General features: G+C 41.6%; 3 protein-coding genes and 1 long non-coding RNA gene across 9 annotated transcripts; 3 read left to right on the top strand and 1 right to left on the bottom strand.

The window, feature by feature from the left end:
• Window positions 1-99729: 99729 nt before the first annotated feature.
• RIMS1 (regulating synaptic membrane exocytosis 1) lies at window positions 99730-591769 on the bottom strand. 3 transcript variants are annotated; one of them, XM_077811609.1, is made up of 35 exons: window positions 591606-591769; window positions 443838-444051; window positions 440995-441006; window positions 389954-390007; window positions 385985-386328; window positions 370165-371036; window positions 300377-300444; window positions 298660-298770; window positions 295803-295902; window positions 292232-292355; window positions 285412-285458; window positions 284249-284361; window positions 282794-282924; window positions 281304-281475; window positions 281019-281175; window positions 279858-279929; window positions 275336-275492; window positions 273057-273182; window positions 266144-266206; window positions 259482-259559; window positions 258476-258565; window positions 248687-248770; window positions 244479-244556; window positions 239974-240045; window positions 229841-230023; window positions 228360-228472; window positions 209297-209409; window positions 193450-193616; window positions 190425-190568; window positions 155020-155255; window positions 117732-117873; window positions 107086-107198; window positions 102497-102598; window positions 100314-100453; window positions 99730-99948 (listed from the first exon to the last, which is right to left on the bottom strand). In XM_077811609.1, the coding sequence occupies exons 1-35, from the start codon at window positions 591767-591769 to the stop codon at window positions 99730-99732; spliced, it is 5175 nt and encodes a 1724-aa protein (XP_077667735.1). The 3 variants fall into 3 exon arrangements, with proteins under 3 accessions (XP_077667735.1, XP_077667736.1, XP_077667737.1); XM_077811610.1 differs by lacking the exons at window positions 190425-190568; window positions 229841-230023; window positions 244479-244556; ... (2 more) ...; window positions 389954-390007; window positions 440995-441006 and adding an exon at window positions 222224-222253 and having other exon boundaries at window positions 275336-275489; XM_077811611.1 differs by lacking the exons at window positions 155020-155255; window positions 190425-190568; window positions 193450-193616; ... (24 more) ...; window positions 443838-444051; window positions 591606-591769 and adding exons at window positions 128412-128421; window positions 208862-208875 and having other exon boundaries at window positions 117732-117871; window positions 228385-228408.
• A 113638-nt stretch (window positions 591770-705407) lies between these two features.
• On the top strand, window positions 705408-746533 carry ASRGL1 (asparaginase and isoaspartyl peptidase 1). The gene is made up of 7 exons (XM_077812686.1): window positions 705408-705515; window positions 708514-708711; window positions 715090-715232; window positions 730127-730281; window positions 732803-732921; window positions 738056-738166; window positions 741533-746533. Exons 2-7 carry the CDS (start codon window positions 708525-708527, stop codon window positions 741802-741804), a joined length of 987 nt encoding a protein of 328 aa, XP_077668812.1. The 5' UTR covers window positions 705408-705515; window positions 708514-708524; the 3' UTR covers window positions 741805-746533.
• A 28278-nt stretch (window positions 746534-774811) lies between these two features.
• On the top strand, window positions 774812-826666 carry LOC144262644 (uncharacterized). 4 transcript variants are annotated; one of them, XR_013345578.1, is made up of 5 exons: window positions 774812-775043; window positions 775758-775940; window positions 786255-786423; window positions 786916-787017; window positions 825786-826666. It is a non-coding gene; the product is annotated as an uncharacterized LOC144262644 (long non-coding RNA). The 4 variants fall into 4 exon arrangements; XR_013345579.1 differs by lacking the exon at window positions 774812-775043 and adding an exon at window positions 775053-775201; XR_013345577.1 differs by lacking the exon at window positions 774812-775043 and adding an exon at window positions 809436-809550 and having other exon boundaries at window positions 775364-775940.
• Window positions 826667-876647: 49981 nt separating this feature from the next.
• OGFRL1 (opioid growth factor receptor like 1) lies at window positions 876648-891510 on the top strand. Its single transcript, XM_077812127.1, has 7 exons — window positions 876648-876863; window positions 881562-881648; window positions 882066-882144; window positions 885886-885964; window positions 886062-886128; window positions 886272-886417; window positions 887723-891510. The coding sequence occupies exons 1-7, from the start codon at window positions 876648-876650 to the stop codon at window positions 888486-888488; spliced, it is 1440 nt and encodes a 479-aa protein (XP_077668253.1). The 3' UTR covers window positions 888489-891510.
• Window positions 891511-1063368: the final 171858 nt, after the last annotated feature.

Here is a 1063368-nt window from a genome sequence, read left to right as displayed (position 1 = left end):
CTAGTAATTATCCAAACCTCTCTTCTACCAAGTCAATTCCCTTAAATCCTTCAATTTGCCAGCTTTTTACATTTGCCCTGCCAGCTGTCAGGAACAAGGACTCGACTTGCAGCTGCACCTGCCAAGTGTCCATGTAGCTTATGAGCACAGCTGAGCCACAGCAGGGCCATCTGATCGAGCTCTCCACCCAATTGGCTGGAGAAGTTAGCAAATCTGCTCTTAAGCCCAACAGCTACATCTGATCTCTGGCTGCTCAGTAACATGCCTGCAGCTGCGATCTCTCCTGTGTGTGCCTTGCTCCTGTCTTGCCCAGTCTCCTTCAGCCCTGCTAAGTTCTTGACTACTAGTTCCAGACCTGTGGCTCTGTATCCACCTCTATTCCTGGCTTCTGACTCCAGCTCTGAGCATTAGACTGCTCTGCTTTTGCACTGACCACTAGGCAAGACTGCCCTAGTTCCAGTTTGTGACATGAACCATAAGACACAAACAGGACCAAGAAGTACAGAGACTGAATCTAAGAAACATTTTCTGAATGCTCTAATTAGGCCCCTGGACACGAAATTAGCATCAAACCACATACGCTATATTTCATAGATTTTCATCTTGTTAGTAGACAATATTACTGATAGAATCAATCAGAACATTAAATGTCTCAAACCATATATGGCTTTGAATGCTCATATGTATATATTTGCATAAATGAAATCATTTGAAACAATATGAACTGTGTTGAATAAGACCATTTCTCCTAATGAGCACTTTGTTTTGAGTTTGGATGATGTGCAAAATCAAATCACAATAGCTTACATTAAATCTTCCAGTAATGGTCTTCCAGTGCTGTAAGCCCAGAATGACAAATATAATGATTAGCATTTTAAAAGTTCAAATACACGCTTTTTAAATTTAAATTCAAGTAGGACTTGCAGATTTTAGTCAGCTGAGAAAGAATATATTTTTGAAATGGGTGCTAAGTATAGGAAAGAAAACAAAGATACTGACACAGGATATATGGTTGAATTAGATGCCTTGGTGAATTAGTCCATAGGGAAAAGATTGGTTAAAATAAAATTCTTCCCAGTACTTCCCTCAAAATCATGTTAACACACCATACCCACTTGCAGGCTAAGAAAAGACCTACTCAAAAAAAAAAAAATGGAAGCTTGGAGTGCTTGTAGCCTCTAATATTCTCACAAAAATCAATTCTTTTCTGCCTCACTAGTGCTGTTACCAAATAGATGTCAAGAAGACATATTGAAGCGTTTCCAGAGATAACGCCTGTTGGGAAACTGAATTCACATGTTGTGCTACTTCAAGCTCTCTTTGTGATTATGAGACGAATAATAAGAGGTAGTTTTGGTGACCAATAGGGTGTATTTTTAATGTCCCTTTATTATATATTTTAAGGAATTATATTTTTAACTATATTTTAAGGAAACCAGTAAAGAATAAATAGACTGTGATAAACTAAATTATATACTTGAGTGGAACTAGTATGAAAACTGTCAGATGATATTTCTAATAAGTGTTTAGGCTAAACGTATACATATCTGAAATAGCAGCATAGGTAAAACTAGCTTAAGGATAAGAGAAAAAGGATTACTTGTGGCACCTTAGAGACGAACAAATTTAGTTGAGCATAAGCTTTCGTGAGCTACAGCTCACTTCATCGGATGCATACTCTGAAACCTAGCTTAAGGATATATTTTAGTAAAGTGACATACTGCAGACTATCGGGCTGGATGAAGGCACAGGTACGATAGGCATGTACCTGGGGCACCTACTCCTGAAGTCAACCTCAGGTTTCATTAAAAATAAATAAAAAAATTTAGCCCTCACAATTGCAAAGAAAAGCTTGAAAATGTAACTAAAGCATAACCAGCAAAATGAAGTGTCGTCCGCCTGGATCTGCAGACAATCTGAAACAGCATCCTGGAGGGCTGAACAGCGTATCTATCGCAATGAGTTAACTCTGAAACCACATCTCTGGGGCAGGGCATTCCCGTCAACACTGCCCCAATTGAGGATTCTGTGCATGCATGGTGGAGGGATGGGGGCGGGAACCTCACTGGTGCCAACCCAGTGTCTCTCTGAAAAGTGGTATCACCAGGACTGTCTCCCACCTCACCACTTCTGAATCCTCTGCCCAGTTGAGTAGGGTCTGAGTTGTCCTGAGCCCTCCTGAAGGCAAGAAGTGGCGGTTTGTGGAAGGGATAGGCCTCCCCAAAGAGCAGTGGTTGTGGTAGTGGCCCCACAACAGTCCCTACCACAAACTCCCCATGCAAGGGCAGGGCAACATCTCAGATGCTCCCTGGGAGGTAGGTGGGTATTCTTAGGGCTCTTGAGTGCTTTAATCCAGTCTCTTAAACAAATACATATAGAGGGTAGACTATTACAATATTTAATGTGCTACCAACCAATGCATTTAATGTTTCCCACCATCTTGGTTTAATTTCTTCTGAGTTGTAAATGGAATGTACTGTAAGTTTGCTTTCATTATGTAATATTCTATAAAAAGTGGTTTTTGGAAACTGTGTAAGTCAAATTCCTCCTGGTGCAACTCCACAATCAACTGACTTCCATGGAAATAAACCATGGAGGTGGCTGGGCCTTTATGTTTAGTCTAGTCATTGATATTGTATTTTGAATTCTCATATTTTATACTTTTCATTCTGCTTTGCTGCTAGTATGAGAAAGTATTCTGTGGAATTCATGAGGATATCATGCTTAGCTGTGTGAAAAAGCAATGCATTACTGTCTGAAGAAGATTAGGGACTTAAAGGAATGATTTTTCTATAAATCTTTTCTCTGAAAAGCAGCTACTATATAAAAGGGAATTACTACAACAACACTTAATGATTTTGAGATATGTATGGTTTGTTTTTTCCCCAAAGTCAACAGGAGCTTTCAGATTTGGACTGTAGGGAAATTATTATGCCCAGTATATAATAGGATAAATAAACTAAACATTCATTTCAGTGGGATAATGTTCCCTGAAGAGGAGATAAGAATTAGATGCAGTATATTGCCTTTTTATAAGGCTTAATTTTCAAACAGATGTCTACCTTTAGGCACACACTCATATAGACAAGTGTCTATATTTATTCATTTAGCCAAATACTCATATTAGACACTTGTGTTGACTTAAGTTTCTAAATATGGATTTGGGTGTCTAATGTTGGGTACCTACATTTGAAACTTGGGAACTGATTAATGTTGGTCTTTATTACATTCTGGAATACAGAAAATTGCATCCTTTCCCTTCTAAGCATATCAAAAAGGCAAGATGCACTCAAGTCATGATAAGAGGTGCATTTTAAGTGTACGTATATAGGCCTGGCATGAACAATGAAAGAAAACAGATTAACAATGGACAAAGCATAAGCTCACAAGTGGCCCTGTCAATAAAATGTAGTTAGTAGGTAAAGAAATAGTAAGAAGAGTAGAGTAATGTGTGGTAAGCTTGCAGCTGCTGCTTTGCTTACTAGCATACTTTCCAGCTTGTGAACAGTTCACAATCTGTACAAGGAGTGGTTACAAAAATTACTAGACCAATCAAAGTGTGTGATATGAGTGACAAAGCTCTGTCCTTGTCTCGGTGGGTCCTGCATTTCCTGGCAGATTTTGCTAGCCTCAGAGTCTCACTGTGACCCTCCACATAACCATTCTCTCTCTCTCTAGAGAGAAGGGTCACAGTCTACTGAACCATTTTCATCATAAGCCAGCAAGGGAGGTGAGGGGAAGCTATCCTCCCTTGCACAGTCTCTGTTGTCTCCCAGTCTCAGTGATTAATTGGGGGGTGGGGGAGGCAAAGTGGGGAGCCCAGCCCGCCCTCTACTCCAGGCTCCAGATAGCATCAGCTACCATAGTTGACCTTTTAGAAACATGACACGTACAATTCCCTGGGCTACTTTCCCACAGCAGCCCCCACTTCCTCAGGCTCCACTTCACCCTTACCTCAGGGTCTCTTTCCTTGTGCCTGATAGGGTGTGTACTGCTCAGTCTCTCCAACAGCACAACTTCCTCCCACAGCTCCTGACATCCACACCCACCTGACCAAGTGGGAGGCTTTTAACTAGTTTCAGCTAGTCCCCGATTGGCTTCAGGTGTCCCAGTCAACCTAGCATTCTCCCTGCCTTCTGCAAAGTTCTTAATTGGCCCCAAGTGTCTTAATTGACCTGGAGCAGCTACCATTTGACTTATCCTAGTACCAGGGATTTGTTTAGCCTGGAGCGAATATATGTGTCTCCCACTACTTTTCTATAGCCATCTGGCCTTGCCCCGTCACAATATATAAGCAGATTCATGATTAAGTATATCGGCTGTGCAGTACATCCTGATCAACTCAAGTGTAATTTGACTCTATGTCAATAAAGAAACCCCAGTGAGGAGTCTGGAGTTGAAGTGATTTCTTGGATTGCAGAGAATTGGATGAAGTGTTCTCTCAGAACTGGAGGAGGTGTTCTGGATAAGGTCTCAGAGGAAATCCCAACAATGTACCATCATAGATCCGAGTGAACATCCCTTCCTGGCCATCCACTATGAGAGAAATCCAAGCCTCTGTGCTCGGGATTCCTAGGGGTGTTTCAAGCTCTTAGAGCCTGAATGAAGCCCAGCTACTGCTCAAATCTCAGGGTCCATAGGCACACTCTCGGGGTTCATATCTTTTATCTGGCAACCCCCTCCAAGTTTTGAAACCCACTAGACAACCACCTAGCCCTGCTGGGTGGAGCACTGACCCTTCAGACCCCTCAGTACTTAAAATAGACCCCTCTCCCAGAACTCCACCCAAAAGGTGTGAAGCTTCTGGTTTACAGTTTAACTCTGGGGCACACAGTAGTTGTGAAGCAGTCAACATACACATGTGTTCAGTCTATCAACTTTATGCTCTTTATATTTAATCAATCATGTAAAGCACAGGAGAGTATAGAATATACAAAATAATTAAAACATCCTAAATGCAATGTCCCTCACTAGATCACCCTTCTTTTGGGAGATCATCTGTGCTCTATCTATCAGGCAGGCAGGGTCCTCCACCTTCTTGCCTATCATGGGACTATGTAAACACTCATTAGGTACTTTTTAGTTTGCACCGGCACATGTTGGACTGCTCTATAATTCACCATGTAGACCAGCCCTTAATTGTGCAAAACTAAATGTGAAAATTTATGGCTATTGAATCTGGATTTTGAGATCTGCACATTTTGCATTTATATACAATATTTCTTATGTATTTATAGCCCTAGAAGGATACACATAAGAATGGCCATACTGGATCAGACCAAAGATCCATCCAGTCCAGTATCCTGTCTACTGACAGTGACCAATGCCAGATGCCCCAGAGGGAGTGAACCTAACAGGTAATGATCAAGTGATCTCTCTCCTGCCATCCTGACAAACAGAGGCTAGGGGCACCATTCCTTACCCATCCTGGCTAATAGCCATTAATGGACTTAACCTCTATGAATTTACCTAGTTCTCTTTTAAACCCTGTTATAGTCCTAGCCTTCACAACCTCCTCAGGCAAGGAGTGTACAGTCAACCTGTGGAACCGTGTGAAGAATTTCCTTTCATTTGTTTTAAAACTGCTGCCCATTAATTTCATTTGGTGGCCCCTAGTTCTTATGTTATGGGAAAAAATACTTTCCTTATTCCCTTTCTCCACACCACTCATGATTTTATATACATCTCTATCCTATCCCCCTTAGTCTCCTCTTTTCCAAGCTGAAAAGTCCTAGCCTCTTTAATCTCTCCTCATATGGGACCCATTCCAAACCCCTAATCATTTTAGTTGCCCTTTGCCGAACCTTTTCTAATGCCAGTATATCTTTTTTGATATGAGACCACATCTGTATGCAATATTCAAGTACACAGAATGGTTCTCTTTGGCAACTTGCCACATGCCACAAAAGGAACCTCAGCATTTGATTCATAAAAGAATCGATCCTTTATTTCTTAAATTTTTCCATGACTGTTCACTCTGTTTTTGGCAGATTTTACTGTTGTGGTCCACCCTCCATAGTTTTGACACGATCAGTACAGTAAGACTGACCTGTAGCTAGAATGATTTTTTTTTAAGTTGTTAGTATGGATGTTTGTGGCTGAGCAACAGCCATTGCTGTTCTCTCAGTACTGGGGATGATCATGTGACAAAGAAAGAAGTCTTTATAAGACCAGGAATATTCCAGTTCATTGGGTCCAATTAACTTGAGGATTTCTGACAAAATAAAAATTGAATTACTTACTGCTCTAAATGTGAATACATCAACATTTTCCCTTCATTAATTAGGAATAAAATGCAGTGGCTTAGGAAAACTTCAATAATGTTCACTAGCGGAGACTTTTTGGAATTTTTATCTTCAATACAAAAGGTTCCTCATGTCCCACTAGATAAATTATCCCATTAACCACAATTATCTAGTATAAACTACCACTACCTGAGTTGGCCTTCAAAGTCATCATTTCTAATGTTCTTCTCACCTACTCTATCTTGTATTTGGTTGGTTGGAGAGCCTATGCAACATCTATCCACTTTTACTCTGCGCATTAGGTTTAACTTCTACTGTTCTGAAGGTCAAGAAAATTATCTAATAAGATCTTTTTCAAACTTTGTTCTCTTGCTTTGATTTTCTGATATTTTCCTCAAAAATTCAGCTGTAGATGTTTTCTTGCATTGTCTCCTTCCATTTGTTTTTTAATTTCTGAAGTCCCCTGTGCAGTCCTGTTTTAGAAATAAATGAAGTAGCTCCTTTTGGAGCCATTATACTGCTTTGGTTTTGCCCTTCTGTTACTTGATGATATTAAATATACATTAACCATGCTACAGCATATTTGGATTTTACTTGCAGTGAAGCCTTCAAGAAAGGAATTGGTAGTGTTGTGTATAAGAAATACTAGTGAAAGCCAACATTTTCAAACCTGGGAGCCTAAAGCAAGGCTCCCAAATATACGTTTTAGCCTAATTTTTGAAGGTGCTGAACACGTGCAGCTCCCTTTGACTTCAGCAGAAGCTGGGCTTGCTCAACACCTCTGACTAATCAGACCACTTCTCTAGGTGCCTAAACATGGCTTCAGATGCCTAACTTTAGGCACCTACGTTTGAAAAATCTGCAGGGAAAAAGCTAACTGCATTAAGAAGCTGAATTAAATGGCACGAACAAGATTGAATAGGGTGACCAGATAGCAAGTGTAAAAAAAAAAAAAAATCGGGACTGGGGGGTTAAATAGGTGCCTATATAAGAAAAAGCCCTCAAAATCAGGACTGTCCCTATAAAAGTCAGGACATCTGGTCACCCTAAGGTTGAAAGATATGGAAAGTCACAAATCACTCTCACAATTCAGCCAGCAGGAGTGACCAAACAAAAACAGCCACCTATACTAATGTGGATATAATTGCAGGACCAAAGGAATCTGCATTCTCTTGTAATCATTGTAAGGCGATGGGAGCAAAAACAGTGGCCAAGTTTATCATCTTTGTTCTTAGATGGACACACTCTCAGTTTGATTCTTGTTGAGCACAGTTCTTAGAAGTACTCCTGTCATACTAGTAACCCGATTTTCAGATGTCCTGAGTAACTGAACTCACTATTCCCATTAACCCATGTCTTTCCCCCCTCCCCACCTTCCCCCCAGGTACTAAGATATTGATTTTAATTGCCTATTAGAACATTGGGTATCCACATTTGTCATTAATTGCTATAATGTAGAACCAGGACCACTCCCCACCTCTCCCCTCCACTCCCCACTTGTGCAACCACATTTACTGTCATGAAGCTATTGCTCTGCAGATGTACAGACATTTTTGTTTTAAAATTTTTAACTAGCCCATACAAGTTTACCTCATATGCCCTTCTATTCCTGTTAAATAACTCTTCCAGGCTACACTGCATGAAAAGGCCAGAGGGTTTGGGTAAGAAAATGTTGTTGGACTGAGATGTCCAGAATCCAATCAACTATACAGCAGAGTACATGGCCAAAACACAGTTATATTAGCTTAGGGACTTGAGACATGTGGCTCAGTTTCAGCAATACTTTAGAAGACATAAGGAGACCAATGAAACAGTGACAGTGTTTCTGATGAGTCATTGAAAGATTATCCAGTGCAATAGTGACCTTTAAAACTGATCAAAACCCAGAAGGCCTCAAAGTACTTTCCTCTGTTGGCAAGCAACAAAGAGAGAACAATGGCACCAAAAACCTCAAGAACCATGATCTTTTATCAGATTTAAAAGTACATATAAGTCAGTCTAAGATGTACAGGCTCATATTTAAAAGAGACAAGTACTTCAATTTATACAGGGCAGTAGAGATTCGAGTGCCACACACTCACAGCTTCTAGTCAGTCACACCTCTCAAAGATTCACATCTTTCAGGTACCTCATGAGTGCTAATCCATATCATATGACCTCAATTTTCCATGGAAGATGACCAACCAAACAAAAGGAAATCTAAATCCTCTGCCTTCTCTGGGTCTCTGCTGTTTCTCACCTCAATATCTGATGTTTAAAAATCAATAGTTTCTCGGGGCAGGCACTGTTCTTAATAAGAAAAGGAGGACTTGTGGCACCTTAGAGACTAACCAATTTATTTGAGCATGAGCTTTCGTGAGCTACAGCTCACTTCATCGGATGCATTCAGTGGAAACTGCAGAAGACATTATATATATATATACACACACACACACACACACGATATAGTGTCTTCTGCAGTTTCCACAGTATGCATCCGATGAAGTGAGCTGTAGCTCACGAAAGCTTACGCTCAAATAAATTGGTTAGTCTCTAAGGTGCCACAAGTACTCCTTTTCTTTTTGCGAATACAGACTAACACGGCTGTTACTCTGAAAACTGTTCTTAATGTGTGTCATACAGTACTGCACGCATTTTAGAGTTTTAAGAAGATCCTGATGCAAAGTCAATGGAAAGACACAATATCTGAGTGCTTTCAACTAGTGCTTTAAGTGACAGGACTAATAGCTGTCACATGTGACTGTTTCTCTTCCTTCCTCTCCCCGGGAAAAATTGCGTATGTATAATTATATAGAAAGTAAAAAGATAAGATTCCAGGAATAAGAAAAGGAGTACTAGTGGCACCTTAGAGACTCTCTAATGAAGAGAGTCTTTTCTTTTTGCGAATACAGACTAACACGGTTGCTACTCTGATTCCAGGAATGCCACACTGTGTGTCATTCTGAAGCCTATTATGACTGTAGTCAGTATGAAGTGATGGAAACAGCCATAAGTATGCTTGAGAGCTCTTTTTTGTTCAGAATATCACCAGGTTCAATCATCACTAGGTTTTGCAGTCTGTTATTGTCCAATTTTAAAATTTTCAGGCATGAATTGTATCCGGGTATGTACAGTAATAGTAAAGAATATACTGTATCTATGCCATGCCAAGAGTCCTAGATCATTGTGATATCAGAGGTAATGCAACCAATCACCACCCTTACTCCACAGCTAATAGTTTCATTAGATACTGCACAGACAGTGGATTACTTGGTCCAGATACCACAGTTCTTCAAAACCACCCATATAACACAAATCAGCAGACACAATAACCCAAACAAACTTTGCGCCTCAGGGCGGCAAACACAACCCTCATTCTCTACTGCACAAATCATAAATGTTACACCACAACCCCTACATAGGTACAAATCAACACAAGACAACCAGCACACACAGTAACCCCAAACATCACTTGGAAGGTTATACTATCTGTTTTGGTAGTGTGAAGTGATGGAGACTGCTACAAACATGGTTTAGAGCTCTTTTTGTTCAGAATATAACCAGGTTCAATCATTCATAGTCAGTTGCCATCTGTTTTGAAAGTTCTCAGCAATTTTTGCTTTTTCCCCTTCCACTTTTTAAAAACCACACATGCCTTTATGAATTACACCCATGTCACAGCTTAGGCTTTCAACTACTAGTATATATTTTATATTCATGCTGTGTGTTTTTATTCAAAAGGAAAGATCAGAGACAGTCACCTTGCACTTGGGACAGAACTTGGTGAAATCTGTGATTACTTGAGTTCCTACAAGGTGTTTGTTCCACAGTCTTGGACCACCCCTGTAGCGGGGCAGGACTCACCCCTGCGGCACCTCCTGCTGGTCACCCAGGGAATTAGCATTCCAGCCTCCAGAGTGCCCTCTGCAGGCTGGTGTCCCACTTGCTGCTGGGCTCCAAGTCCCTCCTGGGCCCAGGTGCCCCTTTCCTCAGGGTTCTGCCCCCTTGCAGGACCCCACACAGATCTGGGTCTCCCCTCCCCAGGGAACCCCCCAGCCCTCTACCCCACCTCACCTCAGTCTATGGCCACTGCCAGTCATCACCTAGCCCCTGTTCCCTGGGGCCAACTGCAGTGTAAGCACCACTCATCATAGGCAAGGGGGGGGTTTGGACCTGCTGCCTTTGGCTGCCCCCTGCTACTTCAGTACCTCTTTGGCCTTACTCTAGGCCTGAAGCCTGGGGGGTTTCCGGGCCAGAGATCCCCAGCTCCACTCCACCTCAGGCACTCACTCAGCTTCCAAGCCCTGCTCCCTCAGCAAGCTAGAGGGAGAGTCCTCTTAGTGCCTGGACTCACTGGCTTTTATAGGGCCAGCTGGGTCTGTTTGGGGCGTGGCCCCAACTGAGGCTGCTCAATCAGCCCAGCTTTTCCCCTGCCCCAGCCCTCTCCCAGGGCTGTTTTAAGCTCTTGCAGGCAGGAGCAGTGACCACCCTTCTACAACCCCCAAGAGTATGTCTTGGGTACTGACAAAATTATTCTGGTAAATACCATGAGAGAAGAAGTGTTATCATACAACAAGCTTAAGACAATGACAATAAGATTATAATAAATTGAGAAATATGGAGTAAGTATTACAAGACCCTAAAGTTGCAAACACCTACACTCATGAGTAGCTCCACTAAGATCATTGGTGCTATTCATGTGCAATAGTGTTTGCAGGATCAGTGCCAAATGTTATCTGTGAATTAGTATATCATCCTGTAAGCTAAATACTACTATAATTCTTACACACACGGGGGTCAGAGTTAAGGTTACCTGTCCAACTTTAACTTTCACATTTCCTGACTATTAAATGTTTATTGTTCAACCTTGAAACAGTTGGTTAAATCTACTAGCTAGATTTTGAGAGAGGTATGCAGTACACGTGCAGGAAGGTGCAGAAAGGCACACTTGTGCAGAAATGGGGAGCAATTTTAAAGAGTTTTTAGTGTGTATCAATATGCAATGCAAATAAAGCAAGAATGTAATAAATAAATAAAGCAATAATAATAATGGGGGATTTCAATTATCCCCACATTGATTGGGTACACGTCATCTCAGGATGGGATGCAGAGATAAAGTTTCTTGGCACTTTAAAAGACTGCTTCTTGGGGCAGCTGATCCTGGAACCCACCAGAGGAGAGGCAATTCTTGATTTCGTCCTAAGTGTAGCACAGGATCTGGTCCAAGAGGTGAATATAGCTGAACTGCTTGGTAATAGCGACCATAATATAATTAAATTTAATATCCCTGTGGCAGGAAAACCACCACAGCAGCCCAACACTGTAGCATTTAATCTCAGAAAGGGGAACTACACAAAAATGAGGAGGTTAGTTAAACAGAAATTAAAGGGTACAGTGCCAAAAGTGAAACCTCTGCAAGCTGCGTGGAGACTTTTTAAAGACACCATAATAGAGGCTCAACTTAAATGTATACCCCAAATTAAAAAACATAGTAAGAGAACCAAAAAAGAGCCACCGTGTCTAAACAGCAAAGTGAAAGAAGCAGTGAGAGGCAAAAAGACACCCTTTAAAAAGTGGAAGTTAAATCCTAGTGAGGAAAATAGAAAGGAGCATAAACACTGGCAAATGAAGTGTAAAAATACAGTTAGGAAGGCTAAAAAAGAATTTGAGGAACAGTTAGCCAAAGACTCAAAAAGTAATAGCAATTTTTTAAAAAAAGTACATTAGAAGCAGGAAGCCTGCTAAACAACCAGTGGGGCCACTGGATGGTCCAGGTGCTAAAGGAGCACTCAAGGACGATAAGGCCATTGTGGAGAAATTGATAAATTAAACAGCAAATAAGTCACCAGGACCAGATGGTATTCACCCAAGAGTTCTGAAGGAACTCAAATGTGAAATTGCAGAACTCCTAACTCTAGTCTGTAACCTATAATTTAAATCAGATTCTGTACCAGATGACTGGAGGATAGCTAATGTGATGCCAATTTTTAAAAAGGGCTCCAGAGGTGATCCTCGCAATTACAGGCCTGTAAGCCTGACTTCAGTACCGGGCAAATTGGTTGAAACTATAATAAAGAACAATATTGTCAGACATATAGATGAACATAATTTGTTGAGAAAGAGTCAACATGATTTTAATAAAGGGAAATCATGCCTCACCAATTTACTAGAATTCTTTGAGGGTGTCAACAAGCATGTGGCCCAAGGGGATCCAGTGAATATAGTGTACTTAGATTTTCAGAAAGCCTTTGACAAGGTCCCTCACCAAAGGCTCTTACGTAAATTAAGTTGTCATGGGATAAGAGGGAAGATCCTTTCATGGACTGAGAACTGGTTAAAAGACAAGGAACAAAGAGTAGGAATAAATGGTAAATTTTCAGAATGGAGAAGGGTAACTAGTGGTGTTCCCCAAGGGTCAGTCCTAGGACCAATCCTATTCAACCTATTCATAAATGATCTGGAGAAAGGGGTAAACAGCGAGGTGGCAAAGTTTGCAGATGATACCAAACTGCTCAAGATAGTTAAGACCAAAGCAGACTGTGAAGAACTTCAAAAAGATCTCACCAAACTAAGTGATTGGGCAACAAAATGGCAGATGAAATTTCATGCTGATCAATGCAAAGTAATGCACATTGGAAAGAATAATCCCAACTATACGTATAAAATGATGGGGTCTAAATTAGCTGTTGCCACTCAAGAAAGAGATTTTGGAGTCATTGTGGATAGTTCTCTGAAAACATCCACTCAATGTGCAGTGGCAGTCAAAAAAAATGAACAGAATGGTGGGAATAATTAAGAAAGGGATAGATAATAACACAAAAATATCATGTTGGCTCTATATCAATCCATGGTATGCCCACATCTTGAATACTGTGTGCAGATGTGGTTGCCCCATCTCAAAAAAAGATGTATTGGAATTGGAAAAGGTTCAGAAAAGGGCAACAAAAATGATTAGATGTATAGAATGGCTTCCATATGAGGAGATATTTATAAGACTGGGATTTTTCAGCTTGGAAAAGAGATGGCTAAGGGGGGATATTATAGAGGTCTATAAAATCAAGACTGGTGTAGAGAAAGTAGATAAGGAAGTGTTGTTTACTACTTCTCATAACACAAGAACTAGGGGTCACCAAATGAAATTAATAGGCAGCAGGTTTAAAACAAATAAAAGGAAGTATTTCTTCACATGATGCACAGTCAGCCTGTGGAACTCCTTGCCAGAGTATGTTGTGAAAGCCAAGACTATAACAGGGTTAAAAAAAGAACTAGAGAAATCCATGGAGGATAGGTCCATCAATGGCTATTAGCCAAGATGGGCAGGGATGGGGTCCCTAGCCTCTGGTGCCAGAAACTGGGAGTGGATGACAGGGGATGGATCACTTGATGATTACCTGTTCTGTTCATTCCCTCTGGGGCACCTGGCATTGACCACTGTCGGAAGACAGGATACTGGGCTAGATGGACCTTTGGTCTGACCAGTAGGGCCATTCTTATGTTCTTAATGTACACACAGTTTGGCATGTGGTCATAGACTGACTACCTGTGAAGGTTGTGAAAACCCTCCTATTTCTTAGCTTCCTCTGCTCCTCCTCCCATCCAGGAACTGATTTTGCATCTGGACATGGATGAATGAGTGGAGAAAATCTCTTCTAGCTCTCCAGTGCCTGAAGAGGGTGTGGGGGGGAAGAAGATCCTGTGGGAGACTGAACTTTCACAGAAGTTGAACCTACACCATGGCTTCCCCTACCCCTCCTCCACCTCACCTAGCATGATATGTTGGACCGAGTTGATATTTTTGTTTTTTCGGTTCAATTTATTTTTGGTAAAAATATTGTGGGAAATTTTCACAAACCAAAACTAATTTTTTTTTGGAAAAACAAATTAGATTCAGCTTCTGTAATAGTTCATTCTTCCAAACTCCTGAGTTGCTTCCTATTGTCAACAGCTTCATAGTTCCAGTGGAACATACTTGTTATGGGAGGTCATTGTCACAGAGGGAGAGGCAATCTTTCTGGTAGTTTTAGCTAATCCTATGGAGGGCTTTGAATATTAGGAGACACACTTTGAATTATGCTCAAATTACAATGTGGAACAAGGACAAAAGAGCGGAGCACCAGGGGGATGGGTTCATCAGGTTTTGTATTACTAACACAGTTGCTCGACTCTATACCTGTTACACATTCTGGCAGCTGAGGGGTAACCATCTGCATTTACTTCTGCTTCTCTTCTTCTGATGACCAGGGTCTCTTTTCTCTACTGTTTCTGCTACTCCTTGTCCAGATCATCTGGCAGGGTGGGATACAGGAGCATCCCTGGCCCAGTAGTGCTGCTCTTTGACTGTATGAAGCCCTTGGAACAGAGGCATGGAAAATCATACCCTCGGTCCCTTGAGCAGAAGGTCCACTGGAGCGTGGGGGAAAACTTACCTCAGCTGAGTCAGGCTTAGTGATTCCATTTGAACTCTGTTGCTCAGTTGATGCACCCCTGCGTTCCCCCGCTATTTAACTGTGGTGTTCTAGCCACCATGTAGCCCATACTCGGTCGTCCAGATGTTTTAAAAGGGATGTGTGACACTATAGATTGAGTTTCCTAAACACAGAAAATGTGTTTCCATGGCAACTGGATATATATACGAGTCCTTATTTCCTGAGAGTAAGTTTAGAACCTGATTGCAGTTGCCATAACAGCACAAGGCATCATAAACATTGTTATTGAAGTTCAGCACAGATATTGCAAAGCCATAAACCCACAATGTTTCCATTACATATGGCATCTGGGGAACACTGAAAGAGATAAAGTCCTGCCAGAAAGAGACTGTGACAAAATCTAGTTGCTCTAAAATTAAATAAAGCTTGATTTTTTAAAAAAAAGGTGTGCAAAACCAAGCAAGTGCTGCAGTATTTACTTAAAAGTATTAATAGAATGAAGAGATACTTAGGAACTTATAAGGTATGTTTAAAGCAGTAATAATTGCAGTACAAGTACAGCAGAGCTCCAGATGCTATCAGAACATGTGCAGTGGCTAAGGCATCTATCTGACTCGGGGACAGCAGATGAGTTCTGCTCCCATCTTTCCCACTGGCTTTTTGGGTGCATGTGATCCCTTCTGTGCCAAGTGCTTCAATATCATGAGCTTAAAATTGCTTAGAAGTGGAAAATACTATTGCTATCACCATATTTTTGGAAGAAGCCTGGCAGACAGCGAGCGATGGAATGGTGGGGACAAGAGCTGAAGGAGATAACATATGGAAAGTGCAGGAAAGGGCAAAGTATGTGCTGAGACAAGTGGCAGGGTAAAAGGGGAACTAGAGAAGACAGTAAGTAGCAGTGGTGAAGCTGTGTAGGGAAGGCTGCGAATGAAGTTGTACTACTCTGAAAGGATGACTTTATAGAGAAAAGGAGGTGGCCATCCTCAGACAAGTGTTTTTTTAAAATAAAACTTTTAGGGGAAAATAAGACTAAACAGTTCTCATAAAACGATCCATTAGTAAGTTTAGGAGTTAAAATACCTATCTTGCTCAGCGAAGGAGAACTAAATTGGGTTGGTGCTACAGTGCTGTTCTAAGCTTGCTGCTCTAGTAGGGTTCATGCGGAGAGACTGGATAGCCATGCTGTGTGCTCAAGTTATAGAAAGCAAGTGCAAATGAAGAAAACCACTGCTCTAATGTTAAAAGTGTCATGGGGAACTGCACCCGTGATACTAATACGAATGCTGCTGTTACAGGAACCCTATCACCCCAGTCATCATCTTACTATTAATACAAATATGGACAATATTGATATTTTAAACAATGAGCCCATTTCCTTGTGTTTTTCTTCTAGCTGGCTAGACAATAACTTGAGCAACAACAGTATTTTTCTTCAGTGAGATGTCTTATGAAGACGCTAATTCACACCAAGGCTGAGCTTCTTCCTGGATACTTCCTGTGTTTGTGCCTGCTGATTAGGCAACACGGTTATAGTACTGGGATATTTTATAGCCAAAAATTCACAAATGTAAAAGGGAAGATGATTTGTAATTCCTACTGACCTTTTGCTATTAGAATGTTAGCATTGTCTCTTGGAAAGAAAAAACAACTCCACATCCCTAATGCACCTAGGGCCAGCTGTGAGGGGTGGATCCCTGAAGGGGCTGTGACACTCAGCATCGTAACACCTAACTTTAAGGCTACTAGAGGAATCACAGGAACAAGACTACAATCCACAAAGCCAACTTAGGTGCCAACGCTCCTATACAGCAAATGGGGAGAGATAGGCCCTTAGAATGTGATCCACAAAGGTACCACAGTAGGTGGGGAGCTGCCTAAATTAGTCAATGGGCTAGACTGATGAGAGGGATGTGTCCTAAACCTCCCCTTTCTTGGAGTTTGGCACCTAAGTCGGGGCTGCACACTAAGTCTCTGCTTAGCAATCCATGAATGGGAACCAACCACCTAGAGTCAGGAAGTTTAGGCACTTAGTGTGTTTCTGATAGAAATGAGTTAGGCTCCTGCCTCGCTTCACACCACACACCAAGAGGAAGAAGCAGTGGGGATGGTGGTGCTGATCAGGGAAGGTTCATGATGCATGCATCTTTAGGAACACAGGCCTGTACAGAAAGTTACAAGCAGCTCTCGTTTTAGAGTGTCTGCAATGAATGGCAGGGGAAAGCTCTGCACACCATTCCAGGAAGGCGGCCTTGTGCATCCAAAAGTTCTGCAGCCACTGGTCATCATCCCATACCTGCATAATGATGTGATCCTACCACTCGGTGCTTGTTTCTCGAGCCCAGAAGTGACCGCCCACCATGTAAAGCTGCTTCATGAATGCCAACAGCGATCAGGGATTGTTTCATTCCATGCCACACAGCAAGGCAGACATCAAGGTATCGTCATCAGAGTTGCAGCTCATGAAATACTGCAGGATCAGGTGCATTGTGTTCACAATGCTCAACACAGTATTGGAGAGCAGTGCAGGATCCAGGCTTTCTGACAGATATGGCAGGCATGCAGGTTACAGGGGCTGTTAAAAGTGGAGCAAAACATACTAGGATGTGTGTTGAATGATGAGACGGAGAAAACTGCATCATGGGATGCTGAACCTGACCCCAGAACACCCTGTGGTAGACGGTGGTGAGTGCACAGTGGGCTAGCTACCCGTGGTGCACTGCTCTCCATGTTGATGCAAGAGCTGCTACCGTGGATGTGCTCTGCTGAGACAAGGAGCATAGTTTGCACATGCAACAATGGTTTAATTACAGCAGTGGCTGTACGTCAACATAACTTAAGTCAACTTAACTTTGTAGTGTAGACAAGGCCTTAGTCTGGGATTAAGTGCCTGAGTATCTTTGTGGATCTGGGCCAAAGTGCTTACTCAGCCAGATCTCACCTTCACTTCAGCGGGAGCATTACATTTTGAATAGGTTTTCTTCAGTCCAAAATCATAATGAGCTCTGCATCGGTACAGGTATCCATTTACCTTCACTGAGCTCATTGCAGAGCCAGGACCTTACTGAGAACCTATTCAAAATGGAGTGTTCCTAAGTGTTATACAAGTGGCAGTGGGTAAAATAAAACCAATTTTCCCTGGAACACTCAATGACACCTCTCTTCAATGGGGAATAGATTTCCATGGCACATTTCAGCTTTCTACTCTAAACCTTTTCTACTGTAGAACTGTTAAAGCAAACCCCACCTTTATTTATAATCGGAAAGCATTTGTCCCCTTACTCTCCAATTAAATTATCAGAGGGGGAGCCATGTTAGTCTGTATCCACAAAAACAACAAGGAGTCCGGTGGCACCTTAAAGACTAACAGATTTATTTGGGCATAAGCTTTCGTGGGTAAAAAACCCACTTCTTCAGATGAATGGAGTGAAAATGACAGATACAGGCATATATATCTATAATGGCACATGAAGAGAAGGGAGTTACCTTACAAGTGGAGAACCAGTGATGACAAACCAATTCAGTCAGAGTGGATGTGGTCCACTCCCAATAACTGATGAGGAGGCGTTAATACCAAGAGAGGGAAAATTGCTTTTTGTTGTTGTTGAAGGATGGCTACTTTTAAATCTGTTATTTAATGTCCAGGGAGATTGAAGTGTTCTCCTACTGGCTTTTGTATGTTACCATTCCTGATGTCTGATTACGTCCATTTATTCTCTTATGTAAAGACTGTCCGGTTTGGCCAATGTACATGGCAGAGGGGCATTGCTGGCACATGATGGCATATATCACATTGGTGGATGTGCAGGTGAATGAGCCCCTGAAGGTGTAGCTGATGTGATTGGGTCCTATGATGGTGTTGCTAGAGTAAATATGGGGACAGAGTAGGCAATGGGGTTTGTTACAGGGATTGGTTCAACAACAAAAAAAACCTTCCAAAACAGACTTCAAAGAGAAACTGCAGCACTACAATTCATTTTCAAACTTTACACCATCAATTTGGGCTTGAATCGGGACTGGGAGTGGCTAGCTCACTACAAAAGCAATTTTCCCTCTCTTGGTATTGAATAATTTGGGCTTGAATAGGGACTGGGAGTGGCTGGCTCACTACAAAAGCAATTTTCCCTCTCTTGGTATTGACACCTCCTCATCAATTATTGGGAATGGACCACATCCACCCTGCAGTGGCCCTCGAAGAACACTTACCATATTTATCAGCAAGCACCACGCTACTGTGGACAGGATCTTTGGAATAAGGGGACAAAGTGAGGGGTGACACAAAAGTAAAATTTCCAAGTGTGAAAGTTGGCTGTGGCTAGGGTTGCCATGTGTCCGGTTTTTGACCAGAACGCCCAGTCAAAAAGGGACCCTGGTGGCTCCACTCAGCACTACTGACCCAGCCTGTTAGAAGTCTGGTTGGTGGTGTGGCAGGGCTAAGGCAGACTCCCTGCCTGGTGTGGCTCCGTGCGGCTCCCAGAAGCAGCGGCATGTCCCCACTCCGGCTCCTATGTGTACGGAGCCCTCTGGCTGCCCCCACACTTCCCCCGCCCAGTTCCACAGCTTCCACTGGCTGGGAACTGTGGCCAATGGGAGCTGTGGGGGCGGTGCCTGCAGTTGGGGCATCGCCTGTGGATGGGACAGTGTGCAGAGCTGCCTGGCCATGCCTCCACGTAGGACCCAGAAGAGGGACATGCTGCTGCTTCCGGGAGCTGCCTGGAGACTGCAATCCTGACCCCCTCCTGCACCCCAACCGCCTGCCCCAGACCTGAGCCCTGTCCTGCCCTCTGAACCCCTTGATCCCAGCTCAGAGCACCCTCCTGCACCCCAAACTCCCTATCCCAAGCCCCACACCCGGGGCCATCACCCCCAGCTGGAGCCCTCACTCCCCCCATGCCTTAATCCCCTGCCCCCACTCTGATCCCCCTCCTGCCCTCTGAACCTCTCATACCCAGTCTGGAGCCCCCTCCTGTATCCAAAATCCCTCATCTCCAGTCCCACACTAGAGCCAGGACCCCCAGCAAGAGCCCTCACCCCCCCATACCCCAACCCCCTGCCCGGAGCCCCCTCCTGTGCCCTGAACCTCTCATTTCTGGACCCACACTGGAACCCACACCCCTAGCCCAGAGCCCGTACCCCCTCCCACACTGCAACCCCCTGCTTCAGCCCGGAGCCCCCTCCAATACTCTGAACCCCTCGGCTCCACCCCCAGCCCAGAGCCTAGGAGAAAGGGTGTGGCTGGCGCAGGGCCTCAGAGGAGGGGTGGGGCAGGGGGCAGGGCAAGGGTGTTCGCTTTTGTGTGAAGTAGAAAGTTGGCAACCCTAGAGGGGGCTCAGGGCTGGGGCAGGTGGTTGGGGCATGGGAGGGGGTCAGTGGTGCAGGGTCCCCATGGCGCCTAACTCAAGCAGCTCCCAGAAGCAGTGGCATGTCCCCCTTCTGGCTCATACTTGGCGATGCAGCCAGGCAGCTCTGTGCACTGCCTCGTCTGCAGGCGCCGCCCCTGCAGCTGCCATTGGCTGCAGTTCCTGGCCAACGGGAGCTGCAAAACCAACACTTGGGCAGGGGCAGTGTGTGGAGCCCCTTGGCTGCTCCTATGCATAGGAGCTGGAGGAAGGATATGCCGCTTCTTCTGAGAGCCGCACGGAGCCATGGCAGGAAGCAAGCCTGCCTTAGCCCCTCTGCGCTGCTGCCTGGACTTCTAACGGCGCGGTCAGCATGCTGACTGGAGCTGCCAGGCTTCCTTTTCGACCAGGTATTCCGGTCGAAAACCAGACACCTGGCAATCCTAATATAAGCAGACCTACATACAAGCAACTGTTAAAAGGGCACTTTTAAAGAACAACTGTCCAGGGCACTCATGCTATAATGTGTAATAGTATTTGACCAAGAAGGTGAATTGTGTGAGATTAGTGTCAATATGTGAATGAAATGAAAACCTATTGTAATGTAAAGCTGTGTGTATGAACTCTTTTCTTTCCATAACCAAGCCCTATCTGGGATGTACTCTTATGGATATATTTTGATGCACAAACAGTTTACACGGTCAAAGAGGCCATTCTTTATTTAGTGGGGCAATGATATGAAGTAATTTTTTAAGAGACATTTAAAATTTCCAATCCAAGAAAGCAAACACTGTGCAGAGTTTAGATATTAAAACACATCTCATCAATTGTTAGGCTTGCACTTCCTTCACTTAATACTTTGCTGACTCATTGGCTGGTTCATTTAATCAATTTCCTACTGTTCAATATTAATTTAGCTTAAGGAAAAGTGTGTCAACAAGCACTTGCCATCCCCGTTCTCCTTCTGTCTAGGATATATAACTAGTAATGAAAACTAGAGATGGGCCAAAATGAGGAAACCGAGTGTTCACTTTCAAAACACCATTCCTGCCAATGAATGTCACAAGCTGGTATGAACATGTGGCCATTCCCCAAAATGCCAGCTCTGGAACACAATATTCTGGTTATTGCTCTGTCCTAATTACCAATCAGTGTTGTCAAATAATTGGTGTCATACCATGAAGTATTGCTTATGAAGATGGTACTGTGATTCTTAGAATGACCACAGTGAAGACCTATAAAAAAACTTGAAAACAGCAAAAGGAAATATCTAGACTATTTATAAAAGTTAAAAACTGTTTCTCTGCTGCCTGGACCTTGTTTTCCATGGGGTTTTGTTTCGTTTTTTTTCTACAGCAAATGAATAAACCATGAAAATAGGGAGTTTTAACAGAGAAAGTGATTCAGCCTCTCAGTACTTACATACTCTGTATTAGTGATTTTGAAGAGCAAGTATTTACATCAGAAGGCAGCAGATATGACTGAGGTTCATAGTCAGTGAAAACATACAAGATATTTCAAGTAAAATCATACTGCCCCAACACATTCTTATGTAACCGTGTCAAATTGTCACCACTTTTTAAATGCTAATTCACCAATTTAACATGAAATAATCGTATAGGACCATAATTCTCTTTACAAACCTCCCTCACCCCAAACTTAGAGTAAAATTTCAAAAGATAAAGGAAGTATACTCACTTAAAAGAAGTAGAGCTGCCCAAGTATTTGAAAATAGATATCAGAAACATTTGTTCAGAATCCAAGAAGCAATGCAGTTTGATTATGTTGCCAATCAATCAAACAAACACTATGAAACAGTAAAAGTTTGCTAACACCTATAGGCTGACATATATATTGTAGCAACTCAGCCAATACTGCAAATAATGGACACACGGACTTCAGTGGAACTATTCAAGTACAGAAAGTTAAGAATGTGCATGAGCGTTTGCAGGGTGGGAACCAAGTTCACATCAGCCAAAAGAAAAATGCAGAGGACATGGATGTGGGTGACAAACCTTCAGAAGTGATATGGGAAAGGCTTACAAAATGGCCTTTGCATTGTTTTGTGCTACGTTTATTGCTTCCCAGAGCTGAAATTTTATCAGTGTAACAAATTGCTAAGGCTAAAATAGCTTCTGTCTTTTGAATGACTCTCCTCAGGCCCCTTCAGCCCCCTTTTGTTTACATCTATGACCTCATGGAACTTAGTTCACTTTAAGCCTTGGATGAAAGGGGCAGTCAAGAACCACTTGGTTTTGGAGATAGATAAAGCTAGTTTGAAGTTCAGGATATAATTTATGAGATTTTAAGTGATAGCAGAAGACTTGTGCCAGGGCACCTAAGTATCTTTATCACTGCAAACCCTCATCCAGAGATGTCCAAATTTGTGAAGCTAGATTACTTGGTCATTTCTTTTATTTGTAAAGAGTTTATACAGACACACCCCACTGCATTTTAAATTACAATAAAAAAAATCTGTGTTTAAAAACATTAAGGTGGAAAATTCAAGTACTTGAAAGTTAGGAAATGCCAGAATTAAGATGGTCTATGCAACCTTAATTCATCCCCCTTGTGTACATGCCTGATACAGTCTTGAATTACAGGATCACTTACTATTTTTTCCCACAGGACTCATCAAGGAAATTCCATCCAGCTAAATGCCACTCTGGAGAACTGGATCCTATCCCTGCCTCTGCCATAGAGTGCTGTGAAATACTGAGCAAGTCACTTAGGCCAGAGTTTTCACAGATGATCATTAACTATATCTTCTTCATTTTCTGGGTGCCTGCCTTGAGACACCTGGGACCAGATTTGTGGAGCAGATCATTCACAGCTGCAGCTGAAATCAGTGAGATCTGTGCCTGAATACAAAAAGTCTAATAAAAATGCTAAGTATTTGGACAAACCAGGCCCTACACAACACAGGTTGGGCACCCCAAAAAAATAAAAATCAGTGGACACTTTGGCCAATTTTCACCTTAATCTTTCAGTCTCAGTAATCCCATCTATAACATGCAAACATAGTAATGCCAGCCTACCGCACAGGAGTATTGTGAAGAGAAATTCATTACTGATTGTGAAGCGCTCAGATGCTATAGGGAGAAGATCACAGAAAAGCATTGGGAAATTAATAATTCTGTACCCAACACAGCATTTGGATGGTATGCCACAACAATGAAGGGTGAAAATACATAGAAATGTGATGATATACATATGACAACAGTTAATTAACTTCCCCACTCAGTTTCCACAAAAGTCCCACAGTACCACTACCTAAGCCCTTCCCAACACCCACGTCCTCACAGGGAAGGGAGAAAAGATGGGACACGCTCCACTGACCTCAGCCATTTGAGTTGATGGAGTAAGTGATGGCACGATTATCATGGAGTAACAGAAATAGTCAGTTGTCATTCTTTATGTGGATCAACTCTGGAGGGGGCTAAGACACACACACACATATACACACACCCCGCAGACCCAGGGGTTTCATAGGTATTTGCTGGTAGCAGTGGACTGGTGAGGCTCAGGAATCTTGGGCTCTATTGCAGGGTCTGGAGAAGAGTGAGCTCTGGTGGGCAGAGAACCTTCTGCATCCTCCCCCCAACTTGACCTCTTCTGCTTCATTCCCTCCCCTGTCCCTGTTCCAGTCCTGTCTTAGCCCTACTTCCGGCTCCTTGTCCCAGTTCTCCATCCCTACCCAGACTCCTCATCAAATCTACCTTGACTCCTCCCACCAGCTCTCAGTCCCCTGGCCCAACCAGTCCCAGTCTACCCCCACCAAAACTCCCACTCCTCCCCCTCTCCCGGGCTCCTTGTCCCAATCCACTTTCCCCACCCCCCAACCAAGTCCATCCCTTACTGCCTCTGCATTTGAATCAGGCACCTTCCTCCTTCACACTGCCCGGGTGTCAGCGGGGGTGGAGGAGGTCACTGAGAGCACAGAAGAGACAAGCTCCTTGCCCTCAGTTCCAGTGCCTGGACCCAGCCCTGGGCATCCAGGCAGCAGCACAGAGTTGCAATTGCAGGGAAAGTCCTGTTCAGCCCTGGACTGGTGCATGCCCAACAAGGGTAGAATCTTTGAGTAATTTAGTGCTAAAACTTCAGCAAGTCTCTACTGATCATGTAGAAACTAGAGCAAGCAGGTGGGTGAGGTAATATCTTTTATCGGACCAACTACTATTGGTGAAAGAGACAAGCTTTCAAAGGCCTCCTCTTCAGGGCTGGGAAAGGTACTCAGTCACAGCTAAATACAAGGTGTAACAGATTGTTTAGCATAAGCAGTTAGCACGTGTTGTAAGAGACCATTCAACGTGAAGTGGCCAAGTAACACCTCTGCCATCATAGGACAAAGCAGGGGGGGTTAGTGGGTTGCAGCTTGTTGCAGACATGCCAACTCTCCTGAATTAGTCATGAGAGATGCAATTTCTAAGTAAAATTAAGCCCGACTCACGATTTCAGGATAGAGCTCTCAAATGTCAGGGTTTTTTGTTTTTTTTTTTCATCCACAGCTGAAAATTATCCTGACATTTGAGAGTTGTATCCCCAGAACGAATTAAAGTCGGAATTAATTTTTACTTAGAAAGTGCTGTGGCAGCCAGAGCTCCCAGTGTCAGTCCAACCAGGCAGTGTGGCCAGGGGTCCGACAGTCAGTCAGCCCGGGGCTGACAGTGTGAGCCACAGCCAGTCCCTGGGGTCCCTGCTGTCAGCCCCAGGAATCTGGAATTCTCCTGCCAGCCTGGGAAGTGGAAGTGGGAGAGGCCTGGGGAGGGTGAAGAACCCTAAGAGGAGCAGGGGTGAAGCTGGGAGGGCTGAACTATGGCCTGGGGGCAAAGTGAGGAGGCTGGGGACTGATGGGATGGGGAGGGCTGTATTGTTCTGGGAAGATGCAGTGAGTAATGGAAGGGCGAACTGAAAGTATTGGGGGAGTTGATGGGGTAGAGGGATGACATGATGGGGTGGTGATAGAACTGATGGGGGACAGGCTTAATTACTGGGCAAGACAGGGCAGATGTGCGGGTGAGAGCTCCTTCAGCAGGGACCAAAATCACCTTATCCAATACATGTGGTGGTGTGGCAACACTAATTGGCTAGCAAAGTTATGAATTTATACTCTCAGGCTCATCTTCTGAAGGTGTTGTGCAGGTTTCCATTGAGGTCAGACATAGAGTGATCACTTTGTGAAAAGTGTTCGCCCCTGCATGATACGGTGTTTTTGTCTCTTAGTCTTGTTCAGTGTGAGTTCATCTGAGAGTGCAGTGATTGTCTGGTTTCACTCACAGTTATTATTGGGGCATTTATTGCAGTGGTTATTGGGGCATTTATTGAGGTACACCACATGTTGTGATAGGTATGTGTAGGACTCCTGGGTCCTGAAAGGTGTGTTGTGGGGAGTATTAATTATCAGAGCAGCAGAGGTACATCTGCAGGTTTTGCATGTGTTATGGCAAGGTCTGGGGCCGCCTTAAAGGAGTGATCCACTGGACAAGGTGGTGGTGGTGTTGAGTGGTCAGCTCTTGGATGAATTGCTGCTGCTGTTGCTTTTGAGCTGCTTGAGTTGGGTGGTCAGCTGTTGCAGTAATGACTCTGTTGCTGTTGGCTCTCCACTACCCACTTCAGCAGCTTCTCTAGATCCAGATTGCCCCATTTTTATTTTCTTCCTTGCTTCTCTGATGGCCTTATTTCCTTCAGCAGGACTGGGCTGTTATGCTTGTGTAAGCAGTGTCAGGATGAGCTCCACCCTGACATCTGGTGGTGAGGTGTGGCAAGTTGTGGAAAAGAACTTCAGGGGCCGATCTCATTTGCATAGGCACACCCACCCCACCTAGAATGAGGCCATAGCTGCTCCAAATGGTCACTTTGGCTGCTGTGGGATCCCCAGTGTCTCTGTTATTGGGGCAGGAAGAATAAATTGTTATTACCCTGATTATGGGAACTGTGCTTGGAACTGTACTTGGCCTTTTGTTATGATGGAGGGACTCACCATCAACTAAGTAGCACTCGCTAGGCAAGGGTCATGGGTTCCAAAACTCTGTGAATTGAGAGAGGCTGGGGACAAGTATTAATACTTGGTGGCATGGGCCCCTGGGTGAGGGCCTTACATGCTAATTGCACTTCCTCCTCTCTCCACTGTGGAATATCAGAGCTAATTTTGATTCTATTAGGAGTCTAGTTACAGGCTGCTGAGCTCACTTTGGGCTAATGGTGCACCAGCATTGAGGCTCCCCTACTACAAGCTGAATTCACCAAAGAGCTGAACTGACTAAGAGCTGAAATCACTGAGCATTGTGTTAAGTGGTGGGGGAGCCTGAAGCTATATTGTGGAGCAGTTTGTGGGACGGCTGGAGTGCCTTGTGGACAGGCTGGTGGAGCAGTTCATAGGACAGTGGGAGCTGCTCGTGGGACATGGAGCGGAGCAGTTTGTGGACCGGCTGGTGGAGCAGAGCCGAGCGAAGTAGTTCGTGGGTTGGCTGGCGGAGCGAAGGCCTATGGAGCTGTGGGGCGGTCAGCTTCAGATCATGTAAGGTGCCCCTTACCTTTCTCTCCCCCCTACCCGCCCATCTCCACCCAGGTTGGGAGGTAAAGCTCTGCAGATAAACTTTTGAACTCTGGGGCTGCCCTGACCAGGGACAGAGACTTTTGGGTCATTGGACTTTTGGGACTTTGGGGTTGCTGGACTCAAGAACGACAGGGAAAGGACACGCCCCAATTTGCTTGGGGTGGTTCCTTTTGCTCATGGGTTGTGTTACGAATCCTGTTGGTGGTGTTTCCCCAACATAATGCCACATTGTTTCTCTCTGTTATTAAAAGGCTTTTTGCTACACTCAGACTATGTGCTTGCGAGAGGGGAAGTATTGCCTCTTGGAGGCGCCCAGCGGGGTTGGTATATATTTGTCCCAGGTCACTGGGTGGGGGCTCCAGCCAGTTTCCATTGTGTTATTGGAATGAATCCCCTAGATATTGAACCCAGCCCTTATTGCTGCCAACTCTGACGGGCAGAAGGGTTACACTTGCTTTCTCCACCCATTGTGAGCTGAGTGAGGGCTCCTGCCGAGCAGTTACAGTCTGTGGCAGTAGCCCTGCCTCATGATATGGGGCCAGGGGATCCTGGGATCTCTTACTTCACTAGGTTCCATTAGGGTTGCCAACTATCTAATCACACAAACCCTTGCCCCACCCCTTCCCCAAGGCCCCGCCCCTGCTGACGCCCCACCCCAATTCACTCCATTCCCTCTCCCTCTGTTGCTCACTCTCCCCTACTTTTCACTGGACTGGGGTAGGGGGTTGGTGTGTGGGAGGGGGTTCAGGCTCTGGGATGGGGCCGAGGGATTTGGAGTGTGGGTTGGAGCTCCGGGCTGAGCCTGGGGCAGGCCGTGGGGTGCAGGAGAGGGTTCAGGGTGTGGGCTCTGGGAGGGAGTTTGGCTGCAGGAAGGGGCTCAGGGCTGGTGTAGAGGGTTGGGGTGCAGGAGGCGGGGGGAGGAGTGCAGGCTCTGCTGGACAATGTTTACCTCAGGCAGTTCTCGGAAGCAACTGGCATGTCTGGATCCTAAGCTCAGGGCGGCCAGGCGGCTCTGCACACCACCCCTGCCTGCAGGCACTGCCTCCACAGCTCCGACTGGCCGTAGTTCCTGGTCAATGGGAGGTGCAGGGGCGGTGCTTGGGATGGGGGCAGCATGCAGAAACCCCCTCAGGAAGGGGGCAGCTTTCAGAGACCCTGGCAGCCCCTGTGCCTAGGAGGCAGACATGCCAGTCACTTCCAGGAGCTGTGTGGAGACAGGGCAGGTAGCCCTGCTGTGCTGCTGACTGGACTTTTAGCGGCCTATTAAAATCTCCCAGATTGGTTTCAGTAGCCACTGGGAGATCAATTCCAATTCCAGGAGACTCCCAGCCAATCCGGGAGGGTTGGCAACTCTAGGTTCCAGCCCCTGGGAATGCCATTCTGTCATAGTCCCTCTGGAGCAGAGTGCCCAGATCTGCGTCTCTCTGCCAGCCACCCTGCTGTGTCCAAGATACTGCCTTTTAAGTCTCTCCTCCAACTAGAGCAGGCCCAGCAGGCCTGTTGGGCTGAGGCTTCCTGGCCCCAGAGTTGTTCCTGCACCCTTAGATCTCCCATGTGGGTTTTAGCCACTCCATCACAAGGGTTAATGAGAGGTTTTAAACCCATAAAATAGAAAACACAACTATCTCCTTATTTGCATACCTAGGATCATCATAGGCCATCTCTCATTCAATTCACACAGCCAGTCATCCTCTGAACCTAATCTTTGACCTAGATGTCAAAATCAAGGACATTACAAGCCAGCCACTTTCAGATCATCACCTTCCCCCCACTCCTCCCTGCTTTTTTTTTTCCTGAGGACAGCAGAGGTGTTAACTGGCCACTTCATCTTCAGTGGTCTCTTACAATATAGCTTAACTACACATCCTAAACCTTGTATTTACCTGTGACACTGAGTACTTTTCCCAGACCTGAAGAGCAGCTCTGTGAGAGCTTGTCTCTCTCACCAACATAGGTTGGTTCAATAAAAGATATCATCTCATCTGCTTTGTCTCTCTAATATCCTGGGACAAACATTGCTTCCAAAACACTACAACCATATAGAAACTGATTTTTCAAAGGCTTATAATCTGGTCATAGCAGAAGGCATATTTTTGACACTAGAACACCCTGCTGCCAAATTTCAAGTTGCTGCTTTAATGCAGGTTGGCGCTTCAACTTCTCAAAGAGAAGATTGACAGCATTTCTTAATATGGGCAAAACCATGCTCTCTCCAACCGCCCTCTCAGAAATGGTTACATTATTTTGGGTTAAATTTTCCAAAAAATTCAGCCTGAGACAGACATCCAGGATGGAAAAAATCACAGTCCAAATGGTTAAAAGTTTTGCGAAGTTATAAGCAGCTTAAAACTGTGTCTTTTATACTGGGAATTGTTAGGTGACTTAATAGGTGTTGCTGCTAGCTTTGCCTAGAATATACCCACATCATTAATAATGTTTTATCTTAAATATACTTTAGAATGTTTAGAATACTGTCATTGCCTTTCTAAGAATATCAAATCTTTATCTCAGCTAAGAAATCTATATAGACAGACTTATCTTCTGACATTTCAGCAGTGATCCATGCTTTAGCCACTTTGAGATTTAAGGATGGAAACAGTCTACTTTAAGGTCTTTCTTACATTGCTCTTTAGAGATTGTAACTTGTACAGAATGCAGTGGCCAGGGTTTTTAAATCTAACCACTTATTTTAATATATATAGCTGTATGATCCGTGTCCTGTCTCCTGATTAAATCTCCTGTAGCATATGGAAATGCTTTTGAAACATAAAAAGCACCTCAGCAACTAAATTCAGTTTTATCTCAGTGACGTGTTTGTGTCCTATATTCTGAGTTGTGCTTTCACGTCTAATGAAACAAGCCTAGTTGTGCCTCCTTAATACCATTGTGAGATCTGAGGGTTTATGAACACTTAGTTGTTGTTGCTCCTCTTGCTTTAGGAACTCCCTATTGATAGGAAAAATTCAATTTTAGGAGTTTATAGGTTATTTTGGTGGTTTAATTACAATTATAGTTAAATATTGAGCTGTGTGGGTAAATTGTAGGATAGTCAATAGGAAATGCCATTCCCACATGATGTTGCAGAAGTAGAAAGAACTAAACTCAAAATTTGGAAGTGGGCATTCTGGAGTGTTTTAAAGACATACTTCTCAAATTTCATTTTCAATTGCTAGTCTTTGTTTTAAGATTGCTAAATAATCAGATGTTTTAATATGAATCCTAAGACTCGTGGGAAATCAGTTAGCATAGCTTTGTAGTACACAAATTGCTATATAAAAGTGAAGGGCTGGACTATAGTTTCCAGCTCTGCAGCCCATGCCGGAGAGTCTATGTGTACAGGAGCCCAAAGTACAAATCCTAGCTAGTACAGCAAGAAGTAAGGGACTTAATCTGCAGCAACAAAGATTTAAGTTCGATATTAGGAATTTTTTTTTCTAACTGTAAGGGTATTTAAGCTCTGCAATAAGCTTTCAAGGGAGGTTGTAGAATCCCTGTCACTGGACATTTTGCAGGACAGGTTGGACAAACGCCTTCATGGATGGTCTAGGTTTCCTTGGTCCAGCCTCAGTGCAGGGGGCTGGACTTGAAGACTTCTCAAGTCCCTTCCAGGCCTACATTTCTGTGACTAACAAATTATCAGCAGTCAAAGCATGAAGTGTATGCTGCTTGGAGCACCCTTCCCCTCAGCTTTACCTTCCTTCCCTGCTACTCCATACCCTGAATAAGCTTGAAGAGGCCATGAGGAAGTGGGAAGGAGGTGGGGCTGTGAAGACTGCATGTACCAGCTCAATGCAGGAAGGGGCAGGAGACTGGAGATGCAGAGAGCTCACCCTACTTCAAATCTCATCCTAGTGGATGTGTAGAAGCATTTTCTTACAGGACTGCAGCAAAGGAGGCTCAGAGAGGCGCGAAGTGGCCAATTCATCTCAGTGTGATGCTTTCAGCTGAAGCAGAACACTGTGACATACCTGTGTACAATGTAAACTAGTGAGTAGCTGTGTCATCCCTGCCCTATAAGCTGGGGTGCCCTTCACACTGCTTTGCTGTTGTTGCCTCCACTCCTGGACTGCTCACAATCAGCCTCTAGCATGTAAGTCACTCACAGCTATGTCTGTGTGCACTTGCAACCTGCCAGTCATACCCAGGCTTTTACCAGCCTGAATTATACTGCAGGGTGACCCCAGCACACTCCCAGATTTTTTCCATAAATGTATTTCTTTTACTGCCCAGCCCTTTCCTGGACAATACTGGCTCATATAAGGTCCATTAGTTTATTAATAGATATGATATGCACAAATCCTGTTATTCCAAATGGAGTTTCCCAAACACTTCAAATCAAACACACTGGTTTAGATAAAATAAAACAAGTTTATTAACTACAAAGAGATCGATTTTAAGTGAGTAACAATTTTAAGTAACGAGGTATAAAAGTCAGAGATGGTTACAAGAAAAATAAAAATAACTCAACTAATGCCTAACAAACTATATTAAATTCAAAGCTGTTTTTCTCACCATATGTTTTCAACAGTTTTACTGGCCAAACTTCAGTTCAATGGCTGCTTCCTTTTTTTGTTCTGGGGCTGTGAATCGATGGACAGGGAGAGAGAGGAGGAGGGGGTCTCTTGGGGCATCTCCCCTTTCTTTTTATAGTACTCGCCCTCCTTTAAGAAGTATCTTCTGTTGAGATGCAGGAGACAAAAAGTCTATGTGGATGGAAACCCCATGCTGTTTCTTCACTTAAATATAGATTTTTCATGTGCCCTTTCCTGCCAAAGAATGGCCATTTATCCAGGTATTGGCCCACTGATCTTGTTTATACCTGGCTGAGGCATCAGCTTACCCTTATGTCTCTGAGGAACTGGTTTGGCCACTCTCTGGACTTGGAACATGTTTTAGTAACACCGTACAGTGGACTCTTATAACATTACATACAACATTACTACACATGTTTTACCAGGACAATAGTGACCAGCAAATTATGAGTTTTCAAATGATACCTCACAAGGCATACTTTGCACAAAGAGTACTACAATAGCGTGCAACGGGTGAATACGGGGTACAGTCGGTCAAAGCACCGCATGGAAATATGCACAGCTTTCAATAATTGCTTTGAGACATGTGAACTGCTCCCATCAGCAGAGTGCATTTTCTCTCCCCACCCCCCCAGGCATTTAGTATCCCACCAAACACATGGGGGATGGGAGGGAGAGGAGCTCACCCCCAGAGAGGCAGGGCCCCCCAGATCCTAGCATACACATGGGGAGCAGGGAGAAGGGCTCGGATTTCCCATAGTGGAAGGGTTTGCTGGAATCTGGCACACAACTGGAGCTGCACCAAGAAAATTATAAGAATCTGAAAATATATGAACAGCTCATGGCAGAGGGGTTTTGTATCAGGAACCCCTTGATCATATGACAAAGGCATTTGCTTTCCTTTGTTTCAGACCCATTGTGCATGGAAACATTAGCTTAAATACCTTTCATCTTCCCTCTATTTAATTAATGCTAATTTACTTGACAGTACTTCTAAAGTAAAATGAGAGACAGCATGTAGATTTTTGGAGCACTTTAAAATGTCACTCAAGTCAGAAATTTTAGTCTCAGGGCAAAAATTTCCCAAAGGAGTCCCTGAAGAAAGAGATCAAAGCACATGCCCAACACACATGGCCTGAAAGCTACCAAGTGTAGGACTCATACTTATCAGTAAAGGTCTGTAGCACAGGTTCAATCACCATCGTCTTCCTAAGCCACTCCATTTATCTGACAACAGCCTGACTGGAAACCCTCTAGCTTCCACACAGCCTATAGTTGTTAAACATACATTTCTTGTGTGCCCCCTTGCATAAAATCTGTGCATGCCTTTTGCTACTACATAATGCATCACACACAAAACTTCCAATGGAAGAAAAGATTTTTAAAATCCACTACTAGTTCATTTCCTGCTGCATGATTTGCTGTCCTTTCATCTCCCACACTATAAGAAGAAAAATTCCTTTACAGTGCCTCGGGTTGCTGGCATATAATGATACCTATTAGTTCCTATGTGGCAAACAAGACCTGATCCCTTAAAAATTGCAGTGTCCAATTTTTAGATTAAAGGAATAGCATTGTATACTACTCTACTGATCAACAGTGGCACAAAAGAGAGAGAAAACTGGCCACAACAGTGCCACAAAATGTAATAGCTAAAAATGGAAAAGAAAGTTTTGAGAGGGTACAAGCATAAACTGCTGTTGATAGCAGAGTTCTATCTCTGAGAGCAAGTGAAGACTACAGAGCCACATTTCATGCTGAGATTTTCTAGCAAAAGAATCCCCCCCCTTTTGCAAATGTTAACCCCTCTTCAAAAGATTTTCAGCAGAAAAGGAGCTTTTCACTCTCACCAACAGAAAGAGTGAAATTTCTTTAATGTTAGTTGAGATTCAAAGGCATTAAGAACGCAAGCTGTGAACCGCGAGAACTGAACTGGACATCAGTAGGCAAGCAAAGGTTAGATGTGTCCTGGAGGATGGGAAAGAAGCCAGTTGCTGAGCTGGCACACCATTGCTGCACCCATGGAGAAGCATTACTATTAACGCTGAAAGCAGCTTTTAAGCTGCCTTGCCTGGTAGAGGAAAGTTGTCAGGAGAAATATATTTTAAAACCTTGATACTGAATCTTTCACGATGTGCCACTTGTGGATGATATACGCTGCATTATAGAGTTTGTCTGCTTGGTGAAAATATTACCTATAGAGGCTGCTTATTTGATTGCATTTTCTTCTGTTGAACAAAGGCAGAGCTGTAAGAGACCAGCTGATTGCATGACTAGGGATGCCAACCCTCCTGGTTTTGCCAGGAGTCTCCTGGAATCAGGCTCTATCTCCCAGAGGCTACTGAAACCAAACCGGAGATTTTAAGCGCTAAAAGTCTGGTGGCACAGTGGGGCTAAGGCAGGTTCCCCGCTTGCCATGGCCCCATGCCGCTCCTGGAGGCAGCCGGCACGTCTCTGTGACCCCTGACAGGGCAGAGGGCTCTGTGCACACTGCCCCTGCCTGCAGGCACCACCCTCATAGCTCCCAGGCCGCAGTTCCTGGCCAACAGGAGCTGCAGAGTCAGCACTCGGGGCAGGGTTAGGGTGCAGAGACTCCTGTGTGCCCCCCGCCCAGGGGCCGCAGGGACATGCCAGACACTTCCCGGAGTGGTACAGAGCCAGAATCTGCCATAGCCCCACTGCACCATCGCCCAGGAGCTGCCCAAGGTAAGCGCCACCTGGCCGGAGTCCTTACCTCCTCCCGCACCCCAACCCCCTGCCCCAGCCCTGAGCCCCCTCCAGCACCCAAACTCCCTCCCATAGCCTGTACCCCAAACCCCCTCCTGCACCCCAACCCTCTGCCCTGGCTCATCCCAGAGCCCCCCCCACACTCCAAACCTCTTGGCCCCAGCCCAGAGCCTTGCACCCCTTCCTGCATCCCAACCACCTGCCCCAGCCCAGTGAAAGTGAGTGAGGGTGGGGGAGAGCGAGCGAGCGAGCGATGGAGGGAGGGGGGAGTGAGTGAGTGGGGTGGGGTCTCGGAAAAGGGGCAGGCCGGGGTGTTTGGGTTTCTGTGATTAGACAGTTGGCAACCCTATGCAAGACTGCAGCTGAGTACTGTGAACTGCCCAGGGTATCCATTTAATAGATGTGAAGATAAGCTTAATAGTCCATTTCTAGGGCTGGGAGTCTCATCTCAACTCTGACACTGGCTCCTCTTGTGTCCTTGGTAACACTATCAGAGATTTAATTTCCTCCTGTGTCAAATGGTGATAACCCCACTTTCTTCAAAGGGATGTTTGAATTTGCAAACAAACTAAATGCTATGAAGACAAATGCTAATAATTAGGCCGGATTCTGACCTAGCACCAGTTTTTAACAACAGTGTAACTTTGGACTTCACGTACTATTATCTCTCAGGATTTGGCCCTTTGTTTCTTTTGTTCACTGTTAACTACATGCTTTCTTCCATGCCATCCCTTATACTTAGTGTAGCCTATATAACAAACAGCTGCATCCTTCTCCATAGACTTTAAGGCCAGAAGGGAACATCATGATCATCTAGTCTGACCTTCTGCACATTGCAGGCCACAGAATCTCACTCACCCACTCCTGTAATAGACCCCTAGCCTCTGGCTGAGTTACTGAAATCCTTAAATTATGATTTAGAGACTTTGAGTTACAGAGAATCCACCATTTACATTCGTTTCAACCGGCAAGTGACCCATGCCACAGAGGAAGGCAAAAATCTCTGCCAATCTGACTCAGGAAAATTCCTTCCCAACCCCAAATATGGCAAGGAGTTAGACCCTGAGCACGTGGGCAAGACCCACCAGCCAGCCACCTGGGAAATAATTCTCTGTAGTAACTCAGAGCCCTCCCCTCTAGTGTCCCATCACTGGTCATTGGAGATATTTCCTTTGGAATACTCTTGAAGCCCATTTGTTGGGAGCAACATTTCAGCAGCAGTTACCACTAGACACTCTGTGCTCTGTACTGTATTGTACCCACTTCTATCTATAGACCATGGTAAGTTCTTTAGGACAGGAACTCTGTTCTGGGCAGAATTGGTGGTTTTTCCTTGCATTTGTGTGTGCGCGCGCGTGTGCATCGCACACTTATGGTACTATAAATAACCTTAACTCTTCTGTAGTGCTCTTCATTCTAAATTTTACCCCATGATCCAAGCATTAGGTATTTTGGGCCAGATTGTTAGCTGCGTGGTGGCACAATGGGGCCATAAAGGGACTGTAATTAATGTAGCCATAAATGTCCAACACAAAATGTACCTGACTTAGGAGAAGTCCTTGCTGGTGCATTTGCTCTTCAGCCAAGGCCTGCACCAGTCACTCCCACTCCTGGGAAGCGGGGCATGTCAAAGGTGAGAAAGCATAAATTCATTAAGGATCCTGAGTTAAGGGTGGACCTTCAAGCTGTCTGGCATGGTATCAATTAATTTAAATTGCACAGGGACTGGGGGTTGGGCCTGGGCCTGAAAATCAGCCAGTTTGAAGTGGATTCCTGACATCCAGCCCCCACTCCAGGTGAAGCTCAGCACAGGAAAGAATCCAGTCCTTTCACTCTGACAGTGTTATAGCCTTCTGTATGAACTGTACTATTGGCCATTCTTGGAAAGGTTCACTTAAATGCTATTTTCTCCTCTTGCTTTTCCCTGCAAGTATTTTTTCATTATCAAGTTGCTTCTCACCTTGTTAATACACAGAGGTTTTTATCAGTTTGTGACAGAAATAGTTTGGCTGAAAGGGGAGAAGTGAAGTCACGGTACACTATGTTAGTATCCCTGAAACAGCATGGACATACAGACAAAATACAACAGCATCTGAGTGTTCTCATTATTGTGCATTGGATATCTGCATGATTACTGGGCAAAATGTTAGTCCAAGTTCCCCCTCCCTCAAATAACTAGTGCAGTGTCCAGGTCATTAATATTTTAATATATTCTACAAAGTGCAGGGATGCTTAGCAATGAAATTTGATTATTTGATGCTTGACCCATGCTGGAAACCATGTTAGAAATAGGATATTTTAGTCTCTTTTCCAGAAGTTTTTACTTGCTTTGGTTAAGTTAGATACTTGCTTACATCCAAAAGGTCAGTTTTATATCTCTGATTTGGTAGAAACAAATATAGGACCATCTTGCCTATATGGAACTATATTCAGACAGACACCATACATCAGGCAAAAATCAAACCAGGGTCCTTCAAAGCATAATCCCTACCTATGAGATGAGAGCCTATGAGAGTAACTCTGAGCTGTTACGAGCAGCAGGCTCTCATCTTTGCTGGTGGGTCTCCCTATAGAAGAAGATTGATCAGGTGCAGTCAGCCAATCCTGTGTATTTAACACATGTATACAAGAGAGCAACAAAATGCCTTGGGATCCAAAGCAAAAGACTTGACTAAACTTTTAGAAAAGAATTGTGACCATGTGGGAACCCTTGCTCCTTCTGAAGGGAAGCATATTCAAGCCTCTAGCAGACAGAGAGCACCTTGAAACTATTTCTAGTGGCTCCCGTCACCTGAACAAGTAGCAGCCTTGACTCACTGGGGTGAGAAAAGCATTCTTGGGAACCTAAGGAGTAAATATAGAGAGATCCCAAATAGTTACCTTCTCAAATCTCTCCCATCAAACATGCATGATGGCATGAGAAAAAGCCAGATCAGACTAGTCCCAAAGTGTTCCTCAAAATGTGTTTTCCTCTTATAGGGATCCCGGGCTGAGGTTGGATTGCTTTTATTCTTCAGCTTACATCTGCGGACCAGTGACAGTGGGAGGGGTTACATTTTCACATGCAGCCACCAGGGCAAGAAGGTTAGGCAGCTGGGAGAGGAGATGGGAGGGGAGGGAAGGCAAGGGGAATAGTAACAAAAAGGCATATCTAATTCTTGAAAGAAAAGGGTAGTCATAACCGGATTAATGATGCATTGTATCAAGCAGAGCATGAAGTGCCCATATATGTACCTAAAAACACAAAAATATTTATTTCAGTTGACAGTCTACATGCAGTATGCAGTTGCTGGACAGGGTTCAGAAGCATTCATCAAATGTAAATGAAATAAACCTTGCTGAACATATTGTGACATGTCTACAAGTTTGTTTCTGTGTTAGTCCACGTGATTCCTTCCTTAAGAGGAAAATTGATATCAGAAATGTTGTTGCAAATTAGTCCATTTGAACCCTTCTATAACACTTGCATCGCATTTGTAATCCAGGTAATTCGAGGACATGAAATTTAGAAAGCAACCCTTTTTTCCCCCACCAGACTTAATTTAGAACCAGCCAGCAGGATTCATGCGTTCGTTACATGCAGCAATCTGTGGAGTGTTGCGTTGTCTGAGCCCTGAAGCACGGTCAATTCCATTATTCGTAGGGCCCTACCAAATTCATGAACCATGAAATCTAGCCTGCCCCATGACATCTGGCTGTGGTAGAGCGGTGGCATTATTGCCACCCATGCTTCCACGCTGCTTTCAGAGCTGGATGGCTGGAGAACAATGGTTGCTGGCCGGGCTCCCAGCCCCGAAGGCGGCACTGTCAGCGCAGAAGGAAGGGTGGCATGGTATGGCATCGCCACCCTTACTTCTCTGCTGCTGCTAGTGGCAACGCTGCCTTCAGAGATGGGCACCTGTCCAGGAGGTGCCACTCTTGCAACCCTCCCCCCCACAAAAAGACTTGTGACCCCCTTTTGGGTGAGGATCCCCAGTTTGAGCAATGCTGCTGTATGAACACATCTGTGAAATTTGCTATTTATGCCCATGACCAACCCACAAAAATGTGTGTAATTTCTCCATGATTTAAGTAGACCCCTAATTATCTGCCGTCTCTCTTCTTGCCAAGCTAATGATTTTCTCAACTCCGTTGAGGAGAAGAACGGAAGCTTTTGGCTAGTGTGCATTTAATCAGGCCTCCTATTTACTTCAGTTACTGTGAATCTGGGTAACTGATGATTAATTCTAGCACCACTGCAACAGTGGCAACTTACATTTCAAACTGACCTGAGCCCTTAGAGATCTGTCAGTCACTAGTCATCAGCCAGTTTATATTTATTCATTATATATAAAGTGTGGTTAGGGCATCCACCTGAGAGGTGGTAGTAGATCCCTGTTCAAATCCCTTCTCCTGATGAGAATGGGGGACTTGAACTGGTCTTCTGCATCCCAGGTGAGTACCCTAACTACTGGAGTAAAGGTTATAAGGGAGGGCTTCCTGCCACCTCAGGCAGACAGACAGACCCCCCGCCCCCCAAGTAAAATGGCGACGCACTGAGGAGCCTGAGAGGAGAGCATTAAGCCATCTGGGTATGGCCCCACATTCCACAGCTGAGCCATTAGCTCAGACCTGAGGAGAATACCTTGGTCTCCTCAGCCCTGTCCTGCAGGCACCATTCCCCCATCCTGCTCCAAGGCTGGTTAAGCTCCCTCTTATCCCTTGGTCCCCTGCTGAGTCTGTGCTCTAAGCCAGGGCAGTTCCTTCTACAGAGACAAAATCTGGAGGGAAATGCAGGCTAAGGAATGGGAGGTGACATAAATCAGGACAAATTAATGTCCTGGGAAGACTTACAGATTTCTTTGGACAGCTCAGAAAAGGAATGATCCTGGAAAACATGAACAGGTGGCAACCCTACATCTTCCTCCCACCTCACCCCCAGCTGAATAAATATTTTCTAATTGTCCAGCACCAAATACATGCTATATCAAGGGTGGCCAATCTGTGGATATAGCACAGAATATGCAGCTCCTTGTACAGGCACCGACTCCAGGACGGGAGCTACAGGCGCCAATTTTCCAAGGTGCCGGGGGGGGGGATGGTGCTCACTGCTCAACCTCTGGCTCTGCGACAGGCCCTGCCCCCACTCCACCCCTTCCCACCCATCTCTTGAGCCTGCCATTCCCTCGCTCCTCCTCCTGTCCCCCCGAGCCTCCTGCACACCACAAAACAGCTGATCGGGAGGTGCGGGAGGCGCTGATTGGCAGGGCTGCTGGTGGGTGGGAGGTGCTGGGAGCGGGGTGCTAACGTGGGGCTTCTAGATTCATAGATACTAAGGTCAGAAGGGATCATTATGATCATCTAGTCCGACCTCCTGCACAACGCAGGCCACAGAATCTCACCCACCCACTCCTGAGAAAAACGTCTCACCTATATCTGAGCTATTGAAGTCCTCAAACCGTGGTTTAAAGACTTCAAGGAGCAGAGAATCCTCCAGCAGGTGACCCGTGCCCCATGCTACAGAGGAAGGCGAAAAACCTCCAGGGCCTCTTCCTATCTGCCCTGGAGGGAAATTCCTTCCCGACCCCAAATATGGCAATCAGCTAAACCCTGAGCACATGGGCAAGATTCACCAGCCAGATACCCAGGAAAGAATTTTCTGTAGTAACTCAGATCCCACCCCATCCAACATCCCATCACAGGCCACTGGGCCTATTTACCATGAATATTTAAAGATCAATTACTGTGGCTCTTTGGCAATGTACATTGATAAATTCTGGCTCCTTCTCAGGCTCAGGTTGGCCACCCCTGCGCTATATGAATTAACACATTTTCTTAGCTCTTGTCTCCTGCAAACAAGATTTTTACACTTTAGATTCTAGTGTCTTCAAGTCTTTAAATAATGGCATTAATTAAATCCTAAGGTGCTTCCTTAACTAATGGCAACTAATCCATTGCCTCACTATTAATAGTTCAATTTCATTAAGACTTCCTAACAGAAATTCAATCTTTCCTTCTCTGCCTCCCTTTCCCCCTGCCCAGAGCTACAAATGCCTCAATCCTACGCCAAGGTTTTATACTCTCTCCTTCAGCTTCTTACACAATATTTCCCTTATATCATTGAACTCTTTGCTGCAGTGATTCAGCCAATCCCAATTCCTGGAATTATTATCTGAACTTTAACCATATCACCTATCCTGTGCAAAGGGCATACTTCTTTTTGGAGAATACTTAATTTGATCAAAAACGTAGCCATATACAAAACAGCAGAATGGCTAACAAATCTTTCCCACAGCTCCGCAATATTGTTTTTAAAAGAGACATCATTGAGTTTTCTGCTTAACTTTCCTAAATTTAATCATACATTAGAACTGTTCTCCCCAGGTAACCCTTTATTATAGGCAAAACCAGAGTAATTGGTGTCCCAAATATACTGCCACATAATCAAACCCCACAGTCTCTAATCATTGCTGTTTATGTTGAAAATGGAAGATGCAACGTGAGTTTTGAAGATGAGTCCACATAAAAAGAAAGTTATCAGCAGGAACAAACATATTAAGCCTGTTAGCGTCATGCTTTGAATCCAAAGTGAATGATTTAAAGAAACCCAAGTTAAGAGCATTTGTTATTCTATTCTTATTTGTAAAAAAAGATTTGAAAAGTGAAAAGCACAATTCAAATGATGAATTATAATTGAGCCATTTATTCTACTAGCTATAAGATAATGTGGCACATGCACTTTGCAAAAGCTGACATAACTGTATCCGGGCAGGTGATGTACTTGTAAAAAGACATCCATATTAAGTAAGGGGCCAAATTCATCCCATTGTAGCTCCACTGAAGATGGGGGAATTTGACCCCCGGGTCTATAAAAGGGGATCAGTTATACACCTTGCACTTAAAACTGTTAAAATGTACTCCCCCTTCAGAAGAAAGTGCCAAGCTGCTAGGCTGAGAAACTATAGTAACGATTCCATTGTGGACATCATGGCAACCATTGTTCTGCAGCAGCTGGAGAATGGATCGGACGGCAGCAGGGTTTATTTTCTTCGCCAGGCGGTGAAGGCTTAGGGCCTGGTCCAAAGTTCAGTGAAGTCTATGGAAATTTGACTTCAGTGGGCTTTGGATCAGGTCCTTGATGTGTGTTTCTACTATGGTGACCGGATGTTCTGATTTTATAGAGACAGTCCCGATTTTGGGTCTTTTTCTTATATAGGCTCTATTACCCCCCCCCCCACTCCCTGTCCCGATTTTTCACATTTGCTGTCTGGTCATCCTAGTTTCTATTCTGTGAAGCAGCTACAAAAATGATATTGAAGAATTCCATCTTGGTCTTAATTATTTCCAGATCAAGTGTGCTCAATTAGCTTGCAGACCTTTTTTTCCTGACTGTAATCCTGTAAATTCAGCCTAGGATTTGAAAGTCAGGCCAAGTTCTCGTCTTCATCATCAATCATCTCATCATCACCAGTAAAAGTTTTGCAGGCCATATTATGACTGCATTTTATATAGGCGTGACCGATTGAACCGAAGGCCTGAGTTTCTTAGTGGAATTCAGGAGTAACTCAATTGGATTAAAAAGAATTACACTAATCTCAGACATAGGAGAATGAGGTCCTATGCAGATTTAAAAAAAAAAAAAAAATTAAGATGCCCAGGGAGGAATAGACTCCACTTCACATGTTCTTAGCTGTATTGATTCTGCAGTGGTATCAGGAATAGCTTATAGTTGTCAGTAAAATAAGCAGATGTGACTGAATTGACACAGACAGCAGATCACGAAGTAAAGCAATCTTACTTTTCAGTCACGTTTCAGACAAAGTGTCATTTAGGGGAAATTATGTGAATGGTGTAATGGGTATCTGGGAAATTAGGGAGCTTTCAAAATAACGTTCAGTGAAGGAAAGCGTAAAGAAAATTGGGAGTGCTTTGTTTCCTTTATAGCGGGAGGAAAAAAGCACCACCATTAGTTTGGAAGTGGAGTAGAATAAAGGTACAATAAAAAGAGGGAGGAAGGAACAGTGTGGAATGTTATTATTTTAAGTTTCAGTTGAGGAGGGATAGACAAAGTACAACAGCCTGAGGAACAATGGAAGCATAGACGCATAGCCTCAATCAACAGGAAGAGCGAAGTGTCAGAAACAGAAGCCATAAGAGCAGAGATGCAACAGCCAGCTAACCCCCTCATCCTGTGCATCCTTTTAACTGAACCCCTTGCTAGGCTTCAATAATAAGGTATAGAGGACCAGATTTTTAAAAGGCATTTAGGCATCTAAATATGCAGATAGGCAGGGGTACTGGAACAATTTGTATAATAGGGGTACTGAGAGCCATTGAACCAAACTGTAAACCCTGTATACGATGGAAGCCACTTCAAACCAGCACCCCTAATTCCAGCACATATGCAAATAAACATCTAGTGGTCTTTTCAAAGGTGCCTGGGCACCCACCTCCCACTGAAATCAACTGATCAAAGAACAGGAACATTTTTCACAAAAAACTTTGCCCCTTTCTCCCCCCTCCTCCCGCATTGAAATATTTTACAGTTTGAAATTTTTCAACAAGGTCTACTAAAAATGTTGAGCAATCTTGGAATCAAACAGACTGAGTACTGGAGAGTATGGGAGCCTCACAATTTAGAATCAGATATTACTTTATAATATTTGAGTTGAATGATAAGTATTAGCCAACAGAAAACTTAAAGAAGGGGTTTATAACCCTATGAGGAGGATTGGTTTTGAAGTAAAGAATCTTACTTTAATTTAAGAAGTAATTTTGCATCCTTATAGACTACGAGCCACTATGATATGGGAGTCCACTGAGGAAGGACAGACAGCAGTCATCACACTCAGCAAGTATTCCACTAGCCAGGGTGGATAGATTTCATTGCCATCTAACACAAGCTATGTAGAACTAACAGCATCCCACCTTTTCAAGTGCCAATCAGGGGAAAAAATACTTCCCAGCCTATAGTTTCAAGCAAAGCATCACTTACCTCAGCCAAGTTCCCAGGAGAAAACAAGGACAGAAACACTCCTTCTAAACTTCAGGCCTGCTGGGCGTTCAAAGAAACATGTGGGTTCCTCACTGAATTACATTCACACATCCTTTCCCCTCCCCCAGTGAAAAAGCCTCCCCACAGCTGTCTCCACCCTGACCTGAATATCTCTACACTGAGGATGGACAGCTGAGGTCCTTCTTACATATGGAGAAACTGAAACAGAAGGCAAAGTTTGTGGCAGAAGCAGGAACAGAACCCAACGTTGTTGACATCCTGTTCTGTGCTTTGACCATAAGACTGTCCTTTCTGTGTGAGGTCATTTGAATTGACTTGTCAATAAACAAAGATGGTTGAAAAAAGGGAGACTACTTTCTGTACTAATGCTGTGTCAGAGTCTGCCGTCTGCCACACCCAGGGAATGTGTGGAACCTAATCTCACTTCATACAGCCCACGGATAATGACAGACTCTCTGCTTTGGACACAGCAAGAGCTGCTGTCTCTCAGCTTCCACAGGGGCATTAAGAGTCCCCAAAGGGGAAAGTTCAGCACTCCTCATGCACTGACCAGCATGGGGTGGGGAAATCATGCTGCATTCCATTCAAGACTGCAATATGGCTCCTAAATAGTACAACAGATCTTTGGTAGTTGGTGATTTGTTTGACAAACACAACCTACAAAATCTTTGGATCTTTTATTATTTAATGTAGTATCATGAGGGGTACTTGGAGATTGAGAATGCAAGAGGAAGGTAGTAAAGAAAGAGTACGAGAAAAGGGTGCAGTAGCTGATTGCTTGCCTCGGGCTTATTAGAGGGAGCAACCTGTCTCTGAAAAACTGTTAATATGATACCTGCACAAATATGTATTAGCTTCCAGACTGCAGCAGTAGCAGACGGTTAGTTTTCTTTTTTTGTGCAAGACTCCAGTGTCAGAGAATGAGTGTCATGAGGACTGTAACTAGAACACACTTAGTGGCAAGTCCTTCCTCTTATCTCCACATGGACATGTACCAGCAAAATACAGGATACCTGCTGTCCTAAGCCCTGCTTGCAGAGTGAGAAGCCTGAATAGAAATGTCTACACCCCTGGTGCACTGCAGTTCTATGCCCCTCATGGATCCTTCTGGAACATGTTTAGTTGTGACAACTCTTCCAAGAGCTAGCTCTGCATCCATAGCAGAAAAAAAACAGAACAAAAATGGGGAAGTAAATACATCCTGGACATTTGGTGTTTCTGGGCTGAGCTGCGTGGTAATTATTTTTCTTTATTTCTCAGAAATCTCAATAAAGAAACAGGAAAAAAGTACATAGATGTCTGTAGCTGAAGTACAAGGAAATCAAAAGAACAGAAACAAATCCCCTGTTCCACCTTTAAGTCAGGTTGCCAAAAATATCATTATGTAAATAAAGCCATTCTTGTTAAGTGATGTGTCAAGATATCTTTTGAAAGCGCTTTCCTTTCTGGTACAGTACTGCACCCAGACTGCCATTTACAAGCACTGCAATACTTCAGTGGACCATGGAGAATAAAGTCTCGCTCAGACTTGGATTGATAGTAAGGCCTGAGCCAGCAACTAGACCCATACACTGCTCTCAAAAATCAAAGATGATAAAGAGATTTGTTGTGATGTTACCATGAGCTGCACAGTCTTCAACTCAGTCTCAACTTCTTCCATTGCCTGCCACTCGCTAAAGAGCACGGCTCTGCTGTTGGTGTTATATTCCTATTACATACAATTACAGCCACATTCAGATACCAAGGTACCTTATCAGTACCTTAGCTAGATGGCTCAATACCATATTGGTGTGATAATCTCATTGATGTAGACTGTGGGTGCACCATAGCCCCGTGGTACTTCATGCAACTCCCAGTGACATTCTCACCAGCACTACAGCGGGTGCCATTGAAAAACAAAATCATATTTACCCTCCCCCACAGCAGTTACAGTGCTTACACTGCTTCTTATCAAAATTATAGGGAAAAATCACCACACAGTAAAATGCTGTGGCACAGTAAATATCGATTTTTTAATGGTACCCACTGTATGTTCATTATTCAAATTACAGTCTTACCAAGGCAGTGTAAATGGGTGTTATAACCTCGATGGTTTTCAAATGAGCCTGCCCAAACCCCCCTGCTTAGTGCCCCATCTGTTGTCCTTCTGCAACCTGCTTCCACGTGGCTCCAGAGAATCACTTGCCACTCATTTCCTATCAGGGCACTTAAATGCCATAAATGCTGACTTGATTAAGATGGGCAAATACTTCCATCAGTGGCATTTATAACCAAGTGTGACCAAGACAGTTCAAGTGTATTCCATCTTTACAATGCCAGAGCAGGCCAAGAACTGAATGTCTCTGGACATTACTTAATGCACGAATCCCACCCAGTCTACCTCGGAGTAACCCTATATTCATCTCTTAAATATATATCTTAATCATTTGGGGAAAACTGTTGCTCAGGTGAGTTCGTGTAAAGACCTTCTAAGCAAATTGGCCAGCACTTCATGGGAGCAAATGCTCAAACTCTCCAATCAAACAGTTTAGCTGTTTACTCTGCAGCAGAATACTGTGCTCCAGTCTGGCTCCATTTGGCTCACATCAAGTTGACTGACACACAACTACACTCAACCATGTGCATCATTAATGGGAACAATTTGACCCACACCAGTACTGTCAGGGCTATCCCTAGGGGGGCCCAGGAGAACCCCCGCTCCACCCCAGGCCCTGCCCCCGCCTCCCACTCCACCCTTTCCCCCAAGTCCTCTTCCCGCCCCTGCCCCGCCTCTTTCTCGCCTCTTTCCAGCTTCCAGCTCCTTCCCCAAGTGACGCCGGGAGCCGGCGGGGCAGGGCAGGGCGGGCTCATGTAGGAGAATGCGGGCCCAACCCCTGATGCCGGCGCCAGGCCTCCCTGGCTAACCCCTGGGCCAGCCTGTCCCCCTGCACTCTAACCCCACCCCCCCGGGCTGGCCTAGCGCCCCCCACATGACACGAGCACAGAGCTGTCCCTAGGGTACAGTGATTCGGGCGGTCACCACGGGGCCCCCAAAGCACGGGGCCTGGGGCGGCTGCCATGATTCAACATACCCTAGGGATGGCTCTGAGTACTGTGGCTCCCCATGTTAACCAACATCACTCCTCCACACATCTGTCATGAGAATGCTACAGCCAAAATGGTTGAGAAGATCAGGGCGAACCCAGGCCTACCACTATACGTGGACCTCTTTGACCATGCAAGAATATGCTTGTAGTTGAGGCACCCATTGTGGGCCCACTTGCTCTGCCCAGATTTCTCTGTAAAGTTGATGTGGTGTGAAGAATGGTCTGCAGCTGATGTCAGACAGCAGTCTCTCATGACTGATCCGACCATGTATGTACCCGGCTTTGATGTGCCATGCCACTCATGGGCCCTTCTGAACCAATTTTGAACAGGCCTTTGGTCAGAGGGCAATCATCAGTGATGTGTGACATTGTCGGTCTTTGACCACAGCCACATGTGGCATCCTCTTGATGGCCCCAGGTGTAAAGGCTGTTTTGTTTTTTGAAAAAATGGAATTAGCACTTTCAAAGGGTTTATTTCTATTTTAACTTTGCATTTTCCTTCCTTATGTAGTTTCCGTTCAACAGCAACACTTTGCTGGATATTATTTATAGATAAACTTGCCCTTGATAAGAAGGAAGCTTCCATAGTAGTGATATATGTCTGTGTTGGTCCTTTTATTACTTTTCTAGTGTGCATTGCTTGCAAAAACCATGGCTGGTCAGCAGTTATTCTCCACTACACTATCTTAAAGATTGTCATTTTTTTTTAAATGTACATGCACCCAAAAAAGGTGGATAAGCACATTTAAAAAAAACCCTAACCCAAATAAAACAAATAAATAACATGGAGCTCCAATGGGATTGCCAACTGTGCAGTTCCCTGGGGGTGGTCTCAGACATACCTGCATAATAAAACTAACTATGCATAGGATTAAGCCTTGTCTATAATTGGATCACAATGCTTGAGAGTTGCTGACCAGTAAAATTTTAGCCATATAACATTCTTTCAGCTTAACTTATGTTTTTAACACGAAGGAAGTGATTTATAAGCCATGTCTATACAAAGCACCTCCACATCAGTCTGTCTGCCTCCTTAGCTGTATAGGCAGATCTAATACACCCAACACCCTTGTATCTAGGTGCTGAATCTTTTTATAAAATGTCCTGAGTAGTCAGACAAGCTCTGTAGTCAAACTCTGACACTGCTTGTATAGAACCTGCTCTGTACTTGTTTTTATTTTCCCTCAGGGAGGTATACAACATACTACACAATTTTCTAGTAAGAGTTATTTCAGGGGAGTCTGCATACCTTATATAAATCTCCTGAGTACTATGTACAATATTGGTTTCTTGATTTTTTTATTCTAAATTCTAAGGATTATTAAATAATAAAGCTTTTAAAATAATTTACACTAGAGTACTGTATGTATTTAGTCGAAAGGAAAAGATAAGAATATATCACTCAGGAATATTCCTTAAAGAATAGTACTTCTAAAAGCCATTTTTGTGTTAAAATAAAACCTATTAAAAGATTAAAAACAGATTGTATGTCCCCATTTTTTTCCAATACTAAGACAACCAAATAAGTAATTCATCTTTCATAACTGTTGGGTATTTGTTATCAATATTCAGCTGCCATTATACATCCCCTTAACAGACTACAGTACATCTAAAATTAATTAGGAGGAGAGGTTGCTACTGGCACTGGAATCCAGGATCTTCAGTTATCAAAGCAAGAGCTCTGTCATTGATCTACAGGGAGTTCTCTATTAGCTTAGGCCAGCAGGCTCTCTATTATCCTTAACCCAGATTTTGTAAAAGTTCATTTCCTTTTGTACCATGTAATGACAAAATCCCAAGTGTCAAGAAGGGAGTCAGCTATACCTTTAAGTAGAGGAAGCAGCTAAAAATAAATTGCTTAGTAGAATGTAAGAGCCCATGGAGTATATTCTATCTCACTTAAATGCAAGGCAGAAAATGAGGAAGTTTCAAATATCTCAGTGGAACTACTGCATAGAATTCATCTCGCTTGTTAACAAAACAAAATGAGTGGTTCTCAGCTGTGGTCCATAGACCACTGGGGACCCACAAAGGTCTACAACAGGGGTTCTCAAACTGGGGGTTGAGACCACTCTGGGGGTCAAGAGGTTATTACATGGGGGGTTGCGAGCTGTCAGCCTCCACCCCAAACCCCGCTTTGCATCCAGCATTTATAATGGTGTTAAATATATAAAATTGTGTTTTTAATTTATAAAGGGGTCACACTCAGAGAGAGACTTGCTATGTGAAAGGGGTCACCAGTACAAAAGTTTGAGAACCACTGGTCTACAGGGAGCTGGCTGGGCACATGGTGGTAACTCTCTTCCTTGTTTCCACCTGCTAAATCTCATTAAAAAGAAGCTGAAAATACATTAAAATTACTTTTCCACATAAGCAATTGCTGCAGTTGCTATAGGGATGTTCTGTGATTGCAAATGGGAGAGAAGGTAGTCAGTATGAAAGGGGAAATGTTCCACGAGATCTACTGCTATTAAGCTGTGGCTCACTATATGAAAAAGTTGGAGAACCCTGCCTTAAGTGCAGGAAAAGCTTTTAACAGTTGATGACTTATAGTCAGGAATAGTTATATATTGTATGGACCATGAATTAAACACTAGTATATGATAAAATAGAAATCTAATATCATCGCTAATACTTAATGATTTGCCAGAATATGAAAAAAGTGAGTGGATTATGAGATCCACTTTTAAAGAATGGACCTTTGGACTAGAAGAAACTTTGAGAACCAGATCATTGCCTTTTTTGAGGAATGGGAATGAAAACTGGAGAAATACACCCCCACCTCCACCCCAGCTGATACTGTGAGAGAATGGGGATACTCCACTATTGTTCATATGCTGATCATTGGAGCACTGGGTGCTTGGGACCTCAGGACCGAGACTGTGTTCTGAGACTGTAAGGTGCCCAGATGTTATGCCAAGCTGATGTGGTGGTTGATGGTTTCTGATACCATCAATTGGTCGAGGGACATTGATATTGAACGTGTTACTGGACACCGCCAATATGAGGATAATATGTCCAGACTAATTTCCCTCGGGGGGGAATTGTCAGCTCATACCACTTTTCTCTCTTCATTTGCAATTCATGTTTATAACATCTTTTTTGATAAACAGGAGTGGATATGGCTGGAGCATTCATAATGTGTATTCAACAACTTGTGTTCTATCATTTAAAATATTTCCTAATAAATGTTTTAATCTATTTTTATTAGGGCTGTCAAGCAATTACAAAAATTAATCGCAATTAAGCACGCTGTAAAACAAGAATAGAATGCCATTTATTTAAATATTTTGAGGGTTTTCTATATTTTCAAATATATTCATTTCAATTACAACACAGAATACAAAGTGCACATTAAGTTTATATTTATTTTTTATTAAAAATATTTGTGCTATAAAAAACAAAAGAAATAGCATTTTTCAATTCACCTCATACAAGTATTGTAATGCAATCTTTATCATGAAAGTTGAACTTACAAATGTAGAATTATGTACAAAAAATAACTGCACTCAAAAATAAAACAATGTAAAACTTTAGAGCCTACAAGTCCACACAGTCCTACTTATTGTTCAGCCAATTGCTCAGACAAACAAGTTTGTTCAGATTTGCAGGAGATAATACTGCCCACTTCTTGTTTACAATGTCATCTGAAAGTGAGAACAGGCATTCACATGGCACTGTTGTAGCCAGCGTTGCAAGATATTTATGTGCCAGATTCACTAAAGATTCATAAGTTCCTTCATGCTTCAACCACCATACCAGAGAACATGTCGCCATGCTGATGACGGGTTCTGCTCAATAACAATCCAAAGTAGTGCAGACTGATACATGTTCATTTTCATCATCTGAGTCAGATGCCACCAGCAGAAGCTTGGTTTTCTTTTTTGATGATTTGGGTTCTGTAGTTTCTGCATCCGAGTGTTGCTCTTTTAAGACTTCTGAAAGCATGCTCCATACCTTGTCCTGCTCAGATTTTGGAAGGCACTTCAGATGCTTAAACCTTGGATTGAGTGCTGTTGCTGTCTTTAGAAATCTCAGATTGGTCCCTTCTTTGTGTTTTGTCAGATCTGCAGTGAAAGTGTTCTTAAAATGAACAACATGTGCTGAGTCATCATCCGAGACTGCTATGGCATGACATATATGGCAGAATGTAGGTAAAACAGAGCTGGAGATATATAATTCTTCCCCAAGGAGGTCACTCACAAACTTAATACATTATTTTTTTAAACGAGTGTCATTAGCATGGAAGCATGTCCTCTGGAATGGTGGCTGAAGCACGAAGGGACATACGAACGTTTAGAATATCTGGCACATAAATACCTTGTAATGCCAGCTACAAAAGTGCCAGGAGAATGCCTGTTCTCACTTTCAGATTACATTGTAAGCAAGAAATGGGCAGCATTATCTCCTTCAAATGTAAACAAACTTGTTTGTCTGAGCGACTGGCTGAACAATAAGTAGGACTGAGTGGACTTGTAGGCTCTGAAGTTTTACATTGTTTTGTTTTTGAGTGCAGTTATGTAACAAAAAAAAATCTACATTTGTAAATTGCACTTTTATGATAAAGAGATTGCACTACAGTACTTGTATGAAGTGAATTGAAAAAATACTATTTCTTTATCCTTTTTACAGTATTTGTATTTGTAATAAAATAATATAAAGTAAACATTGTACAATTTGTATTCTAGTGTTGTAATTGAAATCAATATATTTGAAATTGTAGAAAAACATCCAAAATATTTAAATTTCAATTGGTATTTTATTGTTTAATAATGTGATTAAAACTGTGATTAATCACGATTAATTTTTGAGTTAATTGCACGAGTTAACTGTGATTTATCGACAGCCCTAGTTCTTATAACTAAACTGATATTTGGTTTAATAGACGGTCTCACGCTATTGACTTTTTTTTTTTTTTAACAAAACAGGAAAGGTTGCACATGTGGAATATTTCAAACAGGGAAGAGACATATTTTATAATAGTCATCAATTGTGTCTGTTATAGCTATTCTCTATATTTATATAAAAGGCACATGGGGCTAAACATTCAGTTTTTAACATCAATCAAATGTTTCTAATTTGTCTTCTATAAAAGAAAAATATATACAATACAGCTAAAATTTGAATAAAGTGTAGTAATGATTTTTATAGAATCACAAACTCAGACATCTAGGGCTGGAAGGGACTGCAAGAGATCAGCAAGTTCAGCCACCTGCACTGTGGCAGGACCAAGTAAACCTAGACCATCCCTGACATGTGTTTGTCCAATCTGTTCTAAGAACCTTCATTGATGGGGGTTCCACAACCTCCCTTTGAAGCTTATTCCAGAATGTAGCTACCCTTATAGTTAGAGAGTTTTTCTAATATCTAACCTAATCTAAGATTAAGTTCATTATTTCTTGTCCTACTTTCAGTTAGCATGGAGAACAATTAATCCTCCTCCTCCTCCTTATAACATCCCTTAACATATTTGAAGACTCTTATCAGGTTTCCCCCTCAGTCTTCTTTTCTCAAGACTAAACATGTCTAGTTTTTTAAACCCTTCCTTATAGGTCAAGCTTTCTAAACATTTTATCATTTTTATTACTGTGCTCTGGACTCTCTCCAATTTCTTCACGTATTTCCTAAAGTGTGGCACCCAGAACTGGACACAGTACTCCAGCTGAGGCATCACCAGCGCTGCGTGGAATGGAACAATTACCTCTCATGTCTTATGTGCAACACTCCTGTTAATAAACCGCAGAACATTGTCCTTTTTTGCAACTGCATCACGTTGTTGACTCATTCGATGTGTGATCCACCATAACGCCCAGATCCTTTTGAGTAGTACTAGCACTTAACCAGTTATGCCCCATTTTGTATTTGTGCATCTGATTTTTCCTTCCTAAAAGAATTACTTTGCACTTTTTTGAATTTCACCATGTTGATTTCAGGCCACTTCTCCAAATTTGTTGAGGTCCTTTTGAATTCTAATCCTGTCCTCTAAATTACTTGCAACCCCTTCCAGTTTGGGTGTCTTCCACAAATTTTATAAGCATACTCTCCATTCCAGTATCCAAGTCATTAATGAAAATATTGACTAGTACTAGACTTAGGACAGACCCCAGTGGGATCCTACTAAATATGTGCCCCCCAATTTGACAGCAAACCACTGATAACTACAATTTGAATGCAATCTTTCAACCAGTTGTTCACCCACCTTTTGGTAATTTCATCTAGGCCACATTTCCATAATTTTGCTTTCAAGAATGTCATGTGGGACTGTGTCAAAAGCCTTACTAAAATCAAGATACATCACATCTACTGTCCCATCCACTAAGCCAGTAACCCTGTCAAAGAAGGAAGTTAAGCTGGGTTGGCATGATTTGTTCTTGACAAATCCATGCTGGCTATTCCTCATCACCCTATTATTCTCCAGGTGCTTACAAATCGAACATCTGTTCCTGTATCGCTCCACATACCAAAGTTAGGCTGACTCATCTATAATCCCCTGGGTCCTCTTTTTCTCCCTTTTTAAAGATAGGTACTATGTTTACCTTTCTCCAGGCCTCTGGGGCCTCCCTGTCATCCATAAATTCTTGAAGATAATTACTAATTGTTCCAAGATTACTTCAACTAGTTTTGAATCAGGATGAATTTAATCAGGCCCTGCTGACCTGACTACGTCTACGTTATGTTATTATTTAACTTGTTCTTCCCCTATTTTGTCTTGTGGTCCTTATCCCTTGTTGCTTACAATTAATTGAGTTTAGTATCTGGTCACCATTAACCTTTTAGTGAAGCAAAATAGGGATTAAACGTCCTTATACAATAGAAAAAGGCAAAATGCAGAATGACTATATTTTGTTTTACTTACTAATATTTACTTTACACTCCTATATTGCCTTCCAGTCATGGATCTTCAAGCACTTTACAAGTAACAGTAGATTTAGCGTCACAACAGCCCTGTAAAGTAGGTAAGGTTTGTTATCTCCACTTTGCAGAAACTGAGACTGAAACCAGATTATGTGGTTTGTCTTAAATCCCCCTAGGAAATCTGGAAATAGAATGCAGAAATGAGCCTCTGCCTAACTCATGAACTATGTTCCTGCAATATCTTTCTTCCCCCATTTCGTGATGGGACCTTTTCATTCTTTACATCCCTCTTTTGGTGAACTATTTTTTTTGTCCATTGTTGCTTTCCTGGTTGAGGAAAGCTTAGCCTGTCCACAAACAATCCAAGAAGCAAAGGAAATCAAACACTGAATTGCCAAATCAGAATTTATTAAAGAAGTCAAATTTTATCCAGTGTTTTTCTTATGTGGTAACTTCTCATGAAACTTTTCTGCATGACACAGCTGGCATGTATTGGAAATTGTTTAAAGTTAATGACAGAATCATTGTAAATCATGAGCGCAAGTAATAGCAATAGCTAATGTAAGATGTTACTGCAGATGTTTTTGATACAATGTAGTACTTTCTGATGGATGTTCTACTCTTGAAATTAAATAGAAGGGGTTAATCTTAATAATTAATTTTGAAGTGATAAGCAGAGTGATAGAATGATTTCAAATAAATGTATTTTCTGATGAAAAATGGAAACCGAGGAAAATATTAGAAGTTTCAAATTGCTCAATGTTGTCATAATTTTTCATTAAGGTAATTTTGAAGACATGTTGGAGTCTCAGATTAGTTGCAGACATTTTGCACCCACAGACTCTGAAGTTTCCCAAAAGTCTTTTGTGATGTTCTGAAGTGATGAAACAAAATAAATTGGCAAAAGAGGGTAAAGAAGAAAATTTGGTCAGATATAGAGAGGACAGATCTTGGTAAAATTTGAACTAATATCTTTGAGGGCCAAGGATTCCATAGTTCATTTTCAATCTCCAGAACTACCTGTTCTGATGATGTTTTAGAGTAATCTTATACACACACAGAAAGAGAAACTTTCCAATAGGGTTTATTTTCAGCCTTGTAGAGTGATGAACATGTTGTTCTTGCCTAACAAATAATAAAGGTTCTGAATAATGAAACTAAAAAGGTGTTGTAAGAGGTTCTCATGATGGGTTCCAAATTCTCCTACCTCAAGCCAGAAGACCTTTTTCTAATTGCTTTCATAAAATCATGGCTCATGATTACAGGAAATGGAGCCAGCACATGGAGAATATCTTGATACATGATATAAAGGTGAATTGGCTTTGCTTAAAGAGTAGCTTTCAGCCTAGGAAAAATATTTAAATATATCACAATTTAGCATAAATCCAATTAGCCTTACATAGTTTTCAGATTCCCTGTCATTTTATTACTTATCAGAGATACATTTACTCAGCTGAGCACCTTTTATTTTCTACTGCATTCCATCTTCTCCTACTTCTATTCTGCACTGAATCATAGAGTCAAATTCAGTGCCTTAAAGCAGATTTCAGTTTGGATCATTTTGCTTGAAATTGTAAGCTCACAATAATTTCTACCATAACAGAGTAGAACATCATTGAGTCAATGCTACAAATGCAGGATCAAACAGAAGCAGAAGCTAAATTGTAAGGGAGAAAACTCCAATAGAAATACAAATATCTTAAATATACTTGCCATACGTTTCCCTCCTGTGCAAAACAGCACAGAGGAAAATAAATTAATGCACAGGAGCTGTAATGTCTGGGCTCTGTCTTTTGGTCTGCAGGACTGGCAACTGTGATGTTGGTGGGGATGTGTATACTCAGTGAAAACACCAGAGGAAGAGTCCAGGAGCCTTACTCTTCTCCAGAACAATATTATCTCAAAAATGAAATTATAGACAAAAGCAGCTCCTGAAGGCCCTCCCAGACCTGAGAGCCCTCAAGCACCAGTGGGGTGAAATTCTTGCCTATGGGTCTGAGGCTGAAGATGTTACTCTATGGTCCCTCAGTGCAAGTGGCTATTAATCTTCAGTGTTTTGACTAGTTAGTATTTTAGTTGCTGCTTTTAGACTCCTTGCATGCTGCTGCTGTGACACCTAATGTCCAGAAGGAGGATGGCACAGGAGATGGCTGGTCTCAAAGCAGCCTCTGTATTTATGGTGCTGTGGTGACCAGCTAAGCAGAGCAAAACAGAACCCATGCATTACAGAAGACCGGGATTAATGTAATTTGCATTAAGACACTAACGGTTTTGTCATCTCTAGTTACTGAAGCTATATTTTAAACAAAACTAAAAGTACAGAACAGAGAAAAGTCCAAGATTTTTTAAAGATAGCTTTTTGTTCATTTTAAAGAAACCACCTAAAATATAAAAGGAGTACTTGTGGCACCTTAGAGACTAACAAATTTATTTGAGCATAAGCTTTCGTGAGCTGATGAAGTGAGCTATAGCTCACGAAAGCTTATGCTCAAATAAATTTGTTGGTCTCTAAGGTGCCATAAGTCCCCCTTTTCTTTTTGTGGATACAGACTATCACGACTGCTACTCTGACACCTAAAATATGTGTTTAAAAGGAATAGCATCACGGTGGGCCTTTATACATAGATATTGAAAACATATTTCCCATGTGCTAAAGGTACTTGTCCCAATATAAGTGAGGTGTTTCAGTTTAGTACATCTGCAACATATATATACACAAACATTTAATCCCTATGGGCTTATTTTGGAGTGATAATGTGTTTTTTGTTTTCCCGATTTAATGTTTTCTCCATTTGCATAGCAGGTTTTTGAGAACAGAAATAAGTCTAGCGATTTGTCCAATTTGCTACCATTACTGATAAACACAGTTTCCCTCAAAGAAATCCACTGTTTCCTAGAGGCTATCTTTCTGAATGCTGTAAAAGTGTGTCCTTTCACTCAGAATTCTAACTGGTTTCACCAGGTAGCTTGCTGGACTTCAGCAATGCCAAAGGACCTACCATTTGAATTTCAGAGAGCTAAAAAATCTTTTTGCATTGTGAAAGAATATGAAACAATCTCATTTGCAGTAGAAGCAAAATCGAGGAGTTTAGGTACAATCACTTTTTTATCCATATCATGATTGTCAAAAGTTTAATAAGCTTTTTAAAAAACAAAACACATAATTTAGTTGTGTAACTCATTCATGGAGCCTGAGAACTTAGACTTTAATAAAGTGTTAGACACTTGTGTAAATAATGAGAACATCCATGATTACATAGGGCATTTTTAATAAGGGATATAAACTCTCATGGTTCAGGGCGTAAGCCAACCACTTACTGATTGGAATTGGAAAGAACTTTCTCCTCTACACAAGTAAGAAGAACTTTCTCCTCTGTACGGTTTTCCATAAGTGACTATGAGGGGTTTTCTTGAACCTTCCTCTGAACCATCTGGTACTGGCCACTGTCAGAGACCGCATACTGGACTAGATGAACTATTGATCAATATGGCTTGGCAATTTCATATTCCCATGACTATGAACCACAGCTATAAGGCACAGTTTGATTATTTACTCACAAAAACGGGTGAAGACTCATTCACTCACTTGGATGTTGATTCTACAAATATCTCCTGTTGTATTAATTTAGATGGACTATATGGGCCAAAGGCCATAACCCAGTCACTGTCCAATATTAGACAGTGCTGAACAAAGTTTGGGGTTAGGTAATACAGTGGCCTCAGCCTGCTTAGTACCATGGAAAACACATCATTAAAAATCCCTTTAACCTTTCACAAAAGATAAAGAAAAGCAGTTGAAGAATTTGAAATGCAAAATATTAAATATGGCTTTCATTTTAACAACATCCTTTGTTTCCCTATCACTGGTGAGAGTTTTTAAGAAGAAAAAAACCCTTGTGTGACAGTCTCTTAGATGGTAGTGAAATTGGTAATACCTGCCCTTATGGGGAAAAGAGAAAAGTTAGTTGAGCTGGGCTGGAACTATTGTTGCTAACGTTCGATCCAGTTTCAGCCCCAGTGGTGATTGGGATCCTGCTGCAGCTGGTAGGGGTGGTGATGTCATCAGGGTCCCTCCCTCCAGTCTGGTCAGGACATTTCTCATGATGGGGATGGTGAAGGCCCAGGTCTTAGGGGATGGTGGGAGTGGCAGCCATGATGGTGAAGGTTGCTCCAGTTGCTAATTTTTCTACCCAAAGTCTCTTTCTTTAAGGACCCAAAGGGAGTGATGGGCAGACTAGCCCATCTCTTCATTATTTTTGTTCACAAATTAGGCCTAATTTCTGACACACCAATTTTGGTTCACTGGCTTTTGGTTCCACACTTTTATTTGCCAAGCATGATCTTAACACCGTGCTTGAGTTATATCAGGACAACTTTTTGTTTGGACTAATTCAGTCTGTTTCCCTTTCATACTTTTTCCCACCAACATTTATTATAGGTTATTGTGACATCCTATGAACTCATGCTCACCTCTTACAGTTGAGCACAGAGTATATCTGTAGGTCCAGTTATCACAACACTCCCCATTTCACATAACACGAAGAAGTTTAATAGCATACTCTCCTTCATCCTCACTTATTGACATGTGGAGCTAGCGCACACCTTGTTTTGTGTCAAGGTTTAAATTAATAGTTAGGGAAAATGTTGAAATCTGGTGCCAAACTTTTACTGATTAAAAAAAACTACTAGAGAGCAAGTTATGTTCTCATAAAAACTGGCCAGAAAATTTTGATTCAAACCAAGCATCAATTAAGAGTGAAAATGTTGATGTTTTTCTTTTCACTTGTCTGCCAGCTCCGTTTTCAGCTTGATGCCTCTCCTCTCACAGCAAGTGCTGGAAAGAGATGTAATGTCACAGTAGTAAAGCCACCCTCTCAAGAGGTGGTAGCTAGCGATGGAAGAATTGTTCCGTTGACCTAGCGGTGTCTATACCAGGGCTTAGGTTGACAATGTCTCTCATGGAATGTAAAAGCTAGCGATGTAGCTAGGTTGACCTAACTTTTAGGTGCACTTCTCCGAGTGTTTGTTACTGATAATGGTGTTGGAGTGATTTTTGGAGTTAGGAGTGGTCTCCATCCTAAGGCAAGGATGGGAGCATGGAATCTACTAGCAGCAGAGGGGCCTCTCCACCATACGACAGGATGCTGAAAAGAAAATGGAGGGGAGGCCTAGGCCTCTGGCTGTATTACAATCCTGGCATGGTCAGGAGGAAAGGAGAAGTAGAAGTGCATTACTTTTGCCGGTCCACTCTTGGCCTGTAATTCTCACTCCCTTGTTCCTCTCCTATGTTAATCACTGGAACCACAAAAAGCCCTTCACAGTGTCTGGGCAAAGGAGGGAACAATGCCAAAGAGGTGATTTAGCTCCATTTACATGTGGGAGGGAAAAGTCCAAATGCATAGGGTACCTGTGATGATGGCAGACCAGGTACCAGCTCATGCCAAAGTCCCCAGGACTCAGCTGACCACCGACAAATACATAGTTGGAGTCAGTTTGGCTCACCTTTGTGTTAGCATTGTAAAAATAGGTATTATGATTATAAGAATGTGTTTAGACTTTATTGAATATTTGTGAGTTGCTGCATGCATTACTCTCACTTAAAAAATCTGTAGCCCATATTGTAAGGATTTAGTTGAGCAGTTGTATTGTGAGCCTCTGTGGCTGTTTAAATAACCAGACAGGAGACATACATTAACTAGTGTGAGGTGCTGGTCTGCAACAGAAGGTATTACATCCTGCCCAGTAGGGAAGCTCCATCAACAGTAGACAGACTATTATGGAACATTAAAGAGGGCAACAGATGTTATTTTCCCCTGCCCTGTGAAGATGAGTCATGCAAGTGAAGTCCTCGTCAGCTGAGTTTGCAGCTCAGAGCACAAGGGTGAAGGGGGATAAAAACCCTTAACAAGAACGAACTCCTCTCAGGGCTGCTTGGACTCGGGGGAGGAGTGCAAGGTTTTCTAGGCATAAGCAAGAGGTCCCCAGCTGCTTAGCCTGGGCTAGCCCTATAGGACATATAAGAACATAAGAACAGCCATATTGGGTCAGACCAATGGTCCATCTAGCCCAGTATCCTGTCTTCTGACAGTGGCCAATGCCAAGTGCCCCAGAGGGAATGAACAGAACAGGTAATCATCAAGTGATCCATTCCTTATTGCCCAGTCCCAGCTTCTGGCAAACCGAGGCTAGAGACACAATCCCTGCCCATCCTGGCTAATAGCCATTGATGGACCTAGCCTCCATGAATTTATCTAGTTCTTTTTTGAACTCTGTTATAGTCTTGGCCTTCACAACATTCTCTGGCAAGGAGTTCCACAGGTTGACTATGCATTGTGTGAAAAATACTTCCTTTTGTTTGTTTTAATCCTGCTGCCTATTAATTTCATTTGGTGACCCTTAGGTCTTGAGTGATGAGAAGGAGTAAATAACACTCCCTTATTTACTTTCTCCACACCAGTCATGATTTTATAGACCTCTATCATATTCCCCCTTAGTCATCTTTTTTCCAAGCTGAAAAGTCCAGTCTTATTAATCTCTCCTCATACGGCAGCCGTTCCATATCCCTTATCATTTTTGTTGGCCTTTTCTGAACCTTTTCCAATTCCAATATATCTTTTTTGAGATGTGCACACAGGATTCAAGATGTGGGCATACCAAGGAAATAGAGCTTGCTTATTATAGAAGCTTCTATTACTTTTTGAAATTGTAGATTGTAACTCATTTCTGTGTATGTTTACCTGCTTTAACCTGTAAATAACTCTTATTTGGTTTTCCTAGTTAGTAAATCCTTACATAGTATATGAAAACATGGGCTACAAGCATTGTCTTTGGTGTGAGATGTAAGGACCAATTGACCTGGGGTAAGTTACTAGTCCTTTGGGACTGGAAGTAACCTGAATATTGCTGTGATTCTTGGTGTAAGGGACCATCTATCACAAAGGTAAGCTTGCCTAGGTGACGACATAGGTTGGAGGTCCCAAGCGGATGGTCTCTGACTCCATGGTTAGGCTGTTATAGTCCTGAGGAGTTTACACTTGATTTGGTTTGTGAAATCTAAGTATAGAACTCACAACCAATTTGGAGTTTGTGCCCTAGTTCCTAACAATCTGCCTTGAAGTTTATACTCACATTCTTGAGTCACTGCAGGCAGCTTGACACTGGTGTAGTCATGACAGAATTCACATACCACAGGACAATTTAGTTTATAGATCATAACCTCCGCACTGTTAAATTTAAACTTGATATTCAGAGTGAACCACAGTCATATGATGGTCTTGTGAGAAAAGACCTTGAACATTTATGTTTGCAGAGGCGAATAGCCTATAAAAAGAAAGTCCCAGTTCAGGAGCTGAGAGCTTTGCTCATAAGTAAGGCTAAGATTTAGTCATGGGTATTTTTAGTAAATGTCTTGGACCGGTCACGGACAATAAACAAAAATTCATGGCCTGTGACCTGTCCATGACTTTTACTATAGAAATACCCCTGACTAAAACTTAGCAGCTTCTGGAGCCCTGGGTGCTGCTGCTCTGGTGGGCCCCGGGACACTGCTGCTCTGGTAGGCCCAGGGGCCGATGGCTAGCCCCTGCACTGGCCGCTGGGGCTGACTGCCCCAGCCACTCCTGCTCCAAGGCCCCCGGGACTGCTGCTTGGGTGCTCCCTGGAGCCAGTTGCCTGAGCAGTGGCCGGTGCAGTTGGCCCTAGGGCAGCTCCAGGGACCGTTACTTGGGCACTCTCCAGGACTGCCCCGGGACCGCTGTTTGGGTGAGCCCCGGGCTACCCCTGGGACCACTGCTCAAGAAAATGTTTTGAAAATATTTAAGATTGAAGTGTCAGTTGAAGTGCAGAAACCTCAAAATGTTTGACAATCACTCATGCTTAATATTTACATAAAATGTGAAATTTTATGAGGAAAATGCATAATGGGGATGTTACTGGGGTCCTAGTGGGAAGCCAGCTGTGGTCACTCAATTAGGGTGAACTGCAAAGAATGGGACAGCCAACTCCCCCAAAGCTGGTGGATATTCCAATACTTAGATTCACCAAGGCAGCATAAAACAGCTTCTTTATTACCTTACTGGTTACTCAGAAGTCCAAACAACACAGTTCCCTTAAAGTGATCCAGCCTCAGGCCTCCATCCAGGTACCCAAGTCAAATATGATGAAAATTTCTATAAATCTTATTTTATCATATAAAAGAAAAGGTTCTACCAACTCCAAAGGATCGGACACATCACCTTCCAGGTTAATGAATGTTTCAGATCTTACCCAAATACACGCTGCAGCCAATTCTTATTAACTAAAATCTAAAGTTTTATTTATAAGAAAGAAAGAAAGAAAGGTGAGAGTTAAAATTGGTTAAAGGAATCAATTACATACAGTAATGGCAAAGTTCTTGGCTCAGGCTTGTTGCAGTGATGGAATAAACTGCTGGCTTTAGTCAAGTCTCTGGAGTACATCCACAGCTTGGATGGGTCATTCAGTCCATTGTTTAGAGCTTCAGTTTGTAGCAAAGTTCTTCCAGAGGTAAGAAGCAGGATTGAAGACAAAATGGAGAAGATGCAGCTGCCTTTTATAGTCTCTTGTCATGCAGCCTGTGCTTTCCTTTGTTTCAAACACAAACTGCCCAGCACATGGCTTGGAAGCCTTAGAGTTCTCTCCATAGGATATCCCTGCATGCCTTGCTGAGTCATAAGGTGTATCTGCCTTCTCTCATGGGTCAGCTGTATAGCTGATGGTCCTTAATGGGCCATCAAGCAGGCTAGGCAGTGCTGATGCCAATCTCTCTGGGGGTGTCACCCAGAAGCATAGCACAAGTTTGAAATACAGACATCCATACATATCTATAACTCATAATACAAAGGTGATACAAACATAGAAACAAGATGATCATATCTAGCAAATTATAACATTTTTGCAGATGTCTTACATGGCATATCTGGCTGATTACTTTGTGGGCGTTACTCCAGGAGCAAACATTGAAATCCAGGTATAAAGCCAAAACTTACAACTTTAAATACAAAAATGATACATGCATACAGATAGTATAATCATAACCAGCAAATCATAATCCTTTTCATAGACATCTTACTCAACAACCTTTGTACAATATTTTCTGCAAATATATAACAGTGGTTGCAACAATGCTCTATATGGTCATACTTTAATTGGATAACGTCACAGTGGGTTTGGGCTGGAGGGGTTTATGGAAAGGTGTTTGACCTGATGGCCCAGGAGCAATTATTATTGGTAGTTAGAGATTAGATGACAGCCACAGACAGTATGGTTCTACCTCGCCTCGATTGTCTGTGGAAAGCAGGCACGGCTGTGGGGATGGGGGGGGTGGGAGATTCCCTTAGTCCTTTGTCAGATGAGAGTAACAGTTTATCCCTGGAGGGATTAGCCATTGCTTTGACAACATCTGCTCTTAAGGGAAACTCAAAAGGAGTTTATTGAGCTCAACAGGCTGATCCTTGCCTGGACAAGGAGAGGAATGCAGCTCAGAATGGTAATCTGGCTGTGAAAGGAAAGGGTTGATTTTTCTAGAAGAAGGTTTGTTGTACAGGGAGGATCCCATAGGAAAAAGAATTGCCCTGGAGAGGTTTGCAAGCAGGTGCTTGTGCCAGATAAGTACAGCACAGAGTTGCTGCAGCTAGCTCATGATTGTCCCTTTGCTGGACACTTAAGAGTGGAGAGAACCCGTGATAGGCTCAGACAGAATTTCTGTTGGCCTCACATGTTTGAGACAGTAAAATAATACTGTAAGAGTCTTATATCAGAAGTGTATAGATTAAAAGGACCCTGCAAGATACTTTTGCAACCATTCCCCATCTCCATTAAGGAGGTGTTTGCCAGAGTATCTGTAGATATTGTAGGACCCAGACCTTCCAGAAAAGGAGAGAAATATATACTGGTTGTGATGGATTCTGCCATCAGGTACACAGAAGCCATAGCTCTGTCTAATATAGAAGCTGAAAGTGTGGCTACTGCCCTAATAACCATTTTTAGCAGAGCAGGTTTTCCCAGGAAAATGCTGTCAGATGGTAGTGTCAATTTCATGTCTGTAGTTTTCAAAAAATCATGGAATTGTGGGGAGAGGCATAAAAAGACCACGCCATATCATGCAGAAATTAATGATCTGGTAGAAAGATTCAATAGGACATTGAAGTCTATGCTGAGTATGTATGTTACCCAGCAAGAGAATGCCTGGGATGTCTTGCTTCCTTACTTGTTATTCACGTACAAGAGTCTGTGGGTTTTGCCCCCATTGATCTCCTTTATGGGAGATAGATGAAGGGACCCTTAGATTTAATCAGAGGCTCTCAGAAGGGTAGTACAGAAGAGTCAAGACAGCCTTTAGGGGAGTATGTCACTCATTTTAAAGAGAATTTAAAGTCTATGATGGACTTAGTAATCAGAAGCTTGAAAGGACTCAGGTTTCTCAGAAAACTTAGTGTGACAGGGATGCTGGAGAATGATCTTTTGATATAGGTGACTTGGTCCTGGTGTTGATTCCAGTGAGGAAGAACAAGATTCCAGATTGTTGGGGGACAGAATGAATGAGGTTACTTATGATGTAATGAAACCTCACGGCAGGGGAGTAGTGTAAACAGTACATGTCAATAGACTGAAAGAGTGATGATAATGGTTGAATATGATTTGCTGTGCTGATGAGGTAACATTTACTGCCCCTTTTAATTGATTTTGTAAGGTAGAGTAAGGAGATTTGGGAGGGTTTGAACCTAACCCAAAACCAGGAGATGCCGGCCCTATGGAAATACGCCAGGCAGGTGTATTCCAACCTGCCAGGTTTAAGGAACAAAATAGTGTATTCCATGAAAACTACAGGACCACGCCCTGCTCCTAGCAAAGCATACCCTGCTAAAGGAGTAATGGAAAGACAGAATCAGGGTGAGGTAGAGAGCATGCTAGACATGTGGGTGATTACTAAGTTGAAAAGCGCCTGGGCATCTCCTATTGTAATGGTATGTAAAAAGATTACAACCATAAGATTTTGTGTGGATTTTAAACAGGCAACACCATCACCCAACCTGATCTCTGCCCCACATCCTGGAGAGAGGACCTACTGGATCTGTTGGGGGTGTGCAAAATTCATAAGTAATCTAAATTTGACTCGAGGATACTGGCAAATTCCCTTAGATGCCGATGCCCAGGAAAAGTCAGCTTTCATAGCGGAATCTGGCCTACATGAGTTTAAGGTTATCGCTTTTGGATTAATTAATCCAGGGGCAACCTTTCAGAGGCTTGTCAATGAGGTGCTGCAGGGTTTACAGATCTTCACCAGGGCCTATGTAGCCCTTGAGAGGGTCTAGGGCAGAGGTGGGCAAACTACGGCCTGTGGGACCGTCCTGCCCGGCCCCTGAGCTCTGGCCAGGGAGGCTCACCCCCAGCCTCTCCACCACTGTCCCCTCTCCCCTGCAGCCTGAGCGTGCCATGCTGCCAGCGCTCTGGCCTGCCGCTCTTGCCGGGCAGCCCGGCTGCGTGACTGGCTCCGGCATGGTAAGGGAGCAGGGAGTTGGGGGTCCCACGGTGGCAGTCAGGGGACAGTGAGCAGTTGGATGGGTTGGGGGTTCTGGGGGGGCAGTCAGGGGACGGGGCAGTCAGGGGATGGGGAGAAGGGGGGGTTGGATAGGGCGTGGGAGTCCCAGGGGGCCTGTCAGGGGTTGGGGGTGTGGATAGGGGTCAGGGCAGTCAGGGGATGGGGGAAGGAGGGGTTGGATAGGGGGTGAGGTCCTGGGGAGCAGTTAGGGGTGGGGGTCCCAGGAGGGGCGGCCAGGGGACAAGAAGCGGGGTGGGGGGGAGGGAGGTTGGATGGGTCAGGGATTCTGAGGGGGGCAGAATTCCCTACTTGGCCCTCCATATCATTTTGCAACCCCAATGTGGCCCTCGGGCCAAAAAGTTTTCCCACCCCTGGGCTAGGGGAAGGAGGGAATGATGCTGCAGAGGCATCTGAGCTGCATTTGGAGGGGAAAGTCCAAACACAGAGGGCACTCATCCATATGGGTCAGTGGGACACAAGCAGGTCCTATGTTGCTAATACAGCCTTAAGGTTTTTAAGCTATTCCTCAAGAATTTGCCCTCTGAATCTGTGGGGCCTTGACCAGACAGAATTGTTCTAGAAAGACCCACAGGCTCTCAGGGAAGTTAATGGGGAGCATGTAACTTGAGGCTCTGCGCTCTCCTTTGATACAACAATCTCCAGCTGGGCTGGGTTTTGCTTCCCTCCCCTCTGAATAATGAGATGGGGGCATTGGTATAAAGGAACGGGACTAAAATAGTTCACTGAGCCAAGTGGATTTTGCTCAGTGTAGGAGTAGGATTTTATATTTGTATTAGAGGTTATAATGATTGACGGTTATAATAATGTAGTATGTATTAAATGTATTAATGTATGATTTGATTTCATCCTGCCAGCCACCCTTTTCGATTTCAAGGCAGGAATAGACCAGAATAGTCCTTGTGGCTGATTATGGTCACCTTTTGTTTTAGAATAAGATTTCATTACAGTCATTGCTATAAGGTCTTGCTTCTTGTATGCATTGCAAACTAAGTTGTGTAAGGTTCTTTTGTAATCCCTTTAGTAACCATATAATCCTTTCCAAAATGTTATCCTGTCTGAAAGTCTCTGTAAAATTGTTTGGTGTGAGTAAAGGATGGGTGCATGGTTAAGGATGAGGGTGAAAGCCATCACAAATGGTCCAGATGGTCAAGAAAAAGTGAGAGACTTGGAAAGCCCAGGAGACAATCAGAAAACATCCATTGTACCCGATGCTAAACACGTTAGCAGCATTGGTGACCTCAGAAGTGAGGCAGGCACCCCCGAATGCAAGACAATAAATAGGCGATAACCATGGGAAGCCCGACAATAACCATCAAATGATAACAGCGGAAAACCCCAAGATTAACACCATTTAAGGACTAATGATTACAGAATAACATTGCAAAATCCATAGACTAAAGTGGAAATTTACAAGTATAAAGCTGGGCTGTTTTGCCATAGAACTCTGGGTTCAGTCCTGCAAAGCCTTGGAGCCCAGACAGAGCCCAGCTCCTCACTTGTGCTCAGTCTAACCGGCCATTAGATTGACTCGAGCTACGACAGACTATAAAGACCATCTGCAGGACTTGTTTGTGTTGTGTAATTGAATGCATAGGCTAACTGTTGTATTTTCAATAAATGCGGCGTATTTCCTTTTTCCCTGTAAAAGATCCCATGTACTTCTTATAAGCATAACATCAGTTGCTTACCAAGTGTTCATTTCCTAGCTAAGAGGTATGAAGCAGCATCTCATGTACTGAAAATGTGCAGCTCTGAAAAAAATCATATCTAAAATTGCAGTCTTAGGGCTCCTCTATATGGCATGTTAGGGTGCAGCAAGCCAGAGTGTGACTCAACCGGGCACTACCTTGCCCTGTGAACCCTGCTACCACGCACTATAAATTCCATAGAACACTTTGATGAGCATGTCAACTATGTAACTTCGCATGGTAGCAGAGTCCACACGGCCCGGTAGCGTGTGGCAAGCTTGTGCACCGTAGAGTCACACTGATGCTTGCTGCACACTAACTTGCTGTGTAGACAAACCCATGGTGAACTTCTGCTGTGGGAAATGATTTTCTAACTCTTCTAACATTGTTAATTTCACACAAGTATTTTCAAACTTGGGACTTGTCTATATGAATACTCAGTTCAAGTAGTTTCAAAGCACGGTGGATCAAAGCACATCACAGAACTTCTAGTGAGTTACAGCAAGGTCCACTTGGATAATCAGTGGGGGGAGACTAGGGCAGGACTGAACAGATTAACACTCCTGTTTGCTGTGAACCCAGTCTTTATATAGATAAGACCCTATTCTTGGACAGACTCCTCCATAAGGACTAGTTACAAGTCAAACTTCAAGCTTCAAAGATCAGTGGTTCTTCCATTATTGTTGTGAAGGAAGAAAAGTATATAGTTTAATTCCTGCAACCTAGAAATGGCTGAAGGGTTTTCCTTAAAGTTTTAACCCCCCAAAATTCAATTTTGGCAGAATCTAAACATGGGAAACTTTAGCTCGAAGACAGAATATTTCTGATAGCCCTGAGCAACAGAAAACATAGGCTTATAAATAAAACTGTTTTTAATCTGAACTATAGTAATTTTCCACATAGGGTATACTTGGTAGCACCGGTGTTGCTGCCCCCATTCAATTAAGTTGTCCATTTAAGTTAATTGTTGAGGTGGAAATGATGCATGATGAAGTTAAAAGGAAAGTACAAACCAGCAGATTTCATCATACAATACTTCATCTTTTCCCATCCCATCTGATGAGTTGGCAGCTGGTGTGCTCTCTGACCATTGTTTATCATGCTTATTATAATCATCTCATTATTAACTTGTGCTCCTCCACATCTGTTTGTCATATGTATCTGTTGTCTCTTGTTTTCAACTTATTGTGTAAGCTCTTTTGGGCTGGAGAGGTCTTCTGGTCATATGTTTGTATAATGTTTAGAACAACTGCTTGTAGGCAGTATGGCAATGCAAAATAATAATCACACCATTCCAAGACAGATGATTGTTAGAGAGCTACTGCTAGACGACCTGCTTGCTTGATAATGTGTCCAGACTCTTTCTTGACTTACACAGTTTCCCCCAACCTGGGTCCCCACTACAAGAGGCGTTGTGCTATATTCCAAGGTATTTAAACTTTCCCCAGAGATTACTGTTAGAGACGGGCTCAAGTGACAAAGTTAAGAGTGATTGGATCTGGGGCTTTGGTTCAGGTCTATCTCTTGTTACAGACAGCTATTTTAATCTTTAATGAAGCAGTCTGTTCCTTAGTGTGATTTGGAAAGGAACCAGAGGCCCGTGGTTTTGGTTTTCACTTTATTTAAACACAAGTCAGCACAGAAGAATCATCCTTCCAGCTCGTTCAAGTCAGACTGCAGGTTGTTGTTAATCTAGGGCTGCATTCAGTGTGCATATATAAAGGGCAGAAACCACTCTGAAATGGAAGGTTATGAACAAAAGATGGATAAGAGTAAAACAGAAAAACAGACAAAAAAAGAAATAATCACTGATGTGCCCCTGTTGTTATGCCCTGTAATGCTAGAATGTGGCGTATAGAAACCTTCTCTAGACCAGAGTTTCTCAATGACCAATCCATGGAACAATGCTGGTCCCTGAGATTTCCCTGACACAGTATAGAAAGGCAGCAAGCTTGTCCCTGATATCAAAAAGGTTGAGGAACTCTGCTCTAGACAATTCTGTTAGCACCCAGCAAGTCAGTTTTTGGAGTCACTGCTTAGCACAACAGCCCTGACTTTTAGGAAGAGTATGGTTGACTAAGTTCAGAAATGTTAGCTTAAACAAAAATTACTTTTGTATTATAACCTCCATCTATTGTGTTAGAAATGTGATTGGTGATCTTCAGAACGATGTCGATGAAATGTCTATATCTGAAGCCTGGGTGTGCTGGAATCAGAAGATCTTTCCTCTTCAGAGGCTGAAATCTGTGAATATGCACATTTGCCAAGTCATTTTGTCAAAACAGATAGAACTGAAATAACTTCACATTGTTTCAAACCTGATTTACTGTCTCCTTTATGGATACAGCCTACCCTGGCACTCTACCAAATAGATGGAAGAGCTCCAGAAAAGCCCACAGTCAGTTATTTCCTCATCTAGTCAGGAAGGAGGAAGCCAGGTTAGGGAGCTTTAGATTGAATTACCTTCCCCAAAACTTTTCTTCAGACATGATCTCAAGCAATACTTTCCTAGCTTCAATATAACTAACTGGCCACAACAAAAAGAATAAGGAGGTCATATTAATGGATTGATTAGAGCTGTTACTGATACCAGCAACGGCAGTGTTCAGGACCATACTAAGAACTAAGAGCCCAATCCTGTGAGGTGCTGAGAACCTTCACTTCTCAGTGAAATCTATTTTCAAAAATAGCAGGGTAATCTCAAATCCATATTTAGGCACCTAAATGAATGGTCTGATTTTTAAAAGTGATGCGTGTCTTCCATTTATTTTGATGTCAATGGGAGCTGCTGGCTGCTCAGTGCTTTTGTAAGTCAGATCACTTGTAGAAGATGACAGGACAAGGAGTAATGGTCTCAAGTTGCGGTGGGGGAGGTTTAGGTTGGATATTAGGAAAAACTTTTTCACTAGGAAGGTGGTGAAACACTGGAATCTGTTACCTAGGGAGGTGGTAGAATCTCCTTCCTTAAAAGTTTTTAAGGTCAGGCTTGACAAAACTCTGGCTGGGATGATTTAATTGGGGATTGGTCCTTCTTGGAGCAGGGGGGTTGGACTAGATGACCTCCTGAGGTCCCTTCCAACCCTGATATTCTATGATTCTATGAAATGCCTAAATATGGATGTAGGAGTCAAACTTTAGGCTCTTGTTTTTAAAAATCTTGGCCTTGTTTTCTGCTCAGAAATTGCAATAGTATTGTGACTTACTGTTCAGATAAAGTCCAGAAAGGTTAGTTGCTGCAATATATTAATACTCTCGATCCAGGGCCTCATGTATTCTGCAAGTCTGCTGTAAACTGCACAGCTTGCCACAGAATTGTGCTCCAAAATCTGAGCCTTCATTAATGTTTTCTAGCTCTCAAGGTTGCTAAAACAGTCTTGAAAAAGTGAATCCACTGTAAACCAATAGGGGGTCTGACATAGTGGTTAAACAATGGTGGGAGGTGGTATGTCACAGCACTTCTGCTTCTGGTAGCATTGTGTAGCTGCACTGGTAATGATGCCATACCAGGAAAGTTTTAAAAAAATGCTAGTTTAGACACAATCTTAGGTTTAAAACTGACACCATAGAAAGTCACCAGTTATCTGTTCATTCATTACTGTTCTGTTCATTCCTTCGGAAGACCTGGCATTGGCCACTGTCAGAAGACAGGATACCGGGCTAAGTGTACCTTTGCTCTGACCAGTATGGCTGTTGTTATCACGTCACATAGTTGTTGACTGAGTCCATGGTGAATCCTGAACACCAGGAGGATAATTTTGAATTGGAATCCGAGATGAATACAGCCTTACTGAAGATGAGGTGGGCTGGAGGTGATATGTTCCTACTTTTTTTTAGTAATAAGAAAATAGAAAATAGAATGGAATCAGTATTCTGGATTCCCTAATGTTTCCCTGGTAAGGAACTAGGCTGAATAGCAAAAAGGGAACTGTAATAGTTAAAATAGAAAGAGATGAAGGCATGAGTAAGGAATTCAACAGAGGCAATATCACGATAACGATGAAAAGGTGGCAATGGCCATGATGGTGATAGGCAGACATTCAAAGAGATGTAAATAGAGAAAAGTTCAGGGTTCAGGATAACTTTGAATATTATTCACCTTTCTTCTATTATAACAGGTATCTTTATGAAAGTGCTATTTATCTGACATGATTTATAATACTGCAATGTGTTCATTGCAGTTTTAAAGCACAGTTTCACTAGATAGCAGACTACACTGCAATTGCATAAAATGTACTCTTTGTTTCTACTTTTCCATATTTTTTCCTTTTTATTAGCCAGTGTTACTGTTTCCTCAATTTCCTCTGAGAGTTATTGCTAACATTAATCTCGCCAATGATTCATATAGAAAAGCACAAATTTACCCACAGTAACAGATGTGGCAGAAATTTAGAGAAATATATAGATATGTCAGTGAAAAATTATAGAATTTCCACAGATGTATGTTTTCTTCAGTTAAATGTTAAATTGTTTCCTTTTTAGTTCAAGTTGCTCCAATACGCAAGTTTAGAAACAAAAATCAATGTTTTTTTCAACCCTCCAGAAAGGAATGGCCTGTAATTTATAGGTTTGTAAAAGTAAATTTAAACAGAACATAATAGTAGATTTTACAACAAACAATTTTTGCATGTCTCTTACAGAAGAAACATAATACATGCGAGTGCTGCCAGGAAGAAAGTTGAAAACTGCAGTGTACAAGTTGTCCTTAACACAAAAAGGGATTCATTTGTTTGAAGAATCACCTTATTTTGTCCTTCTTTCTAACCATTTGCTGTTGCTCTTGGTTCTCTGTCTTCCTGTTAAGTACCATAAATGGTATGTAAGGAAGAGTGGTTCTCACAACTGCCATGGGCATCACGAATACCATCCTTTATGTTTTAAATGACTGTCCAGAGTATCTGACATTTGGAATGTCTTTTGGGAGGTGAGTTAGCAGCCGAGGTGTATTTACAGTTCTAGGATGTGGGCAGGCAGGTGAACAGAGAACACAGTGGGTAGGTGGGGGAGTGACTGGAAGCAGTGGGTGAGGATATACATATAGGTGGGCATGGGTGGATAACCATTGGTGGCTGGGTTAACAGTAGAATAGGTAAACCATTGTATAAACATAACTGAGAGACTTAAGAGATTAGCCCTTAGTACTGTACAGGAAGGTTTTTGAGAACATTAGCTGATCAGGCCCCCAGGGCTGTATATGTCAATCAGGTTATGGAAACAAGATGGTCCTACCACTTCCCCATATATTTTAGGATATCATTTATGGGGATGCTGGGATATTTTTTTGTTGGCATATGAAAGAACTATAAGGATTCAATGTAAAAAAGAAGCAATAACTGAGAAAATAACAAATCTTTGTACTTCCTAAGAAATATTACAAAATATTTAGAGGCCTGGCACATTAGACATATTGGTATGATTTATAGTAAAAGTGTAATTATTTTACTGTTTGATGAACTGGTTGGAAAAAAACATCAAAACCAAAATCAATGAAAAAGGGAAACTAAATTTTTCAAAATTTTAATCAATTATTGATCTTGTTGCCTCAGCAGCTGTCAGTATTTGTATTATGGTAACATCTAGAGACCTCAACCAGGATCTACTGTGCTGGGCTGCATGCAAACTAAGAGTCAAATACAATTCCAGCCCCAGAAATTTTAACAATCAGATTAAGGCCTGTGGAACTTGTTGTTAGAGGATGTCGTGAAGGCCAAAAGTATAACTGGGTTCAGAAAAGAATTAGAAAAATTCATGGAGGATGGGTCCATCAATGGCTATTAGCAAGATGGTCAGGGATGCACCCCATGCTCTGGGTATCCCTAAACCTCTGACTGCCAGAAGCATCTGGCACTGGCCATTGTAAGAAGACAAGAGACTGAGCTAGAAAGACCATTGGTCTGACCCAGTGAGGTCATTCTTACGATGGACCCAGGCCTCACTCAGATTATTATAAAGCATGTTTGTGATGATTTTTGCCATGATTTCCATTGCTTGTAACTGGGAGCAAGTCTGGTGACTGCTTGTATGCAGGACATCTGTGTCCTCTTTGTAACGAGGAATGACAAATTCTCAAGGGATGCTGGGTGCCTTGGTATGTCTTGTGAGCTGGGATGGTAATTCCTGATGTATGAATCCAGAGAAACTGCTGAAGGTCTGGAAGCTTCAGCCAACGGAGCTGACCACATTTGGGAAAGATTACTTCAATATGAATAGAATGAATAGACTTGGAATAGCAATGGGTCTGAGCTGCAAAACACAGAGACATATTTTCAAGGCTCCCAGGTTTAGAAATGCTCAGATCTCGGGTTTCACTTCATAGAGAAGAGGCCTTAAATCAGAGTTGCTCAGATCTCGGGTTTCACTTCATAGAGAAGAGGCCTTAAATCAGAGTTGGAACATCTCTCCCGCCTTCTACAGGGTGTTCAAGCCTAAGGCTTGGCTGAGCCCAGGTCGAATTTTTCATAGCATTTTATGTTACCCTAAGTCGCTCATTAAAGTAGGTGCCAACTTTCTTCAAGCAGATCAAGGCCTCTGTCACAATGTGGTTTCAGACTCATACTGTAAAACAATGGAGAACTGAGGGCATTGCACATGGGGAACAGAGGGCATTGCTCACACAGGGCACAGCAATGGGACTGTTAACAAGAGCTGTACAAAATTCAGCAACTTCAGTGGCCTCACTCCCTACTTGAGTGGGAGGGACCACTACACTCCTGCACAGGTCTATTCTGAGCTCCACAGTACTGCCTAATACAGGGGGACCTTTAAGGGGTGTTATATTATCTCAGTTATTACAACAGGGGCCATCCTGCCTGCATTTTAAGGACTGTCCCTTATTTGAGGCCTAATGTTCATGACACATTTCCATGTCAGAAACCCTAAGGAGCATTTGGTCAGGTAAATGCTGCAATTCAAAGGATTCCCTATATATCATGAATCAAGTAGTGTGGGGGTAAAGCCTTTTAAAAAGAAGCTTTGCCCTCTATTTTTCATGTGGTTGGTTTTTATTGCTCAAGTGGGCTGCAGAGGTTGCCCTATGGCAACATTCCCGGGATTCTTCCAAAATTTACCAAGAGAAAGCTGCTCCTCTGATGATGTCAGTTGTTCAACAAATATTTCTCCATGTATTCTGCGATAGCATTCCACTCCTAGGAGCTCCGAGGCCTGCACAATCTAGTGAGGTTTGGTCAGAGCTGTCAGGCTTTGCAATAGCCTCATAGCAAAAACTTCCATGTGAAGCACAATCCCTTTCTGAGCTGTGGCAGACACCACCCTGTTACTCAGGGCTGTGCCTGAAGACACAAATCTAGTGCAAGGTGGTTCATACTAGCTCTATGCTTTATTTCCTCTTTGAAACCTTCCCCTCTCTTCCTCCCCCACCACAACACCTCGTTAACGGTACGATATGTAATATTATCTTCACCTAGGAGACAGGAAGGATTTGTGTAAAGTCTTTCTAGTTTCTCAGGCTTTGTAAAATAGATTATAAATAGAAAGATAGATCTGTTCAACTGCATCGCTGCCTAGACAGGTTTTTTAAGGTCATTCTTGGACAGATGACAGTACAATATTATTTATGGGCCCATAAGTAACAATCATAGAAATAACTGCCAAGGCAGCAAAAGGAGAAAATAATCAGGAAAAGGATTTGGGGATGGTCAGACAAATCACTAAATCTGTCTCTACAGTATTTGACAGTAGTGTTAAAAGAAAGCAAACAAGCTAGCATTAAGCTATCAACATTTTCCCATAAATTGACAGATATTTTGGCACTAGTAAGGCTACATTAGGATGAACCAGTGTACGTAATTTGACAAACCTAGTTATAAAAGGGACTTTGCTGAGCTAGAATGGGTACAGGAAAGAGCAGCACAATGCACTGACAGGTCTGAGGTGCACATTATGAAGAAATAGTTTTAAGATGTGGCCCATTGGAACCTAGAAATATAGGTCAGTGGGATACGCTGCTGAAAGGAAAGAAACAGTTGGACAGCAATGGGGTGTTTGAGAATGAAACTAATTTCAAAATAAGAATGTATAGACTCAGGCTGAGGAGCTGTTAAGGTGGGATAAGCAATTCAGGTGCAATTTCTTTACACAAATGTTGATTTGACTCTGGAGTGAATTCACAATGCTGGCAATAGATGTTTGTTCTGTAGAATAAACCTAGTGAAAAGGGTGATAGAGAATTTCTAATACAAGCAGACATGGAGCAGTGTAGTCAGTCACTAAATTTTGGAGTTCATATATTTAGAGAGATAGCTGTACTGCCGTATTATTCCCTAGGTAAATCTTAACTGACAGTGCAGTCATTCTCCAGTCTCTTGATGATTTTGCAGATCACGGTCAAATCTGACCCTTTCATTCTATGTAGAAAGCTGAATGTTTCTGAAGAAAAGCAAGCAAGGATGAATGCAGACAATGTTTCAGATGCCCTGTCCTAATTAGACTCAATCCTAGCACCCAGTGCTTTAGTAATAAAAATGTAGACATAAAATTCATGAGTTGCTCCCTCACATGGGATAGAGTTTTTGTACAATTTAGAATGGAGTGGGATAACAGATAATGGCTGAGCAATAAACACCCCAACTAACTCACTACAGAAGCCTCTCCTGTTGTTAGCCTGATGTGCTGGGTGATATTCAGCTTGAGTAATTATGTTCTGTTAGTTATGTATTTATTCTGTGTTAACTTTACATTTGGTATGTGTTACATTACAGCTGTCAAACATGTACATTCAAACAATCAATAATAAAGAAACTACAATTCTTCAAATTATGGAGTTATAGAAGAGTTCTGAAAACATCGTAGATAGACTATCTAACCAACAAAAATATTGGAGATGATTGGAATTTAGCAAATGCTACATAGAGATCTCATGAATAGAAAGATTCAATTTGCAGGGCACATTTTAAGAGGTTCAGAGGTTGATGCACGTTTATGGAGACTGGAAGTGAGGGCTGATGGTAGGAGAACATTAGGCAGAAAACAAAGATCTTGGCCAGATGATGTGGCAGCCAGGGTGGATCAAAAGGACTGTTCATCCACAAAGAGCTTAGCAGAGGATCCTAGGGAATGGGCTACTATGGTTGCAAATCTCCCATGATGGAGATGGACATCTCTAACCAAACTAATATGTAATATGTGTCTGATGCCTTAATAACATGTAGCTTTGTCCTGGTAAAGATCACATGTAAAATTATACTTACAGGAGAGGCTGGGCATGGAGACTATTTACATATCATTATTACAATAACGGATGGTAGCTTTCCATGGCCCATATCGCTTTGCCTTCTTGTAAAAGTCTGCGGAAGGGGACAAAGCAAAAGGAAGTCTCGACCAGGAGAGGAGTCCAGTGTAAAGGGTGGATACTGAGAAGACAGGAGACACTGGGAAATACAGAGGTGACGATGAATATTTATTTAAATTCTCCCCTATAATTATAATAAATTGACTTCTTATGGGTTATGAAAGTCATGATGGAGAAGCTGAAATACATTCTAGGCAACAATTTTAAGCTAATTCCTACATATCATTGTGTCTTTTGTTCATACAGTGCATTGTAATTTAGTCAAATGTGAATTCCTGGAGCTTTCAACCTTTAAAGGAATTAAATTTAAGGAAGAGAGGAATGTTAGTCCATAATTGGCTATAGATGCCTTCATATGATGCAAACTAATTTAAATTAAATTCACCACTAAGAATCTGAAAGGCAGTTTTTACTGGAGATAGAGAACACTAGTAACCTGAGGACCATTCTTCAGCTGGAAGCCATTATTAAGCAGCAAGAACTCAGAAAGCTAATGTAAAGTAGGAGAGCTAGCTGTGGGAGTAATTACTCTGTTCTGGCAGTACCGAGGGCTGCTGCTAGTCAATGTGTAGTTTGAGCATGTGTCCTTTACTATGGCTTTAGGCATGTTGTGCTTGTGAAAGAAGCTAATAAAACATATTAAAATATCTATGGATATCCAATTGCTTTAAGTGCCACTTGCCATACACAATGTAAGTCTTACAATTATGAGCACTCAGAGGTGTTTGCAAGATACCGAATATTCAGGAAAAAATAAAAAATAAAAAGCGCTGCTGATTAATAAAACCATAAAAACATTAATGAACAGCAACTTTATAGTCCTCATCACAAAGTAAAGCAAGTCTCTTCTCCTTGGCAAAACTGGGCTCTGTGTCCTTCGGAATGGGAGACTGATGGTTTATTAGAGGGACAGCAATAAAGTAAGCAGAACATCATAGCCTGTTCAAACGAAGAACAGAATAAAAAATGACTCGAGTGTTCGATAAGTGTTACATGGGGAACCATATTTAATCTGCTTTGAATGCAGGATGTGTTCATCTCCTCTCGTGTTTATATACAGAAGCTCAGTCTAAAGTTATATTAACTGCACGTGTTGGAGGGCTTTCCCTTCATCCTCTCCCCTAGTTCTTGTCATGTAGACAGAAAGCAGAAGCGCAGACAATGCAATGTTTATTGGGATTAGTTTCCAAGCAAGCATATTCCAAAGCCCTTCACACCAGTCGGGCTTATCTCTATATGCCAATAGAGTCTGTTCCCCAGTGTTCCCCCGTGTCCCCCTTTCCAGCTCTGACACCACAGAGCATTTACCCCGTGTCCCCCTTCCCAGCTCTGACGCTGCAGAACCTTGCCTATGTCCCCGTTCCCCGTTCCCTATTCTCATTCCCGCCTCTTAGCAAACATGATTCCAATTTCCCTTCCTCCCACTTCCTGTTTGACCCCAGTTTATATAGTAATATTATCAGCTATATCTTAACCAATCATTTTACTGAAATGTAGCTAACCAATCCTAACATATTATAACATAATTCTCTAACCAATTATATCGCACTACCCTAGTTAACTTATACCTAGCAAAATTAATTATACAGCAGACAGAAACAATTAGAGAACCAGTCAGATTAACAATAGAAAAGTGGGGTCCATAAAGATAAAAGACACAGAAATGAGGGTTTCACAACCACAACCATTAATAAGTGATTTCTTGCCAGACAGGATGCTATCAAGCTAAGTTTTCTTTAACTACCTTAAGATCTGTTTCTTTATCTGTGGTGATGAGCACTATTAGGACAGGATCGTCTTCCTAACAGCCCAATACCACCTTATTTCAATGTGACTGGTTTGGAATGTGAGGATCTGACCATATGCTTCCCAGTTTATGGCTGCCCCTGCTGCTTAGCCAAAGGCCTTAGCTTAAGAACAAGGCCACAGACTATCCTAGTGAGAAAAGGCCCATACACAGGCAGACTGTAATTTTGATTCTTTGTTTTTATACCCCTGTAACTAGCTAAGTGATAAAAATGCACCTAAGTTCTTAAAGTATAGGCCTTTACAGGCAGGCCTGAATATCTATATTCTAACAGCATGCACTACACCCAACCTTTGTGTTCAGTTGAACTTTTCAGTCTAATTGGGGATTTCTAGAACACGTCTGAATCCTTACAAAAACAAACGAATAAACCACAATGACTGCAAATTGCACTAATGGACAGTTGATTCAGCAGTGACTACTCACTGCTTTGACTAGATGCAGGGGGATGTATATTCTGTGGGATGAGAGCCATAAACGACCTATGAAGGAAAGACTTGATGCTCTAGCCCCAAGCCGCACATCGGTGTCTAATATTAACATTAACAGTGTCTAACATTGACTATATATACACACATTAACCTTTCTGCAAGGTGCCAATGGCAGCACAAAGCTGGGGTTCAATCTGTTTAGGGGTCCTTTTCTAAAATAAAAGAAACAATGGCTCAAGCCCCCACTCAGAGCCCCATTTCTACTTCCAGGGAGCTTAGAATAAAACCTTCCAAGTCACTTTTGCAGGTTCCTTCCCACTCGCAGAACTCAGCAATCCTTGGGTATATGGAACACAAATAATTTCTTTTCTTTTTTTTTGGGGGGGGGGGGGAGGAAAGAATAAAAACATGACAACCATATATCTATATTTACGTGCAATAAAAGTAACAAAACGCAATCAGTATGTCAGCAGGATGATCGGCACCGAAGTTCCAATGATTAATTATCTGGCTTGTTACACTCTGGAACTCTTAGTTCACCCATTTAAAGATCTCACTTATGGGGTCAGATAGATTCAGTGGTAGTCAAGTTCTTCTCTGCCTGGCTGCTCCACTCCAGTAAAGTCTGCACTGCCAAGTCCCACTGTGATGCACAGCTCCCTGGTCCAGTTCTGCAACATCAGCATTATGGCCGGCACATGAAATGCCTGTTGGGGGAGCCTAGCCCCCGGCCCCTCCCCTTCTGCCCAAAGTCCCGCCCTTCCCCTCCTCCCCAGCCATAGTCTACTGCCTGTATACTCCAGACCATATCTTACACCATTTCTATGTCCTTTCACGTGTACAGTTTCAGTCACAATCTGTTATCATTTATACAATCAGAACAGAGACAAATTCCAATTAAAACAACAAAACACAGGATGTGGAACTATGGGCATGCAACATAATAATTTATGTAAATGAGGATGGCCAGAGCTGGCTTTTCCCCTTGTCCCTATAGAGGGAGCAGAGCATTCCACCCCTCTAAGAGCTTGTCTACATTTGAAATGCTACAATGGCACAGCTGCGCAGCTGTATCTCTTCAGTGTAGATACTGCCTATGCAGACGAGAGGGGTTCTCCCATTGGCATAGGCAATGTACCTTCCTGAGAGGAGGTAGCTAGAGTTAATGGACGATTCTTCCATTGACCTAGCTGTATCTACATCAGGTCGGCTTAACTACATCGCTCAGGGTTGTGGATTTTTCAGAACCCTGAGTGATGTAGTTTGGTTTACCTGACTTTTTAGTGTACACCAGACCTAAGCTCTGGGATTTACATCCATATACAATGTGTCTGCATGTGTGCATCTCCCTGTGAGATTATTTGTGTGTGTGTGTGTGTATGTATATTTAAGGCCAGCCTTATTTACATAAATTATGTAAATATACACACACACCCCTCACACAAACCATATTCCTTGTGTGAATTCCAAAGATAATGGACATGTAAGAGAACTATGGGACACGTTTGTTGCTGAAACCCAATCTGTGTCTATGTGTAAATTTATGTTTGATATCTCAAGCTGGCTACTTTTATATTAACTCAAATCTTTCTCCATTCACACAAATGATTAATTAGACCATTTGTTGAATTTAAAGACTCGGGGCAGAGTGACTTACAGAATGGATATTTTTGTTTCTGGAAGCAACTTGAACATAACTGTGTGGTTGATTGACGTTTTATTACAATCCCTTGTTTCTGGGTCAATATGAATGTGTTCGTATGTATGCAATCAAATTAGAAGTAGGCTTGAATTCCATGAGAAAAGACTCACTCTACATTCTGGTTTTCTCATCCACTGACAAATTAGAGAGGTCCCTAGAGTCCAAATTACGTTGATCTCCTTCTCCAAAGTGCTTGACTCACATAATCCAGGTAAACATGATGGTACACAGTAGGAGGAATGTTTAGTAACCATATATTTTGCAAGGCTCGGGCTACAGCACAAGTCTCAGTACAAGTATCTAATCACAGCAGCAATGGTCCCCAAGCTCCTTTCTCAGAATTTGTACTACTGATAAATGAAGCTTTAAACACACACTGAAAATTGCGACTATTTGTTTATATATTTACCATCATCTACAGTTGTATAATATATTAGTGCTTACTGCGCTGGGGATTACAAAAGCAGGATGAGTGGTTTCTTGCAACATGTGTGAAGCATGTACATTGAAAATATTGAGGCAGTTCCTTACTAAACATATAGACTCCCAATCATTGCACATCCTGTACAGATTACAGATGGGCTCCAAGTGAAAAGTCTGGATCCAGATCTGAAAGTTTTCAAGGTGGTGATGGTGGTGGTTTCAGATCCAGGGAGCTCGTTCAGCTCAGTTTATGCAGAGAGGGGCCAGCTGTGAAGCTTGGAACTATTTCAAAGTTCAGCCATCTTCCAGAATTTTGGCTCAGGCCCTTCTCTGATTTAAATGCTGTTAAAAAGTGAAAACACGTATTGAATGTATCATGGCCATAAGTAGCTGTTTAGAAACAAACAATGGGAGAGATATTCAAAATATTTTTCTGATTCTTTAGACACCAATGTCACACCTATGCTGAGTGGTAGCAGATGTCTGGGGTCTTTCAGGATGGCCTCCCAGTGGAGGAGAAATCAGTGATGCACAGTCTGCATATACTGTAAGTATATTGACACACATATGCCAGTCCTGAAATGAGATAGTCCAACAGCAAGCAGGGCAATCCCTTCAACTAGGAATTAAAGCCTAACATCAATGCCCTATTCCCAGAGAACAAATTTAGCTCAAGATTTGACTCTAATCAGAGGCCAGGGCAAAGTGCAAACATTCCTGCTGCTCACACAGCTCCTTCTCTCCCCAAGCTGCCTCTATGCGAAAAAGTTTGTGTAATTCACATGCTTGCACTGCTGAAATTTATTATAATAATAAACAATAACAATAATTATTATTACATACATTATTATTATTTTGGGAGAGAAGCAGTGGGGAAGAGACTTGGATTTTTATTGAATCCCATGCGTTTCTACACACAGGCGGAGAGCAGCATAGGACACTTAGTTAGCATGGCCAAGAGGCATCTAGAGAAGTGGGGCGAGTGGTAGTTTTTGGACCTGCTCAGCAGCTGTCTCTGAACTATGCAGAGAGTTTCCATTAAGGGCAAACAGGGCAGCGGAACAGGTTCCACACATGCACCATCTGAGAGCTGAGCCAATTGGAGCTCCGTAGGGAGATGGTTATAAATAGGGAGTGTTAGAAACAAACCCATGGATTTAGCAGCTGAACAATGCAGGGCTAAGATGTATCTGCTGTGAGAACTGCGTCTCAGCTGCTTGTGCCACTGGATCCAGACTACAGACACCCTGTCTCCTGACAGCTGAGGAGATGGCCAAGTATTGATGATGGGACTGGAATTGCTGCTGGCTTTGAGGATCTTCAGACTGCTTTGCTGAGGAAATTTTGTGAAGTTTGGAGGGGAACTGTGGGGCTGTCATTCTTCTCTCACTCTGAGGAATCCAGGTGACACACATGCACTTCTGATGCCATCCTGCAGAGACTGAGAATTCCTCTCCATGAAAAGATCAGAAGGGAGTGTGACATGGTGGCCCATGGGTGCCAACTGGCAAGGGGTTCATGATTTAAAAGCAAGTCCTGCCTGAGACATGACGAACTCGCTACACCTAATACACTATTTTCAAGGTATTTATCCACAAAGGGTAGCACATGAGATCTCTACTGAAAGCTCATAACTAATTCAAAACTCATAATCACTGTGAGATGTATATATGGATAATATATAAGGAACAATGTAACTACATTGAAAACTGTGCCCTTATGGTCTTGGAGTGAAAGTGAGTCACTGGGGACTCAGAGGTCTTGGTGATGGCCCATTCAAATGAATGGGGGCTGTCACCCCTTCCTGGATTGTCGATTATGCAGCATATTGCTCAATTGTCCACCATTGCAACAACCCAGAAAAGTTAATGGAAAAACTATAAACATCAGAACTAGCTGGAAATGAAAAGGAACAGTATGACAGTGAGACGATCGCTCTGTCTATGGCTAGAGACAAAAGACTGATTCAATCTATCACAGGGAGGAGAAAGACACTCTAGGTCCACTCATTGAGGAGATACGTTGGTGAGCGGGGGTCCTTCATGAAAGACTGGGCCTAGCTCCTTGGGGCTAGCCAGCACTGCAAAAGACTGAACTGTGGTGAGAGCATCTAATTTAGTAGCTAGGAAAGCAGTGTTTAAACAGGTGTTTAAGCACCTGTAGGCTTGGCAGTTCATAACCCCTGCATCTCTGGACTTGCTTCATCAGTTATGAATGTAAAACAATTGCTTGAGCCCAGGCCCCTCTTTCATTAAAAATTAAGCACTGTAGGAAAGGTAACTGTTAAGTGTAGGCCGTAGTTTACATTTTATGATTTTGTTCTGTAGTGGAACCATTTTTTTCCATCGCACATTTGTTTCTATTTGACTCTCTTTTCTGTCTTAAATAAATGTCCTTTTGTTTAACTGGAATTGAACTCCAGTGTTGTGCGTGTGACACAGGGGGCGAAGGCGAAGCAGGTAGAGTGGGGTACACTGTTCCTTTGAGAATGGAGGGGCTGGGATTTCAGGGGGTATCCAGTGATCAGGAGTTGGATACCACCGGGGGGATGTTTTGTAAAGGACTTGGGGGCTGGGCTGTATCTATTGTCAACCAGCATGGCAAAGGCAAGAGTGGTATAGCCCAGAAGGGAGCGCTAGAGCGGTTGACAGGCTGGTAGTGTTAGGGAGCTGACACCCAGCTGGCAGAGGCAAGACGCCCTTGTGCTGGAGACGGGGGGCACCAAAGTGGGTCACAGCCCCGGGTGCCCCGAGAAGCATCACAAGGAGCATGGCTGTGTGTGCGTGTGTGCGCCTAGGCATACTTATGTAACAGCATCAAAGTGGGCAAGCCTAGGCGGGACAACACCAAGAGCGTTACCACATAAAAGTTGTTCAAGAAAAGTTTTCATGAGTGTTCCAAATGCTGGCTGCAGACGTTTATATGCATATATGTTATTTCTAAAGAAAGTGTATGTCATGCTAAGCGGTTTAACTCTGTGCAATTTTTTTTTTAAATTTAATTAAAGCCCTGAAAAGACTGAGCTCTGGCTTGAACTTCCACAGAGAAGTAAGCTGAGGTGCAGAATAATTAGTTATGCATAATATTACCTCCTGACCCATTACACTTACATAACCCAAGCCAGACAAGAGGGCATGTCTTTCCAAAAGTCAAAACTTGCTCACATACTTGGGAAAAAGAAATAAGACAGTGTGACAACCTCGCCTGGTAACACCTGCCATAACAAGATTGAGCTAATAAAAGTTTGCATTTGCTCATTTAAGTGTATTATGCAGCTGAAATTCCAGGAAGTTGTGGTTCAGTGCACTTTCAGACAGGATGCAAAACTAACTGCAGGCATCGCATATCTTCCAAGACATCGGGGTGTTGGGAGATCTGTGACTACAGGCACAGAAATGAAACCCACAAAAAATGTTTCTGTGCCACTTACATCCATGTCAGGCAACTCTAGACAAGTGAAACACTCATTCATTAGCTCCTTTCCAGCCACTCACCACTCAAACTATAGAATCTGTACCTCCATTTTCTCTCTGTAAAAAGGGGTATGATGTGATCTGTCAGGCCTTTTCTGCCCTTGCTGGAGGCATTGGTGCCCTGACACCTCCTTGCTCAGGCTGGGCTACCAACAAGATTTAGTCCTCCAAAAGCCTGGAAGGGCCAGGAGAAGATGCCGAACAATCTGGAGCTAGCAGGCCAGTTAAGAAGGTTTGCCTGCTTCTTCTCAGGGGAGGATGGGTTAGACTGAGGCTGAAGAGGTCTGCAGTGCTATCTCAGAACCCCAGACCAGGTCAGGGACTTGCCCTCAAGTGCTGCAACTAAGCCCTTGCCTTTGAGGTTTTGTTTATTTAAAGGTGAAGACAGCCAAATGCTGAGGTCTTTTTTTTTTAATTAACTATACAGACTTAAGAGTATCACCCTGAGCTTACAGCATGAACCACCCTATGCCAAGCAAAAGACCAACAATTTTAGATTAAGCCTGGAAGTGCCTTCAGAGGCATGTCAGGCTTAGCAGTGGGTGCTATAGAGCAGCTCCCCCCCTGTGATGGGGGCTAATGGTGCTTCCCTACCTCACAGGGGAGTTGTGAAGATAAATATATTAATAAGTTTGTGAGGCACTTAGCTACAATGGCGACAGGGGCCATATAAGCACCTTAGATCAGTGGATCTCGAACTATCCCTCACCAGGAGGCAGCCTAAGTTTGCGGCTCTCCTTTCCCCCCCGTCAGTCCCTCCTGGGGAGGCAGCCTGGCTCAGGCTCTCCTTTTCCCTGCAATCCCTCACCTGGAGGCAGTGAGGCTCTGGCAATGGGAGAGGTAGCAATGGGGTGCTAAGTCTGCTGTGAAAAATGATGACAAATATCACTTCTCAAATTGCCACCCTTACTTTATGTGACTGCTGGCACAGTGTTGCCTTCAAAGCCAGGCACCTAGCCAGCAGCTGCTGCTCTGGTGCCTTCAGAGCTTGCGGCAGTATATATGTTTGTGGAATGGGTGGGGCATAACTGACTACAGATACAAAGAACTAGGGCTCAATCGAATAAGTTTGAGAACCGCTGCCTTAGATAGATAGATATTTGAATGGATTGTTGATTGAAAGTATAGCTATGAAGCTAAAACCCCTGGTCAAACTCCCTCAGAATCATCCATTTGCTGTCTCACGTCTTTTAACATATTACAAGTGCCTACTAGAAAACTTGGACAATTCCCTGAAAAAATTCAATGAACAATAATGTTTCCTTACATAAATGACTCCACAAACTTTCATGGACAGGTCCTGAGATCATCAAATGCTTCATAACATTTTTTAAAATAATGTATTTTTTTCTAGACACCCAATGTTGCAGCTCAAGTCTACACAACAGGCAGCCATGTTTTTTAATGTCTCCACACTACATGTGAATACAATGGACATGTTGTTTAAAACATCAGTGCAGTTCTTTTCCTCTTGCACATCTAGGGCAGATGCATGCCCACTTTGTGCACACAATTTCACTTGCTGTTCATTTACCCGTTCACAGAAATGCATTTTTTGTCATTTCAGCTACCAGATTGCATAAATAATGCTAACATTTGCACATGCAAATTAGACAGATTTAAACCCTGACGAATCAGAAAATCTGGCCCACAATCCTCATATTTCAAGCATTTACTTGTTCAATACATTTTATTCCCTTTCCACCACTTGAAAATCTACTTTCAATTCACATTAGTTACTGACAACATATCTATCCAAAGTCCGCCCTACAGCAGTTTCCTAGGTAACCAGCACATTGGCAGGAAACAACAGAATGACTTCAAACACACTTGAACTACGGTATTATTTTCCATCTTTTCAAAGCATGCAAAGATACAAAAGCTATTAAGAATTAAAAATAAATGACAAATGCCAGTGGGAAATTACATTCATCCTCACTAGTATTATACGTCACCTAGAGAAGTGAGCTCACCTGAAATCAGGGCAGGGTTGATTTCTAGTGTGACCTGTGACTTCTAATGGGTTTGAACGTAGCACCTTTTTACTTTTGCCTTCCTTTCAGGTGCCCTAACCTCATCTCTCTTCAGGGTCTGGGTCTGGGTCTGGAACATAACCCAGATGGCTTCTGGGTATGGTGGGAGCTGATATTTTGATTTCCTCTCCCCCCAGTTTCTTCAGAGGACAGACAACAGCCAATCACCAACAGTTTACAGGGTTACCTGGGAAGGGCTGTTGTCCTGTCTATAGGTGGGTTTCTTGGGGAAGCAGCAGTATTTATTCACATAGACCAGCCCTTCACAAGATTTCTACAGCAGTATTTCTTATGCTCACCGACTGATTGTGGGTCATGTGATTTTGGAGCCTGCAGGAGCAGCTCTTGCGCTGATTTGAGAAGCTCCTCTGATCCAGTGATTTTCAGGGTAGGGTGTGCAGGTAGAGCTACCAACTATACACCAAGGAAGAGAGAATCTGTAATCCTTAGCTCATGATTGCTAAGGGACCCTGGGGAGAATGTGTATATGGGAGAGTGTGGGGAGGAGCAGAGAGGAAAGCATGGTGGTTGTGGTTTCCCTTGTTAGCTGGCTAGGAATTATGGGACCGTATCAGTAGCCAGGTCAGAAGCAGAGCTAGCAGTAGCAGAGTATTTCCCCTCTCTTGTTTTCCTATTCTGTGCAGGTGAGAAGGAGACAGCAAATTCCTGCCATCCCATAAGACCCCTTGAGTGGATTGTGCATGGGCTGGGGGAAGCATTAGGCCTGGTCTACACTGGAAAGGATTGGTCAATATGGCTACACTGGCAAATCCTTCTTGTGCTGACAGTTTATACCAGCAAAAAAGTGCTTTGTCCATAGACCTTGTACTAGGTCTAGGCTAAATAAGCTAAATAAGGAGATGGGGAAATTGGGCAGGGGGAAAGGGGCTGTGCAAAGTGCCCTATTGGAAGGGGGAGGTTTCATGAAGGTTCAGGAACGTCAATCAGAACAGATTGGTCTGATGTCAGTCTCTCTGAGCACAATCTCTTTCATCTAGCCCACATGAACTCAAACCTTTCAGGCCTCGCCCACCTCTGTTTATAGGGGAGAGATGGGGGCTGCATAATTAGAGGCTTTACAGGTGCAGACCCTTCCCTCATTATTGATAATTGTAGTATTTTGTTGAAGGGGTGTATACCTACATATGGCTGAAATATAGCTGTAAGTACTGCCTGCTCCTGGCCTTGTTCCAGTGCAAATTAGAGCATTGTCAGATCAGCTGTAATCTATGTTCATCTCCAGTGGTCCCAAGAGGCTATTTTGGCAGCCAAGAATCACCAGGAGGGAAGGACATGCCAGCTATGTCCTCCTTTCCCTAGCCATGACCTCCAATACAACCACTGGGAAGAGGGCATCATAAAAGGACCCAAGATCTTCTTTTGCAGGATGTGAGTAGCCGCTAAAGGTTGAATGGGCAGGGTTTAGGACAGCTTTATGCCAGGGACTAGCACCACACCTCCACACAGCAGGATCTGACCCATTGTGTCGGTTGATAATATAACATTGTTCAGTTGCAGAGCACTTTTCATCCTGAAGGATCCTAGTGCACTTTATAGCTATATAAAGCAAGTATTGCATTCACCACTCACTGTCAATAACAAGTCTCTCTCTCGATCTCTGCTGCCCAAATGGCACTTTCACTGAAGGGCTGTCAAGGCATGACAGCTGTTTTAGTAGTACACAGCAATAAAACACAGCACTTTGGGGTAAGAAATGAAGAATGTTCTCTCCTATTGACGTTGCAGGCTATATGTAGGAAGGCAGCATAAATTATCCCTGATATGCGGGTGAATATGCCTCACCAACAATATTTTGGAACCTTTAATTCCTTCAGTTTTATCTTGAGCTGAAAGCACTTTTGATACCACAGGACTTCTGCCTAACATGGCACTTGGAAATTAAAGGCCAGAACCTTATTAGCGAGGGTACACTGGCTTAGTTTCAATGAAGTCCATGGAACTATACTGATTTATACCAACGGGAGGTGGGTCTAGCCCATAATTTATACTGTCTCAGAGAAAAGTGTGTCTCGTACTGAATCATGAATACAGTTTCTTCTGGCATCCTGGGTTTTTCTTGGAGATCTTCTGTCAAAATACTGGATAGTGCTGTTATAGTGAAAGCAGTACGCGTTGTACCATGGTAACATGAGACTAAGATAGTCAATCATCAGTTTCACTACGCTCATAAATACACATGCAACACATGGGAAAACACTATAAGATGCAATGCTCCTAGCTTCATTTATTGACATTGAAACAAGTTTCCGTAGCATTTTTTTTCTTCACCCCAGACTGCCCTTCCCTTTAAATTGACATCCAGGACAGGAGGAGAGAATATTAATAATCCAATGACAGCAGCTTTTGTGACCCAGACAAAACCAAGCAGCCCAGGAAATCTAATGAGAAAACACTCTAGTCAATTTTCCAACTCAAGGATGTTAGGATGAGCTTCAGAGAGAAATTTTGGTTGCTTTTCTGAATTTAACCGAAACTTTACATGGGCACCCATGTCTAATCCCGATCACTGCAATACTCCAATCCAAGGGCACAGATTAAATTCAGAATCAGTCTTGGTGATTATCCTGACCCCTCTGAAGTCCGTGGGAGTTTTGTCATTGATTTTAATGAAGCAAAGTCTTCAAATTTCATAATGCAGTTTCAGCTATGCTCGTCTGAAACGTCAGTGACATCTTGTGGCCTACGGAGTTAACCACACTCTTCAAATTCTATACTAAAATACATGTCCTGTTACACACTCAAGGCTAGCATCTAACCCCTAGGACTGAGTGAAAAATTCAAAACTAATAATTTATTCGATTAATTTAGCATTTTTGCTGTTTGTAAATAGTCTGAGAGGAGTTTACCACCTTTTCAAATGTGTTCATTATTTAAAATTATTTACTAAATAATTTCTACATATAATTAGTGGTGTTCAGATTATTTATCTGTAGTTCGTTGGAGCTGTATTGGTTAGATCACTTAGTATTGTTTCTGTTCCACGGTCGGATAACTTGTTAATATTTATACGGCTGTAGCACCAATCAGAATCAGGGCTCCATTGTTCTTGGTACTGCCCAAGACACAGTCCCTGTTCCAAAGAATTTGCAAGCAAATAATCAGGTTTCTGGTTTGAACCTTCACATTTTTAGTTCAGAATTTCCTTTCTGTGAATACATACTTAAAATCATTGTTTCTATGAACATTCCTACCAGTAAGCTCCTGTGTTAGAGCATAGCCATGGAAACTGACCACAAAAGAGGCACAAATACAGGCAAAACCAATCCCATTTTTTATTGTCGTGAATATTTATGGGCACTTTTTTGATCTTCAGCTGAAACAACCTCAGCTGTGTTGTGCAGATTGCTGCCTAGCTCAAAACCAGCATATTTCACTTTCATGCATATGGAATTAGAACTTGAGTGTGACAGAGCTCAATTTATACACAGCAGTTTCTCCCAGTACTTTGAACAGAAAATAACAATTGTTCCTCCCATGCCAGCGTGTGGTAATGCTTCGCAAATGTTGGCTTTTAACTGATTCTCACAATACTATCAGTTTTAATTTTAGTATATTTATAAGGAGCAAAATCTTCAGGTTTTTACTAAGTCAAACTTTTTCTGAAGCTAATGGGAAGTTGCCAGAATAGAGACTGCAGGAAAACTGTGGGAAAATGTTTGGATTTGGCCATGTGTGAGGTTCTTTATATACTCTATGCCCATATCTGTTTGTAATATACTATGTATCTCAAATTTTCTGGAACAGAAAAAAAAAATCTATCCTTTCTTACTGCCCTTTAAATGGTCACATACAAAGTGAAGGTCAGTTCCAGAGAGAAAAAGTATTCAGAAGGTCTTAATGTTTTTCCATTTACTGTCAAACTCTGAAGGAACCTAAATGTTCTCACACCGAACTGGTTTTCGCTGGCAAAAGATACAATCCAGAAAACACTTTTCAGGCAACTGGCTGATGGAAGAACAAGGCTAAGTTTAGTACTGCAAAGCAGTGGATAAAGGTCTAGAAAACAAAGCAAGGTGAAGGCTAGGCCCTGAAAAGTTACTCCCTACCATGGAATGTTTGCCTCCCTCTCCTTCTCTGCTGAGATTTACACCGTGGGACATGCCTTATGGAAAATTTGAATTGGTATAACCAATCTAAAGAAGAAGCCTTAATGTACTGAGAGGATGGACGATTATACAGATACCACAGCAAAGAATTCTGACATGACTGCAGTTAAACTCTTATTCAAGATGACCTGCAAAGAAAACTAAAATGGGCCTCTGCCCTTTCTCTTTTTTATGATGGATAAGAACAACTGGCAAGGTCAGTGTAACAGGGGATAGCTCGGTGGTTTGAGCATTGGCCCGCTAAACCCAGGATTGTGAGTTCAATCCTCATGGGAGCCATTTAGGGATGTGGGGCAAAAATTGGCGATTGGTCCTGCTTTGAGCAGGGGGTTGGACTAGATGACCTCCTGAGGTCCCTTCCAACTCTGATATTCTATGATTCTATGAAACAGCAATCAAGTTAAAAAAAGAAGGAAAAAATGGGAAAGGTTAAAGGAAAACAAATCACCCCGCTCTGGCACGGGAACATCACAACCAGCATCTCTGGAATGTCAGGGAAGTTCAGTCTGTTCCTCACACATCTCAGGCCCTGGCTGTGCTGTAGGGATGCTGCGGGTCAGACACTTGCTCTAGAGATGGCTACACGCCCTCAGGCTCTAGGGGGCAGGACCCTTCTTCGCAGCATTGCCCCCGCCCCATCAAGGTTACAATTGCCCTCCAAGTCTGGCCTGCAGAGCCCTGCACTGGGCCTGCTGCCCAGAGTCCTGCTTGCTCTGCTCACTGCTCCAGCTCCAGCTCAACTCTGCCTCAGCACGGCTGCTGCTGCTCTGGCCCCTCTGACTCTGGTTGCTGCAGCTCTGCTCCCAGGACAGGTCTGCTCTGCAGGCTGCTTTTGTGACTCTGCTCCCAGCACTGACCTGCTTCCTGGGCTGCTTTTCTGGCCCCTCTGGATCTGGCCCAGCTCTGCTCCCCAGCCCAGCTTGGGCCCCTGCTCTCTCCTTAGCTCAGCCCCACTTTGTCTGACCCCGGCAATTCCAACTCACACAGAGGATGGGACCCCCTGGCCTTCTGACTCCCTGATTAGCTTGCCTGCCCTGTCAATCAGGCTGACCTGGGCATTGGATTCCCCCCATTGGTCCTGGGGACTGTCAGTCTCAGGGTCCTGATTTCCCATTGACCCTTCCCCTTACTTTTGGTACTGGGAGCTAGCCAACCAAAACAGCCCCACTGAGTTTTAGTAAGGGGACAACAGTCCCTTACATTCAGTTGAAAAACACTAGGGCTGGAATTCACAGAGCTACTTAGGTGCCTAAACCCAGATTTAGGCACCTAAGTCCTGTTTTTAGGTTCCTAAATCCCCCACTACAATTCAAAAGCTATTGCTGAACCTGTAGGCACCTGAATTCCCTAGGCACCTATGGTTATGCCTCTGGGCATGTGCCCTGCTGCCTCCCTCTAGGCATCTCCTGCCTAAGCCCCAGAGTGATTCACAAAGCAGGTTGTTTGGCTGCCTAACATGCTCTCTGAGCAAACCTACTGAATCTGGCCCCATTCAAAATCCAGCCAGAGGAGGAGGCGGTAGTGGTGCTGCTACCCGCCTTGTAGCCCGGTGGTTAGAGTATCACCCGGAATAGAATAATAGAATCATAGAATATCAGGGTTGGAAGGGACCCCTGAAGGTCATCTAGTCCTGCTCGAAGCAGGACCAATTCCCAGTTAAATCATCCCAGCCAGGGCTTTGTCAAGCCTGACCTTAAAAACCTCTAAGGAAGGAGACTCTACCACCTCCCTAGGTAACGCATTCCAGTGTTTCACCACCCTCTTAATGAAAAAGTTTTTCCTAATATCCAATCTAAACCTCCCCCACTGCAACTTGAGACCATTACTCCTCGTTCTGTCATCTGCTACCATTGAGAACAGTCTAGAGCCATCCTCTTTGGAACCCCCTTTCAGGTAGTTGAAAGCAGCTATCAAATCCCCCCTCATTCTTCTCTTCTGCAGGCTAAACAATCCCAGCTCCCTCAGCCTCTCCTCATAAGTCATGTGTTCCAGACCCCTAATCATTTTTGTTGCCCTTCGCTGGACTCTCTCCAATTTATCCACATCCTTCTTGTAGTGTGAGGCCCAAAACTGGACACAGTACTCCAGATGAGGCCTCACCAATGTTGAATAGAGGGGAACGATCACGTCCCTCGATCTGCTCGCTATGCCCCTACTTATACATCCCAAAATGCCATTGGCTTTCTTGGCAACAAGGGCACACTGCTGACTCATATCCAGCTTCTCGTCCACTGTCACCCCTAGGTCCTTTTCCGCCGAACTGCTGCCTAGCCATTCGGTCCCTAGTCTGTAGCGGTGCATTGGATTCTTCCATCCTAAGTGCAGGACCCTGCACTTATCCTTATTGAACCTCATCAGATTTCTTTTGGCCGAATCCTCCAATCTGTCTAGGTCCTTCTGTATCCTATCCCTCCCCTCCAGCGTATCTACCACTCCTACCAGTTTAGTATCATCCGCAAATTTGCTGAGAGTGCAATCCACACCATCCTCCAGATCATTTATGAAGATATTGAACAAAACTGTCCCCAGGACCGATCCTTGGGGCACTCCACTTGATACCGGGTGCCAACTAGACATGGAGCCATTGATCACTACCCGTTGAGCCTGACAATCTAGCCAGCTTTCTACCCACCTTATGGTGCATTCATCCAGCCCATACTTCCTTAACTTGCTGACAAGAATACTGTGGGAGACCGTGTCAAAAGCTTTGCTAAAGTCAAGAAACAATACATCCACTGCTTTCCCTTCATCCACAGAACCAGTAATCTCATCATAAAAGGCGATTAGATTAGTCAGGCATGACCTTCCCTTGGTGAATCCATGCTGGCTGTTCTTGATCACTTTCCTCTCATGCAAGTGCATCAGGATTGATTCTTTGAGGACCTGCTCCATGATTTTTCCAGGGACTGAGGTGAGGCTGACTGGCCTGTAGTTCCCAGGATCCTCCTTCTTCCCTTTTTTAAAGATTGGCACTACATTAGCCTTTTTCCAGTCATCCGGGACTTCCCCGGTTCGCCACGGGAGACCCAGGTTTAAATCCACCCTTCCTTAGCAGAGCGGTGAGGAAAAGTTTGAACAGCGATCTCCTACTTCTCAGGGGACTGTGATGACCATTGAGCTAGGGGGTATCCTGACCCGGGCCGGCTCCAGGCACCAGCTTTCCAAGCAGGTGCTTGGGGCGGCATTCAGAATGGGGTGGCAGTCTGTGTCCCTCTGCCGCTCTTGTGGCGGTAGCAATTTGGCGGCGACTGCTTGGGTTGGCAAAATTGGTAGAGCCGCCCCTGATCCTGACATAAGGTTCCCTGCATCTCTCCTGCTGGATGGATAAAGAGAGAGTGAAGGGAGCAGGGGAACTTGACCCAGGGTCTTCTGCCCCCTACGTGGGTGCCCTAACCACTGTACTACACACTCATTTTCTCTCTCTCTCTAGCCCTGTCCCTCTTTATGTATCCACAGTGGCACAGCTTCACCAGGAGAGACTGAGGGTGCACTACATAAGACTAGCCTGTGGCTCAGTGGGCAGAGCACCATCCCAAGGAAGAGGAGACCCCGGTTCAAAGCCTTTCTCACTGTCAGCAGGTACTTGAACCTGGTTCGCCCATGTTAGTGGTCTAACCACTGGGCTCAAAGTTATAATGGAGGCATCACAACATTTGGTCTGGAGTGCAGCCACTCCAGCTATAAGGAGTTAAGGATCACTAGAGAAGAGCTAGGCACCTAGCGCTAAGAAAGGGACGGGTCTTAGCACATTGGAATCTCCCATCAGCTTTTGTGGATTGCACTCTTAGGCACCTGTCTCTCACCATTCAGTGCATAGGGAGCCTATACACGTAACTTGGCTTTGTGGATTGCAATGTTGTTCCTGTGATCATCTAGGCACCTAAAAGTTAGGCACTGGGTTGCTTTCTTGTTCTGTATATTGGATTTCTAATATTAAGTTGATAATATTGGGCCAAATCTGGGAGCTTTTTGTTTTATTTACTCTCAGGAAAACACTGATTTCTTTCAGTGGGAGTTTGGCCTGAGCAAGGGCTGCAGGAGTTGGCCAAATAATAGCCACTATTCTTGTTTTCAGGTTTCTAAATCAAAGGATGGGAGCTAAATAAATTTATGATCTATCCCTTTTCTCCTGTTTTCCCCTAAAGTCAGCAAGTACATCATTGTCCCAGTAACCTCCCTGACTTCCTTCCTACCCACACTGAGTTTCAGCAGACCTTGCATCTTTCCAGAAGTCTACCTTCTTCCAGTCACACCACAGAGCCACTCTAGGATTCATGCCTGCTTCTCCAGGTACTGGGACCTCCTGTCTGGGGTCCAAGTCAACAGTGCAGCCTTAAGTCAGGGAAGTACCTAAGCAGGTATTTCAGTTTAAGCACAAACTTAAGTCCCACAGACTTAGCTAAGCACAATAAATAAATGGATTGCTCCATGAAGATGGACTTAAGCGTGTACTTAAATGCTTTGTTAAACTGGGGCCCAATGTACACTGCCTCCCCTCCTGGTGGTAGAGGGGCATTTGGGACTCACTCTAACTCCTGATCCACTCCCACTGGCCAGAGACCTTCTGGCACATTGGCAGCTACAGTATTGCCAAGCTCAAGCATTCAAACATTATGAGGCAGCCCTCCCAGCCCCGGTCGTACGATTGGTTTAAAAATCATGATTAAACAATTACAGCATTTGGGTTCCTTTTATTTGCCCTCTGGTTCCAAATCCCATAAAACTTTATTTTGTGAACACTGAACGTTTGGATTAAATTAGCTGACAGGAGTCCTTTAAACACTGAGGGCTTAGCTAGGACCCGAGTGTAACTATATGAAATGTGTGATATATGGATTGATTCCATGCTCTTCTGTGGTTGGGTGCTAGTCAACGCATTTTTCTGTAACATACCGTTGCATTTCAAAAGACCCCCTTGCCACCAACATAAGGGAACAGGCTGGTAAGTCAGAACAGACGGTACTGATCGGTGGTAAAGTGGTGCAAAAATTTTGGTACATGCAGCTGGAAATGGTGGTACTGTTAACGTCTGTAGTTGCTTTGACCTTCCTGGAGGGCACAATACGTGGCAATGCTATACCTTCAGTATTAAATACTACTTTGGTGGCACCAGGTATTGATGAGAAAGAGCCAACAAATCATGGGAGGTCAAGTTTATTTTTCTGGAGTGGGACTTCAGTGGCATTCCTCCACATTAAACACATCACTGCAAGATATTTCTTAGGCACTGGAGAAATACTGTGAACCCCAGGAATAAGCTCTGTTACTATCGACCTACTTACACGGTCATTACCATAGTATCCGAGGATCGCCCAGTCGTTACTGTATTGATCTTCAGAACACCCCACTGAGGTAGGAAGTGCTATTATCCCCATTTTACAGATGGAGAACGGAGGCACAAAGAGAGAGGTCCAGATTGAAAAGATGGGAGTTGGGCGCCTAAAGACTTTTAAAGGTCTGGCCCTAAGTGACTTGCCCACGGTCATATAGGAAGTCTGTTCTAGAGCAGGAAAAGGAACCCCAGTGTTCTCAGTTCTAGGCTAGTACCCTACCCACTGGACTATCTTTTCTCTCTGTCCCAGGTATGATGTTTTTATCACAGGAGCCACTGTGGACTTTGTTGCTGCACTTTATCAGGCATGTGAGAACTTAGACACACTTCCAAGAGAGGCACATAAAACAATTACCTGTGGGTTGTATAGGGAAGAATTAAGAAACAGCTTGTTGTAGACCATGCACAGAGCAGCTTTCTTGGTGTATGGCTATAGAACTTTGTCAGACTTTTGAGATAACTCATTTCAGGTGAACCACAATTCAGATATCAGCCAAAAAGTTACTGGGTGGCTGGTAATCCTATAGATCCTTTTCCAGATAGGACTGTTCCAATGGTGTGATCCTGGAGGTATCTGCCCATCAAACAAGGCCAAGAAACAAACTGGCGAAAATACTTCTAAGGGATACCCTTGAGATGGATCCTTATATTTTGAATTCTTGTGAGAGTCCCATTGAGATGTATTGTTCTGATCAACAATAAAGCCTAGAAAATATTTACTCTGGTGTGTGTTTTCCATATAGAACAGATAACATATTTCAGACTGTGAATACTCCAAAGTACTCATGGTCTGTCATGTAGTGACTGTTTAAGCAAATGCACTGACCGGGTGACTGTACAGATCAGTACTTTTTAAAAAAAATTGTGAGGGGATAATTGTCAAGAATGTTGGTATTATCTTCTTCTTAACAAGAGCTATTGTTTAGTTTCCTGCCAGATACCTCCAGAGATGGTCTGGATAAACCATAGGATGAGTTGAGGAAATGCATCTTTAACAATTCTGCTTTCCACTATATCCTAAGTATTATACTGGTATAACACTGGAGGACAGCTCAGATGCATTATGGGACTTAAACACATTGAATCAATAGTTCTAAGAGAGGCAAAGGTGGCCTACAGTCTTCTTGCCAGAGGTGGGTTAGCTACTACTTCTTAAAGGAGCTAATGAAAAACAGAAATGGCTGTGATGGAATGGAAGTCTCAATCAAATGTAATGTTTCAGGATATAAATAAACCCTTGGTATATACATAACATTTGTGAACAGGTGTTGAGGATTTTATCCATTTAAAATTCTTCTAGTTTAGTTTGGATATACAGCACTCAGTTTTCAGGCTTTCATTCAGGTGCTGTAACTGATTAGTCAGAGTGGGCAATGCAAATATAAGTTTCTTGTGCCTTACAAGGAGAAGAGGCTGTTAAATGTGCAGCCCATTTTACTGATCTGCCTTCAGCCGTTCTTAAGGTCCCAGCACTATGCCACATAGGCCAGCAGCTTTTCTTCTGTAATAAGGCAGTAAATTATAAAGGGATTTCAATATAAAGTTGAATAAACTCTTATCGTGAGGAAAGTGAATGTCAGGTTGTATGCTTAAACTTAGTGATTATGATTTTTAGTAGCTTTACTTTTATGATGTACATTATCTGTAAAGGTTTCAGATAAGCAGCCGTGTTAGTCTGTGTTCGCAAAAAGAAAGGGAGGACTTGTGGCATCTTAGAGACTAACCAATTTATTTGAGCATAAGCTTTCGTGAGCTACAGCTTATGCTCAAATAAATTGGTTAGTCTCTAAGGTGCCACTAGTACTCCTTTTCTTTTCATAATCTGTAAAGTGATACCGTGTCCTCCCCTCTGGGGAAAAGTAGTAGGGTGAGGAGACAAGCGAGGAGTGACTTACCTGTGATGCTAAAGTCCCACCACTCAACAGTGAGCAATTCAAAAGGCTACAGCAGCAGAAGAGCGGGAGCAACTCCTGTCTCATCTGGCTTCACACATTCTACCATCTAGTGGGGTTAAAAAGTCACTTCTCTCCCGAATGCTTCCTACATGTGTTACTTGTTCATTAGATACACTGTGCTTGAAAATAAGGTTTAAATGTTAAAATATTGCTGGTACCTTTTCTGTGTTATAGAGGGGATCAGGAATACTAAACAATTTTGTTTAATTTATTCCTGAGGATGGGTAAGAAAAAGATCCGAGTTTTTGGATGCAATATCCAAAGCCATGGAAGTCATGAAACATTCATTCACCTAACTTGAGAAGGTTTTACGGTATCATAATGCCCTCTGTATTTCACAGCTCATTCTCCCCCCACAGAAGTAGAAACATAAAATTCTTTTTTGTGAATAGTTATCATTTTAATAATTCATTTTGCTGAAGCTTAGTTATGTATTCATTTAAACAAGGCAATAAATGTATGTGTTCAAAGTGATGCAATAGTCTTTAGGCTATTTCTAAATTATGCTAAACGATATCTGGAGTATAAGGAGAACTAAAATCAAACGCAGTACACCATCTTTGCTTCTCTAATAACAACATTTAGTTCCAAATTCTGCTCTCAGCTACACTGGCATAAATAGTTATCCATAATACATTTATTGGTGTCAACAACAATGGTACTATTCTGGATTTAAATGACTGCAAGAGAGCCGAATTTGCCCTTTGTACCTAAATAACATTTTTTACACCAAATACAGACCTGGGACCAACTTCTGTGCAACTCCACTGGACCAAGATCCAACCTAGTATAAGCAGATGTAACCTCACTGAAATCAAATGAGTTGCATCTGCTTACACCAAGTCTCAGTTTGGTCCAATGTCTTCAATATGATTGCATGAATATAAATGAGAGCACAATTTGGCCCCCTCCTTTGTGGAAGGGAATGCAACATCATTGAAATCACATGACTTGCACCCACTTACCCCAGGTCTAGACTTGACGCTACCGTGAGCACGTGCTTCTACATCCGTTAAAAGGACTACTTGTTTGCTCACTTCTATGACACATCTCATTCAATTCGGTAGCGAGAGGAGTCGCATCTGAACCTTAGAACATACCGAACACAACGACTATTCTGGACATGAAAAGGAAATTTTATTAAACATGTTTACATAACATGAGTTGGGAGTTCATTTAAAAGCACAGGGGAGTGTTAAGACAAGTGGTCAAAATAGAAAGATACTACCGAATTATAATTAGTTGATTTTTGGTCACTAAGACAGAGCAGAATCTCGTAGTAGTGCACCAGTGCTTCAGTTCTTCCTGCTCAGCAGGTCGAGCAGTAATCAATCTGTGCCCTAGGGAACCCTAGGGCAGAATAGTTCCGGCATGTTAAATAATAATAAATAGTTCACCTGGTGCAGGCAGTATGTCTATGATTTCAAACCTAGTGTGCACAGAGTTTCTACATGTGTTACAGCCCCACAGGAGGAATCTACACCAAAATATTTATTAGAAGGAATTTGGTCCATACTACATCACGTTTTCCATAGGGTAAAAAATAAAGTCCATCTATAGACATTTAGCACCAGACTAACAGACCTTGCCTGGCTAAAACCTGCAAAATGTCTATAAGAAAAATGGATGGCTTAGATTTCTTGGTTACTTCAGTATAGTAATTACGAGCAAACTGTACAAGTACATGCAACATACAAGCTGGCCTATGTGGAACTAACATACATTATTAAATAACCTTTTTGCTTCTTTTTACAAAACGTGCATGCAGCTTTGAACAGTTCCAAGTCATGCTGCCCTATTGGTGTGATCACAAAATTGAATGGCCTGTAAAAGGAGGGAAACCATATCATTGAACCAGAAGAGTCTGCAGTTTTTAGCACATTTACAGTAAATCACATGGAATTTCAAGGCCAAGAATAACTCAAATGAATAAAATGCAGATTGAAATTTGATTTTTTTTTTTTACCAAAAAAGTAAGGTATCTTGCGTTAAAAAATCAAGCTTTGTGCTTGCATCAATCTCAAAGAAATGTAAACTAAAATTTGATAAAAACATTAGTAAGTGCAGAATATTTCAACTGGAATTTCCAGTGAAATACTGAACAACTCATACCATGCTCTATCCAGGGCAGACGTGTGTCTAAAGTGACACATATCAGAGAAGCCTGGGTACAGCTGAAAGTGTCATATGCTCAACCCCATTCCTGGTCAACATTTTGGGAAGTCAAATATACATTTATACACATGAACGTAAATATTTCCTCTCTGAGTCTAGGAAGAAAACTGCATTGCCAGTAATATTTTCAGTGTCAAAATGAAGACTAAAGCTGCTTTTATCAGTCCCCAGCATTAGCTGCAGATAGATTTCTTCAAAACTCTTCCATGCAAAACATCATAAAACATAGAAAACATTATATATAATGCAAACATATTTGCTTTTTACAAAGAAAAACTAGCACTGTGACTTAGTTGTTGTTGTTAATGAAATAATCTTGATTGGTCATTTGTTCTGGGTTGTCACCTGATAGACCTGGAAGAACCAGAACTAAGAAACAATGAGAACCTTAGTGGCATCATGTATGGTAATTCTGGCTGCTGAACACTTGAAGGGATACTTACAGAGATATACTTCAGCCCTTTTTTGTTTAGTTTAGAAAACGAAAGGAAGGGTCTCTGTTAGCATTGTGAGGACTTTTACAAAACTGGCAGAATCACACAGCAAAAAACTAGTGGAAGTAACAAGTACAGAAAAACTGCTGAAACACCAGGAAGTTAACACTGCTTGTGGGCTCTGTCAAAATGTGAAAAAATACAACACTTAACAGAGTGAGAGCTTCCAGTTTTGTTTTGTTTTTTCATTTTATTCTAATCTAAAGGTCGCGCTCTTTTTAAAAATTGTAATAAGCATCAGTGACTGTCGCTAGTAGACTGACTTACTGTATTTGATATACTATTTTGTTCTGTTTATTTAAGCCATCTTTTAACAAATAATTCAGACATATTTTTGGATAACTACTACAGGCAAAAACAGAAGTGATTGTCTCTCTCCAACAATGCTTTTGATCATATAAGAATCTGATTCTGATTGTTATCCTGGGTGGTAACATTTTTATTAGACAGCATCTGCTATAAGTTCACTATGATCTAATGCAGGGAGGCCCAGTTGAACTTTCCAGAGATGACTGGGAAGCCCTGCGGGTCAGGGGAGTCAAGGTTGGATCCACTAGTGATGAGGGTGGAAATAATTTATACCATCCTATTACTACACTGGACAGATCAAGTTCCTCCAGAAGGATCTGTGCAACACCCATGAAGCATTTGTGATCCATTCGGCCATAGTCTCCCCAAACTATCACCTGTAAGGACATAAAATACAGATTTAAAACTGTCCAAAGAATATACACTTATATGTTCATTCATGCAGCAACTCCCTACCTGCATGAGTACGGTGAGTATTTTTTCAAAGGAGAAGAGAAGGGGCCTGATGGTAGGATAGGGTTAGGGCCATAGAAAGCAACAGAGAAAAACTTCTAATAAATAATAAAGCTACATAGGTACATTTTGGGAGTCTCATGACGTTACAAACCACTCAGATATATTAACTGATATTTCTGAAATTAAGTGTTTATGTGGGTTGGGACTACTCACAATCTTACAGTTAAGTGAACAGTCAAGTGCTTTACCAAATCAGGGCCTAAACCAAGATTAAGTAATTACTGACCTGAAGGACTTTACCCTGTGGACTTTCATCAAAAACCAGTGTCTGTTGGTACAAAGGATCAAGTGTTTTCCGTGCAATTCTTGTCTTTTTCTTGGCTACACAGGCTCCATTTTCCAACAGGTACACTTTGACATAGGGAGCTGCAAAAATCCAACACCACCAATTTTATGTTTGGACTTAAGCATTTCACAGTATTGCACCATTGGGGTGGAGGACAAGAACAATGAATGGAAACTGACTAGAAAGAAAAGTGAACGTAACCACTTTCATTGGCCAAACTGAGTTGAATTTTCAACAGTAAGCAAACAAATTAGATGATGAAAAGTCAATTAAATATTTACTAGTTTTTAATTAAAAGTATTATCAGAGAGACAAAGTGAGAGAGGCAATATTTTGTATTCGGCCAATTTATGTTGGTGAGAGAGACAAGCTTGGTCCAATAAAAGATATTACTTCACACACCTTTTCTCTTTAATATCCTGGGACCAACATGGCTACAACAACACTGCATAAGTTATTATTAGTAACGCATGTCTTACATTTATCTGGTAAAGTATGATTTTTTTAACTGATGTGTTCCATGAACTGGATATTATTAATAAGAATATGTTGTCACTGATAGACAGTTTGATTGTTCCATGTGTTAGGAGTTCAAAGCCATTTCAAAATATGCCATTCCCAATGACATTTCAATGAACTGGGTGTTTAAAAATGGAACACAGTCATTCCTGAAAACATTCATATAAAAAGGCAGTTGTTCCTCGTTTACTTCGTGTCTCAAATAGTTTTAAAGTAACATCTCAGCAAAATGTTAATCTGAAACCTATATTCTAATTATTATGATAAACAGTGTTTGTCCTGGAAAACAAAAATGTTTTCCAGCAAAAATGCCTTAAAATAAGGAGATTTTTATTATAACAATAATTTCATTTATTCTCGGTAAGCTCACATGTTTGAGCTCACAGGCACTGGTACCGCTTGCTGACTTATTCAAAACACTGCCATATCACTGAAGATCACAGTACTCAGTTTCCACCACTTTGCTTGCTTGCTATTCCCTTTCAACTACTCTTTCTCTTTTGTAGATGAAAATAAACAAATGCATAAATAATAATGTAAGGGACTCCATATGCATCACCAGGTCCATGGTGAAATGTAACTAGATTTTGATTATTTTAATAATTTTGATGGATAATATCGGTTTATTTTTAAGCCCTTTTCCCAATTTATATCAATGTAAATGTTCACAGTTGTGAAAAATGATGTGTTGTAAGCATTTTTTCCCAATTGTTATCAATGTAAAGTTTCACAGTTGCAGAAAATTATGGGGGCAGGAATCAGATGATAATTACCTAATTACAATAGACATTGAGATTCAAAAAGTTAAAGCTTTAAACCATTACAATACAAATTGTCAGTATCACATGTAATAATATACAAAATAAATATCCTGAAAGTAAAGTCTAATAAGTTAGAAGCAACATTTTTCTTACTTTGCCTATCTGTAAATTGTGATTATTACTGATGGATTTTTTGTTGGTTTGTGTGTCTACCGTGAAATCGACATTTATCAACATTTACCAATAAAAATCTAATCTGAACACCCCTTGCAGACATTCCTTCTAGCAAGGATTTTTCAGCCTCAGAAATGTTGATTTTGCTCTTGTGAGGGGAGCACTCCTTGAAATTAAATGGTGTGCAGAGGGAGGAATTGAATGTGGGCACAGTAGGTATTTCTAAGCCCTGGTCTGCACTAGTGGGGGATCAATCTAAGTTACGCAACTTCAGCTATGTGAATAATGTAGCTGAAGTCGGCGTACTTAGATCGACTTACCATGGTGTCTTCACCGCGGTGAGTCGACTGCTGCCGCTCCCCCGTCGACTCCACCTGCGCCTCTCGTGGCAGTGGAGTACAGGAGTCGACAGGAGAGCGCTCGGGAGTCGATTTATCGCATCTAGATTAGACGCGATAAATCGATCCTCGCTGGATCGATCGCTGCTTGCCGATCCAGCGGGTAGTGTAGACATACCCTTAAACACATCTCTATTGAAAAAGAAAATGAATACATGTAAATGTAGTGACTGCTACAAAGAGCTGAGAAGGTCTCTTTCGAGATCTCTGGTCCATGCTTTACTGCATATTTTGTATTCTCCTGTCCTTCATCATTTGCAGTTTTCCTCACCTGGGGTAGATTTGGACCCAGGTTTTTGCGTGAGGCCTCGGGCTCTAATGACTTCTACTTCTAACTGGCCTTTTTTATCCACCATTCCAATCTGAATATCACCTGAAAGGAAAGGAGAAGAAAAAGCTTATTCCATTATCTGGGTCAGCTCAGTGCAGACCTCACCACAGTCAATTGTCTTCACTCAGGCAATTATTTTGATTATCATTATTATTATTGTACTGTGGTAGCATCTGGAGTCTCCAGTCAGGGATTTGTATCCCATTGATGGTCTCTTCCTCAAAGAGTCTTTGATCCAAGTATAAGAGGAGAGACACCAGGTGGATACACAAAGAGATGGAAGGAGCACAAGGTAAGTGTTCACCTCTTCTTGTCAACTGTTGAGAATAGCCCACTTCCACCTTAATTGAATTGGCCTCGTTAGCACTGACGCCCCACTTGGTAAGGCAACTCCCGTCTTTTCATGTGCTATGATATATATTCTGCTTACTGTATTTTTCACTCCATACATCTGAGGAAGTGGGTTTTAGCCCATGAAAGCTTATGCCCAGATAAATTTGTTAGTCTCTAAGGTGCTACAAGGACTCCTCGTTGTTTTTACTAGGTAAGTGTGTGGCTGCAAACCTTGCAGGTCTGTCCTTTAGAAAGAAGAAAGCCAGACAAGTAGACTGCAGACTGTCTAGCCAACAACTAACTTCTCTGAGGCTCACAATTTTTTTTTTACGAAAGTTTTTTAATGAGGGCAAGAGGGTGACAGTTCCCTTCCTGAACAGCACCTTGAACAAACTGCCAGAATATTAAGAGAACAAGATTTCCAAGTTGCTTCCTCAGTTCTGAATGTTCAGGCAAATGACAACTCGGGCTATAGCTGCAGACAAGAACATCTGCCGTTTTGGGGTCCAAGTTCTGCTCTGACTTGGAAAGAAAGACTGTAAATGAAAAAAAGACACTTAAGTGCAGATCCACAAAAGAACTTAGGTGCCTAACTTCCACGTTATGTGCCTAAGTCCAAATATTTAGGTGCCACTGAAATCATCTAACCCCCTGCTAAGCTGCTTCCTAGTCCTCGAGTTGCCTAAAATCCTTCAGTGTCTGCATTTTCACAAGTCCCCTTAGTGCCTAAATTTCTGCCATCAGACATGTGCACATCAGTCTAGGTGCCAAGTGCCTGATACCTAAGCTAAAAGTGGGATCCTCAAATGGGGCTCAGACGAGGTGCTGTGGGGCTTAATATGCTAGGCATTCTCAGAGCATGCCTAACTACGCATAAAATGGGCTGGAGGGAGGAGGAGTTGCGTGCCCTGTCCCCTGGAGAGTGAGACACACTGATGCTGGTCTCTCTCAGTCTCTCTGGTTGAGGCCATTATGAGGCCAGTATATAAATATGTAAATATGCATTGAGCCAGAGACGAAGTGAGGATGACACTCTTGAGCAATTGTTAGGGCGCTCCTCTGAGAGTGGGAAAGCTACGTTCAAATCCCTTCTCCTCAGGCAAAGGGTTAATTGATCCAAGGTCTGCCACATCCCAGGTGAGTGCCCTCACCACCACCAGAAGGGTGGCTCTTGCTGCAGTTAGGCAATGTACCACTGCTGTTCTTGCAAGAAGTGGCTGAGGCACCTGACTCCAGGAGAGGGTTTCCAGGTGTGGATCCCAAATAGAGTTAGGTGCCTAACTCCCTGAGAGGGGTGGAGCTTAGGACACATCCCTCTTCTTTGCATCTGCCATTGGCTAGCTTAGGTGACTCCCTGCCTAGCGTGATGGGTTTTGATGACCCCATTCTGAGTCACCTATTTGTAACCACTCAGTGCAGAGGGAGACAAGGCACCTAATCCAAGGTTTATGGATTCTATTGGGCAGCTAGGCACCTACAAGTTAGACTTTGTGACACTGAGTGTTGCAATACCTAAGTCCCTTTGTGTGTTTGGGCCTTAGTAATTATGGGTCTGATTTTCAAACCATGAGAAGTTCAGGGCTGCATAAAAAAAAGTCGCCAAGACTGATCATGCCAATGGGTAGATAGTCACCTAACTGGCTGTCTGGGTGCTCAAATACCTCATTGGACATGCCCAGTTGTGGTAACTGTGGAAGCAAATGGAATTCCCACCTGTGCAGGACCCTGACCTTATGATGTCTGACATGTAGGTCCATGTTTCTAAGCAAAGAATAGTGAATAAACCTGAGCTACAAAATTTGCTGTATTCTTAATGATAAAAGCATTGTTGTTCAAATGTAACTGAAAAGGAGACCTTAGCACACTTGTTCCACTATCAGAATATTATAGCACAGTGCTTTGGACTACTCTAGTATTCGTGATATGACAAGCCAAGCAGGGATGGTTTGTTATCTATCAAAAATTTGCTTCAACAAACACAGCTCTATACTGGGCTACAAATAGTTTAGAGAAAATTCCATAAACCGTGCTCTTGGGCTACCTTTCAATGCTGTAAGCCTGTATATTCAAATCCAGTCTATGCTACTGGCAGTCAGCAGGGGGTGCCACAACACAGACATTTTCAAACCAGCAGAGACAACTATCCAGTAGATATAAGCCCTTGAAGAGAAAGTGTTAGGCAGAAAGATTGAGTGAATTTTGTAGCCCAACGCCTTCCCTCAGCCTATAGAAATAAAGGCTCCAATAGATGGAAATAAATTGTTATCACTTAGGAGCCCTGTTGGAAGAGGTCTAGGGAGGAAAACAACTTTTAAGCAAAAAGTGAGGCGAATGTAAACTAGCACCTGGATTCACTACTGGAATCACCCTGATTTTAAAATGGACAACAGAAGAACCCAGATGCTTCTTATTTCCTGTAAGAAGGAAATCTGATATATTTTAACAGGCCTTATAACATTGTACAGGCTTCATGCTCAATAAGCTTATAGCCCGATAACTCCTATTGCAAAAAATAATTAATTTTGGATTTATACAGCAGCTCAAGACTTCTCCTTCTTTTGTACAGCTCATGAGCTGCAAAAAAGAGACGATCCCCTCCCATTTTTCCTCCTGGTTCCCTACTTCTCCTCAGTAGTAGTTGAGTAGCCTCCTGAACCTGAGTTCCTGCAGTGCTTAAGACTGCTCAGCCAAAGCACTTGCTATCTGTGATTTTTAACGTGCATAGCGTGATTAGGCTAGTGGAGATGTCAAGGGTTATTTCTTCTTCATCCTCAACGCACGGCCCCACAAAATATGTCACCGAATCACTCAAATGCAGACTGAAGGGATTTTGCCCCTGCTCCTGTCTTTACACACTACTGTGGTGGTGTACATGTACCGTAAACAGCCTGCAAGTGCCTGGGGAAGAATTTCTCCCCTGCAGGCAGAGCATAAAGCCATCATAAATGGCCCTGTGCAGGCTCCCCATAAGTGTCCATGCAGGGAGTGTGGAGTGGATGTGTCAGGGGCGAGCCTGTAGCGCTTGGTACTCCAGGGGATTCTCAGATGCTTCGGATTACTGAGAAAACCATAGCTAGCCTTTGAGAGGCTGCTGGAAATTAGACTTTAAATTTTAATCTGTTCCAACAGCAACAATCTAATGGCATCATTTGTAAACTGGTTGTCAGCCTTGTTGCAAATATGCAGTAGAGTTTCAAATTTTTGGATTATCTTTCAAATAGCTAAATCTGGGTCAGATTCCATTATTGGCTCCATAATCAGTGGCAATCATGTGCAAAAGCTAACTAGCAATTTGCCAGGAGCCAAGGACCATAATTATTCTGCATAGAAAGGAACAGATTGCAGCCACCATCTTTGATACGGAAGTGAGCTCTGTGGACATTACAGGTCCCAGCATGAAATGCTCTATCTTTGTCTGATTTTGGATGAAACAGAGTATCAGTTGTGTTTATGGACAGCAGAGCTGGTGCTAGGCATAAGCAGACTAAACAATTGCTTAGGGCCCCAAGCAGCTCAAGGGGGCCCCTATTTGCTGTTTATTATGTGTTATGTGGGAGGTCTAGGCCCGCTGACAGCAATTCCGGGCCCCAGAGCCACGGCTGTTCCCAGGGGGTGCAGGGCCTGGGGCAGAAGTGACGAATCCGTCACTTCCAGGACCGACTGGTCACTTCTGGGACTGACTGTGCTGGCCAATCGTGCCAGCCCGCGGGGCCCCCCAAAGCGCGGGGCCTGGAGTGGTCACCCTGATTCGCTGTACCCTAGGGATGGCTCTGCCCAGGGCAGAAGAGTTAGTGGGACCCTAGAAAGGTCCGCCTGAGATTTGGGTGAGCTGCTGCCAGCTGTGCTTCTGGGCGTGGTCTTCTGGCACAGCCAGGGCTTCCACATGCCCGCCCGGCTGCCTTTGCTGCTGCCGGTACCACCCCGTGCGCACCCAGGAGCCCTTTTAAATCACCCAGGCCCCTGGGCAATTGCCCCCTTTGCCCCCCACTCACCCTGTTGGCAGGCCTCCAAAATATTCCTGCTTAGGCCCGCCAATGGGCTAGCACTGCCTCTGACGCAGCACCTTTGTGTTAAAGAGGAGGAAGGCCATTTGGCAGAACTCTTTGGTAGCCCATGAGCTAAATTCTGGCCACCTGAACTCCACTTTGGTCAATGGGATAGCATTTGTCTTATACATGAGAACAAATTATTCTTACCCATAGCAGGGGTTGCTAGTGTCTGTCGACCTACTAACTGTGCAGGTCCAAGTCCATCAAGGAAATCACTAAACTGACTGTCAGCACCCAGCCGCACTCCAGGGAATATTAGGCTACAGAAATACAAAACATGAGTACGTGTAAATACAACATTAATTTATACTTGCTCATAATAATTAACATGGAAGTGCTCCTCATGCACAATACACAGCCTCAGGGAATGTAACTGCAAACTGTACTGCAAAACCAGAACCCCAGAATAGGTACACTGAAACCATCTCACAGGGAAGTAGCTTTGTTCACCCAAACAACTTGCCATCTTTGCGTTTTACTACAGCAATAAAGAGCCTGACCAACATTCCCGATGACCCTGACTGTGACAGCAGGACCTTGCTCCACAGGTGCAATTAAAAGGGTATAGGCAGCAATGTCTGTGGGCTTGTGGATGGCCATGTACAGTGGGGGATAGTTGTAGCAAGACCATCTCTTCACTGGGATGTAGCTGTGGCAAGACCAATAGCCTTTTCACCCCACTTCCATGGAAAAGTGGCTATTTCTCTACCCCACCCCTACTCAGCTAGAACTGAAGTGTGGCAAAGGTCATAATCCCCAGGGCACCGAATGTAGTTCACATTTGAACTGGGTGAATAATGGATTTTTGATTTGTTGGCAATTTCAAAAAGTAAAAAAATTGTTTCAGGTCAGCCCAAAATGAAAAATTTCAGTGAATTAAAAAGTTTTTTAAAAAAGTTCATTTCATGTTTCATTTTGACCTTTTTGAAACTATTAAAATTAAAATGAAAAGGAAATTTTTTAAATGAAAAGTTGTTTCATACTGAAATTGAAAAATTTTGTTTAGTAAATGATGAAACTAAATGTTTCAATTTTTTGGATTTTTTTTTAAACAAACAATTCAGCAACATCAACATGAATTTGTAAAAGGTTTCAGTATTGTGGAATCGGCATTTTTGCTGAAAGAAGTTTTGGATGAAAAATTTCACCCAGTTGTAGTTCATTTATGTGTTAAGTGCTGCATTTCAAGGGGATTAGTACAATGGAGACATTTTTAAATGGAGTGAAGTGTCAAATGATCATGAAATGTTCTGCATCTAACATCCTGTCACCTGTTGATGTTAACAATTTTCTACCGGATTCCAGTTATTTAAAAATTAAAGTATTACAATTAACAAACAAAAAAAGCAAACTAAAGAACGCTAAGGTTTGTAATAACATTCTTGTATCACTCCTGCTTTAAGCCACTAGTACCATAGTTCACCTTCTCTGAAAGTTTTCAAACAGGGAAAACAGACACTAAGATCTAATAAGAGATTAGGGCCCAAATCTGGGACCTAGGATTTGAATGAGCACACATCACCCGACTCCTCTAGGCCATGCAGGATGTGAGAGAGGTTTAAGATACATTCTGATCGCTGACCTATTAATGAGAAAATAGCTATCTTTGTCGTCGTGGTATGCTGTGGTTTTTAGTTTTGTTTTAAATGACTGTAGTACTTGTGAAAGATGCTGGATCTTTTCCCCTCCATATTCCATTAAGGTCAGGCTCAGACTGGGGAGAACAGTGCTCTTCTCAAATCCCAAAGGCAAACAGAAAATGCCTGTGATGCCCACAATCCCAGCATTCCCCTCTCACTGTATCCACTATGTAAAAAATCACAAATATTTCCAAGGGAAATATGTTTCCAATCACTGTCTGGAATTGCTAATCTTTGTTACTTGCAGTCAATTGGTCTTGCACCTGTCTGTCCAATGTACAAATATTTTGGGACGTTTTCTTTTTTAAGTTATGTTTGTGGGAAGCAGTGCCACAGAAATGTACCAAAGCCAGGTCATTTAACACAATTGCAGTTTTTGGTTTTGTTTGCTAGGCTTTATATTATCACTATCTGTGGGGCTAGGCCCTGGCTGGAAATTATGGTTGCCCAACATATCTAATTATAAGACCCTGCTTTCAGTTTCTTGTAACTGAGGCTACAATTTTGTCCTGGACATCATGGTGGTCACGGAAACCATGAATTTGAATAAAGTCTGTGAAATGCACCCAAACCAAGTACCATTGTGACCTAGCCCTCAGGATTGCAACACCACTCATGTTTCGTGCATCTGCACCTACATAGATGGAGACAAAGGAGTGGATGCAGCAAACCTGTGTGGCATTGTGACCTTGTGCACTCGATTGCAATGACAACCAAATTTGGCCCTCTGCCCCCCTCTGTCTCCATTTACAGAGGGGTGGACATGCCAAACCTGACTGGCATTGCAACCGCATGGGCTAGGTCACAACACCTGGAGCCTAGTCCTGTGGGACAGGAGCTGCTGCTGCAGGATGAATGCAGGGTGGACTCACTCTCCAAAACCCATTCCCTATGAATCCCTTGCCCCTCTTTCTGTGACATATTGTTCTTTTCCTGTACCTCTGCCATAAAATTTAATAAAAATTGGTGTGATTAAATTGTAGCCCTGCTTATAATTTTGTGGAACTTCAACCATTTGGGCTGAAATTTTCCATGCCAGGCATCTGCCCCACACTGATCTATGTCTATATCCAACCACCTTCAAAACAGTTAGACTATATCTGGAAAGCAACTAGATATGTTGCAGTTGCTTACCACACTAGCAAACTGGTCCATAATCATAGTGCTGTTGAGAGCTAGTTTTAATCCTATTGCCACTGGTTGGCCAGATCGTTGTTATTTTGACCAGATCCTGATCTGATCCAGTGCCTAGCTCCACATATAATGATAATATAAAGTCTAGCAAATAAACCAAAACCAGCTATTGCACTGAATGAACTATCTTTGGTACATTCCTGAGACACTACTTTCCACTACCATAACTTAAAAACACCTCTAACTGACAGAAGCTGGGACAGGACAACAGGGGATGGATCACTCGATAAATTGCCCTGTTCTGTTCATTCCCTCTGAAGTATCTGGCACTGGCCACTGTCAGAAGGCAGGATACTGGACTAGATGGACCATTGGTCTGACTCAATATGGCTGTTCTTATGTTCATATGATCTATATCAGCTGTCAATCTAAGTATTTATGACACAAACTGGGCTGGTATCCAGCAGTGTGGCACCTTTTGGAAGCTATTGTCTTATTCTCCAGGATCTCAACTTTCATTAAAAATAAAAAAGTCCTCTCTAACTGTTACGGTTGTGAAGCAAAATTCTGTTCCCATTGTCAAGGTTAACCGATTCAGCAATGTCAGCTTGAGTTTGCAGACTTTCTGTAACAATAGTCAGGAGGGGTGAGAACAGCCCTCGTCATCTTAAAGTAAGGTTACTAAACTGTACAGTAACAGGAGCTCTGCAAATGTGTGAACCCTGCCTGTATTCCACTTGGGGTACACTTAAGAGTGGAAGATTTTTTGCTAGCACTATCCATTGGTTTGCACCCCTCCTCGTGCTCTGAGCTGAGGGCATAAGGAGCAGAGCGGACAGACTGCCATTCCAGTTACCTTTTTGTTGTGAATAGTCCTAGGATAAGGCTCCACGGCAGAGGAAAAGGAAGGCGGGTAGTGGAGTACACATAGTGACCACACATCTCAAAGACCTCCAGTTATTGTACAGGTAAGTAACCTTTCTTTCTTCTTCAAGTGATGGTCCCTATGTATATTGCACTTGAGGTGAATCACAAGCAGTATTCATTGAGGAGGAGGAGGGTGCAAGGAATACTGGGGTACTTAGAGGATTGCTCTGCCAAAGGATGTCTGCAGTGGAAGCTTGTACCAGGGCATAATGTCTCATAAAGGTGTGTGTGCCAAAACTATTTAGTCAAAATTCATGTGTTATTAAAGGCTATGTCTTATGCTAAGGGGGTCTCTACTTCCCTCATGCTTTGTGCTGGAAATATATTAAAAATGGTGCATAAAGCTTTTATTCTTGGTATGTGTAGAATCATCAAGGACAAGACAGGGTTTTGCTGAGGTTTTCCTGAGTTTTGTTAAAGGAATGAATAATTATTATAATTGCTGCAAAACTGTTAAAACTAACTGGATACAGATATCCACTGTTTCAGGAGGGATAGTGCTTCCTGAGTGGTCCAGGACAGAGAGATGCTCCAGCACTTTGGAATTTTTCCCTCCCCGCCCCGGCCACTGGATCTTTCCGAGGCTTGTGCTTGCAGAGTCCATCCTGAGTGCGTTCAGTGTCCAGAGACCTTCCTCGGTGTGGTGGCAGCAAGTCCATCCCTCCCTGGTGCTGCCTCCAGCAAGAACGGAAGGGAGGAGAGAGGAAGGGGCTGTGGAGGACAGAGCCAGATACAACTACAGCCAGCTGCAGCCACTGGCCCTGCCACACAGCTCCCTACGTTCCCGCTCCTCCACCATAACCCTCCACCCACCCCACTGCCACAGACTCCCAAATAATCCCATCCCACAGATCTCCACCCAAATCCCTGACATAGAACCCCAAATAAACCTCCTCCTATAGCCCCCCGCTACACCCCCCAACTGCCAAATAACATTCCACCCAGCCCCTGCCCTGCTTAAACCCATCCAGCCCCCTTCTATTATAACCCCAACTAAACGCCCCCAAACCCTTCCCACTCCAAATAAACCCACAGTCCACATACCCCACAAAACTTCTTCCTGCCACAGCCCCCACTTATCCCTTCTCCCCACCATACCAACCCCTATCTCCACAAAAATATCACCCTGTCACAATTCTTCAAACCATCCCCAAACCACATCCCTCCCTGCAAACTCCCTCTGCTCTCCACAACCCCTTACTCCCTGAAGGGCCCTTCTGCTGCCTCCAACCTTCCACTCCATCTACCATACAGATCAACCCAAATGCCCCCAACTCCTGGCTGCCCCAGTCCCAGTCTCCCTTCTTCAATTGCTCCAGGTCCCTGTGGCTCACCAGGAACATCCCCACAGGGCCTTCTCACTCCTTTAGCCCTGGCATCAGCATCCTATCTCACTTTGGACTATGACCTTTCCCCCCTTCCCCTCCTTGTCTTCTTGGACACCTGAGAAGGGAAGAGGAGGGCCAGACTGGTGGGAGGGTGCAGTGTACTGTATGGAGCACATCTATGACCCTCCCCCACCAAACCCACACTTTAAATGGTGCTCCACAGTCCTTGTTGCCATTTACCCATAACAAAGCAGGATACAGCCCAAAATCCTCTGTTCCCCTCTGACATGTTCTGCAAAGGAGACAAACAGTTGAGGAGATTTTCTGAAGGGCTCTGTCCCATGCAGGTAGAATGCCAAGGCTCGACAGATATGCAGAGAATGCAGTTTCTTGTCCTCTCTGGTGGCATGTGGCTTCGGATCGAATATAGATAAGTGAATGTCCTGGTTATAAAATTCCGAGATTACTTCAGGAATGAATTTGGGGTATAACCTCAGAAAAACGTTGTCCTTATGAAAGCCTGTATAGAATGGAGCTGGGATACAAGCCCGCAAATACACCTACTCTTCTGGCTGAGGTGATAGCAATCAGAAGGTTTACCTTCATAGATAGATGAGTGAAGGAACACGAGGCTAAGAGTTCTAAGTGTGCCTTTGTTAATGGCAATAGGACTAAGTTGAGATCCCATATTGGGATGGGTTTCAGGATTCACTTCAGAAACCATCCAACCATTGCCTTCAGCATCCTTTTAAATCAAAAGCTGTAAACCAATTGCCTTGTTCAGTGAAGGGATTATGGAGGCCTGGGCAATCATTCTGAACCTCAGGTGGCAGATTAAGACATTCAGCTGTCTGAGATACTAGTTGGGCCTCCAGGCTCCTTTCCTCTGAGAGATGAGGAAATAGCTTGAAAAAAAACAACTCTTCCCTTGTGTTGAGGAGGCACTGGTTCTATAGCGCCCAAATGGAGCAGTAAGATCACTTCTTGTCTGAGCATCCTCCCATGAGAAGGGTTCCCAAAGAAGAACAGGGACTCTCTCTGGTGGTGACTATCTCCAGAACCCATCTATCTGACATTACAACATACCAAAGCCTGGGAAAAATGAACAAGGTGGCCATTGCAAGGGTCCCAGCCTCCACTGCCCAGCCCTGGTTCCACCCCACCTGGTGCATAAGAATAAATTGTATCTCACCCTGTGGTATTAAGAGAAGTGACACTGCTAAGTCACCAGCATCCATGCTGAAAGTTTATTATACATAATGGTCTTCAAACTTGCATCACCGGTTTAGTGTGGTGATCTAGCAGTTGGACAGCAGGGTTAGGTGCTCAAATACTATGGTGATGAATGCTTGCTAGCTGGTGGTGCGGGAGTCCCGAACAGGAAAATGTGGCAGGGGGACTGGTTTGCAGTTCTTGAAAGTCCCATCAGTAGGATTTCTTGGTGGGAGGCTATGGCTGAAAGGAGAGTTAAGGGGGGATATTATGCTTATTGTGGTGCATTTTCTGGCATTTCCTGGGCAGCTTGTAATCCCTTTGATAGTAGAATAGTTGAGGGGCTGGTCATTGTCAGTAGGGTGAAGACTTGAGATATTTCCTTCATAGACCTGGCTTATAGATACCTACCAAGCAAAGGGGTCGCTTTTGAGTCTTTGAGGGAATGTAATGACTCATCTGTCTTCTCACTGAATAGGTTATTTCCCTTAAAAGGCGGATCATCCTCCACTGACCATGGTGGATTAAACTTCTTTTGAAAATCCAGAGGTTTGAAGCCACAAAACCCATCTCATGACTATGGACGTTGCCATACACAGGGAGGCTTTTATCTAGTGCATCCATGGAGGCGTGAAGGGCCAATCCAGCAAGCAATACTTTATCTTCATCAATAATTGCCTGGAACCAGAGTCTGTCTTCCAGATGGAGTTTGTTGGTGTATTCCGAGAACATTTTACAATTAATAAAAATAATATTTTGACCCTAAGACTTGGTGGTTCTCTATGTGCTACTGTAAGCTCATCAAAGTGAAGTTCTTTCGCCCAAGGAGGCCTAAAAGTTTGGCTTCCTTATCATAGGGTGTAGCTCTGGGATGGTAATGCTCACTCCTTGTGGTGATAGCTTGCTCCACTAGAGAATTAGGAGCGGAGTGTGAGAATAAGTATTCTGCTTCCTTAGATGGCACAAAGTATTCCTTCTACATTCCCCACAGAGTGGGAGCACAGGTGGCTGGAGCATACCAGACCATTTTGCCTGGTTCCCAGATGGCCTCATTGGACCAGCACTCTGGAGGATGTCCTGTAGCAGTTTATGAGGGGTGGCCTGCATTTCCTCCGGGGGAGCTGAAGTGTATCTGCAATCCTCCTCCGGAGTTCTTAAACTGCCTGTAGCCATCAGGTGGTGATGGTGACGCTGGCATGACTGCGTCAACTGGGGACAGTGAAGATAACCCAGCGGGGGCAAGTGGTTCTGCCTGATCCGGTTGCTCCTCTTCCTCAGGTCATTCTTGAGGAGGCAGAGTTTCTTCCCGCATAGGGAAGCTTGTTTTGACTTCCAGTGAAACCTTATAGATTTGGGATGTCACAAATATGGATCCCAGTAAGCCAGCAAGAGGGATCATAGGAGAAATGGGGCCATCCCCACTAGTCCCAAGTTTTGTAGTCCCTCCTATGAAAAAGGGAAGGTGCCTGAGAACTCTTGGAACCTCTGTTGGGGCTGATCCTGCCTTTCGATGGGTGTGGTGAAGCTCTCCCAGTGATACCAGACTTGTTGGAGGAGAAGGAGGCAGCTTCTACTTTGATAGGTGGTGCCATTGGTACTACAGACCTTACTATGCCACAGCTGGTCAACAGTACTGGTGAGTGGCAAACTGATGGTGTGGGGGACCTCCTTGGTTAGGATGAGATCTGAAAGTATTGGTGACCTGCGTAGATCTCAACTCCCTCAGGGAAGTGAATCTAGCACCTGATATAAGAGAGCAGGCTTAGCTTCTTTTTCTTGATGGTGCCTGAGGTACTAGCTTATGGGTGATCTTTGGTACCAATGGCTCCTTCTCACTCTGCATCACTACTTATGATGCAGGAGACATTTGCTGCCTTCTTTCCCTCTCTGGCACCAAGAGTGGTCCCGTTTCTTTGGCTGGGTCCAGTTTTAGGGTGCTCTTGGCTTTTGGTGTTGGAAAACTGGGACCACACTCCTTGTGAGTTCCTGACTCTTCTGTACCAGGGTGAAGAATCTCACCCAACTAAGAGGGTGTCAGAGAGGAGGTGTTCTTTTTTGGATCAGGACTTGGATGGGAGTTTCTCACATTGCTTGTGAGAATGCTTGTTCTTAGCACCCTCATGTCTCTGTTTGGAAGATTCGTTAGCTCTGCTCATCCCTGGAACTGAAGAACTCTATGTTCTCAGGGGCTAGGTTTGCCAACCCTTCAGGATTGTCCTGGAGTTTCCAGGAATTAAAGATTAATCTTTAATTAAAGATTATGTCATGTGATGAAACCTCCAGGAATACATGCAGCCAAAATTGGCAACCCAGCAGGGGCACTTCTCAGTGCCTCTGCCCAATGTATGGGGGAGATCTGATGGGCTAGGCCACAGTCCAGTCCATCAAGAATATTCTAAACCTGTGCTCATAGGCTTGATGGGTTTGGCTAGGAAAGGTCTGGCAGGTGGTGTATTTAGAGTGGATATAAGCATCCCTGAAGCAACAGCGGCATGTGTAATGATTATTGAGGACAGGGAATGCCCAGGCAAGGCCACAAGGCTATTTAATGCTGGGATCGTGGGCATAGTACCAGGAGGTGTTGGTGTGGGGACCCCAAGCCCTCAAACCTACTAACCTACATGATATCTAAAAACAAGTTTAAAAACTATTTACAACGAACTACAAAGTTTTTAAGAACACTGGCTTATGCTGTGGATGCTGAAGAGGTTCCATCTCAGACCACAGGAAGTAGAAAGTAACTGTAGAGGTGGTCGGTCCTTATGGTTCGGAGCACAAGGAAGAGAGGGGAGTATGCATGGACCAATGGACATTGCTAGCAAAAATCTTCTGGTCTCAAGTTCCTGGAGTGCACATGCACCTCAAGTGGAAAACAGGTAGGGACCATAACTCGAAGAAGAATAGGTGTTAATTCAAATGCTAATAATATTTTAAATGTCAGCATTTTGTCGGTTTTCATCATACGATTCTTCCTCTACTTTCTTTCCTGCTTTGATGAACTCTAAAATGGGTAGCCTGCTCTGAATGAAGTTGTGAGCCTCCCATCAAGAAGGCTCACACCTGGGCATCTGAGCCTGACTGAGGGGAAGATAAGCCTGAAGAACTCAGCAGTGGGTGAAATTCCATTTAGGAGCCCAGCAAAGTCCACAAATAGGCAAGATCATATTTTGAACATCTGTGAAATTTACTGAGAGTGGCATCTCACTCTAGTGTCTCAAATGGGCAGAGATGGGAAGAGTACCACTATTTGCCAATTTGGACCCTGTAGGTACTTATGAAGTACTGAATGAAATGGGTCCTGTGCGGAAAATAAGTGTGTCATCATGTAATTAAAGACTATCATAATGCATATGCACCGGGGTCCAAATTAAAGTTGCATGGACAGCCTTAATTTGAGCATTTTCTAATTGTTCAGTGCTTGATTTTGCAAACTTCATATTCTTTTAATGTAGCTTTTTTTGTATGCAGGATGAAAGTATGCTATGCTGGGTCTGTCTCTGCTCACCCCTCAGTACTAGACCTCATTGTCGGAGGATCGGGTTGTCTCTAGGACAGTGCTGTTTCAGCAGTTAACAATAAAAGTAGTCCCACTAAGACCTCTGAGGAGATTGGAATATGAATGTATGCTCTGTGCTAGGTCTGCCTCTGTTCTCTCTTCCTACATACTTATTAGCAATGACAACTGTGAAAGAAGAGAACTGTCTGAATACTCAAGCTCCTATGTTTGATTTTATCTGCAGTAAGACTTTATAGTTTTCAATAAGAGCTGTACTTGGACCAGCTCCAAACTAAACTTTCTTTATATTCAGAGTTACTGAACACAGTTTCATATAACAGGGAGTTTAATATACAACATCTGAAGTTTAATTCAGGATTGATTCAAGCAGAGACCCACCGCCAGTGTAAAGTAAAGGTGGCAAAATGTCTTGTTTCAAATAATATTTGTTATGAATTTAGCTTCTTTTTTGATTAGTAAACCAATCCTGATTTCTGTAACCATATTTGGTTATTTATAAATATTTACTGAATAATCTGAATCACAGAATTTTCAGACTCTGGGTTTTTTTCAGACTGTTCCCTTTGATTATTCACACTGTCATTTGTGTTGTGTGATTGGTCACCTAGAATCATAGAATATTAGGGTTGGAAGAGACCTCAGGAGGTCATCTAGTCCAATCCCCTACTCAAAGCAGGACCAACACCAACTAAATCATCCCAGCTAAGGCTTTGTCAAGCTGGGCCTAAGGGACTTGTTATAATTTTTGCTGCCTAACTGAATGACTGGAAAAACTTTAAATAGAAGAATAGTCTTTAGAAAGCACTCTTCAAATGTGAATTTTCATGAATAATGCCTGAAAGTTCTGGGATATGCGAAGAATTACACAAGTGCAAGATTTTGTACAAATAGCAATTCCATTAATCATAGGGAACCAAATCAGGAACTTTCACAAATCAGGAGGTTTGTTTTTCACTAGTATTCAACCAACTTTCTTGTAAGGATAAGAAAATTCAATGTATTTCTGCACTGCTACATATTTGTAATTCCACTTACTTCCCCTCAGAGCTATAACTGTTTATGCTGCCATCAGTGGACTCCCGACTTGGCTGCCGAACCATACGATTCCTCATTTCTGCTGCCATCCCTGTTTCTGTGCTTCTCTGTATCGTGCTTTTTAGCTTCTTGTTTCCAGCCTCTGAAAGTAGAAAAATAAAAGGAAGCATTAGCATTGCATTCTAGCATCAGGTCTTTTCTTGCACATTTTTGTCTGATCACAATTTGCCCATTTCCATTCATAAACAAGACATCAGAAACAGATTATTCTATCAAATGTAAATAACCTCTCTTTTCTAGTACTTAGTTGGTGGTCTCTCTGAGATGGAATCCACTTGAAAGATAATGGAAACACTCTAGCCTTCTGGCTGCAACCCTGAGATCATCATATTACACAAAGATATTATGTACTTGTATATTTCCTTTATGAATTGCCCCACTCAAAGGAGCTTCCATCAGAGGTGTCAAGGTTCCTCCCCCACTCTGAACTCTAGGGTACAGATGTGGGGACCTGCATGAAAAACCTCCTAAGCTTATCTTTACCAGCTTAGGTCAAAACTTCCCCAAGGTACAAAATATTCCACCCGTTGTCCTTGGACTGGCCGCTACCACCACCAAACTAATACTGGTTACTGGGGAAGAGCTGTTTGGACGCGTCCTTCCCCCCAGAATACTTTCCAAAACCTTGCACCCCACTTCCTGGACGAGGTTTGGTAAAAAGCCTCACCAATTTGCCTAGGTGACTACAGACCCAGACCCTTGGATCTTAAGAACAATGAACAATCCTCCCAACACTTGCACCCCCCCTTTCCTGGGAAATGTTGGATAAAAAGCCTCACCAATTTGCATAGGTGACCACAGACCCAAACCCTTGGATCTGAGAACAATGAAAAAGCATTCAGTTTCTTACAAGAAGACTTTTAATAAAAATAGAAGTAAATAGAAATAAAGAAATCCCCCCTGTAAAATCAGGATGGTAGATATCTTACAGGGTAATTAGATTAAAAAACATAGAGCACCCCTCTAGGCAAAACCTTAAGTTACAAAAAAGATACACAGACAGAAATAGTTATTCTATTCAGCACAATCCTTTTCTCAGCCATTTAAAGAAATCATAATCTAACACATACCTAGCTAGATTACTTACTAAAAGTTCTAAGACTCCATTCCTGGTCTATCCCCGGCAGAAACCAGCATATAGACAGACACAGACCCTTTGTTTCTCTCCCTCCTCCCAGCTTTTGAAAGTATCTTGTCTCCTCATTGGTCATTTTGGTCAGGTGCCAGCGAGGTTACCTTTAGCTTCTTAACCCTTTACAGGTGAGAGGAGCTTTCCCCTGGCCAGGAGGGATTTCAAAGGGGTTTACCCTTCCCTTTATATTTATGACAACAGGTTACTTAAAATGAAGTTTGAATTTCGCAACAAAGAATGGCTCTTTAGATTTAAACAAGTGGAGCCGCAAAATATGATGGTTTGAGTCTACCACAGCATCAGGTTTTGAAGGTGACAGTACAGTCACTGATGTTAAATGTATTCTGCTATAGTTATGACAAGTGCTGGAAACGAGGCTGGGTCAGAACGATTCCATAAATAATTTCTTTTGACTTCACAAATCTTTCATCAGAAATGCCTCTAACTAATCTCTTGCTGCTCTAATAATTTTTTGTTGACTGCAGATTTGCAATGTTCTGTTAGTTCATGTGCCTTCTACTAGACCTCAAATTTCACTGGTAACATTATTCTCTTTCATGAAGTACTATGTTTGGCAAACGTTCATAAAACCGTATGAAGAATAATTTCTCTGTACTTCTCCCTCATATATGAATGCTCTTACTTTTGGTCAGCACTGTGGTTCAAAGCCAAAATGGGGGAACACACCTCATCACATCCATTTCTCAGTCTGTTTGTAATTTAGGGCGGTATATGGGGGGGGGGAACACTTCCAAATGCACCTGTTTTGGAAGTTGAACTGGAGTCAAAACAATTCATTTTCTCTGCTTCTTGTTTCTGGAACAGTTTATGTTTGAGGCAATGGCAAATGAGTATGGAGGGCCAAATCCTGGCCCTGTTTTATGTAACTGTAAGGAACATGGTCGTCCACACAGGCCTGACAACTCCTGAGGATGGTTAAATTTGCTACAGAGCATGGCTGGAGGACTCCAGCTACATAGTCAGGATCTGTAGCGCTGGTAGGAAGTATGGAGAAATCATGCCATGGGCATATCTCTGCAGATCCTGGGATCATCTCTCCCTCTCCATGCAGGGACCACAGGAGTGATTACAGTAACCCCTCTGGAGGTATCACTGGGAGGTAAAATATGGCCAAAAGGGGTCCCAAAACAAAACAGAAAGAATTGGTACATTGGTTTAGAGAAAGAAGGAGTCAATTAAAGGGCTGTGTCTTTCCCATTGATAATTACTAGAATGGGGAGTTTTTTGCTAGAATTTGGATTGGCCACTTGAGCCATTCGATACCTCGGGCTATCCATCAGCCGAGAAGAAATCAGCCATCCCCAATGATCACAACTACGGTGGGAGTTCTTTGCTCCATTTTGAAGCCAACAGCTGCAAGTTCCTGCCGTGGGCCTATGCAGGCCATTTAATATGCGTGGCTACGCATTAACTGAGAAAATGTCCCCTATTACCCATCAGTGTCTGTGTGAGGCACAGCTACACACTCCATTCCTGGGTTGTGCATAGGTGGCTGTGGAAGCAATATGCAGGACTGTGTGTGTTCTCTTAGTCTACTGCCATGGAATTTACCCCTTGCTGCAGAATTATGCTCCAGAATCTCAATTTTTATTTTAAAATAAATGATGTTTCTAGGCATTATAGTTGTAAAAATGACACCGTGTTCATGTTTTCCACATTAACTGTTGGAATGAGTCTGCAGAGAGTCTGAAATCATAGCTCTAGGAGATACAAACTGCCCTGTGGACTCTACAGAATTCCACCATATGCTGTAGCCAAGAGCTTGATACTTTGTTTTCTCTCTCCCTGCACTGCTGGGATTGATCTACAGTTGCCCTGCTCTCCAGCTGTATCCACATGGGGAAGTTACATTACACAACATAGTCCCACCACTTTTCTACAGGGCTGGCCAGGCTGGGAAGCCAGAGACCAATTTGCAGCTGACCAATTTGCCGCTAGAAAAGCAGGCTGGTGAACTGGGCTGCCCTGAGAACAGTGCAATAACTAAGGCCCTGGAAACTGGAAAGATGAGACACTGAAGTTTGGTACAAGCTCCTCCCACCCATGGCATAAACGGCAGAAAGAGATTATAATCTGGACTGCCAGGACTGAGGTTTAGGGAGTGGAGCCAAGGTGCCTGTAATGTACAGTGAAAAAAAAACATCCTTGACAATAATCATGGTTGAAAATATCCACTGATTATATTACAGTAATGAGGATTTTAGCTATGAGCCATTGCTCTGTTTGTTCAGGGATAGGCTTGGATGGGAACAAAGAGTATTTAATAGAATAGAATAAATTATCACCGCCATGGAATACTGGTGTTCTTGCCACTGAATGTAGTGATTTTTGCCACAGAATTTAAGGGTGTGCGCCATGGACTGTGATCCCATTGTGCTGTAGAATATGCCTAGCCCCAGCCATATATGACTCTGACAGGCTTGATTTCTTGCTGAGTTGTGAACATTGAACTGGCTAAAGAGTCACTTTTTCAGAACATTTTCTAGGTTACTATTCTTTGCATAACTGTTCTGGCTTCCTTCCTTTTCCCTCAGTCACCACACACCATTGTGTTTTACAATTAAATTCTAAAGATCCTGCAAAATTCGAAATATTCTGCAATATAATCAGAAATATACCATACAAGTAACCTAAAATAGTGTGGTAAGATACATAATGGCTTTTATGAGATACAGTGAACAGTCTTCACTCAAGATAAATAAGCTCAAGCACATACCTCACATATTTTCCAAGTCTTACACTAGCCAGTTATATGCATTATCCTTTATTTATTCCACTCATACTGCCAAAAAGGAGATATCAAGCTTTATTTTACTGGCACATTCTTTAAAAATTCCCCGCAAAGCCTAATTCTAACAAGATACTTTAAAGTGGGATTGCATTGCCTTTTGGTATTTTTGAAACTCCTTTGGAAATTTAAGTTGGTCTCTGGTATGAAGCATACTTGGGATCAAGCATCAGTTGCTTGATGAATAGCAGGATCTGGCCAATTAACGGGTGTGCTGTTGTTTTCTTTTTGATGGTTTGCTTAAAGCTTTTATTTTCACCGCTGAGAAGAGTGTTCGAGGTCTGGCACCTATGCACATACACTTTTGAGAATGTATCTACGTGAATGGTACAGGCTTATTAAAATAGCTTAGAATGATACCTATGCAGTGACATAACTGAGAAGGTTTTCTTCTTTTGCCTGGAAATTTATTTCAGAAGCTATGGTGCCAGCTTCTGATTTTTATTATTATTTGACATGGATAATTAATTTCAGTTTCATGTTATAGGTATTTTCCTGTGTTGTATGAATTAAATTACATCCATTGTGAAGAAGATAAACAAATTGGTTCACTCATAAATGACAGACATGTAAGGCCAAATTTTCAAAGGTGCTTCAAAATCGCTTCCAAGCTTATATATAAACTTTCATCTAAGGCTTTCCATCTGCAAAAACTCAAATTAGTGAGCACAAATTGCATCTACACACCTAGCATAACAACGATGAGTGAAGATCAAGTATAATAAATACTTTTTGCAGGTTTAATAACACATGCAGAAGGATCTCCGAGAGATCACAAAGCAGCCATCTACAGCTGCATAACACAGTTAGCTTGTGTAAACTATTAGCAATGCACCAGTTATTGTAATATAACTCCCTTACAATCCACCAACTAGTCCTACCAAGGAACTCAGATGGCTCTTGTATCCCATTTTACCTATAAGACAATGTCCTTCCCAGTGATGTCTCTGTTGACTGAAGCGGAAACAATGTCTTTGGTTTTCTTACAGACAGGAAGCTTCAGACCAAAATGAAAGTTCACCATGTAGTAATTTCGTCTTCCCTACTTTATTTTAAGCTTGCACAAAACATCAAGAGAATTGATGCTTCCCCACCTTCCCGGCCTGCAAACCATCTTGAAATTTAAGAGCCAGGATCAAAAGGGCTGTTTGCTACTGGAACTGAAGCTTAGACATAAAGGTGCACAGTCAACTAAGCTGTCCACACCATCAGGATGTTCAACTAGAGATTCCCTAAGACCTCTCTGTGGACAACTAAGTTAATGAAGTCTAACATAAAGAAGTCAAATGAACACTTTAATAAAACTTAAAAGATGCGACATTGCTAAGTCTATGAATGAAGGGCAATAAAGCAGAGGAGCACTGCATGGCTCAAGGACAATGATTCTTCATGCCAAAGATACTCATGGATGCAGAGAAGAAAACCTAAAAGGACCACAGCTCCAAGCCAGCTCTGACAGGATCTGCCGTGCCTGCAACCACATCAGTGGTTCACACACTGACTGCAAGACACTAGCTAGATTAAGCCAGGCGATACTTTTAAGCAGCATATCATGGGTCTTCATCAACCCAACAGCAACCACGCAGCACATTCAATGAAAACATGAGATTCCCCAAGTTTAAATCCCCCTAGTAAAGCTGCACAACCTTTTTGCTATTTCGCTTTATGAAGAAAAGTGTCTAAGCATAATATTTAGCATAAACCCCTCCACTGCTATCCTTAAAATATCCCTCTCCCAAAACCCAGGTGTCACCAGCAACTATGAACAAAGCAATAGTTGCAGTGGGTTCATTTTGACACACAACATGTATAAACTACACTGAATGTAGCATAACAAATTCACTGCCAATAAGATGGTAGCAAGAAACCATCTAGAAAGTGGGTCAAATCCATTTACTTGAGATTTCAATATAATTAGCATTGGATGATTTATTATTTCCAGGAATCTGAAAAAAAACACCCATCTTTCTGTTATACTGCATATTCAGATTCAGACATTCAGGTGGCAAGCCAATTTCATTTCCAGCATAAAATTGCAATTTACTCACCATATAGTCATCTACCGGTATTTATTACTGGGACAGAAACAAAGGGATAAAACCCACTGAAAACAACAGGAGAAGAGTTGAAAGCAAAATGCTGCTTTCCAATTATATTAACTATTTTAATTTGGGGCAATAGGGTCACCTGCAGAGTAAGGCGGCACTAACCTAAGGGTGGCAGAATCTGACCTTTTGTTTGCATTGTCAAAAATCACATTAACTATTTAATTAACTATTAATTATTACCCAGCAGCTCCCACTGACTTCTAGTTGATCGAAGTAGCACTTCAAGCTCTATGGATGAAAAGCCCTATACAAGAGTTACGTTTAAAAAAAAGTGAATGAGAGCTGCTGACTGGTCAGCACTAAATATGGACTTGGGAAGCCTAATTTTAGACTCACACTTTGGAAAATCTTGCCTCCCTATAAACAGATCATGTTAGTTGTGTTTTGTTGCAAAATTTCTAAACAATCATGACAGGTTTCAGAGTAACAGCTGTGTTAGTCTGTATTCGCAAAAAGAAAAGGAGTTCTTGTGGCACCTTAGAGACTAACCAATTTATTTGAGCATAAGCTTTTGTGAGCTACAGCGATGAAGTGAGCTGTAGCTCACGAAAGCTTATGCTCAAATAAATTGGTTAGTCTCTAAGGTGCCACAAGTATTCCTTTTCTTTAAACAATCATGCAATCTCTTGTACATTATTTTGAAAGACCTGATTTTTCAATGCCAAGAAAAACACTTGAAAAGGGGAGTATCGGAAGACAGACACATCTATAAAAGACAACTATCAATATCTGTCTGGATGAGGAATTAATGATGACTTTTAAGATAGCAAACTCTGTGGTTTAATTATTTTTAAACCTCTTAGGTTTAAGCAAAATTAATTTAAGCAATAATTTTTCCTTAGTGAGCAGTAAGAAGCCAAGGAAGCTTCAACCTTGTTTAAATATCTTGTGCTGTTTCTGGGTAGAATAATCTCTGAGCTTCCTCTGTAGCTTTTAGGGAAAAAAAAACCACTCGCCCTGTATTAAATGAAACTAGCAACATTTTGTCAGCCAAAGAGAGACATCCCTGTGGTGAGGATGCATGGTAGTGAGTTTTTACTGCTGGAATAAAAAGGCAGTTTAAAGTGATATGAAAATAACCGGGTATCGATTGCTTGGCCATTTTAAGTGCTCTGCAAAACTAAGATTAATAAGATGCAAACTGCTACGATATACAAATGCACATTTTTTCCAACTCCTAATGCCTATTTCAGTGATATTCAAATAGTACTAAATATTTACTTTCTTGGAGGAGTTAAAAATGTAATGAGACCACACTGTCTACAAATTATCTACTGTATACAATTTTAAAACCATTTTACAAACGCCTATTTTCTCTCACACTTTGGTGCCTCACAGGTTTTATGGGAAGGAGGTAATGAAATGGAGAGGGATGAGAAACTGATGGAAACTGTTCACTCTGCAGATGACATGTTTAGACTGAAGACTGGCTAGATATTGCTCTACAATCTTTTGCTAGACGATTCTCAGAGCAAAATTGGCATAGGGTCCAGACATGACATTTGCCCATTGGAAAGGTGTTGGACTGCAGCTGCCAGTCAATGTAGCAAGGCAAGCTCGGATTAGAATGGAGAAGAAAGCATACAATAATTTATATAAAGAAATGAAGTGAAGTACATCATTTATCCTGTTTGTTGAAGAATGCTAAGTGGTTTCTAACATCCATCTACTAGTTTTGTTATGTCCTGCGGTCTTAGTTTTAAATATTTTATTTATGGACCATTACATGAGCTCCTTTTCTCTTTCGGTATATTTTTGAGATTGTCTTTTTAATGAGTCGGAGGGGAGTTATGAAAATAAGCTCAAGGTTAGTTCTTACCAAAATTCTTTAACTTCCCTGACCCCCATTGGCAGATTCAAGATTGAAACTATAATTATTATCCAACCAGACAAATTTCGCAATGACAAAGTGTCATTCATAATTAGAAAATTCAAACACTGTCATGAGCACTAATAAGATACCTAATAATATTAATGTTTCTTACAATGTTTGCTGAGAAGTATATGACAGATAAATAATAAAAGTCCAAAATGTACTCTGTATAAAATATATGTAAATGTTGAAAGTCAATACTCTTAAAATGGTTCTGAAAGAAGTGTTCTGAGAAAAACGAAACATTTTAGATGCCTTTTTGTACAGCTGCAAGATCTCCAAATAATACCACAATATTAATTTATGAACATATTATTGATCAAATAAAAAATATTATAGCCTCAACAATAGTATTCTTACTTATGTTTTTCTTACTCAGAACAAGTTTTATTCAATAAGTTGATCCATCTGATTTTGAGCCCTTCTGGCTGTATGATATCCAATAGCTCCAGAGCAGTATTACATTTTTAAAAAAACTACAATGTTAACGAACCCACTTTAGAAATTATCTCTTGGTCTTCAGATCAACAGAGTAAATTAGTTTTCTGTTTTTTACCTATGGTAGCTATGAACAGTTATAGGTATATATTAAAACACTGCTAATCAAATTAACATGTATGCTAGTCACACCAAAATGCATCAAATACAGACTTACCTCTTAGGTTTAAGCAAAATTAAACATCAGCTGTAATATATTCCTTAGTGAGCAGTAAGAAGCCAAGGAAGCTTCAACCTTGTTTAAATATCTTGTGCTGTTTCTGGGTAGAATAATCTCTGAGCTTCCTCTGTAGCTTTAAAAAAAAACCCACTTGGCACTGTAAGGAATGATCAAATTGCTTCAGTCACAAGTTCTTTTTACAACTGATTACATTAGGGGGCCTTGGAGTGAAAAAGAACTGAACTACCTGTCAGCTAATATTTCATAAAATATTGCTGAAAGGTTGAAAATTTCAGTTGGCAGTGTAAGTTCTAGTGATGTGTAAATTGTGAAGAGCACAACATCTTCTTAGCAGGTGATTAGATTTTTTTTAAAGTTGTTCTCCACGAGACAAGGTAAGTCAGACAAACCTAGGTCAGGTCTACGCTCAAAATGCACCAGTGCAGCTGCGCCACTGTAGGCTTAAGTTAAGGTGCTCCTACACCGACAGTACAGCTTCTCCTGTTGGCATAGTTAATCCACCTCTGTGAGAGGCAGTAGCACTGTCTGCACTGGGCGGTTAGGTGGGTATAACTACATTGCTCAGGGGTGTGGATTTTTCACACCCCTGAGTGATGCTTCTGACCTGGGAAAACACGGTCAAAAGTAATTTAGGGTAAAATTTTCAGAAGTGCCTAAGTGACTTGAAAGTCTAAATCCCACTGACTCCTAAGCGCCTAGGGACTGAGCGACACAACATACTAGCGGTTTGATTCCCCTGCTCATGTACACATAGTTGCACTAGTTCTCATTGAGCTAGTGTGAATGTAAATAGGAGTGTAGCCATGGTAGCAGCAGCACGGCTGAGCCTGCCAAGTACAAACGTGCCTGAAACCAGTAGGTATGTGGCTCAGCCTTGCCTCTGGTGCTACTGCTACCTGTAGCTAGCACAGCTATAATGCTATTTATATTCATGATAGCTCAGAGAGGGCTAACACAAGTAGGTGCACACAAGCAGGGGAATTCCACCCTAGCTCCTAGTGTCGGTGTCGGTGTAGCCTAAGTCTCTAACATCACTTTTGAAAATTTTACCTTTAATCTTCCTTTTGAGAGATTTGACATTTTAGAATGTACTTGCAAGACTGTTTCTTTTAGCATCAAGAGTCACAGAAAAATATTTTGGGGCCAAAATATGAACTATCTGGATTATTAAAATGCTTCTGGATTTAAATATATAGAATTTTAATAAGTAATTAAGCCTACCACTCAGTTTTTGAGAAAGTAAAAAACAAACAGACATTATTTAAGTGGGTCTATAATTTAAGATGTTGTGCTTCACTTTTTTAGGGAAAGTAGGGGGAACACAAACTAAACTACAGTAACAAGCTACTCCCAGAACTTTGCCGTCGTCATTGATGATGTTGATTTAGAGCAGGGGTTCCCAAACTTAGTTTGCGGCTTGTCCAGGGTAAGCCCCTGGCAGGCCGCAAGATGCTTTGTTTACCTGAGTGCCAGCAGGTATGGCCGCTCGCAGCTCTCTGTGGCCGCGGTTCACTGTTCCTGGCCAATGGGAGCTGTGGAAAGTGGTGGCTCAGCCCACGCAGCTTCCTGCAGCTCCCATTGACCGGGAATGGCGAACTGCGGCCACTGGAAGCTATGAGCGGCCGTACCTGCGGACGCTCAGGTAAACTGAGTGTCTCGTGGCCCACCAGGGGCTTACCCTGAACAAGCCACAAACCAAGTTTGAGAACCCCTGGTTTAGAGTAAAGAAATAAATGAACAATATTAGATTGGTTTCTTCCATTAAAAAAAAAAGAAATTGGTTAGTATTTGTCTAGTGGAAAAAGACCAAATGGGCTGAAGAAAAGGTTATTTCAAAGTTTTAGAAGGTATTACAAGGAAAAGAAGTAAAAGAACAGCAAAAGCTTTAAACAGACTGCCTAGGGAGGTTGTGGAAGCTCCTTCCCTGGAGATTTTCAAAAGGAGGCTGGATAGCCATCTGTCTTGGATGGTTTAGACACAACAAATTCTGCATATTGGCAGGGGGTTAGACTAGATGACTTTGCGGTCCCTTCTAACCCTATGGTTCTATGATTTTATGAAAAAGGACAGGATATTGTCATTTTTGCTTACAGGAAGTTGTTTCAGTTATGCTCAAATGCTCATGCCTGTCTGCATAGATATCTTCTACAAGGAGAAAGAACACCTTAAAATTGTTTATGAGAAAAATATTCTGTACATTTCAATTAATAAATATTAGCAGGATTTCTGATCTTAAAGGCTGCAGTGGAGTTGAAGTTACAAGTGCAACCAACAGACTCAGATCTCATGTACAATGGAGGCATAGTGCATCTCAAGTCAGGCCTGTGTAGAGATTTCTAAAAAGTATTTTTTTTCTGCTGATGGACACCCTTTGCATAGGACATAATAGTTTCAGATGCACTGTAATACTCGGAGTCATTGTTAATAAAATACTTCAGGGGTAATCTTTTGCAGTTCCAGCTGCTAAAAATCAACAGATTTGGGTGTATCACTGCCTCATTTAAGAGTGAAAGAGTACTGTTGTAGTGATGTGCCTTGAAATTTTCTGTTGACTTAAAATTTTTAAGACAAAACCCAATTAAAGAAACCCCCAGAAAAAAAGCAGTCTTTAGAAGGAGAGTACAATACTTCTTCCAGGAAAGAAATGTTCACGCTTCCAGCCAAACAAAATATGCACACTCCTAGCGTGTTTATTGAAACCAATAAAAAACAAGGTCTGTTCATGCCTGGGGTATTTCTTTAAGCCTGTCTGTAGCAGCTCAAGACAAAAGGGCACATCCCCATGTTGAGTGTATAACAAATTTCCTCCTAACATGGACTCTCTTTAGGCTGGTCAACCAAAGGGGAAATTAACAAAGGTTTTGAAGAAAACAACAAACCCACAGAGGAATTGGATTTCATACCCTATGTTCCCTGAGAGACCATTAGCCCAGGTTGGCGCCCTCCAGTTCTCTCTCCCTATTCTGAGGGAAGGAAGTTCCTTATATACCTACCTCCATTCTCTGGAATCTTTGCCAGAATCCTGACTACACTCATGGCCGCACTGGGGATTTCAACTCCCAGTTTGCCCTGCTCTTCTGGATTAGTAAGAGAAAGGCTGGTTAGAAGCACACAGGCTCGGCTGGATCCTTCAACACTGAGTGGAAAGGAAGTTGCAACCCATTCTGTTCTTAGAACTCTAATTTCAGGCCCTAAATAGAGTTAGAAGTCTGGGTTTCTTGGCCAAACTACCAGGTTGTATCCTGAGACCACTTCCTCTGAACTTCTCTTTCCAATTTCACAAAACTCAGGGGATTGGATACTGGCTCTATTATCTGTAGTTTAGGAACCATGAACACTCTGCTTTGGAACTATCACTGAAGATTATACTGAAACTTCAGCTACTATAAAACATGACAGCATTCTTGCTTAGCGGCAATAGCCAAGTTAGCATGTTAGACTTGTGCTCTGAATGCTGTACTGGTTTGCTTTGGAATACAAATTGAAGTGTGGAAGTGTAATGTTCCATGTTCTGGCTACATTAGAAACTGCCTTTTATCTATTAACCTCCTGACATTAGAAATCAGCCAAGACAACTTACAGCCACAAAATGTAAACTTTGCAAAATGCCAGTGGAAGGACTTACACTCTGGAACTCCGTTTGTTGGCCAGCCCTCAACCAAGTCTGTTGAACTTCAGGCAGATGGTGCAAGGCCCATCTGCTTAAGAAGGCTTGTGTCTGGGTATTGGTTAGGATAGGAAATGAGTCATGGAGAAACTTCACGGAGATAGTGTTCGGTATTTCATTGTTAAGATCGCTGTTGTTGGCTGTGGGTAGTATTTTATACTTTTTTGTATTAATTATGATTTTAAATATATAAATATGCCTAGAGACGTGGGTAAAGAGCTCATGTTTTTATAAATACTGTAGTAGTATAAATAATATAATTGTTCCATTTTTACTTATATTATTCAAAGTGAACAACTATTCCCAAAGACCATGTTCAAAGACAACAAATTCTGCCAAAGTTCCCAAATGGATGCTTGAGAATAACTTGAGGATGTGCAATATTGCTGTTTTATTCCCATTCTCAAATATGCATTCAAGAAAACCCTTCAGACACAATCTCTTGCACTCCAACTGTGCTGGATATGCAAACCACCAATCAGAAATAGCTGCAGCAACAACATTGCTTTGATTAACATCATTGTCTTCCAGCATGGAAGGTGAAGACCTGAGGTTGCAGGAGCTCATGTAGCATCCTTTCCTTTTGCTAGTCAAATAAATGCAAGTTATTTTTGTAGCTCCACCTGGCTTATCATATTTCATTCAGCTCAGCCCTCCTGTTTGTGTTGCAAACCTTGCATAGTGAAGAAGCATCTCCTTTATCCAAGATAACATCAGAGAAAAGAGGGTAATAATATACACAGAAGAAACAGGTTCTGTACTTTCTCCGGGTAAATTATGCTATTTTTTCATTGCAAAACAAGATTTCTTTATTATGACTTTCGCTTGTCTGATAACATTTCTGTGTATAATACATCCATTAAACACTATGAAAGGTACACTAATGAAAATAAAAGAGAGGAAATTAGCCATATACTGTAAACAAATATTGACAGTTTCTGGATTACAGCCAACAAAGAAATAAATTAAAACAGACCAGTCAAGGCAGCAACTCTTTAAAGCCAGTCCAAATACGGGCATTCCTAGCTGGTATAAGATTTTCCTGTAATAAAATGAAATGGCGCTTATTTTGTATTGATTATTCTTCTTGAAGAAAGTCTAGCCCTCTAAAGTAAATACACTTCAAAGACTCCATATGAACTACTAAAGTAGGGCTTCTGTACTTTTGAAATGTAATGTAAAGGTATATTATTAAAAAAATATAATGACCATTCTCTTACTGATTCAATACAATACCCACCTACTTGTACATATGCTCTATTACTGAGAATACAGTAGAAAACTAACTGAGTTACTCCAATAGCTTAAAACTGTTTAACAGCAAATTCTCATGTTTTTGTGTTATGCAAAAGCAGAACTTGAGATTCAGGACTGATCTTAAGCTTTTTTGCAGTTTTAAGGTAGAAGGCACTAGCAAACCTTTCACTAAAACAACATAGTTTTGTAAATATACAGAGAACTGTAAATTTCATATCAATATCAGAATTGAAGAAAAGGAAAAGGGGAAGCAACCTATCAAACAACCCAGCATGAAAGGAGATTTACAAATGAACACCATGTGAGCCAAATAGAGCTACTGGAATCAATCACAGTGCAAAGCAAATGTTGTGAATTCTGGATTTGCTTGCATGTGGCATAAAGGGAGATGGGCACAGTGGCCTGGTCTAATGGAAAAGGGTGCAAAATGAACATATAATTAATAAACAAACCTTGTCTCCAGGGTTCCAGTCCTAATCCTTGTTGGGCAGGATTGCCTTTTGTAGTAATTCTTAGCTCAATCAGCTATGTTCTCTTGGCATGGAGTCACCCAAATTGAGTAGCATTACATCTTTCAAGGGAATTCATTAAGTGTACATGACAGAGATCAGAAAATACAATGGTAGAACAGACTTGCCCTTTTATATAAGGATTATATCATGATGCTCGAATCTTTTACCAGAGCTAACAGTTTGAAGGTCAGGTTCTATGTAACAGATGTGCTAATCTCTTATTATCTGTATATTATACCTATTATTCCAAATAGCATTTAATTTTTCATGGAAATGGGAGAAAAAGCTTTACTCATTACTCAGGATTACTATTATCATTAATTAGAGTGCTTCTTTTTGGGTATGTTCAAACTGTCAGATTTATACAGAAGGGATATCAGTAATATAAAAGTATCCATATCCATCTGAACAAGTGGAAGTAATTTATATCACAAAGGTAAATTCCACACAAGTAGCAGGATATCAGACTGATATAAGTGAAAATAGATGACTGGCCAAATGTAAATGTCTATATAATAATATGAGATGCTTAAAAGCAAAAATATATGAGCTAAAATGCCTGGCGTTGGAATAGACTCTTAACATTATAGTTGTTCCTGAAACATAGTGGAATGGCCAAAAATATCAATGGGATATTCTAATTCCTTGCTATGAACTCTACAAGAAGAGCAAATTAGGACTTAGAAGTAGGGGAGTAGCACTGTATCTAAAAGATTCCATAGAATCTAATGAGATGGAAGATTTAAGTAGAGTGCACCAGTAAAATGTGTATAGATACAAATCGCAAGTCATACATATAAAAATGTATTGCTTACACTCCCAGCCCCTGATCAGGTAAAGCATAACAAATACTCAATATTTAGGGTCAAGGATCAGGCATGCAACAATGGCTAATAAAACAGTAATAGTCGGTGACATCAACTACTTGCATGTAAACTCGTGAAGTATCAAAGCACAACAAGGTTTAGGGAAACAATCTCTCAACACCTTAAATGGAGCGGCTATTGCTAGAATAAGAAAACAATTAGACTTAATCTTAAATACCACACAGGAGTTGGTTCAAGAAGTAACTTCACCTGAGCCATTAAATAATAATTATCACATGTAATTAAGTTCAACATTCCTGGGGGAGGCACTGCCCCAGTAAGTAACATGATGACATTAAACCTTAGAAAGGTGATTTTTTAAAAATGAGGAAGCTAGTCATATAAATTAACCTGCCCTGAGGCAAACTTTCTTCCTAGCTCCAGCCAGATGTTGGATTGGCCTGAAACATGAACGTTTATATTCCTTCTATACTTTTTTTATTGTAGATGTTCTCTCATTTATGTCAATAGGAGTTTTGCCATGGACTTCAGTGTAGGATAAGACTCAATACCACTCCAAGGAGCTTGAAGCCCCAAAAAATGTTTTCCTCAGTTTAACATATTTTTATGTTATTTAAACAAAGCTGATCTCGTGGAGTTTTCAATCTCCCACACATCCAAACGATCTCTTCATTATACACTTTAATACAAATATACAATTTTTAAAAACCTCTTAAAGGAAAAGATGTTGCTCAGGCCATAAGACTAAAATAAGGGAAGCAGTTCTTACAAGGAATTCACAGTCTCTTTTTTAAATAAAAGGTTTTAAATAAAAAGTGCCAATTCTGATCCCAGTACTGGAAGTGTTATTGTTAGAAGAACTAGGAATCTCTCTCTCTCTCTCTGAGGACCCAACTCTGTGTTTGCCTAGCTTGGGAATGGGAGAAAGACGTAATAAAGAGAGTTAACATTTTAAAAGTATCAAAAACTTTTCACTATTTTTCCTATCTTTTTGAGAGGAACTTGAGGCATCATAGCTCAGTGCCTGCAGCAGAACTGAATGTGTGTGTGTGCATGTGTACCATAGAGCAAATCCTACAGCCCGACTGTGACTGCATTCTTCCACCTAGATCCTCTCCGTCTGTAAAGGGAGGAGATTTTTACTGAATTTCTTATATAATCATTCTCCGTTTCATGTCACCCAGAGCCAAATCCTGCTCACAATGACTTCAGTGGGACCACTCATTGAGAAGACAAATAGGATTTGGCCCCATGGCCATGCCATTCTTTAACAGACTGTATTTAAATAAAAATACTGACGTTTTCACTGTAATGCAGACATATTTTAACAGAGGGAGATGGAGATTATATTTAGCAGTATACATCAGTGACAGCACTTATACAATATTTCATATGACTTCCTATTTCTATGTGGTATACTGTGATGGGGTCTGCACCCCACACCTGCCCTGAAAGGGTTAATGAGGGCCTGAGAGGCCAACTAAGTTAGCTGGGGTCACCTGGGAAATGGAGGGCCAGGATTAATGAACAATGAAGCCCACCTGGGGAAGGACTGGAACAGCACTATAAAGCCAAGAGGCTGAAAGCGGAGGTGTGTATGAGGGACAGGGCGGGGGACGTTTGTAAGAGAAAGAAGGCAGTTCCCTTTGTGCTTTGAGCTTCCTGGCTTTATAGTGCTCTCCGAGTCCTTCCCCAGCTGGGCTTCACTGTTAATTAACCCTGGCCCTTCTTCTCACAGGTGACCCCAGGTAACTTAATTGGCCTCTCAGGCCCTCCTTGACCCTATCAAGGCAGTGAGGGGTGCAGTCGCATCACAGATACCCAAAAGATAAAATGTGTTTTGAATTAAACAGACTCATGTGTGCTGAATGTTTAAACTATTTAACAAACCAGACGAGTTGTTAATCCACTGAGTGCTTTGTCATATATTGCATTCTATTAATTCCTGCCTCACAACAATAAACTACACAGTCATCAGCAATGAGCCTGAAATGTTCATATGCCTTTCCAGAGTGCTTGCCTAAGCAAAGACAGACAGCAAGTGACCCCCATGCTGCTTTCCTGTTCATTACAGCAGAAAGGGTAATTTTGCATGTTCTGCTCAGGTAGCTTTCAGGAGCCGCTCAGGGCAACTGCAACCTAATATTTTGATGGAAATATTGGCAATCTGAACAAAAAGACCTTGTTAAAAGTGAGACCGTCGTTGTATAAGCAGATGAGCTCAAAAAATACAACAATTGCAACCACTTTTTGTTCTAAAGCACAAAACATCAACTGCAAAAATGACCGATAGAATGTGAGTATACACTTAAGGTGAGACTTTCACTGCTGCCAGGGTACTGGATGCCCAATTCCAATTAATTCTGAATGAAAACTGAGTGTTCAAACAAATACTTTTGGTGGCATTGAAACACCACCTTTAGGTTTTGCATAATGCATGTATCTGAGCATTTTTCTTAACCAGTACAACAAATGTCCAGATTGAAAGATTTTAAGGCTCTTTCTATGTGGAACCTTGATTCAGATTGTAATTAACAAACTGTGTCAATATCTCAAAATACTACATGTAATGAAGTGCAAGGAGCACTATTTGCTCATGAATTGCTCATAATTAAACTAACTCTTTACGATGCAGAGCATAATCTACTTCAGCACATTATAAATTTAAGTCCTTCTTAATAAACAAAACACTTCAGTTTAAATCTCTGAATGGCTGCTAAATATAAGCCCACACACAATTTTCACTAAACAAATATCAGAAAACAAAATAATGGTATTAAAAAACCCAACCCAAGATCAAAGGCACAGACTACACTAGACATCACCAGACCAGAGATGTGTTTTAGTGATGTAAGTTGTAGGTATTAAACACCTACATTCCCTTTGGCCACAAGTCCAAATTCCAGTAGGGGTTGACTCTGTCCTTGAACTCAAGTTGAGTTCTGTGCAGGTTTATTATGTGGATATTTCACGTGAGAACATACATCACAGTTCTACTGGATGGACATTTGAGAACCCATGGCACTTTTTGCTTAGAGAGTGCTCTCCTTAGCTAAGGATACTCTCTCCTGCATTGATGAACAATATGTCGGGCGCCAGCTGGTGGTTGCCATCCCTTTCAGAGCTGGCAGCATTTCAGTGGTTCTGCATATATTATTTATGACATGCTTTGGGGTCCTTTAAAATAAATTAATCCCAAAGCACTTTCATGAGGCAATTACATTACAAGAGGAAGGATGTTCCGATGGTTAATACATGGCATTGGGAGTCAGGAGGTCTGGTGTCTATTCTTGATTCTGTTGTAGACTGTGTGACCTTTGCAAGTCATTTTATGCACTTCAATTTCTCCATCAGTAAAATGTGGATAATAATATTTATCCTTCCTTTGTAAAGTGCTTTGAGACCTATGGATAAAAATTCTTATATAAAAACAAAGTACAATTATTTATTATATTATTATTATTATAAAAGAGCTATGAGAGCCTCAAATGGCAGGTATTACAGAAGTAAAAATGTTATTTTAGAAAATATCAAATAAATTTAACTACCAAGCAAAATTCAAAAGTACCTATTTGTATATACTGTACATAGTTGCTGGCAGTTAAGGATGCAAAATGGTTATCCAAATTGCTGTGAGTGTGAGGTCAAGAAGGAAAATAATGGCTAGCAGAAAAACAGTCTAATGAGATCACCCATTTCTTCAATCTAACAGCAATAACAAGTGCCAAAACCTTGACGACACTTAAATCAATGGCATTCAGCCCCCAAACCTTCAAGACAAAATCTTCAAGCTACCCCTTTCTTGACATCTATTTTTATATCTTTATATTTTATAATTACAGACACCAACCAATCAAAAACTAAACATTCTTTGACAACCAGAAGCTCTCTTACTCTGCATATAATTATTCTGTGTAATAACAGGATGATAAGAAGTCTGTTGTCTGGCCATGGTAAAACTGGATGAAAACAAGCAGAAAGGAAAGATGGTCCTGTGATTAAGGCAACAGACTAAGACTCAGGAGATCAGTGTTTAAATCCCTGCTCTGTCATGGACTTCAAAGCCATTCTCGTAAATCTGTGTCTTACCTCTACACTTGTGAAACCTAATCATATTATTTCCTCACCCCACTAGGGTGTTGTGAGGACAGAAACTATGGTGATGGGTGCCACACAAGTACAGATACAAAGGCCTGGACTATCCTACAAAGTTAGGTTTACATAGCTGCCTTGCATAGACTTAGTTTTGCATGTGTCCACACTTAAAATTTGTCTCCCACTGATGCAAAGTCTCCTTTATGCCAACATAGTAACACCACCTCCCTGAACGGCACTGAGCTACGGTCAGTGTATTGAGGTTGATGTAGGGTAAATGTAGACACAGTGTTACTTATGTCAACACTAACAGTCCTGCAGCAGCTGTCCCACAATGCCTGACACTGCCGCTCTGGCCACAACTGTGAACTCCACTGCCCAGGAGATTGGAGGGCCTCCCCCGCCCTTTAAAGCCCCGCAAATTTTTGAAATGCCTTATCCTGATTGTCCAGCTTGGCGAGCACACCTAGCAGATCTCTGCCTACCTAGCAGCTCTCTCTTGTTGTGTGCAACTGCCCAGCTGACCATGCCAGCTACACATTCCAGCCATGCTCTGGCCTGGGTTAGACAGGAGATACTGGATTTCCTGGGCCTGTAAGGAGAAGAGGCTATGCAAACACAGCTATGGGGAATGCAGGAGAAGGGATCAGCAGCAGTGGTGCATGAAAGCAAAGAAACTGCTGCAGGCATATCAAATATCAATCTGGTGCTGAGCTGCAGACCTGCAGATTTTACAAAAAGCTGCATGTCATACTTGGTGAAGTCCACACCTCCATTGGTACCTCCAAGGAATCCAAGTCACAGGCCCATGGCATGAACAGGAAGTCTGAGGAGGAAATGGAGAAGGAGGAGGAAGAGGCAGAGGATGGGGGACATGCAACTAGGGGCTCCAGCTATGCCACAAGCTAGGACCTGTTTGAAAGTCTACTGCAGTCCAGTCAGTCCCAGCAGTCGAGCACAGGTGAGCCAGATTCAGGGAAAGGAATCTCAGGTGTGTACATTTATTTCCCATTACAGTAATGCCCCCTGCCCTCCCAGCAGGACACAGTTATTGAGTTTTCATCAATTTACTCACACTTGTAGAAGTAATGGTACAGCAAATAAAGGTAGAGTTATCTGCTTTTCGTTACCCTGTAGAGTTAGGCAGGCACGGGGCCATGCGGAGCTATTTGTTTATGTACTCAAAGATGTCCCTTAAATCTTCCTGAGAGATCTTGATGACACTTTCATGGAGGTTCTCTGCACTCCCCTCCCAAAAGTTTCTAGGGATGGCAGCCCTATTTCTTCCTCCCCCGCAGGACACTCTCCCATGCCGGTCAGTGATAACTTCTGCAGGCACCATTGCAGTGAACAGGCTAGCAGCATACAGCCCCAGGTGGCATCAGGATGCCAGCAGCAGCTGTGTGCTCTGTGCCTTTGTTACCCCCAGGTGTGAGATATCAGCTAAAATCACCACTGCTGGTGGAAAATGGTGCCAGTATTCAGTGCCATTGCCCTATGCTCAGTTTCATGCAACCAAGCAAGTCCCTCCTCATTTTCCTCACCACTGGTGGACCATACTCACCACAGCTGGAGCTGTGAGTGGTGCCGTGCACAAACACCCTGAAGCAGAAGTGCCAATAAGCATGTCTTGTTTAAAACTTTAGGGGAGCAAGTGAAGGGAGTTCTGAATCTTAACTTTCGCCTTCTGTTGTGACCATAATGACAATGGTATCCCTGTGTATTTTATCTGCAGATGCTGCCATTACAGCCTTGAGGGGTTGCCTCTCTGCATCTGCAGAACACTTGAGCTAGATAAGGAGAAGAAAGAAGGGGCCTAGGAATGACATGTTCAGAGAGATCCTGCAAACCAATGCTGCAGGAATGCAGCAAGTGTCTGGAGAAGGAAAGAACAGACAGGAGAAAGGCCCAGGAATCAGAGAGGGAGATGCACCAGGATATAATGGTGCTTCTCTGGCAGCAAACACAGATGCTGCAGGCTCTTGTGGACCTGCAAGTTTAACAATTCTGGGCCCACCTTCCTTTGCTGTCCATGGAGAACTCCAGTGCAACCCCTTCCGACGCCCTCTCTCAACATGCCATGTGGCACCAGAAGCCACATCCCTACCCCTACCATTTCACAATTTAATGCCATCCACAGCTTCATGATCACTGACCTGTGAGAACCACAGTTGATGTATGTGTCGCTAAAATGGACAGGAATGTTCTTTCCCCTTCTTTAAGCTTTGTTCCATAAATTTTTTGAGATTTTAACGTATTTGCTTTTAATTCGCACAGAATTTTTTAAAAAGTGTTTTAGTTACTCAATAAAATTCTTCTGTTTGGAAAACAATTAATATTTATTAGTTTCCAGCATATCATAGAATCAATCATAGAATATCAGGGTTGGAAGAGACCTCAGGAGGTCATCTAGTCCAACCCCCTGCTTAAAGCAGGACCAATCCACAACTAAATCATCCCAGCCAGGGCTTTGTCAAGCCTGACTTTAAAAACCACAAAGGAAGGAGATTCCACCATCTCCCTAGGTAACGCATTCCAGTGCTTCACCACCCTCCTAGTGAAAAAGTTTTTTTAAAATCCAACCTAAACCTCCCCCATTGCAACTTGAGACCATTACTCCTTGTTCTGTCATCTGCTACCACTGAGAACAGTCTAGATCTATCCTCTTTGGAACCCCCTTTCAGTAGTTGAAAGCAGCTATCAAATCCCCCCTCATTCTTCTCTTCTTCAGACTAAACAATCCCAGTTCCCTCAACCTCTCCTCATAAGTCACGTGTTACAGTCCCCTAATCATTTACGATACAGAATGCCTGGTGGTAGTGAGGTATTCTTTTTTTGTACACTGTGACACAACCCATAGGATCAAAGACAACTACACTGTATATATTTATAGATGTCCACCACATACCATACAATTCCTAACCAGTATCCACACTGTAGGGCCAGGTAAAGCACAGTATACCACAATGCATTACTGTGGCTCGCAGTTAAAGTGTGTTTTCAAAGCCTCCCTGAGCCATATAGCTCTTGTTGAGCTCTTTGGATAGCTCTTGCTCAAAGTCAGCAGACAGCCACTCCACCTCTGCCCTCCACTCCAGCGGCAAGTTTTCCCCCTTTGCTTCTCAGATATTATTCAGGACACAACAGGCAGCTATAACCACTGGGATATTGTTTCTCACTGAACTTCAATCTTGTGAGTAAACAGCACCAGCACTCCTACAATCTACCAAAAGCACATTCAGCTGGCATTCTGCACCTGCCAAGCTGGAAGTTCCTTGGTGCTGTTGTGGTGGCAAGTGTCTGCCTCCATGAGCCAGGGCAGCAAGGAGTAGGCTGGGTTCCCCAGGATCACTATTGGCATTTCAACATTCCCAATGGTAATCCGCTGGTCAGGATAGAAAGTCCCTGATTGTAGCTTTCTGAACAGACCTGTGTTCTTAAAGATGTGAGAGTCATGCACCTGGCATTGGCCACCGTTGGAAGACAGGATACTGGGCTAGATGGACCTTTGGTCTGACCCAGTATGGCCGTTCCTATGTTCTTATTTTCCCTAACCAGCCAACACAGATGTTGGTGAAGCGTCCCTGGTGATCCACCAACACTTGCATAACCATAGAAAAATGTGTTGATGTACTCTGTGGCAAGGTGGCATGGTACTAAAATAGGGATGTGTGTTGTCTATTGCTCCACCACAGTTCAGGAATTCCACTGCTACAAATCCATCCATTATGTCCTGCACACTGCTGAGAGTCACAGTGCTGCGTAGCAGGAGACAATTAATGTCCCTGCAGACTTGCATGACAATGGCCCCCAGTTCCAAAATTATTTCCCACTGCAGCAATCTAGCACTGCAAGTTCCACAGAGCGATTGCCACTCACTTTTCCACTGTCAGAGAAGCTCTCATTCTGACTCCCCTGCACTGGAAGGTGGGGGTGACCTTGGCAAACAGGAATGTGGCCTTGCACATCTGAAAGTTCAGTGGCTGCTGCGCGTCATCCCAACCCTGCATTATGATGTGATTCCACCAGTCAGTGTTAATTTCTTGGGCCCAAAAGCGGCACTCCACTATTTGCATCTGCTCTGTGAATGCCAGCAGCATTCTTGAATTGGTTCTCGCTGTGTCCACATCAATCTGACCTCTAGGAAACTACCACGTTCCCCGTGTCCATTTCTGTGGCTCTGCAAATACTGGAGGATCATGTGTTCTGTGCTTGCAATGCTCATGACAATAGTGCAGAGCTATGCAGGCTCCATGTTTCTGTCAGAAATGGAAGACATTGACAAGTCCTGCACAGATTTGTGGAATTTTCAAAATAGCAGCAAAAAGTATGGGATAAACATTGCATTATGGGTAGAGAATGTTGCATGATGCAAACCTGACCTTGCAGTCCCAGTCACCCTTGCATGACTTGTTTCTGCCCCACCATGCATTGCCAAACCTTCCCAAATGCCAGTGTGCTGGACATGGGCAAGTTGCACACCAGGATACCTACCGATGGTGCACCACACTGCGCATCAAAACAAGAACTCCTGGTGAGTAAGCATAGAACTGACGCAAGGAGTCAAGTAAGCAGGCCTGCAAGCAATATACTAACTGCGGCGGGTTTATGCCAATATAACTTGCATCTGCAAAAGTTTGCAGTGTAGACATGCCGAAAGAAAGAGACAAGTGAGGTGAGCCATAAGGAAGATCAGCAGGTTTCAAATTGTTACTCTAAAATGGCATTATTTCCACTTCTTGTTGTGACCAGTCATTGACTTTGGCAGGAGATTCAAGTTTTCCTTCTTCACCCCTTGGGCCAACTGAAGTGCATTTTGTCTGAGTGGTTTTTCCTCTCTTTTTAAAAAAAAGAATATTGCAAATTACACACCAAAATGGACGTTAATGTAATATTATGGATGCACTGTTTCAAATAAAAAAAGTCAAGGAAGTTAAGGTTAAGGTTCCTACAGTGCCACTAAGCAGGCCATCTTTATTTTGTATAGCATACAACACCAAGCACGTTGCCAGCATTAAATGGATAATACCACCATATGTTTTCTAACTCTCTCAGATAATCACTAGAAAATTAGACTGAGATTGAGACATTTCCATCTTCTAGAATGTGACAACACTGTTGGCTAATTTTGCTCTGTAGAGAATAGTCCATTATTCTGGTTAACATGATCTGAAGAAGAGCTCTAGGTAAGCTAGTCTCTCTCACCAACAGATGTTGGTCCAATAAAAGACATTACCTCACCCACCTTGTGTCTCTAATGATCCGACAAAGGAAGCTGTCAGTAAATAAGGGTATTCTTATATTGCCTAAAATTAGCATCAGAAACCAAAAAACATAGGAACATCTTATTATAATGATCCAAGCTTGATTAATGAAACAATATATACAAAGCTCTTTAAAGATGGGTTAAAATTTCACCAGGATTAATAAGGCTAAATATTAGTTCAATTTGCATGCTCATTCAATCCTTAGCCTGACTGGTAAGATTTCTACCAAGCAAGTAGTGTCAGTTGTGATGTGGATATCTGTTCATTAGAGAGTGAAATGAAATTAAATCACCAATTAATTTAATAATATGACATAATACTTTACTTCTAAAAGTATTATCAGAAATTTAGAAAGGTCACAACAAACAAAAAAGTACCTGTTTAAATAGAGGCAGCTCCACTACAATGAAAAGGAGTAATGAAGACGTGCTGAGAGTCTGGTCACTACCCGCCAGAAACACTCTAAGGCTCGAATGTGTAATCTGAACTCTGCTACTGTTCAGGAAAAAGGGAAACAAACCCTGCTGCAGCTTCACAGCTTGTTTATTATGTGACAAGCTGCAGTTTCAAGGAAGCATCAATTTTGCTTAGCCCAGCATTGTGAAAGTTCACACAGTAAAAAGCACTTAGTACAGTGAACACCAAAAACATATCTAAAATACAACCAGGCTGTGCCTGTCGCCTGGGCAGCAGTTTGAGGGAGGGAGAAAAAGCAACAATTGTCCTCTTAGTTGTTTCAACTGAGTCACTTAATCTAGCCTGAGTTACTAGCTGTAAAATGGGGATAATACTTTCCTTCCTCACAGGGGTGTTGTGAAGAGAAAATCCATTAAATGATTGTGAGGCATTCAAACACTACGGTGATGAGGGATACATAAGTAGCTATATCTAGTGAGGATAGAAGAATCTGGCTCTAACATATGCTTATAGCCTACCTCCCAACATGTAAAGTGGCTAAGTGGGACTGGTTCTGCCCCCAGGGGGCGAGGGCATTGCACAGCAAGCTCACTGCACAGCAGTGGCTTCTGTGGCTCCTGTACTGCAGGGCAGGCTGGGCTTGGCTCTTCATTCCAGCTAATGAAACCTGGCCCCAGCACACAGGGTTGCAGCTCTGCTCACGTTTGGCTCAGCCCCCACAACAGGTTATGGGGGCAGCTGGGCCAAATTTGAGTGTTGCAACCTGGCACACAGAGTTGCAATGCCACTCACTCAAGTTTGGTCCAGCCATCACGCTGTCAGGGGGGCTGAGCCAAACCTGAGCAGAGTTGTGACCCCCTGGCACCAGGGCTGTTGCAACACCCTAAGCAAGGAGCCAAGCCCAGCCAGCCTCATGGGACAAGCACTACTTCAACTGGGACAGGGAGTTTTGTGGGTCAAAGTGGAACAGTCCCTTGAAACCTGGAACTGTTGGGGAGGTCTGTCAGAGGCAGATGGGGACTGGGATTTATTTATAAAAAAGATAAGCCCCTCAAGATGGTTTCTCTAATGTATTCCTTCTTTTATCTATAAAAACTGATCTTGTAAAAAAAGTGGTATTAGTATGTAACCAGAATAGGTCAATCCTATTGCATATTTACCTTGTCCGTTTATTTTCAGTACTAGGGCTTCAACATCATTGTTAATGTCACAGTGACTTTTCAGGTAGACTAACGAGAGATGAATGGGTTGCCAATGAAATCTCTCCCCACAACCCTGGCCCCAAGAGAGAGACAGGGCTGGCAAGGAGGAGATAAGACATCTGAGGAGCATTCTTAGGAAGAGTAATGATTGAAGTTTATCTACTTTCATATACAAATCCTAGATCACATCTTAATATAACTCATTATTTCAGTTTGCCTGCAGACTCAGAGAGAGAGAGAGAACAGTTTGTGGCATCAAATCTACATTCATCTAAAGAGCTATAAAGAGACCTCTGGTCAGTCAGTGGGGAGGTGAAAGCAAAACAAATCAAAACAGTGGCACCAGGGGTCCTCCCCTGGAAAAACTGAACAGGTACAATGAAAAAGATTTTCAGATATTATAAACAGGTCAGTAAAAATGATAGTCTATTTTGCATTTATCTGGAATTTTGTGCCAACTTGTGGCAAATTATGTCCTGTTCTAATACTAGTATACACACACCAAAACCACAGGGCCCCAAATGCATTTAATGTTCTCCAAAGACAAAAATCCCATATAAAAATGTTCAACATATTAATGTTAAGACACGACTTAAAACCAAAGCAGTGTATCCTCATCTCTGTAAACAGCTGTGCTCACCTCATATCCTTAGCCATTTCCCCCTTATCCTGCACAATTCACAAAAACAAGCAAACTAAGCCATAGTGACAGTTGCCTCCCCGAGCTCTAGCCCTTGCTTCCTCTCGGTGCTCCTTGTCAGACCATGTTCTGAGGCTGTGAGCCACCAAGGAGGGAACCGTAGAGGAGACAGCAGCACAGCACTGCACACCAGGCTGGAGGCTAGAGAAGCAGGTTTTACCTCATCCGTACTGACAACCTGAAGCTGTGTCTCACAATGCCTTCTGCCAGTGACTGACCTGTCTTTTTTCTTCTTTTTTGGGGAAAACCAAAAATTTGAATCCAGCAAAATTAGCAGGAGAGTCCTAAATTCTTGGATTTCTGGTATATGTGGATTTCTCATGTACCATTGTCACATTCACAGCTTCTATTGTCTCTGTGCCTCAGAAAAATCTTCATTCCTGAAGTTTGGTTTCTGACATATCAATACTTACACATATATTAAACAGTATAATCTGGTAATTTTTCTATGAATAAAATAAACTGCATATTTTATAAACTCATAGAAAAGTATCTATCGATGAGAATTAGATAGTATCAAAACATCCATCAAACAAGATAACCAGGCAGCAGAACATAACAAATATATATCTTTTAAAATTATAGCAAGAGAGGAGGCTGTGCCTAGGAGTGCGTAAGGTTTAAATCCGGCCCCGGGTTTAAATGCAAAACAAACACTGCACTGGCACAGAATGGGTCTTATGCAGGTGCAACTTAGATTGGTAACTTACTGGAGTAAGAGTAGCAGCCGTGTTAGTCTGTCTTCGCAAAAAGAAAAGGAGGACTTGTGGCGCCTTAGAGACTAACCAATTTATTTGAGCCGATGAAGTGAGCTGTAGCTCACGAAAGCTTATGCTCAAATAAATAACTTTGATATTATCTCAATACATCTTTTTATATTTACATGGTGTAGAATATGGGACCAAAGTATGAAAGGAGCTCACTGGTCAGATAATAAACCAAATTACAGTCCTGGTTAAATAAAACTGAATGAAAATACAGCAAACATTACTAATAAGATCACTTTTTACTATATTTCATAAATGAATGAGAACTATTTTCCAGTGATTTAATTTTCACTGTTTGATAACAAAATAGAAACAGAACAGAAACAAAGTCCTTCCTTCCTTAAACAAATACATTTGAAATATTTTTAATTATAGTGCTGTTTTACATGCACTCAAACTCACAGACAAAATGATGACTATACTGTTTCACAGTAGTTTAATTTTCCTGACATTAAACTTGCATGAATTTTAAAACATAAATCAATTATAATTTGGTAATAACGAAAAATACAATGACTGGGATTCACTTTCTGCAGGAATCTGTGTAAAAAAAACTGCAGGGGGGGAAAAAGTGTTAATAAATACCACAGCAAATCAGTACTTTACTGTGATTCAACCAAGTGCAAAGCATCATCAAACTTAAAATTTATAGTTCAGGAAAAAGGAAAAGAACCATATGTAACACTAATTCAACAGAGCAGGCTGGACTTTGTTTGAAAATACTAACCCTTATTAGGAAATCTTTTGGAAGATGAGTAACTCAGACTGAATTATGTTTCTATTAAGGGTAGTGAATTCCTCAGCTAGATGGCAACAGCAAATAAAAAAGAACATGCTTACATTCACTCACTCGTTTCAAAGAATTAAGAATCATCACTAGAACAAAGTGTTCATCTCACAGAAATAAGCTGGTGTTGTGTTGAATTTGTGTTACCTTCCCTTCTTTTCTTTTTCTTTCAATATCGTTCTTCATCTGATGGTGGTGGGTTTTTTTTCCTCCTGCAGATGCATTTATGTGAGTTAAAGCAACATCTGAATGAAGGTTTTGTTCCTCTCAACAAAATATTCTTCACTATTTAGTCGTCAGGTTTAGAGACCCATTATGGACAGCTCTCCAAAGGCATCATCAGCATCCACTGCTGGTATTCTAGAAACATTTTTTTTTTCAGTTTAGTTGAAAAGGAAAACCCACACTGATGTCACGTCCTTTCCCCATTCTCTATACTTTCTTTTGCGGAATACTGTAAATATCTTCAGAGATTTGCTTCAGTTATCTGAAATAGACTGAAAGGGCTAAGTCTGTGAAAATTAACAATAACCAGAGGAAGCAGGCTCCTGATATATTAAGGTGAGCTAAATGCTGGCTGAGAGCGGAAATGTTGAAGAAAGAGATACTACTCCTCTGGTTACCATGAATTATTCTACAAGTACACAGGATAATAAAGGTATATAGGGACGTTTTATGGCACAAATTTGCATCCTCAGACTAACAAAATGGAGTTACACTAGGGTAGAGGAGTATATACGCTAGTATTAAACAGGCTTTCCTGCAGTGATGAGCAGGCAACGCAAACAAGTACTTTGGAATTGCTCTTCTGTGCCATACGGGAAAATTAACTACAAATGAACTTTATAGACATGCTGGTCCAGGAGGGTTGTTTTATAGTTTGCAACTTCCAAGTAACTTTGTTTCTTGGAAGCCTTCCCAAATCTACTTTACTATCAAAACAGTCAAGATCTAACAATAACAAATCTGGCCAAATAAAAGATGACAGTGAAAGAGAACAAAAATATTAGAAATCTCATAAAAACACAGACTTGATGCCGTATCTTGTCAAACAGTAGAACAAAAGAAAATTAACTATCTCACTGCCTGGGCCACCAAATATTTCTGATACTGCTTGACAATTTGACATTTTTAATTAAAAGAAAACAATTTAAAAAACCCCTAATGATAACAAAATAACAAAATAACTAATGGACCCTAAAATAGAGGAAAGTTGTGGGTTTTATGTGTTCCTCTGCTAAGCAGGGTGAGCTTGTTCAGTACTTGGTTGGGAATTGGTCAAGGAAAAGCCATGATGCTGTGGTAATCGGTGTTTCTGATTAAGAAGGTAGCACTCTTCCTTTTGAGTCATTACTGAATTGACATCCTAGTAGAGAGGTAGGGAGTTTGGTGTGGGGGGAGTAGTGGAAAGGTTATGGGGTCACTTTGCTGTCAGAGTTTCTCGAGTCACTTGTGATCACTGAAGATGCAACAGCACTCTTAGCAAAGGAGGGAATATTAGTCCATTTTTTCTTGCAAAATTCCAGTTTGGATAATTACATCGGCCTGCCTAGATCTCTTCTGTAATTTAAATTGGTTAGGGAAATCTTTTTCACTTTCAGTTTTAAACTCTTATTTATGGACCAGGACCCTATTGTGCTAGGCACTGTACAATCACAGAACAAAAGACATTCCCTGCCACAAAGAGCTTACAACCTAATTACAAGATGAGAGAACACATGGATACAGACAGACTGACAAGGGAGTACAAAGCAACAGTGGGACAATATTTGTCGGTGTGATAGACAGTGGTATTGGCACAAGGCTATTTGTGTGTCTGACAGTTGAATGGAACTCTGGCACTGATGGAATGTCCGAAGAATTTTAGAGTTTTATTAGATAAAATTCTTAATTAAATAATATTTAATTATTTCCAAAATATTAAATGCCTAAAATTTGTCCCGAATAATATCCTATCTGGCAGTCTCTTGGTATGCCACAACACAGCTGCCAAGATGGTGAAACATTATCCATAGACCTTCTTTTCTGCCTGGAATGTTCTTTGTAGGTGTAATTTACACTCAGGCTGGCATGGTCACACATAAGGACTGTGAAAATGAAGTATTGGCATCATATTTTTCAGTGTCTGTTATGAAAGTATGTGGCTCTAGGTTTGGAGGACTGCTGTCCTCTGCTTATTTACCTTTCAAGTGTTCCAACCACTCTTATTTTTACCATTGAAGATTAATGCCCGCTTGCAGTCAGTGAGCGACTGGGTATGCTATTATCTTGTGCACCAATGGATGATTATAGCCCATGCACACGTATTTACTGAATAGGTTTGCCTTTTCTAAATTTTACCCAACTTCAGTCATTCAACAAAGTAACCAGAGAATGACATCTGTATCCATGGGTCTCAGCATTATTTTCAGAAAGCAGTCTTGCTTGCCGATCAGCCAGATAAGCAGGAATTTCACATCAGCTTCTGTGACCATATATAGAAAACAACCACTGACGTAGCTTGCTGAACTGGATAGTGCAATATTATTAGGAGTGGACTGTTGGATTGGCCTCTGAAATTGACATGTTGGAAAACAAAGTTGAATTCCAGAGTATGTATGGGAATTCTCTTTATCCCTTAATTAAGGGAAACACTTCAGGTGACTACTCATGCTATGTGGTGCGGAAGGTTCTACTCATGCTGTGTGTTGGGGAAGACTAAAAGCTTACGGGGTAGAACTAGATCATATGATTCTCTAAGGATATGTTCACAATGTAATTAGACACCCACGGCTGGCTGGTGCCAGCTAGCTTGCGGTTGCGGGGCTTAGGCTTGCGGGGCTGTTTAATTGCAGTGTACATAATTGGACTCAGGCTGCAGCCCGAGCTCTGGGACCCTCACATGTTGCAGAGTCCTAGAGCCCAGGCTCCACCTGAACCCGAATGTCTACACAATTAAACAGCCCCTTATGTCTAACAGTACTGTAGATGTACTCTAAGGGTACATCTACACTGCAACTGCGAGTGTGATTTGCAGCTTGTGTAGACATACCCATGCTAGTTGTACCCTATATAGCTTGCTAAAAACAGCAGCAAGGGTAAGACTGCCTGACTCCTCATTGAGTATGTACTAGCTTGTGTAGCCAGTGCTGAAGCCCGTGCTGTGACATCCACACTGCCATTTTTAGCTAGTTAGAGTACAGCTATAATACACCTACACAAGCTGCAAACCTGCAGCTCTAATGTAGACATTCCCTCAAGTTTACTCAAGTCTTTTTGCTCACATCTGATAGTGACTTTTGAGGAAAATAATTCTCAATTGCAGAACAGTCTTAGGTTTGACTGAGCACACATGTATGCCTCACCTATGTCTGTTTCATGCCAGTATCTTAAGGTTATCCTGTATATATTCAGGTCTACAGAGTCTTTCTGTAGCAGTGTCTTCATTTTTGTCCAGAAAACATGTATACAAAGATTTTCACAGCTTTTGGTCTTCAGAAAATTCAGGATTACAGCTCCAACCCGCAGTACATCCTCCACATCAGGAGGACGGAAGATTCCTTTTTAAATAAGATCTGATTTATTTCTAGAGTGCAACTTTGCAAGCAGGAATAAGGACAATGGATAACTTTGGTTTTTATGACAAAATAACTCATCATGATTCCCTGCGATGTAGTGCCATGATTCTTATATTTGGAGGTGCAGCTGCTCAGCACCTCAGACAAATCAGACTCCTAGGTGTCTCCACTTAGGCATTCTAATATAGAGGAATCCAGAAACTGGTCTTTTTTTAAAAAAAAATTGAATCTCATTGTTCTCCTCATGAACCTGTTTGGCAGGAGTGGAGGAGAATATGTGCTACGTTATATAAACCATTCAATTTAGTTTCTTCCATTTCTTGTTCTTGACCAGCAAGCATGCAGCTGTAACACATCGTCCCAATTCTTTAAATTCTTCCACAATAAACATTGCTTTGCCTCTCATGGATTATGGAATAGCACAAAGAATGGCATTTTCTGCATTACACAATTTTCACGACATATTCATGGGCGAAAATAGGAACAAAGAGCGTATAGGCCTAATATTGGCCCTTTACAGGGGGTGAAGATCACCCTATATGTTTAAATACACCTCTAAAAGATTTCTGAAATAGTTCTTTTGGTGAAATAAGTGCCATGGTTGGACTCATTAAAAGGTTTTATTGGATTTGGCACTTATGAGTAACATAGCCATTGCCAGTTCAAACCAGTAGAATCTTTATTCCATCACCATGACATCATGGTGTATTCTTTATAGGCCTGCTCCAACTCTCAATGAAGTCAATAGGAGTTATACTTACCTTAAAGGGGGTTGGATTAGGCATTAGGCACACACATGTCCATATAATCTATAAATTTTAAACAGGATGCTAGAAATTACTGCAGTATAAAGTGTTTGCATCAAGATCAGCACTTTGACACATTTCAAATATTGAAAATGAGGCTAATGAAATATAGATAAAGGGACTGATTTTAAAGAGCAGGATACAACTTTAACTATAGCTGGGAAGTGCTATTGGCTCTCCCCCAACCCATGCATTCATGGGTTTTATTAAGCCTAGTCTAGGGTAAATTATCTCACACTATATAAACAGTACCTGAGGGTTGGTCCTCTTCAGCCTAACTCCTAGGATTTAGCCTAACTCAAGATCCTTTCTTCCCTCCCTCTGTGATGGGGAATGAGGGTATCTCAGTCTGCAAAGACTTAAGGCCTCCCCTTCTCCCTACTAAAAGGTCCACCAGCTATATCCAATGTCTTTCAGTTATATTTCTCTCTGGGCACCAGCCCTTTCAGCCATTGTCCTCAGGGGACACTGTATACAAGTAATGATGAACCAACCCCTTCAACATTATTTCTTAACATTAAAAATTCCTATTCACACTCCTTTTAACCTAAAATTGGGCCTCCGTGATGCTGTGAGGAAGGCAAACACCCTGCCAATTTAGCCCAGAATAACTCTTCTTTGATACCAAACACAGGTGATCTAGTCCGACAGATGCACAGCACCATGGAAACACAGCTTGACAATACCTCAAGTTTAGGGAGACTGGGGCAGAGATAGTGGCAACATGGCTGTGTAATGATCATGAGGGCTTTAAAAGGTAGAGCTAGGGTTGGCAACCCTCCCAGATTGGCTGGGAGTCTACCGGAATCGGCATCAATCTCTCAGGGACTATTGTAAGCAATTCTGGAGATTTCAATAGGCTGCTAAAAGTCTGGTCGGTGGTGCAGAGGGGCTAAGGCAAGCTCCCTACCTGCCCTGGCTCCGTGCGGCTCCCGGAAGCCTCTGACATGTCCGGCTCCTAGGAACAGGGGCAGCCAGGGGTCTCCGCTGGCTGCCCCCGCCCTAAGCGCCAGCTCCGCAGCTCCCATTGGCTGGGATTAGAAACAAATTTATATGCAAGTCATGAGTAGTTTCTTAAGATTGCATATTCTCTGGTAAATAGCATAACCATTCTATTAAACTGACCTGAGTGGCACAGGAGAGGCTATTCAAATCTACTAATAAATCTTTACATATATTTATAATTATTTTTAATAAATGTGCATTTTTCAATTGGGTGATTACAGATCTACAGCATAAATGCATTTCTGACTTTTTTTTAGAAGGCTGCACAATATTAATGGTGATATAAATTTAGAACATTTTGTGAAAAAGTCTATCTATTGAAGCTGATTTTCAAATATTAGTAACAGATAAATATTTATATATTTATTTTAAAGGGTCTAGTTTACATTACTAAATCAGCAACCTATACATTTTAATTTTAAATAGAGAAGTGAATAATGAGTTATAAAAGTATAACACAGGGATCGGTAACCTTTGGCTTGCGGCCCATCAGACAAATCCACTGGCGGGCTGGGATGGTTTACCTGCAGCGTCCGCAGGTTCGGCCGATTGGAGCCCCCACTGGCCACGGTTCACCATTCCAGGCCAATTGGGGCTGCAGGAAGTGGCAGCCAGCACATCCCTCAGCCTGCACTGCTTCCTGCAGCCCCCATTGGCCGGGGACAGCGAACCGCAGCCAGTGGGAACTGCAGTTGGCCGAACCTGTGGACACTGCAGGTAAACAAACCATCCCGGCCCGCCAGCAGATTTCCCTGATGGGCCACGTGCCAAAGGTTGCTGATCCCTGGTGTAGCAGGTCCAAAAATAAATTAAGGATGCTTCATGGATTTCTTTGTTTGGCTTGAATTACCCTATTTTCTCTAGACACATAGTAATTTTTTTATATACTGTATGACCCTACATTTATTTAAACAATGTCACTCAAAATACATAAGTAAAGGATAGGTATATAGTCCTATAGGTAGTGATAAGCTCGATAAAGAGCTATATAGTTTTAATATATACATGCACTTAGGCATTAGAACAGCGTATCTTATACTTGAAGCTAGGGTTGATGGACTATCCAGGTAAGAAATAATTTAGGGACCAATACAGAACGGCTAACTCTCCTTGCAAATTCACTGAGATCTGCAGTGGTGCCACCCAGTTCACTCAAGCTCCTCAGGCTCTGTTTACTGAAATCCCTGCTTCCCCCATCCTCCGTGTGTGGCCTCAAATCCCTCTTCCTGGAGAGAAAATGTGACAACAATTCTGTGAGTTAGGAGTCAGAGTTTGAATACTTAGTCCCCTACTATGGGTTTTCCTTGGAAAGAGAGCATCAGGCCTTATACCTAGGTGCCTAAATTAATCCAATAAAATACAATTAATTCAACTCACTGGTTTCTGACATATATTTTACTGAAAGCACATAAAGTTATATTTCTGTACAGGCCTAAAAATTGTGTCCAAACAAGGGCCTTTGGGATTTTCACATTATTGCACTGTATACATTTAGACATTATTCTTCATTGTCCTTTCAGATTCAGGAAACCTGGAACTCCACTATTGAATTCTTTCAAAGGAATGTCAGCAATTCTGTCTACTAGGTCAATATTTGATTCCTGTCCTTTGGAATGAGGTACTTTTTATTCTAATACTGAGTTTCTGTAGTGTTGGGAATATTTGGAGGAATCACAGGTAATAAACAGAATTTTCTTAGATTTTACCTTGCAGTAGAACTGTCTGAGTTTACAATTAGGGAAACTAAGAATCACATTAAACACTTTTAGGGCTGAAAGTACTACACAATCATATTTTCGCAAGCAAAAGTCACTGCAATCGTCTTCACTGCAGTGGAAGACATTGAGTGCTCTAAAGAATTATAGTATAACATGAGTCTCCTCAGGCTGAATTTAATATTATCTTTTAAAAACTTTACAAATTAAAAGCCTGATGCTATATTCCTGGCACACCTAAAACTCCAATTGATTTGAAATTTGAACTTGATTTGAACAAGATTCAAAGAGTTATTGTATACTTTACGGATAACAAAAATATCCAGAGTTACAAGTAATTAATGCATTAAAAAATCCTAAACAAACAAAAATAAACCCTATGGGAAGTGATATAAAACTTCAGAGTTCAGAGTTCAAGCCAATCTCTATAAGTATTAGGGATCAGAGCAAGACATTCATGGCAGGCAAATTACTCCACCTCTGCCTTCTGGGGAGTTTCCTGCACCCTTCTCTGGAGCAACTTGTTCTGGCCACTGTCTAAAACACAGTACCAGACTATTAGGTGGATCACAGGTCTAATCCAGTATGTTAATTCCTCTGTTCCTGTTTCATTGGGGGTTGAAGTTCAGAAGGAATGCAGTTTCAAACCACATTATATAAGCTTTAAATAAAAAAAAATTATAAATAAAATTAAAATATGTAGCTCTTAATAAAGGGGGAATATATCAGCACAGACACTTTGAATACTGCCAGACCACTTTTAAATTTTAAATTACAGTATCTGATTTGGTAGATCTGAACTAATACAGTTTATTTTAAGTAACAATCTGTTTGCTACTTAGATTAATGAGACTGAGTGGTAATGACCCTATTGCATTTCTGAGCAGCACAACATAGTATTAACATAACTTCTAATTCTGGACTTCAGATGATCCCATTAAAGTTATCACTTGACTCAAATGCATAATTTAGCATGCATGTTCAGTTTCAAAACATAAGACTAGAAGTAGATGAATATTTACATTTTTAATTGAAATCTCAATAAAAACAAACTTGCTTCTACTGCTCACGAAAGAGAAAAAGAAAAACAAGGAAAAACAGAGACTTGATAATACAAATAAAAAAAATTGATACTTACCTTCACTTTGGGATTATCCTAACTGTGTGATAGAAACACTACAGTATGCCTGGATGCTGTGCTATTCTGAAGCTTTCCTTTCTATTAGCAACAAAGGACATTAAGGGGCTTGATCCTATTCCTACTGAAGTCAATAGCAAAACTCAGCGAGTTCAGCAGGAGCAGGAGCAGGAGCAGGACTGGCGACCTTAAAACATTTCTTCCTTTTGCTTCTTTCTGTATGAGCTGTTTCCCCTTCGGGCCACACAGATACAAGGCTTTTAAGATTTCTGAAGTAGCAATAAAGAATTGGAACCCCTAAAGCGCATAATGAAGCACCATGCTGCACTCTAATTTATTTGAATTCACTGACCCCATTTTGCTGGTGTTGTTTTTAAATAGAAAACACTAGGTTTTCTCTTAATTGAGAAATAAGATGTAATCTCTTAAAAATAATATTAAACATGTTGGTACTACACCTACACCTTAAAATTATGCGCGTTATATAACTGACCTTTATATGCTGCAGGTTACAAATCCTGCATTTGTACTGAATTGTTCTGTCAAAAAAGATTTTGTACATGCAGTATGTCATTCATGTCTAACCCATAAACTCTTGATACCCACATATGTCTCTTTGCATTTCCTTGCCTCATGTAAACAAGGCTTCTGAGAGATAAACACATTCATTCGTCAGGACAGAAAAGATTTATAATAGATATTTTTAAAACATTACTGTATGGATTCTTTGCCAAGTTTAGAAATCAGACAAAATTAAATGACTCAAAAACTCCTTCGGAGATGGAAAGAGCTTTTTCTCAGTGTACTACATTCTGACATACACATATGATTAGTCCATATCCCCTGGGTAAAGTATAAGCTTCAATATTTAAAGGGACTTGTTTTCAATTTGAGTATATTTCACTCACCTGTTTGGCTAAGTTGGGACGTGCTTCTGCTCCTTCGAGATACTATGGCAACCACTTTGGCACTGAGGCTGGATCGTCTTTTCTTCCCACCTGTTCCAACTGTCCCAACAGCAGTGTCTGATTGACTTCCATCATTATGTTCCAGTTTGTACATCTCTCCACTCACACTTGTGCTTTTTGTGATGGTTCTCCCTGAAGTCCCCATCCGTCTGCCTTGCATTTTAGGGGTAAACGTGCTATATTTACAAAGTAAAAACATTTAAATTAAGTCTATGTGTAATAGTGTCTCCAAAATGAAATGCATTTGATTAGCAAATTAATTCAACAGTCATTTTAAAGTAAAATCTTGTTATAACTCTGTTTATTTGGTATCCAAATATATAATTGATTTGACATCTCTCAAACGATATGCTCTCTAGATTGTAATCTATCCTTCACTTCTTCTATAAAAAAATAAACATGATGGTTCTTCAAAAAGGTAGAAACACAGAGATGTATCAATTACATGGAGTCTTGTCTATATATCCATTGAATATATACAGTGATACTCCAGTAATTTGACTTCCAGCATAAACAAATATATTAAACAAAACACAGGTAGGTTAATATACATATATTATAAGTTCGCAATGTACTGGGCTGTCACTAGATACAGAAGACTCTGCTACCTGCTACTCTTTACTAAAAGAGGAGAATAAATAACCAGACCCCCATTAAAATAACTCTATTCATTATTATAAGGCAATGTATTCCAAGGACCTCAAAGGTCAATTGAGTAGCTTGCCAAATGTGACTGGTTCCCTTGTAAGCAAGGATGTAATTTATCTGAGTATCTTCTATGTCTTCCTATTCGTTTTCTCAAGTAAATGCAACAATCCTTCTATGGAGGAAAAAAATGTAGTCTTAAGAATGTCACAAATGAGTCAGATAAGGTAGGAGAGGTAATATCTTTTACTGGACCAACTTCTGTTGGTGGAACATACAAGCTTTTAAGCTTCACAGAGCTCTTCTTAGGGTCTGAGGAAGGAAACCAGTGTGTCTGAGCTAAATACAAGTGGACACAGATTGTTAACCATAAGGGGTTAAGATATGTTAGGGGAAACCATTTAAAACAAAGTGGGCAATTAGGGGTCAGCAAGCAGTGGGGTGTGTTACAAACTGTTGTAATGATCCATAAACCCAGTGTCTCTGTTGCATCCAGGATTTTTAGTATCTAGCAGAGTTATGAATTAAGTTCCCAAGCTTGTCTTTTGAAGAGGTTGTGCAGGTTTCCTTTAAAGATGAGTACTGAGAGGTGAGATATGGAATGATCAATTTGTGAAAAGTGTTTGCCCACAGGTGATATGGTGTTTTTGTCTTTTATCATTTTTCTATGAGTTCATTGGAGAGCATAATGATTGTCTGGTTTCACCCACATAGTTGTTAAGGCATTTGATGCTGGATGAGTCAGTTTTATTTGTCCACCAACCAATGGGTCTTTCACTAAATTAACTCAAAAAGCAAATCACATAGCCAGGTTTGTTTGTTTGTTTCATTTCCACTTGATAAAACAGCAAATACCTGTTTCAATTTGAGTGCTCTCTATTTATAAACCTCCTGTTTGATGCTGCAGACAAAGACTGGACAGAGCATTGGGAACTACACTCTAGGGAACAATCCCACTTTAGCAAAGGGACAAACTAAATTACTTAATGACAGGTTTCAGAGTAGCAGCCATGTTAGTCTGTATTTGCAAAAAGAAAAGGAGTACTTGTGGCACCTTAGAGACTAACCAATTGGTTAACACAAGGAAGAAAGGAGAGCAGCAGAATACAGACCCTGGACTTCAGAAAAGCAGACTTTGACTCCCTCAGGGAACTGATGGGCAAGATCCCCTGGGAGAATAACATGAGGGGGAAAGGAGTCCAGGAGAACTGGCTGTATTTTAAAGAATCCTTATTGAGGTTACAGGGACAAACCATCCCAATGTGTAGAAAGAATAGTAAATATGGCAGGCGACCAGCTTGGCTTAACAGTGAAATCCTTGCTGCTCTTAAATACAAAAAAGAAGCTTACAAGAAGCGGAAGACTGGACAAATGACTAGGGATGAGTATAAAAATATTGCTCGGGCTTGCAGGAGTGAAATCAGGAAGGCCAAATCACACCTAGAGTTGCAGCTAGCAAGAGATGTTAAGAGTAACAAGAAAGGTTTCTTCAGGTATGTTAGCAACAAGAAGAAAGTCAAGGAAAGTGTGGGCCCCTTACTGAATGAGGGAGGCAACCTAGTGACAGAGGATGTGGAAAAAGCTAATGTCCTCAATGCTTTTTTTGCCTCTGTCTTCACGAACAAGGTCAGCTCCCAGACTACTGCACTGGGCAGCACAGCATGGGGAGAAGGTGACCAGCCCTCTGTGGAGAAAGAAGTGGTTCGGGACTATTTAGAAAAGCTGGACGAGCACAAGTCCATGGGGCCGGATGCGTTGCATCTGAGAGTGCTAAAGGAGTTGGTGGCTGTGATTGCAGAGCCATTGGCTATTATCTTTGAAAACTCATGGCGATCGGGGGAGGTTCCAGATGACTGGAAAAAGGCTAATGTAGTGCCCATCTTTAAAAAAGGGAAGAAGGAGGATCCTGGGAACTACAGGCCAGTTAGCCTCACCTCAGTCCCTGGAAAAATCATGGAGCAGGTCCTCAAGGAATCAATTCTGAAGCACTTAGAGGAGAGGAAAGTGATCAGGAACAGTCAGCATGGATTCACCAAGGCAAGTCATGCCTGGCTAATCTAATTGCCTTCTATGACGAGATAACTGGCTCTGTGGATGAAGGGAAAGCAGTGGATGTGTTGTTCCTTGACTTTAGCAAAGCTTTTGACACGGTCTCCCACACTATTCTTGTCAGCAAGTTGAAGTATGGGCTGGATGAATGGACTATACAGTAGATAGAAAGCTGGCTAGATTGTCGGGCTCAACGGGTAGTGATCAATGGCTCCATGTCTAGTTGGCAGCCGGTATCAAGTGGAGTGCCCCAAGGGTCAGTCCTCTGGCCGGTTTTGTTCAATATCTTCATAAATGATCTGGAGGATGGTGTGGATTGCACCCTCAGCAAGTTTGCAGATGACACTAAACTGGGAGGAGAGGTAGATATGCTGGAGGGTAGGGATAGGATACAGAGGGACCTAGACAAATTGGAGGATTGGGCCAAAAGAAATCTGATGAGGTTCAACAAGGACAAGTGCAGAGTCCTGCACTTAGGACGGAAGAATCCAATGCACTGCTACAGACTAGGGACCGAATGGCTCGGCAGCAGTTCTGCAGAAAAGGAACTAGGGGTTACAGTGGATGAGAAGTTGGATATGAGTCAGCAGTGTGTCCTTGTTGCCAAGAAGGCCAATGGCATTTTGGGCTGTATAAGTAGGGGCATTGCCAGCAGATCGAGGGACGTGATCGTTCCCCTCTATTCGACATTGGTGAGGCCTCATCTGGAGTACTGTGTCCAGTTTTGGGCCCCACACTACAAGAACGATGTGGAAAAATTGGAAAACGTCCAGCGGAGGGCAACAAAAATGATTAGGGGACTGGAACACATGACTTATGAGGAGAGGCTGAGGGAGCTGGGATTGTTTAGCCTGCAGAAGAGAAGAATGAGGGGGGATTTGATAGCTGCTTTCAACTACCTGAAAGGGGGTTCCAAAGAGGATGGATCTAGACTGTTCTCAGTTGTAGCAGATGACAGAACAAGGAGTAATGGTCTCAAGTTGCAGTGGGGGAGATTTAGGTTGGATATTAGGAAAAACTTTTTCACTAGGAGGGTGGTGAAACACTGGAATGCGTTACCTAGGGAGGTGGTGGAATCTCCTTCCCTAGAAGTTTTTAAGGTCAGGCTTGACAAAGTCCTGGCTGGGATGATTTAGCCGGGGATTGGTCCTGCTTTGAGCAGGGAGTTGGACTAGATGACCTCCTGAGGTCCCTTCCAACCCTGATATTCTATGATTCTATGATGATTCTACTCCTTTTCTTTTTATAAATTACTTAATAAAGTCTAACATCTCAGATTCCTAATACTAGGTGTTAACTTATCTCTAATGGTAGTGCTAAATTGGCAATCATCCCCATATAGACCTGGAAATTTAAACTGCAGCTTGACCCACTTTATGTTTTGGAGTTGTTAAATTAGACTAACAGTCTGGGTTCTTGATCTTAGTTGTATCACTACTGATTAACTTTACTGCAATGTACAAACAAAACACAGTGGGACAAGTCTGAAGGATGGTTAATTGAGTATTTTATAATCTCCATTTTGAAATGGAAAGTGGAATTTATTGATGAACTGGACTTGCCAAGGCCTCCTCAGAAGTGATGACATACCAGCACCCTAAAGAAGAGGCTGATTAGGCAGCCTCCTTCAGATGGAGAGGTGGGCTTCTCTGCTTCACTTGGCAAAAAGTACAAGCAGTAAGATATAAGATAGACAAGAAAGTTTATCAGGAGAGGAGTGAAGGGGGCTGGGCTGTGAAGAGTCTTCCTCCTAGGTAGGGAGGACCTGACTTTTGTGACTGCCTTGGTGTTTCCATGGATCTGGGCATCGTTAAGCCTTAATCCATTCTTCTCCAAAGAGTGATCATAGAAAAGTATAAAATAAATACAAATCTAGAGTGTTTTTATTGCCACATATCCAGGTTTGTTAATCTATCACAATATAAACAGCACACATAATAACCTCTGTCACTGTGAGATACAAGAAACAGGAAAAATAACATCTTGCAATATTTCTAAGAAAACTATTATTTTGTATAAAAGTGATTCTCTGTCTTCCGTATAAATATTTGTTTGATCACCTTTTATCACACAGCAGCTTGTTATTGTAAGCTTCAAAGAAGTTTTATGTGGAAACTAAAACATCTATACTCTTGTCTTAGACAATGTGCTATGCTGCATTGCAGTACTCAAGGAGACTTTTTAGTGGACTACCTGAGGCACAAAGAGCTTAATATAGGTCCCCTTCTCCCCCTATGTAGCAAACCACTTTTGTTTTATATGGGAAGAACACATACATTCTGATATTTCCAGTACAACATTGTTTTATCTTTCTTCGTATGCTGCATATAAAAACCTCAATCCTTAACAAATCTGAATCCTTAAGAACCTGCAGCAGTCATCAAGAAAACAATTAAACTGTTCCCTTTTTCCAAAAACATCATTGCACAAAAAGATGTTGTACAAAAAGCATCAGAGAAAAGGATCTATGTACAAGATGTTACTACATTTACATTGTCTTCATGAAAGCATGTAGCAAACTATAAAATTCAATGGATTGAGTATTACTGACAAGAATTACGTTATTTTTAAGTAACTACTTCAATGAATATGTACAATTAAGTTAAATTTGCAAATAAGTGCTTGAATCTGCAAACCCTTACTCATTTGAGTAGTCCTTACATATAGGAGAAGTTCTACCAGTTTCAGTGCAGGAGTTCAAACTTCTTGAATGAGTCAGAGTTTGGTGGATCTGGTATTCAGGAAGGACCTCTCAAATAAATTAATTTTAAAAGCCACATTTTCTAAAATAGACTCTGAATTTGTGCACCCAGTTTTATGTATAGTCAAATTGCAGCTGGTGCAAATAGCAAAATTAAGATAATTAATTACCTGATTTTTTAAATATAAATAATATTTGTCATTGAAAATCTAATAATTAGTTATCTGGATTCTATAATGCCTGCCTTCAAATGACTGCATGTGTACACTAGGAAAGACACAAGACTCCTGGATAGGAGACGAGACAAAAGACTCCTGGCTTTTCAATGCATTGTATACATCTAAATAAATAAAATTTAAAAATTACCTCAGGCATCTCCATGCTGTGGACTTCTCCATGGCCAAAACCAATCTCAACCTCATTAGGCCAATCTGATCAGGGTATGCACTTTTTGAGTTTACTGTTAGATCTATGCACTATAGTATGATGCATTACCACTGGATGTAAGGATGGGGCATTTAACACATGCATAGTGGTCCGCCATCACGGCACTTTTGAAATAGCTGGAAGGAGGATTCTAAGAGCATTGTGTCTCATAGTCAAAAAGAATGCATAAAACATTATCTCTTTGTATCCTATCAGCTCATGGGAATACAGATGTGGCTCAACCATGGATCCAACTCTCAACACAATTCTCAAGCTGTTTGGCAGATTGCATATTTCTCTGAGAACAAACAAATATTTTCTTTGAAAACGTTCCTTTGTATCAATCTAATCCTTTACTTTAATTTGCTAATAATGGAACTTAGTTTTGTCAATGAATTTGTGTTACCAGCACTTTTAAAAAAATAAAATCACTTTTCTTTTTACCACAAGATCAGACTTTATAAACAATTAAATTTCCTGCAATATGGGGAGGGCACTCTTTATTAAGTCAGCACAATATGCCAAACTAATATTAATTCACCTAATGTGTAACCAGTGGTCAGTGGGTGTCCTCTTCTGTACCAAATTCACAAATGATGCAAATCTGTTACAGCTCCAAACCTACAGAGCCTGGTTTTTATCTGAAACTGTAGAGAGTCATGCATTCAGTACTGAGGTTATGTCTACACGGCAACTGGGGGCAACCTTGTACTCACTCAGCTCAAGCTGGCATGCTAAAATTGCAGTGTGAATTTCATGGCACTGGCAGAGACTTGGGCTAGCCACCCTAGCTCAGACCCAGGGGATTGGGTGGGTGTGAGAGCCTGAGCTGCCACCCAAAATAGCAATTTTTAGGCCTCTAGTTTGGCTTGAGTTCATGAGAGTCTGTGTATTTGGGCTGGGAGGCATGCTCCCAGCTGCAGTGTAGCTACACCCTAAATGTCCCCAGTTCAAACCCTGGTGCTATCCTAGATGAAGGCCATCATACTTGTACACAGATTCATTCTTTTCCTTTTTACCCCAGGCATGATGGTAGGCTCACATAACCAAAATATTACCTTTGTGGGTGTGGCATGAGAAGAGATAAATTCTCCCTCTTGCTCTCAATACCCAAGTAAACTGTTTTACAAGTATGCTGATTGCTTCATAAACTAAATACTCTACCTCACTTGCTTTTACTATTTTATTGCGAGATCAACCTCTTTATAATGACATCTATTTCACTGCAGTAAAATCTAACTTTTCAAAATATCTTACCTAACAGTCATATTTTATTTCATATAACACACACATTTTGTTCCCCTTTTCCTTCCCACAAACACTTCAATGCCAACTGAATGTGAATCAGGACTACCCAACCCATAGGAATACAGCAGCTAATGCATTCTTTGTATTTACTCTACATATACCAACCAATTCGAAATACTCTAATGAAAGTTACAAAATCCACTTAGAAACTTCTTTTGTGAACAGGGAATACAAATTAGGATTATCTCTGAGACTTCAATTATAGAACATGAAGGTAAGTGTATATTTTCTAGCTCTGTAACTGAAGGTTGCTAGGACAATTAGCACACTTTAGGAAAATACTGCATAGCATTTGAAAGGTTATATTTGGAAATTTTGAAACTTCATATTTAAACTCCATATTTAAAAAATATTGACAGTGTTAGACTGTCAATACTGTGGAGGAACCGTAGCAGGTTTGCCCTTTGTCTCCCCTAGCTCTCTTTTAAACTATTTCTCTCACAATATTTTCTGGGTACCTTAGCCCACTTCCTGGAGGAGATTTTGAAAGGTGCACTGGGGGAAAGTGGTGAGAGGATTAGTTGATCCATTTCAGTACGCCCACATCACACTGCCTGTACATTGTTTCAGTGTAAGCCGTATTTTAAACCTTCTGAAAGACTAGTCTATTCCAACTTGTTCTTTGGATCATAGGCATCGTCTTTATGAGTTGCTGGGAGGTGCTTGACCCCTTGCTCCACCTCAGGCCCTGCCCCCACTCCACCCCTTCCGGCCCCTGCCTGGCCTCTTCCTGCCTCTGCTCCACCCCTCCCTGCCCCGTTCCATGCCCTCCCCCGAGCGTGCTCTGCCCTCTCTCCTCCCCCACAGCACCTCCTGCATTCTGCTAAACAGCGGATATGCAGCAGGCGAGAGGTGCAGGGGGGAGAGGCAGGAGCTGATCAGTGGGGCTGCTGGTGGATGGGAGGCACTGGGGGGAGGGAGGGAGAGGAGCTGATTGGGGGGCTGCTGGTAGGTGGTGAGCACCCACTATTTTTTTCCGTGTGTGCTCCGGAGCTGGAGCACCCACGGAGTCGGCGCCTATGCTTTGTATGATTGTCAACTGGCAAAGAACTTTTATGTGTGAACATTAAATGTTGTACGCATGTTCTAGGGCAGTGGTTCTCAAAGCTGGTCCGCCACTTGTTCAGGGAAAGCCCCTGGCGGGCTGGACAGGTTTGTTTACCTGCTGTGTCCGCAGGTTCGGCCTATCGTGGCTCCCACTGGCCGTGGTTTGCCACTCCAGGCCAATGGGGGCTGCAGGAAGGGCGGCCAGCATGTCCCTCGGCCCGCGCCGCTTCCCTCAGCCCCCATTGGTCTGGAGCAGCGAACCGTGGCCAGTGGGAGCCATGATCGGCCGAACTTGTGGACACGGCAGGTAAAGAAATCGGTCCGGCCCACCAGGGGCTTTCCCTGCACAAGTTGTGGACCGGCTTTGAGAACCACTGTTCTAGGGTTCTTGTTCTTGGTTGAGGTTCTTGGTCACCAAAAAGTCACCAGGAGCTTTAACAATGCTCCCAAGTGCCAGATGAGGCTAGATATGAGATAGGCCCTATTGGCCTGTGGCAGAGAGCCAGCTCCTAGGCTACCATGATTACCTCAGGATCTCTTCTTTTATTTTGTTTTCAAAAAGTAAATTTTTAGCCCTCATGGTTATAAAAGAAAGGACAGAGAATGTGAACCCAGTGTAAACAGTGCAATACTATCTGTCTGAGTCTGCAGACAGCCTGACTCTGACACAATAGTTCTGAGTAGTGTGATCTGCCCCACACATTCAAACAGGGTGTTAACTCCATGGCTCACTATACCAGGGTCTTGCCAACGCTACCCCAGCAGAAACTAGTTTATGGCAGTGCAGTAGACCTGGCTCATTTACCCACCCACACAGATATACCAAGGCTTCTAGGAGTCCATCTACTGCCCTTTATTGGGGAGAAGAGTGCCCAGTTGCCATATGTGGGGGCAAGAAGTGGCTCAATGTTCCTTGCTTTACTTTTCTGAGCGGGTGAACCTTTACCACTGCCATTTCATGTAGCCACAGTGCAGGGATGGGGCTATAGGGACAGAGCCATGGGGTAAACAAACATGAATCTTAAGATTTTTCAGGTTTTTTAGAGCAAGCCTACATATTTTTGTTACTACACTCCCACGATTTTTTGCTTTGATTTTTATGACTCATTATTATCTTTCCCTATAAAATCTATTAGCATATAATTTCCTCTAATTCATAAAGAAATGTGACTTTATAATTTAGCAAATTTAAAAAGAAATCCTGTACATTTCTCATATATATATTTCCTAAACAATTCAAAACTTATAACTACATTTCCTAGTGACCTGTAAAAGCCTTATTAAAAACTGGGGTAGTTCCTCTTTTTGCTTCTTTATGATATATAAAGAACATCAAAGGTTCTTCTTAAAGAGAAAAATTGGGTAAGTTTGGTGTTAGGGTTCTGCTTGTTTTATCTTAGAAATTTCAAGTCTTGTCTTCCTGGGCCGGCTGGAGGAATCTGTGGAGGTCTCAGGAGATGCATATTTATAAATTCTCACACCTTAACTACAGGGATTAGGTTACATCTCTTTAACAGAGATGGCATTTGTCCAAAATATTTGTTAGTTATTGAAGCTAAATAAATGTTAACAAAAAAAAAACAAAAAAAACAAACAAATTTTTAAACAGTTCACTTAAAAATATCATCCCCTATCAATTGCTCATCTCTCACTCTCACGACTTTTGTGGTGTCAACCTTTCATTAAAACTCCATCATAGAATCATAGAATCATAGAATCATAGAATATCAGGGTTGGAAGGGACCCCTGAAGGTCATCTAGTCCAACCCCCTGCTCGAAGCAGGACCAATTCCCAGTTAAATCATCCCAGCCAGGGCTTTGTCAAGCCTGACCTTAAAAACTTCCAAGGAAGGAGATTCCACCACCTCCCTAGGCAACGCATTCCAGTGTTTCACCACCCTCTTAGTGAAAAAGTTTTTCCTAATATCCAATCTAAACCTCCCCCACTGCAACTTGAGGCCATTACTCCTCGTTCTGTCATCTGCTACCATTGAGAACAGTCTAGAGCCATCCTCTTTGGAACCCCCTTTCAGGTAGTTGAAAGCAGCTATCAAATCCCCCCTCATTCTTCTCTTCTGCAGGCTAAACAATCCCAGCTCCCTCAGCCTCTCCTCATAAGTCATGTGTTCTAGACCCCTAATCATTTTTGTTGCCCTTCGCTGGACTCTCTCCAATTTATCCACATCCTTCTTGTAGTGTGGGGCCCAAAACTGGACACAGTACTCCAGATGAGGCCTCACCAATGTCGAATAGAGGGGGACGATCACGTCCCTCGATCTGCTCGCTATGCCCCTACTTATACAGCCCAAAATGCCATTGGCCTTCTTGGCAACAAGGGCACACTGCTGACTCATATCCAGCTTCTCGTCCACTGTCACCCCTAGGTCCTTTTCCGCAGAACTGCTGCCTAGCCATTCGGTCCCTAGTCTGTAGCGGTGCATTGGATTCTTCCGTCCTAAGTGCAGGACCCTGCACTTATCCTTATTGAACCTCATCAGATTTCTTTTGGCCCAATCCTCCAATTTGTCTAGGTCCTTCTGTATCCTATCCCTCCCCTCCAGCGTATCTACCACTCCTCCCAGTTTAGTATCGTCCGCAAATTTGCTGAGAGTGGAATCCACACCATCCTCCAGATCATTTATGAAGATATTGAACAAAACCGGCCCCAGGACAGACCCCTGGGGCACTCCACTTGACACCGGCTGCCAACTAGACATGGAGCCATTGATCACTACCCGTTGAGCCCGACAATCTAGCCAGCTTTCTACCCACCCTATAGTGCATTCATCCAGCCCATACTTCCTTAACTTGCTGACAAGAATACTGTGGGAGACCGTGTCAAAAGCTTTGCTAAAGTCAAGAAACAATACATCCACTGCTTTCCCTTCATCCACAGAACCAGTAATCTCATGATAAAAGGCGATTAGATTAGTCAGGCATGACCTTCCCTTGGTGAATCCATGCTGGCTGTTCCTGATCACTTTCCTCTCATGCAAGTACTTCAAGATTGATTCTTTGAGGACCTGCTCCATGATTTTTCCAGGGACTGAGGTGAGGCTGACTGGCCTGTAGTTCCCAGGATCCTCCTTCTTCCCTTTTTTAAAGATTGGCACTACATTAGCCTTTTTCCAGTCATCCGGGACTTCCCCGGTTCGCCACGAGTTTTCAAAGATAATGGCCAATGGCTCTGCAATCACAGCCGCCAATTCCTTCAGCACTCTCGGATGCAACTCGTCCGGCCCCATGGACTTGTGCACGTCCAGCTTTTCTAAATAGTCCCTAACCACCTCTATCTCCACAGAGGGCTGGCCATCTCTTCCCCATTTTGTGATCATAGGCCTTGTCTGCATTAACCTACTTTTCCTAAAAATTCTCACTAGTATAATTCCACTGATGCTGTCCCACGGCTGCTGGGCCCCAATGCAGAACAACTGTCAGAGTAGACTAGACAGAGACTAGTGGAGACAACGACATAAAGATACAGGACCCGAAGTTTTTCAGGCCAGATCCTCAGCTGCACCAGACCTCAACTCAGCACAGCTGAAAAGGGAGGGGAAAAGGTGGTTTGAAGCCTTTTTTGTGCTCTCCCAATACCTGGGCTAAATCAACCCCGACATTACTTACTATGACTGCAGAGCTGTTATAAATTCTTCCAGCTTGCAATGGTCCCTTGCGGATCACTGGAGTGTAGTACTCTCTTGCTACATTGCTTGCTGCCATTGGCAGCAGAAAGGTGGTATACAGCTAGCTAGGAAAAGGTCAGAGTGACACAAACGAGTCTGTAGCTGGGACGAGACACACATAAACCCTCCTCCCCCCACCAATTTTGTTTTTTGGAAATACATTTCCAGCCTTCTTTATACATCATAAGCAAAAAAAAAAAAAAAAAGCACAAGTGCAATTTTTTTCCTTTGTATGTCACCTTAATGCTTATATTAGATACGACTATACTGTGACCCTCCAAAGACTCAGCTGAACCATTTTCACACTAACATTTAAGCACGTACAGAATTCTTTTGCAGTACTGGAACATAAATTGGTAGATTCTGAAGTTAAGATGTCAATTCAGATTCAATTATCAAAGTGGAAATCTAACTGAAGTGAATAGAGTTTTCCAGATTAACACAAGGGTAATGGAGATCAGAGTCTGGACCAATATACTCAGTTGATTTTCAGTGATATAAGTCACCTAACCTTCTCTTGAAGATTCTCTGAGCATCTTTTTCTCTGTAACTACTATTCCAGATGAACATCTTTACAGCACCAAGCTGAAGTTGTTTCTAATTATCACCATAGCAACATTGTTATCATTACTACAGTGGCTACAGCCATTCAGTATAATTAACAATGATTAAATATTGATTCACAAACAGTATTAACAGTATTAACAAACTAAAAATCATGAATGTGTACACTAATTCCAGTTTCAGATAATTTAACCGTATTTCTGTATTATGGACAGAACTTCCGTGTTTTGAAAATCTTGGTATTTTACTATGTAATAACTTAATTTCATACCTTTTATTAAAAAGCCACGCATAGTAGATGTAAAAAATGATAGTTTTCCTAATTACATAAAATCCTGTTTTCAAGCCATCACATACACTAGGATTTCTTTGGATTTGCATATTACTTACTTTAAAAACACTGGACCTCAGACATCCTGAAACACTGATTTTTTAGTAATAGTTTTTGCACTTTACATGACGAAAGAATGAAGGTGAATGAATGAAATAAGTAGTATCTGTATCTTAATTTGTAACCATTTTTGGTTGAGTCTAGTTCTTTGATTTGTACTTTTATGTGCCTTTTTTAGATTGTTATTTATATGAATAATTAATAAGGCTTACATAGAAATGTAAATGAAAATATAGGTTTAATGACAGATAACTGACTTAAATATTTATTATATTTTACCCACCACATGTAGAAACAAACCATTTTTAACTAGACCAAAAAATAACTAATTTTGTTTTATTGTTTATTTTTTAAAAAACATTTTAACATTGAAAACTAAGGGTCTGATTCTTCTTCTACTGAAATGGAATAACGAAACTCCCATTGACTTCAATGAAAACAGGATAGGGCCCTAAATTCAAACCATATGAGTTGTCCTTCAGCTCTATGCACTCCTGACAGATTATTAAATTCTAATCATATTGTGTGCCAAAAAGGAGCAGAAAGTTTACTTTATGAATGAAAAACAGCTTTAATTATAATCTGCCAAAATAATAATTTATGTAACTAAAATGGATTGTAAGTAAAATGACAACCCTACCAAACTCCAGTAAATTAACTTTGTATTTCAATAGCCAGAAGCAAATATGAAAACAGTACTTTTGCAATCTGTTGTATTTATTTGAATACATATCTGTTGTATTTATTTGTACTTCACTGGTATTTCATTCATTCACCTGAATGAAGAATGAACCATGACGACTCAAATATCTATTCAAAGAGTAGTATGTTCTTAACCAACTGGCATAAAAAATAACCATTAAATAAATCCTGCAAAGAGAACACTGAACAGGCACAATGTAAACAATCTATATAACCCAGAGGCAGAGATCAATTACATATATTTAAAGTGTTTTAATACATATTGCATAGATAAGGAAATAGTTTTCATTTAGAAACACACATTAGAAACACAGTTAGCTATTTTTCTGTAGTTGTATCAAATGCATACCAGTCATACATACGTTTTTATCACATGAAAAAGAAAAGTAAATATTGAATAGCTAATTAGAACATGCTTCTCCAATAAATTAATCAATGTAATATCAGCTATGTAAATAAATTCTGTTAAAAATTTAAGCTAGTCATTAGTCATGATCATAACTAAAATCATGATTCTTTCATCCTCTCAGGCATATTGATGGTTCATAAAGAGATGTTTTAGATATATATGTGCACAATCACCAGTCTTTACTCCATTTGTTTTTCCAATACAAGGAGCCATCAGTAAGTAAATAATCTCTAGTATTCCTTGCAGCATGGAAGAAATTAAGATAAGGCTTGTCTTTACATAGCTGTAATGACTTGAATCCTTAGAATCACCAGCCTCCACCAGCACTAGCTAGTAAGCGTCTTGCCTTTTCTGCTGAATGCAGAATCATGTAGTAATTCTTAGCCCCCGTGGCAACCTTTTACAATGAAGTAGCTCATTAATACTAATAACTATCTAAGCATGCAATAGTTTTGGACCAAAGGGAAAGATGATAATGAATATCACATTTCAAAAAAATAAACTCTTTTTATTAGAAGTTTCTCAGATTTCAATATCTTCAAACTATAAAGTGTCTGTCTATATTGCTTTGTCAACCTTAGAAATATATTTACCTATGATAAATTATATTTGCTGTAACATTTATGCCTCTACAAAATATAGCATTTAATAGATTAATTCAAATATTCTTGTTTCTCAGAAAACACAGGGGATAACATACCCTTCTTTACTGATTTTTTTGCCAGCTGAGAATAAAATAAACTGAGTTCTTTTCACATCAGATGGATGTTAGCTGGGCCAAAGAAATACTCAGTAATTTTTGTACAGTCTGTACTAACTCCAACCTTTTTTTGTTTTTAAATTTCTGAAACTGTCAGTCTTCAGTAAAATGGGGAAAATAATTCAAAAAGTATTTAGGGGCATTACATAAGAATTGTATATTTGCAATCTCTTTTAATATGCTTTCCAAGAATACTTGTACAAGTTAGTTTTTGTTGCCAGAAATAAAATTGTGTTCACATAAATGGAGTCAAAAAGTCATGTGAATATATATTTGTGAGAGTTTGATGCTGGAAATGTTTAATGGCTATCTAGAAAGCTATTTGAGAGTTTGGGAGCCATCCAATTAGGAAGCAGAAACAATACTTACAATACAACGTGAGTTAGGTGACAAATCACACAGCCCAATTAACTAAATACAAGTATGAAACATATAAAGCAACAGCTTAATGAATTGTTTGTAAAAATCCAGAAATGTGTTCATATTAACAATATATTGAACAAATGATGAACAAACTCACTTTTAAAAATCACTCTGTGGACAATCACTCTGTGGACAAATAAAGCTCTCTTCATCCGATCCGAATAAATGAATAGTCTGGCCAGCATCCTTCAGTGAGAAGTGCAGTAACTCTTAAACACTACTACTTCTCAACACAACTGAGGAAACATGCTCAACAGTACCAATAGTGCACTAAAATCACAGTTTTTCCTTTGCTGTTTGAATAAGTCTCCCTAATAAAACCGATTTGTGACTCCATAATAAAACACTATGTTTGTTTCTGTCTGTCCCCAGTAGATGAACTGCACATAGTGTGTGTGAGCTCACTGCTCTTTATGGAATACAGATGCATTGTCAGTAGCAAGCACATTATTTTTGGTCTTTAAACAATAAACAACAGCAATAATAGTACTGATAACAGACACAAAATAGAAAAGGAGCAGGGAAAAGGAAGGGGAGAGGGAGGAGGGAAGAAAAGGGAGATGAGATGAAGAAAAGGAGAAGAATAGAAAGGAGTAGAGGTGAAGAAGAGAAGAGGGAATACTTCTGATGTCACATATCATGGACACTAGCTAATAGTAATATAAATTACAATTTAAAAAATGTTATAATGTAGCAGGTTTCAGAGTAACAGCCGTGTTAGTCTGTATTCGCAAAAAGAAAAGGAGTACTTGTGGCTAATTGGTTAGTCTCTAAGGTCCCACAAGTACTCCTTTTCTATAATGTAGCAGTTTATTAAGAAGAAGGAAGGTAATTAGATAATTTAAAATACACATGCAGTGCCTGATACTAGATTTTTCATGTGAAGATGTTCTAAAAGGATTAAAGACTTCATCTCTCTCTCTGACAGTCACATAAAACACTTTACACTGAAGGATTTGTAAAAATCATTATCTTTAGATAATGAATAATTTGAGCATTAATTACCCTGGCTTCACCAAGGAATAATTCAAGCATTAATTACCGTGGCTTATATGGAAATGACCATACTGCCAGGCTGTATTTCTTCCTGTATTTTTTTGTATTTGGCGGAGATAGAATGGCTGAGGTAAATTTGTTTTTTATTAAAGGTGCCAGCCACATTAATAATCTTGGAGACTTACATCTTCTATTTTTCCCTATGACAAGAATAGCTATGACAGTCACATCACCCCACCAATGTGCAAACCTTTCTGATGAGGTAGGGATAAATTAGTCAGTCTCCAAGCCCACTCATTTCTTAGTCTCTTCAATAAAACCGACAACAAAGATGCCAGTTCATGAAACATTGTCCCGTCCATGCCAGAAAAAAGACAAGATGCAATGGATCTTAATGTATGCAATGGATCTTTAACTAGATCACAACTAATAGATCTAGGACCTCACGGCAATACATTGTACAGTGCAGGTCGCCATTCTTTTCTTAATCATTTCTGCCTGTTAGGGAGGGTGGTCATCAGTTGGGACCTCACCTCCTTCCCCTTGTTTGAGGGATAAGGGGAGAGACGGAAAAAGAAGTGAGGGCATGCATCCTTCGGGGATGTCTCCTCCTAAATCCCCTTTCAACTCCTCTTTATCAGGGAACTACATCCTCACTGGATCTACATCCTGCACTGGACACCTACCACACAGGTTACCTACTAAGTTGCAGCATCTTGACCTGATCTCCTCGCCTAACTCACTGGGTTCATGACCTGCAGTGGAGAATGCAAAAAATCCACCCTATCTCAGTCATTCAGGCAGTGAGGGAAAAATTCCTGCCCAACCCCAAATTAAAAGGAAACTAGAAACAATGCCCACAGTGGATCATAAAACCAAGTCCTTCTCTGGTCCCGTGGGTGGGAAGGTGGATGTTGCTAGCCCATGATTGCTGAAAGAGAGGGACCTGCCTGGGGTAAAAATACCACCTAGACCATCCTGGGCACCTGGAGGGGCGCTGTTCCCACCTGGACCAGCCACTTCCTGTTCCTCCCTTAGCTCTATTCGGGTATGTTCTCTTCCCTGCCTCACAACCCAGTGCAGAGGGGAATCTTAAAGAAACAACGATTCCTTCTTCTTTTGGCTTGCCAGACAAAGACCCACTGCATTCAGTTGCAGTGAGCACAACTCTGATGTTGATTTTTGAACTACAGTAACTTGTGGACAACAGGAATCAACCTGAGACCACAAACTCATTTTACATAGTCTGGTTAGCCTTTTTCTGGTAGGAACTTTTAGTTACTACTGATCGATGGGAGATCCCAACTGGTGGACTCGAGAAGAAAGGTCTTATTATAGGTGAGGCTGTCAATGACTCCCATTATTAAGGCTGCCCATTATAAGGACCCTGTTTTCAGTTGCTTATAACTTTGAACTTTGACCATTTCGGCTGAAATTTTCCATGCTTGGTGTCTGCCTCAGGCTGATTTTTTTTTTGGAAAGTTCCGGCTGCAATTATTCAGTCGTTTCTGAGAAGGAAGTTAGGGAACATACATCATATTGCACTGTTAAAAAATTCAACCTAGTGCCCCCTAACTTTGGAGTAGGGAGTTGGTAGATGGGGTGGCCTTTGTGCCGGGGATGCACCTTCTGCTGTTCCTGTGAAAACCTGCCCAGTTTTGTCCAAGTTATGAATCTCTGAAAGCTTGAAGTTTACACATGCTCAGTGAAGACAGAGAAGTTTAATCATTAAAATCTGCAAAGATTCTGTCTTCACAGAGCATACTCCATGGCCTCACAGCTCCAAGTGCTGTCCAGGCTGCGCATGTGGTATCCACACAGAGGCGACTTAGGCTTGCTCCAGTTCAAGGCTACAGGGACAAAACTAGATTTTCCCTGTAATTGCTGATCCCAACTACTCTGGGCCAGAGGCGGGGGGCATGGTGTCAGGCACTGGAACTGAGAGCAGGGAGCCTGTAGCTGCTGTGCTCTCAGTGACCCTCCTATTGGTGCCCAGGCAGAGTGCAGGAGGACACAGTCTGATTCAAAGGCAGAGGGGAAGGAGAGGGAAAGGACTAGGGGGAAGGAGAGGGAAAGGAATAGATTGCGGCAAGGAGCCTGGTGAGACTGGGACTGGAGGAGGGAGAGAAACTGTGACAAACAGTTGGGGGCTGACTGGAAATAGGCGGGGAGACAAAAACTGGTATGGTTGGACAAGGAGGCTGAGGGTATGTCGTCACTTTGAGCTGGAGGTGTAAACTTCAGTTTGAGAAAGTGTAATTCTCGGCTCAAGGAGACATACTGACGCTAGCTCTGACTGAGGTAGTGGGCTAAAAACACAAGTGTACCTCAGCAGCATGAGCGGGAGAGGAGCTAGCTGCCCCATATGTACTCATCCAAGACATTACGTATGTCATTGGGGCAGCTAGCGCCTTGCATGGCCATGGCTGCACTCTATATTTAGTACACTAGCTCAACCACAGCTAACACAGGTCTCCTGGAGCTGAGAATTACACTGTCCAGCTCTAGCATAGACATACCTGGAGACTGGGTGGAGGGGGGAAGTGAGGTTGGAACTGGGAGCTGGGGGGCAGAAACTGATACTGGACTCCAATGAGGGAAACATAATTCTATATCCATAACTTTAATTCACCCCGCACACAACCCATCTCCGTGCATATGCATTCTGATACAGTCTGTAATTACATGATCATGTTCTATTTTTTCCATAGGACCCCGGCCTCATTCAGTGTGCAAGATGGATACTGCTCACTTAATGAGCAGCTACTCAATAATTTGTTTTGCTTCCATTGTTCACGATGTGGCCCCAGTGTACACTATACAAACCCCACACTGAAGACAGAATTATTAACTTCCTGATGGTCTTTTCGATGGTGTTCATCACTTTAACAGCGGAATACTTCACAAACAATTATTTTCATAACACCCCTAAGAGATAATTAGGTATTATTATCCAATTTTACAGATGGGGACCTAAGGCACAGAGTACTTCGCATTACATAGTAATGTATATGTTCACAGCACAGCTCCAATTGGCTTCAGTTGCAGCAGCGAGTGCCCAACATTTCTGCAAATCAGACCCCAGGGTCTCAAATCAGGCACCCAGAAAATGCGGAATACACAATTAATGACGAACTGCAAAAATGTGGTTTAAGAGACTTGCATAGTATCACACAGGAATTCTGTGGCCAAGGCAGAGATAAAATTCAGTTCCTCAGAGCAGCATTCAACTACCTTAACCATGAGACCACCCTTTCTCTTCCTGCAATATTTCCTCATTCACTACACACCTTTCAGCTTCTGCAACACGAGACCCTGATTCATCCTCAGAGCAAGTCCATCTTGTACTGAATAAGGCATGGATTTGTGGAAAAACATTATATGATCACATCATTAATGACTGTAATAATGCATATGCACCAGGGGGCCTGAATTAAGATTGCACAGACAGCCTTAATTCTGGCATTCCCTAACTTTTGAGTGCTTGACTTTGCAACCATAATGCTCTTTGAACATAATTTTTTGTGTACAATATTTCATTAATAATCACAGGAGCCATCCACTTCCTCCAAGTTATATAATTCTGAAGTAGGGATATGGTATTAATTTGAGGTTTTGTCATGTTTCAGTGATTTGTTTATACCACTACATGAACTCACGTATAGGCAATAAAACTAGTCAAATACTATTTTTTGATGAGTGTATTAAATGAACAATACTGTTGTTGAATAATTTATCTCATTTTTTTGCATGAGTATTCACATCAGTCTCAGACACCAATAGAATGTTTTTAGTTTCCTTTCTTTAGGCTAACGTCTGAAAAAGGTGAGATACAAAGCAATCCTGGTAAAATGTTATTAAGAATTTGACCTAAAATGAGAATTGCAATGGGATTAAGAGTAGGAAAAGCAGTAGTTAATACAGGGCTGAAGCTGTAGGTAGCTATGTTTCCTTACTCTTTTTCATCTGCGGAGTATTAGAGCCTGAGGATCCTTGGTGATTTAAATTCATTTTGATTTCTTTTCAGATCCCTTTGCATGACACTCTACTCTATTCCTGGACATTATCAGTCTCAGTCAGCATATTGCATTGCTAGACCACACATCTTGAGTATCATATTACACATATTTTTCTGACTTTCCACTTCTTAATAACTTTGTCCTTTTTCTAACACCCCTTAACATATTGGAAGACATACATTTCTCTTTTCTATTCTGTCTGATACCTTCATTCTTTTGCTTCAGTTATGAATTCCACCTCCAACTATAACCTTAAGTCAACTTTTTAGGAGACCTGGGGCCAAACTGTGAATAACTGAATAACTAACTTTTTAAAAATATCAATCTGTACTAAAATACTATTTCTTATTACAGGGAAAAAAACAACAACACCTGCCCAATGGAAGGTAGCTCTTATGAATGCTGCCCACAGAAATGCTGAGACCAGACACACAAAAGAAATTAGGAGCCTAAATCCGATTTTTGGCACCACTGTGATGCACAGTCCTGTAGGTGCCTAAACTCACTGGGCGTTTAAATTTCCACTGCATAAGTTTCCTAGACACCTATGTTTTTGCTGTCGAAGGTCCCTAGGCACCTATGTTTCTGCCACTGGGCATACACTCTGTAGCCTGAGGGAACCCTCACATCAGAACAGCCCATAGTCCAGTGATTAGGGAACTCACTGGAGAGGTGGCAGATCTCTGCTCAAATCTCTTCTCTCCATCACGAGGGCTTGAGCAGGATGTTTCCCACATCCCGGGTGAGTACCCTAAATACGGGGCTAAAAGATCTGAGGGAGGTCCTCCTCTTCTCCCCACCCCAACTCCAGGAGAGGATTGCAAGCAGAGACAGGTGTCTCCCTTTAACCGAGTCTTAGGCACCTATCTCCAGGAGAGCGGCAGGGCTTAGCACACACCTCTCATTAGCATCTCCCAGTGGCTAGCGTAGTAGGCTCCCTGTCTAGAATGCTGGCTTTTGTGGGTGGTATCATAAGGTACCTATCTCCTCCCATTAATTGTATAGGAACCTCGGCACCTAACGCAGGCTTTGCAAATTGCAGTGTGGTTCCTGTGAGTTTCTAGGTGCCACAAAACCAAGTACTGCTATGCCTAAGTCCTTTTGTGCACCTATACATAGGTGCTGGAACTAGGGGGGCTGGCTCCAAATGGTTTCCATTATATACAAGGTTTGTTGTCTGATTCAATGGCTCTCAGCATCCCCACTATAAAAATTGTTTCAGCACCTATTTTGAAGGAACTATATAAAAGAAGCTATGGCAATGAGGGCCAAATAAGTCTATATAGAAGAAACTATGGCATCTAAATAGAAGAAACTATGGCAATGAGGGCCAAATAAGTGCCTGGATGGGCGAACTGGTATAAATAGCAAGAAATACCATGTTTTCCCTTGGTTACATACAACTGTGGAGACCTCTCCTTATTTCAAATGTATATTCCTCACTCAGTAGCAGATGCTCAATTTTGATTTAGGCATAGAATCATAGAAATGAAGGACTGGAAGGGACCTCGAGAAGCCATCAAGTCCAGCTTCCTTCACTGTGGCAGGACCAAGTAAACCTAGACCATCCCTGATAGGTGTTTGTCCAACTTGTTTATAAAAGCTTCCAATGATTGGAAATCCATGACCTCCCTTGGAAGCCTATTCCAGAGTTTAACTACCCTAATAGTTAGGCAGTTTTTTCTAATATCTAAGATAAATCTCCCTTGCTGCAGGTTAAGCCCCTTACTTCTTGTCCTACCTTCAAAGGAGGTGTAGAGCAACTGATTCTAACACCCCTTAACAAGGGGTTACTGTTATCAAGTCTCCCCTGGTGTCTTCTTTTCTCAAGACTAAACATGCCCAGTTTTTTTAACCTTTCCTCATAGATCAGGTTTTCTAAACCTTTTATCATTTTTGTTGCTCTCCTCCGGACTCTTTCCAATTTGTCCACATCTTTCCTAAATTGTGGCACCCAGAATTTGACACAGTCCTCCAGCTGGGGCCACCCCAGTGCCGAGTAGAGTGGGACAATTACCTCCTGTGTCTTACACATGACACTTCTGTTAATACACCCTATAATCATATTAGTCTTTTTGCAGCTGCATCACACTGACAACTCATATTCAATTTGTGGTCCACTATAGCCCCCAGATCCTTTTCAGTATTACTACCACCTAGACAGTTATTCCCCATTTTGCAGCTGTGCATTTGATTTGTACTTCCTAAGTGTCATACTTTGCACTTGTCTTTATTGAATTTCATGAACCAAGCTGACCAAAACCTTTCACCTTCCAAGGGATAGACTCAGATTCCCCCTAACCCATTTGTCTACTCCTGTGTAGTGACAGGCTCTTGCTATTGCTGTCAAGAGCCAGGCTCCTGACTCTTGAGAGCAATAGCAGCCAGTCCCAACATGAGAGTGGCCTTCCCCCTAACTAATAGAATGTCATTCAGATAGGGAAGAGTTTTAAAGGGGCAACACAACATAAAGATATCCCTTCTGCTTAGCTAACAGCTTTGTACCTGAGAGATAGGGAGTAGAAGAAAAGATACTGTTGTCTCAAATATACCTCCCACATCCACTTCAAAACTGAGAGAGAAGAGCATGCACTGCCACTTTCCAGGTAATCAGGGTGCCAAAGAGATGACCTATTATCAAAGCAGACCATTTTTGGTTGGAAAGTTCCATAACAGACAGGGTTTGATCCCATCTGGCTTTATGTAGAAGGTAGCCAGCATCTGCTGCAGCCTTCTGCTGCCTATATGGTTTGGAAGGCCACTGGAGAGGGCTCTTCCTTTGCCAGAATTAAATCTTCCACCATCTCACAGACTTGGTCGCCGCATGCTCCTTTATTTCTCAGTCTGATATGGACAATTTAGATCACACCTTAGATTGAAGCTCAATTACAGCATCCCTCTTTCGCTGGGCCTTTAATAATGTTTATTTAGAGACTGTGGTTTATCTCCAGCATCTGAGACATTCCATGCTCATGATAGGCCTGCCTTAGACTTAACCCCTAAAGTTTCCAGTAAGTTAATAGTAGCGTTTTATATTGATTTTACAATTCTGTGTATCGGTTTTTAAATTGGACATTTTTTATTTAATTCATTAATCTTTTTTTCCCCCAGCTCCTTAGTCATGTACTATTAACAATTCCTCCATTTAATTTGAAATGCTTTGGTTGTAGGTAGGGCATTATTTCATTTTGCACCTTGTCAATGGAATGAACTGCTATAGTCAAATAAATTCAGGTCTCATCTCGGCAGCTTGGCTTTCAGCTAAACACTGCTCAGACTATTTTCTTTTATTCTTAGTTCTCTGTTTTAAACCACTGCAAGACAGTAGGAATGAGCACCATTACTGGATATGAATTCAGCTGTATTATAGTCAAACCTGATTAACTTTTCAATCATTTTGAACTTTTGCTGGTTAAATTTTAAAGGAGGGAAATATTTAAACTCCTTTTAAAAAAGCTCCTCGTTGTTGGAAGATGTTTGTAAGTTAACTTCTTTCCTCCGTGAAAGAAGCTGGATAAAAGTGCAAAAGCACCAGTTTGTTAATAATAGATATTTGTGTTATAACTGGTTTCAGAGTAACAGCCGTGTTAGTCTGTATTCGCAAAAAGAAAAGGAGTACTTGTGGCACCTTAGAGACTAACCAATTTATTTGAGCATGAGCTTTCGTGAGCTACAGCTCACTTCATCAGATGCATACCGTGGAAACTGCAGCAGACTTTATATATACACAGAGAATATGAAACAATACCTCCTCCCACCCCACTGTCCTGCTGGTAATAGCTTATCTAAAGTAATCTTCAGGTTAGGCCATTTCCAGCACAAATCCAGGTTTTCTCACCCTCCACCCACCCACACAAATTCACTCTCCTGCTGGTGATAGCCCATCCAAAGTGACAACTCTTTACACAATGTGCATGATAATGAAGTTAGGCCATTTCCTGCACAAATCCAGGTTCTCTCACTCCCTCACCCCCCTCCAAAAACCCACCCCCATACACACACAAACTCACTCTCCTGCTGGTAATAGCTCATCCAAAACTGACCACTCTCCAAGTTTAAATGCAAGTTAAACTAGAACATCTGGGGGGGGGGGGGTAGGAAAAAAAAGAGGAAATAGGCTACCTTGCATAATGACTTAGCCACTCCCAGTCTCTATTTAAGCCTAAATTAATAGTATCCAATTTGCAAATGAATTCCAATTCAGCAGTTTCTCGCTGGAGTCTGGATTTGAAGTTTTTTTGTTTTAAGATAGCGACCTTCATGTCTGTGATTGCGTGACCAGAGAGATTGAAGTGTTCTCCGACTGGTTTATGAATGTTATAATTCTTGACATCTGATTTGTGTCCATTTATTCTTTTACGTAGAGACTGTCCAGTTTGACCAATGTACATGGCAGAGGGGCATTGCTGGCACATGATGGCATAAATCACATTGGTGGATGTGCAGGTGAACAAGCCTCTGATAGTGTGGCTGATGTTATTAGGCCCTGTGATGGTGTCCCCTGAATAGATATGTGGGCACAATTGGCAACGGGCTTTGTTGCAAGGATAAGTTCCTGGGTTAGTGGTTCTGTTGTGTGGTATGTGGTTGTTGGTGAGTATTTGCTTCAGGTTGCGGGGCTGTCTGTAGGCAAGGACTGGCCTGTCTCCCAAGATTTGTGAGAGTGTTGGGTCATCCTTTAGGATAGGTTGTAGATCCTTAATAATGCGTTGGAGGGGTTTTAGTTGGGGGCTGAAGGTGATGGCTAGTGGCGTTCTGTTATTTTCTTTGTTAGGCCTGTCCTGTAGTAGGTAACTTCTGGGAACTCTTCTGGCTCTATCAATCTGTTTCTTCACTTCCGCAGGTGGGTATTGTAGTTGTAAGAAAGCTTGACAGAGATCTTGTAGGTGTTTGTCTCTGTCTGAGGGGTTGGAGCAAATGCGGTTGTATCGCAGAGCTTGGCTGTAGACGATGGATCGTGTGGTGTGGTCAGGGTGAAAGCTGGAGGCATGCAGGTAGGAATAGCGGTCAGTAGGTTTCCGGTATAGGGTGGTGTTTATGTGACCATTGTTTATTAGCACTGTAGTGTCCAGGAAGTGGATCTCTTGTGTGGACTGGACCAGGCTGAGGTTGGTGGTGGGATGGAAATTGTTGAAATCATGGTGGAATTCCTCAAGGGCTTCTTTTCCATGGGTCCAGATGATGAAGATGTCATCAATATAGCGCAAGTAGAGTAGGGGCTTTAGGGGACGAGAGCTGAGGAAGCGTTGTTCTAAATCAGCCATAAAAATGTTGGCATACTGTGGGGCCATGCGGGTACCCATAGCAGTGCCGCTGATCTGAAGGTATACATTGTCCCCAAATGTGAAATAGTTATGGGTAAGGACAAAGTCACAAAGTTCAGCCACCAGGTTAGCCCCGAGAGTGAGTTTGTGTGTGTATGGGGGTGGGTTTTTGGAGGGGGGTGAGGGAGTGAGAGAACCTGGATTTGTGCAGGAAATGGCCTAACTTCATTATCATGCACATTGTGTAAAGAGTTGTCACTTTGGATGGGCTATCACCAGCAGGAGAGTGAATTTGTGTGGGGGGGTGGAGGGTGAGAAAACCTGGATTTGTGCTGGAAATGGCCTAACCTGAAGATTACTTTAGATAAGCTATTACCAGCAGGACAGTGGGGTGGGAGGAGGTATTGTTTCATATTCTCTGTGTATATATAAAGTCTGCTGCAGTTTCCACGGTATGCATCTGATGAAGTGAGCTGTAGCTCACGAAAGCTCATGCTCAAATAAATTGGTTAGTCTCTAAGGTGCCACAAGTACTCCTTTTCTTTTTCTGTTATAACTGCAGCTTTTAAAGAAAAAGGTGACGTGAGATGTATTTTGTTTTGTTTTTTGACTCCTGGTGTACTTTCCTTTATCTTTAGAGCCAAAACCCATTTTAAATAGTTAAAATTTTCAGCCAAAACAGCTGAATTTGTGCAAGGTTGTAACATGAGCCGAAAAAATAAAATCCTGTGCTAGGCTTTTCTAGAGCTTTAAGTTATAAATAATTGTAGACAATAACTGTAAATAATGTAATAACGTTTCTAAAACTGTACCTAACAAAAACAGATCCCTATCTTTAGTACAAGGTGGTTCTAAAAAGTTTAGATTGCTATGTAACCTTGTCTACCCTGAAATTATTTTTCAGCTAACAACATTCCACAGTAGAATGGGATGGGTAAAAATGTACCGAACTACACTTTAAACTTAGATGTGAAGTTCCTTAGCTTTTATATTCAGTTCTTACCACTGGGTAAAGTATTCAAGATGGCTTTTGTTTGTTTTTCACAAGAATACTCAAATTTTGTTATGTACATCCTTTGTGTGCATAACACACAAATCATGGATTACAATGCACCCAAATCTATGCAAATGTGTATCCATGCAAATGCATGTGAACATCTGATGTAGTGCAAATGAGGGTCACGCAGTTTTGAAAACCCATGCCAAAATAAATAATTGTATAATATATAACTTTATGGCAATGCTTTATTAGATCTTGTTTGAATCTAAAACATTCTATAACCTTTAACTTCCTCTTATTTTATTATAGTAATATGAATTTGAAAGTGTGGGCTAAATTCTGCAAATTATCTCAAGGAATATTGGGTTTCTTTAGAATATGGACTTAGTGCTACTCCAGATGCAATTCCCCCAAACAATTAACACTGAGAGATCTTGTGTATAGAATAAATGAAAAAACGTACAGAGTAATAAGTTAACTTAAATATACTATTTTTACAAAAGTAATTTGTAATGGAAAATTCCAAGCTGGAAAGGAATCTTCTGAAAACATGGCAAAGGCACAGGCCTATGAGTCCAATGAGGGTTTTTTATTACTTTATTTTTAATGATAACAATAGCCATGGAACGTCTACAGTCTGTCAACACTACTGGTTGCAGCTGTGGACATAGTCAGCTGTGGAAGCAGTACATCCTTTGTAGAAATATCAGCTAATTAATCTCATTATGTCAATGATAGCTATAAACAATTGAACTGCCGGCATCAAAAGTATTGATTATTATCTTAAATCAAAAGTGAACCTCACACTGGATGAACCTAAATGCTCTATTATCTGTTTATAATACAAAACCTAGGCCACAAGGAACCAGCTAAATAAGAACCGCATTGGAGACAAACTGTCTGTAATATACTCCTATACAACTCAGAGTCATGCGCCTCATTCTGACCCACCCATCACTTCTAATACATCAGCAGATCACAGTATGCACTCCAATTCTTTTCTTATTGGTGTCCCATCCTCCATGTTGTGTTAAACTGTTGTACTTCTGTTTAATTACTGGACCACTGAAGTGGCCAAACTGAACTGTTTAAAATGAACAAATCAATGCAATCATCATCACATTCTAATTCTTAAAATGTAATGCAACTTTTTGCCACGTTTACATAATCATATTGTCTTTGTACTAAGGCCAACACTGTGGACTGAGAATTTTCCTATGGATCTGAACTGTCTGTGGGATCATTCAGATTTACTGAGTCCTGTGTGCATAGGGGAAACTGGGATGATGGCTAAGTAATAGTTGTCTGTTACCTGAGGAAGTAAACTTAAATTGTAGCAAGTAGATTGAGCAGTAACATAGGAAGTAGCCTCCAGTACGCAGTCGTGGTGTCAGAAACAGTAGAAAGCTGAGAAGCAGAAAACAATTTCAAAAACACGCAAAAAAACCAAAAGGTGGTAGAATGGTAGATTGGTGAAGAGAAGAATACGGACCTAGTGGAAGACTCAGAATTGAGTGAGATAGTCTGGTAATTTATAAAATACCAGGTTAGAGAAAATTACAGGGCCTACTACCTGGTATGGGAAATGGGGAAGAAATATTCAGGTCTTCAGTCAAAGTAAATTGGGAGAAGCACAACCTTAGAAATAGAAATAGAGAATTTGCACAACATCATGGATATAAATAATCAATCGGAAGGAAAAGAGTCTCCAAAATAGAAACGTATAATTTGACTATAACATTCTCAAATCCATGCCAATTTGCTTTGTGAGAATAAATGAGTATGGTTTCATTGAGGGTAGCTATAGGTGCTAAAACAGTTAGTAAAATCACCTTAATTTATGACTCTAGAAGACCCAAAATTTAGCTGATTGCCTACAGTCCTAGCAAATAAGTAAAATATGAAAGTTCTATTATGCATAGCACAAACCTACAGAAGCTTATAGAAAGACAGCAAGAATATGAAGATAAATAGCTAATGGGAGCACAGCCCAGAATCCTAAGAAATATAACAACCTATAATAAGAGACGTGACTTAAATGTGTCCAAGATGAAATCTCACCTGAAACAGATGTGAATATTCACCCACCAGGAAGTATTACTTTTATTACTGCTGCACATATACTATCCAATCTGTTGTACTGCCTGCCTGAGAACTCTGAAATGTAGTTCTTTTGATGCACATAATGAAATGCCGTGTACGGGTTCATTCAATCATGTAAATTAGCAATACAATGAAATGAATATGGATCAAGGGCCAAATCTTTAGTTGGTATTAATTTGCATAGCTCCACAGAAGTCAATGGAAATATGCCAATTTACAGTAGATGATCTGGTCCCTTGTGTATAATTGACATGTGTTACCATTTAGAGACAGATCTATCATGAGGCCAGTGGTCCATGCTCAAATTAGAGAACATAGATCTGAACGCTAAATGGCATGCATAACATGTACGCAAGTTCCAAGATATGCTTATTATTGATATGACAGCAGCATGATATCCATGTTACAGGTGATACATATATTACATTTGCAACTGGGCCATCCTTCAAACACCCAGAGTCCTCAAAAGAGGAATGAACAACACATTAATACTAATATCTCCTGTGGTCCTATGAACAGAATAGAAAAGAAGCTTATTTTTGCCACTTGGAAGTGAGCATACTGAGCAAGGTGTGGTAGAGAGACCTCAATATTGATGCAAAAATAATATTAATAAAATTATTATAACTAATTTCATAATGTTAGGCCATTAAAATTTGTTTGGTCCTTTACTAAATATTAAAATATATAAGTATGTTATAGCCAGGATGCTTGAAAATGTAACGATACCTGTCTATATTTTAGTTGGGGTTATAAAATGTTCAAGCTAAACAAAGAAATTACAAAAAGCTTCTCCTTTCTGTCATCCAAAAGCTAGCCAATGTCAGGAAGATGACACCTCCTTGGTCATAAAACTGTTTATGACCCTCAGGAGTGTTTACACATATTTTAAAAGGCGGTTTTTCTAACTTTAGTTTGTTTTATCTTTTATACTATTTATTTTGTGCTATGTTTAAAAGATGTAAAGATCACTAAAATCTGTGGTTTGTACAAAATATATAATAAAAGTTCAATTGCTATAACATACAGGTTGTAACCCTGGGTCAAACAAAGCAAATGAGTGTATTTTCTGACCAGGGATCGGCAATCTTTGGCATGCGGCCCATCAGGGAAATCCGCTGGTGGGCCAGCACGGTTTGTTTACCTGCAGCGTCCGCAGGTTCGACTGATTGCAGCACCCACTGGCTGTGGTTTGCTGTTCCAGGCCAATGGGAGCTGTGGGAAGCGGCGGCCAGCACATCACTTGGCCTGCGCTGCTTCCCGATTGTTTACTTTGCCCAATTATAAACTATTTAGGTTATCAATGATGTACCAAACAGGAGCCGCCTGCCCTTAAGCCATCTAACCATCTATAAACATTTTTTGTTATCAAATGATATACCAAAACTGGACTCACAGTAATTTTGGGAAATAAAACCTTGGTTTCAATTTACCAAGAGCAGGCCCACTCTCAAAGGAGTAATCTCTGTTAAAAGCTCTCCACAGAGGGTCATGGAGAAGAGATTGTAACGGAAGTAACTAACAATTTTGTGTTGTCTGGTTTGATATTTTCTTTTCCTTGCTTTAATAATAAAATATCCACAATTAACAATTGTGATTATTTTGCTTAGTTTAAGTTGTGGTGTCTCCAAAATAAAACATCCAAATAAACTAGGTAGGTACTTCCTATTGGCTTTAAAGGAGAAAGTTAGCTACTGTATGCTTGCACTGTCACTATCTATTAAAAATTTTTTAGGTTCATCTGTGCCACCAGCTTTGTGTCTCTTGTAACTTAATTTTACTTATTGTATATCCCCAGTAATGTGTATATATAATCATATGTTATACCATAACTGAAATGTGTTAAAATAAATAATTATCAATTTATATAATAGTATTAATAACTCAGATTAATGCAGAAGTCTCTAGTACGAGTACCAATCTAATCTTTAAATGTAGTGTGATTTTTTACATTTACGGTACATTTATCACCCTGAATTTTCTACTAAAACATAATATTTTTCAGAGGTATTTCAACAAAAGAATATGGTCTAATATGCCATTTGCATAGCTCCTATAAAGTATACATTTTGAGAAATTCTGGCATGTAGTTCACAAAACTGCAAATGGAGTTATTGAAGTCCTGATCCAGCAAAGCACCAGAGAACATACTTAATTACTTCACTGGGACTACTCATGTACTTAATGCAATGTTAAGCATGTCTTTTGCTGAATCAAGGCCTAATTGATCCAAAAATCATGAACCTTCAAGATGCTGAGCTTGTACTACAAGGTATTGAGAGTCCCCAGTTCAACTGACAGTAATCTGAGATGAGGGCATGTAGCATCACCAGAAAAGATAGTCTGTAAAAAAGTGAGTATTTGTACACATAAGTGTAGGAACTGGCCCAGCTTTTGCATTTTCAGTTTATGGTTCCTGCTGTGCTGAAGTACAGTAACTAAATGATGAATATTGTTGCTAATATAATGAGCCCAAACCTACTTTTTCTGGGCACCTAAAACTCCCAGTGAAATCCAGATGCACAGAGGATGCAGGATTGAGCCCAACTGTGATATTGATGAGTCCCCATTAGCCAATAACACTGCTCAGGATTTTAGTACTATTACCCCCACTTATATGTCAGTGTGGGTGTGAATGGCAAATACCTTAGACCAAGCGTTGAAAATGTAACTCCAATTTGAACACAACTGGATTTATTTCCCTTTCCCACCGGTGATTATTTGCTTTTGTTTGCTTTATAAATAACTTAACAGCTTTCACAAACTCTCATAATAGCTTCCTTTTGCTATCACTTCTACTATTGCTGTCTACAAGTCCTTGTAATACAAATTTAAAAGGTTTTAGATTTAATTATTCTATATTAATCATTGAGAAAAATATTAACTACAGCCACAGTATATAAGGATATTATAATACAAAGTCAATATACAGATTTGTAATTACCTTTGTAATTAATGTGAAACTACTCAGTACAAAGCCACATCAATTTAAAAATATTTAAATGCCTTTGGTTCATTATGATTTCCTGGGTTGGCATAGCTTGAGGCTACATTTAGATGCTGAGGCTTTGCGATGTAGTATTCCTGTTGTACTAATTGCAGTACAGCACTATCACCGAAAGGGTGGATGGGCCAAAAAGCAAAAGGGAAAAACTATTTCCAAATCAACAAGTCCAGTTGTGGTTACATCTTATCAGATGAGATTGTCTCTGGAAGCCTGATCCCATTCCCATTGAATTTGATTCATGTTCAAACATCTCATGTTCAAATTGGAGTGACTGCTACGGTGCACAATCAGGCTCACAGAACATTTCATATATGAGAACTGTGCAATAAACAGTATGAAACAAAACTGGGAACTGAAACAATGCATGCCTAAATGCAAAAATCTAGTCACTGCCTAGGTAGCAACATCCATTACATATTAGGGGCCTGGATATCAACTATGTATTAAAAGATACTGAAACTCTTAGTCACACAAGTACAGAAGGCCCTGTTTTGCTATTAATAATATTTTCATCTCTTCTACTGTTGACGACAATGAACGTTCACACCCATGATACACAGGAATAGACCCTTCTATCCTTGCACTCCCTGTGTTTTATTTTTTCAGAGTGAATTTTCACTCCTCTTTCCTGTCCAAAAGTGTCATGCCAGCCAGTCAGCACTCAGGTCATTTCTCCATGACCTGAAACCAGAGTATCACCCCCAAACCGTCTGCAGCCTCAGAGGTGGGGGGGCTTTGTCTTGGCTAGCAGGGGAAAGAAAACACCTGGCTCCTTTAAGAATTGTAACCCCCCTTTCCCCATCTTGGGGGGCAGTGCTGTGTGGGACAGAAAGTTGCAGCATAAGCCTATTGGCTCCTGTGCATCCAATAGGAACGCCAGTAACTAAGGCTTTAAGAAAGCTGTGATTGTTTGGTTCAAAAGTTGATTTTGGTGCAGAGGACCTGGCCCATGCTAACTGGAGGAGGCAGAAAAAAAGTTTAACTACCTGTAACTGTTGTTCTTTGAGATGTGATGCAGAGGCCCCATGTGCCAGAGAACTTTGCCTAGCCCCTGCCCCGGCCATATAAGGGCTGCACCACTCTGATCACTTCAGTTCCTTTGTCCCGAATGTCAGAAGAACAGACTCTGATGCAGAGAGGACAGAGGGAGGGTTGTGGAACCCATGTCTGCGTCATATATTGAAGAACAACAGTTACAAGTAGGTAATCGTTTTTTCTTCCTTAAGTAGCTGCAGCCTTGTATTCTATGCAGATGGCTTCCATGCAAGTACTCGCAGGAGGTGGGGCTCAGAGTCCATTTAAAGAAGGACTGAAGGATTGCCTTCCCAAATTTCCATCTGATCTGGATGCAGCCACAATGGCTTAATGGTTTGCAAAAGTATGCACAGGGGTCCGAATGGGCACCCTCCAAATCTCTGATATAGGAATGTCATTTAGAAACGCCGTTGACGTCATCTGAGCTTTTGTGGAATGAGCTCATACTGCTTGAGAAGGTGTAGCCTGGGCTTCTTCGTATGCTGTCATGATACAGGAAGTTATACACCTGGAAACTCTGTGAAGAGACTGCTTGCCCCTTCGTTCAGTCCACATATGAAACAACTAGACAAGATGAGGAATGGAAAGGTTTAGTTCTATCCAGATAAAAAGCAAGATCAATTTAGAAAACAGATGTAGTTAAAGCAGTATAACCCTGTAACGGGTGCTGGCCAGGGGGTCCTGATCCAGTCCCCTGTTAGTCGAGCTCCAATTAAGAATCATTAATTGGGGCTGGCTGAGTATGCCACGCCTAATTGATAGAAGAAAAGAACCTTATTAGCCAGGGGGCTATATAGGGCTGGCAGGAAGGAAGTGAAGGGGGGAAGAGAAAGGAAAGGGAAGAGCCAAGGGCTGTGCATCCCTGCCGGCTGGAAAAGCTAGCTCTCCCCCAGGTTGCTGGTTTGGAGCAGACTATAAATAGAAGGTGGTGGGAGCTGACACTGAAAATAAAAAGCACTGGTGATTGCACTCAGAAGGGGTCTCTGGCTGATTTGTTGCGAGAGCAAGCAAATGCCTCGTTACATACTCCCTAGTGTGGACACAGCTACACCATTATAAAGGTGCTTCCACTGGTATAGCTTCTTTTGGTAAATATAAATTGAATTGTCTAATCTGTTAGAGTTTAGCTACCCAGGAAATTACTGTGCAGAAAGCCACGGTGTGAATCTATAATGCACCAGCTCATGCCGTCCCATGCTAATATTGCTACAGTATAGTGAAAATTCCCAAGTGCAGCTTGGCATAATACTTGAAAGCTTTGTACACCAAGCTGCACTCTGGGACTTTACCTGTGCTGTAACAGTGTCAACACAGGATCATGCTGCACGGCAAGCTGGTGAGCTGTAGAAACACATCCGGGCTTGGCACATGGTAACTTGCCAGGTAGACAGGCCCTTATAGTTAAAGTGGTACAAAACCTGTGTATAAAACAGCGGTTTCAGCTGACAAGCATTCAGTAGGCTGCTCCCCTCCAACCTGTCTCACAGAAAAAGGACTTACAAGTTAAGATCCCGTGGGAAGCTTTAGAGAGGACACCGAACCCAATAAAAGCTCCGGAATCCATACAGAGTCAGAATTGCCATACCTTGGACAGTCTCTTGCTTTATCAAAGGGTTATACAAGGAAGAGTGGTGAGAATTCACTTCAAGACTGTTGAAAACTTTAGTTTGATTAAAATAAGTATCTTAAAAGTTAACTTTCAGGATTGTTTCTAATTCTTGTGAGACCTTAGGAAGCTGGAATTCAGATCTAAGAACAATTTCATCTAAAAGATTTTTCTTTACAAGGACAAGGAGATTGGCTTAAGAGAAACCCTAAAATGAGTATTTTAAAGCATTTTGATATTTTAAAATCAATCCTTTTAAACTAGGGACTAATTTCTATTCCCTTTGAACAAGCTACTGAATTTAAGAGCTCTCTGAATCTGAGGCGTTCATACTCAGAGTGTATGTATGCATAATCATTTGATCTTACCTTTGAATGCTCAAATATCATGCAGTACCTTTAGATGAAGGGTAACCTCTTTTCCTTGAGAATTAGATAATTAGAGGTACTGGAAAAAATCTGATATCTGATTGTTGTCTATTGTAAAGAATTATTGTTGTACTGTTGCTTAGCCTTAATCATAATCTACATAAATTGCTTCCAAGACTGTATTTAGTATTTCTTATATGACTAGAATATCTTGTGCATTCAGACTCGATTCACAGATTTCAACTGCTGATTCCATAAATTGTCTGCAGTGGCTGAATAAAATTGATTTAAAATAACGAAGTGTCTTGATTTGAGAGAATTGTCTAAGGTAAAAAGTATAATGTGAAAAGAACTCAGTATTAAAATTAGTAAGCTAATGCTCCCTGGCTCAGTCAAAAAGGGGTTATCAATATTAATTTCATACAGATATTAGTTATTAATATTAACTAAAGGTATTACTTAAATCTAATTTGCTACATTTTCTCTACAATCAGCTGGCATCCCCTTTATTTGTAAATTTGATTCCCCTCCTTCCTTCATGCTTAAAAGTCATTGATGTCATCCACATCATTTAGACATGTTATAACTTTTTACACTCATACACAATATTACAAAAACACACTTTAGATGGTTGCTGGGAAGAAGCTGATGCAAATGATGTTAACTGATGAAGGTGGGAGTGGGAACATGGTTTGGATGAGTTTCCTCTGCTCTTCCATTTGATAAGCAAGCTTTGCACAGAAAATGTTGCTTGTATAGCACACAGGCTACAGAACTATTAAAACTAGAAGGAGCTGGTAGCTAGGAGACACACATGAGGACAGGAAGCTAACCTTTACCTCAAATCAGCAACAGAATGCCTTCTCTTTTTCTTGTCTTCCATATCCAATTTCTTTTCACTGTGCCCCATTTGGTCATCTAATTCCCATGATATCCTTCTTTCTTTTTTGCCATCATTTTTGCAGATCTCTAAGGACTTTGACCTTTCCATAGTCATAACATGCAGGCATGCAAAATTAAATGTAGACAGCTCAAATTGAAAATAATGAACAACAGATGCTAACTCTAGATTCACCTGCTGAAACACTTTTCAACATTACATTAAAATGACTTTAAATTTCAGTAAGAAATACTTTTTGAATGAATACAGTTACCAACTGTAAGTTACATCTGAAAAGGAATTATGGGTTATTTAATTGTAAAGATTTCATACCGTAGGATCTGACTTATTATCAGTATGTGAGAAAGAGGAAAAAGTCTGAAAAAGTTAGAGTTTGTTCTAAAAATATTGATAATTAAGTAGTAAGGGTCTGATCCTGCAACATTTACCCGTGTGACTGGTCTCATTGACTTCATTGAGCTTATATGCACAAGGAACATTCACATGAATAAGGACCTGATTCTGCAAAGACTTGTGCATGTGAATAACTTTAATCATGGGAGCAGTCTCACTAAAATAAATAGGTTTGTTAACTTCAGGAAAGTTAGTCACGTGCACAAATTCTTATAGGATTGAGCTCAAAGAGTTGAAGAGGGTAAAAGGGTGGTAATTATTGATAATATCACAAAATTCAGTCTAATCATAATGTCTGATCCTGCAATTCTGGCATGAAATCCTGCCCTGCTCAAGTCAGTGGAGCCTGAATTTTCCTCTAAGACCTCCCACTAATTTTAATGAGAGTTTCAGGCGTGGAAGATACTGAGCATCTGATTCTCAGTTTGGAAGAACAGCAAGTCAGATTAAGAATATTTTTTCAAACACTTTTAAAAAAATTCCATATTTTTTACTGAATAACACTGTAATTATAGCTACCTTATAATGATTTTATGTTTTGTTCATTGTACTATAATATAAGAAGAGTCAGGGCTGGCTGCTTCTATTAGAAACCAGTTCTGAGTGAAGCCTGGACAAGAAAGGCTCGATCTCCCTGCCCTAACCAAAGTAACCTGACCTGGGCAGAGGTCAATATTTCCTGGATCTCTATGAAGGACTAGTGTTTATATTATGGACTTTAACACCAGGTGGCTATTTTGAGTTGAGCTTTTTTTTTTTTTCGGTTAGCCCCACAAGGGGACCGAGAGCTGACCTGGCCAGTGTGCTATGCCAGAGAAGGAGCAGACCATTGTAGAACCAAGACACAGGAGGGTTGCTAGAGAGGAAGAATCCCTGCAATGCCACTTCCTGACATGAAGGGGCGCTCTAAAGGTGAACGCACACCATAATGCTCCCAGTGGCTTCAGTACAGCTGGATCAAAGCCCATAGTGAGGAGCTCTATGGAAGTTGGAAATGCAGGGTTTGCAATATATTTTAGACATTATTAATTTTTTCAACTGAAAATAGATGTTAACTAATCAATAACACATGATATGTTGGCTATAATTTTTGAGATATAGGAATAATATTCTTATTCACATGCCCTATAGCTTCAGAGGCATAACCAGCCAGTTCTGTGCTCCTTGATTTGAAATAGGAAAGGAAAACATTAACATATAAAAAACAAAAACAATAATATTAACATAATAATTTATTCCTCAGACAATTTATGGTTATATACCAGTGTTTACATCAAAATGGTTTAGTTTAAAAATAAAATCCTCCCTGTCTGCAGGGGGCAGTGTGCATTTGTACGTGCCCACACACACATGTTCACTCACAACAAAGGCACACTTAGAGAAAAAGGTTGAGTTAACCATACAAATTGATTTATTGGTAGAATAAAGAGGTAAAGCTGGCAACACTTAATGATTTTTATTTTGCGTTTTGGTTGTTTTTTTTGTGCAAAATTAAATCCTTTTATGGAAAATGCAAAGGGCAGCAACAGTACTGTGGGCAGCAAACTGACATATTACCATTTATATGCATTCTGAAGGACAACTTTTGTCCTTTACACAAACTCAAGAAACAGCCTTTCACTTTTGCAGTTGTTTGATGGCCATGTAATTTCTCTTTAAACCAGTGGTTCCCAAACTTGTTCCACCGCTTATGCAGGGAAAGCCTGTGGCGGGCCGGGCCGGTTTGTTTACCGGCCGCGTCCGCAACTTCAGCCGATCGCGGCTCCCAGTGGCCGCGGTTTGCTGCTCCAGGCCAATGGGAGCTGCTGGAAGCAATGGCCCGTATGTCCCTCGGCCCACACCGCTCCCAGCAGCTCCCATTGGCCTGGAGCAGCGAACCGTGGCCACTGGGAGCTGCGATCGGCCGAACCTGTGGACGCGGCAGGTAAACAAACCGGCCCGGCCCACCACGGGCTTTCCCTGCACAAGCGGCGGAACAAGTTTGGAAACCACTGCTTTAAACTATAGCTAGTTGACTTTCCTCTCTAATAACCCTGATCCTGTTAGGTGGAGAGCCCTCTCAGCTGTCTTCCATCTTAATAGAAATAGGCCCTTTGGCAATGATACTGCACAGAGGGCGGTATGGGCATCAAGACCTCTGTGGCAACACAAACTAAGAAATTAGGCTCCAGTCCACCATAGCATTTAAGCACATGTGCAATTTTAAGCATGTAAGTAGTGCCACTTAAGTGCTTTGCTGGATCAGAGCTTTAAAGTACTAATTTCCAGCTTGCTCCAAGTTTGGGTTTCTCCTTGCACAAATATAAAAATTTGCTGTTGCCCTGTCTGAATTTTTTGTTTACCTGTTTAAATGGCTGGATGCCAAGGTGGAAAAATATGTTCATTTCACAAAAGACTTAGGATGATAACGTGTATGTTTATGTGTGTGTGTGTTTATATATAATATATGACATTTTAAATATATTCTATTATATATATCATAAATATTTATATTTCTTATTTTATTTTTATTCTTTTTATTTTTACACCAAACAAGATTTGATACATTTAAAATAGCATCATAAACTCACCTGATTCTGCCCCTAGGGCGCTCAGATTGCTCTGACATAAAGCTTGTGCTGCTGAGGCGTGAGGCACTGCTGGTACGGGAAATGGCTGACACATCACTGACATCACTATCTGATGATTTGGCAGAGACGTTATCACAACTTCTGTACTGATCTGTTTGTATGTTATACTAAAGATTAAAAAAAGAAAGTGTGAGGTTTCTTTTCAAAATGTGAAATATACTCAGACAACAAATGAGGAGGACAATTCTTTTAAACTCCTGAAATATCCAGCAGTCCCAATAACTTCAGAAAAGTTATATATATATATATATATATATATATATATATATAGCATATATTTCTAATAATGTCTTGAAAAAACTGAAAATACGATAGGTTACTTCAAGCAGATGGGCTCCGTAATGTATGGCTGAGATGACAGAACTAAACTGTGATCCATGGAACACTAGAATATTATTTTCTTTGTTATTTAGTGCACCAAATTATGATTTGTACAAATAAAATGTTTTATTTACCTCTAGACATTTCTGTGGTGTCTGTGCAACTGTCTAGGGCTCTTTTGAAGTTTACATCTATGCCTAAGATGGATACATTGGGATGCAACAAAAGAAGATCATAGATTGACAAAGCCATCCTCACTAATAATTAGTAAGTGGTAAATGACTTGAAATCTGAATGCTTAACCTTACTTTGATAAAAGTTACTTGAATAAATGAAAAAAGTTCATTAGTTGAGCACAGTAGCTAAAATAATGTAACACTTACATACCAACGTCATTTTGTGATCTACTTATTTATTATCATTTTGAGAAAACACAGGCAAGAAAAATAGTGTTTAAAATTATATTGAAGTCATTTGGTCAAAGAATGCTAATGAAAGATGAAGCCTCTTTTAGGCTCTGAATCATAATTTTCATGTTGCTCCATCTACTTTATGTTAAAAAAATCACCCTCTTCTGATTCTCAGACCTCATCTGACTTTATGGGAAAGCAATGAAGAAATTTCCACCCAATAAATCCCTTAACTGCTTTTCATTCTGTGGTTTTACCAAAGTAGGACTTCCTTTTTAAAAACTACAACATGACACATCCACAGGGTTTCAGTCAAGTTTGAAAATCCAATCTGTTGAGCTCAGGGCCCTTGAGGATGTTGACTTTTAGATAGAAATTCATGGTGTTGAGGGGTATGTGTGTGTTTTGGCCAGCTCAGTTTGTGGAATGACTTCATAGTTTCTGCTTTTAGATGTGAAAAGCATCATGGTGGGTGACAGACACTATCTGCGTGGGCTGTCATTAGCACGTGCACTAAATGCACCTTCTCCTGTACATTTGTGGGTGTAGGAAAAAGAGGACTCAGAATTGCAAGAGTAAACAAAAATCCAGAATGCAAGGCTGAAGGGAACTCCTCCCCCTCATTCTCTGCCAATCACATACAAATCTGCTGGTAAGAAAGGGAAGGAAGAATAGATAATAATTTGTTGCTTGTAACCTCTGTCATACAAGATAAGTTTCTTAAATATATTTGAATCATATTTCTCTGATATTTTATAACAATAGTGCACTATAATCAGATTGTCCAATGAATCCAATGGCAATCAGGATGAGTCATTTTCACCAATATTCAGTTGTACTGCACATATCCTGAGTGTTGCTAAGGACCAGCAACTCCAAAAGGTATCAGTCCTTAGTACTTTTCAATATTAGACCCTATATATTTTAAACCCATGTGCCTCACATTAAGCGCTTACTGGTGTTATATTGGTAACTGCTTGAGGATTTTAGTGATTGAATTGCCTTTGCCTTATGCTCATTTCTTCCATTTGAAAATCTGAAGTCTGTTATTAGGCTCTTGTTCTTCAATGATCTGTGATCTACACTATGCATGTGTGTATATATGTATAAACAAACGTGTACACATTCTCAAGTATGTGCACATACGCGCACACACTCTTATACAAACTACTTGACTATCTACAACTTTCCAAATATCATATCTGTGAAATAACTTTAGAGAGCCAACTCATAACAGCAAAGTTGTATTCAGGTAAGGGTGGGAGTTAGAACTACAGAAATTTAGCATTGAGGGATGATTTCAAAAATTGTGGATTTTTTTTTTTCAGAAACAGGAGAGAGCATATTTCCCACCTTAGCATGCCATATTTTACTTTTATACTTTTTGTTATGTTTGTGAGGTGAGAAGTGAAAATAAATACTTCTCTGATTTCTTTCAGTCATACAAGTATTTGCCTATCAGCAACATTAGTTAGAGTATAAAATTAGAATAATAGAATCATAGGGTTAGATGGGACCACAAGGGTCATCTAGTCTAAGCCCAAGATGCAGGATTTTTTGTGTCTAAACCACCCAAGACAGATGGCTATCCAGCCTCCTTTTGAAAACTTTCAGTGAAGAAGCTTCCACAACCTCCCTAGGCAATCTGTTTCATTGTCCTACTGTTCTTATAGTTAGGAAGTTTTTCCTGAGAGTTAATCTAAAACTCTATGCTGTAGTTTGAACCCATCGCCTCTTGTCTTGCCCTTTTTGGCAAAAGAGAACAACTTTTCACCATATTTTTTATGGCAGCCTTTCAAGTATCTGAAGACCACTATCATGTCCCCACTTAATCTCCTCTTTTCCAAACTAAACATACCCCGTTCCTTCAGCCTTTGCTAATATGGTTTGCATTCCATCCCTTTGATCATATCTGTCACTCACCTCTGGATCTGTTCCAGTTTTTCCACATCCTTTCTATACATTGGTGACCAAAATCAGACACAATACTTCAGCTGAGGCCTAACCAGCGCTGAGTAGAGCGGTACTGTAACCTCCCATGACTTGCATGCTACGCTGCTGTTAATGCAACCAAAAATTGCATTTGCTTTTTTTCTAAGAGCATCACATTGCTGACTCATGTTGAAGCTGTGATCTATCAAAATTTCCAGATCCTTTTCAGCAGTGCTGCTAAGCCAAGCCATTTCCCCCCATTCTGTATTTGTACATTTGGTTTTTCTTCCCTAAGTGAAGCACCTTACATTTGTGTTGGTTGAACTTCATTTTGTTGTCAATAGCCCAGTTCTCCAATTTATCGAGATCTCTCTAAATTTTAGCTCTATCCTCCAAAGTATTGGCAACCCCCACACCCAGCTTTGTGTCATCCAGAAATGTTATCTGTATGCTCTCTATTCCTACATCCAGGTTATTAATAAATGTTCAACAATGCCGGACCTTAGCTGCTCAGTGGCCACTGATACACAACACGGCTCATCAGAAGCCTCTCAATGTGTTTTGAACATAAGTCTCTTTTACTCCATGTTTCCATATATTTTTCCTCCTGAAAGAGCAGCAGGATCTCAGGAGTGGCTCAAGTGTGTTGGTTTCCTGGACTGCAACACCTTTATTGTACTTTGTGCACGTCACTGGAAAGTTGTGGTCACGTATTTTTTCTCAACCTTGGGATTTGTCCATCTTTCCTCTTTTGCTATCTATGCTTCTCTCTCAATATACACTGACTATATTCCTTTTTTTGCTTTGTTAACAGTAGTCTTAAGCTAGCTCAGTGTTGCATGATTATGTAGGTATACAGTGCCAGGGCTGGATGGTATGTTGGACCAGCTCAAGTGTGGTACTTGTTGCCTCCTACAAAAATGGTGTAAGTACTGCTACTGACATTAATAAAGAGTTTCTACTATTCCCAAGTGAGAGAGGCCTGCATTTTAAAGCAGACAGTTCTATTCCTTATGCTGCATGGACGTAGTTTAAATGACGTCCATTTTGCTATGGATTTATTACAACACACACAGCCAAAAATATCCCCCCAACACTCAAGCCTCACCAGAGGAAATCATAAGCCATTTTAGAAAACACTGTACCCGCGAATGATTAGTTTCTACGTGAGATACTCTCTGCACTATGGAAGCTCCCTTAAATGGAGCTTTCAGGTGTGGCTCCAGGCTAGGCAATTGTTGCCAAGCAGTGTGCTAGAACATTTTGTATAGTGGGGGTGCTGAGAGCCATTGAACCAAACTGTAAACCCTGATATCATGGAAACCACTTCAAGATAGGGGGAAAAGTGCCATGGACTGAAAGAGATCCACTTATTACTATTATTTAAAATTTGGTAGAGACCCCCACTAGGGCTCAAGGGGCTAGGATAAATCTGCTATTTAGAAAGAAAGAATAGGGATTAGCACTGGAGGTAAATACACAGTAATTTAGACACATTTTATAATGCCTAGTAATGCTCAGGAGCTTTCTCCAGCAGAAGTCTGAAGGAGTCTTTTATTCATCTAGAATCCCAATACACTTTCAGCTGTCTGAGTGGACTCCAAATCTTGTTTAAGAAAATTCATATAATCAATTTTTTTCTTCTCACATTTTTAAATGGCCACAAAAGCAAAAAAAGAATCAAAGAAATATATCTGTAAATCTTCAATAAACTAAAGCATGAGAATTTTTTGCAACCATTATTTTTCTCCCAACCATACATGGTACTTCAGGGTGTTTTTATTCCAAAAATTTGTTGCTCATCCCAAAAGCAGAATATGGTACTTGTTCTGATAACAACTACTACACAGTAGGTCTATTTTTAGTCATTAATAGTAACAAGGATGGGAAGTCCATTCCCTCTGCTGTGTAACAGCATTAGTTATAACTCCTGTTCTGAGTTACAGAAATATAGCCTTCTTTCAATATAACTATCTGAAGTGTAAACTTGTACTGCAGTTATTCTGTTCACTTGCCACCTATGGAATAGCTTGCTCCTGTACTGTGTCAGTGAAAGTAGAAAAAGGTGGTTGATGAACTGCAGACACACTAACTTCAGTAGAAATAATGGAGACACAAACTAAAAGAATGTTCTTGCTGGATGTTATTCCAGTTCTGTAATGACTCGGGATTTTAATATTTTCTTGGTTATAGGGCAAATTTCACAGATCATTTTTCATTAATCTTTTAGTGGGATCAAAGCTCATTTCTACTTCTTTCTCCCCCACTCTCCCTACTACTATGGGATATAAAGGGGCTTAGGATTTAGTTTCACAGTCAAGATCCTGTGGCTTTCCTGCAGCACACAATAAAAGCTCACTGTATACACCAGCCTTTATGGAGCCTCTCTCTGTCTCATGCAAAGCTCTGAACACAGTTGCTCAGTTCACAGCCCTTCCGTAAGGCTTCTCTCTATCATAGGAACATATATGGTCCTCATTACAATAGTATCTGAATGCCTCACAATCTTTATCCTCACAAAAACCCTTTGATGTAGGAAAGCATTTTATCCCCATTTTAGAGATCTGGGGCTGAGACACAGAAAGACTAAGTGACTTGCCCAGGGTCACACAGGTCTGCCAAATCCCAGACTAACAGCCAATCCTACTCTCCTGGAAGACTTAAATTGTAGATCAAAATCTATGTAGCCTGATCCTAAAATAAAGCCCCTCTTAAATGTCATATCTCCTTTTTTGAGCAGGATATGACAAGCACTGTAGCTTTCCTAAAGATTAAGTCTTAACCGATTCATTCATTCATTTTCATTCAGCTTCAATGAAAAATAAGTTTACGTTAAACAAAATGCTTTCAAAATACTCAAAGTACTAACTGAGCTAGCAATGTACTTCAATCTAGAGTGGTGTCCTTTTAAGTGTTTACTATAAAGCTCTCATCAGTAGGAATCTGGAATAAACACCTCTTTTAAAAATGTGTTGTGCATTGACTGGAACAAGAACAGCTTTGGAGTTTGTGCATATGTTCAGTATGTAAACAATGCATATTAAGATCCTGAATCAAATTCTTCTCTCACACCGGTGTAAATCCAGAATCATGTTACAGCAGGGCCTGTGAGTCTCCCACACATAACAAAAACGTAGCATTAACACAAACATATTACAGTAGTTCTGGGGACAAGAGCCTTACTGATATTTAGATAGGTTTCAGAGTAGCAGCCGTGTTAGTCTGTATTCTCAAAAAGAAACGGAGTACTTGTGGCACCTTAGAGACTAACAAATTTATTTGAGCATAAGCTTTCGTGACCTACAGCTCACTTCATTGATAGTAAAGGGAGAAATGAGTCAAAGAATTCTTAAAACTTTTAAATTTTTTTTTCCTTTCATTAGATTCACAGCAACATTTTCTTTGTTTTTTCATTTAATCCTTTCATATAAATTATGGAGTTTTTCCATTACAACTGAAGCCAGTAAGGAGCTGAAGCAGCATCTACATGGCTTCCAAAACAGCTTGAAATTCAGAGTACAAAAGACAATCACAAAGAGAAGGATTATAGTCGTCCTAATGCAGAGATTTGCTTGTTCACAGTATGTTTACTGAAAAATAGCTGGACTGTGATTATTCAAATACTAACACGCTGCCTGGTTAATGGCTGAATACTGCGAATATGCAAAATAACCATATAGTGAGAGTGAATGAGAATCCCAACACCAGAATGAAGAGAACTGCATGCTTGGAAAAATGTACCAGTTTTAGCTCAGAACATAATAAGGGCCATAGTAGGTCAGACCAATGGTCCATCTAGGCCAGTATCCTATATTCTGACAGGGGCTGGTGTCAGATGGACTGAACAGAACAATGCAATTAACAAGTGATCCATTCCCAGTTGTCCAGTCCCAGCTTCTGCCACTCAGAGGTCTAGGTACACCCACAGAATGGGGTTATGTCCCTGACCATCTTGGCTGATGGACCTATCTCCATGAACTTATCTAATTTGGAAGCTGTACAGCCTTGTCGCAGTCTGGCTGCTTGAAAGAAAAAAAATGTATGTGTAATACAAAGCATATTTTAAATAAATAGGGAAATACTTCTTCGCATATGGAATTCACTACTGGAGGTAATGATGCAGCAGAACACGAAGGATTTTAACAGCATTTAGATAATTCTGTGCACAACAGAACAATTACAGTTATACATGGTAAGAGGGGAATAATCAAAACTCATGCTTCGGGGTGTTAACTGATTACTGCAGGACCCAGAAAGGAATATTTTCCCTATGTACAGCACCTCATAATTGGCCACAAGCTCACTGGGGAGAGGGGCTCATCTTTCTCTGAAGCAAAACTCATATGCTTCATTGCCTATACTGGCAGCAGGATGGGGGAAATTGGTTTTGCTTTGGGATGGCAAACTATATGCTTGCTACTAATATGAACAATTTCTTTACATCTACTTCATCACTCACATTCTGAATTTTAAAATGTATATTAGATCACCTCAACAACTTGTCTTTACCCATAAAAATAAGTCCATCTTCTATAGCTTTCATTGTTTTTCGCTTTCTACCATGTTAATAATTTTTTTAAAGAACTTTAGTAAGACTGTTGAATATGGCCATCTCTTGCTAAAGACCACACTAGCTAGTCTTGAATTAAGAGCTATCATATCCCTTAATATGGTTTATCAGATATTTATCACAACTGGTATTAAATTGTCTAGTCTATGGTTTCTTGTTTGTCTCATAAAAACTGCTGTAGACAAGGAAAGATTATAGGACTAAGAGTCAACCTGCTTCCTTTACCAATATACATATCAGATTACAGTGGTTCAGGGTAATGAATTTCATAACTGAAGAATGCCTACAAAGTTAAAATGCTGAGAATGTGCCCTCCACAACCAGCATGCAAAGGGTTAGCCAAAAGAAAAACAGCATTGCCCCTTTAAAAGCTTCTTACCAGGGGTAAAGAGAAGGGGGAAAGTTTACAGGGATGGACAAGAAGGGCAGGAAGCAATTGGGGGCAGGTCAGGTCAGATCACTGCACTATCCTTCCTGCTGACCAGAAGATTGTGTGTGTGGGGGTATTTATACATCATACAGCCCCAGATAGGTCCTCTTTACCAGGATTTGGCTGCCAAGTGGTGGCTCCAGGGCATTTTGTCATGGGAATAGCAAAGCCCAACCATTTTAACCATAAGGGTTAATAAAGAGATGAAGGAGGATTTGAGGGTTTTGGAGCAGTTTCTGAATCATCAGAGTGTCTTTTTGGAGGGAGGAAAGGATGGCAGAGGCAGATTTAAAGGTTCATTCAGATGCATCGGAAGGAACAGGTTTGGAGTATTTTATCAAGACAGGTGGTATGCCCAGAAATGGCCCTCAGATTGGATACCAAGATTGGGATAGTGAAAGATATACTACTCTTGGAATTCTTTCCCATTTTGGTAGCAGTAACTATTTGAGGAACATATTTTGGAAACAAAAAAGTGCAGTTTTGTAATGACAACTTTGCCGTGGTACATGTTAACAATCACCAGTCCTCCAGATCTCCCAGGGCCATGAAGTTGGTAAGGGCATTATGATTCTAGTGGCTAAATCTTAACATATGTTTTTCTGCCATGCATATGCCCAGGATTGATAAAGACATAGCTAATGTGTTCTCTCAAAAGGTAATAACAAAATGTTTTTTAAGTACATCAGAAGCAGGAAGCCTGCTAAACAACCAGTGGGGCCCCTGGATGATCGAGATACAAAAGGAGCACTTAAAGACAATAAAGTCATTGCAGAGAAACTAAATGAATTCTTTTCTTCAGTCTTCACAGCTGAGGATGTTAGGGAGATTCCCAAACTTGAGCCGTCTTTTGTAGGTGACAAATCTGAGGAATTGTCACAGATTGAAGTATCACTAGAGAAGGTTTTGGAATTAATTGAGAAAAATAACAGTAACAAGTCACCGGGATCAGATGGCATTCACCCAAGAGTTCTGAAAGAACTCAAATGTGAAATTGTGGAACTATTAACTATGGTTTGTAACCTGTCCTTTAAATCATCTACTGTACCCAATGACTGGAAGGTAGCTAATGTAATTCCAATATTTAAGAAGGGCTCCAGAGGTGATCCTGGCAATTACAGACCAGTAAGTCTAACATCAGTATCAGGCAAATTGGTTGAAACAACAGTAAAGAATAATATTGTCAGACACATAGAAGAACATAAATTGTTGTGCAAAAGTCAACATGATTTCTGTAAAGGGAGATCATGTCTTACTAATCTATTAGAATTCTTTGAGGGGGTTAACAAACATGTGGACAAGGGGGATCCAGTGGATATAGTGTACTTAGATTTCCAGAAAGCCTTTGACAAGGCTCACCAAAGGCTCTTATGTAAATTAAGTTGTCATGGGATAAGAGGGAAGATCCTTTCATGGATTGAGAACTGGTTAAAAGATAGGGAACAAAGGGTAGGAATAAATGGTAAATTTTCAGAATGGAGAGGGGTAACTAGTGGTATTCCCCAAGGGTCAGTCCTAGGACAAATCCTATTCAATTTATTCATAAATGATCTGGAGAAAGCGGTAAACAGGGAGGTGGCAAAGTTTGCAGATGATACTAAACTGCTCAAGATCGTTAAGACCAAAGCAGACTGTGAAGAACTTCAAAAAGATCTCACAAAACTAAGTGATTGGCCAACAAAATGGCAAATGAAATTTAATGTGGATAAATGTAAAGTAATGCACATTGGAAAAAATAACCCCAGCTATATATACAATACGATGGGGGCTAATTTAGCTACAACTAATCAGGAGAAAGATCGTGGAGTCATCGTGGATAGTTCTCTGAAGACGTCCACGCCGTGTGCAGCGGCAGTCAAAAAAGCAAACAGGATGTTAGGAATCATTAAAAAAGGGATAGAGAATAAAATGGAGAATATCTTATTGCCCTTATATAAATCCATGGTACGCCCACATCTTGAATACTGCGTACAGATGTGGTCCCCTCATCTCAAAAAAGATATACTGGCATTAGAAAAGGTTCAGAAAAGGGCAACTAAAATGAACGGGTCCAATATGAGGAGAGATTAAAGAGGCTAGGACTTTTCAGCTTGGAAAAGAGGAGACTAAGGGGGAATATGATAGAAGTATATAAAATCATGAGTGGTGTGGAGAAAGTGAATAAGGAAAAGTTATTTACTTGTTCCCGTAATATAAGAACTAGGGGTCACCAAATGAAATTAATGGGTAGCAGGTTTAAAACAAATACAAGGAAGTTCTTCTTCACTCAGTGCACAGCCAACCTGTGGAACTCCTTTCCTGAGAAGGTTGTGAAGGCTAGGACTATAACAGGGTGTACTGGATAAATTCATGGAGGTTAAGTCCATTAATGGCTATTAGCCAGGATGGGTAAGGCCTAGGCTCTGTTTGTCAGAGGGTGGAGATGGATGGCAGGAGAGAGATCACTAGATCATTACCTGTTAAATTCACTCCCTCTGGGGCACCTGGCATTGGCCACTGTCGGAAGACAGGATACTGGGCTGGATGGACCTTTGGTCTGACCCAGTATGGCCATTCTTATGTTCTTATGAGTTCAGATGGACAAATATCAGAGAGTAGCATCAGGGAGCAATCAGGAACGAGAACAGATGCCGGTAGTACTCTAGAACCTTGACAGCTCTCAGGAATGTACAGAGATCAGTAGAACCATAATGTTTAGGGCCTGTGACAGGAATATTAATGATTTTGTGAAATTTCAGAGGAGGGAAGGCCTGTCAATAATATGGCCTACTCTAGTATACTGGAATACATGGTGTCATCTACCATTGAGCCTTATGTTGCCAGTATAATGAGGGGTTACCTGGATCCTTGTGGTAGTTTCTTAGTCCAGAGATTTTTAGTAGAGTAATCTCAGGACATGGGTCCTAGAAAAGATCCATGTTCTCCCATCACTGTTCAAACACTTAGGTCCGGTCCACACTACAAACCTATAACAGTATAACTGCGTCGCTCAGGGTTGTGAAAAATATACACCTCTGAGCAATGTAGTTATACTGATCTAACTCTGTGTACAGACAGCACTATGCTGGTGGGAGAACTTAACTCGCCAACATAGCTACCGCCTCTCGGTGAGGTGGATTAACTAAGCCTACTGGTGAGCTCTCTCCTATCGGTTTAGAGCATTTTCATTAAAGCGCTACAGCAGTGCAGCTTCATCAGTGCCGCTGCACTGATGCAGCATTTTAAGTGTAGACATGCCCTTAGAGATTTGGTCCAAGTTCTCAATCAAATACGCAGAAGCAGCCAGGAGGCTGCCTTGTTCAAAGCTGCATTCTTGGTAGCAATTTTTGGAACTTTTAAAGTTAGTGAACTAATGCCTGGGTTAGCAAGGGATACTTTGGGAAGGACTTTGGAGTGCAAGGATTTACAATGGGAAGTGCAATCAGTTTTCTAAACCATGAGGATTTCCAAAACTGATCAAGTGGGCAAAGTGAGTCCATATAGCTACATCTGTGGGGTGAGGCAAGGAATTGCCCAATAAGAACATTAAGGATTTATACAGCAATGAGACCCATACGGCCCCTCTTTATGCATGGTGATAGAAGGCTCCTCACAGCTTTGTTACAGTTTTCAAAAAGGGGCTTTCAAAGCTGGGGTTACTGGTGCAAGAATTTGGTTCCCACTTTTTCTGATTGGGGGTGCAATAGTTGTGGCCCACCTAGGGCTAGGGGCCACAGCAATTCAGGCAATGACATTCAAGTGTACACAAATCAGAGTTAACTTTCTTGTACTTCCACTTTCAGAATCATGCAAACAGGCCAGGTGAGCAGTGGTGTGGACCTGCAGACACAATATTTTATACTGGGCACACAGGAAGGGCTTCCAGGTTGGTGAGCAGTTCACATCTGGGCCTAGAGAGTAAGGCAATCCTGAGCTGGAATGGAAGCAGAGGCGTGCTATTGGACCAGCTGATGTGTGCTGTACACTCTTTGGGAGCAGACACCGGATGCAAATATGGTTCACTTTGGTTAAAAACAAAAACAGGAAGGAATCAGTGAATATCTGGTTAAAAACAAAAACAGGCAGAGGTGTGGGAGGCAGCTAAGCATTTTGCTGGTGCCTCCTTGTGGCAGATGTCCTGGCCGGTACTCAGTATAGAAGGGATGTGGTTATTGGATATAATGTGCCCGAAAAGAGTTTGAAGGAAAGCAACTCTTAAGGGAGCTGAATAAGTGGAGTTTGCAGCTTCTACATCTCATCAGCAGGGAGATGACCTCCCTCCTGTTTCTAGACTCCTTTAAGGAAGCTGAGGAAGGGATTTGGGGCTCCTACATCTGGAAAAGCAGGGAACTGATGGGCACTCCCACATGTTATAAGTGAATAAAGTTGCAGCCTCATTAAATGACATCCATTACCTCCTGTCTTTTTTCTGGTGTGGTCGAACAATGAACTTGGTTAAACCTTATACCTTAAACATTTATAACAGATTGCATTATAGTATCCGTGCAATAACGACCTTAACACATAAAATGACAAAGTTACTGGAGCAAAAACCACAATATAGTAGTGACAAGTTAAAAATAACTGAGATTAGAAAACAAAAACAAATAATGGGTCACAGTGTAAAACTTTATCCACCCATGTATCAGGATCAGGTGACACAAGATCATCAGCTCAGATGTTATATTTAATTTTAATCAACTGGAACATTAAACAGGTGCATGTTAAGGATATTTTGGATTTCAAGCTCAGCACAAATTACTCATTTTACTTTCCACTGTTTTATCTTGAAATGCTCAGCTTCTTTGTAGTGACATAAGGTGCCCAGAAAAGGTAACCCTGTCACTTCAATAGATGGACACCATGCTTCCTTTAAGATATGATCATTTATATTTAAACATTCCTTCTTAACGAACAGTGATGTAATACAATTATTTTAGTTTAGCACCTAAATGCTAAGGGTTTAATTTTGGCCTCAGTTCCCCATATTAGTACTGTGATGGGATGTACCAGCCCCACAGTGGTGCAGCAGGGGTTAACCCTTCTCTCTTGGCCAAGGAGGCGATGTCCCCTCAGCTCTGTTGGGCATGCTCCAGCTGGAGACGATATAAAAGGCAGCAGAGCAGCTCAATCTGGGCTGACTGCCAGTGAGGAAGGAGCTGGGCTGCTGACACCTGGGGGAGGAATTCTTGCACTCCAGGACGTGGAGGCCAGCCAGATGGAGACAGACCCCAAAACATAGGCTTGAGACACAGCAGAGAGGGGAGAGACCATGGAGACCCAGAGGTGGCAAACTGCAGAGAATTGGGTAGGAAGTGACCCAGGGAAACTTTGCGGGGAAGTGGTGGTAGAACTGGAGATAGCTCTGTGTGTTTTGGTAGGATCCCTCCCAAGCTGGTGGTGGGCACCGACAGGGCCCTGGGTTGGGATCTGGTGGAGAAGGCGGGCCCAGGTCCCCCTATCCTGGCCACCGCCCACGCTGGGGTGGTGGTCCAGCTCACCTACACTATTGACTCTGGCCACTAGGCCGCCCTGCCCTGAGCGCAGGGACCAGGCTATTGACTAAGGTCACAGGGCCACGCAGCCCCGAGTCCGGGGGCAGTCCTACCGACTCAACTGCGGGGCTGTAATGCACCTCTCTCTCCCACCCCCAAAGAGTCATGGGGTGTATCAGCTCCATGACAAATACTGGGGGGAAATCTAGGAATTTGAAGGGCTGACAGCAAACGCCAACCAAAGCACATAATCGTCTTTGAGACAGACATAATCTAATAAGATTATGTTTCACTGTCCTCCAGAAATACATGTCTATCTGTATTGAAAAATATCTGTGTTGAAAAATTATGAAAATTGGGTACGTTTAGAGCAGTGAGAAACGTCTGACTTCAACTGTATATGTAGTTAGAACAAACCAACTATGACTGAAGTTTGACCTGCAGCTGTCAATCAACAATGATTTGACAATGAAGTGCCCAAAAAAGCCCAAGGGAATTCTCTTCCTTTTATCTGGATACCCACAATTTTTAACAAGCTACTGCTTATGCGGTATTTTGAGTTTGTGACTGATTGGTTTGGTCACATGGGACATGTCACATAGTATTTCCCCCATGTATCTGGTTGATTGAATCTATCTCATGTGATCTATAATATAAACCCAACATAAAATGAGCTATTTTACTTTTACCCAAAAAGTAGGGCTGTTTTTCAGGTGATTTGACTGGAAATATTCAGCAAAAAGTGTTATAGCACCAGCATCTGTGTTATTTTGACAACCAGTGGCCTAATACATTATCTTCCTCTTCCTGGGAATTTTTGTATCTATCTCTTCTATTTTTGATGACAATTTATATCCCAGTTATACAAATATTCCCATATTTGAAATGCTCTCCAGTTTAATTATATGAAGACCAACGTTTTCAAACCTAAATAGCAATTTAGGAGCCTAAGTGTGCGGCCTGATTTTTGAATTATTAAGGACCCAGCAGCTCCCATTAATTTTAACTGGAAGTTGCTGTGTTCTCAGGATTGGGGAAAGTGGGGGGAATGTGTCTAGCAGTCGGATACCTGTGCTTGTGGAGTACATGCTTGAAGCATTCTAGTGTGGCCAACTTGATTTTACTGCAAGGATTGCAAGGTGTGTCATTTTTCTTGAAGCCCTAGTGCCTGGAGTGAGAGTGAAAATCCCAGCTTGCATTGTTTAAAAAAACCCAAACGTTTCTAGTCCATGTGAAGAAAAGCTTTAAAATGTGAACAGTAAAGGTTCAAAAGCCAGAAAGCAAATAAAAGGAACCCAAAATATATTCTCATGAGTCTAGGGGGCCAATTCATGATTTTTGACTAATTTATAGTTGTGATGGTGGTAATACTATGCACTTACAACTTCCTACAGTATGCTTTTATCTTCATACTGTCACCCTATGGCTGCTCATACTAAGCAAATTATTGTTATGCAATAGTCTCAATGCAATACTTTTGTTGTTAGAATGCTTCTAGTACAGCACCAGAGTGGTTGGTTCTGCCTTTAGGGTTACCATGCATCTGTATTTTCCTGGACATGTCTGGCTTTTTGGTTCTTAAATCATCATCCAGGAGGAATTTTTAAATATCTAAAAACATCCGGGATTTTTATTATTTTTCCCAAAGAAGAGTTGATCATTCAAGAAAGAGAGTGAATGTTGATCACTCGAGAGAGTGCCTGCTTTTTCCTCTAAGCTCCCAGCGTGGCTGGGAGGGAGGGGGAGAGGGGGAACGCGGCGCGCTCAGGGGAGGAGGCAGGGCTGGGGCGGGGACTTTGGGGAATGGGTAGAGTTGGGGCAGGGCCGGGGGGCGCAAGCAAATACCGCCCCCCCGCCCGTGGAGTGTCCTCTTTTTTGAATGTTCAAATATGGTAACCCTACCTTTGATGGTCTTTTATTTACACTAAATAGAAACAATACTGTCTCTCTAAAAAGGAATCATATGATCTACCTCTAAGTACCTCTCCCCCAGGACCTCCAGAAGCACCCTTCCTGCCTCAGTGCTCCTGCTCCAGGAGGCCAAATGCCTTCAGCAATTATGCACATATGGACAGCTCTGTCCTCTATGGCTTGGCTTGTAAAAGGCATAACAGAACTCTACAAGTCATTTTCTGCGTTCTAATTGAGACCTATTCAGCAGAAAGGTCAAATGGCTGTGGAAGCACATATATGTATTATAAACAAAATTTGCCACATGGTACCTTTGGACTAAACTTTTTAATGCAACAATTACACATTTATCATGTAAATTTGTGTCTCAAAAGAAAATTTTAAATTTCAATGAGAAAAGAAGATCAAAACTCAACTGATGATTGAGTTATACTGTGAAAACAAAATTCCTTCATGTATTTCCAAGCAGGAAGGATTATGTCTGTAGCAATATTAGGAAGCAAATATGTTACTCTACAAGCATCTGCAAAAGCATTTTAGATTACTTCAAAAACTAAAGTCTAATACACTTTTCTGACTATGAGTCTAATATAAAGTGATATAATAAAGCTGTGATTCAAAAAAGCTTTCTTCAAAATATGTAAACATTATATCCTTAAGTATTGGATAATATTTTAAGTAGCCATGTTACTACTTCACCTTTCCAAACAAAATATTGTTTTAATACTGCTAACTTTACCTTAGTATATTGCTCACGCTCATATTCTTGGCTAGAACCAGACCCTGTTGTCTGATTATAACGATGCACTTTCATTTTCATCAGTCGCGTTTCCTCCTCCACTACTAAGCTTGCTGTAAAAACACATAATGGAAGCCTATTAAAAGTGGTGAAAAACTTCTCAAGAAATAAATGGTTTAGCAGCAATTTTGATCTTATTTCCATTTCAACAAAACAAAGAAATATACAAACAGTACAATAACAAGCAGGGTGTAAACACTGAACAGAGGAAGACTAATATTAATAAATCAAGTATTTCAGCTGCCTCGAGTCTTCACCTGAAAATGAATAGATATCCAAATTTCCCATATACTATCAAGCTAGTGTAATAGATGTCAAAAGAACAAAGGAATTTAAATTGATAGGCTGAACTATAAACTTGTTAAGCCCTCTGGATGCAGAGAATATACATACATGTGTTTCTAACCACACATTTGTTGACTGTGAAAAATGTTATCATTGTGTTCTAAGTGTTAATACACTGTACAGATAATACTAAAAATATTTAAATAAGAAGCTGTTTCCTACCACTATCTTCCAACACAGTAATTGTTTACTATGACTAAAACATTTATAAGGAGGAACAATTTTCTCTATCTGACTATAAAACATACAAAAATAATTTGAATAATTTTTGCTTGCTGTGCCTCATGGACCTTAAAAATATAGTATTTGCTTTCCCATGTTTCCTTTTTTTGCAAAGAAATAATAATATAATAATAATAATGAAGAATATTTTCTTGCATTTTTACTTTTTCCCACTGTAATATTTACTGTTCTTTTTTAAAAAAACCCTAAGAACTGTAGTATTATAGAGAACATACTTTTCTTTCCTTGAAAGTAGTTAGCAGATAGTACTGAATATGTTTGCAAATGTACCTTTGAAAAAATAAAGTAGGGAAGATGTGAAAGATTCTGTGTGTGTTTGGGTGAATGTACACATTTATTCCATTATTTTTGCTCAGTATTTGGTGGCTGTTTCTATAGAAAGGTTCCTCCAGTCAAAAGAAGCAAAAGAAATTAACTGCTACATATATTTCTCTTAAAGGGCTAGATATTCTGCCATCCTTACTCACATTAAGTAGCACCTTACTCCACAAGCAGTCCTACTGGAAACAGTGAGATTACTCTCAGAATATAGTACTACATAATATGAGTACAAGTGGTAGTGTGAGGTTTTTTTTTTTTGTAGGAGTGGTGGTTGAAATTCCGTGGCCTGTGTTGTGCAGGAGGTCAGACTAGATGATCATAATGGTCCCTTCTGACCTAAATATCTATGAATCTATGAAACTAGGCCCCAATAATCTTATAGTGGTCACTATACTTAAAGTTACACTAGGACTTCCATTATGACTGTCAGTTTTTACATTTTCTGCAAAAATTCTCCTTTTCATCTGAAATATTCTTGATTTGTCTCACAGCAAAGATGATTTTTTAATTTGGAAAAATCTGAGCACAGTCCTTTCTCCTACTTTTGAGTTACACATGGCTTTATAAATTTATTTTCTGATGTCAAGATGTTAATTTCTTTTTTTACACATGCATCTCTCAAATACTGATGAATTTTAAAAATAAAAAAAAATTCAGGTGATTAATCCCTGAGTGTTAATACCCAGGACAGTGAGGTAAAGCAAAACAAATCAAAATAAAAAGCATTGAATTATAAATCACTGAAAAAAATCAGTTTTACAAGCATAAAATTCAGAATGTCAACTAAGTTTAAAATTAATACACTATGGTATTTACAAGTCTGCACTGTGAACTAACAGAAGAGCTCTGTGTAAGCCTGTCTCTCTCACCAACAGAAGCTGGTCCAGTAAAAGATATTACTTCACCCACTTTATCTCTCTAGATATTGAGGCTGTCGGGCTTTGTGTTGTTGTTTTATTGTGGAGTTCTATATATGCCTACATTTTTTTTCTTTGCAAGTATAGAAATATACAGAAATCAGTATGAAGATTAAGTCAGCTGTTCAAAACTGTGGCAACTGCCCAAACAATGATTGTGCACCTACCTATCTATTGTGCTTGAGCGTGTAAACCATGGAATGTCTCTATATGCTGGCTGGGTACAAGCAAATGCACAGGGGCACAATTTTGAACATCCCTTTCCCTCTATTTTTATTTTTTAAAAATGGGAAAATTAAATAAAACAAATTACATTAATGATCTGATATAGTTATAATTTTAAATTCTAAAGGCAAGAAATGCAAAAGTAAAGGTTGTTGTAGTAACCTTTAATATCCACACATTATGGAGGGCCCAGTCTGGCAAATCCTAGACATGCAGAATGCCACACTGGGCCCACAGAGTATTCTAGATTACTAATTATGCTGGGAAATGTGTACCTTAATAGTAGGGGTCCAGTTTTACGATCAGGTATGCAAATACAACTCCAATTGACTTCAATGGAAGTTGCATGGAGGTATCTGAGGGCAAAATTGAGTTCTCTACATTAAATTTTTAAAGATGGCCTTTTATTCTGCATTTGCAATAAATTGTGGGGAGAAATGAGAGGATTAAATTAGGTCACTACCCTATCTATTTTGCATGTGCCACCAAGGACTGACATCTTAATCCCAGTATTTATGCCTGGAATTGATAGTTATTTAAGTTTACATGAGAACTACCAGTGAGGATTGTGAATAGAATTAAAATTGTATGATAAATTTGGTTTTGTGCATAATTTAAGATAATGGTTTTAAGCCCACTGATTCATTATTCTTATATTCCTAAACAGGATATGTGTAAAATGCATATTTTATCTATAAAATACAACTATGGTACTTTGTAGCTTGTCTGCCATGCATAAACAAACACATATCTGTTATGCATCTAACTGAATGTTCTGAAAGGAGGTTCAATCAGATGTGAAGATTCACAAATGTTACTTGGTTATGTAATTGGAAAAGTGTTGTTAGGTAACCCAGAGTTCACATGAACATTTAATGTACAGCTGCTTCTAAGAGAAATATGGTATATGTCCTTTCAGAATTTGTGTAAGTACAGAGGGTTGGGGTTTGGGGTATTTTTTTTTTTTTTAGCAACCTTGAGCACTAAGAGTATACACTAATTTACATTTTAAAGCATTAGACTCACAGACCTCTAACCTCATCATCAGTAATAGTTACACAAAGTAAGAAGTGCTACTCCAACTTTATGGGTGAAATTCTGGCTACACTGAAGTCAATGACAAAACTCCCATTAACTTCAATGGGGCCAAGTTTCACCCTTGTGAAACCTGTGTTCAGTGGTGGAAGCCACACGTGATAGAAATCCCACACTAAGGGTAGTTCTACACTGCAAAAAAAGGGTGTGTTCTTCATTCGGGTTAGCTAACTAGGGTTAAAATAGCAATAAAGACAAAGCACCTTGGCTTTTAACTGAGAACCTGGGGTAGGGGAGCAGGTTAAACTCAAGCTGCTAACCCAAGTTAAATAGGAGTTGCTATGTCTTCACTGTTATTTTCACCTGAGTTTGCTAACGTGGGTTAGCTACACCAAGTTAAGAACACACCTTTTGTTTGCGATGTAGACATATCCCAAGTCTCATCAGCACCCACTGACTCAGGCAAGAAGTCAATATTATAACATATTAGGAGAGGGGAACTGCACTAGGAAACTTTCATTGGGACTGTATGGTTAGTTCTCATTCACTTTCCCCAAAAGGAAGCACAGTTTGACAGTTCTGGTTGTAGTATTTCACAGACAACTGTTCATACGTCTAAAAATGTCAATTACATTAATTGTTTATATCTCTTCTTAATATTATACTCATTTATCAGGATTTTAATGTACTTTGGAGAAACCTATCTTTATGTATGTATTTATTTATTATTTTCCCCTCCCCCACAAAAAAAAAGCATTACAATTATTTTTGGCCTTTACATTTATTTGATGAGAGTTCACATAGCACATTTCAGCAGCTGTAGAGGTCAAAATCCACAGATGTATAGCTCAGAGGTATTCTGTTAGCCAGATGGCTATGGGAAAATTCTAAAGCCCTTACTTGTGAAGTCAAGTGGACTACTCACAATGGGATTGCAGGTCTAGGCCCAGACCTTTTATTATAAGGGGTTTTCAGGCTCTTCCTGGGTAAACTATGTGAGAGCTGAAGAACAATGATTCACATTATTCAGGACATGAAGAAGCATTATGCCAGTCGTGTGAAAGGATTTAAAATGTCAGGCCTCAACTTTATCAATTTTAACATATAAGGACAGAATGACTCCCCACCTCCCCAAATGGCCAGACATCAACTGTGTCCAGTGTGGGGTTGAATGGCCTCTCACCATACCACTAAGGAATGAAGCCAAGCTCCCTTTGCTAAATACCCCTGCTCAGTTCATGATTCAGCCCACTGTCTGGTCCCACTAACCACCTACTGAAGGTGGAAATGACCGTACAGACACGAGAGAACCCAGTCTGCAAAGATTTAATACCTTCTCGTATCTCTCCTGGGTCCCATGGTTGTGTTCACCCCCAAGAGCTGGCCTTTTGAAACTCTACATGCTGGGCACTGGCTACAATTTGTGACAATATTTATTGACATACATTGCTTCATCCTCTTATTTTTTTACCCTTCTTACCCCCACGTATCATACCTCCAGGATGCTGTTAGGAGGATGAAAAACCCACCAGATACCTCTACCGGTCTTGTCCAGAAGAGATTAAAAAATGCTTTCTAACCTCAAAAGGCAATTGGATCAGATCCAGAGAAACCCTGGTAACCCTGCTCTAATAACAACACCAACTAAAGCACAGGGCAAGACAGCTTTAAGTAGCAAGAATGGGTGTTCTGAGCCCAAGAATGCTTAAATACACAAGGAGAGGGGTTTGCTGGGGCCAATTTGTGCTCCCTCCGTTACCTACCATATACACCTGAATTAGCTAATGTGTGACTATGCTCAACGCTCTCCAGCACCAGCCCCTGCCAACATATGATCTCTACATGTATTCTGAGCAGGGAGAGAGGAAAAGGAGGCACATCTGTTCACCAACTTGGACCCTGGGGTGTAGCGATTGCCCTGCCAGTCTTATCCCACTAAGTCAGGAAGTAGAATTCAATATAAGCCTTAAACTAACCAATACCAGTAAAATGTCACTGTATTAATAGATTACTGCTTATATATTCCTGTAGAAAGATTTGGGTTGGGATTTTCAAAAGTACCTAAGCAAGTTAAGTTCTTAACTCCCTCTGAAATTCAGTGGAAGTTTGGAACCTAACTCCCTTAAGTTCTTTCGGAAACATTAGCCTTAGGATATATGTTTAATGTGTTGCACAGGACATTATATATGTGTTGCCCATTAACATAAAGAAATTCTGCATTTGCATGTTTAAGTATTTGGCTCCTCCTAAAGTCAAATGAACCATCCAAGGGCAGTTTGAACCCTAAGAGTTAAGGTCACTGTGCTGCCAATGTATCCCAAGGATTTCCTGAAGAATTTTCTCTTTTCATTATTTTTGGTAACTTTTGTTACCTAACATTTTTAGGCCATATTTTACACAGTGTTGTGCTGCTCACTGAGTGGAAGGGAAGACATACAGTTATATTGTTGAGTTCATTCCCTGGCTTATGTACATTTTTACCTAGAAATGACTGGACATTGTTTTATTAAGATAAGTTAACAAATAAGGCTCTCATCATGCAGTCAAGACCAGGTGGGTGGACTTCTGCACTAACGGAGACCCAAATACAGCAGAGTAGTCTAAATGTGTCCGAGAAAATTCAGAATTGAATCCTGTCAGATGTTGGAAGTAAAACTACATACCTGGACTTCTAATTTGAGTATACAGAATAAGAAAAAGTGGTATGTATGCAGTGGAAGAGTAAGTCATCATAATAATTTGTAATGGTTTATAAATAGTAATTTGAAAGATGGAAATATTTCTTGTTATTGTTACAAAACAAGCTATAATTAAAATTAAATATACTTCTTGTTTGATTTTCATCACAAGAAAAACAAGTCTCAAGTATTAGTTTGTGGTATTTATAGTATCTGTATGTTTAAATTGCTTGTGTAAAACAAAAATTAAATCCAAATTCCCAGTGGGCCGGAATCTTTCTGGCACAAATATCTGCTCAGTGCAGGAGCGGAAGAGATGAAGACATATTAGGGAGTTGGTTACAGCTCTCTTATTCTCAAGCTGCAACTGCTCTAGTCCCAGCCCTGGAAAAAATTAGAGCAGGCCAAGAATTGCTATAACTTAAGACAGCCCTTAAAGGACCATGCCAGCTATGAATTTTTGGCAGAGTGCCCTCCAAATGCCCCAGTGCCTTTATAGAACAATAGAACCCTGAGCAATAAACTGTATGGTCATATATAAAATATACCATAGCAGATAAATTCAATAGATTTTGTTTTTAACCAAGTTACAAAATTAGAAGATGGGCAGAATGCAATAGATGCAATATACCTGAAGTTTAGTAAAGATGTGGACATAATAGTGCATGACATCTTATTTTAAAATTACTTCAAATTGAACTAATCTGAACAGTATAGGTTGAAAACCATATGAGGTCTGCAAACGAAGGCCAGTAATGATAATCGGCAGTGCCACGGAGATGGGTTTGTGTCTGGATTTATTTAACATCTCTAACAATTTGAGGGGATAAACTACATATAAATTTATATTTGCAGATTTTATTAAATTGAGGGATTGCAAACACCAATGCTGACATGAAAATAGTACAAAGGGGTAGAAATATGGGCAGGAAATAATAAACCGAGATTCTTCTTGCAAAAATATAAGCAAAGATATTTTTAAAAATATGCCTAAATGTGATAAAGCAAAACAATCTAAATTTGATCTTGCAATGCTATGTGAATACCAAGAAAACAAAGGGGGTTTTGAGCTGTAAATATCAGGTCACATATCACTGACCAAGGAGACAGCAGAGTTCCTCAGTATCAAATGCGAAAGAGACCATACCTAGTACTGCTTACGTTTCAGAGAACCTTAATGCAAGAAATGTGTTGACAAATTAAAAGGAATTCAAAGAAGAGATATAAACTGATTAGGAGCCTGGAAATACTGACTTGTATTTTATAGTTATATAATGGGTGTAAATATCAAGAAGTGAGAGTAATAGGCTGAAATGTAGCTGAAGAAAATTTGTGTAATGTATCAGGAATCATTTAACTGTAAGGCCCACTGGATTGCCGACCAATCTCCCATGAAAAATTGTGATCTTCCCAATGTGTGAGGCATTGAGACCTAGCCTTATCTAAATACTAAGGAATATATGGTAGGTAGCAATATCGCATTAGCAGGGTATGGAGAAGATGATGTGGTTCTTTTCTATCACTAGCTTATGATTCCCCACCTTACGCTTTTATTCCTGCACCTCTTTCACATACACCAATAACCAACATAGACAGACTACACTATGCAGACTTTGCAGATTTGGAATCCTGGCAATGAGCAACATTAAAAAAACACACACGTTTATGTGAAAGAGGAATTACAATTATTTTAGCAGTGAATTATTATAAAGACAACATCACTACACAGGATACTGCTATTTCAGGATGTGGTGAGTGGCCAGCTTCAAGTCCTTCACCAGATTCCAAGCTAAAGAACATTCCACAAACTATACACATACAGTAATACTGAAATTTCATCATCTCTTGGGTAGAGACTAACAGCCATCCAGGAAACAGAACAACACTAGCGGGCAAGGGAAATTTTGGCCAAGGACACCATGGAGGTGTTAGGAATCTTCAATATACATTGCAAAACAGAGCTTCAGTTTTAGGACATTCAAAATACATTGAAAACCACACACTACTCAATTTATCTAACTTCAAAAGGAACAGTTATTCCAGGGAGTGTATGTATTCCAGATTCAATGTTGTTGAAAAATTGGAAAGGGTTCAGAAAAAGCTAAAAGAATTATTCAAGATCTGGAAAAGCTGCCGTACAGTGACAGACTTGGGAAGTTCAATCTTGCGGAATGATCAAAGAGAATGACAAGATGTGACTTGGCCATGGTCTATAATTACCTACATATGAGGAGAAGATTTCTGATAACACAGGACTTGTTAATATATAAAGGTATCACAAGATCTGGAAATTGAAGGTAGATAAATTAAGGCCAGGGATTAGGTGCACATTTTTAACAGTTAGGTAATTAACCATTGGAACAACTTACCAAAAGATGTGGCAAATTCTCCATCACATGATGTCTTTAAATCAAATCAAAAGAAGATATCTTTCTAAAATATGCTTTAGCTCAGCCACAAGATATGGGGTTGATGCAAAGAATCACTGGGTGAAATGACTTGGCCTTTGTTATGCAGGAGCTCACACCAGATAACCATAATAGCTTCTCGAGTAAAAATCTATGAATCCATGAATAATTTTAGACAATTTCCTATTCAAATTGTTGAAGAAAAGTATATATAAAAGAAAGAACATAGACAATGAGAAGGCAATTTCTGAAGAGTAATTTAGCACATTGAAAAGTTGTTCTAGCACTTTAAGAATGTGGGATATCATTAATGAGAGTGCCCCAAATATGGTATTGGGAGAATAAATACCAATTTCACTGTTTATCAGACCCAAAATAAATATTCCTCAATTTACTATTTTAATTCTGCACGATATTTTTTTTCTCCTTTGACTTCTTCAATCGGCCAAGTAACATAATGAGAAGGTAATGAAGATATTCATGAAAAACAAAATCAGATTCAGTTTTATGTTCATGAGAGCTGGGTGAATAATTTACAAATATTTCAATTGAAAAGTGTTGTGGAATTTAGTGAATGAAGTATTTAGTTACTATTTTACAACCGTCATTGTTCACCCTCATTTTCTCTGGATGGTTTTCATTTTACATTTGAAAAAGGAGTTTATTTTGGACGAATTTAGGTCTATAGAGTCTTCAGTTTCTTGTACAAACTATATTGCCTTCCATACATTTTTAGAATGTATGGTAATAACACTGATAATTTTGGACTCAGATGATTCATATAGTTATCTTGCATTCAAATTTAACTATTATAGGGAGGATCCCCAATGAAATTACAGATTTTTGTATACAGCTACCCTTTCTGTCCTAATAGCAGCTACTCAAATAGGACTAAGAATAATAATTAATTAACCATCTGGAAGGGAGGGAGCTAAAGCAAGTATATCCAAACACTCATTGGAAAAAAATGAATGAAAAGTTATTCCGACTCCAAACTTAAATATTAAGATTATTTGTAGTCTGGTACCACCCAAAATGCTAGGGATCATCCACCTGCACACAAGAAGGCAATCTCTGTCCCAGTCTACATGTAAGCTTTCAATATCTTATGTATTAGCACTCAGTTTTATGCTCCTATAAATAAATGTTGTGAGCCATTTAAGCAATGCAGGAACTCTAACACTGGTGAGTGTACATAATGAACACAAAGCAAATTTACTACCCACACCAGTACTCAAAGACTTCAGAGTGCTGCATGGACTAATCTGAAACCATTTGAAGATTATTTTTAACTATTCTGCATTCACTTCAGGTTAACTCTCCCTTAGTGTGACGTAAATAGCAGTCCAAGTCACAGATAGTGGAATCAAAATGGCAGAATGGCTCTAAGAACTTTGGGCCCAATTCCACTCCAGCTTTGCTGCTGTGGTCAAAAGGACCTCGTAACTCCACAGATGGGGCTTCTGGCATCGCACCAGCATAGAGCTGGTATAACGGCTCCTGTGTTAGCCCATCTGCAGGCTGTGGTATAGGAGATAGGGAAGGAGTTGTGGCTGCGCTGCATGTTTTATCAATCCTTAGGTGAGTGTACAGTTCTTTTTGACCATAGGGTAGAACTGCCCGAGGCTGCTTCAACCTCAGCTAGGACTAGCAGAGGCTGGCCACACGATTCTGGGAGCTGTAGAACTTACCTAGTAGATATCAAACATTCCCCTTTGATTTTTTGCCCTTTAAACCTTAGGGTAAAATTTTCAAAAAGCACCTAAGTTACTTCAGAGGTTAACTCTGATTTTCAAAAGTAACATAGGCACTTAGGAGTCTAAGACTAATTGAAAGTCATTTTTATTATTTACCAACATGGTAAAACTTTTAATTGTTTGAAGAAGAATATTATATTGTTTGTGTCTTTAGAGACTATAGAACAATATAGCCTATTTTGGTCCCAGAAGGTATGTGGATCTAAATTTGTAATGTACTTTCTAGTAATAAGGTGGTGGTTTTTGTTTTTTAGATACATCAGGTTCAGTACCATACTCACTCCCTATGTTGGCCAGGACATTGTTAATATAAGAAAATGAGAGAATTTCTTTGCAACTGGTTGAAAAAATTCCCATTCTCCTTGGCCACTAGATGTCTCATTTCTTCCACACAAGTGCATACTGTTGCATTTATATGACAGAAAGAGAAACAGTGCTCTTCAAAAAGTCATTGTGGTTATGGAACTTTTTTGTGGTAATGCAAGACGGCTCTAGCATGTGGAAAACATCACTCTCACCAATGACTGTAATTTTTTTACAAGTCCTATGGTGTTATAACAGTAATAGTGTCTCCTCTTGATCTTGTAAGAAGCTCCTCATAGAAGCTCTGGATTTCTGACTGACCTATAAATAATGTTGCATTTCTGGCCACAGCAACCGGAGAATACAACTGGGAGCCTGTATCACAGGCACTAGGCTGCAGGCCTGGCTGCCACCAGCAAAGGCTACTGCTCAATCTACTGTGGAATCTCTTCTCCCTCCTTTGCAAAAAAAGGAGCAGAGGCAGCTCCCACCTGCCCCCTCATTCACTTAGTGTTGTGCTGATGAGGAGAAGAGCTATGGGAAGTCAGAAGAGGGAAAGAAGTGATTCCTGTAGTATGTCCACCCACCCTCTCCAGCCTGCAGGAGTCTATTATTTCCCCACTGCTGCTGAGCTCCTGTATGGAGGGGAGCTGGTCAAGAGCAGTCGCGTGTGTGAGGGGTGGGTTTGACTGGGCAGGGGCTGCTCCAATATCCAGAGAATGGGAAGGAGCAGAGTTGTGAAACTGAACCTACAGTGGGAGCTGGACAGGTGCAGTCAAAAGCAGAAGGAGAGAGAGTGAGGCAGGAGGCAATACCCACTAAAGGTATGGGGCTTTGAGCGGGAGCCGAAGGCAGTACCAGCGATCAGGGGAAGATAGTGAAGTGTCTCAGCTATCAGCCAGAAAAAAAGGAAGGAGGTCCTCCAACTGTTCATTTTAGGTTGAATTTCCTGACATACATACACAGAAATGGGGTGATACCTCCTCTGTCTTTACAAATCAGAAAACAGTCCAAAATATGAGCCTTAAAAAAAACTCATGATTTTTAAGCCAATCTTGCCACAGGATTGGCAATACTGAAATGCTGGCCTGCTAACAACATACAAACCTTGATGTAACTTCTGTCTGCGCATGGGGACCTTAGAAAGTAGACAGTGTCCCTTTAACACTGAATTATTTTCAGATCATGGTGAAAATATGCCTCTATGAGAATGGATGCTGGAGTTCTTACCAGGTAAAACTGTCATTGAAGACAATAGGAATTTTGTCTAGATAAGTACTGAATGATTGTGCCATATACAGTATGTTCTGTGAAAACCAAGTAAGTGAACACAGAACAAAGTGAATTGGTTGTTCTTTTTATGGCACTTTCTCAGGTGGTAAAAAATAAAAGTTGAATATATACCATGAAAAGACTAAAAACTTGCTGCACAGCATTGTGTCCTGAACTGTTAGTACAAAATGGCCTAGAACTTTGGAGATGGGATTCAGATTAAGACCCAAACTTCCTCAAAGCAGATAGTATTTGCTGTTCTGGTTCAAATCCAATATCCAGTCTGATCAGATCTCTGATGGTTGGGCGACAGCCTATGAAGTTTAGATTCAGATCAGAATTTTCCAGAGTCTGGGAGGACTTGAATCTGATGTTCTAATTTGGGTTTATCACTACGATTAATGTTTCTTTAGTGCAATGTTTTACTGTCAGAGTTAAATATTGTTCATTTGAATTCTTCTTTGTCTCCTCAAGCAGACTTTGTCTTGAACCATTCCTTCTTTCAGAAAAAGCCAGAATTACCCCCACATAGTCCTGACTCGGGGAGGTGCAAAGTATGATTCCCCTTCCCCTTCCTGGAATAAGCCACAGAAATCAACATTGATCATGGCGGGTCCATGGGAGGCCAAAACCATGTGGGGTGCCTCTGTGTTTCCCAGGTAGCTTCCTGGCAGCATAGCTCCATAGGAGCTGTGCTACTAAGGACTTCTCTGGCAGTGGTGATCCTCATGCCAAGAATATACAACACAGCCCCAAACTGTACTATCCTTCTTCAAAAAGAAAAGGAGTACTGGTGGCACCTTAGAGACTAACCAATTTATTTGAGCATGAGCTTCTTCAGAATCTCCCTGCATCTGAAGGAGGGATAATGTTTGTCATCCCTCTGTCCATTCCACTCTCCAACCACTCCCCCTGTCTGACCTCAGACTTATGAAGCATTGTCCAGGGGCTTTGAAGGAGAGGACAGGATGGTGCCATGGCTGTTCCTCTGTGCCTTCACATGCCATTACGTGATTAATGGAAACCATGCACAGAGCCAACTTGCGGACCTTGGGGAGAGGTACAACCTGGGCCTCTGGACTGACTTTCTACCCAAAGTAGCACGTACTTTACTGCACATAGTATCAAGGGACTCAGGTTAAATACACTATGCACCATTTTAATCAGAAATTTGAGATCACACATCAAATAATTTTCCAGTTGTAAAGAGGGATAAACCAGATAACAGCTAGATATTTGAGATGGAACTTTTTTAGTTGATTTTCATTGATGACTGAATGAAACGTATTAACATGGAAAATAATGGGGAGAAAGATAAAATTCACAGTTGTCATGTGTTTGTAAAATGTACGTGAATATTTACCTTTTGAGGAAGAGTTATAATTCTCTTGTTCTTCAATGAATTAAATGCATGGAATGATGGAAACAAAAGAAAGAAATCAGCAAATTTAAAGTTAGACAAAGAAATGTATTGCATTTGACAATGGCACATACAATAGGCTGTATCAGAGCATACATAAAAGTAATGTGGAAAATCAGGATGATAAACCATGACAAATTATAAATGCAGAATATTTATTTAAAACTATGAGTAACAATGAAGTTACTGATGGTCAGATTGTGAAGTCTTTGCTTCTTCTGCTGAGTATAGTAGTGCCAACCCCAAGTGCTCAAAAAACATGAGTCAGGCTCCCCAAAATGGAGACACGTTTTTAAATAATAAATTTTGGATTCTGTTTGTCTTCTGATTTCTGAGTCTCAAGGGTAAACTCACTTCATGTTTTCTCCACAATGATGGGTGAGAAACTTATTTTTTTAATTAAAAGCTGCAATTCTCAATAAATCACTGGACACTAGAAAACAGGGCTTTAAGGAAAACACCAAATACCATGAAACTTGCGATAAAATTGTGGGAGCTGGCAACACTGACTTTAGTCAAAGGGTCTACTCATGTGAGTGAGTGTCTCTCAGCGTGAGTAAAGGTTCCACAATCTGGCTCTGAATATGCAATGCCATCTAACAATTTTAAATGAAAATAGGGACATGAAGACAAAACAAAAACAATGCTAAAAGGTGGGAATTGAAAAATGAAATAGTATCCTCTTTTATTAGCCCCTTGTTAGAAAGCTCAGACTCTGCTCTTAGTTACTCTGAATTTATACCAGTGTACTTCAGAGCAGAATTTAACTGAGAGGGCCCAATCCTGCAGCCCTTAATCAAGCAAAATGCCCATTGGCTGCAATAGCATTGCAGAAACCAATATTCTGTATTCTCTAACTGAGAACTATAGTTGCAACTCAATTTTATTATTTAACAATATTGCAATTCTTTCATATGAAATTCTATCATTGTTTGTCCACAGGTAACAATGAAAATAACTTGTCAGTATATGTCCTTCCTTCATGCAATGAAGATCTTTATAGGTCTATTTTATCAATTTTTTTCAATCTAGTTTATATAAATTGTACCCATACCACATTAACACCAGTATTAAAGTCTTTTCAAATAAGAGGCCCCTTGGTTAGATGGAGTCATTATTTAAGAGTTAACTTGAAAATATATACAATACAATTAATTTCTGATTATTGCATACCATCATCTGTCAGAAAATTCATTCGTATGTCTTCAAGTACATTCCTCTGTTTTACTTCAGACATGGAAAATAGTCTTCTCTCAAGCAGTATAAAAAAGAACTATCTTGATTTTAAAGAAAGATATCGAGACAATTTTTGTAACCACTTTCTGGATAAAAAGCTGCTGTCCTACCTGAATCTAAATTTCAAGCCAAATGGTTTAGATGTCTGTTAGTACAGGGTCATTTCCTGCAATATTTATTCAGGCACTGTTCTGACTTTCTCCGGTGGGAGATTTTTCTAAGGGTCAGGCACAAAGTTATTTATGGAAGTGTAAACTGGTACAACTCAATAGGTCAGGAATGTTAAAACAACAAAGAAACAAAAAAACATTAAATCTAATATCACACTGCATCATTATAAGAACTATGCAATGTGAAACCACGTTGTTAACCAAATGAAAAATAAATCATTTTGTCAAGAGTCAAATGAGAGTGAGGACAGGGACAGTGATCTTGTTTGTCTGTATTTATTATGGAAACTACTTTTCAATAATCCTTTTAATCATCCGTGACAGGTTTCAGAGTAGCAGCCGTGTTAGTCTGTATCCGTAAAAAGAAAAGGAGTACTTGTGGCACCTTAGAGACTAACAAATTTATTAGTGCACAATCATCCATGTGTCTCATTGGTTCTGAAATTTCAATAAGCTCTAACACACCTTTTCTTAACCACATGCCTCTCAGTTATTCATTTGTCAGAATACAACCTACTTCAGCTAACGACGGCCTTAGGAAAAAACTGCTGTAGAACACCAGCTTGTATAAATTTCCTTGAACAATAAGGGTGAATAGTTACAAAATAACAATGTATGGGCTCAACCTGAAATCCTTACTCAGGTCAAACTCCCATTAATTCAGTTCTTGTTATCAATAGAGAAAGGAGTGAGTAAAGACGACAGACAGACTCACAAAATCTATGCAAATGTATAAAAAGTTATGATACAACAGTAGAGAAATTCATAGTTAATGCAGAAACTCCACTCTTTATTTGCCACTTAAACATTGTGTACTGTAGTAACAGAGTGATTCAAGCCTTTTACAATCGCTCAGCACAACGTGACAAGTTGAACGCACACACTCTTCTTTGCCAGGGCTTAGAATTTCATTAATTTAACCACTGAGTTGAAAAATCTTCATGTTATTTTTATATCCTTTTTTAATATTGCCAATTAAAACAAGGAAAGAAAAACGATATATTTCAAAATACTACAAGTCTGGGTAATGACCACTGCATGGTAGCTTGTTTGCAAATACTTACAGATATTTAGAAATGTGAATTATGTAAAGATACCTGTATAGACTAGTTTTCACTTGCAGACCTCTCAGGCCTTGATCCTGCAATAAGATCCATGTGATTACGGGAGTCTGGAAATCTTTGCCATGATACAGCTGGCATAGTTGCATATCAAGGTCCATATTTGCATTTCAATGCACAGATATACACACTTGACTCAAATATTATCATGACTTTCACTCAAATTTCTGTTGCTTGAGAGAAGTCCATAGCCCTGAGTCCAAGTGCTAAAATTTTTACATACTGCAATGGGTTGAAAAATACTATTGCATGTCTTATAGCTCTTCTAAATAAACAACTTGGTAGATAATTTTAAAAAAAATACATGAAGCCACTGATCCCCATTTAGAACTAAAGGCCCCCCAAAGTTTTTTTTTTTTTTTTAAATTATGCCATTTTGGAGTTTTCAGAATAAAAAGATATCTTACACTGGAATTTTCCCCTTACCTGTAAAATTGTGTTCTGTGAACTCCTCTGTACCTGACCACAGGTATCACCCTGCCTCTATGATGCAATGGGATTGTCACCATCCTTTACTCTGAGGTTTCTTCGATAGGATTTTCTATGTAGTATTTCTACTGTTATGGGCATTTCTAAACTGACAAACTTGCTCAAAAGTTGGCTTTCCATCAGCTTCAAACTGAAACTGCTTCCGGGAGTGTTAACTTATCAGTCATTGTCTGATAAGGACAATAAATCAGAACTACCCGGTACTTTTTTTTTCAGTCCTAACTTAATGATGACCAAAACTGAATTTCTGAGATACTGCGTAAATCCTGTAAAAGAGGTATTAGCATGGATGTCATAATTTACTACAGAAGAAACAGGTCCACAATAACATTATTTGTCAAGACAAAAAAGAAAACTGCCACCAACCTCTCATTCCAATAGCCATTCCCCTCTCTGACATCAAGAGCTTTACACAATACTAAAATTGGTTTACTGAAGGCTGGTATGTCTTCTGACTATGCAAAATCATAATGAATTATATCACTTACAGTAGATATATATTGCTATAACCTTTCTACAATGGTTATTATAGTCTGCAAAATGGATTTAGCTGTAAAACCATTTGTATTCACCCCTCTTAGTTCAGGAGAATTAACATGACCTGCCATAAACTCATATCATAGCATACAGTATTCTCTTTCAATGCAGGATGCCAGTGTTTCCCAACACTACACAGCTTTATTTACAACTGAAGGAAATGCAAAGAATATTGAACCCAGAAATGCAGCTCCCCCAACATTAACAGATTGCATTGGATCTTGCCACCATCCACATTCATGTAGCCCTGCTGACTGTGAATTGAAGTCATTATGGACCTATCCAATGCTAATTAAAGTTAATAGGAAATCATCCACTGACTTCAATAGGTTTTGGATTAAACCCTAAATTAGGTCCAAATTGTACTCTTAGTTACTCCATTTTATACTGAAATTGGCTTGATGTGGGTTGGGTTGGACAGCTGTACCAGGTGGCAGAATTTGATCCAATGAATTAAAGCAAGTATTTTGTTTTATGGCCTACATTTCATCGAGTTGAGTGTCAGAGAAATTTATATGTAATCATGTCTGTATTTAACCCAACAACATTTAAACAGTAACATTTTTCATGTGTGTTTGCAAAGAGGTACCTACTCGCTTTCAACCACAATCATAAGTTAAACAGAGGAAAAAAATGGGAAAAGACGTCTTTAATAAAATGGCAACCCAATCACACAACGAAAAGAAAATCAGTATGTAAAGGAAGAATTCTTCTCTTCAGCCTCCAGCCACAATGTCAGTTCACTGACATGAAGGATATAACATACAATCCTAGAGTAATAGCGAGAGTAACGGATGTGCTAACCCTTGCATACTTATGACGCAAGAGGATAAATCACCAGTGTAAATAAGTATTCACAGCTTGAAATATCAATACTCTACTTCATATGTGCTTGTAATATCAATAATCCTCTGAACACATGCTAATTTTAGCTTCAGTTTTGATTGTTTAACTTTTTCTTGTTAGCTATGTAACTGCAATCTCCCTCCTTTCAGTCTCACAGTTCATACAAGGTTCTGCATTCATTTAAAATTTCTGTCAACATAATTTAAATTAGAATGTTATTTCTTACACATTATGTAGTGATAATGATAATAAGTGAATATCCACTAGAGAAAAATACTTAGTCAAAATAAAAGTGATAGATCAGGTATATCCTTTCCATGTACTGTCTCAAATGCAGGAATCACATAAGAATTATGATGTACAGAATATATGAAATCACATCATACTTTCATTCTTATATAGCTCCGGACTTAGAGATACACTGGGCAACATAAACATTTAAGCTGCACATGTAGTTCACCACCAGTTTACAATGAAGAGAGTCCTTCATGGTTACAGAGATATAATTAGAAGAACTGAATATAAAATTCAGAGTTAGTCCACCAGTCAAACTCAGTAAAGCATATTGAATATTCACAATAAATAAATATAGTGAAGAGGAAAACATTTTCATGTGTCAGTGAGCGTGTACTATAACGATACTTTTAGCATGGCTCACATCCATAAAGCTCATGTAACCAGTCAACCTATTCATTATCATGCAAAGAAGTATAGGGTACACCTAGCTTGGTAAAGAAGTCAAAGCGAACAACACTGTCTGCTCTGGGAGGTGTCTGACAATATTTCAGGAAACGCAGGAAGTACAAACATTAGAAGTTCTTACATGAATTAGTTTCTGCTTAGCAGAAAGATCTGCAGTATCGGTAATTTGAGTTTTGAATTGTCAGATGTAGTCAATGCACTGACAGAGTTGCTTGAATAATAGAGAAAACTGAATTACACATATTTCCCAGGATGAAATTAAATCATATTTAAAATTCATTTTGTTTTAATATAGTAACCAACACTCAAGCCGCAGTATGTTGATGGGAAAGGAAACACTCATGTTAACACTTGTTTGATCTGTTTGGATACAGTACCTCTCACAGCAACCTAGCTCAACTTTGCACTGTTCAACAAGGAAAAGTTCTCTTTGCTTGACCACCTGTTCCCTTAAACATGCACCAGTTCATGACCCATGCTTTCACATTTTTAATGTTAGGTGGTTTCACTCTGTTCAGTAGGCCTTTGTCTGACTCAGGGAACAAAAAAGAGATTGACATTATCTGACTTTCATCAGTTTCTGTCAGCAAAGCACAACAGTTAATCTCACCCAACAAGTCCAACTTAACAGAACATGAGCAAGGTGGTATTAGAAGTAACATCACTGAGCTCTGTGACCTGAACACTAACTAAATCTGTGGTCATGGGTCGGTATGTACTAAGATAATGGAATGTTTGCAATAGAAATTTTAAGGTACACAGCAAAAACCAAACCAAGCCAAGCCAGGAGACTATAGAACAATCAACCAATCAAATTCTACAATACTTTCCAATCTACCGTTATTCTTTTATTCAAATATCTTCCTTTGTGGGTAGAAATAAATAAAGCACTGAACATTTTGTTACCAAAGACAAAGTAAAATAAGGTAAGGAAGGAAATCCAAGATTCTGAATTATGATAAACTCATTATTTGATACCTTGCTCTACACTGCTGCTTCTTACTGGAACTTGCGGAAGCTGTCTTCCCCTACGACTGCTGAATGATGTGTCTGCAGGAGGTGACTGAGTTGGACTTCCTTGTTGGTGTATTCTGCAGATGGAATGAAGATAAAATAAAATAATCCAAATAAAATCTGAATCAATACATTTTGAGTGGTAAAGATAATGCCTATATTAAAATGCGTATATGGAAGATGCAGAAATTTTATGTATGCTATACTGTCCTATTCATACAGTCCTCAATGCCTGGAGAGTTAACAGTGCTTCATCTTTAGTTTCTCTAACTGTCTTCAACTCAGGAAAAATATTTGCAAGCTCCAAATTATTCAATGTTTCTAGACAGGAACTGCAAATGGCAGACAGGAGTCTAAGGGCCTGGTTCACCATTGTCTCCCACCTTGTATAGTCATTTCCACCAATGCAAAGGGGTGTAAAATACTACCATTCTGATTGGTAACATTTTATACTCAGTTTTCATTAGTGTCAAACTTAACATGGTGCAGGGCAACAGGCAATTAAGTTGTAAGTATCTAATGTTAGAGGTAAAGTGGCTTTTCTGAGCATTTCTTTTGAAGTGTAGTTGTTTATTGGCACCGCTTCTGTTAATTTTTGTAGTGTGTGTATTTGGTAATAGGTGTAAATTCTTAGAGCAGTTCCACAGAACTTTAATACTCTTACCCAAGTAGATATTCTAAATTCATTTGTTTTGACTGTGTGGAAAGATGAATTTAACTAGCATAATTTCTAAATAGGTTGGCTTCTTTTAGACACACTGAGTTTAGCAGATTAACACACCAGATATCTGTGAAATTCAAGTAAATTTACATATAAAATTCCTAAGGCCATTGTTGGTAACCTGGAATACTATAGCTAAAATACATAGATGAGAAAAAGCTTGATTACTGACAAGGCCTAATTGTTAAACTTCATTGCCAGGTACAGTATTATATTTTCTAAACATGTTACATTTATCTAATACATTAAAGTTACACATAATTTCTCAAATTTTGCTATTATCTGAAAAAAATTAATACAAATTAAACAAATTACAGATGGTGACCTTTAGCATTTCATAGGCAAAATGACTTTCTCTTAACTTGCTGCTGTAAAGCAAGAGTTAATTGTGTGGAAATTGTTTGTGTGCTATTTACAGCACATTTTCAAAATGAAATATTTTGCATGTTTTCATATGAGTACATAAACAAAACAATGGAAGGACAAAACAGTCAAATTTTAACTCTCATGTTCCATAATTATATAATTCAACAGTCAAAAGCACCATCTAGACAGTGAAGATAGACGGAGTAGAGGATATGGGAGAAGTGTAAGTACCATGGAGAAAGGATTATAGTACCGTGCTAGAAAGAGTGAATGCACCGTATATACTCGGGAAAGTACAACACCACAGTGACATCTGGGAGGTAGGACATGAATGCTGTGCTGTACATTTAATAGGAACCTTGTCAGAAGTGGAGAAGGTGGCGCCGACCCTCCTGGAACTAGATGATGTACAGAGCATAATGGTCTGATACTAGAATGCTCACTCGACCTTGAGCGAGTGTGATGTTTTCCCCTAATGACTGGCTGCTCAGTTGTTCTTGGGGTTGGAAGTCCCCTTCTAGAAAGACATGGTAGCAGAACCCTAAAACATTAGGGCCAAAAAGAAATTGTTCAGTCATTAGCTCCACATAAGCTTCCCCATGCCTCCCTCCACCAGTGAAAGCAACCGAAAGCCTGTTTAATAAGACACATGCTCACATTTTCAGACTCTGAAAAAATTATTAATTCAACCTACAACTCTGTTTTCAAGATGATAAACAGAAAAACCCCCACTTCAGATACCTATGTCATGTAAACCTGTAGTTCATAAATTGCACTGAATTTAACAGCTGGTTGGCGAAAAATATTAGCTTCATCTTCAGTTACTTTAACCATAGCAAATGAAGACTAATGCACATCTGAAAATACTCTGAAGTACCAGCATTACAGAAAAAAAATCAAAGCCTACTTTTAACCACAGTACACATGTTTTCAAAATGCACATTTTTATTGGTGTTAAAATTTTACCTGAATTCTCATGAAGGCCCCAGTTCAGTAAGGTACCTAAGCACATGTATAATCTCACTAGCTAGCCTCTTGGGGACAACTCATGTGCTTAAAATTAGATATGTGCTGAAGTATCTTGCTGAACTGGGGTCTAAATTAGAGATACAATTCTGCAGGATTAATAACGAAAACTGTATTAAAGTAAAAATGCAGTACAGTTTATTAGTGGCCTCAGTACAACAATGTAAAGTTAAATATAATCACCTGAACTAATATGAGTAAGTAAGTGAATAAAATAAACTTTTAAATTAAATTAACAAATTGTGACTTTTTAATTCTTTTCTGCTTTTCACAACTGTGTGACAGTCCATAAAATGCATTGTTGTTTAGGACACTTTTGAATTGAGTCTTCTCACTACTTCTGTTTACAATATTTTTTTGGTTTGTTTATTTTTTTAGATTTCTAGACTACAGCTGCAGGCCCCCATTCATAAGTTAAAAATCCCAACGTAAGCAAAGGACTGCCCATGCACCCGCCCACTCCCAATACCCACTTACCTGTTTCCCTTTTATTTCTGGTGGAACCCTATATCCTAATAATCTTTTTAGGACTAGAATTTTTTGCTATTTTTTATGTAGTTCCAAAATGTACTATACTATGTTACTTATAGTTTGGTTTTAGGGCCACCTCTAGAGAAACAATATATTTCATGGCAGCCCAGTTACAACTCCAACCACAGTTAACTTGAGTTGCACTTAAAGAAAGTATTCTGCTTCTTCATTATGTATGAAAAATAAAGTATATCCTCCCCAAAATTACCACACCTGATCTGGGGTATAGAATGAATTTTCTGAGAATGTATGAGGTAAACTTAATTAAAAATCAGTCCTTTAAGTAGCTGAGTACCCACTGTAAAGATGGCCACGGCCTCCATTCACTTGTTCATCTTCACCTCTGTAAATCATAGAGGGCTACCACCTTTATGGAGGGCAGCTTGGCTTTATTTCCATTGGGAACAATAGGGGACAATGCCCATTTTGTTAACAGAGGGTAGCCAGTGGCCTCCATCCCATTAAGTAAAATGGAAGCTGGCAGCCGTCTTTAATTATGTCTTTTATTGTCAACTTGAGGGGGGAAAAAAACCCATAATGTGTCTTTAAAAATCAGTTCAATCTAATATGGGTCCAAACACACTAAAATGCTTGAGTCATAATCAAAGAGACATGATGGGTAAGATAGTATCTTTTACTGGACCACCTGCTGTTAGTGAAAGAGACCAAGGTGAAGTGGCCAATTATCACTACTGCCGTTATAGGACAAAAAAGGGGAGTAAGTGGGTTTCAGGTTGTTGAAATAAGCCATAAATCCAGTGTGTTTATTGAGTTCATGATTTATAGTTATGAATTTAAGTTCCTAGGCTCATGAAGGTTTTGCAGGTTTCCTTTTAGGCTAAGTACTGAGAGGTCAGATATGGAGTGATACCTTTGTGAATGGGTGCTATGGCGTTTTATCATTTTTCAGTGAGTTCATTCAAGAGTATAGTGATTGTCTCATTTCACCGACATAGCTGTTACTGGGGCATTTAGTGCACTAGATGAGGTATACCACGTGTTGTGATAGGCATGTGTAGATCTTGAAAGGTGTGTTGTCAGTAAGTATTGACTGTCATTGCTGTGGAGACATGTCTACAGGTTTTGCATCTGTTGTTCTGGCAGGGTCTGGTGCCACTTTGAGTTGGTGGGTTCTGGTCTGTGGGGAGCTTGGTTCTGATGATGAGCTTGGTATTAACTGGCCACTTCACCTTGAATGGTCTCTTACAATACGAATTAACTACGTTATGCTAAACAATCTGTTCCAACTTGTATTTAGCTGTGACACTCTGAGTACCTTGCCCATACCTGAAAAAGAGCTCTGTGTAAGCTTGAAAGCTTGTCTCTCACCAGCAGAAGCTGGTCTAACAAAATATATTACCTCATCCACCTTGTTTCTCTAATATCCTGGGATCAGCACAGCTACAATAACACATCAATCATAATCAGATGCTTATTGCATGATGGAACAACAGGCCAGAGCTAAGGCTATTTGGATGACTGATTTGTGCATTTCTAGCCAGAGACTCTATCTGGTAGAAGCAGAAGCAGCGAAAGCAGATTGCTGCACCGTAAGGCAGGGAGTAAAATGAGGCCCTGCCATGGCCACTCTTCCCCCCGCCAGTACCCTGCTGGACCCAAAACTGAGCTGGGGAGACCCTCACACTGTGAACCCATGCAGTACCTTTCCTCCCTCCCACCATGTGGGCTGCAGAGAGGAGCCAGATATAAGAACATAAGATCAGACCAATGGTCCATCTAGCCCATTATCCTATCTTCTGACAAGTGATCCATTCCCTGTCACCCATTCCCAGCTTCTGGCAAACAGAGACTAGGAACACCATCCCTGCCCATCCTGGCTAATAGCCACTGATGCACCTATTGTTCATTAATTTATCTAGTTCTTTTCTGAACCCTTAACAACATCCTCTGACAAAGAGTTCCACAGACTGACTGTGCATTGTGTAAAAAAAATACTTCCTTTTGTTTGTTTTAAACCTGCTGCCTATTAATTTCATTTGGTGACCCCTAGTTCTTGTGTTATGAGGAGTAAATGACACTTCCTTATTTACTTTCTCCATACCAATCATGGTTTTATAGACCTCAATCATATTCCCCCTTAGTCGTCTCTTTTCCAAGCTGAAAAGTCACAGTCTTATTAATTTTTCTTCATACAGAAGCCATTCCACACCCCTAATAATTTTTGTTGCCTTTTTCCGAACCTTTTCCAATTCCAATATATCTTTTTTTGAGATGGGGAATGCACGCAGTATTCAAGATGTGGGCGTACCATGGATTTATATAGAGGCAATATGATATGTTCTGTCTTATTATCTATCTCTTTCTTAATGATTCCCAACATTCTGTTCACTGTTTTGACTGCTGCTGCACATTGACTGGATGTTTTCAGAGAACTATCCACAATGACTCCAAGATTTCTTTGTTGAGTGGTAACAGCTAATTTAGACCCCATCATTTTATATGTATAGTTGGGATTATGTTTTCCAGTGTGCATTACTTTGCATTTATCAACATTGAATTTCATCTGCCATTTTGTTGCCCAGTCACCCAGTTTTATTAAATCCCTTTGTAACTCTTCACAGTCTGCTTTACTCTTAACTATCTTGAGTAGTTTTGTATCATCTGCAAATTTTGCCACTTCACTGTTTACCCTTTTTTCCAGATCATTTATGAATTAAATAGGACTACAGACCCCTGCAGACACCACTATTTACTTCTCTCCATTCTGAAATCTGACCATTTATTTCTGCCCTTTGTTTCCTATCTTTTAACCAGTTACTGATCCAGGAGAGGACCTTCCATCTTATCCCATAACAGCTTACTTTGCTTAAGAACCTTTAGTGAGGGATCTTGTCAAAGGCTTTCTGAAAACCTAAGTACACTATATCCACTGGATCACCCATGTCCACATGCTTGTTGACCCCTTCAAAGAATTCTAGTAAATTGGTGAGGCATGATTTCCCTTTACAAAAATCATGCTGAATCTTCCCCCAACAAATTGTGTTCTTTACTATAGTTTCAACCAATTTGCCTAGTACCGAAGTTAGGCTCACTGCCTGTAATTGCTGGGCTCACCTCTGGAGCCTTTTTAAAAAATTGGAGTCACATTAGCTATCCTCCAGTCACCTGGCACAGAAGCTGATTTAAATGGTTAGTTACATACCACGGTTAGTCGTTCTGCAATTTCACATTTCAGTTCCTTCAGAACTCTTGAATGAATAGAATCTGGTCCTGATGACTTATTACTGTTTAATTTATCAATTTGTTCCCAAACCTCCTCTAATAACACCTCAATCAGGAGACAGAAACTCCACCGGAGGGAGCAGGGACCTTTGGACCTCTGGACATTCCAGTCACCACTGTAGAATACACTATGATTTTCTCTGCCCTGTTCTGATTGGCTGTTTGCTCCAACCCTCCCTCTCTCCTCACTTCTCACCATCCCTTCCCTTCAGCTTCATTCTGCTTCTGTCCCTCCTCCTGTTCCCTTTTCTGCCCTCCTTACCAATTCCTTCCCCTTTCTTTACATTTAGCTGCTCCCCTCCTAAATAACCCTCTCCCCGCAAAAAAAATAATTGTGGAACTAGTATCCCATTTGCTGCCATCACATTGATCACTCTGCTTGTATGTTATACCCCTTCCCCCGCTCTGTGTCTATCTTGGACTATAATAGGTCATTATTTCCTCGTAATCCCGAATTTGTCGGTATCCCTCTGTTTTCTCTCATCTTATACTTAATTTGAAAGCACATGTTTGTACAGTGCAATGGGATCCTACTGGGGCTCCTAGGTGCTTCAATAATATAAATAATAAATTATTATTATTATTATTAAGGCTTCCAGATACTTTCCATTATATGACTTTGTTTTCAGTTGCTTATAACTTGGCCAAATTCTATCACTTCAGTTGAAATCTTCCATGCCAGGTTACTGCCTCAATATTTTTTTTGAAAATTTCAGACAAAATATGTTAGCCATTTCTGAGAATAAGGCTAGGGAAAAATAAATTGGTCTGACAATGTTAAAAGTACTGGAAACCTTTGAGATGCTCTAGTGCCTTTGCAACAGGGGTGCAGAAAAGAAGGACTTGGACAAGTTGGAAGGGATGAGGCAGGAGAGGTCACACTTGGGGAAGAGTCTGCACCCACCATAGCACTTTTCCCTCTAGAGCCTGGAATGGAACACAAAATTCCTGGGTTTCACTATTGCTCTGATATCAGCAAATATTTATAAAACCTACTGGTAATGTGTCCCATCCCCCCTCTCAGACAACCCACTATTGCTATCAATTACTCCATTAGCACAAGAGATGAAGGTTTGAGCAGAGGATCTAAAGGTTCCAGTCCTGCTGCTGACCCCTGTGGGTGTCAATATGGTGCTACATGATGGAATTTATCTTTTTTTCAGTGTGCTTTTTTTTAAAATATAAGAAATCACACACTTAAAAAACACATTAAAAGAATATTGTTAAGGTTACAAAGCCAAGCACTCAAAAGTTAGGAAAACTTTTGAGTGCTTCCTCTGTGCAACCTTAATTTAGCCTCCTTATGTTTATGAATTATAACAGTATTTTATTACGTGTACATATACCACTTTTTGCAAAGGATACCTTAGCCCGTAAACTCCAAAGACCTCATGGGCAAAGCATTTAGTTTGTTGTTTTTGTGGCATTTAGCATCTCTCTTAAAGCTTATTTTGTCTTTTGTACCAACAACTATATTACCAATCTCCTATTTCATTTATGGTTAGAGAGAGGTTTCAGACATTTGAAACAGAAGTGGATTCAATCCCAGTCAGGATCGTGAGGTGCACTCATGATGGTGCTGAGGATAATGGAACTTTTTGTCATTCCCAGCATGCTGCCTGGCTCTTAAACTATATTACTGCATCTGACCTTGGAGACTAACCTAGAAGTTATCTAATGGCATCAGTGCTTAATTTGTAATGAACAAGGTGCTGGGGCTCAAGCAATATTTTTTACTTTCATAACTGACGCAGCAAGCCCAGAGGTGCTGGGGCTCAGCCCCGGCAAGCCTTGGCACAAATGAAGCACTGAATAACATTAGTAAGAAAACCTTTAATCCCTGTCAACTACTGTAACACAGCTGACTGATGTTTCATCAGGTGCTGATCTGTTGAGATACCCTAATACACACAGGAATTAAGCCATGTATAAAATGTCAAAGGGTGGTTATACAGAATGCTGTAAGAGGTAGGATTCTGGACATCCTGTTACAATTGCTGATTAATGGGAATACTTGATAGAGTGCAATTTGGACAATAAGTGCCTCTTGCTTTCACTCAATCTTTACTTTGTCTTTTTTAAGCAACTTTTAGATCAGCAAGGTCTGAGCAATTGTAATTGACCTTCTGACAGAAAACGGTTGGCCCTGAGGAAACTATTTCTATCCCAGCTACAGATCTTGGCGTCAGTCATGATGGAAATTAGGAGACTGTGTTGGTACTGGCTGCCTGAACTGTGGTGGGGGCAGGCAGGCTGAGCTGATTTGAAGATAATCCTCTGGAATTCCCCAGCCTGGTTCTCTTGTGGTGGAGAAAAGAGGATGCCTCGAGGAGGACTGGTCTAGTGCAGTATTTGCTATTGGACGAGCATGAATTATCTAGCATATTAACCAAGCTACCTGATGGTACTGTTGTGGTATTAAGCATATGATGAAGTAATAAATCAGAGCACTCAGTCCTGTGTAGACGTCTTTGTACTGAATGTCTAAATTAGTTGATTATTTCGCTAAAAGCAGATAAATACACCATAGTGCAGGTGACAGATTCCCTATAATGACAAGATGCACCATTAAGAAGCAAAAGGGAGAGGCATATTTCACCATTCCCTGGGCTGCTGCTGTTTCTGCAGCCCAGGTTCCCTCTCCTGGGGCATTATGAGAAAGAGGAACTGTCTATCTTCAACTAGGAAGTAAAGGAATACTTAGTGACATGGATGCTTTTTAAAAGGTAAAGAAATATTTTAAGAGCTCCACAGTGGTTTTTATAATCTTCCTGACCTTCCCTAATAACAAATGCCACGTTACTAAAAAATAGCACTCAGACATTTTAAGTGGTGATTGTTGTCACTATAAGGAGACTGACTACTGGATAATTGGAAGGGATTCTAACACAAGAGAGGCCACACACATGACACTGCAGTACCAAGCTATAAATCCATTAAATCCTGTATATATAAATCAGTGCAAAGCTATTATATATGTCACAGATGTATCCAGTCTCAAATTTCTCACAAAAACATAAAAGAAGACTAACTAAATGTGTAAGCATTTTATGTTTCCTGTGTTTTGTGCAAGTGCTATCAAAACTTTAAAGGGGTCAGTAAAGTTTGGATCTCAGATGTAGGTTAACTCCTTATTGGGAGAAAAATAGCTTGTTGTAGACATAGAATACTCTATATCTTAATGTAATATAATTACAAGTGTGTTCATTCTTAGAATGCAAAAGCAGAGTGCATTTTATAAGCTTACATTTGTAGCTTTCAGACATCCAGCAAAATACACCAGATTCACATTCTCTGCAAAATAGTTTCTCTCCAGCTGAAACAGTTGCAAATCCCAAGTGATCAAAAATCACGAGTCAGACCCACCGCCCCCAATCATGAGATTAGCATACAAATCATTAGATGTTTTAAAATCAGTTGCAGGGTGGGGGGGCAGGAGAGGAGGTTGTTTTGTGTTATGATTTTTGATCCTTTAGAAGGAAGAGGCCCACGCTCAATCTGTGTATGATCATTTCAGGTTCAAAATCACCCTTAAATACACACACAGAAATACAGGCCTTCCCAATGGCTAGTGCAGAGAGGGAGTTCATTTGCCCTGTCCAATTCCCTGTAGTGATAGCAAAAGTCATACTATCTCCACCCCATTCCCTTAGCTACATCCTATCTCTCTTTACTCCCATTACACCTCCTTGACCACTCACATCTCCCTCTCCATGCTCCCTTAGATTGTCTTCTCCCCGACATGGCTCTTATGGTCATTTGATCACTCTGCATAGTATCCTTCCCTTTCCTTTTCTCTCCTTCCTCTCTGGCACCCTTTATTCCCCCCATAACCTAAGTCTCCATCATTTCTCCCACAGTGTCTTTCCTCCCAGTTTTCTGTCAGTTTCTTAACCATACATCATAAGAGATGGCCGTCTTCCCTGAGGGCAATCTGGCTTCAGTCCAATTGAGAGCCATGGGAAATGATAGCGATCACTACTAATTTCTGTACTTACTCTTGAAGGTTGTTGTTGTTTTTTTTTAAAAAAAAGCATGGGCAAAATTCTTTTTCTTTCTTACAATACATGACACACATTTTTCCCCACTGTAAAATATATAAATACCCTCTTTTAAAGCACAAACATATAAAGCACAAGGCTACAGCAAAAATGACTGAAATTCGAAATTTAGCAAGGCCATCCTATTCACTAAGGGTCATATGATTTGTCTATCTTCAGGGGAAAACCAAAACTCAACTTATAAGCATATAAGCAAGTTCTGAGTAGGCACAGTGGCATCCATTAAGTTTTTTAGCACAGCATAATAATGCACTGAACCTTTTTCAAAACATAGTGTTAAATCCTGGCCTCACTGAAATTAATGCGAAAACTCCCATTGACTTAATTAGGGCCACGATATCATTTACAATGCTGGCACAGGAGCTGCTACTGGGACAGGAAAATTAAAACAAAATACAAAATAAAATTAAACAATAAAAAAAGCAAAAAACCTCCTACCTTTAGACTAAGCATAGAAAATCATAGGTATCGGGGAGGGTGGGGGGGAATTAAAGATTCAGTGGAATCTGCAATCTGTCTGCAATTTTTACTACATTATACAAATTATAAGCTTTTTGTTTGAAAACAAAATTAAATTTCTATCTTCTTTTCAATGCAGCTATTCACCTCTCATAGTGTAAATAGGGGTACTGCTGTCTAGCTGACCCAGCCTTACAGAAATCTGTCTCCAGCAACAGCGATATCTTACCCCTCTTTCACTATCTCATCAAGATGTGCACTTAAACCTAACTGGAACCAGTAGAATACTATCATTATTAAGCACATAAATTTCTTTTCCTTTCCATTTTTTGCTAAAATGAAGAACCTGGGTGCAAAACTCCCATATTATTATAGCGTCAAAGGCGAAAGTTAAAATCACAATAAATTCACAGTAAAACTCAATAAAAGCAAAAGTTAAAGTTCCAGCAGCAATATTAAAACATTGCATAATTGCAAATTGTAGTATTTTCTATATACGTCTTTTAATATATTTCTAATTACAAGGTGAAATGGATACCTTAGAAAATAAAGGATGTACAGCATGTCCATAATAACATTGCTATTTGAGTGCAGCAATTCTTTAATTTTTGCTACTTCAATTGTGCAACTTTTATGTAATATTAAGATCATCTCTTTTGCAATTATTTATTGTTACCTTCACTTTTTGTACATAGATTTGTCTCATTGTCAAAATTATTTTTAAAATGTAAGAAACCAGGAAGAAATATCAGTGGTGAAGTACAATAACAAAGCAATCTTTCACTGCGTCAACATATTATACTTTTTGATCCAAATCCTGATCCTAGAGATCCAGTGCCAAAACTTCCAGGACTTAACGGGTGAAGGATTTGAATCATTAAATTTACACAAAAGCGACTTTTGATCTTGGCCTGTGGGTTTATCCATAAAGAAAGAAAGCCAGAAAACTTCTATACTATGACATAAAACATATGAGGCCGACATACCAGGCAATGACAATTTTGTAACACAGATGTGAACTTATCAGTACTTTAAACTAAGGCAGCATGAATTTGTGTTAGTAATTTTATAAATTTAGTGTTTTACAGGTGGCATTTAAAGTAGCAGCAGGTGCACTGGAATTAATTTGACTCAGAGAGAAGGTTGCTGCATATTGTAGCATCAATCCTACCTTTCTGTTTCAGATGCGGAGTCTTTCCTAGTCTGTTTTTGGCTGTTATATCTTTCCACTTTTCTGGACTGCCTGTGAAATGAGATGTCAAAAAAATGAAAAAAAAGAAAAGATACAGGAAATATGAAGAATAACGCTTTAATTATGTATTATAACGATAATGCGAAGTGGTTGACAGACAGAAAAGTGATAGCTATCTTTATGAATGGGCTGTTGAATTGGTAGTTTAAATCACAAGATCCTTTTCTATTATTGCATTAAATTAGCTCAGGTTTGCTGGTGTGATGGCAGTGGGCTGCCAAACAGGAGACCTCACTCAATGCTAGAGAAGAGAAAGATAATTAGTTCAGACTCTTGGGGTAGGTAGCTAGTTGCATCACTTTTTAACAAGATTGCTCACAGGGTTAGAAACGAGCCCTCCAGTAGCTCCTAGGTCCTCCCTTGACAAGAAAATAGTGCTGTAAGAAGGAGCAGTTGCAGAAGGTACTGGGGAGTAATAGAACACTCAAATGTCAATCTGAAAAATGTTTTTAAATCTTTTTTTCAAGTAACAAAGAAAACAAAATATTGTAATGAAGATCAAGTATAAATTACACTGCATAACAGTAAAACCTTGTCTTATATTTTACTGTACCAAGATTGCTAAAATGTTTGGAAAACTTCTATAACAATTCAATAATACTCTCTTTCAAACATACGTTAACTGGTTGGTATCAGAACATATGTCTGAACCCATTTTTTAAAAATATGTAATTGGGTCATGTAAATTTAGTTAGCTTCCTTAGACCTTTTCCATATCTATCTTTCACAAAGAGCCAGAAGAGAGCTGAGACTGAAATTTTGTTTGTTTCCCACTTTCCAACAGTCAGCTCTTCACCTGATTATGTAACATGCATTTGCTGGGCCGTATTTTAATTTGTCTATCTTAACCTAGCTGAAAGCTAGATCAGCTATTCCTTAAGCAGTAGAGGTAGTCTGATTTTCAGTGACCTTGCTATGGGCATTACACTAGTCACCTTTTGGGTGCTGGGAAAGAATTTTCCCATCACTGCTAGATTGGCCTGGGTGGTTTGTAGGACTTGGCTTCCTCTCAGCAGCTCAGGGAGCTGGTGGACAGGGTAAGTTGTAGGGTGCTCATGTTGTCACTATCTGACAAATGTCCACTGCAGGTACTTGTTCAATAGGGGGATCCTAATAAACCGGACTTGGAATTAGTATTAGTGAAGAGTGTCCCTTAAAGAAGATGAGGAAGAAGGCTTGGTGTCCCACTATCTGGTAAGGAGATTTTCTCCACACCTTCAACCTTTGTGATGAGGAGAGCACCTTAGGGTCCCAGCAACAGTACTGGGAGCAGGTTAAAAGTTTGGTGGTGGACACTGGTGAACTTTCACTGGATGAATTACTGCAGGATAGCTTCCCAGATGTGTTACTAAAGTTGCCATCATTAAAACATATTCCCAGTGTTTCACCTTTCTTCCTGTGATGCCCAGGTCAATGAACAGTCATTACAAGCCTGCAAAATTATGTAAATGACAACAGCTTTGCAGGAAAATTCTCCTGCATACTAGTACTATTCTTTGTATCTGACCTGGTTGTTATAATCTGTATAAAATAAAAATACTTCTGTGGGGAAGAATATGGAGATATCAGGGCAATTTCTGCACTGTTATAGCAATGTTATTGAGGACAGAATGTGGGTCATGAAGTTAAGAGTGACTTCTTGTTCTCATTCAAGACATTGCAGTGGGTGTCTGGGAAAATCGCCAAATTCAGCTTTCTTGTCATTGATAAGCAACTTATATGGAAAGTTCAGTCTTGAAGGTAGAGAAGGTCTGGTGCTACTCTCACAGAGACCAGTGTCAATCAGGAATAACGTGCCTGAAGTCAGTGAATTACAACAGCATAAAACTGTTTACGTAGAGATTCGGGCCTTCTATGTGCAGGTTATCTCATTGCAGACTGTGGCACCATGAAAAGGACTGCCCCAGGAAGGGGGAAATACAGCTGAGCCCAAGATAAAAAATATGGACTTGCAGTTGATAGCCAAATCGAGGACATAAAGAGATCAACAGCTGATTTGTGGTCCCCTTTCATTAGAGTCAAAGGCAGAAATGTGACTGTACAATTTGATTGAATTGGGTACCATGAAGATATACAGTAAGTGGTATACATGATTTTACACCCCCATCTGTCTGTATCTAATCGTTGTCTCTTGTCTTATACATAGATTGTAAGCTGTTTGTGGGCAGGGACCATCTTTTTGTTCTGTGTTTGTACAGCGTCTAGCACAATGGGGTGCTGGTCCATGACTAGGGTTCTAAGTGACACTGTAATACAGAGGAGGAGGAGGAGGCAAGCCCATTAACTGAAGAGTATTTTCAGTGCATGTTTTCACCGTCATGCTGCAGAGATTGCGAATATATTACCAGGACTCTCTACATGGGCTCTGCATTTGTGGAACATGCTTTTCACTATTATTTATAATTCTTTGTTTGTGTCCATATTTACAAGTCAGATCCTGTTAATTTCTGTTGCCATACTGCAAGGTGCTCTCAAACATTTGTGTGAGAGACATTTTATAGGTTTATATGTTGCTTTTGTGGTGTTGTATGCATTTTTTACTCTATTACAGAATGAGGCCAGGAAACAACTGATATCCAGCTCTCTCTACAGGTTGTGGCCATCAGTGTTCCCTTAAATACACAAAGGTTAGTTGTCACAGGTATGTCTACACAGCATCTTGCAGTGAGTGGGGAGTAAGCCTCTCAGCCCTGGCCAAGAGGGCCACAACTTCAAAGCACTGTCTATACAGCTATTTTTAGAACATTAGTGCCAGCCGCACTAACCCAAGTCTGCTGAGCCTGGAGCGCAACCTGCACCCGAGTCTGGAGCTGGATAATTTGCTCCAAAATCCTGTGTAAACATACCCTGAGAAATAACCAGTGTAGACCGCCATTCAAATGTGGTAAAAAAGGAGAGAGTGATTGTTTGCTCACTGTTGCACAAGGGATGCTGACAAACCCCAAATTCTATGTTTCACAGGAAATAGGACTGGAAGAGATGCACAAGGAATTGATGTTGATAAAATCAACTTCATGCACTAAGCTAGGCAGGTAAAATGCAGAAATAAAAGACAGATGAAAGAGCCATTTCAAGATTTGTATTTTAGACCTTGGTGAAAATGAGAAGAAACTCGGTGTCTGAACTGGAAATTGTGTACACAGACATTACAGCAAATTATAGCTAAAATAATTGATCACAGATGATTTTCATGTTCTCCTCAAGCTATTGTAATGTTTGATTAGTATTAAACCATTATATAGTATGTTTCACAGGTAGGAACAGAAAGGGGAAACACATCTTAAATAAAATAATTTTGCATGCATGAAAATCTTGTTAGCAGTTGTATTCTAGTGACTAAAAGCATGAAGGTTTTTACAAAAAATACTCTACAAAAATTAGTTAATTAACAGGTGTAATCCTGTTCCCCACCATGCTCTGTACTTTAAACTTCCATTGCATGTATTTTCCTTACATAATTCTTTTACTCCCCTATATGCAGCCAAATTTAAGGAGCATAAATCAGGAGATCTGTGTTAGTATTTAAGATTCTTTACAGATGCTGCAACTGTCTTTGAAGGCCCCAAAGCATGGAAGTATGCGTTTTTCGTTAAGTATGAGTAGCCCCATTGAGTTCAATTAGTTCAATGGGGCTACTCATTGGCTAGATTATCTCAGCCCTTAGAGGACTATGCAGCAGAGTAAGATCACCTTCCTCTTACTCCCAACTGGCCCTGCTCAGATTGTGACTATTACTGCCGGGGGAGTGGGAGTGCCCCCAGAATCAGTGCCTTATTCTCCTCACTACAAACAGGTGGGAAGAGAAGGACTGGGAATAGGAAGAGCTCTGGTTACACCTGTTTATGTGCTGGGCACACAGGCAGGAATGAGCTACTCCATGAAAAGGAGTGAAGAAACTTACTGCTTCCCAAGAGAGAGCAAGGGAAGAACTGAGACTGTCATAATTAGTTCTCTGGTCTGCTCCTGGGGGAGCACACCTTGAGTCACAATTCACTTTGTGCTTCCCCCTTGTTCTGGAGGGTAGTGATTTGTTGCTGCCCTTTTCCAACAGCAAATTATAATACCCCTCTCCTTATCTATGCAGACTCAACTGCTGTGCCCAGCTCATGAGATGAATAAGTGGGAGCTGGGCACCCAATCTATGCTTTAATGCCTGTGCCCAATGTCCAGAGAGTGCACATAGGGGGTGTATGGTGGGCACTTACTCCATGTTCAAATTTAGTCACTTAGTGCGCTATATATAAAGAGGTTAAATATGTTAGTATGAAAATACCAACAGCTATAATGTATATTTAGCTATAAAGAGAATGAAAAAGCATATTAAATAAAATATTTATAACAGAGCATGTTGTCAGGGAAGGAAATTGTTCACGGTTCATAAATTAGAATTTACTTGGAACTAAAATTTGATTTAATAAGGATACCTCTGTGTTGTTCCAGGTTTAGCACTTAGGTGGTTTATACTGTCTTGTTTTGGAATGCAAGACTCCAGCGTCCTTGTTCTTCACAAATTTTGGAAACATGGAAGTGAATTGGACAGAATGGACAGAAACAGAGAGATGGTCACATGCAGTGAAGATGGAGACATGCAGTCAAAATATATAAACCAATAGCATTCATGTACTAAGTACTGACCAAACTGCATTTCTGATGTTCCCTTTATTCATATGTTTAAAGGGGATATTTTACAAATCTGTAACACCATGGTAAGTACAAAAGTAAAACATCAGTGACTGAAAAATGTAAAATCTATATTGAACTACAGCATTGTAGCTCACCAATTGCCATTTTCCTTATTGAGAATAAATCTAAAAATTTGTCCATTAGAATAATAGATAAATGCTTCTTCCTCAATCCAAATGAAAATTCAAGTAGTATTTGAAAAAATAACATTTTAGTTTTAATTACTGACAAATTATCTTGATTAAAATCAAATAAATTCTGTTTGCATTTAAGAAAACTTTCCTAAATATCCATACTAAAATTACCAGATGTTTTGCTGGTGTGATAAATAACTGCTCAATAATCACACAAAGGCAGCAAACTGACCCAGCAAGAATATTTTAAAAAAATGTATTCTTATGATGGTCAAAATATGTCTCTTGTAATTTCCATACTATTTTCATTTTATGCTTAAACTCTTTTAACATATTTACAATTTATCCAGAACTTACAATTTGACTTAAATATAACTGTTCTGTCAGTTTTCATATGCAGGCCACTGTACAAAAGAGAACTTTTTTCCAGACTCGATACGTAGGTCTGGGCTTTTTTCCAGGTACCAAACTCAGTTATACAGAATAAATAAGATATCTAGTAATGCTTTATAGTATAACCTCAGCCTTTCAGCTATAATGTTAAATTAAGATGTTCATCTTTGACTCCTGAATGTGATTGCCAAACTGACTGAAAACTTATGTGGCTATTACTACTTATCCCTATATAATGAAAAGTGCAAGATTTGCTATAAGGCCATATCTCTAACTTTAGAAGACACAGTCGAATAATTTTCATACTTTAAAATGTTTATTTTTTATTCTTCATTATTTGCAGACCCCTTTAAGAAATGGGAAAAAAATGTCCCCTACTCAGTTTGGATCTGATTCTACAAGCTGCTTTCAACTACCTGAAAGGGGGTTCCAAAGAGGATGGCTCTAGACTGTTCTCAATGGTAGCAGATGACAGAACGAGGAGTAATGGCCTCAAGTTGCAGTGGGGGAGGTTTAGATTGGATATTAGGAAAAACTTTTTCACTAAGAGGGTGGTGAAACACTGGAATGCGTTGCCTAGGGAGGTGGTGGAATCTCCTTCCTTGGAAGTTTTTAAGGTCAGGCTTGACAAAGCCCTGGCTGGGATGATTTAACTGGGAATTGGTCCTGCTTCGAGCAGGGGGTTGGACTAGATGACCTTCAGGGGTCCCTTCCAACCCTGATATTCTATGATTCTATGATAAATTGGACTCCACATCTACTTGTTGGACATCCATACTCTACTGTTGTGTAAAGGAGCCTAAGTTGCTGTAACTTCTGTCTGTCGCGGAGACAGAAGAAAGTGCAAATAAGCAGCATCTGAGTAGCAAAAAGAGTACGGCATTAATGCACGCCTTTTTCTGCACCTCAGCCAGGAAATCACACCAACGAGACATAAATGAAAAGAAAGAAAAATGTTTCTTCTTAATGTTTCTTACGTCTGTAGAAAGACACTTATATCAAACTGAAAATTTTACAATATTTTTATGATTTAAAAGCCTTTACCATAATAGTTTTCCCTCTTATGCAGACACTTTAATGTAATAAACTTATTAAAACAAAGATAGAAAAACAGATGTCAGGAGTACACTCGATGGTTACAATCTTGAAGTTCTCAGGCAAAAGTCTCAATGACACCAAGAATAAAGATGATTAAGTAAGGATTGTAGTATTAGGGTGAAATACTGGATCCACTGAAGTCAGTGGCAAAACTACCATTGACGTCAATGGGATCAGGATTTCTCCAGGGGCCCTACATATGATGGGCCTGATCCATCAAAGTCAATGAGAGATTTTTCATGGACTTCAAAGAGCTATTATAGTGAGAGGAAAGAGTTGCTCAAAAATGCCCATCGTTTAGAAAGTGTAACCTTTTGTAACCTTTATCTTGAAATGCTCCCAATTAATATTAAGTTGCTAAAGATAAGGGTGTAATAAACCCCAACTTAGTTTTCAAGTTGGCTATAGAAAATTCTGTAATTACAGAAAATTTGTTTAGTAGAGGACCATTGGGCAACACTTTAAATAATACAAGGAGACTTTATTCAAAAGGAAAATGATTACGTAAGCAAACAGGTATGCAATTACTACTTACACAATACTACAATTATACATATGTTCAAAGATGAAATAGTGTATATCAGTGAGTAATCAGTCCACTGAGAACAGCGTGAAGTACAGCCTTATAATCCTGAAACCTAACAGTTAATTGGCACTCCCCTGCAATGTTGCAAGGCTATGCCTTTTTCCACCTATTATAATATTAATTAACATTAAACTACCCCTTACCATAATTATATTTCCATCATTTCCTTATTGGCTCTTTACCTTACACATTATTTAAATTTACTTCCCATTCTATCAATATAGGTAGCATTTTAATACAACATTAAAAAATTCTCAAAACACTTATTAAAAACCTTGCTCAAACCAGTTATAACCAAAACATTGCAGCAATATAACCCTAGATCACGTCCTTGCTAAATTCAAATTTCCTGTCTTGCTGTCTCCAACTTATCTCCAACTTTCTTACACTAGCAACTCCAATTTCCCATACTCCTCTACACTTAGGTTTTGGGCCTAAGTTAGCCTAACTTCTACTTAATTCTTAACCTAAACCATCCACTAGGTTACATAAATATGGACTATATGTACTAATTGTACTATCTTTACTGATAATGTCCTTTTGGAAGTATCAAAATACAAAAACAGAGATCACATTGGACTCAGTACTACAGTCAATTAAATGTTTAGGTATGCAGTGACTGCAAGATGTAGCCAGTTTTGGAATTAAAAAACATCATGTGATAATTTGAAAACATACTATTGCACATAGAAATGGAATCCAGGTATAGCTATAGTGTTCCCACTAAAGTTGGTGGCAATACTTCCAAGGCAAGGCAAAACAGACTATGGCATAAATGTAGGAGCTCTTAAGCAGAAAGAGAAGACCAGCACTACAGAAACTGTAATGTTACTTGTATACTGTACTTTTGAGAGTTAAACCTCATAAGAACTGCACAAACTTTTTTAAAAAATTAAGAATGAGCAGATTTACTATAACACATCAGGGTTTAGAGGGTAGAAATAAAATCTTGCTCTTGCGTTAGATTCAAAGTGCTGAATTAATATCTTATTTGATTTAAAAAGTGAATCTAGTAGAAGAAATGACAACATACGAGAAGAACGTTACTATTAAAAATACCAGGCACCAAAACTGAGTTGAATAAGAAAACCAGAGCATGAAACAAAACAATGGAAGGTGCTTACATTCATCACAACTGGCAAATCAGCATACAAAGTGGATCCAAAGCACTTGCATTATTGGTCAAAACCTACCTTGTAGGGAAAACCTGCCCCTGAAGATAACCTTAATTTATGAAAGAATTTCATAACCATGCCAATTATTATATATACCAATTAATATTTCTCTCTCTCTGTGTATCTGATTTTTTTCTCATAAGCATTTTGCGGAGAAAGAAACATTATTGAGGTTAAATTAAAAAAAAAGAAAGAAATAGGCTCTCTGACAGATAAATATATTATAAAGCACCACAGGGGAAAAAAACTACATTTACAGAAATGGGGGGCGGGGGGAAGAATGAACAGTCCATTAATATGGAAGTTTCTACATCAGATTAGACATCTTGTTTTCAGAAACTATCCCTTGGAATGTTCACACAATCAGAAGACTTGACCAGGGGCACATTCCTAGGTGCTTTATAATAATTCAACAAAATGCAGAGATGAACTTTGAGCTGACACTTTACTTTGATTTTGTCATAGTTAAAGTTTATTAAATATCTTTTTAAAACTTTATTATACTTCTCTCAGAGTGCAAGATGCAGTAAGCCACTTTTCAGTTAGGAGGAGTTGGCTAGTACCTGTCATCCTCCGGAGATGCATGCTGGATATGAATCCTGGGACTAGTAGGTCGTCTCCTCTCTAGGGAGGGGGACCATCTACCCCTGTTTGCCCATTCAATAAAACAGGAAAAAAATATTTAGTGAGTGAAAAAATTAAAATAGGTATGGGAATTGGGACTGGAAAAGTACCCCAAAAAGTAAGGAAATTGATTGTTTTTAATATAATAATTCTTACTAATTTTTTTAGAAATTTGGATACACTATTCTTATAGCTGTTTGTTGTGGTATATTTTCTATATAGCAGTACACTATACAAACAATTATAATGAGTGTACAAGCATGCACAATTTAGAGTGATTTAAATAATTTTCATGGCATATACAGTATTTCAAACATCCTCAAATGCTAGAAAATCTAAAAACCTGTTATTCAATAGAAGAAGTTGGAATTATAAACTAGAAGAACTTTTCAGGTGTTGATTGGCTGTTATTTTCCTCTTTCATTTTCCCAAGGGTTTATTCCCCCATTAACTGCACTAAACAAAATTTTTCCAGTAAAAATACATGGTTTTAAATTACAAAGAGACCTTTAAGAGGATTAAAGCATCATGTTACACTGTTAACAGCAGAATGTGGGGCACAAAGTGATCTGTTTTCCTAGAGCTCATCCTATGTCACTATCTGCTCTACTCATCAGCTTGTAGAGACCCCTATTCAATGTGCAATGGAAGGGCTCTGTGCAGTCCAAAATTTTCTTTGAGGCTGCCAACACACAGAAGCTCTGAAAGTTTTCTGGGTTTTGTAGCAATGGAGGATATTACATCTTCTAAAAGGGGTAATGCTTCCTTGGTGACAAGCATGTGTCTTTACTCTTTACATTACATGCTCATCAAAGACTATTTATTTTCTAGGAGGAGAGCCTGTGACACCATCCATCTGAGGTTCTTTTGTTGCTGAGCACTGTTACAGAGACAGACAACAAATTTTTAAAAGGCAGGATCAGCCACTATTGACTTCTGAGTTGAATTCCTTTATATAGCTGAGACAAGTAGAAGAGATGAGATTCATCAAATTTTGAGCATGGGGTTGGACTAGATGACCTCCTGAGGTCCCTTCCAAGGCTTATATTCTATGATTCTGTGAAGTTAACTTGTCCAAAAAGGTAAGGCTGACACTTGGGAGAAAGAAGCTCTCACAAATCTTGCTAAGTATAATTATCATTTTAAGAAGTTTAATATATTAACTATTATTGTTGAGTCTAGGTTAAATAAAGGATATCCTTATTTAATAGTCAAGGTAATAATGTTATATTTAGAGTAAATATTATAAATTTGCATGTTAGCAAAGAGAAATTAATTAGTATATATTTGTGTGCCTGGACTAGTGTAAACTTATAAAATTTCTTTTATATTCAAAAAAATGTGCAATCAAGTTTTATTAGTTCATGCCAGTCTCTTTTTATTGATTTTATAAATTAAAGAAAAAAATCTTTAAACAGCGTGGGTGGGAGGGGTGGGGGAACATTCATATTTGTAATAGTTTTTTCTTTCAAAAGCTCATTTGATTTAGAACAATAAAAAGTCTCAATCACAATGGAAAGATAATATAGTATAAACCTAATGCTGCTTAGTTTTGAAAATACAGGCAAGAAATCATTGTATATATCTCTATATATTTACATTAGCAGAGTAATACTTTACATGAACTATTCACTTTCTGAGGCAACCTTCCAGTCCATTTATTAAGAAACAGTGTTTCACTTACGGAACATGCAAATAACAAAAGTTTCAGGGAGATTTAGCATCACTTCACATTTAGGTAGCTCTTTTAAAAGATTCCAAAGGGAATAGGTTGTTAGCAGTTAGTTACTTTTTCTCTCCAAAGCAAGGGTTAAAGAAAATGTTAATGCATCAGTGCACTCAGTCAAAGCCCTTAATATGCTGATATCCTCTACAAATATTAAAGTGCATTTTTACAAAATGTTATTAATTTTGGTCATCATGCATTATGAACGTTGACAGCATACTCTCTTTCCGTAAATTTCAGTGGCGCTTAACCTTATATACCAGGGATGGCCAAACTGTGGCTTGCAAACCACATGCGGCTCTTTTACAGTTAGAGAGTGGCTGACAGAACTCCCCAGACCCCCCGACATTCTCCACCTACCAGACTGGTTGGGGGGGAGTTTGGGATCTCTGCCTTGCAGTGGGATGGTACAGTAGGGGCTTCTGCCTAGCGGGGAGGGGAGTCTTGGGGCTTTAGCCCTGTGCCCCATCAGGTGCCTCTCATGGGGCTGAAGCCCGAGGCCCGACCCCTGGCAGGTGCACCCAGGCTCTCGAACTTCTGAAGATTGTCATATGCAGCTTGGAGGGCCAGTATGTTTGGCCACCCCTGTTATGTACTGTACAAAGCATGTGCAACATTACAATGCAGACAAACATGCAACAATGTACTCTCTTCTACACTGGTTGAAAAAGAGGAAAAAAACCAACATAGTGTATACCTAATATAAACAGCTGTTATATTGTTATGTAATTAGTTCAAATACAAATAGTCACAGTCAAACATGAACTCTAAAAAACATGCAGTGTAAACACACTTACTTTCCTAATGTTAGAGGGTGTTTTGTTTTATTAATGGATTTATAAAAATATGAAAATATTGTGATCCTGGAGCAGAATAGGGCCAATGAGGTCAAGAACAAATGATAGCTCCAATTTTTTTAATAACTATTCATGGGAATTTCATCAAATATCTAAATCCTAGGATTTCATAAGGTCATGAAGACCAGATAAAGGCACCAGAGTTTACCATGTCAAAAATCCCTATCAAGTCATGATTACAGAGCAGCCAATATTATTACTTTTTCTATATGACCATAGAAAAGCCTGATTGTAAGATATACATACAGAGTGTTCTACTTAATTCAATCACTTTGATTTGTTCCTCAATTTTATTTGCTCAGACCTGCATTAAAGAATCACTTAAGGCCAAAACCTACAAACAAAACTAATGGAACTATGACTGGTATTAAGTCTTTGCAGGATTGGGCTCCTATAGTGTAAATAAAAACTGCCACCAGGTGTTACTGCATAACTATCATTGGCCATAACATTACCAATTAATAATCAATAAAATATTACTAATTGACCTATATGAAGATTGTGATTGTACTACACCGAGAAGACACTACTGTGTTGGGTGATGAGTCTCTGATTCAAGAAAGTACACTTGTGCTCTAAATATGTGCTTATGTGATTTCCTAAACTGAGGCCACAGATACCACTGTGTCTGGCAACAGAGAAATCTACAGATAGAAATAAGATGGCCTACTAAAAACCAAACCAAAACCAGAATTCAGAGTGACAGAGTGAAAAAAACCAGGGCCAGTAGGCAGATCAACAATGACAAAAGCAGACTAAAACAAAGGGCTTGTCTACACAGTGAGATAATGTGGCCTATGGGAGTGGGATTTCTAAAGCACCCTAATGTGCTTTACATTAATTGGTCCATGTAGACTTTGCTGGTACGCACTAAAGGTTCCCAAGCACAATGTTAAAGTGCACTAGGGAATCTTTAGTGCACACCAGCAGGGTCTATATGGACCAATTAATGCATACTTTAGAATCACAGAAGTGTAGAACTGAAAGAGACCTCAGTAGGTTATCTAATCCAGTCCCCTGCACTCAAGGCAGGACTAAGTAATAACTAGACCATTCCTGATATGTTAGGGCACTTTGGATATCACTCCCCTATAGATATCATTACACCACCGTGCAGACGAGCCCTAAGAGTTGGTGACATTGGATTATTTTTATCTATGTTTCAGGGTGTTACTGTCTGCTATATAAATTCCTGTATGTCTTGCAGGTCTCATAGAAACTTCAATCACTCAGGTATTTTAATCAAAATGAATACTAATAGACAGTCAAAATAAGTGAAATGCAGTCAGTATGTGTGCACATGTATTAACAAATAAGTGCTGAAGTCTTCAGGCATATTCTATAGCACACTGTGTCACAGAGAGCTGTGGAAAGCATTTTGGCTCTACAGCCAGGCTATTAACATGTGGCAAAAATTTTACCTAGGTCTAAACTACAAAAAGTTTGCCAGTATAGCTATATTAGCAAACCCTCTTAGTGTAGACACAGCTTATACGGGCCAAAAAGTGCTTTTGCCAGAAACGTTTGTATCGGTTTCCTGAGCAAAAGCTCCTTTATGTAATTATGGTATAACTGCAGCTACGGTAGGACTTTTATCGGTACAGAAATGTTTAAAAAAATCATCACACCTCTAAGTGACAGCACTATACCGGCAGAAGTTTCTAGTATAGACGAGGCCTAAGGCACAGAATCCATATTTTTCAGCTGGGCATAGGGTGACCAGATGTCCTGATTTTATAGGGACAGTCCTGATTTTTGGGTCTTTTTCTCATATAGGTTCCTTTTGTCCCGATATTTCACACTTGCTGTCTGGTCACCCTAGCTAGGCATGTTCTGCCTTCAGTTACCTACAGTGGAGGAGAAAATGCTGAAGAAACCCTCGGCATTATTATTACTATAATTATTTATTTATAGATATTTATCTATGATATATTATGTAGTCAAAGTACATTCACCAGCCCAGAGTTTTTAAAGAGGGAGCTAACTTAGCCTTCAGCCATGGCTAGGTAATCTGCTCTATTCACATCTGCAGTTAGGCTCAATGGTTTAGTTTCATCCACTGGTACCCAAACTCATTCCTTTCCCTTCCCTACTCCTACAATTCACTGGCACTGTGTTTTAAACAGTCTTCCTTATTGTTTCCCAGTAGGACCCTTCCCAAATAATTTAAAATTGTGTAGTCAACTATGAGAAAGTTTGCCCGTATACCACTCAAATTGTATAAATGAAGTTGCCTGTGGCACTCAGTGAACTGCAATGTATATTTCAACATTTTCTGCCACCACTAACACAGCACAGCAATTTATTTAAGCAGCCTTAGGAACAGGGAAGCTTTCTGGGCATGGCTTGTGAAGTCCTGATTGCCATTTGTACAGACCCATTGCCATATAAAGTAACAGAGGAAGGCATGCAGTGATGCCTTTAATAGGAACACTGGGCAGAAAGCCAGTGCCAGCATTCCACCTGACAGTGTTCAAATGGAGTTATGTTAAGATTAAATTATACAGATGCAGCATCCTGATGCTCATAGAGCAACCACGGTACAATATATGAAGAGCTTAACTCCAGCTATGTGAAACCTTGCAAATTTATGTTGAAAAAAGTTTTCAAAAACAGGAATAAAAACTCTCCTAATGATTGTACAGTAAGGCTAGGCCACTGTTATAGTCTATATTCTATTGTTAAGGAACTAAAAATGTTTGATGTAGCATTTCAGGTGACAAGTACAATACTGCACAGAGTTTAAAGATCAATACTATTTCCAATAAAACATTAATGTGCAAACAAAGTGCTTTGCTGTCAGTACACTAAACACAGCCCATATCGCCTTCTTCAAAATGCAAGCACAGGCACTTTAAACTTCACCTTTCACACTTCATGTACTTTATATTTGCTGAGACAAAAGGGAGCCCGAACACAATTTATAATTCCTGTGAAGGAAATTTGGAATGCCACCCTAGGAATTCTTTATTTACACTTCTCCATAAAAGGAGAATGTACTTCAGAAACAGTGACATGATGGTCACAAACCAACCATGGTTCAATATGTGGAGTAACTGGTATCTGCTGAATAAAATCTTACAAATAAATCCTAGAAAAAGTCCACCAAAGCAAATAAGAAAAGAATTCAACATATGGCTCTGGATGAAGTGTAATATAGCTAACAGATTGCTAACCCTCTTGGATGAAGAGAAGACAGCTACATTAAATAATGAGGTCTGAAATCCCTGGAAAATCTTTTCCCCCCAGAACCGAAAGCATTGCGTTATTCTAAATTCATCTTTTGCATCTTGCTCTCAAAATTGGACAGGCATTGGAAAAACAAATACCATCTGGGTCTGATTAAAAGAGCTGCATCTCATCAGTACGTCAATGGAGTCACAACCCAAGTCATCTTATTATTTACCACAAAAGCACCATATACTATTTGAACTTTGTGCTATCCCACACAAGAGATCCCATGGGACAGAAACAAATACCCACAACCATCCTATGGGACTTCTAATAAAGCTAGAAACAGAACGACTCCAGAGTGATATCATATACCCTAGCTAGGAACCACAGGCTATTTAACTAAACCTTATGTTCAATGGTATTACAGATTGCTGAGAGACCTCAAAGGATCAACATGGACACTGTTCACTTAGAGGAGATCATCAACCAGTGTTGTAATTTCTACTCCATATGAGGCTGAAGACCTGATGGGCAAAAATCACAGAAGATTAGGGTTGAAAGAGACCTCAAGCGGTCATCTATTCCAACTCCCTGCTCAAAGCAGGACCAGCCCCAAATAAATCATCCCAGCCAGGGCTTTGTCAAGCCGGGCCTCGAAAACTTCTAAGGATAGAGATTCCACCACCTCCCTAGGTAACGCATTCCAGTGCTTCACCACCCTCTGAGTGAAACAGTTTTTCCTAATATCCAACCTAGAACTCCAGTACTGCAACTTGAGACCATTGCTTCTTGTTCTGTCATCTGCCACCACTGAGAACAGCCTATCTTCATCCTCTTTGGAACCCCTCTTCAGGTTGTTGAAGGCTGCTATCAAATCCCCCCTCACTCTTCTCTTCTGCAGAATAAATAAGCCGAGTTCCCTCAGCCTCTCCTCATAAGCCATGTGCCCCAGCCCCCTAATCATTTTCATTGCCCTCCACTGGACTCTCTCCAATTTCCTACATCTTTTCTGTAGTGGGGGGCCCCAAACTGAAAGCAATACTCTAGATGTGGCCTCAACAGTACCGAATAGAGGGGAATAATCACTTCCCTCAATCCGCTGGCAATGCTCCTTCTAATGAAGCCCAATATGCTGTTAGCCTTCTTAGCATCAAAGGGCACACTGTTGACTCATATCCAGCTTCTCATCCACTGTAATCCCCAGGTCGTTTTCTGTGGAACTGCCACTTAGCCAGTCAGTCCCCAGCCTGTAGCAGTGCATGGGATTCTTCTGTCCTAAGTGTAGGACTCTGCACTTGTCTTTGTCGAACCATATCAGATTTCTTTTGGCCTACTCCTCCAATTTATCTATCACTCTGGACCCTATCCCTATCCTCCAGCATATCTACCTCTCCCCACAGCTTAGTGTCATCCAGGAACTTGCTGAGGGTGCAATCTATCCATATCATCCAGATCATTAATGAAGATGTTGAACAAAACCGGCCTCAGGCCGACCCCTGGGGCACTCCGCTTGATACCGGCCACCAACTAGACACTGAGCCATTGATCACTAACCACTGAGCTCGAAGATCTAGCCAGCTTTCTATCCACCTTATAGTCCATTCATCCGATCCATACTTTTTTAACTTGCTGGAAAGAATACTGTGGGAGATCATATCAAAAGCTTTGCTAAAGTCAAGATATATCACGTCCGCTGCTTTCCCCATATCCACAGAGCCAGTTATCTCATCATAGAAGGTAATCAGGTTGGTCAGGCATGACTTGCCCTTGATGAATCCATGTTGACTGTTCCTGATCACCTTCCTCTCCTCCAATTGCTTCAAAACGGACCTGCTTGAGGACCTGCCCCATGATTTTTCCAGGGACTGAGGTGAGGCTGATTGGCCTGTAGTTCCCCAGATTCTCCTTCTTCCTTTTTAAAAGATGGGCACTATATTTGCCTTTTTCCAATCATCCAGGACCTCCCCTGATCAGCAGGAGTTTTCAAAGATAATGGCCAATAGCTCTGCCATCACAACAACCAACTCCCTCAGCATCCTCAGATCCTTTAGATCTGGACCCATGGACTTGTGCATGTCCAGCTTTTCTAAATAGTCCTTAACCTGTTCTTTCACCGAGGGCTGCTCAACTCCTCCCCATACTGTGCTGCCCAGTGCAGCAGTCTGGGAGCTAACCTTGTCTGTGAAGACAGAAGTAAAAAAAAAGCATTGAGTACTTCAGCTTTTTCCGCATCATCTGTCATTAGGTTGTCTCCCCCATTCAGTAAGGGTCCCACACTTTCCCTGACCCTCTTCTTGTTGCTAACGTACCTATATAAACCCTTCTTGTTATCCTTCACATCCCTTGCTAGCTGCAACTTCAATTGTGCTTTGGCCTTCCTGATTGCACCCCTGCATCCTCAAGCAATATTTTTATACTCCTCCCTAGTCATCTATCCAAGTTTCCACTTCTTGTAAGCTTCCTTTTTGTGTTTAAGCTCACCCAAGATTTCTCTGTGAAGCCAAGCTGGTCACCTGCTATATTTGCTATTCTTTCTGCACATTGGGATGGTTTGTTCCTGTGCCCTCAATAAGACTTCTTTAAAATACAGCCAGCTCTCCTGGACTCCTTTCCCCCTCATATTTGCCTCCCAGGGGACTCTGCCCATCATGGAAACATGAGGCTTCTACATAGCTTCAAAGTTGGGTTTAGATTTCAGAGAAGACTTTTTCCCCATAACTAGATGTTTTAACGGTGACCAGCTATTGTTCCCAGAATTTTCAAAATGATGTACAGTGTTTTAGTGGCATGATTTTCCTTGAAATTAATACAGCAAACCACATGTCCTGCTTTGAAAATGTAACTATTTTTTGGAATATTTTTGTTGTTGCTAAAACCATACAAAAAGTTTACATTAATATCCTAGGCCTTAGTTATAGATTGCTTGTTACTCTGCTCATCACTTTACAACAACAAAAATGCTCAGTGGTTTGCTAATTTCAATAACCAATTTTTCTGGACTGATTGATGAGCAATTTCACATTATTACCCTACATATCAATTGAGTATTTACACCATGGGCTAAATCCTACTCCTACTGAAGCCAATGTGAGTTTTACTGTTGACGTCAGTGGGGTCAGGATTTCACGCTATAGAAAACAAGAATTCTTAGACAAAAATACTGCAAACATTCAAAAATTCTCTGTTAAGACATACTCACATCTAATTACAAAATCTGTCCATAGTATTTGGTTTCCCTGTGGCTTTGAACTACACTAGCTTTAAAGGTGAAAGTTCAGAAAGCAGTCATTAAATGTTTCTATTCAACATAACAAGTGCAACTATATTTCATTTAAATTGCTGAAAATGTATTCTTGAAGCTTATGTAAACTAAGTACAGTGTTATATAGTGCAAAGATCATTACATTGTTTTGATTTATACTTTAAACAAACAACAATAGATATGGCAGATTAGATTAAGAAAATAATGTAGTTGGTTGGTTGGTTTGTGGAAATTAATGTACACGCTGTTATACAAATTACAATTTTGGTTTGAAAAATAAGAGTTTGATTTCACGATTTGCATCCTAATTCATATAATTTGTAAATTTTATGACACCATCTCATTTGCAATTTGCAGAATGGGCAAGAAATAAAAGTAATACATCTTAGCAGATGATAATGAAGATTAACAATCAAGTGGTGCTCCTTCACCTCACTTAACACTGCAGTGTTATTATCAGCATACTGAGGACTTTTGTAAACAATGACATCAGCTTGAACTAAAAATAGGGAAAGAAGAAGCCAGAAGCAATTATAAACTGCAACACACAATTTGCATGGCATATATGAGTATAGGGGCAAAAATGTCTACAAATACCAAAGCAGATATGAATGTACAGACATGTAGAAGACTCATATGGAGAAACAAACAAAACTGACAAAGTTCACCAGCACAGATGACAAGAAATTCATAAGTCTTTACTTTATACCTTTCTCGTTCTGGTGAATGCAAACTAGTATCTGGTCTCAAGCAGTTGGTACTAGCACTCCTAGCCCTGTCAAGGGAGGGCTGTAGTTCACTAGTGCCAGTGCATTGCATCCAATGGTAGAAGAGAAAGAAAAAGAAAACAAAGAAAGGAACACAATGTTAGATATTAAATAATAAAATAATGTTCTCTTTACATAAAAATGTGGTATCACAATGATTTAATTAATAAAGATGTAAAAGAGCTGACTAGATGACAATGCAAATATTTGTTTAAAAATAAACCAAATGAAAGATTATGTTTGAACTTGTTTGCATAAAAAATCTTAAGTATCTAAGATCATAAAATGAGACTAAGCAATACATACTTATGAGAAAGTGGAACGGGAAATACTAAAACAATACATCTAAATATTTATTACTAGTAACAACTGCTATACCAACACAGAAGGACAGGATACAGTATATCTCAAGTAAAAATAGTTTAGAGTGAAGCTAATTTACTTTAGAAAACCATATTACATACTAAACAGGAAGGGGCACTTCTACTCAGTTCTTACCTAACCAAGAGTTCGTCTGTAAATCTTGGTATTTGTGCATTAAGACAATCACGAAGGAGTGAAATATCCTGTCTAATCACTGATTTGGTTTTAGCACATGCAGGCAGAGTTGAGCTTTATAAATTAAAATTATTTAAAATAAAAATAAAATTTAATTTCACATGTAATCAAAACCATACACATAAAGAAAGAAAAATGACACATAAGGAAAAGAAAACTGTAATACTATTTAACTCCAGTACTGACATTTCAGTAGAGTTTAATGATAGAAGAATTCTAGACAATACAGAGGTTGCAAGTGTTTGTCACTTATGTAAGAGTTAATTTTAGATAGTTGAATCTAGTTATGTTTATAAGTACGTTTTTATCTGTTAAGGTTTTCTAGAAAGTACCACTATATTATTATAATGTGTATGTTTGTTTAAATAATTTAAGTGAATACTTACTTACCTGTAAATATTCCAGTGAGTACCATTCTCTAGTAAAGGCATCTTGGGTGGTAATGTTTTATAGTGCCTAACAGAATTTCTTGAATGTGGAAGAACAGAAGAAAACAAAAACAAAAACAAAGCATGCCAGAAACGAAAGAATAGGTAACGGTAGAACAATGTTAACTAGAATGAAGACTATGTAATGTGCATAATACTATAGCAAGTTTGAACTGGTATATGCATAGATTTCTCAATGTGTCCTTTTCTTCGTTCAACCAACATGTAATTTCAGGACCAGATCTCCTATGCATGCAAACTCAGTGAAGCTACTCACATAAGTAAATTTAGAGTAACATCGTAGGTCTGAATTTTCCTCTGGAACTAAAATACCTTGGAATCTTTTCAATTTTTGATTAAAATGTATTAGCTGCTGTAAAACATGAAGTTGCTATTTTTATGCTAGCTATTTTTATATGTCAATACTACTTTATTTTAATCTACATTGTGTGATTTAATGATCCCTTCTAGTTATCTATACGATAAATTAATTGCCTACTAAAACATACTGCTATATACAATATCACAAACTAAACCACAGTTGTATTAGTATTTCAAAAATGTCATGTGTTAAAGTCCTTTAGAGGTGGTATACTAGGGGCCAGGTTCACAATGGGACTTTAGGCATTGCAATGCTGAGTACTATGGGGCTTAACTTTTAGACGAGAAAGTCACTTGTTTTCACAAAGCCTGAGTTAGGCACTTAGGTTCGCTATATGGGGAGAGATAGGCTGCTAAGCATAGGATTCACAGAAGGCAGCAAACTGGGCAAGGGTCATCTAAACTAATCAATTAGAATGCGATGAGAGGGTGTGTCCTGAGCCCTGCCTCTCGTCGGGTACCTAAGCTGTTTCTTGCAAGAAATGCCACCAGTGGTGGTGATGCCAGTGCTTACCTTTTAGCCCAGTGGTTAGAACACTCTGCTGGGATGTAGGAGACCCAGGTTCAATACCCCCATGTTTGATCAGGAGAAAGGATTTAAACAAGGGTCCTCCCATCACTCAGAAGGTTGCCCAAACCACTGGGCTTAGGGATATTCTGATGTGTGGCTCCTTCAATCTCCCCTTTTGACGCTGTCCCACTTGGATAAATAATTAGAGAGCTATTGAAGCAGCGGGGCTGGATCCTAAGTCTTCCACCTCCAAAGTGAAAGCCCTAAACTCCAGTCATAGAGTTGTTCTCACATGCACTCTCTTTCTCTGGCACAATGACTATTTAAGTACTTAATCAAAAGTGAAACAGCTTCAAGAGGAAAGAGGGAGGGAGCCACATATAAGAATATCCCATAGCTCAGTGGCTAAGTCAACATCACCTCATGTTCAAATTCTTTCTTCCAATCAAGCGGAAGGGGGAATTAAACCCAGGTCTCCCACTTCCCAGGTGATCATTCTAACTACTGGGCTAAAAGTTATGAAATAGATACCAGCCCCTCCCCCCCAGGAATTTGAAAGGGCCCTGATCTAGTTAGCAAGCTCAGAGTTTGCCTACCAGATCGAGCTTCACAGGTGAGACAGGCAGGAAAACATCTATCTTCCCGTTGGGGCTTAAGGCATCTGGATGTCTAGAATGATGCAACAGTGCACATTCTCAGAAGCAGAAACATAGGTTCCTAGGCACCTTTCACAACAAAAATGTAGATGCCAATGAGTTTAGGCACCTACAAGATTAGGTGGCAACTGAAGGGGGTTTAAGAATGCCAGTGGCACCTAAATGTCCTTTTGTGAATATGTACATAGATTACATTAAGTTAAACAGCATTAATAATGGTAAGCTAATTTTAAAAATATTGGAATTGGTTTATCCATCACCAAGGTACAGTACCTCTGTGGTGTTAGTGTATATCTACATAGAGCTAGCATGCTAAAAACAGAAGTGTAGCCACAGTGCCAGGAGGGGCTAGCCAACCCAAGTGCAGGTAGATCCTCCCACTGCTCACATCACTGAGGCTACACTTCTGTTCTGATTGAGCTAGCATACATACGTCTCCTCAAGCTACGAATTACACCTCCAGTTTGAAGCATAGACATACCTTTGGATGACAACTGTTTAACATAATAAACCAAGGCCACAGTACATAACATTTTAGAACTAGGAGTGTGGACTACCCTGGCCAAGTGAAACTCCAGGAGAAATGTAAAGGAAGAATGTGACTACCCAAATTGGAATCTGTTCCACATAGTACAGTTAACTGGAATTAAAACAAAATTTTATGGAGTGTCCACACATTCCACCAAGGGAGGGCTTTGTGGGACTGGCAGAAGGATACGCACCCTGGAGGTTCTTGCCATCTCCAGGTTGTTCCTCTTAATAGCATTCCTTGACTCCACATGGGATTTAGAGCTGGGTGCATCTGTATCCCTGTATCTGAACACCTCCATATGTGAGGGATTCTGAATCCTGATTTTAAAGCTTGGACCATCTCTAATTAATGTCACGTACACTCTACACTCTAAACTAAAATTATCAATAATAATAAATACAACGCAATACAATAAGATGTCTAGAAGATAAGAATTTATTACTACAGCATTATGCCCATAGCATGCCTAAGCTTTACAGTTACACCAATGTAAATGAGTGTGCAGAAACAATGCCAACAACATAGATGCCCAATAACTTGTTGAGTGGGCATATGAGACAACGGCATCCAAGCTATTAGTCTTTTTTGGACTCTGAATTTAATGGGAGTTGGATCAGGACCCATAAGCCTTGTAACTCATTTTAGCAACCAATCTATGGTAGCCATTATTATACTTCTATTGCTGTGTGGTGGGCTAGCTTCTATGCATAACCATGTGTCATCATTGTATTGATAACAGTACTTCAGAGTGACCACCTGGCACACTGTGGAGCATCTACTGTTGTTGCTCCCAAGTACATGCAGCAATATGCAGCAATAAACAAGCTGTTCAATGGATACTGTCATATTTCATAGCTCCATTATATTACTGCAGAATATAGAACTATTATATAAATATACATATCAAATACATTATTAAGAGTACTATACTGTTAGTACAATATCCAATTTTTTTTTAAAGGTGTATTTGGTACTGAACTTGAAATTGAGGAAATAACAGTAACTAGAGCAAGGCATAACATAGGCAAGTGCTGCGTGAACTTACATGAATACACCTCCATTCTGACCTGTATCCCACTTGTGGGCAATTTGTCAGAAGACTGTTGATCATGCTAAATTGTGTTGAGGCTTTGTGCTATAATTAAAACTCCACTAAGAGCCAGATAAAATTCACCATATTGTGTTTCATATAAGAATTAAGTGAGAATTTTTAATATTTGCAACTCAGCCATTTTAAAGTAATTGATGACCTGTAAGGGGAAAGGAACAAATACAGACTCAGAAAGAGACAAGGAGATGCAGAAGTGGGAGCTGAAAAAAGAAAGGCCAGAAGAGGGAAGTGAAGGAACAGGAGCTGCGTGGTCCCATGAAGCTGACATAAAGGGGAAGGGGGCCAGGAACAACAGAGAAGCAGGGACTGAAATGGTTTATTAAATGTTGAAACCCAGAAACACTGAAGCACGAACTTCCTCAGTCACAGAAAGTTAGCCTAAAAGAAAAGGAGTACTTGTGGCACCTTAGAGACTAACCAATTTATTTGAGCATAAGCTTTCGTGAGCTACAGCTCACTTCATCGGATGCCTGTAGTTCTTTTCTAATGATAATACTTTAAATTTGCAATGAACTTTAATGGAACCATTGCACTGAAGCTGAAGTTCTTAAAAACTATATAATACTTTCTAAGTATTGATGAGACCTGGAAAATTAAAATTATCCTGGACAAATTTGTGAAACCCATTGTTTAGGGAACAATCATGCAGACCAGTGGTGCATTGGACTGCATGGTTTTACAGGGTCTTTTCCAATCCTAATTTTTAAGGTTAAGTAAAATTTAGAGAGTACCGACCTAAACTTTTATTAATGATCAGTTTGTGAGTAGAAAACTACATACATGTTTTCCTTAGTTCTCATAACTGTAACACCTGCAAAAGAGCTGATTTATAAATGTCACCAGAAGAGGAGAAATAGAAATAGATATACAAAGATTGCAAGAAAGTGCTGCCAATTTATCCTAACAAAAATAAAATAAAATTGAAAATGCTTGTGTTCTTAAAATTAGATCAGAAAAAGATTTTTCTTTGCTTACTAATAACCAATTTGTTTAGTCAAATTTTAGATCTGAATTAAAGTGATCACTGTCTAATTGGATGTACCAAAAGCATGGGAATAAACTGTGACTACACTTTTTCTTCAATTTTTACACTTAAGTCAATGCTTTTTCCAGATTTGTATTTAACTTCTGTGTTATATGACCAGAGGTAGGCTGGTGAGATTGAGTTTTGTTTTTCTTTCACAAAAATTGATCAGGTAAGTTTTGCTTTTGCAAACCCAAGAATGGTTCATATCAGGATTCCATATTATCCAAAGCTCCAAAATTTAGGAAAGGGTGTCAGGGTGAAGATGGGTCCAAGCTGTATCTGAACCCAACCTTTAGCAATATGTGGGAACAAGGGTTGAAATGAAATGGGAAACTTTAGGTCTAGGGCTCCCATGGGGTGGTTTAATCCTGGTTCCTTCTTATACCAACCACCAAAGCTCACCGTGGGTTTGGGTGTCAGATAAAGTAAAAAGTTCAGTTTTGGCCCATCTCTGCTAGAGATTCTCCCCAGATTCTCAGTTGTTGTAAATCAGTGTCCTCCATTAAATCTGGTCCTTAGATCTTTCTGTCTATACAGTGCATAATGTACTATAGGATTCAAGCTGAATACATAGAAAGACCCAGTTTTTTAACATGTCAGCAGATATTTCTTATCCAAGGGAAATTGGAAATCAAGCACCCGATTCACCAGGGTGTTACTCACATTTTACGTCAATGTAATTCCATTGAGATTACAATAGTGAATTGGTGTAAATCTGGTGTAACACAATGGCTGCATCAATCAATGTGATGCGCCATTGTGTTGCACCAGAGTATGAGTAGACAACGAGTACATAAAACATAACCAACTCTCAGCAGGTACAATATGACATATTGCCAAAGTATCTAACCTTTCGATTTATGGACTTATTTGTTTAGATTTTTGAACTTATTTGTTTTCACTGTCTGCTAAATAACATGAAGTCATTCCTTATTACAAAGATTCAGAGTAAATGGCTTCCAGTTTAAAATGTGAGGTGAAGTTTCAGGGATTTCTAACTGCTAACAGGTAGCCTGTGTACTCTCATCACCAGTATGCTCTAGTTAGGCTCTAAAGAGTAGTGTTTCCTGATTTAAAAAATTGTAATTAAACAAAATCTTCCAAATGGGAATCCAGGGAGATACCAAAACTAAAGATGGGTCTTCTCTGAGGTATGAAATATTACCCCGTGTTGCAAAAGCATTAAAAATTAGTTCAGACCTTACAAGCCCTGATCCTACAAACATTTACTTATATGTTTAACTTAAACACATAAGCAGTCCCATTACTTCACTGAAGGTCCATCTCCCTACAGAATAACTTAAATTTGGGGCTCAGCTGCATCTGTGCTGGGTCCTTTCTTTTTGAGTTCTTGAGCGCTGTAGGACCTACTGGAGACTGGAGTCAATGTAGAATATTGCAGTCTCTGGGATTTGGAGTCCTCACGGGATATAGCGCACTTATCAATTCAAAGGGGGGAAATGCCCTGGCAGGGCCCAGCACAGACAAAACCAAAACTAAAATTCTAAATGGAAGGTGGGAAACAATGGATACATCTACTCTGCAAAAACCAACCAACCAACCAACCACACAAACCACATGAGCAAGTTTCGGAGCCTGGATCTACAGCCTTGGATCTACAGACTTGAGCTTGCAGGGCTCATGCTACATTACAAAAATAGCAGTATCGACATTCCCACTCGGGCTGGAGCTCAGGCCCTGAGACCCACCCCTTGCCAGGTTTCGGAGCCTAAGCCGAAACATCTACGGTGCTAGCTGTAGTGCCGAAGAGCGAGCCATGTGAGCCCGAGTCTGTAGACCTGGGCACTCGGGCGTGCTGCCACGGGTATTTTTTTTGCAGTGTAGACATGCCCAAGTGAGAGCTGTCAGGTGAAGCACAGTGACATGCAACCTTTGTTTATCTAGTCATGTGCTCTTCTGAGGAATTTTCTTCAAGTTTGTTGTCAAAACACAAAAAGTGTTTATTAATTTTACATAATAACAAAGGAAACAAATCAAAGAACCATAAAAAATTCAAAAAACGCAAAAGAAACTTTATAAAACCACAGTAAAACTGCCATGCATTTGAAAATCACACCTTTTCTGACTAGACAGGTAATCCTATCACAAAAGTATATGCTGCAGAAATATTTGCATTATTTAATTTCAAATGTGACTGTTGACACTTATTTTACCACTAGGCTTTCAAGTGCTCTAATCATAACTATCAAAGTAAACAAACATATGTAAAAATCTTGATCAGTTCTTTCTTAAAAAAAAATAACTAAATGGCAATTCAGTTACATGTTAAGAAAATGGTGTCCGTTACTTACTGTAATATTAATAAAGCTAAAGGAAATGATTGGGCTAGTGAAGTACACAGAAACTAACTATAAGAAATCATGGTTATCGAATTCCTGTATTTACCTGGTGGTATGTAGGCACTCTGCACTTCTTCCTCGTTTTGCTCTGGGCAGCATAAGAAGCTCACTGCACAGACAGGATGGGTGGTGAGTGAAACAGATATAAATATGAAGTATTAGATGACATGAGTTATGCAAATGATATGCAAATGAAAACATAAAAAAAGAAACCAGAAAGCTGGCACTGAGATAGCTGTCTTGATAGTGTTCAAACCAAAACAGATTACAATGCTGCTCTAAAATGTAAGCAATAAAGTACCTATGACAACTATATATTCAGAGAATACTTTTAAGTGGACATCTAATTTTGTCTTTTTCTTTTTTTAAATTTTGAAGTTACTTCAGAGTTTTTAATATTAAATATTGACAGGATTCTTTATCAAATTACACTGCTATGTAATCTTCTAGTTCTTAAAGTACGTATTTATTAAAACTTGGCAGCATGATAATAAAAATGGAACTGTAGAACCTCCATTTTTGAACCCAGACAAGAGTGTGTGCGCGCAGAAGGGTGGTGGGGAGTTATAAACTTAGTTTTATGCTCTAGCGAATACAGTGTAAGGAGCATCAACTCATCATTTTGGTGAAATGAAAAATATTTGTCCACCAAAATATTAAGTTTATTCAAAGGTAGATTCTGATCTAAAGCTTTTTAATTACGATATTTTGTTATATATTCCCTTACAGAAACAGAAAATGTGTTAATCAGTTATCAAAATCTCCTTTCTAATCATTTCTATTTTACAGTCCACTTACTCCATTATTTCAACCAGCAGTATATTACAAGAGCCAAGTGCTACAGCCAACAATATAGCTACTGTAAATTAATCATTTCCATCTTTAATAAACATGATTGTGATAACAGCATGTCCCTTTGGTGATTTCTGTGGGTATCTGCACTTCAGTGCAAATCACAGAGAGAAGTCCCAGAATCTCCTTATTGTTATTGACACCAAAGTGAGGCTAAAGTTCATGAAGATGCATCATTTAAAAAGAATCAAAGAATCATATGAAGTACTATGGTAACAGAGAGAGAAAAGATATAAAAATTATGCAAAGTGGAAAAATGCTCAATTACTTTTATACTTCATAAAACTATAAATTTCACTATGGAAACTGGTATAAGCAATATTTATGTAATATAATAAACCAGGGCAATCAAAATCATGACTTAAATCTCACATGTGGATTGCAAGTTTGCATCTGGAACTACAGGCCTGATTTTGATGCAACAAAATATGTTAAAGGTGAACTGAATTGTTTTTCTTAAAAGGAAAGAACAATAAAACTATTTAATATCTCATATCATTAGCAGAATTTATGTGTAGACTTCCAAATTACAAATAAATACAATATAATTTAAAACAAAGTAATTGAAAATAAAATTCCTCTTTTATTTCTTGTACACACAAAGGGTTCTGTGTTTCCCTTGAAAGATTTGAGGACATTACAAAAGCCAAAGCACTGTATGATTCAGGTCCATGCACGGCTTAGTTATCAGAGGGTATGTCTACACTGCGACTAGATGCCTGTGCCAGCTGACTCGGGTTCACAGGGCTCGGTCAAAGAGGGCTGTTTAATTGCAGTGTAGACATTCGGGCTCAGGATGCAGCCCAAACTCTGGAACCCTTCCATCTTGCAGGGTCCTAGAGCCTAGGCTCCAGCCCAAACCTGAAGGTCTACACTGTAGTTAAAAAGCCCCTTAGCATGAGCCCCACAAGCCAGAGTTAGGGGTGGCATGGGCCCTGCAGGTTTTTAACTGCAATGTAGACAGACCCAGAGACAACATAAACTGTTATAGGAGAAACAATGAGGTGTCCTTGTGGCACCTTAGAGACTAACAAATTTATTTGGGCATAAGCTTTTGTGGGCTATAACCCACTTCATCAGATGCATGGACTGAAAAATACAGTAGGCAGGGATAAATATACAGCACGTGAAAAGATGAGCGTTGCCTTACCAAGTGGGGGTCAGTGTTAACGAGGCCAATTCAATCAGGGTGGATGTGGCCCATTCCCAACAGTTGACAAGAAGGTGTGAATATCAACAGAGGGAAAATTGTAGAGGAAAATTACTTTTTGTAGTGACCCAGCCACTCCCAGTCTTTATTCAGGCCTAATTTGATGGTGTCAAGTTAGACTTAAAACAACGCTTCCTCAGTTCTTGTTCCCTAGTGCCCCTACTCTACTTGCACTACATTGATGACATCTTCATCATCTGGACCCATGGGAAGGAGGCCCTTCAGGAATTCCACCAGGATTTCAACAATTTCCACACTACCATCAACCTCAGTCTGGACCAGTCCACTCAAGAGATCTACTTCCTGGACAAAACAGAGCAAATAAGTGATGTCACATAAACACCACCCTATCCCAGAAACCTACTGATTGCTATACTTACCTACATGCCTCCAGCTTTCATCTAGACCACATCACATGATTCATTGTCTACAGCCAAGTCCTAAGATACAACCACATTTGCTCCACAAACACCTACAGGGTCTCTATCAAGCGTTCTTAAAACTACAATACCTACTTAGGGAAGTGAAGAAACAGATTGATAGAGCCAGGAGGGTACCCAGAAGTCACCTACTACAGGACAGGCCCAACAAAGAAAGTAACAGAATGCCACTAGCCATCACCAGCATCCCCCAACTAAAACCTCTCCAGCGCATCAAGGATCTACAACCTATCCTGGAGGATGATCCCTCACTCTAACAGACCTTGGGAGACAGGCCAGTCCTCACAGACAGCCCTCAACCTGAAGCAAATACTCGCCAGCAACTACACACCACACAGCAGAAACAGTAACCCTAGAACCAATCCCTACAACAAACCCCAATGCCAACTGTGTCCACATATCTATTCAAGGGACACCATCATAGGACGTAGCTACATCAGCCACACCATCAGGAGCTCATTCACCTGCACATCTACCAATGTGATATATGTCATCATGTACCAGCAATGCCCCTCCGCTATGTACATTGGCCAAACTCGACAGTCTCTATGCAAAAGAATAAATGGACACAAATCAGACATCAAGAATTGTAACATTCAAAAACCAGTAAGAGAGCACTTCAATCTCCCTGGACACTGCATAACAGACTTAAAAGTGGCTATTCTTCAACAAAAAAAACTTCAAAAACAGACTTCGACAAGAAACTGCAGAACTGGAATTAATTTGCAAACATGACACCATCAAATTAGTCCTGAATAAAGAGTGGGAGTGGCTGGGTCACTACAAAAAGTAACTACTTTTTATAAATATTATATTGCCTTATTAGGCAACTCCTATCTTTTCATGTGCTGTATATTTATACCTGCCTACTGTATTTTTCACTCCATGCATCTGATGAAGTGGGTTATGAAAGCTTATGCCCAAATAAATATATTACTCTCTAAGGTGCTACAAGGACTCCTTGTTGTTTTTGCTGATACAGGTTAAAACGGCTACCCCTCTGAACCCTGTTATAGGAGAAGCACTAATGAAATCCAGAGGCAGAAAGGGAAGTGAATTTGGTTCATAGGTCAAATCTTAAGGTTCTTGCTCATTATTTACTCTATCTTCATTCAATCAAAGTTTGCCTATCAAGGACCTCAAGATTTGGCCCATTGAAAATAGTGATATAAAACACCCATGCATGGGATATAAAATAGCAAATAAATAAGGAATACAATTCTAATTATTTCCTCAAATTGAAAAAAAAAATCATACTGGTAAGGTATTGATATTCTCATAATTAATTATGCTTTTGACACATTTACAGAAAAAATGTATTCCTCTAGAAAAGCATTTTTGAAGGAGATACTAGATTGTGTATATGACCATGGAGATTTCCACATTTTATTTATAAACAAATGGATGGAATAGAACACTGAGAGACCTATTTCACTGAGAATCAGATAATGATACCTGAATTCACAGCAGTCAGAATTATGATACCAGACTTGATAGCTTTCCCCAGTAATTTTTTTATTAAAAAAAAATAGCAGCAAAGGCAATCTCAGTTCTGTTGGAAATATATCACAACTTGTTGCTGAACAGTCCTCTAGCTGGAATTTTATATGAGGCCATGATTCACTTTCCTAAATCTAAGGATTCTCTGTTATTGCTCCTGCATAATAATTTAAAAATAATAGTTGAAATTCCTGAACAAAGATTCTGAAGGTTATTACCAGGAATTATTCAGAATATCACATATTGATTTGGGTGCTACCACAATACAAATAAATAACTAGTAACAACTTGTATGGGTATAATCAGATGCAGTTAATAATTGTAGATTATTTCAGGCATGGGGATAGCAGGAAGTTCTATGGATCTATCCATACCTTTCCAGTGGATGCTATATTAGACAGATAGCAGCAGGTATGGATTTTGATGAGAACTTCTGTAAATGAGTGAACTTATTGCAAGAGCATATCAAGTAAAGGGTCTTTAAATTCTTAATCTTCTTCCTTGGTAGTAACTGCAACAGGCTCCCCCTTAAGATGCCTGTATTACTCATTGATAAGTTTGTGGTTCTCATGGGACCCGCCACTAGAGATAAATAAACAAGAGTTGTATAGTGCTTTCCGAAATGACTGCAGTGCACCTTAAGCGGGGGTGGGGGCAGGCGTTGTCCAGCTTGCCAGGGAAAGCTTTATGGGTTGGGGTAGGGGTGGGAGAGGGGCTCAGAAACTGCTGCAAAAAGAGGAATGGGTCAGCGTGGTGATGCTGACTCATCCTCAGGTACCAGAAGGGCTGGGGAGTTGAAAAGGGGCAAGCCTGGCAGCAGCAGCCCCTTTCCCCCAGACCAAGCGAAGCAGCATCCACCTTCCCTCTCCTTGAGGTGGCAAAATACCAGGTGTGGTTAGGACCTGCTGTAGGCATCGCACTAGCCACTCCTTTCCAGGGGGGCTGGGAAGGAATTTTTCCCTCACCACCAGACTGGCCTAGGTGGAGTGGAGGGTTTTTTCACCTTCCCCACAGTGGGTTCAGGGAGGACTTTGTTACGGTGAGTAGGAAAGGGAGTTAGGCTATGATGTCGCAACGTATTATGTACATGTGGGGTTGATGCCCAGGGAGGTACTCCACAGGGAAGGGATACAGTGACCAGATAAATGGCTTTGTAAAGGACTTAAAAAGGAAGTGTTGGTTAAAAGAAAGGAATGGGGGCAGGGAGGGAGAGCCAACCCCGCCTTCCTTATAGCATACCTTATCCTCCATTGGAGCGGGGGAATGATAAGGTCCCAGCAAGGGTTGGCTGGAGCACCTGGATGGAAAACGAAGGGGGGCTGGTGGAAGCCCCTGGACAGCTATTGAATGAACATGGAGTTACCTACACTGTATAGGTTTATCTGCCAGGTAGTCTCAGACATCTAATAATGAAGTTGTGGCCTGATTAAAACCATATCAAGTGTCTCCCGTCCTCCTTTCAGGATAGCTGGACAACAGAAGTTTTTTACAGGTGGGAGTGAAACGAGACTGATGCAGCTGATGTCTCTGGGAGAAGAAACTCCTGGCAGAGGTACAGGGGCCCCTCAGGATAGCAACACCTACTTACTCCATTTATCCATCAAAAGCTGGCTTCTCAAAGCAAGAAGAAGAGAATGGAAAACTCTCTTATACCAGTCAGAGTCCCACCCTAGCAGCACCCTCACCCTTGTCTCTGCTCTGATGGCTTCCGCTTCAGAGAGAATCAGAGCAGAATCCTAAATCAGAGCAGAATCAGAGCAGAATCAGAGCAGAATCCTCCATCCAAGCAGGAAGGGAGGAGATGTAAATATGATCCAAGAACACAGTCAGGAATTTTGTTTTTGACTGTGGGATATTTTGCATACACTTATTGTCTAAATTTGCACCTAGGAATAGGAGTCACCCTTCAATGTCCCCTGCCCCCTTTCAACCTCTACTTACAAAGAATACTAAGGAAAATGGTCAATAAACATATTTTTGAAAAATATGTTTATTGAGTATATAACTACTTTTACTATAAAGAATAAAATGAAACGTACATATGAGGTGGAAAACACTGCAGTGTTAGTGTCTTAACTGTAAAACTGATTTTTTTATGATTAAAAAGCATTTCAATTCACCTCTAAGAAGAAAATCAGTGGTACAATCCAACTTATACAATTCTGTACATATTTCTTGCCTAATTTTATTGTATGCCATGGTAAAACAAGTCTCAAGAAATTAAAACTATCAACAACACTTATTAATGCCTAGATGTAAGTTATCTCATTTAAAATTTGAAAAGGCAAGATCATATACAAAACTGAATTAGGGATCGCTGCAGAGGCCATTGGCTATTAAATTACTATGTTGCTTCAAAACTGGACAAAAGTTCCAGAAACATTTTCAGTTTTATTCCCTTCTCCCATTTCTCCACCCTACTACGGATGGCATTGTTTATAGTAGGCTTGAGGAATCATTTTAAAGTAGTAACACCAGGACTGATTTTGTCACCCTTATTCACACTGATAGGACTATTGACAAAGTAAGGGTAGCAGAATATAGGCACTATGATTTAGCTGTATAACATTTTCCCACAAAATAATTAAGTGACCTACAAATATGAACAACCAGAGTCACCATTACGTTTTCAAGTACTGCACCAAAATTTGTTCCTATGATTTCTTTGCATAAACAAGGCAAAATTCCTGGTTTATTCTTCCTCCTCTTTTCATATTCTATGCTACAAAAATAATTTTCAGTATGAATATAGAACCTATTCCTTATCTGTTGCCTAATACTGATAAAAGCACCTTTTCTCTCCTAGTGCCGTAATCATGATTGTTCTTGTCAGTTATGGCCATTCCTTTCCCCTTTCCCGTTAACCCAAATGTGCATTCAAACAAGTACATTCAAACACTAGCCAAAAAGACAAAGACACTTCTATACATGTTCATAAGTTTAAGCTGAAAACATACCTTTCATGATCTGACAAATACTGACTATCCATGTCTCTGGACCTGCGATCAACTGGACTTCGGGAGGCATCATGGTGTCTAGTTGGAGAACGTGATCTTCTCATTTGATGAATTTCATCTAAACTCCTAGAAGTGTTTATATAATACATATATGTATGATGGTTTTCTTCTCCCCATAGTTAACACAGTTTAACAGGTTACATGGTTACAAGTTGCCTGCTGGAAAGTTTCTCCTTAATGTATGACTTTTCAAAAATATTAGCTCTTTGGGGGAAAAAAACCCTCATTTTGCATGGGTAACAGTAATTTTTACCCTTTTTAGAATTAAATTATTTGTGAACACAGAACTCAGCAACGTTAATGGGGAACATGTTCCTGTATTTGGAGAATAGTTTGAGAGAACAGCTAGCAAGAATTCATGTTGAAGTTTATGGTTTTATAGTTTCATACCTAGGTTTCCAAACGCAGAGTCCTGGCCTGTGGACCCTGGTCAGTGGAAAGTCCTTGCAGCAGAAAGAAGTATCTGTGGCTGCCCTTCAGCAAGGGTTAGGGTGGGACCACAGGTAGTCTGCACTATCCCTAAAGCGTGTGGCACTGCATAGGAAGGGGGTGTGACTGTGTACATCTTCCAGAAGTTTCTGACCTGCTACGGAGTCTGACCTAAAAGTTCTTTTCCTGTGGTGAAATTCCTGATGGAGAGCAGCAGTGGGAATACCACTGATCACTTGAAGGGCTGACCCCCCTCTGCCCCCGCAAATTAGGGGTAGTAACTACCCACTGAGTAAGTAGCCTTACCACTGAGTAAGTAGCCTCTTACAGGAGGGACCAAGCTGCAAACCTCTGTGCCAGTGGTGGTGAATCAAGCCATATGTTTTTACTGAGTTTCAGTGTTTGGCTGACAGACTGAAAGTTCCTGACTGTTTTTCCAAGAAGAGCTCAAAAATTTGTTTTCTAAAAGGGAAGTGAAGGGTTGTCTGGCCTTTCAGCTAAGTGTGAGGAGCAAAAAGAGGGGTTGGCCTCATAGCCTGAACAGATTTCTTAAATGCAACTCAGTTTTCTACTGTAAGACCAGGAAAGACTGGTGCCACTCTGGATTAAGTCATTCTGGGACCAGCATGTGATTAGCACTGAAAAAAGTCTCTTGTACTCATCTATGGTCCAAGCAACGTTATCTGCAACACAAGCTTTGTCTACACTAGAACACATAGTATCTTTGTTACAGTAGCTGCCAGCATCAATACTACTATTATGTTTATACAATCATATGAGCAGGGCTCTATCATTTTTTACCACAATGTCAAAATGCATGAGCCCAGTTTACACTAGTGGCTAGTACTAAGTATAACTGCAGTATTGCTAGCTGTTGCTCTACTGCAGGTACCAAGATTTCTAGTGAAGACACCTCCAGAGGACAGAGGAGGGAAAACTGAGAACGAGTGGATGAGGCTATGGGTTTCAAGAGAGGTTCAGAGAAGCTTCTTCTCCTCTCCCTTTCTCCATACAGAGGAATGAAGGAGGTTTGTCAAGTTTTGAGTCTACCAACCCTGGCAATGTCTACATCTGAAAATGTAAAGCACACAACACATTTTTATGAATGTAAAGCAGGAAAAAAACAAAAGAGATTCGCTTATTCATTACTTGTTGCCTACCAGAAGTTATACACACAGGAACTATATACTTAACTTTATAGCCAGTCTAAATGTTATCATTGTTCTCTGAAATACATATATATATATATATATATATATATCATTTGGTATTTTATTGTTTTCTCTCTAACTAAACAAATCCCATAAAAAGAATCTTAGAATGTAATTTATAGGAACTGGTAACTTCAGATTACTCTTACTTGCAAAATCATTTCATTCATGGTTATTAATGGTATATTGTTATTTATTATTTATAGCACCCATGGTGGACTCACAAAAGGCACAGTCTCTCCCTGAAAGAGCTTCCAATCTAAATTTTAGATACAACACAATGAACAAAATGATAAACAGTAGGGAGGATGTCAGGTAAGGAAAGATTAGCGTTACAGTATTGCAATTAACAAAGCAAGCAACTTGATGGGTGATTTAAATAAAGGATTAAGGATTTGGTAGGCTTCAAACAATTTCTATGCTTCAATATTAAACTAACACATGAAGAAAAAGTAATACACTGTGAAAAATAATGAAGAGTTCAATCAGATGAAAGTGACATAGAATCTCTGCTTGGTTACACAAATTTTGAATCACAAAGTGTTTCAATAACTAATGTTGCTAACTTGTGAACCCTACCTCTGTAATGGCACATTTGGTAAACGTGAACGGGTCCTGCCCTGATCATCACCACGGTGAGGAGATACAGATCGTGAACGATGATGTGTTGTTCTTTGCTGTTCTGGCACAGTTAACGTTGTAGATCTACTTTCTCTAGTATTAGATCTATAACCTACTGGTAAAAGTGCAACAAAATGATGTTAGACAGTAAGGATCTGGGTCTACGAACATGCAGGTAATGGTTGGTCTTTCCAGGAAAGCACATCTAAATGATTACAAGATTTTCAAGTAGTCATTTAGCTATTGTAAATCCTGAAATGTCATGCAGCCAGGATTAATTACTAGCATTACCTTTAAATGTAATGTGTGTATATGTATAGAGGCAGAGAAACTAAGAGGAGTTTGGGTGCATACTGGGGAAGGGAGGCTTGAACAAGTCACCTGAATTGGGGGATATTACCTAAAATCTAATGCGTTAGGTATTGCTGCTCACTGGAGGTCACTTCTTCAAGTGACACGGTAATTGTTCTACACTGTGAACCCCAACCTCATTCAGTGTTTGTTTTATGAAATCAAAGCAATTTAGGTTATTTTCATCTAAACTACCTGCCCACCATGAATGGAAGAAGCAGCCGGTATGGAACAAAAGAGCATCCCTGAGATAAGAGATGGCTCCTGAGCCAGTTTCAGCTGAGTTCTAAGTGAACCAGACCAGAGCTACCCTTACTGCAATGAACATAAAAGTATTGACATTACGTTAAACATAGTAATTGGATACCAGAGATATTGCATAAGTAATTTTCCTGTGAATACTACGAGTGAACGGCAAATGGTCTGCTAAGTAAAAAAAAATTTAAAAATTGTTTAGAATTAAAAATCACTATCAGGATGTTTGTCCAATTTTAAAATTGCTTTAATCAACATTTCCAAACAAAAATACTTGAGCAGCAGCTTCTTGTTCATTTAACTATCAAGAGTAGTATTCAGCATATAATTTTTGTTCTTCTTTAATATTTACATTATGGCCGTACCAAAATCCCCTCAAAGGACTGTGGATACACTGCTATGCAATATACAAACCAAAGATTCACAGAGTTTGCAATCTCATGCAACAATTGAACACATGGCATACATGAATGAATGCTTAGATTTTGGGGAAATCATTAGCTATTGCAAGGAACAATCTGAACTCCTGCTTTAGCAACAGAGTGGAAAGAGAAACTCATTTTGAACAACTGTGTTATAATTTTTAAAAGTCAACACAGGTTCTGTATTCACATGATTCTGAGATGTTTAATACCACAAAAACATGTAACGTACAAAGGTGGCAGCTCCCTTAAAACAACACTTTACCCTATTCTATTGTACTTTGGCATTGTTACTTCAACACCAAGAAACAATTAACAATGGTGAGAATAACTTTAGCATAGATCTTCATAATTGCCATAACAACAACATAGTTGGTAATGTAACCACTGAGGTAGCAAAGGGACAAAGAGAGGCCTTGGAAGGAAAAAAATAAATTCTATTTTCTTACATATTATAGGATAGATTATGCCATCCTTACTCATGCTGAGGAGCACCTTAATCCCAGACTAGTCCTATTGTAGTCAATAGCACTAAGAAGGAAGTAAGTGTGAGTAATGCTGGCAGTATCTGGTCTTAAAAGATTTGGCAGCGGGATTCCAGGAAGAGATGTTGTGAATCTGAATGAAGTGAAGTAGTTTGGGGTTTAGAGATAGTGTGAAATCCTGGGCCCATTAAAGAAATGAGAGTTTTCCCTCTGGATTCAGTGTAAGTTATCAACATAGAGGCAGGAGCTGATATGTGACTCGATGAGCTTGCCCAATGAAAGGGCAGAATCGTGAAAGACTTCAGACAGAAAAAAGGAGGAACTCCCAACAGATAGGAAGGGAACCACGAAAGCAAGAATTGCTTCAAGGAGGGAGTGATCCATTATGTTAATGGCAGTCATTTCATGTCAGTCATCTATCTAGAAACTTTTAATGAACCTTATGGCCATCTGATATTGTATCTCTACTAAATATATGTTTCATTCCACATACATGATATATTGTTTCAAAGTCTGGAATATCTCATTTGTAAATCTCCTTTTTAAAAAAGAGCAAGTTAGGATAAAGCAACAAAATATGGGATCTTAATTGATTTTCCTCACTTGTAGATTGTCTGATAGCAAGTTTCAAATGTTAAGTGTGGATGCCATTAGAATTGCACCAAATCAGAGAATCAAATATGAAATCATAGAATATCAGGGTTGGAAGGGACCTCAGGAGGTCATCTAGTCCAACCCCCTGCTCAAAGCAGGACCAATCCCCAACTAAATCATCCCAGCCAGGGCTTTGTCAAGCCTGACCTTAAAAACTTCTAAGGAAGGAGATTCCACCACCTCCCTAGGTAACACATTCCTGATGGAAAGATGGAAAGAGAAAAAAGAAAAAAACTGTAGCAAAAAGACCCACATCAGGACCATACCTTACACACACACACATCCTTTAGGTTTTGTTTAATTATCTTGTTATCGCTTCACAGATGTCTCCAACCCAATAGCCATCTGATACTGGATGTGTGAAAGTTATTTTCAAAAGTAATTTGGGGACGTAGCTTCTCAGGCAATCTGAGTTTGATGCATAACACTGACAATGTTTTCCAACTGCAGCAGAAGAGTTGAGTCTCACCTGCTGTTTAACTCTAATTTGTTTATCTTAATATAAGTTTAGCATTGCACCTTCCTTTATCAGACCATTTTTTTTTCATTTATAACATTTGCCCTTTCCTAAGAGTTCAGGCTGCATGCACAAATGTAGTAAAACATATAACTTCGCATATATATATACACACAGATTTCTTCCAGACAGAAACTAGAAGGAAACCAACTCTACAAACAGTCTCTCTCACCCATATCTGACAAATGTCAAAGGAATGAAACAGGTTATACATATTAAGTTCTGAAGGCCAGTTAACTTGGGCTCTGTCAGATGAGCTCGTAAAATGGGTTTGCATGAGCTGGTAGAACTAGTTTGGAAATAAGTTTCTTCCAGCCAGCCTACTCACATTAATTTAGCAACCGTTAGTATCAGCTCAACTGTCATGGATGGCAGAGACTTCAAAAGCAGAGAGGTGGTCTCTGAGACAGTAAAGGCCCTAGTTACATATGGCCCATGAATTCTTCAAAGGTACAATGTCACACTTAGGCACCGAACTCCTAATGACTTTCAGTGCGACTTAGGCATCTAAGCGCTATTTGAGCATTCGAAAATGTATTCCAATGAGTGCTGTTGTCATATACATTTTGAAAGACTGCTTTGTGGGATGGAAGATAGGTCATTGCAGATGGGGAATTGTTGCCCAGAATGAACTGGTAAGTGAAAAGCCCCATATAGTTTAAAAAAGGAATAGTGCAGCTTTCGAGATGAGTAAGGGATCACGCATGCCAATATCTGCACCCCCATTTGCGAAAGGAAAAAAAATGTGAAAAAATAATGGAAATCATTTTATTTAAAATATTTTTTTATTTAATTTGATGAAAGAATGAAGAAAATCACTCCATTAAATGTAATACTAGTGCTAAGGCTATTGGGACAAATTCTCTTCTTCGTTACGCGGGCACAACCCTATTGCTTTAAACTGATGTAAATGAGAGCAGAGTTTAGCTCATTCAGCAATGCAGTGATATTTCACACGAATGGCAAAAATGCCATGAATAACTGCTGTTTGTAGGTTACTTTAATCATAGATTAATAAGGAGAACTTTTCAAATAGTACCATATTTTTAATATGTTCAGTACTTTCACAAGTAACTTTTACATAGAAAACCTGATTTAGCTTGGGTGGGTAAACAGCAACTCTTTACTAAGTCTGCCATGAATAGGAGTTTTAATCTTGTGATTTGTGGCAACTGCCAATGAAATATACTTAAGGTATGGTATCTAAAATATGCCCCGATGTTTTATTATATTGAATATACAAAGGGTGCTAACCTAAAGTGGAATCAAGATATTCTCTCTCTATATTTATACATTTATGCACATTTATGGTAATGATAATTCATGAATGCTTATGAAAAGTATAAAAGATATAGCCATGCCCCATGCATTTGAATTTTCAACCATGCATTTAAAATATATTCCTTTGAGTACTGCATTATATCTGGGTTTCAAGCAAGAAGCAAAATAAAAAAAATGCAATGGAAATTGAAATTGTAATTAGTATTTTAACTGAATTATTAGAATAAAAATTGTAGTTTCACGTATGCTTAGAGCACTGTGAAGTAACAAACAAACAGCTTTGAACCATCTAAATGCAAAATCCAAACAGTCACATCTAAACAGAAATATTAATTAGTACATAACAGTACATTTTAATTTAATTTAGAAGGAAAGACACCACAGAGTAATTAGTCATACTGTTTTCTCCATAACACAATCTCCAAAACCAGCATCCTGCAGGAGTCTGGAAAATTAGAGGGGGAGGAGGGAAGGAACAGCAAAAAGAAGCAGGACCATGCTCTTCACCCACGCACCTGGAGGAACTACTCCAATACCATCATCAACATCATAATCTGAGATGTCACTATCACTGATTCGCTGAGATCCTGCACAACAGTAAGGCAAATAAATACCTGTATATCTGGTTGTATTGGAAAATGTAAAAATATGTTTAAATAAAAACTCTAGTTATTCCTGTGATTCAAACATAGGGTGATTTTATATTTAAACTATATGAAATGAGAATTAAACTGAATTTAGAATGAGGGCATAGTCTGATATCTATATGCTTATTTTTTTAATGCACCAGTTTCAACAGTATCTAGTTGCTACAGCTACTAAAAGTGCATCAGTTAATTATGAAGTTATGCACTGGCTGGAACTTATTAGTTTTCTTACTCTTATTCTTCTTAACAGGCAGGTAAAAGATCAGAAAAATACCTGAGAAAATACCTTTAGAATTTGTTCTTTATTTCTTTCATATTTTTAAAATGTAATCTAATTTCAGACAAAATAGTACAGTAGAGGCTACAGGTTGCAGCTATTTCCATATAGCAGCTATTTCAACCCATACTATACGCTATGCTATGGCTCTGAGAAATGCCACTTTTTAAAAACCATTGTTTTCACATTTAAATTCTCAAAAAATGAATACCTGATCAGAGAAGGACAGGTTTTGACTATTGTACTATTTTCTGATTTTCATCTTCCCAATCACACACATACAAACGCATTCTGTGTAGCAAAAGTAAGTTTTGTATCCGGACAATAAGTGTGTTGGAGGTTGAAATGGTCAATACACTGAAAGCTGCTCCCAGGCTTTAGATTCTTTTTTTTTTTTTTTAAGACCCAACATTTAGTAATCATAAAAACATCCCATTTTCCTTGTTAAAATCATGTATTATGCTCAGTTCAGTGTTTAACAAAGACAGTTATGCAAAAACTAACATTTCAAACTATAGGTAATTTCAACAAATGTTGCCAACCTGGAAGTTGCATACCACAGTGGGGTTGATCAGGAAATGTAATAGTTTTTCCATTTCCAATTGTATTTTCAGTTATGTTTTGGAAAGAATATCTTTATTTTTGAATATGGCTACCAAAACTTCATGTAAACATTATTACAGCATAACTGACTGTCACAAATCATTCCCAAATTAAAACTGAAAACGGACAGCGATAGCATTTGGACCTACTTTGTAATTTTTTGCTAGTGCTTTCTCCACCATGGACATGTCTCCTCGGCATGAAAGGTGATGGCTGAGGCAGAGGTAGTGAGGATTCATCATGTGTCTGCAGTTTATACCAATGTGGTTCATCATCTAAAAGTGCTGTCTCCAGCTCTATAAGGATCTAGGAGAAAATTTATTGAACTTAATCTTAGTTTAAAACTGCACAGCATTATTTTTTTAATACAGAAGTGTTAGACTTTCTTAAATGCTTAAAATATAATTATTTTGTAATGCCATTGTATATATCACCTCTCCAAGAAATTCACTCTCTTCTTCTTGTACTCTTGGCTGGTCCCATACGGTTATTTCTAACATTCGTTCTCTAAAATCTCTACGATGTACATGTGAATAGAGAAAAGTTTGGTTCCATTTTGGTTCTAGGCTTTTCTTTACTGTTTTGGTCCTCCTTTTACTTTTATCACTGAAACATAAACATTCTTGTAAATTATAATGCAAAAACAGGTCACATACTGCCATCTAGTAACCAAGACTATAATTACAGGTTTCAGAGTACAGATTTCAGAGTAGCAGCCGTGCCGTGTTAGTCTGTATTCGCAAAAAGAAAAGGAGGACTTGTAGCACCTTAGAGACTAACCAATTTATCTGAGCATAAGCTTTCGTGAGCTATAGCTCACTGCTGGGAATAGCTCATCTTAAGTGATCACTCTCTTTACAGTGTGTATGATAACACCCATTTTTTCATGTTCTGCGTGTATATAAATCTCCTCACTGTATTTTCCACTGAATGCATCCAGTGAAGTGAGCTGTAGCTCACAAAAGCTTATGCTCAAATAAATTGGTTAGTCTCTAAGGTGCCACAAGTACTCCTTTTCTTTTAGGTTTCAGAGTAGCAGCCGTGTTAGTCTGTATCCGCAAAAAGAATACAGATGCATCCGATGAAGTGAGCTGTAGCTCACGAAAGCTTATGCTCTGATAAATTTGTTAGTCTCTAAGGTGTCACAAGTACTCCTTTTCTTTTTTCAAGGCTATATTTGTTTTCATCCTTTCTGATTTAAACATCATGATTACTAGGCTTGGCAATATTCAATTTGTATTTTTTTATAATTATGATGGATATCATCAATGTTTATTTTAAAGCATTTTTCTGTATCTATTTAAATTTTCACAGTTGTACAAAATTATAAATTTTAAGCATTTTTCATTTTTTAGTTATTTAAATTTTTACAATTGTGGGAAATTATGGGAGGGATTAGACAATGGGGGGCATACAATAATTATTTAATGATATTAGGTGATGAGATTCAAAAAAGTTAAAGTTGTATAATAATTAAAACACAATTTGTCAACATCACATGTTAAAATATATGAAGTAAATATCCTTAGATCAAACGCTAATAAGACCTCAAGCAACATTTTTCTTACTTTGCCTATCTGTAAATTTCTATTATTATTGTTTGGAATATTTTTTTATCTGTTTGTATGTATATGGTGAAATCAATGTTTACTTACATTTTACTGATAAAAAGCCTAATGATCTTTTATGTCTAAAATGGATCAGTATCTGCTGTGCAGTATTCCAGGTTCAGCCATATTTCCATGGAGCAAATTACTTACAATTTGATATTATCTGATTATAAATGCATGCTAGTTTTATACCTTTTAAGGTTCATCTAAACTACAATAAATTATTAAAGGAAAATATGAGAGAAACATGCATTTAAACTATAACTAAAATATTTAAAATGTTCACTTGATACATTTTTCACTTGGAATATTACCTTCTATCTGGAAGAAAATACATTTTTACATAAGGATTCCTGGGACGCCCATCTCCTCTAGGTGGCAGATCTGTTGCTTGTAGAACATTTACTATTAACTGATGCCCCACTTTGTCATACCACAGTTTCACCTACAAGATCCAAGTTACCAGAAATTATTCATGAAAATGAAAGTATATACAATTATTTTTGCTGCGTATCATTAGCCAGAACATAAAACGTTTTTCAGAAGGGCTAACAATGTTTCATACAGTTTTCTACAAGATTTTTTTCTTTTGTTTTGTGTGAGATTTTAGTTTGGACGTTTTGGGTTTCTTATGGCAGAAATCACACCACATGAACTAAAAAAATGGCTCTCGGCCAATTTGGAAGAATCCATGACAGTTATTTCTCCAAGCCTTTTTTCGAATATGCGAAGGCTTTGCACATAAATATTGGATCATGAAATCTCTAGCAATATCACTCTTCAAAAAAATCTGACTATTAAATAAAAGTTCCACAGATCTTCATTACATTCTTCAAGTATAACTAACATTCTTAGGTTTCTAACTCACTGAAGCAAAACCTAGCCTTACAGTACTGAGGGGGCAGTGGGGACACCGGCCACTGTTACCTTTGCTATCTCAGCTCTGTTTTGTGGAGATAGAATTCTTACAGCAGGATGGATAAATATACAGAGAGGCTCACAATATTGCTTCTTTGGGGCCTGATCCTGCACTCAAACATATATGCCACTGATTTCAATTGATACATGATCAGGTCCTTAGAAAGCAGTAGCATATGTTTTTGATTACAGCCTGCTGCAGACGGAAGCTGTGGGCTAGCTGTACTGTCTAGCCCGTAGACTATGTTCTGTACGTAGTCATGCAGTACACTGGGTTACATAGGAGTGAGTTTACTTCAGTAGTGCTATCTTAAATGCTAGGTGGGAAGCCTGTACTGTGGTGATACTTGAAGTAGAGGTGGAATGCATTTAACCTGACTTGTTTAGCAGATACTTTTATGAAAACTATTAAATGTGATCAAGCTAGTTTGTAAAATAATTGTACCATAAGGGCATATTTGAGTCTGTTCTCTGCTTAGCATCTGGCAAAATTACTATCTAAGTGACTCCAATACCTTTAAAGAGACTGGAAGCATGTACAAATAGTCTATGAGAGTATTCATTACATCTTTTATATGCACAACTTCCATTATAATCACATAAAATTATATGAAGTAATGTTCATATAATCAAAAAGGCGTCGTTGAACAGAATAGACCTTCAAGAATATAACTCTTCACATGTCCTACACAGAGATGAAACCGAAAGAGCAGCAGAAAACTGATTATTTGCTTAATAATAGATTACCCATGTTATGTAACATAGCCAGATATTTCTCAATACTCACAGAAACAAACAAAATATACTGTAACAGATAAATGGTATTCCCTCTGGGTATAATATACACTTACAGAAAGCTGGCCTGGTAGGACTTGTGGTGCATCTTTTAGAGCTCCAGGACTAGTTGGAGAAATAACAGAAATAGAAGGCCTTTCCATCTTCTGAGATTCAAAAGAACTTGAACCTAAATGAATGAAAGAAACAAGAAACAAGAAACAATGAAAGACCTAGAACTGATTTCAAGCCAATTTTATTAGATCTGTGAATTACTTTGGTTTTCTAACTATTCAAGGCTGGTTTATACGCAGAGTTTTATCAGTTTATTTTAAAGTATGATTTTAAACTTATTTAGTTAAGCTGGTGCAAAAAGCTGCGTGGACACTCCTATTTCAGTTTAAATCAGTCAAATTTTTGTTTAGGTCAAGTAAATTAGGAACAGGTTTAAGCTAAACAGAAATAAGAGTATCCAAATGGGTCTGCACCAGTTTAACTAAGCAAGTGCAAGCTATTGTGTAGACAAGATCTCACTTCTACCTACATTTTGGAATCTCTTATGTGAAATAAACTATCAGGTGCCCCTCAATTCCAGTGGAAGCTGCTTTCTTTCAGGTGTGCCTTATTAAAGGCTTCTACTCTCCTGCTGTAAAAAAACCCACCCCCATGAGGGGAGTGGCTATCCCAGCACTGGTGCACTATCTACACTGCCATTCTACAGCGCTCACAGTTGCTTTGCTCAGGCGGGTGCTTTTTCACACCCCTGAGTGAGAAAGTTTCAGTGCTGTAAAGTGTCAGTGTAGACAAGGCCTAAGAAACTCACAGAGGGGCACATTCTGGATCAGATAGAGAGAGATGTGGTCTAGGAATCTGAACAGGGGAAGGGCAATCAGAGATGGGAAATTATGACTCCCTCTGCAGCCTCTGGCAACTTCCTTACTTAATTCCTCTGCCTCATCTTTCTCATAGGTAAAATGAGGGTAATAATAGTTACCTTTCTTACAGTGCTGATCTAGAAAGATTAGACAGTCTGGGACCACGAAAAATGCTGTATCCACATGGTATTAACACCACATGGACTTTCATTGTTACTGTGGAAGAAAGCATTAAAATACAGCCCAGATTTGAACTATATAATATTGATTCTAGTTTTACACAATGATACAGGAAACAGACAGGGTTTTTAATGTAAAAATATTTTTGCAATATGTGTGCAGATAAAAACAAAAAGTATACTTACTAGACTCTAATGGAGGATGGGAACTCTCAGGAATCCTTGGAATGTCACTAAAAAAGACATATTCAAAAAATAATAAGAAATAACTGAACTGCTGCTCCACAGTACTAAACAGACACAGCTAACTACAAAGTTTCTGGCACACCTTTTTCGGACATCTGTTAGTTTTTGTTTTAATATGTTTGTCAATATGTGGTAAGGAAGGAGAATTATTTCAGGACGGCTTGCCACTGTTTACTAATGTGCATGAAAGCTTTAATCCCAAAGAAGACTTTTTTCAAATGATGAATAAAAACAAACCATGGTCACTATAATGTTAATATTGTAGTTGGAGGTTACAAAACATTTTTACAACCAAAACAGCAAAAGTGTTTTGGAAATGAGAAGTCTTATGGCTACTGAAGCTCACTTCTTTTCTGGTCAAATCAAAACAACATAGATTGTAAAACTCACTAGTAATTTTTATACACATGTCTCAAGGAGTTCGATGAATGAAACCGATGAAAATGTCTTATGACAATAAAGAGAAAAAGCAGATAACATGGGCAATGTTAAATAAACAAAGAAAAGGATAACAACATATTACTTCAAAGACTATAAACATGCAACATATTGCAACTGAATATACACAGACATACAGACACATACACACACCCACACAGAAAAAGAGTGGATCAAATTCTGATCCAGTTACATGAGTGTAAATCCAGAGTAACCCCACTGACATCAGCTTTACAGTGGCTGTCAGAATCTGGCTGTTATTAATATTTGGCCCTGTAGTACTATTTCCAACAATCTCCAAAAATACATTCCAGGAGTAAGAAAGGAAATAAATTTCTTCAATGAGTCACTTAAAAAAAAGATTAAACACTCACAATACAATCCAAACCACAAACTACAATACAATTTACAGCTAAAATTTGCAAAAAGTGAAGTCTAAAGTTAAGGCACTATCCCCTTATTTAGAGTCTTCAGGTGAAGTGCTGAAGCTAATGAGAGTTGCCACATATGCAGCACTTTTGAAAATCAGGTAAATTCCTCTGGAATTTTCTTAGGAGCTTAAGGGAATTGATAAACAAGTCCCACTGAATTTCAATAGGTGTTGGCCATCTAACTCCCTTAGGTTCCTTTGAAAATTCTAGCTCCAGTACCTAATAATTGATTCAGGAGCCTAACTTTAGGCTCTTATTTTTTTTAAATCTTGGTCTATATGACAGACAAAAAACAAAACCAAACTCCAGAGCTATTAGTGAGTATCTCAGTTCAGCTTACATCTTATGTTATAGTGTATGGAAATGTTTTCCTGTGGCTTGCCTTTGCGGTTCAAGAATGATGTGGTCACCTCAAAACTCATGGAAATAAAGTCATGGAAACAGCATTTTCCATTCTTTAGTGTATTTCTGGTTTGCTAAACTACAGACACAAATGCATCATTGAGATGTTATTAGACATTCTATAGTCAAGGCTGAGTTGATGTCTTCCATTTAAAGCAGTATTTCAATCTTTTTATTTAACATGGAACTTAGCATATTTAACCACCAAACCTGCAGCATTTACTCAACAGATCCAAACTGATTTTTATACAGGTAATATATTAACTTAGTTAATGTTTTTTCCCATTCCAAACATTTAAAAATACTCCCAATTGAAATGGAGCTTTGTTTATATTACAATAACACCTAGACATTTAAATAAAGACCCCATTGTACTAGGCTGAAAACATGGTCCTGTATGAAAACATGGTCCTTGCCCTGTATGTAAAATGACAAGTTATATAGGAGAGGGTAGGGAGCGAGTTATATTATCGAATATACACATTTCCCTTTTTTTCCTTTACCGTCAAGTGATAACCGTCACAAATTGGCTGATCTCTGATAGGCTTCCGAGCAAAGGTGAGTCTGAAGGGAAGATTTAAAGGAGGGAAAAGTGCAATGTGGAAGAAGGCACAAATATGTTTGTGTCAGATATCACAAAAATGGGTGGTGAAGGCTGGAATTACCTGGAGCAGTAGAGGCAGGAGGACTTGGCAGGAGACACAAGCACTTAAAAGAATTTTAGATAGATAGATAGATAGACTTCACTGATTCTTACAGGCTGATTCTTATTTACATTAAAGCCACTTTGCACTGTCAGAGTAGTTAAATGTCAGAGCGGTTACACTATCTAAGTATAAAATGAGAATGAGAATCAGGCCCTTATGGTTTACAAGAAGAAAATTGAATAAGACAGTGAAGGTGAGGGGAAGACACAAGCCAAGGGTTAAAGAGCAGAGAGGAGGGCTTAAAGGGGGTTAAAGAAGATAACAGAGAACTGGTCTTTGGAGCCAGGCTATGGAAACTGGGGAGTGGGAGAAATAATCATACCTTCTTTGTTTAAAACTGTACATTCCAGGCAGAAAACGCTTTAATTTTAAGCCACCTTTGGGCCCACCCCCCAAATAAACCTGGTCTGCTCTGAGGGCTGAGACATCCCTTGCATAATTTAGAGAGTCTTCAGGGCTGCTGTGTCCCTGCCCCGACATGCTGTTCCTGCCCCCAGCCTCATTCTGGCACCCTGCTCATGTTCCTTGGCATGTTCCTTACATCAGAGCTTGTAAGCGAGTCACAGAAAAGAAGCTAATGGCTGTCTTCTGCAGTTCTTGTGCCAGGGGAATCCTTCTCCCACAGCTGGAACTAGCATTTTAGAGCCCCTTTACACTGCTCTGTCCCTTGTTCTTGGTGGAAGAGCGCAAGAGTGGGGGGTCAAGACATCACCCCAGGAATCTAGGCGATGCATTTAAAGAGTACAATCTCCGCAAGGTTTACCTGAGACTGAATGGGCAACAGTTCTCTGGCTAGTAAAACAAATGTGGCATCCTGTGTTTCTTTATAACTTAAAGGCCATTTCTGCAGAGAAGTATGATTGACTTTGTCACTGGACAATGTGGCCAGCGACAGACACCAGGTAATGGTGCTCTTACTGCAGGGATTTGAGGAACCAGTTCAGAAATCATCTTTACTTGGAATCCCTACAAAATTCTGTACTGACACATGACATGACATTTATTAATGACTAGCATGTATATAGTATAGTCTGTGAATCTGATTGTGTGACTCTTAGCCATGGAAGACATTACTTATTTATATAGGTACAAAGGACGTGAAGTCACTGCACATGAAAATGGATAATAATGGATTACTACTACTGGTCTTCAAGAAATAATAATATATGGTGTGCTATTAAGGATAAAATTACAATTTCAATGTCAACCCATATTTAATACAGTGTATCATTATTATTATTACTTGTCCAGAGGCACCAGTCAGGACTGGGAATTTTTTGGTGCTGGTTGCTTTACAAACATATAGAAAGACAGGATCCCTGTCCTGAAGATTTTACTATATAAGAAATTAGATTAAATTGTGTATTAAACAAAGGAAGATCTCTATTAATAGCTGAATACTAAGATTCACTTTCATGAGTTTGGAGTCACCACATAATTCAGCTGGCAAAGCAAAAAAGAAGCTACAGGAGACTAGCAATCTGTCATCTAAAAGCAAACAACAATAATAATGTTCTTCCTATACTACAGTTTATTTCAAAGGTAGCATTTCAGAATTAAAGAAAATAATTATTTTTATGGTGCATTGTTCTTTGTTAGCCTTTATCAAAATTTCTTCTGTTGTAAATTGTGTGTGATTGACCATTTAAAAAATGACAGACAGGTCAATCTCGCTCTGAGTGAAGTCAATGGAAATTTCTCTTTTGACTGCAATGGGTGCACGATCAAGTCTTTAATGAAGCCTTTCATTTCAAGTTATATGCTCTAGTCCATTTGTGACATTTATTTGTTCTTTCCAGTTGTTAGTGACAGTAGGAAATAGCTGTAAGTAGTGAAATGTCAGGAATGAATGATTACAGCAGAAGGACATTTCTAGGTAGTGTGTCAAATCCTACTCTGATTTAATAATATAGTAATACTGAAACCTCTCATATGAATACTCACATGATTAAAGTGAGCAGGATTTGGTCTATAATATTACTGCAAGAAACTATCCATTGATCAAACCATATGTTGAAGCAAATAATCACATTTGGGTTCTACTATTCACAAGTGCAATAAAAACTGTCAAGTTTAACACTATAAGATCTAAAGAGGTACATTCCTGACATTAGTAAAAAAAAATTTACAGTGGGCTTAGTATGATACATTCAGTATTGCATGTACTTTGAATCTAATTACTCAGCAATTGTATTTTATGTACAATTCTTCTTCAAGAAAACTTTACTGAACATTTTCAGTTGTACTTTAACGCTTTTGAAAGTTATTATAATTACCTCATTTACTCATCTTCTCTACTGGTCAGTTATCTTACAAATTATTAACCATACATAATGCAGTACTTAAAATATGTCAGTGTTACTATCGCTAAAGCTGCACTATCTGCAAGTGCCAATTTAACAATATTCTATTACTTACTCAGCATCTTCTTTCTGTATTTCTGCCTTAATTGCTCAAGTTGTTTAATTATTTTGCACATTCTCCTCCACCCAAAACCACACCGAGGTCCAATCTAGGCCCAATGAAATACATACTGGTTCTGCTACATAGTTAAGTATGGGAAAGCTTGGACCTAAGACTAAAAATTTCAAAAACATTTGTTTGGTTTTGGTATTCTTACGAGTTAGAGTCTGATTCTACAGTCTTCACCTGGGCAAATCTCCTTATTAAAGTACATGGATGAGTTTGCCTGAATAAGAAATACAGCATTAGGTTTTTATATGTGCTGCAGTTACCATCCTAATGCTGATTTCCGTCTCTGAGTAACAAATTCACAGTCAAGTTTTCACTTTCCATTTAAAAGGCCACTCTCAAGATGGCTGTCCAAAAATTTTTATCTTCTCTAACCTACTTTTTCTTGAAGTACCAATGTAGTACACCAATTCTGTGTAAGTACAGTGGTCTCCATTAAAAAAAAAACACCTTCAACATCTACCAAATGTAGCCATCTCACATTATCACAGGTACATTAACAGCTGGTAAATACTAAACAATCATTCTATGTTAACTAAACCAGAGGTTTATTGTCAAGCACAGGGAGCAGAACCTTCTAGTAAGAATAAAGTGTTTCAAGCTTCTGACTCTAAAGATCATTACTGGATATGAGACACATTTCAGATAAATTATGACATGGATGAAATCCAGAAATGTCAGATTGGGAAAAGAATGCACAATTTTGGAGAAAAAAACAGCTGGGCTTCTAACTAGAAGATTACTGCTAAAGCATTAGTGTTGAGTGCCATACAGAACACATATCACTGACATTTGGGCAAGTGAAATTCAGATAGGAAACTAAAGAAACATTTTCAAATTTTACTAAATTTTATCTGAAACTAAACTCTGACTGTTTGCCCACCTCTTGTTATTCCTGAGTAAAAAAAATTGAGGCAAACCTAAATCCCGCCTGAGTGTGTATGCGGGGAGTCGTCAAGATTGTATTTGGGTGGCTAGCCAGAGACACAGCTCAGGCTGCCACAGCCATTCTGTTTCGGTGCTTGTTTGAGCAGAGCTAGCGTGTGTATGTCTACCCGAGCTGCGAATTACACCTCCTAGCTGCAGCGTAGACGTACCCAGTTTGGTCACAGCTCTAGGACCAAACCCTACTAGTTTTACTTAAGCAAATAGTTTCACTGATTCCTTATGGGACTATTTGTACAATCTGCACAAGCAGAATTTGTCCCCCAAATTATCATTATTTTGCAACTTCCAACTTGGATTTATATTAAATTCAGAATAATTTACTGTAAACTGTTATTATGAGAATGATTTTATAAACTAATGAACACAGATATCACACAAACACCTTTTAATGACGGTATAATTTATAATTACGGTAAAAAAATCTTGGAAATAACTTAGACATTAGAATGTTTAACTATAAATGGCACTCCTTGAATTCCTCATGAACTGATTTATTTCAAGTCATATGATGTTTAATGTTTACTGATGCCTGCTTCCAAGTCAGCAGTGTTCAGATAATTGATGTTACTGTGAATGAATCAAGTCTGAGAGCCTAACAAAGCAGGTCTTACTCAGGCACAGCTCCAACCCATTGTAATGGGAGTCTCACCTGAGTACCTCCTGCAGAATCAGGATCCAAGTTTCTCTTGTCAACATCATGGAAAATCCCAAAGGGACAAGACCCCTTGCAGATCAAGAGCCACCCAGATTGATCTCTGGCAAGGTCCTTAAGGTGGTCTATTCAGTTTATGTTCATTACTGGCAATATTTCCCCTTTGCCATTTGACAAATATGCTCTTTACTACTTTGTCTCGAAAATTTCGCCTTAATAGTGATATTACTGCAGCTATAGAACAAATCTAAGTTTGTAACAGGCAGTGAAGAAAATGGAGTATACAGATTATAAGTAAAAAGAAAAGGAGTACTTGTGGCACCTTAGAAACTAACAAATTTATTTGAGCATAAGCTTTCGTGAGCTACAGCTACAGTAGAAAATGCAGAATGCATCCGATGAAGTGAGCTGTAACTCACAAAAGCTTATGCTCAAATAAATTTGTTGGTCTCTAAGATGCCACAAGTACTCCTTTTTGCGAATACAGACTAACACGGCTGCTACTCTGAAACCTGAGATTATAAGTAAACGTTTCAAAAGGTAAATTGTCCTCCAATATTATAAGGTAATAACTTTCAAACTGACTAGTATGTTAACATATCAGAGTATTTTACAGCACTACAAATATATATAGATATGTATCAGTTTTTAAAAATCCTGCTAATACATGTAATTTACTAAACTTAAGAAGCATGTTTTTTTAGCCTTACCCAATAGGCCTTGAAACAATAATTTCAACTTGAGGTTCTGATTTTGATTCTAAAATAATGTTGTAAACTTCTTCATTTGTAGCTCCAGGCAGGGGTTTACCATTCCATTCTAGAACTTCATCCCCTTGAATTTAAAAAGAAAGATATTTTTAATCTTATTGTCCATATTTTTTTTTCACAAAAACAGCAAAACATATATAAAGTCAATGTAACTCTAAGCTACATTCCCTAAAATCAAAAATACTATTGTGAAGATATTAGAAAGAGTTTTTAAGACACTCTCAATACTCGTTTCCAAAACACTGCTATTACCTGCAAACAGTACAGTGTTTTCAATATTTCCTAAATAATATGGCAACCAGTATTGTGCCATGAAATGAAAGAAGTGTGCTACCTTTTGAGAGTCACTTTATTAACGAGAGCTGTGTATAATAAAGATAGGTTGATCTCCAAAAGTAACATATCTGATTGCCTAAGAGTTAAAAACTTACAAATCATGAGATTTTTCAATGACAGTTATATAATATGTATTTAATATGACTTTGGTACCCAAAGGGTAGTTTTCATAGCTTGTACTAAATGAAACAAAAGATTAAAAGGTGATGGATGAGTCAGTGTCTCCTGGAAAGATAAAAGAAACAAGCTGATGTGAAATTGTTGGATGAGAGTTAATCACTCTTTTAAGGTGTTCAGAGCTAGAATTCAAACATATACTTACAATGTATCTCTATATTTGTCAGTGTTACATCAAGAGGGAAACCTTAAAAATGTTTTCTAAAATAAGGTCAATATATAAAATTAATTCTCAGGAAACCATTAAATAAGTTCGCAATTACTAACAGGGCCAACCATAGGCAGTAATCAAAAGCACTACAAGGCAGACTGCATTTTGTTTTATTACCATTTTATTTCGTGATGATGACTTAGTATTTCTCAGATTCAGTCCTGTACCAATGACTCAGGTATGGTGTCAGGCTCTAACTGTGTTGCCAGAGGCCTTTGGATAAGATCTAAAGTAAGGCCTGAAAAACTGAGTTTGTTAAAAATCTAAAGGAATTCTTCATAAGATTAAAAGTCCATCCTAGTCAAACTTGATTTCAGATAATTACATTCTGCCTTCCACAATTCTATATTCAACAATTACTATTCTTTCAACTCTGAGGAATCTGCAATTCAGGAGTAGACATAAAGATCACTGTGCAGAGTTTGTATATGTTTGTAAAGCACTTTGGGATCCTTTAGGATGTGAAATGTTATAGTACATTAATGAAGGAGTATTATCATTCAGCGTTGCTGAAGTTAGTTTTCCTCTATCAAGTGGCGGGAAATAAACTGGGTTATTTATCTAAAACTAACTAGCAGCCTATTTAGTACAGCCAACCTTAATTCTGGCATTTCCTAATTTTTGAATGTTTGACTTGGCAACCTTAATAATGTTTTAATATAGATTTTGTGTGCATAAGTTCCTAGATTTTTTTTTAAAAAAAGCAAACTGGAAAAAAATTATCTTGTGGCATTGTATTGACATTTGTATGTTCAGTAGCATGGTTGGACCCTTTAGATCAGTGGTTCTCAACTGATTACACATAGTGGGCCACATATGCAGCCCACAGTGTGTTACCTGGACCACAGGGGCTGGGTGGCAGGGCAGCAGCAGCCCCAACCTCGACCCTCGCTATGCGGGACGGCCGGCTGCCCACCCTGGACACCAGTGCCAGAAGGCTACCCCGGACACTGGTCCCCGACATCTAGCTGCCCAGACCCTGGACCCAGTGGGGCCAGGTGGCTTCCCCGGACCTCCGTCACATGGCTGCCCAGCAGCCCCGACACCCCCTCTGCATGGGCTGGGCCGGCTGCCTCAGACCTGGAGCTTGCAGGGGCCTGGCGGCATCCCTGACCCCCACCAGGCGGGGCGGGCTGGCAGCGCCGGAGCTTGTAGGGCTGGACAGCTGTGACGGATCCCCAGAGCTCACAGGGCCGGCTGGGAACCCTGGATCCCCAACCTCATTGGGCTCGCTGGCAGCCCTGACCCCTCCGCGCCGGGCGGTGCAGCAGCTGGGCATGGGGCGGGCTGGCTGCTCCAGACCCCAACCCTGCAGGGCTGGCCAGGACCCCCGGAGCCCTGACCCTGTGGGGCTGCCAGCAATCCCTTACCCCGTGGGCCCACTGGCAGCCTCCACCCTGAACTCCCGCCACACAGGGCATGCCCAGCCGGACTCCTCGGTGCTGGGCAGCAGGGCAGCTCGGACACCCCTGTGCTGGGAACCCGGGATCTTGGGCACGACCTTTCAGCTCTCTGCTAATTGGGCCAAATACGGCCCATGGGCTGAGAACCGCTACTTTAGATCCACTGCACAGACCTCTGTCCATTAAGCTAATGGAGTAACTGATAATAGTAATAGGTTGTCATCCTCAGTGTGGACCAGGACTAATGAGAGATGTGGTTGTCATTGGTTTTCACAGATATTTGCTGACAGAAAAGGAGTAGTGAGATTCAAGAATTTTTGGTTCCATTCCAGGTTTTGGAGGGCACAGACTTTCCTGCCAGTTACCACCAAGTTTGACTCCTTCTGCCCTGTCCCCTCCAACCTGTCCCTCTCCCAATCTCATTTTCCTCACGTAGCTAGTCCCTGTCTCATGCTTTTCATCCCAGTCCCTTTACCTAGCAAGTCCTAGTCTCACACTTCCTGACTCTCCACTTACAGTCGCAGTCTGCTTGACAGTTCCCAACTGCATGCAGCTACTTCTCACCAGTTTCCTTACCCAGCCAGTCCTCCGTTCACCCGTCCTGGCTCCTCATCCAAACTGTCTCTCCCCTGACTCGGCCTCTAATCCCCTCCCATCTGTCCCCACTATCTCCCAGGCTCTCTCCTCATCCAATTTCAGTGTCTGCCTATTCTCCTCCAGCTGCTTGTCCCAGTCTCTTTGCCTAGACACTCTCAGTTCTACCCCAGCATTCTGGTTCCTTGTCAGATCTGTCTCCTCTCTCCCTCATACCATCATCTCAGTCTCTTTACCCAGTCAGTCCAGCTCCCAATCTCAGTCTCTGCCTTTGCTCCCAGTCCCAGTTTCATTGCCAGCCAGCCCAGTCACCACTTTCCCCCTTAATTTCTAATCCCAGTTTCCCTCTTTCCCTTCTGCCAGCTGCCAATCTCAGAATTAAATCTAGGTGCAGTTCATTTTCAAGGCATTGCACTTTTTACTGTTTTTGTTCAGAGTATTACTTACAAATAATTTTCATGATAAAATGATTTTATTTGAGAAAATCTTTTCTGTTTTTTCCTAAAACCATTCACTCTTTATTTTATTAATATTACTGGTGAAACTCAATGTTGATCCTTCAGCAGCTAATAAGTACCATATAGAATTTACACATATATCCAAGCAAAATGTAATTATGTAGTGATACAGTAGTCATGTTATTAAAACTGCCCACATTAACATGAAAAACATTTTTCATTTACAATATTTATATATGAAAATTATCCACATAATACATAACATTAACAATTTCATTTTAGAAAGTCACAACAATAACATGAATTTGTCTAAGAATAGTTGATTTTATTACCTGCTCTTAGATGTCCCACCACATCAGCTAGACTACCCTTCTTTACTTTGGTAATGAAGGCACCAAGTCGTCCTAAATCCGTCATTTTTCCTCCAACAACCTGGATAATCATAAATTTATGTATTTTTAAACCACAAACTGGGCAACGTATTAAGGAATATAATCTAAATAGTTTAGCTTGCATGGTTTATTTAATCACATTAACGTTATTTTTAAAACTAGGGCCTCAGTCATTCACAATTAACTGTATTGTTATTATCAACGGTATTTGTATATGGACTTCATGCTAAGGAGAGTGTCATATAAAAAAAGGCATAATTGTGTCACATTGAGAGTGAAGAGAGCTTGACATTCCCTCTTACTTGCCTCTGAAAACATTAGTTTAATTAGACTAATTCAGAATGTATAGCACAGCATTTCAAATATCAGAAATGATCAGTTGTGGGTTTTTTGAGACAATAATCAACAAAACGTGTTTTGTTCAAATCTATGGTTAACTGTTTGGGATGTGCAGAAACAGCAGACTGTAAGCATGGAAATGCCTTACAGAGCAGTCAGTACAGAAGTGCTAAAAAACCAATAATGTAAAAGTTGAAACTCTCAACTAAAAATGTATTGTGTACAGTATTAGGGAATACATGAGAACAGTACATCTAAATACAACAAATGGAACTATATCATTAGCAGCTAACAACAGACACTGACACCTTCATCAGAAGGCAGTAAAGATTTAATGAAAGAGAAAGCAAGGCAGAGGCACCAGACTTCTCCCATCCTCTGTCCAACAGAGATGACAGTGTCCTCCAAATAAGGATGCACAGTACATTGATGGAGAAAGTGACATGAGTCTCTTCAAAGGGACTCAGGCAAGGAAGAGTTCTAAAACCTCTTTCCTCTCAGCATACAGAAATTGCTGATTGTCTTATTAATGACATGGCCAGTTAATAAATAACATCAATGCAAAAACCAAAGACATGTTGACATTTCTACAGTATGTGAATATGTGTAGCAATAAAACAGATTTTGCTTTTGTCCACAGTGGTCATTATCAATTCAGACATATTATCTAGGGCTGAGAGTCTCTATTTGGAATTTTAAAAATTCTGTCAAAATAAAAAAAAAATGCAATGACACAAGTTACACTACCTGCTCACAGTAAAAAAAAATCTACACAAAGTACAGGCCTAAAGTTTTTTTAAAGCAATACAAAACCAATATTTTGATCATGCTGGTTTTACAGGTCATTTCTGAATGACTGGGTTGTCCTAATGAATCTGTACAGCCAGTGGGTCTTCTCAGAAATATTCTGCGTAGAGTTTTATAATGAAATGCACTACAATGTTCATTACCCACCAGTGTAGCAGCCATTGATAACGTTTTATTTATTCACATTGCCACAGTGGTGGCTGATCTTAATTTTAGTACACTGATTTATACAATTGAATCTCAGGTAGTCTCCACTAGCTTTAAGGATGCAACAGGACATCCTGCTAAGCCTACCGGTGAGTCAATGATCTGTAGTACGGCACATAACAAATCAAGGTAAGAATCAAGAAAGCAACAGTAGAGGTTCCCTAAAAGAGGTTTCCTGTTTTGAGGCCTAAATCTTTAGCATTTTTCCTCCAGTTTAAAAAAAAACCCAACTCGTTTCCAGTCAGGAAAAGTCAGCTGTAGATTTTGATACCCTAAAATAACGTCTTAATTTTTGGGCCCAGGGTGAAACTGGGAAAAAGTCAGAACTCACCAGTTTTGCTACAGATGCAAAAATATTAAGAGAATTATATTAAAGAGCAGCACTGCTAGGTTTTGAAGGGCAGTTATTTATTTAAGGTGACTTATCCAAAACTATTCAGATGCACTGTTATATACTGTGTGCAATTTGTGTTTCTTCCCAGCAGTGCAGATTTTAAACACTGATTTTGTGAATATTAGTGTCTAGATGACACTCATGAATGTGGAAAGTGAGATGAAGATTACACGATTGAAATGCATGTAGTAAAATCAGTAAATCCATGAATGCATTAGGATGTACTGTGTATGCTTGGAGAACAGGCAGATGAATAGACTATGTTCTAGCTCATGGCCTTCCAATCAAAACAGTTCTGTCCTTTTGCCATGGGTAAATAGGCTAATGTAAAAAAGGGATTAAAGAAGGTTTCCGCTGATAATATTTCACTTTAATTTTTCAAGGCTTAACAAAGTCCGCCTGAGTTAGGGTGCATTTCCACTTCATCTTGCACAATTTTGGTTTAAAAAACAAAACAAAAAACACTTGAGGCTAAATCTTGAGCTTTGTTGAACACCTGCAAACTCAGGGTACTTGATGGTCCTTAGCATGCTTGAGGAGGCACTCAGTATCTGGCAGAGTCAGGATCTAAATTATAGAATTTCATGCCATGTTTTTTTAAATCTAATCTAATCTATCTATCTATCTAGTGTGTGTGTTTCTCCTGTATTTTATTTTTGTATGTTTTACAGAGAGACAGAGAAGGTGTTCTTATATCTGGGTAATATATACATACTGCAGTCATTATTCATGACAGATTAAATAGACACAATCAGATGCAGCTACTGTATGTTACATGTCAAAGGCTGCACTGTCAATGGGGTTCTAGTACACATAATGGAGTGGAGGGCAATATTTGATATATTTGCATCAATTCAGGATGCTGTCCAATGCACAGGGGGAAAAGCTATGTTCCACTCTTTTTTAACATAACTATGTAAAATTGGTCTCAAATGGCAGTATAATTGGAGATTTTTTGGATATCTATGTTATGCTATAGTGTACGAAACGGTTATCTATTAGGCTAATGGAAGTTTCATTCATTTACAGCATAATCTTTGTAATACTTACTTTTAGCCCCAGTAATGCACCTGACTCTTTTGGCATGGTAGTTCTCTTGTTAAGAATAACACGTCCAATTAAGCGATCTCCCTCTTTAGATGGTTGCCACGTTACGGGATGCTATTAGAAAATATCAGTGGAAGCAAAAAAGTGGAAGCAAAAAAGTGGAAATCTCTTCCTGTTTTACACACACAAATAGAATCAGCTAAATTAGTATGTCACAGTAGAGATAAATCCAACTAATCTTTGGCTGCATAATGTCTATGACAAAATTCTCTCTGTTATAATACTATAGTTAGGGCCTACCAAATTTTCGGCCATGAAAAATGCATCACGGACTGTGAAATCTGGTCTCCTGCCATGAAATCTGATCTTTGGCATGCTTTTACCCTATACTATACAGATTTCATGGGGGAGACCAGTGTTTCTCAAACTGGGGGTCCTGACCTAAAAGGGAATTGCAGGGAGGTCACAAGGTTATTTTAGGAGGGGTTTATGGTATTGCTACCCTTATTTCTGCACTCCCTTCAGAGCTGGGCAGCTGGAGAGTGGTGGCTGTTGGCCGGACACCCAGCTCTGAAGGCAGCGTCCCACCAGCAGCAGCACAGAAGTAAGGGTGGCAACACCATACCCTGCCTCCCTTACTTCTGCACTGCTGCCTTCAGAGCTGGGCAGCTGGATAGTGGCGGCTGCTGACTGAGGGCCAAGCTCTGCAGGCAGCACCGCAGAAGTAAGGGTGGCAATAGAATACCAGGCCATCCTTACATCTAGGCTTCTGCTGGCGGTGGCTCTGCCTTCAGAGCTGGGCTCCCAGCCTGCAGCCGCTGATCTCCAGCTGCCCAGCTCTGAAGGCAGAGCCACTGCCAGCAGCAGCACAGAAGTAAGGGTAGCTGTACCAACAGCCCCCCTCCAATGAGCTTGCAACCCTCCCCTCCTCCCCCCGACAACTCCTTTTTAGAGTTGTCAGGATCCCTACAATTACAACACTGTGAAATTTCAAATTTAAATAGCTGAAATCAAGAAATTTACTATTTTTAAAATCCTATGACCAAGAAATTGACCAAAATGGACAGTGAATTTGGTAGGGCCTTAACTATAGTTCTTGACTCCTGCTTCACTAACTATTTACAATTACCCTTCTTCATTGTAAAATTATCTCAACACTCAAAATGTGCAAGTGCAGTTATAAAACAGATTTGAAGCTTAATGCATTTAAGATGTATTTCAGCTTGTAAAAATAAATGCATTACTTTGTATTCCATTATCTTGAAAATTCCTTTTAAAAAATAACAGTCCTGTAGAATAATATTTATGTTATTCAGCTGTTTCATATATGTTCATTATATAGTAAAAGTTTTCCCATTAGAGTCAAGGGCAAAAATTCTACTGACATCACAGGTGTCTGACTGATAGCCTAGGCCCTAATGGATTGAAATACAATGCCTCATTTGAAAAAAATCTCTATTTCAGATTAAATACTCAATTTATTTTTCTAATATAGATTCAGATAGAAAATCTCTTCCTGATTTTGATTCTCACGATCTACAAACATTTTTTTCACATGTTTAGAACAAAGTTCTAATATCAGTGAGCATCTTAAAAGACTGAAATTCATAATTTCATAGATTCTAAGATTAGAAGGCACCACTGTGACGCAAATGAAATAATTAACAAACCTCTTAACAATTTATTTCATACCTATAAACCTACATTGCCTATTTCTTACCGAACTAATAGGGGATGTCTCTCTACTGTGCCACGTGGCAGGATCCAGCCAGTAATAATCCAAGTCACCTGGAAGAATACGAATGGAAAGAAATCTGTAATCTCATACAGAGAGAAATGTCTGTGAATGCATCACCTGTATGCATGAATTTTAATGTACAATAATTCTATGAAGCAAATGCATAAATTATACCATGATTTGAATGATCTTAAATGTTTTAATTTAGGGACAACATTATATACCAACACTTCAAAAATAAAAATGTGTCACAGTACAAAGACCTTCAGTTTCTCAGTAGCTCATTGAATATCTGCTGCATGACCCAGCTTGACTTTCTGTGCTGCTGAAACCCACCTTCCAGTGATAAACGCCCCCTTTCATACCTCTCATCCTTACTGTGATGAACACACAGTGCCAGCCCTTTAAAAAGCTAATTATGATTCTGGAGGAAGCTGCCACTAAAAAGAGACATTTGGTTGCAGCTGACCCAGAGGAGGGGCCAACAGCAAACCACAAGAAGAAACTATGAAGAGGTGCCTGTGCACAATGATGATGAGTACTCTAGAGACACTAGGAGTTTGAGGCGCAAGTGGTGTTCTCGTCCATCCTCCCTGTGAAAGGAAAAGGCCTGGGTAGGGACCGTCGAATCGTGGAAGTCAACAAATGGCTATGCAGGTGGTGTCGGAGAGAAGGCTTTGGATTCTTTGACCATGGCATGGTCTTCCATGAAGGAGGAGTGCTGGGCAGAGACGGGCTCCACCTTACTAAGAGAGGGAAGAGCATCTTTGAGAGCAGGCTGGCTAACCTAGTGAGGAGGGCTTTAAACTAGGTTCACGGGGGGAAGGAGACCAAAGCCCTGAGGTAAGTGGGAAAGCGGGATACTGGGAGGAAGCACAGGCAGGAATGTCTGTGAGGGGAGGGCTCCTGCCTCATACTGAGAATGAGGGGCGATCAGCAGGTTATCTCAAGTGCTTATATACAAATGCCCAAAGCCTTGGAAACAAGCAGGGAGAACTGGAGGTCCTGGTGATGTCAAGGAATTATGACGTGATTGGAATAACAGAGACTTGGTGGGATAACTCACATGACTGGAGTACTGTCATGGATACTGTCATGTCATAAACTGTTCAGGAAGGACAGGCAGGGCAGAAAAGGTGGGGGAGTAGCACTGTATGTAAGGGAGCAGTATGACTGCTCAGAGCTCTGGTACGAAACTGCAGAAAAACCTGAGTGTCTCTGGATTAAGTTTAGAAGTGTGAGCAATGAGAGTGACTGTGGGAGTCTGCTATAGACCACCGGACCAGGGGGATGAGGTGGATGAGGCTTTCTTCCGGCAGCTCGCAGAAGCTACTAGATCGCACGCCCTGGTTCTCATGGGTGACTTTAATTTTCCTGATATCTGCTGGGAAAGCAATACAGCGGTGCATAGACAATCCCGGAAGTTTTTGGAAAGTGTAGGGGACAATTTCCTGGTGCAAGTGCTGGAGGAGCCAACTAGGGGGAGAGCTTTTCTTGACCTGCTGCTCACAAACCAGGAAGAATTAGTGGGGGAAGCAAAAGTGGATGGGAATCTGGGAGGCAGAGACCATGAGTTGGTTGAGTTCAGGATCCTGACACAGGGAAGAAAGGTAAGCAGCAGGATACGGACCCTGGACTTCAGGAAAGCAGACTTCGACTCCCTCAGGGAACAGAAGGGTAGGATCCCCTGGGGGACTAACATGAAGGGGAAAGGAGTCCAGGAGAGCTGGCTGTATTTCAAGGAATCCCTGTTGAGGTTACAGGGACAAACCATCCCGATGTGTCGAAAGAATAGTAAATATGGTAGGCGACCAGCTTGGCTTAACGGTGAAATCCTAGCGGATCTTAAACATAAAAAAGAAGCTTACAAGAAGTGGAAGGTTGGACAAATGACCAGGGAGGAGTATAAAAATATTGCTTGGGCATGTAGGAATGAAATCAGGAGGGCCAAATCGCACCTGGAGCTGCAGCTAGCGAGAGATGTCAAGGGTAACAAGAAGGGTTTCTTCAGGTATGTTGGCAACAAGAAGAAAGCCAAGGAAAGTGTGGGCCCCTTACTGAATGAGGGAGGCAACCTAGTGACAGAGGATGTGGAAAAAGCTAATGTACTCAATGCTTTTTTTGCCTCTGTCTTCACTAACAAGGTCAGCTCCCAGACTGCTGCGCTGGGCATCACAAAATGGGGAAGAGATGGCCAGCCCTCTGTGGAGATAGAGGTGGTTAGGGACTATTTAGAAAAGCTGGACGTGCACAAGTCCATGGGGCCGGACGAGTTGCATCCAAGAGTGCTAAAGGAATTGGCGGCTGTGATTGCAGAGCCATTGGCCATTATCTTTGAAAACTTGCGGCGAACGGGGGAAGTCCCGGATGACTGGAAAAAGGCTAATGTAGTGCCAATCTTTAAAAAAGGGAAGAAGGAGGATCCTGGGAACTACAGGCCAGTCAGCCTCACCTCAGTCCCTGGAAAAATCATGGAGCAGGTCCTCAAAGAATCAATCCTGAAGCACTGACATGAGAGGAAAGTGATCAGGAACAGTCAGCATGGATTCACCAAGGGAAGGTCATGCCTGACTAATCTAATCACCTTCTATGATGAGATTACTGGTTCTGTGGATGAAGGGAAAGCAGCGGATGTATTGTTTCTTGAATTTAGCAAAGCTTTTGACACGGTCTCCCACAGTATTCTTGTTAAAGTTAAAGTTAAAGAAGTATGGGCTGGATGTTAAAGCAAGTTAAAGAAGTATGGGCTGGATGAATGCACTATAAGGTGGGTAGAAAGTTGGCTAGATTGTCGGGCTCAACGGGTAGTGATCAATGGCTCCATGTCTAGTTGGCAGCCAGTGTCAAGTGGAGTGCCCCAGGGGTCGGTCCTGGGGCCGGTTTTGTTCAATATCTTCATAAATGATCTGGAGGATGGTGTGGATTGCACTCTCAGCAAATTTGCGGATGATACTAAACTGGGAGGAGTGGTAGATACGCTGGAGGGCAGGGATAGCATACAGAGGGACCTAGACAAATTGGAGGATTGGGCCAAAAGAAATCTGATGAGGTTCAATAAGGATAAGTGCAGGGTCCTGCACTTAGGATGGAAGAATCCAATGCACCGCTACAGACTAGGGACCGAATGGCTAGGCAGCAGTTCTGCGGAAAAGGACCTAGGGGTGACAGTGGACGAGAAGCTGGATATGAGTCAGCAGTGTGCCCTTGTTGCCAAGAAGGCCAATGGCATTTTGGGATGTATAAGTAGGGGCATAGCGAGCAAATCGAGGGACGTGATCGTCCCCCTCTATTCGACATTGGTGAGGCCTCATCTGGAGTACTATGTCCAGTTTTGGGCCCCACACTACAAGAAGGATGTGGATAAATTGGAGAGAGTCCTGCGAAGGGCAACAATAATGATTAGGGTTCTGGAACACATGACTTATGAGGAGAGGCTGAGGGAACTGGGATTGTTTAGTCTGCAGAAGAGAAGAATGAGGGGGGATTTGATAGCTGCTTTCAACTACCTGAGAGGTGGTTCCAGAGAGGATGGTTCTAGACTATTCTCAGTGATAGAAGAGGACAGGACAAGGAGTAATGGTCTCAAGTTGCAGTGGGAGAGGTTTAGGTTGGATATTAGGAAAAACTTTTTCACAGGAGGGTGGTGAAACACTGGAATGTGTTACCTAGGGAGGTGGTAGAATCTCCTTCCTTAGAAGTTTTTAAGGTCAGGCTTGACAAAGCCCTGGCTGGGATGATTTAATTGGGGATTGGTCCTGCTTTGAGCAGGGGGGTTGGACTAGATGACCTCCTGTGGTCCCTTCCAACCCTGATATTCTATGATTCTATGATTCTATGACACAGTTAGGGAAACACACAAAGGGAGCCAGCCATAAAGGAATGCAACACAGGGTACCAAACAAAGTAGCAGTACAGGCAGAGGAAATAATGCAACACATTTAATTCAAAGTTGTGATTTTTATTTTTGTTCAGGACAGACAGAGGTGACATGCATTGTGTGTAGAGAGAAGAGACTACTGATGATGCACACTGGAGCAATCATGAATCAATTGGGTGTTGTAGGGGAAACTCAGTGGATATGTTCGGGAGGACTTGGGAGCAAGTGCAGATTGGAATCACAGAACCAGTGTTTTGAGGGACTTTGAGGGAGAGGGGAGAGCATGCTGCATGCACTGGGGATGAAGTGACGAAGGATGTATAAGCTCACAGGGGGCTGTGTAATGGGAGGGCTGGAGAACAAATGACTTGGCAGTGTATTTTGACCAGCCAAATATGGAATGTGACTTTACGATGAGAGAGATGGCTGCAAAGGGTGTTGGGAAGGACTTGGGAAAATGAGACAGATTGGAATGGAACAAATGGGAAGAGAGAGCCTGATGCAATGAGAACAGAGCCTGGGTATGTTGGTTTTGTTTGTTTTTTCAACAGATCATTTCTCTTTTTTAAAACACAATATTTATATGCCCCCTGTACTCTATTACCTTTCATACCTTTGCATTATTATTACCCTTTGTGACAATATAGAGTATTATCAAAAGCAATAGTTGACGCTGAAAAGGGCAACTTATTCTAAACCATTTTTGAGACGCTAGTAGTATTTATATACCTGATCTTGGCGCCAAAGTAGACAATTTTTTAAGTTTAAATAAAACTGGTGATGTAAAGGAACAAATTAAAACTAGCCAATTTTATCATTTAACATGCAAATAAATAGCTAAAAGAAAACTGAACTATGTAAGCTAAATTCAGCCCTTGAAGTAACTGGAGTTGTCCCACCAAACAATTCGTCTTTCACCAAGAGCTGAATTTGGACCTCTACTTTCATATGTGGCACATGGTCTCCCCTTAGTTTGGTGGTGACTCTTTGCTAGGTTTGGAAAAAAACAGCTCATTAAAGAAAGTTTAACATTACCTGCCTTCAAACATATATGCATATTATTTTCCTTGTGTTTTTAAATGATGACAATTCATGCCCCACAGTCTGTACTGGCAGAGGGTATACTGTGGAGAAAATCTGCACATACTTGTCCCGTGATATGCCTAGGCACGCTTTGGTGATTATTAAAAACCCTGTGGTGAAATCCTGGCCTCACTCAAGTCAATGGCAAAACTCACATTGACTTCAGTGGGGTCAGGATTTCACTTCTAATATGTATTTTAATTCAGAAAATCCCAATTTACTTTTTAGACACACTTTAGACAAAATGCCTGGGTGCTTTTATTAACTTTTAGAAAGTATAACTATATAAGCGAAGAACACTTTTAGATCATTACTGTTACTGATACATAGAAATAAACATCCAAACAAAATGGGATATCAGTGACTGAAACAAAACCAAAAACTAAATATAATGTGTTAACAACAGTAACTTTTCTTACCAACAACAACAACATCAACAACAAAAACTTTATATTTTTATCTTCACATCTCAATGTGGCTTGTGTCATGTTTTATATACTGCATAACCCCATCACTAGGACTTGGGATTTCTCAAAACAATGTGTTCATTCACATTGCTTTAACCGGAGCAATAAACCAGCCCAATACCAAGGCATTACAAATCCCTACCATGAAATTATTTCATAACTTGCTAATACAATCTCAAATTTGTGCCTCGGTGTCCTTCTTTTACTGTACATAACAAATGTTAAAAACTTTATATAATGTAGTACATTTCTAACAAGTGTTAGCCATAGTATCAGACTATTGAAAAACTGAAGCTGCTGGACCACAAATTCCAATTCCTTCCTCACTTCCCCATGTCAGTACAATGTGTTTTATATATAGTTGGATTTCCAGTAAATTCCACACCTCAGAGTCCTCAAATGTCTATATACTGCATTTTTCCTATTTTACTATGTCTATGGATTTCATTCTCTTACAGGTGTCTGGATGCCAATTACGTGGACTAAAGGAGGCAGGGGTCCTATGGAAAAAAATTGATGTGATCATGTAATATGCACAGGGGAGCTGAACGGAGGTTGTACCCCACCTTCCACTGCTATCCCACTTGGTTCCTGCCTGTGCCCACACTCCTATCTCTGTCCCTCTGCTCTTATCTTTCCTGCCCCGTCCCTCCCATCCCCAAGCTTCTGCTCATGTCTTCCTTCCTTTCCCCCATCTCTCCTTCCTCCTGCCCTCACCATGACCTGGCCTCATCTGCTCCTTCCCTCTCTCCTGTTCACCCTCCTTGTGCTCTTGACCCTCTCCTGTGACGTTTCTATCTCCCCACCCGAGTTTTCTTCCCGCCTTTGCTCCTGGCCTTGCTCCTCCCTCTTGGCCTGCTCTTAATTCCCCTCAAAATCAAATACCTATCGCTTCCTGCTTCCCTTTGTCCAGCCTTTGTCCCCACCCTTCTCCTGTTTCTCACCTTCTGCATTTCAGTCAGGCTGCCTCCTCCTCCTCTACCGTGCTTGGGCACCAGCAGGGGGATCCATTTCCCATGGTCAAAGTTCTTGTGCCCACTGCCACAGCAGCTTCTGGCAGTTGGGAAGAGGAGAAATTGCAGATAAAGTCCTGCTTAGTCCCTGCAGCTTGGGTCAGAGCATGCCCAGAATAGATGGAATCTTCGGAGAATTTAGCTACCGAGTTCAAACAAGTCTCAACTGAGCATGGGCAAATTCCAATTTTTTTAGAGGCTTATAACTTGGCCATATTCTAGCAAGTTTTCACAGAGTAGATAAAAGGCCTGACATCAGAATCACCACCTGCCAAATGTTAAGCCACTGGCCCCTAAAGCATGGAGGTGCTAAAGCTTCCCAACAAAACCATTGGAATATTTTTTTTTAATACATTTCTACCAAACCTCATTCCCGAAAATACCTGAACTATTTTAATTAAAAATCCCCCCCCCCCAAAAAAAATATTCAGCCTGAGTCAGACATCTGGAATGGAAAATTTCAGTGAACAGCTTATATTTGGGAAAGTTATAAGCAACTGAAAACATCTTATAAAGTATTCAGCAACCTAAACTACAACCTGGCACCTGTCCCATCTATAAGAATAGAACAGAATAGAATACAAGTAGCATTATGATTATAATTATATAATTATGCCAAATTATAAATAATACTAGCAACAGGACTTCCACCACATCCTATAAGAGAATGATAAATTTCTTACTTGATAATTTCCTTTCTCTTAGCAGCGTCTCCCACAATTTTGATATATATGGGCTATTACTCTCCTGTCTCTAATTTCCAGAGGCAGTTCAAAGGCTGTAGCTCAGCCTGTACTAACCGTGCCCTTTTCTCTGGCTTGCTGACAGATGATTTCATTCCATAGCTGTGTAAAAACTCATAGAATATGATTAGTAACAATAACTTAAATGCCAAACAATAAACTATGTAGTGTTGGCTACAGCCTACAAGCACAACTGTCAAAATTAAACACTGTCCCTTGGTTAGGAAGAGAACCAGAGTGGGTAGAATTGTGGGAGACACTGCAAGCAGAAAGGAAATTATTGGGTAAGGAATTTACCATTCTGCAGCTCTGTGTCTCCCATAAATCTGATACATATGGGAAGTAGCGAGCAGTGAACAGCAGTAGGTTGGGAGAATTAAAGACAGAATGAAATAGGGAAGACCTCCCTAAGTTAATTGCCCAAAATTGTAAAGCCACTACTGGTCCACTGCCTGAAGCTTCCTTCTAAAGGAGGACTCTGCAGAGGACAGAAAGTCCATGTTACAGTGCCTGATAAAGGTGTTAACTAATGACCACCTTGCTGCCCTGCATTTCTCTGCAGTGGAAGCACAAGCTCCTTCTGCCCACAAAGTCAACATAAATATTGCAGAGTGTGCTTTGATGCCATCTGGACAGGAGTAACTGATGCCTCCTATGTTTCTAAGATACACAGCTTGATCCATCTAGCTAGCATAGCCTGGATATCCTGAGCCATGGGTACTTCAGATAAAAGGAGACTAACAAGGACCCCGATCTTGTTGATTTGGTGTGCTTGCTACAGATCATTAGCACTCTTCAAAATCTAAAGTGTGCCACAGCTTTACTGCTAAATGTGGTGGGTTTGGACAGAATGAAGGGAGGCATGGAAAGATGAATTAACCCTAGGCAAGAAAAATTCTGGAATTCTTAGCATCATCTTGTCATTATGGAACACACAATGAGGTTCCTGCATGGGTACAGTTGCCAGTTCAGAAACTTATCTAGCAGACCTGATGGGAATCAGAAAACAGGTTTTGATGGATCGGTAGAATGAAAATGTTGATATCGTTGTTTCAAAAGGGAGTGGGAACATAAGAACACAAGAACGGCCATACTGGGTCAGACCCATGGTCCATCTAGCCCAGTATCCTGTTTTCCAACAGTGGCCAATGCCAAGTGCTTCAGAGGGAATGAACAGAACAGGTAATCATCGAGTGATCCATCCCCTGTCACCCATTTCCTGCTTCTAGCAAACAGAGGCTAGGGACACTTCACAGCATGGTTTTGTATCCCTGCCCATCCTGGCTAAATGTGGGGCTTTTAACACCAGTGGTAGGCCTTACTTGGGAAAGATTGGTCTAACTACAGGTTTAGCCAGTCTGACTGCTCAAAGAAATCTGGATGTCTGAGGGTTCTCTGTGAATAGGAGGTTACAGCAGACACGTGGCATGCTATAAAGTCCCTTATCTATACCTTCCTGAAGAAAGTTCAAGATAATTGGGATACCAGGATCCTTGGGATTATTGTTGTGTTCTTGACACCCTGAGCTAAACCTAGTCCAGGTGGAGGAATAAGCCTTTACGGTTAAAGCTCACCTGGAGAAGAAGAGAGTTCCAGTCACTTCGGAAGATAATCCTGGCATGGCTAATTCTTTGCTCTCAATGGCCAGGCTGTCAGCTGCAGACAGACTGGGTCTGGATGGAGCAATGGCCTTTGGTAAAATATGTCTGGTTTACTGATAGCTACAATGGTGGTTCCAATTTCAGTTCTATCAGATCGGAAAACGATAGTCTCCTTGGCCATGGTGGAGCTATCACTATCTCCATTGCTGCTTCTTGCCTTATCTTCTGGATCACCTTTCCCAAAAGTGGAAAGGGCAGGAATGCATATAAGAGTTCTTGTAACTATCTGAGGACAGAGCACCCATCCCCAGGAATTTGGGAGTCTGCTTCCTTGGTGAAGTACATCGGCCGATTGTGACTGGCAAACAAGTCGACTGCCAGAAGGCCAAACTTCTGCAAAATCAGAGAGAAGACTTCCTGATTCAGGCACCACTCTGCCTTTTGGTAAAGTTCTCCTTTTATATGTATTGCTCCAATGGAAGGGAGAGATCTCACTGCCCATTCCATTATCTCCATTGCTTCTGTGTGTAGAATTACACTCTTTGCTCCACTTTGTTTTTTGATATACATCATACATATACATCATACATCATAGTCTATTTCTGTTCTCATGTGAACTACCTTTGTGGAGGTAGTCAAGGAGCTCTTCTTGGTGTTTATCACAAATCTGCGTGCTTGAAACAGATCCAGTGTCCGCATTGTGGCACTACTTGCTGCTGCTTTGGTCAGAGTAATGATCAAGATGTCGTCTAGGAAGGGATCCAGGTGAGTGCTCTGAGACCTGAGTCTGGCTATTATTACCACCAGGATCTTAGTAAAAACCCTAGGGGCTGACAAAATGGGAGCATATGATACTGGTAGTGGGCTGTGCTGTACGCAAACCTCAGCAGTGTGTGGTGTGATGGTCATAAGAGATGTGCATCTGCTAGATCCACAGAACGAAAAAGACATAGATGTTACTGTTGAAGCTAGGGTATCCATACAGAATCTCATCTTCTTCACCCATTTGTTGAGCTGCTTGAAATCCAAGATGGCTCTGACGCTCCATATGCTTCTGGACAATGAAAAAAAATGGAGCACAGTCCTAAGAATCTTTCTTCTGAGGAAACCCTTTATATTGCTCCTATTTCCAGGAGATATGAGATTTCATTTAATATCAGCTCACATTTTATGGAGTCGCTTGGGATGGGGGATTGGATGAGGTGGGGAATTTAGTTCAAGGGAGTATCCGCAACTCACTTCTCTTTCACCCATTTGTCTGTGGTCATTTGAGAGCATTCGCCTGAGAAGTGGGAAATTCTGTCTCCTAGATTCAGGTCTGGGTGGAGTCACATTCATTTATTGTGATGGTGGGCTGTCAGAGGCAAGGGATCCCCCTTGGGATTTTCCAACTGATCCCCAGTTCCAGGATTTTTACCTGATATACCTGTGCCTTTCCTCTGTTATCCTTGTTAGGATGGATGAAAGGAGCTTTTTTGTCTGTTGCTAGGTTTGTTGTTCCTCCTTAGAGCACTGAGTTGGAAAGAGAGGGACTATCTCAGTTTGGCAGCGCTTTCTGTGACTATTTTGTCTAGTTTTTCCCCAAAGAGGAGAGAACCTGTGAATTTAAATTAGCACTGAATTTGTTTGGAGTGAGCTCAACCTTTCAAGCACAAAGCCAGGTGTGGTGTCTGGCTGCTGACATACATTCCATGGCCCCAGCTTAAAAATCTCTTAGCATGTTATGAGGTATCTGTCACAAAGACTGTTGGTAAGGAAATTTTCTTAAATGCAGACTGCAAGTCAGGATGGCTCTTGCAAAGCATGTAGCTGCCAGAGATGCTCTAAGAGTAGCCAGCAAAAGCTCAAAGTCACTTCTAAGGGTAGCTTCCACCTTTCTACCAGTAGGATCTTTTGGGAAAGAAATCCCCTTCAGACTGGATTACCATATCCTCTGCTAGAGATGCCACTGCAGCATTGACTTTTGGTGTATCTGTAATGGCATTTTTTGGCTCTTGCAACTTGTAACATCTAAGTGCATGGCTACTTATACATTTACCTACATCAGGGGTTTCCTGTTTCTCTCTGCTCACATCCTGGAAGGATGAGTGCAGTCGGATTGCTGTCTCAGGTGAGGATTTAGAAGGCAGGTATTTCCCTTTATGCGTGTCCTCTAGTGCCTGATCAGGTTAGATCTAGATTGTTGGTGCACCCTTTCTGCAGATGGTTTCAAACATTTCAGGGAAAAAATCCTGTGTTGCATTTTTCCATCTCCTGCTCAGAGCCTGAATCTGAGAGTTCCCCTTCCTCAGGGGAGTGGAGGTGTTGGAACCAGAGAACGAATACGTCTTAGGTTTTTTATACTTTTTATTTTTCTTTTAGGGGTTTTTTGGGGGGTTGTTTTTTGTTTTGTTTTTTAGTCTTTCTGGCAGTAGCAAGGGCATTTTTTGTGTGGCTTGCTTTATGCACTGCCTTGAATTCTCTGAATATGTCTCCCTCCATGTCCTCCCCCTTAGGGTCCCACTCACCCTTCCCATGGATGGAGTTTCATTGCTGGAATACCCTGATTTGAGTTGAGAAGAAGGGGAGTCAAGTAAGAGTCCTGCTTCTCTCCCCAGGTAACCTAGGACCCATTTTAGGACTTGGGGGTAGGATGGGATCTGAAGCCAATCTTTAAAAAAGGGAAGAAGGAGGATCCTGGGAACTACAGGCCAGTCAGCCTCACCTCAGTCCCTGGAAAAATCATGGAGCAGGTCCTCAAAGAATCAATCCTGAAGCACTTGCATGAGAGGAAAGTGATCAGGAACAGCCAGCATGGATTCACCAAGGGAAGGTCATGCCTGACTAATCTAATTGCCTTTTATGATGAGATTACTGGTTCTGTGGATGAAGGGAAAGCAGTGGATGTATTGTTTCTTGACTTTAGCAAAGCTTTTGACACGGTCTCCCACAGTATTCTTGTCAGCAAGTTAAGGAAGTATGGGCTGGATGAATGCACTATAAGGTGGGTAGAAAGCTGGCTAGATTGTCGGGCTCAACGGGTAGTGATCAATGGCTTCATGTCTAGTTGGCAGCCGGTGTCAAGTGGAGTGCCCCAGGGGTCGGTCCTGGGGCCGGTTTTGTTCAATATCTTCATAAATGATCTGGAGGATGGTGTGGATTGCACTCTCAGCAAATTTGCGGATGATAGTAAACTGGGAGGAGTGGTAGATACGCTGGAGGGGAGGGATAGGATACAGAAGGACCTAGGCAAATTGGAGGATTGGGCCAAAAGAAATCTGATGAGGTTCAATAGGGATAAGTGCAGGGTCCTGCACTTAGGATGGAAGAATCCAATGCACCGCTACAGACTAGGGACCGAATGGCTAGGCAGCAGTTCTGCGGAAAAGGACCAAGGGGGACAGTGGATGAGAAGCTGGATATGAGTCAGCAGTGTGCCCTTGTTGCCAAGAAGGCCAATGGCATTTTGGGATGTATAAGTAGGGGCATAGCGAGCAGATCGAGGGACGTGATCGTTCCCCTCTATTCGACATTGGTGAGGCCTCATCTGGAGTACTGTGTCCAGTTTTGGGCCCCACACTACAAGAAGGGTGTGGATAAATTGGAGAGAGTCCAGCGAAGGGCAACAAAAATGATTAGGGGTCTAGAACACATGACTTATGAGGAGAGGCTGAGGGAGCTGGGATTGTTTAGTTTGCAGAAGAGAAGAATGCGGAGGATTTGATAGCTGCTTTCAACTACCTGAAAGGGGGTTCCAAAGAGGATGGCTCTAGACTGTTCTCAATGGTAGCAGATGACAGAACAAGGAGTAATGGTCTCAAGTTGCAGGGAGGGAGGTTTAGATTGGATATTAGGAAAAACTTTTTCACTAAGAGGGTGGTGAAACACTGGAATGCGTTACCTAGGGAGGTGGTAGAATCTCCTTCCTTAGAGGTTTTTAAGGTCAGGCTTGACAAAGCCCTGGCTGGGATGATTTAACTGGGAATTGGTCCTGCTTCGAGCAGGGGGTTGGACTAGATGACCTTCTGGGGTCCCTTCCAACCCTGATATTCTATGATTCTATGATTCTATGAAGCCCCACAAAGGTTTTTTTTTCTTTCCAGTCCTGTTCTGCCCTAGGACTTACTCCTCTGGCTGAAGTCCTTGTCTTTAATATCTCTCTCTGCTCTGCTTCTCCAGATCAGGATTTTCTGTATTGGAGTCATGGCTTCTTGGGATGCGGGGGGGGCCAACATGCCCATCAGACTCAGAGCCCCATGTCCTAGCAATGCACGGGTTGGCTGGCTGAGAGCAGACAGGGCACGATTCATCCTCCAAATAATCTGTAAAGGCTGCCTCAAAAAAAGAACACCGCTTGGATTTACCTCAGTGTTTGCACAACAGCTCTGCCATGCCTGAGCAGGGCCAGAGGAGTTCAGCTGGGAGGGGCTGCAGTGCTGGCCCCAGGTGGCTAAGAGCACCCTCACTGCTCCACAGATGATCCAGGAGAGAAAGAAGAAAGAAATGGCTGCTCGCTACTGCTCGAAAAAAAAAATGATAAAATCATAAGCTGGCAAAAAAAAAAAAAAGGTCACACGCAAAGTGAACTACTGCTTGACAGCTGCTATAGAGCAGAAGATATGGAGCAGGCCGGAGCAAGGAGCATGGCTATCATGGGCTGTGATATAGCTTTGAACTGACTCCGGAAACTGCAGACAGGAGGGGAATAGCTCATACCTATCAGAATTGTGGGAGACACTGTGCTGCAGAATTTATTAAGTGATTTTTCTTAACATCCAGGCTAAATTATCTTACACTTAATTTCTTATTTTAACTCCTAATTATAGTGTCTTAGAATACTCCAAACAAATCCATCCTTTTGCTATAATTGCCATTCTTCAAATATTTGTGTTTTTTCCAGATCATTTCTTAATCTTTTTACCAAAGCTATACATATCTAGTTCTTTTAACCTTCCCTTGTAGGGCAGACAAAGGCCTGGCCTAATCACAAATTTTGTGCCAATATAACTCTTTTAGGGATGTGATTTTTTTTTACTGAAATAGTTATATCACTAAAAACCACACTGTGGATGTGACTATAGCAGTATAAAAGTGCTTATACCAGCAAAGTTTGTTCTTCCTGTATGGGAAAGGGAATAAGTTACACTAGTATAAGCTCTTTTATATAAGTATATATAGCTGTATGAAAATATAGATATATAAAATACACACACACACACACACAATGGTATAATTAAAGCAGTAGAACTTTTGTACGCAAACATGTTCAACTTTATTCCTCTACCCTGAATCCCCTTTTTATACCATTCTTGTATTATATAATCAGTGAAATGTAGGCCTGGAAGGGATCTCAAAAGGTCTTCTAGTCCAGTTCCCTGCACTCAGGGCAGGACCAAATATCTAGACCATCCCTGACAGGTGTTCGTCCAACCTGATCTTAAAAATCTCCAATGATGGAGATTCCGCAACCTCCCTAGGCAATTTATTTCAGTGCTTAACTACCCTGACAGTTAGGTTGTTTTTCCTAATGTCCAACCTAAACCATCCTTGCTGTAATTTAAGCCAATTGCTTCTTGTCCTATCCTCAGAGGTTAAAGAAAACAATTTTTCTCCTTTTAACAACCTTTTATATACTTGAAAACTATAATCATGCTATATACTTGAAAACTGTTATCGTGTTCCCCCTCAGTCTTCTCTTCTCCAACCTAAGCAAACCCAATCTCCTCTCATAAGTCATGTTTTCTAGATTTTTAATAATTTTTGTTGTTCCTCTCTGGACTTTCTCCAGTTTGTCCACATCTTTCCTAAAATGTGGTACTCAGAACTGGACACAATACTACAGCTGAGGCCTAATAAGTACAGAGTACAGCGGAAGAATTACCAGGGTACAAAATATATCGGAAGGATAGAACAGGTCATGCTGGTAGGGGAGTGGCACTATATGTGAAAGAAAGCATAGAATCAAATGAAGTAAAAATCATAAATGAATCAAACTGTAAAAATGGACAAATTTTACAATTATCCCCATATTGACTGGGTACATGTCACCTCAGGACAGGATGCAGAGCTAACGTTTTTTGACACCTTAAATGACTACTTCTTGGAGCAGCTGGTCCTGGAACCCTCCAGAGGAGATTTAATTCTTGATTTAATCCTAAATGGATCACAGGATCTGGTCCAAGAGGTGAATATAGCTGGACCACCTGTAATAGTGACCATAATATAATTAAATTTAATATCCCTGTGGCAGGAAAAACACCACAGCAGCCCCACACTGTAGCATTTAATTGCAGAAAGGGGAACTACACAAAAATGAGGAGGTTAGTTAAACAGAAATTAAGGGGCACAGTGCCAAAAGTGAAATCTCTGCAAGCTGCGTGGAAACTTTTTAAAGACACCATAATGGAGGCTCAACTTAAATGTATACCCCAAATTAAAAAAATATAGCAAGAGAACCAAAAAAGTGCCACCGTGGCTAAACAATAAAATAAAAGAAACTGTGAGAGCAAAATGGCATCTTTTAAAAAGTGGAAGTTAAATCCTAGTGAGGAAAATAGAACAGAGCATAAACCCTGGCAAATGAAGTGTAAAAATACAGTTAGGAAGGCCAAAAAAGAATCTGAGGAACAGGTAGCCAAAGACTCAAAAAGTAATAGCAACTTTTTTTTTTTAAGTCCATCAGAAGCAGGAAGCCTGCTAAGCAACCAGTGGGGCCACTGGATGATCGAGACGCTCAAGGTGCACTCAAGGACAATAAGGCCATTGCGGAGAAACTAAATGAATTCTTTGCGTCGGTCTTCACAGCTGAGGAGGTGAGGGAGACTCCCAAACCTGAGTCATTCTTTTTAGGCAACAGATCTGAGGAACTGTCCCAGATTGAGGTATCATTAGAGGAAGTTTTGGAACAAATTGATAAATTAAACAGCAATCAGTCACCTGGACCAGATGGTATTCACCCAAGAGTTCTGAAGGAACTCAAATGTGAAATTGCAGAACTGTGGTTTGTAACCTATCATTTAAATCAGCTTCTGTACCAGACGACTGGAGGATAGCTAATGTGACGCCAATTTTTAAAAAGGGCTCCAGAGGTGATCCCAGCAATTACATGCCTGTAATCCTGACTTCAGTACCAGGCAAACTGATTGAAACTATAATAAAGAACAATATTGTCAGACATATAGATGAACACAATTTGTTGAGGAAGAGTCAACATGGTTTTAGTAAAAGGAAATCATGCCTCACCAATCTACTAGAATTCTTTGAGGGGTTATATAAGCATGTTGACCAGGGGGATCCAGTGGATATAGTTAGTATACTTAGATTTTCAGAAAGCCTTTGACAAGGTCCCTCCACAAAGGCTCTTACGCAAGGTAAGCTGCCACAGAATAAGAGGGAAGGTGATCTCATGGATTGGTAACTGGTTAAAAGATAGGAAACAAGCCTAGGTATAAATGGTCAGTTTTAAGAATGGAGAGAGATAAATAGTGGTGTCCCCCAGGGGTCTGTTCTGGGACCAGTCCTAGTCAACATATTCATAAATGATCTGGAAAAAAGGATAACAGTGAGGTGGCAACATTTGCAGATGATACAAAACTATTCAAGATAGTTAAGACCCAGACAAACTGCGAAGAGGTACAAAAGGATATCTCAAAACTGGGTGACTGGGCAACAAAATGGCAGATGAAATTTAATGTTGATAAATGCAAAGTAAAGCACATTGTAATGTAATGCATAATCCCAACTATACATATAAAATGACGGGATCTAAATTAGCTGTTACCATTCAAGAAAGAGATCTTGGAGTCATTGTGGATAATTATCTGAAAACATCCACTCAATTTGCAGCAGCAGTCAAAACAGCGAACAGAATGCTGGGAATAATTAAGAAGGGGATAGAAAATAGGACAGAAAATATCATGTTGCTTCTATATAAATCCATGGTACGCCCACATCTTGAATACTGTGTGCAGATGTGGTCGTCCCATCTCAAAAAAGATATACTGGAATTGGAAAAGGTTCAGAAAAGGGCAACAAAAATTATTAGGGGTATGGAACGGCTTCTGTATGAGGAGAGATTAATAATACTGGGACTGTTGATCTTGGAAAAGAGACGGCTAAGGGGAGATATTATAGAGGTCTATAAGATCATGACTGGTGTAGGGAATGTAGATAAGGAAGTGTTGTTTACTACTTCTCATGACACAAGAACTAGGGGTCACCAAATTAAATTAATAGGCAGCAGGTTTAAAACAAACAAAAGGAAGTATTCTTTCACACAATGCACAGTCAACCCATAGAACTCCCTGCCAGAGAATGTTGTGAAGGCCAAGACTATAACAGGGTTAAAAAAAGAACTAGATACGTTCATGGAGGAAAGGTCCATCAATGGCTATTAGCCAGGATGGGCAGGTATGGTGTCCCTAGCTTCTGGTTGCCAGAAGATGGGAATGGGTGACAGGGGAAGAATCATTTGATCATTACCTGTTCTGTTCATTCTCTCTGGGGCACCTGGCATTGGCCACTGTTGCAAGACAGGATACTGGCATAGATGGACCTTTGGTCTGACCCATTATGGCTGTTCTTATGTTCTTATAAACTGCATTGGACTAAGTTCTGATCTGATTTAAAACCCATGTAATTCTTATGTTCTTATGTTCTTGTGTCTTGCTTACAACACTCCTGCTAAACCCAGAATTATGTTTGCTTATTTTTACAATAGTGTTACAATGTTGACTCATATTTAGCTTGTGACCCCCAGATCCCTGGGTCCCATGAACCAAAAAAAAACTTTTGGTTACATATACACAATGACATTTTTCTTCTTATTGTTGTGTGTGTGTGCGCGCACGCCTCTACTCTCTTATTGCGGTCTGCATTAGCAAAAATTGTAAAGCAACAAGAACAATTTCAGGAAGTATACAAAAGAGCATGTTTCTAATTACCAAATGAGTAACTTATAGGAAAGCTTTAACTACTACTTTAAAACAGATTTTTAAAACACCCATCCAAATGTAAAACCATGGAGCAATTCAAACAAATGATGTACTATGAAAATAAGCATATTAAAAAGTTGTGCAGGGGAGATTTTTCTACATTACAGAAAATGTCAAAGGAATTAATGATCAACGATCATGACTTACTCCTAGGTATATGATGAAAAAAATACATTACATTACAACTCATATTTTACCTATGATTAATGATGGAATGAAACAGATAAATGCATACTCATCAAAATCTACTTCCTGAAGAAAAAATTCAAAATGCTGTGTCCTGTCAATAATAAAATATATTCTCTGTTATTATCTTTTCTACTGTGTAATTAATATTACTGGACTATGGGAGACAGAGTTGATTTGTAATTTTATCAGTTTAACTGGAATAAATTGATAGAATATTTGATGAATAGTATATGCCCCAGTCTTCAATCAGAATGTGGAAATAAACAAAACTCACTATCCTCATCTATTTAATTATAACACCCAATCCTATTCCTCCCAACTCCCAGCACTATGATATATCCCACTTGATTTACAAGTATCTAAGACTGGTTGTTATGGAAAAGATCCCTTCAAAATAAGGATAACGGATATCTTCAGCAACAAAGTAGTGACTCCTTCAAATATGTCTCCCTAATAATATGTTATGACCATCCTAACAGCAAATTTTACCATTTGGGGTGAAGCCCTACCATTAAATCAGCAGGGCAGATCTGAGGTAAATAGCAGAAATGATGGGTTTATCTGAATTGCAAAGCTGAAATGCAAGAGCAATTCTGAAAATGTTCTACAGCTCTTTTGTGCAAAATGAAGGAAAACTGTATCCACATCCTTCAGACCGCTAGACAGAAAATTAGCACAAACTCACTATCAACACAAAAAAACTTAAACATCAGCTGGTTTGCCATCTTCCCTCACAAACAGAGTCTTCATGAGTAACAGGACTAGCTTTAGAGAGACAAGGTGTGTGAGGTAAAATCTTTTATTGGACCAACTTCTGTGGGTGAGAGAGAGATAAGCTTTCGAGTTTACAGAGACACTCAATGTTCACTCCCCACCTTCCAAATCTCATAAAACCAAGCAGAGCTAATTGAAATTTGTCAAGACACATTTTACAATAATAAACAATGTTTTGCAACTTTGGGGTAAAACAGAAGTGGCATTTACAAGATATTTGGATATTTTTTTAAAAATAAGAGTATACTTGGAAGGCTTAAAATGGCGGAGTGGGCGTCAACTGCAGTAAATGTTAAGACATTTTCAACTTTGTCTTTTAATAAATATTTTTGTGCAGGAAAACATTCATGTGCACCTTTTACATTTTAGTAATTCTTCATATTACTGTACATTATATTTTATATTGACAAATAGTTTAGCAATATTTAAAATTTAAAGAGTACATTTGTATTCCAATTACAAACATCCCAAATTTAAAGCAAATTTGTCTCAAACTGCAGACCAAAACTTAATGGTTTAGGTACATCTCTAATGCAGACAAAAATTTCAACAGAGATAAGTATACACAAAGGGATTTCATAAACAGATTTTAGAACTATTTCAAAGTTTTAAAGAGGAGAAAAGTTAAAACCATTTTGATACTATTTATGCCTAATCTCACAGAAACACACATCCCTGATCTTTCATAAGGCTCACTTGAGCTCCAGTAAGCAGCTTTTCAGAGATTCAATTCCCACTAAACAAAACAGTATGCTCTGTTTGAACAGTCAATCTCCCTTAGGGAGAAAACATCACATGCCTGTGAATCAATAGATAACAGTTGATCCCAATGTCAGTGTGCATCAAGTTTATTAATGTCTCTTTTCTAACAGGAGTGACATGAGCCAGACGATTGGGCAAGACTTCTTCCCAGCTCCGAGGACCATTAATGACAACCTCCTAACTGCAACACAAGATCTGCATGGTGAGCAACAAGAGATGTTGCTCCTATAGGTAGAGCCCTACCAAATTCACGGCCATGAAAAACGCGTCACGGACCAGGAAATCTGGTGTCCCCACCGTGTAATCTGGCCTTTCATATGCTTTTACCCTATACTATACGGATTTCATGGGGGAGACCAGTGTTTCTCAAATTGGGGGTCCTGACCCAAAAGGGAGCTGCAGAGTGGTCACAAGGTTAATTTGGGGTGGGGGGTCACAGTATTGCCACCCTTACTTCTGCGCTGCCTTCAGAGCTGGGTGGCCGGAGAGCGGCAGCTGCTGACTGATGGCCCAGCTCTGCAGGCAAGAGCACAGAAGTAAGGGTGGCAATACCATACCATGCCATGCTTACTTCTACGCTGCTGCTGGCAGCATCTCTGCCTTCAGAGCTGGGATCCCAGCCAGCAGCTGCCACTCTCCAGATGCTCAGCTCTGAAGGCAGCACTGCTGTCAGCAGCAGCTGAGAAGTAAGGGTAGCAGTACTGCAACCCCCCCCCTACAATAATCTTGTGACCCCACGACAACTCCTTTTTGGGTCAAGACACTTACAATTACAACACTGTGAAATCATGATTTTTTTAATCCTATGACCATGAAATTGACCGATATGGACTGTGAATTTGGTAGGGCCCTACCTATAGGTGGGTAGGCCATAAGAATCAGTCTGTATACCTGTCTTGCTCAATTGAGCTATCAGAAAGCAGTAGCTGTTGTCATCCTGCTGCAATTGGAAGCAGGAAAATCATGAGACTTGGATCTCCCCCGACTCTTGAACTAGCAGAAATGCTCTCACTACCACCAGACAGTGACAGGAGGAGGAAGTGTATGAGCTTATGAAGCCCCTTCCTTTCCCCGGGTCACAGCAGACTCCATCTACCATCAGTGAGGAGCAGCAACAGAAGCTGCTTTGTTGCTGAGGGCAGGAGAGGCTGAGACCTCACTCGTGAACCTGGACTTTAAACCCTGTAAACTATACTGGAACACCTGGTACCAGTTATGGATCTCATCTGACTGGCTCTTTCTTTCTCACTTATAATAGAATGAAGTAACTGCAGTGGGTGTGGGTTGGGGGTGAGAAAGGTATTAAGAAATGACAGGACTGACACCAGGAAAAAGAAGAGTTGGACTAGAGTAAAAGTGAATGAAAGGAAGATAAGATTAAAATTAACACTATGCTAAACAAAAGGAGCATGAAGAAGGTATAAGATTCCTTAGTTCACACTGTAATAGGAACAAACCGTGTTTTGTTGGTTTTTTTTATATATAACATAGAAATAACAAGTCATGGACCAACTATAACAATTTTAGCACTTTGCTTTTGTTTCACCTCGTTATTTGTAATGCTCTATTTACATAGTAAGTTCTTGGGAAATGCTCTTTATATGTATCTGTACAGTATAAAGCGTTTGGCACAATACAGCTAATAAATAATAATATCAAAGCAGGTTAGTAACAAAATTGTTGTGGCCCATTCATATGAACCAAAAATACTTAAGCATGACCAAATTCAGTCCCCAATTCCTTAAGGAAGAGCTAAGGACCATCCTTAGGATGAACACTTCCAGTATCAGTACCTCACATCATATGAACGTGTAAGTACTTTTTGCAGCCCCTTCTGCTCTCTATAAAGTGGCAGTGGCTGCTTACCACTCTTACCATCCCCCCACTCTTGCAAGCAAGTGTAAGCTCTTTGGAAAGCTACCTACTGAAGAGGAAAGCTGCAGGGCAAAGGGGATTAAAAATTAAATAATTTTCCAGCTTGAACCCTTATTACAACCAATAGAGAATAAGTATATCACCTCACTACCACTGCATGTGTACACCCATTATGATGGCAGCCTTTCAGAGGTTTGCAACTTCCTTCTTTGAACAATGTTGTATTCTGTGGCTACAGTACAGCCATCTATTTAAGGAACCCTTGTCAATGTACCCAGGTATGTGGGATGCCACAATGCAAGGTATTGTTGGCAACCTGTGCCCAGGTCTTTTGGGAAAGAAAACTTAGATAGACATTGCTTGAAGTATAGTGGTTGCCATTAGAAGTTAACTCTACTATTTTTAGCATTGGTAACAATTGCTGTATCTAAGCATTTATCTACCCAGGAGCACTCAGGAAAGTTAATCAAATTAGCTAAAGGTGTGAATGTAATGTGGATTTAAAGTGGAAACCCATTTTCAGAACATGAACCCCTTACATTAAACCCCCTCATTCAGAATCAAAATGACTTTAATTTGGCTTATTTTAAAGGTTTCAATTTAAAGTGGATTCGTTAATCCCTCGCATGGACAATTAAACTAAACTGAATTAAGGTCATTTTAATTCTGAATGAGAGTGTCCACATAGGGGTTTAATGCAGTCTAACTAATCCACTTTTAATTAATCTTTAGCTAATTTGGATTAAATTTTCAGAGTGTCCCTGAGTAGACAAGCCCTCAGATACACCCCTACTGTATGGCACTGTTAGAAAAGTCAACTTTTTTGCAGCAACCACTGTAAATCCCTTCCTTTGGGTGAGAGGGCTCTGTAAGAACCATGGAGACACATGCACAATATATATAAAGACTTCTGACAAGAATTTCATATGGACCTTCATGTATCGATAAGCTTTTAGCACAAGTTCTTTTCGACTGGATTTCATTAGACTCCTGAACTCCTTGTGTTAGAAAAGGGGTTCTTATACTTTTCCGTAGATCAGAATACACTTTCATACAAAGATTATCTCATGGACACTTCCCCTCCTTCATGATCAGCAGGAGTACCTCCCCTCCTGTCACAGTTACAGAGACTACCACCTCCCATTTGCGATGACCCCTCCGGCAAATAAGCAGTTGCTTATAGAGAAAATTAGTATTAGGAATACAGTTAAAATGATTTTATCTGCACCATCTGACTAGCCAGCTACCCATAGACCACACCTCAAAACCTCTCTGTTAAAAAATCCAGAGACTGGATATTTTCTCCACTATGAATGCCCTCTTTTCATAGAATCATAGAACTGGAAGGGACCTTGACAGGTCATCTAGTCCAGTCCCCTGCACTCAAAGCAGGACTAAGTATTATCTAGACCATCCCTGACAGGTGTTTGTCCAACCTGCTCTTAAAAATCCCCAATGATGGAGATTCCATAACCTCCCTAGGCAGTTTATTCCAGTGCTTAACCACTCTGACAGTTAGGAAGTTTTTCCTAATGTCCAACCTAAACCACCCCTGCTGCAATTTAAGCCCATTGTTTCTTGTCCTTATTGAATTTCATCCTATTTACTTCAGACCATTTCTCCAGTTTGTCCAGAGCATTTTGAATTTTAATCTATCCTCCAAAGCACTTGCAACCCCTCCCAGTTTGGTATCGTCCGCAAACTTTATAAGTGTACTCTCTATGCCATTATATAAATCATTGATGAAGATATTGAACAGAAACGGACCCAGAACCAATCCCTGCGGGACCCCACTCATTATGCCCTTCCAGCATGACTATGAACCACTGATAACTACTCTCCGGGAATGATTTTCCAACCAGTTATGCACTCACCTTAAAGTAGCTCCATCTAGGTTGTATTTCCCTAGTTTGCTTATGAGAAGGTCATGCGAGACAGTATCAAAAGCCTTACTAAAGGTCAAGGTATACCACACCTACCACCTTCCCCCTAACAGGGCTTGTTACCCTATCAAATAAAGGAATCGGGTTGGTGTGACATGATTTGTTCTTGACAAATCCATGCTGATGGTTATTTATCACCTTATTATCTTCCAGGTGTTTGCAAATTGATTGCTTAATTATTTTCTCCATTATCTTTCCGGGTACAGAAGTTAAGATGACTGGTCTATAATTACCCGGATTGTCCTTATTTCCCTTTTTATAGATGGGCACTATATTTGCCCTTTTCCAGTCTTCTGGAATGTCTCTCGTCTTCCATGACTTTTCAAAGATAATTGCTCATAGCTCCGATATCTCCTTAGTCAGCTCCTTGAGTATTCTAGGATTTGAAGACATCTGACTTGTCTAAGTAATTTTTGATTTGTTCTTTCCCTGTTTTAGACTCTGAACCTACCTCATTTTCACTGGCATTCACTATGTTAGACGGCCAATCGCCACCAACCTTCTTGGTAGAAACCGAAACAAAGAAGTACCTCTGCCATTTCCACATTTTCTGTTATTGTCTTTCCCCCATCATTGAGTAACGGGCCTACTCTGTCCTGGGTCTTCCTCTTGCTTCTAATGTATTTGTAGAATGTTTTCTTGTTTCCTTTTATGTCCCTAGCTAGTTTGATCTCGTTTTGTGCCTTGGCTTTTCTAATTTTGTCCCTACATACTTGTGTTATTTGTTTATATTCATCCTTTGTAATTTGACCTAGTTTCCACTTTTTGTAGGACTCTTTTTTGAGTTTTAGATCATTGAAGATCTCCTGGTTAAGACAGGGTGGGCTCTTGCCATATTTCCTATCTTTCCTACGCAGTGGGATAGTTTGCTCTTGTGCCCTTAAAAATGTGTCTTTGAAAAACTGCCAACTGTCTCCAGTTGTTTTTCCCCTTAGACTTACTTCCCAGGGGATTTTACCTACCAACTCCCTGAGTTTGCTAAAGTCTGCCTTCTTGAAATCCATTGTTTTTATTGTGCTGTTCTCCCTCCTAACACTCCTTAAAATCATGAACTCTACCATTTCATGATCACTTTCACCCAAGTTGCCTTCCACTTTCAAATTCTCAACCAGTTCCTCCCTATTTGTCAAAATCAAATCTAGAACAGCCTCCCCGCAGTACCTTTCTCCACCTTCTGAAATAACAAAAAATCTCCAATACACTCCAAGAACTTGCTGGATAATCTGTGCCCTGCTGTGTTATTTTCCCAACAGATGTCTGGGTAGTTGAAGTCAGTGATGAGCTGCCAAAATCTTAACAACCGGTTCCCTCCTCAGCCCAAGAGGGGGTTGTGGCCCACCCCCGCCCCCCGGGACTCCTGCCCCATCCAACCCCCCGCGTTCCTTGATGCCCCCCACCGGACCGCTGCCCCATCCACCCCCCTCCCTGTCCCCTGACTGGCCCCAGAACCAGGCAGGAGGGTCTCGTGGGCCACCGTAGTGCGTGCCCACCCCGCCCCTAAGAGCCAGAGGGACCTGCCGGGGGGCGAGGTGGGGAGGCCTGGTGTTGCTTACCTGGGGCAGCTCCCAGGAAGCATCCGGCAGGTCCTTCTGGCTCCTAGGGGCGGGGTAGCATAGCTAGTGGGGAGCGGGAGAGCGGCCGCTCCCCCACTGATTACATCAAAAGTGGCACCTTAGGCACCAACTCCGTGGGTGCTCCGGAGCTGGAGCACCCAAAGGGAAAATTTGGTGGGTGCAGATCCCCCTCCCCTGGCAGCTCCCCACCCTGCCCCGTGCCCAGCCCCAGCTCTCCTCACCTCCGCCTCTAAACGCGCCACCGCACTCTGCTTCTCTGCCACACACACACCCCCCCCCGGCTTCCCGTGAATCAGCTGTTTGCATGGGAACCCTGAGAGGGCTGAGAAGCAAGCAGTGGCTTCACATTCAGGCCCAGGGAGGCAGAGGTGAGCTGGGGCGGGGAGACGTTCCCCTGCACACTCCCGCTCCTCTGGGTTACCTGCTGTGGCACGGGTGGCCCTCCTCGCACCTCCCTGCCCCAGCTCTCCTCTGCCTTCTTGGGCCTGAGCACAAAGCCGCCGCTTGCTTCTCAGCCCTCCCAGGCTTCCCGCGCAAACAGCTGATTCGCAGGAAGCTGGGGGAGGAGAAGCAGAGCTGGGCGGAGCGTAACTCAGGGGCGAAGGTGGAGGCGGAGCGGATGTGAGATGGGGCCGGGTGCAGGGCAGGGAGATGCCCGTGGGGGCTCTGCACCCACCAAATTTTCCCCGTGGCTGCTCCAGCCCCGGAGCACCCATGGAGTCGGTGCCTAAGGCGCCACTTTTGGCCGGTTGTTAAATTTAGAAGCCCTTTTAGAACTGGTTGTCCCTTGGGGGGGACAACTGGTTCTAAAAGGGCTTCTAAATTTAACAACCAGTTCCAGCAAAACAGTGCGAACCAGCTCCAGCTCACCACTGGTTGAAGTCCCCCATCACCACCAAGTCCTGTGCTTTGGATGATTTTGTTAGTTGTTTTAAAAAAACCTCATCCATCTCTTCTTCTTGGCTTGGTGATCTGTAGTAGACCCCTACCATGACATCAACCTTGTTTTTTACCCCCTTTTATCCTTCCCAGAGACTTTCAACAAGTCTGCCTCTTATTTCTATTTCAACCTCGGTCCAAGTGTGTACATTTTTTATACATAACCCAACACCTCCTCCCTTTTTTTTCCCTGCCTGTCCTTCCTGAGCAAGCTGTATCCTTCTATACCAATATTCCGGTATAATACGGACCCTGGACTTCAGGAAAGCAGACTTCGACTCCCTCAGGGAACGGATGGGTAGGATCCCCTGGGGGACTAACTTGAAGGGGAAAGGAGTCCAGGAGAGCTGGCTGTATTTCAAGGAGTCCCTGTTGAGGTTACAGGGACAAACCATCCCGATGTGTCGAAAGAATAGTAAATATGGCAGGCGACCAGCTTGGCTTAATGGTGAAATCCTAGCGGATCTTAAACATAAAAAAGAAGCTTACAAGAAGTGGAAGGTTGGACATATGACCAGGGAAGAGTATAAAAATATTGCTCGGGCATGTAGGAATGATATCAGGAGGGCCAAATCGCACCTGGAGCTGCAGCTAGCAAGAGATGTCAAGAGTAACAAGAAGGGTTTCTTCAGGTATGTTGGCAACAAGAAGAAAGCCAAGGAAAGCGTGGGCCCCTTACTGAATGAGGGAGGCAACCTAGTGACAGAGGATGTGGAAAAAGCTAATGTACTCAATGCTTTTTTTGCCTCTGTCTTCACTAACAAGGTCAGCTCCCAGACTGCTGCGCTGGGCATCACAAAATGGGGAAGAGATGGCCAGCCCTCTGTGGAGATAGAGGTGGTTAGGGACTATTTAGAAAAGCTGGACGTGCACAAGTCCATGGGGCCGGACGAGTTGCATCCGAGAGTGCTGAAGGAATTGGCGGCTGTGATTGCAGAGCCATTGGCCATTATCTTTGAAAACTCGTGGCGAACCGGGGAAGTCCCGGATGACTGGAAAAAGGCTAATGTAGTGCCAATCTTTAAAAAAGGGAAGAAGGAGGATCCTGGGAACTACAGGCCAGTCAGCCTCACCTCAGTCCCTGGAAAAATCATGGAGCAGGTCCTCAAAGAATCAATCCTGATGCACTTGCATGAGAGGAAAGTGATCAGGAACAGCCAGCATGGATTCACCAAGGGAAGGTCATGCCTGACTAATCTAATTGCCTTTTATGATGAGATTACTGGTTTTGTGGATGAAGGGAAAGCAGTGGATGTATTTTTTCTTGACTTTAGCAAAGCTTTTGACACAGTCTCCCACAGTATTCTTGTCAGCAAGTTAAGGAAGTATGGGCTGGATGAATGCACTATAAGGTGGGTAGAAAGCTGGCTAGATTGTCGGGCTCAACGGGTAGTGATCAATGGCTCCATGTCTAGTTGGCAGCCGGTATCAAGTGGAGTGCCCCAAGGGTCGGTCCTGGGGCCGGTTTTGTTCAATATCTTCATAAATGATCTGGAGGATGGTGTGGATTGTACTCTCAGCAAATTTGCGGATGATACTAAACTGGGAGGAGTGGTAGATACGCTGGAGGGGAGGGATAGGATACAGAAGGACCTAGACAAATTGGAGGATTGGGCCAAAAGAAATCTGATGAGGTTCAATAAGGATAAGTGCAGGGTCCTGCACTTAGGACGGAAGAATCCAATGCACCGCTACAGACTAGGGACCGAATGGCTAGGCAGCAGTTCTGCGGAAAAGGACCTACGGGTGACAGTGGATGAGAAGCTGGATATGAGTCAGCAGTGTGCCCTTGTTGCCAAGAAGGCCAATGGCATTTTGGGATGTATAAGTAGGGGCATAGCGAGCAGATCGAGGGACGTGATCGTTCCCCTCTATTCGACATTGGTGAGGCCTCATCTGGAGTACTGTGTCCAGTTTTGGGCCCCACACTACAAGAAGGATGTGGATAAATTGGAGAGAGTCCAGCGAAGGGCAACAAAAATGATTAGGGGTCTAGAACACATGACTTATGAGGAGAGGCTGAGGGAGCTGGGATTGTTTAGCCTGCAGAAGAGAAGAATGAGGGGGGATTTGATAGCTGCTTTCAACTACCTGAAAGGGGGTTCCAAAGAGGATGGCTCTAGACTGTTCTCAATGGTAGCAGATGACAGAACGAGGAGTAATGGTCTCAAGTTGCAGTGGGGGAGGTTTAGATTGGATATTAGGAAAAACTTTTTCACTAAGAGGGTGGTGAAACACTGGAATGCGTTATCTAGGGAGGTGGTAGAATCTCCTTCCTTAGAGGTTTTTAAGGTCAGGCTTGACAAAGCCCTGGCTGGGATGATTTAACTGGGAATTGGTCCTGCTTCGAGCAGGGGGTTGGACTAGATGACCTTCTGGGGTCCCTTCCAACCCTGATATTCTATGATTCTATGATTCCAGTCGTGTATTAACCCAACAAGTCTCCGTGGTGCCAACTATGTCATAGTTGTGTTTATTTACTAGCATTTCAAATTCTTCCTGCTTATTCCCCATACTTCTTGCATAAGTATGCAGACATCTAAGATATTGATTTGATTTTTACCCCCCCGGTTTTGTCTTGTCTTTCCCTTATTTCTGCTATAACAGCCCATGCTTCTCCCAGATTCCGATCCTTCTCCCAGGTCTCCTTGTTTTTGACTTACCTGTGGGCTTTGGTCACCTGCCCTGTCGAACCTAGTTTAAAGCCCTCCTCACTAGTTTAGCCAGTCTGTAGCCAAATATCCTCTTCCCCTTCCTCCATAGGTGGACCCCATCTCTGTTTAGCAGTCGTTCTTCCTGGAACAGCACCCCGTGGTCAAGGAAGCTGAAGCCCTCCTGCGACACCATCCTTGCAGTCACACATTCACCTCCAGGATGCATCTGTCTCTCCTGAGGCCCCTACCCTTGATGGGAAAGACTGAAAAGAACACCACCTGTGCTCCCAACTCCCTCACCCTTACTCCCAGAGCCCTATCGTCACTTATGATCTGCTGAGGGTCATACCTCGCATATCATTAGTGCCCACACGGATGAGTAGCATGGGTTAGTAGTCAGAGGGCCGGATGATCCTCAACAATCCATCCGTAACATCTCAGATACAGGCCCCTGGCAGGCAGCGTATCTCCCAGGATGCCATGTCAGGGAGACAGATGGGTGCCTCCGTCCCCCTTAGAAGAGAGTCTCCAACCACCACTAACCTACATTTCCTCCTGGGAGTGGTAGCTGTGATACTCCCAGCCTTGGGGGTACATGACTTCTCCTCCTCCACCTTTGGGGGTGAATCCTCATCGATCATTGCCAGGGAAGCATATCGGTTTTCCATCACCATGGTGGATGCCAGAAGTAACCAGCAGCCAGTGTCCTCCCTGTACCAGAGGCTTATCCTCCTCCCCCGGTGGCATGACAGCAGTCCTCTCTAGCTGGATAGTGTCCTCAGCCTTGGAAGTCTCCATATGAATATTGTCAAGGAAATCCTCGTGTGCACGAATGCTCTTCAGCCTAGCCACCTCCTCCTGTAGCTCTCCCACCTGCTTCCTGAGAGATTCCACCAGCAGGCACATCTCACACTCTATGGTCCCCCAGCCTGTCTTTCTGTGAGTAGGAAATACAGGCCAGAGTCTCTGCAAATCCACACCAGGATCTGGGTCGAGGCATTTTCATTTAGCTTGGCCATCTTCCTTGACAAAAAAACTTTATATTGTGTCTCTTGCCCACAACCCTCATCACCTCTTCCCCTCTGTTTTCTTAAGCCCTCTCCCAGCTGCTTCCTCCATTTCCATCACTTCCCAGGATCTTGTTGATTTTTTCAAAGTTATAATGGATACCACCCAGCGTGAACTCCCTTCTAGGTTCTCTTCAAACCCCTTTTGTCCATGCCTCTCACTCTTCTCTGCTTTATCCTGGTATCTGACTCTGAAGTGTGCAAGCTTCTCTTAACCACCATCCCCTTCAATCTGCTTTCTTGATCCTATCCCATCCTACCTCCTGATCTTCTCTGTTCCTTTCCTAATGCTGACCCCACCCCCATGACCTCAATCACTTTCTCTCCTCTGGCAAAATACACTCTTGTCTCTGCTAACATCAATCACTATCTCTTAATCCATCTCCCTCTCTAAATGCAATCCCCATCTCCTTCTCTCTCTTCATTGCTAAACTCTCAAGCTTGCTGGGTATTCCTGTTCCCTTCTCTTACTATCTTTTTGATCTCCTACAATCCAGCTTCCATTCCTTTTACTTCACTTCACCTGCCCTTGTTCAAGATTTCATCCAATGACCATTTATTGAAGGGATGAGATTCTGCCCTATGCCTCTGTAACACCGATAGACGCCGGTCGTCGGTTGGTAGGATCTAACCTGAGACCTCTGGAAATAAATGCATAAGTCTTTACTGCATGAACTAAAAGCCACTAAAAGCTCTTAGCTAAGGCTATAGAGCACAGAATCATAGAAGATTAGGGTTGGAAGAGACCTCAGAAGGTTATCTAATCCAACCCCTTGCTCAAGGCAGGACCAACACCAACTAAATCATCCCAGCCAGGGCTTTGTCAAGCCGGGCCTTAAAAACCTCTAAGAATGGAGATTCCACCACCTCCCTAGGTAACCCATTACAGTGCTTCACCATCCTCCTAGTGAAATAGTGTTTCCTAATATCCAACCTAGACCTCCCGCACTGCAACTTCAGACCATTGCTCTTTGTTCTGTCATCTGCCACCACTGAGAACAGCCAAGCTCCATCCTCTTTGGAACCCCCCTTCAGGTAGTTGAAGGCTGCTATCAAATCCCCCCTCACTCTTCTCTTCTGCAGACTAAACAAGCCCAGTTTCCTCAGCCTCTCTTTTTAAGTCATGTGCCCCAGCTTCTAATAATTTTTGTTGCCCTCCACTGGACTCTCCAATTTGTCCACATCCTTTCTGTAGTGGGGGGCCCCAAACTGAACGCAATACTCCAGATGTGGCCTCACCAGTGCCGAATAGAGGGGAATAAACACTTCCCTTGATCTGCTGGCAATGCTCCTACTAATGTAGCCAAATATGCCGTTAGCCTTCTTGGCAATATACCTGTTGACTGATATCCAGCTTCTCATTCACTGTAATCCCCAGGTCCTTTTCTGCAGAACTGCTGCTTAGCCAGTCAGTCCCCAGCCTGTAGCGGTGTATGGGATTCTTCCGTCCTAGACTCATTAATCTCTCTGTACATGGTCTCTCTCTGACCTAAGTGGTCTCGGTACCACTAGATGGGACAGAGCACCACACCCGGGGAAGTGTGTGGGTTACACCTCTATGAGGCATAGCATAGAACTTGCAACTCAGAAGGTGGGGTAGGAGCTAAGTGGCTTTAAACCACTTTTGAACCCTCCCAATCCTGGGCAGCTCCAGGGTCAGGAGAGGCCCTCAGTGTAACTTGGTGCAGCCCCTCTCCCCCTCCCAGCCCCATCCCCACACTCTTCTTATGCCAAGCCTTGATATAGGCCCTTGGGAGGGAGCCTTATGGCTGTATTATGTACCGCCCGCACTGAAGGGATCTTACTCAGCTGGATATAGGGCTTTTAGGACTCTTTATGCTGCTCTTAGCAGTTTATCTGGAGTAAAAGGGGCAGAGAAGAGGTTAGGTTCTCATCCAAGGGCTGCTCTCCATTTCTAACCTTCACGTTAACCTTTATTATGGCTGTTTCTTCAAACTGTTTCTTCAGCATCTCTTTTGATTGCTGTTCAACCTCTTCCATTCAATTTTACCCTCTAAACTCTACCCTAGGCAATTTCATCCATTCACATGGCTTTAATTATCCTTATGTCTTCCTCTCCACACCTTTCCCCCCATTCAGACTGAGAACTCTGATTGTCTCTGACACATCTTTTTTGATGTCCGCCCTCCAGCCCAAATACATATTATGTCACCTCTTTCCTCCTTTACTGTTGACAATTTCACTATACTCCCTGTCCTACAGATACTAAATATTTGGGTCATTCTTAACTTGTCTCTCTCTGTATACTGACACATAGACACTGTCACTAAATCATGCCAATTTTATCTCCAAAATATGAACACTCCTCTCTATCACTACTACTTGTACAGGCTTTGATGAGCTCACACCTGGACTACTGCAATCTCTACCTCTTTGGCCTTCCTGCAATTTGCCTTATTTTCACCTCTAACTCATCTCCTGAAAAAAATATTTACTTTGTCCAGCACTGCAACTGTATTTCCCTCCGCTCCCGACCAACAACTTAGCAAAATTTTTTACTGGCTCCCAACTGCATCCTAAATTAAATTCAACACCCTCTCTCTCTCCCCTTCAAGGCCCTCCACAACTTGGCTCCTTTGACATAACTGTTTATCTCCTGTCCCACACTTGAAGCTGGTTATCTGAGTGTCCCTTTTGGGCTTTTCTATACTGGGGTGAAATTCTGGCTCCATTGATGTTAATGGCAAAATTTCCATTGATTTCAGTAAGACCGGGATTTCACAGCAGGATTTTTAATTGTTTTAACATGTTAACTAACATGATTAAAATCTTAGAAAAGACAAACTCTGTGTGATCTTCCATTTCCTCCTCCATGCTTTTTTGTGTGCAACCATTATACCTGAAATCCCCTTCCTGATCCCATCTACTAGTCCTCCATCTTCTCCTTTACATCACTTCTCTCAGACCCCAGGTCAACTGGCTAGGGGCTCACACTACAGAGCTAAAAATGGCCCTGTAGATGTTCCCACTCAGGTTGGACTCTGGGCTCTGAAACCCATTGGGGGGGAGGATCCCAGAGCCCGGGCGAAGGCCCAAGCCAAAGTATCTGCACTGCTATTTTTAGACCTGCAGTGCAAGTCCAACAAACCCAAGTCAATTAAACCAGTCTTTGAGACTCCCTACACTGGAGGTTGTTTTGCAGCATACACGTACCCTAAGTAACTGTACGATCATTTTGTCTTTACTTTTACATTTCCCTCTCTGAGCCTTACCTGTGTAGTTATCACCTCCTAATCTTGTCCTAATTTTGACAGTAAGTTCTTTAGGAGATGGACTCTGCCCTTCCCTGTTTAATAACGTACAATGCATATATATGGTGCTATATAAGTAATAACTTCTTATTAAATCATCATAATCATGAATTAAATTAATGTGCCTTTGTTCTACATATATGCTATGAAATATTTTCTAAAATTATACACAACATAAAAAAATAGAAGATCATTCCATTTTGAATAAATGAAGGCTATGAAATCTATTAAACACAGCATGATTCAGGGGACACATCAATTGTCTTCTGCCGAACAGATTAGCTAAAAATAATATACCTGAATAACTATTAGTTTCCTGAAGGTCAGTCTTCTGAATTCTTTATCCATGACTTCTCCAACATGCAATATATTTATGAGTCAATGAGATTATTATTATTTTTCAGAAATGCATTTAAATTTTGGTATGGATTTTCTAAATTCACATTCTTGTCTGAAAAATCATGCCACATAATGTCACTAATGTACCAAATTATATTTACTATACGTGCTTTTAAAAGAAGAATGTAACTGAAAAACAGACTTAAAAGCAAAATGGTTCCTTATTTTCTGTTTAAGATGAAAATTAATTATAATTAATATTTTACATGCTGAGGACATGACCTTTCCCCACTCAAACTGCATATATGAAATATTTTACATACTTCTATAATATTAGTGCTACAGTACCAATTGTTTACCTGTCCCTGACTGCAACGTGTGGAGTAGAAACTGGAGAAAAACAGCAAACATAGCAGCATCAGCAACAGAGTGGTTAAATAAGCACAACTGGCATCTAGCAGATTGCCGAAGTCCAGCTTGCAATGGTAGCAAACTCGTAATGCAATCAAAAATCCACTTTAGTGCAAAGGAAAGTCCCTATGGTCCTTGCATTCTGATTGTAAACCAGATTATTCTGCATGTCAAATATTCTACAATAGTGATACCAAGCAAACCCATAAGAGCTGTTGTCATCAAAACAAATCTCTGCAGTGTAGTGCTAGCATCGATTACTGCATTAGTCTATACATGCTCAGTACAATCTTAAAGAGACTTATAGGAGCCATTAATGATTTTAAGAATCCACAGTTAACTGTCTCATGAAACAAGATGCAAAAATGCTGCTTCCTCTCTGCAGACAGTTTGAAATAAATGTTGTGTCCCCTTAAAGCTGACACAGAGAAACAGGGTCAAACTCAGGCATCAAAATAATCAATTCCATTGCTGCAGCTATTATTTCTGTTTAGCACTATTACGCTGACTGAGTTTTAATGGACTATTTAAGTACAGCGGGATGTAAAATAAACCTATCAGAAATTTTGCAAAACTTCTCAACCCGTTCTAATAAACCTTAGAGTTATTTCTACTAAAATAAATATATAATACTACATATAGTCATGTATCAGCATTACAAAATATGGGTGTATTTCATGATTTTTAACATAAGTAAGAGAAATGGGAATATGTATATCTCTGGGATTTTTTTTAAAAGCACGTTTATTAATTAAAGGAACAATTTCAGGTCAATTTTGGCCAAAAATGTAATTTAAGCTTTTCCCAAACCTGAAACCAACAAAAATGTTTCCTTCATGGAAACAGTTTTGTTCTTTAGTATAATAATAAACATGTGTCTGCAGTAAATTAGATGTTGCAGAACTATAATAGCGTGAAACTGTCTAGAAACTAGAGTGGAATTAACTACTTATTTTCATCTCCAAAGTTAGAGAAACACAGTAAGTATAAAAAAATTAAGTGAATTAGATTGTTACAATTCTTTCATCTTTAATAATACAAAGTTATTGGTAACACAGAGTATATATATATTTAATTTAGTAATTAAATTACTGTAAAACCCCTATAATTCTTGGTCATATGACCAAAAATACACATGGAATATTGCCTTAAACATGCTTTCTCATCTCATAAATACTCCAGAAGCAATAGTTGACACCTCATGTCATTACTGACATAAAGTGTGGCCAATGGGATAATATTAGCAGCAAGAAGATTCGGATATTCTGACCCTGTACTTCTCCCTGACAGGCCACTGATAGGGAGATGAGCTGGTCCAGATGGCCCCTGGAAGAGAGAGATACCAGCTTTGAAGTATCCTGGCGGAGACAGGAAATAAACCAGACATCCACTGACCAGGAAGCAGAGTCCAGCTTTTCATCTGAAGACATTTCTTGCAGAAGGATCAAAAGAAAGACCTCTTCCAGAGGATATGATAGTTCAAAGAGTCCATCTCTCCCCCAAAGATACTACCTGATCCTCTTTCCTGAAGTCTGAACATTCCCCTGAAGACTTTCCCTAGTCCAAAAAGATGCTACTGCTGGTGCTGGGGGATGGGAAGAGAAAGAGATGCAAAGAGCCTGCCCTTGTTTTCAAAATAAGAGATTATGCTCGGAATTCAGAGAGTCTCAGAGTCTTTCCCCAGACCAATAAATGTGGGAAACCAAATGGGGGGAGGGAATCCTCACAAAGTTAATGACATTAATACAAAAACTTGGTCTAAGAGGTAACTGCAAAAAATGGGGTAAAATTATAACCTTCAGTTATATATTCTGCCCTCAACCTTTGGCTTTGAGCAGCATGGCATACATAAATTATGTATTTTAGCCTTGCCAAGTATTTTAGTTATTTTCCTCTGAGACGGGTGATAGTTGCAGGTATGTGCCTGTGCTCTTATTACTCCCAAGGGCATTCTGCACCAAAAAAATAAAAATTCTACGCACAATATTTTAAAATTCTGCAAAATTCTGCAAATTTTATTTGTCAAATAAATGTGGAGGCTCCAGAATGGCATTGGGGAGCACAGGCCATTGGCTGCACAGTGGTGGTAGATATGCAGGCCATTGGCTGCATAGTGGTGGTAGCTCCCCCTGGGACATGGACTCAGCAGTGAGGCTGTACCCAACCCTGACACAGCACAAGGACTGGGCCTGCCCAGAAACACCCCGGGGCCTGCCCCTCTGTGCCAGGTGCACCAGGTGTGGGCAGGCAGATTCAGCAAGGCAGTATCCAAGTGTGGAGGGGCTTAGTGTCAGGGGAGCCAGGTGCGGGTTGAGAGGTTCTGTATGGGGCAATCTGGGTGCAGGTGGCTCAGTGGGGGATCCGGATGCAGGGGGATCTGGATGCACAGAGGCTTCTTGGGGGGTTCTGGGTACAACAGTAATGGGACTCTTCAGGGGGTCCAGGTGAAAGTGGTTGGGGCTCAGCAGGGTGTGCTGGGTGTGGGAGAGATAGAGCTCGGCAGGGGAGCATGGGTGTGGGGGGCACAGTGGGGGTCCAGATGCAGCTGGTTGGTGTTTGGTGGGGTGGGGATCTAGGTGTGGGTGGCTTGTTGGGGTTGTCCAGGTGCAGGAGGAGTGGGGTTCATCAGAGGGGGTTCTGAGTGTGGGGGGTCAGGCTCGGCAGGAGGGTCTGTGTGTGAGGGTCTGGATGCACAGGGGTTGGGTGGATGGGGAGCAGCTCCCTGTACAGGGATCCCTCTCCCTACAGCTGAGGAGCAATGGGTACAGGAAGCAGGGGGAAGTAGGGGAAGTTTGCAGAGGTTCCTTCAGCCAGGGGAGAAATCTGAGGGTGTGTCTGACTGGGCCATGGATGCCGTGCAAGGGAAGAGGAAGTCCTGTCCTCCCCAGCCCAGCCGGGACTAGCAGCTGAGCCTGGCACAGGCTAGTAGCCACCAGCCGGGTCTTCCCCAGACCCACCTCCTGCCCCACAATGATTTACCTCTCTGCTGGCTACCCTATACCCCTGAAACATACTGCTGGGGCGGGGGAGGTTGCATGACTGCTCTAGTAGCTTCCCTTTGCTTCCCTGTCAGAAAGTAATTTTTCTGTGGGGAATCAAAGCAATCTGTGAGGGACATAAATTCTCTGCATGCGCTGTGGCGCAGAATCCCCCCAGGAGTATTATACAGCTACCTACTGTACAATATACACAGGCTGTAGCTGTGGCTCACATTCGTACCATCATATATTAGTTTTACTATAATTCTTCCTGGTAATATATTATTCTAAAACTTCATTTATGAATAGTACTTCATCTGTATTTATAAACTTTCTGACACGTTTCTGCAAAAGAAAAAAATGATTGGATAAAGTCACAGAGATCTCCTAGTCTGCTGTTACATTAACATTGTTGATTTTTAAGAAGTCAAATTCCTGGATTCAGTTTAAATTGTGGGGTCGGGTGAAAATGCAGTACTTCTCTGAAACAAGTTATTATTTACATTTACAGTGCAGCAACAACATGATAATGATTGTTAGGACAGAACCAAACACTTTCATCTAATATTAATCTCCAGAAAGATTCCTTAGAACTATGGGAACACACATGGTAGTCAGACATTCTTTCCCTCACATTCTGCATCAATTGTAATGAACCTATCTCCTCCACATTCTCTCCTGTCAAAAAGCAAGTGTTAGACCCTGTTCTACACACGTGTTGAGAAGCATTATGTTATGCGACAAGCACTATCATTTATCAGTTTCAGCCAATCAGCACAAAGGAATGCCATATGGTAACCTACCTAAACTACATAACAGTTTTCAGGACATGAACAATATCCAGATCCCTGTGCTCTGAACCCACTCAATTCACCACTGATCCACACACACAAAAGTTAAGTTTTTGATTTCACCTCACTTTTCACTCATGCTTTTCCAAACTGATCAACTTCTCTTTCAGTTAAATAAGAAACATTTTCACTCCACTTACATCTCAAATAATTATTAGATATGTCAATATTACTAAGAGCCATTGAGCGTATTTGCTGCTAAAATGGCAATAACTATATTGTGGGGAATGAACCCAGTAGTCATGGAGTTTATTAACCCAGGATACAGTTGCTACCTCATTCCTTATGTTATCAAACCTACAGTCTGTAAAATACATTAATTAATGCAGCTAATATTGAATGTTTTTGAACATTTGCTGGATCCAACAGATCTCGTTCAGGACCTCATATAAATTCCAGCTATGGAAGAACCAGGAGTAGACATTTTACAAAGTCAAGCTGAGTAGAGGTGCAAAAAGAAAAGGAGGACTTGTGGAACCTTAGAGACTAACAAATTTATTTGAGCATAAGCTTTTGTGAGCTACAGCTCACTACATCGGATGCTCAACAAAATGGGCTGTTTCATGGAGATTATCAGTTTTGACAAAGATTTGGTCAGGCAGGTTTTGGGGTCCATGATATGGAAAAAAAAAAGACTTGCTCTGATGCTCTATAACCAGGTAGTTGAGATACTTACCTGAGATGAGGGAGACCTATGCTCAAGTTCATATGTGGTCTGATTGAGAGTTCTTCATCCCAGCTCACTCTGAATCAGCCACAGCAGCGACTTGAACCATGGGTCTTCAGCATTCCAGCCCACTGCCCTCATCCCTGTCTTTCTCTCTCTCTTGGCAGAACCCTCTACACAATTCTGTTCTCACAAAAACAGCTGGAAGCTTTTGTGGAACAGAAACAGATTTCAAAACCTGAAACATTGCATCCTCTGGACACTTAGCACTAACTAATTTAGAGAATCAGATTCAGAATAGAGCTAATAGCAGATGTCTGTCTATATGGTAGATAAAGTGAGAAGGAGGAAATGAAACAGATGTATTATTCCAGACCTCAGCTGTTTGTTCCTTTGAATCAGCAGCTGACACTTCTTCCAACCTTTTGGCAGGGAAAGGCATATGCAATACAGAAACTGCAGATCAAAAGGAAGGTATTGCTATTCAGGTGAATAAAAAGCTCCAGTTTTTAAATAAAGTTTATGTCTTTCTTCCCTGTGTCCTGCCACTCCAAATCAATGTAAACTTATAAAAATATATATAAAATACTAGTTTCCCATCACTCTTGCTCGTTTCGGAATTCAAAAGTTTGCAGATCTGATAAATCAGGAGCAGGAGGGAACAAATTCTCAAAGAGGGCAATAGTAATGTAAAAGGGGAAGTCTCATTTGGATGAGTACTCAGAGCATTACTGAAAAAGCATAGCCATATAAAGGAAGACTTGGATCAAGTGCCAGTACATAATCACTTAGCCGATACAGAACAGCTGCTGCACTCCATCCCAGTCAGTAAGAAAGGAGCTGAGAACAGACCACTTGCTACATTAAGTTTTCCTGCTTCTCTTTCTCTACCTCAAGCAACTCTGGATTACCTGTTCTCTCAATTACACTGACAAAGAGACCTCAAAAGGGAGAATCTCCTCTTGGTAAAATGTTCATCAGCCCACAAGCTGGTTATTTTACATGTATTTTTATTCATTTCTTTTGTTCATTAAAACAAAAGAATTGCAAAATATTATTCAGCTTTCTGATAATAAAGTTTTTATCAGAGCTCTACTTATTTTCTCAAAGCTTCTATATTAGTTTTTGCACGGGGCTTAGTAGTACCAGCATCTACTCCCAGTGGCAGATTCTACACCTAGAAGGAAGAGAGAAGTAGTGGTGAATATGGGCCTGCAAGGTCCCCTGGAGGCAGAGGATTAAGCTGTTCTGAGATATATAGCCCCAACGGCTGTCCCCCTCCCCATCTGTGTGGAGCAATGCAGCACTAGAACTTTCTCTTGGAATAGGCCCTGCTCTTGACAGCAAGGTGCAGACAGAGATGGGGAACAGCAGCTATGGAGCAGCAGCAGGCTTTCAGGAGCTCAAAAGCTCTCTGACCTCAGCATTGCAATTTTCCTCAACTTTTCATTGTAACTGACTGATGAGAGAACTTTACCTGGCAGGAGGAAATGGGGAGTAACTGTGCATGAGGTGAGTTATATGGAGAGAAATAAAGAGGGAATTAGGGAGATGGGGTTATTTCACTTCCTTCAAGGTGAGCACTGATGGTCTCGTCTCCCCCTGCTCCCAGCTACGAACACTGCACCAAACCATGTGAAGAATGGATGGGCTACAGAAGCCCAAGCTACAGAACTGTCAATGCAGTTGAGGAAGAACAGGTATTCCTTGTGTTGTCACTGTGAATCACTTTCACAGCTCTCCATTCCTGATGTCAGAAATACTTCTCAAACAACATAAGATAACTTGTCAATAAAGACTAGAGCAAAGAACCACATTTGGAAAGGAAAAATCAAATGCACAAATGGGAAATAACTGGCTAGACAGTAATACGGCTGACAACTGCTGGAGGCTACAGTGCATCACAAACTGAGTATGAGTTAACATGAGTTAACAGTGTAACACAATCGTGAAAAAGACAAATATTCTAGAGTGTATAAAGAAATCTTGTCTGCAAGACATAGGATGTGATTGTCCCACTCTACTCAGTACTGGTGAGGCCTCAACTGGAATACTGTGTCCAGTTTTAGGCACCACACTTTAAGGAAGATGCAGACAAACTAGAGAGAGTCCAGAGGAGAGCTACAAAAATGATAACAGATTAAGAAAACCTGACCAATGGGGAAAGGAAAAATAGAGCATGTTTAGTCTTGAGAAAAGAAGACTGAGGGGGGACCTGATAACAGACTTCATGAGTGTTAAGGGTTGTTCTAAAGAGGATGGTGTTTTCCAAGTCCCTGGAAGGTAGGACAAGAATAGGCTTAATTTGCAGCAAGAAAGATTTAGGTTGGCTATTAGAACGAACACTTAACTATAAGCACTGGCAGCAGAACCAGGGAGGCTAACACTTCTGCAATGGAAACACTGCAGGGGGGAATCCGTGTTTAGTCCCCCAATATCTTACATAGGCAAGAGTGAGACTCAGCCATGTTTTACACACAAGTGAAGCTGGAAATGAGTGGGATCTGGAGAAGGGGCTGGAGAAACCACCATGATATTGGTCTCGTCACCAGGGAACAGGTAGGACTGGCCCAGCTCAGTCCCACCTTTAAGCCACTGCAGGTCCCCGCAGAGACACCCTGCAGGAGAGACAGGAGCTCATGCACCAGCCACGGCATCAAAACCTGGTAATGGGTGGGAGTGAGGGGGGGCACCCACCCCCAAGGAATGGGGTATGGTGAGAACCACAGGGAACTGGGTACAAGCCACCAAGGAAATGCCATAGAAATAGCAGTAGTAACTACCAGGACCTCCCTTCCCAGCCTGGAGCCTGCTTTTCCCCTCATTCGAATCTCAGCAGCTATCCGTCACTCCCCATCCTATCCCCTGCTCCCCCAGCTATCAGGATAATTAAGTACTGGAATAGGTTACCAAAGAAGATTTTAGAATTACCGTCTTTGGAAGTTTTTAAGAACATGTTGGACAAACACCTGTCAAGGATGGTCCTGACTCAATGCCTGGGGGCATGGACTAAATGACCTCTTAAGATCCTTTCCAGCCCTATAGTTTTAGGATTCTGTCTCCCATTTAATTGTTTAACAGTTTCCTCCTTTACTATCCTATATGTACTTCTCTTACCACCATCCTTTCTCTTCCTCTCATCTCCTCCCTTCCACTCCCTCCCCTGCAAAAAACCCCATCACCCCCCTATATCCTCTATCTTCCGTGCCACTCGCTAAAAAAAAATCACAGCTGGAGTACCACTAGGACAGAGTTCCCCAAATTGGGGCATGCCCCCGCAGGGGGATGCAGAGAACCATTCAGGGGAGCACAGCTGGGGCCGTGCCAACCCCCTCAGGAGGTGGGGAGGGTACACCCCCCAGCTCCACTTCTGGTTGCTGGCCCCAGCTGCTGGTCCCATGCCCGGGGCTGTGCTTCTGGCCCTGAGCCCAGGGCCTCAGCTGCTGCCCTCAGCCCCGCCCCCATTCCCAGCTGTGGCCCTAGCCTCAGGCCCCTTACCTCTGTCCATACCCCCTCCCCAAAGTTGCAACCCCATTCCTGACCCTGGTTCGGCAGGGGTGTGTGGACAGGGATAAGGGGGGCATGACCCTGAAAAGTTTGGGGACCACTGCACTAGGATAAGAATATCCTTATCTCCATTATCCTTACTGTGACGCTGTAGAAAAAGAAAGATGACCATGTTTACACTAATGTTATCACCACCAATGCACAATTGAGATAAATCTTATACAAAGTATGTCTTGTAAGGTATCAGTGAAAAAGTTATAATCTGCAAAGTATTATTATCCTGTTTAAATGTGTGTATCACCATTGTGAATGAAGTTATGAAATTTTGCTGTATGCTAGTTACTAAACATGTTGTGTTTCTGCGTAACACCCACAAGACAGATTTACATCAAGACTAGCCAGCCATGTCTTGATGGGCCATTAAAAAGAATCAATTCTTCCAGTGGGCCCCTCCCACGGATTCCTCAGAGAGCGTGTGGACAATGGAGGCCCAGTGACTCAGCAGGGCAATAGACATGTGATTGAGAAAATAACTTTCCATGCATATGGACTAGGGGCATAAATTGGAGACTGTGACATCATCTCCTTGCCACTTTCCTGCTCCACACCTCTGGACTGTAATTTCTAACAAAGGGAGCTTGAAACAATGGACTGAGGACTCCAATTGTTTGGATGTACCAATTGTTTGGACTTATTACAAACTGGAAGATTTAATATCACTGTTATTATCCTGATCTATAGATTCTGAAATCAACTGTAATGTATATGATTCATGTTAACCATTTAATAACTCCTCACCCATAACTATTTCACATTTGGGGACAATGTATACCTTCAAATCAGCGGCACTGCTATGGGTACCTGCATGGCCCCATAGTATGTCAACATTTTTATGGCTGACTTAGAACAACGCTTCCTCAGCTCTCGTCCCCAATGCTCCTACTCTACTTGCTCTACATTGATGACATCTTCATTCTGTGGACACATGGAAAAGAAGCCCTTGGGGAATTCCACCATGATTTCAACAATTTCCATCCCACCATCAACCTCAGCCTAGACCAGTCCACACAAGAGATCCACTTCCTGGACACTACGGTGCTAATCAGCGATGGTCACATAAACACCACCCTATACTGTAAACCTACTGACTGCTATTCCTACCTACATGCCTCCAGCTTTCATCCAGACCACTCCACATGATCCATTGTCTACAGCCAAGCTCTACAATACAACCGCATTTGCTCCAACCCCTCAGACAGAGACAAACACCTACAAGATCTCTATCAAGCATTCTTACAACTACAATACCCACCTGCTGAAGTGAAGAAACAGACTGACAGAGCCAGAAGAGTACCCAGAAGTCACCTACTACAGGATAGGCCCAACAAAGAAAATAACAGAACGCCACTAGCCATCACCTTCAGACCCCAACTAAAACCTCTCCAACGCATCATCAAGGATCTACAACCTATCCTGAAGGACGACCCATCACTCTTACAGATCTTTGGAGACAGGCCAGTCCTTGCTTACAGACAGCCCCCCAACCTGAAGCAAATACTCACCGGCAACCACACACCACACAACAGAACCACTAACCCAGGAACCTATCCTTGCAACAAAGCCTGTTGCCAACTGTGTCCACATATCTATTCAGGGGACACCATCATAGGGCCTAATCACATCAGCCACACGATCAGAGGCTCGTTCACCTGCACATCTACCAATGTGATATATGCCATCATGGGCCAGCAATGCCCTTCTGCCATGTACATTGGTCAAACTGGACAGTCTCTACGTAAAAGAATAAATGGACACAAATCAGACGTCAAGAATTATAACATTCAAAAACCATTTGGAGAACACTTCAATCTCTTTGGTCACTCGATTACAGTGCAATTCTAAAAGTTGCAATTCTTCAACAAAAAAACTTCAAAAACAGACTCCAACAAGAGACTGCTGAATTGGAATTAATTTGCAAACTCGATACAATTAACTTAGGCTTGAATAAAGGCTGGGAGTGGATGGGTCATTACACAAAGTAAAACTATTTCCCCATGTTTATTTCTCACCCCCCACTGTTCCTCAGACATTCTTGTCAACTGCTGGAAATGGCCCACCTTGATTATCACTACAAAAGTCCTCCCCCACCCCCGCCGCTCTCCTGCTGGTAATAGCTCACCTTAAGTGATCACTCTTGTTACAGTGTGAATGGAAACACCCATTGTTTCATGTTCTCTACGTATATAAATCTCCCCACTGTATTTTCCACTGAATGCATCTGATGAAGTGAGCTGTAGCTCACGAAAGCTCATGCTCAAATAAATTTGTTAGTCTCTAAGGTGCCACAAGTACTCCTTTTCTTTCTGCGAATACAGACTAACACAGCTGCTACTCTGAAACCTCTCTTCTTTTCTTTTATCAACTAATTTTTAGTTAGTTTGGCTGCAGCCTGGTATTTGGTGAGATCCTGAAGTACATATTGACCTGGGGTGAGTGTCTGGTTTTTTGGAACTGAATGAACCTAATATATGTGATTTCTGGTTTTAATAATCATTTATCACAGAAGTCTGGTTTGTCTCAGTGGTGTATGAGGCTAGATGGCCTGAAGGGGGCTGTCTGTGGTTTCATAATAACTAGTATAGTATTCTGGAAGCACACAGTTGTTACCGGTCTGGTGAACTTTTGATAGAGTATACCACCAGTCTGGGAATATGTCCTGTATTCTGGCAGTGAGAATTGACCTGAGATTGGTCTGACCTGAGATTGGTGCATTTAGCTGTGTCCCGTACCAGGCAGCGTGACACTTACATCTTCTTCCTACATAACCTTCCATTATCTTGTCATGTCTCTACATAGATCATAAGCTCTGTGGGGCAGGAACTGTCCTTTTTCTGCCCTTTTTGTATGCAAGCATCAGTTTAAAAAATTCCAAAAATGCCTTTCAATCAGTCCACAAGTTTGAAATTACCAAAATTATATCTTTCTTCTGTTAAAATTTATAAAATCTGTGCATGTTGTTATTTTTTCAAAAGACAGCCATGATCACCAGAACATCATTTAGACAAACTATATTAAGACTTGCAATTTTTTTACATTTATTTAAACCCCAAATCTTTGTGTACATTTTTAATATTTGTTCAGAACAAGGTGAACACATTTTCAAGATTAGGTTGAATACCAACTTCTGATACATATATTTATTACTTGAGGATTCAGAATGTTTTGTATATACCATATATTAAAAAATAAGAAACTTTACAGCATTTTTCTAAACATTTATTTATATAAACAGGGAGTCCTGGCTAACATGGTGTACAATGTATTTTTTACATTGGTTGTCTTTTTGTGAATGCTCATGAACTTTCAGAGATGCTTCTAAACAGCATCTTTTATTCCCTATAGATACTGAAAACACTATTCCTAGTTAAACATATACAATTTGGACTGTTGATTAATGTGTTGTAAATATTGTTTTAGTGCTGTGATTTAGTGCTATATTGTAGCATTTTTCAAATACCTACAGGAGATTATAAAATGTGTATGCTATTGCTAAAGGTTTAAAGGAAGAAAAGAATGCCCTTCCTGTTTATCAGTGTGCCTCTTTGGCATATTGCCATATCATTTCTTTGCAGTATTGCAAACTCCAAGCATTCGGGAAAAAAATCAAGAATAAAGTCTCAAAAACTCATGAGATTAGTTTTAAAAGCCCCAGGTGTTTTTTAAATAATACATATGGGGTTCTTTTAATTGATCTTCATGGACGATAGGTCCGTCAATGCTATTAGCCAGTATGGGCAGGTATGGTGTTCCTAGCCTCTGTTTGCCAGAAGCTGGGAATAGGTGACAGGGGATGAATCATTTGATCATTGTTCATTCCCTCTGGGGCGCCTGGCATTGGTCACTGTAGGAAGACAAGATACTGGGCTAGATGGACCTTTGGTCTGACCCATTATGGCCATTCTTATGTTCTTATAAACTGCATTGGACTAAATTCTGATTTGATTTGAAATCCATGTAATCCCACTGAATTCAATGGGATCGTAAAAATAAATATAAAAATAGATTGCAAATATTTTGATCAGGCAGAAAATTATTTGAACATTTAAATTCGATGTGGCTCTGAAGAAATTTTTAAAGAGGGATTTTTAGATACTAAAAGGATCATGCATGCTCATTTTTAAGAGCTGATAATACTGACAACATAATCTGGGTTGCATTATTACATTATTGTTCATTAATATATTTTGTTGCCATTCCTCAACCCTAAACATTTCAGATTCAATTTACAGATCCCAGTAGCAATATGTGTTGACCTGGTTTCAACAGGCTAACTTCTATTAAATAGCATTTCTTAATTTTTTTAAACTTCATTTACCTCGGAGTCAATGAATGATGCATTTTTATGTAGGGTTTAATACTAGTTTTTTGCTTGTTTGTTAGTAAATGTTTTCACAAAATACATGTCCTAATCCTTATGATAATTTTCTAGGTCAAACTACGATTATGCACACACGCAGACAACTAAAATTCTAACAATGTGCCATAGGTTAATATTTTTATTTATCCTTCTAAAGAAGATTTTAGGAAAGAAAGCTATAGAAAGATTAGAGTTTATCAAGAAAAAATTGAAGAGCAAATCAAACTATAAACTCTGCTTTACCTCATTAAGAAAAACACCACACTAAGGCAAGCCTTCCAAAAATAAAAAAGGCATTTTCCTCTCTGTAACTGTCCATTACCTTTAGTGGCAGAAATGAATGCCTCCATCAATGTCTGCTTTTATAGGAACTGCTACTGTGATTAAGAATAAACCAAGAAGATTTCTGGTGCTGTGGGATTTAAAACCATGTATTGTTGTTTTAGTTATATGACAAAAGCTACCCAACGCTTTGTATGATTGATTTATGAAAGAGATTTGTCTCTGTGGAAAGGACCAGTTGTTGCTGCAGCACAGTGGAATCTATGAAATTCTTAAGGTGGGCAAGTTGCCTGCTCTGCCCTTATACTGGAAATCTTAGTATGTTTAAACAAAGCAAACATTCCACCTGTGTCACATCTGTCCTAGTGGAGGTGGGAACCCTGAAAAACCCTTGAACATGGTTAGCTACACTAATAATAGTTGAGAGTGCACATCTAAGAGGAGGTAGAAATCTCAGATACTACCTCTAGTCCCAATAGCCTACTTCTATCCGCCTCTTCCCAGAAGAGGCGGATACAGCCTTTTGTGAGATTTTGACTGTTGCCAATATGTGTTGTTTAAACTTTTGCACCAAGAAATCACACTAAAAGTGCAGATTTCCACAGATCAGAATGTATGATCAATTATACTTCTTGGATTTTGAAGAATAGATTTTGAAGAATAGCTGTCATGACCTGATAATAATTCAACTAAATATAAACATACACAATATAATACTAAGCATTTGACTAAACCTGCAACAGCAATGAAATTCAAAACTATGATTGCATTTCCATTCTTAGCTTACTCTGTCAAGTCCATTTACGGCAAGAGCTGGTCAGCCACACAAAGGATGTGAATATTTCATAAATAATAGGTCTTCAGTTTGATTTTACCATATCTGAGTCCTTTAGTGTTTGTAAAAATTCACTACTGGTCTTCAAGATTTGATGAGCTTACTAATGACTTGAGTGATCTCCTTCAAAGCTTGGATACCAATACTGGATACTTTGTAGCAGATTCTCCATGCTGCCCAGAGGTTCAGGTGTCTAGAAGAGGCGTTGCAAACTGAGATGTGGCTCCCTGATCCTCATCCACTGAGCTCCATGCAAGTTCAGAGCTACACAAGATCAGCTCTAACTTTCCCCACTAGCAAAAGGTCCCTCCAGTGGAGATTTGGGTTAACAAAGCTCCACTCTCACATGCCTTTTCCCTTCCCCTGACTTACCCAACCTCACACATGGCATGCCTCTGACATCTTTTCCCCTCATGCTGGGGATGGGGGTATGACTCTGATATCCATTGAATATTTTTGAATGCTCAACATTTGACTGACTTCCAAATATTTCATAAAGCCAAAACCAAAAGTCAAAATTTGCAGAATTTTATATTCACTTGACTTGATCTGTTAATTATAGATCACAGTATACTCTGGGAGGAAGCCTCAGTCCTACAAATCATGAAATTTGAAATACCTAGGTACAATGTAAAGTATTCATGTATGCACACACATTTACCAAAATCCAATTTTATGAATGTCATAAAAACTGCACACATTAAAACTTTAGCATTTTTTTCAGGTAAAAAGGCATGATAACTAAGCCTGTCAATTAATCGCAGTTAACTGTCACGATTAACTCAAAAAAATTAATCACAATTAAAAAAATTAATCGTGATTAGTCGCATTTTTAACAATAGAATACCAACTGAAATGTATTAAATATTTTTGGATGTTTTTCTACATTTTCAATATTGATTTCAATTACAACACAGAATACAAAGTGCACAGTGCTCACTTTCTATTATTACTTTTTATTACAAATATATACACTGTAAAAATGATAAACAAAATAAATAGTATTTTTCAATTCACTTCATATAAGTACTGAAGTGCAATCTCTTCATCATGAAAGTGTAACTTACAAATGTAGATTTTTTTTGGTTACATAACTGCACTCAAAAACAAAACAGTGTAAAACTGTAGAGCTTACAAGTCCACTCAGTTGTACTTCTTATTCTGTCAATAGCTAAGACAAACAAGGTTGTTTTTGTGACTGTACTCCTTGGGGGAAGAATTGTATGTCTCTGGTTCTGTTTTACTCACATTCTGCCATATATTTCATGTTATAGCAGTCTTGGATGATGACCCAGCACATGTTCATTTTAAGAACACTTTCACAGCAGATTTGACAAAACACAAAGAAGGTACCGATGTGAGATTTCTAAAAGTAGCTACAGCACTCAAGCCAAGGTTTAAGAATCTGAAGGGCCATCCAAAATCTGGGAGCGACGAGGTGTGGAGCATGCTTTTAGAGGTCTAAAAAGAGCAACACCCTGATGTGGAAACTACAGAACCCAAACCACCAAAAAAGAAAATCAACCTTCTGCTGGTAGCATCTGACTCAGATGATGAAAATGAACATGCATCAGTCTGCACTGCTTTGGATCTTTATCAAGCAGAACCTATCATCAGAATGGAAGCATGTCCTCTGGAATGGTGGTTGAAACATGAAGGGATATATGAATCTTTAGCGCATCTGGCATGTAAATATTTTGCAACGCCAGCACAACAGTGCCATGAGAACACCTCTTCTCACTTTCAGGAGACATTGTAAACAAGAAGCAGGCAGCATTATCTCCGGCAAATTGTAACCCACCTTGTTTGTCTCAGTGATTGGCTGACCAAGAAGTAGGACTGAGTGGACTTGTAGGCTCTAAAGTTTTACTTTTTAAAGTTTTATTTTTGAATGCAGGTTTTTTGTACATAAGTCTACATTAATAAGTTCAACTTTCATGATAAAGAGATTGCACTACAGTCCTTCTATAAGTTGAACTGAAAAATATAATTTTTTGGTTTTTTACGGTGCAAATATTTGTAATCAAAAATAAATATCAAGTGAGCACCGTACACTTTGTATTCTGTGTTGTAATTGAAATTAATATATCTGAAAATGTAGTAAACATCCAAAACTATTTAAAATAAATGTTATTCTATTGTTTAACAGAGTGATTAATTGCGATTCATTTTTTTAATCTCATGATTAATCGTGATTAATTCTTTTAATCACTTGACAGCCCTAATGATAACACAAAACATTCATTTTCTTTATTGTATACTAGTTGTAGAAGCAGAAGATAGTAAATTAAGTATGTTTTTCATTAAATGTTTGTATATTATGAATTAAGTAACACACCATAAACTCAAAAATTGGATTGAAATAAATATTTTACGTAAATCGGGCTAGATTTTCAAAGGTGTTTAGGCACTAAAGATGCAGATAGGTGCCTAGTGGGCTTTTCAAAAGTGCCTAGGTAACTAACTCCTTTTGAAATCAATAGGAAGTTAGATACCTAGGCACTTTTAAAAATCCCATTAGGCACTTACCTGCATCTTTAAGCATCTAAATACCTTTGAAAATCTGGTCCATAGTCCTTAAACAAAACTAACTTTTTCTTGCCACTGACTATATGTTTCTGTTATACTGACGGTTTAATGATTTTCTCTTTAGCTGGACTCCCATGGAACAAACAAGTACTATTGTACAGTTAAGCAAACCCAGGCCTGTGAATGTAATTTCCATATATGGAAGTGAGCCAATAGAAGGAATGTAACACTGTGGTAGAGTGCACATGGAGGTATGTTCCAAGATAGGCCTTATGTTTAACAACTGAAGTAGGAAGACATGTCTACATTTGCAGAGATATTATCTTTGTAACAGAAACAGATACTTACTTGAATATTATTGCATGATTATTTAATGTGCTAGTTGAAAATTACATTCCATAGGCCATCTAGTGGCTAATTTAGCTTTTTTATGGTCAAGAATATATAGACTGATGGATTAAGGTAGCAAATTTCAGTACAGTTTTCTCTTTTTTTCATTGTGATATGAAGAAAAACATTCTCATCACCTCGTTCTTTAAAAAAAAGGAACACAAAGGGAAGTGGCATCTGCTGAAAGAATTACTACAAAATTAAAAATAAAAGGAAAAAAATACTTAATGTTAATGAAAACAGCACATTTGGAGAGATGAAAGATCCTCAATTTATAGATGTGTTATCAATAAAAGAACCAAGTTAATAAAAGGCTAGCAATTGAAATAACTGTATCTGGTTAAATATGGTTAAGAGCTATCTTTCAGAGCTCAGGTTTGGTCCTACAAGTTGCTCCATGTGGGAGGTCTCCTGTGCAGATGTAGAGAACCCCCCATGCAGAGTAGCTTGCAGGATTTGGATTTCTGTATCTTCTCAGTGAACAACACTGAGACAACAGATACTTAAGTATTATGAATAATGCCTTCGCCAACTCATTTTACATGAGATTTTTTCAAGAACAGTCCTGCGAATTTTAACTAATTTATGTTTCCTTTTGCTGATATTGAGGGGGGAAAACTTTATGGTATTTTGTGCCAGATTTCTACAGATTAAACCCTGAAAATCAGTCTAAAACGAAAATGATTAAATATATAAACTAGTTAAAATCAGTATGATAAGTATATGTTGCATGTTTTTCCCCCCACATTACGTAGCTGAAAGTTATTAATTTTTAGTTACTCATGCAAGCTGTAATGGAGAAGTAGTCAAGTTTAAGTTTATGCTTATTCCCCCACCCCACCCCACTCCAGGATTTATTCCTCCCCAAGAAGACAGCTCTCTGAACTAAAACCTTCAAAACATTAAATTAGGATCACAATTCGCAAACCATCTCTATTCAGTAGTAAGACTTAAGCATGTACTCAAGTGCTTTGCTGAATTGGGTCCTCTAAATAATTTACTCCCAGCCTGGCACTGTTCCTAAGTGAAGCATGCAGCACACATTATACTGAGATCAACACTTAACTTACTTCCACAGTTCCACACTTCAAGGGACGCAATCTGCTTTGCCTTGAAAGGCCAGCTTCTTATTTGGAAAGCACATCCTTGGACTCAAAAAATGGTCAAAATTAGACAATTCTCAGGGTTGACATCATCCTCCCAGAAAATAATTTGCATATATGGGGCGGAAAAGCAAGCCACAGGCATGAAAGTAAAGTGGACTGGTGTTTAAGTGTATAAGCATATAAAAGGTCATGTTTACATAGAGTTAGGCAATGTAAAAAGAAAATATTCTGAATAAAACTTATCATTTGAAGATGCTGCACAGCTGGAAAGAAACAACAATAAAATATTTAATATCCAGGATCCGGAAATTGTTATAGTTTGTAAGTGTGTTCAATGCAAGAGTCGGAATGGGGCAATCTGGTGGCATGCAATCGGACAGAATGGGATTGGGAAAGAGACTAACAATGGAACTCTGCTACTTAATGAGTGCATCAAGCAGCACTTAGCAATCATAAATACCTTTTTCTGCCTGCCAGACAAAAAGATGATGTCATGGACCCCAGATCCAAACAATTACAACTACATCATCATCCAGTGGCAAAATTTACAAGACATATAAATTACTGTGTGGGGCAGACTGCTGGACAGGCCATTGCATGATCTGTTCCAAACTGTTATTAGTAATTCAACCAGTGCAATGTAAGTTATCATCTAAATCAATCAGATAGCGCAACGTAAAGCAGTTACAAAATGAAGCTACATAAGCACAGTTTTGTCTGACCTTGCCAGCGTTACTAGTAATGCTATTGTAAACAGAGAGTGGGTGACTTGTTGTGACACTGTATATCAAACTGCTCTTGCCACCTATGTTACAGCAAAACAATGTCATCAAGATTGGTTTGATGAGACTGATTCAGAAATTCAACAGCCATTCACTAAAAAACATGAGATGAATCGTCAAATTCTTGTATCCCATATCCCTGTAGTACAGTTGAAAAATATATGAATCTGTGTCAGGGCATCCACTCTAAGCTTAGAGACATGCAGGATCAACGGTGGAACACCCAGGAAGATGAAATCCAGGGCTATGCCAACTGTCTGAGACCAAAAATTTCTGCTACTTTGAAAGATGTCAATGGTCCTACGTGCATTTGAAAAATGCGGAAGGCCTAACACTGATCACTGACAAAGGAGAAATCCTTCAGCAGTGACAACACATCGTCCAATATCACAGACAAGGCACTAATAAGAGTAGTGGATTAGCCAACTTGTAATGACAACATGGACACAGGCTTGTCCCTTGACGAAGTCAGCACTGCAATCAGTGCCAGAAAGAACTGCGGGGCTCCCAGATTGAATGGTATTTCTGCAGAAATATTCAAGTATGGAGAGGAGAGCATGCTGAGACAACTACATGAACTGTTTCTCAATATATGGAGTACTGAATACATACCAGAAGACTTCAAAGACACTACCATTGTCACTATAAACAAGAGGAAAGTTGAAAAGTCCGACTGTGGTAATTATTGCAGTATCTCATTATTCTCTATCACTGGAAAGATTCTGACCAGAGTACTCTGATCATCTGCTATGCAACATCCCATTGTCTTCAACAGGGCCAGAATTTCACCTCAAGTCTCTGATTTGACAGACCCAATTCATTCGCTCAAAAAGAATGTGCTAAATCTATTTTTTGTAACCACACCCTGACCACTAGACAGTACTGCCCTTCCAGAGCTAGGAATAGAACAGAGGAATTCTGACACCCAGTCTCCTGCCATAATCAGCACATCATGTTCCGATCCCATGTGTAGCAATATGGTATTGTCAACCTCAAGAGATCAAAAATCATGAGTTGAACCCCCTCAATAGACCAAAAATCATAAGTCAGATGCCCAAAAATCAGGAAATAGGTGCAAAAATCATTAGGGTTTTTTTAAAGATTATATTATAGTTTTTTTAGTCTGTTTTTAAATTTTGGAACTCCCCCTGCCCATCCCAGTGTGTGTGTGACATTTAATATTGCCCATTCTCCTAAATGTTTTGGATAAGGTGATTTTGGCCCCTGCTGAGGACCTAACCCCCATATCTGCCTGTCCCCTGCCCAGCAATTAACCCTGTCCACACCCAAGCCCCCATCAGTTCAGCCAACCCACATCCATCAGCCCCTAGCCCACTCAGTTCAGTCTCCTATCAGCCTCCACTTGTCCAGTTCAGCCCAACTTCACCCCTGCATCTTCTGGAGTTCTTCACACACACACACACACACACACACACACACACACTAGGCCTGGTGTGGGCTGCAGCAGGGTTTCCTTTCCCCCTTCCCAGCCTTTGCGTCAATCTCCCTTCTCTACCTCTGGTTCAGAATTGTTTCTATTTTGCTGCCACTTTGAGAGAGAAACTGAATGAAACAGCAACACCAGCAGGAGCAGGTGCACTGCCTGTATATTGTCTTCCAGCGATAAGAGGACATGGCTCTTTTGTTAAAAAACATATGCCTTCTGTCATATTCCCAAGGATTATTCGTCTATGTTAGCCTACCAAGGAATAGACCACAAGGTTGCATAATGATTCTTTAGTCTGCACAGGAAATGTTATCGCAGAGGTGTGTGTTTATACATAGATTATCATTCACAGAAGTGTACAGTACCATACATAGGTGCTCCCTGATGCACACTTACAAAGTGTTTGATCTCCCCTGTGCTTTCCCTTCTCTGAGGACCTGCCTGCCAGGGATGTCATAAATTCCTGGTGGGCTATAAAATCCCTGAGAGCCATCAATGCTGCAGCTATCAACAAGGGTGAGTATGGGACTACTGCCTCCTCCTCCCCTTTTTCTCAGTGTCTCCCACATGGCTGCTTCAAGGGGCTGGTGCCAGGGTGTTCTCTATGGAGTGCTCTCAGCTCTAGAAATGGCTCTGCAGCTGTTTAACAGATCTTTGGGGAAGAGTGTAAAGTCCATCTCTTACCTCAGTTGCCTCTCTGGAAGTCAGGTGGGATGGGCAGATGGACTGCACTTTATGAGAAATGTTCTTTTTTATCATAATTAATTATTTCTATTTCTGTAGCACTCGACGACTCCAACCAGAAACCATGCTCTATTGGGGGACATGCTACACAATCAGACAGGACAACATGGCCCCTATCTCAAAAAATATTACAGTCAAATTTTGGAACAAATTAGAATAAGAATCAATAGGTGGGAAGGGAGGATAAGAATACCAGTAATAATAACTATATGTATTTATATAGGTTACCTATGCGTATATTTTCATATTTCCATTTAGTCTTTTTAATAATTGTTCAAAGTTAATTGAAGTTATTCATATTAAATCATCAGTAAATCAAGGTTTGTGTGTGCACATTGGACTTTGCACAATTCACAAGCTGAGTACATACAAACTGTCCAAAAATTTTTGTGCACAAACATTTTAGATTATGATCCTTTCCGTCTAGCTTCTTTACAGGAAATAGAACAATTTGTTGAAAAAACCAAATAATAAGGAACATTTTCCCAATTCTTTACAGCAGAAGAACTTGTTGGGTCCCTCCACTTTGGAAGATTTTTTTTTTTTGCCATCATCACTGCTATTAACAGTATTTTTTTCTAAAATCAAATTTATTTGTATCCCAAAGATGTCCCCTAAAATGAATAAACATGTTATACAAATATGCTGTATAGCATGCATGTTATATTTAATACACCGGAATATTTTTCTAAAATATCCCAATGACCAGGCAAATCCAAAATATACATACTGAGTTTCCACAATCAGTATTGAATCTGCAGCTTTTTCTTAGCTTATGGTTTTTGCCTGGTATATGCATCTATTAAATTATGCAAACTTGTAACTTGAGCCATGCCAAGAAAACATTTTCTAAATACAAAACATTAATATAAACATAAAAAAATTAAAACAATAATTAAAATTGAGTCTAAAATAATTAATAAAATCAATACAATGGGCCTTCTTTGACAGCCTAGGGCTTGCAGAGGCATAGATTTGGACACTACCTGTCCTGTGTGTAAAAATCACAAATAACAGAGCAGAATAGTGCTGTACATAGGAAGCTAGAAACGTAAAACAATTGGCGACCCATTCTTATATGGGCTGTAAAACTGAAAACCAAAATCAAACAAAATCCATGCCCACACACATAACCAGTGAAATTAATTCAATAGTAGGATATCCCCTCTTTCCCTGCCTACACACACACACACACACACACACACACACACACACCTCCCCCACACTATTAACTGAGATGTCACATTATTCAGCAGTGGCCGCTGAGGTATTAAAGTGCACCAACCTCCATTTGCAACAAAGTATGTGAGAAAAACATGTCCCAAAGCACTCTACTAACTACCATGGAATATATACAGGAATCATTTCATGCCCCACAGAAACAAACACGCCCCCACAACTCTTGAAAATGGTCAAGAACTTGGTTTTACATCTCATCTGAAATTATGATACTTTGAACAGTATGTTGCCTGCTAACACTGTACTTTGACATTAGATAAGTACTGACAGAGTTAAAACCTGCCATCTACTTACTCATCAATCCCATTTCCTGATATACTCTGACTTTTTCCTGGAGTTATCCAACCTAAACACTGACTGACCTTATTTATGTAGCTTGGGAAATGAACTAGTCTGTCTCTCCATCAAGAGTTACGAAACAGCAAAATAATACATTATATTCAACAAATATATAATAAATTACTTTTATTCTTTAGTTCACTGTGGACCAGATTCTATTATTAGACTTAGCATACAGTAGTTAGGATGATTATTGTCAATACATTAAATTCCTGTAATTCACAGAAACAACACCTTCAGAAATTAATATAATAATATACAAAAGCCATCATCTGATTCTCTGTTATTTTGGAATGAACTCTTATTAGTTTTGAGGGTTGAGATGGCAGACAGATGCATATAGTACTCCTGTTCCCTATACATGCAACAACTTCCCCACATGGTATCCCCCACAGAGTCTTGGGACAGTGCCACACAGGTAGCTGATTCCCTCTTCTGCACAGCAGGGAAAGATCTTTGAATCGACCAGGAAACTGCCTAGCAAATGGCCATCAGGTAACTCAGAAAACAAACATACTGAAGTAGGCCAATAACTAATTTATTCTTCTCTTCTATAGGTTTTTAATTTTTCTCCTCAGGAGGAACAGAAAGCTACCTGACACTGAAGAGAAAGCACAGATTTGAATATCAGTGCCGAAACCATAACCTGTTTTCTCCAGTGAGTTCGTTTATATACGTTGTACAGACCTACAGCAGTTGTGCCGCATCAGTAAATACTGTGTATTTCTGTACTTATCTTTCACAGCTCATCTCTTCCTCTAAACTTGCAGATCAAAAGGATAATCATAAGTCATTAGTGGCAGTTCATGGCTCTTTTACATTGTATATACAAAATGTATGTGAACTTTAGTACAGCATGTACCAAGAGGAGGGATTGACTTGTGGTTACGGCATTGCACTGGAACTAAGTTATCTGGATGTTAATCCTGGCTCAAAAGTGCTGAACACCCACGGTTAGGTCCAGATTTTCAGAAAAACTCAGCTCCCATTTAGGCAAATAATGGAAATGGTCAGATGTTTAAAAGTGCTCAATACCCAAGAGCTCCCAGTGGTACCTTTTAATTCTAATTTAAGTTTAAGAGAAGCTGCTGGATGCTGAACAATTTTGAAAATCTAACCATTCTGTGTAGGACCCTAAACAAACGGTGAGATCTTTTGAAAATCTAGCCAGTTACACAGGTGGAAAAATGGGAGCTGTTGGGTGCTGATCTTTTTTTAAGAATGTGGCCCTTAATATCTCTATACCTCAGTTTCCCAAATGTATAATGGCCATCAGAATAGTTCCCTACCTCATAGGGGAATTTTGGTGATACAATCATTTTATTAAGTGCTCACACACTATAGTGATATAGAAATATCCATAAAAAAAAACAATAGAAAAGCTACAGAGGGGCGATCTTGATAATACAAAAACATCTTCAGATCTTGCCAACTTCCTCTGGAATGCAGGAAAGAACTCACAACTAAAAGAGTTCAAGACAACCTGTTCCCCTGTGTCTCTTTTTATGGATGAAAGTTTACATATTTTTCTCTTTTATGAGAACAGATTGCTTTTGCAAAAGTTTGCACTGGAAATGGAAGGTCACACATGATAGTTTAAAGTTACAATTGCAGCAGTACAGAATGACCATGCTGTGTTATATTTTTAATTACTGCATTAGAATTTACTCACCAAAATACTTCAACACCACTGTACTAGCCTCAGTGAGGTTCTCAATTACCTCCAGCCCAAGCTTATAGATGAGTGCAAGAAGTTTATTACAGCTGCATGCAGTGGGGAGGTAATTGGTGTCATAGCTTTATATGTTAGGTATAAGGTAACCCAAAAGCAGGGGTAAGTGGCTATTGCGGGTATCAGCTTGAGATGGAGGGACTGCACCAGCAGAGCCATAGTCTGGTAGGTGGAGCCAGTCCCAAGTGCCTGTCCCGGTGGCTGATGTGGACTCCAAATTACTTCCTTGTTTTAGGGAGACGGATGACTTGTTCCTTCATGCTTTGGAAATAAGGTGTGAATTGAACAAGGTGGGGAAGAGGACATGGTATGGTACCTCACTCCTCTAGTGGCTGGGACAAAAGCCTTTGTCATTTTTACCCTTGTAGGAAGGAGGAATATAAAGATTGTGATTGATGTAAACAAGCTTTGTTGCAAAAGTTTAAACTGACCCCCTGGAGCATGAGAGAATGTTTTTGAGGAATTCAGAATAAAAGAGGATATTATGCTGAGGTATCAATTCAAATTAGGTCTTATGTAAGGAAATGGAAATTGTTTGGAGGGCTACCAAGGTCAATGAGGCCTGCAAGTTAATGGGTACAGAACAACTCTATAAACTCTCAAGTATCAGAGGGGTAGCCATGTTAGTTTGGATCTGTAAAAGTGGCAAAGAGTCCTGTGGCACCTTATAGGCTAACAGACATATTGGAGCATAAGCTTTCGTGGGTGAATACCCACATCTTCAGATGCGTGTAGTGGAAATTTCCAGAGGCAGGTATAAATATGAAAGCAAGAATCAAGCTAGGGATAATGAGGTTAGTTCAATCAGGGAGGATGAGGCCCTCCTCTAGCAGTTGAGGTGTGAACACCAAGAAAGGAGAAACTGCTTTTGTAGTTGGCTAGCCATTCACAGTCTTTGTTTAATCCTGAGCTCATGGTGTCAAATTTGCAAATGAACTGAAGCTCAGCAGTTTCTCTTTGAAGTCTGGTCCTGAAGTTTTTTTGCTTTAGGGTGGCTACCTTTAAATCTGCTATTGTGTGTCCAGGGAGGTTGAAGTGTTCTCCTATAGGTTTTTGTATATTGCCATTCCTAATATCGGATTTGTGTCCATTTATCCTTTTACGTAGGGACTGTCCCATTTGGCCGATGTACATAGCAGAGGGGCATTGCTGGCACATGATGGCGTATATTACATTGGTGGACATGCAGGTGAATAAACCGGTGATGGTGTGGCTGATCTGGTTAGGTCCTGTGATGGTTTCACTGGTGTAGATACGTGGGTAGAGTTGGCATCGAGATTTGTTGCATGGATTGGTTCCTGAGTTAGAGTTACTATGGTGCGGTGTGTCGTTGCTGATGAGAATATGCTTCAGGTTGGCGGGTTGTCTGTGGGCGAGGACTGGCCTGCCTCCCAAGGCCTGTGAAAGTATGGAATCATTGTCCAGGATGAGTTGTAGATCACTGACGATGCGTTGGAGAGGTTTTGCCTGAGGACTGTATGTGATGGCCAGTGGCGTTCTGTTGGTTTCTTTCCTGGGCTTGTCTCACAGCAGGAGGCGTCTGGGTACACATTTGGCTCTGTTAATCTGTTTCCTTATTTCCTCATGCGGGTATCGTAGTTTTGAGAATGCTTGGTGAAGATCTTGTAGGTGCTGGTTTCTGTCTGAGGGGTTGGAGCAAATGCGGTTGCACCTCACCACTTGGCTGTAGACAGTGGATCATGTGGTGTGTCCGGGATGGAAGGTAACTATAGGCAGGAAAGGGGGAATATCCTTCCACAGTCTGATTGCCTGATGGTCTGTGAAAGTGTAATGGACTCTGAATTGGATCGGAGAAGGAATTCTGCTCAGCTTAACTCAGTGGGTGGGGAAAAAAGGCCACCCCAATGGGGAGGGGGATCAACATTACTGCTCCTCCCCCCAGACAAGCAGTGGTGAGGCCACCGGAATTCCCAGGTCCCAGCCTCAAGGGAGGTAGAGCAGAGACAGGAATTTGACTATTGGTGAGGTCTGAAGACTTTTCCTTGACCAATTCTTCTGCTGTTAAAAGCAGTGAATGGTTGAGAGCAATAGCAAAGGGAGGCAGCCCTGACATATTTCTCCCTTTGGTCCAGGGAATGGCTGCTTGTAATATTCCTAGGGGAATGAGGAATCTCAATCTATCACTGAGGCAGCTGACTTCTTGGGGAAGCAAGGGACACCACACTCCCTAGAAACCACATGGAAAGTTGAATAGGAGAATCATGTCTTAAGTTTACACCAAGTGGTTTGCGGGTTCAAGGATAAGAAGGGGTGTGTGAAAGCTCAGTCTCATAATTTCTCAAGTTAAAATTACACAGGATGGTTGTTAAATTACTGCAAATAGATTTTTAAAGGATGTAAATTGGCTTGCTAGCAGAATGTTTCTTTTCTGAAAAGGTGAAATGTGAAATTGTTAAAGGTAATGGCAAAACTGCCATCCAGGGAATAAACCTGTCCAGGCAATAGCCAATGGGCTCCCTTCAGGTGCCAGTCAGCAGCTTAGTTACGCTCAATTATGTGGGAGGGAAATGTGACAGACTGACAATTTACTACAGTATACTGAATGAACTTCACTGAATTAAGTTAAACCTTATTTAATTAGGTTTAATACCTCTGGGGTCCATTGTATTAAAAATGCAATTGTAACTTTTCCAGAAAAATGACTAATGCAATCTCAAGAAAGTAATAGAAACTTTAAAGAGTTTTTTGGAATAGTACGTGTGAAGTGGATTTCCTAGGAAGTACCCCTGGTAAGGGGAATGCAAATAACCACTTTGAATCCACCCTTTTGAAGCTATGCTCAGAAGAGAAAAACCCATTGTCCACTAATTGTCCACCCTTGTATCTCTCTGCCTTGTATCTCTCTGCCCGCTCCAGAGACAACCATAAATGCCACTTTGCTTCCTGTACCTTCTCCCTTCTGAGATCTCTCAGCCTTTATAGGAATCACCTGACCCCTTCCTAGCTGAGTCTGATAATCAAACTGGGCTGGTTGGACCTAGGCCCCAGGCCTTTAAAGAGTCAGACCCCACTGTTATCAAATGTGGTAGCTAGCTAACACATTTTTCAAAAAAATCTTCTATTCCAATTTAGACAAGTCCAGAATGGCTTCATCTCTTCACCTTTCATACACTGATGTTTTTCATTTGGACAATTTACACTGTGCAGTGTACCACATGGTTCTCTTTTGGCCCATTGGTTATTTATCTATTGCATATAGTGTCACAGTACTTGGAGAAATAATCTCCAGTAGGGGTTTAGAATCATAGAATCATAGAATATCAGGGTTGGAAGGGACCTCAGGAGGTCATCTAGTCCAACCCCCTGCTCAAAGCAGGACCAATCCCCAATTAAATCATCTCAGCTAGGGCTTTGTCAAGCCTGACCTTAAAAACTTCTAAGGAAGGAAATTCTACCACCTCCCTAGGTAACGCATTCCAGTGTTTCACCACCCTCCTAGTGAAAAAGTTTTTCCTAATATCCAACCTAAACCTCCCCCCCTGCAACTTGAGACCATTACTCCTTGTCCTGTCATCTTCTACCACTGAGAATAGTCTAGAACCATCCTCTTTGGAACCATCTCTCAGGTAGTTGAAAGCAGCTATCAAATCCCCCCTCATGCTTCTCTTCTGCAGACTAAACAATCCCCAGTTCCCTCAGCCTCTCCTCATAAGTCATGTGTTCCAGACCCCTAATCATTTTTGTTGCCCTTCACTGGACTCTCTCCAATTTTTCCACACCCTTCTTGTAGTGTGGGGCCCAAAACTGGACACAGTACTCCAGATGAGGCCTCACCAATGTCGAATAGAGGGGAACGATCAAGTCCCTCGATCTGCTGGCTATGCCCCTACTTATACATCCCAAAATGCCATTGGCCTTCTTGGCAACAAGGGCACACTGTTGACGCATATCCAGCTTCTCGTCCACTGTCACCCCTAGGTCCTTTTCTGCAGAACTGCTGCCTAGCCATTCGGTCCCTAGTCTGTAGCAGTGCATTGGATTCTTCCGTCCTAAGTGCAGGACCCTGCACTTATCCTTGTTAAACCTCAACAGATTTCTTTTGGCCCAATCCTCCAATTTGTCTAGGTCCCTCTGTATCCTATCCCTACCTGCCACCTTATCTACCACTCCTCCTAGTTTGGTATCATCCGCAAATTTGCTGAGAGTGCAATCCACACCATCCTCCAGATCATTTATGAAGATATTGAACAAAACCGGTCCCAGGACCGACCCTTGGGGCACTCCACTTGATACCGGCTGCCAACTAGACATGGAGCCATTGATCACTACCCGTTGAGCCCGACAATCTAGCCAACTTTCTACCCACCTCATAGTGCATTCATCCAGCCCATACTTCTTTAACTTGCTGACAAGAATAGTGTGGGAGACCGTGTCAAAAGCTTTGCTAAAGTCAAGAAACAATACATCCACTGCTTTCCCTTCATCCACAGAACCAGTAATCTCATCATAGAAGGTGATTAGATTAGTCAGGCATGACCTTCCCTTGGTGAATCCATGCTGACTGTTCCTGATCACTTTCCTCTCGTGTAAGTGCTTCAGGATTGATTCCTTGAGGACCTGCTCCATGATTTTTCCGGGGACTGAGGTGAGGCTGACTGGCCTGTAGTTCCCAGGATCCTCCTTCTTCCCTTTTTTAAAGGTGGGCACTACATTAGCCTTTTTCCAGTCGTCCGGGACTTCCCCCGATTGCCATGAGTTTTCAAAGATAATGGCCAATGGCTCTGCAATCACAGCCGCCAACTCCTTTAGCACTCTCGGATGCAACACATCCGGCTCCATGGACTTGTGCACGTCCAGCTTTTCTAAATAGTTCCTAACCACTTCTTTCTCCACAGAGGGCTGGCCACCTACTCCCCATGCTATGTTGCCCAGCGCAGCAGTCTGGGAGCTGACCTTGTTCGTGAAGACAGAGGCAAAAAAAGCATTGAGTACATTAGCTTTTTCCACATCCTCTGTCACTAGGTTGCCTCCCTCATTCAGTAAGGGGCCCACACTTTCCTTGGCTTTCTTCTTGTTGCCAACATACCTGAAGAAACCTTCTTGTTACTCTTAACATCTCTTGCTAGCTGCAGCTCCAGGTGCGATTTGGCCCTCCTGATTTCATTCCTACATGCCTGAGCAATATTTTTATACTCTTCCCTGGTCATTTGTCCAATCTTCCACTTCTTGTAAGCTTCTTTTTTAGGTTTAAGATCCGCAAGAATTTCACTGTTAAGCCAAGCTGGTCGCCTACCATATTTACTATTCTTTCGACACATCGGGACGGTTTGTCCCTGTAACCTCAATAGGGATTCTTTGAAATACAGTGAGCTCTCCTGGACTCCTTTCCCCCTCATGTTATTCCCCCAGGGGATCCTATCCATCCGTTCCCTGAGGGAGTCGAAGTCTGCTTTCCTGAAGTCCAGGGTCCATATTCTACTGCATACCTTTTTTCCCTGTGTCAGGATCCTGAACTCGACCAACTCAAGGTCACTGCCTCCCAGACTCCCATCGACTTTGGCTTCCCCCACTAATTCTTCCCGGTTTGTGAGCAGCAGGTCAAGAAAAGCTCTCCCCCTAGTTGGCTCCTCCAGCACTTGCACCAGGAAATTGTCCCCTACAGTTTCCAAAAACTTCCTGGATTGTCTGTGCACCGCTGTAGTGCTCTCCCAGCAGATATCAGGATGATTAAAGTCGCCCATGAGAACCAGGACGTGCGATCTAGTGGCTTCTGCGAGTTGCCAGAAGTTGTCCTCATCCACCTCATCCCCCTGGTCCGGTGGTCTATAGCAGACTCCCACCACTACATCACTCTTGTTGCTCACACTTCTAAACTTAATCAAGAGACACTCAGGTTTTTCTGCAGTTTCATACCGGAGCTCTGAGCAGTCATACTGCTCCCTTACATACAGTGCTACTCCCCCACCTTTTCTGCCCTGCCTGTCCTTCCTGAACAGTTTATAACCATCCATGACAGTACTCCAGTCATGTGAGTTATCCCACCAAGTCTCTGTTATTCCAATCACGTCATAATTCCTTGACTTCACCACGACCTCCAGTTCTCCCTGTTTGTTTCCAAGACTTTGTGCATTTGTATATAGGCACTTGAGATAACCTGCTGATCGCCCCTCATTCTCAGTATGAGGCAGGAGCCCTCCCCCCACAGACGTTCCTGCCTGTGCTTCCTCCCGGTATCCCGCTTTCCCACTTACCTCAGGGCTTTGGTCTCCTTCCCCCGGTGAACCTAGTTTAAAGCCCTCCTCACTAGGTTAGCCAGCCTGCTCGCAAAGATGCTCTTCCCTCTCTTCGTTAGGTGGAGCCCGTCTCTGCCCAGCACTCCTCCTTCATGGAACACCATGCCATGGTCAAAGAATCCAAAGCCTTCTCTCCGACACCACCTGCGTAGCCATTCGTAGACTTCCACGATTCGACGGTCCCCACCCCGGCCTTTTCCTTCCATAGGGAGGATGGACGAGGACACCACTTGCGCCTCAAACTCCTTTATCCTTCTTCCCAGAGCCACGTAGTCCGCAGTGATCTGCTCAAGGTCATTCTTGGCAGTATCATTTGTGCCCACTTGGAGAAGCAGGAAGGGGTAGCGATCCGAGGGCTTGATGAGTCTCAGCAGTCTCTCCGTCACATCGCGAATCTTAGCCCCTGGCAAGCAGCAGGCTTCTCTGTTTTCCGGGTCAGGGTGGCAGATAGATGACTCAGTCCCCCTGAAAAGAGAGTCCCCGACCACCACCATCCGCCTCCTTCTCTTGGGAGTGGTGGTCGTGGAACCCCCAACCTCAGGACAGCGTTTAATTTATGTTTGGCCTGTTATGGGAATCTATGTACACTTACACACACACTCTTCTCATACTGGATTCAAAAGGCTTAAGGGGGGAAATTAAATCTATCAGATCTTTTTTGCTATCAGTCCAATTAACACGCACTACATTTGCCTGAAACAAATGAACAGCCTTCTCAACTACTCTCTTTCTTTCAGTTTGTTGAACACTGTAACAAGGAAAAAAGCCTTGTGTTTTTGAGTCTCAGAACATTCCCAAGTACTCATTGCTTTCTTTTCTTATTCTAGGCTGTCTCCAGTGATTTCCTTTTAAAAATTCTGCCAACAAACTGACAATAAGTTGGGATGACTTCTCTGGACATTATTAAAAATTCTTTCCAAAAACGACTTACTCCTAAATTATTAAAAATACTTCTAAAGTTTGGGGGTGCTTTGGAATGAATCAGAATCCCCCCAAATGGCAGGTATTTTCAAAATATGTCCCCAAGGACGATATCGCCACTCTCTCTGCAAAGTGCTTATCTCCGTCCCGTCTTCAAATTACACAACTTGACCATTGTTCAGAATCAATATACTTATGGGTTAGTTTTCAAGAACAAAGTATAAATATTTCTAGCAAAGGCTGGCTTAATGTGTTTGTCAAGTGATACTGCCTGTTTCTTACGATTGCAAGGAAGCCTTTTCTCTTTTAAATGGTAAAATGATTCCTCGGTTCCTCACAGCTCTTCTGTAGGCAAACACACTAAACACTTGGTTTTTAACAGGGGAAAATGTTTGTCAAAATATTAACATCAGATCACTAGCTTCCTTCCTCTATTTCACATCTCTCCCAGATATTTTGCAAATACAGTACTCGTCTTATTGTCATTCTGTTTTAATTTTTTTCACAAACATTTAAAGGAGAGTACAAAAGACTATCATGATTACACGTTCAACGTGCTTACATGTACTCTCGCTCAGGAGATGATTTATTTATGTTGGCATTCATTTCTTGTTTGCATTAACTTTAATAGCTTGGTTTTTATTTGTAAGGCCATTCAAGCTCTAGGTTTTATTTGCATGATTTGTTATACTTTTATATCCCTGCTTGTATTATTTTGGATCCAGATTACTTATTGAACTCATATTTATATGAGGTGATGGAGTCCAGAGCATTTTTGATTTACAAACCCAAGCTTTACAACTAATCTCCTTAGGAGGCCAAATATGCAATTTCTCTCCCAGCTTTTGAGCAAATGCTAGAGGAAAGGTTGGTAAAATTCTGTCCTGGGGTTTGTCAGCCCCAGATTCTGATCTCAGTTACACTAATACAAATTAATTCTGGAGTGTTATTCCAGATTTACACTCACGTAAATATGGTCCATGAGTTTTACTATAACAGTTTTATCATTTTGCTATTGATAGATTTCCAATAATTATCTTCATTGCAATTTAAAGCATAAAAATTTTGCTCATGAGTGATTATGACTCGTTGAAAGAAAAGAGTTCCCAGTGTTCCCAATGCTACACAGTTTGGTGTTAATCCCAAATGTAACAATGGATACATTGTCATAGCAATACGGGGTTTGGAAAGCTAGAGGGCCTGTTAGTAACGCATCAGACATTTTTAACCTTTGCAAATAAACTGGCCTTGAAGTGCCAAAACTTCTAAGGGCCCTGCCTGAGGACTCACCATAAGGTCCGTCCAGAGAATTTGTTTGAAAATTTGTTAAGATAACAGCAAAACTAATAATATAAATTTATCACTGACTTTTAAGTGAAAGGGTTTAATTGCTTTATTTAAGCATCACTTCAGAAATCCAGCTTTGAGGGAATTGATTTAACAAACATATTCTATCGAACAGAAATTAATACTCAAGAGTGTGTGTGTGTGTGTGTGCATACACATATTTAAACATCTCATGATGCACCAATAACTGAAGATTCCCTCTCTGGAAGAGTCAATGTTAAAGACAAGCTAAAACCAATGACTTAAAGACCCCTTACTTTTGAGAGTACTTGAATCCATATCTACTTCTTTCAACATCTGTCTGGCACTTCTCTTTATAATTTATAATTGATGGAACCAAAACTTTGAATCTGGAACTTGGGGGAAGTTTGGTCCTGACGCAAAGTTTGCAGCTTGAACCCATTTTTATTTATTTTTTATTTTTTTATTTTTATTCATGATCAATTATTTTTTAAATAAGTAAAAGGGACGTAACTTTTTTTTGCCTCTTCACTTTTATTTATAAAGTGATATGACACATTTTTCATATTTTTAGAAGTAGAATCCTTGAACATGGACAAACATCAGATTAAATATGGTGAATAGGCACATATAATGTCCAATAATACAAATCAGTTTTTGGTGGATGCATCAAGTGTAACACACACTTCATAAAATTCAATGAACAAGCAAAAGTATTCTTCAGCTATTGCTGGAATTGTCTTTGGCCTCTTCATTTTCTCCTTCTGCACCCTGCTTTTAGAGGCTCTTCTCCACAAGAACAGCTTTAACAATCATTCCTATGCTGATGATTCACAAATCTACCTCTCTCTTTACTGAAAAGCTTTCTCCTCCTTCATCCAATATAGTATTTCTCTTTCTGACATCTTTTATAGATGTCCAGTCATCATCCTAAACACAACATAGCCAAAACTGAGCTCTTGATCTGCCCCCACAGCCCTCCTCTACCCTTCCTTTCCCTGTCCCTGTGGACAACACCACCATCCTTCCAGTCACATAGGCCACGAACTCTGTGTCCATCTTTGACTCAGTCCTATCACCGGAATCATATATTCAGACCATTGCTAAATCTTGCTGCTTTTTCTTACACATCTCTATAAGCTGGATTTTCTTCTCTGTCTACACAACAAAAGCTCTTCTCCAAGCCATCATCATTTCATGCTTTAACTATGGCAACCTCCTCTTTACAGAACTTAACTGCTACTTGCACTCCTCAAGTACGTTCAGAATGCGGCTGTTATAATCAGCTTCTTGGTTCATCATTCTGATCACATCATCTCCTCTTTGGGTCCCTCCACTGGCTCCCTCTTCACCTCTGCATCAAATATAAGCTCTTTTAAGGCCCCCACTCTACCAAGCTGATCTAGTAAGCTATTGTGACACCTGCCTCACTCTGGTAGAATTCCCAGCCCTTACCACCTACTTGTCAGCTTCTACCTTAAACACCTTCATGCTTTCTCTGACCTTGCCGTTTATGCATGGAAAAAATCTCCCTGATAAAATCCAAACAGCTACTTTCTCATCCTCCTTCAAATCCCTTTTGAAGACTAACATCTGCCACTATGCCTAGAAAACCTATCTTGCTGATAATAAAAAGCCAGGTGATAAGTTGTGACTATTCACACCTCTTTCATTTTTTTCCCTTTCCCTACTCCCTTCCTCTCTAATCCTGCCCCCACTTAAAAAAATACAATAAAGTATAATTTTTGAACAAATTAATTACATTGACAGATTAATTTGCTTGTATTTTTTATTTCCATTGCTAACAATCTGTTTAAGTGACTTGAGTCAATACTTGCATGTGATATGAATCACTTGATTGACTGTAGATTCCTATAGGTGAAACCATTTTGTATTTTAATTATGGCACTTATCACCATGCTGAAAAGCCATAAATTACATTCAGTTAACATTAAAGATTCTCCAGTTTTGAGGCAATTCAATCATCACACCACCTTATTCCCGGACTTCCCCTACTGAAGACCTACATGATTTTGCCTTACTGAATATGTTATAATGGTTGTGAGACCAAGTGGGTGAGGTAATATCTTTTATTGGACCAACTTCTGTCGGTGAAAGAGACAACCTTTCGAGCTATGCAGAGCTCTTCCTCAGGTCTCGGAAATGTATTCTGAGCGTCACAGCCAAATAAAAGGTCAATCAGATGGCTTAGCATAAATTTAGCACATATTTTAAGGTACCGTTCAAGAATATATGCTAACTACTATTGCTAAACTATCTGTTTGACCTTTTTTTAGCCGTGATACTCTGAGTACCTTTCCCAGATCTGAGGAAGAGCTCTGTGCAGCTCAAAAGTTTGTCTCTCACCAACAGAAGTTGGTTCAATAAAATATATCACCTCACCCACCTTGTCTCCCTAATATCCTGGGACCAACACAGCTGCAACAACATTACAATGCTTGTCTTATTTTTCCAGAAGTTATAAAATCTTATGCATAATTACAAGTTTAAAGTTTTTCATGTATATAATACTTTACATAATCCTTCTTTCTTTACTTAATGTGGGGGGAAAAGGTAACTAAAACCACATAATCCCAAAGATATAGCTTCTAAACATATATACCATGATTAGCCTGCATATTTTCTTTAACTCCTGCCTGAGACTGGGACATTGGGGAAAATATGATATATAACTGATTAAAAAGGCAAATGGCAAGTATTTAATGCAGAAAAACAAATGGCATTATGAAAGGTGAAGGATGGAAGGGTGTCCTGTTTTATCTCCATAAAATGAGCATGTGAGGGATATCAGAAGGAAAAGCATGTCAGGTAAACACACACAAACAGAGGTACAGATTAACACACTGGAATCAAGCATGTGTTCAGGAAACAAAGTCAAGACATAAAGTCAATGCAGACAACCCATTGACATTGTGACTGTAAAACACCCACAGGCAACTTCAAAATGACAAAAATAAATAATTAAGCAGTCTAAAAAGCCAAATACTACCTCTAGAGATCCTCACAGAGTCCCATTAATGCCATTTAAAGACAAGTTGTGGTAACAAAGAGATGGAGTCAGCACTTTGTCACAGCCTTTTTTGATTATTCCTTCTACTACTAGTTCATCATGCATGCATTTCTACTTGTGTAAATTTTTTACCCAAGCAGAAACACTTTATTAAAAAACACAAAATGTATTGCTTAGTAGTGCTCAGTGTTACCATAAGTAGATAAAGGAAAATTGAAATGACAGGATGAAAACATTTTTTGTTTAGTTCTGGAGCATATTCACTAAAGAGACAAAATTTGGCAGACCCCTTATTTCTCCCCTAAATAATATCTCCACCCATAAATATTTTATCACTTTTGACAGTGTATTATGGCAGATTCTTGATATTTTATTAAAGTTAATAGAATTTTGTTTATTCTTATTCTGAGATTAACCAAGATGTTTTGTGAAGATCTGACATTTTATTATGATGAGTTCTGAATGTTTGTGAAACTAATTTTGCATGCCATTTGTTCCATTCACTGAAAACCGTTTCACATTTTGAAAAATAAGATGAAGTGGTAAGTAAAGGGGAGCAGAAACCGCAGAGAAGAGTATAAACCAAAAGCCCTCAACTTGTAATTGTTACATGAAAGAGGAGAGGGAAGGAAGGAGAAAAATCACTAGCTGATGTTAACTTTGGACTATCTCAACTCAGAATGCAAAAGAAAAAAGTTATACACCCAATTCAATGGGTATATTCAACCTCTCCCAGGTGAAAATGCTATGAGAGAAAAAAGTAAGGGGGAAACAAGAGAAAGATGAAGGTGACAGCAGAATATGTACAAAATGTTTTTCACACACAACATGTATATAATATATGTAAAGCTCTTACCTTTTTCACTGACACTTTCACTTTCTATTTCCACATCTTCACAGCTAGTATATTCTGGTGTTGATGCCCCTTCTTCTTCTGAGCTACTGACCGACATCTGCCTTTTCTTTCCACCTCTTTTTGATCTATGAGGCTTTGGAGGGGAAGGCCGCACTGATTCTGACTGGTCAGAACTAAGGGAATCATTCCTTAGCATGGTCTCCATTTTCTCCCGCTTTGCTTTTCGCATGAGAATAGCAGAACTAGGATCAAGGCGACTTTGTTTTTTAAAGGAATCATGGTTCTTGGATTCTAGGTGTTCTGTAGGAACTGGACTATGTCTGGGAGTTGGTGGACTATGATTAGCTAATTGTTTAGAAACAGAAATTCTTACATCACCTGGTCTTTCAATAGAGTATGATCTCTGAGTTTCCATAAGAGATTTTCTGTCCTGAGCTCCCTGTAACTGTGAGCGTTTTCCTAATTTATTCTCAGGTACCTCTGCTTCCTCCACTTCTGTATGTGCCAAAGCCACATCACTGTGTCTTCTTTCATGCCGTGCTTTAGAAACTTTTGCATGCATACGCATCTGTTGTTCCTCAGGATGTGGCTTCACAGGATACCTTGCCAGATTTGGGTCACTCCTATACCGAGTGTGATACTCATCTTCTTTCCTTTGTTTTTCCTCATCAGCTACCTTGCCTTCCTCGGGTTTTTCTGGCAAGTCTGGGTAGTCCTGTGACCTTCCTTTCTCCAGCCTTCTGCTTTCATGCCTTTCTTTACGTTCCCTGTCGTCTGCTTGTCCTTGTTGAAGTGAAGACTTTGGCACACGTTTACGCTCACTTTTTAGACCTAGTTTTCCATTTTGTTCTGAAATCAATGCTGTCTTCTTCCTACCATGGAAAGAAGTAAAACAGTGTGACAACTCTAATCATAAAAAAAGCAAACAGTGGAGCCAAAGGGTACTGGATCTGTCTAAACTGTAGGTTAGAAAAAGCTAAGTAAGCTGTGGAAAAGAACATAGAAAGATATTTCACCTACTAACAACTTGTCTTTTCAACATTGTTTCCTTCCCTTTCCAAGAGGAAATTATTCCCAGAGTGAAAACTATAAAGTTATACATTCTATAACCTATAACTGATGCATAAACTCATAAAGAATGTTAATATAACATGGCTGAACAAACAAAGCAACCATTTACAAAAAAATTAAAAACCAAATGCATCATTGCTGGAATTGCAGCAGGATAATAGTGTGATGGCATATTTTTCTTACCATTTTTTTAAGTCAGCAGCTATGCGGGATGGTCTGGCATGACCACCTATCCACATCCCATTTCAATCACATCAGTATTATATATGTAAACACGATGAAATGGGAGATCTTTCATATATGCAGTGACATAAAGAGAATCAATATGCATATGTGAAGAAGTTCAACAGAAGGAGTCTATCCAAAGACAATATTTGATCTATCTTGCTTTATTTTACTTAACCCTAAAGAAAATAAGTAACCATTTCACATAAATCTACAGATTAAGAACATCAAAATAGGCCTTTTGGATTAGTGGAATTTCCATTTTTGGTAATGGGAAAGTACAACACATTTTAATGCATTACTTTATATACAGCCCGAATGTACAACAAAATGAAACTGCCTGAAAATTATGTTTTTTTATTTCGAGGATCTTTCAATCCTAGTCCTTCTTCACTTGGCAAACTGGAGTTGGATTTCTGATTCAAATGTATTTCTTCTCGGATCTCCCAATCATAATAGATTTACCATTTTTTTACTGTATCCTATATAAATCCAGGATGCATACTTTGGAAAACATATCGGAGAGTCTGTGTCTGAAAAGTTTATGTGAATACCCAATAAATCTGTCCTGGGACCATGTAGCAGAGTGGTCACCCCGCTCCAGCCCTGAAGGGGTTAAAGTAGCCCTGGAGAGGACTGCGGCTGGGGAACAGCTAGGCTGATTGGAGAAGCAGCCACAGCTGGGGCCACACTCCAATCAGGGCCCAGCTTGCCCTTAAAAGAGGAGGCCAGAAGCTGGAGGAGTCTCACTCTAGCCCTGGAGTGGGAAGGGCTAGCTGCCTGGAAGCAAGGAACCTGAGATGGAGCAGTGCTGGGGAATAGGGCGAGGGAGCCTGGGAGCTCCAGCCTGGTAAAACCCCAGGCTGCAGGCCTTGGTGAAGACCTACAGAGATACTGGGGCTGCAGAGGGGCAGCCCGAGGATAGGCATAGGCAGCAGGTCGTAACCCCCTTGCCAATGATGAGTGGCCATTACAGACTGCAGTCTGCCCCAGTGAGTGGGGACTAGATGATGACTGGCAGTAGCCACTGAGGCAAAATGGGGTTAGAGGGTTGGGGGTTCCCCTAGGAGGGAAAACCCAGAGTGTGGGGGTACTGCTGAGGCAGAAACCCTGGGTAAAGGGCTGCGGGGTCCAGGAGGGACACAGGACCAATGACAGGCAAGACACTGGCCTGCAGAGGGTGCTCCAGGCTGGAAAAAGCTAATTTCTGGGACAACCAGCAGGAGGCGCCATGCCAGTGAGTCGTCACCCCGCTACAGACCACCACCTCAAGAAGAGGAAAGAACTAGTACAAGACTGTGGCAAATGGCCGACGCTATTATAGGGGTCCCATGCTTTCCCTTCATGCGATGTGTCAGGACGCCACCTCTTTCCCCTATTCTTGGGCTTCCTGCACTCTCTCCCCTTGGACAGGGTTTTTCTCGGTCCTCTGCACCTGGGGAGTCCCTCTGCTTTGTTTGAGCAGGGTTTCCCTTCCCCTGGTACTCTGATCCTCTGGACAACAACAGTACTCCTCCAAACTACAGTCAGCTCTCCTGCTGGGGTTTTTATTAGGTCTCTAGCCTTAATTGGCTCCAAGTGCTCTAATTAATCTGTAGTAATCACTCCTCAGTCCACAGGGAATAAGGCTCTGATCATCCTGGGGCTTATATACCTCCCATCTATCACTCTCCTGCTGCCCTCTGTCCCTGCTATATCACAAGACATGGCATGCTTGAAGGGAATGATGATCAGAATGATTTATGATATATTATACGTATGGCACTCAAAATATTCATGATGCTTTATAGGCATATAATAAAAGAGACTATAAACTCTTCAAGACGGGTACCCACGTGTTTCATTCCACAATCCTTACTTCCATCTACTTACTGACAAATAGTCCCACTGACTTCTTCCAAGCTTTAACAGGATAACTCAGACACAAATACTAAAAGAAAGGCAACATTTTAAAATGTCATAACCTTTAACAATTTAGTCCTATTATATTCCCATCTGCCCCCTTGCTTTCTATGTATTTTTCTCTTATTAGAAAGTGTAAATTATATATAACCATATGATTCCTATCTTTACTAACTTCTCCCCTTTTTCCTTCCTCTAAATCGACAGTGTTCACCAACTGCTTTACAGTCCAATTATATATTATCTTTAACACCCTACTTCACTCCTTTTCCTGACACTAACTCCAACATAATTCTCTCATCTTCCCTCACTGCTTACCATATGACAATTATCTCTCCCCTTAGCAGATAAACAGGGCTTAGAATGTTGGTTCAGCAGACATCAGAAAAGACAAAGTACTCTTCCCACTGCCCCCCATCTCAAATCTTGATGGGGAGGGGTGGGAGCAGAGGACAGGCACACCTAGGAGGTGATACTGGGGCTTCTCCCCTAAATGACTGAGGGGATTTCCTTGCAAGGACTAGCGGCCTAACCTGCTATGACTCTATGGTCCTCTTCAGAGAACTCAAGGCTCACTTTCACACCCTAGCTCCACCCCATTGTTGCTACTGTCTCTCTATGCATGTGTACTAAGATAACATCTCCAGCTGTTGGGTCTTCCAAAAAACATAAAAAGTATGATTAGATAGCACAAGCCTTCTTGGAAGCAGAGATATTCGATGTAAACCACAGAACTACTGTCAGCTCCAAGGAACATTTATTGATTCGATCAATGTTTAAAAGCATTTAAGAATAGATCTGCTGTGATCATTTGGATCTGGATGGCCTACTCCAATTGTGAGCTCAGCTGGTAGAAAGTGGGTGAAGTTCATAAAACGTTACAATGACCTGTAACAATTAATGCTGATAGAAACAGGTACAAAAGAGAGACTGAAAGTCTGGATTAGTTCAAAGAAAAAGGGCAATAAATGTAATAAGGACTGTGATAAGGTTGTGACGAACAGAGACGCGAAGAATGAAACTGGAAATTAATGGACCAAAAGTGGTATGTCAGAAGTCAGACCTAAACTAGTGGACACAATAACGAAGGGATGGCCTACTCCCTCTAACATCCCTTTTTTGGGGCCCCTAAAAAGAGACACTGGGGACCAAAAGGGCAGAACAGACTCGTGGGGCATTCCCTAGAGCAGGGGTTACCAAACTTGGTTCACGGCTTGTTCAGGGTAAGCCCCTGGCAGGCCGCAAGACGCTTTGTTTACCGGAGTATCCACATGCAGCTCCCAGTGACCGCGGTTCGCCGTTCCCGGCCAATGGGAGCTGCAGGAAGCAGTGGCCCAGCCCGCACCACTTCCCACAGCTCTCAGGTAAACAAAGCGTCTCGAGGCCTGCCACGGGCTTACCCTGAACAAGCCATGAAACAAGTTTGGGAACCCCTGCCCGAGAGAAAGGTTGACAGCTTCTGCCTTACTCCAAAAACTGTAATTCTTTGGTGAGCCTTGTTCATCAGGACATTTAGACCAGTGCACTGATGAGGATACCTGACCATCAGCACTGGACCAACAGCAAATTGGATATACACAAAATCCCACTCTGTTGTTCCTACTATATTCCTCCTGTCTTATCACTTTCTCTCTCAATCCTGAGACCAACATGGCAGCAGCATGGCAGCAGCAAAATGATATGAGACTACCCATCCAGATCTGCCCAATCTGACAAAAATCAGCGAAGAAGAGGGACCTGACCAGATGAGTGAGACAATGTCCTGGTCTAGGAAAGCAAGCCAGTATCCAGAGCAAAAGCTGTTATGGCTGGTGAACTGACAGCCTAGAGCATCCATCTGTGACTGACCGCCTTGTATCCTAAGAACTTAAACAAAAAGCCTATATACCCCCACCTTTACTCTCCTCTCTCTTCTCACTTCTCTTTTGTATCTGTCCATTTTGTCAAAAGCAGGAAACGTAATCACCATCCATAGAGGTCAACTCATACTTAAACAACAGAATTAACCTTTTTTCCCTACTAAGAAGAATTACTTGATGAAATAAGAGACTCTAACCAATATCCTCTTTGAAAAAGGGATGCTGCTAAGTTTTGATTAAGTTTGTTTTACCTAACTACTGAATTTCAGTTTCAAAATGCTTTATGCTTTGTTTTCAATTCTTTTTCACTCCTTTTTCATTTGAGTATCCTCATCAATACATTTCCAAACACTGGCATAAATTTTCTAGTGTGTTTGCCATGGGACTAAGGAGGCCAACATCTCTGTATTCAAAATCCCAAACCACGCTTAACTGTTTAATGTTATACAGTGAGTAACAATATCATATTAACAACTTTTACTTTCTGGGCCCTTTTATTCCATCAAAATTAACACATATATGGTGTCCCTGGGTGAGCTTCACATATCCGCTCTCCCTCCCCCACCCCATCACAAATAGTGGACTTGTCATCTGCCCCTCCAAACCAAAAAATTTAAGTTTTACATTTTTCCTGGTCTACACTGTGTAATTGGCATCAAAAGGATTAATAATATCAAAATCTGGATACTTCTATTGTATGCTGCTGCTATTTTCTACTTAATACAACATTTATTTTAAAATCCTTGAATATGTTAAGCTTGCAAAACAAAATTAACTTTCTTGTTTTAAAAAAGGGACGCTTTAATAACTCTATTTTAAACTTATTAGTTTGTTTAACCTTTCAACAAATACATTGTTCTAATTTTGTTTCTTTACCTTGTGGTTTGTCATTTCTGTGATTAGTAATAACTGATTGTTTAATGTAAAGGCTTTTAAAAAAAGCAAAAGTAAAAATGAAGTGTTTTGAACCGTTCAAGGTTAAGTTTCTAAAACAAACTAAAACATTATGGTTTACTCCCTCGTTAACAAAATGCCAATTTAAAGGTTGCTTTTGCCTGAACAGTGAATTGTGTGTCAAACCACCTAAACTAAGGGCTGTTGCAGCACTAATTTTTTTGATTTTGTTTATTTTTGGCAATGTGTTATTTGCATTTTTGTGTTGATTTTTGGGGTTTTTGTTTTGGGAGAAAGCACAGTACTAGTGTTGCAGGTTAGATTCCCGTGATGAGGTAAATTACCACATTGTTTTCACAAACGGTGGTGAAACAGGTAGACAAAATTTGCAATGGACTAAAAATGCCTGTGAAATTTTACCACCTTTGTATGTTACAAATGGCTCATAAAAGAAAAAGTGGATCCAAGGAACACTAGCTTCCTGCTTCTTTTTATCAAAAAGTAATAAAGCTGGCTAAAAATGCTATAAATTCTAAAAAATTCTCTAAGTAAGCAAGGATAAATACTTGTGCATAGAATTGCCATAGTTGGTATAAATATGTAACTTAAAATGTGTAAGCAGGAAAAAAAAGTAAGGAGTTTTCCCCCCTCATCTTTACTCATTCTGGGCTTACAGACAAAGAAGTGATAAGAGCTGGTTTCTAAGCATCTTAGGAACATACAAATAACCACAGTTTGGCATTTGGTTTATCTATAAATGAAGTGATTTGTAAGGTCTTAGCTTTAACATCTGGAAGGACTAACTGTAATTTTTGCAACACCTAACTAAATAAGATTTGTGAATCTTAATCTGGGACACAGAATTTGTAAACCTTAAAATAATAGCTCAGTACATCTTTTTTTTTTTGTTCTATATGCTTAAAATTAAATAAGGGTTTTGTCTTCTAAATGTCATTTATGAACCAACCCAATATTAAGTGCATTTGGCCCTTAGGAGAGGGGATGTTGTGCAGAGGCCTAAACTCTAAATTGTCCAAGAGAACAGAAGTCCAACTCAGCCAATTACACAAATTTTGCTCATGAAAGTCAGCAAAAGTTGAAGATAATAAACTGCTAAAAACTGAATTGTTTAGGTTAAAAACTGTGAAGAGGGGTTTTCAAGGCTCCTGGTAAAGTCAAGGGTTTAATATGACAATGAGCTAAAAGATTCTGGGGGGGGGGGGAGGGGAGTTTATAGTTGAAATCACCAAAATGTGTTTTGATCAGTTAATGTTTATAGGCTGAGGCTTCAACCCCTTCTTGGACATTGTTTATCTGAGGGTCACTGAATGGGAGCAGGGTGGTACAGGGACTGGAAGGAGCAAGTTTACTAGCATGGCTGCCACCCTCACCTGGGACCCACCTTGACACCCTTTGACTTTTGTTGTTTTGATCCTGAGAGATATCCTGAAAAGACTGAGCCAGAGAAGGGGACTCAGATGACATCACCATCTCCAACACTTTTAGCTAATCCTGAATGACACCTGGGATGTGAGACTTGGGTTTATGCCATTCATCCCCTTCCTCATGTGTCATTTTCTTTCCCCACCCTACTTCTTCCCTTTCTTAATTCTCTCTTGTTTCCTTTTCTCTAATAAGAGTCAGACTTAACTGGCCAAGACAACTCCATCTTTCATAATACTGCTGAGAGCCTGTGATATGAGTGATAGTTAAAAGCAATGCATTGAACAACCCGATACTGGTACAAGTTTGCCAGGTCTCAGAGTGCCTGGTAAGTCCATGTGCTAGATCCGTATTTCTCCAGCAATGAGATTGCAAGTGAGAGTCAACACCAAACACAAAAGCTAAAATTTCTCTGCTATTCATTTTCTTTCCACTTTTGTGTGTGTGGTTTTTTTTTTTGTCTTAAATGAAATAGAACAGCACTTCAACAAGAGCTCCAGACTATCTCAACTAATCCTTTTTCTCTTTCCCAAAAAGGACAGTTTTTACTACCTCTAATAACAACTCAAAAACTGTCAAACAAGGGGTTTTCCTAATAAAATCTTTCTGCAGTTAAAGGGAAAGGATATAAAACATATTGTTAAAATGAAAGCTTTACTGAATATTTTAGATTTAAAATGCTCAAATCCTTCCTTTTTTTGTATCTTTAATAAAGAGTTTAAAAGATTTTAAATGGTCCGTGTTACAGTAGGAATAAAACTGTAGGAATTAACTGTTAATGCTGTAACAGTAAACAAGGGTTTCATTAACATCTTGTTCTTTGTTATGCCTGAGACACCCCACAAGAAACCTTTAAACTTTGTAACACATGATTTCCTACTACTCTATTATAGTGCAACTCCCCATAGCTTTATCCACACTGGAATAACATTTTTTTATCTGAGCATTTCATTTAGTGTAAAGTACATTGTCTAACCATAACTATAATTCAAAGGTAATTGTTGATATTAAATGAATAGGTGTTGACGATCTACCCCAAACGACACACATACATCCGCCCTCGGAGAAGAGCAGCAAACATGCGCAGTCCAATAACTTAGATGTAAAAAAGTCACAAAAAGGGCTCAAGAGGATTGTGGTTCTGGTGCTAAGAGGTGTGACATACTATTGAACAGGAAATAGTCAGAGATACCTTCTGTTACAATTATATTAGCTATGCTTTGGATTCTCAGATTTTCCGTGTCTTTGGTGAAGCCAGCCATTTTAGTTCAAAGCGCTCAAAACTTTAGTATGAAGCATTAAAAGTAGCCATGTCTTTAGCGGGCTACTGCTCTGGGACCTTCACTGAGAACATCAAATTCAATATACTTGTAGAGTATGCTAGATCGAGCCTAGCATTTCAAAGATGATAGATAAAATCAGAGCTGCCAAGTAGCAACAAATAGCTATTTTAACAGGAATAGTTTTTAATACATATATTTGTATAGCATAATGCATAGAGGGATGATATAATAATACCTACATCTAGAGAAGGAGCTGTAGCCAGGCAGAACTGACACTGCACACTGACCTATTCAGTGGCGGATTAGCCACTGAGCCAAGAAGGCCCATGCCCAGGAGCCCTGGCCAACTGGGGGCCCCTGCACCCTGATACGGTCTGCCCACCCAGCACTCTTGCTGAGGCACGGGGTCGGGGCACGGACGCTTGCCCCGCTCCGCCCAGCGCTCCTGCCGGGGAATGATGCAAGCCCCTGCGCCCCAATCCCGCTCCCCGGCAGGAGTGCCAGGCGGGCGGGGGGGACGGGGACTGCAGGTGGAAGGAGGGGGAGGGGCCCCACTTATTCTGGCCCAGGGCCCCACAAACCCCTAATCTGCATATGGACTATGGCAACCCATCCTTGTAAAAGGGTTTGCTATCATTTAATGTCAGTGCTTTTGATAAGCAGTGGCACAATTCAGTGGGGCTCAACTCATAAATGTCATCAGGTTACTTTTAAATCTCAGACAAAATAACTCCCACTGTTCACTAGCTGTAGCCATTTGGTCAAACATTCCAAAGTCCGTGTTTATCTCCATCCATAGGCTCTCTGCAATTCATAAGATATGATGATGTGGTATTACATACAGATTTTGGCAACATACATTTGGGACTGTCATTATTTACTTCCTGTGAAACTATGAGTTGATCATGTCAGACATTCCAATTGTGTGCCAATAAAACATTTCTCCCACAATATGCCATAAGAACATAAGAATGGCCATACTGGGTCAGACCAAAGGTCCATCCAGCCCAGTATCCTGTCTACCGACAGTGGTCAATGCCAGGTGCCCCAGAGGGAGTAAACCCAACAGGTAATGATCAACTGATCTCCCTCCTGCCATCCGTCTCCACCCTCTGACAAACAGAGGCTAGGGACACCATTCCTTACCCTTCCTGGACTTAACCTATCCATGAAATTATCTAGTTCTCTTTTAAACCCTGTTGTAGTCCTAGCCTTTACAACCTCCTCAGGCAAGGAGTTCCACAGGTTGACTGTGCGCTGTGTGAAGAACTTCCTTTTATTTGTTTTAAACCTGCTGCCCATTAATTTGATTTGGTGGCCCCTAGTTCTTATATTACGGGAACAAGTAAATAACTTTTCCTTATTCACTTTCTCCACACCACTCATGATTTTATATATCTCTATCATATTCCCTCCTTAGGCTCCTCTTTTCCAAGCTGAAAAGTCCTAGCCTCTTTAATCTCTCCTCATATGAGACCCGTTCCAACCCCTAATCATTTTAGTTGCCCTTCTCTGAACCTTTTCTAACGCCAGTATATCTTTTTTGAGATGAGGAGACCACATCTGTAAGCAGTATCAAAGACGTGGGCGTACCATAGATTTATATAAGGGCAATAAGATATTCTCCGTCTTATTCTCTAACCCTTTTTAAATGATTCCTAACATCCTGTTTGCTTTTTTGACTGCTGCTGCAAACTGCGTGGACGTCTTCAGAGAACTATGCACAATGACTCCAAGATCTCTTTCCTGATTAGTTATAGCTAAATTAGCCCCCATCATATTGTATGTACAGTTGGGGTTATTTTTTCCAATGTTCATAACTTTCATTTATCCACATTAAATTTCATTTGCCATTCTGTTGTCCAGTCACTTAGTTTTGTGACAGGTTTCAGAGTAACAGCCGTGTTAGTCTGTATTCGCAAAAAGAAAAGGAGTACTTGTGGCACCTTAGAGACTAACCAATTTATTTCAGCATAAGCTTTCATGATGCATCCGATGAAGTGAGCTGTAGCTCATGAAAGCTTATGCTCAAATAAATTGGTTAGTCTCTAAGGTGCCACAAGTACTCCTTTTCTTTTTAGTTTTGTGAGATCTTTTTGAAATTCTTCACAGTCTGCTTTGGTCTTAACGATCTTGAGCAGTTTAGTATCGTCTGCAAACTTTGCCACTCACTGTTTACCCTTTTCTCCAGATCATTTATGAATAAGTTGAATAAGATTGGCCCTAGGACTGACCCTTGGGGAACACCACTAGTTACCCCTCTCCATTCTGAAAATTTACCATTTATTCCTATCCTTTGTTCCCTGTCTTTTAACCAGTTCTCAATCCATGAAAGGATCTTCCCTCTTATCCCATGACAACTTAATTTATGTAAGAGACTTTGGTGAGGGACCTTGTCAAAGGCTTTCTGGAAATCTAAGGATTCAGAGTAGCAGCCGTGTTAGTCTGTATTCGCAAAAAGAAAAGGAGTACTTGTGGCACCTTAGAGACTAACCAATCTATTTGAGCATAAGCATCCGATGAAGTGAGCTGTAGCTCACGAAAGCTTATGCTCAAATAAATTGGTTAGTCTCTAAGGTGCCACAAGTGCTCCTTTTCTTTCTGGAAATCTAAGTACACTATGTCCACTGGATCCCCCTTGTCCACGTGTTTGTTGACCCCTTTAAAGAACTCGAATAGATTAGTAAGACATGATTTTCCTTTACAGAAACCACGTTTAATTTTGACCAGCAATTTATGTTCTTCTATGTGTCTGACACTTTTATTTTTTACTATTGTTTCAACTAATTTGCCCGGTACTGATGTTAGACTTACCAGTCTTTAATTGCCGGGATCACCTCTAGAGCCCTTTTTAAATATTGGCGTTACATTAGCTATCTTCCAGTCATTGGGTACAGAGGCTAATTTAAAGGACAGGTTAAAAACCATAGTTGATAGTTCCGCAATTTCACATTTGAGTTCTTCCAGAACTCTTGGGTGAATGGCATCTGGTCTCAGTGACTTGTTGGTGTTACCTTGCATTCTGTACATACCATATTTCACCACAAAATTATTTCAGAAATTTTAGTTTTTCAAAACTGTATTGGTATTATTCTTTATATCCTCAACTTACAAAGCCATGCTTACCCAGTATCACCAGTCCAGTCATCCAGATGTTCCGAGGGAGAGGAAAATAACAAACTTTACTCTGGCAGAATTTATTTTGTTTATTTGTTTGGCAGCTGTTTGAAGCTACTCACTTTTGGAATGTCAAAAGTAGCTCCAGTGAAAACAAGGTACAGGATAAAAGTGTAGGGGATAGAATCAAAGGTTCATGACCAATACAATTTATCCCATGAATCTGCAGTTTTTCACATAGAGATCACAACTGCATGTGTGTGTGTGTAGGGTGACCAGATAGGTGTGAAAAATCGGGACCGGGTAGCTGGGGTAATAAGTGCCACTATAAGAAAAAGCCCCGAATATCGGGACTGTCCCTATAAAAGCAGGACATCTGGTCACCCTATGTGTATGATACATAAGCAAACTGCAAGAATTCTTTTATAAGTTCTGTCTCTTGAAAACTGCTATAAGTACTTCTCTACAAAGTCTAGAAGACCAACAACCATCAGTATATTCTAGCACTTCAGTGTAATGCTCCTGGGAAATAAGACATTTTAGAAGGGTATTGTAAACACTGAAAGGGAAAAACATAATCAACGAGCAACGTGAGACTATTGTAACTGTGTAATTAATGTAACAACCTTACTTCCAGCCAGAAAAAGAGATGTCTCCAGAGCAAGCAAAATAGAAAGGGAAAATATAGTACTGTGCGACTGTATTAATGCCTCTCAGCTAAGAGAAAGTTGATTTCAGTGCCATGAAGCAGATTGTTGTTCATTGTTGGAGAGAAATTGATGTTACAAGGTAAGGTAGGATGTTGTCTGTTTGTTTAGGCTATATACATGTTCTTATCAGTGAGTGCTTATGAGTGCTCTTACTTTTAAACCAAGGTAGACCTAGCTATACGCAGGCAACTTCCAGAAGCCCCATCTCGGTCACCCTGAGGTAGGGTTACCAAAATCATATTTAAAAAATACAGGACAGACCTTAGTTATCCCCAATCTTGAACTGAAGCTGTGCAGGCAAGTCCCTTTCTCCCACCTTCATGTTTCCTAGGGTTTCTCTTTCTTCAGCTCTAGATGCTGCAGAGAACGCAGGGCCTCAGTGTTGGGCCAGCAGCCACTGCAACTCCAGTTCAGGTTCTGCACAGGAGCCAAGTTGGAGGTTACAGTTGCTGGTTTTTGCCTGCTGCTGTGCTGTGTGCCCTGTTGGGGATGTTGGAAGGGACTTTGCAACTAAGGAGGCTATATCCCAAGAGTACTGACCACCTTGCCAGACAGAGTCCCTTCCTGACCGTGGTGCTTCAGCACAGCTCCAGGACACGCAGCCCCATCCACTTGCCCTGACAGAGCCTGTGCAGGGAAAGCAAAAGGGACCACGATCAAGGGTTGGAGTCCATAAGGGGCCCTGTGCAACAGGGGGCCAGCACTCACAGTTGCATCTTTCCACTCCCCTCCCGCCCCTGGCCTAGAGCATGGCCCCGTCTGCTTTCCCTGCATAGCACTGAAGGGCCAGGGGCGGGAGGGGAGTGGAAAGATGCATCCATGAGTACTGGCCCCCTGCTATTGAAATACGGGATAAAAGGCATCCTGTACTGATTTAGTATGGGGCAGGCCATCTTCTATTTAAATAAGGGATGCTCTTGTAATACGGGACCGTTGGCAATTTAGCAACCCTCCCCTGAGCAGCCACCAGGGAAAGCTGCTTCCACTGCAGTCCTTGCAGGTTTCCAACCAGTGCCCCACTGCCATGGAACAAAGGCTTCCCCCCTGGTTGCCCTATCACCTTCCAGTCAGCTTCCAAAAGAGCAGCAGCAGATTCATCACACTGCTCTCAGCTGACCTGTTTCTGTTCAGCAGATTCATGACAATACACATATAGCCAAAGAATACCATCACCATTAATTTACTAAGTTAAATACTATACGTTGCTTATGGGTGGCTTTATTCTCACATGCAAATAAACTGTAATTACTTCTACGTACATTTGTTTATCTTATAGGTGTAAGCAACCTATTTTTAATATTGTCTTGTTATTTAAATTATTACAAGGTAACTTCTGATGATGGATAAGACTATAAAAGATATAGCAAGTGTGAGCACATCAGACAGAATCCCTAGTCTTTTTCTTTTTAAATACGTCACCACTGACTGATTTACTAATTATAAAAAACAGTTCTGAGTCAGGTCAGTTTTTGGTATAACAACTTCGAAAGGGTCCTTTTAATTACCAAATGGCTTTCGGACCCTCTGTGGGCACAAAGTGAACCTTTGTAATCATCAGTCTGATTTTGCAAACATGGTATTTATTCCTAGTAAGTAAAAGGTGCAACTGTCCTACTATTTTTTTAAACTTCACTCGCACGGAGTTCACTGCATATTCCAGACAGTACTTTTCTTAGTGAACTATTGCACTTTCCTGGTCAGTAAACATAGCTGACCATTGATCTTGAGTGCGTAAAGCAAATGAGGGACAGATGTAATCAGTGATGAGCTGCCAAAATCTTAACAACTGGTTCCCTATAAAAAGTTCTGATTTAAGGGATGTGCCCCAGTATGTATTTTTTGTACCAACAGGGTTACCATATGTCCATATTTTCCCGGGAGAAATTTTTAAAATTTAAAAATTCCTCCTGGACAGCAATTTAAGAACCAAAAAGCCTGACCTGTCCGGGAAAATACAGATGTATGTTAACCCTGCCTAAAGTTCTTTTTTAAACCCGAACTAGAAATGAGCTCTGTTTCACATTTGTGGGTCCCTGCCACGCCCTGGGGGTGTGCTAGGGTGACCAGATGTCCCGATTTTATAAGGACAGTCCCGATTTTGGGGTCTTTTTCTTATATAGGCTCCTATTATCCCCCACCCCCTGTCCTGATTTTTCACACTTGCTGTCTGGTCACCCTAGGGTGTGCACATGTGTGGGTCCCAGCTGCTCCCTGCCCCCCTCATTGAAGCAGGTGTGCAGGGTTACTGCCCTGGGAACTGCAGGGCACCAGTGGACGTGGGGCCAGCTGCATAAAGGGGCGTGGGGCAGGGCTAGCTGGAGGCAGGGGGTGCAGGGCTGGCTGCGGGCAGGGCAGGGGGTGTGGAGCTGGCTGGAGACAGGAGTGTGCGGGGCTGGCTGCGGGCAGGGCAGGGGATGCGGAACTGGCTGGAGACAGGAGGGTGCGGGGTTGGCTGGAGGCAAGGGGGTGTGGAACTGGCTGGAGACAGGGCAGGGGCTGACTGGAGGTAGGGGCTGGCTTCATGCAGGGCAGGGGAATGCAGGGCTGGCTGGAGATGGGCTGGCTGCGGGCAGGGCAGGGGGTGCGGCAGAGGCTGGCTGCGGGCAGGGGGTGCAGGGTTGGCTGGAGACAGGGGCAGGCTGCAGACAGGACAGGGGGTGCAGCAGGGGCTGGTGTGGGCAGGGCAAGGGGTGCGGCAGGGGCTGGAGACAGGGGCTGGCTGCAGGCAGGGCAGGGGGTGTGTGCGGCAGGGGTTGGCTGGATACAGGGCAGGGGGTGCAGCAGGGGCTGGCTGCAGGCAGGGGGTGCAGGGCTGGCTGGAGACAGGGCAGGGGGTGCGTGCAGCAGGGGCTGGCTGCGAGCAGGGGCTGGCTGCAGACAGGGTGGCAGCTGTATTACTCACGGGGAGAGCAGCAGGACGCAGCCCAGGCCCAGCAGAGCAGCCGGGGACCCACCAGGCAGCAGCGGGAGCCCCAGGGCCAGGGGTCGGGGGAGCAGCAGCAGCACCAGGGCTCGTGCCTAGGACCAGGCGGCACCCCACATGGCTCCCGCAGCGCAGCGCCCCCGGCGGCTGGAGGAGGAATTACATCACTTCCCGGCCGAAGCCCATCAAAGCCTCAGCACCCCCTGCAGGGAAGCGGGTTAACAACCGGTTCTAAAACCGCTTCAAGATTTAACAATCGGTTCACGCGAACCAGCGTGAACCGGCTCCAGCTCACCACTGGATGTAATCTCCTATAAATACACTGTTGTGTAACATTGCTTAACTAGCAGTTCAAATGCTATGGATATGTAAAGATGAACTAGGAAGTATTACCTCTCTCTCGGGGGTTCACTTCTAGACCTTGATGAAGCTTGCTTTTGTTCCAGGCCCATAGCTTGCTGTAATAGTTCTGCTCCTTTCCTCCTGTCAGACTGCACACCGGAAGAAGACATTTCCTGTGACGAGGCAGCTGCTGTACTTAAGGGAGTTTGAGATCTGGAACGCTCCTGAAGCCTTGCTTTCTTTTCTCTAGGTGCATCAGAACTTCCACCAGTAGCTGTATCACTCAGTGCTCCATCCTGACTGCTTGGCGGCTGTGGACCACTTCCAAAAAACCATGCTCCAGACTTTGTTAGGATTTCTTGTTGCTTTCGACATAAATTACATACCCACATAACCTAGTTGAAGATAAAAAGATCTGTGTAAGTATCCTCTAAACTCTAATATATTTCCTTGTTTTATAAGTGTTCAAACATAGTATTTTTTAATTGGATGAAGTTTGTGCTCATGACAGTGCTCACAGTATGCTCACAGAAGTGTGAATCACTCTACTAGCTAGGGCCAAGCATACTGCAGGCAGGTCCATCCACAATATTCTGTCACTATATCTCAATCTTAACCTGTTATCTCAGTGCTGGGCCTCTTTTGAGTAAAGTCTGGCAAAATGGTGTGGAGGGGTTATGCAGGTGGTTGGTGTTTAGTTAATTTTTTAGTGCGGACAAACATTACAATGGGATTATCAAACTAATGTTCACTGGTGATGTGACCTGAGATGAACTTGAACTCGGGATTGTAAAACTCAAGCCAGTTAACGTCTCCCTTCCAATCACTACTATGAAGTATTAAAGAAATAGGTATTGTTACAATATTTCTCCTTAATATTTTCTTTCCACATAACATCATCAAATCTCAGGCAGTTTTTCAAAGTGAATTAATTACGTACTGTGAATACTTTCAACTACACCAAATACAACTACTTACCAATGTTGTAAACTCCAGGCCTAAAGAAATATACTGGTATGTAACTAAATACAATAATGAAAAGAAAAATTGTGTACAGTATTTTAAAAAACCAGAAAATCTTCTTTATTGGATAAAGATAAAAGATCAAACATCGGCATCATTGAGAAATGACCATGTGCTAGATCTCTCAGTTACATCTAAAAAAAGGCCAAGCTTCCAGTCCCTGGTGGTCACCATTAAACTGTGTAGATATATGGGTTATTTTTTTCCTCCAACAGCACTGGGAAACCACAGCACACACAATAAGGCCAGTCTCTAGGCATAAGTGTTTTATAGGGAATGAGGGCCAGCAGGTACTCTAAGAAAAGATGGTAAGAGAAAAATGAGAACTGAATGGGGAAAGTAAAGTGAATGCAAATTTAAAAAACAAAACAATAATTAGGAAAAGAAGAGGATCCTTTGAAGAAAGAAGACTGATGTGGGAAAGGGAAGAATAGGGAAGATAGACAGTTTCATCAGAAATAGAAAGAAAAATGGGGAAAAGAAATTATGGAAACCAATTATAGAAGCAAAAAAGAAAAGTTATGCAAGTTTAATAACAACTAGAATAGAAGCATAAATGAAGTTGTGAAACAAGAAAGAAATGACAGAAGAGAAAGTGAAAAATATTTTTCTCATGTTGTCTGTGTGTAAAAGTACAGGTACACCACACAATATTTAACATAAAAAGGATTTGAAGAAACAATAATAATTTTTCAGGAAAAACTGCAGAATGGAAGAGAGTTTTGGCTGTGAAAATACCAAGAATGGAGGAAAAGTTCTTTGCATACCAGCAACAAAGGCATTTCATATAGCACAAAGAAAAAGAATCTTCAGGCATTTTATACAGTAAGCATAATTCAGATTTGTTAAAAGGATCCTAAAATGGGTTATCACTTTAGATCATAAAGAATACATCAGAACTTACAAATAGCATGCAAGTTCTACACCAGTTGACTAAACTGTCAGGAAAAAAATATCAAACTCTCCTTTTATCCTATAATGTGCCTGTATACAACATCAGAAATAGGCTATTTTTTTCCCTTTCAAGGAAGATATTAAAATATTTTTAATTACTTCAAAAAAGAATCTAATCAAAAGTCACAATTACTCCAGCAGTGGTGCAAACATACACTATGTTAAAAAACAGAAACAATCTTCAACAGATAATAGGAATGGCAGATTCTCCTTTAAAACAAATGCTAGACATTTTTAAAACCTGCCCTTGATATTATACTGTCTTATTTTCTTCTCCTGGGATATTTTGATTTTGAAATAGACTGAAGGAACTGAATACGCGTGTGGTCATGCAACATAAGTTTAAAATGTAGGTAGATTAACTGGGAAGAAACATTTTAAAATGTGTATATAAACTCGAATGTGATTGCTAACTGACCAGGCAGTAGCCACCTGGTAATAAATATATATATGTCTCGCTCTCTCGCTCTCTGGTATACGGTCATTAGCCAAAAGCTATTAAATCAATAGCTCACAGAAAGGTTTAAAAAGCTGTTGTGCAAAAGCTGATAAGAACTGGAGTTTCTTTAAATCCAGTATTAGTTAACATGTTAACTTTATCTTCAGACAAAATCTGGCAAATTTCAAAATAAAATGCAATATTTTTGCAAAATTCTTTCAAGTTCTTAATGTTGTTTTGTTAACGATATGAGTTCTTTTAATCAAAATGCAAAACAAATTATTTTGTAGATAACTAGAATAAGATGGAAATTGTAATCAAATTCTCAAACATACATATATCAACATTATAAAATGTGAAGTTGGTAACTCTGTCAATAATATCATTCACAATTTCATATATATACAACCTAAGTGTACCTATAAGATCAAAAATATGCAATAAACTTTTTTCTGCGAATTTACTAACAAACTTACCCAGTCTCCTTTTGTTTTGTTATTGCAAATATTTGTTATGGACAAAATTATTCAACCTAAACAATTGGAAGTAGTTAAAGCAGAAGCAGACAGAGATAAATACAGGATACAAAAGTGAGAAGTTACAATACATGTTACAATATAACATATCCCCGCACCAATCTTTCAACACTACAGCTTGGACATAACATACACTCCAAGCACCACAGATTATATAGGTAGGAAATCTGCAATATACTCACAAAGAAGCTACACTACATCTCTGTTTAGGATTCTCTTCAGGACTTAGCTATTAAATGCTATGTTTGCCTTGAGCTATATTCAGTCCAAAGGGAAAAATGACAAAAGCTTTTCTTTAAGAAGGAAATAAAAAAAAATGAGATGACATAACAGTTTCAATAAGAAAGCTGTTTATTGAAAACCATTTTTTGAGAAGTGTGTGGAGCAAGCAGTCTAGCAGCATGCGGGAATTATATCCTGATTGAATATTCTGGGATGTGTTCCAAACCAATCTAAACTAAAGCAGGTCTGTGTAATAACTTATCTTAACAATCCACAGATGTTAGGCAACCAAACACACACTCTGATGAAGGATTACAGTGCTCTAATGTGGCTTCTGGACCTCCATGTGATGCATCAGGAAAATGAAGTAAGATAGATCATTTTATTCTGACCTATCATTAATAAAATATTTTCAGTTCTTTCTTCTCTGTTTAGTGAGTTCTGATGCAGCATTACAGTAGGTCATTCTAGAAATGCATAGACAATTTTTTCTATATACCCGTGTAAGGCAACAGGCACATATATGTCTGCACATGGAGCTATTAGAGCCAAATAGCCAGGACTATAAGGGACACTCTTTTTCAAAAAGTTAATATGCATTTAATTGGAAAAACTGCATTTTCACAGCATACCACAAGTGTCCTGTGCTTTACTGCTATGTCACAAAAATAATGTGACACACAGGATTCAGCGGAGGTGGGTTAATGATTCCCCCACAGATTCATGTAGAAAACTTTATGGGCTTAGTGGAAACATGCTTTTTGGGCAGTAGGACTCCATGCTTGCCCTCATGTGGAATGTGTATGGGCATTCATTCACAAACATAAAGATATGCCTCACACTTACTCTTACAGGCAGTGCTGAAAGTGATCCATTATGGGTAGGAACAGTATTCCTGTACTAAATAACATGAAATTCCAACTTGAAAATATCCATATTAAGCAATATATGTACCACAATATACAACATAAATAAGCATTTTCACTGACAAAACTATGAATTCTGCATTATGATTATACTTTTCCACAAGATAATATTAGCAGGGAGAAAAAGCTTTCTTAAATTCTACTTTAATTTCCATTATTACTTCCTATTCCATGGGCAGGAGGAAGTTAAAATGACGTTAGAAGGAAATTTAACTTCTACCCCAAATTTAGAGACAGATGCTGGAAGCCTCAGTCAAGCAAAATTCTCACTGAAGTCAATGCAAGTTTTGTCTAGACCAGATGTGCAAGTGTCTAGCATCACTTGGATGCAGGAGAAAAGTCTTTAAAACTTTGTTAGAAAACTTGGAGTATCTACACTGGGAGGTCATGAGTTATTAATTATGGGGCTCCATTCCCTGGACTGTGATTTTCTTCCTTCTATTTTGTTTTGGAGGATTGATCCTAATAAACAGAGGCACATCTATTTAAGTCAGTCTCAACATAACTGAAAAATAATGTTGACACTCTTTTGAGCCACTTCTTCCATCCACTTCAAGAAGACAGTTGTCTAGGCCCTAATCCTCCAAGCAGACCCTTTCCTCTGCATGAAGCCCGACTGACTTCAATGGAGCTGGGCAACCAACACAAGAGTCCACTCACATGGATCTGATTGCAGGACTGGGGCCAGTTTTCTGCTTTATGAAACTTCATTTGCTGGAATCAAGTTAAATCAAAAATTATTTCATTTTACTGGGGCAACAAGTAGTGTTACAAAGTATATAGTACGTTAACAAACTGTGTGACAGTTATACGTACTATATTAATTCTGTTGCTATATCGAACTGAAATATGGTAATACAACCTTAGCTATGGTTTTCCAACTGCTCCACTATAATAAAATCTCAAAATATGCAGCTGTAACGATGCTCAGGGCTCTGTGTATTCTCCAAATCCACAGCCGTGGAACAACCCAAAGAATCCAACCTGTCTTGCAGATATGTGTTCCAGAACTCAAGCCTTCATTGATAAAGCCTTTAAAACATAGAGGTTGTGGGCCAGATCCCATCCTTTCCTACAGCCCCTTTCCACTGCTCCAGAGGTGCAAATGGGCCATGAAGCTGGCCTAACTGGGCAGCTAAGGATTTGAGTGGTGTGACTCTGTGACTGGCCTCTTGCAGCTCAATTTAGAGGAGGAGTGAGCTGCTGTGCTCAGGCTGATTCCTAGCTAACATAACAGGCTAAATCAGTATGCTGTCAGCCCCAGAGCAGTGACAGATCTGATAGACATAAAGCGATATTATTGCTCTTCCTTCCCTTGAGTCCTGTGCTGAGTTCATTTTCATCAGACCTGAGGACTTGGGTCTAATTTTCCATTGCTTTGTGTCATCATTTAAATCTATATAAAGTGGGTGTAAAATGCTACCAAATCGAAATTCTTCACCACAGATCAGCAAACCATTTTATACCCACCTACTATTCACTTTAGGAAGAAAGATAAAATCAGACACTGTGGATATGTCTACACAGCAATTAAACGTCTGCAGCTGGCCTGTGTCAGCTGACTTGGGCTCATGGGGCTTGGACTGCAGGGTTGTAAAACTGCAGTGTAGATGTTCGGGCTTGAGCTGAAGCTCAGGCTCTGCCTCTGGGAACCTAACCCTTTGCGGGTTTCAGAACCCAGGCACCAACCCACCTCAGCCCTGCAGCCCTAGTCAGCTGACATGGGCCAGCCCGGGTGTTTAATCGCTGTGTAAACATGCCCTGGGTTTCTAGCCCTTATGGTTGCAAACTGTACTTTAAAGATGTGAAGAGCCTATAGTCAATGCAGGGATGTAGACAGTATGAAACAGTAGTTCAGAGGTAATGACTGCCCCATTCATCAAAGGGTGTTAATTTTGGGGTCATGTGTTAATAAGGTAGGTACCATCTTAACATGATAAAACCTAGCTGGTGACTCTCAGGAGGAGAGAGGGCAGATAGCCTGGAGAGGAGAATTATAAGGGAGCATCAAGTCAGGAGAGAGGCTACTCCCAGGGATGGGCACTAGACCAGAACAGAGAGTGGTGACTGGGGAAACCTGTCTGAATGGGACAGCCCCATGAAGGAAAGTTGTGGAATCCCTTAATCAAGAGGAAGGAATTGTAAATCCAGGGACTAATGGGACAGGCTTTCCAGAGAAGCTATAGGCCTTAATGGTATTAGCAGAGCTCACTGACTCAGAGGGAATTGGAGGGGAACCTGAAGCCTTGGAAGAAGGATAAACTGGAGATGTAGCTGTCAGGTGCACAGCCCCCACCTAACTCTCTACCCTTCTCCTCTTAGACCTACCTGCCCATTTAAACACACACATATGAACCACCAGAACACCTCTGCACTCCAGTCAGACCTACAACCCTTGATCTAACCCATTAGAGCTGGTCAGGAAATGGTTTTCCAGTCTCATAAAACTTTTTGTGACTTCAAAATTTTTCACATTCTGCATCAGAACGAAACTGAGACTTATCAAAGATTTTTTCAGAAAAAGCCAAAAGAGACACACATCCAGGGCAAAATAGCCAATAGCCTAGTGGTCAGGAATATGAGAGACCCATGTTCATGTCATCTGTATGAACCTAGGCTGGCTCTCTCATAGAAACTGGTACTTTCTCACAAAAAGTTTTGACAAATCATCATTTTCTGACAAAATTTTAATCAAAGAATTCCCAAACAGTTCTAAACCTCATGTCTTTTAACCCCTGCCTCCTCTCCCCCAGCCTTCCAGCCAAACTCCTTTCTCTTCTGATATCTACCAGGCAGATCTCTGCCAGCCAGATTCAAAACTTATTTTACTGTTAGCCCATAAATACTTAGGTTTAATCTGTTAAAGCATAAAATAAACGTGCACAAAAATTGCAGAAATTTGCATGTGGTAGTTCCAACATCAATTGTTCAAGAAGGTGAACCAGTAAAGTTTGGTAGAGAGTGCTTTCTCTGCTGTATTCTATTGAGGCTCGTATACCACCTTCATCATAGGTAATCGAGCCCCTTCCAGAAGGGCACTGAGTGGTGCAATCAGCATCTGTCAGTTGTGCTTCATTCTCTCTCTCTCTGCCCCTTCCCAAGGATAAATTGAGCAGTTTTTTTTGTTTTTAAATAAATTACAGGTATATACTGCTGTGTATTTGTACTGGTGAAGGCAAGTTAGAAGAAGTGAACCTTGCACTTGGAACAGAATGTGAAGGTGGTTCTTAGTTCCTGCCACAAATCTTGGACCAGTCTTTGAGAAAGCTCTCTCTCCTACAGACACAAGCTTCTGATGAAGAAATTATTTCCATAAATGTTTGTATGTACAGTTCCAGAGTCTTACATTCCACCAACAGTACCAGGAGAACTCTGTTTAATAACACTGAGTTCCTGTAACAAAAAAACGCTTATTGTTTTAGAAGAGGAACAAGTGGAATTTTAAGGCTCCAAGGTTGTACATGTCCTTTCTACATCAACCATTTCTAGACAGTAGTCAAATAATAATAGAATATGCCCAGTCAGCAAAAAGCAATGTGACCTACTGGCTTAGGACTCTGAAGACCAGGGTTCAGTATCTAGCTCTGCCACTGGTTTTCAGTGAGAGCTTGGGCAAGTCACTTCCCCTCAGTTTCCCCATCCGTAAAACATATTTTGTAAAGTGCTCTGAGAGCTATGGATGAAAAGCATGATATAAAAGATTATTATACAAATTAGAATACACTAATGAGGCCAAATCTGCCCACAGCTATATCAGTATAAAGCTGATATAACGCCATTAACTTCATTGGAGTTATTTCAGCTTTCCACTCATGTATAGGAGGTCAGAGTTTGACTCTCAGCATCTAAAGGCATTACATAAAGTAATAGCTCTTCTTAGCCAAAAGTAGGTGAAAATCACATGCAGACCTCCAAAAGTACCTCTGCTTCCTAAACCACAGCCAGTAGCATTCAACAGTTATGCATGACTAAATAACAACACTTCTTAAAAGGCATTAAAATATATTTTTCTTTAAAATATGCCTATCTTGTTTGCCTCATTGCACACTTGCAAAATGATGTTAAAAATACAAAATTATCTGGCTGATGTCAACTAGATATAAAGACACTCACCACAGAATCAAACAGCAAAACTGTCTCACCATTCCCAGAGGTAAAACCCTGAGAGAACAGAGAAGCTTTATACTATGTCCTGAAAGTCTAACTAATTTTGTCAGATAAGTTAGAGAAGCAAATTCTAAAGTCAGGGTTCCCGGATGAAAATATGGTGATAGCCAAATCTAAGGACTGTTAGTGAGAGTCAGTAAGTTGATCTGAACTGGTGAAGCAGTGCACATGGAGACAGGCAGCTCCTTAGGTAGCTAGGACCAAACCCATCTGCTTTAGATCTTTAAACACCATGAATCACATCTGACAGTGAATAGGGAACCAGTGCAAACTATGCAGCTACTACTTCTAGGATATTAGCCTGACACATTGGGCATAAGCTGTAACTTCTAACTGCCCTTCAAAGATAGCTTTATGTAGAGCACATTGGTTTATTCTGATTGGAAGATGTCAAAAATACAGGTAATTGTAAAGAACCTATCCAAAAAAACCCACGCAGTCACAATCATTCAATTATTAGATGAAAAAGGCACTTTAGTTACCCAGGCCATCAGGAACAAGAAGGAATCCAGAAAAACAATCGACAAAGTTGGGAAAAAACCAATCAAGTGGACAATTGCCATCCATGCCACACAACCTAGGTATTTCCTGAATCAACCAGCATCATCTCAATTTATCCAGATAACACCACTTCCAAGCCTTTATTTCAGCCTAGCACTGGGAAAATAAAGACACCACACCATTCAACATTGATGAAAAAGAGACATAGTAGAAAAAATACACCTCATAATGATTATTTGTAGCTCACAATATCTCACTGTCATCACCAGCCTCGCATCTATGTTGATTAGTATATATGATGGAACAGAACCTTGATGAACTGCACATGAGAGATTCTTCAAGGTGAGTAAGCAAATACCCATCACCACCCTCTATGATTGTCAACCTAACAGAATCAACACTTTGGAGGGGAAATTCATGGTTGTGTGGTGGACACTTTGCACTGTCTGAGCCAGCCTAAAGTGGGCACAAAGTAGCTATCAGACCTGTTCCAGGAATACCCCTGGTATAGACAGCCAGTCTGGCAGGTGAAGAGCTGGCTATCTCTGCACATCCCTTCACAGTAGGAGTCGTGGGGGTAGACTGGGGCATTCCTATGTGAAGTTATTCTGGGTAGCACAACAGCCCACGAAGGCCACTGCAGATGACGGCCAAATGAGATCAGGGGTCTGTGATGCTCTAAAGAGTGCAAAAGCCAAACTACAAGAAACTCAAGCACATGGTCAAAACAAATCATCAGAAAGCTTCTTCCATGTTGGATTATTCTAGTCAAATCCAAAACATATTACAATGTAAGAAAAATAAAGATCGCATAACTCCTGTACTAGGCTGTCATTAAGCACATGACACACTGCACAAAGGGAAATTATATTCCCACTTCCAGGATAATTTGCTTTCGGTGACTCACTTGTTCTGACAGAAAAGATAACAGCCAATCAACATCTAGGATTTGTCCAGTCTCTAATGTTCTCTCATTTGCTTCTCTATTTGACTTCCTTCTGATGTGAAAGCATCTGGTGACTTATATCTACCTCTCTAACCAGAAAGGCAACTCTTGTCAAAGTCTTGGTTTAGAAAGCCTGGCAAGAACGGAGTTTGCCATCTTGACTGAGCCACAGAAAGCAAATCAGCTTGTAACTGAAATATAATTTGCCTTACTGTGGCTTATCTTATGATGGAAGAAATGCTTGGTTCTGCATAGCAGTATCCTAACAGAAAACATCCTAGGAATGGAGAACAAGAAAGTCGGAGTCGCATTAGAACAGGGAACCTGAGGGAGAGAGAGGCAAATTGGAAATTCCAACTCTTTCCCTTCAAAGGTAGAACTTCTCATAAAAGCCCTGCTCTAAGTATTCTGAGGTGAAGTGTTGCATTTTGAAGACCCCTACTTATTTTAGCTAGTAATGCCCAGTGCAGGGAATGCCAGGAGAAAACACGGAAAAACCTATATAATGATGCCTCTCTAATCCAGCCAAGATATGGCCATGGCCCTAGTAGAGTGGACCACTGGACAGAGATTATCTGCAGCTTTTTGAGCTTCCTGGATACTGGGTCTCAGCCTCTGGACCCTGGAAAAGAATGAAGCAGGAAATCTTCCTCTGAAGTTTTCTGATCTGAGTAGTCCTGAGGGCTCTATTCAGATCCCAAGAGAGCCTGGTTTAGAACTGGCACAGAAACTCGGAATAAAGATGTCCCAGTTAGGTGAAAGGGGGACAGAACATTTGGCACAAACTACAATAGGTTTCTTTTTGGATATACAAACAATATAAATGGTTACCCCTGTTCTGAGGAACTGAAAGTAGGCTTAAGCTTAAGGCTTAAGTAGGGAACATCCTGACTGCAAAGGAATGTCTGTTTCCCAATGAAGAGGGCTTAGGCCTTTTTTGTTTTGGGAACTTGGAACACGTCATGAAGAGATAAATCTTATGCCTGACAAATCAAATAAGACTGAATCCACAGTTTCTGCACACACACACATACACACACACACAAACAACAACAAAAACAAAACAAAAAAATTTACTTGCACAGTGAATGGTCAAATCCACAACGTTCTATGAGCTACTAAGAAGAAGCAGCAGATGTTTCCACAAAGCCTGAGGAAGGCCTAAGCAATATAGTTAGGCTTGGAAGGATTCTATTTTTAATCAGTAAATGTTGCTAAATGTCAATTTCCCCATACACACAGAAATTGACAAAAAAGTCTTTCCCTCAATAATAATTGAAATGTACAGATAGGCAAAGGAGGAAAAATACTGCTTGAGAACCTATTAGAGTTTGATTTATGGGTAATTAATTTGTATATTTTGCCATGCAATGTTGACAATTTGTATTTTAGCAGTTATAAAGCTTTAACTTTTTGAATCTCAACATTTACTGTCATTAAATAATTATTGTGTGACCCACCCCCCAATTCTCTGAACCCTTCCATAATTTCTTTCACCTGTTAACATTCAAATTGATAATAAGGGGAGGGTGGGATTAAAACTCATAATTTTGTGCAAATATGAATATTTAAAACAATAAAAATTCTTTAACATATCTATATTATCCATCTAAATTATAAAAAATTTAAAAAACAATTCTGCCAAACCTAAATATAGTTATTGCTAAAGACTGCCAAATGGACTGTGACAAAGTGTAAGGAGTAACTGGGCTCCTGTCTATCACTCAGTATTGCCAACTTTTGACAATTTATGGCAAGTAACACAATTCTGACCCCTGCTGAAGCCAGTCTTACCACAATGCAAGAAGCTCCACCCTTTATGCAATATTGGACAGCCCAGAGGAAAAAAAACTCTTTGATTGGCTTCCTTCCCCAGTTCCGTGCTGCTGCCGGAGGCAGACAGAGCTCTTCCCTCTGCACCCCACTTCAGGGACTGACAGAAGTTTTTGAAGAGGGGAGGGGGAGCAGTTGATACTATTCTCACACCAGGGAAGCAGGAACGAGGAAGCAGAAAGAGCCCAGAAGCTCAGGATGTCTCTCTCTGCTCCTTTTGGACCTGAACCCCTTGTGAAAAATGAGTTGGTTCCTCCCTCCTTTCCCCTGGGAAGAGAACCCCCCGGGTGCAGCACTCCGTCCAGGTTTCGTATGTGTCTGCCTGTCTAGAACCTCTGGACCTGAGAGGCCTTGAGAGGGCAGGGTATGGGTGAAAAATCTCCACAGCTGTAGGAGAAGATCTGTCGCTGGTTGTCAAGGAGGCAGATGTGGTACTGGGAGACAAAAGATGTGAAGAATTGTATGGCTGGATGTGCAGAGTCAATGTGTTGCTGGGACACAAAATTAACTGATGTAGAGGCATGGTGGCCAAAAACATATTTGTCACTATAAACTGGCAGCATAAATTGTCACATATCCAGTGCAGGTTGGCAATAGTGCTGAACTAAGTAGGGATATAAAAAGAAATGGGAAACTGGGACAAAGGAGGCTATCACAGAGAAGAGTATGTCCTTTCTCCTCCCAGCTGACTAAAGCACGTTATTAAAGGTGGTTATTATCTAGTAATCTGAGTTGAACTGTTCTTGGTTTGAATTTGTGTTTCTGGAATTAAAGTAAAACCTGAAAATAAGGATTTGAAAAACCTTATAGTTGGGACTTTATTGTTCCTTCCCCGAGTGGGGATTCTATACACTGACTTTGGTTTTTTTATGTCCAAATAGGCCATGCAGGTTGCCTTCCTTCACGTTGCTGTGAGTGAGGAAGGAATCAAATTGGACAAGCATAAGAGGGATCCCTGGAAAGAGGGAAAACCCAGAAACATGATTGGCCATCCCAGAGCTTCCATCACTTTTCTTGAACCTATATCACAGTCTAATACATCTCAGTGACAGGAGATTGTTCCTGATATTCACCCTAACTGCTCCCCATCTTAATTCAATCTCAGCTTTTCTAGCTATATCCTCTCTCCCTCCTAGCTTCCTTGCCTTGTACCACACTAAATAATACCTTTCCATCCTTGGTATTTTCAGATATTTGTATATTTACATCCCAACATTAACTACTACGTAGGCAAGTGACAGTATAAATATTTAACTCTTTAATCTTTTCTCATAAATCAATGCCCCAAACCTGACAAATGACCAGGGAGGAGTATAAGAATATTGCTAAGGCATGCAGGAGTGAAATCAGGAAGGCCAAATCACAATTGGAGTTGCAGCTAGCAAGAGATGTTAAGAGTAACAAGAAGGGTTTCTACAGGTATGTTAGCAACAAGAAGAAGGTCAGAGAAAGTGTGGGCCCCTTACTGAATGGAGGAGGCAACCTAGTGACAGAGGATGTGGAAAAAGCTAAGGTACTCAATACTTTTTTTGCCTCTGTCTTCACAGACAAGGTCAGCTCCCAGACTACTACACTGGGCAGCACAGCATGGGGAGGAGGTGACCAGCCCTCCATGGAGAAAGAAGTGGTTCGGGACTATTTAGAAAAGCTGGATGAGCACAAGTCCATGGGGCCGGATGCACTGCATCCGAGGGTGCTAAAGAACTTGGCAGATGTGATTGCGGAGCCATTGGCCATTATGGAAACTCATGGTGATCAGGCGAGGTCCGGAATGACGAGAAAAAGGCTAATGTAGTGCCCATCTTTAAAAATGGGAAGGAGGAGGATCCGGGGAAATACAGGCCAGTCAGCCTCACCTCAGTCCCTGGAAAAATCATGGAGCAGGTCCACAAGGAATCAATTCTGAAGTACTTCAAGGAGAGGACAGTGATCAGGAACAGTCAGCATAGATTCATCAAGGGCAAGTCATGCCTGACTAACCTAATTGCCTTTCTGATGAGATAATTAGCTCTGTGGATATGGGGAAAGCAGTGGATGTGATATATCTTGACTTTCACAAAGCTTTTGATACGGTCTCCTACAGTATTCTTGCCAGCAAGTTAAAGAAGTATGGATTGAATAAATGGACTACAAGCTGGCTAGAAAGCTGGCTAGATTGTTGGGCTCTACAGGTAGTGATCAACAGCGTGATGTCTAGTTGGCAGCCGGTATCAAGCGGAGTGCCCCAGGGGTCGGTCCTGGGGCTAGTTTTGTCCAACCTTGATCTTTATTAATGATCTGGATGATGGGATTAATTGCACCCTCAGCAAGTTCTCAGATGACACTAATCTGGGGAGAGAGGTAGATACATTGGAGGGTAGGGATAGGGTGCAGAGTGACCTGGGCAAATTGGAGGATTTGGGCCAAAAGAAATCTGATGAGGTTCAACAATGACAAGTGCAGACTCCTGTACTTAGGAAGGAAGAATCCCATGCACCACTACAGGCTGGGGACCAACTGGCTAAGCAGCAATTCTGCAGAAAAGGACCTGAGGATTACAGTGGATGAGAAGCTGGATATGAGTCAGCAGTGTGTGCCCTTGTTGTGAAGAAGGCGAACAGCATATTGGGCTGTATTTTAGTAGGAGCATTGCCAGCAGATCGAGGGAAGTGATTATTCCACCTCTATTCAGCATTGGTGAGGCCACACCTGGAGTATTGCACAGAGTTTTGGTCCCCTCACTGCAGAAGGGATGTGGACAAATTGGAGCGAGTCCAGCGGAGGGCAACAAAAATTATTAGGGGGCTGGGACACATGACTTTTGAGGAGAGGCTGTGGGAACTGGGTTTATTTAGTCTGCAGAAGAGCTGGGGGGGGCAGAATTTAATAGTAGCCTTCAACAACCTGAATGGGGGTTCCAAAGAGGATGGAGCTAGGGTGTTGTCAGTGGTGGCAAATGACAGAACAAGAAGCAATGGTCTCAAGTTGCAGTGTGGGAGGTTTAGGTTGGATATTAGGAAAAGCTTTTTCACTAGGAGGGTGATGAAGCACTGGAATGGGTTACCTAGGAAGGTGGTAGAATCTCCTTCCTTGGAGGTTTTTAAGGTCAGGCTTGACAAAGCCCTGGCTGGGATGATATAGTTGGGAATTAGGTTCTGCTTTGAGCAGGGGGTTGGACTAGATGACCTCCTGAGGTCCCTTCCAACCCTGATATTCTGATTCTATGATCTATCAGACTCATTTTCATTTTTGCAGCTCTTCTCTGAACTCCTTTCAGTTTGTCCATATCTTTCTCATAAGGTGATGAACAGAAAATACTAATGTAGTTATCAGATATACTCCTAAATTTCACAAACCATTTGAACAAACTGCAAATCATTGCTTGCTAGATTCTGAAATCCTTACTCAGATTTTACTCTGCCCTTACTCAAAGTCAAAGGGAGTTTTGCCTGAGTAAGGATTTGACTGCATATAAATCTAAATTCACAGGAACCATCATCAAGTTCTGCCCATACCAATCATGTCACTGTATTGGTAGTTACCAATATACAATGAACATCAACATACAGAATCATAAAAATTACAAAAGTCTAACAAAATAAGGTAAATAAATGACATAAAACATGTGATGTTTCGGGATGCTATAAAAATTCTATCACTTCAGAAGACCTAGAGCTCACTCACAGCTGTCTGTCACTTGCGATTTGCTGTCATTTCAAATTATAGACAAAAAACCCACCCTCAATCCTCCACAAAAACAACCCACTCTCCTAGTAGATATATTCCCTCTCTTTCCAAAGTGAGTTCATACAAATACAACACAATTTATTTTCCTATAGTATTTTTAATACAAACTATCTCAAAACAATTTCTTGAATGAAGAAGGAGAATCCTTTACAGAATGGGCACACGAACTCTTGAAGAAAGAATCAGAAAATAATGAATGGAAATACAGAGGAAGTAAGAGAATAAAGCTGGAATGAAAATGCAGTGAAACTGCAAACTGGCATTCCTGCAGTGAGGAGAGAGCAAAAGGAAAAGTAATGTAGGAGAGAAAGCTGAGCAGGTGAGTTTTAGGAAGACATAGAATCTCAATTGGGGACTGAACACACATAGATCAAATGGGAATGTATCGTCACTCCTAATTTTTAGCTCTTATAACCCTGGAAAATTCAAGCAAAGTGCAATTAAGTGTGGAAAATTGAGATACCTAAACATCACGACACTTTGGATCACTGACTATAACCTATACTGTCACAACAATATCATATTCATAATATTTTACAGCCAAAGGCCTTCCTCTGTACTGTCTTGCACTTCATGCAGACATTTAAACCTATGTAAAATGAGTATAAAATCTAACTTTCTGATTTAGCAGCACTTTGCACACACTTTCAACAAGTGTAAGTGACTGTGAAAGGTGAAAGGCAGTGCAGAATCAGATCCATTCCCTTTCAGTGAACTGTATTTATCTGCAAAGCACAGATTTAGGTTTACTGCAGGTAATAAATATTAAAGGTTTATTACAAGTACTTTTCAGTATTTCATATAGATACAATACTGACCAAAGAATCAGACAAACCTATTAACACAAAAATTAAAGAAATTAAATTATGGCTGATTTTATTGCTTGGTCCTTTTGACTTTTTAATTTTTAGCAAGAGCACACTATCCTGTCAAACAATAAAGCCATACTACATGATTATTTATTATTATTATTATTATTTCTATTACCAGAGTTAAGACAGTATACAGCATGCAAAAGTACATAATGGTCACCTCTGAAGTGAGCACAGTGGAAATTATCTATACTACTCCTATTTCCCATTCTAAGTATTGGTAAATTTGGTAGTATCTCAGATATTACTATATGGTACCCATGGATAAAAATTAATTGTGTAACAGTGACCACTGTCCAATAAGAGTTTGGCCCTTCAGGAAATGTAGGATTGAACCCAGTATGTAATAGACACATTTATTATTCAAGAACTGCTATAGTCTGTACTTACCTATTTGTCAGTTTACTTCCAGCCATTAAAGCATATAAGTAATATTTTATTATGTTTCGTGCAAATAGTTTTACACTACTGTTCATAAGTAAGGCTATGTTTTAGTCATGGGCAATGTTCCCTCTAGTTTTTCACACACATGTGTGGAATAAATTTTGTTATGTGTTACATCACCTCCACATTGGTGCACATAAGAAAATTTATGTGGCGGGGATGGGGCCGAGGGGTTTGGCGTGTAGGAGGGGGCTCAGGGCTGGGGCCGAGGGTTGGAGTCAGGGGGGTGAGGACTCCAGCTGGGAGTGCGGGTTTTGGGGTGGGGCCGAGGATTAGGGGCTCAGTGCTGGGGTAGAGGGTTGGGGTGCGGGAGGGGGTGAGGGCTCAGGCTGGGGGTGTGGGCTCTGGGGTGGGGCTGGAGATGAGGGGCTTGGGGTGCAGGCTGCTCCAGGGCTATGGCGGGGAGAGAGGATTCCCCCCATCTCTCTCTCCCTGTCGCAGCACCTCTCCCCCGGTCATGGAAGATCTGTCCACAGTCCAGGCTGCCGGTAACAGTCTGCGGCTTCGGGATCCCCAGGTGAGCTCAAAGTGGCCAACTGTCCATCACCGGCAGCCCAGAGGAACGGCAGCGGCTGTTCGCTCCTTTCCGCATCCCTTCACCCATCACTGGCAGGCAGCCGACAGCTGCTGCATGCCAGTCATAGAGGGCAGGGGCAGAGAGAGGAGCCCTCAGCTGGCTGGCTAAGAGGAGCGAGTGGGCGGGTGGAGACGGGGGTGGAGAGAAGCCCTGGTCCGGTGGCCTTGAGGAGTGCGGGGCAGAGGCCGGAGAGGAGAGGAGCCAGTGCTGCGGCCATTGGGCTGCAGTGCAAGTGTAGTGGAGCACCGGGCTGGGCCGGCCGGGCCCCTGCTGAATGTGGGTCTGCTGCCATTATAAACCCAGTACTGTCTGGGCCAGGCTGGATAGAGGCCGGGGGAGGGGCATCATGGCAAGTCCAGGGCTAGGAGAGAGGCATCTCTCCCCGCTGCAGCCCTGAGCACCCATGCAGCGCTTAATAGGCTGCAGCGTGGCTGTGCGGCCGCACAGCTTAGAGGGAACTTTGGTCACAGGTATTTTTAGTAAAAGTCGTGGACAGGCCCCAGGCAGTAAACAAAAATTCACGGCCCATGACCTGTCCATGACTTGTATTATATGCTCCTGACTACATTTGGGCGGGGAGACAGCCCATGGGTGCTGCGGGTGGTCGGGGAGCCAGCCCGGGGGGTGCCACGGGTAGTCGGGGGAAAGGGGGGTGGCCCAGGACCTCTGCTGGTGCAGTGGAGGCGGGGCTGTGAGGCTCCCTACCTGGCTCTGCGCCTCCCTGGAAGTGGCGACATGTCCCTCGGTTCTTAGGCATGGCCAGGGGGGCTCTGCACGCTGCCTCAGCCCCAAGCACCAGCTCTGCAGCTCCTATTGGCCAGGAACCACGGCCAATGGGACCTGCAGCTGCGGTGCCTACAGGAGGAAGGAGCGTGCAGAGCCCCCTGGCCATGCCTCCGCCTAGGAATGTCGCCACTTCTGGGAAGCCCCCGCCGAGGTAAGTGCCACCCAGAGCCCTCACCCCTTCCCACGCCCCAACCCTGAGTCCCCCCCACCCTCCAAACTCCTGCAACTGCTGGGGGAAGGGGACATGGTGGTCTGAGATTGCCCCAGCAGCCGGTGCAGCTGGCCCAGGGGCTGCCTGCGCTGCTCACGCACCACCCCGGGCCAGCCACACCAGCCACTACAGAAGTCATGCAGTTCCCGGAAAGTCATGGAATCCATGCCTTCTGTGACAAACTCGCAGCCTTATTCATAAGTGCACGGAACATAGGTATGATACAGTGGCCAATTTTTTTCAAACTCTGATACCCATAGTTAGGTGCCACAATTCATATTGAGACACCTAAATAAAAGAAGCCATACTGTGGGTGCTCAGCACCTCTGAATATCAGGTAACTTTTATTTAGCTGGCTAAATACATATTGTGATGCTCATGTCTGAGCATCTAAGATTGACAGTTGGGGCCAGAGTACTTACGGCACACAATCAAGAGGGTATATTTAAAGCTCCTAATTAATGCATGATCCTGCACTGAAATCCTCTAGTGTGGCTATGCCTATGCAAAATCTCACTGAAGTCAATGAGACTCCACACTGACACAGAGGTCTGCATTAGAGGATCCTGATGCAGCTTCAGAGCCTTAATGTGTGCCTGAATTTCCTCCTTAGCATTCTATAAATATCGTTCCACTACGCTTTGTAGAATATCAGCAATTGGGGAAAAGACAAAGTCAGACAAATGTTATGTGGCAGTCTAGAATGTTGAAATTGTAGAATATGTCATAGACGGAAGTTGATAAAGATCAAATAAAACATTTCCTTCAGAAAGTATTTTTATTCATATTGTAGATGGTGTTCAATCATCACTATGGCTAGTTTTATAAATGTCCACAACTGCTATTTCGAAAACAAAATGAGGTTGAGTCTTTCGTGCAGCATTTTACTTGGTATAGAATAGCAGTCCAAATGCCATTTTTTGAAGTCTGGCTAATCTAAGAAATCACAGTATACCGTAGGAGTTGGCTAAACATTAATTTACAGTGCTGCACTTACTGCAATAGGATGACAAGTTTGATTTTTCCAACTTTATCTTTGTTGAGCCTACCTTCTGGGATGTCCATGGTCTTTCTCTTAAGTCTCCCACCTCTCGCTCCAGATGCAGAGGTCTGAGGCTAAGTTGATTAAGTCTGTGCTATCTGTGCTAGCAAGCTCGAGCACAAAGGCAACCTCAGTAAATCTGGGATGGAAGATTTGAGGAAGGGGGAGAGAAAGTATCAGTGCTCTACAACAAATCTGAGTGGATATCTCAGAGATTAAAAAAGAAAAGTGGAGAGAAGCAATGTATTTTTTGGTAAGGAAGGGAGTTGGGTATTTAGGAGAGTCAGAGATTGTGGGAAAGGTTGGGAAAAGGGTTGACAACTGTGAGACTTAATATGGAATATATAAAATTTATGATGGGGGAGTAGGGCAAGAAAAAGCAGTAAGGAGTTTTGTGCCAGCATAAGAATATAAAAAAATGATTAATCAAAATAAAGCACGGTTTGAAAGCCAATCCATAGATTAGAAATTGTATCAATTTAAGAGGAAGTGTGTTGCTTTGATCTCACCTTAAGTCACTACACTGGCAGCTCAAGTAGGGGAAAGAGAGGAGTTTCAATAAGGTAGGAAAACAAAACGCAGTATGGAATAATGGAGCCTGAGAAAACCAAATAATAATGACATTCCATGATCTAATGTAGCTACTGTTACAAAAGTAGGTTTAAGAAGTGAGATCAGAACTTTGCTATAAACTTAGTGCCCCATTCTGATCTTTTGCACTTACCTGTACATTCAGAGATATCTAATGAAGTTGTTTATTTCCTAAATAAACACTGTGTAGTGATGCTGTAGGATAGAGGTTAGGATATCCTGTCCTGTGGGCATCAGATATATCTGGGTGTTAACTGGCTTGGTAGCAGGACTGCATATTGCTAAAAATCCTTGAGAAATTTTCAAATATGATGATGACGATTTTGTTTATGACTAAATAGTACATGACCCAGAAATAATGGTTTACTCAACAGAAATAGGGCATGATTTTCAAAAGTTACTAGTGATTTTGTGTGCCTCAGGTTTTGTGTACCCACCCTGAGGTACCTGATTTTCAGTGGGTGGGTTGGTTAAGACCTTTCATGGTGACTCAGGGTAGGTACCCAAAAATTAAGGCACCCAAAAATCACTGGTCATTTTTAAAAACATTGGCCACATAAAATGGCCTAATTCATTACCAGTGTCTAGTTTCCCGATAGTCTATTACCTGCGGCAGGGAATAGCGGTAGGTGAGATTCAAATCATTCAGGTCAACCTACGGATGCTGACATAAATTAGCAAACTATAATGGCAGGAGCCACACACTAATGCAGATTATCAAGAGTTATGAAGAAAAGGTATATTTCAACATTATGACAGAGAGAAACAGATGAAGAAAAGAGATGACTACAGAGAACATGTTGTCTCTGCCCTTTTCAAAGACCTGTTAACTCAGCAATAGCCTGTCACCCTGCCATCTCTATAATGTGTAACTCAGTGAAGCCCTGTACTGCCTAATGGTTCAGGGACATTTTAAAACATCTTAATTTGAGCTACCAGTAAGTAGTAAACAAAGATTTATTTACAGTGTTTTTGACATTCCATTCCCTTCTATCTCTACACTTTCAATTTTCAGAATCATTCAGAAGGAATGCTGAAAATACCCACTTGGATCTCTTGAATGGAAAAAAGTAATATACTTCCATCGCCTTCCAATATAAAGTCTGATTTTTCTTCCTAGTTTACATTTTTCTTATGTAAGTGGTTAACACATATAAAACTTGATACTTATATTCTTTTAAAAATAATTTTATCTATTCAGTCAGTTAATCTCTTTTGTGTACCATACTTTTCCCCTTGCTAGGCTGCTCACATCCCATTTTGAGTAATTTATGTCTTTATGGTTCCATTTTTGGACAATCTCATTTTCATATAACTTTAATTACATAACAGGCTTGCAAGAATCACCTTAGTAATGCAAAATGACTTCAGTTATTTAAATCCAAAAACCCCCTAGTGATCTAATCAGATCACCCCATTACCCTCCAGCTCTATGTTTGATTTGGGGGTTTATTTGAGATTTGATTCTTTAAAAGTTGCTCTTCTCTGGAATGTATAAATAATCATTCATAGATCTTTTTCACTAGTCTATAACCAATTTCAGTTCAGTACTGAAATATACTAATGAATCATTAGAGTCCTGTAGTAATAAAGTGACCACTGTTCTACCATGATTGTATCAGTAAGCCCCAGCTAATTATTTAGAAATCAGGGGTTTATCTCAGTTTAAATATCACTGGCTTTCTGGCGGCCAAATTCTGTCCTGTCCTCTCCCTTTGAAGAGCCTTCCTATATCCACTGTTGCCTGTAAGGGTCATCATAACCTCTTTATCATAACTGAAAAAGACACAGGATGAGAGGACATGTGGATAAAAGTAAGGAGGAGGACTAAGAGGGTTGAGGCAGGTCGATACAGATATAGGGAAGAGGAAAAACAAACATAGGAGGGCAAAAGGAGACAAGGACCAGTGAAAAATAAAAAGGAGGCCAGAGGCACAGAAGACCTTGAGGAAATAGGATCGGAGGAAACTCGGGAGAATTACAGGAATCAAAAAGAACCAAGCTGGGAACGAGGCAAGATAGGTGAAGTGATTGCAAGGGAAATGTATTTTCCAGCTGTCTTTTTCATTTGAGAAAAGGACATTGATAAAAATCAAAGGTTACCAAACAATCAAAAGTGAAACTAAGATACTAATTTACAAAAAATACAACTGACCACTTCACAAAAGGTTTTAAAGACTATTGCTTGTGAAAAACCTTAGCTACCATGAAATTAACTATAAAAATGCAACTAGTGTGCATAATGTTTATTTATGTAATGCTAGGTATTTGCATATTGATCACTCCCACCTACCCACTCCATTGCAAAATCCCAGATCCACGGTTGCTCAGAGGAATGTTGTAAAGATAAAAGTAATTAACCTGTGATCATAGAATCATAGAATATTAGGGTTGGAGCAGACTTCAGGAGGTCATCTAGTCCACCCCCTGCTCAAAGCAGGACCAACACCAACTAAACCATCCCAGCCAGGGCTTTGTCAAAAATCTCTAAGGATGGAGATTCCAAAACCTCTTTGGGAACCCATTCCAGTGCTTCATCACGCTCCTAGTGAAAAAGTTTTTCCTAATATCCAACCTAGACCGCCCCGACTGCAACTTGAGACCATTGCTTCTTGTTCTGTTATCTGCCACCACTGACAACACCCTAGCTCCATCCTCTTTGGAACCCCATTCAGGTTGTTGAAGGCTGCTATCAAATCCCCCCTCCCCCACTGTTCTTCAGACTAAATAAACCCAGTTCCCTCAGCCTCTCCTCATAAGCCATATGTCCCGGCCCCTAATCATTTTTGTTGCCCTCCACTGGACTCTCTCCAATTTGTCCACATCCCTTCTATAGTGGGGGGACCAAAACTGGATGCAATACTCCAGGTGTGGCCTCACCAGTGCTGAATAGAGGGGAATAATCACTTCCCTTGATCTGCTGGCAATGCTCCTACTGATGCAGTCCAATATGCCATTGGCCTTCATGACTACAAGGGCACACACTGCTGACACATATCCAGCTTCTCATCCACTGTAATCCTCAGGTTCTTTCCTGCAGAACTGCTGCTTAGCTAGTAAGTCCCCAGCTTGTAGTGGTGCATAGGATTCTTCCTTCCTAAGTGCCCAATCCTCCAATTTGTCTAGGTCCCTCTGCACCCTATCCCTACCCTCCAGCGTATCTACCTCTCTCCCCATCTTAGTGTCATCTGAGAACTTTCTAAGGGTACAATTAATCCCATCATCCAGATCATTAATAAAGATGTTGAACAAAATTGGCCCCAGGACCAACCCCTGGGGCTCTCCGCTTGATACCGGTTGCCAACTAGACATCGAGCTGTTGATCACTACCTGTAGAGCCCAACAATCTAGCCAGCTTTCTAGCCACCTTGTAGTCCATTTATTCAATCCATACTTCTTTAACTTGCTGTCAAGAATACTGTAGGAGACCGTATCAAAAGCTCTGTGAAAGTCAAGATATATCACATCCACAGAGCCAGTTATCTCATCATAGAAGGCAATCAGGTTGGTCAGGCATGACTTGCCCTTGGTGAATCTATGTTGACTGTTCCTGATCACCTTCCTCTCCTCCAAGTGCTTCAAAATGGATTCCTTGAGGACCTGCTCCATGATTTTGAAAGGGACTAAAATGAGGCTGACCGGTCTGTAGTTCCCCAGGTTATCTTTCTTCCCTTTTTAAAATATGGGCACTATATTTGCCTTTTTCCAATCATCCGGGACCTCCCTGAATCGCCATGATTTTTCAAAGATAATGGCCAATGGCTCTTGTCATAAATATAAAGGGAAGAGTAAACCCCTTTGAAATCCCTCCTGGCCAGGGGAAAGCTCCTCTCACCTGTAAAGGGTTAAGAAGCTAAAGGTAACCTCGCTGGCACCTGACCAAAATGACCAATGAGGAGACAAGATACTTTCAAAAGCTGGGAGGAGGGAGAGAAACAAAGGGTCTGTGTGTCCGTCTATATGCTGGTTTCTGCTGGGGATAGACCAGGAATGGAGTCTTAGAACTTTTAGTAAGTAATCTAGCTAGGTATGTGTTAGATTATGATTTCTTTAAATGGCTGAGAAAAGAATTGTGCTGAATAGAATAACTATTTCTGTCTGTGTATCTTTTTTGTAACTTAAGGTTTTGCCTAGAGGGGTTCTCTATGTTTTTGAATCTAATTACCCTGTAAGATATTTACCATCCTGATTTTACAGGGGGGATTTCTTTATTTCTATTTACTTCTATTTTTATTAAAAGTCTTCTTGTAAGAAAACTGAATGCTTTTTCATTGTTCTCAGATCCAAGGGTTTGGGTCTGTGGTCACCTATGCAAATTGGTGAGGCTTTTTATCCAACATTTCCCAGGAAAGGGGGGGTGCAAGTGTTGGGAGGATTGTTCATTGTTCTTAAGATCCAAGGGTCTGGGTCTGTAGTCACCTAGGCAAATTGGTGAGGCTTTTTACCAAACCTTGTCCAGGAAGTGGGGTGCAAGGTTATGGGAAGTATTTTGGGGGGAAAAACGCGTCCAAACAGCTCTTCCCCAGTAACCAGTATTAGTTTGGTTGTGGTAGTGGCCAATTCAAGGACAACGGGTGGAATATTTTGTACCTTGGGGAAGTTTTGACCTAAGCTGGTAAAGATAAGCTTAGGAGGTTTTTCATGCAGGTCCCCACATCTGTACCCTAGAGTTCAGAGTGGGGGAGGAACCTTGACAGCTCTGCAATCACATCAGCCAACTCCCTCAGCACCCTCGGATGCATTAAATCTGGACCCATGGATCTGTGCACATCCAGCTTTTTCTAAATAGTCCTTAACCTGCTCTTTCACCACTGAGGGCTGCTCACCTCCCCCCCATACTGTGTTGCCCATTGCAGCAGCCTGGGAGCTGACTTTGTCTGTGAAGAGCAAGGCAAAAAAAGGATTGAGTACTTCAGCTTTTTCCACATCATCTGTCATCATGTTGCCTCCCCCATTCAGTAAGTGCCCCACAGTTGGGATTGTGATAGATGCAAATACTACAGAGATGAGCACCATAGGAAACCCTATTAATAAATAAATAAAATAATAATTCACTGAACTTAGGACTGCCAGTTGGGATCTCCTGGAAGATAAACTTGATGCACAATGTGAATGCTTAGAGCATATAATACCTGTGCTGTAGGATCTGAACTCGCTAGTTTTTGGTTTCCAAGGGGAGTTTAAAGGTGTTGATTGTAGCATCAAACTACAGATGGCGTGGGATACAGCAACCTGAGATACTGCCTCTCTCCCCATGTGATATTTGTCACAGCTGTGGTCATTCAAGGTGCTGAGCTGGAACACTTTTGTACTGATGGGGTAGCTCTCTCTGAAATTCACTACCTCACTTGAATTTAGGTCTGTTAATTTTTGAATACATCCGTTTTCCTGGTCCTTGAGGGATGAAGTGGTTGTGGAAAGGGTCCTTTAACTGCAATTGATTTTTGGCAGGTTTTTAGTTGCAGTGGGCAGTCTATCTGAATATTAAGATTGTATCAGATATAATGAATTTTAATATATTGTAAGGTTTCAGAGTAACAGCCGTGTTAGTCTGTATTTGCAAAAAGAAAAGGAGTACTTGTGGCACCTTAGAGACTAACCAATTTATTTGAGCATAAGCTTTTGTGAGCTACAGCTCACTGTAGCTCACAAAAGCTTATGCTCAAATAAATTGGTTAGTCTCTAAGGTGCCACAAGTACTCCTTTTCTTTTTGCGAATATATTGTAAGTGTGCTCAGAGCATTGAGTGGATACACATTAAGCCTTATCCAATGCCCAATGAATCTTACTGATTTCAATGGGCAATGCATCAGGCCCAAATATTGCTATAAATAAAAAGTAAATAATGAAATAAAAAGTAATTGTTCTTTTAGAGATAGATATCTGGAAGTTGGCTAAAAGTATCCTGGATACCTCTCAACAATATGCTTTTCTATATTATAAAGTAAAATAAATCAGTCAAACTATAGAAAGGCAGAGCAAACTGAAGTGCTATTTTTTGAGAATAGCAGAAATCAGACACATTTGGAAATAGTGGTGGATTAAAAGTGAAAAAAATATGTTATAATTTGAAACAGAGGTTTGGTGACAGTTTGGAAGTTAAGTTATTGTGATTTGGATTCTTTATCTGCAAATCCTTTATTCCTTTTGATTTGTCCTCACTATGTAAGATAAATAAGAAATGTCCTGAAAATTTAAGACACAAAGGCTATAAAAAACTTTTGTTTACACTTAACACAAGGGATAAACGTTTTGTTCATCATTTAATTTTATACTTTAATTCTTGTTCTCTTCTTTATGACGTGTTTCCTTTCTGAATGGTTTCAGAATAGCAGCCATGTCAGTCTGTATTCGCAAAAAGAAAAGGAGTACTTGTGGCATAGTCTCTAAGGTTCCACAAGTACTCCTTTTCTTTTTGCTTTCTGAATGTGATTTACTTGAGAGAGTTAGGAGCCTGACGATATAGAAGGTCCTTTGTGTAAAAATCAGATTATTGTACCAGGTTTTCAGGGTTTTTTTTTTAAATGGCAATCTTTCAGACTGAACCATTTTGTAAATGACTTTTCTATTTCAGTTCTGTAAATTCATATCTACTAGTTTATCTTCCACCAGGAACATTAGTATTTAGCAGAATTAAAATAATTTAGCCTGAAATAGTTGTTGAAATTTTTCTATGTCAATTTGTGCGCAAGTACAATAATAATTTCTTGGTGAAACACCTACAGTATTTACTATATCTAGTGCCCCCTAAAATTTAGTAGACAGCAGGCTGAAAATTAAAACTGCTGTTGTACATTATTAATCTTAACTATTATCCTCTTTTCTATGTTCTTTATAATACATGAACTGAAAATTCCCTGTGCTTATTTAATACTGTCATGTGACATTTTAATTGGAATGGGAAAGAAAACATATTGGGCACCAAATTTTGGCTATCCAGATAAATTTACAGATTAAAAGAAAATAGTGGTTGACAGAATAGATATTTTTTAGCTATTCAATAAGATAAACTGCTGAATCAATGTAATTATATTTAACTTATTTGTCATGCTTCATATATTAAAACAAACAGAAAAGAACAGAGTAGAAGCAAGGAGTAAGAATTGATTTTTGCCTCAGAAACATTATAATATCTCATTTTAAAAGAAACATGTGACAAATAAAAGTCTAAAACCTTTGAATACTAAGTGGCCTATGGCAGGTTTCAGAGTAACAGCCGTGTTAGTCTGTATTCGCAAAAAGAAAAGGAGTACTTGTGGCACCTTAGAGACTAACCAATTTATTTGAGCATGAGCTTTCGTGAGCTACAGCTCACTTCATCGGATGCATACCGTGGAAACTGCAGCAGACTTTATATATACACATGAAACAATACCTATGGATAGCCCAAAAATAACACAAAAGGCAGTATGTTGTCAAAGACATGTTAAGCTGAGTGAAAAAGCACAATATTGAAGGGGGGGGGGAATAGCTAGTGTAGGCATTGAGAAGTTAAAGAAAATAATATAGGTGTGATCAGTGCGGAAACGCTAAGATGAGTTATAAGGAGACAGTTTCTAAATGAAAAGCAGCCTGTAAGAAACTACACCAGAGCATAAGGGGAAAGAATGAAAAGTCTGTGACAAAGTTTCGTGGTGTCGGGAAGCATATATTTACAAAAATGTTGTTAAGCATCGATGACATAAAATGCCATCTCACCAAAAAAGATGAAATAAAATCTCTTTCTTTTTTGAGAGAAAAAACTCTCAAAATGAAAATTAAAAATTATATAAACTTTATTTCAAGAAAATGTTCCAGCATTCAGTAAATTGATCATTACAATAATTGATTTAAGTGAGTAGAAAGAATAATAAATTAACTGAAGAAAGCAGTAGCTAAGAGTCTACAGTCAAAGAAAACTAACAAAAAAATTTACCCATCATATTGACCACAGATCCTATGACTAATGGAATACATAAGAGTGAGCATTCAAAAGAGAATAAAGAAGGAAAAAGAAGATTGTATAAGGTATCCACAACATGGGCAACTCTCCTTTCAGATAATACATCAGTGCAGACATGCTGGTCCAGTTTAAAACAAAACAACAAAAACAAAACTAGGGAAATATAACCTAGATGGAGCTACTACCAGGTGAGTGCATAACTGGCTGGAAAACAATTCCCACAGAGTAGTTATCAGTGTTGACAGTCAAGTTGGAAGTGCATACTGAATGAGGGTCTTGCAGGACTCAGTTCTGGGTCCAGTTCTTGCAGGGATCAGTTCTGTTCAATATCTTCATCAAAGATTTAGATAATGGCATAGAGAGTACACTTATAAAGTTTGTGTATGATACCAAGCTGGGAGGGGTTGCAAGTGCTTAGGACGATAGGATTAAAATTCAAAATGATCTGGACAAATTGGAGAAATGGTTTGAAGTAAATAGGATGAAATTCAATAAGGACAAATGCAAAATACTCTACTTAGGGAGGAACAATCAGTTGCACACATACAAAATGGGAAATGACTGCCTAGGAAGGAGTACTGGAGAAAGGGCTCTGGGGAGGTCTGTAATCATGCCTCAGTGGGTCACAACTGAGGATGCCAAATTCAGGACAAACTGCTGAGAAATAGGGCAGATAACCCTAAGACTGGTGGCTAATCCCCCATAGGGATTAGAAAGCCTAGAAAACATGACCTATGAGAGAAGATTGAAAAAACTGGGTTTGTTTAGTCTGGAAAAGAGAAGACTGAGGGGGGACATGATAACAGTTTTCAAGTACATACAAGGATGTTACAAGGAGGAGGGAGAAAAATTATTCTTCTTAAACTCTGAGACTAGGACAAGAAGCAATGGACTTAAATTATGGCAAGGGCAGTTTAGATTGGACATTAGGAAAAACTTCCTGTCAGGGTGGTTAAGAACTGGAATAAATTGCCTGCGCAAGTTGTAGAATCTCCATCACTGGAGATTTTTAAGAACAGGTTCGTCAAACACCTGTCAGGGACTGTCTAGATAATACTTGGTCTTGCCATGAGTGAGGGGACTGAACTAATGATCTCTTGCAGTCCCTTCCACTCCTACGGTTCTATGATTCTATGTTTGGAGCTAATGTAAAAGGATCTTTCAAACCATGAAGTGCTGCTGACTCTGGTGTATGTCCTTATTTCACAAGGCAAAAGAACATTCTTGCATAAGAATCGTGGATATAGTTTTAGACCCATCTACTTTCTCTAAAGGTCTAACAGCCTCCTGCCACCAACTTCAGTGGAAGGCTATGAATCAAAATTAGATTTTTGGGAAGCGTTTTGTTATCTTAGGGACATCATTAATGCTCTTCACATCAAAGTTTCATAGATTCATAGATATTTAGGTCAGAAGGGACCATTATGATCATCTAGTCTGACCTCCTGCACAACGCAGGCCACAGAATTTCACCCACCACTCCTACAAAAAAAACCTCACACCTATATCTGTGCTATTGAAGTCCTCAAATTGTAGTTTAAAGACCTCAAGGAGCAGAGAATCCTCCAGCAAGTGACCCGTGCCCCATGCTACAGAGGAAGGCGAAAAACCTCCAGGGCCTCTTCCAATCTGCCCTGGAGGAAAATTCCTTCCCGACCCCAAATATGGCGATCAGCTAAACCCTGAGCATATGGGCAAGATTCATCAGCCAGATACTACAGAAAATTCTTTCCCAGGTAACTTGGATCTTACCCCATCTAAAACCCATCACAGGCCATTGGGCCTATTTACCATGAATATTTAATTACCAAAACCATGTTATCCCATCATACCATCTCCTCCATAAACTTATCGAGTTTAATCTTAAAGCAAGATAGATCTTTTGCCCCCACTACTTCCCTCGGAAGGCTATTCCAAAACTTCACTCCTCTGATGGTTAGAAACCTTCGTCTAATTTCTAATCTAAATTTCCTAGTGGCCAGTTTATATCCATTTGTTCTTGTGTCCACATTGGTACTGAGTTTAAATAATTCCTCTCCCTCTCTGGTATTTATCCCTCTGATATATTTATAGAGAGCAATCATATCTCCCCTCAGCCTTCTTTTAGTTAGGCTAAACAAGCCAAGCTCCCTGAGTCTCCTTTCATAAGACAAGTTTTCCATTCCTCGGATCATCCTAGTAGCCCTTCTCTGTACCTGTTCCAGTTTGAATTCATCCTTCTTAAACATGGGAGACCAGAACTGCACACAGTACTCCAGGTGAGGTCTCACCAGTGCCTTATATAACGGTACTAAAACCTCCTTATCCCTACTGGAAATACCTCTCTAGTTAACCTAGTCTCTAACTCCTTATGTTTAAGGACTGTTCAGAACAAGGAAAGAACTATCTTGGGATCTGTGGAAAACTGAATCAAAATTGGGAACAAAGTCTCATGTAGTCCTTGTGAAGATATATGGGATACCATTCCTCTGGAATCAGAGATCTGAAGTTAGCTAGCTGGCTAGCAGGCTTATTAGCCCCACACACTGCACCTGAGAAAGAGCTGGAACTTAATTTGCTGAGCCTTATAAAAGAGAGCAGCAGGAAATGGAAGAGAATATTGCAAAACCTTCCAGAAAGCTGAGGGCCCAGGGGCTGTGCTCCCAATGGACTGCTACTGGAGCAACTACAGAGCGGAATTGTTCCAGAAACCAAATGGACAGAAGGGAGAACGTGTGGAGTCCTGTATTGCTGAGGTTCTAAGGTAAGAGCCAGGAAATTTTGGTTAATGAAGTTACTAAAGTGAGGGACAGACTTGGGGAAGGGACTACTCAGCCTGCACAGACTTTTGAGGGAAAAGTCTGTAAAAGTTTTGTTATGAAGGCTTAAATAAAACAACTAAACCCACTGGAAACTGCTTCCCTAGATTTCTTGAGAGAGCTCAGACAGAATTAATGCAGGAAGTGAGCTGACTCAGCAAGAGCAAAGCTGAGTCAGGAAGGAGGAGGGTGTTATAAGATAAGCCCTCATCCTTTTACAGTACGCCACATAATATTAGCTGAACATAAGTTGCACAACTGCATTTCAAGTGTTCTCATTCTGACATCTGTCTCGCCCAAATTATTGCCAATAGGAAAGTTATGTTGAGAACTAACAAATACAGAAGACACTCAACTCATTTTTTTACTCCTCTGGAAGACTTCAGTGAAAACTTTTGGAAGATTAAAGTTCCCTGACACTTTAAAGAAGTTAACAACATGTGGATGAAGTGAGTTTGGTTTACCATTGCATGAAGAGAGGATGAAACTTAATCCCCAAATTGCTCACTGAATCAGTTTGTGAGCTGCTGAGATCTGTGGATCTTTAGGGTTTACCCTTTGTCTCTGCACTATTAAGTAAATCTATTCCAAATTCAGGAAATTTTGGAGGTAGAAATTTTCCTTGAACTCAAGTTATTTGGTCTGAGTTTCTCTCCCTTCATCAATTCCCTTTAATGGCCTAACTCTTAGGCTCTGATAATCTCAACCTTAGTTGAAGAAGATTCATTTTCTTTCACATACAGGTGTATACCTTATCTCCTGAACTATTATTTGCACCAAAATCACTCTGTTAACTACATGTGTGGCACAAGGCCAAAATGTGTAGCTTGAAAAGAAATGTGGTAAATTCTCCATCACTTGAAGTCTTAAACTCAAAACTGGATGTCTTTCTAAAAGACATGCTCTAGTTCAACCACAAGTTATTTGTTCACAGTGAGCGGTGAGCCGGCTGCCTCTGTTTTGGTGCCATAGCAGCCCCGGTGGGAAAAAGGCATAACTGCAGTGCCTCTCCAGCAGAATGTATTTTTGCAAAGAAAAAAAATCTGCAGGCACATGAATTCTGCACGTGCACAGTGGCACAGAATTCCCCCAGGAGTATAAACTTCTGAAAAGTCTGTGAATGAAAGGATGCCCTCTGATAGGTGTGCCCCAGGCTAAATTACAGACTTTACATCCTGAATTTTCTGCAGGTTTTTTATGAATTTGTTGATGCCTTTAGCCCTCTGGGTTTCTGGGGACTAAGGGAATCACGAAGTACAATTTTCAGAATTTCATAATGAAATTGGCTCTGATTACTCCTTTGTCAAGCAAATGCTCTTTGGATGTCATTCTCTGTTTTTGTGGCTCCTTCGAAGTCCAGGACTAGATGAAAGGATACTATGAAAAAATTTGTTACATATGGAGAATAATTTTCCTTGATGCTGTAAAAGACTCATTTGTCTGAAGTGGAGCATTCACATTCTGCCAGGAAATGAGATTTCCTTTCTCTGATCTCGAAGGCTGTCTGCTAGTACACTGGTCTTGATCTTCCAGTGGCCTGAATTAGAGAGTCCTGTGTAGATTTTACTTCATGTTTCTTGTTAACCAACGTGTCTCCTGCAGAATGGTGTTCATGGAAAGTCTTGGAATTTCCAGCCTTTTGGGGATTTTTATCCTCTATATTGTACATATTTTTGTCTTGTATACTGTATTTCTCTTTTGAAGAGGAGGAATCTTTTGCCATGGGATTGAGGGCATTAAAGGAATGCATACCTAAAGTACTTGCACTCTTTTTAGAGGACAAATACCATGGTGATGGGTAACCGTTTAAAACCCTAAGACAGACTTAGGTAACAAGGGAAGGTACTTGTTTGTATTACCACCTGGTCTAGTAACTCCTTGAATCACTTACCTCCTTGCAATTCTGCTGATGAAACCAACTGTTTATTATGCAAGCACACCTTCCAGGCATTTCAACACATGTGCCTTACACAGAGTTGGTAGTTACAGGTCTTGAAGAAAAGTGTACCGAATCTATAGAAACTTCTGTCTTAAAAGAAGGTATTGAAGACCCAGTTCAGATCTTATAGGCTCTAATACCCATTTTAGGGATAATGTCTTTATGGACCTTGCTGTGGTTAACTGCCACAGATGGCTACCAACTCTGCAGTAGGAGACAAGGAGGATTACAGGGAGTCTGTTGCCACTTCACAGTCTTAATCAATCGGATCCTTGGGGAGAAAATTCCCATCTGCTGGAATATCTTTTCCTTGGTTTTGGGCACCATTGATACTTACTGATAATCAGCAGTTATGGTCCACCAATCATGAAATACATTGGGCCAGATCTTCAGGTGAGGTAAATCAGTGTAGTATTTATTTTCCAGAAGAGTTTAAAATTATATTGGTCTTTACAGTTCCAGGTATTCTATTCATGGAATGGAAAAGTAATTTTGAATGGTAAACTAAAGTTAAATATTAGGAATTTAATTGTAGATTATTTCAACAGTCCATGACATATGGCTTTTCCTTGCTATCTTTTCTTTATTTTTTTTACTTTATCATAAAAATAGAAAGCAGATTGGGCTCTATCTAGCAGAAAATATTCATAGCCTTCCAAGCCTTCCAGGCTGCGGAAGGCCAAGGATACCAGCTTGGCAGAAGACCAGCATAGTTAGAAGACCAGTCTGCCTGCTGCAAAAGACAAAAATCTGCCTCCCCCACAAGTTGTGGAGCTGCCTCTGGGGGAGCGGGAGAGTACAGATCACATATATAATTCAGATAGCGTGATCTTTACCTACTGCTGTTAGCAAGGTTGTAGTGAAGATTTGGGTGTCTGCTTCACCTCCCCAATCTCAGATTTCACCAGCCTCCACTGTGGCTGGTCTACTAGAGTCTACTAAAGTCAATTTAGGTGACCAAGAGACTCAAACACTGAGTTCTACTAAAAAGGTGTAAATTGAGCAGAAAACAAGTGTACATGGGATAGGTGGAAAAGCTGTGTAACTCGCATCAGTAGGATTGTCACTGGATGTGCAGGATTAAAGTAACATGCATGCTGAAAAGGGGGTGGCAGAAAAACAGAAAGAACAGGTAGCAGGAGGATGTAAGATGAAGTGAGGTCCCAGCAGCAACAGAAGAACAAAGGACATCAGTTCACACCCTGGAATAAGGTAGGTAAGCTGATTCACTTGCAGCAGTGAGGAGAGGCCCTGGCCACACCTCTTCCCGCTCTTTTTCCTGCAGTCCCTGATACACTGTTCCAGGAGTGTTTATGGAGCTGACACAGATCTGGCAAACAAGACCCCACAATTACTATTCACCGGGTATGAATTATGCCTGTCCCATGGCTCCTTTGCAGAAACTATGCTATGCTGGCATAAAGACGCTGTAGCTGAAAAATGAATCTGTCTCAAACACACTTACTTAGCTATTAAATTGCACTTATTTTGCTCACCCACTGAATGCCAAGTTGGTGCAAGCTACACTATTTGCCACTTAACCCATTTCCTGAAGAACTGGCACCTAATGTATAGCTTACATCACCACTTACAACCATTGAATTTGTCCCAATAATGTACCCAATCTTGTCCAACAGCAATACCACATTTACTAGCAAAAATATTCAGAGCTACCAAACACATCTGCTCAGCTGAATATTCAGATTCCAATACCTATTTTTTAAATATTTTACACTACTTTCTAGAAATGAAAATGGCAAATTTCCCATAACTACTGATTGGTGCCAAGTTCTCACTATTGCTAAATAACAGGTTTCAGAGTAGCAGCCGTGTTAGTCTGTATCCGCAAAAAGAAAAGGAGGACTTGTGGCACCTTAGAGACTAACAAATTTATTTGAGCATAAGCTTTCGTGAGCTACAGCTCACTTCATCGGATGCATGCAGTGGAAAATACAGTGGGGAGATTTCTATACATAAAGAACATGAAACAATGGATGTTACCATACACACTGTAATGAGAGTGATTGTTTCATGTTTATGTATATAAATCTCCCCACTGTATTTTCCACTGAGTGCATCTGTAGTGAGCTGTAGCTCACGAAAGCTTATGCTCAAATAAATTTGTTAGTTCTAAGGTGCCACAGGTACTCCTTTTCTTATTGCTAAATAGTATTTTTATGGAAAACATAATTAACATAATAATCAAATATAAATTGTATTTAATTGTCAGGCTTTATGTAAAGTGTTCAGTAGAAATAAGTTCACATAGTAGATGAGATTTTCCTGTATGCTGCTAAAAGTCATAGCTGGGCACCTTCTAATGCTTGGAAAATTTGAATCTGGGACCAAACTATGTGACTTGGACCCACCTCTGGTTTAATCAAATAGAGATTTCGTTATCTATCTGGCCCAGTCAACCTATGCTTTAAAGAACCAAATTACAGCTTTTGGACTTTGTTAATCATATTATAGTTCTATTTTTAATAAAAGTTATCCTTATAAAGAAAACCAGGAACTTCAAAAGCTATTCCTAAAGTGCACCAACACCATGAGAAATGATCAAAAAAGGCACAAACTTCTTCTATAGCTCTGCTTACTTTGTACAGGATACTCTATCCTCAGATGTGTGTATTATAAAACAAACATATACTCCACCCCACTATTGCGATTACAAAATGTGGAAAGAGCCTAGATAATTGCAGCTATGCACATACAGATCTATATCTATGTTTTAGTTACACATATACATTCCATTATGTGACTGTTTGGTGGGAGGACAAAATACTCCAGAATCCTAAAAGACATATAAAAATATAGATAGAAGTATATTTTATCTAGGACACAGCACTGCTAAAAATACACTGAATTTTAATCCTGGATGAGGATTAAACTTCTTTGTAACAAAAAAGAGAGCGAGAAAGAGAACAGATTACATCCATTTCTAATAATGACTTTGTTCTCTGGGAATTATTCTGCTGTTTGTCAGTTTCATTTAATGTTTAGTAAGTCAAAAATCTTTCTTTACTTTTGAAACTTTTTAGCTAGCAACAAAAGCCTTACTGTGATTCCTTCCCACAAAATTGCTCCATACATTTATTCTATTAAATCATATTCTAGTTAATGTTACAGTATCATTTTATCAACTGATTTTAAAAAAGGATCCCATGCCCAAGAGTATTTACTATAATTATGGAAATTTTAGGTGCACAAGGAATTCGGACTTGGATCCACAATCTGTATACCATTTTTAGATCCTTTGGGATGAAAACCCATACAATGTAGGATATAGTTAAAACAGAAAAAATAATAATGCATTCTAACACTACATTACTTGCAAGGGAAAAATAAACTGACTTTTATTCACAAGGAGAAATAAGCCTAATTCATGCAATTAAATAAAAAATATTCTTTATTAAATTTTGCATGATAATTGCATTAGAACTAAAGGCTTAAAGTAAAATGCACAAGTCAAGAAGATCATTTATCACAGACATATTATAGCATCTAATTATCTTTAGGCTATAATGGACATGGTAGCTTGACAAAATGGGCAACTAGCACTTGTGAATAAACTTATGCTTATGTAGTCATTCACTTTTTAGGATCAGATCTAAACAGTCATTGAGGTATTGATATGTTGTCCTATGTGAAGAAGATGTTCTTCCTGTTAGACATTGTAATGTTTTCTTTGAAAGTTTTAAAGTTTATGTAATAGGTTAGTTATGTTGTAGTTGTGGCAGATGTTTAAAATAAATGAGAATTTAATTACACTGTGAATAGATTATATATTGTTTTTGTAATGATTAAGCTAATTTTCCATAGTAAAAGTAGTAAGTTCTCAAGTCCGATTAGATGTTTTAACATTTTAAAATTAATTAAATCCCACTGTAAGTACAAGATTTATTACCTAGTTAAAATGTGTTCTATAACCGACACTTCTTTTCAAGCTGCCAGGTCCACACTTCCACTGAAAGAGACAAAAATCATAACCTTTTGGACTGTCTGGCTAATCATGAGTAGGTTTACAATTTAAGGACTAGGTGATTTCCAGGACTAATCGAGGGGAAGGTCTATGAGAAGAAGAAATGGGTCTTCACTCCTTTCAGCCACTAGCTTCTTCCAGGTAATGAGTGTATTTGGTCTTTATAATCAAGACGTGAACACTCAGCAGGAATTGTAGCCTGCTATATCCTTTTGTTGCCCAGTTTCAGGGCTAAATTTTGGCTTTTGCTGCCAGAGAAGTTCTTGGAAAGAAGGCAGACTGAGAGCAGAATTGTAGGAGCTACTAGCAAGTTCCCTTAGCCATTCTGCACCTACAGCACATACCCAGACAGGCAAAATATTCTGGGAGAACAGGGGTGTAGTGCACTTAGCAGAGCTCCTTTCAACTAGTCCGGAAAGAAACATTGGTTTCCATGGGTGTCAGCAGGTATGAATGGGAGTGGGGCAGACCCCTGGCCACAATTCCAAGCCAGTTAGCTTCATCCTTTTGAGGCCACCATCACCTATCGGGTTTCCATGATCTCTATTTCCTTCTTTAGCACCCAACCAAGGAAAGGGAGAATTTAGGCCTCAGTATTCACTGAAGAGCTAGTAATAATTTCTTGGTTTTTTAAACCTTCTGCCCCATCTCACTTTGTCAGAAGTCTATGATAGACAGCTAGCTTTCTAACTGCATATATCACACTTACAGTAGATAAAACTATCTTCAAGTTTACTTGAAGGAGCAATCACAAGAAGAAAGATCAATGTAGGGTGCTCTAATATTACTGCAGTTGCTCCTAGTTATTATAATAAATAATAATTAACAATCAACAAGTAGGAGTAATGGGATATAATTAACCAAAAGAAAATTAAGGCTGAATAACACAGCCGCAAAGGAAATCTTACATGTAGGAAATACAGACAGACTCTTATGAATTGATTATTTAGCAAATTGTGAACTACCTAACTATGGCATTCTAATTTTATATAAATCTTATTTTCAGTTGATTATGAATGTTTGGAATTCTCTCTGATGCAAATTCTTAATGGCATTACTATTTTGCTTAAACTTGGTATTGGTATTTCCATGTTTATCAATCTTGTAAGAGATACTTTTTCCAGGGGTCTACTTTATTCAACCCCAAAGGCAAAAATCACACAAAGCTCTCCTTCACCTTCTCTGGTATATACAGGGATATCTTCCAAACTATCCTTACTGTTTCCCTTCTTAAGGAAGGAATTTTCCACAGCTCTTCTCCATGGAGGTGGGGCTGTGGTTCAGGCAAGCTTCAGGACTTTATATAGCTTCTCACCCTGCTCTGCCCTTTTACCTATCAGTCCTTCCACCCTCAGGCTATGAGAGTTCAGCAGGCAGGCCTTCCACTGCTGCTGACTTCTCCCAGTTAATTCAGGGCCTCTGCAAGAGCCTTCCTGCTCCCTGAAGTATATATAGGCAATTCTGCTCATCTATGAAGGAGAAGGCAGCATTTATGCTGGTCCCTTCCCCCAGCTCATTCCTTATTGGCTGGGTGAGGGGGGGGGGCCCTGCCATACCCTCTCTTCAAGGCTCCAGGTTCCAGGCCCTTAAAGATACACTAAGGGTATGTCTACACTATGAAATTAGGTCAATCTTATAGAAGTCGATTTTTAGAAATCGATTTTATACAGTCTATTGCATATGTCCACACTAAATGCATTAAGTTGGTGGAGTTCGTCCGCAGTACCGTGGCTAGCGTCGACTTTCGGAGCATTGCACTGTGGGTTGTACAGTTCCTCCAGTCTCCACTGCCCATTGGAATTTTGGGTTGAGCTCCCAATGCCTGATGGGGCAAAAACATTGTTGCGGGTAGTTTTGGGTACATGTCATCAGTTGCCCCTCCCTCCATGAAAGCAAGGGCAGACAATCGTTTCACGCCTTTTTTTTCGTGCAGACGCCATACAGCTGTCAGCAGATGGTGCAGTGGGAGTGCTTCCACTGCAACTCTGCTCTGCTGCTGTTGTCTCAATAGCAAATTTCTCCATGTTGTCTGTCATGTGCTCCCGGGTTCTTATGTTCTTCCTCAGGAAATGTGTGTGGTGCTAACCGTCATCCTTCACCAATTCCGCTGCAACTCTGCTCTCCTGGTGCCATGAATCCACCTCTCAGGTCCTCTCGTCGTTCTGTATAAATATCTATTCTCGTGGCATCTGTTGTCATCCACCGCTTCCACTGCAACTCTGCTCTCCTGCAGACGCCATACCATGGCAAACATGGAGCCCACTCAGCTCATCGCTGCTGTTGTGAGCATTGCAAACAGCTCTCACATTATCCTGCAATATGTGCAGAACCTGCAAAAGCAGGCGAGGAGGCGATGACAGCATGATCACGATAGTGATGAGGACATGGACACAGACATCTCAGGCCCTGGCAATTTGGACATCATGGTGGTAGTGGGGCAGGTTCATGCCATGGAATGCCAATTCTGGGCCTGGGAAACAAGCACAGACTGGTGGGACCACATAGTGTTGCAGGTCTGGGATGATTCCCAGTGGCTGCAAAACTTTCGCATGCATAAGGGCACTTTCATGGAACTTTGTGACTTGCTTTCCCCTGACCTGAAGCACAAGAATACCAAGATGAGAGCAGCCCTCACAGTTCACAAGCGAGTGGCAATAGCCCTGTGGAAGCTTGCAACGCCAGACAGCTACCAGTCAGTAAGGAATCAGTTTGAAGTGGGTAAATCTACTGTGGGGGCTGCTGTGATCCAAGTAGCCAACACAATCACTGAGCTGCTGCTATCAAGGGTAGTGACCCTGGGAAATGTGCAGGTCATAGTGGATGGCTTTGCTGCAATGGGGTTCCCTAACTGTGGTGGGGTGATAGACGGAACGCATATCCCTATCTTGGGACCGAACCACCTTGGCAGCCAGTATGTAAACCACAAGGGGTACTTTTCAATGATGCTGCAAGCACTGGTGGATCACAAGAGACGTTTCACCGACATAGAATCATAGAATATCAGGGTTGGAAGGGACCCCTGAAGGTCATCTAGTCCAACCCCCTGCTCGAAGCAGGACCAATTCCCAGTTAAATCATCCCAGCCAGGGCTTTGTCAAGCCTGACCTTAAAAACTTCCAAGGAAGGAGATTCCACCACCTCCCTAGGCAACGCATTCCAGTGTTTCACCACCCTCTTAGTGAAAAAGTTTTTCCTAATATCCAATCTAAACCTCCCCCACTGCAACTTGAGACCATTACTCCTCGTTCTGTCATCTGCTACCATTGAGAACAGTCTAGAGCCATCCTCTTTGGAACCCCCTTTCAGGTAGTTGAAAGCAGCTATCAAATCCCCCCTCATTCTTCTCTTCTGCAGGCTAAACAATCCCAGCTCCCTCAGCCTCTCCTCATAAGTCATGTGTTCTAGACCCTAATCATTTTTGTTGCCCTTCGCTGGACTCTCTCCAATTTATCCACATCCTTCTTGTAGTGTGGGGTCCAAAACTGGACACAGTACTCCAGATGAGGCCTCACCAATGTCGAATAGAGGGGGACGATCACGTCCCTCGATCTGCTCGCTATGCCCCTACTTATACAGCCCAAAATGCCATTGGCCTTCTTGGCAACAAGGGCACACTGCTGACTCATATCCAGCTTCTCGTCCACTGTCACCCCTAGGTCCTTTTCCGCAGAACTGCTGCCTAGCCATTCGGTCCCTAGTCTGTAGCGGTGCATTGGATTCTTCCGTCCTAAGTGCAGGACCCTGCACTTATCCTTATTGAACCTCATCAGATTTCTTTTGGCCCAATCCTCCAATTTGTCTACATCAACATGGGATGGCCGGGAAGGGTGCATGACGCTCGCATCTTCAGGAACTCTAGTCTGTTTCAACAGCTGCAGGAAGGAACTTACTTCCCAGACCAGAAAAGTACCATTGGGGATGTTGAAATGCCTATAGTTATCCTTGGGGATCCAGCCTGCCCTTTAATGCCATGGCTCATGAAGCCATTCACAGGCACTCTGGACAGTAGTAAGGAGCAGTTCAACTACAGGCTGAGCAAGTGCAGAATGGTAGTAGAATGTGTATTTGGACGTTTAAAAGCTCACTGGCGCAGTTTACTGACTAGGTTAGACCTCAGCTAAACAAATATTCCCATTGTTATTACTGCTTGCTGTGTGCTCCACAATATCTGTGAGTAAGGGGGAGACGTTTATGGCGGGGTAGGAGGTTGAGACAAATAGCCTGGCAGCCGATTACACACAGCCAGACACCAGGGTGATTAGAAGAGCACAGCTGGGTGTCCTGCACATCAGAGAAACTTTGAAAACCAGTTTCATGACGGGCCAGGCTACGGTGTGACCGTTCTGTTTGTTTCTCCTTGATAAAAACCTGCCCCCTTTGATGACTCTACTTCCCTGTAAGCCAACCGACCTCCCCCTTCGATCACCGCTTTCAGACGCAATAACGTCATTATTGTTTCAAAATCATGCATTCTTTATTAATTCATCACACAAATAGGGGGAAAACTCGCAAGGTAGCCCAGGAGGGGTGGGTGAGGAGGGAAGCACCAGGTGGGATGGTGGATGAGGGGAGGAGCGAAGGACAAGGCCATACTACAGTTCAAAACTTATTGAATGCCAGCCTTCTGTTGCTTGGGCAGCCCTCTGGGGTGGAGTGGCTGGGTGCCAGTAGCCTCCCCCACACCCCACCTCCGCTTTCTTGGGTATCTGGGTGAGGAGGATATGAAACTTGGGGAGGAGGTTATACAGGGGCTGCAGCAGTGGTCTGTGCTCCTGCTGCCTTTCCTGCAGCTCCACCAGATGCCTGAGCATATCTGTTTGCTCCCCCATTAGACTCAGCATTGCATGCTGCCTCCTTTCATCGTGCTCCTCCCTCCTCTCATCACGTTCATTTAACGCTTTCCTGGTCTCTGCCATTGTTTGCCTCCACACATTCTGCTGAGCTCTTTCAGTGCGGGAGGACTGCATGAGCTCTGAGAATATTTCATTGTGAGTGCGGGTTTTTTTTCACCTTCTAATCTGCACTAGCCTCTGGGATGGAGATGATAGGGGGAGTGTAGAAACATTTGCAGGTGCAGGAGGAAAAAAAGGGAGAGTAGTATTTAAAAAGATACATTTTAGAGAACAAAGGGAACAAAGATTATTTCACACTGAAGGTCGCATTTTGCCTCTTATATTGAGTGCCTGCCAGTTTGGTGTGAGACATCACACACGCTTGGCTGGGCAACAGAATTCAGCTTCCAGGCAGCCATGATAAGGCAAAGAGTTTTGGCTTCTTCAACCTTCATAACATGTGGAAACAGTTTCAAACAGCAGCGCCCTCCTTTCCCATGCCAAGCAAAGCCCATTGGGTTGGCCATTTAAAAGAAGGGGCTGTGGTTTTAGGGTGAATGTGCAGCACAACCCAACCCCCCCCAATTCTCTGGGATGATCACTTCACACCTCTCCCACCCCCCCCACCGCATGGCTAGTATCAGGGAACACCCCTGTCAACCAAATGCAAACAGTTCAGCATGAACGGACCTCCCCCCACCGCATGGCTAACAGCGGGGATGATTTATTTTCAGCAAAAGACAAACAGCCCAGCAGGAATGGGCACCTCTGAATGTCCCCTTAAACAAATTTCCCATATTTGAACCAGGTGACCATGAATATCATCACTCTCCTGAGGCCAATACAAAGAGATAAAGAATGGATGTTACTTGAATGCCACCAAAGCCTGGGCCCATTTGTGGCAATGCTTTGTTCTGCAATGATTCCAGACTACTTGCTACTGGCTTGCCATGGTAAAAGTGTCCTATCATGGAGGATGGAATAAGGCTGACCTCCCCAGAAACCTTCTGCAAAGGCTTTTAAAATACCTCCAGGAGAGCTTCATGGAGATGTCCCTAGAGGATTTCTGCTCCATCCCAGACATGTTAACAGACTTTTCCAGTAGCTATACTGGCCGTGAATGCATCACAAGTCTTCAGGGCAAATTAATCATTAAACACGCTTGCTTTTAAACCCTGTATTATATTTACAAAGGTACACTCACCAGAGGTGCCTTCTCTGGCTTCATGGTCCGGGAGCCCGCCTTGGGAGGGTTGGGAGGGTATTGGCTCCAGGGTGATGAACATTTCCTGGCTGCGGGGGAGAAGGGATTCTCCGCTTGCCTGCTGTGCGCTATCCTCCTCCTCCTCCTCCTCCTCATCTTCCTCATCCACAAAATCCTCATCTCTGTTGCGTGAGACTCCTCCCTTGCAGGTGTCCACGGACAGTGGTGGGGTAGTGGTAGGGGCGCTCCCTAGAATTGCATGCATCTCATCATAGAAGCAGCATGTGTGGGGCTCTGACCCAGAGCGACCATTTGCATCCTTTGTTTTTTGGTAGGCTTGCCTCAGCTCCTTAACTTTCACACGGCACTGTTGTGTGTCCCTGTTGTAGCCTCTGTCCATCATGCCCTTGGAGATTTTGGCAAATATATTGGCATTTCATCTTTTGGAATGGAGTTCTGCCTGCATGGATTCTTCTCCCCATACAGCGATCAGATCCAGTGTCTCCCATTTGGTCCATGCTGGAGCTCTTTGCAATTCTGGGTCTCCTTAGTCACCTGAGCTGATGAGCTCTGCATGGTCACCTATGCTGATCAGCTTGCCATGCTGGCCAAACAGGAAATGAAATTCAAAAGTTCCCAGGGCTTTTCCGGTCTACCTCGCCAGTGCATCTGAGTTGAGAGTGCTGTCCAGAGCAGTCACAATGGAGCACTCTGGGATAGCTCCCAGAAGCAAAACCGTCAAATTGCGTCCACACTATCCCAAATTCAACCCAGTGAGGTCGATTTTAGTGCTACTCCCCTTGCTGGGGAGGAGTACAGACATCAATTTTAAGAGCCCTTTAAGTTGACAAAACAGGCTTGGTCATGTGGACGGGTGCAGGGTTAAATCGACCTAATGCTGCTAAATTCGACCTAAATTCATAGTGTAGACCAGGGCTAACGGAATTTCTTTTAACTGCTGCTTCTTCCTGGGACTCTTTGCCTCTCTCTCCATATCTCCTTAGGCCTTGTGTGTAAGACCACCCCAAATTCCTAAAGGCCAGGTCACATGACAGGAGGACTGACCAGTATTAGCCTTAAGGGGCTGTCATAAATATAAAGGGAAGGGTAAACCCCTTTAAAATCCCTCCTGGCCAGAAAAAAAAAATCCTCTCACCTGTAAAGGGTTAAGAAGCTAAAGGTAACCTCACTGGCACCTGACCAAAATGACCAATGAGGAGACAAGATACTTTCAAAAGCTGGGAGGAGGGAGAGAAACAAAGGGTCTTGGTCTGTCTATATGCTGTTTCTGCCAGGGATAGACCAGGAATGGAGTCTTAGAACTTTTAGTAAGTAATCTAGCTAGGTATGTGTTAGATTATGATTTCTTTAAATGGCTGAGAAAAGAATTGTGCTGAATAGAATAACTATTTCTGTCTGTGTATCTTTTTTGTAACTTAAGGTTTTGCCTAGAGGGGTTCTCTATGTTTTGAATCTAATTACCCTGTAAGGTATCTACCATCCTGATTTTACAGGGGGGATTTCTTTATTTCTATTTACTTCTATTTCTATTAAAAGTCTTCTTGTAAGAAAACTGAATGCTTTTTCATTGTTCTCAGATCCAAGGGTCTGGGTCTGTAGTCACCTAGGCAAATTGGTGAGGCTTGTTACCAAACTTTGTCCAGGAAGTGGGGTGCAAGGTTTTGGGAAGTATTTTGGGGGAAAAGACATTTCCAAACAGCTCTTCCCCAGTAACCAGTATTGGTTTGGTGGTGGTAGTGGCCAATCCAAGGACAAAGGGTGGAATATTTGGTACCTTGGGGAAGTTTTGACCTAAGCTGGTAAAGATAAGCTTAGGAGGTTTTTCATGCAGGTCCCCACATCTGTACCCTAGCGTTCAGAGTGGGGGAGGAACCTTGACAGGGGCAGACTACCTCATCACACTATGCTTTGAGTTTGTCATTGATTAATAAATGCAAGCGTGCTGATTTTGTCAATGATATTTATTACTCGCTAAAGTGACATGGGGATGAAAGGAAAACATTTGCTGATGTGGAATAAATTGGAAGAGAGAGAGATCAAGAAAATCACAGAATCTCATTTCATGATACAGTTGTCTCAGGGGATACAAAGTTCTTAAGGGATAGTGTTTTAAAAGGGAGGGAATGTTAAAGCTTGATTTAAAAACTTCCAGAAATTTCTAAATATGTACTGTAGCTGCTAAAAAAAACTAAAAAGAGCTTTTTTAGAAAGGCTTTATAACTACAGAATGACACATCATACCAGTCTACACAAGCTGATAAGCATGTAGTGGAGAGCTAGAAAGGCAGTAAAGCTCTCTGTCCTTTTTGATGAAAGTTGCCATATAAGCAAAAAAAAAAAAAAAAAAAGAAAAGTGAGAAGAAACCAAAAGAGCATGTCAGCTTCCTGAAGATGTAGCTACTAATTAGCGCTAAGAATGACAAGTTGAAGGCTCCATTCCCATAGAATATAATATTATAATAGCAGATAAAAATCATAGAAGACAAAACTGCTGCCACTGTAGTTAAGGCTACACAGGCATTTCCACTGAACTCCATTTTCAGTTGGTTGTAATTTTCTGAAGCTTTTACCTTAGGTTGACATTTTCCCAGCTTCTCACCAAAAGTGATTTTTTTTTAGTTTGAACATAAACCAATAAGCTATTTTTGATTACAAGGAAAATGAAAAGGTTAAACTTTCCCCATTTTTAAACATATTTCTTATTTTCAATGGACCTAGTGCCAAAAGAGTTGGATGTAAAAATCAGGTTTGCTAATATCCTTTGTTGAGAAGAAATGTCCCTGTCAAACTATGGCATTGATTTGACAGAGTTATAATCCATTGGAAATCACACTCTGCAGGTGTAGTGCAATTTGAATAGTTTTCTTTCTAAGCTCAAAGTGTGCAGCTAAAGAAAGCCTCACTGTGCAGTGAAATGTTATTTATGACTGCAGTAATGATATAGGTCACCAGAGACCAGGTTTATTTCCTGTGCATCTTGAATGCTAAAAGCTGCACAATTGGTAATGTTCATAAAAAGGGGTTCCATATAGGATAAATTAATGACTATAATAATGTATATAGCACAATGGGCATAGTGAAGCTTGTATGTACAACCTTAACTTTGGCATTTCTTGACTTTTGAGTGCTTAACTGTATAATATTTAATTTTTCTTAGTCTAGGATTTTATTGCAGGGGCGGGGCAGATTACCGGAATTATTCCACTCAAGAAATACACTAGGATCTCTGCTGGAAAATTCTTAACTAAACTACATTTTATTTCACTGCAACATTTCCCCTTCTTTGAGCCCATCATTTGGAGCAACTGTACCTATAATCCAGGATCACACAGTGCTATAGCATATAGTCTGTAATAATGACCTAGGGGACTAATTATATTACATTTTATTTACACAGGCTCCACTGAGTATGAAATTTTCCAGCGTCATTTACATAGGGTTTATATATAATGGCTGATTAATTGACAGGCATTTGCTGAACACCCAAGATAGCTGTAGAAACTTCAGTAACTTTTTAAAAAGAATTGAGAAAAAGGGATGGATCTAGAATATGTTACCTTGGTCATCCATTGCAGAATCATATGGAAAAAGTAGGCAATCTTTTCTTGAAGCATTTGGCTAGCAGAGATAACAAACCCAGAGGACACACTAGGGAAGCACAGAGGAGTAGCTGTAGCCTATTTGCTGAATTAAAGCCATACGTTAAAAATGACCTAATGAACCCTCCATAATCAGAGTCAGTACTAAATGAAGCCCTGATCTGATTAACTGAAGAACATAGATCCACTGATATCCAAGGCCATTAGGTGGCTGCTTTCTGTGTATGGAAGGCTGTAGATAATTCACTATGGCTGAACAGCATTAAGACAGGTGTTGAAACATAATCAAACATAATTACATCAATCAAAAAAAAGCATAAAACAAAAACAATTGAAAAGATGAAGATATAGTTTAAAAATTACTTATGATGAATGGTTCTGGCCCATTCATAAGTAATATAGTTTAAAAATAAATAACTTGTCTCTACACAAATTTATAAAGAAGTTCTATAGAAGTTGCTCTCTATAAATACATCAGAGGGATAAATACCAGGGAGGGAGAGGAGTTATTTAAGTTTAGCGCCAATGTGGACACAAGAACAAATGGATATAAACTGGCCATCAATAAGTTTAGGCTCGAAATTAGACAAAGGTTTCTAACCATCAGAGGAATGAAGTTCTGGAACAGCCTTCCAAGGGGAGCAATGAGGACAATAAACCTAACTGACTTCAAGACCGAGCTTGATACATTTATGGAGGGGATGGTATAACAGGACTGCCTACAATGGCATGTGGCCCATCAGCGTCTGCCAGTAGCAAAAAATCCCCAACTGTTGGAGATGGGGATGGCTCTGAATTACTACAGATCATTCTTTCCCAGGTGTCTGGCTGGTGACTCTTGCCCACATGCTCAGGATCTAACTGATAACCATATTTGATAACTGATAACACAGCTCATATTGGCAAAGACCCTGGGTGGGGTTCGCCTTCCTCTGCAGCATGGGGCACGGGTCACTTGCAGGTTTAAACTAGTGTAAATGGTTAATTCTCTATAACTTGAAGTCTTTAAACCAGGGATTGGCAACCTTTGGCATGCAGCCCGCTAGGGTAAGCCCTCTGGCAGGCTGGGCCAGTTTGTTTACCTGCCGCATCTGCAAGTTCGGCCGATCGCTGCTCCCGCTGGCTGCTCCGGGCCAATGGGGGCTGCGGGAAGTGGCGCAGCCTGAGGGATGTGCTGGCTGCCGCTTTCCGCAGCACCCAATGACCTGGGACAGTGTACCATGGCCAGTGGGAGCCGCGATCAGCCAAACCTGCGGACATGGCAGGTAAACAAACCAGCCCAGCCCACCAGGGGGCTTACCCTGGTGGGCCGCGGGCCAAAGGTTGCCGATCCCTGCTTTAAACCATGATTTGAGGACTTCAGTAACTCAGCCAGAGGTTCAGGGTCTATTAAAGGAATGGGTTTTGGATGAGGTTCTGTGGCCTGCAATGTGCAGGTCAGATTAGATGATCACGATGGTCCTTTCTGACCTTAAAGTCTATCAGTATATGAGTAACTCAACAGTGAACTACATCCTCAGAAAGTCAATCTTACTAAGGAAGATTTTTTTTCTTCAACTTCTTACAGTGCTTCTTTTATCTGCTGAAAGCAGCAGTTTTAGTCAATGCTGAGTGAAAAGCAGTGCTTCTTCTCTGCATATGAAAACTAAATCTTTTAGGAAACAAGTTGCGCTGAATGCTACGGAGAGATAATTTATCTATCACTTTGCAATTTGTAATGTCATTTTACCTCCTTTTGAGGAAACAGTTTTGGTGTTGCAGCTGTATTAGTCAGCAACATACAAATTAGCCTTTTAATGAATTATATGACAATTTTTTTTTACAAAAATTATGACTTTTGTGAAAGGGAAGTGAAAACAATTCTTTCCAATCCTGAAGTTTTGTTCTGGCTACATTAGTCTTGTGGCACAAACATTTTCAAGTGGTTGAATTGCATAGCATATGCATTCAAGTTAGCCTTAAATCAGCAAGTCATTGTGCAAACATAAATTTTAAAAAGCATTAAAATGATAAGTCTCTCAAACACCTGGCCCACAACTACAAAAAATCTTGTGATGAGTATGTTTTCTTTTCTGATTATAAATTATGTACATTGTAATATAATGAAAATAATTTCAATCAATCATAGTCCAGAAAAGCCAACCTTTAGCACTTCAGGAAAAACAGTTGACATTACATTTCTCCAGTCATTATGCTCAGATAAACACTATGCTCTACAATAATTACCTACTTCAGATTAGAAAAGGAGTACTTGTGACATCTTAGAGACTAACCATTTTCGTGAGCTACAGCTCACTTCATCCTGTAGCTCATGAAAGCTTATGCTCAAATAAATTGGTTAGTCTCTAAGGTGCCACAAGTACTCCTTTTCTTTTTCCGAATACAGACTAACATGGCTGTTACTCTGAAACCTACTTCAAATTCTGATCTTCAGTCATTTCCTGCCCTGCCCACAATTTCCTACACACACAAACTGATAAAGTCTCTGTCCAATCCTGCCCTTTGCACCAGAATTAAAATTTCTGGACAATGTGAAAAATGGGAAGCAAATCACTTTTAACTCCACCAACAAGGATCTCATTTTGTTTGCTCCAATCCCTTTTTCAAATTTAATTTTGTTGTAAAATTATAGTCTTATTAAAGTCTAGGGGGGTGTAGCATTGGCTTCTATGGGCCAAAATTTTGGCTTATGAAGAGAAGTTAATATTACCTGTTACTGGACTACAATACATCACTTAGTTCAAGGCTATCCATCTCAACTCACACTGGAAACATCTGGCTCATGAAAAGGCTTGACCATGACGCAAAAATCACTCTCTTGGAACGCCAACTCTCCCATAATTCCCTGAAATTGCTAACAACCGTTTTAGTTTTGTTCTGTCCGAGAAAACAGCATTAACATTCCCATTCCCTTGGGTAAGCTTACTGTGGAGCCATTTAAATAGCCAACTTGGAACATGGACTTTTCATCAAGTGAACTGAAAGATGAACACTGGACCATTTACCCACATGCAAATTTCTCCTAGGGGGCAGGAGATAGGCATACTCCTCTGTGGTGTGTTTCAGAACACTGAAGGAGAAAAGGAAATAGATTTGTCTTGGGAAAATACTTGGTAAACATCATATTGCCATATAAGGAGTAGAGATGATCTGGAACTAAAATTCCAAACCTGAATCCCACCCAAACTTTGGAGAAGTTTTGATTTCACATTCACAGCCAAACTTTGTGGTTCTGGCCCATTCATAAGTAATTTTCTGATAAAACTGAAAACAGCAGAAAATTACTTACAGCAGCACTGAGTATTATATAACCTCTAACACATAAAAGAAGTGATATCTATATCTATATCTATATATATATATTAGATAGATAGATATAAACATATCCAGAGAGAGCTGTGTGTGTTTAAGAATTGTATTAGACATCATTTCAAGAGCCATGAAGTCCTCACCATTTAAAGGGTCTTCTGCACTTCTCAGAGGTACAGGAAAGCATGCAACAAATTTTATATTTTTCTGCTACTTTTAGCCCTATTCTGACATGTTTTACTACCCTCAGTAGCACACAATGGGTACCCAGATACCATCATGATGAGCATGGCATAATAAGATTAGATATAGAGAGAGGGTAAAAAAATTAGAGAAAATATCATGATTATCATTACAACTGAGCAAATTACTTTTAATGAATCATTTATCTGATGAATTTAGTCTCTTTTTCTGCATGCATAATAACCACGAGCAGATTGCAAGTTCATAGTTTATTTGTTATTAGGAAGAATTTTTGAGATTTTATTTTAACTCTGTGGGTTGATTGTGAAAACTTATCTGAACAGTTAAATTTGATTATCACTTTTTGTTTTGTTTTATTTGGGGGGAGGGTATATGAGGGGAGGGTTAAAAGAATTTTTCTCCTTTAAGAAAATTTCAGTAGTTATCAGTGTCAAGTGGTCAGATTTATTAAGAGTAAATGATGAGCAAGTTAGAACCCGATTCCAGGAAAATCTATTCACTCACTGAAGATTACTTTTGAACATTAAAATGCATCTGTTTCCTTAAGTAGAGAAGGAACAAGAGCTAGCTAAGACATTTATAATCATGTGGTTATAAAGGAGAGGTATAATAGTTTGATTTTGAAAAAAGTATCACAAAGGGTATTTTGGAAAGGATTTATAACATCAAAGAGTCACAATATGCTTTCAGTTCCTCTTTGCTCCAGGAACCTCCAGCCATTTATGTGACGCAGATTACTTACATCCAGCAGTGGCCAGCACAGCTGTGTGGAGGATGAAATCATCTGTGTCAGGTCACAGACTTATAGAATATCACAGTTGGAAGGGACCTCAGGAGGTCATATAGTCCAAACCCCTGCTCAAAGCAGGACCAATCCCCATCTAAATCATCCCAGCCAGGGCTTTATCAAGCCTGACCTTAAAAACTTCTAAGGAAGGAGATTCCACCACCTCCCTAGGTAACCCATTCCAGTGCTTCACCACTCTCTTAGTGAAAAAGTTTTTCCTAACATTCAACCTAAACCTCCACCACTGCAACTTGAGACCATTACTCCTTGTTCTCTCACCTGGTATCACTGAGAACAGTCTAGATCTATCCTCTTCGGAACCCCCCTTCAGGTAGTTGAAAGTATCTATCAAATCCCCCCTCATTCTTCTCTTCCACAGACTAAACAATCCCAGTTCCCTCATCTTCTCCTCATAAGTCATGTGTTCCAGTCCCCTAATCATTTTTGTTGCCCTCAGCTGGACTCTTTCCAATTTTTCAACATCCTTCTTGTAGTGTGGGGCCCAAAACTGGACACAGTACTCCAGATGAGGCCTCACCAATGTCGAATAGAGGGGAATGATCACGTCCCTCAATCTGCTGGCAATGCCCCTATTTACACATCCCAAAATGCCATTGGCCTTCTTGGCAACAACGGCACACTGTTCACTCATATCCAGCTTCTCGTCCACTGTAACCCCTAGGTCCTTTTCTGCATTAAATGTAGTCTATCTGTAAACATATGAAGAAAGAGCAGATTGTAGCTATAAATGTGAAAAACTGTCGTGTAATAATGTATGCAGGAACATTTATTAAAAATGAATGTCTAGGTATATATTACAAAATCAGACCTTACTTTGTTTAATATATCATTATAAAGATAAAGTTTATGCCTCATTAGCCACCTCAACATACCAGCAGCTCCTTATTCATCCTATCAAGTGCACTGGAAATCATAAAATATTGATGGCAATACAGCAGGCTGGGAACTCCTAAATCTCATTACAAGGGGGTTTAACATTTTCAGATACAACCTATTGTTGTAAATATGGAGAAAAAAATGTATGTCAATAGTAGGGTTGTCAATTAATTGCAGTTAATTCATGCTATTAACTCAAAAAATTAATTGTGATGAATCGCACTGTTAAACAATAGAATACCAATTGAAATTTATTATATATTTTTGAATGTTTTTCTACATTTTCAAATATATTGATTTCTATTACAACACAGAATACAAAGTGTACAGTGCTCAATTTATATTGTTGTTTTTATTGTAAATATTTGCACTGTAAAAATGATAAAAAGAAATAGTATTTTTCAGTTCACCTCATACAAGTACTGTAGTGCAATCTCTTCATCATGAAAGTGTAACTTACAAATGTAGATTTTTTTTTGTTACATAACTGCACTCAAAAACAAAACAAAGTAAGACCTTAGAGCCTACAAGTCCACTCAGTCCTACTTCTTGTTCAGCCAATTGCTAAGACAAACAAGTTTGTTTACATTTACAGGAGATACTGCTGCCTGCTTCTTATTTACAACGTCATCTGAAAGTGAGGACCAGGCATTCCCATGGCACTTTTGTAGCTGGTGTTGCAAGGTATTTACGTGCCAGATATGCTAAACATTTGTATGCCCCTTGATGCTTCAGCCACCATTCCAGAGGACATGTTTCCATGCTGATGAGGCTCATTTAAAGAAATGTGTTCATTAAGTTTGTGACTGAACTCCTTGGGGAAGAATTGTATGTCTCCAGTTCTGTTTTACCCACATTCTGACATATATTTAATGTTATAGCAGTCTCGGATGATGATCCAGCACATTTTCATTTTAAGAACACTTTCACAGCAGATTTGACAAAATACAAGGAAGGTACCAATGTGAGATTTCTAAAACTAGCTACAGCACTCGACCCAAGGTTTAAGAATCTGAAATGCCGTCCAAAATCTGAGAGGGATGAGGTGTGGAGCATGCTTTCAGAAGTCTTAAAAGAGCAACACTCGGATGTGGAAACTACAGAATCTGAACCACCAAAAAAGAAAATCAAGCTTCTGTTGGTGGCATCTGACTCAGATGATGAAAATGAACATGCATTGATCCATTCTGCTTTGGATCGTTATCAAGCAGAATCCATCATCAGCATGGATGCATGTCCTCTGGAATGATGGTTGAACCATGAAGGGACATATGAATCTTTAGTGCATCTGGCATGTAGATATCTTGCGATTCCGGTTACAACAGTGCCATGAGCACGCCTGTTCTCACTATCAAGTGACATTGTAAACAAGAACCAGGAAGTATTATCTCCTGCAAATGTAAACAAACTTGTTTGTCTGAGCAACTGACTTAACAAGAAGTAGGACTGAGTAGACTTGTAGGCTCTAAAGTTTTACATTGTTTTATTTTTGTATGCAGTTTTTTGTACATAATTCTACATTTGTAAGTTCAACTTTCATGATAAAGAGTTTGCACTACAGTACTTGTATTAGGTGAATTGAAAAATACTATTTCTGGTTTTTTACAGTGCAAATACTTGTAATCAAAAATAAATAAAGTGAGCGCTGTACACTTTGTATTCTTTGTTGTAATTGAAATCAATATATTTGAAAATGTAGAAAACATCCAAAAATATTTAAATAAATGTCATTATAGTAACAATAGTGTGGTTAATCATGATTAATTTTTTTAATTGTACAATTAATCGTGATTCTTCTTATCGCTTTATAGCCCTAGTCTATAGGAAGTTCTGTTCTATAATTTCAAGTCTTAGTCACTAAAAAAAATATTTGTCAAATAAAAGGATTGCTGCCTATGTTTTTCCATAATCAACAAGTGATCTACACTGCATTGTTTAAAAGATTTAACCTGATCATCCTGGATTAAAAGTAATGCAACTGACCACACTGAACATTAAGTGGGAGGCCTGTTGTCTGGCTTGCTGGAGGAAGGTGGGTACCTCTTTAAGTGGTAGAGAGACACAAAGATTTTGCAGCAGCCTCAGAGGTGGGTGGAAGGTGGGTACCTCTAGATCAAGTCGGATTAATCAGTGCTGTATTGATTTAGAAACAGATCAATATTGCATGAGGAGCTTTCCTCCCCACCCCAAATAAGTTAGATTATTGGAACTGGAAAGATCAGAAAGCCCCACAGCTCAGTTCACTGCTTTGTCCAGAGTGCCAAATGTGCTATACGGTGAAGTGTCCAACTATGCAATGAAGTTATAATGCCATAATTCATAGTCATTATGAAAGCCCATGTAAAGTACACAGGAGAGTATCTCTTTGGAGTGGGGATGAACCTGAGGCTGGTGGGAGGGACCAATTCCGCAGGATTTGATGGCAGCTTGCCAAAAATGCCTGTGCAAATCAAAATCTCGAGATATAATAATAGTTATCGCATGCATATATGTTAAGCAATATGAAGAACACATTCAATTCACTCCCATACTATTATGCTCCAGAGATATATACTAAAAGTAAATATGCCAACAGCAATCCTAATAATAAAGGGTGCAGTTACCATGGAAGGTATGCTTCTCCAGCAGGAGTGCAGTCTTAGTCTTAAGTTAGGCCTGTGCTATGACCTTCAATGGAAATATTGCCATTCCATGACACAGTTATAGCATTGCTGCCTGAAAGTCAGGGATGGGTAACGCTATGCTTGGTTGTCATGCCTCCAGCACCTTTTTCTGTTCAGATGACTAAACAAAGCTTGCTAATTCCCATTGCCTGATATGCTAAGGTAAAAGTCTGGAGTACCTCCTCTGGGCTGGGATCCTGGCTCTATACTACATCTGCCTGGCTGGGAATTAAGAAGGTAAGAAAAACACACCTACTCTTTCACTCACATCCATCCACTATTTCCTCCAGTGCGGAGAATGCGTAGCTGGATGAGGAGCCACTTACTGAACACAGAGTTCTGCTTGCTCCACATGAACATACTTATTTGACCCAGAAGTGCTGCACAGTGGTCCTATCTCAGAAAATGCATAGGCCTCATTGCACATTTCAATAATGAATCCGGCCACTCCACAACTTTTCAACTTTCCAAAATGTACGATTTGCCTTTTTCACATGGGATTCATGAAGCGCCATCCACTATACTTTTGCCCATTTTTAGACAGTATCTTTTGCCAGCATCACCATGGTGAAAATACTTCAGATGTAAAATCAAAAGACTGACTTCCCATGAATTAGAAGTCAACTGAATTTTTGCTGCAGCAAGAGTAAAGACACAGCAAATGATATATATCAAATTAAAAATATATTAAAAAAATTAAACTAGATTTCCTGAAGGCAGATGGAAGGACCTTGTATCAGAAAAATCAAAAGCCAGGTTGTAATTGTACTCATATCTACTGAAATAAGCTCTTTAGTACATTTTATCATTTCCTGCTCTTTTCTTGAACTCTTTAGAATTATAGAGATTGATCACTGCCCACAGATTTTAATGAATTTGGTTGATTATCCTAATTTTGGCAACTGCACACAAACTAGGAATGGTCTTGGGTTTTTTGTTGTTGTTTTGTTTTGGGGTTTGTTTTTTTGTTTTTTGCAAAAGATCATTTGTTTTTTGCAAAAGATCAATAATTAACATTAATATACTTCACATTTACTTTACTAACAACATTATAATAATAAATGATAAAAGAAAGCATGGATTCTAACCACTTTGTCCTCCTTTGGGAAAGCATCCAAGGAAGCAGAGTAAAGACAAAAAGAAACAGGAAGAGAAAAAGAAAAAAGTAGGCAAATATTAATAGGCAGATTTCAAAGAAAGGCAATTCTAGTAAGTGTCTCTATAAAGAGTTAAAAACGTAAGAATTAAAAAAAAATAACATTTGTAAATAAAAATATTTATAGTACTACATGCACAGAAAATATATATTCTAACATGGCCCCATAGAAGCATGAAAGATTGTAGCAAAGAATGGAGAAGTCAAAGAAGAATGGAAATATTAACAATCATGTTTCTCATGTCAGTTTTGCCATGAGAAACACTTTCTAAATCTTTTAAGGGCACCTAATAGGGCCTCTGTAGTTATGTATCTGGGTTTTCATCACAGGCTGCTTGTTTTCAAGAGTCCATAACTTAACACTTCCTCTCCTAGAAACGTGTCAAGTCAGCATACCTGACAAGGTCCTAACCCAGCCATGACATCTGTGGATCTTTTTATTTTATTTTATTTATTTATTTTAAATAGGACAATTTGACCATTTTAAAGTTTTTAAGTGAGTCAAAAATTAATTGGAATTTAATTGGTTTTAGAGCAATACTACAAACACAATTATCAGATAAGCGATAACACTAATGTCCCTTGACCCAGTTACAACATGGTTAAAATCTGTAGTGTGAACAGGCCTTAACCATATTCTATAACTGGGCTAAAGCTCTAGCCATTTCCAATGCTTTGGCCCAGTCATCTGTCCCAGTAATAACACTAGGGCATCTGCAAAAAACAAACTGTAAAACTGTTCCATAACTGGGTAAGGAGACAACTAGGTAACCAGATTGATGAGTCTGTTGCTTTTCCAGTACAGATGGGTCCTATCACTCAAAAATAGGTTATTTTCTAGTGAATGCTCGATGTCTCTGCTGTGGGCTGACTTTCTTTATTGTGCCTAGGTACTGCAATTTACTAGACTTAATTGGTAACAGCCTTGCAAAACCATCATGAACATTTACCAGACCAGGTACAAAAATATTCTAACTCACATTTACCTTGACAACAATGTTGATATTAATAAAACCAATAATTTTTTACTCTCCTGTCAAAATGATTATTTTTCTAGTGTGACAATAGAACAGAATTTTGCAAAACTAATAGAAAGCACCACTGTTCTAAAGGTCTGGAGAGAGAAGAATAATTATTGCAATGACTAGGCACAACAAGAAAAATTCAGGAAGCAATTTAAACCTTAATTCTGAATGTCTTTGGTTTTAAGTCATACCCCTTGGCTTTATTTTAAATACAGTAAATCAAATTTATGCTTGGTGCAACACAGCTGAAGTCAATGTTATCTCAGGAACAAATTTTGGACCGATGTTGATGTGTGACTAGAAATATTAGATAAGCAATAATTAAAACATGTTCAAGTTCTTCTGTGTCGTAAATATTGCAGATATTGTTGTAATCTTACCTAGAATACCAAGGTAAACTAGTTTTTCCTGTGTAACCTGTTCTAATGATACCACCTGCAGGTGATAGGGTGTGGTGCACACACATAGTTTTAAAACACTGAACATATTCAGCGGGTCATGTATGCAGCTGCACTCTTTTTTCAAAAAGTGCACTGAACTCCAAGTAGGGTTACTGGGAGTTAAACGAGTACACTAAGAGTATAACATATTCCTGGTATAAATCTGAAATAGGCTGTTTCTGCTTTTTTAATTTTTTTAAAACCTGAATTTCAAAAGATCCTCGATAAAATAAATTCTAGTTCAGAGAAGAGGAAAAGAGCGCAACAATAGTTTAGTTGTAGAAGGGATTAGCTGTATTATACATTTTGTTTCTTGTCCATTTTTGAATTGAGTACATATAGAAAAAGGGAGCTCCAAATATATTTAGGACACTGTCAAAGATTCCAGTGCCTTGATACAGCATCTGGGAAGCTGCACTAGGTATCACAATAGCTAACAAATCCATTGATAAGATGAAAGACTATTTAAACATTTTAGAGCATATTATGGGGCCAGGATAGCCCCCAAAATCAGCATGTGGCAGTGGTCTTCCACATATATATCTCACCTCTCATGAATGAGTGGGATAGCTGGCTGCCACCAATGGATCCATGATGCCACAGAGAAGGGAATTGCTGGGGCAGAAGGCTTCCATATAAACCCCTGGGAAACCTAAAGATTTGGGGCCAAGCTTTCCAGCTCATTCTATACAGGTGGAAAAGAGGGCGCAAACCCCACCTGCCTGACAGAAGGATCAGGAATTAACTCCATGAGAGGGATTCTAGTCCATGGTAAATTACAAGTACAGTACAATTTAAAACTAAATTAAATTAAAACTAAACTGAAACTAATACACTTGGTGTTCATCAGTGCAATTCGGAAGGGCTTACTTTCCCCTTCCCTGAGTTGATCATTCTTTTAAAGAGAAACACAAATGACCTTTAAACAAAGCTTTATGAAAAAGAAGTTTAAAATTCTACAGAGTTAATCAAAATTGCTCAATAGGGGAAATTCGAAACATCTAAGATGAAAATGTGGTTTATCATTCCAGATAAAATAAGAATTCTTCCTTCAAACTATAGCTCAGTACAGTCATACAACATTTTATTTTATTTTATTTTAATTAACTGTCTTTAGGGATCATAAATTTCTTCATACTTTTGGAATACATTGTTTTGACTTGTTACCTACCAACACAGAAACCCCACCTTACAAAGGGTCAAGGTGAAATGATGAATGGAAGAGATGCTAAAGTAAGATAAGTGAGGAACAATTTGTAGGTTTGAGTGTATCAATATTTGCAATAAAAACTATGCAATAGAAAACTTACATTGTTTGATCGTAGAGAAACACGACCTCCACATCGTGCACAAAACTTGGTCCGGCAGTAAGAGCATAAATGACCACAACCATCAGCAAACTTTGTTTTAAGACAGATTCCACACGTTGGTGCATCATCCTTGTGCTCTCCCTGGTAGCGGCGGGCTTCTTCACCTATTTTTCTTACTTGCTCTTTATAACTTTCAAATTGCTGATGCAACCTCCTGCACAGAAGAGAAAACAGTTTATAGCAATAACAAAAGAAACTATTTGTCTTTTGATTTACAACAGCATCTAATATTCTAGGTCCTTTTACAACAATTAAAATAGACAATATCAAATACAAGTTGAACTTGAAAGATTGCCCCACCAGCTCTAAAATTCACATAAAAAATCTTAAGAGTAAACTAACAGGAGTAAGTGGTCAAAAGATAATTATTTAAAAGATGTCAGGTGAATCATTTTATGTGACTAATACCAGTTTCAAATATACAGTTACAGATTATCAAAAAAACCCCAAATCAGATATAAATGTATCTAACAATTATGAAATCAAAGCTAAAAGTACTTATCAATATTTGCTTGAGCATCAATTATTATTTATTTATTTACACTGCACTAGTGTCCATAGGTTATAATCAGGATGTGTGTTGCAAGCCTCAGTTTAAAAGGTTAGATGCTATGGAACAATTAAAGACCATAACTTAAAGATTCCAACAAACATTCCGCCATCATCTCTAAAACCAAGAAAAAATTCCCCAAGTGAAATGCACATATTTTAACATAGACAGACCAGCATCAAATACAATAAAAAAACGCTGGCAGTATCGATACCAGAGGTATATGACAGGTTTCAGAGTAGCAGCCGTGTTAGTCTGTATTCGCAAAAAGAAAAGGAGTACTAGTGGCACTTAGAGACTAACCAATTTATTTGAGCATAAGCTTTCATGAGCTCAGGAAAGCTTATGCTCAAATAAATTGGTTAGTCTCTAAGGTGCCACTAGTACTCCTTTTCTTCTTTCAGAGGTATATAGACTTACTAAAGATTAAACTCTGGTCCATTTCTTACTACAGTGGTCTCTTTCAGTTTTATTGCAGGGCTCTTCTTTCACAATGTACCTGGAATTCTGACACGAGAGCTCATGCTTTGCATAAATCCATATGAAATGATATGGATGTTATAGAGTGTACCACATATTCCAGTTTTCAGGTGCCAGATTAGGCCAGTTAGCAGTGGTTCCATGAACAAGCAGTTTTTCCTTGGTTGCTTCCAATTTTGTTCTAGAATCTAAATTCTTCATTTAAAAAAATGTAATCACAACCCTTATGGTGGTGACGGTAACTTTCAAAATGTGAACCAGATGAAAATAAACACAGTGGTGTCTTTTTGAGTCTGCAAATCTCCTTAAATAATAAATAGCTTTGAGAAAAGTAAGGACTTTTATTGACCTGAATGAGAAGGTGACTGAAGCTTAAATTATGACAATTTAAACTTCAACATTGTTAGCAGATCAAACCGTGCAAGAACGAACATCGAAACCATCTACTGTGAATAGTGGCGCATTTTGCTGCCACAAGTAGGAAAATGTTTCATAGTGGGAACCAGGACACCACCACTACGTATTTTTTCCCCAGTGTGACTTCTGGCTTTCTGTCTATTACACCTAGCATGGAAGTCATAGATCCCAGATGAGTGAGAGTACAATAATACAGAGAGACATTTATAACAGATGTACACCTCACCATCCTTATGTGGAAACCACAAGCAAAATTTTCAGATATTTATACTTTGCTCAATATATGTCTCCTTAGATATTATAAAAACATGAAAAACTAAGTATCTTATTAATAGAAACAGGACATCTTGAAATTAATACATTATGTAAGTACATGTGTCTGTCCATGAAAGCCTTGATTATTCTCTTCATCATTTCCTCCTGCTTTGAGATGGCTACTTTATACTAGCTTTGAGAATCACGCCCTTAAACAGATTTTAGTTACATACCTTTTACTCTTGTGGAAGCTGTACATTTGAGTACCCTTTTCTGAGATATAAATAGGACTCAATCTTAACTAGTAACAATCAACTCAAACTCCCCGCAAAATTTCTTCGAAGTAGTTGCATATTTTTCTTTTTTAGATGCTATTCAAGCTTTGCAATTCATCATCCAATTAACTAATAGATTGGCTGCCAGAATTAATGTTAAAATACATATATTTGGTGTTAGAAATGGTTGTTCATAATTAAATAAATTAGTAATAGTTAAGTAATTAACATCAATGTATGTGACCAAACCACACAGTCTAGTTTGAAGCTTCACTGGTTTCAAATACTAAAAGGGCTGAAGAAGAATTAATTGAATGGAAGCCTTAGTACTCAGGGAATACTGGAACATTTTTTGTTCCAGTACTTGAGCAATTCTAATAGTAAGCAAAGAATGATGTTCTATGTCCTTGTTTTTCCCATCCGATAGTAAGTGAAAGATGGGATTCAGGAATAAATCAATCAGCAATTACACTAATAACAGTAACCTTGTTAGGACACCATTCTAACAAAGAAGCAGAAGAAAAAAGGCAAAGTTATCCTAATTTTCTCTTCTCCCTCTCTATAAACATTATACACTATCCTAAGTGTTTTGTGTTAATGAAAAAGCAGGCTGTAGCACCAAAGACTTAGTTTTGCTAAACCGCTTAAGCAACATTTGCAATGTCGGATTAGATAAGAGAAAAATGGGTCAAGAGAATTAGACAAAATACTGAAAAACAATACTACTACTGGTTACATTATTGGATTTCACCTTTGATATATAACTACTTTTATTAGACTACTAATGCCATCTGCTCACATATAGCTTTCTAATGGGAACTATTAAAAATGTTAAGGAATATGTAAAATAACCAATTTAATTATCCAAATAATTTTAAGAGTACCATAAGTAAATCAATTACACAGAATGTATCCATCAGGAATTTTGCTTAATGTTATTTAATTTGTTTAATTTAATTTGTAAATTGTGACCAAAATTTCTGATGGATATTTTGCTGTACATTTTGTTCAGGATGGAATTATAGCATGGAAATGAATTAATTTTCCCTCCACTGCACACTGGCCTGGTATTGCCAAACTTGGGTTATATAGTAAAGCAGGAAAGAACTGACGACAGAGAATATAGTACATCTGTTTTTGTCTTAAAACCTTTGTCCTGCTCCTTTTCTATTAAGTATGTGTAGCAAAAAAAATGGTTTAGCTTTGAAATATTGATATGAAACAGAAACTTCCATTTCAAATTCTATTGTTGGAAAACCAAAACAGGTTGTTGAAATTGACATTTTCCATAGATTTTGACAAAACTATATTTTCCAAGGGAAAAATATTTTGGTCAAAACATTTCTACCGGCTTGACTGATTAGTTTATCCTAAATTGAATTATTTTTTGATTTGGGGTGGTGGTGGGTTTTTTAATTTGTTATATGGCAGTGACCATGGATTCATTATATCCCTTCATTTTCACTCCTAATGGTCTCACATTTTCCTTTTGCTTTGAAACTTTCTATGCTTGCTTTCATCCCAAAGGGTATTTATTTGTTCATCAGTTACCAAGCCAGATTAGCATGAAAAGATACACAATTCCTACCATAAAAAGTTTCAGTAGCTTCATATGGATAGAAAAAAATATAAAAATTACTGAGGGTACAAAATGCAGACTCACTGAAAAAAATCAATCTAAATTTGGGTGAGGAAAAAGGGTTAGATTTTTTTTTTAAGTTAAGTTTAAAGCAGTGTGTTTTGCCTGTGCAGTAAAAAAGTTTCATATTTTTTTTGTTTCATATCAACACAGTGCTTGCTTAAGCAGAATACAGAATACAGAATACAGAATACAGAATACAGGTACAGAATAGTGGGCACACATGGCGAATCAACTACAGTTCTTGTTTTGGATTACTTTATTGGCTCATTCCAAGGATAGATCTTATGAGAAATTCATGTTGTTAGAAGAGCACTTTTTATTTTATAGGAAATACAGAAGCACACTCTATAAAATTCACATTTGGATTTTAGCCCCGTTCTGCTCAAACATAGGTGTGGCTTCTCGATCTGTCTCATTCAAGCCAGGGACAAAACTCCTATAGACTTTAATAAGGCCAGGATTTCACCGCCGTCCTGCTTTTTCCTAACTGGTAAATGGGTTCACTAAGGGTAAAGTCCATCAACTGGGATGGAGAAGGATTCCAGCAGCCCCTTCTCGTGGGGAAAATAAAGGAAAAGATATTGTGTTAAAATAGCACTAGATCTTAGAAATTAAGTACATAAAAGTAATGAAATTGAAAAGGGTTAAGATTTTCTCCAGTGACCCATTCTCTCTCCTACATTGCACATATGATATGAAAACCACCAAATGTATTGTTTTATTTTGTTTCTTTTCAAGAAGACCCATTGTTTCTCATTGAAAAAAAAAGACAAAATGTGACAAAAAGGTCCATTTAGCTTAAAGACACGTTCCATACTTTTTCTGCATACGTTTTCTAAGAATGCCATGAATTTGCATCAATTTATGTCTAGATATATTTAAAACCTTTGAAATATGTAGTTAGTCACTTTGGATGTCCAGCAGATGGCACTGAAGATTGCATTTTCACATTGTCTTCTCTCATGTTCAACTGAAATAACTGACTCTCACAACCTTAAACATCTAATTTTCTATAATAAAATTATGTTCTGTTGTGGGCACATCTTATTAGAAAAAAGGTGTCTTCTCATAAGTGGCATCGCTGTAAAAAGTGCAAAATACAGCTCAGCAGCTGTAGCACATATGGTGTGAAAAAAATAGTGCTCTGAATAAGATGCAGTATCTTGCCCCGTACACATACACAATTTTTTCATAAAATCAGTTAATTTTATTGTGTCTATCTTTATCATCATTTTTAATTTTATATCATCCTTAGCAACAATCAGCTCAAGAAGATAAACTCTATGATCTACTTCAAAATGAACATGACAAATTATGTGCTCTGGTGTATTTTCTTCAACCATTTGATCATACTCTGCTTTCAAAGCCAGGAGCAGAATCCAGCAATCCTGATACCCAGCATTCCACTGCTATCTCACAAAGAGCTGTGTGTATCACGTCCCACTCTATGGGTTGGTCCATACAGGGTTTGTCTTTAGTAGGAAAAGGAGTCAAGTTTAGATTGGGCTTAGCTAACACATGCTAAGAATAGAGACTACGTGTGACCCAAACACTTTGCTTCCCTTATCAGTTTTCTACCATTCCTAGCTTTGGATTTATATATATTACTAACAGCTTCCCCTTTATTTTATTTTATTTTATTTTATTTTTATAGCTGCCTTCACTTTCCCTCTAAACCAGGTCAGTTTTTTTAAACAAAACAGAATTCTTCCTTGATTGCAGGATTGTGGCTTTTGGGGCATCTAGTAAAGTGTTCTTAAACAATTCCCAGTTGTCATTCACATTTTTCTGATTAAATTCTTCTTCCCAACTGATTTGGCTCATAATTGTTCACAGCTTTGTGAAATTGGCCCTTTTACTGCATCAAATATATACACCACTGGTCTGGACTTTAATCTATTTGTACATTACAAATGTAATCAAGTCACAGTCACTTGTAGATAAAGTTACCACAAATTTTTAGTTCAGTGATTAAGTCCTCAGTGTAAAGATTAGGTCTAATATAGTATTCCACTGTGTTTGGATGCAATGCTTTTTGAATTAAGAAATTGTCTTCTATAATATTTAGACATTCAAAGGATGTTTCATATTATATGTATATTATATGTTGTTATATTTATTATTTATATTTGTATTATATTTTAATCATCTGTATTTAGTTTAATGGGAACTGTCTCTTTAAGATCAGGATGTGACATTTGATTGTAAAGTAAGCTTGCAGGAGACAAAGCAGCCTGTGAGAAACCCTGAACGTGTTTAAGCTCAGTCAGAGGTCAGAACTTGGATTAATAAACATCTTTTTTGACAGTGCATTATTTTTAAGGTTTAACAATAGAAGTAAATGAGGGTTTGGGAACCTCAGGACACTGCTAATGAAAAGTCATCTGTACCACTAACTGCAAGTGTTCAAAAATCCTGAGTCAGAAAACTAAAATTGTAAGATTTTTATAAAATTACATGAATTTTAGGTAAAATAATTGGTTTGGTTTTTGTTTGTTTTGCCTCCTGGTTTCTCTTGAGTGCTTAGGATTCAGTTAGGCCACATTTTCAAGCTTCTCTCTACAACCATGAAGATGCAAAAATCTTAGGTTTGTTTTTTTTAAGTGAAAGTTCAGATTCTCCCATATTCACATGACTCCAGGAACTAGGGCTTTAAGTATAACACCAAATATCATAAGACATTATGATAAATCGGGAGAGTTGATAACACTGAGACCCTCCTACTATGAGTCCAGGTTAGACCAGTAGGAATTAAAAGTTGTTAGCCTTTAATGATGTTGGGTGGCTCCTCTATGAAATATGTTTGAGCTCTGACTAAGTTACAGCTCCCTTATCACAAATTCACATCGTGTTTTGGTAGAAATTGGTAGAATCAGAAGAGAGGCCAAGAACTATCTAGGTCACAACACTGAGATACCCCTTCTTCCCCTAGAGAAAGCAATTTTCAAGCTAAAACTTTACTAAATGAAGGCTTTTTAAATGTACAAATTATCTAATTAAATAACTTGCATAAAATGACACATGGAGCTGCATGAAACCTGGCAATGCTGTAAGTAATTGGAAGATTCCATTTTCATACATTTTATTTTTTTAGTGTGCAGCTATAGCCCACCAGTGCTCTCAATTTTTATCTGTCGTGAAAGAGACTACCTACTAAAAGATAAAGTTGCTTCAGAAACCTTGTGACTCAAGAGGGACAATTGGTTGATTGTGAGTCAGTGATGTGTGATAGCTAAAATAAAGGAAACTATATTTGCTAGCTTCCCACTATTCCTCCCAGCATGATCACAGGCAGCTGCTCTACCAGGAAGGTTCCCTCTGACCAAGCCTGCAGGAACTTTTATAGACTTTCTTTTTTAGCTAAAAGTTGCTTTTATATATCAAAGATGAACTAACTCTTATGAAAACTCCACTTCATGTCGGTTTTCAATTACATACTTCTGTAATGACAGGTTTCAGAGTAACAGCCGTGATAGCCTGTATTCGCAAAAAGAAAAGGAGTACTTGTGGCACCTTAGAGACTAACCAATTTATTTGAGCATAAGCTTTCGTCACGAAAGCTTATGCTCAAATAAATTGGTTAGTCTCTAAGGTGCCACAAGTACTCCTTTTCTTTATACTTCAGTAAGAGAAGCCTTTGTCATTGGACCCAATCCTGCAGGTCCTGATAAAGCTAAACTCCTGAGTTCAATGGAATTTATCATAAATAAGGCCTTTAAAATTAGATTCAATATTTTTGCAACATGGTGTAGTTATTAAGGGCCTGATGCTGTGCCCATAGAAGTTAAGAAAAAATCTCCCATCAACTCCACAGGAACGGAAGCAGGCTTAGAGATTAGGAAAGGAAAGGGAATAAAATAAAGAGAGGGAAAGAGAAAGAAACCTAGTGAAGAGATGGAGAGGGAGAGGGGAAAGAAGAATAAGTGCTCGACCATCCACAGCTGTATCAGAGCTGTGCTCAATGCACCAGAGTTGGGAGGGTAAAATGGCTTTACATGACCTTTTTGCGACCAGCCCTTGTTGCAGCGGTTCAACTGCCAGTATGTTAAAGAATCATCAGAGCTGCTCTAAATTACACTGGCTTGTAACAGCCAAGAATTACTCAAGCACGGCTTACTCCCGTCATGCTTCTTTATACCCCCCAATAGCATGTCCCCAACATGCTCCCACGCCTGGGAGTCACTAGGCTATTTTGGGCAAAATGACCTACACCTCCTCCTTCTCCTCCAGCCATTTTGTGTGGAGCTAGGCAGCCATCTATCTCATTCCCCCCAGAAGCAGCTTAGGTACCTATGCCAACTGACTCCATGCGGCAAAGCCCGTACATGGATCGCTAAGCAGATGTAGGTGGCTATCTCTGAGACAGGGGAGGGGTTTAGGACACAATCCTCTCATTAGCATCTCCCATTGACTAGCTTAGGCAGCTCCCGGCCTAGCATGCTGGCTTTTGTGGATCCCATTCTTAGGTGCCTATCTCTCCCCATTCATTGTACATGGAGACTGGGCACCTAAATCGGCTTTGTGGATGACAATGTTGTTCCTGTGATTTTCTATGCACCTAAAAGTTAGACATTATGACATTCAGCGGTGAAACAGCTAAGTCCCTTCGTGGATCCCACCCTAAGTGACTTAACAAGAAAAAGTCCCATTGATTTCAGATTGCAAACCCTGGTGGAGGTCTACAGCCTGGTTGAAGCATTTGTGCTTCCTTAACTTGTAGAAATTCCTCAGAAGATGGCTTTGGTTGCAAATCTAGCACAGGCTATTTGCTTGTCGATCTAAGTTACACAATTTCAGCTACATAAATAAAGACTGGTCCAGATGCTCACAGGTAATTAGGCTCCTAACTTCCACTGACATGAACAGGAGTTAAGTGCCTAAATACCTTTGAGGCTCTGGGCCACGGTCATATCGCATGATGATCCTTCATCTGATTTTAATCAAAGGGCAATAGACAACATATTGAGTTCTATTTATTAATGTTTTTATACTGCACCAAAACCATGCTATCTGAGCATCTATATCTCACTCAGGAGGGAATCCCATTGGTATCAATATGATGTTTAATGTCTATTATCATTAATACACATGTTATAATCCAAAATACAAAAGACCAATAGATCATCTAGGTCTTGTAAGAACAGGAGTGCTGCTTTTTGTCATGGAGAAGAGCAGATTGGGATTCCTTGGCCTTGAAAGTCTTTCTTTTCAATAGGCATCCAATTTTGTGAAAGCAAAAGTATGCAGAATATGTGAAAAGCAAAAGGCTACTGAAGACGCAATAAATCGACCACCGAGCGCTCTCCTGTCGACTCCGGTACTCCACTGGAGCGAGAAGTGTAGGTGGAGTTGACGGGGGAGTGTCAGCAGTCAACCTACTGTAGTGAAAACACCACAGTAAGTAGATCTAAGTACATCGACTTCAGCTATGCTATTTACGTAGCTGAAGTTGTGTAACTTAGATCGACCCTCCCCCCAGTGTAGACCAGGCCTAAGTCTCACTGAAGATAAACAACCTGAAAACCAATCATCAAAAGTTTAAAGACTCTGAAAACAAATAATCGAACATTTTTCTTTTGAAAATAAATAACACAGATTTAAATAACTCCAAGGACTATTTTAATATTGTGAGGAGAGTGATAAAATGTACTGTATTCAGGACATACCAACCTTTTATGTTCAATGAGATATTTTAGCTTTCTATAATTTACTTAAAAAGAAAAGGAGTACTTGTGGCACCTTAGCGACTAACCAATTTATTTGAGCATAAGCTTTCGTGAGCTACAGCTCACTTCATCGGATGCATACTGTGGAAAGTATAGAAGATCTTTTTATACACACAAAGCATGAAAAAATGGGTGTTTACCACTACAAAAGGTTTTCTCTCCCCCCATCTCACTCTCCTGCTGGTAATAGCTTATCTAAAGTGATCACTCTCCTTACAATGTGTATGATAATCAAGTTGGGCCATTTCCAGCACAAATCCAGGTTTCACACACACACACACACACACAAACCCACTCACCTGTTGGTAATAGCTTATCTAAAGTGATCACTCTCCTTACAATGTGTATGATAATCAAGGTGGGCCATTTCCAGCACAAATCCAGGGTTTAACAAAAACTTCTGGGGGGGGCGGGGGGAGGAAAAAACAAGGGGAAATAGGTTACCTTGCATAATGACTTAGCAAGGTAACCTATTTCCCCTTGTTTTTTCCTACCCCCCCCCCCCCCCCCCCCGACGTTCTTGTTAAACCCTGGATTTGTGCTGGAAATGGCCCACCTTGATTATCATACACATTGTAAGGAGAGTGATCACTTTAGATAAGCTATTACCAACAGGAGAGTGGGTTTGGGCGGTGGGGGAAAAAAACCTGGATTTGTGCTGGAAATGGCCCAACTTGATTATCATACACATTGTAAGGAGAGCGATCACTTTAGATAAGCTATTACCAGCAGGAGAGTGGGGTGGGAGGAGGTATTGTTTCATGGTCTCTGTGTATATAATGTCTTCTGCAGTTTCCACAGTATGCATCCGATGAAGTGAGCTGTAGCTCACAAAAGCTTATGCTAAAATAAATTGGTTAGTCTCTAAGGTGCCACAAGTACTCCTTTTCTTTTTGCGAATACAGACTAACACGGCTGTTACTCTGAAACCTATAATTTACTTAGTACACTCTGAATACTAGATCAGTCTCCAATTATTAGGTATTTATTTTCTAAGCTATTTCTGTGTATATTTCAATACCAAAGTTAGTGTTAGACAAATTGTAATTTCTTTTCTATTTTATTTGCTATGGGTGACATCTGTTTTCATTCTTTAATTAAAATACTTCGTTAAATATGTATTTATGGCCTATCATATAAATAATAATACAGGTGCCGTAAATAAATTCATCTTTTCAAATATAGTTCCAATAAGCAGTCACCAAATTCCCATGGGAAAATGAATTTCTGCTTTTAGCTGCAGTATTCACACACAAATCACTTCATGAAACCAGCCCAGATTGCTAATGGCAAACCCCAAAATCATAAGAAATACAAGAAATATAAAGTAAAGCCATATATTGGCATACATTATCCTTCACACATTGAAGCCAACAGACATTCCAAATGCACGCCATCTGTTCTCCAGCAAATCATCCTGCTCAGCCACAATCACCCACCATGGTCACACACAAACTAGCATAACTCTGCCCTATGTTTGATATATTTCTATGGGATTCCTCATTATTTTTCCTACTTATGGCATTTTTTACATTATTGCCCCTTAGGAATGTTAACCAGCTATAACAAACTTCTTTGTTTGTAATATTAGAATTGTGAACTATGCTATGCTATTAGTGATTGTTCTATCAGTGAGGCACCTTTGGTTATGTGCCATAAGCAGCACGGATGTGTTAATCTTTGGTATGTATATTGCTTTGTATTTTGTTTTATCCAAATGGAGAAGTTAAGGTTGTCTGGTTGAAATTTCAGTGAAAGTGCTTTGCACCTTTTGAAACAAAACAACAACAGCAAAAAGAACACTCGCTGTTATGCAAACATCTTATGCAAAATATTAAATGAGAATCTGCATATTCTGATTTGCATCCAATTTGTTCATATCCCCAAACTTCAGCTTTAAAAAAAACTGATTGAAGATTTAGTCTGGTGAAAGGTGTCAGATTGACAACTCTTGTAAACAAAGTCCTCTGTTTATCAAGTAGTAGGGCAAGTTTCCCATGCTCACTGCACTGCCAGCATACCTCAAATCGCATCAGGAAGGACTTCCTTTATAGGTAACAGGGGTAGTTCAGACTCCAAGACCCTTACAATTCTTGGCCTCTTCTAAATATGTTAATTAGTGCAAACAGAGGGAACTTGAACTGAGACAAACCAAATTATCTCAGAGGGGCCAAACAACGCTTGGATGGAAATATATACATAACATGAGAAGGATGGGGATCTATAGGATGTCCTAAATTACCACTATTTTGGAAACTAAAACATTTCATTTTATGTTACATTACTGCATTAAACAGGAGGATTTGAAGATGCAAACTAAAATTTTCAAACTCGGTGTCTAAAGTTAAACTACTAAATCAAAATTCAGATGCCCAAATGAAATCTTTTGGCCAGAAGCTACGTATATAAATACCTTCTAAAAGAAAATACATCTGTTGGAAATTTACCTAAAGTTTCATCAGGATTCAGAAAGAAAGAAATATACTATTGTCTTCACTGGCCAATCAACACCCTTAATTCTCAATTTTCTTAGAGCAACATGAGACAACACTGTTAGCAAAATAAGTGTGCTTCAAAATGTTTGGGAATCAAGAGCACTGATTAGCTGGTGAGGAGGCAATGATTTATAATACAGGGAATGAGTATAAAACCACTCAGTGAATGTTTTGTTGCTGGTACTGAGCCACAGCCAACTAACAGCTGCAAACAAGCGGAGAAAGAATGAACATGAACACTTGCAGAATGGGCTCAGTTTAAAAATAGTTATAGTGCTACTTGATCCTAGACAGGCTTTTATCGAATGCATCCATTTTAAATATATTTTCCTTTACCCAGACATTATAGAGAGGGCTTTCAATTCTGCTTTCATAACTGAAGACAGAATCTAGAATATTTCAGACAAAGGTTCAACTTTTCCCCCAATCATTTGTCTAGGGCTAGGCCATATTCACCTTTCCACACTAGTCTCATAAAAGCAATGCTGAATCTCATTCAGCATAAAGTTCTCATCTCTCACACAAGTGACATGCAAAAACGTGTCTTCTCAGTGAGCTGACCTGTATAATCAGGAGAGGTTAGTGCAGTAGTGCACTAACACGGCCGTTTCGTTGGCAGAAGTACTGTGAGCTTTGTGGTAGTGGTGTAAATAATCTGTGTGAGCATGAACAGGATCACCTCCACTGAACCAAAAAGTTTTATGAAGTACCTATGCCAGATATTTTAATGAAGTACTTATGCCTCAAAATACATTATATGAGTCACTGAAGAATACTCTGATTTATTTTCTCTTCATAAGCACCAATTTAGGTACTTCAGCCATGCCCATCGGTGCGCTATTTGAGTGCCTCAGAAATTCAATAAGCAGAACACAGCAATATGCTATATCTCTCTTCTTCCCCATTCTGAGGGGAGATTAATTTTTATTTGTTCAAATATGTGATTTTGATGGAATTACTGAGGAAGGTTAGGTCAAAGAAGTAGGATTTATGTTTCATTATGAAGTCAGTGATGTTTGTGATCATTCTTATCTCCTCCAGAAGCTAATCCCACTGTCACAAGCAGACTCAAATATCTATGTGGCCCAACCACTAGAGTGGGACAGAGGGCCACACTGTCTAAGCACACACAGGGCATGAAGTTCACACAAAAACAAATGGAAAGTGATGGGGTAAATTAGACTGAGTGAGGAATAACTTAATGACACTAGCCATATATGGTATCAATTGCTTGATAAACTCACACAGAATATATACTTACCGAAGGGATAAGCAAACCTCTCAAATGTACCTCATTGTGTGATACCTCCCACACTGAGGCTGTTCTATACCCGCTTTCTTACTGCACTGCAATTTTAGGTGATATTCCAGCCTGCATCTCTGGGACTGTATTCCTTCGCTTCTTACCCTCCTCTCCAGGAAGCAGAGAGATGGCTGCTGCTCAAGAACCAACAGGGAAGGAGTGAGAAGGTGTAAGCTGAGGGGAACTAATACCTTTTTTATAAGACAGGAGGGATGTTGGGTAGGGTTGCCAACTTTCTGATCGCAGAAAACTGAATAGGCTTGCCCTGCCCTGCCCCACCCTGTCCAGCTCCTCCCCAGCTCACTCCATTCCCCTGCCTCCGTCGCTTGCTCTCCCCCGCCCTCGCTCAATCGCTCATTTTAACTTGGCTGGAGCAGGGGGTTGGGGTGTGGGAGGGGGTGAGGGCTCTGACGGGGAGTGTGGGCTCTGGGATGGGGCCAGAGATGAGGGGTTTAGGGTACAGGAGGGGGCTCTGGGATAGGGGGCCAAGGGGTTTGGCGTGCAGGAGGGGGATCCAGGCTGGGGGTTGGAGTGTGGGAGGGGGTTCAGGGTGTGGACTCTGGGCGGCGCTTACTTCAGGAGGCTTCCAGAAGCTACTGGCATGCCCCTGCACCCCCTAGGTGCAGAGGTAGCCAGGGGGCTCTGTGTGCTGCCTCCATCTTCACGCACCACCCCCACAGCTCCCACTGGCCACTGTTCCCGGCCAATGGGAGCTGTGGAGCCGGAGATTGGGGTGGGGGTAGCACGTAGAGCTTCCCTGGCTGGCCCTGCACCTAGGGGCCGCAGGGACATGCAGGCCGCTTCCGGGAGCCCTGCGGAGCCAGGGCAGGCAGGGAGCCTGCCTTAGCCCTGCTGCATGCTGACCAAACTTTTAGTGGACTGGTCCTGCCAGGGTCCCTTTTTGACCAGGCGTTCCCGTCAAAAACCAGATGCCTGGCAACACTATGTTGGAGGGAACAGAACAGGCCCTGGGCAGCTTAGCTCTTTCTGCTCCCTTCGCTATTGTGAAAAAAGCATGGCTCCTCTCCATTGCCACCTCCTCTCCCCTCACATGCCTCTCTTTGTGCCAAAAGGAAAGGGAGAGGGGAGGAAAAAGCAACAAAGGTCCCAAAGTTGCTGTAGCAGGGGCAGCTTGGGAAGCCTCTCATCTCCCAGAAAGGGGAAGGGGCACAGCAGTTGAAGCAAAGTAGGGAGATCCCAGCCAGCAATAACTGGGAGGAGAAGAGGGTATATATTAATTGGGGGGATTGTTTTTTTGTGGGGTAAGAGACGACGTTGTAGCAGCACTGTGTGTCTGGAGGGCTACATTAACTCAGTCTGTGGCCTGGACAGAGAAAATAGCCCACACAGACACCAAATAGCTAAAAGGTGGGGTATATGATTTTATTGTGTGTTGTGCCAAAGCTGACAGACTATAAGGTTTTTTTTTTAAATAGTAAACCTGATTTTAAGGATGTTTTAAACGTAATAAATTAGTTTTGCTCTCTGTAACTGGATAATGCAGGAGGGAAGGGCAAAGCCTGCTACAGACTGCAAAACTAGTATATATTACGTTCAGACAGTGAGAATACATGCTTGACTCTGAAAACCATTATAATCTGTCAATAGTGGCACAACACACAACAAAGCACAGGTGTAATGCATTTCAGTCATCTGATACACATTGGCAAGAGACTATGGGAGCTGGGACAAAATAATGGAAGACTGTTTTGGAAGAACTATTATTATGGGCTTACCAGACTTCCTGTATACGCCTGAGAGCGGGTTCCCATATAATGCGTCCACTCCCTCACACACCCATACATACAAAAATTTTGAATCTTTCTGGCATGCAACATGCTAAACAGATGATAGGTATCAGATGGTAAGACAGGGTGAGCAACAAATATACGACAAAGCACAGTAGTCTGTAAGCAGAGCAATGCTACTGAAATTGTAACTACCATATGGTGGTAATAAACAGGACATGTGCAAAACAGGAAAAGATTTCACAGCAAGGGGTGTGATAAGAGTCAGCAAGAGGCAGAACTAGAAAAGACACAATGGGATTGCAAGCACAACAAACAGTGATGGCATTTCATATTAATTATCCTCAACTAAGTCCCAGTGTGTACAGTACGTCTTATACCTAAAAATACTTTAAACAGCCTTGCTGTGAGCACCTCTAATTTATCATCCTGTTCACCTTCCTTTGTAATATCCATATTTACAAGGAATAAAAAAGACTCATACATCTATTTTAAATATACTGTCAAAGGGCTCGAACACAAGACAATGATTCAGCTCATCTTCTGTGTATTTAATTCTCTCCAGTCTTTTGGATGCCAAATAAACACAAATGAAAAACATATGGCATCTTAATGGACTGGAAGAAAAGGAGGACAGGGGCTGATATTTAAAGGAAAGCATGGCATTCAGGTAGTACATTTTAAACCTCCTTTCAGCTAGAGTTTGATATATATGTTTTTGTTTTTAATGGAAGAGACTGGCCTATTCTTCTCTACTGAAGTTCAGTACTTTGCTCACTACTAAGCCAAATTTACTACTTATGACAATGAATGCATACCTCTTCCTAGGTTCTTATATGAGTGCTCAGCACCATATTATCCCATATCTATCAACGTCAATGCTGAATATGGCCCTACTGGTATATTTATATGTAATTTATTTAGATATTGTACTATCGTAGGTGTGCTTGGCTCTTAAAAGGCAGAATACACAGTCCCTGAACCAAAGACCTCACCGTCTAAGACTCCTATCCTGCAAAGGGGCACCTGTGGAGAAGTTTACAGAATAGGGGCTTTAACTAGGCTATGTAGAGATAAAAAAAAGTTTATATGGAATCTGACTTTTGCCTCAAATTCCATTGATCATAGCTGATAATAAGTGAGCCACCTCAGAGAGCTCGGACTTATTCTGGGCTGGGAAATGGAATCTTCCCCTTTTTTGTTGTCGTTTTTTTATTATTATTTTTTTTTTAAAAAGCCAACATGGCCTTTTTCCTTAGTTGTGGGGCTGTGAATTTTCGGGCGTCTAGTAAGATGTTCTTAAATTATTCCCAGTTATCATTCACATTTTTCTGATTAAATTTTTCCTCCTAGATGTTTTGGCTTACAGTTGTTTTCAGCTTTATGAAACTGGTCCTATTAAAGCACCAAGTATATATATTACCAATCTAGACTTTATTCTGCTTGCATGTTCAGAGAGTCCATGTTCATTGTTCACTGAGTATTCAGAGACTGTGAATATATTTGTGTTCACACAGACATTCCACAAAACTATCTCGTTTGCTCAAGTTCCTGAGAGGAAAACATAATGAACAAACAAGTAGTATCAACTGGATTTTGTTTTGGTATAAACGCTACCAAGAGACGCCTAGAATAACGTACACATAATTTCAGATTTCATCTTCTTGAGTTGCTTTTGTTGCTGTTTTGTTTTGTTTATTCTTATGCTCATGAACAGATATATCCCACATTTACTACTTATGTGAAAAATCTTCCTAAATGGCACTCCCATAATTTGAATTACATAATTCTGTCATATCACCACATGTATAGATATGAATAACTGGTTTGCATTATTACCAGAACAGAATCACTTCTCTGGTTCCTGATCTACTGAGAACGCAAGCAGAGGAGAAAAAGAGAGGGATGTGACTACCCCTTGGGACAACACATCTGGAAGAACTCCAGTTACATTTTTATGGCTGACTGAGAACAACGCTTCCTCGGCTCTCGTCTCCTAATGCCCCTACTCTACTTGCGCTACATTGATGACATCTTCATCATCTGGACCCATGGAAAAGAAGCCCTGAAGGAATTCCACCATGATTTCAATAATTTGCATCCCACCATCAACCTCAGCCTGGACCAGTCCACACAAGAGATCCACTTCCTGGACACGATGGTGCTAATAAGCAATGGTCACATAAACACCACGCTACACCTGAAACCAACTGACCGCTATACTTACCTACATGTTTCCAGCTTTCATCCAGACCACACCACATGATCCATTGTCTACAAGCTCTACAATACAACCACATTTGCTCCAACCCCTCAGACAGAGACAAACACCTACAAGATCTCTATCAAGCATCTTACAACTACAATACCCACCTGCTGAAGTGAAGAAACAGATTGACAGAGCCAGAAGTGTACCCAGAAGTCACCTACTACAGGATAGGCCCAACAAAGAAAATAACAGAACGCCACTAGCCATCACCTTCAGACCCCAACTAAAACCTCTCCAGCACATCATGGATCTACAACCTATCCTGAAGGACGATCCCTCACTCTCACAGATCTTGGGAGACAGGCCAGTCCTTGCTTACAGACAGACCCCCAACCTGAAGCAAATACTCACCAGCAACCACACACCACACAACAGAACCACTAACCCAGGAACCTATCCTTGCAACAAAGCCTGTTGCCAACTGTGTCCACATATCTATTCAGGGGACACCATCATAGGGCCTAATCACATCAGCCGCACTATCAGAGGCTCGTTCACCTGCACATCTCCCAATGTGATATATGCCATCATGTGCCAGCAATGCCCCTCTGCCATGTACACTGGCCAAACTGGACAGTCTCTACGTAAAAGAATAAATGGACACAAATCAGACATCAAGAATTATAACATTCAAAAACCAGTCGGAGAACACTTCAATCTCGCTGGTCACTCGATTACAGACCTAAAAGTCACAATATTACAACAAAAAAACTTAAAAAACAGACTCCAGCGAGAGACTGCTGAATTAATTAATTTGCAAGCTGGACACCATTAAATTAGGCTTGAATAAAGACTGAGAGTGGATGTATCATTCCACAAAGTAAAACTATTTCCCCATGTTTATTTTTCCCCCTACTGTTCCTCACACGTTCTTGTCAACTGCTGGAAATGGCCCATCTTGATTATCACTACAAAAGGTTTTTTATCTCTCCTGCTGGTAATAGCTCACCTTAACTGATCACTCTCAATATAGTGTGTATGATAACACTCATTGTTTCATGTTCTGTGTGTGTGTATATATATCTTCCTACTGTATTTTCCACTGCATGCATCCGATGAAGTGGGATTTAGCCCACAAAAGCTTATGCTCAAATAAATTGGTTAGCCTCTAAGGTGCCACGAGTACTCCTGTTCTTTTTATAAAGTAAGTAATCTTCCTTTCTTCTTTGCATGCTGGTCCCCACAGGTATTCACTGTGGGTGACTCCCAAGCCGTATTCATTGAGGAGGAGGGTGCAAAGAAGTATGCTGTACCACAGAGTGGTGGACCTCTGAGCCAAAGGAGGCATCCCCAACAGAAGCTTGAACCAGACTGTAAAGCCTGGTGAAGGTATGTACGGAGTCCCAAGTAGCTGCTCTGCATATGTCTGAGAGAGGGACTCCCTGCAAGAAGGCTACTGACACTACTAGGGCTCTCTTTGAGTGGGCCCTGACAGGGATGATGTGGGAGGAAATCCACTAAAAGTGCCTTTGAGAAGAGATAGCTCCCCCTTCATTCTTTCGACAATAGTGAGGAGCAGTCTGGAAACTGCCACAAGGGTGCCATTCTGTGCAGTTAGAAAGACAGAGCAGTGTGCACATCCAGAGAATGGAGCCTTGTCTCCTTCATGCTGTGGTGAACCTTAACGTAAAACACCAGAAGGTGAACAGTCTGGTCAAGGTGAAATTCAGAAGGCATTTTAGAGATGAATTTTGGATCCAATCATGAAGAAACTTTGTCCTTGTGAAAAACAGTATAAGGTGGGTCTGCCATAAGGGCCCCAAGCTTCCCTACCCTTCTAGCAGCGGTAATCACCAAAGGCAATAAAAAGGCAACTTTCAAAGAAAGGTGCAGGAGGGAGCAGGAGGCCAAGAAGTTTAAATGCTGGTCTCATTACAGCAAAAAGGACAAGAGTCATACAAAAGAGTTTTGTCCAGTTACCCCTCAGGAACATTGTAGTAGTGGGATGGATAAAGACCGAGCAGCCCTCCACTCAAAAGGGAGTGTAAGGGGGTGTAAAGCATTTGTAGATGCCAAGTGTACCTGTAAGCAGCCGATAGACAAGCCTGACATCTTCAGTGAGAGAAGATATTCCAGGATGCAGGGGATACACAATGCCTCAGGAGGGAAGTGGTGCTGCAGGCACCAAAGAGAGAATCCCCCCCATTTGGTAGAATAGCATGTCTGCATTGAGGGTCTCCCGTTATTGCTGAGGATGGATTGAACATTCTAAGAGCATGCCTTATGCTCATTGTCCATCCAAAACATTTTTCCTACAGTGTGCTGCCAGATGTAGGAACAATGGGTTGGGGTGGTCTGTCCAGCCTTTTGGACAGCAGGCCCAGGAGTGGTCATAGTGGATGTATTAGCAGGAGGCTAGCTGCAGGATGGTAATGAACCAGAATTTCCTCAGATACCATGGGGCTATCAGGATCACATTTAGCTTGCTTTTCCCAAATTTGGCAAGGTTAACAAAGGGATGGGAAGGAAGGCATACATCCACGGTTCTGACCAGGTGTGCTCCAGATAGTTTTAGCAGATTATTTGGCCTTGTTAATGGGGAGTGCCACTTCAGAGGGAGTCATAGCCTGGAAAATGTCCAGGAGCTTGTGGGTCAGAACTTGGACCTCCTCTAGTGGGATTTGTAGAGCTCGATCCTCTTAAGAAGGTCCTGGCGCAGCTTAAAATCATCCAGTGGTGATGGAAAGGCTAGTGACACTGCCTCATTGCCGAAGACAAAGAAAGTACACTGGTGGATCCAATGGTACTGGCAGTACTGACTGCTCCTCCTTCATCAAGTGCTCCTTGGAGACTGTGGTTCTTCACCTGGGGGTGACCGCTACTCAGAGTAATACAGAGGGTCCTTGTACTCAGGTGCCCAAAAGTACTCCCAGGGGCCCTAATAAAGCTGATGACCATAAGCATAGGAGTATGCAGGTGGACCCCTGGTGGTGCCAGAGGAAGGGTTGAGGAAGACCTTTTTGTGACACTGCACCCTATATTTCATCATAGTAATATTATTATAATATGGTTATGGCATAATTATGATGCATTTTGTACAAGATAAATCTGTGAGGTGTCACTGGAAAAGTTATGATTGGCTGAATAGGATTATCCTGTTTCTATGCATGTATCATTTTTGTATCTGAAGTTATAAATACTATGTATCTGTACTTCAAATGTACTTATTCATGGGTAACGCCCACTAGACAAGATGCTTTCAGTCTAGATAGTGGGTGGGGAAGGGCCTATTCTGGGCAGTGGGCCATTAGAAAGATCAATAAGCCTCAGGAGAAGCTTATCTCCCATCTGGTGATGAGCCTCCCTGAGAATGCTACAAACAGCCTATGAGTGACGGCTGCTATGACCCTACAAAGACATGTGACCAGGCCACATGATGCTGGACTTCACCTTGGGATGTCAGTATTTTTCCACAAACTGGTCTGGGAACCAAGCTTTGGGAACAAAGAGTTCCTGCCACATGCAAAAGCTATATAAGGCAAGGAGTGACATCACCTGGGGTTCTTCACTCCTGCACAAGAAAACTCCTGGAAACACCTGAGGAACAAAGACTGAACTGGGGGAAGTGCTGGACCCAGGTTAAAGGGATTTCTAGCCTGTGTACAAAACACCTGGGGATTCCAAGCTGTAAGGCAAGTGAAGCATGCCCCTTACGAATCTGCAGCCTGCTTGTATAATCTCTTAGTGTGAGAATCTGCCAATTTATATCCTATCTATCTAGTATATTAAGTTTAGTTTGTGTTTTTTATTTCCTAGATAATCTGCTTTTATCTGTTTGCTATCCCTTATAACCACTTAAAATCGATCTTTTGTAATTAATAAACTTACTTTTGTTTTAATCTAAACCAGTGAGTTTTGACTGGAGTGCTTGGGGAAAATCTCTGCTTGGTTACCACAAGCGTGCATTGTTCTCTTCACATTGAGCGAGAGGCGGACCCATATACTGGCCAGATTTCCCCAGGGCAGGATAGTACTGCTCTGAGGTCCGAGTCTGGGAAGCTGGTAGTTAGAGAGCCTGCATGTAACTGCAGATGGTTGTGTCCCTACCTGTATGTATGCTGGTGACAGTGCAGGATTGTGGGCTTTGCAGCTTGTCACAGCAGTATAGTGTGAGAGAGAGCCCAGGCTGGTGGGCCAGGGGGCTCAGTGGCACCCCAGGGGGAACCCATCACACTCTTTTTAGACAATGAGTAGGGAGATCTGTCCCTCTTCTTGTGGTGGTGTTTGCCCTTGCTTTTCTCATGATTCTACTTCATGAAATCCTTATGCCTGCTCACAGACTCCAATCTATCAGAACCAGTCAGTGGAATCTGTAGATGGGGAGCAGGAAGGCCCAGGGTCCCCAGGCTTCAGAACCCGAGCTCCAGCCCGAACTGCCACTTCAAAGCACTGTCTACAGTTATTTTTAGAGTGCTAGCATGAGCCCCACTAGCCCACGTCTATTGACCCAGGCTGGGAGGCTCAATCCCATGGGCCCTGTAGATATACCCATGAAGACACCTATAAGGTGTCTCCAGAATTCATGAAATTGCCTGGTATGCAGGGGGAAAGCATGGCAAATGCCATATCTCAAACAGACGTATGTTTTCCTGAGGCAATATCAGCAGCTCACATGCAGGGTGCTCACCAGGAAGACGAGGGGCAGGCGAGGCACGGCTTGAAGCCTGGAACCTTGGGCATAATAAGGCCCAAAATGTTGGGGGAGCTGAGGATGGGGGAAACCCCTAATTCCCAACTAACTAACTAACTGACACTAAAACTAACACTATCCAATACTTTAACAACTATTTACAAAATTTACAGACGTGAAGAAGCAGAATGCTGAAGAGCAGAATCAGACACAGGAGGTTCCGTCCCAGACTGTGAGAGGTAGAAAAGGAACTGAAAAGGCAGTTGATCTTGGCAGCTACCTCAGCTGGGAGCACAAGGAGGCACAGGTGCATACCAACAGACACTGATATCAAAGAATTTCTGGTTCCAGGAGCATGGACCATCTGTGCACCCACAGTGAATATGCACAGGAACCAGCATTCAAAGACGACTTGCTCCTTTTTGGTTTTGGTTCCTCCTGCCTTCGCATGACTTTGTACATTTCATGCAAATAAACAAGACTGCCTCAAAGAAACTACCGGATTTCAATGCCCTAGTCAATTTCTACTCCCAGCTGAAACAACTCCAGGACCCCCAGCTTTGGCTACCCACTTGGGTTGAAAAAGGGTAACAATATATAATCAGTCTCTCTCTCCACTTAAATAAGTATTTAATAAATACATTTGAAATTAAAAACAAAAACAAAAAACAAGTGATATACATAGATGGACTTACGCCATTATATAATTTGGCATTTATAGTTGAAAAGAGGTTATTACTATTAAATACTTCTACCAGTTTTCATTAAAAAAAATGACTCAACCGATTCCCCTAGCCAGTTGGGGTAAGGTTGTTGCATGATAACTTATCTTTTTGAAACTGTCTTGTTGTCATTAGACAGCTTCTGTTACAGTATATCATACTGAAATGTAGTTTTGTCACGTGAAAATACATTCTAATTTTTAGGAAGAGTCCTTGATATTTTCACAATATGTCACTTTTCCATTCCTCTTTTGATAAAACTCTAAGTACAATGTATAGTAATTGAATTAAAAGTTGTAAGTCTGATTTTGCTCTCATTGAAGTAAATGGCAAAAATCCTATTTAACTGCAGCAGAAGCAAGATTGAACCTCTGTTCCTACTTTTCTCCCCTAATGTCACAAGGCTAAATCCTAAAATCTTTACTCAGGCAAAACTCCTGAGAGAGAATGGAGTAAGGATTTCAGAACTGTGCTTCCTGTTCATAGATTTCAGATGTTGGCAGGAATGAAAGTTGCCTGTTTGTAATACTGAATTTCAGCTAGCTCTTTTGACTTCCCTTTCAAATAGGAAACAGCCAATTAAATTGTCCCCACTGTCAGAAAGTTTCCTTAATTAAGACCATGAAAAGGCTTTAGAATTTTTGACACAAATGGAACATTCTTATTTGTCATGAGTGATGTCATTAATGCTAATTCTGTACATAGATCTGCTACTTTTTCTTATTTATGCTGGTAAATTCCATGTCACAGTAACAGTAAGACATTGGAGCCTATATTTTTCTATGAAATTTGGGACTAATCCTACTACCAATGAAATAAATGGCAAAACTTCCAATGACTTGGGGGCCTTATCCTGCTCCCATTTTGCCTTTGGCCTTTTGCCTTGCATCACAAACTATGGCATGATATAATTATTATTTTTTAATCTAGAACGGATACATAGATTTTAAGGCCAGAAGGAACCATTGTGATCATTTAGTTTTACCTACTGTATAATACAAGCCGCAGGACTTCCCTGAATTAATTCCTCTTTGAACTAAAGCACATATTTTAGAAAAACATCTAATTTTGATTTAAATATTTCCTGTGATGGAAAATCCACCTCTACCCTTGATGAATTGTTTCAGATGGTTAATTACATTCACTGTTAAAAATTTACATCTTATTTCAAGTCTGAATTTGTCTAGCTTCAACATCCAGCCATTGGATCGTGTTATACCTTATTTTGCCAAATTGAAGACCCCTTTAATACAGCCAAAGCTGTATTATCCGGCACTTTACCAGCCGGAAAGCTCTATAAACTGGCATTTCTGATCTTCATTGAAAGTCTGGTTTACAGTCCAGGTGGCGCAGGGCTGGCAGGCTCACTAGCTGGCTCCATGTGACCCCCTTGAAGCGGCGACCTGTCCCTGCCTCTCCTAGGTGGAGGAACAACCACAAGGGGTTCGGAGTGCAGGAGGGAGTGCGGGGCATGGGCTCTGTGAGGGAGTTTGGGTGTGGGAGGGGGCTTGGAGCAGGGGATTGGGATCTCCACCCTGAGTGCAGGCTCCACAGCTCCCATTGGCTGGCAACTGCAGCCAGTGGGATCTGCGGGGGCAGTGCTTGCAGGCGGAAGCAGCACACAGAGTCACCTACCCGCGCCTCTGCCTAGGAGCAGCAGGGACAGGTCACCACTTGCGGGAGCTGCCCGAGGTGAGAGCCACCCAGATCCAGCACCCCACAACCCTCCCACGCCCCAACCCCCTGCTCCAAGCCCCTTCCTGTACCCAAACTTCCTCCCTCTTAGTTAACTGGAACTTTTTGCTTACTGGCACCCCCCAGTCCCCCAACATGCCAGATTACAAAGCTTTTACTGTATCAATTTTTGAAGGTTTATAAATTTTGTAGGTTGATTATAAACTTTAATCAAGTCACCCCTTAACCTTTTCTTTTTAAGATAAACAGATCAAATTCCTGGAGTCTATAACTATATGGTATGTTTTCCAATCCTTTAATCATTGTCCTTATTTCTGTATCTTATTGTTCAATTACTGGCTTTTCTATTAAAAGGAAAAAATCATAGAATAAGCTTTGCATTTAATTTTAAAACTTTAAATTATGAACTTCTAGCTCAGAAGAAGGACATTTCTCAGAGCTGAAATTTTTGTATACATTTTTGTATACATTCTATGTAGTTGAAAATTCAAGTTGCATTCTATGATTTCCTCAGCTAACCAAAGAATCTCAGTTTTAACCTTCAAGTATTTGTTCTGATTTCACTGAGATAAGTGTTTAGCTTTGCAAGGATATGATTTGCATTTTATTTGTAAGCAGAGCCAATACTGATTCACACAACAAGAGACATTTAGAGTGACAAGAATAGAGTTGCAAAAGATAAAATTTCCAGCTTAAGCCTTTGCAGGTGCCAAAAACAAAAAGGGAATAGGTGATGAAAATATGAGCACTGCTCAAGAAAAAAAAATTTAAAGGAACAGTGTCAAGTATTATTTACAACTCATTTGTTTTATCCAATTTTTTTTTTAACGCGCAGAAGCTTTGAAATAAATTTCTCTATAGACTTTGCCCTGTTCTGTTTGGAAAACATGAAATTTATTCTCACATTTCCATTGTGACAAGCTAATGTTACTTTGTTTAGTTTACTTGGTTTGTGCACTAGGAAAAATGATTAAGTCAGCAGAGCTCGAAGATTAGGATTCATAGGTATGTAAACTGCTTTGAGGACTCTTAAGCAACAAAGTAAACAATATGTGAGGTCCTGCAAAAACAATTCCTTTTTAAAATAGTTCCTTGATACTGACTGAAGCGCTTTTCAACAGGGTAGTCTTCACACCCTTTACAGATCTTCTGTTCTCTTTTCACTCCCTCATCCTTTACCCTCCACCAAGGAGCAGCTGCCATTCTCCCAAAAACCCACAAGTGAGGTCTCAGAGAAGAATTCTTTCCAGCCTCCCTCTTCACCTTCTCTGCTGCCACTGCTCAGGCTGCAGAACTGGACTCCTGCTCCCTGTCTACCCCCTCCCAACCCAATGGAAAAATTATCTGAGGGGATTCAAAAGGGAAGGGAGGAGGAAGAAAATGAGAAATGAAAAAGGGGCCTGGGAGATGCTACCTAAAGGGAGAAGAGAAAAAGAGAGAGATTCCTCCGAGAGAAGAGGAGGGGAATCCATGAAAAGTGGGGAATTCCCAAAGACAGGGAAGCTGTATGTGTGGGGGACATATGGTTGTCCAAGTGGGAAGAGAATGAAATTCACAGTATTGGGAAATGAGAGAACCTTCCCAAAAAGTTAGAGTGTGGGGAGCACAGATGGAGGTGTTATTAGAGGTTGAGAGATTTCATAAATGCATCTACTTTTAATTAGGTTTTCAAATACAGTATTAACCTTAGCTAGCTAAACAAATATATTCTGTATTTGGACAAGACTACAACTGGCCTCTTGTCAGTGAATTTTTTTATTTCCATCCTGAAGACTCTGATTGCCATATTATATTCACCCTTCACCACAAAATGAGTTTGACATCCCTGCTCTAAGCAAAATCAAAGTCAAGGCTGATAGTGGACCATAAAATTAGCCAATCACCATATTCCCCTTTCCTCAGTTAGGCCTGGGTCTTGCAAACATGTAAGTGCTCAACCTTACACATCCAAGTAGTCACATTGATTTCAATGGGACTACTCATGTACCTAAAGTAATTCATGTATATAACTGCAGGAACAGGTCCTTAATTTGCATGTAACAATCCTATTGGTTAAAATGCTTTCAAGTTCAAATGCAACATTAATAATACATGAAGTTCAAGTTCTCCATTTTGAGTTTTGTATTTTTCCTTATGAGATAAAACATAGTTAGAATGACAGTACATTTAGCTTACCCTGACAATTTGAGGAAAAAACGTATATGCAATACAGCTTCAAAACTCACCTTCAACTAATCTATGACTATAGAAATTGAGATACTTTTTTATAAACTGTGTCACTACAGGTCAGAGTTTAAGATCAAAGAAGATTAATATTACATACCAAAATTCCTTGGAATTGTTATTTTTTTTTCATGTTGCCCCCACAGAACTAGTTCGAATAGGTACAAAAAGAGGGACCTGTGATATTATTCCCATCCTTCCCTGCCAGGATTGCCTTATGCAGACTAAATTTATGTGTCAAGATGGGACAGAATGAGAGATGATGGCTGGTCTCCATAGTAATGTCACCATACATAAAAAGGGAAGCAGTAAGTAGAGATACCGCTAACAGCAGAGCTCATGTAGATTATTATTTCCTTGAGTGCTAAGTGGCCTTGAGATTGCGGTGCTAGACTACTAGTTATTTCAATGGGGACAGAACAGTCCAGGGAAATATGGTGTGCAGAACTCATCTGTCCAGTATATTAGATTTTCTGTCTAGTATATTAGATTTTCCTACATCTGAGGGTCAGTCTGGGCCTGAAATCTTGCACATTTCAATGGACCATTACAAAAAAAAGACATAATTGGCCTCAAGCAATTTCAAGACTGTTCTCGCTGGACCTAACTAAAAGCCACTGAAGTCAAAAGGAGTCTTTTAATTGACATCAGTGGATCAGGAACTCAGTTTCTGCAGCTCTTGCTGAACGATAATATTAGGCTCATAGCAATACCAGTGATTTTGGACATCGTATGAAATTATTGAATGGTATCCAAAACTTAGCCAAATAGTTACATTTTAAACACATAAAGCATAGTACCAGATCTGGATCCCTTCCTGAGGAAAGAGATGGTCTTTCATGGGAAACATGCTCCCATGAAAGTTAATGGTGAAACTCCTACTGACTTCAATTGGGGCAGCACTGGGTTCAAAATGTTCAAGTACTAAAAAGCATTTTTCATAAGTGGTCAGGAAAACAACTTTATGATTTAAAATTAAGCTGCAGATCCATTTAGAATAAAGGCAATTTTGAAATATCTTGCTCAGTGTATCAAGATACAGTAATATAATTGAAATTCCAGTAATTATACACTGTAGTCCTTTGGTATTAACATATTTTACACCAATACTGGGTGAGAGCTATTAACATTGCAGTTACTTTTATTTAATTTTACTAATATTTAATTTAATAGAAAACATGTTTTTTATTTATTTGCCAGAAGCTGGGAATGAGCACAGGGAATGGATCACTTGATGATTACCTGTTCTGTTCATTCCCTCTGGCCAGTCGGAAGACAGGATATTGGACTAGACGGACCTTTGATCTGAGCCAGTATGGCGATTCTTATGTTCTTAATTAACAGTCTAATAGTGGGCAGGTAGGTTGAGTATTTAGCAAAACACAATACCCCCAAAAGTCCGATCATATATGTAAAACATATTTTAAATACACATAATTCAAAGCCTACACACATATGTATAAAAATATCAAGGGCTGTGTTTTAAAGCACATCACTATATTTACCAAAAAAGCATGTCTGGAGACAACAGGAAAACCTGCATCCATACCAGGATTTTTTATTCATTTTATCACCCTTGCTTGTGCATTATTTAAGCAACATTAATAGTACATGAAAAAAATGCTAAAATTTGCTCTTTACTTCAGTCTGTTATAGAGCTTGTATGATAATACAAGTCTAGTCTTGTAGGAGTTCCATGTTATTGAAAAGGCTGTTGAAATTATATTTGTATCGTTCACTTATTACATGTCTGACAGACAGCCAATAGAAAAAAAATTATTAGAGTAAAAATAATTTTTAATTTTAGAACACATATAGGGTGAATGAGAACAAAGAAAGTGCATGTAACTCAACCTCAGGGTATCCAGTTCCAAGGTGAAGAGGAGAGTAGATTGGGTTAACATTCTAATTTATTATTTCATGTTGTATACACGTAAGGTTGCCCATTTTCTACTTGCACAAAACCGAACACCCTTTCCCCACCCCGCCCCTCCTCCAAGACCCCACCCCTGCCCCACCCCTCCTCCAAGGTCCCGCCCCTGCTTACTCCATTCTCCCTCCCTCTGTCGCTCCTCTCCCCACCCTCACTCACTTGCTCATTTTCACTGAGCTGGCTCAGGGGGTTGGGGTGCAGGAGGGGGGAGGGCTCCAGCTGGGGGTGCGGGCTCTAGGATGGTGCCAGAAATGAGAAGTTCAGAGTGTGAGTGGGGGCTCCAGGCTGGGGAGTGCAGCCGAGGGGTTCGGAGTATGGGAGGGTGCTCCAGGATGAGGCAGGGGTTTGGGGTGTGGGAGAGGGTACAGGCTCTGAGCTGGGGGTGCAGGTTCTTGGGTGGGGCCAGAATTTAGGAGTTCAGGGTGCAGGAGGGGGCTCCAGGCGGGGGCAGGAGCTTGAGGTGCGGGGAGGAGGGTGTGAGGGTTCTGGCTGGGGGCGCGGGTTCTGGCGTGGGGCTGGGGATGAGGGGTTTGGGGTGTAGGAGGGTGCTCCAGGCTGGAACCAAGGAGTCTGGAGGGTGGGAGGGGGATCAGGACTGGGGCATAGGGTTGGGGCACAGGAGGGGGTCAGGTGTGCAGGCTCCCAGCAGCGCTTACTTCAAGCAGCTCCCAGAAGCAGTGGAATGTCCCCCTCCGGCTCCTACATGCCGGCATTGCCCCTGCAGTTCCTGACCAATGGGACCTGCGGAGCCGGCACTTGGTGCGGGTTAGAGTGTGGAGTACCCTGGCTGCCCCTACACATAGGAGCCAGAGATGGGACATGCAGCTGCTTCCAGGAGCTGCGCGGAGCCACGGCAGGCAGGGAGCCTGCCTTAGTCCTGCTGTGCCGCTGACCAGACTTTCAAAATCCCAGCCAGCAGTGCTGACCGGAGCCACCAGGGTCCCTTTTCAACTGGGCGTTCCGGTTGAAAAACTGGACACATGGCAACCCTATATACACTCAGCTATATAATGTTAGAATTACATTCAGAGTTGTATTATTGGGACTGTCTATGGCAGGCATGTCATAAATATAAAGGGAAGGGTAACAACCTTCCTGTTTTCAGTACTATAAATATAAAATCCCTCCTGGCCAGAGACACAAAATCCTTTTACCTGTAAAGGGTTAAGAAGCTCAGGTAACCTGGCTGGCACCTGACCAAAAGGACCAATAAGGGGACAAGATACTTTCAAATCTGGGGGAGGGGGGAAGGTTTTGCCTATCTGTTCTGTGTGCTTGCCGGACACAGATCAAGGAAGCACGCAATCCAACTCCATTAGAATTAGTAAGTACTAGCAAGGGAATGCGTTATACATTAGCTTATTTTTGTTTTGGCTTGTGATCTTCTCTGTGCTGAGAGGAAGGCATATTCCTGGTTTTCTTTTTGTAACTTTAAAGTTTGGCCCAGAGGGAAATCCTCTGTGTTTTTGAATCTGATTGCCTTGTAAGATTATCTTCCATTCTAATTTTACAGAGGTGCTTCTTTTACCTTTTTTCTTTACAATAAAGTTCTGTTTCTTTTAGAATCTGATTGGGGTTTTTTTTAGTGTCCTAAAAAAACCCAAGGTTGGTCTGTGCTCATCTTGTTTATTCTCAAGCCTCCCCTGGAAAGGGGGTGTAGGGGCTTGGAGGGAGATTAGGGGGGAGTAGGAACTCCAAGTGGTCCTTTCCCTGAGCTCGTCTAAATCACTTGGTGGTGGCAGCATTACCTAATCCAAGGTACAAGGGAGAATTTGTGCCTTGGGGAGTTTTTAACCTAAGCGGGTAGAAATAAGCTTGGGGGGTCTCTCATGTGGGTCCCCATGTCTGTACCCTAGAGTTCAGAGTGGGTAGGAAAGCCTGACAAGGCATTTGTACAGCAACCATCAGCACAGTTATCTCAGTACTGACTTTTGCTGATGTATGCATTTACTTAAAAATACCACCACAGAATCCCACTCTCAGGGTTTTGCACAGTGTAAGACAGGTCAGCAACTTCTGTAGTTCTAAGTGTTTGACCATCTGTGGAACTTACAAGACTGAAGGCCCCACCTCTGCATTCTGCCATGTTTCAGTGTCACTTCCTTACAGACCCTTTTGATCATTTCCTCCTTGTCTGTTTCTAGTCAGAGATTCCCCCAGGAGATACACACCAGACCTTCTCTTGCTGCTGCTCAGGAGTTTCGTCATCTACAATCTTCAGCTGATATTAGTGTTTTCATTGGTGTGCCAAACCTCCCAGTCAGTCCTAAGTCATTTTTTCTTCCATTGTTTAATTTGCCTTTTTCTTCAAAATTTTAGCCGTACGGACTCATGGCAGATTTTAAGCTCTGTGGCTTCATTTCTTCTCTTGTGTGTTGGTCCAGCGCACTGAGCGGCGGCGAACCAGCTGAGCAGCGGGGAACAGCAGAGCAGCACACAGCAGGAGTTTGCCTGGGATTGGTGAGTATCCGAGTGCGTGTTTGCTGGGAGGGCAGTGTGAAAGCCTGAGCGAGTGCCTGATTGGGTGGTAGCCTGCAGGGGGCGGGCATTGGGGCTGTCTCTTTGTTTGTTTCAGGGAAGCCTGGCTGTTTAAAAATAGCCAGAGCTCTGCGAACCAGCTGAGTGGCGGGGAACAGCAGAGCAGCACACAGCAGGAGTTTGCCTGGGAGTTCGCCTGGAGTGAGCCCAGTGAGGCTTACATCTTGCCAACTTCTCTGAGGAAGCTCATAGTAGGAAGGTGATTGAAAGGGGGGGTTCAGCTGTTGTGACCTGCAGTGGATGTGCCATGTTTGTCTTTCTTCCACAGGACAGAAGCGACTTTGTCTGTACAAAGTGCAAGCTGGTCTCCATATTGAAAGAGAAGATTGAAGGTCTGGAGCAACAGATAACGACCCTGCGTTGCATACGAGAATCTGAGGATTTTCTGGACAAAAGTCAGGATATGCTTCTACGGGCACAAAGCTCTAAAGATTTAGAGCAGGTTGCACAGCAGAGCCAAGAGGCGAGTGAAGAAGCTTGGCAACATGTGACCTCCAGAAGAAGAAGGGGGAATGTCCGGGTTCCAGTAACGCGGACACAGGTAACTAACCGCTTTCATGTTCTCTCCACAGGTACCATTGTGAAGAGTGGACCAGATGATACGTCTGGGGGGAGAAAGCAGAAGGAGACTCAGCTGGTTGGAAGGCATGAGATGCACTGTCCTGAGGTTGGGAGTTCCACAACCACCACTCCCAAGAGAAGGAGGCAGGTGGTGGTGGTCGGGGACTCTCTCCTCTGGGGGACTGAGTCATCTATCTGCCGCCCTCACCGGGAAAACAGAGAAGTCTGCTGCTTGCCAGGGGCTAAGATTCGCGATGTGACGGAGAGACTGCCGAGACTCATCAAGTCCTCGGATCGCTACCCCTTCCTGCTTCTCCACCTGGGCACCAATGATACTGCCAAGAACAACCTTGAGCGGATCACTGCGGACTACGTGGCTCTGGGAAGAAGGATAAAGGAGTTTGAGGTGCAAGTGGTGTTCTCGTGCATCCTCCCGGTGGAAGGAAAAGGCCTGGGTAGGGACCGTCGAATCATGGAAGTCAACGAATGGCTACGCAGATGGTGTCGGAGAGAAGGCTTTGGATTCTTTGACCATGGCATGGTGTTCCATGAAGGAGGAGTGCTGGGCAGAGACGGGCTCCATCTTATGAAGAGAGGGAAGAGCATCTTTGCGAGCAGGCTGGCTAACCTAGTGAGAAGGGCTTTAAACTAGGTTCACCGGGGGAAGGAGACCAAAGCCCTGAGGTAAGTGGGAAAGTGGGATACCGGGAGGAAGCACAGGCAGGAACGTCTGTGAGGGGAGGGCTCCTGTCTCATACTGAGAATGAGGGGTGATCAGCAGGTTATCTCAAGTGCTTATATACAAATGCACAAAGCCTTGGAAACAAGCAGGGAGAACTGGAGGTCCTGGTGATGTCAAGGAATTATGACGTGATTGGAATAACAGAGACTTGGTGGGATAACTCACATGACTGGAGTACTGTCATGGATGGTTATAAACTGTTCAGGAAGGACAGGCAGGGCAGGAAAGGTGGGGGAGTAGCACTGTATGCAAGGGAGCAGTATGACTGCTCAGAGCTCCGGTACGAAACTGCAGAAAAACCTGAGTGTCTCTTGATTAACTTTAGAAGTGTGAGCAACAAGAGTGATGTAGTGTGGGAGTCTGCTATAGACCACCGGACCAGGGGGATGAGGTGGATGAGGCTTTCTTCCGGCAACTCACAGAAGCTACTAGATCGCACGCCCTGGTTCTCATGGGTGACTTTAATTTTCCTGATATCTGCTGGGAGAGCAATACACCGGTGCATAGACAATCCAGGAAGTTTTTGGAAAATGTAGGGGACAATTTCCTGGTGCAAGTGCTAGAGGAGCCAACTAGGGGGGGAGCTTTTCTTGACCTGCTGCTCACAAACCGGGAAGAATTAGTGGGGGAAGCAAAAGTGGATGGGAATTTGGGAGGCAGTGACCATGAGTTGGTTGAGTTCAGGATCCTGACACAGGGAAGAAAGGTAAGCAGCAGGATACGGACCCCGGACTTCAGGAAAGCAGACTTCGACTCCCTCAGGGAACGCATGGGTAGGATCCCCTGGGAGACTAACATGAAAGGGAAAGGAGTCCAGGAGAGCTGGCTATATTTCAAGGAATCCCTGTTGAGGTTACAGGGACAAACCATCCCGATGTGTCGAAAGAATAGTAAATATGGTAGGCGACCAGCTTGGCTTAACGGTGAAATCCTAGCGGATCTTAAACATAAAAAAGAAGCTTACAAGAAGTGGAAGGTTGGACATATGACCAGGGAAGAGTATAAAAATATTGCTCGGGCATGTAGGAATGAAATCAGGAGGGCCAAATCGCACCTGGAGCTGCAGCTAGCAAGAGATGTCAAGAGTAACAAGAAGGATTTCTTCAGGTAAGTTGGCAACAAGAAGAAAGCCAAGGAAAGTGTGGGCCCCTTAATGAATGAGGGAGGCAACCTAGTGACAGAGGATGAGGAAAAAGCTAATGTGCTCAATGCTTTTTTTGCCTCTGTCTTCACGAACAAGGTCAGTTCCCACACTGCTGCGCATCACAGCATGGGGAGTAGATGGCCAGCCCTCTGTGGAGAAAGAGGTGGTTAGGAACTATTTAGAAAAGCTGGATGTGCACAAGTCCATGGGGCCGGACGAGTTTCATCCGAGAGTGCTAAAGGAATTGGCGGCTGTGATTGCAGAGTCCCAGATGACTGGAAAAAGGTTAATGTAGTGCCAATCTTTAAAAAAGGGAGGAAGGAGGATCCTGGGAACTACAGTCCAGTCAGCCTCACCTCAGTCCCCGGAAAAATCATGGAGCAGGTCCTCAAAGAATCAATCCTGAAGCACTTACATGAGAGGAAAGTGATCAGAAACAGTCAGCATGGATTCACCAAGGGAAGGTCATGCCTGACTAATCTAATCGCCTTCTATGATGAGATTACTGCTTCTGTGGATGAAGGGAAAGCAGTGGATGTATTGTTTCTTGACTTTAGCAAAGCTTTTGACACGGTCTCCCACACTATTCTTGTCAGCAAGTTAAAGAAGTATGGGCTGGACAAATGCACTATAAGGTAGGTAGAAAGTTGGCTAGATTGTCGGGCTCAACGGGTAGTGATCAATGGCTCCATGTCTAGTTGGCAGCCGGTGTCAAGTGGAGTGCCCCAGGGGTCGGTCCTGGGGCTGGTTTTGTTCAATATCTTCATAAATGATCTGGAGGATGGTGTGGATTGCACTCTCAGCAAATTTGCGGATGATACTAAACTAGGAGGAGTGGTAGATACACTGGAGGGCAGGGATAGAATACAGAGGGACCTAGACAAATTGGAGGATTGGGCCAAAAGAAATCTGATGAGGTTCAATAAGGATAAGTGCAGGGTCCTGCACTTAGGACGGAAGAACCCAATGCACCGCTAAAGACTAGGGACCGAATGGCTAGGCAGCAGTTCTGCGGAAAAGGACCTAGGGGTGACAGTGGACGAGAAGCTGGATATGAGTCAGCAGTGTGCCCTTGTTGCCAAGAAGGCCAATGGCATTTTGGGATGTATAAGTAGGGGCATAGCAAGCAGATCGAGGGACGTGATCGTCCCCCTCTATTCGGCATTGGTGAGGCCTCATCTGGAGTACTGTGTCCAGTTTTGGGCCCCACACTACAAGAAGGATGTGGATAAATTGGAGAGAGTCCAGCGAAGGGCAACAAAAACGATTAGGGGACTGGAACACATGACTTATGAGGAGAGGCTGAGGGAACTGGGATTGTTTAGTCTGTGGAAGAGAAGAATGAGGGGGGATTTGATAGATACTTTCAACTACCTGAAGGGGGGTTCCAAAGAGGATGGATCTAGACTGTTCTCAGTGGTACCAGGTGAGAGAACAAGGAGTAATGGTCTCAAGTTGCAGTGGGGGAGGTTTAGGTTGGATATTAGGAAAAACTTTTTCACTAGGAGGGTGGTGAAACACTGGAATGCATTACCTAGGGAGGTGGTAGAATCTCCTTCCTTAGAAGTTTTTAAGGTCAGGCTTGACAAAGCCCTGGCTGGGATGATTTAATTGGGGATTGGTCCTGATTTGAGCAGGGGGTTGGACTAGATGACCTCCTGAGGTCCCTTCCAACCCTGATATTCTATGATTCTATGAATACTGAAAGAGAGGTGAAAAGCAGAGACGAATGTAGATTAGGGATGTACTTAGCAAAGGAGCAGGAGGGGAAAGAGACCCATGATGGAAACACTGCTAGGATCTTATTAACTATTTAACAAAAGAGCATCAACATTGATCTTCAAGAAGAATATATGAGTATTTTCTCACAGCCTGATTTCATTACGTCACAAGCTATAAAAGCATTTTAGAGATTCTACTATACATGCATCTCATTATGCACTCATAATTTACCAATCATACCAAACAGATGCCATGTCTAAATTTAAAAATTGAAGACAAACCAGTGCCATCTTCTCCAGGCTTCCTAGTTAGCGGTTTCCCTGTTTTTCTTTTCTCCTGTGTTAACTGATTACATGTAATTCCATCTACCATTTTCTGTTCAGCCACCAGACTCCTTTAGAGTCTTTTGATACAGTGTTTATTTCTTCCTGTTTAGACAGAATACTTGGATTTGTTTGAGATTTCTTCAGCTAAATTTGTCAAGAACTATATTCCTCTGCTGTAAAAAAAAAGTGATTGAAAAACAACCACATTTTAGGTAACTTTGTGGTCTCTATTATTTTTCTGATCTTGGATCTAAGGTCTTGTCTACATGAGCAAGTTGCATCAGTAAACTGATTTAGCTAAACCACTGTGAAGACATTACAATTTAAGAGTAGCTTGTTTCAGTTTAAAATGATTTTTAATTGCCTTAAGCTAAATCAAAGCCTGGAAAACCAAAATATAAGTATCCACATAGTCTTTTGCACCAATTTAACTAAAGTAGTTTTAAAAACATTTCTTCAGTTAAACCAGTGCAGCTTTCTTGTACAGACAAGCTGTAAGGTATGGTATTTCAAAATATGAATGCAACTTTGCTTCTCCTATTTCCTATGATGGTGGCCCTACATATCATCACTTTCACGTGGTTGCTTCTGTCCCCATCTGACCCTTATCCGTGCTTTTGTTTCTCTCATCTTAAATCTTGCAGTTTTCTTTTATTTGAACTTCCTGAACCATTTCTTTCTCATATTCACTGTGTTCAAAATTCTAAACCATACTTGTTCATTCAATCCTGTAAAGTCAAGCAGATCACCTTCATTTCCCAAAGATGCCACTGTTTTCTCTCTCAACCACCCTACTCTGGTCACCTTCTTTGTCTTCTTCCCTCCAGTTCAGGTCTATTTTCTGTTCTGAAACATTACAGTTCAAGGTATATCTTCAAGTGTTTTGTACCAAGTGGGTTTTTTTCTGTTCCTCTTTGCTTTAAATATTCACTGAAAATGTTTTATTTGGGGTGGGGGTTAAAATGTTTACATGATTTAAGCATGTAATTGTTGATATTGCTTTGTTTATTATTTCTTTAAGAAATGTTGAAAGATATATTTACACAAGTAATGTATAAAATGTGTAGTGTTCCACATTCATGTTTTCTAAATATTAACTATGACATTCTGTTCTAAACACACTGCAAGATTGATACAGAACAATTTACTACAGAGATATTTTTTTATGAACACTAGATCAGAAAGAGGACTGTATCATCCTCCCAGGATCTATGCATTGAGAAAACCAATATCCCTGTTACTATAGCAAAGATGGGTTTGACTGCCTCCCTGGCATTGGCTTCTCTCCATCCCATCCAGACCCTGCAGAGGTTCCTCTATAGGGTCTGCACAGTGGGAGGGAGCAGAGACTGGGTTGACTAGGAGGCAGAACAGGTTGGATGGAGGCAGAACTAAGGGGAAAATACATCTATCATTGGGGACATTTTTCAGAGGGTAAGGCTGTTCAAGGCTAAGCTACTACTGAGCTGGGAATTGTTGGGAAACAGCCAAGTTTATCCCTTCCCCTGCCAAGAGACAATATAAGGGGCTCTCTGAAAGATTGCTCCCCTATAACAATCTCCCATGGAAAGGGGCGATGTGAGTCAGGATTTGGATAGGGACTTTTAAAAAGAGAAGGGTTCTGTGATAACCAGAAAATGTCACAATTTCAAAACTACTTTAGGTCTTTCATTCTTGTTGGCTTTCATTTCAATGCACATTAGAGACTGTGATGACTTCCCACCTACAGCTACCTCATGAATGAATGATACGGAAGGCATGAGGGAATCAGCCAGTGCCTTTTACCATGGAGACTTAACATGTCACCTCCACAATGCACTCTCTCAACCTTCCATCTTGGGATTCCAAGTTCGCTCCCATCTATTTCTATTTGACAGATTAATGCACTGAATAAGACAGCTCATTAAAACATTTTTAAATAAAGTATAGTTTGGGGATTTCTAACGTGAACACGATTTCCAGAATTACTTCAACACAGAGTTTCTCCACCACAATATTTTCCCAGACATCAGTGCAACTGCAGCAATGCAAAACACCAAAGCACACTTTCAATTTTAATTTGTAACTGTTAAGCACCACTAGGTTGTTTGAAAGAAATAAAGCTCCAGTAAGTAGTGGTGTCTGATGAGCACGTTCAAAGAATCCCTGAACTATAGCAGTAAACAAATGAACTCCACAGGGTATGTATAAGTGCACGAACAAGCTGCTGGAAGAGTAGGGCCCATGTCTCCCATCTGCTGCACAATGTAAAGGGGAGCAAAGTTGAAAGGAATGGGCAGTGAAGAAGGGAGGCTAAGTGTAATTACTCACCCACCATATAGACACCTCTATCCTCAATGCGACCACAATCCTGGTGCGGAGCTCCTAATAGGCCGAGGAGCTGGAAGGATATGACCAACCATAGGGGAGCAGAGTCTGGGCACAGCCACCTCTACCCAGCATGCCCTGCCTATAAATTAGAGTAACAATAACTTCCTCTGACTTCTTCACACCACAGGGGGGCCTGATGGTGTGGCAGATTGGGGGCCATCCAAAGGCAGCATGCTAGGGCCAAGTGCATTGCTGCACTAGACCACTGGAATATGTTGAAGAACAGGTGAACCAATCCGCGGGCTATTCTCCTCCGCTGCCAGGCTTGCTTCCAGAGAGGGTGATCAAGCATTTCTCTACAGGTCAGACCTCCCCCTTGGTCTTGGAGAGCTACTTTAAGTAAATATGAAGTCACTATGCCATAAAAAGTCTTTCAGATTTGTTGTGCCATTTAAAATCATACAAATGAATAAGTGGATAATTTAACTTTCCTGGTTTTTCTGGATCTTCTCTAACCCTGCCCAGTAGTCGCATTTGCTAAGCTGACCTGACATTTTTATTCCGCATAGGTCCTGCAAAGGTTTCTTTTCAATCTTCCTCTTAGCAACAAAGCAAGCTAATATGTATTTTAATGTTTTTGGCCAATTAATCCCAGGAGAGAAAAGGTTCAGGACCAATGTTTGCTTAAATTATTTTGTTGTGAACAGAATAAATGACTGCCAGATCTCCAGTGTAAAGTTTTTGAGTGCAGTGTCACCCTCTCTCATTTCCTGCCTATTTTAATCTATCTCTTCACTCGCTCTGTCCCCGTACTTCCTTTATTCTACATTCCATACTTATCACCTCCTCTCTACCACTCCCACTCTCCCTTTTGTCTTCCTCACTCTCCCTTTCACTTTTGCTCCCACACCCCTTCTCTCTCAGTTTAACTAAGGGGTGGGCAAACTACAGCCTGGGGGGCCACATCCGGCCCTCCAGCCTGTTTAATCTGACTCTGGAGCTCCAGCCAGGGAGCCAGGTATGGAGCCGCTCCGTACACGCATGCCGAGGCTCCTGGAAGCAGCAGCATGTCCCCACTCCAGTTCCTACATTTAGGAGTAGCTAGGGGGCTCCACGCGCTGTCCCCTGGTGCTGCCCCCACCTCACAGCTCTCATTGGCTGGGAACTGCAGCTAATGGGAGCTGCAGGGGCAGCGCCTGTGGACAGGGCAGTGCGCAGAGCCAGCTGGCTGCACCTCTGCATAGGAGCCGGAGAGGGGACATGCTGCTGCTTCCAAGAGCTGCTTGAGGTAAGTGCAGCCCAGAGCCTGCATCCCTGACCCCCTTCCATGCCCCAATCCCCTACCCCAGCCCAGAGCCCCCTCCTGCATTCTAAACTCCTCATTTCTGCTCCAACCCCAGAGCCCACACCCCCAGTCAGAGCCCTCACCCCCTTCTGCACCCCAACCCCAATTCCATGAGCATTCATGGCCCACCATACAATTTCCATACCCAGATGTGGCACTCAGGCCAAAAAGTTTGCCCACCCTTAGTTTAACTAGATATGTGAGAGGGATTAACAGACAGAATTAGACAACAAGAAAAGAAAGTGAATGGAATACAGAGAAAGATTAAACAATAAGACAGAGAAACAGAAATACACAGAAGCAGACAGAGAAGACAGAGGTCTCACTCATCTCAACAACAGCAAGAGGGGAAAGTCCCTTCTCCTTCCCAGCAGGCAGATGCCAACTGATGTTGGATGCTCCCCTGCATGACAGACACTGCTCACTCTGTGCAATCTGGCCACAGAAAACATAGCTTTCGGCAGCCAACCACCAGCAAACCACCAGAGAAAACAAATACACAAGTAACATTAAAACCTAGAAATTTATGCCAGAAACATCATGCTGGAAGAGTTCTGTGGTACATACATAATTAAATGTTATGGATACAATGAAGATGACCATCAGCATTAAATAAATGTAACTGTTACAAGTTCAATATGGTTGCAGCATCTCCCCCACACCAAAAAAACCCAACAACCCCACAAACAGAAACTAACTATAGTATTCAGTTATTGCACATCGCATACAGGCTCCGCATCAGAAGATAATTATTTAGACAGATTATCTGGAAGGCATAATTTTCTCCGTTTTTTAACGTTGAACATTTTACTGACAATGTCCACCATTATTAATTCCATTTATTCAAATTCTTCCCCAAAGAATGAATGTACTTAACTGAAAAAATAGTTTCATCTTCATGAGTTGTGTGTTTCTGAGTCTGTCTCTAAGAGTAGGGCTCTTACTGTGTATAGCCAGGCCCCCTGGCTTGTGCTATTCCATGGTTAGAGAATCAATCACGCACCCCAGATTTAAAAAAAAAAAATAGGTCATACCAAGTTTATAATTAGTAGTGAGTGGGAGCAGAGTTAAGGTAACCTACCAAGTAACGGAACACTTTTATATCCTGTTCAGCCAATGTCAGTACTACGATATCTAATAATATCAGCTTATTTGCTCCCTTACACAGATATGAGCAGTGGGGAGAAGAAGCCAGTGGAAATGGGTCACAGAGTACAGAAAGTTGGGAGTGTAAAGATGAGAGTGACTTTGCAAATAATATAATGTGAAGTCACTCCCATATCGACACCTACATTACGCCTCAGAGCCCAGCAGTGTATGTTTCCAGGAGCAACACCTGGGGCGGCTGCATAAGATGATGTCCTTTCTCTTACTGCTGATGAAACATAACAGGGAGCAGCAGCTCTGAAGTATACTCTGCGCCCTTCTTGTTGTGTATTTGGTTGTCGTGGTAATAGAATCTTGTTGTTGTGGCAACTGAGTTAGATTATTAGGGGATAGCCCAGCCAGTTTTGGCTGGTTTGGTCAGTTCAGTGTGTGGCAATAAATGGCTGCTTTTAAGGCTTACAGCTCTCTGTGTCTCAAGTGATTTCTTCCTAAAACTGCTGCCCTCAGGGATACAACACTTCTTCCTCATCCACAAGGCAGAGTTCTGTTGGTCACCAAGCATGAGCCCAGGAGGGCTGACGATCTCTGTCACATACTCCCCCTTCTTCTATTGCCACATAGCCAAGCAGAAACACACACTTAAACTAATGCTTTCACAAGTAGCATTAACTACTGCCTCATGCCTACATCACAGTTTTGAAGGAGAGTTTGTGAAGGTGAGCAGTGAAGTAAAGTGGATGGTTCCTAAGGAAACCAGGGTGCCATGAGGTAGGCAACCAGTACCTCAAAAGGCCAAAAACCTGATGTGCTGCAGATTCCTGTCCCTGTGGATCTGCAGAAGGGTTGGGTGACTGTTCCCCATCCTAATCCCCTTTAGGGAACAATACAAGGAAATGTAATGAGAGAAAACTCAGTTTCCTCGTCCAGCTGCCCTCCACCCCTTATATGTATTCTACCTGAATGGGGAGACTATAGTTCTTTGTTATAACATTCACCTTAAAAAATGCCCACCTATGATTCCAGACAGACATGATGGGACACGAACCCATTGTGCTGATAGAAAGTATAATAAGCATTCCTACATTCAGGCAGTGCGAATTAGCTGTACCAGCAGAATATGCTCCACCTGGAGAAATGGAGCTTAAAAGGGAGAGATTGGCCACATGGGCAGGGAGTTTTTCCAGGAGCAGAGATGCTGCCAGTGAACTCTGCTAGCAAGGGGAGCACAATATGCAGAAGTTGATAGTCCTTTGTCCTCCTCCACCTCCTCCTTCTTGTTAGGGGCAAACTCACACTGCAAGCCCTATAAGGATGAGGAGCCCTCTGGGCTCCTTCCATCCTGTGACAGAACCTGGGGAGTGCCCCTAGGGACTAGAAGCATGTGCCCTTTAATTGGACTTAGAAAGGACTGAGCTGAGTGAGTGAGAAGAAACTCAGACACTATGGCCATGCCCAGGCTCAGGGACAGCTGATTACAACAGGATAATTAAGAACGTTGTAAACCAGCAATCTTGGAGCCATCCAGGAGCTGGTTAAACCCACCAGCACAACTTGGAGTGTCCTTGCTGCCGCTGTAAATTGCACCTGCTGCAATGACCCCTCTAAAGGGCTGTTTCCCAGCCAAGGAAAGCTGGGGCACAGCAGTGTGCCAAAAGCTGCCTCTTTCCTCTGGCCACACCCCACAAGCAGGTGTCAGGGGGCATAGGGATGAATCTGTATCACCCAGTGATTTCCCCTATGCCAAGGGAATCTTCACATGCAACTGGTTAAACCAGTTCTGAGGGTGTTTTGTGCTACCGACAGAGGCTAGAATCTGGTTCACTATATCTGTTACTTTTTCCTACATGACCATTATTTTCTCTCTCTCTCTCTGAGTTACTTGGTCACTTATGTTGTGACAACTTTTGTATATGTGATAAAATGCTCAGTCTATGCTCTCTGCTATGACTGAGGTCCCATGTATACCAAGACCATGGACTAGTCCAGAGAATTTGGCATTTTGTCAAACTGCCATGGCATTCCATGTTTGGTGGAATCCCCCATTCTGCTGCAGTCAAATGCCTGGCATGTTGTCATCTTTGGTACCCTGGGAAATGGCTGGACCTTTCTTTTTCTGTGCTGTTTTTACTACAAAGGGAAGTACATTAAATAAGCAGGACATGCTCCTGCTCTGCTGCCTGTCATGTACTTTTGTATCAGATATGGACTGGCTGCAGAGCTTGCTCATCAGGTGTGTTCATCATAAGACCCTTTAATACTGTGCCAGGTATGGCTGAGGTTTGTTTAAATAAACTATTTTACACACAGTGCCACCTAGCGGCTGAACAGCATAATACAGTTTAGCATTCCATTATACAGCCCATAAAATGAGCCATCAGCAAGTGTGATAACAGCTTTCCTGACTCATTGGCACTGCCCTTGCTTAGCCATGCTCTAAGAAGAAAAATTTGGCAGGTGGGGTGGAGAAAATCCTTCTGAAGCTTAGCAGCCACAGGGAGGACAGACCCTCTACATGGGCTCCCTGCATCCTTTCCCCAATTCTCACAAGGGAAATCCCATACATTCCACTGTGTTCAAGCCTTTTTGCAGTTGTGCAGGTGCAGGAGGTGAGAAATTCCCTAAAAGAAAGTATTTTCAGATGTGCTCACTAACATATTCTTGGAGGTAGCTGAAAACTGCATGAAATGTTGTGTATTCAACTGAATAATATTTTTTATAAATCCTTCAAGAGTGCACCCACGTGACATTCTGCTGAAAGTAGGCTGCAGTGTACACATGCGCACAGTCACCCAAGCACGGGCACAAATTGCAATGTCGCTTAGGTGAGTAGAGTGAAGACACGCCTCTCCAGCTCTCTACTTGCCCAAGCCATGCCTCACTACGCTGCTGGTTCCAGTTAGGAATTGTCTGTCAAAATGATCTTTTGAAAGAAAATGCAGTTTCGCATGGAAAATTTCAGTGTTGCCAACTCTTGATTTTCCATTCAGAAAAATCATAAACAAAATATTTCATTTCTGGCTGACATAACCTAAATAAAAATATTTCAGTTTTTTGAATGGAACCAAACAACTCACTCTGAATCAATTTGACATTAAACTGCACCTGTCTAAGGTACCACTGTGAAAGTTGTAGTTTGCATGATTTAAATCTCCATTCTCTCCTATAGGCTGGGTTTCCTGGCCAGACTATGCCTCCCATGATGCACCACAGTCTCTTCTCTGACCAATCCGTGTGGTGTTGGAGGAACAGCCTGGCCAGGGCGTCCAGCCTATAGGAAAGAATGGAGGCTTGAAGCACACAAACTACAACTTTCACAGTGGTACCTCAGACAGATGCAGTTTAATATCAAATGGACTCAAGATTAAATGTTTTGATTTTGTTCAAAAAAATATTTCAATTTGGGACTCTTGAAGTGTTTTGTGTTGATCAGAAATGCCAAAATAAAATTTGCCATATCTGAATCAAAAAAAATTTCTACTTTTTGTGCCATGAAAAATGTTCATATTTCAACTTTGTCCCAATTAGGACAAAAATCAATGTCAAAACAAAATGTCTATAGGATGGAAAGTCCAATTTTTGTTCAGCTCTAGTTAAAAAACAGTTCTCTGACAGGAAAAATTTATTAAGACTTACTGTTTCCTAACTCTGCCCTTCCACACACCCCTCACTGGCAGAGTTTTCTGGTGACATCCTTTCACATGACCTGCATGCTCTGTAAGCAGACAGCGACTAGGCTGAACAATCTTCAGGGAGGGAGAGAGAAAGGTGGGAAAGCCATGTGCAGCTCTCACACTTCTCCACCCACCTCTATAACATACACACATACACCTTCCCCCTTTCCAGTATCTTTTCAAACTGAGTAGTTCTGTCCTATATTCCTAAATCATCATGAATTATGATTAGATACAGACCGCAACCCCACAACGTAATAGTTTGTAATTATTATTCTATGAAAATCTGGTCTGAGAGGATCAGAGCACTATGCTCGTATTACAGAATGCAGAACAGATATCTGTGTATCATGTATGACTGACCAATATACATTTTTTAAAAAATTGATTGGACTTCAACCTGCATGTAAAAAGGCCAAAATAGTTTAAACAATGAGACCGTGCCACAAAACTGCTGCGGAAGAGTAATATTGAAAAAATAAATTAACTGTGATAATTGTCTGAGATAATTGTCAAAGAAAGGGCAAAAACCTTCAAGCCTCAGTATAGTTTCATTGGGCTGACTGATTTAACATCGTTCAAACACAGGGAAGTAGAGTCTAGGGCTATGTCTACCTGCAGAGTCTATGTTGGCATAGCCCTCTGTTATAGACACAGTGTATGCTGACAGAGTTTTTCTGCCAGTGTAGGACCACCCCGCCTGACAATGTTAGCTATACCAACGGAAGCACTCCTCTGTTGGCACAGTTGTGTCAACACTCTGGGTTTTGTCAGCATAACCATGTTGGTCAGGAAAACTTTCACACCCCTAACCAACACAGCTATGCTGGTATAAATTGTAAGTGTAGACCAAGCATAGGTTTACTCTTTAGATACACTTCAGAGTATTCAGTGGTAGCACAGTGTCCCGTAAAGGCTGATTTCAACAAACTTTAGATCAGGTCCCAATTGCTTACATTTTACAGCATCCATCTTCTCTTCAATAATCCATGTTAGAAAGTACTGAACAATGAGGAAGTCTCAAATTTTGTAAGGTATATTTTGTATTCATGTTGGGTAATTTAGAAACTGTTAAATTAGTTTAACAAAAAATTAACAAAACATCTTATAATAACTTTGAAACATTCTGATTTCCAGTGTTTTCTCATGAGAATGCCAATGCTTTCATGCTGTACTGTAAAAGTGGCTCCTACTGGGAAACATTGTTAAAATGGCAATTTCCACGGACAGAATGAAGACTGAAAAAGCAAGGAATTTGTATTTCTAAAAGCTTATTCTGAAAATTCATATTTTCATGTTAATAATACATCCAAGGAAGATTATTATTTGAGATGCGTCTGGTATCTCAAATGGACAGATTATAAAATTGGGGGTTTCCTATGATTCAAGATATCAAATCACTCCCTGTCATCTGGACTACACTCTGAACCTAAACAGCTGGGGACTGATTTCCAGATCCAAGAGGAGAAAGCATGCAAAAATACTGTTCTCCTATTTCCCAGCTGGGGCCCAACATGGGACTTTGATTTTGCCACTGGCTATGCGATAATTAAGCTTTTCGGCAAAAGCAGTGTAGCCTCCTGAGTCCATTTCTAATTATGATTGATATGCTCCATTGTGATTTCAGTGGGATAGATCATTTAGTCAGGAAGCACAATCACTGTATACATAGTCCATTAACTAGTTATATATACACACTAACTTTTTTCCATTAAACACACATTTTGCAACGTGCTTGAGGGGGATAGTGTTTCACATGAAATTGCAGAAAGAGGGTCCTTAAAGAGCATTTTAAAATGAACGTCAGGGCCTTTCATATTACAGATAATTTTTATAGTTGATTTTTACTTCCTTCAAAATCTATTTTAAAAATTTCATGTGCTATTATCTCCTAGAAGATACTTTTAAATCATAAAATAGAACATTGTAAAAGAGCAGTCAGTAACTCAGCCAGCTTCAGGCTAACAGGAAAACACCTCATTACAGTCAGTTCTGAGAAATCCCAGCACAAGCCACGTCACAGCTGCCTACACTTCATTCCCATGAGAATCCCACAAAATATAGCCCATCAGGAGATGCCCTCATTATGCCATGTGTACTAGCTGACTGAGCATTGTTTCAGTGAGGGTTGCATTATGCAGCTCTGGGCTGTATTTAGCATCACCAAACTGTGCTTTCATTATGCATACCATCAGTTTACTAATTTGATTGCCTTATAGTAACAGTTCCCCTCATCATCATACAGACCACCCAACCTACACCCACTTCTGTGTCAGTTAATCTAATTGTTTTATATTAATTTATAATTGATTAGATATTTTGAAAAATTATTTTTAAGTTCCAAACCATATCTCTCCCACTCATTTACTTGACTTGTTGAACATTTTATAGTATTTATATATCACCAGACATTTACATTAGTGTACTTACATATTTATTTTATACATGCATTTATATTTACATATGTAATTAAATATATAAAAAGTGTATATATAATATAAATAGTCTACAACATAAGTGTGTCTATAAAATAAATAAGGATATGTAAACATAAATGTCTGGAGCTGCATGAACTGCACACAGTCTCAGGAAAAAACTGACGTTACTGAAGTTTTACAAATAATTATGAAGCTTAGAGAGCAAAATTATACTTGATTTTATATACTGAATACTTACACTACTTCATCTTGCAAACAAGAAAAAGGGATCTCTGTTCATCAAAAGAAGTTTAACATCTTGTCTGCAGAGGAACATACATTTCATTCATTCTGGAATTCTCCCTTTTGAGAAAGGTCCCTTTTTTTAATCCACAGCCTGATGCCTCTAATGTTTCTGATCAATTTTAGTATATATTTCCAGTATTTTAATATACCAATCTCAAATTTCAGTTTAAAAAACTAGATTATAAAGTCTTTCATTTAGTTTTATTCACATGGTGATCAGGTGAAAAACTGGATGAATAACAGAACAATGGTTTACTTTTTTTCCGAATTTCATGAACCAACAGATTTGTGACTAAATATTATCAGCTGTTCAGCCAACACTATAGTCAAATACTATACGGAGTGGATGGGTGAGATTCTGTGGCCTGCGTTGTGCAGGAGGTCGGACTAGATGATCATAATGGTCCCTTCTGACCTTGGTATCATGAATCATGAATGAAATGAAATACCATTCAGCAAATGCACTTTTCATAATTTTTCCTAGCCACCGAGGAATCATTTTTGTGAATTTTTTTTCATTATTTGACTATTTTCAGGGGTGAGAAAGAGGTGGTTGTGCTCTGGTGGATGGAAACAGGATCATGTTACTGGATGGATCAAGTCGGTCTACAGAGACATCATGCACCATTTCTTTATCATCAAGGGAACTATACAGTATAAGGGATGCCCTGCTGAGTTCACCTGCCTGCTTCTCTCTGTTATCCATTCAAATGCCTGTAACTGTCCCCCTACTTTAGGCAATGTTCATTCTAGAAATTTTGGTCAAGACAAGCTACACAAAGCTGCCATAGTTAATATATTACCTGTGCACATGCATACTTGGCTGCTTGTGTTGGTACTTAGCGCGTACTCACCAGGAGTGCTTGTGTCAATGCAAAGTGTGGTGCACCGTGGGTAGGTGCTGCCACCCTCCAGCACCATGCCTTTTGGGGGATTTTTCCAATGTGTTGGGGATAGAAATGAGTCGGGAAGGGAACTCTGGAAATAGGGATCAAAATTAGAGTCATGTAACTTTCTCCTTCCCTTAATGCCAGCCCTATCTCATAATTTGTGTATCTTTATTTAAAATCCTACAAACAACACAGCACTTGTCACTGTCTGCCTCTCTGACAGAAACATGGAGCTCCTTTAGCACTGCATTATTGGCATGAATGTTGCAAACTCAGGATTAATGATCCTCCAGTATTTCCTGAAGTCAGCGGAAGTACAGCAACAATGGGGACATAACAGTTTCTTCAAGGACGGATTGCTAAAGGACATAGCAAAAACCAATTCAAGGTTGATGACAGTGGTCGCAGACCAGTTGTGGATGACAGAGTACTGTTTATGGGCCCAAGAAATGAGCACAGACTGATGGGATCGCAAGGTAATGCAAGTCTGGAATGTTGAGCAGTGATTGCAGAACTTCCAGGTGTGAAAGGGCACATTCCTGGATATGAGTGCTGAGCTCGCCCCAGCCCTCCAGCACATGGGCACCAGAATGAAAGCTGCATTGACAGCTGCGAAGCAGAGTGGTGATTGCACTGTGGAAGCTTGCAATATAGGATTGCTAACTGTCAGTGAGAAATCATTTTGTAGTTGGAAAATCCACAGTGGGGCTGTTGCCATGCAAGTGTGTAGGGCCATTAATTGTATCCTGCTACACAGGACTGTGACTCTAGACAATATGTAGGACATCATGCATAGATTTGTAGCTCTGGGATTCCCCGAATTGCAATGGGGCAATAGATGGCGTGCACATCCCTATTTTGGCCCTATCCCACCTTGCCACAGAGTACATAAACAGAAAGGGCTACTTTTCTATGATATGAAAGTCTTGGTGGATCAGAGGGGACCTTTTACCAATATCAGTGAGGGCTGGTCAGGGAAGGGGCATATGCTTGCATCTTTAAGAATACAGGACTGTTCAGAAAGTTGCAAGCCATGACATTCTTTCCTAACTGGTGGATTACTATTGGTGATGTTGAAATGCTGACAGTGATCCCAGGAGACCCAGCCCACTCTTAGCTCCCCTGGCTCAAGACGCCATACACTGGCAACCTTGACAAGGAAGGATTCAACTAGCAGCTCAGCAGGTGCAGAAAGACAGTGAAATGTGCTTTTGGCAGACCAAAGGGACACTGGTGATGTTTACAGCTGACTGTTGCGTCCTGAATGATATCTGTGAGGCAAAGATGTACAATTTACCACTGGGATGGAGGATGGTGGTGGAGCGGCTGTCTGCTGACTTTGAACAGCTGGACATAAGAGCTGCTACAAGAGCTCAAGGCAGAGCTATGTGGCTGAGGGAGCCCTTGAAAGAGCACTTTAACAGTCAGCTACAGTAATGGGCCTGAAGTTTTGGGGATTGTTAGGAACTGTGTAGTGCATCATGTACATTTACAAATATCATGCTGTCTTTTAATAAACCTATTAAATTAGGCAGTGCTTACTGTACATTTATTAGTACAATGTCTCTTGCCCTGGACCTATCAGTTCTGTGGTCCTGTTCAATTAGAATTAATGGTGTTCCAGAATGCCTAGAAGCAACTACTGAAAACAGATTAATTTCAGATCATGCTCCAATTACACTTACCATAAATGCTGTTTATACCTCACTACAATCTAAGTGGAAGCTGAACACTCTGCTACTAAAAGATGCAAAATTTTGTTCCACAGTTCATTCAATCACCTCTAACTTCATACAAGAAAAGAAGCACTCCATTCCCAAAAGATGGTATCTCAGGCTAAACTCTGAAAACTACTGTAAGGGGTAAATGCATAAAGTATGCCCCATCCCCAAAAGAAGAAAGAAAGACTCAAATTAGACTCTCAGTCCAAGGTAATAGAGGAGTTGCAATGAACGCCGAAGACTGGCCCAAAAAATGAAAACCACCTACGTTCTCCAATCAATGCCAAATATAAATATAATTAATACTTCTTATCCAGATTTTTCAAATTTACACTCAACAGGGTCAAACAAGGATATTATGAATGGGAAGATAAAGCAGGCAAACTATTTGCTAGGAGACTTAAAATGGAACTAGCCAACAACAATATTTCTTAATTTATTACAAGAAGACGGGAGTGCCATCCTTGAACCAATAGATATAAATAATGAATTTAAGTAATCCTATCAAGCTGTATATAAATCAGACAACCACTCTGACTCTAAATTTGATCATTTTGTTGAAGGCCTACCTTTTAATACCCTAACTTCAGAAAAAGGGTTTTTGGACAAAGCTTTCACAACACAAGAGATCAGACAAGCTATAAAAAAATATATGAATTTCAGCAAGGCCATTGGGATGAATGACTTTTGCAGAGATTTCTACAAAACATTTTGGAATCAAATATATTCTTTTCCTTCAAAGGTCTTCACTGAAATATTCCAAAAAGGAACCATGTGATATGAGAACTGCTTTAATTACTGTAACATTAGAGAATAACAAAGATGGTTGCAACTGTAGCAACTTCTACCCATATCTTTATTGAAAAATAGATTGCGAAATTATTACAAAAATTTTAACACAACTGAACACCACCATCTCAACAATTATACATGCAGATCAGCTTGGTTTCATCAAAGTAAGATGGGCTGCTGCTAATATAAGAAAAATTGCTCACTTGATCCAGCAAACTCAGATATTCCCTCCATAGCTTTATCTCTAATGGCCTTATCTAATGACTGTCCTAAAAAAATTCAGATTTGGAACAATATTTCTGAATTGGGTCACTGAATTATTACAACTCTCCCCTGACTTCATTATTATCTAGTGGAAGTATTTCTCCTACATTTCAAATAGAAAGAGGGACAAGGTAGGGCTGTCCCATCTTGCCCCTCCTTTTTAATCTCTCGAACTACTGGCAATATACATACGTCAGCACTCAGCCACTGAAGATGTGACTATGAATAGAAAGAATACAAAATCAATTTATATGCTGATGACATTTGTGTACTGATTAAAGAATCCATCCTTATCAGTCCCATCTTTGCGTAGTTGACATTTTTTGTGAGCGTGCTGGTTTTTGTATCAACTGGAATCCTTGAGCACAGCTACTGTCTCATAGTTCCTTCTTTGAGTGGCTATGCTCAAGGATTCACTCAAGGATAGGGGACAACTAGTCTGTTTCAATTCCCTCACTTCTAGAGGAACCTGTTATGAAAATACGGAAACAAAAGTCACTTTGTAGGAATTACTTATAGGTGACTTAATACTTCGCAGTACCCTCTCAATCTCAGCCTTAAAGCAAACTGAGATAAATAACTTACCCTTAGTTTCTCAGAAGAAACCTGGGAGGATATCTGACTTAATGTGAAAATACTTCAAGATTTTTATCCTTATGATTCTTCCAGAACAAGATATTAAACTCCAGAACATTTGTTTAAGGCTTGATTGGCAACATACAGTGAATGTTGGTGATGCAAACAGCCACATGCCAACCTTTCACACACCCTCTATACTTGTCAAAAATGCATGTGTTCTGGAACACCATATTCATTGCTCTCTCAAAAACTTTGTGTTACTATCTTTCCTTCTACAACCTTGTATATTTTGAGGACGCATGATGAGCGTTAACATTAAACATTTACATTAACATTAACTGCCAGCAGCAGTGCAGAAGTAAGGATGGCCTGGGATGGTATTGCCACCTTTACTTCTCTGCTGCTGCCTTCATAGCTGGGTCCTCAGCCAGCAGCCGCCACTCTCTGGCCACCCAGCTCTGAAGGCAGCTGTGCAGAAGTAAGGGTGGAATGGTATAGTGTTGCTTCTGTGCTGCTGCTGGTGGGGTGTTCCCTTCAGAGCTGGGTGGCCAGAGAGTGGCAGTTGTTGGTCAGGCACCCAGCTCTGCAGGAGTGCAGAAGTAAGGGTGGCAATGCCATGACCCCCTAAAATAATTTTGGAGCCCCCCAAAATTCCCTTTTGGGTTGGGACTCACAGTTTCCGGAACTCTGGTATAGGGTAAAAGTACACAAAAGACCAGATTTCATGGTCTGTGATGCATTTTTCATGGCTGTGAATTTAGTATGGCCCTACTCATGATGTCATGGGAAATGTTAGCGGGTGTAGGGAGGCGTAGGTAATACTGAAATGGAGTTCTCCATTGACTTCAAAGGGAGGCAAGCACATGACTGTGGGACTTATAGATCAACACAAGTCTGCAGCATGCCTTTTCTGCCTGAGAAGTCCCATTATGTTCTAGTGCATCTCCCTCTCTTTTTCCTGCTGTGGCTCCTGGGCCTTTCTCCTAAGCCTTCTTTCCCTCTCCAGGCCGTCTCTCGGCCTTCTGTTCAAGGTCTGACGCAGCACTGGCTTTCAGGACTCACTGAACATGTCCTCCCTAGTCCTCTTTTATTTCCTCCTCATCAGGGTCAAGCATTCCATGAGTGTGGAGTGGGTACCCCTAAAGGTCGCAATGGCAGCAGCTACAGCTAAAACAGATGTATCATTTGTATTTACAGGCACTACAGAAAGCAAAAGATAAGTTTCAGAACTCCTGTCCCTCGTTCCCAAAAGAGTTTTAAATCAGGCATGCTTGTTGACATTTCATCTTTGGAGTGCTTCTGCACAGTGCCACTCTCCAACCCCTGTCATGGTGAGTACGGCACTCTAGGGGTGAGAAAGGAGGTTGAAGGTAAAGAAGGAATTGTTTATTTGTGTAAAACAAAACAAAAATTGGCCATTTCCATAGGTGGGAGCACAGGACAATGGTGCTGAGCACGGATACTATTTGCCACAGGAGGTAGCGATGTTAGCGGATATTTCACTCCTGAAGGCAATAAAGGCACAGAGAGCACAGCCGCTTCTGGCATCATGAAGCTGCCCAGGCCCCTATGCTACTAACCTGTTTACTGTAATGTTGCCTGCTGAAGTTATCGTGGAGGGGCCTGGGCAAGTGTCCTACCACAGAGGAAGGAATGGAGAGGATTGCAGCGTATCTCCATGAAAGTTTCATCAAGATCTCTCTGAATGATACCAGGGACATCCCTATATACATAAACTGCTCCACATCTCCCTCCTCTCCCTTCAAACCATAAGGAGAATAAAAAGCAGATAAAAACTCTACCTCCGTTTGTTGCTGTACAAGACTGAAAAGCAGATACCTGTATCCTGTTAACTTGGGGTTGGGTTGGGCACCACCTTCAGATTTAACCTTTTTAAGGGAGAATGAATACACACAGTTACCCATGGTCCTTTCCCTTGGATCAGGCTCAGCTGTGCTTGGCTGGCGGGACTGGCTAGACTGTGGTGGAGTCTTGAAATGATTCTGGCTCCTGCCATAGCTGGACCCACCCACTGTGTGTCTTCCCTCCTCCTCCTCTTCACTGTTCATAACAGAGGTCTCTGTCTCAGGCTCCACTCAAAAATCCATAGTGGTCTGCAGGTTGCTGGTGCTCTCTCCACCAAGCATGGCATGCAGCTTCTTGTAAAAGCAGCAATCTGCAGCTTGGCATCAAATAGACTGTCGGCCTCCCTGGCCTTATGGTATGCCTGCCGCAGTTCCTTTGCTTTCATACGGCCCTGCTGTTGATCCCTGTCATACCCTTGTCTGCATCCCCATATAATCTTTTCATAGGTGTCCATATTTCTCTCACTGTTCCTGCACAGCATCTTCTCTTCCCAGGCTACTCCAGGCAGGAGCATGTAGCTGACATGGTCAGCTGGGCAGTTGCGCACAAGGAGAGCTGCTAGCTGTGCTCACCAAACTTGGGCAATCAGGAAAAGGCATTTCAAAAATATGCAGGAGTTTTAAGGGGGAAGAGGGCATGACTTCCGGTCTCCATGACTCCAGTGCAGTGGAGTTCACAATTGTGACCACAGTGGTCAGTGTTGGGGATTGTGGGACAGCTGCTGGAGGACTGTTAGGGTAACAAAGGTCACTCACTGTTCACACTCACACTGCATTGACCACACTATGTCAACTCCATTTGGTGAGGTGGTGTTTCTGCGTCACCGTAATGGGGTGCTTACATTGGTGGGAGACAAGTTTGAGTGTAGACACATCCACAAATGAGTCAACGCAAGGTGACTTATGTAGACCTAACTTTGTAGAGTAGACTGGCTACCGAACTTCTTTTAAACCCCAATTTAAAAATGAGGAGGAAAAGCGGGGATGAAGTCAGGGGAGAAAAAAAAATAGCAGGAGAAAGAGTGGCAGAAGGTAGGAAAGAGTTGGTGGGGAAAAATGGAATGAAGGGTTGCCAATTTACATTTGTTCCTGAAACAACACTCTGATGAGCCTGCAATCCCCAAAACAAAGCAAAATTGTTCCAGTGCAATCAGTCATTATAACACTAATAATACTTTGGCAATTTCATAGCACTTCTTGTTTAAGGATCTCAAGGTACTTTTTCTGTATTAATAAAGACTCAGAACTCTGAAGAAGGTAAGTACTCCATTCATTTTTCATATGGATAAATTGTGCCACATGCGAATTTAGACTATTACAGCATGTCATGCAGTGAATCAAAATAAAGGCTAGTAGTAAGAATTCCCAGACCCCAGCACTGAACACTAAACCATACTAAATCTGTAGAAATTTCCTGAGAAGAGAGGCTAAGATAAGTATTTTCTCTTCTAAAACCTATTATTGGCAGAGTTTTATACTGTATAAAGGGCCAGTTTTCCCAATTTACGGAGCAGGCCATCCTCAGGGACACCAGAGCATTCAAAGACCCAAAGGGGATACCCAGTGGGAAGGGAACACACTCATGCAAGTAATGACAGGAAAAGAGCAGAGAGTCTTAAAAAAAACCTGTTGTGAAGGAACTTGCTTATAATTTTTGCATCAATTACCACCTTCCTTGTATTTGAAGTACACTTTAGATCACACATTCACTGCTGACTAATCTTTGCTAATTTATTTAATTAGCATTACTGTATTTAAAAAACAAACTAACTTGCATCCTTAAGGATCCCAAAAGTCATGGGGTGGTAAAATTTGATTGAAATTCCTAAAAACTGTGTCAGAGAGACAAGGTGGGGGAGGTAATATCTTTTATCGGACCTTCCTTCAGGTCTGCAGAAGAAAATAAATGAGATCTGGGATTTTGCTGGTGGTCCTTTTTCCTATGGCACAAAGAGGGAGATCTCAAGTGTTTGTGGGCTGAGATCCTCCCTTAGTAACCTCTACCTATCTCCTCCCCCACCCACTCCCAAGAAAAAGTAGGGCAGGAAGAGAAGATTCTGTCCTTGGTTATAGCCATTCAATCACAGTAGAATTTGATCTTTGGTATGTTAACTTCTAAATCAGTAGTTTACAGAGTACATCTATAAAGTCATGAGTAGCCAATATATTCAGTCAAACTGTTCGCTCGTTTAGAAGGGTGCATTACCTATTGGATTCAATGGGACTTTTTACTTTGTAGCGGACAGTGTTTGTGTTTAGAATTAAAAGGTCTCTATTACAACATTATTTTTCTGCTCTACAGAATGCAACCCCCTCTAAGGGAATTGTCCCTGTTTCCAGTCTGTGGAGTTGGTCCATTGGATAGATTTATCACTTCAAAAGGACAGTGAATCTTTTCTGTCATTTTCTATGCATCCTTATGGCTTATCCGAACTGCTTAGCTTGGGAAACCTTCCAGTGCTCCCCCTTGGCTGAAGTTTGTGTTTGGTGGACAGCCAGTTCCAGAACACTTTAAAGCAATTGTTACACACCTTTCCAGATTCTAAAGAGATTAGCACGGAAAGGGTGCCAGTAAAAAGCGTAAAACAGACTGGAGAATGGTTAGCACATTAACTATTGTGCCCTCTGTAAATGTACTCAGGAATATCTTTGAAACTTTCAAAAAGGTAACCAAATCTACCATTGCAAGTGTGTATTTGGTCAGACTTTCCCAGGTCTATCTTCCACCATTCTAGGTTAAATACCTGATCACTTATCCCAAAACTGAACCATCATAATATATTACATCTTATTACATAAAAATTCTTGGCCCATAGGTACATGATTTGCATATGCTGTACAATACAAGAACAATTCTTGGGATAAATTATGCATGAATCATTCAGCATATACATAGTTTTCTGCACTCCTGGACAGGACAACTCCTACAGGGGGTGAAGTCAGCCAAAAGAGAGGCAATTCAACCATATGCAAAAAAAAAAAAAAAATTATAAATTATAAAAGAGGGCAGCAATAATTTTATGCACTGCAAATTACATATGTTATATTTATCTGTCTATTCCACTAGTAAAAAAGTTAGCGACAGAACCCTAGCTACGTATTTGAAGACAGTATTGACTTCTTTGGAATTGTATCTGCTTATATCAAGAGACTGAATTTGGTCAGTTGTCTTTAACCAGTTTTAAACACACTAATGTGTCATAATGTTTTTGTGCCTTTTCATGAAGAGCTGTGTACAATGAACAATTACCTGTATTCTCTTTAGGTTTTCACCACATTTTAAGGCTATTACATACTTAAAATAAGATAGGCCAATAGGACAAAGAATGCATTTCACAACTAGCAGATATTTACTCAGACTGATTGGAGGAACTTATGCCGAGCTGCAAAACAAAATCAATTATTAAGTAAATCTGTCACTCACCCTTTTCTTTTGTCCTACTTCTATTTTAAAGCTATAGAGGATTTTAAGAAAGTATAAAAGTGTATGTTGGGATGATAATAGAGGTAGTTGGAAAATCTGTCTGAATAATCAATTATAATATCTGGGAGAGCTTCTGAACACATGTAAATGAACTTGCATAAACCAAATTCATAAGTAGGAATACATTTTTCATTTTTGAAGTTTTTCCTGTAGTCCTTGTCATGTCATGGTGAACGCAGGAGCAGATATGTATATATGTGGTCCCAAAGGTAGTAAATGCTTTATTCAAGATAACCTGGACACAGTTAGCAATACTTTTATGTACAGTGAAACCTACACTTAACTCAGTACCTTAAAGCATAAGCATCTAAAGCTCTCTTTACTAGAAAATACTACCACAGTAGAGAAGAAAATATCATTTATTGTTTTGCATTTATTGGATTGTATCATTAAAACAAAAATCTCACCTTTAAAAAGATAATTTTATGTTAAAAGAAACAATTAGGGCCAAATCCTATTGGATTTACACTGTGATACAGATTAAGCTGATCAGAAATAGTGGAAGCGTAGAACTATGCCGACAGAACTTCTGCTAGTGCAACTTCTTTGTTTAGACAAGCCTTAGGAATAAGCCATTCTAGATCAAGAAAGAATCTGGTTGAGTGTACTGACTACACACTATTTGAATTCAACAAAGGAGGTTCATATAACATAATAGTGAAAGATATTAGATTTCATAAAGCAAAATAGGCATTATGGATTATCCACCAAATCTAGAAGCATCTCAAAAAAATCTAGAGCATCTCAAAAGATACCCTACTGAAAGTGTAAACAACCTATAGTTGATCCAAAAATGAAAGATTTCCAGGCACAAGAAATTACTCATATGACTTCACACAGAACTGCTCAAAATGCGAGGATGTAAAAGAACTGTTGTCTAATGCACACAGGACACACACTAATTTCTTATGTTAAATGTATTTAACGGTGCCAAAGCAAAAGGTTTACTTTTTCTGTTACACTCTAGTAAACCGATAGGCCTCTTCACTAGCTAAAGCATTCGAGCTGTCCTCAAGATAAGCCTAAGGAAGAGCACCCTGCAGTTGTCCAACATGGTGACAAAAGTATTGATAAATGTGGCAAGGTCCACATGAACATGGAAAGCTAGTAACTAATTAGCTTACCACAGATGGGGCAAAAAAAGTATAGGATACTGGTGTTATCTGGCAATCCAGATACTAATATATGCAATATGACTAAGTTAAGGCTGTGGGAATTTGAACCTCTTGTCCTTTTTTGCTTTTCAATTCTCACATTTCATGCTGCATTAAAAATAGGTTTTGCATTCAATTTCCCTGTCATTTTTAAAATAGAAAAAAAAAAGAATTCTTGTTTCAACAAAGCAAACACCAAACCCTCCCTGTGGCTTTCAATACCACTCTCCTTCAAACAGCAAGACATCATTACTTTGAGCAGAGCTTGCCACATGCCAGGTCTGAGGCAAAAAAAAAAAAATCAGTTATTATTTTTTAGTAGTTATTTTGTGAATGTAAAATAAAACAAAAGAATTGTCTTTACATAAAAAAAAAGGATTTTTCACATGTTTGTGTAATTCACAAACAGTTTTTGGTCAAATTTACCAAAAAGATAATGAGAAAGAATGAGAAATATCAGCCCAAATAATTTTATGAAAACATTATCAATTGTAAAAAAGGTTCTATTATTTTTGTCAAGTGATAATGTGCTTTGTGTACAAGACTGATATCATCAGCATAGTCCTTATCCTAGAGAGTTTACAATCTAGAAGACAATCACATGAAAATGACACACAGTAGGAGATTCAAGCAAAAGAAGGAAACACTTAAAATTTTCTTCATAATGTTGCAATTTCACCATTTTCCATTTATAATAATTGCAGTGGCCAGCATCCAGTGTGGATAAGGCTAAAAGGGACCAGCTCCCAGCTGTCCATGGATTTTGGCATGCAAGGTCCCAGGATTTAATTCCCATTAACAAGCATAGTATCAGTGAAAACATTTTATGTATGATCACACGCATAAAAGTGTGTAACATTCTGCCATTTTATGTATGTTTGAAAGCAGATAGTGTTAGAAAAGAATAACATCACCAGAGGAAGGCATTACAATACCCAGAGTTAGGGTGACCAGATGTCCTGATTTTATAGGGACAGTCCCGATTTTGGGGGCTTTTTCTTATATAGGCACCTATTACCCCTCACCCCCACCCCCTGGAATCATCACAGACAACACTACAACTTCATAATTAGTTGGAGAAATTGCTGTTGAGAAACATGAGGGATGTAAGACAAAATGGCAGATGGTGCGGCCTTCACAGAAAACAGGTTTTTACTTCCTGAGCTGGGTCGCATCATATTTCTGAGTCAAAGGGGAGAATCAGACCTTGAGACACCCACATGGTTTTTCAGTTCCTGGATGGCCGGGGAAACAATCCCAGCACTGGAAAAAGAAGAGGATAGAGTGTTTATACTTTAGGCCATGTCTGCTTGGTCAGAAATGACAGCTCAGAAGAGTAAAGCTAAGATTAGTTTGAACTTTTTGCTTTACATATTGGCTTGATAGATCTTCTGTTTCTAATAACTGATTATATTGTGATATGCAAGTTAATACCTGTGTAAAAAAAGTCATACAAAAAATAAACTACAGTACACGAATATGCAGAGGAGGTTATTGACATTGGGTTTCCTTTATCCTGGATTCTCCTATATTTTTTCCAAAGGAAAAACCTTAGATTTTAAACACATTAAAACACAGTTATTTTGTGTTTACAGTCCTTACGCAGTAACACCTCCCTCATAACACTTCCCTCCCAAATCTGCTACCTTGCTTTTGCAATTGTTCTAAGTTTGTATCATTGTATAGATTTGCGGTACAACATACTGGAAGGAAACACTTTTTAAAGCACAGAGCTCTATTTAATCACTAATCAAATGTACTGCATGACTTTCATTTTTGAGCATTTGCTGATATGCTTCCATATGAACCTTCCATATGAACCCTGTTTTTGTTTATATCTCCAGTCATGAATTCTTTTACTTCTTTATCCCTATCAAGTGATTTAATGTGCCAACCCACCATATATGTATTCCCTGTCTGATGTTTCTTTAAATTAATCAAATCATTAAGCAAATTACATACAATAAGGAATCTATGCTACCACCTAGGACCTAGGTTTAACATCCCCTGTACAACAATATATGTTTAGCTCACCATCAACAAAAAAACAGGCCCTTTGGTACTTAAAATGTGATGGGCCAAGAGCATGAAGAACACATTGACAAATAGCAGATATTTACTCAGAAAGCTTGGAGGAAGGTATGCCGAGCTGCATAACAAATCAATTATTTAGTAAATCTGTCACTCACCCTATGCTTTATATTCCTGGCAGATGATAAATCACTTATCTCTGACTAAATCTAATTAGCACATCTATAAATAAACTGTAATTACTAATTAGTTGTTTGGTTGAAGTGCTATGATTTTGGGGACTGATCTAAAAAAAGTAATTGGAAGTTATAGAACATGCACATCTAACATTGATGGGCAAAATTTTAAAACACTGCACAGAGACACACAGAACTCAGTCAATTGCTGAGCTATTTCCGTGCTTACTTGTCACATAGTTTAAAAAATGCTGCCTCTCTTTCTCTAGCATTTTTTCACATGATAAAAAGGGCTTGTCCTCTATAGTTTAAGGATTTTTTTAAAAATAAAGGACACTTGGCTGCATTTCAGATTTTCCACTTACTGAATGGTCTCAGCTTGTCTCTTTTGAATTGCCCTCTCTAATTCTGTAAACCTTCAGGTCAATTTTAAAGTAATATTATAACTCTCCACTTACAGAAATATTTATCAATTTAATCTGAAAAACTGGGTCGATACAAATGAACATCCACAGCAGTGTCATCAATAGTCTCATATACACAAATTGTTCAAAATTAAATTTATAAATTGGGATGGTACTTCAAATTTTATGTGCCACTACCACTTTCTGATGCCTTCCAGTTATTTTTATATGCACATCCTTTCCTTTCTGTGCACATTCCAAAAGGAGGGTATCAGAGTTTTGTTGATCTACTGTAATAGTAGTAGAGTTCATATGCTCATAACTCCCACTTGTGGCTGGCCCCACCAAATACACCTCTACCCCAATATAACGCTATCCTCGGGAGCCAAAAAATCTTACCACGTTATAGGTGAAACCGCGTTATATTGAACTTGATTTGATCCACCAGAGTGCGTAGCCCCGCCCCCTCCCTGGAGTGCTGCTTTACTGCATTATATCCAAATTCGTGTTATATCGGGGTAGAGGTGTATGTACAATAGCTTGGTATTTTCTCATAATCAAAGGAGTTCAGTTCAAGTGTCGATGGATTCTGGTGTGGAAGGTCACGGTTTAACACCTATGAGCAACCACAATATCAGCAATATGAGGCCATGATTCATTACACTGGTTCCCTGAATGGTCAATTTGCTCTCTTAATTCCATTAATACTCAACAAGAAACCCTGACTTCCTACTTTTCTTGGCTGTATGGGTAGCTAATGTATATGTAACCCATGCCTGCTGGGTGTGGTGCTCTGTCCCCTTTTAATGGCACCTAGACCACCTAGAGATTAAGGAGTCTGCTACAACCTTAGCTAAAAGTATGTGGCTATTAGCTCATGCAGTAGAGGCTTGTGCACTAAGCTACAGAGGTCCCAGGTTCAATCCCACCTGAAGACAACTGCATTACAGATGCATGATGCCGCATTAGGGCAAAATTAGGTGCTATACAAATTCCCAGGTAAAATCCATGTTAAAACAGAGTTAAGGTTACAACATATGCCAATAGTTTAGAATAAAATACGTTACACAGATGTTGCAATTATAAAAGCATTATAAACCCAGAAAATTTAAAGTTGTGGTTAAATCTAAAAAAAAAAAATCCAAATACGTTAAGAATGGAAATGCACAGTTAGAGCACCCCAAACAACCTTAAATCTACAATATGTGACACCATGCAATAACGATATGATTAAGGCATTTTAGTGTTCATGGTTCCAGATTAGATTAAACTGATTTTTAAAGAATTTTTTTCTTTATTCCTCTCCTTCTTGGCACCATTATAGAGCAAAGTTCATCCATAAAATATGGTACCGAAACCACATGATGCAAATTAAGATGTAATTAAGGCAACAAAATAAAAGGATATATGAAGAAATGGGAAGGTGGAATAGTGGAGTCACAGGCAAAACTCAACAAAAACCACCCTACCCACCTACCAACCCTCAAGAGGCCAAAGAGAGGAAGAATAAATAAGGCACTGTAACTAGACCTGGACAAAGAATTTTGAACAAATAATTTATTCACTTTAAAAAAAACGTTTCAATCAACTTGACATGAATTCATCCAACAGTTTCATCCAGAGGTTAGGACACTCACCTGGAATTTGGGAAACTCAGGTTCAGTTTCTGTCTCCTCCTGATGTGGAGAAGAGATTTAAACTTGGGTCACCTACATCCTAGGGGAGCGCCCTAGCCTAATCACTCCTTTTCCCTGCCCCAGTAACTGTTTGTCATTCATAGTAGCAATTCATAGTAATCCAATGGACAGCATTTGGGCCAGGGAAAGAGAGTGAAAATGAGGATGTGGGAGAACCAAGTTCAAGTCCCTGCTCCAGTGACTAGTCAAGTATTTTATACTAAGGGTATGTCTATACTACCCATCGGACCAGTGGACAGCGATCGATCCAGCGGGGCTCGATTTATCACGTCTAGTTTAGACATAATAAATCGACCCCCGAGCGCTTTCCCGTCGATTCCTGTACTCCACCGCCATGAGAGGCATAGGCAAAGTCTACTGGGAGCAGCAGCAGTCGACTCACCGCAGTGAAGACACTGCGGTGAGTAGGTCTAAGTACGTCTACTTCAGCTACGTTATTCACATAGCTGAAGTTGCGCAACTTAGATCGATCCCCCCTTCTAGTGCAGACCAGGCCTAAGTGTAACACCTTCACCAGGGGACATTAAGAGATCCACACCAGCATGGCCCGTAGCCCAGTGCCTAGGGCCCTCAACTGCAGTGTGGGAGATCCAAGTTCAAACTCCTTCTTCACATGAGGCAGTGGGACCATCCTAACCACTGAGCTAAAGGCTATAAAAGAGGGTACCACCATCTTCCAAATCTAGCCCTTTAAAAAAGCTCAGAACCATATTTTTGGTTGAATGACATGTTTTGTTCAACCTGAAACGGATTATTTCAATTTGCCAAATTTTTTCACAATTTTTCAACTTGTTTCAACCTGAACCTTTTTTTCCTTTTGGAACTGCCAGACAACCCCAAAAAATCCATTATTTACGCATTCTAACTACACAATTCCTTGCCTACTGCTAGGACATACACCAGCCTTCCACCTGGCTGCCCAAATAAATCAACAGGTTTCCCAGATGGACCTATAACAAAGAAAGCATGAAGAAGAAAAAAATTCCACCACCATAAAATTATCTCATGCAGATGAACTCAGACACAAAGAATTTCTTCAAGCCTATGTCATTATCATAAAGGAAGCAAGGTGAGCACACCTCTCCTCTGCTATAAAAGCAGTAAAGTAACATCTAGCAGAATTTTTCTGGACCACAAATCACTCCATAAACCCAGAGTGCAAGTAAATTCTTCACAAACAGAGACGCAGCACTAGAACTGATGGGGAAAATGAGTTTTTTTTCCCCAGTGGAAAATTATAACTTTTCGGAAAAAAAAATCAAACCCAAAGTATTTTGGCTGAAAACCAAAACTGCTTGATTTGGAAATGCTGCCCTGGTGCCTTGTCAGAGTTGCAGTTCAGCAGCCTTATGCTCTCTTTCTCTTCTATAGGCCTGGCTCTCTCATCAGATTATATCTCCCGTCATAGTGAGGGGTGTGGTGCATCATGGGAGTTCCTGTCAATGGTACATCTTTGGAGATATAGTCTGATGGTAGTGCTTGGCCCATAGGGGAAAATGGAGATATGAAGCAACCCACTCACACCTCACATGAGACATTAAGGAAAGATAGCAAAATATTTTGATTAACTTTGGCTGAAATATTTTGGCTTTCAGGCATTGGGTGTTTTGAGGAAAACATCAACACTTTCCACTAAAAGCACACACACATGCGCGTGAACACACTTACACGCACAAAAAACAATGAACCAAACTAGCTACTTCTCCTTCAGACTGAGAAGGAAGACAGACACAGATTGTTATTTTTATTTCTATTTTTAAATCTGAGCAAGATATTCAGATACTGCAATGATGGGTGCCATGTAAGTATCTAGAACGGTGGTTCTCAAACTTGTTCCACCGCTTGTGCAGGGAAAGCCCCTGGTGGGCCGGGCCGGTTTGTTTACCTGCCGCGTCCGCAGGTTCAGCCAATCGCGGCTCCCAGTGGCCACGGTTCGCTGCTCCAGGCCAATGGGAACTGCTGGAAGCGGCATGAGCCGTGGGAGGAAGAACAAATCTTACACAGCTAAGATCACAGAAAATCAAGAGGAAATCACACTAAATTAAATTACCTGTGTATCTGTATAGGGTGATCCAACTGTGCTGAGTACTATTCCTAATCTACAGATCCTAATCCCTTCATTCTAACAGATTTACTACACCAGAAAAATGCACTTATACATCAAGGAGCAAAGAGCTTTCAAGATTTAGAATTCAAAATGGGTTCCTGAAATAGAGTCCTTGGTGGATTAGGTTTCCTAGTGGTTAGTGCACTTAGTGCCACCTCCCAGTGGGTAGGTCTCTCAGTTCAGACCCTTTTACTCAGAGGTGTGGAGAGCTGGGTGGGCAGCTTGGGTCCCTCTTGTAGGAAGTGCAGGACTTCCTACTCCATGGGGCTCTGACCGAAGAGGGTCAACAACATCTGGTCCCCAAAGATGCCCTCTGAGTCACCCTCCCTGGGTCACTTCCTACCACCTGCTTTTCTCCCCCAGCTTCCACTAAAATATAAGGTTAAAAGAAAAAGAAAAGGCAACCCAAACTATCAACCCTTACCAGGCTCAGCATACGGTCTTTTCCCTCTGGGAGACTTCTCCAGTGTCCATGTCAAAAGCCTTAGCTAGGTTGCTTTATTTTCAATTCTTTCTCCAGTTGGAGCATACTCTGTAGGGCTGGAGCTACCTGGGCCCAGTACTGCCCTTTAACCCCTTCCAGCCCAGCGTAGGGTGTACACACCCCATTGCAGTTCCACATGAACACATTTGTATGTAAAGCTGAAACACAGTTGCTGTTTAGATTAAATGGTTTAGTGTGCTTTTACACATCACACTCAAGGACCATAGAGCTCCTTTTTTTTTTTAGTATCACTCGATTTTAAAAAGACAAAATCTCAACTTTGGTGTTTCTTTTAATAAAATCTGTGTCTTAACTTGTTTTCCCATTCTGCCAATAAATGTTGATCATATCACTCCATCAATCCTCAATCAGCAAATTCCTCAATTTTAAGCAGTAACAAAAATGTAGTTTTGGATACTGATATTCAAAGGTTTACAATATATTAAATACATCATAGTTATTTTTGGTGAAATGGTCTTCTCTCTTTCATGCCCTCTCTGCCCACCCTAAATGAGGGGGTGCCTTTCCTCTACAATTAGTTCAGTGCTATAAGAGGGGACAAGGAAAATGAGATCCACCCAGTATACAAACCACCAGAAGTTCTCTCCCTCCAAAGTAAAGGTCTGTAAAGACTCTAGTTGTTTTAAATGCATCACTTCCATTTTTGTTTGTTTGCTTGCTTGCTTGTTCAGATTTCTTGTTATATGTGGAATAGATTGTTTGCAACAGACTCCAATTGTGAAAGTCCATGATGAGAAGACATGTAAAACGAAGGTTAGCTACCAATTAATTAAAACAACCTGCTCCTCCCTGGTGCCGTAACTAGTTTTGGTTGGAGCAACTGATAGCTTCAGCATATAATAAATTCTCCCTTATTGAAAGAAGAAAACTAGATTACTGTCAAAGGAGAGAGGGACCTGGATGAAGACAAGAACAAAAGGGCATCAAACTTCCAAAAAGAGTTCCATTCCATAGAAGTAGAATAAAACCTCTTCACATCCCACAAACGTAAGGTTTTTCAGTGGGATGCAATGGATTAGAGAAGAACAAAGGTAATGTGATTTCATGGCGCAGGTGGCAAAGGAGAGATTTTACTCTTAGTCTAGACTCTGGTGCAGTTCAAAGATCTACTACGCCATTAAGAAAATTTGTAGAAAAGATTATTTCATGTACAGAGTTGTCATTTACACACACCAATCAGGTGGGCATGATTGCCAGGAAGAAATGACTTGAATGGTTAGGAAATGTATGGACACACCTAACAATTTAAAAGAAGTGGGGCATTGGCCATTGTCTGTAAGATAGAGTTAAGATCTAACTTTTGACTGTGATATATTTTGAAATTTGTCTCCAGTTTGAGTGTTCAGACAGCAAACCCTGGTACAGTACTGTAAATGAGCTAGGGCTAAAAACCTGATTTTAAACCTTTCCAGGAGACTCCTGGATAATCTCTGAGCTGGTTCTTACAGAAGATGCCTTAAAGCAACATGTAAAGAATTGCTTCCAAATTCAATGATGCAGTTTTGGTTATGGAGTTTCCACACTGATGTCAATGAGCATGTTCACAAGTTGAGCCCAGCGACTGGCTCACAGCTGGGGCTGTCAGCACCAAGGCAGGCAGGGCCAGGGGGCAGTTTCCAGCTTTGAGCCAAGCACAGCTGTCAGTGCCTCCACAGCTGTCAGTGCCTCCACAATGCCCCACTTCAGTTGGTGCAAGTGCTCCTCGTGTGGACACGCACCATCAGCAGGAGGGCAGTGTGGACACCAACATCTGACTGAATTACTGCGGTGGCTGTAGGTCAACCTAACTTAAGTTGACCTAATTTTGTAGTGTAGACAAGCCTTTAGAAAGGGTATCAATTGCAGGAATTTTGGTCCCAACTCCTAAAACAGTAAGACTTCATCTACATTGGGTTTCTAGCCACCAGTGTAACATGCAGCTTCACTAGTGCAGACATCAGTATAGCTAAATGGCTAACTCTATGCCCAGTATAGACAAAGCTGTACATGTTCTTATTGTTATTGGTCTGAGTTGCAACCAGAACTATCGTTGGTTGATGCTTGCAATTCTCATAATTACAGGGGAGGTTTTCTATTCCCATTCCCCCCATGTAATAGCTGTTATGATCAACGTATCTATTGCAACATTCAGTTTGCCATGCATATAAGCTTCTGACATTTTTTGTTTAAATTTCAAATGGGCCTGCATTATCTCTTGTCAAAATGATGAGTCCCCTTCCGGCTAAGGAGGGTAGGGTTTTTTTTTTCTGGAAACTGGAAAATGGTTTTTCAGTCTTAGCATATTGAAAGAAGGTATGAGGAAAGGGGTACATACAAACCATTATCCAGTTTACTGTTTCAGCAGAAATGTCCATCGGGCGCAGGAGTTAGATTTGTAAGTTCTTCAGGGCCGGGACTGTCTTTTAACTATGTATTCACACTGTGCGTAGCACAACAAGCCCTTGTTCTTGATTGGGGCAAGCAAAATACAAATAGTAAATAACCATTTTCTAAACCGAGATAGCTGGGCCAAACAGGCCAGTAATCTGTTACTTAGAGAAAAGTATTCTGTCTTCATTTTCGAACGCACTGGGAAAAGAGAAGTTAGGAAATACCAAAGTTAAGGTTCTAAATACAACTTTATTTTGCCCCCACTGGCAGATGTAATAAAATACGGAAGCAGGGACTATCCAACAACATCCAGTGCTCTTCTCCCTAAATCAGAGGTGGGGAAACTTTTTGGCCCGAGGGCCATATCGGGGTTGTGAAGTGGTATGGAGGGCCGGGTAGGGAAGGCTGTGCCTCCGCAAACAGACTGGCCCCTGCCCCCTATCTACCACCTCCCACTTCCCGCCCCCTGACTGCCCCCCTCAGAACTCCTGACCCATCCAACACCCCCTACACCTTGTCCCCTCCTGGGACCCCCCCTCCCCAACCGCCCCCCCACGACCCTACCCCCTTCCAACCCCCTCGCTCCCTGTCCCCTGACTTCCCCAACCCCTATCCACACCCCCCACCCCTGACATGCCCCCCGGGCCTCCCGACCCATCCAACCTCCCCACCCCCTCCTGGGACCTCCATCCCTAACTGCCCCCCCAGGACCCCAGCCCTTATCCAACACCCCCTGCTAGGACCCCCCAACCCCTATCCAACCCCCCCTGCTCCCTGTCTCCTGACCACCCCACCCCGAACCTCCGCCCCATCCAACCACCCCCTGTCCCCTGACTGCCCCCCGGGACATCCTGCCCCTTATCTACCCCTCCCTCCCCCCACCCCCTTACCATGCCACTCAGAGCAGCAGGACAGGCTTATTGGAAAGCCTGGGAGGTGGGTGGGCGCAAGCTGTGCTGCCCACGCGGCAGCGTTACTGCAGGGGAGGAGGGATAGCAGGGGAGTTGTCAGGGGCTAGCCTCCCCGACCAGGAGCTCAGGGGCCTGGCAGGATGGACCCGTGGGCCGGATGTGGCCCACGGGCCATAGTTTGCCCACCTCTGCCCTAAATCCACACAGGAAGATGCCACTACAGCTGACTCACTGCAGCTAGAGAAAAGAGGGTAAGGTGGCTGCTCTGCACGTTTCCAGAGGTAAGGCATAATCAATAATGAACTAGAATTCAAGACAGTTCTAACAGAACAAGTTTCCAAGAGAAAGGTTCTCCCTAAGGCATCTACAGACACCTTCCTTTGAAGTCCTCTACTCTTTTTATTACACCTACACAAGACAAAACTGTGATGAGATCAGACCTCCTGAAGTGAACGGTAGGTTTAAATTTAATATGTAAAGCCCTCCTGACAGAGATTTTCAAAGGTATTTAGACATCAAAGATGCAGATTGGTACCTCTTGGAATTTTTAAATGAGGGTGATATCAAGGGAACTTGGGCACACAGGCGCTTTGAAAAATGTCAATAGGCACCTATGTGCATTTTTTCTAAATACTTCTGAAAATTTGGCCCTTTATCCTGTTTCCAGACTGCAGACACTGCTACCTGAGAAAGATGACAGAGAGAAATTAACTTTGATAAGAAATAGGTGACTCGGTCCCTGTCTCTGGTAGTTTGAAGGGAGATGAGGGAAAGGCTCATAGAGTCGGTATTATCACCTCTTTTTCCTCTTCCTCCATTTGCAGACATGGAAAAAAAGTGCAAGTTTTCCTGTAATTCAGATGCCAGAAAAGCAGAAAGGAGCATCAGTGGAAGACAGTGGCCAAAATATGAGCAACTACTAAGTAAAGATGTGGAGAAGTGCTGTTCTATGTAACAAACCCCCTTACAATCACTAAGGGCTAGTCTACTCTTACAGGGGAATCAACGCGTGGCAATCGATGCATCGGTGATCGATTTAGCAGGGCTAGTGAAGACCCGCTAAATCAACCGCAGAGCGCTCTGCTGTCAGCTCCTGTACTCCACTGGATCAAGAAGAATGAGGGGAGTCGCGGGAGAGCGTCTCCCGTCGACATTGCATAGTGTGGACCCCACGGTAAGTAGATCTAAGCTAAGTCGATTTGAGTTACGCTATTCACGTAACTCAAATTGCGTAGCTTAGATCGACTATTCCCTTTAGAGTAGACAAGGCTTAAGGGTACATCTATGCTGTAGCTGGGACCCTGCTTCCCATCTTAGGAAGACAGACATGTGCTAGCTCTGCTTGAGCTAGTGAGCTAAAAGCAGCAGTGTAGACAGGAACAGCACAGGTGGCAGCACATACCCAGGGGGTCCGGACAGATCTGTACTCAGGCAGCTAGCCAGAGCCGCTCTCTGTACTAACCCCGGCCACACTGCTATCTTTAGCACACAAGCTCTGACAGATCCAGTGTGTCTGTCTCCCCGAGCTGGGAAGCACACCTCTAGCTGCAGCGTAGACGCATCCTAGGATGCAAGCAGCAGCCATGATAGCATTATTTAAAAAATAAATCATATACTCTACTGGAACTTTTTTTTTAAAAAAAAAAAACCCTCCTTAAAATATAAAGACAAGAAATATCTGATTTCTTACATATTGCTCTAACAATTACTTGTCACTGAAACCATTTCAAATGACAACAGCTACCGTCAGAACTGTAATACACACAGGAATGCTGAGCTCTACAAAACTGTTTTCTCACAATGAGTATTTCCAGCAGCTTGGACCTTGGCCTATGAGTGCTGTTAGAAGATGGTAACCATTCTCATTTCACTAACACCATGTAGGAGCTGTAAACCTTTCCTTCTTTGGGGATTTAGCAGTGTTTAAATTAGATGACTGGAGGAGGGGTAGCCCACAATTTTTGGCTATCACTACGCAAGCCAGGAGAGAAATCCTGGCCCTATTGCTGTCAATGGGAAATTTGTCATTGACTTCAACAAGCCCAGGATTTTACCATCAAGGCTACAAGAGAACTGGAGGTGTAAAGGATGGGGTGAGTCCTGAACAATCCCTTTATTCCTTCTCACAGGTGCAAAGCGGGAAGAGAAGCCACATGTTCAGGACTGACAGTGAAAGATGAGAGAACCACAGGGCCTCTGCTTTTTTTCCCTCCAGAGTGGGTATGTGGACTCCTCACAACTAAGGCAGAAGGGCTGCTTTCTGGGGCACATCATTCCCTGAAGGTAGGGAAAGGAGAAGCAGAGGGAGTTGTCCTTCTCTTCTAGCAGATCAGGGGAGCTACGCTCCTTCACATTCCTGCTTTAACCTTTTTTGGATTTAGTAATCTCAGGGACTCTCTCTAGGCCTCACCTCCTACCTCTAACAAGCTTGGCTTTCAATCACTTTTTTGATGCTTATTATTTGTTAGGGTAAGGATATTTTCTACCTTCAGTCTGGTCTTCTCTAAACCCCAAAGATGTTAGAGCATGCCGGCTATAAGAGGAAATTTTACTGAAAATTCTAGCCACGCCAAACCCATTATGGGGGTGGGCGGGGGAGCTGCAAGTTTATAAATAGAAACTGCCAATCCAACTACATCTTTGAGATGCATTTCACTGATGGGCAGGCTTTTATCTATTTTCTAAATTATTTAGGAAAAAAGCCTTCCTTTTGTAAAATGTTAGTCCAGTATTGCAAGTTGCCATACAGACCGAGGATGGAAAATCAAAAACAGCCAAGTATATTGTAATGAATCGGTTGCGTGTTAATAGGTCATCACAAGGCAGTGTGATGAATCCGCTGTTGCTTTTATGGCTCCTGATCAGAAGGTGATAAAGTGGCCAGGAGGGGAAGGTTCTGTGGCAGTGGGGAGATGTTTGGAAACCTCCAGGGACAGCAGTTTAACAGCTGTTCTTGATTGCTGCTCAGGGTGACTAAACTGGGATGTCTGGGTGATGTCTGCATGCAGCTGGGTTTGTCTCAATTAGGGTGACCAGATGTCCCAATTTTATAGGAACAGTCCCAATTTTTGGGTTTTTTTTCTTGTATAGGCTCCTATGACCCCCCACCCCCATCCCGATTTTTCACATTTGCTGTCTGGTCACCCTAGTCTCAATCTAAGAGTAATAGAAGAGTTCCATGTAGATAAGAACATGTACGTAGGGCATTGTTTATTTAAGCTATCTGACTCTATAACATTAATTCTTCTCCAACAATGTACAATTACCTTCTGAAAAATAGGCTTAAATATATGTATATATACATTTTCACTAGAACATAGCCATATAGAATGATTTTTTTAATCACAGTTTCTGTAAAAGCTTCAGAGAGGCTGGAATGTACAATTTAATTAGCTATTTGTTAAAGATACATTGAGATGCTTTGCTGTAAAAATCTTCTGTCTGATAACAGGGGTGAACACTACCTCAAAAGTAAATTTGGGACTCTAAAACAGTATATAACCATTTAGCTCATTGTCTCTGTGTTTAACACAGGCTGATATTAAAGTTCTTTCTGACTTTACTTAAAATGGGTCTTGACTAAAACTCCAGGTACAAACACCCAACATTCTGGGGAAGTTAAAGCAGATTTTTTTCCTCTCTTATGACAGATTTTGATTCCCCTCTCCTTCGCCTTTACTGCCCATGGAGATCCTTCCTATGTGACATGATACAGTAGCTGTTTTGCACTATAACAAAATAAGTCATTTATTACAGAAAATCAACTCTGGCCACTTAAAAATGAGACCCTTTAATTTTAATGCTATGGTACTGGACACTGCATCCTGCCTTAAACATTGTATCTTACTAATACTACATCAGCATGCTGTCAGATGAGTGATTACATCTGGAGGTTTGTGGGAAAGGCATGCCAACTTTAAAAGACTGAATATTGGATGTAATAACATTCACATCCAGTTTTTTAGTAAATCAAATTTATAACCTATAAATTAAAAAAAAAAGTCTTCCAATGTAGCACAACATCCCTATTTTGCTTCATTGACTCATTTTGGACACAATGATGCTATAAAGTGTTGTTAAGATTGTGTGGTGAATAAGCATTTAAGAAAAATAAAACTGCTGCAAATAGCAACCATAAAAAAATAGCCACATTGGAGGAAAGGAGTTTTCTATTGTTTGTTTCTTTTGACAGTAATTTCCCTGGAAATTTAATTCTTACTATCATTTAAAAACCTGAACTATTATGGGGTCCAATCCTGCACTCCTTGCAGATCCAAATCTATTTGAGTCAGCAGGTGTTTTGGGTGGGCAAGGAATGCAGGATCAAGCCCCCAGTTCTATTCCTATAGGCTTCAGAATCTTAATATATGGACTTTTATAGGCTATAGAATTTGATTTGGTATCTCCAGCACAATGTGTTAATTACCGGTTATTGTTTTACATCTATTAAAGGAAATAAATGGAAATATTGCAAGCAACCTCACAATATAGAGTGCACGCCTTTAACCTGATATTATTGTTTTCAACTGAAAACAGAGAAACTAACAGAACTGTCAGACAGATTGCTACGTACATGAAATTGTGATGGGCTCAATAAGTAAAGAATTAACATTTTATTTTATTCTATGCAATTTCTTTTAATTACACACAGATTTATCATATGTCTTATCATTACATTCATCATGCTGTATTTGAGCAGCTTTTAGAATCACTTAGGATTATGCAAATGAGCATCTTCTGCAACATTCTGAAAGGCTGCTCCTTCTGGCTCCACCTCTCAGGTCTGCAGTTTTTATGAATGACTAGCAATCACTGACAATGAATGACTGCCAACTGCCCACTCAACCCCTTCTACTCTTCCTTGCACATACATACTAGAGAAGCAAGCAGCGTTCTATGACTGCAGATGAGCCTTTGGTACACTTTGCAATGTAAGGCATTCATCTTTCAAAACAGGAACTAAATGTTCTTCCAGATACTCAGCCTGCAGAAATTAAATATTAAAAGCTTTTGCAAAATCCCATTTTACCAAACAGCATTTTGGCTGTTTAATCAAAATCAATTTTCCTTTCTTAAAAGTTTAGTCCTGTAAAAACCAAAATAAAAACCCTCTTTCCTCAGAATGAGAAGTAAAATGTAAGACCCAAAATATGGGATAAATATTTCAGTTACTTTATAATATTATAATGGGAACTGTTTTGTGTCCAGTAATCACAGATGCTTCTACGTTAATATCTATTTTCTTGGTATCATGGATACATTAAACAATACAACATTGCACATGTATTACAATGAGACCATCATACAAAGGATGTTAAGTAGTCTGGTAGCTAACACCATATAGGAACAAATATATTACTGCAATTAATTTGTGACTTTAAGGTGAAAGCAAAACTCACACATTAAGAGGAGACATATTTGGTCTCAAAGATCAAATACTGAGATGAAAAAACCCCCCAAAAACCTAATGGTCACACTGTCATTAACTCAGACTAAAGACAAACTTTTGGTTTATCAAGTACTAAAGCTTTATCATACTATACTAGAAACTAAAATCTATGTTAAAAGAAATGATTTTATATTCTATTGCATGGTGCTTAAAATCACTTCTTTGACATTTGATAAGCCATTCACCAATTTAATTATAAGGAAAATTCAAGCATAGTTAAATTGTTTATTCAACCATAGCATGGTACAAATCAGAAGAGGATTGGAAATTAGATGTTTTCAAAATCATAAAATCTGTTTTTTCTTCCCCTTTAAAGAATTATATTTTTAATTAATGTATTTTGGGAAATGCTTTTAATTAGTAGGCACAACACTGCCCACGAATTACATCACTGTACTGAAATAGCTTATGAAGAATTTAAAAAGCAAAACATCCATCTTTCAGACAATTAGAAATGAAAATGGAATGCAATATTGTATATATTAGTATATATGCATATTATAGCAAGTTGGCTACAGTTAATGGTCTTGTAGCATTTAATTCATAATCCCACATTTTTTCAGGATTTGCTACTTAGTATAAGATCTCAACCTGCCAATTAATTATTGTTTTTGTAAGTATTTTCAAAACTATTCTTGTGGCTACATTTGGTATTACAAGTGTCAAATTTAATTATTTGGAAAACATTATCCTTGGATATTTATATCATGGTAGAGTCCAGAGGCCCCAATGAGGACTTGAAGGTCCTGCTGTGTTAAGCACTTTATAAATACATAGGAAGATGTTGTTCCTGCCTCAAAGAATATTTCTACACTTTTGGTGTGTTTCCCAGCTCAAGGAAACATACTCACTGTCAATCTCATCAAGCAAGTGTGTTAAACATAGTGTCGTCACAGTAGCAAAAGCAGCACGAAGAACTAACTGCTCCGAGACCCGGGGCGTGTACCGAAGGCAACTAGCCCCTCCCACTGCTGCAGCTACACTATTTTTAGTGTACTAGCTCAATGAAAGCTAGAGTGAGTATCTCCCCTCAGGCTGAAATCACACCCCCAGTTCAAAGTACAGACATACCCAAGTAGCTTATAACCTAAGAACAGAGGCCTCATACCAAGAGGGAGGCTATCAAAGAGACACAACTGATTTTATGAATGAGATGTTTTCTCTGGCAGTTAGTTTTTTCTATTTCCGACTCTACTACTGGCCAGTGGGCAGGTCATTTCACCTCTCTTGTATTTGTATTTGTAAATGATGATGGAAATATCTGGGACATATCTTAGGAAAAAAGCCAGAGTGTCTGCCACAGCAGGTGTGCCACTGGGCAGCTGGAAGAACGTGCAAAAGGACCCTGCCATCGAACACTGTTCTGAGAGGGAAATCAAATGGTACTCAGCAACACAGAGGACATGCAAACAGCAGCCCAGGACAGACAGGGATGACAGAGCCTTATCTGTGGCATAAGCAACATCTGACAGCATGGGAAGAATTCAGATTAAAAAAAGATGGGGCGAGAAAACAACAGTGAAAAACATCAATACACCTGAAGTTTAACTAACAATTTTGCACACATGTAAACTGACAAAAATAAGGCCTTTCAAGTTAAGGCCAATATTCAAGCCCAAACTCATCCCCTCACCATAAATACTGCAGGTTTCTGAAAACAGTAAGTGATGTATACCATGCAGGTAAATTTTTACACTGAGCACACACTTCAGGTAGCACAACTATTACTGAGCATTAGCCAGGAATTAACATTAGTAAATATTGAAAAAATGTAAAGGGATCTTACCAGATATCTTAAAATGTTTAACTCTGTTCCTCTGTATAAAGTGTATTTTTAATTTAATTTGTGTTTATAATCAGTATAAATCAATAGCTTTCAGCAAGCAGGGTGCAAACCACCATCCATCTCTCTCTAACAGAGAGTTCAAATGAAACCCAAACCCAGACAAAATCCATCTCCACAAATGAGCAGAACAAGCCTGAAACAAAATGTCAACTAGTAAGAATGTAAGACTATGGTTTCATGTTTTTCATCCCAAAACCTACTGGTTTTGGCAAAACTTTACTTGGCGTTTTGGGGACACATTCAAAACAAACTTTGAACATAAACCCCTCACAAACTTGATAATAAGTTTTGAACAGGAAGAAGTTACTCACCTTGTGCATTAGCGATGGTTCTTCAAGATGTTTGCCCCTATGGATGCTCCACTGTAGGTTTGCTTGCATCCCTGTGCTGCTGATTGAAGAACTTCGGTAGCAGTGTCTGTTTGGCCTGCACATGCGCCGTCTTGTAATCACTACCAGAAAGGCAGTTTTCATTGATAGGCATGCTAGTGAACAGGTAGTGGGCCAGGGGTTTGAAGGGGTCCTAGTCAGTCCTTCCAGTACAAGGCTCAAGTCTCAGGTGGGGGTAGGAAGTAGAGGTTCAGGGAAGAGATTTACTATATCCTTGAAGAACCTTTTTGTATTTGGATGTGACAGCACTGAGTACTCCTCTACAGGTTGATGAAAGGACCTTAGAGATAGTCCAGACCATTTTAGGGTTAAAGCATAGTCTAAGATATGTGGAAGAGCTGCAGGTGCTAGGGAAATTTGTTGAGATGTGCACCAAATCTGAAAGCTGGACCATTTCTGCAGGTAAGTACGTCATGTTGAGGACTTTCTACTGTATAATAGAACCTCTTGTACTGGCCTTGAACTGGAGGTTTCTAGGTGTTGGAACCAAGCAGGAGCCATGCATTGAGGTGGAGAAGCCCCAAGTTGAGATGGAGGGTACGGTGTGGAATGGCCAGGAGAGAGATCAGCAGGCACGTCGCAAGCTGTGACAGGTAAGGGTACCAGGTCTGTCTCAGCAAAGTAGGTGCAGTGAGAATGACACAAGCTCTGACCCTTTTTATTTTCAGCAGGACCTTCAACAGTAGGGGAAATGGAGGGAAGGCATAGAGAAGGTCCCTGTCCCAGGAGAGGAGGAGAACATCGCCCAAGGAGTGTTCTCCCATACCTGCTCTAGAGCAGTAGTGTGGACACCTCCTGTTCAGGTGAGTGGCAAACAAGTCTGTAAACGGTGTCCACCATTGTCTGAATAGGTCATGATGTACTGTCGGGTGTATCTCCCACTCATGGTCACGTGGGAATTTGTGACCGAGTCATCCGCTATCGAGTTTTGAGTATCCAGGAGGTAGACCACGCACAATGTAATGTTGTGGGAGATGCACCAATTCCATAATCTCATTGCTTTTGTGCATAGGGAGGGCGATCTAACTCCCCTGCCATACCTGTAGTACGTGTAGTACAGACAGGCTATGTTGTCTGTCAGGATCTTTGTGTGTGATCCTGTGATCAGCAGGAGGAAATGGGTGCAGATATTGCTGACTGCTCTCAGCTCGAGGAGGCTGATATGGAGGGATAGCTCCGCGGGTGACCCTTTGTCTTGTGTCGTGATGCCATTTAGGTGCGCACCCCACTCTATGAGTGATGCATCGGTGGTGATGATCAAAGAGAGTGATGTTTGTGAGAAGGGGATCCCTTTGCAAACATTGGCTGAGTCCTTCCACCAGTTTAAGGGGTTTTTGATCCTGGTGGGTAGTGACATGGGTTTTTCCAGACTGCCCTTGTTTGGTCTGAAAGCCAAGCTGAACCACATTTGAAGCCATCGCATGTGAAACCTGGCCTGTGGTATCACTGCCATATACCCCAAGAATTGGAGGCGGAGTCTGGCTTGTATTTGTGGGCTGCTTTGAACAATGTCTATGAGCGTGACTAGGGTTAGAAACATGTGTTGGGGTAAGAGGGCTTTGGCCTGTGATGAGTTGAAGTCAGCCCCTATGAATTCTAGGCATTGCACTGGAGTGATGGTTGACTTCTGGGTGTTGATCTGTAGGCCCAGCTCTGGAAACAAGTGTATCATAGCTTCAGTGACTTGTGAGCCTCTCAAAGAGATTGGGCTTTAAGAAGACAATCATCCAGGTAGGGGTAGATCATTAACTCTTCAGAATGTAAATGAGTGGCCACCACTGAGAGAACCTTGGAGAATCCTCTTGGGTCCAGTGATATTCTGAAGGGAGCACTCTGTATTGCTAGTGGTTGTGTCCCAGAGTGAACCTGAGGAATTGCCTGTGAGCCGGTAGGATTGAGATATGAAAATAGGCATCCTGGAGGTCGAGGGACAAAAAAAAAATCAGTCTCCCTTTGTTCCAGCATTGGAATGATTGTTAAGGTGGCCATCTTGAATTTTTGAGCCCTGAAAAACTTGTTGAGAGCTCTGTGGTCTAACATAGGGTCTCCAAGCTCCCTTCCTTTTGGGTATTAGGAAATAACGAGAATAGAACCCCTTGCCTCGTAGATGTTGGGATACTGGTTCTATGGCTCCTAGCTGGAGGTGGCAATCTCCTGTTGAAGTAAACTCTCATGAGAAGGGTCTCTCAAGGAGGATGGAGAAGGATGTTGTAGAGAGGGTAAGGAGGTAAAATGGATAAAGTACCCGATTCTAATGATCTCTAGGACCCACCGGTTCGATGTTATGCGTTCCCAGACACCACATAACATTGCCAATTGGTGGCCAAAAAACTGAAAATAAGGTGTCAGTCAGGGAGAGTGGTCTAACGGTGCCTGGACCTGCCTGTCAAAACTGGAGCTTAGAAATAGAGGGCTGGGACAAAGATTGTGGCAGGTGGTTTGTGTTTAGGGAATTTCCCTTTCCTTCTTTGTGTCTCGTAGTGGTGCTGAGTTTGGTACAGAGACGCCTGTGGTCTCTGCTGGGACTGGGACTAAATCCTCTCTTTTGTCCCAGTGTATAGATACCCAGTGCCCGAAGGGTAGCCTGAAGTCCTTCAGGGTGTGAAGGGAGGCATCAGTCTTCTTGGTGAAGAGCTTCATATCCTCTTAGGGAAGATCCTTGACCATGGACTCTTTTGGGGAGCCCGATAAATGGAGCCATGACACTCATCACATCACCACAGCCATGGAAACAGACCTAGCTGCCATATCAGCCATATCAAGGGCAGATTGCAACAATGTCTTTGCCACTAATTGGTCCTCCTGGATAATGGCCTTGAATGAGTCATGATGTGCTTCTGGCATCTTTTCAATAAAATCATTCAGTATTTAGCTGTGAGGGCTTGATAGTTGGCAATACGAAATTGTAGAGTGTCTGAGGAGTAAGCTTTTCTATCGAACAGATCAAGAACCAATCCATCATAGGGAGAAGCCCTTGAGTCGTGCTGTCAGCCACAGGAGTTGACAGCATCCACCATGATGGAGCTGGGTCGGGGGTGGGAGAATAAGAATTCAAATTCCTTGGCAGGGACATAGTATATTTTGTCCGCTCACAGGTTGGGACCACTGCTGCCGTGGGCTGCCACACAGTCTTTGCTGGGTCTAAAATGGGCTCATTATTTGAGGAGGCAATCTTTGAGGAGGCTGAAGAATGGAGGATATCAAAGAGTTGATGCAGGGTATCCCGGACTTCCTTCAATGGAATCTGGAGAGTGTCTGCCACCATTTTTGCCATCTTATGGAAGAGACAAAAGTCATCTGCCAAAGATAGTGGAGAATTAATGACAGCTTCGTCTGGAGAGGAGGAGGATATGGTCCTCGCAGTCACTTCCTCCTCAGTACTGGCTTACTGTTCCTCTAAGTCTTGTGGCAGTTCCAAAGCCCTGGCTGGTGCAGCCGAGGGAGTGTGCCTGGAGGGTTCTCGGGCAAGGCTCAGAGCTTGACAAGCATGCTGGCAGCGTACCGCCCAAAGGTCCCAATATGACCATTGGGATCGTGGTGGCTTAGAGCCCAGTGGTGGAGCCTATGGGTGGCCATACCAGGATATATCCTGCAGGTATATCCTTGGGCTCTGTTGATAGTGAGTACCATGGAGCTTGGGAGGAGAACTGAGACTATCTCCTAAGGCTCACTGTCTGAACTCTCACTAGAGAGTGGAAGGGCATGGCATGGCAGCGGGGATACTTCCCATGTCTGGTAGAGACTCAGTGCAGAGGTCTCGGGTACCAAGAGTAAGGGACTCCGGTGCCTCCAACATGTGGAGGTTTCTTGAACGGTGGAGTTCTGCAGTACCAATCAGCCTGGCATTGGTGGCGGTGCTGAGGATCTTGTCCACCCCGGTCGCTCTGGTGTTGGGAAAGTCATCGCTGGCAGTATCAATGTGGGCTCAAATACCAGGAGTGCCTTTTTAGAGGCGTGCTTACTCCTGTCCTTCGGTGCTGATGATTCAGTGCCTGTGCCCACCGGGTCTGAGGGCCTGTCAGTGGTACCAGTTGCTGTCAGTTTCCATAAGCCATGGATGTTGGACTGAGATGGCCTTGGTGCAAGCAGTGCTGAAGGTACCGAGTGAGATGGTGATCACGTGCAGCTATCTTGGGGCTCACTAGGGGGCTTCCTGCTCTCTTTTCAAAAGATTTGTGAGAGAGATCCATAGCCTGCTTCTTCGACCTGGTGCCCTTAGATGTAGAAGGGTGTGGAGAAGACTCATGTCTACCAGGTGACTGGGGTCGGAGAGCTGTCTCCATGAAGATAATCTTCTGGCGGAGCTCTCTGTCTTTGCAGGATTTTGGCCAGAGTTGTTGGCAAAGATCACATTTCCATTGTATGTGGCCTTCCCCGAGGCAGCGAATGCACTGAGAGTGCTTATCTGCGATCACGATCACCTCTTTATAAGTGGGGCACTTCTTGAAGCCCACTGAACCAGGCATACCCCATTGGGGGAAAGGGTCCCCGACAGGGAAGAAAAGGTAGAAGAAAAAAATTTAAAAAATTATTTTATTTTTAAGGATAAAAATAAAAAGGAGAAAAACTACAACTGGAACTATAACTAGGAGACTAAAGTATAGGGCTGTAGATTAAGATGATAGTCTTTAATGGACAGCAAATGGTTCCATCTCTAGCCAGGGATGGTTGAGAAGGAACTAAGGAGGGTTGGCCTGTGTGTGCTGGCTAGCTTCGTGGCGCAGCAGGAGGAGAGATAGCGCATGTGTGGGCCCAATGGACACTGCTACTGGAGTTCTCCAAATCCCAGCAGCGCAGGGACGCAGACACACTTACAGTGGTGCACCCATAAGGACACTACTCTAAGAAGAAATCCCTAGTCAGCAGCCATTATCTAAGGGTTTGTAAGTGAACACTCATTCCTTGTCTCCAGTATCCAGCAGAAGCAGATTTGCGCAGTCACTTATAAAGAGATCTGAGATGTATGAAGTGCCACTGAGCTGATATCCAAATAAACCACTTTGAAGCAACACTGGACCCAGCATCATGGGAAATGGTATGAAGGAATCTGGGGAGCAGAGGACACAGAGGAACAGACAGAAAAACAATAATTCTCTGCCCCATCTGTAGGAAGATACCACAGCTACCAAGGAGCAGATGACTGTGGCTGACAGCCCCTTTGAAGTTACCCATCCATCCGTATGTCCGATGCCCCCTCCATCCCAGTTCACTTGTCAGCCCCTAGCAGTAAACATGGAAGTCACTCATACAGACAGACACCTGCCTATCTAGGAATACAGATAGCCTCTTTTACCAACCATTAGCAGATGTGGTAAGTATGCAGAGATAATAGGTGAAGACGACTGAGGAAAGGGCCAGAGGCACAACAAGGAGGGGCACAACAGATGTACCAGAGCCTAACGCAGGGGGAAGGGTTAGAAGGGGGGTCAATACATTTCAATTTTACATTACATTCTAATGCTGAGATCTCAGATCCCTTATTGGGGCATGTTTTCCTGCCTTTGCCTACATTGTTCATAAGAAACTCTATTAAAGTCTTTAGAAATGAGAATTAAATTTGCTTCCACTACAGAATGTTTTTATTTGTTTCTCATTGCCTGATTTTGCATTAACCTGTCTGGTGGACTTAAAATACCCACCTCCTTAACAGGGAAGGGTTACCACACACACACACACACACACACACACACACACACACACACACACAGTGTTGAGGGAAATCAGAATCAACTAAATTTAATGAAATAATAATAATGGGGGAGTTCAACTACGTCCATATAAAATGATCAGATTTCACATTGCTTCTCTAAAACTTGTCTCAATCTGACACTTGAACAGATTGTTTTTGGGAATAGTCTGTCCTAAAAATACATAAGAGATTATTTTATTTTCAGTTTAGCCCTATGTGATGCTCAGTAGTTGGTTCAAGCAGTAACTACAGTAGAGCCACTAAACAACATGGACTACAATACAGTTCAACATCCTCAGAAGAACGATAACTAGCACTGAGACACTAAACTTTCAAGAAGGCACTTTAAAAATGAGGAGGCTAGTTAAAAAGAGTCCCTCTAAAGTAAAGCAGGAAAATTCAAATCCTTATGTTTAGAACCACACAACAGCAGAGTCACAAAATGAAAAAGGAATCAAGGAAGTAAAGTATGTCTAATGGTAAGGTTTTGGGGTTATTCAAGCCAAATAGGTACCCTATGTCAAATGACACCAATACAAAGGAGCAGAAACTATAGCAGATAAAACAGAAATTAGAAGAATAAATAGCCAAAGAGCTAAAAACAAATAGAAAAAGTATGTATGCATCAAAAGCAGGAAAACTGTGAGAGTGTTGGTAGATCTGCTGGACTAACAGGGAGTTAAGGGAGAAATTAAGGAGAATAAGAACATTGCAGAGAAGCCACAATTTTTACTACAAAGGATGCTGGGGAGATACCATCCCAGACCTACTCTTTTTAAGCTGTAAACCTGAGATACTGTCAGAAATTGTGGTGTCAGAAAAGGAAGTGCTGGAATTAGTGTACAAATGAGGGTCAGACAACATTTATTTGGATTTTCAAGTTGTTTTTGACAAAAATCACTCACAAGAGACTATGAAGGAATCTAAGCAGTCCTGGAAGTGAGTACTAAATGAGATAAAGTATTGTCATGAATTAGAAACTGGCTAAAAGGCTTTCAGGGAGAAGGAATAAATAGGTCAACCTGGCAAAAGGTGAACAGTAGGATGTCCCAAAGTTCTGTTCTGAGACTGATGCTATTTAATATCTAGAAAAGAGGGTGAATAGTAAGGCAATAAAATGTAATTAATTAGGCTAATTAAGATTAGAGAGAACTTCAGAAGGATCTAAAGCTAGGTGAATGGGCAACACAATGGAAGATGAAGGTCACTTTTGACAAGTGCAAGGTAATGAATACTGGAATTACTCATTTGAATTAATCACACACATTACACGAGGCTCTAAATTAAAATAGTCAGGAAAAAGACCTGAGAGTCAATTTGGCCAGGTCAGTGAAAACCTCTATCAATCTGCAGCAGCAGCCAAAAGGCAAAGAAAATGTTAGAGTTACAAATAATGTAATGGAATTCATACCTAAAATGTGATAATGCCATTTTATTAGTCAGTGGTTCACCCATACCTACAATAGAGTGTTCAGTTCTAATCACCCAGTCTCAAAAAGGATAGAACAGAAACATAAATGTTCAGGGATAGACAATGTAAGCAATTAGAAGCATAAATATCTTCCAAATAGAGAATGAAAAAAAATGAACTGGTTAGTTTTAGAGAAGAGATGAGTAAGAGGCAACATAATAGAAATCTGCAAAACAATACGTTTTATATAGAAGATAATTTACACTCTCCGATAATGTAAGGACCAGAGGGCATTCAGTGAAATAAAAGGGCATCACATTGAAAACTGATGCAAGGAAATAAATGGGGAGAACAAGTAAATAGCCTGTGGAACTTATTGCCACAAAATGTTACAGGCTAAGAGCTTAGCAAGATTCAAAAAAGCACTAGACATTCATGTGGATAACAAGGATATCCAAAGTTAAAATACTAAATATTAAAAAAGTATATTGGAATTGATATAAGCCCTTATGCTTCAGGGCACAAGCCAACTTCTAACTATTGGGGGTAGGAGTAAACTCTGTCTCAGGCCAGGTATCCCACAAATGCCTATTTCAGGGTTTCTTGTACCTTCTCTGAAGCAGGTGATACAGGCCAGTGTTACTGACAGAACAGTGGGCTAGAGGAATCACTGGTTAGTTCCTGCATGGTAATTCCTATGCTTCCTTTGATATGACTATTCCTATGGCTAGACACAAAAGGTTGTGTGTCTTTCACATATCAGTGTAATTTACACATGCTACACATGGTAAAAAAAAAGTGGAGAATTTTATTTTTTTCTGCTGGTTTTTGCAATATTTTAAGTGTTCCATAATTTAGTCTGGATCATCTTTTATATTGTCTTGTGTGCCTTAATCTTGTTTCCTTGGAAGCAGGGTCTGACAGCTCAGCTAAGGCTAAGCACTATATAAAAATGGTAGCTTTGCAACCAGTTCCCAACTTCTAATGCACAGCATTCCTGATCTTCCAACCTGAGGCCTCCGCAAACTATAACTGGGAAGCAGGGGAAAGAGACAGGAAGAATTAAAAAAATTCTCCTATACTATGTAGAAAAATACTGGATACTGACTAATTTGAGTTGCAATAAATTTAAATATGCTATAGGAAATATAAAGGCACTGATATTAGCTTACTACATTATTTTAAAACCCCTCATTTAAAATTCACTGTAGTCAACACTAGGCTCCACACCCGCTTTCACCCTGCATGCTATCCAGACATTGTAATACATCTGCAATTTAAAAACACAAAAATAAAGAAACTTAATATACATAAGAACAGACTTTCCATCATCCTTCACTGTTTTCCCATATTCACCTCTTCAGTTGCCATTGCTTGCTGTGTTAGATCTAATTTTATTTGCAAGCTCCTCAGGGCAGGGACCTGCCAATTTTTATTTGGCCTGAAAAGCACCATGCCCATCTAGGTTATGCATAAATAATCATAATTTCTTTACATGACACAATGCTGAAAGACAGTGCTGGCCCAAACATTTTCATCTACCTAGATTTTTAGTACTGTAAACAGAGCACAATGTAAAACAAAATAGGGAAGTAGTGAATACCCTTGTTAGATTGAAATACTGCTTAATGAATTATTTCACTTCTGTATCTCTCTTTATTTTCATCAGTTAGTTGTAAATTCAATGCCAGTCTTAGGTTAAACTACATTTGGCTAAATCTGAGCTATGATAAAAATGTGGCTGAATAATGTAGTATTTCTTAACTATTTTCTTCAGCTCTTGGGGTGTTCTGGACCACAAACATATTCAGTCATAACTCAGACCTTTTTAGTACAGTACAATGTGACTTGGATGGTATGAAGAGGAATGTTTAAGTATTAGAAAAAGTAACATGTGTAATAAGTACAACATATCTATGATGTTAGTACAAGATCAACACCTAGTATAACCAATGTTTCTATATTTATGCATTATTAGTTACATAACATAGAAGGAGCCATTATGACTTCCTTCTGAATATAACACTCAGTACTCATTGTCCAGCCTATCCAATATGGACTGCACATTTTGTAGTTTTCTTAAAATATTCTATAATTATGCTTCATAAAAGCTGAATTTCCATAAACTGAATTAGGCTGCCAGCAAAATAGCGCTCCTTTTATTTACAATGTATCTTTCTCTAAAAGCAGACCATGGAAGGAATTAATGAGATTTTATGCAAAACACCTAAAACAACATATTGGTTGCACACCATAGATCAAAGCATCCACTGGAAATGAGGAACCTCAAAGGTGTATCAGTTTAATAAAAACATTAAAACAGGAAGTGAGTTGAGAATTTAACAGAAGTCAATATAAGGAAAGAAATAAGTCATTATACGTGGAGCAGGCAATGCTACCAAGAATTAAGGTTGTCCAATGCTTTTTTTTATGAGACCCTGTTTTCAGTTGCTTGTTCATTATCATCATCATCATGGCACCTAAGAGCCATAGCATGGATCAGGACCTCATTGTGCTAGGCTTATAACTTTCACAAATTTTAACCATTCAGGCTGAAGTTTTCCATGCCACGTATCCAGCAGGCTGAATTATACCAGTGTTAAAAAATTCTTACAGTTGAGAAGGCCAGTGTCTCTGAGCTTTGGAGCAGTGACTTAAAGTTTGGCAGAAGGCTGACACAGGGGTCAAATGGTACTTTTTCCTGTCCTTGTGAAAATCCATCCAAATCTGGTTGAGTTATAATGAAAATTGCCATTGGCATGGGCTCAATAGAGGTTTACTATAAACTGGCAGTGAAACATTCCATCTCCACTGAGCATGCTCCACTCCCACCTAGCTCTGTGCTATTCATACTGGACCATGCAACAGCCTGGGGTTAAGTGGAACTTTACCTGCAATTGCTACTTCCAGCTGCCAAGGGCCACTGTGGCCTGGGCACCTGAACTGAGAGCAACAAAACAGTCTCTCTTGCACTCTCAGTGTTTCCCTGCTTGCATCCAGACAGCCTGAAAAAGAAGGAAGCAGCAGCCTCCTCATTTTGGAGTGCTTGACTTTGCAAACTTTACAATTTTTTAAATTTGTTATACAGAGAAATGAACACTACTCTATTCAAGTTGGCTGTGTAACAGAAGGATATGAATTGTATATATGTGGGAGGAAATAATCTGAGTCATCACAATGAGGCAATGGGTTGGGCAAACACCAGATCCACAGGCAGACATACTTGAGAACTATCTAGGTTTTTATATTAGTACCTATCACAAGAAAGTGACAACCACAAGCATGCAGAAAGAAAGTCAGCTTGGAAGGTGTGGGACACAAAGGACTTTTCTACTATGTACAATTCTGAAGTATCAATTCTTTGTGAATAATCTTAGAGCCTAGCTAGGAACATTTCCAAAGTGTAAAACTAGATTTGTTCATTTTGATGGCAGATCATTTTGTGTTTTTCTGTTTCTATCACGCCTCAAAATATTTCCCAGTAACATCTCTTCTCTTTGAACAACTTAAATGGGGCTCAGATGCCTTAGCTGGAGGATAATCCTTGCAGGAACCTCTGAGACAAAAGGAACTCCAACCTTAGGGAAAGTATTTAGAAATTAATAACATCCCAAATAAAATGTCAAGGGCAGTCGGGAAGCTGTGCTCTCCCTTCACGAACAGTACTGCAAAGTTGGCAAGAACCAATGTAGGCCCCAGAAGAGACTAAACCTGAAAATGTACAAGATGACACTGTCAAAAATATTACATTCTATTTAAGTGCATATTCATCTGTAAGTATCTAACTGCACACCAGCTGTAGTAATTCAGAGAAAAGTGATCAGTTTATATTGGTTGGTTTCCGGGCCAGAGACTCAGTGAGATCTTCTAACCTCCATATTTCTAGCAATTGAATGGGATTTTCCACATACGATATCTGTAACCTTTACCTTTGTCACTACAAAGACAAACAAGACATTCAGTATCATACTAGCATTATTCAGTACTGGAGCTCCCATGCCCATTCTTCAGCTCTGCGGATCTCTGGTGTTCTAAAGTTAACACAGATGGATTTTTCATTATCTCATTGCTGAGAAAAATGGAAAAAATAATTATGGCTCTGTAGTGAGGCAGAGTGGCCTCCCTTCGAGTGGGAGAGCGAGGGACCATTACACTCCCCTTGGAGGGCAGAGCCTAGATCGCCCCGCCTCCCTGGCCGGAAGTACCGGGGCGTGGCCAGAAGTATAAAAGGCAGGCCCTGCAGTACAGTGGGGGCGGAGCCTGCGGAGGAGAAGGATACTCCACCTGTTCTGCAGCATCCCAGAGGGGAACCTACGCCTGGCTGTGCCCGATCCCCAGATGCTGACGAGGACTGGCCCGGAGTGCCTACCGCTGTATACCCCAAGGAGCCTGAAGAGGCCTGGAGGCTACAGGTAACAAACCCGAGGGAGGCAGGAAGTGGCCTGGGGCAGCCACGGAGAAGCCAGCTGCAGAGCCAGGTGTGGCTCAGTCAGCATGTTGCAGCTGAATCCCTGCCAACGCAGCCAATCCTGCCCCTGCCAGGGCCCTGGGCTGGGATGTGGTGGAGTAGGGTGGGCCCGGGGTGGCCAATTTCCTACATTGTGCAGGGAAGCTCCAGCTCTGAAGAAGGAGCCTCCCTTACCAGCTTCCTTATAGACTGTTGCTTTGCTGGCTGCTTGAGGCCTGCCCAGGCTAAAGCCAGCCCTGAGACTGTTTTGTTGCTGGTTGCCTGAGCCTTCTCAAGCCCAGGCCCCCAGCTCAGGTATAGACTCTGTTTAAGGGCTGGCAGCTTGAGCTGCCCAAACCCAGGCTGAAGCCTGACTGTGACTATTGGTTGCCCAACCCTGTTGTGGGCTCTTGACTGTCCTGTAGACTCTGGACCTGGTCAGACAGGAGCGGACTCAGTGGCCTCCTTCCCCATGGGAGAGCAAGGGACCATTACAGGCTCCCATATCAAACAGTTTGTGTTGCCCCTGAATTTGCTTACATCACAGAATTTTATTTTCCTGGCCATTTAATATTTCAGGTATTGTCAAAATGATTGCTAAGTATTTCAGATTAGTTCTGTTTATAGTACAAAAATCTCAGTAACACGACTTCTTTTGCTCTATTGCTTGTCAGTATTCTGATGCTAAAATGATTAGGCTGAGAGAGAATTTTTTGTCTGAAAGCAAGTCCGACTCAGGCATTTTACAATTTAAAGGGAGAGGAGGGAAAACCTAACACCTCAGCATCTAGAAGACCAGCAGTTTTAGGAAATGTCTTAACTCTGCTGAACTCTCATACAAGACGACAACGGTCAAAACTTCATTCTCATTATTACTAAAATGTTCCCCACACTGTTTAAAGAGACAGCTGATGACTGCACAGTAACATGCTCACCTTACCACTGTCATGGAAAAAATTGTAAGAATTGCTCATATATTAAAATAGACAACGATAATGTTATTTTTATAATGCATCCGATAAAGTGAGCTGTAGCTCACGAAAGCTTATGCTCAAATAAATTTGTTAGTCTCTGTTATTTTTACTGTTACATTATTTGATGTCATAGAATATACATATTCAAGAAAAAAATCAGTTATGTTTGCACAGCACAAAAAACAGCTCAGTTCACTTATCCCACATTACATCTATATTGCCCAGTGGGAACTAGCTGAGAGCTACATTTAAACTTCAGTTAGAGATATTTGCTGTATGAAATATTTGCGAACTGTCAAATATCAAGTATTATGTTTATCTAGAATACATGCATCTCCCTCACTGTTTCTTCATTTTAATAAACATATAATAATTCATCTGTCTGAAGCTACATCTCCAAGTACAACAGCTGCACTGTTATTATGGAATCTATTTTTCCATTATCATGCCCTAATTCACCATTTAAATTATATAAATACAAGCTATATATTAAATCCTTGAGAGCATATGAATCATAGAATATCAGGGTGGGAAGGGACCTCAGGAGGTCATCTAGTCCAACCCCCTGCTCAAAGCAGGACCGATCCCCGACTAAATCATCCCAGCCAGGGCTTTGTCAAGCCTGACCTTAAAAACTTCTAGGGAAGGAGATTCCACCACCTCCCTAGGTAACGCATTCCAGTGTTTCACCACCCTCCTAGTGAAAAAGTTTTTCCTAATATCCAGCCTAAATCTCCCCCACTGCAACTTGAGACCATTACTCCTTGTTCTGTCATCTGCTACCACTGAGAACAGTCTAGAGTCATCCTCTTTGGAACCCCCTTTCAGGTAGTTGAAAGCAGCTTTCAAATCCCCCCTCATTCTTCTCTTCTGAAGACTAAACATACCCAGTTCCCTCAGCCTCTCCTCATAAGTCATGTGTTCCAGTCCCCTAATCATTTTTGTTGCCCTCCGCTGGACTCTTTCCAATTTTTCCACATCCTTCTTGTAGTGTGGCGCCCAAAACTGGACACAGTACTCCAGATGAGGCCTCACCAATGTCGAATAGAGGGAAACGATCGTGTCCCTCGATCTGCTGGCAATGCCCCTACTTATACATCCCAAAGCCCCTGCATTCAACCTGACTCCAGAAGAGGGGAATATGCAGGACCTAAGCTACAAGTCACATTGCAGACCCTGCAGCCTTTGGGGCTAAAACAGCAGGATATGGATTTGTGAAACTTTAAGAAAAAACAGATTTACTGAATCATGATTTATTACTATTGATATCCAATCACTCAAGCATATGTATTTTAAAAAATGTAAGACATACAGAGTATAAACCATATCAGTGCTGACATCTTTTTTAAAATATATGTTTAAGCAATTACTATTAATGGTTTTCACCATATCTTTAGCCAATTTCTTTCTCACTGAATTATTAAAATTATGTTTTTAATACTATAACTTTCCAGTAACTAGTATTGTCATCATGAGGAAAAATACAAATAAAAAACTTCACTGAAACATATTACTTAAGTTACAAAAATGGAACAATACTATCATAGAATCAAATAAATACAGGGTTGGAAGGGACCTCGAGAGCTCATCTAGTCCCGCCTTCTGCGCTGAGCAGCACCAAGTATTCCTAGGCCAGGGATCGGCAACCTTTGGCATGTGGCCTGTCAGGGAAATCCACTGGTGGGCCGGGACAGTTTGTTTACCTGCAGCATCTGCAGGTTCGGCTGATCGCAGCTCCCACTGGCTGTGGTTCACCATTCCAGGACAATGGGGACTGTGGGAAGCGGTGGCCAGCACGTCCCTGGGCCCACGTCGCTTCCAAAGGTTGCCGATCCCTGCCCTAAACCATCCCTGATAGGTGTTTGTCTAACCTGTTCTTAAAAACCTCCAATGATGGGAACTCCACAACTTCCCTTGGAAATGTATTTACGTAACTATCTTTATAGTTAGAAAGTTTTTCCTAATATCTAACCTAAATCTCCCTTGCTGCTTCAGATTAAACCCATTTTTTCTTGCCCTACCTTCAATGCACAGGGAGAACTGGTCACTGTCCCTTCTAGAACAGCTTTTAACATATTTGAAGATTGTTATCAGATCCCCCCTCAGTCTTCTTTTCTCAAGACTAAACATGCCCAGGTTGGGGGGGGGGGGTTTGTTTGTTTGTTTTTTAAAACCTTTCCTCATAGGTCAGGTTTTCCAAACCTTATATTATTTTTGTAGCTCTCCTCTGAACTCTTTCCAATTTGTCCACATCTTTCCTAAAATGTAGTGCCCAGAACTGGACACAGTACCCCAGCTGAGGCCTCATTAGTGCTGAGTAGAGCAAGACAATTATCTTCTATATCTTATATAGAACACTCCTGTTAATAGACCCCACAGTGATATTAGCACTTTTCACTTGATCCACTATTACCTCCAGATCTCTTTCTGCAATACTATTGCCTAGCTATTTATTCCTCACTTTGTATTTGTGCATTTGATTTTCCTTCCTAAGTGTAGTACTCTATTTTGTAACAATTTGTTCATCCACAGGTGTAAACCAACTTTAATTTGCATCTGTTTACATTATTTCACATATGCATGTTGCATATTTGTCACATTCATACCTACTTCATACATTCAGCCACGCCCACTTTCACTCCACTATCATTATCGCTACACACATTCCCCAGATAACTTACTCCACACCTAACCCAGTTCCTTCTGAACACAACTACACATTTATTATGGACGGACGGACACACACACACACACACACCCCACTGTTACTTATGCACCCAGACTTGCCAAATCTAATGTTTAGTCCATAGACTATGAGTTTTCAGATCCTTTCTGAAGGATACGCAGAGAACGTCCTTGTTTAGGAGGAAATCCCTTTGACTGACTGCTTTTCCTCTGTGTCGTAGGGAAGGGCAGCAAATCAGAGCTGCCCAACATGCGAATACCTGGTCCTTCAATATGTGTAGAAGATAGAGCTTCTGCCCCCTGTCTCCAGCTGTATAAACAAAGTGCTGGGCACCCAGGATATGCTGATTGGTTGCTCTTAGTCATGGTTCAGGAGAATGGGGAAAGGTTGCCAAATCAGACAGGACTTCCCTGTAGACTGGGGTTTTCTTTGCAGACCCATAGAACAGTCTGAAAATTGGAATCTAGCCAGCCAAAGCATTATGAGTTACCTTGTGAAAAGTTTTCAGGGGCTCTTCCTCACAAACCTAACAAATTCCTGTTCACCACAATCACTCTATTAAGCACAGAAACTAGTTTTTTGTAGAGGGAGAGAGGGGAAAGATTGCCCCAACGAATCATTTAAGCTAACAAAACCTTGATTATGTATTTAAGAGGAGGAGGATCTTCAAGCCACCAGCAGCCTCCTGTGCTGCAGAAGAACCAGAACTTGCTGATGGTGCTGGAGCCTAGGATCACTGATAACATTTTTCAAACAGTTCTCTAAATAAACCTGCAGCTGTGGGGCTGCTAGAACTCCACATTCCAGAGTTTTCATGAATTCCATGTTATTTTCATTTCTCTCCAAATATCAAAGTATAGAATCCAGCTCAGGCAGCATTGTTAATGTAAAAAGTACTCAGAATAGCCATCCTACCACTCCCATTAAATTTAGTGATACGCATTCCAGTGCTACAAAGGGATCAGCACGGGACTCCTTTTGCAGCGTCACAACCAAAATTTAACTGCCAGAGAAATGTAATTGAAAATGAAAGTGCATAAGTACATTAAATTAAGACCTGGTGTACACTAGAAACTTTTGCCAATATAGTAATGTCAAATGTGGGGTATGATTTTTGGTGTCATTTTTATGCCAGCAAAGCCCTAGCGTCGGCACAGACAAGCTTTTGCTTGCGTAGCTTCTTTTGTTTGGGGAATCCGTATAAGCTATACTGGCACAAGCAATTTTTTGGTCCATACAAGCTGCATACACACTGGGAGGGTTTGCTGATATAGCTATAATGACAAATCTTTTCTAGTGTAGACCTGGCTGAACAAACATCTTTTCATCTTTAATCCCTTATTCCATTTCATTTCTTTATCCCGCTTTTCTCTCCTTCCAGGTCGAACCCATTCTATTCACTCCCACAACATTCTGTTTTCTCATTTTCTTATCTGCTTTTTACAAAGAGAAAAAATACCTCTTTTCTACTTATTCCTCCTATCACATTCAACCCATTCTTTGTTGTCCTCTCTCTCCTCCATGTTAAATTGCATCCTTCTCATTGTTCTTCCTTCTCTTGCCTCCTCCCATTTTTTCTCAGATACCTGATGCTATTTTTATTTTTATTTTTCCTTTCCGTCCTCACATATTCCACTGACTCTCCACAACCCTCCTCTATTCCTCTAATAGCGATACTTAATAACACTATAAAATCATCAACTAAATGTCAGTTCACTCTGAGAAAGGTAAATATCATTATGCCATTTCACAGATGGAGACTTATCTTTGTATTCACTATCAAACCCAGTAGTGTAGACACAGTCTACTCCTCCACAAGGGATTTTTCTATGGTCATATGAACACCATCTTCCCAAATGAAGCCCTCTTCCATTGACATAGCTGTCTCTCTATTGGGAGGTTCTGTCATCATAGATGAGTTGGTCGGAGTGAGTTTTTTTCACATCCCTGACCAACATAGCCAGGTTGATACAACTTTTCACTGTAGGCCAGACCTAAAGGAGTAATTTTATGCCTATTTAGTTAAACCTGTTCAACTTTGTGTGAGGACATTTGTTGTATCAGTTTAAACCCATTTTATATTGGTTTAATTTGCATTGATAGATTTACCGGCACTAGATAAAATTTATATAACCAGTTTTAAACCAATACAAGAGAGAGTCCACACATATGTTGCACTGATTTAACTAAATTATTTAAGTTTAACTAGTTTGTGTGTTTAGACAAGCCATTAGGAGCATATATTTCTAGGCATGATGAGAAGTCTGAACACTTATTTTCTAATTACGAAATGGGCACTAATCCTTTAAATTGAGTAGTGTAGTAATTTTTGACACAGAAATGGCTAAAATATTATGTATGAAAAAGTACTGAATTCAAACAAACCCAGACTCCAAATTTGTTTGTACAGAAGAAGTGTTGTCAAAGAGATAATTAAAATCTGTTCTTCTGATCAAAACAAAAACCCAGCAACTTTCTATGCTTTAATTGTACAAATGAGATTAAGTTTTTCCCTAACAAAGCTTATCAAATGTTCTTTGAACTAACTCTTTCCCATTGTGTTCCCATTGTGAACACTTCCACAACAAAAAATGAAATTAAAATAAAAACTTTGGCCACAAAATAAACAGCAAAATAAAGGGGGTGGGGGAGATAAAAGTTCTTCAGAAAATGTTCCCATGGAGAAAAGCAACATTTAGTGCAGAAAGAAACTCTACTTTTCATTAGCTCATCTCATGCATTACTGCATAACATAAAAAATTCTTCAAATGCAGAGCCAACAATGATACAATACTAGTTTTATGTAGGAATCATTTACCTGCTAATCTAATAAGGTATCTTGAGAATTGTATCTAATTCCTAGAAACCTAGTCTGAATACTTCACTTTACAAAGGAATGTTTCCACTTAAGACAGTCTTAGAGAATTTAACATTTTTTGCTAGTTAAGACTAATGCAAAAAAGCAAGGAGAAAGCTTAGAGGATCCATTTTCAGCACCCCACACCAGAAAGCACCACTTTTGAAAAGTGTAAGTTCTCTGTTTGCTGTAGTGTAGGCAACATAGAAGGAGGGAGACATTTTCAAACACTACAGCACTGGTGAACAGGAAAAATATTTCAGACCATTTTCTCTGGGTTTGCAGGTAAAGTCCTGCTCCCATTTAAGCAAGTGGTAAAATACCTATTGACATCATGGGAGCACAAACAGGCTCTCATGTTATGTAAGAGTTTTATTTTCCTACACGCTTTGATTGAGTTCCTTTTGGCAAAGACACGAGCAACTCCAAAGTTATTCAGGTAACAGACTTCCTAATCAAAACAAAATAATTCCCAGTTGGATTGACAGAATTTTCTGATCCTGATCAAGTATGGAAGAGGTATAGGTATGTCCATTTTGGATGGCTTGTACCTACCTATAAGAGATATAAGGGAGTCTGTCTTTTTCACACTAGAACACTTGTATAGCTTGTCACATCAATAAAGTCCTACTGTACTAAGTTACAGAAATGGCTTCTTTAATTATTCTTTAATTCTTCTTTAATTGGTAAAGGGTCAGATGCTCTGATGTGCTCACAGCCCCCATTATTCCACTTAGGCCGCATCAAGGCCTAAAACGTGGCCACAAATGCACAGTGGAGATGCACTGCCGTAGGAGAATTCTTTGCTGGTATCTGCACCAGATCCAGGTCTGTACCACCATCAGCATATGGTTAATTAGGGACCATGTGTCAGTGATGCAACATACAGCTGCCCATAGCAGCAGAGGCTGGCCCTTAGATTCGTGGAACCGGAACAAGCTTCCTGACACTCATCCCTAACACAGAGCTCTAGCATAGGAAAAAATCTTGCCCAAAATGTGTTAGTTAACACATAAAAGAACCCTAGAGATATCTTGATGGGAAGGACTTTAGAGACACAGCTGCCATTAGTGGTAATGACCACCAAGAATTAGACAAGTTATTAAAAGGAAGATGTGTTAATAAAAATGTTTTATTTGGTTTAACTCCTTGTTTAAAGGAGGCAGAGTGGCATAATAGATAGAGTACATAGCGGGGACTCAGAAGATCTGGGATTCTAGTCCCGGCTCTGCCACTACCCAGCTAGTTTGCCTTGGACAAGTCACTTCAGCTATATTTGACTCAGTTTTCCCATCTGTAAATGGGGATTATTATACTTCCTTAGTAAAGTGCTTGAAATCTACAAATTAAAAGTTAAGAGCTAGGCTGTTATTAACTAAAGTCATAGTAGCAGAATGATAACTGGTTAAAAACTGGGAAAGAGCTAAGGGAAGGTGTAGTGAAGCTAGAGTTTCTGGAAACTGACTAGATTTCAAGTTAATTATGTCCCTTTAACTCTGTCACCTTTTTATTTTACCTATCTATACATAAATAAATAGATGTGGGCATATACACCTCTTCACTATTCTTCAACAAATAGATTTAACGAAGAACTGCTTGTAAATTCATCTCACTACAAGTTATGGCAAGGCATATGTAATCACAGAGTATTCACAAAACACCAAGTATTTGGAATTAATTTTTCCCAGACCTGCAATAAGGGTGGGGCACTATTTTGTGTGTCTGTAAACATGAAAGGTTTCCTGATGGTTTCCAACGCAATTCATTCTATTCAGAGTAAGGTTTCTTGGATAATCCAAGCAAAATCAAAATACATCTGCTGTTGTAATGTGGTTTTGCTACAATTTTTAATGTATTAACAGCAGAACATATTATATTCTTGGTTAGAATATTAAACAAAATGAAGGCTGTTGTGCACACATTTTCACCAAGAGCTTCATTTTAAGGATCTGTAGCTTTCAAGAAATTCTAGAGGGCGCTCAAAGAATTTTCTTTTGACAGTTTAACAGCAGATAGTACTTCCACAGATTAAAATTTACACGCCCTTATCTATCAGTGTTCCATATCAATGCTATAAATATTATTTACTTGCTAACTTTTCATTAAAAAGAAACATTATTACTGACAATGCAAATTATTTTCTCCCACATAACTAAAAGCAAGTGGCAGATACAAAAAGGTAAGAGACAATAGGAAAGTTAAAGGCAGTAGAGGTTATGAGTTCCAATAGTTATGTTCTTATAGTTTTTGCTTCAAAAAATGGAATAACTTTTAATAGTTCATCCCATATTTGACCCATCTTTTGTTAATTAATGTTTATATAGAACCAGAATCATGCTAGGCACTTTGTAGACATCTAAAAATGAAATAGTGGCACAAAAATAAACCGCACTAACAAATTTACTTACTAGTCACAGCCATGCAATAATTATATTAAACACTTAAATATTTGTAATTCCAAACAAAATAAAAACAATTTTTAAAGGAAAATTTATTTTTCCCCTCATGGAGTCATTACAGGGCACAGTTAAAGCTTTCTGTGTTTATAATACCGGATGGGAACATAATTAAACCACTCTGTATTTTATCCTAAATAACTGACATGTACACTCAGACTCAACTGCATTTTAAAAAATTTCCTCTGAGGAATTTCCATTTTCCCCCCCTTCAAATTAAAAAAAAAAGTCATACATGAACACTGAAGAAGAAACCCAAAGAGACTGTTACATGTGATAATGATTTGATTAAAATAATAAAAAATAAGATTGATACTTCTTATAAACTTTTATAGAACCAGATTCACTGGTACCCTCTGGCTGCTATATGCCTCTCTACAGTAGCCAGTTAAGCTGAATTTACAGCTGTTGTGCATTGACATTGTAGAGCAAAGCAACTAGAGTATATATCCCAGTTTTCTCCTCCCTCCTACCCTCCAGTTCTTCTGCATATACACACCCAGTTCCCCCTATTACCTGCAACTTCCCTCATTCCCCTGAGACTGAGCACAGGTTGCCCTCAGATTAGAGGGCCTTTTCTAAAATGGCCACTGCCTCCTTTTTTCCAAAAGAAGTGAAGCCATCCTGCCCTCAGCAAAAATGATGGCCCCCTATAATTCTCAGATAATAGAGAGTCTATATTGAAAGAGTAAGTGCTGTAATTCTGAGGCAAATATACACTGTATTTTTCTTACATAAAGTGGATGAATCGCTGGTTTAGGTGAAAAACTCAGTTCAACCTTACCCCTGGCAGTTTTGACCACTACCTCCTTAATAAAGCACCCATTGCCATGGGGCCTTATGGATAGGTGCAAGTTTTGCACCTCTCCCCCTCTGAATATTTTGCAGGGTTGGGAGAGACGGAGTTTAATACTCTGAGCAGAATTCACTACTACAATTTTGCTTCTTAGTCTGATACAAAATGGAAGAAGGTTGCTTTTCAGTTTGGCTGCTGCAGAATTCTCATGAGAGCAGCTGAAGATGATGAAAATATCACAAAAACAGCTATCTAATAAAATTTCTACCATTTGGGACAGTAATCTAGGAACAACAATGCCAGATATTTTAGAACTGTCAAATCCAAGCTATAAATCCTGATACAGCTTTGAATCTGAACCCTGACCTAAATCTGATCCTGCCATCTTTGGCCACATATTTCATCCTCAACTTCGAGGCACTTGGTGATCTGGGCCCAGGATATCTAAAAGTTTCCATATGAAGACCATGGTTGACAATTCCCCTCCTCAGCCACAATAGAACTTTCATCTGTGCAGAAGGCCGAGCATTCTCAGGGGCGCGGCCAAGACTGTGGAACAAATTCCCACAGGCGTTAAGGGTGATCACAAACCACACCATCTTCCACTCCAAGTGCAAGGCACACTTCTGTGACCTTGCCTTCTCTAATATAAACACACAGATGTCCGGTTTTCAACCAGAACACCCAGTTGAAAAGGGACCCCAGCAGCTCTGGTCAGCTGTGCCGACCAGACTGCTAAAAGTCCGGCTAGCTGCAGCCAAGGGTGCAGGATGCACTGGCGCTGAGGGCCACTGGCTGAGCGTGGAGCAAGCGGGCAGGCTCTGCGTGGCAACCATGCTACTGCTGGAGGCCAGGAGTTGTGCGCTCCCCGCAGCAGGCTGAGCTGCCTGCAGTGGGCTGTAGCAGCTGGGTGTCTCTCTCTCTCTCTCCTTGACAGCCATGGAGGCTGTTGCTCTTGCCCTGGCTGAGAGAATCCCTGGCTGCCGTGTCCGCACCTCTGCGGTGACCCCCACCCTCGCCTCCCTGCCACTGAAGCTGCCTTCCCGGGGAGCATAGGGTCTCGACTGAGCATCCCTGAGAGGATGTGAGCCAGCCGCAAGTGCCCAACCTGCAGCTGAAGAAACCCGTGCAGCTGGGTGGGTATCAGCTGGCAGACAGCGAGCCTGTGCGGCAGATGCCCCTGAGGCTGGAGTGGGGATGACCCAGCAGCTGCCAGAGGAGGGGAAGGGGGCTCCATCAGGTGTTGGCATTTTGCAAACCTCGTAACAAACAATTAACCTGCCTTTCAGAGGCATGACACCACAACCCAGCCATCAAGGGGGAAGGAGGCGGGCAGATGGGGAAGTGCATTAGTTTGGCTGGCTTCAGAAATGCTGGCTGTCTGCAAAACCAGAGGGGGAATATTGGACATGAGGCAGCTGCTTAGAGGAGCGGCTGCCAGGCTGAAAGATGCAGATTGTGTGTTGTGTATGTACAACTCACCTATATTTGGGGAAGGGGGTTTCAATTTGCTTTGATTCTTTACTTGATGGGTTATGTTTTGGTAGTGCACACAGTGTGGTAGCTGCTTTCAATCCCTATTGTCCCTTCTTCAAAGATTTTACAATCCAAGTCTTTTATTTCTCTGCAATTAAAATCCTTTTGCTAATAGTGTAATTATTTCTTCTCTCACCTTGAACAGGTTCCAGTTAGGATTACAGAATTTTTACATATACTCCAGGTTGCTGATTTCATTTTGTTTTTTATTTGAGAAGGAAGAAGAGGAGGCGATGGTGGCAATTTGAGGGAAGGGCTTGTGGCCCCCACCAGCTCCCTTAAATGATATTTTGGGAGCATGAAATCTGTTGTAAGTATTGGGTGCTGTGAGGTGAGTATTCACTGCAGTGATGCATGGAAGCATCCAGAAATAGGCCACGATCATATTCCAGTGCATTTGACATAACTTCAATAGCTGATATTCTTTGTAATTCAAGGAAATTGATGGAGTAGGAACTTGTTTTCAAATATCATTTCAGAATAAAGAACAAATGCAGATTTTCATTTTCTTGTGTCAGTCTGGATATTGGGCCACTGTAAGATTCCCAGCATGTGAATTATTGGAAAATGGGATTGGTTGTGATAGTTCTATTTAAAACAAATAGATGTATTTTAAATATCAAACTACGTTAGTCACAAACATATTAAAGATTTGGTCAAGAGAAGAGAGGCTGCCCAGAGTTAACATTACAAATCTGGACTCTCACTCATGCTACTGTGTTGGGTTTTTTTTTAAACAGGTTTAAGAGTGGATGGATTGTTATCCTGGACTTGTAATCTTGACACCTGATTTTTCTGTTGGTTGGTGCTTTGCTAATCGGACTCACAACATAACATTTTATGGTTTAATTTTCTCTTTTAAACAAAGAGAGAAGACAAGCGCTAGTAAGTAACATTGGATGTACGAGAATGAATACATTAAGCCCAGATCTTGCAATTTCATTTGAGCACCTGGACCTCTATACCTGCTCACATCCTTACTGATTTCCATAGAATTTAATTGAGTGGATATAGGGGTTCACCTATGTTGATCTGTCTGCAATATCAATGCCCCAGCTGTGTTGACATGTGTGATGCTTTCCGAGACTACCCAGGGTTGTGAGGCACCTCGCTACCACCTGCCCATAGCATGTTTGTGCCTGCCATGGGTCAGCTCCCCAGCTCCACTGGCAACACAAGCACTCCCTTCTAGATCTCGCAGGCCCTGCTGTTATTCTACAGGTTAGTGATTGACCCACCCCAACCTTGAGCTCTCTGAGTATCTCCCTGGAGTGTCCAGCCCCGGGCCCTTGGACACTCACAGTATTCATGGATTTGCTGCTTCCACAGAAACAGTACACCCCAGCTTACCAGTTCCACTCAGATCACCGCTCAGTTTAACACTCAGCATTTAGATATGTTTTTAGTGAAATCAAGCATGAGTTTATTTAACAGAACGCAGAGATTCAAGTAACAGCAAGTAGATGTACTGGAAACATGGTTACATATAAAATAAAATCATAACACACATCCTAATGCCTAGACTCAATTAGATACTTATGTCTCATAGTGTACGACTCACCCCAAATCCTTACAACGCTTCAGAGCCAGGTTGGCTGGGACCCTCTTTTCATGATCAAGCACACGGTCAGCTTGCTTCCTCAGTGAAGAACCCTGTGTGTTTCCTTGAACACTAAGATATACCAGAACAATACTTTATTCATAAACAGGACACCCTCCTGCTTTCATTTCATCTTGTAGATTTCCTCTCTTGTAGATTTCACAGTGAGCAAGGGAGGGGGGATGGAGTGACCGGGTAGCAGGGCCTTGGGGCATGGGAGGGGCTTCGGGAGAAGAGGCTGGGAAGGGAACGGGGGAAGGGTGTTCGGTTTTCTGTAATTAGAAAGTTGGCAACCCTATGTACCTTGTGATACAGCAGGGCCAGGGAGCAGTGGGAGATATATAAGCCCTAGGCTAATTTTTTCAATCTTCCCTCATAGGTCACGTTTATTAGACCTTTAATCATTTTTGTTGCTCTTCTCTGGACTTTGTCTAATTTGTCCACATATTTCCTGAAATGTGGCACCCAGAACTGGGCACAACACTCCAGTTGAGGCCTAATCAGCGTGGAGTAGAGCAGAAGAATTACTTCTCGTGTCTTGCTTACAACACTCCTGCTAATACATCCCAGCATTATGTTTGTTGCAAAAAAATTAAAAAGGGCAATGTTACACTGTTGACTCATATTTAGCTTGTGATCCACTATGATCCCCAGATCCCTCTTTCTGCAGTACTCCTTCCTAGACAGTCATTTTCCATTTTGTATGTGTGCAGCTGATTGTTCCTTCCTAAGTGGAGTACTTTGCATTTGTCCTTATTGAATTTCATCCTGTTTACTTCAGACCATTTCTCCAGTTTGTCCAGAGCATTTTGAATTTTAATCCTATCCTCCAAAGCACTTGCAACCCCTCCCAGCTTGGTATCATCCATAAACTTTATAAGTGTACTCTCTATGCCATTATCTAAATCATTGATGAAGATATTGAACAGAACTGGACCCAGAACCAATCCCTGCGGGACCCCACTCATTGTGCCCTTCCAGCATGACTGTGAACCACTGATAACTACTCTCTGGGAACAATTTTCCAACCAGTTATGCACCCACCTTATAGTAGCTCCATTTAGGTTGTATTTCCCTAGTTTGTTTACCAGAAGGTCACGTGAGACAGTATCAAAAGGCTTACTAAAAGTCAGGATATACCACACCTACCGCTTCCCCCCTATCCACAAAGCTTTTTTACCCTGTCAAAGAAAGCTATCAGGTTGGTTTGACACTGTTTGTTCTTGACAAATCTATGCTGACTTATTACCTTATTATCTTCTAGGTGTTTCCAAATCGATTGCTTAATTATTTGCTCTATTATCTTTCCGGGTACAGAAGTTAAGCTGACTGGTCTATAATTCCGTGGGTTGTCCTTATTTCCCTTTTTATAGATGGGCACTATATTTGCCCTTTTCCAGTCTTCCGGAAAGTCTTTCGTCTTCCATGACTTTTCAAAGATAATTGCTAATGGCTCAGATATCTCCTCAGTCAGCTCCTTAAGTATTCTAGCTTGTATTTCATCAGGCCCTGGAGATTTGAAGACATCTAACTTGTCTAAGTAATTTTTGTCTTGTTCTTTCCCTATTTTAGACTCTGATCCTACCTTCTTTTCACTGGCATTCACTATGTTAGACGTTCCATTGCCACTAACCTTCTTGGTGAAAACCGAAACAAAGAAGTCATTAAGCACGTCTGCCATTTCCACATTTTCAGTTATTGTCTTTCCCCCCTCATTGAGTAATGGGCCTACTCTGTCCTTGGTCTTCCTCTTGCTTCTAATGTATTTGTAGAATGTTTTCTTGTTTCCTTTTATGTCCCTAGCTAGTTTGATCTGTTTTTGTCCCTTGACTTATCTAATTTTGTCCCTACATACTTGTGTTATTTGTTTATATTCATCCTTTGTAATTTGACCAAGTTTCCACCTTTTGTTGGACTCTTCTTTGAGTTTTAGATCATTGAAGATCTCCTGCTTAAGCTAGGGTGGTCTCTTGTCATGCTTCCCATCTTTCCTACGCAATGGGATAGTTTTCTCTTATGCCCTTAATAACGTCTCTTTGAAAAACTGCCAAGTGTCTTCAATTGTTTTTCCCCTTAGACTTGCTTCCTATGGAATTTTATCTACCAACTCCCTGAGTTTGCTAAAGTCTGCCTTCTTGAAATCCATTATCTTTATTGTGCTGTTCTCCCTCCTACCATTCCTTAGAATCGTGAACTCTACCATTTCATGATCACTTTCACCCAAGTTGCCTTCCACTTTCAAACATGTGCAGCATAAGTGATGATAGTGTCACCTATAGGATAGAATGTAACACCACTTTAATAATGCACAGCGCAATACCATATGTAACATAAAGTGCTGGAGAAATGCAAGTATGAAAATGGTCCTGGATCCTGTAAACCCTTACACACACTGTTAACTTTACATATGTGAGTAGTCACAATGACTTCAAAGGAGTGCTCACATGTAAAGTTAAGGGCATGCAAAAGGTGTTTGCAGCATCAGGGCCTGAATATGGAAGATGGGCAAGACAGCCTGGGTGAAATTCTGGCCCTAATGAAGTCAATGGCAAAAGGTCTAACCCTGCCATACACTTGCCAAATGTGCCATGAGATCATGAATGCCCACAAGTGATTAAGAAATCTAGATTACAGCAGCACACAACCAAATGTTGAGTTATGTTTTATCATAAAAATCTCACATTAGGACTGTCCAGCTGTGTTTGAAACCTAATTATTTCAAACTCAGTAGTAGGTTAAACCTTATTTCCTTTTATTAGAGTCAAAAGTCATTAATATTTCAGCAGTAACTACAGCACATTAAAATAGGACTAATTAATCTGAACAATATCCTGACTATTCTCATACCTTTTGAATTAATTACTTGTGTTAAAATATTGGCTGATGTATGTTTCATTATAACATTCTCCTATTATATATTATTGTTGATACCACAGAACTCAAAAGGAAAAGAATATTTAAATCTAGTCTTCATGTCCACTTCTTAAAACATATTAATAAAATGAGAAAATATTTTTAAATCAGTAGCATTTTACTTCGATAAATTATGCATGAATAACTACAGGCTCTCACACTGAGAAGAAATATTTTCTTAACGCTACTATTTTCTATAGCTGTGTAGAAAGTTTTGATCTTTGACTCCATGTAATATTTTTGTCACATTTGATAGCTATCAAAATGTCAAGTAATTTGACGACAACCAAATTTTCTGCATACTTTTAAAATGAAAAATAGCCTAGGAATATACTGTAAACAATAATAACTGTTTTGGGCAAGAAATATTCTCAGGTAAGAAGGATGGGATTTATGAGATTTTTACATAAACTAAAGAAGAGAAAATCTAAGGGCCTGATCCTGAATTTCTTGTGTAGCCAAAACTTCCACAAAAGAAAACTTGAGTTTTGGGTGCACAAGGAATGCATGACAGGCTGAGTTGAAATATCCTATTGCCCAGTAGGACATAGCATAACTACTGGCAGTAACTACATTCTAAAAGTGACTGGAAAAAATCTTCAGAAAAAAATATCAATTTGCATTTTTGTAGAGTAATTAGAAATTTGTAGGGAACATACATAGTTTGAATTCAATAGATTGTATAATATAACCAATCAATACTAACTGAATTAAGGAGTAACATTTACATTCTTTTCAATTAACTCAATGCTCTATACATTCTGTGACTGAACAAACAGAAGTGTTTTAAGACTATCTGGGAATAGTCTTAAAAATTAATATTGTTCATTACCGCATAAAGTAAGGTCCTACTCTTCTTTTTCTTCCCAAGAGGACTGATATATTACTTTTCAAAGGATTAAACCAAAATATGTTAGCCTATCATCTCCCAAAGTCTCTGCAGTATCATGATTTTATAGCTTTTAGCAAATTTCCAGCTGAGAAAAGATATTTTAATCCAGTTACACACATTCATTTTTGTTAGTAAATCAATAAATTGACCATTTAAATAGGTGATTATTTTTAACAGGAGGAGCATTGGGCCTGTGAGGGAGGAGGTGGAGGGAGAAAGAGAAAGTGGTTCACTGCTAAGTTGGAAGTTATTATAAGCAGTACGTTTTAATATAGTTATATTAATTTATTTGTAAAGTGACAACCACAGTATTTGACATGTGTGATCTAAGAATCCAAAAGATACACTTGCTTTCCACAGCAAACGTAAAACTCTCGTCAAAATTTCTCTGCAGCGTTAGGCACTGGCTTCCAACACTTATCAAGTTAGATATTAATGTAAAAAAAAAAAACCTGACCCTCTCTACCATGCAATTATCTCAGCGGTTTACCAACACAATGAAACTGGAAACATTTTCTTCTGTCATTCAGGGTTTATGTTAGGATTGCAGCATGAGCATGTGGCCCTGAGCCACCAGAAAATCCACCAGGAACAGCTTGGTGTGCTGTCCAATCTGTTCTCTTCTCAACTATCAAGGGCCCATGCGTGAGTGGCATTGGCCTTCAAAACACGTAAGACACCAAAAATGAAAAGGGTGGGGGGGGAGAGAACAAAACCACCAACCAACAGATCAGCAGCAGCTTGGAATTCAGAATAACTGACTTGATCACCTCATTTGATATCCATTCAAGTAAAGCACATGTGTAACATTTTCTATAACTTTAGTGTCAAGATTCAGTATTCCTGTAATACTGATTTCAGTTACAGCAGTACACATTACAAGCTACAGTGAGAAAATAGCAGACTTGCATGTGATGGAGGTGAGTTTATGTGACATAAGTGGTGTAACGGAGGAAGCACAACATTCCTAGATTTGAGAGGTAGAACTGATAGCTATCTAGACTTCCCTGATCAACAGTGTATGCGAACAGAGGAATACCAAACGATGCCGTCATTTTCTAAAGCCACGAATGTAAATGAAATAATAGTCCCACAACCATTTCTAAAATTAGCACCCGAGATAAATTTCATATTCAACAGTTACGTAGTAACTTAGCATTGAAAAATAAGCCAAATTTTGAAATTTCAAAGGAGTATGATAGTGTTTGGTTTATCATGGGTATCTGGGAAATGACCCCTCATTTTGAACCCTGACAGATATTTCTCAGCATTAACGCAATTTATTATTACTGGACAATTTTTTCAAATATAACTAAGGATTTTGGGTGCCCAATTTGAGACACGTTACAGAGGCCTGCCTCATTTTGAGGAAGTGATAAATATTCACCCTCTGAAAATCCTTTTAAGGGGTCTCAAGTTGCAATCATGCAGCAATTAAAGTATTAAATTGAAAATAGTGACACTCAGTAATACATAGTATACATAAGAGTGCCAACATTGTTTAAAATGTCAAATGATAAAACAGCAAATTCTGGGAAACTATAAACTAACATATTTTAGGTGAATTATTGTAATATTTGAAATTGATGTCAAGAATATGATTCATTCCAACCTATGTTCAGCTTTCATCTATTTTCGGTTCTGAGCCAGTATTTTTCAAGTCACTTTGATTATCAACTTCAACTCAAATAAGATTGCACTGTGGTTTCAGAGATCTAGTATAAAAGAGACACAGGGTCAGATTAATATATTACAAAATCTGTTAACACTGTGGTTTTTTTCTGATCTTAAGTAAGCACACATTTTGTCCTCACACCTTACTCCCACATGCCAGATTTTCAATACAGGAGGCTGAATGTGTTTGACTGGAAAGTATTCAGCAACAACATCTAAAATAACCAACTGCCATTTGTGGGAAGTGGCTGGCAAATCATGTATTTAAGTGTAGATTTTCAATTTTTATATATATAAACATTTCTTTTTTCCTGATTATCTGAGGCTACAGGACAAACTCTCCTTGCTGACTGTTCACTTTTGCAAGTATTCAGTAATCGACCCACTCCCTGTTTTGCATTGCACAGGATGTGGTTGGTTTCACAGAATGATATGGAACCTTCCTCAGAACAGTCTGTTCTTGCCAATGCTCACATTGTTACTACTCATGGCACACACCTAACTTTGCCATTTTCTGGTGCCACTGGACAATCTTTCTCAGCGGTTATATTCTGAATATCAAAAGTGATTTTCCTCACTTATTTTAGGATGTCCAAGATAATGATCTTCTGACACAAAAGGGAAGCGAGTATATTAGCGGACAAGATTTTAGTAAGCTAGATATTTGAAACACACTACGTAACTTTAAATAGTACTTAGAAGGATCTTGAAAACCAGGTCCAAGTTTTTCTAGACAAAACACCAAAATATGACAAAACTCACCAGTTAAGAGTGGGCAAAAACTTGATCTGTACCTACCTACATATACATGCCAACATATATATGGACACAATCAAAAACATACTGTATCTCTCCAACACATCTGCAGACATGAAGTCTTCCTCAGTGATGGAATACTAGACAACTTATCTAAGTAGCACTTACAACACACTGTAAAATTCAGAAACATGTATGACTTGAGCCACAGAGTGTCCCCCAATCCTGCATAGCACCTACAAGTCCACTAGGCACTTCACTTATTCCTTGCTCAGTTTAAATATTGTACATAATAAACAAGTGCGGTTATAACACAGACAAGCAACAGGAGGAGAGGAAAAGCTTTGGTACCAAATATAGATTACACAGCTACTCAGTTTACTGTCTTTATGATTCAAGTGGAGGTTTGGCTTTTTTTCTTTTTTGCTGTTCTTTTAAAACTGTAGACATGCTTTAAAACAATACTGCAGAAGTGTATTTTTAAAAGCAATTTAAATTATTTGGTGACTAACTTTCCACCACCTATCTCCTGTAAGGAGCACCTGTTCATGTAAAAATATTTATTCAAGAAATAATCATGCAAAGAATCACACAGAGATATAAATTCTTACATTTGTTCTATGAATAAATATTGGGAGTGGCATCCTTTAAAAATGAATTTAGTAGAATGTAGTATCACATAGTTTTCTTTGAAATATGACAGTCACTCTAAAGACCAATCCACCACTGGGAAGAGAGGAGGCATGAAGCATTAATCCAGAAAGATATCCCAATTATATCAAAAGCCAGCCCTTAAGGCTAGTACAGATTCCCAAACACAAGACAGACAAGGAGGATGCAGGTGCATGAAGCACACTCAGAGCTGGTATCCTGTCTCCTGCCCAGAAACACAGTTTGGTATACACTTTCCTTAGGATAATATTTCACTGTTGTTCTGTGTCTGTCCCGCTTTGGATCTAAGTGCTGGGTTTGGGATTGCTGCTGAATTAAAACCTCACAAAACACCACAGGTGGCAGGAATTCAGTACTTCGCAATAGCAGGAGTACAGACTCCTCCACTGAGGATTTGTCTACATACAGAGGTGAACCAGTTTAGCATATGGTGTGATTTTTAAGCAGATTTAGTTAAACCAGTGCAAAAAATGGTGTCCAAATTATTTCAGTTTAGCTTAAGTCAATTAGGAACAGATTTAAACTAGACCAAAATAAGCTTCTTTAACTGAAATAAGTGCCCTCACAGGGGTTTGCACAGTTTTAACTAAACAGGTTCAAATTTATGTTTATGGGAAACTAAGAATTCTAGGCTATGGGACAGTGGAGGAAAGGGGCTGTTATTTTTGTTGGTTTTCTTTTCTTATGCTTTTCAGGTCTCTCTGTAGGGGGAGATTTTGGCAAACCAGTAAAGTGCCTGAAACCACTATTGCTTATTGCTAAAAGCAGCCAAGTCAGCAGGCCATAAAGAGGCCATGCAGCAGGCTTAGCTTAACCAAGGCAGGCGGGGAGGGGGTTTTGGGTGCCACAGAAAAGGCAGCTTGACCCTAGTCCTTCCTGATAAGAATTGTGTTGAAGTTGCTGATACATGCATTTTAGGGGCCTCAAGGCTGCAAACTGGGAAAAAAAAAAAAAAAAAAAAAAAAACCACACCTGGTTAATCAATAATCAGAAGGAAACTTCTTGCTTGACCATTGAAACTGCTTGCTTAACAAAGTTTATTTAAGGGACATGTCTTTGTATTACTAATTTATAAATAAGGGGGGAAGTCTGAGGTAGTTGGACTCTTCAGGACTGGACTCTCCCTCTGGATACATCTTGCAGTCCCCACAGGCAGACAGAAGTTTGGCCAATGGAAGGTGTCACTCGAGAGCCACACTCAGCTTCAGTAATTATCAAGGATTGGGGGTGTTTTACTAACCTGTTGTGGACGTGTGTAAGTGCTTGAGACTAAGTAAAGTTTAGCTTTAAGTGAAAGCACTCGTGTTGTCCTGTTTGTGCCAGCCACCTATCAGTCAAATGGCCATGTTTTCCCTGATTCATTTCCTGACACCACCTCGCACAGAGTAAAAGTTACCAAGAGCTTTGGGTTGAAAGAACACCAGGTAACATCTCCATGGGGACACGGTATAGCCTATTCCATTTCAGTTTAAGGACCCCTTATGAGCCAAACTCTGCTCTGTTACACCAGAATTTGGTTCTATACCAAATTGAGGCTTGAGGGAGGGTTACTGCACACTTTGGGCCCAATTTTACAAATTTCCCTGATGGAGGGTATAATACACGTAAGAACAGCATGAGAAAGGAGACAGAACAGGCTTTTTGTAAGGGTTACAAACATTGATTTCAGGCCTCCACATGATCACTTGCCTCATCCGCCACAGACCACGTTAGGGTACAAAGACGTTGAGGGAGGGTTCCTGATCACTTTGTAAGTTGCACAGGAAGGAGCCTCACTCTGATGCACATTAGGAACTCAGCAGTTTCCAAAGTTGTTAGGAAAGGAGATCCCTCTCCTGCAGACATCCTGAAGTGCCTGGGAAAAGGCATTTAAGGGTGGCTAGTAAAATACTTCCACTGAGGCGGTGTATGATATCAATTTTTAACATGCAGTCTGAGATTTGAAGTTTTAGAGATTGAGCTTCTTTTCTGTTTTTCCATGTTCAAAAATCTGGGAAGTTCCTTTAAAAAATATCTTAAGAGACTGATAGGTTTGCACAATTAAGAACTCGGAAGTTGGGAAATGCAGAATTTAAAGTTGCATGTGCTACCTTAATACTGACTTCACCTGTGTAGGTGTGTGTCCATCTATAATAATACCATTAAAGTATTTCCAAATAATCCAATATGATATCAGTCATATTTTGGTTTTAATAACTATATTGATACAAACAACAGAGAAATACTTTATTTCTGTAAAGTCCTGAACTGCCAACACTGCACTCTCACAGCATCTCCCTAGCAATCTCAGAGGAATCTCACTGGCATGTTTTTGTTTTTTCTTCAGATAAGAGATAAACGCTTGCTGTAGCATATACTGTTTTAAGTTTTGTCATTAATCTTGTAAAATAAGATGCTTGTAGGGAGCAATTCTGGCTACGTTAAAATACCAGTCTTTTAAAAGTGGTTTACCACGGATTTTCCTAATAAAGATCAATCTCTTTTCACTACCAAGAGCAATTTCAACCTATTTATTTTCAGTCCTATGTACTGAAAAACAGTATCTAGTAAATTTAGGTCCCCATCCCGTAATGAGCAAGCATCTGCCCACACACTGCAGGAAAGAGGCCATAATTCTGACTCAGCTGGTAATGTATGTTTCTATACTATAGCTACTGTAATATAAATATTACATGATAATATTTCTATATCACTTACAGTATTTGGCCAAAAAAAAATGTTAGTAGGCTGTCAAATTATCAGCATATATTGTTGTCCAGTAGGCAAAATTTGAGGAAGTTTGCAGAAATCCAATTCATTATATGATTATTGTATGCTGTAATTTCATTGTAGACTCACTAGCAGATCTTGAAATGTAGTCCAACACATTGCTTTGATGAGAGACAATGAAAGATACTTTTATAGAATCACAGTTTCTAAGGGCAGAAGGGACCACTGTGATCATCCAAGCAGATCTCCCACGTAACCCAGGCCATAAAACTTCCCCCACAATAATTCCTGTTTGAGCTAGAGCATATCTTTTAGAAAACATTCAATCTTGATTGTAAAATTCCCAGTGATGGAGAATCCACCTCAACCCTTGGTAAATTGTGGTTAATTACCCTCACTAAAAAGTTATGCTTTATGTCCAGTCTCACATTCCTACTCCTCATCAACATATTGAAATGAACAAATAGGATAAGCAAGGTCTGAGCATTAAGGCCAGAGATGGTGTAAACTGAAAGAAAAAATATATAAACTAACACTGGATTCTATATGGTATAGATTAGATCTGTTTTGAGTTGATGTAGGCATAAATGGGAGGGAATTCCAATTTTCTTTATACTTCCTGCAGCCTTGCAGCTGACACCCTGGCGGTGGGGCTTTTGGAAATATTGTTCAATGTCATTTTAACAATAGTGAAACCTTTCAACTGTTTTTTTCCCCAAAAAATCTGTACTTTAAAAGATCTTCTGCAGACATGTTTGCAAAGATCTAGAAGCCTCTTTAGCTGGCAGATCTTTTTGCAGCATTTACCATGGCTGAAACATAAAAAAAGAATTGTCCCCAAAACATGTTTTTATGTTGTTTGCTTTCCATTTGCTCTGGAAAACCATATTTTACCAGCTTTGTGTCTGTTTCATTTATCTTTCTTTTCTGGTGTTTGTTTTCCTCTTGGAATTTAGCAACCCAACCCCAGTAGCAGCAAGAGAATTTGTAAGGGTACATCTCCTCATTTTCCCTCTATGCTAAAGAAACATCAAAGGAAGATCCCAGAACCAAGGCCTGGTTAGAAGCAAAGTATTGTTCTGCGTCATTGCCCTAAGATGTGTATTTTAAGAGAAACTCAAATATAGTCGAAGACCAGAATAAATGTGTAGGGACAAAACAAAAATGAGTTGTAAAAGGACATGTACTTGTGTGTGTAAGAGCAGGAATGGAAAGAAGCATGTGTATGGTACATAAGAAATTGCTTAAGAACATATTATCGTCATGTATAAATGCTCTTGTGCTGATGTTAGGGTGACCAGATAGCAAGTATGAACAATCGGGACAGGGGGTGGGAGGTAATAGGAGCCCATATAAAAAAAAGCCCCAAATATCAGGACTGTCCCTATAAAATCGGGACGTCTGGTCACCCTAGTTGATGTGGTCAGTTAGACCTTCGTATATCTGCTATAGAAAGGCCACAAAAGGTTCAGTCATTTTGAACATTCAATTTTTTTTTATTGTGAACTAATGCCACTTATTCCTTCCCACTCTTGCCACTACAGCAAGCACCAGAGATTGCTGATTTAACATTGTCAAGGTTCCTTCCCCACTCTGAACTCTAGGGTACAAATGTGGGGACCTGCATGAAAGACCCCCTAAGCTTATTCTTACCAGCTTAGGTTAAAAACTTCCTCAAGGTACAAACTTTGCCTTGTCCTTGAACCCTATGCTGCCACCACCAAGTGTGTTAAACAAAGAACAGGGAAAGAGCCCACCCGGAGACATCTTCCCCCAAAAAATATTCCCCCAAGTCCTACATCCCCTTTCCTGGGGAAGGCTTGATAAAAATCCTCACCAATTTGCATAGGTGAACACAGACCCAAACCCTTGGATCTTAAGAACAATGAAAAAGCAATCAGGTTCTTAAAGAATTTTAATTAAAGAAAAAGTAAAAGAATCACCTCTGTAAAATCAGGATGGTAAATACTTTACAGGGTAATCAGATTCAAAACATAGAGAATCCCTCTAGGCAAAACCTTAAGTTACAAAAATATACATTCCATTCAGCACAACCTATTTTACCAGCCATTTAACAAAAGGAAATCTAACGCATTTCTAGCTAAATTACTTACTAATTTAACAGAAGTTCTGAAGAGCATTCCTGACCTGGTCCCAGCAAAAGCATCACACAGACAGACAGACCCTTTGTTCTGCCCCCTCCAGCTTTGAAAGTATCTTCTCTCTTCATTGGTCATTTTGGTCAGGTGCCAGTGAGGTTATTTTAGCTTCTTAACCCTTTACAAGTGAAGGGGTTTTGCCTCTGGCCAGGAAGGATTTTATAGTTCTGTATACAGAAAGGTGGTTGCCCTTCCCTTTATATTTATGACAAACAAACTGGTTAGGAGAACTATGCCCCAGTACCTTCCACCCTAAGTTACACAAAAAACAACACAACATTTCCTATTCTTACCTGATTTATGGCCCTCAGGAATGTAAATCCATGCCATTTTATTGTGCTGCTATGATGTGTATTCGTGGAGTGAAACAGTGGAGAGAAAGAACATCCCTATAGGCTCAAATTTCTTAAGCTTGAAGCTGAAGACCAGGAGCTGTAGTTGATTAGTTCTTCAACCACCCCAAGTAATTACTGCATTAAATTAAGGTATCTTACCATACACAACATAAAGGAATTAATAAAATTGCATAAAATAAACAATTATCTGATCACTAACAGAAGTAGTAATACTCTACTTTGTACTTAGCATCTTTCATCTCAAAGCACTTTTCAAACACTCTGGCCAAATTTCTCAAACATGGCCAGTAATTTTGGGTACCAACTTGAAACACTACCTTCAAAAATGTATGCCTAAAAGTTCATATGCCGATTCTCTCCTGCACACAAACACATCTGATTATTTTACTACCTTTGACTTCCAACTCAGGATCTGACCTTTCCCCCTTTATAATGTGTTCTGAAAGGATATAGATTTGCAAAGAACATTTTTTTTCTAGAATGCTATGCTTAAAGGAAAATCAAAATTGCAGACAAATTTTACCCCCCAAAAAATGCACTAAAGAGAGTTCATGCTACTGCTACTCAAGAGATCGGGGCTGAGGTTCTCACCCAACTCCAGCCCATGTATGCTAGGTTAAAGAGCTACAACAATGTAAAGGAACTCTAAAAGCCCCAATGCAGGACCTGAAGCAGACAGCCTCAGGAGCAGGATTGAATTTCATACATACACAAAGCAAAATATTTCATTTCTTACACATAGCTAAATGCATATGAAATGAAATCTTAGGCACATAGGGCTGCAGATATTCTGCATAGGACACCTGCTCAGAGGTAGCTGCAGACAGGCGCTGTAACTATGGCACTAAATTGGCGCCGCTGCAATCTTTGCAGCGGTGTTGATTTAACATGTCTGATGAAGACACACTACATTGACGGGAGCACACTCTCCCATAGATGTAAGTAATCCACCTCCCCGAGAGGTGGAAGCTAAGTCAGTGGGAGAGCGTCTCCCACCAACACAGCGCAGTGTAGGCTATGTCTATACTACTGTGGTAAGTTGACCTATGCTACGCAACTCCAGCTACGTGAATAACATAGCTGGAGTCAACGTACCTTAGGTCGAGTTACTGCGGGGTCTACTGCGACTTCAGTACTCTACCCTCAATGAGAAGAGTAAGGTGAGTTGACAGGAGAGCGATCTGCTGTCAATTTGGCGGGTCTTCACTAGACCCACTAAATCAACAGCCGGTGGATCGAACTCAGGGCATCAGTCGCGGTGGTAGTGTACCTACCTCTGTGTGACCTAACTTACATCAACTTCAGCAGCAGTGTAGACAAGCCCTTAGACAAACTCCAGCCCCTGAAGCATCCACTTCAACTCCTGGAGCAGCCCTGAATCAGGAAGGTGCAACGGTTGCTTAAAGTCACATTAGTCCTCCCACTTATCTGAACATTGTGTTCTGCACCTCACAGAATCCCACCTATGGATTTAGTTTCATACGCACTTAAGAGTTGGCCAGTGACTGATTTTTATATTATCATATAGACACATAATATGCACTTGTAATATACTGTGCAGGGGCATCAGAATTCCCCTTTAAAATGGTTATTCCCATTGTCTTGTAAAACCTATTTTGTACACAGTTTTAAAATATTCATAGTGTTATTTGAACACCAAATTTTTAAAAGGAAAAGAAAGGAAAAGAAAAACGTGCAGTACTCGAGTCCACAGCTAGTCCAAACTTTTAAAATAAAGCTGTTTTAGGGTTATGAAAGCACACAAGAAAACATCTAAAATAAATAATAAAATAATTATGATAATGAAACCTTCCCCTCTTCCCTTCATGTAGCTCAGTAATGCCTCAGTATATTTTCTTCAGACTTTCTAATGACTTTGATTAGAGTCCAAGACCAAAGCAAGGTTAGTCCTCTCTTTAAGTGTATAGTAAGGAACAAGATAAGGTCCGACAGGAAACCCTGCCAACAACTAGAAAGCCTGCCTCAAAAACTGTCATCACTAACATTTTTCTTCAAATTTCCAAATGCTGCATTATCCCTGTTGATGTTCTACTATTCATTAGCAATAGGGGGAGTGCTAGAGTAGACCCACCCCTGGATGTTTTACCACAATATCTGTCTATCCTTCAAGCAGGGCTAGATGATACAGGGCCAGATTTTCAGAGCTGCTCAGTTCCCACTCAGATACCTAAATAAGCAGCCAGATTTTCAAAGTGGCTTTACCATGTTGAGTGCCCATTAGATGCTGAGCTGTTTTGAAAATCCAGCTGATAGTAGTTAAACATTGACCGTGGACAGCAGCTTGTCTACATTGCTGCTTCCACCACTGAGAGGTCACTGCTAGAGCTGCACCAGGAGTAGTGCAATGGTGGGAAATTAGATACAAATATTCATGTAATCAAGGCAATCCTGTACATCCTTCCAATTCTCCTTTAGTGATTATGAAGTGTTCCCAAGCATTTAAATAAAACACTGGAGGATGAAATCCTACCCCTCCACTGAAGTAAATGGCATAATTCCCTTTTTTGTCAATGTGGGGGTAGGATTTCACTCTGAAAATCCACATAAGATTAGTAGCCTTACAGCCACACATTTTTCTTTTGTTTTATTTTAATTAATATTTTCTACAAGTTAATATCTACTATTTATCCAGGCTGGGATTTTCAAAGAAGCCAAAGAGTTAGGCACCCAAATCCCATTGAAAAAAAAATCAGTAAATTTAAACTTTTGAAAATCTGTCTCACAAAAAAAATGCTTCTGATTTCCATTGCACGTCCCCTGGCTCTCACAGCAGCCAGTTCTGTGAATTCCTGAGGACCCTCAAACTCCATCAGCTTTAATGGGAGTTCAGGGCACCACTAACTTCATATGAGTTGCTCAGAACTTAACAAGTTTGGGCTCTTACAATGGAAAAGAGCAATCTTTACTTTTTACTTTACTTTTTAAATGCTACTATCCATTCCTAAACCATCAAGGGTTTTGGTATCATATGATCATACTTTAGCTTTAATAAAAGCATTAGGAAATGGTGACAAATACAAATAGTGCTTTTTCTTTTAAAAACTAGGGTTTTGTGTCAGCATTTAATTCTTCATTTGATAGGTCTAAAATCTTGAACATTTAAAGTTTATAAAAACCTCTCCCTCTATTCCTCCATTCTCCTCCACCAAACACTACTCCAATATGTTACCCAGGGAGCTACCTCCTCATTCAAATCTTCTAGGAAATTGCTAAAAGGACCAAGTCAGCCTAGCTTTGCTGTGCCCTGTAAAGTCTGCTAGAACAGGTCTCCCCTTTGCAGGTTTTGTATACAAACCCAATGTAAACTTTGCCACTGATTTAAACAGAAAAAAAATGTTGAAAGGGAATAAAGGTTGAAAGTATTTCAGAGGAGTCCAGCTAGCAATTCTGTGACTTCCAGTCCCCCTCGCCACAGAAATGACACTTTCTATGCAAAACAAAGTCTTCATAATCAAAAACAACATTTAAAAATTCAGGAATGGGCTAGTTAAGAGAGCCAGACTGTTTCACACTGCCATAAAATCCTTCATCCTTAATGATTATACCAACCATTCTCAGCTTTGATCCTTCTATTTGTAAAAATATATGCAAAGGGCAAAATAACAAATGACTAGGAGATTATGAAATCCAATTTCCTATTCATAGGAGACATTTCCAATATGCCATAACTTTAACATATAGTACATTACTTACTACAGAAAACTACATATGTTCCTAAAATATATTTAAAAAGAAACGGGAGAGCTATCCATATGCTTACATAAACCTACAACACTATGTAATCAATATATTTCAGGATACCAAACAGATCATCCATTCCAATGCTGCTCATAACAATGTTCTTCTTCTTAACCAGCACATCACACTACAAGAAAAATGACAGAACTCTAACGTAACCTAATGTTCCCAGTATTATATTTCTTTTGAAATCTTTATTATACACTTGAAACCTTTCAGTGTTTGTGTGGCCAAGAATGCTGCAGATATTTTCTACTTGACCAGACCCTTATTCTTTAACAAAGAGAGACTTCATGTAAGTTATTATTTTCAGTAAGCTATCATGCTTTTTGCTCAGATCCTGCCTCTCTTGGGATCAAGTGATGTTCTGATGGGAGCTCTTTCAGGTTTCACCAAATTCAAAGGAAAGTTGGTTGAATTCCCTTTCCTTTAAGGGGATCACCCTCTCTCCGGACACTGCCAAACTATGTCTGCCAAGAGATGACACAGCTCTGGGGCTTATAATAATACTTCTGAAGTGCACATTTTCTCAACTCTCAAATGTGACAAAATATTTTCTTGTGTGGATTATTCTCCCCCCTCTCCACATAAGTAAGACTCTGTGCATTGTTATCAATATACTCATTATATTTTTCAGGACAAAATATAAATATTCTGAGCAAAGTACAACTTAATGTAAGTACATTTGCGAAGTGGTGCTACCGCCTTTCTCTGGTTATGAGCAAGTGGGTTGTTTTACATAGGAAAACAAATGGAGACTCCCTGAGTCTCTGCAGCACACTCACATCTGGTACACAGGGTTTATCATAGGCTAAGGGGGAAAACTTTTGTGGAAGTCACTTATTAAAATATTGGCAGTGCATCTCTGCATGTGATGTGTGTACCTATATCAATCAGCAATTCTTCCAAAGGGTGCCCTGGACGTCATAGGATATCAAATTGACACTGCTTCAATTTGAAAAAGAAATCAATTCTTTGGGTTCTTTTATTTATATAACAAACCAAGGACTATGGGGTATAATTAAGGGCCAAATGGGGACTAGAAAGTACTATAATAAGCAGCCTCAGTACAAGAGCACAATATGGATCCTGTATACCAGGCTTATGATTTCAATACAATTTTATGGTAATTAGCAAATCAACAGAAACGGAACATAAAAATTAGAAGTAGATTTCTCTGAATAGCTATTTTAGGTTTCCTTTACAATTAGTGGGAAAAGATTTTCACATTAAGTGCCTTAGGAAGAAGTAGGTCCAAGTATGTCAGGCCTTCAGAGTTTAAAACAATAGAACAAATTAGTAGATGATGTAAATAGGATTTTAAAAATCTCTTTCTGAAAATACAGCTCCATTTATGTTAAGAACTATGCAGAACCTAACCTGGCTAAAAAGGTTAAATTATAGTCCATTATATTAGTATCTAAACAGTCTGACAAAAACAAGATGTGTTAACTTTACCAACATTCCCAAACAGGACTTAAATAAACATGAGGGAAGGGAGGGTGTTAGAGAATTTGTCTGTAAAAGCAGAAAAATTGTGCACTATCACAGCCAGAGTCAACCACCTTAACGCATGATTTTTATTGCCAGTGTGGACAGGAAAACACCGTTCTATAACTGTTGTGGTGACCTGTGTTGGACAGCCCTTTCAAGATATGGTTTTATAGCCATGGTGGTGCAGTATTTTCTCATGCATACTAACAATAATTTTATAAACGTTTTAGAAGAATGTTATTAAATGGCCATTCCTGATCATGGCAGAGAACCATCCTAGTGCACAGTTCTTTTTGAGCTGAGGCAGGAGTCAAACTGACATTTACATAACCGGGGCTAAAGCGATTCCCACTAAATTAATTTTTTTGTTGTCTAAACAACTAAGTGTTGGGTGACTTTTTTAATATTTTCTTAATGTAGCTCAATAGTATACATGTGATGTAAGTAGACTACATAGTGTACATTTGATGTAAGAAGGAAGAAATTACCTAGGCAAACTCACATGCCATGTGCCTAACGGGCTTATCTAATGCAAAGTTGGCCAAAGTGCAGCATGAGAAAGAAGAGTGGCTCATCGAGCTCTATACAGGGTCTGAGATTGCCCCGTCTTTTATAAGAACACTCCAGGTTCTAGCATGTGCTACTCAATCCTGTATTTTCACTGACTGCATATTTATTCAAGTATAATTTTTGCCAAGCAAATTCCTAATTTTTTTCATTGTAACCAAATATATGAAGTATAACATTTAAACAAAAAAGGAGAAATTATGTTATTATATTAATCCTGCAAACATATACATGGTCCCAAATATTTTTCACAACATGCAGCTGCTGTATTCTTCAAATCCATGCAGTGGGCTGCATCTCTTTATTAAAAGATTAAAATTGCAGCACACTGGTACATTTAATGCATAGATTCATAGATTCCAAGGCCAGAAGGGGTCATTGTAACAATGCAATCTAGGTGTGGCTTTCAGGTTCCTGGCACACTGTCAATCACTTAGACACAGTTTGGATACACCTCACCTAACTGCATGGTCAATCTGTAACATGAGAAAGGCACAGACTTCTAAAGGGTTAAACTGTGTCATTACTGTGGGTCTCAACATACCCAATACAAAAGGGCATGACTGCCATATGGCATTTTCAGAGTTTGAAAAATTGTAGCTAAACTGAATTTTTGTCATTAACTTAATCTACGTAATATGATGTCAAACCACCATCCTATGGTAGTTATTCCTGGAATTGTGTATTTCACGTGGCAGACATATACTTTTGGGCAAAGGAATAACCATATCCGAGTCTTAGGCAATCAGCACTTTGGTGTGTCTGCCCCTGAACAGAGAGCAGAAGCTAGCTGCCAAGTAGTGTCACAGTACCTAAAGAAGCCCCCCAAAAAATCCCAGTTGTGCTACGCAGCCCTGGAGTCAGTAGGCTGCTGAGCACAGCGAGGCCAAGTTGTTGATAATATACTTCTGTTTATTCTGACCTATGATGTATGTGTATTATAGTGGTGTCTTGAGGTCCCAGATGAGATCAAGGCTCCATTGCACTAAGAACCATACAAATACATAGTAAGAGACAGTCTTTGCCTCTCAAAGCTTGCAATCTAAACAGAGACAATAGACAGAAGAAAGGACATAGTATCCCCATTTAACAGACCAGGAACTGAGGCACAGAGAGATTAAGGTGACTTGCCCAAGTCCTTATCCATTTCCTTAACAACTAGACCAGTGATACTCAGACTGAGGTTCAAGAGCCACAAATGGCTTTTTAATGCATCTCCTGTGGCTCTTTGCAGCACATGATATTAAAACACTGTGAATTAAGTAACAACAAATCTAAGTTATTAACCAATCAGGATGCTTTTACTATGTTATTAACCATTTGAATACTTGGCCAGTCATTTTGTTGTGAGAATTATTATATATGCCAATGAAACAATGAATTCACACTACCGTGGCTCTTTTGGATAACGTTGATCACTAATTTGGCTCCTGAACCACTTAGGTCTGAGTATCTCTGAAGAGAGGGTTACTCACTTGTGCAGTAACTGAGGTTCTTTGAGATGTGTGTCCTGGTGGGTGCTTCAGTTTAGGTGAGTCTGCATCCCTGTGCCTACAATCGGAGATTCTTAGTAGCAGTGCCCGTTTGGGCCGCACATGCACTCCCCGTTTCGCACCACCCCGGTAGCTACATAGCACTGTGTATGCTACATAGCACTTTAGATGTACATAGCACTTTAGATGGCTGTAGACCAGTGCCCCTTGTTGGAAGGATGGGGCTTTGAAGTTGGAGCTTCAAGTGATAAGACAGTTATTCCTAACAGAGCATCCGAGGTTGAGTTTTGCTCAAGTGCATAGTGCTCTGTGAAGATGTGGGCTGACGCCTAGGTGGCTGCTTTAAAGATGTCTGTGGTGGGTATATTGTTTAAGAAGGTTGTCGAGGTGGAGAGCAACCTGGTGGAGTATATTTAAGCTCCCAGTGAGGCTTGCAGATCACGTTGATGGTAACAAAGGTGAAGATACCTGGAAATCCATTTCAAGAACCTCTGTTTGGATATGGCTGAGCCTTTAGATCTTTCCATAACAGAAAAGAATAGCTTGGGTGACTTCCTGAAGGGTTTAGTCCTTTCAAGATAGAATGCTAATGCCCATCTAACATCCATTGTGTAACATCGCCTCTTGTTTGTTCTCCTGAAGTTTAGGAAAGAAGGATGGAAGGTTGATGGGTTGATTTGGGTGGAATGAGGAAGGTATTTTAGGTAGAAATTTAAGATGTGGTCTTAAAGTGACCTTGTATTTGAAGAAGATTGTATTTGGGGGTATGCCGTGAGAGCCCCTAGTTCTCCCACTCGTTGCATGGATGTGATGGCAACAAGGAAGACCACCTTTATCAGTAGGTGCATGAGTGAACACATCATTGGTTCGAACAGGGAACCAATGAGACAGCTTAACATTAGGATAAGGTCCCAGGGTGGGGTGCGAACTCGTATTTTAGGATAGAGGTTCCCAATACCCATTGAGTGATAGGATAGATGAAGACTGAGAACTCATCAACTTTGTGATGGAAAGCCATGATGGCTGCGAGGTGTACTCAACGTGAGCTTGATAATAGTCCTGATTTCTTTAGCTCCAGTATGTAATCCATTACCAGTGGTAAGGGCGGAGGTAATAACCATGGCTTGCCTGTTCTGGCACCATATGTGCAAGTAAGTATAATGCGTAGTCAACCTTCTGCTGTTTAACAGTATGTCCCTTACATAAGAACATAAGAATGGCCATACTGGGTCAAACCAAAAGTCCATCTAGCCCAGTATCCTGTCTTCCGACAGTGGCCAATGCCAGGTGCCCCAGAGGGAATGGACAGAATAAATCATCATCAAGTGATCCATCCCCTGTCACCCATTCCCAGCTTCTGGCAAACAGGGGGTAGGGACACCTTCCTTGTCCATCCTGGACAACAGATGGACCTATCCTCCATGAATTTATCTAGTTCTTTTTTGAACCCTGTTATAGTCTTGGCCTTCACTACATCCTCTGGCAAGGAGTTCCACACATTGACTGTGCATTGTGTGAAAAAATACTTCCTTTTGTTTTAAACCTACTGCCTGATCATTTCATTTGGTGGCCCCTAGTTCTTGTGTTATGAGAAACAGTAAATAAGGAAGTCTCCATGCCAGTCATGATTTTATAGACCTCTATCATATCCCCTCTTAGTCATCTCTTTTCCAAGCTGAAAAGTCCCAGTCTTATTAATCTCTCCTGATATGACAGCCGTTCCATAACCCTAATAAAGGTTCAGAAAAGGGCAACAAAAATGATCAAGTCCAATATATCTTTTTTGAGACGGGGCAACCATATCTGCATGCAGTATTCAAGGTGTGGGTGTACCATGGATTTATATAGAGGCAATATGATATTTTCTGTCTTATTATCTATCCCTTTCTTAATGATTCCCAACATCTTCTGAACAGGTGATTTCCTTGTCCTGCAACCAGGGAGGAGCCATGCCTTCAGGTTGAGGATCTCTGGATTCGGGTAGCGAACCTGGCCTGCAACCTCAGACAGGAGATGTGGAAAAGGGGGAAGAGTGAATGGTAGGCATACCACCATCTGCAACAGGTAAGGGAACCAAGTTTGTCTGGGTCATCTGCGAGCTATCAAGATGACTCTGGATTGTTCAGCCTTTATCTTGCGTATCATTCTGGATATCAAGCGGGTACAGGGGAAACGTATGCAACAGATGCACTTCTCTTTTGATGAGGAAAACATCTCTCATAGATTGGAGGCTCAATGCTGCTCTTGAGCAGAATTGCAGACACTTGCAAATATACACAGGAAACCCCAGCATCTGAACATATACTGTAGACCACGGTGTTTATTTCCGTCTCCTGGTCCTGAGAGAATTTTCTGCTTAGTGCATTCGCTGTGGTGTTCTGAATCCTGGTAGACAGGTAGCTGATATGTCGATGTTGTGATGTATACACCAATTCCATAATCTCAGTGCTTCGGTGCAAAGGAAGAGTGACCTTGCTCCCCCTTGATGGTTTATATAACACATGCAAGTGATGTTGTCCATCAGTACCTTTATTGTCTTGTTTCTGATCAGAGTTAAAAAGCATGAGCAAGCATTGCAGATGGCTCATAGTTCCAGTAAGTTGATGTGTAATGTTGATGCTGACGGTGACCACCAGCCCTGGATTGTGGGGCTGTGCAAGTGTGCTCCCCAACCTAACAGAGATGCATCTGTCATAAGTATCAGCGAGAGAGGGGGTTGTGTGAAGGGAACTCCAACACATACATTGTGGGGTTGACCCCACCAGTCTAGGGAGTTTTTGACTTTAAGTGGCATCATGAGACACTTGTTCAGATTGTGTCTGTGTTGAATGTATACGGTCCTGAGCCAGCCCTGAAGACAACTCATATACAATCTGGCATGCCTTAAGACAAACGTGGTTGCTGCCATATGACCTAATAGCTGTAGGCAGATCCTGGCCGATATCTGTGGGCTGGTTTGCATTGTGGTGATCAGATCGACTAGGGTGAGAAATCTGTTTAGTGTTAACAAGGCTTTGGCCTCCAGTGCATCAAGTTGGGCCCTGATAAGTTCTAGATTTTTACAGGTGTCACTGTTTTTTTCATGTTTATCTGTAGTTGTAGTTATGAGAAGAGAGCCATCATCTTTAGAGTAGCTGCTAGGGTGCCTTTGAGTAGACAGTCATCCAAGTAGGGAAATATCATGGCCCCTTACTTAAGTGTGGTGCCAGCTTTGCAAGAACCTTGCAGAACACCCTAAGAGCCACAGAGAGGCTGAAAGGTAGTACCTTGTACTGGTAGTGATCTTGTTGCAGAACAAATCTGAGTGATGGGAGCATGGCAATGTGAAAATATGCATTTTGGAGGTCGAGGGCTGGGAACCAGTTGCCCTGTTCTGGTGCTGGGATTATCGTTGCTAACATGACCATCCTGAACTGCTGAACCTTCACAAACTTGTTGAGTTTCCTTAGGTCGAGAATGGACCTCCATGCCCTGCTCTTTTTCTGGGTTAAGAAGTAGTGGGAATTAAAAAAGTCCTTCCCTCTGTGTTTTGTCAGGATTGGTTCTACAGCACCCTTTATTTCCTGTCATAAAAGGTGCTCATGAGAAGGGATCCTGAAGAGGGACAGGGAGGGAGGGTGGGTTACGGGAAGGAGGTAAGTTGAATTGAGTATTGTTGATAATTTCTAATACCCATTTGTCCTCTGGGTGGAATGGGGTCAGATGATCTCCAAAAATTGATAATTGTTGATTGTTTCAGAACTTGGAATTGGGGGAGGCATCTCAGGCCCTCACCCAAACCCTCAAAATTGTTGTTTTGAGAAGGGTTGTTGGGATGTCGATGGCTGAGATGGGAGTGGTCTACTCTGTCACCCGCTCAATTTAATGCGCCCGGCCTATTCCCTACTGAGGGCTCACGGTGTGACCTGGTCAATTTAGGGCACCCCACCATTTCCCTACCGAGGGCTCAAGGCATGACCCAATCAATTTAGGCACCCCCACCCTTTCCCTTCCAATGGCTCAGGGTGTAAGGCACCTATTCTTACCCACAGGGCTCAGAAAGAAACCCGGTAAATTTAAGTACCAGTCCTTTCTCTCAGGGCTCTATGGGTCTGCGGAACCTTTTCCCAGTGAAAGAGCCTTACACAGTTGTGCTCTAAACATCTATTTTTTAGCAACACACAGAATACATATACCAAGCAAATCTCTTCTGTTCACCACTCCCAATAGACAGACAAATTTCACCTGATGGCCAGTCAGGTTTCATTCATCTGGGGGTTCCCGGCGATGCCTCTGCATGTCACGGTGGTGCAGAGGGGTCAGAGTTCCAGCAGCTTGATGTTGAACTGCAATCTAGAAATTGTTCCCAAAGATCACTGTTTTTCCCTTTACATTATATAGGTAAAACTAGCTCCCTCCTTCAAATTTACTAAACCTATCACATTATCCCACACTCCTAAATAATAGATTTTTTTACCAATTATGCACTGGCACCTATGTGTCCTCCTTGCTGCCCAAGTTCTTTACAGTTTACCTTTCATGCCCAAATTGTAACTTAATTGTGACCTTCTCTATTTGTGCTGATGGTCAGCTTAAAACACTGGTCAGAGTTTATCTTACCATTTGTTGAGTTTCTTTCTGGATCCTCCCTAATTTCGCAGGGTCATTACAACCTTGGCGGTTATAACTCTTGTTAGGGACATTCCTGAGGCGGGGGTGCTTTATCAGAAGCAGAACATTCCTTTTTTCAATTTTAGTGGTGAACTCCCTGAGTTTAACCCAAGGCTGGTTTAATATGGGAGGCAGGGTCTGATGATGTCTCAGGCCTACACAGTATCTCCATTTTTGTCATATTGTCTCTGTGGTTGGACGTAGGGAGCAAGCCTTGTTCTTTGTGCTGAATGATATATCCCTGGCTTCCTTCTTTGTGCAGATGTGTAAATGCCTAAGGACCAAAGGATTGCCCTGGAATCTTTTAGGGTATGGAGAGATTCACTGGTCTTGGCTGTGAACAATTTTGGGCTCTCAAGAGAAAGATTCTCTATAGTAGCATGTACCTCTTTCGGAAACCCAGAGAGGTAGAGCCATGAAGCCCTTTGCATGAGTATGGCCGTGACAATGGATCACGTGGCTGTGGCTGCTGTGCCCATTGAAGCTTGTAAGGCCATCCAGGCAAGGTAGTGGCTCTCCAAGATGACTCTTTGAATTGTTCTTTTTTCTCATCAGGGATGTAATCAGTAAACTCAAACGTCTTAGAATAATTCATGTAATTATATTTGGCCAGTGTGCCCGTAATTGGCTATTCTGAATTGCAGAGTTATTGGTGAATGGGCCTTGCACCCAAAAAGGTCTAACCACTTCCAGTCTTTGTCATAAGGAGTGGTTCTGGAGTAGTATTATCTGCCCCGCTTGTTCACAGCATCCACCACCAAGGAATTCAGTGGAGGATGTAAAAACAGAAAATCCAGACTCTTAGAGTGGACGTAATACTTCTTGTCTGTGCTCTTACAAGTGAGTAGTAACACAGCGGGGATCTACCAAGTGATCTTGGCTGGGTCCATGAGTGCTTCATTTATGGGGAGCACAATTTTCAGTGAGGTTGATGTTTGTAAAATGTTCAGCAGTTTGTGTTGGGACTTCTTCCAGGGGTATCTTGAGCAAGTCAGCAATCCCCTTAAATAGCTCCTGAAATTGTTTAAAGTCAACAGCTATTGTGAGCAGTGGAGGCATGATGGCTTCGCCCAGACAGGATGAAGAAAGACTGGTTGGTGGGGTGGCTTCAAAGTCTCCTCCTGCTCTTCAAAAGTCTCTTCCCAAGGCTCGGAGGGTCTACCTATTGAAGCTGATGGGGAGCGTCTCGGTCTGTCTCTGCGAGTGCTAGAAGACCTAGAATAATGTTTCCTGTACGCAGCCCATGGATCCCAATAAAGGCCATTGTGGTGGGAACGGCATTAGTGGTAACATCCATGCATGTCCATCACCCTGGGGGTGACATCTGGGTTGTTTCAGTGGACCTGGTCTGATAGTTGTCTGAATGGGTGAAGTGTAAACGTCCCCATCCTCATCATCCTCCTTATCACTGGCAAAGGGTGGGGCCAATCTGGATGATTAACACGTAACAAGTGTGCTAGAATAACATCGGTACCGAGAAGGGGAGATTTCAGTGTTTTAGAGACAAGCAAGCCTTTGTGGAAAAGGAATTATTGTGGTACTGCAAGCATCAGCACTGAGGAGGACATCGCTGGCGGTGCCGTTGTAGCTGTAGCAGTTGTCGGTACCGATGTGGCTCTGGTTTGTGCTAGGAGACCAGTAGATGGTGCCATCAACTGCAGTGATGCTGAGCTGCCCAGTGCTGCATGTTTAAGAGGCTCCATCAATACTGTGGAGGAGGCGCTAAGCTTCTCTTTGCCACTCCTCTCAGAGCCCACCTGCTTAGGGTCTTTAGCTTTCATGGTACCAGCGGTACTGGAAGATCCTGCTTAACCACTGGTGCTCAACCGCGCTATGGTCAGTACCGAGAATGTCAGATGAGCTGGGGATCATTTCTTTTTAGCCGGTTCCCTGGAAGGGGAGATTGTTGCCCACTTTTTGACCACCTTTTTGGAGAAATGCGATTTCTTCTATAAGGGTGGCACGGAATGTTTGCCAGAGGCTGTCACTGAGGTCTGCAGTCCAGGGTTGGAAGCTGGGTGCAGTGAATTTTCCATCAGGATGAACTTTAACATGAGCTCCCTTGCTTTTCTGGAGCGAGTCTTGAGGTTGAGGCAATGGTGGCACTTTTAAGATGTGTGTGTCTCGCCCGGGCAATGAACACACTTGGGATGCCGATCACTGACCGAGATTTCTTCCCGGCAAGAAAGACAGCATTTAAACCCCAGAGATCCAGGCATGCCCCTGTCAGTACCGTTCCACCAGGTGAAGAAGGTGAAAAGTGGAATCTTACTGGTAACTAATAATAATTTTTCTTTTTAAGAAAATAAACAGTGGAGAGGAGGGTAGCTATAGCTAACTAACTCTACTGTATAACTATACTAACCCAAGTCTAAAAGGTAAATGTGAAGAAACTAAGGCAGTGCTGCTGAGGGCGCTGTCTCAGGGCAAAGGCAGTTGAGAAGGAACCGAGGGCGCTTTGGCTGCACAATGCTAGCTGCCAGTGGTGGCGTGAGAGGAAGGGAGGGCACCTGCAGCCCAAACAGGAACTGCTATTAAAACTCTCTGATTGCAGATGCAGGGATGCACTTGAAGTGAAGCACCCACAGGGACACTGTTCGAAGAACTAGACAGTCCCTCACGTGTTTAGATTTGTTTGGAATATAGGAGAACAACAAGAGGTATGAATATTAAGATGACCAGTAGTGGAATACAGAATTTTTCATCTCCATCATAAGTCTGAATGAGGCCTATTTTCTGACAGAAGATAACTGTGGTAGACACTTGTTTATTAGGGATTGCATTGAGATCACCAGCTCATGTCACAACAGGCCATCATTGAGGCTCAGTGGTTTGATTGTAATTCTTAACAAGTGTGTATGTCACTAAACTATCATCATAATTAGTACTTGCAGGGACTCCCTTTGGCAATTTCAGCAGAGGTATTAAAGTTAAAAAAAAAAGGGGGGAGGGTGGGAAATGAACTCCCTTTCACTTCTAGAGGCAATGCCTCCAGAATTGTGGAGAAGTTTGCACTGACTGTAGCTAACACACTACTTGTGGCTAGAGAACTTTCGTGGCCAAGACTAGCGCTTTTCAAGAGTTTTATGTGCAGTTAATAGAAGAAAGGAAAAACAAATAGCATTTTCATTAGTGAAAATAACAACTGATATGATGAGGATTACCACTATGGCCATTTAAATAATAGGTCATGGTGTCACAGCAGCTATATTTATAGTAGAAAAAGCTCATATCTTCAGGCCATTAACTTTACCCAAAAAAATGGCAGTTTGGCCTGACATTTTTCATACATTTTTTCAGCCCAAAGGAGATTTCCTGACATGTGTCTTTAAAATTTCAGTCACACAAAACACTGCATGAATGGAAGTTTTGGTACTCACATTTTCTATTTGTTCAGTCTGTTGCAGGTTCACATTGGTGCTGGAGCCTGAGCACTGAGTATAAACCTTAAGCTTTAGGTGGGCTTGTGCATACACCCAATTCACTTCTACTTTGCAAATAAGAACTGGGAAAACTTTTCCACACTTTTAGGGTCTATTGTAGGCTTTGTATGAACAATGAAAGAAAACAGAAGTAAGGAAACAGAGGTTAACAATGGATAAAGAATGAATTCACAAGTGGTCTTATAAATACTATGTAGCTGGTAGCTAAAGAAATAGTAATAAGAGTAATGTGTGAGCGTAAGCTTGCAGCTGCGGCTTTGCTTACTAGTGCACTTTTTAGCTCATGGATATTTTATAATCTATACAAGGATTGGTTCACAGAATTAGTAAGCCAATCATAAAGCACTTAACACAATATAGACTGTAACATGCACGTGTTAGTCTGTATGTATAAAATCTGATTTATAATTATGTATTTTTGAGTTGTGGTGCACCCTAACTAATGCTCCCTCTAATTTTTAAATCTATGTGCAGAATGAATTTTGTTATGTGCACCAATATTGAGGTGGTGTGTGGCGGGGGTGGGGCCGAGGGGTTCAGCATATGGGAGGGGGCTCAGGCTGGGGCAGAGGATTGAAGAGTGGGATCAGGGACGAGGACTCTCGCTGGGGGTGCAGGCTCTGGGGTGGGCCAGGGATGAGGGTTTTGGGGTGCAGGAGGGTGCTCAGGGCTGGGGCAGAGGGTTGGGGTGTGGGGGTGAGGGCTCCGGTTGGGGGGGTGCGGGCTCTGGAGTGGGGCCAGGGATGAGAAGTTTGGGGTGCAGGCTGCCCTGTGGATGGGGCCTGAGGACTCCCCCAACCAGCAGCAGCTCTGGGGGAGAGGCACTTCTTCCTGCCAGCAGGAGCTCCAGGGCCAGGAGAGAGGCCCACGACAGCCCTGCATGCCCCAACTTGCTCCCTTCCCCACCAGGCCCCTGTGGCTGCGCACCTGCACAGCTCTTTTTAGCCTGCTGTGTGGTCACACAGCTTAGAGCAGTGGTTCTCAACTGTGGTCCACTGCTTGTTCAGGGAAAGCCCCTGGCGTGCCGGGCCGGTTTGTTTACCTGACGCTTCCACAGGTTCAGCCGATCGCGGCTCCCACTGGCCGCAGTTCGCTGTGCCCGGCCAATGGGGGCTGCAGGAAGGGCGGCCAGCACATCCCTCGGCCCATGCTGCTTTCCGCAGCCCCCATTGGCCTGGAGCGGCGAACCGTGGCCAGTGGGAGCCACAATCAGCCAAACCAGCGGACACAGCAGGTAAACAAACCGGCCCGGCGCGCCAGGGGCTTTCCCTAAACAAGTGGTGGACCACAGCTGAGAACCACTGGCTTAGAGGGAACTTAGACCCTAACCCACCCACCCACCCACACGTGGGCTAATCACCTCAGGTGTAACTTTATGAAATGCCAACAACAAAACCTCAGTGACGAGTCCAGATTCAAACAAAGTTTTTGGAACTGAACAAAGTGTTCTCCCAGAACTGAATGAGGTGTTCTGAATAAGCCAAGTGGAATCCCAACATCTATACCATAATTCATAGCTTGACAAATATATCAGAGACCTAAACCTAATAGCAGGAGGCTGATATAAAAGATGGTACCACAAGTAACAGGATTAGTAGCACTGCCCTGATGGGAAATCCAACATGTTCCTCTCCTTCCTGCTGTCACCCTAGATCCCACAACTCCCTCATCTTCCTTGCCCCCCTCCCAACAGAAACACACCAGTACATTATTACTTGTCAAACCTGGAACTCTCTCCTCTTAGGATGTAGGACAGTACCACTCCTTTCCTTCTTTATTTCAGTTGTACACATTGTCCTTTTTTATCTGTTTCTCCTTCTCCCAGTCTCCCTTTTGTCCACCCTGTGACTTTTTTTGTTTCCCGTCCCTCCTCCACACAGGATTATGCTGCTGCCCACAGAAAAAACAGCAGCATGACACGGACCTGATTCTTGTAAAGTTTGCTCTGCTACTCCTCTAAAGGAAGCAGTGAAACATTTAAGAATTGCATCAGTTTCACTGTATTTCTGCTGGAGCTATCCTAGATATTGGTTATCATTAAAAAGTCAACAGTCACCACACAGTAATAAATGAGATCTCAGTTATTTCCTAATCTACACAAAGGGATTACTTTGTCTCCTCTCATCTTGCTTTAGATGCTGCATGACACTCATTAAAACAAAAGCATATCACTTGAATTGCCAAATGCTCATGTATATTTTAAAGCATACAAAATTGAAAATTCAGGACAAATATAGAGACAGTAACAGGAAAAATATCCCTGTCCTTGTTAATTTAAAATTGCAGATATTAAATAAGTATGCAGTTTATTTTACACTTGTAGGAGAAATTAGAACTTATTTTTTAAACTTTTCAATTACTTTATACACTACCTACCACCTTCCAAATAATATTGAAAATGAGAATCTAGTTAGAAATTAAAATGGAGCAGTTTAGCCACAGAACGTGGGCATGCATCACTGGACTAAAAATCTCTCTTCCTAGGTTTATAAATAAAGTGTTCAAGCACTCCACACCAGTACCGACATTTCTGGGCCCCTGTCAGAAATACACCCCAGGGCTTTGATACCACTTTTGAGGAGAGGTGGAAATGGGGTGGGAAATAAAATAAATAAATGAAGTAAAATTTAAATGTCAGTGTTTAATCTGCCACTTGGTACCCGCATTTGCTCTATTATCTACCTTCCTCTCTCTCTCTCTCTATTATCTACTTTCCTCTCTCACCTTTACTTGTCAACTTGACCAAGTTTCTCCCTTTTCTGCTGTCCTCCAACCTATCCAATTTCCCCATCCATTATACAGCAGCTACACCAACAACTCTGCTTTTACCACCAATCTGCTATTTCTGGGTTCTGAGCCTTGCCTAGCAAAAACAGTAGCACTGTTAAAAAGTTTAAAAGAGTCATACTAAGGTCTAATGAAACAGATAGACAAGATATAGGGAGGAAGAACTATCTTATGATTAAAAATAGTCAGGGTTTAATAACTGTGTCTGCCACAAAATTCCTGTGTGACAATCTTTTGGGGTCTTAATCCTCAACTGTTAAAATGAAGCTAATGTTACAGAACTGACAAGTGTTCAAAAATCAAGAGACAAGACCACAAAAAAAGACTGGATTGGTTTAAAATTGTAAAATTTCATAAAATAACCTAAAGTTCTTTTTATTTGCCTTCTGGCTTTTGAACCCTTGGCATATTCTCTGAACGCTTTTCCAAACTTTCCTCTGCAACCCTGAGGAGAAATTCTAACTCCACCCTGAGCTGTGTGGGGCAGCCCTTCCCTGCACAGCTCATTACCCAACTGCTGCTCAGAAGCAGCTTGGAAGGAGGAGGAGGAGGGTGCTATTAGAACTCCCTAAACTACTGCAGCTGCTGCTCAGAGTAACTGGGATGGTGGCTGGGAAGCAGCTGAACACACTGAGGAGTTCAATTCTTTTTGTACTCAAATCAATCTGTGGTTCTGGATCCCATCACCTACCTAGCAGTGGCCTGCAGAGAGAAAAGGGAAAGCAGTATGGCCAACCCCAAGCATTCAAAAATCATGACTCAGCCCCCAAAATATCATGAGATTGGCTTAATTATCATGAAATTAAAATAAAAATCATTTTGTTTCCTACCGGACTTCTGTTTTTTTCACCTTTAAGAGGAACCTGCCTGTCCCCAATGTGCGAGATCGTCTCAAAATTCAATCTCTGACACATAAAAATGCAGGCTTCCCTATTTGCTTCTCATGGGAGATTCCACTTATGGTCTCCCAACTCCTGGGGTGTGGCGAGGTGCCATTTGACCCCCCTCTAACCCCCTCCCTACCTAGATAGGCAGCTGCCCCACCCACATTCTTCCTCCATGTTCTCCTACCATTTCCAGTCCCTCTACTACAATCTAACCCTTACATTCACTTGCCTCTTATTTTTTTCTTCTCCCCTCTCAGTCTCCTACCCATCACATTCACCACTCTGCCACCCACAATTCCCTGTATTCCATATTTTCCTGCAACTACTCCCCAAAGTCTGCCTCCTGCATCCAACAATAACCTGCACTTCTTCGTAATTTCCTGACCCATTTCCTTACACATCCCTCTTCCCTGCTGCCACCACAGACCCATTCCCTGCAACTCCATACTATCCCATCCCTTGCCTTGCCCTCACTTGGTGACTGAAGGAGCCACAATCTTTCTTCAGGACCACCTGGCTTTAGCCCCATTGGAAAGAATGGAAGGTGGCAACCATCATTACTAAGGGATCCCTTACTCTCATCTCCAAAGGCTAAAGGAAAATAATGGTTACCTCGCTGAAGGCAACCAATGGCTTCAGTCTTTTTTTTTTTTTTTTTAAATAATGAGAGATTGAAAGCCATTCTGGATAAGGGTAAAATTTCACAAGACTGAATCAAAAAATTATGAACCTCGGTATCGTTGCACTCACAATAAAGTCATAAAATCTAACACTGCAAGTTTAATAATGTCTCAGCTTTGCGGTTGCCCAGCTCTGTGGCCATTCACCATCAAGATACTTCTCCTGGAGAGGCTGCCTTCTGGTACCCCAAGAACTGCTATAGCATCTCTAATGAGTCAGTGAGAAACAAGAGGGTTTCCCAAAGGAAGATACACAAAAGGAGAGTGATCTCAATAATTTCAGGATGGGAGGGATTGGGGGGGGGGGAAGAAAAACAAAAAAGCCAGTATTTTTAAACTTGGGAGAAACTAAATCTATACTCAGGTACCTCGCTAATGGTCCAAATTTCAGACATGCTGAGCACCTTCAGCTTCAAATGAGGTCAAATTTATAAATGAAAGTCAAATTTTATTTATTCCTATGAATAAAATCATTTGTTTTCCATCGCAGCTATATAGTGTGGTGAGTCATTTAGAAAGACTACTTAAGGATACTGTGCATAGGTCCACGAGCAGTTAGGATGCCAATCAGAAACCACTGTTTTGTCTTTTTCACCGTGCCATTTCTGCACATTTCACTCCCATGGATTTCATAAAGTACTTCTCCAATTTCTTAAACCATAAACGGCCAAAGTTAAAATTAAACCAATCAAAAACTGAGTCCAATGACAAGACCGCACAGAGACCCTAATTTGCATCTTAGTCATAATTTAGCAGTACATGTACTCTGTTTTTTGAGTCTTTGTTTGATTTTCACATTTGACCCATTAGTAACAGAGTTTAGTCCCATTAGTAACAGAGTTTATGAGGGGAGGCAGCATTGGAAGACTCACTACAAATGCCTATTAGCTTACACTTTTACTGAAAGCTCAGTTTTTAAACAGAAAGAAAATACTAACAAAAGTACGGAATGTCTTTTTTCAGCCAACTCCATCTTTCTGGGATTTCATTTTGTAGGAACTCACAGTGATTACAACAACTGGAATGGGGTAAAAGAGGAAGAATAATTGCTTGTTCCTGAAATGTGAAAAACCAGGCTATAGACTAAATATAATATGTCTGTGTCTAATGACCGATAAGCTGGACAATTGTAAGGTATATAAAATTGAGATCTGTAATGGGGTTTACAAACCCCATACTGAGCACAGGAAGAAAGGAAAGGAGAGTCTTCCCTGCTCACAGACAAGCAGGCTGATCACACCCTTGCACAGCTGGCAGAACTGCCAATCGTGGAGACATGCACCCACAGCACTGACCAATAAAGAAAACAAGCCTATAAAAGAGGGGGAACAGAAAGGCCTGGGATAGTGGAGGGTAAGAGCCCCATGCCAAGCTGCCTATGAGAAACAAAAGGAGACTGTAAGGAGTTTAAGGGCTGAAACTCCATTTAAGTGAAGGAGTTTAAGGGCTGATCTAATTGAAGGGGATTAGTTAGGGAGAAGTTGGGACCCCCAGAGAAACTGCACCAAGTGCAGCTGACAAGATCTTTAAAGCAAAACACACTTTTCATAGGAAAATATTCACAGATTACAGGTAACCTTTTACACCTGAGAAAATGACAGATGTATAAAACACTGTTGGTCACAGAAGGGTGCTGGCTGTCTCAGCTGGATACAGCAGCAGATGCACAGACTTGAGGAGTGCTATATTATCATCAGTTGGGTTAATTTTCAACTCTGAGACTAAATCAGGAAGCATAACTGTATTACAAAATATCCTTTGAACATTCTTCCAAGATGATACAGTGTTAATACACTTCAGGTTTTAAAAATAATTTGTAATGTTAATTTATAGTAGTCATGAAAGGGGCTAAATTGGCAGCTCCTGTGAGGGAGCAATGAGTACTCAGCACTGCACAAGAAGCACTCAACACCTCAAACAATAAAGCCTCTGGAGTCTGGACTCCTTGATTTAACAAGGATAATAAAGATAATAAGGTAATAAGTAACAGTCAGCATAGATTTGTGAAGAACAAATCATGTCAAACCAACTGAATAGCTTTGATAGAGTAACAAGTCTTGTGGACAGAGGGGGAAGCAGCAGATGTGGTATATCTTAACTTTAGTAAAGCTTCAAATACTGTCTCGCATGACCTTCTCATAAACAAACTAGGGAAATATAGCCTAGATGGAGCAACTATAAACTGAGTGCATAGAAGCTGGGAAAACAGTTCCCAGAGAGTAGTTTTCAGTGGTTCACAATCAGGCTGGAAGGGCATAACGAGTGGGGCCATGCAGGGATCAGTTCTGTTCAATATCTTAAATCAATGATTTAGACAATGGCACAGAGAGTAAATTTATAAAGTTTGTGGACAATACCAAGCTGGGAGGGGTTGCACGTGCTCTGGAGAACAGGATTAAAATTCAAAATGATCTGGACAAACTAGAGAAATGGTCTGATGGAATTAAATTCAATCAGGACAAATATAAAGTACTCCACTTAGGAGGGAACAATCAGTTGCACACATACAAAATGGGAAATGACTGCCTAGGAAGGAGTACTGCAGAAAGGGATTTGGGGGTCATAGTGGACCACAAGCTAAATATGAGCCAACAGTGTAACAGTTGCAAAAAAAAAAAACACACCACACACACACACATAATCCTGGGATGTATTAGCAGGAGTGTTGTAACCAAGACACAAGAAGTAATTCTTCTGCTCTACTCTGTGCTGATGAGGCCTCAACTGGAGTAATGTGTCCAGTTCTGGGCATCACATTTCATGAAAGATGTGGACAAATTAGAGAAAGTCCCAAGAAGAGCAACAAAAATTATTAAAGGTCTAGAAAACACGACCTATGGGGGAAGATTTTAAAAATTGGGTTTGTCTAGTCTGGAGAAGAGAAGACAGAGGGGACATGACAACAGTTTTCAAGTACATACAAGAGGGAGAAAAATTGTTCTCCTTAACTTTTGAGGCTAGGACAAGAAGCATTGGGCTTAAATTGCAGCAAGGGTGGGTTAGGTTGGACATTAGGAAAAACTTCCTAACTGTCAGGGTAGTACTGCAATAAATTGGCTGGGGAGGTTGTGGAATCTCTGTCACTGGAGATTTTTAAGAGCATGTTAGACAAACACCTGTCAGGGATGGTCTAGATAAAATTTAGTTCTGCCATGAGTTCAGGGGACTGGACTAGATGACTTCTCAAGGTCCCTTCTAGTCTAATATTTAACCACAGAATAGACATTGTGGCAATTCCAGCTTTCCCTTACTCACAATTTGTCTCAACTCTATCCTGGTGGGGACAGATGGAAGGGGATAGTTTGGTTTTCTTGTTCATTTAGTCCTTGGCCTCTGACAAGGTGGGTCAACAAGGGTGGCAGATGCAAAAGTGCCATGTTTATTTATTGCTTGTTTGGTTTATTCATAAAATAGCAAATGTACATGGGCCTATCTACAATATTTAGCACTTGGTATTTTAACCTAATAATTTAACTAAAAACAAGAGACTGCTCAAATAAATTTACCTATCCAGCCCCAATACCCTTCAAGCGAAAGCCTATATGAGATGAGAACTTGTACCATGCCCTAAAGACCACTAAGCTTTGGCTCTGTAAGGAGAGTTCTGCTGGGCAAGTTCCAGAATCAAGGACCCTTCACTGAGACAGGTTGGTCACAAGTCCCCTGTTATCTATATTTGGAAATTAATACCTTATGTGTCTCTGCTGATCTCAATTCTTGTGGCAGTACATGGGAAGGAAGACAGTATCAGATAACTAGGATGCAGGCTATGGGACTTTCAGACTGAAGTTGACATCTTGAATAGCAAGCACATACAGCTGACAAAGAAAAGGCATAATGTATGTTTTGTGGCCACATATTGCTCTAGCTGAAGCTTCTGAGTTGTCTTCAAGTATAACCCCACATGGGGGATGCGGCAGTAATCTATCTGAAGATGACAGAAGTCATGGATCACTTGGACAAGACTGAGCTGAGAGAAATGTTGCTAACACCTAGCCAGATGCAGAAGGAAAAAGGTGTTCTTAATCAACAAAGTTACTTGAAATTCCAGAAGCAGTTTATCCAAAAAGCACCCCCAAATCACAAACCACTTGAATAAAAGTTGGACAAAATCCCGCAATAATGAATGTCATTGTCTTTAATATTCTCCTTGAGATCCTTCCTCCACCCGATTAGCATTATTACATCTAACCCAGATTAAGCCTCAGACTGTTTACACTCATCTAGTTCCCAATCAACATTAAATCCTGGGAAATCAAACTCAACACCTGGGTTTGATAAAAGAGACAGCTGTGTGTTATCTACACGTGATTGACACTCTGCCCAAAACCTCTCTCTCTCAGTAGTCTCATATATGGACAGAACAGGAAGAGTGTGGTTTTATGATGTGCTTGTGTCCAGCAGGAACTGGACTGAAATTACTGCTATATTTCACATAACCTATGGAAAACTCTTCACACAGTAACAAGTTTGGAGCATTAATGATGACTGCAGGAAACAATCAGGAGGTAGAGGTGGTTGGATCTGTAGTTCATTACTCTTTCCCTGAGCCACCAGTCCATTTACATTCATGTTGATTCTCATTTTAATTAAGTTTTCTAATAGTTTTTGAAGTGTTTATAAATATTTCTTTTGAAATGCATGATGCTCTGCTTTGAACTTAACTTGTGTACGTACAAAATTAGCAAAATAAGTTGTTAAGAGATTATATATCAAGGTTTGTTTTTTTGTAAATTTAAAGCTGCAATCAATATTGAATCATAAAAACACAAGTTATAAAAACCATAGTATGTTACCAAAGGCCTACATTCTTAAAATAGATTTTACATAAAAAAAATCAATATTTAATTTTGTCTTGAAACACAGGAAAAATATATAGCGCCTTTAGTTCCAAAGGGATTTTCAAATTTTTACTGATCCAATAAAAAAAAAATCATTTTGTGCATCTTCAAAAACTCCCCATTTGGAGTGGAATGCAGTACTTGCTTAACACCACAATGAAACACTAGCATATAGATTCACAGAGGAAGTAAAAAAAAAAATAGCATATGCAATTAAAACTTCAGAAAAAGATTGGCACACAGAACATATTTAATTAAACTGGATTTAATCAGAGCATAGCTCTGCTCTTGCAAAATGCTATGAGATCTTTAATAAGTGCAAGTGACTAGGCTTTGGTTTCATTTCTTACAAAGCTGAGGCATAGGTTTGCCAACTTTGAGTGCAGGAAACTGAACACCCTTGTCCCACCCCCTGCCCTACCCCTTCTATGAGGCCCTGCCCCTGCTCATTCCACTCCTTTTCCCCCCATCATTTGCTCTCCCCCACCCTCGCTCACTTGCTCATTTTCATCATGCTAGGCAGGGGGCTTGGGGTGCAGGAGGGGGATGAGGCCTCCAGCTGGGGATGTGGGCTCTGGAGTGGGGCCAGGGATGAGAGGTTTGGGGTGCAAAAGGGGGCTCAGGGCTAGGGCAGGGGGGCTGAGGGCTCCAGCTGGGGGTGTGGGCTCTGGGGTATGGCTGGGGGATGAGGGGTTTGGAGTGCATTAGTGGGCTCCATGCTGGGGGGGTAGGGCCAAGGGGTTTGGAGTGTGGGAGGGGGATCTGTGCTGAGACAGGGGGTTGGGGGGCGGAAGAGGTTAAGAGTTCCAGCTGGGGGTGCGGGCGGGGGCTCTGGGCTGAGGCAGGTGGTTAGGTTCAGGGAGGGAGGAGGGTCTGGGTGTGGGCTCTGAGGTGGGGCCAGAGATGAGGAGTTTCGCATGCAGGAGGGGGCTCAGGGCTGGGACAGGGGGTTGGGGCATGGGGGGTGAGGGCTCCAGCTGGAGGTGCGGGCTCTGGGGTGGGGCTGGGACCGAGGTGTTCGGAGTGCGGGAGTGGATGTGGGCTCTGGAAGGGAGTTTGGGTGCGGGAAGGGGCTCAGGCTCCTGGGCGGCGCTTATCTTCGGCGGCTCCCGTAAGTGGCCAGCATGTCCCTGAGACTCCTAGGTGCAGAGGCAGCCAGGGGTCTCCGCATGCTGCCTTCACCTGCAGGCACTGCCTCCACAGCTCCCTTGGCTGAGGTTCCTAGCCAATGGGAGCTGCGGAGTCAGTGCTCAGGGCCGGGGCAGCGTGCAGGGCCTCCCTTGCCATCCCTGTGCTTAGAGGCTTCCGGGAACCGTGTGGAGCCAGGGCAGGCAGGGAGCCTGCCTTAGTCCTACCGCACCACTGAGTGGACTTCTAAAGGCCCAGTCAGCAGTGCTGACCAGAGCCGCCAGAGTCCCTTTTCAACCGGGCATTCCGGTCAAAAACCGGACGCCTGGCAACCCCACATTGGTTCAGGAATAACTCAGAGGGAAGCATGTTTCCTACTGCAACATTCAGAATTTACTGTGGAAGTCTCCCATCTAAACAGTGATTAAATACATTTAAGCCCGGACCAAGTAAATAGATGTGCACCCAGCCACACCTGAGCCTGGACAGAGATCCACTAAGGTCAGACAGTGTAGCCACGTCTGTTTGCAGGATCAAGACATTAACTTGTAAGATCTGGCAAAATTTGAATCTGAAATGATATGGCTGTAGACTATATTGCCTGGCTATACTGGAAGGAGGACAGGAGACACTGGATGTGGTTTAATCAGGCTGAAAACTTTATTAACAACTGTCTGGAAGAACCCGGCAGATAGAAGTGTACAGTGCATGCAACTCCATGATCATTTCAATATCTACCTGGGGGCCTTCTGTCAGCCTCACCTCCTTTTCCATCCTGGTCCACAGCCAACCTGCTGCTGGAACCTTACTACCCTCCCTTCAAATAAATGTTAAGTTGGGCTATAAAGAAGGGGCTTGGCTCTCTGCTGTGCCAGTCATAGGAGCCCCCACTCCCCACCCCTTTTCCATTCCATTAATAAACACCTCCTTTAAATCCTTTACTAAATCATTTATCTGATCACTGTATCACTTCCCTATGGAGCATCTGCACTGGACATCCGCCCAACACTTAACGAAATGAGTTGCAACATTATAGCCTCACTCCCATTCTGTGCTGGACCCAAATGAGCCCTTCCACCCAAACCCACTGTGGGGAAGGCGAAAAAACTCCCACTCTGCCTTGGCCAATTTGGTGGTGAAGGAAAAATTCCTTCCCAGCCCCACAAGAATTTAAAGGCCAGCACAGTGCCCCCAGCGGATCCTGACCAAACCTGGTATTTCACCACTTTCAAGGGTGGAAGCTGTTCAACTTGGGCCAGGTGAAAGAGGGCTTCTCCTGTCTGGCTTGCACCTATATACTCTCCCTCTCCTCTGGTCACTTGGCAGGGGGAGGGGTGAGTCAGAGTCCCCATGTTTACCCGTTCCGCATCTGTGGCAACATACGTGCCTCTGCGCCCTTAAAGAGGTATGCTAAAAAGGTATGCCCCTTCCCCCAGCAAGCCAATTTCCCCCATCCCCACTTAAAGTGCAGTGCAGTCATTACTGATGACCTCCAGCTGCTGATCAACTTTGAACAGTACACTGTACATATTTTAAGTTACACTAAAGCAATAGACTATTAAAATTAAAGCCTATGTAATGACTTGTACATATTTTCCATATGGAATGTTCATACAAAAATGCTTTCCAATTCTTAAATGCATACGTATTGTACTTATCCTTTATGAGTGAGATTCTATACTGTGCTTCTAAGAGGTGCCCGGGGATGGTAATGCTAAGGTGGCTTTAAGCTACTTTATTCACTCTTTATCCGGAGCTGCTCTAGGGGCTGGAGAGGACCGCAGCATAATTTAGACAGCCCTGGGATGTGTCTATCTAAGTTACTGCAATCTCTAGGTTTGCCCTAGGGGCCACAGTGCCACCCACAATATCCACAGCATGGTATGCTGCAGCCCTGCTCCTGACATGCCCCTCCCAGTCCTAGCATACCTCCTACTTCAAGGAGTGTGAAGGGATCCTCAAAGCACAGCCTTACTCCTCTCTACTGTAGTGCTTGTGCTAGTGGGAATCCTCACCTGGAGGGACCAGCGGATTTTACGGTCTGCTTATGCCACTCAGGCCCTTTTACCCAGCATAGCGGGGCCAGAGCAGGGGTGAGGATTTCCCCTCATTATTTTAGCCAATTAATTGTCTGTACTAATATGATAAGCAGAGAGTTTGTCCTTTGTACGCTCACATACCATCAAGATTTTAAACCTATCCCATCAATTGCAGAAACAGGCACAGCAGCATGTAAGTAGAGTCCTACATGGATACAAAATTTGCATCCACATCCGATCCACAAATATGGTGCATGGATATCCACAGATTTGCAGGGCTCTCCTTTGGTACCTAGGAACTTGCTTCATGTAATGAAAAAAAGCAAAATTTTGTTAAAGTGGCAACTGCAAAAAAAAAGCAAAGTGGGGAGGTGCGCTAAACAAATTACTTTCACTTATCTGTTTTTATAATAAAGTGCTCATTTAATATTTGGTGTTTCTAATCAGTAGCTGATGATACTCTGTATTGCCCAAACAGTGCATAAGAGTCACGACCATAAAACGAAATGAAAAAACAGAAAAAAGCCTTTTACTTCCCCATAAAAAAAAATTTCTACTGACGAGAGGGGTAGGGAAAGAGAGAGAGAGAGAGATCCTTTGTTATGTTTACTTTCAGAATTTGTAATGCACTCCTATAATACAGTGATGAGCATGGTACACAAGGCTAGACAGATAGAAGGACTGACTGAGCAGTTTATGATACCAGAGACAGACAGGCCAAGGAGTTTTTATAAATACTGAAAATGGGAAAATCGTTCAGGGACAAAGTCAATAGAGTTACACTGGGATGGCTCAGAGTTTTTACAAGTCCTGTCCTCTATAAACTGCCTTGTGCACTGTCAGAACACACATCAACTAGCTGCCTGCCTTGTCGTTCTACATCTATTAAAAAAAAGTACACAATGGATATGTTTTTCCAACAATAAAACTTAACTTAGGTTTGCCAGGGTCAACGTTTCAATAAATGAACAATAGCACCAAAGAAAATACTCAGCTACAATAACTAATGTATTGAATATTGGAATGCTACAATTCAAGCTTTCTGGCCATATTATGCCCCCAACTACATCTGTGTAACCTCACTTCATCAGAACACAAATGTCAAAATGTGAAATGATTCTAAAGAGAATGTTGCAAATATGTAAACTTATAAATAGCTCTATTTTGCAAATACCTTCATATGAAAATGTGAATTAAAAACCTAGAAAACAAAATAATGAATATAAATCATAAATTACTCTGACTGTTGTCCTTAACACGTTCGTGTGCAACATACAGAAAGCTTGTTAGAAAAAAAGCTATCAGTGTTAACCTCTACATTCCTACCTGACTGAATATTTACAATGAAGCATGGACGGCAGCTCTGTATTTTTTCCCCTAAATGACTAAATGCTTTACATATGATATACATAAAACCAGTGGTTCTTAACCAGATGTACACGTACCCCTGGAGTTATGCAGACGTCTGCCAGGGGGATACATCAACCCATCTAGATATTTGCCTACTTTTACAACAGGCTACATAAAAAGCACTAGCAACGTTAGTACCAACTAAAATTTCGTACAGACAATGACTTGTTTATACTGCTCTATATACTATACACTGAAATGTAAGTACAATATTTATATTTTGATTGATTTATTTTATCACTATATGGTAAGAATGAGAAAGGAAGCAATTTTTCAGAAAGTGTGTGCTGTGACACTTTTGTATTTTTAGGTCTAATTGTGTAAGCAAGTAGTTTTTAAGTGAGGTGAAACTTGTGGGTAGGCAAAACAAATCAGACTCCTGAAAGGGGTACAATAGTCTGGAAAGGTTGAGAGCCACTGCTTTATACCACCAAAACTAGCACTACCTACCATGTCATGGATAGAAATGTGACAGAATATGTTCAAAAATCTGTAAACCCCAGTTGCATAAAACACACATACGTTTGAAACAAACAAACTGGCTCATTATCACATTTCAAATATTCTAATTATTAAAGGGTTTATCCTACAAAATATTTCTCATGTGAGTATTTCTTACCAAAGTCATATTTTAACTCCTTAAGCTATTAGCATGGCTGGATTTTTGTTTCCTTTTGTGAGCAATGTAATGACAAATTGCACATAATGAAGTTTGTAAAAATAACTCTAGATTTAAGGCATTTAAAATGCATGATTGACTTGTCATACAAAAGCACTTATTCTACCCAGAAATTGGTGTTCATCACCCAAGCACTAAATACAGAGAAAATTATTCTTAAATTCTGAAGAATCACTGCCCTAATGGCTCCAATCTGCCTTCAGAACCACACAGTAGATCTCCAAAATCTGAAAGAGTTCAGGTATAGATGGACCGTCAACAGCTTTAACATTAGCCTATTGATGTGCTCAGTTCACCCATGCACCAGTGTGGGGGGATAGGTCCAGCCCCACTGGTAGGGTTGCAACGTAGGGGTGTGCTCCAGGGGTGGCACCATGCCGTGGTTCCTTTCTGGTCTAAGTGCCCCCCAAATTTAACCATTTATGCATTTATTATGATGGCACCGAAACAGACATATCTGGGCTCAATACAGAGGTGACAGTCATGCAATCCTCTCAGTTTGCAGCAGACCTAACACTGATTACACTGAATTGTTCACAAAGAGTGAGAGTATATGGTCCTGTGACTGCAAATGACAAGATACAGCTGATATGATGGGGAATAATTCAGGCAGTGTGCTAATATGGATGTTCAGCATCCAATAGAGCGCTATATGGAAAGAGTTGTTCTGCACATCCTTGCCCCTTCATGTCTTCAGAGTGGTGAGGGTACAAATGGCTTTGTAGGTCATGACTGAAAAATCACAACGAGCTTTGCTCATCTCTGTAGTGCTAGAAAATATATTTGGATCATGGCTTTCCTGTTCAAAACTCTCTCTGTGGACATCAGACTCTCGAATGCAATCACATTTTGAGGGTTTATTTAAATTATATATACAGATAATTAAAACATAGTCCCAGATCAACAAGTATCAGCACAAACATGAATGCACTTCAGATAACGCAATCCATTCTCTATAATCTGTTCTGACTAGTGAAGAAATGGCTAAGAACCCAATTCAGTGCCTACATTCCACAACTAGGCATGCTCTAAGGAAAAATATTCCCCAAATACACACTGGATAATGTAAGGATTAAACATTGGCCCCAACTGGCAGAAGCACAGATCTGAAAAGCTATCCATGCATCCCCAGATCTTGCATTTGGCTTTCATTGAAGAATGTTGTGTAAAATTCCCTAGTCCTGATCATGTGCAAATTTCTGCCAGTAATTTGAGGTTATGCACAAGTATGTCCAAAAAGAGCAGCATCAAGCCTTTTTGATGTTTGAATCTAATTGGATGGGATCCTATGAAATGTTTTCCACAGTACAGCCATTGCAGACTAAAGTTACCCGGCAGATACAAGTGTTTTAGAGTCGTTTTTCCAAAAAATAGCATAGGTCGGATTTTCAAAAGCATTCATTGTTGGCTGAAATCTGCTCCCGTTAAACTCAATGGTAAAATGCCAGCTGAATGCTTTAGAAAATCCTCCCTATTTTCCCAGTCCCCCAAATTATACTATATTCTTTATAGTATAAATAGACCAATGCCCTGAAGAATGTTGAGCCTAATCTTATGATTATTTATACTAATGAAAATCCAGAGCAGTTCTTTTGCTTCTGTGAAGTTACTCGGGTCTGACCAGTGTACAGGAGTGCAGAATTTGGCCCTTACAATATAATTCTAGATGCGAGCCAGTGAATAGTGATAGCAGACAGTACAGAAGGGATGAGGTATGGAGGAATGAGGTCTACAGCAATATAATCTACAGGTTACTCAGTTCAGATATTTGCTTATATAAGTGATTCAAACTGAAAACAAATATTGGGCCAAATTCTTTCATGATGCAAATAAGCAAAATTGCATTATAGTCAAGTGATCTGTGCCCATTTCCATTAGCAGATAATTTGGTCTATTGTTCTCACAATATAAGGTACACTCCTATTCAAAAAATTTTAACAACCTCTCTTTTTCTTAAGTATTAAATGAAAGTGCTAAAAAACGTTCTGCAATATGTTAACTAACTAGCCACCTGATGGAGGTATCAATACAGTATGTTTGACCATTTTATTCCAGTGTCAAAGGAAGCAAAAAAGAGAGTCTAGGTACATCTTAAAAAATAAAAGGGCATGATAAGATTCAGAATGAAAAATTTAACTATTTTTTAAACTCTTGGAACACTGGCATTTTCCAGATTGCCAACCAATGGAACATTAGGAGGAAAGCATATTAAAAAGATAGTCTCTTCTGTAGAACGTTTATCAAAATCTGGATTTGTAACAGCCCTTTGCTCTGGGGAGTTTTATAGAAGGACCCTACACTTCTCCGCCCCCTTTTCCCCATCCCTCCTGCCAACCATCAACAACACCTATTAACTTATAGATTCATAGATTTTTTTAAGGCCAGAAAGGATTATTGTGATCATTTAGTCAGACTTTCTGAATAATATAACTACAGTGGGAGTTATTTTTATCCTGTGTAAAAGCATGTGTGAAGGGGCGTACGGCGATATAGCTTTCAAAATTTCAGATCTCCAATACAGATTGGAGCCAGCAGTGGAATCTGGATCCAATTTTGCATTCTAGACTTTACAAAATTCCAGTGTGTTTAGCTCTGAGTCCCATTTCTCATAAAGCTTGCATGTGTACTACATACAATAAAACTATATTTAAAATATTATTTAGGTTGCAAAGTCAAGCACTTAAAAATTAGGAAATGCCAGATTTACGTTTGCCTCTGCAACCTTAATTCTGCCCCCTTGTGCATCCATCTTCCATCCTGAGATATTGGGCAGTAAACCTGTCACTGGTCTAGGAATGAATATTGTCCATTTGGCATCTCAGACCAGCATTACTTTGAGAGGAACTTCCACATTTGGGATGTGGGTGCCATGGAAGGAAACATTTCCTTATCCGATTGTTTTAAAAAGAAAACTGATAGCTGTTTGAATCTGCTCAGACATTTTGAATGTTAAAACCAATTCTGCTGGAGACAAATTAACAGGTAGAAGGCAGGTAACATGGTCTAAGATTCACAATGTATAATATGGCTGTGGAATATTACATGGACAGCACCATCATATATGTATATCACATACACCCTTTCTGCAAAATTAGGGCAGGAGATGCTTGTTCAGATTGTTATCCTATCTATAAGGAAGAGCATGTATAATTCTTGCCCAAGGGAAAAAAAAAAGTGTAGTGCTGGCCATATAGAAAAAGGACAATGATTCTAGAAGATATAATGGTTCTGTGCAACGCATAAAATCATAACTAGTTGGAAACTACTGACTCTGACCTAATTCCCATAATGATATAACTATATACCAAGGGTGGTCAACCTGTGGCTTCATGTCTAGGGGCTGCATCCGGGGCTGGAGCTACAGGCGCCAACTTTCCAATGTGCCGGGGGGTGCTCACTGCTCAACCCCTCGCTCTGCCACAGGCCCCGCCCCCTCTCCACCCCTTCCCAACCCCTCCCCTGAGCCTGCCGTGCCCTCGCTCCTCCCCCTCACTCCCAGAGCCTCCTGTACGCCACAAAACAGCTGATCGGAAGGAGCTGGGAGCAGGGGGGTGGAGCTGATGGGGGGCTGCTGACGTATTACTGTGGCTCTTTGGCAATGTACATTGGTAAATTCCGGCTCCTTCTCAGGCTCAGGTTGGCCACCCCCGCTATTTAGCAAAGTTTATAAGCTTTCCCCTTCATTCCATAACTATGGGCTGAATTTCCAGCTATCTAAAAAAAAAAAAAAAAATCACATTTTTCTTAGCCTGATGCAGAGCATTTCCTATTCTTCAGATGCCTTTGAATAAGAATTGTTATGTGGACCAAATTACAAGAAATTCTTTTTGGCATCACAAACCCTTTGAATACATGTCTAAAGCAATGTAGAAAGATCCAATTTTCAAGCAGAATCCACGAAGGGCAATTTTTGACCTGTGCTAAAAAACTAACTTTGAACAGCGCCCCAAGTCTTTTAGCAAAAGCTTTGAAGATTCCAGCACCCTTGTGGAAAACATTTTAAACAATTTTCCAGGCTTCACCGATGCTAATATGAAAGAAGCAAAGAAATGCCTTACCCCACATTAACAATTATAGTACTGACAAATTAGTGCCACTCCTGACAAAAGTTTTCTCTTGCAGTGGACATGGGACTTATAATGCTATTTCCCACAGAATAAAGGCTAAATATTTGTATGGAAGTAGCAATGGGCGGAGGGGCAAAGGACAGAGAATGAGGGAAGTAGAGATGTAGTGCATAGCATTTGGCCAGCAGTTCCTTTCAATTCTCTAATGATGTACAAAGACTGAAAGTGACCCTAAATGCTTTATCCCCATATTGGCTAGTACAGTGCAGTTTCACAATCCTGCTTTTCTTCCAACCCTAATAAAGTCTTGATCACACCCCAAGCATTACAACCACAGCAGCAGTGAACCGAACTCTTCATCCCAAACTCCGCTCTCCATGCCACACCCCCATCCCTAGTCCTGGTCCCAGGCAATAAGCATCATTAGCTAGTGGGCCTCAGTGTACAATTCTGCAGTTACCAGCAGCAGCCACTGCAGAAATGCAAATCCCAGCACTGATCTGAAAGGACAGAGACGACAGCACAATCAGACACTGCCCTCAGCTTCAAATCACTTGCAATACATGGCACAGAAGTTAAGAGACTGCAGGGATTCACTATTTCCATCCATTATAGATTATACTATTGGCTACAGGGAAAAGTATAAAAACTGAAACCCACACCTTAAAACTGGTTATTTCTGATGCAGCCAAAAGAAAACACCACACACAGTATGTCACACCTTTTGTCCAAGCCACCAGCCCTACCCTCTGAACATGCACAAGAAAATAGTATACTGTGTGGCAAGGACACACCTTACAGAATACAAAGCATCTGGATCACATTAAGAGCTTTGCATGTAGTCAGTTACCTATTCTGCCATTTCCATCCAAAAGTGAATAGGCCTGGAGGGTGGTTACAGGAAGAGAAAATTTGATTCTCCTCCTCAGGCCACAGTCTCAATCTGTTTAGTCTCATCACTCACAGGAGGCAATTTAGTAACATTACATTTGAAGCCTGCTGCTAATGGAGAAGGATAGAAAGTGAGGTCACATAGGTGTTGTTTTGCAAGGAAGAACGGGGGGAAAGAGATAAAAGGTTCAAGAGAGAGACTGGTTTCCAAATATGGCATCCATCAATGCCCTGAGCCCCCAACATCTTTCCCTATGTAATCAACAGTGTAATAAATCTACCAGTTGTCTCTCTAGCCCACCAACACAAGCATACACCTTGCCCTCTGGAAGGAACAGTGTAGCTAATTATAAACACACTGTGCTTTCCCACATCAAAACGCCCCTCCACAGCAAGATGCCTCCCATCCTTGCCCACAGTTCAGCAATCACCAGGCAGACAGGAAGATAGCAAAAGGAAGATAGCCCAGCTGGAGAAACTGGAGAAACTGCAGGGGGTGGAAGTAGCAGAGGAAGAGGCAGGTTGCTGCCTAATCCCCAAGTGGCAGGACTGGGTTCACACTGAGCCAGGTGGGGGCAGCCTGGTGTTTTTTGAAGGCTCTGTCCTAGGGAAACCCCACCCATTACCCCTCCCGTAACGGGCGGGGTTTTAAGGCCCCCAGAGGAATCCCTTCCCAAAATGTGGTGGGTTTTCCAATGGCAAGGTCTCCCCTCTTCTAACACACCACAGCGGAGGGGGGTTCCCCGCTTCTTCCCCTGCGTGGGGGTGGGGAGAGCGAGGGCCACCCCCCCCCCCCGCCTCTCCTGGGTGTGGGTCTCCTCAGGTAGGCGTCTCCCGCAGCGAAGGGAGGCGGTTCCCAAGGGTGGGAGAGAGCAGCCTGGGGAGAGAAGGAAGTTCAGGGCCGTGAGGGGAGGCGGGTGGGGGTTCTGCAGGGCAAGACCCGCGGCCAGTCTCCGGCAAGGACCCCGCGGGGCTCGGTCAGTGTGGCCGAGCCCAGCCCCGCACCGTTCCCGGGGGCGCCGCAGCCCAGCCGCGCCGCTGCCTTGTCCGCTCTCACCACCGGGACCGACCCCCCCCGGCCCAGAATGAATGAATGAATGAATGAATGACGGACGGCTGCTTACTTGAGCATGGCCTCTTCCTTCTCTTCCTCTTCTTTCTGCCGGTCCATCACTGCCATAATGATGTTCCGCTCCTCCTCGGTCAGGTGGCTCAGGTCGGGCAGCTCCTGCATCGGGGGAGGCACCGTGGGTGGGCGAGGGCCGCGGGGCCCCACAGAAGAAGACATTTTTATTTCTGCCTTTTCCCTTACACCTTCTACCTTGGCAAGGCAAAGCCAGTCACGCCTCTCCGCCTCCTTCCTTCACAGCGCAGTCCGCGGCTCCGCGGCAGCGGCGGCGGCAGCAGAGGAGGCGGAGACCCAGCCTTTCATGGTTGCTTGCATCCACCCCTGCCCGGCGGCTGCTGCTCCCTTTGTTTGCCCGGCTCTAGGAAGGTTTGGGGCTGCCCTCCTGCCTCTTGCAGCCCATCCTCCCAGGGTGGGAGGGGAGGGAGAGCGCTCGGGATTACAGCTAGCAGGCTGTGTGCAGCGGCAGGCTGGATGCACAGGGCTGGAGAAGAAGGGCGGATGCTGCTGCTGCTAGCTTTGAGGAGGGAGGGGGGAGTTGGGTGTCAGTTAGGCGGAGTCCAAGCCACTCCGCTCCTGGAAGATGCTCCTGCTGTCTCACACTGAGCACCACCAGCTGTGGAGTCCATGGACCTGAGCCACCCACACCCCTGGCGTCCCCTGACTTGTCCTGGGGCCACACGTTTGCCAGAGTCGCTACTGGGATGATATTTTCCCCTCTCATCTTTCTCAGCTCTCTCTTCCTCGGTTAAGGGCCATGCACCTTGCCAGTCTCCTCAGCTGGTGCCTTGTCTCCTTGCCTACCTGCACTTTATCCCTCTGCCTAAGCTTTCTCACTGCAAACCAATGCCACAGGCTTTCACCTGGCTCCCCCACTACAGGTCAGCACCATGGCCTGGAGTTCCCCAGCCGTGGGCTGGTGCCAGGCCCTCTCCATCACTTTGTTGGACACACTCTCCAGTCTCCGCTGACCACAGACTGGCCCAGCACATATGCTGACCATACTCCAATGACTTAGGCTAAGGCTGCAGGTACTCCATCTGGATCCCTGCTTTGACCCAGTCCTGTATTTACTATGCCAGTATTTTCTTGGCTTCTCTGCTTTCAACAGAACTCATAGATAATTTCCTTGGGCTGCTACATTGCAGCCTGGTACTACATGAACTCTAACCTTTCTTCCCCTACACTCAATGTAGGTTTTACGCTCGCACTGGGCTCCCCACCTTGAGCCAGAGCAGACCATTCTCAACGCTTCCCCCATTTCCCCTTACTTCAGACTAGCCCTCACATTCTTCTTATTCTCTCCTACTTGGGCCTTCCAAAACCAACCTTGAAATATGTGATAGTTCAAACTCTTCATAAACAAACTAAATAGTTTCTTGACATGAAGGGCCTCCCTACAACTGTCCAAATTCTAAAGGGTCATGAAGGGCAACTGCTCCTCCTCCCTGAGATATTACTGCAGGGATCAGTTCTGTCACATCAGTGTAAAAGCAAAAAGGGAGACGTTGATTAGGGAACCAAATCTATACAGATGCACCCAACTCAGTGTCCTTCTCATCCAGCACACAGCCTGCTGTTTCCCAGAAATCCCAGTACATAAAAGAAGTTGGAACATGAATGAAGGACAGAACACTCAGGACAGCTGGTAAATATCATAACTTCCTCCTTAGTTGAAGGCATAGGCCCACCAATGAGCCGGGTAATGTCTAAGCTCAGAGTCCTGCTAGATTCATTATCACTCCTGGTCACCCAAATAGTAACAGTCACCAAAAAAACCTTCTTCCATATTTGACTAGCAAGAAAACATCATCCTTTCTTCTCAAAGGCTGACCCTCAGTAATCCATTCATTCATCACCTCCAGACTGGAGTATGGCAACAAACTCTACGTGGGACTGACTACAAAGGCCAGAAGGAAGCTGCTGCTGTTCCACCATGCAGAAACTCACCATCTGGCCAGGCCAGGCCAAAGAGAGAGTATAACAGTCCTCTGCAATCTCTAAGCCTTCAATAAGCTTGGCCCAAGAATAGCTTCTCACTCTGTGCCATGCTGCTTAAGCTATTCTTGAGGAGACCAGTATTCTGACAGAAACCAAAGTTAGACTGTAAGAAACCAGACACAGGAACTTGTCAGTAGACAGTCCAGAGCTATGGAATGCTCATATACCATAGTGATGAGCGCAAGCAGGAATAAATTTAAAAATAGACATCCAGTGGGCAAATGAATGGGGAGGGCAGTAGTGGTAGGACTAAATGTAGAGTAGCTCGGGGGGGGGGGGGCGCGGAGGAGAAGTGTGCAGAGGAAAATGAATGTGCCCAGGGCATCTTTATGCTCTGGCAATCCTTGGTGGGGGTTATGGCTCTTAGAGCTATAGGCAGCTGGATATCATGTACAGAGTAGCCTGTATATCAGGAACCAGCTATCTCCAGAAGCAGGCAGCAACATAGGTGAGCTAAACTAAACACAACTTTGCCAACCCCGCTGCTAGATTGAAGCACAGAATTTGACTTACTTTCTTCACTCACACGTAAAAGGAATTCATCAGGTCCCTCCTGCTGAAGTGACTGCCCACAAGTATAGAAATAGAATGGCACAAGTAGGCCTGTCAATACCTCTGAACAACACATCAGATGCAATCATAACCCACCTTATCTTACCAGACTTGTTTGTGTGTACAGGAGAACAAACAGAGACTGGCAAGCCGAGAGGACTTATGGTTGAATTTTGTGTATTGTTCAAACAAATACACCAGTAACATCAATTCTTATGTATCATCATGTACCATAAAAAATTGGTATTTACATTTAAATAAAAAGAAATTGAGTCAGACGTTGATTGTATTTATTATTAAAAACATATTCAACTTATTCTGTCTTCCTTCCTTTTGATTTTCTCTTTCCATTTTGTGTTCATTCATTCTTTTTTCTCTTTGAAATCTAATGTACCTCTCCAGCGCATCATCAAAGATTTACAACCTATCCTGAAAAAATGATCCCTCACTCTCACAGATCTTGGGAGACAGAACAGTCCTTGCTTACAGACAGCCCCCCACACTGAAGCAAATACTCTCCAGCAACCACACAACAAACACTAACCTAGGAACCTATCCTTGCAACAAGGCCCGATGCCAATTCTGTCCACATATTTATTCAAGTGACACCATCATAGGACCTAATCACATTAGCCACGCCATCAGGGGCTCGTTCACCTGCACATCTACCAATGTGATATATGCCATCATGTGCCAGCTTTATACATGCCATCATTGTACTGCTTTAAATAATGAATGACAAAGCACAATACAGTAATAAAAGTAATAATGCTAATTACTTCAGCTGGGGCAGGTAGGCATTTTGGAACTCACTACTCAAAGAATTAAATTTAAGAATAAGAGAAATAGAATTATGAAATGCACAGACCAGTAAAAAAAAAACACCTATCACAGTACAGTAATCCTTAATGAACTTTGAAAAAAATAAAATGACAGCAAATATATGTAAATTGCGCATTTTGACAGGAAGTCCCAAGTAACAACCACAACAATAGTACAAGTGTGTTTGAGACAGCATGTGTGTGCGCATGTTGGGGGAGTATGTGAGAGAGAGAGAGGAGAGGGAGTGGAGTATGAACGAGACTGCGTGTGTGAAAGTGTGTGCTTGGTCAGTACAGCAGCAGCAGCAGCCGCCACAGCTTCCACTCTTGAGCCAGACGCACCAGCACTAACAGGCTCCCTCTCCCCACATCCCAGCTCAGCAGAGGCCCACTTGGGCATGGCCACCTCTAGCATCAGGCGAGCTCCTCCAGACCCCACCAGCTGTGGATCAGGTTCCAAAAGAAGGGGAGACAGCTGTGGCAGTTGCTGGACAAGTGCCCAGCTCTAGGAAGGGTGGCTATGGGGTGGGGATAAGGCAAATTTTGGGGTGGCTATAGCCCCCACAAACTACCAAAGAAACTTTACACAAAGACTCTGTTCTAACTTTAAAATGTACATTTTTGTAGACAGGTAAAAGTGCTCATGGAAAGAGCATAAAGTTGGACAAAGTTGCTTAGAAGACCACACTGCAGATGTGCCCATGGAAAGTAATTTGTGTTGCTGACTCTGGCAAAAGGTATGCAACATAGGGCCCAAAAGGTCTTACACAAACGGGTATGGCACAAGATGTTTTATACAAAGATACTGACATTTTCCAGAGACAAGTTCAAGAAGCCATAAAGAAGATACCTCATTTTCTCAATGGATGAGGAGAAGAGACACAGTTTGTATTCTTGCTTTATGACTGGCCCATATCAGCTGTCAAGAAAAGGAACCAAGCCATGATATCCAGAAAAAAAATATATATAATGCCTTGTTTTGTTCAATTTGTTGCCCCCTGAAGCTGAAATATGGGGATTTAAGGAACTGTGAGAAGGACTCGTCACCTGGCCAGTGAGAGTGCCCCCCTCCTTGGTAACAACTAAAGTCTTCTCACTGACAAACATCTTCTGACCTCTATTCATTTGCAGTCCTCTGTGAGGCTGCAAAATCCAGAAAGCAAATATAAATACAGGTGTCATGACACCTTGAATGAATTACCTTAATGATCTTACTTTTCTGTCTCAAGAAACCAGTCATTGTAACCGTGAAGCTGAACTGGAGAACTCACCTTCATGCCAGTTCCAACTAATAAGAAACAAAGCTTTTTATACATGTATTATTTACATAATTACTTGATTATGTTACGTTAAATGTAGAAAGTATGTACCTTAGTTAAAACTCTGACTGACTGAAATGTCTGACCATGATAGGTATCCTAGCTCTGAAAGAGTAAATGTGGGACTGTTAGGCCAATTAATATATGTGGCTGCACCTCGAGGGTGCTCCAGGCTTCATTAAATTCCACTTGGGGAAGGAGGTGGGTGGTGATTATAAAGAAAGGAAGGAAGCTGCAGGAAAAATCTCTGTAGTCACTCTCAGGCATTAGGTGAGTTAAGGAAAATGAGTAGGCAAAGAGCTGATCCTAAGATCCTCTTATGAATAGCAAAGTCTGGTAAGAGGCCAGGAGACAATTACACAGTAGTCAGGGCCAGTTTTACAGCTTACACACCCCTAGGCACTGCATCTTCAATGCCCCGCCTTCCCATGCGGCCCTGCCTGGAGCCCCTCCTCCCTGCATCCCCATGTGGCCCTGTGACCCCCACCCAGCAGCCCTGTGTGGCCCACCCTGCCTCCTAACCTGGTTCCAAGAAGGTTGCTGTGACTTTTCACTTGAGGAAAAAATGCACCCGCCGGCTACCTGTTTGCCGCTGCCCACCACGCAAGTCTGCCTCAGCCAGCTCAGGCTGTTCTGGCCCCACAGCAGCCTCTGATGGGTGAAGGCAGAATTGCAGCACATTTTCTGCAGAAAAAAAGTTCTGCCTCCCTCGGACAAGAGTTCTGCACATGCTGCAAATATCACCTAAAGGGAGGGGGCACACCATGAGACAAGCAGCGTGTGGGGTGTCTCAGCAGGGGGTGGGGCAGATTAGGAGGCTTCCTCCCTCCCAAGATCTCCTGAGCAGTGTGGCCAGCAGCCAGACAGCAGCAAAATAGCCCAAAATACCTCAACTTGCAACTGCTAAACCCCCCTGGCAACTGGGCTAGAAAAATCGCATACTTGGCAACCCCTGTGCTCCTAGAACACCACGGCCCCTTATCACGTACCTAATTGGAAATCCAGCCGTGACAGCAGTTTGTGCAGTGGAATGAGCTTTGGTGGTGAGCCCTGATAATAGGGCGGGATCTGGCCTCCCAAGGAGAGAGCTCTGGGAGGTGCACAACTGAGGAACAGAGAGGCATGAAAGGTCAAACTTGAAGAGGGTAGATGTGGGTTTAAGTTCATACTTTAGGTTGGGGATTTATTGGGGAATTCCAGGGGGGAAACTCTGTGACTCCTTGTCCTAAGAGAAGGGAGAACTTAAAGAGACTAAAGGAAAGGAGGAAGTCCAGGGAGATGGTATCAAGGAGTGTGGCAGACTATGCTGCCTGTCCTAGGCTCCTAGAACTGGGACCTAGTGTAGAGGGTGGACCTGGGTTTTCCTGCCAGCCACTGGTAAGGTGGTGTGAAACTCCTGAGAAGGAGGAAAGAAGGAGGAAAGCACCAAGAGAAGGGTGTGAGAACTACAGGGCCCAGAGTTGGGGCTGAAGACTTCTTATAAGCATATTGAACTATTTGCTGGACTTTGTTATACTGGAATGGGTGGGACTACAGCATGACCTGACTGGAGGGCTGAGTTATGAGACAGGAGCCCACTATTGGACTGAAGTGAATGTTGGCAGGGGGCACTAGAGAGGAAAGAGCTGGCTTTACCACACCCAGCCATGAGCACTCCAGCAGTGAGTCTGCCATTCTACAATGATATAGATTCTTATGAAGACTAATCTTTGTTGTGTTGAAATGGCCCTAATAGTATGCCTACATGCAAGCTGGAGTTGTAACTTCCAGCTCAGACAGACAGGTACGCTAGCTTTGATCGAGCTAGCGTGCTAAAAATAGAATTGTAGATTCAGGTGGTGGTATGGGCTTGCTGTGCTGAGTAAGGTCCCAGGTGGGATTGTACTTGGGATGGGTAGCCTAACCCACAGCTACACTTCTACGGACTATCGAAGCTTGCATGTGTATGTCTACCTGAGTTGGAAACTACAACTCAAGGTTGAGTGTAGAATGCCCTGAGTCAATAGGTAGTTGAGAGCACTAAGGCTGGAGAAACTCCTTACACTAACTACACTTAGTATTATTTGTAATAGAAATCCACTTTCTAAAAAGAAGGTTAGTGACAAGAAACCCTGAATGTCTAGATAATTCTGCCTAGAAATTGCACAGATTTTGTAATCAAGGGAATCAACAGCTTCTGAGACAACATTTGATTTGGCTTGTAAGCCAAAAGAGTTTAACACTATTTGAGCCCTTCTTAAAGTGACATAAGAGCCTATTACTACTGGTGAAATTCCAGATAAAGTAAAATAGCTACAAAATTATTACTGGCATATTATATTTGGGGTTTAATGTGTGATATAAAGTTTGGCTTGAGTATCACCTGGGCAAGGCAGCTTTGAATGTAGTTGACACTGATTACTAACATATCTAAACTTTGGAATTCTAACTTTAGAGTTGTTTGTTTGAACTGCCACAGGCAATCCCATAATCACATTGGCATATAAATTTGAATGGAAATTAATAAGGATCTCTATTTTAAGGATAAAAATCACCCACCCAGAAAGTAGAGAATTGGGATAAAGTTTATTTTTATAACAGGACTGTGATAAAACCTTGAAATGATTTATTCTCTCTCAGGTGCTTGGCTGGCTGGTTCTTGCTCGCATATTCAGAGTCTAACTTATAGTCATACATGGAGTTAGGAAGAAATTTCAACCCAGGTCAGGTTGGCAATGACCTTGGGAGTTTTTGTGCCTTCCTCTGAAGCATGTGGGTGCAGGTCGCTTGCCAGGATTATCTAGATATATCTCACTTAATCATTGCCATGCCATTGTAAGATCCTTGGGCACTGGTGCACCTCGATCTCTGGGCACATAATAATCTAGTCCCCTGGGGGCTGTAATACTTTGTTCTAACTTTTATTTGTTGGGTTTAGTCTGTGGGTGGTGGTGGTGGCCTGTGATATACAGGAGGTCAGACTATATGATGTGGTGATCCCTTCTGGTCTTAAACTCTATGGTAAGTTGTAACATCCCATGATGAGTTCAGTTTTAGATTTTTGTAAACACTCTTCTAAACATCCTTATTTTGCTTTCTGTAATTTATTAGCTTTTTAAATGCTGCATTGGCTAATAACTCAAATTTACAATAACTCTCTAGTCTGTGCTTTCTCTAAGGAATAGAGATATAGAGAACAGGCAAACTAAGAGGTAACTGGTTAATTCAAGCTACTTAACCATTGCGTGTCTTATAACATACTTTTCTCCCACTTTTTTTTACCAACTGTCTCTTTCAATCAGTTTCTCTTGTTCTTTTTTTTTTTACATTAACCCCTGACTTCTTCCTTCCTTCCACTTCTCTTGATATCCTTCTTTTTCTGCAGTGCTGCTCTACACTCATCCCTCACAGTCACTAAAATACCCACAGGCACCCAAGCACCTGTCTTAACAAGGCACCCATTATTGACTGTCCCCCCGCCCCGCCACAACCACTCCCCGACTTCTTTCTCATACATATATACACATACTCACTGGTCCTTCTCCCTATACACACCACTCAAAACACACCTACTTCACACTTCCTCCTAGCCCTCTGCATCCAGTACATACCAACTATTTCACCTATGATCACACCACACACCCACTATCTCAAGATCACATAGGCACCCACACATCCACTCTCACAACCATGCACTCCTACACCCTCTTATCTTAATGCCCCCTGCACACACCATGATGTATCTATCCACACATTCAGTATTCCTGCACCAGCCCCATGCACCTTGACTCCTGTTATGGTTCTCAAGCCCACCTCCACCCCTTTTGAGCCTCCCTTCACCTAGACATACTCCTTCCTGGCTATCCCAGGGTCCATCCCTGTTCTGGGTTTACCAGCTGTGCTAGTATACCCAATTCTGGGTCTCTCATGAGTGAACATAGTGATATTTGCCATCTTTCTGGGTCTCTCCACAATGCCTTTTTGAGTCTCCAGGGTCCCAGCTCTGAGTCCTTTCTGGATCCCCACCCAGGACTCTCTATCTACCCTCTTCAGAACCCTCAGAGCCCTTCACCTGTACTTCCTGTTTCTGCTCTTGCAATGAGGAATTAAGATGGGGACTTTGCACAGAAAGCAGAGGAGAGGGAACAGCAGCACTGCTTGCCTTCCCTGTGGCCCAGTGGTAGAAGAAGCTTGACAGAAGGAGTGTGGTCAGAGGGTTGGAATGTGAGGCTGAGAGGGCAGAAGTGGTGCAGCAAAGGCTGCAGGGGATCAGTTGCTCATGGACAACCTCTTAGGTTACAAGATGTGGAGTGTAACAGGAGCACACAGCCATTTGTTTACATCAGCTGCAGAGAAGTCCAGCAGACACTTGCTGAAAACAGCGCACACCAAACCCACCCCAGCTAGGCAGGCAGATTAGACAGAACTCTCCATCAGAGAACAGGAAGAATCCAAGTCTCACTACTTGCAGGGCACACTGCAAAATGTATCTCTTTGAGAGAAGGCTTTCCTCAAAGAATGGAGAGGAAGGAATGCCTGTTGATAAATTGGAGTGGGTTCAGGGAAGAGTCATGAGAATGATTAAAAATTGCTTAATAGTGACAGACTCCAGGAACTCAATCTATTTAGCTTAACAAAGATGGTTAAAAGGTGACTTGATCAATGTACAAATACCTACATGCAGAACAAATATTTAATGGGCTTTACAGTCTAACAGATACAGACATAACAAGATCCAATATCTGGAAGTTGAAACTAGACAAATTCAGACTGAATTTAACAGTCAGAGTAATTAACCATAAGAATAACTTACCAAGGATCCTGGTGGATTCTCAATTACTGGTAATTATTAAATCACAACTGGATATCTTTCTGCAACATATGCTCTACCTCACCAGGAATTATTGGGGGAAGTGTTATGGCCTGTGTTATACAAGAGGCCAGACTAGATCACAATGGACCTGGTTGTCCTTAGAATCTATGAATCCTTTGGAACAAGGCCTCATCACCCCCCTGCCCTTCCCTTGATAATTGGAGGGGGTGGAGGTAGGTGCCAGCAAGATCAAAGTTAAGTGGGATAACAGTTCTTGGGAGGGGTGTCCTTGTATGGAAAAGGATGACAACCACTGCTCAAAAAAAAAAAGCAAACAACCATATCCTGTTCTGGACAGGATCTGTTGTTATGCATAACTTTGTAACAGTGCCTACCTACTATGGTGATGAAAGATGAACTTTCTAGAAATCCTGGAAGCTGTTTGGTCTTATTTCAACTACCATCTTTTGGGAGTCGCCTCACCCCCCCCCCAAAAAAAAATTCCCAAGCCCGTAAATAATTCCTGTTGCTTTTCTTTCAGTTCCCTCCCATTAATAATATCTTTCTGCTCCTGACATGCCAAGGAAAGCATGTTGTATTTTTGGTGCAGTCTCACCAGATTGATATAAAGAGGGACTATGTCCTTCCTTCTCCATAAAATGATGCTTCCACATGTGCAGCCCAAAAATCACTTTATCTTTAGGTGCAATACTGCATTTGCAAACTATCTCATTTAAGTCTTCTCACCTGGTTCCTTTTTGGTATTGCTACTTTCCAAATGTGTGTCTAATGAAATATCAATGTTTTAATTTTTTTTATCCCAGATGTATTAGCATGTATTCCCTGAGGGAATTCAGCCCCTTTCAACTGGCAAAGTGGCACAAAGGGAATGTAGTTGGACCAAGAAAAGGGCATTTTTACATCTACTGTTTTTCTTTAACTATGGATTCCATGTGGGTGGTCCCCAGCGCCTACAAACAGCCTCATTCAGGGCTCTGCGCATAACCAATCGCAGGTGGATGGCTTAGTTTGCAATATTTTAAGAAAGCTATCAGTGGGGATTAGAAGTTGGATGGCGCAAACAGAATAAATCAACACCTCACATTGTAAGTCAGCAGACAGCCAGATGGAAAAAATAATGATTAAATTCAGTAAATTCAGAACAGTACCAAGTGGTAATATTGCAAAACATGAGTCAAAAGATTAATTTTAAATAATAAAAATGCTGTAAGGGCTTATCCGTTTCCGACATGTGCTTTAACCACATAACACAGGTTGAAAAGGAGTACTTGTGGCACCTTAGAGACTAACGAATTTATTTGAGCATGAGCTTTCGTGAGCTACAGCTCACTTCATCAGATGCATACCGTGGAAACTGCAGCAGACTCTATATATACACAGAGAATATGAAACAATACCTCCTCCCACCCCACTGTCCTGCTGGTAATAGCTTATCTAAAAGCCATTTCCAGCACAAATCCAGGTTTTCTCACCCTCCACCCCCCCACACAAATTCACTCTCCTGCTGGTGATAGCCCATCCAAAGTGACAACTCTTTACACAATGTGCATGATAATGAAGTTAGGCCATTTCCTGCACAAATCCAGGTTCTCTCACTCCCTCACCCCCCTCCAAAAACCCACCCCCATACACACACAAACTCACTCTCCTGCTGGACTGCGGAATCACCTGATCAACATCCTCTACAGCAAACAGGGACAGATTAAGAATGAGCTCTCAAAAATGGATACTCTCATAAAAAACCAACCTTCCACACAAACTTCCTCGTGGCTGGATTTTACTAAAACTAGACAAGCCATTTACAACGCACACTTTGCTTCTCTACAAAAGAAAAAGGACACTAAACTTTCTAAACTACTACATGCTACAAGGGGCCACAGCAATGGTTCCCTCAACCCACCTAGCAATATTGTTAACCTATCCAACTATACTCTCAGCCCAGCAGAAGCAGCTGTTCTATCCCGGGGCCTCTCCTTCTGCCCCTCCACCCCTACGAACATGATACAGTTTTGTGGTGACCTAGAATCCTATTTTCGACGTCTCCGACTCAAGGAATATTTCCAAAATACCTCTGAACAACATACTAATCCACAGAGGTCTCCCTACCAACACTACAGAAAGAAGGATTCTAGGTGGACTCCTCCTGAAGGTCGAAACAGCAGACTGGACTTCTACATAGAGTGCTTCCGCCGACGTGCACGGGCTGAAATTGTGGAAAAGCAGCATCACTTGCCCCATAATCTCAGCCATGCGGAACGCAATGCCATCCACAGCCTCAGAAACAACTCTGACATCATAATCAAAAAGGCTGACAAAGGAGGTGCTGTTGTCATCATGAATAGGTCGGAATATGAACAAGAGGCTGCTCGGCAGCTCTCCAACACGAGTTTCTACAAGCCATTACCCTCTGATCCCACTGAGAGTTACCACAAGCAACTACAGCATTTGCTCAAGAAACTTCCTGAAAAAGCACAGGATCAAATCCGCACAGACACACCCCTGGAACCCCGACCTGGGATATTCTATCTACTACCCAAGATCCATAAACCTGGAACTCCTGGGCGCCCCATCATCTCAGGCATTGGCACCCTGACAGCAGGATTGTCTGGCTATGTAGACTCCCTCCTCAGGCCCTACGCTACCAGCACTCCCAGCTACCTTCGAGACACCACTGACTTCCTGAGGAAACTTCAATCCATCGGTGATCTTCCTGATAACACCATCCTGGCCACTATGGATGTAGAAGCCCTCTACACCAACATTCCACACAAAGATGGACTACAAGCCGTCAGGAACACTATCCCCGATAATGTCACGGCTAACCTGGTGGCTGAACTTTGTGACTTTGTCCTTACCCATAACTATTTCACATTTGGGGACAATGTATACCTTCAGATCAGCGGCACTGCTATGGGTACCCGCATGGCCCCACAGTATGCCAACATTTTTATGGCTGATTTAGAACAACGCTTCCTCAGCTCTCGTCCCCTAAAGCCCCTACTCTACTTGCGCTATATTGATGACATCTTCATCATCTGGACCCATGGAAAAGAAGCCCTTGAGGAATTCCACCATGATTTCAACAATTTCCATCCCACCACCAACCTCAGCCTGGTCCAGTCCACACAAGAGATACACTTCCTGGACACTACAGTGCTAATAAACAATGGTCACATAAACACCACCCTATACCGGAAACCTACTGACCGCTATTCCTACCTGCATGCCTCCAGCTTTCACCCTGACCACACCACACGATCCATCGTCTACAGCCAAGCTCTGCGATACAACCGCATTTGCTCCAACCCCTCAGACAGAGACAAACACCTACAAGATCTCTGTCAAGCTTTCTTACAACTACAATACCCACCTGCGGAAGTAAAGAAACAGATTGATAGAGCCAGAAGAGTTCCCAGAAGTTACCTACTACAGGACAGGCCTAACAAAGAAAATAACAGAACGCCACTAGCCGTCACCTTCAGCCCCCAACTAAAACCCCTCCAACGCATTATTAAGGATCTACAACCTATCCTAAAGGATGACCCAACACTCTCACAAATCTTGGGAGACAGGCCAGTCCTTGCCTACAGACAGCCCCGCAACCTGAAGCAAATACTCACCAACAACCACATACCACACAACAGAACCACTAACCCAGGAACTTATCCTTGCAACAAAGCCCGTTGCCAATTGTGCCCACATATCTATTCAGGGGACACCATCACAGGGCCTAATAACATCAGCCACACTATCAGAGGCTCGTTCACCTGCACATCCACCAATGTGATTTATGCCATCATGTGCCAGCAATGCCCCTCTGCCATGTACATTGGTCAAACTGGACAGTCTCTACGTAAAAGAATAAATGGACACAAATCAGATGTCAAGAATTATAACATTCATAAACCAGTCGGAGAACACTTCAATCTCTCTGGTCACGCAATCACAGACATGAAGGTCGCTATCTTAAAACAAAAAAACTTCAAATCCAGACTCCAGCTAGAAACTGCTGAATTGGAATTCATTTGCAAATTGGATACTATTAATTTAGGCTTAAATAGAGACTGGGAGTGGCTAAGTCATTATGCAAGGTAGCCTATTTCCTCTTGTTTTTTCCTACCCCCCCCCCCCAGATGTTCTGGTTTAACTTGGATTTAAACTTGGAGAATGGTCAGTTTGGATGAGCTATTACCAGCAGGAGAGTGAGTTTGTGTGTGTATGGGGGTGGGTTTTTGGAGGGGGGTGAGGGAGTGAGAGAACCTGGATTTGTGCAGGAAATGGCCTAACTTCATTATCATGCACATTGTGTAAAGAGTTGTCACTTTGGATGGGCTATCACCAGCAGGAGAGTGAATTTGTGTAGGGGGGTGGAGGGTGAGAAAACCTGGATTTGTGCTGGAAATGGCTTTTAGATAAGCTATTACCAGCAGGACAGTGGGGTGGGAGGAGGTATTGTTTCATATTCTCTGTGTATATATAGAGTCTGCTGCAGTTTCCACGGTATGCATCTGATGAAGTGAGCTGTAGCTCACGAAAGCTCATGCTCAAATAAATTCGTTAGTCTCTAAGGTGCCACAAGTACTCCTTTTCTTTCTGCGAATACAGACTAACACGGCTGTTACTCTGAAACATAACACAGGTTGTGCATTAATGCTAATGAGAATAAAGAAAACCTACACAACTGATAGAAATCAGGGTCCCTTAAGTTTCTAGGGAAACCCTATAGGGCACTTTGCCAGTTGAAAGGGGCTGAATTCCCTCAGGGAATATATACTAATACATCTGGGATAAAAAAATTAAAACATTGATATTTCATTAGACACACATTTGGAAAGTAGCAATACCAAAAAGGAACCAGATGATAAGACTTAAATGAGATAGTTTGCAAATGCAGTATTGCACCTAAAGATAAAGTGATTTTTGGGCTGCACATGTGGAAGCATCATCTAAAGGAGAAGGAAGGACATAAGGAAAAAGGGGGTTGACTCTTTCATGGACAGGCGCAGAAGGTAGGTATAGACAAAAATCACATTATAAAAAGAGGGTGCCCATATCAGGAAAATTGAGTTCCCTCTTGGAAACTCAAGTAGACACCATCCCTCTAGAGATGATCAGTCCATGAGAGACCCATCAGACCCTAACACTATTGTTAAGAATGTGAGTAAACTATATTTGTAACTTGTATATAGGTCTTTATAGAATTTCTATACGCTTGGGTAATCATAACTTTAATTGTAACTTTAATACAACTTGTAAAACAGATAGGCCTTGTACTGGTAAATGTTTGTGTGGTCACTACCCTTGGTCTTTATGTGTTCCTAAAAACTCTAAATCTGAAGCAAGTAGCAGAGGTGGCTTTCACTCTGTTAAGCTTGAAACTGTAGCCACTGAAGAGCTGAACCCACAGTGGTGTAATGCCACATTACAAAATTCATTTTAAAGAAAATAAAAGGCTACAAAGCTTTGAAGTAACACACCATTTTCTATAAATAAGGCAAAATTCTTTTGAAATATGAATTTCTCTTGCTCCAGGTGTGCTTAAAACCTTCAACATTTTAAATATTGATAGTAAAAGTATAATATACTATAATGTTTGAAAATATTTATGAAATTCCTTTATTCTTAGAAAACCTAATCTCTATACATTGAAGTCTTTTTTACCATTTTTTTCTTTTTTCTTCACGATATCAAATGTTTTAAAATATGATTGTTGGAGAAATTGCCATAAAGGTAAGATCTAAGACAGAAGAACTGAAAGAACATTCTGCCAGACAAACATCATCATCATAGTGTGCTGTCTTGGCTCCCGGAAGACAGGGCATCACTCTAAGGGGCTAGTCTACAATGGCAATGCTAAAGCGTTGCTGTGGCAGTGCTTTAACATGGCTTGTGTGGTCGCGGCAAAGCACTAGGAGAGAGCTCTCCCAGCGCTCTAAAAAAACCATCCCCACGAGAGGCCGTAGCTTCCAGCGCTGGGAGCGTAGCTACCAGCCCTGGTGCACTGTTTACACTGGTGCTTTACAGCGCTGAAACTTGCTGCGCTCAGGGGGGTGTTTTTTCACACCCCTGAGCAAGAAAGTTGCAGCGCTGTAAATTGCCAGTGTAGACAAGCCCAAAGAGAAAGAATGGCCAAGTGATCTTCTCTGAGATCTTCCTTTCTCTTGAGCAAAGGAAGACAGAAGAACCTGGAAGTGAACCACTGGTTAGCTAAGGGGTGTAGGGTGAAGGGTTTTGTGGAACACTGGTCCACCTTCTTTGGGGAGACAGAAGTGTATAGTTTGAATGGCTTCTACCTCAGCAGAAGGGGACCAGTCTTCTCAGGCATAGGCTGACTAGAGTAGTCAGGAGGGTGTTAAACTAAGAACAAAAGAGCAGGGTAAAAACAGTGGAAATATGAGCACTCAGCACAAAATTAAGATATGGAGAACAAAATTAATCAAGGAACCAAAGGACATGAAGAGAAGAAATTCTTTAATTGCCTAGACACCATCACTAGAAGCCTCAGCAACAAACAAGAGGAATTGCTTATTTGATCATAAATTTGAGCTAGCTGGTATTACTGAAATCTGGTCCCATGACTGGAATGTTAAAATTAATTATAATCTATTTAGGAAGAGCGACTGGGGGAGAGGGAGTGGCACTCTGTCAAAAATGGCATTTCCTGTTTCTGATAACTTGAACAAAAGTGATCTTGAATGCTTATGGATCAATGTCCCAACAGAAAGTAAAAGATGGGATATTATTAGTGGTGTCTGTTACAGACCATCAAATCACACCAGGGAGCAGAATGACCCACTCCTTACACACCTGCCTATAATGTGTAGGTAAAAAAGCGGTATGATCATGGGAGACTTCAATTTGAGTGACATATGCTGGAGGTTTCATGTTGCCAGAACTAAAACATCTTTGGAACTTCTAAATATTATAGATGACAATTTCCTAACTCAATGTCTTACATCCAACATGAGGGAATTCTATGTTAGATCTTGTCTTGACAGATAAAAAGGAGCTGATCACAGAATTAAAAACTAATGGTAGCTTAGGTACAGTTGATCATGACTTGATCACATTCATTATGTGTAAACAGAACAAAGTCCAGACCTATAGTATATAAATTGGGTACTTCAAAAGGGCCAATTTCACAAAACAATTAACAGACAAATCAGTGGGAAGGAAGAACTTAATAAAAAAGTGAATAACCATTGGGAATTGTAATAACTTTACTAAATGTCCAATAAGCCAGATCTGAGGAAGAAGACCATATTGGTTAAAGGACCAACCTGGTTTAGAGGAGAAGTGAAGGCAGCTATACAAATACATGAGAAAGGGGAAGTTGATAGTAATGAATATAAATCAGAAGTTAAGAACTACAGAAAATTGATGAAGGAAATAAAAGGAGAGAAAGAGAAATCTATGGCCAGCAGAGTTAAGGACAATAAAGAGTTTAAGTATATTAAGAACAAAAAGAATGATATTGGTCCGTTATTAGATAGAAATGGTAGAATTAGCAATAATGCAGAAAAGACAGAAATGTTAAATACATATTTTTGTTCTGTAATTGGAGGGGGGAACGTCATATAACTCTCTCCATTCTGCTGGTATCTCAGGGGATACCCATAGGCACCCAAGCACCTGTCTCAACAAGGCACCCATTATTGACTGCCCCCGCAGCCACACCTAAACAGCAGCTATTCATAGATTCATAGATACTAAGGTCAGAAGGGACCATTATGATCATCTAGTCCAACCTCCTGCACAACGCAGGCCACAGAATTTCACCCACCCACTCCTGCAAAAAACCTCTCACCTATGTCTGAGCTATTGAAGTCCTCAAACCATGGTTTAAAGACTTCAAGGAGCAGAGAATCCTCCAGCAAGTGACCCATGCCTCATGCTACAGAGGAAGGCAAAAAACCTCCAGGGCCTCTTCCAATCTGCCCTGGAGGAAAATTCCTTCCTGACCCCAAATATGGCGATCAGCTAAACCCTGAGCATATGGGCAAGATTCACCAGCCAGATACCCAGGAAAGAATTTTCTGTAGTAACTCAGATCCCACCCCATCTAACATCCCATCACAGGCCATCGGGCCTATTTACTATGAATATTTAAAGATCAATTAATTACCAAAATCATGTTATCCCATCATACCATCTCCTCCATATTCAAGTTAGACATTTTTAAATTAGCAGGTCTGAATAATGTGCATCCAAGAGTTTTTGAAGAGCTGGCTGATCAGCTCACAGGACGATTAATGTTGATTTTCAATAAGTCTTGGAATGGCACAGAAATTCCAGAAGACTGGAAGAAAGCCCTGTGGTGCCAATATTTTAAAAAAAGTAAATGGGATGACCTAGGCTAATTTTACACCTGTCAGTCTGATATCGATCTTGGCTAAGATAATGGAGTGGCTGATGCAGGACTTGATTAATCAAGAGTTAAAACTCATCACCTTGAATTTATGCAAAATAGATCCTGTCAAACTAACTTGATATCTTTTTTGTTGCTGAAGATATTACATGTTTGGGTGAGAATGGTAACAGTGTTTATGTAATATATGTAGATGCCTATAAGGCATTTGACTTGATACTGGACAACATTTTGATTAAAAAACTAGAAAGATATAATATTAACATGGCACCCATTAAATGAATTAAAGCCAGCTAACTAGTAGATATAAATGGGAAATCCTCATTGAGCATTGTTTTCTAGTGGGAGTCCTAAAGGGATTGGTTCTTGGCCCTATGCTATTTAATACTTTTATTAATGACTTGGAAGAAAACATGAAATCAACACAAAAATTGGGGGAAGTGGTAATTAATGAAGAGGACAGGGCATTGATACAGATAGCTCTGTATTGCTTGGAAAGCTGGGTGCAAGAAATCAATATGGCTTTTAATATGGCTAAATGTATACATCTAGCAACCAAACATGTAGGCCATACTTACACAATGGGGGACTCTATTCTGGGAAGCAGTGACTCTAGAAAAAAAAATTGAGGATAATCAGCTGAACATTAGCACCCACTACGATGCTGTGGCCAAAAGGGCTAATGCACTCTTGGTTGTGTAAATGGGAGAATCTCGAATAGGAGTAGAGAGGTTATTTTATCATCATATTTGGCACTGGTGCAACCATTGCTGGAATACTGTGTCCAGTTCTAGTGCCAACAATTCAAAAAAGATGTTGATAAATTGGAGAGGGTTCAGAGAAGAGCCACGAGACTGATTAAAGGATTAGAAAAATGCATTTATTTTGATAGATTGAGCTCTTTGAATCTATTTAGCTTAACAAAGACAAGGTCAAGGGGTGACTTCATCACAGTCTAGAAGGACCTACATGGGGAACAAATTTTTGAAAGTGGGCTCTTAAGTCTAGTAGAGAAAGGTAGAACACAATCCAATGCTGGAAGCTGAAGCTAGACAAATGCAGACTGGAAACAAGGAGTAAATTTTTAACAATGAGAGTAATTGACCATTGGAACAACTTACCAAGGGATGTGGTGGATTCCTCATCACAAATTAAAGACTGGCAAAGATGGGATGTTTTTCTAAAAGCTATGCCCTAGGAATGATTTTGGGGAAATTCTATGGCCTGTTATATACAGGAGGTCAGATTAGAAATCACAATTAGTCCCTTCTGGCCTTGGACTCTATGAAAAAGGGCACTTAGCAAGCTGAGGTCTAAAACCCTGTCCCATACAGCCAAAAGACCTATAATCACTGCAACCAACTCAGCAACCACTCTTGTCAACGTTGCTACAAGAAACTCCTGCTATTTTATTAAGACTAACTGGCAGTTAACACCTGATTCCCCAGAGAGCATGGCTCTAAACTAGCAGCAGAGAAAAAGATGGCAGCGAGAGTGAGACCTGTCTCCAGAATTGCTTCTGTGGAATAGTGTGAGCTCTGGAAAGCCTTGTCTACGTAATCTGTTTGCACCCTAGCTAATAATGAATACCTAGCTAGGATAAAGCACTCTTTCATCCACAGACCTCAGAACCCTTTACAAAGGATTATTCATTATTAGAGCTGGTCAAAAAGTTTTGACTGAAGTTTCCCTTTTTAAAAAAAATAGTTTAGTCAAAACTGAAATGTTTTTCTGGAATGTCAAGTTGAACACAAAAACTGACAGGAAAAATGTTAAACATTTTGTTTAAATGGCTTTGAAATGTTTTGTGTCAATGTTTCATTCTGATGTATAAATTCATTGTTTCAACTTTTACTTTATATTAAAATATTTTAACAGATTATATGATCTATATTTTAATATCTTGCACATTATATTTAATATCATAAGTCAAAGTGAAATTAATCAAACTGCCAGTATTGAAACAATATTGCAGTGATCCTTATTCAAAAATTTTCAGAATTCTTATTTCACAGGAAACTTCAATTGGGAAAAAAATTCCAAATATCAGAATTTTCTGCAGAATGGAAATGTTGGTTCCCAACCAGCTCTATCCCCATTTTACAGATGGGAAACTGAAGCAGAGGTGTAGTGACTTGCACAAGGACATCCAGCAGGTCAGTAGCAAAGCCATATCTCCTGAGTTCAAGTCCAGTGCTCCAGCCACTAAGCCATACCACCTCCCAGGACATATTTAACCAAATCTTTTCTATTCCCTACTGTAGCTGAAAGACTTTTGGGGGGATTGGGGCTATACACCATGTCCAGAAACTTTATTCTTGTTTCAAATAGCTGCCGTATTCATTACACCTCATATCTATAGTGAAATATTTATTCTAAAAGGTACAGACTTGACTGAGGCCTAAACTTGATATTCATTGTACAGTAAGTAATCTGAAGCAGGGGAAACAAACCTGTTCCTTTACTTTAGGTCCCAATCCAAGTTGCGGTGTTTACTACCCCCACGGAGTTCCATTGACTTCATTAGGACCCTCACAATAGTATAAGATATTCTTGGTAGCGTTTACAGGATTGGGCCTTTCACAAAATCTAAGGCAGATTGGAATGTTTCCAGGCTTTTTTTTTTCTTTTTTTTTTTAATAGTCCAATGAAAACTGTTTTGTCTGGACTTAAAATTCCACCTGCTGTGCTCCTGAAAGAGAAACTATACTATTTTCATTCTGGAACAGGAGTGAAAAGTATATTATAACAGTTCTTCTGATTTACCTAATCTAGGGTGTTAATACTGGTAAGAAAATGTGTTGTTTTTTAAATAAGTTTTGTGTTTCTCTTAAATATCGCTTGGAAATATTCCATACAGGAATGAGAGACATGTTTCGATCAAAACATATAAGGTGAACTCTTACACACATGCTTAATTTTAAGCACGAGTAGTCCCATGGGACTTAGAGTTAAGCACAGGCATAGGAATTTGCAGGAGCAGGGCCTATAAATTTACAACTGTGAAATGCAGAGATTTCACTAAACATCTTAAATGTGAAAGTTCAGATTGTTTTAGTGAGGCTAAATCTATTTTAAGCGGCTGTCTCAATGAGGTTCCCATTCTTGAAGCTATCATTTTAAAAGAAAAAAAACTATGCTATAGAATTATGTAGTCACAAGAGAACTGAGGTAGAATTCAGAGGAAGTGTCCTTTATACGTTGTCATAGCACTATATCATCCTATTTCATACTGAAACCAGCTGTTGTCTTCTCTGTTTAACTATGTTACTTCACCTGTTGGCTTTCTAGAAAGATACAGCAAAACAGTTTGTTTGCACTTCTTAATTTTTTATTTTAATGGACACTGATAGCTTTATGTATGTGTGTGTGTGTGTGTGTGTGTGTGTGTGCAAACACACAACTGTAGGTACATGGATATTTTGAGCACGTGAGTTTGAAAAGGGAAGAAGTTCAGAGCTGTGATACTAGAGAATTATAATTAAACCATACAGGGCTCAGTAAATAATCTTGCAAATCTATTAATATTGTAGAATATTTTATATCCACTCCCAGTTTGGTTAAATAGAAACACTGAGAAAGGAGTGTGATCTAAGTAACTGAGCTTTATTGGTCATTTCTATGCTGGATGAATGAGAACAGTGTGACCAAAGTCTTATAGACTTATAGACTTACAGCGTGCAGAAGACTCTTTGGGGTAGTCTTTTCTTTGACTGTTCCCAAAGTTCCACTCAGGAATCAGAAGGGGATATTCTCAGATTACTACACTACATTCTTAGATTATAAAACAGTAGAAATTAAACTCTTAATAAAATCTGTGCCTATATTTTTCCAATGTCCCATAAATCTTGAACCACAGGGGAGTGGGTATTGACCTCTCAGACATATCAAGTTATCAGTTTGCAATTCAACATGTGGGGGTATTTAGACTACTGTGTATTTGTATTAAAAACAGAATTGTATCTAGAGCAACACCTTCTTTTATGATCCATACATAGTGGAAGAGGAGAATGCATACACTGTTAACTACGAACTTAAAAATTCTATCAATTATGCCAATGTTGTCACTCTACGTGAAAGTGTGGTAAGCACAAAACCCAAGTAGCAGAAGAGGCAATGCTCAGAACTACATATAGAGTGGGAATAAATTCACTATTAGAGGTGAAAGTATTTGTACTCCCAACAAAGTAAGTATCAGATACATGATGGGAGAAGATGGAGTTCAAGTTGTGATACAGGCAGAGTGGGGAAAAAAAATCACCTCTCCTCCACTTCCAAAAACAAAAGAGTTGTATCACAACCCTTTACGTGTAGTTACCTAGCACATCCTTTACAAGCCCCCTCCTCTCAAAAGAAAGGGACGCAATAAAACCCCATCAGACCTCACATGACGAACACATTGGGTTAGTTATCTCCTGTACTTCAGCTTATTGGTGCCACTGCAGCAGCAAAAAGCAGTCATAAAGTCACCTTACATGACTACCTGGGAATTTTTCTTGTGTAAGGGAAATCTTTAGGTGGTGCAAAACCACTGCAGGGGCTGTAGACTGACCCACCACCATGGCTTCTGGCTCAAGGAGCATAGCCCACGAAAGGGTGTGGCCAGGGCCCCCCTGCCTTTAAGCTATTCTTGGCTGCTAGAACAGCTACGGGGGACAATAAATATCCAGTTATAAGTCTGTTCTATTTTACAGTGGGGTCCTAAAGGTTGTGTAAAGCTTTCTTTGCCAATGCAGCTGGGCCTGAGCCAAGCACAGCTCAGGTGCAGCTTAGAATCTGAGCCATTTTTCTTATCCACGATAAAGAAATACATATTTCATCACCACACTACAACTTTAACTCTGACCTTAAGGAACCCTAGAGTTAGCCACAGCCCGCTAATGTGTTTTTAAATACAATTTATCCCTGCCTGCAGTAGGGGCTAAGTCATGTTTAATATCCTGTTAGTTTAACATGTTTTCTTCCACAGTCCAGGGCAGACAAGGCCTGAGTTAAACTGATGATAGGTGAGATTTTTCTTCCTTTAAAAAAGGTCAGCTTGGCCCTTTAAAGGAATCTTTGTTTAATTTTTTATATTGACTTGACCTGAATCAGAGGCATTCAAGAAAACCCAGGAGATTTCTAGCTGCTGCCGCCTACAATTTAACAAAATGAATGGCAAGTCTGTCTAGCTCCTTATACCATCCAGGGGCTGAAGTAAAAGGGTGTGCATCTCTGTCCTTTAACTTAGACTCTTATAGTATGCAGGCAGTGATGAAAGAACTAGGCTGACAATATTTCCCAAAGGGAAAATGGGACACCATGTAGGTCTGGCCCGAGCTGCTCGCCTGAGCCCCCCTCTCTGCTCAGGACTAGCCCAAGCCCCCCTTCCACACATGGCTAACCCAAGGCCACCTGCAACGCGGGGCTAGCCTGAGCTGCTCACCCAAGCCCTGCTTCCCCCTTGCACGAGCCCTGCCACCCCCATTGCACAGGGTTGGCATTGCTGCTCCCCCACTCCCGCACATTCCTCCACACCCCACTTTTGTCCCACTGATCAAGTTCGCAAGAGCATACAGGATAAATGCCCACTTTTGCCAAAAATTCAGGACAGGGCTTAAAAAAGGGACTGTCTCAGCTCTGAACCCACACCTGCAGTCTCACCAATTATTTTGGGTACCTGCCTCCAATGATTACAACTGTCATAAATATAAAGGGAAGGGTAAACCCCTTTGAAATCCCTCCTGGCCAGGGGAAAGCTCCTCTCACCTGTAAAGGGTTAAGAAGCTAAAGGTAACCTCGCTGGCACCTGACCAAAATGACCAATGAGGAGACAAGATACTTTCAAAAGCTGGGAGGAGGGGGAGAAACAAAGGGTCTGTGTGTCTGTCTATATGCTGGTTTTTCTGCGGGGGATAGACCAGGAATGGAGTCTTAGAACTTTTAGTAAGTAATCTAGCTAGGTATGTGTTAGATTATGATTTCTTTAAATGGCTGAGAAAAGAATTGTGCTGAATAGAATAACTATTTCTGTCTGTGTATCTTTTTTGTATCTTTAAGGTTTTGCCTAGAGGGGTTCTCTATGTTTTTGAATCTATTTACCCTGTAAGATATCTACCATCCTGATTTTACAGGGGGGATTTCTTTATTTCTATTTACTTCTATTTTTATTAAAAGTCTTCTTGTAAGAAACTGAATGCTTTTTCATTGTTCTCAGATCCAAGGGTTTGGGTCTGTGGTCACCTATGCAAATTGGTGAGGCTTTTTATCCAACATTTCCCAGGAAAGGGGGGGTGCAAGTGTTGGGAGGATTGTTCATTGTTCTTAAGATCCAAGGGTCTGGGTCTGTAGTCACCTAGGCAAATTGGTGAGGCTTTTTACCAAACCTTGTCCAGGAAGTGGGGTGCAAGGTTTTGGGAAGTATTTTGGGGGGAAAGACGCGTCCAAACAGCTCTTCCCCAGTAACCAGTATTAGTTTGGTGGTGGTAGCGGCCAATCCAAGGACGACGGGTGGAATACTTTGTACCTTGGGGAAGTTTTGACCTAAGCTGGTAAAGATAAGCTTAGGAGGTTTTTCATGCAGGTCCCCACATCTGTACCCTAGAGTTCAGAGTGGGGGAGGAACCTTGACAACAACAATCTGAAGGCTGAGGCATCCCCAGCCAGCCCAAACCCTGTGGCAACAAAGTCTTGAGGAAGCTTCTTCTCAGTGGATCGCTCATACAGCCCCTGCTCTGCTGGATACCAAAGATTTAGGGCAGCAGCAGCAACATCATCATCCTGGCAGGGTTGGAGTACATCTGCAGGGAGTCAGGTCCCTTCAGGACCCCTGCCACATCATCAGAACTGCCAACTGGACAGATCTCACCTGGACTCTGGGAGGGGAAGGGGCTGTTGGATGCTGATCTTGGGTTGAAGCAACATTGAGGATGATGTTAAAGGAACAGTGAAGTGACAGATCATTAAATTATAATTAACATATAGTAGGAAGGGTCAGAAACAAAGTAAAAAATGTCTGTGTGAGGGAACACTGGAAAAAATGGCTAAGTTTGCAATGGCCAGGCAAAATGGTTCATGCGACTGGACAGAGCAATGGCAGGAGCAAGAGGATGGAGCAAAACAAGCAAAAAAGGTTTTTAAGCTGTTTAGACTGTAAGTTCTTTAGGCAAGGTCCATCTCTTATGTTTACACAGTGCCTAGCACAAAGGGGCCCAAATGTGTGTTGTCTATCGAGGTATATCTATTATATACATTGCCAATAAAATAACCAAACCATTCATTTTCTTATTTTCTGCTATGAAACTGTGTAGATTTTATCATTAGTTGCTATCATGAGGGAAGTAATGCTGAGCCATTTTTTAGGTTATTATTGGGAGAAAGCTGCTGCAAAAAGATGGGACATACACTTCACTTGAATTGTTGTAAAATATGATTATTTTATAAATATTTCCTTAAGTTATGGTATTCTCTGCTGAGTGCAAGTCTATATGTCCAATTTGTCTATGATATTAAAAGAAAGGTCCGGTACTTTACGTTCTGAGCTTTTACCTGTCTGTAGGTTGAGAGAACTTTGTGTGCACTAATGTAAAGAGATCAGATCTATTAATTGTGAAGCACAGACTATAAATGTAATCTGTTGTTGCAAAATACTTTTTACAAATTATAGAATCATACTGTAGTATAGCAGACAAGAACAAATTAGTATAGCGACCTTGTCTGCAACAATCAGCAGAGAAGACAAGCAATCTCAGTAAAATGTACTTCTTTTCTATTGCATATGCAATGTATTTATAAAAATCTGCTTCCCTGAGAGTTGCTGCTGTGTTGGTGCAGTATAAATGGGAGTGTCAGTACTTGGCAGACCATATACCTCCCTCATATGCCTACACCCATGAGAGGGAAGAAAAAAAAAGTGGAGAGATTCTGTTTCTAATCTTGTTCAAGTTAACACAACAGGATCCTGTGATCTATAGGTGTTGCTAGGAAAGTGCTGCTCAAGCTGCTGTTTGTCTCTTACTGTACCAGCTTTCTGCCTTCTACCAGCTGAGACTGCCATGGAAACAGAGGTTGGAAAGCAAAAGCCGGTCAGGTTAGGGGGCTTTTTTTGTTGTTTTTTTTAAATATACATTGTTTCAAAAAGACATTCCGATTAAACAGTGGATAGCGTGAAACTTCCTGACACATTTTTACTGATCTGAGGTCTGTTTCTACAGCAATGGCAGCACAGCCGCTGGAGGAGTACAAAACATCACAGTACATGTCCCAGGATGTGCATAGAGAATTGGTGCTATTTGACCTGCTATTTTCTTAACAGCACTGACAAACTTTAGGCAATTAGAAGCTTGAAATATGGCAATTTAAAAATATTTTTGAAATGTTAAAAAAAATAAATACTAATCTATGCATTAAAAGGAACTAAGCAGAGCCTCACTAAAGTTTGGGATCACCGGCATTTACTGAATTGTGAATTAGCAAAGGTGAACAAAGACAATGAAAGCGAGGTTAATCTGACACAATGTACTGAGTTTAATTTTAATTATTGATCTCTCACAATGTACTAGTAAACATACTGCAGCATATTGTTACATATCCTCGTCTGCTTAGGTCTTTATAGTTGTCACTCTGTTGTGTGCAAAGGCCATTAGAATATTATGGCAATGGTGATAAAAGTTGGGTCCTTCTGTTGCAAAAGACAAGGACCCTATTACTTCTACTGCAGGCCATCTGTTAGCTGTGAGCAGTTTGAAGGCCTATGACATTAGGTTGAGCAATTGTGAATCTAGTAACACTAGAGGCAGGCCCAAACATTAGCTGCTCCATTTAATATTTTGTAAAAAGAAACTATATTAATACAAAAAGAAAAGGAGTACTTGTGGCACCTTAGAGACTAACCAATTTATTTGAGCATGAGCTTTCGTGAGCTACAGCTCACTTCATCAGATGCATCTGATGAAGTGAGCTGTAGCTCACGAAAGCTCATGCTCAAATAAATTGGTTAGTCTCTAAGGTGCCACAAGTACTCCTTTTCTTTTTGCGAATACAGACTAACACGGCTGTTACTCTGAAACCTATATTAATACAAGACTATGCCACAGCACTCTACTATCATATTTTTGAGTATGGAGATTGACTATCAGGTTTTATGTGTGGATTATAAATTGTGCAATTTAGCAAGATTCCGATGTATTTTATTTTCTCTTGCTCTAAAATAAATACTGTGACTCATGCATCAAGTGTAAAGATATCTATAATAGCTGAAAATCTTGGTTACTGTTATACTGTACGTACTTATTACAGCCTTTGATGGCATCCAGGCACTGACCTGGCCCATAGTTACTGCAATAAAAGTAACATTCCATCCATTTTCACTAAAAGAAGGAAAAAGAATAAGGAAATCAACAGAAAAGTCCATTTGCCTGCTACCATCTGTAGCTTTAATAAGCAACATTAATGTTTAGATGAGTTGTGCAAAGTAAAGAAACACCATTTGCCCTGTTTTGACCTATGCTTTTTGAACAAAGAATTGATAATGGAATCTTCAATCTAGCAAAAAAAAGTCAATACACAATCCTGTGGCTGGAAGTTGAAGGTAGACAAATTCAGACTGGAAATATGGCATGCATTTTTAACAATGAGGGTAATTAACCAATTGAACAATTTACCAAGGATCATGGTGGATTCGCCATCACTGGCAACTTTTAAATCTAGACTGGATGTTTTTATAAGAAATGCTCTTTTTTGAAAAGAAATTATTTTGGGGGAGTGCTGTGGCCTGTGTTATATAGGAGGTTAGACTAGATGATTACAGTGGTCCTTTTTGGCTTTTATAATCTATAGCAAATGAGATCTATTTAACTGAGATGGTTTGTGACCAAAAATAGATGTTTAGTGCTAACTATCTTAAAACAAAAAAACTTCAAATCCAGACTCCAGCGAGAAACTGCTGAATTGGAATTCATTTGCAAATTGGATACTATTAATTTAGGCTTAAATAGAGACTGGGAGTGGCTATTTCCTCTTGTTTTTTCCTACCCCCCCCCCCAGATGTTCTGGTTTAACTTGGATTTAAACTTGGAGAGTGGTCAGTTTGGACGAGCTATTACCAGCAGGAGAGTGAGTCTGTGTGTGTATGGGGGTGGGTTTTTGGAGGGGGGTGAGGGAGTGAGAGAACCTGGATTTGTGCAGGAAATGGCCTAACTTCATTATCATGCACATTGTGTAAAGAGTTGTCACTTTGGATGGGCTATCACCAGCAGGAGAGTGAATTTGTGTGGGGGGGTGGAGGGTGAGAAAACCTGGATCTGTGCTGGAAATGGCCTAACCTGACGATTACTTTAGATAAGCTATTACCAGCAGGACAGTGGGGTGGGAGGAGGTATTGTTTCATATTCTCTGTGTATATATAAAGTCTGCTGCAGTTTCCACAGTATGCATCTGATGAAGTGAGCTGTAGCTCACGAAAGCTCATGCTCAAATAAATTGGTTAGTCTCTAAGGTGCCACAAGTACTCCTTTTCTTTTTGCGAATACAGACTAACACGGCTGTTACTCTGAAACCTGTCATTATGCAAGGCACTGCATTTAGCCGTATGGAGTGGAAATCTATCAACTGCATGAAAAAACTTGCACAAATACAGACAGACATCATCTTCCTTTCCAAATGCAAACAGATGGACATCGTACCAAAAGGACTGAAGGTAAAAAATCCATTACAATCTACATACCACACAGACTATGCTGACAGCTTGTGCCACACGCTCTCAAAGAAACTGCGGAATCACCTGATCAACATCCTCTACAGCAAACAGGGAAAGATTAAGAATGAGCTCTCAAAAATGGATACTCTCATAAAAAACCAACCTTCCACACAAACTTCCTCGTGGCTGGATTTTACTAAAACTAGACAAGCCATTTACAACGCACACTTTGCTTCTCTACAAAAGAAAAAGGACACTAAACTTTCTAAACTACTACATGCTACAAGGGGCCACAGCAATGGTTCCCTCAACCCACCTAGCAATATTGTTAACCTATCCAACTATACTCTCAGCCCAGCAGAAGCAGCTGTTCTATCTCGGGGCCTCTCCTTCTGCCCCTCCACCCCCATGAACATGATACAGTTCTGTGGTGACCTAGAATCCTATTTTCGACGTCTCCGACTCAAGGAATATTTCCAAAATACCTCTGAACAACATACTAATCCACAGAGGTCTCCCTACCAACACTACAGAAAGAAGGATTCTAGGTGGACTCCTCCTGAAGGTCGAAACAGCAGACTGGACTTCTACATAGAGTGCTTCCGCCGACGTGCACGGGCTGAAATTGTGGAAAAGCAGCATCACTTGCCCCATAACCTCAGCCATGCGGAACGCAATGCCATCCACAGCCTCAGAAACAACTCTGACATCATAATCAAAAAGGCTGACAAAGGAGGTGCTGTTGTCATCATGAATAGGTCGGAATATGAACAAGAGGCTGCTCGGCAGCTCTCCAACACGAGTTTCTACAAGCCATTACCCTATGATCCCACTGAGGGTTACCAAAAGCAACTACAGCATATGCTCAAGAAACTTCCTGAAAAAGCACCAGATCAAATCCGCACAGACACACCCCTGGAACCCCGACCTGGGATATTCTATCTACTACCCAAGATCCATAAACCTGGAACTCCTGGGCGCCCCATCATTTCAGGCATTGGCACCCTGACAGCAGGATTGTCTGGCTATGTAGACTCCCTCCTCAGGCCCTACGCTACCAGCACTCCCAGCTACCTTCGAGACACCACTGACTTCCTGAGGAAACTTCAATCCATCGGTGATCTTCCTGATAACACCATCCTGGCCACTATGGATGTAGAAGCCCTCCACACCAACATTCCACACAAAGATGGACTACAAGCCGTCAGGAACACTATCCCCGATAATGTCACGGCTAACCTGGTGGCTGAACTTTGTGACTTTGTCCTTACCCATAACTATTTCACATTTGGGGACAATGTATACCTTCAGATCAGCGGCACTGCTATGGGTACCCGCATGGCCCCACAGTATGCCAACATTTTTATGGCTGATTTAGAACAACGCTTTCTCAGCTCTCGTCCCCTAAAGCCCCTACTCTACTTGCGCTATATTGATGACATCTTCATCATCTGGACCCATGGAAAAGAAGCCCTTGAGGAATTCCACCATGATTTCAACAATTTCCATCCCACCATCAACCTCAGCCTGGTCCAGTCCACACAAGAGATCCACTTCCTGGACACTACAGTGCTAATAAACAATGGTCACATAAACACCACCCTATACCGGAAACCTACTGACCGCTATTCCTACCTGCATGCCTCCAGCTTTCACCCTGACCGCACCACACGATCCATCGTCTACAGCCAAGCTCTGCGATACAACCGCATTTGCTCCAACCCCTCAGACAGAGACAAACACCTACAAGATCTCTGTCAAGCTTTCTTACAACTACAATACCCACCTGCGGAAGTGAAGAAACAGATTGATAGAGCCAGAAGAGTTCCCAGAAGTTACCTACTACAGGACAGGCCTAACAAAGAAAATAACAGAACGCCACTAGCCGTCACCTTCAGCCCCCAACTAAAACCCCTCCAACGCATTATTAAGGATCTACAACCTATCCTAAAGGATGACCCAACACTCTCACAAATCTTGGGAGACAGGCCAGTCCTTGCCTACAGACAGCCCCGCAACCTGAAGCAAATACTCACCAACAACCACATACCACACAACAGAACCACTAACCCAGGAACTTATCCTTGCAACAAAGCCCGTTGCCAATTGTGCCCACATATCTATTCAGGGGACACCATCACAGGGCCTAATAACATCAGCCACACTATCAGAGGCTCGTTCACCTGCACATCCACCAATGTGATTTATGCCATCATGTGCCAGCAATGCCCCTCTGCCATGTACATTGGTCAAACTGGACAGTCTCTACGTAAAAGAATAAATGGACACAAATCAGATGTCAAGAATTATAACATTCATAAACCAGTCGGAGAACACTTCAATCTCTCTGGTCACGCAATCACAGACATGAAGGTCGCTATCTTAAAACAAAAAAACTTCAAATCCAGACTCCAGCGAGAAACTGCTGAATTGGAATTCATTTGCAAATTGGATACTATTAATTTAGGCTTAAATAGAGACTGGGAGTGGCTAAGTCATTATGCAAGGTAGCCTATTTCCTCTTGTTTTTTCCTACCCCCCCCCCAGATGTTCTGGTTTAACTTGGATTTAAACTTGGAGAGTGGTCAGTTTGGACGAGCTATTACAAGCAGGAGAGTGAGTCTGTGTGTGTATGGGGGTGGGTTTTTGGAGGGGGGTGAGGGAGTGAGAGAACCTGGATTTGTGCAGGAAATGGCCTAACTTCATTATCATGCACATTGTGTAAAGAGTTGTCACTTTGGATGGGCTATCACCAGCAGGAGAGTGAATTTGTGTGGGGGGGTGGAGGGTGAGAAAACCTGGATTTGTGCTGGAAATGGCTTTTAGATAAGCTATTACCAGCAGGACAGTGGGGTGGGAGGAGGTATTGTTTCATATTCTCTGTGTATATATAAAGTCTGCTGCAGTTTCCACAGTATGCATCTGATGAAGTGAGCTGTAGCTCACGAAAGCTCATGCTCAAATAAATTGGTTAGTCTCTAAGGTGCCACAAGTACTCCATTTCTTTTTGCGAATACAGACTAACACGGCTGTTACTCTGAAACCAGTGCTAACTAGTTGGCCAAACTAAAATATGTCACAAATGGCCATTTTGACCATTTGGTATTTCAGTAGGTAGGATGCTTTTAAGTTTGCCTGCCCACTCCCTCATTTCTGTGTGTATTTTTAATGCCATCTTCTTCTTGAAGGGCTAGGACCATTTCAAAGAAGTCTTCCTACTAATTTGCATGTACATGTGTTAAGTATGATTCCCTTCACTAGTTGCTGCAGCATTTTAAAGGAGAATCCATGTTGATATTTGGAGTACATTGGTGTGAGGAGGGGAAGTGGTTTCTACAGGATGGAGACATGTAATCCCATGGTCAGTCACCTCTGGGTCAATAAATTATCCCTCTAAAATTTCAATTTTGATAAAATATGTAAAACGTCTGTCATAAATATAAAGGGAAGGGTAACCACCTTTCTGTCCACAGTGCTATAAAATCCCTCCTGGCCAGAGGCAAAACCCTTTCACCTGTAAAGGGTTAAGAAGCTAAGATAACCTCGCTGGCACCTGACCAAAATGACCAATGAGGAGACAAGATACTTTCAAAGCTGGAGGGGGGAGAAACAAAGGTTCTCTCGGTCTGTGTGTTGCTGTTGCTTTTGCTGGGACCAGAGCAGGAATGCAGGTCAGAACTCCTGGAAAGGGCTAATAAGCAATCTAGTTAGATATGCATTAGATTCTGTTTTGTTTAAATGGCTGATAAAATAATTGTTCTGAATGGAATGTATGTTCTTGTTTTTGTGTCTTTTTGTAACTTAAGGTTACTGTCTGCTGTCAATCCAAAGAACAATAAAATTGCATAAAAACGTGTCAAGCAACTTTGAGGAAGACTCGATTTCCTGGTGGGCATTCCATGAGCAGAAAGAAAAACTAAATTCATTAAATAAGAGTAGTCACTGTGAATTATTCTCTCAGCTCTGTTGGGGCTTGATAAAAGCCCACTGAAATAAAAGGGAGTCTTCCAACAGGCCTTTAGTGAGGAAAGTATAACAGCCAGACTACTGTTCTCATTTTATTATTTATTGTAGCTCTGTGGATGATATCACACTGTGGAAGATCCAAGTGGCAATGACGCAAATCTTGGTGTCCATCAGGGCATGCATTGTGGAACTACCTATGTGGTTAAAAACCCCATTGTAAATGAAGCCTATTTCCAGCTCTATAAACTTTTATTACTCATTACACTTCTGTAGAATGCCATTCAAAAGGTCCCAAAGCATTTTGCAAATATTAATGAATCAGTTATCACATCTCTCCCTGTGAGGTAGTTAAATATACACACAATTCAGCTGAGATGCAGAAGTAAAGTGACTTGCCCAGGTAATACAATAAACCAGGAGCAAAGCTTGGAACAGACTCAGAATCCTGACTCCCAGGCCCCAGCTGCATTTACTAGACCACTTTCCTCTGTGCAATGACTCTCAAAAGTAAGCTTGGGCATATTCGATAGCTAATTTTCATGACTTGCCTTGAGGTGATATAGGCTGCCATGAAATGTATGTGCAGAAACATTTTCACAATAATTCAAGATCCCTCTTAATATGCTTTTGTAATTATGTCCAATTTAAATTAATAGGATGCTAGAGTTGTAACCACCTTGTTAGATACAAGATACAGCAAAAGAAAATTCCTGATAATGTCACCTCCCACTCTAATGAACAGGAAGGCACAAGTATTTCCTGAAAAATAATGCATGTTGGAAGAAATATGCATGCATTCTGATAGTTTCTAAATGAGTTGCAACCTCTCGAGAAAAACAGCTAGCCATAACTCTGGACTGCTTGATGACAATAGATGCTCAGTGCACTGAAGCTTGTAGAAAAGAGAATGAGACGTTAGGTTATTTTTCGCTTGTTACTATAACTAATACTGAGCTGGTATTTTTAATTGTATTTGACTATTAAAAACCAAACTTTCTTTTTGTGACTGAAAAGTTAAAGGCCATATTGGAGCAGGTCCTGTCCGGGTGTGTGGGGGGGAGGATGGGAATGGAGATCAGGTATCTAATCTAGAGCACAAAGACCGGTGGAGGAGTTAATAGGGAGGCCACCAATAGCCTTTAGATGTATGTTTGATGCCTTTTAAAGCATATTATGCAATTGACAAAAGGAGGTGTACCACACAAATTTTCACACAAGGCTGGAAACCAAGCTCACCCTGTTCTCACTTGGCAACTGCGGTGGGCTCAGCTCCACACTCCGGCCACTGCAACACAGTGCAAAGAGTGGAAAAACTGGAACCTTGTGCTCCAGGTTGCAATACCTGGAGTGGGGAGCTAGTCCCAGACTCACAGGACAGGCGCCACTGCTATCAGGTGAGGGTGGGGTGGGTTCTCACTCCAGCCCATCACCAATGACCCATCTCTCCCCCCACCCCCGGTTGCAAAACTTGGCTCTGCCCCTTCAAAGAGTGTTTCCTATTAGACACACCCCAACATGCAAGCCACTCCAAAAGTGGAGAGGTGGGGCTATGGCTCCCCTCCCCCCACTCACTAGTAACAGAGCTGGCTGGTAGCAGAGGGGAATGCACACAGTGAATGTGCTGGAAACCATTGTGCTTTTCTGATGGCTTTTCTCAGTGCTCCACCAGAGACTCCACACCACCCCCAATTCAAAGGCTTGCCTGTAATGCACAACTGAGCCCAGAAGTTTTTATTTTTTAAAGCGAGGCTAGAGGTGGAAGAGAGAATGCAGACATCCTTAGAACACCCTCACATTAATTATCTAGTTAATTAATTAATGGATATTGCTTTCTTTTCTGGTCACCTCAGGAGGTGTTTTTTTTTTGTTTGTAAAGAGATAAAAACAAATCCTTAGCTGGTGTAAATTGGCCCAGTTTCATTGATGTCAATGGAGCTATGCTGATTTACACCAGCTAAGGATCTATCCCAGACTGGAGAGCAGTAGAAATAGAAAAAGGCTAGAGAATGGTAATGAAAGGGCAGACTAATGGCGCCATATTGCTCCCAGTGAAGGCAACACAAAAACAGGCAGGCCCTTAAACACTAGCACATTTTATTTTGGCAAGGAGATATGCTAGAAGTATGTAAAATAATGAATGGTGCAGAAAAGTTCAGTTTTCTCCTTGTCATACTACAAAGGGGGAAGGGAGGACTGGACATTGTGTATACAGCTAGTCTGTGCCAAAACGTGTTTGGAGTTTTATTAGCTCTTCTTCCTTTCCCCACAGCCACCCCCATTTGTTTGTTACATTCACCAGTTGCATCTTGTCATTAACCAAGATTATAAGCTATTTGGAGAAGGTGGACCATCTTGTTAATCCATGTTTGTACAGCACCTAGCACTATGGACTTCCACAATCCCTGTAGGGCCTTCAAGCCTAAGAATAATATTAATTAATAATGGTGTGACCACGTTAAAATGCAACAGGCTAAATTTTCAGAACTGACTGTTGATTTAGGGTGTCAGTATTTGAGTGTCCAAATTGAGCACCCACTTGCTGGAAACAGGCTCTAAAGGTATCTTGTTTGGGGCTCTCAAGATCAAGAGACACTTTTGACACTGTATGCCTACCAGTTTAAAATGGATGAAAGGAAGTATTTTTATGCTGCATATAACAAACCCATGGAATTGGCTGCCTCAGAATGCTATTGAGGCAACCAGTTTAATAACGTTTACAACAGGGTGGATATTTATGAAACCATATCTGCATGTACACTAGACATGATGAAACTCAGAAGGGCTGTGAATCCTTATACTTCAGAATATAAGATATTCCTATTAGCTACAGTCAGGAAGAAATTCCTTTCCATATTATTGCATATATAGGGGCACGGTGGGGTTTTACACCTTTTTTTTAATTAAGTATTTAATACTGGTTAATGTCAAAGCCAAAATAGCAGCGCTGCAATACGTGGACCATAGTCATGGTCTGTTTCCGGTGTGGCATTTCCTGTTACGTTAGACTCAGACCACCATAATGTATTTTCAGAAAATCAAATGAATTCCAAGTTAATATTGCATTTTGAGCTTTTAGTTAAGTTTAAGTAAACTATTTCCTCTAACTTGTCCCTACTGACACAAATGTATTCTCATGGTGCCACCCAATACATAGTTAAATACAAGAGCAAAGCTAAAATAATAAGATGCTGATACCAACTAATAAAAGCAAGATAATTTTGAGTTTAGCCTTTTGTTGTATTATTGACCAAAGCCAGTTGTTCCTTGCTATACAGCAGTACATATGGTATATAAGATCACCCACTGTTCTGAGACCCCCTGTTAGATAACCATATGTGCTGGCTGAAATCCCTAGGAATTAAGGGGCTGTGCTAATGATCAACTGGCTGTTTTATCTCAAAATGTCCTTTGTTTTTGTGCAAATATTTGTACGTAATGCTAAAATACTCATGTGTAACTTTGGATTGAAATGTCAAGCTTCATCTACGCACATTCAGCCCCTCCCCTCTTCATCCCCTCCCCACAAACAGTTTAATGGAATTTACTAGCTACAAAGAAAGCTTTCATATGATAAGGTCTTAATTGTTCTATTTTCCTTGCTTTAACATGCAATAATTCCTTTTCAACATTACTTCTAAGCATCATGCAGCTCCTAATGTGAGTTTTCTTTCCATTGTAATAGTTCTGTCCTGATTTCACCTTATCTGCCAACCTCCCCATACACACATGATAAATCTCGTCTTTAATACTGGAGAAATCCCTTAGAAAACTTATGTAAAAAAACACCAATTATGGGACAACAGATAATAACTCAATGTTATGGTGAAGAAGATTTGGATGTTGTGAACATGATCCAAAGAATGTTTCGTCACATGAATAGGGTTCTGTAGGACACTGAAACCTTTATCCTTGTTTGAAAGTAAAATGAAACCAAGGGAAATTCCAGAAGACTGGAAGAGTGCTAAAGTTGTGCCAATATTCAAAAAAGGCAAGTGGGATGACCTGGGTAACTGTAACCTGGTTAGCCAGCTAGCCGCCAGTCCTGAACAAAATAATGGAAAAGTTGATTCAATTGACAAACAATTAAAGGATAAGAATATAATTAACGCCAGTCAACTTGTTTTTTTGGAAAATAGGTCTTATCAAACAAACCCAATTTCATTCTGTGACGAGATTACAAGTTTGGTTGATAAAGGTAACTGCATAGAAATAATGGACTTCTGTAAGCCATTTCCCTTAGTACTTCATGACATTAAAAATTAGCACTATACAACATCAATAAAGCTCCTATTAAATAAATTAAGAATTGGTTAATTCACAGATTTCAAAAATAGTTGTCCCTGGGGAATCATAACAAATTGGGATGTTTCTAGTGGGGTTATGCAGGGATCAGTACTGCGCCAAATGCTCTTTGATGTATTCATCAAATGATCTGGAAGTAAATAAAATCACCCCTGATAAAATTTATGGATAATACAAAGATTGGCAGAGAGGTAAACAGTGATGAGGACAGGGCAGTGATACAGAGCAATCTGGATCACTTGGTAAACTGGTTCCTTCCCCACTCTGAACTCTAGGGTACAGATGTGGAGACCTGCATGAAAAACCCCCTAAGCTTATTTTTACTAGCTTAGCTTAAAACTTCCCCAAGGTACAAACTATTTTACCTTTTGCCCCTGGACTTTATTGCTGCCACCACCAAGCGTCTAACAAATATATAACAGGGAAAGAGCCCGCTTGGAAACGTCTTTCCCCCCAAAAATCCTCCCAAATCCTACACCCCCTTTCCTGGGGAAGGCTTGATAAAAATCCTCACCAATTTGCATAGGTGAACACAGACCCAAACCCTTGGATCTTAAGAACAATGAAAAAGCAATCAGGTTCTTAAAAGAAGAATTTTAATTGAAGAAAAAGTAAAAGAATCACCTCTGTAAAATCAGGATGATAAATTGTTTACAGGGTAATCAGATTCAAAACATAGAGAATCCCTCTAGGCAAAACCTTAAGTTACAAAAAGACACAAAAAACAGGAATATACATTCCATTCAGCACAACTTATTTTATCAGCCATTTAAACAAAACAGACTCTAACGCATATCTAACTAGATTGCTTATTAGCCCTTTCCAGGAGTTCTGACCTGCATTCCTGCTCTGGTCCCGGCAAAAGCAACACAAAGACCGAGAGAACCTTTGTTGCTCCCCCCTTCCAGCTTTGAAAGTATCTTGTCTCCTCATTAGTCATTTTGGTCAGGTGCCAGCGAGGTTATCCTAGCTTCTTAACCCTTTACAGGTGAAAGGGTTTTTCCTCTGGCTAGGAGGGATTTAGAGGTGTTTACCCTTCCCTTTATATTTATGACAGGTCCCATTCAAACAAAATATTTTTTAATACAGACAAATGCTCCTAGATGTATAAAATTGCAAGGAATGCAGGCCATACCTACAGAGTAGGGAACTGTATCCTAAAAAGCAATGACTCCGGAAAGGATGTAGGGGACATGGTGGCCAAGTAACTGACCATGAGCTCCCAGTGCGATGTGGCACAAAAGGCTAATAAGATCCTTGGATATATAAACAAGGAAGTAGTAAGAGAGACCAATAGAGGAATACTGCCTACAATTCTGATGTCCACATTTTTTTAAAAACGCTGAAAAACTGGAGAGTGGCAGAAAGTACCACACAAATGATTCAAGGGCTGTAAAAAATGCCTTCAAGTGAGATACCTGTTTAGTTTATGCAGAAGAAGACTGAATGGTGACATGACAACAGTATATAGGTAACTTCACAGGGAGAAAATACCAGATACTAAAGGGCTTTTTAATTTAGAAGAGAAAGGCAAACAAGAACCAATGGCTGGAAGTTGAAGCCAGACATTCAAATTAGAAATTAGTCACACGGTTATAATAGTGAGGGTGATTAAGCACTGGAACAAACTTCTAAGGGATGTGGTAGATTCTCCATCTCTTGATGTCTTCAGATCAGCCTTTCTGTAAGATATGTTTTAGCCAACCACAATTTATTGAGCTGATTTTAGATGTAACTGGGTGAAATGTAATGGCCAGTGTTATATAGAAGGTCAGACTAGATGACCCAATTGTCCCTTCTAGTCTTAAACTATGAATCTAAGATATGTACAGGATAGGTATCTTTGCAGACTTCAGTTGCTCGTACTATAAATGGATTACAATCTGTTAAATGTCAATTCCCTTTTTTTCCAGGAAGCACTGGTTGTTTTCAATTGGAACCATTATTAGTTAATATAGACTATCTGCACCCACTATATGCTTATTTTTAAGTTTCTCTGAACTGTAGGCAGATGCTGCTGTTCCTGCACAACAGTAGCAATACAAGCTTGCTAGAGGTAAATCATATAAACTCTGAATACATTCAGATGCTCAATTTGAGAGTCCCTTCAGCATTCAGTTTCTATTTGGCTTTTTCCCTGCCATATAAATGTTTCACACAATTTGGAACTGAGAAAGTTTCACTTATAAGCACAACAATCAGTGGGTATTCCAGTCATCTGATTAATTTGATGCTTTTTACAACACTGAATAACTGCTGATATAGTACCATACAGGTTTTTTGAAGTCATTAAATATATATGCATGGATCTGATCCTATACTGTTGTAAAATGACTGCAAACAATAGAGCATGACTCAGAATCTTACTGCACAGATAAAGGAGAACAAATGAATAAAAACTTTCTATGGCAACTGCTGTGAACAAACCCCACAAATGTATAAATATGATTCCTTAACATTGATATAAAAATTAGAACAGAATTTGAATGCATTTACCATAGTCGAGGTATTTCTAAGCATGATACATAGTAATGTCTTAAATACTGGTAATGCAATGGCTGGCAGGCACTCAGCTGTAGCTCACATGCAGACAGAGAGAACAGAGGCAGTCTCATTAATAGGAGAAGAATTGCTCAAAACGGTGGGCTTATTCCTGCTGCCCCTTTTTTTAAAAAAAACTATAGGACTCTAATTTCCATGCTGGTACCCACTACCTATTGATATTGAGACCTCAGGTTTAGCAGAGAAATAAATTTTCCAAGCACAGAGTTAAATTTGGTTTCTTAAAAGTAAAACTTTTTTATTGTAAATGTAACTGTCAGTAATTTTAATGACGCCCCGTAGTTACAAGTTTAGCCATGTAATCTGTGTAGATGTCGGAGGGCCTGAAATGTCTTCTCACATGAGAAGAATCAGGAAAGTCAGTAGGCTGCACTGGTATAAAACAGGGGTAAGTGAGAGGAGAATCAGTCCAACCATTTTTCCTAAGAAATTCCCGTCCCTAATCCTGTGGGCCTGATTTTCTTCTCATTGACACTGATTTTACAGCAGTAATTCCATTGACTTCAGTGGACTTTTCCCTGATTTAAACGAATTTAAGTCAGAAGAGAATTGGGCTGAATTACTTTTACTATCCTCTTAGACAGATTCTTGTGTAGTTGTTTACACCTGTGCAAAGTAAATTTAAAATGCTACCACTTCTAACTAAGCAGCAGTTTACATCCACATTGGACTCACTTTGCACTGGCATAAATGACTTCAAAGGGACGGGGCAGTGGAAAATTAGGTCCTTTACAGCTACCCTTCATCATTGCAGTTACCAAGTGTCGGAATGCTCCTGGAGACTATGTGCTATAGCTTTTGGGTTATAGGTATGCTTGCCTGAGTGGGGCTATTGCCTACATTGCTGAAAAGCTACCACTGGATTCTTCCAGCCTAGATTTCCTGTTCTCTATACCACGTTTACACCAACATGACTTCAGATGAGATAATACAGATTCAAACCATATAAGGGAGAAAGTCAGGACCACTGCATTTATGACTTTATTTATGCTATTAATTACATTCAGTGACAGTAATCCACTAATAAGCCAGAGAGTTCCCATCCTAACATGCAAGCTAATGAAAATAATTTTTCTTACCAATATTAAACTATTACTTTTTGCACAAAGTGTAAATTGTGCCAAGCACACTGAAAAAGCCTTTTGTTTTTCAATGAGTCTTTAATGCAGTTTACAAAATCAAACACAAAAAAATAGCAACTCTTTATTAGAGTTCTAAAATACTCCAGAAGAATCTATTTGTATTGGATTTCATTTGTTGCATTATTGTTTGAGCACCGGTAGTGCATTTGGTGCTGTACAATCATAAGGAAATACTCTCTCTCCTGCCCCAGGAGTCTACAAGTTACCGGAGATATAGTACATCAGGTGCTGGTACAACACTGAGATGGTCTTGGAAACGTGCAGTGGTCAGTTTTTTAAAACATTTCAAAGAAGAGCAAATTGAGGTCAGAGTTTCTCTCTGTCCTCCCATCACCAGCTACCTAATGATCTGGTGGAGAAGGTAGAAGTAGATTTCAAACACCGCTTATATTCATGGACACTTTTAAACACCTACATTTCTGGGTGTGTTAATTGTTTTCCAATCCCAGGAGCAAAAATCCTTAGGGGGTTGAAGGGTAAAATTTCAGCAGTTTTTGCGTAGCAGGGTGTTTAGCCAATTTCTACGAAAACTGGAGGATGAGGGATCAGCAGCTAGGTAGATCAGTATAAGCAATGAGAGCTGCATATAACTTGGTGTTCTGCACAATGCTACTGTTGTGCTTCTTTTAACAACATCATGTTCTGGTGCAGAGATGTTATGAGAAATAAAAAATATTGGCAGAACATTGTATGCATGTAACCCGGGCAGCTCTAGACACAAACTACCTCTCCAAAAATATGAGTGGTTCAGCATTTTATGCTGTTGCTCTTGTAAGAGGAGATATAAGCTGTGAGAAACAATAGCAAGTTTAGACCCTGAGAAAAGCCCTAGGATCTTCAAATGTACAAGTATAGACATAAACTGAGGCTGTTCCTTAAAGCCATTAAGTTAAATCTAAATATTTAAATTGCCAACCACAAAGAAAAATAAATGTATTAAGGGAACTGTCTGAGCCACTAAGGTATTGGCCTCAGTGCTATGGTCTTGGTGTAACCTAACCGGTGGTTAAAGTAGATCAGAATAGGAAAAAAACCTCACCAATTTTGATGGATCATGACAAAAAGTGGGGAATGTAGCATTATGTGAGATCTGAAAGGTTTAATTTAAAGGGAGCCCAATGGGCTTTTAGATAAAGCAGCTGTTTTATTCAGATTCTCCATGGTTCTGACTCAGGCTGCCTATTGGAACAAAAGGATTCAATATTTGTTTATTTAAATGAATGAACAAGCAAAACTAAAGTAAAAACTGCATCACTAAATTAAGATACTACAATCAAATCATCGGATTAGTTAGATCATTGAATTAATACAGCAAACAATCAGTTCTTAACAAACAAACAGGAATTCCAGAAGGTGGCTGTCCATTTGGTTATATCCCACTTAAAGAACTTTTACCCATGGCAAATAATCCAATATACAAGTCAAATAATTGGCTATGTCTGATTTACAGTTGGAGCCAATCAAAAGCCTCCTCCTGAGGTTTTACTTATACAGTGATGACTACTGCTCTTCTCCCCTGCCCGCAACAGAAATATCAGTGTCTGATGAGCAAAAGATAATTGAGCAAGAGTGTTAAAGACATAATAGTTTTATAATGTCTCAGGATTCTGAGAACAGAGAACTCTGAGTATCTTTAAAGAGTTGGCACTTAGGGTGTTTACTTCTGGCACCTTTTCTTGGGGCTTTACAGGTGCTTATAAGCATGCACCCCCCACACTTACACTCTACAATAATAGAAGTCAGGAATGGCTTCTTAAAACTACAGATCATAAAATATTTAAATAACTTGGGATTGGAATTCTATCTCTCCTAGTTTTGATACACATGTCATTGTAGCTTTATCTACAATCACAGGACCAGGTGAGGTGGTAGCTGGGCCAGCGCAGTCCCACTAGTGGGATCTTTTGGATGCTGAGGCTTGTCAGCCTGTGCAGTCTTCACCTCCTCAATTCACAGATGGCCAGAAAACAGAAGGGGTCAGCTTCTCCAGGTGTCTTTGCTGGTCCAAAAGAACACAAGTCTTCTTCTTGACCTTTGTTCTTATAGTCATAGTCCTCTTTTGCTCCACCTTATAATACCTCCCTTTGATGTCCTTGAGTGAATGAGGTGTGAAGTACACCTGAAGCTCCAACCAGGTGGTCCAAAAAAATGGAAGTGATGCAATCATTAAATTGAGAAGAGTCTGGAAAATTCCAGATAAGAGTTGCAATTTCCTCAAATTCTGAGTCATCACAGATCACATTTTACAGAGAAAAAAAAATCAAAAGGAGAAACACAAGATCAGTTTTGAGGAGGTTACCCTCAGCCACCCCTCTTCATGCACCCTCCAATATATCTTAAAATAGTTTGCCATAGATTTATAAATATATCACGTAATTCTTCTGTACATAAAAGAAATGTGAAACCAGCAATTACAGGCTAACTAGGTGAAAGTTTACAAAGCCTTCACTGGGTCAAGCTCACAGCTCCTCTCATAACTCATGTAAGAGGAAATTGCAGTTTCTACTTCAGTAAAGACTTCATCTGAAATGAAGATAAATGTAGGTTTATACAATTTGGTTTCTCATATACACTATTTCTCTCACCATTGCATCGTCATGTGGTGATGGGACAAATCAAGGGGAAAGAATGGGGAGAAGGTGAATGAGCCAAGAGAGAATTTGAAAGGAGTTCTTGTTTTCATGCAGGCAATGTAAGTATACATGCAATGGGTGTAGATTTCAGAGTTAGGATGGAGACTACGGGCCTCTCTCTCTATAAATGTCATCATTTACACTTTGCTGAATGGAACCTCTTTAATGATGTAAAAACAAATAAAAAATGAAGATCCGGGATATTTTAATTTCCAATTTCCTGCATTTTAAAAGATTTTAAAATTCAGAAGAATTGTTATGCCAAAAACATAAGCTTCTCTAGTATTTACCTGTTACTTGTCAGACAAGTTACGTTTTATAATAATATCAAATATGTACAAAAGCTACAGACATTAGCATGTCCCCATAGAGCCCTGAAAAAGCTATTCCTTCTCCTATCTATCGCCCCACATACACAAAATGGGCTCAGATTGCTGACATCTAAAACCACATGTCTGGAGTTCTTTCCTCCTACACAACCATGTCCTACAACATTTACATCAAACGTGTGTGTATAATGTAGTGAAATATCATGGTACCAAACTTTCTACACAATTTAAAATGTGTCTTTCCATGTCTCCCAAATTAGCTGTTCTTCCTTCTCCTTCCCATGAGGAACTCCACCCTGTTTCTTTCCTTCACTCTGCCTCTTTTTATTAGTTAGTTCTCTTCCATTTCATCCCCCTCAACTTCCTCTATCTAAATTCCGCTCTGTCCCCTTCTTCTTCCATTGTCTCCATGCTCCTAAAGCTTCTAGCATCTCCATTCACCGCCCCACGTTCCCTTCCACTCTCATTCCCATCTGATCCTTTACCTCTCCTAAATTTACTCCCCCTCATTTCTGCATCTACCCCATGGCATCTTTTCCCTCAGGAGAGTTTCTCCTTTCATTCTTCTCTCCACTTGGAGTTAGGAATAAGCAATCTCCTTCTTCCCCTCTCCCTATTGTGAGGGGCCAGTTCTCTGGAAAAAAGGCAGATGGCGGGGGGAGGAGATAATCTCTCTCACCTACTGCTGCTCCACCTATCATTAAGAAAGCTGGAAGCCCAAGATTCTCCATAACCAGGCACCAGCTCATCTTGCTGCTCCACCTTGAGATTCTCCTCCGGGTGACCCCTCACTTCACCAGCCATTGCCTAGGTAAGAGGTGAGGGAGTAGACAGAGCTCCAGCAGGGGTGGAGGAGCTTTATGTTATGTTACCAGCGTCCTGCATTGCCCCTGTAGCTCCTGCTCCCCTGCCTCACCCCCTGTGAGTAGAAACAAAACTGACACTTGGGCGGGGAGGAATGAATGTCCTGTGCCTGGAGCAGTGGAGGAGCTGGAGCATCAGCTGCGGACTGAGTTGCTCCCTTCTCAGCTCTACTTTGTGAGACAAAAGGGATACAGCACTAAGGGATCCAGTCCTTTCTTTATGTTAGCAGCAGCAGAGCTGTGTTAGCATTTACTGACTTTGCTTTCCAGAGATCTGCCCTTGCATCTAAGGGTTGCTTGACACAGAGCTACCTGTGGTACTCAGCTATTGACAGCCAATTAAAAGAGTTAGCCAGAGAATGCACAGCATGTTAACAGATACAGACCAAACCAGATAATGCACCAACAAGGGAGGCCAAGGGTATCATGTCAGAGCATACATACAGATTTCATAGGACCTTTCCAGAACCAAATGTACCATGTTGCAACTGATGCTTATTCAAAATGGTTGCAATTATTTTTGCATATGATCTACAACATCTGCACACAATGAAATAATATGGCATTTGTTTGCATGAATTTACCACAGAGCAGATTGTAAATGATCACTGTCCACAGTTTACGTCAGTGGAATTTCAGTAATTCATTATGTAAAAGGAAATTACACATCTAACCACAGCTCCTTCCTCAAATGGCTTGGCTGAATGGTTTGTTCAGACAGAGGAGGAGGAGGAGGATTACAGTCTCTGAAGTCAGAAAAGGGCATTCAGAAAAAGAAAACTGGCCAACTTCTTATTTACATACATCAGTGCTCCACAGAGAAGCAATGGGCAGGCACCATCTGTTTTATTTTTAAGATGAAACCTTTCTTCTCTACTAAGCGCCTTAAATCCAGTCTTCAAGGATCTGTTTATAAGAATCAAATGAAACAGTAATGTAGCATTAAACAAACACATCTGTGATGCAGTGGTATTGTTCTAGTCATGATTTGTACTGTGTCCATCAGCGTAATACCTGAGCATCTTGCTAAAGCATGATACACTTCTTGTGCATAGAAGTTTAAAGAATTTGGGGCAAAACTGTGGCCTGGTCCTATGCAGCCACATAGGAAAGTAAGACTCCATCATAGTCACTTGGGATCAACTCCAATTTGAAATGGGGCTAGGAGAAGAGCAAGAGCTGCACATCCGATTCTTTTGGAACAGAGGGATCACTGTAGCAACTCCACCCCACATCCCCAAGTCTCCAGCCAGAAAAGCAGAAAGGCGTAAGGAGGCAAGTAAGCTACAAGGGGTGAAATAATTTATTCCAAACTCCTACAGCAGAGGAGGGGAGCAAGGACTGAATTGTGAGTCAATCTTAATGCATCACTAGTAGCAAGACAATGATTTGATTTCTCCTAGTGGTACCTGGGGCTTTAGTAACTGCAACGGGGACAAGGAGGAGGCAAAACCATGACCTGGCTCTTCCTTTCACTCTGCTGGTGAGCCAAGCAAGGGAGTACATGCTGCACCATTGTAAGGTGTCTCTCAATGGACATGTTCCTCTGCTTCCTTAGGATCTCTCCATGCTCCAGGTGCTTTTTGAGATTCATTGTATTAAAAATGCAGTTATGTATGTGCATATCTTCTCTAGAAGACTGACTAATGCACTCCCCGGAAGGTATTAGGAATGTCAAAGGTACTTTTTGGAACACCACCTGTGACGTGGATTTTGTAGGAAGTACCTGGGAAATGCAAATGACCCACCTTTTCAAGCTATGCCCTGGGGAGGAAAATCCATTGTCTACTAATTACATGCTCCTGGAAACTCCAGTTCAGAGATCCCTGCACTGTATAAAGGGTGCACTAGACACGTTATTCTGGCTCTGAGATGAAGTTGCGATGAACTTGTAACTACACAGAATCCCCTTAGAGAGGGTGTTTGAAGGACTGCACCTGCCAGAGTCCATGTTAGAGTTATGGCTGACTCTGGTGAGCTAATTAGCATGTATGTAGGTTCTGTCATTGTTTGTAATATGTTTTCTCTGTAATGCTTTGTACCTTCAGAATAAAGTAGGCTTCCACAGGAAGTGCTGGGTGGCACCTTATAAATGAATCAATTACACCTGTTAACTGTCTCTAGAGACAAAGCAAATGGGTTCTGCTTGGGCAGCCTGTCTCTACTGGGGATAATAATGTGGGCAGGGAACAATGGAGCCTGGAAATACCCAGGGTCAGAATAGAAAGGGACAGGCAGGAAGAAGGGAGAGCTGGAGATCTGCAAGCCCGAGACTGAGTGCCCTTGCTGGACCACGAGGGGAAATACAGGTGTAGTTGCCTGAACTGTGACAGAAGTGTCACTGATTAGCTTGGCAGCCTCCTTTAGTGAGAGGAAGCATTGGCCTGCTAAACCCAGGGTTGTGAGTTCAATCCTTGAGGGGGCCATTTAGGGATTTGGGGCAAAAATTGCGGATTGGCCCTGCTTGGAGCAGAGGGTTGGACTAGATGTCCTCCTGAGGTCCCTTCCAACCCTGATATTCTATGATTCTATGATGTGCAGAGAGGGGAGTCTTGCCTTGTGTGTTGAAGGTTGGGAAGAAACATAGCTTGGTCTCCAAAGGCAAGGAGTTCTGTACCCAAGAGGCCTCCATTTAATGCCCTGCTCCAGCCCACAAAGTGTTTCATCTTTGTTTTGTTGGAGCTATCCTCCCAATTAGTTGTGGTCTCCTTTAAGAAGTGGAGAGAGAGAAGCAATCCTGGAAGCAGGATAGTAGATAATAGGTCCCAGCCCATTGGTAGCTTGAAGATGAATGCCACATACTTGCAGTGGATATGGCATTGTGCTGCACCAGGAGCACTAATATGATATGATCTCGTTAACTAGAGAAGGCAGACTGCTGCACGCTGTTCCAGTTGAAGATTTCTACGGGGCCATTACAGTCATCTGGAGGGCAAAGCACATTGCAGCCCTCCTAAAAGTAACCATGTCACAGCTGCATCTGGAAAGAATGATTGTCGTCCTTGCCTAAATGAAAATGAAGGAAGGCATCTCTGGCCAACATTATTTGCAAGTCCAGGACTTTCATGAAGTTCAAAAGGTCTCTTATCATGTGTGCCATCTTGACAACTGGAGAGCAGCCCAAGGATTTAGCGGGAATCAGAAGCAAATAACTAGCAACTCATGATTGAAGAGAACAGAGAACAGTCACCACAGAAACACGGAGGCTGGAAGCTGGATGTGTTGAGGAGCCCTGGAAGGAAAGCCAAGTAGGAAAGTTAACTATAGCAAGAATGGCACAGACAGCTGTAATTTAGGTTCTGCAAGTTTCCTACCTAGCTTCCCATTTTCATTTGCTTATAACTGAAACTTTCAATGGGTAGTTTCTGCCAAAAGCATTTTTAAAAAAAGTCTGAGCAAAAAGCCAGCTATTTTGGAATGACAGGAATGAAGAAAAAATATATTACCACACCACAAAAAAAAAAAAAAATCTTGTGAGTTTTTTGAACAGTCTGACAGCCAAAATGGCTGACATTTAAAAGCTGAAATTTGGCAAGGAAGTTTTCCCACTGAGGAGCCATGAATGAAAATATCAATGGCATGCTGAGTTACTTGAAAAATAGCATGTGATCATGTAATTAAAGATTGGGGGTAACATTTTCAAACGTGTGTAAGTGACTTCTAATTCCAATTGCAAGTCAAATGTTTGTTCCTAGATGTCTGATTACATTTCTACATTTCATTGTATTAAAATCCATGTTGTTCAAAGGAGCCCACTTTACCGAGTGATCCAGATAGATCTGTGTAACTGAGCTATCCCTACCACTGTTTACCTCTCCCCCATTTTCATGTCATCTATAAATTTTACCAGCAGTTGTTTTATATTTTTTTCATATAGTTGATAAAGATATTGGACAACATTACGCCAAGAACAGATCCTTGCAGGCCCACTCGAAACATCACCACTGGATTTAGGCTGGGATCCATGGGGAAAATGCAATTTGTTTAAAACGATTCATCTAGTCAAATCATCTAGTCAGATTATCAGAAGGTGCATATACATTGCCACTGGATTTCTAAAACACTGGCTACCAAAGCTATTGAAGTAGGAAATTCAAAAGGAGTCCCCTAAATGTGCTTATTAAAAAAACTCACTCAACCAGGAAGCCTCAGCAGTGACAAGGCCAATACTGCCCCCCCCCCAGCCATGTAAATAAGTAGCCCACTTTATTATCAAAATAACACATGCAAAATACGCTCCCAAACTCACTATCAGAACCTCCCCAGCCACTTCGACAAGAGAGAGAGAGATCTTTTCCCCATCCCACTGCATTCTTCTCAAAAACTGGCTCTCCTTGCCACTACAGGGGGACACCAGAGTGCGAGAACGCTTTCCAGGGAAGCAGAATTATATGAGAAGCTCCAGGATAGAGCACTGCAATCCACCAAGGCAGCATGAGGCAGAACAAGATTTAAATACTGGAGATTAAAATTAACAGTTGACTTGAATACAGGTCAAGTAGTCTTAATGATTATTTGTTGGCTTTGTGTTTTTAAGTATAGGTTACTGTTGTACTCTATTGTTTAAATCTGCAAATTAGGCCTGTTTGAGAGTTGTTTGGTTTAATACATTCACTCCACATCATCTCTTTTTTCTTTTAGTTTTCTCCAAAATTCAGGCTGTGCAAACCAGTACCGTGCACAAACACATTCACTGCAATTGGAATCACTCAGGCACTACCTCACTACTTTGTTGCTTTAATGTTCTTGTGCCGGGGACAGCCAGTGGGAGCTGCGATCGGCCGAACCTGCTGACGCTGCAGGTAAACAAACCATCCCAGCCTGCCAGCGTCTTTCCCTGACAGGATGCGTTCCAAAGGTTGCCAATCCCTGGATTAATCAATCCCTGCTCCCTGGCTGTTCTTCCAGTGCCACCTATAGGTTAACTGGGCCTAATTTACCCTTTCAGAGCATATGCAATTAACCACCAGCTATTATTACACAAGGGTTCATGAAAAGATCAGTATGAGCAGTGAAGAGGACTACAGCTTTCTTGGGCCTATTCTTCTTAGGCAGTGTTAGGATTACCCTCAGGTACGTCTTTCTTTTTTGGCAAGCCCAGCAGGAAAGCTTGGCACAGGCGTCAAGAGAGGGAGGCATCCCCCACTCCCCAAATCAGAGAGTGAAGCCTCTCTGGCCACTAATGAAGTCTCAGTAGCCTCCTTTCTTCTTGCAGGCCAATGGCTCTCAACCTTTCCAGACTACTGTACCCCTTTCAGGAGTCTGATTTGTCTTGCATACCCCCAAGCTTCACCTCACTTAAAAAGTGCTTGCTTACAAAATCAGACATAAAAATACAGACATGGCACAACACACTATTACTGAAAAATTGTTTACATTCTCATTTTTACTATATAATTATAAAATAAATCCACTGGGATATAAATATTGTACTTACGTTTCAGTGGATAGTATATAGAGCAGTATAAACAAGTCATTATCTGTATGAAATGTTAGTTTGTACTGACTTCGCTAGTGCTTTTTATGTAGCCTGTTGTAAAACTAGGCAAATATCTAGATGATTACCCTCCAGAAGACCTCTGCGTACCCCTGTTTGAGAACCACCATTGTAAACAAACCCCCAGGGCAACTGAATGACTGATGAATCTACCTCCAAGAGCAGAGGGGAAAGATTTTCTGCAGAGATGGGATATGCAGGTGTTCTGCTGCAGGAAGGAGCCTCTGCACCTGTGGAGGAGAGGGATGGGATTTCACTCTATATTATTAACTAAATTGGTTTTAAAGCAATAGTTAGTCACACTGCCATTTCGTGATGTGAAAATAGCAGGGATGGATTCAGCTCTCACATGGCTAAAAGGAGCTAGATCTTGAAAAGTAAATAAATATTTGGCTCTCAGTGGAAGTGACTTTCAGAACCCCCCTCCCTTTGTATTTAGTGAATAAAGTTAGTCTTGATAATGGAGCAATCAATATTTCTAATTCTAAAACAGCTGTTGTAACTTTACAGGGAAGTCTGTAAGTAAATGTCTTAGCAAAGGATCATGGTACAGAAACTGTGTGTGTGTTTATAATTGCCTTATTTGTTTCTTAGTGAGACTAATATTAGTAGCTCTGTTATCTCTTTCTGTCTACTCCATCATTGTGAGCACATTGAAAAAAAATCTAACTAAAAAGCAGATACAAGTCCAAAACACTCATTTAAGGTGAATCTTAATTTCTCAAGTTTCGAATCGTGTCACTTATAAAATAAACAAATTTTTAATTAGTTTTTCAAACAGGCAAAGCTGGACTAGAAGTATGAAACACAGCAAACAATTGTCATACAGAACATGTCAAAATTTACAATGTATTGTGACTTGCAGTTTAAAACAAGAGATGGTCTCAGATTAAACAAAACACAATAAAACAAATAAACACCTTGAATCCAAATAGCCCTGCCTCAGCTTTGGGAAAGTTTGATTTGGGTTCACCTGTGGTATCATAGAAGCATATAATCGCCATGCTGGATCAAAGCAGTGGGTTATCAAGTCCAGTATCAAGTCTCCAACAGTGGCTGGTGCTTCAGAAGGAGATGCAAGAGTTCCCAGAATGGGCAATTATAAAATAACCTACCATTAGGGGAAATTTCTTCTTAATTCTAGGCAGTTGGCTTATGCTCTGGAGTATGAGGATTTCTGTCCCTTAGGTTTCATATCCTATCTAATTATCCATATAAATCTCAGTCTTCTCTTGAATCCTGTTGGGCTTCTGAACTCAATATAGTGAGGCAATGAGTTCCACATGTTTATTATTTGCTGTGTAAAAGCTATATTAAAATAATTACCTTTCAATTTTATTGTCTGTCCACTTTTTCTTGGTATTATGAGAGAGGGTAAATATAAGTGCCTGATTACCTTGTCTTTATCATGCATTAATGTATGTATCTGTGTCCATTCCAGTCTTATTTGTTGTCTCTCTAAACTAAAAACAGTCTTTTCAATCTCTCCTCACTAATGTTGGTTGGAAATTTGGCAGAAATGGGGTGACAAACTGAACACAGTATACCTGGTAAGACCATAGCATTTATTTACATAAATGGTATCACATTTTCAGTCGCATTCTTCATAGGTAAAATATTGTTTTGTTGCTGTTTTGGACCACCTTTTCCATTCCATATATGGAGAGAATAATAAAAAGAAAGAGTTAAATACCAAATATGAGGAAGATTTACTGCTATTTCTGGAAGCAAGAAGTATAAACTTTGCACACCCTTGGTATGTTCTGATATGGTATCTCCCATAATGTAATTAAATTTAAAATCCTTGTGGGGGAAAATGCCAAAGAAACCCACCACGGTAGCATTTAACTTCAAAAGGGGGAACTACACAAAAATGAGGAAGCTAGTTAAATGGAAATGAAAAGGAACAGTCACAAGGTGAAATACCTGCAAACTGCATGAAGACTATTTTAAAACACCATAACAGAGGCTCAAACTAAATATATACCAAAAATACAAAAAACAAAACAAAACAAAACAGTAAGAGGGCCAAAAAAAAATGCCATCATGGCCCAACAGCAGAGTAAAAGAGGCAGTTAGAGGCAAAAAGGCATTCTTTAAAAATTGTAAGTCAAATCCAAGTGAGGAAAATAGAAAGGAGCATAAACTCTGACAAGTCAAGTATAAAAGTATAGTAAGGCAGAATTTGAAGAGTAACTGGCTAAGCACACACACACTAACAGAATTTTTTTAAGTATATCAGAAGCGGGAAGCCTGCCAAATGGTACTGGGGCCACTGGATGATTGAGGTGCTAAAGAGCCACGCAAGGAAGACAAGGTCATTGTGGAGAAGCGAAATTAATCCTTCACGTTGGTCTTCACTGCAGAGGATGTGAGGCAGATTTCCATGCCAGAGTACTTTTCTTTTGCAGAAGCAACAAAAAATCTAACAAAATGTTAGGAACCATTAGGAAAGGAATAGATAGTAAGACATAAAATATCATAATGCCACTATATAAATCCATGGTACTCCCACACCTTGAATACAGCACATAGTTCTGGTCACCCCATTTCATGAAAGATATATTAGAACTGAAAAAGATAGGCAACTAAAATGATAAGGAGTATGGAACAGCTTCTGTCCGAGGAGACTTTTTCAACTTAGAAAAAAGAGACAACTAAGGGGGGAGATGATAGATGTTTATAAAATCATGAATGGTGTGGAGAAAATGAATAGAAAAGTGTTATTTACTCCTTGAAATAACACAAGAACTAGAGATCACCTGATTAAATCAATAGGTGGGAAGTTTAAACAAACAAAAGTAAGTATTTCTTCACACAATGCATAACAGTCTATAGAATTTGTTCCCATGGGATGGTGTGAAGGCCAAAAGTATAACTGAGTTAAAAAAATTACATAAGATCATGGAGGATAGGTCCAGCACAGGATCCAGTTTGATCAGACACGTAACTGCAAGCTCTAGATGTCCCTAACCCTCCAGCTGCCAGAAGTACCTGGCACTAGCCACTGTCTGAGATAGGATACTGGGCTATAAGGATCATTGGTCTAACCCTGTATGGTCGTTTTTATATAAGTAAAAGTACAAGAGGAAAGATAACCAATGGTTTTTAACATAAAATGCATAATACAGCCCATCATTTACTTATATCTGCATCCTCCCCAGCAGTCTTGCGAGGGATGTGGGGGGAAGTAAATTCTGTGTTGAGTCTACTGGGAGTTGCACTTGCCTAAGCCAGGCTCCAGTTACTTCCCTACAGAATTCCAAATCAGCACAAGTTATGCTTATTTGGCGTATCTACTGAATGACAAATTGATGCAAGTTGTGGTTCTAGCGACTATGGGGTTTTTGGTGAGGGGAACTAACAGCATAATAATGATACAAAAAGAGGAAAGACAAGAATGAAGGAAGAGGAAAGACAAGACAAGAATGAAGGAAGAATCAAAAGGAGGGAAGGAGAAAAAGGAAACTAGAAGAAAAAATAGACAACCTTAAAAGTAAGGAGAGAGGAGGTAACTTTGGTCTTCAAGGGACCAAAAAACTATTCATATGTCAACTAGATATGAAATTTTAGGGAAAAGGGGAGTTTTTCAAACCCATAATTAGAGAGATGTGACAGAGGCAATTACACAGGAAAAATGAACGGTAAAGAGGAGCTAGATCTAGAAGATAAACAAACAGTACACACGGGAAGAAGTCCATTACCAGACTTCAAAAATCAAGATCATGCTAATTACTGACTGGTAATTCAGAGACTAATGGCCAGTATCAAAAGAATATTGTTATAAGAATTAGTTTCTCATACGTTTATACAACACAGACAAGAAAAGTGGGTGGCTTTAATCAGCTCTGAATAAAAGCAATAAAGAAATCGAGGAATGGGAATGGAAAAAAATTAGACTAAAATATAGAAGGAAAGTGTATGTAGTGTTAAGATTAAGAAATAGAGATGGGTTAGATTAAAATAAAATTGAAAAGAAAGGGAGGAAGGAGGAAAAGAAGAGGAGGATTCACATTTGCAGGTGCTGTTTATGATTTACCTGGACCTGAGGGAGGTGAGGGTTGTCATCTGGTTCCCTCTTTCTTGTCCAGTCTGGTCAGAAAGTCTTTCAGGATCAGGACAAAGGCCCAAAAGGCATGAAGGTAAATGTCAGAGTGTCGGGGAGTGGGAGTGGCCATGATGGTGAACCTCACTTCTTGCAGTCTGCTTTCCAAACTCAGCTTTTCAGTGACCTGCAGATGAACAATGTCCAGAAAGAGGTGGTAACCTTGCCCCATTCAAATTAACCTATCAGAACATATCTGTCATCACTTCAACTATAAACTCTTCCTCCTGTGTCTAGACTCTTTCTGCTCATTATCATGCCAATATGGGACTCAACAGGAGCCTTTTAGACTCCTTATCACAGTTCTTGCAGAACACAATCTGGTTTGTAGCAGTCTTTCTGACTCCACCTTTTGATTATTTCTCTCGAGGACTGAATGATACTTAACATTCCAAATTTTCCTTAGCATGGGTAGGTTATCATTTTCCCTTTCAAGATCAATGTTAGGTCTGTATGGGCCTGGAAAAAGTCTTAAATATCTATCAGATTTTCCCCAGGATGATTCCTGGATTTGCTCATTATGTGGACTAGTTCTAGCTAGCTCCATTTAACATCTGTCCCTCAGAATCACTGGTATTTGCCTTGGAGAAGATGATATGTTAGCTGGGAGAAATCTGTCAAATGTGATGTTCTGCTTCCAGGCACCCAGAGCTGTGAAACTTGTCTTAATTCAGTTAGACTGTCAGTGGTGGTTATTGTCATACTGTAACTCAATGTATTAGCATTACTATCCTGCATAGCTTCAATTCCAATATTAGTTTACAATATGCAATTCAAATGCCTGAAAATTAGTACAAATGTGTATTTGAATTCTTCAGGTTATGAAAGTTTGATTTTATTTTTCTGTCATCAGTCTGGTGAACTGAGGGCCAAATAATATTATCTTCTACTGTTCTAGTCTTTTGGGATACTTATGGCAATAACTGTCACACAGATAACTCAGATGTCTCACCTGTGTGTTCATTCCGTGCTTACTCAGAGTACGAACCGAAATCAGGTCAATATTATAGAAGTACATTTTTAGAAATCGATTTTATACAGTCGATTGTGTATGTCCATACTAAGTGCATTAAGTCAGCTGAGTGTGTTCTCATTACCGGAGCTAGCATCGACTTACGGAGTGGTGCACTGTGGGTAGCTATCCCACAGTTCCCGCAGTCTCCGCCGCCCATTGGAATTCTGGGTTAAGCTCCCAATGCCTGTTGTGGGTGGTTTTGGGTATATGTCGTCAGTCGCCCCTCTCTCCGTGAAAGCAATGGCAGACAATTATTTCGTGCCTTTTTTCCGTGCGCACGCCATACTGCTTTCAGCAGACGGTGCAGTAGGACTGCTAACCGTCATCATCCACTGCTTCCACTGCAACTCTGCTCTGCTGCTATTGTTTCAAGAGAGAATTTCTCCATGTTGTCTGTCATGGGCTCCCGGGTACGTGTGTTCTTCCTCAGGAAATGCGTGCAGCGCCAACCGTCGTCATCCACCGCTTCTGCTGCAACTCTGCTCTGCTGCTCTCATGAATCCACCTCACAGGTCCTCTTGTCGTTCTCTATAAATATCTATTCTCGTGGCATCCATCGTCAGCTGCAACTCTGCTTTCCTGCAGATGCCATACCACAGCAAGCATGGAGCCTGCTCAGATCACCATGGCAGTTATGAGCACTGTAAACACCTCGCGCATTATCCTGTAGTATGTGCAGAACCAGAACCTGCAAAAGCAGGGGAGGAGGCAATGGCAGCATGGTGACAAGAGTGATGAGGACATGGACACAGACTGCTTTCAAAGTACAGGCCCTGGCAACTTGGACATCCTGGTAGCAATGGGGCAAGCTCATGCCATGGAATGCCAATTCTGGGCCCGGGAAACAAGCGCAGACTGGTGGGACCACACAGTGTTGCAGGTCTGGGATGATTCCCAGTGGCTGTGAAACTTTCGCATGCGTAAGGGCACTTTCATGGAACTTTGTGACTTGCTTTCCCCTGACCAGAAGCACAAGAATACCAAGATGAGAGCAGCCCTCACAGTTCACAAGCGAGTGGTGATAGCCCTGTGGAAGCTTGCAACGTCAGACAGCTACCAGTCAGTCGGGAATCAATTTGGAGTGGGCAAATCTACTGTGGGGGCTGCTGTGAGCCAAGTAGCCCACGCAATCACTGAGCTGCTGCTTTGAAGGATAGTGACTCTGGGAAATGTGCAGGTCACAGTGGATGGCTTTGCTGCAATGGGATTCCCTAACTGTGGTGGGGCTATAGACGGAACACATATCCCTATCTTGGGATTGGACCACCTTGGCAGCCAGTATGTAAACCACAAGGGGTACTTTTCAATGGTGCTGCAAGCACTGGTGGATCACAAGGGACATTTCACCGACATCAACGTGGGATGGTCGGGAAAGGTACATAACGCTTGCATCTTCAGGAACTCTGGTCTGTTTGAACAGCTGCAGGAAGGAACTTAATTCCCAGACCAGAAAATAACTGTTGGGGATGTTGAAATGCCTATAGTTATCCTTGGGGACCCAGCCTACCCCTTAATGTATACCAGACCCGTGAAGCCTAATGCGGTAGAGACCATGGCACTGTTGATTTGGGGAGTGCTATCACGCTTGTCTTGGGGAAGTTCATGAAGCGTAGTCAGCTGCTGTGAGCTAGGTGTTTGGGGATAACATGCGTCCATGGGACAGTTGGTTATTACCCCACCATCCCAGTAAAAATCGAGATTCAGGGGAACACTACTGAGGTAGCAGCAGGGGTAGTCCCTAAACTCCCATACCCGGTGCTTATAGGGAGGGACTTCCCAGGGTTTGGAGACTTACTCCCGGTAGAGGAATTGGAGAAAGAGTGAAGCCCTGAATTTAGTGAGGCATCCACAGTAGACTGTCAACCCCCAATCATCTCTGAAATATCCCCAGATTTGTTCTCCACTCCCAGACAGGGTAGAAAGACGAAAAGGGAAAGAAGGGCAGCTAAGGCCTTGGGAACCCAAATACAGGCCCAAAGCCAGAGGGTCGCTCTCATAGGTAGGCGGACCCGAGCAGCTGAAAAGGAGGCCACCCAGGAGGGAGATGCACCCGCGTCTGACCCACACCCTAACGCCTCTGAACCAGGAGAGGCAACAGAGACTGGCCCCCTAGATCTCGGGCAGATTAGCCCTGGGAGAGGAAATTTTGGACCGGACCAGGCTGAAGACCCAAGGTACGACAACATTAGGAAAGAGGTGACCGAAATAGATGGGGTCCCCGTGGAAGGGAAAACCCAGGGACCAGGACCCTACCTCATAATGAAGAAGAATTTCTTATTCCGGGTTGCAGCAGTACAGGGGCAGAATCCTAGTACCTCAAAAACACCAGAATGCTGTATTAAGTCTGGCCCATAGTCATCTTTTTGGGGAGCATTTGGGGGTAGAGAAAACCCTGGCATGGGTTCTACGATGATTCTTCTGGCCCGGAGTACATGAAGAAGTGCGGAGATACTGTGTGTCCTGCCCGGAGTGTCAGTTGCACAGTCCCCGTCCCCACTTGAGGGCACCTTTAGTGCCCCTTCCCATCATAGAGGTCCCCTTCGAGTGAATAGCCATGGACCTAGTGGGATCCCTGGAGAGGACAGCCCGGGGCCACCAATATATACTTGTCATTATGCTACTCGCTACCCAGAAGCCGTCCCCCTGCGGAATACAGCCTCCAAAACAATAGCTAAAGAGTTGGTGGGGATCTTTGCCTGAGTGGGGCTAAAAAAGGAGATATTAACAGACCAAGGTACACCATTTATGTCGAAGCTAATGAAGGAACCTCTGTACGCTCCTCCATATACATTCCCTGAGAACTTCAGTCTATCATCCACAGACCGATGGGCTGGTAGAAAGGTTTAACCGAACCCTCAAGGCAATGATAAGGAAAGTGGTAAGTCAGGACGGGAAGGATTGGGACACACGACCTTATGTTTGCAATCTGGGAGGTACCTCAGGCCTCAACTGGGTTTTCCCCCTTTGAATTATTATACAGACGTCACCCCCATGGCATACTAGATATCGCAAAAGAAATCTGGGAAGAGGAACCCAATGAGGGGAGAAATATAATTGACCACACATTGCAGATGCGAGAACGGATAGCCCGGGTCACCCCTATTGTATGGGAACATTTGGAAAAGGTGCAGGAGGCCCAGTGAACACATTACAATCTCCAGGCAAAAGTCCGACAGTTCCAACCAGGGGATCGGGTGATGGTGTTGGTACCCACAGCAGAAAGCAAGCTTTTGGCCCAATGGCAAGGGCCCTATGAGGTGGTTGAACCCACGGGGAAAATAACCTATAAGGTGTAACAGCCAGGATGCCGGAAACAAGAACAAATTTATCACATTAACCTCTTAAAGCCTTGGCACCAACAAGAGGTGTGTGTAGTGGCCCAAGAGACCCCGAACCAGGGAAATAACATGCTGGAGCAGATCAGGATATCCCCTGATCTGACACCAAACCAGAAGAAGGAGGTAACTGAGATGATCAACCAATACCAGGACGTGTTTTCAACCAAACCAGGTCGGACCACCGAAGCATATAACCACATTATCACAGACCCTGGGGCAAAGGTAACTTTAAGGCCCTTTCGGGTCCCAGCGGCAAAAAGGGAGGAGATCAAGGCAGAGGTAAAAAGGATGTTGGAGCTGGGAGTCATCGAAGAGTCCCACAGTCAATGGTCAAGCCCGATTGTGTTGATGCCAAAACCTGATGGCACCACTAGGTCTTGTAATGATTTTCACCAGCTGAATGAGATATCCAAATTCGATGCATACCCCATACCCCGTATTGATGAGTCAGTTGACCGCATGGGCAATGCCCGATTTTTGACCACCCTTGATTTAACAAAGGGTTACTGGCAGATTCCCCTTGCCAAAGATGCGAAAGAAAAGATGGCATTCTCTACCCCAGAGGGTCTGTTTCAATATACTGTTCTTCCTTTTGGACTGCATGGGGCACCTGCCACCTTCCAGCGACTTATGGATAAGCTCCTACCTGGATGATGTGATTATTCACACCCCCAACTGGGAAACCCAGTTAGGAAAGGTGGAAGCAGTTCTAGACATGCTAAGACAGACTGGCCTCACAGCCACCCCAGCCAAGTGTGCTATAGGGCTAGCCGAGGCTAAATACCTTGGCTACATTGTAGGAAGGGGCATGGTCAAGCCCCAACTAAACAAACTAGAGGCTATCCAAAATTGGCCCCGGCTGAATCGGAAAAAGCAAGTCCGGGCATTCCTGGGTGTGGTGGGGTACTACTGATGATTTATTCCTCATTTTGCTACCAGAGCGAGTCCCCTGACAGACCTGATAAAAGCCCGGGGTCCAGACATGGTGAAGTGGACAGATGCTGCAGAGAAAGCATTCATGGATCTACGGATAGCCCTCTGCAGTAACCCTGTGCTTATAGCCCCAGACTTCAACAAAGAATTCATTTTACAAACAGACGCATCTGAAGTAGAATTGGGAGCTGTCCTATCGCAGATGGTCAGAGATGAAGAACACCCAATCCTCTACCTCAGCAGGAAACTCCTCCTGAGAGAGCAGAAGTATGCTGTGGTTGAAAGAAATGGGCCATGGAAACACTCTGTTATTACCTTCTGGGACGACAGTTTACCCTTGTGACCGACCAGGCACCCGTCCAGTGGATGCAGTGAAATAAAGAGAAGAATGCAAGGGTGACCAGATGGTTCCTGTCCCTACAACCTTTACAATTCACCATACAACACCGGGCTGGAAGCCACCATGGCAATGCAGATGGCTTGTCACGAGTACACTGCCTGACGTCCCAAGTTGCCCAACCCCGTAGTGTTGAGCGGGGGTGGGGGATATGTGACAGGATCAGGCCAGATGGCTACAGGAGAGTGATAGAAGGCAGATATATTAGCCCCAGGTTAAGTAGGTCCCTTTTCCCTAGGTAAGGTAACAAGGAAGGTTCCAGAACAATCAGGAACCTTCTGGAGACAATTAAGACAGACAGGCTAATTAGAACACCTGCAGCCAATCAAGAAGCTGCTAGAATCAATTAAGGCAGGCTAATCAGGGCACTTGAGTTTAAAAAAGGTGTTCACTTCAGTTTGTGGTGCGCATGTAAGGAGCTGGGAGCAAGAGGCGCTAGGAGCTGAGAGTGAGAATGCATACTGTTGGAGGACTGAGGAGTACAAGCATAGGAGGAAGGTCCTATGGTGAGAATAAAGAAGGTGTGGGAGGAGGCCATGGGGAAGTAGCCCAGGGAGTTGTAGCTGTTGTACAGCTGTTCCAGGAGGCACTCTAAACAGCTGTATTCCACAGGGCCCTGGGCTGGAACCTGGAGTAGAAGGCGGGCCCAGGTTCCCTCCAAACCTCCCAACTCATGGTCAGACACAGGAGGATTTGAACTGGACTGTGGGTTCACGAAAGTGGCCAAACTGAGGGCTGCCGTGAAGCTCCAAAGTGAGCAAATCCACCAATAAGTGCAAGACTCACCAAGGTAGAGGAGGAACTTTGTCACATTATAAATGTACTTCTCCTCACTAGAAGGTATGCATTTTATCTACCTATTGTGACAAAGTTCCTCTTCTGCCTTGGTGGATCCTGCACTTATTGGAGGATTTGCTCGCATCAGAGATTCATGGCAGCCCTCAGTTTGGCTACTTTTGCTAGTGGCTCAAACCTGCCGTTCACTCAGCTAACCTTATCACTGGCCAGCATGGGGAAAAGGAAGGAGAACAATCCCCGCAGTCTCTGCTGGTCCACCTAGTGGGTCAGGGAACAGGTCAGGGACCTTCCCCTCTGGTGGGACCCACAGTCCAGGTCAACTCCTCCTTTAACTAATAGGGGGTTGGGAGGATGCGGGGAACCTGGGCCCGCCCTCTATTCCGGGTTCCAGCCCAGGGCCCTGTGGATCACAGCTGTCCACAGTGTTTTGTGTAACACCTGTGTGATAGCTACAACTCCCTGGGCTACTTCCCCATGGCCTCCTCCCAACACCTTCTGTATCCTCACCCCAGGATCTTCCTCCTGATGCCAGTTAGTGTTTGTACTCCTCAGTCCTCCAGCAGCATGCCCTCTCACTCTCAGCTCCTTGCGCGCCCCTCACTGACTGAAGTGAGGTCCTTTTTAAACCAGGTGCCCTGATTAGCCTGCCTGTCTTAATTGATTCAAGTAGCTGCTTAATTGGCTCCAGGTGTCCTAATTAGCTTGTCTGCCTTAATTGGTTCTGGCAAGTTCCTGATTGTTCTGGAACTGCCCCTGTTACCTCATCCAGGGAAAAGGGACCTGCTTACCCTGGGGCTAATATATCTGCCTTCTACCACGTTATTTCATTGTTGTCCCCCGTACTCATTTGGTTTCCAGGTTCTGTGGATCCCCCTTTTAGGGTGGGGGCGGGATCCTTTAGCACTGGGTGGGCTTTGACCGCCCACTTTCCGGATCCCAACAGGATCTCTCTCCTGTAGCCATCTGGCCTGATCCTGTCACACTATCTATCTTTGTTTTTAGAGAGCCTTTTTAGCTCAGAATAAAATTAGTAACAGGTGACAGCTTATTTTGAAGGATTCCATGAACAATTTATTTAACTTAAAACATGCATATTTTTCTCCATATTCCCTTTATAAGTAATATCTGTGAAGGATTAACTTGTCAAATCTGTACTTCTGAAATACTTGCTGCTGTGAAAGAAAAAATTAACCATTTCTCTGCATACCCAATTATACTGAGTTAAAATGCCTTACCTACCATTTTTCAGTATATATACTGTAAATATTTGAGGTTGCTGTGATTTACAATGGGCAGCATTTTTATATTTGCTCAAATTATGTTATGTATAATTAGAGTCACGCAAAAATATTCTTATTTAATTTTGCCTCCTTTGTAGTTCATAAATTGTCTGTAAATAGATTGTAGCCTCCTAAAATTTATTCATTTTTTTAAATTATTCAGTGAGTGTTCGGTATTTGTAATTCATAGGTGAATGAATCTGAACTGCCCTGCATTGTGCCTAGCTGCTCCTGGCCAATAAGGGTTGTTCCAGACACTTGGAATTTTCCAGAGTGCAGGCTCTCCTTTTCCTTCAGAACACCCCTACACTGGCGGATGGGAGGAGGAGTGGAAGGGGGCTGGCTCTGTGCTACCTGCAGAATCCCTCTCAGAGAATCCCTCTCACACACAGAAGTGTAGAACTGGAAAGGACCTTCATAGGTCATCTAGTCCAGTCCCCTAACTCAAGGCAGGATTAAGTAATAATTAGACCTTTCCTAACAAGTGTTTGTCTAACATGTTCTTAAAAACCTCCAATGATTGAAATTCCACAATCTCCCTGGGCAATTTGTTACTGTGCTTAACCACCCTGACAGTTAGGAACTTTTTCCCCAATGTCCAACCTAAGCCTGCCTTGCTGCAATTTAAGCCCATTGATTCTTGTCCTATCCTCAGAGGTAAAAGAGAACAATTTTTCATCCTCTGCCTTGTAACAACCTTTTATGTATTTGAAAACAGTTATGTCCCCCCTCAATCTTCTCTTCTCCAGACTAAAAAAACCTCAATTTTTTCAATCTTTCCTCATAGGTGATGTTTTCTAGACCTTTAATCATTTTTGTTGCTCTCCTCTGGACTTTCTCCAATTTGTCCACATCTTTCCTAAAATGCAGTGCCCAGAACTGGACACAGTACTCCAGCTGAGGCCTTATCAGCACAGAGTAGAGTGGAAGAATTACTTCACATCTATTGTATCAGGTCCTGAAGCCAGAAAGTGCTAAAGTAATACAATTAAACACCTAATTTACAGTTTATTATATTAATAAATATACGTGGTCTATGTTATACAGTGTATCTATTTGTAGTTGTATTCATATTTATATAAAGAGTTCATTGAAAAAATGAAAACCTGTTGTGGGGAAATTTTCAAAGTTGTTTTCATTTTAAAACATTGAAACGGATGCTTTTTTAGGAAAATAAATTGTTGCAGTTCCTTTTCCCAATAACTCTATGAAAAATGTTGTCAAAACTTTAATAATATTTTCAGTGATATTTTTAATAAAAATTATGGGGGAAATTGAGAAAAGGCACTATTTTTTATTAAAACCAAAACACTTTGCCAACGTCAGCAATTTGAGGTAAGGGGATTTTTCTGTTAGAAAAAGACTTTTTCTTTAGAAAAACATTTTGTTCAAAAAATTTGACCAGCCTGGGTTCTGCTCAGCCACTACTTTCTCACAGGCTGGGGTTTCAGGATATCTCTGTACACTGTTGGATGTTTTAGTCCTAGATCATTAAAGACCTAGTATCACTGGAATTAGGATGGTTTCCCACTCTTACTATAGACAAATGGGTGAGGAGGCCAGGCAGGTGGATTATCACATGAAGATTCTACCTGGATTTAGGGTGGCAGCTATCAGATGGCCCTGCCCGCAAAGAAGCAGGATGGGGTAGTGGGCCAGAGAGTTCCTGCCTGAGCTGCTGATCTAGGAAGGGAGAGACAGACAGTCAGTCACTCCCTGAAGACAAAGAAAGGTGGAAGGATAAAGGTCTGCTATCCCTCAAGATAGTATCTAGTCAGGGTGGGGATCATGGGGCCAGCTGGATGCACAAATCAGGGCGTACAACTGGAGCCAGGGTACACAACCGCAGCCAGCTGGTTAGAGGAGGGTCCTGTGGGGATTGGCCTGAGCCTGGTTGAAGGTAAAGAGTTGCTATGATGGGGGATGTTTCACAGACATAGTAAGGGAGGTAGCAGAAAGGAATCAGAACTGGTGCAGTGGGACAAGGGTGGAGACCAGAAGGGAAGGCCAGATAGACCTGGTATGGAGCGAAAAGAAAGGACGGTGCAGAAGCTAGGAAATTGTGAGGCAGGCTAGGTATGGGCAGGAAGGTAACAAATTCTGAAACTGCCTTTATGGAAAAGTCATACAGAATATAAAGAGAATGGAACCAAAAGGTTTCTATAGAAATTATGCTTTAAAACGATTGAGAATTATATCCCTTCCACAAGCTTTTTGAACCATCCCATAGAACAACAGTCTATAGGTTGGTTCATAAAACCTATAGAAAGGATATTATTGTCTAACATTATAGGACTTTTTATAGGACTTTTCCATAAGGTTGGCAGGGGAGTCCCTGTCTCAGTACATCCCTCGGCCCACGCCGCTTCCAGCAGCTCCCATTGGCCTGGAGTAGCAAACTGCGGCCTCTGGGAGCCGCGATCGGCTGAACCTGTGGACGCAGCAGGTAAACAAACTGGCCCGGCCCGCCAGGGGCTTTCCCTGCACAAGCGGCGGAACAAGTTTGGGAACCACTGCTCTAAAGGTATTATTTGATTCACCTATCTCTACAGAGGGCCTTATAGAAGCACCCCACATAGCAGCAGCAGCCCCCGCAAATTCTAGCACTGCTGCTGGGTGATGCTATATTAAGGAAATCTCATCAGTGTGAGAGCACTTTATATTATTAAAAGTCCAATTAAAACAAAATCAAATAGTTTCATTAACTGCAACAACCAAAAATTATACTCCCAGTTGCTTTCTTCTCATTAAGAACATTTACATTTGAATCACTTTTCAACTGTGTATATTTATAATTAATGCAATTACAAGCCAGGGATCTTCTCCCAAAAGTAAAGAGAACTTCTTTATCAATGTTACCATTTTAATTGAAATAAGACTTTGTTTTCAAGTGTACGGTGAATTATTTAATTTCTATTATCTGAAGAGACTATATCAAGAGAACAATAAGTCAGCATCGGTTTCTGGGTCTCTGCCTATTCATTTCAGAGTTGTGGAAGCTCCCATGTTCACAGAGGATGGATTGTTAGCCTCAACCTGAAATACTGAATGTCTTTGCTTTTGTTGGTTTAAATTAGAGCCTTATTCTTTGTTTAACTTTTTAAATAGTTATTTTTGTTTCCAAATTCATATGTATTAGAGTAAGTTACCAGATAGGGAGATACATACTCATAGGAGGAAAAAAACAATTTCACAAATGTTGAAGGAAGAATAAAAATATTCATTATAAGAAAAAAAATGAAGAAATGATACAGCTTATCTAGAGCTGATGATCCCTACACTTTATTCTAGCAGTAACCAAAAGCCCCAGGCAGGATCAGGGACCTATTGTGCTGCGTGCTGTACAAACTCATAGGTAGATATAATCTCTGCTCCAAAGAATTTATAATCTAAATTCCCAATCCTGCTGCCTGACTTTCCCAAACAACCTATGTAGAATCCCATTTACCTTAATAGACTTTTCCTGGGCAGACCCTTACACCTTCATGTAGTCCCATTGCACTCAGTAGGACTCCACATGGGTACAGCTCCTATCCGACTGAAGTAGTGGGGCCCGATTTGAAACAAGATGCAACAGGTGAGGGTGACAAAGTGGGTTAGGGAGAACAATGTGAACAAAAATAAGATCACATGGTTATAAAGGTTTGATATTGAACAGCAAGATGGTTCCAAATAATCTGAAGGGTTTTTACTTTAAATACACTATTTCAACTGCTATCACTGGTTAGCCAATTTCTTGTAGGCATCGCTGCAGAAGTGATTCTTGAGGGGCCTTTGAACTAATCCATATCTCCTCCTTCATGGAGGGTGTTCTATGCATAAGGAGTACAGTGGAAGAAAAGGTAAAGGTATTTGTGGGATAAACAGGCAAAATGACTTTGAGTGATATAGGAGGTGAACTATAGAATCTCGAAATGAAAAAAAACACCTTATGATTTAGTTCTGAATTAGTGCTCATTTGCTCCCCCTTTTAGCCCTACCTTTTGTTAGTTAATGCCCTTCTGAGTCGTCTAGCCAACCTGTGTTCTAGAAGATTGGTTCCCCTTCTACTGAGATGGAGTCCATCTAAACTATACAACCTCTCCCCATAGAAGGTGGACCAATGTTCCACAAAACTAGAACTCTCTACCTTACATCACTTATCTAACCAAAGTTTATTGGAATTGCTCATTTATTAATATAAATTTGACCTCGATGGTATTACTGGAGAGTCACATGATTGGAATGTTAAAATCAACGGTTATAACCTATCTGGAAACGATCAATTTGGCAAAACAGGAGACAACTGACACTCTGTGTCAAAAATGTCATTACCTCTTTCAGAGTCATTGACAACTCGAAAGCAAATGATCTTGAATGCAATATGGGTCAATGTCATAACAGATAAGCACAAGATGGGGTACTAGTTGGTGTCACTACAGACCACCAAATCACACTAGAAAACAGTATGATTAGCTCCTTAAGCTCCTATATATGAGTGTAGAGAAAAAAAGGTGGATTATCACAGAATCATGGAAATGTAGGGCTGGAAGGACCTGAAGAGGTCATCTAGTCCATCCCATTGTGCTGGAGAAGGACCAAATATACCTAGACCATCCCGGACAGATGTTTATCTAATCTCTCCATAAAAATATCCAACAACAAGGATTCCATAACCTCCCTTGGTAACTATGCCAGTACTTAACTATTCTTATAGTTAGAAAGTTTTTCTTAATATCTAACCTTGCTCCAGATTAGGTCAATTACTTCTTGTCCTACCTTCAGTGGACACTGAGAACAGTTGACAATCATCGTCTTTATAACACCCCTTAGCATATTGGAAGACTGTTACCTGGTCCCCCCTCAGTCTTTTTTTTTTCTCAAGACTAAACGTATCCAGTTTTTTTTTTAACCTTTCCTCATGGGCCAGGTTTTCTAAAGCTTTTATAATTTTTGTTGCTTTTCTGAGTTCTATTCTGAACTCTCTCCAGTTTGTCCACATCTTTCTTAAAGTGTGACACCCAGAACTGGACCCAATAATCCAGCCGAGACCTCACCAGTGATGAGTAGAAGGGAACAATTACCTCCTGTGTCTTACATATGCACCCTACAATGATATTATCCATTTTCTCAACTATCACTGTGTTAGATCAAACTCCATTTGTGATCCACTATAACCTCCAGATTGTTTTCTGCAGTACTATCACCTAGCCAGTTATTCTCATTTTGAATTTGTGCATTTGATTTTTTCCTTCGTAAGTGAAGCACTTTGCACTTATTATTGAATCTCATCTTGTTGATTTCAGACCAATTTCTCCAGTTTGTCAAGCTCCTTTTGAATTCTCTGTCCTCCAAAGTGCTTGCAACCCCTCCCAGCATCATTTTAGAAGCATATTCATCACTCCATTACCCAAGTCACTGGTGAAAATATTGACTAGTACTGAATCCAGGACAGGCCCCTGTGAGGACTCGATAGATACACCCTCCCATTTTGACAGTGAACCGTTGCTAATTAATCTTTGAATACAGTTTTTTCAATCAGTTGTGCACCCACCTTTTAGTAATTTCATCTAGAACACATTTCCCTCATTTGCTTGTGAGAACGTCATATGCGTCTGTGCCAAAAGCCTTACTAAAATAAAAATATATTATGTCTACTACTTCCTGCACTATCCACTGGGCAAGTAACCCTCTCAAATTAGGTTGGTTTGTCCTAATTCATTCTTGACAAATCCATGTTGTCTATTACTTATCGTATTATCCTCTAGGTGCTTACAAATTGATTGTTTAATCATTTGTTCCAGTATCTTTCCAGGTATCAAAATGAGAGTGACTGGTCTATAATTTCCCCAGGCCTTTTTGTTACCTTTTTTAAAGGCAGGTACTATGTTTGTCCTTCTTCACTCCTCTGGGAACTGACCCATCTTCCATGAGCTCCCAAAGATAATCAATAATCATTCTGAGATTGCTTCAGCTAGTTCCTTAAGTACCCTGGGGTGAATTTCCTCAGGCCGTGCTGACTTCAAGTCACCTAACTTATCTAAATATGCTTTAACCTGTTCTTTCCCTATTCTGTCTTGTGTTCCTTCTCCCTTGTTAATACTAATTATGTGAAGCATCTCTCTTCTTCCCATGGGACCTACCAGTTGTAAATTTGTTAAAGTCTGCTTGTTTGGAATCCATTGTCCTTGTTATGCTGCTGATCACCACCACCCTTCATCTCTTACCCTTGGGAGTGGTGACTGTAAGCCTCCCAAGCCTTGGGGCCAGGTGACTCCTCTTCTTCAGACATTGAGGTCTGCTCCTCTCCTGTTGTTACCAGTACAGCATACTGGTTCCTGACCTTGATGGATGGGGTGGTCCTGGCGGGAGGTGGAGCACTGTCTACTGCCTGAGGTAGCCGGCAGCCTGTCTCCTCACAATAGAGCAGCCAGTTCTCCTCCCTCCTTTGGGGCTGCTATAGTCTTCTCTAGTTGGCTTGTATCCCCCTGTGATGGGGTGGAGTAGGTCCGGAAACTCCCTGCTGGAGGCCTTATGGCCCCTGCCTTACCCTGCTCCAGAAAGAGCAGAGAAGTCCTTCAGGCAGGTTTGAGTGGCTGCAGGGGAGCAGCCAATCAGGAGCCAGAAGGACCATATAAAAGGAAGTTGCAGAGGTAGAGCAGTCAATTGCTGCCTTGAACTGGAAGAGGGAGGACTGAATGCTTGGCTGGCTGAAGGAGCAGCAGGACCGTGGACAGCTCACTACAGGCAGGATTGAGCCCAGGGAAGGCTGCCGAAGACTGGGTACCTGGCTGGTTGGAAGAGCAGCAGGACTATGGACAGATCCATGTAAACAGCCTGAGCCCAGGGGACTGAGCCCAGGGGACTGAGCCCAGACCCTAGTTAGACCTGGCAAGAGTACCCTGATGTGCTCTGCTGGTCTGGCTGAAGACTGAACCCAGGTGAGGACACCAACCAATGGTACCGCGATGGGCCCCTGTTGGGCTGTTAGAGAAGGCAGTGCCTCTGGGGGGAAGCTTTAGTGCTAAAACCACAGGGCCAAGAGCAAGAACTAGAGACTGTACACTCCCGTAGGGAGGACAGTGTGTGTGACTTGGCTGGAGGGCTGAGTCGCTGAAGACCCACTGAACAACCACCGGCCAGTGGGTGCTCGTGGGAGATGGGTGCTATCCCATTGTAAGACCAAAGAAAGAAGCAGGCTCATACCTGACCAGAAAGAAGGCACTCGTGAGAGGAAAGTGCTACCCCATTCAAAACTGAGGGATTTTCTGGCACATATCGGCCAGAGAGGGGCACTCATGAGGTGCTGACCCCGTTACACCACCATTCCAGACATCCAGTCAATGATGTTCTCATGTTCTCAGATGCTACACATATGAGCTACCTCCTCTTGCAGCTCTTACATGTTTCCTGATGGACTCCACCAACAGCAACCTCTCACACTGGGAGGTTCCCCTGCCTGGCTTTCTTTAGCAGGCACATGCAGGCCACATTCCCAGCAAATCAAGAATTGGAGCTGGGTAGAAGCCTCTAGGGTCAGGAAGCCTGTCTGGCCAGAGCTCCCACAGATGCAGGCAGAGGAAGAGCTAGCAGTTCTGTTGGTGGCATGCCAGTCTCCTCCCATAGCAGGTTCTTCTTTGTGGAGTACCTGCAATTTGAAAAAAAAACTATTTCCACGCCTTCCTCTGCTGGTGAACTCAGCTGGCTAACTTTAGTTTCCCAGCTGCTTTCATCTCATTAGCCACATAGTTTACTAGCCACTGGAAGCCCAGATCCTTTTCAAAATCTGGGCCTCTGGAGATTATAGCTGGAATGGGTGAGCCAACCTCTCTCACTGAGTCAACCTTCATCAGCTGAGTCAAAAAAACTGCACTGTTCTCACTTCAAAGAGCCCTGCTTGAATTCAAGCACTAACCCATCTAACTGAAGGGCAATCTAAGCCCAGGCAGTCAGCAATGAAGTCTATATTTCAAATACAGCAAACCATTAAACCAGCGCAGAGTTGGGGGACTTCAGTCTAAGTGAAATGTTGATGGTCTCATGCTACCAATATTAAAATATTCTCAGAATAGATGGAAATTTCTTAACTCAAATGTTGTATCCAACACAGAGAATTCCATATTAGACCTCATCTTGACAGCTAAAGAGGAATTAATCACAGAACTAAAAATTACTGGTTGCTAAGGTGCAAACAATTATGACTAGATTACATTTGTTGTGTGGAAACAGAGTAAGGTCCAAACCAGAAGATATGAGCTTGGTGCTTTAAAAGAGCCAGTTTCACAAAGGTGAAACCAATTAAAAGTCAGAATGTGAATAACTGGTAACTGAATATTTTTCTAAATGCCCCAAAATTCACAACCGAGAAAGGCTACAGAAGTTAAAACACCAACCTAGTTTAGAGGCAAAGAAAAAGCAGCCATATATATAAGGGGAAGATGATAGTGATGATGATGACAGCAGCTAATAAAGGTAGACATTTCTAAATCAGCAGGTCAAAATAATTGGCATCCAAGAGTTTTAAATGAACTGGCCAAGGAGCTCTCTGGATGGTTTAATGTTGTTTTTTTTTTTAATAAGCCTTGGAAAATTGGGGAAGTTCCAGAGGACTGAAAAAAAAGTAAATATTGTGCCAATATTTTAAAACTCTACACGGAATGACCTGTATAGTTGAAATAATGGAATGACTGGTGTGAGTTTCGATTAATAAAGAATTAAAGAAGGGTAAAAGAATTAATGCCAAAAAACATGGGTTTATGGAAAATAAAATCTTTTTCAAATTAGCTGAGATGAGATTTGATGAGATTCAAGCTTGGCTGATAAAGGTAATAGTGTTGAGATAACATACTCAGATTTCTGTAGGGCATTTGACCTGATTCCACACAACATCTTGATTAAGAAACTAAACCGATACATGGCACATATTCAATGGATTAAAAACTACCTAAGCGATTGGCCTCAAAATATAATTGTAAATAGGGAACCATCTATGAACACTTGTGTTTTGAGTAGGAACACAGTAGCGATATGTTCTGGGCCCTGTGCCATTTAACATTTTTATCAGTGACCTGAAAGAAAACACAAAATCATCATTGAAAGTTTGTATATGACACAAAGATTGGGGAAGTCATAAATAAGGAACAGGACAGGGCACTGATTCAGAGGGATCTGGCTTGTTTGGTAAGCATAAGAAAACAATATGCATTTCAATATAGCCAAATGTAATGTTCTAAGAAACAATGTAGGTCATGCTTACAGGATATGGGACTCTATCTGAGAAGCAGTGACTCTAAAAAAGACTTGGGATAGTGGATAGTCAGACGGGCATGAGCATACAGTGCAATATCCTGACCAAAGGGTTAATGAAATCTTTGGATGCATGACCAGGGGAATCTCAAGTAAGAGTAGAGACATAATATTGCCTTTATATTTTGACACTGATGTGGCCACTACTGGAATACTGGTCCAGTTCTGGAGTCCATACTTCAAGAATGATGTTGGAGAGGATTCAGAGAAGACCCTTGAGAATGATCTAAAGGATTAGAAAACCTGACTTATACTGAGAGACTAAAGGAGCTCAACCTATTTAGCTCATCAAAGAAGTGGTTAAAGGAGTGACTTGATCACAATCCATAAATAAATGGGAAATAGAAATTTGATAATAGAGGGCTCTTATTTAGCAGAGAAAGCTATAATATACTCCAATGACTAGAAGCAGAAGCTAGACAAATCAGACTGGAAATAAAGATGGACATTTTTTAACAGTGAGGGTAATTAACCATTGGAACAACTTACCAAGGGTAGAGGGCATTTTCAGTCACTGGCAATTTTTCAATCAATATTGGATGTTTTTCTAAAAGAAATGCTTCTGATGGGGTTTATAAAACCAATGCCGCAACAGACACAAAGTGATTCATGTGCAGATCAGCTACTTCCCCACCTCTGGCTAATGAATGGACTAGCAACAGCTGGGATGAAAGGCTGCAGTTCAGGCAGAAGAGAGTGGCTGCCAGAGAGGCAGGGGTCCACACTGAGAAAGGTCCTTTGCAATGGGCTGCAAAGAGCGACCCAAGGAAGAGACCCAGAAACCTGACAGTGAGTGGAGTGAGACTGCTGGGGAACAGGTAAGTGGGTATTCCTTCCCCTCTACCCCACAAGGGGTGGGGAGGATTGGACTTTCTAAAACCCATCATCTTGAAAGGCCCTTGGGAAAGCATGAAACAGGGCTTAAAAGGCAGCAGGCATAGGCCAGAGAAATAGGAGAACAGGTTCTTAAAAGGCCAGCATACCCATAATAGTACCTTAGGTAGAAGGGAGAGGACCAAGGTCCCTCACAATACTCTATTTCAAAGAGGTGTTAATTCAGGGAAATTCTATATCCTCTGCTATACAAGAGGTCAGACTAGATGACCTTCTGGCACCCATAATCTATAATTTTAGTCCAAGTTCCTGTCTGTATAGGATTGTTCCCTATTGACTTGTGTTTTGTGCAGTCTAGTTCTGCCAACCAAAGGGGCTTCCACCATTTCCCTTAGATTATTCCCAGAGACCAATACCTATCACTGCCAGATAGTTTTCCTAAAAACCCAAATTTTCCTTTTCCTTGTTTCAATCCATTGTTCCAAATTATACCCCTTTCATTATGCTATCTAATTCCTCTCTCACACATTACACCCTTAGACGTTGTTATAATGCCTCCACAGGACCTTAGCCAAGCTGTACATATTTAGCCTTTTTAATCTTTCCTTCCTTCTTCCAACCTCCTAGCCATTTTTGTTGCTCTTTTATGAGCTCCCTCTAATTTGTCAATAGCTTTCTAGCAATGAGTTGTCAAGAGCTGAACACCAGTGCATGTGCATGATGCATCATAGCCATACAGGTAAAGACCTTTCCATCCCGTGATGCTTCTGCATACATACATATATGGTAATTTACACTTCCCTGAAACACTCTCAGTGAATCTGGCTTTTTGGTGACACTGATCTACATCTGGCTCCATAATCCCTCATCATAAACGAACTGCAAAAGTTCTTCCACTCCAGTGTTTTATTCAAGACTGCTTACATTTTTTTATCTACGATTGTTCTGCAGGGATCCACAGTTAAAACAAAGTGATGTGTTGTTCTTAACCACTACACAACTATGAGCCACATTCTGCTACCAGATTTTAAGCAGAACTTCCCAGACCACATACAATTTGAGAGGCTGATATAATTCTGTATTGTGTAAACTGCCAACCTTAACCAGGGCCGGCTCTAGGTGTTTTACCAGCCCCAAGCAAAAAATTTGCTGGCCCAAGCTCAGGTGGAGCTGGAACTCGCAGGCGGCGCTGGAAGCGGAGCGAGTGATGCCACCTTCTCCCAGCGCCTGCAGGGGCTTTACCCCCTCCCCCGCCCGGCCGCGCAGAGAAGCCCTGATCTAAGGGGTGGCACAAGGCAGCGCAGCAGCCAGTGCGCAGAGGGGGTGGTGCAGCCCTGGCTCCCCAGCAGGACTCTCCCTCGCCTTTCCAGTTAGTGGCTGGGCCCTGGCAGCTCAGCACCCCGGGGCTGGGGCTTCCCCTTCCTGCTGCGGCCAGGGGCACGGCGCCCTCACCCCGTCTAAGTGGTGCAGCTCTGAGAGCGCACCTGCTCTGAAAAAAAAAAAAAAGGATGGCTGGAATGCCGTCCCTGGAAATGGGCCGCCCCAAGCACGTGCTTGCTTTGCGTGTGCCTAGAGCCGGTCCTGACCTTAACATCCAAGGAATAGAATAGTTCCTCAGTAAGTGGGGTTAGTTTCCAGCTTGTCAAACTATCGATTCAGTAATACAAATAATAAGTACATAGGAAAAAATAGTATTACTGTAGCACCTAGGAGCCCATTGTGGTAAGCACTGTACAAACAAGACTTCCATATATTATTTGAATTATAGTTTCTCTCCCTCTTTAAATACATTTGCCAAATGAAATAAGTGTTTGATAGGGGATCAAAATTGTATTATATTTAATTATTATAATCTTTGATAGGGATGATTCACATTCTTTTATATTGTTTTATACTGTTCTCTATTGTGTGTTACTTAGAGCCCAGTCTTTCAAACGTTTAATCATTTGAACAGCCCCACTGAAATAAAATATACAGCTGAATTCAGGTGTGTAAGGCTTTGCAGACTTGACACTATAATTTATCATTAGTTTACATATTATAGGTTACAGTTAGAATTGCTTAAATTTCCCTTTTTCCTAGCATAAGATTCTCTTATGCTTGTTCTTATGTTGTAACTCGATGTTTTTGATTTCTCACACATCTGCAGTGGTTGTCATGGATGCTACTGTACAAAATATGTTCCCTTTAGACCATGTTCTAGTATGACTGCACATTAGCCCTTCAGTGACAGCTAGTTAATCAAACAGAACATTTCAGTTTATTTTAAAACTCAAAATAAGTTGATTGAGTGTAACAGTAATATTTATGTGGGGTTCTTTAAAAGCCATTCAGTGTAGATATGTGACTATCTGGGCCAAAGAATAAAACTGGAATACACTTCAGGAAGCTGAAAGTAATGTAAAAGAACCCCAGATACATATGTAGAACTGTCTAAGACCAGACAACATCTAAAAACCAGCTACATAAAGTTAACAGAGGACTGAATTTTTTATTCTGGAAATTAAGAAAGGGATTCAATCAAGAGTGAGAATGGAAGATATGCCTTTTGATGGATTAGGTAAGAAAGATGCAAATTTGTTCTAGCAGTATGTAATTATTACAAGGAATCTGCTGCTCAACAGAAGATAAATGATCCTTTTTGTCAAATTCTATAAACACCCAAGTTAGAGCTTCTAATGAGGAAATTGATAATTTTAAAAGATGAGTCTTCTGTCACTCGCACCTAAAGAGAAATATTTCAGATATTTTTTCCTTTCTCCTCACAGGAAATTGAGAAAAGCCATTCCATTTCTCAAATTTGAAAAGTCCTAGTAATGATGGTTTTCCAATAGTGCTTCCCAAATATTGCTGAGTGCAAATACTTCAGCCTTTAATTCTAATATTTACTCTCAGTGACAGGGTGCATCTGGTTACTTCTATGCAAACAGAAAGAATTTCTGTACTGCATAAAATAGAAAAGGGTCATTTGAGCTGTGCCAATGTAAGTAAATGTCCCTTCTTAATAAAGACTGTAAGATCATTGCCAGCCCATTTAGCACCCCATTTGAAATTTATTCAGTTTATAAAAAGACTAGATTTTTTGGAAGGACTGCTTATTTCCTAGCAATATAAAAAAACTGCTCCACCCACTTCACAATGCTAATGATTTAAAACTTTCCTCTTGTGTCAGTTTTGACTAATATTTGAAAAACCTTTGATTTTCTTGAACAGACATAGCTGTGCAAAACCTCGTTTAAATCAGGAGACATCTTTATTCAGTGGATTAGGATACTGGACGGTAGAATGAGACACCTGGAACCTAAATACGATTGCCAACTTTCTATTTGCAGAAAACCAAACATCCTTGCCCCGCCCCCGTCCCACCCCTTTTCCAAGGCCATGCCCCCCTGCTTACTCCATCCCCCTCCCTCCGTCGCTTGCTCTCCTCCCCCACTTGCTCATTTTCACCACGCTAGGGCAGTGGGTTGGGGTGCAGGGGGGAGTGGTGGTAAGGGCTCCAGCTGTGGGTACGGCCGGAGGTGATGAGCAGTAAGGGCTCCAGATGTGGTAAGGCCAGAGATGAGGGGTTTGGGGTGCAAGAGAGGGCTGCAGGCTGGGGCAGGGGTTGGGGTGTGGGAAAGAGTATGGGCTCTGGGCTGGGGATGCAAGCTGCAGAGTGGGGCCAGAAATGAGGGGTTCAGAGTGTAGGAGAGGTATCCTGGATGGGGCAGGAGGTTGGGGTGCAGGGGTGATGGATCCGGCTGTGGGTATGGGTTCTGGGGTTGGGCCAGAGATGAAGGGTTTGGGGTGAAGGAGAAGGATCCGGGATCATAGAATATCAGGGTTGGAAGGGACCTCAGGAGGTCATCTAGTCCAACCCCCTGCTCAAAGCAGGACCAATCATCACCAACTAAATCACCCCAGCCAGGGCTTTGTCAAGCCTGACCTTAAAAATATCTAAGGAAGGAGATTCCACCACCTCCCTAGGTAACGCATTCCAGTGTTTCACCGCCCTCCTAGTGAAAAAGTTTTTCCTAATATCCAACCTAAACCTCCCCCACTGCAACTTGAGACCATTACTCCTTGTTCTCTCATCAGCTACCACTGAGAACAGTCTACAGCCATCGTCTTTGGAACCCCCTTTCAGGTAGTTGAATGCAGCTATCAAATCCTCCCTCATTCTTCTCTTCCGCAGACTAAACAATCCCAGTTCCCTCAGCCTCTCCTCATAAGTCATGTGTTCCAGTCCCCTAATCATTTTTATTGCCCTCCGCTGGACTCTTTCCAATTTTTCCACATCCTTCTTGTAGTGTGGGGCCCAAAACTGGACACAGTACTGCAGATGAGGCCTCACCAATGTCGAATAGAGGGGAACGATCACGTCCCTCGATCTGCTGGCAATGCCCCTACCTATACATCCCAAAATGCCATTGGCCTTCTTGGCAACAAGGGCACACTGTTGACTCATATCCAGCTTCTCGTCCACTGTAAACCCTACGTCCTTTTCTGCAGAACTGCTGCTGAGCCATTCAGTCCCTAGTCTGTAGCAGTGCATGGGATTCTTCCTTCCTAAGTGCAGGACTCTGCACTTGTCCTTGTTGAACCTCATCAGATTTCTTTTGGCCCAATCCTCCAATTTGTATAGGTCCCTCTGTATCCTATCCCTACCCTCCAGCGTATCTACCTCTCCTCCCAGTTTAGTGTCATCTGCAAACTTGCTGAGGGTGCAATCCACACCATCCTCCAGATCATTTATGAAGATATTGAACAAAACCGGCCCGAGGACTGACCCTTGGGGCACTCCACTTGATACCGGCTGCCAACTACACATGGAGCCATTGATCACTACCCATTGAGCCCGACAATCTAGCCAACTTTCTATCCACCTTATAGTCCATTCATCAAGCCCATACTTTTTTAACTTGCTGGCAAGAATACTGTGGGAGACCGTGTCAGAAGCTTTGCTAAAGTCAAGGAACAACACGTCCACCACTTTCCCCTCATTCACAGAGCCAGTTATCTCATCATTGAAGGCAATTAGATTAGAAGGATGGGGCAGGGGGTTGGGGTGTGTGGAGGGTGAGGGCTCTGGCTGGGGGTGCAGGATCTGGGGTGGGGCCAGGGTCTGGGGTGCAGGAAGGTGCTCCGGTCTGGAGACAGGGGTTGGGGTGCAGAAGTAAGTGTGGGCTCTGGGCGGCGCTTACCAAGAAGCTGCCGGCATCTCCCTCAGGCTCCTAAGAAGAGGCACGATTGCATGGCTCTCTGTGCTGCCCACCCCTGCAGGCACCGCCCCTCAACTCCCATTGGTCATGGTTCCTGGCCAATGGGAGAAGCTGAGTTGGCATTGGGGGCAGGGGGCAGCACGCAGAGCACCTCGTGGCCATCCCTCCACCTAGGAGCCAGAGGGAGATGCCGGCAGCTTCCCAGGAGTCATGTGGTGCCAGGTAGGGAGCCTGCCTGCGCTGCTGACTCGACTTTTAACAGCCCAGTCAGCCGTGCTGACCGGAGCGGCCAGGATCCCTTTTCAACCAGGCATTCCAGTCAAAAACCAGGTCACCAGGCAACCCTAATGAAATGTAAGTCATCAAGTAGAATTGGTTGTACTCCCTATGTAACTGGATGGACTCACTACAACGAAATTTCTGTATAATTATGTAATACCTATCATGCAAATAAGCAGGTGTACTTTAGTTCTCAACACCCCTTATTGTAACAAATAGTGATAGTGTACTGTTGGTAGAGGCCCAGATGCATACACATAACTTTACTACAATCTGAAGTACAAAGTTATTTCTTACCATTCAATTATACATAAGCTGTTTGGGGCAGGGACCATGTCTTCCTATATGTCTGTATGGCACTTAGCAAAATGAAGTCCACACTGATTAGAGCTTCTGGATATTACTCCAGTACAAATAAATGACAATCTTCCTTAAATAACCCATATTCAAATAGCGAGACAGGGTGAGTGAGGTAATATCTTGTATTGGACCAACTTCTGTTGGTGAAAGAGACAAGTTTTCAAGCTACACAGTAGCCCCAAAGCTTGCTTCTTTTACCAACAGAAGTTGGTCCAATACAAGATATTACCTCACCCACCTTGTCTCTCTAACATCTGGGGACCAAGGTGGCTACAACAACACTACAAACCATATTCAAATAGTCTTCCCAGGTCTCCCTCATCTAGATTCCCTATTGGTGAAATAAATATATGGGGTTCAACGGACATGAATTAGTATAATTGAAAGGAGCTGGGGGTTCATATGTTTGATACATATGCTCATTCTGGAAGTTGATAATGGGCCTGATGGGGACCCAATTGAAAGAATGCAGGGGTTCTCTCCACATGAATCTCCTTGTCCCATGTGCAAGAGTTGTGCCAGACACCTTCATGACAACACTCCCTATCTGGCCCCAGCAGGTACAGAAAATATTGAGGAGTTCAACTGGTTCTCACAGTATATTGATCTCATGTCAGAAACTCTAGTATAAAAGCTGTCTTAGGAGATACTTCATCCTCAAGACAGCAGATCTACTCTATAAGCACTATCTTCTGGCTGATATACATAGCAATATTGGCAGTGGTGTTTCAGGAAGCTTTTTCCCCACCAGCCTGGGTCAGCTGAAAACTGAGTAGAGTGATGGATTTGGTGTTGTCATAAATATAAGGGGAAGGGTAAACCCCTTTGAAATTCCTCCTGGCCAGGAGAAAGCTCCTCTCACCTGTAAAGGGTTAAGAAGCTAAAGGTAACCTCGCTGGCACCTGACCAAAATGACCAATGAGGAGACAAGATACTTTCAAAAGCTGGGAGGAGGGAGAGAAACAAAGGGTCTGTGTCTGTCTGTATGCTGCTTTTGCCAGGGACAGAACAGGAATGGAGTCTTAGAACTTTTAGTAAGTAATCTAGCTAGGTATGTGTTAGATTATGATTTCTTTAAATGGCTGAGAAAAGAATTGTGCTGAATAGAATAACTATTTCTGTCTGTGTATCTTTTTTGTAACTTAAGGTTTTGCCTAGAGGGGTTCTCTATGTTTTTTAATCTAATTACCCTGTAAGATATCTACCATCCTGATTTTACAGGGGGGATTTCTTCATTTCTATTTACTTCTATTTTCTATTAAAAGTCTTCTTGTAAAAAACTGAATGTTTTTTCATTGTTCTCAGATCCAAGGGTTTGGGTCTGTGGTCACCTATGCACATTGGTGAGGCTTTTTACCAAACCTTGTCCAGGAAGTGGGGTGCAGGGTTTTGGGAAGTATTTTGGGGGGAAAGACGCGTCCAAACAGCTCTTCCCCAGTAACCAGTATTAGTTTGGTGGTGGTAGCGGCCATTCCAAGGACCACGGGTGGAATACTTTGTACCTTGGGGAAGTTTTGACCTAAGCTGGTAAAGATAAGCTTAGGAGGTTTTTCATGCAGGTCCCCACATCTGTACCCTAGAGTTCAGAGTGGGGGAGGAACCTTGACAGGTGTAACAGAGAAAAAAAGATCTTTAAAACGCCAAGAAGAAATGTCCTAGGACTATAGTGGAGTGTATGGAATGGATGAGATACAGTGAGGAAGAATCTACCCTTTAATACCAACATGGATATCAAACCTAAATAATGGGAAGGTAGCCTTTGACTTTAATGACAACAGAAATGGGCCTTATTTTGAGGAAGAACAGAGACCCTCCTTGAGGGCTCTATTCTGAAATGCCTTATATTCCATTTTAGCTCTGTCTTATGTCGTGCATAAGAAGACTTGAAGTGTCCCTTCCACATAAACTACACTAAATCAGTACTGAGATACCTGGATTGCTTGTGTACATTTTGCGACCCATCTGAGACATGGAAAGCTGCAGTGGGAGGGCAGCTTGAGATGATTAAAAGAGATGGCAGTGTTCATGAAAAGCACACTCACTCATAGGTGAGAAATATTGGAGAAAAGGATTGTACAAGTGAGACTATCTCCAAGCAATTCTAATTTATGTATCTTACATTTATAGCACATGGCTGTAACCCAAGATTCCCCAATATTAGTACAGGGCACATCTATATGCATGCTTATCCATCTCTTGAATACTTTCTTGAATCTCTTTTGTACAGACATGTTTTAAGAATAGCAAGAATTCTGTACTTTATTTAAGCCCAAATCTCTGTCAATTGGAGCACAGATGTATCTTCCGTAAATGGTACAATTATGCATCAGTTTCTGGTTACCAAATTCAAACCACCATATGTACATTTAAAGGACAATGTCACCCTACTGAGGTTCATCTCAGGAAAAAGGGCTTGGTGCAATTATCATGGGGTTCCTTCTGAAAAGTTAACAAATAACAGTGGCTTAAGCCGGCACTCAGAAAACCAGGAAAACTAAATACCCTCAGGCACCCTTGATAGGCAAAATTTCCCCACACACATAGAGTCCATTTCTTTATTGTCCATTTATTGAGACAATAAAACTTTATAAAAATAAATTTGGAAAAGCCAGTAAAATCATCAGTATCTGTATATATCTATTAAGACTCTCAGCCCCCAGAGTGTCTTGGCAATAGTCTTGAATTCAATCCTACACTTGCAGTTGTAAGAGTCTACCAAGGTAATGTGTTCCTCCAATAGTCATTTCCCTCCTCCCTTTCCTCTGATACACCTCCACTAGCTATTTGTTGTCTAGGGTTTGCAGAGTCCTGATTCGTCTCCCGCCCCTAAGGAATGCATTCCCACCAAAAGACAGAAATCTCTCTCTGGCTTTGTCTAGGCTCTGCTACCCATCTATATCAAACTGCAAGTTGATTAGAGTGACCCCTCACCTCAGGTACCTTTGATACAGTTCTCTTGCCCTTTCATTACTTGGCAGGAATAATAATAATATTTTATTACCCCCAAACTTAAAACTTACCTGAATATTGACCTAAATGCCCCAAACTATAATATAACAGAAATGAAAATGAGGCCTGGCCCATTTCCTGGTTTCCCCTTGCTCACCAACAGATGTCAGGAGAGAACTCCCTTCCCTATGAAGTTTTCGTCTATCTGGAGTTCACAAGCAGCTCGGAGTCACTCTTCACTTGATTCACCAACAGGTGTCCATAGCAAGCTCCCTAATATGTAGGCTTCTGGCCACGTGGCTTACAAGGGTCTATCCTGTGCAACACCTTTAAATGATGCCATATATATATTTCCATAGATGCTGCTTCTTTAAAAATCACTGATTGGGTCCTCGAATGTTTGGTTTGCTGGGACTCAAACAATGTTTTTAGATTTAAATTGTTCTTTTAATCTTTATAAATTCATTCAAGAATATTGTTTACTTCCTTTTAGTAAGATAAATATGGAGACTTGGAAGGTTTGACATTTGCACTTTGAGATAGAAAGTACTATTGTATTTTAAATTATATCCTCCAGGGAATACAAATAAGCAATCATAGGATACTTTTGATTCCAGATGTGAACGCTATGTGCTTGCACAGGGTGCAGGTGATTAAGAAGTGAAAGTGTTTAGCATCATGTAAGTAACTTGAGATTCACAGTTGACTCTGTCAATAGCAAATGGGCCATAATGTGCACATCCATGTTCTGCCTCTTTCTCCCTCTACTTGTTGAATATCCTTTTTATGAGTCTGGTGGTAATGAAGAGTAGGGAACCTCTGTGTGTTTCTTACAGTGAAAGTAAACCAGAGCTGACCCTGTTTATTTCAGCACTAGTTGCTCTGCGGTTCTTGTCAGAGCTGTTTAGAATTCCTAAAGCTTTTCATTCTTAATTTGGAAACAGCAGGAAAAACACCTTATTTTAATTGTTATGAACAGTTTTCAACAAGATCAACAACGTCAGAAACACTGCAACAGCTCATGTGCTGCTCCCCAGTGGGTTAAGAACCTAATTTTAGTACTACTTAGGTATTTTCAGTACAGGTTCATTTCTTATGAAACTGTGTGATATTTAATAGAAGTTTCTCGTGTTAAATATTCATGAACAGTATAGTGATTCAGTTTGGCTTGGATCCACTCAGTGAAAGACCTTTAAACTTCTTAAGTGGAAGCAAGATCTGAAATATTAAAGTAAAACGTTTATATATACTCACTTTGTATCTATGGATTGCTGATATTAGATAAAAGGCTTCTATTGTTTATTATTTGAACTTTTTTGGCACTAGTACGGAGTGTTTACTGCGGAGTTCAAAGCTACAGCTTGGGCATTCAAATGACAAAGAAACATTCCAAACTAGCAGCCTCTCTTTGACTTGCCAAAAGTTAGTCTATGAGCTGGCATCAGTAGCATTCTCAAGGTAAAAACAAGACCAAGTGTAATGAATCACATCTGTCACTCACAGGAGAAGCAGTTACAATTCTCTGTTAAATAATAGCGGTGTGAGTCATATAATGATTTCAAGAGTCCATACCGGAGAGCTCATTGTATTATATATTGCTTAAAGCTTTGCACCAGGTAAGATGAACATTTATTCACAACATGTAAGTCCAGTAATATATTCCAAGAAGGCTGAACTTCTCACATTCCTTATTAACAGAGGCATTCAATTTGAGGTACAAAACAAGTCATACTGTATAGCAGAATTCTCTTACCTTCCAATAAGGGTATATTTAGAACAAAAATGAATTCATTAGTTTCTCAAGTAGTTTCTTGTTACTCAGTTTTAATGCTTCCTATTATAGACAAATCTTCTTTATGGAACAGTAAGGTGACAGGTTGGTTCTGCCATATTATCTGGTATGTAGCAAGTGAGCTTCAAAAAGTTCTAGAGACTATAAATAATGTCGCTGTTCCCCTGGTTATGTCAGTGCATCCTTTCTGACATTATCTTCCTTCCCTTTCTTTTTGAAGTCCTGGAAAGTAGGATTTGAACATATCCATCAGACTGAAATTTATCTACATTGGATATATTTTACTATTTATTTTGATTAATATATGATTTAAAGTGGAAACTCTTTCCACTTCCCAAACCTGATTGTCATCTGAACTCTTTCACTGCAAACGCAGTGTCCAATGTATCTCATCATTAACTTTCTTTTCATCTTTTTACAGTATATCTTATTTTTTCTAAAGTCTTTGGGGGGTTTGTTTTTCTAGATTACCTCAACCATTTTTTACTCTTGATATTTTCCCTTACAGCTAATCAAGATGGACCAGCCCTTTGCTCTCTGAGGCTATTTACTCCATGCATGTTGCCCTATTTTGTTTTTTACCTATAAACATGGCATTCCATTCCATACCAAAAGTAATCTCATGAGTTCTCCACTTGCCATAGTGATTTACATACCTAAGATTAGTAGACTCAGATCACAGCAAGTCAATTCTAGAAAATAAGTCACCAAGCATAGCAGGGAAAAAGTTATGCTGTTCCATTTTTAATGACTTGTTAAATTGTTTAAATGTATGCTTTAATAGACAATATATGCAATTTGGACAAATTAATGTTATGGTAGTCTTAATGTAAACATTTCCTGACACTTACATTTAAATATATAACCTTAGTATTGCATTGATGTTATTTTATTAATTCATTATAGTTCTTTAATGTTAAGATGAGGTTGCACAAGACGTAATTCATGCTGCAGAAACTGACCCCTCCCTATTTTACCATCCTGCTAACCAATAGATTTTTCTAGTGTTCTTCAAGTTTTTTCACCTGTACTGCATCCCAGATTTGTCCCAAAGCAGGTTGAGAGGAAATATGTTAGTGTCACACACAGTGTGACCACCTATCCTTCGTTCGGTGCCCAATGTTCCACTTTACACATCAAATTGATAAATATTGTCTTGTATACACCAATAATCATGCAAAGGATGTACACTGTAATACAATGTATTATTTGTATTTGAGTGTGTGTCTCAAATAAAACATTGGAGAGGTGCCCTTAAAAATAAACTTTGTCCTATAATTTCCAAGTTGTCCTTCTTTTGAAACATAAAGAGTCTGTCTAAGGGCGTGAGGGAGATTACCATAGCCAGGAACTAGCTCTTCTGTTTCAGGAACATCAGTCCTAGTGAAGCTATGCATTCCCTGTTGCCAGACCCCTTTTGTGATGCCCATGGTGTTGGCACCATCAGACCATATGACCCACTTTTTGCAGACTGTGGTGGGCACCCACCAGTGCGAAGTGCCAGGCTTTGCACACAGCAATGTCCGGCTGCTAGCATGGCTCTTGATGTGCCCCGCTGACTGGGTGGGTTGCAATGGCCATCCCAGTGGTGAAGCCCAAACCAGCCCCAGTGCACTGCCCCTGGATGCACTGACAGAGACGCCCAAAACCACATTAACCTACATGCACCTCCTGCGGGTAGGACTGGCCTGCACAGTCATCTAAGCTAGCAGCTGCTGTGTCCCACTTGCTGGGAGGGAGTATGGGTGGGTGTGTCTACATAGCAATTAAAGCTGGCTGTCCTGTGTCTACTGACTTTGGCTCGCTGTGGGGCTGTGTTTAGGCTAGTTGAACCCCAAGCTCTGAGACCTCTGAGGGGGGAGGGTCTCAAATGTCTACACAATAATGTTACAGCCCAGTCCGCTGAGCCAGGCCAGCAAAGCATTTAATTGAACTGTAGACATACCCCAGAGATCTCAGAGGAGCTGAAGTGGAGGCTTCTGCGTAGGGACTACTGTGGAAGGGAGCCGCAAATTTGGAGCATCTCCACCTGACCCCTCCTTCTCAAGCAGCCACCGGCCACTTCCGGGGAGCAGGGCCACCTAGCTGGGGCAGCTGCTAGGAAGAGCAGGAGGGTGCTTGGGTTTGGGGGTACCAGAGGGGGTTAAGGGTGCAGGAGGGTATACAGGTTCTGGGTTGGGGGTGCAGGCTCTGGGGTGGGGCCAGAAATCAGGGGTTCAGGGTACAGGAGGGGACTCTGGGCTTGGCAGGGGGTTGGGTGTGGAAGGAGGTGAGGACTCTGAGGCAGGGCTGGGGATGAGTGGTTTGGGGTGCAGGAGTGGGCTCCGGGCTGGGGGCGGGTAGGGCTGTGGAGTTTGGAGTTTGAGAGGGGGCTCTGGGCTGGGGTCGGGGGCTGGGGTGCAGGCTATGGATGGAGTTTGGGTGCGGGAGGGGGTTCTGAGCTGCGGCAGGGGGTTGGGGCCCAGGAGGAGGTTCGGGCTGTGGGCTCTAGGCGGCTCTGGCTGGTGAGGTTCGCAGGGGCTCTGGGAGGCGCTGCCCCCAGGTGGCCCTTAAATAGCAGCTGCACCAGCACTGCCCCAGCATTTCCCATGGACGGAGGAAGCTGGCTACGGCCACGGCGTCTCGGATTCGTGCCCATCATGGATTCCCAACCTATGGGAGCTGTGAAGCAGCGCCTGTGGGCCGGGGCCATGGGTGGAGCCCCCCAGCCACCCCTCCGCCTAGAAGCTGAACATGCCACCGCTTCCCGGGAGCCGCGTGGAGCTGGCCATGGAGCCTACCTTAGCCCCACTGCCGTCCCCACCCTCACGCACAGCCTGGCCCCAGCCTAATGCGGTCAAACAGACCTTTAATTGCTCAGTCAGCTGCCAGGGTCCCTTTTCCACCAGACGTTCCGGTCAAAAACTGGACACCTGGCAACCCTACTTCTCAGATTACAATTAAATCAGTGTAATATTAATTTCTATCTGGTATCAAAGTCCTTGAAGTACATTCTGGTAACAAATATGGGAGAGAAAGTGGGATGGATTCTGCTCTCAGTTACACTGTAGATCTGGAGTACATGTGTTGAAGTTCATCAGGTTTCAGGTGCAAGATCATTGCTCTTTAATTTTGTGTAATGGATCTGTGATGGAGTTTTATAATTAATGAACAGTTTTGGTTTTTCCCTTGGCAAAAATCAGAGGGTCTATTAATTAGATGTTTTTCTCAGCATGCTTATGAAAGGTACCTGACTGACAGCAGCCAAGGCTGATATCTTCTCCTTATCCACTCAGCATATAAAGCATAAGCAACAGGTATGCAGACTTTCCCATGATAGCTTTTCTAGGTATGCCAACCACCTTAGCTTGTGTGGCCTATAAAAGTGATGTTTGTTTATTTTAAATAGAAATGTCATAAAATGTGAGTAGAGAACAGGTTTGGGGGGCCTAAATTTAGGCTTGCCAGTAATGAGGCCTGGTAAATTATTGGGACTGTGAAATAAGATAAGTCAGAGGCAAGTTAGAGATAAATTAGTACATAACCCCAGGTCATGTTGTAAACGTGTTTTAACAAGAGTTTTAGACAAAATGTGAATGTTCTGGAAGAATGCCATCTACGCTGATAGTTATTGAAAGGATATTTATGTAGATGTTAATTAAGACAATGTTCAATATTACATAGCCAATGAACGAATAGAAGGTATTTTAATTATGGTAGAAGACTATCCATATGGTAAAAGGCAAGCTTAATGCTAATTAATTAAGGATTGTTATTGTAAATGATTACAAAAAGAGTAGCACGCTAATTTTAGAATAGCATCATCTACCATCAAGGTACCATTAGGAGAAAGGATTATATACCCATTCTTTTCTTTCAGGGACTGATCATCCCTGGATGCACCATTTCTTCATGGAATGGGAGTATAAAATGCAGTGTATGGTTAGTCTGTAATTCCTGTTTGCCTTAACTATTATAAATATTTTATTTTAAATAAAGTCTTTAATTCTATCACTCATGTCATTCACAATCCTCCACTAAATTAAATTCATCTTTAGGCATAAACCTAAAGCCTTTAATTTGGTCATTGGTATTATTATTTACATTTAAAATAGTAATTGTAAATATTTAAATCAAAGGTTACACTTGGAAGGACTAATATAAGAAACATAGGTTGCTCTCCTTCCTGAGATTGTCAAGGATGGTGTCAATGAGGATGTTTTGTTGTTTTTTAATGCATATACCTGTGAACGAGGAACAATACTGAGATACGTTCATTTTAAATAGGCCACTGAACAGCTATCTGCTCATAATAACCTTCAATCATTATAATCTTACCTAGATTCAGACCAGTGACCTTGAGGTGAAAGGCTCCATAATGCACTGCCAATTACCTGAGCTATGAAGTTCGAGTTTTAACAACTTGATAAGACAGTTATGAGTGGGAAAACATTCCAGACACCTGCAGGACTCCTAATTGCTGACTGAGAAGTAACTGAAGTTTTTCCAGCCAGCCTGGGCACTCTCTAATGAACAGAGGTTAACTTTGCTCCATTTCTATTCTTTTTTCATTTAAAATTCATAATCAGCCAGTTTGCTAAAGAATGCAGTAGCATAAATTACGTTCAAAACATATCAGTTGAAATGGAAAAGAGTGAAGTGCTTTTACAGTGGTAAATGGCTATTTCTTCTGTGCCCTTCTACCTGGACTAGATAGAGAAACATGAGCCTTAATTAAATTAAAAAATACTGAAGACGTCAAAACAGCACAGCACAATTCAAACTCTAATTCAAAGAATACAGGAAGCAATGAAATTCTGATTTCTCATTCTTTGACGCAGATTGTAACAATATAGTCAGGAGTCTTACAGGAACACGCGCTTCTTTACAGTCTCTCTCTCTGGGTCACTGCACTGTGATCTTTTTTTATACATGACAAAAAAAGTTGCCATTGTTAAAACAAGTTTGATGTTCCCCTATCTCGCATTCAGAAAGAAAGCATTCCAGAAAGCCTGCAGTTTCCTTCTTTCAACCTGCTTTGAAGCATTTCTATTGTTTTTACACATCATTTATCCACAATATCATAAACCTCCTTTTTAAAAAAAGGAGCTGATAATACAATCAGTTAAAATGCATTATGAATATATATATATTTAAAAACTGTTTTCCCCCTCAAAGGCAAGGACAAAAAGAAACAAGCAGGCTTAAACAATATAAAACAAAATTTAACCATCTACTCCACAGACACAGGGGTACAAATGTCCAGAACATTAACTACTCTCTGTCCATTACTCCGGACTCTACCATAAGTGTTGCTATTGCTTGAGGAACTCATTTGCAAAGATAACTTTCTGAATGTGAATGATGCCATGCCATCTTCCTGAGTCTGTAGACAGCCTGGAAAAATAATTCTGAGTTGTCATCTCCCCCAGGAATCTCACTTGCAGCATTAACTCTAAAACCTAATGATGACACTTTTGTCAGCATTAGCTGTTTAACTGCTGACAATTTTAGAAGAGAGAACATGGAAGAACCTTGCAAGGAATTTGTTGTTGCTGAGGGAAAGAAATTCAGAGGGAAAGAGGGATGAGAGAGAGAAAGACAGGGAATACGGACAGGAATGAAAAAAGGAGGATGAGGATGAAAGAGAAACAAAGGGTGGAAATAGCAAGGGTCCTAACGTTGAGCATACTTCACACTGGCTGATGCAGTGTGCAACTGTTGGGTATTGAAAAAATAACTAAAAGTTCAGTTATTACATAAAGACCCTATTTTACCCGTGGTTTTGTGCAAACCTCACACTGGCATCCCTGGGTATTCTATGACAGTGGACTGAGAATCCTGTGAAGTGCTAAGTTTACACACAGTCCAAGTTTGTGTTAATTTTGATGGAATACATGGGTCCAGAGAGTCAAAAGTGTTAATATTACCCTGTCACTGTGCAACATTGAACAGTTAAGCAAGTCTTGGGGTTTTGAGTACAGAAACCTTGGCCTGCTTAGTCCCATGGCAACAACTACCATTAAAAATCTTTAGGACCTTTTAATAAAAGATACAGAAAAAAGAAATAGTTAAAGCATTTGAAATATAAAATATTAAGTAAGGTTTTTATTTTAACACTATCCTTTATTTGCTTGCCCTTTATCTGCAGAGAGTTTTTTAATAGGGAAACACACACACACACGCACACACGGATTGGTAGTCTTTTAGATGGTATTAAAGATGGAAATCGCCCTTTTTGGGGGGAAAAGATATGAAGTTAGTTGAGATGGCTTGTGCTGCTGTTGTTGCTCTTGTTGTTAAAGTCTGGTTCTGCTTTTTTAAAGACAAAACAAGATAAATGCACACAAAAAGGGAGAGTAAAGAAGAGCAAATACAGAAAATTCAGCTCACATGCAGCCTAACTGCTGGAGAAACTTGAGCACAGCACATGGTTTTATCAGCTACTCTGAGACTTGGCCAACTTGTAACAGTGTTGGGTTGTTTAAAGCATTGCTTTTAGCTGCCTCACTGGTCACAGGCTTCCAGCAGCTTTGCAAAAGAGAGAGTCTTGGCCAGGTCAGCCTGATTCTTATTAAACAGAAGGCCGGGGTGAAAGTAAAATACAGCTCTTACCTGTACGGGGCCCACTCTGCCCTCCCCCGGAAGGGGCGCGGTCTCAGGTGGAAGGGGCGGGGCGAGGGCTGAAAGTAAGTTACATTTCTTACCAGTGCAGTCCAAACGCAAGCAACCCACCTCTCCTACATATTTCATGGATCCCTCCCACTGCATGACTTAGATATAAAAAATAAACCTACTACTACGACTTCCAGTGCTGTCTGTAATAAAACTTTAATATTGGAATGAGCCTGAAAAAGTGAAAACTCACTGTCACATTTTTCTCCTTGTCCTCCCTCCTCCTCCAGCCAGGCTGCCAAGGCTGCTAGGCTCCGTGCTTCCCCTCCCCCTAACCTGGCACTCAACAGGGGCTGCAGCGGCTTCCCTCTAGCTTGCAGCAGGGAGCAGGGGGACTGGCTGAGGGAGAAGCCTCCCCAGGACGCCTGCTGCCTACATAAGAATAGTTTAAACTTAGCTGTTCACTCTGCTGTTCAGCCTGTGGGTTAAGGGGCCATTTCTGACATCCTTGTTAATTTCACTCACAGTTGTTGGGATGTTAAATTTGAACTTGGAAATGGTTCCTGTATTTTTTGTGTATTATACTATTGGAGATCGCCTCATCCAGGGGGCAAAAAAGAACTGCTCCTGCCTTGGTCTCACACACACACACACACACACCCTTTGAGGGCTATTTCTGGGGGACCCTAAAGGGGAAAATGAGGCAGACACACACTGGCTGTGTCAAAGTTTGATGCTGACAAGTGTCCTAAGGGGAGGCTGCCCGATCCTTCCCACATATTTGACAATAATGTAATCACATCACTCATGTTATATAGCTCTACATTCATATCAGGATTAAGTTAAAATAGTCCGTTTCCAAAATTCTCTTTGGGCTTATGCCAGCCTTCCTCATAGACCTGGTCTCCCTTTACTATGTCTACTCCTTCTATTCATCTTGCAACAGGCCCCACTCTAATCTCTGTCACAATTTCACTACTCTGAGTCTGACAGATTTCTCTTCAGCTCCTGGTATCTGAAACAGAACTCCACTGTCTCTCCACCTCACTTAAATTCTCATCTTAAAATGAATCTTTCCTCAGGACGCTTAATTTCTCTCTCTCTCACTGCTATTGGCCTTATGACAGAACAGTTTTAATTTATACATTACAGCTTTCTGTAAGTGATGCTGTGCACTGCCTAGCTTGTACGATATTATTTAATTCTATAAAACTCTTGGTCAAGTTTTCAAAAATAGATTCCTAAATTAGACTCCTAAATCTGTATTGATTGGTTGAAATCCATGGATGTGTCCAGGCCCTCAGACCTCTGTAAAACAGGCCTCTTATTTAGATGCCTAAATCTCAATTTAGGAAAATAATTTAGGCACACACTTTTTAGAAATCTTGGACTCTTATTTTTGTTTTACTACCATCTGGTTATCTTCCTTGTATCGTTATTTTGCATACCAGATTAAGCAATGGCCTATCATTACTATGTCATTCTTAGTTAAATCTCATGAAGATTTACTTGGGTTTTTTTTAAGATTCTTTCTTTAAATTACAAGGTCACTAGAGGGTAAAACACAGCAACGTTGCCTTCTGATTTCAAATCTTGAGATGAACTCTTAGATCCAGTTCAGGAGCTCCAGGGTTCTCTCTTTTGCCACTTTACTTTGTAGCTTTCACGAACCTTAAAGTCACTCAAGAGTGATCACTTTGTTAACTCCATGACAATGTCCTTTGATTCAAAGCTACATTTTGTTCTATAAAGTGTCATGACACACAGCATATATCTGCCATATTAGTACCCCTTCATATTGTGTCCTGTGATGCACGCCTTTAGGGCCATAAGGAATCTGTATATTTGTGGAGGGAAAAGTAATGAAGAGAGAAACCCTCTTTAGTGAATTTTCTTAATTTGACTTTTTAGTCTTTTTTTTTTTCTCCTTTCTCCTCATTCTGGGAGACAGGAAAACCTTGCCTGAATCATTATTAACTTTGAGAAACTGTGAAGTCTTTTCGCCTTCTGGAGTCCTATTCAGTGACAGGTCTCCAACCTTTGGAGTTGAGCCTGAAACCCTCACTTCTATAAATTGTTTGTATGCAGTTCCATTGTCTTCAATGAGATTACATGCAGGAGAAAGAACATCATGATTTGGCCCCTTGTAATGCCAAGGGATTTTATATGTGACTTAGTAACTCTTGAGATATTCAGAAGTTGTAGATCCTGTGTCTGAGGTGCTGTTTAGAGTAGGATTTAAAATTGCGTTATAAGCATGTGTTAACTAACGTGTTCGAACTAGAGCTGGCCAAAAACCAAGAACTTAGTCTGACCAAAACTTCTGAAGTTTTGACATTTGTTTTTGTTCCACATTGAAACTTTAAAAAAAAGACACCCACCCCAGACTAGCCCAGAGGTCAGTAGTTCTGCAAAAAGTTTTGGTTTCAACAAATTGGCACTTTGACTGCCCCACCCCCCTAAAGGGCGGGGGTGGGGGTGGGATTCCTGACCAGCTCTAGTTTTAGGTAACATTTTAAAAGTCTTGTGTAAAGGCACTCTGCCTATCACATGAGCTAAGCTGGTTGAGTTACAGCCTGGGAGGAGACAGCCCAACTGCTTTAACTCCACAGTTAAGCAAGTTAGCTCTGTTGCTTCTGCAGCCGTTGATGACATCATAACACCTGAAGAATTAAGAAAACTGCATCTACCCTAATGTCCCCAATATTTATAGTGGAAACACAATTGTGGAAAGCAAGTAAAAGGAAGAACTATGTTCCAGTTACTTAATTTTTAATGTGTGTAATTGTTGAGAGTCCTGGGCAGTCTAGGAGCCTGTTTCCTTCTAAAGAGAAATAAGGGAACAGATAAAAGGATTAAAGTGTCCTAGGTATTAATATTGGACCCCATCACTATAGCATCTGAGCAGCAGTCCCACCGCACTTGGAGATTAGCCTCAGAGCAGACCTGTGAGGTAAGGGAGTATTACTAACCTCATTTCACTGGGGTTGCCAGGTTTACGGTTTTCAACTGGAACACCCAGTTGAAAAGGGACCCTCTCCAGCCTGGTGAAAATGAGCGAGTGAGTGAATGAGGGTGGGGGAGAGCGAGCAATGGAGGGAGAGGGGATGGAGTCAGTGGGGCGGGGCCTCAGAGAAGGGGAGGGGCAAGGGTATTTGGTTGTCTACGATTAGAAAGTTGGCAACCTGAAGAAGGGAACTAAAGCATAAAGGCTATGTCTTCACTAGGATACAAGATTTATTAATTCAAGATAGCAATTTTAGTTCACTAGGACTGTACCTTGAGCTAGTTAGGATAAGGCAGGTTGTAAACTGAGGTAAACCCTCAGCTTGTTCATAGTCTGTAACTTGACCTGTTAATGTATGAAAGTTATAAACTACCTTGTCTTCACTAGGACGTTACCTTGTCTTCGTGACCATGTTAGCTAACTTATGTTAAACACATGCCCTTTTTTTTCTTCCTCTAGTGAAAATGCAGCCACAAAGCATTTTTCATGTTTGTGGACGAATTGAGACAGTTCCCGGTCTGCGCTAGGACACTTATGACAGAATAGCAGTGTCAGTAAGGGAGTTTTGGCTTTTTTTCTTCTTTTTTAGATTAGAATCTGAAGTTCACCAAACCACTATGAACTGGCCAGAATAGTATCGGGGTAGCTGTGTTAGACTGTATCCACAAAAACAACAAGGAGTCCAGTGGCACCTTAAAGACTAACAGATTTATTTGAGCATAAGCTTATACTCAAATAAATCTGTTAGTCTTTAAGGTGCCACCAGACTCCTTGTTGGCCCAGAATAGGCACTAGCTGCTCTTTCCAGTTCTGAATGGGCTGCCTCCCTTCAGCCCATAGGCTTAGTAGTTCCCAATTCAGGTTAGGATCTGAACTCTGATTTCCCATATGGCAATGTTTCCCCAACAGAATGGCTCATAATTTTTAAATTGAAAAAATAAAACGGTACTTTTAATCCTCACCTAGTGTAACTGAAGTTCTTAAAGTATGCGTTTCAAAATGAACCCTTACTAGCACTAATCCAGAAATCAAATCAAAATTTGGACAAAATGTGGCAATTTCATATTTGTATTTGTGAAATAAAAATAAAACGTGCCTGCTTAGTTGTGTAACTTGACATGCAATCAGTTATTTTTGAAATTTGAGTACGTGAAACTGATTAAAACACACACAAATCCCAAACAAAGTAGCATGTTTTGAAAATTTCAAATTTTAATAATGCTGCCTTACTCATATCTAATCATTACTGAGTATTCAGATTACCAGCAGTTTGAGACCTTTGCTAGCTGTCAATTGATTCTTTCATAATGTCCTTTTAAAAGAAAAAACCTTGCTCTATCATTTGTTTATGATCATTTCTGCTGTCACTGGAAAGTAGTGGGTTTTTTTTATTGTAGCATGTATAATTAGATTTGTGTGTGTGTTTCTCATGTGTAATAAAAATTGACAAGATTGGAATGACAGTAGTTACTTACAACAATGAATGATAAGCCTAGAATGAAGACTGTTTTAGTGTTAGTAAGGGATAAATGCAAATGACTTATGGAAGAAGAAAGACTTAGTATTATCCAGGTCGGAGTTGAAGTACTTTGAGGAAGGAGCAAGCTGCAGTTTCGCAAGAATGGGTGGGAGTCCAAAAAGCACAAGTGATTAGGAACGTAAGTCTCATTCACAGTACAGTTGTATTATGCAATCTAATGAGGAGGGCTTCATACTAGATTAAAAGGGGGAATATAACAAAAGCTCAGAGGAAGGTATAAAAAGTAACTTTGACAGAGGCTTGGATGTTAGCGGGATATGAAATTACAACGGGGAGTCATAGGAGCAACAATGGGGGAATGCGCTCAACATCTTAAATGTGTACACACAAGTGCAAGGAACACTCGGAATAAAGAAGAACCGGAAATCTTAACTCAGCTTGTGTATGACTTAATTGGCCTCAGACTCTATGGGATAATGTTACGAGTAGCATATTGGTATTGAGGGCTATAGCTTATTAAGGAAGAAAAACAGAGGGAAAAAAGGAGGAGGTGTTGCACTGTACAGCAAGAACATTCTGAGGTCCAAAAGGAGGTGAGAGGCAGACCAGCTGAAAGTCTCTGGATGAAAATAAAAGGGAAAAGAAAAGGGGCAACATCATGGTTGGAGTCTATTATAGAACACCAAAATCAGGAAAATGAGGCAGATGAGGCTTTTCTCGAACAAATTACAAAAATATCCAACATACAAGACCTAATACTAATGGAGGACTTAACTACCCAAGTATCTGTTTGAAAAGTAATGTGGCACAACATAAACATTTCCAGTAAGTTCTTGAAATATGTTGGAGACAACTTCCTGTTTCAGAGGGCTGAGGAAGTAAACCAGGGAGACTGCCATTTTATATTTCCTTCTCATTATCAGAGAGGAATTGGTAGCCAGTCTAAAAATGGAAGGCAATTTAGATGAAAGCGATCATGAAATGATAGGCTTCGTGATTCTAGGGAAAGGAAGGAATGTGAGCCGCAGAATAAGGACAATGGACTCCAAAAAAGCAGACTTTAACAAACTCAGAACTGGTAGGTAATGTCCCATGGGAAGAAAATATAAGGTCTTAAAGGGGAGTTCAGGAGAAGTGCCAGTTTCTCAGAGACAGTATTTTAAGGTGTCACCATGCCTCAGTGGGTCACAGCTGAGAATGCCAGATTCAGGACAAAATGCTGACAAATAGAGCAGACTTACTCCACCTGCTGGCTATTGTATCATTAGATTATACCAAGCCAGTAACAAAAGTAAACTTCTGTCTTACCACACTGATTAAAAAGAAGTAAAAAATGCAGTCTTGTTAGGCATTCCAGCCCTTGTCTCACCACCCAGACACTAGACTTTATGATGAGTGGTTATTGAAAACAAACTTCATCAAACAAAGAGTTCTTCTTATCTCAAGAGATCAGCCACATAGCCAGGTCAATATATAACTCAGATCTTACTCAATAATCATGCTGTTTCCAATCCTTTAGTAACTAAAATCTGAAGTAAAAGAAGAGAGCTAAAAATTGTTAATAACTCATACACACACACAATAATGGCAATCTTCTTATATCAGGTTTGTAGCAATGATATTATAGGTTGCTGGCTTGTAAAGTCTCTGGTAACTTCCAAAAGATTGGAAGTTCCTCAGTCCATAGTTCAGTTGTAAATCCACAGTCCAAAGAATCAGAGCAGGAAAGAGGTAACATGGAGATGTTTCAATGTTCTTTTATATCCTCCACCATGTGCTTGGAATTTTACTGCCCCAAACAGAGCTCATAGCCCCTATCTGTGGAAAGTTATGGCACAAAATGGAGTCCAGGGTCACATGAGCATATCACATGTCCTTACATGGCTTGCTGATGTACAGGGGCAGCCATTGGCCATATCTATGCTAAGGCATCCACAGGAAAACTTACTGGGCAGAATGAGCTTCTTCTAAGCCCCACTGCGAGAGTTAAATGTCTTTAATTGGCCATTAACACACAGCAGTCTGGCTTCAATGTAGATTTTACCTTGTGGGTATTACCCCGGGAACAAACACATATGAGATACAGCTATATGGCCAATATCCATAACTTCAGATACAGTGATGATTCATAGATTTAGGCGGGATAATCTTATTTAGCAAATCATAACTTTTCCATTGACACATTACATGGTATGCTTTGTACAAGATTTGTTTTAATTGTCTAACAATGGCAATATTAACGATATACATGGTCATATTTCAATCATAGAGTGCATCAGGAGCACTCTGATGACCTGAAAAATGAAAAGAGATCCCTACAAAGAAGTGGAACCACAGACAAATTGCTAAGGATGAGTATAGAAGTATAGTGCAAGCACATAGGGACAAAATCAGTCTAAGGTACAAAATGAGTTAGTTACACCTAGCAAGGGATACTTAAAGTAATAAGAAGATGTTCTATAACTACATTAGGAGGAAGAGAAAGACAAAGGAAGTATAGGTCCACTACTTAGAGGGGAAGGAGACCTACTAATGGATTAAAGTAGGTTTAAAGCCTATTTTACTTCAGTCTTCACTGAAAAGGTTAATTTTGATCAGATGTTTAACATAATTAATATTAACAACAAGGGGGCAGGAACACAAGCCAGAATAGCAAAAGAACAGGTTACAGAATATTTCAAGAAGTTAGATGTATTCAAGTCAGCAGGGCCTGACAAAATTCATCCTAGCATACTGAAATCATCTTGGAAGCATTAGCCATTATCTTGAGAACTCATGGAGAACAGGTAAGGTTGCAAGAAGACAGGAGAAGGGTGACTATTGTACCTGTTTTTAAAAAGGGGAACAAATAGGACCCAGGGGATTATAGACCAATCAGCCTAACTTTGATATCTGGAAAGATAGCAGAACAAATTAATAATCAAATTGCTTCCTGAGGAAAGGACCAACCCAGAACTTCTGTGGAGAATGCTAACTGCCAGAGCCCCTCCAGGAAGAAGGTAGGCGCAGCACAGTACTATTGATTTTGTCTTTTTCACAGGACTCTTTCTTATAAAAATACCATTGGGTGGTGGTCTGTGCTGGCTGTGAGAGGCCTAACAAGACAGTTGCAGGGGACCCCAGCCCAGGGTGGGTGGGTGTGAACTGCCTCAAAGTCTGTGGACTTTTGCATCCTACTCAGATCTACCCTGTAGTTTATGTTGGACCCTCAAGAGTACAATCATACAGTCCTTAACACATTTTAAGATGTATCAGGTCCACCTTTGGTCATTTTTTCTCAAGACTAAACATGCCCAGTTTTATTTAAACCTTTCCTCGTGGATCAGGCTTTCTAAACCTTTTATCCTTTTTGTTGCTCTCCTCGGGACTTTTTCCAATATCTTCACATCTTTCTTAAAGTGTGGCACCCAAAACTACACACAGTTGTCCTACTCTACGCAGCTCTAGTGAGGCCTCAACTGGAGTACTAACTCCTGTGTTTTACATATGACACTCCTGTTAACACATCCCAGAATGATATTTTTTTTTCTTTTTTTTTTTTTTTACAACTGCATTACATTGTTGACTCATTCAGTTTGTGATACATTACAACCCCCTGTTTGGCATTACTACTGACTAGCCAGTTATTCCCATTTTATAGTCATGCATTTGGGTTATTTTCCTTCCCAAGTGAAGCCCTTTGCACTAGTCTCTACTGAATTTCATCTTGGTGATTTCAGTCCAATTTTTCAAGCTCCTCTTGAATTCTAACTCTGTCTTCAAAAGTACTAGCAAACACTGCCAGCTTGGTGTCATCCACAAGTCTTATAAGCATACTCTCCTCTCCTTATCCAAGTCATCTAACGATAGATGGATAGTATCTGAGTCAATGCAGACCCCTGAGGGACCCCACTAGATATAACGTCCCAGTTTGACAGCCAACCATTAATAACTACTTTTTGAGTACGGTCTCTCAATCAGCTGTGCACCACCTTATAGTAATTTCATCTAGACCACATTTCTGTAGTTTTGCTTATGAGACTGTCGTGGGACTGTCAAAAGCTTTACTAAAAACAAGATATATCATGTCAGCTGCTTCTCTCCTATCCAATAGGCCAGTTACCCTGTCAAAAAAGAAAATTAAGTTACTTTGCTATGACTTATTCTTGACAAATCCATGCTGATTCTTCCTTACAACCCTATCATCCCCTAGTGCTTACAAATTGATTGTTTAATAATTTGTTGCAGGCATCAAAGTTAGGCTGATAAGTCTATAATTTCCTGGGTCCTCTTTGTTAAGTAGTAAGCCCTTCTTCACTCTTTCTGCATGTCTGTATGATGCCTATACCACAGGTACTCTGGTCCTGACTGACTCTGGATACTGCCATATAAATAATGGAGAAAACTGCTCTATCTTATTCTACTTGCAGTGTTGTTGTAGCCACGTTGGTCCCAGCATACAAGAGAGACAAGGTAGGTGAGATGGTATCTTGTATTAGACCAACTTCTGTTTAAGGAAGGTAAAAGCTTTTGAGCTTCACAGAGCTGTTCTGTAGGTCTGGGGAACGTCATGCTGGTTTCCCTCCCCAGACCTGCAGAAGACCTCTGTGAAGATCAAAAGGTGGTACCTTCCATAAACAGAACTTGGTCTAATAGACGATACCATCTCACCTACCTTGTCTCTCTCAGATCTTCTAGATGACTCTGATCAAGATTTTTTCATACAGCTTCTAGAACAAAGACAGGTTCATTTACAAGCTATTACTCAATGCAGGGGGCGAAGAAACACTGCATGCTGTGTAAGAGCTTGTAAAGGTGTGAGCTGTCCCTGAGTACTCTCCTCTCCCCCAACTTTGCAGCCCAGTGTGCCCTACCTTGATTTCCTTCAATGGCCAGGAGCAAAGAGAAGACAACATACGCTAAGCAGATGCCGTATCCCTTTTAATAAGGCTTCAACCCAGGAAACATTACACCAAACAGTTATTCAAGACTCGCAAACTTATAGCCCACAGCCAAGTCCCTGAAACAGGTTAGGCTTGGCTTCAGGTGCCTCAGGGAACAACTCCCACCCCCTGCAGTTTGCCTGGATTCTCTATTCTTCCTGTTCATATTTCTCAGCCCCTAGGCCAGGGCTGGGCCTTGTTGATTATCCCCATGCTGCCGGCTGCTGCCTTTCTGTGGTGGAATTCTAAAACTGTATTATACTCAGCCATTAAGAGACATTGTGTGAAACACACTCTTACCTGAGCTGGTAACAGCCATTTCTAGCAGTGCACTGAAGTGTCTTAAACAGAACATCTGTTTTCTCTCTCTCCCTGATGGAAGCTCTATGACCCAGTCCAAATCTCTACAGAAGCCTGATCTGCCAGTAGCAGCCCTGCAACCTACCGTTTACAAGAAGTATATGACACCGTCCCTTAAAGGGATAGTGCTTCCCCCCCCCCGAACTTCTTCACTGAGCTATTTTAAAAATAATTTTAGGAAAACAAATGAAATAAACACATGTTCTTGAGGACTAATTTCTCTGGGAGCAGTTTTGGCAGGAAAATAAGAGGCATAATTTCTGTGATATTCTAGTCATCCAAGATGCAGAGTACATGCTACTCTATTTAGCAGTTTTCACACAATCATACTCTAGTCACATGTGATGAAATCACTCAACATCATCCTGGCCCTTACTCAGCTACCATAACAGTGTTCCCACTTCTTTCATACATTTTACATTCAATCCAACATGTAAGAAAACTGGTCTTTGCAAAGCTGTACCATTCAATAAAACACATTTATACTGTAAACTTTTTGAAAGCTTTTTCCCTGGTAATTATAACGTACAAACTCTTTCCTTTTGGAATTTAACACGGATGAAGTAAATAGGATTCTACAGAAGTTTCTCTAAATATCTACAGTGTCAAGGTTCCTCGCCCACTCTGAACTCTAGAGTACAGATGTGGGGACCTGCATGAAAAACCTCCTAAACTTATCTTTACCAGCTTAGGTCAAAAACTTCCCCAAGGTACAAAATATTCCCCCCGTTGTCCTTGGACTGGCCGCTACCACCACCAAACTAATACTGGTTACTGGGGAAGAGCTGTTTGGACGCGTCCTTCCCCCCAAAATACTTCCCAAAACCTTGCACCCCACTTCCTGGACAAGGTTTGGTAAAAAGCCTCACCAATTTGCCTAGGTGACTACAGACCCAGACCCTTGGATCTTAAGAACAATGAACAATCCTCCCAACACTTGCACCCCCCCTTTCCTGGGAAATGTTGGATAAAAAGCCTCACCAATTTGCATAGGTGACCACAGACCCAAACCCTTGGATCTGAGAACAATGAAAAAGCATTCAGTTTTTTACAAGAAGACTTTTAATAAAAAATAGAAGTAAATAGAAATAAAGAAATCCCCCCTGTAAAATCAGAATGGTAGATATCTTACAGGGTAATTAGATTCAAAAACATAGAGAACCCCTCTAGGCAAAACCTTAAGTGACAAAAAAGATACACAGACAGAAATAGTTATTCTATTCAGCACAATTCTTTTCTCAGCCATTTAAAGAAATCATAATCTAACACATACGTAGCTAGATTACTTACTAAAAGTTCTAAGACTCCATTCCTGGTCTATCCCTGGCCAAGACCAGCATACAGACTGACACAGACCCTTTGTTTCTCTCCCTCCTCCCAGCTTTTGAAAGTATCTTGTCTCCTCATTGGACATTTTGGTCAGGTGCCAGCGAGGTTACCTTTAGCTTCTTAACCCTTTACAGGTGAGAGGAGCTTTCCCCTGGCCAGGAGGGATTTCAAAGGGGTTTACCCTTCCCTTTATATTTATGACACGCCCCCCAAATCTCAGCTAGGGTGAAACACTGGCTGGGATTTCTTCCTGGAGCTCTAGGAAAAACAGAGTTAATAAGACACATGCATCTCTAAATATACTACCAAGTACATAAAGACTAACAATATTTTCCACATCTCAAGGACGATTTTAACCAGTTGATTCTGGGAAACTTTCACGGGAGAGTGCATCAGCCACTTTGTTAGAAGCTCCTGAGATGTGTTGGATGTCGAAATCAAAACCTTGGAGAACTAAACTCCACCGAAGAAGTTTTTTGTTAGTTTCTTTGACGGTGTGAAGCCACTTTAGTGCAGCATGGTCGGTTTGCAGGTGGAAACGCTGTCCCCAAACATATGGGCGTAGCTTTTCCAGAGCGTAGACAATGGCATAACATTCTTTTTCAGTGACTGACCAGTTGCTTTCCCTCTCAGACAGTTTTTTGCTGAGAAACACTACAGGGTGGAATTCTTGATCAGGTCCTTTCTGCATTAAAACTGCTCCCACACCACGCTCAGATGCATCTGTGGTTACTAGGAACGGTTTGTCAAAGTCTGGGGCCCTTAGTACAGGGTCAGACATGAGTGTCGCTTTAAGCTTGTTAAAGGCCTTCTGACACTTTCCGGTCCACTGAACAGCATTTGGCTGTTTCTTTTTGGTTAGGTCTGTCAGTGGGGCAGCGATTTGGCTGTAGTGCGGTACAAATCGTCTGTAATAACCGGCCAAGCCTAAGAAGGATTGAACCTGTTTCTTTGACTTTGGGACAGGCCACTTTTGGATAGCATCCACTTTGGCCTGTAGGGGGCTGATAGTTCCTTGACCCACCTGGTGTCCAAGGTAAGTCACTCTGTTTAGGCCTATTTGACACTTCTTAGCCTTAACAGTTAGTCCTGCCTCCCTTATGCGCTCAAGGACTTTTTGTAGATGTTCCAGGTGGTCTGCCCAGGAATCCGAAAATATGGCCACGTCGTCAAGGTAGGCGGCTGCATATTCTCCTAATCCCGCTAGGAGACCATCTACAAGTCTTTGGAAAGTGGCGGGTGCATTTCGCAGCCCGAAAGGGAGTACATTAAATTCATACAGCCCGAGATGTGTGATGAAGGCTGACCTTTCCTTGGCAGATTCATCTAGCGGTACCTGCCAGTACCCCTTGGTTAAGTCCAAGGTAGAGATGAACTGGGCCCGTCCCAGTCTCTCTAATAGTTCATCTGTGCGTGGCATTGGATAGTTGTCTGGGTGAGTTACAGCATTTAGCTTACGGTAGTCCACGCAAAAACGTATTTCCCCATCTGGTTTGGGAACTAGAACCACTGGAGATGCCCATGCACTTTCAGAGGGGCGGATTACACCCATCTGTAACATATCCTGGATCTCCCGTTCTATAGCAGTTTTAGCTTGAGGAGACACCCGGTAAGGGTGGACCCTAATTGGGTGAGCATTACCTGTGTCAATGGAGTGGTATGCCCATTCAGTCAGTCCTGGGGTGGCTGAGAACGTTGGCGCGTAGCTAGTGCACAGCTCCTGGATCTGCTGTCGCTGCATACGCCCAAGGGTCATGGAGAGGTTCACCTCTTCCACACCACCACCACATTTCCCTTCGTAGTAGACACCTTCAGGCCACTCAGCATCATCTTCTCCCTGGGCTGTAAACTGACAAACCTTTAATTCTCTGGAATAAAAGGGCTTTAGAGAATTAATATGGTACACCTTAGGCTTTCGGTTGGAGGTGGGGAATGCTATGAGATAATTAACAGCTCCCAGGCGCTCCTGGACCGTGAATGGCCCTTCCCACGATGCTTCCATTTTATGGGCCTGGAGCGCCCTTAAGACCATGACCTGGTCTCCTACTTTGAAGGAACGCTCTCTGGCATGTTTATCATACCAGGCTTTTTGCTCTTTTTGAGCATCCTGTAAGTTTTCTCTAGCAAGGGCTAAAGAGGTTCGGAGGGTGTTTTGTAGGTTGGTTACAAAGTCCAGAATGTTAGTTCCTGGAGAAGGTGTAAATTCCTCCCATTGCTGCTTCACCAACTGCAATGGCCCCTTAACCTCACGGCTATATACAAGTTCAAATGGGGAAAACCCTAAACTGGGATGTGGTACAGCTCTGTAGGCAAAGAGCAACTGCTGCAACACTAGGTCCCAATCATTGGAGTGCTCATTTACGAATTTACGTATCATGGCCCCCAAAGTTCCATTAAACTTCTCCACCATGCCATTTGTTTGATGGTGGTAAGGAGTGGCAACCAAGTGATTTACCCCATGAGCTTCCCAAAGGTTTTTCATAGTTCCTGCCAGGAAATTAGTCCCTGCATCTGTGAGGATGTCGGAGGGCCAACCTACCCGGGCAAAAATGTCTGCTAGTGCCTGGCACACACTTTTAGCCCTGGTGTTGCTTAGAGCTACTGCTTCCGGCCATCGGGTGGCAAAATCCATGAAAGTCAGTATGTACTGCTTTCCTCTGGGTGTCTTTTTCGGAAAAGGACCCAGAATATCCACAGCTACTCGTTGAAATGGAACTTCAATGATGGGGAGTGGCTGGAGAGGGGCTTTGACCTGGTCTTGGGGTTTTCCCACTCTTTGGCACACCTCACAAGACTGGACATAGGTAGAAACATCCTTGCCCATTCCCTCCCAGTGGAATGACCCCCCCAAACGGTCTTTGGTCCTGTTCACCCCAGCATGGCCACTAGGGTGATTGTGGGCTAAGCTCAAGAGCTTGGCCCAGTATTTAGTTGGAACTACCAACAGTCTCTGAGGATGCCAGTCTTCCTGGTGTCCCCCAGAAAGAGTTTCCTTGTATAAAAGTCCTCTTTCTACAAGAAACCTGGATCGATTAGAAGAGCTGAGAGGCGGTGGGTTGCTCCGTGCCGCCGTCCAAGCTCTCTGGAGGCTTTCATCTGTTTCCTGTTCGGTCTGGAACTGTTCCCTTGATGCTGGAGACATCAGTTCCTCATGGGATTGTGGACCTAGGCTTGGTCCCTCTGGAAGCGATATAGGGAATGGAGCTGTTTCTGTTGACTGTGAACCGCTCTCCGCTGGTGCACTATGTTGGGATTCAGGCTCCGGCTGAGCCTCTTGTGTAGGGTTATCGGCTGCTGCCATTTCAGGTTCGGTGGGGCCCTCTGGTGTTGAGGTTGCAAGTACTGGATTCAGTGCTGACACTGGGTCTGGTGTTGGTTGTTCGGCTGGTTCCAGTTCTGGGACTGGTTCCGTCTGGGTCTCTGGGACTGGATCCACTTCTGCTGTTGCAGACATTGGCCTGGGGTCTGGGTCCATCACCTCTGACCGGGTCCTGATAGAAGTTTCCGGAACAGAGCTAGGCCTCACGGCTTGTTTAGCCTGGCTGCGGGTGACCGTTCCCACCCTCTTGGCCTGCTTCACATGATTGGCCAAGTCTTCCCCCAACAGCATGGGAATGGGATAATCATCATAGACTGCAAAAGTCCATGTTCCTGACCAGCCCTTGTACTGGACAGGCAACTTGGCTGTAGGCAAATTGAAAGAGTTGGACTTGAAGGGTTGAATCGTCACTTGGATCTCTGGGTTGATTAAATTGGGGTCCACTAAGGAAGCATGGATAGCTGACACTTGTGCTCCGGTGTCCCTCCACGCGGTGACCTTCTTTCCGCCCACACTCACAGTTTCCCTCCGCTCCAAGGGTATCTGGGAGGTATCTGGGCCTGTGGACCTCTGGTGTGATTCCGGTGCAATGAACTGTAATCTGTTGGGGTTCTTGGGGCAGTTGGCCTTTACATGCCCCAGCTCGTTACATTTAAAACATCGTCCAGCTGATGGGTCACTGGGGCGAGGAGGGTTGCTGGAGAACGGGGTGGTGGGACGATAAGGGGTCTGGAGGGTTCTTTGGGAGGTAGGTGGGGCCTTGGGCGGCCCCCGGTAATAGGGTGTGGTCTGGGGTGGTCCCTTCTGGTCTCCGCTCCAACTGCGACCAGTTTTCTTCTTCTCTGCCACCTCCACCCATCTGGCTCCCATCTCTCCTGCCTCGATTACAGTTTTGGGTTTCCCATCTAGGATGTATCTTTCTATTTCCTCAGGAACACCTTCTAAGAATTGTTCCATTTGCATTAGGAAGGGCAAATTTACTGGAGATTCAACACTTGCTCCTGATATCCAGGCATCCCAATGTTTCACAATGTGGTAGGCATGTCGGGTAAATGACATGTCTGGTTTCCACCTTAGGGCTCTGAACCTCCGACGAGACTGCTCGGGTGTTATCCCCATTCTGACTCTCGCCTTGGATTTAAACAGTTCATACTTGTTCATGTGTTCTTTAGGCATTTCAGCTGCCACCTCAGCTAAGGGTCCACTGAGCTGCGGCCTCAGCTCTACCATGTATTGGTCAGTAGAGATGTTGTACCCAAGGCAGGCCCTTTCGAAGTTTTCTAAGAAGGCCTCAGTATCATCACCTGCCTTGTAGGTGGGGAACTTTCTGGGATGGGAAGTGGTACCTGGAGAAGGATTGCTAGGGTTTGTTGGTATATTCTGCTGGGCCTTTATCCTCTCCACCTCCTCCACATGCTTCCTCTCTTTTTCCTTCTCCTCCTCCACATGCTTCCTCTCTTTTTCCTTCTCCTCCTCCACATGCTTCCTTGCCTCCATTTCCCTCTTGTGGGCAGCCTCCTGTACCTCCTTCTCCAGCCGCATGAGTTCTATCTGTCTTTCATGTTCCCTTTGTTTTTCCTCAGCCTGAAATTTGGCTAATTCCAGCTGTAGTCGAGCTGAGGATTTGGTCATTCTAACCTCTCTGTTTTTAACTAACTTTACACCCGAGGTTTAGAAATAAACAAACAAAACTTGGCTGTAAAATTTTGCTGTGCTGGAATAGAATATCTATTCTCTGATAGTGATTGTCAGCCTACAGAAAAAGACAATTCCCTTGTCTCTGCTCTGGGCCCAAATTAAAGCAAAAAACCTCCAACTACTTGGAAACCTGCTTACCCAAGCCCAAAGAAAAAGCAAATGGGTAGAACACACACCCCCTATTTACTTTTAGGAAGAAAAGAAAAAAAAAACCTCTGGGTTGGAAGACTGTGAATTTCCCTGCAGGAGTTAAGTACCCTGCCTCCAGGCAAAGAAAACCTGCAATTCACAAGATAATCCCCTTTTGTCTCTGCTTGGCCACAAAGCAGAGAAAAACAATCTGCTTTCAGTTTCAACTGCTTTCTGGACTTCCTTTCCAAAGGAAAAAAAAATTCCTTTTTAAAATCTGTATTTCTAGTTCAAAAAATCTCAACTGGATCTCAAAATGATTTCAGGTTAATCCCACCACTATGCCACCATGTCAAGGTTCCTCGCCCACTCTGAACTCTAGGGTACAGATGTGGGGACCTGCATGAAAAACCTCCTAAGCTTATCTTTACCAGCTTAGGTCAAAAACTTCCCCAAGGTACAAAATATTCCCCCCGTTGTCCTTGGACTGGCCGCTACCACCACCAAACTAATACTGGTTACTGGGGAAGAGCTGTTTGGACGCGTCCTTCCCCCCAAAATACTTCCCAAAACCTTGCACCCCACTTCCTGGACAAGGTTTGGTAAAAAGCCTCACCAATTTGCCTAGGTGACTACAGACCCAGACCCTTGGATCTTAAGAACAATGAATAATCCTCCCAACACTTGCACCCCCCCTTTCCTGGGAAATGTTGGATAAAAAGCCTCACCAATTTGCATAGGTGACCACAGACCCAAACCCTTGGATCTGAGAACAATGAAAAAGCATTCAGTTTTTTACAAGAAGACTTTTAATAAAAAATAGAAGTAAATAGAAATAAAGAAATCCCCCCTGTAAAATCAGAATGGTAGATATCTTACAGGGTAATTAGATTCAAAAACATAGAGAACCCCTCTAGGCAAAACCTTAAGTGACAAAAAAGATACACAGACAGAAATAGTTATTCTATTCAGCACAATTCTTTTCTCAGCCATTTAAAGAAATCATAATCTAACACATACGTAGCTAGATTACTTACTAAAAGTTCTAAGACTCCATTCCTGGTCTATCCCTGGCCAAGACCAGCATACAGACTGACACAGACCCTTTGTTTCTCTCCCTCCTCCCAGCTTTTGAAAGTATCTTGTCTCCTCATTGGACATTTTGGTCAGGTGCCAGCGAGGTTACCTTTAGCTTCTTAACCCTTTACAGGTGAGAGGAGCTTTCCCCTGGCCAGGAGGGATTTCAAAGGGGTTTACCCTTCCCTTTATATTTATGACAATGTTATTAAGTGGCTTGTTTGCCTTCCTCTCCAGCATGGGGCATGGTTTACCTGTTGAGATCATCTAGGTATATCTCACATAGTCAATTCCCTGCCGTTACAGTGGCATTGAGCATTGGTACACAGTTTAATCTCCTGAGGACTTGTTGGGGACACTGGGGCATGGCCACTAGGTAACTCGAGGGGATGGAAGACCACGAGTGTTGATGAAGCCCCCTCGCACTAGGCCCAAGTGTCCTTGCCCCCCCCTCCCCCCCCCCCGCCTGGAGGCACTCGCAGCAGCTCTGCGTACTAGGCCCAAGTGTCCTTGGTGCCTCCCCCCCTCTCCCCCCCGCCTGGAGGCACTCACAGCAGTTATGCTGAGGATCTGCAACAATATGTTGCAGAGTCAGACTGCCTGAAACTAAACAAGGCCAAACAGGGCAGATATGGAAGAAAAATGCTGAATAAAGCAGCTTTATGTATAGTTTAACAAATGATACAAAAAACAAGGGAACTAGCTGGTAACTGGATTGGCTGGCTGTATGGATACTTAGGGCAGCTTGCTATTGGATAAGTATGCTGAAGAAAGGATGTATAAAAGCCTGTGTAACTTCCTGCTCTGTGTACAGGATTTGAGATTCTATTCTCCCTGTACCTTTTTGAAGCTTCAAATAAACTTTTCTGCTTCTCCACCCCATTGTGATTATTGGGTGAAGCACACTGGGTAGCGAACCAATCCCTGCTGTTGTTTTGTCTCTCGGCACTGGGTGCCGGCAACAGACTGAAATACTTTGGTCTAACTAAAGTCTCTGGCTTTAATAAACCTACAGAAAGAATAAGATTCTTCACTAAATTCTATAGGTTTTTATAGTAATGTCTACAGAATCCTATTGGATTGATTTCCATCTAGTTCTATAGAACTTTTCTGTAAGTGTTTTTTATTTCTATGCCTTGACTCAACTCTTCTGTATGCAACAGTTTTCCATTGTAAAAAGAATGACAAAGATATGAAAGGAATGTTAATTAGATATTTTTTGAGATACACCATCTTCACACAAACTGTTAAAAGGCACTGTTGGACTCCTAGAGAACTAGTAGGATGGGTTCATAGTTCAGTGCTGAGACACATAAATGATGAATTCTTGGACAGCTGCTACTATTTTATAGGGTACCTATTATACCCATTGTCTCAAAGGTAGAAATCCTAAGTGGCTCCCTTCTGACAAACCTAGAAACCTCAGATGGATTGGTGCTGGTTTGGAGGTGTTCTGGATGTTAGTAGCAAATTAATTTGGAATACTTCAGCATAAAATACACCTAGTGTGTTTGAGAGGAGCTAAGACAGAGCCTTAAAGTGAGCTTAAAGCAGCATCTGGGTCTAAGCCGTTGTCTGGCTACAAATCTGCACACAGCTGTTCTGCAGAAGTTCTGAAAGTAGCGCTGCATATTAATGCAGTAAACTTCAATTTGCTTTGCATCAACATATCTGTTTGAGAGTATGCATACTCATAATAAATTATACTAAGTAGGTGACAACCTGAATTTGTGTCCATTTGTTTCTATCCCAGCAAGGAAATAGCCTACCTCGGGAGTTCAGATTCTTGATTCCACAGGCGTTGTCTGCATGTGAAAATTGTATCAATTTTATTAGGCATTTACAAACTGACTTAGGTTTTTTCTATACACAGAAGTTGTGTTAATATGATTTATATTGGTTTAGTCAAATTGACACACCTATTCTTGTTTAAAATGGTGTATCCATCGGTGATCTTCCTGATAACACCATCCTGGCCACTATGGATGTAGAAGCCCTCTACACCAACATTCCACACAAAGATGGACTACAAGCCGTCAGGAACACTATCCCCGATAATGTCACGGCTAACCTGGTGGCTGAACTTTGTGACTTTGTCCTTACCCATAACTATTTCACATTTGGGGACAATGTATACCTTCAGATCAGCAGCACTGCTATGGGTACCCGCATGGCCCCACAGTATGCCAACATTTTTATGGCTGATTTAGAACAACGCTTCCTCAGCTCTCGTCCCCTAAAGCCCCTACTCTACTTGCGCTATATTGATGACATCTTCATCATCTGGAACCATGGAAAAGAAGCCCTTGAGGAATTCCACCATGATTTCAACAACTTCCATCCCACCATCAACCTCAGCCTGGTCCAGTTCACACAAGAGATCCACTTCCTGGACACTACAGTGCTAATAAACGATGGTCACATAACCACCACCCTATACCGGAAACCTACTGACTGCTATTCCTACCTGCATGCCTCCAGCTTTCACCCTGACCACACCACACGATCCATCGTCTACAGCCAAGCTCTGCGATACAACCGCATTTGCTCCAACCCCTCAGACAGAGACAAACACCTACAAGATCTCTGTCAAGCTTTCTTACAACTACAATACCCACCTGCGGAAGTAAAGAAACAGATTGATAGAGCCAGAAGAGTTCCCAGAAGTTACCTACTACAGGACAGGCCTAACAAAGAAAATAACAGAACGCCACTAGCCGTCACCTTCAGCCCCCAACTAAAACCCCTCCAACGCATTATTAAGGATCTACAACCTATCCTAAAGGATGACCCAACACTCTCACAAATCTTGGGAGACAGGCCAGTCCTTGCCTACAGACAGCCCCGCAACCTGAAGCAAATACTCACCAACAACCACATACCACACAACAGAACCACTAACCCAGGAACTTATCCTTGCAACAAAGCCCGTTGCCAATTGTGCCCACATATCTATTCAGGGGACACCATCACAGGGCCTAATAACATCAGCCACACTATCAGAGGCTCGTTCACCTGCACATCCACCAATGTGATTTATGCCATCATGTGCCAGCAATGCCCCTCTGCCATGTACATTGGTCAAACTGGACAGTCTCTACGTAAAAGAATAAATGGACACAAATCAGATGTCAAGAATTATAACATTCATAAACCAGTCGGAGAACACTTCAATCTCTCTGGTCACGCAATCACAGACATGAAGGTCGCTATCTTAAAACAAAAAAACTTCAAATCCAGACTCCAGCTAGAAACTGCTGAATTGGAATTCATTTGCAAATTGGATACTATTAATTTAGGCTTAAATAGAGACTGGGAGTGGCTAAGTCATTATGCAAGGTAGCCTATTTCCTCTTGTTTTTTCCTACCCCCCCCCCCCAGATGTTCTGGTTTAACTTGGATTTAAACTTGGAGAATGGTCAGTTTGGATGAGCTATTACCAGCAGGAGAGTGAGTTTGTGTGTGTATGGGGGTGGGTTTTTGGAGGGGGGTGAGGGAGTGAGAGAACCTGGATTTGTGCAGGAAATGGCCTAACTTCATTATCATGCACATTGTGTAAAGAGTTGTCACTTTGGATGGGCTATCACCAGCAGGAGAGTGAATTTGTGTAGGGGGGTGGAGGGTGAGAAAACCTGGATTTGTGCTGGAAATGGCCTAACCTGAAGATTACTTTAGATAAGCTATTACCAGCAGGACAGTGGGGTGGGAGGAGGTATTGTTTCATATTCTCTGTGTATATATAAAGTCTGCTGCAGTTTCCACGGTATGCATCTGATGAAGTGAGCTGTAGCTCACGAAAGCTCATGCTCAAATAAATTGGTTAGTCTCTAAGGTGCCACAAGTACTCCTTTTCTTTTTGCGAATACAGACTAACACGGCTGTTACTCTGAAACCTCCTTGTGTAGACACTCTGATTTCAATTTGAGTGCCTTATGTCAGTTTAAGCTTAAGTTATACACACTAGTCTGCACTGATTTAACTAAATCAGTTTCTAAACCAATTTAATCAGTAAAATTATCTTATGTAGACAACCAGGAGAGTCCTCAACTAAAAAAAAAAAAATGGTGGCTACTGCACTTACATAATTTGTATATAAAATTTAAATCCCTGTCACTTTCTTAATCCTATCAGTGACAATGGAAAACCATCCAATGTAGTTTCTCTTTCAATTTAATTAAATTTTAAATCATTTTAAACTATTTTACATTGAGGATTTAAACATTCCTAACCCAAGCAATTGCATATTGCTGTAAATCCTTGTCTGTCTGCTCCCCGTTTGTCATGCCCATTTTGTGCCCAGAAGCAGATGGACTCCTCAAATAAAAGAGGGAGGAAGAGGCAGCTCAGGGTCTGGTAAGCCAAACAGCTATGATGAAGGAAGAAGGTTGCTTGTTGGCCACAATGGCAAATTTGGGACTTTGGGTACATCTACACTGCACATGTGCCTAGCACAGGTATAAATAGCAGTACAGATGGTGAGGCACTGCTTAGGTAAGTAAAGACACAGCTGAACCCTTAGGGTATGTACCCTACATGGCTCTTTACATACCCACGTGGTACCTTCCCCATCTACACCACTATTTTTATAACTGTAGTGTCCTGCAGCCTCCCCACTGCTGGAGCCTTTCTCTCTGCCAGAATCTTTCACAGACGTATGTAGTTACACAACACACCGTGGACACAGATTGCATTCCACTGGGGCATGTAGCTACACATACCCTACATGCCTCCACCAGTAGTGTGCAATGTAGACCTAGCCTTTGTTTGCCTTGACCCTGATGAGAGGGAACGCTGGAACTGGATTTAGAATAAAACCTAAAGAGAATGTTTTTGTTTTATATTCCTTCTTGGTTTGCCAGAGTTCCTTTCAGTGAAGAAGCACTCACTTGCAGACCATTAATAAAAACTGATTGTGTTGTATTGAACTCTGTGTTTAAAATGATAAACTATCACTTTAAATTCCTCAGGGGTTTCCTGGTCCTGTTAGTGGGCTCCACAGGAAAAAGTATGATCTGGGTCTTTGAGCTTTCAGTCTGCAAAGAACCAGCCTAGAGCAAGGTGGGGCAAGTTGTTCCTTTCTGATTTAGAGAGCTGCCTGCTTCCTCTTGGTTTTTGGTTCTTGTGTATTAAGGTTCTGGGTTTTAAGAAATAAAGTAGTGTTACATTGCAACCTTCCAGATAGATAAAACATAACATACTCTAACTTCTCTGTTTATATGCTGTGAACATATTATTGATAAACACCGACTCCTTGCCTTTGTAATCAATATAGGATTTGAATTGATCCAGGCTACTTAACTGTCTTCTGAGCTGCTTCAACCTGGAGCTAAGGCTCAATTTCTTATAAGTCTCTCTACAAGTCACAATCATATCTGCCCTTGAATCAAGCTTAAATTTAAACTACAGTATTACACATATTGAAAATGAACAGTCGAAGATTGCTCATGAATGCTGACAAACTTGCTCGCCCCTCAAATGAGGCCTGTGGCACAGAGAAGGAAAAGAATGCCTGATTCAAATAATTGTTTATTCTGAACTTTTGTTTTCTCAGGAAGGGGTGGAGTTTTCGGAATGTAGCGAGAGGGATAAATCAAATTATGTAGTGAGTGACAAGGACACTGAGGCAGTGGCACACCTGATAGTTAAAATTGAGTAAATCACTTGTAGCACAGAAAGAAAAGGAGTACTTGTGGCACCTTAGAGACTAACAAATTTATCTGAGCATAAGCTTTCGTGAGCTACAGCTCACTTCATCTGATGCATGCAGTGGAAAATACCTTGTATTATGCAAGACACTGAATTTAGCTGTATGGAGTGGAAATCCATCAACTTAATGAAAGCACTGTATTTTCCACTGCATGCATCCAATGAAGTTAGCTGTAGCTCACGAAAGCTTATGCTCAAATAAATTTTAAGGTGCCACAAGTACTCCTTTTTTTTTTGTGGATACAGACTAACACGGCTGCTACTCTGAAACCTGTCATTGTAGTACAGTTAACTAAAGTAGAGGTCCCATCATGGGACAAAGTAGGAATTCTGTGACTCCATCATACCTGTAGAAATCCTCATTTCCTCAAAACAATTTTATTTCTTTAAAAAATTTGAATAACTCACCACATGCTCATATCTAGTGTGGGTATCTGCGTTGAATTTTGCAGAAAAGTCCATAAATTCATGAGACTTTCTGACCTTCCCCTGCACTGGGATAGGCATAATCCTGATAACATACCAGTTGATTCTGATTTTCCCAAAACTGCATTCTCTTATGCAAAATAATTGATAGAAAACTCCTGACCAACTCTAGTTCTCAATGAACAGGACCCCCATGCCATTAACCAAGTAAGGGAGTGGTTCACACAGGTGGCTTTGCCTAGCATTGGCTCACTGAATAGGTGTATGTCCTTGTCCACAGTGCTCCTGAGGCTACAGCATTGCATAATATTGCCTGCAGTCTAGGCTGCTGCTGTGGTGAAACAGGAACATTTATAAGCATGAACGAAAGGTTTGGTTTGGGGTGTTTACCTACAATGATCTTTGCTGGGCAGAGTTGCTTGTAAACACGTGCATTTGCAATAATGAAATCACTTCCAATGTCCATCTGGGGACACAGGAATGCCCATGGGCTTTGGCCCAGACCCTTGAAGTTATTTGTCTGTATCTAAATACCTTTGAGGATGTGGGCTCTTGTGCCTAACCGGCCAGCAGCATAACCTACAGAAGGGGGGCAGCACATGGGCTGAAAAACCTGAATGCTGTATCATTGCCAGAGGGGCCATGTTCTTGGAGAGACTCTTATAGATGGCACAACCCTGGTGAGGGGAACATAGGGAGTTAGGCAGGAAGCAACTCAGCCTGGTGGATAGCAGTCCACAGGGTTTAATAAAGTTTCACTTGTTCAATTTCACCTACATTCAGCTTCACTAATTTAGACTCATGAGATTAAAACCACCACACTGGATTAGGTTTCTGTGTGCTTTATGCTGTTGATCTTTAGTTGGAAGCCTCTCCACAAATGTGTGTGTGCGCGTTTTCCATTGCAAATCTAAGCTGCCACTCACACAGCAGAAGGCTGCCAGGCGGGGGATTCGGCAGTCCCACTCCAGCAGAAAGAAGGGGGCAGCTGTCCGTTTTCCTTTTCTAGCCTGCACCTCCCTTCCCTGCCTTCAGCTTCCTGAGCCCTTTTCCGTCCCCACCTCAGGGAGAACAAAAGACAGGAAAAAAAAAAAAACCACTGCTAGAGGATAAGGGGGGTAGAAACCCTGACAGACGGCACCTTAGCTTTGAACCTCTTGACAGTAATGGATGGCAGCCTTTACTCGCCTCGCTTCTGAGAGGACCTAGGTAGCCATTTTAATTAAGGGAGCCTTCTTCCTTCAAATCCATTCAAACACAGGAAGACAGCAGCTCTTTTTACTAAGGGCAAACTGCCTGATAATTGCTGCTCATGTGATCACCAGCCTTTTACACCAGAGCCATCTCATGCGGAAGCAAGACTGAGCGTTTGCAGACCCTTGGCTTCTGTTCTGTGTCCCTCCCTTAAGATTTCCTACTCATCAGCGAAGTCTGCAAGAGCAACCACCTGTGAGTAACTCTACCCTGTAACAAAACAGCCTGCAGCGGCGTGAATGAATGCATTCCTCCTCCTCCTCGCTTTTTCTGCTAGTCCTCTGCTGCTTGCTCTGGTTTGGTACACATGTCGATTCTCAGGAATTTCTGGGAACTGTCGCTTGTCTGCAGGTGCTGGGGGGGAATTGTGAATGAGGGAGACATTTAAGCGCTCGTTATTGAAAATCGTGTAGCAAAATCCTTTGTCCCCAGAAGGAGTGGGTGTGAAGGCTGAGTTCTAAAATCCATCCCCCCTCCCAAAGAGCAGGTCTGCATTTCTAAGTTGTATCATTTTATGCTAAAAGAGGTGTACTTTCCTCCTTTATTTAATCTCGGTAGTGGTCAGTACCACAAATGTAATCTATTGAGAGGATTCATGATTATGGGGTATAAAGGTTTGATCTGCAAGAGTTGGGGATGGGTAAACTCTTTACCAGTCGCAAAGTTATGAATGAGTTATGCAGGCCGCCATACAACTGTGCCAATTAAAAGTATGTCACATGGCACCATCTGTATTTTTATATATATATATATATGTGTGTGTGTCACACAGTTAACAGAAACTGGTTTTAGAGCATTTTTTTAAAAACCCATACTATTTTTCATTCCTCCTCTAGTAAAGCCAGATTCCCTTCGAACTACGGGGACTCTCCCTGACAAAGAGGAATGTATTGTTTGTTTAACTATCTAAATACTAGGCTACATAAATACGTCTGCTTTAAAGTCCAATATCTTAGTACCTTTCGGAGCTATAATCAAGTAACCGTGTGCCCCATTTTTAGACTGTAACCCCTTTGCAGTAGGGATTGTGCTTTCCTATGTGCTTGTACAATGTCTGGCACATTTAGTGTGCTATTATAAATAACACTGGTAATATGGAATAAAGCTCCTTTCCAAAACCCTGTGGCTTATAAGAGATTGGGCCTCTAAACCAGTCAACCAGGACTAAAGAATGCCAATCAGATACGTCAGAGTAAACATTTGGGAAGGTAAAGAATAAAATGGGGTGGTTGGTTTGTTTGGTTTTTGGCATCAGGCTTTTTTTTTAAATGGTGACCATTCAGAGGCTTGTAATGTTAGAAGTAGTCCCAGGAGAAGATGGAGGCAGAATCCAGACTATAATCATTGCATGATAAATGTAATTTACCATATCATATGGCTCACAGTTTACCACCTATCTGTGAAAAGATGTATTATATCCAAGTCCATTCCTCCCATTGGCATATGTCATCTTCTTAATAATAATAGTGTGTCCTGATATACTAATCTCATGTGGTGAAATGCCTCATGAGTCCTAGAAGTAAGATGGAAATGGAGGAAAAGCAAAGGAGAAATGACCATAAAGACAAATTTCAGAGTAGCAGCCGTGTTAGTCTGTATTTGCAAAAAGAAAAGGAGTACTTGTGGCACCTTAGAGACTAACAAATTTATTTGAGCATAAGCTTTCGTGAGCTACAGCTCACTTCATCGGATGCATTCAGTGGAAAATACAGTGGGGAGATTTACCTTTGTTCTCGACACAGGTGTGTGTGTGTGTAAATTTTTTAATGTAATACATTTAGGTGAGTGCAGACTGTACTTGTTTGGATGCTGGCCTCTCAAGATGCCTTATTTCTCATTCTTTACAGAGTGGCAAAGCAATTAATGTTCCTTTCTATACAGTCAAAAATAAAAATTAAACTGTTCACTACAAGCTTGTAACATCTTGTGTTTCCCAGAGTACGAAGTTTGTGCTTACCTTGCAAGTGGTCAAAGGTTTGAAATCCAGGCGAAAGCATCAGTTAAGTTTTAAACTAAGGCCAGATCTTGCTAAACACTTCCTTCATGTCAGGTGAGTAGCTTTAACTGCACTATGCAAACAGGTTGATTAAAGTAGAAGATACAGATTATTCACCTGACATGAAAGAAGGGTTAGCAGGAACAAGCCTCAAGTTTTAATTTCCTTATTATTTGTTATAGAAGAATTATTTCTCCACATGTAAGAATTATTTCTTTCACTATGTAAGTGAAACTTCTTAAAACAAGTTGAGGGAGACAAGTGCAATATCTTGAAATGTGTAGATGTAGATATATAGTGTGCAAACTTATTTTTGAAAGCTTGTCAAAGTTAGGATTCACCAAAAAAATTGTAACCCCCACTGAAGTGAATGAAGGTTACCTGCGTATATCTTAAGACCAAATTCTGTCATCAATGTATAAAAAGAGCAACTTGAAACCAAAACCATTTCAGGTGCAGAATTGTCATGACCTCATTTTTTTCCTTTTTCTTTTTCACCTAACCATATGATTCAGTGAGTTTGTAGCTGCTGTTTCTGGGCTCTATTTACTTACTATATATACAGTTATAATGCAGAAAGAGAATTTACAGACAAAAGTGTTTAAGTATGATACTGTTTCTCCTGAGAGGTGTTTTTCTCTTTTGCCTTTCTTCAGTATAATTCTACTTCTCATTTGTTGAGCTCTTATTTATTTCCTCAAAGTATAAAATCTGTGCCTATCACAATATCTCAAGCCATATGAATAATATAATTGAAAAAACACATGAAATAATTATTCAAACCAAATTCTCTTTCCCCATGAGATATGAAGGGTCAGTCCTGCATCTACTAAAGTCACATGCAAAACTTCCATTGACTATAGTGGCAGTAAGAATGGACCTTTTAAAACCCTCCGTCCTCAACCCATCCTTCAGGATAAGGCTAAATAAATAGATGGCCTTTGCAACATGCCGTGAAAGTCAACATACTTATGCCCTGTCAGCACATGAGGTGAATTACAGAATCAGGAAGCCTGTATTGAGAATGTTCAGTCTCCTGAAAAATAAACCTAGTTAATATCACACTGAGCACCGCAGTGGATTTCATCTGTGGGGCTGGACCATGAAGAAGGGAGCATTCGCTAAAGCTTCTTGCTTTGCATGTGTTTTAGGAAAATTAGTTCTGAATAACATGTTTCTACATCTGTAATTGGCAAGGATTTGGCAGTATGAAGCCTGTTATTGTGGTTCATGGTGGAGCTGGCCGCATCTTTAAAGATCGGGAAGAAGGAGCTCGTTCAGGTGTTACCACAGCAGCACTGAAAGGTTACAGTATCCTTAAACAAGGAGGCAGTGCATTAGATGCAGTTGAAGAAGCAGTGACCTCAATGGAAGATGATCCACATTTTAATGCAGGTAATTTTTCAAGCATATAACTACACAATGAAATCTCTCTATGTAGACCACATTATTATCCTTGTGTATTTTGCTCTGTTGGTTGTGCGGGGGAGGGGTGGATTTTTCAATGTGATGCATTTAGTTGAGCACAGACTGCAGTTGTTTGGATGCTGGCCTCTCAAAATGCCTTATTTCTCATTGTAAGTATTTCTCATTCCCACAGTATTCTTGCCAGCAAGTTAAAGAAGTATGGGCTGGATGAATGGACTATAAGGTGGATAGAAAGTTGGCTAGATTGTCGGGCTCAACGGGTAGTGATCAATGGCTCCATGTCTAGTTGGCAGCTGGTATCAAGTGGAGTGCCCCAGGGGTCGGTCATCGGGCTGGTTTTGTTCAATATCTTCATTAATGATCTGGAGGATGGTGTGGATTGCACCCTCGGCAAGTTTGTAGACGACACTAAACTGGGAGGAGAGGTAGATAACGCTGGAGGGTAGGGATAGGATACAGAGGGCCCTAGACAAATTAGAGGATTGGGCCAAAAGAAATCTGATGAGGTTCAACAAGGACAAGTGCAGAGTCCTGCACTTAGGACGGAAGAATCCCATGCACCGCTACAGACTAGGGTCTGAATGGCTCAGCAGCAGTTCTGCAGAAAAGGACCTAGGGGTTACAGTGGACGAGAAGCTGGATATGAGTCAACAGTGTGTCCTTGTTGCCAAGAAGGCCAATGGCATTTTGGGCTGTATAAGTAGGGGCATTGCCAGCAGATCGAGGGACATGATCGTTCCCCTCTATTCGACATTGGTGAGGCTTCATCTGGAGTACTGTGTCCAGTTTTGGGCCCCACACTACAAGAAGGATGTGGAAAAATTGGAGAGAGTCCAGCGGAGGGCAACAAAAATGATTAGGGGACTGGAACACATGACTTATGAGGAGAGGCTGAGGGAACTGGGATTGTTTAGTCTGCGGAAGAGAAGAATGAGGGAGGATTTGATAGCTGCTTTCAACTACCTGAAAGGGGGTTCCAAAAATGATGGCTCTAGACTGTTCTCAGTGGTAGCTGATGAGAGAACAAGGAGTAATGGTCTCAAGTTGCAGTGGGGGAGGTTTAGGTTGGATATTAGGAAAAACTTTTTCACTAGGAGGGTGGTGAAACACTGGAATGCGTTACCTAGGGAGGTGGTGGAATCTCCTTTCTTAGATATTTCTAAGTTCAAGCTTGACAAAGCCCTGGCTGGGATGATTTAGTTGGGGATTGGTCCTGCTTTGAGCAGGGGGTTGGACTAGATGACCTCCTGAGGTCCCTTCCAACCCTGATATTCTATGATTCTAAGTAAAGAGCATGAAGATTGACAAAAGAAGAAGAGTTTCTATTTTTGGTCTCAGGTTTTTTTAAAATAGCTGCAGCTTTGTTCTTGTTCTGCAGTGTTGTTCTTGTGCAGAAGTTCCTTCATTTTTGTACTATGAGTTTGTTAAGAGACCCAGACCCTCAGGAGTGAATTATACCTTCATTATAACCTTGGCATTTCCATTTAAATTACCTGAATGCAACTATGGGCAAAACTTAGACCTCGATCTTTTTGTCAGTGCTTGGCCTAAATCTACTGCCCGAGTGGTATTGTTCTCTTCAGAATACCAGTGCTGTTAAGACCGTAGATAATCTGTGAATTCTTACGAGTATGCTCATTGCTAAGTATACCAGTTATGAGGCCCCATCTTCAATGATGCTGTCTAATATTTTCCCCTTCCCACCAACCCCATTTTATCATCTTGCTTAAAGTGAGTGGAAAATAGTGCTCCTTTTTCTCCTTTAGTGCTCCCACTCAATATGTCAGGAATGGAGCTGAAGAAAAAGGCCCGCATTTGGTCAGTGCTTTATGTAGACGCAATTGTTTTCAGCATGGCCACCTAGTTCAGAGAGCATCATATGTCCTTCCCCATCCTGTAACTGAAAAGCCATTTCACTTTGTTTTAGAAATATATTGTTCTCTGACTGACTTGGGTAGAAAACACTGCTGGTGACAAGCCTTTCTGAATTAGCAAAATGGAAACAGAAACATGGGGCAAACATGGTACGAAAGATGCGATTGTTATATAACCAACCCTAGATTTGTTCTCTACTTGATCTTGCACTTTTCTTTGCCTGTCCATGAAAGAAGTCTTTATTCCCCCCCACCTTCGGAGATTTGTTTTGCTTATGTTAATGGATCAGTATCTGAACTTTGTTTTCAGCATTTTATTTATTTGAATGCTTCAGTACTCTATAGCTTTACCTTGTATGTGTCGGAGAAGCGCTCCTCTGGCCAGACATTGCCTTTTTGCATATAAGACATCAGCTAGGTCTGCACAGGCAAATCCCTGATCTCCTGAGGAGTCCTGCCGACTTTATTGCATCTCCACTTGGTCTTAGGTCTTCATCTGCCTGCATGGAGCCAGTCATAGGGTCTGGGCCTACGTTTAAATGTAATACTATGTGTGATGATGAAAAACAGAGAAGGGGGAAAGGGAAGAATTACAACCAAAAGATCATGTGATCTTTTGGTTTGTTATGCACAAGTATAGATGGTTCTACAAAAACACATGTGAACATGTATTTTTAATCTTTATTCAGACAGAGCATCTATTTGAAGCCAATGGAGCTTCTTGGTTGAGTAAGGTTTACTTGTGTGTGCTGTTTTGCGCAGTATATCTGCGTGCCACTATTGAGAATTTTTTTTTACATGTAAAAGGCTGAAAACCTGGCTGGCTACACTGGCCACTGAAATAATATAATTTGTAATACCCGTAAGCTGACCAAAGGCTCTCCATATCCCTTTATACAGTATTCTGTCACTCCTGGGATTACTACTTTTGAGTCCTACTGGGGTGGAAGGGGAGGGAGCAGAAAAAATAAGTTGGCTAGGGAAAGGTAGGTAGACCATTATTTTGCCACCACCACATATGTACCTAAGTTTTCCATCTGGGGATATTTTCATTCCCCTTCACTATATCATTATTCCTTGTCCAAGTTGTCTATCTCGTAGACATCAAGCTCAGACACATAGTAACCAATATTTTAAAGTTATGTATTTCTGTCTAGGGCAAGAAAAGTGATTGTCTGCAAAACACTGCCCTCAAGAGGAAGCCTTGCCCTGTTTTCTAGAATGCAAGACTTGAGGTTCTTAGTCATGTCTTTCTGACAGAGCACTGTAAGAATTTACTACCCCAATGTCAACCAACTAATCCATTAAAATAGAGGGGCTGTACTACATGACAAAGAATCTGTTGGTGAAATTTTCCTTCTGTTTCACTGGTGTTACTTCATTAGCTTCGCTACATTGAACCCTTTGGCTTCAGTGGACCATTGTAACTGAGAGGGGAATTTAGCCCCATGTGTCTAAACTCTTATTTCTGCTGATTTAATGACTGTGAGCAGCTGCTCTGAATTTATCAAACTATCGCAAATGGCTGATAAAACTTCAGATTATCTTCTACCAAAAAGACTGTTAGTCAACAATTTTAACATTTAACTAGCATATAAAGCAAAGTACATGTATATGGCTTCCCTTTTCCTGAACTGAGTCTTGTGGCCACCTTTTGTTATAAATGAGCAAATCAGTATATTTTAAGCCTGAAATAGATTGTTTTGCTTAATAATGTTTACTCAAATTTACTCTTTGCTCAGATAACTGTATTCCGTGCTCTGTTTATAATGTACTTCACACATTAAATGACAACTGACTTTTAACAAAAAATTACTAAGGTTGTGGGCCTGAGCTTTCAGCTGAAACAGTTTTGCAGCCCACTTGTTAAAGTTTGGCTTCACTAATGCACATGGTAAGTAGTTGTAATCACTTACATATACAGCTACATGTGTTAATGCTCATTGAGAACAGCTGTATTTAATGAGCAGGAGAAAATGAGCTGAAAGCTATGTGAAGAGAGGCCTGATTGGAGTGGCTGTTTAAAACCCACCATGTGGTGTTTATCTCCATAAAGGAGAAAGCGGTTTTATTGTGTAATGTTTGCTGGAAAACACCAGCATTTCTAAGAGACAAGGAGTGGGGTGGGGAGGAAATAGGGGTAAGGATGAAGTGACACAGGTCTCTTCTAGACAACAGGGTTCAGTTGGGCCATGTGTTGTGAATGATGTGTCTCCCAGCCCTTGCAGGCGTTCAAGAGGCACATCTTCCAGATCTAACTGCATGCACAGAGCATGCAGCATATACTCCCTTTAGAAGCTGGTTAGCTCCACTGGCTGAGGTGAGAAGGGGCCATGGTCACACCTCCTTGCCACCCCGTCTATGGGGGTTAACAGTGCTAGTTTACGCTCCGTATGGAATGGAATTCTAAAATATGTTATACTGTTCAGCCACGAGGTGGTGTTCTGTTTAACATAACGACTTCACACCAGCTATTCCTTGCATTTTATTAAAGTGTCTTACATCTCTGGTATACAGTATCTCTCTGGAATAGCTCTGCAGCTAGTCCATATCTGATACAGAAACCTGACCTGCTAGTAGCAACGCCGAACCTATGATGTACAAGGACTACAGCTCCGATGTCAGGAATATAACGCTCTTTATACACTCTTCTCCCTTGCAGGCCCAGCCACGCTGTGGTCCATAGATAGCAGGGAGCGTGGAGAAACCGGCTCCAGTGAGAGCAGACAAAGGCACACACAGACTCCCTCTCATCTGCTAGATAAGTGCTCTGCCCCTACAAACCCTACTACAATTTGGAAGAGGTCAGACCCACTCCTTGCTGGCCTTTGGGTTTTCCTTGGCTCTTGCTTCCTGCCCTTGATTCAAAGCTGGGCCAAATGACCCATGTTTTTGTGAAGTGCTGCTGCAAATGTAGTGGCTTATGATTAGTTATGCCCATCTCAGTGCACAGCAGCTGTCATGTTTGAATGCCCCGGGTTTGAAACACCTGCATGAACTTGTGTTCCTGGATATGTGAGGCAGGAACAGATATGTGAGCCAGCTGGGAGATGGCAGCCAGTGGTAGTCACAGACTGCTAACTTACTGATCTGAATAGTGCAGGAGCAGCTGTAGGATTGCCAACTCTGACTGAACTGTTCCAGGAGATATTTTTTCCCCAGCATGACGTAATGTCATTTTCTTAAAATATCCTATTAAAATCTCCCAGATTGCTTTCAATAGTCACCGGGAGATAGATGCTGATTCCGGGAGACTCCAGGCCAATCTGGAGGGTTGGCAACCCGAAGTTTTAGAGGAATCCAAACTATGAGGGAAAGGAGAGTTCTATGCTTTTAGCAGAAAGTGGGGAGTTGAGCTCACCGATACCTCATCCCCCATACATCAGCACATATATAATTTTACTCAGGTGAATAATCTCACAGAAGTCAGTGACACCAGGTCTGTAATATTTTGGCTTAAAAGTCTAATGTCAGAGATTGTTAAACCAATATTAAAGAAGGATGGAAACTGGTGTTTACTAACAGGAAAATACCTTTTCACAGTTTAAGCACAGCTAAAGCACCAGTCCTGTTAACAACATACTGAAGGTGTTTCTACTAGAAGCTTGATTTCAAATGGAGTTGTACTTTTCTCCCCACTGTTTGCAAGATTTATACATTTGTGTTGATTTCAGTGAAGATCGATTACTAACCAGCACCCTTGATAAAATATTCGAGTTACTAAAGAGCTTTTTACAGTATCACCCTGCATATCACACAGTATAGCTCATTGTTGAAAGAAGGTTTCGCTACGGAATTGACGTAAATAGTTAAAAAAAGCTATTCCAATAACTGCTCAGATTTTCACAGCATTTTATTATTTGTCTTAGTGTTTTTCTTAACTCCTTCATTTATTTTTGCTAACGATAAATATTTCACAATATTTCAGACTTTTGGTGAATGGAAAATATATTTTTCCACTCTTGCTAGAATTTTGCATTTGTGCCATTGCACCAAATCCAACAGTGGTTGAAACCTTGTTGTTTGGCCTGGGAAGATACCGTCTGCCTTCATCTCTGATTGATTTCAGCACCTCAAAGGATTAGACCCTAAGGTATACTGATAGGTTGTACTGCATCTATTGTTGGAGGAATGTGGAGGTAAAATAGTTTTATGTGTGTAAAAAGAGATATTGCGGTAGAAACAGTCTCATTTATAGTTGTTTATAACTCTGCCCTTCACTTCTAATGTGACTTAGGTACCATTAAAAATTCAATTATATTAAGTTCCATATACTATCCTATTAATTATTTCTGTTTGAACAGGAATGTTTCTCTTTTTTCAAAACCTGTTTGGCATTTAGGAGGCTTAAAACAAGCCAATATACAAACTGGAAAAGAGGTTTGCCTAATAAAAGCTAATAAAACTGAATCACCCCATGTTTAGCTCTTAATGTCTTTTTTCTTTCCCCCGCCCCCCTTTTGGTTTTTAGGCTGTGGATCTGTTTTAAATGAGAAGGGTGAAGTAGAAATGGATGCCATTATCATGGATGGAAAAAATCTAGCCTCAGGAGCAGTATCTGCAGTTAAATGTATAGCTAACCCAATAAAGCTTGCTCGTCTTGTCATGGAAAAGGTATGCTGAATGTGCACTTGAATAAGAAACATTTTTTTCCTTTAGGATTTCATTGCATGTATTGATACACCTCACTGACTATGTTGTTTATATAGTATTTTAAATCAGGGTAGGAGGAAGAAATCAGTGGTACTGGGAGGGACCATGGGCATGAATATAAAGAGGCAAGATTATTTTTATTTTAAGATTTTTAAATTAGTTGAAGTGCTAATTTTATTCAACACTTAAAACGGTGTTGCATACACTTGCAAACTTGAGGAGAAATTGATATACATAATTTACTTTGCCAGTTGTTTTCACCTTTCTCTGAGCTAATACTGTAGATATTTGTTTTAATAAGAGCAGTGTCTCTCAGAGCCCTCCTGCTTGCTCCTGCAGGGAAAAGGCAAGACAATGTACTGAAGATTGCCTGTAGGGGACAATCATGCAATGTCAGGCGATTGAAATAAATGACACAATAGTAACTCTATTAGATGGTTTAATAGATTACACTAGATGACCTTTCCACTTCTACTTTAAGATTTTGTGAAATAATCAGATGACTAATCTGGAAAGACTAGTCATGTCACAGACTAGCACTGCAACTTTGCACTAGGAGCAGATAGCAGTAAAAGATGCAACTTGTGGTAACTGAACTTGTTTGAACACAATTTATCAGTATATGTGGCAAATGAAATCATGAGCATCTGGATTTGACTACATGTTAACTGTTACATTTCATTTTTCTCCAGTAACAAGTGCTTCTTAATGGGTATCTACATGAGGGAATTACTTGCCTGTTTTTCAGCAATGGTGTAGCCACAGTGTTGCAACCAATGGGGAAGCTCTAGGGTAGACTGGGTGTCACTATTTTTTACCACAGTTAGGATTATATGGCATGGTGATTAAGAGCTTGCAACCCTGTCTAAACTAGAATTTACACTATTGATAGTACCAGTGCAGCTCCACGATAGCTGAACAAGGGTAAGGAATATTTTCATGTAGACAAGGCCTAAGTGGGTTTATTTTTCATGCTTCTTTTACCTCAGTCTCCTGGCTATTTTAAAGGTGACTTACAAAGGAGGAGTACAAACATTTTCTCCCCTTTCATGATCTATAAAAGCCTGAATGTGGGATTGTAAAGGTATTTGTTTCTCTTCTTATAACCTTGTATGATCAAGAATATTAAGACTTGTCCTGAAAGGCTTCTTGAAGGACTAGAGAACTGGAGTGGGAGCTATCTTATCCCTTAATAGAAGAATAGGGAGTTTGAATCTCTAACAAAGAGAGCTTTCCACCAAAATGTTTGTCATCAAAACACTGGGTTAAACAAATGTGTAAAAATTTAATTAATTAATTTTTTTTTTTTTTAAATCTTGATTGGTTTTCTTTAAGGATTCTGACAAAAATCCCTTTTTCACTCAGTTACTAAGGTTTCATTCACCTGTCATTAATTCTGCAGGTGTTCATAGAGTCATCCAGGCAAAACCAGGATAGACAAGGCCTAACATTTTTAATGTAAAAATAAGCCTGAGAGGAATATTTCCAGGACTTTCTCAACATTCTAAAAGACACAGGTTGTATCTTTTTTTAAATAGGTCACCTTTAATAACCTTTGGCTATTCATGTTTCAAAGGATAAAAGTTCTGATTTGCCTATTGTCTTTAAATATTAAAACCACCTTTTGGCTTGAGTGGGAGCAGAGTTAGGCTAACAGTAAGCACTCTTGGAAAAAGCCATCTCAGGTCACAGAACTAGAACTCTGGAGACCCAGGTTCTGGTTCCAGCTCTGCCACAGACCTGCTGGGTGACCTTGGACAAATCTCTTCCCTACTCCGTGCCTCAGTTTCCCCATCTGTAAAATGGGGGTAATGGTACTACCCCCCTTTGTAAAGTGTTTTGTGAGCTACTTATGAAAAGTGCTTTTCAAGAGCTATATGGTATTATTATTTACTTGTCTCTCTCTCTCTCTCTCTCTCCCTACAATCATGGTGAAGTCTTTGTACAATGGCAGTTAAATTTTTTTGGTAGTGTCAAAAATATTGAGGCTAGATTTTTAAGTCAAGTAATAGAGCACTACTATACAGGAACAGAAAGCTTGTATTATTCTGATAAAACAAAACAATGAGATTTTATTTTCTGGTAAAATTTACTCTTTTCCTCAAAGCTCTAGTAACCAGGCTTCACAAGGAAAAGTCCAAGTGGGTGGTGAACATATAATTTATATATCCTTAGCTAGCAGGGGAATTCACCTTTTCCCTTCCACCGGCTAGAATTCTAGTCTATTAGCTGGAACACCAGCTGTTGCCCTTCTGCTTGCTATAGACAGAAATTTTGGGCCAGCAGCATATGTGCAGACCTCATCTCTGCAGTGCACAGAAGGTGTAGAGGCCTCCAGCTTGGCTGCTCCAACCGCACTTCCCCTCCTGCACAACCTTACAAAATGGCTGAGCTAGGCCTTGTAGCAGTCCTCTGCACCCAAGTGTGACTTTGACTTTGTACAGCCCTAACTACTCTTAACATCATGCACATCATTTTAAGGGATACCCTATTTATGGAAGGTAAGAAAAAGAATTAGTTGCTAATAAATTGAATGGAGGTCTAATATCTGTATATTGCAAAGATTTTTGTATGATCTAGAAACACTTTGAACTCCATAACACATGGAAGATGACGGCTGGGATTTTTAAAGGATCCTAAGAGTATTAGGTGCCCAGATCCCTTGGATTTCAATGGAAATCAGGTGCGTAACTCTCTTAGATTCCTTTGAAAAACAGCCATAATAATAAATAATAATAATAATAAAAGCTGTTTTGTAATTGTTTCAGTTCTGCCTGTGGAACAATATGAGCTCCATCTAGTGGCCAAAACAATTCCTTTAAATCCTGCAGCACCCACTGGTATCCTAGCTTTCTGTAACTCAGGCTCTCAGTTGGGTCAAATTTAGCCAAATGACATAGTGGTGTTGTGATGTGGATGAAAATGAGAGTACCAGACTAACTTTAACTGATGATTTACCATAAGACAGAATTGAGAAGTATCTAGAGGTGAAAGGCTTAGTAGGTTAATGTACTGAGCCAACAAATCCCTTTGTAGGCAGTTCCTGTTAAATTATTATTTGCAATGAACAGAAATAGAAAACTGATGTACAGGGTATATGTGTGTGAAAATAGCCATCCAAAAATGAAAGAATTATTAGGCATTCTCAGGAGAAAAGAACTCAAATAGGTAAAGATTGTATGATGATTGGAACACTGGTTTACTTGGTTTTCCATGCAATGAATGAGTTGTATGAATAAATTTAAACTACAGTACAACCCACCTCCCTAAATTAGACCCCAAAGATTCTAATATGGAATATTAGATAATATTTATATATTAATATATTATAATATATTATATATATATATAATATATTATATATATATAATATATAATATATATATAATATAATATAATTATTATTAATAATATTTATATGGAATATAAGCTCCTTAATGCAGGAGGTAGTATCTTCGCTCTGTTCTGTATTGTGCCAGGGTTTTGAATAAACAAATGGCAATCTTAGTCTGAATTCAAGGCTGGCTGCCAAAGTCTTTTAAACTGGCACCCATGACCATTTGTTGTTGGTCACCCTAACCCTGAGACCTTTCTTATTTATTTTGGAAATTCTTGTTTGTCTATATATTATTTATATTCCACTAATTGCCAACATCTGCAATATTGTTAATTTAACAAACATATTAAAGAGGCCACAGAAAAAACAGATGGTGGGAGGAAGTGAGCATCGTATCTACCTCTCTAGAGGGAGAGGAAGTCCATTTTTCAATATTCCAGCTGTTTTTTCTGCTGAAGGCTATGCGATAAGATTGGTAAATAAACAAACCTTTTAGAAAAGTGCTATAGAAGAAGCCCTGAAGACCCATCCTATATTCCTTCCTAGTAAGAGCTAGCTTAAAGGAATGACTCTCCCCTCTGTTGGCAAAGATTTCCTGTTCAGAACCTATTCTAAGCTGTGAAGGCATCACCAGAGCAGTGCATGCTGGGAACACCTGAGAGCTGCTTTGCTAAACAACCTTTTAAAAATTAAATAACTTAATAGGGCATATACAATGAAAAGTTGTTTGTTTAGACATTTAATGGCTTTGAGTTATTTTTAAAAGAGAATTTATGTTCACTTTTTAAATAAATACAATGAAGAGGTTTCCATTGCCCATCTGCCTTTGTTGTGGGGAGGCAGAAGAGAGCAGGTATTGGAGGTAGTCGTCTTATAATTTTCTTTGAAATGTATGTATTTAAGTGTCTCTCTTCCCACTCTAATTCTTGGAGGTTTTGGATCACAGGTTGCTAGTGGGTTAGTTACAAAGGCATAGGGGGGCAGTATTGCACAAAGGAAGTTTTGTTCAGCAAAGTACAAGATCATTTCAGCTTTGTCTGAATACACTGTCTTTATTCTTCTCCCTGACAAATGTTAATAGGCTCGCAGGACAGGTATGTCTTCTCTTGTTTGGTAACATCACTCGGTATATAAGACTGTGTTGTCCATTGTTACGAAGACACAGAAGACTCCTGTCTCATGCCTCCACTTCTACAGTGAAAACTGTTCCATGTCTCTGTTCTCATGGGACTTAGGACTTAGTTTGACAATAAAAAAAATGTAAAAAGAGTTTTACAGTGAGGGTGTGCTTACCTGACAATGAAACACCTGTGGCTGGCCTCAGTCAACTGACTCAGGCTTGCGAGGTTCAGTCTGTGGGATTCAAAATTACTCTGTAGACGTTCAGGCTGGGGCTGGAGCCTGGGCTCTGTAACTCTCCCTTCTCACGGAGTCCCAGCGCCTGAGCTCCAGCCCGAGTGTGAATGTCTACACAGCAATTTTACTGCTCTGTGTCCTGAGTCCTGTGAGCCTGAGTCAGCTGACACGGGCCAACGGCAGTCATGCTGTCACTCTTTTATTCCAGTGCAGATGTACCTTAAGGTCATGATCTTAAAAATGCCTATGCACACAATGAATGCATTCAGTGGGGCTAATCATGGGAGTAAAGGTACTCACATATGTAAATGTTTACAACATTTAACACTAAGATTGTAACACACCCTGTGATAGACCCCAGGCAATTTAAAGTCAGGTTGCCTGTGTGTTCTTAGGTCTCCAGTTTGCTGCTTAGGGTATGTCTACACTACGAAATTAGGTTGAATTTATAGAAATTTTTTTTTTATAAATCAATTTTATACAGTCGATTGTGTGTGTCCCCACTTAAGACCATTAAGTGGGTGGAGTGTGTCCACAGTACCGAGGCTAACGTTGACTTTTGGAGCGTTGCACTGTGGGTAGCTATCCCACAGTTCCCACAGTCTCCGCCGCCCATTGGAATTCTGGGTTGAGATCCCAATGCCTCATGGGGCAAAAACATTGTCGCGGGTGGTTCTGGGTACATGTCATCAGCCCCCCCCCCCCCCATAAAAGCAACGGCAGACAAGCGTTTCGCGCCTTTTTTCCTGGGTTATCCATGCAGACGCCATACCACAGCAAACATGGAGCCCGCTCAGCTCATCGTCCCCGTACGTGTCCTGAGTGCTGGCAGACGCAGTACTTCATTGCTACACAGCTGCAGCTCATTGCCTTGTGGCAGCAGACGGTGCAGTACAACTGGTAGCCGTCGTCGTCTTGTGAGTGCTCTTGGCCGATCTCGGTGAGGTCTGTCGGGGCGCCTGGACATAAATGGGAGTGACTTTAGGTCATTCTCTTCTTAAGTTTCGTCTCATGGAGATTCAGTCTGCCTGGAAACGATGACTGCTAAGGTCGTACTGCACCATCTGCTGGCGAGCACCCAGGAGACGACGACAGCTAGAAGTCGTACTGCACCGTCTGCTGCCAGCCTACCCCTTGCTCCCCCCTCCCTCCCTCCGTGAAAGCAACGGTCCAACAGTAGTTTCGCGCCTTTTTCCGTGCAGACACCATATTGCTGTTAGCTTCGTCATCCACCCGCCGCTTCCACTGCCACTCTGCTCTCCTGCAGACGCCATGCTATGGCAAGCATGGAGCCCACTCACATCACTGTGGCAGTTATGAGTGTTGTAAACACCACGCGTGTTATCCAGCAGTATATGCAGAACCAGAACCTGCAAAAGCAGAGGAGGAGGCGACGGCAGTGTGGTGACGAGAGCGATGAGGACATGGACACAGACTTCTCTCAAAGTACAGGCCCCAGCAGTGTGGACATCATGGTGGTAATGGGGCAGGTTCATGTTGTGGAACGCCGATTCTGGGTCTGGGAAACAAGCACAGACTGGTGAGACCACATAGTGTTGCAGGTCTGGGACGATTCCCAGTGGTTGTGAAACTTTCGCATGCGTAAGGGCACTTTCATGGAACTTTGTGATTTGCTTCCCCCTGCCCTGAAGCGCAAGAATACCAAGATGAGAGCAGCCCTCACGGTTCACAAGCAAGTGGCAATAGCCCTGTGGAAGCTTGCAATGCCAGACAGCTACTAGTTAGTCGGGAATCAATTTGGAGTGGGCAAATCTACTGTGGGGGCTGCTGTGATCCAAGTAGCCAACGCAATCACTGAGCTGCTGCTATCAAGGGCAGTGACTCTGGGAAATGTGCAGGTCATAGTGGATGGCTTTGCTGCAATGGGATTCCTTAACTGTGGTGGGGCGATAGACGGAACCCATATCCCTATCTTGGCACCAGACCACCAAGGCAGCGAGTACATAAACCGAAAAGGGTACTTTTCAGTGGTGCTGCAAGCACTGGTGGATCACAAGGGATGTTTCACCAACATCAACATGGGATGGCTGGGAAAGGTACATGATGCTCGCATCTTCAGGAACTCTGGTCTGTTTTGCAACAGCTGCAGGAAGGAACTTTCTTCCCAGACCAAAAAATAACCATTGGGGATGTTGAAATGCCTATAGTTATCCTTGGGGACCCAGCCTACCCCTTGCTCCCATGGCTCATGAAGCCGTACACAGCCTGGATAGTAGTCAGGAGCTGCTTAACTATAGGCTGAGCAAGTGCAGAATGGTGGTAGAATGTGCATTTGGACGTTTAAAAGCGCGCTGGCGCAGTTTACTGACTCACTTAGATGTCAGCAAAAACAATATTCCCATTGTTATTACTGCTTGCTGTGCACTCCACAATATCTGAGAGATTTCAGAGTAACAGCCGTGTTAGTCTGTATTCGCAAAAAGAAAAGGAGTACTTGTGGCACCTTAGAGACTAACCAATTTATTTGAGCATAAGCTTTCGTGAGCTACAGCTCATTTCATAGGATGCATACTGTGGAAAGTGTAGAAGATCTTTTTATATACACAAAGCATGAAAAAATACCTCCTCCCACCTCACTCTCCTGCTGGTAATAGCTTATCTAAAGTGATCACTCTCCTTACAATGTGTATGATAATCAAGGTGGGCCATTTCCAGCACAAATCCAGGGTTTAACAAGAACGTCTGGGGGGGGGGGGTAGGAAAAAACAAGGGGAAATAGGTTACCTTGCATAATGACTTAGCCACTCCCAGTCTCTATTCAAGCCTAAGTTAATTGTATCCAATTTGCAAATGAATTCCAATTCAACAGTCTCTCGCTGGAGTCTGGATTTGAAGTTTTTTTGTTGTAATATCACAACTTTCGTGTCTGTAATCGTGTGACCAGAGAGATTGAAGTGTTCTCCGACTGGTTTATGAATGTTATAATTCTTGACATCTGATTTTTGTCCATTTATTCTTTTACGTAGAGACTGTCCAGTTTGACCAATGTACATGGCAGAGGGGCATTGCTGGCACATGATGGCATATATCACATTGGTGGATGTGCAGGTGAACGAGCCTCTGATAGTGTGGTTGATGTTATTAGGCCCTGTGATGGTGTCCCCTGAATAGATACCAATGAGATCCAATGGGCACATTTGGCAACAGGCTTTGTTGCAAGGATAGGTTCCTGGGTTAGTGGTTCTGTTGTGTGGTTGATGTTATTAGGCCCTGTGATGGTGTCCCCTGAATAGATACCAATGAGATACCAATGGGCACATTTGGCAACAGGCTTTGTTGCAAGGATAGGTTCCTGGGTTAGTGGTTCTGTTGTGTGGTTGCTGGTGAGTATTTGCTTCAGGTTGGGGAGCTGTCTGTAAGCAAGGACTGGCCTGTCTCCCAAGATCTGTGAGAGTGTTGGGTCATCCTTCAGGATAAGTTGTAGACCCTTAATAATGCGTTGGAGGGGTTTTAGTTGGGGGCTGAAGGTGATGGCTAGTGGCTTTCTGTTATTTTCTTTGTTAGGCCTGTCCTGTAGTAGGTGACTTCTGGGAACTCTTCTGGCTCTATCAATCTGTTTCTTCACTTCCGCAGGTGGGTATTGTAGTTGTAAGAATGCTTGATAGAGATCTTGTAGGTGTCTGTCTCTGTCTGAGGGGTTGGAGCAAATGCGGTTGTATCGCAGAGCTTGGCTGTAGACGATGGATCGTGTGGTGTGGTCAGGGTGAAAGCTGGAGGCATGTAGGTAGGAATAGCAGTCAGTAGCGTTCTGGTATAGGGTGGTGTTTATGTGACCATCGTTTATTAGCACTGTAATGTCCAGGAAGTGGATCTCTTGTGTGGACTGGACCAGGCTGAGGTTGATGGTGGAATGGAAATTGTTGAAATCATGGTGGAATTCCTCAAGGGCTTCTCTTCCGGGGGTCCAGATGATGAAGATGTCATCAATATAGCACAAGTAGAGTAGGGGCGTTAGGGGACGAGAGCTGAGGAAGCGTTGTTCTAAGTCAGCCATAAAAATGTTGGCATACTGTGGAGCCATGCACGTACCCATAGCAGTGCCGCTGATTTGAAGGTATACATTGTCCCCAAATGTAAAATAGTTATGGGTAAGGACAAAGTCACAAAGTTCAGCCACCAGGTTAGCCATGACATTATCGGGGATAGTTTTCTTGACGGCTTGTAGTCCATCTTTGTGTGGAATGTTGGTGTGGAGGGCTTCTACATCCATAGTGGCCAGGAACCCCGACCTGGGATATTCTATCTACTACCCAAGATCCATAAACCTGGAAATCCTGGGCACCCCATCATCTCAGGCATTGGCACCCTGACAGCAGGATTGTCTGGCTATGTAGACTCCCTCCTCAGGCCCTACGCTACCAGCACTCCCAGCTACCTTCGAGACACCACTGACTTCCTGAGGAAACTACAATCCATCCGTGATCTTCCTGATAACACCATCCTGGCCACTATGGATGTAGAAGCCCTCCACACCAACATTCCACACAAAGATGGAGGGCTTCTACATCCATAGTGGCCAGGATGGTGTTATCAGGAAGATCACGGATGGATTGTAGTTTCCTCAGGAAGTCAGTGGTGTCTCGAAGGTAGCTGGGAGTGCTGGTAGCGTAGGGCCTGAGGAGGGAGTCTACATAGCCAGACAATCCTGCTGTCAGGGTGCCAATGCCTGAGATGATGGGGTGCCCAGGATTTCCAGGTTTATGGATCTTGGGTAGTAGATAGAATATCCCAGGTCGGGGTTCCTGGCCACTATGGATGTAGAAGCCCTCTACGCCAACATTCCACACAAAGATGGACTACAAGCCGTCAAGAACACTATCCCCGATAATGTCACGACTAACCTGGTGGCTGAACTTTGTGACTTTGTCCTTACCCATAACTATTTTACATTTGGGGACAATGTATACCTTCAGATCAGCGGCACTGCTATGGGTACGCGCGTGGCCCCACAGTATGCCACCGCATTCTTCGGCATCTGGTTGAGGAGGCTATGGAACTTGCGGAGGAGGGCAGTTGGTTACACAGGGGCTGTGGCGGCAGTCTGTGCTCCTACCTTTCCTGAGGCTCAACCATATACTGGAGCATGTCAGCTTGATCCTGCAGTAGCCTCAGCATTGCCTCCTGCCTTCTGTCAGCAAGCTGACGCCACTTATCATCTTCAGCCTGCCACCTGCCCTCGCGTTCATATTGTGCTTTCCTGGACTCTGACATTGCTTGCCTCCACGCATTCTGCTGGGATCTTTCGGTGTGGGAGGACTGCATGAGCTCAGAGAACATTTCATCGCGAGTGCGTTGGTTTTTTTGTTTTTTTGCCTTCTAATCTTTGCTAGCCTCTGGGATAGAGATGATAGTGTGAGCGTTGAAACATTTGCAGCTGCAGGAGGGGAAAAAACGGAGAGTAGTAGTTAAAAAGACACTTTTTAAGAGAATAATGGGTAGACTCTTTCACGGTAAACCTTCCTGTTAACATTACATAGCACGTGTGCTTTCAGTACAAGGTCACATTTTGCCTCTTATATTGAGGGTCTGCCGGTTTGGTGTGAGAGATCACACATGCAGGGCCGGGCAACAGAATTCGGCTTGCAGGCAGCCATGGTAAGCCACAGTCTTTTGCCTTCTTTAACTTTCATAACATGTGGGAATGGCTTCAAACAGCAGTGCCCTCATTTCCCATACCAAGCAGCCATTGGGTTGGCCATTTAAAATGGGTTGGCAATTTAAAAGGAGAGTGCGGTTTTCAAGTTAACGTGCAGCCCAAACCCAACTAACCCCCCTTCCCCGCCCCCCAGACACCCAATTCTCTGGGATGATCGCTTCACTCCTCCCCCCCACCATGTGGATAACAGCAGGGAAGATTTCTGTTCAGCCAAAGGCACACAGCCCAGCAGGAACGTCCACCCCCCCGCCCCAATTCTCTGGGATGATCGCTTCCCCCCTACCCCCACCATGTGGATAACAGCGGGGAATATTTCTTTTCAGCCACAGGCAAACAGCTCAGCAGGAACAGCCACCGCTGAATGCCCCCTTAATAAAATTACCCTGTTTCAGCCAGATGACCATGAGGAGTGACCATCCAGGAGAGCTTTATGGAGATGTCCCTGGAGGATTTCCGCTCCATCCCCAGACACATTAACAGACTTTTTTCCAGTAGCTGTACTGGCCGCGAATGCATCCCAAGTCTTCAAGGCAAATTAATGATTAAACACGCTTGCTTTTAAACCATGTATTATATTTACAAAGGTACACTCACCAGAGCTCCCTTCTCCGCCTGGCGTGTCTGGGAGCCTGCCTTGAGTGGGTTTGGGGGGTACTGACTCCAGGTTCAGGGTGACCTGGCTCTCGAGGAAAACGGTTTTTCCTCTTGCTTGCTGTGCACTATCTTCAACCACCTCTTCCTCCTCATCTTCCTCGTCCCCAAAATGTGCATCCCCGTTGTGTGATAATCCATTGACGGAGTCAAAGCACAAGGGTGGGGTAGTGGTGACTGCACCCCCTAGAATGGCATGCAGCTCATCATAGAAGCGGCATGTCTGGGGCTCTGACCCCAAGCGGCCGTTTGCCTTTCTGGTTTTTGGTAGGCTTGCCTGAGCTCCTTAAGTTTCATGCAATACTGCTGTGGATCCCTGTTATAGCCTCTGTCCTTCGTGCCCTTGGAGATCTTTTCAAATGTTTGGGCATTTCATCTTTTGGAACAGTGTTCTGATAGCACAGATTCATCTCCCTGTACGGTGATCAGATCCCATACCGTCCGTTCGGTCCATGCTGGAGCTCTTTTGCGATTCTGGGACTCCATCATGGACACCTCTGCTGATGAGATCTGCACTCACCTGCAGCTTGCCACGCTGACCAAACAGGAAATGAGATTTAAAAGTTCGCGGGCCTTTTCCTGTCTACCTGGCCAATGCATCTGAGTTGAGAGCTCTGTCCAGAGAGGTCACAATGGAGCACTCTGGTATAGCTCCCGGAGGCCAATACAGTCAAATTGCGACCACACTACCCCAAATTCGACCCGGCAAGGTCGATTTCAGTGCTAATCCCCTCGTTGGGGGAAGAGTACAGAAATTGATTTTTAAGAGCCCTTTAAGTTGAAAAAAGGCTTCGTCGTGTGGACAAGGGCAGGGTTAAATTGATCTAACATCGCTAAATTCGACCTCAACTCCTAGTGTAGACCAGGGCTTAGTAACAGTGAAACACTGTATCCTGGCATCTGTGTCAGGGTGGAGGGGTTTTTTGTGTCATGTCACAACCTTAAAAGTCAGTGGGACTTGATGGCACTCAGCATCTCATTGGATCAGACTCTTAGGGTCAAATTCTCTCTTCTACAAAACTGCCCAGATCCATCCAAGCTGCTCAGGATAGGCACTAGTCAAAGGATTTGGACCTTTTAAAAATGTTTTTAAATGCTTTTCTTTTAAAATTTTCTTCCTCTTTCTTTCAGAAAGTTATAAAGCTCCTAGTAAAGCAGAATGACAGAAGTGGTACATTGAGTAAATTCATAGGTATGTTTTTGGGGGAATAGAAAGAGGCTCAGAAGTTTGAGGACATTCATTCAAGCCTTGATTCAGCAGAGCTCTTAAGCAGGTACTTAACTTTAAGAATATGTACTTAAGTCCCATTGACTTCAGTATGACCTAAATCTGTGCTTAAGTGCTTTGCTGAATCAGGGCCTTACTATAATAAGAAGTGGACCGTCACCAAATTGATTGACTTCATGTGACAACTGATTCAGGTACTCTACGGGAATGGTATTTGCATACATAATGACAGGAACTGGGCCTAAATAGATCAGTAAATATTTTGGAGGTGGGTTAACATCAATTTAGTCATTTTAGATGTTAAGAAAAACGTATGTTAGTGTGTGATAAGTTTAGGATTATTATTTTACTATTTACAAGGAATAACAATGTTTGAACAAAGGATAATTTTTTCTGCAGGTCACCACTGAGCATATTATTCTTAGAATAAAAATAGTTCTTCAGGTCATTCAGCCCTGGTCTACACTAGGAGTTGAGGTCGAATTTAGCAGCATTAAATCGATTTAACCCTGCACCCGTCCACACGACGAAGCCCTTTTTTTCGACTTAAAGGGTTCTTAAAATTGATTTCCTTACTCCACCCCCAACAAGGGAATTAGTGCTGAAATCGGCCTTGCCGGGTCAAATCTGGGGTACTGTGGACGCAATTAGACAGTATTGGCCTGCGGGAGCTATCCCAGAGTGCTCCATTGTGACCTCTCTGGACAGCACTCAACTCAGATGCACTGGCCAGGTAGACAGGAAAAGGCCCGTGAACTTTTGAATTTCAATTTCCTGTCTGGCCAGCATGGCAAGCTGCAGATGAGTGCAGAGCTCATCAGCAGAGGTGACCATGCAGCGCTCATCAGCAGAGGTGACCCTGATGGTGTCCCAGAATCGCAAAAGAGCTCCAGCATGGACCGAACGGGAGGTACGGGATCTGATCGCTGTATGGGGAAAGGAATCTGTGCTATCAGAACTCCATTCCAGTTTTTGAAATGCCAAAACATTTGTCAAAATCTCCCAGGGCATGAAGGACAGAGGCCATAACAGGGACCCGAAGCAGTGCCGCATGAAACTTAAGGAACTGAGGTAAGCCTACCAGAAAACCAGAGAGGCAAACGGCCACTCCGGGTCAGAGCCCCAAACATGCCACTTCTATGATGAGCTGCATGCCATTTTAGGGGGGTCAGCCACCACTACCCCAGCCGTGTTGTTTGACTCCTTCAATGGAGATAGAGGCAACACGGAAGCAGGTTTTGGGGATGAGGAAGATAGTTCACAGCAAGCAAGCGGAGAAACCGGTTTTTCCGACAGCCAGGAACAGTTTCTCGCTCTGGACCTGGAGCCAGTACCCCCTGAACCCACCCAAGGCTGCCTCCCAGACCCGCCAGGCAGAGAAGGGACCTCTGGTGAGTGTACCTTTTTAAAATAGTATACATGGTTTAATAGCAAGCATGTTTAAAGATTAATCTGCTCACCATAAGATGGTACAATAGGACTGCCTGCAGGACTAAAGAGAATAACCTGGTCGAGTCACTCCTAATTTAGTCCCTGCGCCCATGTCTGCCCAGGTGCTCCTGACCGACCTTACCGAGGCGGCCAGGAGCACCTTGGACACGATGAAGACGGTGTTCAGGCCTATTGCACCGTCTGCTGCCACAAGGCAATGGGTTGCTGCTGCTGTGTTGCAATGCAGTACCGCATCTGCCAGCACCCAGGAGACATATGGTGACAGTGAGCTGAGCAGGCTCCATGCTTGCCGTGGTATGGCGTCTGCACAGGTAACTCAGGAAAAAAGGTGTGAAACAATTGTCTGCCATTGCTTTCACAGAGGGAGGAAGGAGGGAGGGAGGGCCTGATGACATGTACCCAGAACCACCCGCGACAATGTTTTTTGCCCCATCAGGCATTGGGTTCTCAACTCAGAATTCCAATGGGCAGTGGAGACTACGGGAACTGTGGGATAGCTACCCACAGTGCAACGCTCCGGAAGTCAACGCTAGCCTCGGTACTGTGGAAGCACTCCGCCGAGTTAATGCACTTACAGCATTTTGTGTGGGGACACACACAATCAACTATATAAAAACGATTTCTAAAAAAACGACTTCTATAAATTCGACCTAATTTCATAGTGTTGACATACCCTCAGTGACCTGACCATACCAATCATGTAGATAAGCAAAATACCAATGATTGATTGGAAGAGATTGCAAAACCAGTTGTATAAAGGATTACAAGAGCAGTATCCTATCTAGTTTCAGAAAAAAATTGATATGAGTGAATTGTAATTTTCTCATCTAATGAGTATTGAATATTTGAAGGCAGTTATATTCTGTTAATGCTAATTATTTTTGGGGTTTTTTTTTTTTTTTTGGATTATTGAATCCAAAATCCTCCTGTTCCATCAAAAAGTCACATAGGAATCCAAATATACTCCTACTTAAGTCAATGGGAGCAGGATTGGAGCCACAATTGTGCCTTTTATTAGTTTTATTGGTTTCCAAGAAGTTAAAACAAAAAAAGTCTTTAAATACATTTTTAAAAACAATGAAGTGTTTATATAAGACTGTACAGATCAGTACTGAACACCAATTAGTGTCGAGTTTCTTTTCTTTCCCTATCAGACAGAGCACATGTTGCTGACTGACCATGGGGCAAAGCTTTTTGCCAAGGCCATGGGTGTTCCTGAGATTCCAGGGGAGAAACTTATAACAGAAAGATCCAGGGAGAGATGGAGCAAGAACCTTGAGCCAGATTCTAACCCTCAGGAGTTTAAAAAGTAGGTACTGCACAAAAAATGTTACTCTAATGCCTCTCATACACTCAGTTTGTGGTGTCAGTAAGTGCTTTCCTTAACTAGCAACCATGCAGACTTGCTATGGGATCTGAAAGTAGTTCCTTGGGCTTAGTTCTGCCCTGACGTATACATGTGCTTCCACGTGGTTTTCAAATTATGCCCTCCATGATATGTGGGCAACCTTCAGTAGGCTTGCTCAAGTGTAATTGAAGACATTTGGGAAACAATCCTATTGATGCTGAAGAAGGAAGAGAATCCAGCTCATGCTCACTTAGCAGTATGGGCCCTCCACCATAGGCAGGTGGCAAAAAAAATATTTCAACTGAAGTTAGCAGATAGTCCTGAATAAAAACACTGAGCAGATCTGGTGAGCAAGGAAGTGCTATCTCTATAGAGTCATTCTCCAAAGGAGAGCTGCGGTTTAAATGGGGCACTGTCTCCACTGCTAAACCAACGGCTAGACCCTGGCAGAACATACATATCTATCCATAAGTCTGCATAACCAACATAGACTGGTATTTGTTTAAACTGGATCAAACCATTAATTTCTCATCTACCAAATTTTGGCTCATAGCTCCCCTCTTCAGGGGTTGGCAGTGGTACTTGGTCACTGAGAAAACAAGCAGACCAGAAAATGTGGTGGTTAAAAATGCACTGCTAAAATAACCTAAAAACCAAGTTCTGGGTGGGATGGAGGAGAAAAACAAAGCCATTAGCAGAGAGAAAGGGTAGGAGACAGCAGCAGAATGAAGGACATTTGAAAGAAAGAAACTTTTTGTAATAAAATAGGGGGTGGGGGAAAAAACAGTAGGGAGAATAACCAACTATCAAAATGACTGACCTTTTCAGTGGGGAGTGGGGTTTAATAATACTAACTGTTTGAGCTTCAATCTTGTGACAGTGGAAGGGGGAAAAAACTCTTTAATAGAAAGACCATATATTATGTATTGTTTACTTAGCTATTTTATTAAGTAGTACAGTAGTATGACACAAGGTACATCTCACAGGTCAGCCAACCTCTTGCTGTAGACAAGGTGAGGATATATTCTTAACGAATTACAACCATGCAACAGCATGGACTTTCAGCTACTAGTTAAGGGGTAACAGACCACGAATCCTAGTGAGGCTTCCACCTGGTGATCTTCTAAATCGAAAGACCTCTCAACCGTTCTTGTAGCTGTTTTACTCACTTTGCACTGACTCAGACTTCAGAGTGGTGTAGGTGGTCACTATGTATGCTGGTTGTGTTGCTTGAGGTCTCAGGGGTTGTGCTGGGAGATGCGTTGATTTGTGGGGTGGCAAGTGAAGGGTGTGCACTGAACTAAGGGATTGTGTATGTATTTGGGATTATGTGTGCTGGTTGTATTGGGTGGGTGGTTTGGAAGGACTGTGGCAGCTGGGCCAAGTAATCTGCCATCTGTGCCATCTCCCTCATACAACCAATGCAACTGTTATATGTAAATTAGCTCTAGAGTAAGGGTGGATGAATGGTTGTTACCTTCAATATCACAGTGGTCTAGGACTCTTGGCATGGCATAGATACATGTCTTACCGTAGCCTGTACATCACATGGCTAAAGGGCTGAGAACATACAAACAGGATGGTAACAGACTTCAAAACTCAATGATGATTCAACATGGTGATATTCTAAATAAAGAGTTCTCAGCCCTGCTTGTAGCTGTTTCTATCACTTCACACTAACTCAGACATTTTAGGCTTTAGAGCAGTGGTGAGCAACCTGCGGCCCGTGGGCTGCACGCAGCCCGTCAGGCTGATCTGCTGGCGGGCCGTGAGGCAGTTTGTTTACGTTGACCGTCCACAGGCATGGCCGCCCGCAGCTCCCAGTGGCTGTGGTTCGCCATTCCCGGCCAATGGGAGCTGCGGGAAGCGATGTGTGCTGGTCAGTCTCAGGCGGGGGAGTGATGCAGGGCATTTTTAGGACCACTGCTATTTCTTACATTCAAAAAGATAAATGAATAATCATCACTAGGCTTTAGAGCTCTCATCCAATTGGAACAGTGGAGGCAGTTCCCACTTCTGAGTTTCTGTTTCCGGCTAATTCAGAGCTTCAGTAGGTCCCATCTGAAAAATTATCTTCACAGGAGGGCTAGGAATTTATTTTATTCTTTCCAGATGAAAGCTTTCATACCGTATCATATAAATTTATCATGGGGAAATCAAATAAACAGAGCAAACAGGCCAAGGGTTTGACATCTGTGCTATCAATTCTAAGGTTGATACTATGTCAGAATTGTAACATATTGCTTGTTATCTGAAATGGATAGTGGTTTTTTATAATGAAACTCCCTACATTAAAAAAACAAACAAACAATTATATGAAAATTAAGTGATTCTGGCATGAGGCTAGATTAAAGTTAATGACATTCATTGTAGACTTCTGTTGTAATCTCACATTTGTAAAAGCTACCTGCAGAATGGACACAACATGCTTTGGCAAGTATTCTTAACCCTGCCTAATTCTGTGAAATACTATTCTTGGCAGAGACCCTGGAACAGTTGGTGCTGTTGCTATAGACAATGAAGGAAACGTAGCTTGTGCAACATCCACTGGGGGACTCACTAATAAACTGGTTGGCCGAGTTGGTGATTCAGCATGTATAGGTACGGGTAAATGAAATCAGTTAACGCTCACATTTTCGATGATTGAAATGAATCTTTGACACTAGCTGATCTAGAATTGAGGCTTAAATTTAAATATACTAAAAAGAGTCATCCTTTTAACGACTGCTCCTTCCACACAGCCAGAAGGCTGCAGGTGGGGGTAGATGTTTTGTATTTACTGTCCAGCTTTCTGGTATGTCTGAACAAACAGAAATAGGAGACACTCCCCCTTTTTCTGGAAACAGTATGGTCTGGGGTTTCCCTATCGTGTCCCTTCCCTTTATACTGTGATACTCGTATGCAAAAACCAAGAACTCTTCTGCTATATTCCCTTGCAACACAGACAAAATTGCAAACTGTTCCCCTTTAAGGCTCTATTAGTTGCTCAGATGGTGTTTAATCCAGATGTCTCCCAAAGAAAAGGGTCAAAATTAATGTGAAAAATTAACCAAATGCACCAGATTCTTCTCCCATTTATACCATTGTTTATCAGGTGGAAGTCCAATTGCAGTCATTGGAGTTTCATTAGAGCAATGAGAATTTGACTAGAAGTCTCTAACATAACTGGCAACTTAGTCACTCTTATTTAAAGCTTTGACTTTCTCAGTAAGTTCCTGTTCATAAAGAGCTATGGAAAGCATGGTGGTGGGGAGCAGAATAGAATGTTCTAAGAGTTGTCTCATCCGTACATAAAGAGTCTCTTTATCTTTCTCCAGTGAGTTCCTCGAATGGGACAGGCTTGTATTTGGTGATTGCTTCATAGGTCTTCCATGGAACCAGAAACTGGAAAAGCAATATTTTTAGAAAAACATGTTCCAAACTTGAACAGCACTCCTGCTGCCAGCAGCTGATTAGTAGACTCCGAGCCACCATTCCCTTACATCCAGAATTGCTGAGCTTGCAGGCAATTATGGTGCCCACTGACTGTTTTCAGCATGGTTTGCAACTTGAGCATACATTGAACCAGCATGGTCCTCTGCTCACCCTAAATTGCCTTTTCCTTAACCTTTGTCTCATCCAAATTGTAGCAGCATGGCAAGAGCAGTGCCTCCTTGTGCACCGTTCAGACATGTTGATGCATGTAGGCAGCTGTAGGTCTTCTGGGGTTTGGGGGTGAGAGGCAGGAAAGGAGGCTTTCTGCCTCTGACCTACCAGCTAGCTGTACTTTCAATCTTATCCTCCTCTGGGGTGGGTGGAGGGGCTCAGCCCCAGAAAGTTCCGAAACAAAAAGCAAACCCAACTCAATCATTGGCTGTCCCCCTGTCTTCCCTTCGGGCACCCCAGTCCTTCCCTTTGGGCTTGTCTCCCACAGTCTCTTACTCGCTCCTGGGATCTAACTGCTCCTCCCAGTGGCTGCTCCAGTTCGCAGGCCCATCTTTCCTTCTGTAACTTTGCAAGCAGAGTTCCCTTCAGGCAGAGAACTGTCCTCCTTTCTGACTGGCCATTCAATTGAGCCAGGCTCTCCTATTATTCCCCCTCCAGGCTTGGTATTCGCTACAGTTATAGCAAAAAGAAAAGGAGTACTTGTGGCACCTTAGAGACTAACAAATTTATTTGAGCATAAGCTTTCGTGAGCTACAGCTCACTTCATCGGATGCATGCAGTGGAAAATACAGTGGGGAGATTTATATACATAGAGAACATGAAACAATGGGTGCTACCATACACACTGTAACCAGAGTGATCACTTAAGATGAGCTGTTACCAGCAGGAGAGCGGGGTGGGGGAGGGAACCTTTTGTAGTGATAATCAAGGTGGGCCATTTCCAGCAGTTGACAAGAACAACTGAGGAACAGTGAGGGGTGGGGAGGGAGGATAAACATGGGGAACTAGTTTTACTTTGTATAATGACCCATCCACTCCCAGTCTCTATTCAAGCCTAAGTTAATTGTATCCAGTTTGCAAATTAATTCCAATTCAGCAGTCTCTCGTTGGAGTCTGTTTTTGAAGTTTTTTTGTTGAAGTATTGCCACTTTTAGGTCTGTAATCGAGTGACCAGAGAGATTGAAGTGTTCTCCAACTGGTTTTTGAAGCATTCTTACAACTACAATACCCACCTGCTGAAGTGAAGAAACAGACTGACAGAGCCAGAAGAGTACCCAGAAGTCAACTACTACAGGACAGGCCCAACAAAGAAAATAACAGAACGCCACTAGCCATCACCTTCAGACCCAAACTAAAACCTCTCCAACGCATCATCAAGGATCTACAACCTATCCTGAAGGACGACCCATCACTCTCACAGATCTTGGGAGACAGGCCAGTCCTTGCTTACAGACAGCCTCCCAACCTGAAGCAAATACTCACCAGCAACCACACACCATACAACAGAACCACGAACCCAGGAACCTATCCTTGCAACAAAGCCCGTTGCCAACTGTGTCCACATATCTATTCAGGGGACACCATCATAGGGCTTAATCACATCAGCCACCCTATCAGAGGCTCGTTCACCTGCACATCTACCATGTGATATATGCCATCATGTGCCAGCAATGCCCCTCTGCCATGTACATTGGTCAGACTGGACAGTCTCTACGTAAAAGAATAAATGGACACAAATCAGACGTCAAGAATTATAACATTCAAAAACCAGTTGGAGAACACTTCAGTCTCTCTGGTCACTTGATTACAGACCTAAAAGTGGCAATACTTCAACAAAAAATCTTCAAAAACAGACTCCAACGAGAGACTGCTGAACTGGAATTAATTTGCAAACTGGATACAATTAACTTAGGCTTGAATAAAGGCTGGGAGTGGATGGGTCATTACAGAAGTAAAACTATTTCCCCATGTTTATCCTCCTCTCCCCACCCCCCACTGTTCCTCAGTTGTTCTTGTCAACTGCTGGAAATGGCCCACCTTGATTATCACTGCAAAAGGTTCCCCGCACACCCCACTCTCCTGCTGGTAATAGCTCACCTTAAGTGACCACTCTGGTTACAGTGTGTTTGGTAACACCCATTGTTTCATGTTCTCTATGTATATAAATCTCCCCACTGTATTTTCCACTGACTGCATCTGATGAAGTGAGCTGTAGCTCACGAAAGCTTATGCTCAAATAAATTTGTTAGTCTCTAAGGTGCCACAAGTACTCCTTTTCTTTTTGTGAATACAGAATAACACGGCTGCTACTCTCAAACCTGTCAGTTATAGCAAAGTGGCTGTCCTTAACCATGCTGGTGTAGGTCTTCTCTGCCCCGTCACATAGATCTTCAGGGCCCCTGCATTTTGGAGCTAGTGTTAGAAGAAAAAAAATGAAGCCGAGCACCATTCGGTGCAATACTAACTAGCTTGTTTCTTCCTAGTAATTAACAAGATACCCCAAGGAACAAAACTCTTGTAACTATCCACACTCCTATTACGCATGCAGGGTTCTTGGGGGGTTGCAGAATAGAACATGGCAACATTTTCACTGCATAGGGAGGGAAGTTGAGTGTCCCTTTTTGAGTGGGAAGGAGGAAAACCTTTCACTCTCTGCTGCTCCCCATCCTAAACTACATGCTAACTGTAGTAATCCTGTCCTGTGCACCTTCAAAGGCCCATGGCAAATAACGACCTTAGCAGATACAGTGGAGATGACCAGCATAGCGAAGGGGAAGGGATAGAATGGTAGGGAAGGGAGCCAGTGGATAAGGGTCATGGAATGAAGTAGTGGTGATGATGGGAAGGGGGGTCAGCAGCATGAGAGCATTCTGCTTCTCCTGAGGACCTCAGGTTCATCACTCTATGCTGTGTAGGAGGTGCATCAGGGCCCATCCCCCCACAAGTCTTTGGACGCTAGCTGGAGATTGATCTGCCTTAATTGTCTCAATGGGATTCCTCAAAATACACCTGCACTCACAAAGAGCCTTATTAAGCTTGGCAGATGTTAAAGCCTAAATAGGATTGCAGGAGGGGGAAAGATTTTGGTTGACCCCTGAACATCTTACGGCCTCTAACCCGTCTCCTAATGCTTGGCAAGGGTGATGTACTTACCCACATGAAGTCATTCTCCTATCTCTCCCCTGTGGTCTGCAGGAATAAGGCACCAAATGTGTGGCCCTCAAAGGGCCTGCAGGAGTTTCCTGTTCAAAAATATTGTCTACTAGAACTTTTTTCTCTCCAAGAGTATTATCGGTGTGTGGCCTTTTTAAGGTTCATTGTTCAGGGGGAGGCACAACATTAATAAGAAAGAGCATGCTTGAAACCATGTCTTTTCTGAATGCAAGATTTTTCTACTGGTTTGTTTTTTGTTTTTTTTTAATTCAAAGAATTTTAAAAGTATAAGCAACTGATAATTTGACTTAGTTTTCCATGGCTCCTGACACTGTAACTATTAATTGCACGATTCATGAGCCCTAGATTGACTTTAAAAAGAATAGTACAGTGAGTGGTTGTTGTAGGTGAGAGTTGGGATATCAGGTGGCTGTAGGACCTTAACTTTGGTGCTGGTTCTAGTGACCCACAGAGAGGCACAAACATCTGTTGCTTAAATGATGGCACCTGCAGGATCCTCTGACATCAGCAGGTTTGTTGCACTCCTGAGTCAGTGCAGCCTTTTGACTTGGAAACATCTCTCCTGTTTGAGCTTTTCTCCCATGATCTGTCACAGTGGAATCTTAGTGCTGCTACCTGGCTGGCTCTTACCACCTCTCTGCTGCCCATTGGTCAGCACATTCCTGCAGTGCACCTCCCTAGCCAGTCAGTCATCAGTGCAAGTCCAGCTGCCTCACATCTTCCACTTCTGGCTTCCTATTTTCCCACCATCACCCTGCCTGCCTTTCCACCTTGTCTTCCCTGCATGCCTCTCCTCCATCTACCTGCTACTGATCTAGCTACTATTAATGCTCACTCCTTCCTATTCCAACATCAGACTCCCCACTATTCCTCCTTCCCCATTATGCCATTATCTTTCCAACCCTATAACTCGGCAACCAACCTCTTCCAACTGTGACTGACTTCTCACACTGTTGTTGAAACTTTGAGGAAGAAATCAGAGACAAAGATCTCAAATATGAACTTTCAGTTTTTTGACCCTAGAAGCAAACAGGACCTCCAGAACTTTAGAAATTGGCCTGTGATTTGAAATCATGCATTGCTTGTAAATCTCTTTTGCTCTAAAGCTTTAGTGCCATACTTTTTCTTTGAGCAGGAAGTGGAGGCTATGCTGATAACCATGTTGGTGCCACCTCTACCACAGGACATGGAGAAAGCATGATGAAAGTGGTCCTAGCCCGACTTATTCTCTATCATATGGAACAAGGTACAATCTAAAATTTCCAGTAAGATGAAGGAAAGTAAGACTGGAACTAACTGGTTTATGTAAATTATACTCTTAGCAATGCAGTTGCTGCCCTCTTTCCCTCCCCCCCCCAACAAAAAAGAAAAAAAAAAAAAGCTTTCCCGGCCATTTATGGTTGGATTATCTCAAAACACACACAAAACAGCAGGACTAAAAGTGCAAACCAAATAAATTCCAACTGTATTCTTTGAATATCAAGTAGTGTGGATATTTTTGTTCCATCATGTCTTAGATACAGCATCGTAAAATATCATTATTCATATACATTATTCTATGTTTAACTGAAGCTTTCTTTACAATTTTAAGTAATTTCATTAGCAGAGAATTGGAAAAATGCAAATGTAAGCAAGTATTAGTTTAAAAAAAAAGTACAAATAAAGCAAAGTGCAAAGCTTCCATAACACAAGAAGCTTAGAGACTCTATCGGCTATAACAATTCATAGGATTGAATTGCTTGTAGCAACAGAAATGTTACAACCTTTTTCTCTCTGTTCAAAAAGGAATTAATATGACTGCATTTTAGTTTTGTTTTGGAAAGTGTATTAAACTGTATGTTAAGTAGACTAGGTGCATATGTGGTAAACAGCTGGCATGGAGTGTCTCATCTGACTGTAACACAATCTAACTGTGGATGACTCTTTAAGCTTTACCTTCATCAGTTCGGATGTCATCCAAACCCTTGATTATATTACAGCCTGTAAACAGTCAGACAACATACTTGTACTGCATGCAGTTACAGAACCATTAATGTAGACATCACCACTATTTTTAGAAAGATACGGTTTGCAAGTATTAAAGAGCAATAACTTTTGAGACTCTTACCGGAATCTGAACTACAGTAAACCATTTTTCATTTACATTCCTGTTCATAAGAGAAATGCGAAACAAGAAGGCAAGTAGCAGCTGAGAAGATTTCTGTAACTGCTACATGTTTTGTGGTCCCAACATATGCTATTCATGGTTCATTCTTAGTAGAGCCAAGAGAAATTATCAGTGTAAAATATAATACTCCGTGCAGATTATTCCTCAAAGCCCTAACATGCCACAGCCCCACTCACTGTCCTGTTTCACTGGAGTTCATTCCTTTCATAAATGGCCTTCCAATGTTAAATTTACCATAAAGAATTGAGCCAGGTTCTTTTCTCACATACCCTGGTTTACATTGGAGTAACTCCATTGTTTTCAATGGAGTTACACCTGATTTACACCAGCCTGAGAGGAGAATCTCACTAAAACCCTTTTTAAACATTTCTAAATTTCTTAGTGTGTAGGATAAAACCATTGCTAGCTTGCCACTACTCAGCCTTCCCTGAAATGTTGAGGAGCAACCCATCTTTCAGGCAAAGACTCCAGCAAATGAGCAATTCCTCAGCATTTCAAGAGAGGGCCAAAACTCAGTCCTATAGTTATTGCTACTTTGAGCCCTTGAGCTGCCAGCAGAAGCAGAATATTTAAGAACTGTAAAGTAAGCCTGCGCGCACACTTAGGGAAAAATTTTCAAAAGCGCCTAAGTGACTTAAGAGCCTAAATGTCATTGAAAGTCACAGTGTGATATAGGCTCCTAAATGCTTAATTTATTTTTGAAAATAGGATTTAGACTCCTAAAAATAGGAAACAAGTGACTTAGAATACCAGTGTTGCATATAATGCATCCATGAAGTGTTAAGAATGGCTGGCTTCTTCCTTAACATCTTTCATTTGGGGAGAGTCTTATTTCTGTTTCCTCGATATTTGAAGGAATGTTTGGAGCAGTGTGTTTAATTAGTTTCCTCCATTTTGCTGGGTGCCAAGTATTGCAGGTTCACGTAAATTCTTCTTGTCATGTATAATCTGTGACTTGTTTGGAAAAAATCTTTTAACAGCTATTGGAATTTCTGCCTTATGGTGGCAGCTGTTGCCTTGGTGAAAAGTCACAGGGTGAAATCCTGATCCTGTTGAAGACAGTGGCAAAACTCCCACTGACTTAGTAGTCAGGATTTTACCTCAGTAAATGGATTCCTATCTTGCAGTGGCAAAGATTGTGAATAGTTTCTATTCTGTTTTTTTCACAGAAAGTTTGAAGGAGGGCTAATGCATATAGTCAGTAGTCACACACACCACGGACACAAACAATGTAACATCACAGCTGCTTTAGTTCTCAGTATTAAGACCAGCACTACGGCATTTCTGGAGACAAATGAAAGGTTACAGCTTGTGAACTATAACTATTAACAGACTTCTGCATAGGACAAAATGTTCTTCAATTTGTTTATAAAGTGCTCCAATTAATAGGGATTGAGTGTGGTAAAGGAACTTGGCTGTTGGTGTCATTAGTGCATAGTCCGGTAACAATATGAGGGCTGACAAGCAGATCCTGCCCGACAGTGGCTGCACCCACAGTAGGATCAGCGTCCATATTACCAAAATTAATCACATACAGAATTCACACACTGAGCTCCTCAGGGTTCACCGGTTTAACTTTGTAGGGGTTCCCACAGTGCATTCTCTCTTAGGGACTCTTGGCTGGCTGGTTCTTGCTCACATGCTCAGGGTCTAACGGATCACCATATATGGGGTTGGGAAGGAATTTTCACCCAAGTCAGATAGGCAGTAACCTGGAGTGGGGGTTTGGGTTGCCTTCCTCTGCAGCCTGGGGGTGTAGGTCACTTGCCAGGATTATCTGGGTATATCTCAATCATTTCTCTGCCATTGTGAGGGGCCTCAGGCGTGGTACACTTCAGTCCCTCCTATTCTCTGCCTGTGGCTCGTAATAGTCTAATCTTCTGAGGGCTGTGATACTTTCGTCTACTTCTGGTTGTTGGGTTTTGTGTGGGTGCTGGGGAGATTGGTGGCCTGTCATATACAGGAGGTCAGACTAGATGATCTAATGGTCCCTCCTGACTTTAAACTCTCACTCTGTGAATTATTGTGTGTGTTCAAGTCCTATTAGAAAGAAATTCCCTGGCAGACCACTGCTAGTGGCACGTTTGCCAACAGTGACCACCACCACCCTTCAAAAAAGTCCCATTATGTGTCACTGAACTACAAAGTTCACCAGTTACGCTAAGTTAAAAAGACTAAAACCTCAGAATAATGGGAAGCTACATAAACCCTGTCTCTGCAGTTACTACAGCATAGAAGCTATTTGCAGTTGTTCACTTTCCTCCCATAAATGAAGCTTTTTCTAGCCATTGCACTTGTAACTTCTTGGGCATTCAGTAAAGGAAAGAAATACCAGAGGGCCTGGTTCTGCGCAAAGTGAAGTCTGAAGAGAATTTTGTCATTGACTTATATAGGACCAGAAGCAGATACTACATGATCATCACTCTTCTGTGTTCTTGTTTTCAGGAATGTCACCGGCGGAGGCTGCTGACACTGCATTGAATTATATGAAAACCAGGGTGGGTGGATTAGGAGGTGTCATAGTTGTCAGCAATTCAGGGGACTGGGCAGCAAGATTCTCCACCAAGCAGATGTCTTGGGCTACAGTGAAGGATGACCAATTGCAGTATGGCATTTACACTGGGGAGATACATACGAGCTCTGTATGCAATTCTGGGGATGAAGAAAAGTGGACAGTACAGCAGGACAAAGATCTCAGTCTTCATGGGGTGCAGTAAAAATTGACGTTATCTTTCTGAAAAGATTTACCCTCTATTAAATGTTCCCAGAATGCACCACATTTTACAAGCAAACTGAAAGAGGTACTGGACTTAAAGATAATGGATGTGGATATGGTGATCATTTTCAATGTCTCTAGAAAGCACCAGGGCTGGTATCCTCTTTTCAAAAACCAGATAGAGTACAGGTGTGTAAAAGGGCGTCCCCTCATGTCTGGGCCTAGCGCAGATGGCTCTCTTCTAGCACCCTCTGCCGACAGTTGCGCCAGCCCTGTAGCAGTCTGCCTCTTCTTGTGACTCAGCCTCTCCAGCCAGGTTCCATCCCTTCTAGGGTAGTGAAGTCCAACAGATAATCTAATGTCCTTACGAAAGGTCTTCAGCCCTGATTCTGGCCCCCTGTGGTCCTTAGAGCTGCTTATCTCAGGGCTGTTAAAAGTCCTTTTCCACTTATATCAGGGGCTTCATGCCACCTTCCCTGATGGCCAGCAGGGGAACACAGGTCCTCCCCCTACACTAGGTTCCAGTCCAAGGACCCTACAACCAGCAGCCAAAGTCTACCATGTCAGACTCCTTACTGCTGCCTCTTTGGACTTCTTCCTACCAAGTCTGTCAGCAGGCCTCTCTCACAACCTCTATAAATTCACCCTCCTTTCAGGGTCAGAACTTCCCCCTGGAATCTGCCAGTAAATCTCATACCAAGTGTACAATTTAACCCATCTTCACTTTTCATCCCTCCTAAGTTTCCCTTATACAGTCCCTCAGTTAACCACCTGCCAGGGCTCTCTTTCGGGAAGTCCAGATCCTGTCTTTTATCAGAGCTCAGCCCATTGAAGCTTGTTTTGTCCTAGTGGCTGTACTGTGTCTCACCTGGCCTCTTGCTAGACTTCTCTACCCATAAGAGAGTCCCAGGGCCAACCTTCTTCCTAGACTTCCTCCTCAACCCTCAGGGTCTTGCTACTCTCTTGTACCTGAGGAGTGAATGCAGAATTCTTCTCTCTCCCTGAAGGTCCCCTCTTTCTTTTTCTTTCTGCTTCCTTTTTTATGGTGCAGCAGCCTCCACCTATGAGGCTATGACTGCCACCTACAGCAGTTTTTGTATAAGCAAAATCTATATCCTCTCACCCAGTACTGTATCCTTAAAAATCAAAGAAATTCTTTTTTAATACTACCCCACTTTCCAATTGTTTCAGACTATATTCTTTCACCTTGGGTGCGTCTCAGTTCTTCATATAGATTTTTTCTTTTTATGTAACTGCCCTTGCATTGCCACAGCAGATGCTTAACTGTTTCTTGGACTATAGGTGTCCATAACCTATTTTGTGCTTGTTTAGTAAATATAAATTACCATTCAGGTCAGAGTGACCTGTTAGCCCTCTAAATGTATAGCTACTTCACTTCTTCTATCATAGCTATTAAGTATACCAATATCATCAAGTTTAGGACATATGTGATAGGACCCTTGTCCTTTTTTTCTCTTGGGTTCATAGTTCTTGACATTCCTTCTTAAGTTCTCTCTTAACCAAACTTTTGAAGTCCTGTATACTCAGAGGGCTCTTTATGTCAATCTCATTTTAAGGCATTTTTCACTGCTTTATCTGCCATTTTGGTGCCCAGTATCCCAGCAAGCACCAGAATCCACAATATTATGATAGGTATACCCAATTGTACTCTCTTTAGTTAAGAATAATTGATTGAACCAGTGCTGCTTTCCGAGGCTTCCTTTCTAATCACCATTATACTTGATATACCTGTCATAATGGCCACAAAATTGCATAGTCTCATAGGTCTCTTAATTCCAGATTCAGAGATACAAAAGTCCCTTCCAAAGCTGTGTTCTCATCTCTAGAGCAGTCAGTATAGATTTGGCAATGCTAACCGCATTTGCCATGTATAAACTCATAAATTATAGCTGTCGTATTTGATAGTCCTGCTCTTACCTTTGTTGTATCATATAATTTCAAATCCACACCTGGAGAGACAACCATCCAGCTACAGGTTGATTTCCCATGACTAAGATTTTTATTTCTTCCAGACCTTCCTTTTAACCCACCTTTTGACCCTGTTTTCAGGTGGGAGTTTGTGCCTACTTAATTCCCAACTGTCTCGTATATTTGTTTAGTACTCTTATCTTTGCTAGTTCCATTAACCTTCGCTGAAAAGGTTAAATCTAACAATTTCTACCTAAATTTATAGGCATTTCTTGGGTTGCTACCTGCAGCACACACGAGAGATTGCAGGGTTGTAATACTTGCACAACATGTGATTCCCAGAGCTTTGCTTGGATCTTGGGCTCTGACTTAAAAAAAAATTTTTTTTAAGTGTTGTTTTAGAATTTGATTTAAAGTCTTGGTATCCATAATCTGTAAATGGTCTTATTAATGCCCTTTACAGCATCAACAGTTTGTTCTTATCTGCACCCCGAGTTGTTCCCAGCAATACTTTTAAGCAGATTCATCCTATCTTTATAGTTAATTCTGATATTCTGATATCACCATTATACTTGATATACCATATATCTGTAACCCTTCCAAGTTAGTTTATTGAACATAACTCCTAAGAATGTAACATTTTGAACTACCTGATTTTTTCTGTATAGAGAGATAGGTTCCATTCTTCCCCAGTCTTCCTTTTTGGTGAAGATCTTGCCCTTTTTGTTTGGGCAAGTGAGAACCTAAATCCCCAAGTATCTCCCCATTCTGAAATTCCCAAGTGCCTCATTGGTTCTCTCCACAGCTATCTTAAGTCTTCTATATTTGGCCCATATATCACAGTCATCCGCAAATAGACTAATACCTATTCCTGCCTATATACTCCCCGGGAGAGCATTAATAATAATATTAAACACTGTTGGGCTGATAACACTCCCCTGTAAAATGCCATTAGTAAATTTATAAATATTTGACAAACTGCCCCCTGCCCCCCGACTTGCATGGTTCTACCACTTAAGCAATCTCTTATCCACCAAAACGTTGTTCCTCTTACTTCAACTGCGGCTAGTTTATACATCAAGCTTCCCTCCATAGCATGTCATACGTTTTTCGGTGTTCAAAAAGACAGCTATCAAAATCTGGTTTGTATTTGTTTCTAATATTACAATATGATCAATTATGCATCTTCCTTTCCAGAAACCACTTTGTACACTGTTTATAATTTCATTTTTTCCAAGTACACTACTAATCTCTCATTTATCAGTCTTTTCATAATGTTGCCCACACAGGATGTCAGGGCAATAGATCTGTATGCATGAGGTCTTTGCATAATTTGCCAGGTTTTCCTATCAATATAACTCCCGCTTAATTCCATTCTGCTGCCAGTATTCCTTTTCCCCATATTCTATAATTCAGTAAAACAAGTGCTTTTCCAGTAGGTGCTTAAGCATTGCCTTACATATGTTATCCTTACTTGGGATAGTGCATTTTTACTTTTGCCTGTAGCTTTTTTGAGTTCCTGTATGCTGAAATTTTCATTCAGTACATCATCTTTATATTCTACCCTGTCATGTAAGAGCTCACAATTTTCTTCAGCAAACATTTTTTGTTCACCAAACTCCTTTCTTTGATTTTTATCACTACTAACTTTTTGGAACTCTTTTGCTAAAATATTCATTTTTCCTAAGTTAGAAATGTCAACTTTATCATTTACTATAAGACCACGTATAAATTTTTGTTTTTACTCCATATCCCATTCATTCTTTTAAATTGTTTATTTCTCTCTGAAACCTTGGAATCGTTGTTCATTTTCCCACAATACTTTCTCCAGCTCTCTTGCATTTTTAATTCTTTGCACCACTGCTTTACATCTTTTATAGTTCATTAAGTCCTTGCTATTCATTGTACTTTTTGCTTGTTTGTATATATTTCTTTAATTGTTGCTTGACAACCTTCGTTCCACTAGGGAACTGGATATCTGAGTTTCTGGCAGTTTGGTGTCTTACATATAGCTAGGTTGGCTGCTGTTACAACTCCCTTTATTGTATTATCATGAAATTCCTCTAGATTATCACTTATACAATTGGATATTAGATATTCAGCACATTTACTGTTAGAGTCCCCAGTTTGCCTTTCTAAGGCTCTAGGTAGGAATTTCTTCAGTGTTTTCGACATTACCTTGGCCTCTTTATAGATTTCCCAGCTGCATTTACATTCTATATTGCTTGTTGCAATTCTCAGATCTAAACATACAAAGGGTCTATCCACAGAATTAAACCTACTAGGTGCTCCAGTATCAAGCAATACCAGGCTGTGCAGTTCAATGAATTGTTCCAGGCATTTGTCATTATAATCAGTTTTCCTGCTTCCTCATAATTCATTATGGCTATTAAAATCTCCACAAATAATGTCCAGGCCTTTGACACCCTTAACTAACTCTTCCAATTCTAGATTGTCTAGGGTTTTTTTTAGATGGGTTGTGAATCTTAGTGGTTTGTATAAAGGCAGTGCTATTCTGCAGAGGAATCTCAACAGCATTGTACTCAAAACTTACGTTCTGTACATCTATGTCAATGTAACTAAGACCTTCCTTTAGAGCAGGAAGCGTCTTTATAGTTGTAGTTATTTCTCTGTCATGTCAGATTATATCGTATCCTGGAAGTCTAAACATAAGTTCTCACTAACCATGTTTCTTGTACATGTATCACATCAAGGATTTTTTTTTTCATTTAAAGTTTCCTTTAATACCTGACCATGTGTTATTAAACTACATACCAGCAAAAAAAAAATAAAAAAATTAGAAACACATTGCTTAAACTGCATTACTGTACCTTCATTTAAAATTGCATCAGTGTGTTCTATTGAGACATGGCCTATATGTAAATACTGTTTTGCTACTTTTGGTATTCTTTCAGTCTTCTTTCCTGTCTGTAAAGTGCAATTATTCACTTCTGTCATAAATGCTATAAATTTCTCATTGTACTACTTGTAGGCATCTTCATCTGTCCCTCTCCCCCCCCCCCCCCTTATATTATCTTTCTGCCCTGGTGTTACGTGGTATTGTACTAATAGCACTCTTCCCTCAGTGGCATTTTCCCCCTTCTCCACATTCCACGCTGAATGTGTTTTAGAACTTCCACACAGAATATTTTATTTTTCTGCTCCAGACTTCCTGCATTTATAATCACCACTCATTTCCTTCCCCAGCTGGGCTTCATCTTTAATTAAGCCTAACCTACCCTCCTGGTGCAACCAGGTAGGTTGAAAGAAAAAGAGGACTTGTGGCACCTTAGAGACGAACAAATTTATTTGAGCATAAGCTTTCGTGAGCTACAACTCACTTTCAGAGACAGGATGGGGTATATACTTCATTGCAGGGCAGTAGCCATGTGTAAGTTTCTGCAGACTCCCAGTTAACATGCCTCAATGCTGTGCTAAAAAAGAAGCCATGAGTCATGACAAGAGAGTAGTTCATCTCCATCCCCAGTCTCGGAGACTGCCAGTACCATTGATGATGAAGTGAACACCTAACCACTAAAAACTGAGTTTTGACCACCTTTGAACACCCATCATACGGGTAACAACTGTTGGTTACTGCCAACTAAGTTTCTAAATACAATAGAAGCGTAAAAGCCTACCTTATTAGGCACCAGTTCCCAGACACTTTGCGGGAGGGGGAAAGAGAGAGAATGATGCAAAGGAACTGTAGTTCCCTGGTTTGGGGAAAAGCTAACAATAAGGAGCTTTAATTTACTTAATTCACACATGGTAAACCTGGAATTTAAAAAAAAAGAATCCACACTCTAAAACATTATACTTGTAGTTTGAACTGGGGGAATAACATTTTTGCAGTACTATGATAAAGATGAAAACGAAGCCTCATTAATAGTAAACATAACAGCATGCAATCTTCACTGCCTAGATAAGAAGTTGATAGGTACCCTTATCAATACATAGATGAGAAATTCATGATGATTAGCAGGAAAGTAGTTCTCTGAAGCAGTGAATTCATAAAAGCAGATTGTGCCACCACAAATGCAACTGTTTCTGTTAACAAACCTCCCTGATACAATGCTCATGATTATTTGTACTGTGTCTAAAGCACTTGGTAAAGTTGGAAGGGCTTTAGACCACAGTGTTATCTTTACCTTGTTCCTACATAATTTTACCATATTAATCTGTTTGACAGTGTTTTTGTGAAGGAAAATAATCTTTTAGTAAGATTCTTTCATAACAAACCTTTATGCGATAAATTTTTCTATTAGCCACACCTATTGTGTATTATTACTGTATAATTTAATAACCAGTATATCTTTAGCCACTGCTATGACCCGTACTTTTTGTGAAATTAGATCAACTAATAGTATGGTAGCAAACATGTTCCCTTAAAAAATAACCACAATAAAAATAACACATCCTATGCTTTTTTTAAATTCTCTATGTCCATATCCTATCTACAGTAAGCAAGCCATGATGCTGAAGTGGCTTATACAGAATGGTAGGGTTGCCAATAGTATTTAGTATCCTTGGCACTTTAACCCCCATCTCAATAGGAGTTACAGATGAGTGGGGTCTAGTGGCATGTGGACAATTATGGGCCAAGAGTAGATATTCTTATGTACCAAATGTAATCTTGGAGCACTGATATACTTATTTGCTTGCGGGAGAGTATGGAATATCCCTGGGCATTATCAGCTGCTTGTGCAATTACAAAGGAGTTTAAGATGAGTCTGTTACAAGTCTAACCCTGTAGAAGCCCTTCTGTGGAAGCTCTATGGAGCTCTGCAGATTTAGGAGGAGCTCTGCTAGACTCAGCAACACTCCACCATCACCTTGACTGTACTTCTTCATTTTCAGATTTTTAATTAAGAAGAAACAATTTTGTGGAGCAGTATAGGGCTAGATTGTGACTTGGGCAACATGCCTATGCATGGGAGTAGAGAGGAATAACAACTCAGCCCTACATTACATGCCAAGGTTACATTTTGATCAGAGCTGCCATCTTAGAGAGGCTTTCCCAACTTTCCAGCCCATGGCCTTGGGGTGAAGAACACCAGAGATCTCCAGAGAACACAGGTCATTTAAAGTGCTGCAATGTGATGAACATCTGTCATGTGTAATTCATTCTCCCTCATTCCTCCCCTAGTGGAGGAAGTGTATGTGCAGTGAAGTGTTTTGATAGGGTTTTTAAAATATGCTGTGTGCTTAGATTACTGAAGGAAAGGTTGAAGAAGTGTAGCTTGCATTTGGAATGAAAGGGGGTGAGGTTTGGGATGGTCCTTAGACTGAGGAACAAACTCCACGCTATTCAAGGTTGACCCTGGAGAAAGCTCTCTCTCCTGCACAGACAAGGTTCACACTTGTGGTAGGAAGCTCTATTGTGCCTGATGAGTACAGTTGTTGACCACAGTCCTCATTCTGGAGCTTCAGGCAATTAGGCTCAATTTAGGCAATTTTTAGTAGCCAAGCATTTCCAGTTTCCCTTCAACCCCAGTCCCTTCCTCACAGTCTCTTCTGCATCTCCTAGCATCCATCCTTGTGCCCAGTGTGCTGATCCAGGCTTTCTCTATTGGAGCTGGATTGCGCCATCAAGCTGGTTGTAACTGGGCACCCAAACTGCTTCCTGGGCTGATCTCCCAGCTTTCATGTCACTCTAGTGTGGGAATGTTGACACTGCGCACTAAGCCCAGCCTCTGGCTCTGGTTTGAGCCCACGTACAAATTTGTGTGACTTGGGGCAGCAAGCACTCAGAACCTGGGTCCTGGGACCCTGCTGGGGAGGGGGGTGGTTCAGTGTCCAAGTCTCATTGTGACTCAGGTCAAAGCCCTGTCATTTTGCAGTGCAAACGCAGCCCAAACCACAGACCTCAGTCAGAAGGTCTGTCTAATGCAGTATGGACATGTAAGAAGGCTGTGAGACCCGGGTCCAGCAATGGTAAGCTTTACAATGCACCATGGACACTCAAGCCTGGGCTTGGAAACACTGAGTGCAGAAGCCGGGGTCCCACAGATCTGGGTTTACAATGCAGTGTAGACCTACCCTATGTGGCCTCTTGAACCACCAGCAGCACTAGAACATGGACCTGGGGCTTTCTTCAAGCCAACCAATTGGTCTGGATCTGACCAGGTGTCCCATAACTAATCACCTATCTGTAAGGGGACTGTTGCCCCCTTACTAACATTCAGCGGGGGAGTTTTAGTTGCTAGCTCCCAGTACTAAAAGGGGGACCGGTCAATGTGGAATCAAAACCCTGAGACTGACAGATCCTAGGAACAATGGGGAGAGGTCAATGCTCCTGAATGACAGGGCAGGCTGGCTAATCAGGGAGTCAGGAGGCCAGGGAGGTCCCGTCCTCTGTGTGAGCTGGAATTGCCTGGGTCAGACAGAGTGGGGCTGAGCTAAGGAGAAAGCAGGGGCGCAAGCTGAGCTGGGGATCAGAGCTGTGCCAGATCCAGAGGGCCCAGAAAAGCAGCCCAGAGAGAGCAGACCCTGTCCTGGGAGCAGAGCTGCAGCCCCAAAACCAGAGGCACAGCCCAGAGAGAGCAGACGTGCCCTGGGAGCAGAGCTGCAGCAACCAGATCCAGAGGGGCCAGAAAAGCAGCCCAGGAAGCAGGTCAGTGCTGGGAGCAGAGTCACAGAAATAGCCTGCAGAGCAGACCTGTCCTGGGACCAGAGCTGTAGCAACCAGAGCCAGAGGGGCCAGAGAAGCAGCCAAGGGAGCTGGAGGCAGAACAGCAGCCATGCTGAGGCAGAGTGGAGCTAAGACAGAGTGGAGCTGGAGCTGGAGCTGGGGCTGGAGCAGTCTGGAGCCGGGTGTCATGAGCAGCTGAGGAGAGCGAGGGGGGACCCTGGGCAGTGGGCCCAGCACAGGGAGACGCCTCAGCCAAGAGGCTCTGCAGGCCAGACTTGGAGGGTGATTGGTAACCCCGACAGGGCGGGGGCAACGCTGGGAAGAAGGGCCCTGCCACCTAGAGCCTGAGAGCGTGTGACCACCACCAGAGCGAGTGTCCAACCCACAGCATCCCTGCAGCACAGCCAGAGCCTGAAAAGGAGGCCTGGGACTTACAAGGGACAGACTGTGAACTGCCCGGACATTCCAGAGACACTGTTTGTGATGTTCCCTGCCGCAGAGCGGGGTGATGTGTTTCCTTTAACCTTTCCTATTTTCCCTTATTCTTTTTAAAATTAATTGTTGATAAAATAACTTGCATTTGCTTCAAATTGTATGTAATGATCAGTGGGTCAGAGAAGTGCAGAGAGAGTACCCGGAGTGGGGACACCCTAGCCCCTGTCCTAGGAGACCACAGTTGAGTTGTCGGTTGAGCTCCCCAGGAATCCTGGGCCCAGCCTTGTTGGGGTTACGAGGACTCTGCTAGACAGGAGAGTCGAAGGGGAGTCCTCAAGGGCAGGGAGGCCACTGAGTAAAGGAAGTGGGAGCGAGGACTCAGATCCTTTCGCTAGCCCACTTCACCGGGCAGAAGCCAGGAAAGTTCCTCACAACAGCAGGACAGTTCCCCCGCTTACATATCTCCACTAGAACAGAGCTACACTCCTCTCTGAAGCAACATTCCCCTCTTCTAATGGGAAGGGAGCTGGCAGCAGGAAGTCAGGAGTAGGGCTTCCTGTTAGCTCTCTAGTAAATCAGGGCTCTGGGGATGGAGAGACCAATGCCTCCTCTCTTCCCACCCCCTAATCATCGAGCATTTGTGGGGATGTAGGCCTAGTCATCTGACAGCAGTGCTGCTGGCAATGTGGAGTGTGGACTCAGCAGTGGGCTGCCTGCTTCTTGAGTCTGGACACACAACTGCATTGCCTGCTCAAATCTCCCCCCTAGCTCCAGACGTACACAATCCTTTGTTCAGGGCTGTACCTGTAGACACTATCTGGTCTTTGATGATTATGATTAAGAGTCTTCATAGTCACAGGTTTCCTGCCCCAAAGAGGTTCCATTCTGAAAAAACAACGTAGAAATAAAAGATCATAGGAGGTAACAAAAAAGCAGCGCAAGAAACCAGTGAGATTGAATGTGTTTTGTTACGTCCATCAGTAATTTTTCCAATTTGTTGAGTTTGGGGTTTGATTTTTTTAGTTACTCATAAGTTAATTCTTCTTTGGAGGGGAAGTAAAAGAGATCCTGGGTGTGAATTTCAGTCTCCCAGATGTGATTTCCAAATGACATTGAAACAGATCTTGGCACAATCTCAATGGCACTGGCTATTTTGTTTGCTTCTCCCCTGATATTCTTCTATAATAAATACTTGCTGTCGGTGAAATTTCAAATCTTGGTTACACCAGAATAAATCAACAGTACTGCCACTGAAGTCTAATAATCATGCCAATGGAAGTGAAATCAGACTTGGGCCCGCATGCTCAAGGTCAGGCTTTTCAGAAGAATTGGTCTACCCCATATTGCTGAGAGATATAAGATAGGTAGGTGGGAAAGTATGCTGTAAAAAAAGAGTGCTAAATTAAGCCCACTCTACCCACAGATGTGTGGAAAACAGCAAACTGTGTAATCACAGGCATTGTCACAGAGACCCAGAAGAGTAGTTAATGCACTAGGAAATAAGTAAATCCATAAAAGGGAAGGGAAATAAATGGCAGTGGACCTCACAAAAAAAGCAGGATCAAGGATATGTGGATGAGCAAAGAGGCAGGCTACATCAGCCTGGCACCAAGATTGCAGATATATTAGGGGCTTGCTCAGGGTATGTCTACCTTGCCAGTGAAGGTGTGACTACAGCTCAGATAGGCCTACTGTGCAAACTTTAATCTAGATAGCCTCCATAACAATAGTTTTGTAGTTGTGGTGACACAGGCTAGCAAACTGAGTATGTTCCCGGGCTCCCTTGTGGACTTGTACCTGGGAGCTTCGCTTGTGCTAAAGCCCAGCCTGCCATGTCTAGGCTACTTTTGTTACCTGTGCTAGCTAAACTAAAGCTAGTGTGGGTACGTCCACCTCATCTTCACCTGTAATACAGACATACCCTCACAGCAGGCAGAGTCCTGCCCCTCACAGTGTGCGTAACAGTGTAGACATACAAAGTAAGGGGGAGGAGAATCTCATTTTCCCTCCCACTGCACTCAGTAGTCTCATCCACCAGCGCACCAGGGACATGCAAATACCCAGCACTTATGTAAATTAGCTTACTAGAGCTAGTGCTGGCCTTGAGTTATTTTTCACCAGTTTCACAGGGTAGCATTCCTGCCCTTTGTCAATCAAAATTCTCCATTTTCAGGGCTTCTGGGTTTCTTACAGTCCCTGAGTAGCTACTTTTCTGCTGAGAACATTATAATGGTCTAATGTATCAGGCTGCATGCTAGCTTGTGAGCGCTATACTTTTGACCTTTTTTTGTTAGTGCTTTACTACAACTTAAACCATGTAATGCATGGTAGCATGTAGCTCATTAAAAACATATCTGCTGCCAAACATAATGGCCATGTTCTGTTATGTCTTCTTAGCAACATAACAGCCTGTCTGCTTCTCAGCACAGATCATCATGAACACATCACTCCCATGCACGTCTCTAGACCGGCTCCTCATTGAACATAGAGATCAATTAAAGGTCTCTGTCCTGATATTCAAAGCCCTAGTTACCTAATCCTCCAGCCATGACCTACTACAACCACTATGTTACACTGGAACCATTACATTGTTGACAAGAGACCCTGCCGGGTGCAGGAGAAAGAGCTTTCACAGGCACTGAACCCAGATTATGGAACTCATTCCTGAAGTGATCAGAATGTCTGAAGAATATGCACATGTGCACACACCAAGAGTTTTGGAATAATTACAATAAAATCCGCATAAACCAAGCTATTTTTCCTACAAATTAGGAAGGAAGAGAGTGTGCAACCCCCTGATCCATGCATAGAGGGTTCTCCACATGGAAAAGAGGATTTGAGCAGGGGGTTGGACTATGACCTCTTGAGGTCCCTTCCAACCCTGATATTCTATGATTCTATGATTAGGTGTCATCCATACTGTGACCCAAGGACCCCTTGAGGCCAACTGGCAGAGGGCACGTGGGGTGCACAGGGTTTTACAGGGATCCCCTGGCATAGATATCTGCATAACAGTTCATAGAAGGGTGGCATATGGGTGTCTACTGATAGATAATAGCCCATTGGTTGTCGTAATTGAAAAATGTATGTACAGATAATATTTAAGGAGTTATACCTCTATACTAAAATTTATGTTCTTAAGGTCTTGGATTTAAGGCAGATCACCAGGAAGTGACATACCTCAGAAATGTTCCTTTCCAGCAGGAGGTAACAGACCCCTATCTCCCTCTCTAGTCATTGTGCATTATATGCTTCCCAGTGTATGCCTGCTTGCATACTGAGCCACAGGCAAATAAGAAATCTCCAAGATGAAACAAACAGTGCGGAGGGGGTATTCCTGTTTATGAATCAAGACAAAGGATTGTTCTGGTATATCTTGGGGGTGCAAGAAAACACAAGGGAGGCAAGAGGACAGTGTGTCTGTCTCATGAAAGGAGGGTCACAGCCAAATCTGACTGTAAAGCACTGCAAGGTTTTTGGGTGAGCAATACTTCGTTAGACATGTGTGTTAAGCAGATCGGTGATCTGAGGTGGAATTGATAATCTGGGTGTACAGTTGCTTTGGAAACAATGAATCTGTGAATACTGCAAGTGTCCACTGGACATAGGGCTGGACACTCCAGGGAGACGCTTGAAGGGCTCAAGGCTGCCAATTGCTAACCTATAGAGAGACAGGAGGGTCTGCGAGGCCTAGTGGACAGTGTCTGATTTGCCTCAGGCTGGTGGAATTGGGGAGTTGACCACCCACACCCCAGCAGGCACAGACAAGGCTTCCTCCTGCTAAGAGCAGATGGTTGAAAGGTGCCTCAGAACCCTAGGTACCGCCAGGAAGCATTGCACATATGGATGGAGGAGGTGGGATTGGCTGGATGGGAGAAAACTAGCAATACACTGTTTCCTTCCTTCCTGATGTCCTGCCTTGTAGAAGATGTTAATAATAATAACCACAGCCCTACTGTTCCAAAAAGGCTGTGCAAGTGGTGTCCAGTATTAAACAAATCTGAAACCTCAAGTCCAAGTGCACAAGATGATCTACATTAACTAATCTTTACAACTCCTCCCTGAGGTAGCTCAATTTTATCATCACTATTTTACAGATGGGGAAACAGATGCAGGGAGATTAAATAATTTGCCAGAGACCCCACAGGACATGAGCAGCAGATTCAGAATTAGAATTCTGAGTTCCTGGCTTCCATAGTCCTAAATTCAGTTCACTAGACTACGCGGCTTCTATTGAAAATGCTCAGACAAGTAGCTCTTGATGCATCAAAGGAAACAGTAACTCGTAAATTATCAACAAGTTGCACAGTGGTTTAGTTGCACAATTTCCATTATTTGTGTGTGCCTCATACTTTTGGTAATTACTGTATATTTATAATAAAACCCAATTATAGCCTGAGGCATATTACAGGCTTTTTTTTTAATTTAATTAGAAATAAAGAAGCTTAGTTATGATACAGGCTCTTGTCAGTTTGAGAGCAGCAAACATATTTCTTCAAAGCAACTTTTTCTACAGTTGAGTTACAAAGACTACATTTAGTCCTAAACCACAGTAACTCTCACCTCTTTCTATTTTTTTGTTCAAATTAGAAGTTGGAGAAAGGGACAGTTCCTGTGGATCCAATTTTCAAATGTAAATGCCTTAACGAGGTCACTGAATTCCACATTTGGCTACTCAGATTGGCTCACCTGGAATAGGCAATTACGCATTTAAATGCTGAATTGAGTAAGTACAAGGAGGAAGATTTGGATGCATCCATATTTGAAAATGAGGCTCCCAGTATCCAAGATTACACAGAGTCATTGCCAATGATTAGTGACAGATTATCATCATTTTTGTGCATTCTAGATATCCAGTTGAGGCTAAAGAAGGCCAGTCATTCCTACTTAAATGGAGTATGTAAAACATGTCAGGCGAAACCTGGGAAGACTGTATTTTTGTTTTTAAAATAGGCTTTGGGTTTTTTTAAACGATATTCCCCCCACCCTTGTTTGTTACTTGATGCAGTAGCACAATGTAATTTGTCCGAGAGCCAAAACTGGAGACATGCTGAATATGTGAATACTAAGGAAGTGGTTTCCTTAGCAATAACAGGCTTGTGAAAGTCAAAACTTCCTTTCCTCCTCATGTGACCTTTTTCAAAGCAATTCAGATAAGGTACAATAGAATTGAATTCCAAGCACCCACAGCATAAATTGCTAAACAATGATTCTCCAAGTAGCCAAATTACTTCAGCTTTTTCTTAAGGGGAACTTGCCTTTTATTTACAGATTTCTAGTTACTTTTAATTTTCTTCTGAAATCAAAATAGCCAAAGCATACAAATAAATGTGCAAGAAGCTACCAAATACCAGCTCTTCCTGCTAAGCACCAAATACAAAACTTTTGTTAAACACAAAATTCTAAATCTTTCCTGTTGAGAAGCAAGGATCATATAGAACCTCTACCAACCAGTATTAGCGGCTGAACCTCCATGAGTTTAATTTCTATTATCAATAGCATTTTATTCAGAAATAAATAAGCTTTGTGCAGGGACCTAAGTGGGAGATGGACTCCACCTCACCCCACCACCAGGCTGCAGCTGCTGTTCCAACCTGGAATACTTGTTACAGACCATCGCATCACTAAACAAAGAGAGAGAGGATCTCATCCCAGGAAATGCTAATTATAGCTACAAGCATTTATATAGTGCCTCCTGTCCAAGGATCCCAAGACATGAATAATGGATTAAGCCTGAACTCCCTGTTGAGGTAGGGAAGTATTATTATCCTCATTTCACAGAAAGGGAAACAAAGTTGTTACTTGTCCAAAGGTCATAAAGGAAGTCCTGTTAGAGCATGTCCTGACTGTAGCAAAACTCATGAAAGAGAGAGATGCTTGGCTATCACAAATATAAAGCGGGTTTTTTAATTTGGCTGTTAGATGGAGAATGTAGTTCTCCCTGGCTCTCTAGTTCGCAGGCTAACTAACGACAGCCTATCCCGCCTAAGATCTCCCTATGAAATGGCCTGCAATTTACAGTCATGGAGGGGATTAATGAATACACTGAAATGACCTCCATCTTGCATTTTTGCCAGAGGGCTTTCCCTCCCCTTCCAGGCTTTAGAAACCCTGCCAAATGGGGGTGGAGTTTCTCAGGGACAAGCCTATAAAAGGTGGGTTAGCAGAGGTAAATGTTTGAGTTTGAAGCCAGTCCCATTGTATAAGATGGAAGAGTGAGCAGGGGAAAATCCATCTGAAGATTTCTGTATGGAATTGTGGGGAGGAGGAGACAGAGATCCATGCTTTAGCCACACAATGCCCAGCTCAAGCATGGATGATGGGGAAGTAGGCAAGCCCACTGCTCCATAAGGATTTGATTCATAGTTGCATGGTGGTGTCTTTGTACCAGTTACACCAGCACAGAGAAGCCATAGGGGGGATATAAGGCTCTCCTGGTGAGTACTACTGCACAGGGGACCTTTCCACCAAGCACATAATCTGGTGGTCCAAGCCTGCCACATGAGCACTCAATGCAGAGAGCTTTCTGGGGTAGGCAAAGAGCATGAGGAGGAAGCACAAGTTAGAATCACAGAAATCAGAAATATAGCGCTGGAAGGGATCTCAGAACGTGATCCACTCCATCCCCTTGCAGTGAGGCAGGACCAAGGGCTGCTCTCAGAATTTCCCTAACCTGCATAAGTGCAAAACTGGCCCCCAGAGGCATAAAATACAAAGGCACAAGACACCTTCGCTGGTTCCTTGCATTATCCCTACTAGTGGTACAGGGAGTTACTGGGCTCAATATAGAGGTAACTGCGTGAAATGCTATGGACTGTGATATACAGGCAGTCAGACTAGATTCTCTAATGGTCCCTCTGGCCTTAAAAAACTATGAATCTATGAACCAAAATGTTTACAAAGTGGAAGCAGGCAAGCTACTCACTCTCGTTAAAATGGGATGGCAAAATGTGGTGGGGCACCTGAATTGCCGCCCATCACAGTTCAAATCTAAGGAAAGCAATTGGGAGGCTGTGTAAAATAATGAGGTGAGGCCCTTGTGGGGACCTCTGTTATAAGGATATCCCATTATTTCCTCTGCTTGCCGATAGGGTTAATGGCAGGGTTGTGGGAAGAGGGGTGTTGGTGAGGGAAGGGGACTTCAGTCCAACTTCAAGAGCCTTGTGTGAACCTGGGCTGTGGCTTGCGATGGAAAATGGACACTGAAACCTGGCTCAGTTCAAGTGGCCTCTGTGTTCCTTATGAAAATTTTTCATAGCCCTGCCCAGGTCACTTCTATTTCTAACTCCTATGAAAATGTCACTAGCACTTTTATATATTTCTTCCAAAGACTGATGGATTAGCAGCACAGCACTGTTCTTCTGCTTGTTATTGACTGCATCCAGAACAGCAGTTCTTCAGTGAACAGGGAGTGCTGCAAGACCTGGGACATGTTCTTCCTAGACAAGCTTATTACGCATGAGTTTTTCGCACATGAATTTCAGTGTGTTTTTTCTAACGTTTGAAATGACATAACTGATCTGTGAATAAAAACACAAGTTAATTAAAGCATTTCACCAATAAAACTCTGAAAGAGATTTAAGAGGACTTCAGTGTAATGTTACATTTATTTATTATTGAGGTGCAGGTCACAGCTCTATAGTTAAAATCACACAGCGTTTTTAATGTGGATATGAAATATATATACCAGGGGGTCCTTTGAAGTGAGAGCAGTGCAGCATGTGATTGGATAGGCCAATGAGTAGAGGCGGAGGAGTGAGACGGGTTGAGTCACCCATTCTAGCTGTGTGTGGGGCCCAACTTCAAAACATTTGCAGGCTTCCAATGGCTGGTGAGATGAAGGCAGCTGGGAGACTAAGAGAGGTAGCTAGCTAACTGGTGAGTATATCTGGGACACTTCTGTCTTATTGCTGTTGATTACCTTTGCGGGACAAAAGAGGAGCACTTTCTTTGCTTGGAACTTGCCATTGAGTTTGGTAGGACTCCGGGCTGGTTGCTGCATTGGCTGTGTTTTGGAATCTAGGCTTGGTTGCTGACTGGGCTAAAGTGTTCTGAAGTTAGGCGTATTAGCACCTGCTTTCTAGCAGTGAGTCCTTGGAAGTGAGAGCAGTGCAGCTTGTGATTGGATAGGACAGCAATTAGAGGTAGCTGAGTGAGAGGGGTTGAGTCACCCATTCCAGCTGTGTGTGGATCCTAGTTTTCAAAACTAGGCAGGCTGCCAGTGACTGGTATGACAAAGGCAGCTGGGAGACTAAAGCAGTTAACTAGCTGTGTTCGCTAGCAGAAGAAGGCAGGGAGGTAGGGTTGTTTGTCATTTTTTCTTTCCTTATCTTGCAGGTACTCCACAAGGAAAAACAGCATGTCACCAACACCGCTGCTAGCTCCTCCTCTCCCTGCACCTGTGGTGGCCTCCATCAGACAGTTATCCTGACCCTTGAGCAGAGGCAACAAGTAACTGTGGCTAGTGCATTGGCTCTGCCTCCACCTCCTGACTCACCTCAGTGGACAGTCTGCAAAGCAGGCAGCGGGAAGCGCTGGGACTCCAGCAGCGAGGAAGGAGAAGCAGCCCTATGTAGCAGGGGTGGAGGGGAGAGGGAGGAGGCTCAGCCAGTTGCTCTCAGGGAGAGCTGCTGCCTCCTTGCTCCTGGGCATCCTAGCAAGAGGCATCCTGAGAAATCTGGAGGACGGGGGGCGGAGCACGTGACACCACGTGTCCCCCATGCATCGCCTCTGGTCTGGAGGCTTCCATACCGGCCCTGGTCTTGCTGGGAATGCAGGCTGCATGTCACTGCCAATGAAAGCCATGCAGGGGAACCACCCTGTGTGAGAGGTGTCTGTTGGTGGAGTCCCCTAGGAAGCAGATAAGAGGTGCAGGAGGAGGTGGCTTGCCTGTGTAACATGAGGACTTCACTAACAGGACACACATGGAGACATCTGGGATGGAGGATGCTGGCTGACTATAGATGACTACAGCAGAACCAAAGGAGGAACTGACTGCTGGCCACCTCGGGGAGTAGACAGCACTTTACCCCCCCACCCAGGTCCCCTGTTCATCGAGGTGAAAAACCACTCTTCTGTACCAGAAACAGAAGGCGATGAGCAGACCCCACTGGCTGAGGAGAAAGATCCACTCGCCCCCAAGGCTTGAAAGCTCAAGACCACCACACCCTAGAGGTGGAGACATAGTGAGCTGATGGTGAGGGACTCTCTTCTGAGGGAAATGGAGGCATCCATCTCCCAACCTGACATGATATCCTGGGAGGTGTGCTGCCTGCCTGGAGCTTGCATCTGAGACATTATGAGAAGGTTGCTGAGGCTCATCCTTCCCTCTGATCACTACCCTATGCTGCTCATCCACATGGGCACTAAGGGTCAGACCTGGCAGTATCATGAGCAGATCAGCAGTGACTACAAGGCTCTGGGATCTAGGGCGGAGGAGTTGAGGATGGAAAGGAGCAAAACCTGCACCCCCAAGAACATGCACTCCTGAAGATGAATTCACGGCTGAATAGATGGTGTCAATGTGAGCTTCCTCAACCACAGGATGCTGTTCCAGGAAGAAGGTGTTCTGGAAGGAGATGGGGTCTATCTGACCAAGAAAGGAAAGATAATCTTGATGCATGGACTTGCCAACCTAGTGAGGAGAGTTTTAAACTAGGTTCAAAGGGGGCAGGTAGCAAAAACCACAGGTAAAAGTATACAAAAAGACAACTTTAACAGAGAGTTAGATTTGGGGAGGGGGACACGGAAAATTACAATAGAGTCATAGGAACAACTAAGGGGAAATCAGTGAGGGAATCTGATTAACATCTTACATATCTATACACAAATGCAAGGAGTATGGGGAATAAATAGGAAGAACTGACAGTAGTAGTACATAAGCTGAATTATGACTTAATTGGCATCACAGAGACTTGGTGGGATAAATCTCATGACTGGAATATTGGTATGGGGGGTAGCTTGTTCAGAAAGGACAGGCAGGGTAAAAAAGGAGGAGACATTTCATTATACATCAAGAACATATACACTTGTGCTGAGGTCCAGAAGCAGGTGGGAGACAGACCAGTTTAGACTCTGAGGTAAAAAATAAAAAGATAAAAGAGGTAACCTCATGGGAGGAGTCTAGCATAGACCACCAAATCAGGAAGAAGAGGTGAATGGGGCATTTTTAGAACAAATAACAGAAATATCCAAAACACAAGACCTGGTAGTAAAGCGAGATTTCAACTATTGAGACATCTGTTGAAAAAGTAATATAGCAAAAAACACAATCTCCAATAAGGTCTTGCAACGTATTGGGGATACCTTTTTGTTCCAGAAAGTGGAAGAAGTAATCGGTAGACAGCCATTTTAGACTTAATTCTGACTAAGAGGGAGGAATTGGTTGCGGCTCTGAAGGTGGAAAGCAATTTGGGTGAAAGTGATCATGAAATGAGAGATTTAATGATTATAATGAAAGGAAGGAGTCAGAACACAGAATGAGGACAATAGACTTCAAAAAAGTAGACTTCAGCAAACTCAGAGAACTGGTAAGTAAGGTCTGAGGGGGCGAAAATGTAAGGGATAAAGCAGTTCAGGAGAAATGGCAGTTTCTCAAGGATATATTAAAGGCATAACTGCAAACTATCCTGATGTGAAGAAAAGATAGGAAGAATAGAAAGACGCCAATATGGCTCCATCAGGAGCTCTTTAGTGAGGTGAAAATCAAAAAGGAACCCTACAAAATGTCTAAATGTGGAAGAATTAGTAGTAGAATTGAGCAGGTGTCCTTTGCTCTGTTATTTGTTATTAGGATAGATAATATGTTCAGGATATAAGGGCATTTCCACTTTTGTCCAGATGTGTTTTTGTGTGTTTGGGGTTTTTTTTCCTCTTTGTTCTAACATAGTTCAGTTTTACAAATGCTCCCATAGGCCATGGTCAGTGAGGCAAGATACAGCGAAAATGTATTCAGAATATTTTGAAAAATGACAAATAGTATCCTTTATAGGTAATTTGGCTTAAAACATACCATAGAAACTTTTGTCATGTTCTTTATCATGTTTAACTGGAACATATTTCAACAGAATGTTTGTTGATATGATTCAATTAATAAACTAGATTTCAAGTTCTATGTCTGTTATAAAATGATCAGTAGTAAAGTCATTTTCACAGAGCTGCTTTTTGCATATTATCCTTCCATTGACTGGATTCATTGGTATATCTTTATTTGTCTCAGACACTAAGGATATCAGTGATCTAATATAAACTGCATTGCCTGACGGTCAGAGCCTGTCATTTTAAGTTACTTTCCCAGGAACCCATTCACATACTTACTAAACAAATATAGATATTATACTATTGAGCTGGTTGCAGGGCCAGTCAGAGGGGGGGCCATTTGGCCTGGGCCTCAAGCTCAAAGGGGGCCTCAAATTTAGACACTGGTTAATTTTTTGGCATTTGATGAGTTTCACAACTATCGGTCCAAAATGTGACACACACTCTCAGCTTAGAGCTGCAAATTTAATCAAATAAGAGATGTGATTTGGTAAAAGACATATTTTTTTTTGTTAACTGATATAGATTTTGTCATATTAAAGAGTTTAAAATGTTCATAAATATTAATAAAAATATATTGGTTCTGATGGCACAAGATTAGACCATGATGAACGTGTCCTCTCAGATCAGCTGATTATTTAAACAAACCACTACTAGTGGCTGGTGCTGGATCAAGTACGTGCTGAAAGGTAGAGAATTGTTACTTTTTAGTGTCTTTATAGTTTTATGTCTAGTTGACTAAAGAATTATTTATGTGTGAGAATTCCTCATTATTATCTTCATATGGTAGCTAAAAGAGGTGACTGGTTGTTGAACCCTAGCTTGGTAGCTTGGCCCTCATCATAGGCTTTCATAGTCTATAGGCCCAGATGCAAGGTGAAAATTTGTGAGGACAATCTTGTACAGTGAGTTTCGTGAGGACATACGTTTGAAATTTTTGGACATTATCCCTCCGTCTGTATCAGTGTCTGTGTTTACTATATATGTGTCATCCCTTTGTCTTCAGCTCAGCCTGTTATATTATACCTTGTGTGCTTGAGTTTTGATTCAGTGTTAAGGATAATAACCGTCTGACTATTTCCTTTTGTGTTCTTAATTAGTATTCCTTTGTTTTAAGTCTTTTCAGCATTTGTGTACATGTTTACAGTAGACTATTTCAAGTGTATATAAGCTACTTATTTACAGCAGCATGTTTCAAGTGTGGATAGGCTACATTATTGACCAGATAGATCACTATGAAGAGGAGATCTGAAAGTGGTGCAAGCAAGAGACGTGAAAACAACTGAAAAAACAGCTAAGAACTCAAAGCCAATAACTTCATTTCTCAAACCACTGGAAAACACACCTTACGCAACAAACAATGCTACAGATAATGAAAACTCCGCAACTGCAACAGGTGATATTTCAATGCCAATATCTGAACATGAGGACAGTAGTCAAGAAGGAGATGTGCCAACAGTAACAGATGCAGCAGAAGAGCCTGTGTATGATCAAGAAACTCAACAGCAACAGGAAGATGTAGATCTTACGCAGCAAGAGCAATTCATGAGTACTACAGGTTCGACTGTGACTGACATTGGAATTATTGACAAGAGCAATGCTGCCCAAATGCAATCTTTTCTTCAAATTAGTTGTTTTGAAATTCCAAGTAACATTCCACGAGATGCTGATAATCATACTTTCCCTACTCATCTGCTGACAAAAACTCTTCCAAATGGTGAGACCTGCACAAGAGACTGGTTATGCTGGAGTATGGAAAAACAATCTCTGTACCGTGCGCGCTGCTTCATTTTGAACAAAAGTGCTGCAAATGCATCAGTTCTCTCTGATCAATCAGGATGGAGCATCAACAGAGGTTGGAGGAAGTTAAAAGACCAAATATCATCACATGAGAGTTCAATGTCACACAAAAAAAACTGTTGCATGGAAATCAGCCAGTAGGGCAGCATCAGCAGACAGTTCAGTTGAGAATTTACTCTTGACTGAACTCTCTACAGAAACTAATAACTGGAAAAAACTTCTTGAGTGCATCCTGAATGTCATCTTTTTTCTTTCTGAGTGGGGATTGGCTTTCTTTGGTTCCAGTCAACGTGTTGGTGATCGTGCAAATGAAACTTTCTAGGCATAGTTGAGCTCCTCAGCAAATATGACCCACTTTTATCAGGGCATGTTAAACATGTTCGAGAATCACAAGAGAGTCAAAAGTGCATGCAAGTCCATTATCTCTCCACACAAATAGAACAAAATGACTTTATTGAGCTATGTGGGTCAGTCGTACAAACAACAATTCTTGATGAGATTCTAAATGCCAAATATTTGTCAATCATGGTGATGCCACTCCAGATTGTTCTCAAAAGGAACAGACCACTATGGTTATTTGATATGTTAAGATTGTAGACAGCTCAAAATTTTCAATTGAAGAAAGGTTTATTTTGTTTGATAATTTCAAGAGAAAAACTGGAAAAGAAATTGCTGCTAAGGTACTAGCAATTCTAGAAGGTTTCAAGTTAGATTTTCAAGTCTGCATTGGTCAAGCCTCTGACAATGGATCTAATATGGCTGGGAAGTACAAAGGTGTACAAGCAGTTCTGCTCAAACATAATTCAAACTGTATTTTCTCCAGCTGTGGAAACCACACACTAAACCTTGTAGGTGTTGATGTTAGAGGCTTATTCCTTCACCCGCTTACTTCCCTGGTCCTTCTCGCATGAACAGAGAGCAACAATACCCAAAGTCCAAAGGTGCAAACAATTTGATGTTTATTGGGGTGAACTTCCAGCAAGTATGATTCCAGTTTCCTTCCTTAGTGTCCCCCTTCCCAGCTCTGACACCACAGAGCCTTACCTGTGTCCCTGTTCCCATTCCCCCCCTTACTTTCTGATTGACTGCAGACTATATAGTAAAACTTGAGTTCTCCTTAGCTATACCTTAACCAATCATTTTACTGAAATTTAACTAACCAATCCTAACATATTGTAACATGATTATTTAACCAATTATATCCCACCACTTTAATTAGTTTACACCCAGCAAAATTAATTATACAGCAGACAGAAACAACCACAGAACCAGACAGAGATTATACAGATGAACAATAGGAAATGGGGACTACAATGATAGAACAAACACAAAAATGAGGATTTCACATCCCAGCTATTGATAGGTGAGTTCTTGCCAGGCAGGATGCTATCAAACTAAGTTTCCTTTTACATTTTCTAGGCACTTCCTTTTCTCTGGAGGTGATAGGCACTATCAGGACAGGATTGTATTCCTAACCGCCCAATAGCACCTTATTTCAATGTGACTAGTTTGAATGTAAAGATGTGACCATTCACTTCCCAGCTTATGGCTGCCTCTGCTGCTTAGCCAGAGCCCTAAACCTAAGAACAGGGCCTCAGACTGTCACAGTGAGAAAAGGCCTTATACAGTCAGACAGTGATTTTGATTCTCTCTTTTATACCTCTATAACTAGCTAAGTGATAAGAATACACCTAAATTCTTAGAGTTTAGGCCTTTTACAGACAGGCCTGAATATCTATATCCTAACACTGTGCTGAATCATGCAAGGAGTCAATTACTTACTTTGGAACTGTTATGCAAATGTACAATCTCTTCAGTAGCAGTCCACAAAGGTGGGAAATTCTGAAGGAATATCTTCCTGTTTCACTGCATGGGATGTTCAAAACTAGATGGTCTGCACGGAGTAATGGTGTTCAACTAGTTGCGCAGTGTTTGAATTCAGTGAGAAAGGCTTTAAATGAGCTTGTATCTCAATCTCACTGCACAGGCTCAAACTGAACTTCAAATTTGGACATGTGCTTCTGAAGAGACTGAATGCATTCTGATGTCATCTTTGTGGATGAAGCTACATACAATGATCCACCGAACATTAATCTACATTTAATCTGGTAAATGAAGCAGGCAATGCTACACTTGATGTTGAGAGGGATAACATTGAAAGTCTTATCAATGACATTCAACAGATTTGTGAACAATGGGATGCGATCCTGAATCCAAATTAGTAACACAGAATATTGGCATTTCATCTCAGTTCTCCACCAATTGCAACTTATCTAGTGAATCCGATGCCGAGCAGCATTATAGGGTTAATGTCTTCCTTGTCATCATTGACTCTATTCAATCAGGGCTTACATGTCGATTTGAGTCAATGCGACTAATTTGTACCCTTTTGGGATTTCTTTGGCAGTTCAACAGATTGTGTAATGAAGATCTACTTTCTGCAGCTGAACAATTTCAGCAACAGTACAACAAAGAAATCTCAAAAGATCTCAGTGATGAGATCATCTTCCTTAAACGAATATATTCCACAAACTTTAAATTGGATTGCAACCCAAAGGAATTGCTTCAAGAAATACTTGAGCTTGGACTCTCTGGGGTGTTTACTAATATCACAATTGCATTGTGTATTTCTGTCAGTTCGCCTGCATCAGTGGCTTTAGGTGAATACACCTTCAATGTGTTGAAGCAGGTAAAGAACTATCACCGTTCAACTATGGGACAAGAGCATTTGAATGGGCTCGCCATGCTTAATATCAACTGAGACATTCCACGAAAGCTAGATTTTTTTCCTCAATAATTAGTGCATTGGCACAGAAAAAGGCTAGAAAAGCATTTGTTAAAAAATATTCAAATTATGTCTCTCTTTTTTTGGTGCCTTATTTTGTTTTCATGTCATTTTTTACTTTTATTGTGGCTAGGGGCCTCAAAAGCTGGAAGTGACCTTGGCCTCTCTGGACCTCTGAGAGGGTCTGACTGGTTGAAGAATCTTCGTTTTCATTCAGATCTGTCCCTGAAGCGGTGTTTCTAGGCTTACCTTCAAGAGTTCTTGATGGCATCTTCCAATTGCCTCACTACCCCACACCTTAAAACAAGTTATCCTCAGTGTATCACTCTTCCTGGCCCAAAACTGCATTCCCTCAGGTCTTTGTTCAGCTGTCTGGGTCCCTGCAGTCTGGGTCCCAGTATCCTTAATAGTCCTGACCTCCCCAGTTATCTCAGTGCCCTCAGTCCATGTGTTTTTCCCTTTTGGTGTTTGTGATGGTCTGGCCTGTCCATGCGCTGCTGAGTGCTCTCCAAACCTGGGACCAGAACATTGGGGTAGTCGCTGTTGCTCTATCCACGAGTCTGGGAGTTCAGACATCTCACATCCAAGGATAGTGTAGGCACCTATCTGCATTCTCATCTCTCCTTAATGGGAGGGGGTTCATAAGTCCCTATTCAGGCACCACATGTAAAAGTATTCACAGTCCCTGTGTGTGTACCCCATCTTAATTTCACCCAATTGGGGCAACAATGAGTTCATTTCAACAGCCTGGGGGCTGGGGAAAGGGGAAGTCAACATTCACTAACAAATGGGGACATCCCCTTTTAATACAGTTTAAGGACAGGAGAAAGCACAATACACAGTTCATAAGGTCCTCACATTAGGGCCCTAGTTCAACTCCCAAACTTAATGTTCACAAACAAGGTTTCTAGTTAGACTAGTCTAGAGCCTGAGAGGAAACAACCCATGTATTCTGCACAGCTTCTATTCCCTTCTCCCTTGGTCAGTTTCCTCTTCCTGTTTATAGAGCCCAGCCCTAAGGCAGGGCATGGCAGGACCTCCTTGATTACATCCCAGGCTTTCGGCTCCAGTCTGTCCCTTAAATGGATAGTACGCTCCTTCACACTCCCACATAGCAACTCTTATGTAGGGTAGCTCTTATTTCCCAAAAGTCTTGTTTAAACTCCTTCTTCCCTTTGGTTCTGATGTCTTTTACAACACAGTAAGCCCAGCTTGGCAGCACGAGTTTTATCCACCAATCTGTGAGCACAGGTTAGATCTACTACCTTGTTTGGATTTTTGATGACCTCTGTGGAGAATGTATTATCACTTTCATCTTACAAGAAAAGTAAGTAAAAACACAGTTGTTGTGTCTTTGGGCTGTGGATTTGATGATAAAGTTATTTTGTTAATTAATAAACCCCCAAAGACTCTGAATGACTTCCCTGTGTGGCTCACCATACGGATATTGTTGATTTCACTCATGACATATATACCCATAATATAGATAAATCCCTGCCTTCTAACACAAAGGCAGTTCAGTCGACTGATTCTGCGAGCTCCCAGCTTCTGCTAACTCTGTCGACATGTACCACCATAAGAGACAGCAATTACAAACTTTAGTAAATATAACCTTATACCTTTTAAATTTATATACATATAAAGTTGGCCCTTTTTTAAAACCGAAAGCATTTCATATACATATATTTATTTTAAAAACAAATATATTCCACTGTTAAACACTTTGGTTGTTCCTTCATTGGGTTCTGGTGACACACTGAAGCAGCTGGCTTAATCTCACCAAGATATAAAGGAGGTGAGAGTGACTGACTAGAGAGAGGCTCTCGAGTATGGTGTGAGCAATACTGATTCAGGAACTCTAGAAGCAACCAAGCCTTGGGAGAAAGTTTTTGAGCTGAACTTTCAGCTCAAGCCCAAGGCCTGGCTGCTTCTAGAGTTCCTTCATCACTATTCAATGTCTGATAATTTGCTTTCTTTACTGTTCCCTCATGCTTCCTCCTCCCCTTTGCCTCCCCACATCAACCTATTGTATCTATATCTAATTTAGACTGTGACTTTTCGGGTGGGGCTGGAGGGAGACTATCTTTTGAGGGGTGTCTGCAAACCAACTGGGACAGTGGGGCTCTGCTGACAGATTGGTGCAGTAGGCATGGCTGCAATACCAATAATAAATAAAATAATAATGTTTGTTATCGTTAAACTGTGCTAATAAACCAAACCACAGAAAGATGGTGAATTTGGAGTCTACATAAGGGGCCAGAGATGTTCAGACAGAAGTACACTTAAGTCCACGTACAAGCTGAGGTTCTGGCCCAGCATGAGGACTGTTTTAGAGCTGGTTGGGAATGACATTTACTCACATAATTCTATATCAGTTTGTTTATGGAAAAACATGTTAATGTAAGCCTCAGAACTGAAAGGCTTACAGGGATGGGAAAACTCAGCTCTGGCCAGTGCCATTTACATAAATTATATTGTTGGTTGCCTACAGTTCCACATAACGTGTTTTGTTGCTTTAGTTGGAATTAATCTTTGTTCTGATTGTATAAATGATAACATATTGTTACTGTACATATTGTTACTGTTACTCATAAAAGGGCATAGGTATTGTGTAAGACATGCTTGGAGTATGTGGGTCACCATGACCGTACAGGTCATGGACTCCAGTTTGGGAACAGGATTCAAGCTCACAATATTGACAACATTAAAGGTTAATAAATCATGAGTCAGACCCTCAAAAATCATGAGATTAAAAAAAATTGTATGGTTTTTGGGCCAAAGATTATATTGTGTTTTGGGGTCTGACTTTTGAATTCCCTGTGTCCATCCCCTGTGAGCGTGAGAGTGTGCCCACTCTCCCAAACATATTAGGTAAGATGATTTTGGCCCTTGTTGCAGGAGTTCTCACTCCCATATCTTCCTGCCTAGCAATTAATTCTGCCCCCAACCTCCAAATCAATCCTGCCGCCCATCAGTTCTGCCTGCCTAGCCCTGCATCAGTTCTATCTGCCCTCCCCACCCCGCCCCCATCTGCCCAGCTTCCCATCAGTTCTGCTCTCTAGCCTCACCTCTGTTCCTCCTGGGGTTCTTTACCCCCTGCTCCCAGGCCTGGGGGCCAGCTGCAGTGGGGTCCCCTCTATCCCTTTCAGGCTTGGGGAACACTTCCAGGAGCTCTTCAACCCCCTCTGCCCCTTCTCAGGGGGGATGTTGCAGCAAGGGAGGACGCAGAAAGAGGAGCTGTCCTGTTGTTCACAAGAGGGCTGAGGGAGGAGGGAGTGGAGCTACCCTGAGCTTGCCGAGGTCCTTCTGCTCCCTCCTTCCCTCTCTCCTTGCTGAGGGAAGCGGGAGAGAGAGCGCTGCAGTAGCCCTGATTGGCTACTCTTTCTCAGGAGGTGCCCAAAGGCGGAAAGCAGCCAATCAGGCAGGGTTTCTCTCAGGCCAGGCTGAAATTTGCTAGAGAGTTGGAGCTTCTCCTGTCATCAGCAGATGGGCTCCAGCCCATCCAAAATTCCATTACTCGCCAAAAAAAAATAGTAAGCTGGCAAGGCTGAGCTCAGCAAGAAGAGGTTTCTGTTCCAGGAACCAAGCACTCTCTCCAAAGGCCCTGTTTTGCTATAGTCTCCCAGTTAGAGATTGATTCAGAAGGACCGGACTGGACTGGCAGGAGGAGTGGTTCAGAGCTGCCTTCACAGTAACAACAGGGCTGGACCAGTGGTGGCAGTGCAGAGTTGACTTCACAGCAGGGCTTGACTGGACTGGAAGCAGCACAGAGCTGGTTTCACATTGAGGGCAGACCAACAGCAGCAGAGCCAATGTCTGGAACTCGACCAGATAGCTGCAAATCAGAACAAACTATGCTGGGGTGGACTTCACTGAACTGGAGTAGAGAGACAGAAAAGAGCCAATCCTGATGCCCCTGACTACCACTGAATCTAACTAGAACTGTGAGTGAGATTTTTGGATAATAAGTAAAGCTACGATTTAGTCACGGAGGTTGCTGGAAGTCATGGATTCTGTGACTTCCAGTGACCTCTGTGACTTCAGTGGTGGGGAGCTGCAGGGTCCCCCACCACCCACAGGGGCTGGGAGCTGTGGGGTACCCCACCACCTCTGGCTGCCCCTGGAACGCCCCTGCCACTTGTGGCAGGGTTCCCTGCAGCTCCCAGCTGCTGCAAGGGGTAGCGTGGGGACCCCCAAGCTTCACAGCGGCAGGGGAACTCCCGAGCTCCCAGCTGCCACGGGTCCCCGAGCTGAGGGTGGTGGGATACCCTGCAGCTCCCGGTTGATATGGGAGCCAGGGACACCCAATGGCTCCCTGCCCCCATGGGCAGTGGGGGACCTTTGGAGCTGCAGGCAGCAGGGGCACCCCGCAGTCCCCAGCTGCTGCAGGTGGCTCCTAGCCCCTGCACAGCTGCCCTGCTTCAGGCAGTGTGGGGATCCGCAGATCCCCATTTTGACCCAGATATTTTTAGTAGAAGTCAGGGACAGGTCATGGGCAAAAACAGAAAAATTCATGGAAGCCATGACCTGTCCCTGACTTCTACTAAAAATATCTGGGACAAAATCTTAGCCTTAACCATGAGGTCTAACTGGACTCACAAGGTGGGTAGAGATTGTTTTGTGACTGGACCTCAACAATTCAAATTTGAACTGTGGGATGACCATACTCCTGACCTACTGACTAGGTTTTGTTCATTTGTGTGGGGGACAGGGACACGACAGGGTGTTTCTTTTGCTTCCTGTATCCCTTTTCCCCAAAATAAACAGTATTTGTGATTCCATATTCCCAAAGACTCCTTAGGGATGGTGGGGATGGACCACCTTCAAAAGTGACCAGGGAAATTAATGTTTAGTTTCCCTGGCCTAGAAGGATTACAACTCGGGGTAAGGGCGGTTCAAGACATCATTTGATTTACTTTAGAAAAGGACCCTGAGACAGACTGAACCCAGCCCTCGTTGCTGCTTTTGGCATCTGGCAAAAGGGTTACATCAGGGATTCTCAAACTGGGGGTCATGACCCCTCAGGAGGTCACAAGGTTATTACATGGGGGTTCACGAGCTGTCAGCCTCCACCCCAAACACCTCTTCACCTCCAGCATTTATAATAGTGTTAAATATATAAAAAAAGTGTTTTTAATTTATAAGTGGGGTGGGTCAAACTCAGAGTCTTGCTGTGTGAAAGGGGTCACCAGTACAAAAGTTTGAGAACCACTGGGTTATATTAAGTTACCAGTGACTTTAAATTAAGCACACAAATAAGTTCAGAGCTGGTTAACGCATAGAGCAGTAGAAATGAGAGGTGCAAAAGCTGGCATAACTGCTGGGGAGGTGTTCAATATGGTGAAAGCAAACTTAGCAGGATGCTGGCAGAAAGGCTGAAGGGGCATGTCTTCAATGCAGGGAGTGCAGGAAATGTGGCCAGCTAGGATGCATTTGATGATGGTATGAGAACATAAGAATACAGGAACTCACATACTGGATCAGATCCAAGATTGGGGCAAAGAAATCATTTAGCTTTTCAGAAATGTTATCTTCCTTAATTGCTCCTTTTAAATTCTCTAGTGATCCACCGACTCTTCTGCAGACTTCTGTTTCTAATATACTTAAGAATTTCTTGCTGTCTTCCTAAACCTTTAGCTATTTGCTCTTTGAAATCCATCTTAGCCCTCCTTATTTCTCTCTTACATGTTGCCTGTTTATTGCCCCTGTTTCTTGACCTCACCAGGGTTAGATTTCTAAACTGAAGGAGCTCTCTTTGGCTTACGTAACCTTTCAACCCCTGCCATTTAGCCATACTGATTTACTTATTGCCTTCCTGGTTTCCTTCTTCTTGTGAGGTATACGTGCCTTTTGAGACTCTATCATTGTTGGCTTAAGTAGTATCCCTGCTATGCTTTCCTTTACTTTTGAATTTAGGACTATTTTGACTCATCTCTTCATTTTATTGAACTCTCCCTTTCTAAAGTTCTGTGTCACTTTTTATAACTCACCACCATATGAACATACTTATAGTCCTATTGGCTACTCTCCCAGTGATTATGTTGAAGTCTGGGATAACTCATAGGAAATAGTAATACAAACCCCAAAAGTAACAAATTATAGGTTTAACAAGCTCACTGACCACACACACATGCACACACACATACTGTTTAATTGTTTGTGTTAAGTTTCAGAATCAATGCTTTGCCAGCTTGGTTTTAAAACAGCATATTTTCTGTTTTGATTTATACTGAAATAGTTAATTTAAATTTGTATTTTCATCTAACAAGTCTTCAGTAATTACCATATTTTCCATTATTTATAAGTAAGTCTTTATGTGGAAGCTAGTAGCTGAAAGCCTGTGCAACAGGCAGTTGGGTCACGAAATCCATTTGTGCAGTCTTCCTCATACAACCAATTAAGTTGTTGCCTGTAAATTACCTGTAGAGTAAGGATGGTGATTGGTTGAGTTACTGCTGACAGATATCACAATAGTCTAGGACTCTTGGCATGCCTTACTGTAGTTGTACACCACCCAGGTGTAAGTTGTAAAGTCAAACTGATTGAAAGCTTAAAAATTGAGAGTTTAAAAAATGATTGAACCTGGTGATATTCTGAACAAAGAGAACTCTCACCCATGTTTGTAGCTTCTTCTATCACTTCACAGTGATTCAACAGACATTTTAGGCTTCAGCATAATATACAGAGTGATGTTCCAGGAATATTATATAGATTATCATGCAGTCCAATCAATGACTCCCATAGGATTGCTCACAACATGTAAATCTCTGCAGGCTTGGGACCAAGGTTTATTATCAGGTTGATCCAAAACCATTTGTGTCACAAAACCATAATTACCAAGTAGATATAAAGTAAATTTAATGTATTTTCTAAGAAATATAAAAACTATAAAGTAGAATGAAAAGCATGTAATGAATCTGCTGGCTTGTTACTAGGTACCACTGGCTGACCTGGAGGGGAAAGCTCTAGTCAGTGGAGGCTACTGTTACCTGTTCAACATCCAGCTAGTACAGACAGAAATCTATAATTCGTAGAGTACCAAAAAAGGAAGTAACATACTGAGACCAGTGGGCACCTGATTCAGGAAAGAGCCAGAGGCTGAGTGGAAACAGGAGCACCAGGTCAGAAGTAGCAGCCTGAGAACTGGCTATGGGGGAAGGCAAGGCAGCAAGGAGCTTAAGAGCTTGGTCTGAAAAGCTAAAAGTCCGGCAAAAACCCATGGTGTTAGCCCAGTAGTGGCCATAGCAGGAAGATACAAGGCAGTGGCCAGAAGGCAGGAAAATGGTGTAGAGGAATCCCAGTAATATTCTTATCTGTCTTTGTACTCCTGTACCATGCTGTGCTTAGTGGATAAAGTTAGGAACTTAGTTTGATCTTTACTGTAATTGTTGGAGTTCTACCGTGGCTACTTGCATTTTCTGTTTTTGCCAATCCTACAGTTTTTTGGTTATTTTTTTTAGTGTTACTTATTTGAAACATGAGTATTTTATGGGAACCCTTGCCAATGGCTACAGTTTATACAATACAGTGCATGGAGGACTCACAGAGCTAGTCTCCAAACTTATAGTACAATGAGCATTTGGAAGGGACTCCCATCACAGCATATCCTGCAATAAGGTTGTCAATTGTTTTCTGCAAGTTGGCTGTATAATTTTCTTTGTGAAAGCTTAATCACAGTTTCCACTATCAGTAACTTCTGCAAATTTGTTAGATGAAAATAAAAATTTGAGATGAACCATTTCAAAAAACAAAAATAGTAGATTTTTTTACACAGAATTAGAAAACTTGATTTTGAATTTTAACAAAACACAATGCTAAAGATGTCAGGGCTTTTTAATTGTTTCTTCATTTTCTGCAAAGTTCAGTTACTTGTTTTTGTGAGATAACACCATATAAATCAAATCAGAATCTCTTAATAAAGAATTTATACATAATGCATTTTTAGTACAACTCCTTACCAAAGTGGCTGTTACATTTCGGGAAAGTTGCTTTATAACCCCACCACCACTGTCCCTCTATGCAGAAAGGTTTGCAAACCGACAGCTTACTGCGAATGCCTTGGTCTACTTCCTCCCAGCTGTTCTGCACATCTGGCCACAGCTGGTTTATTTCAGAATGGAGCTGTGTGGGGGCGGATCTGCAGCCTCCTCTCTCCCTTCTATTGGCTCATCCTAATGGGACTCTCCGGGCTTGCTGGCATTTCATTGGCTTGTCTTGCCCCCTTCCCCGTGAGCTAATTGGAGGAGTCAGGATGGAGGGGACGGAATCCCCTTTGGTTTATTGGGAGGGGGGGAGCGGAGTCATGCCCAGTCACCTGCAGCTCGGGCAGCTGTTATGTCTCCGGCGGCTCACCCCCGCCTCTCGCTGCTGCTGGGGGCTCCGCTGAGGGGAGCTGGAGCTGCCAGGCCCGCCGCTGTCGGGGGAAATGGCCAAAGCGACACACACAAAGAACATGGCGAGGGAAGGAGGAGTCTGAGCCGACGGCAGCTGCGCTCGCCCGCCCGAAGGACGCTCCGGGGAGGGAGGACAATGCCCAGCCCCCTCTGGCCCAGCTGCCGCCCGGCTCCCGAGGGAGGGGGCTGTTTTCCCAGGGCTGGGCGCCTCCTCCCCACCCCTGGTCCGGGTAAGTGGCTCCCACTCCTGTCCCCTCTCCTTCCCGAGGGGGCGGGGGTGAGCCGCAGTGCGCCCCACAGCCGAGCAGCCCCCCTGCCTACGGGAACTTTGCTGGAGCCGGGAACTTTGCTGGGAGCTTGGGCTGCAGCCCGTCGGGAGCTGGCCCAGGTAGGGAGAGGGGGCGCTGCTCGCTCCTCTGGACCAGCCCTGGGCGTGCCGCTGCTCTGGGCGGCGGGGGAGGGCGGGCAGGCGCGCCCCGGACCTGCCCTGGCCGGGAGCAGGCACCAGTCCCGCCAGCCCGCGCTGGGACTCGCCCTGAGAGGCGTTTCCCGGGGACGGCGGCCTCGTCCCCCGCCCGGCCGCCCTTGGCCGGTGCTCTCCCACCTGAGGCGGGCGCGGGCGGCTCTGGCCGTCTGAGCTCCGCTTGGGTGACCGGCTTCCCTCGGGGAGGGGGCAGCGGAGCCGCCGCTGCAGCCGGCGAAGCAGCCGCGGCGCCTGGGAACTTTTCTGCAGGGCGTTTGCAACTTGTCTGAAATGCGGCTGGGGCGAGTGGGCTCCTCTGATCCCCCTCTCGGGTCTGGACTGACGGTGGCCCGGGCTGCTTCCCTGCCTGCCCCTTCTCTGCGGCCCCGCCGGGCAGAGCAGCGGGGGCGAACTCCAGAGGTGACCCCAGAGGTAGGAGCAACCTGTCTGCTGGGTCTCATCTGTTGTGGTTTGGTTCCAGCCTGCCCCGCGCTGTAACACTACTCGCAAGTGCTGCTGAACAGGACGCCGCTGGAGTGAGATCTGCAGGTGCAGCGACTGGTACTTCAACCCAGCCTCGCCTGCTTTTTGCCCCCAGCTCTGGTTTACTCTGCACTGCATACAGGAGTTTTCTGTTTTCTGGCAGGAACAAAAACGGGAGCAGGTAGAAAGAAATTACGTGTAGCAACTATATTTTGAACTCCAATGTCCTTTGATGCCTGACCCTTAGACATTACTATATCGTTATACTTAGCTGAAAGTGTCTGAGTTTAAGGAAGGCTTGAAAACAATTTGAAGAGCTGCTTAAAATGATTGCGTAATTTCAGTCTTAAGGATATCTGACATCTGCATACTTGTGTTTTGTAACTTTAATTATGTCTAGTATTTATCTGCGTTAAACATAGCTTTACTAAAATATGACCAAACTTAAAATCATCTGTGGCTTTGATCCTCTGAGGTACCATAGTAACCTATTCTTAACAGATGTTAGTTTGTGTAGATAACCATCCAGAGGAAAAATAATCTAACCATGCCTCATATAAAATAATTAAAAGTTAAATTATTTTTTAAAAAATAATTTATGGGAGTGGGCATGCACAGGCAACATCAGTGTGCAAAAAAACCCTCAAGATAAACTACATCAGATCTACAAAAAGAAAAGGAGGACTTGTGGCACCTTAGAGACTAACCAATTTATTTGAGCATAAGCTTTCCTGAGCTACAGTTCACTTCATCGAATGCATGCAGTCTGATTAAGTGAACTGTAGCTCGGGAAAGCTTATGCTCAAATAAATTGGTTAGTCTTTAAGGTGCCACAAGTCCTCCTTGTCTTTTTGCGGACACAGACTAACACGGCTGCTACTCTGAATACATCAGATCTCTAACTCTGGAAAGTATTTTCTTACATTTTCAAAGTAATTCTACTTGTATACATTTACTTCAAAGTTTAATACTGCTGTCATGTGATTGTTGACCATGTAAACTAATCTTGACTGTTCTCAAACCTTCTGGAGTGTTTTCTTTTTTTGTCAGATTAGTATGTGCAGCAACATCCTTTCTTCAAATCCATTATTTATGTTAGGAATTAAAACGTGCCTGTGGAGGAATGTGTAATGCATCATTATATAGTTCTATCAAGTGCCGTTACAGAAAATTGTATCCCTTTTTAATTACAGAAAAAGTGACTCTGCACTGTCTCCCTCTGTTGTCCCCTCATTCACCCATAAAAATCTTTTATTTTATATATTTATCTTTTATTTTAACTTTATTTTGAAAGTCTTGCTGATGAAAACTGGTATTGATATGATTGTTTTTGTGACAGTAGTTTCCTGAGACTAATCAGGGTTTGTCCCCCATTGTGCTAGGCCTTGTACGAATAGATAAAGGCCTACAATTTCAAAAATGACCAGTGATTTTGGGTATCCAATTTGAGATGCCATTAGGTGCCTGATTTTCAGAAAGTGTTGAACACCGATCCACTGAAAATCCAGCTTTAAGATGTTCCCAGAATCTCTAGCCACTAAAAACTTACCTATGAAGATAAGTGACAGTGAAGAGGCAAAATAAAATACATGTGTGATCTTTTTAAAATCATTATTTATTATTGTGGTCACAGTCTCTTTTTCCAAACTTGTGACAGAGTTATGTTCTTCAAAAGTTACAGCCACCTAACATACTAGTTGGGTTCTCAGAAGGCCTCTTCGTTCTAATGTTATAATTTACTAGGCTTTCATCCTGTGAAACAAACTGTTTTTTCCCCTTGAGGATTAGAAAGAAATGAAAAAAGGGTGTCTCAGTGTACTTGATTAAACTAATAAAAGACAACTAAAAAAAGACAGTTGTATTAAAGCCAACAACATAACTTATTTTCTGTAGATTAATTAGTATTTATCTATCCTATATGTGCATACATAAATTTAGGTTGTGCAGAATTTAAATGTAAAGATGACATTACTGATTTAGAGGGTGCCATTACACATTGACCAAATTTAAGAAGAATCTCTCTCTAAAATTTGTTGACATTTAATTGACCTTTTAAAGTTCATTCTGTTAATCATACTCAAAGCGCTGAGGCTATGGTTGACTGCTCTCGTGTTCTTACATTCAGTCGTGCTCAGCATATAAATTCTACAGCATAATTGCTACTTATTGAGTAAGAGTTTCTTTTCTTCTCTGAAAATGAAAAAGTTTTACTTTGCCTCAGGCTGGATACTTGTTGTAGAGTTTTGAATCAAAATTCTTTCATGTCATTAATTGTTGTGTAGGGTGTGGCCTCTAGTTAGAGAGTAATGGAAATTCTTGTCTCCTTAAACTGCATTTTTTCTCTTTTCTGAAGCATTTTCAAATAGGGAAAGGTAACCTTGAAAGGTTTGAAGGTTATATTTGTCTAGCACAAATTTAAATGCAGGGTTTCAATATTTGCTGTATAAACCTTCACGTTAGCGTCTTTTTAAAGTAAAATCTAGTTGTCTTAATAATAAAATTCTGAATATAAAAGGTTGGTTTTGAAAAAACTTAGATCTAAATGCTAATAGTAGTATATGTGAGATAAAACTCTTACTACTGCATTATGGCTCTTAGTCACAGGACTGTTTTTAACCAAAAATTGTACAGATACTCAAAATAGCAATATTACTGAGAAGCTGCTAGTAAGGGATCTAATTGAGGATTAATTTCTGTTATATCTATGTTCTAAAGGCCAGATTTGTAACCGAGGTAATATCTCCTGCTGTATGTCTTAGCGTTTCTGGGATTTTTGTGTAGTTTGTAGATTAGAGCTAAATTTTCTTTTCTTGTGTTCTTGCGTATCCAGTTTTACAAGTAATCTTTCTTTATGGTAAGAAAAGCATTAATCATGTAAATGCAGACAGTGAAATCTAATACCTGTCGTTCCTAATATCAATAGCCCTTCATCTCTGGGACACTACCATTGAAAATTAATTGATTAATTAATTCAATGTAAGACTGTACTTAAAAAGATTGGGCTCCAAAAGAGAGTGGTGGTTGTATGGATTTCTAAACTATTTTCTTGATGCTGAAAAAAGGAAAACCCAGAACACTCGATCCTGAATAGGCTGTGTACATTGCAAAATCAGAAATTGGTTTTTCAGGCTCGTTCTTAAGTTTCAATCTTGCTACTGCATGGGTGCAGGCAGACCCCTGCATACTTCACTCTGTGCAGGGACTCTCGGTGGGAAAGAGGATCAACACACACACAAGATTTATTTTAAAAAAAATACCTTGCAGATCTGAAAGTTCTGATAGGTAATTAATTTACCACATCACTAGTGATCTAGGTGAAACACTAAAATAAAACTATAGTGTGTCTGTATTTTGGTGAAGTTGATGAAATAAATTGACAAAAACCCCAAGTAACTTAGTTTAATCACGTTAGTGTCTATGGAAGGATGAGCTAAAATTCTCTGTACTCCATAACTGATATACTTTCGTTTTGTAGTACTCCTGGATTATACAAATGCAGCTAAGGAGGATGATCCTACAGTCCTCACCGTGAGGCTGATGTGAGCTTTGCCAGAATAAGGACTGTAGTATCAGGCCAAAACTAATATAAATTTCACTGAAGTATGTAAGGTTGTATAACTGGAGTAAAGTCCTATTTCTCAGGAGGGCCTCCTGTTGAATGAATAGTTTAAAAATAATTCCTAACACTTCATGCTCTGCCTGAGTTAAAAAGTTTCTAGTACAAGGTGGAAAATGGCAAAATGTACCACATTTTCCTGTGCCTGAGGATAGTATTCTTTCCATGCAAGCAGCAGGAGACTTGCAAGATATGCAAGTGATAAAATCATGACTGACAGGTATTTCCTCACAATAGAAGTGAATATATCTTAGTGCCCTGTTTGGTTTTTTTTTTAACCAAAACACCAGTCAGACCTATGTTGATTGTGTGTCTAACACAAATCTTTTAAAATCATTTGCTATCAAAGCCTCTGACTGCTATTGTTGGGAGATAATATTGTGGGGTGATTTTGTGAGCTACCTTTTAGGAATTAGGTGAAACTAACAAACTCCTCTTTCTAGAATTCACACCCCGGTAATCCTGACTGCAGGGCTGTGCGGACAAGCCCTTAATGAAGAAAACCCTCTATAAATTACTTACCAGTATATATTAACTAACAGTTACATTAGAAAAAGGTTTCATTGTCTTTTTAAATGGTACTAATTTTTTGCATTTAGAACGCCCTTTCAACCAAGGATCTGGAAGCACTCTTACCAAGTGAGCATTATTGATTTGGACTCAGGAAACTTGGGTTCAATTCTTGATTCAGCCACAGATTTCTTCTGTAACCTAGGAGAAGTCTCACTTAACCCAGTGGTTCTCAACCTTTCCAGACTACTGTACCCCTTTCACGAGTCTGATTTGTCTTGTGTACCCCAAGTTTCACCTCACTTAAAAACTACTTGCTAACAAAATCAGATATAAAACTATAAAAGTGTCACAGCACACTACTACTGAAAAATTACTTTCTCATGTTGTCTGTATGAAATTTTTAAGTTGATGTACATCATGGAAGACCTTTGTGTACCCCTGGTGGAGAACCACTGACTTAACCTACCCTGTACCTCAGTTTCATGTCTGTAAAATGGAGATGATACTTCACTACACCACTGCAGTGTTTCGAGGACAAATCCATTAATAACATCAGGTACTCAGATACTACTGTGATGAGGGCCATATATAAATTGTAAGCCCTTTGGGGAAGGGAACAGGGTCAAGGTTTTCAAAGCCAACTAGTACACTCCACCACACAACACACAATTTCAAAGTGAGGACAAATCCCTTAGTTAGCTTTGGAAATCTCCACATTTCTTATGCATTTGTACAGCATTTAGAGCTCAAAGGGCCCCTTTTGTATTGTTATATTAACTCACTGGCAAAGTCAGGAAAAGAACGAGTCTGTTGACCCTGCCTTTCCCAGCTCTAATCATTGAGCCATTGTTCTGCCATTCAACAACAACACAGTTCTTATGTCATCCTTCATAATTCTTTATCACGTTACTACAATAGATCTAAAATGTATAGTAGTTGTTCTTTAGAGTTTACACTGGGCTTTCAGAGAGTAGGAAGAAAATATCTGAAATATTAAGAGGATACTTTAAGTGCTGTGTCTGCAAGTTATAACCAGTGGGGGAAGGGCTGGAGTAAGAAGAGAGGAAATAAACCAGATAATTCTGACCTCCAGTGACTGGATAAGAACATGACATTTAAAAAAATGAAGGCTCACTTGACCTTTTTACTCACCCCTTCCTGGTTTAAAATTCCAATGTGTCGGTACTGGGGGAAATGTGAGAATTGCATACTAACTAGTGCACAGAGGGCAAGTTAGCCCTAACTATGTCTTATTTAAGTGGCCTATTTAAATAGCTAAACCCCTTTTCCTAAGATAGTTGGTCTAGTAGGGATCTTTTAACTGGTGCTTTTTTTTCTTTAAACATATAACTTTTTGACTCCAGTTACATTTTCCTCTACTTCTAGAAAAGCTGTAAGAAGTAACTCTTTAATCAGTAATTGCACTGGAGGTAATAGGAACTTTAAAGGTATAACATTAACAGGATTTCAGGTCCATGACCCAGGCAATAAATGTCAACACTTTGTCCCCTGGGTCACGGTATTTAATTACCAACCACAGGAACATACAGGCGTTAACTGGCTTTTAGGTGTTCTTCTCTTCACCCTGCTCGCCTCAATGCAATATTGATACCCAGGAACAGGGAATCCTTCATAAAGCAACTGAGAGCTAGAATTCAAGCAGGTTTGGCTTGCAGTGAATACCCCACTCTATATTTGATGACAATTAGAGTTCATTTACTATGACTTGTGCTTCTTTAAGAACAAGAATGTTCCCATATTTTAGCTATGCACTTCCCTATAAACAAGCCTCTTATAAAACCACTTTATTATGTGGCTTTATTGATTATAGTTTGTGCAGAACACCCAGAAAATAGTTGAATTGCTTTGTCAGTGCAATGCCCAAGATTTCCTGTTGTGTGGCACAAACTGGTACATAAATACGATGGGTGTGAAGTTAGCAACCAGCTAATACATTGCACTACTTTTTAGTGAGAAAACTTGGACTAAAAGCATTAGTTCAAAATCTTGCTCTTACAAAAATGCTATGGGATCTGTGAAATCCCCACAGATCTCTGCTTGTTAAGATCTTGACTAAAAAGATCTCTGTACAGTAATAGAGTGGAAGTCAGCTTATCAATATCTAATCATTTGAGACTAACTAGACCCTGCCGTGATTTGAGCTAATTGTTCCTAGGTGTCTAGGCATTCCTGCTCTCTGTTTCTGCACAGGAAGAGTGGCAATGGAGAGGCAAAGGTGCTTTACACCACTTTGTGTTCTCTCTCTTCATGGGGAAGCCAGGGGCCTGCCTGATGCAAATTTAGAGCTGTCTCCAGGCAGTGGGAAGCCAAAACTAGTTAAAGCACGGGGCACTCTGCAGTTGCCCACTCCCTGCCCTGGAATGCTACTATGTGGGGGCTGACGTTATTGTGGCAGCTTTATGCCATCTAGGGAGGCTGTCCTTCATTGAGTACACCTAGAGGCTACCTTTTGCCTCATTAAAGGCTCTTATCTTATGTACTCATATGGCCCCCATTACAGGAGTATCTGAGCACTTCACAATCTTTAATATATTTATCCTCCCAACAACCCTGTGAGGTGGGGATGTACTATCCCTAGTTTGAAGATATGCTTCTGTGCTTCGACTTGCCCGTGGTCACATGGAAAGTCTAGTGGAGCAATGACTTGCACGAGCGTCTCCCCAACCATAAATTAGCGCTCTAGCCCACTAGACCTTTTTCTCTGGTAGAGTGGTGTAAAGGAGTCTTAGGCCTCAGTTTTCTTCTACAGAGGTATGTCAATATTTAACCATACCTAGGGCTTGAAATAATCACCTATCTGTGCCCAATCCTTGAAATTTAAAAGAATAAAACAATTTTGTACCGTTCATGTGTTCTGTAGTGAACTGTAGACATTGTAAATCAAATTTATTATTTAATGTTAACTTACTGATAGGACTGATCAAATAGCAGAAAAAAAATTTATTGAATATATTCAGTGAATTCCATCTATATTCATCTAATGTATTTTCTGTATAGCACTTGCTCACTTGGAGCTGGCTGTGTTTTACAAAAGGTGTTTGTTATTATTCACTGAATACTGGTGAAATCTGTAAAATATATTTGAGTGTTATTTAACAGGTCATATTTGCTACATTTTTCTTGCTTTTGTTGTATGTTCACAGTGGATCATCCTGAGTGCTCTTGTTTCTCCCTTTTCTTCTTTCCTTCTATCACCTTTTTAATTCTTTGTCCCTATACTGTGTTTTCTCTACTGTCATCTTCTCCTAAAAACTCTCCCCCGCACCTTCCCTTGCTCCCATATTTTTCTGTTCTAACTTATCCCATCAGTTCTTCCCTCATATATTTATCCAGGCACCTGTAGGACCTGGACATGCTTACCTGACCCTAATAACCAGAGAAAAAATTTACTGGCCAGAAATGGCAATGAAAGAGCAGGTGTTCTACTCCCTAGGGACAAATACCTATATAGGAGGGAGTTGGGATTCTTCTGACTACAGATCTTGAACTCCCCTTGGGTGGCTCCATCTTTTGTATGAAACTCTTGCTAGTAGGTGTCTGTAACTTGATGTAGCTCTCTCTGCCTCTTCTCTGGCTTTCAGAAGAAATAAGCGATATTCCAGCTGACCCCAGCCCCAGTTTCCCTGCTCCCTTCTCAGTGGTTTCAACAGTTGTTGGGGCTTCTCTGTTACTTTCCCCCTTCCCCAGGTTCCTGGTTAGAGCTGGTCAGGAATTTTTGAATGAAACTTTTTACTGTAGAAAAATTCCAGTTCATTGAAGCAAAACCTTTTCATGGGAAGATTAAGGTTTTTTTGGTCAAAACCAAATTTTTTTGATACTTGAAATGTAAACTTTTTTTTGGTTAGGAATGACTTCATTTTTTTATGTTTTTACACTGTTGTGTAACTTAAGTTTTGAAACAAAGTTTAAAATCAAAACATGTTTTGAAATTCACAATGTTTCATTTGATCTGATCCAATTTTTTTTAAATGGCTTTTCAGTGTGTGAAAATTTGAAATTTCAGCTCTTCATCTGATAGGGGATGGTAAAACTTTTTGAAATTGTGCAAACTGTTTCCTGCCCAGCTGTACTCATAGTTGCTGCAATAGAGGCATGTATCTTTGCCACTCTTACCTGCCTCAAGTGTCAGTTTTTTGGATCTGCCTCCTCTTGTGGCTGCTCCAGGCTGTCTCAGACAGCAGTAGAATGAAATTGATTTGATTCTTGTCACTTTAAATGCTGCTCACAGGAATCTGGAAAAACAACTCTGAAAATACAGTGGTTGGTTTTCACTCACTTCAGCCAGGGACAGCTCTGAGCAGTAGGAGAAGCCCTGGAACTACCTGTCTGCAAGCTTAGTAATAAAGAATTTCATTAATTTATCCCAGATTTGCATTTAGAAGGCTTTATTCTCAATCTTAAGGGCTAGAAACTTAATTTTTCAAAAATCAAAGTTTAGTTTCTGCAGAAAATGACATTGGGAAAGCTGTCTATTTGCTGTGGGCCAGTGGGGTTTTTTTCAGCCCTGACTGTGCTTCTCAACTGTCTGAAGCCCAAATGTGGGATGCTGTGGGCTGAAGACACAAAAGGAGGGATGTAAGAAAAGTAGAAAGGAAAGCTTAAAATGATGTGAGCTCAATTCTCAAAGATATTTTCCATAATTTCAGTATCATAGTTAGTGCTTCTGATGTAAATAATTTACATTAATGAAATTAGGTTAATGTGGAAAAAGAAATAAACTTAATCTAGTGTATATACTCGTTCATAAGCCGAATATTTTAGGTAAAAAAGTGATGCATCAAAGAGCGGGGGTTGGCTTATAAACGGGTCTAAACCAAAATTTGATGATTTTTTTGAACTCTATGAAATCATTGAATTGAATATCTAATACATTGTCATTTTGTTTACCTGGAGCGTCTACAAGCCTGGAGCCCCTCCGCTCCCTGTGGCTGCGCTTCGCCGTTCCCAGCCAATGGGAGCTGCAGGAAGTGGCACTGTTGGCTGGGAACGGCGAACCGCGGCCACAGGGAGCGGAGGGGCTCCATGCCTCAGACGCTCCAGGTAAACAAAACATCCCGACCTGGCGTACCCTGACAGGCTGGGAGCCAAAGTTTGCCGACCCATTTATTGATGTCAATACTGCAGCCTTTTAAAGTTGCAATGGCTTTGTTTAGTGGACTAGATTGCCTTGAAAGGAATACCAAAAGAGCAGTGCTGCAGATCTGCATGACATTTGACCCATACATTTCACAAAATATAACGTGCAGAAAATATGTTTACTTGGAGCATCTGCAGTGGCTGGGAATGGCAAACCCCGGCCACTGGGAGCTGAGGGGCTCTGTGCCTGCGAATGCTCCAGGTAAACAAAACATCCTGACCCGCCAGGGGCTTACCCTGATGGGCCGGGAGCCAAAGTTTGCCAACCCCTGAAATATAGGGTCAGCTTATGAAAAGGTCATACAGTTTTTACTATTTTTACCTATCTATCTTGGTGGAGTCGGCTTATAAACGAATGGGCTAACGAACGAGTATATACGGTATATAATCCTGCTGTGCCTGTACTTTTTTCCTCACTGTTTCTCTGTTCAGTTTTAGGCAAGCAAGGGGTGTGTGACTTCCCTGCTTGTGTACGCGTATTCACAGTAGCGCTCATCGAGCTAATGCAAGTATAAATAGCAATATAGCTGCTGTACTCTGTTGGCAGCAGTCGAGTTACTAAAACCGGTAGGTATGTACTTGGCACAGCTCTGCCAACAGTGCTGCCAAAGCTACACTGCTGTGGATACTCACACTGGCTTGATGAGAGCTACTGAGAGTACGGTTACACAGACAGGGGACTCCTCTAGCTTACAGTGTAGACAGATTTCAAAGCCAAAGACTACAATTTACTGGGGCAGATAGCAAATCTGGGAAACCTGTATCTACCTTTAGTCAAAAGAAAAGGAGTACTTGTGGCACCTTAGAGACTAACCAATTTATTTGAGCATGAGCTTTCGTGAGCCACAGCTCACTTCATCAGATGCATACCGTGGAAACTGCAGCAGACTTTATATATACACAGAGAATATGAAACAATACCTCCTCAGTGGGGTGGGAGGAGGTATTGTTTCATATTCTCTGTGTATATATAAAGTCTGCTGCAGTTTCCATGGTATGCATCTGATGAAGTGAGCTGTGGCTCACGAAAGCTCATGCTCAAATAAATTGGTTAGTCTCTAAGGTGCCACAAGTACTCCTTTTCTTTTTGCGAATACAGACTAACACGGCTGTTACTCTGAAACCTACCTTTAGTCAATTTACCGAAAAAAGTTTGCAAGGTACTCAATAGTGGCATTTCAGTAATTGTGTTTCTTCTCTTTGTAACAGTTCCACCAGAAGTACTGAAGATAGGAACCAGCTGCTGAGTGTGCAACTTCAGGAATAACCATTTCCCTACTCCAAACTACTAGCCACAGCAACTTGCTATTTCACATTACCACATGAAAATTGCATCCACTTCATTGTGGATACTTCTGTCACAGATCATAGATGCAGAGTGAGTTTACCTGGAAACCTCTTGAGTGGCTAGGAAAACTTTATGTATAAATTTCCTAAAAATATTTTAAGAATTGATAGGTTTTCTTAGCAGGTATTGGCACTAGATCTGTGTGGTATTATCACTTACTTTAGTCTTGTGCCCAATTGGGTCTTGTAAGCTTTCTGAAACGGTCCTAAAACTGTTTCTACACAAGCAGTTAAATCTTTTTCAACACCTGCTGAAGGAGGCCGGGGGAGTCAGTTTCGGACAACCATTATCAGCCAATAAGTCAATTTCCTAATGTAGTGTTCTAAAACATAGAACAGTAAAGTGACACTTGCTCTCCAATCCAACTATTTGACTTCAAACTTGTTTTAATTCACTTCTAGAAAACAATTTTAATGATGGGAGCCAGATGATATGAAATCCTAACTGAGCTTCTGTAATTACAATAATCCATTCAACTAATTTTTGTAAATGTATAATACAGTTCATGTCTTGAATTTCCAGGAATCTTCTCTTAATGGCCACGCAGTGTGGTGTTCCCTGATTGAGTGTGCAGCTTAAATAAATTATAATGGAAGTTGAAATGGGAAGAATTGGACCCAACAAGTAAGTTCCTGGGTTTTTGCCCCCCCCCCCCCCCAAATATTTCCACATAGAGATTATTGTTTTAAGACTTGTATATAACTCAGTATATTATTCACCCTCGTAAATAAACCACGTTAAAAAGTGAAACTTACATCAGACAATATGGGGAGGCATCTGACATAAAGCACTAAGTGTTGTTCAAGTTGTATTTTGGGAAACAGATAAATCTTTCCTATTAAGATGTCTGAACTGTCACTTTACCAAAGTGAGATGGAAAATACTGTGCTGAATTTCACCTGACTGCAACTGCACTCATGTTTGCTCAATGCATTGGAATCTGCATATCAACCCACAGCTCTAAAATACTGAGTGAAAGGCATTTCAGAACAGGCACAAACATCTCAGAGTTGAGAATAAAAGCTACCAACAAATAGTGCACTGTCTCACAGAAAAAGTGAATACCAAATTAAGTCGTAATTTCTCACTTATCCTTGCCTATACTCTATGTGATAGAAATGGAAGGATGAAGAACTTTGGATTAATGTTAAATATGAGAACAAAGTCTCTGTCCACATAAGTTGTAATAAGTAGACAACATACTGTTGGGGAATGGGTTGCAACATGCGAAGGAGTGACTTTTTTTTTATCATGGGTCTTGTAAATTCTACGTGTTTTGGTTTGTATTATTTATTTTGTTAGCATTTTGACATTAGATTAATTTAACTGAATGACTATAATTTACCTTTATGCATTTGCCTGCGTCATTCTATCCATGCTTCTGGTGGTAGAAAAGTGAAGCCATTTTAGTTGCCCAGCTAACTTTCAATTGTATCATGAGTTTAATTTGAGTGACAGTTTTGTGTTGCCTTTTTTTAATAACAATTCTCTCTTGCCCTTCTATACCTCCTTCACCAGATAATTCATATAATTTTTATTTGTTGTTCTGTGAAAAACTCAATGGGCTTATGACCAAAACTTCCTTAGTTGTACTACCACTGATAATATGGAAAGTTATCATGCTAAGATGTGAACATAAAGGCACAAGTTTATGAAGACCATCCCAAAAGTGTATTAGCCTGTTGGAACACTCTCTTTAATTTCTCAGTCATGGCCATTCAGAATCTCTGCATCGACACCACTAATACATAAAAAGCTTTAATTACCTGATATTTCTGTCTTTTAACACATTTTATTTAATGCTGTAAATGTTACATTATCCTGCTAAATGAATTACTTTACAGTATACAAATTGTGCACAATATAAATTGGAAAATTATCATATAGTGGAAACACCTAATCTTAAATTGTCTTGCATAAATGGGCATTACCTTACTGGTAAAACTGGCTCACATTTTAGATGTGACCTTGCTTTGACTTTAATATAGATCTAATCTGTTTGTCTTGCAATAGTTGAAAGGGAACTATACATGAGGAAAATGATACAGTGTATTGTTGTGACACAGTGTCCTTCATCTAATGAATTCAAACAACTAAGATCTTGTTAATCTTTCTCTTCCCACCCCCCCACCCCCACATTTTTTCTATTAATGAATTGTAGATATTAGATTAGCCTTCTATCTGTAAATTTATTAATCTTCAGTTTGTGACAAGGTGTAATTAAACTGAAATCTTTGCCCTCTGCTATCACTGAATTATATCTAGTTCTGCACTCAGTGTGCATTGTGTTGTACGGTGTGTGTTCACTCGTTTTCTGCTTGGATTACATTTTACAAGAGTTTTTAAGAGTCCATAATCAAGGAAATATTTTCTTAGCCTTTGTTTTGCTCTATAGACTCTACAAAGGGATTTATTAAGTAATTCTATCTGTAACTCGCTGAAGTGAGCATCTTAGTGAGAATTTCACAAAGTTAGTCTTGGTCATTCTGCTATGTAGAGGGAGGATCAATCTCTCTGGTCTGGAGTGTACGGCTGCCAAGTGCTAAGAATTCCTGGAATGTAGAATTGCCACAGCGTTAATAAAGTTTGCTTTGTTCCCTTAGTGACTTGACCCATTGAGAAAATGTGGTTCCTTAGCAAGTTTTAATAGCTCAAAGTTGGTAGTGAATAAAGGGAAAGACCTCAACATAATTATGCTTGTTTTCACCTGCTGCCTGGAAGATTAACTTTCTTAACCTTAGTATAGAAAATATAACCCCTGTGTTTTGAAATAGTGATTTATGAGGATTCTTCACATTTGTTTTTTTTTAAATACCACAGATTTTTGCATTCCAAGCAGCTATATTCTTCCCATAAACTAGTTAGTTTGCTATATAACTTCATTTTAAGGCAAGTTCCAAGGAAAATAACTTCCTACTTATGCCACTTTAATCACGTAACTGATTCTCTATGGTTTTGAATTAATTTGGAAAAATAGTTGAGTTCTTAATCTTCTGTTTCCCCCTTCATTATCTGCATAAGAAAACAGGAGTTAGGATGAAGAAACCAACTGCAAAACTGCACCACTGAGACTCGTTATGTCAGATATTGTTGTGTTTTTTGTTCTGTGGTAAATACTGTAATTCTGATAACTCTGTGATTTAATGGCAACTGGTTATCCAAAACAGAAAATTAGTAAAGTTTTATTACCCATTTAAACTTTACATAAGTTTTCACAGAGCATGCTAACTCCCTCCCCCACGCCCAGTTATCTTCTGCAGTCATTCTGGAGCAAAGGTTGGATAAGTTAATTTTAAGATCACATAGCTTCCTCCATTCCTCTTTGCAGAAAGGAAGAAAGCCAATCCCATCATTATATTAAAACAGTCTTAAAATTAGATCTTCTGTTTCAGTGGCTAATAAAAGATCTGTCACTATATTTACTGAAAAGTTTTATGTTACTGATAAGTGAACTTAGTGGATTGCATAGTAATGCAATAATAAACACCACCATGACTGTTCTATTAGTATCTTGGACTCACAATAAGTTGCAACAGAGCATGCAAGTCACTTCTTCCATAAATCTTTACTGTAATTCTATACCATATGTAAAACAGACATATTTAAATTATATAACATTTGAGTATTAAATATACCTATGTTTCAAACTATTCTACTAGAAGTCATAAGTTATCTTATTAATAAAAATGTGTGAAAACAGGCTACTTTGTACATTTGCATGTAGCAATATGGCAACATGGAGAGAGGTTGTACCAGTTTTCTTAAGCAACTTGCTTGGATCCTCCTGTTGGATAATGATGTGAAGTAAACAGCTAAGGAGTGTGTATTGCTGTTGACAGTGAGCGACTGTAAACATCCTCGACTGGAAGCTGTGAAGCAGCAGATGGGGCTTTCAGTCGGATGTTTGCAGCTGCCAGCTGTCACAGACGTCAAGAAATGTTTGACACCTAAGCATAGCAGTCTTTTTAAAACCTTTAGTGTGCTAGGTTTCTGTCTGTTTCAGAGACATGGAATTAAAACAGTAAGAGTGAAAATGTCTGACTTTTAATGTATCTTGAAATGTCTCTATAAAATATCTAGTAATAGTTCATAGTTGTTTTTTTTTAAAGGAATGATGTGAAATGTAAACCAGTAAAATCTTAGATGAAATAGGAATTCCTGGAACACTGAACTATTATAGTGAAGGTGAGAACTTTGACTTAGAAAAATGCTTGCTCAACTTTAAGTGTTTAAGCTAAAAGTAGGTTTCATACAGCTAAGTGTTTATACTGTATGGCTCATATATCAGGTCTTTATAAGAGGAGTCTGTGTATTTAGCTTATCTTTGATAGTTCATATAGAATTTCAAATGAAGCCTTTTAGGAAAGTGAAGCTTGCAAGATTTCGAAAAGGAGAAATATACTGGCTGTAACAGTAAAGTAAGAATTCAAAACTCGGCATTCTTGGAGAAGAGCAACATTTTTAACAAAATACGGGGGAAATGGCAGCATTTCATTGGACTGGTTTTTGTGGCTCATATACCATGTTGCGTCTCGTATAAATATTTTTTAAAAATAAAATCTAATGATTATTTCTTCCCCTTTCCCCAAAACAAACAAAAAGTCTACATTAAATGGACTCTAAAACAAACAAACTGGCTTTAAGACAATTACAAGTCCTGTGCTTGTGGATCCCTATGTTTGCATAAAACTCCAGGGGTTCAGCTGCACAAAACAGTTCACAGAATTGGGGTTATAGTTAGCAAAGTCATAACTTCATCATAGGCAAGAAAGGAAAAATAAAACTGGGTCAGAAGCTCATTCTCAATTGAAATTGCCAGGAAAAGCACTTATATTTTGAATATCTCATCTTAAATTTTAACATTTATCTGTGTATTAAATTTGTTTAGATAACCCTAGTTCTGTTTTAACGCATATTCCTTTTGTCAGTTTCCTTTCTCAGAAGAAAATATATTTAGTATATTTCCCTATATATTTATATAAAAATAAATGACCAAGAAGACATTTGACCCTTACTGTAGTTCTGTGTTATAAAGGAGTTAATATTCCTGGACGCGATACTTATATTGACATACTTATTCAAACCAGTTTGGGGGCCCTAAGCAGGAATACACACATTAAAAAAGTAATTAGGGGGCCCTACACAATTGCTTTGTCTACTTATGCCTAGCACCAGCACTGTTTCAAAGCCATATCTCTGAGGTCAAGGAAGTGGGATCTATATTTGACACGACATCACTAACCCATGCTTTAGCACACAGCTTTAATGTAGATTTGCAGGCTTGCTGTTCATTTAGTTTTATTTATATTTCAGTAGTGCTTGGAGGCTCCAGTCAGGATCAGTGCTGTACAGTGTACTAGGAGCTGTACAACACACTAGAAGAGACAAGCTCTTCAGGACACAGATTCCAATCTAATTTTAAGACAAACTACAACAAAGATAATTGGAGGAAGAGAGGGAGAGAGAAAGAGGTTAACCATAAGAACACATTGCATAAATTAGCTGTCTACATTACAGTAGATGGCTTTGAGTTGTCCGTCTTTTCGTTCTTATTTTAATTATAAACAAAATAGGATGAATAATCGCTGCTAGCCTTCTACTTAGCCATTGAGTTAAGTTTCCCATTAAGTATTATGATAGAAGTAGGCCTTGAGGATAGAGTTGAATGAAGGCAGGGTAGCGGCTTTAGTTCCATGGATATGGGATGGCATGGAAACATATGCTTGTGAAAGCTGGAAGAGGAACTGACAGGTGATTTGTGGCTGACTTCATTAGTAGAGCAGAGGAGACAGGTTGCAATGTGTGGATGAGCAGAGAGAGGCACTGTTGTAAAGGGCCTTAAATGTGAGTATAAGAACCTTGAAATTTTTGTAATGGGTTCAAAGGGGTAGGTGGGGCCACAAGAACAGAGCAATCAACCAAGGAGATAATCTTAGCAGCACAACTTTGAATAGATTGAAGGGGGCAAGGTGGATGTCAGAAATGGCAGAGAGGAGGAAATTGTGGAAGTCAAGAGGGAAAACAAGTGCCTGGATTACAGTAAGCGATATGTCCAGATAAAAGGCTAGATCTTGAATATGTTATGTTGAATATGTTAGGGAGGAAGAAGCAGCAAGACTTGGTTTCAGCCTTGATGCCCAGGGAAAAGGCAGAGTTAAAGATAACTGATATGTTATGATTCTCAGTGACTTGGAGGATGATGGTATTGTCAATAGAATTGGTGAGTGGGGAGACTTGTAGAGGAATGATGAGTTTAGTTTTAGTTAATTTAATTGTTGAATTGACAATGAGCCACATCAGAGATCCAAACTGTGATTCAGGATTGGATGTAGGAGATTCTCCAGAAGTGGAGGGAGAGATCTGTGAGTAAGCCATGTGGACAGTTAAGATCTTCTGAAGTGGGAGGTGGGGAGGCGAGAGAAAGTGGGCCCAAAGGACTAAGCCCCAAGAGACTCCACAGATAGTGGAAGTTGTGGGAGGAGGGGAAGGAGAGTCCATTGAAGGAAATGCTGAGGAAATAACCAGAGACATAGGAGAACCAGATGTAGATGGTCACAGAAGCTGGAAGTACGGTTTGAAGAGGGGTACAACAGGATTTCAAGAAGTCTCTGATCAGTGGTATTTAAAGCAGCCAAGAGATTAAGGACGATGACAATAGACTAGAAGCCTTGAGACCTACAAGAAGAGGTTGTTAGAGACCGTGGTGGGAGCCGTGTTAAGTGGAGAAGTGAGAATCTGGGTTGGAGAGAATTCAGGAGAGAGTTAGAGGAGAGAAATTCAGTTCAATGGTTGTAGACTTTTCAGTGATCTGAAACTCAAGAAGGAATCCCACAAAAAGTGGAAACGTACACATTGCTAAGGATGAGTACAAAAGAATAGTGCAAGCGTGTAGGGATAAAATCCGAAAGGCTAGGGCACAAAATGAGTTGCACCTAACAAGGGACATAAAAGGCAATAAGAAAAGTATCTATAAATACATTAGGAGCAAGAGAAAAATGAAGGAAAGTGTAGGCCCTCTACTTAGTGGGGAAGGAGAGCTAATTATGGACGACACCAAGAAGGCTGAGGTGTTTAATGCCTATTTTGCTTCAGTCCTCATTCAAAGATTAACTGACCAGATGCTTTACACAGTTAATATTAAAAATAATGCGAAAGGAACACAAGCCAAAACAGGGAAAGAACAGGTTAGGCAGTAATATTGCTGACAAGCATCTGGGGATAATAGTGAATTTGTGAACACAAATTGAATATGAGCCAACATGATGCAGTTGGGACATAATATTCTGGGATGTATTAACAGGGGTGTCATATGTAAGACACAAGAGGTAATTGTCCCAGTCTGCTTTGTGCTGGTAATACCTCAGCTTGAGATCTGTGTCCAGTTTTGGGTGCAGCACTTTAGGAAAGATGTGGACAAATCGGAGAGTCCAGAGGAGAGAAAAAAAATGAGTAAAGGTTTAGAAAACCTGACCTATGAGGAAAGGTTTTTAAAAGGGGGGGGGAAGAGCATGTTTAGTCTTGGGAGACTGAAGGGGAACCAGATAAGTCTTCAAATATGTTAAGAGATATTATAAAGAAGACTGATCAATTGTTCTCCCTGTCCACCGAAGGTAGGACAAGAAGTAATGGGCTTAATCTGTAGCAGGGGAGACTTAGGTTAGATATTAGGAAAAACTTTCTAAACATCAGGCTAGTTAAGAGCTGGAATTGGTTTCCAAGGCAGGTTGTAGAATCCTCATCATTGGAGGTTTTTAAGAAGAGGTTAGACAAACACCCGTCAGGGATGGTCTAGGTTAGAATCATAGAATAACAGAGTTGGAAGGGACCTCTGGAGGCCATCTAGTCCAATCCCCTGTCCAGAGCAGGACCAATCCCAACTAAATCATCCTAGCCAGGGCTTTGTCAAGCCTGACCTTAAAAACTTCTAAGGAAGGGGATTCCACCACCTCCCTAGGTAACGCATTCCAGTGTTTCACAACCCTCTTAGTGAAAAAGTCTTTCCTAATATCCAACCTAAACCTCCCCCACTGCAACTTGAGACCATTACTCCTTGTCCTGTCATCTGCTATCACTGAGAATAGTCTAGATCCATCCTCTTTGGATCCACCTTTCAGGTAATTAAAAGCAGCTATCAAATCCCCCCCACCCTCATTCTTCTCTTCCATAGACTAAACAATCCCAGTTCCCTCAGCCTCTCCTCATAACTGATGTGTTCCAGTCCCCTAATCATTTTTGTTGCCCTTCGCTGGACTCTCTCCAGTTTCTCCACATCCTTCTTGTAGTGTGGGGCCCAAAACTGGACACACTACTCCAGATGAGGCCTCACCAATGTCGAATAGAGGGGAACGATCACGTCCCTTGATCTGCTGGGAATGCCCCTACTTATACATCCCATAATGCCATTGGCCTTCTTGGCAACAAGGGCACACTGTTGACTCGTATCCAGCTTCTTGTCCACTGTCACCCCTAGGTCCTTCTCTGCAGAACTGCTGCCTAGCCATTCGGTCCCTAGTCTGTAGCGGTGCATTGGACTCTGCACTTGTCCTTGTTGAACCTCATCAGATTTTTTTTGGCCCAATCCTCCAATTTGTCTAGGTCCCTCTGTATCCTATCCCTACCCTCCAGCATATCTACCACTCCTCCCATTTTAGTGTCATTTGCAAACTTGCTGAGGGTGCAATCCACACCATCCTCCAGATCATTTATGAAGATATTGAACAAAACCAGCCCCAGGACCGACCCTTGGGGCACTCCGCTAGATACCGGCTGCCAACTAGACATGGAGCCATTGATCACTAAACATGCACTTCAATGATATTGCCTGTAAAGAAGACACTGACTGAGCAGCCCAGTGCTCACATTTTATAGGGCATGAGTGTGTGTGGTAGGGAAGGAATTTTCAAGGAAACTATTCAATTTCAAGGAGTGGCTCTAAAGAGGAGTTTGTGTGTCTGGGCATTCTCCTTTATTCTGCTCTCTTGGAGTTTAAATTACAAATGCAAAAGTTACCTTTATTATGTAAAACTCTTAAAGAAAATTACTCTGTTTTGGGGTATGTCTACACTATGAAATTAGGTCAAATTTATAGAAGTCGGTTTTGTAGAAAATGTTTTTATACAGTCGATTGTGTGTGTGTCCCCACACAAATGCCCTAAGTGCATTTAGTCGGCGGAGTGTGTCCACAGTACCGAGGCAGCCATCGACTTCCGGAGCATTGCACTGTGGGTAGCTATCCCACAGTTCCCATAGTCTCCGCCGCCCATTTGAATTCTGGGTAGAAATCCCAGTGCGTGATGGAGCTAAAACATTGTCGTGGGTGGTTCTGGGTACATATCATCAGGCCCCCCTTCCCTCCCTCCTTCCGTGAAAGCAAGGGCAGACAATCGTTTTGTACCTTTTTTTCTTGAGTTACCTGTGCAAACACCATACCACAGCAAGCATGGAGCCCACTCAGCTAACCGTCACCGTATGTCTCCTGGGTGCTGGCAGACGCGGTACTGCATTGCTATACAGCAGTAGTTTTTTGCCATTGGCAGCAGGCAGTGCAGTATGACTGGTAGCCGTCATCGACGTAGTCCTGGGTGCTCTTTTAACTGACTTCGATGAGGTCAGGGGCGCCTGGGCAAACATGGGAATGACTCAGCCAGGTCATTTCCCTTTTAAGTTTCATCTCCTTGCGATTCAGTACAACCGGCAGTGCACTGTCTTTTAATCAGCAGCCAGCAGAAGATGATGGCCAGCAGTCATACTGCACCGTCTTCTGCCGAGCACCCAGGAGATGACGATGGCTAGCGATCGTACTGCACGGTCTGCTGCCAGCAAGAGGTATAAAGATAGATGAAGTGGCTCAAAACAAGAAATAGACCAGATTTGTTTTGTATTCATTTTCTCCTCCCTCTGTGAAATCAACAGCCTGCTAAACCCAGTTTTGAGTTCTATCCTTGAGGTTTTGAGTTCTATCCTTGAGGGGGCCATTCTGTTTCTCGCAAAGCCACCCCCTTTGTTGATTTTTAATTCCCTGTAAGCCAACCTTGTAAGCCATGTCGTCAGTCACCCCTCCCTTCGTCAGGGCAATGGCAGACAATCGTTCCGCGCCTTTTTTCTGTGCAGACGCCACACCACGGCAAGCATGGAGCCCGCTCAGATCACTTTGGCAATTAGGAGCACATTAAACACCACATGCATTATCCAGCAGTATATGCAGCACCAGAACCTGGCAAAGCGAAACCGGGCGAGGAGGCGACGTCAGCGCGGTGACAAGAATGATGAGGACGTGGACACAGACTTCTCTCAAAGCACGGGCCCTGGCAATGTGGGCATGGTTCTAATGGGGCAGGTTTATGCTGTGGAATGCCAATTCTGGGCCCTGGAAAACAAGCACAGACTGGTGGGACTGCATAGTGTTGCAGGTCAGGGATGATTCCCAGTGGCTGCAAAACTTTCGCATGCGTTAAGGGCACTTTCATGGAACTTTGTGACTTGCTTTCCCCTGACCTGAGGCGCAAGAATACCAAGGTGAGAGCAGCTCTCACAGTTGAGAAGCAAGTGGCAATAGCCCCGTGGAAGCTTGCAATGCCAGACAGCTACTGGTCAGTCAGGAATCAATTTGGAGTGGGCAAATCTACTGTGGGGGCTGCTGTGATCCAAGTAGCCAACGCAATCAAAGATCTGCTGCTATCAAGGGTAGTGACCCTGGGCAATGTGCAGGTCATAGTGGATGGCTTTGCTGCAATGGGATTACCTAACTGTGGTGGGGCCATAGACGGAACCCATATCCCTATCTTGGCACTGGAGCACCAAGCCAGTGAGTACATAAACCGCAAGGGGTACTTTTCAATAGTGCTGCAAGCACTGGTGGATCACAAGGGACGTTTCACCAACATCAACGTGGGATGGCCAGGAAAGGTACATGACGCTCGTATCTTCAGGAACTCTGGTCTGTTTCAAAAGCTGCAGGAAGGGACTTTATTCCCAGACCAGAAAATAACTGTTGGGGAAATTGAAATGCCTATAGCTATCCTTGGGGACCCAGCCTACCCCTTAATGCCATGGCTCAAGAAGCCTGGACAGTAGTCAGGAGCTGTTCAACTACAGGCTGAGCAAGTGCATTATGGTGGTAGAATGTGCATTTGAACGTTTAAAAGCGCGCTGGTGCAGTTTACTGACTCGGTTAGACCTCAGTGAAACCAATATTCCCACCCTTATTACTGCTTGCTGTACACTCCACAATATCTGTGAGAATAAGGGGGAGACGTTTATGGCAGGGTGGGAGGTTGAGGCAAATCACCTGGCTTCTGGTTATGCACAGTCAGACACCAGGACGGTTAGAAGAGCACAGGAGGGCACGGTGTGCATCAGAGAAGCTTTGAAAACCAATTTCATGACTGGCCAGGCTACGGTGTGACAGTTCTGTTTGTTTCTCCTTGATGAAACCCCCCGCCCCTTGGTTCACTCTACTTCCCTGTACGCTAACCACCCTCCCCTCCTCCCTTCAATCACCGCTTGCAGAGGCAATAAAGTCATTGTTGCTTCATTGAAGCAACAATGACTTTATTAATTCATCACACAAATAGGGGGATAACTACCAAGGTAGCCCAGGAGGGGTGGTGGAGGAGAGAAGCACCAGGAGGGGTCGTGGAGGAGGGAAGGACAAGGCCACACAGCACTTTAAAAGTTTAAAACTTTAAAACTTATTGAATACCAGCTTTCTGTTGCTTGGGCAATCCTTTGGGGTGGAATGGCTGGGTGGTCAGAGGTCCCCCCACCGCGTTCTTGGGTGTCTGGGTGAGGAGGCTATGGAACTTGGGGAGGAGGGCGGTTGGTTACACAGGGGCTGTAGCAGCAGCCTGTGCTCCTGCTGCCTTTCCTGCAGCTCAACCATACACTGGAGCATATTGGTTTGATCCTCCATCAGCCTCAGCATTGAATCCAGCCTCCCCTCATCACGCTGCCACCACCTTTCAGCTTCAGCCCTCTTTTCAGCCCGCCACTTAATCTCTTCAGCCCGCCACCTCTCCTCCTGGTCATTTTGTGCTTTCATGCACTCTGACGTTGTCTGCCTCCGTGCATTCGTCTGTGCTCTGTCAATGTGGGAGCTCAGAGAACATTTCATCGTGAGTGCGTTTTTTTTTCGCCTTCTAATCTTCGCTAGCCTCTTTGAAGGAGAAGATCCTGTGGTCCTTGAAACACATGCAGCTGGTGGAGGAAAAAAAAGGGACATTTTATAGAACAATGGGTACACTCTTTCACAGTAAACCTTGCTGTTAAAATTACATACATAGCACATGTGCTTTCGTTCCAAGGTCGCATTTTGCCTCCCCCCAGCGTGTGGCTAGCCCCTTACCCCTCACCATGGCTAACAGCGGGGAACATTTCTGTTCAGCCACAGGCAAACAGCCTAGCAGGAACGGGCACCTCTGAATGTCCCCGTAAGAAAAGCACCCTATTTCAACCAGGTGACCATGGATGATATCACTCTCCTGAGGATGACACAGAGAGATAAAGAACGGATGTTGTTTGAACGCAGCAAACATACGCTGCAATGCTTTGTTCTACAATGATTCCTGAGTACATGCTACTAACCTGGAGTGGTAAAGTGTCCTACCATGGTGGACGGAATAAGGCTGCCCTCCCCAGAAACCTTTTGCAAAGGCTTTGGGAGTACATCCAGGAGAGCCACGAATGCCAGAGCAAATTAATCATTAAACATGCTTGCTTTTGAACCATGTATAGTATTTTAAAAGGTACACTCACCAGAGGTCCCTTCTCCGCCTGGCAGGTCCGGGAGGCAGCCTTGGGTAGGTTCGGGGGGTACTGGCTCCAGGTCCAGGGTGAGAAACAGTTCCTGGCTGTCAGGAAAACCGGTTTCTCCACTTGCTTGCTGTGAGCTAGCTACAACCTCATCATCATCATCATCTTCCTCGTCCCCAAAACCTGCTTCCGTGTTGCCTTCATCTCCATTGAAGGAGTCTAAAATGGCATGCAGCTCATCCTAGAAGCGGCATATTTTGGGTTCTGACCCGGAGCGGCCATTTGCTTCTCTGGTTTTCTGGTAGGCTTGCCTCAGCTCCTTAAGTTTCACGCGGCACTGCTTCGGGTCCCTGTTATGGCCTCTGTCGTTCATGCCCTGGGAGATTTTGACAAATGTTTTGGCATTTCAAAAACTGGAACGGAGTTCTGATAGCACGGATTCCTCTCCCCATACAGCGATCAGATCCCGTACCTCCCGTTCGGTCCATGCTGGAGCTCTTTTGCGATTCTGGGGCTCCATCATGGTCACCTTTACTGATGAGCTCTGCATGGTCTCCTGCAGCTTGCCATGCTGGCCAAACGGGAAATTGAAATTCAAAAGTTTGCGGGCCTTTTCCTGTCTACCTGGCCAGTGCATCTGAGTTGAGCGCTGTCCAGAGCGGTCACAATGGAGTACTCTGGGATAGCTCCCGGAGGCCAATACTGTCTAATTGTGTCCACAGTACCCCAAATTTGACCCGGCAAGGCCGATTTCAGCACTAATCCCCTTGTCGGGGGTGCAGTAAGGAAATCGATTTTAAGAGCTCTTAAAGTCGAGAAAAGGGCTTCGTCGTGTGAACAGGTGTAGGGTTAAATCGATTTAACGCTGCTAAATTCGACCTCAACTCCTAGTGTAGACCAGGGCTAAGAATTTTGGCTGGCATTTAGAGATTTCTCCCCCTGCCTCCCTTGCATAGCCCACTTAAGGGCCGGGCATACTTGCGGTCTTCTGCTGCAATTGCCCTCCTTATAACATGAGACTGGAATTACTAACTTCTTACCAAAATTTCAGTTATACTGTGACATGGTTAGATTTTTCAATGTATGCTGCCATTGTTAGCAAAATGGTCTACCTCTCCTGTTTTACGAGAGGAGATGAAAACACTAATTACAAAAAATGGCAGCATAGCTATAACAGTATTTTATAAACTGCTAACACAATTCTCTGGTCACTTAATTTTTTTTTATTATGCTACTCCATTTTATCTCATGTTAAAATTGTTTATTCCAAACTCAGAGTTGTAGAGTTATGAATGAGATATTAATTACAGTAACAAATACAAACTTTACAAATCCACTGAAGTTGTTGTTAGGCATTCATTGGATCATTAACAAGTGACATTTTTTTTAATTAACTGGTACATCTAGTTTGGCTACATGAAGAACAGTATAACACTTTCTTTTCCTCTGGAACAAGATAACTTACCAGTGTGCCAACAGCATAATATTCAGGCTGGAGTGTATTACAGATCAAAAATTCTGACATATAAGGGATTTTATAGAATGAGCTATCTTGATTAGTGGATATTATGTAATTGTAAAGCTTCCTTGCATATCTGATGTGATTTAAGATTTATAGGAGTGAATAAGAATACAGAAATGGTAGGTGCTGAACATTAAAATGTAAAATGTGTCAACTTTTTAAAGATTTTCAGATCTTACCATAACCATAATGTAGACTTACAACCATGTCATATAATTCTCATATATAGCCATATAACATACAAAAGAGAAATTATACTTTGACAAATTTACTGATTTCTTAATTCTCCTTCCTAATTATAGTGAGTTGGGCAGTTAATGCTATAATGTAAGTAGTAGCCCTTAAAAGATTCCCTTGAATGGGTATGGCTCTACAGAATCACAAAGGAAATAGTGGAAGGCGTGTAAGTGATGAACAAATTACTTTACTTTGGAGCTTGACAAATGCATTTACCATCTCTTTCCTTGACAAGTGGGTGGGCTTGCTCATCAGTTTCTGCACGTTTAACAAACTAACAAACCTCTGCCATTAATGTAAATTAATCCAATACTATCTGCCTGAATCTGAGAAATACTAGAAATGTGAACTCTCCATTCCTCTCAGTGGAATGTGCATGTGTGCTATCTGTTTCGACCCAGAACACTTCTGAGGGGCTTCCACTGTTTCCCTTCCAATAAAACCCAGCATGTATTTAAACACTGGCAGCAAAGAGGATAAAACTCCATGGCCTAGTGGGCCACTTGTCAAGGATTATATAGGTCCCCCTTTTCTAGCAAGAAAATAATGCACAGATTTTTCTAAGATTATTTTCTTCCTAAATTCATTTCCTTCCCCCACTTCTTAATTGTGGCAGGTCAGTTTTCCCCAGTCCTCCACTCTTCTTCAGTGCCATATAAATGGGTTTAAAAATAGTTTGAAGAGGAAGGTGAGATTGAGGGTCCCATTGGGAGGAGGGATGGAACATTTACATGTATAACAAGAATTTCCAGGGTTATAATAAAGGTTTTAGAAGGAATCTAAAACCTCATGCTTCAGGATTTAAGCGAATCTCTAACCTATATTAGGAATTAGGAGGAAACTCCCACTTCTGCCAACTGTAGCTCTTCTCTTCTCCTTCCTCCCCCCCCCCCCCGGGTCTTCCTCAAAAACTTTTGGTACTGGCTACTGTCATGGACAGGATACAAGACTAGATGGGCCAGAGCTTTGATTCAATATAGTAACTCCTATGATTAAAGATCAAAGGGGTTGGGGGTGGGGAGATAGTCCTTTGCCTCCAATCCTACTTCTTCTGACGTATTGCACAACACAAGTTGTCCTCTCCACTTATTGCAGTATCAGTAAAGCTCTTTAAACATCTTGACTCTAACCTACTATTTCTGAGTTGCTCATTACTTTCATCTATCATGCTGAAAAAAATGTGGTTTGACCTCTGCCTGAAAATGAGGTTTGTTTCTAAAGTTTTTGAGCAAAAGCAGTTTGAGTTTTTGAGTATGATGGCACAAATTGAGACTTGAATAGCCTAGGCCTGAAAAACATAGGCCAAGATCTTAAAAAGTAACCAGTGATTTTGGGTGTCCAACTAGAGACATCTTAAAGGCTCCTAATTTTTCAGAGGTTGGGTGCTCAGTGCTTTCTGAAAATCAGGTCTATTTAAGGTGTCTCCAGTTGAGCACCCAAAATCATGTCAGTCTTGAAAATCTTGGCCATATTATGGGGTTTCCAGAAGTCATTCTTGAAGTTGTCTCATGAGCCTATCCTGGGAAAATGAGTCCTTTTAATATGTCATAACTGTTGTCTGCTTCTAACAGTTAGATACTGTTCTGGCCCTTATTTGACTTGAGCTGGGTCATAATTCTGAAGAAAGATGTATTTATCCATATAAAATCAATATTTTTTTAAAATTCTTGTTTAAAGATTATTGAATAGTCAGTCTAGTTTGAACCCTCAAGTTCTGACCTAGTTTAACTTATTTGTGTAATCTCCAGTGCTTCCAGATATTGGCAATGGAACAGTGAGGTCAGAGTAGGTAGATCAAATTCCTAAATCAATCTGTTTCTGATTCATCTTTGAAGCACAGTTCCAGATCTTCAGTGTAAGCCAAGTTCTCTGCAGCAACAAATGTTTCTACTTCCCTGGGTGTATCGAAAAAGTAGCAGAGGGGTAGCCGTGTTAGTCTGGATCTGTAAAAGCGGCAAAGAGTCCTGTGGCACCTTATAGACTAACAGACGTATTGGAGCAGAAGCTTTTGTGGGTGAATACCACTACATGCATCTGACGAAGTGGGTATTCACCCACGAAAGCTTATGCTCCAATACGTCTGTTAGTCTATAAGGTGCCACAGGACTCTTTTGCCGTTTTTAAAAAAGTAGGTATGTTCAGTGAAATCCGAATGCAATTTGGCAAGCTAGAATATGGAGATGATGCTGCCTGCCAAAATATAACCTTAGTGGAAGCTCTTCTCTGTTTTCAGTAGACCTGGAATATACTCATACAAGATCTCTGTTGCCTACACATGGAAACACAGCGGATGTCTTAAAATATTTATATTAAGTGACTTGCATGTAATAAACAGCTGTAGAGGCACTTTTAAACCCTGGGTAGTTTCCTTGCTTGCAATTTCTGTTCAGGCTGTAAGAACTGTATTATAGATGTGAGAGTAATTCAGACAATTGTTAAATGAGCAGCAAAGAACACCAAATCTCTGGGTAGATTTTATTTTATTTTTTTGTCTTGTAAAACTGCTATATAGCACCAAAAGTGTGCTAGCTGCTTTGTTCTGGCCTCGGAGAATAACTGGTGGGCCTACAGACTGAATCCAGTAAGCAGGCATAATGTGGCCGACAGACAGAAGACTTGTGGGCAGCTAGAACTTAAACACTTCTCTGGGAGTCCAGCCTCAGAACATAGGCAGTGGGAGAATCCAGAGAGCGGTGCAAAGAACCTATAGGATGTCTCTTCCTCTAAAATTTCCCATGGTTGGAACTGTACTGGTGATAGCAATGGTGGTAGCACAAGTGTAGACTAGCCACCAGTATTCTAACTATTGTCAAGACATTTGCACTGGTAGAGCTGTGCCCAAGTTAATGATGGGAAACTTGGTAAGAAAAGCTAATAAAGACAAGATCTGAGAGATTGGGGATCAAGACAAGAAGAAAGGAAGGGAAGTTAAAGGCAAGAAAGAATGAAAAAGTGCTTTTCAAAGTGAGGAGAGAGATGATAAATAGTTAGAATGGAAGTGGGGAAAGTAAGGAGACAGGACTAAAGAGAGCAAGAAAAGCAGTTTGTAGCTTGAAACTTAGTACAAGTGCATGTTTCTTCATTATATTGTATTTCCCTCACCGGTATTATAGAGCCCTAAAACTATAGCAAGCTGGTGTGGTCCTTGATGCTGCATCAGTTAGACACGCTTTCTCTAAATGCATCCAGTGTAGAGGAAAGACTTATTCTTCTAGATTAACACTTCAAACCACAGAGAGAGGAAGGTGTTCAACACACTGAATTCTGCTAGACACTTTCACCCTGTCTCTCTGCTATTGAAAGTCACCTTTGACCCCTAACTGCCATCCGAAGGCCCACTTAATTTAGGCACCCGTAATTTAGAGGCTCCTCCTCAATGGAAAGCTGAATGGTAAAGCCACCGACTTTAAGTTGCTGAGCTACATTTGGAGGGAAGTGTTTTTCGTAGATTATAAAGAAAGGAGTGACTGTTCTGATCTAGTCTGACTTCCTGCACAACCAAGGTCATAGGACTTCTCTGAATTAATTCCTGTTTTCTCAGAGTAGGTTTCCTTTCTAGTGGTCTGACTGAATACAGTTCCCTCAGGATGGGTATGGGTACGGGAAACCCAATCTGGATCACTATTCAGTAATAGCAGAAATGGGAGGGGGAAAAGTCAGTACCAAATGACACACACACACAGTTTCCAGGACGGCGGGCCACACATGATTTAGAATAGGAACTCTTCCCCACTGAGTTATATTTGAGTTGTGCAGAGAACTCCCTTCTCATGTAACACAAAACTAGAATGTAGTTATGGTTTACACTTAATCTACCTGTTGTAATGGCACTACGTATACATCATGACTAAAGTCATTTCAGTGCCAAATGACATAGTAGCTGTACAATGAACTATCTGAAGAAACTGACAGGAAATATAATTGTATGTAAAAACTAAACAGACAGTGTATGGTGACTGAAGGTCACAACCATGGATATCCTGAACTCCATAGAATCCCTGGTTCAAACACTGGTGTCCTCCTTGGAATGATGCTATTGTGTATAGACTTACACAAGGCCCTTCAAAATGTCCTCCTTTTGTTACCCACATACACATTATCCAACTCAACTGTCCAGATTGAAATATCACAGAGTGATGGATGAAGGACAGTCGGTATCTAACAAGCTATCTAACAGATTTTTAAACCACACAGACTCTGACAGATGCCAATCTAAGCAGCTGTGGAGAACCTGCAAAAGGGAGATCTGTACAGGGAATCTCTTCAGGAGATGGGAGAAGACAGCATACATTGGCCAGAACTCAGATGAGTATGAAATGGCCTTGGAGTATAGCTGTTCCCACATTGCATAACAACAGTATCCCAATAATGACGGATGACACGTCTACCAGGCTTTAAATCAAAAAAGGCTGGAGGAATCACTTCTTCAACTCTACAGCAAAAAGCTGCTCCGTTGAGAAGACAGTCTCTCATTGCTTCATGTCTTCCATCTAGAAGGGAAGCTCGATGTCAAGACAGTTTGGCTTAAACAGGTGATTGATCAAGCCAAATGGAGTCTCCATCACAAGGTGGTCAGACTTCTAGTCAACTCTTGGCAATGCAACAATTGATTTAGCTGTAATGTTCAGGTTCTTCTCAAAAAGACAAGACCAAAAGAAAATGGTAACAGATGCTCTCTCCCAGAGTTGTCCAAAATCTCTTATAAATATCCATACATTCTGAAGATTGGGAAGGAGAGTGATGTTGATAGCCCCTTGCTGACTTAGATCCTAATTCTGACTTGAAGAAGTTTGCAGCTTGCTTTCCCATGCAGAAATTGTGCTCGTTTGCATTCTGTCTCTCCCATAGGGTCTGATCCTGCATCATGGCTGCATGCTGACCCCAGCTGCATGGTATTTGAAAGGAGAACATTCAAATGAGGGGGGAATTAACAAACTCATTATCTAACGAGCATCTGTGAAGAAGTTGTTCCACAGCACATACTGTTAGACGTGACCGATGATCCTGATGTTTGGTAAGGTCCATAATGTAGTCTCAATTAATTCTGTCAGACATGTCCTGGAATTTCTGCAAGACAATCTGACCACAGATACTAAACTTTGGACCTTTACAGTGAAAGTGGCAGCTTTATCCACCATACTGTTGACAACTATCAGAAGAGGATGAATCTCACTATACCTAGACATGAAGAAGTTCCGTGGTGGGATGGGATGGGGGGGGAAGTCTCCAGTCAGTCCTCCTTTGGTGCATACAACACAACCCTGAGGTTTGTCTTCTCCCTTCTCAGGGTGTCTCCTGTGAGTGGCACAAAGTGAAATGAAAATGGATGAAAATAGAAGTGTGGAACACATGCTCCCATTCTAAGTGACATTCAGCCTGGAAGAGCCACCCTGCAAGGGGACTCCTTTCAGGACCAGCACTGCAAACTCTAGTGCTGGGTGTGGTTCTTAAGATGCTACATTTTAATATTGAGGGGAAATCCGTGGTGAAAGTGGATATCTACTTCCACTTAACTACAAACTTTGAAGCACATGTAATCTTGCTCCAGGAAACGCACTCCACCACCAAAGCACAACTGCTAGTTCTGTGCTATTCTGTCATAGCTCATCACCATCACAAGCGCTTGGGATGGCCTCTTACATTAGAGAAGGGTTGTCCATTCTCACTGAATTGACATCTAGTCATAACATCAATCCTGAGACATCAATCTGGCTACTTTTCCAAGTAACTTTCCTCATAATCATGATTTCAGCCAGAAGGATGTCAGACTCAGGATTCTGTCCATAGATCTATAGTATTGACACTTCACAAAGAGAAAGTAGTGCTCAGAATGAATTTGGCCTTAATGCCCAAGTTGAATATCTTTATACAAGAGTTAATGCTGAATTTATTCTGTGAAACTCTTACATCGCTCAAAAAGTCTCTGCCGTATGCTAAATGTCCACAGGGTTCTCAAGATCCATATAGAACACACAAACTTGCTGAAGTGTCCTGTACAATCCAGCCACCAAAAGCAAGAAGCCTCAAGGGTTTTCAGTTTCAAGATGGATCAAATGGAGTACATTGGAAGCCAGTAAAGCAAGACATCTGACCCCCCTGCTTCAAAGCAGAGCCATGGCAACTATCTGTGTGGAAAAACTTAATGCATTATTTGAGGAAACGTTGAAGGAAGGTGTTTCGTGCTTTGTCCATGCTTTTCATAAAACAAAGATTTGCAACATAGGGGTGTGTGTGTGTGATGCTGTTTTGGGAAGATGCATGTTACACTCCGTGGGACCTTAGTGATCAAAGAGACCAACTGTAAATAGTAATGCATAATATGTAGGAATTTTTGTCTTATCTAGCACTTGGCTATGCACTGGCTATACACTGCTGACAAAATACTATCATAAAGGATCTGTGTACCTTCCTGAACAGAAAACATGAAAATGTATCCCTGCTTACCTGCACATTTCCTTTCTTTCTCATAGGAAGGTTCACAAATCTGCCTAACCTTACATAACTTCTTATAATGTGGGACAATATTAGTAGAATCAGGAGGAAGAGGACATATGCGTTGACAATTTTTTTATAAAAATAATTTTTAGTATCTCTGATCTCTTCCACACTGCTGCTTATAGAAGTAACTTATTTCATAATGGCTGGGTTGTCAGTAACTGGGTCACTGCTGCTCTGTTGCTGACTAACAGGTCAGGTTTTGCCCCTAAACAGCAAGCACGTTGAAGACCCAATTTTTTTTTACCTAATGGTAGAGACAGAAAACTATGGTAAGTGCACAAACATTTTTGTTCTTGTATGGTATTAATTGGGCTCAATTTCTAAAAGCTACACACACCTTGCAGGTTTCAGAGTGGCAGCCGTGTTAGTCTGTATCAGCAAAAAAAAATGAGGAGTACTTGTGGCACCTTAGAGACTAACAAATTTATTGCAGCTTTTCAAGCCACTATTTTATGGGGCTCTTGTTCCATTTATCCTGGTTACACTGATTAGAGTGTTTTCCACCATAGACTCCTTGTTTAATATTGCAAAAATAGCTAATGCCATAACTTTCAAAAGTGTCTAATCCTTTTGTGTGCCCCACTCCCATCCTCACTCGTGGCTTTCGGATGGTGCTGAGTGCAGCTCCCATTGGCTTCAGTGCTAGATGTACTGATTAAATTGAATTAAAATGTACTATTTTTGAAAGGTTCGTGATTGTGGGTATGGTATTTGGTGCTTAAAGTCCTCGTACAAATACTTAGTATGCAATTTGACATTTAGAACTATTGTAACTACTGTTCTGCACTAAATTTTAAGGGTTTCTTTTATAGAAGAAAACCTTTCTAAACAGATGGCAGACTACACTTGTTAGATGTGTTGAATTACCGGATAAGGTGATTGCACACAGAGATGCTTTCTTTTCCATGAAAGCTGTAAAACAAGCAAGCACTCTAACTGGATCTGTAAATAGATTGTCTACTGTCTGTTTTCATTGGTGAAGTATCTTTGCTTCTAGTGTCCTTAATGAGATTCAGCAGCTGCTAATGGGATTATATAGTTTAGCTTCTAATGTGTGAATATTTCTTTCATTTTAAAAGATGCAAGCGTTTTTTCTTTTTAAATTTATTTTATTAACCACAATTTCTAAATAGCCCCCTTTTTTTTTAATATTTGATATTGCAGCGTATGAGCAGAAATAGTATGTGCTAATGTGATCATGTACCATATCAGGCTGTGACATCGTATTCTAGAAAACATATTGTGCCAATCTTGAATTGTATTCACTTACTGAAAAGGTTGTCTAAAGATATAAATCTCATAGCCTTGTATCAGTATAATGTAAATCATCTCTGTGGTTAGACTGAAATTTGCATTTTACTAACTCTTATGGAGGAATAACAGGTTCAGAGACAAAAATAGCTGGCCTTATACCCTGATATGTTGCTCTAATTTCTCGTCCTTGCTTTGGTGTGAATAACTTTCCTTTCTTTTTTCTGAGAGGGCAGTTGGCAACTTTCATGTTTAGGGTTGAGTTGGTATGGGAAGCCTGTTGGAGTGGACAGACTGTCCACAGCAAAGGCAGCCAATGTGTATAGATATAGTTGTTTTGTTTTTGTTGACAGTTGATTGGAGTTCTTGTTGAATATCCTATGGCAAAGTCTTCCAAAAGCCTGGCTTGTTTTTTGTATGCTGTTTGACACTTCTTGATCCAGGGGATCATTACTTGAGGTGGTAACAGAGTTGGATCCCTATGTATGTCATGCGAAGGGCAAACTGAAAAAATGTTGGTTGTAAACCTTCTGACATTTGATATCCTAAAATGATAGCTTGTGGGAGATCTTCACTGAACAATGGGGATTATATGGTTGTGTTAGAGAGGCGGTGAATCAAAGAACTTTTGAAAAGTTAGATAACTTTTTGTGTTAAATGCCCCCTCAGAGGTCGCTTTGTGGATTATGAACATCTTTCTGAACCTGATTTAATAGTCATTTCAGCCCTGAAGTTTACCTCTAAATGCTATATGAAAACAAATTGCTACTTTTTTGTTTTAAAGCTGTTGTCATGCTTATGAGAGGTCTCACTTCAGCAGCTCTGGAGAACAAAATTCTCTATCTTCAGAATGAGCAGCAGCTGGACAGGATTTTCTGCGTGGTGGAGGGAGAGTATAGGTAAGCTACTGTGCCTCTTGGATTTGAGTCTTGGCCTCTGCTAACAATGGCGCTAATTTTGGTGACTGCTTATTTATTGTATGTCCTCTTATCCTAGTTTCCAGTAATTCCAATGAAGCATGGTGTAGCCCTGTCCTACCAAGAGGCAAAAGTGTCAGTCATGGGAGACTCTAAATATCCATTCCCTACCCTTTATCTTGGGGTTATTTTTCTCGCTCATTAAAGCTAAAGAGATGGAGTCCTCAATCTTCTGTTCCAACAAATTGCAGCTTTCTTTTTCCTTTTCTCTCTTATTAGATTCACTAAGAGGAAAAGGAGGATGGGATTGGGAGTGGAGGGGAAAGGGAGGGGGCAGAATAGAAACAAAGATGAGAAGTCTACTGTGGAAACTCCACTTAGTCTACAGACTTGCTACTGACACCTTCTGTAAATGCCCCCTTCAATTTGTACGCCAGTTTAGTGGCTTTAAATTTAGTGTATTGTTGACCCTTTGATACAGCCCAGTTCTGGAACTGCAGCACTGATCAAAAAATCCTCCATAAAGGAAGTACCTGTCTGCATCCCTACAACCCTTGGCAGGCTTCTTTGCTTGCTCCAGAGGTTAATACAGTGAAGTAGCTGGATAGGCTAGTTGCATCAAGTAATGACTTCTGAATACTAGCTGGATGCTCTCAATTCTATCCAGGAAGAGCATGAAACAGAGTTGCAGTTAGTTGTTTGATTGTCCTGCAGTGCTTCTGAGATGTTCTGATGTTGTGAAATGGGCCAAACTGAGAGAGGAAGATGTATTATCAGGTCTAAATCCATTGTATGGTATTTGATGTCTTAAAAGGCTGTCTTGGCTGCAGGTTACTTAGCTGAGAAGTAGCACAATTAATGGTTTTAGTGGGACATGCCAGATTCTGGAGGTGAATGGAATCATTCCATTTTAACAAGATGACTCATAGTCCAGAATAGTACAGCAAGATGTGATTTAGCAATTAATATGGTGGAGGAGACATGATTTATTTATTTATTTATTTATTTGGCTGCTTCCATTGCCACGGCATTGGCTCACAAAATTCTTTGTGCCAGAGCCTGTCCCTGTCTGCTCTTATCTTCAATAGTTAACACTTTATTTCTTTCTTTCAGCTTCTTGGGTGAAGCTGGAAATTTATGTTGTCTATTACTGATGGTTCTTTCCTGCATGCTGTCTAGATGTCATGCTGGAGAAGATAACAAATAGAATTACAGTGTAATACACACCTGCTAAAAATACTAGACCAACTTATTTTATGCAAGCAAAATATGAGTTGATAACTTTCTACCACGAATGAATGTCTTGGATTCAGTTCAGTAGCCACATGATTAAAACAGCACCTAGCTTTAAGAGTTGACCATTGGACTGGCTTTTTCAAAAGTTGCTATTGAAGTAAATTTTGCAGCACTGAAAGAGTTAAATTGAAGTGTCCTATTCTAGGATTATGATTTTATTTATTTATTTATTTGCCTAAGCTTGGGGTACAGCATATACTATCATGATGTGAACTACTGTATTGTTTCATTTCCTTAACATAAATAAACCAATCTTTAGCAGTTCACTAGATGGTGAAGGGTTGATTGCTAATTAAACAAATAGAATTGCCAAAGCATATGTAGGAAGAATTATAACTGACACAGTATTTTATTAAATATTTCAGTTACTCCTGCCTCCCACTGCCAGAACTTTCAATCCATGAAAATGTTAAGTGTCCTGGTCTCATTTCAAAAATTTCCCCCTTGTTTTATGTTGCCATCATGTGGGCTTGTTCTAGTGTGTGTGTGTGTGTGTGTGTTCAAAAGCAGGCAGGAGGAAAAGGGAGGGTGAGGGCAGGGAGGCAGAACTGAAGCCAAATCAGGACTTTTTAAATTTCTCTACTTAAATAAACGCTACCAGAATCAAGAAGATATATATTTTATATAGGCTATTTATTTAAGTAACTAAAATATATACATCTTTGATCTAATGTATGGTATACTCTTTAGTGGTGACTCTTTCTTTGCTACAAGTCCCTTGTTATGACGTATCAGTTCTCTGAAACTGTCATATCAGTGATATTGCTGTCTCTGTAAACAGAGTATATATGAGCTGGCTCCATGGCTCTGTTTGTGCAGAGAATTAGTTGGGAGACTCCCTTCCAACAGAGGAAATGAGCTGATGAGTATAAGCTCTTGCTCAAGATTGTTCACATCTACAGAAGCTGTATTCTCTACAGGGGAAAAAAGGACTTGGAATCTTGCCACAATGTGTCTGATGTTAATGAGTGGGAGAAGCCACATGTTCTTTGCCTGCTTCAGCACTAATCTGCTAATTTGGTGAAGGAGTGATAAAACTAAAAAAAAGAATGGAATTTGATTAAATGTAATGTTAAATTAGGTGTAATGCTGTTAAAACAGACTGGGTTGTGAAAAGTACTGTCCCTGCATGCATGCCAAAACCAGAACTAGAGTATTCACCTAAACCTTTTACATTGAGAGGGGTCAGATAAAATGGGATAATAGGAATAAGAGTATGTACTGGAGAATTTATTTTTTGAAGATTGTTTACAAATTACTAAGAGTTAAAATGATATATCTGTAAAACTTTCTCAAAATTTCAAGTTTGAAAGTTCCAAAAAAGTTCTGTATTTATTGCTTATTAGATCTTGCTTGTTTGGAAGCCTGAGGTTTTTCAGTAGCAATTTAGAACAGAAACACTTTTGCTTAGCTTATCACTAAAATGAAACTCTTAAAAGTCCAAAGCTGTGATAAAATAATGTTAAATAATCTTTCCTTCAAAGTGCAGTTTCAAACCTTTTATTAAAGTGACTCTACCAACTTAAAAATTGCTCCTGTTTTAAAATGTTTTACCTATTATTGTTAAACATATGATCTTATAAATGAAATATTAGGTAAATACTTCTGTATTTTTTTATCTTTGTATCTTTGATAGTACTTTGTTTATAGTCTATTTCACTTTGTCCTATTAGAGTCTTTCAGGAAGCAGCACAGGGACTGGAAACAGGTTATTTGAATCTACTTGTAACTTTTTTAATGGATGAGATTTCAAGCTGACAGTGTCCCTTTCTTGAGTGCATCTTTATCTAGAAGAACTAGGTCAGTGGGAAAAAGATGCATTCCTGACATCACTCCCCAGGTGTTCTGTCACACAAGTAGTGCAATGTTGAAGTGCAACCACACAACAAGGCTTTATAGGCTGGAATCTGGCAAATGGCATTCATTCAATAGCCTTGCTAGTTTGGTTAGTGGGTGTAGTACCATGTTAGAAGCATCTGAGGGTGGGGGCTAGATGGTAAGGAGAAAGGTGGGAATAACTGGCCTAATCATAGAATATCAGGATTGGAAGGGACCTCAGGAGGTCATCTAGTCCAACCCCCCTGCTCAAAGCAGGACCAATCCCCAATTAAATCATCCCAGCCAGGGCTTTGTCAAGCCTGACCTTAAAAACTTCTAAGGAAGGAGATTCTACCACCTCCCTAGGTAACGCATTCCAGTGTTTCACCACCCTCCTAGTGAAAAAGTTTTTCCTAATATCCAACCTAAACCTCCCCCACTGCAACTTGAGACCATTACTCCTTGTTCTCTCATCAGCTACCACTGAGAACAGTCTAGAGCCATCGTCTTTGGAACCACCTCTCAGGTAGTTGAAAGCAGCTATCAAATCCCCCCTCATTCTTCTCTTCTGCAGACTAAACAATCCCAGTTTCCTCAGCCTCTCCTCATAAGTCATGTGTTCCAGACCCCTAATCATTTTTGTTGCCCTTCGCTGGACTCTCTCCAATTTATCCACATCCTTCTTGTAGTGTGGGGCCCAAAACTGCTTCTTGTAGTGTGGGGCCCACACTACTCCAGATGAGGCCTCACCAATGTCGAATAGAGGGGAACAATCACATCCCTCGATCTGCTCGCTATGCCCCTACTTATACATCCCATAATGCCATTGGCCTTCTTGGCAACAAGGGCACACTGCTGACTCATATCCAGCTTCTCGTCCACTGTCACCCCTAGGTCCTTTTCCGCAGAACTGCTGCCTAGCCATTCGGTCCCTAGTCTGTAGCTGTGCATTGGGTTCTTCCGTCCTAAGTGCAGGACCCTGCACTTATCCTTATTGAACCTCATCAGATTTCTTTTGGCCCAATCCTCCAATTTGTCTAGGTCCCTCTGTATCCTATCCCTGCCCTCCAGCGTATCTACCACTCCTCCTAGTTTAGTATCATCCGCAAATTTGCTGAGAGTGCAATCCATACCATCCTCCAGATCATTTATGAAGATATTGAACAAAACCGGCCCCGGGACCGACCCCTGGGGCACTCCACTTGACACCGGCTGCCTACTAGACATGGAGCCATTGATCACTACCGGTTGAGCCCGACAATCTAGCCAACTTTCTACCCACCTTATAGTGCATTCATCCAGCCCATACTTCTTTAACTTGCTGACAAGAATACTGTGGGAGACCATGTCAAAAGCTTTGCTAAAGTCAAGAAACAATACATCCACTGCTTTCCCTTCATCCACAGAACCAGTAATCTCATCATAGAAGGCGATTAGATTAGTCAGGCGTGACCTTCCCTTGGTGAATCCATGCTGACTGTTCCTGATCACTTTCCTCTCATGTAAGTGCTTCAGGATTGATTCTTTGAGGACCTGCTCCATGATTTTTCCGGGGACTGAGGTGAAGCTGACTGGCCTGTAGTTCCCAGGATCCTCCTCCTTCCCTTTTTTAAAGATTGGCACTACATTAGCCTTTTTCCAGTCATCTGGGACTTCCCCCATTCGCCACGAGTTTTCAAAGATAATGGCCAATGGCTCTGCAATCACAGCAGCCAGTTCCTTTAGCACTCTTGGATGCAACTCGTCCGGCCCCATGGACTTGTGCACGTCCAGCTTTTCTAAATAGTCCCTAACCACCTCTTTCTCCACAGAGGGCTGGCCATCTACTCCCCATGTTGTGATGCCCAGCGCAGCAGTCTGGGAGCTGACCTTGTTAGTGAAGACAGAGGCAAAAAAAGCATTGAGTACATTAGCTTTTTCCACATCCTCTGTCACTAGGTTGCCTCCCTCATTCAGTAAGGGGCCCACACTTTCCTTGGCTTTCTTCTTGTTGCTCACATACCTGAAGAAACCCTTCTTGTTACTCTTGACATCTCTTGCTAGCTGCAGCTCCAGGTGCGATTTGGCCCTCCTGATTTCATTCCTACATGCCCGAGCAATATTTTTATACTCTTCCCTGGTCATATGTCCAACCTTCCACTTCTTGTAAGCTTCTTTTTTATGTTTAAGATCCGCTAGGATTTCACCGTTAAGCCAAGCTGGTCGCCTGTCATATTTACTATTCTTTCGACTCATCGGGATGGTTTGTCCCTGTAACCTCAACAGGGATTCCTTGAAATACAGCCAGCTCTCCTGGACTCCTTTCCCCTTCATGTTAGTCCCCCAGGGGATCCTACCCATGCGTTCCCTGAGGGAGTCGAAGTCTGCTTTCCTGAAGTCCAGGGTCCGTATCCTGCTGCTTACCTTTCTTCCCTGTGTCAGGATCCTGAACTCAACCAACTCATGGTCACTGCCTCCCAGATTCCCATCCACTTTTGCTTCCCCCTCTAATTCTTCCCGGTTTGTGAGCAGCAGGTCAAGAAAAGCCCCCCCCCCCCCCCCCAGTTGGCTCCTCTAGCACTTGCACCAGGAAATTGTCCCTTATGCTTTCCAAAATCTTCCTGGATCCTTCCAAGAAGGTGAACTTTGATTTAAAGGTAAACTGCTAAAGTTATTTTAAGAAATAAAATTGAGTAGCTATAAACTTGCACATATGATCTGTTATTAAATAGCTAATGCACTTGTTTTGTTTAAATGCTTGAAAAAATCTCTTTTTTTCTTTGCTCACCTGTCAGTTTATTCAGAGTTTTGTCTGCCCTGAAACATTTGATTTACATCACCACAACCTGCCTCAAAACATTTGGTGCATTCAGGTTTGCAATGCTGTTGTCTGTAGCGTAAGCTTGGAATGCTACTGGTTTTTGCCAATCTTAAAAGAAAAGATGCCATTTTAAATTCTTAGACTAAACAAGTCAGAACTAATTCTGTTATTGAGGCAAGGTCTTCAGCAGGTTGTTTTTGTTTTCTTTTTAAATAAGCTTTGCCATTTACCTTTTATAGAAGCTAGAATTCCTTTATTACTGTCTAATAAAAGATCTTTGAGCTCAACGATACAGAATAGTCTATACAGCAAAAAAAGTGGACTGCACGTTAACTATTCCATTACTGCCTTTTGATTCACATACTCTAGATACTAGTAATGTTGTTAGTACTTTCTGAAGAGAGGTTTGACAGACTGAAGTTGCATGATGAGCACCTCCGACTCTTTCAGTATGCAGAAGGAATGCTTAAACTTTGAGGAGTTTATTTTTGTTACATATTTTGAATGCATCAAAAGCCATTTCAGATTTTTTTAAAAGGGGTGGGCAGGACCTGTAGTACTAAATGTTCATAGAGGACATATGGTAGACACAAGTGTTTGGATATGGCAAATTTGAGATCCTCAAAGAAAAGTTAGTGTAGAGACGGGGGGAAACTTGAGTTTCAAGGGTCCTTGTTCATTTAGGAACAAGACTGAAGAACCAGCAATTCCAGTTTGCAGTCTCAAAACACGAGTTAACCTAGGTAAACATGACAAAGATTAACAGTTCTATGGCATAATAAGAAATAGAGGTGTGCAAAAGTTTCACAGTTAATCCCCAAACAAGGTGAAAGTCCCTTGTGAACCTTTTACCATCTTTAATAAACATTTAGTTGCGTTTGTCAATAGAAATTCTGTCTTCCTTTCTAACTTCGTGACCAAGCACCTTGGACGGACTCTTTTGAGAACATCTCGTTAGTGCTAGGCATGCTCAGACACTTAATACAAGCATTAGCTTACTTATTCCCATTCTGTGAACAGGGCACTTACCCTTTGGTTGTGGCAGCATAACAGCCTGCAAGTTATCTGAACATCAGTGAACACTTGGAGCTACTGAGTTTCAGTTTGGGGTACATTTGGCCCAGCCTGGCTGGGTTCCTCTCTTCCATCAGGCTCCTGGGGTGCTGTTAGTCCCATCTTCTCCTCTATAGAATGGTATGACAAGGTGAGATTGAACAACCATGGAATCTTCTGGGTGATGGTCATTTGCCCCTTCTTCTAATTTCTCTCCCACTCCTGTTTCTGAAGTAGGAGGATCCACTTTGATCCACCAGTGTTTCTTTTACCTCATTTAGACGGTAGAGATGCTCCAGACTGAATTCCTCTATATTTATATGGTTTGGTTTATAGGTTCTATCTATGTTGCCCCCCCCCCAAAAAAAAGTAAGGCAAAACTTAGGAGTCATGAAAATATGCACAGTAAATACACCAATGAGGTATATTTGAAACTCCAGTGCACTGAAACTCTTGGCTTTAGCACAGCCCTAAATAGGAAACTAAATCATTTGCCCAAAGAGACCTCTTTCCTACTTATACAAAATCTAGCCTTGACATTGATAAGTCATTAATGCTTTTCATTTTCCAAGTCCTTTACCAACACAAATGAATTCTCACAATATCACTACCTTAAGTATTACCTTTTTTACACATGATAAGAGAAGATAAGTGTATAGCCCTGGGGAAGTCAGCAAGTCAGTGTCCGAGCTCTAGCTAATCTAGTTCTTTATATGGCTACTATCACTGTGATATCGGAGCCATGGTTAGAACTCAAAAGTTCATTCTTGGGTCATTAAATAAACCATATGTTAACATATAGTATCTGCCACTTCGATTACCTGAATATTGTTTGACATTGTAAATAACACTTTTTATCTGAAATTGATAAACACCTTACATGCGTCTAGGCTTTGCTCTAGTTCAGCTAGAAACCTTTAGCCTGTATTTTTGGGTCTCTGACCAGTTCTCTTTATTTGGTGTGTACTGTTCTAGTGTTCTCTTAACTCATACTTTTGCTTTTGAGGATGATTTTCTATTTATAACAAACAAACAAGCCCATACACACAGTGTCAACCACTGAATCTGCAAATTCTTGCCAAAACTGACCAACTAACTATAGATTAAGTGTTTTGGTTTTTTAATGTGTACATTAAGGTTCTAGGTAGGCCATATAATCTTTGCAAGTGCCCTGTGAAACAAACTGAGTATAATTATTTTACGTTGTAAGATAAGAGCCATGAGAAACTACTGAAATTAGACTATATGCAGCAAAATATTTTTCTGCAGTCTGCCTGGCTGAATTGTAATGCTAGTTGTATAGAATGGTTGGATGCCCATTTGAGTGAATTAACCAAAGCTAAGCTCTGCTACTAGAACTTTCCAAGTATGCTGATATTATCTTAACCAGAAAGACCTGTCAAGCATTTCCTGCAACTCTTCTGGAAAACCAGGGGCATGTGGGAAACAGAGCTGCTACAACAGTTAGTATGTGCCCATCTGAATAATGCAATGTTCCTTTCAGAGGGAAGCTATATTTAGTTATCTTTGTAAACACCCACAGGCAAGTAACAGTATAGTCTGAGGAGCTTCAGGGGGTATTTGTGAAAGAAGAGTTGCTGCAAAAAACATTTGGGGCTTTGGGGGTAGGGGGAGGGGAACAGGGGATGAAGAGTGTAATAGGTTGTCATAGTGAAGAGATCAATGATAACCAGTGTTGGGGAGAAGAGGATAATTTTCCCAGAAGTGAGCCCAAATGCTGATTCGTGATGCCTTCAATAATGGTGGAGGAGGAGGATGGGATGAAACTTGAGACATTTAACTAGCTTTGTTTAAAAAAAAAAAAATCCCTTCAACATCTAGAAAATGTGCAAATCATTTTCACGTGGTATTGAAGTGCAGACCTTGAGGAATCACCTACTCCTCCAAGAGTTTAACTTTCTAATTGATCCTTGACTCCTGACTTGTGCCAAACCTATTATATGACTGCCTGTTTGTGCATGCTAAGAAATAGGTAAAAAGCCTTACTAACCAGTTACAGGGGTGACAAATAGCAGTTTTTTAGGTTGTACTGACACCTGGTGGCAGCCAGTTTACTAATCCTTAAAACAGGTTGTTCCACTCAAAGATGGGAAAATAACTTCATACATTTTCAGCTCTTGCTCTGTCCTTCACTGAGCCAAGAAACCGTTTGGCTCTTCTGCTAGCTATCCTTCCCTCCGTCAGATTCCTGCAAAGTTAATTCAGAGTGTTTGTGCAAAACCTAACTATAGCTGTTCCTTTCACACAAGCTTGTAAAACCATCTGCTGAACCTTTGTTTCACAGGTTTGTCTTACGGAGTGGCCCTCGCAGCAGTTAGTGTTAAGAGGTGTTTTATGTTTGGAGCCTTTTTTTTTTTTTTTTTTTTTTAAAGTGCTGTAAAATCCACAAACTTAGTGAAACTGGCCTGAAAATGAGTATGCCAGTTTAGGGTATGAACTAGTTTGTGCTGCAAATTTAGGATTACTTGGTCAAAGGTCTCCTATAGGCCCAACTCCAAAATGTCCTGTTTTTAAAATGACTGATGCATGCCATTGGCATGCAGTTCTGGGGATTCATGTGTGGAGCAGAGAATAACCATGTTGATTTCATGATGGTTACACAGTGTAGTTAAGTCAGTCTGGGTCCATTCCACAGGTAGACTGTGATACTGGGATGGGCAAGGAGATCTCTGGGGGTAGTTCATACATCTGTATGCCTCCAGAACAGGGGTACACAGCTTCCTGGGAGTGCCTCACAGGGCTTTGGAGACCCGTGAGGCATTCTGGAGCTTCCATTTCCCCTTTACCCCCTCCCCACAGAAGTAGAAGAAGCCCTGAGCTCCTTCCCTAATCAGGGGAAGAGATTCTGGCCTTCCTCATAACCAGTTCAGGAGCCAAGGGGTGTGCAGAGCTCCCTGCCCTCCACTAGGTCCTGATATGAAGCAAAAACTCAGCAGCTCTTCACTGATGCTGCCTCCACCTGGCAGATACACTCCTCACTCGGTCAGCTACCAGGTTCACTCCTTAGCTTGATCCTCCCATCCTGCCCAGAATGTGGAGGGGGCAGGAACAGGAGCTGGTGGGTGGTGAGATGTGACCAGGAAGCCACATCATGCCCCCAGCCCAGGATACCTCCTGGTCATACCTTCCTCAGTACTACCACTTTCTCATTATTTAAAAAAAAAAAAAAAAAAAAAAAAGCAGCAGATCAATAACAAAAGTCTCTGTTAATGGGGAATTAGGGTTGCTTAGCAATGCCATGCACCCTTCCAGAAGCTTGCAGCCAAAAGCAGATGTATCTGAGAACCAAAAAAACCACTTAGCCACACAATAAAGGCATTAGAAGAAAAAGAGGAAATGCAGTTATGGTCGTGCTTCCCACCCAGCCCAAAAGCCTTGAAAGTGCCTCTGAGGGTATGGTCATATACCACTGGGTGTACACCTCACCCACACCCATCCCTAACAGCACCTGCCATTTTCTCTGTGCCCGTGCACAACTCCAAATCTGCACTCTTATTCATAAGCTCCCAGAGACCCTCACCATGCTCCAAGCCATACCATTGATCTAGTGGTTCTAGCAAGGTGTTTGGAAACATCTACCTGGATGTTAGGAGTGTGTCAGGACTAAGGTAATGCCATCTCCCCGAGGGACTCCTTAGAGCAGGGAATAGATTTTAAATACTTCAGGGTTTCCTTGAAACTGCTGCTCTTCGCTCTCCGGGCTGACCTCGAAATGTCTTGGGGAGGGATACAGCACTGAATCTGCCTGATGGCGGTGATCACTTGCCTCTATTCTACTCTACCGTCCATACGCCTATGGCAGAGGTGAGTTTTTTCAGGGTGGGCCTTGAAAGTGGGCAAGCTGTCAACATCACAGATTTTAATTGGGAGCTTTCCCATTCATAAAATACAGCATGCGGGAGCTTAAAGTCTAACTAGTGCTGCCTCTGCCAGGCTATCCAAATGATTCAGTGCCTCCCCTTTCCATTTGAATGGTGGAGTGCGAAGGAAGCAGAAGTGTCAGTGAGATACAACAGAGAGTGTAAGGGAGCATGTAAATGAACTGTGATCTCAAATAGTTGTGAGCATGTCGCATATTTCAGATGTGTATGTACTTGTGTAATATGCAGTTGTCCCCATGTTTGCAAGCTCAGGCCTAAAGTTCCTCAGATACTTGATTTAAACTCCCACTATCAGGATACAGTTTGGCCCAAAGATTAGGAAAAACTGCTGTGTGCATTAATATACTAAGTGTTGGGTTAATAAATATACCAACATGCAACAGAATTGTGAAAACATCGTGTAAGTGCGCTCCTAACTTCAGATTTTTGTGATGACTTAAGTTACCTAAAAGAGGAAGAACTAGAGACTAGAATTTCTTTGAAATCCTTCTCTTTAGTGCTTAATGTGGAATAAAAGCTCATGAAAAGACCACAGTCTCTTTAGATACAGGCTGTCTGTATCTTGCAAATTGGGGTCTGTGCCGGATGGCCATGGTTCACTGATTTTTTTTTTTAATTTGGTTTTACTTTCTGCTTTCTTCAAATCACTCTGTAGTCTTTCTCTTTGATTCAAATCTAGTGACTGATAGTGGGTTGGTGGGGTGAATGGAAGGGTAAACGTAATGAGAACAGACAGTTTGGGGCTAACCCAGGCTCAGGCCCACCAGTACTGTGCTACTTTAAGTATTGAGAAACAAGATTTTCTTCCAGCAGCCTACCTTTACCCCCTCCCCTCCCCACTTCCCCAGACCTTAATTTCTTCTTCTAAGCTGTAGTCCTATACAGTTGCTGCCCCACTTTAACCCCAGCAGGTCCAGCTGTGTCAGTGCTAGGAATTCCTACCTACTGTGATTCTGCTGCTCTTTGAGTTCACCATGTTGTCATGCTTGGCATTGAGGCATCCTGGATAACACTGCAGAGGGTATAATGAAGTAAAACACTGAATTCAAACAACATAAATTGGCTTGGATAGTGACCTTTTTGAAGGTCCTGGACCTCCATTCCACCTTAACATCTCTGCTCCCTCCCCCATAAAAGCACACAGATACTCTGCCAATCCACAGTTTTAGCATGTGAGGCTCCAAGATGTAGATTAATAAATCTGCCCTTAATCGCCTCCCTCCCCCTGCATTCTATCTGGAAAATACTGTGGATTTTTTGACTCTTCCAGAAGCACATTAGTGTGACTTAAAAATGCATCTTTCTACCTCTAGAAAACTTGTCCATTATTTACATTTTAAAACAAAAGTCTATACCACATTCTGGTGCATTGATATCCAGAATTCCAAGATACTATAAATTCTCCTTTATTTCTCACTTGTGCACCAATTGGTGAAAAGCTGAAAGAATAAATGGGCATTTCTGGGAATCTGGATCTTTTTCTGACAGTGGAGGTGGAATTAAGCTCCAAAACAGAGGACTCTCCACTGAAAATGGCCTGCCACCCTTCCTTTCCAGTTAAAATGAGGACTGTTGGTTCAGGTGTCCCAGCTGATTCCAACTTTGTAGTATTTTTGTAAGTTATGAGGCGGTCTCTCTACTAGCTGGAGCCATCACCCTTAAGGGCTATATAGGTCAAAAGCAACACCTTTAAAATCACTCTGAAGCCAAAAGAAAGCGTGCGTATCGCAGAGCATGGTAGTATAGTGTGGCACAGCACTTATAAGCAACATCTGCAATCTCTAAAATTTCAGGTAGGGCTTAAAGGTGTGCAGCCCTAGGTAGCATCCACTGCAGTAATCGTACATCGGGGTGAGATTGTCGTGAATAATAGTGATGAACTCTGCATCTAAAAGGAAAGGTTGCAGTGTTCTTACCAGACAGATGGGGGAGAAATACCCTTCGATACTGCTGCTGCCTGGACATCTAGTAGTTCATGGGGAGCCAACATACACCTCCATTTTGCAAACCTGTCTAACAAATGGTAGTCATGCTACTTCAGTTAGGAGGGCTGATATAATCTCTATTATTTCTCCTATCCCCCCCCCCCCCAAGCTCACAAACACTACCTCCATTTTCGTAGGTATTAGATAAAATATCTGATATGCCGGGGTAAACACTGATTATAATAAAACCAAAATTAAAGACATACCCTACATGTAGTAATAGGTGCCTTTTCCAATAGGGTACCCATTCCCTTGCCATCCATCTCAATCAACTCCTATGCTAATATAAATAAGAATGAAGGCTGAAGGGAGATGTGGTAAATAGATAGAAAAGTAATAAAAATACAAAATATGTGCTCAGTGCAATCATTTCACTGCTACCCTGTCCTCTACCTGTTGTCTCTTGTCACTTGTGTTGATTGTAAGCTCTTTGAAATGGATTGTCACTCAATATGTGTGTGCAGTTTGATAGTGATCACAACTGGGGCCTCTAAGTGCTACTGTAATATAAATAATAGATTAATAAGTTTCTGATAGGATGCTATAAGGTAGCCAGAATATGCCTAACTTTAGACAACCAACTTTGAAAACTATTCTCCACATAGAATTCACAATTAGGGCTGTCAATTAATGGCAGTTAACTCACACAATTAACTCAAAAAATTAATGGAGATTAAAAAAATTAATTGTGATTAATCACACTGTTAAACAAAAGAATACCAATTGATGTTTGTTAAATATTTTGGATGTTTTTCTACATTTTCAAATATATTGATTTCAGTTACAATGCAGAATACAAATTGTACAGAATTGAATGTCTCCTGCTGTGTGTTTTACTCACATCCTGCCATATATCATGTTATAGCAGTCTCAGATGATGACCCAGCATGTTGTTCGTTTTAAGAACACTTTCACTGCAGATTTGACAACACAAAGAAGGAACCAATGTGAGATTTCTAAAGATAGCTATAGTACTCTACCTAAGATTTAAGAATCTGAAGTGCCTTCCAAAATCTAAGAGGGACAGGGTGTGGAGCATGCTTTCAGAAGTCTTAAAAGAGCAACACTCCCATTCAGAATCTACAGAACCCGAATCACCAAAAGAGAAAATCAACCTTCTGCTGGTGGCGTCTGACTCAGATGATGAAAATGAACATGCATTGGTCTGCACTGCTTTGGATAGTTATCGAGCAGAACCCATCATCAGCATGGACGCATGTCCTTTGGAATGGTGGTTCAAGCTGAAGGGACATATGAATCTTTAGCACCTGTTCTCACTTTCAGGTGACATTGTAAACAGGAAGCAGGCAGCATTATCTCTTGCAAGTATAAACAAACTTGTTTGAGCGATTGGCTGAACAAGAAGTAGGACTGAGTGGACTCAGGCTCTAAAGTTTTATGTTTTATTTTTGAATGGAGTTATTTTTTGTACATAATTCTACATTAGTAAGTTCAACTTTCATGATAGAGATTGCGCTACAGTACTTGTATTATGTGAATTGAAAAATACAATTTATTTTTTTATAGTGGAAATATTTATAATAAAAATAAATATAAAGTGAGCACAGTACACTTTGTATTCTGTGTTGTAATTGAAATCAATATATTTGAAAATGTGGAAAACATCCAAAAATATTTATATAAATGATATTCTATTATTGTTTAACAGTGCAATTAATCGTGATTAATTTTTTTAATCGCTTGACAGCCCTATTCACAATGAATATGTGAAAATATTCATAACTGAACTGTAAGACTGTACCTATCAAGGTTATGTCATGACAGGTAATCTGATGACTTTGGGTTTTTTCTTTGTTTGGTCAGAGCCCCTGGAAGAACTAACAATGTTTTCCTCTAAAGTTATAATGAAACCCCATCAGAGGTGTATCGACAAAAGGGTTGTGTTTAAACTACCATGGGAATCTTCAGCTGAATTTTCTGACTGCTTTCTTTCTCCGTTTAATAGAAGTGTGGTCCCTTCTGACAAACATACTGGCAGTTTAATTCTGAGAAAAGTCTCCTCTTTTTAACTAGTAACAATTACACATTTTACTCTTTCTTCTTTCCCTTTTCTGAGCTTATGTCTATTTTCTCATTTAACTTGTATCTGCTCCAGCACTAGACCATCCTGCCTCTTAAATGGTTGGCTGGCACTCCCAAAAGACTGGCTTCCCAGATTCTTTTCACAGAGTGTCTCTGACGAGCACCCAACTCCTGACCCTATTAAACAATTAAAATGAAATTTTTAGGCATTGACATATCCTGTGAGTGCAAAATATAAAAGTTGCATTTGTGTTAATAGTTGCTAATTAGAGATGATTTACTCCTCATGGAGAGCTTGAGGTGAGCAGCAAACCTTTTAATTCTTTACGTACCTTCATGTTTGCCAGCTGGCTGCAAGTGTGGCACCTAATCCCATCTAGAGGCAGTTCACCTGGTCCTGTGGCAGGCTGAATGTTGGACGTGAACTAAATGTTCACATCCCTTTGAACTTTTCAGACTTGCACAATTTTGTGACCCTTCTACATATGCCAAAGTATCAGCCACTTTCTCTCTCTCTCTGGATGATCTAGTCACCTCTATCTTAACTAGGGTCAAGAGTTCTAAAAATGAGTGGAAGAATCAGACTGCTAAATAACTGGCCTGTTTTTTCAAAAGTGATGCAATTGATGATATAGGAGTTATGCATGAATGGTAAACTCTAGTCCAAATAAAACTTAGTTTACGACCTTATGATGATACTTCAGATTTTATCCAATATTCTTTGATTCAAGTGAACAGCTTGATTAGAACAGTACCAGAACCAGTCCTGGAGTGAGTTCAAAACTTCTGTTGATTAAGCAGAGTATTGTAAAGCCCTCTCTTGCCTCTTCAGCAACAAGCTAAATTTTCTCTTCTGCGGCTGGGTTAATCTTAATCCATAAAATTCCCCATATTGTGTCTCTTTGGCAGTAGCAGTGTTATGAGTATGAATGAATACTCCTTTATGTTTACATCATCTAGCACACAGTGGGTGCTTCCAGAAATAAAACATTACAAATAATGTAGTATGGCCTGTTCTGCAACTTCATAGGTGTACTACAGGCCTTAAAAGCAAACAACACTTAATACTATATATTTTTCCCATCCTGCTTCCTGGCAGGTAGATTGAGTACTTAGACTGTCTGGGTGGCTATTTCCAGTAGATAAAGTTGTTTTCCACATTCCTCTAACCCATCACTCTAGGTCTTTTTCTTTTTTCTTGTTACTATTAATTTAAAACTTTGAATCTTGTTTGGACAGCATATTGTGTTCTGTATTTTCCTTTTGTTAACATGCTTCTGTGCACTCTAATTAAAATGGTGAAATATCTTCTGTCTGCAGGCACAGCTTTGTCAGAAGTTGAGCTGGCATGAAGTCTTGAAACACAACTGTCAAACTGATGGTGGATATCCTCTGGAGATGCCAAGCTAAATGTTCTTGTGAACTTTCATCTATTATTCCTCCCCTGTCACGCACCAAGAAAGGAGGACAAATCTTGAATTTTAAAAAAAGTGTAAGAATTTTGTGGTATAAAAATGTACTGGATGTTTTTCCTCCATTGACGATGTCTGCATATTTCCTGCAGTTTTAGTTATGAAGTCTGTACTTGGCCAGCTGATTTGTGATTCATTCTTGAGAGCTCTGAGTGGCAGGTACTGTAAACATCCTACACTCTCAGCTGTGGAAAGTAAGGAAGCTGGGAGAAGGCTGTTTACTCTCTCTGCCTTGGAAAGCAGCTGGAGGGAAGAGAATGGAGAGTATTGCAAGTTCAAATGTCTCTGCTCTAATCATATTTACTGTACTTCAGAAAACTTGTATTTTGTATCTTACATTCTGGTGTCAGTATACAAGTAATGGAATTATGTAGTGATGTGAAATTTTAATGAGAAAGGAGGGATGTGTTCTTAATCTGCTTCTGTGGCTTTGCTGGTATGAGAGAGTGCTGAGTGGTAGCAATTAAAACAGTATGGCACTTACAATCTGATCTGGTTTTTTGTTTGTTTCGTTTAAATGGTGGTTGTTTTTTTAATAGAATGGCTCCAAGACAGTAGTTTATTATTTTTTGCTTATAAATATAATGAAAATTAAAAGTACTAGTGTAGCCATAACTCTAGAGCAGCGGTTCTCAACCCAAAGTGGGACAATCCTGGGGGCAGCTCCACCCACCCTCTCCTCTCCCCCTGCCCACTTCAGGCCCCGCCCTCTGGCCAGGTCCTAGGTGGGAAGCTGGAGCCAGGTAGAGCATGGCAGCTGTTCTTCTGGCTGGGGGTGCCATGGAGCAGGCAGCTGTGGCATTTCCCCATCTTCTGCTGGTGCCCGGGGTTGTGGCTGCTCCTCATCTCCCAGCCCCCTTGCACTGCTCACACAGCTGGTCAGAGCTGCCCGGACGGCACCAGGCCCAGCAGAGGATTAGCCACCGGCACACAGCCCCAGATGGGTGGGTGGCCTTCTGAGGTGAGTCAGGGATGGAGGTGGCGCTCTATCCCTGGACCCAGCTGTGCAAAGCTGGCCAGAGCCCCACTGGTCCTTGGCACCCTCCTTCCTCTTCCCCCCCAAAAATAGAAGTCAAACTACGTGTATGCTCAGGATTCTCACCCTGGCCTGGAGCCCCGAGTTCCCTCCCCACTGGGCCCTGGAGTTTTTCTAGCACGTTGAGGGCCTCAGAACGTAAAAGGTTGAGAACCCCTGCTCTCGTGTTCTAAAATGAATAAGGCTCCCAAAAATCAGGAGACTTTTTTTCTACTGTTTTCTGAGCCCTTAGGGTTCACCTTCGAGCCCTCGTGGTTGTGGAGTTTGAACTTTTTTTAAAAAAACAGGAAGTTAAGATTTTGTCAGGATCTCACTAAGGGTATTGAACAAATACCCCATCCCTTCCTTTTTCCATCATTGACCACACCCCTAGAATGCACATGTGGACACCTACTTATGGCTTTTTGTCCAATCATGGTTTGGAAAAAATTTATTTTGAAATGAATTTAAAGTTAGATTGACTTGAATTTCACTTCCTGTTCTGGGTGTCTGCCAATAGGTTTGAGTTTGTGTTTCAGGTACATTTTACAATAAAAACACGTATACTGAATGCTGCCTCCCCTGCTCCACTCTCCTCATTTCATCACAACCCCTCATAGAATCATAGAATATCAGGGTTGGAAGGGACCCCTGAAGGTCATCTAGTCCAACCCCCTGCTCGAAGCAGGACCAATTCCCAGTTAAATCATCCCAGCCAGGGCTTTGTCAAGCCTGACCTTAAAAACTTCCAAGGAAGGAGATTCCACCACCTCCCTAGGCAACGCATTCCAGTGTTTCACCACCCTCTTAGTGAAAAAGTTTTTCCTAATATCCAATCTAAACCTCCCCCCCTGCAACTTGAGACCATTACTCCTCGTTCTGTCATCTGCTACCATTGAGAACAGTCTAGAGCCATCCTCTTTGGAACCCCCTTTCAGGTAGTTGAAAGCAGCTATCAAATCCCCCCTCATTCTTCTCTTCTGCAGGCTAAACAATCCCAGCTCCCTCAGCCTCTCCTCATAAGTCATGTGTTCTAGACCCCTAATCATTTTTGTTGCCCTTCGCTGGACTCTCTCCAATTTATCCACATCCTTCTTGTAGTGTGGGGCCCAAAACTGGACACAGTACTCCAGATGAGGCCTCACCAATGTCGAATAGAGGGGGACGATCACGTCCCTCGATCTTCTCGCTATGCCCCTACTTATACAGACGTTGTATGTTTAATTTTATATTTAGTAAAGCTGAAATGGAAGTCTTGTTTATCCAGCCCCAGCTGTCATGATGGGAGATGTGTAGTCTTGGGATTCTGCTGCATTATGAAGAATTTCTTGGCGGCAGTTCAAGGGTTACTCCCCAACCCCAGTGAAATATTTCTTTCTGTCCTGGTTTCGGCAAGTGCCACTGCTCTGCTCCAGAAAGCAGTCTGCTCTCCATCAGGATTGAGATCATGCCAGCAGGATATTGGATTTGGGAGAAACAATGCCTTCTTCAGCTTCTTCTAAATTTAAAATGATAAAGTCTTTGCCCTTGGCTAAAGCAGAAATCAGAAGAAATATGGGGAGGGAGAAGGGTTGGCAGGTCTCTGCTACCTGAGGATTCCCCTGCATCTGTGAAATCCTTGAGTGACTGAATCCACCATTTAAGGCTGCTTAATGCCAACAGAACAGCACAGAGAAGCCCTAGTGTTATCAAATAAGGAGGGTCACAGGCCTGTACCATTTGAAAGCTGTTTTTTGCCAACTGTTTTCATATAGTCTGAAGCACTAGGTTCTGGCTGTTGGTGCTCTCAAGATAGAGCTGCTAAAATAACTTTTGAATTCATGGGGGTGGGAAAGGATGCTGTAGAGTGAAATAATTTTAAGGTCCATTAGCTCATGATCTTTCTGTAACTAGGAATAGATGTTTTCATACAGCTGCAAATCCTAGATTTCCTATGACATCGCATTACTAGCCCTGATGGTTTACGAGAGAGTGGATTTTAAAGGTGATTATGTTCCCTCAGTCAAGTGATGCTTATTAATGCTGATCCAAGACAGAAAATATAGCAAGTCCTAGACCTTGGATTGGTGTCACTTTCATTCCCCATCATAAAACCAGCTTGGATTATGGTGTTTAGGAGCCTTCTGAATATGTTTAGCATGCAGTTCACCAAGCAGACATTCACTCAGATGTGAGGATTTGTACATATAGCTGAGATGAAGCTCTGCAACAGATCTTAATATGCGTGGTGCTGACCACACATAATGCTGACAGTGATGAAACTGTTAATGGAAGTATTATGTATCACTGATGATATGCTAAAATATGCTTAGTGCACAGCCTGCATGGAAGAGCAGATCAAGTATGAGGTGAAATAGATAATGTTTTGTTTTACTTCCTGTTGGGTAATTGTACATTACACACACAACTTGAAATCAGACATAGCAAAACTGGTAATTGCTGTTCCTCACAGGGCTGCTTCTCAGAATAAGCATGAGACACAGGGTGTGATTGCAGCATAGCCATACCAAACTAGCTTTAATCTAGCTATCTTGGGTAATCTGGCTATCTTCAGTGTCAGTGAAGCCATGCTGCCATGGTATCACTGCTACTGGTTCCCAAGATAGCTAGATTAAAGCTACCTCAGGAATATCCACATGAGCTGCAATCAAACCCCATGATTGCAATGTAGATATCCCACAGTGTGTATAGACTATAAAACTAGAGATGGGCAATTTTTGCCTGGAATTCTAGATAAACAGGCCGTGGAGTCCAAAAACAGTGGTGCTCATTTGTATACAATTGTTATTGGTTCCTTGTGGCACTTCCTGGTTCCTGCCAAAATAGCTACCCCAAAGAGAAGTGGTCCTAATGGCATTTCTTCCCTAGCTGGAAGTGAGAAGTAAGGGAAGTCTCATGAGAGTCTATTTTTGTGACAAATCCAGGTCAAGTCTGCAGACTCCAAAAAGTTGGATAAGTATCGAAACTTCAGGGCACCTGCTAGAGATTCTAAGTGCTAATGAAGAGCTCTTGTTTGTCGTTGGAAGTCACTTATTATGAGAGTTCATTTTACATGTTTCAGAGTAGCAGCCGTGTTAGTCTGTATTCGCAAAAAGAAAAGGAGTACTTGTGGCACCTTAGAGACTAACAAATTTATTTGAGCATAAGCTTTCGTGAGCTACAGCTCACTTCATCGGATGCATTTGTGCATCACTAAATATTCACTACCCTATAAATTCTTTCCTGGGGTAGTTGGGAAAAGGGTTTAAATGACATTCTGCTTTGTTGCTGTTTAGTTTGAGGAGACCATCAGTAAGAGCTACACAAGCTTGCTGCTTCCTGGAGTCTTCATTAAGGGACTTTACCATTAGGATAGAAAGAAAATAGGAGAGTGAAACCTCTGGGGCAAAAGGAGAAAAAAAAAACATTTTTGGCAGGATTTTTGTTTTTTTTGTTTTTTTGTTTTTTAAACTTGCTGAGCGCTTTCAAGTGGCTGAGGAAAAGGATTAAAAATGAAGAATGTTAAAGACAAATTGAAGTTGATGCTTGAATTGTCAGTCTCCAGAGTTTTCCGAACTGACTGAATGAAAAGTTTTTTTCAGTTGAAGTCTACAAAGAATTTAAGAAAGGTCCAAATGGAGAACAGCAAGGATTTACATCCTTGTGTCCATGAACTAAATAATTACGGTCAGCCAGGAAAGAAATTCAAGATTCTTGGCAGTAAAAGAAAGTGGTCCAGGACAATGTACAGGCCTTTGACTGAGAGAGACTTTAAAGGAACTATCTAAGATGTTGGACATGTAAAATATAATGAATGGTATGGAAAAAGGGCTTACATGGAAGTTGGAGGTTGGGGGAGGCGGGGAAGACTGACTGACTTTGGTTTCGCTGAAAGCATATTAAAGATTGATCATTTGTCTACAGTTCATTTATTACAATTCATTTACAGCCAGCAAATTAATTGCATAGAAATTAGCACATTATTTCCTGCATTAGATTAAAACCCTGTCATTTCATTTTTAAAAAGCAAAACTTCCTTTCTGTGGATGATTAAACAATCTTCCAGTTTTTCTCACATTTTGTTGGCTTTTTTGGGAGGCGGGGAGAGAAGATAGGTTAATCTTAAATGCTAGGAAAGACATTTGATATTGTAATTATATTCTCATATGGTACAATTTGACCAGTTTGAGGAATTTGTCTAGATTTTATATTCCGCGTTGTACTGAAACAACATTGCTCAAAAGTTTATGGTGCTCATGTAGATGGGGTGTTCCTTTTCTTTATTGGTTTCCTTGCGCCCTTCGGTAGCATTTGGTATGGTCAAACCTGACATTCTTTTGTTCTGTTTGAAATTGCTGGTGTAATTGTCTGAGACAACCTTGGGCTGGTTTTATTCCTCTCTCCCCAGTAATCTGTAATTATGTCAGGGATGAAAAACAGTGTGGGGAGCAGAGTAAGGATTTAGGTGCAATCCATTTTGACTTGCATTCAGGTCTCCTGTGGAGGTTTATTCTGAGACCTCCACAGTTGCTATTAGGATTTTATTTTTATTTATTTATTTATTTATTTATTTTTGGAAGCTGAGTTCTTACCATTAAGCAAATGATGCACAGATTTATTTAGCACTGCAATCTAATTGAGTGTTCACAGGCCTGGATGGTAGAAACTTGTGATACGCTAACTTCTCATAAGAGCAAATGTTGCTGAATTGGTCCTAGATATCTTCTCGGTATCTCTCCCTCCTCTCGACCGGTCCTTGACAGTGTTTTGGACAGACCAGTGGAGTTTCTCCAGGCTCCTTCTGCAACCTGTGTTTCTCTGTGGAAGAGAAGAATCTGTTATTTCCTAAAGGGCTGGTCCAACTGGTTTACCATCTCTGGAATATTTTTCCAAAGCTGCTCCCTTCTGGAGGGGGAATTAATACAATAGGCTATGAGGCTGAGAGAAATGAAAAGCCCACTGAGAAGGGAAACAGCATGCAGAAAGCTAACTGCTTTCAGTTGAAGGGAGATCCAGCTGGCTGAGGAAGCTCACCATGGGCTAGGGCTAATGTGATTGCCAGCAGAGCTGAGAGTGGAGCTTGCAAGGCATTTGGCTGTCAAGGTCTGAGGAAGGTGTAACCAGAAAGAGGCATCACATGAGGTGGCCTTGGGAAACAGAGGAAAAAGGCAGTCTTGGGCAGATGCTGCCTTGTGATACTGGATCTCAGGGCTGAACCTCATAGTAGAGGGGGAGAGCACACTGCCTCCTCCCCATAATGCCCCCTAGGACGGAGGTGCAGAAACCCATACACCAAAGTTAAAAGGACAGTTAAGGCCAGGGAGATTGAAGGACTACCAAACCCTGCAATACAGACTGTAGTTAGCCCCTGATTGACAGGGAAAGGGGAAGACCATTACATAGAGGAGTGAAAGATTATTCAGTGCAGGAAGTGCAAAAATGGTTGTTGGGTTCCAGGGGGGTCAACTACAAGGGTTGTTTGGCCTAGGGAGGGCCAAAGATTATTGAGCCAAAGGATCTGATTTGTGCTTTCATTTGGACTCTGATTTTTGCCCTGGAATGGGGAGGAGCTTCTGCTTTGCCAAAAGGGCAAATGGTCAACATCACCTTACCATCAGCAGAGCAGGGAAAAGTAAGGCCTGTATACATCCTGATTCTGGGGGAGGAATAAACCAAACCCTCACATAGCTCTGTTCTCAGCAATCCTGAACAGAGGCAAAATAAAAAGGAGCAGAACCCTTAACTGAGTTCTGGGCAAGCAGTGCTCCAAACTGTGCTACTCTGTGAACTGGTTTCTTCCCCTTAATAAAGAAAGACCACAGGATGCTTCCTTTTCATACACTGCAGTAGTTCAGAGCTTTTTTAAAGATAGCTTTATAACTTTTCCTGCAGCATTCCTCAAGCAAAGAAATCCTAAAGGGAAACTGTATTCATTCCTTCTGATTCCCATGAAATCTGAACATGGTGGTGCCTATAGACAGAACTAGAAGCTCTTGGAAAATGTAGTAGGAGGTATTTTTTAATAATGTGGATTGTTGGTTTTTTTGGTTTTGTTTTATTTTTGCATAATACCTATCACTTGTGTTGTCCTTAGAACATAATGATCAATATGTTTAATGCAAGGCTATACCCAGTCCTGCATGAGGGCGAAAATATTAGCAGGGAAGAGGAGGATGATTTCTCTTCCTTGTGCAGGGTTAGACACTACTGCAGTCTCTGCTCCCCTGAGTGTAACTGCATTAGGTTGCTGGTGCTAGCAATGTTCTGTCCCTGCACTAGCACTGACAATGGAACCGACTCTCAGCAGAGGGAGGGCAAGTGTATTCTGCACTCTGTCAAGCAGAGGTGCAGCAGCCCCACAACCCCTGCTCTCCAGGAGCCCCTCTGCTTGTTTGAAGCCTAATGCCTCCTGGAGCTGGAGCAAAGTACATGCACCATCCCCACCGACCATGGGCTGAACCTTAAAACTGTTCTGCAAAAGATTTTTTTTAATTGGATTTGTGCCTTTGTATTTAGCTGCTTTATTATGTGTAAGAAAAGCTAAAAAGTGGTTATTTTAAGCTGTGGGTGAAAGGTTTGGGAAGAGAAAGGTGGGATTTCCTGCTCTCTTTACCAAAAGGTCAAAAATGGTCTTTGTAAATGTCACAGACAATGTGTGCAGATGCTTTGTGCATCTGAATTGAAGATTCAGGGGTACTGAATGTGTAACAGAGACTTCCTTTCTCCAACATATTAGTCGGTCATTGAAGATGTTAAAAAAAATTGAAATGGTCGGACTGAGAAGCTAATATCCTCTCAAAGGCTCGCCTTTGTCTTTTATCTCTTGATGTTTGTTTGCCTTGCAAGTTCCCTAGGTCCCCATTTATCTTTTGAGCTGGTCTACACCCAGTTTCCTTGCCTACAAGCTCCCATATCCATTGAGCACCTAAAGAGGGGCTTCCATAGACGGAGGGAGTATGTCCCCTTTTGCCTTTCCCTCATCTCTCTTCAAATTTTCTGCTGTTTGTCCCACTCTGCTTGCAGAAGTATGTTGGAGCATCAGGCCTTCTGACCTCATCACAAATAATTAATCACCATGGGCACCAGTAGCACTGTGTAAATAACAGTCAGACCATACCGTAATTTTGCTGTCAAACTGAGCCCATTCCTTCTGCTCTACTCTGGAGATTGTAGTAAGTATAATAAAATTGAATTTGTTTTCTAAGGACTAATTGTTAGCTCACAAAATGCATATTAGCTAAATGATCAGAGTTCCTCAATATATTGTTTTCAGAGGGATTGGGACTTTTTTTTAACCCTTAGACGTGTTTTATAATATGAACCTCTGAAATGGACTCAAATTCATAGCCATTAAAAAGAACGAGGAGTACTTGTGGCACCTTAGAGACTAACAAATTTATTTGAGCATAAGCTTTCGTGGGCTACAGCCCACTTCATCGGATGCATGCAGTGGAAAATACAGTAGGAAGATATATACACACACAGAGAACATGAAAAAATGGGTGTTGCCATAAGCACTATAATGAGAGTGATCAATTAAGGTGAGCAATTGTCAGCAGGGGAAAAAATAATCTTTTGTAGCGATAATCAGGATGGCCCATTTCCAACAGTTGACAAGAAGGTGAGAGTAACAGTGTGGGGCGGGGAAAATAAGGATGGGGAAATAGTTTTTGCTCCAAACCCTCAGACAGAGACAAACACCTACAAGATCTCTATCAAGCGTTCTTACAACTACAATACCCATCTGCTGAAGTGAAGAAACACATTGACAGAGCCAGAAGAGTACTCAGAAGGCACCTACTACAGGACAGGCCCTACAAAGAAAGTAACAGAACACCTCTAGCTGTCACCTTCAGCCCCCAACTAAAACCTCTCCAGCGCATCGTCAAGGATCTACAATCTATCCTGAAGGACAATCCCTCACTGTCACAAATCTTGGGAGACAGGCCAGTCCTTGCTTACAGACAGCCCCCCAACCTGAAGCAAATACTCTCCAGCAACGACACACCACACAACAGAAACACTAACCCAGGAACCTATCCTTGCAACAAAGCCTGTTGCCAACTCTGTCCACATATCTATTCAGGGGACACCATCATAGGACCGAATCACATCAGCCACACTATCAGAGGCTTGTTCACCTTCACATCTACCAATGTGGTATGTGCCAGCAATGCTCCTCTGCCATGTACATTGGCCAAACTGGACAGTCTCTACATAAAAGAATAAATGGACACAAATCAGACGTCAAGAATTATAACATTCAAAAACCAGTTGGAGAACACTTCATTCTCCCTGGTCATTTGATTACAGACCTAAAAGTAGCAATATTATAACAAAAAGCCTTCAAAAACAGACTCCAATGAGAGACTGCTGAATTGGAATTAATTTGCAAACTGGATACCATTAAATTAGGCTCGAATAAAGACTGGGAGTGGATGGGTCATTACACAAAAGAAAACTATTTCCCCATGCTTATCCCCCCTCCCCCATGGTTACTCTCACCTTCTTGTCAACTGTTGGAAATGGGGCATCCTGATTATCACTACAAAAGGTTTTTTTCTCCTGCTGATAATAGCTCACCTTAATTGATCACTCTCATTATAGTGTGTATGGCAACAGCCATTTTTCATGTTCTCTATGTGTGTGTGTGTATATATATATATATCTTCGTCCTGTATTTTCCATTGCATGCATCTGATGAAGTGGGTTTTAGCCCATGAGCGCTTATGCTCAAATAAATTTCTTAGTCTCTAAGGTGCCACAAGTACTCCTCATTCTTTTTTGCTGATACAGACTAACACGGCTACCACTCTGAAACCTATAGCCATTAAAGACATCAAATGTATTTGTATTTCATATTTCTTCAGACAATGATTGTCAAATGAATGTTTTACTCTGGTTGAAATGCCACGAGAGGGCACTATAGTTCTTGTACAAATCCTAAAGTATGTGGTTCCAAGAATGATAATGCCGGGGGGGAACAAACAAAACAGCTAGATCTAAAGAATATGAGACTAAAGGAATGGGTGGGTGGTTGGCTTGACTTGGCAAAGTGACTGAAAACCAGTGTAAGGAATGGACAGAATATTCTCTTTCACAAACACAAGAATATCTACATTGCCTTGAGAGATGTAGGATGTCTGCAGCCTGTTTGTGGGGGAAATGTTTATCTTGATTTAAATGTAGTAAAATTCACCCAGATAATACAGTGAACAATCATATGTCAACTACCTTGTTACTTTAAATCTTCTGACATGTATTCACATATACCTTGATGATGATGTGTGTTACAAATATTGGCATAATCTGCAGGAAAATAAATTACTGGCATTAGTTTTGCATGGGTAACCTATCCTTTCATTGCTGAGTTACCCAAATGAGGAGTCTCGAGGGTAAGAGAAACAGGTTTTGAGGAAGTATAATCATTGCCATTTATTTTTTTTTAAACTTTGTAGAGGCAGGGGAAAGAATACAATCAATAAATAGTTTCAAAGAGAGGAAGATGGTTTCTGTTTGTTTGGGGGACATATGGATGATTATATAGTTAGGGGAAGAGTAAAATTGTCTCTTCGATTTTTAGCCACACTGTGCACAGTTTTGGATTTTTGAAATGTGTAGGTTGGTAACAATTAATAAAGGAATAACATTCCAAACAGTACCATGGATAGAAAAAATAGAATACCACCTATGTAAAGTTACAAGAAATGCAAGCAATTAAATCCTTTTACAATGTGAAAGAGGCACATTAAACAAAATTTTTAAACATGCCTTAAATCAGCAAACGTAATCAGGTGCAGACACAATTTATAACATTTTGATGTCTAACCACAGGCATGATCAGTTAGACATCTAATGCTACAGTCCCTTTCCCCCTGCCACCCTTGTGTTAGCATCTGCAGATGATTGTGGATGCCAGAATGTAAATGTAAAAATTAAGGCTGGTTTTTAAAAACTTGGCCCTATATTCCTTGTAACTAGTGCCTCTCAACACATCTTTCTCACATCACTTTGCATCCTAGGCTCGAAGAAAATATCTAAATATAAATCAAATGCACAATCATAATTGGGAAGAGCACATTATAAGCACAATCTTCCTCACGCCTTAGGTAGTTGCATTTTTTCACTTGCTCATGTGCAAAACAAACAAAACCTCATATGGGGTGGGGGACGATACAGGACTGCTTTGGAACTTTTCCATGTTGAAAGCACGTTCACTGCCCACAGTGGCTGAATACTATAATACGTGGAGTGCATGTGTCTCTAACTCTATGCAGAATAGCTTTCATATATTCCTGATGGTGATGACTAACCTACCGCTAGGGGTAGCACTGCATTTGGGAGCAGGAATTGGTTAGAAGAAGGAGGCAGAGAGGGAGGAGGAGTCTACCATCAGCGTTCAGACAGAAGAAAGAAAAGAATTATTGGAGAAAATGAGAGCCACCTAAAGTGCCACTGTTATGACCAACAATGTAAAAGAAATGATAAAGTGAGGCTTCAGAACTGCATGTGGGATCTCTTTTTATGAGCTAAGAGAAATGTTACGCAGAGATTTGTTTTGGGGGTAATTTCACTGCCAGGAAAGAAAGGAGAACAGGTGATGTGTGAGTTTTACATCACATGCAGGATTCATAGGCTTATATCCATCTAATAGTTGATGCTTTCTAGCCCACCCTACTTCCCTCCCACATCAACACAAGCAAATGTGTATTGTGCCTCTGCAAGGATGAATGGGGAGTATATGTGAGCACTAGCTTCTCTGTTCATTATTCTGACAAATAGATGTCGTCAGGCCTTTAATTTTGGTGCATCACCTGTGCACATCATTCTCTCTGAGAGAGCACTCTGACTGTCATGACAGCCAGTTCAATTCCATACTACAGCAGTTTCCTAGGTAACGAACACACAGACTTCACACAATGGAAGGAAACCAAAAGATGTGCAACATTTCCCATTCTTTCTTGATATCTTCGAAATGTTAGAAATAAAAAAAGTTTCAACGATACCAGTCTTAAAAAACATTGTGGTAGAAAGAACATAAAGAGCAGATGGCTGGGGGATACTCTCCCCAATGACAATGGCTCACTCTAAAGAGGGTAGACTATACCTGCCATAAAAAAAAAAAAGAAAAGAAAAGAAAAAGAAAGACACTGTGTGTCCCTTTTTTTTAAGCAGGATGAAAATTTTCCTTTTCCATCTCTGCACGGTCTTCTGCAATATCTAGCTGAAAAAATGACACAAGATCCCAACCCAAAGATTTTTTTAAAAATCTATTCACATTAGATCTTCCTAAATTGCTGCTCCTAGATTCTGCTCTTCCCTGGCTCATGGTGGATTAATATCTTCAGACTGACTTGCTGCCTGAGATGGAATTTTAAGCTTAGGCACACAGCAAGGAGCTAGCAATATATGCTGGTGAGAGAGGTTGAAGTTTTTAATCTTCCCAAACTGGTTATATCCATGGCAAAGGATTTACAGGCTCCACTGAACACGTTTGTAAGTTCCGCAAGCTGGATAACCCTGAATATTTTTTTCTTAAAAAGAACAGTTTAAATATGGGGGGAAAGCCAACAGCCTCTTAATATTAACAATAAGGATGATAAACCAAGTACAAAAAAGTCAGGAAATTCCAACATGTATGTCAATTCAGTTGTGTTTTACATGGGTAGTATTTGCTATTTGTATTATTTGTTAAATATACATATTGGTCTTATATTGTTTGTAATTGCAGTGGGCCATAAATATATACACATATGTAACATGGTTTATATCATGGGTCATGTGTTAAAAACATTTTACAAGTCAAATTAGGCCCTACGTGATACATGTGCAATCCTGTTGCTTTCAATGGGAGTTCAGGACACTTAGCACCTTACTGATCAAGGTGCTAAGGCTCCAAATCAGAAAAAAAAAATCAGCAAAAAGTCTTTAAATTTAAGATGTTAACCACACACCCAGATTAGATCCCAGAACTCCTATGCACCAACCTCCAGTCACACTTCCTCCCCATGGTAGTGATTGCTAATCATCAAGCGCATGGTGCCTTAGTTTATGCCAAGAAAGTCAGCTCTAACTTGTCTATGTGGAATGCTTATCACTTCAGACAGAATAGATATAACGTTGTTTTGAAAGAATTTTATATGGCAGCTGTTCACCTTATCCGGGTACTCCTCAGTGTAGGATTATTAAATAGTCTGAAAAGAAAACAGAGTAAAACCAGAAAGGAAACATTTTTGTCTTTTATATGTTTACATCTGTAACGTAACTAAATTTCAATAGAAGATGCTACAGCACTTTGGGCACAACCAGCTCTTGGGATTTACTCCACAGGAGGCAGAGTGGGGAGGGTGTGGAAATTAGCAGGCACCAGCAGCTGTTCTTAAAGAGAAGGTTTATGTCAGCAGAATTTACACAGCCTCTGCTCAGAAAGTTTGTGTCAGCAGCCATAAATGCTAGCCTGTCAGCATTTCTATTTTATTTCTTACGCAAAATGCACATTACTTAACAATTATGCCAAAGGCAGTGAATGAATTTCTGATAACTCAACTTGGAAGGTAATGTCTTCCTATGGGAGCAATTCCTGTCATCCGCCACAGAAATCTAAGTGTTTGTGAATGCCAATCCTTAGTGTCCATATGAGATTGCCCTTGGATCCCAAGTAGTTTGTGTGTTATCGTGCAACCAGTGTTCTGTAGGCCTGATCCAAAAGCCCATTGCAGTCGATGGATAGACTCCCATTGACTTCAATATACTTTCAATAGGCCCTGAAAGTGTGTTTATATGGGGAATGATGAGGTGTAATGTTTGGACCTTTCCAATTCTTTTTCACCCCATGGAGTTCAATAAATACTTAATTTCAATCCAGCAATTGTAACAGGTAGGGCAGAAGCACTTGAAGATAAGAGGACATGGAATATAGATTAAGTCTTGGTCTTCACCACAAAGGTAGGTCAGTGGAAGTAGCCTTGCAACAACCTATTTGTGCACATCTGCACTGATATTTATTTCCATCTGACATGAGTACCTTGTCATAAATATAAAGGGAAGGGTAAACCCCTTTGAAATCCCTCCTGGCCAGGGGAAAGCTCCTCTCACCTGTAAAGGGTTAAGAAGCTAAAGGTAACCTCGCTGGCACCTGACCAAAATGACCAATGAGGAGACAAGATACTTTCAAAAGCTGGGAGGAGGGAGAGAAACAAAGGGTCTGTGTGTCTGTCTATATTCTGTCTTGGCCGGGGATAGACCAGGAATGAAGTCTTAGAACTTTTAGTAAGTAATCTAGCTAGGTACGTGTTAGATTATGATTTCTTTAAATGGCTGAGAAAAGAACTGTGCTGAATAGAATAACTATTTCTGTCTGTGTATCTTTTTTGTAACTTAAGGTTTTGCCTAGAGGGGTTCTCTATGTTTTTAAATCTAATTACCCTGTAAGGTATCTACCATCCTGATTTTACAGGGGGGATTTCTTTATTTCTATTTATTTCTATTTTTATTAAAAGTCTTCTTGTAAGAAAACTGAATGCTTTTTCATTGTTCTCAGATCCAAGGGTTTGGGTCTGTGGTCACCTATGCAAATTGGTGAGGCTTTTTATCCAACATTTCCCAGGAAAGGGGGGGTGCAAGTGTTGGGAGGATTGTTCATTGTTCTTAAGATCCAAGGGTCTGGGTCTGTAGTCACCTAGGCAAATTGGTGAGGCTTTTTACCAAACCTTGTCCAGGAAGTGGGGTGCAAGGTTTTGGGAAGTATTTTGGGGGGAAAGACGCGTCCAAACAGCTCTTCCCCAGTAACCAATATTAGTTTGGTGGTGGTAGCGGCCAATCCAAGGACAAAGGGTGGAATATTTTGTACCTTGGGGAAGTTTTGACCTAAGCTGGTAAAGATAAGCTTAGGAGGGTTTTCATGCAGGTCCCCACATCTGTACCCTAGAGTTCAGAGTGGGGGAGGAACCTTGACTCGCCTCATTATAGTAATGCAGTAAAACTAATTCCCCTAATGACATAGCATTATGATCAACCTACTGTATGAATGTAGACAAGGTATGAACGTAGACACTGCTTGACTTGTGTTGACCTTAGCAGTCCTCCAGCAGCTGTCCAACAATGTCCCATTCCCTGTGACAGTGATCACTCTGCTCACAGTTTTAAACTCCATTGCCCAGGGGTCACAGAGACTAGAAGCAAGCCCCCATCCCTTAAAACACCTCATGTGGTTTTAAAATGCCTTTTCTTGATGGCCTAGCTTGGTAAACACATCTAGCAGCTCATGTTTGTTGTGTGCAACTGTCCAACTGATCTCCAACTGCTGCTGCCTGGAGTAGACAGGAAGTATTGGATCTCCTGGGCCTGTGGGGAGGAAAGGCTATACAGGCACAGCTATGGACCCGTTGTGGAAATGTGAACATCTATGAGCAGATTCCACAGGGGCAGGACAGGAATTAGCAGCAGTGACTCGTAAGAATGAAGGAACTTTGCGCTCCTGAGCCTTGTGGTATCCCTGGCAATCTAGTGCTGTGCTGCAGACCTGGTGATTTTACAACAATTGGCATACTATGCTTGGTGGAGAACCCACCCCAGAACCACTCATAGCACTGTGAATACCTCAAAGGAGCCCAAGGCAGAGAACCCTGCCAAGAACAGGGAGAAGAAGGAGGGAGACGGAGTGGGAGACTGCAACCAAGCCACAAGCCAGGACCTGTTTGAGACTCCACCACAGTCTAGCCAGTCCCACCAGGCAAACACAGATGAGCCTGATGAAGGGGAAAGGACGTCGGGTAAGTATGCACATGCATTATTTTTTACAGTGTTTAAATTTTAAAATGGCCCCAGTCCATCCACATGTTAACACAAAGGTATCAACTTTTCATGGGTCTGCCCATGCGAGATGAGGTAGAAGGTACTACAAACGGAGGTAGAGTTGGCAGCAGCTTTTTATTCCCCTGTTGTTAGGTGGGGGTGGGGCACGAAGAGTGCTTTGTTTGTGTGAATAGGGATGGCTCTTTTACCCTCCTGAGAGATCTCGGTGAAACTTTCATGGACATAGTCTGCCATCCTCCCAAAGTTTTTTGGGGATGGCAGCCTTATTTCTTCCTCCGCAGTAGGACACCTTCCCATGCCACTCTGTGAGCTCAGCTGGCACCATTGCAGTAAACAAGCAAGCAGCATACAGACCTGGCAGTCTCAGGACCACCAGCAGCAGCTGTTGTCTCTATATCTTTGTGACCTTCAGGAGTGAGATATCACTAAAATCACCACTGCCTGTAGAGAGCAGTGCTAGTGTTCTGTGCCATTTCCCTATATTTATGCCCACGGAATAAGGACCAACATTTTATAGCTTCATACAAGAGGAAATCCTGCCCCACCCCACTGCCCGGCCATTCATACTCACTATGGCTGGGGCTGGAGAGCAGTGCTGTGCCAACGCGCTCCAAAACTGACGTGTCAATAAGTATTTCTTATGAAAAGCATTTATGGAAATAAGGGTGTGATGGGTTGCATCATAGAAACCCCCTTGGGGCTGCCAACTGATGTGCCAAGACTACTTCTGCCCCTGCTTTCCCTGCCCTCCCAGCTTGGGACTTCAGTGCCCTGCCTGGTTTGAGCCAGACCCGCTAGCCCCAGGTCTGAACCACGTCCCCTAACAGCTGTAGGCTTAAACTGAAAGCAGCTTAAGAAGTGTACCTGTCTTTAACACTCAGATGCCCAACTCCCAATGGGGTCCAAACCCTACATAAATCCATTTCATCCTGTATGAAGCTTATACGGGGTAAATTCATAAATTGTTCGCCCTCTATAATACTGATAGAGAGATATGCACAGGTGTTTGTCTCCCCCCCCCCCCAGGTATTAATACATACTCTGGGTTAATTAATAAGTAAGAAGTGATTTTATTAAATACAGAAAGTAGGATTTAAGTGGTTCCAAGTAGTAACAGATAGAACAAAGTGAATTACCAAGCAAAATAAAGTACAGTAGTACAGTAATACTAGTACAGTAATAAAACTGAATACAGATAAAATCTCACCCTCAGAGATGTTTCAATAAGTTTCTTTCACATACAGAATGCCTTCCAAGTCTGGGTACAATCCTTTCCGCTGGTACAGCCTTGTCCCAGCTCAGGTGGTAGCTAGGGGATTTCTCATGATGTCCGCCCCATTTGTTCTCTTCAACCCACTTATATATCTTTTGCATAAGGAGGGAATCCTTTGTCCCTCTGGGTTCCCACCCTTCCTTCTCAATGGAAAAGCACTAGGTTAAAGATGGATTCCAGTTCAGGTGACATGATCACATTTAACTGTAAGACTTCATTACCCACTTACCAGCCCACAGGTATACAGGAAGACTTACAAATATAATAGAGCCATCTACAGTCGATTGTCCTGGTTAATGGGAGCCATTAAGATCCCAAACTACAGTTAATGGCCCACACTTTGCATAACTACAATAGGACCTCAGAGTTATATTTCATATTTCTAGTTTCAGATACAAGAGTGATACATTTATACAAATAGGATGACCACGCTCAGTAGATTATAAGCTTTGTAATGATACCCTACAAGAGACCTTTTACATGAAGCATATTCCAGTTACATTATATTCACACTCATTAGCATATTTTTATAAAATCATAGAGAGTGCAAAAGGGAAGGGAGTTTTAAAATGTATGTTTCCCTTTCTGTTGTGTTATGAGAGATTGTGCAAGCCCATGCTGCATTCAGGCCATGGACAAAGGGCTTGGAGGACCAACATAACCAACAGCATTGATAAAGAAGCAGTTAAAAAGGCCTAGGAGTCGCAGCATGATAAAGAGCAGGAAATGCACCAAGACATAATGGGTCTTCCCAGGCAACAAACCCAAATGCTGCAGACCCTGGTTGACCTACAGGTCTAAAAATCCCAGACTCCTCTCCCTTTGCAGCCCTTGGAGATCTCTGTGGTCACAGCTCTCTACACCATCACAACAAATCATGTGATGCATCATTACCCCTACTATTCCATGCCAGGGGACATCAAGGAAAACCACAGCTTCACACACACTGACCTTTGAGAACCATGATGGGTGTATGTATAGCCACAATGGGTTACATTTGTTCACTCAAATGGACATAAATATTTACTTCCTTTCTATTTTTTTCATTTCACCCCATTAAGTTATGTTAAAACTTTGTATGACCATGCCTGTGGGGTTTTTTGCACACTGATTTTTCTTCGCTCCTTTTTTTTTCCTGTTCAATAAAGTTCTCTTTTTGGAGAATCAAATTATTTTTATTAGTTCACGACAAATATTGCATAATGCATAGTGGTAGTCAAAGCAAATAGTACTTGTAAATACACATCAACCATCATCGAATTCATAGTTTCAGGAAAACACCCAGCCATATTTATAAATGTACAGTGAACTACCCAATTCTTAGCAGCACCAAAAGTTCCAGGCCCAGAGAACATTCCAGAAAAGAACACTACTGTTGCTGACCAATGAAGTGCTCTTTCAAAGCCTGTCTCAGCCGTACAGCTCTGCAGTAGGCTCTTGTAATAGCCCACATGTCTGGCTGTTCAAATTCAACTGATAGCTACCCCCACCACACTGGCGTCAGTTTTTCCTCCTTTGCCTCACAGATATTATTCCTGGGGGAATTCTGCACAGAATAAATATCCCCTGAACATCTTTTTCCTTGCAGATTCTGATAAGGCAAAGGAAATCTGAAATTACAACTTTCACCCACCAGGTGGTGCCAGAAGAGAGCAGTGGGCTCAGCCTGAGAGAGGGAGGCTGCCCTCCTCACAGCACCCTGTGCCTGTGTGTGTGTTTTAAAGTGCAGTCCTAGAAGCATGAAAACCTGTTTTCCTTTAATAGTTTAGAAGTGTTTTCACTGATTTTAAAGGGATGGTCTTTATTTCCCTCCTCCCTCCACCCCATTTAGGGGATCATTGATTTTTCCTTGTGTTTTAGATAGAGCTGAAATTGACATGCCCATTTTAACAAACAAAATACACCAGCCCCTCATGATTACAATTCCTACCAAACTCATATTTGTTCAGCGTCATCTAGCCATTAATGCTAACCGTGGTTTGGGAATAGTTTTCATTTAGCTGGTGTTGATGCAAATGCATTGGGGAAGAGCACAATTTTGCTTTTCTGAGACTGATAAACTAGCTGCTGTTGATTTTTTTTAGATGTTCCTGGTGGTGAAGTGGCTGAACTATTTTTTTTGACTAAACAAATAGGGAAAAATTCTGATTTCCTCATGAAGTCCAAGTAAATCGTCTTATGATTGGGTGGGGTGATGTTTTGTACAGCAACTGGGAAAAGAAATTCTTATCCCACAGAGCCACTCTATGGCTAAGACTGAATTTCTCAGGCTATGTTAGCCATCACAGCAGATGTATCTTCCCTCCAACCAGATATTTAGGTGGTGGATTCATACTCAGTAGTTCTAGATCAGCCAGCCCCCTCTCCCGCCCCCCCCAAACAAAACATCCTGTGCAGTGGTGGAGAGGGAGCGCATGAGGAGCATAGCATCATTGCTGGGCAAGAGGTGCTGGACCTTCTCCTTTGTAGGCTCACTATAACCTGCCTTATCCCTGTGTGTCACTACCGGCGCAGGCAGGGGTTCTGCTTTCTAGAATCCGGCAGATGCTCTCCATTGGATGATGGCAGTTTTAAGGTAGGAGAAGCTGCGTGCCTTCAATTCTTGACAGTCTCTCTTAAAATGTAGCCTTCTGACAATCCTAATTATCTTAGGTGTCAGCATAGCAGCCGTGTTAGTCTGTATCCGCAAAAAGAACAGGAGGACTTGTGGCACCTTAGAGACTAACCAATTTATTAGCGCATAAGCTTTTGTGGGCTACAGCTCACTGCATCAGATGCACAGAATGGAACGTATAGTAAGAAGATATTGTGACAGGGTCGTGCCAGATGGCTACAGGAGAGTAATAGAAGGCAGATATAAGGAGTACTTGTGGAACCTTAGAGACTAACAAATTTACTTGAGTATAAGCTTTCGTGAGCTACAGCTCACTTCATCGAATGCATTCAATGGAAAATACAGTGGGGAGATTTATATACACAGAGAACATGAAACAATGGGTGTTACCATACACACTGTAACAACAGTGATCACTTAAGGTGAGCTATTACCAGCAGGAGAGCCGGGTGTGGGGGGAACCTTTTGTAGTGATAATCAAGGTGGGCCATATCCAGCAGTTGACAAGAATGTCTGAGGAACAGTGGGGGGTGAAGGGGGGGAATAAACATGGGGAAATAGTTTTACTTTGTGTAATGACACATCCACTCCCAGTCTCTATTCAAGCCTAAGTTAATTGTATCCAGTTTGCAAATTAATTCCAATTCAGCAGTCTCTCGTTGGAGTCTGTTTTTGAAGGTTTTTTGTTGAAGAATTGCAACTTTTAGGTCTGTAATCAAGTGACCAGAGAGATTGAAGTGTTCTCCAACTGGTTTTTGAATGTTATAATTCTTGACGTCTGATTTGTGTCCATTTATTCTTTTATGTAGAGACTGTCCAGTTTGACCAATGTACATGGTAGAGGGGCATTGCTGGCACATGATGGCATATATCACATTAGTAGATGTGCAGGTGAACGAGCCTCTGATAGTGTGGCTGATGTGATTAGGCCCTATGATGGTGTCCCCTGAATAGATATGTGGACACAGTTGGCAACGGGCTTTGTTGCAAGGATAGGTTCCTGGATTAGTGGTTCTGTTGTGTGGTGTGTGGTTGCCGGTGAGTATTTGCTTCAGGTTGGGGGGCTGTCTGTAAGCAAGGACTGGCCTGTCTCCCAAGATCTGTGAGAGTGATGGGTCATCCTTCAGGATAGGTTTAGATCCTTGATGATGCGTTGGAGAGGTTTTAGTTGGGGGCTGAACAAGATCTCTATCACCTACAAGATCTCTATCAAGCGTTCTTACAACTACAGTACCCACCTGCTGAAGTGAAGAAACAGATTGACAGAGCCAAAAGAGTACCCAGAAGTCACCTACTATAGGACAGGCCCAACAAAGAAAATAACAGAACGCCACTAGCCATCACCTTCATGTTCTCTATGTATATAAATCTCCCCACTGTATTTTCCACTGAATGCATCCGATGAAGTGAGCTGTAGCTCACGGAAGCTTATGCTCAAATAAATTGGTTAGTCTCTAAGGTGCCACAAGTACTCCTTTTCTTTTTGCGAATACAGACTAACATGGCTGCTACCCTGAAAGAAGGCAGATATATTAGCCCCAGGTTAAGTAGGTCCCTTTCCCCTGGGTAAGGTAACAGGGAAGGTTCCAGAACAATCAGGAACCTTCTGGAGACAATTAAGACAGACAGGCTGATTAGAACATCTGCAGCCAGTCAAGAAGTTGCTAGAATCAATTAAGGCAGGCTAATCAGGGCACCTGGGTTTAAGAAGGAGCTCACTTCAGTTTGTGGTGCGCGTGTAAGGAGCGGGGAGCAAGAGTCCCTAGGAGCTGAGAGTGAGAATGCATTCTGTTGGAGGACTGAGAAGTACAAGCATTGTAAGACACCAGGAGGAAGGTCTTATGGTAAGGATAAAGAAGGTGTTGGGAGGAGGCCATGGGGAAGTAGCCCAGAGAATTGTAGCTGTCACACAGCTGTTCCAGGAGACACTCTAGACAGCTGCATTGCACAGGGCCCTGGGCTGGAACTCGGAGTAGAGGGTGGGCCGGGATCCCCCCAAACCTCCCAACTCCTGGTCAGACACAGGAGGAGTTGACCTGGACTGGGGGTTCACGAAAACGGCCAAACTAAGGGCTGCCGTGAAGCTCCAAGGCGAGCAAATCTGCCAATAAGCGCAAGACCCACCAAGGTAGAGGAGAAACTTTGTCACAATATATATATACATACAGATAGGTTGGAAGTTGCCATACGACATGTGAGAGGCTAATCAGTTAAGATGAGCTATTATCAGCAGGAGAAAAAAACTTTTGTAGTGATAATCAAGATGGCCCATTTAGACAGTTGACAAGAAGGTGTGAGGAGACTTAACTTTAGGGAAATAGATTCAATATGTGTAATGACCCAGCCACTCCCAGTCTCTATTCAAACCCAAGTTAATGGTATCTAGTTTGCATATTAATTCAAGCTCAGCAGTTTCTCGTTGGAGTCTCTTTTTGAAGCTTTTCTGTTGCAAAATTGCCACCCTTAAATCTTTTACTGAGTGGCCAGAGAGGTTAAAGTGTTCTCCTACCGGTTTTTGAATGTTATGATTCCTGATGTCAGATTTGTGTTCATTTATTCTTTTGTGACTTTGTCCTCACCCACAACCATTTCACATTTGGGGACAATATATACCTTCAAGTCAGCAGCACTGCTATGGGAACCCGCATGGCCCCACAGTATGCCAACAGTTTTATGGCTGACTTAGAACAATGCTTCCTTAGCTCTTGTCCCCTAACGCCCCTACCCTACTTAAAGGCAGAGACTACCAAAACCAGCAAATTATAGCTGGAAGGGTTGAAAGAGCCCTATTTCGTTGTCCAGAAGCAATCAAAGATTATATTTTCTATATGCTGTACTGTACTTATCTAGCTTGGGTGCCTTGTATCCGTTTAACTATTGTAACTCAAAGAAAACATCCTTTCTGTCCAATTGTTCTTACCTCCCTCAGAAACTTTTTTTCTCTAATATACAAGTTAAATTTATCCTTTTTCAACTTTAATCCTTTACTGTTATATATGTGGCTTCTCAGTGCAAATTATTTTCTTCCTTTTATAATTTTCTATGAATATTTATATTGTTATTCTGTTCCTCCCTTTAATTCTTGTTCCTTAGGTTAAATAAATTGAATTCTTATCATCTTCCTTTCTAAGTCCTATTGTTAAATAATAAGACAGAGTTAAATGCAGTTAAAAACAAAGTGAGCAGACAGCATAATGGGTGATTTTGGAATAATTTCAGGCATTTAAAGACAATGGTGCCTAATTTGCTAAAACCAACAATCCAGAGTTCAAGAATACTCCCCTCTATGAACAAACTGTGAAATGTATTTTAATATTTTTTAAAAATAAGTCTTTTTAAATAATTGATTACTGGTGGTGACAATGAGAAGCTCATTGTCTGACACTGTAAAAAGTCCCCATCCTATTTTATTACTAACTTGAACAATTTTTGAAGATGAAATTGAGTTTTCCTTCTACTTGTTAAACCACTATTAAAACAGCCTGAAGACTCTTTGCAGTGTTTGGCACAGGACTCCCATGTTGTCAGATGGAAATTGACTTATTTTTTCTCCCATTGGCATGTTGTCAGATGGAAATTGACTTATTTTTTCTCCCATTTGGCTCCCACACTGTCAATGCTACTGGTTTTTCAGCAAGATGATTCCTACTAGGAATTGCAGAATACTAGTGATATCAATATTTTCCCATGGGAGCCGGATTGCTCATGGGAATAGTAATGGAATATGGAGCCTTTAGCTTCTAAATCACTTGTTTAAATCCAGCCTAGCTAGATAGTAACTGAAAAGCTTTACAATACTATATATTGTAGTATTATAATTATAATATAAAATATTATAGCCTCTTTGATACAAATTGTATCCCAAAATGATTTACCAAGTAATGATACCATGTAATGAGCTATTTATTACTGTATATCTTATGGACAAATCCTGTAAAAATTACTACAGAAGTTAGGATTCTAGAGCCATTATTATTTAAAAGTCTATAAGATATAATTTTCTGTTGTTTTTTTCGAAACAAATTTTAAACTAACCTATAAATACTAAGTGTAGGTAACTGATCACCCCAGTAGCATATGAATGTCTTTTGTTATCCAATTCTGCTGTTTGTTTCATAACTCAAAGCTACTCAAAAAGCGCTTCTAAGCTATGTCATGAGTGTAGGAGATTTGTCCTTGATCCCTATATTAAGAACTTGACTTCTACTGATTAAAACTTGAGTTCTAATGAACTTCAAGGCAGAGCTATTCAGTGAATTACACCAAGATCAAAAATACTTAAAGCTGGAGCTTTTCAGTTGTTTGTCCAGAAGTAGCCTTGAAAAGCCATATACTTGATTCCAAACACTGAATATTTTGGAACTGCCCCAAAAAGAGTGAAAGTTGTCCTTTCTGGGTGACACTTGGGACGCTTAGCCAACATAACTAGTTTAAATGTACTAAGGAAGTAAGGAGTGCAGTAAGGCATGTGGAGTATATAATATTGTTACTTCTTAAATTTATTATAAATAGATACATGACTAAGAGATACTTTACACTGACTTTCTGATAACTCTGTACCAAGATCTGTATTCCAGACAGTTCTGTAGCTTTTATTGTTAGTTTCTAATTTTATCTAAATATTTTATTAAGCATGATACTGTGCCCTTTGGGGAATTTTAAGATGTATAAATTTCTCTAACTCACAGGTTTCTCAGATTCATTTTCTGGGGCTCCAGTGATTAAGATGAAATTCTTTGTCTGTATATACAGAAAGTGTTGTCTTGTCTCAAGTCTTCTGGTGATTTGATAATGTTCTCCGAACGGAAAAAGTGTTTAATTTTTGCATAAGTTCAGGAAGCCTGTACTGTGCACTCCATGTTGGAATAAAAGGAGTCTTATTGTGAGTTTTGGAGAGAACTGAGTTTGACTTCTCATTATTTTATATTTATTATAGCAGGACCTAGAGGCTCCAACAGAGATCAGCGTCCCATTGCACTAGTTGCTGAATCACATGTGCAAGAAGTAGTCCCGGCTCTTGTCTTCTCTATTTTGACTGCATGTTCTTCAAAGACTGAAGGAAAGAAGTATTAATAAGCCCATTTTTGCAGATGAGAAAATGAGACATGGAGAAATTAAAGAAAAGGAGTACTTGTGGCACCTTAGAGACTAACAAATTTATCTGAGCATAAGCTTTCGTGAGTTACAGCTCACTTCGACAGCTTATGCTCAAATAAATTTGTTAGTCTCTAAGGTGCCACAAGTACTCCTTTTGTTTTTGCGGATACAGATTAACACAGCTGCTACTCTGAGAGAAATTAAAGCTATACATCTTTAAAGATATTCACCTCTTGCCTGTAGGCTAAAAGCATTTTCTTTAGACAAAAAAGTAAATGCATATAAAAATATTAAAGAAGAAAAACCCCACACTTTTATTTCAAAGGGAACCTCAAAAGTGTGCAATTATAATAGCAAATAATTTCAAATGACCCCTAATCAAAGCAAAACAGCAAAGCAGGGTTAAGCACTAACTCAAAGACATGTAGCCCAATTATCTTTTTGATGTTGTTCCTGTGATGTCTCAGAAGAAATTACTACCTGAAACCTTTCTCCACTCTTCAATGGTAGGTTGGGGATAATAGCAGAGACAAACATCTGCACATTGCAGCTCACTTTCAGGTGTCTTTTTTGGTACTCAGCACTCTTTCCAAGGTTGAATTTTGCAAAGAAAACTTTCCAGCTGAGAACCATAACCATACCAAAGCTCCTGCTAATTTAAAATTTTGGTTCCTTGGTAGAACTGCTGCCAGTACCACAAGGATTCCAGTTCTAACTTTGGCTCTGGTTATATCTGGGGACAGCAAGTTTAAATGTTCAACCCCTGATCTCCTTAGTGATGTCTGCAGACAATGTACAGTTTGTTGAAAGCAAGGAAATCCTATAATGTTATATGTATATTAGCTAATTGGGTGCATTACTGAGTATTTGTATGCATAAATACCTACAATAGCATGTGATTGTGTGGGGTTGCTGATGCAATTAATTGTGTGCACATATACCCACATCTTTTCTGAGCATAATTTAAGCTATGAGGTTTGAAATGTTTTTGTTCTGTGAGTCCAGCCATCTGGTTTATTCTGATAGCTAAATCTGCTCTGGTTTTTATCCACAGACTGATACATAATCCACACACACAAAGTCATGGCACTTCCTGTTTTTATCCTTTCTTTTCCCTACTACTTAAGCATTTCTTACTACTCCCAATGCCCTTCATTTTTATTTTGTTTAAATGTCTTGGGAATTTATTGGTGTTTTAGAACAAAAATGAAGAAACAAGTGAAAAATCAGTGCAAAAAATTAACTTCACAATTTTCCAGATAAATATCATGGTTAATATTGGGGGATGGGAGGACAGAAAAAAAAGCAACAAATACTGATTGTTAAGAAAATCTACTACGTTATATTAGGTACGTGTGTTTATATTAATAAATTAAGTGTGAATGTGAGGCTGTCTGTTGAAGTAAGGCAATATAGCGGAAGATACATATACATTCATGTGTACAACAGTGCTCAAGCCCTAAAAAAAGAAGTGCCAGAATTCCCTGGACTTGGCTCCCTACTCCTGGCTGCTCAGGTTACCAAGGATAAAAAAAAGCTGCCATTTCTCATTCCAGAGTTGCCCACAGTCCCTGTAGCTACAAGATAGTCAAGTTCTCTGCTGTCCTCCTTGCCCTTTGGCAGCAGGGATTCCTAGGGAATCCCTGCTGGCAGCCTGCTCCTCCCTCATGCAAACTAAAGACAGTTAGGTAGAGACTGCTGTGGCCAGTTCCTTCCACTGGCAGCAGTTGGAGAACACTTCAATCTCTCTGGTCACGCGATTACAGACATGAAAGTTGCGATATTACAACAGAAAAACTTCAAAACCAGACTCCAGCGAGAGACTGCTGAATTGGAATTCATTTGCAAATTGGATACAATTAATTTAGGCTTGAATAGAGACTGGGCGTGGCTAAGTCATTATGCAAGGTAACATATTTCCCCTTGTTTTTTCCTACCCTCCCCCCCTTCCCCCCACTGTTCCTCGGATGTTCTTGTTAAACCCTGGATTTGTGCTGGAAATGGCCCACCTTGATTATCATACACATTGTAAGGAGAGGTTTCAGAGTAACAGCCGTGTTAGTCTGTATTCGCAAAAAGAAAAGGAGTACTTGTGGCACCTTAGAGACTAACCAATTTATTTGATCATGAGCTTTCGTGAGCTACAGCTCACTTCATCTGATGAAGTGAGCTGTAGCTCACGAAAGCTCATGCTCAAATAAATTGGTTAGTCTCTAAGGTGCCACAAGTACTCCTTTTCTTATTGTAAGGAGAGTGATCACTTTAGGTAAGCTATTACCAGCAGGAGAGTGGGGTGGGGGGAGAGAAAACCTTTTGAAGTGGTAAACACCCATTTTTCGTGGTCTGTGTGTATAAAACATCCTCACTGCATTTTCCACTTTATGCATCCGATGAAGTGAGCTGTAGCTCCTGAAAGCTTATGCTCAAATAAATTGGTTGGTCTCTAAGGTGCCATAAGTACTCCTTTTCTTTTTGCGAATACAGACTAACACGGCTGCTACTCTGAAACCTGGCAGCAGAGTTCTCAGAGGAGGACAAAGCCTTTTTTGACAGCAGAAGTACTTGGTGAAAGTTAGGAAAACACCAGGGTCCTGACTACCTAATCAAACATGTAAGTATGTGCTGTCTATGAACTGGCATTGCACTTCAACCTGGTTGATTACTTGAATTCTGACTATTCTTAGCTGTCTCTGTCTCCCTTGTCCTACTGTATATACTCAGTCTGCAGTTGGGGGAGTGGGTGACTGTTCTTGTGGGCATACTTTGAAATGCTAAAATGGGACTTTGATATTAAAAATTGTGTACTGTGCCTAGAGCCTTGGTTCAGTACTGCTTCCTTTCTCTCGGTTTATTATTCTAATCCCTAGATACTGTATTTTCATTATTGTTAGCTTACTCCTAAAAGGCTCCCTCATGTAGAATTACTGGATGTAGTTACTTACAAATACCACTACAAAGCTTATAAAATGAAAAAGTGATGTTTATTTTATTTGCCTTAGGCAGTTTCTTGGCCTACTTGCTCAACCTGTGAATGAAACTTTCCCATCAGCTTGTTCCAGGCTCTGCTCACTCTCCAAGTAGTTGTCACTAGTTCTCTTTACTGTTTTTCAGTTTACTAGAATATTTGAAAACACCTGTTGCTAATCTAAAGAAATAAGTGGTGTCTCTGATTCCTGCCAAGTACATCAAGTTTGTAGTGCAGTGATAAAGCATACAAGTTTGGTTAAAGAGTCAGGAGCCTGATGTTTTCATAACTTCCCCCAATTACTTTCACCAAGCACAAGAGGTGTAGGCGGTACAAAAGTACACATGTTCATAAAAGCAATACAAGGATTCCAGGACTCTATTACTTTGGTTCCTCCAATAATGGTGTATAAGTCAAGATTATTTTTTTGCAGGAAGAGACTATGAGATAATGAATAAAGGAGCATGTGTGATTGTACATCATTCTACCAGGGTTTGGGAGTGACCCTGTATTTGATGGTATGCTCATCTCATCCTTCCTCCCATACTCATTCTGCTTGTTTTTTACACCTACTTGTTGCAGTTTGTCTTAATTTAGACCCATACATGTGAGTAACTTTAATGGGACTTCTATGTGTATAAAATTACATAAGTGTTTATAGGATGAGGGTCTTAGTGGATGGCCTCTTGCTATGGGTTTGAACAGTGCCCAACATAATATGGGGCACCTTCTGATTAGGGATCCTGGATGTTACTTTTAATACAAATAATAATGAATTCATTAATAAAAATAATGAGGATGATGAATACTGTTGTGCCTGGTAGGCCTAGAGGAGGGTGGAACTTTTTGTTTAGGATCTGCGGATGCATAAGAGTTGATACAAATGTACATGGGCATGTCCCTCCTCTTTGCCGGGCTTCTCCATTCCTGGGGGGTGGGGGGGAAAATGCATCAGAGAGCAGGATTCTTGTTTATTTTAATGGACTGCCTTTTTACACAAAACAAAGCAGCTATGCAGAATGAAGGTGCAACATGACAATCATGTATGAGATCATGTAGGAGGTTGTGGAATCTCCATCACTGGAGATTTTTAAGAGCAAGTTAGATAATCACCTGTCAAGGACTGGACTAGAAGACCTCTTGAGGTCCTTTCCAGGCAAAGAAACTGTAATTTCTTGTCACACAGGGACACTCATAGAGAAACAGAGCTCCCTGTAGTTGTTGTTCCATTACCAGGCAAAGAAACTGTAATTTTTCCCCCTCATTTGATTTGAGTGGAAATAGTTTTAAAATAAAGATCATATGGATTGTTTTACACTGCATTTTAAAAGTAGATTAAACTATTAATGCATGTATCTAACTATGCCCCTCTAGATATTCTGAGAACTTTTGTACAGGGCATGTAAAAAAAGATCCGAATCCTGCAGTTCTTTATACAGGACATGTATTTAAAGAAGCAATAAAAAAGGGAACTATAAAGTGCAATCTCAGAAAGTTCAACACAACAAAGTTTTAAACTTTTATAACTAAATAAGTCTAACAGTTCTATAAAGAGGATTTTTTTTTGGTTTGACACCTCTTTGACCGGGTAAACAATAGATGAGATATTCCAATACAAGACACTTTTTAAAAGAAGTAGTAGATACTTCATTCTGTAACAGCAGGTATGGTAAAAGATTAGATAGAACAGCCTTCCTTAAAAATCTAAACATAAAACACTTTCAACATGTTTTTCTTCTGTCTTCCCTTGTATGATAAGGCTATCTATTGATCTTAAATTCTATTCTCCTACCATTGAGTGATAGCATCACAGATCATCAGACATCATTGTCTTCTTCATGTGTATCAGTCCTAAAAAGAATGGTCTTTGTCTTCTGCCCCTAGTTTGTTACATTTCCTGCATTTATTTCTTTATTTGTTCTGTGCTAGGCAATTTTCCTTTTGGTTGTCATTGTGAATCCAGCAGGTATATTTCTCACCTGCTCTTATGCCAGTTCCTTGCTTTTTGTCACTTTTCTGGATCATATTCCATTTCTTTGCTGTCTTTCACTCTGCAGACTGACCCAGGAACTCACTCAGCTTCTTAGCTGTTTCCTTGCCTGCATTTTCCTTCTTAATGAGCTCTGAGTGACAAGCTATTTGGATAGTGTTCTCCACTGTCATTTCTGACTCCATCTGTAATTGTAGTGACACTGCTTGCTTTTTTTTTTTTAACAGCATTGCAGTTTTAAATGCACGTCTAATTTGTTCTTCTTTGTCTGCTCCAAAGTTAGAGTGTTTGCCAGTTCAGATTCTTCTAACAAATGTTTCTGTGAGTGCTCCAACAATCATGGTGCAAGCAAGGACTCTCCTGAGTGAAGTGTGTCTGGGGAGAAGGTATCATTTGGTCATTTATTAGTTGTATAGTCTAATCATGGATCAGGACCCCACAGTGCAAACATAGAACTAAAAAGACAGTCCCTGGTCCAAGGAGTTTACAATCTAAACATAAGACAAGAGAGAACAGATGGATACAAAGAGATTGACAAGGGGGTACAAGGAAACAATGAGACAGTATTAGTCAGCATGATAGGCTGGGTCTCTGCACATCAGCAGCCTAACCATTATCAAGTTTTATGTAGTCATCATGGCAAGGGAGAGTTTTCAGGAGGGATGTGAAGGTGGATAATGAGGTAGCTTTGTGACACAGCATTATAAATATTTTCCAGGTCTATTTTCTCACATTAAAAAAAAAGTATAAATATGTTTAGTCTCTTTCCCCCTTGAAAAGGAGTTAACTCATATGTCACTGGTTCATCCAGCTTTGTCAAAATATAGACCTTAGAGGATAACTGTCTTTTCAGGGCACAGTGACGGCTGTCAGGTGGATTGTAATAAGGCATATTGCACAGCTAGGATGTGCTAATTCTGGAATGCTTCATACGTCACACAGGGCTCAGATAATTTGTGATATTATGTCACCTGACAGATGAAACATAGTAACATTCTTAAGATTCTTTATTTGCTATGTGGTAAACCCAGGACAAACAGTTACAAAACGGGGGTAGTAATTAGTCCCAGGGGATTAGAAGGCCGCTCCCTATCCACTGAGGAGAGAGAACCACGGGGCAATAAGGTTCAGCTGGAAAAGGGGCTGTTAGGGAGCCAATTAGGTTCAGCTGACTCCAACTACTTGGGACCTTTTTAAACCCTCCCCTGGGTGGTAGGAGGGGAAGAGTGAGGGAGTGAGAGGAGCAGGGAAGTTGCCAGTAGGCTGTTTGCAGCAAGACACCAGACCTTCGCAGTAGGGAGGCTGCACTCGCTCCCCAGAAGGGAAGGAAAACAAGCAAGGGACTGACTGAGGAAAGGAGTAGCAGGACCCTGTGCCACCTATAAGGATTCGCCTTTCCCCAAACCTGAGTCTCCAAGGCTAAAAAGGATCGAGCCTACTGAGGCAAACAAGGTATTTTGCCACACGTGGTGTCAGCAGTGGGATGTGGTGAGTGAGTAAGGCTCTGTGGCAAGCCATCTCAGGGCAGGGTAAATCACACAAAAAAAAATGGAGGATGTAGTGAAGACATTGGTACAGGCCACTGTGGCCCAACAAGAGGCTACCAGGGTGCAGATGCTTGCTCAGCAAGAGTCAGTATGTGTCCAAGAGGAGACAAACCAATTACTGATGAACCAGGCAGCCCAAGATCGAGCCACCCTGAATGAAGTAGTGAACCAGTTAAAAGCCCTGACCACGGTGACGCACGGGCCCCAGGGGATCCGGCTGCTGTGGGCAAGCAACTATTTACAAAAGATGACTACTGATGACTATATAGAGGCATATCTCCTCGCCTTCGAGAGGACGGCACTGCGGGAGGCCTGGCCCCAAGACAAGTGGGCAGGTATTCTGGCTCCATTTCTGTGTGGGGAGCCCAGGAGGCCTATTTCGACATGACCACAGAGACAGTTATGGATTACCCCCAGCTGAAGGCAGAAATTCTGGCAAGGTCAGGTGTGACGTCAGCCATACGGGCCCAGCACTTCCATGAGTGGAAATACTGGGACAGCAAAGCGCCGAGGTCCCAGCTATTTGATTTAATCCGCCTCGCCCGGAAGTGGCTCCGCCCCAAGACCCATGGGCCGGAGAAGATAGTGGAAATCCTCGTGTTGGACAGGTACATGAGGGGGTTTGCCACCTGACATACGCGGGTGGGTCCGCCAAAATGATTCCTCCTCCTATGATGAACTAGTTGCCCTCGTAAAGAGACACCTAGCAGCCCAAGAACTTTTGAGGACCACCGGGGAAGGAAGGCGCCAGAATCGGAGACAAGTCTCTGCGCCGAAGCCCCAGTTTGCCCTAGCACCAGGCCGGACTATGGAGGGGAGGAAGGAGGCCGAAGAGCAGCCAGAGGTCCCGGAGACACTTGAGGATGAGGGGAGAAGGGCTCAGGGGATAAAGCCCAGTAGCCCGAAAAATCGGGGGCTGCCCTGAGCAGGGTACCGATGTTATACATGTGGCGAATTGGGGCATTATCGCTGCCCAATGCCCAAATCTAGAAGAGCCCAGGCAATGTGAACTGGGAGATATAGGGGGACCATGTGATCTAATAAGTCTAGTAGGGGTTGCAATGGTCCCTCATAGATACACTAGACCCGTTAAGATGAATGGAATAGAGACCATCACATTAGTAGACTCGGGAAGTGCAATCACGCTGGTCTCAGGAAAGTTGGTCGGGCAGGACCAACTATGCCGGGCCAAACGCTCAGGAATATCCTGTGTGCATGGGGATGTCAGTTACTACCCGACCATCCCCATAAAAATAGAAGTTCTTGGAAACTCCACTAAGGAGATGGTGGGAGTAGTTCCGAAACTCCCCTACCCAGTCTTTATCGGATGAGACTTCCTGGGGTTTGATAGCCTACTCCCTGGGGAGAAGGTAGAAGAAAATAATGAACCCCGGACCCAGGGGATGGCCCAGATAGATAACCCCCCCCCGGCCTTCCACGAATTTGGCCAGGATTTGTTCTCCCCGCTGGGAAAGCCCCGGGAGACTTGGAGGGAACAGAGGGTGGATAAAAGGAGGGGAATGAGGATCTTGACCCAGTACCAGAAATCTATGCTTGTAGGGGAAAGAGGTGGCTCAACAGACAGTGGGGCAGGGCAGGAGATCAATGAACCAATAGCCGGACCTTGTTCTCCGGGGGTTTTCCCTGAGGGGGAGACAGAGGTAGATCCCCCTGAGTTTGGATAAATGGGGACCTCACTCGGGAATTTTGGTCAGGATCAGCCCAATGATCCAATATACAGCAATATTCCTAAAGAAGTAGTCGAGGTAAATGGGGTCCCCGTGGAGGGGAGAGTCAAGGGCCCAGGGCCATATTATGTGATTAAGGGTGATCTGCTATATAGAGTAGTCCAGGTCCAAGAGCAAGTCATAGAACAACTCTTGGTCCCACAGAAGCATCAGAGGGGCGTGATGGATCTGGCCTACAGCCATCTGTTTGGGGGCCATCTAGGGGTAGATAAGACCCTTGATCCGATTCTGCAGAGGTTTTTTTGGCCCGGCATTTATGCGGCTGTCCGGCGATATTGTACCTCCTGTCCGGAATGTCAGTTACATGGGCCCCGAACACACCTAAGGGCCCCTTTGGTACCTCCACCAATTATTGAAATCCCATTCGAGCGAACAGCTATGGATCTAGTAGGACCACTGGAGAAGTCAGCCCGGGGTCATCAGTACATTCTGGTAGTACTAGATTATGCCACCCGATATCCCAAGGCCGTACCCCTACGGAACACCATGTCCAAGACCATAGCCAAAGAATTAGTCCGGATTTTTTCCAGAATAGGGATACCTAAAGAGATCCTGACGGACCAAGGGACCCCCTTTGTGTCTAAGTTAATGAAGGACCTATGTACAATGCTTCATATACGGACCCTCAGAATGTCAGTTTATCATCCCCAGACTGACGGTCTTGTCAAACGCTTCAATAGAACATTGAAGAACATGCTACAGAAAGTGGTTAGTCGCGACAGGAAAGACTGAGATGCCCTGCTGCCTTACTTGCCGTTTGCTGTACAGGAGGTTCCCCAAGCTTCCACTGGATTCTCCCCATTCGAGCTGTTATATGGTCGCCACCCCAGGGGCATATTGGACATGGCCAAAGAGGGCTGGGAAGAACAGCCGAACATCGGGAGAAACATCGTTGAACATGTATTGCAAATGAAAGACAGGATAGCCCAAGTCGCCCCTCTTGTGCGCGAACACCTGGAGAAGGCCCAAGGGGCCCAACGGACATACTACAATTGCCAAGCAATGACCCAGAAGTTCCAGGTGGGAGACCGGGTAATGGTGCTCATACCCATGGCAGAGAGCAAGCTCCTGGCCAGGTGGCAGGGACCATATGAGATGACAGAAGCCATAGGAGAAGTCGACTATAAGGTCCAACAGCCGGGTCACCAGAAGCTGGAGCAGATCTACCAATAAACCTGCTGAAACCATGGCAGGATAGAGAAGCGCATGTGGTTGGGCTAGGGGCACCATCCCCTAAAAGCAACCAGCCCGACAAAGTGGGAATATCCCTGGAGTTGATTCCGGAGCAACAATCTGAAGTGATCAGCCTAATTAAACACAACCAGGATGTGTTCTCAGAAAAGCCAGGCAGGACTACTGAGGTTCACCATCACATCCTCACAGAGCCTGGAGTGAAGATGAACGTCAAGCCATACTGGATCCTGGAGGCCAAAAGCGAGGAGATCAGGACAGAGGTCAGGAAAATGCTGGCCTTAGGAGTCATTGAAGAATCTCATAGCCAATGGTCAAGTCCAGTGGTTTTAGTGCCTAACCTGGAAGGCAGCGTGAGGTTCTGCAACGACTTCCGAAAGCTAAATGAGGTGTCCTAGTTTGATGCGTACCCTATACCCCGGATAGATGAGCTAATTGACAGATTGGGAAAAGCACAGTTTATGTCTACCCTTGACCTGACCAAGGGCTATTGGCAGATCCCCCTGGCCAAGGCCGACAAAGAGAAGACGGCCTTTGCAACTCCAGAGGGACTATATCAGTACACCGTCCTCCCCTTTGGGGCGCCCGCTACTTTCTAAAGACTCAGTAGACAAACTGTTGCAACCACATGGCAAGTACGCAGCAGCCTATCTCGACGACGTTATCATATATAGCCCCGACTGGGGGAGACACTTGGAGAAGGTAGAGGTAGTGCTGGATACCCTGAGGAAGGCAGGGCTGACGGCAAACCCCTCCAAGTGTTTGCTCGGGCTAGCTGAAGCCAAATACCTTGGGTATATAGTCCAGAGGGGTGTGGTGAGGCCCCAACTCAACAAGTTAGAAGCTATACAGAAGTGGCCCCGACCACTCCGAAAAAAACAGGTCAGGGCATTCCTGGGACTAGTGGGGTACTATAGACTGTTCATTCCCCACTTTGCCACCAGGGCATGCCCATTAATGGACCTAACTAAAGCTCGGGGTCCAGACATAGTAAGATGGACGACCACGGCTGCAGATGCTTTTTCAGATCTACAGATGGCCCTCTGCACTGACCCCATACTCGTGGCCCCAGACTGGAGGAAGGAGTTTATCCTACAAACCGACGCCTCTGATGTAAGGTTTCACAAATGGTCAGGGATGACGAACACCTCATCCTCTTCCTCAGTAGGAAGCTCCTGCCTAGGGAACGGAAATACGCTGTTGTCGATAAAGAATGCCTGGCGGTAAAATGGGCCGTAGAAAGCCTCCGCTACTATCTACTGGGACGGAGATTTACCCTTGTCACGGACCGTGCCCCTCTGCAGTGGATGCACCAAAATAAAGACAAAAGTGCCAGAGTGACGAGATGGTTCCTGTCGCTTCAATCCTTCCACTTCAGAGTACAACATAGGTCTGGAATCCAACATGGCAGTGCGGATGGCCTGTCGAGAGTGCACTGTTTGCCAACCCAAGTAGCCCAACCCCGTAGTGTTGAGCGGGGGGGCATGGGGGGCGCAGGGAGGATATGTGGTAAAGCCAGGACAAACAGCTACAAAAGGGGGCTAGTAATTAATCCCAGGGGATTAAAAGGCCCCTCCATATCCACTGAGGAGAGAGAACCATGGGGCAATAAGGTTCAGCTGGAAAAGGGGCTGTTAGGGAACCAATTAGGTTCAGCTGACTCCAACTACTTGGGATCTTTTTAAACCCTCCCCTGGGTAGTAGGAGGGGAAGAGTGAGGGAGTGAGAGGAGCAGGGAAGTTGCCAGTAGGCTGTTTGCAGCAAGACACCAGACCTTCGCAGTAGGGAGGCTGCACTCGCTCCCCAGAAGGGAAGGAAAACAAGCAAGGGACTGACTGAGGAAAGGAGTAGCAGGACCCTGTGCCACCTATAAGGATTCGCCTTGCCCCAAACCTGAGTCTCCAAGGCTAAACAGGATCGAGCCTACTGAGGCGAACAAGGTATTTTGCCACAGCTAGCATATATAACTCAGCTCCTCTGGCAAGGAAAAGATTTTCCATGTACTTGAATGATGGTGTATCTCTGTTCAGTACCCTGGTAGCTGTATCCTTAAGTGGCACCTACTGTAGAATGTCACTCCCTCAATTTGCAATCTTATTTACTCAGCACAGATGACAAGTGCAGTAAGGCAATGAAGATTTGGGGAAAACAAATTGGAGTCTTTACAGAATCCCCCCCCTTTCTGGTACGCCACCTGATGTACTGGGATTTCACTGAGCCCACCTGCTCCACTAGCCTAGGCTCCCTCTCCCTGTTTTGCTGAATTAGGCTCTCCGGCCTCTAGCAACACACACACACACAGGTAGGGACGCACCAGCTATAGAATCACACTGAGTCTGCAAACAGCTGTCTATGGGAAGACTCAGCTAGGAAATCACCCAGCACTCAAGTGCAGCTCCCCTCTGGAAAGTACACCCAAGATAATAATGTCTTGCATTGTAGAGTAATCTATACAACATAAGCTCATAAATTCGCCCCCTCCCTCAATGTAGACAAAGATATGCACAACTTCTTGCCCACCCCCAGTTATAAATTGCACAAACTATTTTTTTATAACAAACAAAACAAATGTATTAACTATAAAAGATATTTTAAGTGATTATAAGGGATAATAAACAGAACAAAGCAAATTGCTAAGCAAATAAAACAAAACACGCATACTAAGCTTAAGATTTTAAAGAAATTGGTTACAAAATATAATTTCTCACCTAAATGTTGACTTAGGCAGGATGCAGAGTTTCTGTAGCATAGAGTTCCAGTTATTTCTCTTTACAGATTAGACTCCTCTGTCTCAGTCTGGTCTCACCCTTGCCTTTCCCTCAGCTCAGTTCCTTTGTCTCTTCAGGTACTTTCAGCAGTCTTTCTTCTTGTGTGGGAAGGCAGTGAAGGGGAGAGTCCTGTTTGCCTTCCTCCCCAGCCTTAAATAAGATTTACATAAGGCGAGAATCTTTTGTTTCCCAGACTTGACTTCCACCTCCTTTTCATGGAAAATTACTAGAAGTCCAAGATGGTGTTTAGTACCAGGTGGCAGGACCACCTGACCTAGTAGTGTCACAGCTACATTCCAGGATGCCTCTCAGGAAGGAGAGAAATTAGTATCTTTAAAGTCTTATTGTTTCTTCCTAATGGCCCATCAAGGCTGATGGCCTGTTGTCTGGTTGGTGTCTCCCAAACACATACAGTTGTAATTGTTACATAGTCAATATTCCTAACTTTAGATACAGAAATGATACATACATACAAATTGGATCATCACATTCAGTAAATTATAACCTTTCCAATGATATCTTATCAGACCCATCTTACATAAAATATATCTCAGTTATGCCATATCATATGTATATTTCCATAAAGAATATGGGGTGTAATGTCACACTATTAAGTCTTTTTTTTTTCAGAACAGAAAGAGTTGCTATGCGTATGGTCCTACAGTGGTCTGAAAGAGCCCGTGACAATGAATATAATATGGGAAACACAAAAGAAATGAAATTCAAATTAATGTTTAAACATTTCATAGCAGGAGTTGTGTGAAGCTGGGTGAAATATCTTGTGCTAATAGTTTTTTCCACAAAAATTGCAAGTCCAGGTCATCCAAAACTATTTGTAAATTCGGGTCAAATTCAACAAATTCGTTTTGGCTATTAAAAGAAAAAGGGAAAACATGGAATTGTCAAAATATTTTGTTTTGGCTTTTCTGAAATGAAACATTTTGACTTTTTGTTTCAGAATTTACCTACATTTAATTTTAAACAAATTTAAATCCTCCAAATTTTTTTGTTTTGTTTCATTTTCCGGAGGTGGTTTTGATCCAACAAAATATTGATTTGATCCAAAGCAATACTTTTTGGTTTTTGTTTCAAGAAAAACTGAAAAATCATCATTTTGATTTGATCCTAAATGATTTTTCCCGCCAATTCAACCACTGACTTGAAAAATTTGTTATTTTCCCAGTCTAACCAAGACATCAGTTGTTTCCAGTAGTCTCGCCAAGACTTGCATTTATGAAGAACAAAAGGCTTTTGCAATGAGATCTACTCACACTTTGATCAGTTTACTAATATCAGCTGTGGGCTGGATATTCAGCCCCTTCTCAGTCTTCTTTGCACCACTCCAGTGTAGGGGAATTCTTAGTTTGTTTAGGGCTAGCGTAGCTCCGCCCGCCATTCCCACCTCACCTAGGACTGGAAGCATCCTAGAGCACGCTGGGGGTAGAATTATGTTGCGGGTGGCACTAGATTGTGATGTGCTCCACCAAACCTGGCAGCACAGCAACTCCTTGCATGAGCTTTGCATTAGTGCACCTGGGGATCTTGCCCTATATTTTTTATTCCATGCTTAACATTTAAACAAACTAGTCCAAATGGCTGTACAGTCATGGGGCCTGAGATGAGCATGTCAAAGCAGAAGTTAGTATTAAGTCTCATGCAGTGAGTTTTCTCCCTTAATCTCATTAAATTAACAAATTCACCAACTAAAAGCATTGTAGAAGACCTGTGACCTGATTAAAAAAATGGCTTCATGGAATTCAGTCCCAAATATTTGTCATGTGTTTATTTTTTGAGACAGTTGACATATCAAGCGTGATGTAGAAAAGGTAGAGAAAGGCAGGTGGTCTTACAGATGTTGCCTACAATTATCACAGTCATGCATCTTGGCACTGTGCCAACAATAGACTGGACCTAACCATTGCACAGTTTGTCAGAAAGATTGATGAGGTTAAGGCTTTTAAAATTGTCCTTAATTAATTATATAAAATCCACAGTTCTCCTCCAAAGACAAACCACAAATTGCAAGAATTTGCATCAAACTTAGTGCACATTTTTTTACTTGTAGGGATTCTATAAACTCAGTGAGTCACATCCAGCATGAAGTCAATTAGATCTTTGAAATAGCTTTGCTGCACTCCTGTATAATTCACACAGTCAGACAAAAAGCAAGTCAAGAAGGAACAGGCAGAATTTGCTGGTTTAAAATAATTATTTACTGACTTTTTTCCCCACACACACTGAAGGGGTTTGTTTCTGCAAAACTTCCATTGATAAAGTATGGTTCATTTAAGTATGGGCCAAATTCTCAGCTATGACTTCAATGGAGCTACATCAATTTACCCTAGCTGAGAATCTGACCTAATGAGTACAACTGTAACATGACAGGATTCCCGACAACCTCCACATTTTAATTAATCAGCAAATGGTGCGTGGTCACTTAATAGAGTTTCTTGAAGTGTCAGAAGAGAAAATAAAACACTATAATTAAATATCAAGGAGTTAAGTGGCACAATGGCACACACAAATCTATCAATTCAGTACTGTTCCATTGTTCCAGGGCTTGTCCATTTACTGCAGAGGCTTAATATTTGGCCAAATATTTGACATGCTTCAGCCCTTGCCCATCAAATAGCAAATTAACAATGTTTGGATTTGGCCACAATGGTCTTCTCCAAAGGACACATATGGATAATTTTGTATGGATGGGCCATGGACAGTGGACTAGATGTACCTCTCCCATTATTATTAAAGGAAGCTGAAAACATCATAAATATGTAGCACGCAGCATTGTATTATCCCACTGTATTTTGTGTGGAATAGCTAAAGATGACGGCTGCAATGCAGAGAAAGGAGATTAGTACACCACCCTGTTTGGTGGGTGGGACCAGGCACTATTTTTTTATATCCGCACTTTACAAACAGTACTATAGGCCATGTTACAGGCTCATAAATAAAATTATAAATAGGCTTATTTTTATGATATCTCTTTGCATTGATTCATATTTAGCTACTGGCTCATATTAATTCAGTTCTTTTTCAGGCTTTATCCAATTAAACTTCCTTCTTTGAGGCTACATTGGATCCATGTCTTATTCAGCCAAACAATGGAGAAAGCGTGAGTAAACCTGTACTTTGGGTCCAGGTATGGTGCAGAGCAGAGTCCCTGGTCTCCAGATACTCCTCACTGTCAGGTGTTAGCAGAGAATGGGTGGAGAGGCTGAGGCGTGGGTGGAGCCTTGACTTTGATTTTATTACTTACTGGCTACAGTAGCTGACCATGTGCAAAGAAATAACTTGCACCCTTCCAAGGGCTGCAGTAGTTACTTTCCCCCATTCTGGAGCAACAGGGAAGCTGGGTGTTAGTATATAGGCTTGTCGGTCAGCCTGAGAGAATTTTGGGTTTGACTTTTTGATACTCTTATATCTTATACTAATATGTGTGAACAAAGGACAAAGACACTGTGTGTGTTGCTTCTGCCTAGCCAGATGAGTTTGTTAGTACAATAGGAACAGATGAGAGCAGTTAGTGTTACTGGAGAGCACACTTTAAGATTGCCTCAACCCCTATCTCAAGGCAAGGTCAAGCAACAAGTCGGGAGGGGAAAAGGGAGATTGGGGAAGGTATAAAACACTAAAAGACCAAGAAATGCCTGTTCCTGACCATAGCACAACCTCACTCCTCATCCCTCCCATGGAGTACAAAAGAGGTGGGACGAAGACCCCAGATCCACAATCCCCCGAAACGGAACATGACCATAAATTGCAAGGGATGGGACTGTGGGCATGCACTGCAGGTATATTTTGGCCTGCTAGAAGGAGGAGGTGGGAATGGGGAATAGGGACACAGGCAAGGCTCTGCAGCATCAGAGCTGGGAAGGGGGATACGGGATAAACGAACTGTGGCATCAGAGCTAGGAATGGCATTGGGAAGCAGACTCTGCCAGTGTGTAGAGCTATGGAACTAACCCCAATAAACATCACATTGCCTGCACTTTGGACTTCTGGTCATCTGCTTTCAGTCTGTCTGACAAGAACCAGGGGAGAGGGTGAAGGGAAAGCCCTCTAACAGCGGGGAAGCCTCTGAGACCCAGTGCCCCCCAGGGCTACTTTGGGTGGTGCAGTTTATGCACTATGCTTTGCTCAGGTCCAGAATGGCTAAAGGAGGAACCAATCAAGTACATCTTCACTTTGAAAGACAGAGAAAGAGAGAGAGAGAGAGAGAAATACCAGAAGAAAATGTTAGAAGGGTGGGTGTGTGTGTATGTGTGTGTGAATGAGAGAGAGAGAGACAACAGCAGCAGTACTGGCATAAGTGAAAGTGGAAAGAAGAAAAACCAGGGAAACTGGAAGGTGGACTGAATTGGGAGTGATATCCTGAGCAAGAGGTTTTGATCATCAGATTTGATTACATCATTTTCTGTATATTTTATTGTCTCTTTATATTATCCTCTATTCTCCATGATAATTATGGCACCTCTTAGTAACAATTACCACATTGATCTTACCATTCTACTTTATTTCAAGTATACTTTCTGCTGTTCTCTGGTTAGAGATTGCTATTTGATCATTTGAATGTGATCATCCCTTGAATGTGCATAACATCCCAATGAATGGAATGATGTAGGTTGCACTGTTCTGCAGAAGATGATTGGCAAATTACAATGCTGTTAAGCTGCCCTTGAGTACATAGCTGAGAGTAGAAAACTGCATCAGCATCACTCACAAGTGAAGAATGGCAAAAAGCTGGGTATGGCCCAAGCAAAGGCAAATACAACCAGATGAAAAAATACTTTGTTGTTTCCCTGCTGAGCCCAGAGCTGGTTTCCTGAGACTGAGCTGTGCTAAAGTATGCTTTAGTGTGGATAGTACTCTGTCTTCTTCAGAGATGATGTTGACACTCTGTCAGCAGTGGCCCTTGGTGCTCCCAGGCATTTTTATTTTAACACATACACCAGACACGGTAGACATAAGTTCAAATCAGAAGAGGGAAATATTTTCTTTCAGCACTTGTAGGATGACTTGATCTGTGAATTCTTGGGGAGAAGATGTGTAATATGTGTTAATTTCAGTCTACAGAGGCTACTGTCCAGACAATGTGTCCTGATGCTAGTGACCTTCTGTGACAGGTATTTTGATAGTTGCTCATATCATTCAGAGCTGGCTTGTGGGATGGCATGGAGGCAATCTGGGTTGACAAAGCAATTTACGACCTGGAAAAGTTGTGCAGGGTAAGAGTTAGATTCTCTCATGGCAGAAGAGATGGGTCATTTAACCTTTATCATGGCTGCAGCATAGGACTTTAGGAAAATCCTGTTGTTGCTATCAGTACTTGGCCGTATAACCAAATGCCACAGAGCGCATCACTCATACCGGACTGGCGCCTCCTCCAGGTCACTCTGAGGATTAGCTTGAGGCTGAAACCCCCATCCACAGTCTGCACACTGTCACTCCTTCTCCATAATCCTGCAGCCCGTCTCACAGTGTCAGGAACCACAGTGTCTTCTCTGTGTCACTGTCTGTGTTCCCTCCCTCCAGGGGAAGTTTAGCTTCTCAATAGTCCTGCACCCTAGTGGTGACCACAGTAAATTGTCCTCCTACTTCCCCAATGGCGAGTGGGGGGACCTAGGTCCACCCACTACTCGAGGTCCCAGCCCAGGGACCCTGTGGATTGCAGCATCCTGCTGCACCTCTCCTATTGTTGCATTTCCCTGGGCCACTTCCCCGTGGCCACAGAACCTTCCTCAGTCTCAGCAGCCTGTCCAGAGCACCCTCTCTTGCTCCCTGGGTTCCTGCCTATACTGCTCTGTCCAAGGTGCTACCGGGTTCCAGCCCACTCCAGACACAGTCCTCCCTCCTCAAGCTCCAAGCAACTAATGACTCTGCTCTGCCCTGAGGCCTTTTTATATGGGCCTGCTGGTCCCTGATTGGCCACCTCTCACAGCCCCTCCCCTTCTCGTGCATCCTCCCTAGGGCTCTGTTAACCCCTTATTGGCCTGTGTGAGGTGATGCCCCATCACACCAAGGATACCCTTAACTCTCAGGATAGTTGTTGCTCTGAGCCATATTTTCAGCCGCTCTGTTAACAACCTTGTGTCCTTATAGTGGCATGTTTCAGTCTAAGGAACGTCAGCCATTTCTGGATGACAGCAGGCAGTGTCCATGATTTTTGCAGAGACAGTTGCATCTTGGTTACACTGCACATTTTCGATGTATTTTTACCACAGCTTTTCTCTTTGTAAGCTTTTCTGCACATAAAAGAATTACCAAGCCTTTAAAGTTAATTGTAGACTCAGGGTATGTCTATACTGCCAAAAAAAAAAAAAGAAAAGAAAAGAGAAAACCCTGCAGCAGGAAGTCCCAAAGCTTGGGTCAACTGACTCAGGCTTGCAGGGCTCATGCTATGGGGCTAAAAATAGCAGTGGAGACATTCCCGGTTCACCTGGAGCCTGGGCTCTGAGGCCCACACCGCCCTGGCCAGTTTTCAGAGCCCAGGCTCTAGACCAAATGCAAGCCCAGGGCAATTGATCCAGGCTCTGAGACTCACTGCCGTGGGTTATTTTTCCCCCCAGTGTAGACACACTCTTATGTGCCAAACTCATCCCTGGTGTAAATGGCTTCTACTCTTTTGACGAGAATGAAGTGGCAGCTGCATACACCGGAGTGAATTTTGCCTTAGTGTTTATATATTTTTCTCTGAACACTTCTAATAGAATAAATTATAAAAATAAGATGTTGCTAGTTGGGCTTGTTCCATACTGTACCCGGCAAATGGGGGATAGGAAAAAATCCTGAAACTGAAAATTCTTACCCAGAATTATGGATTTAATTATTCTGCATAACATCATTTGTTTAGACTAAGGCACTTGGCACAGTGCTCAAATCTTAACACTTGAAAGAAATTCTTGGTATCCATCACATATTGTTTAAAATCAATTTGCTTACAAATTTTCTCTCCTTTATACCAGTACTGCTATGGTACCAAAACACTGAATTATTAATAATTACCCCATATTTAATTTTTAATCCAATTTGGTATCCATTTTATAGTAGTCCCATTGAATACACTTTTCATTAGTTTCCCTAAGAGGATGTTGTGCCCAATACTAAGTCCATTGCATACCCTTTATGCAACAAGCTAATATTAAAAAAAAATTGAGTTTGGTATGATTTATTTTTGGACAAATCCATGCTGCCTATCACATATGTTCTTCTAGATAATAACTAACTGATTGTTTTGTTATCTGTTCTAGCAATATTCCACATATCTGTAGTCAATGTTAGTGGTCTATAATTTCCCACGTCTTATGCCATTCTTAAAACCCGAGGTGAGGTTCTGTGGCTGGTGTTATCCAGCAGATTAGACTAGATGAGCACAATGGTACCTTTTGGCCTTAAAATCTAAGAATCCATTAATTTTCCAGTGTACTGGGATGTCGACAATCTTCCATAAGCCCTTGGAAATGATTGCCAATCAAGGAGCTATCCAGGGTGGTAACCCACTTTGTCATTTCTGAGTGCCTACAGCCCACAACAGAACCAAGCACTGTGAAGAACTAACATGTTCACCGAAAAGATCGTCTATATTTGGGAAGGCTCTCCAAGAGCATGGACCTGCCCTACCTTATACCAGTAAAAATACCCAAAACAAAACAAGAAACAAAAATGCCCCACAGCACACCTTAATTCTTGAAGTTTAGTACAGTCACTGCTCAAGAAATACTGAACACTTAACAGAGTCTCAATCCAAGAACTGGGTACCCAATCAATGCCCTGCCTGGCTGGTGAAAGACAGTCATGAGCAACTGGTGTATGCGGTGTAGTTGTACTCATGGAGGTCCCAGGATATTCGCAAGATAAAGTGGGTGAGGTAAAATCTTTTAAATCTCTCTCTAACGAGGTGATACTTATGACAAAAATATGCAATATATCACTCTGGGAAGGAATCTTCTCTCCCTCCTTCAAACATGCAATAGTGTGATCAACAGAGTATCAAATCTTTCAATCCTGAGCAAGCTGATAGAGAAACTAGCCTAAATCCAACTACAGTCTTGTCTAATTTAAGCTAATATCCTAGACCCTGGCCTGAATCCAGACTGTGTTCAGTCTGGATTCAGGCCATAACATGGGACAGAAACATCTTTAACAGCATTGTTGGATAGTCTCTTCCTGTCGATGGGTAGAAAGCAGACATGCATTCTAATCCCTCTGGACCTGTCTACAGTATTCAGCACTAGTGAACGTGAGATACATCTGTCCCACCTGAGAGAGATATCAGTGGTCTAGAAAAGGCAGTGTGGTATGGTTGATAAAGCACTGGCCAGGGACTCAAGAAATCTAGGTTCTAGTCCCAACTCTGCCACTGGCCTGCTTTGTGACCTTGGGCAAGTCATTTCACTTCTGGATGCCTCAGTTTCCTCATCTGTAAAATGGGATAATAATACTGACCTCCTTTGTAAAGGGTTTTGGGTTCTACAGATGAAAAGTACTATGTAAAAGCTAGGTATTATTAATATGGTTTAAATCTTTACTCACAGGACTCACCCAAAGAGTAGCAGTGGGAATCTGCATCTCTGCCACTACAGTTTTCACTTGTTGAGTCTCCCAAGAATCAGTTCTCTCTCGGGTCCCATTCAACATCTACACACAGCCACTAGATGAATTGGTCAGACAACATGCACTAAGTGCCAGGCCTATGCAGATTGCACATTGCTTTATCTTTTCTTTACCACATATGTGCACACCACTACCACCAAGATGTCCCAGTGCTTGGATGAGATCTACTCATAAGAACAACCATATTGGGTGAGACCAATGGTTCATCTACCCCAGCACCATGACTTCCAACAGTAGCCAATGCCAGGTGCTTCAGAGGGAATGAACAGAACAGGCAATCATCAACTGATCCATACCCTGTCATCCACTCCTGACTCCCAGCTTCTACCAGTCAGAGGCCAGGGGGAGCCAGAGCATAGGGTTGATCCCTGACCATCTTGGCTAATAATCATTGATGGACCTCTCCTCCATGAACTTTTATTTTTTTGGACTCTGTTACAGCTTTGGCCTTTAAAACATACACTGGCAATAAGTTTCACAGGTAGACTGTTGTGTGAAGAAGTTCACGCACTGCCCTGGGACAGAACATTCCAGCAAATCTCATCAGCAACAGGAGCTACTGCAAGCAAAACAAACCTGACTTCTGCTCTTTCCCCGGTTTCCCAAAGAATATCAAGTCAAGTTCAAGGTCTTGGTCGTTATCTTCAAAGAACTCAATAGCCTAGGCCCAGGATATCTAAACGTCCACCCAAAGCTCTGGAATGAAGACCATGGTTGACAAGTCCACTGCTCAGGCACAGTGGAACACTATCACAAGTGTAAAGCTTGTCTGTGCAGGAAACAGGGCTTTCTCGTGGGCCAGGAATGAACAGAGCTTTCTCATGAGACTCTGGAATTAACTCTTCTACAGGAACTAAGGACCATAACCAACTTTGCCCCCTTCTGCGCCAAGTACAAGGCACACTTTTTTGGCCTTGCCTTCTCTAACATAAACACATAGCAGTGTGTACAAAAACCCCCAAACCAAAACCCTACCAAACTAAAACACACAGTTCTCCCCTTGGGAAGACAATGAGAGAAAGAGAATAAACCATATGTGACAGATGTTAGTCACATCACTTAATGGATGACTGGAAGGTACTCAGGTACTATGGTATAATAACATATACAAGTTTCTATCTCTTTCCTCTCACTTTGTTCTGTCCATCCTTACTCACAATTCCTCTTTCTCACATGTATTTGTGCATCTGTTTCTCACTTACATTCACACATTTCTCATGCCTGCCAGGATTGTAGGCAGAATGGGTGTTTGAATGGTGAGAGGGAAGGGTAAGTGGCCGAGAGGCAGGTAAGACATGATAGATAAGTGGATGGCACAGCAAGTGGGGTAGCAGTCGAATAGGCAGGAAGGCAGTATAGATGAGTTGGTGAAAGGTAGAGAAGCAGGCGGGCTGGTTGGGAGGAAGGGTGCTTTTCGGGGAAGTCATTAAGGTGAACAGCTGGCAGAAAGACAAGAGAGGAAGGTGGCTGAGAGACAGACAAGAAGTCAGTTACAGTGGGTGGGAATCAGGCAGAATAAGTGAGTGAATGTCAGGATGGGTTGGTCTTCTTTGGAATGAGTGGGTGTCAGTCCAGACCAGTAGGTAGGAGAGAGGCAGGTAGCCATGGTGGGTGGGTTCCAGGACTCAGTGCCCTCAGTTTGTACCCACCACCACCACCACCCCTGAGCTGTGGGAGAAGATACTGTGGGAGCAGGAAAAAATACCTCTCCCTCAAGTTAGGGTTAAGAAGAGTGAACTCCTTGGAAGGCCCTGAAGTTAAGGGCCTGGCCCCCAAAGTCCCTCTCCAAAAGGGCTGCATTTCTTTTGCAGCAGCTGTAGTGCCCAGGAAAGCTCCACCCTCAGAACTAGCAGGTTTCCTTGTGCTCAGGTGCCTTTTCCTTGTTCATATTTGGCAGGAGCTGTTCAATCTTCAATCTTGTTGTTAAAATACTACTTGTTGGTAGGGATGGAGCTGAGCCATTACTGTTCAACTACTTTCCTGGATTGGGAAACAAAAGTCTTTCCTAGCAGGATTGGAGAGAAAAGAGACATTATGGTGATCGGGGGGTTGTATAAGTAAATAGACACAGATCGGCATACCAGAACATTAGGATAATAGGGCCAAGGGAGGTTGAGGAAATGTGACATTGAGGAGCACAGGGTGGAACTGAAGCTTGTCTGTGATATAAAAGATATAAGGCATTTAGGATGTGGGAAATTTTGGACAGTAGACTGGGCCTTAGGGGCAGCCATCAGATGGAACTGGAGTGCAGACTGGAAAGCCAGGTTTCAGGGACCAAAGTTGTGGAAAGGTTGGGTTTGGGGCAGGAAGGGGATCTTGGATTATTGGGTCCCCATCTTGAGGAATAGATTGTTTGATCTAGGGGTGGGTTGGAAGAGCTGGGTTCTGAGGACAGCAGGTTGCTGGGATGATGGTGTGGAAGGGTAGATGGAGAGGCAAGAGGAGACTTTGGTCTTTGTAGAGAGTAGAGGAGGTCTGCATTGTGTAGGCAGTGGGGTGGGGGCATGCTCCATCTTGCAGAGAAGTGGGTACAGGGGCTGGGGAAGCTGGTGCTGCTGGACAAGACTGGGCTGGCTTATTGAAAGGCCTAACCACTTACAGCTCAACCCAGCAGCACCAGTGATCAAGCTAGTGTAATCCTTGGAGGTATAAAGAGGAGAGTAATGAGTAGGAGTAGGGAGGTGATTTTACCTGTGTATACGGCACTGGTGAGACGGATACTGGAATAGTGAATATAGTTCTGGTGGATGTTAATAAAATTGAAGAGGTGCAGAGAAGAACCACAAAAATGATTTGCAGTCTGGAGAAAATGCTTTGCAGTGAGAGACTTAAACAGCTCAATCAATGTAGCTTACCCAAAAGAAGAATGAAAGGTTACTTGATTATAGTGTATAAATGTCTTCATGGAGAGAAAATATTGGGTACTAAAGGGCTCATTAATCCAGCAGAGAAAGGCATAACAAGAACCAGGGCCGTCCATAGAGGGGTGCGGGGCCTGGGGTAGAAGCGACGGATTTGACTCTTCTGGGACCGACTGCGCTGGCCAATTGCACCAGCCTGCAGGGCCCTCCAAAGCGTGGGCCCTGGAATGGGAGGGCTGGGGCGGAAAGGACGGATTCATCTCTTCCAGGACTGACTACGCCGGCCAATCACACCGGCCTGCGGGGACCCCCAAAAGCGTGGGGCCCGGAGCGGTTGCCCCGATTTGCCCCACCCAAGGGACAGCTCTGACAAGAACCAGTGGCTAGAAGCTGAAGCCAGACAATTAAAAAATAAGGCACAAATTTGTAATAGTGAGGGTGACGAACCATTGGAACAAAATACTATAAGAAGTGCTGGATACCTTTCTGGAAGATATACTTTTGCCAAATATAAGTTATTGGACTCAATACAGGAGTAAATTTAATGGCATGTGCTATACAGGAGGTCAGACTAGATGATCAAATGGTCCCTTCTGGCCTTAAACTATGAATTTATGATGCCCGTTCCTGTTGCTTCTATCTCATTCCCAAACATGTCCTGGGATTCAAGACCCAGCTCAGACTGGGCGCAGAAGCACCAAACACTGGCTCTCTAGCTCCAATTTTCTGTCTTCTTGCTCTATGTGCTCGTTGCTGTCTATCTGACTCACAACCCTGCCCAGAGCCTTTAAACTGTCCAGTGTAAAATCAGGGCCCATGCTTGTGGCACTGCTAATGAAGAAATCCATCTCATCATAGTGTGGACATGTCTTTGGTAAATACCAGACTGGAATTTATGGTCCCTAGCCTTCCAGAAAAGCATTTTAATCCCTTTGATTTTCTTCTTAGAGTGCACTCCTATTTGTTGGATTCCCTGCATAGACGGTGTATGTGAAATCTCATCGTACAGCCTGGAACTTTGGTTCTTGTTCCCAAAATCATGGGCCCTGCTAGCATCACACTAGAGATCCACCAGTACCCTGGTGTCATCCTCCAGCTGGCCGGCAGCATGCAGAGGTGATGCCTTCGTTGGGGCCATCTTCAAAAAATGGACTTCTCTACTGGTATGGATGAGCGCAACTGCTGGTACTGGAAGTCACATGGAAATGAGAGGAAGTGGGGGAGGACTGCTGAGCAGGCCTACAGGCAGTGATAGCGGACTTCCGGTTAAGAAGCAGGGAATAGGTAGATTGCAAGAAAAGGACATGGGGATGGGAGTAGAGTAACCAGATACCCTGATATTATCAGGACTGGCCTGATATTGGGGGCTTTGTCTTATATATACAACTACACCTTCTCTCCTCCCCAGCAAAAAAAAGTGTCCTGATTTTTCACACTTGCTATCTGGTCACCCTAGCTGGGAGTCCTAAGGGATTGGAGATCCAGCCAGCAGCCTTCAATTTTTATGCTGAGGTAGGAGCCTGCATCCACACTACATATAGGGCAAGTTAGTAGCTTTTGAGAGAAACTCACCTGAGGTCTGCTCTACACCACACCCACCCCAACCCCTTCTGTGCGGCTACCGCACCTGGGGTATGTCTATGCTGAACCCGTCGTTCCCAACTCAGGTAGATGTATAGGGCCTAGCTTTGACTGAGCACCCTAAAAACGGAAGTGTAGCTGTGATGGTGGGGGTATGACCTAGCTGCCCCAGTAGTACCTAGGATCCTGGACGGAGCCACCGCCTTGCCAGTAGCACAGCTGGAAATTACAGCTGTAGCTGCAGTGTGGAAGGAGACTAGAGCTCTACCTCGTGCTAACGGGCTAGTGCCGGCGAGCCCATGAGGGACCCTGAGCGAGACCCTGCCCCCCGTGTCTCATTCATGCAGGAGCAGGGGGAGGGAAGGGGCGTGCGCGAGCGCTTGCTGTGGAAATCCCGAAGCCTCCAGCTCCTCCCTGTGTGTGTCTCTAGGCTGGGGACCGGCTGAGGCGCAGGCAGCCCGGGCTGCCGCCTTTGCCTTGCTCCCGCTCTCCTCCTCCCTGGGCTCCCCGCCTGCGGCCTCCCCACACTGACATGCCCCAGCAGCAGCAGCTGCAGCCCTAGCCCCGCCTGCGGCCCCTTCCGCCGGCTCTCCGCGTCCTCCCGGAGGAGGCGAAGGCGCTCGGCTCGGGGGCTGTCATCGCGCCTCCCCGATGGGCAGCCTGCTGAGCGGGGTCAGCGTCAAGGAGCCCGCCACGGTGGAGGACTGCGACTCCACCTGGGAGACGGACTCCGAGCCCGAGCCGCAGGACCCAGGCGGGGACCAGCAGCAGGAGGCGGTCGGCGGGGAAGAGCCGGCCCCGGAGCCGCCGGCCCCTCTCCCTGCCGCAAGCGGCCGGCCCGAGGAGATCCAGCAGGAAGGGGAAGAGGTGGAGGGGGGCCGAGAAGAAGCAGCAGCAGCCCCCGGCCCTGAGCAGGTACCCCTGGCACCGTCAACTTCTGCAGGCTGGCTAGGAGCCAGACAGAGCCCCCCGGCAGCCCGGCGGGTGTTTTCTTACCGCCCCCAGCCAGGGCTGTGGGAGGTCTCCACGGTCATGGGTGTCCCATGAATGCAGCAGGCTTGGGGCGCTGGGGATTTGCTCTGCTTTCTCGGTACCCTTCCGCACGTCGTGTTGTCGGCGTAAATTGGGGCTGGATCTTTGCTTTGGAATGAAGCAGCACAAATGGGGGTGGGGGGCTGCGTGGCACCCCCGGGCTGGGGGAGGCAGACCCCGCTTGGGTACTTTGCTGCTTTCTGAGTGTGCCGCCTGCTGCCGCCTGGGTGCTTGTTTTCCTCCTGGTGACGTGTGCTCTGTATCAGGCTGAAAAAGAAGGAAGTGTGTTGGGCTGTGGGGATTTTTTAAAAATTTTTTTTTTTATTTCCCCTACCGCAGTTTGTTTCACAGCTCATTTCTACTGGCCTTCAAGGCTGTTTGAGACCAAGATTGTTTTGATATCCTCTTAGTAATCTAATGCTATGGTTACCAACCATGGGGAATGTGTGTGTGGACAGAGCAAAGGACTGGAAGCCAGGAACTCAGGAGATCTAATCTTGGCTCTGATATTGACACCTTTGTGTGGCCTAGGGCAAGTCTCTTGATTTCACCTCTCTGTGAAGACTTAATCTCTCTTGAGAGGGAAAGTTAGTTAATATTTGTAAAGTCCTTTGAGATGAAACATGCTAAGTATAATAATTATAGTATTACTTTTGGTACTTTCTGGCACCTATGACTGGAATTTTATGCTCCCCTTTCAATGATGATCCTCAGTGCAAGGTCACATTGCTCTGCTACCTATTTCCCATTCATCTGTAAGTGACCTGCAGTGGCAGCTTTGCTGCTCTCTCATGATTGCACCTGTCTTGGTTAGTCTCTAAGGTGCCACAAGTACTCCTTTTCTTTTTGCGAATACAGACTAACACGGCTGTTACTCTGAAACCTGTCTGAGGTTTGGAACAGCTCAGGGTCCACAAATTGTGCACAAAAGGATAGAAAGTGATGTGCACTGTTGGTATAACCAAGGTATTATGCTCCTGAACCTATGACAGGCTGAGTGACTTTAATGGGATTTGAAAGTGCTCAGCACGTTACCAGAGACTGGGCTCAGTATCTGCTAAACTAGTACCCAGTTGCTGAAAAGGTTGAAAATTGTTAGTGTAGTAGAGCAGCTTTCAGGCTCAGCAGCAGTGGCTTATTAAGAGATACAAGACTAGTATACTGATGTCGTCTTGATATCTCTGAGGCTTCCATATTTTTTTTCTATACTAAGATTTTATCTATAGTAGGAAACTTTTCCTTAAAATTACCACCGTTGCTAGCATCTGTAGTGTTCTACAGAGTAGCGACAGTGGGAGCCCTTGTGTACATTGGGTTCCAGCAGGGGTAGCCAATAGGCGGACCAGGGGCCAGATCCGGACCGCCAGATGTTTTTGAATGGACCCCAACATCTATTTATTTACTTATTATTATCATTGTTATTTTATTATTATTATTTTCTCCAGAATCTGGACCTTGACTAGATCTTGCCCAAGAAATTTGGACCTTGCCAAAAATTAATTGACTACGCCTGGGTGCCAGTGTATCAGCAGCTGCCAATATTTTAGTTGCCAAAACATGTATACCGATTCTGAGCAGGGCTAGCTGCTAGATGCTATGTATAGCATCATTCCTACCACTGTTACCCCCCAAGAGTAGCAGAACCGGTGGCAGCAACAGTGGGAAATTTTAGAGGGGGGAAAAAAAAGGCTAATGTAAATAAAGCCTAAAGGCCCAGTTTGACCCTTAATTACTCATGTGCAACTCCAATGGACATTAATAGGAGATGTACTTGCACTCCCTGTAACTGAGGGTAGAAGCAGTGCCTAGGCATCTAAACTGAAAATTGTCTTATGTTTGAGGGACTGAGATGAATAATTACAATTAAAGATGGTACAAGGAAAACTAACAACATAAGATCAGTCCAAACGCAAATATATTGCACAACAAGTTGCAAGTGTCTTATGGTAAGCATTCTTACACTTGGATGTCGAAAACAAGTCAATTTGTTTTCAGATTTACTGTAGTAGCAGATATTTGTAAGCCATAAAGTAAGATAACTAACCCTTGGAATGCGCTTACAATTCCAATCAGAAAGCCTGCGCTAAGTCTTTCTTTGCTGATTATGTGAAGATTATTTTTTAAACTTTGAAACACCAACATTAAATTTGTTGAAGGGGTTGAGGGATATGTATAAGTATTGGGTAGTACACAACGTAGATTTGTGACTTCTCACTGGACCAGATATCAAGAGTTTTGGTACTGAGTCCTGCATTTTAGGAACATAGGATGAAATCTTGACCCAGTTAAGTCAATGGCAAAACAGCCATTGACTTCAGTGGTATCAGAACTTCATCAATGGAGTCAAGCTTTTTCTTAGCTTTATAGAAGTGTTTACTTTTTGAGGTATATGTAAATGAAATAAGAACTAGAATTTTAAAATTTACTGTCATTCTGCTTCATGTATCATGGTGGAGCAGCTAATGCCTGGTATTTAATTATCAAAGGGTATTTCCTGTTCAAGTAAGCATGTTTTATCTTTAGTTGGAGTCACAGCCAGTCTATCATCAAAGACTGTTTGTCATCAAAGCAATGTATTAATGGCAAGGAGTTTGGGGTACAGTGGATGGAGGATATCCTGTGTAATAACACAGGAGTAAGCCTGGCTGTGTCCATACTACCACAAATAAGGTGTAAAGGAGTGTTTAATTTCCCCCCCCACCCCCCAGCCCCTGCAAGTTTGTGTATTGATTTCTGTAGGGGAGTTTTATTTTTGCATCTTAAAACAAATAGAAGTATCTCTGATTACAATATTGTAGAAAACAAAATGATGTGAAAAATAAAGTGCATAACAGAATTAGTAAGTCTCTGTATATGGGTGCTTTTAGCTGGGTTTTTGGAAAATGTATACAGCTTGATCCAGCACCTGCTGAAGCCAATGGGAGTCTTTCCACTGACTTCAGCGGGCTCTGAATCAGGCCCATAGATTCCAAAATGGTTGGGATCTACTACAAGCTTTCATAAATGCTTTTTTTTTTTTTCAAGAACAATTTTGCTTTAGGGTTTTAATGATGCTTTTCACTGGAACGTAAACTTATGTTCTTATGATAAATGAAGTGGGGGAGTAGCTCCCTTTTATGGACACACAGCCAGCCAGGTAGCTATAAAATCCCTCTTGGTGGCTGCTTGCTATACCTGTAAATGGTTAAAAAGTCCCCCAAGTAAAGAAAAGTGAGTGGGCACCTGACCAAAAGAGCCAATGGGAAGGCTAGAACTTTTTAAAATTGGGAAAAAAGCTTTGCCTTTGTGTTCTGTGGTGGTTCTCTGGAGAGAGGGGAACAGAGAAAGGCAGGGCTATGACTATGCTGTAAAAAACCTTTTGCCAGGTATGGAAATAATCAGATTATAGCTAGAACTACCCAAATATGTAAGTAGATTAGGAATGTCTAGAAAGACGTGATTAGGGTTATTTCTTTTATTTTCTGTAAGGCTTGTGAACTCCTCTGTGCTAACCCCAGATGCTTTTGTTTGCTTGTAACCTTTAAGCTGAACCCCCAAGAAAGCTATTTTGGGTGCTTAATTTTTGGAAGTGCTCTTTTAAAATCTAGCAAAAGCCTAAGTTTCAGATGTATTTTCTTTCTTTTTGTTTTTAATAAAATTTACCTTTTTAAGAACAGGATTGGATTTTTGGTACCCTAAGAGGTTTGTGCATATGTTGTTTAATTACCTGGTGGCAACAGCTGATTTCCTTTGGTTTCTTCCTTAGCTCTGCGGGGCGGAGGTGAAAGGGCTTGAGGGTACCCCACAGGGAGGAATTCCCAAGTGCTCCTTCCTGGATCCAAAAGGGGTTTGCATTTGGGTGGGGCAGCGTTTACCAAGCCAAGGTTAGAGAGAAGCTGTAACCTGGAGTGGCAAGTATTAATTTTTTTAATCCTTGCAGGCTGCCGCCTTCTGCACTCAAAGTGCCAGAGTGTGGACTCAGCCTTGACAGATCTAAACACTAGTTTCCTGAATCATATAAAATAGTTTGACAGTGCTACAAATATTCTTGTTTGCCATTCAATAGTTTTCTTCCACAGGATGCAGTGGTAGCTTTAGGTATGCTTTCATGGTAAGATATGACCCAGACTTATGAATAGTCTGATTTCACTAACATAAAGGTATAGTTATGCTTCACTTTCATGTTCAGCCACTTCTTATTTTGTCTTGATAAGCGTTTGCGCTTTTTAAATAATTTCTAGATAAGTTTTACATTCAGTAAATAAATCACTGACCAACCTATCGGTCCAAATTCAAGAAATTACAGAATTTATAAATGGATCTACCATGTGTGCTAGGCCTGCTTTTGTTCATATGTTAAAAATATCCTTCCTGTCACACACATATTGTTTGATAAAAGCTTAAGTAAATTTATGCAACTGTACATCTATGTATTCAGAATTCTTGAAGCCCATTCTGAAAAATAATTATTTTAAAATGTGTCAAACCATAATAATACAAATCAGTGTTCAGCTTGGCTGTAGGTGGATATTAACTACTCTTTAAATGTTTCAGAATGATGATACAACTGAACTGACAACAAAACCAAAGAGGAGCTTTTATGCAGCAAGAGACTTGTACAAGTATCGACACCAGTATCCAGTAAGGGCATTATGTGGTTTAAAAACTCTTTAAATAAAGAACAATAACCAACAAAACTCATTAAAACAGGCCTTATCTTTCCCTATTAAGTATGAGACAATGAAAAGAGTAGGATTTCTGATGGAATAGCCAAAAGTAAATGCCAGAGGGGGGAGACTGGACCTGATGTACCATTGTTCCCTCCCAAACCTATAAAACTCCTTCATGCCTGAGGAGCTTACCGTCTAAGGTCCTGATCATGCAAACTTTTATGCACATGCTTAATTTTAAGCAAGTGAGTAGTCCCAGTGACTTACTATTTTTAGAGGCCTACCTTCTTGGTTCTAAAATCTTTTAAAAGAGCTGAATGCTAGCATACTTCCACTGTTGATAGTTTTATTGCAGACTAATAATGCTTTGTTTCTTTCTTTTCAGCAGAACTTTAAAGATCTCCGGTATCAAAATGACTTGTGCAATCTCCGATTTTATAAGAATAAAATTCCCTTTAAACCTGATGGTGAGTAATCTGACAGTAGTAGTAACAAAAACAATGTGCAATAACATAAAACTGAACTGATAATTACAGTACTAAGGACTAGGTTTGTGTAATACTTATGTCACAAAAATGTCCACACAGTGCCTTTTTTAATTGACTTTTCCTGTAGTGTAATGTTAATATACTGAGAACACTGCAGTATACACCATTCCTTAAAGGTGGCTGTATAACACAGAAATTATTTATTACATTAGTCCCCGTTCTACAGGGGAACATTTCAGTCATGGCTGGAAATTCTAAGCAATGCATTCCCAATGCAGTCATGGGACTCTAACCGCACCTTTCATGAATACCAATGGCTGTTGCTTATGTTACGAACTGCACATCAAGCTGCAGTGATATCCTTAACATAGAAATAAGATATTCCATTAAGAATAGTTTAAGGGCTGCATTATGACTGTTACAGTGATGATGCAGTAGGGCTGGAGGAAGTGCATCTTGTAAAAATCAGCACTGGAGACATTATACCTGAGAAAGCCAGGTGCAGGCTCAATGCCTCCAGTGGTCCGGGGGTAAGAAGAGTCACCAGCAGCACTTGTTACACCTTTAGAAATGGTTAGGAAGGTGCTTTTTCCAGCACAGCCCTCTGGACACTTGCTTATGCATGGGAATTATTAATATCTGTATTACTGTAGCATCTGGAACCCTAGTCATGGACCATTATCCTATTGTGCTAGGTTCTTAAGAAGGATCTCCCACTCAAGTGTGACTCCATATAATTTTGGGTGGTGTTCATAGGGAGTGCGAGCAGCCGCTCTATGGGGCCAACTGCTCTAGAGCATAGTGGGAAAGGAGCTCCCTGCCTCCACCTGCTTACCACAACACTGGCTCTGAGGTAGCCATAGTTTGGTGCTAAAAGCTATAGATTTAGGGTGTGATTTTTTTTTTTCTGAGTCACTCAGAATAGGCCTTCCTGTGCCCCCTGGAATTTGGTGGCAGTGCTGCCAATCTCTTGAATCATTGTGAATAACATCATTTTGACTGGTACTGGAGCCAGCATGGTAATGATGTGAGGCGCTCCTGGTGAATTCTAGCCCTGCCCAAGGGGAAAAAAAACCCTTTTACTGGCTACCTTCTCCACTGCCCCATGTCCTGCAGAAGAGCATCCAACCAGGGCTGCTTCAGAAGGCAGGTCTAGCTCTCCCCTCAGGAGTCAGTGGTGGTTCTGGGTAGGGGAGTGATGCCATTCTCACAGGAGGGGAGTGTGACATATCAGTCACACCCTGGAAATCCAGATCAGTGGGGGGAGGGCTGTGTCACCCTTGCCCTGCAACATGTGGGGCCTTGCAATGCCTTACTGTTGTAGCTCCCAGCTTGGACCTCTTACAAACAGCATGCAGCTGTTTTATTGCCAGCATGCAGGTCACTCGCAGATGTGTTTCTGTAACTGCAGCCTGTCAGTCACATCCTGGCTCTCACCAGCCTTTGTTATTCCGCAAGGTGACACCAACACATTCCCAGTTCCAGATTTCTCTCTAGAAATGTATGTTTTCTACTGCTCAGCCCTCTTCTGGACAGTCCAAATATATGTTATTCCTTTAAGGAAATAATATACAACTTGCCACTTTAAATGGAGTTACGCAGACACTTCTTAAACACAATTAGATAAAACAATAAAACAAGTTTATTAAAGATAAAGAGAGAGGTTTTAATTGAGAATAAGCATAGGAAATACAGTCAGAAATAGTTACAAAAATAAAGATAAAATACTTTCTAATGCTAAACTTAACAAACTATATTAGATTTAAGCAAAATTTCTCACCACATGCTTCCAGGACCTCTCCCCCAGAATCCAACAGCTGCTTCTTTTGTCTTCTCAAATGCAAAGAGTGAGATGGACAGGGGGAGAAACGAGAGGAGACTCTTAAGGTGTTTTTCACCTGTGTATGCTCAGGTGCAGGTTTGCTTTTGTTTCCTCCCTTTCTACTTGATGACTCTGTTTATTACTTAAATGCAAATTAAGGCAAACACACACTCTTTGTTCAAGACAGGCTTGTTTGGCCAGTTTGATGCTTCATGAGTTTTGAACATGCACTTTTAACATCATATAGAAAGAAGTTTACAGTTTCACACACAATGCTGCTATACACATTTTACCATATTACTGATCAGCAAGTTGAGTTTTCAGATGGTATCTCACAAGTCATACTTTGTACAAAGATTATTACAATAATGTGTAGGGTGTGAATATAGGGGTGCATCCCATTACAGGGAGAAGGTAATGAGCAGAAAGATCCTAGCAGCTCAAGGCGGCTCTGCTCCCTCCTTCCTGATGCCCTTTTGTGAAAAATGGGTCAATCTGCTCTCTGCATCCCCTCCATGCCAGGCCTGGGCAGGGACAGTGGGGGTGAAGAGCCTCTGGAGCTTTCTCCCTTTTTCTCTGATCCTGGGAAGGAGGAGACGGGCACTTAGCAGATGGGTAAAGAACCCTTGGAGCTGTAAGAGCAGATAAGGGAGGCTGGAGGAGCAAAGTTGATGTGGGCACAGGGGCACAGATATGGGAAATTGATGTGGGAACAGATGTGTTCGTATTTAATTTGTTGCTGGGCTCGGAGACAGGCAGATGTGGGCTGGGGCAGGCAGACACACAAATAATTAATTAGAACTTTGGCTTGGGGAGAAGCTGGAAGGAAGTTCCGCACCATCAGGTAGCCATGTAGAGACCCTGCAGTGGGGGCCAAAATCAGCGTGCCATATAAATTTGGGAGAGTGGGCAACACTGTGACACAAGAGGATATTTTTTCTTAAATCTCATGTTTGTTTTTTAGTTTTTCTCATGGTTTTTGAACTTTGGGGGTTGGCAATATTTCAGTGATAAAACTGCTATTAAGTTCAACCAGAGAAGAGTTAGCACAGAGCGCTTTTGAAAATCCCACTATATAATTAGAATGTAAGGCTTTGGGCGCGGGGGGTGTCATCAGTGTGTCCTGTGCTTTGTCCAGCAACTAGCACAAAGAGGTGCTAATGTGTGACTGGAGCTCTGAGGTGCTGCATGGTATGAATGATTAATAATAATTCATAAATTCCATTTTTGTTTGGTCCCCTACTGTTGGTTTCTGTTTGTGTTTGCCAGTTGGACCCAAATGCATTCATGTGTTGAGACTAATACAAGTGGAAATTATCCTGGAGTGTTGTAGATTTTTCCAGCGTGACTTGAGAAACTCCATTTAAATTCTTGGCAGTGCTAGTGGCCTCAGGAGTTTCAGGCACAATTAATTGAAACAAATTCCCAGATCCTAATGCACCTGGCAACCGGAGAGATTCTTGAATCAATGACTTCCTTGCAGTATTCAGGACATATGCTACTAGACTAGGATCTCATATATGCAGAGTTGCGTTAATGTAGTGACTATAGATTTCACTCTGAATATCATCAGAGTAAACAGCTTGTTTTAAATGTGATAAAAAATCTACTCCATTGAGTAAACAATGATCAACATACTTTACACAGGTTATAGTGCCATATCCTCAGCTGGTATAAATCCGCATCTATTGAAATCAATGGAGCTATGCCAATTTACGCCAGCTGAATAGCTGGTCTGTATTAATTAGCATCTGTGTATGGACAATGCTAATTATCCTTTTCTTTAATGTAATGGCATGTCTTTAGCACAAAGCACAATATAGGGCTAAAACATTTGTGATACATTTGAAAGATATATTTTATCACTACCTAATAATTTCCTGAATTTGTTTATACAGGAGTTTACATTGAAGAAGTCCTGAATAAATGGAAGGGAGACTATGAAAAATTGGAACATAATCATACTTATATACAGTGGTTGGTTACTTATTAGCTATTTTTATTTTAAAGCATTGATTTGATTAAAAGTGTTATTTTGTCCACCATAAACTAAAACCATTTTTTTTTTAAACAGGCTTTTTCCACTTCGAGAACAAGGTTTGAATTTCTATGCTAAAGAATTAACTACATATGAAATAGAGGTAATATACATTGAGTTTACTGTCAACTCTCAGATTAATATTGAAGTAGGACTGTTTGTTATTGTATCAGGTTGTTGTGTACAATGCAAAAGAATTTGGTTTAGAGCCATTTAGGTTTTTAGATTAACTTCTTGTTTTATTAGGAATTCAAGAAAACAAAAGAAGCAATTAGAAGATTCCTGTTGGCTTATAAAATGATGTTGGAGTTTTTTGGAATAAAACTAATTGATAAAACAGGAAATGTAGCTCGAGCTGCTAATTGTCAAGAAAGATTTCAACATTTGAATGAGTAAGTAATGGCATGCATTAGATGCCATGTAAATTGCCTTAGAATTTTTATCCTTTGTTTTCTAGAGAAAAGCAGGACATATTTTCAAAAGAATGCCAAGGAAGTGGGAAAGACAAAAAGCAAGAATCAACAATTGTTTTGTGTCTGGATGTGTGTATCTCTTCCACACATTCTTGTGACTGTGCTCCTTACCTACTGTCAATCTAACCAACAGCCATGAATTCACTGAACGTAATACTTTCAAGTACTATTGAATAAGAACACAACTCCATATTAGTTTGTCTAACACGCGGCTGTACAAATTTCTCAATTATTCCCAAAATGATGCTTCTAGCCTATTAACAAATATTGGATTATCTAAGTATTCACTTTTCTTTACTTTTAAAAGGAGGAGCAAATTCTCCACACTTTTAATAGGCTTGAAAAAGAGAAGGCTTCCCTCCTCGCCTAAAAATTAAATGCTTTATCTCAACTGTAACACTACCTGAATAGTTTTAACGTACACTAGGCCAAATTTTGACCTGACTCTCACCCTGTGTAATCCCATTTCCTTCACAGGGATTATCTGGGAGATAAGTCGAAGTTGAATTTGGCCAACATTTATCTCTCAGGGTTTTTTTTAAGTTTGATAGGACTTTTCTAATACCACTGAGCTTGAAATTGAAGTTTGTTTTCTTGCAACATTTTCTCCTGACATTATGGATGCACACTGCTTTCTTAGGTTAGAGTTGCTTATGAATAAATCTGGTCAAATAATTGCCTTTTCTGAAAAAAATCAAGTACTTTTATTTATCCAGTAGCTTATCTGAGTCATCTCATTGACCTTAGTAGACTTTGAATCAGGCCCTAAATAAGTCAGGGCTGCACAAGAGCGAAGGTCTCAATCACTGCGTATTTTACAAGATCAATTCAGGTGTTCCAGTGCTAGCTAGCCAAACAGTTTTAAGTCAATGTATTGCTAAAATAAACAAATAGTAGTGATCAGATTCCGTACTTGCAGCTCTTCGTCCAAGAGTCTCCCAGCATTTTACAAACATTAGTTTTCACTCCCAACTGTCCTGTGAGGAAGGTACTATTAAGTAGTAGTATCTGCATGTTACAGATGGAGAAAATAAAGCACAGAAAGATTAAATGACATGTCCATGACATGTACACAATGGCAAACGAGATAATGGAATCCAAGACTTCTGGCTCTAGTCCTATAACCACTAGCCTATACTCAATCTCTCACGTCAGCAGAATTTATTTTTAAGCATTTCTTGTCCCTATTATTTTTATCTAATTTCAGTGAATCTTTTCTTGCAGGTCCCAACACAACTACTTAAGAATCACTCGCATTCTGAAAAGTCTTGGTGAGCTTGGATATGAGAGTTTCAAATCTCCTCTTGTAAAATTTATTCTCCATGAAGCTCTTGTGGAAGACACAATTCCCAACATTAAGCAAAGTGCTTTGGAATATTTTGTATACACCATTAGAGACAGAAGAGAAAGGAGAAAGCTCCTGCGATTTGCCCAGCAACATTACACACCTTCAGAGCATTTCATCTGGGGACCACCAAGAAAACAGAAGTTGGAGGGAAACAAAACAGGTAAAAAGCCAACATCCCCAGTTTCTTCTCACAACAGTTACATTTCTAAACATAAGAAGTGGAGAGATTCCAAGAATACATCCATAACTGGTAGCTCAAGTAGCAAAACAGCTGAAGAAAAAAAGGTAGAACTCTCAAGACATGGAGAAGAAAATGAACAGTTTGGAACAGAAACTAACTGTGAAGCTGCTAGGCAGAGCAACAGTGAAAAGAACAGTGATACTGAAAGTCAAAATTCCAAATCAGAGGAAGTTCTCAATTTGTCAGACAAAAAGGAAAATATTCCTCATTCCAAAAAAGATACGGGAAAAGATGGCGAAAATCTGAGCCAAGATTGTGGAAATCCAACAGTTGTAGAGAGAGAGCCATGTGACAGTGAGAACTGTTCAAATAATGTATCTGCAGACGTGCAAGACAACCTCGGTAAGGATAAACCTCCAGTGGAATCCACCATAAAGAACAAAGATGAGATAAAATCATGAGTCCAAATTTAAAACTAGTTATGTTTCAAACTGAATGAAACAAATTATTCATTGTTCTTTCATTTTGGATGATATTCACATCTAGTGTAATATAAGGAAGATCATGGGACCAGGCTGGATATGAGAGCATCAGATTAAGCTTCTTAGGGGTTGATTTTTTTTTTAACTCAGTTTATAGGGCACAATCCAAAATGTGTATATGCTATTTAAAATATGTATATGCTAATTTGAAACAACTATATAGGATTAAATTCCATACATTCCCCTTCTCAGCTAGGTTTCAGTCCACATAGAAAGGAATGCCATTCATTTCTGATCTCACTTTGTTCATCTATTTTTTTAAAAATTAGAATGTTAGAATTTTGGTGTGTTAAGATTTGCAGGAAAAGACTGCAATATTGATTGCCTTTTTCAAGATGATTCTGCAAATTACTTTTAAGGGCCCAGGCCTTTCACTTTGTTTTGAAGTCAGTGGAAGTCCTGCATGATATCCAAGGGCAGAATTAGGTACAAAGGCTTTAATCTTAAATGAGCATTTTTGGCTGAGACTTTCTGAACTGGATATCAAAATGTTCCATTTTGTGAAGCATCATTCTAAATTAAGTGGAAGTGTAACTCATGATTAAACTGTACAAAAGCTTTATATGTACAGTCCTTGTCACAGTTGCAGGGTGAGCTGTGCTTTAGATCTCTTTAAATGTCTTTCCAGTGTGTCCCTCTGGTGACAGGTTTTGCTTCTCCCATCTACTGTATAAAAAAGAAAATAAATCTGGTTCTGAATTTTCAGTTGTTGGGCTCAGGATTCTTGGGATGTAAATCCAAAAAGTTTATAGTTGCAGAAATATATTCTGTCATTGTGACACTACTTGCACATGCAATAATGGCTATCCATCCATATGTAGGCACCTAAAATAAAAATGGCCTGATTTTTACAGAAAGTGCTGAGAACCTGAGAATTATCTCTGAAAAGACAGTAAAAGTTTACGTGGTTAAATACAGATTTAACTGCCTAATTATAAGCACCTAAGATTGAGCATTTTAGTCAGGTCTCATAAAGATGAAATGCAATGAGGTATTAATTTCCCACAAAGCGTCATGCTACAGAAAAACTAATATCTTTGTGCCTAATAGCACTCCTGGGTTCCATAATTTTTGTTTTGTAACTTCACCAATAGAACAATTCCTACATGGGCACTTCAACATTTAACTAATAAATGCCATTATATGTAAAATATTATGGTATGTCATAATTTTCCTGAAGGAAGGTGGTAAAAGTAAATATTATAATGGTGGTGTGCATAGTACATCTTAGGCAGAGGAAAACTCCTTTTTTCAATTTTTGTAAAAATTCCAATTGTTTCATGCTGTGACAATAGACCACTATTTATAAGGATGTTTTTGTCTCAAAGAAGTATTTTAATATCTAGCTTTAGTCTATGTATATGCTGTGGAAGAACACCAAAATTCGTTCCCCTATTTTGGAAGCAGTTAAAGAATAATTGAGCTCAAGCCCCAATCCTGCAATGTGGAGCCCCCTTAAAATCTGTGGGGATTCAAGTGGATGCAGGGGTCCACTTGCATGCATCTGCATCGTATTGAAAGATCAGGGCCTTAGGGCTTGCCTATACAGAGAGTTAAGATATGTCTACACTACAGAATTATGTTGACCTAAGTTACATCAGTTGTACAGCCACCTCAGTAATTAAATTGCTTTTGCACATCCACACTATGCTCCTTGTGTTGGCGGTGCACATCCTTGCCTGGAGAACTTGCACTGATTTAACTGTCAGAGTGGGGTATTGTGGGACAGCTTCTGAAAGGCAGCAACAGTCGATGTAAGCAACACAGTGTCTGCACTGAAACTGCGTGGACATAACTACATCAACCTAAGCACTACACCTCTTGCGGAGGTGGAGTTGTTAAGTCGGCATAGCGTGCAAGTTACATCTATGGGAGTAATATTTTAGTGTAGACACTTACAGTTAGGTCAATGTAGAGCTGTCTTGCATCAATCTAATTCTGTAGTGTAGACCAGGGTGAAATCTGCTGCGTGTTAAGTTGCCATGTGGACCCTGCTGCCATTCTCTAGAAGTTCCATAGTGCGCTTGACTTCATCTGTTTCAAATATGTGCTTTACATTCACACCCTGGCTTGCCATGCATTAAGTCTCTGTGGGCATAAGCCCATAGTCTGTAAAAGCACCTGCAGGACTAAAGGGCAATTCATGTTGAAATTATTGAAAATGATTGTGTATTCATAAATGTAAGCAGTTAGTTATTCACCAGTTATTTCAAAACCCAAGGATGTACAAAACAAACCATAATATTTACAGGTTATTTTTAACTTACTTTAGTCTTAAATGCTTGGGACTTTTGTGTGTGCTTAGTACAGTAACTTGCTTCTGCCCAGTAGTTAAGGGGAGTTTGATCAATTCATATATAGATTAAAGCGTCTTTCCCATTTAGGGGTCTATTTTCTATTAAATAGATATGTATAACTCCAAATAATGTAACTAGGAATTATATGCATACATAGACAGGTGGGAATTTGATTTATACCATAGTATTTTATTCAAATATCAAATGAAGGGGCATACCAGTGTGTAACTTGACAAACTTTCTACTGGGTACGCATGTGCAAGTGTAGTAGTTTATTTGACAAGTTCTGCAGATATGCTTCTCTTTGTATCTGAAATTGGAGTTATAGCTCACCTCCCCACCATACTGAACCAAATCCTGCCTCAATACATGGAAACTCTTTGACACAGAACCTATAAAAACTACTGCCCATTAAACAGAAAAGCAGCAATAAATGTGCATGTCTGGGAGCAAAACAGTGTCGATATTTCTGGTAATTAACAAACTTATCCTCAAGGTTGCTGAGTACTTGCAACTCCTCATTGAAGCCACTGAGGGTTAGGCTTGCTCAGTTCCTCTCAGGATCAGACTCTAAGATTCCAAGGAACCTATGTACTAGGAGTTTGTATAATATTAATTTATATTTCATGTTACCGAGATATAATCCTGCTTGAATTATTATTCTAGGGTAATTCTAATAATGTACAGTTGCATATACCTGTACCATACATAGAAAGTTTACGTCTGTGGTATAATTTTGATGGATGATCCAATAAGATAAGTCAAATGAGGTACAGTAGATTTAAATGGAAAACAAGTCTTGTTTCTTTTTAAATAAAGTTTATTTATATCTGCTTAACTAAATTATTTTGTGCACCTTTTTTTCTGTTGAGACTGAGGGTTGTGCTGGTAGTGATCCATGCAATGGGGCTTGGGGGTTTGTTTGTTTGTTTTTTTTTTAAGCTGCACGTAAATTTACATTATAGCATGCATACATTTATAAATGTGGCTAGAGGAAATGCTGGTTTGCCTCTAAAAGACTGATCACATGCTTACAGCCTTGTTTTGTGTGTGTGCAACATACCAACTTTAACTTTAATTTGGGGGAAAAGTGAAAACAGAAAAAATTTGCTTTTTTAATGAATTTTACCTAAAACCATTTTACACTGATTTTTAAAAAATGCAATAGCATCTCTTAATCAAAACTTGATAAAACTTGACAATATTGCCATTTAGAAGCTACAAAAATCCTTTATTCTCATTACAATGGAAATTATTACTTTTTTTCCCGCTGGAAAATGAATAATAAATTATAGTAAGATTTAATGGACTAGACTTTTTTCTGTTCAAGTGAAAAACATAATTTTATTGTGCATGTTTGTCAGAAGTATGAAAAATATAATTTTGAATTTCATTGACAACTGCTACGTTTACCTGGTTTACATTAGGAAAGCAGCAATCTGCCAGTAACTTTCCCCATTAAATAAATGGAAAGCAATTTGTGGGTTATACACTTTGACCTATGATATCATTTACTAACTCAGAACCTGCCACTGTACTCTAACAAATACATTAAAAGAATATAGTGGGTAAAGTGAATGTTAGTCACCTTAACTTTAGTGTACAACAACCTTGATAAATTGTAATGAAAACTTGCCCACCCAGTACAAATGTATTCATTTGTCCTTATCGTGATGATGACAGTAAGGATATTTTACTTGTCAGCCAAAAAAGGATGATTTGCCTCTGGTGAATAAATAATTACAGAACTGTTTCAAAATACAGTGTTTAGTGAGTGAAGTATTAAAAATAAAATTCCATCTTCAGAACAAAATTCATAATTTTATTTGTGTAATGGTGTAAAAGTAATTATTCAAAGGCAAAGTCTAATCCTAGCACAAAGCCCAAAGAGGTAAGATTTATGTTAGGAGAGAATAGTAGTGGTGGCACTATGGGACTATTTAAACCAATGTCAGATCTCTCTTAGGTCAAAAATTAGGGGTCGGAAGAGGGTGTAGAGTTGTGACAGTGTAGAAGGCAAAGATACAATCCTGAGCATGTGACAAGCGTAGTCCCCAATTTAGGTAATAGTGGTGACTGTCCTAGTACATATCTGCCCTTGCTATTGCAGCTGCACAGAAGTAACTATTTTACCCAATCTAGTTGCTGAATGCTGGATGTTGAGGGTCAAGAATGGGCCAACAAGGCCCATTAATAGCCACCTCACTCTGCCCCCATACTACCTCATCCTCTTCTTATGTATAATGGTACAATTTGAGAAGAGGAATTGGGTCAGGAGAGTGTGTATATGGAGAGGATTTTGTGCAGGATGCAGACTGACAGGTTCACCGTGCCTCTTTGTGTACTTAACAAGATGCTCAAAACCCCTTCTCTCCCCCTTTTGAACCATGAAAACCAGTGCCCAATCTGCCCATTAATTTGTGATAATGTATCACTACTTTATGATGGATGTGCTGCAAAATGAGGGTGGCTTAGCTACTAACATCTAACTAAATACAACAGTGCAGTGTAATTTTGAACTCTCTCTCTGTGATCAGTCTCTCTTGGGCACCACATTATCCTACAAACCATTTTTTCTCACATCAGATGTTAGTTGTACAACTCAAATCCTAAGTATCAAAGACCATGGGAAAGATACAATATACTCTTTTTAAAAAAACCTGCTTTATCTTTGATACGTCTGATGAAAATAAGTTCTAACCTGATGCAGTCTGAAAAATGTAATTCAAAATCATATGGAAATCAATTAAATTAAGACCCCTGTGGTTTAACATTTATAATCGCTTCCACATTTGTTTTAGAAAGCATAAAGGTTTTTGCTGTAAATGGCTGAATAGAAGAGTGGGTAAATAGTCTCTTATTCCCTAGGGAACTCAGCACTTTTTATTCTAACATGCTTATAAATTTGGAAGCATATCCATTAACTAGACTACACTGAATGTGTTTACTACTGTAGTTAATTATGTGAAATTTATTGTCTTTGTAGTAAATAAAGTTTTAGCACTTATTTTTGGAGGGACCTGCTCAGGACATGTTTGCTAGTCATTGGTTATTCCTTTCTTGGGACTTAACTAACTTCCTAGTTGTTCGCTCTTTCTGAAGTTTAAGTTCAGTGACAGATGGTTGGATGTACTTATGCACTGGTAAAATTTGGACTTATTGTGTACGTGGTTATTAAAATGTATTTCAGGAAAAAGTGCAGTAATTGTAAAAAAAAACAAACCAAAAAAACCCCATATTTTTACTTGTAACATGAAATGGCAACATGTCATTTTTAATGTGTGGGTGTGATCTGTACTCTGTATTCCTTTGCAGTGTTAAATTACAGAATGCTGTGCATGTTTGTTAGTACCAATACCATATGTATGTGGTAGAAGTGGTAACCAGTTTCTGGATTTGTAAGGTACTATAAAAATATATTTTATAATTCTGTAATGGTATGGCAATGTTTTATGCCAAAAATGTATAAACAAAAAAAGCAATAGTTTCTGTTGCTTATTGCAGTATTTTAAATTATTTGTTTGTAAAATGATATACTTGGAGTTCCTTCCTTTCAGGTAAATATATTTTTAATAACTGCAGCCAAAATCTATAATAATAATACTAATTAATAATAAAGCCTCTTCACTTTAACAGCATTATTTTGGCAATGTGTTGAAATGTTATGTAGATCTGACTATTTATTCAGTATGTATAGTCTCCTGTATTTAATGTGTGTCTATATAAGCACTTTGAAGTGACACAGTTCTGCTCCTTTTGTTGTCGATGGCAAAAACACCATTGATAGGAGAACAGGTTTAAGTCCAGAGTGTTTCTTTTTCTGAAAGTCTTAATATTTTTATTAAAGAAGTGTACTCTGAAAACATGCCTTTTTGGAAGCATTTTAAGAATTGCAGTTTAATAATAACATCACAAGATGATTCGTGTGTACAGAACCCCACTGAAGTCACTGAGGTTCTGCGCAGGGCCTGTGCGTCTGCTGCCATAGATCCAGTCACAGGATTGGGGGCATATGTAAGGTATGTCTACATTGCTGCTAGGAGCGAGCCTTCTTGCCCAGGCAGACTTGCACTAGCTCCACTCGAGCTAGTGCACTAAAAATAGCAGTATGGACACTGTAGCACTAGCAGCAGCTTAGGCTAGCCACCCAAGTCCAAACCTGCCCAATCCCCCGGGTCCAAGCTCGGGTGGCTATTCCGAGCTGATGCCCATGCCGCAACGTCCATACTGTTGTTTTTAGCATCCTAGTGGGAGTGGCGGTAGCATAGCTGTGTCTACCAAGGCTGGGAAGCAGGCTTCCAGCTGCAGTATATTATTGAAGGCATTACATTTTCAAACCTGTGTACAATATCAACTGCTTAAAGAGCTAATGCTGTGAGGTGTTGAGCACCACCAAATGTCATTGACTATAGCACCCTCTAGATACTGAGCCTATAATAGTAACCAGCGATGTTTCCATAACTCTTAATAGGAGAATATTATATCTTCTATTCAGTTTCCGTTTGAGCTAGAATTCTACTTTTAGAGAGAATTGGCCAACTTCTGCTCATTCCTCCATTTATATTGCATTGGTGTTTTGAATAGCGATGTCCTGGATTTACATAGATGGATTTACATGGATTTATCAGAGCATAATTTTGGTCAATGTGTTGAGTAATTTAAAATAGTCCAAAGTTCGTTCTTCTCCGATGTTTATTTCCAAACAGCGAAGAGGGTATTTGCCAGATGGAAAACTTGATTTGGAAGAATACTTCACACACAGCCCATATCTCTAATGAAGCTTGAAATTAGCATGTTTATTTTAATTTAATTCCTTGTTGGCATATCATCCAGGGGTAGGATTGAGCTACTGCTCAGTAATACATTCTATAGGCAGTGTGGTGGCCCCATCAGTTTCTTTGTAAAGAATTAAGTGACAAAGATAACTTTCTGAACGAGAACTGAATCGGTATGTAGTTTTTGATTGTAGACTCACTCTCAACTCAGAGAAATGGAATTACATAAGAACGGCCATCCTGGGTCAGACCAAACATCCATCTAGCCCAGTATCCTGTCTTCCAACAGTGGCCAATGCCAGGTGGCGTAGAGGGAATGAACGGAACAGGTAATCATCAAGTGATCCATTCCCTGTCGCCCATTCCCAGCTTCAGGCAAACAGAGGAGAGGAATGCCATCCCTGCCCATCCTGGCTAATAGCCATTGATGGACCTATCCTCCATGAATTTATCTAGTTCTTTTTTGAACCCTGTTATAGTCTTGGCATTTACAACATCCTCTAGCAAGGTTGACTGTGGGTTGTATGAAGAAATACTTCCTTTTGTTTGTTTTAAACCAGCTGCCTATTAATTTCATTTGGTGACCCCTAGTTGTGTTATGAGAAGGAGTAAATAACACTTCCTTATTTACTTTCTACACCCCAGTCATGATTTTATAGACCTCTATCATATCCCCCTTTAGTTGTCTTTTTTCCAAGCTGAAGCTTTTTTTACCAACTACTGTCAGTGGAATGTTAAACTCTGAAGCCAGGTATTCTAGGTATTTCAGCTGCTCTGGATTGTGGGCATAGTTCAGTAAACTACTACCACACATTTTTGTTCCAGTCTGAATCCTGTCCATCGGTGATGCCAAAGCAGCTGTGAAAAGTTTCCCTGAGCCACTGCCAAAAAGCAATAGCATAAACTAATGGTTTTCTATCACATCTTCATTAACACTGGCTCCTCCTTTTTAAATTTGTCCTCAGTGACAGAATGCTGGATGTAAATATATGCACAAAACTCAGCAGTGTTAACTTCACTACCTTTTAGGGTACTCATTGCCATTTCATAACTGTTAGTATTCAATCTAAAAAACGCCCTTAGCTGATATCAAGGTACATTTTAACATATTGCTTGTTTTTCTAGCTATGGTGTGCACGAATCTCCCCCTGACTTTAATAGGAGCTCTACCTGTGGGACCAGTACAGAATAAATTAAAGTAATTGTCTTTGTCTCCTCCTTCCTTTTCACCGGGATGAGCTGTTTGTCTGCTAATTATTCAAAGCTGTACACTTTTGCCTCATATAAGGGAGGAAAGTAGAAGTTTCTCTGTCCGTTCATCTTTCTCTTTTCCCTCTCCTTGTTGTTCTGTTGTAACTGAAATGGAAGATGGATACATGGCTCTTACTTTAGTAGTTGTATGCAGCACCTGACAAAGAAGTGTTGTAAGATCACAATGCCTGCACCTTGCCCCTAGAGACTCAGCAAATGTCTTTACTATACACAGAGCTGAGTAAAGAAGATTCATTTAGAATCTAAACTTGTTTGACATAGTTATACAGAGATCTCTTTGTTGCTTTGAGATATTTTTCTAGCAGGTACCTGTTAGTGCCATTTTACGGAGACAGCAACATCACTTTAATTTGAATTATATAGGTAATTATTATCAAGTACCAAATTGGTAGTGACAGTTGCACTTAGTTTAAAAGAACTACTTTTGCAACTAACAAAACTGCAGACAATTCTTTTAACAAATTACATTCCACTTTTTCTATAATCATTCACTGGCCCTGTTTGATGGGGTTGAATAATAAGCTGCAAAAACAAAGTCTTAGGAAACGCTACCACTCCCAGAAGTCACCTACCTTTGTACTGTTATTTGAAAGTTAAATCACCAACAATGAGTTTTTGCAATTTAAACCTGATCCACTGAAGAAATAACAAAAAGGATTTTATCAAAATATTTTGTAATTATAAAGATTTGTGGAAGCATCAGCTTCTGATGTACTTCAGTATATAACTTTATAAAACATGGTGCTTCAGAGGTATACTCTATGGATATTAGAAGTTCATTGTGACTGTGTTACACAGTTTATTCCCTATCTACAAGCTGCTCTCAACCTTTATCCATTGAACCTCTTCCTTAGTGTGACTCTATGGGGGCGGGGTGGGGGAGGAAATTTGTGGGACCAGGACCATAATATGATTCCCTGTTTGTGTCCCTCGGGGTTCTGTATCAAACATGCTCCATTTACAAGTAAATAGATTTTTTTTCCCCAGCTGCCAGCTGTTCAGACTCAGCATGGGATCTAAGAGTCAAGCTGGGTTATTTCTTGTGCATCATAACCAGTGATAAAGCTCCTGCCGATCAAATTGTGCCCTCCATGATCTGTTTGGGCACAGGTGTGTGCACTAGTGCAATTCTTTGGAAGCTCACACCTTTACTTAGGATTGATCCTGGTCAACATACATTGAAATGAATTTAAAACAGTACTCTTTCCCTGGGTTCTTCCCTATGAAAATCTGCATTGCATGCCCCATATATGCCATTTTATTTGTATTATACATTTTTTTATTTATTTTTTGTCCAATGTTTGTATCATTAGAAATTCCTGCAATGTGGTTTTTTTTAAAATGTTCATAAGGTCAATAATGTTCATTTTACACTTTTACACACGCATGTATTTATTTATATTCTATGTATAATTCCAAGACTTATTGAATGTGTGAAAAAATGTTTAAACCTAGCTATTTCTTTCCTTTGTGGTTTAACATATTTCACAGCTAGACCAAGGTTAGGTTTATTAGTTTAGTTTAACAAACACTATACAGGGTTATAAACAAGTGTAACACCTGTTTCAAATTTCTGAATAAAAATAGAAAAAAGGAACTTCACATTTTCACTTCTTGTGTTTCATTTGAAGGCTTAAACAAGTGGCCTCTGAATAAAGATCCAGAGTAAAGTTTTCAAAAGTGCCTAATGCACTTAGGAAGCTAAGCCTGAGTCACTTAGTTCTTGAAAATTTTACATTGCATCCCACATTTAAGTGGGTCATTCAAAATTTAAGTTCTCAATCCTATAAACCTGGGGGGGGGGGTGTTCAGGCCTTCTCTGTGTGGTGCATTAGTCCACAGCAAAGGGATGTAAATTCAAATGTATGTTAACGTCTTGTGGACTAACTGGCCCATGAGGACCCTTCTGGCATGCACTAAAAGTTTCTTAGTGTGTGTTAATGTCCCATTTCAAACTGGGCACTAAAACACTTTTAGTGCATGCCAGGAGGGTCCTCATGAGCCAGTTAGTGTGCAACACACTAGTGCACTAGAATTTACAGGCCACTGGTGCAGACAACCCCTCGATTTTTCATTTTGGCAACCCCTTATTTGAAGTAAAATTTATCCCTTTACATTTACTATAAAAGTATATCAATTATAATAAGCCTATATAATTTGTGGGTGTGATTTCAGACGTTGAGAGAGAACACTTCACCTTGAAGGATAAGGATGTGCGGGAAATGAGATTTTCTTAGCTTTAGATTGTTATAAAATTTTCAACATCTCATGGCCCTCAGTTACATTTATGACCCATTCTCACTCCCCCCAACCCCCCACCGGGTCATGATCTGCCAGTTGAGAAACACTGCTGTAAACCTTTATTGATGTAAGTCATTGGGACTTAGACTTCTTGCTCAGATAAGCCGTTCTGAAAATTTTACCATCAGTGAATAAGCAGCCTAAGTTTCTAAATGGCTCCTGAATTTCCTTTTATCTTAAATGTGAATATACCCCAATGAGAGAGAATTGTGTGGTATGCCAAGATCCCCAATGAAAATATATTCAGTTAAAAACATGAAGATTCTAGAAAATAATCTATATTGCTAATTTTAGCACAATATACCAATATTTATACTATCGGCCTGATCCAAAGATTTCCTGACCAGATCAGGCCAAAGAAAGGGAGCCAGATGATATTGTGCCTCTGTTTTTCCAGCAGTGAGAACTTGTCACTCCCCTATGTGTCCTTTTTCTTTGCTACGTTATTTATTTTCTTTCCTCTCCCTTTTTTACTGAGTTTAGTAAGAATCTGGCTCAGCCATCCAAGACTGCATATTTTGCAACACTGCTGTAAGCCTTTGACCAAAAAGTAATTAAAAGCAATGCCCTAAACAGCCTGATGCTAATACACATGTGCCAGGTCTCAGAGTGGCTAATAAAGCCATGTGTTGTGCCTCTGTTTTTCCAGCAGTGAGGTTGCCGGTCAGAGTTAATACCAGAGATAGAAGCTATATTTTCTCTCTTTGCTGTGCTTCTCTTTCCCCTTGAGTGTGTTTGTCTTCTTTTGCCTTCTGGGAAATGGGACAGCATTCAACAAGAGGTCCAGTCCATCTCAACTGAAGTCTTCTCTTTTCCCAAAAAAGGACAGTTATTAGCATCCACAAGATTGTCAATAAAGGTGAGTTTATTTCTTAAAATTCTCTTCAGCTGAAGGAAAAGGGAGCAGGGGGTGTTGTTAAAATGAAAGCTTTACTTAATACCTCATTTCAAATGCTCTAAGTGCTTTTCCTTCTTTTCTGTGTCTTTAATAGAAGGCAAAAAAGATTTTTAATTGTTTGCCCTGGCACTAAGCAGGCTGAGGTCTCTGTATATCATACCCCAAACCTTGTTTAACACTGTTCAATGTTGGACAGTTACAGGCTCATGTTAACACCTTTAACTCTTTGGCCCTTATATATTCCATCTAAATTAGTACACCACCACTCTCTTACACCAGATAGAAAGCAATGCAGCCACACTGACAAAACCAGTGTAATGTGAGATTGGCCCTGTAGGCCATAAGTACATCAGGATCCTGCTCACCTGATTAATATATGGAATCTTGTTGTTTTCTGTGGGACTACTTGTCTGAGTTAGGCTTTGGCTGCATGTACCTGAAACTTTTCTTTTAAAGTATTAAGGTCAATTATCAGCCCTTGCTTATGTTAGTAAAGATAAAATGCTACAGACAAGCAGGCAGATTTCCCAATGGTGCTTTTAAAATAATTTTGCCCGCTTTGGATAAAACTCTGCTGATAAAACATTTCTCCCTACCTCAATCTTGAAGTCTCTTGCAAACATACAATCATTACAGACATTCTGCTGATTCAAGCTAAAAATGTGTTAAAGCTGCACTGGGGCATGTCTAGGAACACCAGTGCTTATTTTAAATTAGTTCCCTAATGCAGCAGATCTGAATGATTGAGTACAGATACAGGGCCAGGCTCTGTGCTGACTTACTTGTTGTACAAATCCATGTCCTGAATGGAGTTCCATGGGGTGTAAACTGAGGCAGAATTTGGCTGGCATACAGTAAGAACCACTTCATATTGTCTTTGAATGAAGTTAACTGTATATACTAAAAGCCACATTCAGTTTTAAGGACCTGTGCTGGAGAGGTTCCTGGTAATTACCTCCAGGGCAGGGAGTTTGTTTGAAATTATACTGGATGCCGTGGATCTGTTTATCACGAACAGGTACCATAAGACACATGAGTTGCTGTGATGCCCAATTAAAATACATTTTCAGCGTGGATAGTAAGATCATCAGACAAATGCAAGGTTTACATTTTGTTAATGTGTCCTTTAGGAGCCCTTGCCATAAACATTATCCTATCAATCTCCTTAATGTGATAAGATATGTTTAAATTGGACAATATAATTTTTCATTGTTTTCAATATGTTTCTTTAGTAGCTTGACAAGTTTCTGGGAAAGGGTTTGAAAGGACCCTTGAAGCAATAAAACATCAGAAAACATGTTTAATGTTTGTCTACTTGTCCCACAAATATCTCTTGTGTTTTCTTGCATTTTGTCCCTAATGTGCTGAATTACTCCCCTATAGTGCCACTCCCTACTCTCTAGGAAACAGGATTTGCCATACTGGATCATACTTGATGTCCATCTAGTCCATTATCCTGTCTCTAACAGTGCCCAGCACGAGGTGCTTCAGAGGTAGGAACAAGAACACTGCAGTAGGTAACAATTAGAGATTGGCTTAAACCCTCAAGCATGAGACTTAATATCTCTTCCAAAATTATTTTTAGCATTTATTATTATTATGAAGAATATTCTTGTTATCCATATAAATGCCCAGTCCCTTTTTGAATCTTGCTAAATTTTTGGCCTCAACAACTTCCTGTGGCACTAGGTTCCACAGTCTATTTGCATGCTGTATGAAAAAGCATTTAGTTTGTTAGTTTCAAATTTCCCACATTTTAATGTAATTGAATCCCCCTAGCTCTAGTGTTATGAGTCAGGGAGAACAGAAGTTTCTGAGATATCTTCTCTATACTTACATGAGGGAAGGAACAGTGGGAAGGATATACGGCTTCTTGTTTTTGTTTTTGGGGACTCTGTGCCTAAAGACTTGCTAGAGTCGTGGGGGCGGGAGGCAAAGAGTGAGAGGTGTACGTGACTGCTGGATGGGTCAGAATCATCCAGAATTTTGGTGTGGCAGGCAGTAGACATGCTCATTAGCTGTTTGAAGCTACTTGGGTTATCTCCATTGTGGGCAAGCAGCCTGGTAGGACATCTGGAGTCACTGTCTGAAAGTAGAACGGTGGGGGAGAGGGAGGAGGAGGAGGAGGAGTTTATAAACAGGAACAGTGGGACCCAGCCTGGAGGACCTACCGGTGGAGCAGCACAAGTTCCAGAAAGGTCTGATGTAAGGATTGTGCTCTAGGGATTTTGCCAGTTTTTTGGATTTCAACTGTAGGCTCCCGTGCCCTACTGGAGAATAAGAGAACTAGAATTGCTGCACACTGAAAATTGCGAAGACTACAGGGGAGTTTGAAGGAGGCTGGCATGCCCTACAGAGGACTTGGACACCATTCCACCAAATCCTCCCAGAGAGGAGCCTTGGGGGACTGTGGGTGGTGGGTGGATAACAAGTACTAAAACTTGGGAGAAACACCCTGAAAGTGTTGTCCATAAAACAGTTGTTACTGACAATAGTTACAATTATTTCAAGGATTTTAAGTAATCTGGTATGCGTTCTCATATATAGAAAGATAGATTTAGTAAATGTTTTCCTTTAGAGATCTTGTGTCACACTCCAACTAGTGCAGATTTAACTGTAAAAATTTATGTATCTAATCAAAAGGCATGGAAAGACCAAACTCTTGTCTGTACTACAGCAGAAAGATAAGCTAAGGTAAGGGAAAGAAATACTATCCCTGACATTAGCATCTTTCCTATTGCCTCCCCCAGAATAGCTACAGTAGAAATACTGGCAGTGGAAGAGCTATAGTTTGCTGTCTAAAAGCCATGTGGACGCTGCAGTTTATCACATCATCACAAAATCATCCACAGTCAGGGTCAAAATCATGTTATTCATAAGAGTTGGCAGTGCTGCTCTTGGGTGCGCTCCTTCACTCTTTACTCAGGCAAAATTCCCCCTGTACATTTCTGTCAGTGGAGTTAAGTAGAAATAACAAGACATTCAGCTGTGACTCATGTTGTATTTGAAATCCTGAGGCATGCATGGAACTACAAATCTGATGATACCTTCCTATAACGTGAGCAGAGTTTTGATAAAGAGGCTAGTGCCTCAGTTTTCTCAAGACCTGGTCCAGCATTTTCGAATTCACTATTGCTGGACCTAAGGATGACCACAAATCTCAATCTTTAACAGTTTTAAGAAGATTAATCTCTGCAACTAAACAGTCTGTTTATAAACTATATGAAAATGGGGAAGTGAGGAGCTGAGACTCAGTACCCCTCTCTCCCTAGCACTCCCAGATGCAGAACTTTGTAAAGAAGACCACCCTCCACCCCGAAAGTACCAGGGACTTTGCAGCCCCACAAGTCCTTGCAGCCATGTGATCTTGGGCACAAATTAAACTACTGGGAGGAGCAAGACAGAGATTCAGCCAGAGCAAACTTACAAAATCATAGAAATGTAGAGCTGAAAGGGACCCTGAGAAGTCATCAAGTCCAGCCCCCTGTACAAAGGAGGGACCAAGTAAAGCTAGACCATCCCCGACAGGTGTTTGTCCAACCCTTTCTTAAAAATGTCCAGTGACAGGTATTCCACAACCTCTGTTGGAAGCCTATTTCAGAGCTTAACTACTGTTATAGTTAAAGTTTTTCCCAATACCTAAGAAGAAAGCTACTGAAGCAGCAACCGGCCAACTTAGATGATGTCTTCAGCAGCTGATTGTTTTGCTGTTTTTAACAGCTTTTACTCAGGATATTCTTTCCCCTGTGCTCACCTTCCCTTTTTTCCTAGCTCCCTCCCTTTGATATTCTCTTCACCTTCCTTGTCTCTTTTTAGCTAAATCAATTCCCAAGGAAACACCACTCAAAATTTAAAAATAAAAGAGAGAAAACCAAAACTTACGGTACTAACATGATGTTTGTAGATCATCACTTTGTTCACTATCGGTATGTTATAGCCCTTCCCCCAATCCAAACCTTTGTTTCCTTTGTGTGTTTAAACTGTATACTCTTTGGGTCAGGGACTATCTCTTATTCTATATTTCCAGACTGCCTAGTGCAATGGATGGTGTCCTGATCTCCATTGAGCTTTGTAGAGACCACTAATAAACATAACTAATTAGGTTGGATGAGTATTGTACAGCGTGGAGTAAATTGTCAAAGTTAAAAATAAATCATAATCAGGAGTCTTATGATTTGATGGAAATTATCTGAACTAGTTGCAATAGTAATTCAGTTTTTGAAGCTAGATATGTACAGAGGTTCAAAGGGGGCAGGTGACCAAAGCCTACAGAGGTAGGTCAAGAACATGGAGACCTGAGAGAAGGTTTGAAATTTGGGGGGATCATGGGCTGTTATAGCAGGGATAAAGAAGAGACAAGACAGAACTGGGGCAGGGGGGAAATCAAATCAGTATCTTAGATGTCTGTATACTAATGCAAGAAGCATGGGGAATAAGCAGGAAGAACTCAAAATGCTAGTAAATAAACACAACTATGACATAGTTGGCATCACAGAGACCTGGTGGGATAATACACATGACTGAAATATTGGTATAGAAGGGTACAGCTTGCTCAGGAAGGACAGGCAGGGAAAAAAGGGAAGTGGTGTTGCATAATATATTAAACATGTATACACTTGGAGTAAGGTTGAGAGGGAAATAGGAGACAGACTTGTTGAAAGGGGTAAAAAACAAGGGTGATGTCATGGTAGGACCACCTAACCAGGAAGAAGAGGTGGATGAATCTTTTTTTAAACAGTTAACAAAATCATCCAAAGCACAGGACTTGGTGGTGATGGGGAACTTCAACTACCCAGACATCTGTTGAGAAAATAACACAGCAGGGCACAGATTATCCAATAAATTCTTGGACTGTATTGGTGACAGTTTTTTTTCAGAAGGTGGAGAAAGCTACAAGGGGAGAGGCTGTTCTAGATTTGATTTTGACAAATAGGGAGGGACTGGTTGAGAATTTGAAAGTGGAAGGCAGTTTGGGTGAAAGTGATCATGAAATGGTAGAGTTCATGATTCTAAGGAATGGTAGGAGAGAGAACAGCAAAATAAAGACAATGGATTTCCAGAAAGTAGACTTCAGCAAACTCAGGAAGTTGGTAGATAAGATCCCATGGGAAGCAAGCCTAAGGGGAAAAACAATTGAAGATACTTGGTAGTTTTTCAAAGAGATATTATTAAGGTCACAAGAGCAAACTATCCCATCGTGTAGGAAAGATAGGAAATATGGCAAGAGCCCACCCTGGCTTAACCAGGAGATCTTCAATGATCTAAAACTCAAAAAAGAGTCCTATAAAAAGTGGAAACTCGGTCAAATTACAAAAGATTAACATAAACAAATAACACAAGTATGTAGGAACAAAATTAGAAAGGCCAAGGCACAAAACAAGATCAAACTAGCTAGGGACATAAAGGGTAACAAGAAAACATTCTATAAATACATTAGAAGAAAGAAGAAGACCAAGGACAGGGTAGGCCCACTACTCAATGTGGGGGGTGGGGGAGAATAATAATAGAAAGTGTGGAAATGGCAGAGTTGCTTAATGACTTCATTTTTCGGATTTCACCAAGAAGGTTGGTGATGATTGGAGGTCTAATGCAGTGAATGCCAGTGAAAATGAGGTAGGATCAGAAGAGGCTAAAATAGGGAAAGAACAAGTTAAAAATTACTTGGACAAATTAGAGGTCTTCAAGTCATCAGGGCCTGATGAAATGCATCCTAGAATACTCAAAGAGCTGACTGAGGAGGTATCTGAGCCATGAGCGATTATCTTTGAAAAGTCATGGAAGATGAGAGACATTCCAGAAGACTGGAAAAGGGTAAATATAGTACCAGTCTATAAAAAGGGAAATAAGGACAACCTAGTGAATTAGTTAGTCAGTCTGTAACTTCTATACCCAGAAAGATAATGGAGCAAATAATTAAACAATTTGAAAACATCTACAAGATAATAAGGTGATAAGTAACAGTCAGCATGGATTTGTCAAAAACAAATAGGTCAAACCAACCTGATAGCTTTCTTTGACAGGGTGTATAGGGGGGAAGTGGTAGACATGGTATATGTTGACTTTAATAATGCTTTTGATACTGTCTCACATGACCTCATAAACAAACTAGGGAAATGCAACCTAGATGGAGCTACTATAAGGTGGGTGCAAAACTGATTGGAAAATGGTTCCCAGAGAGTAGTTATCAGTTATTCACATTCATGCTGGAAGGGCATAATGAGTGGGGTCCTGCAGCGATCAGTTCTGGGTCTGGTTCTGGTCAATATCTTCATCAATGATTTAGATAATGACATAGAGAGTACACTTATAAAGCTTCCGGACGATACCAAACTGGGAGGGGTTGCAAGTGCTTTGGAGGATAGGATTATAATTCAAAATGATCTGGACAAAGGAGAAATGGTCTGAAGTAAAAAGGATGAAATTCAATAAGGACAAATGCAAAGTACTCCATTTAGGAAGGAACAATCAGTTGCACACATACAAAATGGGAAATGACTGCCTAGGAAGCAGTACTGCGGAAAGGGATCTGGGCATCATAGTGGACCATAAGCTAAATATGAACTAACAGTGCAACGCTGTTGCAAAAAAAGTGAACATCATTCTGGGATGTATTAACAGAAGTGTTGTAAGCAAGACACAAGAAGTAATTCTTCCACTCTACTCCACGCTGATTAGGCCTCAACTGGAGTATTGTGTCCAGTTCTGGACACCACATTGCAGGAAGGATGTGGATAAATTGGAGAGAGTCCAGAGAAGAGCAACAAAAATGATTAAAGGTCTAGAAAACATGACCTATGACAGAAGACTGAAAAATTTGGGTTTGTTTAGTCTGGAAAAGAGAAGACTGAGATGGGACATGACAACAGTTTTCAAGTATGTAAAAGATTTTTACAAGGATGAAGAAAAATTGTTCTTCTTAACCTCTGAGGATAGGACAAGAAGCAATGGGCTTAAATTGCAGCAAGGGAAGTTTACGTTGGACATTAGAGAAAAATTTCCTAATTGTCAGGGTGGTTAAGCACTGGAATAAATTGCCTAGGGAGGTTGTGGAGTCTCCATCATTGGAGATTTTTAAGAGCAGGTTAGACAAACATCTGTCAGGGGTGGTCTAGATAATAATTAGTCCTGCCATGAGTGCAGGGGACTGGACTAGATGACCTCTCAAGGTCCCTTCCAGTTCTTTGATTCAGTAGCAGTTTCCCCTTGTTTTTGCAGCAGTACATATTAGGAAAATGTGCTAAGCAGAAATTGTTTATCTAAACAACTTAGAACATATAGGTAAAATACCTGAAACAGTCTCTCTTCAAATGTAAAAATTGGGATGCTCTATTTTAGGAGGGGTTAAGGCCACCATTTGAAAACATGTACAGTGACCAAATCTTTGATTTGCTACCAACAATTTGCTATGTTCCTACACTTCTTGTACACCAAGAGTTGAAAATATCTGTGGGTGAAGGGTGGCTTAAAAATAATCGCAACAGGACTAGAGGAGATTAATTAGGTTTTTTTATGTGTGCAAAGCTGCAGAACAAGAGAGAGAACTCACAAGTAGTTGATGGCTGGTAACTATAACCCATGCCATCTGGATTTGTGTGATTTTATAATATTTATGGTCACTAACTCTGAGAGGAATATATGAATAGAGCTGGCTGCATGTGGAGATGATTTGGCTTTTCAACAGAGAGAATGTGAGGAATCTTGGCAAGGATCTCACATCAGTGCTAGCACCTGATTCCAGCTGTCCAGCTATGCATTATCTCTTCATTGTTCAGGCCTACCATGTGAAACAGCAGCAAAAAATGCTTCAGAAAGTAGGCTTAAAGAAAATAGCAACTAAAATTTGTCATTTAAGTCTCATGAAAATTGTTTTTTCTTAAAGCCCAATATCTGGAGTCATGAGTATTTGCAAATCGCTGCTTTCCTTTTTTTAAAAAAAGAAATTTAGCCCTCATACTTCAGAGAAAATCATAAAAAATGTGATATACATACCTCTCCTATCCTGAAGGTTGAAAAACTAGAAGACCCCAAAATGTATTTATTTTATTTTAATCTCATTATTTTTAAGCCAGTCTCATGATTTTGGAACATTTGGAGTTGGCAGTGCTGAGGATGGTCATGCAGTTAAGGCACAGGGCTGGGATTCAGGGGAATTGTGTTTGACTTCCTGGCCCTACCATAGACTTCCTGCATGTCCTTGACCAAATCATTTAATGTCTCTGCCTCAGCTCCTCATCTGTGAAACAGGACTAGTCATACTTCCTTACCACAAAAGGTAAGATGAAGATAAATTCATTATGTTCCAGTACTAAGGCAGTGATACCCATGTTCATGATTTTATAGAGACTTGTGATATTGGTTGTTTTTCTTAAAGCCCCAACTTTAAGTTGTGATTACATGACAGTATGAGCTTTCATTTTGTATAAAAGTAAATTTCCAGACCTCATGTTTGCATAGTAAAGCTTGAAGACATGAACCCTGTAGGCTTAAAAGAAGACAAATAAAAAGAAACCCATGTTTATTTTTTAAAATCTCATGATTTTTAATGGCTTAGATTAGTGAAATTCCTATGGTTTGGTGTTCAGATAATATAGAAATATGTACGATAGAAAAGCAAATAAATGAAATGACAATTTATTCCAATAATTACTATGCTTTCCAAATCTGTACTTCCTCAGCTATAAGCTTCTATTTATTATTGTTTTTTCTATGGAAAGCTTTTCGTTCTATAGTCTGGGATTCATTCTACAATTCATGTTATAGTTGCTAACTGTCATCGCAGTTTTGTAAATGCCCCAAACCTACCAATGGAGTTACCCAGATGCTTAAACACACTGGATTAGCTAAAACAAGTTTATTACTAGAAAGAAATAGAGTTTAAGTGAGTACAAGTAATGAGGCATAAAAGTCAGAAATGGTTACAAGAAAAATACAGTAGAACCTCAGAACTGACCAGTCAACCACACACCTTATTCGGAACTGGAAGTATGCAATCAGACAGCAGCAGAGACAAAAAAGAAAGCAAATAGAGTACAGTACTGTATTAAATATAAACTACTAAAAATAAAAGGAAAGTTTAAAAAAAGATTTGACAAGGTAGAATCATAGAATATCAGGGTTGGAAGGGACCTCAGGAGGTCATCTAGTCCAACCCCCTTTTCAAAGCAGGAACAATCCTCAACTAAATCATCCCAGCCAGGGCTTTGTCAAGCCTGACCTTAAAAATATCTAAGGAAGGCGATTCCACCACCTCCCTAAGTAACACATTCCAGTGTTTCACCACCCTCCTAGTAAAAAAGTTTTTCCTAATATCCAACCTAAACCTCCCCCACTGCAACTTGAGACCATTACTCCTTGTTCTGTCATCAGCTACCACTGAGAACAGTCTAGAGCCATCCTCTTTGGAACCCCCTTTCAGGTAGTTGAAAGCAGCTATCAAATCCTGCCTCATTCTTCTCTTCTGCAGACTAAACAATCCCAGTTCCCTCAGCCTCTCCTCATAAGTCATGTGTTCCAGTCCCCTAATCATTTTTGTTCCCCTCCCCTGGACTCTTTCCAATTTTTCCACATCCTTCTTGTAGTGTGGGGCCCAAAACTGGACACAGTACTCCAGATGAGGCCTCACCAATGTCGAATAGAGGGGACCGATCACATCCCTTGATCTGCTGGCAATGCCCCTACTTATACAGCCCAAAATGCCGTTCACCTTCTTGACAACAAGGGCACACTGTTGACTCATATCCAGCTTCTCGTCCACTGTAACCCCTAGGTCCTTTTCTGCAGAACTACTGCCGAGCCATTCGGTCCCTAGTCTGTAGCAGTGCACGGGATTCTTCCTTCCTAAGTGCAGGACTCTGCACTTGTCCTTGTTGAACCTCATCAGATTTCTTTTGGCCCAATCCTCTAATTTGTCTAGGGCCCTCTGTATCCTATCCCTACCCTCCAGCATATCTACCTCTCCTCGCAGTTTAGTGTCATCTGCAAACTTGCTGAGGGTGCAATCCCACACCATCCTCCAGATCATTTATGAAGATATTGAACAAAACAGGCTTGAGGACTGACCCTTGGGGCACTCCACTTGATACCGGCTGCCAACTAGAACATGGAGCCATTGATCACTACCCGTTGAGCCCGACAATCTAGCCAACTTTCTATCCACCTTTATAGTCCATTCATCCAGCCCATACTTCTTTAACTTGCTGGCAAGAATACTGTGGGAGACCGTGTCAAAAGCTTTGCTAAACTCAAGGAACGACACGTCCACTGCTTTCCCCTCATCCACAGAGCCAGTTATATTGTCATAGAAGGCAATTAGATTAGTCAGACATGACTTGCCCTTGGTGAATCCATGCTGACTGTTCCTGATCACTTTCCTCTCCTCTAAGTGCTTCAGAATTGATTCCTTGAGGACCTGCTCCATGATTTTTCTAGGGACTGAGGTGAGGCTGACTGGCCTGTAATTCCCAGGATCCTCCTTCTTCCCTTTTTTAAAAATGGGCACTACATTAGCCTTTTTCCAGTCGTCCGGGACTTCCCCAGATCGCCATGAGTTTTCAAAGATAATGGCCAATGGCTCTGCAATCACATCCACCAACTCCTTTAGCACTCTCGGATGCAGCGCATCCGGCCCCATGGACTTGTGCTCATCCAGCTTTTCTAAATAGTCCCGAATCACTTCTTTCTCCACAGAGGGCTGGTCACCTCCTCCCCATGCTGTGCTGCCCAGTGCAGTAGTCTGGGAGCTGACCTTGTTCGTGAAGACAGAGGCAAAAAAAGCATTGAGTACATTAGCTTTTTCCACATCCTCTGTCACTAGGTTACCTCCCTCATTCAGTAAGGGGCCCACACTTTCCTTGACTTTCTTCTTGTTGCTAACATATCTCAAGAAACCCTTCTTGTTATTCTTAACATCTCTTGCTAGCTGCAACTCCAGGTGTGATTTGGCCTTCCTGATTTCACTCCTGCATCCTCGAGCAATATTTTTATACTCTTCCCTGGTCATTTGTCCAATCTTCCACTTCTTGTAAGCTTCTCTTTTGTGTTCAAGATCAGCAAGGATTTCACTGTTAAGCCAAGCTGGTCGCCTGCCATATTTACTATTCTTTCTACACATCAGGATGTTTTGTCCCTGTAACCTCAATAAGGATTCTTTAAAATACAGCCAGCTCTCCTGGACTCCTTTCCCCCTCATGTTGTTCTCCCAGGGGATCCTGCCCATCAGTTCCCTGAGGGAGTCAAAGTCTGCTTTTCTGAAGCACTTGCACCAGGAAATTGTCCCCTACACTTACCAAAAGCTTCCTGGATTGTCTGTGCACCGCTGTATTGCTCTCCCAGCAGATATCAGGGTGATTGAAGTCTCCCATGAGAACCAGGGCCTGCGATCTAGTAACTTCCATGAGTTGCCAGAAGAAAGCCTCGTCAGGTAAGGAAACTCTGTGTTTGTTTCATTTAAATTAAGATGGTTAAAAGCATCACTTTTCTTCTGCACACTAAAGTTTCAAAGCTGTATTAAGTCAATGTTCAGTTGTAAACTTTTGAAAGAACACTCAATGTTTTATTCAGAGTTACAAATCTTTCAGACAGGTTTCAGAGTGAAACTGATGTTATCAGTTTTTGTATCAGCAAAAACCATGAGGAGTTCTTATGGCACCTTAGAGACTAACAAATTTATTTGGGCATAAGCGTTCATGGTTTAAAACCCTCTTCATCAGATGCATGGAGTGGAAAATACAGTAGCAGGTATATATGCACAGTACATGAAAAGATGGGAGTTGCCTTACCGAGTGTGGGGGTCAGTGCTAACAAGACAATTCAATTAACAGTAGAATATCAAGGGAGGAAAAATCACTTTTGTAGTGGTAATGAGGGTGGCCCATTTCAAACAGTTGACAAGAAGGTGTGAGTAACAGTACAGGGAAATTAGTGTGGGGAAATTAGTTGTTGTAATGACCCATCCACTCCCAGTCTTTATTAAGGCCTAATTTGATGGTGTCCAGTTTGCAAATTCATTCCAATTCTGCAGTTGCTCGTTGGAGTCTGGTTTTGAAGTTTTTTTGTTGAAGAATTGCCACTTTTAAGTCTGTTATTGAGTGACCAGAGAGATTGAAATGTTCTCTTACTGGTTTTTGAATGTAACCCTTCTGCCCGTCAGAGTTGGCAGCAACAAGGGCCGGGTTCAATATCTAGGGGATCCATTCCAATAACACAATGCAAACCGGCTCGAGCCCCCACCCAGTGACCTGGGACAAATATATGCCACCCCCGCTGGGCGCCTCCAAGAGGCAATACTTCCCCTCTCGCAAGCACATAGTCTGAGTGTAGCAAAAGCCTTTTAATAACAGAGAGAAACAATGTGGCATTATGTTGGGGAAACACCACCAACAGGATTCATAACACAACCCATGAGCAAAAAAAAAACCCACCCCAAGCAAATTGGGGCATGCCCTTTTCCCCTTGGTTCTTGAGTCCAGCAACCCCAAATCACCCAAAGTCCCAAAAGTCCAATGCCCCAAAAAGTCTCTGTCCCTGGTCAGGGCAGCCCCAGAGTTCGAAAGTTTATCTGCGGAGCTTTACCTCCCAACCTGGGTGGAAATGGGACGGGGGTAAGAGGCACCTTACATGATCTGAAGCTGACCGCCCCATAGCTCCATAGCGGCGCTCCGCTCCGCCAGCCGCCCCACGAACTCCTTCGCTCAGCCGCGCTCCGCTCCGCCAGCCGCCCCACGAACTCCTTCGCTCAGCCGCGCTCCGCTCCGCCAGCCGCCCCATGAACTCCTTCGCTCAGCTGCGCTCCGCTCCACCAGCCGCCCCACGAACTCCTTCGCTCAGCTCCATGGCCCACAAGCAGCTCCTGACATCCACAAACTGCTCCGCGTCGAACTGCTTCACCAGCCGGTCCGCAAGGCACTCCAGCCGTCCCGCAAACTGCTCCACAATATATCTTCAGGCTCCCCCACTACTTAACACAACACTCAGTGATTTCAGCTCTTAGGTAAATTCAGCTTGTAGTAGGGGAGTCCCAGTGCTGGTGCACTGTCAGCCCAAAGTGAGCTCAGCAGCCTATAACTAGACTTCTAATGAAATCAAAATTAGTTCTGATATTCCACAGTGGAGAGAGGAGGAAGTGCAATTAGCAGGTAAGGCCCTCACTAAGGGGCCCATGCCACCAAGTATTAATACTTGTCCCCAGCCTCTCTCCCTTCACACAGTTTTGGAACCCATGACCCTTGCCTAGCGAGTGCTACTTAGTTGATGGTGAATCCCTCCATCATAACAAAAGGCCACGTACAGTTCCAAGCACAGTTCCCATAATCAGGGTAATAACAATTTATTCTTCCTGCCCCAATAACAGAGACACTGGGGATCCCACAGCAGCCAAAGTGACCATTTGGGCAGCTATGGTCTCATTCTAGGCATGGTGGGTGTGCCTATGCAAATGAGATCGGCCCCTGAAGTTCTTTTCCACAACTTGCCACACCTCACCACCAGATGTCAGGGTGGAGCTCATCCTGACACTGCTTACATGAATGTTACAATTACTGGTGTCAGTTGTCCATTTATTCTTTTGCATAGAGACTGTTTGGTTTGGCCAACGTACATGGCAGAGGGGCACTGCTGGCACATGATGGCATATATCACATTGGTAGATGTGCAGGTGACCATTCCCAAGGTGTTCGTAACTCTGAGGTTCTACTGTAAAGGTAAAATGCTTTCTAGTGCTTACCTTAACCAACTATATTAGATTCAAGCAAAATTTCTCACCTCATGCTTCCAGCAAGATTGCTGACTAACCTCTATAGGTCAGGACCCCTCCCCCAGAGTCCAGTGGCTGTTTCTTTTGTCTTCTCAGGTACAGAGATGCTAAGCACAAAAAGAAAGAGAGGGGAGTCTTGGTGTTTGCTTCTCCTTTTTATTGTTTCAATCCCCCTCTTGAAAAATATTTCCAGCTCAGAACTAGCAGAACCAGTAGACAGAGTTCCCTGCTGTTTTTTTTTCACCTGTTTGAGCTTCCTTTGTTTTCCCTTCCTGCTTCATGACTCTGTTTATTGCTTAAATTCAAATTAAGGCAAGCACACATCCCTTTGTTTAGGACAGAACTATTTGCTGACTTCTGCCAGGGCAGGGCTGTGGGGTTTGGAAAATGTGTTAATAATATCAAGTAGGGGAATCTTATAACTTCACATACAATGTTATCATATATATTTATCAGGATAATATTGACCAGCAAATTATGAGTTTTCAAATGATACCTTATATGGCATATATTGTACAACGATTATTACAACAGTGTGTAGGGTGTGAGCACGGGGTGTAGTCTGTCACACAGTAATTGTACACCTGTCAGTCTGACTGATCCATGGAAAAATAATGAAACAGCTGATATGGGACTCAATTAACAAAGAATTCAAGGTTAATATAATTAATGCCAATATAAATGAGTTTTTGTAAAATAGATCCTGTTAAACTAGCTTGATAACTGGATATATATTTAATGAGATTACATGTTTGGTTGATAAAGATAATAATGTTGATGTAATAGACTTCAATAAGGCATTTGACTTGGTTCCACATGACATTTTGATTTAAAAAATAAAACAATATGAAATTAACAAAGATTAAATGGATTAAAAACTAGCTAACTGACATCTCTCAATGTAATTGTAAGTGGTGAATCATCATTGAACAGGTGTATTTCTAGTGGGTTTCTGTTCTAGGCCCCATATTAAATAATATTTTTATCAATGACCTGGAAAAAAACATATAATCATCACTGATAAGATTTGCAGATGGCACACATGTGAGGAGTGATAAATAACAAAGATGATTGGTCACTGCTTCAGAGTCGTCACTACAGTGGATCACTTGGTAAGCAGGGCAGAAGCAAACACTATGTGTTTCAATCCAGCCATACGTAAAGATATACATCTAGGAACAAAAGATGTAAGCCATACTTACAGGAAGGGGGATTCTATCCTGGGAAGTAGTGACTCTGAAAAGACTTGGTGTCATGGCAGATAATCAGCTGGACATGAGCTGCCAGTGTAATGCTGTGGTCAAAAGGGCTAATGTAATCCTTAAATATATAAAGAGGGGAATATCAAGTAAGAGTAGGGAGGTTTATTGTTTTAGTATATTGTTATCATATTTCACATTGGTGCAACCACTACTAAAGTATTGTGTCCAGTTCTGGTGTCAACAATTCAAGAAGGATGCTGATAAATTAGAGAGGGTTCAGAGAAAAGCCATGAGAATAATTGAAGGACTGGAAATTATGCCTTGTAAGAGACTCAAAGAGCTTCATCTATTTAATTTAACTACAGGACAGTTAAAGGGTGATTTGATCATAGTTTCTAAGTACGTACATGGTGAACAAAAATTTGATAATGAGCTCCTTATTTTAGCAGACACAGTCCAATGACTGGAAGTTTAAGTTAGACAAATTCCGTGTGGAAATAAGGTGCCAGTTTTAAACAGTGAGGGTAATTAATCCTCAATTTACCATGGTCCGTCACAGGTAATTTTTAAATAAATCAAAGAATTAATTCAAGGAAGTCCAATGGCCTGTATTATATGGGAGGTCATATTGGGTTGTCATAGGGCTCTTTTCTGACCCAATAATCTGTGAATGGGATGATATGGATGGGGACAAAAGAAGAATATCTAAAATTAGCTAAAAGAAAAGGTGTACTTGTGGCACCTTAGAGACTAACACATTTATTTAAGCATAAGCTTTCGCTCCACGAAAGCTTATGCTCCAATAAATTTTAGTCTCTAAGGTGCCACAAGTACTCCTTTTCTTTTTGCGGATACACACAAACACAGCTGCTACTCTGAAACCTAAAATTAGCTAATTTCTGCAGGTAGGAGAAAATCAGAATTGTGCAAAATACAGATCTGGCTAGAGACACATCTCTTTTGTTCCCCACTCCATTTTCCACCAGAATGGAGGATTTACCTAAGATAAGTATCTGTAGTGATGTAAAAGCAAATAAAATATGGAGGATTCGAAGCAGGGTATGGATATTTTGAAATGCTGAAAGTAATTTCCCTGCATTTTAGAAGATTAAAAATGCATTTCAAGAGAGAAATGTTATGCAAAATGCTGTGTTACATATTTATTTGTCTCCCTCTCGCCTCACCCTCTACATTCCCAGGGAGGAAAGGGAGCTGGAAGAGTGAAGGTTGGTGGGTGATGGGGATTCTGTTCCTCTACCCCTGAAAGAGGGAAGGGAAAGAAGATTTTTCTTTAGAGGACACTCAGGTGAGACACCTGTTAGGTGACTATGTTGTTCCACCCACTGGGGGGAAAGGTGGGAGGGCCAGACATCAGCTCCATCTGCTATTTCCACTTTAGATTCCTCTGCCTGTTGAGACTTTACTTCACCAGCTAGAGAAGAGAGGGAGTTCTATGAAAGCAGGGCTCCTACAATCCAGAAAGACAGCAAGATGAGGGAGCTTCCCAGACCTCCTTTACTTTAATGCCTGACTGCATGGTTGGTATTAGAAGAAGTAGATTATTTTTATAATAATATCTCAAACTCAAATAGTAAGTGTAACTCTGTAGAGTGTAGTTCAAAAGAGATAGCATGACTTTACCAGTTATTAGTGCAACAGACTCATCTCCTTCTTGCAAAATTTGTATCAGCATTCATAGGAGACTGCCATGTAAGTGAACATACTTAACATAGCCTCATTCATAAAAAGAAAAGGGATGAGGAAAGATCTTGTGTCCAAATTATTTGATTCCCAGCCCTTAATCAGAAATTATTCATTTGGGGGCCTGCTCCAGAAAACGCTTGCACACATGAGTAAGTTTACACAGGAATATAAAGTTATTCATATGTGTAAGTGTTTGAAGAATTCAGACTTAATTTAATAAATTAACTACTGAGGAGACATTGCACGTCAAAAGATGAAATATGGATCTTATCTTGAATATGGATATTGAATACACTTGGAGCTGGGAATGTGATTTCCAGCTCAAGTAGACTTGCACTAGCTTTCATTGAGCTAGTGTACTAAAAAATAGTCGTATAGTTGCAGTAGGACAAGCAGCGGCGAGCTAGCCACCCTGAGTATAAATCTGGTTCGACTCTATGGATATATACTCAGGGCAGCTAGCCCATGCCACTGCCTGTGCTACTGAGTCTACAATACTACTTTTAGTGCAGTAGCTCCGTCAGAGCTAGCACGAGTATGTCTACTTGAGCTGGGAATCACACCTTCAGCTCCAAACATAGTCACAGCCATGGAGCGTTACAAAGGAGATGACAACACATTCTTCAATTCCGTTGCAGGAAAGTTTTGTTTAATCATATTCAGCTTTTTCCTCCTTGTCTTGGGATGGCTAGAAAAATTAAATCTCATGATCTACAGTACCATAAGGATGTCATTTTTGGACTTGATTGTCTTAAGGGATTGTCTTCTGAGCTGTCCGATCAAAGACAACAATTATTGTGCCTCAGAGCTCTCCCCTGCTTCTGACTTCCAGTTAGTTACCTCTGATGACCTAATTTTACACTGAAAAAATGTTATCTTTTAAACTGATTATGACCAAATGAGATACTACCTGTTCCATAAAACATCACACCTCTCCCAGCCACCCTGAGGCCTTCAGCATTTTCAGTTTTTGCAACTTCACTACTTGTTCAAAAACCTTTGTTTCAGAATGCTATTGATAAAATTCTTGGTATGCTTGAAAATATCACTGTCTTCAGAAAAACACTGATCAAGCAAAGCAGTTAAGCACATGTTTTTCAGTACATAAGTAGTGCAATTGAAATCAGTGGCCCTACTGACATTCCTACAGTTAAGTACGTGCTTAAATGCTTTGATGAACCATGGCCTAAAAACCTCAGCTTTTTCCTTCACCTAATGTTTTCTTCCCCCCAGCTCTCTTCTAAATTATGTTTTGCTAATAACCTTTCAACTTTGCCCTGCAGAAAGGTCACAGTCACCACAGTCTGTTGGTTTTCTTGTGTATCCCTTCAGTTAGGACTCTAAGTGCCTGGGGAGTGGGGAGCCTTCCTATGTAGATCCTGACAAGACAAGAACCATTCTAGGTCAAATGGTACTTGAGCTTGCTGTGAAAAACATCCATTTCATCAGCTCTTTCTTTCCTACTAGTCATGGAACTCAGCAGCTAAAATATGAAAACTTGTGAACTACAGAAGACACCAAAAGTTGCAGTAAACAAATGTAAAGGATTTTTTTAAAATGTAAAATAAGACCCAAGAAGAGGAGCAACAGAACATGGAGTCAAGTCCTGTCCCTCCATATGGATCTAGTATTTTTTTCATAATGCCTCATATTGATAAAAAATAAGATTGTGGCTCAATTGAACCTTCCACAGACTAGGAGAAAGTAAATGAGCAAAATTCTTCAAGTGAAAAATTATTCTTACAGGGTTTTTTTTTTTTTACACTTTTTTTTATTGCTTCCCATTTACAAATATACTCAAATAGGGATACACCGAGCCAGAATATGCAGTGTCATTATTCAAACTTATATTACAAATACTTTTAGGCTATTCTCTCTCTTGTTAACGTACCCTAATATAAAAAATGTTATAGCCCTAAATCTAGGAAGGCTCCTCAAGGCAACTGACTCATAAAAATAATAAAATAAAACAGGTCCAATAAAATTTTTTAAAAAGCACCAGATAGGAGGAGTGTGAAAGATGTGAAGGGCTATAGGACATGATTCACATAGGAGACTTAGTTGCAATGCCTAACTCCTACATGCCCTGCTGCCCATTTGAATTCACAGCCCTGACTGAGGTGCCTGGATACCCCATGCACTATATGGGAAGAGATAGGTACCTAACAAAGAGATTCCCAGAAGCCAGCAAGTTGATCAGGGAGCCACCTAAGCTATCCAGGCAAAATGCAGAGGAAAGGGCAGGGCTTAGAGGCTAGATCCACAAAGGTACTTAGGCGCCTAACTCCCACTGATCTGGGCCTTAAGCACCTGACTGACGGGTAGAGGGAAGTGCCTATCTCCACTTGGGATTCTCAGCTGTGAACCCTCTCCTGCAGTTAACCATCTAAGGCAGGTCAGCCCTTTCTTGCAAAAAGAAAACAGAGGGAAAGAGATCCCCCCACTGCCAGTAGCCCAGTGGTTAGGGAATTTGCCTAGTTTCAAATCCTTGCCTCCAGAAACCATTTCTCAGGGGGACCTGAGTGCAGTCCTGGGATTCACCAGCTCACCCAGAGTCAGACCAGCCCTTTCTGTGGCTCCACACTACTCAGATTGGCTTCTCCCCTCCCAGAGTGCCATGGGGCAGGCATCTCACTTCCTATTGGTCAGACTAGCTCTTCTTCCCCAGCTTTTCCGTCAGCCATTTAACTCTGCCGCCTCCTTTATCTCAGACACTTAGCAGACCCCCTGCTCTCTGCCCCCTGCACCAACAGGGCCCCTGGCGCTCGACATGATATCTCTCCTCTCACCTGCTGACTTGCCTAGGAGAGGCTGAGTCTGCCCTTGGCCCCCTGCCTACTCGAGACAGCGCCGCCCAAGCTACCAGCGCACAGAGCCCCAGGAGAGCACCTGGGGGTTACACAGACAAGACAGACTCAAGTGGAGGGGGGGGGGTGGGATAGAACACAGAAGCAGGGTCAACAATGTGATGGCAGGAAGTGGCATGTTAGTGCCAAAAGATTTTTTCATAGGGTGGGGAGGCTATTTAGGGGATCAGCTGAATGGGCTGGGAAAACAGGTCAAGGGGTAAGAGGCGTGGATATGCAGGGCTGGATTTCCAATAGGCACAGTAGGCATGTGCCTAGGGGTGCCTAAAAGTTAAAAGTGGGTTAAAAGTTTTGGGTTTTATGGAAAACATGAAGATCAGCTGTAGGCGGGGGGCACTGAAGATGCTGTGTCTCGGGGTGTGTAAGGTGTATATCCGGCCCTGCAGGTGTGAGGTGAAGTGACACTGTGCAAGGGGGAGAGGGAGGGGTAAGGTTGGCAGGAACAGTCATTCAGCACAAGGCAGAGAAAGTCCAGTCAAGTGCTTGCAGGCCCCTGTTTTGGCTGCTTCTGTCCCTACCAGCTGGAGCGGCTGACTGGCTCCTCTGCAGTTTTTTGCCAAAGCCACATGGAGGGAGAAGGTACCATCTGGTTTCCAGTAGGGGCAGAGCGTGTGCGCATGTAGATGTCCTTTACAGAGCTCTGGGGGTGCTAGAATCCAGGGGGTGCATCCCCCCCCTCTGTCGTATGGCCTAGTTTGAGACTCCTGGCCAGACTTAGGCACGAACAAGGGCTCTAAACCACTCATTAGTTATGGGGCAGTGTCAGGGTTTGGGTGGCTTTGCACATACCCACCGGCAGAAACTTAGGTGCCTATGGGGATTTCAGTGCCTACAGGGTTAGGCAGCAGCTGAGTAGTGGTTTTGTGAATGTCAGTGGTACCTAGATGGTAGACTTGGGTACTTAAAGAGGCAGTGTGGCAGGCACCTTTGTATCCTTTTGGATCTAGGCCTTAGGCTCCAAAGTCTCAATGAAAATGGGATTTAGGCACATCTGAAAATGTTACCCTAAGATCTGTAACTCCAGTTCTCTAAATTTGAATGACTGGTGTCACGATGAGGGATGTTAATTGCTTCAACAGAGTCACCAACAGAGAAATATTATTTAATGCTTTTCAAAAATATACTAAGGGTCTATCGTGCTATCATTTTTGAAGCAGAAGTCTTAATTGAAATCAGTTAAATAATAATGATACAATATGGCCCTAACTGTGGTGGTATAAATATAGTATGTTCCTGCATAAATAAAATGGAAGTTATTTTTAAAAAAATAGACAGTCATATGCACAAAGCCAATTTGAATTAATTATTCACTGAATAACACTTGACCAAATTGTATCACCATAAAGTCTAAATTAACAGGGAATATTTAAAGAGGAGATTAATCTGATTTATAAAACTGCCCAGTTTAATTAACAATATGGAAGAAAACTTGAATGCTTTGTTCTTCAAGAAAAACCATGCTACTTCTGATGTGTGTAAAATTTAAAGGAGCCAGAGATTAAAATAATATTAACACAGTTTGTAACAACCTTTCTTGGCTAAACTTAAATGTTATCAGATAGCAAAGTGAGAAATGTTTACATTCAGTGTTTTCTGAATAGGAGGGTGCACAAAAAATGTTTTGTACCAAGGGGAAAAAATCTGTTCTTCACAACATATTAAAATCAGTCACATTAAGGGGAAAAAAATAATTCTAAAACAACGAAATTGTAGTAGAGGCTAAGCCATCTCCCACATACACTGCTACTTTATAAAGCTTCTCAATTGTCAGCAAGCTTTACTGTGCCCAATGAATGTAAATGATACAGAAATAATTCCTTACTTCATTAGAACAAAGCCTGTCAGAAAATTCTTTCATTTTTTTTCTAAATTAATTCCATTTACCTTTTCAACAGAATTTTCAATCTTTTGTAAAATACTCCAAGGGGTAACTGCGCACTGTGAGACTTATAATCAGCGTGAAAGACTGACAGAAAGTTGGCTCAGTCAGTCTCCCTCACTGTTTTCCTTTTTTCTGGCTCTTCTGTTCACAGCTTAAATCACAGAGAAAGTCAGTGTTTAACTCTTACAGCAGGTAGCACAAAAAATACAAAGAAACCCGATCAAAATTTAAGTAAAATCCTGGTGCAGAGGCAAGACAGGGGCATTACTCACCTACATAAAACAATTGTTCTACATGCTCAACCTTTTTGAGCACTGTACAATTTGTTGCATAGATTTTACACGTGATTCAACAACCATTCCCATAATGCATGAGGTAATTAATTAGGCAAAAGCAGATTTGCAGAAGGAAAACAAGCATGGGCATGGATAACCCTCTTGGTGGAAGTGGCTGATCTTGATGCTAAACTCCCATAAGAAATAGTCTAGTCCTTCGTGGCAGTGGCAATTGGCCTATTGGTACCAATGCCGGGGTAACTGAATGCCACCTATCCCAGCCAGAAAAAATATTCCATGACAAGAGCTAACATGATTTCTGGTACAACAATTTACTGATGCCATTCTTCTGGTGCATTTATAGATCATTAGCAAGTATAGGGCAGAAAAGGATTGCCACCTCTATTTGTTTTCCCCCTTTTTTCCTAAGACGTCACAAGCTAAGTATGGGTGGGAGTTTTCCAAAGAAATCCAGACGGTGCAGAAAGTGGGCTTGGTTATTCAGCAGGTGGCACCCTTTCCTCTGAATTAATATGGAAACAATTCACCACTGTGGTGTTGGGCTACTCTGTGCAGATAGAAGTATTGTCTTTTCAGATGAGACATAATGCTGAAATCCTAACCACTTCTGTTTAAAAAAAAAAAAAAAAGACAACAGTCATGCAGCTGGGTCTAAATCAACAAAGGGATTTAGGTGATACAACATCCAATTTGAAGGCATGCTGCTGGCCAATGGACTTCACAGATCTGATATAATGTCTTCTGCAGTTTCCACGGTATGCATCCGATGAAGTGAGCTGTAGCTCACGAAAGCTCATGCTCGAATAAATTGGTTAGTCTCTAAGCTGCCACAAGTACTGCTTTTCTTTTCACAGATCTGAGTTAGGTGTCCAGGCTCCCTATACAATAGGGAGATGTAGGTGCCAAAGAATGGGATCCATGGAGGCCAGAAAGAAGCCACTTCCTACTGAGTAGGAAATGCCAGAAAGAGGAGTGGGGCTTGAGACCTACCCCTCAAAGGGAGCTGAGCACCTGTTATCACTGAGGATTCACAGCTGTGAACCCTTTCCTGGAGTTAAGTATCTAAACTAGGTGAGCCCTTTTTCCACAAAGGACAGAAAACCAGTCCAGTATAGCTAATAGCCCAGAGGTTAGGGTTCTTCCCTGAGGTGCCTATTTTCAAATCCCCACAGTACCTGATTTGGGGCAAGGATTTGAACTTGGGGTTCCCATATCCCAGAGGAATGCCCTAACCACCAGGCTTCCAGGTGTGGTTAACACTCTCTTGTTAAAGCTGTTATGTGTATAAATAATTTAATATTCAGCGGATTGGGGTCTCTTGAAGTTAGGTCTCCCACACCCCCGATGAATATCCTTACCGACTACAGACTTACTCTCTCCTTTTCGCTCTCTGGCCCAAGGAATATTTAATTATTTCATACAAAGTGGCACATCTTCAATTGGAGAGATTGAGAGAGAGCTACCCCCGTAAATACCCAATAGCCTGTGTTTAGGGAACTCTCCTAGGCTGTGGGAGACCTGGATTCAAGTCATTGCTCCAAATCAGGCAGAGTGGTAGTCTGAAAACAGATCTCCAACATCCAGGTGATTCCAGAACCCACCCTTTGCCTCCTTTGAGAATCCTGCTGAGGTTTAGATTATCTTGCACATGCCCCCTGACTGAAACTTAGGCAGAAGCTGTGTAGGGGTTCTGAGGCTCTCAGTGGTGTCTAAATGTTTGATTCGGGTGCCTATAGGGGCAATTAATCACCTAGGTCCCTTTCGGGACCTAGCCCCTGGTGTGCTGAACCTACTGCCTGCCAGGCTGATGAATACTGTTTCCTTATGTTCCCCCATCTGTCTGTATCCATCTGTCTTAGATTGTATGTTATTCTGTCTGTACAGTGTGGTCCTGGCTTGTGTCTGGGGTCTGATGCATTACTGCAATTCAAATAATAATTCAAGTTTTGGGCAATTGTGTTTTGCCTGCCTAAAGCCTATCTGCAGTTTCACTTGCATGTTGCATTCCGCTTGACGTGTTCAAAGTAAAGATTCTGATTTTTTTTTAAATCAACAGAATTTATTTTTTAACAAACAGTTGGCAAAACAATTACATCTACTGAATCTTTACTGTGAGATGGCTGAACAAGTGGGATAAGACATTAAGTTGGGATAAGTACATGCATTCAGTGCCCCCAAAAGATTATTTCAGTTGCATTATACCATAAATGGTGGACTACGGCACACTTTTCCCCCACAAAACAAAAGGATAAACACTGCTCATTGTACAATAGGGTTAAAAACAAGAACCCCCAAACCAATATCTCACATACTTTAAAAGAACAGCCTGTGTATATAATGTCTTCTGCAGTTTCCACAGTATGCATCCGATGAAGTGAGCTGTAGCTCACGAAAGCTTATGCTCAAATAAATTGGTTAGTCTCTAAGGTGCCACAAGTACTCCTTTTCTTTTTGCAAATACAGATTAACACGGCTGTTACTCTGAAACCAGTGAAAGAACTGTGTTTCACTAGAATTGAACAGACGCAAGTGAAAGCAGAATTGGAACCTAACTGTGGTTTACCACATTTAGATCTGGATTGATAGAACAGCTCAATTAGGTGATATCTAAACAGATTATAAATACAGTCTTCTCTGCTGGCGTTTCATCCAGTTTTGGTCAGTGTGGTAGCTGTTGCAGAGTAACAACCATGTTAGTCTGTATTCGCAAAAAGAAAAGGAGTACTTGTGGCACCTTAGTTAGTCTCTAAGGTGCCACAAGTACTCCTTTTCTTTTAGTGGTAGCTGTGTTTACAGGGTATCTTCCAACAATCTGTCAGCTGGAGAGAATTTTGCCCCTCATAGATGGTAAAGACCAGGGCCAGACTGAAGTAATCCCAGGTTTTAAGCACAACAAGCCACTGAATCCCCAGTGGCCCCACCCGTTACAATGACAAAACATTTTCCTCCCAAAGAGGAAGGGCAGGGCACGAGGCACCTCAGTTCCCAAAGGACTCTCAGCAGGGTCCTCACCTCCCTTGACAGCAGCGGAGGTGCACTAGGGAGTCCTCTCAACCCTCTGGTGATGAAGGGGGGCAACAAGTACTTAGACCATCAGGAAGGGTATAACTGCAGGACCAGGTGAGTGAGGCTCATTGTACTCTCCTCTTCCTGCCATACACAAAGGTTTGTCTAGATTAGATAGAAATGGTGAGGTTAGGTTGGGATCAATAGAGCAGTATTAATTTACACCACCTGAGGATTTGGCGGTATGTGCTACTGTTGCATCCTGAAAATGAAGAAGATGAGCGCATTGCAAATTGTAAGATGAGTGTATTGAAATCAACAGGTTTCAGAGTAGCAGTCATGTTAGTCTGTATTCGCAAAAAGAAAAGGAGTACTCTCTAAGGTGCCACAAGTACTCCTTTTCTTTTTGAAATCAGTAGATTGTGCTCATTTACACCCAGGGCCAGCTTAACTCTCCTGTGAGCCCAAGGCTATTAGATTTTGTGGGGGCCCTGTATACAAGTCTTTTTCCTAATTTAAAACAGAATTATAACAATTATGGCATCAAGGCTATTAACGCTATACTAAACTTGCCTTCTAATTAACATAAAGCCATTTTGTGGTTACATTTCAGTCTTAAAACATGTAGAACATAGTTAAGATAATTCAAAATAGCCTTCTTTATCACCTTAGAACAGCTGTTATATTAGTTTCTTTCTGGGAGGTAGTTTCGGTGCAGGGGGGGCTCCAGGCTGGGGCAGGGTTTTGGGGTGCAGGAGAGGGTGTGGGTGCAGGCTCTGGGAGGGAGTTTGGTGCAGGAGGGGATTCTGACCTGGGGTAGGAGGTTGGGGTGCAGGAGTGGGGGTGGGGTCTGGGAGGGAGTTTGGGTGCAGGAGGGGATTCTGGTCTGGAGAAGGGGGTTGGGGTGAGGAGGGGGTCCAAGGTGCAGGCTCTGGTTGGGAGGCACTTACACAGGCGGCTCCCAGCCGGCGGTGCAGCAGGGCTCAGGCAGGCTGCCTGCCTGCATGCCATGGCCCCACACCACTCCCAGAAGCAGCTGGCTGCTGGCACATCTCTGCACACCCCTGGGGGGAGGGGAACAGCGTGTCTCCATGTGCTGCCCATGCCCACAGGTTCTGCCCCAACAGCTCCCATTAGCTGGGAAGTGGTCAGTGGGAGCTGCAGGGACAGTGCTGTGGGTGGGGGCAGAGTGCGGAGCTGCTTTTCCCCTGCCCCCCAAGGACTGCTTAGACATGCCAGCAGCCTGCAGCTTCCAGGAGTGGCATACGGCCACGGCATGCAGGCAGCCTGCCTGAGCTCTGCTGCGCCGAGACCCCCCTTAGCCCAGGGCCCTGCGCTGCAGCCCCTAAAGCCTCTGCATTAATCCGGCCCTGTTTACACCTCTTGAGGATCTGGCTCGTAGTGCCTGTTTCACTTACAGTTGGCTAAGAGGCTGTGACTATTCCACTATACTGTTCCCTACCTTTGTAACTTCCAGGTTAGATTATTGCAACAAGCTCTACATGAGGCTACCCTTGAAATTTACTCAGAATCTACATGGAAAATGTATTGTGATTCCATGATGATTATTCTTCCTTAATTATATCACAGGCTGCACAGTTTCCGTTACAGAATCCTGGCATTTGGATCCTGTATTACTGTAGGAATAAACCTTAGCAACAAGGATACATATGCATTTGTGTTTTCCATGTGGCCGTTTATTCTAAAAATAGGATTTATGCTTCTGCTGGAAAGACATTGGGAGTTAATTATTGAAAAGTGAATGATGTTTAACCCAGTCCCACCACTATTAACAGTGATCACAGTGAAAGATAAGGGAAACTTGATTCCAAAACACAGGCTGTTTTTCCTTAAGAAGGCTGCAACATGTTGAAAAGAGCTACTGTTGTGAAGTTCTGCTATAAAACTATCTCCAGCCTCTTAAATAAAAGTCAAGCACAGATTGACCTTTCTGTTGCTGTAGCTAAGATGGCTGATCTGAGTGAGTACTAATCCTCCAATTGCACAGGAAACTGATTTTGAAAATCATGAAAAATACCTCAGCAGTGTCCTTTTAAACTTAGCTAATATTGCCGCTAGGTATGATGAAATGTAATTGGGACATCTGTCTATTACTCTGTGCTATTGATTTAATAGGAAAGCTCCATTACATCTTCATTAGATTTCTTCCATCAAATAATGCCTTAGCCTGGTCTGATAATGGATGTGTTCTTTTGATGTCATTAGTGATGGAAATAAAGCCCGATTAACATTAGTTCCCCAAACTCATTTTAAAGGGATCGTCACAGTGCCCCAATCCAATTTATTTGTATGTACCGTATATTTTTTAACAGCAGCAGCTTTGGCATTTGCTGCTTAAACTCTTAAAGTGCTGGGATTATGAAAAAACAGCTGGACTCTCCTCTGCAGCTGCTTTGTCTGGTCAAGAATTTAAGAACTGTACTCCTGCTGCACAAAACCATCATATATAATGATTGAAGGCCATGCTGTTCCCTTCTCTCAAGTCAAAATGTCTCTTGAAAGATTTTTGTTCCTTTCAAAATATTGTGCTATAGGATATCTTGTATACTTAATTTCAAACGTATTTGATGACATTTTTCTTTTTTTTCCCCCTCCCTCTCTCTTTCTCTTGCCCTTCCCTTCAGACAAGAAGAAAATGGTATATTACACTATTTCTGACTAACTGTGAGCTTAGATTTATAGACTTAGCTGATGGCATATTTTACGTTGTAAGCTCCTTGTCTGTTATTTACCATTAATTTATACAAACCTAGCACAATGGGCCCAGTACTTGGTGGGCTTTAGGACTACTGCAATATAAATTTGCTAATAAAATGTGTCGAGGACACAGAGTGTTAAAGAATTATGAGGCCAGAACAGTCATGTAGAGCAATCTGGATCACTTGTTAAACTGGGCCCATTCAAATAAAATGCATTTTAATATAGCCACATACAAAGTGATACAACTAGGAACAAGGAGTGCAGGCCATACCTGCTGAATGGGGGACTGTATCCTGGAGACCAGTGAGAGTGAAAAGGATTTAGCGGTCAAGCAACTGAACAAGCTCCTAGTGTGTTGTTATGGAAAAAAAAATCCTGGAATGTATTAATAGGAGCGTAGTGAGTAGGAGTAGGGAGGTGATTTTACCTCTGTTTATGGCATTGCTGAGACTGATACTGGAGTACTGTATCCAGTTCTCGTGTCTACATAGCATATCAGGGTTGGAAGGGACCTCAGGAGATCTAGTCCAACCCCCTGCTCAAAGCAGGACCAATCCCCAACTAAATCATCACATTTTTTAAAGGACTTTGAAAAATTGAAGAAAGTGTAGAAAGCAGACACAAAAATTATTTGAGACCTGGAGAAGATTATTGATCCTGAGATATTTAAAGAGTTCAGTCTCTTTAGCTTATTCAAAAAGAAAATTGAGAGGTGACCTGACTACAGTAAGTACTGGGAGAAAATACCATTACTAAAGGGCTCTTTAATCTAGTGGAGAAAGGCACTACAAGAATCAGTAACTGAAAATTCAGGCCAGACAAATTCAAATTAGAAATCAGGTGCAATTTTCTAAGTGATTAGCCACTACGAAGTCAACAAGCTAAAAATGGAAGTGGTGGATTTTCCATCTCTTGATGTTCTTCAGATCAAGACTGGATACTTTTCTGGAAGATATGCTTAAGTCAAACACAAGTTATTGGGCTCACTTAAGGGTAATGGCCTGTAATATATAGGATGTTAGACTAGATGATCCAATGATCCATTCTAGCCTTGAACTCTATAAACATATAACAAATAATAATGCAAGAGTGTAGGAAAATGTATTGCATAGTGTATTTGTGCTGTCTTAGATTATAGAATGTCATAACCTATACCACAGCACTATGCAGCTCTGATACATGTTGCAGGTACAAAATTGAGAAGCATATCTACATCCCAATCTCTGACCCAGATCTTACTGGTTCATCTCCCCCATTAAAAAAAAAAAAAAAGAAGAAGAAGAAGAAGAAGAAGAAGAAGAAGAAAGAAATCACTACAGACTCTGGCCAGGAAAATGTTCCTTATTACCCACACATATTTAACTCCACTTTTCGCCTAACCCTTCTGGGAATAGGACAAACTTTCGAGACAGAGATACAAATATGGTGGGAATGATAGAAGCTCTAAATTTTCCTGACCAGCTTCTTGAGCTCCAGTGGGATCTGCAAGGATGATCTAACCTGGTTCCTTTGTAGCATCTGCTATGCTTCCTGATGAAGTGTTTTCAAGGTGGATAAGTCTCACCACCTTTCTTTATGTTGGCATCAAAGCAGTAACAGTGGGACTAAGTGATGCCTAGCAACAGGCATCTTTGTGTTGATGTGTACCATTTCAGTTTCAAATTTCACTTATTAATTTTACTTTAACATTTAAAATATGGAGGAGTTGATCGTATGATTCCAGATGGTGCAATATTATTTAAAATATTACTTTATCGAATATGCTAGGAGTATTCAGTACAGCAGATCAATGTATTCATTCAGTTCACACTTTCCTTAAATGGCAGCAACACATTTTGTGTAGACTTATTTATTCCTGATTCTACACAGAACAACATTCTATTTACCAGATGATATCCTGCAGTGCAATATATATAAATGCTCTATACATTAGTTTCTACAATTCCATTTACTCTGTAACCTATATGTACATCATTTTCTTCCATTATTGTCTCATGCTCTTATTTTGAATCCTCAGAAAATATTTTATATGCACACAGTACCTTTCCCCCTGAAGGATCCTACAGGATGCTACAGCTGGGAATGGGCCACATCCATCTTGATTGAATTGGCCTCGTTAGCACTACAAAAAGTAATTTTCCCTCAGTTGATATTCACCCCTTCTTGTCAACTGTTGGGAATGGGCCACATCCACCCTATTTGAATTGGCCTCATTAGCACTGACCCCCGACTTGGTAAGGCAACTCCCATCTTTTCATGTGCTGTATATTTATACATGCTTACTGTATTTTCCACTCCATGCATCTGATGAAGTTGGTTATATCCCACAAAAGCTTATGCCCAAATAAATTTGTTAGTCTCTAAGGTGCCACAAGGACTCCTCGTTGTTTTTACAGCTAGAAAGGTGGTTCACAGAAATACATTTCCCTCTTCAAAGATGGGTGTCATTCAGGTAGACATCTACAAATACCAAAATAAAGACTCCCAGTGGCACAGCCCAGAGTATGTCACTTAGTACCATTAATAAAAAATGTGCAATCTTTTCTGAATTGATCTATTAAAAAGAAGAGTATTAAGTTACCAAGTTACAAGCTGCAATTCTGGTAGTCTCCGCAGCTGTTTAAGGTGTATATTTGCCATCATTTTATGTTGCCAGTCTCCAAAATTATTTTATGATCAGCCATGCCCATGCCATACTGTACCTCTCCAACTTCCCTCCATCCCATATCATGCTATTGATTTTCTTGTTTACAAAGATATGGAGAAATATCCAGGTTTAAAATTTAGCTGGAAGGAAAAGTAAATAATACGATTACCATCAGGCACCAGTTGCAGCCTGAGCCCCATGTAATCTCTCTGGTAGTTTAGGGCCTGGCAGGACAGGAACCCTGGACATAGACACGTTATTTGCCAGCCACAGCAGTACTAATAACAGCACGGTCTCAAATCTAATTGTTCTCTCATCTCAGTTTCAGTTCAGGTGCTCTCTCAGCCAGCTCTCTCTGTTGAACAACAATGGGAAGGAGTCACTTTCTTCTAAAAGTGAACAAGGAACTTTATTAGAATAAAGAAAACAGTATTATCTATAAAACAACATTCTCTCTGCTTCACTGTAGAGCTTCTGCCTGGAGCTTTTCCTATTTCCTCTCCTGCCTGTTTTCTTGTTACAAAGAGTACACACATCCTCACACTCTCGTCTCCAGTTTCAAGTTCACACATGTATTTCCTTGCTGCGGCTTTTTCCTTAGTCATTTTCAAGCGTTTTCAGTATGGGAGGGTCAATAGTTGCCACTGAGCCTTGTGAAGAGTTGAAAAGCTGTTTGCCAGTGTTTGTGAAAGATGATACAGATAGGTTGTCATAGGAGAGGACATCTTAGGGAATGGAGATGAAACGTCCTGCAAACTCTAGGGTCAGTCCTGCCAGGCACATTGTAGATAGAAGCTCTGGTTATCTTACTGGAGAATATAGACTATATACAGCTTCACTGTGGCTTCATTGTAGCAGTTAGAGGAAAATGTGACCCTTAATTTGGAATCACTGTCCAAATTACCTTGCAATAGGAAAAAGGAACTGGTGGAACCCTCTCCTTGATTGATATGATTAATCAGATACAAAGGTTTCAGAGTAACAGCCGTGTTAGTCTGTATTCGCAAAAAGAAAAAGAGTACTTGTGGCACCTTAGAGACTAACCAATTTATTTGAGCATAAGCTTTCGTGAGCTACAGCTCACTTCATTGGATGCATCGATGAAGTGAGCTGTAGCTCACAAAAGCTTATGCTCAAATAAATTGGTTAGTCTCTAAGGTGCCACAAGTACTCCTTTTCTTTTTATCAGATACAAAGAATGCCTTCAGCCTAGCTTAATTACAGCTTCCACAATATGCCTGGGGAGATGCCTAGCAAATATTATGAGAAATTCAACAGTTGGGTAAGAAATTTACTGTGGGAGTTTGGTAGGAAAGCAATTCTGTCTCAGACTTGACAGTTTCTATAACATAACACAGTGGCACCCGATAGCAACCCCGCTGTCCACATTCTGTGAGCATTTCCATCATGAACCCCCCCTTTATCAAGATTTTTAAACTGCCATTTCAAATCAGGTTTGGCTGCAACTTATCCATCAAGATATGAATAGTTTTGAGTGATATGCTATTTAAGCCTCTTTCAAAGTAGAGAGTAGCAACAAACAATTTAAATTATCAAGTTTTCAGACACTATTTGTTCTACTTTTCCAAGCCCTGCAGAGAATAATTTGGTGTCGTGGTTAAAACATAGAGCTGGGAGTCGAAAGACTGGGATTCTATTCCCAACTGTGCTACTTTGTTGCCTTGTCAACTCAACCTTTCTCTGCCTCACTTTCCCCAAATGTCAAATGCGGGCTAATAGAACCAAAAATGAAGTAAAAGGATGCATGCAGCACAATAAACTTATCTCATATATTACATTGGTATAATCCTTATTCTCCCACACCTCCCTTTCACCCACTCTTCACTTTTCGTCATCCCTTGCTATGTTGAGGCTAATTGATATTCTAAGTTCCTTAGGGCAGAAGCCTGTCATATTTATTTATCTATGAAATTCCATGCACACTTATGGCTTTATACAAGTAGAACTATGATAATAATTATTAATACCAACCTCTTTAAGGGAACTTAATATTCTCAGAGGAAAGGTATTCAATATGTACAGATAATAGTTTTTCTTTTCTTCTTACTGTTGCTAATAATTTTTAAACTCATGGTTTAAATTAAGACAGCCAAAGATTTTTATCTGGAAGTCACCATTTTGAATTTGATTCAAGCCAATATGACTGAAAGTCATTAAGACCATCAAGTCAAAGAGTTATTGCAGGCCTATGAAAAATGATTTTGGTTGTCTGGATCTAGGTCCCAATGAATCATTGTTTCAGTCACATAAGTAACTGATATTCATATCAGTTGACACTGCTGTTGGCCGCCTTTGCAAACAGGCTAAGGACTGAGTGAAACTGAAGCCTTGTGCACACTTTAAAAATAGATCAACCTGAATACCAGGGTTAGGTTGACACAACCCCCAGTGTAGGAAAATTGGAGAAGCTGTAGAAGTGGTAGTGTAGATGTGGCCTGAGCTAACCTCTCACTCCTAAAAATAGCCTCTCCTTGTTAAGCACATCCTTGGGCAATGTGATGGGATGGAAGGCTGCTTTGCTGCTATTTGTTAGGTGGATAAAGAGGGCTTCTCTCTCTAGAGCTGTCAATCTGGCACTTTTCGCTAACACTAAACTCACTTTAAAAAGAGAGTATAGAAAAGAACGCACAGAGAAACAGTATGCTTATCTGCAGAGTTCTGCCGATCCCAACATATTTCAGACAGTGCACCTGAAATATGAGAGATATTCCAAGCAACAAAGTAGTATTTCAGGTAAAGTTGAAAGGTCATATGAGATACTGCAGTTTTAAGACACAAATTCTCCTGCTGAAAATGACGACATCCCTCAAGCCTCAGACTAATTCAATTATAATCTCTTTGTAGTATAATGTTGAAAAGAAGCGTTCACAATGCTTAAATCTCTTCAGCGCTACTATGCATTTCAGTCCATCTCACAGTGTTACACTTTTCAGATCAAAATCCCTGTCAGTTTCACTTAGAGGGGAAAGAAACAGAGTTGCCATTGGAGCTGACAGGTGTTACAGCTTTTCCTGTTTTTTCTCTCACTGCCATTTTGGGTGGAGTTTTAATTTTTCAGTTTCTTAGGTATATAAACACAGGGCTCCAATTTCTGATGGATTTAGATGAACCCAAGTTTTCCCATGTTAAGATTATTAAATCAGTCTGCTTAATTGAAGCATGGAACTGAACAGGGAAAGGAACTGTTTTCATTCAGACCTTGGAATTCCAACTCTTTTTGGATAATGGAGAGAGAAAAACCCAATGAACTTGTTTATATTTATAAAAAGTTGGGAGGCTGTAGATTTTGATGAATAATAATTGGGAAAAACAGCTCAAATAAATAAGACCTGACTCAAAGCTTGATCCAAAACTGAACATGAATCTTATGTCAAATCTGAAAATGTTCAGATAACTTTTATTTAGTTTTTAGTAGGGATAAGTGTGCACCACAACCTGGATCTGAACACAGACACATTTTAAGGGGCAGGAATGTTTGTGATACAGTTTTAGATCAGAAGTTTGATGGCGCTGCTCATTTCTAATTCTTAAAGTACATCTACACTAGTGACTGTACATATGTCCATGTGCATGGTTGTCCCATAATGTCCCTATTGCCCACTCCTAAACCCCAGTAGCACATGTCTGAAAGCAAGTAGAGGGTAAGTAAGCTAGCACGCCTGAGGGGTGTGGGTATGTACATGCCTCAGCCTTTGGCATGGCCCTGTACCTATGCCAGTTTGAGTGTGGATGGGGTTAGGGGCATGTTCCAGGTCTTAATTTGAATAGTCTTCCATCCTCATTCTCACAATGCATTGAACCCTTTTCCTCCTAATCATTACACAATCTATAGAGGTCCACTCCCACTGTTTTCACTGGTAATAGCATGCTGCGCTGACCACATTGGAACAGCTTTCTGCTACATTATTTACAAAGCTGTACAGGTGACAATGGATGCAGTCCTGAGCAGCCACGTGGCCTGCCAGCCACACCTGATCCATGTGTGGTCAGAGTAAACCAGAGTACGCCATCCTCCATGATTTCACCCAGAATGGCATGAATATTCATTTGTACTGGGAAATTTCACAGAGGCTGGAGCAGGCAGGCAATGAGAAGACTCTGGCCCAGTGCCAGTGATATATCAAGAATCTGAGGCTCCTGTACAGGAAGGCTAAAGACTCAAACAGTCACTGTGGGACTTTGTAACAATACAAACCAAAAAAAAAAAAGATTTTGGAAATGTTTTTTTTCAAAGACAGATTCCTTACTAGGCTACAACACAGAAACTTATTTCCCTCACCCCTCGGAAGCAGTACAAAGGTTTGGGAGAGGGAAGTAATTGCTGGGAAGGAGCCTGGGGGTGAATCTGGAGGGTTGTTGGGTGTGGGTTGGAGAAGTATAGAATGGGGGGGGGGGTTGGAGCGGGAGAGGGATTGTTAGGGAGTTGGAAAGCCTCCCCCATGTGGACTCTGGCTGACCTCTAGCTTCTCCCATTCAATCAAGCACATCTGCCTCTGTCCCTGTGTGTCTCTGCACCCTCCCACCCCCCCATCCCCATGTGGCCCTACACCTCATTCTGCCCTACTCCATGTGTCCCTGCACCTTCCCTCCCCCATCCCCATGTGACCCTGCAGCCCCACTCTGATTCAGGCCCTGGCTCAATGCTGTCACCCCTCTCGCTCCTGAGCATGCCCCAGTCTGTGTCCCCACCCCCCACACACACACTAGCCCTTCTGAGCTCCAGTCTGTGACCCCCCAGCAGCTCTGTGTGCCCTGCTCTGTCCCTGTCGCGCCTCCTCACGTGGCCCCACTATGAGGAACACAGCTTCTCCACCCTCTCCATCTGTATGATAAGCTGTTTTTATTTGATGAAGTGTCTCATGAACAGCCAGCCACCTTTCTCTCTTTATATTCCTGACATGGGGCCTGGTGATTTATTTTTCTTCTCCAACAGTTGCTTTTATTGCAAAACATTTACAGTAACTTTATGGGAGACAATGTAAACTACTCAGTCAACTAGATTTTAAAGGTAATACTTTAAGTGGCTTATTGATTGAAAGGGTTGCTCCTAGCCTTCCATACCTGGTTAACCACCCATTTGCACACCATACTATCCACAGACATCTTAAAAATTAAGTGTTCCTAGGAAGTTGTTACAGGAAAATAAATTCATTGCCTGTTCACTGTTGTCTCTGACAGTAAATATTTCACTTTATAACAAGAGACAAGACACAGCTGAATATGTTTTGGATTTGCGTTAGCTGTAACCCAAACACTGTAGGACAAAACCCACTGAGACAGAATTTTTCAGAACAGATTCCTTTGAAATAATATACTCTGGACTGCATTGTAGAATATAATTTTTAGTTTCCTAAACAATTACATCCTGGGGCCACTTGGTTAGTTAGAACATTATTTTCTATTGTGTGGTTAATGTAATGTACTGTCACATTAAAGTAAATTGCCCTGGGATTTAAAAATTACATTGTCTTCAGGTTTCATTTGTGAGAAAAGGTCAACCTTTACTAAGTAAAAGGAATACATCAACAGTTGCTAACAGAAATCCTTTCCAGGCCTTCAATAAATCAGAATATTCTCAAAGCTTTGACTGAGCTCTAGAGAGATTAGCTAGGTTTAGAATCTTATTGTAGTCTCCAGAAAGAACACACACAAGCACTTTCCAATAACACTTCCACAGTATTCTACACCTCATTAAGCCCTCTCAAAACCTTTTTGCTAGGCAAATCATTTTTTCAATGCTCCCTAATCACCCATAGTTGGGAAATTTCTGTTTACATTGCTGCCATTTCTCCATATGGAATAGCTGTAAGATAGAGCTGGGTGAATAACCTTAAAAATAACATTAAATGCATCTGATAAATTATTCACAAATATATTTGGCCAATGATCAGTGCAGCTCTATAGATGAATGAATTCTTTCAAAAAAGTCATATAATACATGCAAAAAGTATTGCAAAATTATTCAAATGATTTATTTGATGAATATTATTTAAGGAGTTCTAAGCCTAAGGACCTTGTTATGACAAGCTGAGTGGCTTTGGATAGATAAGATGGTGGTAAAAATGCCTGAGCCATCTCTATATTAGAGCTTCTTCTGGTGCAACCATCAATAGAATTGCACCCATTGAGAATTAATCCTAGTGCAGACAAAGCCTGAAAGTCCAGTCCTGGAAATCATTATTCACATACGTATCAAATTAAGTAGTAACTTTTGACTCCACTGACTCACACGAGTGAGGATTACTACATGGTTGGGGCTCTTAATAGCCACCAGGTTTGCTTTAAATTAACGTGCAATATCAGAGGGGTGAGCTACCCACCCACATTTATGTCAGTGAGGTATTAACTCTGAAGTTACCAGCAGGAGAGTGAGTTTGTGTGTGGGGGGGTGGAGGGTGAGAAAACCTGGATTTGTGCTGGAAATGGCCAAACTTAATGATCGCTTTAGATAAGCTATTACCAGCAGGACAGTGGGGTGGGAGGAGGTATTGTTTTATGATCTCTGTGTGTATATAAAGTCTGCTGCAGTTTCCACGGTATGCATCCGATGAAGTGAGCTGTAGCTCACGAAAGCTCATGCTCAAATAAATTGGTTAGTCTCTAAGGTGCCACAAGTACTCCTTTTCTTTTTGCGAATACAGACTAACACGGCTGTTACTGTGAAACCTATGATAGCATTGTGGACATTTTAAATTATCTTACAGATGACCAAAGCAAACCAGAAAGGAGAAGATTGATCATATTGGGCCAGATTGTGATAATTCTTACTCATGTTAAATAGAACATTACTCCATGAGTAGTCTTATTGAAGACAATGGACATACTTGTGAAGTAAGATACCATTCATTGTGAGTAAGACCATTATTAAGATCTGCCCAATCTGTATTGCCTCTTCTTTCTGGTATCCCAAGTGGGTGGAGTTTAGTTGTAGGAGCTCTTAGGAAAGTGCTACTCCTGTGCCCGCATTCTCCCATTTCACTCCTGTATCTCTAACATTTCACAGCACATGTTATTTTGTTCTCTCTCTTTTGTAGGATGTATGGGAGGAATCCCAGTTTGTTGTGTATTTCCCTAATTCCAATCCATGTGCCTAGGTGGGGAGAATCCCACTTGCCTCTCTCTAGGCCCAAACCCCTTGGTGCCCTTCCACAACCTTTTAGGAGGCAGCCATGAACCCCAGAATTAAATGCTACACTCAGATGTAATTCTAAGACTTTTATCTGGCCAGCAACAAAATCTTAGTTAGTACAAGACAACATTCAGGGGCACCTATGGGACTCAGACATACCTTCCCCTCTCCTCAATACCACAATTTACTAAGCACCTAAATATTCGGACTATTACTACCTAACTTGATTAAGAGTACAATTGGCCAACCAGCCAAAAGTCCGAGAATATATTATCTCCTGCCCATTGCAGTGGTTGCTAATGCTTGGGTGCACTTTGAGCTCAGAATGGTGAATCCACATCTCCCCTCTACCTCCAGCTGTGCACCCTGGTGGTTGCTGTGCTAGCTAGCTCCTCTGCTGGATTTGGGCCACCCTTCCAGCCTGGCTTCAGCTGTACCCCAGCCTGATCCATGGGCCAAACCAGCACTGGGTCCAGGTTGCATTTGAGACTGCTCGTCCCAGCAGCTGCAGCAGGAACATGTGTCCTCTGCCTAAGCCCATGGCCTTCCTCCTAGCACCATACGTGTGCCAGCCAATTGTTTCTGAGCCAATGAGCTGTCTCAATGTGAGTAAGGTGAGGCCCTGAACTAGAGTGGCAGTCCTCTCCTCCAGTTTGAGATGGGCTGGCAAACATGTTGACAGCTGTACTCACACACAGAGTAGTTTCTTCTTTAATCCATTTTGAATGGATTGGAAGGGGCAATGTGAGTGTTAGAGAGAGTAAAGAAGAGAAGATTACAGTCAGGAAGATATGAGATGTTGAGGTTCTGAATTAGAGTTTTAAAAGTGTGGACAGAAAGAAAAGGTCATTCATGATTTTATAGACTTTTATCATATCCCCTCTTAATCACCTCTTTTTCAAGCTGAACACTGCCAGTCTTTTTAATCTCTCCTTGTATGGAAGCTGTTCCATCTCCTAATATTTTTTGTTGGACTTCTCTGTACTTTTCCCAATGGTAATATATCTTTTTTGAGATGGGGCTACCAGACCTGCATGCAGTATTCAAGGAGCGGGTGTACCATGGATTTATATAGTGGCATTATGATATTTACTGTCTTCTTATCTATCCCTTTCCTAATGGTACCTAACATTCTGGTAACTTTTTTTACTGCTGTTTCACATTGAGAAGATATTTTCAGAGAACTATTCCTCAATGTGTCCAAGTTCTCTTTCTTGAGTAGTAACAGCTAATTTAGATCTCATCATTTTGTATGTATTGTTGGGATTATGTTTTCTCATGTGCATTACTTTGCATTTATCAACATTGAATTTCATCTGGCATTTTGTTGTCCAGTTTTGTGAGATCCCTTTGTAACTCTTCTGTTTACACATCATGCAGGTGCTAAGCCAGTGATGAAAGGGGAATTACAAGTCATCTCTTAATTGCTTTTGATATACTAAGCAGCTTTTGCTCTTTAATTCTCTCACCATAAGGCATTTCTCCAGCTCTCAATTCATTTTTGCATCCTCTCCAATTTTTCAACATTCTTTATGGAAATGTGGTCACCAGCACTAGATGTGGTATTCCAGTATCAGTCTCACCAGTGCTGTATACAAAAGTGAAATCACCTCACTGCTCCTCTGTTTATACATCTCAGGATCTTATTAGGTTTTTTTGACACAGCATCACACTAGTGGCTCATGTTCAGTTACTTGTTCTCTATGATTCTAAATCCTTTTCAGAGATGCTGCTTTCCAGGAGCCACTCCCTCACTCTGTAGTTATGTCCTGCATTTTTTGCTCCTTGCATCTTGTTGTATTAAAACACATTTTGCTGGAATAGACCCAGCTAACTAAATGATTCTGATCATGCTGTATTACTGCCCTGTTCTCATCATCATTTATCATTCCACCATTGTGTCACTGGGAAATTTATCAGCTGTGATTTTATATTTACTTCCAGATCATTAATACAAATATTGTGTAGAGCTGGCCTAGTACCAATCCCTGTGGAATCCCATTGGAAACAACTCCATTTGGTGATGATTCTCCATCAACTATTTTTGATATCCTTCAATTAGCCAGTTCTTAATAAATTTACTGTGTGCTTTATTGATATTATACTGTGCTAATATTTTAATTAGAATGTCATAGGGTACTAAGTCAAGTGCCTTACAAAAGTTTAAGTGCATTACTTCTATGTAGTTACCTCTATCAACCAAATTTGTAATCTCATCAAAAAATGAAATCAGTTTTGTTTGACAAGACCCATTTTCTCTAAAATCATGTTGGCTGACATTAATTATATTGTCAGCTGTTAATTCTTTATTAATTTAATCCTCTATCAGTTTTTCGATTACTTTGGTCGGGGTTGATGTCAGGCTAACCAGCCTGTAATTACCTGGGTCATCCCACTTGCCTTTTTTGAATAGTGACACAGCATTAGCACTCTTCCAGTCTTTTGGAATTTCCCCAGTATTCCAAGATTTATTGAAATTTACATAAACAGCCAGAGATTCCCTCAGCCAATTCTTTTATAACTGTGTCACCAACCCAACAACTGAAGTTCATTCCAAGCTTCACAGAGGCACATTAGGACATATTCAACTCTGGAGCATGTAGCTCCAACTCCAAGGCAGTCACTAGGGTTACACCAGGGTTCAATCTGACTCTCTCTTTTTAGCTTACCTCTATTATGAAATCGTTGCTGACCAAAGAGGGTGCACCGTGTTTCAATGTATTAAAACAGCCCATACAGTACAATTATGGTTTGAATTAGTTGTGCCTCCAATGCTAATTTACTTTTCCGCAGTGTAACTCTGAAAACTACAGACTCTTTTGCTGCCATCTACATTCTTCTCCTCAGGTCAATTATGTGTTTCCTGGTATTAGTTCACAGTTTGATTAAATTCCTTAGTGCTATAAGCAAAAACGTACAAAGGTTAAGGCTGATCAGAAGAGCAAAGATAAATGAGCAGATTTCTAGACATGGTTGTTAATGGCATGTATTCAAAGTAAAAACAAAAAACATTCACAGATTAAATACATTCCCTGTCAAAGAGAGAAAATTTGATGGGAAAAGATTATTGGTGTCAGTATTAACTTGCAATCCTCCTGCCCAGCCTTTTACATATTAATAAAGAGGAAGGAGACAGAGAAAAACGAGAGTAAGCAGCAAGGTATCAAGAGGAATCAATATTAGAGCTGTCATACATATTGCAATTTTTAAAACATTACTTTTTTTTATTTTGCCATTTTTCCTGTGGGTGGATGGCTCCACACTGCCCCCACCACAAAGCTATGCCTACCAGGGATGCTGTACTGTTTGCATTATTTATTTTCTTAATCTGTCACAGAATTTCAAGCTTGTCTCACCAAAATGTTATGAAAACCAGGAGCCTGGCTGCAAATTTTGAGTCCATCTTGGCACACATTATGCAGAGTCTCATTCCTAAGGTGCTCAGAGAGGGGACTCCTGCCCGTAAGATTTTACCAAGAAAATAAAGTCCAATGCTGGAACAGTAATGGGGGCAGGAGAGGGTGTGAGTTGTAATTTTAAGGCGTTTACACAACAATCTTGAGGGCAGCAGGAAAAATAAGCACCAGATATCAATACAGTGTGCAGGTGAACATTCCTGTACTATACTGTGCAGGGGCTGAGAAACAGGAGGAGACACCAGTGCTGGAACTGGGGGTGGAGGTGGGCAGGAGGCCACTCCACTCCCCTCCACTTTTTATCAAAAGAACGTAAGTTCAGAATTCATGTCCCCTGCAGAGTTTCCCACCCCCCCGCCCCAGAATAATAGGTGCAATTACACCTTTCACCCACCAGGAGCTGCTGTGGCACCAGAAGAGAGGGCAGCTGGCTCACTACCGGAGAAGCCAGCTGCAGAGTGGGGGGGGGGCACTTTGTTCTTGCCCCCTCAACACTTTTACAAAGGTTCCGGTGCCCTTAGGAGGAGGATCAGAACAAAAGATTCCGCTGTGTTTATCGCCATTCTTTTTAGCATCTGTATGAAGTTACACGGTGCCAACAAGGATCATCTGACACTTATAAAAATGTGTAAAAAATAAATAATGTTAGGACAACATTAGAAAATAACTTGGAGGATTAAAGTTATCAGAATTGTGCAACCAATATTAATTTAGGCTGCCTGCAATGGGTTTATATGTCTGAGCCAGCTTTGCTTAAGTTGGCCTCGCATTTTGAAATGTCATATTATAAATACCAATGAGCTCCAATAAAGGAGGGAAGGATGGTCCAGTGGTTAGAGCACTAGCTTTGGGCTTGGGAGACCTGCTTTCAATTCAGCCACAGGATTCCTGTGTGATTTGGGGCAAGTCAGGTCCTTTTCTATAAAATGGGAATAATAGTACTACCCGTCCTGACAGGGACTCTGTGAGGATAAATACAGTAAAGATTGTGAGGTGCTCCGATACTATGGAAATGCAGACCATATAAATACCTTAGATGGACAGAGGAGGGTTATGAACAGCTGTCCTTGTAAAATGCTGATTCAATTAAACCTAAACATTTTGGAGGAACTTATCAATAATGTTGACATTTTTGTTGGACATTATTGAAATGTTTCTGTCACTCTGTCTGAAGTGGCTTTCAACTGTCAATGCATACCTCAGGGCAGACTGTCAGGTAACAAGGGTAAACACCCCAAACTGGTATGTTCTACCAAGCCAGTAACTGTTGGATCACTTTATCAGTCTTACCATGGAGTCACAGGCCCCTTAGACTCTCGAGCCTATCCTGCCACTCAGACAAACTGGACTGTGTGGTGATGGTCACTTAAACCAAAAATCACACCACATCAGGTTTCTGCCAGTCCCAAGAGACCATCACTGACCCCAGATCAATTGGTACATCTTACACCAAAGATGACACTGGCAGCCAATTCTATAGTAAACTAACTAAAGGTTTATTATCTAAGAAAAAGAATTAGAGTTATTGAGAGATTAAAGCAGGTAAAATGTACGTGCAGATGATTCACAGAGTGTAACTCCAAATGGTGGCAGTGATGAGCTCCGCTTTGCATCTGGTACATTTCCCTGTAAGAGTCCAAACAGTTCAGGGATGAAAAATCTTTCTTTGAATCCATTCTTATATCATCTTCTGACAGCAGACAAGTTGACAATCTCTCCACTAACATGGACTTTTCCTTTGGTTACGGTGAGTTAGGATTCAGAGTAGCAGCCGTGTTAGTCTGTATTCGCAAAAAGAAAAGGAGTACTTGTGGCACCTGAGAGACTAACCAATTTATCTGAGCGTAAGCTTTCGTGAGCTACAGCTCACTTAGTTAGGAATGTACTTAGTCTTTTGACCTCCGACCACCATAGATAATGGCCACTTGCTTTGAAATTAGCATTTTCTGTTAAAGTCCTTAAGTCCTTCATTAGTATTTCCCAAGATTTCTTTGGTGGGTTATTTAGTTATAGGGGTATACACAATGTTTGCTATTACATTATAATAGGAACAGATAAGTGAGAACAATGCAAATTAGTTTTCATGAAGTTTAAACATCCAATACACTCTTATACAGTTAACCATTACTTTGATCTATACTAATACAGAATTGAATAGACCTGAATGCATTCTAGCATGACCTGGTCTGCCAGTGTCAAAGTTTCATGTCTACTTCACCATTTTGACTTTTATGTTAGACTATAATATAAATTATAATATAAATATTTTTGGAATATTTTGTTATATGAAAAATTTCAGGATTTCAATTTTTTTGTCTGATTCAGGATGACAACAAATTTTGAAATCTCAGAATTTCCCATGGAAAATATGGCATTTTTCAATTAGCTCTATTTGGCAGTCAAAAAGTTAGTTCTGCCAGAGAAATGGTTGACATCTATTGGCAACTTACCCCAACCCTGACTGAAATGAAGGACATGTCAGATGACAACAATATTCAACTGAGCAGTTTGAATGGCTGGTGTGCATCAGCTATACTAAGTGCAGAATCACTATGGAGACAGAGAATACCCTGTACTGTAATGAAAGCTAATGAATAAGGTTTCAGAGTAACAGCCGTGTTAGTCTGTATTCGCAAAAAGAAAAGGAGTCCTTGTGGCACCTTAGAGACTAACCAATTTATTTGAGCATGAGCTTTCGTGAGCTACAGCTCACTTCATCAGATGCATACCGTGGAAACTGCAGCAGACTTTATATATACACAGAGAATATGAAACAATACCTCCTCCCACCTGGTAATAGCTCATCCAATATTACCTCCTGCTGGTAATAGCTCATCCAAACTGACCACTCTCCAAGTTTAAAACCAAGTTAAACCAGAACATCTGGGGGGGGGGTAGGAAAAAACAAGAGGAAATAGGCTACCTTGCATAATGACTTAGCCACTCCCAGTCTCTATTTAAGCCTAAATTAATAGTATCCAATTTGCAAATGAATTCCAATTCAGCAGTTTCTCGCTGGAGTCTGGATTTGAAGTTTCTTTGTTTTAAGATAGCAACCTTCATGTCTGTGATTGCGTGACCCTAGAGATTGAAGTGTTCTCCGACTGGTTTATGAATGTTATAATTCTTGACATCTGATTTGTGTCCATTTATTCTTTTACGTAGAGACTGTCCAGTTTGACCAATGTACATGGCAGAGGGGCATTGCTGGCACATGATGGCATAAATCACATTGGTGGATGTGCAGGTGAACGAGCCTCTGATAGTGTGGCTGATGTTATTAGGCCCTGTGATGGTGTCCCCTGAATAGATATGTGGGCACAATTGGCAACGGGCTTTGTTGCAAGGATAAGTTCCTGGGTTAGTGGTTCTGTTGTGTGGTATGTGGTTGTTGGTGAGTATTTGCTTCAGGTTGCGGGGCTGTCTGTAGGCAAGGACTGGCCTGTCTCCCAAGATTTGTGAGAGTGTTGGGTCATCCTTTAGGATAGGTTGTAGATCCTTAATAATGCGTTGGAGGGGTTTTAGTTGGGGGCTGAAGGTGACGGCTAGTGGCGTTCTGTTATTTTCTTTGTTAGGCCTGTCCTGTAGTAGGTAACTTCTGAGAACTCTTCTGGCTCTATCAATCTGTTTCTTTACTTCCGCAGGTGGGTATTGTAGTTGTAAGAAAGCTTGACAGAGATCTTGTAGGTGTTTGTCTCTGTCTGAGGGGTTGGAGAAAATGCGGTTGTATCGCAGAGCTTGGCTGTAGACGATGGATCGTGTGGTGTGGTCAGGGTGAAAGCTGGAGGCATGCAGGTAGGAATAGCGGTCAGTAGGTTTCCGGTATAGGGTGGTGTTTATGTGACCATTGTTTATTAGCACTGTAGTGTCCAGGAAGTGGATCTCTTGTGTGGACTGGACCAGGCTGAGGTTGGTGGTGGGATGGAAATTGTTGAAATCATGGTGGAATTCTTCAAGGGCTTCTTTTCCATGGGTCCAGATGATGAAGATGTCATCAATATAGCGCAAGTAGAGTAGGGGCTTTAGGGGACGAGAGCTGAGGAAGCGTTGTTCTAAATCAGCCATAAAAATGTTGGCATACTGTGGGGCCATGCGGGTACCCATAGCAGTGCCGCTGATCTGAAGGTATACATTGTCCCCAAATGTGAAATAGTTATGGGTAAGGACAAAGTCACAAAGTTCAGCCACCAGGTTAGCCGTGTTAGTCAAGACTATCGGGTGGGAAGAGGCTCCGGGGAGGCTATTTTTCCCTACACCTATGAATTTTTAGGCTTGCCATCTTGTGACAGGTTCAGTCCATCTCCCAAATATCTGACGCAAAACCACCTGAAAATGTATGCCTGTTCCTTACATCAGTTTGCTGAAATGTCAAATGATTCAATTCTCAGCATGAAAACAGAAATGCGGATGAAAAGTGCTTGGCATCAACCCTTGAGAATGCAGCACCTCACTGAGGAGCCAGAGAGGGAGAATTGTCTGTCAGATTTTCCTGAACACCAAGTGTGAGGAAGTTACACATAGTGACACTTCCCCAGCCTAAATCACACATGTTCCTTCTCCATTCTGCTGCAAGTGAAAAATTGGTCACTGAATTAATGTCACGCTCTCTTCCACTAGGCCATTACCAATTTGCAGCATATGGTCAGCCTGGCTGGCATATTGCAAACATGCATGCATATCGTTTAGTGATTGTCCTAGCAATACTACAGCATGCTTTTAGAACAGGAAAGGATTTAGGAGAAAATAGTTTTAGGACTGGTAGTGAACAAATTTACTTTACCTAATTAAAGTGACCGGTGAATTTAGATGGGCAGAATATAATTAACCCAATTATAATTTAATCAGAACACTCATCTGTTCTTTTTTTCACATAGTCATAAAATATCATAGAAATTAAAGATGAGAAAAGACAGTCGGTCACCAAGTCCAATTCCCTACCAATGTATTGTTCCCTACAAAACATTTTTTTAGCGTTATCCCACTCATTTTAAATGTCCCAAGGAATGGGGCTACTATCAGTTCCCTTGGGAACCTATTCCATATTCTAATGCATTGCATTGTCAGTAAGTTTTTCTTGATATTCACCCTCAATTTTCCCTTTCTTAATCTATTTGATTATATCCCAATGTATTATCCTGAATAATAATTCTTCATTATGGATATTTATATTCTTCAGCTATATATGCATGATTGTCCTGTCTCTATATTGTGCAACAAATAGTATAACAAAGCACTCTAGGATTTTAGGACCTGATCCTATTCTCCTTGACCTCAGTGGCAAAAATCCCATTTAAACCAGTTGTGTAGAGTCTGGATTTTAGTAACTGAAAATGTTTGGGGCTTCAGTTTTATATCTCAACTAAAAATATGTGATTTGATACCTATTGTCTGACTTCTGCTAGTGTACAGATATTTTCATTTCTACCATCCAGAGGCTGCTGGGGATTCATAGGAATTAAAATCTGTTAGAATTGTCAGTGTTCTATTTTATTATTTGAACAGTGGTGCAGACTGTTTACCCAGTGCTATTAACTGGTGGTATCTGGTGTATTAATCATCTTGTGGAAAGAAAAATACTATATTTTTTCATTTCATGGATTCCCCATGTTAGTCCTTCTAGATGTATTCTTTTAGGGCTGTGTCTTGGCAGGTTCACTTTCAGAAAGAGTAGGTCTGAGTAAGAAAACAGAATAAAAATCATGCTTGTCCTGCTTGTTAAGCATGATATTGGCTCACAAGGTTATTAAAATTCTCATACACAGCAGGTGAAGTGCAAACACTCACTGCCCGCTCTTGCATCTAGCTGGTATAACAATAAAGATTCCACTAGACAAACAGGAATTGGACTGATGTAGCTCACAGTGTTCATGCTGATTGTTACTAGTCAGTGCAGTAGTGAAACACACACACACACTTTTAGCATCATCAGATGTGTCATGGTACAGTTTTGGCTACCTAATAGTTTATTATATGCAAAGCTCAAAGACACTGTAGCTGATTAAGCTACTAGACCCATGTAGACCCTAGTACTTGGTGGGTACCCATACATCCCCTTCAACACACATCAGTTACAAATGAGCTAACCCTTGGCTGGTAGACAGGAACTGGTGCAAATTCTTCATCTGTGCCTACTGAGAGGAGTGTGGCCTGTTCTTTATGATGATGCAGATTTTGCTGCAGTTATCCATGCTTTTATCACCCTGAAATTAGGTGTAATGATATCTACATGGGGATGTACCTTGAGACCATTAGCAAACTGAAACTTGTGCAGAATATGGCTGCTTGCTTACTGAGTGCAGTTTCATGCCAAATACAAATTACACCAGTGTTCCGTTATCTGCACTGGACTCCAATAAGCTTCCAGGTGGAATTTAAGGTGTTTGGTGTTTTATCTATAAATCCACAAATGGTTTGAGACCTATTCACCTGAAGGATCAACTCTTTCCCCAGACCATACTGGTGCAGTTGATATCAGTTCAAGCCGCAGCTGCTTTGCTGTGCATAAGAAGGAGCTGCTGGCAGGGTATTCTCTGTGAGGGGTCTTCAGCTTTGGAACTTGATCCCCATTTTGGTTCAACAGAGCTGGGATTTGCTAACTTTCTCGCCATGCTGTTTAGCCTGCTGGTATCCATTCACAAACATCAAGCCTCTGTCTTTCACTCTGCACTTCAGTGCCTAGGGAAGATATAGAGAAGTGAAGCACTGACTGCCCCTGGACTGGGGAAAACCAAAACTCAAAAGCCAAGTATGATATCCCGGTCCTTCTCTGTATTGGCAATACCTCCCAGCTTTGTGTCATCCTCAAACTTTATTAGCACATTCCCGCTTTTTGTGCCAAGGTCAGTAATAAAAAGATTAAAAAAGATTCGTCCCAAAACCGATCCCTGAGGAACTCCACTAGTAACCTCCTTCCAGTCTGACAGTTCACCTTTCAGTGTGACCCATTGTAGTCTCCCCTTTAACCAGTTCCTTATCCACCTGTCAATTTTCATATTGATCCCCATCTTTTCCAATTTAGCTAATAATTCCCCATGTGGAACCGTATCAAATGCCTTATTGAAATGAAGGTAAATTAGATCCACTGCATTTCCTTTGTCTAAAAAATCTGTTACCTTCTCAAAGAAAGAGATCAGGTTGGTTTGACACGATCTACCTTTTGTAAAACCATTTTGTATTTTGTCCAATTTACCATTGACCTCAATGTCCTTAACTACTTTCTCCTTCAAAATTTTTTCCAAGACCTTGCATACTACAGATGTCAAACTAACGGGCCTGTAGTTACCCGGATCACTTTTTTTACCTTTCTTAAAAATAGGAACTATGTTAACAATTCTCTAGTCATACAGTACAACCCCTGAGTTTACAAATTCATTAAACATTTTTGCTAATAGCTTGCAATTTCATGTGCCAGTTCTTTTAATATTCTTGGATGAAGATTATCTACCTACATATCCGCCTTCCCATTTGTCTTCCTACCATTATCTCTAAGATCCTCATTAAAGACTGAGGCAAAGTATTTGTTTATATAGTGTTATAAAAAGTTTATGCAACTGACTAAAGCCACAGTTAGGGTCTTGTACTTAATTAGCCTGTGAGGATTGTATGACCTTATCAAGCTCTTCCAAATGAATGGCTTGCTCTATTTTTTTTTAGCAGATAGTTGAGACTATTAGTGACAATTTTTGGCATGTATTCTATATGCAGATTAACTCCCCTCTAAGGGTAGAGGCCATTAGAAAAAGCTGTTTCTTTTTGTGAAAATCAGTGTAATATTTACCATCTTTGATAGAAAAGTTCTCTTACTAATTGTTTTGTTATATAAGCTCCAGTAACTAAAGGCTACTTTGCTAACTCTTATCCTGTGACACAAAGTAGGTGTTCTCTGGTCAATTAAGTCTTCCAAGTCTTACTCAGAATTCTGCAGTAAGAAAAAGAACAGTGATAGTTATGGATCATGATAATTATTTTTTTACTAAATGTCAATATTTCAGGTTTGCACTTGTAATATTTATTTTAAAATATATTAAATATAATTTTGGTCGTTTCATTTTGATGGGTTTTTTTCTTATCAAGAATAAGATAATAATACTCCTGTCAAGGTTCCTTCCCCACTCTGAACTCTAGGGTACAGATGTGGGGACCTGCATGAAAGACTCCCTAAGCTTATTCTTACCAGCTTAGGTTAAAAACTTCCTCAAGGTACAAACTTTGCCTTGTCCTTGAACCCTATGCTGCCACCACCAAGCGTGTTAAACAAAGAACAGGGAAAGAGCCCACTTGGAGACATCTTCCCCCCAAAATATCCCCCCAAGCCCTACACCCCCTTTCCTGGGGAAGGCATGATAAAAATCCTCACCAATTTGCAAATGTGAACACAGACCCAAACCCTTGGATCTTAAGAACAATGAAAAAGCAATCAGGATCTTAAAAGAAGAATTTTAACTAAAGTAAAAGAATCACCTCTGTAAAATCAGGATGGTAAATACCTTACAGGGTAATCAGATTCAAAACATAGAGAATCCCTCTAGGCAAAACCTTAAGTTACAAAAGGACACAAAAACATTCCATTCAGCACAGCTTATTTTGTCAGCCATTTAAATAAAACAGAATCTAACGCATATCTAACTAGATTACTTACTAACTCTTTACAGGAGTTCTGACCTGCATTCCTGCTCTGGTCCCAGCAAAAGCATCACACAGACAGAGACACCCTTTGTTCCCCCGCCCCCCTCCAGCTTTGAAAGTATCTTGTCTCCTCATTGGTCATTTTGGTCAGGTGCCAGCGAGGTTATCTTAGCTTCTTAACCCACCACAGGTGAAAGGGTTTTGCCTCTGGCCGGGAGGGATTTTATAGTTCTGTATACAGAAAGGTGGTTACACTTCCCTTTATATTTATGACAGCTCCTTATCAGAATGTCCCAAGTTATTGAATGGTTAAAAGATTATATACATTACAAATGCTTCCAAGATCCTTAGATCAGATTTGTAGCAGTGATGGATGAGTCCGCTGGCTTGCAAAAGTCTTCCGGAATCATCCCAAAAGGTTAGCATCCAAATGCAGCTCAGATATAGAATCTGTTAGTCTTTCCAGGGTTTTCCAAGTAACCCAGGGCTTGAATCTTTCCCTGTTTAAAGTTCAGCAGACTAGAGATGCAGGATCAGGCCCAAGGTTTCACTTTTATAGCTGAAGCAGGCTGTCAGGTGTTTTGAGCACAGCATGTGACTGCAGATTCTTCTTTGTTGAGGACACAGGAACCCACCACTTTGAAATTAACATTCAATTTCCTATGGATACAAAGGTAATTTAGTTACACTCATTTACATAAGGCAACAGCCAGTCATTCATTATAATAGGGACAGATAAGCTGAAGACAATGTAGATAATGTTATTAGTTTCCAGTAGTGTCTCACATCTTTTGATCTTAAGGTTAACTGAACACAGTTGCATACATAATGTAAGACAATTAAGACATGAAAAGGATTTAGCATCTAACATCTAATTTGGTTACATTGGTAAACTTTTAACAGGATACAGGAATGCAGACAACACATTTAGCATCTACCCTAGAATTCTATTATGACAAATGAACGGATTAGTAACTGCTGGTCTAGTACATCACTTTGATATTCACATACAAGTGAATTGTCCTGATACAATTGTAATGCCTCTTGTTAAGTTGTTATAGGTCATACAGAGATTGCCTGGTTTGCCAGTGTCACAGCTCTGTATTAGAACAAGCATTGTTAAATGATCCAGAAAGGGGGCAGAGTATTAAATGGATGAAATGGCAAAATTTGTGGGCAACACAAATTTATTTAAGATATTCATCGCAACAAAAGATTGTGAAGAACTCCAGAAGGAAAGAATAATGTTGGCAATAGGATGGCAGACAAAATTCAGTGCACATGGACAGAATTTGTAAAATTAACTGATGGAAAAGCAAGGCCAAAGAATTAATCTGAATTACTTCTGTATATTGATGGATTCTAAATCAACTGTAATCAATTAAGAAAGAGACCTGGGCATCACTGTGGACAACTCAATGAAAATTTCAGCTGAAGGTAGAAGAGCAAACAAGATGTTATAATGTACTAAGAATGGGATAGAGAATGTCAAGGTTCCTCCCCCACTCTGAACTCTAGGGTACAGATGTGGGGACCTGCATGAAAAACCTCCTAAGCTTATCTTTACCAGCTAAGGTCAAAACTTCCCCAAGGTACAAAATATTCCACCCGTTGTCCTTGGACTGGCCGCTACCACCACCAAACTAATACTGGTTACTGGGGAAGAGCTGTTTGGACGCGTCTTTCCCCCCAAAATACTTCCCAAAACCCTGCACCCTACTTCCTGGACAAGGTTTGGTAAAAAGCCTCACCAATTTGCCTAGGTGACTACAGACCCAGACCCTTGGATCTTAAGAACAATGCACAATCCTCCCAACACTTGCACCCCCCCTTTCCTGGAAAATGTTGGATAAAAAGCCTCACCAATTTGCATAGGTGACCACAGACCCAAACCCTTGGATCTGAGAACAATGAAAAAGCATTCAGTTTTTTACAAGAAGACTTTTAATAAAAAATAGAAGTAAATAGAAATAAAGAAATCCCCCCTGTAAAATCAGGATGGTAGATATCTTACAGGGTAATTAGATTCAAAAACATAGAGAACCCCTCTAGGCAAAACCTTAAGTTACAAAAAAGATACACAGACAGAAATAGTTATTCTATTCAGCACAATTCTTTCCTCAGCCATTTAAAGAAATCATAATCTAACACATACCTAGCTAGATTACTTACTAAAAGTTCTAAGACTCCATTCCTGGTCTATCCCCGGCCAAGACGACTACAGACAGACACAGACCCTTTGTTTCTCTCCCTCCTCCCAGCTTTTGAAAGTATCTTGTCTCCTCATTGGTCATTTTGCTCAGGTGCCAGCGAGGTTACCTTTAGCTTCTTAACCCTTTACAGGTGAGAGGAGCTTTCCCCTGGCCAGGAGGGATTTCAAAGGGGTTTACCCTTCCCTTTATATTTATGACACGCCCCCCAAATCTCAGCTAGGGTGAAACACTGGCTGGGATTTCTTCCTGGAGCTCTAGGAAAAACAGAGTTAATAAGACACATGCATCTCTAAATATACTACCAAGTACATAAAGACTAACAATATTTTCCACATCTCAAGGACAATTTTAACCAGTTGATTCTGGGAAACTTTCACGGGAGAGTGCATCAGCCACTTTGTTAGAAGCTCCTGAGATGTGTTGGATGTCGAAATCAAAATCTTGGAGAGCTAAACTCCACCGAAGAAGTTTTTTGTTAGTTTCTTTGACGGTGTGAAGCCACTTTAGTGCAGCATGGTCGGTTTGCAGGTGGAAACGCCGTCCCCAAACATATGGGCGTAGCTTTTCCAGAGCGTAGACAATGGCATAACATTCTTTTTCAGTGACTGACCAGTTGCTTTCCCTCTCAGACAGTTTTTTGCTGAGAAACACTACAGGGTGGAATTCTTGATCAGGTCCTTTCTGCATTAAAACTGCTCCCACACCACGCTCGGATGCATCTGTGGTTACTAGGAACGGTTTGTCAAAATCTGGGGCCCTTAGTACAGGGTCAGACATGAGTGACGCTTTAAGCTTGTTAAAGGCCTTCTGACACTTTCCAGTCCACTGAACAGCATTTGGCTGTTTCTTTTTGGTTAGGTCTGTCAGTGGGGCAGCGATTTGGCTGTAGTGCGGTACAAATCGTCTGTAATAACCGGCCAAGCCTAAGAAGGATTGAACCTGTTTCTTTGACTTTGGGACAGGCCACTTTTGGATAGCATCCACTTTGGCCTGTAGGGGGCTGATAGTTCCTTGACCCACCTGGTGTCCAAGGTAAGTCACTCTGTTTAGGCCTATTTGACACTTCTTAGCCTTAACAGTTAGTCCTGCCTCCCTTATGCGCTCAAGGACTTTTTGTAGATGTTCCAGGTGGTCTGCCCAGGAATCCGAAAATATGGCCACGTCATCAAGGTAGGCGACTGCATATTCTCCTAATCCCGCTAGGAGACCATCTACAAGTCTTTGGAAAGTGGCGGGTGCATTTCGCAGCCCGAAAGGGAGTACATTAAATTCATACAGCCCGAGATGTGTGATGAAGGCTGACCTTTCCTTGGCAGATTCATCTAGCGGTACCTGCCAGTACCCCTTGGTTAAGTCCAAGGTAGAGATGAACTGGGCCCGTCCCAGTTTCTCTAATAGTTCATCTGTGCGGGGCATTGGATAGTTGTCTGGGCGAGTTACAGCATTTAGCTTACGGTAGTCCACGCAAAAACGTATTTCCCCATCTGGTTTGGGAACTAGAACCACTGGAGATGCCCATGCACTTTCAGAGGGGCGGATTACACCCATCTGTAACATATTCTGGATCTCCCGTTCTATAGCAGTTTTAGCTTGAGGAGACACCCGGTAAGGTTGGACCCTAATTGGGTGAGCATTATCTGTGTCAATGGAGTGGTATGCCCGTTCAGTCAGTCCTGGGGTGGCTGAGAACGTTGGCGCATAGCTAGTGCACAGCTCCTGGATCTGCTGTCGCTGCATACGCCCAAGGGTCATGGAGAGGTTCACCTCTTCCACACCACCAGCACTTTTCCCTTCGTAGTAGACACCTTCAGGCCACTCAGCGTCGTCTCCTCCCTGGGCTGTAAACTGACAAACCTTTAATTCTCTGGAATAAAAGGGCTTTAGAGAATTAATATGGTACACCTTAGACTTCCGGTTGGAGGTGGGGAATGCTATGAGATAATTAACAGCTCCCAGGCGCTCCTGGACCGTGAATGGCCCTTCCCACGATGCTTCCATTTTATGGGCCTGGAGCGCCCTTAAGACCATGACCTGGTCTCCTACTTTGAAGGAACGCTCTCTGGCATGTTTATCATACCAGGCTTTTTGCTCTTTTTGAGCATCCTGTAAGTTTTCTCTAGCAAGGGCTAAAGAGGTTCGGAGGGTGTTTTGTAGGTTGGTTACAAAGTCCAGAATGTTAGTTCCTGGAGAAGGTGTAAATCCCTCCCGTTGCTGCTTCACCAACTGCAATGGCCCCTTAACCTCACGGCCATATACAAGTTCAAATGGGGAAAACCCTAAACTGGGATGTGGTACAGCTCTGTAGACAAAGAGCAACTGCTGCAACACTAGGTCCCAATCATTGGAGTGCTCATTTACGAATTTACGTATCATGGCCCCCAAAGTTCCATTAAACTTCTCCACCATGCCATTTGTTTGACGGCGGTAAGGAGTGGCAACCAAGTGATTTACCCCATGAGCTTCCCAAAGGTTTTTCATAGTTCCTGCCAGGAAATTAGTCCCTGCATCTGTGAGGATGTCGGAGGGCCAACCTACCCTGGCAAAAATGTCTGCTAGTGCCTGGCACACACTTTTAGCCCTGGTGTTGCTTAGAGCTACTGCTTCCGGCCATCGGGTGGCAAAATCCATGAAAGTCAGTATGTACTGCTTTCCTCTGGGTGTCTTTTTCGGAAAAGGACCCAGAATATCCACAGCTACTCGCTGAAATGGAACTTCAATGATGGGGAGTGGCTGGAGAGGGGCTTTGACTGGTCTTGGGGTTTTCCCACTCTTTGGCACACCTCACAAGACTGGACATAGGTAGAAACATCCTTGCCCATTCCCTCCCAGTGGAATGATCCCCCCAAACGGTCTTTGGTCCTGTTCACCCCAGCATGGCCACTAGGGTGATCATGGGCTAAGCTCAAGAGCTTGGCCCGGTATTTAGTTGGAACTACCAACTGTCTCTGAGGATGCCAGTCTTCCTGGTGTCCACCAGAAAGAGTTTCCTTGTATAAAAGTCCTCTTTCTACAACAAACCTGGATCGATTAGAAGAGCTGAGAGGCGGTGGGTTGCTCCGTGCCGCCGTCCAAGCTCTCTGGAGGCTTTCATCTGCTTCCTGTTCGGTCTGGAACTGTTCCCTTGATGCTGGGGACATCAGTTCCTCATTGGATTGTGGACCTAGGCTTGGTCCCTCTGGAAGCGATATAGGGGATGGAGCTGTTTCTGTTGACTGTGAACCGCTCTCCGCTGGTGCACTATGTTGGGATTCAGGCTCCGGCTGAGCCTCTTGTGTAGGGTTATCGGCTGCTGCCAGTTCAGGTTCAGTGGGGCCCTCTGGTGTTGAGGTTGCAAGTACTGGATTCAGTGCTGGCACGGGGTCTGGTGTTGGTTGTTTGGCTGGTTCCGGTTCTGGGACTGGTTCCGTCTGGGTCTCTGGGACTGGATCCACTACTGCTGTTGCAGACATTGGCCTGGGGTCCGGGTCCATCACCTCTGACTGGGTCCTGATAGAAGTTTCCGGAACAGAGCTAGGCCTCACGGCTTGTTTAGCCTAGCTGCGGGTGACCATTCCCACCCTCTTGGCCTGCTTCACATGATTGGCCAAGTCTTCCCCCAACAGCATGGGGATGGGATAATCATCATAGACTGCAAAAGTCCACATTCCTGACCAGCCCTTGTACTGGACAGGCAACTTGGCTGTAGGCAAATTGAAAGAGTTGGACTTGAAGGGTTGAATCGTCACTTGGATCTCTGGGTTGATTAAATTGGGGTCCACTAAGGAAGCATGGATAGCTGACACTTGTGCTCCGGTGTCCCTCCACGCGGTGACCTTCTTCCCGCCCACACTCACAGTTTCCCTCCGCTCCAAGGGTATCTGGGAGGTATCTGGGCCTGTGGACCTCTGGTGTGATTCCGGTGCAATGAACTGTAATCTGTTGGGGTTCTTGGGGCAGTTGGCCTTTACATGCCCCAGCTCGTTACACTTAAAACATCGTCCAGCTGACGGATCACTGGGGCAAGGAGGGTTGCTGGAGAACGGGGTGGTGGGACGATAAGGGGTCTGGAGGGTTCTTTGGGAGGTAGGTGGGGCTTTGGGCGGCCCCCGGTAATAGGGTGTGGTCTGGGGTGGTCCCTTCTGGTCTCCGCTCCAACTGCGACCAGTTTTCTTCTTCTCTGCCACCTCCACCCATCTGGCTCCAATCTCTCCTGCCTCAATTACAGTTTTGGGTTTCCCATCTAGGATGTATCTTTCTATTTCCTCAGGAACACCCTCTAAGAATTGTTCCATTTGCATTAGGAAGGGCAAATTTACTGGAGATTCAACACTTGCTCCTGATATCCAGGCATCCCAATGTTTCACAATGTGGTAGGCATGTCGGGTAAATGACATGTCTGGTTTCCACCTTAGGGCTCTGAACCTCCGACGAGACTGCTCAGCTGTTATCCCCATTCTGACTCTCGCCTTGGATTTAAACAGTTCATACTTGTTCATGTGTTCTTTAGGCATTTCAGCTGCCACCTCAGCTAAGGGTCCACTGAGCTGCGGCCTCAGCTCTACCATGTATTGGTCAGTAGATATGTTGTACCCAAGGCAGGCCCTTTCGAAGTTTTCTAGGAAGGCCTCAGCATCATCGCCTGCCTTGTAGGTGGGGACCTTTCTGGGATGGGAAGTGGTACTTGGAGAAGGATTACTAGGGTTTGTTGGGATATTCTGCTGAGCCTTTATCTTCTCCATCTCCTCCACATACTTCCTCTCTTTTTCCTTCTCCTCCAGTTCTTTATCCCTCGCTTCCATAGCTCTCCTGTGAGCAGCCGCTTGGTGTTGTTCTGCCTCCCTTTCTTGTTCCTTCTTCAGCCGCATGAGTTCTATCTGTCTTTCATGTTCCCTTTGTCTTTCCTCAGCCTGAAATTTGGCTAATTCGAGCTGTAGTCGAGCCGCGGATTTTGCCATTCTAACCTCTCTGTTTTTAACTAACTTTACACCTGAGGTTTAGAAATAAACAAACAAAACTTGGCTGTAAAATTTTGCTGTGCTGGAATAGAATACCTATTCTCTGATAGTGATTGTCAGCCTACAGAAAAAGACAATTCCCTTGTCTCTGCTCTGGGCCCAAATTAAAGCAAAAAACCTCCAACTACTGGGAAACCTGCTTACCCAGCCCAAAGAAAAAAAAATTCCTTTTCAAACCTGTGCTCCTTGTAAAACAAAAAAATCAAAATCCTAAAAAAAAAACCCTGCCACTTTTGTCTCCAGGCAAATGGGTAGAGCACACACCCCCTATTTACTTTTAGGAAGAAAAGAAAAAAAAACTCTGGGTTGGAAGACTGTGAATTTCCCTGCAGGAGTTAAGTACCCTGCCTCCAGGCAAAGAAAACCTGCAATTCACAAAGATAATCCCCTTTTGTCTCTGCTTAGCCACAAAGCAGAGAAAAACCAAGCTGCTTTCAGTTTCAAAGCTGCTTTCTGGACTTCCTTTCCACAGGAAAAAAAAAAATTCCTTTTTAAAATCTGTATTTCTAGTTCAAAAAATCTCAACTGGATCTCAAAATGATTTCAGGTTAATCCCACCACTATGCCACCATGTCAAGGTTCCTCCCCCACTCTGAACTCTAGGGTACAGATGTGGGGACCTGCATGAAAAACCTCCTAAGCTTATCTTTACCAGCTTAGGTCAAAACTTCCCCAAGGTACAAAATATTCCACCCGTTGTCCTTGGACTGGCCGCTACCACCACCAAACTAATACTGGTTACTGGGGAAGAGCTGTTTGGACGCGTCTTTCCCCCCAAAATACTTCCCAAAACACTGCACCCCACTTCCTGGACAAGGTTTGGTAAAAAGCCTCACCAATTTGCCTAGGTGACTACAGACCCAGACCCTTGGATCTTAAGAACAATGCACAATCCTCCCAACACTTGCACCCCCCCTTTCCTGGGAAATGTTGGATAAAAAGCCTCACCAATTTGCATAGGTGACCACAGACCCAAACCCTTGGATCTGAGAACAATGAAAAAGCATTCAGTTTTTTACAAGAAGACTTTTAATAAAAAATAGAAGTAAATAGAAATAAAGAAATCCCCCCTGTAAAATCAGGATGGTAGATATCTTACAGGGTAATTAGATTCAAAAACATAGAGAACCCCTCTAGGCAAAACCTTAAGTTACAAAAAAGATACACAGACAGAAATAGTTATTCTATTCAGCACAATTCTTTCCTCAGCCATTTAAAGAAATCATAATCTAACACATACCTAGCTAGATTACTTACTAAAAGTTCTAAGACTCCATTCCTGGTCTATCCCCAGCCAAGACGACTACAGACAGACACAGACCCTTTGTTTCTCTCCCTCCTCCCAGCTTTTGAAAGTATCTTGTCTCCTCATTGGTCATTTTGGTCAGGTGCCAGCGAGGTTACCTTTAGCTTCTTAACCCTTTACAGGTGAGAGGAGCTTTCCCCTGGCCAGGAGGGATTTCAAAGGGGTTTACCCTTCCCTTTATATTTATGACAGAGAACAATACTAAATAAATGTAGGACCAGATCCTCAGTAGATGTAGATTGGTGTAGTTCCATTGGTCATTGGAGCTGTGCTGTTCTTATACCAGTGGGAGTTCTGGCCCATGATAGTATTATTATATATTCTAAACAGACATTCTCTTACGTTCATTATGGTGTCCAGATGAGGACAATCAAAAAGATCTGAGGCATGGAAAGCCTTCCATTTCAAGAGAGATTAAAAATATTAGGATTATTTCATTAAAAAGCAGACAAATAAAAGGGGCATACAAAATAATAAGCAGTAGAGAGAAGTTGGGCACTACTATTTACCCTCTCAAAATACTAGAACAAGGGGGCAGCCAATGACACAGAAAAGCAACATATCTAACATTAATAAAATAAAATAATTTTCTACATAATGCATAAATAAGATAGGGGGCTCACAGCCACAAGATGTTATTGAAACTAATAGCTCACTGGGATTTTACAGAACTAGATTATTTATATAAGTAACACAAACATCTGTAGTTACAATAGATGGTATACAAATGTACCAGAGATACAAACCCTCATGCTCCAGGGAAGAAACCCACCACTAACTTCCTGGCATCAGGAAGAAAAGTCCCCCATAAGCATATTATTTTATCATTTTCTATTTGGGGATTAAACAACTTAGTCTGAAATATCTGGAACTGGCCACTACCAGAAACAGAATACTGGACACAATTGGTCTGATCTGATGTGAAAATACTTATGTTCCATTATACTGTAGTTTTCATTTAATCTTCTAGGAGAAAAAAGGAATGTATAATTACTTAGTCATTACATATTCTCTTTGAAAATTCTTTCTTGAAGTATTCAAACTGCTAAACCCTGCCATGAATTTTAACTAGTGTAGCTGATGAAGAAAATGCATTTATTTTTGTTAATGGCTTCTCCTTTCAAACGACATTATTATTCAGTTGCTATGGTTTATCTGATTTTGTTAAGTACCCTGGGAGACACCACAATGATTGGGCACTTTAGAAATACAGTGATAAATAGACTTGATATACTTGTAAAAAGCAGAGTATTAACACTTAGGGGGCTGACTTCCAGAGGCAGTGAACACCCAGTACCTTCAGCTGGATTTGAGGATGCCCAGCATTCCTTAAAATTAGGCCTTCTTTTTTGCTCTATAGCTTGTACCACAATGTTAGACAATTCGCTACACTGTTAAAAATTGCCACCTTTTTAGTTTATAATAATGCCACTTACTCTTTATAATGTACATCTGTCTAATAAGAAGAGTACAGGCCCCAAACAGAGCTATTTTTTCCTCTCTTTGCCTAAAAACAAACAAAGGTATTTTCAGAGTAAAGCACTGGATTCAGTTTTAATATTCCACATTCACAGTACTTGCTATGTCTCCTGGGTTTGGCTTAATTGTATTACCTCAATACAAGAAACGACATGTGTCTTCCTTTAGAAGTTGCCCAGTGTTAAGTTCTAGTGCGCTCAGTAGAGAAGAGTTTATATAAGCACAGCTCTATGCACTGAACCTCAAAGAGGCACTTCCAGATTCTGCTGTCATCTCGGCGTTTTATTTAAAAGGACACTGTCAAGTAATATTTTGTTTGGGGTGAGCAAATGCGGGAAGTTTGAGTTCTGGTTGGGATTCTTCTGTTGCACTCAAAATTCAGCAAGCTAAACTCTGAACCCAAACTCCTCTCTCTATCCATGCATTAGTGACAGGCTCCCAAAATACAGGCTTTCCTGATCCTACAAAAAAGAAGGGTACCCAGAGACACCCACTTCTGCCATCTTCACCCTGGTTGTCATAAATATAAAGGGAAGGGTAAACATCTTTAAAATCCCTCCTGGCCAGAGGAAAAATCCTTTCACCTGTAAAGGGTGAAGAAGCTAGGATAACGTCGCTGGCACCTGACTAAAATGACCAATGAGGAGAAAAGATACTTTCAAAAGCTGGGAGGAGGGAGAAGAACAAAGGGTCTGTGTCTGTCTGTGTGATGCTTTTGCCAGGGACAGAACAGGAATGGAGTCTCAGAACTTAGTAAATAATCTAGCTAGATATGCTATAGATTATGATTTCTTTAAATGGCTGAGAAATTAAGCTGTGCTGAATAGAATGGATACTCCTGTCTGTGTGTCTTTTTGTAACTTAAGGTTTTGCCTAGAGGGATTCTCTATATTTTGAATCTAATTACCCTGTAAGGTATTTACCATCCTGATTTTACAGAGGTGATTCTTTTTTACTTTTTACTTCTATTAAAATCCTTCTTTTCAGAAACTGAATGCTTTTTCATTATTCTTAAGATCCAAGGGTTTGGGTCTGTGGTCACCAAAGCAAACTGGTGAGGATTTTTACCAAACCTTCCCCAGGAAGTGGGGTGCAAGGGTTGGGAGGATTTGGGGGGGAAAGACGTTTCCAAACAATGCTTTCCTAATAAATAAACCGAGATAAACGTTTGGTGGTGGCAGTGGAAGTCCAAGGGCAAAGGGTAAAATAGTTTGTACCTTGGGGAAGTTTTAACCTAAGCTGGTAAAAGTAAGCTTAGGAGGTTTTCATGCAGGTCTCCACATCTGTACCCTAGAGTTCAGAGTGGGGAAGGAACCTTGACACTGGTTTTGAAGGTGCAGGGCTCTTCTAAAATATGGTCACAATACAATCCATAACTTTCACATCAAACTCAGATTATGTGTATTCAGAGAAGTGCTAACATTGAAACCAGCATTACACACACACAAACTAAAGTCACCTGAAGATTTTTCTTAATAGAAAGTCTTATGTGGATATTTTGTTGATCTTTCTTTTTCTGTTACTTTATAAGACTATTAAGGAATTTCAATTTTTCTGATTAACTTTCATTTTGGAAGTTAGAACAGGTTTATTCAGATGTGAAGTAATACAGTTTATATATATGTATATATATATATTTTAAATTAGATTAATGTTAAAATTCTTTCAGTTTTAATCATTTAGAATATTATTAGTAAGAAAGATAAGTCACTTTAAATATAGGAATATGATGCATTTTAACCTACAGGGGGAAAAGTATTTTTAAAAACCTCCACCTCTAATACATTTCCTCCCCCAAACCTAATTTAATAGGGACTCATTTGCTTTTCTGTTTGAAATGCCTTTCCTCCTAAACTCCAAAAAACTGTTAAGCTCAATAATGTATCCACATGAAATAGACTGCATCTCCCAGAATCGATTTTGAAATACTACTTCTATAACCTACACACTAATGTATAGTTTAAGGCCTCCCCATCCTTCAAACGCCTCTGCATGGACAGACTTCTGAGTAGGCACAGAACCTTTAGACTTCACTGCATCTCTGCACAAGAACAGGTATCCATTCTCATGGAAGGAGTTGCAGGATTAAAGAATCTGTAAACTTCTTGTTTTCCCAATTAGTTAAGAGACAAAACTGCAAAAAAATACAGACTATGCTTCTAGTTAGGTCTGGAAACTGATCCAAGCCTTTGCAACATAGCAAAAATCCACCTGTTTTCTATTCAGGCCAAATTTTAAAAAATTGTAATCTTTGCTGAATGTCAGGCTCCCCTTATTGTCTGCCAATTTGATTTAAAAATATGTGATGATACATTGGAAAGAACTTAAATGAAGGCAACAAAGTCATGCTTAGGATTAGACAGCAGACACAAGACCTGTAAGGAGAAATGAACTTATTACATGTCCTGTGTTAAGTTAATGAGAGAGAGAAAAGACAACAAGGGGGACACATGGTAGTTGTCTATAAATTAATGGAAAGGTAACTGCATAAGAAAGAGCAGGGATCGTCTTAGTGTCCATAGGTGATAACAACAATTCTTGGCCTTTGGAAAAGAAACATTTAAGTTGAACTTCAGAGGTTGTGGGGGAAAATCAAACAGTCAATTCAATGAGGCATCAGAATGATCTGTGAAAGAAGGCTAGCGATGAACCAAAACTAGATGTTCAAAACCAGACTAGATGAAACACTGAAGGGAATATATTAATATAATAATAAGTAGGGTTGTCAATCACAGTTAACTCACGCGATTAACTCAAGAAAATTAATCGTGATTAAAAAAATTAATTGCGATTAATCAGACTGTTAAACAATAGAATACCCATTGAAATTTATTTTGGATGTGTTTCTACATTTTCATATATATGTATTCTATGTTGTAATTTAAATCAAAGTGTATATTATTTTATAACAAATATTTGCACTGCAAAAATGATAAACAAGAGAAATAGTATTTTTCAGTTCACCTCCTACAAGTACTGTAGTGCAATCTCTTTGTCGTGAAAGTGCAACTTACAAATGTAGATTTTTTTTTTTGTTACATAACGGTACTCATAAACAAAACAATGTAAAACTTCAGAGCCTACAAGTCTATTCTGTGCTACTTCTTGTTCAGCCAATTGCTAAGACAAACAAGTTTGAATTGAAAAATACTATTTTTTGTTTATCATTTTTACAGTGCAAATACTTGTAATCTAAAATATACACTTTGATTTCAATTACAACACAGAATACAATATATATGAAAAATGTAGAAAAATATCCAAAATATTTAATAAATTTCAATTGGTATTCTATTGTTTAATGGTGTGATTAAAACTGCAATTAATTGTGCTTAATTTTTTAAATCACGATTAATTCTTGAGTTAATCGTGTGAGTTAACTGTGATTAATCGACAGCCCTAATTAGTATTATTACTAATTAGTAATATATTGTATTACCATAGAACCAAGGAACCCTAATCATGGACCTTGACTCTATTGTGCAAGATGCTGTCCAAACACAAAACAAAAAGATGGTCCTGCCCCAAAGAGCTTAGGTCCAGATCCACAAAGTATTTGGGTACCAAAAACCCAGACATAGTCCAATTTTAGGCATCATTCACAAAACTCCCATTGGCTGCCATCTAACCCTGTAGGCACCTAACTTTGTGGACACCTAACACAAACATCTTTCAGGGTAAGAGTTCCCAAGGAGCAGGGCTGGCTCCAGACACCAGCGTTCCAAGCAGATGCTTGGGGCGGCAGTTAGAAAGGGGCAGCAGTTCCTCCTGCCGTGGCAGCAAATCGGCGGCAGCTTCTCTGTTCCGCCCACTGAGGCGTCTTCCTTTTGCCATCTGCGGCGGCAGTTTTTTTCACGGCTTGGGGCGGCAAAAACTGTAGAGCCGGCCCTGCCAAGGAGCCTGTGTTTCTGCCTCTGAGCATATGCACTGTTGCCTCCCTTGAGGTGTCCGGACGCTTATCTCCCACATAAGCTCCAAAGCAATCCACAAACCAGGTAAAGATAGGCACTCCTCTACCTATCTCATCCTGAGGCCTGATCCGGTAGGTGTGCTCAGAGATCACTTACTGGATCATGTCCTATTCAAAATTCAGCAAGCGCAGAAGGTAGTGTTGGTGTTGCCCACCTTATTGCTTTTAGTCCAGTAGTTAGCACCTTCACCTGAGATATGGGAGGCCAAGGTTCAATCACCCCCACCACCTAAGGGGGGAGAAAAGATTTGAACAGGAATCTCCCACTACTCAGGTACATTTTCTAATTACGGAGATATGGGTTAATCTGATGTGGGGCTCCCTCAGTCTCTGCTGTTGAAGCTGTTCTGTTGTGTCAACATAATTAAAGAGTCAATGGAGCAGAGGGACTGGACCTTAGGTTTCCCACCTCCTGTGACAGATGTAGCCTGTTGATTCAGTGGGTGCACTATACTGCACCCGGTTATTCACTATGGCGAGAGAAACCCCACCCAGGATGCAGTGGGGGAGGCAGCTCCGCTCACCATCTGAATCTGGATGCTCAGAGTGGGGAGAGGCCCCACCATGAGTCCAGGACCTCTCCCAGCGTCCCTATTTGCTGGAGACTGGAATATGTGATGGCATCACCCCAGGGCTCCCTCTGGCAGATTTTGCCCTTTGGGGATCTGGTAGCAGCATGTGACTCTGACATCATTGCACAGCAACATGGCCAGGAGCACAGCCATAGTGACATAGGGCCTAGGCTATGGACCTGTGCAGTTTCTCCTGCAAAGGTGGAAACATGGCTCCTTGCCCTCCAGGATGTTTTTTCACCCTTGGTTTCATGATTTCTGTGGGTGCAATTGAACCCAGGAACTCCCACTAAAGCACCTTCCCCACCTCCCCAGTGGGTGTTCAAACACCAGACTAAAACATCTCTCTCGCTGTCTCACCCATTAACTCTTGAAGTATTTATCCAAAGTGGAATAGCTTCAACAGAAGATAGTGAGGGAGCCCCATATCAGAATATCCCATAGTGGTTAGAGCACACACCTGAAAGCTGAGGGAGACCCCTGTTTAAATCCTCCCCCCCCCCATCTGAGGGGAGAATTGAACCTGCGTATCCCACATCCCAGGTTCGTGAGCTAACCACTGGGCTAAAAGTTATAAGGTGGGGAGCACTGCCTTCTCCTCCTCCAGCCATTTGGCATGAAGTTAGGCAGGCATCTAATTCATTCCTGCAAAAAACAACTTAGGTGCCTAAGCAACCTGACAGCAGGAGAGGGGCTCCCATCTGTGGATCGCAAGCAGAGATAGGTGCCTCTCTATAACCTGGACTTAGGCATCTAACTCTGTAAGAGAGTGGGACAGTTCTTCTTGTTGACATCTCCCATTGGCTAATTTAGGCAGTTCCCTGCCTAGCGTGCTGGTTTTGTGGCTTGTAGTCTAAGGCACTTATCTCTCCCCGTTCATTGTATTATTCTTGTGATTTTGTAGGTGCCCAAAAGACCTTAGAGTACGTCTACATTGCAAAAAAAATGAACCCGAGGCCCGGGTCAGCTGACTCAGGCTCACGCTACGGGGCTAAACATAACAGTGTAGACATCCCCACTCAGGCTGGAGCCCAGGCGGAGGAGAGTACAAGTGAACAATGAGGCAGCAAGATAGGTAATGGTGTCAGCACTCCAACAGCACTTAAAAACTAGCCTGCACAGAACTCTAGGGGCTAGCTTGTGACACGTACCCACAAGCCCTGAGAATGGGGTGTCGAGTCACACTGCTCAAGGAGGAGCTCCAGAGAGATTATGCCACAAGTAGTCTCTCTCCTGGTGTTGCTCCCAAAGCATGGAGAGGGCAGACGTTTCACTAGCCAAGAAGCTGATGCAGAATGCTCCCAGCTGGAGCACCTGGCCCTCTCTGCAGACTGCTGTAGAGTGGAGACAGGGCAATGGTCCTCTGTCAGCCACCTTGCACCCTGGTAGTGAGGAGGAGCAGGTAGTCCCTGTGCTTCTCATATCAAAAAGAGTGCAGGGGCTGCCATTGTGTGCTGCCTAGAGCAGTTACATAAAGTGGATGATGGGGGAAGGCTTCATGCAAGTCCCTGCATGGGTGAGCAAGAGTGGCACTCAGTCTGACCCTAATCCAATATAATGCACAGTAAGAAACAGCTTGCACCATCATGGAGAGAGGCTGGGTGATTTCGTTGTGTTTTTTCTATATCTAACTTCTGTGATTCTACAAGGGGTCTCAAGAGAGTTACAGCAAGTAAGTGAAGGCAGGTTAGAACAAGAAAGAATGTGCTATTCTGCCATCTTTTTCTTGGCTTGTATTTCAAAGAAAATAGCTATCAGAACAGGAAGTGCACCATTTCAGCGTGCTTTCATTGAAAAATGCACAGCCATGCACCTTTTTCCTCTTAGCTCCAAAGATAACCACAAGATCTTCCCACTATCAAGACTGTCACATTTAATTGACTAGTAATTTGTATTTTTGAATGATCTTGTTATTTTCAATTTGTACCCTGGGGAAGATTCCTATCACTGTTTACTCGCTAGTCCTGAGATTGATGGGAGCAATCATATCACCCTCTCACTGCTTGTATGTCAACTCACAACCAAATGCAGCATTTGCTGGATTTTATTAAAATGCCATTATAACCTCTCACTGACTTTCAAAAATTAGGCCATTACCGGATCAATACGGCTACTTTTATTTTATTTCAGGGATTGATTTTGGTGCTTTAAGAAGATAACCAAAAGGGTGATAGGAGTGGACTCCTTTTGACATTGCAGCACTTAATATTTTTTTTCTATAGTCTGTACCAGTAAAACCTGCACATTTTGAACTTGATGTTTATTCAGACATGGGCAAGGCAAATCTCGGATTGAATGTTCTTCTTTACATGCGGAGAACTCCCACTGATATAAATAGAAGAGCAGACTATTGGAATCAAAAGCTGCCATGTAGATTGGAGAAGAGGATATTGCCTTTAGAGTGCCCTAATATGCTGTAAAGTGACTCTGTAAAAATGGCAGGTAACATTCATCTTTACTGTCACTTAGTGGTTTCCATATCATATGTGCTCTGTTTACAAGTAAAAAGATGTTTGTTTCCAGTTGCCAGCCCTGTGAACTCAACCAGGTCTCTGTGAATCAAACTTTTTGCAGCTTATCACCAGTGATAAAGGTTCTGGAACCCCACATGAGACTCTCAGAGTCAACTGTGTAACTCTCTACTGTCAAGGGGCTTGCACATGTGTAACTTGCTACAATTTAGTAAATAATTCTGTTGATGTTCAAAAAGTATAGAATCCCGCTAACTCTCCTTGAGCTGGATTGGCTCTTCAGGGCAGGCAGAACTAAAAATCAGCAAAAATTTATTTTTATCACTAAAGCCAGCAACTATGACTTTGAATACACACAGTGACAAGTTCTGTTGAGTGTGAAGATGCAATATAGTACGTAATTGCTCTTCAGAGCAGAAATGCACTTTAATGAGCAGAATGGGATGATTGCAAGGAACAGAGCTGGTGACAGTGAAGTGTAACTTGCACATTTCTCCTCCATTCTGGTCCCTGCCCTGTTACAAATTAAGACCCCAATCCTGCAGTTGATTGCATGTGGGTAGGCTGAGCCCCATTGCTTTCAACAGAGAGTAGCTTAGCCAAGTAGTCCATCAGTGTGCAGTCCCTCGCAGGTTGGGACTCCGAGAAAAAGAGAACAATCCAGCTGCCTTTCAAATCCAAAGAGCAGCACAAAGGAAGCTTTCCCCTGGGGATGGGTCCAGCTGAAATGAGAATTTTAGTCTGACATATCTTTATTATTGTTTATTTTGCCATAAAGCACCTTGAGGCGCATAATATATTTAGTTAGAAAAACATGTTTTTCACTGCATTCTAAGTAGTTTCCCCATAAAAAAAACATTTCCCAGGAGTCATAAAAGTTCTAAATCTCTCATAAATCAACAAGACATTTCTGTTACAAAGTAATTTAGAACACAGAGCCTTTTAACCTTCCTTCAGCCCTCTTTTCCATCATACATTCTACAGCTGTAGACTGTCCTGCTCCATGGCAGGGTATCCTATTTAATGCAAGGTTCAGAAACCAGAAGGCAATGAAAAAAACCCAAAATTTATTAGTTTAAAAAAAAATCATGATTTTTTAAGACTTTCTCCTGATTTTTGAACCCTTAGGGTTGGTAATACTGGAATAAGAATTTCATCTTAAAAACCTCTTACTTCAAAGATGATTTTTCCAGGTCAGATCAGGGTTGAAGTATATTGGCAGGGCAGTGTGGAAAAGTTGTACAGCCACTGGCTGTGTTGTTCCTGTTCTGTGAGAATGAAATTCACTGTTTCAATCACAAAAACTAATCAACTGGAATAGGAACCATTGTCCCTTTGTGCCCCATCATCTGGCAAGGTTGGGGCCCCTGTGTGTAACGTTGGATTGTGGGCACCTGCATTTGGCCTGCCCACAAAGGTCCAAGTCTATTCAGAGCCAGTACAGAGACGAGCTGTGTGGCACAAAGAGGGATGCAGAGACCTCTCTGAACAGTCAGTTTGCTCGTGGCCTCCTTTGCACAGCATTTTAAGTGTTCCAGAAGGAATTTCAGTGTGAAACGAGGCAGGACTTTCCCCCCAGGACTGCCAACCAAGCACTGCATTCACCACAATGTGCAGTCCTAACAGAGCAGAAGTGGAACTTAAGAGGTACACAGGCCTTGGGCTGGCACTCTTCACAGGGGAAAATTTCTTCTTTTACACGGAAGAGTAAAGTAACTACCATGTAGAGATTTCCCTCATTTAATGCTTCAGTATTTACAGATGTCCTCAAGAGAGAAACATCACATTTCAGCCCAGCTCACGAATACCTGTCATACACTTTAAATAGTAGTGCTGCTGGCACCCAGTGGCACCACAGGACACCGGGCAATTTCTGATAAGTCTCCCAGTGAACAGCAAATACAGCTGTAATGAACTCCCGTAAACAGCAATATTCTGCTGCCCCCCAGGGGAAGGAAGTAACATGTATTGTTGGGCTCAGAGTGACCTGTGTCACTGAACCACAGACTTTGTAGTTGACCCTGTATTGGTAGAGCTCTTTTGTTAAGTGAAGTCTGCGCTGCTGAACATTGCTCTGGGAATTAGTGTTTTTAAATGTGCTGCAAAAAGGACAGAGGTAGAGGCTTCAAAAAAATAGTGGGTGCAGCCAGATCTTTTACTGTTATTTTATACGGTGAAATACTGCATTATGATAACTAATCATGCAGTACAGGCAAAGCACAGAAAGGGAAGATAATACACATATTTTAGAAATGTACGTGTTAGTAGAAACAGCGATACTAGTATCAACAGTCATAAGAATAACTTTCCCTTTTCAAATAACATACATTATTTAACAATCATATATGTGCATAAATAAAAAAGGACTGAGTATTAGCTAAGATCTTTCTTTTGCTTCTGAACAATATTTGGTATTTGTTCAACAAAAGCTGTTCATGAAAATGAAGATAACCTGCCATACAATTGAACTGTCTGTGCATTCACATTGAATCATAACGTTCAAAACATTAGATCTACCCAACTTACAATCATTCTAAATAAGTGGCCTCTGAAGGTTGCAGTAGATGAAGTTAGAGATGGAAGTGAACTATTAGTTTATTTACTCCCTCCCCCAGCCAAAGTAGGGTTCTCCTCTGACTGTGTTGAACAGTGTTTTGACCAGTCCTGTTTTAAATGATTCTGGAAAGCAGCTTAGGTAAATATGATCTTCAATTCAATAAACAGAGAGTCATTAAAATATGTCTTATTATTGAGGGTGTTTGTAAGTGGCTTTGTAACGGAACATGGATGATTCACCTCTACTTCTGCAGTTTGAATTAGTCAGTAGTAACCAATGGGAGCTATTGCCACAAGATGGCTGTTTGTTGAACTTTGTGAAATGATTTGGTGGTTTATATTGGGAAGAGGGCCACAGCAGAAAAAATGTGGAATTGTCACCTTGTCGGCAGTCTCAGTAAGGAGGCCAGATATCTAAATGGGCAAAGAGACTGAGTTATATGCCCGCTCACCTCTTCCAAGTTAAAAGTTGAAGTAAATGATAAAGCAATGTGGAAATGCCTGTCCTGCCTTATAAAGGATTCTTAACAACCAACAGAGCATACAACTATGAATTATCCACCTGTAATTATCTCTCTCCCACAAAGAAATTTCATAACCCTATTATTAACTAACCCCTCTTAGAAGGGGTTGTTTTTCCAATTTCAGCAGTGGATTTCCCACCCAAAGAACAAAACCAAACTACATAAAGCAACAACACCACAACAAGAAATCTAATAAAATCAATGCTAACTAAATTATTGACATGAAGGATTGTACTTTCAAAGGTGGGACCTTCACTAGATTTATTTTACTTCCACAAATCAATAATAAAGAACATTAATATTCCAAAGTCAACTACTCAAAAGTTAGGAAATGTGTATGCACAAGGGGGCCAAATTAATGTTACGCAGGCAACCTTAATTCTGGCATTTCCTAACTTCTAAATGCTTGACTTAAATTACATCATATAGAACCTACAAACTCCCAGCTTGGGTCATCAGCAGGATTTGGACCTTTAAATCCACCGCACAGACCCCTACTAAGCTAATGGAGTAAATGATGGCAATAGTAGGCTGTTATCCTCTGTGTGGCCCAAACAAAGTAGACTGAGACACACACTTTGCCAGTAGGTTTCACAGCTATTTGCTGATACAGAGATATGTAGAGACTCAGAACTCCTGGATTCAAATCCAGGTTTTGGAAGGGAGTATCCTCTATTTGTTATAGACTGTCCCCTCTGTTCTCATCCACCCCCTTTCCCATCCTGGTTTCCATCCCACTACTCTTCTGCTCCGATTACGGTTGCCAACTTTCTAATCGCACAAAACCAAACACCCCTGCCATGCCCCCTTTCCCGCCCTTTCCCTGAGGCCCCAGCCCTGCCTCACCCCTACCTCGAGGCCCTGCCCCTGCTCACTCCATCCCCCCTCCCTCCGTAGCTCGCTGTCCCCCACCCTCACTCACTTTCACTGGGCTGGGGCAGAGGGTTGGGGTGTGGGAGGGGGGTGAGGGCTCTGATTGGAGGGTGTGAGCTCTGGGATGGGGTCAGGTGTGACACTACACCCCCATATTCTTCATAGAAATATTGTTGTAATATGATTATAGCATAACTAGGATATGTTTTGTGCAAGGTAAGGCATGTGAAATATCATTGGAAAGGTTATGATTTGCTGAATACAATTATCCTATTTGTATGCATATATCATTTTTGTATCTAAAGTTAAGAATACTGACTACACATCTGTACTTCAAAAGTGTTTGCACCTGGGGAACGCCCACCAGACAGTATGCAATCAGTCTGACTGGCTAGCGGGAGACAAGTAAGTGGGCCATTAGGGAGAACAATAGGTCTTTGAAGATGCTAATCTCCAACCTTCCTGGGATGCTACAAACAGTCTTTGACTCATGGATGCTTTGACACTGCAGGGTCATGTGTTCATGTCATCTGGCACTGGACTCCATGATAGCATACCAGTATTTTCCACGGGGGGGAGAACCACCCTGGAAAACAAAGGGTTCCCGCCATATGTAAAACCTATTTAAGGAAGGGGAGGGACATAATCGGTGTTCATTCTTCACTGAATTCCCCCCCAGGATGACTGCTGGAAACATCTAAGAAACAAAGACTGAGGGGAGGAGAAGAGCTGAGCTCAGGCTAGAAAAGGTGTCTGGCCTGTGAATGAAATATCTTAGAATCATAGAATATCAGGGTTGGAAGGGACCTCAGGAGGTCATCTAGTCCAACCCCCTGCTCAAAGCAGGGCCAATCCCCAACTAAATCATCCCAGCCAGGGCTTTGTCAAGCCTGATCTTAAAAACCTCAAAGTAAGGAGATTCCACCACCTCCCTAGGTAACGCATTCCAGTGCTTCACCACCCTCCTAGTGAAAAAGTTTTTCCTAATATCCAAGCTAAACCTCCTCCACTGCAACTTGAGACCATTACTCTTTGTTCCGTCATCTGCTACCACTGAGAAAAGTCTAGATCCATCCTCTTTGGAACCCCCTTTCAGGTAGTTGAAAGCAGCTGTCAAATCCCCCCTCATTCTTCTCTTCTGCAAACTAAACAATCCCAGTTCCCTCAGCCTCTCCTCATAAGTCATGTGTTCCAGTCCCCAATCATTTTTGTTGCCCTCCACTGGACGCTTTCCAATTTTTCCACATCCTTCTTGTAGTGTGGGGCCCAAAACTGGACACAGTACTCCAGATTAGGTCTCACCAATCTCGAATAGAGGGGAATGATCACGTCCCTCGATCTGCTGGGAATGCCCATACTTATGCAACCCAAAATGCCGTTAACCTCCTTGGCAACAAGGGCACACTGTTGACTCATATCCAGCTTCTCATCCAGTGTAACCCTTAGGTCCTTTTCTGAAGAACTGTTGCCTAGCCATCCGGTCCCTAGTCTGTAGCAGTGCATGGGATTCTTTCATCCTACATGCAGGACTCTGCACTTGTCTTTGTTGAACCTCATCAGATTTCTTTTGGCCATTCATGCAAAGACCCCGCTCCTTGTGGATTCCAGGATCCTGTGATGTCATAAGAGCTGTCATCACATGATCCTGTCGCTGAGGCACTAGGCACAGGACTGTTGAGCCTATTGGTCAATCTGGCCCTGTGAATTCTGAAAACTACTCACTCAAGAGATTCAGTCTGTGTAAAAGTAGCCATCTATTCCACCTCTGCTTGGAAAGCATTGCCTTTCTAGTGCCTTAAAATCATTCTCTTCATCATCATTAAACTGTGTCCAGGCGATCTTTTCTAATATAGGTTTCAGCGTAGCAGCCATGTTAGTCTATCTGCAAAAAGAAAAGGAGTACTTGTGGCACCTTAGAGACTAACAAATTTATTAGAGCATAAGCTTTCGTGGGCTACAGCCCACTTCATCGGATGCATAGAATGGAACATATAGTAAGATATATATATATTGTGACAGGGTCGGGCCAGATGGCTATAGCAGAGTAATAGAAGGCAGATATATTAGCCCCAGGCTGAGTAGGTCCCTTTCCCCTGGGTAAGGTAACAGGGAAGGTTCCAGAACAATCAGGAACCTTCTGGAGACAATTAAGACAGGCTAATTAGAACACCTGCAGCCACTCAAGAAGCTGCTAGAATCAATTAAGGCAGGCTAATCAGGGCACCTGGGTTTTAAAAGGAGCTCACTTCAGTTTGTGGTGTGCGTGTGAGGAGCTGGGAGCAAGAGGCACTAGGAGCTGAGAGTGAGAATGCGGACTGTTGGAGGACTGAGAAGTACAAGCATTATCAGACACCAGGAGGAAGGTCTTATGGTGAGGATAAAGAAGGTGTTGGGAGGAGGCCATGGGAAAGTAGCCCAGAGAGTTGTAGCTGTCACACAGCTGTTCCAGGAGACACTCTAGACAGCGGCATTCCACAGGGCCCTGGGCTGGAACCCGGAGTAGAGGGCGGGCCTGGGTTCCCCCCAAATCCTCCCAACTCCTGGTCAGACACAGGAGAAGTCGACCTGGACTGGGGGTTCAGAAAAACGGCCAAGCTGAGGGCTGCCGTGAAGCTCTAAGGCGAGCAAATCCGCCAATAAGCACAAGACCCACCAAGGTAGAGCAGGAACTTTGTCAAAATATATATATATACATATACAGATAAGTTGGAAGTTACCATACAAACTGTGAGAGGTTAATTAGTTAAGATGAGCTATTATCAGCAGGAGAAAAAAACTTTTGTAGTGATAATCAAGATGGCCCATTTAGACAGTTGTCTCTAAGGTGCCATAAGTACTCCTGTTCTTTTTTCTAATATAATGTTCTTCAGATCAGAAGTACAATTTAGTATATATCCATTGAATTAAATGCAAAGTTCATATCCAGCAAGGTGATTATCATCCTGGCTGTGATGTCTTGTCCATTTAAATGTGTGGGTTCTCTGCGCTCCTCTCTCCCCGAGCAAAAAGCCTCACTTTGGTGTTTGTTTCATTTTTGCTGCCAGAAGGATAAAGCTACTTGAGGAGACAGCTGTGTTTCTATCGGCTCCTTCTCTGCTGGGTCCAGATATAACATATTGGTGACAAAGGTCTTCTATCCCATGAGTGCTCAGTGTTCCCACTGCCTGACCAAGAAGAAGAAAAGGCAAGCAAATACTGAGGGTTGGGGGAAGGAAAAGAAGTTCTCCTAGAAGCAGAAGGTTGCAGACTGCTGCTGCATTTTGCTTCAGGTATAGCTGGCACCAACCAGCTAGAGCAGGGGAAGTTGGTATTTAAGGACAGAACACAGGAGTTTTCTGCTTTTGCTGCCTCACTGCTGCAGAGATAGAACCGTAACAAGAGAGCAGCCATCTGGTTGACCACATGCAAGAAAGCCGAGAAACAGCATTAGCCTGCACTAAAGGTCTGTAGCCAACAGCAGGAGTGACTTTTCAGTATAAGCACACAGCCAAAAGAGAGAGATCAAGGGCAGATAATGTGCGGTTAAAAAAAAAAGTTTCCCTGTGGCAGAGAAGACATCCAGGAGGTGTAAAATTCAACAGGAGAGAAGCAAAATGACAACTTTTATGGGCAATGTTGGGGAGTTTGATGAAAATTGAGAATCATGGATAGCTTGCCTCCAACATTTTGAGCAATTTGTAGCTTACCGCTCCATTTCAGACAGACAGTTTCAACCTTGCTGACCATGATGGGCATGAATTGCTGTGTGACCTATTGTCTCCAACTGTGGCCAAACTGCCATGTACAACATAATGACTGCAGCAATGCAGGAACATTTCTCTCCTACACCATCAACGATAGCAGAACAATATCAGTTTCATTAGCAGCATCAGGGAAGTGGAGAGTCAGTAGCATAATTCGTTGTTGCTCAAAGGAAGTTGTCAGAGCATTGTCATTTTGGACAATGCTTAAGTGATGCTCTCAGTGACCAATTTGTCTCTGGATTATGCAATGACCAGATCCAGAAGAAGTTATTGACTGTATCAGTGTGTGACAGGATGTACCAACCTTGCACTGAGGAGGCAATGGTTAACAAACTGCTCTGGGCCCAAGAGGAGCCCCCTCACTCCTGCTTTCATGCTCCCAGTGTAGGGAGCATTCAAAAGTGAGCAGCTCAACTTAGCTCAACTGGGCTGACTGAGGAGGAGAGCAGTTGGGTGTAGTAGCCTCCTGCCAGGAAGTCACCAGGACTCCAAGCCACTGGGGTCGAGCCTCCTAGCCACGTCGTGGGAAGCCGGTCGACCACAGGAACCGCTGTTGCCAATGGAAGAGACTCTGGAGATAAACCGAAGGAATGCAAGAGGGACCCCATGTCCAACCCTGAGACAACACCAGAGGGACTGGAACAAGGGTAGGAAGTGACCCAGAGAACATGCTTGGGGGTATCAGTGCCTGAACAATGTGTCAGGGTCCATTGTTTCAGAGGGCCCTGGGTCAGAACCAAATGGAGGAGGTGGGCCCAGGTTCTCCTTTCTCACCAGTGGACAACACTACCACGTGATATTGCCCCTAGGCAAAGCGGCCCCTGTGACTCTTGCCGGTGGGCAACACTACCCCATGACATTGACACTAGGCAAAGTGGCCCTTAGACGCTTACATTTAAGCATTATATCCCTGAGCATTACCATTAGGTGGCATGGTTGACCTGGAGCACTCAACAAGGAGGCTTGAAAAGCAGATTGGGCTAAACAAGACTTTAAAAATAAGCACCTTGTGCCAGATCCCATGCAGAAGGTTCCTAGGTTTGACCTTCCATGGTCCTCTTGGTCAGCTCTGAACTGAATTTAAACCAGCCATGGTAGATGCAGATATCTAATGCACAAATGGAAAATCAAGGATTCCATGGTGTGTAAGTGTGGTTCCCCATGACAGACCATCGAACATATCACTACCTACTGCCCATTGTATAAATATGAAGGAGGCATCACTGCAATACATTCTGCTACTCCTGATGTAGCCATTTGGCTTGATCAACTTCAGGTGAAATTGTAGTTGCTGCTTTACATCAGCCGTACAAAAGAAGAAGAGAGTCAACCAACCTTCGACACAGTGCCAACATTCAAGAAGGCTGTTGAAATACATATTGCCCTGGGAACCATAGGGAAGGATTCTCTGAAATTTAATGTGAGCCAAGAAGTACATCTCCTGAATCAGCATGACAGAGGACCACAGAAAGGTAAGGAATTTCTATATGGCTGTTGTGCACAAACTATGCATACTAAGAAAGGCTGCTGGGCACACCAGGTCATTTGCAGAAAGTGACAGAAGAAAAGACACATCACCATGATCAGTCACACAGTTCAACAACCAGCAACACAGAGTAACCATCCATCCAAGAAGACACTTATGAAGGTTGAACCTAAGAAAGGACAGAAGTCAGGCATTCATAATGTGGAAAAAATCAAAAGATCGAGCACTGCACGTGTTATCAGAAGCTAGAGTAAGAGATGACATCTAGGAGTTTGATCCTGGAGCTGTCATCTCACTGGTTTCTGCATCTGCCTATCATCAGACTTTGTCACAAGTTCCTCTGGAAGAAACTTACAAAACTTACAAGTTTTGTAGATGTATGCCAGAGAAAGTTACTCCCAAATGGGATACTCCAGGTGAAAGTTCAACTAGATGGACAATCAGTTGTGCTACCCTGGTGTGTGATTGAAGGAAACTATCCACCATTATTGGGCAGATCTTGGCTTAAGCTCAAGGTGAATTGGACTGAGATCCAGGTGATCATGAAAACACCTTGAAAGCTTCAAGATATGCTGGACAGACACTACAAAGTTTTTGAAAAAGAACTTGGACAGATGAACAATATGTTAGTTAAGCTTTCTGTTAAGTCAAACAGCCAACCACATACTACAAGCTCAGAGTTGGGCCTTATGCTGTAAAGCCTCTGGTAGAAGCTGATTTGGACCGTTTAATGAACTTTGAAGTCTTGTCATCTGTTTCACACAGTGAGTGAACTACACCCATTGTACCAGTGATCAATAATGATAGCTCTGTCTGAATTTGTGGAAATTTCAAAGTGACACCAAATCCAGATTGTGTGCAGGCTGGTATGCACTACCTCATATTGAAGATTTGTTTTCTACTCTTAGTGGAGGACAGTGTTTCAGTAAATTGGCTTTGTTCAGTGTACACCTACAAATCAAGATTGATCCAGCATCTCACAAATATTTCATAATGAACACAAAGAAAATCTTATTTTTTAACAATAGTTTGCCTTTTGGTATCACATCGAGAGCTACCCTGTCCCAGAAAGCCAGGGATAAGATTGAGAAGGGACTAAACAGAGTGCAATGTTATTTGGACAACATCCTTGTTACAGTGAAGGATCAAGAAGATCATCTTCAAAATTTGGACACTGTCTTACAACATTTCGAAGACCATGGACTGAGGGCACATCAAGACAAATGTGAGCTTTTCAAACCTTCAGTTGAACACCTTGTATATGTAATCGATGTTACAGGCTTAAGGAAATTGTCGGAGAAAGAGAAGGCATTTTTAAAAGCACACCCACCAGAGAACGTGTCCCAGTTACATTCATTCTTAGGCTTGTTTACTACTATGGTAAATTTCTGCCTAATCTGCTGACAGTATTGATACCTTTACATGAAATGTTACAAGCAAAGAAAAAATTGAAATGAACTAAAGAGTGTGAGTGTGTATTTAAGGAAGCAAAGGAACTGTTGACATCCGCTTACATTCTTAAACACTGAGAAGCTCTCAGCATTATCTTAGGAATTCAGAGGTTCCTTACTTATCTGTATGGTAGACATTTTACCATGCTAGCAGATCATCACCCATTAATTTCAATTTTTGGACCAAAACATGGAATTCCATCTGTGACGGAGTGTACAGGATCCTTTGAGGTCCCCGGCTGGAGGCCTCACAGTCCTACCACACCCCACCCCAGAAAAGGAGCAGTGAAGGTGAGTCCTCCAAGCCTGCCTAGAAAGGCTGCAGAGAAGAAACCAATATAGCACAGCAGTTTCAGTTAAAAAGAGCTGCGGAGCATGAGCAGATCAGTTCCTGGCTAGGACCAGAAGGGATTAGACAGAGGAATTCTCCAGGCAAGGAGGACTGAGAGAAGCCAGGCACAAACAGGGAACAGAGAACCCAAGAACTGTAACCCCAAGGTAATGGGTGAAGATGATGGGACACAGTGGGAAGCAGCCCAGGGAATTCAGCAGCAGCAGCTATTAAAGAAAGCAGCACATGGGTACTATTTGTAGGGTCCTGGAATGTGGAGTAGTGGATGGAGCCAGGTCCCCGCACCAGCCACTGGAAAAGTGGGGAAAGCCCCAAGAAGGGGACAAGCTATGTTTGGAAGCCCAAGAAAGGGGCTGGAACTTTAAACAGGGCCAACCGTTTGTTGAACTTTGTTACCCCCGGAAGGGGACTGAAGTTAAGAAGTGACCTGGCTGGAGAGCTGGGAAACAATAGAGCTGCAAAAGGCAGAGTCTCCACAGAAAAAAAACAGGGGGCACTGCTCTATAACAGGGCCCAGAAGGGGCCAAGAACTGATCCCAGAGGCAGGGCTGCAGATACCACTACAGGTCCACTTATAGCACTTGTTGGACCTTTTTCATCCCTGGAAGGGTTCATTTGTTTTAGTCTGTGTGACTTAGCCAGAGAGTTGAGCCACTGAAGACCCACCTGCCAAGGGCACCGGGCAACAGGGGGCACTGCAAACACAAAGAGAAAGAGATGGTAGGTTCCCACTCAGCTAACAGGAGGCACTCACAAGAGGTGAGTGCGCCCCATCACACCATCATTAGCTGCTGCATATGCAATGATGGTCATTGGTTCTTTTAGCTCATTCCTATGCTTTTCAATTCTGTAAAAGAACACAGCACAACAATGATGATGGGCTATTGTGTATGCCATGTCCAAGCTCCTGTCAATCCAAAGAAACTTTGGACAAAGTGTTCTATCTCAATTGATGGATAAGTTACTCATCACTAGCACAGAGATCAAAAAATGAACTACTAAGGATGGTATGCTTTCTCTTGTGAAAGGTTCTGCAAGATACAGTATTGGATTGTAAGACTTCCCAGTTTACACAGTTCGTATCATATCAGCATGAATTATCTGTGAATCATGGTTGCATTTTATGGATAATGCTAGCGATCATTCCAAAATTATGTCAATCTCAGGTTTTGGAAGCTTTTTATAAAGGTCATTTTGGCATCGTACAGATGAAGGCCATAGCTTGGAGACAGGTCTGATGGCCAGGGATTGACAAAGACATTAAAAGGAAGGTAAAGTGCTGTGCTAAATGTCAGCAAATGCAGCATGATCCTAGTCCAGCTTGTCTTGTCTACACCATTGGTCCTGGCCTCAGAATCCTTGGCCACGTATTCACATTGACTGGACTTTTAGTCAACATTCATTCAAAATGGCCACAAGTTTTCAGAATGACTTCTACTACAGCTACCAAGACCATTGGACATCTTTATATCTTGCTTAGCCAAGCTGGTTTACCATTATAGTTGGTGAATGATAATAGATCTCAATTCAATTCTGAATAATTTCAGAAGTTACTAGCTTCAAAGGAAATTCAGGAAATGTGCTCTGCTCCATATCATCCTGCTACAAATGAACTAGCAGAACACTTTGTACAGACAGCTAAGCATGCCTTAAAAGCTAACAAGTCTATTTTGAGTCATCTGAAGAAATTGGGCAATGTCTTGCTTATCTACAGGAACACACCATGTACTACTACCCAGGAGTCACCTGCCACTCTTTTCTTGAAGCAATCTTTGTGTACCTGTTGGGACCTGCTATGTCCTGATGTTACCTCACATGTAGCTAAATCACAATCTATGCAAATTGATCGACAATGTGAGACTCATCATTATTCTTTTCAAGTAGGAGACTTAGTGTGGACAAACAACTATGGTTGCAGAGTGAAATGGATACCCGGAGAACTTGTAAAATGCATGGGATTTCTTTCGTTCATGGTCAGATAATTCAATGGCACTTTGTGGAAATGACATATGGACCAGTTGCAGCCTCGACAAGTACCACACTCAGGGGATGTTCCAGTAGGACTTTCTGTTTCTCCAATCGAACCTCTTTCTTTTACAACTCCTAATTTTGATGATTGTGTTGAAGAACCTTTGGTATCAAATCCAGTTGATTCCTTACCCGATTCAGTTGATTCCTTACCACCAGTGGTTCCTGTTGTTCAGGACACTGCTGCACCACTATCACCACATTATCCCAAGAGAGTGAAAAAACCGGTGATGCACCTGAATTTATAAATTGTTTAGTTAGTGCGTTGCCATTCCAGGGCAGAATAATCCCTTGCAATTTAAGTGTCTGTGGTAGTCTACCTGCAACTTTTAGTTAGGTTGTATAGTATTTTATGTTAGCCAAGTAAATGATAATATGTAAATATATGTGGAAAGTATTTTTAAGCAGGGTGGAGGAATGTAATGTGCTGTCCTTTTAAATGTGTGGACACTCTGCACTCCTCTATCCCCAGAGAAAAGCCTTACTTTTGTGTTTGGTTTCAGTTTTGCTGCCAAAACAATAACGCTACCACAGCAGACAGCTGTATTTCTCTCAGCTTCTCTGTGTGTCTATCTGCTTCTCCGCTGGGTCCAGATAGAACACTTATCTTTTCCCACTGTGTGTGTATGATCCCACAGTCTCAGAACATTTGGATAAGATCTATTAAAACTTCTTTTCTAAACTAAGAAGATTTGAAAACTGTTCAGCCTAAGCAATAACCCTGAAAAGCTTATTCCAGACTATGCACAATTGATTTTATCCTAAAATGAATGTAGTTTGTTAAGATACAGTACACAAAGATATTGCACTATAAACTTTAAAACATCCATCAATTTCAATTTACAGTCATTTGTTTTTAAAAATTAAATTATGGGTTAACTCAGCAGGCAATAGAATTCAGGAGGAAAGTATATGTGATACAGGGAGTCCCTTCATACGTTAATTTTCATTTTTGGTGAGATTGCAAATTATAGCTTTGTATGGGCTCCCTATTGCTACCCAGTGAAATACTCAGGTTCTTGAGGATGAACAATTTTATTTCCCATAATAGGGCTGCAAAAGCCTTTTTTCCCACTGGTAGAATAACAGGTCTGTAGCATGAAGTGAAGGAGTCAAGCATTTGCTCCTTGACTTGGTGACCAGTAGGGATACATTAAACTGAAAAGTACAACAGAGATGGGAAGAAACATTGTTATATGGTGAGTTTAAATTAAACCCAGAACCTACAGCTGTCTCACCTACTTCATTTTCTCATGCTCAGATACTAAAATTATATTTTTGATTCTATAAAAGTAGTTAATTGTCATTCTATGCAATATGCATGATCTGTGTTTCTCATACACTGCTGATCTCATGTTTTGTACTGGTATTTGTGCTAGGTACTGTACAAACTCAGGACAAAAACACAAACCCCATCCCAAAGAGCCTACAATCTATGTATAAGATGAGACAAAAGGTGGATACAGAGATAGACTGTGCCTCAAGAATTGATTTTAATCAGATCCCAAGGCAGAGAGCAAATCCACTCCTGCTAACTCACAGCTCCATCTCCTCAAGCCACCTCTATATAAAAATCTTGCGTAATTCAAAACTGGGAACTACATTGATGTCTTCCCAAAAGTCAAAACTTGCTCACATTCTAAGAAAAAGAACTTTGAAAACTATGTGTAACAGCACTGCCTGGTGATACCTGCCATAACGATATGGCAGGCGACCAGCTTGGCTTAATGGTGAAATCCTAGCGGATTTTAAGCATAAAAAAGAAGCTTACAAGAAGTGGAAGGTTGGACATATGACCAGGGAAGAGTATAAAAATATTGCTCGGGCATGTAGGAATGAAATTAGGAGGGCCAAATCGCACCTGGAGCTGAAGCTAGCGAGAGATGTTAAGAGTAACAAGAAGGGTTTCTTCAGGTATGTTGGCAACAAGAAGAAAGCCAAGGAAAGTGTGGGCCCCTTAATGAATGAGGGAGGCAACCTAGTGACAGAGGATGTGGAAAAAGCTAATGTACTCAATGCTTTTTTTGCCTCTGTCTTCACGAACAAGGTCAGCTCCCAGATTGCTGCGCTGGGCATCACAACATGGGGAACAGATGGCCAGCCCTCTGTGGAGAAAGAGGTGGTTAGGGACTATTTAGAAAAGCTGGACGTGCACAAGTCCATGGGGCCGGACGAGTTGCATCCGAGAGTGCTAAAGGAACTGGCGGCTGTGATTGCAGAGCCATTGGCCATTATCTTTGAAAACTCATGGCGAACGGGGGAAGTCCCAGATGACTGGAAAAAGGCTAATGTAGTGCCAATCTTTAAAAAAGGGAAGAAGGAGGATCCTGGGAACTACAGGCCAGTGAGCCTCACTTCAGTCCCCGGAAAAATCATGGAGCAGGTCCTCAAAGAATCAATCCTGAAGCACTTACATGAGAGGAAAGTGATCAGGAACAGTCAGCATGGATTCACCAAGGGAAGGTCATGCCTGACTAATCTAATCGCCTTCTATGATGAGATTACTGGTTCTGTGGATGAAGGGAAAGCAGTGGATGTATTGTATCTTGACTTTAGCAAAGCTTTTGACACAGTCTCCCACAGTATTCTTGTCAGCAAGTTAAAGAAGTATGGGCTGGATGAATGCACTATAAGGTGGGTAGAAAGTTGGCTAGATTGTCGGGCTCAACGGGTAGTGATCATTGGCTCCATGTCTAGTTGGCAGCCGGTGTCAAGTGGAGTGCCCCAGGGGTCGGTCCTGGGGCCGGTTTTGTTCAATATCTTCATAAATGATCTGGAGGATGGTGTGGATTGCACTCTCAGCAAATTTGCGGATGATACTAAACTGGGAGGAGTGGTAGATACGCTGGAGGGCAGGGATAGGATACAGAGGGCCCTAGACAAATTAGAGGATTGGGCCAAAAGAAATCTGATGAGGTTCAATAAGGATAAGTGCAGGGTCCTGCACTTAGGACGGAAGAACCCAATGCACAGCTACAGACTAGGGACCGAATGGCTAGGCAGCAGTTCTGCGGAAAAGGACCTAGGGGTGACAGTGGACGAGAAGCTGGATATGAGTCAGCAGTGTGCCCTTGTTGCCAAGAAGGCCAATGTCATTTTGGGATGTATAAGTAGAGGCATAGCGAGCAGATCGAGGGACGTGATCGTCCCCCTCTATTCGACATTGGTGAGGCCTCAACTGGAGTACTGTGTCCAGTTTTGGGCCCCACACTACAAGAAGGATGTGGATAAATTGGAGAGAGTCCAGCGAAGGGCAACAAAAATGATTAGGGGTCTGGAACACATGACTTATGAGGAGAGGCTGAGGGAACTGGGATTGTTTAGTCTGCGGAAGAGAAGAATGAGGGGGGATTTGATAGCTGCTTTCAACTACCTGAGAGGTAGTTCCAGAGAGGATGGTTCTAGACTATTCTCAGTGTTGGAAGAGGACAGGACAAGGAGTAATGGTCTCAAGTTGCAGTGGGGGAGGTTTAGGTTGGATATTAGGAAAAACTTTTTCACTAGGAGGGTGGTGAAACACTGGAATGCGTTGCCTAGGGAGGTGGTGGAATCTCCTTCCTTAGAAGTTTTTAAGGTCAGGCTTGACAAAGCCCTGGCTGGGATGATTTAATTGGGGATGGGTCCTGCTTTTGAGCAGGGGATTGGACTAGATGACCTCCTGAGGTCCCTTCCAACCCTGATATTCTATGATTCTATGATATATTTATTCAAGAAAACACCTCTTTCTGTAACCCTTAAATACAGGAAAGTTTGATGTCTTTTGAAGTTTTACACTGCTTTTCTCACATTCATTATTAGTGATTATCATTACAGTCATTCATAACCATTACATTTCTAAAGAATCATGCATTCTTGCTGATCACATAAAACCTCTTCTTTTATAATATGCTGTTGTACCCGGATGGTAGATGCTAGGTCCATGTGTCAAAACGCTGGGCTTCTCTGCTGAGTCACCTTAAACCTAGGAGCTAGAATCCTGCATAAAAGAAACAGTTTTATTACGGCCACCTCCTGCTTGGAGCTAGATCTTGATCCTTCCAACCAGGCTAAACAGGGTTTAGAGCCCCCTGCCCCCCTCTCTCTCTGGGCTAGAGGCAACAAGGGGCAGAGATAGATGGGTTCTATAGGGGAAATGCTAGGAATAGGCTTTTTTGTTTTGTTTCAACTGCCAATAAAGACAAACTATAGAAAGGGGGTTTTGTTGAGACTTTGATGAATACACTAGTCAGAGCAGGGTGAGAACTGCACCTGCTTCCCCCTCTTCTGCCAATAAACATTAAGTCTGCTACCATTTTAATATTATGATTTTAATTCTTTGGAATTATATTCCTGAATTTATTTATCTCTGTCTGTGGTATAACATATGGGAGGGCAGTGGACCATTTATTAATGATCTCAAATCACAACAGGTGAGACTCATTGTATCATTACCAAACCAAACTATCACTAAAGGAAATTGTAATATTAAGAATGTGATATTGTTTCTTGATTACTCACTTCTTTTAAGAAGCTTTTGGGTCTGATCTTATCACACTGATGTCAATGAGAGTCGTCATTGACTTCAGCTGGAGCAAGTTCAAGCTCTTTATAAATGTTTTAGTTTGTTGGAGCAGATATAAGTGCTTCTCTTAAGAGTAAATTTGTCATCAGAGTTTAGGAAGGGGAACTTGCATACATGCAGGTATTGAGACAGGAAGAGCTAAAGCAGTGGAGAAACAGGAAGAGATAGGTGGGCCTACAAAAATACATTCACAAATGGTAAGTTATTTTTTCCTAATTTCAACAATGTGCATAGTAAATAAACATATATCCCAAGTAAGTCCTTTCGAAAAACATTGCTGTGTTTTTCTAAATGCATGTTGTTATGCTACAGGACAGAGATGTATTTGAGCAGTATTGTGCATCTATCTGCTACATGAGTATTTAGTGAAAGTGAGCAAACGTATGTGTGTAGTAGATAGGCACTTGATGATGGCAATAAATAAATGCATTTTATTTCAGCCATTGCTGAAGATACATTCTCTGTTTACTCCTGGACCCTCAGGAAGGATAGCAATTTTTTAAAATTCTGGGACAAAACGAGGAGAAATTGATTCACATCACAAAATTCAAATCTGATTCTAGATTCCAAATGCCCCAGCATTCAGCAGCATTCAGCTCTGGGGTTCTCCCCATCTCTAGAAACATGACACAGCATGAAAACACACATCAGCTAAATATTGAGAGGTAAAGAGAGATGGGCAATAGGTTAGACGCACCTGTCAGGGATGGTCTAAGCATACTTAATCCTAGCTCAGCACAGGGGGAATGGACTTTAGTAACCTGGTAAGGTCCCTTTCTGCCCTATATTTCCATGATTCTATAAAGACAGAGATCCAAACTGTGTATGTGCATGTGTACATTTACGCATGTCCAATTATGTTTTCAAAAACTTCATTCACATGTCTAAGGTATGTGCTCATGCAAATCCCTGTCACAGGTCTATGCATCAGGGGCTGCATGCACATGTGGTACTGTAAAAAATGCACATACTATTTTAGGAACACATGTAAACTTTGAGCTACAAAATTAGGAGAAAAAGAGGTTTATGTAAAAGCGGGTTTCGAAAAGAATGAGCCATGAGACTTCAAGATGGACTAAGCCATTACAGCTAAAAACTGCAGATAATAAAGGGAATAAATTGATAGTAAAAAAAAAATAGTTTACAGACCACATAATTAGAAGCAGCATCATAATGAGATAAAATAAAAATGGTTACAGAGAACTGGATGACTCAAGGGACTGATAATAAACGGTGTACTGTGCTGTAAGCCTCTCTCCGATCAGTCAAATATGCCCCGGGTTGTGAGTTTCTGAAGGTTGTTACTATCTGATGGCTGTTCTTTGGACTTTATGAAATTAGCTGATTACTTTAATCCAGTTCCTAATGGACAAGTCCATCTTATAAAAACTACAATCATAATAGGCACCTTTATTGGCTGTTTCGGCAAAGAGGCCTAGGGTTGAATGGGCAAAGAGACTGAAGAATCCACTCTATGTAGAGATGGTACTCTGATCTGGTTTGTGGTAAATTGCTCACCACTATGGGGGAAATTTGCACCACTGCTACATGTGTTAGATATCTTTTTAAATATAGGATTTACATGCTTCCAAGCTTAACTTCTGTACCTGGAAAGATAATGAAGCAAATAATTAAGCAATCAATTTGCAAACATCTAACAGATAATAAGGTGGTAAGTAACAGTCAGCATAGATTTGTCAAGAACAAATCATATCAAACCAACCTGATAGCTTTCTTTGTCAGGGTAACAAGTCTTGTGGATAGGGGGGAAGCAGAAGACGTGGTATATCTTGACTTCAGTAAAGCTTTTAATACTGTCTCGCATGACCATCTCATAAATGAACTAGGGAAATGCAACCTAGATGGAGCTACTATAAGGTGGGTGCAAAACTGTTTGGAAAACTGTTCCCAGAGAGTAGTTATCAGTGGTTCACAGTCAGGCTGGAAGGCCATAACAAGTGGGGTCCCGCAGGGATCAGTTCTAGGTCCAGTTCTGTTCAATATCTTCATCAATGATTTAGATAGTGGCATCAAGAGTACACTTATAAAGTTTGTGGAGGATACCAAGCTGGGAGGGGTTGCAAGTGCTTTGGAGGATAGGATTAAAATTCAAAATAATCTGGACAAACTGGAGAAATGGTCTGAAGTAAATAGGATGAAATTCAATAAGGACAAATGCAAAGTACTCCATTTAGGAAGGAACAATCAGTTGCACACATACAAAATGGGAAATGACTGCCTAGGAAGGAGAACTGTGGAAAGGGATTTGGGGGTCATAGTGGACCATAAGCTAAATATGAGTCAACAGTGTAATGCTGTTGCAAAAAAAGCAAACATCATTCTGGGATGTATTAGCAGGAATGTTGTAAGCAAGACACGAGAAGTAATTCTTCCGCTCTACTCTGCACTGATTAGGACTCAACTGAAGTATTGTGTCCAGTTCTGGGCACCACATTTCAGGAAGGATGTGGACAAATTGGAGAAAGTCCAGAGATGAGTGACAAAAATGATCAAAGGTCTAGAAAACATGATCTGTGAGGGAAGACTGGAAAAAATTGGGTTTGTTTATTCTGGAAAAGAAAAGACTGAGGTGGGACATGATAACAGTTTTCAAGTCCATAAAAAGATGTTACAAGGAGGAAGGAGAAAAATTGTTCTTCTTAACCTCTGAGGATATGACAAGAAGCAATGGGCTTAAATTGCAGCAACGGTGGTTTAGGTTGGACATTAGTAAAAACTTCCTAACTGTCAGGGTGGTTAAGCACTGGAATAAATTGCCTACAGAGGTTGTGGAAGCTCCATCGTTGGAGATTTTTAAGAGCAGGTTGGACAAACACCTGTCAGGAATGGTCTAGATAAAACTTAGTCCTGCCATGAGTGCAGGGGACTGGACTAGATGACCTCTTGATATCCCTTCTAGTCCTATGATTCTATGCCCAGGGCTGCCAATCCAATGTTTTTCACGTGTAGTAACAAAAATCATTAAGAAGGACCAATGACTGGAAACTGAAGCCAGACACATTCAAATTTAAAATTAGGCACAATTTTTAATAGTGAGGGTGATTATACATTGGAACACACTACTAAGGGAAGTGGTGGATTCTCCATCTCTTGATGTCTTTAGATCAAGATGGGATGTTTTTCTGGAAGATATGCTTAATCAAAGACAATTTATTGGGTTGGTAATCAGTGAAAATCTATTGCCTGTGTTATAAAGGAGGTCAGACTAGATGATATAACAGTCTCCTCTGCCCTATGAATCTAATAATCTACTAGATTCCTTTGTAAAAGTTTGTGAAAATAGCACACTTGTAGGAATGGGAGATGTCGATTCCCCGGTTGTATTCTAATGTAAGACAGAAAGAAAGCCATCCTTGATTTCATTTTAGGTGATGCGGAATATGGCTGGAGGAGCACGTAGCAACGATTTGTTAAAGGTGGGGGAGATTGTAATTTGACACACAAAGTTTATAGGAACAACGAACAAAAAGTCATCTTACTATTATCTTTAACCTTATTGCAATGCCGGTCAGTTATTTCTGCATCAGCCAAAGCACTAATATCATTGCTTTCATCAAACATAATATCATCCTTCATCATTAATGTCACCCCACCTTCTATTTTATCTTGTCTATCTTTTCTGTAAACTCGGCACCTTGGTATTTTTAATCCACTATCGTTTCCTTGGTTTAGTCATGCCTCAGTAATGTCAATAATACAGTACCTCTCCCTCAATAGGTATGCCTTGAATTCATCAGTCTTGTTATGTATGCTTCTAGCAATGTACCCTGTAAGAGATATTTCATATTTCAGTTTCCTTTCTCTCAGCTATCTCTTTCTTCTTTCCTTATCATTATCCCTTACAATATTTGCGTGGCGGTACAATCCTTTGGAATTTAGGTCCTATGGGCCTGATTCTGGTATCATTTTACACTGGAGTAACTCTATTGATTCCTCACTTATACTAGAGTAAGTGGGATAAGAAGCAGGCCCTGTGTCTCTATATTTCTATCCTTTTCATTATTAATGTTTTAAAACACTACCAAATTACTTCAACTGATGTGTTTGGTTCAGATGCAGCCCATCCCCCCCCCCATAAGAATATAATGTAAAAGAATGATGCATTACATGTCTCTCTCAATGACAATACCAAAAACAGACTCAGGGACAGGAGGAAAACCATAGAGCATAGAAAGAATGTGTACATTATCTACAAAGTGACAGAAAGGACTTATCTGTGATAAAACCTACAAAACTTAAACTGTACAAACTTCACCTTCATTTTGCATTATTAGTATTGTCCAATATTTATATAGCACCTTACGTTTAATTAACAGTTTTCCCAACACAGATAAAGCACATTCCCGTCTCCAAAGAGCTTGCAATCTAAATAATACAAGACAAGGCAGAGGACGACAGTTTAGGAAAGGAGAGTGGGGAGATTGTTGATGAGGGAAAGAAGGGAAGGGGAAATGATGGAAGATTCCTTTTTTTTTTTTTTTTTTAAAGGGTTCATACAACTAAGGAACTCGGCATACTGCAGGAGCGAGGGCAATAGACATGTTACTGATAAGGCCATGTCTGCATTTAAATGTGTCTGAAATTTTGTGGTTCACACAAAAGCAGCTCGGCTTTCTCAACATAAAACAAACGTTAACCCTCCATGGGCTCCATCCTCTATGCATGAAATTACACATAAAAGTGACTAGCGATTTGGGTCTATTGGTTTTTGGGTGCCCAACATGAAATACCTTAAACGGACCTTTTTTTCAGCGGGTATGTACTTAGCACTTTCTGAAAATCAGGCCCATTCAAGCAGACTCCAGTTAGTCACACCAAAAGTGAGGCATCAAAAATCATTAGTCACTTTTGAAAATGTAGGCCATAGATCCTGGGGTAATAGGCCCCAAATGACAGCAGATGCTAATTGCACATGGTATAGTGTATATATATGGATATAGTATATATATGGAGCTGGCACAGAGTTAATCAGGAGCTTGGATCTCATATAAAGAAGCTCTCTATCCTTCATACATGGCTACTCACAGTTCTGGTTCCTCCTGCCCTTTCCCCCAGCTCAAACCCGCTGGAACCATACAGCCCACAGGACTTACTACATCCCTGGCAATGACATTGCCTTAGGTTATATGGGGATGAGTTGACCATGGGCATTTGGGTGGAGTGGAATCTTAGGATCCACCCTGCAAGCGTGGCTACACTGAATTTGGCACTGGCATGCCCAGTCAGGATATGGTTGTTTACACAGTGAAGTTTTTGCATGCTAACTACTACAGAATAACTATTCCAAACTAATTGCGTCCACATGGCCATTTTACCTACTTGCTTCTGAATCAATGCGTACACACAGGACAGACTTTTTTTAAATAAATACTCAGCATTCTGGGTGGGTATCCTGTTGTGCTCTGTCCCACTCCTGGGCTCTCTTCATGCTGGGGGTTTTCTTGCAGCTCATTGTGGGATACATACCAGAATGCACTGTAATTCTGGGACTTGAGGGCCACAGCAGCAAATTCCCATGATTCCTCTCCTTGGATCCCATGAATCATCTGCCTTTTGCAAGTCTGCACCATTTTCAAACTGCTCTCAACCAGCATGAAGGGAACACAGCTGTGCATCACAATCCAAGCACTTGTTAATACATACAGGCAGCTAGAATGACACATGTGGGTGGCTTTGGAAGCTAATCCCTGCACTGCTGAGCTGTTTTTGATAGAGAGGAAGGATGAAAATGGAGCAGCTCATGGATCACCTTGGGGCTTAGGCAAGAGATAGGCATCTGGACACATAGAGAGAGGCAACAGCCTGCATGTCCAAAAGCAGAAACTTAGGTGCCTAGAGAGCTTTTACAGTGAAAATTTAGAAGCCTAGTTTAGTTTCCTACAGGGTTAGGCATGAGTTCTGTGGATCACAGTGGAGCCTACAGTGGGATTTAGGTGCCTAAACCCCAGATTGAGGCATCTAAATTTGGGATTTAGGCACCTGTGAAGGGATTGATTCACCACTGGAGCCTCTTTGTGGCCAGAGATGGTGTAGCAGCTCTCTCCCTGCTGAGTATCTCCTGCCAGCAGCTGCTGTGCTCCTTGGTGACTTGCCTCTTCCTGTGACTTGGTCCCTCAGCCAGGTCACTTTAAAGTCTCTTCCCTTCCGCAGTGGTCCATGAACAAAAAGCAAGAGGAATTAATGCAAATAAACTGAGTCAATAAGAAATAGAGGGGAATGTTTCCCTCTCAGGGTGCATCAGAATTTGGCCCTCCCATCCCCCTTCAGGCAGTGGTTGTCTGGGAGGCTCCTGCCTTCAGTCAGCCCTTTCCTTGGGAGCTGAGGGCTGAAGGTGTGTTTTCTTCCCTGCTCCGTCAACAAGTGATCTGCTAAGCACTTCTGCAAAACGCTGATTGCCCTCAGCTTACTGTGAGTTGAAGGTGCTTTGCCCTTTGCAGGATAGAGGACTTAATGAATAATTTGAAATAGACAAATAGAAAATAACACACATATATAAGATCAGACAAAATGTGCTTGAAAATTCTGGGGAAGGAGATGCTTCCCCAGTGACATCCATGACAGAATGTAAATATATTCCTTCTGCCTTTTCTCAAGTCAAGGGCACATGACTGAACCTTAAACAATGAGCCATGAATGGATATGTCTCAAAACTGCAAATAAAAATAAATCCAGCATTTTAGTAAAAATGCTGTTCTTGTTAGGATGCACAGTGACAACTTAGTGGGAAAATTAAATATGAGCATCCTAGAAATACCTGGCTCCTCATCACTTCTTGTTTTTGAGGAATTCCAGCCAGCTCATGTCACCAACGCAAAGTTCATGCTGGCAACTGATGTAGCAGGTCATGTCTATTTCCAAAGCTTGCCTGATTATGTTTTTTAAATAGAGTCTGAAGGACACATTTTCAAAGGGGCTCTCAAACGGGCCTACTCTGATGCTCATAGAAGCACTTGTACTCTGTCAGGAATGAGGGCCTGCAGCTGCACCTGCCGAGACACCAGGCGGTCAATGAATACAGCTGGACCAGTGACTTGCCTCCCATCCCTTGGGGGGTGGCTTGCTCTTAAGCCCAGCCGGTGCAGAGGATCAGTAGCAGCTGTAGAGGATCAGTGGCAGCTTATTGTATGTACCTGGGGATTCATTGTCTCCTTTTGTTCGCTTTGCTCCAATCCCTGCTCCTGCACTACTCCAGTCAAGACCTTGCGCTGCAGCCAGCCTTGTTCCAGTCCTATTCCAGCCTTGCTTTTGCCTCTGAACTGCCCTACTCCTGCCCTCCCTGACTTCAGGTGATCTCATCGTGACCTTTGGCTCTGATTCCTGGCTCCGACTTGGTCTTGACCCTTGGTTCTGGCATTCAGACTCTGATTTTGGTTCTGACTGTTGGCTCTGATCCCTGGCTTTGACTTTGCTTTTATCTTGGGCTTTGGCATTTGGAGTCTGACCAGTGGGCCCGACTGTACCCTGATCTCCTGACATACTCACGCTAAAAGAACTGTGAAGATCAATGATAAGATAAGACTCAATCACATATGTGGACAATGATCGTGATCAAAAATGCATATGCATATGTTTTCCCAGGCAAAATTGTGGATGCACAACAGAGGTTGGGTTTGAGAATTTGGTCCCAAAGTTTTCTACTTCCTAGGCTTCTTACATATTAACCTATACGTTATTTAGGGAAAGGACTGTCTTTTGGACCTGGTGTACACTACAAAGTTTTGCCAGCATAGCTATGTTGGCTAGGAGTTGGGGGGGGGGAACACATACACCCTTGCTGACTTAGCTGTTCTGGCAAAACCCCAGTGTAAATTCTATGCCAATAAAGGGGTGCTTCTGTCAGCATAGCTCCTGTTGTTTGGGGAGGTGGTATAGATATGTACTGGGAGAACTCCTTCTACTGGGTTAGGCTACATCTCCACTAGGGGTTTTGCTGGTGCAGCTATACTGGTCAAGGGTCTGTGGTGTAAATAAATCCTTACTATATGCTTCTACAGCACAATGGAACTCCAATCCCAGGACTGGGGACTTTAGGTACTACTGTAATGGAAATAAATCATAGTAATACTTCAGCTATCAAAAATTGTGCTTTTCTCCACCAACAACATGTCTTCCACAGGCATAAGCCAAGGAGAAGGAGCATTCCCTGAGTCTGAGCGCAGTTCTTACTTTACTGTCACACAATGCTGCATTGCCTTTTGGGCACGGTGGGAGGCATGCTAGGTAGTGAGGATAACCTTTACAACAGATGTCACAAGCGTTCTCCCTGTGCAACGCTGCCCCTGTGGAAAGGCGCGTGTTCACCTTCTCACCACTCATGGTGCTGGCAGCATTAGTACCCCAATGCTTCCCTGCCCAGCCGTGCAAATAATGGATGCTGTCAGGACTAGTGTGCTAGAGATGTAGAGGACTCGCTGTTCCCTCTTCTTCCTTCAGTAAAGCCATTCTGGAGGAGCTATAATTCGGCTCAAAGTGTTTATCTCTTTAAGGTCCTAGTTCAGCAATGCATGTAAGCGTGTGTCTGATTTTTAGCACATCAGTAATCCTACTGGCTTAAACCAGGGTCTGCTGCTTTTTATTTATAACTTTTTTTATTGTTATTGTTTATTGTTATTGTTATTGCCTTAATAATGTTGCCTCATGGCTTTTTAAGGAATGACATAAATAAAAACAGATACCTCCATTACAGAAAGATGAAAGTAATGAAACAATCTGATGTGCCTTTGTTTTACAACAGTGTGAGACACTGAGTAGCATACTGTGATTTCAGTTACTTCATTTCCTATATCTCACTAATGCACTCAAGGTACATCTAATAACACAAAATAAACAGACAAATGAAGAAATCAATAAAGCAAAGAAAATATTGTGGCACTGCACATACTGTGTCTGACTGTGTACTCTGCCTCTCAGTTAGCATGTAAAATATTTCCTAATTGATTTTGTAATTTGCGTACAACTATTACAGATTCAAAGCACCATAACCTCACATGTAACCAAGGTCAATAAGAGAAGCAAAACAGACACCTCACACTGTGACTGTTCTTTTGTCTAGCTGAGCAGCATTCCACTTCAGCTTTCACAGCATTTCAAATATTTTTCCAAATTAGCTATCTCCAGTTACCCCTGTGATTTGGAAGCTACGGAGGGAGACATGTGGTGCTTTCACAGTGTTGTGCAGTGCTGTGAAGTAATCTGTAATTTTGTATATGCAAATTGAGGTCCAGGGATTCACAGATGCATATGCTCCAGAAGGAGAATATGATTTATCTGGTGGTACGAAATCAGCATCAAACTTCCAGCACTTACAAAAGTTCCTGTGAAGCCGGACCCTGAATGATCCCCAAAAGAAGAGCTAACTTCCACATGAATTTTCCATTGTAGCAACATTCGCCTTTTTCCTCTTTTTGTCCTGGACAAAGGGTCAGATTTCTAATAAAGCTGGTTATGGAATTTCACCTGGTTGAGTACCTGCTCTGCAAAGGATCTGTTCAATCAGGGTAGCTCCCTTCTTTTAATCTGTCACTTGTCTAAAATATTGTCATAATATCCCTTAAAGTGAAATTTCTTATTTCTTCATAGTGGATCAGGCAATCCAGTCTCCTCATTGTCACGGGCCTTTAATATTATCATTTTATTATTATTATTATTTATTATTATTGTTTGACTGTGGTTCCCACTGTCACAGCATTTCCTCCTCACAATTCCACAACATTTCTCAACAATTATAGGAACATTCTTCTATGTCTATTTGTATAAAGCACTGGGGACCCATCATATCATAAATCCAAACAGGTCGCTTCTCTCCTTCTCTGGGGTAGTCCAATAACCCAAGTGTTATGAGGTCTGACTTGGTTCTTAATTATTTCTAGACACAGATTTAATATCTTGTTTTCTTTTTGCTATTATTGCTGCTGTTGTAACAGTGTTAAATCACCCCGTGTGCAGTGCTATTTTTCAGCATAAGCCTTGACAATAGCCTAGTTTCACAGTCCAGTGTTCCAAAGAGTCAAGTCTAAAGTTCTTATTGGTATATACAAGATGCCTATCTGTTCAAATTGCATAGTACTTTAGTCTCAGATTAATCCTTTCTAGCAGAGTTTCTCCAGTGGCTGAAGACAAAAAAAGTTCTGAGAAGGAGATGGTGTTGAACATTGCATTCCTTCCTCAGACATCTTTTTTTAAAAACCCGCATTTGTTCTTTGCTCCTCCCAGTCTTGTGTTACACCCAGCCCTACAGCTAATTGTAAGCTGTAGACATCCAGAAGGGAGAGGAATTGTTCTTATTACAGTGGCAGCTGGTGACTTTTCTGAGAGGTGAGGCACAAATAACAAAATAGTTATTTCCACCCCTGGCCCTGTCCAATGTATAATTAATAGCTATTAAAAGCTTACCTTATTTATAGCGAAGAAGCAGCAGATGCACCCAGGAACTGGAGATGCCACCATTGGCTCCTCACACACAAGTGTGGGGCCTGCCCTGTGGGGAAAAGGGCCAGGGAGGAACAGGGCATAGGCTCCATCACTTCCCCCTGCAGCCTTTAACAGCTACCATCCTGTTATGGCCTCACCAAGCCATGGTTACCACAGCAATACCCTTACAAAGGGACTCCTGGGCATGGCAAATTGTCATAGTAATAAGGGAGCTTGGTGAGACACTACTACGTATAACAAGATTTGACCCTCACACAGCACTACATTCTTTGAACTTTCTTGTGTTGCGTTTTGCTAGCAGAGAGAGTGAGTTGTGACACTTAAATCACAATTACATCTATCTATCTATATATATATATATATATTTATCACATAAAAAACATGCAAAATGTATTTTGTAACTTTGGCGAATTCTTGGTTAAGCTGTGCCTCTCTTGCCTAGCCTTACAAGCTGCCCCTGTTCGAGTGGCTGAAGGGTTGGTTAGTGACCACATAAGAATAGTGGGATAGAGGTTAGCAGTAAAAAAAAAACAAAAACAAAAACAAAACTCTTAACAGGAAGATGTATTTGAATAGGGAAAAGTCTTTGAAGACATTCTCAGAGTTACCTGAAACCACACTGATCAAAGCACTAAAGAACACACTGTTGGGAAAAGCTGCATGGGTAGGGTGGTGGACTGTATGGGCTAAAGTGGATTTTCCTCTCCCTAGCCTCTATGATTCTCATATAATTTTCCTTCATAATTAACTGTTGTGGAAGTGTAGACTATGAAAATTCAGTGCAGTACCTTGAAACTTCTCTGTGGTAGTGGTAAGTTTAAGCCCTGATCCTGCTACCATTGAAAGCAATGGCAAAATTCCACTGATGTCAGTAGTATGGGATCGGCACCACATACAGCGTACTCTACCCTTCTTCCCCTTGCACCATCAGTGAAATTAGCTGAATATGTCTTAGAAAGTTACAGAAGGTATTTTTAGTCAGCTGTCTGTGAGCAAGATTGACTGCACTCAATCATAGTCATATATGGTTACATTGATATAGTATCTTTCTGTTTCCTCTGTCTTTTTTCCCACAACTCCCCAAGTCCACTATACCCTCTTACCTCGTGATAAGTCTATTTATGTTACTCACACCTTCTTGTCAACTGTTTGAAATGGGCCATCCTGATTATCACTACAAAAGTTTTTTTTTCACCTGCTGATAATAGCCCACCTTAATTGATTTGTCTCGTTAGAGTTAGTATGACAACCCCCATCTTTTCATGTTCTCTGTATGTGTGCATATATATATATATATATATATATCTCTTCCAACTGTATTTTCCACTCCATGAATCTGATGAAGTGGGTTTTAGCCCATGAAAGCTTATGCCCAAATAAATGTGTTAGTCTCTAAGGTGCCACAAGGACTCCTCGGTTTTTTTGCTGAGACAGACTAACACGGCTACCCCTCTGAAACCTATATTTATAGATACATGCACACAAATATACATTTTTCTAGCATTGCACTAGACAATGAGTGATGCTATAGAGAAAAAAGACACACTGAAAAATTGAAAGCAATCATTGTCATCATTTCAGCAAAAGAGCAAAATACTCTAAAGGCAACACAAAACAGCCAACAAATCCTCTGCATGTGGCTAACAGATTAAACCCCCATAACCTGGATTTATGTATGCCAAATCAGAGGGGATTTATTTAAAAGAAGTCAGAAACTAACAATGTCCATAGACTTATGGACATAATTGACTGGGTTAAAATCACTCCGCTCCTGTTTTGGTTCCCTTGCTTGGCTCAGAGAAAGCTTTTGACAAAGCAGAATGAGAGTCTGAGCTCTGTGTCTTATGGATGATGGGATTTAACAAGAAATGCATTGATTAGATTGAAACTCTGGATGACAAATGTACACACACATCTGCTTGAGCAACTGTTTCTTTTATTGGGCTCCATGGATTCATCATGAAGTTACCTCCCCTTCTCCACAGATGAAGACCTAGTTGAGGCCATCAGATTACACTCAGCAGTATTAGCAGGTCACAGGTGCTCACACTTTACAAAGTGTTTTTCTGAATTGCTATAGTGCTTCCTCTCTGTTTAGGCAGCCCACTGTTCCCAATCTAACTCAACTAACAACCATTGCAAACTTCCCCTCTTATAAACATCACTATACCAAACACCTGACTCTCTTCCACAGTAAAGTATCTAGAGACAGAGAGCTTCTCAGTTCTTACTACTTCTTCTGTTTCATTTTGTAGACTTCCATGGTAAGTTTGAGGAGCCTCCTGGGTAGAGAGACTGAGAAAGCAAAAATTCCAGTTTCCAATTACAGAATGAATTTCAAGTGTGAAGCATCCCTATAACTTCATTAGTTGTGTCACGCTCTTAGCACTTCCAGTATCTCTTATGTGTGTGGAATGCTCTCCATATCTTTAAATCTCAATAAGCCTTATTTCTTATGAACTACTTGATCATACTTATTTATTCCTTAATATTTTTTAATTATGAGATTCATTTCTATATGTTGTAGGGTCTTATCTCTATCAATATTCAATAAAAATAATTGGGGGGAGAAATTAAGCATCCTGTATAAGCCTTTGAATTGCATGCATTGATTCTTTATCGCAGAACCTTTAGTATCAAAAGAGCCATTTTCCTATATTATGTACCATGCTGCATATGTTACTATTTTCCATTCCCTGTCTCATCTACACTGTGCCCAAATCCACTGAGTCCATACTCAATTTGTCCATATGCTGAGGTATCAGAAATTCTACCAGTAGCCAATGTTAGTGTTAGAATATTTGTAACTCATTTACCATTTGTAAAAATCTCTTTTTATTTGGATTTTTAATATACTTTGGAGTCTCCAAATCTGGCAGTATATTGTATCCTAGAAGTTCTTCTACTTAATTAAACAGAATTTATCATGATATAATTGTATGAAAATGCTTAATTCTATTTGTAAGTAATAAACTGCTTAAAACTACTATTTCACCTAAATAATAGTATCTTTTGCATGCTTATAGTAATTCTTTATATGAATTTAAGACAAGAAATTGGCTTGCACATTTTATATGAAAGAATAATTCCTAGGATTTTCAATACAGCTATACCACTCTTTTTTCTCTGAGTCTTAGTAGCTTCAGATGTATAGAAATAATATTTTGTGGGCAGAATATGATTTATGATCTAATTATTTCTAGATACATGACTAAAGCAGAAAGGTTTTAAATAACAGAAGAATTATTATGTCTGGAGTATATTCCCACTCTTCCCTATTGCAGGCAAACTCTCATTTCCCCTCTATTCTAAGTTAATAATTTTAGGACATGTGAAACAAATGTATTAAATGAAAACATTTATCAATACACACTCTCTATTATTCTTTCTACAGTGGAGTGTGTGACCCAAAAACCCACTAATGCCAACTGGCAAGAGGATTACAGGAATGTCCTGATTCTTGTATGCACATTGATGGTTCACCAAACAATGTCATGTGAGCTCTCAAATTAAAGCTGTGGCTCACTGGTCATTAATATGAAATGTATATACAGATAGGAGTTATGTATACTGAAAATATATTTTTAAAGTCAGCATCAAGGTGGAGTTGACAAACAGACTTTCCGTCAGATGAATAAACATTTCTTGTCTGTCTCTCTGAGATGTAAATTAAGTAGTATAAGCTAACACAGGGGATATCCATTAACTTACAGAAGTCAACAGGGATGTGAAGCCAACAGGGAAGAGCACACAGGAAAAACTAGTGATGGGGGAATTATATTGTCTGAGCACAGTCAGCTTTGGGGATATAAATAGAAGGCAAAGAAGACTTCCCCAAATCTGTACCTAGGAATGAAACAGGCAGAGCATTTACATTCATGAATGGGATCACAACCATCCTTGGTTGGAAAAGCTGTGGAAGACTTCTTGGGTGAGAGGTTAGCCTGTTAAGGTAAGTTTAGTCTCTAGAAAGCATGTTATGATTTTGTTTCATATCTAAACCTTTTGTTTCCATTATCCTTACTCACTGTATCTTGAATTTTTTGTAATACATTTATTCTTGTTTTCACTATAAATATATCTCAGTGCTGTGATATTAAGCAAGATGCTGAGCCTGAGTTGAATCATACAAGCTGGTGTGTATATTGTTCCCTTGGGGACAACAGACCTGGTATTTCTATGAGTGCTCACAGGATAAGAGGCTGGACACTACAGGAGAATTTCAAAGCAGTGTGGGGACTGGGATGCATGTAACATTAACCTGCAAAGCAAAGTAAGAGCTCTCTTAGCCCAGAGGAGATTGTTTGTTTGGGTGGCTATCAATCTGGTGGTGTCAAGGAGCTGGCACCCAGTTAAGCATAAGCAAATCTCCCTCATGCTGGAGGCAGAGGGGTAACAAAATGTGATTCATAATCCTGGTTACCTTGAGAACCGTCAGAGTTGTCTGAGCCAGCCAGAATATAGGGATGCTGTACCTTAAGGCCCTTATCCTACGAAGACTGATGCATGGATTTAATTTGAAACATTGTGAGTAATCCTGTTGAACTCAGTTGGACTGTCCTGTCCTTGAAGTTAAATCTGTGAATAAGTCTTTGCAGGATTGAGGCCTTACTGACTGAACAGTGTATAGTAACCTTCAAGTGAGAATACAATATGCAGATTCCTGGACTGACAGACTACCACATGTCAATTGGCTTCAGTAACTGTACAGCATGCAAATCTCTGCACTGATGCACTACTGCACTCAGAACTCACCTTCCACTTGCCCAAACCAAACATGGAGAGCTCAGCCTCTCATTTCATTAGATGAAAGATGCATGTTTGCACATGCTTAAATTCTCCAGTAAGATATTAAATAATCAGCTATGACCATATCTGCGCAGAGTATCCTCTGCCAAATCACTCAGATATCATTATATATAAATTATTGTATTAATTAATATTTATACATCACCTAGAGTGTGCTAGGCACACACAAAAATAAAGCATGTTCCCATCCCAGGTGAGCTAATGGTCTAATTTTTAAGATTGAATTCAGTTCCCATTGAGCCCAGTGGGAGTATTTTCATTTACTTCCGTGGAACTGAATGGCACCCTTACCCATGATTCAGCTGGTGAAAATAGCTGATCATGGCAGGAAGAAAGGGAGGATGAAAGCTGCAAGAACAACATTGTGACATTATGCCCATATTCTTTATAGAAATATTGTTATGATATGAATATGGCATAACTAAGATGTTTTATGCAAGGTGGGTCATGTGAGATGTCCTTGGAAAGGTTATGCTTTATTGAATGTGATTATCCAATTTGTATGCATGTATATTTCTGTATCTGAAATTAGAATGATTGACTATGTAATAATTACAACTGTGTTTTCACCTGGGGAACACCCACCAGACAGTATGCAAACAGCTTGGATGGGCCATAAGAAAAGACAATAAGATTTTCAAGATACTAATCTCCCTCCTTCCTGAGACATTTCTAGGATGCTGCTTTGACACTGCATGGTCATGTGATCATGTCACCTGGTACAGGATACCATCTTAAAATGCTGGTATTTTTCCACAGGATGGGAAACAAGGGATTCCTGCCATATATAAATCCTATTTAAGGCTGGGGAGTGAGTTAATCTTGACTATTCTCCACTGTCTCCCCGCCCAAGCAGGAAGATTGCTGAAAACACCTGAAGAAACAAAGGAACTAAGCAGGGAGAGGCAGGGGCTGAGCCCAGGCAAGAAAGGTCAGCCTGTAAAAGGAATCACTGGAGATTTAAGCTGCAAGAGGTGCAGTTTACTTTCAAGAAACTCTGCAACCTGCTTGAAACAACATTTAGGGTGAGACATTTTTATTTGTAGCCAGTATTCCTTAGTGTATTACACTTAGTTTGTGTGTTTTATTTGCTCAGTAATCTGCTTTGATCTGTTTGCTATCCCTTATAATCACTTAAAATTTATCTTTTGTAGTTAATGAACTTGTTTTTTGTCTGTTCCAAAACCCAGTTTGTGCAATTCATGACTTGGGGGCCAGGGAGCAAAAAGCTGTGCATATCTTCCTCCACATTGAGGGAGGGGGCAAATTTCATGAGCTTATGCTGTATAGATCTCTATACAGCGCAAGACAATATAATTTCAGGTTTACACTCCAAAGGGTGTGTGCACCAAAGTACTGGGCAGTTCCCTGAGTTGAGTCCTGCCACACAGAGCTGATTGCAGACTCTGTGCGATTCTACAGCTGGGTGTGTGCTGGAAGGGAGCTTGGGAGCCTGTCACAGCAGCCCAGAGTAAGGGGAACCCGTGCTGGTGGAACAGGCCAGCTCAGTGGGACCCCAGCACAACAGGTGGCATTCCGGAAGGGGGCTCCAACCCGTCGCAAACATTTCACTGTTGCTTGGTTTGGTTAGGTATATGTCTTGATGGCATTACTGACTGGCTTGCTTGTATTTATTTATTTACACTATTTAACGATTTTCTTATAATCTGTTATTTTGACTGTGTGCCTGAACATTTAATTGCCCTACAAAAATCACAAAGAAAAATAGAAGTGAGAAAAACCTTCAGATATAGCAAAAATGAAGCTCTGACCTTGAATATTTTGCATAAGCATGTTGTGCAAAAGCCTGTTCTCTTAATTGTCCAAGGGCATAAAAGTTCAACTCAGCCTGTTATATAAAATTGTTATCACAAAAGCTGGAGGCAAAAGATGCATAACAGAGTTGGCATTCAGCATCTGAGCAAGGGGTTTGCAAACCAACCCATTCATTGCGAATAGTCCCATTATGTTATGTAGACATTTCTTTTTAAATTGACATTTACAAATCTATTATAGCATCAATGAAGATGAGTTAATTGACTCAATCCTAGTATACAAAGTTCATTCAGATATTGGTTTAGTAATAATTATGGCATATATTTCCAGAAGTGGGTCAGTGGAGCGATTCTTCTTTAATGAAATATATCATATGAAAATACATTGCAATATTACACGAGCTGTGTGTGCATCCAGCAAGATATGTTTGGGGAATGCAATAACAAGAGAAATTATGGAGGAGAAAGCAACCTGCTGTAATGGCTAAATTAGATGACAAGAGCGAATGTTGCAATCATATAGTTATTCACCTTGGGATCTCTGCATTATTTGAAAAATAATATACAGCTCATGTGAAGCCATCTTAGTGCTGGAATGCATCTAACACTTTTAAGGCACACACCAGTTTCCATACACAGTAATGTGATTTTTTTTTACCTTATATTCACATTTTAGAAATAGCTTTATTTGTACATCATGTAATTAAAATATGTCATATACAGAAGCCAAACTTTTGCCTTAAACTTGATTAAGGTGGGTTGGCTAGGAAATCCACTGTCAAGAAACATTGAGGTCACCAAAGCTCATTTCACTGAGGTATCCTGCAAGTTCAAGCCAAGTTCTCAAACCCATTATTATTCCTACTCCGAGGTGGTGAAGTAAAGTGGGTTCAAGTAACCTAGGCAACAGCGATGCCAAGATACAGATTGGAACTGACTAGCACCTGACTTACATTCCCAGTGGTAATCTGCCAGTCGGGAAAGAAAGTCCCTGCTTGTAGCTTTCTGAATAGTCCTGTATTCTTAACGATGTGAGCGTCATGCACTTTCCCTGACTAGCCATACTGGTGTCAGTTTCGCATCCCTGGTGATGCTCTTTTTGTTGGTGGTAAGGTGGTCTGGTGCCAAAAAGAGGGATGTGTGTGCTGTCTATCGCTTCACCACAGTTCAGGAACCCCATTGTTGAAAATCCATTCATTATGCCAGGGATAGGCAACCTTCAGCACATGGTCCATCAGGGTAATCCACTGGTGGGCCATGAGACATTTTGTTTACATTGACTCTCCGCAGGCATGGCTCTCTGCAGGTACGGCCCCCCCGCAGCTCCCAGGTGCATCTGTTTGCCATTCCCAGCCAATGGGAGCTGCAGGAAGCGGCACGGGCTGCAGGGACGTGCTGGCCGCCGCTTCCCACAGCTCCCATTGGCCGGGAACCAGCTCCCATTGGCACGGCGAACCGCAACCACTGAGAGCTGCGGGGAGCCGTGCCTGCAGACAGTCAATGTAAACAAAATGTCTCGCAGCCTACCAGCAGATTACCCTGATGGGTCCTGTGCCGAAGGTTGACAACCCCTGCATTATGTCCTGAATGTTGCCAAGAGTCACAGTCCTGCATAGCTGGAGGCAATTAATTGCACATTTGCATGACAATGGTCCCTGTGGTGGATTTCCCAACTCTAGCTTGATTCCCAACTTACCAGTAGCATTCAGGTGTTGCAAGTTTCCTCAGTGCATTCACTTCTCCACTGTCAGTGCAGCTCTCATTTTGGTGTCCCTGCACTGGAGTGGTGTGGCAACCTAAGAGCCAGGAATATGGCCTTGCACATCTGAAAGTTTGACAGCCACTCTTCATCATCCCAAACCCACACAACAATGTGATCCCACCGGTCAATGCTTGTTTCCCAGGCCCAGAAGTAGCACTCCACCATCTGCAGCTGCTCCGTGAATGCCACTGACAACCCTGAATTGGTTCTCTCTATGACACACATCAATCTGACCTTCAGGTATTCATCATGTTCCCCACTTGTTCGTCTTGTGACTCCTCAGATACTCAGGATCATGTGCCCTGTGCTTGCAATACTCATGACAATAATGTAGAGCTGTGCAGGCATCATGCTTTTGTCAGAGATGGCTGACAGCAAGGAAGGCCATGCAGATTTGAAAAAAAGGCATGAAAATTATGGGATACAGGTAACATTATGGGAAGTTGACCCCGTGCTGCCAATTACCCCTGAGTGACTTGTTTTGGTCCCATCATGCATTGCCAACACTTCCCAAAAGATAGTATGCGGGACAATGGAGAGCTGCACCATAGGATACCTACCCATAGTGCACTCTACAATGTTACACGCACTCCTGGTGACACACAAAGCCACATATGCACACGCACAAGCAATTTACTAACTGTTGTAGTTGTATGCTGATGTAACTTGAGTCAACATAAGTCTGTAGTATAGACATGGCTGAAGGAAGTTAACCTACTTTCTGCTTGTAAATTATTCATGAAAAGATTTTTTTTAAGAATGTATTTTCAAAACAGATTTCAGCCTGTGCATTCTTCGTCTTGGTTATTAACTATTAACTTTTCACCATGATCATATAAACCTCTTCACAGATTTTCTGTTCCTTGATTGGATGACTAATTTTATCAGCAAACTTTCTATAAAATAAACTTATATGCTGCTTTGTGCTATCCCTTATTTTTTTTCTTTTTCCTCTCTCTCCCTTCCACATTTTTCTTTTCTTCTATATCTGACTCTTACCTCACACTCTGCAATTAACTCCTCTAGTCCCCCTTCTCTAAGGCCTCGTCTACGTTACGAGTTTGTCAGATTTAGCAGCATTAAATTGAATTAACCCTGCACCTGTCCACACAAAGAAGCCATTTTTTTTTCAACATAAAGGGCTCTTAATACCGATTTCTGTACTCCTCCCCAATGAGGGGATTAGCACTAATATCAACATCGCCTTTTCGAATTAGGGTTAGTGTGGACACAATTCGAAGGTATTGGCCTCTGGGAGCTATCCCACAGTGCACCATTGTGACCACTCTGGACAGCACTCTGAACTCAGATGCACTGGCCAGGTGCACAGGAAAAGCCCCGGGAACTTTTGAATCTCATTTGCTGTTTGGCCAGGCGAGCTCATCAGCACAGGTGACCATGCAGAGCTCATCAGCACAGGCGACCATGCAGTCCCAGAATCGAAAAACAGTTCCAGCATGGACTGAATGGGAGGTACGGGATCTGATCGCTGTATGGGGAGAGGAATCCGTGCTATCAGAACTACGTTCCAAAAGACAAAATGCCAAAACATTTCAAAAAATCTCCGAGGCCATGAGGGACAGAGGCTACAGCAGGGACGCCACACAGTGCCGCGTGAAACTTGAGGAGCTCAGACAAGCGTCCCAGAAAACCAAAGAATCAAACAGATGCTCCGGGACAGAGCCCCAGACATGCCGCTTCTACGCTGAGCTGCATAAAATTCTAGGGGGGCCGCCACCACTACCCCACCCCTGTCCGTGGGCTCCGATGATGGGGTACTCTCCGCCATCCCTGAGGATTTTGTGGATGGGGAAGATGAGGAGGAGGAGGAGGAGGACAAGGTTAAGGAGAGCACACAGCACACCATTCTCCCCGACAGCCAGGATCTTTTTATCACCCTGGCTGAAATACCCTCCCAACCCAATGAAGACAGAGAAAGGACCTCTGGTGAGTGTACCTTTTAAAATATAATACACGTTATAAAAGCAAGCGTTTTTTAATGATTAAGTAGCCCTGAGGACTTGGGATGTATTCGTGACCAGTACAGCTACTGCAAAAGTCTGTTAACGTGTCTGGGGATGGAGCAGAAATCCTTCAGGGACATCTCCATGAAGCTCTCCTCTAGGTACTCTAAAAGCCTTTGCAGAAGGTTTCTGGGGGGAGCAGCCTTATTCCATCCTCCATGTTAGGACACTTTACCATGCCATGCTAGTAGCAAGTAATCTGACATGACAAAGCCATGGCAGCGTATGGTCCCGGTGTTTGCTGGCATTCAAACAACATCCGTTCTTTATCTCTCTGTGTTATCCTCAGGAGAGTGATATCGTTCATGGTAACCTGGTTGAAATAGGGGAATTTAATTAAGGGGATATTCAGAGGTGGCCTTTCCTACTGGGCTGTTTGCCTGTGGCTGAAAAGAAATCCCCCCTGCAGTTAGCAATGTGGTGAGGGAGGGGGGCATTGGTGCTGAGCTGTTCGTGTTTGGCTAGCAGGGATCTTCCCTGATACCAGCCACGCGGTGGGGGGAGAGGTAAAGCGATCATCCCAGAGAATTGGATGTGGGGGAGTTAGTTTGGTTTCTGCTGCTGCAGTTAACAGGAAAACCGCAGCACTAAATGGCTAACTCAACATGCTTTGCTTGGTATGGGAGAGTAGGGCGCTGCTGTTGTGAAGGTTGCACAAGCCGAAAGACTATGGCTTACCATGGCCGCCTGCAAGCCGAATTCTGTTGCCCGGCCCTGCGTGTGTGATCTCTAACACCAAAGTCGCAGGCACTCAATATAAGATGCAAAATGCGACCTTGTACCAAAATCACATGTGCTATGTAATGTGAATAGTGTTGTTCACCATGAAAGAGTATAGCCATTGTTCTGTAAAATGTATCTTTTAAAATACTTCACTCCCTCTTTTTCCTCCAGCAGCTGCAAATTTTTCAAGCCTCCCTCCACAGTCCCAAAAGCTATCTCCAATATGGCAGCGAAAAAAACCGCATGTGCGATGAAATGTTCTCTGAGCTCATGCAGTCGTCTGGCACTGACAGAGCTCAGCAGAATGTGTGGAGGGACACAATAGCAGAGTACAGGACAGCGACCAATGAACGTGAGGAGAGGTGGAGGCAGGAAGATCAGAGGAGGCATGAGGCAACTTTGGGGCTATTGCGGGATCAAACGGACATGCTCCGGTGTCTGGTGGAGGTTTGCAAATGGCAGCGGGATCACAGACTGCCACTGCAGCCCCTGTTTAACCGCCCTCCCTCCTCCCCAAGTTCCATAGCCTCCTCACCCAGACACCCAAGAACGCAGGGTGGGAGGCTCCGGGCACCCAACCACTCACCCCAGTGGACAGCCCAAGCAACAGAAGGCTGGCATTCAACAAGTTTTAAAGTAGCCTTTTCCTTCCCTCCTACCCTCCTCCCACACCCCGCCCAGGCTACCTTGTGAGTTATCTCCCTATTTTTATAATCAATTAATAAAGAATACATGTTTTTTAAATGATAGTGACTTTATTTCCTTTGCAAGCAAGATGTGATCGAAGGGGGGAGGGCTGGTGGCTTACAGGGAATTTAGAGGCAACCAAGGGGGTGGGTTTTCATCAAGGAGAAACAAACAGAAGTGTCACACAGTACCCTGGCCAGTCATGAAACTGGTTTTCAAAGCTTCTCTGATGCACAGCACTTCCTGCTGTGCTCTTCTAACAGCCCTGATGTCTGGCTGCATTCAGCAGTCAGGTGATTTGCATCAACCTCCCACCCTGCCATAAACGTCTCCCCCTTACTCTCACAGATATTGTGGAGCACACAGCAAGCAGCAATAACCATGGAAATATTGGTTTCGCTGAGGTCTGAGCGAGTCAGTAAACTGTGCCAATGACCCTTTAAATGTCCGAATGCACACTCTGCCACCATTCTGCACTTGCTCAGCCTATAGTTGAACAGCTCCTTACTACTGTCCAGGGTGCCTGTGTACGGCTTAATGAGCCAGGGCATTAAGGGCTAGGCTGGGTCCCCAAGGATAACTATAGGCATTTCAACATCCCCAACAGTTATTTTCTGGTCTGGGAAGTAAATCCCTTCCTGCAGCCGTTTAAACAGACCAGAGTTCCTGAAGACGCGAGAGTCATGAACCTTTCGCGGCCATCCCACGTTGATGTTGGTGAAACGTCCCTTGTGATCCATCAATGCTTGCAGCACCATTGAAAAGTACCCCTTGCAGTTTATGTACTCGCCGGCTTGGTGCTCCGGTGCCAAGATAGGGATATGGGTTCCGTCTATGGCCCCACCACAGTTAGGGAATCCCATTGCAGCAAAGCCATCCACTGTGACCTGCACATTTCCCAGAATCACTACCTTTGATAGCAGCAGCTCAATGATTGCATTGGCTCCTTGCATCACAGCAACGCCCACAGTATATTTGCCCACTCCAAATTGATTACCAACTGACCAGTAGCTGTCTGGCATTGCAAGCTTCCACAGGGCTATTGCCACTCACTTGTAAACTGTGAGGGCTGCTCTCATCTTGGTATTCTTGCGCTTCAGGTCAGGGGAAAGCAAGTCACAAAGTCCCATGAAAGTGCCCTTACGCATGGGAAAGTTTCAGAGCCACTGGGAATCATTCCAAACCTGCAACACTGCGGTCCCACCACTCTGTGCTTGTTTCCCAGGCCCAGAATCAGTGTTCCATAGCGTGAGCCTGCCCTAGTAACACCATGATCTCCAAATTGCTGGGGACCGCGGTTTAGAGAAATCTGTGTTCACGTCCTCATCACTGTGCTGCCGTCGCTGCCTCGCCTGGTTTTTCAGGTGCTGGTTCTGCATACACTGCATGATAATGCTTGAGGTGTTTACAATGGTCATAACTGCTGCGGTGAGCTGAACAGGCTCCATGCTTGCTGTGCTATGGCGTCTGCTCAGGCAATCCAGGGAAAAGGGTACAAAATGATTGTCTGCCATTGCTCTGACGGAGGGAGGGGCGACTGACAACTTGGCTTACAGGGAATTAAAATCAACAAAGGGGGTGGCTTTGCATGAAGGAGAAACAGAATGGCCCCCTCAAGGATAGAACTCAAAACCCTGGGTTTAGCAGGCCGTTGATTTCACGGAGGGAGGGAGGAGAAAATGAATACAGAACAAATCTGGTCCATTTCTTGTTTTGATCCACTTCATCTATCTTTATACATCTTGCTGGCAGCGGACAGTGCAGTACGACTGCTGGCCATCATCATCTCCTGGGTGCTTGGCAGAAGACGGTGCAGTATGACTGCTGGCCATCATCATCTCCTGGCTGCTCGGCAGAAGACAGTGCAGTAGGACTGCTGGAAGGACTGAATCGCCATGAGACGAAACTTAAAAGGGAAATGACCTGACTGAGTCACTCCCATGTTTGCCCAGGCGCCCCTGACCAACCTCACCAAGGTTGGCTAAAAGAGCACCCTGGAGTACAGTGATGATGGCTACCAGTCATACTGCACTGTCTGTTGCCAAAAGGGAATGAGCTGCTGCTGTGTAGCAATGCAGCACCATGTCTGCCAGCACCCAGGAGACATACAGTGACAGTGAGCTGAGCGGGCTCCATGCTTGCCGTGGTATGGCGTCTGCACGGGTAACCCAGGAAAAAAGGCGCAAAACGATTGTCTGCCGTTGCTTTCACGGAGGGAGGGTGGGAAGGGGAGCGCCTGATGATATGTACCCAGAACCACCCGCGACAATGTTTTGCTCCATCAGGCATTGGGATTTCTACCCAGAATTCAAATGTGCGGCGGAGACTGCGGGAACTGTGGGATAGCTCCCCACAGTGCAACACTCCGGAAGTCGACGGTTGCCTCAGTACTATGGATGCACTCCGCCGACTAAATGCACTTAGAGCATTTGTGTGGGGACACACACAATCGACTGTATAAAAACGTTTTCTACAAAACCGAATTCTATAAATTCGACCTAATTTCATAGTGTAGACATGGCCTAAGTCTGACTATTTATTCCCCTCTCTCCATTTTCCTCTCTCCTTGTCACCTTTTTCATTCCTTCTTTCATGATGAGCTCCTCCTTCTCACACCTTCCTCTCTTAGCTCCTGGTCTCTCGTCCAAGGCCACAGAACTCTTATCCCCTCAACCTCTCAAGAGCAATCAGCATGAACTCTCGCCATCTAGCAACACGTCCTCCTCCAGTTCCTCTATATAAGCTGGAACTGACCTATGTCCCACACTCCCCTCTGTGCAGTGAATCTGTGAGGAATCTGGGACTGCCAGGATACTTGGCACCTGAGTAAGGGAATTCATGCCCTACTGGAAGATTGTGTTGCCACTTCCCGAATCCACTGATCAGCCCAAGTCCAGGGCAGCATCCCTCCCTGTCCCCACCCCCTTGCTAGCCCTGAGTGTGGAAAAGTTTTTACTCTCTTGTGTCTGTTCGTCAGATAAATATAGGACTCCCAGCTCTCTGGCTTTTAGTCTGGCACCTTTCACAAGCAATCCAGTATCATTGCTTACAAGTATGGCTGATTTAAAGAAATATTTTAAATGCTTATTATCAAGTAACCTGTGTAGATATCTTTATAGGTCTTTATTGTACAGTGGGTCTGGCTGGAACACCCTCCAGTGGTAGGTCACAACACACCAGGTATGTCTGCCTCAGTTTTCCTAGTCCAGTAACACCCTATCAGACTTTCTTGTCTCAATAACACCCCTCCTTGGAGCGGATTTATTATCGAAACATAATTCAAATAGTCCCCAACAGAAGTTCCAGACATAGTCTATTTATCAGCACTGTGTATGTAGTCCTTAAAATCCCATGTAATCTAGTCAGTCAGTGAAACACATACAACATTCTGGTATACCCCACCCAGACTCTTTGTCAGTCCTCTTCTGTCCCTCTGCCAGGACAGCTGGAGTGTAACCCTGCTCTTTCCATTGGGAACCTCCACAGCCTCTCTGCTGGGAGATCATCCTCCCCAGGGAAGCATCCCCTGTTCCCCCTGGGTCTCTCTCTATTGCCCTGGCTCCAGCTCTCCAGTTTGGAGCCAGCATGCTCCTCTCTCTGCTGCTCTCCTGCCTTCAGGGAAGAAGAAGGATCCTGGGAACTACAGGCCAGTCAGCCTCACCTCAGTCCCTGGAAAAATCATGGAGCAGGTCCTCAAAGAATCAATCCTGAAGCACTTGCATGAGAGGAAAGTGATCAGGAACAGCCAGCATGGATTCACCAAGGGAAGGTCATGCCTGACTAATCTAATCGCCTTTTATGATGAGATTACTGGTTCTGTGGATGAAGGGAAAGCAGTGGATGTATTGTTTCTTGACTTTAGCAAAGCTTTTGACACGGTCTCCCACAGTATTCTTGTCAGCAAGTTAAGGAAGTATGGGCTGGATGAATGCACTATAAGGTGGGTAGAAAGCTGGCTAGATTGTCGGGCTCAACGGGTAGTGATCAATGGCTCCATGTCTAGTTGGCTGCCGGTATCAAGTGGAGTGCCCCAAGGGTCGGTCCTGGGGCCGGTTTTGTTCAATATCTTCATAAATGATCTGGAGGATGGTGTGGATTACACTCTCAGCAAATTTGCGGATGATACTAAACTGGGAGGAGTGGTAGATACGCTGGAGGGGAGGGATAGGATACAGAAGGACCTAGACAAATTGGAGGATTGGGCCAAAAGAAATCTGATGAGGTTCAATAAGGATAAGTGCAGGGTCCTGCACTTAGGATGGAAGAATCCAATGCACCGCTACAGACTAGGGACCGAATGGCTAGGCAGCAGTTCTGCGGAAAAGGACCTAGGGGTGACAGTGGACGAGAAGCTGGATATGAGTCAGCAGTGTGCCCTTGTTGCCAAGAAGGCCAATGGCATTTTGGGATGTATAAGTAGGGGCATAGCAAGCAGATCGAGGGATGTGATCGTCCCCCTCTATTCGACATTGGTGAGGCCTCATCTGGAGTACTGTGTCCAGTTTTGGGCCCCACACTACAAGAAGGATGTGGATAAATTGGAGAGAGTCCAGCGAAGGGCAACAAAAATGATTAGGGGTCTAGAACACATGACTTATGAGGAGAGGCTGAGGGAGCTGGGATTGTTTAGCCTGCAGAAGAGAAGAATGAGGGGGGATTTGATAGCTGCTTTCAACTACCTGAAAGGGGGTTCCAAAGAGGATGGCTCTAGACTGTTCTCAATGGTAGCAGATGACAGAACGAGGAGTAATGGTCTCAAGTTGCAGTGGGGGAGGTTTAGATTGGATATTAGGAAAAACTTTTTCACTAAGAGGGTGGTGAAACACTGGAATGTGTTACCTAGGGAGGTGGTAGAATCTCCTTCCTTAGAGGTTTTTAAGGTCAGGCTTGACAAAGCCCTGGCTGGGATGATTTAACTGGGAATAGGTCCTGCTTCGAGCAGGGGGTTGGACTAGATGACCTTCAGGGGTCCCTTCCAACCCTGATATTCTATGATTCTATGATTCTATGATTCAGCTGTCTCCAGCCTGTGACAGTTCCCTGAGGTCAACTAAATGTGATTGGTACATGAAAAATCTGCCGCAAAAAGTTCAAACTTGAATGTATTATTAAGAAACACATCCTGGCAACTTTCTAAATACCACTTACCCATTGATTGGAGTTTGTCCAAGAGTCACAGTTCTGGGGTAGACCTTAGAAAAATCCAGCATAATACTAATGGTACCCAATGGCAGGTCATTTCAATCTTTCTACATAATGTATCTGAAGTCAATAATCAGATGCATCATGTGAGTTTCAAGTAATAATTTATTAAAGTATATCTGTCAGGGAGCAAGAAATGCAGTGATTAGCTTTACCTTCTGATCAATTAACAGCACTCAGACTCAGATAAGCAATCCTTGAACTATGCCAAAGCCCCAGATGAGCCAAGTTAGTCGGTAGGAAGTCTGTAGTACTCCTTCATGCCGGCAGCTGTTCATTTTATCATATTTACTTTTATAAATGATTATTATCGTCATGCAGCCTTAGCTATATGACTCTTTGGAAACTACCCAAGCTTTGCTTTGTAAAGGCTCTACGTGCAGTTTAATCTACTTCAAAGGAAAATATTGAAATTTTTGAATGAAGTGGAGTTGCAGGAAGAAAATGCTTTTAACAGCAATTTGCAAGTAATCAAAATACAATATAAAGCCCCTCCAAAGAGCCTCTTTCTAGCCAGGCACTTTCTAATCAGGGAATTCTATCCAATGTGGCAGGCCAGTATCTGTAATTAGAGAATGTCTGACAGCACCTACACTTTTTAGTAGGCTGCAATCCACACTTTAAAGTGTTTTATCTACAGCAGACCTGAAAACCCAAACAAGCTTTCGCAACGTATATTTGCACTTGTTTCCCAAACTCATTTTTTGCAGTGGTATCCCTGCTTTCGTGGCCAAGGCCAGGCCAGATGCAGGCCTGACTACCCCTATTATTTTCACCCACTGTAAACACCAGTGATTGGTGCATTAGAAATAGGAAGGAAGACAGTCAAGTAGAAAAAGACTGCCCTGGGCCAATGAGTGACTAACAACTACTCAGAATGAGTAGAAACCACTTGAGCTCTGAATGAGAGCTGCAACCTCACCATGTCTCATTACACTGAGCTGCCCTAACTGGATTAACAGAAGAGGCCACCCCAGTTTTTAATGACTAAATACAAAATTGGAGTAAAAATATTTGTGTGAGCAGGACCTGTCTGAGCTTTCCCCTGACATCTAGTGACAAACTGGGGGAAAAGACTTCAGGGGCAGACTGTATTTGCCTAGACCCACCTGCTCTGCCTACGTGTTCAACAGGCAACCGCTTTGCCAAACTGATCAATTGTGGCTGGTTTTGGGTTACAATTTACTTTGATGTCAGACACCATGAGGTGGTCAAAGGACACTTATTTAGAACATATCACCAGACATTGGCAATACCAGGAGAAATGAGCTATCATGCCAATAAGAAGAGAAATGGGAAAGTAGCCGAAATCCTTTTCTAATGGACTGTGTTTATTCAAGGACAACCCACCCTAAATTCTCAATTACTGAGAGACAATCTACACTCATTACTGAATTTATTTTCCACAAGCTACTCCTAGTATAATTTTCCATGAGTGATGGACCTGAGTATTTGAATTCATTGTGATGAAATGTTGTTACCCTTATTGTATGAGTAAATGGCAGCAGAACTGTACTTAGCACGCTCTGATTGAGGGGGGTCTCTCTAATCTGAACCTCATTCTCTAAGTAGTGGGTAGGGATGCCAAATCCCACTGAAAGAGAGTGGGGATGGGGATAGCTTTTCCTACGTGGTGTGGATTCCGCTTAAAAAGTCCTAGACAGCATTTGATCTCCCCTCTCCAGTGTTTAAAGATAGAGCTGACAGGACGCAATTGAGAGTCTTTGTTTCTGTTTGGTAATTACTGGAGCTAAAATTGCTGATGACCAAGCTAGGGGGCTAAGCCTTATACCTTGTGTGGGGACAGTGTGGCAGTGAAAGACAACACAGAGACTGCACTAGCAGTGAGGTTCGCAATTACCCAGTGACATCACTAAGAACTGAGTCAAGTGGTAGAACCTCAGAATGCTGCAACACAGACGTGGCAGAGCTGAGTGGTGGCAGAGATAACAGAAGCAGAGGTGACAATATGGGCAGGGAGCGGTAGAGATAGCAGCAGCATTGTGCCATTGAGTTGTAGAGGGCAGTAGCAGAATCACTGCTTGCCCCTCACCCCTTCCAGGGACAGAGGTTAACCCACGCAAATGGACCTCTGGGTCTTTGCGCACCAAGGATGACCAACTGTGCATGGGGTGCAGTGGAGAGAAAGGGGACTGTAGTGTTAAAGGGACGTTTACTCGTCAGCAAGGGGCTGCTTATAGCTGTGCAAGGAGGAGTCTAGGGAAGGAACCGGGCTTCAGAGAATCCCAATCCCTTTCTTATTTCCCCCTGGCTCCCATTACCCGGAACCTTAATTATCAATAGTAGATTACAAACAGTACGCACACCAGTTCAGCTGTGTTGTCATGTGCATGGGGAGGAGAAAGAGAACCAAGGTTCCATTTGCTTCCTGCCCTTCTTCACCCGTACCCCTGAGCTGGGGCAGAGGATATGGGACACTCTTAGTCTCCCGGATATCCCCTGAACAGCTATGTAAGTCCAGGCCAAAATTTGGCTCACATGTTTTACAGCTCCATTTTTATGCTGAAATGTGTCTGCCATTTTTCTGTAGCTAGGCAGATAGAGTAAACCTGCTATTCAGCACATGAAATGCATCTCTACACGTACAGATCAGATTAATACAGTAATGCTCATTTTTTATATGTATACATCAGAACCTGCTGAAAAGGCAAAGACTGCTGTTCATATTGTGTAGCATTTTGTTGCAAAGCTGGATGGATCTCTGAAATGGGGTGTATGTACCCCATGCTGGCCCAGCAACCAAAGAGTTAATACAGGCACTGCTGGCTGCTGCTGATTGGGAGGATAAAAGGGCTGGGAAGCAGTGGGGCAGGTACCAGAGGAGTGCTTAGGCTAGAGACTGGAGTTCCTGCCAGAGAACCACTAAAGAGCTGCTCAGAAATAACAGCCCTGAAGGGGATGATCTGACCAACATAGGGAAGGTAAGAAGATGCTTAGGGCACTGTCAGAGTTAAAGATCCCTGATTTTGCTTATCTAACTTGAGGGCTGTCAAGGTTCCTTCCCCACTCTGAACTCTAGGGTACAGATGTGGGGACCTGCATGAAAACCTCCTAAGCTTACTTTTATCAGCTTAGGTTAAAACTTTCCCAATGTACAAACTATTTTACCTCTTGCCCTTGTACTTTATCGCTGCCACTACCAAATGTCTAACAGATATATAACTGGGAAAGAGCCCGTTTGGAAACGTCTTTTCCCCCAGAATCCTCCCAAACCTTACACCCCCTTTCCTGGGGAAGGTTTGATAAAAATCCTCACCAATTTGCATAGATGAACACAGACCCAAACCCTTGGATCTTAAGAACAATGAAAAAGCAATCAGATTCTTAAAAGAAGAATTTTAATAGAAAAAAAAGTAAAAGAATCACCTCTGTAAAATCAGGATGGTAAATACCTTACAGGGTAATTAGATTCAAAACATAGAGAATCCCCCTAGGCAAAACCTTAAGTTACAACAAGACACAAAAACAGGAATATACATTCCATTCAGCACAGCTTATTTTGTCAGCCATTTAAAGAAAACAGAATCTAACGCATATCTAGCTAGATTACTTACTAAATTCTAAAACTCCATTGTTCTGTTCTGTCCCCGGCAAAAGCATCACACAGACAGAGAGAACCTTTTTTTCTCCCCCCCCCCCTCCAGCTTTTGAATGTATCTTGTCTCCTCATTGGTCATTTTGGTCAGGTGCCAGCGAGGTTATCCTAGCTTCTTAACCCCTTACAGGTGAAAGGGTTTTTCCTCTGGCCAGGAGGGATTTTAAAGGTGTTTACCCTTCCCTTTATATTTATGACAAGGGTCCTGAGATGGAACTCAGTGGAGTGGGTGGGCCTGGGTTCCCCTACTAACTCCCAATGGGCTTGGAACTGAAGAAAGGCTTTTTGGGCTCCTAGGCATCAGGATTAGACTCTCAGTTCCACTAGACTAGGTGAGCCCAGGGGCTGTGCCATATTTGGCCAGAGGGTGCGCCATTGCACTAACAATGCCTCACCATCTTCTCTTTGCTGGATGAGACAGAGATTCTGTCTGCATGGACCTAAGAAAGAAATTCATTTTTTAATGTGCATCCTTCCTAAATGATTTATCCCCATTTGTGTCATGGACAGTTCCCACCATTGCTGACTTGCTGCAGTCTGTGATGTGCTACTTGCAATAGGGATCTGCATCCACTGTTTCATTGCTACTTGTCAGTTTCCCCGACTTTGATGGAATTAATCTGTGTTCAGTTTTTGAAGAAAGTCATGTGTCCTGTGCGCTCCTGCATAGTCTGAACAGTTACAAGTTGCTACCATCAAACAGATCTTCTGAATGATTCTAATGTTGTATTTTCCTCCCCACCCCCACCCATGCCCACACAGTTAATGTTTCCTTTCTCGCTATTATTTTTGTTCATTTTGTTTCATTTCCCTTAACAAAAAGACCTGGAAGTTACTGCAGCTTTTATACAGTACAGAGATCTGCCAAGATCAAAATACCCTTATATATAGATCAGATCTAACACGTTACTTATATGCTGGAAAATACTCTGAGGCTCATTAGCAACCTAGTCTGCATGTTAGTCACAAAAAGCGAGACAGGGTATTTGCCATCCATATTTGTAAACCATTTCTTTTAATCTTCATTTCTCGTTAGATGCAATTCACTGTAGAAAAGGGGGAAATGGGGTGTGGTCATTTTCCCCGATATTATCTAACACCAAATCACAGGGCACACCACTATTTTCTTAGCTGATTTTTGCTAGCAGATATACCTGATTTACATCATAGCATTTTGGCCAAGCAAGTTTTTGTTTCTCACCATCCATGTCTCATATCTCAGGCCAAATAGCGAATGGTTTTGTATATCACTGTGAATTCTTGGGGTTTTTTTAAGTGCCAGTAGTATACTCAGTGCTGTACAAGAAACTTGTTTCAGTCCTTGCTCTGGAGACCTCACACTCTAAGGTTAGTTTGACTACAGGCACAGCCCTCAAAAGTGATGGGCATGAACTACTTGAATCTGTATCTACTGCATCTAGTGGGGCCGTACGGGGGACAGGGCTGGGTCTAGTACTAGTCAGTATTTTCATTAATGACTTAGATAACGGAGTAGAGAATATACTTATAAAATTTGTGGATGACCCCAAGCTTGGGGGTGTTGCAAACACTTTGGATTAGAATTCAAAATGATCTTCACAAATTGGGGCATTGGTCTGAAACCAACAAGATGACACTCCATCAAGACAAGTGCGAAATGTTACACTTAGGAAGGAAAAATCAACAAGGTGATGCAGCTGCAAAAAAAGCTAGTAGCCTTCTACGATGTATTAACAGGAGTATGTATGTAAGACACAGGAGATGAGGGTCCCATTTTACATGGCACTGGTGAGGCCTCAGCTGGAGTACTGCGTTCAGTTCTGAGTGCCGCACTTTAGGTATAATGTGAGCAAATTGGAGAGAGTACAGAGGAAAGCTTTTTATCAAAAATAAGTTTTAGAAAACCTGACCAATGAGGAAGGGTTAAAAAAGCTGGGTACATGTAGTCCTGAGAAAAGACTGAGAGGGCCCTGATATTGGTCTTCACTATCCCCCTTTATAGGAGTCCTTAACTTATTTGATCAATTGTTCTCCATGTCGTCTGAAGGTAAAACAAGAACTAATGGGCTTAATCTGCAGTAAGGGAGATTTAGGCCAGATAGTAGGAAAATCTTTCTAACTCTATAAGGATATTTAATCACTGGAATAGGTTGCCAAGGGAAGTTGTGGAATCCCTATCATTGGAGGTTTTTAAGAACAAATTAGACAAACATCTGTCACGGATGGTCTAGGTATACTTGGTCCTACCTCAGTGCAGAAGGCTGGACTAGATGACCTCTCAAGGTCCCTTCTAGTCCTACCTTTCTATGATTCTATGAAGAGTAGCCTATGACTGAGGGGATGCCTTCACTATGGAGCTAACTGGGGCTCTTACTCAGGTGTTGCCTCTGACCTCCTCCTGTCCTCACACAGAACCCTCTCACCAGAGTGTGGTGCTTTACATCCCAGCTAGCTTGACTGTCCTGGGCTATAGGTTAAAACTTGAATGTTGCTTACGCTCAGGCTGGTAGCCCACCCACTTTGCATTGTGGACACAGGCTAAACTACTTGAGTGCTGATAGTCCTCCAGTACCTTCTCACAATTGTGCCCATGTGCCAGAAAGACAGACAAGCTCTCCCAACATTCACTGGGAAAGTTTAAAGAGCAGTTCATCTTACTGCCTCACTAAGAACCATGAGCAATGACCCCAGGTGGCTTACATGGCTGAGTGAAGCACCAGTGAGGGTGCTGTAAAGTGAGTGTGGCTTTGCAGTGGGGCTGCTCACACCTGAACCAGGCTAACCTGAGTGCTCAAACCCAAATACTGATCACCTGGGTTAACTCTGTAGTGAAAACATGCTCTTAGCAATAGAATTCTTACCTGCTTCATCCTCACTCTCCGTAGCAGTTGACTGCTAATCTCTAGTTGCAGAAAACTACTGACACCCTGCTAGTGCTGGCTCAGCAATTCTCTTCAGTAAGTAGGGGAATGAAGCCAAGGCACCACCTCTGCCTCACCTCTCTGGAAGTAAGTTAGTAGTCCCACATACCCCTGGAACCCAACGTCTAGATAACTCACCTAAGGGAGTAAGAGAGATCCTCAACTCCTTAATCCCTTGCAGGAGCCCATACAATGTCACCGTGAAAGGCAGACCAACAAGACACACCAGGAGACCCAAAGAGCTGCTAACATGGTGGTTTTTCTAAAAAATTGCTGTATTTATCTTTTCAGATTGTGGGCCTCAAGGAAGGAGGGGGTCTTTATGAGAGACTTAAATTTGGAGAGGGTGGGGACCTAGCACTCTGGTACCGGGACATTGTTTCTTGTATAGGAGCAGCTTGGAAGAAGACACACAGATGGGAATGGGAGGAAGTAAAGGCAGTGTTGAGGATAGCCTTGTTGGCAAAGGGAAGCAAGCAGGGGACTGTGTGATAAGAGCTGAGAAATGAGATCCAGGCCAGGGAAGAGTTGTGCAGTACATCCGAGACCAGGCTACTTGCAGAGCTCAGCCCTATGCATTATTCCTGGGTTGTGCAAATTGTGTCAAATTCACAGACCCCAGAAGATACTAACTGCTTCACCGCTAAATAACGTAAAAGGAAAGGGAGAGGTATCAACCCTCATCCCCGCTGCATTCAGTATTTTTCCTTGACTCAAACAAAGACCTTTCACTACTTTATAGATGAGATGATGCCCACAGACTGCATTGTAGAGCTCCATATGCCACATTTGGTCCAGAAGCTACATTCTGGCCACTGCAGAATTACAGTATATGCTGCAAGATATACTGTAACATATTTGTCTGGATAAATTCTGAGCAGTGACTACAGAGGTGAGGAGGTTCAAGAATTCATCTGTCCAGGCTTTCCAAGGCCTATCATTTCAGCATTTTCTCCTTTAGTCCATCCATCATTTACTGTGCATTTTCATGTCCCCACATGCTGACTTAATGCTGCAAAGCACACGTCAGATCAATGTTCGAAGACCAGAAACTGTTTCCCATTCTTGTAGGATTAAAGGGGGGGACGGGCAGGAACAAAACCCCATGCATCATAACCTCTCAGAAGTTTGACCTGGTTTCTGTTTGTTCATTGAGCTTCTCCTGGGTCTGGGCTCCTCATGGTAATATACTTCTGACCATGCATTGCCATGTTATGGGGTAGAGATGGTGAAAGAACACAGGACCTAGAGAGACACTCTGGGAATTAAAGACTCCATTATATCAATAGACTATACCTTTGTAGCATGCTTCTAATCATAAGATATTTATCTTTCAAAGATGCATTCCTCCAGCTCTAATCCTACATATTCTTCCTTTTGCACTTGCAACATGCCAAGCTTTGTATTTGAGGACAAAGCAGCTGAAAAGAGGAGTCTCTGTATCTGAAATGAAATTAAAATGTAGGGCTTTCTGGATGAATTGTTGTGATAGTTACTTGATGATTATGATTTCAGACAAAGTCTTTATAATATTAATAGAGATGTGCTGGCACTAAAATCTCCATATACTGCATACAGATAACACCAGCTAGAATTATTAGCTTCAGATAATACAGTTTTTCTCAAGGAGGGGGGAAAAAAAGTGCTAAAAAACCACAGACCATTCAATAATAGGTTTTTACTTTCAGAACCACAGTTTATTAAAAATATCTAATGCATCATAATCAGTCAAGTGGTGTGGTCTACTACCTGTCTACCATGTCACACTACACAGTTGTTTGCTGTTGCACAGTCATAAAGGCACCTCACTATACTTGATGATGCTTTATGCTTCATTAAGGAATAGTCAATGGTGTGTCATTACTAATAAGAAATGCACCAGGCATGCAAAGCTGTAGGAAAGCAATCCTTGCTAAGCATGCTGAGTGGCCAGTGTTGTATGCTGAGGCTCTGGGGTCTGAGAGATAGCAGTTTGCCTGGTGCTAACCCTCCTGAGCCCCACAGAGTCACTGACCCAACCAGAAGACTGACCCTCTTTCTTCATTTCCACTTGTCATACCTACAGATAACAGTGATGATACCTTATGGCCTTTGAGACACTTGTGGCTCTTTGGGGACTTGCAAATAGGTCTTCTGAAGTGTTTGTGGCTGATCAAGCTGTGCTGTTAGGCAGACAGAGCAGAAAGCTGATCACAGGAGCACTCCCCAAGCTGTCTGGGACATGTGAAAACGGCACTCGGAGCAGCTAGGATTCTTTGCCATTCTTCCACATAACTAAGAAATGAGGAACAGGACAACAGGGAGTGATAAGAAATTGTGTTGATTAGCAATGAAGGGATGCAGTTGTGTGATGGCAGTAAATTGTCATGTTGCAATGTCAGGATGTGAGAATCACAACACACCACCAGGTACTCCTGTCTCCTCAATTGCCTTCACAGAGGAAGTTGCTCTTTGAGGTTGAAAAGTACGACTCTGCAGAATAACTTGTTGCTTTTAACATATAGGAATTGATTCTCTGTTACCCTAAAGCTCCTTAATGCTGCTCTAGCCTCCCCAGCTAGTGTAAAGCTGATGTAAGGGCCCTATCTGACCCTGCTCCCAGCCCTGCTGTAGAGGACAGATCAAAGGGGTCGCAGGAGCAGGGCTGGAGTGCACTGTGCACCTATGGAAACCTAACTCTGACTCAGCATTTCATTTACCAATAGATTCTAGCAACTCTTTCCAGTCTAGTGCCTGGTTTTCATTGCATAACAGTGAGATCTGCAGAGATGGAAGGAGCGATCAACTCTATGTGAAAAGCTCACAAAAGTCAAAAATCTCTTGTATGGGAGGTGGAACAGCAGAACTGCTGTGAAAATACGTATCAAAGGCCTTCCTGCCTGCCTCCCTTCATTCTTACACTTCAAAGACCATTCTGGGCCAGCTCCTCAATAGGTATAAATCTGTGTGAATGTGCATTGCCAAGAAGGGGAAGGAAACAGACTTGGCTAACAATATCACAGTTATATAAACCCTCCCTCACCAGGTATGAAGAAGTTCTGGCCAAACATTACTTCATAATGGATAGAAGGAGAGCAGCACCTTTCACCCTACTATCAGCTATGAATAGCTCTACTGCTAATACTTCATTATCCACGTACGTGGATTAGAAGAAACTACAGAATATTGGGAAAGAATCATGGACACCTGCTTTGCTAATTGTTTGTACATAATATCATCATTGTTCCTCAGCTGACATGTTTGATTTATTGCTTTTAATATCTTCCAAGTAATGCTCTTGGTAATTGTAGTTATGCTATTGATATTCAGAGACACTTCATCCCATAGGAAACCATTGCTTTTAAATCCAATGAATAAGTAGTGGAGTAATATGAATATTCAGAGTGCTTCTCATCAGGTTTTCTCAACAGCTACCCTCTAAATGCAATTTCAGGGACCTAAGAAACTGTTTAATATAGTTACTGAATGCTCACCAATTCATAAGACTCTGCCCTAGCTGCCTCATGTCTTTTACGCATAACAAAACCTTCTTAATTAAGTTGGTGAAAGAAATGGATTGCCATAACCACAAGGGGACTGATCATACATGATTATTAAGCATTATTAAAAAATCCAAAAACTTCTCCCACCCAGAAAACGGATTAGAAAAGCGCTAACGAGAAAGAACCTTCCTTGGAACAGGGAAACGAATGGCCGAGTTTAAGCTGACTGACTCAGCCCCTGACTGACACTGCAGTGCTTCGCTGGAGGTAACATATATTTTTCTTAGACTAGCTGTGTGTCGTTTGAAGTTCCTCAGCCCATTTTTATTTTTCTTTCTTACAGCAAGACACAATTGCTGTGATCCTTAGTCCAAGCTGAACTCCATTTGGCACCAGACACAAGAGGCTGTGGGGAAGGGGGTTCTCCCCCAAGGTGCTAGGGACTGGTTCTGCCTACCCCCTATTCAGCTTCAACCCTTTCTACACACAAAAGGGTTTGCCAGTTTAACTATAACTATACCAGCAAGCCCCACTAGTGGAGGTGAAGCAGTCTTTTGCCAGCATAGCTTAAACCATTTCCCTGAACAGAATAAGTCATATATACAGTGCTACCAGCAAACACTGGGGCTTTTGTTGCCAGAATTATGCCAAGTAGCAGAAGGATTTTTTCACATTCCTTACCAACATAGATATGTCACTGAAACTTGTTAGTTTAGAGTAGGCCTTAGGGTTGCTCTAAGTTACGCTGATTGTAACATGCCCTTCCCCTCCCCCCCCCGCCACACACACACACACACACAGGCTATATACACAAGTTGGTGATCAACTGGACCGCATCAGCACCCCAGCAGACTCTGCCCACATATCTTGGGGGGAGGGGGACTGTATAGAGCCAAGTACTCCAGATCTGTGCCAGCTGGGGATTTTTCCCTGCATTGAGGGACCCCCAGCTAGTCAGTTAAGCTAACTTTTGGACCCTATGTGCCACCAGAGCAGTGCAAAAGGGCCAAAATGTGGCTGTGGATCTGGCCCAATACACTTAAATTTGGAAATTTCATTAATATTTAGTGATAGTTGCATTACATTATTTTCTAGTGGCCTGATTAATTAGGTCCATATCCTGTGAGATGCACATTGCAGGTCCCAGCACCTTCATGATGTGGTGCAGGGATGTGCTGACATCCGTCTCTGTACCTAACTGAGTATTGAGCATTGGTGCTTTTATGCTCCGTTCCTCCATAGGGACGGAATCCCCAGATCTGCACCTCTCGAGAACCTGGTGACACTGAGGAAATCAGGATTGTTTTATACAAAAAAGTGTTGATCATGTCAGTCTGTTGCTTAGTGGTCCAACAGTATACGGGGTAATGGGACATTTCTATCCAAAACACAATACAACAGAAACAAAAGATCTATTGCAGTGGGAACAGGTCACCTCTTTTCTATGATTGGCATGGGGAGAGAATAATAGGGTTAGAAGGGACCTCCAGGGTCATCTAGTCTTTCCCAAGGAGGGCTGCCAGGGCAGTGGACACACCACAATCCAGGCACACCTCCAGGCACTCCTCCACACACACACCTCCAGAACCTTTGTCTTTGTTCAGGGCCCAATCCAATTCGCATTGAAGACTATGCAAGTGTTTCCATTGACTTTGGCAGGAGATGTATCGGTCCCTTACTGGACATCAGCCACCTCAGGTACCAGCTCCTGCTCACAATGGTTCAAGCAAGGTGAAGCAGTCCTCTACGATCACCTGATCAACCGTAGACCAGAGCTAGAAGAGTTTGGCAAGCTAGGCATCCCCCACACAAATGTTTCAATAGTAAAGGGGCTGCAGATCTTGGTGCCTGCAGGATGTATTATGGGCTGAGTTTTGGGTTCAGTGATAAATCCAAAACTGAGCTAATGTCAAGTGAGTTCAGGTTTCATTGCAAGCGTTTTGAACAGTTAAGTTATCACCATGATGATGGGGATGCCATGCAGGAATGAGGTAATGTATGCACCTATGTAACTAGTATTTTGTGTACTGCATCATTAAATTTCCACAGTGCCTGCCTGCCCATCTGCTGTGCGGTTCTCCATTTGGAAGAGCAATTTTTGTTCAGAATGGATGGTTTTACAAAGACCATCACACACCTTAATGTCTCTCATAGGGACTTTACAGTGGTTGGTTCTTAAATTTAAAATAAATCATTGAGACTGAAAGTAGTCTGTCTGTCAATCATATTGTAAACTCTCTGAGGCTGGGATCATTATTTACTATATTATACAATGCCCAGCACAATGGGGCTCTGGTGTTGAGGCCTCTAAACTCTACTACAGTATGAATATTGGTTATTTATTTATGTTGCCCTCACCACTGTAGTATTTGAGAATTTTTCCCACTCACTAGAGGAATTTGGGTCCAAAAACCAATGAATGTATTACAAGACTGTATTGTGATTTCATCTCTCTCACCTAAAATCTGCTTCCAATATTGTTCAGTATATAATAAAACTGTAAACATTTCCCTTAGACCTGCACTCTGAAATTTCAAACAGACAATTTTATTCATGAATTATTAATTATTGTTGTTTGTATTACAAGGACTTTTAGACACTATGGTCACAAAGCAGGATCCCATTGTGTTAGGCACGGTACCAACACCGGGAAAAAAATAGGCCCTGTTGTGCATAACCATTAGTTTGGTCTCACCTTTTGAAATTTCATTCTTCTTGCATATATAAATTACTCCATTTTGCTTTCGTTATTCAGTTGTAAATCTGGAATTACTTCAATGAGGTCAGAGAAGATACTCCAGATTTATAGCTGAGTATGAGAGCAAACTCTGGCCTTCAGTGTGCAGAGTAGAGCAGGACAAATTATTTGCAGTAGACAATCATTAAATTTAGCATCTTTTTCTTTTTTTTGTGTATTATCTATGAACAGATTTAAACTTTTTACAAATTGGTTTATTCAGAATTATTCAACTGTTTTGAAACTGTTTTTGTTGTGTGGTTGGTCACAATGTTTTTCTGCACTGTGACTGCATAATTGAAAACTCTTATAAGCAGAATATAGGATTGAATAAGTCACTTGTAATACCAAGCATGGTTGTGACCACATCTTTATCACAAATATCTGTGAATTTCTTTTTCCACGAACAATTGCTCATATGACTGTTCATAGAAAGTCAATTAAAATTGGTTTGAATTCCCTCAAAATAATGTTTTTTTTATTTGAGCAAATGTCCACACTCATATTCAGTATTTAATCCTTTCTAGTAGAGATGTCCACCATAATTTCTGGATCAAGTACTCTTTTCTGGAAGGTAGGGTCTGTCCCTTTGTGGATACTACTACTGCTAAGTACTGAGACTGCTGTTGCAGTAACAGATATATTGAAAACATGTCAGGATGATGAGTTAAATTGCTGTACATATTTCTTTTAGAAGTTCTATGTATCACTGGAGGTAGCAACACATCATTATGCATAAAAGAAAAACGAATCTCCAGTGTATGAATACTGATAGTACTATTAAGCTCTTCAAATTACCAGTGCAGGATGTTTTTTAAAAAATCCTTAAGTACAAAGCAATGAGACACTGCTTCAAAGATAATCCTCAGGCTATAAACCCAGCCTGTCAGCCTTAGAAACTTGTACCCAGAGTATAAACAAATGGGGGTTTTGAAGGTATGTTGCCTTGGCAGACATAAAGCTTGTTTTAATGTTTCTAATTTGTTTGTACTGTGCATCTTTTATTTCTCAATGGCATTGAGAAGTAGACAATTAAGGCTTGGTTCTGCATTTCTTGTTCTGAAAGTGGGTGTTTTGGGTGCAAATAAAATATAGGTTTGGGACCTGAAATGGACTATTTTCAGTCTACATTTCTCAACTTCCTTTTCCCAAAGGACAGTTGAGCACTGTCTGCATTGGAGAGCAACTGAATCCTTACTGCCTCAGGGACTATCTTATGTTAAGCTGTACTCATTAGGAAATATTCACTAGTGCTGCTACTCTGGCTCTGTACTTCTTCATGATGCCATGCAACCTGGGTTCAACACTGAGCTGATTACTCACTACCAGTATGAGAGATGGCCTCAAACTATTTTTATTATTCTTGCAGGTACAATGGCCAAAAAAAAGTAATTGCAATAATATTATTGATATGATCAATACTGTGATGTACTGAGGGAACCCCTCTCCTTTCTTGTTGTGTTTTGTGGAGGGGCACTTGAAGAGCTCACGGCAGAGCAAGACTGAACCTGCTAAGCAGAGTGGTGGTCAATATTCTATGGTCTTTGGAGGCAGGGAGAAAATACATTAGCTGGTTGGGAATCCTCAGTGCCCAGTGTTGGTTGAAAGTCTCTGTTACCATAAACAATAAGGAAAGGAGAGGTGGTGTTTTAACTGCCTGGAAAGTTACTAATACAACAGTTGCTGCTGCCTGAGATGGCTCCAGACTCTCCTGTTTCTGTTTGTAGTTTAGAAGGCTTGGGGCCCCTTTTATTGTACAGATGGTCAAAACAAGGTATTGTTAGGAAACACTTGCAGCCTATTGTGGGGGCGGGGAGGGAAATAACAGCTGGTATGTGCGATCAACTTCATTTTCTTTAAAGAAACCATATCTCTTTTTCTCTGTGCTCTGTTGTGTTCTGTACTCTTTTTATTATTTAGTACTCTTCCACCAATAATACTAAATGATTATTTGCTTGTGCAGTTGTGTGCCTCCTGTTTAAAATACTGAAGGGAACATTTTGTGCTTCACAGCTGGACCCTAATCAGCCTGTCCTTGTTAATTGACATACCCTCCCCTCCCATTGGATGTGGAGCCAGGGAAGAGCCTCTCTACACGGCATGCTTTCTTCCAACACCTGTGAACTGCTGAGTTGAAATCTGAACAGTAGATAAGGCTGCTAGGAGTAGTGTTAACTCTCCTCTGTTGCTTTTACCTACCTTGAGTACAAGGGGTACTGGACAGTCACAAGGAAGGAGGTGACCCATGAGCTGAAAGAGGTGAGAGGTAGACCAAGATGCTGCACAGAGGGGCAGCTTTCTTTGTGCACAACCTGGGGAAAAAGAAAAGGAGTACTTGTGGCACCTTAGAGACTAACCAGTTTATTTGAGCATGAGCTTTCGTGAGCTACAGCTCACTTCATCAGATACATACCGTGGAAACTGCAGCAGACTTTATATATACACAGAGAATATGAGCTCTCAGAACTGGATACTCTCATAAAAAACCAACCTTCCACACAAACTTCCTCGTGGCTGGATTTTACTAAAACTAGACAAGCCATTTACAACGCACACTTTGCTTCTCTACAAACTTCCTTCTGAAACCTGGGGAAGTTAGTGATGTAGCCTGATTTCCCCACAGCTTCTCCATGATGAGAGAATATCCCAGGAGCTCTACAAACTGTGTGGTGATTTCTTCCTTCAGTAGATTTCACCATAGGAGAGGGAGCACACAGGCCTTACTAACACCACTAAAACTAGCTGACAAAATTAGAGCTGGTTACAATGTTTCAAAATTCAAATGTTCAGTTCTGATTTTTTTTTTTTTTTGTCAAAATGTCTAATTGTGCCCAAAAAAAGGGGAGTGGAGGGTTTACCAAAAATTGTATTTTTTTTACCTCCCTATTTCTTCAGCCAGCTCCAGTGAAAAGGTTGGGTCAGATTCACTAGTGCATCCCAGCTGTTTTGCACAGCCGTTATGACACAAAGCAGCCATAAACTAGACGTGTTGCAGTACATACCAGTGAATCTGGCTTTTTGTCTTATGAATAAAGATTAAATTCCATGTTTGTGGTTGCACTGCAAAGGCTGTCAACTCTCTCCTGCTGTCACAAGGTGACATCGAATCTCTCTCACTCTCTGGAACACTCTCCTCACCCACATTTGGATGGTGAGCAAGACAAATGTTCTGGGCTCCATTGTAAGAAGACCTGTGAACAAGGGGTGAGAGGCACCAAGACACAAACAGGAGAAAATCAGAAAGAAAGGGCCTGAGGGGAAAAGTGGTGTCAAATCCGAAAAGAAAAATGTCTTGAAGGGAATGTTTATGATAGAGAAATTAGCAAACATTTAAAAAGATGAAAAACTATAGAAATACTAAGCTGAAGGAAAACAGAGACCTCAAGAGATGGAAGAAAAGTGTTGAATAGGAAGAAATAAAGGTTGTGGGGAAGAATACATAGTAATTTTTTCTTTGTAGAGAAAGTTTGCTTTGATACATCGTTCTATGATGTAATGGTGGCTTGACTGTTTCTAGCAAAATAACTAAATACATATGAAAACATTCCCAGATTTGGATAGGGATGGAGTGATGCCCTTACTCTAAAATGACACTTTTCAATGCTGTAGGTAACCTTCATTTGCTTTTTGAAAATGTGACATTTGTGTGAGGCACTAAATCTTATGGCCACTTTACATCTGGGACACCTGAACTACCGGTTTGATGCAGCTAATTCCTTTGGGGATCCAGACCCAGGGCTGCACCATCTGCCAGTCAATAAACTCTGACCTTTGCAGACATTCCTTACTGAGCTAAGCAGAATCTTTGTATTTCTAAAGGTTTTGCTCTGGAGAAGATACCAGGCTAAGATGACTACATTTCTACTTCAGTCTCCACCATGGATTCCTTGAAAAACAATAACTGGGGAGTGCTGGGTGATGGCTCTGTCTCAGTTAGCGCCCGGTGCTGTCACCAACATGGCAGCATATTTTGGAAACAAGGAACTTAAAATTAATGATTAGTCAAACATCATAAATATACGACTGCTGGCTGTGATTTTTGTCAGTTTCCTCCAGAAAAGGACAGATCAATACTTGGATGCGAGCCATGCATGAATGGGTGACTCAGTAGGCTGCACTCTTAACTCCATGTTAAACCAGTGCCCCACCAAGTGTTTGAGGTAACTGTTCTGCTGGAAGTGATAACATTGCCAATAAAAGATAACTCAAGGTCCTGACCTAGGCCACTATCTATCTCATGGCCCTTGTAGTGAGGGGGCGTGGCCTCCCTCCCAGATGAATGGAGGGATAGCTGCAATCACCCCCCCTCCGACCCCCAGGTGGGCAGAGCTGGGACACCCATGTCCGCCCTGCCAGAAGCGGAGGGGTAGGACAGGAACCGGAAATATACAAGGCCGGCCCTCCAGCTCAGTTGGAGCGGAGACACCGGAGGAGAGGGATGCCTCTCACCTGCTATTTGAGCTCGGACCAGACAGCAACCGCAGCAGTGCCCGAGATCTAGAGGGACTGACAGAGCTGCCAGTCTCCAGAGACATCGAGGAGTTGCTGGGGCTGCCATTAGCTCTTTACCCCAGCAAGACGGACGATGACCCTGGGACCCAATTCCCCCACAAATGGGAGTGTAGGAAGTAGCCATGGGGAGCTGAATAACATTCAGCTCTGTTGCTGACTGAGAGCCGGCCAGCTTGTTGCAGTTGGATTTCCCTGCTGACCCAGTGGCAGACCACTGCCACTGTTAGGGCCCTGGGCTGGGATGCAGTGGAGTCGGGCGGGCCTGCATCCCCCCACCCCCTGACTCTGAGGTGACTGCCTCTCCACCACAGGCCAAGAGGCCTGGGTTTTTCGGCGGTCCACCAGAGCTGGGACCCCCAACTGTTTGCTGCCGTGCCCTGTTTGAGGTCCTGGGCTTAGAGACTTATTATTGTTCTCTCCTGAGTACAGGCCCAAGCTTCCTGACTTTGCTGCCCCACCCTGTTTGAGGGATGGGCTAATAGACTGGTTACTGCGCTGCTCTGACTACGGGCTATAGCCTCCTGATTTTGCTGCCCTGCCCTGCCTGAGGGCCTGGGCTAATAGACTCATTGCTCTGCCCTGAATATTGCCGAGAGCTGCCTAACTGCTTGCTGCCTCACTCTGCCAGAGGCCAGGGGCTTATGGACACTGCTGCTTTACCCTGACTGTAGGCTGGAGCCCCCTAACTGTTTAGTGCCCTGTCTGGTCAGAGGACCAGGGCTCCTAGACCCAGTACTGGGTTACCCTGCTGAGTGGCAGAGACCCTTATGCTAATTCCCCTTGAACTGTGCTCTTCCAGAGGACTTGTAGTGAGGGGGCATGATCTCCCTCCCAGACCAACGGAGGGACAGCTGTGACTGCCTTACAGCCCTTTTTGCCAGAGTAGAGGAATTAGCTATCTAATTAGCTATTAGCTGTCCTGGTCAGGTTCCAACCTGAGTAACTCCCCTGTAATTTCAGGGGATATTAATTTCAATACCTATCTAAATACTTTTGCATATCCCACACCTAGTGAAATGATCAATAACCAATTAGACTATATTAAAGATGGAAGCAAACTAGTTCCAAACCACCCTTTCTCCTCTTGAACTTTTGAGGAAGTTTGGATTTGGATCCAGTCCTCATTCTGAACGTCATGGATCAGTCCCATCTCAAGAATGTAAACTTTAACTTTCAAACTGAAAACTGTCAAGGTAAACTGGCCTGCATTCATTATGCATTGCCATCACTGAAGGATTTTTGTGCAAACAACATCTGCATAAGCTCTGTTTTGTAGATGTTCTATGACATGCTTCAGTACATTCTTCAGGGAATTTTAGGCTTCAGACTACATAAAAAAAAATTTAGGCTTCAGAGTGTCTCTTTCTTAGCAAGCTGTCTTTGTCAAAAGAACTCTGATTCCAGATGCTGCTGATACAAAATGGTACCAATAAATATATATTTCACCTATTCATTTTAGAACAAAATTTTTATGTTCCATTGAGAGAAGAAAAGAGAGAGTGGCATAATAGTAGCCATATTTGGCTACAATCTTCTAACAAGTCTCTGTTTCAGTCCTAGGTAACCACAGTATCTGTAAAGCCCAATCCTGAAAATTCCCATGCATATAGGAAGTCACTTTGACTTCACAAAGAAATTATATGCATAAGAGTAATGGTTGGCATGAATGGCCCATGCTATAATTACTGTTACTCTTAGTGATTTCTAATACAATATTGCTTTCAAAAATAATGGAAAATTGCTTACTTGAGTGTAAAAGTGGATAATTATGTATTTCCAAGATCCACTGAAAATCAAACTATTATAAAAATTTTACCATATTATACATACAAAATCTACCTTAGTCTGAATGTCTTACTCTAAACTGTTTTGTTTTTCAAGTGCAGTCAGTTAATTTAGTCTTAATTTGTATTATGTACACACATGTATTTTCAGAACTTTTGAAAGTTGCATGATGTTTTATTTAAGCAATGACTCTGTATCTCCCATCATTTACTGACCTGCTTCTTTGGGCCAGAGGCATAGTTGATGGCAGTTAACTTTCCAGTTCACTGCTTGCTGACAATAACAGCTGATCTACTATTTTATGGAAATGACTGATGGAAAATCAATAGTCCTTTGTTGATAACTGATTTTCCACCCATCTAAATGCTCATGTCAATATGTTGAATTTGCTTTTAGCCTTAGAGTAACAGATGACACAGCTAAAATATAGCATGTCAGCTCTCTCTGTAACTGCCCAGCTCCAAAACCTCTCCTCTTTATCCTACAAAGTTTCTCCACTGAAAATAAAGCCACAGTAAGTAAAGAAGATTTGGGCATTTTACATATTTTGCTTTTAAGTCCAAAGGTAAATAACTGCACAGCAACCCTCTGCCACCCACTAGATGGTGCTGTAGCACTTTTATTTACAATAGTTTACAAGGATTACAAAAAAATAAGCAAAAACTTCTAGGAAGCATACAGGAGACAGATGAAATTATTATAATTTATAGGAGTTTACCTTTTCACTGCTCCTGGACTGTGACAGTGACCAGGTAGTTCTTTTAACAAAAACCCCATAAAACTAAATGGAGAGTTATGACAAGCCTGTTAGCTACATCTGGCTATGTTGGACCTGGACATCTCTCTTCTCACGGGCATTGACTTTACATTGGCATAACTACATTCATTTCAGTGGAATTGTTCCTGATTTCTGCCACAGTCGATGACACAGGAATCAGTCCCTTTGATTGTACCTGAAACTTCTGTTAAACTCCAGCTAGTTGGCTTCTGATTTTATGGCTAGAATTTTCCCCTGTCCCTGCTTGATCTGCCATTAGTAACAACTAAGGACTGAGAGCTGAAAGGCAGTAAATACATTTGTATTTCTAAGCATGGCTGAAGCTCTCACTCATTAAAATACTTACATGTAGCATCTACTTGCCTGAGTCATTAATTTCCTTTTTATAGATGTTGCCTCCATTATTTTGATGCTTTGTCCTTGATGTTTCGTTACAATGCCCCTGTTTTCCATGTCATAGAGCACAAAGGTGCTGTACCCATTAGAGATTAATAATACAGGAACAGACAGGGGGAAAAACAGACAAAAAAGAGAAAGGAATTTGTACTAGCATCATTAAGAAAATCCTGCTGCTCACACAGAAGCAATCTGTGTAAGGAAACTCTATTAGGAAGCCATTACTTAGGTGGAAATACAATTAAAGCACCATAGTAAAGTAGCAGAAAATGTAGAAATAAGGTTAATAATAAACTCAATTCATTGATTAGAAAAAATACTTTCATTGTTGCATGAATGCACGAAGCTTAGAAGGGAAATTAAACTGCTAGTCACTTATTATGTACTCATTAAATACAGAGGAGTATATGGAAAAATGGATGGGCAGAGAATATTGGAGTGGGCCTTTAATGCAAAAACATAGCTCCTTCTAACATTCAAGAGTAAATATGCCTCCACAGAAGCTTCTTGTTATATGTGCATTAACTGGTTTATACACCTACTTACGGTATGCCTCACAAAAACAGCTCATTGCACAATACAGTAATACCTTGATTTCATCTTATTTCATTTTTCCTGGCATTCCTTGAAATTGGAAGCCCTATCTTTGGATTTTAGAACAGAACTTTCTGTCACAAAAGATTCTCTCCCCTCTGCTTCTGCCGTCCCATCTTAAACCCTATTTCCCCATACTCTCCCAACAATACCAAGCCCCCCAAATTCCTCCTCCAATCCCTGCCTGCCCCCCAGGCTCCCTCTTTTAATGCATCCCTAATCTTTGGCTCTTCATGGAGCTACTTCAAGCTGTGTGAGGAGCTGAGGGTAAGGGAAGAGCAGGGATGTTGGGGGTGGAGGCAATAGGGGTTGACTGGGGAGGTGAGGAATTAGAGGGATGTGTATGTCTGCAAGGTTTGGGGAAGAGGTTTTTGGTTGGAAGGAATAGAGTGGTGCAGTGTGATTGGTCTGTGGCACTGGAAGCCAAGTGCCTCTTTGCTGAAGCACCCACATTTATTTTCCACTGAATGCATCCGATGAAGTGAGCTGTAGCTCATGAAAGCTTATGCTCAAATAAATTGGTTAGTCTCTAAGGTGCCACTAGTACTCCTTTTCTTTTTGCACATTTGAAGTGCTTCCTCAACTTCACTGCCACTGTTGCTCTGCAGTACACTGCAGGTAGCCCCTCATGTGCTGCATTGTCTCCGATAGAGACTGGTTTCTCTGTGCTGCTGGCTGCTGGAGCCAAGGCAGCAACCAGGGGAGACGTGTCAGAGCTGGAGAGAGGAAAATCCTGATAAATGTGTATGTTTTCCAAACAACCCTATTTTTTTAATTGAAAATGGAAATTCTATCAATGAATCTTGGTGAAACTCAAATAGATTCCTTGAATAAGGAGGAAAAACTCTCATTTAAAAAAAATGCACAAAGCTTAAAAGTGGCCTGAGTAGAAAATGTTATCAGAACATACATATACATGTCTGTGTTTGGGTGAAGTTTGATGTTTGTGAACATTGTGGCTCTTTAGCTAGAGGAACCCAAATAAACGTGAGCTAACCAGGCAACATTTCAGAAAGGGAGTACTTTTAAATGTTTCTTCTGCAAGAGTTAGTCAATATTTTTCTTAAAAAATGACATGGAAAAATCAGTTGTCCTCTGAGGATTACTGTGCCAAATTCAAAGAATAAATTTAACCATTAAAGTGTGAAGCAGAGGGATTTTAGTCCTTCTTTAAATGCAAATCTCAACACTTAATTATGTAGTGAGTGATTTTTCAAAGGCACAAATGGGAGTAAGATGTGCAACTCCCAATGCCCTTGGAAAATCTCCCCCCTAGTTACTAATACCTCCACAATGTTAAAAATTATATCTCATATGGTTTTCTGAAGCATTCAGGTTTTTTAAAAAGCCATGCCCCCCTCTATTTCCTGTTATGTATTCTTTATAGTAACAGCCTGTACATTAGATTGTAAATTCTTTACAGAAGCGACTCTTAGCCTGGAATATCTATGCTACTGTATTAATAAGCCAATACATTCAACATGCAAACAGGACACTTTAAGTCCCAATATGTAATATTTTGTAACTGTATGTGTGGTGACCTTTGTGACTAATACATTGGTAATGAGTAGGGCCCTGCCAAATTCATGGTCCATTTTTGTCAATTTCACAGTCATAGGATTTTTTAAATTATAAATTTCATGATTTCAGCTATTTAAATCTAAAATGTCATGGTGTTGTAATTGTAGGGGTTCTGACCCAAAAAGGAGTTGGGGGGAAGGGTTGCAAGAGTATTGTGTGGGAGGGGTTGCATTACTGCTACCCTTACTTCTGCACTACTGCTGGCGGTGGGGCTGCCTTCAGAGCTGAGCAGCTGGAGAGCAGCGGCTGCTGGCCAGGAGCCCAGCTCTGAAGGCAGAGCCACTGCCAGCAGCAGCACAGAAGTAAGGATGGCCTGGTATGGTATTGCCACCCTTACTTCTCTGCTGCTGCTGGCAGGGCACTGCCTTCAGAGCTGAGCTCATAGCCAACAGCAGCCACTCTCCGGCCACCTAGCTCCGAAGTCCGTGCAGAAGTAAGGGTGGCAATACCGTGACCCCCTAAAATAACCTTGTGACCCCTCCTTCAACTCCCTTTTAAGTCAGGACCCCCAATTTGAAAAATGTTAGTTTCACCCATGAAATCTCTATAGTATATAGGTTAAAAGCACACAAGGCCAGATTTCATGGTCCATGACACATTTTTCATGGCCGTGAATTTGGTAGGGCCCTGGTAATGGCACTGGATTACAGTTCCTGTGCATTTCAAATCTCCATATGACCATTGCATTAACATAGTTTTGTAATATCCTGGATTTTTTTCCACAGATATAAAATGAATGCAGTGCTCATGACCACTCCACTTCACTGGTACTCTAGGCGCATACGCCGAGCCAGCCCTGTTGAGACTAACAACAAACAGTGGTTCTCAAACTTCATTGCACTACGACCCCTTTCTGAGAAAAAAATCACTGTACGACCTGAGGAGGGAGGCTGCCCCAGCTCCACCATCCTGAGCCCTGCCACCCAGTACAGGCTTCAGCTTTGGCTTCAGCCCTGGGCCCCAGAAAATCTAATGCCAGTCCTGGCAATCCCATTAAAACAGGGTAACCACCCACTTTGGAGTCCTGAGCCACAGTTTGAGAACAGCTTTGCTAGCATGTCTGCCCTCTCTGCACCTGTCCCAACCCCCACATGAACTCCCATGAACCAAGCCAAGACAGCCTGTGCTCCTGTCTGCCTCCATTCTCCAACTGCTTCTTTGCTGAGAAGACACCCCCTCTTCCCAACAGCCTCTAGAGCAGGGGTTGACATTCTCAGCCCCTACCTGCCGCTCCAGGCTTGATAAGTTAAAACAAACCCAAATTTAAAAGTACCTGACCCAAACACCGTTGAAAATTGCAGAAGAGTCAGCCAGAAAGAGCGGAAGCAGACAGTTCAAGGTCCTCTGCCCTAGGAGGAGGAGGTAAAACAGCCAGGGCCCCCGCTCCCTCCACTACCACCCTGGAGCCAGGGGGAAAACACATCCCACTCGGGGGGCACTAGGATGTAGGTGGTGCCTCCCCTCCATTGGCATGGGACTTTGGGTGGAAAAACTGCAGAGGAGTCAACCAGACACTCCAGGTGGCAGGGATAGAGGCAGCCATATCACGGACTGTTGGACATCCAGAGACCTTTCTACAGCAGTGGTTCCCAGACTTGTTTCACCGCTTGTGCAGGGAAAGCCCCTGCTGGGCCGGGCCAGTTTGTTTACCTGCCACATCTCCAGGTTCGGCCGATCGCGGCTCCCACTGGCCACGGTTCACTGCTCCAGGCCAATGGGAGCCGCTGGGCATTGCGGGCCGATGGAGCTAAAAATTGCTGTGGAGACATCCACTCTTGCAGGGTGCCAGAGCTTGGGCTCCAGCTTGAGCCCAAATGTCTATACGCAGTTTTTCAGCCCTGAAGCCTTAGCCTTGTGAGCCCAAGTCAGCTAACCTGGGCCCCATGTAGACATACCTTTAAATTGTAAACTCTTAGGGGCACAGACCATTTGCTACTCACTGTTTGTACAGTGCCTAGCACAATGTGGCCTCATTCTTGATTTGTCCCATAGGCAATAAACACGATTAATAACCCCTAACACTAGCAGCCAAAAATGCAGCACAAGGAACCACAGTGCTGTCCAAGAAAGCATTTCCCCACATGCCTTCTGTAGAGTACACAAGCTCCACAGGTAGGAAATACAGGCCACCTGTACAGTGTGCATGCAGCCAGTTACCATCATAACTGCTGTAAAGCCTAAATTACTGGTGTTAAATGAAAATAACCACCCCCTTGTTTAAAAAGAGAAGGTGGGGGAAAGAACAGATAGATTAGGATAGGGGCCAGAATGTCTCTAGTATCTCACTTCCACTTTAGGGCTATCTCTGAATCAGACATCAGTGGGAGAAGTAGCTCCATTTTCAATACCTTCCTTTACATTTTGTTTATTTGTTGGGTTTTTATGTATAAAATATTTTTTTAGGGCTGTCGATTAATCACAGTTAACACACATGATTCAACTCATAAAAATTAATTGTGATGTTAAGCAATAGAATACCAAGTGAAATTTATTAAATTTTTTTGGATGTTTTTCTACATTTTCAAATATATTGATTTCAGTTACAATGCAGAATACAAAGGGTACAATGCTCACTTTATATTATTTTTGATTACTAATATTTTCACTCTAAATAAACAAAAGAAATGGTATTTTCAATTCACCTCCTACAAGTACTGTAAGGCAATCTCTTTGTCGTGAAAGTGCAACTTATAAGTGTAGATTTTTGTTGTTGTTGTTTGTTATATAACTGCAGTCAAAAATAAAACCATCTAAAACTTTAGAGCCTACAAGTCCACACAGTGCTACTCTTTGTCCAGCCAACTGTGAAGATGAACAAGTTTGTTTACAGGACATAATGCTGCCTGCTTATTATTTACAATGTTACCTGTAAGTGAGAACAGGCATTCGCACTTTTGTAGCCAGCATTGCAAGGTATTTATGTTCTATATATGCTAAACATTCGTATGCCCCTTCATGCTTCGTCCACCATTCGAGAGGACATGCTTCCATGCTGATGACGCTCATTAAAAAAATAATGCATTGATTAAATTTGTCACTGAACTTTTCGGGGGAGAATTGTATGTCTCCTGCTCTGTTTTACACGCATTCTGCCATATATTTCATGTTATAGTAGTCTCAGAGGATGACCCAGCACATGTTGTTTGTTTTAAATCTGCAATGAAAGTGTTCTTGACAAAACGCAAAGAAGGAGCCAACATGAGATTTCTAAAGATAGCTACAGCACTCAACCCAAGCCTTAAGAATCTGAAGTGCCTTCCAAAATCTGAGAGGGATAAGGCGTGGAGCATGCTTTCAGAAGTCTTAAAAGAGCAACAGTCTGATGCAGAAACTACAGAACCTGAACCACCAAAAAGGAAAATCAACCTTCTGCTGGTGGCATCTGACTCAGATGATGAAAATGACCATGGGTCGGTCCACACTACTTTGGATCGTTATCGAGCAGAACCTGTCATCAGCATGGATGCATGTCCTCTGGAATGGTGGCTGAAGCATAAAGGGACATATGAATCTTTAGGGCATTTAGAATGTAAATATCTTGTGACGCTGGCTGTAACAGTGCCATATGAACACCTGTTCTCACTTTCAGGTGACATAGTAAACAAGAAGCGGGCAGCATTATCTCCTGTAAACAAACTTGTTCATCTTCATGATTGGCAGAACAAGAAGTAGGACTGAGTGGACTTGTAGGCTCTAAAGTTTTACATTGTTTTATTTTTGAGTGCAGTTATTTTTTGTACATAATTCTACATTTGTAAGTTCAACTTTCATGATCGAGATTGCATTACAGTACTTGTATGAGATGAATTGACAAATGCTATTTCTTTTGTTTTTATAGCAAAAATATTTGTAATAAAAATAAATATAAATTTAATGTACACTTTGTATTCTGTGTTGTAATTGAAACCAATATATTTGAAAATGCAGAAATCACCCAAAAATATGTAAATGGTATTCTATTATTTAACAGTATGATTAATTGTGATTAATTTTTAAACACAATTTTTTTTAATCACTTAGCCCTATTTTTTTTTATATTGTCAGCTGTCTGTACTCTGTGAGCTCACTTTATTTTCCAGACCACCTACCCTTCATATACATTTTTTTTTCTTTTTCCATAAACTGTGTTGGATTTTTGAACTTCAGTTTTTCTTTATGGGGAACCAATTCTAGTACAGCCCCCACCAAAGGTGTGCAGGAGAAAACAAGTCCATATGAGCACTTCCAGTTCCCAGATGCAGGGAAGGCATGCAAATCAGTCTGTATTTCTGTTGCCTCTCCACGAAGCTAACAACTGGCTTACTGCAGTATGATGGCAAATTCAATCATTAATTCCCCAAGTCATTTGTGAGATGGACTAATACTCTATGCTAAAAAGGATGAGACTCATTTGGCAGGCCCTACAACAGGCTACTCCTGGGGGGAATTCTGCACAGGTGCAGATTTCCTGTGCAGATTTCTTTGCTTCCCTGCAGAAAAAGGCCTTTCTGACTGGGAAGCAAAGGCTGCTAGTCCCAGCTGGGCTGGGGGGGACGGGACTTCCTCTTCCCCTGTATGGCAGCTGGGGCCAGGTCAGACCCACTCTCAGATTTCTCCCCCAGCTGCAGGAAGCTCTGCTTCCTACATCCATCACTCCTTAGCTGCAGGCGGAGGGATCCATATAAAGGGAGCTGTTCCCCCAATCTCCATGCATCTAGACCCCCTCATATTCAGACCCTACTGCCAAGCCTCACCGCCTCACACTCAGAACTCACCAACCCCCCGATGAACTCCACTCCCCCCTGCACCTGGGCCATCCCAACAAACCACCCACACCCCTATCCCCATCCCTCTGAGCCCTAACCAGCTGCACCTAGATCCCCACCCAACCGAGCCCCACTCCCCCAGCATCTGAACCTCCACTGAGCCCCCCCATATCCAGACCCCCCTGCCAAGCTCTATCCCGCACACACCCAGACCCCCTCCTGCTGAGCCCTAAACACATTCACCTGGACCCCCTGCAGAGTCCCATTGCATCCAGAACCCCACCTCAACAAGCCCCTGTGCATCCAGATTCTCCCTGTACCCAAATCCCGCAGTGAGCTGCCCGCACTCAGAACCCTTTCAACCTGCACCTGAATCCCCCCACACTAAGCCCCTCCACACTTGAATCCTGACTTGCTGAGCCTGCCTGCCCACACCTGGTTCACCTGTCATGGAGGGACAGGGCCCTGGGGTGTTTTTGGGGCAGACCCGGTCCTTGGACTGTCAGGGTTGGGTGCAGCCTCACCGCTGAGTCCATGTCCCAGAGGGAGCTAAACAGTGATCTCCCGCCTCTGTGCAGCCAGTGGCCTGTGCTCCCCAATGCCATGCTGAAGCCTCCTTATTTATTTGACAAATAAAATTTGCAGAATTTTAAAATATTGTTTGCAGAATTTTTATTTTTTTGGTGCAGAATGCCCTCAGGAGTAACAGGCACTAGAATTAGATTCCTGTCCTATCAATAGCTACACTTGAAGGGAAAACCAAAATACTTGGAAGAGCTCTTATACCAAAAGAACCTGGGCTTTAAAAACTCAGTTCAATCGTTTGAAGGGACTGTGGGCAGTTTTAATAAAGGGAAAAACACTCTTTTGCCAGAAAATAGACCATAGAAAACATAAGCAAGAGTCTGAATATATGTTCTGGGATTCATAGGGGAGATTGAAGGCAATTCTTCTTTTGAACCAAAGTTACATGGGATTCCAGAGACCATTCTTGAAATCAAATGTTCAAACCTCCTCTGGAAATTGTGAGGGCGTTTCACAATCCCTCATGGCCTTCTGCAGCGAGTGAGGTTCTCACTTATGGCCTCCAAATTTGTGAAATTTAAATTATTTAACTATAAATTCACTTCAGAGTAGTTGGTGATGTGTCAAGATTTTTCTGGAAATTCAGACAGAAAGGTTATATTGATTTAGGGCTGTACAGATTTCCCTGCAAACCTCTGACTCTTCTACAGAGGGCAAACATTTGTTTTTTAGATTAGGATGTTGCCAAAGAATTCCTTACTGCCCGTCTGACAGCTTGGGAAAACCAGTTGTGGGAAACACAGGGACATTTCAGATGGTTTAGACAATGATTATATTAGGAAATTCTGTTGTTCTGGATGTTTAATCTCATTTCCTTTTCTCCCATCTCTGTTTTATACATACATTGTTCCAGTGGCAGACTGATGTAATAGCTTGCAGCCTGAAGATGATACAGGGACACTGTTAATTGTGTTTACTAATACATAGGACATGTGTGTGACATTTTGGCCTCCATCTTGCCGTGAGCTCTGCTCAGGGCAACTCATATGGAGTTTATTGCAGGATTGTGTCCTTAGTAATAAACCAGTTTAATCTGAATATATGATAATAATTTCTCCCCTCCATCAGTTACTGTGAATGCTTCTCATTCTCTTGGGGGCTTTGCACCATTTGTTTGGGACCTGGACTAACTTAATTTTTTTGTTAATTATTATAATATATTTTATATATTTATATTGGTAGAGCTTTAGTGTCTGCTTCTTTCTTGACTACTCCTAGTCTTTAGTTTCATTATTATGGGGAGGGAGGAAGTCCATGTTATAAAATTAAGAACTATCACTGAAGATATCCTTTTTAAAAAGAACTGTGATTGCTCGCACATTCAAATAAACTTATAGTGTCTTCATTTGCATGAGCCAGGATACAGTTAATGAAATAGATATATTTCCATCTGTAATAGCTTCAGGTCAGCATCTTGGGATGGCTCCAAAGCCGACTGAACTTATTGGGAATCTTTCCATTCACTTCCCTGGGCTTTGGATCAAGCCTCTTGAGTATAGTACATTGAGAAAACTGTAGTAGAAAAGAGAAAAGGAGTACTTGTGGCACCTTAGAGACTAAAAAATCTATTTGAGCATAAGCTTTTGTGAGCTAAAGCTCACTTCATCGGATGCATTCAGTGGAAAATACAGTGGGGAGATTTATATACATAGAGAACATGAAACAATGGGTGTTACACACTGTAACCAGAGTGATCACTTAAGGTGAGCTATTACCAGCAGGACAGCGGGGGGACCTTTTGTAGTGATAATCAAGGTGGGCCATGTGTTGTGCATTTGCAATTTTTTTCAAAGGAGTTTAAGCTTGTTTCTACCCCAAAATTTTATAAACATATGGAGCCTCTCCTCATTGAGGACTATGGCTCCATAAACACATATGCAAACATTTAACTTTGTTTATGTACATAGGTCCATTGACCTAAGTAAATATTTGCAAGAATGGGGCTAAGTCCATTGCAGGTTTCATTCTTTTATTAAAAAAAATAACCAATTTGAGTTATCTAAACACTAAAACTCATGCATTAAGAAATTTTTCAGATGTAAGATTCATTTTCCACATAAGCAGAGGAAATTCAAAACTGGGTAAACGTTTTTTAATGTTCTTTGCAAAACAGGCACCCTAAGACTTAAAACAAGCATAAGAAATCTCACCTCTTATTTTTATTTACATTTACAGTAATAACCAGAGGTCACAGTGACGACAAGAGCCCCATTTTATTAGGTGCTGTACAACACAGATGAAGACAGGAGGTAAAAATCCTGGCCTCATTGAATTCAAGGGTAAAACTCCCACAGACTTCATTAGGAGCAGACTTTCACCCAGGGTCCCTTCCCTGAAAAGCTTACCATCTAAAAAATTAAATGGGGAGGATTTTTATTTCCAGAAAGTTATAGATGCATTTGAAGAAAAGGGCTTATAATGAAAATGCCTCTTTTACAGTTTTGTTGTCTATCAATATCTGGAATCTATAAAAAAAGCATGTAGAATTCTATCCCTATACATCAGGAAAAGTCTAGTGTTAAGCAACATCTGAATTCATTGAGTACAGTATTGTACATTTCTGATAGGGCTAACAAACTCTCATACTTCCACCCCTTTCTCCCCCTTGTTTGTTATACTCACTTCTATCTCTTTTCAAATTAGATCATTAATTCTCTGGGGCTGGATCTTCTTATGTTTGCACAGCACCTAGCACTATGGAACTTTCATCTTGGTCATATCTGGGAGCACTAACACAGTAGTAGTAATAACAACAATAAAAATAATGTCCCTGTTTTCTCCCTAAAGAGTTATTTATTAATTACTGATGAATGTTAGCACCTATGACATAGTCCTGTTCATTACATAAAACCAACATTTTCATTAGATACGTAAGTGAAAACCTGGCCCCATTGAAGTCAATGGCAAAGCTCTCATTGACTTCAGTGGAGCCAGCATTTCACCCTATAATTCTAAAGACCCTTCCCTAAATGAACTAATGTTTGTAGCTCATGGAGCTAGCTATAGTATTTTATTTTAGTTGGCAATAACACAAGGAATTTACATGCCTGTGTCATGAGATATTTAGCTTAATAGTTAGCATAAGATATAAGTTAACATAATGCTTTGAGGCCTGTGAACTTTGGCATGGATAAATGGCCAACGGTTACCCTGAGTTTTGGGGAAGTAGGAATAGGGTGCTTAAGAAGGGGTTTGTCTAAAATACTACCAGGAATATTGAGCTGATACTAGGCTTGCTATTTTAGGATAGACTGTTGGCAGATGTTTAACCATGAATTTGCCCTGGTGACAGTGGGACGGGGGCTGCACAGGGCAAAGGAAACCCCTGAAGGGTTCAGCAGATGGGCCAGCGTTCCCCAGGGTAGCTTCTGGGCTCTGCGTGCAGAAGGAGCTAACGCCTGGCCGGGTGGCTGGCTGTGAGACAGCTATTGTTCCGCCTCGCCCACTCAAACGAGTCGCCCTTAAACTTCTTTTGTTTAGCAAAGGTGGCAGCTCTAACACGCTCTGAAGCTTGTGGCAAGTGTGGCTGCAGTGAGACAATGTCTGTGCAATGGGAGATGTAATAAGTAAGGCTACGTTTTAGTAATGGGTATTTTTAGTAAAAGTCATGGACAAAAATTCACGGTTTGTGACTTATCCATGACTTGTACTATATACACCGGACTAAATCTAGGGTGGGCGGGGGGAAGCGGCCCAGGGGGCACCATGTCTGCTGGGGGGGGGGAGGTGGCCCAGGGGGCGTCACGGGTACTGGGGGGTGGGGGTGGGCTGGCAGGTTCCTTATCTGACTTAGTGCCTCCCTGGAAGCCATGACATCCCCCTTCCTCAGCTCCTAGGTGGAGGCATGGCCTGGGAGCTCTGCACACTGCCTCTGCCTGCAGGCACTGCCCCCACAGCTTCCACTGGCTGTGGTTCCCGGCCAGTGGGAACTGTGGAGCCGGCACTTGGGGCAGAGGCAGTATGCAGAGCTGCCTGGTCACACCTCCACCTAGGAGCTGAGGGTGGGGGATGTCGCAGCTTTCGGGGAGCCACCCAAGGTAAGCACCGCCCCGATCCCTCACCCTGTCCCTTGTCCCAGCCCACTGCCCCCTCCCATACTCAAACCCCTGCTGCTGCTAGGGGAGAGGGGCGCAGTAGCCCGAGACTGCCCCAGCAGTGGTGGCCATGACTGGCCCAAGGGCTGCTTGAACTACTCAGGCAGCCCCCAGGCCAGGCACACCAGCCACTGCAGAAGTCATGGAGGTCTCAGAAAGTCAAGGAATCTGTGACTTCCATGACCTCCAGGACAAACTCATAGCCTTAGTAATAAGCTACAATTATTAATATACCAACCTATAGGATAAAAGGCCTCCCAACATTATTAGGGTGAGGAAGTTAGATGTGGACAAGGGAGGCTGGACATTTGCATGACTATTCATGACAACACCTAAGCCCTATAATAGGCCAGACCACCATGTAATTGGAGTTGTCGGTTGATCAGGACCATCAGACTCATTGCCAGGGACAGAGAAGGTTCTTTGTCTTTCACCACCAGATCCCCAAGAAAGGGGGTGAATATATGAGTATATATCTGAGGAATGGTAGAAGATATCACCTTAACTCTGTATTTGGTTTGGAGCATTTTTGTCTTTACTAATTGTGCTACTAGAAGTGGTTAAAGCTTTGCTCTGCCTTCAGTGTGAGTATCTTTGTGGTACATACCAGGGTTCCCACCCAGATATGGAACTTGATAAGCACAAAAGAATCAAGGTTGATTCTGGGACTAGAACCCTACAATCCCCCAGCTCATTACATTAGAATTAATTGGAATTCAATAATAATCGATAACACTAAGGGCACGGCTACACTTGCAGATGTAGAGCGCTGTGAGTTAAACCCACCTTCATAGAGCGCAGTAGGGAAAGCGCTGCAGTCTGTCCACACTGACAGCTGCAAGCGCTTTGGCGTGGCCACATTTGTGGCACTTGCAGCTGCATTGGGAGCGGTGCATTATGGGCAGCTATCCCACAAAGCACCTCTTCCCATTCTGGCGCTGTGGCTTGTGGGAAGCGGGCAGGGAGTGCAGGGCATTCTGGGTCCTGTCCCAAAGCCCCGTGATGCATCGGTTTGCATCCCAGCATTCCCTTTGCTTCCGTCCACATTTGGTGCCATCTTTCAACGTTTTTCATACTGCTCGCTCTGTCTTCCCTTTTTGTCTGCGGGAATGGAGTCCAAACTGCTGAGGAGTATGCTGACGAGCCTTGCCAGCACATCACGTTTGGCAGTTAAGATATTCCTTATGATCCAAAGAGACAATGAGGCAGTGATGAGCTGCCAAAATCTTAACAACGGGTTCCCTCCTCACCCCACGAGGGGGTCGTTGCCCGCCCCCGCCCCCCGGGACTCCTGCTCCATCCAACCCCCCCTGCATTCCTTGACGCCACCCCCAGAACCCCTGCCCCATCCACCCCCCTCCCCTGTCCCCTGACTGCCCCCAGAACCGGGCAGGAGGGTCTTGTGGGCCACTGTAGTGGGTGCCCACCCCACCCCTAAGAGCCAGAAGCACCTACTGGGGGCAAGGTGGGGAGTCCCGGCAGTGCTTACCTGTGGCAGCTCCCAGGAAGCATCTGGCAGGTCCTTCTGGCTCCTAGGGGCGGGGGACCATAGCTAGGGAGGGGAGCAGGGGGAGCGGCTGCTACCTCACTGATCCGCTCCGTGGCTGGAGCACCCATGGGGAAAATTTGGTGGGTGCAGAGCACCCACAGTCAGCTCCCCACGCCCAGCCCCAGCTCACCTCTGCTCTGCCTCCTCCCCTGAACCCACCGCCCTGCCCTGCTTCTCCGTGCCCCCGCCCCCCCCCGACCGGTTTCCCATGAATCAGCTGTTCGGCGGGAAGCCAGGGAGGGCTGAGAAGCAGGCCACGGCTTCCCACTCAGGCCAAGAATGGTGGAGGTGAGCTGGGGCAGGGAGTGGTTCCCTTGCGCCCCCACCCCCGGGTTACCTGCTGCAGCACAGGCGGCCCTCCTCGCGCCTCGCCCCCCCGGCCCGAGCTCACCTCCGCTCTGTCTCCCTGGCCTGAGCGGGAAGCCGCCGCTTGCTTCTCAGCCTGCCCTGGCTTCCCGCGTGAACAGCTGATTCACGGGAAGCCGGGGGGGTGGCAGAGAAGCAGAGCGGGGCGGCGAGTTCAGGGGAGGAGGTGGAGGCGGAGCAGAGGTGAGGTGAGCTGGGGTCTGGGGGGGGGAGCTGCCGGTGGGTGCTCTGCACCCACCAAACTTTCCCCTTGGGTGCTCCAGGGCTGGAGCACCCGTGGAGTCGGCGCCTAAGGCGCCACTTTTGGCCAGTTAAATTTAGAAGCCCTTTCAGAACCGGTTGTCCCCTGCGGAACAATCGGTTCTAAAAGGGCTTCTAAATTTAACAACCGGTTCTAGCGAACCGGTGAAAACTGTCTCCAGCTCACCACTGCAGTGAGGACTCCGAAGATATCGACTTGAGTAATGCATATGACATGAGTTTGCTTGTGACATTCACGGACATGCTCACCACCGTGGAAAGCCGCTTTTGGGCTCGGGAAACAAGCACTGAGTGGTGGGATCACATAGTCATGCAAGTCTGGGATGACGAGCAGTGGCTGCAGAACTTTTGGATGAGAAAAGCCTCTTTCATGGAACTGTGTGAGGAGCTCGCCCCCACCCTGCAGCGCAAGGACACGAGATTGAGAGCTGCCCTGATGGTGGAGAAGCAGGTGGCTATTGCAGTCTGGAAGCTGGCAACTCCAGACAGCTAGTGATTGGTCGCTAACCAGTTTGGAGTGGGGAAGTTGACCGTTGGAATCGTGTTGATGCAAGTTTGCAGGGCCATTAATCGCATCCTGCTCAGAAGAACCATGATTCTGGGTAACGTGCATGACATTGTGGCTGGCTTTGCACAAATGGGTTTCCCTAACTGCGGAGGGGCGATAGATGGCATGCTGTCAAGGTTCCTTCCCCACTCTGAACTCTGGGGTACAGATGTGGGGACCTGCATGAAAACCTCCTAAGCTTACTTTTACCAGCTTAGGTTAAAACTTCCCCAAGGTACAAATTAATTTTACCCTTTGCCCTTGGATTTCTAATGTCACCACCAAACTTTATCTGGGTTTACTGGGAAATGTAGTTTGGACACATTTTTCCCCCCAAAATCCTCCCAACCCTTGCACCCCACTTCCTGGGGAAGGTTTGGTAAAAATCCTCACCAATTTGCATAGGTGACCACAGACCCAAACCCTTGGATCTTAGAATAATGAAAAAGCATTCAGTTTTCTTACAAGAAGACTTTTAATAGAAGTAAAGGAATCCCCTCTGTAAAATCAGGATGGTAGATACCTTACAGGGTAATTAGATTCAAAACATAGAGAATCCCTCTAGGCAAAACCTTAAGTTACAAAAAAGACACACAGACAGGAATAGTCATTCTATTCAGCACAGCTCTTTTCTCAGCCATTTAAAGAAATCATAATCTAACACATACCTAGCTAGATTACTTACTAAAAGTTCTAAGACTCCATTCCTGTTCTGTCCCCGGCAAAAGCAGCATACAGACAGACACAAACCCTTTGTTTTTCTCCCTCCTCCCAGCTTTTGAAAGTATCTTGTCTCCTCATTGGTCATTTTGGTCAGGTGCCAGCGAGGTTACCGTTAGCTTCTTAACCCTTTACAGGTGAGAGGATTTTTCCTCTGGCCAGGAGGGATTTTAAAGGGGTTTACCTTTCCCTTTATATTTATGACACGTGCATATTCCAATTCTGTTTCATATAGCCCACATAGCCTCCGAGTACGTTAATCGGAAGGGGTATTTCTCGATGGTTCTCCAGGCGCTTGTGGATCACCGTGGGCGTTTCATTGACATTAACGCAGGCTGGCCCAGAAAGGTACATGATGCACGCATCTTTTGGAACACTGGCCTGTTCAGGAAGCTGTAAGCTGGGACTTTTTTCCCAGATCAGAAAATCACAGTAGGGGAAGTCGAAATGCCCATTGTGATCCTTGGAGACCCTGCTTACCCTTTAATGCTGTGACTCATGAAACCCTACACAGGGAGCCTTGACAGCAGCAAGGAGCAGTTCAACAACAGGCTGAGCCGGTGCAGAATGTCTGTGGAGTGTGCTTTTGGCTGTTTAAAGGGCCGCTGGCACTCTCTGTATGGGAAGCTGGACCTGGCCAATGACAGCATCCCTGCAGTTATATCCGCACGCTGTACCCTCCATAACATTTGTGAAGGGAAGGGTGAAAGATTCACTCAGGCATGGAACTCGGAGGTTTCAACACCTGGAGGCTGAATTTGAACAGCCAGAGAGCAGAGCTATTAGAGGGGCCAGCGTGGGGCTGCAAGGATTACGGATGCCTTGAGGGAGCAATTTGAGGCTGAAAGCCACCAGTAATGTCTGGTGCCCTGCAGGGGAGTGAAGTGCGGTGGTTCCAATGTTAGTAGGAATCTGTTTGCTACGCTGACTTGCAGTGCCTGTTTCTTTCCTGGGCTAAGGTATCTTTTACTCTATGCAATAATGAAGAATGTTTTCAAAGCCAAAAAATCCATTTATTTATTGAAAACAGACACAACTGCTTGGGAAACAGAAAGGGCAAAGGGGTGGGGAACGGTACAATCACAGATTTGCGTATGTCCTGTCTGGAGTGCTGTGCAATGAGTGCTGCACTTCAGGATGGCTATACTGCATGGTGATGGGGGTTGAGTGCAGTGGGTAAGGGTCGTAGTTTTCAGGGCTGGGTGGTGAAGCTACAGGTGTTGGAGGCAGCTGGTGGTGGTAAGAACCCGGATGTTGGGGAAAGTGGGTTGGAGGTGACATGGGGGCACAAGAGAAAGAGTTTTGGGATGGGGCTGCGGGGTGGGGAGGGCGCAGTAGTGCTCCGCTTGCATTGCTACGAGCGCCTGTGTCAAGTCCGCTTGGCGCTCCATGATGCTTAGCAGCTGCTCCGTGCTTTGGTGCCAGCGAACCACATTCTGCTGGCGGACCCTCCTTTCACTCTCCCACCACTCCTGCACTTTTTGATTTTCATTACTTGAATGCTGCATTACTTCATGCAACATGTCTTCCTTGCTTCTAGGTGGCCTCTTTCTGATTCTTTGGAGGCTTTCGGCCAGTGATAACACAGACGGCTGAGATCTCAAGGTTGCATCAGTAAAGGCAAAATGCAACACTTAACAGAGGCAGCATTGTTCACATCAGACAGAGCAATGATTCCCCCGTACTTAAGGGCAGCACAGTCTATACAATAGCATAATTTGCTTGTCCCAAAGCGAGTACACATAACCCACAGGAGCCCCAAAATGATGAGTAAGCACAGGGTCAAGCATTACTGATTGTGTCATGGCTGTACTGTCCTCTGGCTTTCTATGCCTTGGGGAGAGCCAACAGCGGCAGGGGCCCTATACTGAACACTGTCCCCACATTTTCCACAGGAGTTCGTCCTGAAAGATATCTCCCTGCTGAGGGTGACCTGGGAAGCAAGGGAGGGTCTTCTACTGCAATGTGGCTTCCGCCCTGGCCCATATGCAGCTTGCCTGTGTGCAACAATGGTCCCCTCACCTCTCACGGTACAGTGGTGCGGACAAGTTAGCCTGACTGGGACAAGGACCCGTGGTGCCTCTCCCAAGAAACCTGCGCAAGTGTATTGCCCAAGTTCTGGATGAGACCTTTGAAGAGATCACTGAGGCCACGATGTGAGAGAGCACATCAATGCCCTATTCCACATCTAGGCATGCATGCAACCCTAACCCTCCTCACCCCAAGAGCCCGCGCAGAATAACTTCCTACCCAAAATAAAAGCCGCTTACCGGGAACCTCCTCTGGTGTTTGTCCTTCCCCAAGCACCGGCCTCCGCGACTGGCTACCTTCCTCCTGGCTTGAGAACAGCTCTTGGCTGCATGCATCTAGGGATTCTGGGGTGTCTTCCTCCGCCTCAGCACCCTCGCTCCCACTTTGCTCTTGCTCCTGCCTTGTTGCACTGGGCTCTGAAGTGTCCATGGTGGTACTCGGAGTGGAGGTGGGGTCAGCCCCAAGTATCGCATCCAGCTCTTTGTAGAAACGGCAGGTCACAGGGGCAGCACCAGAGCGGCTGTTTGCCTCGCTGGCTTTGCAGTAGGCATTCCGCAGCTCCTTCACTTTAATCCTGCACTGCAGTGCGTCCCGGTCATGGCCCTTTCCATCATGTCCCTTGATATCTGCCCGAAGGTATAGTAATTCCTATGGCTGGAGCGCAGGACTGGACAGCTTCCTCCCGCAAACACTGATGAGGTCCAGCACCTCGCCATTGCTCCATACTGGGGATCGCCTGGCGTGTGGAGGCCTGGTCACCTGGAAGGACTCGGTGAGAGCACTCCATGCCTGGCTGAGCAAACAGGAAGGGGATTTTCAAAATTCCCAGAGAATTTAAAGGGTGGGTCTGATGGTTGGTCACCTGAGGGCAGGGCAGTAGAGTTCAAAGTGATGACCAGAGTGGCTAGCCCAGGCATTGTAGGACACTTCTGGTGGCTGATCAGAGCGCACTATAGGACCGGGGCGTCCACACTGGCACTGTGGCGCTCCAGCGGGGGTGCAGCAAACGTGCAGCAAATTCCACTCGCCGAGGTGGAGTACTAGCAGCCCTGTAGCCGTGGAGTCAGAGCGCTCTACGTGCCTTGCCAGTGAGGACGGGTAGTGAGCTAGCACACCTGGGGCTCCTTTATTGCGCTGTAACTCCCAAGTGTAGCTAAGGCCTAAATAGTCACACAACACATTTAACTCTGCAGTGTGCAATCTGAATATGCCCTTGCCAAGAATGCCTGTGAATAAATGAACATCATCCAGTATTTCAAGAGACGTTGCACTTCTCTGAGATAGAAAAACACGCTGGTGTGGAATGGAAAACCTGAGCATTTTCTTGTGTAAAAATATGTTCAGGCTTAAGTCTGACATGAATTGCACACAACTTGAAGAGTGAGAGGAGTCTGAACAAATAAAGATGATCATTTCCAAATAGTATATCCAAGCATGATTATTAAACTGTCTTTCAAATGTATTTTCCCTTTCTGTTTTGTCTGATGCAAATTCCAGTTCTGAACATTATAAATAAAGTTAGGGGTGCAAGATAGGGAATTATGAATGAGAGAAGGGACTACCAAGCCCCGCTCTTAAAGCGATGTATAATTTACATCCTCATCTTTTACAGGATTCCTGGTGTCAGAGAAAGACAGGGAGATGAATCAGACTTCACAGTAACTGGTGGTCTGTAAAGAATAGATCTCTTTAGGGGGAGATAAAAGACTGTAATGGAGTAATCAACATTCCATTGTTACATTTTTAATCAAACAAATGTTACAATAGTGATTTTAATGTATGTATCTTGTAGATTTCAATACTGAAATTGAAACCACAGTGCTGTAGTTCAGTGCACTGAAAATTGTAGGAGAGTCCTTCTGAAAAGCCTACCCAAAAGTGCATAACATTTTCAAATTAATGTCCTATAGGAATATAGGTTGACCTTTCATAAAGTATTAAATTTCATTCACAGGTTTGGAACAACTGTAGTACTCAGAAATTGTGGCGCAAATAAGGTCATACATGAGGTAAAGTGAATGTTGATTAAGATAAGTGATGAATAGTTTCAATATTCAATAATATATTCCATAATGTTGTATTTCTGTTTATGCTATACATAATTAATACAGATCTGTCAAATATGGTATGTTAAATGATGCCATTTGAGAATTCTATAATACCTCATCCTTAGTGAAAACTTTGATAGGTAGTTACACTATGTAAAATTGCATCATTTGAGAATTACAAACAGTGCATTCTTTGAGAAATGTTGTGATAGCTATAACTATTTGCCTTGTCTTTTCACAAAGGATATGATAGTCTGTCCCTCTCAAATGTCATAACTGATCAGACATATTTGGTAGAATTATACTGTTTACAACAACATTACAGTCCTGGACTGTGAAAACTCCACCTGCCATGCAGGAAGAGTTTCTCTTTTACAGGTACTCATTGTTAGTCAATAGAATTCACTCTACAGGATAGGAAATCCACTGTGGAGAGATGTAATTTTAATGCTCCAGGACTATATATTAAGGTCCAGATTATGCTCTTATATGGGCATGTAAAGGTGGGGAAGGGGATAATTCTATTAAGGGATTTGATACTGGGCACAACACAGTAGTATCTAAGTACCTTATCCTGGTATAAGTGTGCCCCAAACATGCAAAGTCCTGGCAATCTCAGATGGTTCCCTTTGATAGCACATCACAGGCACTTCCTTGAGCCACAGTCCTTCCTGGAGTACTTGTGGCACCTTAGAGACTAACCAATTTATTTGAGCATGAGCTTTCGTGAGCTACAGCTCACTTCATCAGATGCATACCGTGGAAACTGCAGCAGACTTTGTATATACACAGAGAATATGAAACAATACCTCCTCCCACCCCACTGTCCTGCTGGTAATTGCTTATCTAAAGTAATCTTCAGGTTAGGCCATTTCCAGCACAAATCCAGGTTTTCTCACCCTCCACCCCCCCACACACAAATTCACTCTCCTGCAGGTGATAGCCCATCCAAAGTGACAACTCTTTACACAATGTGCATGATAATGAAGTTAGGCTATTTCCTGCACAAATCCAGGTTCTCTCACTCCCTCACCCCCCTCCAAAAACCCACCCCCATACACACACAAACTCACTCTCCTGCTGGTAATAGCTCATCCAAACTGACCACTCTCCAAGTTTAAATCCAAGTTAAACCAGAACATCGGGGGGGGGGGTAGGAAAAAACAGGAGGAAATAGGCTACCTTGCATAATGACTTAGCCACTCCCAGTCTCTATTAAAGCCTAAATTAATAGTATCCAATTTGCAAATTAATTCCAATTCAGCAGTTTCTCGCTGGAGTCTGGATTTGAAGTTTTTTTGTTTTAAGATAGCGACCTTCATGTCTGTGATTGCGTGACCAGAGAGATTGAAGTGTTCTCCGACTGGTTTATGAATGTTATAATTCTTGACATCTGATTTGTGTCCATTTATTCTTTTACGTAGAGACTGTCCAGTTTGACCAATGTACATGGCAGAGGGGCATTGCTGGCACATGATGGCATAAATCACATTGGTGGATGTGCAGGTGAACGAGCCTGCACATTGTGTAAAGAGTTGTCACTTTGGATGGGCTATCACCTGCAGGAGAGTGAATTTGTGGGGGGGGGGGTGGAGGGTGAGAAAACCTGGATTTGTGCTGGAAATGGCCTAACCTGAAGATTACTTTAGATAAGCTATTACCAGCAGGACAGTGGGGTGGGAGGAGTTATTGTTTCATATTCTCTGTGTATATATAAAGTCTGCTGCAGTTTCCACGGTATGCATCTGATGAAGTGAGCTGTAGCTCACGAAAGCTCATGCTCAAATAAATTGGTTAGTCTCTAAGGTGCCACAAGTACTCCTTTTCTTTTTGCGAATACAGACTAACACGGCTGTTACTCTGAAACCTGTCATTATGCAAGGCACTGCATTTAGCCGTATGGAGTGGAAATCTATCAACTGCATGAAAAAACTTGCACAGATACAGACAGACATCATCTTCCTTTCCAAATGCAAACAGATGGACATCGTACCAAAAGGACTGAAGGTAAAAAATCCATTACAATCTACATACCACACAGACTATGCTGACAGCTTGTGCCACACGCTCTCAAAAAAACTGCGGAATCACCTGATCAACATCCTCTACAGCAAACAGGGAAAGATTAAGAATGAGCTCTCAAAAATGGATACTCTCATAAAAAACCAACCTTCCACACAAACTTCCTCGTGGCTGGATTTTACTAAAACTAGACAAGCCATTTACAATGCACACTTTGCTTCTCTACAAAAGAAAAAGGACACTAAACTTTCTAAACTACTACATGCTACAAGGGGCCACAGCAATGGTTCCCTCAACCCACCTAGCAATATTGTTAACCTATCCAACTATACTCTCAGCCCAGCAGAAGCAGCTGTTCTATCCCGGGGCCTCTCCTTCTGCCCCTCCACCCCCACGAACATGATACAGTTCTGTGGTGACCTAGAATCCTATTTTCGAGTCTCCGACTCAAGGAATATTTCCAAAATACCTCTGAACAACATACTAATCCACAGAGGTCTCCCTACCAACACTACAGAAAGAAGGATTCTAGATGGACTCCTCCTGAAGGTCAAAACAGCAGACTGGACTTCTACATAGAGTGCTTCCGCTGACGTGCACGGGCTGAAATTGTGGAAAAGCAGCATCACTTGCCCCATAACCTCAGCCATGCGGAACGCAATGCCATCCACAGCCTCAGAAACAACTCTAACATCATAATCAAAAAGGCTGACAAAGGAGGTGCTGTTGTCATCATGAATAGGTCGGAATATGAACAAGAGGCTGCTCGGCAGCTCTCCAACACGAGTTTCTACAAGCCATTACCCTCTGATCCCACTGAGAGTTACCAAAAGCAACTACAGCATTTGCTCAAGAAACTTCCTGAAAAAGCACAAGATCAAATCCGTACAGACACACCCCTGGAACCCCGACCTGGGATATTCTATCTACTACCCAAGATCCATAAACCTGGAACTCCTGGGCGCCCCATCATTTCAGGCATTGGCACCCTGACAGCAGGATTGTCTGGCTATGTAGACTCCCTCCTCAGGCCCTACGCTACCAGCACTCCCAGCTACCTTCGAGACACCACTGACTTCCTGAGGAAACTTCAATCCATCGGTGATCTTCCTGATAACACCATCCTGGCCACTATGGATGTAGAAGCCTTCTACACCAACATTCCACACAAAGATGGACTACAAGCCGTCAGGAACACTATCCCCGATAATGTCATGGCTAACCTGGTGGCTGAACTTTGTGACTTTGTCCTTACCCATAACTATTTCACATTTGGGGACAATGTATACCTTCAGATCAGCGGCACTGCTATGGGTACCCGCATGGCCCCACAGTATGCCAACATTTTTATGGCTGATTTAGAACAACGCTTCCTCAGCTCTCGTCCCCTAAAGCCCCTACTCTACTTGCGCTATATTGATGACATCTTCATCATCTGGACCCATGGAAAAGAAGCCCTTGAAGAATTCCACCATGATTTCAACAATTTCCATCCCACCACCAACCTCAGCCTGGTCCAGTCCACACAAGAGATCCACTTCCTGGACACTACAGTGCTAATAAACAATGGTCACATAAACACCACCCTATACCGGAAACCTACTGACCGCTATTCCTACCTGCATGCCTCCAGCTTTCACCCTGACCACACCACACGATCCATCGTCTACAGCCAAGCTCTGCGATACAACCGCATTTGCTCCAACCCCTCAGACAGAGACAAACACCTACAAGATCTCTGTCAAGCTTTCTTACAACTACAATACCCACCTGCGGAAGTAAAGAAACAGATTGATAGAGCCAGAAGAGTTCCCAGAAGTTACCTACTACAGGACAGGCCTAACAAAGAAAATAACAGAACTCCACTAGCCGTCACCTTCAGCCCCCAACTAAAACCCCTCCAACGCATTATTAAGGATCTACAACCTATCCTAAAGGATGACCCAACACTCTCACAAATCTTGGGAGACAGGCCAGTCCTTGCCTACAGACAGCCCCGCAACCTGAAGCAAATACTCACCAACAACCACATACCACACAACAGAACCACTAACCCAGGAACTTATCCTTGCAACAAAGCCCGTTGCCAATTGTGCCCACATATCTATTCAGGGGACACCATCACAGGGCCTAATAACATCAGCCACACTATCAGAGGCTCGTTCACCTGCACATCCACCAATGTGATTTATGCCATCATGTGCCAGCAATGCCCCTCTGCCATGTACATTGGTCAAACTGGACAGTCTCTACGTAAAAGAATAAATGGACACAAATCAGATGTCAAGAATTATAACATTCATAAACCAGTCGGAGAACACTTCAATCTCTCTGGTCACGCAATCACAGACATGAAGGTCGCTATCTTAAAACAAAAAAACTTCAAATCCAGACTCCAGCGAGAAACTGCTGAATTGGAATTAATTTGCAAATTGGATACTATTAATTTAGGCTTAAATAGAGACTGGGAGTGGCTAAGTCATTATGCAAGGTAGCCTATTTCCTCTTGTTTTTTCCTACCCCCTCCCCCCCCCCGATGTTCTGGTTTAACTTGGATTTAAACTTGGAGAGTGGTCAGTTTGGATGAGCTATTACCAGCAGGAGAGTGAGTTTGTGTGTGTATGGGGGTGGGTTTTTGGAGGGGGGTGAGGGAGTGAGAGAACCTGGATTTGTGCAGGAAATAGCCTAACTTCATTATCATGCACATTGTGTAAAGAGTTGTCACTTTGGATGGGCTATCACCTGCAGGAGAGTGAATTTGTGTGGGGGGGGTGGAGGGTGAGAAAACCTGGATTTGTGCTGGAAATGGCCTAACCTGAAGATTACTTTAGATAAGCTATTACCAGCAGGACAGTGGGTTGGGAGGAGGTATTGTTTCATATTCTCTGTGTATATATAAAGTCTGCTGCAGTTTCCACGGTATGCATCTGATGAAGTGAGCTGTAGCTCACGAAAGCTCATGCTCAAATAAATTGGTTAGTCTCTAAGGTGCCACAAGTACTCCTTTTCTTTTTGCGAATACAGACTAACACGGCTGTTACTCTGAAACCAGTCCTTCCTGGAAATCCCTATAAGCAGTCACCTCTACACTGCCCCTCATGCAGGACAGTGCCATCAATGCACCATCTGGCCCTAAATGTCTGTCAAGATAACATACTTTGCAGCTCTGTTTCTGTTGCAACATCTAGCCCTAATCCTTAAAATTGTGAGACATCAAAGGATTTGAACATGCATAGGGACAGAGTCTGACTACACAAATGCTGTTTAAACATTGTTATGTAAAAGACAACATAATTGTAAAATACAACAAACAAAACCCCCCAAAACCACACACCCCACCAGTGCTGATAAAGAGCATATCAGTAAACAGCATATTAAACAGCAGACAGAGAGCCTTACAGCACAATTATACATAATTTGCCAAGGACATGGTGTGAGGAAGACATGCACATAATGATTTAGAGAAATTTACCTAGCTTGACCACAGCTGTATTAATCACAATAATGCCAGAAGGCATATCGTCCTTGAAAAAGAACTCTTGGGAAAGAAGCCTGGCCAAATCCTTTCCCTACTGATTACCATGGAGGAACCCCATCCTTCTGCCCCATCCTGGGACCTCTTTATGGGTCACCTGGGCCAAGTGCTTTTGCATAGTGATGCTTAAACATCCCACCTCTCATACTCAGAGCGTGGGCCTCATAGCTAAGTTTCTGCCAGCCATCAATTGCTGGCATTTCAGAATCCATGTAAATGACTTCCTCTTTCAGTCGCACTGAGATTAAGTGGCTGGGATACTTCACCCAACTCAGGCCTACTCTTTTGGCCATTTATCTAATGCTCTTGCAAAGACTACCTTCCACAAGATCCCACTCGCAAATTGCTTAGCCATGCACAAAAGACTTGAATCCACAAAGGCAAAGCCAAAAAATGTCAGAGAAATATAGTCACACCAGAATCTATGTGCCTGCAAAAAGTGTTTGCCCCACTACTCCTTACACAGGAGGAACGCTGACAAGTCTAGCATAGCCTCAAGGAACACCTATCATAGCTCTATCAATCCCATTTCACTTTGACCATCAGCTCTTTGTATGTTTCCAAAACCATGTTTATGTGAGGTGGATGAAGATTGTGTCTGGTTGTCCATGCTTTCTCTGCATGTCATGGAAGAGGGGTCTGGGCTGAACCAAGCACATGCCCCTGATTTCTTTAAAAGTGATTCAGTTTGTGCCACATTCAAATTCCAGTGACAAGATCTTTCTTTTGCTGGCCATTTACTTTTGAGTCCAAGACACAATACTTGTGACCAACAACTTTGGTGGTCTCAGGGACACATTGTTGGGACAACACAAGGAAGAAAGATTATAAAGGTGAACAAATGGTCTAACAGAGGGATGACACCCCTTCAAGTCAGATACATCACTGGAAACACTAAGATCACTATCTACTCATAGTCTGTACCTCATTGTCTTGGAAGCCCAGCCATCGTGGCTAAGGTTGCAAGCTGAATGCAAAAGAAATGGGTAATGTATATATTTATGTCCTGAAAGGGATCACCAAGAATCGTCACTGGAAGAAGAGTATGCCATCACAACATGTAAACCCAACAGTAATACTGAGCTGTAATGACCAGGTTTATGTGTTTGGTCTATTTTGGAGACAACAGCTAGAGTTTCAAATAGCACTGCTCCATGGTGTGACCTTTTTTCCAGCCCCTTTATCTTTATATGGCGTGACCCTTCTTCCAGCTAACTCATCCAGGATGCCCCAAGGAAGATGACAGCGAAGATGGCCTGAAACAGCTGAAGAGTCAGAACCAGACCCGTTACTTGACAAGACTTTGGCACCTAATGGTTAATAATGTGAACTATCACTTGATTATCATGCCAAGTATTAGATGTGGAGCTGAAAAAAAGGCCAGATCACTGACCTGTGCCTGCCTTTATGGTGGCTGTGTGAGATGCCTAATTACCATCTGGAAGAATTATTGGTCACTTGGTCACAATGTCATTGTCTTGGGCCTGTCTACCTTCTATGCCATTGAGACTGGCTGACATTTAGATCTGCAGAGCAGTGACAAATTGGAACTCTGGAAAATCATGAACCTCACGCTGTGAGCCATTGGGCCACAGAGGTCAAGGAAGCCACTTCTTATATTGTCCTTCCTTCCCTCTCCCCAGAGTAAATTGGCTCAAATGCAGGACTGGTATGAATTAATTTACAATCTAGATTCAGTGAATTTTCTTACTGAGACTTTGTCTACATGGGAAAGTTGCACCAGTTTAATTTAAATTGATTTTAAACTGATATAATTAAACTGGAACAAACCACCAGTGTGCATATTCTTCTCAGTTTAAGAGTGGCTTATTTTGGTTTAGCTTAAACCTTTTCCTAATCAATTTAAGCTAAGCAGCAAAAAGCCACAGTTATACTGAAATAAGTATACCCCAGATTAAGTAAGTATGTCCCCAGATACAGAGAGGATTTGCATGGTTTAACTATATTGGTTCACATGCAAATATTAAGCTAGACCTGTGCAACTTTCCTGTGTAGACAAGGCCTTATTTAGGCCCCAGTTCTGCACCATCAAGGTTAGATCAGCAGTGACTTCAATAAGAATTGGAGCAGGTTCTTTGCCTTCTCAGAGACAAAACGGCATATCAGCCTGAGGGCCTTCTAAAAATTCACTATATAGTAAATAAAATAATCTTTCTTTATGAGGAGTGACTGCTACCAACTGGAAGCCATTCTTCTTCTGAAAGCATTTCAAATGATTTCCAGTGCCTTAGTATAATATAACATCACCAAAAAAAAATACAAAATAAAACCTGCACAAATGTTAGTATTGTGTCTATGGTCGAGTATCCTTTAATTTTCTTTTCTCAGGGATTTATTCAATATGGATGGGAGAGGCAGTAGAAGTAATATATCTTGATTTTAATAAGGCTTTTGATACAGTCCTGCATAACATTCTCATAAGAAAATTAGAGAAAATTAATCTAGATTAAATTATGAAAAGTGGGTGCACAACAGGTTGAAAGACCATACCCAAAGAATCAATCATTCACTGTCAAACTGGGAGGGTGTATCTAGTGGGGTCCCTCAGGGGTCCGTCCTGGGTCTAGTACTGTTACATATTTTCACTAATGACTTGGATAATGGAGTGGAGAATATGCTTCTAAAATTTGTGGATGATACCAATCAGGAAATGGTTGCAAGCACTTTGGACAGGATTTGAATTCAAAATTACCTTGAAAAACTGGAGATTTGGTCTGAATTCAACATGATGAAATTCAATAAAGATAAGTCTTCAGTTAGGAAGGAAAAATCAAATGCACAACTACAAAATGGAGAATAACTGTGAAAGTGATAGTACTTTCGAAAGGGATCTAGGGTAATCGATCACAAATGGAATATGTGTCAACTATGTGATGCAGCTGTGAAAAAGGCTTGTATCATTTTGGGATGTATTAAGAGGCCTCATCTGGAATATTGAGTCTAATACTGAGTGCCACGCTTTAGGAAAGAGGTGGACAAGTACAGAGGAGAGCAACAAAATGATGAAAGGTTTAAAAACTTGACCTATGAAGAAAGATTTAAAAAACTGGGCATGTTTATTCTTGAGAAACGAAGATGGAGGAGAGGGGAATCTGATAACAGTTTTCAAATATGCTAAGGGTTATTATAAAAAGGACTGTGATAAATTGTTCTCCAATTCCACTGAATGTAGGACAAGAAGTAATGGGCTTAATCTACAGCAAGGGAGAATTACATTAGATATAAGGAAAAACTTTTAACTGTAAGGATAGTTAAGCACTGCAATGGGCTTCAAAGGAGGTTTTGGAATCCCTATTATTGGAGATTTTTAAGAAGAAGTTGGACAAACATTTCTCAGGGATGGCCTAGGTTTACTTGATCCTGCCTCAGCACAGGGGACCAGACTTTATGACTTTTTGAGATCCCTTCCAGCCCTACATTTCTATGATTCTGTCATTCTATGAAATCTCCATCGTGTGTCCTTCAGATTGAAGTCTCCCATAATAATGTAGCTATTTTTGCCCCAAACATTATAGATAGGTGTTTAAGGACCAGCCATCCTGTTCTCTAGTGTGAGCTGGTGGTCTGTAACAGACACCTAATAGCATTCCATCTTGTTCTTTTAAGATAATTTAAGATAATTTGCTTCAAAGTTGTCAGCAACTTGGAAACAGGTAATGCCATTTTTGACATAAATTGCCACTCTCCATCCCGTTTTGCCCACTCAGTCCTTGCTAAATAGATTATAGCCAGTGATTTTTAGCATCCAATCATGTGATTCTAAACCACGTTGCAAGAATGCCAGCTATGTCAAATTGTGTATATGCTGTTATGATAGTCTTTAACTACCTGGTCACATACTGTAATTCCACAGGACACATGCCTCATTCCACAAGACTCAGCAAGTCTTTACTGAGCATCTGGAAATTGTGATATTTTCAAAGGCTTATTACTTGGCCAAATTGTTCCTGTTTCCTTCAGGAGTGAAATAGTTCCACCATTCCAGAGCATACAGAAAAATCTATTTTAATTGCTGCTTTCAAATGCTCCTATCTCCAGCTATAACTTCAGATAGATATATTATCAGCCTAGGGAAACCATATTGCTTATAACCCTGGACAGAAAGAAGTGCTATTTGGACAACTAAAAGTGTCAGGCTTTCTGCCAATGAGACAGGCATGACAGGAGAGACTGGAGATAGGCTGGGTGACATCAGAAGTAGCAACACTGATGACAAAGCAGAGAGTGGTCCAAGGGGCTGAGTGGAAGAAAAGCAAAGAGAACTGAGCTGCCTCAGGATTAGAGGAAATGTAGGAGGATTCTCAGATGGTCCAGCTGTAACAGTTCCTGTACCATGGCTTTTCCCCCCAATACATACATGTTGGAGGGATTGTGATCAGTGGAAAGAAAGCATGTAATCACTGGCTGTCATTATGGCTCCTTGTTTCCAGGCAGTGTATGTTGCAACAGCCTGCAGTATGCTTTAATTTGGTACAAGGCAGCTGAATCCTGTGAATCCTGAATCCCTAGGATGGAAAAGTTGGCACCACGTCCTGAAAAATCTATGACAAAAATCTGCATTGGGGAATGGAGGAACTGATCAGCAACACCATAATATATTTTCAGCACAATAACCTTCTGCAAATAAACCATTTTGGATTCTAAAGAGAAATCATGCCCACATGCCATCATGCAACTCCGAATATGCTTTTGTGTGCAACCATAAGAATGATCTTCTGCGGAAAAGGACCTAGGGGTGACAGTGGACGAGAAGCTGGATATGAGTCAGCAGTGTGCCCTTGTTGCCAAGAAGGCCAATAGCATTTTGGGATGTATAAGTAGGGGCATAGCGAGCAGATCGAGGGACGTGATCGTTCCCCTCTATTCGACATTGGTGAGGCCTCATCTGGAGTACTGTGTCCAGTTTTGGGCCCCACACTACAAGAAGGATGTGGATAAATTGGAGAGAGTCCAGCGAAGGGCAACAAAAATGATTAGGGGTCTAGAACACATGACTTATGAGGAGAGGCTGAGGGAGCTGGGATTGTTTAGCCTGCGGAAGAGAAGAATGAGGGGGGATTTGATAGCTGCTTTCAACTACCTGAAAGGGGGTTCCAAAGAGGATGGCCCTAGACTGTTCTCAATGGTAGCAGATGACAGAACGAGGAGTAATGGTCTCAAGTTGCAGTGGGGGAGGTTTAGATTGGATATTAGGAAAAACTTTTTCACTAAGAGGGTGGTGAAACACTGGAATGCGTTACCTAGGGAGGTGGTAGAATCTCCTTCCTTAGAGGTTTTTAAGGTCAGGCTTGACAAAGCCCTGGCTGGGATGATTTAACTGGGGATTGGTCCTGCTTCGAGCAGGGGGTTGGACTAGATGACCTTCAGGGGTCCCTTCCAACCCTGATATTCTATGATTCTATGATTCTATGATCTGAGTCACGCAATGATTTGTGCCATCCATCACAGGTTAGAGTCTGGCCCTTTGTTTTATAGTTCTACCTGAGGCCCAAAATCAAATGTAACAATTTTGGTAATAAAATAGTGCTGAGGTGTTTTGTAGTAAAATCTGTATCTGTAGCTAGTCTTACCCCACAAAAATAGCATGTTTAGTCATTATATAATGTGAGTGGGTCTCTCTAATTTCAAAAACAAGAACATTCTCCTTTGCTTATTTGGGAGCAATATTAATAAATAATACTTTATTTGTATATAGTGCCTTTCAACCTGAGGAATTTCAAAACTCTTCAAACACTTTACAACTCACTCATTTTCTCTTGGCCTAAAATAATCTATATTTAAATATGAAAGAAAATGCTTCTGCATCATTAACTAGCATCTGCTACTACACATTGTGTACTTAATCTACCATTGAAATGCAGCCACCTCTGAGGCAAAATGTAGTTGCTGTGTCATAACATACATCATGCAACAATTTAAGAGTAAAACTACAGGCACAGTAAAATAATTACATAGCATGTGGACATAAAAACAGGCAAATGAGCGTTGCCTACAAAACAATATATAAATACAGTTCACACTGTGTGGATATATTTATCTAGAAATTTATATCAGCACACGTTGTCAGACAGCTGGGTACTTCCCATCAATAAAACCAATCAATAGATTACAATATGTTGTGTAACAGAAACAGTAAATACAAATTGAATAGATGTACATAAGCACTGAATTTAGTTACCAGATGCCAGGAACATAGTCAATTACAGCGATGGAATAGTATCAAATATTCCATCAAGAACTTGCCTTGATGTTGAGTTAGTGGTTGTGCTCCTTTCTAAACTGTTGCAATTACACCAGTTGTTCCTATTGCTGTCTTTGTTAAGGTATAAATATATCAGTATTGATTACTCCTACAAAATTCCCACTAAAGATAATTTTTCCTGAGAAAAGACTAGGTGTTATACAAAGAATATGTCCATTAAAATACACTCCTTCCTAATCCTTAATTTTAGTCTGTGCCCCACTGTGCTTTTGGTGCTCTGATACTGAAATATCTGGAGATAATGAGCTTTGAACTCCCCTGAAGTGACCCTTAACTTTTAAAAATGAAATCTTATTGGGATGTGGCTTTAATACATAAGTTACATTACCTGAGTAAGCACCATCTGTAAATATCATTGTTCAGTAAATGGGGAAACAATGGCATATTCAGCCATCTGACAGAGGTGTTATTTAGATTATTGTCCTTTAGATAAGCTACATCAGCACAAAATGGGCAACTGTAATTTCAGGTATGAGATGCTTTTGATTTGGATATATTGAACTACTTATACTTGCTGCATTCCTCCGTATTATTTCATTAATCACATAACAAGCTTTCCATTTCTCCACTAAACACGCTAACTCAAATTATTGCTAGACTGCACAGATGTTTCCTCATTTAGATGCTCAGTACATAGTCATTTGTTACTCTCATTGTCACACAGATTTCAATTTATATTACATCACTCTAATGTCCTTTCTGTTTGTGAGCCCTTTGGATTAATATGTTCATTTGAATAACAAGTATAAACATAAAAATAGATTAGAAATGTGAACTTTCAGCTAATGGGCTTGTCTGAAAATATAAGGA

The sequence above is a fragment of the Eretmochelys imbricata genome, chromosome 3, assembly GCF_965152235.1.
Source record: "Eretmochelys imbricata isolate rEreImb1 chromosome 3, rEreImb1.hap1, whole genome shotgun sequence".
NCBI classification, from domain to species: Eukaryota; Metazoa; Chordata; order Testudines; family Cheloniidae; genus Eretmochelys; species Eretmochelys imbricata.
This window is presented reverse-complemented; position numbering and strand designations above follow the sequence as displayed.

Coding starts and splice junctions, on each gene's coding strand:
- RIMS1 (XM_077811609.1), bottom strand. CDS start 591,769: ATGTCTTCTTCTGTGGGGCCCCGCGGCCCTCGCCCACCCACGGTGCCT. Junction 279,930..281,018: donor CACTAGCAAAAAATTACAAA/GTAGGTCCAAAT, acceptor ACTGTTGTGCAG/GATCTCAGCGAATCAGTGAT. Junction 99,949..100,313: donor CACAGGGTAAAGTCCTTCAG/GTCAGTAATTAC, acceptor ATGTCCTTACAG/GTGATAGTTTGGGGAGACTA.
- ASRGL1 (XM_077812686.1), top strand. CDS start 708,525: ATGAAGCCTGTTATTGTGGTTCATGGTGGAGCTGGCCGCATCTTTAAA. Junction 730,282..732,802: donor AACCCTCAGGAGTTTAAAAA/GTAGGTACTGCA, acceptor TATTCTTGGCAG/AGACCCTGGAACAGTTGGTG. Junction 732,922..738,055: donor TGGTGATTCAGCATGTATAG/GTACGGGTAAAT, acceptor TTCTTTGAGCAG/GAAGTGGAGGCTATGCTGAT.
- OGFRL1 (XM_077812127.1), top strand. CDS start 876,648: ATGGGCAGCCTGCTGAGCGGGGTCAGCGTCAAGGAGCCCGCCACGGTG. Junction 882,145..885,885: donor AATTCCCTTTAAACCTGATG/GTGAGTAATCTG, acceptor TTGTTTATACAG/GAGTTTACATTGAAGAAGTC. Junction 885,965..886,061: donor AATCATACTTATATACAGTG/GTTGGTTACTTA, acceptor TTTTTTAAACAG/GCTTTTTCCACTTCGAGAAC.